At 39.0% G+C, this 1,153,433-nt stretch overlaps 6 protein-coding genes, 7 long non-coding RNA genes and 4 pseudogenes across 39 annotated transcripts; 9 read left to right on the forward strand and 8 right to left on the reverse strand.

The window, feature by feature from the left end:
* Positions 1-2,509: 2,509 nt before the first annotated feature.
* Positions 2,510-57,181, reverse strand: TBX4 (T-box transcription factor 4). 7 transcript variants are annotated; one of them, XM_072646914.1, is made up of 9 exons: positions 56,535-57,181; positions 48,952-49,110; positions 46,524-46,618; positions 34,494-34,613; positions 31,665-31,812; positions 12,200-12,352; positions 9,086-9,174; positions 8,523-8,758; positions 2,510-4,517 (listed from the first exon to the last, which is right to left on the reverse strand). In XM_072646914.1, exons 1-9 carry the CDS (start codon positions 56,643-56,645, stop codon positions 3,901-3,903), a joined length of 1,728 nt encoding a protein of 575 aa, XP_072503015.1. In that variant the 5' UTR covers positions 56,646-57,181; the 3' UTR covers positions 2,510-3,900. The 7 variants fall into 7 exon arrangements, with proteins under 7 accessions (XP_072503015.1, XP_072503016.1, XP_072503018.1 ...); XM_072646915.1 differs by lacking the exon at positions 56,535-57,181 and adding an exon at positions 53,841-54,087; XM_072646917.1 differs by lacking the exon at positions 56,535-57,181 and adding an exon at positions 51,568-53,827.
* LOC140528772 (uncharacterized) lies at positions 55,058-80,034 on the forward strand. Of its 2 annotated transcripts, none has more exons than XR_011975292.1 (3): positions 55,058-56,614; positions 60,868-61,088; positions 78,974-80,034. It is a non-coding gene; the product is annotated as an uncharacterized lncRNA (long non-coding RNA). The 2 variants fall into 2 exon arrangements; XR_011975293.1 differs by lacking the exon at positions 78,974-80,034 and adding an exon at positions 69,398-71,620.
* A 26,244-nt stretch (positions 80,035-106,278) lies between these two features.
* On the reverse strand, positions 106,279-119,924 carry TBX2 (T-box transcription factor 2). Its single transcript, XM_072637742.1, has 7 exons — positions 118,962-119,924; positions 116,995-117,262; positions 114,631-114,777; positions 113,453-113,529; positions 113,013-113,176; positions 111,923-112,569; positions 106,279-107,948 (listed from the first exon to the last, which is right to left on the reverse strand). The coding sequence occupies exons 1-7, from the start codon at positions 119,354-119,356 to the stop codon at positions 107,499-107,501; spliced, it is 2,148 nt and encodes a 715-aa protein (XP_072493843.1). The 5' UTR covers positions 119,357-119,924; the 3' UTR covers positions 106,279-107,498.
* Positions 119,925-140,261: 20,337 nt separating this feature from the next.
* BCAS3 (BCAS3 microtubule associated cell migration factor) lies at positions 140,262-944,189 on the reverse strand. 15 transcript variants are annotated; one of them, XM_072637729.1, is made up of 27 exons: positions 944,078-944,189; positions 940,777-940,864; positions 935,777-935,831; positions 921,679-921,754; positions 915,213-915,319; positions 874,107-874,188; positions 848,121-848,193; positions 774,146-774,253; positions 769,562-769,638; positions 752,884-752,960; positions 749,031-749,114; positions 737,955-738,125; positions 712,165-712,258; positions 675,542-675,675; positions 637,770-638,034; positions 600,534-600,684; positions 575,597-575,721; positions 565,215-565,380; positions 563,952-564,052; positions 506,412-506,512; positions 503,468-503,664; positions 486,638-486,735; positions 231,475-231,540; positions 165,766-165,933; positions 156,893-156,958; positions 144,349-144,442; positions 140,262-141,143 (listed from the first exon to the last, which is right to left on the reverse strand). In XM_072637729.1, the coding sequence occupies exons 2-27, from the start codon at positions 940,845-940,847 to the stop codon at positions 141,119-141,121; spliced, it is 2,832 nt and encodes a 943-aa protein (XP_072493830.1). In that variant the 5' UTR covers positions 940,848-940,864; positions 944,078-944,189; the 3' UTR covers positions 140,262-141,118. The 15 variants fall into 15 exon arrangements, with proteins under 15 accessions (XP_072493830.1, XP_072493829.1, XP_072493833.1 ...); XM_072637728.1 differs by lacking the exon at positions 144,349-144,442 and having other exon boundaries at positions 575,615-575,721; XM_072637732.1 differs by lacking the exon at positions 156,893-156,958.
* LOC140522380 (WW domain-binding protein 11 pseudogene) lies at positions 184,055-186,857 on the forward strand (annotated as a pseudogene).
* On the forward strand, positions 211,703-213,309 carry LOC140522387 (uncharacterized). The gene is made up of 2 exons (XR_011973323.1): positions 211,703-212,145; positions 213,186-213,309. It is a non-coding gene; the product is annotated as an uncharacterized lncRNA (long non-coding RNA).
* Positions 214,046-231,467, reverse strand: LOC140522383 (glutathione S-transferase P pseudogene; annotated as a pseudogene).
* LOC140522384 (ganglioside GM2 activator pseudogene) lies at positions 283,165-293,749 on the reverse strand (annotated as a pseudogene).
* Positions 347,019-348,566, forward strand: LOC140522386 (uncharacterized). The gene is made up of 4 exons (XR_011973322.1): positions 347,019-347,033; positions 347,266-347,633; positions 348,254-348,342; positions 348,456-348,566. It is a non-coding gene; the product is annotated as an uncharacterized lncRNA (long non-coding RNA).
* Positions 551,688-563,945, reverse strand: LOC140522382 (large ribosomal subunit protein uL6-like; annotated as a pseudogene).
* Positions 629,720-633,754, forward strand: LOC140522390 (uncharacterized). The gene is made up of 2 exons (XR_011973326.1): positions 629,720-629,928; positions 633,325-633,754. It is a non-coding gene; the product is annotated as an uncharacterized lncRNA (long non-coding RNA).
* LOC140522388 (uncharacterized) lies at positions 658,981-668,347 on the forward strand. The gene is made up of 3 exons (XR_011973324.1): positions 658,981-659,163; positions 663,206-663,333; positions 664,498-668,347. It is a non-coding gene; the product is annotated as an uncharacterized lncRNA (long non-coding RNA).
* Positions 944,190-944,258: 69 nt separating the features above from the next.
* On the forward strand, positions 944,259-945,725 carry LOC140522389 (uncharacterized). The gene is made up of 2 exons (XR_011973325.1): positions 944,259-944,425; positions 945,536-945,725. It is a non-coding gene; the product is annotated as an uncharacterized lncRNA (long non-coding RNA).
* Positions 945,726-956,660: 10,935 nt separating this feature from the next.
* PPM1D (protein phosphatase, Mg2+/Mn2+ dependent 1D) lies at positions 956,661-1,001,367 on the reverse strand. 2 transcript variants are annotated; one of them, XM_072637749.1, is made up of 6 exons: positions 1,000,635-1,001,367; positions 995,461-995,686; positions 984,788-984,912; positions 969,963-970,153; positions 964,381-964,620; positions 956,661-958,077 (listed from the first exon to the last, which is right to left on the reverse strand). In XM_072637749.1, exons 1-6 carry the CDS (start codon positions 1,001,092-1,001,094, stop codon positions 957,514-957,516), a joined length of 1,806 nt encoding a protein of 601 aa, XP_072493850.1. In that variant the 5' UTR covers positions 1,001,095-1,001,367; the 3' UTR covers positions 956,661-957,513. The 2 variants fall into 2 exon arrangements, with proteins under 2 accessions (XP_072493850.1, XP_072493848.1); XM_072637747.1 differs by having other exon boundaries at positions 995,461-995,689; positions 1,000,635-1,001,365.
* Positions 1,001,368-1,001,602: 235 nt separating this feature from the next.
* Positions 1,001,603-1,096,786, forward strand: APPBP2 (amyloid beta precursor protein binding protein 2). 4 transcript variants are annotated; one of them, XM_072637745.1, is made up of 15 exons: positions 1,001,603-1,001,708; positions 1,011,288-1,011,373; positions 1,028,241-1,028,291; positions 1,066,629-1,066,717; positions 1,067,513-1,067,664; positions 1,069,318-1,069,441; positions 1,076,147-1,076,315; positions 1,080,621-1,080,710; positions 1,086,640-1,086,707; positions 1,086,851-1,086,956; positions 1,087,646-1,087,770; positions 1,088,884-1,088,969; positions 1,089,933-1,090,123; positions 1,090,563-1,090,728; positions 1,092,062-1,096,786. In XM_072637745.1, exons 3-15 carry the CDS (start codon positions 1,028,241-1,028,243, stop codon positions 1,092,313-1,092,315), a joined length of 1,671 nt encoding a protein of 556 aa, XP_072493846.1. In that variant the 5' UTR covers positions 1,001,603-1,001,708; positions 1,011,288-1,011,373; the 3' UTR covers positions 1,092,316-1,096,786. The 4 variants fall into 4 exon arrangements, with proteins under 4 accessions (XP_072493846.1, XP_072493847.1, XP_072493845.1 ...); XM_072637746.1 differs by lacking the exon at positions 1,028,241-1,028,291; XM_072637743.1 differs by lacking the exons at positions 1,001,603-1,001,708; positions 1,011,288-1,011,373; positions 1,028,241-1,028,291 and adding an exon at positions 1,037,434-1,038,065.
* A 5,448-nt stretch (positions 1,096,787-1,102,234) lies between these two features.
* On the reverse strand, positions 1,102,235-1,122,785 carry CHCT1 (CHD1 helical C-terminal domain containing 1). Of its 2 annotated transcripts, none has more exons than XM_072637750.1 (6): positions 1,122,664-1,122,785; positions 1,116,100-1,116,201; positions 1,115,563-1,115,738; positions 1,114,491-1,114,590; positions 1,113,635-1,113,833; positions 1,102,235-1,102,563 (listed from the first exon to the last, which is right to left on the reverse strand). In XM_072637750.1, exons 1-6 carry the CDS (start codon positions 1,122,712-1,122,714, stop codon positions 1,102,478-1,102,480), a joined length of 714 nt encoding a protein of 237 aa, XP_072493851.1. In that variant the 5' UTR covers positions 1,122,715-1,122,785; the 3' UTR covers positions 1,102,235-1,102,477. The 2 variants fall into 2 exon arrangements, with proteins under 2 accessions (XP_072493851.1, XP_072493852.1); XM_072637751.1 differs by having other exon boundaries at positions 1,102,470-1,102,563; positions 1,115,558-1,115,738; positions 1,122,664-1,122,770.
* A 46-nt stretch (positions 1,122,786-1,122,831) lies between these two features.
* Positions 1,122,832-1,143,045, forward strand: LOC140524051 (uncharacterized). Its single transcript, XR_011973550.1, has 5 exons — positions 1,122,832-1,122,955; positions 1,136,451-1,136,527; positions 1,138,606-1,138,733; positions 1,140,690-1,140,826; positions 1,142,944-1,143,045. It is a non-coding gene; the product is annotated as an uncharacterized lncRNA (long non-coding RNA).
* Positions 1,143,046-1,153,433: the final 10,388 nt, after the last annotated feature.

The raw sequence follows: 1,153,433 nt of genomic DNA on the forward strand, positions 1-1,153,433 counted from the left end.
ACCTGTGGGTTTAGATTTTAATCTGGGTTCCTTTCCTCCCTAACCCTCTTCTAACTGGGCACATAAGAAACAGACAGTTGCATGTGGCAGGTTTCAGGCCCAGTGATGGATGGGCTTATTTGGTGCTTTGAATAGTGCCCTTTGTTCCAGGATTCCCCATGAGCCTCTTTTTTTATTGAAACTTTGGCATCAGAGGAGAGGGAAACTTGGTAAATCCTCCTGGAGAACTATGCAGCTCTCTGGGAAATGTAATCATGTGAGAAACCAGGAACCTGGACTAGGCTGGGCTAACTTGCCCTAAGATAAGACCCCAGGACCTCAGGGAAACCATTGATTTGCTCTCAGATAGGTCCAGTGAGCTTCCTTTGCTGGTCTACTGAGAATTTCTAAGCTTCCCATTTCATCTGAAAATGCTGGGAACAGTTCAAAATAAAACCTACCTCCCATCCCTCCCTATTCCCCACATCTCAAAGCAGAGATGCAGAGCTGGAAGGGACCTCCAAGATCATCAAGGTCAACTCCTCATTTTACAACAGAGGAAACTGAGGCAGAGGAAAATGGTTGTGATTTGCCTCTCAAATTACAGATGTATAAGTTGACTTAGTCTTGATTTGAATGGGGTCCTTCTCACTCCAGGTTCAGAGGCTTTTTTCCTCCCTGTCATTCTGCCTCTACAACCATCCAGAGAGAAAATAGGTGCTCTCTTCTCCCACAGGGTTGTCCTGGGTTATAGGAGTCTTTCCCCCATTTCTGCCACGCTCCCTTGGATTTCTGTGTAATCCTGAGCATCCTCACAAGGGAGAGGTCATGGCCTGCTTAAGTAGATAAGCGGAGGGGAGTTGGTGCGTAGATTCTATTTTTTCACACCAAAAATTGAGCCAAAGGATCTGACAAAGTTTCACTAAACTTCATTTGCTTTTCTTGAGATCAGAACTCTCCCCCAAATTTGATGGTCACCAAAGTTATGGGGGAAGATGGGTGGAAGACGGAATGCTTGCCTTCTGCCCAGATCTAGATGCCTATTTTAGTCAAGTTGCTGGGCTCCTGGGAGAAGGAACTTGCCCTTGACGCCTTGCAGAGTGAATACGTTGACGAATGGCCCCATTGTGAAGAGGAAAAGCAATGAGATAAAGACAGCAAAAAATGTCCCTTTCCCATCCTGGGGCCACTCCCCTCATCACTGGGCAGTGCTCAGAATGGTTGGAGCCTGAGGCCCAGACTCTGAGTTCCTGGTCTCCCTTTTCCTCTCTTCACTGTGGATCCTATCTCCGGGGATCTGGCAGGGGTTAGCGACAAGTGGGCAGAGCCTTTGCCAGGCTACGACTTATTCTCTTTAGAGTGAGATCACACATCTCTCGGCTTAAAGCAGCAGTAGGGACCTTCCCCAAACCCTCCCTCCTATGCTGTCTGTCCATCAAGCAGCTGTACTAACTTCACCAAGACTTCCCAGAGGACACCAGACCCATTCCCTGTTCCCCTGCAGGCTGCCAGGCTGCCAATTGCCTGCTGAAGGATGGCCAGTCAGGTCTGGTCACATCCTATTCTCTCCTTGGGAATGTCAGTGGGCAGGGTCTGGGAGTCAGCCCCGCAGCCTGAGGGAAGCCTGCTGAATAAATGAATGAATGAAAATATAAATTAAGCCCCTATTACTTCCCAAGGCTATGCTAAGCACAGGGGATTCCAGTAGCAAAAGTAGAATTCAGTTGCAGGATGGAGAGAAAGATACCTAAGGGGTCAGCTCTAAGGCTAATGGCAAGGCTTGGTACTCCTTAGGACTCATTGGGATGTCTGGCCCACAGAAGTCCATAACTATTGGGAAGGGGGTACAGATCTCAGCGTCAGAGTAGAAAGGGAATTATGAGTTCCTTCTTATTGGCTCAGAATCTCTTCCTTTCTTCCTAATCCCTTGTTCTGACCCCAGAGGCTTCCTGGTATAAATGCCAGATCCTGTTTAGTCCAATAGCTTCTTACAGAAGAAGGAACTTTAAAATAATGGCTGAAAAGGTCATGGCCACTACTCCTATCCCCTTCCTCTTCACCCTCATTTGTCACAGTCCTCCAGGTCTCCTGGTGTTAACTTGGGTCGCCCTGACATATTAAAGCCAGTCCCTCAAGGACCAATGTGCCCCATAAGATACTCTCCTGTTTTACTAGCCAGGCCCCTCCCCCTCCCACCCTTCTGCTTAGACTCTGTGAAAACAGAGGGGAGAAGCCCCTGCCAGGAGCCTGACTTCTGTCCCATCTGAAGGCCCTGGCGGGTTTCAGCACCAAGTCCATCAATGAACTCCCCATCTGGAGCCCAACAGGATGGATCTCAGGGTGAGTTTTTGTTTGCTTGAAAATGACATTTGATGTATCACTGGAGGTGTCGACAGGCTGGGTAAATAGACAGAAGTTCAAGTGTGCTTCTGAGCAAACGTAGCATGGGAAAGGGGGTGGGGTCAAAGGGCAGCAGAAACCATATGTGAGTCAAGAGAGGGAAAGTCATTATTGAAATGCACCCAGACAGTTTATAGTTGAAAAAAATGGCTTTATGTTCTGATATGTAAAATAAAACGTCCATGCTATGTAATAAAACACTTAACGTTCCCACCACCTGTATCTAACGTGGCTTCTAATAAAGATTTATCTGTAGTATATATAGGTTTTATCTAACCAGTTCTTAGTTTTTACATCAAAATGTGTAATTAAAAAATCTTAAATAGATGTCTTTCCAAAAATCCTCGCAACATTCATTTTTTTAATTATTTTGATTGTAAAAGCAAAGCTGCAATGGACATGTGGCCTGCCTTTGGTGATATATATTTACGTAATATATAAATAGCTATTCAGCATGCAAAGAGTGTAGTGATTTCTCAAACTGGTTTACAGAGTTCCCACCAGCCACACATATAGTCTGGTGATATCCAATACTGGTGAATTGGTTGAAAACATCCATGTCACTGGCCTGGGCTTGGCCTGGTTCAAGAATCCTTCTCATGACTCTGGCTGAGCTCATGGGTTGGACTCTCTGGAGGAAGTGAATGTTTTCTCAACTCCCATTTTTATTTCTGTTGGGCTTCTTCCCTCCAAGACGGGAATTCTCCAGGAGACAGAACTCTCCAGGCCATGCCTCACTTTGGCTCCACAACAGCCGCCTGCTGGCACATCCAGGTGAAGTTTATATTTCTTGAGTGCTAATTCTGGGGTGAAGATGGATGGAGTCTAGAGAGATGAAGTTCTCCCACGTGCATGCGGGGCGAGGGCTGGGGATGCAATACCAAAAACTGAACAGTGATAGGAGATGCACATTTTGATCACATTTTCCCTACTGGCTTATCTCTAAATTGAAAAAACTAGAAAAAATTATGTTAAGATACTTGTCTTCTCCCTGACCCTGTTTGACTCCCCTGTGGGTTTTCCTTTCCTGGATCTACAAGGGGTTCATAAGAAGCCAAAAACCAAAATTGTGGATGGCTTTTCCCCAAACTAGATTGGATTCAGATTCCAGACTGTGCCTACAATCTCCCTAAACCATGGTGATCCACCCCTGAAATGTCGTGCACCTTTCCCTCGGGATGAGGCCTCACTACTCAGCCCCACGATCATGCTGTAAAAACCTCCCAAAGACACCCTAGCCCGACCAACCCTCCCACCCTAGTTCCCACCCTTTGGGCACCACCAGAGGTCTGCCAGATCTAGATAAGACTAAAGGTACTTTTGGGTCATTGTTCTTTCTTCATGACATGGCATTAGTAGTAGGTCAGAAAGTAGGTGTTCTCTAAATGCACCCTTCCCCCCCTTTGGAAATACACGACTGTGTAGGTTTCTCTATAGTGCAGGCTACTCCCCCGGGATTAACACTGGATTAACATGGTCCTGGATCAGTAACACTGTCTGTCTTGCAATGAGACCTCAGAGTCATCCGTCAGTCCAGTTCTCCACAGTCCCCATTCCTGAATGATACTGTAAGGAAGACTCCCGGGACAACGAGAAGCTTTGGGAGTAGAGGAATTCGTTGGCAGCGTTCAGGTGTGGGGATGGGGGTTTCCTCTCACACACTGGGGGCAGCCCACGTTCTCTTGGAAATGAGGCGGACGGCCCTCGCTCTCGGGCCTGAGCCTGCGAGAGCTGGTTATAGATGCTGAAGTGGGTGTTCCCTGGAGGCTGGGAGCTCTGCGTGGACACGGAGGGGAGCCGGGGCATCATAGTGGTGGCGGTAAAATGAGTAGGGAAGGGCTGGTAGGGTACAGTCTCCATTGTCTGAACACTGTAGCCGGTGTACGGCGCCACCGATGTCCACATGTTACAGCTCAGCGGGGGTGGGGGCAGGTCATCCACCGCTGACACTCCGGCGATCTCAGCCCCAGAACTCGAGTACATGCAGGCTTCCCGAGGAGTCACCTCACTGCAATAGGAGGGACTCAGCATCTGCTGGTCGTAAGGGGGTGGGGAGCGGAAATAGTGATCTTCTCCCACAGAGGATGAGGCTTCCAGGTAAGAGCGTTTGCAGGGTAGGTCCAGGTGTCTGGTGCTGTCTGCAGGAAGACAAACATACATTTAGGCAAGAACCATCCACCCTCAGACCAGCTGTGGTCCCCTGGGGCCCCCATGTCCAAGATGCTAGAACCACACCTGCATTTGTCATTTTGTACGTCCTTTTAGCTGTTGTTTCTGCCGCTCTGGTAGGAAGCAGAGCGGGCAATCAGAGGAACAATTTGTGCTCACATTTCATAGATGGCTAGATCTGGGCAGTGGGGGGAGTCGAGAAAGAAAAGGGTGGTACTTAATGATCATCTAACTGAGGGCTAGTAAGCTTATGACTTATCCAAGGTCACACAGAACTATCAGGTGGTGAAACTAGTACTCCAGCCCAGATCTCCTAACTCCAAATACAATCCTCTTCCAACTGTGCTGTACTTTCAGGATGGATCCAACTCTAATTTGGGGGAGGATATTGAAAAATAACTCATGTTCATATAGCAATTATATACAACCCTGGGAAGGAGAGAGCACCTGTATGGTTTCACCCCTTCTCCTCCATTTTCGGAGTGATAATCACTCAGCTGGGAGATGACTGAAGGGGGACTCAAACTCAAGGCTTCTGATGCCATGTCCATTGTGGTCATGAGGACTTGTGGATAGGATGATTAAAAACCAGGCTGACCCTGCCCCAGGAGCTGGGTTGTGAGTGAACAACTTGGCTCTATTTATGCTACATTAGGATGATAAACAGTCCATGTTGGATTCACTGGGTCCTCCCTCAAGCATATGGGTTCACACTTCCTGATCCAAACTGATCACTGTATTCCTATAACCCCAAATAGGACTTTTCCTCCTTCCATATAGCCTGGGTCAGGGTGCTTTGTAATGGTCCCTCTGGACAAATTCAAGAATCACTTTTCAGATAGTTTATTATGCCTTCTTCCCATCCCTGTTAACAGATCTCTCTGTCTCTGTCTCTGTCTCTCTGTCTCTCTGTCTCTGTCTCTCTCTCTGTCTCTCTCTCTGTCTCTCTCTTTCTCTGTCTCTCTCTCAACCAGAGTGTCTTGTTGAAGGCTACAGATGTACTTCAGGATAAGGTATCAGGTCCCAGAGCCTTCCAGAAATGGAAGGAGGAGGAGGGAAAAACTACTTGAAAATGCCCTTGCTTTCCCTGCTACCAACCTAGCATGATAATCAGAAATCTAGAGTTGGAAGGGACCTCAGAAATCATGTGGTCATGGGTTGATAGATTTAACTGGAAGGAAACCATAGACGTCATCTAGTCCAACCCCTTCATTTTATACAAGTCTCACAGAGGTTAAGACATGCTCAGGGTGGGATAGATAGGGCACTGACTGGCCCTGGAGTCAGGAGAATCTTCGTTCAAATCTGGCCTCAGATACATACTACTGTGTGACCTTGGGCAAGTCACTTAACCCTGATTGCCTCAAAAAAAAAATGACTTGCTCAGGGTTATTTAATAAGTACCCATGACAGGATTTGAACTCAGATCCACCTGATTCTGTGTCCAGCATTCCATCTCCTACACTGTTATAGCTGCTCATTTTGTAGTCCAACCCCCTCATTTGACAGATGAAGAAACTGAAGCCCAGTTCACACAGACAGGGATAGCCGGAGATGGCATCATGGGATTCAACCTGTATCCTCTGTCTCCCAAGTATACCATACTCTTACATCTACAATTCTCAACCTTAACTAGCAGTGCTCTGTGGTTATTTTCCAGGTGTTTCTTATCTGTATCTCTCACTCCTTTCTCCTTGGTCTCCTCAGATTTACTATCCAACACACACACACACACACACACACACACACACACACACACACACACACACACCATTACAGAAAGCAGTTTGGCTCCCCATGTGATGATTGGCAGGTGAGCAATGATGAAGGCTCATGGGAAGGGTCCTCAAAGGCACCCCTCCCTATTCTAGCCTGAGAGTTCTGCCATGAGAGAACAGTCTAGACGTCTGTCCTGCTTTTCCCTTGAGACACTGTAGCACTTTCACAGAGAGTGCCTCATTGGTCTTGTGAGATTATTAGGGAGAGCCAATACCACCATCCCCATTCTATAGACAGAAGAATTGAGGTGGAGAAAGGATTAAGGATATGCCCTGAGGCTGTAACTGAATCATAGAGTATATAATCATCAATCTCAAATTGGAAAGACCTCAAGAGACCCTCTCTGACCCTTTTATTTTTACACGGGACTTGCCAAAGATCACACAGGCATCCCCAGCACCAAATACTGTGCCTAGGACATAATAAATGTTTGCTGATTGACTGATTAAGTAGCAGAGCAGGAATTTAATCCAAGTCCGAATTCTTTGTACCACACGACCATTGCCTTGAGGACCGCAGAAAAAAGATCTCTTTCATGTAAGTGGAAGGTTCAGAAGTTATAAAAGAGCTTCAAGAACAAGGACTTTTGTCACTTCCATTCCCAGCTACCCACCCTGGGTCCTTCTAAAAACTGCGACATCCCTCATTCAAGAGCAAATTGACTAAAGGGTCCAAATTTGGATGATCATCTGCAATAATGGGGGTAAGATCATCACTGGAAGCATGGGATCATGGATCTCAGGCAGGAAGGGACTTCCCAGGCCAATCAGTCTCATCCCCTTACTTTTCAGATAAACAAACTGAGGCCCAGGGAGGGACTGGTGCAAGGTCACAAAGCTAGTAAGTGTCAGAGTCAGAATTTGCATCCAGGTCCTCTCACACAAGAGCTGGTGCTCTTTTTTTGTACCATGCAGGGACATGGTAAATAGATCATTGGGCCAGGAGTTGGAAAGATTTGAGTTCAAATCCAACCTTAAACACTTAGTAGCTGTGTGACCTCATACAAGTGGCTTAATTTCTCTCAGGTTTAATGGGGATAATAATAGAACCCATTTCACAAAGCTATAAAATAAGAATCAAATGAGATCACAGATGTAAAGTGCTTTGCAAACCTTAAAGTGCTCTACTTTGTTGTTCAGTAATGTCTTACTCTTGATGACCCATTTGGAGTTTTCTTGGCAAAGATGCTGGAGTGGTTTGCATTTCCTTCTCCAGCTACTGAGGCAAACAGGGTTAGGTGGCTTGCCCACCTCTATCAATATTAGCGACTATGATCATTATTATTCAGCCTCTGGCTGAGATTTTTCTAAGGACTTCATTCTGATCAAATGGTCTGCTCCCACATCAAACCTTTACCAAAATCCTCCAATACAGGGCAAAATTGACATGTCCCAAAGACAGGCATCGAGAGCAACCAAGGAGGCAGAGGCATGTGGTGAGGTTCGAGAGGTAAAATGGAAAAGAGATAAACAACAGTTGAGAATAAGGAGACCCAGCTGGGCCAGGGGTCCCTTCAGGTAGGTCCCTCTCTCTACCCCCTTCCCACTCCATTCTCAAGGGATGAAGAGTTAGTACTGGAATAGACCTATGTAGAGAAAGCTCTAGCTAATACAAGCTTTCTTAACTTGGGGTCTGTAAACTTGTTTGTTTAAAAACATACTTTGATATCTTTTGATAATGTTATTTCAGTGTAATTGGTTTCCCTTGTAATTTTTCTTTTATGCATTTAAAAACGTGATTCTGAGGAGGGACCCATAGGCTTCAACAGCTGGACAGAGAGGGCCACGACACAAAAAAAATTCAAAACCCCTGGTCTAATCAATCAGTCGATAAACGTATATTAAGCACCTACTATATGCCAGCCACTGGGGATATAGAATAAAGATATAAAGGATATGCCAGTCACTGAGGATAGAGATAAAGAATGAAATAATTGCTACCCACAAGGAGCTTGCATCCTCTATCCATAGGCTCTTTTCTCCTTCCTCCTTCCTTCCTTCCTTCCTTCCTTCCTTCCTTCCTTCCTTCCTTCCTTCCTTCCTTCCTCCCTCCTTCCCTTTCTTTCTTTCTTCCTTCCTCTCTTTCTCGTTCTCCTTCCTTTCTCCATCTCTTCCTTCCTTTCTCCTTCCCTTCCTCCCTCCCTTCCTTCCCTCCAACCCTCCTGGGATTTTCAGTTCTGAGAGGTGGTCACCTACCTCGTCTCTTCAGGCAGTGATAGAACAAGCCAGAGTCTCTCTGCCCCGGGAAGGTGTTCAGGGGTAGGTCTTGCCCTTCAGCAGCAGCAAATTGCATATGTGCCCCATTCTCATACTGATAGTGCTGGAGTGCCTGATGGGCGCCATGCAGGGGGCTTACGTCGGGCTTAGCAGAAAGCTGAGTGGAGACAAGTCTCTGCCTCATGATGCTTTTGGAAATCACTGGATATTCTTTGCTAGGGAGGGAAGGGAGAAGGGAGAAAAAGATACATAAAAACTCACTCCCACTTGTAGAGGGTGTCCTTGTTCCCAAAGCATGTTCATATTGTCTCATTTCATCTACACAACTCTGAGATGGGGCAGGTATTTTATAGTCAAGGAAATTGAGTCTCATTGCGGTTAAAGTAAGTACCCTGAACTCGTAAGTGGTGAAGCTGAGACTCTGGACTCCTGGATCCTTCCCTGAAAAATTATCCTCTACCCCAATCCCCCATGAGGGACATGTAGAAGCTTGAGTGTTCCCGCTATGGACCACTGAGAATGGGACCTGCTTCCTCTCATACCTCTGTAAGCGAGCCACACGCAGGTCACTGTCATCACTGCCCCGGAATCCTTTGGCAAATGGGTTATTCTCGATTTTCAGTTGAGTGATCTGTCCAAGAAGGAAACAGAAGAGTCACTGACATAGTTCCTGCCTAGAATATGTCCTTAGGGTCAGAGTCCGGCCTCCTGTCCTTTTTAAAAATATATCTCTTATCTGAACTTTTATACCTGAAACTGTAGTCTCTTACAAAGTTTACTTTTCTTGTTAAATGCTTAGTAACTCGAATCTGTTACTTTTTTCTCACTAAATTTTCTTATTTTGGAAAATATAGTTATTTTCACTTTATGTTCTGTTAACTTTAACAAGCTTATTATCAACATTTTAAATGAATTAATATTTTAAAACTATCAGTGTTAATTTCTAATAAATATAAATATATCTAATCCAGAAAACCAAAAGCTCTGTTCAATCCTTAATCATTTTAAAGGATGTGATGGGGGTCTTGAGACAAAAAAGCTTGAGAATCACTGCTCTATTATATCTGTATTAAGAATTTGTGGAAGGTTATAGAAAAAAATGATGCAGGATGAGAAATCTTAACCAGGTTCAACTATCAGTAAAGTCATACATTATTCCATCGAAGTATTATTTTTCCTTCTGAAGTAGTTCAAATCCTTTTGATGAGTCTCTCAAATCTACTATTCTCTAACTCTGACTCAAAATGTTGAGAGAGAGAGAGAGAGAGAGAGAGAGAGAGAGAGAGAGAGAGAGAGAGAGAGAGAGAGAGAACTGATGTCAAGGAATTTGTATGATTTTATCCACTTCTCTATACAAATCGTTGTCTCTGTGGTTAACCTTGTATCTTTAAACAAGACGACTTTTTATTCCTTTTGTCCAAAGGGATGAATGCTGGAGTGATACACCCTGCCCAGTCAACCTGTAACTTTCAAAGCTATCCTGCTTACCAGTGCTTCTCTCTGAACTATTCTTTTCTTTGTCTCATCTCATAGTCATCTCATCATGTGCCCTGTATTTGAATGAATATAGATTCTAGGGCAGGAGTTGAGTAGGAGACCATCCCTTTTTTGCCCCATCCTTGAGAGGCTCTTGCTAACTTTCCCTGATCTCAGTGTTCCCTAACTCTGTCTTTCTCCATTTCATCTCCTTTTGTGTGTGCACGTGTGTGTGCGGGGTTACTCAGGAAATACTCAGCAATGGCCTGACTTGTCCATATGCTGCTATTTCCAGTGCCAATTTAGCACCCTCTCTCCCACAAATAACCTTGCCCTACATTACCATTTTGATGAAGGAATGGGGCACAACTCTGGAAAAGAGCTAAGGACTTCCTAATGGAGTGCTTGAATGAAAGTAGAAATTCATCCTACCTGTCCTTATAAAGAAGTAATAGCAGCCATGATGCAAACAAGAGAACCCAAAGGTAACAGGAAAAAGATGGAGAGAGAAAACAAGCAAAGATTCTCCTCTGGACAAGATCAGTGCACCATTTTTTATAACATCATGGGGAGAGAGGATGCTAGAACAGTTTTTGTTCAGTCATTTTTCAGTCATGTCCAACTCTTGGTGACCCCATTTGGGGTTTTCTTGGCAAATATACCGGCATAGTTGGCCGTTTCCTTCTCCAGCTCATTTTGTAGATGAAGAAACTGAGGCAAACAGGGTTAAGTGACTTGCCCAGGGTCACACAGCCAGTAAGTGTCTAAGGTCTTTGAACTCAGGTTGAACTTTGAAGAACTTTGAACTCAGGTCTTCCTGACTCCAGGCCTGGTCCTCTATCCACTACCAAACCTAGTTGCCCTCATTAGATCAAAGTGTTCCACTCCAATCAGCAAATCCAACACTCCAGGAGGTCTGGGATGGAGAAGACCTCTCTGGTCCCAAAGGAGAGTCCCAAATGAGCAAGTCTCAAGGGTTTCAATCTAGCAAGATTGCTCAAGGATCAGCCATTTCAAAATAACCAGAGAGAAGTGATGCCATCCCCCTTTCTCTTTGCCACAACCCAATTACAGCTTCTCCCAAATCCCTAAATTGTCCAAGCCCCTCTTTTATGGAGTATTCTTCCACCCCAAGCCTATCTGCCCCCAACTCCACTGTCACAGGGAAGCTATCCCAAGCTACATGATTCAAACCAAAAGGAACTAGTTTAGCTCTACAGCCCTATCAAGGGAACCCAGGGGGCCAGGACACCAAAGCTGGCATCTAGCCACAGCCACGTGGCATCTAGAATAAGAACAGGAGATATGGGGAAGGTGGCAAAAATTATAAGAGGGATGGGCATGAAGTAAGCTCATTTTGCCCATTCTGACTAACTGGAAGGGGTAGAGCTGCCAGCCCCTGGGAACAATATTCCCTCTCCAATCATCTTTCAAGAAGGCAGATGCCCTGGTTCTTGGGCATCTTTTTCCCTCAGTCCACCTCCTCCCCAGTGAACTGGAGCCAGAGCTAGACCAGAATCACTTCACTCAAGGTGAAATGGACAAAATCAGGAAAACAATTTATGGGATTACCAGTCATACTCCAAGAAAAGAGAGAAGGTAAAGGAAAAATTGAAGTCTCCCACCCCTAATTTATTTCCCGATGTTTATCAGCATGTCTCTCATCTCTCTCGTTAAGTGCCTATACAGCAGTCATGTTTTGTGTCAGATTTCTGACTCTCTTTTCCAGGTCATCATTAGCTTTGCTTACTGTTCCGAGTGACATCTCAGGATTTATGAGTCCCATGGCTGTAGGTCCCTGCTTAGGCAGCTCTTCCTATCAGGCATGGGAGTCTTATGCAATATAGACTTGGGGTGGATGGGACCATAGGGCTGATCTAGAGTGGGGGAAGTGAAAGCCAGAGAAGGGAAGAAACTTGTCCAAGTTCACGTAGTGAGCCAGCAACAGAGCCAGGTACCCCTAAGGGGCTTCAAAGAGAACTCAGTGTCCTCTGCTATGCTTTCTGCCTGTTTTGGGCTGTGTCGTGCCAAGCTCTTCCATTCCATGCCAATGGCATCGCTCAGCCTGTTCTCTATTAACAGGATGGGTGATGTGTTTGGTCTTGTGGCCTCCTCCCAGGTCGGGGGCAGGCAGGATGAGGGGTGGTAATCAAAGCAAGCAGGGAGAACATTCACTATACCTTGTGGTTCTGGTAGGAAGTCACTGAAATGAAGGAGGTCTCTGGGAACACATGCGTGCAGAAAGCCGTGTTCTTGGAGCCAAAGGCATTGTTCTCATCAGCCTTCACAATGTGCAGCCGAGGCTGGTACTTGTGCATGGAGTTGAGAATGATCTGAGAAAGAAGAAAGATGTCATGAGAATTTTATAGCTGAGGATCTGCTTTCACAGGCCACTTCTGATCTCTCTGAGGGGGCTGCCCTTCTAAACCTGATGCAATTCAACTCAATTCAGTAGTGCTGGAGACATGAAAACAACCAACTGATGCAGAATGAGGTAAGCAGGACCACAACAATTTATACAATAATTATGATATTATAAAATCAAATAACTTTGAAGGACTAAAGAACTCTCATCAATTCAATGACCAACCACAATTCCAGAGGACTGATGGTGAAGCAGGTGATATACTCAAGATGCAGATTGAAAGACATTTTGGACATGGCCAATGCGAAATTTGTTTCATTTGACAATGAACATCTACTATAATGATTTTCTTTTTCTTTTTCCAATGTGGGGTGGGGAAGGTAGATAGAGAAGAAATAAATGCTTGTTTTATTAAAGAAAAGACCAACAGAACAGCCCTTATTGTTGAGGAACTTATTTTCTCTAGGAAGAATACAGCATGTACACTGATAAATATAAGTCATGGTGGTTATGATGGAAACAAAGGAGTCAGATCAGACTAAGGGATCTAGATATTTAAAGAGGAAAGAAAGCAATAACTGAGGAAAATTAAGAAAGGATACAGTGGTACTGAAGAGAAAATGAAAACATGCTCTAAATCACTAATAATCAAGAAATGCACATCACAACAGGTCTGAGGTTCCACCTTCCTCCTATCAGGTTGGCAAAGATGAAAATGACAATTGTTGAAGGAGTTTTGGAAGGCAGACACACTAATACATTGTTGGTGTAACTGCAAATTGGTTCAACCATCATGGGAAACAATCAGGAATTGTACCTTAAAAAGTCACCCATTTGAGTACACCTTTTGATCCAGTACATTTTTTTTAGTCATTTATCCTAAAGAGGTCAAAGACAGAGAAAGGTAATAAATATACCAAAAAAAAATTTTTTTATTCTATCTGTTGTGGAGAAAAACTGGAAAAAGTAGGAAAAAGGTCCAATCTTTGGGAAGTGACTGAGAAAAAGTCTTATATGTAAACATAATGGAATATTATTATGCTAGAAGATAATTATGAATATGGATTTAGTGTCTCAGTTTTCTCACCTGTAAATTGATCGTAAGGCTTTACATATGAGGTGGTGCCTGAGTTGAGCCTTGGAGAAAGATAAGTGAAGATGAGGGGAGAGAGTACATGAGAGATAACCTGGACAAGGACACTAAGGTGGGAGATGCACTGCTGAGTCCAGAGTCCTGTTTAGCTGGAACTTATGATTATGAACAGGGAAGTAATGGAGAATGAGACTGGAGAGGTAGGGGGGAGATATTATAGAGAACTTATTTTGCTTTGCAGCCAGTCAGGCAACAAACACTCACCAATCACTTAGTAGGAGTAAAGTACTATGTTAAGAGCTCCTCAACAGAGTTTAAAATGTACCAGTGCTAGTGCTAGGTTCCCTAGTGGGTTAGCCCACACTGGCTGCTCTCTCTCCCTGAGGGGACCCAGATGGGCTGGGTGGTCAGAGTTCGCTTCTTCTAGGAGATGCCACACCTTAGCTTCTGCTCTTAGTGTCCTGCCTTGGGTAGAGGGGATGAAATACTCAGTCCAAAGCTGAGCCTTAGACCTCCACCTTTCTCTCCTCTCTCAGTCTTTCCCCACTACCTGATCTGTTCCATAGAATCTGGCAGTAAAACTATTCCTCTTCCTTCCCTTTAGTCCTGTTCTCCCTTCCTGACTTTTCTACTTCTCTATCTTGTTTTCTTCTCTTTTTTCTTCTTTTCTCATTCCCAGGATCAGTTTTTTTAATCTGTAAAATTAGAGGGTTGTGTTAGACGGCCTCTAACATTTCTCCCAGCTCTGAGCCATGCTCCAATGAACCTACTGGCTTCAGTTTCCTCATCTATAAAATGAGGACCACTGCAGAGTGACTCAACCACCATGGAAAACAACCTAAAAACAACCCAAAAGAGTCACCAATCCAAGTATATCCTTTGATCCAGTACATTTTTTTAGTCATTTATTCCAAAGAGGTCAAAGATCAGAGAAAGGTAATAAATGTACCAAAAAAAAATTTATTCATTACTTTTTGTTGTAGAAAAAACTGGAAAAAAGTGGGAAAACTCCCAATCTTTGGGAAAAAAAGTGTTATAAGTAAACAAAATGGAATATTATTATGCTAGAAAATAAAATGAGGGGATTGGACCTTTAGGGTCCCTTTCAGCTCCAAAACTGTGTTCCTATGAATCTCTCTGGGCCTCAGTTTCTTCATCTGTAGAGTGAAAGGGTTGGATTCAAAGGTAGGGAACCTGTGGCCTCAAGGTCACATGTGGTCCTCTAGGCTCTCAAGTGCAGCCCTGAGGACCTAGAGGGTTGCATGTGGCCTTGAGGCCAAAGGTTCCCCACCCCTGGTGGTGATCCCTAAAGTCCCTTCCACTTCTAAATCTACAACCCTAAGTGCCACTCACTCTTTCTGGAAAGGAAAGAGAACTTTCTAAGACAAAAAGTCTTGGTCCTTCCATACCCTCAGGGTTTTCTTGAAGATAACTCCATCCCCAAGAAGTAACAGCTGCCAGTTCAGGGCATAGGGCAGAATTAACTCAGCTTAAGGTAGAAGGAAACGGATGAGCCAGACTCTAGGGTCAATTACTGACCCTGTCACATCAGTTGCTTCTTCATTGTCTCAACTCAGTGGAACAAGAAAGATGTCCCAGGCCCTGCCTCTCATTCCCAGCTCCCCTGGGACTTGGGGGAGGAAGGAATTGAGTCCTTTCATTCCCAGCTCAGCAAGGCTCCAAGTGGAGAGTGCCCAAGCCCCCAGGAGTGTCCTTCAGTAGTTACCACCCCTAAAACCTGCTTCATCTGGCCTCACCGGGCCCTCCCTACGGTAGCGGCTGCATTATGTGCCATTAAAATGCATTTTTTATTGTTGACATTTGCCAGACACCCTCCGCACCGGAGGCTAGACCAGGAATTTGGGGCATTTTATCAGCACGTCTGTAACCATTTAGCTGCTGGTCATGGCTGAGGTAGGCTGCGCTAGGCCAGCCAGAATCCCTTCCCTTTTTAAGTTCCTTTTCCTTTAACTGGGTACCCTTTTCTAGATCTTTTTTCTCCGACTCCTGACCCCTTCCAGATGGGAGGACAAGTCCATGGAGGACACAGGCTGAATGCTGACGCCTCTTGAAGAGTTTAACCCCTGAGAACCTGGCTGGCAGCAAGGGAAAAAGAAGCACTCCCCACTCAGGACTAGCCATAGCAAGAGACAAGAAACTTTCCTGGGAAACCTGAGTCAAAGTGTTGGAAGAGATGTCTTGACAAAGAGGGATCAAACTTGACCTACTGGTCCCTGGAGGGCAGAACCAGCAGCAGTGGCTGTATGCCAGGGAAGCAGATTTAGCCCTGAGGATGAGGAAAACATCAAGAAAAGAGCTACTTCAAGGATAGATAGGTTGCCTTAGGAGGTAGTGAGTATTGCTCATTAAAGGTCTTCCAACAAAGTCTAGAGGACCCATATTGTCAATTATTTTGTCAAAGGACTCCTCCTCAGCTACACGTGGGAGGAGATGGTGGCCTAAGTCCATTCTGACTCTGACCTTCTCTCCAACACCATGAGACATCAGAGGAGGACTTTAACACAGAAACAGGGGATGAGGGTGGGGTAAAAGAAAGGAGACAGGCAGCATAGCAGAGTGGACAGAGAACCAGCCCTCCCAAGTGAAGAAAAATTCCAGGTTCAAGTCTCTCTCACCTCTGATACAGACTGTGTGACCCTGGATGAGTCATTTAACCTCTCAATGCTCTAAGCACTCTTTAAGACTACAGAACAGTTGCTGGTTTGCATTGATTGAGATGTTTCCTCACTGGGAGTTCCCAGCACCTGTACTGTCTCAGGTCTGGACAAAAACAAGGAAAAAGCAGACTAACAATGAGGAGCACAGTCCAGGTGGGAAGAGATAGCAGGAATAGTTTGACCATGCAGAGAGTAAACCCAGGGGAGGGGACAGTCTAATCTTTGTCCTTGTTGGAGGCTAGAGAGGAGGACAACCCCTTGAAAAGCATGCCCAGGTGACCAAAACTTGTTGTGGAGAGAGGCCGCTTAGGGGCAGTAGTTCAGCAGCGTGTCAAGGAAAGGCCAGGGTTGGTAGCTGCCATGGGGACAGCATTTCCAGAGTGAACATAGGGACACACTCTGGAGCTGATTGGCCAGCTAGCCTCTGCCTCAAGGTTCCCTTCCCCTGGAATGTTTTCTTGAATATCTCTTGCTCTCAACCTCCAGCTAGACTGGGTCTCTTCAGTGTACTTAAGTAATGACTCTATTTAGCCATTTTCACTGATTCCAGACTCCCTCTTTTGCTTCCATATGGATAATCTTTATTGTTTCCCAGGGGTCTAATGCTTAGCATTGCAACCTGCATATACTCTTGCACTCCCTGCTTAACTAGCTGTCTGTCCTAATGCAAGCTATCATTATACAATAACGAATATTCATAATGTTGATTCTGAATATAGGATGGCTGTCTATCCTAATGAAGGAGGCAGAACCCTGAATGCTTGGGGGAAAGGACCAGGCTAGACCTAGACGATTGTGAAGTAGAAATTTTCAACAAAGAATTTTAAACTAGAATCCATTTTCTAAATAAGGAATTGAGGAGGGGGCAGCCTAGGTCTGGAGGAAAGTCAATCACATTAAATAGTGAAAGAACAAACCTTAGATTCACAGGGGCAATGGCACTAAAGTTCTGAAAGACAGGCATAGACACAGAGAAAGATAGAAACACAGAGACAGTCAATAAACGTTGAGTACCTACTAGAAGGATTTAAGAAATTCAAAAGAGGACAAAAGGGAAAAGAAAAGGAAGAGAGACAGAAAGGGACAAAGAAAAAAGGAGAGAAGTTAGCCTAAGGACAGGAACATTTTGTCATAGAAGCCTATTCTGGGAAATAGGTTGGGAGGCAGGTGAAAGGAGAAGTACGATCAGTCTTTAGAATGTTGGAAGATTTCCCAGCCAGCATCGCAGGCTAGCCCAGGAATCACCCAAATGTCTAAGTATCAAAGTAATGATGATCTGGAATCCTAAAGCAGGGTCAAAGTTTATATTCTTCTGAACAAACTTACTCTAATTGAAACAACAGGAAAGAAGTCATCTACTTTAGAAAGAATTCCATCCAACAGTATTAAATTTTTAAGGTTCTTATACTTGGTATCAGTTTTTTTTGATATTTCATTTGAATTATTTATTAATGCATTTAAATGCAAAGCATTGTGGAAGAAATAATTTTAAAATGGGCCATGATCACTGTCTCATTGGAGTTATAATGCCAAAGAGGAGTTATAGCAACACATACATGTGAAATACTATACAGTAACCATCCAGTGATTATTGTGAAGAATTAGAACTATAATAGAATAGTGTAGTGTTTTACAGAGTCCATATTTGTGGTGTTCATCCTCCGTTGCTGAAGGAGACCGTGCCATCAGAGAAATGACTTGCACCTGACTTTGTTTGGAGTGAGGGAGGGCTGTCCTGGTTACCAGCCTCACTTTCTCCTCCTGAGCCATCTGGATCCAGTGACCAGATATTCATCAGGATGCCTGGAGATGGTCCAGGATGCAACGAGAGACGCTGGCCTTTTTAGGCTAAGGCCTTTTCAGGTACTCACTTAGAGGGAGGTAATGCCCATTCAGGGAATAGGCCTCTTTAAGAAATAGCCTTTAGACCTATATGACCTGATGCTGAGTGAAAGGAGCAGAACCAGGAGAACTTTATGCACAGCAACAACCACAGTGTGTGAGAGTTTTTTCTGGTAGACTTAGATTTTTGTAATAACACAAGAACTTCTTACCAAAAAAAAAATCCTAGTGGAGGATCTCAAGGCAAAATGCCTGCCACACTCAGAGAGAGAAATATGGAAGTCACTCACATATTGTAGCAGATCATGTTTGTGTATGTGTATGTGTTTGTGTATCATGTTCTGATTTGTTATACGATTTCTTTCATTTATCTTAGTCTGACTACATAGCATGACTATAGTGAAAATATACTCAATAGGAAAGTATATGTAGAATCTATACAGAATTGTATGCAGTTGTGGGGAGGGAGGGGGGTAGGGGGGGGTAGGTGCGGGGGATAAAATCACAACTGTATGTCAGTGATTGTTAAACATTACAAAATAAAATAAAAAAAAAAGAAATAGCCTTTAATGAACAAAAGGAAAAAAATAACTAAATAAGTTTGAAGGAAAAGAGAAACAGTTACTCTTGATAATCACTCTAAGTCAGGAGGGTCCAGAGAATAGCTATGTTTAAAATAAAGCAGAATATAGAAGTCTCTAGCTGGTACAATAGATAGCGTACTGAGCCTGGAGTTAGGAAGATCTATTTTTCTGAGTTCAAATCTGGCCTCAGATACTTACTAGCTATGTGACCCTCGGCAAGTCACTTAACCCTGTTTGCCTCAGTTTCCTCATCTTTAAAGTGCACTGGAGAAGGAAATGGCAAATTGCTTCAGTATCTTTGCCAAGAAAACTATAAATGGGATCACAAAGAGTTGCACACAACTAAAGTGACTGAACAACAATAAAGAATGGCCTTGAAACAAAAGTTTTCATTGAAGAGGTGAGTGTGGAATTTTACATATGCTGTCAGAAGTTATTTTCTTTATTACCAGGGAAGGATCCCTATAGGGAGGGTAATATCTGGAAATAACTGTGATGTAACAAGTAAAGGCTTCAATAAATCTTTTTTTCTTTTAAAAAGAGAGGTACAAAGCACTTGCTATGTGAGTCTGGAGAAAAGAAAGATCATTTCCACCTGGGAGGATCACTGCTAATACCAGGTAAATGAAAAACCCTGAAAAAGCTGATGGGGGCTGAGAATTTGTTCCATACTTGGTCAGGACTGAATGAACCGTTCCCTTTTGGTTTAGGATAAGGACACTAACTTTTCCCATCATAAGAATCACCGTTTCTCTCTCACAGCTGCCACAAAGAAAATACTCTACAGAGACTGTATTGAAAGTGAAAAGAAACAGAAGCCTGGAGAAGAACAGTGATTTTTCCCAGAGTCTCAAGCCACAGCCTAGAAAGGTTTTCCACATAAAGTCTCCTTTTCTTCCTAGTGACTACAGTTTCCTTATCTGTAAAATGGGTATGATGATACTTATATAAAAAAACTTCACAGGATTACCGTAAGGAAAATGCTCAATAAATGATGAAGCGAGATAGAGAATGTAGGTTATTTATTTTGTGATATTACATGTATTACTGTAAAGGCTTAAAGCCTCAACATCTCATGAAGGGGAAAACAAATTCTTTTTTCTTTTTATTTATTTTTAATATTCTCTTTTAATGGCATAATAAATTCTGAAAAACCCAGTACACACAATAATCATTTAATTGAAAAACCAGTGCTGAAAAATTGCAATGGCCAAGAGCTGAGTAAACATACTCCACCCTTTCAGTAGAGAGTTGGAGGTGGGGATGATCACGGGTGCAGAATGCTGCATACATCACCAAAGGTAGTCGCCGTATTAGATAGTATTTCTTAACTGGTTTTCTTTGTATTGTATTCCTTGAGTGAGAACCTGAGCCTATTTAGAAATGATTGATATAAAAACACAAGGCATCAATAAAGCCCATCCACCTATTTTTGAGAAGTAAAAAACCAGACCAGTTCCTTAAGAGTGAATTACAGAATGATCTTTCAGGCCAAGCCTGGACTTCATTTAGCTTGGAATCAGTCATACAGCAGTCCAGGATATAGGCAGCTGAAGTACCTAAACCTTCAGAGCAACCTCTGACGTGAAGAACAGAGGAAACTGTAGATGAGTCACCCCAAACAGCAGTCATATGACCTCTCTCACCCAATTAAGAAGAAGATTCTTCCACAAGAAGTTTGCCCACAGACCAATCAGCCCAACATACAAAGACAAGAGCTAGGCCCACCCAGGATACTAAGCAACCTCTGCTTCGGGGGATCAAAGATACAAATTGGAAAAAAGAAAAACAATTCCCATCCCAAGGCAATCTAATTAAGGAAGACAATACACAATAAAAAGCTGAAAAGGTTGTGGAGGAGGGGAAAGTACCAAATCCCTAATAATAAAGTAAATTCAAATGAAACAATTGAAGTTCCAACTCACATGCATCAGATTAGCAAAATTGGGGGGACAAAAGTCAAATATTGGAGAGGCTATAGATGGACAAGCAAACGCTGGAGGAAACCTACCAGACTAACCAAGCCAGAAGAGCTCCAGAAAAGAGACAGGGGGTGAGTCCCAGTCTCAGGAGAGAGCCCCTCTCCACCTCCCCAGTCCTCTCATCAGAGGCAGGATAAAGGACCTCCCAACAAAATGACAATGTCAATTACATAGTGGAAACATTTTTCCACAAACAAAACCAATGTAGTGAGAATTAGAAAGGAAAGAGTTAATTGGGAAAACTCTTTGCAGCAAATTTCCCTAAGGTATTTCCAAGGTATATAGGAAATTGATACAAATATATGACAAGAGCATTCCCCAATAGATAAATGTCAAAGGATATAAGCAGGCAGTTCTTAAAGAAGAAATGCAACTATGAAATTAATCATATGAAAAAGTGCTCCAAATAGTCAGTCATAGTCAAGAAACTTACTAAGTGGCTACTATGTGCTGGGCATTATGCTAAGCCTGGGGATACAAAAAGGGGGAAAAAAGGAAAGCAGTCCTTGCCCCCAAGAAGCTTATAATCTCTTCAGGGAAGACAATGTACAAAAGAAAGCTGAAAGGGATATGTGTGTGTGTGTACAAAATAACTAATAATAAAATAAACTGAAATGAAAACAACTGAGGTTCTACCTCACAGGCATCAGGTTAGCAAAGACAGCCAAAAAAAAGGAAAATGACAACTACTGGAGTGATTATGGGAGGAGAGACACACTAATGTACTAATGTACTGTAGGTAGAACTGTGATGTTCCAGCCATCCTGGAAAGCAATTTCTCTTAAACTGTACCTCCAAAATTATTAAACTGTGCATGCCCTTAACCCAGTGATGTAACTACTAAGCATGTATTTGAAAGAGTTCAAAGAAAGAAGGAAAGGAGCTATATGTACAAAAATATTCATAATAGCCTTTTTTGTTGTAGCAAAGAAATGAAAACTAAGGCAGTTCTCATCAATTTGAGGAGTAGCTGAACAATTATGGTATATGAATGTTAGGGAATGTTATTTTGCCTTAAGAAATGGTGGAAGGAATAGATTCAGAGAAACCTGGGAAGAATTACACAAAGGGAAATTAGCAGAACCAGGAAGACAATTTATGCAATGACTGCAATATTTTAAAGTAAAACAACTTTGAAAGATTAAAGAATTTTGATCAATGCAGTGACCCATTCTAACTCCACAGAGATGGTGCAGAAGGAAGCATACCTGTTTATGTATGTCAACTAAGTGGCAAAGTTGATAGAATGCTAGATTTGGAGTCTAGAAGATTTGAATTCAAATCCTACCTCAGGCATTTGCTTTGTGACCCTAGGTAAGTCATTTAACCTTTCTTAGCCTCTCTTTCCACATCCACAAAATAGGGATAATACCTCCTACTTCCCAGGGTTGTTGTAAGGAATCAAATGAGATAATGTGTACATAAGCACTTTGCAAACCTTAAAGCTCTACATAAATATTAGTTGTTTTTATTATGTTCAGACTCAACCAACGTGTGAATTTGTTTTTCTTGACTATAACTTTTTGTTACAAGAGACTGCATTTTTACAGTGGAAAGTGGATAGTTAGTGGGGGAAATGAGTGATAGAAAAAGAAAGGAAAGAGTGTCAAAAGTTTCAATTATACATAGAAAAGAGCAGAAGGAAGTTAAGAAGGGGACATTAATAAGCAAGGCAGTGTTGAGACAAGTACATAAAAATTCATATATACTTTTTTAAAAAGCTGTATTTAAGAGGCTCAGTTTCATATTTTTAAAAATTACTTTCTAAGCCTTTATTACCTGCTTCCACAATCTATCCTCAACATCCTTCCTAGGTAGCCCTGGAAGAGACCATAGTCTCCATTTTTAAATGAGAGAGGAAATGTGAAATAAATAGACCAAGATCACACACCAAGTTGTTGGTAAGGTTCAAAAAAGAAGTGAGTCAAACAACTTATTTTTGTTATTTTTATAGGTTCCCAAAGTGGTTGATACAGCCCCCCTGGATGGTGCTGGAATGATAGGAGGGTGGTAGTAGGCTGGGGCACAATTGGGAGGGGGCATTGAATAAAAACAAGGGGGTTGTGGAAGCATAAGAAAGATAAGACAATTTTGAAAAACCGTTCGTACATGTTTCATCTGTTGTGTAATACAGTTAAAGTTTTAGTGATTACATTATTTTCCAAATAAACACACAAAATGCAAGTTATAACTCATCAGTGGTCAAGTCAGCTGACAGGTCTTAACAAGCAAGTGTTGGCAGGTGAATGTGTCATGCATTGTTGGAAAGTTCAGCAATGTACTGGTAGGAATATATACATGTAATGATTTGTTTACAATATACTATACAGTTACATGACAATATTGCATCATTAAAATTTCAGTGCAGGAAAAAACCCACAAATTTACAATAAATTATTAAATTTTATATAATTTTGAAATGATGCAAATTTTTGAAAAACCATTAAAGGCTTAGAAAGTAGATTTCGGGGGAGCCACTAAGTAATTGTTTTTTGGAAAAGGAGGTGGTAGACCAAATAAGTTTGGGAACCTCTGTGTTAGAGGATCTCTGGCTTGCTGGATTCCACTGCCCAACTCTTTCTATACTGTTCTAGAATTAAGGAAATGCTCAGTAAAAAGTGAAAAGGTTGGGCTAGAATTCTGTGGGGACCCTTCATAGACAGATCCTGGACCCTTATACCCAGAAGGTACTCAATGGACATCTGCTGAATGAATTAATAGGGAGACAGCTCTAGGTTTTATCTCTCAGGTTCCTGTTCCTTTCTATCCCATTAATAGAAAAGGTTTCGAGGTAAAGATGTTGAGACCCAGGATCAGGGACATTTAAATTTCAAAACCAAGCATGGGTTCTTATTATGGCTTCCCTGAGCAGACAAGATTCAATTCAGGCTTCCTGGGCTGGTTTTGACCACCCCACCCTCCCATCAAAGAGCTAATGTCTTTTCTCCATCATGAAAAACTGACCTCCTCACCATCATCTCTCTCTAGGTCCCTTGTCCCATTTGTGGGCTAATTCACCCCCATTGTCCCAGGTTCTAGCTAATAGTCCTGTCCTCTTATGACCTAAGGACACTTTAGCCCTACTTCTCTTTCTCTGCTACAGAGAGCAATTGCTTATACATTTCTAGGGCCACCTGTACAAACACACCAGACTCACACAAATAGTATATCCATTCAGACATTGCCCACCTAAGTTTCCCTAGCATGCAAACAGTTTTGAAATTCCATATGTGTTACTTTCCACTGGGGGAAAATGTCCCTCCTACCCAAAATACAGCCACCAGAGTAGGACTATGTGATAGGCTAGGGGATGAGCCAATGTGATATAGTGGAGAGGGCACTGAATTTGGAGTCAAGAAGACCTGGATTCAAGTCTTGACACTGCCACTTACTTGACACTGTCACGTGTTCAACTCTTTGTGACCCCATCTGGGGTTAAAGACTCTGGAGTGGTTTGCCATTTCCTTCTCCAACTCATTTTACAGATGAGGAAACTGAGACAAACAGGATTAAGTGAATCGTCCAGCGTCACACAACTAGTAAGAGTCTGAGGCTGAGGCTTTGCACTCTGAAAAGATGAGACTTCCTGACTCCAGGTCCAGTGCTCTGTGCACTATAGTGCCACCTAGCTGCCCTTGGCTGCATGGCCATGGGCAAATTGCCTTGAGTCTCATTTTTCTTCTATAAAATGTAAGGAGTTGGATGAAGTAACCCCAGAGATTTTTTCCAATTCTAAAACATGGAGACAGTTCAAAGAGCACTGACGCTGGAGTCCGATGATTTGGGCTCAAATTCTGCCTCTGATGTTTACTACTCAGGGGATCTTAGGCCTTAGTTTCTTCATCTTGAAAATGGAGTCAGACCAGACACCCTCTAATATCACTTCCATCTCTAGATTCGTTAGGTTAACTTCTTTTCCTAGCACTTTCCAGACATGTCAGCTTGGTCTGGGGAGGTGGGGAGAGATGGAGCTGCTCATTGCTTGGGGACATCTGGAGATCCATTACTGGATAGTGATGCTCCAGAATGCTGTTTCACTTAGTGGAGAAGGCACCCTTGCTCTACTTACCTCATGAGGCTGTGAGAAAAGCTCTTTACAAGTCCTAAAGCATCTAGGAATATGTGTTATTATTATCGAGTTTTAGAGTGAAACTAAATAACAGAACTGACTGTGAAGTCAGTTAAACTTTCCAATGTACCACGAGGAGAAGATATCTGGTAGGTCCCAATGGTATTGCAAATTCTGTCACCAAAGAGATGCCAGACCCATGGAGGAAGCCATAGCCTAAAGTCGTTATATCTGATGAGAACCCTCTCCCTAAGGACTTAGTAGTGCCCCCTTTGGGTCTATCTGTCCTTCTGTCCCAGGCAGTATGTATCTAGTTAATCAGACTGTTGTTTGGCCTTTATTTTCGAAGACCAGTGACATCATAGATCATGTCCTGACAGGCATAAATGGGGTTTAAGGGAGGCAGAGTTGCACAAAGTTGTCAGCCTCTCACTCTCTCCCAATTGTCCTTTAGATTGTAAATTCCTTCAGGACTGGGATTGTCTTTTCCCTCTTTTTTTTTTAATCGTCATTGATTAGCCCAGTACCCGCACATAGTGAGTGCTTTATAAATGTTTACTGAATGAATGAATGTAGTATTTTTTACTTCTGTCCTTGTATCCTCCAGGTCAAGCATTGTACCTGACACGCCGCAGGAACTTGCTAAATGCTTGCTTAATGAATGGCTTGAACTGCCGGCCGCAGCTAGCAGGTATAATGGATGGAGTGCCGGGACTTGGAGCTTTGGAGTTAGACTGAAGAGCTGCATGTGAATCTGGCCTCAGACACTGGCTGTGGAACCCACCTCAAGTTAGCAGTTCCCTTCACGGATGAAATGGGGGTGATCATAGCACCTGCCTCACAAGGTTCTGTGAGCATCAAAGAAGAAAACGTAAAATGCTCCGCAAACCTTGAACTGCTATATAAATGCTAGCTGTTATTACTGCTATTATTATGAATGACGTTCCCACGGGATGGCCCAGAGAACTTCCTGATGGGGCCCCAAGTAAGTGGTTATTTGCAAAAACTAGCATAAAAATGTCCATGAGGAGAGACTGGGGGCCGAAAGGTCCAACACGCAGGAAGGCGGGGACGGGACGATGTAAAACCTGTATTTCTGGAGGGAAGACCAACCTCCCTCCCCCCATCAGAAGGGTTATCTTCGACCCACCGAAATTCCCAGCCCCTTCCCAGAGTCCAAATGCCCCCACTTGGACTGTTCCATTACTCCTTATTCCATGGGGGGGTGGGATGTGAGGAGTGGGGGTGGTAGAAAAGGTGAAGAAGTTCCCCCCACCTCCCTCCCTGCAAAAAAAGAAAAGAAAAAGAAAAAATAGAAAAAAGAAAAAAAGTTCCAGCCGAGTTGACGGTTTTACTGGGAAACATGATTAAAAGCTGCTGCAGACAAATCCCTCTCTGGAGCCTCCAGGTCCATTTTTAAACCTTATTAGAGTTTTGCTCCCTTCTCAGTTTTGGCAGGATCAGACTCCTCCCATCCTGCCTTTTCAGCTCTTACCCAAATGGTACCCTCCCCTCTGGGGGTTTGTGGATTACTGAGGCGCCTGTGTGTGTGTATATGAATGTGAGAGACAGACCCCAAGAGAGAAGCACCCAGAGTAGACATCGGATGGCGAGACCGACTGGTTCAGCTCTTTCCTTTTACGGATGAGGAAATGAGACCAAAGAAAGGTTAATTGAGTGGCCTGAGGTCACACATGTGGCATATGGCAGGGACAGTATTTGAACCCAGGCCCTTGGAATCCACATTCTTCTCTCAGAATCACAGAATTTAAGAGTTGGAAGGGATTTCAATAGCGATCTAGTCCAACTCATACATGAAAGGAATCATGATATCATAACATACTTAAAAACTTAGTGTCTGCTTACAGATTTCCAGTGAGGGGAAATCCAGCAGGTCTCAAGAGGCATAGGATTCCACATTAGGATATCTCTAAAGGTTAGGAATTTTTTCTTAACATTGTGCCTAAATCTCTCTCTCTCTGCAACTTTTACTTAGTGCTTCTTCCTGGTTCTGCCCACTGGGGCCAAACCCAATTCATATAATCCTTCCACCCTTTTCCGCTAAACAGCCTTGAAGTGGCATTGGTTCATAAGCACAGCCTTTTGTAGTTGTTCAGGCTAGGACACAAGAAACTGGAGGGAAGAAGGCTCGGGGAGAAGGAATAAAAGAAGTGATGGCTTCCAACTAGGTCAATTCTTTCAAACATCAGAAGCCCCAGTCTCTTTGGGTTAAAAAAGTAAAAGCCATGGAACCAAAAGTCAACAGGATTTGACTGAAAGTCCAAGTGGGATGAGATTAAGGATTCTTAACCTGGGGTTTATAGACTCTCCCTCACAAGGGGTCCATGGAAAGATTTCACCTTGGGAGAAAACTTACATCTTTATTTTCACTGAAATTTAGTATTAACTGAAATTTAATTAACTGAAATTTAGCATTTCCTCTGATTATTTAAAAACATTATTCTCAGGAGGGGTCCATACATTGGTCCAGTTTGCCAAAGGGGTCCATGACTCACACAAAAATTACAAATTCCTGAATAAGAACTTCTAATGAGGGAAGTCTTCAGGTAAATCAACAGCTTATGCCCACTGTGACTCTTACACCCACTAATGATTAAATTCATAGTCAAAGAGCATTTATTAATGTGGTCTATTCTGTAGAATGAAAAATGATCCAACCTCCTACCTTCAAGGAGCTCACATTCCACTAAGAGTAATATAATTTAAAAATAAAACAAAAGAAAGCAGAAGGGGATAAGGGTAAAACAAACACAATGTGCTAGGAGGTCAAAATACATGCAGAAAAAAGAAATGGATCATATTTGGGTTTTCATGGAGGATCATAAGCCTTTGAGCTGCAAAGAACTTTACAGAGTACCTCATCTTCCTCCTTCAATTGACAGAGGAGGCTCGTAGAAAAGAGAACTGCAAGGAGGAAAATGTTCCAGACTTGGGGAATGGCCTGCTCCTATGTCATGAAACCATCAAAGAAGGAAGGATGAGATGGGGAATACTGCTAGGAAGTCAGTTTGACTCAAATTTAAACTAAATAAAGCAATGGTGTGAACTAATGTTGTTAAGGTAGGTTGGAACCAGACTAGATGGTCTTAAATGCCAGGCTAAGGGTCATACATTTTATCCTATAGACAACAGGAGGCCACTGAAGGGTTTTTGAACAGAGGAGTGATATGGTCACATCTATGCTTTAGGAAGACTATTTGGGAAGCTGTGTGAAGGAGTACAGATACCAGTTGCAGAGAAGATGTCACCTTGCATTGGTAGAGGAAGTTTTCAATACCTTCTCTATCCCACTGAAATCACAGGTCTGGCCCCTATCCACATCTTATATGAAGGGTGTATTGGAAAGAAGAAATACTGGAGGCCAAGAATGTAGAGAAGGTTATAACAAGAGTCTTAGCCAGTAGTCTAGGTCCTAGGGTGGTAGCAGTGGGAGTAGAGAGAGGTATGATCTAAGAAAATCAAGAAGATTCAGTACAACTTGCCACAATAATTTTGGGAGAGTAGGGAGAAGGGAAGAGTCAGAGAGGATTCAGAGATTTTCAACTGGATAACTGAAAGAATGCCGGTACTATCGATAGAAAAGAGGAAGTTGTTAAAAGGAGAAGAGGATGAATTCATTCTGGAATGTGTTTTGCTTACAATGATGAGACATCCAAGTGGAGATATTTGGTAAGTAGACATACCAGTCAAAATTCAAGAAGAAAGATTGGGCTTGGAGACATGGTCATCCAGAGGTATGAAGGTTTGAGAGTATACCAAGTCTCCAATGGAGAGTTAGTGTGGAGAGAGAACAAAAGATAGCCAAGGACAGAACCTATGGGGAGACCCCACTTCAGGGGCAAGAGGAAGGAGATGAACCATTGGAGGAGAATGAGAGAAAGCTGTCATTTAAACCTAGGAACCAAGATCATGGAAGCAAAGGGAAAAGATGGCATCAAGGTATGATTAAGCTTATAAATTTGAGTAGACTTAGAACATAATTTTCTGTCTTTCCACTTGACTCTAAATCAAGAAACATTTTTTAAAGCATCTATGCCAGACACTGTATCCTAGATTCTAAGGATACAAAGACCCTGTCCTCAAGAAGCTTACATTAGATAAGCAAGTTCATATATAAATATATACAAAACAAATGGGCTAAGCATGACCCTTTAATTTGGTTGGCACAGGAAACTCAAGATGAGGAAACTGTACCGGTGTACATTTGCACCTTCTGGTCTTAGAGATTTGTCTGAGATACTACAAGGTTCAATGACCTTCCCTGGGGTCACATAGCCAGTATGTGACAAGAGACAGCATTTGAACTCAGGACTTCCTGACTCCTGATGTCCAGCTCTCTAGTCATGATGCCTTGCTATTTCTCATATAAAACAGATACAACATAAAATAGTGGTTAGAGAAATGATGTGGTCTTAGAGCTGGAAAAACTTGGGTTCATGTGCCACCTCTGGCTGTGAGCTTAACCTCTCAGACCTCTAAGCACCACCCAAAGAGTACACATTTCAGAGAAGGTAGATTGAGTTCCTTGCTGCCAGTTCCTACACCAATGAAATCACAGGGATAGTCTCTATCCTTCATTAGGAAGCACCACCCTCATGAAGAACAAGGACTCTCTCTCTCCCTCTCCCTCTCCCTCTCTGTCACTCTCTCGCTCTCTCGCTCTCAATCTCTCTTATGCACACACATGCGCACATGAACATACACCGTGGTTTCCAGTAGAGGCTAGATAAATGTCTGTAAGATCGAGTTGGATCTATTTGTCAGACATGCCCTTGTAAGTATGGGGCCCCAGTCTAGCAAAGCCCAAGAGATAAATTCACAAAAAATGGCTTCATACAGGATTTGATTATTCCACTGCAGAAGGATCTCTTCTATTCCTTTAAATCCCAGTTCCTCAAGTCCTGCTGGATGTTTACAGAATATTACCTCCCCAGGGAGGGCATGCCGGCAGCCCACACAGAGAAACGCAATACTTGGAAAAGTCAGTCAACTGAAGATTCATTCGAAATTAAGATAAAACCTCTCCAATGTCTCTTGTGGGGAAATCTGAGATATATAACAATTTGGCTTATACACAATGTTCCAGGAACACATCTGTTGCGTAAAGCGAGGTACACCTGCACTGCCTCCTCCTTTTCTCTCTTTCTCTGTCTCTCTGTCTCTGTCTCTGTTACACACACACACACACACACACACACACACACACACACACACACACACACACACCAACAGTAGCAGCACCACTACCACACTAGGTTCATTTCTGTCTGCATAGTGTGTGCACAGCAGATACAATTAGACCTTCTATCCTCAACATCCACAAAACTGCCAGGACAGACCAGGGGCCCTCCGTGCCATGGCAGATAACTGAGTACTCCCCAGGCCTACATCTGCAATACACATGAATTAAGATTTTCCAAATAAAATGCTTCTTTTTTTAATGGGCCTGCCAAAGCCAGATTGGAAAATAATGAGCTTATGCAACCTGTGAGGGGCGGGTCCCTGGATTGAAGGGGGCCCAGAGGCAGCATCTCTGGGGCCAAAGAGCTCCACCCCACAGAACCCAGGGCCCTGGAAATACCAGGCACTCAACTAGAGGCATGAGATCCCCTCCCCTCCCCTCCTCCAATGTCCCATCATCCATTTCCAGACTACAGTCTATGTGTGATTATGGATCAGAAAGATAGGAGTGCAGTAGTGCAGAAAATCCCAAATGGTGGATAATCCAAAAATCACTCCCCCTGGCTTGGGCACCTATTAGCTGATTTTTCCCACTAATAATACAGAATGACTTGCCCAGTTATATTTGGCAATGTCTAATTGACTTAGCTAGTCTGAATTCCCTGGCTGGAGGGGTGGGGGGGAAAGAAAGCACAAGAACTGCTTTCATGATGAAATCTGTCTCAAAAAATCCATATGAAGCATAAGCCATGTATACTCTAAAAGGAAGCAAAGACAGAAAATTCTTATTTATGCCAAAATACTCATAGTGACACTTTTTGTGCTAGAAGTAAAGCAAATGCTCATTTACTGGGAAATGGCGAAAGGAACTACGGCACCTGAATGTGATGGAACATCCCTGTACCATAAAAAATGATGACTACCCAGAATACAGAGATGCATAGGAAGACTTCTATGAACTGAAACAAAGTGAAGTAACCATAATGTAGAAAACAATAGATATAATGATTACAACTACATAAAAAGGAAAAAAACCAGTAAGACAAAACTATAATTGTAGTGACTAAACTCTCCTAAGAAAGAATTGAGAAAATGCATCTCCCTCCCTTCTTTGCAGAATATGGGAGGGGTGGGGTGGAGGGGCTGTGGATGTGGAATATTGCACATACTATAATGCATCGTTTGGTTTTGCTAAACCGCATTCCCCCTTTCTGATCTTTATTATAAAGAGTGACTTACTAGATAGGACCGGTGGAGAGGGATGTCAATAGAAAAACAAAAGAGATCGGTTCATATAAAATTAACAAAAAAAGGTTATACATCAGGACAATTAAACATTGCATTTGAACAATGCTTCCTTGCTTTCTGAAATCCTAAGAAATGGAGAAAGCCAATAGTCTCCCCCATTTTGCAAATGGAGAAACTGAAGCACTGAAGGGTTCAATTATTTCTGGGGATCTCACAACAAAGTTAACTTTAAAAAGGCATCTAGTGGACTCTCTCTCTCTCTCTCTCTCTCTCTCTCTCTCTCTCTCTCTCTCTCTCTCTCTCTCTCTCTCTTCTCAAAATGTCATTTTAGTTCCCTGGCAAACCCTGGATGGTACTCCATCAAATCCTCAAGCTTGTTTGTTGGGTGGATATATTGCCTATCAAGAAAACAAATGCAAAAAAAAAAACAAAACAGGTACCATCTTACTCAATAATGAAAATTCAAGAATAAAAGTCTAGAGAATGTCATGCCAATGTCCAGCCCAGTAAACTCCCACCTCTACCTCCCAGTGCCCAGAGAGTTAGCTTGACATCAGTCAGGGGAGAGACCCTGTCTCTTACATGCCCAAAAGGGTCCAGGTGGTTGTTGGTCAGTTTCAGCTTCTGGAAGGAGACCAGCTGCCGCATCCAGTGTGCCCCCGTAGCTGGAGAGTCTGGATGTACGTACAGTCTTCCTGGCATCGCAGGCTCTGCCTTTCCTGCCACCATCCTGCCAACACAGCAGTCCCCACATTAGGGATCCCCTGTCCCGAGTTAATTATTGGGTGCCAGGGAACCCCATGGGGGACCCTGCTCCTAACCCACTTTGAACAAAACCAGTCAGTCGGTAAGTGTTCATTAAGCACTCACTATATGCTGGGGATACAAAGAAAGGCAAACAAAATTCTCTTCCCTCAAAGACCTCACAGTCTAACGAATCAGGTTCATGAACTAATTCTCAGAAGCTTGCCATATCAGAGGAGGTGATGTTCAGAGGTTTTGCCCTTCTATTACCTTACTACATGTTTTTCTCCCAAGTAGGGGAGAAGAGGAGACCTATGGGATTGGTTTCCTACACTGACACATGATTCTTACTGATGCCCAAAGCTAGTGATGATTCAGATTACATGCTTGCAGGAGAGCCCAAGAAGTTTCCAGAGACTTGTCCTCCAAGCTGGTTAGTGCTTGGCACTTGAATGTATGTCCAACTCCAAGAACTAACTCAGAATCAGCTGGTTATAAGATGACAGTATTGGAAGAGGATTTAGAAATCAGCTCATTCAATTCTATTCTGTTACAGCAGGGGAAACTGATGTGCAGAGAGGTGAAGTAATTTTCCCAAGGTTATTTAGGGGAAAAATGGTAGATGATATCCCAGATCTTTTTTCTCTAGGTCAAGTGCTTTCTCCACTATGTCATGTGCTTATTGAGAACAGAAAGACAAATACCCCCCCTGCCTCCACCACTACCAATCCTATCTTCTCCCACTACAGAGTCTTCCGCTTTCTCTCACCCACCCACCTGTTCTTATACACATACACAAGCACTCATACATGCATGTTTATACATAGCTGTTTGCAGGTTGGGTCCCCCATTAGACAGTGAGTTTCTTGAGGACAGGGACCATGTTTTTTGCCTCTCTTTGCATCCCCAGAACTTAGCATGGTACCCAGCACATAGTAGGTACTTAATAAATGCTCACTGACTTGACTTGTTGATTCAACTTGACATGCATGTATGCACAGAGAGGTATATTCAGGCGCACACACACTTCAAAAATTCAATTTACTTGTTTGGCAAACCTTACCAGGAATTCCCTCAGACTCAGGCTGTAGAGCTAGATGAAAACAACATTTGCTATGGGACCAGTCAAGAAAATGAATGGAACAAATGAGGTATGACCTGGAGAAAAGAGGCTGCTAACCTTGCCCTGAGGGATGTAGGAAGTGTTCAATCATACATCCTGATGAGAAACCACTACAGATTCAGCCCTCCTTCCCAACAAGCTCTACCTAAGAGTCTTAGTAGTAAAGTCAAAATTCTTTGCTACCCACTTGGCCAGAAACCCTCATTCACCCTGGTTGAGTGGGCTGGTGGCAATTTAAAACTATTCCACAATTGGCCTCAGTTTTCTCCATCTGTAAAATGGAGTTGTTCAATCATTTCAGAAATTTCATGACCTCATTTAGGGTTTTCTTGAAAAAGATACTAGAGTGGTTTGCCACTTCCTTCTCCAATTCACCTTATAGATGAGAAAACTAAGGCAAACAGGGTTAAGTGACTTGTCCAGAGTCACACAAACTAGTGTCAGAGGCCAGATTTGAACTCATGAGGATGAGTCATCCCGACTCCAGGCTCAGCACTCTGTGCGCCACCTTGCTGCCCTGTAAAATGGAGAAGTAGGACTAAATAGCCTCTGATGTCACTTCCAGGTCTTAGCTATTAGGACTGAAGTTGGAGGACCTGGGTTCACTTCAGCTGTAACTCTGACTTTTGACAAGGCCCTGCCTCTCTGAAAGTGTTGAATGAAGGTGAAAAAGGAGGTGTTGCAAAGAGCATTGAATTTGGAGAACTGGAATCCAGACTCCAGACTTACAATTTACTATTTATCAGACCTTGGAAAAGCCACAACCTCTCTGGTCCCCAATTTCTTCAGTTTTAAAATGCAGAGTTTGACTAGATCACCTCTGGCCTCTGATTCCGACTCTGACAGCTCTAGATTTATAATCCTCTTTGAAAGTCCTTTCCAGCTCAAAATCTATCACTATAAACTGTGTCCCTAGACTTTTAGGTGGGAAAACTGAGTCAGAGCAAAGGAACAGGTCTAAAAGTAGGGCTCCTTCCCACCCAACTGGATTTTGCTTTGTTTTGGGAAATTAAAAGGGACACAAAGAAGTAAAGATTGAGTGGACAAAAACCTATATGTGTCAGTTGTAAATGATGAGATTTCCCAATGAAAACCATTTCCATCCTTCTCTACAGTCTTAGGTAACTGATGTAAGCATCTCCTGTCTCATCCCTAACTTTCCTTTCCCTCCCAAGCCTCTACCATCCTCCCACCACTCTACCACTCACCTTCACTTAGCCCTGGATCATATATGATTGTGGGACTTGAAACCTACTCCTAGTCCAAATATCATCCCCACCCCTAATCTGACCCTACAGCTTTTCTCAGAGTAGGCAAAAGGGTAGAGTTGAACTTAATCTACTCTCCCTCCCTATATTTGGTGGACAGGGGCAGACTACAAGTAAGGAGACCAAGAGTCAGGCAAAGGGAAGAAGGAGTAAAGGACTCTGAATAATTCAGACAGACTAGTCAGGAAGCTCACTATAGTCCCTATCAGTTAGGGGAGAAGATAACACAAATTGGGTTAGGATTGGGTAATACAGACAGGGTCCCGGGCCTCTTACCATTTGTTATCACAGAATTTATATCGGTGGTCATCTGCTGGGACGATGTCAATCAGCAAAATGTACTTTGTCTTGGGGTTCATGCCTGTGACCTTCACCTTGTAGCTGGGGAACATTCTCCTAGGAGAAAGCCAAAGGGACACATGTGAGGAGGCAGACAGAGAGTAGGAAATAGAGGAAGATGAGGATGAATGCGAATGAGAATTAGGAAGAATGAAACAGGAAGTGGGGAAAAGGATTGGGAGGTCTTTGAGAAAGGCATGCCTACATGATTCCCCAAGATCACTTGCATGCCCTCCCAGAGATAGCTTCCAATGGCTGGGAACAGCCAAATGAAACACAGAGTTGGGGCTAAGAGGGAAGGAATGTCAGATGCCAAGTTTATGGGTCTCAGGCTTATCTGAATTCAGGAGGGATAGAGTAGGGCAGATGACCTTGAAGTCCTCTGCCACTCCCAGGGAAAGGTTTAGGGTCGTCTTTGCTCTCAGGGTCACTGTGAAAACTCTTAGATCATGCTAATCTTTGTGTGTACAGACAACTCTCAATTATCTACACAAATATAAGAAACAGCAACTAACTAGCTATGTGACCTCCTGGGGAAATCAGTTAACCCTGACTGCCTCGAAAAAAACTAGAAACAGCAGCTAAGTTAACACAACAGTAGGTAATCGTTTTAAAATTTCTATTTAATTCCATAATATATGAAACACACATGGGGATCTGAGCCCATGTCAGCTCCCTCCAAACATTCAAATCAGTGATTGAGTTACAAGTTGCAGTCTTAGAGTTGTCAGAGACAAGAAGAGGTTCTGTGACTTACTTGTGGTATGTGTCAGAGGCAGGATTCAAATTCAGGTCTTCTAGATTTTAGGTCTAGCCCTCTATCCACTTCACTACCTAGTTGCGTTTTGGTCCCTTATGCCATGCTGCTTCTTATGAAGTTACACACAAACACATGGAAGGATCAAGATTGGATCTGTGATTTTGTGGGTTAGGGAGTTCCTGGGTGAGGAAACTCCCTCCATCAATGCAAGTCAGGATGTCTTCAACAACTTATAGTCTTAAGGAGTTACCCAAGCATGGAGAGGCTGACTGATTTGTCCTGGGTCACATAGGCGGTATGTGATGAGGTTGGTCTTCTGGACTCTGAGACCAGCTCCCTAACCACTAGTCAGGCTGTCATAGATATCTAGATAGATAGATAGATAGATAGATAGATAGATAGATAGATAGATAGATAGATAGATAGATAGGCAGACAGACAGATGGAAGGATAGATGATAGATAATAGATGAACAATGGATGATAGATGTTTATATATGTATATTGTAGATTTAGAGTAGATTACAATTCCCACATATTTTGTTCAGACCAAAATGAAAATAGTCATATCTTCCCTTAGCATGGATATATGGAAAGACAAGGAGAGATGCCTTACTGACCAGTTTGAAGGCAGGAATCACAGATCTGCCCAAGACTTTAAACTTGCCACAAATAATATACAAAACATCATCAGTGGGCTGGATTGAATGGTTCTGGCCACCTCTTCCCCACTCCTCCATCTCTACTCCAAGCTCCCTAGAGTGAATGGGGAACTGGAATCATGCCTGGATGCTAATGTAGACAGAAGCTATGTGGATCTAGGGGATCAGGACTTTTGTTATCCGGCAGCTGACACCCTGAGCAGTTATCTGAGTCCTAGAGGACCATGTCCTTCCTTGACTCATTAAGGACATCTTTTCTTTCACTTTGTCTGCTGATTCACATCTTTGATGTCCCACCCAGGGTCAGGGACAGCCAAGGCCCAGTTGTACAGACAAGAGAAACTCACCTCTCTTACCCTCACTCACCCCTCTCCCCATGCACACTGTGCTATCAATGGATAAAAACAACCACCTGTTTCCTGGAGTAACCAAAAGTGTTGAGTTTGATATGTCCAGCTACCTGGACTTCCAAAACCAGATCAGGAAGGCTGAGCAGGCTGCTTGGTGTGGATGGAAAGCAAGGATAGACCAAACAATGGGGGAGTGCTGGATCTGCTGCCAGGGTCTTTGGGGAGACTGCATGGAAGAGCTAGAGGGAAAACTGGATAGGGAAGAAATAATCATCCTGGACTTATAACCAGCATTGTTGTCAGTGTAGACAGAGTAAATAAGCTTTGATGGATGTGGAGAGAGAATTAAGACAGAAGAAGTTCTGATTGCAAGCCTAGAAACTTTGGCATCTAAGAATTTGTCTCAGATGTCAATCAAAAGCATTTTAACATGTATAGACTCTGAGCCACCCTCATTCCCATGTCCAGAGGGAGAAGTGTGTGGGACATCCCTAATATCTACTCGTGCTTCAAGTTCAGACACACCCCTGCCCTGGGGTATCCTCAGATGCACATCTGGGAACCTGGAGTTGTTTCTGCTCTGAACTCCTACTTTGGTGGTCTAGGAAAAAGGCCTGGGGGTATATGAAGCTGAGTGGGGAATGGAGAGGACAAGTAGCTGAATGGAGAGGGACAACTGCACCCATTCTCTGAAGGGAAAAAAAAGGGATCTTGCCACCTTTTGGGCCACCATTTTGTATTCACTTGGAAAGTGATACACAAAATGGGGTCAGATCCAGCTGCGCTCAGGCCTCAGTCCCTTTCGCCAATGCCCTGCATACATTCCAGATGTTTCCCAAGTAATTAGTCTGGGCAGCAGCAGAGGTGGGGAGGGGGGATTACGCTGAGCCGCTGTGCATTCAGTCCCTGAGTTAGATTGGGGGAGGGAAGTCACTCCTTCCCTCTTTAGTTTTCCAGTTCCCCAATAGGCACCTGTAAAAACATGGGACCCTCCTCAGTCAACCCAGGACCTGTTCTGCTTCTGGGACAGAGAGGGGAGAAAAGAGAAGTGGGGGGAAAATGGCAAGGTTTCCTGCATTCTTTAGCATCCTTTGCTAAGGGGGCCTTTGGAATGACCTGGAAAGATTCGCTGTAAGGAGGCCTGTGGAATGGGTTTGTTGAATTAGGAAGAAGGAAATGAACCAATCCAAAGGTACTCTCTGGAAAAGGCCTGCAGCAGCATCTGTCTAAGATCCCTCCCTCCCTCTGTTCTTGCTACACCTCATCTCAGCTGTTAAAGCATCCAGGCTGACTTCACTAAGTGCTTTTTAAAAGGCATTTAAAGAGCTGGGGCTCCAGCCTGGCCAGTGTACCAGGGCTGGATGTGTCTGCCTTCAGAGTGTCCTGTGACTAGGGCCCCTTCAATAAATACATGGAGCCACAGGATGATAACATATACACATGAAATTCTTGACTGATAACAGCCCCTGAGAGGTGTTGCTGGACTCCGGGGCTCCAGGAATGAAGGCGTTCCCTGGACTCTCCCTGTCTACCCCAATTCTCCTCTTCCTGCACCAGCACTGTCCAGGGCTTAATGGGGGAGACTTGTGGGTGTCCCTTTCTGGAACATCCAGGAGGATTAAGGGAGGCTGATGAGGCCATATTCATGGAGTGTGGGGGTAAGAAGGGGTGGATCTAGATAGCACCCTATGCTTCCACAGTAGAAACAGATTTCTTATTCTCTTTGTAAAATCCAATCATGGGAACAACTCTATATCCCATCCCACATCTATGTGGTAGGGAGGAAAAGGAAGAATGGGAAGGCAGAAAGAAGGGAGAAAATGTCCTTTCCAGATCACAATCAGGGTCATGATCCTTCCCTCCATCCTCTGCCAGTTTTTTTTTTTCTGGTTGGGGAATGAATGTGACCCCTAATGAACAGATAGATGCCAGTGATGGAGTCTCTTTGGGGAGGAACTGCTTTGGATATGTACATACACTGCATTAATCTGTGTTTAATAGCTAAGTCAGACAAACCTTCTCCTGGATACCCTCCTATTCTTGCTTTGACTGAGATGAGGAAATTGTGCTGTTGAAAAGAGTATAATTCCTGTGCCTGCCTGCTTCTAAGTCTGCTGGCATCAGCTTTTATTTTGGATAGGGATTGTAGTCAGAGGAAGCTTCCTAGACATGAAAACTTTAGGATACCTGATTCACCCTCAAATGCAAGAAAAATGGTTATTAAGGTTACTTGAACTTGGGATTATGAGACCTCAGGAATCCCAACTCTTACCTGATCTTGGACAAATCACTTCACTATAGAAGGAATATGTAGGTTTCACCAGACTTGCAAAGGGGTCCCTAATATAAAAAGGTTAGGAACCTTAGTCTTAGATAATTTCTTTTCTTTTTTCTTCCTTCTTTCTCACTAGTTTTTCCTTCCTTCTTTCTTTTTCCTTCCTTTCTTCTTTCCTTCCTTCTTCTCCATCTCTGTCCCTCTCTTTCTCCTTTTGTATCTCTCAGTCTTTCTCTCTCCAAGTAGTAGTTGTACTGGATGATCTGCCAACTCTAACTTGATCTTGGACAAATCATTTCTTATTTTTCATGAACCTCAGTTTCCACATCTATAAAATTAAGAGTGTAGGCTAGATAATCTCCATCGCCTCTTTCAGTTTTAAAATTCCATAATCTAGAATTATCCACGAGCCTCCTTCCAATGAGGAAGTACAAAAACCTTATTTCCATTTAATCCCCATACCTTGGCTTTGGATTCCCATCTATTTCTCCTCATTCCCTGTTTCAGTAGCTGATTAAACTAACCTCTTTTTCCTACAAGCTACAAGTGCCTCCTTGATGGAGCATGATTCAGAATAGGCCTTGGAAAAGGGAAAGGATGCCTTAATTGGAACCAAAAGGCAAGAAAAGTAAGATTCAGACCATTCCAGAGACTTCCCAGTTCCCCAAAGTTAAAGCCATGAATTTTGGGGAAGCTACCTTGTTTGCCTCAGTTTCCGTATCTGTAAAATGAGTTGGAGAAGGAAATAGCAAACCACTCCAGTATCTTTGCCAAGAAAACCCCCAAAAGGGGGTCCTGAAGAGTTGGGCACAACTGAAAAAATGACTAAACAACAACTAGGAGCTAGAGTCTGCAATTGCTTTCTGGCCTTTAAGTCAGAGAGAGCTAATCACTGACTGGCATATTTTCTGAGCAGTGTGACTACACTGAGGAAGGTATTTTAAAATGGTAGAAAGAACTGGGAATGAGAAGGCCTGGGTTCTTCTCTATTCTCCCATGAGTCTCAGTTTTCTAAACTGTCAGATGGAGATAATAATATCCTTGCTACCTGTTTCACAGGCTACCATGAGACCAAAGATCATGTGTGAAGGTCCTTCCCCAAAAGGGCTACTATTACTTATATCTTATGAGATGCACCCAAATTCCCCAGCCCAAGAGGGAATGAACAGGAAGCTCACTGTCTCAGGATGAGGAAAAGGAAGAAGGAGGTTAAATCATTTAGCAGATGTTCTAACAGGAAGAAAATTGGTGGGATTTTCTCTCCAATGGACCCAGTCTCAGGAAAAAGCTCCTCCTCTCTCCCAGGCCCTCTTCCATCTGGGCAGATGGAGTGCTTCCCTCTGCACCGTCACTGAAACTGCCCAGTCAGGAGCATAAACAAGCGAACCCAGGCCCAGAGAGGAGATGAAAGCTAGGCTCTCCCCTCTGATCACCAAACAGACACTAAGATGAGTGAGCAGTGCTGACGAGCACAGGGGCCTTTATCTATTTCATGTTCACAAATCATTACAGAATGACCTGCTAAAACAAGCTTCCTTCAGGCTTCCATGGCAGGGGCTGAGAGAGAGAAGAGGGCCTGTGGGCATTTGGGCAATACATTTCACAGCTGCAAATAGAAAAGGCCACTTTGTATTCTGAGGCTGTCAGAGGACAAGACGGGTAGGATTCTCTTGGTACCCCTTAGGCTGGAGTTGGAGACAATGATGACAACATGGGCATCCCAGAGGATTTAGAAAAGCATAGAACCCGAGAGTGGTAAGGAATTTCAGAGATCATCTGATATAATTCCTACCTGGAGAGGGAAATATTGAGAGAGACAGAGAAAGAGACAGAGACAGACAAAGAAGAAGAAAGAAAGGAAGGAAGGAAGGAAGGAAGGAAGGAAGGAAGGAAGGAAGGAAGGAAGGAAGGAAGGAAGGAAGGAAGGACGGAAGGAAGGAAAAGTCAGAGAAAAAAAGAGAAAAGAAATTATCTAAGACAAGGATTCTTAACCTTTTTATGCTAGGACTTCCTTTGGAAGTCTGGCGAAGTCTATGGATCTTTTATCAGAATAATTTTTTTAAAACTCAAAACTGAAGGAAATGTGAAATTTCAAGATATAATAAAGGTATAATCCCCCCCCCAAAAAATCTATGAGGTCCATGGATAAAAATCCCTGCTCGAAGACACTTTTCATTGACCTTGCATAAAAGACTATTATTGACAAATCCATTTTCCTTCATACTCAGCTCCTAGAATCAGAATCATCTCCCAGAACCTCCTAGATTCTCCTTTCTCCTCATCCTACCAACTAATATCCCCATGGAAGTGCCCAGGGAGACCCCAGTAACCACCAAAATTTCATTTTAAACCTTTTCTTTCAGAAATAACTCAGCTGTGAAAACAACTACTGGCCAGGGTGCCAGAACCTGACAGAAACCACACTGGTTGGGGTTTGGAGTAGGTGAGCTTATGTATAGGTGAAATTACATTTATATAGCATTTTAAAGTTTTCGAAGCATTTTACACACATGATCTCATTTCAGTCTCAAAACACTATGAGGTAACCACTACAGTTATTGTCACTCTCATTTTACAGATTAGGAAACTGAGGCAATAAAAGGTGAAGCGACTTGGCCAAGGTTGTACAGCTAGTAAGTGATTTGAATTCATAGGAACAAAGCTGGGGTCCAAAACAAAATTGTGCTTTTCCTTTCCCCGTTGGTCTTCATAGGAATCTGTTTCCCAAGGTACTTCTTCTGACGCGCCGACTTTGTGAGGTGAGCTTCGAAGGGCTAGGGATGGCAGGGGTGAAGATGGCAGGGGTAAGGATAGTGGAAAGAACTGCAACAACTACAGTAGAACAGAACTATTGTGTCGAAGAACAACTGCAGAGATCATTTGATTCAGGTCCATGTATTTTCCCCGAGAAAAATGCTCCCTGATTCCTTGAAATAATTCTAAGGCACTCTGTCCCCTTACCCATGCTCGTTGGCGAGGCGAGAGAAAGGGAGTGTGGAATAGATGCTGTGGGGCGGGGGTGGGGGGATGCAGGGAGAGTCAGCTGGTTCTCTTAGCTCCCCCACCTTTGAGTTGTAATGGTATTTCCTTCAGATAGACTAGGGCTTTCAGAAAATACTTTAGCGGAGATCAAAGCGCTGTCTCTCCGGGTCCCACTTTCTCAGTTTGTCCAAGCCCTGATTTCTCTTATCACCCACGCCACTGGGCTCTGACGCTGTGTATACAGAGAAAGGGCAGGAAGCTTTGAAGTGGGGGATTAGTCTGAGCCAGAGCCAGGCCTCGGAATAACAAACAATGCAGGTTCAACGCGAGTTCTCATCGGTAGTTCATTTTTCAGCCACAAATTCACTGTCACTAACGCAAGCAACATTGAACTCAGGCTATGGGGATGGGAGAACGAAGATTTATCTGGTGGCAGAGCCAGGACCCCAGGACAGGGAGGTCAGGCAGTTAGGAAATTTTCATTTGGGGACGTTTATATTTAAATTTTTGTGAAGCTCACTTTTATCTGAGTTTGGGAGAAAACGCTGTTTCTCACACACACAGTTTCTCTGGAGGAGGTGAGGGAGGAAAAGGGGAGGGGGATAGAAAGAGGAGGGAGAAGGATACGAGAAGGCACGGCGAAGAGACTGGGTAGAAAAACAGGCCAGTATCAGGGAGAAAGAGGGGGACCGTGCAGAAATCAGATCAGACTCATCTGCTTCTCCCAAGAGCAGGTGAGGAGGTAGAGGGTCTGGCTGGCCTTTGTTTTGTCTTCCTGAGATTATTTGTTTATCCCTTCTACACCTGCCTGGGGTGGTTGCTTCCCGCTTTCAGACCGGCCCCTGGACCTCTCATGCTGTGATAGCAGCTTTTTATCAGTGAGATTGTTGTCAAAACAGCCACAGTGAGAAAAACAGACTCACAAAACCTTCAAATGAATGAAATAGGAAAGGGCCTTCCCTACTCTCCCTCCACAAGGAGCAGGAAACAGGGACTAAAAAGGATTCAGGCTAGGAAGAAGATATTCAAGCTCACCTTGTCCGCACATCTGTCTCCACTGCAACCTTTTCCTCCTTCAAGGAAGACAGAAACTTCTTTCATTCTCCCCCTTCTAGAGAAGAGATTGTTAGGAGAACTAGACTTGAGCCACAGCCCTCTTTCCTAGCTATGTGACCAAGAGAAGGTCATTTCACCCCCACTGCACCTCCACTTATTCATCCATGAAATGGAAAAGAATAAGACTTGCATGGCCCATTTCTAATGAATGTTATAAGGCAATTACTTTGTCAACTCTAAGACCCTAGAACAGAGGTTCTTAATCTTTGGAAGTGAGGTTATGGACCCTTTTGGCTGTCTGGTGAAGCCTATGAATTTTTGAGAATCATGTTTTTAAATGCATAAAAGAAAATACATAAGATTAAGAAAGAAACCAATTATGTTGAAAGCTATCAACATATTAAAACAAAAAACAAATCCAGAGATCACAGGTTAAAAACTCCTGCCTCAGAAAAATAGGAGCTATTATAATTATGACCTTTATTTCAAAATACTTCAGTGCCATGTACCTCTGTCTGCATAGGCAAAGAAGGGGATGTCTACTGCCCAATCTACTGAACTGTACCAGCACCCTCAAATCATCCGGGCCAAAAAAAATATCCCTTTTTTAAAAAGTCATACCTCTTTAAAAATCCTTTAAAATGTATTTATGTCAATTATCCTACTCTGCTTTTGTTATAGACAGGGACCATTACTTATCTTGCCTCAGTGATTATCCCAGATAGGCAAGGATGGTGCAAAAAGATTTTGCAAATATCAGATTTGGGAACTCTTGATATTTCTTTCTGGAAAACAGGAAAGATTTGTCATTAAAAGGTTATGGTTTTGATAAGTTTCTTTTGGTAAGGGTTTGCAAAGATTTAAAATGCACCCTCAATAATAAAACAAAAACAAAACCAGAAACAAAATAGGCACCTAGTAGTTGAGGAATGGCTGAACAAATTATTCAATATGAATGTAATGGAATATTACTGCACTGGCAAGAAACACAAATATGAAGAATTCAAAGAAACATGAGAAGACTTGATTGAACTGATGCGGAGTGAAAACAGCAGAACCAAGAGAATGATATATATGCAATGACTACAGTAATGTAACCACTAGCAACCATAAAAAGCTGTCTAAGTGATGAATTGTAATGAGCAACCTAGGCCCTGGATAATCAACAAGGAACCTCATTTACCTCTCAGGAGAGGGGTGGGGACTAAAGATATGGAGTTTGGTGTAAGGCCTCAGAGTAGGTTGCTGTGTCGGCCTTTCTTAAATGTTTTTCCTTTGTTAGGAGAAAATGTTGGGGGGGGGGGGTGAGACTTAAGAGAAAATGATTGGTGTATAAAAAAGGCAAGAATAAAACTTTTTTAAAAATCTCATTCAGAGAGCATTTGCAAAGCTCTATATAAATGTGTGAGTTACTACCTTGAGAGGACTGCAGGTGGGGGCATGAGAAGAGGGAGTAAGTAAGGAGGAGCTAGGAGGAGGGAGGTGAGCGTCTACTCTGGGAAACAGGAGCTAACAGGGAGCATAATGAAGAGGAAGTGAGGCCAGTTAAATGACTTTTTTTTAATGAGAAGATTTACAGCATAGATAACTTTTTCTGTTGGAAAAGGAAGGGATTCTCCCCCACCCCCCACCCCTTCTCTGAGCCATCAGCAAGAAGGAAAATTTTTTATCATCACAACCACTATTTACTATTGTCATTATTCTCAGCTGCTCATCCCTGAACTTCTGCCAAGCTCACTCACCAACATCTGCCTAAAGCTGGAAGGTCTCCCCTCTCTGAGCCCTGGGGCTACTGGTAGACAGAGCAAACACCTGTGAGGGCCACAAGGATCTTTCTTCCTTGAAGTTAAGGTGTCTGAAGCTTTAACTGTCACCCAGAGGTGCAGGCATGCAGAGAATGTTCCATCATTCAAGCAATCCCAAGCAATCTTCCCATGAAAATGTCATCTATGGCTACTCCCCCCAAAATGGACAATTCTGGACTTGGATCTCTTGCCCTTTTCTCCATTCACTATCCCTAAAACCCTATTCCTGAAATGGAATGAATGGAAACATGGAGAGAAGCTCTGCAAAACCATGGCACAATGATAAAAACTCCTTTTTCCCCACCCCAGAAAGGTAACCAGTTGTGTTTCTGCAGAGTCCTTTTATTACTGAGACACCAGATTTCCCCAGATTATGCATATGAGAAGAGTTGCCTCAATGTGGAAAGAGTGTGTATTGGGGGTTAGGAAGAGGGGAGTCAGAAGAGAACAGCCACTTCTGCCTATTATTATTTTCCGGCTAAAATAAAGAGGAAAATTGAGGTTCATAATAAGGAGATGGGTTAGGAGCAAGTAATTGACTTCCCTTGAAGGCAACACACTCACCTCAGCACTAAATTATTATTAATAATAAAGGATGATGATGATTGTAACTCCTATTGATAAAGTACACTTACAAAGTGATTTACACATACATAATATCATTTAAGATGTGAAGATTTGGAATTATTATCCTGAATTATTTCTGAAATTTAGTTGCACAGCTAGGGGAAACATTTATACAAAAGGGAAAAAAGGCGTTAGGTTTTGCTATAGTAACGGAGGTTACTTGTTGGTATTACTACTACTCATGCCTCCATTTAAAGTGGGGGAGTTGGAATCACCAGGCAAAGAGATAGTTTCCAACAAACCCTGCTATTGGGAAGGGGGAAATATGGGAGGTCTGAAGCAGTGTTTCCAGACTGACTGCGCACACAAATCTAATTCATCGGATCTATTGCTCCCCTCACCCTTTCATTTTGGTCCCGCACACGCAGTCTGAATGTCTCTCCCCCTATCTCCCCGGCTGTCTCAACCTCCATCTCTCTCCCCTCAACCCTGTTCTCTCCCACAGACACCATCGCATTTTAAAGATGTTTCCACTTTATAAATCACCCTTCTGGCAGCCACCCCGAGAGCTGCTTGGCCCCGACCCCCTATCCCCTACCACACACCCACACCCCATCGGCGCCTTTGCCCCAAGGGGGAGAGGAATGAGAGGAACACCCTAGGGCAGCCCCCAAGCTTCCCATAAGTAGTTGGGGGGTGTCCTTCACTGAGACAAGGATGGCGCTCTTGCTTAACCTGCCCGCTGAGTTGACTGTCGGTCCCCCTTCCCCAGCACCTGCCTACCGGACAAAAACCTTACAAATCAGAGCGGAGAAAAATCCCGAAATCTCTCCCCTCCTGCCCGGTTTACACTGGACCAACTCAGGTGTATCCCAGATTCCCTTCCTTCTGCCTGGAAGCATCTCATTTAAATCCATACAACTTGGAGCTTCTAGGCTACTCCCTGAGGAGAGCTGGGATGAGGGGGTTGGGTGGGTAGAGGAAAATCAAAGTCCCCTTCTCTTCCGCCCCATGCTGAGTCTGCGGCAGCTGGAGGGAGATCTCGAGGTTGCCAGGTACCCCCTCTCCAGAGACTAAAGAACTCCAGAACCGGAGGTCCAAGAGTACTGGGTGATATTTGCCTGCTGTTTGCATAGTTCTGTATGTCTCCGACCATGCCTCCGGACTTGAAATTCGCAGGAAGGCACAAAGTGTTTCTAGAAGGTCTGGGGTTGAGGCCTGGATCTAGACGGTTGGCGTCTATAGGGTCCTGAGCTGCTACAGCTTAATCCCTGGCGGGCGTCGGGGGGGTAGGAGGTGGGGGTGGGAATGCGGGACGGGAGGTTGAGGGATAGGGTGGCTAAGATTTGAGCATACAGTTCCAGTTTGGGCTCTCAGCCCAGGGTCAAACTAGCCGAGGGCTCAGGGGATGAAGGAACATCGGTCTCACAGACCTGACCCCTCCCTACGTAAGATTAACTCTCCCAACCTCACCCTCAAGATCTCCAAAGAATACTCCCACAAAAACTGACCTGCCGGCTTTGGTAATAATCATCTCGGTTCCCGCTTCGTGAAATTTCTTCCAGAGTTCCTTCTCGTGCAGAGTCACCTTGATATTCTCGATTGTCTGAGAGAAGCGGGGAGAGGACAAGCAATCACGCCGGGCCCCTGCTCTGGGCTCCCTCCCCTAGGAAAGCCGTTGATTCCGGAGGGGAGAGGGGGCCTCCACTTTTCTGAGCTAATCAAAATTCCTATTTTCGGTCTGGCCTCCTGGATAAGAAATGGGGGTCTGAGAGGCTTAAAGGCAGGAGGCACCCTACACCCAGCTGGAAGGGGGATTGAAACTCAAGAATCCGACAAAGGTAGATGGGGGTGGGGGGTGGGGCAAGACCGAGGTCACCAAAGTAGTGTTTAGGGAGAGTGGGAGGAACGGATGGTGGTGACTCGTCCCTTTTTTCTTGGCGTGGGGACACACACCACTCTCCCCCAGAAAATTGGGACTAGGAAAGAGGAGGTTACCCCTGACTCATCCTGGGGGCTTCTTGTCCCACTCTATGAGACTCCCAATGATTTTTGTCGCCCCTCTCAAAGCACAACTCTGCTCACGGAAGACTGTTACGTCTGGCTCCAAACCAACGACGACTCGGAACTGGGACTAAGCCGATTGCATACTACAAAATTTCGGAGCAGGTAACCTGGTCCTCAGGAATCGATTTCTCTAATTCATTCCCCCGCTTTCAGATTAAAAAATACTAAATGGACGAGTCACTTTAGAAAATTAATATTTCTCCCTCTTCATAATATGTATGTATATGCACAAAATAAACACATCTAAAACCATTTTTGAACCCCACGAGAGAGTCTGAGACCCATGAAGGATGGAAACAAAAGAGAGAAGCGGTCCGGACCCTCGCCTTATTCGAACGCGTGGGACAGGTGACTCCGGCCCTTGGGAAAGGAAAAGCCAGAGTCCGAGGTTTCCTCCGAGCTTCGGACCTTTTAACGCGGCAATTGGAAGTATTTCGCACTCTGGCGAAATTAAATCGTTAAATTTATCTGCCCTAAAAATCTGTTTTTTTTTTCCTCCTCATCTACCAACGCGTCGGGTAACCCAGAAAATTAGAAGAGTGGGAAACGGAATACAAAATAAATGCGCGTGGGGTTGTTGCGCTCCTTTGGCCCTGAACCTCCCACCAAGATTGTACAGCGTTCGACCGAAATTCGACACAACTGGAAATTCGAAATTCGAATGTCTGGAGGATCCGAAATTCGAGTGTCTGCCAGATTTGAAATTCGACTATCTACGAGATTCGAAATTAGAATATCTGTGGGAATCGAAATTCAGGCCAAGGGTGATTCCTCTAACAGGCTAGTCAGGTTGAAAGTCGGGAACACTTTGCTTTTCTCCAGTTCCCTTCTCTTCCTCTCTTCCCCAAGAGGCTTGCATTTTCCTCTCCTCCAAGCTTTCTCTCCTCCAGAGAGCCTCAACCTGCGGCTGGTGTTCCTCGCTGAGAAGCCGCTTCCTCGACCCGGGGTCCTCACCCCATTTTGCCAGCTAGTTGGCGTTGAAACCCAAGTAGGCAGTGGCGGGGATGAGAAAAATGGAGGGGGTGGAAAACCAAAAGAGCACAGACTTCCGCCCCATCCCTGGTCTCTAACCTCTAGGCCTGGATACCCAAGAAGTCTAAAAAGTCCCGAAGATCTAGGAATCTCGGTCAATATGGCAGGACCCTATCTGACACAATTTGGCCAGAAGTTAAAGGTTTTTTTCTTGCTGAATTATCCAGGCACCTAAATCATTGTGCCTAAGCACAGATCCCGTTGGAGGGAACGAATTATATACCCACCAAAAAGAGAAAGGGAGTGGGCACTACTAACGACCACTCCCCCACCCCACCAAAGCCCCGGGGGGAAGAATTGCAAACAGCCCCCGGGCCTGGGCTGCCCATAAAAACAAGTTACAAAGCAAACCAGACCCAGCCGATAGAGCTAGTGCCCCGCCAGGCAAGGGGCCCAGGGACACTTTGGGAGTGGGGGGAAGAAACATTTAAAAGCCCGGCCATCTGGGTCTGGGACAGTAAATTCTTCACTTTTATGGGCATCTCGGGAGAGAAGGGCCCTGCTCTGTTTGGAGCCCAGATCTGGGGGGAGACGGGGCACCCAACTCAGATCAGCCCTGAGTGTGTGTGTGTGTGTGTGTGTGTGTGTGTGTGTGTGTGTGTGTGTGCGCGCGTGTGTGTGCACGCGCACGCGTCTGTAAGGGCATGATTGTCCTCTGACCGATATAGAGTGATGAAAAGGTCCTATCTACAAAGAGACAAACACCAGGGTCTCCCTGTCCCAGGCACTCTCCCAGAAAGACACAGAGAAGCCTCCGGACAGACACTCTGGTGGACTCCGGCCCCATTTCCATCCCATCAATCCCCAGCAGTCCATCCCAATTAAGCCCTCAGTTCCTACCTGCTCAGCATCTTGGCCCTGGGGGCTGCTGAGGGGAGTACCAGTAAGGCCCTGTCCACCCAAAGCTGGCTCTGGAGCTGAGGCCTGCTCGCCATGTGCAGGGGCTGGGGCTCGGAAGCCCTCTTCACTCTCAGAAAGGCCCTTGTCCTGAAGCATCTCCTGTGGGACATATACAGACACACAGAGCAAAATGTGACTTTAGAGTCACAGCAGGGGTCCTGTGACAGAACCTGATGGCCTGGCACTGGTAGTATAGGAGCCTTGTAACACCTGCAGGGAGCTGCCCTCTAGCTCATGTGGCAATACTATATCTAGAGCCCCTCCTCTCCTGTACCACCTCACCCTGGATATGTGTGCATGCGCTCTGTTCAGCATCTGGATGTCTACATCCCCAGCTCTGTCCCTAGCTTTAACTTTAGTCAGCTCTTAGCTCCCCACGTGCCTTTATCTTTCTCACTGTTTCTGTGTCCAGCTCCAGCCCTAGTCCCATCTCTGGTACCCAGCTCCATCCTTTTCTATCACTTGTCAGTTGTGATTGTGCCCCAGGCTGAGGCACTACCAGAAGCCCTGATTCTCTGACTCCAAATCCTGAGTGTACTGTGTGGCCTGCACTGAGAGGGAGTGTGGCGCAGGCAAGCAACTCCAGTCAGAGACAGATCCTCAAGGTTGGAGAGAGATGACTTCAGAAACTGAAGGGTTCACTTTGCAAACAGACAGACATGGGAAACCTATAGTCCATTTTCCACTAAAATACCACAACCAACCACTGACAGACAGCATTTGCAGACAAGACTAAACTGGACCTCCACAACTCAGGCCAAGATAAAAGCATTTCATATCCTTGGGCCCAACTAAACTGTACCCAGTGATTTGGCCTGAATGACCTAGTTAAAAGCCTGTCCTGCCTTTTGCTTGGACTGTGGATTCTGAATGTTTAGACACAGAAGACTGGCTCAAATTAAGCTAAAATTAAAATACACAATTTTGAATTAAGTGGAGGCAGCATGGAAGGAGGTATCTCTAAAATATCAGATTCTTCTCAGGTGACCTCAGTGTAATAACTAGGGACTGGAAATATCTGGGAAGAGGGGACTCAGGATCATAGGTCTCAGAAATCTACTTTTCTGCTCTTAAAGCACCATCGCTCCTGCCATCCTGACATTCATGGGTCCATCCCAACCTCCCCACCTGTGAGTATCCCTGCCAAATCACCAACCTTCACCCCTCCAATAACTACTGCCTGAAGAAACCTAGAAATCTCTCCATCATTCCTGGACTACTCTCTATTTTCTCCCTATTTGTTTTCTTTTTCCATTCTTGGTTTAGCTCTTTCCTTTTTTTCTCCTGTTCTCTAATCTTCTGCCCCTCTGTTTCATTTCTGTTGTCCTCTGTTTCTCCCCTCCATCCTCATCTTTTGCTTTCTTCCCTGCCTTCCCCCCTCGCCTGGGCTCTTCTACAGTTTTCTCTGCCTGGAGTGGCTCCCTCCTCCCCCCTCCCAAGCCCGCACCCCCTAGGCCTTCTGAGTATAAACAAGCCAAGTGCAACCAAAGAGATAAAAGCCAGCAGAGGCCAGGGACTGGGAAAAGCCCATAAAGATAAGCGCTGACAGACAGACAGACCCACAGACAGACACTCAGACGCAGGCCACAGAGAAATGATGATGGAGATGCGCGAACACACAGAGGAGTGTCCTAGACTTTCGGAGGTCTCCAAGACACCTCTGCCCCTTGGTTTTCTTGATCTTAAAATTAAAAATAACAATTATATTTTGAAAAATGTAAAAGCGAATCATTTCCCTTCTCCATCCGGTTAACCTGGACTGGCCAGAGCCTTTCTATTCTGCTGCTCTGCCCTCTCTCTAGCAGGCCCTGCTTGCTATAGGGCCAAGCCAGAGACAGAGGCCCTGGTACCCTTACCCAGCAGCTTCGCCTCTCAGTGCCTCGGAGTCCTGCGGCTGGCAGAAATCAGAGAGGGAGATCCCAGAGCCCCCGTGGGTCCTGCTAAGCCTAGCCCTACCTCTAGGCAGCGGAGAGGGATCGGGCAGACCTCAGCCGGGGCACTGAAAGGGAACTCCAGGAAAGGGCCAAAGACTGCGCTCAGCAGAGGCTGGATCGTAGAATCACCGGTCCCAGCCTGTTACATTTTCCCTAGCAATATGCAGGGATGAAAATCCAAACACCCCCTCCTCCAAAACACAACACCAGCCAGCCCCAGACACCCACAGAGATGTACAAAGTCAGGCTGCCCCCTGACTCCCGAGAAACCCCACCAGGCCCGCTCCCGCTCGAGCTGTGCAGAGTGCAGTCCTCCCCCATTCAGAGCCCAGGGCGCTGGCCAGGCTCAGGCCTTCCCCTGGATCTTTAGGCACCAACCGCCGGGACTGGGTCCTGCGCCCCTAGGGGCAGCCCCTTCTCGCCTTTCTCTCCATGTCCCCCAGATAAGCAGCAGCCTCGGCCTTCAGCGCTGTCTTGCCCGCTCCAGAAGCCCGCCTAGAAACCAAGTAGCCCAGGGCAGCTCAGAGCTCTGGGCTCATCCCAGAGAGGCCTGACTTTCAAGTCTATGGCAAGAAGACTTGAAGGTGAGGGGTGGGGAAAGCAGGTAGTGGGTCCATTTCACCTGGGAAGCGGCCCCTGTCTGAGAGTTAGTGTGGCTGCTAGGTTTCACCAGATATTCTGGCTGATGGGGACCGCGGAGCCTTCCAATCTTCACTGTCCTGGGCGTTGAGGGGGTGGGAAATGGGAGTGCGGATTTCCGAGGACCACGGCTAGAAGAGCCTCCTGTAGCCCGTGGTTAGCGATCCTAGCTGTCCTTTAGTTAATATCGCTGTCTCAGGCTTGATGTGACCCCAAGTCACAGCAACTCCATCCTAGCCGGCCCTTGATGCCGTTACTGAGCTCCCAGTGGCCACTGGCGAACTTTGAATTACTGAGGTCCGCGAGCGTCTCCCGGCTCCTTGAAGGCTAGGATTCCCTTCTTCCTGGTTTGTGTTCAGCTTCTCCCGGCTTTAAGGCAGTTCTCCTTTTCTGGTCTTGCTGTCAAAACTGCGGCTCTTCCAGCACACTCGCAGATGACCCTCCCTCCGCAGCATCCCAACCTCCATTTCCGTTAGCTCTCTCACCTTTGCTATGCGGTAACTTAGACGAAAATCTCCCAGTCCCCGGCAAGCTTGCAGCAGCCATCCAGCTGCTAGTGCGCTGGTTTAGTGTGGGCAAATCCGAAATAATTCCTTCAATTTCTGCGGTTTTAAATATATTCCCGTAATCTGGTCCCGGGTTCTCTCTTTGAACTCCCTTATTTCTCTTTTCCTTCTCTCTGTTCCTTCTCTTTCTTTCCTTTTCTTTCCCCTCTCTTCCCTTTCCTGTTTTCTTTTTTCTTTTTCCTTCTTTTAAAAAAAAATCTGCATTTGTGGTATCATAACCATTGCAACTGTTCTTTCATTTGTTTAAGACATTTGCTTTTCTTCCTAATATGTTGAATTATAATTCCCCCTAACCCGCACTTTCCTTAAGAATACTTTTAATACAGTTATTGTCATTTTGGGGTCATGGACTATATTATAAAAAGATCTTCACTGCCATTTAGAAGACTTATACCTGTTTGGGTTACTGCAATTAGCAAATTTCTCTCGTTGCTCTGATTACTGCAGTTCACACCATCCCAGATCTATAGCACTAGTCACCTTTTTTTCCTACCCGTTAGTTCTACAACTATCTCTCCCGATTTCAGTCAGTGGATTCACTGAACATTTTACTGTTTCCCTTAAAAAAAAAAAAACAAAACCTTAGATGCTATTTGTCTCTTGGGTTTAATCCTTTTCAATTGAGTACCGTTATTCGGAATAGTTTTGTTTGTTTGTTTGTTCTCTTTTTGTTTTTTGTTTTTGTTTTTTTTTTTATGCTTTGCTTGTCATGACTAGGGCTATGGTACTTTGGTTATCTCAGGCAATTTGATATCTAAAACATACTTCTCGGATTCTTAATGTGTCTTTCTCCTCTCATCATCATTATTATAGAACTAGGTGGATAATTTCTGGTACTTTACCATTTTCAATTCTGTAGCTACTGCTTCGCTGGTCTTTGTCAATGTCTCCACAATTCACGTTCTAGTTATTTCTTCAGTCATGAATAATGTAACTGTTGCTCTTAGTACCTGGGCTGCTATCAGTCATGTTGCCTCGATAGTTCTAGTCACTTTAGGATAATTTATAATGTTATTAAAGTAGTTATAAAGAGCAGTCGGGGAGCGACTTGGCTTATTTAGCCTACTGTCGCCTTGTCAGTTGCAGATTTCCAATCACTTTCAAAACTGTACCAATGTTTAGAACCTCACGGGTTCTCGGAGCTGCGGACAGTCTGCGAACCCAGGTGAGGGTGAAAAGTTCCTGGGTCGAGGAGTCCCGTTTAAATAGCCATCATGGCTTGGACAATAGTGGCTAATTCTGCTCCTACCGTCTTGTCTTTTTAACTGTTTTGATTCTTGTTGGTCCTATGTTATGGAATTCGTTCCCCCTTTCTATTTGGAGGAGAATTAACATTGTTACTTTGGCTCACTATTTGAATGCTGGTCTTTTCGTTACTGTTATCTCGAAACCTTAGGGGCATGTTTCATATCCGTTATTCTACCTCCCTGGACTGTGGTTCTGCCCTAACTCTTTTCCTAAGCTGTTCCGTTATTCGCTTTTTTTTTTTCGGTATGCCTTTCTCCCATCCTGCTACTGTCATAGACCCGGATTTCTATTCCCATTTCCCTGATTTAATTCCACTCTCGGTCTGCGTTTCCTTCCCCATCACGCATGGCACTGATTCGGAGGAGCCGGGACCTTTTCCTCTATGGTCCCCAGTGATCAGCTCCTCCAAGTGCTCCCCATCCCTAGAACCGCAGACACTTACCCTGGCTGGGCTCAGGCTAGCCCGGCTGCCGCATCCGGAGGCTCCTGTGGCCCGGGGGGACCTAGGGGTCCGGAGTCCGGGAAGGAGAAGACTCACGGGTTCTGGGGATGGAGGCTACAGAGGTTGGGGGCTCAGAGTCGATTGGGTCAGTGTCCAGCCACCCGCCTCACCCTCAGGGCCCGACACATCCCAGTTCTGGAGCCCGGCCCTTGATCTCCTTTGCAAGCTGAGGTTTGGGGCTGGGCCTCCCCTCCCTCTCTCCCTCCCTCCTTCCTTCACTCCCTCCCTCCCTCCCTCCTTCACTCCCTCCCACCCCCGGCCAGGCGGAGGCCCGGCCTGGCCCCCCCTCAGGCGCTGACGTTGCTACTGTCAATCAGGACTGCTCCCGCCATCCCGCTGGGGTGGGGGTGGGGGGCAAGCTTCCCCTGCACCCCACTCCAATCTACTGTCCCGACACCCCAATACCCTAAGCTGAATGAGGCCAGCAGCCTTCTGCTCTAACATTTGGGGCTGGGCCCCTCTGGACTAGGAAGGGACTGAGGAATCCGCATGGTTTAGATTAGGAAGGCGGGAAGGGAGAAGCCGGCCAGGACACACTGACTGTCAGACAGAAAGACTCACGAGAACCGTGTAGGGGCTTAGCCAAGCCTGAACTTGGGCAGCCACAAAGCAGAGAGGCCTTCTTGCCTCCTCAAACCCACAGACATCTAAACACAGAGATACTCACCTACAGAAGCCAAGGAACTGGCATGGAGACATACTCACAGATACACATATTTGCTAAAGAACACAACACAAACCACACCCACACCCCAATAACCACACATATTTATACTCACACTCATTGACATACATAACCTTATACACATATTTAAAGCCATACCTGTTTATTTACTCCTTGGTTCACACATGTACTTATACTGACCCTGGGGGGGGGGGGAGAGATTCTCTCTCTCTGTCTCTCTCTGTCACACACATCTATCCTGGGTACATAGCCACAAACAGCATCACCAGAAAGGGTAGCCCAGCTTAGGATTCCTACGTAAATTTTGGCCAAGGTCCCTGAATCCATAAAGCTTCTGAGGCTCTGCAATCCCTAAATAAAAGGTAGTCTGACTCCATCCTTTCCCATGGGCCCATTCTGGCAGAGTAATCATTTGAACCCTTTAAATAAGACTGAAGACCAAGCTATGCTTGGCACCTCAGGGATTCCCCCTTGAGGGCCCAGACTTCTGTCTAAGGGAGTCATTTCTGCCTACAAAGCCTTAATTCTGACTCCATTGTGCCAAGAATTCTATTCACTTAATAATGTGTATTTCTATGGGGTTCTTCATGGTCACACCACATCTGGCAGGGGGACCAGCATTGGAGTAACTGAAGGCAGGAAGAGAAGGTGCTAAGGACAAGGGCTTCCTGATTCTCTGAAATGGTTGGAGACAAGAGAGGAGGCAGCTTCCCTCTCCTCTCTTCTTCTAATAAGCCCCTGTCTGAGAAAGACTCAGAAGTCAGGTTGCTCTTTATTTGAGGCACCACCCTCAGACCTGTGTCTCCTTTCTACCTGAGTTTTGAAGAGGATTATGTCAGTTTCCGATTTCAGTTCAGATTCAAGGACTTCTCCTTTCTATCCAGTTATTTTGGAGTTGTGTAGATAGACTAAATTGCCTCTGAATTAAATGTTTTGTTGGATTTCCAAAAAAGGACAGAGAAAAGAGAAAGAAAGCTAGAAGGGCAGGGGGAAAAAAAGAAGAAAAATAGAACCATAAGAGAAAAAGGAATTAGAGAAAGAGAAAAGAGAGGAGGAAAAAAGGAAGGAAGGAAGAGGAAGGAAGGGAAAAGGAAGAAAGAAAGGAAAAAAGGAAGGAAGAAATAAGGAAGGAAAGAAAGGAAGAGAGAAAGAGAGAAAGAAAGAAAAAGAAGGAAAGAAAGAAAGAAAGAAAGAAAGAAAGAAAGAAAGAAAGAAAGAAAGAAAGAAAGAAAGAAAGAAAGAAAGAAAGAAAGAAAGAAAGGAAGGAAGGAAGGAAGGAAGGAAGAAAGAAACATCAGGTAGCACTCCCAGCTTGCCAGATGCATCTATAGGGCTCTTGGAACTGTTCATACTTGATCAGGATCTGCATGAGGTGAAGGCTCTCGGCAGGAGAGCTGACAACAATTGGAAGGCCTGAATGAAGACCGTGAAGAGACGGGCTGGGGAAGCTGAGGAAAGAGTCTGGGTACTGGGAGAGGAGGGTGGACCGAAGGCTAGGTGGGAAGAAGCTGAGCTAAGAGGCAACTAATGAGAAAACTGAGAGAACCAGACTGAGAGAGAAGGGCCTATATCCCATCCCTTTAGTGTCTCCTAGAGCCAGGCTGGATCTTCAAGCCATGTGAGGGGGTTGCTTCTCCGCCTTGGGCCACGGTGAGAATGATTGGGATAGTTGGCCTTCTAGGAGTTAGGGGCTCCAGGTTCGGGGTCACCGCCAGGAGCTTACTCCGCCCTCTCTGAGCCCCTCTCCTTTTCCCGCCTACCCCAGCCCACCTCCACCCCTACACCTCCGCCTCCGGTCCACCCCACTGGGTCTCGATCAGGCCCAGCAGAAGAGCGCACATCAAGTCTCCTCTTCCTTCCACCGGAACTCCGCTTGTCCAGGCAGTGGCTGGGTGGGCAGGAAGGAGGAGAGAAGGCCTCCGAGACCAGCTCCAGGACCCGAAGCTCACCTCCTCCTGTCCTGGCCAACACACCGACCAACCGACGGCCAGAAGAACAGAATGAGAAGGCCAAGTGGCTCTTGTCTCAGGTTTGCTTTGGGGCCCTGATAGAATCTTCATAGGAGAACAGTCAGTCTGGAGGCAGAAAAGAGGCCGAGGGTCTGTCTGAGGTCAGGATCGGCCCCGATTCCCAAAGCCGAGCAGGGAGACTTCCGCAGCCTCTGGAGAGCGGGGAATGAGGTTAGGCGCAGCCAGGACTGGGGTAGGGCAGCCTCAAGGCTGGAGGGGCCGCCCGGGATACTCCGAAGCCTCCAGTGCCTCCGCTTCTGCCGCGATTGTGGCCATCGGGACCTTCTCGCCCACCCACCAGGATTGGGGAGCCTCCTCAAGACTGGCCCCGCTAATGCCAAGGTTTTCCGAGGTCCACATTCCCACGCGGACAGGTCTATACAGTTTGTCACCAGAACACTCCTTCTTTCCCCGCTTCTCGGGGCTGTGTTCCACTCCCCATAAATTAGCCACAGACGGCTCAAACTCCCTTCATTGTTCTACATCTATTTTTTCTCCCCCAAACTGTCAATATCTCAATTTCCTTATTTTTTTCTCTCTACATCTATTTTCTTTCCTCCTAGCTCCTTCTCTTTCTTCCTCCATGTTCTCTCCCTCCTTTCCTTTCCTCCCTCCCTAGTATTTGGTTTTCTTCCTCTCTCTCTCTCTCTCTCTCTCTCTCTCTCTCTCTCTCTCTGTCTCTTTCTCTTTCTCTCTCCCTCTCCACCTCTCTCCCTCTCCCTTTCTTCCTGTTAGCCTAAGTCTTTAGAATACTGCCAGAAAGTTGGATTTCTCAAGTCAGTTGCTGTTTGGTGACAATTCTCTTTTCAGTTTTCTTCTCTGGAACTCCTCTCTCTAGACAGCTGGATCCCGCTTGGCCTGAAAGAAACTGAGCCCTAAGTGAAGTAGGCTTGTGTGGATCCTCCTGGGTGGGGGACCTCATTGTTTCCAGCTCTTGGAAGAGACATTCTGGAAGCCCTGCTTGCTGCTGCCCTGCTGTGGGACTCTCTGAGGCTCCCTCCTCCTCCCCACCAAAGCCAGATTACATTGCCCCTATCCCTATCCCAGCTAACACAGATCCAGTTTGGTATATCAGCACGATTGCTGGGGGCCTGGAAAGAGGTTTCTACCTGTCTCTTCCAAGACAAACTCAGGAATCACTTTAGGAAAGAGGGACCTCTCAGTAACCAAACTGATGAAATCTGGAATTCTAGGCTTCAAGGCTCAGAATACCCCAGCTAGAGTCAGAGTTCCTGGACTGAGGGACCAAGAATTCGAATTCTGCTCCCCAGCAATTATCTCTCTGGGCTACAGATTTCCTATATATAAAATGGAGCAAGGAGCACTCAGAAAAGAGAGGAGAATAAACAGAAACCAGACATTGGATTATCCAGGCCACCCGCCACCTTCCCACCCCAACTCTTCCCCTGCCCCCCCACATCTGGATTGTTGCTGCAAAAACTTGATTTAATATTTAGTGCAGAATTACCCAGAACTTTCTGGGCCTCTTTAAGTGAAATCCTGCTTCTCTTTCTCCACTTTCCAGAACGAACAATTATCAACAATTATCCATTGACAAGCTATTTCGGGGGCAAAGCATGAGTGAGAAGGGGGAGAAGCATTTGTCAAGGGGACACTGACCAAGAGGCCTACAATTTCCACCTTTTATATGGGAGTGGTGTTGTATCTTCTAGGGAAATTCTTTCTGCTCTTCCCTCCCTGATCTCTCTCCAAACCTTTCTCTGGTCACTAAGGCATAAGTGGTTTTTTGGACTTTTTTTAACTTCTACATTTTGTCTCTGACACTAAGTAGCTATGAAACCCTAGACAAGTCGTTAAATTGTTCTGAACTACAGTTTCCTCATCTGTAAAATTGGGGTTAAAACGACAGCATCTACCTTAGGGATTTGTTATGACTCTCCAATGAGATGGCAATTAGAAAGTATCTTTTAAGTCTTGATGCTTTCTAGAAATGTCAGGCATTATTATTAGCCTTCATTTTCACATGAGCCTTTAACTCTGCTGGAGTTTGAACAAATTTGGGTCTGCTGACCCTTTTTGCTATGTTTAAAATCATCTCCAACTCCCCATCGCCACCACCAACCCACGTGATTCAATTGTTCTTTCGTTATCCTTAAACTCCAGCCATGGATCATGCTCAGGGAAGGTCTGTAAGGGTATCTCTGCTAGCTTGGGTCTTTCTCTTTCTGGGTGCTGACTGAGGTTGTAGCTTTTTCACTCCCTCACTAATCTTCCCTTGGAAAGGGGGCCAGAGCACCACATCATAGCAGAATCCGCTTCCTGCCTGTAACGAGGCTAAGGAACTAGCTAAGAGATGAGCCAGCAGTACACAACTCTCCTCACCTCCCTGAACAGACCCGGTGTCCCATTCCTGTCTTCATTCCTGAGAAGCTCAGGGATGCTAGTGGAGATAAGTGAGAAGCAGTATCTTTCCCCTCATTGTCGAGGAGAGAGCGAACAATCATTTTAGAGGCCCCGAAATCTGGCAGAGAATAATCCCATATGCCTTAGAGCTACTATGCTCGGTTCAAGATGGGAAGATAGTTATGTCCCCTTGGTGACACTCACTGGGGTGCTGCATATCCAGGCCTCAGCTTTTCCAGTTCTGTCTGTCTGTGTATGTGTATCTGTCTGTCTGTTTCTCTGTTTCTGTCTGTCTCTCTCTGATTATGTGTGTGTGTGTGTGTGTGTGTGTGTGTGTGTGTTTCTCTCTTTCATCATTCAGAGAAAGAATCCTATGATGGTGTGTCATGGGTGAAGGAGAGTGGTCATTCCTCCATTCCACAAATTATGAGACAAGTGATGCCTCTTTGGTATGACAGGATGACAGATTTAGGCCAGACCCTAGGAAGAGCTGCCTAGAAGTTATGAAAGGGGTGATTGATCTTCCTGAGAGTATAGGGTTGTGGCTTTCTCTCCACCACCCCCTCCCCGCTTTTCCTGGAGGCTAGAGGTTTTCCACTCTGGTATTGGGGGAAACTGGTTTGGAAAAGAGGACATCAGGATATGATGAAAGCTTTTATTTTTACTGTAGAAAGGAAATGGAATTTGCATTCCAAGAGGGGCAGTGATGTGCAACATTGCACAGCAAGTTGGTGGCAGCCAAGAATTCTGACTACAGAGCAGTGTCATATTAACTTCACCACACTGTTACTTTAGAGAAAGGGGAAAGACACAGCTGGCATTATTTTCTTCTTAAGTGTTAGTTAGGGTAGTGGTGTGTGAGAGGTGTGAAGGAGAAGGGGAGAAGTAACCCTTGTCCCACGCTATGGCATGAAGCCTAGAATGCCCAAAAGATACTCAACCAACCAATCAGCTGCCCTCAAATACCAGTCAGGGCTTCTGCTAACTAAGCCACTTACTAGTTAATTATTTTACCATTAATCAACCAATTAACCAGTCAACTAGATAAACCTACAGCCCCAAACAACCCCAAAGGAGATAGGGACTATAATATAAAAAATGAATGGGAATTGTGGGAAGAGAGATAATAGAGCTGGGAGAAGAATGAGGTTCAGATTCATGAAGCCGAGAGGTACAGAAAACCATGAAACATACACCTATTCCAAGCATACCTCCATCCTCATCTTCTGCTTTCTTCCCTTCCTGAGAGAGGGAGAAAGAGACATGAGAGACATGAGACTGATGAGAGAGAGACCCTGAAAGAGTAGAAAGAGGAAGGGAGGGAGGGGGAGAGAGAGAGAGACATAGAGAGAAACAGAGAGACAGAGAGAGACAGAGAGAGACAGAGAAACAGAGAGACAGAGACAGACACAAAGACAGACAGTCAGAGACAGAGACAGAGAGAACAAGATCTAATGTGCAAGAATGAACATACTCTGAAATTCTGAAACCAGAATTCCTAATTGCCTGACCGATCTTGAAAGTAGTACATATGTGATCTGATCTAAGCTTTGAAATTTACCATAAGTCCCCATGGCAGGGGGTAGTGAGGGCAAGAAACTTACCACCTCCCACTGGGGCTCATGATTACCCAGCTGCCCCCAATCTGCTCCAGACTCCCTAACTTCTGTCCTGCTGGGTTCACCTGGAGGAGGGGTGGGGCAATGAGAACAAGGGGAGGCTGGCATGGTGGAGGAGGAGACCTTGTTTAGAAGGACTGTTGATTTTTCCATTCTTGGAAAGCTAATGTAGGATTTTTGGAAGGAAGGGCATCCTGTAGGTGCTTTCCCTTCCCCTTTGCCTCTCAGCACCTGTTCTCTCACTTCTGACTCCCCAAACTCCTAACTTGTCTTCTTGCTTTTCCCTTCAGGTACCTGGGACTTGAGGAACGAAATACGTGAAGGCCTGGAGATGCAGTGGTTGATGGTCTCACCAGCTTTCCCAGAACTGAGCCAGGGCATTGAATTTATCTGAGGCACTCAAGACCTAGCATTCAAGAAGGCTGGGCACTTAGGAGTCTTGTATATCAGAAAGACCACCATATGAATGGTGGACTGGGGGAATGGCTTTCAAGTCTCATTTACATGACAGGTGAGTTTAGGCAAGGGATTTTGCTTTGCTCATCTAATAGTTTCCTCATCTGCAAAATAGAGGTCAATATGAAATGACTTTCATTTACCTTGCATAAGCTTGCTTGTAAACCTAGGGATCAGCCACAGTTAGTTAGCTATCTTCACTAATAGTCCACTTTGTGGATGATCTGCAGCAGCTTGGAATTCATCTCCTTGCCTCTAGTCTCTCTCCCATCAAGTCCACCCTCCACACAGCTGCCCAAGTGATATTCCTTAAGAAAATATCTGTCCATGTCCCTCCCCTGATCAAGAAACTTCAGTGGCTCCCTATCTTCTCTCAGATAACAGCACAAACTCTTGTCTTTGACGTTTAAATCCGTACACACAACCCAGCTCCAGCATCCTTCCACTCTATTCATATTACTACCCCACATACTCTCTACACTCCAGTCAAACTGGACCACTCTCTGTGTATACAGACAATATTCCCATCTCTGGGCTATATGCCTCTTTGTTCTCCATGTCTAGAAAGCTTTCATAAAATCATAGATGTTAGGATTACAGATTTAGAGCTGGAAAGTGCTGAAGAAGTCATGTGGTCCAACATCCGCATCATCTGGGAAAACAGATGAGGAGACTAGGGTTTAGCAGGGTTAATATTTGCTGGAGATCACACATGTAGGTAGTAAAGGAATGAACCAGAGTTGAATCCAGGTAGTTGGTCTCTCTCTACTATACTGTACTGCTCTTCCCACCTCATTTCTGCCAATGGAAACCTCTGCCTCACTTAAAGGCCAAGCTCAGGTGTCCCTTCCTTCCCAAGATCATATAGGATCACAGATTTAGATCTGAAAGAGAACTTTAAGGCCATCTAGTTAAACCTCCTTATTTTACAGAGAAGGAAACTGAGGCCCAGAGCAGCTCAGAACTTTGTCCAAGATCACCTAGGTACTGAGTGACAGAGCTGCTATTGAAACCCAAGTCCTTTTTTTTCTCTGTTTCTTCCAAAACATGTTTACTGTCTCCTACAGGTTGTGATCTTCTCAAAAGACTTAACACTTGCCATTATTTAGTTTTCTGTGATTGGTGCTAGAACCCTCCTCATAGAATATTAGTCCCTTGCCATTTTATATTTGTATCTTAGGTGTTTATCATAGTGCCTAGCATTTAATAGGCACTTAGTGAATGTTTGCTGGTTAATTAATTAAGGGAGTACTGAATTGGAAATCTAGATATCTGGGTTCTAATCTCAACTCTGTTAGCATGCTGTGGAATCTTGGGTAAGGGACATCTTCCTCACTAGCCCTCAGTTTCCTCATATCTCAAATATAGACATTGATTGGACTAGATCAGGAGTTCCCAACATTTTTTGGTCCCTTGGCTTTCAGTAAACCTTCCCTTACTCCCTGTTAAATAAAAAAGGAAGAAATTCTAGAATTTAACATGAAAATGCACATAAGAAACACAATAAAGATTAAAGTATAAGTAGAATTCATGTGTTTGCAAGCATGTTTAGTAAGAATGGGATAATGCTCCTCCAAAGGTACATCAAAAGTAACTTTACTGATTATAGATAACTTTTAAAAAATAAAAACATTCCCTGTATCCTCCTCCCCACCCCCACAAACTCCTTGTAGTCCATGGGGGTATGTATATACTAGATTGGGACCATTAGAACAGATTATCTTTTCAGATCTGATAATCTGATAATTTGTAATTCCATCATTCAAAATTGACAACTCATTGAAACACTATTTATTCTCTCCAACTAAGATTAGAAGGATGGTCAGAGGAAGGAATGGGAGAGGAGAGAGGGAGGGAGGGAAAAAAGGGACAGAAGAGAAAGTGCAGAGAGAGGAAGGGAAAAGAAGAAAGGGGGATGGAAGAAAAGGAGGGAGGAAGGGAAAGGAAGTGAAGGAGGGAGGAAAGAAGGGAGGGAAGAAATGAAGGATGGCATTTTTCCTAGCACCTTACCTTTCTGATGGCTACAGACTATCCCAGCTGACTCCTACAACTGTTAGAAGCTTTGTGTTATATGCCTAAGGAATTTTCATCAGTACTTCCCATTACAACATTGTTTGCACAATAATAGAGTGACTAGTCAGGCAACTAGATGGCTCAGGGGATAGAGTTAGGAAGACCTGAGTTTAAATTTGCCCTCCAAGACTTACTAGCTGTATGACCCTAGGCAAGTCACTTAACCTATGTTTGCCTTAATCCACTGGAGAAGAAAATGGGCATACCACTCCAGTATCTTTGCCAAGAAAATCCCATTCATCCATTCTAGTCTACTAATCCATACTAGTGGAATGGGCACTGTAAAGAACCCAAGGCAAAGACATGTATAGGCTGGTTTTAGTTGATGCAGGAATTAAGGAAGATCTATGATTTCGTCAATTAATCAATCTATAAGCATTTAGTATGCACCTAGTATGTGCTAGACCCTGGGAATTGAAATACAAAAATGAAGTAATTCCTACCCTCAAGAAGCTTACTTTAAGGGGAGGGAGCACATATATATACATATATACATTTATAGAATATAGACAAAACAGTGACAAGGTAGGTAGAGAGAGGGAAGCCAATAGTCAGGAAAGAGGGTTAAGAAAGTCTTCATGCAAAAGGAGGCACTTGAGCACAGTCTTGAAGGATGTAGGGCATTCATGGAAGTGGAGGTGAGGCTGGAATGTATTCCGGACCCAGAAGATGGAGCACCATATGTGAGGAAGTCTACAGAAAGTCCCAGACAGCCTGGGTCTGATACTTCTCTATATAAATTGCCTTCTGATCTCATTATTCAACCAAAACTCTTCTCTCCAAAGGTACCAGCACTCTCTTAATTACCAATGTAATGGTCTTTTCTCAAACCTCATCCTTCTTGACCTCTCTGCAGCCTCAGACACTGCTGATCACCTTGATATTCTCTTTTCTCTATGTTTTTGGAACACCTGGAACACTCTCCTGGTTCTCCTCCCACCTGACTGTTGGTTCTCAGTCTCCTTTTGCTGAATCACTTTCCAGGTCATGTCCACTAACCATGAGTGTCCCACAGGGCTCCTTGGGTTCTCTTTTCTTCTCCATCTATACTATTTCACTTTGGGATCTCATCAGCTCCAGTGGATTCAATGATCATCTTTATACTGATGATTCTCAGCTATACTTAACCTCATTGCTGATCTTTGGTCTCAGATGGATGTTCCACAGACATTTTTTTTGAGGCAACTGGGGTTAAGTGACTTGCCCAGGGTCATGCAGATAGTAAGTGTCTGAGATCAGATTTGAACTCAGGAAGATTCCATAACATTTTAATTCTAAAACTAAACTCATTATTCTTCACCCCTTCTCCAAAGCCTCTCAGAGGCAAAAGTGATTCTACCCAAGATTCTACCTGATGAAGGAACAGACAGAAGTGGACTTCCCAGGTTTTGAGATAAAGAGATGGTGGTGGGAAATTGGGAAAATTAGGATTTGAATTAGCCTTTTGGGGGGGGCGGTGGGGAAAGCTTATTGTTTTTTACTTGGTGAATTATTTTCATGCTGCAGATAGGGGCAAGGGAAATGAAACCTTTTAGATTACAACTAAGGAAATGAAGAAAAAATTGAAATATGATAATTAGAGAAAATGAGAGAAAATGAAACATTATGACTGACATGTATATTGTACTTTAAGGCTTGAAAAAATTTTTAAAACTTATCTTTAATATATATATATGTATGAGTGTATGTATATATGTATCCCCAGAGCTTAGCACATAGTAGGTACTTAATACATTTATTGACTATTGACATTTCATATGCATTATCTCATTTGATCATTAAAACAACCCTGTAAAGTAAGTGCTTTAGGTGTTATTATCCCCATCTTGCAGATGACAAAACTGAGGATGAGAGAATTGAGGTGACATTTTCCCAAGAAGAGACAGCTATAGTCTGACATGGGATTCCAACCCAGGTCTTATTGAGATTCTAAATCTTGTGCTCTTGTCCGTTATCCCACTTCACCACTTTGATGCCTTGAGAAGTCACCTAATCTACTCCTTGCCTCCAGTCAGTTGGCTGTTTTAAGTTTCTTATAATTCTTTAGAGGAAATATTGCTACTGAGGGTCCTTAACCACCAGTTCCAGAACAGAGATATCACTAGTGGGAGGTAGCTAGCCTTTTGTTCTGGAGTGTCAATATCCCAAGGGGTCCTGCTTCTTCTCTAGGCCAGTATGTCAATCAATCAATTAATCCACAAGCATTTATTAAAAGCCTACTCTTGATAGATTGTCCATCTCTTGGTTGCAAACTTTGAAGTATCCAAGGGAATACTGGTCTACTGCTGGTCTACTGAGGACAGCTTCAACTTACCCCCCCCCCCCACCTCCATTCACCTGCCACCTTCTGCTTCAGCCGCTAATGGGGTGTAGGAATCTGTAGATTACGCCGCAGGAGTACAGCCATGACTGCACAGGGAACAGGTCACTCCTCTCCAAGTATCTCTACACATCTAGAGTTCTCTGTCCTCAGTGCCATCCCTCTTTCCACACAGGCAACTGAATTTGCCCCAGTAGCAATAATTCCTAGCTATGGCTCTGCTTCAGAGCTCCACTTGAGTAGTGCCACCTATTATCTAGCCTCAATCCCTTCAGTTTGGGAGCCAACTGGCCCTCTCATCCCATCATCAGTAGAAGCAGAGACAAACTGGAATTCAGCAGGAAGGTACACAGCCATCCAGAATCAGAGATCACTCTTCACCTTGGTTCTCTCCATTTCCTGGTCCAAACAAGATTCCCTCGGAAGTTTTGTCTGGACAAAGAATGGGAGACCCACTGAGCATTTGAGCCTCAAAGCCAGAAGCAGGACAGGGCCTGGGGCCATAAGCGCAAAGATAAATGACTCTAGAAGGAGAATTCCCCGCCCCCTACACAAAGGAGAGGGAGAAGGCAGCCCCCAGGATCCAGGGCAGAGACTTGGAGGTTGGCCCCTGCTTGCCCCGCCCCTCCTTCCATCCTTGTACATTCTGCATTTTCTCCTTTGAATGCTCCCTTTTATTTATTGGGTTTCATTTAACCTTGGCCATGTCCTCCTGAGATCATTTATTTGGTAACTGTCACTCGGGGCTGCTCTGGTATTAACCTTATAATCCTATTGATTTCCTCCTGGTTGTTTTCTCCCCTTCTTCCCCAGGCGTGTGGGATTTATTCCCAGCTCCATTCATTATTGAGGAGCCATTGCCCCAGGAAGCCAGAGCCTGGTTAGAGGTCTGGCACATCAGCCCAGACTGCTGGATTACTTCCTGGTTCTGCCAACACCGGCATTCTCAGGCACTTGAGTCTAGGGCTTGGCAGGAGCTCTCTGCCAGCCTAAAGTTCTGATGGCAGCATAATCTGCCCATTAGCAGTGGAATAAACCGACTTGGTGGTGCCATACCAGACTGGTCCTTTGAGTGGCTTATGTGGCTGCCTATCAGCTTGGAGGGCATGGTATTGCACCAATCGGCAGCTCCTATTGTTCTCCAAACCCGCCTCTGGCTGCCATCTTGAATTCAACTTGGACAAGGAGGGGGAGGAATATTGTTGTGATTTTGAAAAAGAGATTCCCTCAGGGCATTTGGAGGAGGAGAGAAGGGAACAGGAAAGGGAAAGAGGGAGGGAGCAGAGAGAAGGGCCACATGGCCACCTCAGGCCCTGCTTCTGCCTCCCTCCAACACCTGTAGGAAGGGCAGCTTTGACTTCTGGTAAACTGCAGCTGCAGCTACCAGACAAAACCCCAGCCAATCTCCAGGGGATTAATATCAGTCTATCAGCTGGGACCCTCTTGGTCAGAATGCAGAAAGATAAGACTTTCCCCCTTCATTCATCTATACCAAAACTACACCATCTCCTTCTCCCCCCACCCTCCCAAAGGCATCAGGTTCTTAGGGTCTTGCCATTTCTGGGTTAGGTAGGAATCAATTCCCAGGGGTGGGAGTGGGGGTGGGGCAGAATTCTGTTTTGCCCAGGTTCTGAAGCTCAAGGGTCTGAGCCATATGTCACTGGGAAGTTCATTTCCCCTCAGTTTGCAGGAATGGCTCAGGGATTGACCTGGGGAGTGACCCCTGGTGTCAGGAGGCATTAATGATCTCCATACGGTCAATAAACAGGGAAACAGGCTATTTCTCCATGGGGAGGTGGCATGGGATGAGGGAAGCTCATTAGTCTTATATTCATTCATAAGCATGGGCTCAGTTATTTAGTGCTAGTTTCCTTCCAACACCCTTCTCCCTGTGCTTACTGGAACAATTGGCACCTGTGATTGTCCTCTGCTCTCTGTGAATCCTTTATAGGATTCTTCATGGCTGTTCTTATCCATTCCCTGTCTCTCAACAGGATTTCTCCTCATCTAGTTCAGGTCAAGAGGAGAGTTCCTGAAAGATAGAGAATCTCCAAGCTCCCTCCCTCAGTAATGTCCCCTTTGTTGCCAAAACATAAACATCTTTACAAAACCAGCATCTTAAAGCTATAGTTTGAGCCTATTGTCTATTGCTTTCTCCAAAGAAGAGAGAGAAAATAACTGGTTGTCATTTTCTTTAGGAAAAGTCCCCAGTAAGTAGAAGTTGATCAGTCAATCAAGTCCAGCATCATTGAGAGCAGTGTTCTCCTCCTGGTAGCCTGTGGATATTTCTAGGGAGGAGAGAACTCATCTAGTGGAGTACTGTCATTTTATAGAGGAGGAAACTGAGGTCAAAGGAAGTTGGGTGACTTTCCCATGACTATACATGCTATAACCATCAAAGGCAGGATTTGAATCCAGGTGCTTTGACTGCAACATGAGTACTCTTCTCATTGCACCATGCTGTCAAAACCCATCCAGCAAATCAGTGCCACAACGAGGGGTGGGATGATAAGTTTACCTCAGTTGCCTTTTCCCATGATCATCCATCAGCTATCATTTATTCATTGCATATTATGTGTCAAGCACTGTACTAAGCTCTGGATATACACATACAAGTAGAAAGACAGTTCTTGCCCTCAGGGAGTTTATAATCTAATGAAGAAAGACAATACATTAAAAAGGAAGCTGAAGATGGACAGAGGGGAGACAATGGTACTGGGTGAAAGGTAGAATACAATGTGCAGCCTAGAGAGGAATGAGACTTGGTTGACCTGGGCACTCTCCTTGAGTGGAAGTTCTGGAAGGAAACACCCATCCCATCAGAGGGAGAGGCTGAAAGGGGAGAGGGTACTTCCAGTGGGTGAATTCCATGCTGCACTGAGGCATTAGGTTGAAAAGCCAGGACTTAGAGGAAGTTCAGTGTGCAGCCTGGATGGGAATGAAAGTATTGCAATACCTTTCTAACTGATTTCTTTGCCTCCATCCTCTTCTCTTCCCCTCTCCAATCAGTTAGTCCATTCCACTCATGAATATCACCAGATCAAACTTCTTTAAACATTGGTAGCTCCCTTATCACTGCCAGCCTCTCCCTAACCATGCCACAAGCAATAATAGGGGCTGGTACCAACAGAAAGGATGGAGAGATGGAACTACAGAATGAGGGAACCACCATTAAGATCAGAAAGGGAAGGAATGACAAGATTAACAATGATGGTATTCCTCCTTATCGGAGCTGGCTGCTTACCCTCCTCATCCCATGCCAGATGGACTATTTGAAGCTAGATGCAGTCAGAGGTTCTTAAACAGATGAGAATGGGAGAAGCATCAGTTTGTACAAGTCTTCCCAGGTTTCTCAAAACTGTCCCCTTTATTATTTCTCATAGCACAAATATTGCATTATATTCACATATCTTCATTCATCTATTCCTCAAACAATTGGGAAACTAAAACCCCTTAGTTTCCAGGTCTTGACTTTATCAAAAAGACCTCCTGTAAATATTTTTGCACATATGGGTCCTTTCCCTCTTTTTTTGATCTTTTTGATGTCTAGGAAGGTTGGTAGTATAGTTGGGTCAACAGCTATGCACAGCTTAGTGATTTTTTTTGTACATAGTGACAAATTGCTTTCCAGAATGGCTGGATCAATTTACACCTCCACCAACACTGCATTAGTGTGTCTATTTTCCTGTAGCTTTTCTAGTATTTGTCGTTGCCCTTTTTTTATTATCTTTGCCAATCTGATGAGTGTGAGATGGAACCTCAGAATTTCTTTAATGTATATTTATCTGATTATTAGTGATTTGGAAATCTTTCTATATGGCTATTGATAACTTGGATGTCTTATTTGAAAACTTTCTGTTCATATCCTCTGACAAGCTACATATGAGTAGTGCTGGAGAAATTAAGATGCCAAAAAGTCCAAAATGTGTTCAGTCCAATAGAAGTGTTGTTTATCCTTTGTTCTTGAATAGAACCAGTGACATCAGGAGGATGACGCAAGTGAATTGGATTTAAGTGAGGCAGGAGGAGGTCTCAAAGAGACCTGTCCTGTCTCCACTCCTTAAATGAAGACTGAGCAGTTCATGGCTCCATCCTTCATTGAGAGGGGAAGGAGTATGATGGTATGAGTGTCAAGACTAATTGGATTCTTTTGGTTTTTATTTTTTATTCATTTTCAACTTAGATACAAAAAGGGGAGGAAAAGCATCTCCATGTACATAGCACAATACAGAGAAGATTCAATATGAAACCATGAATCTCCATTTCATACAGTTTACTTTTTGAAAACCTATGTAACAGATACTACAGGTCATTTTCAGAACTACCCTGCTTTTCTTGCTTCCTTTTGAGTTTTGTTCTCTGCTGTGCACTTTTATTTTTTCTCCTTCTTGCCCACCCCACTAAAGAAGACCACCATTAGTCCTAGGTGTATGTGTGTGTGTGTGTGTGTGTGTGTGTGTGTGTGTGTGTGTGTGTAAATTCATACTATACATACTTCTATTTATCAGTTCTTTCTCTGGAGGTGTGTAGCATCTTCCTTCATAGGTCCTTTGTGGTCAGTTTGAGTATTTATAATACTCAAAGTAACATAGGCATTCATAGTTGTTCTTTGAACAATATTGCTGTTACTATGTAAAACATTCTCTTGGTTCTACCCATTTCACTCTTCATTTTTTCATGCAAATCTTTACCATTTTTTTCTAAAAACAACCAGTTCATTATTTTTTATAGCATAATAGTATTACATCATAATCATATATCACAACTTGTTTAGTCATTCTCCTATTGATGGGTATCCCCTTAATTTCCAGTTCTTTGCCACCACAAAGAGCTGCTATGAATATTTTATAACATATAAATTCTTTTCCTTTTTCCCTGATTACCTTGGGAAACACAACTAATAGTGGCATTGCTGGGTTAAAGGATATACACAGTTTTATAATTCTTTGGGCATAATTCTAGATTGCTCTATGAAATGGATAGATCAGTACACAGTTCCATCACTAGGGTGTTGGGTCCCAATTTTTCATGATCCCTTCCAACATTTATCATTTTCCCTTTCTATCACTTTAGGCAATCAGATAGGCATAAGATGATATCTCAAAATTGTTTTAATTTTTATTTCTCTAATCAGTAATGATTTATAGTTTTTCATATGATTATATATAGTTTTGATTTCTTCATCAAAAAACTGCTTGTTCATATCTTTTGACCATTTATCAATTGGGGAATGACTCATACTCGTATAAATTTGACAAAGTTCTCTACATATTTGAGACATGAGATCTTTATCTAAAAATGTCCATAAATTTCCCCCAAAATTTTCTGCTTTCCATCTAATCTTGGATATGTTACTTTTATTTGTACAAAACCTTTTTAATTTAATGTAATCAAAATTATCTATTTTGTACCTCACAATGCTCTCTATCTCTTATTTATTCATAAATTCTTCTCCTATGTGTAAGTCTGATAGGTAATATGTTGTATGTTCTCCTAAGTTTCTTATGGTATTTCCCTCTATATCTAGGTCATATATCCATTTTGACCTTATCTTGGTCAATTGGTCTATGTACAATTTCTGTCAGACTATTTTCTAGGTTTCCCAAAAATTTTTTTTTACCAAATAATGAATTCTTATCCCCAAAGCTTAAATCTTTACATCTGTCAAATATGAGGTTGCTACAATAATTTGCTACTGTGTATTGTATGTCTACTCTGTTCCACTGATCTACCTTTCTGTTTCCTAGCCAGTACCAGATAGTTTGACTGCCTTCTAATATAGTTTGAGATCTAGTATGCTAAACCTCCTTCCTTTACATTTTTAAAATTAATTCATTTGATATTCTTGACCTTTTGCCCTTCCAAATAAATTTTGCTATCATTTTTTTCTAGCTCAATAAAATAAATTTTTTGGTAATTGAATTGGGATTGCACTGAATAGGTAGATTAGGTAAAATTATCATTTTTATTATATTGTCTCTGCTAAAGCATGAACAATATTTCTCCAATTATTTAAATCTGACTTTATAGAAAAAATGTTCTATAATTATGTTCATATAGTTCCCAATTTTGTCTTTAAAATACTCTCCGGTATTTTATACTGTCTATTGTTATTTTAAATGAGATATCACTTACTATCTCTTCTTGCATGGTTTTGTTGGTGATTTATAGAAATGTTGATTATTTATGTTGGTTTATTTTATATACTGCTGTTTTGCTAAAATTATTGTTTCAATTAGCCTATGCTTATTTCTTCAATTTTTTCTTCTCTTGTTACTATTACTAGCATTTCTTTTTTAAAATTTAATTAATTTATTTGTTTTCAATTTTCAACAATCACTTCCATAAGTCTTAAATTTTCTCCTAGATGCTCCTTTTTGAGTGTTGTATTTTGTCAAAAGTTTTTCTGCATCTACAGATATAATCATATGATTTTTATTATTTTTGTTATTGATATAATGTATAATTAATGTACATTAAATGTTTTGCTTATATTAAACCATCCCTGTATTCCTGTCATAAATCCAATTTATTCACAATATATAACCTTTGTCATATATTGTAGTTGAGATTCAATTAGTATTTTATTTAAGATTTTTGTACCCATATTCATTAATAAAATTGGTCTAAAATTTTCTTTCTCTGTTTTTGCTCTTCCTGGTTTACGTAGCAGCACCATGTTTGTTTCATAAAAGAAGTTTGGTACAGCTCCTTTGCCTATTATTCAATATAATTTATTTAATGTTGGAATTAGTTGCATTATGATCTGAAAAGAATGTATGTAATGTTTTTGCTTTTCTGCATTTAAGTTTTTTGCCCTAATATATGGTCAGTTTTTGTAAAGGTATTATATATCCCTAAGGAAAAGGTATATTACTTTCTATTACCATTCAATTCTATCTAGATATAAACTGCCCAAATTAACAGAAGAGGACATAAGTAATCCAATCTTATAAAAAGAAATTAAACATTCCATCAAAGAACTCATTAAGAAAAAGTCTTCAGGACCAGATGGATTCATGAGAGAATTATATCCAACATTTAAAGAACAGTTATATATAAACTATTTGAAAAAATAGGCAAAGAAGGAGTCCTACCAAATTCTTTTTATGATACAAATATGATTTTGATACCTAAATTAAGAAGAGAAAAAACAGATAAGAAAACTATATCCAATTTCCCTGATTTTTTTCTTTGATGAAAAATGTTATCCATCTCCAGTGAACGAACTCATGGAGTCTGAATGCAGATTGAAGCATTTTTTAAAGCTTTCGTTATTTTATTATTATTGGGGTTCTGTTTTCCGGGGGGGGGGGTGGATCTATGTTTTCTTTTGCAATATGGCCAATATGAAAATGTTTTGCATGATTACACATATATAATCTATATCAAATTGCTTGTCTTCTCAAGGAGGAGGGAAAGGAAGAAAGGAGGGAGAGGAGAAAAGGAGGAAGACAATTTGGAAGTCAAAAATTTTTTTGAAATTAATGTTAAATTTTTTTGAGAACTAGAAAAATGTAAGCTGCATGTAAAAATAAAGGTACTGTACAAGATTTAAGATATAATGGATGGAATCATTGTGCCAATTTTCCAGAAAGAAAATATGACTACCCTTTTAAGTTTAATCTGAATTAGTAACATTTTCTCCTTCACTTTATTATGTCCAGACAATGAACAAAGCAGTACATCAAGACCTGGTTTTAAAACTTTTTAAAATTTTAATTTTCAAGGTATAAATGCTCCATGAAAATTCAGCAGTCTTCTTAGCTTATTTGAGCTACTTCTAGCACAGCCCTGGATGGAATTCACTATGTGTAAGATTCTCCTCAGAAATAACCTATCCTTCATTGCAACTTAGAGATTGATCGTCCATAGGTTACACAATTAAGCACTTACTCTTTGCCAGGCACTGTTGTAAGTACTAGGGATACAAAGAAAGGCAAAAACAACTTCCTTGCCTTTAGGGGGCTCCCATTCTAATGGGGGAGACTATCTATAAATAACTATGGTCATACTAAGTATACATAGTACAACTGGATGATAAATTCAGAAGGAAGGTACTGGCAGAGAAGGAGACTAGGAAAGACCTCTTGCAGAAGAAGGGATTTGAGTGGAGTCTTCAAGGAGGCTAGGGAGACTAGGAGGAAGAGGTAAGGAAGAAGAGTGTTCCAGGCTTGGGGGACAGCCAGTGAAAAGACTCAGTCAGGAGACAGTGTCATAGTTTAGAAACAGCCAGGAGACTAGTGTCTCTAGATTGTAAAGGTGGGGATAAAGTGTAAGAAAACTTGAAAGGGAGATGGGTCAGATTGTAAAAGGCTTTAAAAATCAGAGTATTTTATACTTGATCCAAGGGAATCATGGGAGTTTGTTGAGTGAGGAGGTGAGGGTGGTGGTGACCTGGCCAGGCCTATGTTTTAGGAAGATCATTTCTGCAGTTGAGTGAAGGATGGACTGGAGTAGGGAGAGACTTGAAGCAGAGAGAATAAACCAGGAAGCTGTTGCCATGATCCAGATGAATACCATGATAAGAGCCTGCTCTATTTTGAGAAGGTAGAAACAGTAAAACTTGGCAACAAATTGGATAGGTGATGGAAGTGTGAGTGGGAAGTCAAGAATGATATCTAAATTACCAAGTATGGTGGTGCTCTCAGCAGAAATAGGAAAGTTTGGAAGAGAAGAAGTTTGAATTTAGAGGGAAAGATAATGAGTTTTGTTTTGGAAATGTTGAGTTTATGACTATGGGACATAAAATTCAAGAGGCAGTTGAATGGAGGTCAAGAGAGAGGTTTGGATTGGCTAGATCCATCTCAGAATCATATGCATGGTAATGATCACTGAAACCATGGGAGCTGATAAGATCACCAAATGAGGTAAAAGTGAAGAGGGTCCAGGACAGAGGCTTAAGGGTTAGAACAAGTCCATTCTATCTATTACATTACTCCATGCTGCAATAGCCTGTATGGGAGTTAAGGAGGACTTGGACTCGTTAGTATTCATGAGTTGTGGCAAAGGGAATTGATGGGTGATGTATAGTATAGAGATGTTATTGGCAGATCCTGTTTCTGAAATGTCTGGGGCAAAGAAAAACAACAGTTATTAACTTGAGAGACTGGCTAAAGGCAGACCAGATTTAGGGGGAAAGATGAGCTCAGTTTGGGTACATAGAGTTGAGAGGCAGCGTGATACAATGGACCAGTCATTCTGGATTCAAATTCTGTTTCTGCTGCTCCATACCTGTGTGAAGCTGTGTGTTTCCTCATCTATAAAAGGAGAGGTTGAACTGAATGACCTTTGAGATCTATTCCAGCTCCAGGTCTGTGATCCTTGTGAGACATTTAGGTGAAGCCATCATGGAAATTTGGGTCTAGGATTCAGGAAAGAAGTTGAGGTTAGAACTAAAAATAGACATAAAAGCTATGCGGAGATGGTAGGTGAGGCCATAAGCAAGCTTGTCAAGGAAGAGAGTTTAGAGGGAAAAGGAGAAAAAAGTTGAAGACAAATCTTTGGAGAGTCTCCCCTCTCCACTCACACCTACTTGAATACATACCTGGGCAGAGGAAGGGAAGCTCCAAATTCCAGAATAATCATTATAAGTTTTGATTTCCCTCCCCGCTACCATCCCCACACAGGTAAACAAAGTTTTTAGGAACTTGTGAATTGTTTCTTCTTTTTTCAAAATTAATTTATTTTTAGTTTTTAATATTCACTTCCGCAAAATTTTGAATTTCAAATTTTCTCCTCATCTCCCCTTCCCCCACCCCAGGAGAGTGTGTATTTTGAATGCCTTTTCCTCCAATCTGCCTTCCCTTCTATCACTGCCCAGGGCAGCTAGATGGTGCAGCAGATAGAGTGCAGGAGTCAGGAGGACCTGATTTCAAACCTCACCTCAGACACTTGACACTCACAGCTGTGTGACCCTGGGCAAGTCACTTAATCCCAATTGCCTCATCCTGGGTCATCTCCAGTCATCCTGATGAATATCTGGTCACTGGATTCAGATGATTCTGGAGGAGAAGTAAGGCTGGTGACCTGCATAGCCCTCCCTCACTCAAAACAAAGTCAAGTGCAAGTCATGTCATTATTCTCTGATGGCATGGTCTTCTTCATCGATGAAGGACAAACACACGCAAAAAAATCATCCCCCACCCCCTTATCCCCTTCTCTTCTGTTTTCCTGTAGGGCAAGATAGATTTCTATACCCCATTGCCTACATATCTTATTTCCTAGTAGCAATGTAAAAACAATTTTTAACATTCATTTTTAAAGCTTAGAGTCCCACATTCTCTCACTTTCCCCTTCCCATCCACCCTCATCGAGAAGGCAAGCAATTCGATATAGGTTTATACATGTGTAGTCATGCAAAACACTTCCATAATGGTTATGTTGTGAATTATATTTCCCTCTAACCTGTCCCACTTTCCATTTATTCTATTATCTCCTTTGATCTGTCCCTCTACCAAAGTGTTTGCTTCTGATTACCCCTTCCCCCAATCTTCTGTCCCTTCTATTATCCCCCCTCTCTTATCCCATTCCCCTCTGCTTTCCTGTAGGGTAAGATAAACTTCCATTTCCAATTGAGTGTGTATGTTATTCCCTCCTGAAGACAAATCCAATGAAAGTAAGGCTCACTTATTCCATCTCATCTTCCCCTTCTTATCCTCTGTTGTAAAAGCTCTTTCTTGCCTCTTTTTTGTGAGATTTGCTACATTCTACCTCTCCCTTTCTCTTTCTCCTAGTATTATTCCTCTCAACACTTAATTTCTTTTTTTTAGATACCATCCCTTCATATTCAGCTCATCCTGTGAATTGTTTCTTTTTGATGGTGAGATGAGATAAATTTGAGACAAACTGTTGTTATTTGGGTTCCTCTTGGGTGTAGTCCCAGGCTCTATTTCTGTTTTTCAGAAGGAACTCAGAAAGGTTAAATCACTGATCCAAGATCACACAGCAAAGTTCAAGCCAATGTTTAGGGCCCTAGAGGCAACTCCCTCTCCCTGATTCCATGGTGTTGTTTAAAAGGATCTTACCAGTGTTTATTAAAAATGTTGAAGAAAAGGTGTAGAATATGATTTTCATAGTCACCTCCGAAGACAGACTGGCAGCATCCCAGAGCAGTCAGGACAGACTGGGGAGCTGTGTAGACTATACTTACTGCCTAGGTGTTTCATCCTAACTCTTGGCATGGGCTGTAACTAGCCCTACACATGACTGACAGATTCCATTGGTGTTTCTCCCTCCTCACCCCCAGAGATCTAGATTGGTTGTTTTTTTTTTTTTTTTAACAAGGAAGCCCCAACCCAATCTGGTTATTGCTAGAATCTCTTATGAAAAAATTTTAGTGTCAATGACCCAGAAATCATAACAGCAAATTGGAAATAGATTGAAAGCATAAAGCATCTCTCCTTCCTCCTACCCCAACCCCTTGACTGAGTAGCCCATGTGAATAAATACTTGGGACTATTCAAGAGCAGTCCAGAGGCAAGGGGGCTGAAGCCAGGGTTTAGCTTTGACTCCTGTCCCTTCCCTCTCCCTTGACCCTGATCCCACCCCCATAATTGGGGAGGAGCAGCCCTTGGCTCAAAGAGCCTCAGCCACATCCCAAGTAGCCAGAAGGTCTTCAAAGTATAACTCAGGGGCCACCTCCTCCATGTGGTCTTTCCTGATCTCTCCATTTATCAGCATTCTCTCTCCTTGAAGTTTCTGTATGATTCTGAATAGACTTTTCATTTACTTGTGTATCTATCCTATTGCCCCTCCCCACAATGAGCTTACCCAGGATCACACTGTTTTCACTTTTGTCTTTATATCTCCATTGTGTAGCAAAGTGCCTTGAATTTACTAAATGTTTGTTAATTTTCACGGAATTATTTACCAACTCTCCAAGTCAGTGACCATAGTTATTCCCCATCTCCTCCCTTCCTATTTCCATCTGGTTAACTAGGATTCTCAAAGGGGAAAGAAAGTAGGGGAGCCTGACTGTAGCATCTCATTCCTTTCTTGCCCTGCTTCAACAAGACTTCAAGTCAGTCTCTCCTTCCTTCCTCCCTTCCTTCCTTCTTCCCTCCCTCTTCTTCCTTCTTTCTTCCCTCCCTCCTTCTCTTCCTGCTTTTCTTCCTACCATTCTCCCTCAAACACTTGTCAGGACTTCAGGGTTTCACAGTATGTCCTTTCAAAATAAAGTCTTCTTGTCCTATGACCAACACTTGTCTCCCTGTCCTGTACTCTGATCTTCAGCCCTGTGCATCTTCACTTGCATAGGACATAAGAATAACACCAACTCACATTCCTGTTAATACTTTAGAGACTGAACCTGGGTCTGTGATTTCAGATCCAGGTGAGGAAATTCCCTCTACCAATGCAGGTTAGCATCTTCTCTGCAATTTGTTGTCTTAAAGAGTTGCCTAGAGCAGCACTTTTTAAACTAGGGGTCATATAACTGAGCGTGGAGGTTGCAAAAATTTGGCAACAGTAAAAGGTTTCTGAACACGCAACAATCAAAAATTAATTCAAAATCAAACGCATAATGAATCCGAGGTGTTTCTGGCAGCACTTGCCTGTTTGCGTCTTGCAACTCCCCTGCAGCCTTGGTTCTGAACACACAACACGCATACTTTGCACTGTGCACACCATCATGACATGCAATGCCAAGGAATGCTGCAAGAAACACCTGGCTCAGATTTGAGACTTTTGTATGTTGTGAGTTTCAGTGTTTTTGCCATACATACAAAATCATTAAATGAATTTTGGCTTGGGATTAGGACAGAATTTCCAACAATTTTTTAAATGGCCCTAAACATACCTCTGCCATTTTGTAATACATATTTATGTGAAACAGCATTCTCAACATTGACAGTTATACATCAAAATATCAATCAACTATAAAAAATATTGAAGATGCTCTATGTCCTATAGTATTAAATATTCCGCCAAGATTTAATTGTTTATATAAAAAAATAAGCACACCCATCTCATTAGTATGTAAATTTGCCCTCATCTTTAATAAATGATAAAATTATTTGTATACCAAAGAATTATTTTAAAATAAATTTATTTATGATTTATTATCATTAAATGTTTGATTTGTATACCTATTTTATACAACTTTATAACCGGAGTTGCACAAAATTTCTTGGGTGAAGAGGGATTATGAGTGGAAAATCTTTAAGAAGCCCTGACCTAGATCACTGAGAGGTTAAGTGACTTGCCCTGGGCCATACAGCCAGAATGTACTAGAGGTTCGATTTAACATTATTATTTTATTTGACAGAAGAGGAAATGAGGCCCAGGAAGTTAGGGGCTAGTTGAAGGTAAGGGATGGAATTCAGAATTCAAATCCGAAGCTTCTGACTATTAGCCTCACAGTGGATAGAAACTGCCCCTGTTACATTCCTTGGGTCTGGTATAAAGCAAATTTATTAAGTTTGTGAGGACTTCTCAAATCATACCAGTAACTGATCATCTATTCTGATGACATGTATGTGAATCTTCAGGCACCATCCATCAGCCCTGAACAGTAAGTGATAATTTTTTTCTCTCCCATTTGACAGATGGAAAATCCAAATCCAAGACACTGAGGTCTATAATCACCAGAAAAAAAATGACAGAGCCAGAAGTGTAGAAGATGAAACATCTAAAGGTTTTAATTAGATTTTCCTACCCACAGGTGACTTCAAAGATGGCCTGTTCAAGAAATGACTCTTATTCTATAGAATTTGGTGAGGAACTCCATGTATTTATTAAATTCACATTGGACTCCATATCATCTTCATTAATGGCTCCTTCCCAGAACACCAAGAAGCAGCATTCTGGAAGGACAGGTAGCCGCCCTCTTGTTTCCATTGAGGAAGAATGGACTTTTACAGTGCCTTGCACACGATGAAATGTTTGTGGTATTCAGGCACTACATCCTCTGCAAGGCCTTTCCCAATCACCCCCATTGCTAAAATGGGTATAAAAATATTTGCAGAGGTACTGAGGTTGAACAAGTCACTTGGTGTCTCAGTGCCCCAGATACCTCTGAAAGACAGTGGTTCTGAATTTTTTTGGTTTAAGGACCCCTTTATCCCCTTAAAAATTATTGATGATCACCCCAGAGAGCTTTAGTGTAAATGAATTACATGAATCTGTTGATATTTACCATATTAGAAATTAAAATTTAGTGTTATATTTAGAATATAAACTCCTGATATATTTCTATTTCAATCCCAATGCTTGGAACATAGAATGTGTTTTAAAAATCCTTTACCTCTCTCTCCATCTCTCTGTCTCTTTCTTTGTGTCTCTGTCTCTCTTTCTGGGGGGGTGGGGACCAAGGCCCAACTAAGCAGTAGCTTGACTCAATGAGCTGAGGTTGGGCCTAGGTATTAAAAGCCTGACAAAGAGCCAGAATTTGGGTGGGACCAACTCAGGGTAGAGGGTACCAGGAATGATACTCTACCTTCTCACTGGAGTTAGAGAGAAGGAAGATGTTACCTGTGAATCTCGGTGACCATTGGTGTTACTACATATTCTGAGAAACTGATTAAGCCTGGAGTGTGGAAGGGATCAGTAAGGGAGAAGGTAATATTTTTGTATTATAGTATATATACTATAGTATTGTATGCAGCACATATTACTATATATTTTAGCTAATTATAGTATTACATGTAGTATATGTACTACATATTATATGTTTTAGTATGTATTTTACAGAGTATAGTGAATTTTGCTGTTGTTGAGTCTTTTTCAGTTTTATCTGACTCTTTGTGATTCCTTTTTAGCATGGTTGGCCATTTCCTTCTCCAGCTCATTTCACAGATGAGGAAACTGAGGCAAACAGGGTTAAGTGACTCACCCAGGGTCACACAGCTAGTGTCTGAAGCCAAATTTGAATTCACAAAGATGAGTCTTTCAGACTATAAGCCTTGCACCACTGTGCCACTTAGCTGCCCCATACACATAGTGAATTTTAAAGTTGTTCAAATTATTCCTTCCTAGTTTGGGTTCCTGGTAATCCTAACTTCGATACAGACACAAGGATGGATTATTGTCTGAGGACCAATCTAGCTGAGATCAGAAAGTTTCAACAGGTTAGCTGGAGGATGACAAATGTTTCCCTTCTCCTCAGGAAGACATGGGTTTGAGCCCTGCATCTAAAACATAGAGGCTGTGTGACCTTAGGTAAGTCACTTAACTTCTTAGTGCTGTAAGCAATTCTTTAAGACCATAAGTTGTGGAAGAGGTGCCACCCTATAATGGTAGAAGAAGTTTCTTCTCCAGGGAGTTCCCTATACCAATGAAATTACAGGTCTAGTCCCTATCTCTATCCTGATTATGTATCAGACATTGACATTGTATTGCGTAAACGATAACAAGAATGACCCAGCTCTTGAGTAGCACACCCAGTACTGTCCAGTGTTTTTTCCATGATGTCACACTGCCTCTCAAAGACTGGTGGGAGGATTTACTGACTGATTTGTATAAATACAGCATATGCCATTTTCATTATTACTATTTCTGAATTTTCTCTTTTATGTTGACAATATAACCCTGAAAAATTGTGTTGAGCGACTCAAGAATGTGTTGGCAGAGAGAGAAGGGAAAGGGAGTATGGTGGAGGCTGGAGCCAGGGCATCCAGAAGTCGTGCCAATCTTTTTGGAAAGCAAGACGGAATTTTACCATAAGAGCTACAGAACTGTTCATGCCCTTTGACCCAGTGACTTCACTATTGCATGATAGATATCCTAAGGAATTCATTGATGGGAGAAAAAAAACAATGTATGCAAAACTATTCCTAGCAATCTTGTTCCAAATGGCAAAATGATGAAAACAGTTCATGTATCCAGCTACTAGGGAATGACTGGGCAGATGGGTATATGAATGAAACACACAGTATTATGCTGTAAGAAATATTGAGCAACTTTGGAGGACTCAACAACTCTGATTGATGCAACCACCAAAGGACTGATGGTGAAACCTGCTACCCATCTCCTCACAGGGAGGTCAATGGACTCAAAATAAAGAAAGAAAATTACATTTTTGAACATGAGAAAAGTGGGAATTTGTTTTGTTTGACTGCACATTTGTTACGTGGGCTTTTTTTTTGCTTCCCCATTCCACCCCCACGAAGGAAGTGAAAGGGAGAAATCCTTGTTAATTTTAAAAATAAAATAATTTTTAAAAAATACAAAATACGGTACAATCGAGAGCTAGCCTCATAGGCAGAAAGATCTGGGTCCAATCCTACTTCTGACATATAATGGCTATAACCCTGTTTAAGTTACTTAGCCTCTCAGTGTCCCAGACAGCTCATTCTCTATGAATTTCTTCTCTGGAAGTTTCCTATACCAGTGAAATCATGGATGTAGGAAAGAAAGAAAGAAAGAAAGAAAGAAAGAAAGAAAGAAAGAAAGAAAGAAAGAAAGAAAGAAAGAAAGAAAGAAAGAAAGAGAAGGAAGGAAGGAAGGAAGGAAGGAAGGAAGGAAGGAAGGAAGGAAGGAAGGAAGGAAGGAAGGAAGGAAGGAAGAAAGAAAGAAAGAAAGAAAGAAAGAAAGAAAGAAAGAAAGAAAGAAAGAAAGAGAATTACCCCAAAAGCCAAGGCGCCATAGGTCATCTGGTGCAGGACCTAGCATCAGGAAGACCTCAATTTGAAGTCTGCCTTTCATTCTGACCCTAAGGAAATCACTGATATTTTCCAAGTCCCTGGCAGTTCTTGAAGATACCCACTAAGGTAACTACTTTATTGTAGAGAATTTATTTACAAACCATGGAAATCCTAAGAGAAATCCTTGACAATATGATAAGTACAGAGAAATATGGGAAGATTTGTATGAAGGGATTCAGATTGAAGAAGGTCAAAATTAAGAACATATTACATACAATGACCACTCCTGGAAGGCAGTGTTTTGTTGTATATAGAGCACTGATTCAGCTGGGAGTCAGGAAGAAATTGATGCAAATCTAGCCTCAGACACTTATTAGATTTATGACCCTGGGTATTTCACTTGACCTCTCTAATTCGATTTTCTCATCTTTAAAATAGAAATAGTAATAGAAATGACCTCAAAGGGTTGTTGAGAGGGACAAATGAAATAATACATGCAAATGCTTTGCAAGCCTGCAAAATGCTATATAAATGTTAGTTATTCTTATTGGTAGCTATAAAATAACAGCAATGAAATCTGTAAAAAGATACAGATGAAGGGAATCTAAAAGTGATAGTAAAAACAAATAAGATGACTTGGGTACCATTTTGTTAAAAATTAATATATATTTTAAAAACTAAATAGTAAATAACATTTATGGTTTCATATGCAATCTTTCTGTTCTTTTCTGTGCATTTAAAAATGTGTGTTTACTGATGGTTGTTTAAACATATATGTGACATATATAATGTTATATGTATATGAAATATACATACTATGTATGTAAAATGTAAATATAAAGTTATATGTATTTAACTTATAAATATATAAAACCTCATATAAACTTATAAAATTTAAATTAAAAGACAGGCACTCATATTTTGGGACTTCAGGGAAGAGAACTGTAGATGTAGATTTGAGTGAATGATTAAGAGTAAAGAGAATAGACCCAGGACAAGATTTCCTCTTTGGGATGGACTCAAACTTAATGATTCCTTAGAATGTCATATGGTACTAAAAGAGGGGGGTTCAGGAGAAGGGCTTTTCTCTCAGGAAGATGTTAAGGATAATAGTTGATGGGGGGAAATTCTGAAAATAGAAACACTATAGAAATTCCTGATATAGTTTTATTAGAGATAGCCATGCATTGTGGAAAGAGTTCATTGCAGATTCATTGCAATAGCTCCTCTTATTCTCACAGTACACAAGATAAAACACCCTAACCCTTTCTCTGCAAAGATCTGGGGAACTACAGAGTGTTTCCTGCATTGTCCTGTGAAGCTGATTTGTCTGTTGGTTTTGTTTAATGGTTTTTCTTTGTTACAGGAGAAAGTTCAGTTAGGAAGACAAATCGGGAAATCACTGACATATGAAAGGCATTAGTAAAACATTGGAAGAAAAAGGAAGAAAGGCAGGAATGAAAAAAGTGCAGAAAGGAATGAAGGCAGTAAGTAAGTGGGACTTAGAGCCAAGAGACCTGGTTTCAAAACCAATTCAACCAAAATTAGAAAGAAAACAGAATAATAGGAAACAATTTTTATAGCAGGCATCTCTGACGAAGGCCTCATTTCTCAAAAATATGGAGAACTGATTAAAATCTGCAAGAATACAAGTTACTCCTCAATTGATAAATGGCCAGAGGATATGAACAGGCAGTTTTCAGATAAAGAATTCAAAGTTATCTATAGTCATATGAAAAAATGCTCAATTACTATTGATTAGAGAAATGCAAATTAAAACAACTCTGAGGTAACACCTCACAACTATCAGGTTAGCAAAATTACAAATGTTGGAGGGGATGTGGAAAAATAGGGACACTAATATGTTGTTTGTGGAGTTGTGAACTGATCCAACTATTCTTGAGAGCAATTTGAAACAATGCCCCAAATAACTGTACCCTTTGAAAAAATTGTGTTGAGTGACTCAAGAATGTGTTGGCAGAGAGAGAAGGGAAAGAGAGTAGGGTGGAGTCTGAACCCAGGGCATCCAGAAGCTGTGCCAATCTTTTTGGGAAGCAAGACTGAATTTTACCAAAGTTACAGAACTGTTCATGCCCTTTGACCTAGTAACTTTGAGCCAGCACTTCCATTACTAGATCTGTATACCAAAGAGATTTTTTTTTTAAAGAGAAGGGGAAAGAACTATTTGTACAAAAAATACTTACAGCAGCTCTTTTTGTGGTAGTAAAGAAATTGGAAATTGAGGGGCAGCCCATCAATTGGAGAATGGCTGTACAAGCTGTGGTATATGATTGTGATGGAATAGTTTTGTGCTGTAAGAAATGATTGAGCTCAATGATTTCAAAAAAGCCTGGAAAGACTTACATGAGCTGACATTGAGTAAGTAGACAGAACCAAGAGACTATTGTGCACAGTAAGAACAACATTGTGCACTGATCAAATTTGGTAGACTTGGTTTTCTCAACCAATGATACAATGATCTAAGACAATCCCAAAAGAATCGTGATGGAAAATACTATCCATATCCAGAGAAAAAACTGTGACATCTGAATGCAGATTGAAGCAGACTATTTTCACTTCTTGTTTTTTTTTCTCTTGGTTTTTCCCTTTTGTTCTGATTCTTCTTTCACAGCATGACTAATGTGGAAGTATGTTTAATATGATTGTATATCCTATATCAGATTGCTTGCCCTCTTGGGGAGGAGGGAAGGAAGGGAAGAGAGGGAGAAAAAAGTTTCGAACTCAAAATCTAATAAAAGTGAATGTTGAAAACTTTTCCTACATGTAATTGAAAAAATAAAATACTATTTAAAAAATATATTTTTTAAAGAAATGATGAGCAAGATGCTTTCAGAAAAACCTGGAAAGACTGACATGAACTGATACAGAGTGAAGTAAGCAGAGCCAGGAGAACTTTGGACATAGTAACAGCAATTTGTACAATGAACAACAGTGGATGACTTAGCTATTCTCAGCAATATCCAATATCCAAGACAATCCCGAAGGACATGATGAAAAAATCCACCTCCAGAGAAAGAACTGATGGTATCTTATTAGTCTGAAGCATACTGCTTGTCTCTTCCTTCACTTCCCTCAAAGGACTGATAGCCTCCCATGGAAGAGAAGACGTGTACAAGCGTAATGATGATACCAGAAAGAAGGCGCTGTCAGAGGAAGGTGAAGTACCCTTGGGGTTCAGAGGAATCAAGGAGCTGGAAGCAAACCCCAAACTCCCCTGATTTTAAGGATGAGATGACTGAGGCAAAAAAAGGTCAAGTGGCTCATTCAAAGTCACAAGCCAATTTGTGAAGTAGTGGCTTAGCCCAGGTGAGCTGACTTCCAATTCTGGGGACTTTCCACTACACCCAGAAGAATAAAAGAAAGCTTTCAGAGCAGGGCCATAAAGACAAGTCGTTTGGGGATGACTGAGAAAAGGAAAAGGTCATTTCAGGGAGGATAAAGAATGTGCCCAAAGGAAGATGACAAAAAACAGAATATGGGTTGGCTGCACTCTTCTAGCAAGGACTGAAGGAAGCCTATCACCTCCAGGCATGTGGGAGAGATCTAGCCTCTTTTGTTGAACAATTCTTCCTGGTGAGGGCCTCTGTATTTACTTACAGTGATCAGCCAGTTACACTTCCTAGACTCCTGTTGGGGTCTTATCTAAGCAGTCGGATGCGATTGTATGGAGGAGGGCTTCTCTGACCTGTTGCAAGTTCATTGTCTTTGCTGTCCTTTCTAAGGTGTGTACAGGCTGTCCCTACTCTTGAAATGTTTTTCTTCTTCATCTGTTCCTGTAGCTGTCTTCAAGTTAGGTAAGTGACTCAATGGATAGAGCACTAGGCCTGGAGTCAGGAGGACCTGAGTTCAAATCTGGCCTCAGACATTTATTAGCTGTGTGACTTTAGGCAAGTCACTTAACCCTGTGTGCCTCAGTTTCCTCATCTATAAAATGAGCTGGAGAAGGAAATGACAAACGGCTCCATTATCTCTGTTAGGAAAAACCCAAATGGGATCACAAAGAGTTGGACATAACTAAAACAACTAACAACAGCAACAGTAAAAATATGGGGGGTTAAAGAACGACTGGCACTTTTGGTGTGAGAACTGTCCAAGTCCTTTTCAGGGCTGCTTATCCACCTTTGTGTCCACCTAGCACTCAGCTCTCATCTGTGGCTCTAAGAAACTATTGCACGTGCAGCCACCACCGCCCCTCCCGTAACATTGTCTCAGTAGACAAACCAAACCAAGTTGAGGGTAACTGACAGACCTCAAATCTGTCAATGAATTAGGGGATATCTGCCCCAAGCATGTGAAGACTTTCCCAGCAGAATGGGCGGATGAGAATAATTTGTTCCAATGACCATGAAGGTGGCTGAAGTCGGTGCTGTGGAATGCTTAGAACTTGGTCAGGCCTCAAAGACACCAAGGTCACGTTGCATCCCGGGCATCTTGACTTATGTTTTTCCTTTGAACTTTGATGACTCTGGAAGAGTGAGAATGAGACCTGGGCCTCTAAATACTCTGCCACCCTGAAAGGATTTACCTTTACCACTCCCAGTCCCTCTGGAAAGAAGTCTTAAGCCTGTCCCATCCGTCCTCCTAGCTTCCCAAACATAAACATTGCCCACATCCACCCTGCCCTGCCATTGCTCTGTAGGAAAATCTATATCTGCTCACCAGTCTTCTCTATTCCATCCTCTACACCTCTACCCTCAAGTGCAGCAGCTTTGGAGGGGGGTGGAATCAGTGAAGGGGACATGTGCCTTTGAGACTTCTCCCATCACTCCTGTCTTTATGGGCTGTTTGTCTCTATCAACATCTGTTTACAGATGGGCTGAGGCAAGGGATGATCAAAGTAAAGGCACTCCCTCACTGGGGGCCATTCAAAATCACAACCAGCCTTTGGTTTCCCCACCCCACCCCAGCATGCTCATGACTGAGGGCAGGAGCTGGCAAGAGACCAGCTTCCTCATCCTCACTGAGATGCAGACACTGAAAGATGAGGTGGCCCAGGCTGCGCCCTGAAGAGTCATTCCTTCTCTTGTTTCAAAGTCAGATTTCATATAGCTTCATTCTAGGTATGAACAGATCGTGGGCCAAGTGGACAGGTATATCCCAGAGGAGTGTTACCAGGGGCACCTCCCCCTTCCTTCCTGTCTCTGGACATCATTCCATGGGGGAGGGGGAGAAGAGGAAGGGAGCACCTACCTAGGTCAGAATCTTCATATTTGAGATCTTTGTTTGGGCACTCTAGACCTCAGAGTAGGCATCAATCATCTGTATCATTATAACAAGGAAAGAGTCCTCTGTGGTGATTTCTACTGCCCTCAGCAGATTGAAGGAAGGAGGGAAAGGAAGCAAGCATTTATTAAACACCTACTGTGTGCCAGACACTGTAAGCACTTAACACATATTATCTCATTTGTTCTTCACGGCAACCCTGGGAGGTGGGTGCTATTATTTTACAGATGAGAAAACTGAGGCACACAGAAGCATCACACAGCTAATAAAAATCTGAAGTCATATTTAAATTCAGGTCTTCCTGACTCCAGGTGCAGTGTTCTATCCACTGTGCCACCTAACTGGACCTAGGGCCCAGGGAAAGACTTAAAAGTAGACTTCAATAGGTGTACTGAAAAGTCTAGTGAACTTGGAACAAGTGGACTTGAGTTCTAATTCTACCTCTCTGGGCCTTGGTTTTCCCACGGCCAAATGAGAGGTTTGGCTTCTGAGATTCCCTTAGTTCTAAATCTACATTCCATGATGCTGTGATCCCTCCAAACTCCCTTTCTGTGTCTCTCTTGGCACCCCTGATCCCTGCCCTTTCAGGGTCCTGGTGCTATCATGCTGGTTGAAGCTCCCTTTTTCAAGACCCTAAGAAGCTTATCCTTCTTTAATGTGCCACCCGACTCCAAAATTGCTTTATTTCATCCACAGAATTTAGATCTGAGAGGCACTTTCAAAATAATGTAATCCAAATATCTCATTTGGCAGATGTGGAAACTGAGACCAGGAGAGGGCCTTTTTTTTTTCTGCATGATAAAGTCAGAATTTAATTAAAATGTCATTACTTGTGCATTTTATTTTTTATATTCTTTCCACATTTCTATGAGTTCTTCATTATCATTCAGTTTTTAATAAAGACAAGAGAGGAAGAGGAGAAAGGAGCATATTTTAGGGGATAGGGGGCATTTTCAAACATCTGAATCAGTTTTCCATTTCAATGAATCTGAAAGTTACTGTAGTTAGAAGGAACATCTGGTCCCTTAAGGCTGCCTGGGTTGATGCCTCCTACTGATGAGAAATGAGGGCTCACAGCCTCAGGAGTTTAAACAGATATGGTGACTTTAAGGGTACTGCTCTAATGTGAAACCCTCACGTACAGGTCATTAACTTGAGAGGGCAAAACGATATAATTTTATTCATAATAATTATTTATGCTGTATAAAAATGTCACAGAGATCTTTTCCTTAGATTACAAGCAATTACCAGACACAGATGCCCAATATAAACATATTTTTTAAAAAAGTAACAAAGATTCATATTGTCCAGATTCAAACACCAGAACTAGGATTCACACCTAGGTATGTGTGACAAATCTAGTACCTTTCTTGTCACACACATACGTACACACACACATACAAACACATAGCCTCAGAATGGGAGCTGGATTACTCTGCCCAGCTCTACCTCACTTAAATCCAATTCATGAGCAAGTCAAGACACCCGCCTCTTGAGGTCATTGGTCCTCTTTGAGAACGAAGGATGAAAAACAGCATTAGAAACTTCGTGGAATAGTGGGTAGAGTGGGCAGCTAGATGGTATACTGGGTCTGGAGTCAGAAAGACCAGAGTTCAAATCTGACCTCAGACACTTACTAGCTGTGTGACCTTGGGCAAGTCACTTAACCCCTGCCAGCATAAAACTGGTGAAGGAAATGGCAAATCACTAATATCTTTACCAAGAAAACCCCATGGGCAGTTGGTCCATTGAACACGAAGAGTCAGACACGACTGAACAACAACAGTAGATAGAGCATTGAGTTGGATTCGTGAAGTCCTGGGTTCAAATCCCAAGCCTCCCCAATTGTCAGTTTCCTTCTCTGGATGAGATGTTCTCTTCTGTCCCTCCCAGCTTTAAATCTATGGTCCTAGATCTAATCTAATTCCTAATGGGGCAGAACCAGAACCAGCTGTAACTGACGAGTTACAGTTCAGTTTCCTACAAAAGACACTGCAAACCAGAGCTTGCTATCATGCCTACCTGGGTATGTGGGTCCTTTGAGGAACAGACCCACGGGGTTGGCACTCTTCCCCAGGGCAAAAAGCTCCCTGTTCTCCTCTCATTAACTATAGGCTTTTAGCCTATAAATTCTTTCGAGAGAATGGTGACCTGGACCAATGCTGTGAAACGCACAGCCCAGGCTGCATGTGACCAGCAACACTCTCTAGTGTAGCCCAACCAGATTAAAAAGTAATTGAAAAATATTTAACAAAATGAACAAAATGCAATAGAACGTAGATAATATTACATTTTAAAACTAAGTCAACATGTGGGGATTCTTATGCATGTAGGTGCATAAGTATAGTGGCCCCCACTTGAGGGGACAGTCCTACAGATAACTGTACATACAAAAAAGGAACAGCCTCACCCCCAGGGAGTTTAGGGGGAAAGATCAGCCCTAGAGAAAGAGTTATGACCCTGTTGGAGGGGAAGGTGGCCTGTTGGCAGTTTGTATCTTCTCCTCAGGTTCCTCTAGAGGATCCATCTGAGACTGGTTGTCCTGGACCTCCACCTAGATCAGTGCCCCGGGGAAAAACCCCATTAACTCTGGGCTAATCACAACTCTGTAACAGGATGAGCTCCAAGCCCCTGAGGGAGCATTGAGTCAAGTTGTGGGGAAGGAGAGAGAAGTCTGACTTATTTGTTTGTTTTTCCAAAGGACAAGATCAGCAGGGGCCATCTACATGCTGCTCCTGTGCCCTGGTTTCCTAGGGCTGAATTCTTAGGAGGTTCACCCAGACTGGGCATCTTGATGTTAGGTTGGGTGTCTGGGGCTTCAGAGGAGGCTGCTGTGGAAGGGTAAGGCTGGCTGTAGTCTCTTTTCTCAGACCTCCCTCTACTGGCCCCTTTATATTGATACAGGCTCTGGCCCCTCTCAGCTGACCCCTCCTAGGATGGAAGACTGTAAAGCTAAAAACCTATAGTTAATGAGAGGAAAACAGGGAGCTTTTTGCCCTGGGGAAGAGTGCCAACCCCGTAGGCCTGTTCCTCAAAGGACCCACATGCCCAGGTAGGCATGATAGCAAGCACCGGTTTGCAGTGTCTTTTGTAGGAAACTGAACAGGGAAGGGATCCACTTATAGGAATGCTGGACATGTGATCATAGCAGCTAGATAGAGTACTGTGCCCAGAGTTAGGAAGACTCATCTTCCTGAGTTCAAATCTGGCCTCAGAAACTTACTAGCTGTGTGACCCTAGGCAAGTCACTTAACCCTGTTTGCCTCAATTTCTTCATCTGTAAAATGAGCTGGAGAAGGAAATGGAGATACTCCAGTATCTCTGCCAAGAAACCCCAAAAAGGGATCATGAAGAATCAGACATGACTGAAAAGTGACTAAACAAACAGAAAAAAAGGACACAGCCAGAGGAAGGGGATTCAGGTTGGCATTTGACAAGGAGATATTTACAAAAATCAATTTTTATTGACACCTTTTGTTTTTACATTGCCTAGATTTCCCCCTGTATTTCTCTCCCCTCCTCCCTCCCAGAAGGTCATCCTTAGAACAAACTTTTTTTAAAGAAAAAAAGGAAGGAATAAAAAAAATCAGTAAAACCAATCAATAATTTAAAAAAACCTGGTGTTATTTAATGTTGCACACGTATGGCCCCTCCCACCTTTGCAAAGTCTCTGGGAGGAAAGTTTCTTTAAAATTTCACAAGATTCAATTGGGTTTGTTTTGTGGTTGTTCTTTTGAATTATATTGTTGAGGTCATTGTTTATATTGTTTTCCTGGTTCTGCTTACTTTGTTTTGCATCAGGTCGAATAAGTCTTTCCATGCTTCTCTGTATTCTTTGTAAGGGTCATTTCTTACAGAACGATAAAGTTTCATCACATTCATGTACCATCATTGTTTAACCATTTTGTCCCAACTTGTTTAATTATTTCCCAATTGATGGGTATCTACCCAATTTCCAGTTCTTTAGTGGGGAGTGAATAAAAGTGATGGCCTTAACTAGACTCTGCCTCCACTCATGCTTCATCCTTCCAAGCTGTTTGATGCTCTTGTGGTCACAGATATAGAGGGTAGGTATGACAGAGGAGAGAAGCTCCAAACTGTGAAATTGGTGACATTTTTTGTTGGTGATAGGATTTGAGAAAGGGAAGTACTTTTTACAAATATTATTCATTTGGTCATCATAACAATCCTTCAAGGTAAGTGCTACTATCCAAATTTTACAATTGAGGAAACTGAAGTAAGCAGAGTGACTTGGCCAAAGTTACCCAGCTAAGTGTCTCAGGCTGGATCTGAACTCAGATCTTCCTGTCTATAATTCCAGCGCTACAACCTGCCTCTGAGCTAGATTTGGAGCTGGAAGGAAAATTTGAAATCATCTGGGTAGATGGAGCCAAGATGGTGGAGTAGAAAGATGCATATACTCTAGCGCTTCCCCCACAGCCCACAAAATACCTGTAAAAAAATGACTCTCAACAAATTCTAGAGCAGTAGAAGCCACAGAACAACAGAGTGAAGAGGCTTCTAACCAAAGGTAATCTGGAAGGTTGATAGGAAAGGTTTATCTCACAGGATGCTGAGTAGAGTGGAGCCCAGCCCTGGCCATGTGGCACTGGGAGGAACAGGACCTGAACAGACCTCTGGGGCAGAATTCCCAATAGGGAGGGTCCCAGATTCCTCAACCCACAAGTGACAAAGAAAGCTCCAAAGGTCAGTGTGGGAGGGCTTTCCTAGCTGGGCAAGAGGACAATGGGGTCCTCCCAGCACTGGCCCCAGGTGGTGGCAGAGGCGGAGGCAGCAGCAGTGGGCAACAGGTGCTATGGTGGTCATGGAAGTAGCCTGAGTCCATTGTCCCAGCAGCTCATCTTAAAGTCCCTGGGGGAATTGAACAGCTGATCTGAATCTCAACCTTGAGCACGGTGCTAAGGGGAGGAGGAGCACTAGGACTCTCCTCTTGACAAAGGATTCAGAAGTCAAGTAATTGGCTAGGAAAATGCCCCCAAAAGGGGAAAAAAATAAGACCATAAAAGGTTACTTTCTTGGTAAACAGGTGTTCCTTCCATCCTTTCAGATGAGGAAGAACAAGGCATACTGTCAGAGAAAGTCAAGGCTTCCACCTCCAGTACCTCCAAAATGAATATGAAATGGGCCCAGGCCACAGAAGAGCTTGAAAAGCAAGTCAGTAGCTTGCTAAAAGAGAACCAAAAAAATGCTGAGGAAAATAACACTTTAAAAATAGGCTAACTCAATTGGAAAAAGAAGTCCAAAAAGCCAATGAGGAAAAGGAGGCTTTAAAAAGCAGAATTAGCCAAATGGAAAAGAATGTTCAAGAGCTCACTAAACAAAACAATTCTTCAAAAGAGAGAGTGGAGTTCAGGGAAGCTAATGAGACAAGCCAATGATAAGCTATGAGATAAACCAAGAAGTCAGAAAACAAAACCAAAAGATTGAAAAAATAGAAGATACTGTGAAACATCTCACTGGATAAAACAACTGACCTGGAAAATAGATCCAGGAGAGACAATTTAAAAATTATAGGACTACCTGAAAGCCATGATCAAAAAAAGAGCCTAGATATTATCTTTCATGAAATTATCAAGGAACACTGAATCATCTTGCCCCACCTTTTCATTTTATGGGTGCAGAAACCATGGCTTGTTTGATGTCATACATCAAGGGGCAGCTAGGTGTCAAAGGGGATAATGTGCCAGCCTTGGAGTTAAGAAGGCTCATCTTACTGATAGCCTCAAATATGGCCTCACACACTTATTAGTTCTGTGACTCTAGGAGAGTCACTTAACCCTGTTGGCCTCAGTTTTCTCATCTGTAAAATGAGCTGGAGAAGAAAATGACAGGTCTTTTTTTTAGCCAAGAAAACCCCAAATAGAGTCTGTAATCTAACCTGCCCCATTTTCCAGAGCAAAAAGGAACAGAAGAGTCAGGCTTGGACCCTCTGCCCAGTACTAACAGCATCCTCCTTTACTGGACTTCTCAATCCAGGGTCAAAAGTTAGAGGTGGGTAGAAATTATGGATTCTTTAGTCCAATATGCTCATTTGATAAGTGAGAATACAGACTCAGAGGAGGAGCTTGGGGGTGAATAAACTACCCACATGTATTTAGCAGAGCTGGGATTAGACCCAGGTCTCCTGATTTCCAGTCCTAGGCTCTTTTCACTAAACATGAAGCCACTACAAAGCCTTGAGCAAGACTTTGTGTTAGCACCCTGAGATGTGGGAGTACCTCTCCTCTGATTGTCTTATATTGCTACCCTCTTACCTCTCTGTCCTAAATGGATAGATTGTTCCTATGCTTGGAATCAAAGCTCCTGGAGCTCTTTAGCTCCCAATTGTGCAGCCAATCCCCACCCCAGACCCCAACTCCGGAAATGCAGCTGGCTCTGGAGTGGAGAACAGTGGCTATAAGGAGCCATGCTCAGTACAGAGGAGGAAGAGGCAGCTGGGACCGGCTGTTTTCCTAAGGGTATTTCAGGACTTGGAATGTGATTTCCCAATTGAGATTTCTATCAGGATCATAACCTCAAGCCCCAAACCCAATGATAATAATAAATAGCTAAAAAGGTCCAGGTCCTGGGACTGGCAGTCAGGACCTGCCCCTCCCTTACATTCCTCCTGGCTATAATGCAGACTCATTGAATGATCCTGAGAATAGCTGTAGGGGTAGGGAAACTGCAGCTTTGAGGTCACATGTAGCCCTCTAGGTCCTCAAATGTGGCTGCACATGTGGCCTCAAGGCTGCAGGTGATTGGGTTTGAAGTGAGTTTTATATATATATACATATATGAACTCACCTAGACAAGGACATTTGCCAAGGCAGACTGGTCAATTTCTGTAAGCAGATCATCTTCTGTATCATATTTAGGACAATGTGTTTGGGAGAATGTTACTACTGAGTTAGTCTCTCTTAAACTTTTTTCATTTTTATTTTGAACCTAGCAATCACTAGTACAATGGATAGAGTCAAAAAGACTGGAGTCAAAAAGACCTGAGTTCAGATATGATGTCAGATACTAGCTGTGTGACCCTGGGCAAGTCATTTAACCTTGCTTGATTTCACTTTCTTCATATTTAGAATGAGTTGAAGAACCACATCAGTATTTTTGCCAAAAAATCCCCCAAAAAACAACCCAAATGGAGTCACAAAGAATCGGACCCAACTGAAATGAATAAACAGTAACAAAGCAATCACCAACCAACATGAATGTTCCAATATTAAAAAAAGATAGCATATGAAACCATGAACTTCTCTTACTACAGTTTTTTTTTAAAGTGTGTGTTAAATCTGTCATTGGAGAGATAGTGTGGTATGGTGAGTAGAGAGCTGGCCCAGACATCAGGGAGGCGGAGCTATAAAAGTCCCACCTATGACACATACTGGCGGTGTCACCCCAAACAAGTTACTTAATCCTAAAGTACCCTAGGCAACTCTGATAAAGCTATATGTAGCAGGGGATTTGCAGGCTTATAGCGGAAGTTTATATATATACACATGCATATATACATACATACATATATGTGTGTATGTGTGTATTCCAACTACATGCAAAAACAACCCTCAACATTCATGTTTTTTTAATTTTGAGTTTCAAATTCTCTCTCCCTCCTTTCCACCTCTCCCTGCTCCCTGAGATGGCAAACAATTTGATAGAGGTTATATATGTGCAGTCAGACAAAACATATCTCCATATTAGTCATGTTATGAAAGAAAACATAGGACCCCCCCAAAAAAAACCCGTGAAAAATAATGTAAAAAATAGTATACTTTGATCTAAATTCAGTTCTTATCAGTTCTTTCTCTAGAGCCGGACAAGTCCTTTGGAACTGTCTTAGATCTTTGTATTGCTGAGAATAGCTATGGCCTTCACAGCTGACCATCTTGCAACATTTCTGTTACTGTGTACAATGTTTTTCTGGTTCTGCTCACCCCACCCCAAATCAGTTCATGCAAATCTTTCCAGTTCCCTCTGAAAGCATCCTGTTTATCACCTCCCACAGCACAATAGTGCTCCATCACAACCACACACCACAACTCACTCAACTACTCCCCAACTGATGAACTTCTCCCCAACCTCCAACTCCCCACCACCATAAAAAGAGCTGCCACAAATATCTTTGTAGACATAAGTCCTTTTCCATTAAAAAAAAAAAAATTTCCTTGGTATACAGACCCAGCAGTGCAACTGATGAGTCATGGGGTATGCACGGTTCTACAGTCTCTTGGGTATAGTTCCAAATTGCCCTCCAGAAAAGCTGTGCCAGTTCACAGCTCCACCAACAGTGCACCAGTATCCCAGTTTTCCCACATCCCCTCCACCATTTGCCATCCTCTCCCTCTGTCACATTAGCCAATCTGATAGGTGAGATGATACCGAGAGCTGTTTCAATTTTCATCTCTCCAATCAATAGTAATCCAGAGTATTTTTTCCACATGACCACCAATTTCCTCATGAAAACTGCCTATTAATATCCTTCGATAATTTATCATTTGGGGAATGACTCGGCTCTCTATACAGTCTAGAAATGAGACCTTCATCAGAGAAATGCACCATAGAAATCTCTTCCCAGCTTCCTGTTTTCCCTCCAATCCTGGCCTTGTTGGTTAGACCTGCTCCCCAAACCTCCCAATCCGATGTTATTAAAATGAGGAACTTTATATGGGAGTTACCTATACAAAAAAAAAAAATTTCTTTATATGGGAGTTCTTCATATGGGAATATACATTCTTGATCCAGGGTAAAGAATTAGAGGAAGGTGGGATCTCCTGGGTCATTTAGTCTAACATTCTCATTTGATAAAAGAGAAAATTGAGATTCATAGGATAAGTCAAAGGAGGAGGAAGTAGCTCGTTCAAGGTCACACAATGTATTGGGCAGAACTGGGATTAGACCCTGGGAGTTCCATATACGCAGTTTCAGCCCTGTCCATATATCAGATTTAATACAGAAGTGATAAAATATTTGTGCTCCTTTCTGAACTTCTTTTCCCATAGATTCATTATTCCCAGTCCTAGAGAGACCCAAGCTTTCATCAGTTCAGTCTAGTAAGCAAATTTTATTGTGCTTATTAATTGTGTAAGGCCTTAGGGACTTTTTTTTTTTTTATTGAATCTGCAATTTCAGTGGCTTAGGGAACTCCCAGATAATTTTAGACAGTTGTCTTGGGACACTGAGAAGTTAAATGACTTACCCAGGATCACACGGAGAGATAAGGCAGAAGTGGATTTGTACCTGGGTCTTTTTGACCCCAAGGTCTTCCTCTCTCAATCTACTGTGCTGCATCTCTCAGAATACACTGGGTATTGAACATATAAAATCAAAACCAAAAATAAATACCTGTCCTCAAGGAACTTACATTCTGCTAGGGTAGGATACATCATATGTGGAAGGTGAGAACGTTAACTAAGAAAAAGTGTGTGAGTAGTTCTTTCATCCCAAGATTATAGCTCCCCTCCCCCCTCACTGTTTATGAGTGATGAAGGCCCTAAAAATTCATCATTGGTAGCCAGCCTACTGATTGGATAGGTTAGTTCTGAGGGGGGTGGTGTTGATTTTGGGGGAAAGAGATTGAAAGAAAGGGAGGAGAGGAAAGAAAGAGAAAGGAAGAAAAGGATGAAAGAAAGGAGGGAGAAAAGAAGAAAGGCAGAAAGAAAATGAAAAGAGAGTAGAAAGACAGAGAAAGGAAGGGAGAGAACAAAAAGAAGGAAAGGAAGAGGAAGGGAGGGAGGAAAAGAGGGAGGGAGAAAGGAAGAAAAGAAGGAAGGAAGGTAGAAATAAAAAGGAAGGAAGGAAAGATGGAAGGATGAAAGGAAGAAAAAGAGAAATGAAATAGCCAACATTTCTATCATGTTTTAAAATTTACAAAGTGCTTTACAAATAACATATAATTTTATCTTCACAACAACCCTGGAAAGTGCTTTATTACCTCCATTTTGCAGATGAGGAAACTAAGGCAAAAAGAAATGATGTGATTTGCCCAGGGTAACAAGACAGATTTGAACAGAGGTGTTCCTGATTATTGCATCAATGAGCTGACTCTAAAAAGAAAGAGATATAATGATATTTAAGTATGTGTGTGTATATATATATATATAATGTATATTTATATAGATTGACATTGATAGATGATGCAGTATACTATGTGCTTTCTCTGTCCCAGGCACAGTGCTAAATCTTCAGAATATATATAAAAGCAAAGCAGTACTGTCCTCAAGGAACTAACATTTTAATTTGGGAAGACTACGTGTAAAAACGACCTGGAATGGCAGGGGGAGGGCTTCAGGGAGGTATGGGTGGATATATTTGCAAAGTGCGTGTGGAGGCCTGGATTTGAGTAAAATAAGGCCAAAACTGGTCTGTCAAAGCCCAGGAATGGTTCCATTCTCAGGCTTACCCTCACTGTCTCTCTAGCTTGTTAGGAATTAGATGGAGATTGTTCTCCACTGGTTTAGGCTTAGAGCCCAGACTTAGCTCCATGCCATGCTGGGGCACCAGAATGGGATTTTTTTGTGGCTGTTCAGTTGTGTCTGACCCCATTTGGGGTTTTCTTGGCAAAGATACCAGAGTGGTTTGCCATTTCTTTCTCCAGTGTACTGAGGCAAACAGAAGTTAAGTGACTTGTCCAGGGTCACACAGTTAGTGAGTATCTGAGGCCACATTTGACCTCAGGTCTTCTCAACTCTGGGCTCAGTGCACTATCCACTGAGTCACCTACATGACTAGGACTTAAATGAATTGCTCAGCATTTCCAAAATCTTCCCCTCTCCCTTTAATGAACCAGTCTTCCTTCTCTACTCCCCTTTCAACCAGTTCTTTCAGGTTGTGTCTAGGCAGAACACAGAATCCCCTACTGTCCTCACCACAGGACTTGACATGAGCCCTGAGCTCACACCCTGTCAGTCTGCTTGAACGTGTGACCAGTTCTAAACTCAAACCCATTTGAATCTCTTCTCACTCTAGTACCTACATCTTTACCTCAAAGACATCCAATAGTCATAGGAAAGTTCAGAACATACATAAAAACAAAGTACAAGAACTATTGGTGCATTTTATGGAAAGTATCATGGATTTGGAATCAGAGGACCTGTGTTCAAATCCAGGCTTGGCTACTTAGTAGCTATGTGACCTTGGGTAAGTCATTTAACCTCTTTGGGTCTCTGGGCCTTGGCTTCATCACCTATAAAATGATATCCTTATATTACATAAACTTTAAAGTTCTTAAAGTTAATCTTTAATCTCTTAATCTTACTTCCTATACAAGTTGAACAGGTCACAAGGGATAAGGAAGAAAATATAAGTGATTTAAAAAGAAAATAAAAATTTTAAATGTATATTTTTTAAAACTCAGGCAGAGGAAGGAAGGAAGGAAGGAAGGAAGGAAGAAAGGGAGGGAGGATGAAAGGAAGGAAAAGAGGGAGAAAAGGAGGAAGGAAAAGAGGGAGGGAGGGAGAGAGGAAGGAAATAATCATTTAAGTGCTTATTATGTGCCAAGTACACACCACATCATCCCTAATGGAGGATACTGAGGCTGGTGGATTGCTTGAGTTTGGGAGTTCTGAGTTACAGTAGAACCGAAGCTCATCAGGTGTCTGCACTAAATCCAGTATCAATATAGTGAGCCTCTGGCATAGGGCATTAGAGACTAGACTACCTAAAGAGAGAGAAACTAGTCCAGATCAGAAAAATGTAGCAGATTAAACATTCTGTGCCCCTCAATATTGGCAGTATTGCAGAGTGAATGCTGTACTTCCAGCCTGGTGAGAGAGACTCTGTCTCGACAGCAAAAAAATGCAATCCACAAATATTTATTGTGTCTATTATATGGAAGACGCTGTATTAGGTGCTGGGGAATAACAAGGCAAGACCCAGATAGTCCCCGTCCTAAAGTACATTGTTCAGAATTACATTGGGTGCTAATGAAGCAGATCCCAAGGTTTTGTTCCTTAGCTCACCTCTTCTGTCTCATTTCAGTGATTTAATCTGGATCTCTCCTCTCCCCCTCCCCCCAAAAAGCCACCACTTCACTGTCACTCTCTCCCCCTGGGCCCCAGCCTCTATCCATGCCATTTTTGCAAGGACATTTCTTCCTGGCTCCATCCACCTTTGAGGAGAACTTTCCTCAATCTTGGGCAGTGAAATTTATCTTCTAGACTGTCCTCCCACTCCACTAGCTAGACTACACCTATACTTGCAGGAGAGGGCACTCTGCCCAACTTCCCCTCTAGAATTAACAAATGTACTACACGGCTAAATAGAGCAGGGAGGGGCACATAGCTGACAGATAAGAAAGGTGTTGCTCTAAGGCTTTCACCTTTTACTTTCTCTGTATCTTTCTTGGTGTACTTGGCGCAGTCCCCTACACGCAAGAGGTGTCTGCTGAATTAAATGAAAACAGTTTTGAGCTTTTTTCTTATAGGTCATCTCAGTTATGTCCAACTCTTTTTGTGACCCCACTTGGGGTTTTCTTGGCAAGAATACTGGAGTGGTTTGATGTTTCCCTCTCCAGCTCATTTTATGTATGAGGAAACTGAGACTAACAAGGTTAAGTGACTTTGTCAGGGTCACACAGCTATTAAGAGTCTGTGTGGATTTGAACTGGATTTGAACTAAAGAAGAGTCTAGAAAAGGCCCATTGAAGTAAAGATATTTCAGGACATCTTCAGATGTAGTTTCCCAGACTATCAGGGTTTAGACTTAATATGTCAGAGAAAAAGGCTCCCTTTTCCATCCCCCATCACCATTCTGATAGTCACCTTACCCCAAAGCATGATGTTCACTGAAAAAGGAAGCCAGAGGGCTATTTTAACTTTAAATTTTAACTTTAAAAGGTTTGAGGAAGAAGGCAGAAGTTCTTTGCTCTCAGACAAAGTTCTGAGACAAACTTCTTGCAAAGTTGTTTCATAGAATTTAGAAGGTGAAGGGACCTCAGAGGCTAGGGGACCTCTAAGGTCAGGGGACTTCATTTTACAGATGAGGAAAGTGAGGAAGGCTAAATGAGTTTTCAAGGGTTAGGAAGAGTGTCTGGAGGTGGGATTTGAGCCCAGGTCTTCCAGATTGCGAGCCAGTGTCCTATTCACTAAAATACAATGACTCTGACTGCGTGAGAAGCCTTCAAGGTCATCTTTATCCCTGGAAGAGGCCAATGACCATAATTCTGAGTTGCCCTATTTCTGTTCCTAGATATGGACACTCATGTTTTATAGATAAGGAAGGTGAGGGCCAGAAGTTCAGTGACTGACTCAGGGTTTGCCCCAAAATTGAAAATCCCGATCTGGTGGAAACATAAATTGAGAACCATTAGGGTTATCTACTCTAACCCCCTCCTGTTAACGGAGTTTGACATTAAGGCCCAAGAAGGTTAAATAACCCATATTCTTGGTCATGTAGGTAGCAGGCAATGGGATTTCATCCAGTGATTTTTCCACTACACCGAGTTTGATAATTTGAAGTCAGCGAGTTCAAGGCTTTAGACAAGCTGGGGGTGGGTGTTTCTTAACTGAAGTCCATCCCCACCCCTCCCTCTGGCTGAATTTCCCCACTGTAGGGGCGGGGAAGATCAGCACCCTGGTGCCTAGGAGCCTGTGGGCCCCAGACACAGAAAGGGCAGCAAGGCTACTCAAGATCACCCTGGTGGGCTGGGAGCCGGGCTCAGCTCCGGGATCTGGGCTCCGCCAGCCCCATCTAGCGATGGGATTTTTCAAGCTCATTCCAGATGAGCCGGAGCTTGACTGTCCCAGTCCTCCTTTGCCGGGAGACCCTGAGTTCTCCAGCCAGGGACTCCGCCAGGTTCCAGGAGCTGGAGCAGCCCCAGGCTCGAGGAGGAAGGCCAAGGTCACGGGTGGAGTCTTCCTGAGATCCACGCAAGACTCAGCGGGGTTTCAGACCTTTCCAGATTCTCTCTCCGGCCTCTTCACTGAGCCTCCAGACGTTTACGTCTCCTTGCCTTTGTGTGCTGCTTGTCTGTCCTGGTGTTCGTTCCCTCGGGGCTCGGGAGTCCTAAGTCCGCTGGCTTGTCCCCGCGTGGCGGACACAGCCCAGAGCAGGTGCGCGCTCCAGCCTTAGGCGCATTGGACGGTCAGCGGCTCCGGCCTCTGCCCTGGAGCACCATCTAGTGGCCAAATGCAAGATTGTCCCAGGCCGCCAGGGTTGCGTCCCACTTTCGGAGCCCTGCGTGTTGTCTGGGCCAAAGCGGCACAATCCCTAAGGAAGGGTGGCCCCGGGAGAAGACGAGGACCAGTGAGCTACAGGGGCGGGGGCTTCAGTCACAGGACTGGGAGAAGAGTGGGACACCCTTCGGTCTGGGAGGGTGCGCACGGGTGTCTCGAGTTCTATGTGCCACAGTGGGAGGCGGCGGGAGGCAGGGGGTGGGGGAAGGGGGAGGGAGGGAAGATTTAGCGCAAACCCGAAAGGGGCTGGAAGTAAGGTTCTAAAGAAAGAATATTCCTCTAGGCAAACACCCTTTGATGGGGTGGGCGTGTCACCTCTCCTTACCCAACGCCCTTCCCGCGCACACATACGCATGCACACTCAGGAGTCGTCCCCCCCCCCAGTTCAGTACAGGTGCCCAGTTCGGAGTTTCGTTCCCTCTGTCTTTCTTAAAAAGCCACACTCCGGTCTAAAGAGCGGCTGTTCCGGGGTGGGGGTGGGGTCAGAAGGAGGGGGATAGTACATTCCATTGAGACTGAGGCCTTTCCGACATCCCACCACCCCTTCTCCTTTGACCTAAGGGAATCTTCAGACTTCAAAGGCCCTACCCTCCGCAAATATCCCCTGGCATTCTGGGCGGTGCCCAAGTCACATTTGTTCCCCCAAACATCTGTGCCCAGTTTTGTTTGGGAGCAGGACTTTGCGTTTAATGCCTTCAGATGTCTTAAAGCACGAAAGGACGTGGACCTGGGGACTGGGGTGGAGGACCAAAGCTCTAGTCCCCGAACTTCCCGCCTCCTCTCCTTCTTCTCAGATAGTAAAAACTGTGTAAGCAAAGTGTTATGTGCACAAAAGATTGGGAGGTTGTGTGTATATGTACATAGTGCGGAAGCAAGCCATTGGCAAAAGCTTGCCGATTGATTTGATAGATGTGTGCATGGGCACCCCTGCGAGCTCTCCAATGCAGCCTTTTAGGGCAGTGGATGCATGCTTCTTCATTCTCACCCTTACTCTGAGTCGGAACATTCCGTCTCCCCCTCGCCCCGATGTGCAGTCTGGCCTCCTTTCATGGCAAGCTCTATACCTATGTCAGTTGCCTTCTGGGCTCAGTTCAAGTATGCCACCTTCTTTCGGACCTCTTCTCATTCCCCAGTTGTTACCATTGCTGTTTATTTATTGTCTGTTCATCCTGCATTTACTTATCTGCGTGACAGTTTGTAGGGCGAAAGTTCTTTGTGGCAAGCGCTGTCTTACTTTTGTCTATAATAAATGCTTGCTGGTTGATTGGTTTGATAGGAGCCACTTGTCCCTTCCGGGTGGAGTTTTCCCTTCCAACTGGAGTTCGGGAAAGAGGAAGACCGGCTAAGGTAAGGAGGTGAGGTATAAGTAGGGGGAGACTCAGAAAAATCTCTTCACTTACCCATCGCAAAGGGAGAAATGGAGACCTACCAATGCCAACGCCCTGGCCTTTCTCAAGCACAAGAGCTCTGTGCATTGGATCAAAGCTGTCTTAAAGAGTTCCATTCTCACTGACGCCATTTTAGCCTCTCTCACACACACTCAACTGGGTCTCTTACTGACATTCACAATCACATACAGTCCTAAAGCAAAGCAAAGATCAGCACATGCCATGTCACAGGCACATCTGTGTGACTGTCTCTGTCTCACCCCATTCCTATCCCTAACCCAACCACCATTTCCCTACTTTCAGGGCATGAAGTGCCCAGAGAGTAAATGATTATGAAGGACCTTGGGAAGAGGTGTATTATGAAAGGGAATGCATTTCCTCCTTTAAAATGAGGGGATTGGACCAGCTCTGAGGTCCTTCCAGAGCTGTAGTTCTGTAGCTCCAAGATTCTTTGCAGTGCTTCAATTTATATTGCTAAAGGAGCCTGACTAATTGGCAGAAGAGCAGGACAATGGGGGCAGAGGGGCAGGAAGGCAGGAGAGCAAGGGGCAGAGCTCTGGTGGGGGGTGGTCTAATTGGACACTGAGGGAAGTGCTCATTGCCCTTTGTCTGGGGGGGGAAAGAGGCGTCAGTATGTCTGCTTAGCCCCTTCCCAGACAGCTTTAACTTCTGCAGCCATGCCAGGGCTGAGTGCCAACCCAACAGCTCCTGGAAAAGGGGAGGGGGCGAGACAATTAGGTTTGGGAGGGGGGAGAGTTCAGGTCTCAGTTTTGGTGACCTTCAGCCCAGGAGCAGCCCTCCCAGGATACACATGACCTTGGACCTTCCCATCTTTACCCAGAGGCCCCCTCTGGTGGTGTTGGGGGGGGGGACCATTTTTTTGATCTAAGCCAGTGTTTCTCTAAACTTTTGCACAGTGTTAGAACCCTTCAGTTTAAACAAAACTTTGTTAACCCTATAGTGTAATCCTCTAAATTATTACTTTAACGTCTATTAACAAACTACTGTCCATTAACAACAATTCTGGGATGTTTCAAAGTCCCATGTGGCACAGTTTGGAAAAGAATGTTTTAAGCTAAAGTAACCTCCTACTAGTGCCCCAAACCTGCAGGTGCCACAGTGAAGGTGGTGGGTAGATTGCAGGGCAGTCAATATTTGTCTTTGGTAGCCTCCCACTTTCCCTGCCCTCACCTGCTTTCTGAATTCTCTTTCCTCTAAGCTCTTGTCTTCTGTTCACATGGTCTTTTGCCTATCCAAAATTGTTCCAAGCCAAACCCTACCTAGAAGTCCAGCTTTCTCATTAGGGTTTAATGTTTTAAAATCACACTCAGATCTTCACCACCTCCTGCTCCATTTATACTAAGCTATGAATGATGCCTAACTCCTCCTCACCCCTACTGGTAGACATTTGACCCAGAAAAAGAATGGATGTTGGAGGTAGAAAGAGGTATAGGGGATAGGTCCCTTTGCAAAAGAACACTCACTTTGGGACCTGAGGACTAGAGTTCAAATCCTGACACAGTCCCTGTGTAACCTGGAGGAAGTTGTTCACCTTCTCTGAACCTTGGTTTTCAGATCTGTAAAATGGGGATAGGGGAAGCAATAGAAGATGTCTAAGGGACTTCCAGATCAAAATCTATGAGCTTATGGATAAGTTTTCTAGGAACTGTAGAACTTGAATTCTTGAGAAAGCCACCATTAGTCAAACCAGATATTTCGTGAGATGACACCTCAAAATATGTCTGGACTTCTAGAAGCTGGAGTTCCATGCAATGGGGGAAGCCTGGAGGCAGGAGCTGAACACTGATCGCTCTAATTCCACCCTCTCTGCTTCCTAGGGCACTCGCTGCCTGAGTGGTTTTCCCCTATTCTCCCATCCTCCAAACGTCGTGGATACTATTGATAGACAAGGTATAGACAGAGGAGAGTGAGGAGGAAGGGGGAAAGGAAAAGGAGGAATAGAAGTAAAGTGGAGGAAGGAAAATGAGAAAAAAGAAAGATAAGGGGGGTGGGGTGGAGTGAGGATGCTATTACCAATGTTTCCAAGTGTCATAGGTTTGACTCAGTCCTAAAATAACCAGAGTTCCATCTATCTCCTATTTTCTAAATCATATTAGGATGAGAGGAGCAGGACACATTTGGATTTGGGGATTTAAAGACGAAGGCAGGAGGAGATTATTTGCACATAAACTGTAGTGGTGTGTGTGTGTGTGTGTGTGTGTGTGTGTGTGTGTGTATGGGGGGATGCAACCGATGAGAGAGAAATAGCCATGAGCTGCTTAATTTGAAATATCGATAAACACAAAGAAGAACTTCCTGGATGAGACCCCTGGAAATGTATTTTCCAGGCATATCTTTCTTCGAGGCTTCGAGTCCTCTTCAAGGCTATCTCCTCTTCGAGATTTTTAAGAATGGGGGAAACAAGAATCTTTCCTTGCCCTCGAGACACAGAAATAAATGGGGTTCTTTCTAGAAGTCCCTTCCTTCTGAGTAATTCTAGTAGGTCTTCAAATAAATTCCACTCCCTCCTCCGTCTCCTTTCACCTACTTCTGCTTTTCTACTCCCTCTTGACCTGTCCCCTTCCCCCGCCCGAGTCTAGCGGTGGAGAAAGGATAGAAGTGAAGGGACTAGGGCAGAGACCGTGCTCCTATAAACAGGCGAGCAGGGTCCAGGGACCACCCTTCACCCTACTCTCCCCAGCCAAAAAAAGAAAAAAGTCCCTCAGGGTTGGATCTTTCTTTGAAACTTTTGGCTGAACCCCAAAGACCTGGCTTTGAAGGGAAAAGGTGTGGGAGCGTGGAGGGGCCGGCTGAACCTTTGGCCACAACCCCTGCACAGCTGGCTGGGCTCACTCTGGACTCCATCCAGCTGTGCTGCATAACTTCGCTCGGGGGCGTTCCAGCCCTGGCAACCTGAGAAAGTCCTGGAGTGGGCATCGGCTCATGCTGACCGGCAGAGGGAGCCCCGGACCCAACCTGGACGGATGGACTCGGAGTAGGGAAGAAAGGCTGGGGGAGGGATGGCTGCTTTCCCCAGCTCCAGTGGGCTGGGCTGGGGGTGGGGTGAGGCTCCGGCACTCAGTCCCCAGACCGCGGGCTGAGCCGGAGCCGGCGCCGCCTGAGGAGGGACCCGGCGGGGGAGGGAGGGCGACGTCTCCAGGGTCCCGTTCCCTCATTATCCCTCTAACGAGCCCGCCTGACCCCCTCCCCCAAACCCTGGCTAATTGGCGACATGATAAATGGAAAGCGGCCCAGGGAACAGCTGCCGGGGACGAGGGAGGCCCTAGTGCCGGCCGGGCACCCCCCGCCCCCACCCGACTCCCCAGAGGCCCTCCATCCCACTCCGGCCCAAACTGGAGAATTTGGTCCCCTGCCTCTCCCCAGTCTGCTAACTCCACGCGGTCAGGTCCCGTTCGGTCCCCCTCCCTTCACCCCGGCCCACAGAGCGCACTGGCCGGGCTCAGAGCTCACTTCATTTCTTTATTTATTATTATTAATAATAATCTTTTCTTTCCTTTTCAGTTTGTTTCGTTCTCGTTTCGGAGTGAAAAAAAAAAAAACCTGAGGTGGCCCCCGGCCCAGGAGGGGGCGGGGCCAGGGCTGCGCTCGGGTGGGGGGCCCCTTGGCCAGCCGCAAGGGGTGGGGGCGGCTCCAACGGGCGCTTCCCTCCCGGAGCTCGAATCCCCGGCAGCCACAAAGCGCTAAATAGCTTTCCCTTCCCCCACCATTTACAATATAGATATGCTCGTGTAAAAGGGGGGGAAACCCGGAAAACAAAACAAACAAAAAACCAACGAAATTAAATGCCACTAGTTAAACTCTAAATATTATGTACACGGTAATGTACACCTTTGAATAAATTAATACCAATTTGCATATTCTGGGAACCTTAAAGCTTATTTACACAAATTATCATTTATTTCATAAATATCTTCTCTCCCCAACCCAGGAGGGAGTTAGGGGTGGAAGTGGTACCTTCCTCCCCTGACTCCCAAGGGTGGGGTGCCCCGCCCTTTGCTGGGAGTAGGTTGGTGGGAGGAGACTGGGGCAGCTATGTCCCCAACTCGGCTCCATCCTCCTTCCTTTCCGGAAGTCTCTGCCTTCACCCTCCATCCCCAGTTCCATCCCATATCATCCTATCCTCCGTATTCTCTTACTCCTCCCGGACCTGGGACTTTGGATGTTGATGACCCTACCGTGAACCCCTTTAGCCTTCCGGGAGCCCAGGGACATAGGATCTTCCTTCCTCCCCCCCCCTTCCCAACACGCCCCTAGAAGGGGCACTCCCTATTATTCAATCCCGAACCAGCACCCAAAGGCTGATGTGAGAAGGATGAGACCCCACATACACTCTGGATTGACTCCATATTGACTCAGGAGCACTACTAGATTGAATCCAGACAAGCTCCAAGTCTACTCCATCCATGTTCGCTGCAGGTTGGGGATTGAGCTGAAATGCCCCAACTCGTCTCTCTAGTACCCATGGCCCAGACTGGACTGGCTGGTTTTTCCATCTCCGGCTGGTGCTGCCCCATCGCTCCTTTATTTAAATAAATACCCATACCGTGCTGTACAAAATCTTGGAGCCACAGGGGTCAGTGGGGGCAGGGGTGGGAGTGGGACCTGGGAGGCAGACTGGGGTGGGGTAGGTAGGGGGCTGGCCTAGCCCACACCGATCCTTCACTTCGGCGACTCCCGTCCCGGGGACAGGTCCCTCTGGCTCTCCAACCCGCTCACCAGTCTTTGGATATTCTGTAGTTCGCTGGCGGCCTCTTTGGCTGCGCCTTTGGGGGACAGGGTTCCCCGATGTGAGCCTCCCACCTTAGGTAACGCCAGCTCCGGCAGGGGACTAGGCTCTCGGCTGCTGCCAGTCGCCTTGGAGCCATCCGGAGCCAGACTCGTGGTGAGGAGGTTGGTGCTGGGAGGGATGGTCACAGGGATCTGGTAAGGGCTGAAACGAAGGCGAGGCCGGGCACTGCCCAGGAAAGGGCTCCGGGACAGGGAACCGGCAGCGGCGGCAGCAGCGGCGGCAGCACTGGTGGCTGGCAAGGCTGAGGCTGCGGCTGCGGCAGCTGCCATGTAAGTGTAGGGATACGGAAAGAGCCCACCAAATGTGGGCATCGGGATCCCCTGAAATCAACAAATAAATAGGTCACTCATTCATTCAACAGCAATTCATTTAACCAACATGAAATCATCATACTATGTGCAAGGTGACATATGGAACTCAAGAAGGGAAAGAGGCGGTGACTTTCGGGAATTTTCAGTCTCGATGAGTAGAAGCCACATGTACAAGGTAGCATTTGGTGTGTGCCACGTGAGTCTATGTGACTGGGAGACCAATAGGATTTCAGAAGGAGGGAGGAAACCACTTCTAGCTGGGGTGATTAAGTAAATCTTCCAGGATGGAATTTAATCGGCGCCTGGAAAGATGGGTAGACTTTTGATAGGTCAAGATGGGAGGGGGAGAAAGGAATTCCAGGTGAGACATGCAGCGTGAGAGAAGGCTAGAACAGTAGGATATTAGAGCTGTAAGAGATCTTAGACATTATCCAGTCCAACTTGGATGGGGAAAAAAATAAATCCTTGTTTTCACGAACCCCTAGCGGAAATTAAGCATTTCTTTCAACTCTGAATGTGGGAAACAAACCATAATAGTATTAACAACACCTGTGTAATTGTCCCCGCTATAAATCACGGATAGTTTCATATCACATTACAATTGTTGCACCTATCTCAAAATATCATTTATATTCATCACTACTTCGAAATTCCTGGATCTCACATGATCAGTCTGCCTGCTTACTCCCTATTTCAATATAATTAGTTCGTTTTCCTGTGAATTTGATTTGATGCATTAAAAAAAAATATATGATTCTGAGAAGGGACCCAAAGGCTTCTCCAGATTGCCAAAGGGATCTCTCTCTCTCTCTCTCTCTCTCTCTCTCTCTCTCTCTCTCTCTCTCTCTCTCTCTCTCACACACACACACACACACACACACACACACACGAGACAGAGACAGACAGACAAACACAGAAACAGAGATAAAGACACAGAGAGACAGAGTTAGTGACAGAGAGACAGAAACTGAGAAAGACAGAGAGACAGAGAAAGACAGAGAGATTAAAGAATTTCTGATCTAATCCAATTACTCCTTTTACAGAGAAGGAGACTGAGGCCCAGAGAGATTAAAGTACTTGCCCAAGGTCACAGAGATAGTAAGTTAGATAGTAAGTAAGGACCCAGCTCCTCTGACTCTAAATTCTGGGCTCTTCCTATTGGACCAAGCTGTATATTCAGCCATTTTTGCCAGATACATGCATATTTTCCTCTTACTCCCTTTCATACTTTCATTCTCTCCACACACACACACACACACACACACACACACACACACACAAATCCCAGAAGAGGAGAAAGAACTTGTGCATTCAGAAGAGTGGAAGTGGGGGGGGGGGGGAGTTATATCTAATAATCACTTGTCCGTTTGCCTAAGCTTTATGAAAATTCATACCAGGTGAATGATGTAGAAGGTAAGTGGAATACCAATTAGCTCTCGATTATCTGACAGTTAATTTAGTTAATTCCCACTTCCTATTTAGTGTGAAGGGCTTTTTAGTTTCAACAGTTGCGAGGACAAAGTCTTATATGACACTGCTTTATATTCTCAATCCAAGTAGCTAGAACTTTCAAATTATCTTTCCCTCCCTTTCATAGGCGGGTGGACAGCCTGGAGGGGGCGGGGGAGAGAAGGGGTTGGCAAGGGGAGAGAGCCTTGAAAGGGAAAATCAAAATTTCTTGTGTTTTTGTTTTGTTTTGTTTTGCAAAGCTGGTAATCAAGGGACAAAAAAGAGAAGCAGAGAGAAACCAGCGGATTCCTCAAGGGTATGCACATTTGCTTATTCCTCTAGGTTAGGGCTAAGAATTGGAATGAAAGTGATGATTCAAGATCACAAAACAAAACAAAAAAGCAGGGATTTATTGAGAACCTAATTTGCCTTGAAGCAAGACTCTCACCTGCCCTTTACCTCAGTTCTAGAGACCAATTCTCCTCACTGCCCCTCTCCCACCTGGTGTCTACAAAACTAAGGCAAGTTATTCTTAGTCAGTATCCTGAAATCATCACCAACCATGCTGCTTGGTTGAGGGCTTGGGGGTTATAACATCAAGGAGAGAACTGACTTGGAGTGAAAAGACCTGGATTTAAATCTGACTAAGACATTCATCAACTGTATGACTGGGGAAATCTCTGAGCCTTTGTTTCCTCATCTGTAAAATGAGAATAATAAATCTCCCTCTACAAATATCACAATTTTGCGTTTCCCAAACACTTTGTTAAAGCATTATAAATTCCTTTTTTTTAAATTGAGCCTATGCTTTCATTGGCATAGGGAACTAACTCTCCATGAGGAAATTCTCTGTACCAATGCTAGTGGACACCTCTTCAGCTATTTAAAAGTCTTAATGAGTTTCCTGGGGACACAGAGAAATTAAATTGCCCAGAGTCACAGTCTGCCTGTATCAGAGAGCAGGACTTGAACGTAGACCTTCATAATGCCAACTCTCTATCCACTAAGGCATTTTGTCTGTCAAAGTACATATTAACAAAAATTATAAAGTCCAAGACCTGTCGCAAACTCTTGAAAAAAGGATCTCTCACTCCACCCTAATGCCCCTGAAATACTCTTCTAGATTTTCTGAGGATTTCTCCCCTCACAGATCTTTAAGCACTAAGCTGGACATAACCCCACTAAGATACAAAGCTTTATTTCTTGGCCTCTTGTTTTGTTTTGTTTTATTTTTTTAACTTGTTTCAGAATTGCAGGTGAGTGCTTTCCTTAGTGGAGATCTGAACTCATCAAAGGGTGGAAAAGGGGGACAGATAAAATATTGGGCCAAATCTGCCCCAGTCTCTGCTGGTCCAGAAGGTGGCAGTAATGAATGAAGGAGATTTGGAAATGCTTCCAAACTGGCTTAACCCCACCTGACCAGAGATGAGTACTGCACCCCTCCCCCCTTTAGATCTGTTCTTAACTTTTCATTAATATGAGGCAAAAGTGGGGAAGACTTTCAGAAATTTTAGCTTGAGGAGACCAAAATTTAAATTCAAAATATTAACAGGACAGCACAACATAATAGACAGAGAGCTAATCTCAAAGCCAGGATTCCTGGGTTTAATTCTTGCCTCTGACAGGTACTAGACGTTAGACACTGGCCAAGTCTTTTAACCTCTCAGTGGCCCAGTCTAAGACTATAAATTGCAAAGAAGTTGCTGATCTGTAATACTTGTGGAAGCCCTCACTGAGAGCTTCAAATGAAATCCCAGATACTGTAATACAAAAATTTACACAAACCCAAAAGGAAACTCTGTTGGCTGCCCTTGTCTTAACCCTAAGGGGGTGGGGGGTGGGGGGTGGGGAGAGTCAGATTGAAGAAAAGAAATTTCCCTTTCTCCCTTTTCTTTCTATACTGAGACTGGAGGGGCAGACCAGAACACAGCAGCTGATAAAATAAGCAGCTGGGATGGGGGCGAGACTGGGCATGGAGAAGGAACATCTTTTGGTGTCTATTCTGAAAGGAAATACGCAACTAACTTCTCCGCTTTTCCTACTGTAGAATAGAAACCTGGTCTATTCTCCCACTCTGTGGGAGCAGGGTGGCCTGCCTCTACCCTGAGGCAAACAGCTAAGTGTTAATCCCAGGCACTCTGGAGCCAATTGCAGCACAGACACATACTCCTCTGTTTGGTTTTAGGTAATGTTCCTAGCGTCCCTCCGGTTCACCGTGGCGAACTAGTCTTAACTAGACAGGTCACCCGATCTAGGGACTGGGAAGAGAGTTAATGGGCCAGGGCAGACAGGCCCGTTTGCACTCGAGGCTGAAGAAGCTCTGGTCTCTGCCCCTAGAATACCCTCTACGTTGTCTGCCGCAAGTCCTTGAAGTTCTAGCCTCCCACAAGGCAAGGCGGTTGGCTGGCTGACCCTTACCGCTCTTTGTAAGGGCCAAGGTTCACTGCTTGTTCTCTGCATCTCAGCCCCCGCTCCCCGCCTCCCACTGTCTCCATTCCCGCCCAGCTCTGGCCCCAGGCTGGCCTCTAGCTTACCTGAGATGCCAGCATGTGCTGCGAGAGGTGGAAAGGAAAGGGGGCCGCAGCTCCCGCCGCTCCAGCCGCCGATCCCAGACCAGCTCCGCCGTCCAACCCTGCTGTGGCCGCCCCGGCCCCGCCGCCGCCGCCGCTGCCTCCACCAGTCACCGAGGCCAGCAGGTGGCCCATGCCCATGGCCGAGAAGGCCCCGGGGCCCATAGCGAACTGTCCTGGGTGCAGAAAGAGCGGCTGCCCGGCACCCAGGGGCCCGAAGAATTGCTGACCATGCAGGTGGCCCGACAGCGCCAGGCCCTGCAGGTGGCCTGCGCTGAGAGGCGAGGCGCTGTCCGTTTGTACCACGAGGGGCGCCAACCCTGCCTCCTTGACCTCGCCGCCCTCCTTCCGGGCTTCGTCCTTCCTCCTGCCCTCCGCCTTGTCCTTCTCCAAGCCCCTCAGGCTGAAGGGACCGTCTAGGCAACCGCCGCCTTCTCCTGGCTCCTTGCCCCGGTCTGGGCTGCGTCTTTCCCTAACGCGTTCGGACTCGACCAGGCGTGGGGGACTGGCCGGCTCCAAACCTGGGCTGCGCCCTATTGTGCCCCCAGGCCGCTCATCTCCTAGTCTCTCCAGCTCCGGGTCGCTGTCCGCAGCGCACAGCTTCTCGTCGACTGCAGAGAGAAAGCGAGGACGGGAAAGGGAAGGGAATTGAGGGTCAATAAAGCTCAAAGCATAGATGTGGGGAAAGCGTCCCCTTTTGGAATTTCTGGGACTGAGTGGGGTGTGCCCGTGATTGGGAAGGGAAACCAGGTGTGTGTGTGAGGGTTGTCTTTTCCAGGTCTCAGGGCACCTTAGTTCTTCAAACACCGAACAACTCACAAACAAATAAAAGTGACCCTCCCTCTTCTCTGCAAGTCTTTCCCATATCCGACGCCACTCGCACAAGTACTTTTATTTACGTTGGAAAAGTTTTGTGATCAAGAGCAACACAATGCTAGCATGATAATCATATTTCTACTCCTTTCGCCCATCTCGGGTCTTCTCTTTGGTTCCCCCTTTTCATCCCTCTGTTCCTCCCTCTCCTCATTTAGACCTGCCCATTCTTGTTCTTCACCTCGAGTGCGATGCAGACGCAGGGGGCTGGGGTCTGTGCCTGGGGAGGAAGGCGGCTCTCGGGCTGGAGGTGGGTCGCAGGAGGAGGCATCTGACTCGGCTCCGTCCCTTTCGGGCTTACATTGCTCTTCGTACATCCGAAGGGACGGGAGGGTCAATTGCTTCCTGGGAAGAAGGGGGCGAGTAGGGGGCGTTAGGGATGGAAGCTGGAGGGGAAGGATAAGAGAACCCTCTCTTGGGCTCCTGACAACAATGCTTGCCCTGACTCCATGAACAGGGCCCTAAAATGCAAAGCACTAGCCCCTGAGAAGTTTCCACACTCCTAAGACAGGGTTCGGGAACAGGTGAAGGACCTGGGAGGTGCCCTTTGAAGCAGTCTCCCAGCCAAAAATATTGTAGTGATTCCCAAAATTATTTCACTCCCTCTCCCCATTTTCTCACCTTTTCTCGCGTCGGCCATTTCCTGTATCTCGGAAACCTTTTGCAAAAGGATTGTTGTCTATTTTCAGCTGCGTGATCTAGCGTGGGGAGAAGAGTGATCACGGTGGGTTGGGGACACAGAAGAGTTACTATCCTGCCCCTCCGTATGCAACTGTAGCCTCCTTAGCTTTCCCCTACCTTACCCCTGACCTTGCTCATTTTAGGGACTAAACTTGGAGTAGTGACCCTTCTCGCTCCCCCAAAGTTCTTGTCCCCCAAAGTCTGATCTTCTTGGTTCCTCCTACTGCGGACTTTGAATACAGATCAAGGGGAAACAGCTGCCTAATTTTGGGGCCCTAAGGATGGGAGAAGGATAGGACCTGAGGTTTATACCTTCCAGGCCAAGACCCCACCTCACAGTTGGGTGATAGTGGGGGTGGTGAAAGAGGACAATAGAAAAGTCTTCCAGAGCCCCCCAGAAGGGTGGACTGAGGAGAATTATGGAATCCTGACGAAGAAGTCCAGACTTGCGGTGAGAGTGGGAGGTACTGGGCCTCCCTTAATAACTTAACTCCACTATACCATAAACTTTGTTCTGGAAGCAAATCCTCTCCACCAAACACACACACCCTTGTACTCTCGCTTTCAGCAGGCAGCTGCCTCTCCCCACTTTTATTGGGGTGAAGGGGCGTCCCACAGAAAACCGCTTAATAGAAAGAAGGTTCTTTAAAAAACCTAATAAAAGCAGTCTGAATCTCCTAATTCTATTGCTTTACCTAGACCGCAGGCTTCAGATATCCTAACACACCCTCTGCCCAGTGAAAAATTGCTTTTATCCACTTACATCACCTGCCACCTCCAAAACATCAAGGGTTCCCCGAAATTTTAATGGGCTTAGGAACAGGGAATCAGAAAGCCTCCTGGCAGCTTTTCCAGGGGCCCCCACCCTCACCTGTTCCTAACAGGTAAGTTTAAACTCAGCCCTAGAGCAAAAATAGGTGGGGGAGATGTCAAAAAGATCCCTAAATCCTTTGTTAATAACTAGGCAAACAGCTCCACCTGGGAGGGCCCAACTGTTTCTCCCTGCTCTCCATTGAGGAAGACCGGGATGGGGGTGGAGGGAGCCAGTAAGGGTGTTGGGAAGGCAAAGGCAATGAGAGTGCAGCCCTCCGGGCCTCCTGTTCTCCTGAAGGTCCCACCTTGTCGTTCTGGTAGGCGGTGACTGCGATGAAATCTGTCTCCGGGAACACGTAAGTTCGAAAGGTACTGTAGGGCAGCTTCAGAATGTCGTTGGCTCTCACTATGTGGAAGCGGGGTTGATACTTGTGCATGGAGTTCAGGATGGTCTGTGGATGTAGAGGTGCAGAGAAAGGCAGGTTAGGAGTGAGCCCCTGACCTATCTATCTACTCAACTAGGCAGGCTTCCCGCCAAGCACACAATATCTCCAGTATCCAGTCGATCCTTCTTCCTTTTCCCACCCAACTCTACAGTTAATTTGATATTTCTTCACTGTAATCGCCTTTGAGCTGGGGGCTCCATTCTCAGCTTATTCCTATTATTAACTATTATTATTAGCCAGTCACTAAATGAGCATTTATTAGGTGCCTACTATATGCCAGGCACTTACTAAGCACTGGGGATACAAAGAAAGATAAAAAGTAGTCCTTGTTCCCAAGAAGCTGTCACAACTAATGGGGGAAACAACAGGTAACAACTGTGTAGAAACATATATAGAGAATAAATAGGGAGTAAGTTCAGTGGGAAGTCCCTAAGATTAAGGGAATTTGGGAAAGGCTTCTTGTAAAATGTAGGAATTTGGCTTGGAGATGAAGAAAGCCAGAGAAGCCAGGGGGCAGAGAAGCGGAGGGAGAGTACGGTTGTTGTTGTTGTTGTTAGCCATTTAGAAAGGACAGAAAAATGAAGAACATAGCCACCAGACAAGCTCAGGTTCTGTAAGATCATCTCCAACAGCATACCCAGAAACCCTTCTCTGCTCCGACTCTCTTATAAACAAATTACCCCAATGATCAGATCCCCCTTCTGCCCTGCAGGACGGGACAGAATGGATGGCCACTCTTTTGTAGTCATCTCTTCAGGTGTGAGTGAATTTCCCTTCTTTTCGGAAGATGTGGGACATCTGATTTGTATTTAGATGGGGGAGAGGGGAAGGAGTACTTAAAGAAAGCTCCCCATGGAACAAAACCCTTTCCTCCCTCCTTTTTCTTTGGTAGTCTGGGGTGTACCTAGAGATATAGGACTCAATTTAGAGCAAAACTCCAAATGAGGGAGGAAGCTCATAGGCTTTCTCTAGAGTCACCCAGGGGAAGGTAAACCAGGTATCTGGTTTAGCCAGTGAATCCCTACGGAAAGTGGCCTTCTCAAGAGAGATTGGGAGTTGTGGGGATATGATACAGGGGTCAGAGTTAGGGAAGACTGGTCTGAGAGAGCAAAAGATAAACTCCTAGGGCCAAGAAGTTGGGATGTACCGGTACAACACCCCAAAGAGCTGCTTTTGTTTCTTCCTAAACAGGTTTATAGAACTGAAGGAGTTTGGGCACGCAAATTTATTGGAGAATGGGGAGGGGAGACATTAAAGCCCCCAGTCTCAGACTTCCTCTCCAGTTACTACCCCTTCTTGAAACTGATTCCCAGTCCTGGATATTGGATTGGATGCAAGGGGGTGGGGGAGCAAGAAGGTAGAGAAACAGGGAAAAACTCTCAACAGAATACATTGGTCCCATGTTTTGCCTGATCCTGGCCTTGACATCTCCAACTTGGGCACACAAGAGGCAAGGGCCCAATCCTTCCTTATCACCACTGGAGCCACTAGCCTGGGGACCCCTGAGAGAACACAGTGGGAAGTTTGAGGCTGTGGAAAGGATCATCCTTCTCTTAGTCAGAAGGGGAAGGAGCTACCAGGTTAGGGCATCACAGCTGAGTCCTCCATTTCCATCCTCTTCTACTCTCTAGCCCTTCTGCTCCACTTCTGACCCACCCTCTTAGAAATCCCAGTGACCAGAGCTAAGACCTCAAGACCTCGAGATCACTGCCTTAAACCCCAGCCCCTCCTCAGGGCTCTGAAAAAATCTCCAGTTTGGAGAGCTAATAGACCACACAGTCTCCAGGTCCCCTCAAGCATAGCCTGCCCCCTCCATCAATGAATCTTGGGGAAACCAAGGCCATAATGTAGACCAAGAGAGCCTGGAGTGGTGGGGCTGCTTGGGGCCCTGTCAGGACTCAGCCCAATCTGGATTTCTTGCCAGGAAAAAGACATCTCCAGGCAAAACACAGGCCTCAGATGGAAAGAAGGGGATCTCTTTGCAACTGGTGGTGGCCAACATGCTCTCCTAAGCGGGATCCACTAGATATCCCTCCTCGGTAAAGTTGTAAAGTCCCAAATTCTTGATCACAAAATTGGACTGGTCTAGTTTGGACTTGGGAGGGGGACGGGACCCTGGAGCCTGTGCCCTGGCTCTTAGTTGCTCACCTCATTGTCTCCTTGCCTCCCCACCCCGCAATACACACGTAGTCCCGAGCAGACAGTCCAGAAGAGGGTACTCACGAAGCCGTGCTTGTCCGAGATGTTGTTGGTAAGCTTGAGTTTATGGAAGGCCACTGGCTTGGCCATCCACTGCTCCCCAGTGGCTGGGCTATCCGGATGGATGTACATGCGTTTGGGCATCTCCGGATCAGCCTTGCCTGCCACCATCCAGCGTGAATTGTGGAACTTGTAGCGACAGTCGTCCGCGGCCACGATGTCCATGAGTAGAATGTACTTGGCCTTCTTGTCCAGCCCGCTGACCCGCACCTTGAACGGGGGAAACATCCGCCTGGGAGGGGGAGGGGAGACACTAGGACTGGGACTTCAGCTTGGTCCCCTTGGGCCAGGTCCCAGGATCCCCCACCGAGCCTGCCCCCATTTCTGCGCCAGCCCCCCAGCATAGAAGAACCCTTCCTCTCCTCTTCACAGGCCCGGAAAACGATCAAGGCCAAACCCGTTCTCATACTAGGTCTATGAAGCTTCCAGGAAAGTAGCGATTAATCCACCCTTTTAAAACATACCAGCTTCTCCCCCAATTATCCAGGCAATTAGTTCCAGGACAATACCCGCTTTGGCCCAAATTGTCCAGATAAGATCTAGAAGAGTCCCGTTTGGAGAGTTTACATTGGCAAAAGAAAGAAACGATGACCTGAACAATTGGGGAGGGAGCGGGTAAGTTTGGAACCTGAAGTAATTCCCTTTTTACTCCCAGTAGAAACCTGGTTTGGGAATTTTCTTTTTAGGTATGAACTCGCTGGACAGTTGTAGGAATTCAAGATTCCTAGTGCCTGGGAAGAACTGTCTGGGTCTGCCTTAAGTCCTGAGGTGCGAGTCACAGAAAAGTTGGGGGAGCCCAGGGGCGATGGCTGCCGGACCCGGAGAGGGAACTGGGAAGGGAAGAGGAAGGCTCCAGCCTGAGGAGCTGATTGGAGGTGGCCAGAAGGCTCTGATAAGGAGTTCAGAGGGCTCTCTCCTGGCCGGCCAGGCTCCAGAGGTGCCTTTGCTCAGCGAGGCTTTGGCCGGAGTACTCCTCCTCTCAACCCCAGGATCTTAGGGTGGAGGACTAGGCCGTGGCCTCTCACTCTCACTCCCAAGCCTGTGAGGATTACCCGCCCAGGGACCCCCATCCACTTGGAGCAAGTGGAAGAAGTAAGTTCAGAGAAGTGCCCAGATCTCCCGGGAACAGCGAATAGCCGTGGAGTTCTGGGAGACAGCGAAAAAAGAAGGGGCCGAGTAGGACCAGAAGGAAGAAACCAAAGGCAACGAGCTCCGACTCCCGGGGCGCACCCCAGCCCTTCTGTTGGAAGGATGGATTCTAGGTTCTCTCAGAGTGCCGGGGAAAGGGGAACTCATTTGGAAGTGGCCTCCGGGCGTGTTGGGACTGGAGGGGGAGAGTGTTTGGTGGTTTTTGTTACGGTCCTTGTTTCCTTCCTTGTTTGGGCGGTTATTTTCTTTTTATTTTATTCGTTTGGGTTTTTTTCCGATTAAGAAAAAAAAAATCCCTTTTTTGCTAAAAGAAGTGAGGGAAAACCCCACCAAAACCCCAGCGCTTTGTTTCCTTCTTATTGCTAGTGGACAAAGTGTCAACCCGTCATCGGAGCAAAAGAGTAAAATGCCCAAACGGTCCCGAAGGACAGTCGGAGGAGGCCAGGGGCCGGAGAGGGACAGGCAGAGGCCATCTGGGCTAAAGGGCCGGGAGGACCGGAGCGGGAGCCCAAGGGAGTCGGGGCTCGACTCGGCTCGCACCCGGACCAGTCCCGGGGTGGGAACTCTGAGGAGGCAGCAAGAGACTGCCGGAGCAGCTCGGCTTCTCTGTCCTCACAGCATCCTCGGCTCTGCCCCGGGAGTAGGGGACGAGAGGCTGGTGAGGCGTGGGGAGAGCCCGCGGAGGAGGGAAGGGAGGCAAGTGGGGGCTGACCCAGGTGCCCCGGGCCGTGCCCGGCCGCGGCCCGCTGAGAGCCCCCTCCCGCCCGGGGCCCGGCCCCTACCTCCCGGACTTGGTAATGACCATCTCGGTGCCCAGTTTGTGGAACTGGTCCCACAACTCTTTGGCCTCCAGCGTCACCTTGGGGTCGTCCTCCACCTCGTCCTCCGGCTCCAGGCTCTTAAGAGAGCGAAGATGGGCCGCCTGGGGGTGGTGGCCCAGCGCCGAGACGTGCAGCCCCGCCTCGGCCGCGGCTGCGGCAGCCGCTGCTGCCGCCGCCGCTCCGGCCAGGCCCGGGTCCGGCAGGGGCTTGGCGAGCGCCGCGGGCGGCAGCGCCAGCGCTGGGAAGAAGGAGGGCTGAGCTGCGGCCAAGAAGGCGGACATGGGGAAGTCAGCGGGGCGCGGAGCGTGGAAGGGGTGGTATGCCATGACGGTCCCCGCAAACGCCGTATCTCTCATCGGTGCATCCGAAAGGGGTTAGGGGGTGTCGGGGGAGGGGAGGGGGCGCGACCCCGGTAGCTCAACGAGGAGACAGGGGTGGGGACGGCGGTCAGTCCTTTGTGCCCGGGACCCCCGGATAGCGCCGGGACGGGCGGAGCCGAGGAGCCGGGGGCTTCCCGCTGCGCTGTGCTACGCTGCGCCCTCCTCCTCTTCTTCCTCCTCCTCCTCCGGCTGCCGGCTTCTCTCCGGACTCAGGCCCACCCTCCCGCCGCTGCTCCTCCCTGTTCCCGCGGTCGGGGCCCGGCTCGGGGCTGGGGGGGTGGGGGGAGTGGGGAGCCTAACTGGGGGCTCCGGGCTCCGGGCTGGGGCTGGCCGGCTCCGGCGCGGCGCCGGGGACCACGCGCGAGTGGTTAGATCTTGTCGTGATCTCTGGAAAACTGTGACTATCTCACATGTCCTTCCCTTCTCTGATCCCCCTTCGCTAACGAGCCAGGCCCCCCTTGATTGCTGATTTTACGCTTTTTGGACCAATTGTGGGTCTCCGGGGGCGGGGTTTTGACAGCTCTGGCCAAGCTCTGGCCGGGAAAGGGGGGGCAGGGGAGAAGGTGTCGGAAGCCTCGGCAGTAAGAAAACATGTCAACAGAATAAAATGTTAACCAATGACGGGCCGACGGGGCCCTGAGACCCCACCCCCTGCCCTGGCCCCCACCCCCGGCTCCTCTCTGCACAGCCGCCTTGGCAGGGCAGCGCAGCGCAGCCCAGCCCGGCTCCCGGAGCTGGAGCCCAAGGAGAGGGAGGGACTGAGGGGGTGGGGTGGGGGGAGTCGAGGGCCGAGGGGTAGGGGACAGGGGACACGGGTTGCCAGGGCCCCGGGGCCTTTCGAAATGGAAACCTTTCCTCTCCAGGATCAAGTTCAAAGCATTCACACAGGCCAGGGAGAACTTGGGGTCCTGGAGAGGAAAGGGGTGTCCCTCCTCTCTGCGCCCTAGCTGGGTGTGGGTGAACTGTCATCCCATTCAAAGTCTGTCCCCTTCACCTTTTCTCTTACTTTTTTTGTGTTGCGGGGGGGGTAAAGGAGTATCACCAATGTCCTCGGGAAGAGGTCTGTCCCCTCGTTTTCTACTTGGGTTCCCGAGGACGTGGGAAGCTGGGCACTGGCTTAGGGACAGTTCAGAAACAGACGAGTACAGCGGAGATCGATGGACTGACCCGAGCGACTTCACTGTCCGAGATCCGCCCGTACTTCCCCAAGCCTGGGACTCAGGAGGGCCGGAGCATCAGCAAACTCGTCTCCAAGGCCGAGAGCGTTGGGCGCTGAAGGGCTGCAGGCACCACAGGACCGAGGTCCTCGAGCAGAGCTGAGTCAACGAGACCCCATCCAAACCAGGTGAGTGGTGTCAGGGTGCGAGCCAAGCTAAGCCCAGCCGGGGAGCCCAGCCCCTAGTAATTTCTCCGGGCTAGAGCAGGAGGTTGGGTGGGAGAAAGTACTGTGGTCCTTGGGGGAAAAGTGAGGGGTGCCCAGCTTCAGATCCGGAAAAAGAGAGGATGTTCTTGGGGGTGACGGCGGCGGCACAGGTGGTACAGCAGACCTCTATTCTTCCTATTCCCTTAATATCTCAACCTGAGACGGAAATTTTCCAGGAAATCTTGGGGGCTTCCCAGAACCTCTCAGCTCTCTGGATAGAGCCAAGAACCCGACTCTACTCTGGCCATGCAGTCTCCTCCGGCAGGCTGTGGCTGAAGGCAGTAGCCACACATTGTGATAGGTTTTAGTTTGTTATGTTAGTGTACCTTCTAAACCCGGGGCAAGATCTCTTCGCCGCATCCGGTGCGCCGCCTAAACATGGGCACCGTGGTGGTGTTGGTGGTGGGAGGACTTTCCGTGCAGTGTTTGTCTATCTTTTGTAGTGTTTGGATTTGACCTGGGCCAAAAGGATAGTAAGATGTATGTAGGTGTGTGTGTATATTTGTGCTTTGCTTATAGCCCGGGTAGCCGCAGGTAGGTCTGTGTTAAAGACAGACCAGAGTGTGCGTACATTTGTACGCTGATGTCTTCATGTCGTTGTCTGCAGGTCATGGGCAATAGGTTGTGCCTACCCATAACTATCCATAGTTATCCTCCATTTGTTGGGCACCTGGTTACAGACACAAAGGTGCAGTAGAGGATGAATACCCTGGTACAATGAAGTTCCCATTCTTTGTAGGGTGTATTCACACCTTGGGGGATAGAATTTGGAAGACAGCATTGTGTCCATTTGAAAAAAAATTCCATACTGTTTATTGCCCCACAGACATATACTAACACAAAATACACAGTATTAACACAGATAAAAATATTTCAAAATTCTAAGGTCTTATCTAGTATCAAAGTACCTAGTAATAACCTGTCAGGTAGATGATTTTGGCTTTTCCGAGTCCACCAGTCTCTTCGAAGGGATGATTAAAAAAAAACCCAAACAACCCTGTTCACTACATATGTACGTTGTATATATTCAGGCTCAGGCCAAGTATATATACAGCTGCACATATATAGGTCTGGTAAGATGCCCCAGGATTGTTGCACAAACTCTCCTGGGTAGACTAAGATTGAGCATTATACTCCCTCACACGCACCCCTCACTGTCAGTCCTGGGAGCCTTCCAGCCTTCGGGATTACAGGCACCCTTTCAATAGTTGCACTGACCTACGGCCTGAAGCCGTAGGGGCTGGATTCGACCCTAGGCCAGACTCTTTGACTTCCCGTTCTGCCTTCGGTTCTGCCTTTGTTATCTCCCCGGTGGGCCCTCCTGCCCTCCCAGCAGGCATCCAGTGTAATAATCGCCTGTGCCAGATTCCGTAAAGCTCTGTGTACACCGTGTGCCACCTTTATCTTTGACCCTCCGTGAAAGACGAAGGAAGCTAGGGACTGGGCAGGCACAACTGCCTGCGGCCTGGGCAGGATGTGATCTCTCCTTCAGGGATCTTTTAGAACACCAGGATTAGTGGCTTCCGCCTAAATGCCTGCATCCTCTGTAGGCCAGCTCTTGGACCCCAAATTCTGTGTGTGTACACTTGGGACCTTCTTTTAAACACATGTGTTTTACGTTTTGTGTTTCTTCTCGCGTCACTATCTCTGTCCAGTGGTTGTGTCAGCTTCCTCATCCCCTGCACCCCGTCCTCAGATTCATTCCCAGCTCTTCTTCGAATTATTTTGCTCCCCCAAATCTGCACGCCCGCCCCCTGCCCAACACAACCCCTGTGCTTCTCTCCTTTCCCAGTGGCTGTCAACCTCCCACCTCAAAGATCTGCTTGCATCTCTCAGTGCACTTTCTAGAACACATTTGATCCAGCCAGTATTCTGAGAGAACGCTCTATAGGGAGATCCGACGGGGCATCGGAAACAAGCCCTGGAGAACCACGCGAAGCAGCAGGCAGCCCTGGCCAGCCTCGGGCTCCTCGCATCTCTTTCTCCACCTCTGGTTTCCCTGGAGCCCGAGCACTCTTTCTGCCCGAGTGCAATGAGGGCTGAGAGCTGGGAGTGAAGAGACGCGGGGAGGAGGGAAAGAACTGCAGACCCGGGTGGGTCCCGGGGGGCAGCGAGTGCATGTCCCTTTAAGAGGCCGGGGCGGGGGGGTGTGGGGGGTGGTGTGCAGCTCTTCCTGCATGGGGTTGGGGGGCCTAAAGGGGGGTAGGGGCGGGGGTGGCTGGCGCCAGGCGGCTGCTACTCCACAACAAAGCTCCGGCCCCTGTCACTTCGCATTTGGCCTGCACCCGCAGAAGGGCGGGGGGGACGCGCGCCGAGCCCGCCCCGACTGTAGGGACCCCTCCCTTCGCCCCCCTCCTAGGGACTCACACACCAACTCAGGCGCCAAGCCTAGGTGGGATTGGGAGGCGGAGGTGGGGGGAGTCAGAGCTCCCTCCATAAATGAATTACCTCTGCCATCCCTCCCCCCGGGACACCACCCGACAGGTCATTGGGTCCCTTCCCGCCTCTCCTGGTTCTAAGCCCCCTTGCCAGAGAGCTGGAGGCTAAAGATTGATCTAGACACCCAAGTTTCTCGACCATCAGCTTCCAGGGAGGAAGGGAGGGAGGCCACCGAGAAAAGGGTTCTGGTCGCCTGGGAGCGGGTAGAGAAGACGAGGGGGCGAAAGAGCCGAGTTCTTGTACCTTTCCTTTAGTGGAGAGAGACTGGTCCTGCAAGAGGTCGAGTTACAGCCTGAAGCTAGATTCTCCTGTAAGGAGAGGGAATACGTTTGTCCCTCTTCCCTTTTGCAACATCTCACCCCCCTACTCCGACTTGCTTTTCTTATTCTTCGACTTCTTAGGGCCCGTCTTGCCGGTGGGTCAGAACTCTTCCTTCCCATCCCCGGCTCCAAATCGTGAGAGAACTCCCGCTTTGCGGATAATCCGCTCTGTTGGTCTTTCTGGTTTGGTGGGGATTTTCCCCCCACCAAAACAACGAAATTCGGCGGAGGGCTGGGAAGTTCTATTGCTGAGCCTTTCTTTCCTCTACCCAGAACCCAGCGCGGCATCTATCTACCCCTCGAGGGACTGGAGGAGTGTACGCGGTTAGGGACCTCAGGACAAATGTGTACCCCAGGGCCTCCGAGGTCTGCCGGGTTGAATCCCTCAGTGTGATCCCAGGTATTTGCTCCTGGATTACCGCCGCAGTTCCTGTGTTGCGCTCCCCCGTTTCAACCCCACCCCAGTTATCCGACTTTCCAGCTATCTATCTCTCCTAGACCCTCTGCGTTCCCCATGCTATTTTTAGCCACAAGCCAAGCTGCCCGCGGCGCCAGCCTCAGGCAGACAGAGCCCAGGACCCAGCGCTATGGGTGTCTGTCTCTTTCTCTGTCTCTCCTGCTGTCTCTGTGTCTCTGTCCCCGGCAGGGGGAAAGAGGGACACTCGGTGACCCTGGGCACTACAGCTGCTGGGGCCTGTCCCTACTACTTAGGCAAACAGTCCGTGAAGGCTTTAAAAGTCCCACTCTCAGAATGGAGCTGCCGGGCCCCTCCTTATCACCCCCAGTACATTAATTACCTCCGTGAGAAACGGGGAGTGACAGTGGATCCCCAATGTACAGCTCTGAGGGATCCCAGGAAGTCTTCTGCTCGTTACCTGTGGGACCTTTGAGAAGACACTTAATCTCTCTAGACGCAGCCTTTGCAAAATAAGGGGGTTGCACTAGAGGGCTTCTGAGGTGCCTCCCAGTTCTAGACCTATGATCCTGAGGCAGAAATGAGGACGGAGACAGGGTCAAAGACAGAAATCGACCTCGTCCGTCACCAGTCCCATCACCACCATCACTGCCCTTTCTACGGTGGTGGTGTTCTGTTTTGTTTCGTTTTAAATCGATTTTTTGCTTCTGACTTTTACAATGAAGTTGGTTTCTTTTCCAGAGCTAGTATCTCACTGCCTTCTCCAGGAAGTCCTCCAGAATTACGCGGGTCTTGCCTTTCTTCAACTTTCTGGGGCAAATTTTCTCCTGTGGCTCTTTCCAGAGTCCCCGCATATTGAGTGCAGGCACGGTGTAGTGTGGCGTGGTGGAATGCGTGCTTGAACGTCAGTCAGTCAACAAGCATTTATTTGGCGCCTACTAAGTGCGGGGTACTGTGTTAAGCGCTGGGGATAAAAACAACAAAACACACCAGCCCGGCTCTTAAGGAGCTTACAATCTAATAGGGGAGATGATATGCAAACAAACTGTGTACAAGTAAGCCACAATGCAGGATAAGGTGGAGATAATCACCTGAGGCAACGCACTAGAATTTTGTGTGTGTGTGTGTGTGTGTGTGTGTGTGTGTGTGTGCGCGCGTGTGTGTATGTGTAGTGGAGACCTGAGAGTAACAGAAAGCTTCCTTCTCTCTCCTTCCTCGTCTTACCGTTCTTGTCTCCACCACTAATGTCAATGGGTCTGTGAAGACTGAGGATCTCAGCTGCCTCCTGCTCTGTCTCTGTCCCAGCCCCGAGCCTCCAGCTCAGATCCAAGTCTTCACTGCCCATAGCGAAGCGGAGGCTTGCATTCGCGGAAATCCAGGTCATCCACGACTCTGATCGCCAGTTCTTTTTTCCATTTTGTAGGATTCTCTCACACTTTCCTATCCGGAGAATTCTCCCATGAACCTTTCCTCTCCTCCCTCCCCACCCCAGGTGCAGCTTTGAATTATTTTTTAAGTTTCATTGAAATCTTTTGTTTTTACATCGCCTTTATTTCCCATTACATTCCTTTCCCTCCTCTGCAAACAGAGCCATCGCTTATAATAAAGAATTAAGGGAGGAGGGGAGAGGCAGGAAGCAGTGCAATAAAATTGACACATCAACCAAGTACGATTTTATGCGCAAATCTACCTCCTTAGCCCCCTACCTCTGCAAAGATGGAAGGGAGGGTTTTTTTCATCCTTTCTTTGGGTTTGAAGAGCTTTTCGTTCTCAATGTGGAAAAGTTCATTTCATTGGAGTACCCAAGGTACAGCGGTTCCCACCCCACCTTCTTGGGCCGGAGGCTGAGTCTATGATCCCAGAGTATTCAGAAAAAGAACAAGAAAACGGCTTTGTGGGAAGTCCTCCCGGAGTTGTATCCTCCCGGGTAGTTCAGAGCTTTACTCTATCCTTAGCCCTTGGGGACACAGCTTGAATGTGTGCACCTGGGTACTCTGAGTCCCGCTTTTCACAGGCTGCCGCCCCCAGGATCAGGATCGTGTTCCTCAGTTTCACCCTCCATGCCCCGTCTTCATCTGTCTCCTTCCGCCTTCCACATTCACCTGATATTCGTTGGAGGGTCACTCCTTCGGGTTATTTGACCCAAGGACCAAAGGCAGGCTCACAGTCACAGCTCTCTCCTGCAGCAGGTGTGTGGGCATATGGTCTTTTGTGCCCCGAGTACGGTCCAGGGCCCCTGAGTTACCAAGAGGTCGTCTGGGACAGGGCTGGGAGAAGAACCCAAAAGTTATTGAAAAAAGGTGAAGGAAGCCTGAGAGATGAAGGAGAAGTCAGAGGAAGAAACAAAAATAAGAGAGAGGGAGAAAAAGACAAAGAGGCGGACAGAACCGTTTCTTCTATCGGAGCCCCCAATGCTGAGGTGCCATTTCTTCAAGCAAGGTCAATGAAATATTCTTTCCCGAAAAGCGGCTCCAGGAGCTTGCCTGTGTTTGTGTGTAATTTTGGGGTCCCGGGTCCGGGGTGGTGGACGCGGGGCAGTCGCAGTTTCTTCTTGCCACCTGTAGGCTTTCCTTCCCCATACCTGTGGGAAGCTGACCAAACCAGGAGACTTAGAGAAGTTAGACAGGAAAGGGGGAGGAGAGAAGGAAAAGGAGGAGGAGAGGAGTGAAGGGCGACAGAAAGAGAGGTAGACAGAGACAGGAATGTGGGCAGAGATTGGGAGATAAAGCTGGAGATCCAGACACCGAAAGGGAGAACGAGAAGAATGAAAGACAGTAGGGGAGAAACGCCGGAATGAAAATGGGGGAGAGAAAATAAGAATCCCAAAGACTTTAGGGAAGGATAGATATGGTGCATGAGGAAGGAGCGCTTTCTTTGGAATCCAAGAACCCAGGTTCAAATTCAGCTCTTCCACTAACTACCTATGTGACCTTGGGCAAGATATAATAATAAGCCTCTCCAGGACTTGATGTTCTCCAAAGTCTTGAACAAGATGACTTTTGAGTTCCCATTCATCTCCAAAACTCTGATCCTACTACCAGGGAGGGGGTTGGGGATTAGGGAGACACCTGAGAAGAAAGAGGCAGAGACAAATAAGAGACGAAAATCCAAGGAGAGGAGAATAAGATGCAGAGCGTAGGGAGAGATGGAGAATAAGATAACGACGATAACAAGAGAACCGGGGAGCAGAGAAGGTTGAGATGAGAGACAGGGGCCTCGTAAAAGAGACCAGAGAAGGATCCCCAGGAACCATCAGGGGAAGGGTAGAAAAGCTGATCTCTCTACCCGCATCCCAAATTCTCTCATCAGAATATTGACTTCGTTTCAGAAAACCTTTTGAAAATGGGAGGTAATTGTTTTCTTGCCCCACTTCGTTCTCCCTTTACCCCTCGAGATACTTTCGGCCGTTTCCATTAGCATTCGGGTTCTTCTCCCAGTTTTCTGGTCCTTCTCCCAGTTTTCTGGTCCCTTGGTGGCTGGGGGCGGGGGAGGAGCAGTCTGAGCTCTGGAGGCCCTGCGCCCACACACCTGCTGCAGGCAGGGGCTAAGCTCCTGCCTTTCCTCCCCATGCCAAGTTACCCGAAGGGGCGAAATTTCAACGAAAATCTGGTGAAAGGAGGCGGAAAGTGGAGGAGAACACCCCGGACGCGACCAGCAAAAAAATGGGGAGTCCAAAAAAATAGACAAACAACCTCTTTCTCTCTTTGTCCAGCAAGATTCCCTCCACCCCACCCCACCCCGGCCAGGAGAGACATCTCGAAGCCATGGGACCTGAGGAAAGGGAAGCCCTGTGTGGGTCTGAAGGAAGGGGAGTGCAAAGCAGGCAAGCTGGTGGAGGTGTCCCGGCTTAGCAAATTCAGCGAGTTCCTGCTGAGGCCCCGGGGACCCGATATTCTACTCTTTAGCAGTAATCTGTTTTCACGTAAAGGTCCAAAAAAAAAAAAAATCAATTCCCCTACACACACACACACACACACACACACACACACACACACACACACACACACGGATTTGTAGGGAGGGGTCTCTCTAGGTGTCCTCCCCACGGTCGATTTCACTTTTAAGGAGAGTGACTTTTGAGTCAGTCACTGACCCTGGGTAGAGCGGGATAGAGGCACCTGGAGCTAGCTGAACCTAACGGAACTGTTTCCAGGTGGACTACATCACTCACGGCATCCTGCCTTAGAAAGTCCTTTCTCATCCTTCAATTCATTCGATCCCGACATCGGCCCTTTGACGGAGGTAGTGAAAGTATTATAGCTCCTATCTTATAGCTGAGGAAACTGAGGCTCAGAGAGGCTGGATGGGAAGGAGGCTGGCACATGGGATTTTAGAACGAAAGCTAGAAGGGACTTCAGAGGTTATTTTAGTCCAACTCCTTTCTTTTTTAGCTGAGCAATGCAGGGAGGCTAAGTGACCTGTCCTACACCACACAGGTGTATCAGAGATGAAATCTGAGCCCAGATTTCCTTTCCTAGTGGAGGGATGGAGAGGAGGAGAGCAAAGCATTAGGTACCCATTCTTTAAAAATCTTTGATAGGGAATATTTTTTTGGGGGGGGGGAATTCCACTAAAATCCTCCTTCATCCTTGGGATGATATGAAAGTGAATCTCTGACTGCCAAGCTCTGAAAAGTCCTACCAAAGTGGAAAGACTGATCATTCTGGTACTGGAAGGGGAAGGTGTATTGAATTTAGGGTCAGAAAAGCTTGGGTTTGAAAGCTATCTCTACTCCCTCTCTCTCTCTGTCTCTCTGTCTCTCTGTCTCTCTTTGTCTCTCTCTGTCTCTCTCTCAGTAGAGAAAGATATTAAAGAGAAGAGAGAAAAGAGGAAACGAGACAAAGAGAGATGGGAGACAAGAAAGGTAGGAAGACACAGACGAGGGAGACAAAGGGAGGGAGGGAGGGAAGGAGAGAGAGAAAGAGAGAGAGAGAGAGAGAGAGAGAGATGAAGGCTAGACTGAGACCTCTCCCTGGGCCTTAGTTTTCTCATTAAGAAAATGAGAAGGTTGGACATCAATTTCGCCTAAATTTGCTTCCATTTCTAAATCCATGTCTGATCTTTAGCTGAGCTCAGAGGCCATCACCACTTTGGATGCTGGGTAATGTATTGTTGCTGTCGTTGTTGTTTTTTCCTCAGTAACTCATGAACACTGTCAAATAATAATGGATAATGATTGACCATATGATTTCATTGGCAGGAAGAAACTCCCAAATGAAGAAACTCCTTCCTTGAGGGAAGATAGGCTCTTTCACTGTAATTTAAAATCTTAAGACTTGCCTGGAGCATAGAAAGGTTAAAGGTCACATAGCCTATTCGTTCAGAGATGAGGTGGACTTGGACCTGAGTTTTCCTGGGTTCAGGGCCAACTCTCTATCCACTACACAACACCGACATTTTTATGACCATTGAAATTCTGCAAGGCACATTACATACCTTACATCCTTTGAACCTCACAATAGCCCTGCAGGGACAGGTAATAGAGGTATTTTTTGTGATTTCATTGGTACAGAGAATTCCTTCTACCAACAAGGCTGTTTAGCAATTCTGCAAATCCAGGGAAGGGACCTCCAAGTCCATTTAGTGTAACCCCCTCATTTTATAGTTCAAGAAACTGAGGCTCCAGGAATGTTAGGTAACTTGCCCAAAGTACACAAATAATGAGTATCAGAGGCAGGATTTTAATCCAGGTCCAGCAGGCACGATGCTTGATGCTTGCTCTCCTTCCAGTGAAAGAGTTGGCTGGGTGCACTGAGAGTTTAAGAGATTTGTCTGTCACGCAGTCAGTCTGTGTAGGACAGATTTCAACCTAGGTTTTGCTGATCTCAATCTATTACTACTCCCATGCTGCTTCTTGTACTTGTTATTTTACTGAGGAGGAAATGGAACCTCAGAGAGATAAAAAGACTTGCCCATAATCCCACAGCTAAGAAGTGTCAGAGATGGGAACCTTCAGTCCAGATTCAGCAAGCTTCCTCCCACACCACAAAGGTAGAGATGAGCTAGAAGCCTCTGTTAGCGGATTGAGCTGACACTCTACTGACATTAAGACTTTTTCACGTCTATAAATAAAGGTCTGACATTAAAGGAAGGTGATAAAGTATGTGCAGCAGATTTCTGCTCATTTTCCCTTTTGATTTGTACACAGTTGGGTAATAATGCCCTGAAGAAGCTCCTAAGAAAACTATGGTCTTCCCGTCTTCATCCTATCCTCATAGACTGAAAGGAAGAGAGAAGGATTGACTTCTTTATCTTGTTAGCGGGAGTGGAAATAGCTGGGACTTTTGGTCCCAATACGGCACACAGAGAGAACCCTTGGCAGGGGGTGGATCTCAGGTTTAACATGGTCCCTGGTTGTTATTGTGCATGCAGGTGTATGGTACAAAGGTATATATTTGCATCTCTTACCCTTGCCATGCTCCATTTCCAGACTTCTTAGTTTTGCAGCAGAGATGGAGCCTTTCCTCAGACCCCCAAGGACAGATCACCAACTGTCCATTTTTAAGTGGTCAGGGAGTTCCTGCTTCCTTACCTGTTGCATTTTGGGGAAGTCTCTTCCCTAAGCTCTGCTGAGATCTGGTTTATGTAGGTGTTCCTCATGAATGGAAGTGGGCATTCTCTCCCTTTCCTCAACCAACCACACACACACTAGGAACCCAGAGGAATAACTAAAACATAGAACAGACATTTATTAAGCACATACTGTGTACAGGTGCTTGGGGAGATGTAAAGTTTAAGTGAGACTTACAGACTAGTTGGGAGACAGACACCCCAGGACAGATATCTTTTATATCTGGGAGCACCAGGAAGCCTTGGGAGTGTTGCAGGGATGAGAGTATAAGATGGGGAGTCAAACAAAGGTTTGAGGGGTGCAGGCTTCTGGATCCTTGGGGCTAACATTTAGGAATGTGATCATTGGTGTGTGTGGGGAGTATTTATTTTAAAATGTTTATGTTTTATTATATTTATAATGTTTATGTCATATTATTTATATATTTTTCTTTTCAGATAATTCAGAAATTCCCTCCCTTCATCCCTTCCTCCACCACAGGGGAGTATTTAGAGAGAAAAGCAGTCCAGAGTCACTTTCCGTAGCAGCAAGTCTAGTTTCTAGTCCATTCTCAGAACCTTTATCATGGTCCCGCTGAGAAGTGCCATTTCTGAATCTGCTTGTTTTCTCCCTAGTTTGGTTCTTCCATGAATTCAAGTGCCCTCTGATCAAAGAGCCATGGGTCAGAGGAGGACAATGTCACCATGCTAAGGAGAGTAAGGCATACATCTTTGCTGTACTGATTTGGGGCTTATCTGAAAATCACACCCTTGAGTGATCATTGGTCATCTTGGGGGCTTGACCTCAGCTGGATGTGGGTTCTGGGAATCTGGATATGTTTCTGTTTGGCTTCCTCTCAGAAAAAGGTCTTGGAGGATTAGTCCCATTAAGATTCCCTCCCATCATCTGTGTCTAATGCCTCTCCCTAGGATTTAGCACATACACGGATCAATCTCCCATCCCATTCTGATTCTGTCTCCCACTTGGAGCACCAGGAAATAAGCAGTAATCTTCTCTTTTGGCAGGCAGTGATATGGAGGCCCAAAGAAGTTAGATGATTTTCCTAAGATCACAGAACACAACCATAAGCATGTCTCTTTTGTCCCAACGACCAGGCTACACTGCCATAGATTGCCCTAGATTCACAGAACATGTTCTATAGAGGGCTGGTTGGTGGCTGTTGTCCATCATGCTCAAAGAAGACCAAAATGACCTCACTATAATAGGGTCAAGGTACAGTGTATTCAACTGTGGCTGATCAGAGCAATATGAGCTCAGAAGACTCTACCACAGATCAGGCACAAGTAGTCCATGGGAACATTTGGAGTGGAGATGTCTCTAAATTTGCACATTTTACCTTTCTTTTGAGCTACTGCAATTCTGCTTTGCTGATAGAACAGAACCCTCTTTGATGGGGGTATGCCATGCTGGGTGTCTTGTGCCAGGGTCTCCTATGTCTCATGATTGATTCCAAAGTTTTTCACAGAGGCACTGAGAGTATGAAGGGCACTACCCTAAAGCTAAGGGTGTACTGTCAGTCCCCGCACTGCTTAGCTGTTACCTTCTGATGATTATAAGCTGGGGAATGGCAACTTATATTTCCCTAGAGTAGCCACAATCTAGGGCTGGAGACGTCTCTCTGACAACTCCAGTTGTTATAATGGCAGCAGCATAGGACCAGCTTATCACTGGTGGGCAGAGTCCCTATAAATATCCTTCCCTCTGCGCTGACTGAAGGCCATTGGACAGGAATAATGAGGTTGTCCCCATTTTCTCCCAGTCCTGCAGGTCTGGCCCCTGACTCAGGCTTTTCTGCAACTAGAGGAAGTCCAAGCTGTCCTGGCTCTGAGAGAAAATGACTGTCAGGCCTGGGGGCATCAGGTCTATGCACTGGAGACTCTCTACCTGAATGCTGGAGGGAGAACTGACAGTGCTGAATCTGTATAGCGTGCCCATTCTGCACTCAGGAAGGAACCAGGGAGGGTAAGTTTCTGTGGGAGGCCAGGTTTGAAGGAAGAGGAGCCATCCACCCCACGCTGGTAGCATGTAGACCCAGGAGGTTATGTTGTATGTATTAGACTATAAACTCCATGAGGTTTGGGACTTTGTATGCCTGTGCACACGGGTGGCACTGTATACACACACACACATATGTACATATATGTGTGTGTATGAGTGTTAAGACAGATTGCATTAAAGAGGTAATCTGGTACAGTCTGGTACTGACATTGCAGTAAAGAAAACTGGGTTCAACTCTTACCACCTATGTAGTCCCAAGCAAGTCACCTAACTTTGCTGTGGCCTCAGTTTTTTTAATTTGTAAAATGAGGGGAGTTCCTACCAGGTCTAGATCTATGATCTTTTTTTTTTTTTGGAGGGGGAAGGTGAGGAAATCGGGGTTAAGGGACTTTCCCAAGGTCACATAGCTAGTAAATGTCAAATGTCTGAGCCTGGATTTGAACTCAGGCTCTCCTGACTCCCTGGCCCATGCTCTATTCACTGTGCCACCTCGATGCCACCAGATCTATGATTTTATCAATAAGCATGTACTGAGTGCTGGGGATATGAGATAAAAATTAAACAGTCTCTGCCTCTAAAGAAGGTATGTTCTACCCTATGACCAAGAATGAATCCTGGCTTTGCTACTTATAAACCATGTGACTATAATTATGAGTAAATCATTGATCTCTTGAGGTTCTATTTCCTTGCTATAAAGTGGGGATTATAATACTGGGGCTAATGAACCACTTCCCAGGATTTTCCAGAAATAGGAACCTCATTGGAGGTACAATGGAAATTGTGCTGAACTTGGAACCATGGGAAATGAGTTTGAATCTCAACTCTACCTGTTGCTACCCATGTGACCATGGACAAATCCCTAAACATTCCTGAACCTCTGTTTCCTTATCTATAAAATGAAGGGTGTGGACTAGATGACCTCTGGTGTCCCTTCAAGCCCTGGATCCACAATTTGGTGCTAAATCATTTATGCCAAGTGCCATATGTATGTAAGCTAATAATAATGCTGATGTATTAGGATATACAAGGATGATGGATGATATCAGGCCAATGGCCTGAGCTCCCAACTTGTCCTCACTACCTCCCCGAGGGCAGGGATAGGGATGGAGCCTATGACTTCATTAATCCAGGGAATTCCCAGATCAGGAGACTCCCTTTGCCAATGCAGGTGGGCAACTTCTAGGCTTAGAGAGGTTAAGGTTAAATTAAGAGGTTAAGTAACTTGCTCAGGATCACACAGTGTGTATGTATCAGAGGTGAGGAATTGAACCCAGCCCTTCCCAGATCCAAACACAGCTAGTTATCTCCTATACCATGAGTCTATACTATATTATATCTACCTCTTCCATGAAAAGGGCCCATCATGTATTGCAGAGTCCAGTTCTTAGACCACTTAAGTTGTATAGGGCTAGGAGTAACTCCTTGTGGAAAAATTAGGCTACAATGTTTTCTAGCTATTTCTCCTTCCTGCAGATGAACTACCTTCTTGGGTCACATGGACTGTCCACAGGCCTTCAGAGATCAAGAAGGAGAGACTAGAACCTTGAGAAGGCCTGGGTCCAAGACTCCTCCGTCAAATGCAGGAAGGGAGGGGAGCAGCAATGATCACTTCCATGCAGATGCCGCTCAAACCTATGCTTAGCCCTGACCTCTTCTCTGAGCTGCCGCTGACTATTTGGTCTGGCTTATTGCCTGCTTGAACTCCACAAATCTCACACTAAACTTGGCATCTTCTCTCCCTTTCACTCCCTCCAAGCTACTCCTCTTTCTGTGTTATCAATTTTACCCCCACCTCCACTCCAGTCTCTGTGTTTGAAAATGGCATTATCTTAAATTTTCCCATTTTTGCTCTCCTGGAGTTACTTGGTGCAATGTCTTGAGTGCTGAACTTGGAGCTCGGAAGACCTGGGTCCAAATCCCAGCTCTGCCACTTATGGATAACACTTATCTATATGATTTCTGGTAAGTCACTTAACCTCTCTTAGTTTCCTTTTCTGTATAATCAGGGATTGGAAGGGATTGGAAGACAGCTCTGGCTCTGAGATATTAGGTAAAACTTCTTTCTGGTATGGAGGTGAAGGGGACAGAGGCATTTGGTTGTTGCCCACTCCCTTCTTAGTACTCATTTCTCTCCAGTTCTAGGATGGTATTGTTTCCTTTCTAACCATTCCTTCTCTGTCCAATTCAGTGGTTGCCCCCCCTTACAATAAGCAGAGTGAGCATTCAAGAACTTTCGTAGGTGGGTACCAATCTACTTTTCTTAAAAAAAAAAGTTTCACCGATGTAAAAAAAAATTCAGTTCCCAATGTGACTCTCTCCCCAGAAGAACTCTCTCTGGTAACAAAGACAAAGCTAAGCAAATTAAATCAACATTCACCATGTCTAACAGCATTTGTGGCATCTTTATACCTTTAGTCTACCAGCTCTAGAACAAGAAAAGGGAGGTCTGTTTCATCATAAGCCATCCGGAATTGAGACTAGTCATTAAATTAATCTTGATTCTTACATCTCTTATCATTTCCTGGTATTGTCTTACATTACTCCCTTTCACAATTAGACTGGATATACCTGCTGGTGTTTCATATTTAAATATTTCCCTTGGTTTCAGTTTTTTATCTCTTCTTGCCCTATTCTATCTCCATGCATTTGGATATGTCATCCTCCCACCCAGCCCAGGTCCTACCTTAGTCCACCTCATGCTTGGTGACTAAAAGTTTTAGGTTTTTAGACAGAGTTGGAAATAACTTCAGCCTCTCCACCTGGTGAAATTATGTCTTGGCTGAGGTGTTAACAAATAGAGGAAATCTTCCTTGAATGCCCCTCTTTCTAGTAAAAGTGATTCTATCATCCTAAAATCCCTCATCCTTTGTTTTGACTTCTGTGCATTTATTTATTTGGAAGGGGGAGGGAGGCAATTGGGGTTAAGTGACTTGCTCAGGGTCACACAGTTAGTAAGTGTCTGAGGTCATATTTGAGCTCAGGTCCTCCTGACTTCAGGGCCAGTGCTCTGTCCACTGTACTGACTAACTGCCTCATTGCCTTCTGTACACTTATAACACATTCTTTTTCCAAAGAGATTATTTTTTAAGTTATTATTTATTTAAAAGCTTTATTTAAGGCCTTTTGTTGTTTTCTTACGTCACATTAATTTCCCAAACTCCATGCTCAATAAAATACTCTCTTGTAACAAAGAAAAACAGACATGACCAGCAAACACAATAATAGTTGAGATATGTGACATCATATATATGCACACACACACATATGCATATATGTATGTACACACACACACACACACACACGGAGACCATTTCTACTGAGGAGGGAACACATCTCCATCTCCAGATATATAATCCTTGAATTACAGTTATAATATACATCTTACCCTCTTAACTAGAAAGTAAGCTCCTTGAGGTCAGGCACAATTTCAGCTGGCCCTTCCCTGTTTGATAGTTTTTCCACTCTTCAACTCCCTTATCTCAGTCCCCTGCATAGCTGGTTTTCTCTCTTCAAGGCCTCCAAATACATCCTCATTCCTGACCCTTAACAGATGATCAGATGATATGAACTTTCAATTGCCCTCCATCCTTCAAAAAGGTTTGGTATAAGCATCCACTCTGTCTTCCTTGTATCTGATCACAGAAGAGGAATCCCTACTCCTTACTATGGCAGATGTCTACCTGAACCTTTGACCTTTTTTCTTCTTTAGGATCCTGCTATAGCAGTTGGCCTCCCCTTCATTTGCCCTTTCTCATCCCGTGACCCTTCTGCTGAATCCTAATACCATCCCATTTCTCTTCTTCCATTTCACTGTCAAAATTCTTGAAAAAGCTGTCTATGACCAATGCCTCCACTTCCACATCATCCAATAGGCTGCGGCTATTATTTCTCCTTTTGTAGCATCTCTTATACATGACTTCTCTCCTCTGCTATTGTCACCACTCTGGTTTGGGCCCCTCTCATCTCACATCAGTCCTCCCTCTTCTTAGTGTCTTCCTTCATTTTACCCTGTATATATTGTTTGTCCATAGTTTACATCCTGACTCCCCCATTAGACTGGAGCTCCTTGAGAACAGGGACCGTTTCTTTTTACTCCTAGAGCTTAGCAAGTGACTGGCACATAGTAGAGGCTTAATAAATGCTAGTTGACTGTCCCTCCAACTCTGCTGAAATTGTTCTCTCCACCAATAACCTTTGAATCCCCAAATCCAATGGCATTTTTATTCAGTCATCAACCTTTCCCTATTTGCAGTTTTTGAAGTTGCTAAAACTGTTCCAATGAATATTCTCTTTCCTTGACTTGAGGCACCACTCTTTCCTGATTCTCCTCTCTCAGTCTCAGTTTCCTCATCTGAAAAATGAGGGGTTTTGACTAGATCTGTCTCTAAGATCCCTTCTAGCTTTATGTCTCTAGTCTTATTATTAATAACTTACATTATTTAGCATGCTAAGTTTTGCAAAGCACTTCCTGCACAACACTTTGAGCCACTAAGTGTATTATTTCCATTTTACAAGTAAGGAAATTGAGGTACAACATGGTTAAGTGACTTAACACAGAGCTGGTGAGGGTCAGAAGGATTTGAACCCAGGTATCCTGGACTCCAGATTTCACAAGCTCTGCCCTCCACCAGGTGTCTGGGTCAGGAGTCAAATGCAGATTTCTTAATTTCATCCCCCATCGCTCCCCTATTCTTTCCATTATACACCAACCTGCTTTGCCTTTAAGCAATCCTTCATCCTCTCTGCTTTGCCCTGTAAGTTGCCCTTTGTTTACTCTCTTCACTACGACTACCAAGTCTATGCAGACTACTTCCAAACCTGCCTGATCTTTCTTCTCTCTAGACCCACTGGATTTGAAGTCCAAGTGCTGATAGAACACAGGCTCCTCAAGGGTAGGGACTAGTTCATTTTGTCTTTGTATCTCCAGGGCCTAGTATGACGCTGGGCATACGGTAGGTACTTAATAAATGCTCGATTTAAATCCCTACCCTGACAACATCTAGCTGCATGACCTTGGACAAGTTACTTAACTTTTGTGAGCCTCATTTTCCTCCTTTGTAAAATTGAAAGGGTGATTGATCAAAATTTGGCCCTACAGCTCACTGCTAGCACCATCTTGGATCACCTGCCTTGCCCAGGTGGGCCTCCCTAATACATCAATTTCAAGAGTGATGTTATATTTGGAATCAGAGGACCTAGACTGAAATCTTGGTTCACAGAGGCAACTTATTACCTGTGTGACCTTGGGCAAGTCATTTAACTTGTCTGGGTCTCAGGTTTCTCAACTGTAAAATGGGGAAGGGGTGGACTAGATGATCTACAAGGTGCTTTCCATCTCTGATCTACAAATAAGCATTTATTAGGCACCTTTTGTATATAGGGCACTGTGCTAGGTACTAGGAGAGAAATAAAGTGTAGCTATGTCCTAGTCTCTACTTTCAAGAACCCTATACTTAATAAGGGTAGAAGACAGAGGCAGTAAAGTGACATTGTGGAAAGAACATTGAATTTGGGATCATGAAATACATAGGTTCAAATCCTACCCCTAAACTTTACTAGCAGTGGGAGTAAGGGCAAAGGGTTGAAACTTACTTATCTATAATTTTGACATATGTAAAGTAGGCATCATAGGACCTCAGGTACCTACCTCACAGGATCATTGTGAAGAGCCCATAAAATCATGCATGCCAAGGCTTTTGTGGCCTTTAAAGTGCTATATAAATGACAGATATTTCTGCCAGGCACCTAGTACATAGTAGGAATTTAATAAATATGGACTTAAAAAAACGTCATTGGACTAGATGACCTGTATGGTCTCTTGTAGCACAAAATCTATGATCATACAGTTGCTTATATTCCCAGTTCTACTTGGCCATCTTGCTATTTCCTCCAATTCTGAATTTGAAATTTGACTTTAGAAATTAATTCATCATCCTTCTTTTTCTCCTTCTGCCATCATTCTTTCTCTCTGAAGCACCATTTTTCACTCTCCCATGTCAGAAACATAATGGTATTTTTGACTCTTCCTTTCCTTGGGTAAGCTAATTTCCCTCTCTGGGTAGGTCTCAGTTTCCTCAACTGTAAAAGGAGGTCCATTTTAGCTCTAGATCTAGGAGCCTATGACCTCTTTTCATAACATCTCTCATACACTACCTCTTATCTCTACTTATATTACTTTAGTGCTGGACCAGTCCTCCCCATTCCCATTACTGATTACTGCAAAAGTCTTCTTACTTATTTCCCCATGTTCACTCTCTCCTACCCAGCCCCCTTTCAACTGATTCTCTGAACTTCAGACTAGTCTTTTCCATGGATCTATGGATCCAGATGTTACCTCTCTGCTTAAAATACCAAGTGGTTCCCTATTGCCTACCGAGGACAGTTCAAACTCCACTTACCTGGCAGAATCACAGAGTGACCCCTTCAAAGTCTTTCACAATCTGCCATCATCCTCCTGCATTTCCAGCTTTATCTTCAATCACTTATCATGGAGTATGCCATATTTCAGCTGAACTAGACTGCTCTGATCTCTGCCTTCCCACTGCCACATTATTTCTTTCTTTTATATTGTTCCCTATGGTGGCGTTGCCTTGCCATCTATTAGATTTCTACCCTTATTCCCAGATGATAAGCTCCAGGAGGAGCAAGGATTGTATTTTATTTAAACTATGTATCTCCTCTAGTCCCAAGCATGGTGCTCTGCACACAGTAGGTGCTTTCTAAGTTTGTTGAATAAAGGAATGGGCCCTCACTAGTTTGGATTGGACTTTATATACATTGTATGTAAGGGTTCTTTATGTACTTTATTATTTCATCCCATTAAAACTTTATATGAAATCACTTACTCTTCCTTGGGTTTGATTCAAATATCCAAAGCTGATTGGAGTGTGTGTGTGTGTGTGTGTGTGTGTGTGTGTCTGTGTGTGTGTGTGTTATTTTCCTTTCCTTTGGGGGACAGGGCCTTCCAGGTTGGTCAAGTTTGATTTTCTACCTTTCTTCTCAAGCCTGTTAGAAACAGGGATCCCTTTTCCCAGGCTCTATGGTTCTAAGATAACCTGTTATAATCTGGAGAATCACCAGGTTCAGAATGCAAGGAGAGAGAGAGAGAGAGAGAGAGAGAGAGAGAGAGAGAGAGAGAGAGAGAGAGAGAGAGAGATGTGTGTGTGTGTGTGTGTGTGTGTGTGTGTGTGTGTGTGTGTGTGTATGTGTGTGTATTCCTTAAAGTGCCTCCTTGGATTATCAGAGACCAAGAACTATTCCTTCCCCAGTTGTACTCTCTCTCTCCTTGGGATCCATTATCTTGAGAATTAACCAGCCCTTCTCCCTCTCCCCCCAAAAGTCTAACCCCAATCACATAGATAAGCATTAGGCCCTGACCTGCTTTCTCTCACTAGCTTGACTCAGCATGTCAAAGTCTGCCTTAATGAGAGGTAAGGAGTCCAAAGCTTATGTAGGCCTCATTCTCCTCTGAGAAGAGAAGACAAAGGAGGTGGAGAGTGCTCAAAGAAAGACAAGAACCCATATGCCAGAGTCAAAAGGCAATCTTTCTTCCCACCTCCTATTCCTACCTCCCTCCTCCCCTCGTGTTTCCGGAGAACCAAGGCTGGCCACAGGGATATGTGTGATGGGGACAGCTGGGTCTGTGCCCCAAGGCTCTCAGTTCAGCCCCTGGGGAGGAGCCCCTTTGCCCCCTTCACTAGCTCAGGGACACAAAATCTGATTTCAGCTTGATTTATTGGACAAGACGTGCACTTCTTTACAGAGTTTCAATAACCATGGCTTCCTTCACCAAACAGAGGAATTGAATACAGGATTAGGATAAAACAGGGAACTGTAAGAAATACCAACTCTTCCCATGAGCCAAAGGGGCAGTAAGGTTGGAAAAGAGAGACAACTTTCTCCTTCCACTTTCCATAATACTCCTGGCCTCAGTTCATGCGGCAACGGGAGAGAAATGGGTGAAGAGAAACGGCGAAGCAATGCTTTGTCACATCAGAGGGAAGAGGGATGGTGGTAGCCCAGGTTGGAGGAGCCAGATTCTAGGCCCAGCTCAGTCCATCTTCTCTCCACCCCCAGCCTCTGGAACTCTGGGCTCTACTGCTGGCCCATGAATGAGCTGTCCTCTTCGCTGGTTAGAAAATATAAAACCAGATCCAGTGTGTAAGAACAGGTACAGTGCTGAGGGAGGAACTGAGCTTCTGAAGAGAGTCTCCACTTGGCCACAATGAGGAGAGAGGGAGAGAAGCCGCAGAGCCGTTAAGTACTTTTACTCGAAGTTTCCTCTTGTCACAGCAGATGGACGGGGTAACAGGCCGGGTTCTTCATCAGTATGCTTGGGTAGGGTGGTCAGTGGAAGGAGAACAGATGGAGGTCCTTCCCTCCCTGGGGGTAAGAGGCTTCCTCAGAGGGCAGGTTGGCTGGAAATAGGGTTGCTACTGTCGGAGGAGGCTAAGGAAAGCCGGAAGGGAAGAGACTGAGGGGCTGGCTTTCATTAGTAGGGAGAGGAGATCGGTAGCCATCAAAGTTGCGGGGAATGCTGCCACTCGTGGAGCCTGAGCTGTTACTCAGAGTCTCAATGCTTCCCTCTCGCTGGAGCTCTGCAAATGAAAGAAAAGACAGCCCAGGTCAAGAGTACAGCCTGAGGGGTGGGACTGAGAGGTGCTCCCTGAAGGGCAGGGATCTGCTGGGATTGCTTAGCCATCTGTGCTGACACCCAAGGGATCTTCCAGGCATCTCACTGTTGTCTCTTCAGCTGGTTGACCACCCCTATGCCTTTGGATAGGACCAAAAGCTGATCTGGAGCTTAGGGTCCCACAAAGAGGTCTGACTTCACTATGGGGCACCAACATTAGGCCAAATGTGTTCTTAACCCTGCCAGTGTACACCATGGTTAGATCCATGCATGTGCATCTATGGATACATCCATGCAGCCTGCAGACATATGGAGGAATGCATGAACGGTCTCTCCAGCAGAGAGCAAGGGCCCTGGTTATCAGCTCAGCTTGCATTCTGTGTGTAGTAATGGGGTCACAGTGTTTGAAGGAGGGAGGAATCAACCATGGCTCCCTCCTTCCTTTCCCACCCTCCCAACACACATATGTCCACTTTTAGTACAAGGTTCAAAGTCCATAGGTTCATTGCCATGCCAACCCCAGTCTGTGGCACTTTGTCTTTTGGGCCTTGCTAGACCGAGAAAGCACCCAAGTGAGGGTGACCCTCACACACACACACACACACACACACACACACACACACACACACACACTCCACCTCCTGTCAACCATTTGCCAAATTCATCTTTGGAACCTCCTGGAAAACCTCTTGTTACCACTGTAGGCAGAACAGGGTTAGGTAGTAGGGAGATGGGGGGAAGTTACATATAGGTGAAGAGATAACTACAGAGCTGCTAAGGTTCCTCCATTCTCCTCTCTGGGCTGCTTAGAGGTTCCAGAGTATAAAGGCTGACAGAATACAGAGGCCAAGACGTAGGGCATTCCCAGTAGAACATGGAGGTTCCCTCTCAGATTCTGATCCCCTTCCCTGGGCTCTTTAACAAGGTTCTTTTCCCACTGAGCTGTGGCTACCCACTGTGTGCCATCATGCCAGCCTGGAGTAGGAGCACACTGTCAAGAAGGTGACCCATAGCATACCCTGTCAACAAGCAACCTCACTGCAAGGCGGCCTCCTTTCCTCCCTGGTGCCATGAGCTCAGGAAGTCAAGGCAGTAATTTCAATCAGCTAGGAGTGGCTGAGCCCACGCTGACGCTGTACTTATCCTGTCTGGTCTGGGGCCTTTGGTTAGGGGCCCTGACTCCCTGGCTGGACACCACTGGTAAAACCAAGCCTGCACAGGCACCAAGCCAGGCAGCAGTGGGGCCACAACCCCAGAGAAGCACTGCAGGCCAGTGCTGTCTGAAACCAGCATCCAAAGAGTCAAGAGGTCTACCTTTCCTTCTCTGGGATGAGTAGTTCTCAAACTTTTTGATCTTAGGACCACTTTTTATTCTTTAAATTATTGAGGATCTCCTAAAGAACCTTTCATGTTATGATGAAAAGTTTTGACTTTGCGGATCCCCTGAAAGTGTCTCAGGGACCCCCAAGAATCCCTGTATCACTGTTTGGGAAACTGCCTGGAATTGAGGAGTCTGCAAGGATCCAAGGATAGGACTGGCATGGCTCCAGGACTAGTTATATAGTGTTTAGGGCATAGGGGCAGTATAAAGAGATGGATAAAAAGAGGAGCTAATTGTTAGATGGATGCTAGGATGGAAAAGCCTCAGTGACTTTTGTAGTAGAATGAAAACAGTTAAGTGAGTGGGGATGGTTGTGGAAGGCAGTAAGTCTATGGCTGGCTCTGGTGGTTTCAGGTCCCAGGGATGAAAGCTGAATCCACATCCACTTTGGATGGCAGTGCCCAGCTTAGTCTTCCAAGGAGAGAGGCAGGGAGAGGGCAGAGAACAAGGCAATCAGTTGGTTTAAGCCCCTACTTCCCCCTGGCTATCCATCTCCCCCGTCCCCCCACACTGCCACTCAACCCTATCCCAACCAATAAGGCACAGGCTGTGGGCAGCAGAGAGAACAGAAGGAAATTCAGATGCAAACCTGGAAAGGCAAACAGCCAAAAGCTTCACGGAAATATGAGCAGGGGGAGAAGGGCACGCACCCTCTACATGCTACCCCCTCCCCAGCACTCTGAAACATCTCCAGGTCTTTTCTCTTTCTTTACATCAAGACGGCGGGTTGGGGGTGGAGGAGGAAGATTGGCTGGCAAAGCAAGGAGATGAGCTGAAGAGCTCACAGCAGGAAAGGTAGGGAGGATGCTGAAAGATTCTCACCTTCCTTCCCTCCTCCTATCTCCCCACCCCCATGCTTCCTAGGGTCAGTACCCAGGAGAAGAAGGACCTTTATCATCCCCCAAATATCAGCAAGAGGTAGGGTAGAGGAAGGTTTAGGGTGATAAAAGAATGCCAGCATGCCCAGGACAAGGAGCTTCAGAAACAGACAACCAGAGAGCCCAGGCCTAGACAGCACATCTCCCCCTTCCCTCTGCTCCCCACCCCCACCTCAGTGTTGGCTCTACAAGCAGATGGGCAGGGCTGGGTCTCTGACAACCACTCTCTGGACAGCTGCTATCCCCATGCTTGGTGAACAAGCACTGGTGGTACTGGTATGTCTCAGGTCACCTTTCCTGCCCCTGCCACATGGCCAGTGACTCCAGCCTGGGGGAATTTTACAGGACAAATGTGCTGTCCCCTGGATGCTCGGTCATCCACTATGGACTGGATCTCTTAGCCATTCTAGTTGACAAACTACAAAGAAGAAGGCGGAGGGAAGCAGGATTCATTCAGGCAGCTCAAAGACTTGGAGTTTTGTCCCCTTGGCAGATGACTGGCCAACTTCATCCCACGGCGCCAACCAGAGAACACTATACACAAGGCCATGAGCCTATTCCAAACCACTCAGGGGAGGAGGGGTTGGGGAAAGGAAGGGAGAAGAGGGCCCCTAGAATGCTGCCAACATCAGCAGGATGTCCAGCCCAGCAGCCCTGAAAGAGTAGAGATGATAGGGGTGAATTTGTGGCATGGGCTTCCATTCCCCTCACTAGGCCAATCAAGGGGGATCCAGGGAACTAGCTACTCTCTGGTCAAACTCCTGGGAATTCTCCCAGAAGGCCCTGGGGAGACAGAGGAGTATATGTCTGAGGGAAGCCAGCTTTATGGTGTATGGTCCTTGGCTTCTCTCTATCCCCTGCCCCACCCAGCCCTGATTAAGTAAGCTAGAAAAGGAAAAATGTTGCCTTACCTTCCTCCATCACGAACGCACAATGCTTTGTTATTGTAGGGTTGTTCACGAACGCTGGGCTGATGAGATTGTTTTTTTTTTCCTTTTTTTTTTCCTTTTAAAAAGAAAAGTATTGAGGCATCTATTTTGAAGAGATATGGGTATAACTAAAGAGGCATACAGGTTTAGAGTGTCACTTTTTATTTTTGGTTTTGGTTTTGTTTTGCAAGCAGGTTTTAGAGGGTATCAGGAGAAGGAAGTCAAACTTGGAAGTTCTCCATTTTTGTGGAGAATTTCCATCCATAAGGACATCACCATGCATGTAGGGATCTGTGAGGAGCTTCTGAGAGGGGAGTAGTGGGGATGACCAACTGGGAAGGCTTTCAAGATGGAAGCAGTATGAGGAAGGAGATGGGGGAGGGGGCTGGGAGCCACACATTCAGCAGGTGCAAAGTTGGGGAAAGGGAGTGGGGTGTTACAGCTTACTCCCAAACACATGCAGTGCTTAATCTCGGGTGAAAGTAGGTAAGGTAGGATCAGTCTATTTTCTTGGGAAATTTTAGGTGTGTGTGATGAGGGACATAGCACAGGCTGGGCTTCCTTTTCCCTCCTTCTTTCTCCCTCTCAAGACTATGAGGGTCTCATCTTGTAACGCATAGCACACTGAACACTAAATTTCTCACCCTGCCTGTCTCCAGAGATCTACATGAGGTCCTTCAGAAATAGAATAATGTAATTCCATCCACTGGGGCTACTGGACATCAGCTTTCTTTGACATCCCACCCATTAATGCCCCACCAAGTGATTGGAAGTAATAACCACTCCAAGGTAACCTGGGCTCAGAAACAAGGTAATCCTGTTCCAAGGTTCCAGACACATTTTGTGCCCATGGAGTTTGGGGGGACAGGACATGCCATTCTCCACATCTGCAAAATGGGAGGGATAAAGAGGTGATGTCACGAGTTCAGGGTCCTGTAACCAGTCTCACGCAAGATTTAGCAATGGACCAAGAGGTCTTGACTCCCTATAGAGTCAGTCCTAGATTGGCATGTACAGGACCAAAGTGCAGGCAGGAAAGATAGCTGTCCCTGGGAGCCAGGTGTAGTTCAGAGGACGGAGAAGAGAAGTGTTGAAAGATACTGGGCAATTGTGGGGAAAACATTATATTGACCCCTGCTTAGCCCACCACTTATAGGAGCGAATATGTCCCTTCTAGTGTTTGAGGTCTGGCTCTCTCAAAGATTTTTGGCAGAAAATAAGACTTACATCCTTAGTCTCTGGCTGTCCCTAGGTGCCCCAAGCCCCCAGCACTGAGGAATGTTGGGATGTAGAATAATGAGGCAAAGGTACCCAAGAGAGACAGTCAAGGATAAGAAAAAGACCACTTCTCAGGGTCTGGGGGAATAGAGAACAGGTCTGGAAGTTAGAGTTCCTGGGGAGGAGGAACTGGGAAGAATTCAGAAACAGGCCAAGTTTTACTCAGACTTACAGGAGGAGAGGAAGAGAGAGCGCCTAGGAGAAGGAATGTAAGTCTTCAAGGAAGTAGGAGCCTTCTGTAAGTGTTACACATGATCTCTTCCAGAGGTAGCAGACTACAGCTGCCTTGGGAGACCTGAACTGTTGTTTCCGCTGGGTGCCTAGGCTCAGGTATGGGGGGCATCAGGGCAGTCTCCAGCCCTTTTCCATGTCCCGGTCTCTCAATGGCATCCTCCCTTTACACCTATCTGAGTAGGAAGCCAAAGCCCTTCTGGAAGCGGTATGTGGAGTGAGGACTGGCCTGTGAGGACGACAAACTCGGGGAAATGTCTGCCTACAGACAGGAGGGCTCTGTCTGGCATGGGCAGGTGCTTGGGGAGAAGGGTGGCAAGGATGGAAAAGGAGTACATGAAGAAGGGCTCTCATTCAGGGTCAAGTTTCTTCTCTCCTCTTTTTCTAGGACCAAAAATGCATGTCTGAAAAATGCCTGCAAGGAAGGGAAGGGACATTCCATCTTAAAAGATCCAGCCTCAGGTGTGAACATTTCTCTAGGGGCACGTCCACTCAGTATCCAGGGAAAACATAGTAGGGCTCTACTGCCCAGGACCCACAACATGATGTGTCTGAGCTTTCCCCATCCCATGTCCTCTCTCCTGACACCCAATGTCCAGCTCCCATCCCCTGCCCCTGTGGTTGCTTCTCTCCTTCCAGATTCACCTGCTCACAAAGTCTGGGCCACACAGAGTTGTCTGTCCCTCCCTTCCAGTTGGGCATTGTCTGGGTACATGACACTAGGTCCTTGAGCTGGCCAGAGCAGTGAACCATTCAGAAGGCTAATGTGCTGACACAAAGAACTTACATATGCCTTTTTTCACAAGTTGTCAGTGACTCCACACAGCCCAGAATCTTAGGGGGTCTGAATGTATGGAAGTTATGGTATTAGAACCACACAGTCTACCAGGGTCAGGCTGAGAGTATGTCCATGGGGGCATGGGAGGGGGGCAGGTAGGACTAGCCCAGAGACCCAGAACTTTGAAGAGGCAGGCCAAGATCTTCAGCCTTCTACTGCTCAGGTGGAAGCACATTTAAAGCACCCTTAGCATTGGATTAGAAAGTCATACCTAGATTCAGTCAGAAACCCCTGGGCCTCTCTGTGGGTGGATGATAAGTATAGGTCTGGCCAGCCTGGGGCCTCAGGTCAGGGAAGGGGGTGAGGCCTGGCTATCTCTCACATCCTTCCTTCAGTCTCAATCTGAACCTCCAGAGCCATGAGTGTCATTTGGTGGAAGGCACAGAGGAATGGGAAGGAGCTGCCTGCAAGTGGGGGCTTCTCGCCCCCAAGACTGTAGAGGCTCAGGCTGGCCTAGTGATGGGGGAAGGGAGAGGGCACAGGCAGGAGCAGCAGCTGCAGGGCTCATGGCCTCCTGTCCTTCATTGCTGCTGAGGCTCCAGTCAGGTTGCTTGATATCCTCCAAAGCGCTGCCCATTAAAAGGATTAGGAGAGTGTTTGGTTTGTATTGCCGGGGCTGGGACCACCCCTACCACCAACTCCCTGGGAAGCGAACTGAGAATCTACCCGTTCTAACATGTGTTAAGGATGGAGCAGAAAGGGGGTAGGAAAGAGACATGCCACAGACTAGGGGCCTTATTTTACCCCATATCTCAGGTTCACCCTGAGATCCACAGTAGATTCCTATCCTTTCCTGTCTCTTGGGATCTGCTTGGGTCCCAGAAAGGCAGCAGTGGGAGCCAGGTAAGAGGGGTGGGGACGAGGTTGGGGGGGGAGGGAAGAAAACACCTCATTGGGCTTTTCTCTCTACATTTGCCCTCACCAGCAGGTGTCCCCGTAGCCTAGGGCCCATGCCAGGTTGGCCTTGCCAGGTCCTAAGTGTCCCAGGTGTCTTATGGTTTTTCTCATTTTAATCAAGAAATGGCCTAGGGAATGAGGGTGGCAGGTATTTGTTTATAGCTTTTAATTTTCTTCTATTTCTTCTTGCAAATGCCCTCCTAGAAGCTGTAATATAAATTTCTCACCCTGTCCTGAATCATTGATTGCTGGCCTCAGCACCCTGCTGCCCCCACTCCCTAGCCCCCACCATTCCAGGCTCGGTGCTAGTGGCTCCTGACTAAGCCGAGGGGCTGGGGGTGGAACAAAGGGCCAGGAAAGCTTAAGAGTTTCAGTTTCAATTGACCCTACTCTGGTGGCAGTAACGATCTTTGGGACTTGGGGGGTGTTTCATACCTGAAGAGCTATATGGGGAAAGCTGTTCCCATCTGAGGACCTCGAAACTACACTGCATGGTATCTTGGACCTGTGACTCCTTTGCATATGAGGTCAATCTCTTAGAGGGTGAGCAGAGAAAGGGGCTCATTTATGAAGGGCTTGCTCCTTGTTTGCATTAGAGTCCATTCCTTAAATGAACTCCAGGAACGTCTTCAGTGCCCTGGCAAATGATTTGATTCCAAGGCTAATATTATCAGAGTGGAGCAGGGGTAGGGAGCTGTGTGGGAGTGGGAGAGGAGTTTCTCAGGGAGACAGGGTAGTTATAAGTTCTGAATCTGAGTGGAAGACACAATGGGGGCTTGGCCAGGGCCAAGGAGGAAGCCAAAACCCCGCAATTTCTTGTGAAGGTTTAGCTCGGTGAAAGAGACATTTGCTCCATTTTCTCTCAGAAATTCCAAGCCAGTCTCAACCCTTTGTGTACTTTTCAGGAGGTTAAAAGGACAGATAGCTAAAGGAGAGGGCCAGGGTTCTTCTCTGCATGCAGGCAGGAAGACCAGCCCTCAGGAGGGGTCCCTTCTCTCCACACTACCCTATTGTGAGCCCAGCCTCTGGAGCCCTGGGCAGCTCTGCAGTGGTGGTCTCCAAAGGGCTCTCTCTGTGTGTCCCTCTACCTCTCTGTCTCTCTCATTGGCCCTCTGTCACCTTTTCTGGGCTGAGAGCCCACAGAAATCCACCACATCCGCCAAATAACCCTAAATAGTGGCTAGCCTAGAGCTCGACATAGCGATAGCTCCTAGGGCATCCACCAGACCCAATCTCAGGCCCATCCCTAAGGAAAGTCTGGAAGCTGCTCTCTTCACTTTGTCATTAGCTCCTCCTACCCCCCTGGCCAGATAGTGCCTGTCCCCAATCTGTGACTCTACTGAGATCCTGGCCAAAGAGAAAAGCTCTAGGGACAGAGATGGGGAACTTGTGGCCTTGAGGTCACATATGGTCCTATAGGTTCTCAAGGTCCTCAACCCCACTTTAGATTCAGTCAAAGGGTCCAGCTTGAGCACCTACAGGGCCATATGTGCCCTCGAGGCCACAGGTTCCCCACCCCTGCCTGGGTCTGGGATGAACTTTTCTCCTGTGGAGGGTTTTTTCATTCACACAGACAGCATTCTTAGGACTTCAGTTGGTAAAACAACTACCAGAGGAGGCTTCGTGAATTTGAAGTGGGGGCCTGGGGGTGGGGGAATAAAGCACCTATCACCATGCGCTGATAACAGCTGGTTCCCAGAAGCAGACAAGGAAGAAAGAACAGGCATTTTGGCCTAGTTATCTCTACAGTTTAGCACCTGAGGCTGAGCACCTGGAAAACACCAGGAAAATGGTCAGATAGCAGCAACAACAGATTTACATTGCTGGACGGTGACCTCAGCCATAACTACTCCCTTCTCCCGGGAAAGGCGGCAGCCCATCCTCAGCCCCTCTACTTGGAATCAACATTTGCTCTCTGGGCTGGAGTCAGTCTTTTGGGGATTCTGAAGTACCTAAGGTGTGCCTGAAAAACGCAGTCCCTGACCCCAACCTGGTTTCCCTCATTCACACCTCAGGCCTTAGGCCTGGCCTCCAGTTTCAAACACAGGGGAACCAAGAGCCATAATGAATCAGGCCCAGGGCCAAGAACACAAAGGAATACAAACTCTTCGTTTTTCAGCTGTCTCCCGGGTGACTAAAAGCTCTGATGAGCCGGGAAGTCATCCCACCAAACTCAGGTTAGTCATATGGCAGTGTCTGCCATACCGTGGCTGGAGATGTTACACTGAAACATGGTGGTTACAGGAGGGTAGAAGAGCCCTGGACTTCTTTCTGACTTGTCTGAGGCTCTTCTGAGCTTTCACAGCTCTTCTTGACAACGGAAAAAGACAGGCAGACTTGCCTTCTAAAGACACAGTGGAGAGGTAGCTACAGAAGCTCTCTGTAAGGCATCTAACTTCAACCTGTAGAACCTCAGCTCTGCCTAGACAATGGGGGAGGAACAGGTATCCTAAACTGCGTGTGTGTGTGTGTGTGTGTGTGTGTGTGCGAGAGAGAGAGAGAGAGAGAGAGAGAGAGAGAGAGAGAGAGAGAGAGAGCAAGAGAGAAGAGAAAGAAAAAGAGAGAGAGAGAGAGATATGAGAACACACTCAGAACTCAAAAGGAGAAAAGAATTTGGAAACCTCTTCAAGAACAGCTAGACCAGCTCTGTCCCAGCTCCTTTTCTGTCTTTTCCCCATGCCTGGTGATCTTGTTCATTCCCACATCTCTGCCTATCTCTAAACAGATGAACTCCAGGTCTATACATCTAGGCCCAGTCTGTCTCCTGAGCTCAAGTCTCACCGCCTACTGGACATTTTGGACTGGAAGTCCTATTAACAGCTTGGATTCATTATGCCCAGAACAAAACTCATTTTTCCCTGCCCCGGCCCCCCCACCCCATTTCTGAACTTTTTCTCCACCGTCTTCCTGGTCACCTAGGTTTATGGTCACCATCCTGGTACATCATCCTCTCATCTCTTTCCATTCTAATCTGTCCTTCACATAAGAGGCTAAAATAATTTTCCTCAAACACATATCTGCATGTGTCATTTTCCTCCTCAATAAACTCCAGTGGCTCCCTAGTACCTTTAGACTCAAATATAAACACATCTATCTATTTAGCATTTAAAGTTCTTCACAACCAGGCTCATTCTTAGCTTTCCAGTCTTCTTACACATTAATGCCTGCTCTGACTCCCCACTTGCTCTTCCTCACACACAGCACTTTATCTTTCATCTCTGGACCTTTGCACTGGCTGTACCCTTGCTTGGAATGCTTTTTCTACTTCCCCTTATCTCTTAGAATCCTTTCCTCTAAGACTTAGCTCAAATACATTCTGCAGGAGGCCCTTTCCAATCTCTCTCCCTGGTCGTGCCTTCCCCTGCCTGCAAGACTACCTTCTGCCTGCTCTATCTTACATTTGTACATGTCTGTTTATGATCATGTTGTCTCCCCCACTTGAAAGTAAGCTTCTTGAGGACAAGGCTGTTGCTGCTTTTTCTTAGCACAGTGTCTGGAATAATTTATGATTATTAATAAACTATTAACATTATTAATAAATTCTTGTTGATTGGTGATTGGAGGTGGCTTTATAAGCACCAAAGAAACAAATATTTCTGTATCTGGGCCTTATATTCTTCATCTGCAAAGTGAATGGGTCCATGGATAAAGACCCTTCCAACTCTACATTCACAATCTAATCAACCCTGCATCAACCCTCTTGATGTGAGAGGAGGGAGTATCCTGTAAGATGACAGGGCTGGGGTGGGCGAGTGGAGAGAGGGCAAGGTAAGGGGTGTGATGGCAGGGATTGGAGGAAAGAGGGAGGGAAGAGAGAAGTGGGAGGAGGGATAGAGGAGGTCTCCAACAGGAGAAAGGATACTGGGGTAAGGAGAGGCCGAGAAGAGCAGCAGAGGGAAAAGGTTGGATAATAGTTGGAGATATGTAAGATTGATCTGCTCAGACTCCTTCCAGGATTATATTTAGAGATAGTGAAGTTGCTTCCCTCCACTAAGATCCTTCTCTGAGGCATGGAAGTGCCTCTGGTTGATGAAGGCCATACCAGCAGGGCAGCCATGGTGGAACCCACTGACCTAGGAAGTCTGGAGCTGGCTATTGCTTTTTTGTCTCTTACTAGGAAAGTGGAGAAAATAAATCCAAAAGGACTTTTCACTGGGAGGAGGGAGGGGTCCTAAAGCAATGAAGGGCACTACATACAGCCTGCCTTGGTGGAGGGAGCCTTCACTCCCCATACTGGTGAAATCCCAGAATTCTGATGGGCATCTGATTGAACTACTGGCCCTGGTTAACACCTCAGTTGACCCATCTTTTAATATATATCTTACAAAGAAAAGGTCAGTCCAGTCCAGGTAGGACCGGAGCTGTGCTGTTGAGTTTCTGTGGTCTTTCCTGGATTGGGCTAAAGTCATGTTTACTGATCAGGTTCAGGAGAAGTTCTAAGCTAGGCTCTATAGGTGTCAGAGATGGAGATCAGCAGACTGGCTGGGAATCAAGAGACTTGGCCTGGAGTCTTAGCTTTGCTGATGTTCTAGGTGACCTGGGGCAAATCACCTCACTTGTCTCTGACTCAGTTCCTTTATCTGTCAGCTAAGGATAATACTTGCCTTGTCCTCACGGGGTTGTGGTGAAGACAGAATACTACACTTGAGGTTAGGAAACTAGAATTCAAATCTTGTCACAGACCCTTGTGGCCCTGAACAAATCACTTAACATATCTTTGCCTCCATTTCCCCATTTGTAAAATGAAGATAATAGCACCTACCTGCAAGGGCTGTTTTGAGATAAAATCAGAAAGCATTTTAAGGCTTGAAAGTGCTATATCAATGTTAATTATTATTAATGGGGAAAGCATGTTGGAGGACTTGACATACTATGTAAATAAATGCAAAATCTTTTTATTACTATTGTGATTTTATGGTCGAAAAATAAACTTTGTTACTCCTGGTCTTCCCTTGCTCAGCCCCACTAGTCATACAGTGTCCCTGAGGTACTGAGGCTTCCCACACCCTCCCAAGAGGCCTGGGTCTGACAGTATATTTCTAGATAGCTGAAATACACCTTCTACCTTTCTGCCTCCTCTCCTGCAGCTCATTTGCACAAAAGCAGAGCCAGAGACTGGGGGAAATTCTCTTTTTGGGAGACCCAAGGTCCTAGCAACATAGCAGGCATACCTTGTGGAGAAAGAATGTCTAGCTGGGAGGAAGGCTACACAATAATTTCTGCACATCTGCCGAGATGCCAAGTGTGCAGGCTTAGTAGGGTGGGGGTGGGGTGGTGAGAGAGAAAAAGCCGGGAACAAGGTGTTCGTCCTGGGAAGATATGGAGAGTCCAGTGGAAGGGAGCAGCTGAAGTGAGAGGAGGGGGCTTGGGACCCTCTCTTTAGACCAGATATTTGGCCACCATGCCTGAATCTCTCTCTTCCTGTAGCCCCAGTGACCAGATTTAGGAGGGACCATTTTGGTTCATTTGAGCCACACCACAGCCTCGATGGGGCATGAGGTGGGGGGCACTGGGCCCTTGGATCTTAAGAAAGACGCCGCACGTCTTGAACACTTGCCTGGCCTGCCTGAACCTCATCTGGTTCTCATTCAAATGCCCCAACATAATTAAATTCTCAATAACGCAGGCCAAGAATTCAGTAAGATGTGGCTTTTTCCTTTTTTTTCCCCTTTCCATTAAGGCTAAGGAATTAAAATGTACCACTGGATAGACAGGCCAGCTTCCTTCCCCACCCTCACATGCCTTCTCTGTTCTGCCCTACTGCCACAGAGGTGATGGTCTAGTGGTCCCGAGTCATAGATCAGTCCTTGGATCCTCAGACTTACCTGAGGACACTGACACGTTATGGCAGAACAACAATCTTAGCTAGTTGTGAAACTTATGCCGTCTGGGGATACAGGGGTGGGGGTCCTTCCTTCCCTACCATGTTTTTGTGTGGCTCCCAAGTAATGGTGCCAAAGCAGAAGAGATCTACAGTGCCCTGGTCACCTATGGGTGGAGCTTGCTTCCTGGCATATCCCATATATGAATCTGTTGTGGCTCTTCAGGACTAAATAATATAACTTCCCTGATTGCTGTGTGTGTGTGTGTGTGTGTGTGTGTGTGTCCTTGTGTCCTTCTCCAGGGCTACTTTGGCTCATTCTGGTTTCATGATCACTCAACAATTCCCTGAAATTGTGTGTGTATGTTGTGGGGAGGGATTGAGGGCTAGAAAGAACTTTATAGGTCATCTAGTTCAGGACATCTCATTTTACAGTTGAAAGAATGGAGACTTAGGGAGGTTCACTGACTTACTAAATGTGACATGGCTTGTAATTGTGGTAGAGATGGGGAGGGTGTTGGGTGGGGTAGGAGGGTGTGTGATTTTTGTGTGGTAGAAGATTGAATTTTCAGATTCAGGTCAACTGACTCCTAACTGAACGCTCAGGAGATGTTACCTCTCCTAGAAGCAAAGCCAGAGAAGGTCAACCAATCTTGGCCCAGTTTTTTTGGGAAATCACAAGGAAGAGCAATGGAGAAATATGAGGAACACAGGGAAATGTGGCTAATCACCTCTGAGTCTTTGACATTCTTCCCATTACCTCTAAGAATCTCTTATCTCTTCTGAATCCCCATGGCTTGCCTTGGAGACAAGACCCCATTTCTGGGCCTCCTCACTCCTGCCTGAGAATGAACACGAAACTCAGCAAAGCATTCTGCTTTCAGGAAGCTCTAGGACACGCTTCTCTCAAATGGGGAGGGTAAACTGTCCAAAACCCAGGGCCCTTGTAGCCCTGGGTGAGTTTGAATGGTTGTATTCCTCTTACTTTCTGTTGATTTAGAAGAAGACCATGTTCCTAATCTCTCCTTTCCCTCCATCCCTTCCTCCCTCCCAGAATCTACCCTGATCATGGATGCTTATCCAACCCAGTGTCTTCTGCTTACAGTTCTATTACTTAGCGATTTATGGCTTGAATGTAATAAGTTCCATTCAACTTCCTCACTGTCTACTTGTCTATTTCTCCTAATGAATGTAGTGCAGGCTTTATGAGGGTTTCTCAATAACTTGGGGTATTTTTCCTTTTGACATAAACAGCCCTTCAGGCTAATGACTTGGAGCTGGTGTGGCTGTTCCTCAGACAGAAAGGGAATGGGTGTAGTGGTGGGTGGCTGTGTGATTTTGCAAAAGGAAACAGAGTTAACTTGCAGTCCCTTAAAAGAGGAGGCCCCTTTTCAACCCTGCCCTCTTTCTCTAACATATGTACAGCTCAGAGCTGCAGCCAAAGGCACCTGTTTGAGGTCTGCAGGCTGTCTGCCAGATCATGTCATTCTGTGTGCTGAACCCATAGGTTCCGTATGCTGACATCATCATTGTCATCATCATCATCATCATCAACATTTATGTAGCACCTTGAAGTTTATAGAGTACTTTATATACATTATCTCATCATAACAGCCTTTCTAGACAGGTAGAGATTTGCCAGTATGGAGGATGTTCCAGGTAAGGAAACTCCCTCCACCACTGCAGGTCTGTCCCTTCTCTGCAACTTAGAATTTCAGGGAGTCACCTGAAGCATTAAGAGTCTGAATGACTTGTCCAGGTTCACATCACCAATCTTTGACAGAAACTGAACTCGAATCTGGGTCTTCATGGTTTTGAGGCCACTTTTCTACCCACTATTCCACTCTGTCTTTCTAGGCAGGTGCCAGAGCTATTCTATTCAATTCACAGATGAGGAAACTGAAGTTCAGAGAGGTAAAAGCGATTTGGCTCAGGGTCACACAGCTAGTAAGTGTCAGAGATGGGATCTAAACTCACTTCTTCCTGACTTCAGGGCCAACAATTTTTTTACTAGGCCACTTGCCTTTAAATAGACACTGTTCATTCAGAAAGACATAGGGATTTGAGTGACCAAATCTTGAACAGTAATGATTCTTGGTTATCCTTTAAAGGGAAATTTTATGAACAGGTTCATAAAGTTTTGGCCCTTGGATTCAATTTAATATCCTCATGGAGACCTATGTGTCTTGGAGGTAAAAGGGGTGGGGGTACATTGTTAATGAACCTAACGAATAAATAATACAGTAAACAAACTTTCAAGACTTCACTGGGTTTGGACAGGGTCTTGGTAAAAACTAATAAGGGCAACCCTTTCCATGGACTTGCCCTTAAAGGGCACTTCCAAGCAGAGGAAATAGTGGCTGTGAGACACCACCCCCACAGCTTAGAGGTCATTTCAGGGGCCCCAGTATGACTTAGAGAGACAGCAAGAGGCTTCCCTGGGCCTGTGCAGAGCAACGTAAAGGGAGCCTGGAGAGGGAGACCTTAGAGGGAGCCCAGCCTACTATTCCTGGCCATTAGGATGTTAGTCCAAGACTGTAAACCCACAGAAAAGGGTGGAGGAGGAAATGACAAGCCCCTCCGACTTCCAGGGGTGCCCCTGGGACAGCTGATGCTATGCTGGCATCTCTGCTCGGGCCCCAGACGTGCCGCTGGTGCCGGGGCCCCATTCATTATTCAATCCCGCCGGGTGCAGACCAGCCTTTCCATTTGCTCCTCCAGGAGGAATAACAAATCTAGAAATGCAATTCCACTTTGGTGTATTAAGATATTGATTTGCCTGCTGAGTGGAAGTGCATTTGTCCTCCTGCTCTGTCCCACGGGCAGGAAGGGGTTAACCAAATGTTTATCACAAGGCTAGCTTCAGAGTTGAAAGTAATGTGATCAGTAATGAATTTTGTGTTACATTAGGTTGTATAAATGGACAGACAAGCGCAGACAACAAGTGGCCAGGAGTCGGGGCTAATCTAATGATGTAAAAATAGAGACAGCACCAATTATGCTGGGGGCCAGCTCAGAGCTCCTGCAGGGACTGCAAATGAATAGGTACAAATCCAATTACTCACTAATAGACGCACTACAAGAGGGGCAGTCAATGGTAAGTGCATTAGAGCCTAGTGACCTCCCTGCTCTGCACAACAGAATCCTAAATTTGACTTCCATCTTAAAAGGGGGGGTGGTTCTCAAAGAAACTCTTCTCTCCCCCAGTTCCTCCACCAATTTATCTCCAGCTCCTCAATGCGACATCATGCCCATGTGGACGATGAGAAAGGAATGTGTGCCAGCTGCCTGCCCTTCACCCTCCTCCCTCTTCCACCCCAGCTCCAGTCCCCTCCCCCTTGGCTCCTGAAGCACAAGCAGCCAGGGGGCCAACCCGACCATGGGGTGGACCCTTGATACCAACGAGAGCCTTTGATTTTGTGCATCTGTCAGACCTGGGTTGAAGGCAGGCAGTTACATACCAAAACATTTCACAGCCATGTTTCTCTCGGGGGTGATGTTTTTTACCGCTACGTCAAGGGCTGTGTCTGTATTAAAAATAAAATATTTCTTTAAAGAAAAATGAAAAAAAAAAGATCTTCGAGACAGTAAAACAATGTGGGACCAAAACAACACCTTTTCAAACAATTTATCTGCTTTGGTTGAGCTGCTGGGGACTCCAAGTGGCTCAAGGGGCAGGCAGGGACATGGCACTCAAGTCTTCATGTTTTTGGATTCCATTATACCTTTCCCCTAAGACATGAGAAGAACCCAGACTCCAACTCACCCTTAGGTTTTATACCCATTTTTCCATCCTTTCCACTCAAACTGTCCCTATCCATCCTGGATAGGACAGGAGGAAGGGGAGCTGGCAACTGCTCCACCTTGGCCCAATTCTGTACCTAGTTTTTGGTGTCTGGCAGCAGGAAGACAAATACCTCATTTGGCAGTGTGTGGTCAGGGCAGGCCAATGGCCAAGATTCCCAGGAAATAAGTCATGGAGTTAAAACCCGCCTGGTAGCACCCCGACAGTATGGCTGGTTGGCTTGCCTGGGAAACTGGGCTGGGGAATGCCAGTTGAGACTTGCTATGATGCATTAAATGTATCTTCATTTGGCTCTCAATGACTTGGAGATAAATAAAATATGAAGCCAAAGAGGCTCCAAACCTTTCAAGGGGTCCCTGTCCATTCTCTAAAGGCGGCCGGCCTAGGTCAAGTATGTTGTCATGCGCATTCGAGGACGTACACCACAGAGTCTGCCTAGAACTACTCCGCACAAATCAGGGAGGAGACAGCATGTGTTGAGGCTGACTGGAGATGATGGGAGTACTACAGGAGGATGAGCTCATGGGGCACAGAGTAGAAAAAGGCATCCTGAACAAATGGAACAAATAGATGGGTATTCTCCCCAAATTCAATTAAGCATGGAGGGGTGGAATTTGAAAGCTATCAAGCTACGCTAAATAAAATACATGTGGGGAAAAGTTTGAGGGAGGTTGGTGAGAGCCCAGCAAGACACGCGAGGCCTAGAAGAGCTGGTGGGAGGTAAGCAGTATTTTTCCACTAGCAAAACCTCAAAATGTCCCCATGGTTGGGGCCCCAGCAGGCCCTGGTGGTGAGGGGGCAGGGAAGGAGGTGAGAGTGGGGAAAAAAATCTAAAACCTAACCATGGGCTTCGGGATATCCCTGGGTATGGGTGCCCAGAAAGGCCCACAAAATATTACATTAACGACATCAAGATTTTGCTTTCTTTCAGCCATTTTAGGGATACCGATCTACTTTAGTTTAGCAATATGGGCACTGAGAGCACGGAAGTTCATAAAATTAAAAAAGAAAACATTCTGCTTAGCGTGTGTGTAGAAATCTTTCTCTATGACTCCAGAGAGAGAGAGAGGTCTGTTTGCCTCAAAATTTTGCTCAGAGGATTCTAGAATGTAAAAACCGAGATTTAAGAAAAAGACAGTAAATTTTAACTAGCTGTGATCTTAGGTTAATGGAATCTTAAGCTCAGAGACTTAGACTTGAAAAGGATCCCAGATGCAATCTAGTCCAAGCCCTCCCTTTTACATGTGAAGAAACTGAGGTCCAGGAAAATCAAATGACTTGTCCAAGGTGAGCCAGGTAGAAAGTGGCACAAATGGGATTCGAACTCAGGTTCTCTGACTATAGATCTAGTGTTCTTTTCACCACCCTCAGTTCTAGAAACACTAAGACTAGTAGATAGTTGCAAATGGCAAACCTTTGAAGAAAGAAGGAAAAGAAAGAAGAGACTTCCCTTTGGTAGCCAATTATTTTTCTAAAAATTTCTATTAAAAATTAATTAATTAAAATAAAAAACCCCAAAATTTCTAGGGCTGGACAAAATCACTAGCAATTCAGCATTTGCCCACCTTCCACCCACATTCTTGTGGCCTCCTCCCACCCCCTTGCCTTGGGTTGGAAAGTCCCTTAAGAATTCATCTTTTCATGCTGGGAACATCTCTAAGGAGTCTAGCTCATCATTAACTGGAACACTGTTTCATCATGAGAGCACCATGACATGTAAGACTCTTCTCTATATAGCTGAGTCACTTAGTATACATTGTCCTTATTCAGCTGGTCCCCAGTTAGCAATGAGGGACCCACCAAAGCATCTGAAAACTTTACCACCCTAATCCCAAATCCAAAGATTTATCTAAGGTTTGAAAAGTTGTTCTATCCAGCTTGGGTTTTCCCAGGGGGAAAAATAAAAACATTTAGGAATAGTGAAGAATTTGGACCATTGATCTGTAAGTTTGCTCTTTAAGGTCAACAATAATCTTTTCTGTGATATTTCATTTCCTTGCTCCTTTTACCTTCTCTGTACTATTTGGTGGTCTTGATTTCATCATTCATTCATTCATTCACTCCCAAACATGTACTGATCACCAATCTAAACTGCTAAATGCTATACGCAGGATTTGGGGGATAAATGATATATGATCCTGCTGGGAAAAGAATCAGAAAGTCACAGATTAGGAGGTAAGGGAATATAGAAACCATCCAATCCAACTTCCTCATTTTACAGATGAAGAAACTGTTACATAGAGATTAAATGACGATCAGAGTCACACATTTTTCTTTGTTTCTGGAAGACTTACAAATTCCTTCAAAGGCAAGGAACACATTTATTCTTCCCAAAGACTATGGGCAGCATGTAGGGAAGTAAAAGCCCTTCCAAAATGGTTGCACCTTATCAGAGGAAAGCAGACAAGAACCAGCAGGCTGGCCCTCAATGTAGGAACACCACCAGTTGGTCCCTCATGGCTCACTCTGAGGGATGCCATCTTGGAGCCCTTAGCCCATACTGAATGGGCTCTGGGAAAAAGAGGCAAGTAGATCCTGAGGCCAGGGTCTCATAAAACAGTGGTAACTTTAGCCCCACAGATTCAGAGATGTCCCAAGTGGCAGCAGCTGCAGAAGAAGAGTTCTGGTGGTTAATGGGCTTCCTGACTAAGGCTAGTTTGTGATTATATGTAATAGTTAAGTACACATCTTGGGTGTTGCCATATGGGAAAATCAAACAAACAAACACCACCTAGGACTCAGGATAGGCCCATCAACAGCAAAGCTGGAAAGAGGTCAGGAGCTCGGCCAACCTGCTGTCACCAGCTCAAAACTGATAGTGTTTGCCAGGAGGTCTGAGGGCCTCAGGAAAGAAGGTATTCTAGGAGGATCACAAATCAGGGAACATAGCTGAAGAAGCATCAGTTTTTACAAAGAGACCTGTAAGAGCAGGCATCTCTGTCCTGGAGAAAAGTCTGAATTATAGTCAGTTTCAATTGGAATACAGTTTTATCTCTTTCAAGGTTACTCTAACTAGCTGCTAACAAAGTATGGCCAAGTAGAGGCCCTTTCTGGATCTGCTTAATGAATGGATGAAAATAGTCTGTGATGACTACCTACACTGATTGCTTTACATGCAAATGACTGGTCCTAATGTACTTGAAAACAGCTCAGAGTTTAAATAAACCACCTGGAATCCTGGCTCAACTATTTTTTTAATAAGAAAACCCTTCCTTCCTAGAAATTTAACTTCAGCCCATCCTAGATCAGACTATCTTGGATTTCGAACAGGGGAGGTGGGTCCCAATTAATAATATTTTGTTATTCAGAATTTAAACTATGATGGAGCAGATAATATTTTCAGGTTCTCTGAAAGAAAAGCTAGGATAGATCCTTTTTGTGGGGAATTTCACCTATGGTATTTATTTCCTCAGATTTTTGGTTTTTGTTTTAAGCTTAAAGCTAAGGCTTGTGTGAAGAAACAGCATCTAGCTGAGTGCCTTGCATTTTGGGGGCATTTAATAAGTGCTAATTGACTGAGACTACTGTGTGTCTATACACAAAGACTAATTAAACCACTCATAAGAAATAAAGACAGAACCTTTTCAAGAAATGAAAACAAGTTTGTAAAACTGGCATAGACAGCTTGCAAAATATACAACGTAGGTTAGAGCATCCTTATTACCATTCTGTGCAAAGGAGTGATACACACAAAAAGGAAGCTCCAAAGGAGGGAGCCCTGTAGGCTTGCAAAAATGATAGTGGGGAAATGGAGACTTCCTCCTCACTCCTAATGCTTTTAATGTAAAAGAAAAAGCCACCAGAAGAATCAAAACCCTGTGTAATAGAGTTCCCTCAACTTCAGAAAGACTAGTTACTAATTACTAATAAGAATTGAATACCTACTAGCAGTCAGGTGAGGAAGCTAGCAGGATCAGAGTAAAGAATTTGGCTTTTTGATATTATACATGAGAATAAAAAAAGAAAACAAGTTTTATAAAAAAGAAGTTGTTAGAAGTTAGTTAAGCAGTTAAACAAAAGAGCTGAAGTCTAGATAGAGAGAGAAGATACTTAATGTGTGCCTAGGAATTTGTGTTTCTTTAAGTCTAATTCCATAATAAAATTCTTTCTTAAAATCTAACTATGAGAGTGAGCTAGAACTAATTTATTGTTATTTTTATAAATAGTTCTATTTTTAACAGGAAAAAAAGCAACGTTGAATGTAAAGTAAGCTAAATTCTCCAAGACCCAACTAGACAGATTTGGAGGAAACCAGTTCTGCCACACTGCCAGGCCAGTATTCAGAAGGAATAAACCAGCATCTGCATATAAAAATCATCCTATGATATGATGACTAACTAGTATAACATTATATTAGTAGAGCCACCAACACTGTGGAAAGCTATGCTTCAAAGTACAAAGAAGCACTATCATTCATTCATTTTCCATCAAATATTTATTATTATGCACCTAAAAGACTCTTTGCTAGTCAATGAAAGGCTATATGACTGGTGGATAAGATTAACACACACCTTATGGACTATCCATTCCTGAATGCAGATCTTACTAGATGGGCTATAGAAAAGTCAGCTGTATAGGAATCCGTGTAACAATGAGCAACATTGTAATGGGGATATCTGTAGATTAAGGGCTACAAGGACAAAATGGAGTTTAGGGTAGTGACTACATCCTTCATTGATACCATTATAAATAGTGTATCAATCCTGATTACTATACAAATTTCCGTGCCAATGATGTCCTAACTGGTAAGGCATTAAAGGAATCTATTTATCTCTGGCCATTAAGTGCATGTCAGAGCCAATCAACCACTTGAGAATGCTGCCTTGTCCATTTGTCCTTCAGGCCATCTCAAGAGGTTGTCCTGAGCTTGGGGGGGTAGGGAAGTGGCTGCTCTCAGAGGCAAAAAAAATCTTGCTCCGTTTGCCAAGATTTTTCTTTATTTGCCTAAATGGTCCTGGCTTCAGCATGTGAGGGTATAAAATGGGGCATTTCCTTAGAAAGGCACTGCACCCGGTGAGGGGTAGCACTGGGCTGCTGAACTAATAATCAGTCTGGAGTCTGTGGAAATGCAGAGACTGTTAACGATTGTTAACGGTCAGGAAGAAAACAGATTGATGTTATAGCACTCTACCTAACTTACCATCCTGTATACCTTGGGTCACTTTATTTTTCTTTTAAAAAGACAGATAGCAGATATAGTCAATGCTCTCCAAACTGAGTTATAATGAGAGGAAGATGGAGGGAGAGAAACTGTCATTTTGCTCTCCTATAAACCAAAGGGTGGTCTTATCTCTTTGATCAGAGGGACAGCAGAATCTTGATTTATTCCCCCCCCTTTTTTTTTCTATTTTGTGGATCATGTTAAGGCTGTGATGATTTGAGACTGTACCTCATAACTGCCAGGCAGATGGAACACTGCCAGCCTCCCTCCAAAACCTCACCGTTACTCACTGGTGCTCACCAATCCCTCCACCACACACAAATGAATCTACTGGCATCAGGGTAAGGTGCTCTGAGAGGCTGCTGGGAGGAAGAGCAGAAGAGCAGACCTCACAGAGGATTACGCCAGTGGCTGTTCCAGCCCAGGACTTCTCAACCCAAGGTCCAGGAACTTGCTTTACAAAATATTTTGATGACTGTGTTTCAATGTGATTCTGTTGTTCTTGTTGTTTTGGTCATTCTTGTGATCTTATGCATTTTATTTTATGCATTTAAAAACGTTATTCTGAGAAAAGATCCATAGGTTTCACCAGATTGCCAAAGGGGTCCATGACACAAAAACATTAAGACTCTCTCCTCAATTCCTTTTGGACTTGGGAGGGCAGGGAAAGAATCTTGTGGAATGAAGTCACTATGCTCAAGTGATGCCTTCAACACAGAATCTTTCTGGATCTTCCCTTCCCCTCCCTCTCCCCAAATGACCTTCTTCATTTTGTCTATATATTGTAGAAATACATTCAGTATATATCTTGTAGGTATTCACTGGAAGGCAGTATAGCATAGTGGAAAGAAAGCTGGCCTTGAAGCTGGGAAGACCTGGGTTCAAGTTCCAACACATACTGGCTGTGTGACCCTGGGCACAAGTCATTTAACCTCTCAATGTTCTAGGTTACTTTCTAAGACTATCTGAAAGTGATACTTGCCTTGGTAGAGGGAGTTTTCTTACCTGGCAGTTCCCTCTACCAATAACACCCCAGATCTCGTACCTATCCTTATCTTGCCATATGTACATGTTATCTCTACTACAGATTATAAATCCCTTAAGGGCAGGATTTATTTTTGTCTTTGTATCCTCAGTTCCTAGTATAGTACCTGGCACATAAAACGCAGGAGCGCACGCGCACACACACACACAAACCATAAACTTTTTGAACTGAATGACTGATTGCAAGGGGCCAAGACCAGTCTTCAGTCTATGCAAATGGCCCATAGAAACTGGGTGAAACATTCTAGTTTCTGGAAAGGTTACAAGGTATGGGAAGGAAGATAGTCTTCATTAGCCAAGATTGTAAAAACTAATAGAATCAAGTCCAAGGAAAAATTGTTCTTCCAGAAGTCCTGGGAAGACCTGGGGAAGAAAGTTGGGGGAGGAGGCAGGAGGATGGAAGGAGAGGTGGGGTCACATATTATTCATGAGCCAGTGGAAAGCATGGAATGGTGGAAAGAGTAGTGGATTTGAATTTGTTGTGTTAGTCCTTCATTGCCAAAGAAGACCATGCCATCAGAGAAAAGATGACATGACTTGCACTTGACTTTGTTTTGAGTGAGAGAGTGCTGTGTAGGTCACTAGCTTCACTTCTCCTCCAGAGCCATCTGAATCCAGTGAGCAGATATTCATCAGGATGACTGGAGATGACCTAGGATGCACTGGGAGACCTTGGACCAAGGGCTTTGCAGGTCCTCACTTAGGGTGAAGGAACACCCATTCTTTGAATAGGCCTGTTTAAGAAGTAGGCAGGGCATGGTCCCTTTAATGAGGTTGAGAAAAAGAAAGACAGAGAGACTGGGAGGGAAACAGGCTGGGATTTGAATTTAAAGGACTCAGGTAACTGTGTGATTCTCTGAACCTCAGTTTTCTCACTTGTTAAAGGGAAATAAAAGCCACCTCTGAGGGCTGCTGCATACTCAAGAAGTCTTATAAGTTTTGAAGGTTCTTATAAGGATCTTATATATACGGAAAGCATTAATGACAGGAGGTTTCACAGATAAACCCCAAAACTTGAACAACCTGGTTGCCTCCACAAAGGGAGAAGTGACAAGCTTTCCCAGTACCTTCCAAAAATGTTCCCAATGTCTTTTGATTCTTCTCATTCTGAATTCTACCCTTCTTCCTTCCCCAAAGTTTGAAACTGCTTCTCTGCCAGGCAAACCTTCCATGCAATTTCCAGGACAAAGTGGCCAGTATCAAGGCATGCTGACAGTCATCATGTTGGGCTTTTAGCCAGAGCACAACCCTCCTGACATCACCTAGGAAAACCAAGAGGGACCTTGCTACTGTGCTACTGGTCTACCCCCATGAAGCAGAGTTCCTTCAAAAGTACATGGTGAGGCCTGCAAAACCACCCATCGGATGGGCAGCTAGGAACATTGAAGGAATGTACAGAGTAAGTAGTAACCTATGGTTACTTTATGGAAATAGTTACATCATCCACTCCTCTAAGTGTGCATGGGAGCGTGTGTGTGTGTGTCTGTGAGAGAGAGAGAGAGAGAGAGAGAGAGAGAGAGAGAGAGAGAGAGAGAGAGAGAGAGTGTGTGTGTGTGTGTGTGTGTGTGTGTATTATTAGAGGATTATCACAGAATGTTAGAGTTGGAAGGGACCTTAAAGGTCACCTAGACCAATGCCCTCATTTTACTGGGGAAGAAGCAGAGAAAACTGAGGCCCAAAGATGTTAAATGACTTGCCCAGGGTAACATAGGGAGAAAGCAGCCAAGTCAGGATTTGAACCCATCCATTCCTTGGCTAGTATTAGTTTTTTTAGCATCAGCAGAGCTTAGGTCACAGTGGTCATCAATCCTAGGAACTTTTATGGAGGCAAGAAAATAAAGAGAAGTCGCACTCTCAAGCAGAGACTCCAGAGGGGTCTTAATCCCCTCCCTTGCTATCCTGCCTAGCCCTGTGATCACCAGGGATCCAGCTGAGCTATGGCTCATGAAGCATGGCCTAGGTCTCAGGTCCCTACTCAGCCTACTCTTGCAGTCAGAGCCTTGGGAGATACTGGAGAAATCTGGATTCCCAAGGCCTTCACCTTGGCTCAGGGATGCCATCCCTCTTTGAAGGTACCAATGCAACCACCTTTCTGACTGTATTTTTATTCCAGTTGTTCCAGGTGGGAAGGGCAGCTCCCGAGGAGCAGCCCCATCTTGGAGGGTTCTGTGTTCATGGCTTCCAAAAAGAATAGGGCAGCAAGCAGCATTTTAACCAGGGGTTGGGGGTTGGGGTGGGAGGTGGGGAGGAATCTGAAAAACCACAAGCAGATCAGGTGTGCATCAGTGCCAAAAGCAGACCCTCCAGTAGCCTTCAGTTTATACCTGTTCCTGATCCCACGACATCCCGGCTAGGAGATTCAGCCATGGCATCAGCCAGTCGTTCCCGGAGGCCCTCTTCTGTGTGCTCCATAGAGGACATGTGACGGAGGCCGAAGCCTTCGGGCCAACTTCCACATACTTCCAGTAGGGTCACACTCCGATCAAAAGTACCTGCAGCACAGAAAGGGAAATCTGGCACTGAATACAGGCACACACAGGAGACACCCCTTCTCTACCTTCCTTCCAAGCCCTCTACTCGCAGGCCTCTGGCTCTATCAGCAGCAATTACAATATGAAAATTAATGAAAAAAGAATTAGAACACATCAATGTGGCACTTCCCTCCACAACAGCCTGGGAGGTAGGTGCCATTATTATCCCCATTTTACAGATGAGGAAACCAAGGTTGAGACAAATGAAGTGACTTGCTTAAGGTAACATAATTATCATGTGCCAGATATAGGTCTTAAACTTGGGTTTTCCTTATGTCAAGACTGGTCATCCATTATATTATGTGTTAGCCATCACAAGATGGTGGTCACAGATCCAGAGAGCAGTAGAGATGGAAAGGGCCTTTGGCATCATCTAATCCTACTTTTTCATTTAGCAAACAGGAAAACTGAGGCCCAAAGTGGGGGCTATAACTTGCCCAGTGTCACAAAGGGAGTTAGTAGAAGAGCTGGGAGTAGCACCCAGGCCAAAGTGCTTGCCCTATCTCCTGACTGCCTCCAACCTTCTCAGGACTATGTGGTCAGGAGGCATGCTTCTGGCAGCGCCATACACCTAGGCATACAATTGCTGACACTCCTCCAGAGACACCAGAGATGGAGATGGGTGATAGCATCTTTGGCCAGACCCCTTACCATCACTGCTTAATGTGAAGTCGTTCCCCTGTTCCAGAGAGTACATGGTGTTCTGCTGAATGCAAAGATTAGAGTTTTGCATCCAAGAACACTTCAAAGTACAAATTAAAATTATTTCGACTTTATTATACAGCAAGTCTTCTGTGAGGGCTTATTTCAAACCATTCCCCCTTGGAATGAGATTATGGTCATGCTCTGTTGCTTTAAGCACATACCATGTCCCCAGCCATTAGGTAACCAAATCCATTGCATTGACTGGGCCTGGTTCCTGCCAGCCCAAGGAAGGTTAAAAAAAAAAAAAGCAGCAAATGCCAATGTTTCCCAAAGTTAAAAGTACACGAGACACGTCCTCTGTATCAGCTCCTCGCTTCTCCCCTTTGATCAGCCTTCAGAAACTATCTTCCCTCAGCATAGGGGGCTGTGCAGCTTCAATACACACCCTCTGCCAATGACAGGTGGTAATAGAGAGGGTGCGAGCCAGAGCCCCCGGCAGGCGGCCCTGCCTCTGATAACGGCCAAAGTACTGAGGTGATAACCGTTAGTAAACACTCTGGGCAGCCAGCGGCTCCATACATCAGCAAAGAGGGCCAGATAATCCTGAACTTTGGTGGCTGGGACAAAGGCCCCTGGCTACTCAGCCTGCCAGGATTTATACCAGCAGCAAGGGTCACTGTGAGCTCCTGAATTTCATCAGCAAAGGCAGCCCTTTGATTTATCTCTAGTCTAACATTGGGGCAGATTCCTGGCACTGAAGGGACAGGCAGAAACTGTAAATGGAGCATATGAGGGGAGGCCCCTCTGAGACGAACACCCAAGACCTTTCCTCGAAGCAAGAGTTTGAGAATCAGCCTCTCTCGCTAGTGGCTGGGGTATGGAAGGATACGAAGGGGCTCCCCTCCCTTCCATCTCCCTTCTTGTCCAAAGGGACCAGTACACTTGAGTAGCAACTGCATATTGGGTGTTCTTTCTTTAGGCAAAATTGTGCATTCCTCTGATGACATGAGCCATGCTACCTCAGCATGCCATTGGTTGCCCCTTGTGGATGTGCTGTAGGACAGACAGAAAACACAGGGCAGACACGTAAGTACCTTCCCTGGAGTCCAATTCCAAGGCTGCAAAGGTTCAAGGATATAGGTTCAATTCTTGGTCTTGACATTTACTTGTGTAACTTTAAATGAGTAACTTCATCTTTCTCTTCCTCTGTTTGTGAAAGGGGATAAAACAGTCCCATTTCTCTATACCTCCTAAGAATACGTGGTAAATGGGGGAAGAGAAGGGATATGTATGTTAAATGTAGTTCCTTTTGGGAGGTTCTTTCCTTCTAGACAGTGTGATAAAGTACAAAAAACACTGATGAGAGGCCAGAAGGGCTTGGATCAGAAGGCCTTGCCCCATCATTTGTAAATTCTGTGGCTCTGAGTTTCCTCATTTGTAAAATGAGGATAATAATGCTGGTCTCACTCATTTCATGGGGCTGTCATAAGAATGCCCTAAATTAATCTTATGTGGACATACTTTGAGAATGAGAAAATAAGAATTCTGTCCAGCAGAAATTAGATTGAGACTAACACCTCATACCATATACCACAATAAGTTTCAAACGATATAGGACCGAAATATAAACAGTCATATCACAAACAAATTAGGGGAGAAGGAGATACTTTTCAATAACTACATATAGGTGAAGAGTTCTTGATCAAAAAAGGAATAGAGATTAACATAAAAGATAAGGTATAATATATAACAGAAATCATCTACAGTGGATAACTTCTTTAAAAGTGAGATGTAGTTAAATTCGAAGAGAAACAGTTAACTGTGGGAAAAAAAATCCCTGGAGGAAATTTCTCTGATAAAGATCTTATATCAAAGATACATGAGAAATTTAAACAAATATATTAAAATATAGTATGAATACATAAACCAGAAATGTTTGTTGATTGACTACAGCAATTCCTCAATAGCTAAATAGTCAAAGTATATGAAAAGACAATTCTCAAAGAAATTTAAGCTATTAACCCTATAAAAATGCTCCAAATAAATAAATAAAAACTAAAATACATCCAAGTTTCTACCTCATATCTGAAAAATCAGCAAAGATGACAAAGAAAAAAATGGTAATTGTTGGAGTATTTGTGGGAGGACAGGCACACCAAGGCCCTGTTGATGGAGCTGTCAACTGGTCTAACCATTCTGGAAAGTAATTTGGGACTATACTCCCAAAGTCCCTAAACAGTACATTTCCTTTGATCTAGTGATAACAGTACTAACTACATACACCCACAGAGGTCAAAGACAAGGGGAAAGGACCCATATGTACAAAAATGTTTATAGAAGCTCTTTTTGTCATGGCAAAGAGTTGGAACAAAGTGGATACCCATTAATTGGGGAGTGGTCAAATTATGGGAAAAAAGTGCAATATAATATGATTACATCCTAAGAAGGGAGAGAGACGGAAACCTGGGAGGACTTGTGTGTACAGATGCAGAGTAAAATAGGCAGAGACAGGAAAACAATTTATACAATGAGCCAATAATGTAAAGAAAAAACAACTTTAAATAAACTTGATCAGTGTAATGACTAGTCATGATGTTGGAAGGATGAAACTTCCCACCTCTCAGCAAGAGGTGATTGTTTTAGAGGTACAGAATGAGACATATATTGTCAAATAGTTGACTTATTTTGCTTGACTGTACTTATATGTTACAAGAAAGGATTCAGTAGGAGGAGAGAGGGGAGTCATTGGGTAGTGATACGGATGCAAAGAAGAAAAAAAGAGAGAGGCAATGAAACATTTAAAAATGCACCAAAGAGAAAAACTCAGAAGGGGATACAGTGGGGACAGTTCGGTTACTGCTATGCTAAATTTAATAGAGATTTTTTAAAAAACAAACTTCCTAATAAGTTCACAGTTTCAGATATAATCCTCCTTTTCTTTGCATGTAGAAGTACTCATGTTTGCATGTTTAAGTTAATAATAATAACAAACCAATAAGACTCATATATAGGGAAGGAGTAGAGGGCAGGGATTGGTTAATGCCTTTCCAGAGTATCACTTCAGATTCAGAAAGGCCATTAGCAGTTGCTTTGTCTCTTTGGCCTGAAAATTCTCCCTATGACACCCATGCATTTTTGTTTTCAAGGGAGAGAAGCAATCCTAATAGAAAACAGGAAGCCCCCCTTCCCCATGTACTTCTCTGAGGATGAGTTTGTGGTGGCCAAGGAGCCACACAGTCAGCTCACTCCAGGCAATGATCAGTTTGTTTTAAACAGGCAAAAGGCTGAGGAGTGTCTGCATGACAGCTAGAGCACATGGCAGCTCCTATGTGTAGGATTCCCTACCAAAAGATGACAGAGCATGATGGCCAGAGACCTCACTGCACATTCAGGGCCCCCAACGAATACAAATAATCACTGCTACTTGTATATTTATAAAGTATAGCATTTTCAAGTTTGGAAAGCATTTTATAGACAAGATCTCATTTGAGTTTCACAGTAAGACCTGTGAGCTAGATAGGGGGACAAGGAAGGGAATAAGCATTTATATAGTGCCAAGCACTTTACAAATATCATCTCCATTTGATCCTCACAACAACCCTCTGAAATATGTTCCATTATTACCTCTATTTTTATAGATGAGGAAACTGAGGCAAGCAAAGGTTAAGTGATTTGTCCAAGGTCCCACCATTGATAAGTATCTGAGGCTGATTTTGAACTTAGGTCCTCCTGACTCCAGGCCCAGTGCATATTATTTTTATTATTTTATGGATAAGGGAGGTTCACAAGATCATGGGATCATAGATTTAGGTCTTGAAGGGAACTTGGAGTTCCTCATGTTCAACCCCCTCCTTTAACAAAAGGGAAACTGAGGCCCAGAGAGGTTGAGTGACTTGCCCAAAGTCATACAAGACAGTAAGTGGCAGAGGTGGCATTTGAATCTAGGTTTTCCTGATATCAAGTCCAGTGCTCTTGCCATTATACCACAAATTAGTATACTTTGTACTAATTTCATAAAGACCCTTGTTAACTATAAAACCAACTAATATCTGGGCTCCCTGTAAATCAGACATAATCATGACTCCCCTTTATATGATTCTTAAAGGTTTACAAAAATGCTTTCTTTAAACTAGCTTACAAAGCAGGTAGTACAAGTATTATTCCCTTTTCACAGATGTGGAAACTGAGGCTCAGAGGTAATATACCTTGCCCATCACCATAAAACCAGTACTTTACATTAGGGAAAAGAGTAAAAGAAGGCAGTTGGAAGACAGTCAGCAGCTAGAAGTCATTGCTGATGATAAGGAGCCAAGACCAAGAGAGTTGGGAGTAGGCTGAGGCAAAGGAACATCTGCGTCCATTAGGGTCAGATGCCAAAGTAGGACCAGAAGGCTGGGTAGATAGACAAAGAATGGGCTTGGGATGAATACCAGGAGTCTGGTGGCTCCAGGAGTCTTTAGTAGGGCAGGAAAACAGCTGGGCAGATACAATGTCTTATGCGTAGTAGGTCATCAGTGAACGCCTGTAAATGATCGAGCAGGTAGGGGATCAGCATGGTCAGTACAGCACAAGAAAGGGAGTCTTGCAGAGAGTTGGGAAAGCCAGGAGGTGAGATGGAGTCTAGAGTCCAGAGTCCAAGGTAGGTGTTTAAGACTAGAGGACTGTTGGTATTAAAGGGGCAAGAACACAAGGAAGAAGGCATGAACTTGGTACAATTGACCTGCTCTCAATTGCAAGCCTTAAAGCACAATGGGGCCTATGTTTTGAATCCTAGCTCTGACATTAATAGTTGTGTGACTCTTCTGAACTTCAGTTTCCTCATCTACAAAATGGGATAATAATACTTGCATTATCTACCTCATATACCTTATTGTGAGGAAATGTGCCTTGAGAGCCTTTTAGCAGTATAGAAATAAAAGTAAATACAGAAATAATAAGTAGCTGAACCTTCAAGTATTTTGATATCTGGTCCCATGATCTTTCCACTCTCATGATGGGCAAGATGCTTCCTTCTCTGAAGGTGCTGGATTAGATGCTCACCCCTGCACTTCTAACATTCCAGACAACAGATATTTCCTACAAATTTAGTTGAAGTGGATATGGTTTCTAGAATTTTGGAAGTGTGTCTGAGTAAATGCCTGAAGATACAGAGGTCCCGAGCAGGTAGGAGGCCATAGAGTCCCTGCACTGTGGTTTCTATATTGGTTCTCAAATGGGCTGCCTGGCCACTGAAAACAACAGGGACGCTGCCGCTGACAATGATAACAAGAGAAGCAAACATTCACGTAGTGCTTTAAGGTTTGCACTTTACATATTATCTCCTTTGAGCTTCCCAACAACTCAGTGAAGCATGCGCTATTATCCCTTATAGACAAGAAAGGTGAAGTAGTTAAGGGATTTGCCTAGGATCACACAGCTAGTAAATATCTGAGGATGGATTGCAACTCAGTTCTTCCTTACTCGGGGTCCAGTTGGTTTATCCATTTTGCCACCTAGGATACAAATAACAATCATGGCTTAGATTCTTTTCTCATATTAAAAAAAGTGAGGGGAAAGGACCTATTTGTACAAAAATATGTATAGCAACTCTTCTTGTGGGGGCAAAGAATTGGAAATTGAGGGGCTGCCCATCAATTGGGGAATGGCTATACAATCTGTGGTATGTGATTGTGATGGCAGACTATTGTGCTATAAGAAATGATAAGCAGGATGATTTCAGAAAAACCTGGAAAGACTTACATGAACTGATGCAAAGTGAAGTGAGCAGAACCAGGAGGACATTGTGCACAGTAATAGCAACATTGTATGATGAAGAATTATGAATGATTTAGCTCTTCTCAGCAATACGACAGACCTATAACCCGAATCCCAAGGGACCCATAATGAAAAACGCTATCCACCTCCAGGAAAAGAACTGATGGAGTCTGAATGCAGATTGAAGCAGACTATTTTTTGCTTTCTTTATTTTTTTCTTTTGGTCTGTGTCTTCTTCCACAACATGATTAATGTGTAAATATGTTTGGCATGACTGCACATGTATAATTTATATCAAATTGCTTACCACCTCATGGAAGGGGGGAGGTGAGGGAAGGAAGGAGAAAATTTAGAATTCAAAATTTTTAAAAATGAATGTTAAAAGTTGTCTTTACATGTAGTTGGGAAAAATAATAAAATATTCTTTTAAAAAGGATTCCTTCCTCAGAAGAAACTGCATACAATACTCTGGATATGATCAGGGCAGAACACAAAAGACCTATAGTCTCTCTTGTTCTATGTATTAATTATGTCCTTTTTAAATAAATTCTAAAACTGCATGACCTCCTCTGGTTGTCACATTATAACCCTGATTCATATTATGATCATGGTTCATCAACCCTTACCACTCTTACCCCCAGATCCTTTTCACATGCACAGGTTTCTATCTACATTTCCTCCATTTTGAATGTGTGAGATGGATTGTTTTGTACCCAAGAAAAGCGTTTGACTATGTTCATCTCTATTTAGTTTACTTTTAGGAGATGCCACCCACCATTCTAGCCTGAGTGAGGAAGCTGGGATACAATCTTGCATTCTTTTCATTATGCCATAATGACTCTTTTAGGAATGGCTTTGTGAAGCCACCTGTAAATTGGGATAACATTCATTAGACTCTACCATTTGGAAAAGTCATGTCTGTCTTCTCCAGCCAATTTCCAGAAGATTTGTCACTTTTATCTCTTCTCTAGTCCCCAGAAAACTGAGTCCAACAGTTTAGGAAGAATAAGTGCTGGACCTGGAGTTAGGAAGACTCATCTTCCTGATTTCAAATCTGGCCTCACTTACTAGCTTTGCGATTCTGAGCAAGTCATTTAACCCTGTTTACCTCAGTTTCTTTATCTGTCAAATGAGTTGGAGAAGGAAATGGCAAACCACTTCAGCATCTTTGCCAAGGAAACCTCAAATGCGGTCACAGAGAGTCAGATACAACTTAAAAAATGACTAAACAATAACCTGGAATGTGGGGGGACAAGAGAAAGAACGAATGAGGCAGCATGGGTAGGGGGTTATAGTGCTGGATATGGAGTCGGAAGGACTTGAGTTAAAACCCTGCCTTAGTCACTTACTAGTCATGTGATCCTGGGCAAATCACTTAACCACTCTGTGCCTCATTTTTCTCAACTGCAAAAGTGGGACTGTTGGACTTAATGGCCTTTGAGGTCCTTTCTAACTGCAAATCTATGATCTTATCTATGATCTCTTCTGGGGTGGTAGGGAATGAGAAGAGAATATCTGACTAACTTGGCTCTTAAGAGAAATCACAGAAATGAGAATAAAGTCAGCATTTTTCAATATCCTGCTGAAGGTTGCCTGCCTATATATTCTGGCAATGGTGAGGATATAGTCAGTTCTGCACATGCCAATACCAGCACCCACAGGGAGAGAGCCATCCAACAAAGGAACAGTCTCAGGACTTTAGAGCTGATAAATGTGGCATCAAGGTGAGCAGAGCAATATAAGGTTGGCAATGAAAATGAGGCAGATTTGAATCCAGAAAAGCCTGGGATGGGAGTGAGGCTAAAGCAAACTTCAGGTCCTTGGAAAGGCAGCTTTGACATAGTAGAAACTGGTAATTTTGGAGTCAGGAGACCCAGCTCCTATTTCTCATTGTGATGCTAAATATAAATGGTCCATTGGACAAGCTGCTTTCTCTGAGACCAGGCTTCCACGTCTGTAAAATGGGAGTAATATACATAATTACCTACTTCACAGGGCTGTGATGGGGAAAATATCTAGCGAAACTTAGCTCTAGAAAAGTATTTATTGGAAAGTTGTAACGCATTCATATCAAGCCTTCCCTTTCCCTTCTGTACTCAGTCACACACTTCCATGGTAACACATTTCCTGCAGTGACAGCTACTGTTTGACCAGGACAGAAAAACTCCATCATGATCTCTACCCCTTGAGTGCTTCTAAGCGAGAAGGGGTAGGTTTGGGGAAGACATTTCCCTCTTGTAGATAGGACTGTCTAAAACATAACTACTTGGAAACCCTCTTCCTCCTCCTTGCTTTGCTTTACCTCGCTGTCTATCCCAGCTTCTACCTCATCTCCAAAATCCAGGTCGAATCCTACTTCTTCCATGAAGATTTTTTAACCCCTTGAGATTACGGGGAACATTAACTCCACTTATTTCCTATAGCACTTCTACAGAATGGATCTGACACAACATATATAGATGCGTAGTGTTAGTTATGTTTTGATGTCTATGTCTTATTTCCTAATCTTGGTGAGGGCAATACTGTATCACACTTGTATTTGTGCCTAGTACAGTGCTTTGCATGTACATGCTCAGCGTATTAAGAAATACGCCAGTGTAGCTGACCCAGAAGGCTAAGCTTAATTTTTTAAGAGAATACCTTCTTCATGAAGACCAGAGATAGGTATGTGAGGCCAGAGACACCAGATAGGGAGTGTTGTCTAAATGAGGAGAGACAAGTGGATGTGAAGTCAGAAGGGGCAGAAAGTCAGTGTCACCCTGGGAACTGGGGATGATCAAATTATCTGCCTATGGCTACATAGGGAATCTGAAGGGAAGCCAGGACATGCCTCCAAATCTTCAAGATGGGCCATTGCTCAACATTTTGAGTTGGGCTTTCTGGGTCCCCCGGGGAGGAATAGGCCAGGTTATTAAGTTTCATCTTTGCACTACAACTATGACATCTGGTGAACTGGTCACCATGCTGGGGAAGGATTCTCTGTCTTCTGTATGCTATTATCAGTAGGGACAAGGAAGTGTGTGTGTGTGTGTGTGTGTGTGTGTGTGTGTGTGTGTGTGTGTGTGTGTGTGTGTGTGTATGACAGAGAGAGAGAGAGAGAGAGAGAGAGAGAGAGAGAGAGAGAGAGAGAGAATGAGAGAGGTTCTTTAGTCTGACAGCTACCTCTCTTCCTTTCTCAGGCTTTGAGAAAGGATTTGGGCTCAGGTCTTATCTCTCACAGGTAAGGAGGCCAGGGCCCAAGGGCAGTATCTGATATGAAAGCATCTTCTTTTCAAGGTCAAGGAATATCCCTGGAGCTAAAGCCTATAACAAAGCTGTTTAGGCCAATACTGATTATTCTGGCCCTTGCAGAGAGTTCTGCATTCAAATCAGAACCTTTGCATACAAAAAAACCTCCCATCCAAACTGGACTTCCTCAAACCTTAAAGTTCACTTTTTGGACCATAGAGACACACCAGTGCAAGGGTTTGGTTGGGGAAGAGGGGGTAACTGATTTACTCTGGTCATAGGAAAAGTGCTGTTAGCCAGTTGTATGTCAGGATATGAACACACAAATGGACACTAATTTCTGGGTTTCCCACTAAATAGAAACTAGTTAGCTGTGGGAGGATAGGGTTGGCAATAAGGCTTGCCCCACTTCTTTCCCAATCTCTTCAAGCAGTGCTTAGGAAGTAACTCTCTCAGTCATACCCTGGGTATTTGCCAGCCTTGTGTTGGCACATTTGTCCTATTTGCCCTTGTATTCATCCCACCAATTGTTGGAGCTGAAGCTGGGTCCTGGGGGTGGCCAGACAAATGGGGTCTGATAGAGTTAGTGCCTGAACTGCTATGGGCTGAGGGTGGGGAAATGCAGCATTAGCAGTGGAGCAGGAAGCACCAATGGGCCAGCATAGGTCTTTGATGGAATGGATACATGTGGTGAACATGTTGGACAATCCCAAGCCAAGGAATGCAGCCCAGTGAGAGTTCAGCCAGTGAGGATTCATGGTGGCTTCAAAGCAGTCTTTATGGCTTTAACGTGATGCATTCAGATTATAGTGTTTATGGGCTGAAACAGTGGATTGCAAAACAGATGACCTGGGTTCTAACTTCATTTCTACTCTTGACTTTGCTTTGGGACCTAAGGGGCAGGTCATGGAATTACTCTGGATCTCAGTTTACTTGTATGCAACATTAGGAACAATGAATAATTCATTTGGAGTTTCCTAACTGGCACAGAAGACTCCCATGTAATTGACAATAATACTAATGGATATTAAGAGTTCTTTGAAGAGCCAAGGGATCACCCTGTATGCCACATGGGCTCCAAATAGTACTTCCTGAAAAACTCTAACATTCCAGTAGTAAGCCCCCATCAGTTAAGGCATCAGAAAGGGAGTTGGATGAGAGAAAAGTAGGATTGTATTTTTCTCCTGAATTAAAGACAGAGGGTCATACCAGGGTTATCCATCATTCCTCTAGAGTAGTGAGTCCTAACAGTGAAGAAAGCACCTGAGAAACCCTCAGTCAGAAGACATGGTTCCTAAGTCTGAGTAAGAGGGATATCCCAAAAGGTACTGTATGGTGGGGTTCAGGTTTCCCAATCAAGCTATTTGGTGTTTATTTCAGAATTTCGATAGCCAAGCTTTTCTGGGGCTGATTCTAGGGGCCTCCCTACTCCCTTTTCCTTGAGGAGGCTGACAGGAAGCCTGGGAGGCCCAGTGGGAATAAGCCCTGGAGAAGGTTCATCCTGTACCCTCCCTTTCCCTGACCCTCAAGTCTGGGGGAGGGAATCACAGCTGCCATAGGGGGTGGGGGCCTTAGGAAGTCTTTTGAATCTTCTGAATTTTTCTAGCAACTCCCCTTGGTGACCCAGAGGATTTTCTTCCCCAGCACGTTTCAGGAATTGGTTTTGATTCAGTCAAGGGGTGGACAGAGCCTCCTGCTACCTGACCTAGGCTTGACTTTTCCCCTCATGGCCACACTTGGCTGCACGCGATGTTGATTCTCCCCTGTGTACATATGACATATTTCTTCTTAATTCATATCTGGAATGTGCGCTGACTTGTGCATGAAAAACAGCACCAGAAGTTCCACCTCTATACAGATTTCATAAATCGGCAGGGAGGCACACGGAGAGATTTCACAAAGCACGCACCTTGGAAAGCAGTTTCCCAGACCGTCAATTTCTTTTCTTCCCCCAATCATCTTGGCTAACTGGGGTGAGGATCCCTAGGGGCCCATCCTGAGATAGTGGATGGTATCAGTTCTTGTCAATACATCATCATGACATCATCAAGCTATCATTCTGTCTGTGAATTCAAGGACTGGACGTGGCAGGTCTCAGTATAGAGACTTCAAAGGGACCTTACCTCTGGCCAGATGCTGAGGTGCTTCCATGAACAAGTCTGTCCAAATTGGTCTGACGCTGGAATTTCCAACACTAAAGGCCTAGAGACCCTTTTTCCTCTATTGGTAAGCCTGGTGTAGATGTGATTTTGGCTTTTTCTACATACTAAAGGAGGACTAGAAGCATCACTTCCCAGACACTAGGCAATGAAAACAATCCCTTCTGAGTGCTTTGATATCTTTCCCTCTGATGATAGGAAAAGAATAGCCAACTTAAGTATGGTAGAAAAGCCCAGTATACCATGATGGCAACTGAAACTCAACTACTAGAAATGAGGAAAGCCATCGGGATGATAATAAGACAAATACTAACAATGACAATAAAGTGAGAATAAGAATTCTTAATATATTTGATGGAAAGAAAGAGACCAAACATTTTCACCTTGAGTCTAGAGATAACATTGAGCCAAAGAAAGAAGGAGATGCCTAAAAATACATCAGTCTCTTCCAGATAAGACACCCTGAACATAAAGATATAAAGAAGCTTTTGGCTGAATATGCTAAGAAACTTATTTGGCACTATGAAATCCAAGCTGAGTTGTAAGAATACATTTAAAGCAATTAGTATCTATGCAACATCAGTCTTAAGGTATACTTTTAGAATTGCAAGATGAACTGTAAAAGACCTTAACAAAACCCCATACAATATTAACAAAATATAAGGTCCATCACTCTAATACAAATATAGAAAAATGAACAGCTTCATGACAAAAAATGGGAAAGGGGATTGACAGTCTTAAAGAAGATGACAGACATATCAATAACTTACTGAAATATTTTTGAAATAATCATTAATCACTTCACTGAGGAACAGAAAAGACTGATAATAGGTTCATGGTCACGTATTTGCCAACTGTAACTGAAAGTGGTTTACTTCCAGATAGAGTTTATGAAACAACTAAGATGCGAGAATGGAATCAAAAGGCCCCCCAGACCATCCATGGGCAACCTCCACATGAACTCTGCCAACAACATAGCAACAAAGGAATGCTGAACGAATGGCTCAGTCATAAAAATCTGTTTATGGGAAAGAAGGGGTTTATGATGACATTTTAGGACTAGGTCATTGCTACCAGAAACTACAAGTGGGTTATCTTTAAGGAGCCTGGACTTAGGGATCAATGTAGATTATGCAAAGAAATGGAGATGGCAACACATTACTTCAGGCTATAAAAATTTAGCCCCTAACAGATCTAGCAAAACATAGTGGCTAGAATTATAAATCAGGAGGCCACCATCTTCTACACTGACAAGCAATCCCCATAATTTAAGTTGTCCAGTTGTTTCAGTCATATCCAACTTTTCATGACTCCATTTGGGGTTTTCTTGTCTTTTCCTTCTTTAGCTTATTTTACAGATGAAGAAACTGAGTCAAACAGGGTTAAATGACTTGTCCAGGGTTTGAATTCAGGAGTTCCTGACTCCAAGCCCAGAGCTCTGTACACTATGAAGCCACATAACTGCCCACATTTGATGTCCTGGTCTCAAATTATTTCAAGTAAAGACTTCAAAATATCCTGGAGATATTGTTCAAACAATTAACTGTACTGGATCTGAACCATTATAACAGAACAAACTGGTGCCCACAATCACCGGGACATAACATGAATGTCTACAAATATTTTAAATATATGTCTCCATCCCAATACTTATAATCACCAAGTTGCATGGGATAAAAATCTTTCAAAGTATAGAAACCTGAAAGCGTATGGGAATAGGTTGAGGTGCATATCATCCCTGTTAGCCCGGTCTGCTAAAGGAGCTGTATGGGATGTGCAGGAGAATGCTTTTAGTGAGTCAACAAAAGAGAAGTTTATATTCTGATACTTTCATTCAACTACAAAAAGTGGACATTTTATCTGTTTGCACAAAAGTACATAGAATATGGAATCTAAAGAAATAATAACGGGAGAGCTACTAGTCCTTGGGCCATTTGCAACTAAACCTCATCAAAAACGATGCTGAGGAGATAACAACAAAAATAGATGGTTATGTAGCACTTTAAAATCTTCAAGAAAACAGCAACAAAAGAATGCATTCTCTCCTCATCTCCACATCTATGGCTTTCTTCATCCCCTCCTACCCATGGCCCTTCTTGATCCTCTCCAAATGCTGATGTCCTGATCTCAAATTACTCTGTATTTGGTTTGTATCTATTTCATATTTATTTGTGTGTATGTTGTCCTCTGCCCACCACCAGCCCCCCAAAATGTAAGCTTTTTGCTTTGCTGTTATATTTGAACCCTTAGAGCCTAGCACAGTACCTGACAAAGAGCAGGTATTTAATAATATTTGCTAAATGAATAAATGAAAGCATTTTATGCTGACTATCTCATTTAAGCCTCACTAGTACCCATTAAGGCAGGTACTGTATATATTATTGTCCCCATTTTACAGATAAGGAAACTGAAGCTTCAGAGAGATTAAATGACTTGCCCATGATCATATACTTGATGTTTGAAGCAGGCTTTGAACATGTCTTCCCTGCCTCCCATATCAACACTTTGTCCATCCTGCTAGGGTGCCTAAAAGGTATCAATTCATTTGGCTAATACCTGGTGTTATAGAGGGATGTTCCAGTATTTTTGGGGAAAAAACAAAACAACCCTATATCCTGATTTAAAAATAGATGTCAAATAAATAAAACCTAAGGTTCTCAAGTCAAAACTAATTCTGATGTCTGAAACCTGGGCCTAGGAGAACTCTATTTTCATTAATCAGAGGAGATGTACCTAAAGCCATCAGATTTATCACGGCTGAATTTCAGACGTGAAACCCAACATACCATATATGCAAACATCCAGTGCTTTTGGATTACTTTTAGCCTTTTGCTCTCCTTCTTGTGACATTTCTAGCTCCTTAGCAAGAGGGGTTTCTATTTTCCCTCTGGTCTGATCCAAAGGAGCTCTAACCTGGCCAGCTCTGGATGCCACAGCCTGACACTGGGCCTTAGGTGGGGACTTCAAGGGCCTTTGGACAAGAGAGGCTTGTGGTCAGACTGGTTTGGCTGCTGCATGGGGCTTGCCAACCAGGACTTCACCTTCACTCCACCCTTAGCAGCTGGGGGAAGGATCCATGCCACACTGAGAAATTGGAGACAGCTGCCTATCTTACCGCTGAGGGCCATGGGCCAGCTCCCATCAGGTCCTGAGTTAACAGGGCTGGATTCTCATTTTGTTTCCTTATCCTGCCTCCCTGAAAGTTGGAAATCTAATAGCAGCTTTGGATGCTGAATCCAGGAAACTGGACTGCTTTCCAACGGAGGAGGTACAGGAGAATAGTTACAAACTACAAATGAAGACTACAAAGCCATCCTACAGAACTGTAAACCACACTATGATAGGGAGAATGGTGTTGGATAGATCCAGATTAGAACAGGGGCTCTTCCCAGCCTGCGGCTCTCCCACATAACAATCAATCCCACAATCATTTATTAAGCACAAACTACATGCTAGATGCTGAGAATGCAATCATTAAAACTGAGCATGCCATTGAGGAGCTTATGTTCTACTGGAAGAGGGTGGGAAACAACACATGCACAGAAAAACAAACATAAAATATGGATGAGGTAAATAAAAAGAACCATTGGAAAGGGATAACGGTAGCACTAACAAATGGGGAGAGGGAGGAAGGCTTTATGTGGGAGGTGGCCCTGGAGCTAAGTCTTGATGAGTATTATCAGGGCAAAAGGAGTCAGGAGTTCCAAGAGGAAGAGGTAAGAAAGGACAGTGTTCAAGATATAGGAGAAGGTTTGTACAAAGGTGAGGAGGCAGGAATTGGGATATCAGACTCAGGGAACAGCAAGTAGGTTAGATGGATTGCAAAGATGGATACATGATGAGAAGTCATGTGAAATATATCTGGAAAGATAGGTTGGAGCCAGACTGTGAAGGGTTTTAAATGTCAATGGGAGAAGCTTGCATTTTGTCTTTGGGACAACAGTCACTGAAGCTAAGAAGGTGAGTGTTGAATTCAGACCTAAGCTTCTCTGCTTCTTTGGACTCAGATACCAGCTATTGTTCCAGGGAACTAGCTCACTTGTGGTCAAATTGTCCACACATTCTGCATGAATCCATATCACACTGTTATCATGGAGGATGAGGAGGATCAATGTTCCCCCTGTCCTTCTTTCTTTCCATAGGGGGTCGAGGCTCCCAAATCCTAAGGTCAAGTTTGGACATAGGGAGCTTATGGTGTCTGAGCTGCAGCCTTGTTCAGAGGATGAGGAAATGGGGAGTCCTCATCTCACCTCTGCTCCTAATTCAGAGGTTCCTAAAGTGGAACAATCCAGTGGGGCAATAGTAGACTCAGGTGCAACTGAGAGGCATTGAATCAAAATATGGGGATTGTGGAAGCATAAGGAAAGAAGATAAGAAAATTTGAAAATCCATTCATACATATTTCATCTATTGTGTAATGAAGTTAAAGTTGTAGTAATTACATTATTTTCCAAATAAACACAAAAAAGTAGGTTATAATCAATCAGTGGTCAAATCCTCCAACAGGTTTTAACAAGCAAGTGTTGGCGGGTAAGTGTGTGGGGCATGCCACACAATGGAAGATGAGTGTAATGACTTGTTTACAATACTATAGAGTTACATGATGCAATATTGTATCATCAAAATTTCAATGCAAGAAAAAACCCTCAAAAATTTACAGTAAATTATTACGTTTAAGATGCCTCATTTAAAATATAGTTTATATATTTTTGAAATGACACAAATTTTTTAAAAAAAGATTCGTTAAAAAAGTAGATTTCCAGAGGGGTGCTGAGTAATTTTCTTTTTGAAAAGAGGGTAGTAGGCTAAATGAGTTTGAGAACTTCTGCCCTAATTCATGGCAGAAACTTTTCTTACTCTCTGCCTCAGTCAATGTTGAGATTATGATCTATATGCTTATCTAGAATATACTAACTTTCCTCACTGGGCTTAGAGATCTCTTCTCCATATAGATGACACTAAAATTCTTCCAGAAAAAGAAGAGGTTAAAAAGTAGCCCAAGGAAAGTCCTAATAGTAGCTTACAAAAGTCAGAAAAAACTCAGGGTTCTCTCCTACTCTTTTTTATTTTGGAGGGGAGAGGTGAGGCAATCAGGGTTAAGTGACTTGCCCAAGGTCACACAGCTAGCATCAAGTGTCTGAGACTGGATTTGAACTCAGGTTCTCCTGACTTCAGAGCTGGTGCTCTAATTCACTGATTTCCCTCCTATTCTTGAAGGGCTTGCTCTCAAGATCACAGCCTTTTAGAGAAGTTCTGATAATTGAGGATTTAACTAAGTGGCTGGATATTGTAGTGGACAAAATACTTTGGCCAGAAAGACCTGGGTTCAAATTCTACCTCAGACACCTAACTAGCTATGTGACCCTGGACAAGTCATTTAACCCCATTGTGCTTCAGTTTTCTCATCTGTGAAAGGAGAGGTTTGGATTCCATGTTCTCTAAAGTTCCTTTCAGCTCTAGAGCTGTGATCCTATGATCTGTGTTCAGGTTCCTCATTGTTCATGGCCCTTGTTGACTTTCCAGATGGTTGTCCTGTGATAGTGACTCAGTGTATCACTCCAATTTATCATCCATAGTGGAGCACAGAGTTGACTTCAAACTCAAGCCAAACAGTCTGCCAGCCTTCTACATCTAAATAATCCAAAAATAATCACTCAACTGATCAATGGTTCAGGCCTAGGCATGAAAGGAAGTCATGGATCATTGGATCACAGCTAGAAAGAACATCAGAGGTCATCTGGGCCAATCACCTCATCTGAGGCCCAGAGATATTAAGTAATTTGTCCTACTTCACTTGAACAAAGTAAGTAGTCAAGATGGGGTTCAAATCCTGACTCTGGGGAAAAGTGGACAAGAGCACCTATGCTCCAGGAATCCATTTAGTGTTAGTTAACCCGATTTCATTAAACTGATATTTAACTGGAGTGTGCGTCTGTTGCCTTTTGATTTTTATCCTCTCTCCCCGCTCTCTGCCCCCCCCCCCCATTTTTAATGAGTCCAAACCTCAAACAGCCCCCAGCTGTCAACCCTCCACCTCTCTGTAGAGTTCAGGGGCTCTGTATTAAGTGTTAACAGTTCCGGGGCTGAAGTTAACACTCCATTAAAACAAATAAGAGAAGTTCACACCTTCTGCTCCTAGACTCCACCCAGTGACTCCAAGCAAGAGCCCAGCTTGGCAGTGCTCTACACAGGCTGATGGAGCAGGGGCTGCAGCAGAAGAGGTGGGAGCACTTTCCTTCAAAATAAAAACTTCCAGGACTAATTCCAGAGGTTGCCATGGTAATAAAGAACCCAGGGGTTTGTTTTTGGCTCTGCTTTTTGCCCCAGCCCTTGGCTCCCAAGACTCTCTCAGTAAGAACTGTATGGATGAGAAAACAGCAGTGACAGAAGGAAGGAGAGGCAGTGCTAGGCTTCAAAAAGCCAGTGGCTTAGGTCCCACTCCAGGAGAAGGTGAAGGCCTCCCTGCCCCCCATCTCGATGAAGGTGCAAGCAGTCTTGGCTGGTGGCACATGCACAGCTCTGTGGCCCTGGCTGGCTCCCTTGAGCAGCTGAAAGGTGGGTGTTACAGTCTGATGAAAAAGTCTTGAGAATCACCTAGACTTCTGTTGATAACAGTTTGGATGTACTGCTTTGAGTGAAAAAGTTCTCTCCCCTCCCCCAACTGACTTAACCATAGAACCTGTGAAAATGGGGTGGAAATCTACATCATCCACCAAAAGTGAGAAGTTCATGAACCCCACCTACCAGGCTCAAAAAGAAGCCTGGAAGAGGGAAGTCAAACAGAAAAACAATGAAGGATGGTCCAAGCTGCAGTAACAAAGATGAAGGATCCCAAACAGATTAGCCAGGACATGGAGAAATTGGATGAGGTGAAGTCCAATTCAGTACAGCAGCCACAGCTAAATGAAAAGTGCTAAAAGATAAGGGGAAAGAACTTTGTGAAATCTTTGAGCGCATTCGCCGACTCTACAAAAAGGAAAACCCAGATATCTATGAAGAACTTCAAAAGTTAGAGGAAGAATATGAGCAGAAGAGGGCCCAGCTCAGCCAATACTTTGATGCTATAAAGAATGCTCAGCATGTTGAAGGGGAAAGCCAGATTGCCAGATATGCCTCATGCTCCTTCTAACATCTTGATCCAAGACATCCCATTGCCTGGTGCACTCTCTACTCTCAAACAAACAAATAAACAAAAAACCACTCTGCCTATGGACCTCCCACCAGGGCAATTTCTGTACTTCCTCTTCTTGGACTTGGAGCTCCTCTTTTGCCTCCTGGCAGAAAGCCTTCTAGCCCACCCCCGGGGGTCACCTCCTCCCCAAGTTCTGTGGGCACTTGCCCCTTGCCCTTGAGAGGAGGATATTTTACATAGTCCAGAACTTGCTCATGGAGGCCATGATGATGATGCTCCCAGCGCCAGCAAAGATGAAGGTTATCCTGAAGACATGGATCTAGGTAGGCATGATGACAGCAGTGATGACAGTGAAGGAAAGGAGTGCATTGTGATGATGAAGAGAGAGAGAACAAGGAGGGAGGACAAAAAGTCAGGTGTTCCTGAAAAATCATGAAAGAAAAACATGAAGGAATTAACACCTCTTCAAGCTATGATGCTTAGAATAGCAGGTCAGGAAATTTCTGAAGAGGGGCAAGAAGTGGAGGAATTTTCAGAGGATGAGGAAGAGGAGAATTCTGATGATTCGGAGTCAGAGGATACAGCAACAGCACAAAGAAGAATCTCTTCCTGATGGTGCATCATCATCTCCTGCTTCCCAACAACAGCAATCACCTCCATAGTCTTCCTCCTGCTCAAATATAGGTGCCTCCCATGCCAGAACCACGCCCTCTTGGACCACCACCTGCTCCACCTAGGACACCCACTGGCCCTCCTCCTGGGCCACCTCCAGGAGTTCCTCCATTCTTAAGACCACCTGGAATGCCAGGACTTTGAGGGCCTTTACCCTAGCTTTTACCTCCTGATCCTCCACCAGGCAGGCCTCTTGGTTTTCCTCCTGGTCCTCCTTCACAAGGACCACCACTGAGGCTACCTCCCCCAGCACCTCCAGGCATCCCTCCACCTCATCCTGGTATGGTGTGCCCACCTTTGGGCCCTCCACTTAGATCTGCTCCACCTGGGCTTTTCCCACCTTGCTGAATCCAGGGGTTTTAAGTGCCCCACCCAGTTTGATCCAGACACCCAAAGTAGATGATACCAGTGCAGCCACTATCGAGAAGAAAGCCACAGCAACCACGAGTAACCAAATCACAAATCACCAATCCCAAGGCAGAAATGACCAGATTTGTGCCCACTACGCTAAGGGTTTGATGAGAAAACAAGTTCCCCAAAGAAAGTTAGAAGGATAGACTTGCCTACTATACCCCTTGCCAAAGCAATCCCTAAATCCAGCCTCTCTGCTCCTGTTTCAGCATAAACCAAAGATGATGCGTACGAAGCCTTCATGAAAAAGATGGAGGGACTACTGTGACAGCCTATGATGCCAGGGGAGGTTTAAATCCCACAAATTCATATTAGAAAATATAGCTCATAGAGGAAGGAGTTCTTATGTATTGGACCTGAGTGCAGAGGAGTTAACTTTTACCCTGTTAGAGCATTTCCCAACTTCAATGCAAGGACTGTCTTAACGTTGTTTAGCTTTGGTCAGGATTCACTGCACAGAAGAAAAAGATGTTTCATTCAGAATAGACTGATAAGCTTCTATAGCAGTGTCCTGTTGCATCTCTACTATACCCACCACCACCATTTCCTTTTTTCTTTAGAGGAATGCGACAGATAGGATTTTGTGTCTGTACTTTTATTTTTTAAATTCGTTTTTCTTAAGTGGATTGGGTAAGCCACTGGAGTAGATATTTGTCAGAAACCAATGCATTTCATCCAGTGTTTCTTGTTTTTACTTCAGATTTTAGTGGGCTTTTTTTAACCTTTCTTGTAAATATTTTGTAACATTTTACTTGTAGTAAAATGGATCACAGTTTCATTTCCTCTGCAGGAGGAAACTATACCCTGTGTATTAAGGGAGATGACTTCCCAGTGACAAAAAAAAAAATTGAATGTCTCTCATGAAAGAAATAAATGTTCTACAAAAAAAAAAAAAAAAAACAACAGACTCTGTGGATGAATGAATTTGGGCTTCCCCGTGGAGAGGACAAGGTTTGTGAGTTATAAAAGACTCTGTATGAGATTCATTAGCAAGTGTGAAAAATGCCCGAATCATAGCATCAATCTGGTTACAATTTCACCCAAACTCAGCTGGTCTCATTTTACGCTGTGCTGAGATTTTCTGTTAAGACTCTGTCTGGGCCATGATCAGAATGTGGGGTGGAGTCCTGTGTCAGGACACAACCTCCACCCTCAGTTTTGCTATGTACCATGGTGGCCAGGATGGCAACCAGGATGTCAATGTTTCCCTAGCTGATAAGTTCAGAGAGCCCAATTCAGCCAACTCCCTTCACTTCCCAGTATAAAAAAAAATCCTAAGGAATATAATCTATTTCTGTTTAACTTAGAGGAAGAACAGGTTTGGGGGATGGAGAGGAAAGAAAGAGGAATGCATGTGCAGAACTGTTCCTTTGGACATTACACTCTTCATACCCTTTGACCTAGAAATCTCACTCCTGGGGCTATATCCCAAAGAGATTACTGCCAAGAAGAAAAGACCTATATGTACAAAAACGCTCATAGGAACATTATTTGTGATGACAAAGAGGTGGAAACAAAATACAGAGCAAATGACTGGGACATTGTTGAACAGCTTGGTCACATAATATCACTGTGCCATAAAGATGAAGAATTCCGAGACAAAGGAGAAGACTTGCATAAAGGCTGACATCTCTGGGTCTCAGTTTATTATCAGTAGAACGACGATCTAGGATTAAATGACCTCGAGGGATATTTCTAGTTCTAGATTTATGTAGAGTGACAAAACAGAGGCAAAAATAATAACATTAACACTGACTATAGGAATCTTCATGAAGTCAAGAGGAAGATGCAATGAAACTCTGACCAACCACAAGTCAATGTTAGCACAGGCTAACCTTGCAGATATTGCTGGTTCAGTTCCAGGCCACTGCATTTGTTTTCTAGTGCATATTAAAGTTATGTTTGCACTATACTATATTAAGTGTTATGTATTATTGTTAGTATTATGTCTAAAAATGTACATACCTTAATTAAAAATACTATATTGCTAAAAATGTTAACCATCATCTGAGCCTTCAGTCAGTTGTAATCTTTTTGCTGGTAGAGGGTCTTGCTTCAGTGTTGATGGTGGCTGCTGACCGGTTGCTAAATGTTGGGGTAGCTGTGGCAATTTCTTAAAATAAGACAACAATAAAGTTTGCCCCACTGAGTGACTCTTCCTTTCACTTGAATATTAGAGGTCCTTGTAGGGTTATTAGCAGACCTAATTATAATATTGTTGTATCTCAGGGAACAGGGAGGATCAAGGAAGGGGAGAGAGATGAGGGAACAGCCAGTCAGTGGAGCAGTCAGAACACACACATTTATTAAGTTCACCATCTTAGATGGGTGCAGTTCATGACACTACCAAACAATGACAACTGTAATCAGAGATCACCGATCATTGATCACAATAACGGATAGAATAATGATAATGAAAAAGTTTGAAATATTGCGAGAAATGCCAAAATGGGACACAGAGACATGATGTGAGCATGTGCTGTTGGAAAAATGGTTCCAATAGACTTGATCAACACAGGGCAGCCAAAAATCTTTAATATGTAAAAAAAAAAAACCCAAAACAACAAGTCCTGCAATATCTGTGACTCACAATAAAGCAAAGTCAATAAAAGGACGCACGCATGTATCATCTTGCCACAATTAAAGAACATACAAGCCCCATTTTTGGTTAGTAATTAATGACTAGCATTCTTGGAAATACACTTTGTAAAGGGGTCTGTTTGGGTATTCCTTGGGAGGCATCTGTTATGGCAAAAGGAAATGTATTTATAAAGAGAATTATACTAAAAAACATCCATCTGTTCACAGGAGCACAATTTAGAGCTGGAGGGACCTTCGCACTTACCTAATCCACTGTCCCTCTTGGCAGTTATGGGAGAGATAGTCAATGACAGAGCTGGGATGGGTAGGTGTAAGGTACATAACAGATTACAGGGAGAACAGAGATTTACCCTAAGGAAACAGAAATCTGACAGCCACGAAGTCTAGGCAGAGAGAGTCCCTGGGCACTCTTATTATTTTGACAGCAAAGTGGATTTATCATGTAACTTGTGAGTTAGGGGTGGTAGGCCCAGCTAAGGAATTCAGTTCTGATGGTGCCTCATTGGATTTTTCCAAATTGCCTTAGTGTTGAAAAATTACTGGAGTACTTTATTACCCAAACTATAAATAAAGGACATTTAGGTTGGCCAGATATAAAGATATCTACCTTAATGAGTTTACAAATTCACTGAAAAACTAATGAGTTGTGTGATCATGGGCAAGTCCCTTGACCTCTGAGCTTCAACTTCCTTACGTGTATCATGATGAGACTGGATAAGATGCTCTCTAAAGTTCCTTCCACGTCTAACATCTGATGGTTCTGTGACTTGAGAGGAGGGAGTCCCTTTACCTGTCTAATTTAGTACTTTAAGCCCTCCCTTAAACATCAGCAAGAGATAACATCACCATCAACAGCAAACACCACCACTACCTCCAGACCATTATAAAGTGATTTTAAGGTTTGCAGCGCACTTTAGAGATTAGCTGATTATTCCTTTCATTTCCCTGATGGTGAGAGAAGAAAGAGATGGTCATGGTTAGACTCTCCCACTTCCTGCTCACCAGTCATTTCTGGGACTTTCAAGTCTCCTAAGAATCCTTCATGTCCATATGAAGCTTTCTACTTTTCAAAGTCTTTTCACCTGCATGAGATTTCTTTTGATCATCCTTCGAGGGAGACAGTTTATTATCCTCATTTTACAAACTAAGGCAAGCTTGTGGTGGTGCAGGAAGGACTGGTGCCCAGGAGGCCTACCATTACATCACTCTGTCACATACAGTGAGATATGGGGGTCCATAATACTTGAGCAGGACCTAAAATGAGACGCCTATAGGATGAGAGAAGAGTCTCACAACTCTTCTCTAAGGTGAGAACCAGAGCCAACTAAAAGTGTTCCCTATGCTGCTTCATCTCCCAGTCCTTGCCCTCCAGGGACTGTCATAATATTATCATCATATAGCTCACTTTAGAAGTAACTTTCTTCACAATAGCCCTGTGAGGAGGGTAATACAGGTAGTATCACCATTTTAAAGAAGAGGAAACTGAGGTTCCAAGAGGTGAAAATGGCTTGCATTGTCGCAGATCACATGGTTAAGGCTGAGAGCTGGAATAACTCAAGCATCCTAACTCCATGTTTTTCCACATAATACCACACTGACTCTCATAATACTACCCCTTGTTATACCAAATACTTTGATTGACTATATATCAAAAAAAGTTAGACCCTATACATAAGAGCTGGAGAAATGTTTGTGCCATGAATGAATGAGCAATGAAATTTCAATGGTCCACTTTAACTTGACTATTCTAGAGCAGAGGTGTCAAACCTAGGTGGTCTGGGGCACTCCTGCTGCATCCAGAGCCAGATCAAAATATAGTTGAGAAATACTGAACAAAATAAACCACAGATAATGTTAATATGTAGTTTTTTAAGTCAGTATGCGGAACCAGTGATCCTCCCATTTCTATTTGAGTTTGAAACCACTGTTGTAGAAAATGGTCAACTTGGTTTGTAGCATCTCTGGCATTTCAATTTAGAGTTGTTCAATTCAGAAGGAACCTTGGACATCAATGATCCATTGGGAGAGGGGTGAGGAGAATGGAAGGAAGACTAGTGATATGAAGTGTTTGTGATCACACAGCAAATAAGCAGAAGAGCAAGATTTGAACCAGGTCTTCTAGTCAAGTGTTTTTTCCATTGTACCATACTTCCTCATCCATATAATTAAAATCCAGGAAGGGAAGAATCTCTGAGGGTCATCTGGTCCATTCAGCTGCCAGGAGACCACACCTATCATATTTTGTAAGGTCTTTAAAAAAGCAAAATCCCTTGCTTTCAATGGGAAAAGGGAGTCTTCCTCAGATAGGCTTTGTATCTTGTGATCTAATTATATAAAAACCAAAGACCAACAATATTTCTGTTTACCTTATGGTATTTCCTAAATTGAACTGTTTAAGTAAAACCTTGACAACATAAATGAAAGTGTTTGGATCATCGTGATTGTGTTTTAATTTCACAAATCCTGTACTTCCCAAAAGAAAACTTATGCTCTTAACACCTCCAATTCAGTCCAATCACTTCAAAAACTTCTCACGCTTAACACTTCCAATGAGGGCAGAAAGCCTTGTTTAAGGTGATCTATTTTCTGCTTGGTGATCTGTTCCTGCATTTCTGCATTGTAACATCATAAAGCCTCATTTAAATAATTATCTGAGGAATTATTTGAGTGTAAACAAAAGCACAATTCATGAAATCACCAGCTCTTATTCCCAGCCACGGACCTTGGCCAGTCCTAAACATATAAAGAATCCATTACAAGATCCCTCTGAGGCAACAAATCAGGAATGTCTGCTTTGTCTAAATATGGTGCCTCTTCTATAATCCTTTAATATTCAGTCTTAATAAGTTGCCTTCTTTAGATGAGATGACCTCTCAAGGTCCCTTCCAGTTCTATGAGCCCATGAAATGGATCAGCCAATTAGACTGTGTCCCTAGAAGGGCAGGCAGTGAGGGTTGGAAGTCTTGAGGCTCTGCAGAGAAAGAAGCTGGCTGGCCCAAGCGTCTACCTAAACCCCAGACGGCTGTCTCAAGTATCTATTTCAGCTCAGTACTGCTGTTGAGAATTCTGGGTGCTGGGGAAAGCTGTCTCTGAGGCAAACACTCAAGTTCTTATGATACTCTTGTCACATCAGAGAGAGAAGGGGACATACTGATTCCTCTCCCCAATCTGTAAAAGGGTCTTCAGAACCCCACCACATTTGACAGATGAGGAGACTGAGGTACAGACAAGGTTTGCCTGAGACCACCCAGCTAGTTAATGGCAGGGCTGGGCCTAGAGCCCAGTTCCTTGATTCCCCACATAGCACTCAGAGGTTTAAAAAAAACTTTCCTCTTTGCTTTTCACTCACACTATGGGGATCCAACAGCTAAAGACAAGCATATTTTTCCTCCACCAGAGAAATAAAAATGTTCTTGGTGAATTACCTCACCTCCTCCAGATGAAACATCCCACCAACCAGAAGAGAGACCTGGCCTCAAAACAGGGGCCAATGCTTTTTTTTTTCTTTCCTAAGGTGGAACATGAATTCCAGTCACTGTCTGAAACCCAGTATTTATTTGGTCTTCCCCAACTCTGAGATCATTTATATACTCAGGTCCAAGCTACTGTCTAATAAGCACTGAGCCTAGGATAAGGACATCTAATTGGCAAGTGAGATCAGTCTGAGGTTGCTGTAGAGATGTCGCAGTTGGGTTGTCTCTCCCTTGGCCCTAAAATGGAAAAACTTGCAAGGGGTCAGGGAGGTTATGGGGGTACCAGGCTTAATGCACATCAAATTTCTGTAGGTTCATCACTGTCATGGCAAAAGACAGCATTGTTTCTTCCCAGCAGAATATAATAAGCTCCTTAAGAGCAAACAGGGGTTGCTTCATTTTTGTCTATCTTTAGCACTTAGTGAGCAGTGTTTGGCACCTGGGTGGTGTTGAATTCTACTCCCTGGCACAGGTGTTGCAGAGTCCAGGCCTGCTTGCATGTCACACTGAGGCATCAAAGTACATGTGCAGCCCTGGTACCTAGGCCTACATGCAGAGGAAGGCCTCTGGCATGCTGGGGTAGATCAACTATGGAGGATTTATGAAAGGACTCAAATGGACCTATGATCTCATCGGTTCTGATGTTCCCTCCAACAGTGCAGATGGAAGTCCATCCATGCCTGCCTGTCAATGCTTGTCTATGTCCTCCCATTAGCACATAACAGGGAAGTCTTGGCTAAAGAGGGCAAGACATAGGAAAGGCCAGGAGGCTTTAGAGGCCTGTAAGCCCTACAGGAGTCTACAGTGTGACCATTTAGCAGCCCCCAGAACTAATGAGATGAGAGTGTATTAACAGAAATAGTCCCCAGAGCCAGGTTCATCGCTTACTAGGCAAACAGCTTAATCTCCCTGTGCCTGAGGTTCATCACTTGTAAACTGAGGGAGTCAGACTGAATATTTTCTAAGATTCCTTACAACTCCAAATCGATGATTAAATCGACATCTTTTTGAGACATAGTCTTCTCATCTATAAAATGGAGATAACAGTCCTTCCTCTCCCTATCAAGAGGCAGTCTGTTATAGTAGAAAAGCAAAGGAGAGAATCTTTCAAATCCCAGCTTGGAAGTACACCAGCTGTGTGCCCTTCAGCTTGTCTGGGCCCCAATTTCCTCATCTATAAAAGGGAGAATGAGAATACCTGGGCTGCTTGCTCCCAGGGTCATGATGAGTGTGAATTATTATCATCTTACCTCACTGGGACTATTTCAAGGAAAGTGTTTTGAGAACCATAAAGGGCTATATGAGACATCAGCTGCTGGTGTTATTATAAATTATAACAATAACAGAAATTCTCAAGTAGGCACAGAGAAGAGTTAAGGGGGAAACTGGGACCATCCATCTTTTCTAGCTTTACTGGGCTCCTAGTCTTGGACCAGGTCTCTATGGAAGAACTGTGGGCACTGTCAGGAAAGAAGTAGCCCTAATTTCCTTACATTTCTAGTGGTCCACCTTTACATTGTGTCTGTATGTTAAACCTAATAGCTTGTGGATTGAGGGGCTTTTGGATTTGATTAATTAAAATTTTTTTAAAGGTTTAAAAGCCCATCTTGTAAATGATCACCAGACATATACTCTACGAAGTCATGGACCAAGCCAGGAACAGCTGAGCCCTGTGTGATATATGGTGTGGGGGGATGGGGGTGGGGAGACACCCAACTGAGTCAAAGGCAGGAAGGAAAAAAAGCCACTCCTGTCTGTCTCCCCCCCACTCACCCAATAGATTCTGAAGGCTTTGGACTTGTCACTCTTAGTCTTCATCAGACAGCTGGTGGCTGTGTAAGGCAGAGCAGCATCCCAAGGTGAGATGATTGAGAGGAAGGGTGATTGTGGCCAGCACAGCACAGCCTCAGGCAGGCAGCATTTAACTCAGCTCATCCTCTGCCTCTCCAAATCCTGGGACACCTCCTCCTGCAGGGCTTGGGTCTGTATCTGGCACACCATTCTCTCTTATGGGATCAGAGCAAGTGACCCCTTCACTTCCTCAAGGGTGAAAGAAGGTATTGTAGGGAATTCCAGTGGAATTCAGCATGGCTTTTCTTGACAGTCCTGGAGACTTCTGGGTACCATGGGTGGAAGGAGAGGAGAAGGGAAAAGGACAGTCTCTTTTCACATAGCACAGTGCCTGGCATATAGTAGGTACTTAGTAAAAGCTTGCTGACTGACTAGATGTGAGGTGGAATTGTTCTGAGTATCTGGAAGAAGCCTGACACAGATTTGTGCCTCCTCTTCTCAGGCATGATTCCCAGCTGGCATTGGTTTTGGAAGGAAATTAAGCTGCTTTTGACTTACAACACTGAGGATAATCACAAGTTCCTGGAGAATTAACTTGAAAAGGAAATCTATTGGGAAGTGCAAGGGAATCAAATTCAGGTAAAGAGGAAGAATGATGGACTCAGAACTGAAACTAGGATCTAGGTACCTACAAGACAATATATGCCCTTCTCCTATCACAATGAGAATCATTTTTAAAATCTCACCATATTAATCTGCATATTGGCTGTATTTACCCATCTCTCAAATCTGGCTTGGATAAAACCTGAGTGTTACCTATTAATTAGCATTATTTTTCAATGTATATGTAAATGTTTTGCCCTTCAAGATGCCTAACCTGTATCAGTAACAATATGGTACTTGTTATGCAGTTACATATTTTACATGGGAGAAAGCCCTAATCTTTGGGGTACAAAGATCTCCAGGTAAGGGATAGCTTCAGCAACAACTGGACTGCTGGTCAATTCCCACAAAAATATTGTCCCAGTGTATAAGATGTAGGCCATGTAGATCAATGAAGAGTGGGGTGCGCATGCCTAGCATGACACCTGGCATTGGAGAGGGCATTACAAGAAATGTTCGGATCAAAATGGACTGTCTGTTTTACAGACTGTACTCCCTAGTCTTGGTTCCCTTCTGCCTTCCCTGCTGCTGAGGCAGCTGTGGCAAAGGTGATAGGAAAAGAACCTGGATTCAAATCTGAGCTCACCTTCTCTGTGCCTCAGTGTTCTCTGATAGAAAATGATGGAGATGGACCAGATGATCCACTAAAATCCCCTCCTGGCTAGCTCTAAACCCTAGAGTTTTCTCATCTGGTTTTCCTTATCTTCCTTATGACCTGCTGCTTTGAACTTGAACCACACTGGCCCACAGCTCTGTCCCTCTGATGGCTGGATTACAGTCTGTTTTTCAGATCACCCAGTTGCTCTGGATATAACCATTGACTATGTGGCCATTAAGACAAGAAGAGTTACACTTCCATTACTATTAGGTCTGCAGTGATGTTTCTGTCTGAATCATCATGATCTTAGGCAGTACTTCTTTTTCTCAAATGAAATAAATTGTTCTTTCAGAGATAAAAATTTCTATTATCATGATGATGATCTGTGCTACTCCTCCCTTCATTAACATGGTTAATCACTATTCCATTGGGTGAGCCACTTCCCTCCTCAGTCCTCAATCCTCCCTCCATCCCTTGACCACAGAATCACAGGCTCTCAGAGTTAGGAGAGAATTTAATGACTATATAGTCCAACGAGGAGAAGAATCTCTTCTTTATCACACCTAACAAGGAAATTGTTTTGAAGCTTTTGCTTGAAGACTTCTAGAGAGACTCAATGCATCCCAAAGCAGAGTATTCCTTATTTGCATAGCTTTTATCGGTAAGGAATTTTCCTTCTTTTGCTTTTTGGAGTCAGAACAAGCTGGGTCTCTCTTCTATATGGCAAGCTTTTATGTACTATTGTTCTTTAATTATAAATTTTAGGTGACCTCATTCATAGTCATGACTATGGAAAGAAAGAGAAAGGTACAAGGAGTTCTATGAAGAAGATGAAACATAACCAGTTTCGCAGAAGTTCACCCAAAATCAAACTGCCCAAGATATGAAGATGCAACAGGCAATCAAATGTTGTTGCACCCCGTCCCCCTCCACCAGTGTGGTGTATTGGTGTATTCTTGCACTGGGCCATGAAGTCTCTGCAGACTTCCCAACAGAGACAAGGAAATCTTTGATGTCCCCAAAGTCTTATCAGCCCAAAGTGGATAAGAATCTCACTATTCCTTGCTGAGAGTGAATGGAAGCCGAGAGACTGAGGTTAGTTCTAAGGAAGAAATGCCTGATAACCTGGGTTACAAAACTCCAGAATAGAGAGGAAAGTCCAATTTCCTTTCCTGATGATCTTCTGTACTGGATTACTTCAGGTGGAGGCAGAATTGAATTGGATGATCTCCTAACTAGGCCCTCCCAAGTTCCCTGGTCTGATAGTGGATCTAAATGTCTTATACACTGGGCATGAATATAGCTGGTGCGCTCAATAAATATTATTGGTTAACTAAAATGCAAAGGCAATAAAATAATAATACTAATAGCAATTGATACTTATGGAATGTGTAATAATGATGGTTCACTTTTATATGACGGTTTACAATTTACAACTTGGTTTATCCCATCAACCTTGAGGCTGAGAGGGTAAAAAATTCACTCAGGTTACATGGCAAGTAAGCAACAAGGCTAGGACTTAAGCCTAAGTCTGCCAACACCAAGTTCAGCTCTCTTTCCACTACGACATCCTATAGATCTTAAGGCATAAGGACAATTGGTCACTCAGTTGTGTTTCCAAGAGTTCATCAGCACAAGCAGAAATGTTTGGTCCGTACACAGCCCCAGGCCCAAGATCCACCCAAGATGTTAATGAGGCCAATTCCAATATTTGTCCCCTTCTCTCCTAGCTTCTTTCCACCTCCACAGCTATGAACTCAATCCCGGCTCTCATCAACTCTTGCCTGGATTATTGAAATAGTCTCCAATTGATTACCCTGACACCAATATTTATCGTCTCTAATTCATCCTCCCTACAGTTGTCAAAATAATTTTCCTAAAGCACAGATTTCCCTTCACATCATATCATTTCCCTATTCAAGAATCTGGCCTCAAAAGATGTTCAGAATCTGGCTCCAGTCTACTTCTCTGGGCTTATTGGACATTACTCTACTTTGATCCCTGTAATTATTAATCCTCTCTCCCTCCCTAAATTATGTCATACTTACTTCACTTATTCACACCTATATCTTGTAGTATCAGTTCTATATCTTATCACACTCCAAGGTGGGAATTATATAATTTGTTGATAGTATCTCATTTAGCCCTTTGCCACCTTGTTATCTCTTGTCTCTGTCTCTTACCCACAGGCTATCTTTTCCCCCTGCTTTGGGATCTTTTGTTCACAGAGAGGTTGGCTAACTGCCTACAACTTAATGTGCTCCTTTTTTTTTTTTTGAGGGAGTCTTACATTTTAAGAGGGATCAAAGCCTTTGACTAAAGGAAAGAAACCCTGAAGGTTGAAGGTTAGTATCAGTCTTCATTGATGCCCCTTATTGCTTTTCTGGGTCCAAAATGTACTTGTACTATGGTAGCCCCAGGCTGGGGCTCTCCAAATACACATTTATTGGTGCCCCTCCCTCTTCTCAGGGGCCCTGATTCCAGGCATTATGGGCCTTTAATGAACCTAGAGGGAGGGGCATTTCTGTTCCTGTCAAAAAAGGCACCCATTTAGCAGCCCTGGTTATTGACAACGGACCCTTGTGGTTACTGTCTACAGGCTTAATCTCTTGCTCCTACTATCCCCATCTCATTGTGTTGACCTGTCTGTCACTCCTCCACCTCCATTCTGGATCAAATGAACACTTCTAGTTTCTTGCTCCCCATACATGGTATCCACACTGTGGGAGCAGACTAGAATTGGAAAGAATGCTGAACTTGGAGCCAGAGGCCCTGTATTTGGGGTCTGCCTCTGCCATTCACTACCCGTGTTATGAGCATTAGATCAGGTTTTGAGCCAGAAGAAACCCTAGGGGTCACCTAGTCCAATCCTCTCATTGTAGAAACTGAGACCTGGAGGGTTAAGAGACTCACTAGAGGCCACACTGGTAGTAAGTGTTAGAACTGGAATTGAAAAGAAATCTTTTGACTCTAAATTCAGTATCTGTGACCTAGGACAAGTCATCTCACCTATGTGGGACCCAACATAGAAGTCCTTTCTTTTTCCATTCCAGTTCTAGATCAGTGATAAAGGAGATGACTCATAGTTATGGACACCATCTATGGTGCAAGCAATCAGGAGGTCAAGTGCCTGCAGCTGCCCTCTGCTGGTCCCAGTAAAACCTTCTAATAAGAGGTTACCAACACCCTTTCCTGCTTATCATCTACTTGGACCCTACCTGTAGGCAACTGCTGCTTACTTTACCTCCATGTAAGGATAGACTAGATGCTCGCTGAAGATGGTAGGGTAGGGAATCGCTGTGGCTGGCAAATTCTTAGTCCCCCCTCTTTTTTTTTAAACCAGGCTATGCTGTAAATTCACTTTTCTTTTTAAACAAAAAAGTTTTTATTCTTATTTTAAATGCAAAAAAGAGAAAATTCGCATACATATGTTATAGAACAAAAAAAGAAGACTCTATGTATGATATTGTGAATCTTCATACTGTTTGCCCTTTTTTTAAAAAAGTTCATCAATTGGGGAATGACTGGGCAAATTTTGGTATTTGATTGTAATGGAATTCTATTGTGCTATAAGAAATGATGAGCAAGACGATTTCAGAAAAACCTGGACTTACATGAACGGATGCAAAATGAAGTGAACAGAAGCAGAACAGAAACAGTGTACCATTATACACGGTAACGGCAATACTGTACAATGAACAACTATGAATGACTTAGCTCTTCTCAGCAATCCAAGACAATTCCAAAGGACTCAGAATGAAAAATGCTCTCTGCCTCCAGAGAAAGAACTGATGGAGTCTGAATGCACACCAAAGCAGACTATTTTCTACTTCCTTTCTTCCTTTTTTTAAGTTTGAGTTTTCTTCCATGACATGACTAATATGGAAATATGTTTTGTATGACTGCACATGTATAACTTATATCAGATTGCTTACTGTCTCAGCGAGGGAAGGGAGAAAAGATGAGCATTTGGAATTAAACATTTTTTTAAATGTTAAAAATTGTTTTTACATGCAATTGGGAAAAAATAAAATATGATTTTTAAAAAGTGCACAAATTTTACGTTACTTTCAAAACTGTCCTGCTTGTTTGGGCTTCCTTCTCTTCCTCTCTATACATTTAAAAAAATGTTATGATGGCTCAATTTCTTTTGATGATGATTGCTATTGCTGACCTCCTTCTTCCCATAAACCCCTTCCCCAATTAAAAACTGAAAGAAAAAAAGCCCTTATAACAAATATACATGATCAAGGAAAATGAATCAATCCACACAGTGGTCATATTCAAAAATGTATGTTTCTTTCTGCACTTCATGTCAATACCTTTCTATCAGGAGGTGACATTGGAGGTCCTTTGGAGACATGGGTGGTCATTGTCGAACCCTACCCTGCTCCAAACACTTGAAAAGCAGATTTGCCACACAACTTGACTTTTAGTTGGAATACTATCCAAAACCTAAGGCTCTCATCATGACAAATGACTCCTTGTTGCCCATTCGTATTTTTTACACCATGGTGCCGTCAGTTCCTGGTGGTGTGCTATGGCCCAGCTACATACCCAGATATTTAAATTCCTCGATGAAAACAAAAGAGAATACCCAACCCAAATAACTTTCAGACATCACACTGGGCTGCTCAATCTTGGGTTAGATCCAAACAATGCTGAAACCATTTTCATCCCATTCAAGTCTTGTTATCCATAAAACATCCCTGAACACAAACACTTCTGTGTCCCATTATAGGCTCCTAACTTAAACGTTTTGTATATCTCAGGGAAGGGCAATTAACCTCTTGGTGGCTCAATGTAAGCTCTGACTAGGCCAGATGATATCCACTTCTAAAGACCTGATTTTGGAAACTAGGTCCCATCAGGAGGCAGGGAGATGACCACTGTGGCAACCTTGACTGGGATGGAGATGGGGATGGGGGAAATGGAGGTTCTGGCTAATTGTAGTTGGCTTCCTGGTACTGGGTTTGGATGAATAGATTTCTCTTTTTGATCCAGTTCCTGCTAGGCCATTTCATGAAGGGCATGAAGTAGGGCAATGTGCCTTGGAAGATTGCACTCAGAATGAGTTTAAGTCCCAGCTTTGCTATTTACAACCTGTATTACCTTGGGAAAGTCTTTTAACTTCTTTGGACCTCAGCTTCTTAGACTAGATAACCTATGAGATCCTTGCAGGGAGGCAGTGTGGAAAGAGTGTTGAACTTTCTGGCTGATCTTGGGAATAATGAAACCTGAATTCAAACAACATATCTGCTACTTAATACCTATGTGACCTGAGGCAAATCTCTTAACTGATTTAGGCTTCAGTTTCCTCACCTGTAAAATGAAGGATGATCTCTAAGAGATCCCTTGCAGTTCTAGACCTATGATGCTAGCATCCTTCTAACTCTAAATCAAACATCCTCTGAGAAACATAAAGAATTTTGACAAGTACAGTGTCAGGGGAAGAGTGTTAGATTTGGAGTCAGAGGGTTTGGGTTCAAATTCTGTCTCTGCTACTTATGAGGTGTGTGACCTTGGCTAAGTAAACCCCCTCTCTTTAGTAGAATGAGGGCATTTGACTAGATAAACTCAAAGCTCCCTTTCAGTTCTAAATATATGATCCTATGAAGACACCTGCATTAGTTGTGAGAATCACAGGAATTCTTCTGAATGAGGCAAATTCAGTTGGAGAGCAGTAGAAGGGTTTAGAAAACACATAGAAGCCAAGTCTACTGTTCAGCAGTGTTACAATATGAATCCAACTAGCACTCTAATTCCCTAATCAAACATGGACAAAGGTCTAATGGAGTTCAAATGAAACTATATATAAAATCTCCCATTAATAGAAAGCCTATGCACCAGAATCTCAAAAAGATATTTACTTGTGTATGTGGGCATGTGTTCATCCTTTGTTGCCGAAGAAGACCACGCCATCAGAGAAATAATGACATGACTTGCACTTGACTTTGTTTTGAATGAGGGAGGGCTGTGCAGGTCACCAGCCTCACTTCTCCTCCAGAGCCATCTGAATCCAATGACCAGATATTCATCAGGATGACTGGAGATGGACCAGGATGAGGCAATTGGGGTTAAGTGACTTGCCCAAGGTCACATAGCTAGTGAGTGTTAAGTGTTTAAGGTGAGATTTGAACTCAGGTCCTCCTGACTCCTGCACTGGTGGTCTATCCATTGCACCACCTAGCTGCCCTAAGATATTTACTTATCTTACCAGGGAATGCCCCACTCTGCTCTAATGAATTTCCCATAAGGCACAAGAATGGGTATATCACAGTGGGGGAAGGGGGAAGAGAATTAATGCCTACTATGTGCCAGGCACTGTGCTAAATCATTTACAAATATTATTCTCATTTAATATTCACAACAACCCTTGGAGGTAGGTGGTATTATTATCCTCATTTTACAATTGAGGAAACTGAGGCAAACAGAAGTTAAGTAACTTGCCCAGAGGCACACAGCTAATAAGTGTCTGAGGTCGGATTTAAATTCAGGTCTTCCTGACTCCAGCTCTCTATTTATTGTACCAGTTGGCTGCCCCTAGGAGGTAGATCCTGGGAGAGGGAAGTTACGGAGATGAGACCCTATGGTTGGAAGCCTGGGGCTGAGTTAAGGTACAAGAAGTTGTTAGTTGTACCACACAGCACAGGTGTTGTAGGATTATTGTAAGGGTGTTCTAGACTACAACAAAGCCCTAGATGCTGAACCCCAGGAATGGCTATGTCAACTATGTATTTAGCTTTCCCAACCTTCCCTTTTAGGATTCTTAATGAACACTGGTCCATCTCAATGTGGATAGGAGAGTTAAAAAAGTCGGCGTTAATGCAATGCCGTCTCAGGAGCTAAACAATTAAAGCCTTGTACCAAAACAGAATATAGCCACTCTAACCATTGAACAGATACTTTATACATCTCTTTGTTAACCAATCTTTCACTGAGGATAAGTTCTAGGGCAAGCTTCTCTAACTAAAAACAAGGTTTTATGGACTTTTCATAACAGAAGTGCTTAAACAACTCTAGACTTAGGTCATTCACTGTCAACAAAATCATCGATTTAAAGTTGAAAAGAATTTAGCTTAGAGATCATTAAGTCCAACCCCTTTGTTTTACATATGAGGAACTGAGAGTTCCAAGGTCACACCCCCACACATGCTTTCTCATCATCTGTACATATATACATGCATGTGTGTGTATATTGTACATATGTGCATGTATATATATTGTATGTGTATATATATTTATGCATACATACACACATGTATGTGTATGTCTATATATGCAAATTGTGTAGTCAGAACTACAACTCAGGTGCTCTGCCTTCTAGCCCAGTTTCTTTGCATAATATCACACCTGTCAAAGTGCATACCTATGTTTGTTATATGAGCAGAGCCATAACTACCTTGGGCCAATTGAGCTTGGTTTCAGCATGCCAACAAGGGAGATGTGCTTTCTCCATACCTTCGCTTCTACTCTTCCAAACAACACTCCCCAGCTACCACCTCTAGGGTCCCACCTTCATGGTGTCACTTTCCCAGGGCCTGCCTTTCCTCTTGATGAGGGACATACTCTTTGAGGGATGGACTGCCCTGTTCCAATGAGTCTGCACCCCCAGACTGACCTCTGTGTTGCCTGTCTGTCCCCCCATCACATTTGACCCATATATACACATATATGTATATATGCACATACATACATACGTGTGTATATATATTACATATATATATTTCTATAAGTAGGAATAAGCCTTATCTTTATTTCATGGGGTCTGGGAGGGTAGACAGAGAGGTTAACTAATTTACTCAAGTTCATATATCAAAGCAGCTGAGACTAGAATCTGTGAGCTCTAGTTTTCAACCGGACACTTTTCACTAGGCCTTACTCTGCCCTTAAAAGCACTGAGATAAGACTTTTTGTTCTGTGAGCCTAATTTAAGTTGTTGCTATGTGGTTCTCATTCACTGAGTCTAAAACTCTCATACACAATGGTTTTTCAGAATTAACAAGCTTTGGATATGACGATGGGGATAGAGTGGGGGGAGGGGGGAGGGAAGGAGTAGGAGAGGTGGAATTGAGAGTGGGAGGTGAGGTTGATAAGGCTAGCTCACAGCTGATGGCCATTTCCAGCCAAATAAGTGTGTGTTTGGGTCAGGAGCTTTGGGGCCATCTCGACAATTGCTAGCCCCCGCAGGACAAACAGTCCTCAGAAGATCACACGCTGCCTCCTGAACAGTCTGATTGAGTAATCGAGTCCGAAAGAACACAGGGAAATGGAAGAATCAGAGGGGTTTTTGCAACACTTTTTTTTTTAAACCCAGGGAATCAGATGTTGACTTAGGCTTACTGAAAAATGGGGTGTGGAGAGGATGAGACGGCTGTGAAGGAGAGAGAAATGAGGGTCTAGTTTTGTTTTTTTTTAAGGCTCAGGACAGCCTTCCCATAGAAGGATGTCTAAGGATTTTCCATGGGACACTGAAAAAATCATTTGCTCATTGTCTCCAGGGAAAACATCTTCTGTCTTAGAAATGGAAAAGGCATTAACCAACTTGGGGGAGGAATGAAGCAGTGGATCATACAAAATCCATGTTTGCTGCCATATACGCTGGTGACTGGCTGGCTGGTACACTTGGGATTGGCCTTTCTCTTTCCAGGCCGGTTCTGGTCTGACTCACAGCTCCATAAGCCCTTACAACTGCAGACTTCCACTTCCAACCAAAACCAGAGCCACATCTGCAAATCGGATTGAAACTCTCCCACCCCACCACCACCCCAGCCTTTCCACTCCCCCCAAAGAAATGATTAAAAAGTTAAAGAAACACTTCCATATGGAAGAATCCAAGCCCAACAGGTCACCACAAAGATACTTCAAACACAATAAAACAGGAAGAGCTAAAAAAAGCAGAGAAACTCACAGAACCCACACAACCTTTTACACAGAAAAAAATGTCACCCTGGGTAGTTGTGCACAGTTCAGAAAGCTGTTTGGCAGCAGAATATGTCCTTAATCTGCTCAATTTGCTTATTATAGTAAAGGGTTAGAAGAATTTGAGGACCAGGGCCAAAAATACTGCAGTAATCTTTTCTCTTCCAAAAGTAAACTCACTTAAAGTGAATTAACTTCTTTGACTCAAATATTTCAAAGTCAAAAGTGCCCCCCACGCAAAGCCCTGAGAGCAGCTACAAGAAAAGAGTCTGCTTCCAAAGTTGGGGCCTCTCTGTAAAGAGAAAGGTTCATCCAGTCATTCAACAAGCACACATTTTATTGAACACCAGTAAGGCCTAGTGCCACGAATGAGAGGTATAACTAGGTGTTCTGAACCCAGGACAACTGGCACAAAAGGTGCTTTTGTGAGTGAGGCATGATAGAGCCCTGGGGACCAGGATGAGGCCTCAAGATGGGTGAAGCAGAATGGGGTAAGGGAGGAGCTTTCTTCTCACTAACTAGGGGTTATGCTCTGTAGTTGGACTGCAAATGCTAGCTATGCCCTCTGACTTTGGTGTCCTGGGCCCAGTTGTCCCAACCTAGTTCTAGCTTGGTTAAGAGGTGGGGGAGGGAGGAAGGTAGCGAAAGCAAAGGTACAAGTACATAGTTTAGTACAGATACTTCAGTTTCACATGTGAAAACATTTCATCATATCTGAGTATGCAGAAGGAATATTCAGCCAGGCATGTTTATGCTATCTCTAACTGGAAGCACTATGATACATTTAAAGGCATTTGTAAGGAAGACTACAGTTTCCTCTGACCATTTCTAATCCAAGGGAGATAAGTCTAAGTTGCCAAGCAGAGGCGGGAGAGAGTCCAAGATGACCCTTGAAGGGATACATCTCTGCAAATCTCTGCCAGTCAGCATAGGCATGCTGGAAACAGTCTCCCATCTTTAGAAGGTAATATACAACACAGGCTCCTCTCTTAATCCCACTTCACACGGAGTCTGGCAAATCAAAGGGCCGCAGGGAAGGCATGTCAGGATGTTGGCAGAAGGATGACTGTACACACTTTGATGCTCCAAGGGGCAGACCCAGGGCCAGGGGCACATGGCACAGCTCAGCCTCAGGTCCTGGAAACTGTACTGCTTTTTGTGGCTGCCTCACGTGGGACCCCTACTAATGGTTTGTTTACTGCAGGAAGACCTTGCAATTACCTTGGAAAGCTGAGTGTGGCACACCCTTGACAGCTCATCCAGCCAAACATGGAATGCTCTCTCCAGCAATGAGTCCCAAAAGAAATAGGAAATAGCAACTGCCTTCACTTAGTGATGCTACCAGAGCTCTACTATATTCTGTTCTCTCGAGATATGAACTAGGTAGTAGCAAATCAGCCTTGGAGTCACAAGGCTTGGCACTGTTGTCGCTGCTTTGGAAGTGATGTTAGCCAAATCCCTCAGCCTCTCTGTGCCTCAGTGATACTATGGGCAAAATGGAGCAAAGACTCCCTGCCTCAATCTACTTACCTTACCAAAGGGGAACTGGTGGCAATTTCTTCAAAAAGACAGAAAATGAGAGAAAGAAAAAGGAAAATCCTTCTAGGTTGAAGGAAAAGAAATGATAGCTCTGAAAGTCCGTGAGTCATTTTACATAAGGGCTCAATAACCCTTTCACTAGTCTATCCCAGCTTTGCCATTAATTTGTAGAGCAGCTCTGAGACAGTTACTATAACGCTCTGGGCTCCTCTTTCGTCTTCTGTACAATGGAGTGGGAACTAGAAGAGACGGTCTCTAAGATTCCTTCCGACTCCAAACATCTGGGATTGCTCCAGGCTCTAAGTCCAAAGCCTAATCATGAGGTTACCATAATGGAAAGTCAATCCAGGCCCATACCAGGTTTGAAGGTGGGTTTCTGGAGAGCACAGAATCCAACTGTTGTGGGGAAGCCAGGGGCTCTCTGCTGGCTGCCTCCCTTGCCTTGGAGGGAGATGCTGATAGAGGCTGACAAAGATAATAAGAGGGAAACATGGGGGAAATCAGGCCTGTCTGCTTATTGATATTCAATATCTAAAAGCTGAAGGCCAGGCCGAGGTGCAAAAAGCTTAATAGTATTTGTAGCTGGAATTAAAACTCTCAAAGCCAAGGTTGTAGGCAGGGGTAACATATGCAATGGCATCTGGGGCTGCAATCAGCAAAGGCTTTCAAGCCTTGCCAAAGCAAACAGGCAAATAACGAATCCACTTTACAGATCATCAATCTGGCCCCCAACTTGCCAAGGTAAATAGTACAAGGCTGCCGTTTGCTTTGCAAACTAGGGAGCTGGGAGTTCAGTGAGGTCCATATCCAGGGCAGAAGGCTGGGCAAGGCCTCTGGAACGTTTAACCCAGGGCAAGTCCAATAGCAGAAAGTCTGAGCTAGAATGTTCAAGACCAAAAAAAGAAAAAAAAAAGGCCTGGAAGCTCAAAGAACTCCTCTAGGGAGGCCTGGAGGACAAACAGAAGACATTTGATGGGGTGGGCCACTAAAGCAGCCCAGGGAGAGGAGCTCCAAAGTCAGAATGGGACACAGAATTTAAGGGATGGGCAAAAATGACACTCTCCTCCAGACTGTCCAGTTTACCACTGACTCCAGCAGGGGCCAACCAAGGTTTCATTTTAGAGTTTGATACGATCTGGCTCTGGTCCAGGTTGAGTTTATGGTTTGTTTGTTTGTTTGTTTGTTTGTTTGAAAAGAGAAAGTGGAAACATCAAATACCTCCCCACCCTTCTCTTTTGTTCTCAATGTTTCAAGTCATGGCCTTATCCTGCTCTCGGCCAATTCCTCCAGAGGCCTAGGGAGTGCGGTGCAGTGGTGAATGTGCTGGACTTGGAAGCAGAGAACCTGGGGAAACGTCACCTACTCTCTGGGCCTCAGCTTCCTCCGCTCCAGAAGAATACCCATTAGGAATAACATAGCTGGAAGGGTATATGGAAGTGGTCACCACTGAGGACAATGACCAACTGGCTAAAGAGCCCTAAGGAACAAAGGAGATCTTCAACTGGTTTATTCCCTCCCCCTATTAATTCAGATTAGCCACTGCTCTATAGTTATGGTCTTAAAGAGTTGCCTGGGGTGCTGAGACTAACAGCCAAAATGTGTCCGAGGCAGAGCTTGAACCCAAATGCTTTCTTCCTGTCGCATCGTTCCTTCTAAATATTCTTGCTTTAGTCTGTCTCCCAAGTTCTAGTTATTAGATACTTCACAGAATCATAGAATTTCAGAATTGGAAGGGACTTCACTGGTCAACTAGCCCACATATTTCTCCATTATAATAACTGACAAGAGATCATTCAGTAAATCTTATTTAATTATAAGTTCTGTAAGGTCAGAGACTATACCTTACTTATCTTGATGTTCTTTCCATACCAGCAACCAACACAGTGCCTTGCACATGACTGACGCTTAATGTTTGCTGACTGAATAATGGATTGATTGAATGAAAGTTGAGACAGCCTAAGGGATAAACACCTGCAATCTTTGAATGGCACTAGACACAGTTTCCTCACTCCCTACTGTGGTGCACACACACTGGTCAACTTGAAAGGGTCAACTCTCTCAATGCCTACTGGTAGATCTTCCTGTTTTCAATGTAGGTGGTACTCACAGCTGTATGGTACGGAACTTCAAATGGATGCAAGCTGTGGCCCAAACAAGGTTCACTAGGAGGAGCTGTAAATAAATCAGCTTAGTGGAAAAAACCAAACATGCTGAAAATGGTGCAGTACTAATGGAATGGGGTGGGGGTGGGGAGAAGGATGGCAGGCAAAAATACATTTTTGGTCTTTTTTGAAGTTGCTCTGAGCCATCTGGGCAGATAAAGAATCCCAGTTATGAGATTTGTTCAACATGGATGAGAAATGTGAGCCAGGCCTACAGATCCTGATCCCCACATCCTGAAAACTAGTTCAGTCTCCCTTCCACACAGGATTCAACTCCCCTGAGAACTATAAAGCATGTGTCAAAAGAATAGGCAATCTGCTTTGATGGTTTTTCTTCTGAAAAGAGAGGAAGCTGTGGTGGCCTGAACCCCTGGACACTGTTCTGGGATCTAGGAATGAGGCCTGTTTCGTGAGGAATATCTCATCTTGCTCTTATCTCTGGTGACAAAGAGGGCAGGGGGAATCTGAGGCCAGTGTGGGGAAGACACTGGAGTCCATGATGATTCTGGTAAGGAGAGAGAGAATTTAGCTTCATCTTGGTTCTAGAGGAAGAAACTTGTCCCAGAGGTCAGTTCAGACATCAGGTCTGGTTTTGACAAAAATTCTGAAGTCAGTCTTTGGTATTCTTTCACTTCCCCATAGGGATTCATATCTGTCTTCCAGAGTCCCCGGGTCATGCCCATAATGAAATGAAGTGCACCCCCACAATACACGATTCTCTAAGGGATAGCTCAAGAGGAAATCCTATGTATTTTCTTGTTCTCCATGGTTTTCAACCACTTCCTACTAATTCTCCAGAGAATTAAGGTGCCAGATGATAAAGAAGCTGATGGTGATTCTTCCAAGAATATGTCAGTCTTAAAGAAGACTCCAGAAGAGAGAGGGAGAAGTCTCGAGGGACCAAAGAAATAAAGATCTAGAATGGTGGAATGACACAGTGGGACTGATGTTTGGGGTTGGGTTCTCTGCTTAGTCTCAGATCATACATGTAAGCAATTATTCTACCTCCTTGTAAGCCCAGCTGTAATCGAGATGGACTGGATCCATTCAGGGATTCCAGAGATGGCAAAGTAATGGATTCCCCTTGGCCTAAAAAAGGCCATCCTTCCAAAGTGAGCCAATGCCTCTCCCTGCCGAATTCTGTTTGCAAGGGACTGTTACTCTTGAAGGCTGAGGAATGAAATAGGAATGCTTCATGGGATTAACCTCAAAGGCTCAGGACTTCTACTTGAGTCAGAAGATCACTTGCTCCATCTTCCAAAACCAGGGAAATAAGGCCCAGTGAGGCTAAGCGATTTGATTGAAGCCACACCACACACAGAGTCAGTAGGCGGGAATGGCGCTGAAAAGGCAGGACTCTAACCACTGCAAAGAATGAATGTGGGAGCTTGAGCTTGTGGAGAAAAAAGTCAGAGGTGTGGCAGTTGGGGCTGTGCTCAGTGGGGCAGAGAGACCGAGGGGTGGAGATTTGTGGAGAAGGTAGAAGACAGTGCAGAACAGGAGGAGGGTGGCTGCTGCTGCTGCTGCTGGTGATGTGGCAGAAATTGCCCTCTTTGGTGCCCCTGACTTGTCTCTGGCCCAGTTCAAGGCCACAGAGTGGAGTGGCTATTACATCGTGTAGGCTGGGACCCTTGGAAGATTATAGCTGAGGCCTGGGTACAAGTAGTGGGGGACTAAAAGCCTTCTGGCCTTTTCCAAGGCCAACAACCACAGGCAGCCTTAGCTGGCGCAGTCCATCAAGCCAGCCTGGATCTCAGCCTGCTGTTCTCTGCCCAGTAACCACACTTGTTCCTCACACAGGGATTTCATTTCCTTTGCTTTTGGGCTCCCTGTCTGAACAGGCTACCAACCAAGATCTGATGTGGTATAGAGACAAGCTAGAAGCTGCTTCCGGGGGTAGTGAGGAATATGCCAACTTAATGAGAAGCCCAAGAAGAGACCTGGGAGAACAGAAAGAGTCAGGAGAAAAGGGTGATGAGAGGAGAGGACATCAGCTTCAGAACCCGTATGGAACCCTGAGGGCCTCGGCAGCCTGGATATGCCCCTTAATCATTTCCTACCTTTCAGTCGGTAACTATAAACTTTGTAATGAGTGTGGCAAGAAAGAGCCCCATCCTGCCAAGTGAGGAAGCTGCTCCCAGCTGGAGGAGCAGCTGAGGCAGGGACTTTGAGCTTAGTGTGCCCCTCATTGGGAAAGCCCCAACTAGCCTCTCCATCGATGCAACCATCAGTCAACCAGTGGAGCAGGGTTCTTTAGTTAAAATAGGCATTTGCTAATAGGCTCCTTTTGGAAAGGAGGATGGAAGGACAAATCTCAATGTGCGATGGGGACATCCCTCTGCACCCTGGGCATCGCCACATCATGCTTATTGGAATTATTTTACTCACATGATTCTTCTCTCCAAAGTCCTACAATGTTATAATGACAGCTTCTGGACCTGAAAGACCAAGCTGCCCAGCTGCCCCTCCCACCACTCTGGCTCATTCTCAGAGAACGGCCCACATACAAAGCTCCTAAGGCCTGGGCCTGAAATTCTGAGGGCTGGGCTACAACTGCCTGCACCCTTAGACTGTGGCTATCCCACCCTTCTCACTGGAGGTCGGGACCCACACACCACACCAAAGTGACATATGGGGCAGATTAGCCTCAAATGAGGAGGAATGGACTTGCCAGATCAAATGGCCAAAACACACTATGACATATGGAGAAGGCTGGTTTGATTATAAACAAAAACAAAAACAAAAAAAGGAGGCTGGAGTGGAGACAAGCAAACAACAACAACCAAAACCTAAAATTCAAGCACTCAATTAAATAATCAATAAGGTAGTTCTTCTTCCCTTGTAGCTCCTCATGTGGTCCACCAGCCCTCCCATGTGTTTCTTTTGTCAGTTGGGGATCCAGATGTATGGTACAATAAAGTCAATCAGTACTTACTGAAGACTCACTACACACTTCATGCCATGCTGGTCCACACCAGGAGAAAACTGGATCTCTCCCCACTGATTCCTTTAACCAGACTGTAAGCTGAAGGGTAAGGATGGTCTCCAGCAATTTATAAGATCATGGACTTAGGGCTAAGGAGGAAGTTCAGAGCTCATTTAATCCAATCTCCTCATTTTACAGATGAAGAAACCAGAGAGACTTGCTCAGGGTCACATGCTTGGTAAGTAGCAGAACTAAGTTCCAAACCCAGGCACTCTGACTCCAAATCCAGTTCCCTTCCCAACCTCCCTCTTTCTGTTATTTTTCCTCATTCATTTCAACTCAACATTTATCCAGTTTCTACTACATGTCAGGCTCTGTGCTAGATGTTGGGGTGAGAAAGACAAAATAAGACACACTCCCTGTCTTCAAAGAGAAAATCTAGTAATGCAATGATGATGCAAACAAATAGCTACAGCACAAAGCAGCCAAGAAGTCCAGAGAAGAGGGCCAAATCAAGTTAGGAGAAATTGGAAGAGGGTGAGATTGCTACAAGATGAAGGTTGCATGGAGAAGGTGATTCCTGAGCTGGGTCTGGGTATGGCAGGCAGAGTTGGGAGCAAATTAATGAAGGATGGTGAAGGGCAACAGCATGAAGATGGGGGGGAGGAGATGGGGATTCTACAAGGAGAAGGGGAGGGAAAAATGCCCATTATTATTTGCAACATCATACAGTGGGAAGAATGTGGGTATGTGTTCTGAGGCCTTGGGTTCAAATTGTAGCTCTCCCACTTACTATCCGTGTGATCTCTATGTGCCTGTTTTTTCCTCTATAAAATGAGGAGGTTGGGCTAGATAATCTTTAGGGTTCCTTTGAGCATTACATCCTATAATCCAGAGAGGGGAGGTCAAAAGAATGTTGCCTCTGATGTTAAGAGTTGAAATCCCAGTCCTGTTGTTTCTTGGGGACATTACCTCTCACCCCTCAGCTTCCTCATCTATAAAATGAGGGGACTGGATGAGATGGCTTTTCACAGAGCACATAAGAAATCTAGTACTTCTCACCCAGTAAGAAGTCGGGATATTCTTTGAAGGCTCTGGTCTCTCAGAAGAGATGAAAAGGTTAAAATGGCTTCCACCCTCACAGGGGAAAATTCATCTTTTACAAGTAGAGGCCTCGCTCCACCACTTCATTTTCCAGTGTAGATATATCATCCCAAATTGCCTCTCCCCTAATTCCAAAGGTTGTGTCAGTATAGCTCTGAGGGCCAGTCAGTCCAGGGAGGACAAAGGTGCTGGCAACACAGGCAAACAGCACTGGTACTTTCTGTGATACCTCTGTTCCCACATGAACTCACTCAGCAAGATTTATACCCCTGCTGGGAGAACTGGCATGCATTTCTTACCAAAACTAAGTTCCTTCTGGAGGCAACTGAGGAGATGATACTATGGACTTGATCATCAGCAGAGCCTGACCTTGAATCTCCTCACCCCCAACTGGTAAGGAGAAGGTCGTACTGGGCAAGCCATGGTCTCTCACCTAGCTCATTTCTATTCAATAGTTAGTAAGTGCCAGGCACCATACTAGGCCCTGGCGATACAAGGACTAAAAAGAAACAGTTCTTGCCATTGAGGAGCTTATAGTCATTGTGGGTAGGGGTGGTGTGAGGGGAGAGAATATGTGCAGAGATAAGTATATCCAGGATAATTTTAGGAGAGAAACATAATCAACAGCTGAAGGAACCCTGAGGATCTGAGGAGGATGTGATGGCTGAGCTAAGCCTTGAAGCAAGCTAAGGATTCTAGGAGGTGGGTATTGTAGGCATGAGGGATGGCCTGGATGAAGGTTCCCTCTCTTGTCAAGGCTAGTCAGAGATGGGGCCAGAGATGTGGCTATGAAGGTAAGGGAAGCTAATGGCCACAGTGGGGTTGAACCTGCGACCTTGGCCTCACCTGCACTTAGCTAACAGGCAACCAGACAAACAAAGCCAACTTCCCAGAGACTCAGACCCCAAAATTCCCAGTAAGGAGATGACAGTTTCTTTTGTGTTAAGGAAGGTGTGTGGGAAGCACCTAGTCCTCCTAGTTCCTCAAAGGGTAAGAGATTGAATGTGTTGGATTTGGGAGCCTGCTCTGAGTATACACTACATCCTGACCTCTGGCTCTGGGCCACTCAAGCTCATTGGAAATGAATCAGCCTACTGGACCTGGAGTCAGGAAGTCCTGGGTTCAAATTTTGACTCTGGCACTTATAAGTTGTGTAACCACGGGCGTCATTTCACCCCCTCTGAGTCTCAGTTTCCTTTTCTGTAAAATGGGGGAACAATAGTGCTGAATCTCACAGGATTCTTAGGAAGTTCTAGTGAGCTCCTGCTTGAAGAATGCAACTTGGAAATTTTAAGTCACCAGATAATTGTAGCATGCCGCAGCAGACAAAGGGCTAGACTTAAGAGTCAGGAAGAGCTGGCTTCCAGTACTGCCTCTAGACATCTTGACTATATGACCATGAATGTCACTTAACTTCTCTATTGGTTTCACAGAACCCTCTAAGACTACCAAATTACAGATGAGTGCCACTCTGCTTCAGCAGGAGCTTCTACACCAGGACTTCCCTATACTGATGAAATACTCCCCCATATCCCCCAAATAAAGAATAAACAAATATTGCTACTGTTGATATAATTCAGCTATGGCAGGGCTAATTATCACAGTGCCAAGAAATATTTGACCCAAGTTCCTTAAAGAGACAGCCTATCACCTTTCTGTGCCAGTCACCCCACCACTCAAGGGATAGGGCACAATGGAGAGGCAGCCAACCATGGTTCTTACCATGCTGCTACCATGAGTGTGGAACCTTATGCTAGCCAGCACGGTACCTCCATTTCTCCATCAATAAAACAAATCATTCTCTGTTCCTCACGGGCTCTCAGGGAGCTTTCATGGATATGTGGGTATGATGAGTATCCCTTGTGATCCAGAGGGCTATGGGGCTGTTAATAGGAGTGAAGCGCTGGGGAATATAGAGTATGTAGCAAAGACAATGTCTTAAATAACTTGATCTTGGTTTGGTTATATGGTTATATGGTTCCTGTTTTTCCCCTCTTTCCTCTCACGTCTCCTCCTACTCTGCCCTGACAAACCTAGCCATATTGTGAAATGGTCCATCACCTCCCAAAGATGTCCTTTTGTCCCAGATGCCTTCTTTTCTAAATAAAAGGGGGAAAGACTGCTTGGCCAATGGAGGGACTCTCTGAGGGCCCAGACCTCCTCTCTGTGCTGGGCAGCAGCCAATAACTGGAATAAGGAGTGACCTAATGGCCCCATGGGGGGCTCTGTACTCCAAGCAGCTACTTCTGGATATCACTCTTTGCTTCTCCCCTCTTCCTGGCCCCCAACTCACCAAACAGCCATCCCTAGTCTGCTCTTCTGTTTTCCTAAATTCTTTCCTCTTTTGGCTTCTACTCCTTTCACACCAGTCACTGGAGGCTCTTAACAATGCTCTGCAGCCCCTGCGTTCATCCTGGCACTGAGGTACTGCTTGGATCACAGTTTTTGTAAATGAAAAACAAATACTAGATTAATACCAAACAGATCCCAAGCTCAGAATTGAGCTCTCCTCCCACTTCCTTGGCATCCAGAAAGGCTTGGTGTTCCCTCCACAGAGGCTTCTACTACCTACTGTGTGAGGAACTCAGCCTGAGGAGAGGTGCCAGCCTCTGGGCATTCAACCATACACTTCTGTTTTCTGGAAGCTTTTATTAGTACTGAGTAAGCCTATAGTCTTATCCTGCTACAGAAGGAAAAGTCCTAGGAACTTCCATGATCTTAGACCCCTCTGTATTCTGTCCTTTCAAAATTGGGCTCTCACCCAAGGGAAGGAAAAACCTTGGGGGGCAAACCTCTCATAGGAAAGGGGAGGACGAAAGCAACAGATGGCCATAAGCCCTGAAAAGTAGGTCCTCTTCAGGAGAAACATTATCTCTGGAAAATCTCATCTGCCAGTGTTATTCACTTCCCTAACTATTCTGAGGAACCAGTTCAAGAGACACAGCATGATCCACTAAATGGAACCTAGAGTCCTGGACTTACAGTCAGGAAGACCTGAGTTCAAATCTGCTCCAGATACTAGCTGCGAAAGTTATTTAACTTAACTTCCCTCTGAGCCTCAGTGTCCTCATCTGTAAAATAATGGAGAGTTGAACTTATTGCTCTGTAAAGTTCCACCCAGCTCTAAATGTATGACCTGTAGTCCCTACCATATAAGTTTATTCATATGTTCCTACTGTAGTAGGAACCAAGCAGTACCTCAGTGCCAGGATGAACTTAGAAGCTGGACATGATCACATAGATGATATAATATATATAAAACTAGATCATTAATCAATCAAAGAATTGGAAGTTGAGGGGAATGCTTGTCAATTGGGGAGTGGCTGGGAATAGCTAAGTCATTCACAGCTGATCATCATACAATACTGTTGTTATTGTACACAATTATAACATTGTGTATTATATTCTCCTGGTTCTGCTCATTTCACTTTGCATCAGTTCATGGAATTCTTTCCAGGTTTTTCTGAGAGCATCCTGCTTGTCATTTCTTATACTACAACAGTAATCCATAATAATCATATGCTACCACTTGTTCAACCATTCCTCAACTGATGGTCATCCCTTTCATTTCTGATTCTTTGCCACCACAAAAAAAGTAGCTATAAATATTTTTGTACATATAGGTCCAACTCCTCATTGTTTACCATTACCATCGACAGGGAGATCAGTGTGTGGGGGTGAGGCCAGGAAGGCCTGGAGCTTAGGCAAGAAAGAAAGTGGAGCCACATGGGCTGATCATAAGAGGAAGGTGTCCAGGCAACTAAAGACTAGTGTCTGGTGAATCAACAGTAGGTCCAGCAGGTTGTAATCCACAAAAGAGGTCTAGTCCCCTGTGATAAAGGCCTTGCCTCCTTGGTTCTGGGTCAGGAGCATCTTGAAAGGCTTCAGCTGGCTGGGGAGGTCTTTTACACACTGCTCTTTACCCTCCTTAGAGTTCAACTAGATGAAGTAAAGGTATGTGATCCAAAGGTCCTCCACCCCATCATTCACCACATCTGAGAGAGCAGCTTCTTGAAGGTCCTTCCCATACAACCCATGCCCTCTTCCAGGTATCTCAGGATGGTATTGCTCTGGTCTAAGGTGAAGTCTCTACTTGTGAACTTGGGGAGCAGCCCATAGAGACATCTGGCCTTGAGGTTCCCCCTGCATCCATATATCCAGGGTCACTACATCCTTCTTCGAGGTCTGGTCCTGGTCATTCAGGAGCATTCAGATAGATCCACATTTCCTTTGAACAGGGAAGTAGATGATGGTGTAGGGATGCATCTTGGGTGGATAATGATCTGGGGGCAGGATCAGGAGTGGGAAGGCCCATTTTTGTTGTTAAAGAGTCTACGATTCCAGGAATAAACTCTTACATGCCAACTGAGGCCCAGATGGGCAGCAGTAGATGGGCTGAATTACAGGATCACTTATAGCTGGAAAGGACTTCAGACGTCCAACCTCTTCATCATTTTCCAGATAAGGAAACTGAGGCTGAGGAACAGAGGGGAAGTGACTTCCCCAAGGTCACACAGGTGATAAGCAGAAGAGTCAGGCTAGGACCCCAGGCCCTCTGTTTTCCAAATAAGTATGCTGTTCACTCTCACAGCCTCTGCCTCTACATATCAAACATCTACCTTGTAGGTTGTGGCTACAAAGCTAACAAGCTCTCTGAGGGCAGAAAATGCCACTTTTTATGTTTGTATTCCTAGCCCTTGACACAGTAACCTGCACATAGTGAATGCTTAATACATTTTTTTTTTTTACTGAATTAATGACCCTTGACTTTTATCATCAAAGGACATCTCATAGACACTAAATCCAGCGCATCCTAAAAGCTACAAAGCCCCAGGCCATGTTTTCAAGGGATAGCCTCATTTAACAGAGCTAGTAGAACTGGTGCAGCACACATGAATGGAAAGCATGTGTATCACTGTTCTACAGTGCTGAAAACTGAGACCAACACATTAGACTTCATGTTTTGGTGGGATACAGGACCACTCCTAGGAAGCAACTGAGGGAAGCAACTAGGGGACAGAGAAAACCTAAAGCTCATAGACAGGTATAATCAGTCCAAATGCCCTGTTACCACTGCCCCATGGTCAACTCACATCTTGCCAGCTTCCCTTTTATGACTTAATCACAGTCTGCTCCTGATGGGTCTTATACCACGGTCCTGAACTGTTATTTAAATCTCATTAGTATGAAGTATTTGTGATTTCCCTGGGGGGAATTCCCAATGTGGGAATTCCCTCCAGGAAGCCAATCAAACTCCAAGTGCTAAGGAGTTGCTTAAGGTACAGAAAATTTAAAGCTGAGTACATAAGCTTTGACTCTAGCCCTGCCACAACTTATGTGATCTGAAGTGAATCACTTCAGCTTTCTGGGCCACAGCTTCAGCATGAGAATGTCTCCCTGGCATTCTAGCCACATGGTGGTGTGACCTCTCTCATGATCATTTATTGCTAAATCTTACTGGTGACCATGGGCCAGGTAGCGAAAGGTCAATTCCTATCATGTTCAAATGAACAGACACAGATTTTTCCTCCCATCTCCCCAACTTATTTGGGAAACAGCACCTGGCCAGGGCCTACAGAGGTAGATAGTTGCAGGTTAGAAGTAGAAGAATTCAAACAGAATTCAATGACCATTTATGAAGGGTCAGCCATGTAAGCCTAGGCAAGCTGCAGTGCTGGTCAGGGACCACTCACGTATCTGCTCCCCAAAGGGCAGCCTGGGCAGGTGCAGAAAAGCTTGTCAGAGGGTTAGTAGCCAGTAAATGAATTTCTTTCTGGCCATTGTAACTCATAAATTTTTTTACCAAAGCATGTAAATCTATAGGAGTCAAAGGAGAGTCTCTTCCTCCCCCTATCCCCCACCCCATGGATGAAACCATAGATCTTTGAAGAAATATTGTCACTGGACATTTCCCCACATGCATGTCTCATGGACACAATTAGACTACATGCTTCACAATGACAGAAACCCCCCCTTGGGATTTTTGGTTGCCCCTAAGGAGCTTGGCACAGAGCTATGTACATGGCAAGCATTTAATGAATCTTTATGGATTCTATTTTTTACTTCTTTTCCCTCCAAAATAAGCATCGTATGATGCTTATTTTAACCTAATTTCACCTCGATAAAAAATTTGGGGGTGGATGGGGAAGTGTGGGGGGCAGGGATGTTGACCACACCCCAGGCTGATTTTCCCTGTTCTCTCCCAAAGCTGATTCTGAACATTGCTAGGTATGTGCCCTAGCACTTCTAACAGGCAGAGGAAAAGGGCCCCTGTGTGCCTGAAAATGCCCATTGTTTTAATGGAGCCAGTCCTTTGCTGGTCACTTCAGCAGCTTTGTGAAGTCAGCCTTCCCTTTGAAAAGGATGCCTTGTCTCTCCAGCCCTTTGCCTGGGCCATATATCAATGCCCTGCGGAGTAGTCTCTTAGCTGCCTGCTGTTCAAATTTGTCCAATTTGACACGGTCCCTATGGGGTGGGATTCTGTGTGAGACTGTCTGCCTTTGATGGGGAATTAGCAGGGGTGGCTGGACAGCTGCTATTTAAAGAACCACCAGTGACAGGTCAAGACAAGCCCCTTTCCATGATAAGCAACAGGCCCCTGGGGAAAACAGTCCCCTTCTCCTTTGCCTTTCCCAACACTTCAGGGATCGCCCTCTCCCTGGGATAAGGCTGAGCTCAGGGACTACCCTTTGCATTTAGCTAAAGCTGGGACACCTTTCATCCTGACCTCAAGGGCAAGGTCATTCCTAGGTAGGGGATGGAATGAGTTGCCAGGGAATTTTAGATGTAGCTCCTGTCTATGTAGTGCCAAATTGAAAAGGAAGGAAGAGGGCTTCAGTAGCCAGTTGGAGGCTGGGGTGCTCAGAGGAAAACCAAGGCAGATGAAAAGAAATGAAGAGACAAAAATTTTTACCCCCATCTCTCCCAACTTGTTTGCAAAACAGCATCTGGTCAGGATCTTCAAAAGTAGATATCCACAGGTTGTGAAGAATTCAACAGAATTTGATGAACATTTATGAAGGACCAATTATGTGAGCGTGGGCAAGTCACTTAATCTCTTGGTTGTCTTGTGTAGACAACTGTCTAAGTCTATAAGTTGCAAAGAAGATACCAAACTGCATTGGCAGAGAGAATAGTGTACAGCAATGAAATCAGAGTCCTTATCCTATCACACTATATGCAAAGAAACTCTGTTAGGTGATGGGATTTCAAAGATCAAAAAGTTAAACAGTCTAGGCCTTCAAGGAGCCTACGTTCTGGGAGATACAACATGTACACAGACAAGATAGAAGTGACAAGGTGGTGCAGTGGTAGTGCTGGGTCTGGAGCCATTAAGACCTGACTTCAAATGTGGCCTTAGATACTTAGTAGCTATATGACCCTCAGCAAGTTACTTAAGCTGTCCACCTCAGTTTCCTGAACAGCAAAATGGGGCCAATAATAGTACCTATCTCCCAGGGCTGTTGTGAGGATCAAATCAGATATTATTTGTAAAGAGCTTAGCACAGTACCTGGCACACAGCAAGCATTTAATGACATGATCATTTTCTTTCTTCCTATGTACAAAATAACTTCTAGAAGAAGAGCAGACTAACAATTTGTCAGGAGAAACAAGGGGGTGGAGGGAGGAGAGATGGTACTTGGACTTCATTTGAAAAGAAACTAGTGATTCTACAGGGTGGAGGTGAAGAAGAAATGACCTGGCATGGTAGGGGCTAGGATGGTGTGAATCCTAGCTAGCAGGACAATTTGACTGGAATGAACAGTGTATAAAGAATAGAAAGGAAAGTGAGAGCCACATTGTGGAGGGCTTTAGATGCCAGGGTAAAGATTTCATATTTTATACTACAGACAACCTCTGAATATTTTTGAGAAAATCAATGGCATAGTCAGATCCACGTCTCAAGGAGATAAGTTTACTGGCTATATTTGACATCTAAAGGAATGATTTCCCGCACCTTGGGCAAAGGGGCTGGTAACAAGGGAGAAGCCAACTCCATTGACTGGCTTGGGCTTCCCTGTGGGTTTTTTTTTTTTTTAATAGTTTTATTTATTTATTTTTAGATTTTGACATTCATTTCCACAAAATTTTGAGTTCCAATTTTTCTCCCCATCTCTCCCCTCCCCCCACTCCATAACACCTTGCATTCTGATTATCCCTTCCCTCAATGTGCCCTCCCTTCTATTACACCCCACCCTTCCCTTATCCCCATCTTCTCTCTTCTCTTGAAGGGCAAGATAGATTTCTATACCCCAATACCTGTATTTCTTATTTCCCAGTTATATGCAAAAACAATTCTCAACATTCATTTCTAATACTTTGAATTTCAACTTCTCTCCCTCTCTCCCTCCCCATCCATCCCCATTGAGAAGGCAAGGAATTCAATACAGGCTATATATGTGTCATTTTGCAAAAGACTTCCACAATAATCATGTTGTATAAGACTAACTACATTGCCCTTCATCCTACCCTGTCCCCCCTTTTTTTTCTATTCTCTCATTTGACCTTGTCCCTTCCTAAAAGTGTTTACTTCTAGTTACTCCCTTCTCCCATTTGCTCTCCCTTCTATCATCCCTCTCACCCCACTTGTCCCCTTCTCCCCTACTTTCCTGTAGTGTAAGATAGATTTTCTTACCAAATTTAGTGAGCATGTTATTCCCTCCTTCAGCCATATGTGAAGAGAGTAAGCTTCACTTTTCCCCCTCACATCCTCCCTTTTCTCCTCCATTGAACAAGATTTTTCTTATCTTTTTTATTTTCCATTCCATTTCTCCTCCCAATATTTTCCTCTCTCACCCCTTAATTTTATTTTTTTATGGATATCATCTCTTCTGACTCAACTCAACCTGTACTCTCTGTCTATATGTGTGTGTGTGTGTGTGTGTGTGTGTGTGTGTGTGTGTGTGTGTATAATCCCTCCACCTACCCAAATACTGAGAAAAGTCTCAAGAGTTACAAATATAATCTTCCATGTAGGAATGTAAACAGTTCAGGTTTAGAAAGTCCTTTACGATTTCTCTTTCCTGTTTACCTTTTCATGCTTCTCTTGATTCTTGTGTTTTAAAGTCAAATTTTCTATCCAGTTCTGGTCTTTTCATCATGAATGCTTGAAAGTCCTCTCTATCATTGAATGATCATTTTTTCCCTTTAAGTATTACCTGTGTTTTTTTAAAGGCTTACTTTTCAATTGGTTTTTGCCACATATTCCCCTTGAAAAATAACTTTTCAATGTGTTCTCTCAACTCACTGCATTTCTTAAGTAACTCAAACTTCACTGCAAAGCTTGCCGAGTTTAGAGATCATCAGAGTCTTACAGCTGACCTCAGAGATCATCTAAGGATGTAGCATGGTACAGGGGAAGCAAAGGACCTAGAGTCAGGTGACCTGGTCCCAGTCCTGGCTATGACCCTATTCATTACGTGACTTTGGACAATCTCCAGGCCCAGGTTTCCAAAGGTGTAAAATGATGTGGTTAGACCAGAGTATTTCTAAGTCCTCCTCAGTTCTAAAGTTCCATCACTCTGATCTGGCTCTTGATGGCACAAATGAGAAAGGAGGGCTCCTGGTCCAAGAACTCTCTCCCCTACACTTTGGTTTCTCTCTTTTGGAGGTTTGGCAACAACAGATTAGTTGACGTACCTCAGCACCTACCATAGCACAGAACAGTAGAATAATGAGAGGTATGCAAACTAACAACAATCATTTCTTAAGTATTTATGCTACATGCCACACACTGTGCCAAGCACTGGGGATTCCAAAGAAAAAGCAAAAAATGTTCCTTGCTCTCAAGAAACTTATATTCTAATGGGAGAGGCACAGGATAGGCTCTGAGGGACATACACTGTAGGTGGGATAGAAATGAAATTGTAGAGGACTTTGAAGAAATAAAAATTGGAACAGGACTAAGAGACAGGGAAGGACTGTTATCCCCACTTTACAGATGAAGAAACTAAGTCTCAAAGAGGTGAAACGCTTTTCCTAAGATCACAGAGCTTGTAAACATCTGAGGCAGAAACTGAACACAGGACTCCAAGTCCAGTGCTCACTCTGTCTACATCATGGTCCTTCCCAGTAGTAGTGAGACATGCCTTCTGCTTTCAGCTTGGCCAATAATTGGCTGCGAGTTCATGGGCAAGTCAGTTCATTGCTTTGGTCTTCAGTTTCCCCATCTATCAAATGAAGGAGTTGGACCAGGTACTCACTGAGGTCCTTTATAGTTATGAGATGCAATGATCCCTGGGTCTAGCTGAAGCCCAGGGTGAACATAGACAGATGTGAGCCAGACACCTGGTTTGAGTCAATTAATTTCAAACTTTTCTCCCACCCTTGACCAGAATGAACTGCTAACAAGAAGGGAAACTGGCCAGTCTCTTTAAGGTTTGCTTCCTCCTGCTCATCCTCTGGGAGGAATGTGCTAATGAGTCCGGAAATAGCTTCCTGAGGGGGAGAGACAAAGAAAGGGCCTGGATAACCCACCCATGAGATAACCAGTCCCTGGATAATTGAGAACTGATTTCCATGGAAAATTTCCCAAGCCCTAGAGTATGACAGAATGATGGGCTGTTTCCCTGGGCCACAGTATAGGCAGACATTGATGAATAAGGTCCCATAGGTCTGGAATTAAGGGGGTGGGACCTAATGGGAAACTGAGACACACCCCTTGATGGATTTGCCATATGGAAGAGGGAAGCCCACAAGCTCATATACTAATTTCCTTCCCTAAGTGTTCAGCATGTCTCTCCTGCTCAAGTTTGTTATAATCTTCTTCTAACCCTAAATCTAGGATTCTTATGACTGAATTTTTTTATCTTACTTTCTAAAGTGTTTTGGCATCTATGATTTCATTTTATTCTGAGAGGAGGAGGCATCGCTGTCATCACCATCATCGTTGTTTTCACTTTGCAAATACGGAGAATAAATCCCAGACAAGTAAAGCAACTTCTCCTGGGTCAAGCTAGGAGCAGAGCTGTAGGGGAATCTCAGTCTTCTGGATTCCCCAGTCAGTGTTTTATCCATTGGCTCATCCTCCCCAACTGAGCACTCCAATGTGTTCTTTTGATCAATATGATGTTCCATATAAAATAATCTGGATGAGCAATAAATAGGTTCTTCCTTCCCTAAATAGAAGTTTCTGGCTATGCAAAAAGCATCTCCATGGCTTCCTAATGCTCTCCTCTGTGCAGGACAGTTGGGCCTCAAATGCCTCACAGGCTGCTTTGGGAGAATAAGTTTCCTCATGTGATGTTCAGCTGCATGACTTTTATTTTTTTGGACAAATTACTTAATGACTCAATCAATTTTTTTTCTGGCATTCTCAGAGGGTATCAAAATAGCCATGGTCCTCCCTGCAAAGTAGCAAGGCTCTTTGCTCTCAGAAAAGATGTTAATTCCTTACCCTAGGCTAAACCAGTGGCAATCTGTCTATTCATTCCATTACAAACCCTCTTTTTCTCCTGAGTCTTTCTCCTGCTTGCTCTCTTTTTTAATAGCTTTCAAATCTGGACAGACATAAAAATATCCACACTAATGAGACCATACCATAAGCTTCTTCCCTGCCAAATTTTATTTTCAGCTTCAAGTCATTGGGCGTTCAGTGTGTCAAGGACAAAAATGAAGGGAGCTGGAAAAACTTAATTAAAAAAAACAACACAACTCACTTGTTTAAAATTGCGGGTGGGTGGGAAAGGAGTGGGAGAGAGAGCAAGTCAAAAAAGGGAGAGAGAGGGAAAAGGGAGAGGCAAAAAGCAGGAGATCTGGGCTGAGACCCAGATACCAAATCTCAATGCAGAGAAGATCATCAGAATTGAGTTGCAATCTCTTCCACATGCAGACTTGGGTGTCTGATGGAAGGCTTGAGGGACTGGCTTGTTGGAAGTATGAAGCCATAGCCTAACCTGGTTTCTAAATCAAAATAGAGCAGGAAGGGAAGAGTCTTCACTAGAACTTTAGCTAGGAATATTTTCACCTAGGAATGAACAGTTGGTGGGGAAAGAGTGGAGAGTTGAAAAAAGAGGGTGTGCCTAAGGTCAAACAGCTAGTAAGTGGAAGGAAAAGTTGAGATTTGAACTCTGACTTTCAATTATTTCACGTTGCCTTATTTATAGATGCAGAAAATGAGGTTTAGAGAGAATAAGGGGACTATATCATATAGCTAGTGGGAATATGGGTGGGATGGCTATCTTTAAGCCCTTGAAGGGCTGGCTATGAAAAGAAAAAAACAGATTTGTTTTCCATGGCCCCAGAAGGCAGAACCAGGAGTAATGGAAACATGTTGCAGAAACGGAAATTGAGGCAGCTAGATGAAGCAGTGGATGGCGTTGGACTGGGGTCAGGAAGATCAGAGTTTGACTTCTGCCTTAGAACAGTAGCTGTATGATCCACAGTAGCTGTATGATCCTGGGTAGGTCTCTTGACCTCTCGGCCTTAGTTTCCTCCTATGTAAAATGGGACTTACCTCACAACATTGTTGTGAAGATGAAATGAGTTGATGACTTTGCTAGCTACCACTATTATTATTCAAGGATTTAAAAATACTTTTTAGGAGACTCAGGGCGAGATGAAGGATGGGAAAATTGTCCAACAGGCCAAATATGGCACTTGGAGACTATTGGTCAAGGCCCCAAGATATTCTTTTCTTACAGACTTTTTGCCATGTCTGCAGTATATTAACTTTTTCACTGTAGCATTAACCTAGAAGAGTAGCATTCTGGGATAGAGACAGAAGACTGGAGACTGGAGACCTGTCCTGCTTCTGACACATACTAGGTGTAGGACCTGGGTAAGTGACAATCTCTCATTGCCCGACTCCACACCAACCTACCTCCCACCAAGCAACTCTCTAAGAGTACAATTAAGCAACCACTAAGCATTAATAAAGCACCCAAGATATTCAAGGCTGTTGTGCTAGGTATTCAGAATACAAAGACAAAAACCAGGCAGTTACAGAAGTGTTGCTGCATCAGTTGGGGATGCAATGTGTTCCATACCAGGAGTTCAGACAAATAAGCAATCTAACCTTGGTCAATTATATGGCACTACCCTCACAAGGTTGTTGTAAGGATCATTTGAGATAACATCTGTAAAACACTGTGCAAATCTTAAAATGCTACATAAATATTAGCTACTATTATGATTTAAGTGGAGGAAAAACTAGAGTTATGCCAGGTAGAATGAATTCTATATTCTACATAAACATCATGGTCCCTTGTAGGATATGTTGTAGAGGAGAATTATTTTTTTAATAATATTTTATTTTATTTTTGTCAAATTACATTTAAAAACAATTTTTGACATTTTAAAAAAAAGTTTTGAGTTTCAAATTCTATTTTCCCTTGTTTAAACTCCCTCCTCCCTGAGATGGAAAGCAATCTGATAAAAGTTATACATGTGCGATCATGTAAAATATATTTCCATATTAGTCATTTTGTGGAAGAAAATTCGAATCAAAAAAAAATAAGAAGAAAATGCAAAATAGTATGCTTTGGTCTGTATTCAAATTCCATCAGTTCCTTCTCTGGATGTGGATAGCATTTTTTATCATGAGTCCTCTGGAACTGTCTGGGATCACTGTATTGATGAGAATACCTAAGTCATTCACAATTGATCATCGTGTAATATTGCTGTTACTGTATATTTGTTTTCCTGGTTCTGCTCCCTTCACTTTGCATCAGTTTGTGTAAGTCTTTCCAGTTTTGTACAGGCAGAGGTTGGACTACACCCCTCTGAGGTCCCTTCCAACTCTAAGATTCTGTGGTTGCCTCCACATCAAGATGAGGTATTAGAAGGGAACTTTAAAGGAGATATGGAGACTTTTAAGGAGGATAAGAGAAACAGGCCTAAGAAATTCAGGCTGGGGGGGTGGCAGTGGGAGTAAGGGGACAAGGTAGCAGGGACATTCAGTCTGGAAGAATAGTTGGTTCAATCTTTACTCCAGTAAGGGTTAAGGGAGGAAGTTGCCCTACAATGATATATTACAATGGGGTGAATGTAGCAGCCAGAGGGGTGGCCAAGGACAGTCGAACAAAGTCCCAAAATAAGCTGTGAAGAGAGTGGTTGGCAAGATTCTTCCAGAGGAGAAAGTGTCTCTCCTCACCTCCCTCATCCCCACACACCCCAAAGCCCAAATGTCAGTGGTCTGGGACAAAGTTCTCCTAGCCAAATGTTAGAGCTTTGTTCTCTCTGACATCTTTGTGCTGTTTTAAAATATCAGTCCCTTAAGCTGTAGGTAGGAAGGAAGCTATCTATAAAAAGGCATTTAGAGGCCAGCAAAATTCTCTCCACACAGCTGATAGGAACTTCAATTCAGTTAGCCAGAGGGCATAGTTTACCTTCTATGGCAGTCAGTTTTCATTTGTCATAAGATCTAAAATAGGAGTATGCTGGGTACAGTTGGTGTCATATAATTAACCTAAATTTTAATCAATTTAATTCTGAAAGCCATTAGAGATTGTTTCTATCATACTGACTGGCCCAGTTACTGAAACTTGAAAGTGCCCAGGGACTCCTGATTTTTTTTTAGTCTCATCAATTTGAAAACACACTCTGGATTTCTCCTCCAGAAATAAAAAGAATTCAGTTTCTAGAGAAAAAATGAACAAGTTTCCTATCATTAAGTCAGTCACACACAGCTAGCTGGGAATTGTTTGTGATGTGAGCATGTGTCCCAAATATGCAGGTGTGCTGCGTTTCCATCTCAGATAAGTTAGTTCTTCCTATATTGTGTTGTTCATTCCTTGTTCTCCTTTCCTTTCCTCTACTAGCATCCCACTCCACACAACTATGGGGTCACAGAAAGGACCCTGGACTTAAGAATCAAAGACCAGGGTTCACACCTGGCTCTGCCAAGTTATTTAAGACAAGGTATTCAGTGCTGCCATTTCCTCATTTGAAGAACAGGGATAATACCTATACCACCTATCTATAACATACAGAAAAGCAAGCAACTAAGGGCCCAAGCAAAGGAAGCTTCGCCCTCAGGCAAAGAAGTCTAGAGCAAATAGACAATACTTAGACTTCTTCAAAAGCCTTGAAAAGAATGAATATACAGCACATAATTAGCAAGAATAGGTATTTAAAATGGGAAGTTAGAGGTACTAGTAGATGTGAACTTCCACAACCCTAGGTTAAGGCTAGCAACCTCCATAAGTAACAGAGTCTTTATCCACAGGCGCTAGTGTTCTGAGTTTTCGTCCCCCCATCTTCCAGTTCCCAGTGAATACGTTTTAAAAAGTTTGAGGGCATTTTTGACACTATTTGACCTGATGGTAATTTGTGAAGTTTGTCCCAGGCACCAAAAAATGCTTTCTGTGACTGATAAAAGCAAGTACTTTGTAAATTGTTATGTGGATAAATGTCAACTATTCTTATGGAGATGACTAGGCCAGCTCCGAGTCATTGCTTTTTCACCCCTCAGTCTTTAAACCACACCAGGACCCCTGCCCAGGAAGCCCTCTCCCCTCCTCTGTGCTAGTCCAAATCTTGCTTGGTCTTTAAGAACCAGTTCGGATCTCACCCTTTCTTAAACGACAACAGCAACACCCAAGCCAACTAAAACAATTATTCATGCTCTGGGAGGTCCTCCCAAGGCAGAAAGTATTTGAACGTAGCCTGTGTCTGGGCATGGTAGGAAGGCTTAATACCAGGATGGCTGTGGGCAGATGAATTTTTTTGGCTGCACCAATTCTGAAGACCATGTACTAAATTACAAGGGTTACAAATTTGTATTGGTAGAGGTAGTGCCCACACTGACAATGTCACAGCTGCTTGAGGTATTGAGAAAATGCTATTTTTGGGGGTAACTTCACAATAATCTCTTCAAAACCAAAGAAAAACATACAGAATAATACCAAATGTCAGTTTTTCTTGAAGCTGTTCAGTCCCTGGCTGAGAGCAATCTCCTTCTTCTAGTTCTCCTATATCCCTTTTAGTCAGTCCATACTACTTATACTGCCTAGCTCTGTGAATTATCTCCCCAATTACAGGCCAGGTCCCATAGCCAGCCAGTCTTTCTCCCTCCCTCCTTCCCTCTCTTCCTCTCCTTCCTCTCCTTCTTTCTTCTTTCCTTTCTTTTTCTTTCTTTTTTCTTCCTTCCTTCCTTCCTTGTTTATGCAACTTCACTGAAGAAAAACAAATCAGTCACCAGAAGAGCTATTGGTTGATCACTCATCCATTGACAACTTGCATCCTTTATTTAGTATTAGTGCTATATTAAATAGTGTATTGGAAGATAGATTTACTAATTAGCTTATATTTCTTGATATTCTTCACAATGTTTCATACACAGTACTTGCAGATGCTTAATAAAAGTGCACTGTTGATTTGAGAACTAAAGGCTAGGATTATTTTAAAGATGTGCCTTTCACTTGGGAAAATTTCTCAAAATAAAAATATTAAAAAACCAGACTATTTCAGGCCTGAAAGTTAGAAGGAACTTGTGGGGGGAAAGGAAGTCAAGATAAACCACCAAATAAATAAATATACAGACACACACATATATTCTTGTGCACTCTAATGGAATTAGGGATGTCTATTCTGATTGAGATGCAATAGTGCAGTAGAAGAGGAAAAAAGAAATGACTTTACTCAATGTCAAAATGACAAGTCATCAAAAATTTGTGGTTTATTAGGAAAAAAAGATCTTTTAAACAAACCTGAATGGCCTGGCAAACTTTGGGTTTTAATCTTGTGATATGCTCTAACAACAAAAGGCCTATATGGCACATTGAGCAAATTTATAAGCCTGTGATCAATATATTTGACATATTATTTAATTATGATCCTTAGTGACAGAGACAATATGAAAACCTAGTGTCAACATTCTGACAGTGGAATAAATAAAAAGATATAATTATTCCTCATACTAATCCCAGCTGAATTGTAAAGTATCAGGCCAGACTCCAGACCCACGTTCTAAGGTTTCCTTAATATGATAGAGTTTGATGTAGGAGGTGTCACATAACCAATATTTTGCCATTTTATTAGAATAAAAAGCTCTCCTAGGAGTTCAAGTTCAAACGGTCAGCGTGCCCCTCCTGTTCTCCTTATATGACTCAGAACATGGTGAACTAGCAGAATGCATGTACAGAAAAATACTACTAGTAAGGGGTGGGGGCCAGGACTCTAGGGGAAAAGCAGAAGGTAGAAGTAATTCTGCATCTTCCTAGAAACATAGAATGTTCCAATTGGAAGGGATTTTATAGATCATTTAGTACACCACCCCCTTCCTTTTCCAGAAGAAGAAACTGATACCCAGAGAGAGAGAAAAGCTTTCCCAAAGTCACAAAATAGGGTAGAGCAGGGACCAGAACCCAAGGCTTCTTGACTTTCAGTCCAGTGCCCTATGTAGCAAAAATGTTAGTGTATCAAGTCATTTGGGAACTTGTGATGAACCCTCCTTTTTTCAGCTAATCTAAGACAAAAGACAGGAAGAAGTTAAACAAAGTACAGTGGATAGTGTCAGACTCGGTTCAATCAAATCTGGTCTCTGACCCTTGCTGTCTGTGTGACCTGGGGCAGGTCACCTGGGCTTTTTATGCATCTAGTTCCTTATTTACAAAATGAGGGATTGAATGAGATGGCATTTAAGGTCTGATCCCTACCACTCATGCACTCTACATTGTAGCCCAACACGCTGATTTGCTGTTCTTCATATATAACTTGCCACCTTCTACCTCTCTTACCTTTGCCTGGAAAGATCTTTCTCCTCAAAGACTCCCTTGCTTCTGTCAAAGAATGTTCTGGGCGCCATCTCCTAAGGAGTACCTTTCTTGATTCTCCCCTCCCCCATTTGTTAGTGATATAGACATCCGGTACATATCTGTATATAGTACATATATATCTGGTATGCGTGTGCATCTGGTATATCTATATCTAAATATATCCATACATTTTTATCTGTGTATAGTCTGTGTCTCCCCAGTAGAAGGTGAACTCCTTGAGGGAAGGGACTATTTTGTTTTCTCTCTGTATTGTCAGAGTAGCACACAGTAGGTGCTCAGTAAACATTTGTGCAATTAGACTGAATTTGAATTTCCACTGCATCACAAGACAGAACACAGTGCTGAGTGGGTAGCTAATACAACTGACTATTATTATACCAACAGGAAAAAATGCACTGTCTGGCTTGGGCCAAGAAAAATTACAGTTAACATTTAACATTATGGGACTAACTTCAAAGGCACGCCAGCTGGACTCCAATAATGGGAGATGAAACTGCTAACACCAGCAGAAAGATGCAGGTGTCTGTCTTTGGCTAGGAAAAAAATCACATCCTTAGAGCAGGACGCCTCCCTCCCCAGCAACCCCAGACACCCTTGTGGCCGTACTGCGGGCTAAGACATTGAGTAAGTAACTGTAAGTGTTAGCGGCACAATATAACAGTCACTTGCCAATGAGCCCCTCAATCTTTTTCATGTGTGCCATAGCACACATGTAGCTATCTGAATGATCCATGGTATAGTCAGTGGGGAGATGAGCTATGTCTGCTGTTAAAAAGTAACCTAAGACATAGATAGGGTTGCCCTTAGAAAAAGTTGGTTTTTTACTACAATAATGGGAAGGAAAAAATGAAAGTGAGAGAGGGGAATGAGAAGGGGAAAAGAAGAAAGGTAGGAAAAGAAGAGAAAGAGAAAGGAGATAGAGAGAAGGGAAAGGGAAAAGGAAAGGGAGGGGAGGGAGAGAGAGGGTGGGAGGAGAGATAGCTGTTCAATTGCTACCCAGGAGTTCACATTAGATAATGCAGCATATCATTAGCACCCAAGACAGTTCCAATTTGGGAACATGATGTAACTTCACTATTTCTGTCACTACCTTAATCAGGACTGGATTCCACTGCAGCACCTGACCTTCTTCTGGCTATATTCAACACTTGTGGGCCCAGGGCCTCCTATACCCAATAGGAAGTAGGGAAGAACCTCTGCCCTAGGATTAGAACTCATGGCAGTTTTGTCTGTTCACTAAGCACTATTATCTCTAACGTCCTGGATTCTGGACCCTGCCTGCTTGCATCTATGGTGTCTGCTTAATCCTTCCTGCCTAGGCTGATTTCCTGGGAGCTGATCAGACTTTTGTTATTTATCTGATCTTTCTAGGTTTGTTTATATCTCTGGAGATCAGCCTCTGGCTCACTGGCATTAAGGTATCTGTAAAACGTTTTCTTATCTAATGAAATTCTGGTCATAGACTTTCTTGGTGGAGGAGAGGGGCCCACTTCACTTTGATATATTAATAGGGTCTGCAGAATAAACTGCTCAAACACAGTGACTGGAGTACTAGTAGAAGACATCAGCCCAACAGGATCAGAAATGGAAAGGGACTGAACTCAGCTAAGAACCAGACTTAGACTGAAGCTTAAGCTTTGTCTCACTGGATCCTAGGCTTTCATCAGTGACCAAATGTTGCTTGAGCACAGCGTTGAATGAAGTGTTGGAGAAGACACTAGAAAAATGTAAGATGTAGGTCTTGACTTTAAAGAGCTTTGTAATCCAGTTGGGGAGATAAGACACGTACACATGAAAGAGTTGGAATAAAAATTCAAGAAATGACTGTGTTAAGAAGACAAGCACTGGAGAAATGCAGACATGGGATGATCACAGAGGTTAATGTCATTTGGAATGGGCTCATGGAGGAGACAGGATGTAAGCGAGGACTAGAAGGACAGCTACGGAGAGGGAGAGAAAAGGTGGAAGGGCATTTCAGGCTGGGGGAGCAGAATGATCTCTTACCTAGAGATGGGTGTGGGATCTCACCTAGGATGGTGGCCACTTCTCCTAGCCTCTGTTTTCCCAGCTCTAAAATGGAAACAATAAACTTATCTATTTCTCCAACAAGAAGGATGAATAAACCGCATTTCTTGAAGGCATGTATGCACAAAGCCAATAAGTTGATTTATGGTGAAAGGACTCAGTTGATAAACAGATAAGTACAGCAAGCGGTTGAGAAGAACCTAGACAGGGAAATCTGCCTCTTGGGACTTCTTATCCTATTTGGCAACAGATTTAGAGACATAGACAGAGGGGTACCCAACCTAAACAGTATGCTGTATAATTTCAACTGGATCATTTATCTCAAGACCTTTCTAATGAAACCAACAGCAACAAAGAAGCATAACCTCAGGACCATGAAGGTGGCTTTCACAGATACAGGATACAGCTCCCCTACCTATGCGGGGGTCCTCTCAACCTCTGTGAACATTATGAGAGAGAGTTAGGAAAATAATGGTGAGCTTGGGAGATACCTTGATCAGATACACCAAATAGAAGTTATTTTTTTAAAAGGTTGGAAGGTTTTAAAAGGTTTCCCCATCTTGCATTCCAACTAGATGTAAACAATCCTGTAGACTAAAATTTTAGGTGAACTTGATACTGACTCACAGATCTGGAAAAGCCTTCAGGATCTAACCTGTAACTCTCCTAACAACTCTATGTCCAACTTGCCTCCTGCTGACCACTTCCCCTCACCTCACCCTGACTGGCCATGACTTCCATCCCTCCTCTCTTTTCATATATTTATTTAAATTTCTATTCTGTTTGTCAATATACCCTTCCTCTTTAGCCTCTGTCAGTGAAGTCTGCCTTAGATTGTAAGCACTTAGAGGGCAGGAAGGAACCCCAATATAATAAATGTGATAATACCACTACAGTTAATTTATACAAATTACAGGTGCTATATGCCCAACTATCAAAGTGATACTTTACAGAGTTAAACAGAATAATAACCAAATTAATTTGGAGGAACAAAATGTCTAGAACATTAAGGGAAATCATGAAAAACAAAAGTAGGAATGGAAGTTAGCACCTGTAGGCCTCCCACTGTATTATAAATGCTAGCTATAAGGCAGTAATCATCAAAACTATTTGGTACTAGTAAAAGTAGGTTCTGGTACTGGTAAAAATAGGTTCTGGTACTAGTAAAAGTAGGTTCTAGGACTGGTAAAGAAGGGAAAAGTAGATCAAAGGAACAGTTTAGATAAGGAAAAGTTAGAAACAACAGAACTCAATAATTACATGTTAAATAAACATGATAAATATGATTACCAAAGAAAAATTATATATTGGACAAGAATTGTTGGGAAAACTGGAGATCAGTCTGGCAGAAATTAGGTACAGACCAATACCTTACACCATATTCCACAACAAATTCAAAATAGCAAGAAGAGGTACAAAGAGAAGCAGAGCAGGTGACTTTTATGGTTATGGCTATGGACTGATTTCTTAATCAAACAAGAGCTGGAAGCAATTACAAAAGATAAAATAGATAATTTTGATTACAGGAACCTGAAATGCTTTTGCAGGAACAAAATTTGAGAAATTAGGATTAGAAGAGATCAAAAAGACTTTCCATCAAGTATCTCTGATGAGGGCCTCCCAATGCCTGACTGTAAATATGAAAGGAAGATAAAATTTTGCAATGAGGTATATGAGTTTAAACATATAAATGCCTTTTCCTTCCTCAAGGAAAATGTCAGGAGGGTCTAAGGACTACTTAAAGGTCCAATAACTAAATGCATAGATCGATCAAATACATAAATATCCATGAAATATATAAATATTTCATAAACTTATGAAAAACATGAAGAAAGGCAAAATATAGTGCAAGTTTAATTTAGCAACTGAATAAATCTCCTGCATAGCAGGAATACACTACTCCACTCACAGTGTTTAATGCACGGTACAGGGCATCTCAATAAAACCATTTGTAGCCACACAACATTAAGAGAATGAGAATAAGGCCCCTAGCACATTGAATATGCCTCCTGTTTTTACTGGAGGATATGGAGAGAAGTTAACACAAGATGAGTAGACATGGGTGACATGTGATCAATATCCTCATTGATAAGACACAGTGACAGTGGAGAGATGTGCATAGGCCTGAGCACTTGAAATTATATTTTTATATTATATCTTTTATATCTTTATATTATATCTTTTCCATGAAGTCTTCCTTGTTGCCACAATAAGGGCAATCTTTTCCCTTGAACCCTTGAATGTATTTTATTTTTGTACTTTTCTAATACATTTATCATGTACCAATGTATATGATAGTTATCTATTCTGAAATGACTCCTACATTAGCAACAATAATATTATAGCTATCACTTCTGCAAAGCATCTTACATGTTATCTTATATGATCCTTATAACAACCCTATAAGGTAAATGCTATTATCACCCCTATTTTATAGATTAGGAACCTGGCAGAAAGAGGTTGAATTATTTTCTGAAGTGTCTGAAGCAAGATTAGAATTAGGTTTTCTTGATTCTAGTTCACTGTTCTGTCCACTTTGCCACAAAGTACCCTTTGTACTAGGTAGGGAAGTGTCAATGACACTTAAGGAGATTAAGTTGGGAAAACCAAATATATACAAATAAAAAAATTCATGCTAATGGTGATATAACTTAAAATCCTTTGGGGATCAATTTTCAAGATGTTCTAATAAGGGAGAAGATTCCCAAAGAATGGCAAAACCTTTAAATAGTATTTTTCCAAAAAAGAAAAAGGTTATCTAGAAGGCATTTTAAACTATTGCTCATAATGCCTACTTTTTCTTCTCTGTGAGAATGATCTCTGTATAAATTGAGGGTACTGTTGATGAATATATGAGAAAGGAACAAACAGGCTATTGTGAATATCTTTCTACAGCAGACCACATTTTCACAGTTGCATAACTGGCTGAGAGGTGTAGAGAAGATAAAATTCCATTATGATTATAGTTGGTGATTTCAAAAGGTGGAAAAAAATCTGACTCAGTAGAATAAAATGTGGCTTTTAAAGGCTCTCCTGAAATAACGTGCTTCCCACATCTATGTTAAAATCATAAAAAAAATTCTATGACATATGTGAGATCACATAGATAACTTTTTCAATGATATACTGAATATTAATTAATTAAATTGAGTAATAAAACAAGGAGAAATATGGTCACCCATAGAGCCTGTCCGTGCTACTAAGGTAACTTATATAGAGCCCAAATATGAGATGGATTTCCCACTATTGGGAAATCATCAAATTCCCACCAAATTCTTCTATTCATAGATGATACTGTGCTGAACTTCAGGGCCTCCTCAATACAATCCAGTTATTCAATAGAAATTTCTTTAAGCCCCCTGCTCTGAAAAACAAAGTGGATGAAAAATGTGTGTTGCCCATTTTATGGCATGAAGTTGGACATCCACTGAGTTATTCCGTTAGTACCGTTATGCACTATGGACAGGCACTCCAGATAGACAATGAGCTGGGCCCACATCTGAATAGAAGGATATCAAGCTGGAGTGTAGTTGAGAGACTGCATAACACTTTCAATGATGCCAAGTTGATTCACAGCTGCAGAAGTCAGTCTTTTTAAGAACAATATCCTTCTGGATATGAATCATTGAACACCTTAATCTCAGAAGACTCGAACTTTCAGGTGACTAAACTGGCAATGGAAAGGCACATGTTGGGTCTAAACAGGAAGCAGAATTATAATGATGTGTAAAAACGAACAAAAAGAAGATGGAACAACCAGGTAACAAGAGTAAGGGAAGTGGAGTGGACAGACCAAAGGATGGATTAGTAACCATGCACTCTGAAAAGAACTTTCTGGTAGGCTTCTAGCATGGTGAAAGGATAATCTACATAGGACTTACAAAAAGATGGATGAAAACATAGAACAGTTGTAATCTGCATCAGAGAAGGGAATGTGGTGGGGATACAAAGAAAGGCAAAAAAAAGGCAAAAGATAGTCCTTGCTTCCTTATTCCCTATAAAATATAAGCTGCATGAGGGCAGGTACTTCATTTCTTATCATTTGTACTTTCCCCAGCACCGAGCACAGAGCTCCACACACACAAAAGATGTTTAATAAATACCTATTGAATATCTCTGAATAGATGAAATCTGGGCACAGCTGAGATTTATAGTCCAGACTGTATCATGGTTCCTTGTTGGCTGTGCTGGAGAGGTTTCAAAATTGCAAGTTTATACTGGGTTGTCCATTAGATCAGTGGAGTGTTGGAAGAGAGATTAAAAGGTGTTTCTAAGCAAGATGTTTCTCCTCGAATGGGGAAGAGTTCTAAATTCAGACATATGCTACATCACTAATATATTGGCATTCAAATCCTGAATTCTGCCTGGGGATTGGAATCAAAATTTCTTATGAGGAAAGCTTGGACAATTACGATATTCAAAGAAAGTCAACCATTCCTCATATGCATATTGTTGGCCTAACTTCTCAGGAAAGTAAACTGAAATCATTAAATACCAGGACAGCTGTTTTTAGGTAATTATGCAATATTTTTCACTTGAAAGACCACACAACAGAAATGGGAAGGGGAGAGATAAGACTTGTTTTGGTTACCAATTCCCTGCTGCAGATAAAGCCCAGATTTTTTTAATCATTCAGGCAATGACTCTCTACAGATGACAGAGCTCACATTTGAGAGTCACTCTTGGACTTGACTTGGCAAGACCCAAGTCACTGCAGTACTGAAGTTGTCCTAGGGAGTGGTAAGTGGCAGGCAGAAGGCAGGAATTGTACATGCACCCATTAGGATAGCTGTTGCAGGCTCTGTGCCTGGAAGATGCCACAACCCAGGCCTCCCACATATTCTTAGAGAGGGAATGTGGTCAGATGGTGAGGGCACAGGACTGTTAGTCAGAATTCTGTGGTCCTGTTCCTGGCATCTGTACTCATTTACTCTGTGTGGATAATTTAACTTCTCTCTGCCTTGGTTCCTTCTACTTTGAAAGCAGATGGGGTGATCAGACATTTGGGGAAAGTAATGACCATCAAGGCACAAAGTGAGCCAACCTCAGCACTGCGTGGGCAAGACGGGTAAGGGAGGAAGGTTTCTTTAGTAGGCAAGGATAGGGAAATAGATCTGGGGAAGCCATTTAAAAGTTCATTCAATTCCAAATGTAATCAATCATGATCATTAGACTCTCCTGAAGGTACAAGAAACATGGTTCTCCACTGCGGTGTCTTCTACCACCTTCTTGTTTGTTATATTGTTTGTGGAGGACACCAAGATGTGTAACATACTTTGATTTACAAGTGAGTCAGAGAATTCTTTAGCTAGAGTGCACCATAGAGGTTATTTGGTCTAAGAGCCTCATTTAATAGACAAAATAGCTAAGGTCCTGAGAGGTGAAATGATCTGAAATTTCATCAACCCAAGATTACATGGTTAGTTGCAGGGCAGAACCAGGGACCAGGACCCAGGACTCCTGACTACTGATCCACTGGTTCTTTCATTTTTAAACAAGATAGAACACTAGGGTAAAGACAACCAGGTTTTGCTCTGAAAGGAAAAAAGAGACTCTTTATGCTGTCAGCTGTCTTCCCTCCACAAACTCCCAGAATCAATCCAAAATCCCCATTATAGAAAGCACGGCTGCCTGATGAGAGAGTGAGCCCTGCGTGTGGTCACTGACTATGTGGTATTGTAACATCTTTTGCTGGGGCTCTTCCATTTAATTGGTAGCTTTTCTTTCCTGTTGTGTATTTTTATCCTGAGCTTTGGAACCCAAACCATAAGGACTACAGCCAAAGACTGCTTCTTGGTTAATTGTTAACTGCCTATCGCAGTGGGTCTCTGCAGCCCTGGTGAAAGGCTCCAAAGGGAATGGGGGTCTCTTCAGCAAGTTCTCCCTTAGGGAGAAGGCTGGCCTCTTTGACCTGAACTGGAAGTTCTGCCTCCCAGGCTTGGAAATAAATCCCCCAAACTGTCTGGCCCACACAAGGCCTTAGCCATCCAGGCCTCCCCTCTAAGGTTACACTGGTAGTAAAATGCCTGATGTCAGCAAATCTTTTCTTCTCTTAGCCACTCTGGGCAAAGAGGCGACGGGGATATTCCCCAGGCTCCAACTACCGTGACTGAATGTGGTTGAAAACTAATGTTCCAGATGTTTCCTCCAATGCCCAGTGGAACTGTAGGTTAAGGATCATTTTCTTCTTCTCCTTCACTGATCTAGAGTACTTGGGAGCTTCAACTCTGCTTCTACTAAAGGTTATTCGAAGGGATGGAGGGGAAAAAAAAAACAACCCCCAGGCAATGAAGAAGAAATCTCTTGGGAAAAGGAAATGGAGCACTGGAAAGCCCATTTCCCATAGTGTGATTTCCAACACAGCTAACACATCCCTCTAGTATCAGTGCCAACATTCACTTTCCAGCAATGGCGTCAAAGAAAAACCAAAATTTCCAAGGCAAACATAAAGTCATTGATGAGGAAGTCACTCAATAATATCCATTGCTTCCCAGCCTGAGGGTCTTCAAAGGAGTTTCACAAAATAAAGCAGGAACCTAGAAACAAGAACTTTGAGGGTCATGCGTACACTAGACTATTGTTTGGGTACAGAGGCAACTCAGACCAAAATGGTGAGTGGGATTTTCCTTCCATTGGCTACAATACTTATGTTTGTTCAAGAAAAAAATAGTTGGAGCAAGAAGACACGCACGTCTGATGCTGAAGAAAAGCCTGTTTGTGCCTGCTGGCCACAGTGAAGAGATTGTTCAAGAAGAATTCATCCTGAAATACAGATGACCCCAGAGATGTTGCCAAGGTCAGTGTCTGCTTGAGTTGTGCCAACAACCCCAGGCACAGCCGCCCAGGGTAGCATTCAAGTCAAGCTTCTGACCTTTGGGTGAAATGGCATTATCTATTTTTCATCTGGGTCACTTGGTACCACCTTTCTTCTCCCTGATTTATGGTGGGCCATTAGGCATCACCATCATCAGGAAATAGTATTTACAGGGTGCTGAACCCTGTATCTGATACTATAAGAACTTCCACAGGAAGGAGAAGACTTACCCCTTGACTTCCAGAAGCTAATGAGTATTTCCATGGATAAGTTCTCTCAGAGTTATAGTATAGGTGGAATAGGCTATTTTGGAAGACCTGTACCTAGTAGGTTAGTGGCTTATTAACAACTGATACCTTTTAGTGGTTTCAACATGGGAGGTGGGAGAAGAGAATGACTAATCAGCCTCCTCTAACAGCTGGCTCCAGCTATTATAGGAATGGTCCCCAGTAGGACAGATTGAGGGAATGACTTTCTATTATGAGAAGGTTCCTTGACTCAAAACTGTGGTTGCCAATGAGTCATGTGAATCAGATTCAGGAGACAGCTTTCTGTCCATTAATGTGGCAGGATACCCTTGATTTACAATTGGATCTACCCTTAGAAAAGACTTTCAGAATTGGTAGAGCCCAGAGTGGAGAAGTTAAGAAATAGTCTTCCACACTTAGAGGAGAAGCTGAGAAGCAGCCTGGTATCTATCAGGGACATAAATAGGAGCAGGTGCCCCAACTGGACTGACAACACAAGTGAGTCTTCAAAACAGGTTTTCCAAGGTGTATTGACCTTATTCTCCTCCCTTCTCTTCAACCAGAAAAGCAGCAGTCTTTTGGTTTTGCTCCAAACTTCCTCTCTTTTCCTTCCAAATAAACAGTGGAATAAAGGCTTGCTTCCATTCTCAGACAGGCTTTCCTTTCTTTTTGTTCTTGAACAGGGGATCATAATATATTCATTCATTCAATCTCTACCTATCTATCCATCTATCCATCCATCCTTCTATCATCTATCTCTCTATATCTCTTTCTTCCCTAGCCCAAGAGTTAGGAAGTCCTCAAGGCCTTGTATCAAGGAAGACCCCACTGAGACTTGGATAGACATCAATTGTTACTCCATTGCCATCCTTTTTAAAGGAATAACTACACAAGAGTGTGCTGGAACCAGCTAATACTCACTGGGAGAGCTGATGGATACATTTTCAGAGTAAGCATTTACACCTCTGTAAGCGCAAATGCTATAAATCAGAGTTTGATTTACTGTTTTCTTGATTATCTACACTTAAGATGGAAAAAATGTTAACAATGCAGATTAAACTTAAAAGTGTGTCATATACAATTTTCCCCACTGAAAGCTGGTTGTTAAACATTTATCAGCATACTCTTGACTATATGTCTTAAGGGTTTAAAATCCACTTTTCATAGATTTGCATGTTTATGCTGAGCTAGGAATTTCTTCCATGTGTTTGTAAAGTCTCAATTTATGCTGGACTTGAATGTTCATGATTGAATTAAGAATTTCTCCTATAGTATATATATTTCACAGTGCCCACTAAGTATCTATTTCTCTCAAGCAAAATTAGACACTCTCACATCCAGTGCCTAAAATATCCTGAGCACTGGCTCTCCTTAACAGATGTACACAGAGCAAGCAAGCTGGATTATATTGGGTCTGGGCAGCAGCAGTGAGGGAAAAGGGTGGGAACATCCTCCTTAGAGGAGGTTCTCTACAGATGCCTATACCCTCTCCTTAGTCCCCACCAGCATCATCATACTCTGCACCTACCAGTGCTGAATTCTTCAGACCCAAAGACCAGAGTTAATCCTTTCAGTTCTGGAACTCCCATTCAGACCTATGTTGCACTGACTGTTGAGGGCTTCTCACAGCCTCCTGTATCTAGGCTGGTATGACTCACACTGCAATCTATACTCGAGTCATCTTTTCCACATCTACTCTGCCCCTTCCCCTTTTCGGTTCTGGAATCAAAATCAAATCAATACTGCCATTACTAATGGAAAGAATGCGTCAATCTACTTCCTCGGTTCCACTCACCATACCTGTGATTTTCATACTAAAATACCAACTGTTCCTTATAGATGTTATGCTCTCCCTATTGGAATGTGAGCTCCTTGGGGGTAGGTGGGGGGGGGGGGTAGGACCATTTAATTTTTGTATTTGATCTTCCAGTACTTAGCATAACAAATAAGTTAATAAATGTTTTCCATTCATTCATTAATCAAAATAGATCCCAATTGTCCCTCCTCACTTAGACATACTTCTTTTCTGATTTTTCTGTTCTGTTACAAAGCTACCCCGTATATACACTTTAGACAGATTTAACATGTATACAACTGAGGTGGAAGGAAGTAGAGGGAAGGGAGAAACATAATGAGAATTGCCCTGCACTGGCATTCTTCAGGTATCATTACTATGACTATGGGTCCCCTATCAAAGGAGTTCTAGATTGAGATCCTAGAAAACATTGAAGTATAATTCCTGAGGAGCTTAAGACCTTTAGCTTAAAAAAAAAAGACCTGAAACTTTCTGCTCATCCTTCATTTGGCTCTAAAATATACTTCTTTAAGGGGATACTTCTCTCCCAGAGTCCCATTAGGCCTTATGCATAATGGGTCTTAAAGAGAAGCAAGTCCCTCTACAAGTCCCTTTTTCAGAGAAAGCCTGGAGGTCTATAGTAGCTTTTCCCAAATAGCAAGTATACTTATACTTTGATGGCTGCATGCAAGATTTTATCAATGTAGACAAACTCTCTACTTATGTAGATACTTCAGGTACTCATTTTTAAAATGGAGAAACTGAAGCTCAGAGAGTTTGATTTGCCAGTGGTTACACAGCTCAAAGTGTCAGGGGCGGGATCTGATCCTAGGCTTTCCCGACTCCAAGACTAGCACTTCATCAACTGTACTCTGCCCCTACAGAAACTTCGGGGGAAGGAAGAGGTCAAGGTCCACAGCAGATCCTGCCCTTTTCCTGCCCTCTGGTCCAATTTCTACCTTCTTTTCCAGCCCCCAGGGGCATGATGTGCTCCTTCATTAAGGTATGGAAAATCCCCTGGAAGCTAAAAGAAGACTGGAGTTTTTCAAATTCTAAGAAACTAAGAGAAAACAAAACCCCCCAAATCCCCATAAAAGCACAGAAACTTAGAAATTTACAGAGTGCAAGTTTTCTGATCCAAATTCAACTAAAGTCTAGCCACAGGGTTGGACTGTCAGGCATTGTTTATAGGGAAGCCAGTTCTCAGCTCAATTCCCTTGCCTTAATCCCGTCTGCCTCTGATCATCAACCACCACAACCAACAGCAATCTTTCTCTCTTCCTGTTCTAAAGCTCTCTACCCACTACTAATGCCTAAAGCTCTCAGTTCATTTGTAGATCAAGGATGACTGCCATATCATCAGACCAGTGGAATGAGACTCACATAATCAATCCCACCCACTCCCCTCAGTTCTCCTTAATGATTCAGCACTCAGGTATTCCTGAAGGAGCAAAACATCTCAAAGTCCTTTGTTTACATTCCAACAGTACATTATATTTTAATCATATATTCCTATACTATTGCCCAAGTTGTAAGGCTCTTCTCTCTCACAACTACTACCACTATGTACATATATATACACACACATACATACATATACACACACACACATATATATATACACACACACATACAAACACACACGTAGATAAAATTTACTTATCTGGGTACATGTTGTTTGTCCCTAGTAGAATTTAAGCTCCTTGGGGGCAGGAAATGTATTTGTTATTGTTCTTATAGCCCCATCACCGAACACTGGCTGGCTTATAGTAAGCACTTAACAAATGCTTATGGAATGAATGAATGAATGAATCCATATATAATTTCCACCAAGAACAAGGAGTATTCCCCTCACAAGTTTATATGACAATGAACTGTGAATGCCATAACACCTAAGGGAGCCCATGGTTCAAGGGGTTTGTTGGAGACAATAGCAAATGGTAGAGGATGGCTTTGCAGCTAAAAGATCCTTAATAACTTAAGTTATTACAAAGCTTCCCACTTAAAGTCACTTCAGCTGTTTAACCTTTAGTTGCAGGAAGAGAACCTGAAGAACAGATATAGAAAAGAAAAAGCCAAAAATATGTGGACAAGGTGAAAATCATTCTAGGGAACTGGGAGACCATACCATGAGAAAGGGATCAGACATGAAGTCAACCCTGAGTTCTAGGAGGGAAATCCAAAGCAACAGGTTAGCTGAAAGCAAGGGTATGCTGGAAGGAGGGGTCAAAATATATAACCTTCAGGAGCAAAAGACATTAACTGAATCACTGCCAGCTACTCTGAGGGCCTTGAAGCTGCTTCTATAGCCCTATCCTTTGGATCTTTAAAGATTCCAAGCTCTGACAGTAACATACCATGACTTGGAGGTGTTTTCTGAGAGTTAGGTTTAAATTATTTTGAATAATAAAAATTAATGCCTCTAGCAAGGCATGGAAGTTTCGACTAATGGATAATCTCCAAACACTTGTTTGCTCTGGAAAGTAGTAGACTGATGCAAGTCATATGTGCATGTACATAGTCATCTACCCACAGGCACCTTGCTACATACATAGAAACACTTGGGTAGCTTCCAGGCCTAGCTAAACCCTGTCACCAATCCTGCTTTGTAGTTGGTCAATGAAGAGGGGAGACAGGAATGAGCTACAAAGAGGATAAACTTCTCAAGAAAATTAAAGTTTGCATTTCTCAACCTTAAGTTGTTTTACAAGTTTTAATTATGTGAATTTTCCCAACAGAAAGGGGGGAGGGAGAGGAGGAGAGGGAGACAGAAAGGCAGAGAGAGAGAGATCATCCCCATTTTTTCCAAGGGGGGAGAAACACTACAGTGTCATAATTTAGCTAAATTTGAAGAGCAAGTCCTTGTTAGAGAAGAATTTTAACCACCAATGTATCCAAATACTAACATCAGGTTTAGTTACTGCACCGACACTCAAAACCACAGGTGCTCTGTGCTCTGCTCAGGAAAGATAGAAAACAAACCAGCTATCAATGAGGTTCAAGCAAACTTAGGGACTATTTGGATGTTACTGTTCAATATATACCTTCTGTTTTGCCTTGAGCTGCTTCAGTTCTATAGGTCTTTAACTTTTGCTTGATCTTGTGACTCAAGTTTTAAAAAAAGTAAGATTTAGATCTAAAAGGGGACATAGCACAGAGCTGAAACTAGGGATGGGTAACTAGGACTTTGCTCTAGGACACTGAATTTAGAAAGCACCTGACTGGCTGTGTAGAACAATGGAGCTTAGTACCTTGGTACTTAATCTGTGGAAAATTTTTTTTGCCCTCCCTTTTACCAGAAAAGTATGATTTTTTTTCTTTTTCTTTTATGGGGTGTTTATAGTACCTTATTGTAAAATTTGGGTTAAGTATTTTTCTGTGTCATCTACCGGCCTTTGAGTATCATCTGTGGCTTCTGTAAAACTCTTCCAAAATTCCCATTTAATTTCTTGTGCTGACCCACAATATATCGAAACTGCGATGTGGAAGGGATAAATACAGCTAAAACTGGAAGCTGCCTGATGATCTTCTTCTTCTCCTTTGTGGTCACCCCCAAGTGAACTCTACCTCTGACCCTCAAGTCTATGGTTTGGTATTTTGACTTACAAAGTTCCTATGGTTTGTCCTGAAAACAGTTTATGCTGCTCCAGGTGCACCAATACTGAGTTATGGCTCTGAGGTACAAATTAATGATATCCGTTCCATGATTTGGTTTATAACGTAGTTTGATTCCGTATAAAAAAACCCAGAATACTAGAGTTGAAAGGACCATGGAGGTGAATGAGGCCAGCCCACTTCTCATAGAGTAAAGAAAGTGAAGTAGCCAGGACATGAAATAAGTTACCCACTTAGCTCACAGAGGCAAAATGAGGCCTAACCTAGCTCTGAGACTAACAGAATAGGAAATACTGATTTTGGGGAAATGTGTTCTTTTCCTCAATACAGTAGGGACACACAGGATCAGAGAGAGGAAATGGAATTTAATTGACTACTTTCCTTCTAGATAATTTACATGACAACATCACAGCTAAGGTGGGAGGCTCTTGCACCCTGAAGATGGTGCCTGTGTGTTCAGGGCATGCAAGGGAGGAAGGGCTACTCTGTATATGCATGCATAGAAGGGAGGAAAGTGGTCTCCTTTGAAGTGAGGAAAGCATATTCATTCACTGGGCAAGCCATGGTGGACCCAGCTGGCAATTAGAAACCAGAACTCCCAATTCAGCCATTCATGCAAAATTTCATAAAACCCTCCATGCTCATATTTATCATAATTAATAATATGGTAGACGACTAATCCCTGCCACATGGCCCGGACGTGGCTTCAGAAATCCTTATTAAGGAAACATGTGCATAAGGGTGTAGCCCAAACGCTATAGTTTTTATAAGGAAAAAAAGGTTTTAAGAAAAAAAAATTCCTTTAATTTTATGCATCCTTCAACAACTAACTCCTCATTCCCTGCATTCATAGCTTCCTCTTACAAATTACCATTTATGGTTATTTATCAATGGAGGCCTCATGGGTCTATTGCTCACAGGAGTTGCGAGACCCCATTCTTCTCTCTGCTCCTTTACCCTAAATGGTTGCTTCTGGATACAAATCACTTTGGGGGGGCGGGGTACCTCGATTGGCACAGTATCATAGATTGAGACCTGCCTCATTTCATAGATCATGAAACTGAGGCCAAGAAAGGTTAAGTGATTTGTCCATAGTCAAATGGGGAGCAAGTGACCCAAGTGGGCTTTGCTCAGTGACGTCACGATGAGGAGGCAGTGACGTATCTACGTCCTGTGACAGGTGCAGAGAAAGAGAATTCTCTTTAGCCGGTGCCTGTCCAATCTGCAATAGTGGAGAATTGGCAGCTGGTCAAAGTAGGATTCAGGGTAAGTAAAATAGGGGCGAGCCAGTCACACCTTGACCACTCTGAATAACTATAGTCACTTCATGCTCTTGGTTGTCATCTTTCCCTTATTTCATTTCCAAACTCCATTCTGTCCTACAAAAAGATAACTCGAGAGGCGGCATTGCAGAATTTTAAACCTATGTCACTACAAACTTCCCAGTCTGGCTTCCCTGTAAAATCCACACCATGGCTTCCATAATTCAGCAGCTCCTTCCAATGGAATGAGAACAGGAAGGAAATCAATTCTCGAGGGCATCTTTTGGGTCTGGGGAACCCTAAGAAGATGTTTACATATCTTTAAGGATCACATATAGTTTCCCCCAGGGCCAAGTTTATTTAAAAAGACTGAATGCAAGATTTATATCACTCCCAGATCCAGGGCTGAAAAAAATATCTCTTCAACAACAACAACAACAAACAACAACAAAACCCACCTCTCATTTGGGTCAAGAACTATGAAATCTAAAAGAGACCCCAAGCTGGGCAGAAAGGCTGCTAGGTCGAAAACATCTCAGGATGAGGAAGATTCTTCCCCTGCTAGGGGGAAGGGATCCCAGCTGGTGAAATAGATAGAAAGAAGAGCAAATTTTTTTTTTAATCCCCCAAACGACTTATACTTTGGTACATAAACTGTATAAGTATAATGTTGGCAGATTCCAGTGCATAAGAAGGTAGCTGAAAAAAAAAGCATGAACCATAAATAATGCCAAGTAATAAAGGAGGTGAATGTTTCTGTTATTAGATTCTTTCATTGTATAAATCTGTTTAATAAGAGGGCTAGGAACCACTGATAGAAAACAGACCGTGTACGGTGTTGCAGACCAACCTGTTCTAAAGGCCCAGGGTGGAAATTCGTGCCAAGTCATTTTTTTTTGTTCTCAACCAATGCAACTTAAAACGTAATTGTTGTTTCCTTATTTTAAAATGGGAATCATCTCACAAGGCCAGCTGCCTCTGGAGACAGTGGGAGGTGTACTCAGTGGCACGATGAACTCATTATTTACTGCTCCCCCAACATTTTTAAGGTGCTTCACTGTGTTAGTGGAATGCATATCTTTTACCTCATTTCTACCTTAAAAGAGATCAGGAAATGTATACAGATCTACAAATCATATTTTTTTAACATACACACACATGTACCCAGAAATCTACCCATATATCTTTCTTCTGACCCAAATATCCATTTCATATAAAGAGACTCAACCAAACTCTTTAATGGACAGGTAATTTTCATCTTTCTGCCCTGAAGTTTCTTATAATTGGGGGGTGTAGGTGTGCATGTATGTGTGTATATTACATAAGTATGTACATACATATAACCACATATACATAAATACACACACATACATATATTTTGTCATAGGAGGAGGTGGTGTTGGTTACTGCCAAATATGACCGCAATAAGCAATGCTGGGCAGTTGAACTGTGGGGAAGGGAAGGCAGTAGCTCTTGCCAGCTGCCCTAAGGCAAGAACTAGATTCTCTCCCACGTGGGGCTGCCTATAGTTAGCACATAAAAGCTAGAAATGGGACTTCTTTGCTGGTGTTTATAGGCTGGCCCATTACGCTGCTGTTGCTGGGCTGGTGTGTTCCTAAAGGAGGGTGTGACTGAGAGGTTGCAGGACCCTGACACTACAGTGATGGGCTGTAAAATGAAATCATACAAAGTCACTGAAGGCTTGAGTAGGACTATTTACCAAACAGCAATAAATAATCTAACAAGCTGTCTCAAAGCACTTCATACTTATAGCATTCTGTCAATTACCTCCAAGTATTTGCCACTTAGAGAAGGTAGCACACAAGCTGTTTTCCTCAGTTACTGTTTTCTGATATATTTTGGTACATAAGACCTTTGTATTCTTTGATTACAGGCCTTAGCAGTCTCCATCAGCCCTATGTAACTCCTCTAATCAGGGTTCTCCCTGGTTCCTAGCCTCAGTCATTGTCTCTCTCTCATGTAAATAAAATTAAATTCAGTTTTACATGTGTAGTTACTGTATAACCTTATTTAATTCAATTACATACAGTTTTGAAAGCTTTATACTGTAGAGTACACAGGTGTGTAATGTTTAAGTTAATTAGTGTAAATGTGGTGCTTGTGATAATTTCTACAAAACGTTGGGTATCGGACATTAGAAATGGAGCCTCCATTATTTTTGAGTGAAAAATCTAATTCATCCTATGTCATTTCAATTTATAGCACCTTTGCAGGCAAAGAAAAACCAGCTATAAATTAATTCAAGGACTATGTTTGCAATAGCTTAACTTTATTTGTAGAGTGTTTTTCTTTCTCTGAGCTGATGGATACTAACTCATTTATCTCAGCAGATGCTAGATGAAGCAAGTAGGTACGTCTTATTTCGATTTTACACAGAGAAGAACCAAGACTAGACAGGTTACATGATTTGCACCCAAGGTCCCTAAGTGCTAAGTTTTGTTTACAGTCACATCAATATATTTAATATATTAAAAAGAACTTGCTGTATATTATTAGGTTCTCCAGAAATATATATAATAGTTAAATAATGAGTCCCAGGTCTTTGGGGAATAGATCCCAAAGGACTGTTCTCTTTCTTTGGAGAAAGAGCTAGACACAGGTCTTCCTGATGGAGTTTAAAGAGTTTTCAGGATATGTCAGCTAGTTACGCATGTGAGGAAATACTTCTTGGTGCCACCACCCCAGTGCTACTGAGGTCCGTGAGAATGAGGCAGGCTCCCACGCTCAGCCTCCCTTGGGCCAGGACACTTTACACAGTGCACATAAGAGAGGGCCAAAGACCTGTAAGTTGCCAACCCCAAGCTCTGCCTTACAGACCATATTAGCCAGTTGGTCTAGGCCCTATCTGTCATAACAGAAAAGAGCACAGGCTCCTGACCTTTTTGACTGGCACATACAAGCAGGATTATTCTCCATTTCTGTGCTCTCTATTTTCACAGCAGGGGAAATCACTTTGACTTTCTGTTTAGTGACCCTGCTGCTTTGGGTTGAAATGTTGTTTTAAAATGATTTATTCTTAAAAAGGCTATTAGCCCTTTGAGATCTGATCTTGTATGTTCTGGTTGGTAAGATAAGTAGCAAGCCATGCTAAATGAGGTTTGTGATCAACTTGAACCTGGGTATCTCAGACACTGAGAGTTGAGTAATTGGTCTAAGCGCAAGGTATCTTCTAGACTTCCTAGTATCTTCCTAACTTCCTGACCTCTTGGTATGAGGCTATTGGGCAATACACATTATGAGTTCAGATTGGCCTGAAGGACTAGAATTTTTTTATTATTTGTTATAACAAAAATTATTTGTTACTCCAGAAACCTAAACAGAACTCCTGCCCACATCTGTCAGATGGTTACAACTGTGGTACCCTTGAATATGGAATAACCACTGATGAGAGCCAATGCAACTACCCTTGATCTGATGCTGCTTTGCCATCCCAGGATCCAGAAAAGTAGCAGTCCTAATCAGTCATTCCTTGAATAGGAATTTATCAAGTGCCTACTACATGCCAGGCGCATAAGTACTATAGATACAAAAAAAGGCAAAAGCCAGTATCTGTTTTCAAGGACCTCATGTGGAAAACAACACAAAACAATTATGTACAAACTAGCTATGTACAGGATAAATTAGAGAAAATCAACAAAGGGAAGCTACAATGGCAGACAAACTCTCAGTGCCTGCTCTCATTTAGTTACTAGCTGCCAAAACAAAAATTCCTCCCTCCTGCTACCTCTCCTTACAGTCCATAGCCCACATCATCCTCTGTCCTCCCATTTCTTTCCTTCCTTTTCTCCCTCCCTCCCTCCCTCCCTCTTTCCTTCCCTCTTTTTCTTTTCTACTTCTGCTCACAGGGCTACTTCCCCAGCTGATGTTGCAACAGCCTACAAAGTGATCTCCCTGATTCAAATCATTCTTTTCTTTGGTCTACGTTCTACAGAGTTGACAAATTAAAATTCCTTAGAGACAAGTCTGATTATATAGCAGGTCTGACTATACTTCTTGTTCAAAAATTTTCAGTGTTTCCTTATTGCTTCTAGGATAAAATACAAATTCCTCAACTTGGTATTTAAAGTTCTCTTTTAGAAAATGACCCCCATTTATTTTTCCAGACATTCCATGTTGCTCCCTTTATGTACTCTATGTGCCAGACAAACTGAACTTCCCCTAAGACTTGATGCTCCATTTCCTGCTTTATGCCTATGTACAGGTTGTTTCCCATGCCTAGAATGTACTTCGTCTTAACCTCTGCCTTTTAGAATCTCAGAATAGCTTCTTTCAAAGGTTCATCTCAACAACTACTCTCAAAGAAAAACCTGTTAGTTGCTTTTTCCTTCCTTAAATGATTTTATATTGACTTGTCAATTTAGAACTGAATTCTAGAAGTCACTAAGCTTAACTTTCTTATTTGGCAGATGAGGGAACAGGCCCAGAGGGCTGAAATAACTTGCCCATAGGCCCACAGGGAGCAAGTAATAGAACTGGGATTTTGAACCTAAGCCCTTTGATGAGCAAATCTAACACTTTCTATGTAAAATGACACTCCCCTTACCTATTCCGTCATACATCTCCCAGTAGAATTTACATTCCTTGAGAGCTGAGACTTTTATTTTTGTCTTTGTACTTAGTCCCATATAATGGGCAACTAGGTGGCACACACACATATACATATACACATATATGAAATGCGCATTTAGATGGCACAGTGGATAGAACACCAGGCATGGAACAAGAGAGACTCATTTTCATGAGTTCAAATCCAGTCTCAGACCTTAATTACTAACTGGGTGACCCCAGGCAAGTCACTTAACCCTGTTTGCCTCAGTTCCTCATCTGTGAAATGACCTGGAAAAGGAAACAGCAAATCACTCCAGTACCTTTGGCAAGAAAACTCCCAAATGGAATCACAGAGTGCTGGATGTGACTGAAAAATGACTTAACAACAAATATATAATAACTTATAACTGTTCACTGAACTGGATTAGTAAGGTGACCGTTGCAAAGAAATTTCAATTCATATAAAAATAAAGGAAGCAGAAATGTGAAAGGTGGTAAGATTTTAATCCTTCCCCCCTTCCTCCCCTAACCTCTCTCCCACCCCTAAGGTAAAGTGGAAACAGATAAGGAAAATCTCACTGGGGAAACACTTGTCATGGAGTGTGTGGGCTGTTTCATGCTGCTTCTGCAGACACACTATGTGATCACAGTCCCTCTGTCAGCTTCGAAAGCTTGCAGAAGCAGAGAGTGGAGAAACAAAAAAGTTAAATTAGCCTTTACAACCACCCAGACAGACCTCTGGTGACTGTGATAGAAGATATCTACATATGGGTAGTTTGCTCCCTCCCTCTGGCTGGAGCAGCTGGGGCAATTGGCCTTGATGCTTTTAATGAAATATTGGCCTGAATTCCTAGATCCATTCTGAGAGGAGTCTGATACCAAGATAAGGATTAAGAATGAGTCAGAGACTTCTCTATTCTACCAGAACTTGGGGACAAAAATCAGGATTAGAATAAGTAATGATTTATAACAATTATTAGTAGGTGAGGAATCCAATTATTACCTATTTTCCTTTTTTTATGCTTGCAGTATAGATATCCACTTAAAATCATGTTTATTACTGGTGTTTATACAGAACACTGAGAGGCATTGTGGTGCAATGAATAGAGAGCTGGCCTCAAAGGCCGGAAGGCCTGGGTTCAAGTCTCACCTCTGATACGAAATGGCTCTATGACCTTGAGCCAGTCACAAACTCAGTTCCTCTGGCAACATTTTTTTAAGATTAGAAGTTGCAGATCAGGTGATCTTCATTGCTAAGAAAAGTTCCCTATACTAATAAAACACAGATTTGGCCCCCCAAAATTACCATGTTTAGCTTTTGCTTTAAAATTAAAAAAAAAAAAAAGAGGAAAACTGATCCTTTCCTCAGGAAACCAGATCTTTGGTGAAAAGTGGGATGTTTTCATCATGTGGCTATGACCAAAGGCCCACTGTTCACTTAGTGGTGGCGTACCCTAATTGCAGGCAAAATGCTAGGAGTAAATAAATAGCCTCTTAAGTGCTGAGCCTGCAAGTTTCACAACGTAAAGTGATGACAGAAATATCGCAATGGTAAAAATAATAATCGCATCACATTTGGGCAGTATTGTGGCATATCCCCGGTCTTCCTGCCTGTGGGGCCAACTTTATTCATTGTACCACAATGCCTCACCGTGTTAGTAATAATCATTCAACAATAATAAATATTATTTCAGGATCTCTCTCTCTCTCTCTGCATATATGTCTTCACAGTATCTCTCAAAATAAATAGGGCAGATATTTCATTTTACAGATGAGGAAACTGAGCTCTAGATGTGTGAAGTGATTTGGCTAAGGCCATATAACTAGTAACTGGAAAAGCAGAGCTTGGGTCTTTCCACTCCCAGTCTGCAGCTCTTTCTCCTCTGCCAGGTTCTCTTTGTACACAGGGTTTGGGTCTCTACTGTATTTTAAGTAAATATGTTTGGGAAATGGAAATACACTCGATGTCTTGGACCAAATGGGCTGACAGATCTTTGTGCTAGGACCTGCTACCGCTCCATATTATTCATGGGAAAATACAATAAAGAAGGGAAATTTGTTGGAAAAAGGAAACTATGCCCAGCTATGTATTTCAAAACCAACCAGAGATGCCTTTTGTGGATCTTCACTACAGCTCCCCACTGCAAATGCTTAATTAAGAATGGACTGTATCTCCAAGCCTCCAATCAGGGACATAGACCCTGGGTCTGACTGGACCTCAAATAATTGACTGGGGGAGTGAATCAGAGAAGGGGCAGCATGATGCAATGGAGTGAGCACTGGATTTTGAGTCAGAGAACCTCAACTCTTCCTTATACCCTCTGTGTGACCCTGGCCATAATAACTAGCCTCTCTGGGCCTCAGTTTCCTCCTGTGTGAAGTGAGCAGGTTGGTCTAGATGACTTCTGAGGTCTTTTCCAGCTATGGGAGGCACCACTGACTCAGGTACTGCTGTTTGCTCCATGGCTGCTATATCCTCTCCTGTAGAACAGGGTACTTCCCTTCTGGGTAGGGTAATTGTCCTGAGGCCAACTTCTAGTGCTAATAGTAATTCAGATTTATATGGTGTTTGGAGGCTTCCATAGCACTTTCCTTATAACAATTAACTTTTGGGTTATTCTCTGCATTTCACAGATAAGGAGGCAGAGGTAGGTAAAGATAGGTAAAGTGCCTGGCCTTCGTTCATATAGCTATTAAGTGTTGGAGTTAGGATTTGAGTTCAGGTCTTCTGACTCCAAAATTCAGTGCCCATCCCATCACAGCATGATGCCTGCCAGCTGTGGTTGTGTCCCCTAGTTTTAGGGTAGTTTCCCCCCACCCCCGCCCTCTGTGCTTACTGACACTCTTGATAGCTCTGTCCCAAATAGAATCCATTCACTTACTCAGTCATTCATTCAATCATTCAATCAACAGAGCCCGATGCCTACTTGCTCCTAGTATTGTACTAGGTACTATGGGGGAACACTGTTCACAGGAAAGTGAAGAGAGGACCAGTCAAGTGTTGATGGGAACTAATTCCCTACCCCCCAAGATGAGATGGTATAGACGGCTGTAATGAGAAATGACGGCAGGAGGAGAAAGCACCACAGTCCAATTAACAACAGGTGGCGAGGCTGTCAGTCCAAATCATCATCCTGAAAGGGGAGCAAAGATCCAGCTGAACCTAGATTAGGACTCAAACTCCATAAACCCAAAGCACTAATTGCTCAGGGTAACCCATATGTTTCTTTTCACTAAGGGGTTGGGTCCCCAAACATGGTCGCTTGTTTACCATATTTTTCCCCAGTTTGTGAAAAGGGTTTTTTTCTTTTTTGGAAAAATGAAGTTTCTGAGATGTCAGCTCTGAAAATGCCTATCAGCCAGGCTTCCTGCTCCAGTGAGTCTGGGGAGTTTTGGTTTCCCAAAGGCCTTTCATAGGGCTTCACAAATAAATTCAAATCATCCTTGAAAAAATAATAAAATCTTTGTCTTTGTAGAGCCAGAATAACTATTCCTCACAGGTGGTAATGCCTGGCACTCTCTAATCACCCTGGAAAGAGCAAGCACCATATGAGGTTAACGGAAAGGAGCTGTCAGCCAGGGAGGGCGCTCCCTTCATCATAGCCATCTTCCATGTATTTCTTAACATAATAACAACTAACATTTACATAGCACTTGAAGGTTTGCAAAGTATTTTACATCTATTATCATATTTGATTCGATTTGATCTTCAAAGGATCTAGAGAGATAAAGAGTTATCTAGCTCAAGTCTCTCATTCTCTGGATAAGGGACCTGAATGCCCAGGGAGGGGAAACAGAACTTATCCTAAGACATACGAGAAATAGGCATAAAGTTGGGATCAAAACTCTTACCCTCGGTCTCAAGCTTAGTGCTCTGCTCGCTACCTTCCACAACATGGCCTCTCAAGCATGACTTATAGCACTATGTCATGAGGTTGGCCCTTGTAGAAACTATTCTTAGAGGTCTTTACAAAACCTGAAGGACCTTCAAGCCCACTCCTTCATTTTCCTGGGAGGGAAAAGCAAAGCCCAGAGAAGGGAGGTGAGTTGCTCATGGTCACAGAGGCAGCAGAGATGCACTTTGAATCTAGGTCTCCTGTCACAGTCCAGTGCTCTGTTAGCCACATGGGCTGCAAGAGGACCAGTGACACACTCAGAGAGAGAAATATGGAAGTCACTCACATATTGTAGCAGATCATGTTTGTGTATGTGTATGTGTTTGTGTATCATGTTCTGATTTGTTATACGATTTCTTTCATTTATCTTAGTCTGACTACATAGCATGACTATAGTGAAAATATACTCAATAGGAAAGTATATGTAGAATCTATACAGAATTGTATGCAGTCGTGGGGAGCGAGGGGGGTAGTGGGGAGTAGGTGGGGAGGGATAAAATCGCAATTGTATGGCAGTGATTGTTAAACATTACAAAAAAAAAAAAAAAAGAGGACCAGTGACATCATGGAGTAATGTCTTGACTCATGTATGAATTGGATTTAAGTGAGGCAGAGTTGCACCAAGTCATCAGTATAAATTTCTCTTCCAGAGTCATCAAAGTCCATTGGATAAGACAAAAGTCAAGATAACTAGTGATGGCATGGGATGCAGTGGATGACCTTGGCATCTTCGATGTCTGACCAAACTCTAAGCACTCCACAGCACCTGCTTCAGCCTCCTTCATGGTCACTGGAACAAATTGTTGCCATCCACCCATTCCATGGGGGTGGGAGGGAGTCTTCACATGCTTAGAGTAGATATCACCCTAACTCATCAATGGGTTTGAGGCCTGTCATTCCACTGAGCATGCCTTCATGGCTGCCAAGGCAAGTGTTCCTGATTCTCAACTCAATCTCAGAGTGCTAAGTGGAACCCTCAGGGAGTAGAGTAAAATTTACCTCTAGTCACTTACAGTTCTGTGATTAGTATGTCGAAGGGTCTATATCCAAGAAGTGGTGCTAAATTGCAAATTGGACACTATCAGGTGTCCAATGAATCATTCCCAAGTCTCTTTAAATGTTCTGAGAATGAGACTTCACAGACACCAAAGAGGCAATCAGTTGTGACAGCCTATCACAACATGACAATTAAAAACCAAGAAGGGTAATAGCAATAATAATATAAATAATAAGAAAGGTAGTATAGTATAATGACCCAAGTGCTGGACCTGGAGTCTCAAAGACTTGAATTCAAATCCTGCACTTGATACCTCCTAGCTGTGTGACCCCAAATAAATCACTAAACCTTTCTGAGCTTCATCTGTACAACAGGGAGGAGGGAGTGGGAACAATACCTGTCATAGTTACTCCACAGAAATGCTGAGAGTGGCAAATGAAATAATGGATATACAGAACTTTTCAAACTATAAAATACTGTAGAAATGCCAATTACTGATGGATATTCATCAGTGGGGGAATGGCTGAACAAGTTATGGTATATGATTGTAATGGAATATAATTATGCTATAAGAAATGATGGGAGGGATAACTTCAGAAAAACCTGGAAAGACTTACATGAACTGATGCAGAGTGAAATGAACTGAACCAGGAGAATACTATACATAACAACAATATTACATGACAAACAACTGTGAATGATTCAGCTAGTCCCAGAAATACAATGATCCAAGAAAATCCCAAAAGACTCATGATGAAAAAATGTTATCTGCTTCCAAAGAAAAAACTGATGGTATCTGAATACAGATCAAAGCATACTATTTTTCACTTCTTTCTTCCTTTCATTTTTTATTTGAATTTTTATCTGCAAAATGACTAATATAGAAATAACTTTTACATGATTACATATGTATTACCTATATCAGATTGCCTGCTACCTTAGGGAGGGAGTGAGGAGTCCAGGATGACATGTAGCTCTGGGAAGATGATGGTACCTTTAACAGTAATGGGGAGGTTAGAAAGATGGGGAGAAGATGAGTTCAATTTTGGACATGTTGAGTTTAAGTAGTCTTTGGCACATCCAGTTTGAAATGTCTAATAGGCAAATGAAGATTTGAGACTGGAAGTTTCTGGTTTACAGAGTGCTTATTTCCCAGCAATCTGTGAGACTGCAGTTTATTGGCCCATTTTACAGATGAGGAAACAGACAAAGAAATTAAATGACTTGGCTCAAATCACATAGAAAGTATTGGAGCCTGGTCTCAAATGTCACATGATTTCAAACCAGTCTGCTCAAGGAACAGACCTGCCTTTTTAATAATATCACATGTTGGATTGTTCTCCACTGGGCTCTGGAGAACTGAGATCTATGCAACAGAGGGCACTAATGAACTCTTTAGACTTTCTGGGAGAAGCCTGGGTGCCATTATTTCAAAGGGTAAATGTACACACATAGAATAACAGATCAACCACTCCAACCCCCTCATTTTATAGGAAGAAACTGGAAGTTTCTTCCAGGTGTCACAGAGCTAGTCCCAAATCAATTCCCTTCTTCACTGCCAGAGTTAGAAAAAACACAGCCTCATTCACTTCCCTGTTGGTTTTGTGGATGCCATTCCATATGGGGCTCCAGCTTGGCTTCTTCTATCTACTCCACAGTGCTGGATAGTCCCTCCTAAGGCAAAAACAGGCCGATAGTATGCTGTGACAGCCTGGAAATGAGAGGACTTAAGGAAGCAAAAGAACAGGCCCAAATGTCAAGTTAGGTGAGGGTAAGAGAGCCAAAAGCAGGGTATAACCTTTGTAGAACCATAAGCCTCAGGGGATGGCATTTACTCTAGCAAAACTATAGCTCTGAGACTAAAAAGGTGTTCCTACAAGATGTAAGTTGGGTTTATTGTAGGTAAGTAATGAACAGGTACTTTATAAGACCTTCCTCTGTCTCTAAGAAAATCACTTATGGAAGGAGGGTGCAGGTAACAAAATGAAGAAGCTATCTCCTATTTCTACTCTCACTTCCTTAAGGAAAGCTTTAGAATCCCACTGAGGTGGCTGGCAGGGCCCAAGGTGAGGGCTCCATTTCAGCTTCTCATACCTCTGATGTGGTACAGATGGTAACCCTGTGTAATTCTTGTTCATGTCTTTCCATAAATTCTTGACAGAGTAATACAAAATTCTAGCTGTCTAATGGTTCTCCACCCTGGTCACGTGATCAGGTCACGTGATCAGGTCAATGCTGCTGTTTTTTAAAATTCAAATATGTCTGATTATACATGAAAACTTTCAGATAAAATAAGGGGGATTGGGGGAAGTAATTCCTAGGATTCTCTGCTTCCCCAAAGGGTTCCTGTAAATACCAACCCCCTTGGTGGATTTAAACGTTCCTTTACAGATCACTGGCCAGGCAACAGAGAAGCAGGCTGGAAGAGGGATGGGAGGGGAACTTATAAAGTTCTGCCTAATAGAAACTGATCAGAAATGAAAGTTCTTTGAAACTCTAAGGTAAGTTCATCCAAAAAAGTATAAGATTTGCCAAAATGAGACTTTACATACAACCTTACAGGGCTATGTCTGTTGCATAAAGATGCACTTGTGATTTGTGCATGTCCCCTCCATAGGACAATGATCAGGGCAAAGGGTCACTTCCCAACTTGCCAAGAGACTCAAGAATCACCCTGCCCTGCCTTCTCATCACCATCTCTTATATTTCTCCCTGTCAAAGTTTTGTTTTTTTTTTTTAATAATTAAATTTATTTATTTAACTTTTAACATTCATTTTCACAAAATTTTGGGTTACAAATTTTCTCCCCTTTTATCCCCTCCCCCCCCAAACACCAAGCATTCTAATTGCCCCTATGACCAATCTGCTCTCTCTTCTATCATCCCTCTCTGCCCTTGTCTCCGTCTTCTCTTTTGTCCTGTAGGGCCAGATAGCTTTCTATACCCCTTTACCTGTATTTCTTATTTCCTAGTGGTAAGAACATTACTCGACAGTTGATCCTAACACTTTGAGTTCCAACTTCTTTACCTCCCTCCCTCTCCACCCCTTCCCTTTGGAAGGCAAGCAATTCAATATAGGCCAAATCTGTGTAGTTTTGCAAATGACTTCCATAATAGTTGTGTTGTATAGGACTAACTATATTTCCCTCCATCCTATCCTGTCCCCCATTACTTCTATTCTCTTTTGATCCTATCCCTCCCCATGAGTGTCGACCTCAAATTGCACTCTCCTCCCCATGCCCTCCCTTCTATCATCCCCCCCACCCTGCTTGTCCCCTTATCCCCCACTTTCCTGTATTGCGAGATAGGTTTTCCTACCAAAATGAGTGTGCATTTTATTCTTTCCTTTAGTGGAAGGTGATGAGAGTAGACTTCATGTTTTTCTCTCACCTCCCCTCTTTATCCCTCCACTAATGAGTCTTTTGCTTGCCTCTTTTATGAGAGATAATTTGCCCCATTCAATTTCTCCCTTTCTCTTCCCACTATCTTTCTCTCTCACTGCTTGATTTCATTTTTTTTTTAAGATATGATCCCATCCTCTTCAATTCACTCTGTGCACTCTGTCTCTATGTATGTGTGCGTGTGTGTGTGTGTACTCCCACCCAGTACCCAGATACTGAAATGTTTCAAGAGTTACAAATATTGTCTTTCCATGTAGGAATATAAACAGTTCAACTTTAGTAAGTCCCTTATGACTTCTCTTTGCTGTTCACCTTTTCATGGTTCTCTTCATTCTTGTGTTTGAAAGTCAAATTTTCTTTTCAGCTCTGGTCTTTTCATCAAGAATGCTTGAAAATCCTCTATTTCATTGAAAGACCAATTTTTCCCCTGAAGTATTATACTCAGTTTTGCTGGGTTGGTGATTCTTAGTTTTAGTCCTAGTTGCTTTGACTTCTGGAATATCCTATTCCATGCCCTTCGATCCCTTAATGTAGAGGCTGCTAGATCTTGTGTTATCCTGATTGTATTTCCACAATACTTGAATTGTTTCTTTCTAGCTGCTTGCAATATTTTCTCCTTGACCTGGGAACTCTGGAATTTGGCCACAATGTTCCTAGGAGTTTCTCTTTTTGGATCTCTTTCAGGCGGTGATCTGTGGATTCCTTGAATATTTATTTTGCCCTCTGGTTCTAGAATCTCAGGGCAGTTTTCCTTGATAATTTCATGAAAGATGATGTCTAGGCTCTTCTTTTGATCATGGCTTTCGGGTAGTCCCATAATTTTTAAATTGTCTCTCCTGGATCTATTTTCCAGGTCAGTTGTTTTTCCAGTGAGATATTTCACATTATCTTCCATTTTTCCATTCTTCTCACTTTGTTCTGTGATTTCTTGCTTTCTCATAAAGTCCTTAGCCTCCATCTGTGCCATTCTAATTTTGAAAGAACTATTTTCTTCAGTGAGCTTTTGAATCTCCTTTTCCATCTGGCTAATTCTGCTTTTGAAAGCATTCTTCTCCTCATTGGCTTTTTGAACCTCTTTTGCCAATTGAGTTAGGCTAGTTTTCAAGGTGTTATTTTCTTCAACATTTTTTTGGGTCTCCTTTAGCAGGGAGCTGATCTGCTGTTCATGCTTTGACTTCATGTCTCTCATTTCTCTTCCCAGCTTTTCCTCCACCTCTCTAACTTGATTTTCAAAATTCTTTTTGAGCTCTTCCATGGCCTGAGCCCATTGGGTGGGCTGGGACACAGAAGCCTTGATTTCTGTGTCTTTGCCTGATGGTAAGCATTGTTCTTCCTCATCAGAAAGGAAGGGAGGAAATGCCTGTTCACCAAGAAAGTAACCTTCTATAGTCTTATTTCTTTTCCCTTTTCTGGGCATTTTCCCAGTCAGTGACTTGACCTCTGAACATTCTCCTCACACCCACCTCACCTCCTGATCCTCCCAGCCAGTGTTTGGGGTCTGAGATTCAAATGCTGCTTCCAGCCTTAGGGCTTTTGGCGGGGGCAGGGCTGCTATTCAGTGTGAGATTAAGTTCAGGTGGTCAGGTTGGGGCAGGGCCGCCTCTCAGGCTCAGTTCCCTCAGGGGGTTTATGCACAGACCTTCCACAATGGATTCAGGCTCCCGCCCACTTGGGGAGCCCTGGTCTGCAGCCGCCTCTCAGCTTCTACCTCCCGGGGGGGCCTGAGTTATGGGGGCACCCCACTCCCCTCTCGACCCACCAAAGAGACTCTCTCACTGACCCCCGTCACCTGTGGGTGGAGGGACTTGTGCGGCTGCTGGAGATCCCGTCCCTGAAGCCTGCTCGGATCTGTTTCTCTCAGTGGCGCAGCCGCAGCCGCGGCAGGTCTGGGCTGGGCTCCACGTCTGCAGCGCGATGGACCTTTTGCGAGAGGTTTGCAGGTCCCTCTGTGGGTGGAGGGACCCGCATGGCCGCTGGAGATCCCGTCCCTGAAGCCTGCTCCGATCTTTTCCTCTCGGTGCCGCGGCCACGGCAGGGCTGCACTCAGCTCCCAGTCCTGGTGCCCAGTCCGCAGCGCGAAGGACCCCCCGCGAGAGGTTTGCAGGTCTCTCCGGAACAGAAATCTCCCTCGCTCCAATGTTCCGTGGCCTCTGGGTGCAGAATTCGCCATGAGTTACTTCCCTGTTGCCGTTCTATGGGTTGTGGGTTCGGAGCTATGTGTATGTGCATCTTTCTACTCCGCCATCTTGGCTCCGCCCCCTCAAAGTTTTACTAAAAAGAGTGAGTTTACTAGAAGTGATACTAAAGCAAATGGGACTTAAACACCTCAAGTTAATATCTGCCTTGCTAATGGTTTTTTACCCTTTTGTAATAACTGGGAACTAGGTGGCACAGTGGATAAGGTGCCAGACCTGAAGTCAGGAAAACCTGAGTTCAAATCTGGCCTTAGACACTAGCTGTGTGACCCTGGGCAAGTCATTTAACCCTGTTTATCTCAATTTCCTCATCTGTAAAAAATGAGTTGGAGAAGGAAATGGCAAACCAAGTACTTCAGTATCTTTGCCAAGAAAATCTCAAACAAGGTCATGAAGAGTAAGATACAACTGAACAACAACTGCCAGGGTACATATCAGTCATCTGCATGCTTGGAGGATCATTCTCTTCCCTAGACGTCTTCCACTGTGTACAGAGTTAAGTAAAGGGAGCATGGCCCAAAGATAAAGGAGAAAAGGGGTCTAGTCCTGACTTTGCCACTAACTTGATGTCCCTTCCCTTTTATGAAGTAGGGTTTGTTCATCTGTAACATGGCTAAAGTGGCTATCTCTAAAGTACTTGCCAGTGCTAGAATGTTATGTGTCCACTGTTATGATGTGACTTTCAGTGAATTGCTATATCCCTTCTATCACCTCCTCCCTGTAAAGGGAATTGTACTTCCACCCGAGTCGGTACTCCTCCCTGCTAATCCCACCCAGTGGGAACAGACTCTGGTAGCCCTGAAGTTGAATGCTTGACCTGAGTACTTGGACCTTTTTCTGTGCCTGATCAAGGTAAAAATTCTATTAAAATACCCTAAGGGTCTCAGTGAGGAAAACCAATTGGGAATACATGTGCCTTTGTGGCTTTGCTTTCTCGCAGAAGTCCAGCTGTTCTGTCCCCAAAGAATAGGCCATATTTACCTCTAATAATGAAATGGCTAAATAGAATGTAAGAAGAAAAACTCTTTGGCTCAGTCCACTACTAAACAGCTCTGGGTTACATTTACAATTTTAATAAACTGATTTGTCAAAACTGTCAGAATCAAGAGAGATCATCTGGATACCAGATGAACCAAAAATATCTGTAATTATAAGTTGTCTACTTTTTCTCTTTCATCTTCTATATATGTATCTGTGAGCAACTACATATATTTTCTTACACATATACACACATAAATTTTAAATCATAAAACACACCTGAACACAACAGACAAATGGACAGGCTGGAGCTTGAGAAAGCAGGGAATTCCATGAAGTACAGTTCTCCTAAGATAGGAAAGATAGGGAGAGGGGAAGGGGCAGCATGGAGAGGAGAAGGGTTTAAAGGCTAGGGCAAACCCACAACCTCACCTTAACATTTTTTGTTTATTTATTCAATATACATTTATTAAGTACCTACTAGGTCCAAAACACTCTGTATTATAGGGCAATCCCACAGGAATTTATCATGCCTGAGGCAAACAGAATCAAGTATATCCTCAGCTGAGGGTTGAAGAGGCCTACACTGAGAGACTGTCATAATGCAGCTCTGGGAGGCCACTGTATAGGTATGGGAAGGAGAAGGGGCGTGGGGGAGGGTGCCCAGAGCACACCCCAGGCTGCTATCACATAGCTTCCCATTTCAACTAATGATTCCTGCTAACTAGGTGCTAAGCTCCAGTGATTCTATACTACTAAAAGAGGCAAGTAATGTCAGCACCCTTTACATCTGGCATACATGGACAAAGCCCTGATTGCCCTGCCCTAGTTATGACTCCTGCTTTGCTGGGGACAAAATGAAATAGCTCCTGACCTTAAGGAGCCTATATTCTGCTCTCACTGGTACACAGATGGATAAATAAATACAAAGTATAGACAAAGAAGGCAGAATAATTCAAGAGACATAAAATAACACTCATATCAGTGAGTATATCAGTAAATATACCCATTTGGGGATAGAGTCTTTTGGGGGAGAAATTGAAAGGTTTTGAAACCTGACTTGGTCATTGACTTTCTGCGTTTCCTTCTCTGCGACCTTTCCTTCAGCAGGACACTGGCTATCTCTCCCACAGGGACTGGTGGAAGTATTAATAATGAGATCATTTATAGAGAGGGGGTACTGTGGAAAAGTGCTGTGTAAATACTGGGTGTCATCATTATTTGATCTCATAGCTGTCTCCAAGTTCAGGCAGAATCTCAGTCATAACTACATGTGTTTTTAATTAAGATCCGTGACCACTTTCAGCTCAAAGGTAGCCCACATTAGAGAGCCCTGAAATTTCTGTTCAGCTGGGAGGGATATTTCTGACTAGTCTCGATAGGCGTTGGACACAAAGAGGTGGCTAGACAAGTAAGGGCGAGAGAGAAATAAAGACAGAGATGAAAGGGAGTGTCACCTCACAGGCTCTCAAAGCCACCCACTGACTGGGTCTGGATATCTGCTCCTTTTTGTGAGAGTCAGAGAAAAAGGGGCAGGAGAGATGAAGGATGGCCCCATCTACTGTCAGTTTCCTTTTTTATACCCTAAAGTCAAGTTAACACTTTTATTTTTTAGATGTGGTATGGTATAGTGATAGGGTACAAAGCTTGAAGTCAGGAAGATAGAACTCTGATAGGAAAAGCATCCCTCTGATTGGAGCAGTGTGATGCAGGCAAGTCACACCATCACCATTATCATCATTATAATGATAACAATAAAACCTAGCAGCACTTGACATACGTTATCTCATTTGAGTCTCACAACAATCCTAGGAGGTAAGGGCTATCATTATTCCCATTTTGCAGAAGAGGAAACTGAGGCTGACAGTGATAGTTAAATGACTTGCCCAGGGTCCCATAGCTAGTAAGCATCTGAGGCAGATTCAAACTCAGGTCTTCTTGAATGTAAGGGCAGTACTACAGGTACTATGCCACCTACCAGTCATCTAATACATTACCTTAGTAGTTCATTGTACCACAGCTGGAACAGCTGGGAAGTCCCCAGCTGAGGAAATCAAATATTTTTACATATTTGGGGTAATTGTGTTCTAGCCCAGGGATTTACCAGCCTGAAGAATCAGAGGGGCTGTGTGTTGTAAGAGGAAGAACACAAAGTGAGGACTCAGGAAGTCTGGGTTCAGAGTAAGGTTTTGCTCACCTTACTTATTCACTATGTGGCCTTGGGCAAACCACTCTATTACCCTGAGTCTGACCTTACCATCCATCTATCAAATCAGGGAGTTGGACGAGTGGGCATTTAAAGCCTTTCATAATCTGGCTCCCAACTTTTCTTTCCAATTTGATTTCATATCACTTGACATTCTAGAGAATCTGGCCTATGTGCAATTTCCTGTAAATAATATTCCACCTCTCATCTCTGTGCCTGTGTCCAGGAATCCAATAGATACTCCCTGTCCTCACTTCTGCTTCTGGGTATTCCCAGCTTCCTTCAAGACTCAACAAAAATGCCATTTACTACATAAAGCCTTTCCCAAATAATCTACCCCTAAGTATATTTGTATGTAATTTATATTCCTCCCACACCTCTGAAGGATATAAGTTTCTTGAGGGCTGAAATGATTTTTTTTGTCTGTATATGCTCAGCACAAAATTCCACTGTCTAGTACATAATAGGTATTTATATAACTGAATCCTTGTAAGGACAACCTAATACAACAGAATGGACTGAGCACTTATCACATGGGTAGTTACCTTTGTAGTAGAAAGACCACTGGATTTCAATCAGAGGGTCTGAGTTTGGATCCAGGTGTTGCTCCTAACTAACCACCTTGCGTGACCTTAGAAACAAGTCCCATTACCTCTCTGGGTCTTGATTTTCTCACCTATAAAATTTGAGGGGGTTTGATTCTTACCTCAAGATCCTATGACATATTACATGAAAAGTCAGATGACATTTTTATTTTTACCTTTTATTTGAGGTCAAGAAGGAAGAGATATTTATATCATTAATGAAGATCTTGGATGAAGGTGACTTGGGGACATGGCCTAGGACTGAGATGAGAGGCTAAGTTGTAACTCATCAGTCCTGTTGACTTGACTTAGTGTGCTGGGAAGGTTTATTCACAAAAACCCTTCCTGGATCTTGTAGGGCTGTTCATTAGTGGAGGGGACAGGACTGCTGCCCTTCTAAAAACCAAACCAAAAGTCACTGACATAACACAGAGAATGCTGGTCCTGAAAGAGACTTAGGAGGTAATGTAGCTCAACCTCATCACTTTATAAATGGGGAAACAGGTCCAGAGAAGTGAAGAGACTTGCCCAAGATCATACAGGGAGATACTGAAAAACACAGAAAATCCTGACTCCCAGTACTTTTCATGACATCAGACCGATGTCTCCATGGTTTTTTCATTAAAATGGTTCTCTGAGGGAAAATGAAATCCCTTTATTAAAAAAAATAAAATCGTATGCAACCATAGAGAAAAGCTGGGCCATCTTGACATTAAATTGGTAGGATGCTGTAGGGAAACCAGAGATTATATGGATGTTCTCCTGGTCAGAATGAAATCCACATTCTTTCTGCCCTAAGGCTTGGCTAAGCAGTTCCCCATTTTATCAAACAATGTTTTCCCATCAATCCCAGGCCCCCACGTTGCAATGAACTTCTTTCTAGCCAAGACAGCTGGGCCCAGCTTACTCTGCAGTCTTGCTGCTTCTGTCCAGAGGGGTCCTGGTCCCTGCCGGCTGTGGCTTTAATCATTTGTTAATTTGCTTAAACATCTGGTCAAATCTTGGAAGTAATCTGAGCAGGGTTTATGCTAACTTCTCTTGAATGCTGAGAGTTTCCACATGTACTGTGCACATACATATACACACTTGGACACACATATGTGTTGCATGTCCCACCAAGGACTGGGAGGTAGATTAATAATCTACCAAGCTGGAAATTCCATCCCACCATGTGTGCTCTGTCCCTGTCTACAGACTTTTAACAACAACAACAACAACAATCCTACAATACTCATACTCCAATTCTCCCTAAACCATTGTTGTGAGTTTTGAGGTTGTTGGCTCCCCCTGCAAGTTTTGTTTATACTTTCCAATGAGTGGAATGAATCCTAAGGGAAGATCCCTCTGAGATAACCCTGAGCATCTGGAACAATTCCATATGGGACTACCTCAGAACTAATGTTAAACCTCACAAGGTGGAACATATTATATAGAGTCAAAGACAGTATGATGGGGGCCATCCCATCACCTTTACCCATGGAGTCTAATCAGATGTGGATTTCCCCTGAACATAGCCCATCAGATCTATCAAATCATCAACTTTGACTCTTTCAAGAACACCATCCTGAGGTCATGAATCCTTCATCTATCTCTGCCCAGATACACATTATCAATCCTTTGTGCCTTTTCATCTTGGGCAATTCATGGCCATGTTCTCACACCAAACTCTTCAAATAAGTCACTTGGGAATATCACTTTCTCAGGGTAGAGGGCTTTAAATGATACTGTTCAATCTGGTACTAACCAGCTTGGGAAGGTGCCTTATTTCTGGACCTTTATTTCCATATTCGTGAAGTAAAAAGAAAGGACTTCATTTTAGGCAAGAAATTCTAAAAGTCATGGTCTACTTGAGGATAATGATGTCCAGGAGGATTCTAATACCTAATGACAGATACAATGTAACACAAAGGGATATTTTTGCTCATGTGATCATATGAAAAGTAACTATGGTATAGTGAACAAAGTAATGGATTATGAATCAGGAGCCCAGGAGAGAAGTGTTAGTTATGTTGTTTCTTAATCATATGCCTACAGATAAATCACTTACCCACAGTAAGCCTTGGTTTCCTTATCTGTAAAAGAGGGATAGCATTTCTAAGCTAACTGAACCACTGTGAAGATCAAATAAGACAGAGTAGTATATTTAGCAAGTGTTTCTTAGATAGTAAAGTACCGCATTAGTGTCAGTGATTATTGATGATGAGGATGATGCTTGCTTTTTTCACTTTGGAAGGTCTACCTGCCTTCAAGGATCTGCTCAGGTTCCACCTTCCTAGAGGAGGACTTTCTTGATGCCCATAGCTGTTAGTGCTCCCTTTCCACTTGAATCACATGGCACTTACTTTGGATTTATTTTGTATTCATGTGTTAATAAGCAAGTTGTTTCCTAGCCTTGAGAGTTGAGACTGTTTTATTTCTGCATTTGAGAAAGTATGATGTTTAAGAAAGGTAGTGCACTTTTTATCCACATTTTACGATTAGTAAATTAAGTCCCAGAAAGACAGTAAGTGGCAGAGATAGACTTGAACCAAGGCCTTTTGATTCCAAGTCCAGGGCTTTCTCCACCCTACCATACCACTACTCCTGATCCAGGTGGTATTAACCTAAGTTTTGCATAGTAGCAATCAGCAAGAAGGAAAGCTGCATTTGTAGCAGAATTACATCTAACAATCCTAAACAGTACACCATATGACCTCTCTTTTCAAACTTCTCAGACTTCAGTGCTTCCTCTATATTTTTTGACTCAGGAAAACCAGTGGGATAGTCAGCAAGGCTCTGAGATCCTTCATTTGAGAGGTCAGGTTCTTAGGGGAGCCCCTCCTGGAAGGGCTCATGACAATTCAAACTATTTGGGAGGGCCAGAAGCTTAGTTTAGATCACATATCTCCCCTGACAAAGGCCAGGCTGACCGTTGGTGGGAATCCCAGTCATAAACACCTTTTCTCCTCCTTCTGGTTCCCTTGTAAGAATTGGAAGGGACCATAGAGATCAGATCATCTAATTCAACGTTTTCAATTTAAAGAGAAGTAAACTGAGGCTCTGAAAGTGGAGATGACTTTTCCAACACTGACTCCCAGACTAATACTCTTGCCATTTTACCACAATGTTTCATTTCACAAAACAACTGAGTTGATGGCTAGATACATGGAAGGAAGGGAAGGAATGAATTGTAAATTCATTGTAGCAGGCTAGTAATCCAGCAAGATCATTGCAGATGTTGTGACCCACTTAAAATGAGTTTATGGTTCAGATCTTCACCAGTTTATATGGGTATGGGGAGGAGAATGTATTGTTCTTTTAAGGTTCATGGATAAATGAGTGGAGAAGGGGAACAAGCTTATTCCCTAATCAATTTGTCTTTCAACAGTAGCTGGTGGGCATGTGGGATTTTCATCTTGCTTTCTTGTTACAGTGACACAATATTCCTTTTGGCTACAGCAATGTCATAAAATACTTTGGGCAGGTCAATGAGTACAGCATTTCTTACTTGAATTGCTGTGGTGGGCAGATGCTTGCCTAGCCTGCTATCCTGAATGTGTCAGGAGGGGGGGACCATATTTTCACTGTAACCTTCACACAAGTGAGGACCATACGTGAAGCATGAACTAGACTCTCTGAGGATGGTGGGAAGAATCCAGTTCTAGTCCAGAGATGTAGAGGGTAGGGTAACCAGGGCTCTACACTAGGGTACCAAAATTTAGAATATGCTTACAGCCCTTGTACCTTTAGCATGCAGAAACAACTCAATTTAGAACCTAAATAGGAGGAATAACATTTGGAAATCAGAATCTGCTACGTGGTGTAACATTTCAGGAAAGCTTCTCCATCCCTAGTTGTGGCAATGAGAGAACTGTTCTTAGGGTTTTTTCATCTTTGGGGCATTATGTCTCCAAGTTTGAGCTCCCTCCATGAGGTTTTTCTCCCCCCTCAACTGAATGAAAAAGCTCTTACTTGATCAAATCATCACTGATAGCTGTTGTCCTATACTTCTGCTTCCTTTGGCGTTTAAGCTCCTCAAGAAAACTGGATGGTGCTTCTACTTCATCTCCTTTCACTGACTTCTAAACTTTGTGCAGTGTGGCTTCTGACCTCCCATTCCTCTGAAACTGCTCTCTTCAAAGTGACTAGTGATCTCTCTTAATTGCCCTAAATCCCCAGTCCTCATCCTTCTCAACTTCTCAGCAGCCTCTGACACTGTCACTTCTGTGCTCACAGTATCTGTCCCACATATCTCATTCTCTTTACTCACAAAACCACCAACCTAATGTAGGCTGAACTACCCCAGGACTTCTAACTGGTCTCCCAAACTCATCTCTATACCCATTCAAACCAATTCTCCATTCAGCTGTCAAAATGATCTCCCTGAATGCAAGTCTGACTGTGATTATGTCACTGCTCCATTCAATAAACTCCAATGACTCCCTATTCCTTCCAGTATCAATTACAAAATCCTCTCTTTGGCTTTTAAAGCCCCACACAATTTGACCCTTTCTATCTTTCCAATCTTTTACTGCCTTCCATGTAATCTCTGATCCAGTGACACTGGCCTTCTTTGCCATCCATCTTTCCACTTTGTGCCTTTTCACTCATTATTCCTCATGCCCTCCCCTCCTCACCTTTCTTCCTGGTTTCCTTCTCAGCTCAAATTCTGCCTTCTTTTACCTTTCCTGCTCATCCTTGTCTGTCTTCCAAATGCTTATGCCTTCTTTCTGATACTACCTCTTACACCTATCTATATTGTATGTACAAGGTTAACATGTTGTACACATGTTACATGGTATATACATATATATCTTGTGTACGTACATGGTTGTTAATATATTGTCTCCTCCATTAGAATGTGAATTCTTTGAGGGAAGGGACAGTGTTTTTGCCTTTCTTTATATCTCTCGCATTATCACAGAGTTTAGAATACAATAAGTATAAGTGCTTATAGATGGTGATGATGATAAAAAATTGTTTTGAAGGGACTTGCTCTAGGGTCTATTTGGTGATGCTTGTCCCAATTTCTGGAATTACCAGTTACAGTTCTGAGTCTGATTCCAGTAACCCCCATCCTGGAACAGCAATGCAAAGGACAATGTGGGCTCACCCTCGGGATTCAGGAAGATTCTGGGAGAATCTGACAGGAAGGAGTGTGATTGCTTGTTGTGTTCTAGCCACTCAGCTGCCCTGAAAAAAACTGACGAACTGGAGGGACAGGAGAAATGGAGCGGAAGAATGTTTAACGGGAGCAGCCATCTCTCCTGATCAGGCACTAGCCTGGGATACAGCAACATTAACTCACAAGGTCTTTCAAAGCTGATTTGCCAGCAACACTTGAGGTGATGCACAGAAATCCTAACAGACAGGAGTTCTTTACTGCTTACCTCGGCTTTGAGTTCCTGCACTCAATGCTACCCTGGTGGAATTTTTTAATAATAAAAGGAATTCCAAGCACCCACACTGCAACTATCAAGACTCTACTCCTCCTCTGGAAAAATCAAGACACGGAAGACACTTGGTGCTGGTGATTTCTGCTGTACTGTCAACCTCAAGCCCCAAATCCCTCAGCTTGAGAAGCTCTGTGCCAGTCCTGTAAACATGGAAGCATGGCAGCCCAATTTCTATTGCCTACAGGAATATGAACCATGAGATGATGTATTTCAGATTCCTTTTCAGCAAACTTAATAACTCTGTTATGGTTACTGATTATGGTGGTTGGAATTCTTTCTGCACATTTTTTTTCTTTAATAACAACCCATTTTGGTGGCTGGCAAGAGCATGGATTAAACTTTGTAGTCTGTGACTCAATTACTTTGGGCAGAGACATGACAGCCTATTCACCCTGAGACTGATTTGTCACTCTGAGAAGATCTCAAATATCCTGACCACAAGAGGGCCTAGCTCATGCCCCTGGCTCAAAGATCCTATCTTTAGAGCTAAAAGGACTTAAAGGTCATTTAATATAATCTCTTTATTTTACAGATGAGGAAACCCAGGCTCAGAGAGTTGAAGTGGTAAGGTCCCATGGTAGCAGAGATATGAACCCAGGACCTCTGATTCCTAATCCATTTTGTTCTTTCTGTCACCAGCAATATGGTGTAGTTTGTTGGGTCCTCATGAAGTAAAGGCAGTATAAGTGTGGTGGAAGTAACACTGGACTGGAAATTAGAAGGCATGGGGACAAGTCTTGACTCACTAGCCATTTGGCTATAGGCTACTCCCTCAACCTTGCCAGGCCTCAGTTTTCTCACTTGTAAAATGGAGTACTATATAAATATGAGCTATTGTTATTGCCCAGCAGTCTGCTTTTATGATCACTAAACATGCTCATAGTATGTATAGTTAATGCCAATGTGGCAGTTGACAAGATTAGTTTTAGAGCCAGGAGGGTTCTTTGTGATTATGTGTTTGAAACTGAGGTCCAGAGAATCCATGTGATTTGTCCATGATCACACAAGACCTTAGAAGCAGGTTCTCCGATTGCAAGGTCAGCAGTCTAAAGCAAGCTTGTTGTTCAGTTGTTTCAGTTGTGTCCGACTCTTCATGAACCTATTTGAGATTTTCTTGGCAAAGACACCAGAGTGGTTTGCCATTTCCTTCTCCAGCTCCTTTCACAGATGAGGAACTGAGGCAAACAGAATGAAGTGACTTGCCCAGGGTCACACAGCTAGGAAGTATCTGAGGCTAGATCTGAACTCTGCAAGTTCCGTCTTCCTGATCCCAGGCCTGGCACTATACCCACTGTGTTACCTAGCTGCCCCTAAAGCAAGTTGGCTCCTAGTTTTCTAAAAGTAGCAAAGAGCTTAAGGGAAAGGTCTTTAATAGATCCTCTACTAACTTCTTCATTTTAAAGATAAAGAAAATGAAACTCATAGAGCTGAAGCATCTACCTAAGGTAACACATCTGGCATAATGGCTGCACAGGTGAAATCTGAATCCAGATCTTCTTGCTTCAAATCTAGTGTCCATTATCCTGAAGTATATCTCATCCAGTGGCTTCTGTCTATCCTAGGGACACCAGGGAAGTCGCTATGAAAGTTCAGGTATGCACACTAAACACGCAGCAAATATTACTCATAGAAGTGACTCCTGGTTTCACATAGTAAGCCCTCAGCAAATATTTGTTGAATTGAGTTATGTGATGTTTGGCCTTTTCCTTGCAAAAACCTTATAAAGTTTGAGGTTTATGCATTCTCTCCATATTATAGATGAGAAAGCTCCAGATCATTTAACTACGGTTGAATGATTTGTTCATTATCACATGACTAGTTAAGTGTCTGAACTGGCATTCAGAACTCTAGACTAGCAGGAAAACTGTAACCCAGTTGAGGATATTGAAGGACTTTATCCTAGGGTAGAATATTTAGGGAGCAGGGACAGCATTATTCTGGGATGGTTTCTTCCTTTACCAACCTGTCCTCAGACATCATATTGTCATTTCTGGGGAAATTTCTTTCCCTGTCTGGCACCACGCTGCAGTGGTATCTCATTTCAGAGCATTTTTCCTCACTTGATGGCCACAATCCAAGTGAGTCTACTTCCCTCCTACCTTTTACTCTCCCTTACAACCCCTTGTGTAAAAACTGTTATAGTTCTATCTAGCAGTTGGTGGGATATTTTCAAACTTTGGGTTTTCAACTCTGATTGTATAACCTGATAAAAAACAAGAGTAGGTCTGTCATTAAAATGAAATCAATATTCTTTATCATCTACTCAACCGCATGGTACACTGAAAAAGGAGCTGGATTTGAACCAGGATTCAAATACTAGGTCTGTTACTTCGGTCAAATGTTTCATCTCTCTGGGCCTCAGTTTCCTCATTGGCAAAAGGGGGAGGGGTTGGACTAGATAACCTCTAAGGGCCTTCCAGCTCTAACTTTATGGTTCTACATCTAACACCAATCTCCTTTGCCATTAGTTATGTGGCTGTTTGCAAGACTACAGGAGAAATTCTGACAAATGCAATGAGCTACTGGGAGTGAGGTGTCATTTATGTCCTTTCAGCATAAAGGCAGTGCATTTGGTAGAGGAATGGACCTGAATCCAGGAAGACCTGAGTTCAAATCTGGCCTCTGACCCTTACTAGCTAAGCAACCTTGGGCAAGTCGCTTAATATGTGTTTGCTTCAGTTTCCTCAACTGTAAAATGGATGGAACAATAGCACCTACCTCCCAGATTGGTCATGAGGATCAAATGAGATAATATTTGTAGAACCCTTAGCACAGTGCCTGGCACACCAGGTGCTATATAAAATGCTAGCTATTTTTATTATTGCTATTTCCTTTTCTAAGAACCAAGGACTCTGATCACTTTCATTCCCAACTCAAAAGTGTTTTTGGAAGGTTCACTTGTAGTGGAGGGAGGGGAAGGGAACCTCACCCAAAGAAAATGGGGGGGACCCCAGAATTCCATTCTGTGAGGGAGATGCCAGGTTCAGCTTTTCCTCAAACGATCCCACCAGCTGCAGCACATTAAATGTGGCAACTCTTTTCGGACTGGAAAGCGATTTCAAAGCCATTGCTGGCAGCTGCCTCCTGTCGCCCCACTCTATTATGATTGAATCTCTTGTTCCTTTTATAGAGTTGTTCTCTCCTAATAAAACACACAATGCTGTTCTGAGTGACTGCTTCAGGACCACTAGCTATGATCTTACAGCAATACTCCCTCTCCCCTCCTCTCCCCACACCTCCCTTCCCCTGCCCTCTTCTCCTCTTCCTTCTCCTCCTCTCATGATGGCTTTTATTTTCTGCCTGCAACAGGACCCCTGTATGAACTGCTCTATCTCTGAATCTCCTTTCTGGGCTGTGTGCGCATGTGCTCGCACACGATATCAATCCCATTTCAACCCAACTCAAACTCCACATCTATTTCCAGCTATTTTAAGCACTGCTTCTCTGAAACTGGGCAAGCGTCCTAAACACATGAAAGAGCATCCCTGAGCACACACGGCCATAAATGAATAGCCGCAATTCATCGTGTCAGGAGCCTGCAAAGGTGATACCTTCAAGCTGTTTGTCAGAGAAAAAACAAAGAGCCAAAAAAGCTGTGACTTGTCAACTTTTGGATGAGATGCTCTACAAAACAATAGTCATTTTTCCTGGCAAATATAAACCACATTTTAAAGGTGTGAACTCCTTCCAAACTTTAAAGCAGCAGATGGAAAACGTACCATGCTGCAGAGCAAGGAATATGCTCCGGGAAGGCACCTGGCCCATCCAAATGAACCTCCACCAAAACCTATTCCTATGCACAATCAACCAGTTCCATTTAAATATCTATCTCTCCCTTCCAGGGAAAGGCTCAAAATTAATCTGATAACTTGATCGCTATTCGCTTTCATTAACCTTCTGCTCACTTTGTATTTGACAGGAGAAAACAAAATGTGTGCTCCACATTCCTTGGGTTCCCCAGTGCCCAGCTTGAAGGGAGGTCTTGGTGAAAAGCTCTCTTGACCATGTTTCTTCTCTAGGATTTCAAGGATTTTCATGGGGACTGTTTATGAGGTAATCCTACCTCCTTGAAATTATTTCTGTGGTAGTCAAGGCCACTTGATTATTAAGAAAAGTAATACGGAGTAAATGACTTAGAGGTTCCAGAACCCTCTGTGAGAACACACACACACACACACACACACACACACACACACCGATTAGATTATTTGTGGGGGGAGTTCTCACTCATTCCATTCTTCAATCCATTTCCATTCCATTCAACAAGCACATGAATAATTAATACAATAACAACAACACTGTAAAATAAAACAACTGATAAGCACAATGACCAACCAAGACTCCAGAGGACCAAGGGTGGAAGAATCCCTTTCTGACAATGAGGGAACGGACTAAATATGCAGAATGAGGCAAATATTTGGACAGGGCCAAAGTGGGGATCGGTTTGGCTTGTCTGTGTATCTTTATTCGAAGGTTTTGCTTTCGTTTGTTTTTTCTTCCTCCAGTGGAGGACAAAGTGAAAGGGAGAGAAAATAAATGATTAACTGTAAAAAACTGTAAATTTAAAAAAAGCACTAAACTGGGCACTGGGGGTACAAAGACACAAACAAACCCGTGCTGCTCACAGGGAGTTTACATTCTACATTCCATCAGGTTGAGGATCCCACTTCTATTGAAATTAATAGTATCATTAGTTGATTGAGAGTTCAGCTATAAAATCAAGTTTTTAAATGTTTTTAATTTTTGCAGCCTTCAGGCCTCTTCCTCATTTGTTTCCCTGAAGGGTTGCTAATGATTAGAGCTGCATTTCAACATTAGGTACTTGATTAGGAGAAGCTGCGTACTCCTCAGAGAAGCTCTGAGTCATGAAAGACATTGGCTATAGGTGAAAAAGCTGACAGTGTCTTCATCATCGTCAGAAGGAGCATAGTCAGAGCTCCCCAGTTTGGTTTTAAAGTCTAAAAGCAGATTCTTACTCTCTCCTGCCACCCTTCCCCCTTCTCCCCTTTCCCCCCTCCAATAGAATAGCCAGCCCCCTTTCTGAGAATCTGCTTGAGGAGGCTTTTGGTTACTCTCTGCTTCTTCCCCCAAGGCTCCATTCCTACCCCTTTGGGGGATCTAACGGCAAGGCCAGGGGCAAAAGAGTCAACAGTCCAACAAATCGATTTCAAAGAACCGACCTTTATACATCTATTCATTTTACAGCCTGAGATGGTGCAAAAAATGTTACCTACTCCCTGAATGGTGATTAGTCTCGGTAATGTAACATAACAGATACTTTCTAAATCCTTTTAGGCCTTCTCCCCCTTACTGGAAAGATCATCATTTTTTTTATTTCAAAGTGGATTTAATAAAGAAAAGGAGCGCTGTTAAAGTAATACGTGCGGCTTTGACATTGAGCAGCGCAGCCCTGCCGAGTCGGCAAGAACAGGGTCTCTAATCTCCAGTGATTTATAGAGGCTCTTCCTTCATCTCTGCACTTGGGGAGGGCCAAAAAGTTTGGAGACAGCCTGGCGTCCCTCTTACTCCATACCACCAACTCCTGCTGGCCAGTCCGCCTGCTAAAACTTTTAACCCCTTCATTCCCTGGCTGAGCACCCATTAAAGCCAGCATATTTTATCTGCCAACTGAGAATACAGTATTCTTAGGTTGTAATCATGCTCATAATGGGAAATTATAAGCACAGAAGAGAGAAGGAGCTAAGAGGCTGTGAGCAAGGGCCTAAGCGGGTTCCCCTGGAGATGTCTATTTCAAAACGTAATGGGAAAAGAACTCAATGGGTCAGCCTCACATGGTTGGGGTGACTCACCAGGGCCAAAATTCCCCCAGTACAAAACAACTAGTATCTGAAAAGGTAATCTAGATTCCTGGGCAAAGTTGTAAAATAGGACTAGTGAGATCAAGCAATGCTCAGGGTTTGACCAAAGGTGTTCCTGGTACAGGCCATGAGGAAGGGCAAGAAGTGACCACGGTTTGGGATTTGGGATGAGGCTTGTCCCCCTTCCTAACTTGGCAAGCACTGATGAGGTGATATCAGGACTCCAACATCCATGATAGCAAACCCATTTCCTTGGTACATATTTTGAACTCATCATTCTCAGCTCTTCAAGCTGAATCCCTCCCCTCAATGCTTATAGAGCAGACTAGAAGCTAAGAGCTTCCAGGATAATACTAGGCACAGCCCAGGGACAGCTAGTCTTTGGGGCTCATATGAACACAGCACTTTAGCACTTTCCCTTAAGGCACAGTACAGCTTGATAGGTATGGGGTGAGGGGATAGAAAGTGGTCTGATTTCATTCTGAGCCTTTCTGCATTTCTAATCTGATATAGTTAATGCTGAAAGAGACCTTGGGTCTCTTGGTAAAATTTCCTGATGCTCCTATGGATCACTTCTTGTGAGTGCCTTAGATCCATGTTTTCCAATCTATCTAGGCAGACAAAGAGAAGTAAAGTAGCTCATTTAGCAATCCTGTGAGAGAGATTTCTCTACTGTTCACAGGATTATAGAACTGGAAAAGGAAGAGTAATTAGAAGTTATTTAATCCAATCTCCTCATTTTACAGATGAAGGAACTGAGGTCCAGAGAGGGTGAAGTGAGAACAGAGATCTCCTGACTATGGAACCAATCCAATGCTCTTTCCACCGTTCCATGCTGTGTTCTTCCTACTCATCTCTACTCAACTTTTACTGGAATACTTTGGGTGATTCTCTTAGCCTAATGATGACAGCTAACATTTATATAGTGTTTTAAGGTTTGCAAAGCACTTTATAAATATTATATAATTTTATCTGAAAACAAATCTTGGAGGAAGGTGCTATTATTACCCCCATTTTATTTATTTATTAAATATTATATTATTTATTACTCCCATGAGGAAACTGAGGCAGACAGATTTGCCCAGAGTCACAGAGCCAACAAGTACCTGAGGCTGAATATAAATTCAGATCTTCCTGATTCCAGGTCCAGTACCCTATGCATGGGGCCATGTTTTAAGCTGCCTCTATAACATGGAACATATTTATTTGTTTACTTCATTCCCACATTAAATAAAGCTCCTTGAGGACTATACTCTCAGCCCTAGCTGAGTATATTCTCTCACATACAAGTAGATGGATGTTCATTAAATGTTACATGCTCTTTAAATCAAATTATTTATGCAAGACTGAGAGCTAAATTCTATCTTCTGAAGGAACACTGCAGAACTGACCAATATATATTTTTGCCTGGGAGTCTGAACCTCCACAGAGGTTTAATCCTCTAAGCCAGGACAATATGTACAGCAGAGATGTGGCTGGGAGAGAGCTGTGCCCCTAGGCCAGATAACCCTGGGGTCTGCTGCTGCCTAGACCAGCAGCACGTGGCTCATCCTCAAGAGGCATCACAGGAAGGAGGGCACAGGTCAACAAGTGCCACTGACAGAGATCAATAGGGGCCCTTCAGCCCCAACAGCCACTTCAGAGCAGGGAAAGCAGTGAGTCAGGGCCCAACAGTCACCACTGATAACCAGGGGACCACCCTGCCCCTTCCCAACTTAGAATTCTAGTACTGGAAGGGAGTTTAGGAGTCATCTAGAAAACAGGTTCAGTGAGGCAAAGTAGAATTGAAGAACCCATCTAACTCACTAGACCTGAGTTTAATTCTGATTCTGCCCAAGTAACTTTGTTCAAGTCACTTTAATTTTCTGGCTCTCAGATCCTTCAACTGTAAAATAAGGGAGTAGGACCAGATAACATCTAAATTCCTTTCGAACCCCAGCCGGGGGTCCTGTGATGTTCTTTGAACTGTGAGAGGCAGGTACTAGAACCCTATCTTCTGACTCTTAGGCTCTTGTGCTTGGGTCCTGGTAAAAGGCAGGATCACAGGGAGCATCTTAGGGCAACATCTGGCTCTCGATGTCTGAGTGGAACAAGACTGCTTTGTATCCATGTAGCGAGACAGACGGCTTTCCCCTAAGAACTCACTGGCATATATATGTTGCTTTGGGGCCCACCATCCTTTCCCTGTCTAAGCTTTTTGCAGTGTAACTTGCCTCAATACGCCATCTTATCACACTGGGTGAGGATTTGGGGGGATAGGGGAGAGATTCAATTTAGAGGTCATGTTTATCTACAGCCCACTCCCTGTGTGAAGGGGACAGGCAGATGGAGTCCCTTTGCTGCAATAGAAGACATCCTTCACAAGGGTGTGAAATGAATATTAACCATCCTAGCAGCCTCCCTAAAGGCTATGGCAGGTCTTTAGCTCTCTGAGAAGTGTGAAAATCCCTCCATAGCCCTGTCTTCTTCCCATCTAGCTCTCTGCACTGAGGGCAGCACAGTGGGAATAACAGTTAATGTGGGAAAACTTGGAGAGCACTCCCTAGCCCTTTCAGGTCAAAGAGATAATGCTTCCTTCCACCTGTTCTGCCCTATATCCCCTCCCCCACCTCCACTTACCCAGAGCTTGAAAACAACCCTCTGGTGTTACGTTAAGCCCCCTGCCTGGGATAGTGGAAAGAGGGCTGGAGCCAAGGTCAGTGAGCCTAGGTTCAAATGCTGGTTTTGTCATTTAGGACCTGTCAGATAAAGGGAAGATTATTTTCCCTCTTCAGGCCTCAGTTTCTTCATCTATAAAATGAGTGCATTGAACTAGACAGTCTCTGAGATCCCTTTTACCTTTAAATCTATGACGCTCCAGAAAAACATTTCCTCCCTGAGAACAGCCCCTTTCACAAAGCCCCAAATAATCTGCCTTGTGACACTCTTCCTCCCCCTACCAATCATACACTCTGGGAATGCTCAGCATAGGAAGCTAAAGCCGGCACTAACAACATGTTCCAAATACCTCTGCCTCATACCATCAAGATGGGACACTTAGTGTGTCCCACGCCCCCTTCCATCTTAGTCCAGGGAGGGTCAGTATTTGAGTCCAACCATTTGTATATTTCAGAGTTGTAAAGCAATCCCAAAGGAAGACATGTGTGTGGAACTGAAGCTAGTTGGGAGCATGTCTGTTGATTCCCCACCCTCCCACACACTGGGAACCCGTTAGAGAAAGCTTCCCACCAGTCATTTCCTTTCTGAAATGTTTCTTGGTCAATGAGTATACAGAGGTGTCATGATACTCTTCAGGAACCAAGGATGGTGGTTAAGCCTGAGGTTCCATCAACCCAAATCCACTGCTTACTTTAGGTAGAGGCAGAGAGGTTAGGGAGGAAGAGAAACCACAGGATTGTAGCTTTAGAGCAGGAAAGGTCCTTAAAGATTATTGAGTCTGAACCTCTCATTTTAGAGATGAGGAAGCTGAGGTCCAGTGAATTAAGTGATTTTCCCAGGGTCACACAGATATTCAGTTCAGTCATTTTTCAGTTGTGTTTGACTCTCCATGACCCCATTTGGGGTTTTCTGGGCAAAGATACTGAAGTGGTTTGCCATTTCCTTCTCCAGCTAATTTTACAGATGAGGAAACTGAGGCAAAAAGGGTTAAGTGAATTGCCCAAGGTCATACAGCTAATAAGTGTCTGATGCTGGATTTGAACTCAGGAGGATGAGTCTTCCTGACTGCAGAGCCAGTGCTCTATCCATTTTACCACCTAACTGCCCTAATTAGCGAGTCAGTCTTTTTAAAACTCCTGTATTCTTTGATGCCAGAAACTACAAGCATTCTTTCCACACTACCATGCAACTACCCAATCCATGAAAGCTAGGATTTGGGGAACTGACAGTCAACACCCTCAAAGTCTTGACTAGAAATGGGAAGAGGGATATTAGAACCTGGGGTGACAAGTAAGGAAGATTTAGTTTTAAAAAAATGCTGATGCTGTCCAGACCTCTAGCTCTTACATCTGACTATCCTAGGTAAACAAGCCTTATCAGCCACCCCCACCCTGCAACTGAAACCCCTCCTTTCCCCTCCCCATTTTGCCCAGACAAGGCTCTGGAATGTAAATCACACCCCCTATGCGTGTGATCCTAATTTGCACTTAATCAAAGTCAATTAGAGCTACATTATTTACACAAAGCCCATGCATCTCAATTATACCACCTAGTCTAGGAACTGTTTAGAACTCAGGTCTTAATTCTGCTTAACTAGATAAGTAAACATTTGCACTGAGCCAATTTTTTTTTTTTTTTTGGTAACCCTAACCAAACAGCCAAACATTCAGCTTAAGAGCCAAGAAAATTATACCTGACACCTGTTGGAATTAGTAGTAAAGAAAAATGGCACTGTAGGAGAAGGCTGTTTCAATTTAACTCCTAAAAGGACCCTTTTAAGATGGAGGAGACAGTTCAGGTCTACCAAGTCTGCCCAGACTGGGAAGCCCTTTGGCATAGAGAAGGTCCATTTTTTTCTCTCCTATTAGGTATTAAGGTGGTCTGTGTTGGTTAAAAGAGCTACACTCTTAGGTTGAACGTGTGTGTGTGTGTGTGTGTGTGTGTGTGTGTGTGTGTGTGTGTGTACACCATATAAACAACCTGGGATTTCAGAGACTGACATCATGCTGGATGTTCTGCTACTGTTGGGGCAGAGTCCTGGCCCCAGAAGCACAAACAATTCACTTGAGGGCTGGAAGTGTCAAAGAGGCTAACAGAAATGACCACTACCTCAGGGGAAATAGAACAACAAGTTATTCCTTGTACTAAAGAATGGTGCCCAGTGGTGGAAAAAGCTCTGGGTTTTTAGTCACATAAGACCTGGGTGAGACTGTCAGCTTTACTACTTACTCCTAACCTATGTATTCTAGGCAAGGACATTTTACCTCTTTGGGCCTCCGTTACCTCATCAATAAAATGCTTGACCTAGATGATCTCTGAGGTGCCTTCCAGTTCTGACTTTCTATAATTAAATAAGTCTCATTTCATATTGTGAAGCTAATCAGTATTAAGGTTTGCACAGAATCTCTTGAAAAGAAACTAAGTTGAATAAGAAAAAAATTAAATGGTTAAGTTGTGCCCATGTAGAGCTATTTACAAGCAAGTCCAGCTACTCTCGTATTTCTCGAGCCCAGCGAGCAGGCTAAAGATAATAGTGAGGACTCATAATTGCATACAAAGGTCCTTTTAGGACTGCTAGGTCAGTTAATTCACTTTCCAGTCATTGGTAAACAAGTTTACTTTCTGTAGCTCCAGTCCCCTTGGTATAAATCTTTCCAGTGCCACTTGATTGGGCCCCTCTTTCCTTTATCTCTTCTGGGTGGTGGTTCTCCAGTTGGAATTCAGAGATGACGGAGAATACAAACACAATCTAAAAATGACTAAACAAAGAATGCAGCAACTGAGAAAAAAAAAAAACCATATCCACCAGTTCTTTCCCAGCTTGATCATGGGACTTATACTGTCACTTACATGTTAAAAATAAAATAATAAGACAATGGGATCAATGCAATGACCAACCACAATTCTAGCAGACCAATAATACTAAAGCATGCTGCCCACCTCCTGAGAAGGAAATGATGAACTCAGACTACAGATTGAGACATATATTTAAACATACACTTTTTTGGACACGGCCAATTCAGGAATTTCTTTTGGCCATGTATGTTTGGTATAGGACTTCTCTCCCCCCCTTCCCCACCACCTCTCTCTCTCTCTCTCTCTCAATTTGTGGGGAGAGGAAGATAAAATAGATTTCTGCTAACTGAAAAAGATATAAAAATAAGTTCTGAAAAAGATAATGGAATAGACCCTCAATGGTACATAGGGGATAATCTGGAAAATCCTGTCAATGCCAAGTTCCTCAAGCACTGAAAAGATGTTAAATGAAAGAGAGATTCGATTTATTCTACTTGATCCTGGAGTAGAGAATAGGAGAAAGGGGTGGAAGTAGTTCAGAGGGAAATTTAGGTTAGATATCAGGAAACCTCTTAATTAGAGCTATGTGGAATTGGAATAGGCTGCACCAGGGTGGGGTGGCTTCCCCCTCACTAAAGGTCTTTCAAGCAAAGGTTGAATGACCATCTGTTGGGTATGTCAGAGAGGGTATATTTTTAGGCAGGGATTAGACTATATGTCTACTGAGGTCCCATCTAACTCTTGAGATTCTGCCATTATTTTGATTCTGTGCAATTAGAAATGACATCAAAAAGGGAAGCATATTGATTGATGAGTCCAGTGGCCAAGATGTGCTCTCATGAATGAGCTCACTATTACTTTGCCACATCCAAGTAGTATGTAAGATCCCTGGGCATTTGCTGTTACCTTTAGAGAGCAGGAAAAACTAAAGCAAAAGAGCTATGATGATTTGAGCTTCACATCAGACTCAGGAAGATGAAAACCCAGCTGTATTCAGATCTTCCTGAGTGGAGCTGTGTGAACTTCTGGTTGGAGCTGGCTGGCACCTTGTTTTACAGTTTGAGGAAGGCTGAATCTACATGTTCTTGCTTTGTTAACACTTATCAATCCTGTGGATCATTTTCCAAAATAAGACAGTGTGGGAGAGCCAGGAGAGTACTCAGATTTTCTAGGCTTATCATAAAATCATAGATCAAGAGTTGGAAGGGACCTTCACAGGCTATCTAGTCCAACCCTCATCTGATGCTACAGATGAGTACAATGAGGCATCAAGAGTATAAATGACTTCCCAATGTCACATACAAAGTAGGTCTCAGAGGTGAGATTTGAACCAAGGTCTTTCAAATCCAATGTTAGTGTCATTTTTTCTGTCACTTACAACCTGTGAGAGAGTGGCATTTAACTTCTTTTGATCTAACTTTCCTTGTCCATAAAGTAAGGAGCAGGGAGGTGGAGTAGATAACCTTGGAGATTTCTTATAGATCTAAATCTATTCTCCTGATCTTAGACATTCAAAAAGACCTAGAGCCTTCAAGGACAGCAAGGTAGTACAGTGGATAAAGTATCAGATTAGGAGTTAAGAACTGGGTTAAAATCCAGCCTAAGATCCTTATTAGCTGTGTGACCCTGGCCAAGTCAATTAACCCTGTTTGCCCTGGTTTCCTCAAATGTAAAATCAACTATAGAAGAACAAACCACTCCAGTATCTTTGCCAAGAAAACCCTAAATGGGGTCATGAGGAGTCAGACATAACTGAGAAACAAATGAACAACAGAAGCCTTCAAGGTGGAGAATTCTCCCCCTCAGGAATAGGAAATCACATCTGTCTAGGAATAAACCAACTACCCCAAAGATTTGTCCTTTGAACAGTTTTGGTGCAACAAAAAAAAAAATTGTTGGAGAATCAGTTTCCTCGTTGTAAAATGGGAAGATTGGAGTAGAGGATCTCTTAAGATCTCTTCCAACTCTAAATCTATTACTTGGGTTCATATCCTACCTCTGTAAGCTTGAACAGATCAGTCTTTCAAACTCCAATTTCTTTCTCAGTATAATGAAGGAGTTGGCCTAGATTGCTTCTCAAATCCTTTCCAGCGTTAGACACGGGATCCTCTGAACTATCGCCTCAAGCTAGTCCAAGATGAACCACCTACCAATCTAATTTCTCAAAAGTTATTAGACTGACAACATGGGGAGGAGAAACCCCACCAATCCAACTCAACAAACTTGTGTGCAAGCCCAGGGCTACATAAAAAAAAGTCCTTGCCCTGAAAGAACTTATAGTCTGTGGTGGGGGAAGGTGAGAAGGGCTTGTGATGGATGCACCGTGTATATAAATGAGTGAATAGAAAGTATACACAAAGTAATTTCAAGAGAGAAAATGCAAATTTTCACCTTGCTTTTGATTTTCATTGATGGAAGATTTTTTTTTTAATGGCCACAAATTACCTCAGGCAAAGATACAAGGTCATAAAGCACAAAAAGAGGAAAGAGAGACATAGGCAAGGCCTCAGAGACAGAGGGGAGAAGCTCACCTGAGTTGGGGATAGGAGTGGAGGGAGAACAAAGAGGAAAGGAACATCTGGTAACTACACTTCAACTAATTATTCTTGTTAACTAAGAGATAAACTTGGTTGTCTCTCCTTGCTGAAGGGGTATTCTTAAGTTCTGGGGCACTGGGTCAAAGCTTCCTTCCTCTTACCCTAGTTCAGCAAGTTGCTGAATCTTTTTTTTGCATCCCCCCAAACACAGTAAAGAAACAGTAACATTTAAAGAGTGTTTTTTTTTTCTAGGGATGTATTTTATTTTAAATCTGAGACCAATTAGGAAGGGGAAAAAAAAAGGTAGGAGAATGATTGTAAATGCACTCATTGGGATCCTTTCAAAACCTTCTCCAATCAGCAGAAATGTATCTGTCAGAGTAAACTAGGAGAAAAGACAGTTGCCCTTTGGTGGTTTCCCTTCTTAAGAGAGTAATATCAATGAAAATGCATGAGAATAAGGATTGTGCCAGGTGCCCTCTAACCTATGAAATGCAACTACAACCCATTCCAGCAGCAATCCCAACTGTGAGCAATAGGCTTTAAGTGGAAAAAGCAATCAGCTGGTAAACAATGTTTTTTAAGCAGAGAAAAGTAATAAAGGAAAAGAAGAAAAGAAGTTCCTTCGGTTGTTAATAGTATCCAGAAAACCCAACTGAACTATTCCAAGTTTTTTTTTTTTAATTTTTAAATTTTGTTCCAAAGTAAACCTGGGTTGGGGAAAGCGAGAAGGAACAAGTTAAGTCAACCAACCATCCCACTTAGAGATAAGTTAAGAGAAGGATGTAGGATAAGGAATCAATGAGTTGATGGGAAGAGTAGATGAGCTCCAGAGAAAGGAAAAATCATGAAATCATTGCTCAGAAGCTGAGAGAGTAGAAATCTGAAGGTTCATCTAGTCCAGTGCTCTCATCTTACAGATGAGGAGACTAAGGTCCGGAGAAATCACATTATATTTCCAGGAACACAGATGCAAGTAGAAGAACCCAGATTCAAATACCTGAATCTAGATCCAATGTTCCTATCATTCTGCTCCCCACTCCCACCCTGCCACCTTTGTTTAAATTTCAACCACAGGATTACAGAATCACAGATTTAAAGCTCAAAAAGACCTTCCCATAAACCCCACATATAGGAACTACCTACCTTTGCCCTTCATGTCAAAAAATAAGTAAAACTTTGAAGAAGGGCAGGCAATGTGTCTCAATCAAGTGACTTTCCCCTCCTAGTAGCTTTCACTCTCAATCAGCGAGTATATGCATTGGGAATATCACACAATTCCTTGTCAGTAAATATGGCTACTGAAATGAATGGATTTCAGTTGGAAGGTGCCATGTCACATTAGGCATGTCATTACCAAAGAAAATTTAGGAATCACTGTTTCCAAAGACATGTGCAGACCACTCACTCCCCCTCCCAAGGCAGTCCATGTTACCAGAAAACATATGACCAGAAAAAAGAGAGATGAACTAGTCACATAGAGAGGATGAAGGACAATCAATAGATAGCCTGTGCACTCCATTACTATCCACACAATGCCAACAAGGGACCACTCCAACATTGGGTGGATTTTTTGTGTCAGATTTATGGAAGAACATGTCTGAAATCTACACAAGACAGGCAAGAATGGATGAGTATGAAAAGGGATGAAGTGGGGCTAGCTAGAATCAACTCAGGGAAGCCAAGAGCTAAATTTTTACTGTGAAATTGGAAATTGGCAAATACTACAAATCAGGGATTTTATTGATTACCAAGACTTTAAAAAGTGATGAATAAAATGGTAATAATGCTAATTAGAGCCAGTTGTTAAACATTCACCAGCACAGGTTAGAATCTTCATCACTGGAAAAGCCACAGTGATGAAATTACAGATCTACTGGAGTACTAAAGAATTAGAAAGCATTTCCATGGGCTCACTAGTGCCTGTCATGTCACTGGGATGGAGAGACCCATATCTGCAATGGAAGGGGAAGAGTCCATCTCCCTTACCTTATGACAGACCTCATTCATCCCCTTATTTAGATCCATCACATGTTCCACTGCAAGTTCCAGAAGCAAGTCCAGAAATTCACCACAAGAACAGCTACTTGGGTTCCACTGTGGATGAGTGGAGACAGGGCTATCACAGCTCAGAAGATGAATGTTTAGCTGAGGAAAAGTCATAGTGCCAATAGCAACTCGAGTCAAAGGATAGAGAGAGAAATGGAAAGGATAAGGGAGAGGGAGAAAGAGAAAAAGGAAATGCAAAGCCGGCACCATTGCGAACAACCAGACTGCCAAGAGCAAACCAAATCCCTGGCTTGTGGTTACCTGCTCTACTCTTTGTTAGACAACCAAAGCTTCCAGGGCCTCCTCGCCGTGGAGGCCCCGTGGGTTACCCATTGATTCCAAACATGTTCTGTAGCCCACACAAAGCTGGACTGGACAACCAACACTACACTTTATGAGGGCCATGCCAGAACATAAACACATTGCCTTCCAAAATGTCATTAATGTGGACAAGTGGATAGATTCTTGACCACACCATGACTTGTCACAGAGCTTCTTCCAAAATAGCTTCTGCTAGGGCCTCTGGAAGCATTTTCTGAAACACAAATAGCCTCTCACGTCTCTACCCTTTGCCACATTCTATTGAAAAGAAGCCACTTTCTCTAAAGCTTCTATGCAAAGTCATGCCACTGCTCTTTCTCCACTTTCTGTCTGTCCCTCTCCTGGAACATTGCTAGACTTGGGGCAGCAGAGGGAGTTATCAAAAAGACTAGATTTTTCAGAAAGTTTTAGAGCTAGAACCTCCCAGTGTATGACCTTGAGAAAAACAATTAGCATCTAATCATGAAATTATCCATTTTGTGGTGTATGAATGAAACAGGAAATGGTGGATTGCCAGTATGATCCCCACTTACAAGAAGGGTAGTTAAGTGGTGCAGGATAGAATGTTGGGCCTCAGGTCAGGAAGACCTAAATTCAAATGTGGTCTGAGGCACATATCAGCTGTAACTTGGATATGTCACTTTACCTCTCTTTGCCTCAATTTCTTCATCTGTAAAATGAGGATAATAATATCTTCTACCTTGCAAGGTTGCTGTAAGCATCAAATGAGATAAAATTTGTAAAGGGCTGACCATAATAAGTTCTATATAAATGTTATTATTATTTTTCAAAAGGAACCATGGTCCTAGAGACCAGAATTCTTCATTTGTCTACCTAGAAAGACAGTAGAATCTATAATAAAAGATAAGCTCAATGAACACAAGAGAAAATGGTCTAGGGAAAGAAATATAAAGGTTTCTGCAAGGGGAAACTGCTTGAATTCTCTTTTGGAGTTTTTGAGAGGTTGTATGTCAATGTGGACCAAAGGAAAGCAGTGTACATAATAGATTTATTTGGATTTTATAAAAGTTTATCATGTTCCACATTGAATGGTTATTTAAAAAACAGATTCACCACAGGACCTAGGGGAGGACATTCCAAAAATCACAGAATATTAACATGAGAAAGGACCATACAGATCACTGAGTCTAGAATTTTTTTTATTTGTTCTAGGTCACCTGAATGCCAAGTAGAAGAATAAGAATGCTATCCCAGGTCTTCTAACTTTTTTTCAGAGGATGACTGATTCAGAGCTGGAAGGGAAATTTATCTCCTCTTCATTTTACATCGAGGAAACTGAGGTTTAGAGAAGTTAGGCGACTTACTGAAAGCCACTAAGTTGCAGAGGATTTGATAGTATTGGAATCCAGATGCCCCCGCTCCAAATCCAGGTCTTTTTTTCACTATCCCACAGTTTTATCAATGGTAAAGAAATGACTTAAGTATCTCCCCATTTCAATTCAGCCTAGAACTCTAGAATTCAAAACATCCTGCCAAGTGATGGAACATCAATTATCAGCTAAGATTCCTCAAAGGGAGTGGAAATCAGAGGTGGGAAGGCCTCTTCCCCTCAAATTTGGCATTAAGGAAGTGGACTTACTTAACAAAAGAGCAAAGATTCCTTTTTCTGCCTGGAACAAAACTGAGATGCATAAGCACCCAGACTACTTCCTATATAGTTCATATGGGTCACTACATCCCAAGGAAGAGAGGAACTGAAGAAAGACCAGAAAAAAGCAGATAAATGAATTATGGAGGCTTGGAATGCAGGATTAGGGCTGCCCAAACAAACTAAAGCACTTTCAAACTCTTCTCTCTGGGAAGATGAAGGTGGAAGGAGATGAGAGGAAGAGGAAATATGGTTAAACATGACAAAATCACATATGATGTGGTGAGTCTGGTGAATAGAAATTTCCTCCTAACCTTAGGACTCTAGAACAAGGTGGGAGTGGGAGAATACCCCTTGAAGTAATCCAGTTTGGTTGGGGCATAAAATTTGAGGAAAGGATCAGTATGACATAATTCAGGGAAGGTATAGTGGCAAGAAATTGTAGAGACCAGGCTTGACTGAACTTGACCTAAAAGATTATAGGGAGCCACCAAAATGGAATGACACAATCAGACAGATTTATTCATAAAGAAGATCTAACAACAGAATGAAAGATGGGGAGGGTGGGGTGCAAGTAAGGAGTGGAAACAAGAAGATGTGTTGAAAGAGACTAGTGGTAATGAGAGCCTGAATTACAGTGGTGGTAGTGAAACAATTTTCTTTCCCCACAGATACCTCAATCCATCTCTCAGAGATGGAATTGCAAGTAGGGCAATTTTTACATTCTCATGCAAAATAAGTCTAATCTTGCAAATGTGTTCAAGCTTTCATAGACTAAGAGGATATGCATTCAAGGATAGCCCAGAAGGATTGTAGTATCATAGTATTTAGAGATGGAAGAGAGGTCAGAGATCTTCTAGTCTAATCTCTTTATCTCAGCAAAAGGGTTCCTCTAATACCTGACTCCTTAGAAATGTTGCATTTCCTGCTGGATTCAGGATTTCAAGGTACTAGCTGGGACTGGAACCCAACTGGCGAATCTTAGTGTAGAACCAAAATATCTGGAAAGGGAAGTGATTGTTGCAACATCAAGTAGCAATCATAAGTGACTTTCCCATGGCCATTCAGTTGTCCAAGGGAGACCCTGGCTTAGATACTCCTTTCTGTCCTATTTAGACAACATATGACATTCACTATCTGCAACTTACACCCCAATCTGGCTTGGCTCCAAATATAGTATTCACTGGGCATGATTTACTACTGTCTCTTTTTTCCTTTTCCTTTTCCTTTTCCTATGGGCTTTCATTAAATGTTCCCTCAGCTCATAATGTGGAAAGAACTTTGTTATTGCCCCCATTCTCAAACTAACTGGAAATCAATCTAGTGGGACTTGCATAGTTGCCACAAAGGCCAGTAGCCCTCAGAGCTGGCTGATGGCTGTTCACCCAGGACATCCTTGGTGCCTTGCCAAAAAATCCCAGAAATATTCCATTTCAAAAACAACCCAATGGGCCACTTGAAGAGACGCCTGGACAGATTCAGTTTACCATAATTTGGACAAAACAAACCATAAGTAGCCAGCTGGTCATAGTAGACACTTAAAAAAAAAAAGTTTGCTGACTGAGTGACTGAACTGGCTGATGTTCCTTTGGCCCTAAGAAACAGTGATAGGAAATGCTGCCTATGGCCACTCAGTGCTTAATTTTCCCAGATCTAATGTTCGGTAACAGGGGTAGGTCAAGGGTAAACCACCTAGAATGCAATAAGCAGGGAAGTTTGGCTGTAATGAAGTAATAAAAAATTCATATTGATTTTTTATAGAAATATACATGTATTCAGCGACAGAAAATTATTGCCACAGATGTATATATGTGTATATATTCTTTTTGTTCGTATTTTGTCTTTATATTACACTCATTTCTGGGAAGGAGTTCTCTCTTCCCTACCTCTACCCCCAGACTGAACCGTCCCCTTGTGGTAAAGAAAAACAATTAAGCAAAAACATGTGATACAGTGACCCCATCTGAAAACATTATGCAACGTTCTATCCTGGTAGTTCCTGGTCTTTCTGCTGGGGGGAATAAGATTTCCTTTTCCATTCTCTAGGAACTTCACTGGCTTTTCAATTATTCCAAACACAAATTTCTCTTAGTGATTTTTTACCCTCCTTTATGATGTTACAGTTACTGGAGAGTGGGCTTTTTTTTTTTTTGGTTCTGTTTATTTCACTTTGCATCAGATCATACAGATCTCATGTTTCTCTAAATTCCTAGTATTCATAATTTCTTAGAACATAAAACTATTCTTATATATTCACATAGCTTTTTTAGTCATTCCCCAGTTGATAGGTACCCACTTAGAGGTATTTAGTTGATCAGTCAAGCCATAGACGTCACAGTGAAAGCCCAAGACAGTTAAATGGCCCAGGGAATAGGTATAGGGCTTCAAGTCAGGAAGACAAATTCAAATCTAACACCTGACATGTAACAGCTGTGTGACCCTGGGCAAGTAACTTAACCTCAGTTTGTCTCAGTTTCTCCATCTGTAAAATGGGGATAATATCAGCTTTACAGGGTTGTTGTGAGGATCAATGAGATAATATTTGTAACATTCTTAGAACAGTGCCTAAGCACTTATATAAATGTTTGTTCCCTTTCCCTCCTCCATCTAGTAAACTAACACAAAAAAGAGTACAATTCTTAAACATTGCCTGAGGTGCTCAAATACCATGGCCTAACTTCTCTAAAGAAGAAAGTTTTCATCATTCCACCGAAGAAGTAAGTGAATATGAAAAAGCACATTCATCTAGAAAAGTTAGGGAGAAGCTATGAGGATACTCTATGCTATAAAGGCTAGAGAGGCCGGATGCATAGTGGTTGTGAGGAGAAAAGGGGTTCAGGGCCAAGATGGAAAGTGGAGTATTAGGATAGAAAACTAGATTTAGACACAGGAAGACCTGGGTTTATATTCTGCCTCAGACGCTTAGTAACTACGTGACTCAAGTAAGTCACATAACCTCTCTGAGTCTCATTCCTCATTGGTAAAATGGGGATGATAATCTACTTCTCAGAGTTGTGGTGGGAATCAAATAAGATAATGCGTGTAAAGCACTTTACAAACCTAAAAGTGCTACATAAATGTGAATGATTATTGTTACTATCAATATCATGGAGGGAATGGGTTGTATGGGTTTGTCTGGGGGACTGAGAAGACAACATAGACATGTGGAATGTGTATGGGAATGTGTATTTCCCAGCTTTGCCATCTTAGGCTCTCTCTTGGCTTCAGCATGACCAACTCTAAGATACAGGAGTTGATCTAGATGACCAATGAGATCCCTTTGAGTTCTAACATTTTATAGATACATTTTAAAGTTCAAACTGTTTCTCTTTTATTTTATTAAGGGCCAGGAAAATATTATACAGACTGGGACTTAATAAAGGAAAACATATTCAAATAATGTCTTATCATTAGCATATCCAGTTAAATATGTATAATCAAGTATCATTGCCAATAAATTCTAAGGAAGACCATCCACAGGAACTTATGCTTTGTCCAGGTCCAATTCCTCTGGAGTATGGATTCCCAATTCATCTAAAGTTGGTCTAAGTTCCTGGATAACATATGAGTAGATTTATTTATGTGCTCCTGCTTTGTCTTTTACAGCCTTTAGTATTTGAACTGCACTAACAAAATCATCTAATTGTCTGCATGCCCTCAAAACAGCACGGATGATTTTGGTTTCTTGGAAGGAGGTCACAGCCAAATAGTGTATTCATTCCTTTTCATAATTCCTAGGCATCAAGATCTGGCTTGCTAAAGTATGTCACCCAATGAGTATTGAATTCTTCATCATGCGACTCATAGAAATAAAGCAAACTGATTAGATATCTGTAGTGAGGTAGGGTGAAGAAGGAAGAGGGGGAGGGGAATCAGAAAGAGGGAAAATAGGAAGAGGAAGCTATCTAGGTTTGAGTCCTGCTGCAATGAAGGCAGAACAGCAGTGGAGAGTGGTGGTCAGTACAGTTATGATGGAGAGAGGCTGACCGGCAGACAGACAGATAAAACAACTGACCAGTCAAGACAAAGGTTGAGGAGAGGGAGCATATGTATTATGACTATTTATGACTAAGGATGAGAGATCATTCCAACAGAAAACTCACAAACTGGTACTACTCCTAATATTATTAGTGATTCGAAATCCTTACAGAGTTGAATTCTTAGGACAATGTTTCTATGGTCTGAGACACTGGTAGGTAGTATGTCCATAATATGAAATGTCTTTTAAGGTTCCAAATGTGCTTTGAGCATGCCTACATAAACTTATGGGGCTTGGTTGCTGAGCATATTGGAAAGTAAGGTAAAGAGGGGCTTATTTCCTTGGAGAACACACTTTAGTGAGAAGGAGGAAGAAGAGAAGCCAGAAAAGGAGCTGGAGGAGTGGTCAGAGAGGTACGAGTAGAACCATGTAGTGATAAATCATGGGAACCAATAAAAAACTTCCTTGATTCTCCTAATTAGTAATGACCTATTTCAGATCTCATTGTCAATCAGTCAAAAAGCATTTATTAAATGCTTTTTCTGTACCAGGCACTATAGAACTGTGCTTTGTACCTCTCTAATGCAGGTGAGGAATACTAACCTTCAAGAGCTGCAAAGACACTAGTAAGACAGATTAAGGAGAGGACAGGGAGATATGAGGAGAAAACAGAAGAGTATAGAAGCAGTTGACAGTGTCCAAAAGGAACGGGTGAACAACTGTATACAATGCTGCAGATAACTTTGGTAGTACTGAGGAGAATAGAGATTGGATGATAGCTTGAAGTAGTAAGCTCAAGGGAACTTTTTTATAAGGTCTTGTAGGTTTAAAATTAGGATCCAGGAGAAGGAGAAATCAAAGATGAATGAAAAAGTAAATGATTGATGAAACAAAGTCATAGGGGAGATGGGAAGATCAAGACCACATTTGAAGGGTTAATCTTAGAAAGGAGAACTTCGTTTTTCTTTTTTCTTTTTTTTTTTATAGAAGAGTAAATACAGATTTATTTTTAGTCCAGTTTTAGCTTCCTGTGAACCGCTTGGGGTCACCCACTGGCCTTTCTGTACCCTACGTAGAAGTGGGCTAGGACTGATCCATCCACCTCAGGTTCCAGCTACCCAGCTGGGGGACTTAGCTGAGGAGCTTTGGCAAATGTAGAAGACTGACATACACCTCAGGGCAACCTGGGCTATGATAGGGTTTGGTCCATGCAGAAAACCTAGAGCCTGACACTCAAGCCACTGACTCCATGGTTAGAAAAAGTAGACAGTCACTGCTACCAGGACCTCCTGGCTGGATTACCAGCTCTACTACTTTGAAAATGAGCTAGGGTTGCTATCCATGAAAACTGGGGCCCTGGGGATCACCCTCCAAAAGGGGTCTGAAGGTCAATCCATTTTGTGTACTGACTGTTAGCTGCTTTTCCAGAAAGCATAGGAATAGATCCATTCACTTAGTCTCCCCCTCCCCAAAGAGGTTGGCACTGGGGGCAGGGGAAATCGGGAGAAGTTTGAGTGTGAAGATCATTAAAATGAGAAAATATATATAAAAGTCTTCACAAACTATGTAAACGTTAGCTATAATTATTTTAAAACATTACTTTACTACTTTAAAAGACCCTATACTAAACTGAGAAATAAATATTACCAAGAAGGTGCTTGCTCTCAACACTAAAAAAGTAGGCCAATCCTTTGAATGGGTTTTCCCTTGGGAGAAGAGGCCTGGGAACTGCTCTTGCTTAGCTGTTCATAGACCCTAGGCCTGGACTGTGTGGGAAGACAAAAGAACAGAGAGGTAGCTGTCTTGGGAGGGCCCAATCCAAGTGACTAGAGCTGGGCTCTCTATTCTAAGCAGAGGTCCACAGCGCTCTATCCAGGCATGGGTCATGGTCTCTCATTCCTCTGTGAGAGAGACCTTGGTGTTGAAACAGCTCAGACGTGGTTGTTATTGCTTAAAATGATCTGGGCACGGTAGTTGCCGCTGCTGAGGGAATGTGGCAGCTTCAGAGGAGGTATCTGGAAGTTCATCTTGGGCAGAGAGTAGGTACCCTTCTTAAAAGGGCAGTGACAGGGCAGGCCATAGGTATGGAGAGGCTCAGGGCAGGGCTGTCCAGGTGGAATGAAGGTGTCAATTGTCTCACATATATCTTTATAGGTGCAGCTTCCGATCATATTTTTAATACAGGGGATTAGCAACCAGAACCCAGGAGTCACTTCTTTCTCCAAAGTTACCACTGTCTTCACAGGAGAAGTGAGGGGTACATGCATCTTGGTCTCCATGCTAACGGTTATTCTTCCGGGGATTCTGATAGGAACTGGTTTGACCTGCATGCTGGTGATCACTACTGGGTCTTGTCCACCATCACAGTTTTCCCATGAAAAATCACTGACCTTGCCCAGGTGCAACGAAGCCTTATGGGCGGGCGCAGGCCATGGCAGAGACACGACTAAAAGCACTCCTAGAGCAAGGGACTTCATCGTGTCTGACCTTCATTCTTCCATAATACTGGAGAGGAGAAGGGAATTAGTGACAAGAAAATGGTTTTGAGGAGGGGAACTGAAGGAAGCTCAGATTGGATGGTCTCAATTGTTCTCTGTGAAATAGTAGATGAAGTTCAGGAGCAGCAAGATGGCAAAGTGGTAGACTTGGATTCTGGAAGACCTGAGTTCAAATCCTGCCTCAGCCATTTACTAGTTGTGTGGCCTGGGCCAAGTAAGTTAACTGCTCAGACTCACATTTCCTCACTTATAAAATGGGAATAATAGCAACAATTACATCACAGGGCAACGACCAACAATGATTTCAGAGGACTTATGATGAAACATATACTATCTGCTTCCTGACGGAGAAGTGATGGACTCATAATGTAGATTGAGACATATAGATTATGAGGATTAAACAAGATAATATTTATAAAATGTCTGTAAACCTTAAAGTGGTATATAAATATAAGTTTTTCAAAATTTTTGCTGAAAGTGAAGAGGAAGAAATACAGCTGAGAAATTGAAGAAAGTTTGGAAGAATTATTGTAGGGAATATGATAGTTAATAAATAAATAAATGATGAAAGGATTATTGTATAACATTGAGGGTCCAGTTGAAAAGAGTTACCAGGCATTTTTAGTAGATCCAGCCATTTTTAGTAGATTCATGACTTACCTTTTAGGGTTCATCTGTTCAGGGAAAAGGGTGAAGATGGTAGATGGAGAAAGTTAGGCAGAACTGTAGGTGAGCTGGGCAGAAAACAAATGAAGATCAAGGGAACAAGAGATTTAAGGGTGGAAGAGAGAGGGCACTGTCAATATGGCCTACAATGGGTGAAGACTATTTAGAGATGGAAGTGAGGACCAGTGCACTCAGGGATTGGGGGGGAGGGGGTGTTGGTAAAGAGTAATTAGGAGACCATTGGTCAAGATGAGGGTAGAAGAATAAATTTAGTAGGAGTAAAGGATTGGAAGAGGTGCAAAGGCAGGACACCAAAATTTGGAAGTTGAAGATTTTGAAGATTAAAAACAGTTTTTAGTAATGGTGAAATTTAAGGTGTGAACACCCCAGTGAGAAGGTGATAAGAACTGAGACAATCAAGCAAATGTGAGGACAATTTGTTAATGGATACTGTAATTTTCATGATAATGGAACACATGAATAGGAAGACTGTCAGCCAGGGATCAAAGTCATTGATATGTCCTAGAGGTCAACAGACAACAATGGCGAGGCTCAGGAGAGGATGGCATAGTTAGATGGCACACATTTCAAAGAAGGATAGGCTGTTGAGTGATGGTGGCAAAGCACAGGTCTAGAAATGGCAAGAGCAAGCAAGGAGTATTCTAAGTACCTAATACACAGCCATGGTTTCTTTCCCTGGCTTCACTCAAGAGGTGGAGCTAGAGAAGAGCCAGTGAGGAGAACTCTTCATGACACGGGCCTCCATGATACCAGCTGGCTGGCCTGTTTAGTTTGCTGTGGTAATATCTCATTTAGTAAGGGGCCAGAAACAAAAGGGAGGCCCTTAAAGGCACCAGGGTCTATTTTCAAAGCAGCAACTAAGAGGTGATCAATAAACAAAGACCAAGGCTTAAGATAAAAACATGCAAAATTATTCATAACAGTTCTTTCTTGGGTTACAAAGAATTAGAAACTGAGGGAGTACTCATCAATTGGGAAATGCATATGGTATATGAATTACTAGAATACTATTCTGGTATAAGAAATGATAAAGGGGATAGTTTTAGAGAAACCTGGGAAGACTTATATGAACTGATGCAGAATGAAGTAAATGAGACCAGGAAAACACTTAATATAATCACAACAATATTGTAAAGACAAACACCTTTGAAAAACTCAAGAACTCTGGTCAACACAATGACCAGAAGGCTCACAAATAACATACTACCTAACTCCTGACAAAGAGGCAATAGACTCATACTGCAGACTGAGACATATTTTATTTGGACATGGCTAATGTGTGAATTTGTTTTACTTGAACATACATGTTTGATACAAGAGTTTTGTTGTGGTTTTTTTTTTTAACTTTCTCGGTGGTGGTGGTGGTGGCAGAAAGGGGGAGAGGTAAGAGGGAGAGAAAGAAGATTTTCACTGATTGAAAGGAATAAAATTAAATTTTAAAATAAGGTAAAGTACAGATCACTATTGAGAGAGCAGCAGGAAACATGGTCTAAGATTAAGTGAGAGTTTAAGCAACTTGACATCTAAAAAAGTTTACTCATACAGGCAAATAAGTTTACAATTTGACTTGCTCCACTGGGTCACTATACCAGTGTCCATTTGGGGTTAACCCAATACCCCAGTTTTTCTTCTGAATTGGTTTCAGCTGTGGACAGCTCCCTCTCCTACGCTTTCTGGCATGGGAAACAGCTATGTTTGTACAACAATGGAGGCACTAAGCCCTGTGAGATAAGGGGAGAAAAAAGGGGCAGTCAGTCAGGAGAGGATGTCCAAGGGTATAGAGTTCACAAAGGAAAGCCAGGTTTTAGTTAATTAAATAAAGTAAATGGAGTCTAAAAGAAAGAGATATAGTCCTCAAGACAACCTAACTGTCAAGGTCTGAGAGTCCCCATGATGCATCATCATTTATTAATAGGGATACTGTCTAGGCAACATGGTAGCACCCAGTAGGAGTCCTGAGTATCTCTGACATGTCAATCAACTCTTCTACTGAATGTACTACTATAATGAGTCTTGGATGTCCCAGTTATGTATTGTACGTTATTAATCACAGATGCTTCTTTTACCCCCATTTCCTGATGCAATGGGACTCTGAAGCATTGCCATTGGAACCCTGGGTCTATCTGCTGGAATAAGCAAAATGTCATGGGAGGTTCCTTTCATATTTGTCTCCAGGCTTTCCTTGGTTGATTTCTGACTACAGAGGACTGTGTGCGTGAGGACACTGTTTATTAAAGCCTTTGTGCAATTTACAAATTGAAACAAATAATGGTGGAGACATTTGCAACTATGGAAAAAGCATGTTTACAAAGTGGAAGAAAACAGACTAAATAGGCTTAGATTACAGCAAATTTCTAACACGGCATGAAATGAACTCCACACAAGAACAGAAGGAGCAAATGGGTTGTTGAGTCATATTTGTTGCAGCAATTAGATCTTTTATACGGATCACCCACTCGGTGTGCCAGACTTGGAAAATTGTATCTGCATGCAAGGCCTTCCTGGACACTCCTGAGAATCCTAGACAGGGAAAAACTTTTCCTAGGCTTCTGGTTTCACCTCTGAGGCCCACAGATAGCTTCTCCAGGGTCCCATCATCTTAGTTCAGTGTTAAATCATTCAAACCCCAGGTGCTTCCCACACTTTCCTTTGGAAACTGTTCCCTGTCTCAAACCTTTTACCATGAGGATATAGGCAGCTTGAGTTACCCTGAAAGGAGGCCACAAGAAACTCCAGCGTCTTATTAAAAGTTCTGTATCCAGAAACAGAAGAACAATATACACAATGACTAAAACAATAAAAGCGAAAAGAACACTAGAAAGGAGCCAAATTCTGAGTAATTGAAAAACCAATAATGGTCTTGGAGAAGGGATAATGAAATATACCTTCCTGAAGCAGAGAGGTGGGTGACTCCGCGGGCAGGGTTTTCATACATTGTCAGACCCAGTCCCTGTATTTATTGGTTGTTTTCAGATGAGTTGTTTTCCTTTGTTACATGTTTCTCTATTTCTATTCCAGGGTCGTGTGTGTGTCACGCATGCATGCACCTATGCATGAGTGTGTAAGGGTGTGTGTTTGGTGATACCTAGAAATAACTGTGATATAACAATAAAAAGCTTCAACACAACTTATTCAGGGAAACAAATAAAAAATAAAAGCCCTGTGTCAACTTTCAAATCTTCCACAAATAAGGGTAGGATGACTCTCAATGTTGGAAGCTGAGTTTGCCTGATGTAGCTGAGCTTACTTTTAAATCTGGGGTTCAGGGGAGGGGGAGAATGTATTTTAGCCATTCATATTTCCTCACTGTTGATTCCCATTACTAGCACTAAAATTGTAGCAAACTATCTTAATGCCTGAGACAACAATGAATCTACAATCCACACCAAAATTCACTGTTGCTAACAAAAGGTTACTTGTCTGTCCCCTCCCCTGTGCTCTCTCTTCCTCAACAAACACAGGACTTAAATATCTACACATGCCTTGCATTTACTTATCTATGTTTTGTGTTTGTCCAATAGAAGGTAAGCTCCTTTAAGTCTGGATTTTATATTCCCAGCACCTAGCACAGTGCTTTGCCCATAGCAGTCATTTAATAAATCGTTGTAAGGACTTTCTCTTTAAACAACAACACCATTATCCTGTTAGTGAATAGGAGATCTGGCCTAGAACAGACACAGTCTTAGTGAATACCACGCACCCTTTGTTTCTATAGTTCCAACTGGCTTTTATACAAGAGCAATGCTTGGATGGACATATGATCTCATTCACATGGACAGTCCCTCCATCAGGATACATCATAACCCCACCATGCTTTCTAATCCTATGCAATTCCTGCACGTCTTCCCATAAGTTCTCCACAGAGCATCTACCCAGTGCTCATGAGGACCTCCTAGTCTTTTTTTTAAACAGGTCATAGAAACCAGTGCTACCAATTAGCCATGAATTTTTCCTTCACTCTTGCTACCTGACCAATTTACCTCCTTTTCTGGTCTATGTTCTCAAAGGTCTTTTATGGTACTTATTAAACACAAGTCAATAACCAATGGAAAAACATATCAGACGGTGACTCCTATGAGAGATAAATACTGATAATAATATCATAAGTAACATCTTAAAGAGGTTTTTTTTTTTTGTTAATTAAATTCAGTTTCATTCAACAAGGGTTTATTAAGCACCAACTATGTGCTAGGTACTATATGCTGTTGATAATAGACAAATGAAAAGGTCCCTGTCTTCAAAGATCTTATATTCTATTGAGGGCTCACAATACATAAATAGACAAGTAAATACAAAGTAATTTCAGAGAGGAGAGAAGCACTGACAATTGATGGCAAAGTTAAGTTTTACCTGGATCAGTTATGGAAGCATATCTTATCATCACAGTAGAAGAGGCTAGGTTTTATTTTAAAAAATAAATTGCTAAAAAAATAAAAATAAATTTTTTTGTTTTCTATTTTTTCTACATCAATACATTTCCTAGTTTATCCCTCTCTCCCAATGAGAGAACTGTCACTTACATCAAAGAATAGGAGAGAAAAAAAGCTCAGCAAAACCAACCAACTCATGAAAATGTCTGACATAATCTACAGTGTTCCACATTCATAGCCCTGACCTCTGCAAAGAAAAGGAGGGAACATATTTTTGTATCTCTTTTTTGGGGCCAAGTTTGGTCCTTAAAAAGACCTGTAATAAGTCTACAAGAACAGGAGAGTCACAAATGTATGGGATGTCATCTTAAGTCATATACATAATAACCTCCAATATACCCAGCACAGCATCAAATACACTTGGCAGTTTTTACTTGATGGAAGGAAATCTTGATGAATTTCTACGGCAGGAGTTTGAAGTTTATTCCTATATTAAATGAGCTTGTTTTCACTAACCACAAAGTTTGGGCATGAATTGGCAATCCTTACTTAAAGTCAACATAAATTGTGGCCAAGGAGGCACAGTAGAAACCAGGCCTGCAGAAGCAGGATTTTGGTCTCAAATATCGTCCAAGGAAAATTATCTTCATCTTTTTTTTCTCTCATAAGAATACTGATCCTCAAAGGAAGAAAAAAAAAATCACCAAATCACAGGACTAAAACCTCTATGGGGCAAAAATTAATTTCCCTGCCTCAGGAAGGCCACACATAAACAATCTAATTTGACAATTGTTTAGTGTATTCCAAGAGAAAAAGGGGAAAGAAGCTTTACAATGGCTCCTGGTAAGATGCAAGCGTGTAGTGGAACAAGGAATGTTCTTGAAGTCAGAAGACCTGGATGCAAGCGCTAGATGTACCACTTCTAAGCCACATGACCTTGGGTAAGTCACTTAATTACTGTTTCCTCAATTGTAAAATGGAGAAGGCCATACCTACTTGCACAACCTCCCTCCCGGAGTCAGTGGAAGGGATGAATTTTGCAAACTGTAAAGCAATATATGACTGCGAGTTACTACTCCAGGCTCATTGCTCCCAGAGTCAGGGAGCTCCTGCTGTGGCAATTTAAGTGCATTAGCTCTTTTTGTAGAAGGACAACTGCTTCTAACATGAAAGCTAGTATATTGGAAGCCTGATCTTAAACATTCTTTCAGCTTTCTCTTTGCCAGCATAAATAACCTCAATTCCTTAAGCTATTCCTCCTGGATTTTATTTGCCAAGCCTTTAAAAAACAACAACAACAACAAAACTAGTGCCACTCACAATTTACATGATTTGAAAGCCGCATTTGCAATCAACATTAACCAAAAGAACCACGTGACGATAGCATGCTCTATATAACAACCACCAACCTTTATATTCTGCCAGAAGGTTTACAGAGTACTTTGTATGTATGGTCTCACTTGAGCCTCACCATTCACCCGGTGAGTTAGGTGCTGCTAGGCTCATTTTACGGACGAAGAAATTGAATATCAGAGGTGTTAAGTTACTTGTCCAGGGTCTTACAGTTATTACTTCACAGGCAGGATTTGAATTCAGGTCTCTTTCAACTCCAGGTCCAGAACCCTATCCACTATTCCATACTGTCTTTCTGCAAAGAGAGTCTAGTATGAGGTAATAATGTAACACCAAAATGAGAGATGCTGAAAAGCCACAGACTGCCCATGACAAAGTGAAATGTGGTCTGAGAGTCTCAGTTTGAGCATCACTACTCTGAGTAAGGAGCTGTGAGCATAATGAAATCCCTCCACTAGGAAGAGAGCCACTTCCCTGTTTCAGAGTAAAATCACTTGATTTAGTAGAAGATTTTGAGACCTTAAAAGAGAAAACAAAAACCTTTGCAGAACAGAAATAAACAACTCTCTTTCCTTAAAAAAAAAAAAACCCGAATGTAATAACAGAAGAGTAATGAGGTTGGAAAACAGATGTGGACAAAAGAAAAGCTAAAGCTTCAGTGTGGCCCACACAATCTGGGAAGGAATGATAAAAAACTTTACAAGCTGTTTTGAGTCTTGAATAAAAAGAGTAATCAAGCAAGGCTGACTTATAAAGGGTCAAGGCACAGCATCCTGAAGCAGAGACTAAGCAGAACCCAATCTCCATAACTGTACCCTGGGATTCAAGGCTATTGGTGGTGGTTGGGGGGCAGGGGAGGGATTTTCCTGGATAACAGTTCCTCCCAGTTCATTCTTGATTCAACCTTCAATAATCCCCATTGTCCCCCACCCCCGCTGGCCATTCACTAATGGGTTGGCCTCCCTTAGTCTGGTTTCAGTCCCTGGCCCTTTTTATTCTCTGACTGAAGCATTTCAGTCTCTTTCTGGGACTCAGAGGCAACACGTGTCAAATTGGATAAATGTGTTCAGTTCTGGTTTAGGAGAGTTGTCAGCCCCCAAATGATTCCTCCCTGCCCCCTTTCCACCTTTTTTTTCCTCCTGTGGACAACTGGAATCCATGTCGGAAAAGGAGTGCTAAGTAGGGTCTTTAATCCTTCCAAATAGAGCTTATTTGGCTTAAAACTGTCACAAAGCAGTCACACAAATCCAAGAGGAGAAATATTCAGAAATATGAACAGGGCCCATCCCCACAAAGATGATTTTTCTGCGTCCCTGTGGGCATTCTTTATGTTGATGATTTATGACACTTGTGTCAGGCACCCATCAGTTTACCATACCAAGCTACTCTATACAAAGTAGATCCCAAAGTGGGCCTGTGAGAAAGCAGTTTGCTGTAGTTGTTTGACTTAGCTTCTGAAAGCTTTCAAAAACTCCACCACTGAAGTGGGGCCAGCAGCTAATTTTATCCGTGAGTTCCAGGAGAGAGTAAAGCTGGTGGGAAGATTACAGAGTTCCTTGAAGCTCTGACAACAGGAAGAGAGTTGTCAGCCTTCTTGTCTCTCGCCCTAAATCCCAAGGGAAACAACAGTGGCAGGGCGTTTTATAACACATTCCCACTGTAAAAATTTCAGAAAACATGAGGCCAGCTCACTCGTTTTCCATAGACTTCTGTGTCAGTGAAAACAGATGACCTTAAATTTATATTTTTAGCTAGACCTTACAATTCCAGTTTCCTATAGCCTAGGAGTCTCCCAGGCTTTTTCTTGAAAACCGTAGAGAGACTTCTAATATTCAAAAAGACAAGGCTCTGCTATATGTTCTAGCGTGTTCTGTGAATTACTTGGAGGGGGAATCCCACACTGATTCCAAAGGCCCTTGCTAGCAAGGAGATTTCTATAAGTAGGAGACCAGTCCAAAGTTGCACAAAAAACTACAGTAACATCTGGTCCCTGATATTTACCTCAGTGTCCCTAATAAACTCATACAACCTAAAGGAGACAGCCCTAGAAGCCCTGAGAGCACAAAAGATTAGCCAAAGAGAGAGAAAATACATGGGATTCATGGAGAATTCAATCCAATTGAACAAGTATTTAACTAAGTACATGTGTCAGGTATTGGGGGCACAAAAAAAAAAATGGAATAGATCCTGCCCTCTGGTAGCTTGTGTTTACAACCCGTAAACAAATAAACATATACATGCCAATTTAGAGAGGAGGAAAGAGAGAATACTAACAGCTAAGAGGATCCAGTGTGTCCAGGTCAGCAAATGGACAGCTGCCAAGTCTAAGGATGGTGCCTGAGAAGAGAATCCAAGTCTCTTCCTGTGAGGGGACTATAAAAGATGGGAGGAAAAAGGGAGATTGCTTCCACGGCTGGAGAACTAAAATGGTTTACTTAACATTCTTTTGCTGATGGACTTGCTTTCTTGAGAGGCCAGTTCCTACGGTAGCCAGTCAGTAACTTCAGAAAAGCCTATGATTGAATTAGAGAACCTCAGTTTCTCCAGTATTTAAAAAGATCCCCCAAACTTCTCAATTCCTAGGGACAGGAGCTGGCAGCCAAAGTGCTATTAAAGTCAGAGTTGGAGTCTAAGAAGAGAGAACAAAGTACAAAACATACGGGAACACTGACCATAACTCTGGGTCATTAAGCTGGCTGAATTTCAGGGCTCTCAGATATCGTCAGTGCTTTCAAGAGGAAGACAATACTGTGGGTTGGATCTGTAGGAATCTGTCCATTCTTTTGTTCATACAATTGCTTAAGATGGCGAACTTAAATTACTGAAGTGTTCATTAGATTCTTTACTGGTGGAAATTCTTATTTACAATCCTCAAAGATTTATTTAGATTTTGGTGAACAACTATTCTACATTTTTACATTGTCATGTCTTGTTTTATCTGTGAACCCCCAGAGCTGAGCATGGTACCTTATATATAGTAATACATTTTATCAACACTTTGTTGAAGTTAATTACAATAAGTGAAGTTTTATGGTCTGCTTTAAAACAACTACCACCACCACCACCACCACTCAGAGTTACTTCAATTCAATTAAAAAAGCATTGATTAAATATCTCCTATATGTTTCAGGTACTGATAGGGACATAAAGACAAAAATGGAAGCCTCTGACTTCAAGGAGTTTATATTCTACTGGTCAGATACAATACATGTGCTGATAATTAAATACAAAATATTCGTAAAGTAATACAAGGCAGTGTCAAGAGGGAGAGAGCATAAATCATACCATTATGTATTATTTCTTAAAAATTTTACTGTCAATATACAAAGTCCACATGCTTTACTTTTTTTAAGGGCATATTTCCCATAGTTTGTCCGTTGTAGTGAGACATTTGTCCCCCAGTCTCTTTTGAAATATGAAATGGGTGCAAGAAGTTGGGATGGATTTTAGGCCTTTGAGGCTCCTTTCCAGAAGCTACAGAAATCCTACAGAACACTGGCATTAAAGCAAATAGTTTAGGAAGCGATGGCTGTGGTTATACAGTTCCTTTGGGTTTAAGAAAAAAAACTCATCCTTTAATCAGAAACCAAATGAGAATCCCCAGAAGCTCAAGGCATCTTGAGCTCAGCATCTGTCGGTCTAGAACAGCTTAGTAAATTAAAATGGAGAGGTATGGAATAGCCCCATTTTAGGGCATTATACCTACAAAACTACATGTTGAGGTCATGCTAAACATACAAGTATCTATTTAGAGATGGATGGAGTGGTTTTTCCATATAAAAACATTAGGACTTACACTCAGCTTCCCAAATTTCAGAACTAGTGGCAGTACAATTCACATTTTTCTTCATACTCCTAAGTCTGACATTCTATCAGATGATCCCAAGGCAATTACAATGATTTTTTTCATTTAAGGAATCATTGCCTGCAAGTGAAGTATCACCTGGGCTTTAGGTTCCTTCTTCATCCATCCACCATCCCATTCATTCAACAAAGATTTATTGAGAAACTGTTAGATATTAGGAATCATATCAGGCATTGCAATGGATGCATAAATGTGTAAAGACATACTCCCTTCATTCCAGGGGTTTTGAATTTAATAGGTAGGTAGGTAATAGGTAGTAGTCAACAAAACAACATGGTATAGGCTATATGTCATATGAATAGTACTGTTTATAAATTCCCCAAGTGGGGGAAATCAGAAAAAAAGAATCATATACAAGATACTCAATCCATGTGAAGTCATTCAGCTTCTCCGTTTCCTCATCTGTAAGATAAGGATAACAGTATTTCCACTGCCTACTTCACAGATCCTGGAAAAGACCTTGGATGCTATCTATTCCAACCCCTTCATTTTACAGATAAGGAAACTGAGGCTGAGAGAGGTTAAATGACTTGTCACTGCCATAACACAAAGACAAAAAGTTGTGGCCATTAGTCTTGAACAAAATGTCCAGACTACTGTCAAAGATGGCAAAATAACCTATTTTTGGACTTGGGTATATATCATGAGAAAAGCACTTAATGTGTTACATTATAATAATAATAAATAACATCTCATGTTTGTAGAGAGTTTTACAGTTTGCAAAAAAGATTATTCTTGCAGCCTCATGATGTCACCAGTACCTATCTCCATTTTTCAGAGAGGGGGGAAACCAATTTCAAAGTGCCAGAGCCAGAATTTGAACCCAGATCATTGGATTCTGGATTTAGAATTAGAAAGGACTTGAGAGATTTAGTCTAGCTGTAGTGTAAGAGAGGTTAACTGACTTGTTCAAATTCACACAGGTAGTAAAGAGCAGAGCTGGTCTTCAGTCCTGTGGTTGAGGCATCAGTTCCTTAACTTTAAGTGAGAGGACTGGATTAGATAGTCTCCAAGGTCCCCCAAGCTCTTGTTCCATGACTCTGAGTTGTACACCTTTATAGATAAACTTGGTACCTCACTGGAAAGAAGGAAGCTAAGCTAAAGGACATCAGCCTGCTCCCCCCAGGGTAAGTGGAACTGCAAGTGGAATACACTCACCAACGGAGAATGGTATGAAACAGGACATATGGCATCAATGAGAAACCATTAAAATATAAGCTCCTTAAAAGCAGAGATTATCCTTTTTTCCACCGTGTATTTGTGTATACCCAGCACTTAGTAAAAGTGCCTGGCACATAGTAGGTGCTTAATATATGTTTTGATTGATTGATAAACCAGTGCCAGTACATTGTAACCGAGTTTGTGAACAAGGAAGGCCTCAGGCAGCCAGATCCTGCTCTGGAAGAGAGGGTCAAAGTGGGTCATTTCTCATCACCCAAATGAAGAACCAAATCAATATCAAAAGGCTTGGCAGGAAGACAAAACCAGGACTCCAACTTGGTTATTATCATGGCACAGCCTCCCCATTTGTATGTTTATAAGGTGCTGGTCATTGAATGTTTGCAAGGTAAGCTCCTGCTCTGAATGGCCCAGAGAAAGGCCACAAAAAGACCTTTCCCATTAGCAGCTACCTCAGTGATTCCACATTCCCAAGTCCTGCACACAGTGTACTTATCAGTACCTTCAAGTGAAAGAGTGCATGGGAGAACGGGGAGTTCTCTGGTGAATACTGTCTCACTCCAACCAGCTACAGCATTTGGGCCAAGCATATTAGAGGGACATAGAATCCAGCTCCTCTCAGATTACAGCACTCACATCCACAGTGTGAGGGCCAGGATGTGTCTACCATGGTGACAGGGAAGGACAGCGAGACTCATGGATTCTGGGAATATTCCACAAGCCTCTGAGCACCAACTTTTTGACAAAGGTTCACCTGATGTTTTCCAAGCTCAGCGTGCCCATGAAAAATGAAGCAGAGAGGGTTTAAACTACAGGAGCCCCAAACTTTGGTGGCCAAAGATGAATTCAGAAACTAAAGAAGGTGGGGTCTAGAGGTCTCCCTGAAGGTTAGGAGAAACTCTAGTACATTGATGCAGGTTCTGCTTTTGATTTGCTAGGGGACCTGCTGGCAAGCCTTGACTATTCAGCTTCAGTTCTGCTGTCTGTCCAATTAAGATTAGATTTCTTATGGTAAAGAGTATCAATGAAGCAAAAAAATCAGATCCTTTTATAAGACATAGAGATAGAAATAGGAATATGTGTCCCAACCATTCTTAGCTCTAGGCTTTAAATATTTGTTTGGAAATTTGTGATGTTGCCTTTATAACTTATTAGATGACCAAAACCAGAGTGACCCCAACAAAACAGAAAGGTACTAGAAAAAAAGGAAGCAGAATGTTGGGACTCGAGTGACTGCTGTTGGTTTTAAAGGAACCAGAACATATCAAAGTTCATAATTTTAAAATGAAAGAAATAAAAAATGCTTTCAAAAACCTATTCTGGCTTGGGATAAATATAGATTTGATTTCTACTTGTAAAGAATGGATTAAAAAAAATAACCCAATGGACTTCTCCAGCAACCAGACACTGGACTTACCTGCTAGTTAAAGCAGTATAGTAAAAAAAAAAAAATCCTAATCTTAGAGATTACTTGATCAAACATGTCAGAAAGACAAGAAAATGGTTTTGCCACAGGGGAAAGGGAGATAAAGACCTCAAAGAAGAGAGAAATGGAGACACTGGCTAAGAAAAAGCTTTCCTAAACTAACATTGATTTATATTAAACAGTGATACATGCTAGTCACGTGACCTCAAGTAACTTGAAATGCCATAAAAAAAAGTTAAGTTGTTCTGGTACAGAGTGGAAGTACTGTGGGAGGCTTCAAAGGGCACTGTTTTGGGTTATGGGGCAGCAACACGATAGGGTTAAATCTCTCCAGTTTCCCTCCGCAGACGGTCTTTAAGTAAAAACACTAAATTTTTATGGGGTAAGTACTCTCCAATACCTAAGAGAGGGGAGATTGGCTCTCTTGAGATTTTTCTCCAGGGTTGTTGGTATGCTGGCTGGGGATGTTCAGGCCCCCCAACTGGGGTTTTAAAGAATGCCATGCCAAGTTTGCTACACAAGAAAAGTCCAAAGTTCTGGACTTTGCATATGTCATTTAAAGATTTTCCTCCTTTTCCCTACCTACTTCTGAATGATCAAATCACATACACAAGAAGGTTATCTTCTCTGAAGAAGTCTGATGGTGGGGTTCTATGGCCGTACTGGCTAAAGGTTCGGGTGACTCATCCCATCCATTTTTCCAATCTTTCTTCAATGCTAGGTCTGACCAGTCAGTCTCACCAGACTAATCTTATCATTTTCTCTTTTACAACAGACTCCAGAGAGACTCCAATGTAGCAAAGAAATCTAAATTGTTCTAGAATCAGCAAGTTCAGGGACTTCATTTCTATCTGCTTTCCACATTGCAGGGCATGTCCCCCAATAAAGGCCACATTAGGGTTGCCTGAGAGGGGGAAGGCAAGTGCTCATGGAAAAAGAGAAAGAATATTAGATGGGGATGGAAAAGAATCAAGTTCTAATCTCAGCTCCATCCCTAATTCTCCCTATGACTTTAAACAATCTTCTTTGGGTCTCATCTTCCTCCTCTCTACAACAAGGGGGTTCACAGGATAATAGATTTAGATTTAGAAGGAATCTTTAGAAGTTACCCAATCCCCTCATTATACCCATGAGGCCCCAGGGTGGGGAGGGAGGAGAGGGAGAGGAAAGTTACACAGCAAGCATCTGAGGTGGGATTTGACCTCAGGTCTTCTAGACCTCTATCCACTATACTAAACTAGTGGGACTGTATGTTTTTTGTCTCTTTTGGCTCTTATTTTCTAAAGTTCTACCAAGGCAAATGGACTCCACAAATGTTCGATTCCCAGGCTTTTTATTTTTTTTTTTAGTTCTTCATTTCTATTTTAAAAAATTCGCATGTTCCCGTGGCCCCAGAATGCCTGCCTCCAGCCCTCTGGAGCCCTGGGTTATGTGAAAACGGCTGTGCCAAGCTGGCTGGTGGGCGGGGCTCCAGCCTTCAGGCTGACTTGTGACATGTTCCTGACGTACTGTGTGGTCAAGGAGCGGGGACTGGGGGGGCTGAACTCGGGCCAAGCCTTGCACTTCAGTTTCCTGACCTGGCAGCCATTCAGAGAGACCCTGCTAAGTGCTATTTCCTAAATACACTCGCTTTTCATAACAATCTTACCACATTGCTTTCCTTTACAAGCGCTCTTAAAAAGGGAACTGGCCTCCTTCTGGTTAATCTACCCAGACTGCATTTGGAAGCCATCAGAAACTGAACTCTAAACAAAACGTTAATAATGTGTTGTAATCTGCCCTCGACGTTGCAGATGAAAAGAAAATGTTTTATAGTTTTGGAGCATACGTTTTAATTGCCTTTTAAGACTGCGTATACTTTTAAGACTTGCTGTTATAAACCTGCAGTATCTGTTTCGTGATAACTGTTGAGTGATCTCAGCTATTTTTATTAGTTTCTTCTCCCCCTCTTATTCTTCTCTCCTTTCTCTTAAAATGCCACCCTTATAAGGCTCCTTCAGATCATGCCTGATATAAGGCTCCCAGGCCCAGGGTCTTCAATATAAACAGTTTCTTTACAACCTTCACCTCACTATAAAACACTTGTTTCTGAAAATGAGTTCTATAAACAAAGATGGAGTGGGCGGCTTTGTCTGACAACCCAATGGGACTGAGAACTTGGCAGTAAAGCTTTTTTTTTTTCCAAAGTAAGGCTGGATGACCTCAGGAAACCTGAGGTTCTTGCTACTTTTCTCAACTGTAGATATATTAGCCATCATTCCAAAGGTCCCAGAGAGACGAGTCTTAGATACACTAGGATTCAGGTCCTGTTTAGCAAAACCATCAGCACTGGGCCTTGTGCTAGCAGTGGGGTTGACTATCTCAACCAACAGATTGAACCAGTCCCTGCAATGCCAAGTCAGTCAGCATAGCAACTATGGACTGAGGAACTACTCTTATTTCTGCCTTTTACCTCTCCAAATGGGACATAATACTGATTTTCCTTGACCTGCACCAGTGACATTGTAACCTCATGGATAAAATTTATTTGAGAATATACTCTTAGTATTTTTTTTTTATTTATAAATCACATAGCATGTGACTCTGGGCAAATCACTTAGCTTCTCGGTGCTTTAGGCATCTCTCTAAGACTTTGAGTTTCTGGGAAGATGCCAGCCTATGTATGCATTAGTAGGAGAAATTTCCTCACCCAGGGAGTTTTCTGTATCAACAAAATTACAGGTTCAGCTTCTATGTACATTATAAAACAGAAAAAATATAAGGTAAAGATGAAATAATATTTGAGAATATTTTATTTATTAAAGGTAGAGAGAACCTATTTACTATTATTAATGCTACTTTTAGTGACATTAAAACTATTGAATATGTTTCATGAATTTTGATGATCTCAGTTTAACACTGTGATACAGGTCCAGGTCTAAGCTCATTACTTGGTTGGAAAGGTCATCTTGATAAAAGACCTCCCAAACAAAGGTCTAACAAATGGAAGAAGTACATCACTGGCTATGCTTACTAAATCATGATAATAATTTTTTTCAATCCCATCCAGAAATTATAAAATTACTGTTGCAATTCAGCTAATAAATTTCTATCTTTCTTGATGTCAATCAATTCTTCTTGCAAAACGGGAAAGTGCCGAATTTTTGCATTTATAACAAGTTAAGTCCAAAGTCCACTGGCTCTCTTCATTTGAAAGATTTTTAAAGAGGTTAGCTAGCAATTTACGTTTTCAAGTTTCTAAAGTGCAGATAAGAGAGTTTTTGTAGGCAACACATTTACTTGGTTTTTAGCAACTCAGAGAAAGGAAAGTAAGTGTCAGAAAAAGAAGTAGTGAACAGTGTTAAATGCAATAGAGGTCAACATAGATGAGGATTGAGAAATGTCCATCAGATGAGGCAATTAAGAGCTCATTGATAACTGTGCAGGGCAGCCATAGGGATTAAAGAAGTAGATCTCAAACCAGGAAACCTGGGTTCAAGTCCTCTTTCTGACACATACTGGCTGTGTGATCCTGGATAACTCACTTAATCTTTTCAGTGCTCTAGGAAACACTGACTCCTAGTTGTAAAAAAGTCCATAACCTACGGTAATAAAGGGAGTTCCCTGGTCTAGAAGTTCTCTATTCTCTGTCTATGTCTTAGTGGCTTCAAAGAGAATCATTTCAGTTGAGTGATGAGTAAAAGATAACAGAGGCTAGGACTTTGGGAGGTTTGGAAGGATGGTGGCTTACTAAATAGTAACAGTTAAGTTCAGAAGAAGGGTACGTTTTGATGCACATCACACCTCATCCCTGTCTGCTCATTCTGTGCTTCTCATTCATTAGCACTGAGCCCTGGAGAAGAGAGCCTGTCCACTGGCTGGAGGCAGCCAATGGGTGACCTGAGAGACAAAGGGAGGAGGCTGGGGAGTTTGCCTTCACAGTTGCTGTGAGTGGGTGGGTTTCATGGAATAGTGAGGCAGAGCAGAGGTAGAATGGATGAAGGGAGAAGTAAGTCTATGTTGGAAACAAGTCCATAATCTCTGCCCATCTTCCCACTCTCCAATTGTCTAATGACATATTTCCTGAGACTGGGCTTTGGTCTCCACTTTGGAGACTAGTGTTATGGGTAGTCAAGTTCAATTCATCCACCAAGCTCCCACTATATGCTAGGCATTGTGCCAGGGCATACAAAGACCAAAAAAAAAAAATAGTTCTCTCTTTTAAAAAGCTTACATTCAACTGGGGAGATACAATACAGAATCATATAGCCAGAAGGGACCAGAGGTTAACATCTTCATTTTACAGATGATGAAAATGAGGCCAGTCTAAGTTAGGTGGCCTGTACAAGATCACAGAGGTGGTAAATGTCAGAGGTAGGATTTTCATCCAGGTTCTCTGACACTAGAATCAATGCTTCTTCCATGGTACCCTATTCACTCAAAAGAAAGGCCTCATAATAATGATAGCTAACATATAGCACTTACTATCTACGAGGCACTGTACTAAGCCCTTTACAAATATCTCATTTGATTCTCACGACAACTCTGGGAGGTAGGTGATATTATTACCCCCATTTTACAGTTGAGGAAACTGGGGCAGTCAGAGGTTAAGTGACTTGTCCAGGGTCGTACAGCTAGTAAGCATCTACAGTTAGATTTGAACTCCTGACTCCAGTCCTGATCTATCTACTGTTCCACCTAGCTTACCTAACTCTTCTAGGAGGTGGCACTTGAACTGTATCTTATAAAATGCTTTTCACTGTTATAGAAACGTAGTGCTGGGGGAGGTGGTATTAATATAGATTTGTAAATAGTAAGAAAACCTTAGAGCCCATGTGGCAATTTACTGGGTCACAAGGTGATCCACTGATTTTACTTGTTTATTGTTCCCACTGGCATCTAGCATCCCAAAGGACCAGACAAAGAAGTAGCTCCCTATTACAGGAAAACTTCTATTTAGCCAAAGAATGTCTTCCATATTCATTTCTATAGCAATGTCAGGGAAACACTGGTGGTGTATCATTGGGAAAAGAAAAAGATAGGCATACTCCACACGTGTTATCACAACTAATGTCATTTTGCAATAGTGTCTTTAATATGTTGTAATTCATCCCCTCCACCCTCATCCCTACATCCTAATAGAATTTACTATGACACAAGTCCTATGTGAGACTGGCCCCCTGATATGAAAACGCCTTGTACCCTCATTGGTGGGGAATGGACTTAGAATCCCTTAATTCTCAGGACAATCAGTATAGGGTGGGGAATATAGTTTACATTTTAAAAACTTTATGGTTTACAAAGCATCACACAACTCTGTGAGATAGGTAGTAAAAGTATTACATTTTAGTGCTTTTTACAAATGAGGAAACTGAGGTTCATAAAGGTGAAGGGTTTTGTGCAGGCTAATTTCAACAGTCTTGAACCTAAGTCATTCAATTCTGAATGGTTCTCCTCTATACCACACTGTTAATGACAGGGCAGTGCCTGCTTAATGCTTTTTACCATTCTCCCTTTCCTCCTGCTTTGCACAGGCTCTTTCAGGTTCAATTTTGGTGCGAAGAGAACTTAAGGAAGTAGATATCTTTCCCTTTCAGGGGAAAAGAACAAAGTTGTGAGGGTATGAAAAGTCTGCAAGTGGATCCGGCAGAGTCCTACCTAATACCTCCAGTAGAGGAAACTGAGGCAGCATACATGGGATATATACATGCCTTTGTCCCATAGTACAGGTGAGAAACTGCTTATTATGGAAAGGGTCAGGGGAAGAGAGGGTTGGTAGAATCACTGGAGCTAGAGTTAAAAGGGACCTTGGGCCATCTAGTTGAGTCTCCTCATTTTATAGATGAGGAAAGTGCCCTAGAATCACAAAGAGAGCAAACAACAGAGTGAGGATTTGGACCCAGATCTACTGACTCCAATTCGAGTGCTGTTTTCAGAACACTGTGTTGCTTCCCTATCGCCCTTATAAAGATTTTATAACCTCCAGTCTTTGGAATAATCTATTTTAGGTTTTATTATTAGTTCGAATTTTGACCACCCAGAAACATAGCTTCTTACAATAGAACGAGGAGCCCCTTGTATTGCTGTTTCACCTCATGTGTATCACATGGAGCTAATTCATGATGTTTGGCAAGATATCCTTATACTCTTCAATCTTACAAACTGGGAGGCACTGTTCTTTGAATTTCGGCTTCTTCTTAGAGATAATTATTTTTCTTACCCCAGCCATTAATTAAACTGTTTCCTGTGATGTCTCTGGCACCTCCCTAATACTTTCATGTCTTGCTGGACATTACAGCTTGATACAGTGCAGAACTGTCTTCAGTTAAAACTAGAGTTTTTGATGGAATTTTTCATGAAGAGTAGACACTTCAATTCTACCCCCATTATGCATTTAGAAAATGTCCCACAGCAAGTTTCTTATGGGGTATCAGAATTCATATAAAGTAAGGGAGCTGTTACATATGCATCCTTTTTGTCTTCAGAATAATCAGGGCTTGTACTTTAAAACAAGATTTCTCTCTCAGCTATGTATTCCCAACTTTACCCACTAATCTCGTAGCTTAATAGGTTTTCACACTATACATGTGATAGGAAAGATAAATGAACTGGAAAAACCGAGCTCATACATTATTTGAATTTAGTAAGATAACCAGGAAGCAAAAACTTTCCATCAATTCAAGGGTGCAGACTTCACTCAAGGAAAATACTCATATCCTGGGATTTTCTAATGCAAACCTAAGTAGTGGTTTTATAAGTTTTCTTTGAGTCCCACACCTGTGACTGTCATTTGCCTTGTTCACATCTGGGATAGAATGCAGCAACTTGGCATCTTTGGGTTGGTGGACAGATCGCCATGTTTTCCACATGAAATCTATTTTTTAAAAGCCTTTATTTCATCTTCACACTACCACATTCTATGATAGGATCCAAAAGACACAGGCACTCTGGTTCTGGGCAAAATAAAGATTTTGGGGGGGGGGGATGACTGCCCTAAAAATGTCATGCATTAAACATATTTACTCCCTGGGGACCACAGGCAGGTTAGTGACATACAAATGGCAGTAGAAACTCCAAGGTTTTGCAACCACTTCTTTAAAATAACTTTTTATGGGGTACATTTAGAGAACTCTGAAATAAAGACAATATTCTTTAAATAACTAGGCAAAACTTCCCATCCAGGTGTTCTTAAACTGTTCACAAAATTGTATCTTTGGAAGATGGCCCTACATGGGACTCATGGTATGACTTTTTGCTACTGAAATTTTCCCCTTTAAAATTTTAGTGACATGTATTTATTGGGTGTATTTCCTGACCTTTTGTACTAGTGACTGAGTCTGTAGGGGATTGAGGCTAATTTTTTCTCATCCTAATTTATGGAGGATTCAATTCTGGGGCACTGACATGTGGAGTCCTAAACTAAAAGCATGGCTTAGGTCAAATTAACTTTAAGAAAAAGATATTCTGTGTAGATATCTCTTTAGTGGTCTCATTTTAGTGTCTTCTGTTGAGAAAGGTAATCCAGATAATAACAAAATGGACTATCACTGATAAGCCATGTATTCTTCTAAGATAACTGTTTAAAAATGGGTTGTACAGACCATTACGAACCATGAGATGATTCAATGAGTTTGGAGTCTCCATAGATGAAGCAATCAAGGTCTATCACATAGAAAGCTGGATAAATCTGGATAAATATCTGTGATGTCATTGTCCAGTAGAAAGAGTGTTCAGGTACTTAAGCCACTGACCAGTCATTAGGTTTCCATATCAAATCTATTGTAGAAAGGCCACTGGTTAGGAGTCAGACCTGTTTGCTATGTAGTACTGGGTGACTCTGGGAAAGTTTCTGAGCTTTTCTAAGTCTCAGTTTCTTCATCTGCAAAAATGAAGGTGTTATATTAGGTCATAGCTAAGGTCTTTCTCAGACCTAAATCCTATAATTCACCACTCTCTTTATAAAACCTGTTACCTTGATAGGCCTTCCCTTCTCTAGAGGAGTCTGAACCTGTAGATGTCTATTTAAAAAGAGGAACACCACCAACAACCTGGTCCTCTAGATGAATTGGGAAGCAGAAACAAAGGGAAAATGATTGTAATCTAGCTGAAGGAAGCAGACATAATGATAATAATAACTACAGTAGGGACAGCTGAGGGGAGAAGTTCTCTGAACTTCATATCCTTTGATTCGTGGGTCCAGAGACCTCATTCAGAGGAATTCATAGACTTTCAATTCCCATCAGACTCTAGCAGCAGGGTGATTGTGTTCTTAGGCATGGACTCTCAATGAGACAAGAGTCTGAGAACCAGAGGATTTAGAAAACAGAAAGAACAGAACAAGGGTGTGTCAGCATAAGAGGAAGTAATGAGCTAGGGGCTGCAGCTGGCACGAGTGAGTGAGAGAGAGGACAAAAGAGACTGCTATGGTGACTCTAAACCCCAGCAAAATCCCAGCAAATGTCTACAGTGCCGGCTTCTGCAAACTCTCATACCAACTGACAGGAGTAGAAAAAGATATGGAGAAATGATACCAAGACAAGAAGTTTTCTACTTGCTACACAAGCCAGATGCCACTGGTCTAAACTCTTTCCCACCAGTGTATGAATCTATGGGTGACTGCAGTCATTTGTAATGGGTGACAGAAAGATTTCCAGTCCTTGGCTTTTCCCTTTTACTCACTTTGCAAATTTGTCTCAATGAAATACTTTGCTACATGATTTATGGTTTCTGTCTGGTCTGTAAGTGGAGCAGTCACTGGATAGCTAGACCTGAGATTCCATAGAGGTGTCTATGCTGTTCTGTGATGGGGGCTAGATCCATATTGGGATAATTAAGATTAACCCAAATATGCTATATAGAACCCAAGTAATGTGTGATTACAGAGTTGAGTAGAATATAATACAGCACCATCACCACCACCATCATCATTATCATTATCACAGCTGAATTTATGACACTAATGTTTGTGAAGTGCTTTACATAACACTATCTCATTGAAGTCTCACAACAACTCTATTTGGTATGTATTACAGGTATATCATTACTATTTTACAAGTGAGGAGATGAAGACTTGTAGAGATTAAATGCCTATGGTTCCACAGCTCACAAATATGGGAAGCAGGAGTTAAAGCCTGGCTTTCCTAACACCAAGTTCACAATGTTCTTTTTACCATACTATGCTGCCTCTCAATCATCTTCAAATTTAATATATTTTTGGTTAAGCACAAGATTATGGGATTGGGAGAAAGACCTCTGGTAGCCTTTCTTGGGGAGAGTTTTCAACTTATACTCAGAAGACAAACCCATCTTAACATTTCTGGACCAAAGAGGGCCAGAAAAATCCAATATCCTAACTAAACTTTGGAAGGGTTAGCAGTTTTTCCCCTTGCTAACTTGGTAGGAAAAGAAGCATTACAAAGTGACATTCTTTTCTATTCTGAAATATGTGAATAGTATATTGCAAATAGGCACAAAGTATAGTTAATCTTCCAATGCCATTTTCCTTGGGAAAATCAAATGGGTGAATTATGAACTCAGATTAAAGTGTACTTCTGTTTCCAGATGCTGAAGTCTGAAACATGAAATCTACAGGATGCAAAGAAGATACCTCATGGTGGAGACTATGAGAAAAATGGCCTTATTGTTCAACATATCGAAGATAATGCACTACTCCTCAGGTAAAGAACCTGGAGTTCTTGAGGTTGAACTGCTCAATAAAGTTTTACTGGTTAGGCCCCAAAGGAGAAACATCTGCTCTAGTCAAGAACAGCTATAGTCATGCAACAAAGCAACTGGCACATGGTTAGCTTTGCATTCATTGGTAGGTAGTATTGTGGTCACCAGTAATTACCCAGGAGAATTTCATGGGAGTCAAGGATAATAGACAGAACAAAGAACGTTCTATTTCATGGCCAATTCTTTATCTCATAAGAGTAAATCATAACATGTTAAGCAAAACTCAGAAGTCCAACACCATCCTTTTTACTCATGGCTGATATTTCTGACTTAAAGACAAGTATTTCAAATAATATCTGCCTGAAAAGAGATTTCTCCACTTATTAATTGCGATTGAACAGTTCCTGGAGGTTTCATTAGTTTTTAAGTGTTGCCTACAGCAAGACGGAAAGATTACAGAGCAGTGCGGAAGAGAAAATCTGAAAATTATGTTTAGCAAATCAATGAATGGCAGAAGGTAAACTACTATCCAGGGATATGCTGCAGTCAGCTTGAACTAGCTTGGTAGAGCCAACTGTTGAATTTTCTGTGTGAATATTTGTGGTTGTTGTTTGTCATTTCAGTTGTGTCTGACTCTCCATGACCCCATTTGGGGTTTTCTTGGCAAAGACACTGGAGAGTGGCTTTCTATTTCCTTCTCTGACTCATTTTACAAGTAAGGAAACTGAGGCAAACAGGATTAAGTGACTTTCCCAAGGTTATACAGTAAGTGTCTGAGGCCGGATTTGAACTCAGGAAGATGAGTCTTCCTCACTCCAGGCCCAGAACTCTACCCACTGTGCTACCTAGTGGCCTAAGTGTGAGCATTTACACTTCAGAAATAGCAAATGCAACAAATCAGAGCTGGATTTATTGTTTTGTTGATTGTCTAACTTGAGAAAGTGATGGAGGAAATATTAGTAATTAAAATTAAACCGAAAAATGTGTCATTTTTTTTCCTAAGAAAGCTGACTGTTAAAACATTTACCAGTACACCACTGGTTACAAACCTCATCTGTATCAAATTTGCATATTATTTTAGAAGCTAACTAATGCTGCAATGACTGGAGACTGGAGCACAAAGACAAACCAGTTCCACATATTCAGCTATGCTCACTTTTCATGGAATGATGAATGTCAGAAAGTAGCAGTTAAATTAAAATATACTGTACTTAAAAAATTAAACACTTGGGAAATAACCTCTTGAGCCACTGGAAAATGACAAAGTCTAAGGCATTTCAATCAAGTTAATTTCAGTACCAAAGCAATGCATTTTTTTTCCCACCAGAAACCATATGAGAAAACAAATTAAACAAAATGGGCCATGGAATGAATGGGCACAAATCGAGCTTTCTGATTACCTGTCAATTAGGTCAGTCTACAAAACAAAGTCTAAGACAGGTTCATTTTAAAATAAGAGTCCATGGTGGAATGGTTGATATTTATATTGAAGTGAAAGCACAATCTAGATTGCAAACAAATAAGTAACTTCTTCCTCATACGAATCAAAAGACTGAAGATGGCAGGGTGTGGTAAAAGGAGTACTGAATTTGGAATCAGGAAACCTGGATTCTAATCTCAACTCTGCCACTAAAGAGATATGTGGTGTTTGCTACTCTCTCTTTCAGGACCTGTATAAAAGGAATCATTTCTGTCTGTAATAATCTATGATTTCATAAAGGCTAGGGCTTTGAACTCTACAGAGATATCCCTACAGCCTGATGGCATCTGTACCAGGCAGCAGAAAGTGCCTAATTTATACTTTTCATTTGGTGAGAACAATGAAAAAGAAGCACCAGAAGTTATACCAACAAAGCTGGGAACTTCCTTTCCTCTCAAGGCAGTGGCTTAGAATACATCACCCAAAGATTGTGAATGTCATGAGACCTTCAGTGACCCAGATTTTGGGATACACAATGTGAAACCAAAAATCAAATTCAATTGATGCCAGATTGTTTGAAGTGATTTTTATGTACTCCAAATAAGCAGTTTTATAGTGATAAAATATCCACTAAAAATCAAACAAAATTAAACACAGCCAAAAATCTCTGTTTATTACATGGCATCTGGAAGTATTAACATTGAGACCTGAAACTATTAATGCAGGATCCGTACATTGTTCTCTTAAAATACCCCAAACTATCTTTAAACAGTATGGGTCAAATGAGGCTGGTGGTGAACATGGGCATTGTGGGTAGCATAAGTTTTAAAAATAAAAATAAAAACTTTCCTAATTTTATCTAAATTGCTCTTGCATGATGATATTTCTGTACTTTGTTATGGCTGTTAATAATACTGAAATATAATTTTTTCATATTGACATCAACATTTTTATCCTACAAGCATATGTTAGCAACTTAAAATTCATATAGCATTTTGATTTAAACACAATTTATCACCAACCCACCCCAACCCCACCGCCCCAAGTCTCTAGCAGTCTTCTCTCAAATAGGCTTATTTCTAGCTGGGGGGGGTGGGTTGGTGAAAAACTTATATACATGAAAATAAAAAGGTCAAGGTGTGTCAGTTTACAAAAGAGGAAATGAAGACTCAAAGAGATTTACTTTGGGGAGGGATAACATCTTTAGGCTGTTTTCAACTACCACTTTAATGATGATTAATAGATAGCAAATTTCACTTACTCCTTAGAAAGTATAATAGTGAGATAGATTATTGCTTTATATCTTAAGTATTTGTTAGGGGATTCTTGTTTGGTTTTGTTTTAAGGCCCTGGGTAAGTGAAATGAAAGAAGCATGACTGAAAGAAGTAGGAAAGCATCGTAAGACAGCCCACTCCACAATTTTGTCCAGGGACGGCAATGACTTAATGGAGTTTCCCTATTCTGCAAAGGGAAATCTTGGTGATATATTTTAGGGGACTCTAGAGACTAACAGGCTGATTATGGTGAACGGAAAAATGCAAACAGTTCTTGTCCTTGCAGAACAGAATGGAATTGTTCCTTTTAAAGTCAAGCAAACATCTACTACTCACTGATCTTTCTGATTGAATTGCCCATTCCATCCAGCCATCTACCCTGGCCATCTTGCTCTGCTTTTCTCAACTTGGAACAGCACCTTCTGGATGAAACTTTCAGAAATCATGTCCTAGACATATTAATCTATTCAGCTTTAGAACTCCTGCCCTTGGAGTTTAGCTATTTTGATGGGTAAATGCAACCTCACCTAGGCTACTGTATCTATCCAGCTCTCCTCATTCCATTCAGTCTTCCACCCTAGCCATCTTGCCATTAGAATTGCCTGATTCCTCCTCTCACATCTTGCTTGGTGCACAGTAATCAAATCAATAATATCATTGCTCCTGGCAATGGCATATCAACCATCAAGTTATCATTTCTGTAACTCCCCTGACCAAAGCTCCTTTCCTGGCTACCACTCCCCATATGTCTTGCTTCTATCAAATGGAGTGTAAACCGCTGGAGGACAGGAACTATCTCACTTCTGTGTTTTTATCCCTAGGGTTAAGAGCAGTTCCTGGCACAAAGTAACCACTGAATAAATGCATTTTCATGCATTCATTCACATTGTTATGAGACAAATCTTCACCTGTGGCCGAAGAGGAAACAAATATAAAAATTTCAAGTCAATGGTTTGGTGAGTGTCGTCTTATGTGATTTAATCAGATCTAGAATTTACGTCTGGGTCTAGAATCTGGGTCTAGTTTTAGTCCTCAAAACTTAATGGCCCTTGGCAGGAGGGTGCTTTCTTTCATATCCAGCGGCATTAGAAAGACATTCGGTACCATCCTACAACATTCAATCTGGAATGGGAAAAAATAATATTGGGATGTCATAAACTTTACAGTGAAATGTTGGATTAATGGCTATAACCTATAGGTAGGACAAAGACTCTTCCTTTGTGGAAGAGGTCCGAGAGAGCATCATTATTGGAGTGATCACTGGTGAGTATGGCAGTGCAGATACTTGTATCACTCATCAACTATCTGGAGGTATGGGGGTGTAGTGAGAGATAGAACCCCACTAATGAATTAGGTGAGTAAAAACTGGAAGAAGAATAGGGCCAATGGTTCATTTGGGAGCCTTCTGGGAGGAAGTGACTCTGGGTTTGGGAGACTCTTTTCCTTTACAGCGACATAGGATTAAAAGATGGAATAGATCTTAGAGATCTAGTTCAACCAATCCCCCTTCCCTACCTACTGTATAGATAAGAAAACTGAAGTCCAGAAGTTGCTAAATGACTTGTGCAAATTCACACAGGGAGTAAAAGTAGCGGAACTAGGCTTTGGATCTTCTGACTACAAATCCAGTAGTCCTTCCATTGCTCCATACTCAATGAATATGGTTTGCTGGGCTACTGAATTCATCATGGTGGATAAGCTTCAACTACAATCCCCAAGTATATTTAGGAGAAAATGAGTTTGCATTAGCAGGTCTAACAGTGGCCAATTCTATGGGTGAAATAATTTATGAGTATTTTGAAATTTTGTGTGCCTTACTGTAAATGGTATAAACTTTAACTTTTCTTTTGTAAATAAAATCACTAGCTAAATTCAGTTGTGGCTTAAGGGTTAAAAAGAGAAAGAGGGGTGGGTGTCCACAGATTTAGGTATTTAGGATAACAGTGAAAATCTTTCACGGGAAAATATGTTAATATATATCCACATTTCAAGCTCTAGAACTAATCACATTAACAGAACAAAAGAAAAAAGGAATGTAATATGTCAGCTTATCAGGCACTTGTAGAAGTTCTCCCCAGAGCAGATGTCAGTCCTTGTCACAGATCAATCGCTCATCTATTAAATGCTTACTGTATGTTAGATATTATGCTAGATGTTGAAGATACAAAGGCAAAAGTGAAAGTTTCTGTCCTCACAAAGCTTATTTTTCTAAATAATTTTTTATTGATTTTGCTCATATATCACCTAAATTTCTCCTTGTATTCTTCCTACTCACCCACTAGATGGTCCATATAACAAAACTTTTTTTTGAAAGAACAAAAGGAAGAGAGAAAAACTGATCAACACTCTAAAATGCAATGTCTGAGCTTACATTATAATGGAGGAAGCGATACACAAGAATACATGTGATATGTACAAAATATAGCCAAGGAAGTTTGAGGTAGAGGGAAGGAGGGGTGAGGAAAGATTCTGAGTAAAAGGTAGTAATCTAGCTGAGCCTTAAAGAAAACTAGGGATTCTACTGGAAGTGAGAAGAGAGGCATGGAGGATTGCCAGTGAAAAGGTAGGGAGAACATTACGTGTACTAAATATCAAGTTGCCAAGTATGACTAGATTGAAGTAGGAATGGGTCAGGTGGTAAATGGCTTTAAATGACAAATGGAGGTGTTTGTATTTGATCCTAGAGGTACTAGGGAGCCACTCGAGTCCACTGAGTAGGGAAGTGACATGGTCACACCTGTGATTTAGGAAAATAAATTGTATTAAGGTTGTATTGGAATAGAGAGAATCTTGAGGTAGGGATATAAAAAAGAAAGCAATAATTTAGGTGAAAGATCAGAAGGGCCTGAATGGGGGTGATGACTGAGTGGTGAGGAAGGCACGCATGCAAGAGATATGGAGATTTAAACAGCAAGATTTGGCATATGACTTGATATGTTGGGTGACAGTGAGGAATCGAGGATGAGACTGAGGTGGCAAAACAGGGTGATTCATACTTCTCCAGGGAGTCTGTACTCTGGGAGGATAACTGAAGAGAGCTTCATAGCTAATGACAGAGAAGCCTACTTCTCCTTTCACTGGCCAGATTCATGGCCCAGGGCCAGGTGGTTTCTGGAGTTGGACCCATGACATTCTCCTAAGGAAAAAAACTGTTCCAGAATACAAAGATTTAGTGTGACTGGAAAACAAATGTAAAATTGAACAGATTTTGAATTTTTAAAAAACTGTTCTGAATGTTTTTCTATTGCATGAAAAGGTCTCTTAAAAAAATTGGTCCTCTGGCTTTATTCTTTTTTTTAAAATAGATTTTTTTGTTGATATTTTTTGTTTTAACATCAACCAAATTCCCCCCTATATCCTTTTCCCTCCCTTAAAACGGGTATTTCTAAGAAGGCAGTACATTTACATGTAAATGTATGTCTAATGCTTTCCATTTTGGTTCTCATTCAGAGGCATTTTAGGAGTTGTTACAGTTATTTTTTTTTTTAACAATGTGTCTCATTTTTTTCCATGCTTTCATGAAAATGCAAATCTGTATTATCAATGCCCCCCTTAAAAAAGTTATGTTGTTGCGTTGTTTTCCTATCACAATCACGTCCAAATATGCAATCACTCTTGAACATTTCACTCTTCCTTGTGTCAAAGAAAAACAGTTAAACAAAACAAAACACAGTGACCACACCAGTGTATACAATATTCCACATCCAGAGATCCTACCTCACTACAGAGGAGGACATTTCATCATCTGTGCTTGGATACCAAGGTCGGTCACTACAATTACACAGAGCTCTGCTTCCTCTTGGTGTTCTTTTCAGTTGCTATCCTATAATTATCATGTCTATAGTTCCCTTTATTCTCCCTGCTTCATTCTGCACCATCTCATACAGAGTTGCTCTAAATTCCACATATTCACTGTCTCTTACAGTGCAACAGCTGATTCCATTATATTCGTGGGATACCATTTCCTGGTCACTCTTTCAATTTCTTAGTCATAACAACCCCTTTTTTAGGGGTGAGTGGAATGGGGAGTGAGGGTCATATGCATGGAGGTCCAAAATTAAGATGTCAGTCCATTAACTAGCTAGTAAAATATTTCAGTTGTTCTGTCATTTTTCAGTCATATCCAACTCTTTGTGACCCCTTTTTGGGGGTTTTCTTGGTAAACATACTGCAGTGGTTTTCACCAGCTCATTTTATAGATAAGGAAGCTAAGATGGGCTTGATTTGCCCAGTGTCAGATAACTAGTAAGTGTTTGAGGCCACATTTGAACTCAGGTCTTCCTGACTTGAGGTCTGGCACTCAATTCACTGTTCCACCTAGCTGCCCATAGTGTTGCCTTAATTCTCTATTTCTGGCAGCATAATACAGAGGCACAGAGCCTGACCTCAGAGCCAAGAAGCCCTTTTTTCAAGTCCTGTCTCATACTGGCTCTGTGACCCTGGGCAAGTCACTTAACCTCTAAATGCTCCAGGCAAGTCCCTAAGAAGGTATCAACTTGCATGTGTAGAGTTTCCTCATCTTGGAGATCCTTGTATCAATGGAATCACAAGTGTACTTCCTATTTCTTTCCCTCTGTCTTTACTGGGATAACAGGGGAGCTGTTAATAACAGGAAACTGGAGCTCAGCAGTGCCTTTTGGCTTGATTCTCACCCACCTATATTTTTCAAATGAAAGATTTTTAGTACTGAATTGATACAAGATGCTATTATCTTTCCCTCAAAACTGATGCTATCTCATCACCACCCCCAAATATCTGATCAGCAGAAGAATGAAACTGTCCTGAGTTTGCTGCTGAAAATCTCCATCAGAACATTTCCTTTGCTGATAGAATATTCAAGATCCCAATAAAAGACTCCTAAGGTCCTAATCTTTCACCAAGAAATAATTCTGGTCCCACATACCTTAGTGCTCTTTTTAAAAAAATATTCACATCCAAAAGGTCAAGTTGTAAAGTGATTTGATTAAAATAGTACTAAAAAAGTAAACATTAACTCACAATTTTTCCTTAGGACTTTCTTTGTCCAAGTGGGGATCATTTTGCTTTCGAAATAAGTTGCACCTTAAGAAGTTGCAAGATTATCTTGATTAAAAATCTTTAACTTCTTAATTTTAAATAGGAAAAAAGCCATAATTTCCTTCCAATTAAAAAAACCAATTTTAATACTTTTAGTATTATCTTGAATTTAACATCTACATGTTATCCCGAGTTACTCTAGAAGCATTAACACATTTAAATGAGATCACCTGTCAGACTAAATGAAATTTTTTTCAGCTCATACTCATCACAGAAACACTACTTAAATGCAGCCGATTAATTCAATACAATTTAACAAACTTTTATTAGGAATCAGATATTTGTAGGTGGGATATGAAGTTTAAAAATGAAATATCCCACTGCCCTCAAAAAGTTTATATTCCACTATGGGGTATTAATAGAGAGAAGGGAGAATTGCTAAGCACTTAGTGCTTAACTACTAATTGCAAAGCATTCTCTTTAACTTGTACTGATCATAGATAATACAAATGGAAAGAGCCTTAGAGGTCATCTAGTCCAACCCCTTTGTTTTACAGAAAAGGCAACTGAGGCTCTGGAGTGGCAAGTGACTTTCCAAGATCACACCTCCAGAACAGAGCTGGAATCTGAACCCAGATCTTTTGATACCCAATTCCAGATGCTTCCCTCTGCTCCACACTGCCATCTAGGATGAGGGGTGAGACAACAGCTATTTATCTGAATAATGGTGTTTGTTGCATGCCAGAGACTTGGAAGGAACTAAGGATTGTGTCCTCTTTTCTAGGGAACTGAAGTAATACAGGATCCTCCAAAGATCACGCTATTTTTCCATTTCAGTACCTGACCACTCTGGATATGTTTTCTCCTTTTCCCACCAGGGCCTACTCTCCGATCCCTCCTTTCCTAGCTTGGCAAGAAAATGCAAAAACCTTCTGACTACAACTCAGCTCCCACCACACATAATAACTCATGCTTGTATAGTGTTTAAGGTTTACAAAAATAGTTTCTTTACCATATACTATGAGACAGATGTTAGCATCATGTTGATACTTTCTAGCTTGGTTTGAGCTTCCAAAAATTGATCCTCTCATTGAAGTGCTTACCAGCACTCCTAACTGAACATAGAGAAAATCAGCTGAGGAATTAAAATTGAAAATCCCTCCTTTGGATAGAAATGTTAGCTAATAATGAAAACAAGTCTGGCAGGTACCCAGATATCAAGACATCTTATTTGTTAGGCTGGACTCTTTGTCAGACTCTTTTCAGCTTTTTTCTACCTTTAGCTATGGAGCAACAGTCGAAGCTGACTTGAAAGTTGAGAGAGGAAGCAAGTCTCCAACCTAATCTCCACCCTCTACCTCTGGAAGATGCATTTGAGAGCTTAATGTCTGACTGACCCTGCCAATCACCCCTCCCAGTAGCCACAAACCTGGATTGCAATAACAGAGCATATCAAGAGGGAGGACAGGAAGGAAAACAAACCATTGGCAGGCCCAGCACCGGGTAAGGATAGAGTGAAGATGACCTGTGGAAAATGAGAGATGGAGGGAGATAGGCCAATCGTATTTAATGAGTTTCTTGAAAGAGGCAATATCATCCACAAGTGACCTTATCAACTATAACCCTATAAAATTCACTATCAAAGGACAGGAGCTTACTTCAGGCCATAAGTCTGTATGCCAGAAACTCGGGAAATAGTCTCACTTACAGAGTCTTTGTGAATCCTACATTTGGGGTTGAGCTCAGAGATTAAACAGTGATCACAGAAAGCTAATGAACCTGAGCCTACAATGTGTTTATTTCAGTGCCAAGGTCATCTGAATGAAGCAACTCATCAGTTATCCATATTGTCATCACCGTTCAAGCATCATTTTCAGCATTCATTTAATTCTTGGTCTGAAATGGTCCTCCAGAATTCAACAAGTCCATCACCAGATGACTCCTAACCCAGTAACAAAGAAGGCAATTTTATAAGAAGAAAAAGTGACAGTGCTTTTTTTCCTTTGCTAAAAAATTTAAACATCAATAAATTTTTAAAAATGGAAAAAGTATCCTTATTAGAAATTTAAAAATCTAGGGAAGTAGGACCATGTTCCAGCAGCCACAGAGACCCTTTGGTGTCAAAAGTGAGGGTATTTATGGAAAACAACTATCATAGGCTAGAGAATCTTACTCATAGAACCTGTCTAGGAGAATGAATTTTCTTTCTCCATTGAACAGGATTTTAGACGCAGAGAGGAAGCAGGAGGATGTGAACATCTTCCATTTTGGTTCAGGGACAACACCCAAAAAAAGAACTCAGTGTCTGGTTCAGAACATTGGTCACCCACCCCAAGTAAGTGAAAGCCAGGGATCACGGATCAAGCCTATCTCTACCCACTTCCCTCAAAGGTGCTTCATAAAATCAACGGAGGAAACTCAGCTGTAGCAGGCTCTAGCAAGGTAGAGGCTTCTCTGAGTCACTGCTGTGAGATTTGGCAGGTTTATCTTTGCATCCAAGGAGTTAAGCTGGGGGGGGGGGGGGGGGGGGGAGAGATAAAAATCTCTGGTTTTCTTGTTTAGTGAGGCTGCCTGACAAATGAGGATCCAGCTGTAATTGTAACATTCCAGGCTCATAAGGCGCCAAGTTTTACTAACTATAATTTAACTGGTCCGGTTGCAGCAGTTCCAATTCTTGTTTGGATAATCAGCCTTTGTTTAAATATGTACCAAAAAAGCCCAGGCCAGCATTAGCCTCTGGGTCTGTCATGTGAGCTTATTACCCTCTAGCTTGCAGTAGCAGAAACCCATACACAAGAGGGGGATTATCTTCCTAGTATTACTGTGACGGTAACATATAATCAGTCCTTTTCCCCCCAGCCTCCACATCTCCTCCCCACACACCCCATACCACCCCCCTTTTCCAATTCACAAGTCTTCTTTCCAAGTTCAAACAAAGTTTAAAGGTGAAAGGGTCATGAAAGTTTCATGGCTGCGGCTGTTGGGAAAGGGGGTAGGAATAACTGGGGTCTCCAGCTCGGCATCTCCTAAAGACTCAAGAATCTCATATTTCACTGCACTTATGCAGAGTGGTGCCTCTTTGACACAAGATGTTTGGAATGAAATTAAACCCTTGTTAATAATATTTAATGTAATATAATAATTGTAGCACCACACGTCAAAACAGTCTTGTGCGCTACGTAAGTGAACCAAGTGGTTTGCTGGTCTGCTGAAGCCCTGAGTTCTCAATCTTCTCCTTCCTTTTAATTGGGGGACCATGGTTTAAGAACAACCCAGCTTGTCTGCCTGCAGTGATTCACCAATTAGAGCCTTGGCTGGGCTGGCTTGGAGAGCCCTTCTTGGAGGGAATCCTGACCAGAAGAAGCCTGCAGCTCTCACAGTTAGTAGGTAAAGATCTGGGTGTGCAAAGGGAGGCAACAGAGACCTTTGGAAGGCCAAATGCGGCTCCCACCAGCATAGGCAGAAGTTGCTGGATGCTGGGAGACGGAGCAGAGAAGTGGAACCACAGGTACACGTGGTACCTGCCTGGGGTGGGAGGTAGGAGTTCAGCAAAGCGAAAGGAAACTCTTTTCCTCCAAGATGGCTCTTTGTTTTACAGTTAACAGCAGGGAAGGTGAGGCACTTTTCTAGACATTTTTCTTTGCTTGAGGGCTGAGGATACAGTCCAATACAAATGCTTGGAATTGAATCCACAAGGAAATATGGCAATCAGACAACTCTAGACTCAGGCCTTGTCAGAAGGGGAACACAGAGATCTAGAAAATCACACAGAAAGTGACAAAGGAGCAGCTGCCTTTATGCCCAAACCCCAAACACCTGAACTGTATAAGGAACCTAGGATCTAGGAGAGAAGATAAAGTGGGAGAAAGAGAAATATGAGGAAAATACATGAGGAACTTCATATTAAAGCCCAAAGGGAAATGTCAAAGAAAGTGAGGTGTACACAATGAAAAGAGTAGCAACTCTAAAGTCAGTGGACCTGAGTTCAAATTCAATCTCAAAAGAATGCTTCCTGTGTGACCACAGACAGGTCACTTAGCCACCCTAGGCCTAATTCTTATTTGGAAAATGAGGAGGCCAGACCAGCCTATGGGGTTCCTTTCAGCTCAAGATGTATGATTCTATGATTATTCATCTTTTAAATGTGGCCTACAGCTATATGGCCCAGGGGAAATGGAATGAATAATGGAGGTTTTCTCCTGGGCACCAATGACGAGGACAGTGAAAAGTAACATCTGAGAACTGGGGACAGGCTTCACGATGCACTCTTCTATTTGGCATTTAAAAGACCTTCGAGACAGATTTCCAGAATACCTCTTCAAGCTTGTTGCCCACTACTCCTCCCCTTCCTCCATTCTACACTCTGGCCAAACTGGCCACCTTGCTGCTCCTTACATATAACATTCCATCTCCAGCCTCTGTGCTTCTGTACAAGCCCCGTGGAAGCCCCAGCTTCCTCCAAAGATCAGCTCACATACCACCTCCTACACGAGGTCTTTCCTGACTGCTCTCCACCCCCAACTTCAGGTGTTATTGCCTTCTCCTTCCATTACATCGGATTTACTCTGTGTATGTTTTGCACATGCTCATACATGCATATGCTGTCTCCCCAGACAGATGATAAGCTCTCTGAGAAAAAGGGGTTTTCATTTTTGTTTTTCTATCTCTGGTGCCTAGCACAAAGAAGGGGCTTCACTTATGTTTGCTGGTTGATTTTGATTTTACTGGAGATGAAACTAAGACATAAAAATAGAGTAAGGCTCAGAGAAGGCTGGACTATTTGCCCAAGTCCACCTAGTGAATTAGTGCCAGGGCCAGGACTAGCATCCAGGTCTCCTGATTTCCAAGTCAGGGTCCTTTCCACACAACAAACTGCTCTCCCTGTTTCCAGCCAGAAGAACACTGCAATGCCAAAGAGAGGGTTCTAAAAATACTTAACTAGCTCAATGAGCAAAGTTAAATGGAAGCTCTTCGAAGGCAGGTGCCATTTCAATTTTGTTTTCATCCTCCTGGCACAGAGCACAGACAAACAAATAGCAGAAGCTTATAAAGGTTTATTGAATTGAAAAGAATGGATGTTCATATTCATCTGGCGGTGGGGACAGAGCTGAATGCTGAAATAAGAATATTGCTGAGGGCCACTTACAATAGGAAAATCACTTCTGCAAAACGCATTAGTTACAAAATGTCCAAAACTTCTCCGTTTTTACAGTGAAACCTGTAAAAGTTCAGGGTCAGAGCCTTGACTCCTCCTCCCCTACCCCTGGGGATAAGGAGATGCCAAAGGCTGAGAAACTGAACCAATACATCTGAACTTTCAGACCCATTCACAAAGAATGTCCTCACCCTCTTCCCTTTAACAGCCTTTCCAGATAATACCAAAATATGGAAACAGGAACCCTCTTGCTAAGTGGGCTACTAAGTTGACTACACTGTCACCTAAATCAGTCTCTGCTCATTCTGCAAGGAAGAAGATGGCCCGGATGCAGATCAGAGGAGAAGAATTACTTTTTAGGGTGTCAAGGGTAAAAAACAAATCCTCAGGGAGCACAGCCAGCCCTGGGAAGGCAAGCACATAGATCCATCTGGAAAGACTGTCAAATGAGAACAAATTCCATGAAATTCCCCACTGATAGAGGAAACATCATTTTGTATCCTGCAGTATGCTGCACTACTAGATTAGACTGGCTACAATGGTCACTGAAGAGACTTCCAGTGAAATAAAAACCAAAGGAAAACAAAAAGCCCCAACAACATTTATATTACTCTGACATCACAAAGACAAAGAGTGCCAAGTAAGCAGCATAGGAAGAGGAGGAAGATTAAGACTAAAATGGGATTTATCCAGAATTTCCCACCCTTTTGATTTCTTCCCCTCAAGAAAAAGAACATTCATCCTAAACTTTCAGGATGAAATCTAATGGGAAAAGAAACAAAATAATTTTAGCACAGCATCTGGCATTTAGCTAGATCAGTAACTAAAAAATATTTCATTTAAGGTGGAAATAGAGGTGTGAAGGGGAAGCCCAGTGGAAAAATGTTAAGTGTCAACACCCTTCCTTGCCCTTCCCAAACCAGGTCCATTCTACCTCAAGAAAGAAATCGTCTCTAGATATCAGAACCTTGGGACAAAGCCTACTGGCACCATCCTAGTTATAACTCTGTTCTGTCCATGGACTGACTATGTGGTATAGTCAAGGAGAACTGAGTTTGAATTCTGTCTCAATTATTTACTAGCTGTGCCACCAGGGCAAATCATTTAACCATTCTCAGTCTCAGTTTTCTTCTCTGTAAAAGGGGAATAATGACAGTAACTACATCATGGAATTGTTTGAAGGATTAGCACAGGCAAAAAGGTTGGACTATGACCTCTAAGACCTCTTCCAGATTTGTCATTCTATGTCCCTATGAAGATATTGTTAGGGAGAATAATAATGACACAGGAAAACATCTCACAAGATAAGAGATAAAACTAAAATAGCATTTCCAACCTTTATATTAATAGATGAAGCATCTCCTGAACACAGAAAAGCAAAGATAGAGTTCCCTGATTTAGACTAGGTCTGACCAGCAGAGAGATTATAGGATTACAGGATTTGGAGCTGAAAGAGCCCTTAGAAATCATCTAAAACCTTCACTGTGCAGATGAGGAAACCAAGGACCAGAGAGGTGCCAAGACCACAAAGGTGGCAAATGGCAAGCCAGGATTTTAACTTAAATTTTCTGACTCCAACCACCGAGTTCTCTCTCTCCTCTATCACGCTGCCTCCAGATGGAGAAAACTAGACTATAACTTAAAGGCTGTAGCGGACTTTCATTCCTTTTTATAGTATTCAATGATGTGAGAAGATACTGTGCCCATTGGACACATTACTTTATTTCTTCCAAATCTCTTTAAAATATACTTTAAATCATGGTTTCCTGTTCAAACAACTGCTTTTGTTAAAGATAACAAAGTATCTACTTAAGAGTTTCCTTGGTAATTTCTCAAGAAGATTAAGTCATAGAGGAATTTCACACAGCAAAACAACTAGGGATGCTCCTGATCTCTAGTTTTGGGATGGGGAAGAAGTAGGTACAATTAACGGGCCAGGTGAGTAGTTACATGCTAGGGTGCAGCCCCAAAGATAGGTATTACATCCACACTCCATATCTAGGAGAGGTCTGAACACTGGCCTTGGCCACATGTCCCAAGATCTCAATATATTAATAATCTAATAGGATTGCTGATCTTACATTTAGCTTCCTCTGTGTATTTGCCATATTTTAATATGTTACCTGTGAGAAGCAGCAGCCTGTAGTAGATGAAGGTCTGGTCTGGGACTCAGGAAGATCTGGGTTCAATTTATCCTTCTGACTAGCTGTGTGTATTATCTTTTCAATGCCCCAAGCAATTCTCTAAGATAATTACATTCCATTTATAAATGTCATTAATTGATATGCATCATTCCATAGCAATAATCTGGACATGAAACCAGAGGCAAGACATAGGTAGAGAATACCATTATCTCAAAGGGTCAAGTTCTATTGCAATCCATGGAATAAGGCTGGTGATAGATTGGGAATTCAGTGGAATTTTGCTATCCAAGGTCCTAGGAGTGACTCTTACCTAAGATAAGCAGGATTCTTTCTTCTGGACTCCTTGTCTCCAGTGCATTCCTACTCCATTCCATTCCCCCCAATGCTGCCAAAATGAATTTCCTTAAGTGGAGATCTGATCATGTCACCCCTCTCACTCAATCAACTTTAGTGACTCTCAATTTCCTTTTGGATATAAACATAAACTCCTCACTTTAGCCTTAAAAGCTTGGTTCCAACCTATCTTTGCATCCTCACAGGATAATATTCCTCCTCCCACAACCTGGGATCTAACCAAATTAGCCTTCTCTCTGTTTCTTACAGATTCCATCTCTCAACTTTGTGTCTTTGCTTTAGCTACCTCGTGTGTCTGAAATACATTACCTCCTCCCCTTTGCCAAATCTAATCCTTATTTTTCTTCAAGGTGCAGCTTAAGCAGCATCGTTTACCTTAAGATATTCTCTCCCAACTGCTAGGAACCTCCCTGCTAGAAAACTAGCTTATACTTATGTATTTATTCTCATTATGTTTATTCCATTTGCATTGAATATGTATTTATCTCTCCTATTAAATTATAAGAAGGAGGGTTTGTTTCATTCTTTAGTGTCTACAAGAGTGTCTGGCGCATAGTAGGCACTCAAAAAATGCTTGTTGATTGATGCTGTCTTTTAGAGTAATGAAATCATGGATTTTTTAGAGCTGAAAAGAGACATTAGAGATGATTGTTCTATTTGGCCTCCACATTCTAGAGATAAAGAAACTGAAGCCCAGAGTAGTTTTGTGCTTTTTTGAAAGTCATAAAATTCACTAGTAAGGGATGACACTAGATTAAGGCAGCAATAAATCCCATGCACATCCATCAAATCAGGACACCCCCCCACTGTCTTGTCCAGTGATGTCCACTATGAGTCTAGACTCATGATACTTACAGTCAAGGTTTGGGTAAGTCTCACAGTTAATACCACAGAAGTCCAGTCCTCGCACTGGAATTAAGTCTCAAGTGCTCATGATGAATCCCTCACATAACTAGTACAATTCATTAAAGCAATTGGCCCCTGCTTCAGCACTATCTCTGGAGGGACCCCCATCAGTTAAGGTAAGAAAGACTTGAAAAGATCCATCTTAAGAGGCTTGACTAATATGCAAAACTGGTCCCTTGCCCTAGATACCATCTAATTCCACCAACAACTGCTTTTTTATATGCCAAAGATATAGTAAAGCCTTTTTGATGTTATTCAGTCAGGTCCAACTCTTCGTCACCCTGTGGATCATAGCACACCAATGTTGTCCATAGTTTTCCTTGGCAAAAATACCAGAGAGGTTTGCCATTTCCTTCTCCAAGTAAAGCCTTTGTTTCATTTCAAAAGGTTACATGGTGAACAGGATAGAAAGCTAGATTTGCAGTAGAAAAGAGCATTCAAATGCCATCTTAGACATTCACAATTCAGCTGTATGGGCAAGTCATTTAACCTCTCAAAACTAGTTTCTCCACGTATAAAAGGGGGATAATAACACCTGCACTACTGATAGGTGTATGCAAAGGTTTAGTGTGAGGAAAACACTTTTCTGGCCTTAAAATGCTATATAAATTTGAGCTATTATTAATTAAGGTATAGCTCCCAATTCCTTCAAGAGAATCACTGCATGGAATTCCCAGGCCAGCTCACTGCTCATGATATCCAAGTATGATACATGCTCTATAATGGTAATCCTCTACATATAAAGATGATGCTCTTAAATCTAACACAAAGAAGATAATAATTTCTCAATTCACTAAATACTATGAATTTTTTCCTAGTAGCAAGAACGTATATTTCCTAAGCCATCTGAGTTCTATATGTAATGCATTTTAAGATAGTGAGTAGGAATAAAATCTTAAAACACAGAATAGTGGAAAATTAACTGGTTCACTTGACTACAACTAGAAGGAATACTGGAGGCCATTGAGTTTACCACCATTCCCGTTTTGAAGATGAGGAAACTGAAGGACAAATAATTAAGTGAATTAGGATCAAAAAACCCAGTAAGTTTCTGAGGTGAGATTTGAATTTGCTATCTGCTAAGCCACATTCTAACCAACAAAACTATCCAGTCCCAGGCAGGCTTTAAAAAAAGCACTAGTGTCTCATATATGTGATAATCTCAACTATCTAGAACCCTGCCAAGAACCAGAGAATAAACATAAATGTTCTCTCAACAACCACATTCTTCTCATGGAGAAGTTCCTTAGGCTGCAAATGTTCAGAAGCATTTACTCTTAGTCTACATACCATCCTAACTTATTTTGTATAGAAGCACAGGATGTGCATGAAAGATGGCAAGCAGGTCATTGTGGCCGACATACAGGGCATAAAGAGAGCAGAAAAGTATGAAATCAAGCTGTAAAGGGATGGAGATAATAGTAGGTTGTGGAGAGGCTGGGATGCCAGGCTAAGGAGTGTGGATTGGATCTTTTAGGCAACTGGGAGCTATTGGAAGGTTCTGAGCAGATGAGGAAAATGATCAGATCTGTGCATAAGAAGCTTAATCTGATCGTGGTGGTAAGAAGCTCAGAGGCACGTGGAATTTAGAGCTGCAAGGGATCTTAGGAATCATGTAGTTTAACCCCCTCCTCTTTTTCACATGAAGAAACTGAGGTCTAGAGAAGTCAATTTCACAGCTGTATGAAGGCTGGATTTAAGGGGTGGTGGTGGCAGCAAGGAGACAATTTAAGGAGAGCTAGCACTAGACTGGTGGCGGTGTTAAGAAAATTATATTTCAGAACAGAAGGAAAGTGTAATCTGCTTTAGAAGGACTGTCAACTAGAACAATTAAAATTTTTAAAGAAAGTTTTGGTGCCTACCCAAGGTAAGCTTCAGGTACCTAGAAAATGGAATTAGATCTAATAGCTCCTTCTGGATGGCTCTAGATAAATGAGATGCCTCTGTACTGCATTATATCCATTTAAAAAATAGAAGAAATTATTCATGGTAAAATTTACTTAGATTAAAAACATTCCAGACCATATTAGAGATAGTACCCCAGAGAAGGTTCCGTCCATCCTAACCTTCACACATAGTGGTCCAGCCAAATACCACCCTCTATCATAAGCCTCTGTGAGCTCTGTGATGTTTACAAACATTAGGAAACTTTTTAGGCTGACTTTGTTGTTGTTGGGTAGTTTCAGTCATTTCCAATTCTTTGTTACCTTGTTTGGGGTTTTCCTGGCAAAGCTACTGGGAGTGGCTTGCCACTTCTTTCTCCAGCTCATTTTACAGATGAGGAAACTGAGGCAAATGAAGTTAAGTGACTTGTCCAGGGTCACCCAGCTAGTAAGTGTCTGAGGTCAAATTTGAACTCAGGTCTTCCTGACTCCAGGTCTGCTGTTCTACTGCGCCACCTACCTGACAGGCTCTGTGCTAGGTACGAAGGAACACTATCACAGCATCTGCATTTTCTGAATTCTCTCCAAGTTCTGTAAATGCTCCCCAAAAGGTGAAACATTTGATCTTAGGTGACACACATCTTGGGTCACTCAGCGCTTTCTGGAAAGCACTGTGCTTGCTGAGCTTGCTCTTTAGCTGCACACACCCCTCCCTTCAGTTCAAGGAACAGAAAAACCATGGAGCCTGACCCAAAGAGAAGGAGACTTGGATTTCCAGAAAGTTCAATCATTCTCTGCAGCTGAAAAACAGCCACATTTTCCACACAAAAATGAGATGCAATGATAATAGATCCTTTTAACATTCACTAATAATTAACTTTTCCCCTTTCATTTGGTCGTACTAGTTTAGAGACCCAAGAACAGGAATAAACATCCCCGTCGCTGGTATATTAGATCACACACCAAGAGACTGAAGGTTTCAGATGAAGAAAGAAGCTGAAAGTAAACTGATTGCACATGCATCAAGTAGAGCAGACACTAAGCATTTCTGGATTGCCAGGGATAAGATACTCCCTGTGCTTATTACTGCTTCTTGATCCAAAGAGATTTAAGCAACTGGTTTCAATTAGATGTTTTAAGCTAGTAAAACTACATGCATAAAGACATATTTATAGAACAACTTAAAACTGGAAAAATTAAGATGATGACGAAACTGATGAATTCCATTCATTTCCCTCCCTACCCCTAAATCATTTGCTGACCATTTGCAAGGGGGGGCGGCGTAGGGGTGGGAAGAAAAACCTTGTGATTGCATGAATTAACCAATAGCAACAGAGTTAATAAAATACATTGGTGGAATCCTTACAAACTGAGAATTCATGCCATCTGTCTTTGTAGGAACTTGGGGGATTTGTGGGGACAAATTCATGATGTCTGGGCAAATGGATAAACTGTTGATACCAACAAGTACATAAAGAGTAGTGGACACATTCCAAAAAGAATCTATTTCTATGCTAAGATAGTAGATGGATGGGTACTAAGTGCAGCAGGGCAAATGCTTCATATAATATATCACCAAACCTTACACCTCGAGACAATGATGGGCAGTGATCAAAACACATGGAAAGTTTCCAACCCCCAGAAGAATCATTTCCTGCCCTCTGTATTGGCTGACAAATCTCTGGTGGCCAAGTAAACCTCAGCTCTGGTTTAGATGGGTTTCTCCAGAGGTAGTTCATGAGATGCTTTCTAAAATCTGCAGCATTTGATGACTATGGACATCAGCCCTACTGCTTTCTTTAGTTCATGATTAACAAATGCTTTAATTTTAACCTTCATGAAGGGCCCAAAATTTCTGCTTGTATCCATGCAAACAGAGGCAGATGAAGGCTGGGTTCAAGATGCCCAAGAAGTTCATTATTTCATGTCTGTTGAAGATAGAAAATATCCACCTATGTGGATTTGGAGCTGAAAAAGGTAGGGGGTGGTGCATACTGTGGAATAGAAAAAAGAAATTACTCCTAGCTTTCATTATTCATTTGTTCAACAAGCATCTACCATGTATAAAGCATTTTACTAGGGACTGGGAATGCAAGGACAAAATGAAAAAGGGTCCCTTACCCAGGGAGCATATATTCTCCTGGAGCAGTGGTCAATTTAACATCAAAATGGGTAACAAATATAATCCCATCAGTTCTGCTATAATGTTTGTTTTGAAAACACTAATTTATTCCAATCTGATTAACACATTAGAGGATAATTTGGGCATAATATGAATTTTGTATTTGCTTATGTGTGACTTCATTCATAAGAAACAATAAGAACACAGAAAACTGCACTCAACTGAACAAAGTACGCATGTACATACACTGAGAACATCTACCAGCTACCTCAATTCACCACGTGTTATTCTACAAGGTTGTGTTTTGCTATCTCACATTTGTGAACTTTTCTATATTAAATAAACAACCAACAAAAAAACTTAGTCAACATCACAAGTTGAATGAGTCCCAGAGTTGCAGTCCACCACAGAAACTGCCCTCTTTGCCAACTTTGCCAATCAGGGCACAAGCCAAGCAGAAGCACAAAGTAGCAAATTCTACAACTATTCATTGTAACATTTATATATTTTTAAAAACCATTTTAATATATGTACAATCGTGGTATGGTTTTTGTTAGGTCCTGATCTTTTCTTATATGTCACTGATGAAGCTTTTTGAGAATTTTGCCCCAACCCCCTCCCCCCTCAATAGGTCCTGTGGTCTTTGTTATGAGATTGTGTATAATGTGGTGATTTTTAGGAACATATGTGTCCCATTATAGCAGAACTGACTATATAATTTTAGTGGAGAGAGGGAGAGAACACTTAAAACTAAGGTAAGTAAAGACTTCCTGAAGGAGGACATAGCATCTGCATCATAAATAATAACAAAAATAATTCATATTTCTATAGCTTGTTATGGTTTAAAAAGCACTTTCTTCACAAAAATTCTGGGAGGTAGGTAATATAAAGTAGTATTATTTTCACTTTGCAGATAAGGGTCATTGAATTCGCTGAAAACAAAAACTTGGGTTTAGAAAATAAAGTTTAGATACAGTATCTTTCCTCAAGGTAGGAACTTGGTCCTTTTCTGGAAAGTACTCCCTTTCCAACTCTTCTCAGGACCTTGTCTTCCTCTAAGGCTCAGGTCAGGTGTGACCTCCTCCTTGAAGATTTTTCTGATCTCCCAGTTAGTGCTTTCTCTGCTTCCTTAAATCCCTTGATGTTATGCCTATCTGTGTACATACAGTGTCTTGCAGGAGAATATAAGCTCCTAGAGTCTGTTTTTATTTTTCTTTTTGTATTTGTATTCAGAGTGTCTTATCAATTTGAGGGGGAAAAGGAAAAAAGGATCAGGTTTCAATCTGCAATTTTATTGGTGTGAGAAAACTCCCACTACTAATGCAGATGGGCACCTTTTCTGAAATATATGAATCTTAAAAGAGTTGCCAGGGGCCACTGAAAGGTTAAATCACGTGTACAGTATCACACCACTAGGATGTGTCAGAAGCAAAATTTAGATCTTACTGAATTAAAAATCAACTCTCAGTCAATTAATGCAACACTTTCTGTCTCCTTGTACACAATAGGCTAAATAAATTTTTACTGAATTGAAGCTTACAATAAAATACAGGAAGTCAAACTACTGACAGTCATACACAGATAACACAGGAACAGTCTGTGTACAGACCGTGTATTATTCACCTCAATAATGGAAGAAGAGAATTCTGAAAGGCTTGCTGTGTCTCAAGAATGACAGATAGCCTCTCTCCCCTTCACCTGCCTCTTTCAATCCTGCCCAAAGCTCATTAGATGCTTAACGTATTCTTCAGATATTAGCCCTTATCTGGGATGAAGTTCTCAGTGTCAAGCCTCCGCAAATGAAGAGGTTCAATTCGAGATCATTTTGTTGATTTCCAAATAAAGCTAGTCATTCTTTTTCTCTCATACATTCTAAATGTCAGTTGTGGGGGTGGGAGGGGATAGAAAGATTTAGATCTTTCCTTAAGTCTAATGTCTTGTTAAAGAGGAGAGGAGATACATTATTGTTTAACAGTAATTTTAACCTTTATATTGAAAGAATTTCCATCTATTTAAATTCCACATATTTAAGAAATCCTCTGGTTCTCTCTTTTTAAAGTGTTGCAGATAGCATGTAAAACACTGCAAGTAAAAATAATAATAGCTGCAATAATCCATTAGAGCTCTAAAGTTTACAAAAGTGCCCTATATATATTACCTACTGGATCCTCCAAACAATTCTGGGAGGAAGGTACTATTGATGTTAAAGAAGGGGAAACTGAGACTCAGAGCAATTAAATGCTACATTTCTTTTATGAGGCTACATGGTAGACTGGAAAGAGTGATGAATGTGGATTCAGAAGACCTTGGATTGAATCCTAGCAATGACATTTAACTTGCATGGCTGTGGATGAGTCATTTAGTGCCTCTGAATTAAAGTTTTCTCATCAATAAGTATCTTAGGTAAATAAGTTATTATTACCGTATTTTAAAAATATTCAATTATGAACTGTGGTGAAAAAGTGAAACTAATTCTTAACTGAAGTCCATATCACAATGATCAGTTAAAATGAGTGGCAAATGAGGACAGGAGAAGTTTTGCAAAGGCAACCTCTGATGATTTAGAAATCTGGGGGAAATGTTAAATTGCTAGAAGTAGCGGTATCCAACTCTGGATCTGGGAAGCTGCCAGTGGAGAAATATTGCTCAGAAGGAAGGCAGCCTTTGGTCTACTACAAAAATGAAAGGCTCAGGTCTAGAGAATGGGGCTGACATGAAAGAAGAGGAAATCACAAAAATAATGGAGCAGCAAATCACTCTGCCCAAGGCAATTGCCCAAGCAGACCAGGACTTCAAAGCAAAAGGCAAAGGTAACCACCACCATGCATAAGAATCAGTCTGGTGCAATCAGGTCCTTCTAGACCAGTTCCAATGGTCAACGACCAAAGATCAAAGCCATTGTAAATCACCAATGATTAGGTGAGTGAATCTCAAGATCGAGATGTAGATCACCAATCAGCAGTGAAATAGGAAGTACCAATCATGGAACCTTACCAGAATAGGTATGGGTCGGACCGGAGCCAGTGAATAGATAGGGTTCCTAGGGAGCCACAAAGAATACTTTTAATGACCTGCAGTTCATATAGTAGTTCATATGTAGAACTACAGAATGTAACAGGGAGGGAAGGGAGCTTGCTCATCCAATGTCTTCATTTTACAGAGGGAGAAAGGGAGACCTAGAGAGGAAAACTAACTTCCTGACAGGGAGGCATCTAAAGAGTGGCAAAGAGGCCAAGACAGGACTCGAACCAAGACTCTCACTGTTTCCTTTTTAGTTATACTCGCCTGCCCTACAACACAGCCTTTTGATAAGAGTACAGGTTGTTTTTTGCTCTTGGCCCTTTCAGTTAGATCTTTGCCAGAACAGTGTCAGCCACATAGTTTCCTAGAGATCACTGCATCCAAACGTGGGCTTCATCTTTCTTTTCCTCAATGCCCTAATTTGTAAAGAAGAGAGGGCAGGTAGAGGGAACAGATCCATTTCATGTCTGGAATATGACCACATGGATTCAGGTAAAATGGATGACTTCAGGTTCCAAAGGTTCTTAATTAGCCCCTTCATCCCTAATTCCCAAAGGAAAACAAAACAATCCTCATTTTGTCTGGGCATTTGTGAGCACAAGAAAACAGAATCATTTTTTACCAGCCCTGCCCCAGAACAAGGGACAACTTCACTTCTCTCTGACTGGACTAAACCTTGAATTACTACAGTGATTTTCCACTAAATTCCATCTTACTGGTGCCTTCAATCTTGTCCCACAGGTCTAACAAGTAATCAACCTACATGAGATGGGCATACACCCACTGTCCATTTATGATTTAGCTCAATGTTTTATTGGCAAACAGCTAATATATGCCCAGCACAATGTGGACCCATGGTCTGTACAGCTCCCATTATAATTATTTGTCTGCCTTTGACTGTAAGCTCCTAGAAAGTAGATGCCAAATCTATAGTTTGTGTGTGTGTGTGTGTGTGTGTGTGTTTTCAATCAATGCCTATCTAAGGGCCACAAATATCAAAGTTTATCCAGGAAAAAGTTTTCTGGATAATAATGGCAAAGGGAAAGGGACTCAAAACTTAAGGAAGCAAAGAGGATCCAACTTAGAAAGTTAAGAATTCCCAAAGGTAAACTGGCTCTTCTCCCAACCCTATCAGCTTTATCCTTTAATGGCTAAAGTCATGCTTCCGTTGGTGACAAGAAGTTAAGGATCTGAAATCTCAGAAGGGCAGATAATAACGCAGCACGGTCGATTGGGTTGGCGAACAGAAAGTTGTGAAATGACTTTAAGTGTCTCATAGGAGATTTTTCTGAGGCAACCAGAGCTATGAGGAGAAAGCTGTGAAGCTTGATAGAGATGTAGGCAGATTCCAAGAAGGTAGAGTTGTGAAAAGAATGTCTGTTTTCTCAAATTGGAAGGACTCTTCAGTGTTCTTTCAGAAATCTACGGAAGAGGACATAACATTGAATTTTTGTATCTAGGCATCTCCATCTTTCTTAGTGCCATAACTGATCTTCTTTTCCTTCCACTACTAGTTACCCCCAGGGTTTGGATATCAATGAAATCAACAAGAGACTCACTCCTTCCTCCAAGAACCATCTTTTTTTTTTAAAGAGAGTATTCCAGGAAAGATTCCTTCCTCCAGCCTTCATTTTAGGGATTTGGGCTTTTGAACAGCTGGCTGGGAATTAATAAAAACACCACCGAAGCCAGTGGCTTCACTGCATTTGAAATAGAAATCATCGGACCAAAGCAGATGGAGATGCCCTAATTCACTGGTGTTTTGACTTTCTCAAGAAATTGGATGTGAGCAGAAAAAAAATCTCAGAATATGGAGATACAGTCAAGTATTAAACAGATATATAGGCTGACTTTTCCTTTCTACCTTTTACTCAATTCTCATTTCACTGCTAGAAAAGGTAGACAAGTCATAGTCTTATGAGTATGAAACCATTTGTGTCAGATTACTTCTCTGACCCCTGGTTTCAGAGACCACCAACAGACTATCTAACTTCCCAGACTCTATTTTTTCTAATGGAAGCACAAAGCCCAGTGACATGCCATTTCTGGATAAAAAGAAATGGGAATGGTAACATCCTACTCCCAGTTGTCTCCCTCCCCGTCAAGCTCCAAGAAATAAGGCATGTTTTTGCCTATGTTAGGGTTAGGGAACCTGAAGCTTCCAGGCCATATGTGTCCCTCTAAGTATCCAAGTGTGCCCCTTTGATGGAATCCAAACTTCATAGAACAAATCCCCTTTATTCTGTAAAACTTGAACTCAATCAAAAGACTGTACACAAGGACCTAGAAGACCACATGTGGCCTTGAGGCCACAGGTACCCTACCTCTGGACAAGCTTATCTCTGAATTTCATGTCCAGCACTGCCTAGGCCAAAGATGAAGTAATGGTCACCTGTAAGGAGGCCATCTTGCCCAGGAGTGTCTGGATGAAGAAAAGGAGGGCATGTCAGATCAGAACAGCAAGAGAGGGGTTCTCACGGTAGCTCTTTGCAACCCTCCAAGGAGCTACAGAGTCTGCCCATTAAAACCCTGTTAAAACACTTCTGATGTTGTCAGCAGTGGAGAGCTGAGAGAGCAGAGTGATCACTGAGATGCTATCTGCCTCCAGCAGTTCCGTGGTACTGTCAATACTATGAGCAAGAAGGTACAAGATAAGTAACAATCTAATTTCTACATCAAAATTTCATAAACTCCCTGAGCTTACAGCACTGCTAATGTGGGCACAAGGAGACCAAGCCAACAGGCCATCCAGAGGACAAAAAGACGTCTGGGGTGGGGTCTGTTCCAGGACTCTTGAACAGCCTTCATGCTGTGGCTTTGGATGGTCAAACTTCTGTAGGAAATATGCCCAAGGAGGACTTAGAGGAGAGTTTCTCTCTGGGGGGGCCTCTCTGGGCACCCTCCAAGGCTCAGGATTTCTGGGTAAAGTTCTCTCAGATGTCATATATTTAATCATAATAATAGTTAACATTTATATAACACTATGTGTCAGGTACTATGTGAAATGCTTCACAAACATCTCATTTGATCCTCACAACAACCCTGCAATGTAGGTGTTATTACTCTCTCCATTTGCTGATGGAGAAATTGAGGCAAACAGAGGCAAAGTGACTTTTCCAGGGCCACACAGCCAGTAAGTGTCCGAGGCTGGATTTGAACCCCATTTTTCTTAACTCTGGACCTGGTGCTCTACCCGCTGCACCATCTGGTTGCCCCTTAAAACATTTTGCTGCAGGATCTTCCCCTCTTCCAACAGGGAAGCTTTATTTTAATTCAAATTAACAACAGACAAGTCAACGAGCATTTATTAAGTATTTACTATATATAAAACACTTTGCTAAGTGCTAAGGATGCAAAGATGAAAATGATGCTGTCCCTGACTTCAAGGAGCTTACGTTCCAAAGAGGGAGACAATATGTATACATACAAATACAGGTCTAAGACAGACACAAAATGAATACAAGGTGGTTATGGGAAGGAGGGTACTAATGGCTTGGAGAGAGCAAGAAGGGCTTCACATCCAAAGTAGTACTTGAGCTCTGTCCTAAAGAAAATGAGGGATTCCAAGAGGCTGAGACATAGACGGAGAGCATTCCTTCCAGCTATGGGGGACTGCAAATGTAAAGGCACGGGGATGAGTGGTTTGGGGGCAGAAAAGCAAGTAGCACAGTATGACCAGACCACTGAGTGTGTGAACATAAGCAGCAGGGAAGAAGACTGGATATATAGAAAAGGTCCAGGTTGGGAAGAGCTTTAAATGCCAAACAGAGGAGTGGCTACAGGAAGCCACTGAGTATGGAGTACGGGAATGAAAGGAAGGAGGCTGTAACACAATCAGACCTGTCTTTTAGCAGCTGTGTGCTGAACGGAATGGAGTGGGGAGAGGCTTGAGGTACGGAGAACAGATGGGAGGCTACTGCAAATAGACACAGGGTGAGATGATGAGTGCCCAAATTAGCATGGGAGTTATGTGAGTAGAAAGGAGGGTATACATGTGACACATGTTATGGAGAGAGCAGTGATGAAATTTGGTAATGGAGTGACTATGTGAGATGAGTGAGAAGCTGAGGATGACATCAAGATTTCAAGTGCAGTTGACAGGAAAGAAAGGAGTACCTATAATAGTAAGAGGGAGGTTTGGAAAAAGGTAGATTTGGGAGAAGAGATGGGTTCTGCTTTGGACAAGCTGAACTTGAGATGCTTTGGGGAGATCCAGTTTGAATGTCCAACAGGCAGTTGGCAATGCAGGATTGGTGCTCAGGAGAAATGTCTGGGCTGGACAGACAGACTTGGGTGTCATCTTCAGAGAGATAGTCATTGAATCTAAAAGAGCTAACTGATGAGATCACCATGTGAGAGTGTAGAGTAGGAGTTCCCAATCTGAGATCCCTGAACTTGAACTGTTTCAATTTTCTCTGTAACCCTCTGTATTTTATTTTTTGCTTTTAAAAACCTAATTCTGAGAAGGTACATATGCTTCCCCAGACTGTCAAAGAGGTCTACAACATAAATAAGGATTAAGAACCCCTGGTGTAGAAACAATACAGAAGAAGGCCCAGGACAGTGTCATGCGGCCCAGAGTGACATGAATGAGGAATCAGCAAAAGAAAAGAGGCAACAGGTACTGTAGGATGAGAAGGACCAGGGGAAAACAATCCCAAGAAAAGCCACAGAGGAGGAAGTAAGTAAGTATCCAAGAGGAGAACTGAACTCAAGAAGAAAACTTGGTCAATGACATCAAAAACGGCAGAGTGGGCAAGGCCACGATAAAGTAAGAGGTCCTGAGATCTGGAAATCAAGAGATTTGCTGGTGACTCTGGAAAGAGCAGCCTCAGTTGGGGGGTAGGGTCATCACCCAGATTAGAAGATTGTGAGGAAAAGAAGAGAAGGCACCAAGGAGAGAAAGCTTTTTCTTTTTCTAAAGAGTTGGGTTGACAAAAACTCGAAATCAAGGGGATGCCCATCAGTTGTGGTATGTGAATGTGATGGAATACTACTGTGCTCTAAGAAATGATCAACAGGAAGACTTCAGAGAGGCCTGGAAGGACTTGTATGAACTGATGATGAGCAAAAGGAGCAGAACCAGGAGAACTTTACACAGCAACAACCACAGTGTGTGAGGTATTTTTCTGGTAGACGTAGAACTTCATTGCAATGCAAGGACTTAAAAAATTCCCAGTGGTCTCTTAAGGCAAAATACCTTCCACATCCAGAGAAAGAACTATGGAATTCAATCACAGAATGAAGCAGAGTATTTTCTATTGTATTATGTTTTGTTTTATGATTTCTCCCATTCATTTTAATTCTTCTATGCAACATGACTAAGGTGAAAATGTGTTTAACAGGAATGTATGTGTAGAACCTATATAAAATTGTATGCTGTCTCAGGGAGGGAGTAGGGAGGTGGGGGGAAGGAGGGGGAGGAAAAGGAAAAAAAAACTAAGATATATGGAAGTGATTGTAGAACACTGAAAGCAAATAAAATTTAAAAAAACTTTTTTTAAAAACTTTTTAAAAAAAAAACTGTTTCAGAATTTGGCTGAAAACAAGAGGAGAGTGTCTGCTATATATGCAAGGCATAGTGCTAGAAATCAGGGCTACAAAAACAAAAAGAATGAAAACAGTTCATGCCTTCAAAGAGTTAACACTCTACTGGGAAGATACATGTGCAGAGATGAGCAAATACATGGCAATTTCAGCAGGCAGAGAGGACTGCCAACTGGGGAGGGGGAAGGAGGAATTATGAAAGAGAAAGGTGGCCTCCAAGCTGGGCATGGAAGGAAGCTAAAGATTCTAAGAGGTGGCTGTGCTAAGGGAGTGCAAATTCAGGTATGGGGACCAATCTGTTAAAAAAAACAAAAACCATGGAGACTGGAGAGGGAAGGTCTGGTCTGTGAAATAGCCAGTAGGCCAATGTGGCAAGGCACTTAAGAGTCTCTAGCTCTCAATTTCCTCAGCAGTAAAAGAAGGGAGGTTGAATCAGATAGCCTCTGAGATCCCTTCTACCTCTAGAATGAAGATCCTATAATTAATCAACAAATATTTATGAAGCACCTACTATGTGCAAAGTACAGTGCTACAAAGACAAAACCAAAATAATCTCTGCCTCCATACAGTCTACATTTGGGGGGGGGGGGGGAATACAACACATACACAGGTAAGTACAAAGTGATAAAAACTTATTTTAGGAGGAAGAAAACAGTGGCGGGTAGGAAGAAGGGGCCAAAGGCCCCATGCTGAGGTACTACCTAACTTGTGCTCTGAAGGAAGTTAGGGTTTTGTAAAGCAGAGATGAGAAAATAACATATTCTAAACGTGGGGAACACCTGTGCAAAGGCACGGAGGGAGTGAGAGACATGATTCCAGAATGGGAATAACTAATATTCCAGGAGGACTAGAACAGAGATCACATGTAGGGGAGAATTCTGAGAAGTCTCCTTTTGTTATGAGAGAGAAGAGAAAAACTCAATATATTAAATGTAAGATGTGGGAGACACCTCAGAGACTTAGGCAGTCCAGCTTCCCTGGGCCCCCTCCTTTTTTTTTTTTTTAAACAGATGAGCAAACTGAGGCCCAGAGAGGTAAGGAAACCTACCTAACGTTGCTTAGCAATTCAGCTAATTAGTGTGTGGTGAGGAGAGGGGCGAGGATGACAAAAAGCCAAGAACAGAGATTCCCAGACAGGACAAATGCTATACCAACCCTGCAGATGATGTGAGAGAGTCCTCTGGCCCAAGTGATACTGTTAGTGTTGGAAACATGCCAAATAAGTTGGCCCAAATGGGTTACTTTGAAGCTTTTCATAAACTTTGCCATCGGTAACATGCAGTGTACATCGTTTAATAGCTCCTTCTTCCAAATATCCTGTGACCCACATGGGATGATAAATCCTAGTTCTTCCCATAGTAAACTAAGACCTAGAGAACTTATGTAGCAATGAATCAGTAGTGGCTGCTACTCCATAATGTGAAGTCTCAGGATAAAATGGAAAAATTCGATCCATCATCTGGATGTGTGGTCTACAGGAGAGCAAACATTAGGGCATAGAAACCACTGACTAACGTTTTCAGTTTTCTTCTGGGAAGTATAGACAAACCTATCTCTGATTCCCAGAGCGTCTGCCTTTTTGGCTTTCCTTAGCTCAGATGGGCAGTCTTCTGGCAGCAGAAGAGAAAAGACAGAGGGTGAAAGGAGTGGACATAATCCCACCTGCCTATTAGTTTCTTTATTTGGGGGCCTTGGCAACAGACATGTAGGCCAACTAGCATAATGTTTCCAAAGGAATTTAACTCAAACCAAAAGAACACACTGGGCTCAGGGTCTCCCTGTGACTCAAATAGGCAGTCAGTCTGGGGCAGTGGTTATTTTCCATTTTGACAGGCAAGGAGAAATCAAAAGTTCAGACAGACACCTGTGAGGAGGGTTCCGCCTTTGGTCACTCAGCTAAGGTAAGAAGCATTTTCTTTCTTATTTTTACAGTTCCTGATCACCTGGGAGTAGGAGCTCATAATGGCAGGGAGAGGGCTTGAAGCAGAGAGGAGGGAAGAGAAGCTAAAGGAAAGGAGAAAACAAGTTCTGTGTAAGCTAAGCCAATCGGGAGAGGGGGCACTATTTCCTCCTCCCCAGGGCCCATATATTACATTCTTTCCCTTATCCATCTTGGCTCTCCCTGCTGTCCAGGATCAAGATTGTGACACTACCTAATGAGACTGAGAGCAGTGAGATCAGGACATTTTAAAAGGAGAGAGACTTCTCCAGGATCAGATAACCCCAGCAATCCAGACAGTAATGAGCCTGTCCAAATTACCAGTGGCAAATAATAGAAGTGCTAATTCGAAAGCACGCATGCCTCTCTGGAAAGGGGGAAGCCTGGCTGCCAGCCTACTGCTCTAGAAGACTTGGACGCTGCTTTGATATGGACAACGTATACGCTTCCAGAAGGCGAAGAGGGAGATTTTGGAGGCTGGGGCAGGAATGTGACACAGCATCACTATGAAAAATAACTCAGAAGCAAATCACCAAGTAGGAAATCTCCATCCTGCTATCAGGTCTGTAAAATATAACATTGGGCCAAAAATGCCAAATGCCAAAATGGGGTATGGGTCCTGGGAATCTGCCCTCTATCTGTCTACCCATGTCTTCAGTGGCTTCAAATATCCACCACAAGGGAAAAGGAAATTTCTTCTCCTGGAGGTTTTTTTATTTATTTGTTTCTTTATTATAAAGGAGCTGCCTAGTCATCCACAACACTGGGGCATGCCAACAACGATGAATTCTGGGCCACACGTGCAGTTACAAACTCTCAGTGCTTTGAAAATTCTTTCTAAAAAGGAAGGTGTAGGTGGATATACTAGTAGGGAAAGCCTGCTATTTTTGAAAAAAGGCTGAGGCATTTGTGGGCCTAGAGAATCCAGTGTCTGATGGACAAGACTTAATAGCACCAGCATATTGTTTTTGGTGAAGCACTTCGTCCTTGTAAAACAAAGGTTACTCCTGCTCTATCTTAATTGAATCTCAACAAACAAAACAAAAACAAAAAAACCTAGATGATATGTTAGGTCACGTATTGTCCCCATTTTACATAGGGGAAGACTAAGGTTCAGATACTCTTTTTGGGGTAACAGGGCCTTAATCCAAGATCAATGCTCTTTCTATTCTACCTGACCAGTTTTAAACTATGGCCTTACCTGGAAGCAGGCAAATGGAGAGTGTAATTCTGCAAGGACAGAGGTGTAGAACTAAAGATTACAATGCCAGGTAAGTAGAAAAAAGTTAATTAGTAATTCAAGATCCTAAGCAATTAGTTCAGTGGTCTACCTCCTTAACCATGAAAATGACTAGTCATATAATGTAAGTTTCTTCTTTCCTAGGAATTCCTGGATCACAGGATTATAAATGGGAAGATACTACCTCAAGGTTCAACCTTCTCATTTTGCAAAGTAATTGAGGCCCAAAGAAAATAAATAACTTGTTTAATGTCACATAGCTAATTGTCTGTCCTAAGTTTTGTCTCCTTTAAAAGAATAGCTGTAAATACTTGAAGAGAAAATGACAGGAAATAAGCTGTGAACATGTACTGTGATACAGAATTAATTCAGAATAAAATTATTTTTTATCAATGGAAAATTCGAAATCAGCATTCAAAAAATAAATGTATATCCCTAGGTCATACTCTATACCACAATGAACTCCAAAAGAATCAATGTTTTAAATATTTTTTAAAATTATAAATAATGGAAGAAACAAAAAAAAATTTCCTTGATTACAGAGAAAATATATTTTAAACATAAAATGGAAGAAATTATTTGTGATAAAATTTATAGAACAAAAAGCACTATATTCAAAAGCAAAATAAAAAGATTAAAAATGTGTGTACTACATATATTTGACATAAAGTTGACATTAAAAATATATGTGACTGATACAATATTAGAAGAGAAATGAAAAAGGTCAAAGGCCAATTTTAAATGAAAGAAACACAAACCTTTGAAAAGCAATTGAAAAATTGTTCGAATGTGCTAATAATAAGGGCAAACAAATTAAAATAACTTTAAGTGGCCACATCACACCAAAGATTGGCAAAAAAACCCCAAAAACCTCAACATGACAAAGTTCTATGGTGATAGGAATATGGGAAAATACGCACTGTATTATATTGTTGATGAGGCCATAAATTAGTGCCAGCTTCCTAGAGAACAACCTGGCAATAGGGACTCAGTTACAAAATTCATCATATCCTTTAACCTGAAAACACTTCTGAGACTCTAACCTAAGAACACTAGTAAGAAAAAAAGAAAACTATTCTTAGCTGCCTTATTTGTAATAGTGAAAAACTGAAAACAGAATACTGTCTAGTGACTGGGGAATGAATGAATAAATTATGACATATCAATGTAATGTGATATTGTGTGATAAAAATAACAAATATGAAGAACAGACTCTAATAGGAAAAGACAAGATGCGATGCAAAGTGAGGACAAAAAAATTAGGACAATCTACACGCTATGACAATATAAAAATAAAAGCAACCAAAATTTAAAAGTGACTGGAAGAGGACAATCATTGCCAGAAAGCAATCTGGAATTATATACCATCAGAGGTACAAAACTGATACCCTTTGACCCAACAATCCCACAGCTGAGATTATAACTTGAGGAAGTTATTAAAAGGAAAAAAGGGGCTATTGTAAAAAAAAAAAAAAAGAATTATTACTCTGATAAAGTTGGTCTCCTGTTACAACTTTTTCACCTTCATCAAAATGAAGATAGTTCAGATTTTATTTAAGTTTAGGATGAATTCCATATTCTAGTTACATTTTGAGAGAATGCCATAAATTACATAATTGATTTTTAAAGAAACATTTCCTGTCTTTTTTTCCCCACACATTTACATGGAAATCCTAGTGCTTATTTTCACCCAAGAAAATATATTTTGAGAAGTGCAAGTATTGCAACTTTTGTCCTTCCAAATAAGGTTATGCCTTGTGATACTGCCTCTGTAAAACCAGATCTATCTTGAAAATGATGGGAAAGTACGAGGGACGTAGGCACATTACCCTGGAAGCAAAGTCAGCAAAGGTTCAAGACAAAATAAAATGCTTCATAACCAACAGACAAAAAACCCCAAAAAACAAAAACATTTTTAGAAAAGGAAGTATTCATGTGATTCTAAAAAACTTACAGTGAATGCAAAACTCTTTTTCATTTATGTTTTTCAAGAAAGGAATAGCAAGAACTTGAAAGATGAATGAAAGAAAAATATATAAGAAGTTGCCCCATGTTCCCTGTTGGCAAAATAAGTAATTGAATTTATCAGCCTTCAGTGCATGGTACTTTCAAGGATCAGCCTTCAAGATGATCCTTTAAAATAAGGATCAGCCAGCAGAAACTGAATCCCTACTGTGCGCAGGGCACTGCCATTAGCTGATTGGTTTAGAGGGTTAGTTTCATTAAAAGCTCTTCTTGAATTGTTATTTTTGGGCTCCAAACATTTCACCTGGAAGGTAAGTTTTACCCCTGATTTCTGATACCTCTGTGTTTATCAAAATTTGGCCCAACAGTGCTGTCAATACTAAAGTGAAAGATTTTTTTGCTGCAGTTAAACACTTGATAATGCTACCTTAAATACACTTGAATTCATCTCGCTCCCTGCTCACATCCTGGACTTCCCCATGATGCACTGGGGCAGAATGTCTGCCTGCTGGGATAGAGTTTGTTCATAGGAAATATGAAGGGAAAATTCACGCTTGGCTGTCTAATCCAAACTGATGTTGCTTCTCTAGAGAGAGGAGAACTTGGTATGTCAGGGAAGTTAGTATAAGGTATGCAGATGGTTAATAAAATATTTAACAATGTGCTTTAGTATCACAGATCTAATATTGGGGCAAATAACCCTATGTATACATGCGTATGTATATACCCACACCCATATATATACATATATATATATATACGCATATTAAATATAAAAGGCCAAATTAACCTACTGAACTCCAAAAGCAAGATTGATTCATTATTTGAAGAGAATCACATTTTAAAAAGTATCACACGTCAAAAAGTCACATCTAGATAACAGAGCTTAATTTTGAAAGTCAGTGTTGTTAAACAGACTGGATTTAGGATTAGGAAGACCTGGGTTCAAATTCTGCTTCTAACATTTACTAGCTACGTGACCCTGGGCAAATCACTTCACCTCAGCATGTCTTAATCCACTGGTGAAGGAAATGGCAAAGCGCCAGAGGATTGAGGCCAAGAAGACCCCATGGACCACAGCGTCCATGTGGTTATGAAGAGTCCGACATGAACAAACACCTGCACCACAACACACCTTTGGGAGCTTATTTAACCCTGCTCAGCCTCGGTTTCATCATCTGTAGAATGAAGTTACCAATACTTGTACTCAGAGCCTAACTCAGGGAAAATGACACTTTGTCAAAAGGCACAGTCATCTTGGGGGAAGGAATTGGCTTACCTTTGCAAACACCCCGAGGCTACCCCTCTCCTGGTGAAATGACAATCACCTCTTCTGGTTGGACTATCTTCTGTATGACTAGAACCACCTCCCTGGACTTGTCTTCGGCATTGCTATCCAGCCCCTCACCCCTAACCTACCATCTGTCTAACTTTGTCCCAGGTGAAGAAATTTCTTGCTGCATTGAGCTTTCCCCTAAGCCAAACTATTTTATGCCTAATGTGCGCTCTCAGGTTTCAGAACTCAAAGTCTGTGTGCCAAGCCATTTTCTCACATTTCCCAAGTTTCCTTTGCCATCATGATGGTACCAGTGGCTGCCCAAACATTTTACCCACCATGGGCTTCAGAAAAGGTTGATGGGGTTAAACACACACACAAACACACACACACACACACACACACGTCCTTCCATGCTCTTCAGGGAAACTAGCTCTTTGCAGTTGAAATAAAGGGAAAATTAAATCAGGTCTCGGAATAGATTAGGGAGAACCAAGGCAGGAGACATACAAAGTGAATCCTGGTTAGTTATGGCTCCTGCTTATCTCCTCAAACAAGCAGAAGAGATTCTGATGAGTTATTTAGATTTTATTGATGTAAGCCGGTGCTGCTGAAATGCTGCTGGCTCTCTCTCATTTTGTGTCTATTAGTATAAAAGCACATAGAGCACATTTTCAGAAGAAAACAACTTGAAATTGTTTACACATACACACATGCACGCATGCACATACACACACATACACTCCATCATCTTGTTCTGTGCAGTGGCTGGTTTCCAGTCTTCACCAACTTTTTTCTAGGAAGGCTATTGGCTTGTTTTCTTGATTAACTCAGGATTATAGACTCAGAGGAAGAAGAAACTTCTGAAACCATCTATTCCAATGCCTTCATTTCATAGCGAAAGAAACAAAGGCCTAGAGAGGAAAAGTTAGTTCCCCAACATCACACAGATAATATGCGGCAGAACCGGTATTCAAACACAAGTCCTCTGACTTCCCCTCTCCCTCTAAATCTACCACTCAGATTCATTATTCCACCAAAATATCCCTTAAGATATCAGCATGATTAGGCTCTGAAAAGGGCAGTTCAAGGGGTCTTATGGGACCAGGCTGGGTTCTTTAACCCTCTCTGCTAAGGCATGAAACCACCTGCAGACACTGTCTCTTCTTATCTACTAGAAGAGAGATGGTGAAACTGCAGCTCACAATTCCTCCTTTACTTTTATACTTGTGGAAGCATACTTGCATTGTGCCTCTCCACCTTGCCCCCCCCACCCCTGGCCTTGCTTTTCCCATCACTCTTGTCCACACTGCTGACTGTAGCTCCTCCATCATCACCGCTTTAGATAGCTGGACACTGACACTGTCCAAGTAGAAGGCCCAGTGTCTTGTCATAATTCTCCTTCCCTGCCTCAATCTAACACAGAAATTCATAGTGAAGTTAAACCATATGGTGAAGAATCATGGATCCCACAAGGCATTACCTTCCCACCAAACCTCAGTTTCCTCCTTTGGGAAATGGGGATGACTAGAAAGAGTGTGCTGAGAGTCTATCTACCCCTCACATTCAACCAATTACTATGCTTTTTTGGATCTTTCCTCATGTAGCCATAGCACTCACTAAGTCAGATCTTTATCACTTTTGGCCTGGACCACTACTTTTGCTGTTGAGTTGTTTTTCAGTCCCATCCAAGTCTTTGTGACCCCATTTGACTTTTCGTGGCAAAGACACTGAAGTAGTTTGTCATTTCCTTCTCCAGCTCATTTTACAAATGAGGAAACAGAGGCAAACAGAGTTAAGTGACTTCTCCAGGGTCACCCAGCTAGTAAGTGTCTGATGCTGGATTTAAACTCAGATCCTCCAGACTCCAGTCTGGGCACTTTATCCATTTAACTATCTTGTTGCTCTAAATGATACATATTCCTAAATCACAGGTCTGATTATGCTATTCTCTTGCTCAGGGAACACCTTATGGTCTTTCAGAGAAAATAAAAGGTTTTCCTAGGCTTCACAATCTGACTCCAGACTACCTTTTTAGAATATAGTCTTCTCCATGTACTCACCACTGCAATCACATTGACTAGGCTGCTTGCATCCTAATTCTCAACTCTAAGACTTTACAGAGGCTATCTGTTATCTGTGACTGGAAAACTCTTTCTCCTTTTCTCCATCTTATTATAGATGCCTTTTCTTCCTTAAGAGTGCCACCTCCTATGAAAGCCTCTTGTGATCTCCCCTCTCTCTCCCTACTGTTCACCTTAAAATTTGTGTGTATACATACACACATACATAGACATATATACACACACACAGAGAATCTGAATTGTTATATACGTGTTCTCTCCAACAGAATGTGAGCTCTTTAAGGGTTGAAAACTGTTTCATTTTTGTCATATCATTAGAAATAAGTGCAATGCCTGGCACATAACAGGTGCTTAATAAATGCTTATTAAATGAATATGGAAATTAATGAAATGCACACTTCCTCAATACTCCCTGGCCCTTGGGGTCTTCCATCCCCTGCTTGGAGAGGTATCAGAGAGCTCCTCCCAGATCTTTTGCTTAAGGAGGGGGCATAGGGCAGCAACCTCATTGTTTCCTACCTGGCTACTCACCTAGACTTGATCACTGGCTCTAGAAACTCATCTTTCTGCAAAACCACATGAACTCTGATACTCACACCTCAGTACTCTCTGCACCTTGCGCCAGAGGGTAAGAGGGTAGATAGCAGAGAGCTTCTCCCAGATCTCATACTTAAAGAGTGGCCCCAAGGCAGCCACCTCATCATTTCTCACCTAGATGAAGGACTTCATCATCTTTCCCACCCTATGGAAGGATCCTCCTTCCCATCTCCCTCTCCAGTTTTTCAGTTTCTTCTCCTTTTAGCCAGTAAGCTCCTTCAGGGCAGGGATTATCTTCTACTTTTCCTGGTATCCCCAGAGCTTAGCAGAGTACTCAGCACATAGTAGGTCCTTAATAAATGTTTACTGATTGGCTAACAGATATGAGTGTTATAGAAAAGTTATTGAATAGGAGTTTCAGATTCCTAGATTTAAGTCTTGGTTCTTTCACTATACCAGGGCTATTTAAACTTTTTCCACTCTGGACCCTTTCTGATTTTCTGCAGTGGTTGCATGGCCTTAAGGCATACATAGTGCAAAGTGAACATGCTTTGTGTTCAGAACCAAGGCTACAGTGAAGATTCCCGATGCAACATTCCATATGAGGTTGCAAGCCACAGTTTAAGAACCTGTGTGACCTTGGAAGAGTCAGTTAAGAGCTTCAGTTTGGGATCTAGGCAACTGCAAACAGGTCCTGGCTCAGCTATTTGCCTCCTTGTCTTTTCTCTTGGTCTAATTACTTAGCTTTTATGGGCCAATGTCTACCTTTTCTTCATAGCAAACTGAGAGGAGTAGACATAGTGAGTGGTAAGGTCTTTTTTAGCTCTAAATCTATGAGCCCGTAATCCCTTCTGCGAAACTATCTGGATCTCAGTTTTTTCATTTGAAAAATGATTAGAATAAGCTAAATGTGCTTGGCACATAGAATTCACTTAAAAATGCTAGATGAAAAAAGAAAGAGACTTTTAAGGCCCTTTCCAAGTCTAAAGTTCCCATGTCCACAAGCAAAAGAAAAGGGTCCTTGCCTTTGAGGAAGAAACTAACATATTAGTTGGTGAGAAAGAACTAACATATTAAACAACTGTCCGAGGAGACAAGACATTAAGTGCTAAATTACATAGCACACACGATTAAATGCAATTGAATTCAGAGAAGTGGGAGACAGAAAATGACTGAAAGAATCAGGAGAAAAGATTCAAAGATGTGGTGAGAGGTGAGCCAGGTCTTGATTGACACATGGAGCCTATGTGAATTTGATCAGGAGAACCTATGGGAAAAACTGGAACAGACTGCTCTTGTCTATATCGTGTGTATGTGTGTGAGTGTGAGTGTGTATGTGTGTGTATAAGGAAGCATCTGTTAACCAACCACAAGAAGTCTACATCGATTGTCACATTATTTCCAAAGGGGATTCGAGAAGAGGCTGTAAAATGGGGACAAGAAGTTAGTGCCTCCAACAATGGGAATAATAATTGCAAAGCAAGTTGTTGCTTCTATGGAAAATCTCTTTCTTTTGCTAATGTTTTTCACTTTTCAGTGAGAAACTGAGGCACAGAGTTTAGGTTTCCAGATGTTTTGTTCAATCCTAATCTAGATCTGGGTTTTGGGAAGACCCATTCCTTTCACAAGTATTAATCCTTTTCTACAGGTGACAGGATTTTGTTCATGAGGGAACAGAAGATGAGGATATGAATCTGTCAAGTTTGGAATATTTCTCTAGGGTTCTACAAGTGACAGGAAACAATGGCAAGCCAGTCTCTTCTGAGAATAGTCCCTTTGTTCCTCATCACAGTCTTACAGAAAAGATTATTTGCAATTCTTCACAGCCTTACAAAATATTCAGATTTTTCAATGAAAAGAGTTTTCCCACATTGTGGATACACCCACACAGCAAGTTTCAGAAGTGAATGAAAATGGCTACAGATCTAAAGATGTTGACGATGTCTCCATCTTCCCAAGCCATAGCTCTGGTGAACAACTTTCCTTCAAAGTCCCTGCCCTGAAGAACCTGCCCAGCCTTGACAGTATCACTCAGTGGCCCTACAGCTAAGCTAGAGAGCAGACACATGGGTCACACAGTCCCATGTCCTCGAGTGGACTGGCAGAGGCACAGTAATGATTCCCTGGTCGAGATGCTAATGGAGTTTTCACATGGAGAAGCTGCTTGGGTGAAGGAAAAAGGTCCTGACTTTAATGTTGTTGATTTTCTACTTAGACAGATGCACATCTGCAAGATCAAGCCCAGGGGGATCCTGCCTCTTTCTGCAGTCACCTCGGCTGCTCAGGATGGAGTTCTGTTCAGCCAATACCTTTCACAAGTAGCAACACTCATTTTAAATTAGTCTTGGAACAGCTGCTTACCCAAGGAGAAATCCAATTCAAAAGATCTCCCATTGGGTAGAGCAACAAACTGTAGCAAGACAGATAGAGGAAGATGGCGGCACAAGGACCCAAGAGATATTAGACAACTTCCTCTAGCTTTTTAGGCTCCTGTTTCAAGCCCCACTGAGATATATGAGCAGGGAAAGCTGACAAGTCCAAATCCTCCTCCAATCCATTTTTCAACCATAAAAGATGAGAAGAAAGGAAACTGGAAAATATGGTTTTGGTCTGTTTTGTGAACTTATGAAGGGAACATAGTCACTAACTTGTGTTACCAAGTATATCGACAAGTCAAGTGCAGGGAGAGAGGGAGAATGGCATTCCAGCACTTTTTCAGAGGGCTTTAATTTCTTTCCATTTCTCTTGAATGAGTGAAAAAATGCTTCAGAACACCCCCCCCCCCCACCTCACCCCCACAAGCTCTTCCTGCTTGGCCTCCCACAGTGTCTCCTCTTCTCTCCCTCTGTCCTGGGGTGGGAGGCTAGTTCAGGGAAGGCAGTGGGCAGCTAGTGCTCTGGCTCAGCTCCCTCACCTCTGGGGGTGGGGGGTCAGGCTGAGTCTGAGAGACGTTGGAGGGAGGGAATAATCTCAGTTTCTTTGTTCTCTTCCAGGGGAAAAAAATATGCCCTGACCAGAGTTCGAGTGTGAATAAGGCTCACATTTCTCTTTGCTCAGATAACCTTCATCTACCTACAAAGTTGGAAATGTCTGGGAAAAATGGGTTAGTCACATCATCCTCCGCACTCCCAGCCAGGAGATGGAACAAAGGGTGCACCAGGAAGCTAGGAGCACTGGTTTTTCTGTCCATTTATTTATATGGCATTTTGGTTTTTACAAAGCAATTCATGAACATGTTTACCAGCTGGTCCTAAAAGTAAGTTCACTATAACTCTCTTTAAGTACATACATACACACATACATACTTGTACACACACGTAGTAGTACTTGGTACTAGGTCATGTAATACACTAATACACCAAAGACCAAGAGAAGGGATCAGCTCTACTGAGGTGATCCTGCTGTTAGCTCAGGGCAACTGTCCATGCTTGAAGGCTCCTGAATTCCCATCTTGGTGCTGGACCTGCATCTCCTTTAGGCTCCCTGGGCATAATTCAGTGAATTGTAAAAGCTCACTTTTTTAATGGTGTCTGAAACAAGCCCAAAGAGTTAGAACATCTCTGTAATGGGAATCACTGATTTCCTTCTTATTCAGTGGTAGCTAATTGTGTTACTTCCCTTTACTGGACCTTAGCCTACTGCTCTGTTCAATGGGAATGATGTTCCTCCTTGCCTTAAAAACTGAATCTCTCTTATATTATTAATATTATATCTCTATTATATTATATGAGTCAGTAGGAGTCAGTAAGCCTGACAAGGTGTGAAATCTCAGACAAGGAAATCAGTTTTCTCTCTCCTACCACTTTGTACTTCTGTGAAACCTCATTCTATCCTCCCACAACTGATAGAACCCCAATTCTAAAGTGGCAACTTTCATGTCTAATGAATACAATCTCCAGGCCTTGGCTGTCTGGGCTGCAGACTGGACCTTAGTCTGCCATGTCCCCATTTCTGCTCAGCCTGTTTAAGAGGTGGTGGTGCTCCCACAAAGCCATCTGGGGAAGCTGCCTGGAAGGGCGGGTGATCTTCATAAATGGACAGGAAATAGAAAAGACGAATGTTGGGCGGATGACAGATCCCTGAATTCAGTTAACGGGGGCCTTCAAGATACGAGCTGTTCTATTAAACATAGGCCCATTATGCTGGCCATCCACTTTAAACCCCAGAGTGATTAAAATGCTGGCAGGAAATGAAAGCTCCCTATTGAAGGGCCTTCCCCGAGGTCCTCATTTCAAACCAAATTTTACAGCACCGCACAGGAACAAAGGAGCCCCAGTCCTCCAAGTCTTCTTTTTGTCACTTTGGACAAAGAAACCCCCTCAAACGCCCTCCCAGAACAATGGCCTCTGTGGAGCCAGAGCCCCGCCAAGAATGGGCACAAACCATACAGAAACACATTTTAAAAATACATTTTACACTGCCCTTGACATTTCAGATAAATAGAGGGCAATGCACTGAAATTCCAAATATTTCATCCTGCCCCCCCCTTTCCCCATCACAATGAGAATTTTCTTACGTCCCCCAATCTACTTGATCTTTGACATTTTGGCCTCTGCAAAAGGAGGACATAGTAGAGTAGTCAAAGAAATTAATTATGCAGATAATTGCATTTGATTAAAATGATGACTGTAACTGAGAGTGTAATAAGCAAAAGCTTGTAGTAGTCTTACCCAGAAAAGACACCAAGGAAATATCTGCAATTCCTTTTTTATTATTTTGTTTTTAAAAATTTAAATTTATATAATCTTTTCTTAATATCAGTATCATTCCTGAATATAATTCTACTCATTTGCCCCTCAACAAACCATCCCTTGTAAAGAAAAATAAAGAAGGGGGCAGGGAGAGAAACAGTTTGGCAAAACTAACCAACCCATCAACTGAATCTGACTTGATAAATATCTGGGGTAGAATTTGAACCCATGTCTTCCAGATTTCTAGTCTACCATGCTGTAGAGCCTCTCTTGCTTTATCAAAATGAGATTTTTGAAAATTTGTTGTTTTTTTTTCTTTTTAAGGTGGAGTAATAATAGCTAATATTAATATATTTATTGCATTTATAATATTTATATGGTGCTTTAAGGTTTGCAAAATGTATTATAAATATGATCTCATTTTATCCTCACAACAATGCTATGAGGTACTGTTATCCCCATTTTACAGATGGGAAAAATGGGGCAGAGAGGTTAAGTGACTTGTTCAGGGTCACACAGATGTGTATAGGGTAAGATTTGAATTTAGGTCTTACTGATTCCAAGTCCAGTGCTCTATTCACTGGGTCACCTCATTACCTCCCCACCTCCTATCTCCAACCCTGAGCCTTCATAGGAAAGGGTGACATAGTTTTTACTGAATCACTCAAGCTTTACTCTTCCCTACTGTGGATGTTTACCTGGATTTGGCAGGCTGGTAACAGCCAGTTGTTTCTTAGTGAATGGAACATGAGACCATATGTTGCAATGTTTAAGCAATTTTGAACCAGAGGTGTAATTCTGAGTGTCCTTTGCAGAAATTGTACATTAAATACCCAAAGGATCTGAGCTGTACAAGACATGCAGCCTTTTTTTAGCACTTTTTCCCCTTAGCAACAAAACCACTCGACAGCACTTCTATCCTATACTTCCACAACAAGTTTACTGAGTGTGCTGGGGAGATGATGATGGCTTCTGTTTTTAGGAGAGGCTATGTTCTAAACAGGAAAGGATGGTTCCTAGGGGATGAGGGAGGCACAGAAAGAAGGGCTGGGAAATACCAGTACCCCTCCTAAACTGGCATTCTGATGTGTTTGTTACTGTTCAGTCATGTCCGACTTTCCATGATCCCTAATTGAGGCTTTCTTGGCAAAGATACTGGAGGGTATTTGCCATTTCCTTCTCCAGCTCATTTTACAAATGAGGAAACTGAGGCAGAGTTAAATGACTTGCCCAGGGTCACTCAGTTAGTACATGTCTGAGGCTGGATTTGAACTTGGGAATACGAATCTTCCTGATTCCAAATCAGGCGCTTTATCCACTGTACCACCTAACTGCCCCTTTCTGGCATGGGCTACATGGATATATAAGACAACCTGGGTCTTCACAATTCCGTGTCCTTTCAGCAGGCCTCCAAGACAAGTTTGCTCAATGATATGTAAGTTGAGCTGAGGGTGTGGAATGAAATGAGCAAAGAAAATCATGACAGATGTTCAGATCATTTAGAAATATTTTTAAAAGTTTCTATGGGTTTCACAGTATGACAAGTCAAGATATTTCACTCTAGGCCTCAATTTTCTCATTGGTAAAATTAAGATCATATATAGCCCAGTACCTACCTCATACAGAATTTTTGTCAGAAACGAATGAGAGAATCTCTGAAAAGTACTTTGAAAACCTTAAAGTACCACATGAATGCCAGCTATGATCTGTTTCCCTCCTTATTCTCCTCATGTATTTGTTAATAACGCTAAAACTGAACTGCAGATTTAAATAAGGCAAAAACCCAGTGTCACAGGCTTCCCCTCTCCCTTCCCCCTACTTGCCCCCAGCCCCAGACCTCAGTTTAATGTGAGTCATAGGCTGATGTGACAGACCTACTTTCTCTCTGCCAGAGCCTTGTACAATCTTTTCAATTTCTTGGGAGAACAGTTTAGGGTCCATCTTTAAATAAAGGGGAAAAAACACCTCAGCATAATTCCAAATTGATTCTCAACTTGGTTTTACCCTGGGGTGGGCTGGTAAATGTTTAACAGCCAGCTCTCTGGAAAAAAAAATGTACACAAGACACACTTCTAGGTTTCATCTGCATCATTAACATTTTCTCCATTACTTTCTCAAGGCTAGCCAATCAACAAAACAATAAATCAAGCCCTGATTTGTAGTGTTTGCTGATTTCTGAGGTGGAAATGCTCACGCTGAAAATTTAACAGTTGGCTCTGGGGAACTGGTAGGGGTAGGCTCCTGGATACCACGGATACTATCCTTGACTCTAATGACAATGTACGTATGAAGGAGTTATCTTGATTTGTATTTCTTGTTTTCTTAGTGATGTGCAACAAATTTGCGTATAATTAATAGTTTGTGCTTTTTTTAATAATTGCTTCTTTGCATTCTTTGACTACTTATCTACTGGTAAATGACTTTCATTTACACACACACACACACACACACACACACACACATATTGGATTTCAGATCCTATTAGAGAGACCTCATACAAAGTTCCACTCCCCAATCTTTTTCCCGTTCATTTACTAGTTGTTTTGATTTACAAAGCATTTCAATTTCACATAAATTCTCTATTTTGTCTTTTGTGATTGCGAGAGTTTGGTTGCCAACTCTCCCTCAAGCCAAACCTGTGATAGGTATATGATCTGGTACCTGTCTATGTTTTTGTGGCAAGAATGTTAATATATTCAGGTTGTGTGTCCATCCCCGATGAACTTAGAGATCCAAATACTTGGCATGTATCCCAAAGAGATCAAAGATAGAAAGGCCTCAAATATACACCAACACTTATAGCATCACTTTTTGTAATAAAGAATTGGAATCAAAGTAGATGCGCATGGGTTGGGAAGTAGCCACAGAAGTTTTAGGACATGAATATAATTGAACATTATTATGCTTTAGCAAATAATGGATGTGAAGAATACAGAGAAGCATGGGAAAATATATATGATGTTAAGTGAAAGCAGGAGAACCAAGAAAACCACATATACAGTAACTGTGAATGGAAAGAATAAAATTGCAATAAAACCGAGCCTCATACAACAGGGCTGACGAAGTTTCAACCTGAAGAAGAGATGAGGAAAGGTGCCTTCTTCCTTTCCTTGCAGAGGCTGGGGACTACGGGTATGGAACACTTCATATATTGTCAGGATTCTTTGATATGGAGGTTGGTTTTGGTAAACTGTTTTGCTTTTTTCTCTCTTTTTATGAATTGTAATAGAGGATACTTTTTTGGGTGTGAGGAGACCAATATATTTGGAAATGAAGGTGATATGAAAACAAAATGAATGAAGAGCATTCCTTTTTAAAAGACAATGTGTGAAGAAAAACTGAATTACTGAAGCAGTGATCAAACATTTTCTGCAGAAAAACACTCACAATTTATGTGAAATTTTTCATGGTAAAGGCACACTATTGTCATTTTGTTCTAAGTTATTCTCAACAATCATCAGTTCTTTTTCAGAAATTTTTCTGAAATATGAAATGATACAAACATATCAAGTCTGGAAGAGGCAAGAGGGCCCCACTACCGCCCACCCTACCGTACGTGTGGCATTTCTACCTGGGATGCACACACACACACACTTTCTGGCTACTCGGCTAGTCTCAGCAAGTTAAACCCTAAAACTCTCTCTGAGTTCTGAAGTGTCACTACCTCATTAATATGAGGACCTTAAGGTTGCCTTCATAGTCTGGTTTCCATTTCTGAAGAGAATTTGATAAGCTCTTTTAACAGTTCCTACCCTAATCTGGACTATCCCTAATATCCTTCCATCTTCTCCTTCTACCTACGCTCCAGCAGAACCTCTGCTGCTGATAATAATACCTATCCCCATTTGAGCACAACAAATCTCTGGAAGAGTTTGGGTTAGAATGAACACCATCAGGATAAACATCACATTTTACACAGCATCCTTTTTCATTCATGCTAATAAAAATGAAAAATCTCAGAAAAAAACAACAATAAAAGTTCGCTCTTATTTGTTATTCTTTTTCTTCCTTTGTCCCTCTCCCACATCTTTTCCTTATTTTAGTATAAGTTTAAATTCCAGGCCTACAAGGCAAAATCTACACTGGATCTTCTGCATCATTGTCCTTTAAAACACCCTGAGGGGTCCCCCCAATTTGTGGGTCTCTAACCACTTCAGGGGAGGACAGAGTGTACAGGGGGACACTGCTATATCTGTTTCAGAAGATGGGTTAAATTCATTTCCAAACCACATGGATATCAGAAAACACTGAGACTATTGAAGAGAACTTCAAATTCCTAATTTCATAAGAAAAAAAAAGTTTGTGCCTAGAATTTTAAAAGAAAAACTATTTCTATGAACATGAGTTTTGGTATAAACTTTGTTAAAGAACCCTAAACCTAAATACCAGCACTCTACATTCCTGCAATTTCCTCTGAGTGCTGAAGGAGGTCACTGGTTTAATTACTTAATGGTGAATTTTGTATTTACATTTCAGGCAGGCAGAAGATATAAATTCAAGGAGTATTCTTGCTATCACAGGCACACTGGGAACGTTTATGTGCTACAAAGCTACAAAAGATGCAATGAGTGGGTCTTTCCCAGCTATCTCCATTAGAAGAAGTGGCTAGTTTTTTTTCTTAGTAGACAGAGTTCAAATCTAGCCTCAGACACTTACTGTGTAACCCTGGGCAAGTCACTTAACTTTCCTCATCTGTAAAATGAGCAGGAGAAGGAAATGACAAAACACTCCCATATTTCTGCCAAGAAAATCCCAAATGGAGGCAGGAAGAGTCAGACTCAACAACAAAAAAGCTAAGTCCCAAGCAGGTTATATAATTTGCTCCAGGTCACATACAGGTGAGAAGTAGCAAAGATACACTTGGAATAAAGGTATTGCCTCTGAATCCAGGGTTCTATCCATTAGAACCACTTTGCCTCCACTCTATAACATGATCTCAGGTGCCACAGGCAAATCTTGGAGACTTTAGAGATTTCTAGGTTTACATCTGTGGAGGAAGTTTCCACACAAAGAGGATTAAAAAAAAATCTCGTTTTAAAGCCTTGATATAATCCAAGTCAAACCTGTTTATTTACAGGAAAAGTCAGTCTTATGGAGTAGTAAACAACACTTTGTTTCTTTGCCATTCATTACGCTATTTACCCTCCTAGAGGTAGTCCCCAACTACCAGTGCCATCACCACCACCACCACAGTTTTCTTAATTCCAATTAACCTACACCCTTTGAGTTCAGAACAGTAAGGACCACTACTACCAATGAAATCCAGTGCTCCTAAGAGACCTCTAGCAGATTTTTCAATATTTTCTTCTTGGACTCTGGTCTATCTGTGGTTTGTTGGATGTGTTAAGCTGTGCACTGCTGTCAAAGAGATGTATAATAACTCTTAGCTAAAAGAAGTGAATTAGGTAAATTCATAATAAATGGGGGTTCTATTGACAAGGTTAATCATTTGCATGTTTGAAATCGAACTTCAAAAGAGAATAAGGCTCACCTTCTCTGCCATCAGAGAAAAGGATGCGTGAATTTCTTAAGTAATTTTAAATTTTCCACATTTTTAGCATTTCACAGAAGAGACTTAAGAACGAATTATCAAGTTCTGACATCCGTAAATCAAGGCAGAAGTTCTTTACGAATGATTAACTTGTACGATAGAAGCGAAAACAGAACCATAATTCATGAATTTGCTAATTGCTCTTCCCTGCTATGACACTGGCCTGTTGAGCTTTGGCTAGTACCATATACAAATCATTGTCCTTCAGTTAACAGATGAGATGTTACCAAGGGTTGATGACTAACTCTGTGTGTGGCTCAAGAGAAGAAAGGCAATAAACAGGGTCTTCTAAATGGAATGGCCAGAAAGGCTATCCTGGGGGTCATGACTGCCCACGAAACTCGTTATGCTCTGGCTCACAGCCTCACACAAAGCGAGCTCAACATATGACAGCATGGAAGAACCAGGCCTTTTCTTTCTCCTTTAAAGCCCAGGACACCTCAGGCTGAGGTAATAGCCTACTCTGGACTAAAGATTAGAGTAAGAGAAGGTGTGCTGGGGAAGGGTCTTGAGAACAAACATAAAAGCAGCTTATTCTCTTATGAGCAGCCTTTGTGTCCCCTTTAGTCTAGACCAGTGCTGGGGTTAGAAGGCACTACCAGCATGTGGTAGTAATCACAAAGACCAATTTGTTCTGAGCATGTCAAGGTCAATGACATTATGGTGAAGGAGAATATCTTGAGCCCTAGGAGTCTGCAGTGGTTCCTGAATGTCATGTGGGATCACTGTGCTCCCCTATGTCTCTAACCCCCTCCTCCTTTTCCTTGTTCCCCTCCCCCACTAGTCTGCCACATCCCTTCCAGCATCTTGTTGGATCAGTTCTCTTTCTGGCAGAAGGAAATGTCTGTAGAAATGGAAACAACCTCATTCTGGTGGCCTTCTGTTGGTCAACAAGTAAACATTAAGGATGCTGACAATGTGGGAGGCCCAAGAGGAAGTCCAGCTGGATTCATTGAAATGAAATAACCTTTCTATCCCAAAACACAACATTTTTTGTCAGGAAATTGGTATCTGGCTACATCCAGTTTGTGAGGGATTCTGTCTGTTCTTACTCCAAAAGGCAGGAAAAATTGGAACTCCAGCTTTTCACTCTGAGAAAACCTTCCTTTGGCAGGTGGAAAAAAGATAGGATGATTTTCCTGGATAGACTTTCATTCCTTTTTCCCTGAGAGATTTGTTTCAAGGTAAAAGCCATCATTGGTCAAGAAACTCTGTCTCTACAAGAGGGCAGAAAGTGGAGTGAAGAGGAGGGAAGAAAAGGGGAAAAAATGGTTAAGGAACACTGGGGGGTGGGTAATCAATTAACCCATCAATCAGTAAGAATATGTAAGTGTCTTCTCTGTGCTTTACACCTTGTCAGTGTGAATCTGCATTTAGCTTTTGATTTCTGGTTGGGGCTAGACTTTATTACTTCATCTAGTGACACTTTCACTTTGGTTCCAATTATTTCAGAAGTTTACTAACACTCCTTTGCTTTTGTTTATCTTTGGTCAACGTGATGGCAAAACAAATGAAGTAATCATCAGATCCAAAGAAATCGAAAAGGGTACCATGCTGTCTCATAGGTATTCTTTGGCTGAAAATATTCAGTGTTGGAACTCTCAGCTGCAGCTCAGAGTTCCTTATTTTGAGGGAGATTTCAAAGATAGGCAACAAGAGATTCTGTTATTTTTAACATGAGTATTTTTGTTTTTAAAAGATTCCACTTGATGTTTCAGCTTTTCACATAAGGCTTGGTCACAAATATGGATGTGGGAAAAGCCTTTCAGACAAATTTGAACATGGAATATTATGGAAAAAAAGGGAACTGTATGTAAAGGTCTAATAAAACTTGGTATCTTTAGCTTTCTCTCCACTAGTTCACATGACCTTGGACCTATTTTTAGAAATGCAACAATTCCCATTTGGATATAGAGTGATACCTTGTACAAGAATCTGGTTGAGCACAAATAAACTTGAGGGAAGTATTGACTTAAAAATAAAACACTGGAAGGGGGAGAAAGATATTCCCCCATTCCCCAAACCCTCTGTGAAAATTTCCGGAAAAACTGTAAACAAAGGCAGGTTTGACTCAGAAGCTGAGTGACTCTGGTAAACTGTGGAGGTTGGGGGAATATATCAAACCTCACAGAGTGAGGAAATGTTTGTAAAACAGTTAGTAAATCACAGGCAGCCAGGCTCAGCCCCGAAGAACAGCCTGAGTGACATGCTGCCAAAATCACAGCTGGGAGACAGAGGGCCAAGCACCCATTCTGCTTTATACCCCTCTTTGGATGATCCCTGCAGTCCATTCTTTCTATCTCCTCTTTCTACAGAACTTGGATGAAGTTGATGTTAATTAGTTCTGTGCCAATGGCAGAACTGGCTGCCACCCATCTAGTGCCAAGGCATGTAAGGATCAGTTTGGTTATACAAAACACAGGATATGAGGCCTCTAAAAGACTTCTCTGCAGAATGATACTGACTGACCCTTTGGTCCTGGTGACAAAGCTTAAAATTCCAGCTGGGAATTCAAAATCACACTTAGCCTGGAAAAAAAAAATTTTCCAGAGATGAAACCCTGGCATGCACAGATGGGGCAAAATATGCAACTGGAAGCTTCAAATGGATTTGCTAAATGCTTTTCGATCATTATCCTTCCCAACAACTCAACAACACATCTGTATGGTTATCATGCTCATGATTTTACACGGCAGGAAATGGTGAAACTCCTTTGAACCTTTCAGCTAAAAGCTTCCTTTTGGTTCAGAACTTTTTCCAGAAGACAGAAAAAATAAAAAAAGGAAATTTTCTGAGTATAATGGTGGGGAGCTGTATAATACAGGATTTAAGGAAACATTCCTGATCATTAGAATCAAAAACTCTCTCCTACTATTGGGATCTACCTTCTTCCCCTCTAATGTTTTCTTAGGGTATGTCTTCTTGTCTTTCATAAGAATAACAAAAACAAAAGCTGGTGTTTTCCATACAACACTTTAAGGTTTGCAAAGTGGTTCACATGAATCAGTTCATTTGACCCATACAACAATTCTGTGAGGTAGGTGTCATTGTTGGTCCCATTTTACAGATGAGGAAACTGAGGCTAAGAAAGAAAGACCAAGTGACTTGCACAGAGTCATGCAGCTAATAAAGTATGATTTGAACAGAGGTCTTTCTTACTTCTGGTCCAGGACTGCAAGTACGTACACGCACACACACACACACACACACTCACACACGTACATGATTGCCCTCTCCTATATAAGTTTAAATATAAATTTGCAGAGAATGGTCACTTTGTACTTAATCTAGGGATGCTAGAACCTAAAACCAGAGAGTAACTGTTTTTGAAAATCTTTTTTAAACTCAGGAAAAACAATTCTATCCTTTTGAATTGAGTAACTGTAAACACCAATGGCTGACTATTCCTGTAGGCTCCTTGTGGGTAGAGATTATTAGTTCTTGTCTTTGTCCCTGGCACAAGGCCTGGCACAGAATAGAAGGTTAATATATAGTTGGTAAATTTAAATGAATTGAATTCTAGTTACACCTTGACTCTGAAGCAGCTTGACATTCACTGTGTTAAGAGAGAAGTCTACCCTGTCTACATTCTCCACCAAGGAAGGACTAAGCTGGATCATGACCAGCAGGACCCTTATGAGCACCAGTAAAAGGCCTTCTCCAGAGTCATGATGCCTTCAAACTACTTGGAATGCTCTTTGGTCTCTTTTCATGCTCTTTGGGTAGCCATTACTCAGCAGCAACCAGGGCTGGTACCCCTGGGCTCTCCGAAGTCTCCTAAAGCAACATCTTCATTAAACAAGGTATGTGGACTTGGAATCAGACCGATTAATAAGAACATTTTCACAATGGTAGAAATCAGAGGCTTGGGACCATGACTCAGTGATATTTTTTATTGACCCTTAATTCCCATGGAGAAGAGCTGAAGGACTAAAGTGTCACTGGGAAGTTACTGAGGGTGTGGGAGGAGGAAAGATTATACCACTGCAGCCATTGAAGTCTAACTTATCAAGAAGGTTGTGCTTCCAATACTGCTCTTCAGCCGTGAGTGCTCTCTGCTTTGGCTGGATACCAGTGTTCACCGTACCCAGTCACTGACGCATCAGGCTTTACTAGGATGTTATTTGTCTTCAAGAATATAACACCAAACTTCATTTTTTCCTCCTCCCATCTACCCTTTATCTTCTTTCCTTTTTTTCCTGAAATTTTAGCTTTCAGTTGAATTATGTTAATGTACTTATTCTAGCAGCTTTTAGTTGAGTTATGTTAATGTACTTACTCTAGCAGAATGTAAGTCTCTAAAAACTTGTACAGGGTTATATCATTTTTGTCCTTGGGATCCTCAGTGCCTTACACATAATAAGTACTTAATAAATACTTACTGAATTCATTATTTAAGTGAAAAAACAACTCAATTCACTTGGTCCTAACTAGCCCAAAGCAAATTTAACTCTGCTACTAGGCGTTCTGGGCATTTAAGGTTGGTATTTCTTTAGCAGTGGGTAGAAATAAGAGTCTGGATGAAGAGATGTGTGAAACTGATTCCCTGGGAGACCTTTAAGAATGAGTTGCATGCCTCAATTCCTGTAGGTAGTGGAGAGGGAGGGAGAAGAAACTGATGAGAGACTTTTTATCTGAAGGTAAAGAACATTTTCCCTCCCTTTCAATACTACCTACTCCTAAGAAAGCTCTTCAGTTAAATTGCTTGAGCATTAAAGGTGACAGACAGATTCTTGAACCGGCAAACACTTTGGGCAGAAGATCCGTGACTCGATTCCAGATTTAAGATGAGTCCTGGCACAGGACAAGATGATTTGTTTCCATAAAATAAATTCTGAAAAGCATAGGCAAAGGAGACCATTCTTTATCAGCCAAATAGGAATGAAATGAAAATGCACTTGGGGACCGCCTGCTATTCCACGAAGACCATTTTAAAAAATTGTCTGAATCAGCTTGCAAAACTATGGACCAGCCTGTATACTGACTGGCCCCATTAAGATGCTGTGGAAAAAAACAATATTCATCTAATTTCCATGGGAGGGATGGTTTTACTACGTGAAATCACCATCTCCCAATCTGTAAGGGCTTTGTAAAATAATTCACTTTAGCCTACTTTTATTTCACATGTCCTCTTTAAAATGAGATTTCTGTAACATGATCCCCTAGAATTAGCTCTAGACAATAACTGGCACACCAGTCTCATATTTGGGGGACTGAAATATAGCCTTTTATTTTCCCAGTCTACCTAACAGTGTCAATGAAGTGAGATTTTTTAAAAAGTGATGATATTTTTCTCATGCTCTGTAGTCATTTTGACATATTTTGAGGGATGTTCTCTCTGGGTATTACTTAACTAAAATAACATACATATTCTCCTCTTCCCTTCTCCCCAAAAAACATAACTGATATTTTTATGAATGGTACATAGCATGTACATTTCTTAAGTACTTTGGGTTATTTAAACAATTATTTTTGTTTGATCAAATGATTTTGTCTTTGGTTATTACAAGTTATAAAATTGCAAAAAGGAAATGACAGTTTTTACAATCCAATTTAGTGTCATCCTTCTGGCTCATGATCTCATCAGAGAGCTGTTAAAAGTATGTTGTTTGGTGATTTACTCACAGTGCTGGCTATCAGTATATCAACTCTAATATTTTGTGCTTGTGTATAGACTTTTTGAAGTGCTGAGTTTTGAGAGAATGCAATAATTATTTTAGCTCAGGCTCATCTGAGGAGGTCAAGTATTGCCTAATTAGGACTCAATTAGAGACAGACATTGGTGCCTCAATACTGATTCCTTTTAGAAGTGAGATGTGCATTACACTTCCAGCGCTGCTTCCACAGCAAACTCCAGGGCTTAAGTTAAAAGATGCTTGAGCCAAGTATACATTCCCGTTGCCTTGCAATAGTGAGACCACAGACCTGAGAGTGACAGAAGATTAGGTAGCACTGGCTAGAATATTTAATTCTCATGAATGCAATTAGAAAATTGAATAAAAATAAAACATATAGCTAACTCTAAACTATCCAGGGACTATTTATTTTGCTTGTGGATTGTTCAGGACCCCTGCTTCCCTCAGCCTAACACATATTGATCTTTCAGTCTTTATTCTAGTACTCATTAGCATTTCTACCAAATGGCTGCCCTTTGACTACAGAAATATCCACTGTAAATAAAACAAGTACTTTGAGTCCTTTTCCTAGGAATGTGAATGCACGATCATTCAGCCATCTACACATTCACTAAGGCCCTCAGGCCAAAGTGGGACATGCAAACTTTGGCCATGGGCCAATAATGCTTTTTTCTGTGTGAAGATATCTGGTCTACAGGCAGAGGCAGTTCAAAAAGACCCATTAGTGTACTGGACAGAATGATGGGCTCAGAGGTAGCAAGGTGTGAATTCAAATCTCACCCCTTATCCTTACTAGCTTATATAAACCTAAGCCAGACTTTTCTGAGTCTCAAACAAACTGCTAGGTTTTATCTGTTAAGTCAAAGGTGGATTGTGATATGTTTAGTGAAAAGAATTTCCACTCTGGGAATTCCTCATCCTGAAATCACAGAAGAGACAGTTCAAGACTATTATTAAGATGCTATCCCAGAGCAGCATGTAATGAAGAGTCATAAAAGAAGCGTTTGAGGGATATGGGTGGAATTAAACAAGGACCCAGTGAGATTGTTGGTGATATGTATACAAGCTTTGGGTCTTCAGTAGTGACCCAATGGTTTCTACCTTTTTTAGCTAACTGGAGTTAGGTAGTGGAAGAAGTTCCCCATACTAATGAAGTCATCTTAGATCAAATCTAAGACTTTGGTCTCACTGATAACAGAGCTAACTAATTTAGGTTCACTCTATTACAGCCTGACAGAAAGAAGGAAAGATAAAGTTCTGGTCATCATTAATGGACCACAGAATCACTGGATCATTGATTTAGAGTTGGAAAGGATGTTGTTTCAGTCATGCCTGACTCTTTTTGACCCCATTTGAGACTTCCCTGGCAAAGATACTGAAGTGGTTTGCCATTTCCTTCTCTAGTTCATTTTGCAGATGAGGAAACTGAGGCAAATAGGGTTAAGCGACTTGCCCAGGGTCACACAGCGAGTAAGTGTTTGAGACCAGATTTGAGCTCAGGAAGAGTTTTTCTAAATCCAGGATGGGCACTCTATGCACGTCACCACCTCGCTGCTCCCGGAAGGGATGTTAGAGGCCAGTTAATCCAATCTCCTCATTTTGTTGTTTTTCTTTGTCCTTCATTCTCATGTCTATTCATTTAAAGAGGACCATGACATCAGGAAAGAGATGTCATGATTTGCAACAGGAATTACTCTGTATTTATTTTGAATAAATTGGTATTCACTGATCTGTGTATTCATATTTCCCACTCTGGTAGATAAGTTCCCTTATGGCAGGGACTGGATTTCTGTATCCCCAGTGCCTAGAGAATTCCTGGCATATGATAGGTGCTCAATAAATGCTTTGTAGAATAACTGAATGGTTTTATTTTGGACCCCTGCACAAGGAAGGGGCAGAAAAGTCTTTCTTATAAGATCATGGCTATTTTAGAAAAAAAAAAAACATGGAAGATCCCAGATTCGAGAAAGTGACATGCCTTCCTCACTCACCACCAACCACACAGCTCCCTTGGCTACAACTTGGACTAATGCGCCCATGTTCCAAGTCTCTCACCTTCTCCAGCACCACATTTGTTATGGTCCAAGTCAAAACTATTCCCTATCCCCTCTGTAAAGGAGACAGTGTGCCCTGGAAAATAAATATATTGGAATCTAACTGTGGATTTTAAGTTATTCAAACATCTCTCTCACAGCTCATGTTCCCAGCTCAAAGCCATGCTTGCTGGCTGTTTTCTATGGTGGCAGTGGATAGCTTTCACATTGTCTCCACTGTCCCTCTTGTTCAACTGGCAAACCCAAGAAACCCAAAGGAGTTTAGAATACACAGACACAGACACAGACACAGACACACACACACACACACACACACATACACACTTTCAACACCCTTGTAAGTCTGACATATGACTGAAATGTATGAGTTGAAAGGATAGATTTTTGTTCCTTGGCTTCCTTTCTATCTTTGGTTCTAGTGAATACTAGAGAATGTCAAGTTCTCAGATTCTGGGACAAAATATGGTGGCTTTTGACTGATTACATATTTGGGTTAAACATATTACTGATATATGGTTTTTAAAAGCAGCACCTCTAGTTTCTGATGAGACAAAAGCAATTGGAAAATGTCTTGTACTATTTGTTCTTTCTTGCTGCCTAGTAGATGTGAGAAACGTTCCTCTGTAAAGGAAGGGAATCAAACAGCCATCTTGTCAGGAAAGGGTCCCTTGGTTCTCTAAACTTGATTTTGAAATTTTTCATGCTCCCTTTGTGTCCTTTCTGCAGTGGGGAGTACTGGATTTCTGGGGACAAGGCCCAGTGAGGAGAGGAAGTGTTTCATATCAAACATACATTTTGGAGGAACAATCAAGGACTTTTAGGTGGATAGAATGCCAGGAACACTTGAGTTCAAATCTGGCTGAAGACACTTAATAGCTGTGTGACCCTGGTTAAGTAACTTATCTCCAGTTTGCCCTGCTTCCTAATCTGTAAAATGGGAATAATATATTCCTCCCAAGGTTGTTGTGAGGATCAAATGAAATAATACTCATAAAGGACTTCGCATGGTGCCTTACCACATATATAGGCTCTACATAATGATGATGATGATGATGATGATGATGGTCACTAACCTCTGGAAAATTTCTCCACGGAGAGATCTGCAAAGGCATGCTAATCCTTTCTAGGCCTTGGGGTAGGTAATGGAGAGACAAAATGGAGATATTAGCAGACGTACAAAATGTTCAGCATCAGCCCATGGGAAGAGAAACCTCAGGAGAGGAGTCTAGTACTATGTTGTTTAGTATCAACTGAATTGGGAGGTGAGAATCGCTTTGCTACCTACAAGATGACAGTCCTAGCCCTAGCCATCAATAATCAGCATTTATTAAAATAAATAAATGGCACCGTGTTTGGCATGGTGATTGCTGTTGTTCAGTTGTTTCTGACTCATGACCCCATTTGGGGTTTTCTTGGCAGAGATACTGGAGTGGTTTGCCACTTCCTTCTCCAGCTCATTTTACAGATGAGGAAACTGGGCCTGACAGTGTTAAGTGACTTGCCCAGAGTCATACAGCTAGTTAGTATCTGAGGCCAGAGTTGATGAGTCTTCAGAAAGATGGGTCTTCCTGATCCAGACTCACTGCTCTATCCACCTCATCACCTACCTTGGCATGGTGATACAAAGCCAAAAACAGAAACAGTCCCTTCCTTAACAAACTTATGTTCTATCAGGCGAGCTAATGCATGCAATTATACAAAATGTCACAAAAGTTTTAGTGTTGAAAGACTTTTGGGACAGACTGTATTTAAAAAATGTGACGCATATATGAAATAGATACTAAGTAATTTAGAGACAGATGGGGCCCCAGATTTGAGGATCTTCCAGAAAGAACATTTCACAGTGTGGGAAAGTTCCTTGACAAGGGCAGTAGCAGAACTGGGTGACCAAGAGAAACAGGTGATTTTATGAATCAATTTCCTATTAGCTCCAACCATCCTGCATCCCTTTATTTGCTTTCTGAAGCAATCTGCCTCAAAGTTTAAAGGTGGCCATTACATTTGCAGATCGACACCAAACAATGAGTTCTTTTACCTGTAGTTGTTTTTTTAAAAAAAAGCTGAGAAATGAAGCCATTTTCTGGCAGGAGAATGAAATGGCTGTGGGCACCTACCCAGACACAAACCATTCCCCTTAGGGGCTATCATAACCCAAGCAAAATGCTCTAGCCTTGTTCTATGTCTCCTAAGCATGTTTCCATTTTAAAAGCACCTTGGAATTAGGGTTTCATTATTTTAAAATACATGCTAAAGCTTATCTCACCAAAAACTTGCTGCCTTCAGTCAGACCTGTTGATGTTTCCAATTTCCTTATATAACAAGACTCTAATGTTGTAGAGGAAGTGGGCAGATACTGAGGAATCAGGAGAGATCAAAAAGCATCAGACCTCTTAACCTCTAAGGTCAAGAGGTCATGATCCTAGAGCCTTGCAGTGAGGTGGAAGTCAAGAAAGATGTTTTCAGGTAGTTTTAAATGACCTCACCCTACTGGCCTTTTCCAAGGGGAAGGAAGATAGGATCTAACACGGGAAGACCAATGCTGCCGACATGAATAAGGTTACACAGATCACAGGGTCCCTACTAAAATTAAGCTGTCACTTCTGCCTCAAAAGGCAATTGAACAATTGGTCATCAGTTGCACTGAAGACTTATGGCCCCAAATTAATATCTGTCTGTGTGTAATTTTTTTTCCTCTGCCTTCTTTCCCAGCATACCTGTTATCACGGTCCAAACACTTCTGGTAAGGCACACTGGGAAGCATGTTCATTAGATGGAAAAAGAAACCAGACTAGATGACCCCAGTGGAGCAAGAATGGAGTTAACCCTGTGTTGTGACTGGTTCTTTTTTTTTTTTTTTTAATTATCTTCTTTTATTCTGAAGCTGACAACGTGTTGAGTTTTGATGGGTGCTGACAATGGGGTAAAGGGAGGGGAGTTTGGTTATTAGGTGTTCTGGTCTAAAGTAAGCACTGGTCATATGGAACAAGGTGCTGTTTCCCAACCAGTTTTTTGGGGCCCTCTGGTTTACTGCAAAAATAACACTGGCATATTATCATAGACTGGGTTCCTCAGACATTCCCCACCCAAGCCTTAGCTAATTGCTGACAGTCGGTCACCATTTTTTAAGCATTTACTATGTTCCAGGCACTGTGCTAAATGCAAGGAGTTACAAAGAAAGCCAAAAGATAGTCCTTATTCTCAAGTAGCTTACAGTATAATGGGGAAGAGAACACACAAAATAACTATGTTACAAACAAGAAATGTACAGCACAAATTAGAGATAATCAATAGTGAAGGCACTAATATTAAGGGGGATTGAGAAATGCTTGGTAAATGGTGAAGGCAAGACTTGAGAGTCAATGGGTGGTTTTTCACCTTCCCCACCCTATATGATATGGTTAGAAGGGGGTGAATGGACAGTTAGTTGAAATGTGAAATGACTGGCAAAGAAATGCAAAAAAAGGACCAAGTTATATCATCTCTTAATGGGTCTTGGCAAATTTGCAGATGTGTAGCCATCAGAAAAAGGTTAGGAAACACTGAACGTAAGGGAAAAGAGTCCATCCTCTTTAGCTTCTGTGAACATAGGAAGGGTATAATACATCTGGACATTTCATGACCAAGAAAGAATCCCATAGTAGCAAAACCATTCATTTTAGTTCCAATCTATGAAATACTGAGGGTATTATAAAATATGCTAGAAATCTCTAGGGCTCACAGAGGATGGATTAAAGGGGTAGGCTTTAGAAACATTTCCCTTCCCTCTCCTACTCTCCCCTCTCTCTCTTCCCCTCCTTTCCTTTCTTCCTGCCTTCCTTCTTTCCTTCAAAATCTCCCTCTCTCCCTTCCTTCCCTCTCTTTTTTCACCTTTCTTCCTTTGTTCCTTCCCTCCCTCCTTTTCTCTTTTTTGAGACTGTTCTCCACGTCTTGTCCATGTTGGAAGGGCAGCGGCAGCCACTCCTTCGCCCAATCCCACTACTGAACTGGCACGGAAGCTCTGATTTGCTTTGTTTTTAACTCGGATTTCTGTAGACAACATGGTAGTGCAGCGGCTGATCAGCGAGGATGCCTGACTGGCTTAGCCCACTGCAAATTAGAGCTCTCGAGTTCAAGACATACTGTAATTCCATCATCCATGGCAGGAGGGATTATATGAGTATACCATCCTCTCTGGCTGATACATGGCACGTTTCAAATTCAAACAGGTCATCAACCTAAAGTTAAAGCAGGGGGTGCTTTCTGATTCCAAAGATCAAAAACTTGATGCACAACTCACAACCTGATTTTTTCTTTATCTGATGCTTTTGTATAAATGCCAAGGAATGTATTTGGGTATGATTAACATGCTTCAAACATGCTCCATGGGGTTTTTCAGAAGTCATCAAATTTTCTGTTGAAGTCTTCATATCTGAACACCAATCCATACACTATAAATTCAGGTTTATATGGAACAAAAAGAAATGGGGAGTTAATTAGTGGTTTTCTAGTAAATCTGGGTGTCTACTATGGATGTGTCCCAAGGGTTTCTCTTAGGCATTCTTCTCTCTATATACATTTTCCCTTGGTGATATTATATATTTCCACAATTTCAATGACACTGAGGACTGGATTAGGGGCGTAGGAAGATCTGGGTTTAGATCCTGCCTCAGTCATTCAATAGCTGTGTAACCCTGCATAAGTCACTTAAGTTCTTTGAATCCCATTTTTAAAATCTGTGAAATGGGGCTCATAATATCATTTATCTCATAGGACTATCAAGAGTTATCAAATGAGATGATGGATATAGAACATACTGCAAACCATAAAGCACTAGGCAGGTATCTACCATTACTGGTAGTAGAATTAGTATATTTGTGACTCCTGAATCTCTGTCTTCAGCCCCAACCATTCCCCTAAGTTCATTTCACATTTCCAGTGTCACGCTGTACATCACTGTTGAATGTCCTACTGGAACTTCAAACTCACCATATCCAAACAAGAATTCAATTACTCCCCTAAACCTACTTTCCTAATTTCTCTATTTCTTCTGATAATACTATTCAATTATCTGGATTCAAAATCTTCAAGTTTTCTTTGACCCTTCTTTTTTCATTTTCTATATAAAGTCTGAAAATGGCAATGTGGTACAGTGGAAAGGGCAACAGATTCAGAGTTGGCAATCATGGGTTCAAATCCCGACTCTATTAACTACTTGTGTGACTTCTCACCCATTACTGGACAACTTGGAGCCTCAGTTTCTTTATCTGTAAAAAGATCTGGCCTAGATTGTTTTAGAGGTCCCTCAAAGTTCTAAATGTATGATACTTCTATGGTTCACTGCCAACTCTCGTACATTCTGCCTCTGCAACAGCTCTTAAATCTGCCCCCTCTTTTTTACTTGTACTGCCCAAACTCTAGTTCAAGCCATAATTATTTCTTGCTTAGATGACTTTAATAGCTTTCTAACTGATCTTCCTTACTCTGGGCTCTCTCCTTTCCAATCCACCCTTCACAATGATGCCAAAGTAATCTTCTTTAATGCATAGGTCCAGTCATATCTTTCCTCTGCTCAGGACTCTCAGTAGCTCCCTATTGTAGGATAAAATACCCAAGCCTAGCATTTAAAGCCTCCTACAATCTGAATCCTACCTATATTTATGGAATTATTTCACAGTGTTCCACTTCATCAATTTTACATTCCCAACAAACTGGACCACCAGCTAACCCATGATCTCATCTTGCCCCTTTCTGCCTCTGTGGATTTTACAAATACAATCCCTTCCATATCTGAAACAGCCTTTTCCACATCTTGGATGTTGAAACCTTTTCCTCCCTTCTCAGATCACATGCCATCCATCTCCTCCCTGAAGCTCTTCTCTGATTCTCTACTTCTCCCAACTCCTGCCTTAGAAGTAATCTCTCCCTCCTCAAATCTTTGAGCCACTACGTTTGACCTCTCCTTTTAGAGTGGATTGGTCTACCTAGAGATTGAACCCACAATCATGATCTCTTTAGCACAGTGTAAACCAACTGAGCTAAAGAGAGCACAGTACCAGTCTACTTGGTCAAACCCTTGCAAGGTTTGTTGAGGAGAAGTAATAAAGAACATTACTTAAATTGCTCAGCTGTCCTCTGGGTAGCTGGCCATGGGATTCAGGGAGGGTAAGAGGAGGGTAGGTTAGTAATAATTTGTGATCTGGCAAATTTTTTATGCTTTCTCTGCAAAATGTCCCTAATATAATGAGTAAAGCTGATGTGCTTGCTTCTAGTAGCGCATTAGGTAAATGCCCACATTTACAAGAGGGAGGTGGGGAGGAGTGATTTAACCTCTGTGTCAGACTGCAGCAATCTGTAGGAAAGTGGCTACGCTTTGACAAAACCCTCATTTCCCCTCCTCTACTGATTATTCTATCATGAGCTCATTCTTCCCACTAAAAGGTGTATTCATTTTTGGAGTTTCTCCTCTGTGAATAATAACCTACTTGAGGAAGAGGGGAGAGGGGGAGTGTGGAGAAGTGATGGTTGTCATTCCATTTGGCTTTTGCAAATTTGTCCATTAAGCCAAAGATGCTGTCTACGTTCATATAATGGAGAATAAATTTTCCACCATCAAGGGTGGTGTCTTTCATTTCACCATTAGACCTAAAATATGTCACTCTGGAAGACTTTGAAGGACAGCTACACTCCCACCTTTGGCTCATAAAGCATTGAGGTTATAAAAACAAGACTTTTCCCAGTGGTATGCAACCTTAAAGTGAACCTAGGAAAATGGTACTCTTGATTCCATTGCATATATTAGATGTGCAATAACTACATATTATACAGGTAAATCAAATTACAAAAAATGAACCTTATCCTTTGGATAAAATTCTGGGACCAAGCCAACATCATAATTATTCTCTTCTCTTGCACTGACTGTCCTACATAAGTGTTTGGAAGATGTAAACAGGACATAAATCTGAGATTGGTTCTTCAATCTGTCTACAAATAGCCATGACATTACACATAAACTCTTACTTTGCAGCAGATAGGCTTCCCATTTAAGTGGTTAAGGACTGTATCAGACACCATGATAAACAGAAAAAACCAAGCGTGAATACCAATAAATGCAAGCCTTCCGTCTCGGAAACTCTTCTCTTATTTGATTAAGTTAGGTGAAAAACAGAGCAGTCATGCTTGTAGCTTGTCTTCCTTTTCCCTTTCCTCCCCTCTTTTCATTTCTAATGCGAATCGGAAGTCTATGTGGAGCAGTCTGGCTAGCCCCAGTCTAACCTTCCCATCTGGAAGGGGACTAACCAGCCTTGGGGCTACTTCCAACCCTTCCCAGCTGTTGGGTTGGGGTTTTTTGTTTTTGCGGGCTTGAGAAAGCATATTTATATAAATGATTGCCATATCCTTTGCCAGCTGGTGACCCTGCTCTTGTCCCGGTTGGAGCATGGTTTTCATTTTTAGCGGCCACAGACTGGAACTGACCCTGATAGAGTTAGCACGCTATGCAAACAGCTTTACGCACTAGGGCTGTGACAGTTCAGACAATGGATGCACAGTGTAATCCCAAGGACCGGTGTTTCCCTTTGGGCGAATGTCACAGAATCCAGGGCTGGAAATATCAGTTGAAAAAATAAATTTGGAGATTCACAGGACTGGGGAGCATTTTCCTCTTCAATCACAGAGACTGCCATGATTTCAACTGGGGTCAACTCGGAAAGAATTGAGCAACAATAACTACAAAGGAATAACGCTTTCTTTCTGACATTCCATATACTCAAAAGCTTTCTCTTCATTCCTTTCAAAAAGATCCAAGGATGGTAACTTTACTGCTTCCTACTTCGGAGTTATTTGGTGGAGCGTTATGTCTCTTAAGGAAACACATTTCCAGCTTACATATATGCACATATGTATACATGACTACATGTATACACACACATGTTTCTGGGTTAAATGTATATACACGCACAGTAATAACAACTAACATTTATTTAGTGTTCTAATGTTTGCAGAATGCTTTATTGACATATGAGTCTCACAACAACCTTGTGAAATAATTGTTACAGATATTATTATCCTTTGTCAGGGAAGTAAGGCTCAAGGAGATTAATTTTCCCCCCATAAATTCTTCATTTTATTTCCACGTATCTTTTCTTTTTCAGAAAGCTAGTACTAGAGGTGGGCTGTGCACCCAGGGCTTCCTGATTCTAGTTCAGCATTTTGTCTGCTATGCTATGACACCTCAAATACATTCTCTAAATCTGTCTTCTAGAAGCAATTAGCTCCAAATGAAAATCTTTAGATCTTGAACTGTTCACAGAAGAAAAAATAACAAACATTGAGTATGGACCTAGTCTAACAAAGTATTAACAAAAGCACTCAATCTTAGAAATCCATTCATTAGGTTACATCCATGTTTCTTTCCTAGATACCTCTAGCCACAGTGAAGCAAGAAAGTTTAGAAATAGGCTCAAAGAGGGGGGTCTTTGAGTAGGAGTAGGGTATATCTTGGGAGAGTGAGGGAAAAAGAGAGAGCTAATGTAAAGAATTCCTCAAAGACACTGTCCCCTAAACAACTCTTGTTCCACCTGTAATGGAATGAAAGTGTGAGGGTAAACGGTAAATCTCCCCAATGCTCAGACTCATTTTATGGATCAACTCCAGTTCTAAGTACAGATGGCGTCGGTATTCTGCTTGGTATACTGAAGAGCCTTATTTTATTTAAATGCGGAAATTTAATTAAAGATAAATTTACCATCAATCCTAAAGTGATGCCCGTGATACCCAAACAGAAGGTTTTCAGATATGTAATCATTTATAAAGGGATCATATGGCAACTGCAACTGATTATAATTTAGGTGGTCTGTTTGCAGAGGTGAAAGGAGCACAGAGGCTTGCCAAAAAAGTCCCTTCTCCCTCTACTCCCTGTCTCCCTACCCCGAAGGCAGTCTGTCTATGGTGGCCTTAGACTACCACACACAACTGTAATTACAACACATACCAGTCCTGGAGGCGAGAACCAGAGCCGTTGACAAATGAGTGAACAGGGAGGTTGAAAGTGAAAAAAAAATTTTTTTCCCCCTGACACAGGCATTCTCATTCTTTGAGAGTCAACACATACGGAGATTTAGCCATTGTGTTTAAGCAGCACATATTTAGTATGTCTTTTAAAAACCCACATATGCTTCTGATGTCTGGGATCACTTTAAAGGCAACTCAGATTTTCAACCCACTTCATAATAACGTGCCAGGAATTTCCGTAAGTGCTGAGTGAATTAACTGATGGACTCTTTGAAGTCTCTGTAACTCTGATTAATTAATGAAAAACCTGTGAATTCACAATGTAATCTTTTTTTCCCCTCTTATAAGATATGTTTGTCATGCTGGAGGTGACAAGACCAAGCCATCCACTGCTTATATAGGATCTGGATGAAAAGGAATTCCCTCATAATTGTTAGGAGATCATAGCACACTCCCCAGATGTATTTTTGATGAATGTAATCTCTTCTCACGCCTTGCCTATTAGAATCCTTAGCTCCTATCTCAACTTCACTCTCCTAACCAGCAACCTTGTCACCCTGAGAAAGCTACACAAAGAGACCCCCTCTCTTGACTGGTGACTGGACAACCTTTTCAGTAGGGTCCCTAACTGTCCTCGTTTTACTCCTGCTTTAATTTATTCAATGGACTTCACCTCCTTACCAGTTACCTTGCCCTTATGTCAGGGTTTTCCTCCCCCTATTCCCTACTTTCTAGCTCCCCTTTATAAGTTGTTTTCTCCCATTAGAATGTAAATTCCTTGAAAGTAAAGAGTGTCGTGTTTGCTTAAATCTGAATCCTTAGCACTTGGGAAATTGTCTGGCATGTAGCAGGCACTTAATGTTCTATCTATCCATCCTTTAAAGGACAGTTCAAGTGCCACCTCCTACACAAAGCCTTTTCTTAGACCCCCACCCCCCACCTTGTTACTGCATTTGTCTTCCCAAAATTATTTTGCATAACTTTATCTGTGTATATGCTGTATTTTCCCCACTCCCTTCTCCTAGCAGAAAATAAATTCCTTGAGTTTAGGGATTATTTTCTTATTGTCTTTGTACTCCCCAGGGCCTTATATACAGTAGGTGTTTAGTAAATATTTGTTAAATTGAACCAAATACATCGTGCTTGTCTAAGTTACTAAACATCAGTGAGTGCACACATAGTACAAAGAATAAAACCTTTATTCAAATACACTAACTTAAAGAGCTGAACAAAGTACGGGTTTGGCAATGGTACCGTTTCTGCCTTCCATTCACTCACTACCACCAAGTCCTGCTATTTTCAGTAATAAATAACCATTCCTACACTCTACCCCTTATCAGCTGCTTCACAGACACTTGTATCCAAGCCGTTCTGAAAACCCAATGGGTTGTTATACAACCCTTTCTACACTCGAATTGGCCTTAAGTGGAAAGAAAAAATCTCAGTTAAACTACAAAAGCAGGTTTCCTTATTTGCCACAGAAAGGAAAAAAAGGGCTATCATGAGCTAAGAGTATGGATGTGCCCTGGAGAAGAAGCCTCCTGGGTAAACAAGAGAACACTACACTTTTCTACAATTACATGCTTGAGGGCCGGGCAGCGTGGGACCTCTGTATACTCTAAGATTAGTCAAAAGGGTAAGAAAAATCGGGAAGTCCAATGGGCTTTATTTGGGGTTTTAGAATGCACTACAGCCCTACTTCCTTGGGTAGAAAGTATACAGGAAAATAAGACCCAAACAATCATTTTATCAACCAGAACTTCAGGAAGAGTAAATCTGCAACAAGTGGGAATTTCTAGGGCTGTTACTAATATGCAAAAATGCTCCCTCTATAATATTCTCCTGAATCATCTTTAGCTAAAAGAGTAATTGCCTTGTTAGGTTACCAGGAGAGAAGAGATATGTAATATTGTTTTCTAAAACAAACAAACAACCAACCCCTTCCCCAAAACATTTGAGAAATGTGAGATTCAACTTTAGGGTGAAGTGAAAGAAAACTATTTTTAGAATTTCAGACAACCACGGAACTTGGTTTTGGTGAGAGGCTGATTCTTTTTCTCTGAAGAATTCTGTTTGTTTTTCTAGCCAAAATTATTAAAAAAAAAAAAAAAACAAACTTCCAAGATTGTTCTTCAAAAGTACTGATTCTATTAACATATAATTCATCAAGGTGGTTTGGTAACAAGGACCACATCATTCAGCATTTACTATTTGCTTCTTGCTTTACTGCTTGCGAATGTACTGACCTATTTAAGTTGACCTTATCAAATATAGGCTCCTTTTAAATTATGTCATGGGTGTTGTCAGAGTCCTGGATAGATATGAAACCTTCTTATATCTTTCTTTCCTCTCTTCTTCATTTACTGGACTTTCACTAAAAGCATCTGTAATTTACCACCTATGAGTGGCTTTAGGTAAGTCACTTCCTTCAGGCCTTGGAAAATCAATGAGATCTGTTTCTGGACTCTAAATCCCTAAGATAGTGTCACCTCCAATGTCTGTGCTAAGAACCAAGTGTTCTCCCTCTGTGCCCAGGAAACTTCAGTTCTTCTCTATTTACACACTGGCAACTCTTGTTGCAAATTAGGGTTGTTACTGTTGTAGAAGTAAAATTGACAATGAAGAAGGAGACAAATTAAATCTTTTCCCAGGAAATAAATGAGGCAAAAGAATAGAAATAGACCTAAGTCCCAGATATATCTAAGCAACTGAATTCCTAAAACTACCCTCTCTCCTTTGCCTTCCACACTTGATGAAGAACACATATTGAGAACTGGCCATGCATCTCATGGGGAAACTCTCCCCAAAAGAGCACTAATTGGAAGCAGTCCCCCTGCATCCTGATAGCTTTGGGGATGCATTTAAAAGATGGCTGATGAAACCACAGTATAGCAAGTAATGACTTTATTTGAGGGTGGAATGGAGAGTGTGATATAAGTTTTAAAACAAAAAAGGTTGCAGAAACCAGGACACTAAAATAATAAGTACTTTAAAAAAAACAATAACACAAAAAATATAGTTCTGGGTTAGGAATGGCTTGTGTATAATTCATCCCACAGAATGGAAAGGAGAAAGATTTTCTTTGGATTAAAACTGATATGCATCCATGGGGTTACAGTACATCGGTGTTTGAGAACTAGGACAAAGAGAAGATTAAATCGTAAATATACAAGATTGAGTAACAGCACAAAGGTATAGAAATCAGGTATGTCTGTGTGTGTGTGTGTGTGTGTGCATGTGTGTGTATGCATGCATACACTAGAGGAAGAGAAGCCAGAAATGAGGGCTTTGAATTGAAAAAAAAAAAAGATTAAAAAAATAGTTCTGAAGATGTCTTCCTAGAAAATCCCAAATTTCTGGAGGGAAAACTTTCCTTTTTTTTTTCCAGATACCTTTTATATTTTTCAGTCTACAGTGAAAAGCCAAAGATTGAGGAAAAACTTAGTACATAGGAGAGTTTAAAATAATTTTCAATATACAAAATATATATATCCTTTAAAAAAATCTAGGAAGATTAATTTGGCATGTCATACTCAGAGGAAGAAAAAAAGTCTTTTAAAAACTTAGCTGCTAATCTTAGGTTAATAGCAGATGACCCCATCCACTCTTAACCCCCAATAGTGACCTCCTGACCCACAAGCAGTGGCTGTGTGCAGAAGCACGTTGCCACCGGAGTAAATAAAAAGGGAACACTTCGTGCTGAAATTGTTACTGCTAATGACAACTGACACACACTTTACACTGCCAGTGGGCAAAGCCATCAATAAATAACTCTAAACCTGTTGGCCAATGGTCTCCAAACTTATTTCCCCTTTTGTACTTAATTTCTTTTTTCCTTCTTTCTCCTTCCTTCTCCTTATTCTTTTCTTTCCCTTCTTTCCTCTGTTTGTGTCAGGAAGTATATAAAGACTTTTTTGAGGATAGGGAGAGATTGAGTTTTGTTTTGTTTTCAGGGCATATGTTTGAGAACAACTGAAAACAACAGCATGCTGGCTAGCCTATAAAGTGAAGGGGGCCTTGGCTTCTAACTTAATCACATTACATTAATTTGGTGTCCTCATTTCTGAAGACTCTTATTTCTGTCTCTCAAGAAGAGGTAGATGTTGTGATGTAAATGAAAACAACATTACAATTAACTTCAATCAATCTGGGTCTCACGAGAAAAGAGGAGAAAATCTGCTATGTTTTTCCTCTTCCTGTTTAGAGAGGTGGGCAAACTAGGGTTGTGGGATGCTATGTTACACTGTCAGGTACGGTTATTTCATCAGTTGGATTATCAAATTTTTCTTTGTTACAAGGGACTCAGGGTGAGAGTAGGGGAAGAGAGTATATTGGGAAATGATTTTGAGGTTAAAAAAAATAGGCATAAATAAGGGGCAAACTATATGGGTAGATGAGTCAAGAATGAAAGAGCATGACGCAATAATTCATCCCCTTTTTCATTGGCCTTGACCTTTGGCTCAAGGTAAACTGTCGAAAATAGCTTCATGGACACGCCTCATCTTCCAGGAATTTTAGACTGCAACACATGCCAGAAACATAAAGTTAAATGGAAATGGGAAACTTCAAAATCTGCTAATCCATTTTCCTGGAGAACTATTTATGATCTCGTAGAAAGCCCTTGGTCCTGGTGTTCTTGATCCATTTAAACCTTGCAATAGGGTCTGCTTTAATGGGTTGTATCTACAAAAATCAATTTACAGTTTTTGATGCAGTTTTACACTTTGAACCCAACAAAACAAGAAATGTCACAGAAGGCGCTTTTCAAGAATCAAGGCCTTCAAGGGATCATATGGATGGTCATTTTCTTTAAAATTTCAGTTTCTAAATATTTTTCCCCTACAAATTAAAGGAGGCTTACATACAAATGCAAGGAGTAAAGCAAGAAAAAATGCCTAAAATCAGACTGAAATTTAAGTGTGAGAAGTCCTATAATTCAAAGAAATAACTTGAGTTAAATATACATTTTTAAAAAAAAGAATTATGGGTCATTTGCATCTACATACTAGCATAAACATGTGTAAGTGTATGTATGGGAAAAGAAAGAATCTTGGCAAAGTAAACTTGGGTGAAACATTTTGAAAATCATCCTTTATAAAATGAATTTGTACACTAGAAATTTGATATGATTTGGCTCTCTACTATCCTTCATCTCCGCCTCCTCCCAAATACACAAAGAGAATTTTATTGCCTGGAATACTAGATAGAAGGAGAGAAAGGAAGTTGTCAGAATTTTAGAAGTATGACTTTGTTGTCATCAGTGGAAAAAATATACATGACATCTCCAAGACAATACCTTTGTGCTGTAATCCACTAAGTAAATTAAGTGAGTCACACCAGAAGTAACGCTGGGGAGCAGCAAATTGTTAACATTCATCCCAATGCTAGTAAAATGGGATATAACTAAATTGCTTAAAGCAACACCAAAGTTATAAAAATGATGACAATAAAAATGACAAAAGTTTTTTTAAGGCTTTCAAAGGGGGAGGCAAGATTATGTGTAATTGCAACATTTTCTTTCTCAATTTCTAATTAAAATCTCCCGTTTTATAAAATGCTTTCTGCTTCAGCGTTGTACATGTGTAAAAGATGCTTTGACATGCCTTAAATTGATTCGTCTTACACTCGGAGGGAGGATAACAGTGATTTGTGAAAGAATTTTTTTTCTGTCCTGCACACATCTCTCATTTGTCCATCTTAATTCAATTAAAGGAAATAAGGACAGTTTGACCGATGAATGAACCATATTTTAACTGAGGACATTTCTATTTAAACTGGAATATATCAACCACTATAATTGTCAGCCAGTTACTTCCGATCTCTAACTTTTGTTTTGAGAGGTCATAGCATGGTCATAGAGGAGAACATATTAGAATATGGGTAACTCTTTCAAACAACAGCCAAACGAAGAAAAGAAAGATTATGCTCATCCCTGTGTTATACAAAGGTTTCTCTACATGTACCATAACCTTTTACTTCAATCCCAATAAAAACCTTAACTTTTACCAGGGGTGTTTTCATAATCATCCAGTAGATTACAGCTCACTCCTTCAAATTCCCAACAAGGAATACCAGTCTCCAACCAATATCATAGATAAAAATTCAACCAACTGGTCTCAGTGGGCACTTTTATATGCATCATAAAATGTTGTACTGGCTGGAGTGCTATATAAATCCAAAGATATACTAACATCTAAACTTCCTTTGTACGCACTTAGTTTGACATGCTGATTGGTACAAGCATGACTGTTTTTTCTTTACTCTTACCACTGGAAAGAAATACACTATACTTGGCATGGCTAAAGTCTAATTTAAAGAATGGCTCTGGGCTCCAGCTTTAGTGTAATATAAAGGAAGAATGAATAATTTTCGGAGTTTTCCTAGTTCTGTTTCTTAGATAGGAAGGATATGATAAAACATGTGGTAGCAAAGTAGAGGACATGAGCCCTTCTAATAGGAGAGGATAATGTTGTAAATACCACTGGATTTGATGTCAAAGTACCCAGGTTCTATTGATTTATCTATTTATTCCTTACTATCTATGTGTCATACAATAGCAAGTCATATTGCTCTTTTGAACTTCAGTTTCTTCATGTGTAAAACAACGGGCTTGGATTAGATGATCTTTCTTCCATTTCCAAATCCTCTGAATCTGAGAGCACAATTGACTCTACCTATAAATTAATGTGAATTTTCTTTGACAAATTACTGTGGTATTATAAACTTTATAGGGGAAAAGGGGGGAAGTAAATCTTCAAAGATATTTACGGAACAGGGCATATTTTTCTAATGCTCAGCTCAGGATGAGGCATATCACGGGAAAGGCCCCATCATATTGATCAACTAATATGAAACTGAACACACACAGACCTTATCAACACCAGGATGACAAGACTCCACAGGGCCTGGGGGTCCCTCTATAAAACTTAAGAGGAAATGGAATTTCTGGTCTCATGTATAAGACAAACACACAGCCTTTCTGTTTGGTGGTTAAATGAATTATTAGATGAATAAGATGATCCAAGCTTCTGTTGATATCTAATTTGCTTTAGGATAGTCTGATTATTCTCCACTTATAGGAAACACCTAGAAAAAAAAAGTCTAAATGCTCATTGCCAAAAACTAGTCAGAATAACAACAAAAACAACAATAGTTGTAACATTAACAATAGTCGATATTTATAGAGAGCTTCAGGGTCTACAAAGCATTTGATGTATATTATATAAAAAAGGCTTAAATAAGATGAACATTGTGCTTTCTTCCAGCTACCTAGGCTGCGCAGAGCGTGGGACCTCAAGTTAGCAAGATCTGAATTCAAATCCATCCTCAGACACTTACTCGTTGTGTGATCCTGGGCAGGTTGTTTACCCTCGAGCTGCCTCCGTTTCCTCATCGGTAAAATAAAACACTATCTCCCAGGGGGACGGTGAGGATCAAATGAGATAATAACTGCCGAGCACTTAGCACAGTACCTGGCACACAGTGATGTTCTGTTGCCATTTTTTATTACTATTACATGCTAGCTGGCACCTATTTGTTCTCAAGGATGGAACTCCTTACAATGTGGGACATGGTTTGCCTCCCAAGGGGTCATTAAGTGGGGGAGATTTAAATGTCTTTCTCAAGTTGGCCAGATGGGGTCAGCACTGGTGTGCACAAGAGAAAATAAGACATTTTTGATCTGGCAGCATGGGATAGGAGAGTGGTGGACTTGGGAGTTAAGAGGACCTGGATTCAAATCTTAGCTTAAGTGATTTTGGGCAACTCACTTTTCTGTGCTTCAGTTTCTCATCTATAACTGAGGGGGCTGGACTCAAGGGTTCTAAGGTCCCTTCTAGCTCTTCAATCTATGATCCTATGCTCCTACAATCTGAGCTCCTGAAAAACAATGGCAGAAGTACTAAGAAGTGCTTGGCATTTGGGGAAATAATTGGGGAATTAGTTCCAGAATCAAAGGTGCTCAGTGTAAGTGGCACAAATGATGGAGTGCTTGGGTCAAGGTCACTCACATGCTCTGTGTCCATTCCCCTTCAGACTCACTAAAGAAAACTATGAGAAGGCAACCAGGTAAACCAGTCCCCTCATGCCCAACTGCTTCATGTTTTCTATTTCTCCTTCTTTCCTTTCCTCTATCTTCTGAATTTCCCTCTCAACCTCTGAAAATTCTCTTTTCTTCACAGATGGAGGATGTTTCCCTTCAAAGGTCCATGGCAACAATGGATTTTCCATTACTGCCTAGTGAATGCACAGAGGTAACTCAGCACCTGTTGTTTCTGTTTACCCAACAATGATAGTCTTCACTGGAGAACTCCAAAAAGCACCTGTCTGACTGCCCTATTGTACTCTGGGGATGCTGAAACAAAGACCAAATCCAGGAGCTGCAGCTCTTGGAATGTTAATATCATTTCTTCACCTGTTACTATAGAGATGATTAGGAATATACTTGCAAAGAAAAGGACATTTCTTCATTTATTAGGGGTCGAAATAACCAACTATACAGAGGTTCACAGAAAATATCACTTAAATCCCACAAGCTTTTCTTTCTTTCTTCTGGATATCAGAGAAGATCTTATCATAGCTTCCCACTACTGCTTATTTTATTTTTTGCTGAGAGCCTCCCTTCTGACCATCCCACACTGTACCTGAGGTATGGCAAATATCTGGAATTGTCAGAAAAGCCTTGAGCTGGATCTAGTTCTCAAGCCCTTCCTTATCTATGTCAGCAGTAGAGGTGTTGTGCATGGTCTTCCAAGGGCACCTCATCTCATCTCTTCAGGAGAGAATAAACCTTCTATCCTCCCCACATCATAAGGCCTTGCCACTCTCTCTGAGGCCTACCCTGCTGGACACATACGTACACAGACACATAAGCATATACAATACAAGACCATGCACAATGGTAGCACATTTTTTTCTTGCAAGGTGATATACTCCCTTAGGAAGGGCCTCAACTTATTTGCTCTGCAAGCCCTCTTCACTGTGTCCATCCACTGGTGTCTGCCTGCATTCCAAGTGACCTTACATCAGAGGAGGAAGGAAACAGCTCACTGCACCTCTCAGCTGTATCTTCTTTAACATTTTCTCTCAAAATTAGGGCAAAATTCAGCTTGAAAACACTTCTACCCTGTGATTCCTAGTTCTTTACCTATGGCAACCTAGGCAGAAACTTCAATTTCCTATATACAGATGCAATCTTTTTTTTGTAAGTAAGGGGAATTCATTTTACAGGATATTTTGAGAGGGGCTGCAATTTCATTTCTTGTGTTTCATTAAGGTAAAGAAAAATAAGAATATTGAAAATCTCCTGAGATTAAAAGGAAAATGCAAAAGCATTCTACTGAGCATTTAACCAGCGCTTTACAACTGAATCTAACCTAAATAACCATTTATTAAGGTGCCTATGGTACTAGATGTCAGGAACCAAGGCTACCAGAAGAGTCCCTGCCCTCAAGGAGCTTACATTTTACCAACCTGAGACTATACTAACCACTTAATGAATATTTGGTATGACAAAATTAACATCCAATGGGACCTCAGAATTCTAGGAACATCCCCACTAGAGATTTCCTTCACAGCACACAGAGCTGCAAAGCAGTTGCCTCCTCTCTGCCTGTGAGAAAAAACCAACATTCCATAAATCCACAGCTTGCAGATATATTTATACTGAGCATGCCAGGGAATACAAGGGGAATCTTCCTGTCATTAAAAAAAAAAAAAAAGGATTCTGTGCTGATGGAGGGACCTGTCAGCCATTTCAGATGCTTCTACCCGAGCATGGCCCGAATGGACCACTTGAAAAGCACAGTGGAATCTAACCTGCAATTTCACAGAGGGCTCACCCACCTCTGCTCCCCCTTTGGGGCTTGGGGCTTGTTCTCCTGTGTTAATGACCTCACAGCAGTAGATAGATTCCATCCTTCTGCTTTTCTTTCTTACTGAATGATTTCCCTAAAGCCAAAGCTGGGCAAAATGCCACTAATGCTGCTGTAAAGCCCTGCTGCTCCAGGAGGGAGGGAAGGAGGCAGGCGACTGAGGGTTAGGAGGTAATCAAGCTTACAGATTAAGGCTCACTAAAGCTACAAGATCAGCACAGCTCATGGTGTTTATTAACTCTTCCAGTGCTGAAGCTTCCCCTTCCCCTACCCTCTAAGCTAGGCACCCAGACACAGAGGCTGTCTTTCATCATTGGACCCGAAAAGTTGACCTGCTTTGGAGGTCAGCTCTTCAGCTCACCGAGGGGTCTGTTCCCTAATGTGGCTTCCTGAGCGGCCCCCCAAGTCGTCAAAGTGCTCCTGCTATTCACAGTTCAGTGCGACTGCTTTTTAGTCTTTCACTGAGCCAAGAGAAACTGTCATTCCAGAAGACAATATAATTTTCTGTCCATCACAACAGCTCTATCTGCTCTCTGCTCACTGAGTTTTTGGTGTCAAATGAGTGCAGCAGGGGTTAACTTCTGATTAGAAAAGAAGCTGGGCCAGCCATGTGTTGATCTGTTTAGAGACAAAGAAAACTACAATTCAGACAAACACTTGATTACAATTCAACAGCTGTTTATGGAAGTCAGAATTTTTTGAGGGGCTGCGGTCCTCCTTTGAATCAAGAGCACCAAAAAGCCTCTCCCCTTGCCCCACTGACTCTGTTTACTTGGTGACACATTTTAGTGATATGACATATCCAAACAGCATTTTGCAATTACTCTTCTATCCTCACCTCCACCTGCCACCCATCACACCTCTCCAGTTTACTTTTCTGCCCAGGAACCAAAGAAGTGATCCATTTTGAGTGACCCAGAAGGTCTGCCTAAGGGAGCTCTGCGATAGCATCCTTTTATGAACTCTGGATTTGTCAAGTTGGCCACATGACCTACACTCTGGGTTTTTGATAGCCTTCAGTTCCAAAATGGAGATAGTTCACTTGCAGGTGTTGGTACCAGGGCTGCATATGAGCTGCTGACCCAGGTCAGTCCGGCTCCTCTGCCTAAAAACTCACCACTTGGGTTATTTTTAATTCCCCCCACTTGGTTGTTTTGGTCCTTTATATTCCATTTTCTTGACAATAATTAACAAATACAAAGAGGGGGAGTTATATAAAAAAAAAAAAGTCACAATGATGACATTGTTAGGTGGACTAGACAACGACTTCATTTCCTCTATCCTAGTTTGAGACAGATGAACTTGGACTTTATTGATGTCAGCAGCAGTAAGCCCCTAATCACAAAACACCAGCTCAGTAGGGTAATGACCCATCTATACATTCAAAACAAGGGTCTCATTCATCATAATTCACATTAAAAACAAAACAACCTCTAGCCAAACTAATGGAGGGAATGTGTGAAAAGTGATTGGATGGGTAAAAACTCTGTATGCAGCTGGAAGGACCTAATTGATTATACTCTGCTTCAGCAAAGCCTCCTGCCCAGTACATCAGATCTTTATCTAACTGCATTTCAATTGATTTTCACTGATAGGCTGCTTTCTTATGTCTGAGGCTTAAGTACTAAACTAATAAAAGGATAAAAGACTTTGTAATACAGATTTTTTAAAAATATCACCCATCCAGATTTCCATGAAATAAGATAGAGTCTTGGGAAGATGGATCTTACCAAACCCCAAAGAATTGAGAAGCAGTAGACTATGGAATCCCAAATTGAGAGTTGGAAAGGAACAGGCAGCCAAGAACAAATAAATAAATAAATAAATGTCATATGTTAGCCTCTTTGAAAAGCCTAAAGTGAGAAACTAACACTGATAGTCAAAGATAGGACACATTTCAATCAATACCTTGTGAAGTAAAGGCTTCAATCTGATGGAAGATTGAAACCTTTGATCAATAAATGGATGTGTTTGTGCCTACAGAGAGATGGTTCAAATGCAGGAAATCAAGCTAGAAAAAAAAGTAAAATGGCTAATCTTTTATATTTATAAAATGAAGGGTGTACAACAGATACACAATTTCCTTGTGAAGCAAAATCAAAAGCAGTGAGGGATCCTTCCTATAACTGCTACTTTAAATGTTCTCAACTGGCATATCCTTACTAGTATTTTGGTTCAGGACCAGAAAACCCTGCTGATTTGATTTTTGCATTAAGTGGTAATGAGGGCAAAAACTAGAAGTATGTTGCCACATATTATATATATATGGTATCCTGAAGAACTACCAGCTAAGAGACATACCCAGGGAGGTGAGTATAACCTCACTAGAAAACTACAGATTCATGCAGAAGATTTTAGAATTAGGCTAGTTCATTTTTTTGCTCTATCCATTGGGGATTAATTAGTTTCAAAACAACCTCATTATAAGGTGGTTTTGCCAATAAAATGGTATCCCAGCATGGACCAAAAGGACAGAATTGTAATGATATTTAGGTATACACACATATGTTGAGCAACCAGTTCAGTGCTATTCATGCCCATAGTGCAGTAGATAATAACAGTGCTGGGTCTGGAGTCAGGAAGACTCCTCTTCCTGAGTTCAAATATGGCCTCAGATACTTACTAGCTGTGTGACCCTAGGCAAGTCACTGAACCTGGTTTGCCTCACTTTTCTCATCTGTAAAAGAAGCTGAAGAGGAAAATGGCAAACCTCTCCATCATCTTTTCCAAGAAAATCCCAAATGGGGATACAAAGAGTGAGACACAACTGAAAGACTAAACAACAGTTACTTTATTAATTAAACAATGTTGATTCTTTAAGCTTTAGGATAACTGGGCTAATTCAGAGAAATTGAAAATGGCAAAATTTGTTTTAACTGACCTAAGTGAAAATGACCCAATCAGAATAGATTTACTTTGAAAAGGAATCTCTGACTAATTATTCCTATCACCAGTTCTACTATCTCCTAGTCAGACGGGTTATAACATCTGTATAACAAATGAAAAAAGCATATTGGCTACTATGGCTTTATATTCCTTTACGAAGTTGGTGTTGATAATCTCCAAAGCACACCCATGATTCTTTAAATGAAACATAAGAATGCTGTCTCACAGTACAGTTAGGTTATCCATGTGCAAAAGCCCAAGCCAAGTAATTACACATCCGCTCAAAGGATTAGACACATAAGATTTCTTTAAATATTTAATAAAACTACACAGCTGTTTGGGGAAGACGACAGCCTTTTGTTCTAGATTTTTTTATAACTGCTATGCTCAAAGTGATTTACTATTTTGCTTTAGGTAAAAATAATTTTAGGACAATTTATGCAAAGTATTTTTAAAGACAAGCTTAGTATCAATGTAGGCTCTTGGTGAGAGATCTGGCCTAGAAATCCAAATGAAATAAGTGGGTGCTGAAATTGTTGAGAAAACATCTGTCTTAGTAGAATCTGCGGGGGTAGGGGTTGGGGAGTGAGGGAAACCCACCGTAAAGACTATGTAAAATATATCCAAGATTTTGTTTGCTGATTGACTGGAATTACCCAAATATCTGCTCTTTCCAACTCTCACCTTCAAGCTATCCGTCCACAGACCCTCGGAACAGAAAGCAGTTTTTGAACAATCAGTGGGCGCTTAAGCAGAACCAACCTGATCTTTCTGTAGGTGGAAGGATATTCGTTCAATGCTCCCACTCTGAGACAGTGGAGTCCAGGGAGCCTGAAATGAGCTTCGTAACTCATTCCTACCCCAGTTACATACACTTACTAATCTCTAAACCATTAAAGCAAAGGTTCTGACATGGGCTCTTTTTCTTATTCAAAGAATTCAAATGATCTTACAGATTTCAGTTTCTAGCACCTCCACCTGGATTACTCCAGTGCACTGCTGAAACAAACACCAGTCACCCCAGGATACCACCATGTTGTAATTACAATATGAGCTATGAGCAACTCTCTTTATAATGAACATGAGCCCTCGGGAGAAGTTAATGAACTGAAAATGACCTTGATCAGTGACTCAGATCCTACAGCACAGGGCAGCCCCTACCCTCTGTGTTCCCACATTTACTAACCTTTACTATATCAGTTATCAATTGACTTTCTTGATCTTTCAAGCAGATCACACATTTTCTGATCAATCATTGGACTCTAAACTCATGAACTAATTAAATTACTGAAGGAAGACACTGTGGAATGCTTCATAGCTAGGGGAAGTAACAGACAGCTTTGGGACAAGGCAAGAAAATTATGCCTGGTTCTGCTTGTTAATGAATCTGAGTCACTATTTGAAATAGTACAATCTTTATTTGATATTACATTTTTTCCCCACACAAACTGAGGTCAAAACACTTTACAGGTTGTTAATGAAATGCCAAATAACAGCAGTAGGAGAAGGGAGAAACAAAGAGGCCCAGGGAAAAAAGACGGCTCCAGATGGCAGTTGTAAATAGGTGCAGAAGTGATGGCAGGAGAGATACCAAGAGGTTCTTCCAGGTAGCAGGAGCTACGGAGGAGAAACTGTGGAGGGATGGAGAAGAGCCCAAAGTTAGAGAAATGGAGGACAGACAGACAGTCAGAGACAGACAGAAGAGGGGAAAGGGTGTGTAAGGCAGGCCTATGAGAGCAACTAAAGCTTGCCTGTGCCTAACATTTACAAAGTGAAAAAGAATGTCTCCTAATCTGAGAGAGAAGACAATCTACAAATCTAAATGATGTGATCCTAGTTTATTTTTATGTCAGGGGAGGCAGAGGTAGCCATGATACAAAAATTAATATCTCAACAGACATCTGAGAAATGTAAGTTCCAGTCCTCAAAGAGCTTACAGTTCAAAAAGAGAAGGAAGTGGCAGGACATGTACACAAATAAACACAATACAAATTGGGTGGGAAAAGGGAACTGGACTTGTTATTTCATTAGTATAGGGATCTTCCAAGCATGGAGATGTAGATCAGCACCTTCCACGAAAGATATAGTAATTTGCTCAAGGTCACAGCATCATTATGGATCAGAGGAGGACTTGAACCCAGGTCTTTCAGAATTGGAGGGCCATCCCTCTATCCACTACACCATGCTACCTCTTATAACACAAGTTATATTAAAGGAGAGTCAAAGGAGATAGCCACAAAACTTACTCCAGGAAAACATGGGCCTAAGACACCAAAATGAAGGCAGTCAGAGCAGAAGGCAATGGAAGCAGATTTCAGCAGCTAAGGCAGAATCTCCTGTCCCAAGTGAGAATGTCAAAAGTTGTGAGGGACAGAGAAGGGCATAGAGGGCAGAGACTTACATCTACGAAGAGAAAACACTAAGACTTCATGAAAGGGCATGCTGAAAAGGACAAGGGGACATAAGATTGTTTAGGAATGATGTCGAAAAAAATATGGGTGTAGTTCCCTTAAAACTTACTCTATGAACATTCAAAGACAATGTATTGCTTAGCCTGGTCTTTAGGGTGGAGGGAATAGGTTGGTGTGATAGACAGTACTGGACAAGGAGTCAGGAGGCCTACATTCTGCTAACCTTATGGGTTGCTTCATTCAATGTATTTGTATCCCTAGCATCTAGCCTGACAGAGAGTAGGTACTTGGTAAATACTTGTTGATTGATTAATTATCAGACTATGCAACCCTGGACAAGTCACTTCATCTTGCTGGAACTAATTCTCATAATTAATGAGAAGAGGTTGCATAAGGCTTTTCAACTCTAAAATTTTATGATTATGATTGAATACAATGATTTTCCCCTCCCCTAAACTCATAAAACTTAGTATCTTTACCTCTCATTGGGCAAAATTAAGCATGCAGTGCCATGTACTTTTTTTTTAAACTTTTCATGTATTTACATTTCATCTCCCCTATTAAATAACAAACTCCTAGAGGTCTGGGAAGGTAGGTTCTGTCCTCAGTTGCAGAAACACAAATGGCTTATCATGGCAAGACCATCCATGAAGCCATTTTAAATCTGATCTGGATCAGTTACTTTTGGGGATTATTTTATATTCTTCCCAAAGAATTCTTGAAGGAGTAAAGTACAGGTGCCAGGGAATAGCGACAGAAAAGGGAGGAGGGCACCTGACCAGGCAGTGACAGCTAGAAGGGATCATTAGAACATCTGGTGCAATTCTCATGCTTTAGAAAGAGATGAAATGACTTGCCTATGGTCAAACAGATAGAACCTGGATTTGAACCCAGGTGTCCTGATTTAAAAAGTCAATGAGTTTTCTGCAGTACTAACTCAAACTTACCTTGAAAAGTGGTTTCCTCTGCCCCAGGAGAGGCTACAAGCTAGTTTGACCAACATCACCACCACCACCACCACCACCACCACCACCACCGCCGCCATCATCATCATCATCATCAAGAATCGGTTACAGACAATGCTGTGTTGGTTAACAATCAGCTCTCTGCCTCCCTCCTTCCCCAATGCACACAGAACACACTCTTTTAAGTTTAATTTGTGTTAAAATTTTTCTCCATCACTTTCTTAAGTCTAAACAATCCACAAAACAATAAATCAAGCCCTGATTTGTAGTGAGGTGTAAATGCTCATACTAAAAATTCAACAGTCAGTTCATCTGAGCTGGTTTGAGATGGCTCTAGCCACCCCCACCTCCACCCCCCTATAAAGCACCTCCGTGTAAAACCTTATTGGGGGCAACAGAATACTAAGAATTAGTATTTTAGTGTGGACTTACGTGTGGCCGAGCTAACTTTTGGGGGTCCCAAAGGTAGTGGGCACAAGTAATTCTCAAGAGAGGGTTCAACAGTACTAGTGATTTTGTTCCCAGGGCTTGGTTGGAGGAATTTCCTAATTAAAATATCTTGGCCCTAGCAAGATTTCCTTCAAAATATATTGGTAACTGAGCAGAATATGGGACAGGATAGGAAGATAGAGACTGGGGCCCTGGGGAATGCGGAGTGCCAATACACGGACCTGCCAGGCTCTGTCTGGCCTACTCAGCATTGCTGCTTCTTTTCAAAGTCCAATTTGCCTTTGGCAACAATATTCATTCTTTTTTTTCCTAGCCATTGAACTTGATCGAAAGCACAGCTTTCTTCCAACTGTGGTGCTTTTAGTAGGTTTCATTTAACTCCCCATAACTGTATCTGAACCAAGAAAGCACTAGAATGACCAGGAGATAATATGTTCTCATGATGCTAATTCAATGATTAACTGAGAATTACCAGGTAGTGAGAGGCCCTTAGTCAGCAAGTCAGGAGCCCTGAGTTCTAGTCCTGGTCATGTTTTGCTTAATCTTTCTAGGCCTCTGTCTTCTCCTCTGTTAAATGAAGGGTTTGACAAGATGATCTCTGAGATCCTTTCTGTCTCTCACATTCTACGATTTAATTCTGTATTTGGATTACAAATCTTAAAAGAATTATAACAAAACAAAATGCCCCTAACACAACATAACAATACTGGACAAAGCAATCTTTGATGCATAACATGCAGACTATCCTCTGGTTATTTGAATTTTATGTTTTTGTGGATTCTTAATAAATGAGAGCTCACTAGCTTGGATTATCTCCAGTTTCTTCTGCATATAGCTTGTGTGTACAAAGATGTTTGCATGACACTGCTTTTCTTTGTAGCCCCAAGCACTTAGCATAGTTCCTGGTATATAGTAGGTCCTTACTGAATATTTACTGATGGATTGCCTATTTACATTCCAGGGAGTGCCCTTAAGTGAAAAGGAATGTTACCCACCCGAGATTCATCTTGAAACCTAGAATATTTGACACGTTATTTTGTGTTTAATAGAATAAAACCAACCCATATTTTCATATGTGAGAAGCTAAGCCCCAAAGTTCAGAGTACAAAAAAAAGTCTTTAAATTAATGTATTGTAAAAATTTTTGTGGGTGAATTTTCCTATTTGAAGAGGATAGTAACAAAATGTCACAGGATCCCAGATTTAGAGCTGGAAGGGACCTTTGAGGTCATTTAGTCAAATACTCTCATTTACAGTTAAGGAAACTAAAACCTAGAGGTTACCTGATTTGTCCAATGTCATGTAAGTCGTAAGGAGCAGGGAGGATTTGAACCCAGATTCTTTGACTTCACTACATCACACAGAGGTCCTTGCATTATTTCAAATCTATTTTGCAAAATCTGGTTTTACATCTGTAGACTAAGCATACTTAATATTTGTTAAATATCGTTCCAAAAAATCAGTAATAGTAAATAAACTTAGAGGATTAACTGAAAAATCTGAACTAGACACACAAGTATTTTTTAAAATATCATTTACAGTACTGAAAGGTGACCAGAAGAATTGAAGTTATAATAGGCATATCAAAGAACAATTCTAATTTTACGGTAATGCTCTGAATCCCCCAAGTCAATGAAATATGGTGGATAATGTCAAAAGAGCAAATAATGCTAGCTTCTTCTCAGATTCCACCAGGTGTGGCTCATCTGGTCCCAGGCATGGCTGAAGATGTAACACCTCCCTGAGGAGTCCACACTAACATGGAAAGCATCTCAAAATGAGGAAAAGGCTGGTTTCCTGACTGAAATTTTTTTCTTTTTTAAACAATAGAACTTAGAAAACTGCAAAATGTTAGAAGAAATGCTAGGTACAATAAATGCTGAGTCCAAAAACTGGTCAGTCCGCCACAGCAACTGAGTTTCTAACTATGATCATATAGTCTCACTTATTAGCATATGATACACTTCAGCCTAGAAAAATGCTCATGAGAAGGATCATCCCCAAATAAAATAGTACTTCTATTTCTGAATCCTCCCTATCTGTACTACATGAGAAAACCTTTTCTTGGGGGTCGGGGGAGAGGTCTATATGGGACATCTACTTGCTAATAATAAAAAGAAATCCAGCTAGAACATGCATGGCTGCTATTCCCTCCACTTACCTTCTATTCCCACAGAAAATCAGCCCTCAGATGACCCGATTCTCTCTTGTCTGTGAGCAACATATACCCTTTGCTGAAATGGCAGATGAAAGCCCACTTTGCTTATAACCTGTCTGTTCATCAGGACCTTTCTTCCAAAACCATGTATCCTATTTTTTTTTTTTATAAGAGAAATATGTTTACGTGCACAAGATTTATGAACCAGGTAAAATTCCTGATTTCCTTGTCATTGTTGACACAGAAACAATTCTCCCCAGACCATTTACATACAAACCAATCCAGGCTCTATTTTTTTCATCTATTGACACCCCCACCCCCCTGCAGAAGTAAATCAACTCTATATTTATTTATCTGGCTGTTAAATGTAATATCAAGATTTCTTAGTGGAAAGAATCTGATTTAGCCAGGGCCTAAAACACATCCCCCTCTTGTCCTGGAGCAATATAATCAGATTCTGCTCATCCTGGCAAACCAGGACCACTCATCTCTGCTCGCCAACTTTATTTGCAAAGATCAGAGAGCATGGCACTGTCACTTTACCAGAATAAGCTACTGGTTAAATAACAGAGTCCAGCTAAGGGAACTGTGTGGCATTCAGCCACTTGGACAATGATTCAGCACCATGACTCTGGAATAAAAACAGCAAAATAACACACACACACACCACACACACACACACACACACACACACACACACACACACACACACACACACACACACACACACACACACACCCCAGCCGCCACCACCAGCCTCATGCCCTCAGCTGACATCACCTTTCCAGATGGCTCGCTTAGCCATTATGTGATTGTTTTAAATAAAGACATCATCTGTCATTCCTGCCCAGAGATGTGCACAGTCAGGTGCAAAATGAGGGAAAGAACAGTCACTGATATGATCATCTGATCAATCAAATACTGTTTTAACCTGCAGGCAAATTTCATGCCACTATTCCCCTTGAAAAAACAAATTGAAAAACGCTATGCTCTTGTGATAATGAAATAAGGACTTCTCTAAGACTTCAAACAAACTGTGATTTCACTGGTATGGCTCTTCCTCTGCCAGGGTTGACTGCAATCCCTCTGTGTTTCACAGATGGCCTTGGGATTTTTGGTGGCCAACAAGGTCCATCCCCTGGTGGCCAACCCCACTGATAATGTACAATTCACAGCCAGGCAGGATGACAGGGCCCCTCCCTCCCTGTTCAAAGCTCTGGCCATTTGATAGAGGATGCTACAAGCTGTACTGCAGTTACTTTAAATTCAAGTAAACACATAGACTTTACAAAATATGTCTAACATATTTGTATATTGGGACCAAAAACCCTTCTCTGACTTTTATCCCCATGAATTTTTCAAATTGCAAATGGAATTTCTCGAGCTGATGATAAGTAAGAAATGTTTCATGCTTTTCATATATTTTTTCTAGTCGTACATTAGTGACACAATCTGGATTTGCTTGGCAGCCCAACCAGAACACACCTTGATATATACTATATAATACACAGAGTATACCGAAGATGAAATTGCTGCTATAAGCTTCCTGCTAGGCTATGATCTAATCGTAACTTTTAATGTTAGCTTTTTAATGATACACTATTCTCTATCATCTGTAAAGCAGGTTAACTAGAGCTCTCCTACAATTATTACCAAAGTCATCAGAGAGAGGAGGGGTGAAGGTGGGGAAAGGGGCCACTTTATCAAAGTCAATGGAAAATGAAGGTATTAATTATATTAAATGAAGAAATATAGGCATTTGGTTACTTTTGTGGGTTAGAAATATTTTAATCTTTCAGCTGCCAGCCCACTGCTTCTTTCTGCATCAGGATGAGCGGCAGGGACACATCAGCGCTTTAGTAAGTGAGGAAGGCAGTTACTAACCTCAGAGGCAACAGAACTACCCCCCTTCCCCATTACCAGGGTCACAGATTTGATTCAAACTGCTACAGTGCTATCCGCTTTCATCAGTGATAAGGACAGGACCCCACTTGGTTTTTTCCCCTTATATTTGAAGCAGAAATGTCCCACAATGAAAAGCTCACATATGCCAACATAACAAGATGATCACAGCGCTTTTTTCTTCAATAGAAAATGAAACTTTTGTGATATGGCTACTTCATTTATCTTTGTTAAGCGAGTTTGCTTTGTTAACTCTGCCAAGAGCACTGTGGAACACAGCTAAAGGAAGGGAAAATACAGATGCCCTCCTACCACATCCAGAGAAGTAATCCTGGAAAGGGCTTAGGCAGTAAGTCAATAAGGCCAGCAACAAACTTTCCAGCACATCTGAAGAATGTGGTGAGAACCGGGATATAGAGATACATATTCAGTTACCAAAAAAAAGACTCTTTCTATTTATTTATTCTGCCTCTTTCACTGAGTAATCAAATAATATGTTAAAATGTGAGATCATCTCAACTTTCTTTTTCCTTCCTTGAAACTATAAGATATCCACTTCTCTATACCACTCTAATTCCTTCCTTGTGCCTAATTTAAATCTGAGTCAAGGGATGTATCATAGGAAACTGCAATTGTAGCTAATTCGTCTTGCAATTCTAATTGTTTTGTTTTTAAACCAAGGAAGGAGGAAAGTATTTCAGAAATGTTTTCTCTGGATCAAAAGTAGAAAATCCTCAAAATGTATCCATTTAACTTGGCCATGGAAAGATGCAGGTACTAACTAAAAAGAAATCCATTTGTTGTAAATAATCTCCAGCCAGTTGGAACTGAGATCTCTGAATTTAGATCTGGCATTTGAGAATGCTGGTCAGTGGTGTTTTGCTTTGGTTTCCCTCAGGTGAGAAGGTCTCCATCATGCCTCATCAGAGTAAAAAAAAAATTAATTTAATTTTAAGAATGAAGTGCCAGACAATAAGATTTATCCTGGACAAATATATATTACAGGTAGTGAGGGACTACATTTAAAGAGCAGGGTTTAAGGTGGGGGAAAGGGCTGAAGGCCTACGGCAGACTCCAGCACAGTTCAGACCCTCCTTCTGTATGCCTGGCGTTTGTTCGGAGGGCCAGAGTGAAGCCAAGAGCTGCTGAACTACTGTAAGGCATTCTAAGCTCCAGCGCAGAGGATCAAGCTTTACTACTGTTTTCCCCTGAGGGGGTTGAAAATGCAAAATAGCTCGGCACAAAGATATGCATTACATAGCTGCCCACAATTTTGTAATCTTAACTGTTCGAGGTTCAACAAGAACCTCAACTTAAGGGCATCAGGCACATGGATTGATTTTTTTTCAAGTCCTTGGAATAAAATGACTTAGAAACATGTTTTTTGAAATTCACCTGCAAATTAAATCACACTCTTCCCTCCAGCTCCCATACATGGTTTCTTGGATTAAAATATTAGTCCAGCCAAACTGCACTTCTGAATTGGGAGCAAAAGCTCAAGGAAGAATTCAAAACTAATCTAAATGAACCTTGTCTCTGGGTAATTCCTGGAGTGTCTTCACCAACACCCAGCTACCTTAAAATTATTTTATCTTGAAAATGAAAGTTAAAATATTGATTTTGTGTTTCTTTCCATGTAATTCCTTTTGGGTAATCAAAAGCTAGAATCCATTCCTTTCTATGGCAGTGCAGAATATCATTCTCTAAAGATATTCCTGAAAGAAGAAGATTGAAGCCATATATGTTGATACATTGATGCGATGCTGGAGACAGAAAACAGAAAATGTGTTCAGAATTTCCCCTTATATTTACAAGCAGAAGAAATAACTTAGATAATAAGAGGTGTGAACTTTAGATTAAAATTTCCTGGGTAGGGGGATGTTGTTGTTTTGTGTTCCCGAGTTTCTGCTGGGGTTTTGGGGAAGGTTTAAAAAGCCCTTATTTTAAACCAATGTAGGCGGTCTGGCCGGACTTTTCCACAGAAGTCTAAACAGAACTCTTTCAACTAGAGTTTGGTTACTGTTTCACGCAGCATAACTCTACTCTCTAAATGCTATTTGAATAGCCAACCTGCATGATATTCCTGCTTGATATTTGGGCTTTACAGCTAAAACCTTAGTGATGAACACTGGGGTGTTTTTTTTAAAGGCACGAATACACAAAGGCTGACCTTTGATGTGATGCTGCTATGCTCAGTTAGAGCTTTGCTTTAAGAATTTCCAGTGAATTCTAATCATGGCATAAATGCAGTAAGTAAAAACAATATGGAGCAGATCCAGAGACCTAACGGCATGCTGCAGAGGCCCTCCAGATTCCACAGCATTGTATTCAAGTGGTTGGGGCTGTATTGAAGCAAAACAACAACAAAAACCCTCCCTAAAAGTACACAAAAGGAAAGGAAGAGAAAGCCGACATGTAACTACAAGTAATCATTTTACAAGAGATTTGATATGGCAGTTAAGTAATAAGGAAGCATCTTCTCCAAAGGGAAGGAAGAAAAAATATTTTTCATTAATGCAAGAGAAATGGATAAATAGAAACAAAACCTGGATGATTAAATAAAACTTTGGATGATTGAAACTGACCAGCATTTTACAATATTAATGCTAATGGCTCATCATACTCTTGCTTGGCATGTTTAACTTAGGTTCCCATAAAAATACTCATGCAGGACATTTAGGCATAGAGAAAGGGATAGCAAGCTTAACATAGCCCAACACTGAGAAGGAGCAGGGAGATGGAAGAAATACCCAATCAGCCCCATTCATGCAATAATCAGTTTCCAGTGTTGGATCAGGAAATAAGGTAGTTAGAGAAAAGATGCCGTCTAAAGAGAAAACACTTTTAGGAAACAGCAAAATTAAAACAGAAGTAGATATGTAAAATAGATGAATGAAGACAAGGTCTTCCTGCACCAAGGGAGTTGTTTAGGAGAAACAGTGTCCGTTTGTGGCCAGCGATAATACTTTCCATTCAATAGAGTTTGCAGCTTGCTGATTCATATGATTGCAGGCTGGCGCCCTGCTGGCGAGCCTCTCCACTGAAATTAAATCCACTCTCTTCAGTTATAAATTATAATGCTCTATAAACAACACTCCCACTGGGAACAGGGAGAGAGAGGGAGAGAGGAAGAGGGAGAGAGAAGGAGAGGAAAAGAGGGAGGGAGCATGGAGGGGAGGGAAAGCGAGAAGAGGAAGAGAGGAGTGAGCTCGGGTCTGTCTGCACAGTCCGCTCACTGTCTAATGCTCTACTCTTCTCTAACAAACAAGAGGAGTGAGTCGGCCACAGACAGCACTCCCTCCTGTTCTAATTGATATACTGTTTCATGTTTAGAACAGAGAAAGGAAAGTGGGATCGTAATGTGAGTCAAAGAGGAAAAGCTTGGAAGTGAATGAGTGAGTGTGCAAGAAGAAGAAAAGGCAGAATCCATTTTAGATGTAGGTTTTATAGATCTATCATTGGACACATCTTTGGGGCCCTAGGAGAGAAGCAAAATCAAATAAAAATCTGGAATAATATTTAAGACAAATGGGAGCTGCATACGTTACACTTCGGGATGCCTAGTTTGTTCAGAAATCTTTTCCCCAAGAGAAAGCTAAAAAAGGCTGGATTCACAATAGAGTTTAAAATGATCATCTTAAACTGGCCACAAAAAAGAAGTCCAGAGCTGAGGATTCATTCAGCTAAGCTGCTAGCAGAACTCGTGCTGAATCTCCCTCATTAAAAAAAAAATACTACCATATTTTCTACAGAAGGGTAAGCACAAAGACAACATAATTTCAGACTTAATGTTAAATTCACAGGAATTTGGAAGATGCAATGCTGAATGCTGAGTTTTGTAAGCATTAACATACATTATTTTTCAAAAAGGGAAGAGTTCCCTGGAAATAGTTTCTTATAGTATTAATTACTTCACCCCTATTGATTATTAATTTGTGAAAAAGCCCATCACTTGTCAGAATAAACTGTAATGGCTCCTATGCAGTTGTTTCAAAGCAGTAACTTAAATCTAATTCCACATTCTTTAACCCCATTAGCTGTTACTCTGCTAAGGAGAAATTCCTGCCCCATGCCAAGGTAGGATGAATTACTGTTACATATGTCAATCAGTATTTTAAGACTTCAATCAATAGGTTATTTATCAACCCCAAAGGGCCATGGTCCATATGATAAAAAAAACTCCTTTGAAATTTCCCTGCAAAAGGTGTACCAGGACATATACTCACAAAACAGAGCCTGAGAGCCCAGGACACCAATCCAGTTTTGAATGAATACCAAGGTACAACAGTATCAGAAAAAACCAGAGTTACATTTCAGGTATAGACACACTTATAAAAACAAAGAGCTCTCCAAAAACCACCAGCTTCTTTTTTTCCCTTCTCATTTTGGCAAACTGAATAGTTTTACATTCTTTTTTTTTTTTTAAGAACAAAATAAAAAGAAAAATCCCAGCTTTCTGCTGAAGTACAGGGAGGGGGTCAGGGGAAGCAAAAGGTGCCTGAGATATACTTTGCTGGAGTCTGAATTTCAAACACCATAAACAGAGCTTTATGATGGAAACTCAGACACATCTCTGAATTGTAGAAGTGCCAAAGAGCCTGGGAAGAATACACATCTCTCTCTCCTGCTCTCTTTCTCAGATTCTGGTTGTGTGCTCACAAAGCATATTATCTGCTGACAGGTTAATCTCTGTCACTGCTTTTCATTCTTGAAGGCCCAGCAAACTTGTTCAAAAAATCCACCTCAAATATAGTCACTTAAAACAGTCCCATGGAAAGAAAAACTCAATTCAGAAATAGAGTATAACTTAGAGCTTAAAAATAAATTAAATAAAGGAAACATTAAAAGATAAATGGAGCAGGATGCTCGATGGCTGAGGTAATCTGAGTGGAAAGGGAAGGAGGAGGGTTACATTAATAAATGATTAAAAGGCCTTAACAAGGGCCTATCAGGTTGACCAGTAAAGCATTCTTCTTCTCCTTCAGACCATCTTTTTTACATTTGTTCTCAATGCTGATCAATATGGTTTTCATTTACTGATTTCCATAATGCCATATGTGATCTGCTAGCTTGACATAATGAAGGCAGAAAGAGCTGAAGTCATTCGAACATTCTCGCTTGCATGCCTGTCGCCAGTTCGCCAAATGCCTGTTATCTGAAAGCCAATATTTTCCTCTTGCCTATTGACAAACATTGGAGGGTTTACGCTTAGACAGATGTCAAAATGTAGCCTTGGGTGGCAAATCTAAATGAAGACTGTCGTGAAATGTGTATTACTCCTGGCAGCAACTTTTGCCAAAGCTCACTGTCATAGCTAACCACAATAGCAACAAATTTGAAAATGATAAAATACAAGAAAAACCAGGTATGAAGGTGAATGACCAGGCTCAAAGCAGAGAGTGCTCCATTCTGTTGATTCAGTAATGAATCAAGAGTATAAAGCATTAATGCACTATGATGTCACCAAGGCCTCAAGACAGATTTATTGCCCCAAACCAAATCTTCCTACAAATATATCATCTTAGGCAGTTGACTACTATGGGTCTGTGATAACTTTAAGCAAAATTCTTATCAAATTCAGTATTTATTATTTTCTTTCTCTCTGCCAAATTTTCCTAAATCCCAAGTTGTAAATGCTCTGGCACGGAGAAACATTTGTATCAGATGCAAGCTTCTTACTGTTGTTTTTTCAAAATACTATAAAACTGGTGGTTTGAGTTCATACCATCCCACTCATGAACCAGGAGTCTCTCCTGATGCCTGAATTGTGTCTTGTTAAAAATTCTTTGTAGTGTTTACTAGTTACTAATATTCAAGGAAAACTGTAGAAAGAAAGATTTCCAAAACAGCTTCTTGCCTTTTTTCTGTAAGCCAAAAAAAAAAAAAAGAGAAAGCAGTTGAATCTGATCAAAGGAACACTTCAATAGTAAACATTTTTTTAAACCAAAAGAGATTACATGCCAGGACCGTGGCTTATGATGGACTTTATTCTTTTTTTACATTAAAAACATATTAATAATCATCCTGATAAGTGACTAAAAGTCATGCTTCAGTTCTAAATGAATGTGAAATCTTGTGCTGTTAAAAATCTTTGCACTGGAGATTTTAGAGCCACAGAAATCTGCCAAAATGTCTTGCGAAGTCTGAAAAGGTAAATGGGTCAGTGCTGGGTGGGCCCCTACATTTTCATAAAGAGTTACACCTCCAAATTCTGTATTTGCTTAGCTTCCCAAGGCACCCTCCCATCTCTCCTAGGCAAGTGGGTCTTTTCCACACTGTTATCCTGTAAAGAAAATTCTGGCTCTTGAAAGCAGGAGGAGGCAATGTCTATGAAAGGACATAGGCAAGGGGATGAAAGGTGCCACACCTGAGAGTTATCTGCTGAGCTGTTTCCTAAGAAACAACTAACTCCCTTCCTTTTCTTCTTCCTCTCCTTCCTCCTAATTTTTTTTTTCCAACAGGGAAGAACTGCATCACAGAAATGGAGTCCTGAGACAAATGGTGCTATTTTGGGGGCACATTAATTGCTGACACTACTTTTTTTCTGCCACAGAAAGGAGAATGAATCTTTTCTGAAAAGACACATTCTTTCCCAAATGAATGAACACCCCCACAAAGAGAAAAGTTCTGACATCATGAGGCTGCTAAATGACCTCATTCTAAAAGCTGTTTGGTTCTGACACTCTAGGTTGATAATGAAATGAAAGGAAAAGGTAAAGAGAAGGGGAAAAAAAAATCCAGCTGGTTGACTCACCACTACAAATCGCTCTGTAATATCACACGAGTAGAGGAGTACATTCCAGAGAATGCGTCTCTCTTTGTCGTTGGCTTAGTATTTTTTTATTCCTTTCCCCCCCACTTTTGACATTGTAGGGGCAGGATGGGGGAAATCAGACTGGAGAAGGAAGTAGTGTTCTGTTTAGAAGCACCACCCTGCCTTCTCTTGTCAGCTCCAAACGTATTACGAAGTGGAAGCTGCTACTCTGCAAAGTGGAGGAGGATGGTGTGGAGAGCTTCATACTTGGCACACACATCTTGCACTCAAAGAACAGCAATTCACCCCCTTCATTCCCATTATTCTAAGTAAAAATGAAAAGAGGACCAAAAAAAAAAGATACATAAGAGGAAGAGAGATATAGTTGCCCAGAGTCCAAACAAAGCAGGATAATTAGTGGCAAGTATACTCCACCTGCAGTCAGGAGACCCAAGTTCTTCTCCTGAACCTGCCACAACTCAGGCAAATTTACCATTTAACCATTTTGGGCCTCAATTCCCTTATTTGTAGAATCTGGCATAGAGGATGACCATGAGGAATGGGGTGGAAGGAGCACTGGATTTGGAGAAATAAGGCTTTGTTCACTTATAAGCTGAGTGATCTTGAGGAAATCACTTTATCTCTCAGGTTCTCAGTTTCTTCATCTATAAAATGGAAAGTCCGTCCAGTTTAGACTAGATAAGTTTTAAGATCCTTTCCAATATTTAACATTTTTGTGATTCCATAATCTCAAAGTTTCGTTTCTACTCTAACACTACAAAATATTGGAGAGAAAGCCTCTCAATCTGGCTGAGGTTCACTACTCTGGTCATAATTACCAGAGCTGCAAAATGGGTCAGTTGACTCCTGTCCTAAATCCAACGCCAACTATATAAGTGATTCTAAAACTTTTGCAAAAGTCATCAGGATTCTTAATACTGGTTGGAGAGAAGGAACATCACTGCTTCCTAGCACTGTAAAAGGAGATACCCAGTCCCATTTTGGGGGCCTCCATTGGTCTCCAAGGGAAAAACAGGCAAGCAGATCTGATTCCTAAACCACAAACACAGCTTTTAAAATTAGTAGGCACATATAGGAAAACTTGACATTTTGAAGCTTTGGAAAGATTTGGCAATCAATAGCCCATCTGTGGCATTAGGCAGGAATGCACAGGTTTCTTGCTGTGGACACACTGAAGATTGTGGCACATGGGCCTTGTCACTGGTAGAGATTTACTCACTAGCAACTGGGCTTCTGGGGAGCTCTCTGTTACAAAGAAAGACTTGACCTGGGATGGAAAAGCAGTAAGTAGGGGCTGAGTCTGGGAAAGCCTGTGGTCAAGCTTAGCAACTTGGGAAGGAAATTACTAAGCAGGTACTGTATTAGTAGTACTCAGGTCAGGACAGGTCAAGATGTCATTACACATATGATGAGAGGCATGGTCTGGGCGAATAAAAACCATTCTTATCGAGGTAGAATCAATGACTTACTGTGCCAGGTCAAGTCAACAAGCATTTCTTTGGCACTTATGACAAGCCTGGCACTGTGCTTAGTGTTGGGCACAAACAGTCCCGGGTCTCAGTGTACTGTATTCACAGTCTAACGGAGGAGACAATGCACAAACAATTATGTACAAAGGAGATACGTACAGGATAAATGTGAGTAATTTGTGAAAATGTGCTGGATGAGTACAGAATAAATTGACTAGCAAGTGAAAACTTGGAGATAATCTCAGGGGAAGGACACTAGGACTTAGGTGTGACCCTGGACAGCTCAGGCTCCCAGCATCTTAGTTTTCTTAACTTTAAAGTAGGGATATAATAATGCCAACCTGTTTCTTAGAGTCATCACTGGTAAGAATTAAGCAAGATTATTTTAAGGCAAGTCTCCAGCACAAGAGAGAACTGACGGGAAGTAAAGATCTAAGGACTTCATTGTTTTGCTTGTTTCTTGATCTCCTGCAAACACTGATGCCTGGAAATCTGTTTCTGGAACTAGCAAGGCTTGCCACACAGCCTTATTTGGTTGTTTCCACTTTTCTGTCCATGTGGGTGGTGGCTGTTATTATTTTTAATGTAGTCCTACTTCAGCAAGTCATAAATAAGCTCACTGATTTGGATGACCACAATAAATGATGAGAAAATAGCACAGTGACCCAGGAGCAGTAGAAAACCAGCAGGGATAATGATTAACAACCAGCTCTACAGGAAAAAAAAATGTACCCAGGATACATTGTTTAATCTATATTATTAACATTTTCTCAATCACTTTCATAAGTCTAGATGATCAACAAACAATAAATCTGCAGTGATTGCCCATTATAGGAATGTAAATGCTCATATTGAAAATTTAACAATTGGCTCTCCAGAGCTGGTTCGAGCTGGCTCCAGCACACCCCTTTCAGAAGGCAATACTTGTCACATAACATATTTGACCAGAGGCAGTCTTATTGAGTTTCATAAATCAGAGTGGCAACTGGCCTAAAGAGTAGAAATGAGAACACCAGTAATTGCCGTCTTCTGTCTAGTACCATACTGTAAAAAAAAAAAAAAAAAAAGCAGCAGTAAGCAATCTTCCTGACCAATCAATAGACTCCTATTAACCTCCCAGCCAATTACAGGATGATTGGCTAAGCAAACAAAGAATTATTGGCTGTTTAGCTGGGCTTTAATTCTAACTGTTCTGTACCCTGTTTCTCATTCTGTTCCACCTCCCTGCCCAGTCCTCCCCCCACCCTTCCTGTTAGGCAAAAACATCTGCAAACACCTGATATTCATCTAGGTCTCTGCAGTTGTACAGTCTTGTTAAATTGTTACCACCTTTTCCACAAGCAGTTTTGGCAATTAACCTCGTGGCCAGTGACTTCAAAGAAAACAACCGTTGAGTTTAACCTTTCTGAGCTACCATAGATTCTTTTATGATTTTTCCTGGACCGCTTTCATCCTGCTCCCCCCATAACCCCCCAAATGTAGACTGATAAGATTGTTTATTTTAATATTTGGCTAATTTATTAAGAAGATAAATGCTTTGGACACTGCCCAAAAGTTGGTGCCCCTTTTGACGTTTGCACAAAATGGGGTTTTATTAAAATGTACATTCCCGACACATGTGCATTGCTTTGCTCTTCCAGAAATCCTGTATTTTCTGGAATCCAAAGATTTGATACATTTGACCCTCTCTTGCCCCTAGAAGCAAATCTTTCCTTTGCTTCTTGAGACTGTCTAAAAGTTCAGGATGAAAGATGCATATAAAATTAATGCTAAGAACTAAAGTTGCCATTAAAAATCTATTTTCATTTTAAACTTTTACTGCTACAGATAAACATTTTACATTAAAAGCAAGGCTAATCCTTAACCCTCAGGAGAATGAACTACTAGCAATAAAGATCAAAATATATGACCGAACAAGTAATACAATTCTTCTCAAGTAATCTTGAAGTCTAAGTGTCTGAATGCAATTTATGCTAAACATCCAGGTTTTTACAGCTGTATATGATAATAATAATGGACCTGATCTTGGTGCCAGAGGCAGGTTTATGAAGGTATGTTAACTCCTTCAAGACAGAGATTTCATTGAGGGCCCAGGCAAAGGTGATTAAAATCCTAGAGCCAAGGGAAACCTTGCTGGACTTGAAGTCAGGTGACCTGATACCTTGACATAGCTGACTTTCCACTACTTCCTAGCTGGGTGACCTTGAGAGATTATTCAAACTCTTCTCATCTTCAAAATGGGCATAAGAATACTTGCATCATCTGTCTCATAGAGTGGTTTTGAGGCAAGAGCTTTATAAACTTTTAAGGGTCATCAAAATGAGAGTTATTATCATCAGCAGCTGCATACAGAAATAAGTTTAAATAGTTAAAAGTACACTATGACTATCTAGCAGGATTAGGGCTGGTCACACATTATTGATCTTAAGGTACTCTGGAACTAAATCTTTTGAGATTCTTAACTTTCTTTTTCTGGAGGGATAATGAGGGTCCATCAATACATTATTTTTCTTTTCTTTGCTCTTTATGAAATAGTCCATACCTCAATGCTATGCCAGACTATGTTCAGGACACACAGGAATGTATACATGTTTCTGATTCTCTAGGAAGTTGTATTCTATGATGTGGTACAATGAAACAGAGCAGAATAGCACCAATAACACCAACACAGAGAAAAAAACCAACAGCCACAGCCTTTACCGTAACCTTCAAAGTAAAACTCAACATTTCAGAGCCTGGAGGGCCTCTAAAACACATACTTCAGGAGGGTTTTCTATCAAAATGTTAAGTCCGTCAGCCTTTTGCTAAGTCCTGGGATAGTGGGAGAGCCCGGGACTGGGAGTTAGATAAGTTCAAATCTCAGTACCTCTACTTACTACCCAATGGACTGTTTTGCTCTCAAACTCAGTTTCCAAATTTTTAAAATGAAGAAATTAAAACAGATGATCTCTAAGATCTCCAGATCTTATTGTACTCTAAATGAAAAGATCTCATGTTTTTACAGTTGTTGCTCCAAGACTCCCTGAAACACTTTCCTTCTTCCTTCCTGCCTCTTCTTTAAGGTCCAGATGAAGTCCTACCCTCATTCACCTGCTCCAGTTCATGATGGTCCTTTGAACTGTCCTGCCACTTGACTGGCTCTATTGTATTGCCAAACTTGCTTTATGTGATTTATCCATCCATGCTGCCAATGCAACTACAGTGAACAATCTTTGAGCATGGTGCCTGGGATTATATATCTCTTTTTTATTATCAGAGCCTTGGATGTAGTGGATTCTTCATACATTTTGTTGGTGAAGGTAATAGAGACAAATTGCATAGAAAGTCAGTCTGAATTAATGAAATGGTAATTTTCAATACAGATATGTATTTGAAGATAAATAATTTTGTTAATTTTTAAAAAATGCAGTCAACCAAGTAGGAGTCCTATTAGGCCACCTCTAATATATATAGTCAAAAGAGAGAAAGATTAGATTTGGGGAGGCTTCATTTTAGTCTTAGCTCTGTCACTAAATAGCTATGTGAAAAGCCATTTCCCTCTCTGAGGCTCACTCTTTGTTGTCCAGTTGTTTTAGTCATGTTCAACTCATTATGACCCTTTTAGGGGGTTGCCTTGGCAAAGAAACTGGAATGGTTTACCATTTCCTTCTCCAACTCATTTTACAAATGAGACAAGCAGGGTTAAGTGACTTGTGCAAGGTCACACAGCTAGTAAGTGCCTGAGGCCAGATTTGAACTCATGAAGAAGAGTCTTACAACTCCAGGCCTGGCACTCTACACACTTGCCACGTAGCTGCCCTGATCTCATTTTCTATTATCTATAAATAAGGTTGCTGGACAACATGGTCCTGATGCTACCTGGCACTAAAATTTTAAGATTCCATGAGACAAAAGCCTCATGAACCTAAAATATTATTTGAATGCATATAACTGTTACTTCATATTCAAAAATCCTTGAAATTTTGTTTTATTCAGTAGGAAAAAAATTCCATCTCACTATGAATTTGTTCAATATGCCTGTTTTTTAAGGGTTATGCAAAGGTATTTTTTTAAATCATGAATTGTGAATTAGTGGGATCCAAATTGGTGACTTTTTTTTTTTACCATGTATGAATTATACTCATACATTTTATATGTGATGGCTTAGAAGATTACTTTAGCTCCATTTTACAGAGAGAAGTTGAAGGGAAACTAGATGGTAAATTTACATGTGTGATCTTGGATAATTCATTTGGACTCAATTTCCTCATGTATAAAATGAGGATGATACCTAAGTTCCTTCTGACCCTAAATCTAGGGTCTTATCTAGCACTTGTCAACTGAGTCAGTGGTAGTAGTAAGTCTTGAACTAAGGCCTCCTGACTCCACAAGCTTTGAGTTAGAAAGCTTCCCTAAATAATGGTTCCCTTATGATTAAAATATTCAGTTTTGGTACCAACATTTCAAAGCCAACAAAAGAGCTACAGCAACTGTGAGGAAAACATTCTTACTACTTCCTTTAGTCATACTAAACATTTTGGTGGTAATGGGGGGAAAGAAGAAGAAGGAGGGAATAAGCATTTATGTGCCAGACACTAATGCTTTACATTAAATGTTTGACAAATATTTTCTAATTTGGTCTGCATAGCAATCCTATGAGGAAGGTCTCATTATTATTGTAGTTGAGGAAAGTGGGGTAAACAGAGGTTAAGTGACTTGCCCAGGGTCACACATTTGAATTCAGTTCTTCCTGACTATAGTCCAGTAGCCTATTCACTGAGCCATCCAGCTGCTTTGGCTGATAAAGCCATCTAGGAAGACAGCAGTCTTTAAAATGAGATGTGTTCAGAATTAACTTCTCAAGTGAACAAGAGTAACCTTTTGTTACTGGGCAGCAACCCTGCTAAATAATGAGCCAGGATGGCACAAAGAAGGGCAAAGCAATCGATTTGAAGGCTGAGAGTTGGGGAGAGGGCCTGGGGAGGGAAAGATCTCCTTATCAAAAAATGGCATCAAGAGAAATCTGAAGTTCCAAAAGTATCTTACAACCCAGCCAGGGAAGGTATTTGGCAGTTTCTTCAAGCAAATGGCTGGGGTTGAAATTTGTGAGGGGGAAAAATGAAATGTGTCATGTACATGCAGTTCAAATCCAATATCAAATGTCTTCTGTCCACTCTCATTAGGAGGGGTTTCATGTTAAACAGAACTCTCCAGACAGGCAAGGGACTGGTACTGGCCATTTTGGGAACACTTATATGGGTTTACTTTTTATATTTTTTGCCCATCAAAGTAAAGGGGAGAAGGATGGGAATATATACTCTTGCTGAACACTTTATTTTAAAAAAGAATGATAAAAAATTAACACTAAATGACACAAGGATCTGGTGCTACACTGTACAGTTCAATGAACTCTTACACAGATCAGCAAGATGGTTGGAAATGTCTCTCTCCGTCTGTTTTTCATCTCTAAAGTCTGTGTACTCAGTAGAGTGTGAAGAGAGCCTCTCTCCTCCTCAATACTGTCTCCCAATTGTTCCCCCCACTTCATTCCCTGAAACACCCTCTCTCTCCCCCCACCCTAGCCCCTGCAGCAGAGAACAGGAACTAGAGCAAATGCTTTTGTGAATTAAGAGATCTTGTGAGCGTAAATTTGGTCAGGCTGCTCCTTTCTGCAGGCCAGACCCTGCTGCTGCCCCAGGATGTGAACTGTCAGTTTGCATAGCTGGTGATGAGTTGCAGAACCATCAGTAAAGGTGAAGACGGCAGAAACAAGAAAGATTCAAGACTGGTGGAAATCATTTCACAAGGAAAATTTCAGCCATCAGTGGGAGGAAGCTTTGAAAAATGCTGCCATTTCCGAGTCAGAATGAAGGAAAAATTAAATTACTGCCGGGGAGGCGAGCCAAAGTTGCATCTCCCCCCAGGGAGAGTTTGGATAATGGTAAACATTTGACAGCTGGCCTGAAGTTGTTATCTTGTTCTAGGAGTTGTTACAGTCTAAATGAACCTTTCTGATAAGAAATCACAAAGTAAAAACTGGGACATTCCTATTTTTTACTTTTTGCATTTTTAAGCTTCATAAACCTGTGCCAAACCAATTTAGGAAAACATCCTTTCCGGAGCCCTGCTGAAGTTGCCCTCTTTCATGGGGAACAACTTGCCCAGGATTGGGAGACATGCAAGTTTGAGGATTTCAGTTAATCCTTATGTGTGAAAGTATACCTTTCACACAAATCCACTTACTAAGAAGAAAATACCTTTAACCTTTAGCTTCCTCAGCAACTCTTAAAATAATTTTACTAGTTGACTTGGAGGGGAAATAGGGCTCAAGAATGCAAAGGGTTAATTAAAACAAACAAATTCTAGGCATAGAACACATAGAAAAAATGATTGTTATTAAATTACTAGATTTTAAACTATTGAGGGACAACAATAATGAAATTTCAATCTTTGATAGATTATATTATTTTCTAAAGAATAATGGGTCAAGAGCCCAATAGAGGTAATAAAGACAGTCTGCACCAGCTAACCCTCAAACGTTACACTCATTGGGCCATTGGGAAAAGGTATGTTTGGGGCTACATATCGTAGATTATTTTGGAGGGCAGTGAACTACTGAATGAATACATAGATGAACATTCTCCCTGCATTAGAACAGAAAGCTGGTGACATTATCATATAAAAATGGATCTGCCGTTCACAGCCACTGGTATACCATGTTACCTAGGGCATGGTGTAGCATAGCTTAGATTTGACCCCAGTTAACTTTGTCTCTATTCTGGGATTTCTGGGCGGTTGTTCTAGAGGACATACCAGCTTGTTGAAGCAACTATAACATTTTCAATGTACTTAGAGTCAAAGGACCATAGATTTAGAGACAAGATGAACATTGGTGGTTACCTGTTCTCCCACCCTCATTCATAAAGAACATCTTACCTCTGACCTTCTAATTCCCTGCTTATGTATTTACCAGGGGCATGTGAAGTTGAGAGAGAGAGAAAGAGAGACAGAGTGAGAGAGATTACCAACTACTTCTTCTTTACACAGTAAAGAAAGGGACATGCCCCAAAAGTCCCCAGTGTAAAGCTCCTATGAGCATATTCTTGCCTAGGACTCTAACTGAACAGCAAAAGCACCAGGGAAACGGCATTTTGTACTCAGCAGTGTAACTAATTCATAGGTAATGGGTTTCTTTAGTCTGTGACTACTTACATGATAGCCTGAGCACGTGCAGGCGACATGCCCTGATAGGAAGAAACTTCACCCTCATTCATTTATTAATTTCTTTTCCTGACCGTATCCACAAATGGGTTGGAGGGAAAAATCTACCTTTGTTACTGTATTTGGGTGAAGAAAGTGTTTCATTAAACTATTCTCTTCTCTAGGGACTATGCCTTGTCTTTAATATAAGTGTATGAATTGATATTAAAGTATGGTATTTTGAGAATGTTTCAAAGTAAGGTCAAACTGGTATTAGAAATCCTACTAGTGTAGGCTAAAATAACAGTCTGGCTAGGCAGTCTTCAGTGCAGCTGACTCCAATTACTAACTACATCCCAGCAATGTTTTTGGCTAACGAGAACAATGCAAGCAAGCCTTTGAGTTTGAATATAATGTGAAAGCTAAGTTATTCATAAGAGAAATGAGGTAAATCATACAAATATCATAGTTATATTGGTAGCCTACTGTTAACACCAACATCAGATTAGCTGATCAAATTGTTGATCACCAATCAACTAGAGGGAGAGGTAAGGGAGATTCAAAGAGGGAACATGTATAGAAGAAAAATGGGAGAGAAGTCAACTAAAACAAAAGTAATTTGGAGAGAAAAACACTTACAGAAACTAACCACTGCAAAAGAATGGAAATGTTGCTTTCATTCATGTTTTTCCAAGATGAATCTAGTTAGTACAAGAAATTCATTAGTCATTTGACAGAACTCTGACTTCTTCTTCTACTTCCCACCTATAAAGCTGTGCCAAGCCTCAGGATATCCCATATGACAAAGGATCCTTCTTGTTACAGATGAGGGTCACCATGCTTACTCTAAATAGGTCTTGGTATTTGAGCATCTGAATTCAACAATTCAGATGAATTCAATAAGCACATAAGCATTTACTGAGTGCCTACTAATTTGAGGAGCTGTGATGGGGTTGGAGATTAAAACACAACATAGATTCTACTACACCTTCACCATCTAATGCTAATGTCCAAGACTAAGACTTAAGCATTTACCCTCACAAAGTACTGTGCTGTACAATACACTGATTTTAGTGGAAAGCAATAACCTCAAGGATATAGAGCATGTTTTAAGACAGAGGAGCTCTAAGATTTACAGAGTCCTATAATCTTACACTTCTCTCTCACACAAAGTAAGATTTAAAACAAAACAAAACAAAAACATCCATTACCAGCATCTGTGGCAGTCTTGCTGGCAGATTTCACACATCCACCATTCTTATCAAATCTTTCACTATTATTCTTCACCAAAGTGGACAACACAAAGGGATACCATCAGGGTCAGTTTCAGAGATGAGGGGAATGTGGGACAGGAGGAGGTGGTTTTCCTTTCTTATGAAAATTCTTACCATCATTTTCTTTAATTTATTGGCAGGCTAAGATAAATGAGCACAGTTGCTCAATAGCATCTTGGTGTTATTTTGTAGCACTGAAAAACTCCCAAAACAGAAATTCACTTCATCAATGAAAATCCAAAGTATGTACTCCTAGATAGTGTTCTAATGTAAAAAGAGATTAAGTGACTCACTCAGGGTCATACAGCTAGTAAGTTCTGGAGGCAAGGAAAAAATATTGATGTTCTTTTCTTATTTTTCTTCTAATTACTACTGCCACTTCACAGTGACTTCCTTTTCCAGTCTCTTACCCTGAATCCTTCGTTGTAACAAATAAGTAACATCAAGCAAAACGATTTAATACATTGGCCATAAAGTTCATCTCTTTTCTGCCAAAAGAAGCAGTCCTCATCATCCTTGAATATCTACCACTGTTGACTGCTCTCTTTTTCATATATACTCTTGGTCCTTCTCCTACCTGTGAGATTGTTCCTTAGTGTCGTTGGCTGACTCATCATCCATGTCACACCCACTAACTTCAAGTGTGCCAAGGCACAGTCTCCAGTGCTCTTCATTTTATATTTACACTTAAGAGACCTCTGTTCTCTGAAATAAAAATTGTTTAAGACAATCCATAGACTTTAGATGACTAATTTTCCTTTCCTTATGTTGTGATCATAGTGCAAAGCAGGAACTGTTTTACTTTTCTATTTGTGTTCCCTTGTGCTAGTGCTTTGTACACAGTAAGCACTTAATGCTTTTTAGTCATTCATTTATTCTGTTTACTTTGTACTTCATCAATTCATACAAATATTTCAATGTTTCCATGAATTTGTTATATATCTCATAGTACAATATTAAATTTCATTCATATACCACAATTTCTCTGCCATTTTTCAGCTGATGGGCCCCTACTTTCCTTTGCTATCATAAAAACTACTGCTATAGACATTTTTGTATATGTAGGACATTCTTACAGAGGCAGGAGCTAAATCCACTTTTTCCTGTAAGGTCAGTGTCCTATTTACTGTGTCTCTCTTCAAATTTCATGTTTGTAGCAAATCTGTAATATGCTCTTGAAGTGACTGTTCAGATTAGAAAGCAGGGGCAAAATGCCTTCTGCTCACTCAGCATTCATCAGGACACTTACCAAATTCAACATAATGTATTTTTAAATCATGCCATATCAAAATGCTACATATTACATTTGTATTTATGATAAACACACACTACTATAATGGGTACAATTATATATGGTCATTTCTCAAGGAAAAATACTAGTATAAAACTTTTATGCAGCGACTGTCTGCCTGTTTATTAATTTACAACCATAAATGAGAAGCTCTTCACTGATTGTTTGGAAGACATATGCAGCCTATTTCTGCATTTCAAACTTACACAAAAGCTCATGGAGATGATAGAAGCAATCTTGTTGAATGAGTTACTTCTGAAAAAATAAATCCCCAAACATTAGCAGTCCATGTGGATACAAGTCAGTCTCAGTGCCCATGATTCTCAAGGTATCCTTTGCATCTAACTTTTAGTAAACTGGTTTTGATTCCACCCACACTTTTTCTGAGAAGGAATTTCTTTTTTTTTTTTAATTATTTTTTAATGTTTAACAATCACTGCCATACAATTGAGATTTTTATCCCCCCCACACCTACCTCCCACTACCCCCCTCCCTCCCCACGACTGCATACAGTTCTGTATAGGTTCTACATATACTTTCCTATTGAGTACATTTTCACTATAGTCGTGCTATGTAGTCGGACTAAAATAAATGGAAGAAATCACATAACAAATCAAAACATGACACACAAAAACATACACATACACAAACATGATCTGCTACATTCTGCAAATAACTTCCATATTTCTTTCTCTGAGTGTGGAAGGCATTTTGCCTTAGAGAACCACCATTGGGATTTTATTATTTTTTTTTTTAAGAAGTTCTTGCGTTATTACAAAATTCCAAGTCTACCAGAAAAAACTCTCGCACACTGTGGTCGTTGCTGTGCACAAAGTTCTCCTGGTTCTGCTCCTTTCACTCAGCATCAGGTCATATAAGTCCTTCCAGGCCTCTCTGAAGTCTTCTTGTTCCTCATTTCTTATGGCACAATAGTACTCCATTACATTCATATACCATAATTTATTCAGCCATTCCCCAATTGATGGACATCCCCTTGACTTCCAGTTTTTGGCAACTACATAGAGTGCTGCTATAAATATTTTTGTACATGTGGGACCCTTTCCCATTTTTATGATCTCTTGGGGATACAGTCCTAGTAGCGATATTGCTGGGTCAAAGGGTATGCACATTTTTGTAGCCCTTTGGGCATAGTTCCAAATTGCTCTCCAGAATGGTTGGATGCGCTCGCAGCTCCACCAACAATGAATTAGTGTTCCAACTCTCCCACATCCTCTCCAGCATTTATCATTTTCTTGTTCTGTCATGTTTGCCAATCTTATAGGTGTGATGTGGTACCTCAGAGTTGTTTTGATTTGCATCTCTCTAATCAACAGTGATTTAGAGCATTTTTTCATATGATTATAGATAGGTTTAATTTCTTCCTCTGAAAATTGCCTGTTCATATCCTTTGACCATTTATCAATTGGGGAATGACTTGTATGATTATACATTTGAGTCAGTTCTCTATATATTCTAGAAATGAGGCCTTTATCCCCGAGCTTAGCTGTAAAAATTCTTCCCCAATTTACTACATCCCTCCGGATTTTGGTTGCATTGGGTTTGGTTGTGCAAAAACTTCTCAGTTTAATGTAATCAAAATTATCCATTTTGCATTTCATAATGCTTTCTATCTCTTCTTTAGTAAAAAATTCTTCCCTTGAGAAGGAATTTCTTGAAGAATTCCTTTGCAGGGCATTTTTTAACTGACTCCCCTCACTGGGCATTCTACCTTCTGAAATAGGCTGAAGATTCTCATAGCCTGTTTGATACTAGTGTAAAGACTTTGAGGGGAAGGACCACTTTTCCTAACATTGTGAGGACCAACTTTAGTTGGGAATGCAACAAAAATCACAGTGACCAAAAACTGTTTCTATCTGTTTTTAAATGGGACAGCTATCTTAATAGTATTTGACTAGTGGCAAATCTGGAAATCATTTAAGGTTGCAGAAAGGTGAGAAGCTACATTTACATACATCAGCAAATCTCATTTCAAGCCGCCATCAGTTCTTAGATATAGAAAAGATGTTTGTCAGGCAATCATCTAAACTATTCCCTAAATTATAACAATTTTAATTACTAACTAAGACCTAGGTCACATGGAAATGCAGGGTAGTAATGATTAAATATAATTCTTCAAATGAGCTATTAAAAATAAATAGTTCTAGAAAAGATAAGACTTTCAAGGTCAACTGTTGCAGATACTGCCTGCAACTATCTATTTCAATTTTTTAACACTAGTAATGCATTTCATTAAATAACATTTGGTGGCTTTAGAAATGAAAAAAGCACAAGAAATTTCAAATTTGGCTTGCTTGGCCAAACTCCCTGGAAAAGTCATCTACACTTCATGGCTACACTTCCTTTCCCCTCTCTTTTCAATCCTCTGGATTCTGACTTTCAATTTCATCCTCACTTAGCTGAAACTGTCATCTCCTAATAGCCAAATGTAATGATCACTCTCAGTCCTCATCCTCCTTGAATATCCACCACTGTTGATTGCTCTCTTTTTCATATATACTTTTGGTTCTCCTCCTACCTGTGAGATTGTTCCTTATGTCGTTGGCTGACTCATCATCCATGTCACACCCACTAACTTCAAGTGTGCCAAGGCCCAGTCTCCAGTGCTCTTCATTTTATATTTACACTTAGAGACCTCATCAGCTTTTGTGGTACAGTTTTTAATCTATGAGTAAATGATTCTCAGAGTTAGATATCCAGCCCTAGCTTTCCCCTGGAGTTTTAGGTGAAGCTGTAAAACATACCAGTGACTACCTACTACACATTTTGAACTGCATATCCCACAGAAACCAAACACCACTTGTCTAATCCAAAACACATTATCTTTTTCCTGAAACTCACTTATCTTCTGAACTTTCCTATTATTGCTGGAGACATCATGATCTTTCTAGTCACTCAGGTTCTCAATCTTTGAGTCATCCATCATGCTACATATTCAATCAGTTGCCAAAATTTTGTTTCTATCTCTACAACATCTCTCATCCCTTCTCTTACACAGCTACCACTCTTCTGCTCTCTCCTGGACCATTACAGGAGACCTATTTGGTTGGTCTCAATCATCTCCCCATTCTAATTCATCATCTATGGAGCCACTAAAGAGGTTTTTCTAAAGCATGGGTTCTGTCTATGTCAGCGACCCCAGCCCCCTCAGTAAACTCTTAAGTGGCTCCCTGTTACCTCTGGGAACAGCTACCAAACTGCTCTATTAGGCATTTATGGCTCTTTAAAACTAGGACTTACTCCTTCCTTTCCAGCTTTCTTACACACTACTACTCCTCTCTACAAAACCTATAGTTTGGTCACACTTGCCTTCTTGCTGCTACTCATAAGTGACACTCATTTCTCTGCCCATCCCTAGAATGCACTCCCTCCTTCTCCTCCTCATCTCTTAAAACCTCTCCCTTCCTTCAAAACATAGCTCAAGCCTTTCCTAATCCCTCCAGCTGCCTGTTAATGTCCTCCTCTTCCAGAACTTCCTTTTTATTCCTTCCTTTTGTATATATTTTGTAACAGTTTACATATGTATGTAATGTCACCCCTACTTCAATGTAAGCTCTTTGCGGGCAGCCCAAGTTCACTTTTGTCTTTGCATACCCAATACTCGGCAGCATGCCCTAGTATGTACTCACGTCAACAGAATACAGACCACTCTGGTTCCTGAAGTAGTATTACTTACAACACTTGCATTTGCAAATTTTGATCAATTAAAGAACTTCAAGCAGTAAGTGATCTTACCAGCTATATTTGTCACCATGCCAAAGTCTGGTAGCATGAGGGAAAGATGGAGTTGGTCTTGTTATGAATTTCTTGACTTTCTTGAAGTAAGAATTTTTACATTTCAAAATGGAAAGGTTTTGTTTTTCTTTCTTCCTCCAGTTTCAAAATAGACACAGATTTTTCATCAACTTAAAAAAATAGACATGCCAATAGCTTAGGGTAAGGAAGATGCTAGAACTCTCACCCTGAGGTACTCTACTGAAAGGTAACTCAGGATTATTTGTATTTGGTTTGCATGCAGATTATAATCCTATCTTTCACAAGCAATTCTGCACTTCCCCAAGGCTGTAGCACACAGTTGTCACAGAGAGAAAAATATTTGGGATATATCACCAACTTTGATGTGCCCCAACCAAAGAATGGGCCTGTTTGTTTCAAGAACAATCAAGGACAGCTCCACTCAGTCCAATGCTCTATGCTGGAGATGTTTAATGTTTCTGAAACTGATTAACGTGAATTACTATTCACAGATACATAGTAGCGCCAGTCTATTTTGTGGCATCAGAGGCAACTGTTGAAAAATGAATACGCGAAGACTTAAAATACTTTACTTGCCATAACCACCAATGTGCATTTTAGCTCCAGATCTGTGCTGGTTCAGGAAGTAAAATGACTTCTTTAGCTATTGCCTTTAAAAATACAAATATGTCCCTGCATAAATCAAGTTTGGTAGCTTGTTTGCACACGGTCATAAAGGGATATGCCGATGGTGTTAATTCTGAGGAGAAAGCAGTCTTATTCTAGGCTACTGCAGTGAAGTGACATTTACCTAATGCAGCTATGAATTCCCTGATAATTAGTGGGTATTTGACAGTGATATAATCTGACGTGTAGTAAAAGTCAGCTTTAAACTACCTCTATGGCGCCCACAAATTATGTCCCCAAATTCTGAAGAGCACAAAGGTTGAACACCTAGTAACCTGCTGCTCAGGGATTATTGGCTCCACCTATACCAAGATGGTCCTGATTTAAAATCAAGACATGTCAAGAAACAATTATTAAATGCTAACTATGTGTAAGCATTGTGTTAAGTGCAGGGGCTACAAATAAAATAGTTAACACTTATATAGCATTTTAAAGTTTGCAAAGCACTTTGCACAGCTTTCTCATTTGACTTTCATAACAATCTTGGAAGTTAGCTGTTATTATGATCCCCATTTTATAGATGAGAAAGCTGAGGCAGACACATGTTAAGTGACTTGTCCAAGGTCACACAACCAGTAAATGACTGAGGCCTGATTTTAATTTAAGTCTTCCTGACTTCAGGTTCAGTGCCCCTGCCTTTGAGGAACTCACCATCTAATAGCAGCTTCAGAAGAGAGAAAGGTAAGTACATGAGAAATTCTGTGAAGGTTGAATTGACAAGATTTGGCAACTAAATTTCTGTGGGGATTGAGAGAGAGATAGTAGAGGACAACAGACACTTAGGATGCAAGCCTGAATCGCTAAAAGGATACTGGTGCCCTCAACAAGGAAGTTGCCTCTCCTCAGTCCCTTCAGTGGTGCTCTTGCCCTCCTCTTCTAGTTATTACAAATACACTGAACAGTTTATAGCTATATATTATGCCCCTAGTAGAATGTAAGCTCCTTGAGGTAAGGGATTATTTTTCTCTTTGTACGTGTATTCCCAGAGCCCTGTACATAATAGGTACCTGCTACCTACCAGGGTAAGAGACCCAAAGACCCTCACAAGGCTTATGATTCTCAACAGGGGATAAGATATGCAAATGCACTGATAATACAAGGTATAACTGATATACAGAGCACATGTTAAAAGTTCAAAGGAGAATCATTATTAGGTGAGGGTGGGGCAGTTACAAAAGGCCTCAAGAAGAGACACCCTCTGACCCAGGACTTAAAAACACTGAAAGTTCAAGAAATGCTTTCCCTTTTGTGTTTAAAAACTCACTGGACAAATATTTTGATGGAAAAACAAAGAAGAATTTCAGATTAACCAGCTGGGTTAAACCATGTTGATAAAACCTTTTTGTGGATAGGAATTTTTTAGTCCTTGGTTGTCCAGGGGCTACTTCAGGCAAGTCATTTTCTGATTGCAGAAGAAGGGTCCAACACCTACTGAACTTTTTTGGTACTTAGATCTCTATGCAATTTCACTGGCATACACATCTTTGTTAATGTAGATTGTTACTCTCCTCATCTTTTCAAAGGACATATAAATATACACTCATGTATGAAGAGAAGATGTATATGTACATATACATATGTATGCATATATACATGTACATATATACACACACATACTCTATGTATGCGTGAGCGTGAGCATAAACACACACACCCTGTATGTCTGTCTTGAAATGTGCTTTCTTTAGGCTATACCTCCTAGGCTGCTATAGCCAGTTTGTGAAACATATTTTCCAGTTCAGTTTATAGCATTCACCCTTTTTGCTCCCACTTCCTTTTTCAGCATGCTCATTACTTACTTCCTACCTAACTAGTGCCCTCTAATGCTTCCATCCAGTCCTCTATATTCATGTGATCAAACCATGTGCCAAACATGTCTCTGAGCAGCAATTCATCAGTCTACAAAACAAGAAACAACCACAGTAACAATAAGCAAATTTCACAAGGACTCGAGGTAATTTGGTTGTGTGGGCCAATATACATCACAGAAGGCACAGGTCCACACATTTTCTACAAGAGGTTAAGGAAATAAGTTATTTCCTTTTCCTCTTTTTATCTGGTTTTTCTGATGTGTTCCCAGATCATCAAAGAAGTATCAAGATACCCGTGAAATCTTAATATGCCCATTTTTCGCCAGGAAAAATAGAGTAAGGCGCCAGTATTTGGGACCTGGAACAACTTATCAGCAGCTGAGAGCAGAATTTGGTCAGTGCTTAAAGATTACTAAAAGACAGATTTTTTTTCCTCCTCCACACAACTGAACTGTTAACAGCAAAATCAATCCAAGTGGCTTGACTTTGTATAGAATTCCACTGCCCTGCTGTATACCCCTGAAGTCATCCTCTAAACTCTGGCAATCAGTCTAGCATCCTAAATCCTTCATCTCCTGCCAGAGGAGCTGCAGCAACTTTTGGCCTTTTCTACAGACCTTGTACTTGACACCATTTAATCCAGGCTCAGACTCTGACCTTGCCTTCCCAATAAGGGAAGGGCTTCAACCTTTTCAAGTAGGACTCATCTTCAGCCTAGAGAACTCAAAGTGTTAAATGCTTTATCAAACCTTTGTCTTTATCTGTGCTCCTCAACCTTTAATGTTGATCTTTAACCTTGGATCTTCACCAGAACAGGGTGACTTCAAATACGGTCTCTTGGGAAACATTAAGCGCACAACATTTTTTTCCCCTTGAGGCAGGAGGGGTCAAAGTTCCAGATGAGCCACAAGGACAACTTTTATATGTTCCTCTCACAGGACTGATCCCATCTCTTTTCCTGTTTATCAGCCTTGGTCATCTGAGTAGCCTAGGCTTGAATTCTTCCCTAGCCCTGGGTAGTTTATGAGATCTCTGAATCTAATATAGCTCCCTCAAGTTCCTTTCTCCCCATGAGATGGGAAATTTTCTGATTGGATCAGAAACCCCCACCCACCTCCCAACAATGAATCTTTTTAGCAAAATGTCCTCAATCGGGTCAGAGCAGTATCATTTTCTTAATTCCAACCATCACCAGACTAAACTTGTGAACCTCTTCCATTCCCTTATTCAAACTATTCACTCCAGCCAAGCTAAACTGCTTGCTCATTCTTGCCTTGGGAATGCCACCAGGACTTCCACTTAGAACTCCTTCTTTCTTCTCAGCTAGTCAATGTCTATCTACCACCTCCTTCATCTATCTCAAAACCCACCTCCCTCAAGGAGATCTATTTGATTTAACCTCAGTGATTGTCTCCATAGTACCTGAGCTTTTCCCTTGCACAGTACATACACTTTTTATGATTCGAATCATTTCAGCAAGCATTTACAGTGATATTGCAGGGCTATGAGGCAATATGTGTAATACAGGGGAAAACACAGTAAAGTTGGGAGAGCTAGGTTTAAATCCTGACTTTGTTGCCTTGGGCATTTCCCTTCTTGGGTCTTCTATATCCCATCCCTCTCCCGGAGCAACTAACACAACAATGCCCTACAGAGTGCAAGCACTCAATCAGCATTGGGGCCTCTGGCTAGGCACTCTTCAAAGCTCTCAAGTACTTTTCTCCCTCTCCATGACTAGGAGATGTACTGTGATTTCTCAGGGTGGCTCAGTTTCCCTGTGCAAGCCTGACACAAAAGCTTGATATTTCTTACATTCCCTCAGTAAGGAAATCTCCTGGGAGGAAGTAAGTATAGAAATCAGAGGGGAATTTTAACTCCCCAAAGAACAGAAAAGAAAGAGGCCATAGATGTTGGAAATGATCATTACACAGACCCAAATTAAATAGGAAGTAGGCAGAATATACCACTAATCTTCCAAAATCACTCCATTTGTAGGCACTTTGGAAAGCTGACTGGAGTTAGATGGCCTGATAGTAAATTTGAATTTTCCAATATTAGTTCAGTGCCTGGATGAGATATAGATTTTTTTACATATGTGATTTAGTACAATCTTATAAACTATACAATCTTGTAAACAAACATGAATTTTTCTTTGAATAAATTCTAAGTTGTTTAGGTATGAAATGGGTGATTATAAACCTCAACATTAATTCCAATGTAGATCATTAGAAAAATAGATGCAGGTTTTAACGACTTGATAAATTAGGCAAAACTGTCAAGTCTGAAGAATTTGAAAATGGCTACAGGACAAAGTGTTAAAACTTCCCTGGAACTTCTTTGGGACAAAATGGATATAAGCACAACGTGGTGAGGTATCTGCCAGGGGCTAATTGCAGTCCTGCCTGAAAAGCAGTTAACAAGTGAGAGTTAGAACACCCAAGAGGACAAGAAAAATGTTTCCAGTGCCATGAGAAATAAACAACAAAAGGGGTGGGGGGAGAGAAGGGATATTTCCTTTGGCCACTGTTACCTTCTCTCCAAAAGCTCAACAGAGAGGCAGGGAATGCCAAGGCCTGGTTTGCTCTTTACTCCCTCTGAAACATTTGTCTTCATTACCACTCTTTTTAATCAGGGCTCCTTCATGAGTGTTTCTGCTCAGCCCCTAAGGGGCAACTCTGGGCTGTGATAAATCAGCCTCCACACCGCAAGTCACTAATCAGCAACTCTCAGGGAAAGAAAAACAGCTAGTGCCGACCACTAAAGGCTGAGCAAGACCTGGCTGTGTGGAGACCTTGCTGAAAGGCTTTTATGTAAAGAGAATAAGACAGGGAATCGGCAGAACCTTCCATGACCAACAGGGCTCCCATTCTTAGAAATTCTTTCAAAACCACATGAAAAAAAAAAAACCCCAAACTGCTCACACTTTATGATGGGGGTCTCACATCTCATTCTCTTTTTTAGAAGTAATCAGTATAGATCAATCAGAATTTTGAGGCTGAACCCAGAGCTGTAATTCCCACATTCAGCTTAAGAATCATGCTACCTAACACCAAGCTGTATGACAATCAAGCAGAAGGGAAGAAAGAGGTAATACAAAATGAAACCCTTCAATTCTAAAATCAGGAGCCCCACTTTTCACCTTTGATTTAAGTAATAAGTAAAGCAATAAAACTGACCTTCTGAGATGAAATGCTTCCTCCTGCCATACCTCTAGCTGTTCTTTTGTTTATAAGTAATTACAGTCACAAAATCATTGATTTATAGAATTCTGGGAACTGGAAGAGTTCTAAGAGATCATTTGGAGCTCAGAGACATTAAATTATTTGCCCAAAGTCCCACAGAGAATTAATGGCAAATTTTGGACTAGAACCCAGGTCTCATGACCCCCGACCTATGCTTCGTCTATACTTCCTCTTTAATAAGCTCATAGGTACTATGTTATAGGTCAAATGAGGAAAAGAGCACCATTTTAGAGAGGTATGATGTGGTACAGGAATCCAGAGATACGCAGAGAGGTCCCAGGACCTTGGCCTCAACCTTTTGAGACTGAGGGAGGTCATCCTAATCCAGAGAAGGGGGATAAGAATATTCCTAAGGCTCCATCAAGGTTATGTAAGTGAAAGGAAACTTTGAGAACTTGTAAAGGACTTTAAAAATATTTTAAAATCAGATCACAGATTTAGAGCTGAAGGGACCTTAGAGGTCATGTAATTCAACCAGCTCATTTTACAGATGAGAACACAAAGGCTGAGAGAAGGGAGAAGAACTGCCCAAAGCTGAGCCAGAATCTGAATCCAGATTCTCTGACTCTAAACCAGTTCTTTTTCCAAGGAATCATGATCTTGCAAAATACAGAAAAACTACTCTTCTGAAGAAGACAGGTCCAGCCTATGCAGGTTGCTTCCAAGTCTCCTAGACCCCAGGGCTGAAGTGAGATCACTATAAGCTGCAAAACCAAACCATGACCTGGCTTGGGAGTGAACACGCTAAGCAATCTTGTCCCCATGGTTTTCAAAAGTGAGGCAAACTTTCCCGAAGCCAAATCTAAAACCTTCCCACATCTGTCTGCCCATGACAGCCTGCGCGTGGTACACACTCTAGGAAGAAATGCTAGGTGGCACTCAGCCACAAGCACAGGGCATTATGTTACAGTAACAGCAATTTGCCCCATTTGGGAGCCAAAAGTAGTCTCCTCCTGCTGTTTCATCATGCCAAAAGCATATATTATTTTTCCTTGGAATTAATATTTATCAAAATACAACTTGCTCCTTGATGGAAGAGTTTATATGAAACAATCAGTTTTCTGATTTTTTAACTCTCATTTGGTATGGGAGGGAGGGAACATGAGACTGGGGGGATTTGGAGGGGAAGGGATGGGAGAGACTTGAATCCAGGTCACTGACTACTGGGTTAGCTATTTATAGTCAACTCCACTCGGTTCCTATTCAGATAGCTTGTTTTAAGGTTTATAAAGCACTTTGCTGACTATTAACTCATTTGATCTTTATAGTCACCTGAGGGAGTTAGTATAAGCATTACTGTCCTGAGGAAAAGGAACTCAGGCAATTTAAATGACCTGGTCCAAGGGGACATATTTAGGGACAGTCAAGCCCACTTTCTATTACATCAGTCTGCCCCCCAGGAGCCTAACCAGCTGCAGGACAAAAGCTATACAACCATAAGAGAAAAATGTTCTTAAATAGGTTATCAGTGAATAAGATCAGAATTTCCTTGATTTATCTGCAAAGCTCAGAAGCCCCAAATTCCAAAGCCAGTAAGTAGATGGACTTGGTTTGAGTGGGGAGAGAGGGAGATAATACAGGTAAGTAAAGGCTTGAGCATGGGGGATCATCAGTGACAAGCTAAGGAGCTTGTGCTCTGTCCTAGGGCCCATAAGAAGGCTTTGAGGTTCTTTTTAGCAAAGATAACTGGAGTGGAGAAGGCCAATAAATAAGGGAGGGATGCCATTTAAAAGGTTATTATAGTTGGCCAGGAATAAGATGATAAAGACCTGAACTACTTCTCCACTCAAAATGACTTCTTTCTCAGGGTGGGCTGTTAAAGACTCCTTTATCTCTGTCTCTTATTGTTAGACTGCATAAGGGTACAAAAAGAGTAATTAGATAAAAAGGAAGGAAATCCTGGATAAGCAATCAGTGATAATAATTGAGAAACCTTTAGGATTTTTGAAGTCCAGGGAATAAAATTTAAATTAAAATTGGCTGGAGAATGAATACTACTTGTTTAGTCAATATTAGTTACATTAATACTAACTTGTATCTAAAAGTATATCACGTAGAAAATATGAACACAAAATATGGAATTATTGATAATAGCTATGATGGAGGAAGGAACCTTTGGAGTCTTTCAAACAGATGAGGGTCCAGCAGCTGGACAGGAGCAATAGAAAAAACCTAGTAATGTGCTATACCTTTACTTTGGCCAGGATTATGAGTCACAGAAGCACTCTATCAACAATGCATAAAAATTCATATGAACGAAAATCCCAAGTCAGGAAAAAACAGCATTGTACAGTAGAAAGACCTGCTTTCTGTATCAGATGACCTGGGTTTGAATCCTGGCTTGTGCCATCTACTAAGTGATCTTGGACAAGTCACTTACCTCTGGGACTCAGTTTTATCACCTGTAAAAGGGATTAGACAAGATGATCTCCGAGGTCCCCTTCAACTCTAAATCTGTGATCCTATGATCAGCCACATATCTTTTAAGGATATGCATTGTTTAATCCTTATTTTTTTAAAAAAGGTGGGTAAGTTAAGGCCACAGAAAACTTGGGAAGACAATAGTTTCCCCTTAGTAACCAAATTAAATTTATATTGGTTATTTTTTCCATCATTGCACGTAGCTGAATTGAAGAAATAAATAAAATTGTGGTGCTTAACGAGGCAGCTTAGGAAGAATACACATGGGCCCTGGGACTAGCAAGGGAGCTGTCAAGCTACTTTGAAAAGTGCCCAAATCAGATTTTAAATCTGAGAACTTATACCTCATCTTCTCCAGTGGCTAGCATATTGAAAGTAAGTACTCAAATGTGAGCAGCAGAGCCCCTTGATTCTGCTTCCGCAATGCTAAAAGGTCTAGAACCCTGGCGAATGAAAAACAAATCTGAGACCTCCTTCCAGATACCCTGCCTATCCCTCTCTGACACCCAACCACCCACCACCAGGCCTGGGAGACACATGAAGACCAATGTGTGTTGCCAAAACTTAACATTATAAAATTTCCATCTCAAGCTCTTTTGAGCACTATAAAAAAAAAAAAGGTGGCTGGAAATGATGAATTTAGCTTCAACATTTTATGCTAGCAATCAGGTTTAAAATGTAAGGCTGAGTAATGAGGGTGGAATGTTTTATCAAACAAAAAAATCAGCACATCCCTCTCCTTCAAAGAATGTGATTTGTTTTAGTGTTCTCTTTTGAAAAAAGAAAAAGAAAAAAAGAAACTTGCATTTAAGTTGTCTGGTCCCTCTCCACTTAAATGATCCTTTAATTTCCTTTCTTATTGTAAGCCCTCAGGTGGCTACCTCAGTGCTATCTGGCCTTGGCTACATGTAAAGTTCACAGCTCCTCTCCTGATCTCATGATCCTCTATCAAAACATTGCTTTCAGAAGTGTTTCCTGTCTAGCTCTGCCCTTGCGTGAGTCGCTCCTTGGCTCAATCAGCTGCCAGATTAAATCCCTTTGGTGGAAAGCTGCAGAGAACTCAATGTGGCCCCGTCCCCCTTCCACCTTGGGTCTGACATCCGGAACTGACTTAGGAAGTCCTCTAATGGTTACCAAATTTTTGGGAATGGCTTGAGCTTTTCTGCGCTAAACATGTGTTTAGAAGAGGCAGTATCACCAATCACCACTTGACCTTCTGACAGCATAAGAGTTGCTGATTTTTCTTTTTTCCTGAAAGTAAGAAAACTTCTACCAGCTAACACAATGATGTAAATGCAAAATCATGTTGTGAGACGACTGCAAACATGCTGATTTCCAGATGTTTGATGAGACAGTGCAGAATGAACACAAAGCAGGGTCAACAGTTTCCGTCAAAGATTTCATACAATTTCTTTCTCTCTCTCTCTCTCTCTCTCTCTCTCTCTCTCTCTCTCTCTCTCTCTCTCTCTCTCTCTCTCTCTCTCTTCCTCCTACCTTCTGTTCTACCTCCCTTTCTCCCTCTGCTCTCTCCCAAATACTGCATGGACTGGGGATTCTACACAGCCGTCAAACTATTCAGAACATAAGATAGCTGAAGTTTTGTGTGTCACTTGCCAAATTCTAATCCATCAATTGGCTAAAAGAAAAAGATCTTTGCCTCAACATTCAGAGAACTTCCCAAACCTATTATTATCCCAGTGTTTAGCAAAAGTTACGTATACTTTCTGCCTTTATATGCATTTGCCATTGCTCTATCTTTCCCTTTAAATAAGTCTGTATGCCAATCAAATAAAATATGAACTTGGATTGGAGCTCTGCACACTCAGATATAAATCTTCTCTGCATCAAGGCTGAAGATAAAATCCAATTTCAGTCAAAATGTAACTTTGCTCAGGCTGCCTCCACTCTGCTGCCTCCTTTTTTTACACTCTCATCCTTGACTCAGTAACTGTTGCTGGTGGAAGGCTTCCAAAAGAAAACCAAATTTAGTTGTCAGATTTATAGTAAGAAGAAATCACAAAAATTAATGCGTTCTCTAAAGTAAACTCCAAACTTGCAGTAATTGCATTCAAATTTCCTAATTGTATTTACTGGGCTCCATGGGAGTGAGTCATGGTGTTCCTTTCTTGGACATCTTCTGTATAGTTACAGTAGTTCAGGGTCAATCCCCAACCATCTCTCCAAATAAGTATGTAAAATAAGGGTTGCTTGGGTCATCTGGCAAAAGGACAGCTTCAAATTCATCCTTAAGGAGAGACTTCTGACACTGGTCTGAGGAGTCAGACTTTCAAAGCCACTCAAAAACTTTCAAGTCACTCATTTTTCCAGCAGAGAATTCACAAAAGAGAAATTGGGGCAAAAATGCTAGCCCTTTAAAAGACTCTGTGATTCATAAAAAATGTGAGGAATCTCCTTTTCTTGAGAGAAAAGAACACATCTGATTGATCACAATTAAATGATTCCCCAATACCTGAAACAGACACATAAAAATGTCTGTAAGAGAGGGGGCATACGGGGACAAATTAGGAAGGAATCTATGTCTCTCTAGTATGAGAACACAATGCTTCTGTAGACAAAGCAGCAAAGAACTATTTTATTATTCTTTTTTTTCCTGTGAGGGGAAAAATTCTCTAGTCATGAAGGAGTTAAAAGGAACAAAATTAGACACAGTACGTGTTAAAGGTTAGAAGAATAATCAGTCATTTGAAAAAACACTACATAAACATTTTTCCGGATGCAATTTGCAGTCCAAGGATACATTTCCCAGTAGAAATCAGCAGCTAAAAAGGAAATCATTTCGTCTCCATAAGTGCCAAATTGTATCCTGATTTTTCCTGGTCTGGCTCAACTTTCAAAACTAGTGGTTCAACTTCTGCAATCTTTCACCCAGTGACTATATAAACACATCTTTATAAGACAGACATAATCCTTGGGTGGGCCAATTTATGTTGGATTATGAAAATACTTAAAATACAAAATCGTATAATGACTGTTGTCCTTACAGTTTTCTCTAAATGGAAAGGGGGGGGGGGAAATCCACTGAATACAGGCTGGTAGGACTGCCTTCAAAGACAATATTCCACATCTATGTCATTTTCAGTTTTTCCAACATCTTTGAAAGTCATTAAATATCAGTGAATAGTCTCTCTACTAAAGAAACTCTTTCTATATTTTAGTAAGCCGAAGTGTGTGCCCACTGAGATGATGATATTAAGGATATTCACAATAGCTCTGCCAAAGGGTTAGCATGTCAACGTGATGAGTAACCACCCAACCCACTGGTAAGTTGGGCTGAGTTGGGCAGGGCAAACCAGCATGGTCTGGGTTTTGCAATAGGAAGGAGTTAAGCTACCCAAACTAGCTAGGGAAGCCATCTCACCCTTGGAGAGATTTTGGACCTCTCTGCTTGGTCAGAGGTTATATAAATATTAGTTTTAAGAAGGATAAAATAATCTAAATAAAAACCAAACAAATTCATTCAGAATTTATTACTGTCTCCAATTCATATATATCTCACAATGTTCAAAATCCCCCATCATGCCCCGGAACACTCTCAACCATATAACAAGGAGACATCATAAATTTTACCTCTTCATGGAAAGGTAAACTCTGTTTTTTCACTTCCCCCTTGAAATTCTAGCTTTTACAGGCAACTACAAAAGGCAGCATGCAAAAGCCAACAAAATCCTATCTTTAGCACTTAGCATGTGCTGGGAGTGAGCTTCAACTTTTCCTCCAATGCATAAAGTTATGCAAAAGAAGACATTTTTGGGGTCTTTGGAGAATACAGAATAAATTACGGCGATAAGATCTGGAAAAGTTGGGCTGGAAGTTAAGAGATTTTCACATCTGTGTCTACACATTCATGCCTTGGGAATAATGCATCTCCAGACCATTCACAGAAAAATGTGAGAAAGTGCTCCTTCCTTCATTGCAGTAAAAACATTCCTAGTACTGACATCTAAAGTCTGGTTTAGAGGGGGGACTAAGAGAAATAACTTCAAACAGTTCATTCTCCAATTAATGCTATTCAGAATAAATTTTGCACACTGCTAAAACTAGACTGCCCCCAAATATATGTTTTCTCTCATTAGTAATCAAAGCAATCCCAGAAAGTCCATCTAGGTATCTCTCTCATTCAGGTATATTTTTAAACTCATAATTTAACTTGATAACTCCTCCAATAATTTCTCAAGTAAAATAATGACCAGATGAGTTTCTTATCCTTAATCCTAAGAAAGCAAATAAATGTTTCACTGAGACAGCATGAGTGGAAGATAGACTTTGGGGTGGAGGGAGGGGATAAAGGAATGTAGTCAAATGCACATTTTCTTTTAATCTGCTACAAAGGACAGATGATGCATGATCAACCCACAGCACAGACATTTAAGTTGAGAGTTTATGTGGTTAATTGCTAACTCACAAAATTATTGCTGAGCATAGTGGGAGGGACTCTTGGGGAACATATTTTCTTGTTCAGCTGGCTGGCTCTGCCTATCTAACCCAAACCAAAATAAAATCTTCAGTTAGATCTTGTCATTTAACTCTTTTGAGAAAGAGAAAACATTATGAAAATAAAATGGATAAAGTTAAAGGTGGTTTTTTTTTTGGAAGAGTTATCAAACACATAATTTTCTTCTATCTGAAACGTAAAAGGATGCTCATTTAAAATCCAGATTTGTAGCTGAAATATTTTGGGGTTTTTTTTTTCTGATTTAAGACACTCTTCTATGAAAGCTACCTTTATTTAGAGGTGAAGAAAGAAAAGGGAATTTGTCTTGCTTCTCCCCAGTCCTCACTTTGCTATTGTCACCTGTATCTATTTCCAGGAAGCCAATATTCATTAGGGTTAATCTGCCTACTAAATGAATAAACAAAGGATTTCTCTGTCACTAAGAGCCCAGGTGAGCAGATATCATCTTCTAACACAAAAAATCATCTGTACAAATACAGCTCAGGAAATTACCTGCTGCAATCCCACACCTGGGATCATTTGGCAGGCAGCTCAGAAATGTGGAGTAGTATATGGAAAGTGGACTATAACCAATTTTTCAAAGGACTGCAAATTTCCCATTATTTTTAAACAGAGAGACACTCTTGTGTTACATAAGCCAAGCTTACCAAGTATCCTTTGGCTTTGTTTTTTAAGTCTCTCCTTTAAAAAAATAAGAAAAATAGCAACAATAGCATCACGGATAAACACTTTGTAGCACCCTTCCTCCAAGTAATTTAACGACTCTTAGCAGTTCTGAGGGACAGCTCTGTAACAGATTGTCTCAACTCACCTGGCAAGTAACATATACTTCCTCTTGGAAAGAGAGCCCTCATCTGACACATTTCCATTTCTAGTTGGCTCCACACAAATGAAAAACTATTTGTTGCAATTTATAACCTTGGCTTTTAAAAGATCCTATATGATGGTATATTGAAATCCTTATTTTGTTGTTAGAGAAACTGAGGCACAGATACAGTGTCTATAGTTCCAGGAAATGGACCAAGGACAACTTCCTGTCTTTCAGCCTAAAGCTTTCCATCTCCTAGAGCACACTGCCTCCCCATGTTTCTCAGATGTTGTTACTAAGAAAAAATTCAAGCACAGCTTCATTGTGGATATGTGGATACAATTTCCAAGTTAACCAACCCAGTAGGAAGTAATCAAAGGTAAATAAATAAAATATGGAAATAATGAAGTAAATAGTATTTGGGCAAAAAAAAATTCACATAAGTCTGCAGGTTTTTAATAACATGATCTCATGGAATATATGTTACAGAAGATAAAAGAACCTCAGGAGAGAGTTGATGCTTACTTAGAAAAATCAAAGGTGACTATTGGCAGAATATGGAAATGTGTTAATCTAGGGCCATGACACCCTTGCAGAAGTCCTTCTGTTATGACTACAGGAAATAGTAGATTAAGGGAGATTATACTTTGACTCTACAAAGCAGGGCATAGGTAGCATAGTGCCAGTATTGAGGGCAATATATTGGAGAGAATCAGTCTTTATGCCAGTGAAGACTGATCCATGTGCCCTTCCAGATTACCAATTCATATCCTAACCATAATGAAGATCTAACTAACACATTACACATAGTGAAAGAGGTGGTAAATCAAAAGGCAAGACTATAAATTAAGAAGCATTTGGCAAAGAATATATGGTATAGGTAGTGAAGTATGTGTGAACAATGCCTGGCACACAACAGGGGCTTAATAAATTTTTGTGTATTGATTACAGGTCAAAGAGCGTTAGAGACAATTCAAGTCAACAAATATTTAAGTTCTTGTCTTCTGGCAGCAAACTGTTTAATAGGAGAAACAATATGCAAGTAACTATGTACATACCAAATATGTAAGGATAAACTAGAAGTGATTTTAGCAGGAAGATACAAGAATTGAAGGGGACTGGGAAAGGCTCCTAGCTGAAGGCTCCTAGAGTTAAAGGAACTGAGTCCAAACCCCAGCTCTACTGGGGGCCATTGTTTTTCAGTGAAAAGACTGACACTACTTTCTCTTGGCTCTCCTTCATTCCTCCTCCATCTCCTTTGCTAGCTTATTGTGTTTTAGGCCTTCTGTCCTCTTCTCTTCTCCTTCTATACTCTCTCAGTACCTCATCAGTTTCCATAGCTTAAGTATGATCTCCATCCAGATAACTCACAGAGAAACATGTGCTTTTGTATTCAGTCTCTTTATTTTTCCCAAGTTTCAATACCATATAACCAACTGCCTATTTAATAGCTCAAAATAAATGTGCCAGAGATATCTCAAACTCAACATGTACAAAATGAAGTTGAATCTCCCCTTCCAAAATTCCCTAAGACATCAGCATCTTCTAGAGTTCCACATTCATAACCTGAGCACTATCCTTAACGTCTCACTCTTCCTCACTCCATGTGTCCAATCAGTTGCTAAATCAACAGTTCTACCTTAACATCTCTAACACTTTATCTCTGCTCAGACAGATACCTCCCCAGGTTCATTACTCAGGAGTGTGTAGGAACACATTTAAACTAGATCATGAGAGCTGATTGTTAAATTTTCAGTGTATTTATTTATGCCAGACTAACTGGCAAATGCCAAAAATCAGGGATTGATTTGTTTTGTTGACACTGATGAAAGAAATGTTAACAAAGCAGTAAGTTTAAAGTGTGCATGCACATTTTTCTTGGACAGTCAGTCATTAAATATATACTAGCACACCCCTAATTCTTGCCTAGTTTATTGTAATAGCTTCCTAATTGGTTTGCCTCAAGCCTCTCACCACCAGTCCATCCTACACACTGCTATCAAAGTGATTTACAAATATGACCAAAAGATGCCCCTATTCAATTGAGTGCAATGATTTCCTATTGCCACTAGGTTATAATATAAATTTCTCTGTACAGATTATGAAGCGCTAAACTAAATTTCCAGACTCATTGGATATTATTCCTCCTCTCCCACTATGTGATCCAATTTTTTCCTCCTCATACATGACACTTCATCCTCCAGCCTATTGCTCTGTAAACTCATTCCTGAAATGTATCCTATCTTTACTTCTCTCCCTTAGGAGTCCCTCTTTTCCCTTAAAAGATAACTCAGGTACCTTGGCATTAAACTTTTCTGGATCCCTGCCCTCCTCGCCCCTCAGCAGCCAGTGTCCTCCTTTCCCAAACTATCAAGTATTTAAGAATTTTGTGTGTATACACATATATGCATGTATACATATACACACACATTAATTACTACTGAGCTGGCTTCTTTAGTGCTGGAAGAAGATAGCACAATGGTAGATATGGAAGTATTCTTTCTATGGAGAAGGGAAGAATTTATGACTGACTAAATAAAAGATAGAGAACATTATGAAATGGAAAATGGATTATTTTGATTACATTAAAAAGATTTGGCACAAACAAAACTAATGCAACAAAGATTAGAAGGAAAGCAGAAAGTGGGGAAATAATTTTTACAGCCAGTGTTTCTGATAAAGGCCTCATTTCTTAAATATATAGAGAACTAAGTCAAACTTATAAGAATACAAGTCATTCCCCAACTGATAAATGGTCAAAGGATATGAACAGGCAGTTTTCAGATGAAGAAATTAAAGCTGTCTATAGTCATATAAAAATGCTCTAAATCACTATTGATCAGAAAATTGCAAATTAAAACAATTCTGAGGTACTACCTCATATTGGCTAATGACAGAAAAGGAAAATGATAAATGCTGGAGAAGATGTGGGAAAACTAAGACACTAATACATTGTTGGTGGAGTTGTGAACTGATCCAACCAATCTGGAGAGTAATTTGGAACTGTGCCCAAAAGGCTATAAAATTGTGCATATCCTTTGACCCAGCAATATCACTGCTAGGTCTGTAACACAAAGAGGTCACAAAAAAAGGGAAAAGAACCCACATGTACAAAAATATTTATAGCAGCTTTTTTTGTGGTGGCAAAGAATTAGAAAGGAGGGGATGCCTATCAAATGGAGAATGACTGAACAAGTTGTGGTATATGAAGATAATGGAATACTATTATGCTATAAGAAATAATGAGCAGGCAGATTTCAGAAAAACCTGGAAAGACTTACATGAATTGATGCTGAGTGAAATGAGCAGAACCAGGAGAACATTATACACAGTAATAGCAACATAGTATGATGATCAGTTATGACAGACTTAGCTCTTCTCAGCAGTACAATGATCCAAGACAATTAAAAAAGACTCATGATGGAAAATGCAATCCATATCCAAAGAAAAAACTAATGGGGTCTGAATGTATATCAAAGCATATTATTTTCACTTTTTGTTTCTTTGTTTTTTCTTTCTCATGGTTTTTCCCTTTTGTTCTGATTCTTCTTTCACAATGCGAGTACTGTGGAAATAGGGGTTGCTAGGTGGTGCAGTAGATAGAGCACCAGTGCAGGAGTCAGGAGGACATGAGTTCAAATCTCACCTCAGACACTTGACACCCACTAGCTGTGTGACCTTGGGCAAGTCACTTAACCCCAATTGCCTCATCCTGGTCTATCTCCAGTCATCCTGACGAATATCTGGTCACTGGATTCAGATAGCTCTGGAGGAGAAGTGAGGTTGGTGACCTGCACAGCCCTCCCTCACCCAAAACAAAGTCAAGTGCAAGTCATGTCATTATTTCTCTGATGGCATGGTCATCTTCAGCAATGAAGGATGAACACACATCATGGAAATATGTTTAATATGATTGTACATGTATGACCTTAACCTGTATAAGATTGTTTTCTATCTTGGGGAGGGGGAAGGAAATGAAGAGAGAAAAATTTGGAACTCAAAACTAATATAAATGAATGCTGAAAACTATCTTTAAATATAACTGGGAAAAAATACTATTAAGTGCAAAAAAAAAAAAGAATTCTTTCAGAACCTAGGAGATAATAAACATTTCATGATCTTAAAAAAAGGACAGAAGTGAATACCAGCTCTTAAATATGTTACTTAGCACCACCCCTGTCAAAAAAAAATTAAAAATTATATAAAATCCAGAATAGCAAGAGTCACTTTTGACTTGTATAAGATGAATCCCCAAAACTTCCTTGGATGTGTAAATTGAAAGCTACCAAGTATGAGATATATTCTGTGTCCTGTGACATCAAATGTACAAAAGTCAAGCCTGTCTTGAGGCAGGCTAGTTTTACAGGTGTAAATATTTCTGCATTTGTACAAAGTCTGCAGTGACCATATATCCCACCAGCACGATGTTTTCATTCCCTGGTCTCAAGCTCCCTGAGGGCAGGGGGCTATCTTTTGTATCCCTAGTTCTTGGCAGATAAGAGGCACTGACTAAATACTTCCTGATAGGCTGAACTGTTGAAAGAGGAATGTATTTGTAATCACAGGACCTGCATTTGACTCATATCTAAGTCACTTACTACTCATGTGGCATCATCTATAAAAGAGGAAGTTGGATCAGGTAACTACGAAGATCTGTTTCAGCTCTAACCTGATGATACCAAGGTGATAACCATGACACTTGGTATAAATATGACCTTGGACAAAGTCATTTTAATTCCTATGGATTATTTCCTCATGTTGTGATTCTATGGAAATAATAACTAGGGAAACAGGAGAAAGTGGAATATAGAATGAGAGTAGGGAAACCAGTCAGTCAAATTTCTTGAGTGTCCACTATGTAATGAACCCTTTTGTAGGTATTCTGGGAAGATGCTGAAGGAAAAGACTAAATAAAAAAACAAACAAACAAACAAAAAACAGTTTTTGTCTTTAAGGAGCTTATCAGGTTGTCTGGTATTCACACCCTGCCTCTTGCTGACTGAAGTTACTCTCTTTGAGTTTTGGGAACTGGAGGCAAATTCTTCTTCACCTATAATAAAATATGTTAGAAAGAATCTCATTTAGAGTTGCAATTATTGCTTGCTCCTCACCAGTATACAATGTGTGTGGGGGTTGGGGGGTGAGGGGGATTGGGGTGAGTGGGAGAGGACTATTAGAAATGAAACCATTCATGAACACTTCACCACCATCCCAACAAACTAAAGAAGGAAATCCAGGTAACAAGGCAAGATGTTACCCCACAGAGGATCAAAATCCTTCCAGTTCACCCCACATTCAGCCAGTTCTCACTGGCAGTGGCTCAGCTTCTATTCTCCAGAAATATCTGAACCCAGACTGCCTTCCCTCAGACAACTTGACACATGGGATAAAGACCTGAAACTTCCTGCTTTCTCTACATACCTTCTAAGAACTGCCATAGATTGCTCCCTTTCCCTGAAATCCCTGCAAGAGGAAAAACACGTGAGGTAATCTTTTCATGCAAATGGCAAAATCCAGAGCTTTCTTCAGGACCTCCATTTATATTCTAGTGGGAAAACAGAATGGACACAGATGGCAACAAACCCTGGAGTCAGCAGTTTCCATTTACTTCCTTTTAGAGTGGAACAGAAATCCATGAAAGATCCATCACTCAGATCCTTTTATGCCAGAAAGACTAACTTCTCTTTCCCAACACTGGTTATTCCACATAAAGAGATAAATTCCTTGGATACAGGGACACTAGATCTTTGAGGACTTGTGTCTAACTACTCAGGGAAACAAAATGGCAATGGTCTATTAGCACAGGATTATCCACCTATTTTTAAGCTTTTGATTAGAGGAAAGTATCAGATATATAACTAAAAGTACAGACACAAAAATGGTTCACTTAAAATGAATAGAATATTGAAAGGATTGTGGGAAAACAGGTACATTAATGCACCATGGGCAGAGTTGTGTACTGGTCCAGCCATCCTGGAAAGCAATCTGGAACTATGCCCAAAAAGCTATTAAGTTGTACCTACCTTCTAACCCAGTGATACTGTTACTAGGTCTATACCACAAAGAGATCAAACAAAAGGCAAAGGACTCAACATGTACAAAAATTTTCATAGCAGCTCTTTTCACAGTGACTCCATTTCAATGAAGCTGGAACCTGAAAGGGTTCCCATCAATTGAGGAATGGTTGACCAAGTTATGATATATGAATGGGATGAAATACTGTTGTACTGTGACAAAAGATGAAGAGGATGCTTTTAGAGAAGTCTGGGAAGCCTTATATGAAGAGGGAGGGTGGAGCCAAGATGGTGGAGTAGGACAGACCTGCAGAAGCTCTCCCCCCACAGCCCATACATGGAAAAAATGACTCTAAACAAATTCTAGAACCGCAGAAGTTACAGAGTGAAAGAGATTTCTAGCCCAAGGCAGCCTGAAAGACCAACAGGAAAGGTCTATTGCACTGGGTGAAGCTTGTGGAGCACAGTCCAGCCTTGGCCATGCAGCACAGCAGGGAGAGGACTGGAGCAGGCCTCATGGGGCAGAATACCCGGCAGCAGCTGTGGTTCCCAGATTCCTCAACCCACAAACGCCAAAGATACTTTCAAAGGTCAATGAGAAAACTCTTTCACCTGGGTGAGAAGGGAAGGTGATCTGGCCCCAACCCCAGGCAGTGGCAGCATCCATTTTTGGAGCCCTCAGGCTAAAGACCCTGGGGGAGATTGAACTGCTGATCTGGGTCTCAGTTCTGAATGACGGTCCTGGGGAGAGGAGGAGCACTGGCTGGCATGGTGGAGCTGGTAGAGGTTCTGAAGAGGGAATTCTATTCACAGATCCTGAGCAGAAAAGCTTGTGATTGCTTCCAGACCAGAGCACAGGCCAGGAGAGGAGGAAACTCCTCTCCTTTGATTGTGCCACCTTGGAGGAAGGGAGAACTTACAGGTCCCTAAAGTATACCCTCCACTTGACAAAAGACTCAAAAGTCAAATAACTGGCTGGGAAAATGCCCATAAAAGGGGAAAAAAATAAGACTATAGAAGGTTACTTTCTTGGTGAACAGGTATTTTCTTCCATCTTTTCAGATGAGGAAGAACAATTCCTACCATCAGAGGAAGACATAAAAGTCAAGGCTTCTGTATCCAAAACCTCCAAAATAAATATGCAATGGTTTCAGGCTATGGGAGAGCTCAGAAAGGATTTTGAAAATCAAGTAAAAGAGGTGGAGGAAAAATTGGGAAAAGAAATGAGAGCGATGCAAGAAAATCATGAAAAGTGAGTCAACAGCTTGCTAAAGGAGACCCAAAAAAATGCTGAAGAAAATAACACCTTTAAGAATAGACTAACTCAAATGGCAAAAGAGGTCCAAAAAGCCAGTGAGGAGAAGAATGCTTTAAAAAGCAGAATCAGTCAAATGGAAAAAGAAGTTCAAAAGCTCACTGAAGAAAACAGTTCTTTAAAAATTAGAATGGAGCAGATGGAAGCTAGTAAATTTATGAGAAAGCAAGAAATTACAAAACAAAACCAAAAGAATGAAAAAATAGAAGACAATGGGAAATATCTCACTGGAAAAACAAGTGACCTGGAACATAGATTCAGGAAGGACAGTTTAAAAATTATGGGACTACCTGAAAGTCATGATAAAAAAAAGCCTAGATATCATCTTTCTTGAAATTATCAAGGAAAACTTTCCTGATATTCTAGAACCAGAGGGTAAAATAAATATTGAAAGAATCCACCAATCACCTCCTGAAAGAGATCCAAAAAGAGAAACTCCTAGGAACATTATAACCAATTCCAGAGTTCCCAAGTCAAGGAGAAAATATTGCAAGCAGCCAGAAACAATTCGAGTATTGTGGAAATACAATCAGGGTAATACAAGATCTAGCAGCTTCTACATTAAGGGATCAAAGGGCTTGGAATAGGATATTCCAGAAGTCAAAGAAACTAGGATTAAAACCAAGCATCACCTATCCAGCAAAACTGAGCATAATACTTCAGGGGAAAAAATGGTCATTCAATGCAATAGAGGACTTTCACGTATTCTTGATGAAAAGACCAGATCTGAATAAAAAATCTGACCTTCAAACACAAGAATCAAGAGGAGCATGAAAAGGTAAACAGGAAGAAGAAATCATAAGGGACTTACTAAAGTTGAACTGTTTACATTCCTACATGGAAAGATAATATTTGTAACTCTTGAAACTTTTCTCAGTATTTACACAGTTGGAGGGATATGTGTGTGTGTGTGTGTGTGTGTGTGTGTGTGTGTATAGACAAAGGGCACAGGGTGAGTTGAATAGGAAGGAATGATATCTAAAAAAATAAAATTAAGGAGTGAGAGAGGAATATATTGGGAGGAGAAAGGGAGAAATGGAATGGGGCAAATTATCTCTCATAACACAGACAAGTAAAAGTTTTTTCAATGGAGGGGAAAAGGAGGGAGGTAAGAGAGAAAAAGTGAATCTTACTCTCATCAGATTTGGCTCAAGGAGGGAATAACATGTACACTAAATTTGGTATGAAAATCTATCTTACAATACAGGAAAGTAGGGGAGAAGTGGATAAATGGGGTAGGGGGATGATAGAAGGGAGGGCAAATGGGAGGAGGGAGTAATTAGATGTAAACACTTTAGAGGAGGGACAAGGTCAAAAGAGAGAATAGAATAAATGGGGGCAGGATAGGATAGAGGGAAATATAGTCTTTCACAACATGACTATTATGGAAGTCTTTTGCAAAACTACATGTATATAGTCTATGTTGATTTGTTTGCCTTCTCAGGAGGGATGGGTGGGGAGGGAGGAAGGGAGAGAGGTTGGAACTCAAACTTTTAGGAACGAATGTTGAGAATTGTTTTTGCATGCAACTAGGAAATAAGAAATACAGGTAATAGGGTATAGAAATCTATCTTGCCCTACAAGAAAAGAGAGAAGAGGGGGATAAGTGAAAGGAGGGGTATGATAGAAGAGAGGGCAAATTGGGGGAAGAGGTAATCAGAATGCATGGCAATTTGGGGTGGGGGGAGGGGAGAGATGGAGAGAAAATTTTAAACTCAAAATCTTTTGGAAAAGAATGTTGAAAACTAAAAATAAATAAATTTTTAAAAAAGAAAAGAAATAAAAATAAATAAAATTTTAAAAAAGATATGAATCAATGCAAAGTAAAATGAGAACTAGAACAATTTATACAATAACAAAAATATTATAAAGACAAACAATTCTTAAAGAATTAGGAATTGTTAAAAAAAACACACACACAATTCCAAAGGACAGAATACATATTGAAGCAGTTTTTTTAACATGGCTAATATGGGGGGGGTGGAGCCAAGATGGCGTAGTAGAAAGACGCACATACACATAGCTCCGAACCCACAACCCATAGAACAACTACAAAGAAGTAACTCACGGCGAATTCTGCACCCAGAGGCCACAGAACATTGGAGCGAGGGAGATTTCTGTTCCGGAGAGACCTGCAAACCTCTCGTAAAAGGTCCTTCGTACTGCGGACTGGGCGCCGGGACTGGGAGCTGAGTACAGCCCTGCCGTGGCCGCGGCACAGAGAGGAACAGATCCGAGCGGGCTTCAGGGACGGGATCTCCAGCGGCCGCACAAGTACCTCCACCCACAGGTGACGGGGGTCGGTGAGAGAGTCCCTTTGGCGGGTCGAGGGGGGAGTGGGGTGCCCCCATGGCTCGGGCCCCCTCGGGAGACAGAAGCTAAGGGGCAGCGGCAGACCAGGGCTCCCCAAGCAGGCAGGAGCCTGGATCCATTGTTGAAGGTCTGTGCATAAACTCCCTGAGGGAACTGAGCCTGAGAGGCAGCCCTGCCCTCACCTGAGCATCTGAATTTAATCTCACACTGAATAGCAGCCCTGCCCCCGCCCAAAGCCCTGAGGCTGGAAGCAGCATTTGAATCTCAGACCCCAAACACTGGCTGGGAGGATCAGGAGGTGAGGTGGGTGTGAGGAAAATATTCAGAGGTCAAGTCACTGGCTGGGAAAATGCCCAGAAAAGGGAAAAGAAATAAGACCATAGAAGGTTACTTTCTTGGTGAACAGACATTTCCTCCCTTCCTTTCTGATGAGGAAGAACAATGCTTACCATCAGGCAAAGACACAGAAATCAAGGCTTCTGTGTCTCAGCCCACTCAATGGGCTCAGGCCATGGAAGAGCTCAAAAAGAATTTTGAAAATCAAGTTAGAGAGGTGGAGGAAAAGCTGGGAAGAGAAATGAGAGACATGAAGTCAAAGCATGAACAGCAAATCAGCTCCCTGCTAAAGGAGACCCAAAAAAATGTTGAAGAAAATAACACCTTGAAAACTAGCCTAACTCAATTGGCAAAAGAGGTTCAAAAAGCCAATGAGGAGAAGAATGCTTTCAAAAGCAGAATTAGCCAAATGGAAAAGGAGATTCAAAAGCTCACTGAAGAAAATAGTTCTTTCAAAATTAGAATGGCACAGATGGAGGCTAAGGACTTTATGAGAAAGCAAGAAATCACAGAACAAAGCCAGAGGAATGGAAAAATGGAAGATAATGTGAAATATCTCATTGGAAAAACAACTGACCTTGAAAATAGATCCAGGAGAGACAATTTAAAAATTATGGGACTACCTGAAAGCCATGATCAAAAGAAGAGCCTAGACATCATCTTTCATGAAATTATCAAGGAAAACTGCCCTGAGATTCTAGAACCAGAGGGCAAAATAAATATTCAAGGAATCCACAGAACACCGCATGAAAGAGATCCAAAAAGAGAAACTCCTAGGAACATTGTGGCCAAATTCCAGAACTCCCAGGTGAAAGAGAAAATATTGCAAGCAGCTAGAAAGAAATAATTCAAGTATTGTGGAAATACAATCAGGATAACACAAGATCTAGCAGCTTCTACATTAAGGGATCGAAGGGCATGGAATAGGATATTCCAGAAGTCAAAGGAACTAGGACTAAAACCAAGAATCACCTACCCAGCAAAACTGAGTATAATACTTCAGGGGAAAAATTGGTCTTTCAATGAAATAGAGGATTTTCAAGCATTCTTGATGAAAAGACCAGAGCTGAAAAGAAAATTTGACTTCCAAACACAAGAATGAAGAGAACCATGAAAAGGTGAACAGCAAAGAGAAGTCATAAGGGACTTACTAAAGTTGAACTGTTTACATTCCTACATGGAAAGACAATATTTGTAACTCTTGAAACATTTCAGTATCTGGGTACTGGGTGGGATTACACACACACACATGCACACACACATGCACACACACATAGAGACAGAGTGCACAGAGTGAATTGAAGAGGATGGGATCATATCTTAAAAAAAATGAAATCAAGCAGTGAGAGAGAAAGATATTGGGAGGAGAAAGGGAGAATTGAATGGGGCAAATTATCTCTCATAAAAGAGGCAAGCAAAAGACTCATTAGTGGAGGGATAAAGAGGGGAGGTGAGAGAAAAACATGAAGTCTACTCTCATCACATTCCACTAAAGGAAAGAATAAAATGCCTACTCATTTTGGTATGAAAACCTATCTTACAATACAGGAAAGTGGAGGATAAGGGGATAAGCAGAGTGGGGGGGGATGATAGAAGGGAGGGCATGGGGAGGAGAGTGCAATTTGAGGTCAACACTCATGGGGAGGGATAGGATCAAAAGAGAATAGAAGTAATGGGGGACAGGATAGGATGGAGGGAAATATAGTTAGTCCTATACAACACAACTATTATGGAAGTCATTTGCAAAACTACACGGATCTGGCCTATATTGAATTGCTTGCCTTCCAAAGGGAAGGGGTGGAGAGGGAGGGAGGAAAAGAAGTTGGAACTCAAAGTGTTAGGATCAACTGTAATGTTCTTACCACTAGGAAATAAGAAATACAGGTAAAGGGGTATAGAAAGCTATCTGGCCCTACAGGACAAAAGAGAAGACAGAGACAAGGGCAGAGAGGGATGATAGAAGAGAGAGCAGATTGGTCATAGGGGCAATTAGAATGCTTGGTGTTTGGGGGGGGAGGGGAGAAAAGGGGAGAAAATTTGTAACCCAAAATTTTGTGAAAATGAATGTTAAAAGCTAAATAAAAAAAAAAATGTCAAAAAAAAAAAACATGGCTAATATGGAAATTTGTTTTGCTTAAGATACATATTTATAACAAGTTTGATTTTTCTTGCCTTTTCAATGGGTAGGGCAAAAGGAGATGGGAAAGTGTCTAGAATGGATTTTTTTAATTGAATTTAAAAAATGAATAATTGTGTCAGCCTTTTATAAGGAAGGGTTGGTGCTTCTATATGTTCTATATGGGGAAAGTGTTTCAGGAGTATGAAAGAGCATTGATTCATGGATTACCAAGGTTTTAAAAGCAATTAATTTTAAATTATATACACAAATGTAAGAATGGGATGGCAGAAATATTATGAAATAAATTTTTATTTGACTTAGGAATGCAACATAGAATTGTAACAGAAGCAGCAACAAATTTACTTTCCCAATTATGTTTTGACCAGTGTCATATTCAACTTGGCTGGGACTCTCAGGGCATGTAACATCTGAGGTCACTCAGAAATATTCATTTCTCCAACAAACATTTATTTAATGTTATCTATGTGTAAGATTAGTTTTTTTAAAAAATTAATTTTTAGTTTTCAACATTCACTTTTATAAGATTTTGAGTTCTAAATTTTCCCCCCTTTACTCTCCTCCCCAAGACAGTATCCAATCTGATATAGGCTACACATGTACAATCATATTAAACATATTTCCACATTAGTCATGTTGTAAAGAAGAATCAGAACCAAAGGGGAAAACCTATGTGTAAGATCTTGTGCTATGCACTGGTCCTGGGAAAAAAACAGAGTGGAATGAAAAGTCTGCCACTGATAATAGATAAAATGGATAAGCAAACTTTAAAGAATTAACTGTGAGAAGGAATCAGGGTTTCCCCTTTGGCCAACTAAGAGCACATTCCCCAGATCTTTCTTTCCATGTCAGTCCTAGAACATCATTCATTCAACTTCCAGCCAAGATGATTGCATGAATGGGAAAGAGACCACCGGACTCAAAAGTACCAAGTCAAATAATAAGCAAGAAATACAGTGAGAAAATAAGGTGATTTGTTCCACCTCAGAGTTACCTACATGAGAGTTCAGCCAAAAGTCTGCAGACAACAGGTAAGGGTAGTGCTACTCTCAGCTAAGATAAGAGGCTGTGGAAAAATAAGTATAGCCTGCAAGGGTCTTGTGCAGAGCGAGCAAGTCAAGTAAAATCAAATCAAGAGTTGTATTATGCACTTTGTAAATACAAGGCACTGTGATAAATACTGGGAATGCAAAAAAAAAAAAAAAAAAAAAGGCAACAACAGTTCCAGCTCTCAAGCAGATCACATAATAATGATGGAGATATCATGCAAAAAAATTGTCTGTACAAGGCACATACAGGGTAAGTTAGAGGTAGTCTAAGACGAAAAACAAAAGCATTATGGGAGACTGAGAAAGGCTTCTTGGAGAAGGACGTGTTTTAGTTGAAATGTGAAGAAACCCAGCAGACAGAGATGAGAATGGAGAGAATACCATGCATAGAAGATGGGATAGACAAAAGAAGGGGGGACAGAAGATGCTGAGTCTGGAAAAAGGATGTTTTCTCTAAGGAACAGCAAGAAGGCCAGTGTCCCAGGAACTTGGAGTAAGTAGATAAGAGTGCAGTATAAGAAAACTAGAAAAGTTGGAAGGGGCAAGATTATGAAAGGCTTTAAAAGCCCAAGAGAGGATTTATGTTTGGTCCTGGAGAAAATAGGGAGCCACTGGAACTTAGTGAGTGAGGAGTAAGGGATGACGAAGATAATTCCTGTAGTTTCTCAACCAGAAGACTGGATACAAGAAATGAGAGAGGTAGGATAGTGAGGGATTGAAATGAGGCAAAGAATGTAAGAGTGGAAGACTCTCTTGAGAAAGTCCTAAGAAAGTAGCAACATGCTTGTTGCTTTAATGCTTAGTTTATGACAGCCCAGAATTAGGTCCCTGAAATTCTGTCCTAAGACACCAGCGAGGGTCTGACCTTAGGAGTGGAAGAGTTTTATTCATAGAATAGCAAGGAGGCCAGTGTCACTGGATCTAAGAGTATGTGGCAGGGAATTAGGGTTTAAGAAGGTAGGAAGGGAAGTGGTAGCGTAGATCATGAAGGGCTTTGAATGCCACACAGGAGAACCACTGGAATTTACTAAATATGGGGGCAATTTAGGAAAGTCATTTTGGTGGCTGACTGGAAGATGGATTGGAGTGTGGAGAGACTTGAGGCAGGCCAACCCACCAGCAGGACACAGTCTGGGTATGGGGTGACGAGAATCTGTATCAGAGGGGAGCAGTGTCAGGGGAGAGAAGGGAATGTATTAAAGAGATGTTACAAAGGTCAAACCAACAGGCCTTGGCATCAGCTTGGATATGAGGGGAGGGGGAGATAGTGAGGAATCCAGGATGACTCCTAAGTCAGGGGGTCTAGGGGACAGCAACAGCAACAGGAAGGTGGGAGGGATGATTTAGGGGGCCAGATAATGATTTCAGTTTTGGGGTATATTGAGTTTAATATGTCTACTGGACAGCTATTTTAACATGTCTGAAAGGCAGGTGAAGATATATAAGACTAGAAATCAGCAGAAAGTTGAGGGCTGGATAAATAAATCTGAGAATTATGAGCATAGAAATGTAATTAAATCCATGGGAGCTGATGAGATGATCAAATGAAGTGAAGTGTTGGTTGTTCTGTCTTTTTAGTCCTGTCCAACTCTTCTGGAACCCAGTTGGAATTTTCTTGATAAAGATCCTGGAGTGGTTTGCCATTTCCTCCTCCAGTTCATTTTACAGATAAGAAACTGAGGTAAACTGAACTAAGTGACTTGCTTAGGGTCAAAGCTAGTAAGTGTCTGAGGCTGGATTTGAACTCAGGAAGAGGAGTCTTCCTGACTCCAGGGCCAGTGCTCCATCCACTATATTACTAAGCTAAAGTAACACAGCATATAAATAGATAAATGGTGCAGTGGATAGAGTACAGGCCTGGAATCAGAAAGGCCTGGGTTCAAATCCTGTCTCACACACTTACTAGCCATGTGACCCTGGTAAGTCCAACACTTCAACTCAGTCTCCTTCAGTGTCCTCATCTCTAAAATGGAGATAATAATAGCACCTACCTCTACAGGGCTGTTGTGGGGATCAAATGAGATAAAAACTGTAAAGTGTTCAGCACATAAGAAGTGCTATCTAAATGTTAGATGTTATTATTGTTGTTATTGTACACACACACACGCAGAATACATCAATGAAAGATCTCAGAATATAATATTCCAAAGAGGAAAACATAGGGTTATAATGAAGAATAACTTACCCTGCAAACCTAAAAAAAATGAATCTTTAATGCAAGAAGAATGAACTTTCAGTTGTTTCTGATGAAGAGACTGGAGCTAAGTAGGAAATCTGAAATATAAGCACAAGAGTCCAGAGAAACCTAGACAAGTAAATTAATTTGAAGAATTGGAAGAAGCTATGATAAGCTAGTGCTCACATTCTAATATGGTGAGGAAGAACAAGTGACTGTTCAGAACCTTGTCTTCAAAGGTAACTAAGGGAGTTTAAATTACAAAATCAAAACCCCCAAGCTGTGAGCTACTAGGGGTGTAGAGATTGTCTTCTGAGGGACTGACGAGGGGAAGAAGGGAGAATAAAAGAAATAAACTAATGCAGAAAGAAGGGAAAGGGAGTGGAACTCTCTATTACTCACAATTAAGGCAAATGAGAAGAACATGGCAGAAGGGTGGGGGAGTGGGCATCAGATGCACCCTACTCTTATCTGAAATGTACAAAGTAAGGTTGGACACATATAGAGCTTGGTGTAGAAATCACACCTAACAAGCAAGGGTAGGGTGGGAAGAGTTTAAGGCAGGATAATATAGTGGGGGAAAAAGTTACCAGCAAAGTAACCTTTTTCATTCTGAAAGGAAGGGGAGAGGAGAAAAGAATGTGACTCTAAGGTAGTACTTTAAGTTGCCTCAGGCATTTGGGAATGAATGAAAAACTTATGTTATATAAATGTAACAGAATTTCCATTCTAAGAAATGACAAAATTTCAGAGAATCCTGGGTAGTATGAACTGATACAGTGTGAAGATAGAAAAACCAGAAGGACAGTTCAAACAAGGACAGGAAATATAAAGAAAAGCAGCCTTAAAAAGATTTAAACTCTGATAATATAATGACTAATCCTATGAAACCATGTGAATGAGATTTCCAAAGAAGAGTTTAGGATGAAAAGAGAAGGGGAACAAAGATAGGACTTTAAAGAATCCTTGAAGAACATAAAAGGGTCCAGAAAAATAAGAGAATTCAGTAAAGGACGCTAAGCTAGGTTACCAGGATCCTGGTCCTGCCCTCCAGATAAATCTACAACTGGATATCTCCCACTGCTAAAGGACCTACAATGTCACCCACTTCTTGGCAAAAGAGACATACATTTTTTAACATGGCCACTACTTGGATTTTTACACATTCGGAAAGTGTGTTTCAAGGGAGAAGATGGTTGGCAACAATGATCCCCTCTTCCCAAAAAAGAGGGTTACTAAAACATTTTTTGAAATGCACATAATAAAACAGAAGGAAGTCTGGAAGGAAACAGAAACAAGCAGGATGCTTCTGAAAGTATGTGAAGTGTGTATCAAAAGCAGTATACTTCTGAAAGAATATGTAAGACACAGAGATTGACAGATATGGATATATATATGTATATAGATATAGATATATATGTGTACACCCACACATACACACAAGTAGTTTGAAATGGAGATCCACAGTTTTGTTATAGAATACTTTTTGTGTTCAATACTTATGGAAATGTTCTTTTTTAGAGGTGTTTCACAAAAACAAAAAATAAAATAACACTGATTTTTTAAACAAGTAATAAGGGTACCCAGTTTCCACATTAGGTATGTATTTGTCATGGAATGGTTTTGGGTATGGAAAGTAATGTGGGTGATAGCAGTGGGAGATAGCACTCTTCTCTCCAACTGGATCTCCCACTGACATCTTAAATTCAAAATGTTCAAAGCTGAATTTACTATCTTTCCTCTTTAATCTTCTCCTTGTTTATACTTCATTACATATGTCCTTTTCTATTCACCCATTCTCACATTCAAAATCTTGCTATTATCTCTAACTCATAAACAAACAATATTATCCTCTAGTAACCACCGTAACTTCCACTGCAATACTATGAGGTCTTCATTACTAATGGTGAATGGATGCCCAAACGTCTTTCACTCCACTTAGTTCCTTCCCTCTCACAGCAATTACTATCTTGGTTGACAAACACAGGTTAAAGCAGGGTGCTTCAGAGCTTTAGCATGAGGTAAATTCGTGGCTGTCATTTCCCTTCAATTTTCAACTGCACAGATTTCACCCTGTTATAGAGTCTAGTCAACTTGAACCTACACCAGGTCCCATCCTCATCTGGACCCCTTTATGGGGATGGGAGAAACAGCAAAGTGCTCATTTAATTAACAGTTCTCATTTAAGCCTGAGGTTGACAATCAAAGGGAAAAAAAGCTTCCTTTGGGGACCTTCCTAACTTGGAAAAGATATAAAAAAATTTAAGCATGATGAAGATGTTACCTCCAAAAACTAATTATCAGAGGGACAAACATCAAATTCATAAAACATTTATTATAAGTATGTCCAAAAAGGGAGAGACACTAACAAAGGGGGTGGGATAGAGTGGAAGGCAGTACATGGAAAGTACCTGAAATATTAACTGATTTGAGCTCAGTAGATGATCCTTTTTTGGCAAAAAAAAAAAAAAAGCTATAAAATGGCAAAGCCTGCGAAAAAACTAAGATAAAGGAAGGGGTGTGCTGAAGTCTTGTGGACTCTCACAGTCCCCACCTATCCAGTCACATTTTAATATATGTGAATCTGAAAAAGAAAACTCAAGTTATAGCTACACATCTAGCAACTACCTGCCATTGAAAAAAGCAGCCTATCCTGAATTAAAGTGTCCTGCTGAGAGGGTGTGCATATGTGTGTGTGCGTATATGTATGTGTGCTTGTGGGAGAGACAGAGACAGAGAGACAGAGAGAGAAAGGGAGAGAAATTTCAACATGTTATTTGAAGGAAATGTGCATACTTTCTTTTCAAGATTCTGAAAAAACATATGGGAGCATGATAATATTTGTCCTAACCCGCCAAAATCCAGTAGAGTTCATCCCAAATCCACATCACATTCCTGAGCACTAATGCCTGCCCTGGGCCTTGTGCCTCAGCAGATGTGTGAAAATGCCTGTACCCAGATATCTCCCTTGTGGTACCACATCTGAAGAAGCTTCTCCATCTTCATCAGTTATTCCAGCCAAAGGCGGAAAGAATATTTTTAAGTTAAGTAAGTCTCACCTCTATTTAAAAGCTAGTGTCTGGACAGAAAAATTTAACTCAGGGGCTTGTTGTCTGGCTTTAGAACCACGGGAAGACAAAGTATGAGATGAGGAAGGTTCTTCAGAAGCCTCCCTGGGGTGAAAAAGGCACCAGAGCCTTTGCTCTCGAGTATGGAAGAGTTTCCAGCAAACACATTTTCCCATCTCAAAAACATTATTGGGAATGAATGAGTGTTTTTACCCAGCTAGGCTGGAGTAAATAATAAGCTTTGAAAAAATTAAGGGAATCCAAATGTGACTGCTTTCATTTTTAAAATGTCTTGCATAAAAGGTCTTAAGAAATCCTGGTTATTTAATGCTTCCAATAGGTGTTAAAAAGTTGTTAAAAAGTTCTTTAAAGCTAATGTTATTTATTATGAAATAGGAAAAGGCAAGAGGCCTCCGCTATGAAGGAACAAAGGTGAGATAATGGCTTCCACATCACTAAACTGTCAACCTTGCTTAGCATGAAGTGTTGTATCGGGAGACTCTCAACCAGCCATGCAACCATTGAAAAAACAGAAAGAGTATGTGCTGGGTTAGTGGCAGGCTGAGTATAAACTCCATCTATTTGGAATATAATTTTTAAAAAATTAAAAAATGCAAACATTTTGTAACATTCCTGCAAAACAAGACACACTGAATCCAATGAGAAAAACAAATAATGTACATTCTTAACGGGGGTGCGTGTGTGTGTGCATGTGCGTGTGTGCATGTGCGCACGTGTGTGCATGTGTGTGCACATGGGGGTGTGCGTGTGCGTGTGTGTGTGTGTGTGCGTGTGTGGTGTATGTGTGTGTGTGCATGCGCACGCACGTGCCTGCCAGAGAGGAGTCAGTATATTAAGGAATGTTCCTCTCCTTTAAAGTAGATTCAGTTCTCTCTGGTAGGTGTTATTAGACTTCTTTTCTGCTAAAACTGGTGAAAAGATAAAGATGAGAGAACCTGGGATTCAAGACTGCTCCTACTATAGACTCATCAGTTTTTTCAAGACAGTTTCTCTCTCTTTAAAAACCACATTCTGGCTCTTACTTTCCTCTTCGTATTTGGAGTAGGTGTTATAAAGCATTTTGGAATTTTCCCCCAGAAAAAGGAATATATTAATAAGATTATTTGCCATCACTCTTTAGGGCCTTACAAGCATAACCCTGAATCCCCTGGTAACCTTCCAGGGACACTCAAAGAGACCTGTCTAAAGGTAGAATACTGAACTTTAAAGTTCTCCCCTGGCAGCAACATTCACAATTAATCATCATGACCAAAATAGGAAATACACTTATCAGCAAGATAGGACCGGCCAATACCCTAGGGGTTGGATTCTTAACCTTTTCTTTGAGTTATGAACCCCTTTGGCCTCCTGGTCAAGCCTATGGAACCCTTCTCAGATTGAGGTTTTTAAAGGCATAAAATAAAATATATAGCATTATTAAGGAAACTATATTAAAATATGGTTACTGAAATATTTTTTCATAAAAAAATTCAGACCCCAGGTTGAGAATGATGGTAATGTGCCTCAATGCAATATCCCTGAGTAAAGTGTAGTGCTTTAACTAGGGCACAAAAAATAAACTCCTTTCACAGCCAGAGTATCTAGTCTCCTCTTATTTAATTCCCTGATCAACTGAGTTTGCCTTAATTACTGTTTAAAGAAGAAGTTAGGTGATGCAGTGGATAGAGTCCTAGATCTGGAATCAGGAAGACCTATGAACCTGGACAGGTTCTGCCTCTGTTTCCTCACTGGTAAAATGGGGATAATAATAGCACTTATTCTCCTCTTTCTCTCTCTCTCTCTCTGCAAACCTTAAAGCACCGTATAAATGGTACGCTCATTGTTGTTCTATTATTTTCACACCATGAATTAGACAGCTGCTCTGAGAGTGGATGTGGATACTCAATGTGGGCATGACGGGTGATGCCTACCCTAGGCCCAGTTCTTGATACTTGTCCCAGGCACCAAGATTGTTCAAGTTCTGGTGAATGACTCTCATCACTGGAGAGTTTTTAAAGGAACAACGGGCAAGGCTAGGGAGAAGAGGTAACAATCATCTACAGTCACACTTCTGTTATTGTTATCTTGATTGAACTGGGGTAGTGACAGTGTGAGTGGGCAATGGAGAGAAGAAATGAATGGAAGAGAGGTTATACATGTACGCCCCCTATAGGGAAGGTAAGACACTAACTGATGCAGTGCAGGGCCTAGAGGGAGACATACAAGGTGGCATGGGCCACAAAAGTCAAATTAAATTCACAACTTCAAACTTGGACTTCCTATCACCCCTTGAAGACAGCCCAGTAACTCAAATCCAAATGCTATGGGAATAGCAATGATGCGGAGATCTTTATTCCTGCTTCGAGACCAACTTCCATAGAAGCTAACACCAATCATTTAGGGAATGCAATACCTAAGAAGGAGGTACTACCTGCCTTGCCACCACTATCACAAACTATTGACAAACTACCACTGATGAACAGGAAAGCCCAAAGCTCCAGGGGTAGCAGCACTATCATCCCCTCCTCCCCAAACTCCTGATGCTTTCTCCTGCCCAGGCCCAGCATCCATCAATCCAGGAAGTAACCTGTGTGGAGATGTGGAATGGCAACAGGTGGGTACTGCAATTCCTCTCTCCTCAGGAATCATGGCTATTGAATACCAGGAAAAGAAAATTCACACCATCAAAGTCCTTGACATCAGAAATGATTACAATTACAGAAGGTATACTGCTATCTGAGTTCTCACTGTACCTTGAGGACCCATGGGACTTTTCTATCTGACTTACAGCAGCAACCTTGCATTGATGTTGTCTCTTCCATTGGGATGGGAGCTACCTCAGAACAGGGACTGGCTCCACTTTTCTACTTGCATCTCCAACACATAGCATAAGGCCTTGCACATGGAAAATGCTTAAAGATTTTTTTAATTCATTTTTTGAACTCATTTTCTTTTGCCAGACCCACAGTAAAATACTATCTATGTAGAGATCCTAAGCTAGTCCCTGATAAAAAAACAAACACTAACAGCAATATCAGAAACAAAAACCCATCAACCTTTTTAACAGCAATTTTCTCTAAATAATGCTACGTTATCAAGAATGTATATGACTGGAAGAGGAGATAGGCCAGCTATGTATGAAGAGTGAGGGATAAGGGATGAACAGTTGAATATCACCCAGGTATCCATGAAATATTAACAGAACAAGAGCAAGGCCTCTGTTCTTGGCTAAGCATGACACAGGCCAGTCTCTTGGTAGTTTATACTCAATAAGGGATGAAATGAGGTGCTTATTCTTAAACAAAAACACTGAGCACACTGAGTTAATGTAGCTGAGTAACACTCCCCTGCCTCTTGAGTTTCTCAATGTGGTCTGCCAGCCAGGCTTCCCCCACTTCCCCATGGAAGGACCAAATTCCTGATCTTAACGCTCATATCTATGTGGCAGATAATATCAAATCTTTGCAGTTCCAAATGGGTAGTTCAATGTGACACAGTCACCATGGACAAGAGCAACACCAGCGACACCAAGGCTACCACCATCAGAAAGATCATGACACATCCCTCCTATGAAGTTACCAGTCTTCCTCAGATCAGGGAGAAATGCCCCATAGCAACACCTACTTAGTACTCCCTGGCCATCACACAAAATTCCTCCCTCTTTGAGAGTTCCTTCGGGGGCACAGGAATATCACATCTTTACTTCACTGGAGGCATCAGAGAGAATGTCTCCCTTTTTTTCCTATGGGGGTTGGATAGGCACTTTCATTTCTCTTTTTTGTCAGAAAGCAAGCCAGTCACCTTAAGTAGGTCCTCCAAGCCCTGCCTGGAGAGGAACTTTACGGTGACCATTGGGTGTTAAATGGGTAGCAATGTGGATGGGTCAATCAGTTTTATTTATAGTAAGCAAAGAGCTATAGTGGGTCAGCTTTTGCCACTTCCCATTCTGCTGATGTTGGGGCTATGCTGAGCAGCCAATTGCCCACTCACTAACATTACATCACAATCTTCAACCTGACAAGTAAATCTTCTATGGAAGATTATGGAAGAACAGAAAAGAATCACAAAGGATGAAAAGGAATTGATGAGTTCCATTATCCACTAGTGATGGGTTTGTGTTACTGAGATAACAGATCCATCAAAGTATATTATTGGAGAAGAGCTGGCTATCTGAAATAATTTAATAAACCTTAAAAATTAACACTTGATAGAGACTACAATTCCCTCTCTCATAAGGCTGATTCACTAAGTTTTAGTACAGATGAGACTGACATAGGAACTTTTTATTTTTATTTTTTTATTTTATTTTTTAAATTCTTTTTTTAAATTTTTTTATTTTATTTTATTTTTTTTTTAACTTTTAACATTTATTTTCACAACATTCTGGGTTACAAATTTTCTCCCCTTTTCTCCCCTCCCCCCCCAAACCCAAGCATTCTAATTGCCCCTGTGACCAATCTGCTCTCTCTTCTATCATCCCTCTCTGCCCTTGTCTCCATCTTCTCTTTTGTCCTGTAGGGCCAGATAGCTTTCTTTACCCCTTTACCTGTATTTCTTATTTCCTAGTGGTAAGAACATTACAGTTGATCCTAACACTTTGAGTTCCAACTTCTTTAGCTCCCTCCCTCTCCACCCCTTCCCTTTGGAAAGCAAGCAATTAATATAGGCCAAATCTGTATAGTTTTGCAAATGACTTCCATAATAGTTGTGTTGTATAGGACTAACTATATTTCCCTCCATCCTATCCTGTCCCCCATTACTTCTATTCTCTTATGATCCTTTCCCTCCCCATGAGTGTCGACCTCAAATTGCACTCTCCTCCCCATGCTCTCCCTTCTATCATCCCCCCCACCCTGCTTGTGCCCTTGTCCCCCACTCTCCTGTATTGTGAGATAGGTTTTCCTATGAAAATGAGTGTGCATTTTATTCTTTCCTTTAGTGGAATGTGATGAGAGTAGACCTCATGTTTTTCTCTTGCCTCTCCTCTTTATCCCTCCACTAATGAGTCTTTTGCTTGCCTCTTTTATGAGAGATAATTTGCCCCATTCAATTTCTCCCTTTCTCCTTCCAATATTTCTCTCTCACTGCTTGATTTCATTTTTTTTTTTAAGATATGATCCCATCCTCTTCAATTCACTCTGTGCACTCTGTCTCTATGTATGTGTGCATGTGTGCATGTGTGTGTGTGTACTCCCACCCAGTACCCAGATACTGAAATGTTTCAAGAGTTACAAATATTGTCTTTCCATGTAGGAATGTAAACAGTTCAACTTTAGTAAGTCCCCTATGACTTCTCTTTGCTGTTCACCTTTTCATGGTTCTCTTCATTCTTGTGTTTGAAAGTCAAATTTTCTTTTCAGCTCTGGTCTTTTCATCAAGAAAATTTGAAAATCCTCTATTTCATTGAAAGACCATTTTTTCTCCTGAAGTATTATACTCAGTTTTGCTGGGTAGGTGATTCTTGGTTTTAGTCCTAGTTCCTTTGATTTCTGGAATATCCTATTCCATTCCCTTCGATCCCTTAATGTAGAGGCTGCTAGATCTTGTGTTATCCTGATTGTATTTCCACAATACTTGAATTGTTTCTTTCTAGCTGCTTGCAATATTTTCTCTTTGACCTGGGAATTCTGGAATTTGGCCATAATGTTCCTAGGAGTTTCTCTTTTTGGATCTCTTTCATGCAGTGTTCTGTGGATTCCTTGAATATTTATTTTGCCCTCTGGTTCTAGAATCTCAGGGCAGTTTTCCTTGATAATTTCATGAAAGATGATGTCTAGGCTCTTTTTTTGATCATGGCTTTCAGGTAAGCCCATAACTTTTAAATTGTCTCTCCTGGATCTATTTTCCAGGTCAGTTGTTTTTCCAATGAGATATTTCACATTATCTTCCATTTTTCCAATCTTCTCGCTATGTTCTGTGATATCTGTCTTTCTCACAAAGTCCTTAGCGTCCATCTGTGCCATTCTAGTTTTGAAAGAACTATTTTCTTCAGTGAGCTTTTGAATCTCCTTTTCCATTTGGCTAATTCTGCTTTTGAAAGCATTCTTCTCCTCATTGGCTTTTTGAACCTCTTTTGCCAATTGAGGTAGGCTAGTTTTCAAGGTGTTAATTTCTTCAACATTTTTTTGGTTCTCCTTTAGCAGGGAGCTGATCTGCTTTTCATGCTTTTCTTTCATCCCTCTCATTTCTCTTCCCAGTTTTTCCTCCACCTCTCTAACTTGATTTTCAAAATTCTTTTTGAGCTCTTCCATGGCCTGAGCCCATTGGGTGGGCTGGGACACAGAATCCTTGATTTCTGTGTCTTTGCCTGATGGTAAGCATTGTTCTTTCTCATCAGAAAGGAAGGGAGGAAATGTCTGTTCTCCAAGAAAGTAGCCTTCAATAGTTTTATTTCTTTTCCCTTTTCTGGGCATTCTCCCCAGCCAGTGACTTGACCTCTGAATATTTTCCTCACACCCACCTCGCCTCCTGGTCCTCCCAGCCAGTGTTTGGGGACTGAGATTCAAATGCTGCTTCCCGCCTTAGGGCTTTTGGCGGGGGCAGGGCTGCTACTCAGTGTGAGAATTAAGTTCAGGTGGTCAGGTTGGGGCAGGGCCGCCTCTCAGGCTCAGTTCCCTCAGGGGGTTTATGCACAGACCTTCCACAATGGATCCAGGCTCCCGCCCGCTTGGGGAGCTTGCAGCCGCCTCTCAGCTTCTATCTCCCCGGGGGGCCCGAATCATGGGGGTACCCCACTCCCCTCTCGACCTGCCAAAGAGATTCTCTCACCGACCCCCGTCACCTGTGGGCAGAGGGACTTGTGCGGCCGCTGGAGATCCCGTCCCTGAAGGCAGCTCGGGTCTGTTTCTCTTGGTGCTGTGGCCGCAGCAGGTCTCGGCTGGGCTGGGCTCCGCGTCTGCAGCGCGAAGGAACTTTTGCGAGAGGTTTGCAGGTCCCTCTGTGCGTGGAGGGACCCACGTGGCCGCTGGAGATCCCGTCCCCGAAGTCCGCTCGGATCTTTTCCTCTCGGTGCCGCGGCCGCTGCAGGGCTGCCCTCTGCTCCCAGTCCCGGCGCCCAGTCTGCAGCGCGAAGGACCCCCCATGAGAGGTTTGCAGGTCTCTCCGGAACAGAAATCTCCCTCGCTCCAATATTCCATGGCCTCTGGGTGCAGAATTCACCGTGAGTTGGTCCCCTGTAGCCGTTCTGTGGGTTGTGGGTTCGGAGCTATGTGTATGTGCGTCTTTCTACTCCGCCATCTTGGCTCCGCCCCCCAGGAACTTTTCTATGCAACAGTTAATGTCTACAATTGATAACAAAGACAACCCTAAAAACTAGGTAGGGACATATACTTGTACCCATTCTAGATAAAATATATTTGAAGTTTAAGGGTTCCTATGATGTGACAACTCACATTTGCAGCATAAGAAGTTCCTGTGGTCAACAGTGCTTTCAATGGTTTATCTTTCCTGTTTCTTGTAACCTAAGTCCATTAAGATGGTTAGGTTTGGGGGTGAAACTCATGATCAATGAAAAATTAGTTGTAATGTAGTCTATTGTGCATGAAATTTTAAGCTGTGTTTTCTATTGGTGTTTTCCTGAAATTGGTACCCTCAAATACTGTCTGAAAGTAAAGAGAAAGCATGCAAGAAATATAAAAAATTTAAATATACACACATATTCTATTATAAAATACATAATACATCTGAGATGCTTTTCCTGGGCTGTAGACACAAATCAGAGGGAAGCTGTTCACTTATGTAATGGTGAATCTTTCATAGATTTTTGATGGTAAAAATGCACTTCCGTGTCCAACTTCACAAGAATAATGAATTCTAAAACTAAAGTGAAGTTATTTTTAGGAAATGCAGGAGCTATGTTCAAAGACAGTCCTGGGCTCCAAAGGGGTCTCTCTCATTGACTTTTCAGCAACCATCTGGATAGGGCTGACCCAGGGAGTTGCTAAGCACCTGGCTGGGAGTCAGAAACTTCAGACTTCTAATCCCAGCTCAGCTCCCATTTTGCTTCCTGGCCTTGGGCAAGTCACTTAACTTGTCAGTTTCCTCCCTTTCTGTGGGATATGGGGATAGTTTTGCTTACAAGTCTCACAGGAGTAGACAAGGTTTATAAAGTACTGATGATCAGGCAGGTCTCCCAAGCAGCTATTTGTAGCGTCTCCAATATGCTACATGACTCTGTATTAGAGTCTCAATAGCTGTCGTTTGCTCTTTTTGTCTACCCCTACACACAAGACCAACACAAGTTATTCCTTTATGAGGTCGAACAATTACTCAATAATATTAGTGAAGCATTATGGGGGAGGGAACCTTAAAAACTCCCTTGAAGCATATTCCATGAACGCTGGTGCTTTTTTAAAAAAATATTTTAGAATACTCTTTCACAATGGCAGTATGGGACAACAAAGGGCCTCAGTCCCGTTGGCCTCAGAACCTTGCCCAACGTACCGCCTTCCCAAAATGCACAGCAATGCTGAAGTTTTTCCCATTTAGTCACCCTCTGGTTCTCTGCTCTCTGGGACCAGAAAAGGGTAGAGGGAATGGGGTGGCCTGGAGTGAGCTGTCATCTGCTAGATTTTCCAATCCTGTCAGCATGGCTGTGGCTTTTTCAGATGCAGCTCCTTAGCTCTATTACACTAATAACTTTTACTGAAAACCTTACAAGTGAAATGGGCCTACTCCTATACGTTCTCATTTGATCATTTGGCTAGAAGGAGGTAAAAGTCTGAGGTAGCAAAGGCAGGGGAATGAAAAGCCCAGAGCCAGGGGGAAAACCACCTGGGTTGAAATTGGGGCTGGCACAAGGCAGCCTTCTGAAGTGCTCTGCCTATGGCAGTGCTGTTTTCAATAAACATAAGTGGGGAGTATTTAAATAGCACCCAATTTACTTTTTGTTCTCATAAAAATAAAGGGATGAAAGTGATGGAGGTGCAGATACAGCTCTCTTAAAAGCCACACTAGCCAAGACAAGGGAGGGGGCCCTGGAAGGTTACCTCAAGTATGTATTATGTGGTCTTTTATAATGAAAACTTCACAACTTTCCCTGACTTCTGTCTTCTCCTAGGTTGATGCCAGAGCTTAATTTCGATGGCAAGGCACTGCTCATTCGGCCCCCAAAGAGTTCACATAGTTTTCTGGGGTGGCTGCTTGTGATACACCACTTCCTTCTCGTGTGGTCAGCAATAGCAGACCCATTGGACTTGGCAAGGATACTAAGCCCTTGATACAGAGTGGGGGGGGCTACTAGAGCTGCAGTCCCTAACTTTTCTAAGTTGAAAGATCTATTTTTTATTCCTTGCGTCGTGCTTCCAATAAAAGCATGGCTCTCAACACCCTAGGTTTTCTCCCACAAAGGAGTACTAATACTCAAGAGACTTCTAACTGTCCCTAAAAATGAGACTGCACAGAAAATCAGAGTACCTTCAGCCTCTGTTTGGTTCTCATTGAGTTTAATGCTTTTCTGGGTTTCGTGAAAACAATAAATGGGTATTCTTCCTTAAATGGTTTGCCTCCAGACAGCCTGGAATGATACTCCAAATCTATTGGTGAAATGGGCAATGAATGGGTGAACACCAAGCCCACCCAAGCTCTTGGAATTTTTGCAAAGACCCAACTGCTCAAGTGAAATAAATGAAAATCTTTCTAAAATGAACTGGCTTAAATTTTCAGAATGCTTTTTAATCCCACCTAAAGAATCAGGAAAACAACAACAACAAAAACCAAAAAAAGTCCCCACATTGCACTAATAGGCTATAAAACTTAGGTTGAAAAAGGGTCAACAAGAGCTAAAACCACTAAATGTAGTACTCGGGGAGATGGGGACTGCCTGTAGGGAAGTTCTGGCATTCCTAAGACCTAAGAAATCATCTGACCCAGGCTAAGTCCTTTCTGCCCGATTTCTGAGAAGAACACATCTTTACAGCCAAATTTACCGTCCCCCACCCCCCAGTTAAAAAAGGGGCTATGGTGGAAATGCTGACACATCTATAACTCCCAACAGCACAGGGAAGGCCATTCCTTTACTGTATCCATGCAGGTGTATCAAAACAAGACAACTGGAGAGAATGAAAGAGTCAGAAAGAGCAGAGAGATGGACAGAAAGCAAGTGAAAGCAGCAAGCTTTGAGATGCTCCAATCATCACTGGTGCTATCTGTTTCTTTGGCAAAGAAAATTGCTCCACTCTCCCCTTATAGTCTGAGGAAAATAGTGGTTACAAGAAAATGAAAAACAAATATGGTAGCAGAAAGAGGAAGATCTGCCCTTTTTTTGAAGAATTAAGTAAGCAAAGAGGAAAAAACTAAGCTAAGCATAGGATCGTGACAAAGAAGGCCACTTTTCTCTATCAAAAATGAAGTAAGATTTAGTTGAGGAACATTTCCTTTTCTTAGTCCTCACATTAAAATCCCTTTTAAAAGGATGCTGAGGCCATTCAAGTCACTTTGAAGTACTTTTAAAAGACCACTGAATTAAGAGTAATTTTTATCAGCTATAATGTTCCATACTTTCTCTTATAAGGACAGAGTGGCAAGGTCACCTCCATTTACTATAATTCCACCTTAAAGACACCAAATCCTAGAACCATGGAATCAGAGCCAAAAGTTCCTTTAGAGATCAACTGGTTCAATTTCCTCATTTAACAGAGAGAAGAGGCCACAGGGGAAGGGCTTTGACCATGCACAGTCATTTAAGTAGAAAAGCTAAGACTACAACCAAGATTTCCTGACTTTCAGTCAAGTGCTGTTACCTAAAAACCCAAACCTGTAGTTCTCCATTTCAGGGCTCCCCAAAATGTCTGCATTCTTTTAGGGGTGATATGTACACTGCACTCAGGATTGTGAGTTCCTTACACTTCAAAGGAATTGGAAAAACCATCTATTCTATCAGGAGTTCTTCCATTTTGAACTGAGAATCAAAGTCCTCCTTTCTTAAAATCTCTGGAGAAACAGCTTCAACTGAGAGAACATTCTAGAATCTCATGGCCTGTCATCTGGTAGTTATCAGATGCACTGAAGAGGAAGGCAATCCTTCTTGCCATTCCCATTGCTTTCTTCACTGTTCGGTCAATCAGATCTATGGGGCACCATCCCCAGGCACGTTTCCTCTCCTAAGAAGAGTCTATTATAAAAGTACCACAAAACCCTGAACAAGATAGAGGACACAAGATTCATGGTTCAGTTTCTGTAGTCTTTCTCAAGCTAAACTTCCTCATTGAAAAAAACTATGCCAAAAGTATTAACATTCCCATTTTCCTGGGCAGAAAACTGAGGCATAGATGGGGAATTACTGGCAGGGCTAGATAAAGAAAAAGTTATGTTCTAAATATTGGGGTTCAATTTTCTCATCTATGGTTCTCTAGTTTTAACTACAAAGATACCTGCCTCCATGAAGATTGAAAAACTATGATTTCCTTACACTGTATAATTCTTATTCATGTTTCCCCAAAAATTATCCATAGAGGATCTATACTACATGCTGGGGACAATCCTCTTGTGTTACTTCCCCTGTCCCCACCCCCAATATTTCAATTTGATCTTAATACAATGTTGCCCATTTGTTGTCATATACTTATGCATATACATATACATATATGTACATATACATACACACACATACACAGTGTATTTTGATCACATTTGTCTCTAATAAAGTTTTGGAGTTTTTTTAAGCTAATGATACAGAGGACACCCCTTTAGAACACAGTGAGGTTTTAATGCTAACACAGGCTCCAAAATGGTCCTTTCAGTTGAAGCAAAAGTTCTCTCTGGGTCTCAGTTTCCTCATCTGAAGAGACAGAACGAGATGAACTTTAAGGCCTTTTTCATCTCTAAAGCTATGATTCTATGGTACAATCAAAGAAAAAAATCAATCTGAATTTCCATTTTGCTATTTTAAAAAACATTTAGAGAACACGTTTATTCATGACTTCATAATATCAATGGTAAACCAGAGACACATAATAATGGACTAGTTATTTGTCCAAAAGTATAGTGACACTACTGGACCGTAGAAGAGGAACCATTATTTGAGCCCAGGACTTCCCTTATTCTTCCATTCTAACCATCAGAAATAGCTTCTTTGGGGCCAGAACATTAATTGAAAAAAATCAAATAAATATCATGGAAATAATAACTCTGAAATCTGAAAACTCAACTTCTGAATAATTGTACAAAACAAAGCAGAATTTCCTTAACATGTGAAAACAGAAGTCAAAAGGATGGAATTTGGGAATCTCCTGTAAGTTGCACGGTGGCTGAGAGCTCTTAGATCTTTACAGTAATAAATATTGTATTGTACAAGAGCCCACTGGGAATCCCAACTCATATGCTGCTCCATGATAGAAGATCAAGGTGTCAGGTCCAATTAGAATCAGCATGTTTCCAGCTTAGTTTTAAGCTTTAATTCACGCTTTGAAAAAGCAATTACTAAAATGTCTAAAGGAAATACAATCACTCTGCACACAAATCACAAAAACTCTACTTAAAGTGTGGGTTTCAACCACTGATGTACCAATCTCCTACTGTTTACATTTTTCCCACAAGTAGATGGAAAATATGTGTGACCTTGGGCAATCACCATCCGTTACAGCAAAGCCTTTTTCAGCTGGAGAAACCATTATCTGAATTGATAGTGGCTTTCCCAGCTGAAAATAAATGTGTGATGTTTAAGAGGTAAGGACTTTCAGAGTCTGCAACAGCAGCAGAAGTGCAATGGTGCCCAGGTGAGCTGTGAATCCAACAGCCTTTGACCATAAGTAAGTTTGTCAACGTCCCTTTAAAAGAAGGTCAGGAAACAAGCATTTTCTACCTTTTGTGGTGTTATGTGATAGAGACAGTAAATAATGAGAATGGTTATCAAGTTGAGACAGCTAGACTGTTTCTGATCAACCATGTGAAGGCCATTTAGGGGTCAGCAATTTTAGTTAATAAAAATGGTTAATATGTATGGTGAATGGAAACAGAAAATACCAGGAACTGCGAGTTTAGATGGGGAGAGGCCCGGATAGTTCACTCTTCCAACTAATCAGAGAAAGTTTCTTGAAAAAATTAAAAAAGAGCTGGGCATGGGGGCACACATCTGTAATCCCTGCTACTGTGAAGGCTGAGGTTGATAGATCTTATATGCTTGTAAATTCTAAGTTCTAGTGAACTAAGTTGATCACGTATCAAAGTTATGCATTAATATGGTGAGTCCCTGGAGAGTTGGGGGTGGGGTGGGTGGAGGAAGCATTAGGTTACCGAAGAAAGGCTAAACTAGCCCAGTTTGAAAACAGGGCAAGTCTTTCTCCAAAGTGAATCAGAGTGAGACTGGATTACTGCAGTAGTCTACAGCACTACTCTAGTCTGAGTGAGATAGTATAAACTAGTCTCTAAAAATAACAAATCAAAATGATTATTACATGAAAATTATTATTAAAATAATCAAATTTTGTAAAATAAAATGAGAGGTTGGCCAGCTAAAGTAGGGAGGGCATCCTAGGCACAAGATTCTGCCTGTGTTGAATGAAGGCTAAAAAGCTGAAGTCAGCTAAGGAAAGGAACTATTTATTTACAATAAAAATATCAATATATATTTACAAATAAAAATTATGTTTTTATAGCATTTTTAAGTTTACAAAATGATATTTTCACAACAACCATATGAAGGGGGTATTGTAATATTTATTATGCCCACTTTATATTAAGAGTAAGAAAATGTATTTTAGACCCCTAAATTTAAAAAACAGAGGATTAAAAGGGCACAGATTGTATCCTGAGCAGAAGAGTTCCAAAGCCCCTCTAACATTAGGTTGCATAAACTCCAGACTTTGCAGTTTTCTAACTACTCATCTGGTGGACACAGAGCCAGTCAGGTCTAAATTCTGATGACCTTTCTGTGGCAATTTGTTGCAGTAAAATTCAATTGCCCCTATTTTGACTGGGCTCTAAGTTACTAAAAAGCTAAATTTGGTAGATGCTAATTCGGAATCAGCCCACTTTGAAGATGAAGGTAGGAGGAGATACATTCAGAAGTTTTGCTCCAATGTAGTCAGGAAACAAGCATATCAGTTTTAGATGGTTCAACTCTACTTACTTTTAAGAAAACCCTATCAAATTGGGCCTTATTCTATTTTTCCATTTTGGTCAAGTGACAGAGGAGGCTATATCAAAATGTAAGCAGAAGAAGGGTTTTCTCTCTTGTTCTTTCCTCACACTTCAGACCACCATTAGATCTGATAAGTATACTGTACATACCTTGAGTTCATCTCCATTTCCCATGGGATCCAGTTCAATCAGGCTTGGCTCCTGGAGCCAACCTAATCCAAACGAATGGACCATGGTATATTAAGATTCCCATCTGGTGGACTCCCAATGTAACTGGATCAGCTCCCAAGGAGGAGATCTTACAACTCCATATAAGATCCATAGCAGATTGGGCTTTCCCAGATGGGGCTGCTGGTCACAGCCCAATGTAGCTATCATGTTGGGTTGTTTCTTAGAAAGCTCTGTATTGTTCTTCTTCAACTTATTTCCTGAATTAAAAAGCAAATGTGTACACTGAAAGCACATTAAAAAGTCAATACTGCCTCAAAGTGTGAAAAGGAAATGATCACCTAGAATGGAAACAAACCCTATGTGTTCTCTGATGCTGAACCATGAACAGCCGACAGGACATGGCTCCGGTTTCTCTGGGTACTGGGAGACATATGGTCCATTTCATCTTGACCTAGGATGTTTCCTTCTACTTGTCATGTCGGTCACAGCTGCTGAGACCAGGACAGATGCTCAATCCTGCCTCTTTTTATCTAAGGCTGAAGAGGAGATACCCTTGGGGGAGTTAAGAAATTCAACAAAAGGATCGCTTCATGATATTTGCCTGGTGTGAGTTTCATGGCAGGATAGTGGGCTGTGTTTATTTCAGTCTGTGTTCCCTCAATTCCTCCTTCCCTTGATTCCCCAAGGCTGTGTTCCACATGGCCAGGTGAGGTCACAATTCCTGTAACAGGGGAAAACACTCAACTGGGTCTCCAAAAGAGTCTGTATAAGCCTTTTTCTTACCTCTTTTTACTATTACCTAGACATGCTCCCCTTAGGTTCATACAGTACTTTTTTTGCCCCAAGGTATCAGTCAGCTGCCAAGTTGGGAGAGTAGATTTGACTTTGTTCTTCTGGGGAACATGGCTGTTCAGGGGACTGACAGGAGTCCTTTGGATAGGTCCTTTTAGACTAGGGAGTCTCATTCAGACACAGCATGGTTGTGTGGGAAGGCTTGAAGCCTGTCAGAGGGCTCAATAAGAAAGCGTATTGTCCTCCTTAGCCCAAGGGAACCAGAAGATAAAAGAGGCAGGGCCTTTTCCTTTCCCAACTAGAAAACCATTCTTATTTCAAAACCTTATAATCTAGTCTTGTGAAAAGATTACTAACCAGAGAAGCCCAATTCCAGTCCTAAGTACAGCCCTCAGAATTCTCTACAATTTGAACTCTACAATTTTAACACTGAGCCTTTACAAAATAGCTGTGGTCTTTCTGATTTGCTTAGTCCAGCAAAGGAAAATGTGCTACCTTTAAGGTTTAGCCCGACATACAATACAATAGAAACCAGCCCTACCATGTCCCACAAGGCTACCCAGTGTGTAAGAAAGAGAGGCTGCTAAGCTGGACTGACATTACCAACTTCTTGGCAGTCCTCCAATGAGAATTTCTGGCTTAAAGTAACAAAATTCAGTTCAGTCTCAAACTTATTTCAACAGCTTGGTCTCGTGCAAAAGATAACTACATTATTAAAACAAATAAACAAACAGCCACAACATGTCCCAAGCTGGCACTTTCCTTGGGATCTGATACAATGGGCAAACTACCTAAAAAATGGTAAAAGCCAGAGCAGCCAATCCTTGACAAGGGATCATAGAATATTGGGTTTCTGGGAATCGAAGTGCTATGTTCCTTCTATTTCATAAAATTATTCAATAGGAAACAAGCCATGTCCCAGGCTAGCTCCAGAAAAGCAAAATGGAATTTTGGTTAAAAGCAGCAATCTCTTTATTCATGCTGTCTATTCCACAGATAAAGGAATCACAAGCCACTGAAGATAAGAGCTGTGCTTTAAGGGTCAGGCTACATGGGAAAAAAAGGTACTGGAACCTGGGGGAAGCTAATTTTTCCAAGGTAACAAATATTTAAATTGCTACTGCAGATTAACATTACTACAAACAGAAGCATCACTCACAAGTCAAAAAAGCACCATCTGAAGTTGAGGAAGGATTGTAAGCCATAACCTGGGTTTTTCAGGTTTATTTAAAGACATGGATAGAAAGAGCATGGTCATTTCTGAATACAGGAATCACTTTATAATGCTTCTGGAATCAGACTTTGTTTACTCTATGTGTTACTACTTCAGATATTATTTAGTAAGTTAGTTGTTCACACTCCCTCCTCCTCACACCATTTTGTATTCCTTCATCAAGCAGCTCAGTGGCAACGCCATTACCCACAACAGCACAAAGATTTCCCACTTCCAAGCAATGACAGAGTGGCAGAGGTCCACTGAGAGCATCAGGTCATTTTTGGTTTTCTCAGATTCTAGAGCCAGAAGGTAAGGCACCCTGGACATTACGCCATCAGTGTACCTAAATCACACTGGCACAACTCGTGATTCAGGGCATGCAGTTGTTGTTTAAATAAATATGCAAGAAAACAGAAAATGTCTCCCATTGATTTTTTTTCCCCAGTGGAATGGAAAAGATCTGTTCATCAAATTCCTTTTTCAGTTCATCACACAGTCTCAGGTTCACCATAGGAGAATGGGAAAAAATAAGAGCATCAGCTCCAGGAAAGTCCCAAAGTCAAACATATTAGAGTTTTATAGACTCCCTTCAAGTCCAGGTACTGAGCCCAATAAAAGGAAAAGCCAAACAAATTTTATATGGGGATGAGGTCCTGTTTTGGAATAAAAAAAAATTACTACCATAAACTACAGGGCATAAAAAGTTTCATTTTCAAGCTCAAGTATCATTCTCACCTCACAGTTGAGATTAAAACCCCAGCACCCCAACCTCTAATGACACTTTGTTATAGTTCCATAAGCATTGCCTTTTATGTGACTATTGTGATACTTTCTGGATTACTTTGAAAAATGGATGGAAGACCAAACCCTAGCCACATTCACAGCTTAGCACCAGACATCCTGAAAGTGAGCATTCTCTGTAACCACAAACTACCTTTATAGTGTCCAGGTAATTACAGATAGGTCAAGGGCTCCAGACCATATTGATTACATCTCTGTGCAACAAGGCCCCTGCAGCACTGCCCGGCTCCACTCAAGCAGAGACAGCTTTTAAGTATCTGTGACGCCAGGAGTTCTCGTGTCCTATCAACGCCAGAAACAGGAAACCAATGACCGCTCAGACCTGTCAGTTGTTGCCTACAGCAATAAGGACAGGCTGGGAATTCACCAAGCAGGAGACTTCATATGTCAGCTGCATTCACACATCTTCACTACCTGAATAGCTGATCTATCTCAGCTACTCCCACACAGATCTTTTTAGTAGACAGTTTCAGAATGAATATTTGATCACATGGGGTAGAAAGAGGTTTGGGCTTTCGGAGGTGTCACTATAATAATGCATTTTAAGAAATGAGAAGGGCCAGGAGCCAGGTGTCCCAGTTTTTGCTCTTAGCTGATGTGAACCTGACATTTAACCTTACAGTCCTTTCCCTCTCTAATTCATCCTCCACAAATGCCAAAATAATATGCCTAAAGCACAGATCTGACCATGTCACCTGCTTGCCCAAGAAACCCCAGTGACTCTCTCTCTTGCCTCTAGGCATAAACTCTTCCCCTTGGCATTTAAAGCCCTCTCTTTATAATCTAGCTCCATAGCTTACCTTTCCAGGCTTATTTCTTATGACATTGCCTTATATACTTGTCGCTCAGACCAAACTAACCTGATTACTGTTTACTGAACACAAAATTCCATCTTCAGTGCCTTGCCTTTGCACAAGTAGCTACCTCCTTACTTCAACCTCAGAGAATTCCTTGCTTCCTTCAAAGCTCAGTTCAAGCACCACTTCCTCAGGAAGGCTATCCTGACAACTATCACTGACAGTGTCCTTCCCCAAGAAACTATTCCATATGTATTTTGTACATAATTTCTCGTCTAAGTACATGCTATTTCTCCTCAACAGAACATAAGCTCTGTGAGCTTACTATTTTCCCCCCTTTGATATCTCCAGTCTAACAAATAACCTGATGTATAGAAGGTGTTTACAAATGCTTGTTGAATGACTAAATGAATATTTATTAAGGACATACCATTGTTCAAGGTACTGTGTTTGGCTCTGGGTAATGTTACTTAACCATTTGTGACATAGACATGAAATATGCTTTTTCCATTTGGTGAGGCCCAAAGATTCCCTCTATAGCTTTGAACTACTTGGAAAAGATCTCCTAATATCATGGTAGTCCCCCAAAAGGGGTTCACATCTGCCTGATATATATAGCTTTTATCAGACCCTTTAGATGATAAAAACTTTGACCTACTCCAAATCTGAACATGACAAAATGAAGAAATTTGACTTTAACATTTCAAGCTCTGTGGTTATCTCAGCATGGATACATTGATTCAGATCTGAAACTTTCCATGTGTTAGTAGAGAGCTCTGTGCCTTGATGGCTAGCCTTCTGGCCAGAAATCTTGATGAATTTAACTAGGCTGGTCAACCTAACAACGTAACAACAACAGAATTTTACCTCCTGGGGTAAAATACTGTCTCATTTTTGTCTTTATAACCCAGCATATATAACAAACACAATGCTTTGCACATACTAGGTGCTTTGAAAACATCTGTTGAATGAAGAAATGGTAGAATGACAGATGCTCACATCCTTTCTGGATTGGTAAATCCTGAGAAAATTTGGGTTCTGCCACCTTAGCCTCCAAAAGCCCAGGATCATGCAGGACAGGGCAATACTACAGAGTTCTGCAAAGGCAATGAAAGGGAACATTTAAAGTAAAGACCAAAAGAATCAATCGATGAATCAACAAGTACTTATTAAGTGGCTATTAGGCACTGGACATTGTGGGATGGCAGACTAACCTTCCATTTTACTGATCAGGAGACGGAAGCCTAGAGATGTGAAGGAACTCACTCAGACCACACGGTGAGTTAGTGGCAAAATTGGGATTGGAACCCAAGTCTCGGGGCTACTATACGTGGTACCTGTTCTTCTTACCACATGACCAAGAGAACCAGTTCTGCACTGATTATCTGCTTTGAGTCTGGTCAGAGAGCTCTTAACAACATCCAAGGGAATAACAAAGCTGACTCTCTCCCTGGGTGAAGTAGTGGGGCTCACGGGAAATACACAAAGACTGCACATTCAATGGAGACAAGGTATTTATTTCTCAGCTTACAGATTGCACCTATAGCTACAGGCCACTGGGGCTCTGGGACACAATTTAAAACATTGTGGCACTAACAATTTGACACACAAGTCACTAAGACAAATGGATTTCCCGGCTCAGACTCAAACAGACTCTAATAATTGCCTCCTCTGGTCTCCCCCTGACTCAAGCTATATAAACAGATCTGCCTTGACTGGAGGTCTATAAACTAGAGTCCAGAAAGAGAAAGATGCTAGTCTTAGACTCTCACCTGTCATTGCTGGGTAGCTCTTATGCTCATGAGTGCCATTTGGAGAGCCCTCACTATTTCCCCAGAAATGCTCAGGAAAAGTTGGAAGCAGAAGAGAACACAAAGTGAAAACTTAACTCTTTCAATGGAGAAATCATAGATACACTTTCAGTTGAGACAGGGACCAGAGAAATAATGTGCAGTTAGAACAAAGGTTTCTCAATTGAGAAACATCCTCTGCCTCCACCGCCCCTCTTCCCTCAAAAAAAGTAATGATGATTTTCCCTAGTTACCGTGCTGGGATAAAATCTGGCTTTCTGCTGTCTTGCCTTTGATCTTCTTCCAGCAGTCTGAAAATTAACATCCCTCTGGGAGAAAAAGGAGGTGAGGGGAGAGAAAAAGAGAGGCCCAAGGAAAACAGAGAAAGTTAAGTTTAGTCCAGAGGCAAGCACAGTGTCTTTGAATAGGGTCAAGGAAGTCTGTCAACAGATGCTGTTCAGGTGACAAAGAAGTAATTGCATGTTGCTTACTCCGCATAAATTTCAGGAAACAGTTCATTTTCATTATGGGTAAAAGCATGTCTGTTTCTCATGTTCCTGATCGCTGGAATGACCTCCTCTACCTATTCCACCTCCTACTGTCTCCAAACAATATTTTTTAAAAATTATTTTATTTCATTAAACATTTCTTGATCACATGTAAAAAATGTTAGCAATCACTTTTTAAAATTTTGAGTCCCAAATTTTCACCTTCCCTAAGTAAGCAATTTGATATTGATTATACATATGAAATCATGCAAAAAAAAATTTCCATACTAGTCATGTTGCAAAAGAAAACACAAATAAAATAAAACAATAAAAATACAAATTAAAAAAGTATGCTTTAATGTGCATTCAGATTTCATCAGATGCCTCTCTGGAAATAGGTAGAATTGTTCCTCATGAGTACTTTTGATTGTCCTGGGTCATTGTCTTAATCAGAATAGCTAAGTCTTTCACAGTTGATCATCCTTACAATATTGTGGTGATGGTGGACAACGTTCTGCTCACTTCATTTTGCATCAATTCATATAAGTCTTCCAGATTTTTCTGAAATCATACTGTTTGTTGTATCTTATAGCACAATAGTATTCCATCTCCATCATATACCACAACTTGTTCAACCATCACCCAACTGAGGGGCATCTCCTTGACTTCTGATTCTTTGCCACTACAAAAAGAGCTGCTATAAATATTTTTGTTCAAATAGGTCCTTTTCCCTTTTCTTTGATCTCTTTGGGATATAGACCTAGTAGTAGTATTGCTGGGTCATCAAAAGGTATGCACAATTTTGTAGCCTTTTGGGCTTAATTCCAAATTGTTATCCAGAATGGTTGGACTAGTTCACAACTCCAACAGTGTATTAGTGTCCCAATATTTCCATAACCCCTCCAGCATTAACACTGTCGGCCAATCTGATAGGTGTGTGGTGTTATGTCAAGAGTTTTTTTAATTTGTATTTCTTTAATCAGTAGTGATTTAAAGCATTTTTTTATGTGACTGTTGATAGCTTTGATTTTTTCTTCTGAAACTTCCTGTTCATGTCCATTGACCATTTATTAATGAGGGAATGGCTCATATTTTTTTACAAATTTGGCTCAGTTCTCTGTATACTTGAAAAATGAGGCATTTCTCAAAGAAACTTGCTGTAAAAATTTTTCTCCCAGTCTTCTATTTTTCCTTCTAATTTTGGCTTCATTCGTTTTATTTGTGCAAAAGCTTTTTAATTTCATGTCATTAAAATTATCCATTTTACATTCTGTGATGCTCTTTATCTCTTGTTTGGTCATGAACTCTTCCCTTACCGTTAGATTTCAGAGGTACATTTTCCTATGCTCCCTTAATTTACTCACGACATCATCCTTTACAACTAAATCATTTACCCATTTTGACCTTATCTTAGCATACAGTGTGCGATTTTGATCTATGCCTAGTTTCTTGCCAAACTTCTTTCTAGTTTTCCCAGCAATTTTTATCAGATACTGAGACCCCACCCTCCAACCCCAAAGCTTAGATCTTTGGTTATAAAATACTGGATTACTATGGTAATTTCCTATTGTGTAAGGTATTGTGGAGCTATTCCACTGATTCACCACTATATTTTTTAGCCAGTACTGGACTGTTCTAATGATTACTGCTTTCTAATATGTCTGAAATCTGGAATGGCTAAGCTGCCTTCTTTCACTTTTTTTTTTCCACTGCCTCCCGTGATATTCTTGACCTTTTCTTCTTCCAGATGAATTCTGTAATTGTTTTTTTTTAGGCCTATAAAATAATTCTTTGGCAGTCTGATTGGTATGGCATTGTATAAATTAATTAATTTGGGTAGAATTGTAGTTTTCATTGTATGGACTCAGCCCACCCATGAACAATTAATATTTCTCTAATTGTTTAGATCTGCCTTTATTTCTGTGAAGTGTTTTGTAACTGTGTTCAAATAGTTGTTGGGTTCATCAAGGCAGGTAGACCCCCAAGTATTTTATATTGTCTTTCATTATTATAAGTGGAATTTCACTTTCTATCTTTGCTGCTGAACTTTACAGAAATGCTGATGATTTATGTGGAATTAAAACTTGCAACTATGCTGAAGTTGTTTATTGTTTCATTAGATTTTTACTTGATTCTCAAGGGTCCTCTAAGTTAATCATCTGCAAAGAGTGATAATTTTGTTTCCCCAGTGCCTATTTCTATACCTTCAATTGTTTTTTTCTTGTCAGCTATCATTTCTAGTACAATACTGAATAAGAATGGTGATAGTGGACATTTATGCTTCACCCCTGATCTTACTGGAAAGTTTTCAAGTTTCCTTGCGTTTGTCCTTTGTTGCCAAAGAAGACCAAGACCATGGAGATAGATACTACTCATCATTTTAAGAAAGATTCAATTGATTCCAGTGCTTTCTAGTGTTTTTGATAGGAATGAATGTTGAATTTTGTCTAATGGTTTTTTTTGGTATCTACTGATAGACTCATATGGGGTTTTTTGTTTTTGTTATTGATATGGCCAATTATACTGATACATTTTGCTAAAATTGAATCAATTCAGCATTCCTGGTATAAATCCTGCATGATCAGCATCTAAGATCTTTGTGATATATTGCTATAATTTCCTTGCTAGTATTTTAATTAAAATTTTTTCCCCTGATATTAAGGAGATTGGTCTATATTTTTCTTTCCCTGTTTTCATTTATTCTGGCTTAGGTATCAAAACAATATTTGTGTCATAGAAAGAATTTGGCCAGATTTTTTTCCTTACCTATATTTTCAAATAGTTTATATAGCATTGGAATTAATTGTTCCTTAAGTGTTTGGAAGAATTCACTTGTAAATCCATCTGGCCCTGTGGATTTTTTTAGGCAGCTAATTGATGGCTTAATTTCTTTTTCTAAGATAGGATTATTTAAGTATTCTATTTCCTCTCCTATTAATCTGGGAAGTGTGTATTTTTGTAAATATTCATCCATTTCACTTAGATTGTCAGTTTTACTGACATATAACTGAACAAAATAATTCCTAATAATTACTTAAATTTCATCGTCATTGGTGGTGAATTCATCATTTTCTGTCTTCTAGTTCAAGGATATCAGGGCAGTTTTCTTTGACAATTTCTTGAAATATTACATTTTTCTTTGATCGTGACTTTCAAGTAATCCAACACTTCTTAGATTATTTCTCCTCAATCTATTTTTCCAAGCAGGCTGTTTTTCTAAGAAGGTATTTCACATTTTCTTCTATTTTTCACTCATTTAACTTTGTTTTATTGCTTCTTATTGTCTCAAGTCATTAGCTTCTGTTTGCCCAATTATAATTTTTAAAGAATTATTTTTTTCAGTGAGCTTTTATACCTCTTTTTCCATTTGGTCAATTCTACATTTTAAGGAGTTATTTTCATTAGTAAATTTTTATACCTCTTTTTCTATTTTGCCAAATCTGTTTTTAAAGATGTCATTTTCTTCAGTATTTTTTTGCCTCTTTTACCAAGCTGTTAGTTGTCTTTTTATGATTTTCTTCCTTTGCTTTCATTTGTTTACCTACATTTTCTTCTACCATTCTTATTTGATTTTGAAAATCCTTTTTGAGCTCTTCCAGGAAATCTTGTTGAGCTTATGTCCAATTCACATTTTTCTTTAAGGCTTTGCTTAAAGCTATTTTGACTTCATTGTCTTCTAAGTTTGCGTCTTGATCTTCCCTATCACCAGAGCAGCTTTTTATGGTCAGGTTCTTTTTTGTTATTTGCTCATTTTCCCATTCTATTTTTTTATTTGGAAGTTTATGTTAATGTTGGGAACTTTTCCTGGTATGGGGGGCAGGAGGGTTAAGACTCAAATTTCAGGCTTTTTCTGCACTGCTCTTTTCAGAGCTGGTCCTTGGGGCACTAGAAGTTTTTGGTGCTTCAAAGGTAATAGGATGTGGGGAGAAGCATGGTCACTGCTCTCCTGGTCTGCCTGTACTCTTGTCCTTACCCAACAAGGACCCTGATTCCTTGGGACTGAAATTAATATTGCTCCTTAGGGCTCCTATTTCCTTAAGACAGGAAATAATAACTATTCCTCAGGTCCTTGATACCTTAGGAGACAAAGAGATATTGTGCCTCAAGGCTTCAATTTCCTCTTGACCAAAAGTGCACCTTTCTGCCCATATTATGACTCAGAATTGGGTACAGGGTGATGGAATTGCCAGCAGTTGCCCTTCAGGGTTCCCACTTTCTCTTGCTAGACAGCACTCTTCTCTGCTTTGAACTATGATCCAAAAGTGGGTATAAGCAATGGAATTGCCAAACAGCATCTGGTTCTGCATCCAGTACTAACCAGGGTAATTTCTTTCTGACCAGTTGCCAAGTTGTCCTACCACACTTGGCCAGAGAGTTCCTTAAGCAGCTGCTGCTTCTGTCTCTATCACCCAGTGACCACAGTCCCCCTACTAGTGCTTCACTCATGTGGGTCCTGGGTCAGCCTCCTCTTTCTATCACAGATCTCTTTCTGACCTCCTATGTTGTCTTGGGCTGGAAGACTGTCTAACTCTGACATTTTGCTGGCTCTGCCAACTCCAAAATTCAATTTGCGGCACAATTTTAAAGCTATTTGGAGGAGAATATTGGAAAAGCTCAGCTGGGTGCTTTTTCTACTCTGCCATCTACATACTAATAAGAAAACTGGATATGATTTAGACCTGTGGGCACTCTGCCAAAGGAATGTAAATTTTGATCACTGAAACCTAGCAAAAAAATCTTGGGATTTACAGGCTAGATTTTTTTTCCTTAAGGATCATGCCTTAAACCCAGATCACTCTGGCTTTCATTGATTGGCCAACAACAGGTCCCAGGCCAAGCCCCATTTGATCACTGTTTGGGCCCTGATTGGCTCAGAGTGAATGTAAACAGCATTTGTTTCTATTTTGGCCAGAAACCCTGAGGGTCTTCCCCTCCCAGAGTGATTTTATTTTTTGGACTAGGTAAAAGAGACCATTCTCTGCCTTATTTCTTACCTAGCCTTAATCACTGAATGAGGTGTACCCTCAGTCAAACTGAAACCTGTTAAAGAGTCTTAGCTTAAAAATCTCAAGGTCTCCCACTGCATCCTGGGCCATCTCTGGTTGTCCTGATCTATATCTTGCCACAGCACCCAGATGGCTCTGGAGGAGAAAGTGAGGCTGGTGACTTTGTACTGCCCTCCCTTCCTTAAATTCAATTCATTTGCATGTCATGGCATCACCTCCCTGATGTCATGGTCCTCTCTGAGAATGAAGGACAAACAATAACAAGAAAACTATAGCTTAATACTTGAGCTGAAAATCTTAAATCAATCAGACTTGGAGCCTAAGCAATATATTATTGGTGAAGTGTCAACGAGACCCACCAACTATTGTGGAAAGTAATTTGGAACTACATCCATAAAGTCATGTATATCTATCTAATGACACTATAAAGCATGTATATCCAAAGTGAGGAAATATAGAAAAGACAGGCATCATAGGTACAGAAATATTCATATCAGCACTTTGAGAATAGAAAAGGACTAGAAACAAATTAGGTTTCCTTGAATTGTGGAATAGCTGAAGAAATTATGGTATGTGAATGTAATGGAATATTATTTTGCTATAAGGAATAACAAAAGAAATACAGTCTGAGAAAACTGGAAAGAGTTCTATGAACAAACACAATGATTACAATAAGGTAAAGGAAAACAATTTCAAAATAAGGCACATTTTCAGACATTGAAAATGTCTGAATTTAACTTGCTTGACTATACTAATTTGTAACAAAGGTGTGTGTTAGTCCTTTGTGGGATTGTGTGTTTGTCCTTCGTTGCCGAAGAAGACCATGCCATCAGAGAAATGATGACATGACTTACACTTCACTTTGTTTTGAGTGAGGGAGGGCTGTGCAGGTCACCAGCCTCACTTCTCCTCCAGAGCCATCTGAATCCAGTGACCAGATATTCATCAGGATGACTGGAGATGACCCAGGATGAGGCAACTGGGGTTAAGTGACTTGCCCAAGGTCACACAGGTAGTGAGTGTCAAGTGTCTGAGGTGAGATTTGAACTCAGGTCCTCCTGACTCCTGCACTGGTGCTCTATCCACTGCACCACCTAGCTGCCTTATTACAAAGGAGGGCTTTTTTGTAGTGAGGAGAGGGTGAATATTGTGAAAAGGGCAAAAGGATGGGTAGTGTTTATAATACAAAAGAAGAAAGGAAAGAAAACAATATAATTAAAACATAAAAAAATACAGACTTGAGAAAAAAGGAAGTTGGGGTGGAACACAAACAAGCAGGGACAGTATTAGCACCATTATATTCAAATAAACTATATGGAATAAAAATTTGTGATTTCATATATAATTCTTCTTACTTGTATATGAAAACATTCACTTTTGTCAGTTTAAGTCCATAATTTAATAAAAAAGAAAAATTAATTTTTGTTCATTCAGAAATCACTACTTTTCTTTTGGGCCACCTTTAACACATAAAAGAGGTCCCAAAACTTCTCCTTCTAGCAAGTACCAGAAAATCATTTCCATTCCCAAAGTTTGCACTGTAATCATGCCAGAATCTATCTGACAACTAGAGACATATTTTATTTGTCTGACACAGCTGTAGTCACTTCTACTTGCATCTTACACCACCATTAACAGTTTATTTCATCTATAGGATATCTTTCTTTTGGTGGGTATTTTTCCCAAAGACTCAAGAATGTTGCTTTGGTATATCAGTCAGTTATAAAATACCTTGCTATGAGGAAAAAGATTGTAATATCATTTGGAAAGTCTGGAATTGTCCAAGTAAAGGGTGGATGGTCATTTGCTAAGGATGTCAGAGAGGAGATTACTATGTGGGGTAAGAAGTTGTACTAAATGTATTCTAAGGACTCTTCCAACTTTGGGATTTGATGCTCTCCTGGAAGACATCTTGATAGGGAAGGTACAAACTAAGAGAAATGTCCTCAAGTAGATGTCAACTAGATTTTTTTAGACTCATCATTGGTTATACAAAAGCAGGGGCTTCAAGTACCCTAGCAGTGTTGGTCTACCAGCTCTTGGAAGTCAGTAAAGTGGGAAATAGAATCAAAAGAAGCCTCTGACAACTACATTGTCTGTTAACTGCTCAGTGGTCTGCTCTTTAAAAGGAATGCATTTTGAATGGAAGGCTATCAAGTATAAACCACGAAAATAAATTTTCAAGTGGCTTTGCATTCGGGATATACAAAAGAGTCATGGTATTTAGTCAAGGTGGGTGTATAAATTGTTTCTTGTATTAATATTCCCCATGACCAAAGAGAGAATAAATAGTGAGATGTGGGAATATTTACAAATTCTCTCAAGCCCAAACTCTTTTTTGGTAACCTATATCTGGATTAAATGGAATTTTGTGAGATAATAATACTCATAATGACCCTACTTTGGAGTATAGTGAAGATGGAGTTTTACAATTATCAAAAGCCCAAGCTTTTTCAGACAGTAGTTTTCAACTCATTTAGGAAGATCAAATAGCTGCTATAGAATAGTTAGACCTCATTTGGAGCACTGTGTTCATTTCTAAGTACCAGAATTTATGATGGCCATCGTTGTTGTATTTGTCCTTTGTTTTCAAAGAGCACCATGACATCAGTGAAATGGCCATTGACAAAATGGAGCCTATCCAGGAGAGCAACCAGGGAATTAAGGAGATTCAAGAATGTGCCATATAAGGTTCAGTTTCAGAAACTAGAAATCTTTAGCCTAGAGAAGACTTAAGGGGAACCATGATAGTAGTCTTCAAATATCTGGAGCAATTTCAAGTGGAAGAGACATAAGACTTATCTTGCTTGCTCTAGTACTAAAAATTAACACATGGTTCTATTTTTTCAACATTTTTGGCTGGTTCCACCTATAGGAAAGAGAACTAATTGTACCTGTAAAACCCATGGGTTTTAATAGTAGTAGCAGGGAAGCAGAGATAATTTGTATGTAAGGAAAAAATTCCTGTATTCTCCATCACTGGAAATCTTCAAGAGAAGGTCATAAGTCCATTTTATGGGGATGCTATAGAAGAGACTGTTGTTAAAACACAGATTGGTTTTAGTTGACCTATATGGTCCCTTCTAACTCAGGATTCTCTGAATGTAACACAATCTTTAAATTTCAACAGTGATCAAGTATTGCTTTCTTGTAGGGTCTAAATTATATACATCCCACAAAACACAAACAGAGGTGATGATAACCTACAGTGAAGTCTATGACTTTTCTCTTAAGGTACAGAATTTATCCTTTGCCAGGATTACAAGAGTTAATTTTTTTTTAACTTTCCAAAAGAATGTATCTATTAAAGAATGAATCATAACTCAAGAGAGACAGTAAATTGTGAACTTAATTTTCAGGAATTTTTTTAGTGAAAACCACCACACTGTATATCTTTTTTTTCTTTCAGCACCAAGAACATAACATTAGAGTTTTCCTAAATATCTCCAAAACAAAACTCAGGGCTAAGAACTTATTAGTACAAAGACTAAGTAAGAATTATTTCGTGAATTCCTGGAACAAAGACTTTAGAGCTACTTGACACTAGGTTTTAGTCTCTATGACTGAAAAATAATCATATTAAATAGGTTTATACCACTACCAGGTTGGACACACACAGAAAGAGCTGTCACCACAATGGGGAAGAGCTATAAAATGTGCTACAAGAACAATTAAAAAGATGATAAACGTGGTCTCATAAATTGTCTGAAGGTAAGACAAAGTGATATTGCCTGATAAGAGGAGGCGCCACAGCAGCCCAATCTCTAAGCAATCAGCCATCAAACAGTGAGATAAGAATCTTCATAAAGCACAGCAGCCTCCAATGCACACATGGGTCAGACGCAGTGAAGGACTTCCTGGTTCAGGAGCGGTGATAAAAATTTATTGCCTCCTTTTAAAGAAAAAACCTAAAAAGGTATTTTCCAATAAACCTGTTTTCATAAAGAAACTAAACTATCCTATCTTACAAAGATCAGGAGAAAATCAAGGCAGTTGCAGTCATGGTGCTCTCCTTAGGTCAAATAGATGAAGCTTTGCTTGAAAATGTGACAATAAAACACAATCATTCACTTCAAAACCAGGTGTAATGTGATTTGCTCCACAGCCACACAGCATCCTGGAGACCTCCTCTGAGGTGACATAGGGAGTGGCTTTTTGTTCAAAGTCCAGGCCCTCATTTCTGGCTTATTCCTTTCCAAGGTTGCTTGAATACACATGTGTCTTATTGTCTTGAAATAAGTAAATAAGTCAGTTCCACTGCTGTGCCCGTCTGCTTTAATTGAAGGGATTTGGGAAAGGGTAGGAGCACAGCTTCTGAAGTGGTCTTTCCCTAGAAAACATCAGGGCTGGCCCATTCAGGTGGAGGACTAGAGATCTAAAGAAATATTCTAAACATGCCTGTGATCACAATTTTGGGGAAGAGTAGGAAGGAAGAAAGGAAGAAAACATGTTTATTAACCACCTACTATGTGCCAGAGACTGTGTTAAGCTCTTTACAAACATCTCATTTGATCATCACAACAACCGTAGGAGGCAGGAAAAAGTCAATCTAAAACTAAACTTTCTCTTAAAGTTAAGCAAAAGGGTGCTTACAATAGTTCATTACAGTCTTTGAACACTGCCTGCAATTAATTGGTTAGGAGTTTAAACAGAGTTGGTGTTACAATGGTAAATGAGGAAGAAATATCTTCTCAACATATGGCTACCTTCATTATGAACACATATGGTAAATATACCAAGGACATACTCTTGTTCATTCACAATGGCTACTTTCCTCTAAAAATACTAATAACCTGGTTGTTTTAAAATGTATAAAATACCAACAAATTAAACCTGTGGACATGGAACAAAATATTTTAGATTAAAATACCTAATTTCCAAGATGCATAGTAGTAAATGAGAACCTTAAGACTAGCAGAAACCTTCCATTAGTATACTCACACCAAGAAATGACCTGTGGGATTATCTTTAAAAAAAAAATCCTATCATTCCTACTCCACAGTGGAAAGGCAGAGAAAGATGTATATAAATTTTCTTGTTCCCAGGAGGCAGTCCTGGTTGCCAAGTTCAAACTAAGGAGACAAGTTTGAAGCCCTTCAAAATAAAGATTTATAAAGGAAGTGAGGAGAAAGCTCTGGTTATAGCTACTTAAATAAGGCAATTATGAGACCTGACTGCTTAAATAACCTAAACAAACCCAGGAAAACTGGCAGCCTTCAAATTTCAGAAACCTAAGCATAGAAATAGTTTGAAACAGGACCCCAACACCCATCACTCTTTTACAACTGAGCTTCAGAAACCTGGTTCTGTCATCATTTTTGTTTACAGTTTAAGCTTCAATCCAATCAGTAGTTGCTAGGGATTCTAAAATCACTACAGATTAAAACCTCTCTGACTCAACTGTTTGACTAATGCTGTATGTTTAATAATTCTACTTGTGCGAGATTTTATTTGACAAAATCCTGCTGTGGACAATCTTCAGATGATCCACATCTGCATTAGAATACAAAATGTCGAGGTCCTTGTTTTTTATACAAACACTGGGTCTCTCAATTTGGAAAGAGAAGTCTATTACTGAAATCAACATACAATTCTATTTTTTTCAGCAGCCATGCCTGAAAAGTTTCACCTAAAAGAAAGATGACTAATGTCACCTACAAAAGCCTAAAGCCTTGCTCCCAGGCACTAATGATGTATATTGCAGAAGTTAATAACTCTGATAGAGAGAATATAATTAAGGTAATGAATTTCTAAACTTTATGCTTTCAATAATAAAGGCATTTAAGCTAGAGCATTTGGGCTCTCTCTGGTTCCATAGATCAGACACTTTGATACTCAACAGGTTGAGTAAATTGAACCTATATATCGTATTTATGTTATATGTCAAGCCTGCTGATCCTCATTCAAGTGATCAAAGGCAAAATAAGTCATCAACATTATAGCCTTCAATATTGTGTTCATTATATTTAATCAAGTGCCAACTCCACCGTACCACTCACCAACTTTAAGAATGTTTAAATGTACGGCACTATCTAGCAACACAAGAAAGATGGAGCATAGTTTAAAAATACAAAAAAGGGAAAAGAAAACATTATCACCCCATGCCAGAAAAGAACTGAAACTGAACAGAACCAGCAAGGCATCAGCTCAAACACAGGGCATGGTTTTCTACCTGAGGCAGCGTCGATCACTGTAGAAACTCCCCTTCGATCAGAGACTGGACGAGACGGCCCTGGCATGCTGACTGGGTCAGAGCGGACTGGCTGGATCCTGCAATGCAATTCAATTTAATTTACTTCCCATATGTTACTGGTGTCAGAACTGCCGCTTACTGCAACAGATCCTAAATCAAGAATGCTAGGGCAGTCCAATCCATTAAAGAACTATTTATTCTGAAATCAGCCAAGCAAGGGAGCAGCATTCTTCCTGATTTTTATACACAGCTGAAGCGCGGCATGCATCTCTCTTTTGCTTGTCTTCCTATGTGTCAACAGATTTTTTTTTTAAGCTATAGGCTTGGTAGGGTGGAATATATGAGAGAATTTACAGGAAATGGAGAAACAAAATAATACAATTTCCTATTATATTAAAAAAAATTTATGACAAAATTCCCTATATAAACAAAATGTATCACTAAACAGGCCACTTGAAGCAAAAGCTGACGTAAAATTCCAACTCTCTCATGCAGTAAATATTTTTTATGTACTTATTATGCACCCTCACTAAGTAAGGCACTGTGTAGAAAAAGTAAAAGCTAGTTCTTCCCCTCTAGGAGCTTATAGTCAAATTGGGATGACAAGATCTATACAGGCACAGGAAAGTATCAACATAAACAATTATAGGTGCCAAAACATATAATATTTAGATAATATAAACAAGTTAAGTGCCAAAGTAAGAGGATATTAAGGCTAAAGATCCATGATTTCATTGATGGGGGTACAGCTTTCACTAATAAGGGATCATAAATCCTTCATGCCTTACTATGGAGTTTTCAAAGTCATAGTAACCTAGTCCCCTTTCCCCCCCAAATCATCTTATAGAGACCAACCTTCTTTTATTATTTAAAATGCCTTTTTCAATAAGCAAAAACATGCCTTCTCTCCTCACATCCCACAACTGAAAATGAAAGAAAAATAAAATCCGAATTTATTCCTTTTCCTTTCTATTCTTCTTTTAAAATCACCAAGATATAACAAGCACACACAGGCATTCTGTCTAATTAAACTCTATGACACCTAAAGATGGCAAGGTTCAGAGGGGACACTTAGTATCTCCCCATATAAGCATGTAAGTGGTTAATCCTTGTTTGTTACTCTTTGCCTTCTGTCTGACCTCCTGATGATGACAGGCTTCAGAAGGAACACATGTATCACTTCCTCATATTTGAATACAAGTAGCTTATTTTTCGTTAGTCCCTTATTTTGTCAATTTTTTTTTACTTTGTTTCTTTTAACTCTTGTATTTGAACTTCAAATTTCTACTCAGCTCTTGCCTTTTCATCAGGAATGTTTGAAATTCCTTTGTTGTATTAAAGATTAATTTTGCCCCCTATAATAATTTACTCAGTTTTGCTGGCAAGTTATTCTTGTTTGTAAGCCTATATTTTCCTTCTTGCATTCTTCCAAGTTCTTTGTTTTTTTCTAGCAGTGGGTGTTAAATTGTGTATGAACCTGACTACAGATCCTTAGTAACTAAACTCTTTCTGGATGTATGCGATATTTTTTCTTTGACCTGGAAACCTTGATTTTGGCTTTAACGTTCCTAGGAGTTTTTATTTTTGTGTTTCTTTCAGAAGGTGGTTATTCTCTGGAGCAGTTTTTCTTTAAGATTTCTTGAAATATAATGTCCAGGCTTTTTTTGGTCATGGAGTTCAGGTAGTCTGATGATTCTTAATTTTGTTTTCCTTGATCTGTTTTCTAGATATGTCTTTTTAAATTTCTCATCATAATTTATAAATTTTTAACATTTTTACTCAAATACTAAAACTTTACACAATAAGAAAAGAAAAAGAAGCATGTTATAAAGTTAGATACTAAAATTGAAATACAAAATAAGAAAAGAAAAAAACATGTCATATGCACAGCAGAACATAAGAGAGGATTCAAAATGTATAGCAATAAATTTCCATTTCAAGAAAGTCTATGTAATAAATACTACACGTTGTGTTGAGAACTGTGGGCATCTTTGCCTCCTTGTAAGCTTCCTTTTGTTCTTTGCTGTGCACTTTTTACTTTGTTCTTTTTCCCCCATCTCCCCCCAAAAAAGGCTACAATTGAGTGCAGATATATTTATATATAGATGTAGATATACACATACACATATACATATATACACATACATAAACATATACTTTCCCTAACAAACTCTACTCCTGCTCTGTTTTTATGTTTGTGTGTATCTCTCATTTTCTATCCCTCCTGACTCCTTTACTTTACTTCTACCCACTATCTAGCCCTCCTATTATTTAACCTACCCCCTTACCCCACCCACCTACCCCACCCCACCCCCACCACAGGATCCCTCCCTTATCCTCCCATTCCCATAAACCTAAACACCCTTCTATCCCCTCCTTTGACCTATTCCCTCTCCCTCCCCTTTAAAGATACCTCCCTTATCCTCTCCCCCCTCCCTATCCCCTTAGGATTTTATTTCTTTCTGAATTTGGAAGACTTTTATACTCTTCTAGATATATATGTATTGTTCTCTCTTGAACCCATTCCCAATGAAAGTAGGTTTCCAGAACTAACAACCCTCATTTGTATAAAATAATTACTCTTTTTAACTGTTCCTAAATGGTTTTACTTTTTAAAGTTATATCATACTCAGGTCTACCCCAATCTTTCTTATGAACTATCCAATTATTAATGAAAATTTTAGATGTACATTTTACATATATAAAAAGTAAACAGTCTTGAGTCCCTTGTAATTAGTTTTTGGTATGTATACCTTATATTTCTCTTGCCTCTTGTATGTCAAATCTTCTATTAAGTTCAGGTTTTTATTTTAAAATAAAGTCCTGAAAGTCTAACAATTCATTAAATGTCCAATTTTTTTTTCATTCAATATTATGATTAGCTTTGCTGGATGTGATATTTTTGGCCAGAACCCCAGTTCTTTTGCCCTTAGATATATAGTGTTCTAAGACCTGCAGTCTTTTAGTGTCACTACTACTAGGTCTTGTGTGATTCTAATTGTGGCACTGCCATATTCGACTTTTTTGTTGTTGTTGTTGCTTATAATATTTTATCCTGGAGCTCAGAGTTTTGCAATTTGACTATAATATTCCTGTGGGTTTTCCTAATGGGATCTCTTTCAGGTGGTGATCAGTGGATTTTTTCTATTTCTACTCTCCCCTCTTGTACTAATACCTCAGGACAATCTTCTTTATTTATTTCTTGTATCATTGTATCAAGATTCTTTTTTTCATCATACCTTTCAGGTAACCTGATTGTTCTTATTTTTTCTCTTCTTGATCTATTCTGCAGATCAGTTGTTTTTCTTATGAGAGGTTTCACACGTTTTCTTCTATTTTTTCATTCTTTATATTTTACTATTTCTTGATGTCTTATAACTGCTGGCTTCCCCTTACCCAATTCTGATTTTCAAGGAGTCATTTTCTTTCTTAAGATTCTGAGTCTCTTTTTCTAATTGGTTGACTTTCTTTTCATAATCTTCTTGTTTTTCTTGGATTGTTGTTTTTTTTAAAAAGTTTTTAAAGTCTTTTTAAAGTTCTTCTACGAATTCTTTTTGGGCAGGTGACCATTTGACATTATTCTTTGGGGGTACAAGAGGGTTTCTTTACTTCAGTATCCTCCTCTGAAGATGAACCGCAGGATTCTCTATTCCCATAGTAACTTTCTAGGGTAGAATTATTTCTTCTTTAACTGTACATTTAAAATAAAATTTGTAGTAGCTCAGCTTTTCTAAACATCTCTAGCCCTGGAGTATGGGGGATGGTGGCTCTGGTCTAAGATCCTCCTTCAGTTCTCCCCTCTGGCTTGGAACAGAAACCAAGACCTCCAGCCTCCTCTAAGTGCCCACAGCCAGCAGTGTCTCTGCCCTATTGCTTCTGTACTCAACAGCTGTGTGCTGGTTCCTTTTTGTCCCAGTGGCATTTCCACAGCATAGCTGGGTCTGGTGTTCTTTGTCAGCAGAGGTTCCCTCAATCTTCCTGACTCAGATGCCCAACTCCCCTCACTGTTCGGGAGGTAGGGTGGAGGCAGCCTCCCAAACCAGCTAACCTCAAAGTTTTCCACTTGTTGTATAAGCTTAATCTAACCTGGAGGTGTTTATTCTTCATAGGGACCAAATCTCCTTCTGGGATTTTCCTTCAGATCATCTTTAATTGTCTTAGAAGGATCCCTGTTCTGTTCCTACTCTTATTACTACTTTATATTTGCCCTGAAGCACTATTTTATCTCTTTTGCAGGGAAAATCTTGAGAACTTGGAGTTTTCTGACCTCCTTCACCATCTTCCCAGAATCCTCTAGATCATGGTGTCTTTGCTATGAGACACCTTTTACTTTCATCTATTTTATTAGAGCTTGTTTTAATATTTCTTGTTTCATAGAGTTGTGGACTTCTCTTTGGTACATTCTAATTTTCAGGGAGTTTTCTGCTTGGGCAAGATTTTGTACTTTTTGTGCTAAGCTGTTAAGTCTCCTTTCAGCTCTTTCTTCCAAAGCTCTCATTTCTTGTTTTATTTTCTCTTCTAGTGCTCTCATTTATTATATATATGTATATATATATATACACACATATATATGTACACACACACACACACACACACACACACATATACATAAAACTTTCTTTTAAATTCTTGCTTCATCTCTTCCAGGAATTCTAGCTGAATTTACATCCAAGCTATGTTTTTCTTTTAGGCTTTCCTTGTAGATGCATTAAGAGTCATTCTTTTCTTCTGCGTGTGTCCTGAGTTTCCCTGTTGCCATAATAATCTGTTATAGTGGGATTCTTTCTTTGACTGTTCATTTTTCCAACCCACTTTCTGACTTTGATTTGATGTTAGGACCAGATCTATGCACATTTCTAGAGAAAAGGTTGGTGGCAGTCTTCTTTCAGTTTTCTTGGAGTATTATATGATCCAGGGTAAGTCTGATCCCTGCATCTCTGGTCTAAACTCTGCAAGCTTGTGACCTGGGATACCAGATTCAGCTCCTATCAGCTAGCTGGAAAGCTCTGCTGTTTCAAAGTAACAGAAATGCAAGCTTCCCTTTGTTCTGGAATTTTTGCTTATTTCTTTAGTTTATTACTCTAGAATAGAATTTGGAGCTGAGTTTCTTCTCTGTATATGTGGTATCTGAGCTGCCCTGCTACTGCTGCATGCTTCTGAAGCAGCTCCATTTGCAGTATAGAACCCATGGCTCACTCCTATCTTTCACCCCACATAGACACCTCTAGGCACAGGTCTCTTCATCTGCCTTGGATCTGTGACATGAGATAGGATAGTGAGTATGCTATGAGCTATGAGCTAGTAAAGCTATGAGCTGGTATCCATTCCTGTACCTAACCTGAGGTCCCAGTACCAGCTATTATTCTTTAAAACAAAAATGCTACCATATCTATTCCCCAAAGGAAAGGCAGACACAGGACTTTGTCTTGCTGTACAGCCTTTCTATGAACCGGGATGCTTCGTGTGGTGTGCTCTTGACTACAGTAACTACCTAGAGTCCACATATACTTCTGTTTTCCTGTGCCAGTGTGGGTTGGAAAAGTATCACTTCTTAGATTTCCCCATCAGGATTCAGTCTGGTGCTTTTTCTAGATCTGTTTGAAGGAGTTTTGGTGTGGAGTTCACTTTATTTCTTCCTGCTACTATGCCATCTAAGCCAAGCTTTTAATTATGTTTCTTCAAGTCATAAGATTAGATAAGCTGATACAAGGACAACAGCTAGACAGTTTATCATCATGCCTGTACTTTGCAGTTTGGTAGGAAAGTGCCAAAGCTTGAGTTCCACAAACACAATCTTCAAGAAACCATGGTCACTTACATTGAAGCATTAGATAATAACTTCAGTGATAAAGAAATTCAGAGATGTAAGAGATCAAAGTGATCTGGGGCAGTGAGGGATGGATTCATGGAAAATGTAATACTAGAGCTTGACTGTGAAGATCAAGTAAGTTTTGTATAGGAGGTGAAGGGAAGAGAGCACAGGAGAGAGAAGGATAGTATGGGCAAAGAGTAACAGTGGGGTATAGTGAAAGCCTTGAACGTTGTTAAGGTGTCTGAATTATAGGGAATGGTGAACTATTTTATATTGTTTCATAGGGAGATGATATAAAGAAACTAGTGTTTCTGGACTTTAAAGCAATGGATGTTGAAAGATAGAATATTCGACTACTACTGTATCAGGAACTATCCATGACAAATTAAGTTTCCACACATTTAGCCTACTGTTAGCTTAGAAGTTTCTCCATCTGCTCAATTGTCTCTCTTCTCCAGGTGTTAGCCAGTTATACATTTATTTCCCAGCTGTCCTGCCATCAGTTCAATAATCCTGAATCCACTATGGATCACTGCTCAGTTAGGGTCCTGGTCTTTACCCATTTCAGCAAAGATTCTAGCAGTCAGAGTACCAGAATATGAGCAGTCAGTGAGTACCTATATGAAACACAGCTTTATACTAGAGACTGAGACCAGTGATTAGAAGAAAAACCACAGGTATAGCTGTTCTGTAGTAGCTCACAATTCACAGGAAAAAAGGAGGGTAGTGATTCAAATAGATGGGAAATCAAAGGTCATGCCACATTGAGGTTTATAAAATGCAAATCCCAATAGACTGTAAGCTCCTCAGAGGGCAGGGATTATTGGTTGGTTTTGTGTTTGTATCCCCAGGGTCTAATACACAGCATTGAACACAGCAGGCACTTAAATGTGTGTTAAATAGAACTGAATTAATGCAGTCTCCAAAGGTGAGGTAATATTGTCCAACCACAGTCAAATAAAATTAGGGCAAAAGGAAGAGGCTTGATCCTATTAAATATTCAGCACTGTGTCAGAGAGGAGGGACAACTAACATCCAAATAGTCTTTTATTTTTTTTTTTATTTAATTTTTAACATTCATTTTCACAAAATTTTGGGTTACAAATTTTCTCCCCTTTTATCCCCTCCCCCCCCAAACACCAAGCATTCTAATTGCCCCTATGACCAATCTGCTCTCTCTTCTATCATCCCTCTCTGCCCTTGTCTCCATCTTCTCTTTTGTCCTGTAGGGCCAGATAGCTTTCTATACCCCTTTATCTGTATTTCTTATTTCCTAGTGGCAAGAATATTACTCGACAGTTGATCCTAACACTTTGAGTTCCAACTTCTTTACCTCCCTCCCTCTCCACCCCTTCCCTTTGGAAGGCAAGCAATTCAATATAGGCCAAATCTGTGTAGTTTTGCAAATGACTTCCACAATAGTTGTGTTGTATAGGACTAACTATATTTCCCTCCATCCTATCCTGTCCCCCATTACTTCTATTCTCTTTTGATCCTATCCCTCCCCATGAGTGTTGACCTCAAATTGCACTCTCCTCCCCATGCCCTCCCTTCTATCATCCCCCCCACCCTGCTTATCCCCTTATCCCCCACTTTCCTGTATTGTAAGATAGGTTTTCATACCAAAATGAGTGTGCATTTTATTCTTTCCTTTAGTGGAATGTGATGAGAGTAGACTTCATGTTTTTCTCTCACCTCCCCTCTTTATCCCTCCACTAATGAGTCTTTTGCTTGCCTCTTTTATGAGAGATAATTTACCCCATTCAATTTCTCCCTTTCTCCTCCCACTATCTTTCTCTCTCACTGCTTGATTTCATTTTTTTTTTAAGATATGATCCCATCCTCTTCAATTCACTCTGTGCACTCTGTCTCTATGTATGTGTGCATGTGTGCATGTGTGTGTGTGTAATCTCACCCACTACCCAGATACTGAAATGTTTCAAGAGTTACAAATATTGTCTTTCTATGTAGGAATGTAAACAGTTCAACTTTAGTAAGTCCCTTATGACTTCTCCTTGTTGTTCACCTTTTCATGGTTCTCTTCATTCTTGTGTTTGAAAGTCAAATTTTCTTTTCAGCTCTGGTCTTTTCATCAAGAATGCTTGAAAATCCTCTATTTCATTGAAAGACCAATTTTTCCCCTGAAGTATTATACTCAGTTTTGCTGGGTAGGTGATTCTTGGTTTTAGTCCTAGTTCCTTTGATTTCTGGAATATCCTATTCCATGCCCTTCGATCCCTTAATGTAGAAGCTGCTAGATCTTGTGTTATCCTGATTGTATTTCCACAATACTTGAATTGTTTCTTTCTAGCTGCTTGCAATATTTTCTCCTTGATCTGGGAACTCTGGAATTTGGCCACAATGTTCCTAGGAGTTTCTCTTTTTGGATCTCTTTCATGCGGTGTTCTGTGGATTCCTTGAATATTTATTTTGCCCTCTGGTTCTAGAATCTCAGGGCAGTTTTCCTTGATAATTTCATGAAAGATGATGTCTAGGCTCTTCTTTTGATCATGGCTTTCAGGTAGTCCCATAATTTTTAAACTGTCTCTCCTGGATCTATTTTCCAGGTCAGTTGTTTTTCCAATGAGATATTTCACATTATCTTCCATTTTTCCATTCTTCTCACTTTGTTCTGTGATTTCTTGCTTTCTCATAAAGTCCTTAGCCTCCATCTGTGCCATTCTAATTTTGAAAGAACTATTTTCTTCAGTGAGCTTTTGAATCTCCTTTTCCATTTGGCTAATTCTGCTTTTGAAAGCATTCTTCTCCTCATTGGCTTTTTGAACCTCTTTTGCCAATTGAGTTAGGCTAGTTTTCAAGGTGTTATTTTCTTCAACATTTTTTTGGGTCTCCTTTAGCAGGGAGCTGATCTGCTGTTCATGCTTTGACTTCATGTCTCTCATTTCTCTTCCCAGCTTTTCCTCCACCTCTCTAACTTGATTTTCAAAATTCTTTTTGAGCTCTTCCATGGCCTGAGCCCATTGGGTGGGCTGGGACACAGAAGCCTTGATTTCTGTGTCTTTGCCTGATGGTAAGCATTGTTCTTCCTCATCAGAAAGGAAGGGAGGAAATGTCTGTTCACCACGAAAGTAACCTTCTATAGTCTTATTTCTTTTCCCTTTTCTGGGCATTTTCCCAGCCAGTGACTTGACCTCTGAATATTTTCCTCACACCCACCTCACCTCCTGATCCTCCCAGCCAGCGTTTGGGGTCTGAGATTCAAATGCTGCTTCCAGCCTCAGGGCTTTTGGCGGGGGCAGGGCTGCTATTCAGTGTGAGATTAAGTTCAGCTGCCCAGGTGGGGGCAGGGCCGCCTCTCAGGCTCAGTTCCCTCAGGGAGTTTATGCACAGACCTTCAACAATGCATCCAGGCTCCTGCTTGCTTGGGGAGCCCCGGTCTGCCGCCGCCCCTCAGCTTCTGTCTCCTGAGGGGGCCCGAGCCATGGGGGCACCCCACTCCCCCCTCGACCCACCAAAGAGACTCTCTCACCGACCCCCGTCACCTGTGGGTGGAGGGACTTGTGCGGCTGCTGGAGATCCCGTCCCTGAAGCCCGCTTGGATCTGTTCCTCTTGGTGCTGCAGCCGCGGCAGGGCTGTACTCAGCTCCCGGTCCCGGCGCCCAGTCCGCAGCTCGAAGGACCTTTTGTGAGAGGTTTGCAGGTCTCTCTGGAACAGAAATCTCCCTCGCTCCAATGTTCTGTGGCCTCTGGGTGCAGAATTCGCCATGAGTTACTTCTTTGTAGTTGTTCTATGGGTTGTGGGTTCGGAGCTATGTGTATGTGCGTCTTTCTACTCAGCCATCTTGGCTCCGCCCCCCAAAAAGTCTTTTAGATAATTTTTTTCTAACTGACTACGGGTTATATTCCCAGAAAAGAAGATGCAAGCTAAAAGCAAATGAGCTTTCCATAATGTACCAACGCTCAGAGTCAAAAGTCTAATTCGGAAAGCATGGCCTCATCTCTGACAAATTTCCTGTATGTACTGCATTTTTTCCTTATTCAGAACAATAATTTTATTTATATAGGAAACCCCTTGTGTGGAAACTTTTTCTAATATAAATCAGTAATTGTAACGCAACTTTTATGTGTCAGAGGTGGGACTTGAACCCATGTCATTTTGATGGGTCCAGCTCTTTACCCACTATACCTCTGATCTATTGGATACAGAAATACACAAACTAGACTCCTGTTTCATGAAAATGACCATGCTTTTCTGCATTTTGTTGATATGCATCTTTCTATAAGGAATGCCATATATATATACATATATATATATCTTCATTCATTCCTTCAACATACATTACATGGCTATTATGTGTAAAGTACTCTGCTAGTCAAAAGGGAAGATCAAATATGTTGCTCCACCATGCCCTGACTTTATTCATTCAACAAAAATTTAAGTGCCTCCTAAGGACTAGATAAAAAGAAGAACAAAATAATTCCTACCTTCAAGGAGCTTACATTCTACTGGGGGTGAGGGCATGGGGGAAAACACCATGGAATATAATCTAGTAATGGGAATAAGACACAAACACATAGATCTATGATACAATAATACATATATGTGGGGACATCAAATGTGACCTGGGCATACTGATAAGCCAGATCAATATTCTATGCATACCTAAGTCTAAATGATAAATGCATTAGAGAAGTCCAAATCAAGGAGCTTCATGAGGGCCAAGGGACAACTTCATTAATGACAAAGGTAATCAATATACAAAGGCAACAAGTGGCTGTAAGATATTAAATTAGATATGAGTTGATGATCTTGATCAGTGGGGTGTTCCTTATCATGATGAAAGCACATGTCCACACAAAAAGAAAAATTATTTTTGTGTTTGATTTAGTCCACTTTTCTTTATGAGATGATGTAGTAACTTAAGGGGACAGGGGAAGGCTACATTTAAATTGTATTGCAGCACTTGGTGCCTTGCCCATAACTGATGCTTAATAAATTTTCAAAGAATTGACTGAAATTTGTTTTGTAATGTTTCATGGGAAGGAACTATATAAGTGTGAGGGTGGAAGAAGGGGGAAGGGTTGTTTTTCATAAGTGATAGATACACAATTTTCTTTTTCTAAGAAATGAACAAAAATACCATAATCAAGTATAACTGCTATATTTGAAGAATGTATAGTATAAAGTTTCCCAAAGTGTATATAGATCAATTAAACATGGCTTTACAGTAACCAACCACATACCATTTTATTTTATTTTATTTATTTAAGAGATGCTGTGAAAGGCTAGAGAGAATTTCTAAAGCCTGGAGCTAGAGATCTGACCCAACCCACAGAATGATTGAGATTTGCAATGTGCTTGAATAAATGCTAGATGGAGTAACATGGGTAGAAGTGGAATATTGCTGGAAAGATCAAGGACTAAAAGAAGTGGGCTTCCCCTACTTGGGTGGAAAGGGCTCAGTTACCTCACCACAAGCAAATTTTACAGTATTCCAAACCACTAAAAACTGTTGATACTAATTCTCTTCTGGAATTGTTGGCTTGCTTGTATCCTACAAAGGAAAGAAAGAAAGGAGAGCCATTCTTATACTTCAAGATGGCAGCATGAAAAACAAAGACCAAACATAGGGCAAGAAGAAACAAAACTTGCAGCAGATGTTTGTTTTGTTTTTTTAAGGCAGGGAAATGATACAGGACACATGCTCCTCTATGTAGCAATGAGTCACTGTTCCAGAAGTAACAGACTGTCTAACCAGCTTTACTGATAACTTTGCTTTGTTCTAAAGAGAGATTATTGCTGATGGCAAAGTGGCAGGTAAAAACATATTTCCATCATATGATGGATTATTGGCCAGAAGGAATACAAGGGGAAAGGTTAATTGAAGCCATGTCTTAGTTTCAAATCAAGGTAAGAATTTCCTAGTATTTTCATTGGTAAAGAAATAGTCATAAAAAGGGGCAGTCAGGAATTTTGTTTAGCACTAGAATAATGTTTTAGTTTACTGGTCAGAAGAGACTACTGTACTAAGCTGTGGGACAGCAAGTTAATTTGCTAAGGAACACTAAGAACATAAAAATTGAGGATGCACCCAACTTCACAAAAAGATGATGGGGAAAACTAATAAATATGTAGGGATTGCATATATATTGAAAATCCTTACAGCAAGCAGGTTAGAAAATCCACTGGAAAAAAAGACAGACAAAATTTAATTGGGAGTTTCTCCTTTCCTTTTTCTTCCAAAATATTTTATCTATAATGTATCATTTCAATGACTTGAAAGAATAAACAATATTCAGATAGAAATTTCAGATGATATTTAATTGGAGGGTGATGTCAACACCAAAAAGGTCAGATAATGGGATACAATCGGACTTCAAGCAATTAGAAATCCAAGAAGGATATCATAAAACAAAATAGTTTTAGAAACGATCTTACAATCTACATTTACAGAAATAAGATCAGAAACACAAATATTCACTGGGAGCAAGAGAGATCCCAAGGGATGATAGGGGAATCATGAATTGCAATAAAAATAAACCTAAAATAGGGTACTACAGCAATTAAACATGAATTAAATTTAAAAAAAAAAAAACCACTGGCTAAAAGAGCCTATACTGCTCCATGTCAAGACACAGAGAGAGAGAGAGAGAGTACAAAGGAGCACAACATTTTGAGGTCCTGCAATTTTAAGGATCTGGAAATAATTGAATAATCAAGGCCTGAAAGAGATTGCTAATAGAATGAAAGTTTCAGAATACAAAAGACAGATAGATGCCTGAATACTTATTCAACAATGCTTAGTATAGCGTCCCTAAGGTAAGGGAACTTTAAAAAGTGACCAGGGGAAGAGAGCAAAGAGAAAGGAAAAAGACTCACACGTACAAAAATATTTAGAATAACTCCTTTAGTGCTGGCAAAAAATTGGAAACTATGGAAATGTCCATCAATTGGGGAATGACTAAATAAATTATGGTATATGAATATGATGGAATACTATTGTGCTATAAAAAAAACAATGAAGAGGATTATTTCTAAAAAACATGGAAAGAGTTATATAAACTGATGCAAAGTCAAAAGAATAGAACCAGAAGGACAATTCCACAGTAACAACATTGTAAAGATAATCAACCGTGAAATATTTTGATCAGTTCAATGACCCACTATAATTCCAAAGGACTCAAGATGAAAAATGTGGTCCACTCTAAATAGAGAACTGATAGCTTCAGAGTACAGATTGAAGCACTATTGTTTTATTTTCCTTTCTTTCTCTTTTTTTCAGAACATGGCTAATGCAGAAATGTGGGGTAAGGCAGGATAAAACTGAACCAAATTTATAAAAATAAGAGCAATTCCTCAACTCATAAATGGTCAAAGGATATGAACAGGAATTAAAGCTACTAATCAAGTCACTATTGATTAGAGAAATGCAAATGAAAACAACTCTGAGGCATCTCCTCACATCTATCAGATTGGCTAACATGACAGAAAAAGAGAAGGACAAACATTGGAGGAGACATGGAAAAATTGGGACACTAATACACAGCTGGTAGAGTTGTGAACTGGTCCAACCATTCTTGAGAATAATCTGGAACTATGCCCAAAGAGCTTTAAAACTGTGCATAATCTTTGATTCAGCAATACCACTACCTGATCTCAAGAGATCAAAGAAAAAGATATAGATAAATATGTACGTATACGTATGTGTGTATACACTTATACATACATGACTACACATACATATATGCTTGTAGCAGCTTTCTTTGTGGTGGAAAAGAATTGGAAATTGAGGGGATGCCCATCAACTAGGTAACTGCTGAAAAAGTTGTGGCATATGATTGTGACAGAGTACTATTATATAAGAATATAACAAGTAGGGGGGTGGTTTCAGAAAAATCTGGAAAGACCAAATGAACTGATGCAGAGTGAAGTGAACAGAGCCAGGAGATTATTGTACACAATAACAGAAAGACTGAAATGATGACCAATTGTAAAAGGCTTAACTACACTAATCAATAGAATGATTCAAGATAATTCTAAAGGGATTATCAGACAGTACTGATGAATCCCAAGTATGAATTAAAGTACAATTTTCTTTTTTGGTAATATTGCTAATATGATATCACCCTTTATATCTAAATCATGTACCCATTTTGACCTTATCTTGGTAAATGGTTGAGAAATACTGTCTATGCCTAGTTTCTACCAAACAACTTTTCCAGTTTTTGTCAAAAATTGAGTTGTTTTCCCCAAAGCTTGGGTCTTTGGGCTTATTAAAAAAGATTAGATTGTTCACTTCCTACTGTGTATTACATACCTAATCTATTCCACTGATCAACCATTGTATTTCATAGTGAGTACTGTATTGTTGTGATGATTATCACTTTGTAACATAGTTTGAAATCTGGAACTGCTAGTCTGCCTTCACAAATTTTTCATTGATTTCCTTGATATTCTTGATCTTTTTTCTTCCAGATGAATTTTGCTATTATTTTTTTTCTACCTGTATAAAATAATTCTTTGGTAGTCTGATTGGTATAGCACTGAGTAAGAGAATTAATTTATGTATAATTCTCATTTTTATTACACTGGCCTGGCCTAGCGATGAGGAATTAATATTTCTCCAGTAGTTTAGATTTGTCTTTACTTGTGTGAGAAGTATTTTGAAGTTGTGTTCATATGCAGTGCATTAGTGTCCCAATTTTTCCACATCCCCTCCAATATGTGTCCTTTTCTTTTTCTGTCATGTTAGCTAATCTGATAGGTGTTAGGTGGTAAAGGCAAGCAGACTTCGAAGTATTTTATATTGTCTGCAGTTAATTCAAACAGAATTTTTCTTACCATCTCTTCCTGCAGGGTTTTGCTGGCAATATTATATACTGATTTTATGTGGGTTTATTTTATATCCTGTAACTTTGCTAAAGTTGTTAATTGTAACAACTTTTTTTTGGTGAATTCTCTAGGGTTTTCTAAGTACACTATCATATTGTCTGCAAAAAGTGTTTCCTCTTTGCCTCTTCTAATTCCTTCAATTACTTTTTCTTGTCTTATTACTATAGCTGGCATTTCTAATACAATATGTTAATAATAGTGGTGATGATGGACATTCTCGTTTCACCTTGATCTCACTGAGAAGGTTTCTAGTTTATGCCCATTACAGTAAATGCCTGCTTTTGGCTTTAGAGAGATACTACTTATTATTTAAAGAAAAGCTTGATTCCTATTCTTTCTAGAGTTTTTAATAGGCATGGAAGTTGTATTTTGTCAAAAGCTTTTTAGCCATCTACTGAGATAATCAATTTTTTTGTTCTTGTTATTGATATGATCAATTACACTTATAGTTTTCCTAACATTGAACCACCTTTGCAGTCCTAGTATAAATCCTATCTAGTCACAGTATATGAACTTTGTAATATTCTTCTGTGATCTACTTGCTAGTATTATATTTAAGAATTTTGATTAAATATTCATTAGGGAAATTGGTCAATAATTTTTGTTCTCTGTTTTTGCTCTTCCTGGTATAGGTATCAAAACCATATTTGTGTCATAGAAGGAATTTGGTAGGATTCCTTTACTTAGTTTTTTGAATAATTTATATACTATTGGAATTAACTACTCTTTAAATGTTAGATAGAATTCACTTGTAAATACAACTGGTCCTGGGAATTTTTTCTTAGGGAGCTCATTTGTGACTCATTCAATTTCTTTTACTAAAATAGAGTTATTTAAGTATTCCGTTTCCTCTTCTCTTAATCTGGGCAATTTATATTTTTGTAAGTATTCATCTACTTCACTTAGATTGTCAGTTTTATTGGCATATAACTACGCAAAAATAACTCTTAATGATTGTTTTAATTTCATCTTCTTTGGTGAAACATTTACCCTTTTCATTTTTGAGATTGGTAATTTGGTTTTCTTGTACCAAATTAAACCAATAGTTTATCTATTTTATTGGTTTATCAAACCAGCTCCCAGTTTTATTACTTCAGTGTTTTGGGGGGGTTTTAAACTTTGAATTTTATTGATCTTTCCTTTAATTTCTATTTCGGTTTTTAACAAGGGATTCTTAATTTGTTTGCTTTCAAGTTTTTTAAGCTGCATGCCCATTTCATTAATCTCTTTATTTTTCATATTGATTTAAGTGTTTAGAGATATAAATTTTCCCTTAAGTATAGCTTTGGCTGTATCTCACAAATTTTAGTATGTTGTTTCTGGGGGTAGGAAGATTAAGAAAAACCAGGAGTGATTGAGAAGCAACAGTTGAAGAGGTGGAAGGAAAACCAAGAGAGTTATGTCACAGAGGTCAAAGGAAGAGAAAGAAGAAAAGACTCTCAATAGTGTCAAAAGTTGCAGAAAGGTAAAGTAGAATGAAAACTAAGGACAGGCCACTCACTACATTTGGTAATGAGGAGGTGAGGAGATTATGGCTCAGAGAGAATAGTTTTAATGGTAAGATGAATATCAGTGAAGAAGCAATTATGGTTTTAATAATAAGGCTGGCTCGATTCAGAAATGATGTGGAAAAGACAGATTTGGTCTTTTAGTACAGTAGTGTTTACATGAAAAGAATACTAACAGGTGACATGTATAGTAAAGTCCTTTATTGCTACCCAACATGTTATGAATGTAACACACAGACAGAGGCGATAGGGAGATAGTGCTGAATTTGGAATCAGAGAACCTCATTTCAAATCCCAACTCTATTTCTTACTAAACTCTATTACTTACTACCTGGGGAGCCTTGGACAAAGATGTTCTTCTCAAGCTTCAGGTTCCTCTTCTATAAAATGAGAGGGTTGGGTCAAATGATCTTGTTAAAAATCTCATAGGTCATTGTGGAAGAGCTAGTATTTGAACCAAGGTCTTTTGACTCCAAATTCAGTGTTCCTTCCATGAAACCATACAATGATGTAAAAAATTTAGTAAGCCAAAATAACTTTTAGATTCTTATTTCAAAGAAAATACGAATATGTTTAGGAACTGAGTCCACAACATTTACCTTGATCTTCATGATACTCCCCTAAGCTCTTCTTACCTGAGGCTATTCAGATCCAGGTCATCAGTATCAAAATCCAAAAGGGGCTGGGGAGTGTCACTTGGGCCATGAGACTGTAGCACGGAGGAACTTGATGATATAACTGTGGTTTGGCCAGATGGGTGAATGGTTTTGAACTGGAACTGGGGACCCATCCACAGACGTCGATGGGGTCCAGTGTGGGTCACGATTTCAACCTGGAACAGAACAGGCCTAGCATGATTAAAATATATCCACGCACGTGCCTTTGTTTGCCATTCATTAAACCACTTCCCACCATTTACTCCAAGCTTATTTCCTCCAGGAAGCCCATCTTAGTCAAATGGGAGCGCAAGAAGGCACCTGCTATGGAATGGTGACCTTGATTACAGTTTGGAGAGGCAGCCTTCCACAACCCTCCTTTGGCTTTCACACAAATAAACAGACATACATATAACACCCTCCCCCCAATAAGTGACATCAAAAAGGAGGAGCTGCAGCCTACCTAAGAGCTCTAGCTTTCCCACATTCCACACAATACTCACCACTGTGCAGGCATGCAATGAATCCTACACCTATCAATCCACAGATTAAAAGTAACTCCTTCCCTGAGGACCAAGCTCATGACAAACTTGAAGCTGCTCTTGAACTATCCGAGGAAAAGAAAAGGTCTGAAATAATTCTTAACACCTGAAACCAGTATCTTCCCATCAACAAATGTTACGAGGCTTATTCTACTATTATGCCCTGCCCCCCCACCTCCAAGAACTACTTTTCAAATGAGAAGAGTTAGCTGTTTTTATGACAAATTGGATTTTTCTTTCTTTTAAATAGCCCAAAGTTTCTGAAACAAAGTGATAAAATAAAAGGGCTTCCTCCATAACATGTATCTTTGCCTGTCATTATTCTTACTAAAGAGATAGGAAATGACAATGTGTTTCATGAATCATATACTTAAAATGAAGAAAGAAAAATACACTCTCAACAATGGTTGAGAGAAAGCAAGGTAGAATGGAGAGACAGCCTTGGAATCTGCTCCTGCTGCTGCCAAATACTAGCTGTTTGACCTCGGACAGGTCACTTAATCACTTGGTATATCCAATTCTCAAAGACTGAGTTGCAAAAGAGTTGCTGATCTGCATCAGTAGAATGAGTTTACACACAAATAATTTAATATGAAACTGAAATTGGAGCACCAGAACGGTCTCCCTTCCCAGCATTGCAAAATCAAAATACTTGTTACTGTATTGAGTGCTTTAAGAAGAATTCAAAGCATAAGAAAAATTGAACATTATTTTTAAAGGACAAAATCAGAAAATAGACATATGGTATTCTAGAATTTCACAAACAGGGTGCCTAGACCCCAAGTGAACTATATGGAAACCAGAGACGAAGAGGCAATATTTCTTAATGTCCTGTAAGTGCTAAATTCACCTCTGAACACATCAAATGTGACTTTTACTTTCTGCATTTGATGATAAAAATAGATGTGCCATACTTTTGCCTTTAGTTCCTTTACTGAGATCATATTTCTGTGCTTAAAGTGATTCAATTTTGGCAAAAAGAAATTGCAAAGAAGAGGGCAACTCTAGGATTGTGAGCCCTCAAGAGAAAAAAGTGTGTGAGGAGGCTATCTTGGAACATCTATATGCCTACTGATCTTAAGGTAAAACTCAGGCTGGCTACGGACATTTCAGATTCTAGCTGCTTACAGACAATGAGGTAAATTAGGGCACAGATACAGCATTCTGTGCATCTGAAGCTGGAAACCGTCAGTGTCACAGAGCCAAGAGGTAAACAGATGCCTGTGCAATTTCACAGAGGCAATGGCCAGATGTTCCTATTCATTCTCCTGTTGTGTGCAGGACAAACATATTGTACAGACTTCACACTGACAGCACACATTACCCCCTGTTCTAATTGAAAAGTTAAAGTGAAGGACAGCATTTTTTCACAGCATTCTGTAAGTGGGGATAAGATTTTTGATTTAAAAGCCACCCAGACATTGTGGCCTTAACCGAAGGTGGTGCTGGGTGAAAGTGGAACTACCACTAGATTTCAGAGGATAAACCCCTTAGCATAGCCTTTAATCCCTGGGGCACAGGCATGTTATCACCTAGGCAACTCTTCATAATTCCCCCCTTCCCAAGTATCCCACCTTCTCCAGGCCATGCTCCCTGATACATCATTGAGTTTTCTCACTCTGCCTCACCACTGTGCATGGAGAGTGGGGGGTGGAAGCTGGAAAGAAGGGTGCACCTGCCCCATGAGAAGTCTGCTGGATTGGTAATCTGAGCTCAACTACTAATCTCCCCGATGATGTCAGATCCCAGGCAGACAAAACAATGACATTTGTTATATAGTCATTTGTAATCACATCGCTTTGAAAACCCACCCAAGATCATTTGACTTCAAAGCTTGAAGCAATGAAGACAACTTCACCTGGCACGAAAAGAGGAGTCAAATGAGGTGATAGATGAGGTTCATTGGCCACTGGAAACTGCCTTAATATGAGCATGGGAAAGGCAAGGGAGCTTTGCAAGACTAAGTATTTTGAAGAAAAGGACGTTGCCCTCACATAATGAAAATACAGTCCAATCTGTAGGAAAACTAGTCTAACAGAATAAATCCCAAAGACACTGAATAATAGCTTTACTGTTTTCTTTTAAGGTCAACTCTTTCTCATTTCTTTTAATCCTGATGAAAGGGCATTTTAAAGAGTCCATCTGAAATCCAAGGTTAGGGGGTATAAATGCTGGATTGTTTAGAAGATATGCATATTTTAGCCTCCACTATGTGAAAACTAATGCAAGCTTTAATTTGAGAGACATTTTGTTAATATATGAAAATTTTAAATAGATTTAATGGTTCCTCCTGCCCTTGATTTACCTTGAATCCTATAATGGATTTCCATCTTCCCTTCCATTAACTCCCCAACGCTTTACCTCATTCCCTGGGTTCCCACCTGGGAAAGCCATTCTTCATCCTCCTGTCCGCTGTGGTCTGAAGCTAAACTGTCATAGGATTCATGGCGTGTAATGGGTCCAGGACTTCCAGGAGGAACTACTGCGTAAGAGAAAAAGCACAAGTCATTTAGACTAAAAGTGGGGAAATTGGGTTTGGGTCACCAGAGTCCCAACTAAAATGAAGTTCTTTAAGGGAAAAGATGTAAAAGTATAAGGTCCCAAGACCAACAAGCCTTGAAACTACAGTAGAACTTGTATAAATTCATCACAATTATTCAGATTTTCATGCTACTTCTAGCTTGAAACACGTATTTGTACATGAACTGGGAAATGACTAAATAAATCATGGTATACTAATGTGATAGAATTACTAGACTACAAAAAAATCAAAATAAAGTATTTACAGTGAAGCCTGAGAAGACAAATATGAACAGAATATGACGCAAAATGGAGTAAGCAGAACCAGGAAAGTAATGTATACAATGCCTACAACAGAAAGTAAATGAAAAGAGCAACAAAATAAAAAAAAACACTAAATAATTAATACAACATAGTTTGGCTGAAAAAAAAAGATGGTAATATACATTTCTCCCTTCTTCGCAGAGTCTTAACACTACGGATGTGGAATATTACATAAAATACGATACTCAGAGTGCTGGTTAGTTTTACTTAATTGCATTTTCCCCTCTTCATTATTCTTTGCTATGTTAAAATATGATTCTTGGCAGAGAATGTGAATAAGTAAATTGGGAAATTAAGATGATATAAAAACAGATATAAGTACATTTCCTTCATTTTTATACATGTTTTTAGAGATGATATATATTTATATATTATATATATAAAAATATATATAATTTCCCCTCTTTCCACAATTTGTTTCCTAAGACCAATTTATCACTAAAATTACTCAGTGTCTGAGTTCCTTTCAAGGGTTCTTTTTATTTCCATTGTTTTATCTATTGACAATTCTCCTGGTTCTGCTCACTTTTTTTTTTAAATTTATTTAACTTTTAACATTCAGTTTCACAAAATTTTGGGTTCCACATTTTCTCCCCTTTTGTCCCCTCCCCCCACCCTAAAACACCCAGCGTTCTAATTGCCCCTGTCTGCCAATCTGTCCTCCCTCCCTCCCCACCCCTTTCCTTTGGAAGGCAAGCAATTCAATATAGGCCAGATCTGTGTAGTTTTGCAAATGACTTCCATAATAGTAGTGTTGTGTAAGAACTAATTATATTTCCCTCCATCCTATCCTGTCCCCCATTACTTCTGTTCTCTCTTTTGATCCTGACCCCCCCCCATGATTGTTGACCTCAAATTGCTCCCTCCTCCCCATGCCCTCCCTTCCATCATCCCCCCCACCCTGCTTTTCCCCTTATCCCCCAATTTCCTGTATTGTAAGATAGGTTTTCATACCAAAATGAGTGTGCATTTTATTCCTTCCTTTAGTGGAATGTGATGGGAGTAAACTTCATGTTTTTCTCTCACCTCCCCTCTTTTTCCCTTCACTAAAAAGTCTTTTGCTTGCCTCTTTTATGAGACATAATTTGCCCCATTCCATTTCTCCCTTTCTCCTCCCAATATATTTCTCTCTCACTATTTGATTTCATTTTTTTTTTAAAGATATGATCCCCTCCTCTTCAGTTCACTCTGTGCACTCTGTCTCTATGTGTGTGTGCGTGTGCGTGTGCGTGTGCATGTGTGTGTGTGTTATCCCACCCTGTACCCAGATGCTGAATAGTTTCAAGAGTTACAAATATTGTCTTTCCATGTAGGAATGTAAACAGTTCAACTTTTGTAAAGTCCCTTATGACTTCTCTTTGCTATTTACTTTTTCATGCTTCTCTTCATTCTTGTGTTTGAAAGTCAAATTTTCTTTTCAGCTCTGGTCTTTTCATCAAGAATGCTTCAAAGTCCTCTATTTCACTGAAAGACCAATTTTTCCCCTGAAGTATTATATTCAGTTTTGCTGGGTAGGTGATTCTTGGTTTTAGTCCTAGTTCCTTTGATTTCTGGAATATCCTATTCCATGCCCTTCGATCTCTTAATGTAGAAGCTGCTAGATCTTGTGTTATCCTGATTGTATTTCCACAGTACTTGAATTATTTCTTTCTAGCTGCTTGCAATATTTTCTCCTTGATCTGGGAACTCTGGAATTTGGCCACAATGTTCCTAGGAGTTTCTCTTTTTGGATCTCTTTCAGGCAGTGATCTGTGGATTCCTTGAATACTTATTTTGCCCTCTGGTTCTAGAATCTCAGGGCAGTTTTCCTTGATAATTTCATGAAAGATGATGTCTAGGCTCTTTTTTGGATCCTGGCTTTCAGGTAGGCCCATAATTTTTAAATTGTCTCTCCTGGATCTATTTTCCAGGTCAGTTGTTTTTCCAATGAGATATTTCACATTATCTTCCATTTTTTCATTCTTTTGGTTTTGTTTTGTGATTTCTTGGTTTCTCATAAAGTCATTAGCCTCCATCTGTTCCATTCTAATTTTGAAAGAATTATTTTCTTCAGTGAGCTTTTGAATCTCCTTTTCCATCTGGCTAATTCTGCTTTTGAAAGCATTCTTCTCCTCATTGGCTTCTTGAACCTCTTTTGCTAATTGAGTTAGCCTATTTTTCAAGGTGTTATTTTCTTCAGCATTTTTTTGGGTCTCCTTTAGCAGGGAGCTGATCTGCTGTTCATGCTTTGACTGCATGTCTCTCATTTCTCTTCCCACCTTTTCTTCCACCTCTCTAACTTGATTTTCTATGAGCCCTTCTATGGCCTGAGCCCATTGAGTGGGCTGGGATATAGAGGCCTTGACTTCTGTGTCTTTGCCTGATGGTAAGCATTGTTCTTCCTCATCAGAAAGGAAGGGAGGAAATGCCTGTTCACCACGAAAGTAACCTTCTATAGTCTTATTTCTTTTCCCTTTTCTGGACATTTTCCCAGCCAGTGATTTGACTTCTGAATATTCTCTTCACACCCACTTCACCTCCAGATCCTCCCAGCCAGTGCTTGGGGTTTGAGATTCAAATGCTGCTTGCCAGCCTCAGGGCTTTTGGCGGGGGTAGGGCTGCTATTCAGTGTGTGATTAAGTTCAGGTGCTCAGGTGGGGGCAGGGCCGCCTCTCAGGCTCAGTTCCCTCAGGGGGTTTATGCAGAGACCTTCAACAATGGATCCAGGCTCCTGCCTACTTGGGGAGCCCCGGTCTGCTCCTGTCTCCGCTGTTGCCTCCCGAGGGGGCCTGAGTTATGGGGGCACCCCACTCCCCTCTCAACCCGCCAAAGAGACCTTCTCACTGACCCCTGTCACCCGTGGGTGGAGGGACCTGCGTGGCCGCTGGAGATCCCGTCCCTGAAGCCAGCTCGGATCTGTTCCTCTCGGTGCCACAGCCGCGGCAGGGCTGTACTCAGCTCCCAGTCCCGGCGCCCAGTCCGCAGTGCGAAGGACCTTTTGCGAGAGGTTTGCAGGTCTCTCTGGAACAGAAATCTCCCTCGCTCCAATGTTCTGTGGCCTCTGGGTGCAGAATTCGCCGTGAGTTACTTTTTTGTAGATGTTCTATGGGTTGTGGGTTCGGAGCTATGTGTATGTGCGTCTTTCTCCTCCGCCATCTTGGCTCCGCCCCCTCTGCTCACTTTTCTTTAACTTTGGTTCATACAAATTTTCTTGTGCTTCTCTGAATTTTTCAAATCAGTCATTTCTTCAATGATATTCCATTATATTCTTATACCACAATTTTCTCCGAATAATAGAGCCCTACTTTCTAGGTGACAGATTTTGGAGTTGTTAGGGAAGGAAGTACAGAAAAAAATGTCATAATATCTATATGGATACACACTGAGCCCAGCCTGAAGCTTTGAAATGAATAAAAGACACATTTAAAAAAGCAAGATGACACTCTTTTCCTTATATCTCTAGAGATCAATCATAGACAATGCCACTATCACTAAGCGGACTTTTGAACACCTTGCTCAAGATCTTTGGCACACCCTATTCAACAGAAGAGCTCCAGGACTGATCAATTACAAAACCGATCCCTGGATAAGTACAGAACAGAAGCCTCAGAGGGACGCTCTTCCCAGGTTTCCAAAGAAGAGTGGTCCCAGCCACCTCTACTTACCAAGAGCCCAGCTAATACGACACTGGTCTGCTCATTTAGGTGGGCTTTTGAAATCAATGCCAGATGTGGAGAAGCTAGAAATCAACCTCCTCAATCATTCTGTAGATAGAACAAATGGAGTGCAAAACTGGATTTGGGGACTAATTACTTCCTGCCTTTCTGGAGAGGTATGCTCATTTTATTTTGTCTTCATCCAGTGCTCTTCAGGGACACCCAATCTGCAGAGTCCCCTTTCCCTGTCAGGTAGGAATCTACTTGTGTCAATAACAGATAGGTCACATAACAAACATTCAGTGTTTGCTCTGTCAGAAGAAAGGGGAAAGTGGGAAAAAGGGATATAGGATAGAAGCAGTAATGAAAGATATTAAATTCATCTGCAGTGGGAAGAATTAGAGCACAGTGAAGTGGGAAAAAAACCCCTCATATAACCCAGCCCCACAAAATTGTCACAAAATAATTCTTCTAAAGCACAAGTATCAAACATGCCTTTGACAATACACCTGAATCAGATTAAAATATAATTGGAAAATGTTGAACAAAATAAATAAAAATACAACAGAACAAAGATAATGCTGACCTGTGGTTTTCTAAGCCAAAATGCAGTCCACAGGGATCCTTATGTATGGTTTCCTGGTCCTCTGAAAAAATATTTATCCTGATTTTTTAAGAAAAATGAACCTGGACTTCTAGCCAAGATAGAATGGAGGTAGAGTATCCAGATCCAATGTACCTACTTCAGCAAAATCCTGAAATTCAGACCATTTCAAATAATGATCAAGAAATTCAATTAGAAACCATAGCAAGTTACTTCATCTACCCCAAGACTGAACAAAAAGTCAAGCCTATGGAAAGGAGCCTAATAGCAAAGCCTGCAAAAGAGAAGGCAAAAAACCAAAAAACAAAAAATCAGCTTCCCAGTGAAACCAGCAATGGGTCACAAAGACTTTGTGTCCAGAGACATCAAAGTCACAAGGCCTCTGAGAAAGCTCAAGGCAGGTCCCAAGGTTCTCACGTTGGAAGTCCCAGGGATCCAGGTGGCATGGAAATACTTATACAGGGACAGGTTTCCAGGGTCTCTGAGGTACCTAATACTTGTACAAGATGCAGGAGAAGGCCCTGAAAATCTAGCATGCTGACCTTCAAAGATCTCTTGGTAGAGGCCACAACAGGACAAAACAAAGCAGTGTTAAACATTCCCCCTAAAAGCACAGCAGGAGACAAAACCTGGAACAAGCATAAAGCCACAATTCAAGAAGTAAAGCTGGAAAGAAGAGCAAACCAAAGAAAACAACAATCAGTATTTTCAAAAATCGTTATAGAGAGAGCTAGACGTTCTCCTGAAGAAGAAATTAACTCACAAAATTATAAGCCATGACTCAAAATAAAAATATGGCTTTTCTACAGGTACTACTATGTGTCTGACATGCACAAGGCATTTCATAAATATAAATGTTACCTACTGTTAACTGACTAATAATAAAGCAAGATTATTAAAAAAAAAAGAGATGGAAGCTCTGGAGAAAAAAATGGAATAGCTTAGAAGACAAAGTAGCAAACTTTAAACAGTAAAATAGACTTCATGAAAACTAGAATATACAAAATAGAAATCAAGGGTTCTATGAGAGAGTAGGAAAAACATTTTAAAGTTGAAAAAAGGGAAAAAATGAAAGCTATCTGATATCAAAAACAACTGACCTGAAAAATAGGTCAAGGAGAGATAATGTATTATCACTGGACTTCCTGAAAACTGCTTTCTTTCTTAAAAGACCATTTTCTTATCCAAACTCTCATTCTTTTTCATTTTATTGAATTATGCACTATTCTGTTGGGATTGGAAGCTCAATTCCGTGTGGACGATCTCGGGCGGGTAAAAGTGGGACTTCTAAATCTTAGAGTCTTACGAGGCCCTCCATGAACAGTGGGGGTTCGAGAAGGTCAGACTGAGCTAGCTCGGCTAGCTCGGGTATTTCCGCCTCTCCCCCGGAGATACCTGATGGGTGGAGTCTCCCTGCCCTCGAGGTCGTCCCGGATTGGAGCACACCTAGTTACCTAACAGCATGGTATTGAGATGCAAACTGTGTGGCTGAAGATTAAGTAGGATTGAGGAAGCCAGAAAGCTCTCTCTTAGCACGTGTGGAGCCAAGAGGACAGTAGGCTCCGCTCCTCTTCTTTCCTCTCTCCCCTCCCCCTCTCTCTCCGCTTGTACTTCTACTTCCAATCCCTTAAGCTTAGCCTCCTTAGGAAATCTCCCCCTCTTCCTCCTAAGGAAGACCTCCCTGCACTTGTAACCGAAACCCTGTAATAAAGCTCAACCCCTGTTCGACTCTGGAACGTCCTTTCTCTCATACGTTTATCCGGTTTGGCCAACCGAAGACCTGGGACAGGTAAGAAAGACTCGGGTAGCCCAATACAGGCCTCTAGGCTTGGCACTATTCACATTTAAAGAGAGGAGAGGTAAGTTTATATTTTCCTCCATTTTTCTCTAATATTGTTTTTTCCCCAAATTGATATTTCTCACCTCATCCTCCTCAGTAAACACAGTACTCTGTCTCTTCAATTATTTTACCTTAACATAGCCTAAGACAATTCCTATTCCCACCTATTTTCTTTCCCATTCCTCTCAAGCAACATCTCTATTCCCATAAATTCTGTTAAGCCTTTCCCTAGTTTTGGAGCTTTGATTACTAGTACCTTACACTACAAATCTGCATCTATAACTCTGCAAGGTAGGTGCTATTTTAAAACATTTATAATGAAAGAAACTGAGGCAGAGGTTACGTGACTTGTCCAAGGTTACATTGCTATTACGTGTGAGGTTGGATCTGAACTCATGTCTTCCTCACTCCAAGTCTAGAACTCTACCCAATGTGCCACCTTGCTATTAACTATAAGGCTTGGACAAGGAAACTAATCCAGCAAGGTTAAATACTCATTTCAAATTACTTGGCTTGTAAATGTTACAGCTGGATTAGAACATAGGTCTTTTAATTATTAATCCCATGTACCTTCTGCTGAAGAAATATCTCCTTTTCTTTATTAAAAACCCTGACCACTGAAACAATTCTACCCTCTTGTCCCTCCTCTTTTTTAATGTCTCTTTTAATCCTTCCTCACACATATTCTCCTGTAGGTTCACTTCTTCATGAAGGAGGAGCTATTTTCCTTTCATTGTGAGCCTTTCACATGATTAGAGTACAGTATATTGTTTCCCTTTATCATATTCCTGTACTGATTAATTTCTTCCTCTTCTTTTTCTTTTTGCCTTTAAAAAAGCCTATTTGTTAAATGGGATAACTCTCTGATAGTTAGAGAGAAAGAACACATAGGGGAAAACTACAATGACTTAAAAAAACTCAAAAAGCATTAATAAAATTTTTTTTTTGTCTGGATGATATATTTAAGATATCATTACTAAAAATTTTCCATATCTATGAAAACAAGAGAGCAAACAAAGAGGGGAAAAAACTGATCTACTCCTAAAAGAATATCACAAAGAAAAAGTCATAGAATGCCATGGTAAAACCTAGAGCTGCCATATTAACTATTTAGAAAGAAGCAGTTCAAGTACCAAGGAACCAAAGAATCATAAGACCTATCAACTTTTCCTATAAATGTAAAGATATCTGAGAATACAGTGTTCAAAAAGATAAAAGATATAGGCTTAAAACTATGAATAATTTACTCCAAATATGTTAGAATAATCCTATAGGGGGAAAAAGTGGGCTTTTAATAGAAGAGAAACTTGTTAAGCATTACTGATGAAAGGATAAGTAGGAACCTTGAAATACAAACACAAAAGTCCAGAGAAATTTAGAAGGGTAAATTTATTTGAACAATTGGAAGAAGTCATATACTGATGTAGAACTAACTTTCTAATGGGGGAAAGAAACCAGTATCCCATCAGATTTTAATGTCCTCAAAGAGTGAAAAGAGAATTAAATTAAAAAACAAAAAACATGGATGCCATGGGGCTGGACTAAGTCTGTTCTTAGAATTTTAAGAGAGAAGAGAGATGAAAGGGCAAAAGGAGGAATACAGTGATATAGAAAGGAGGAAGAAAGGGGTGGGATTTACTATTTTTCATAATTAGGGCATGTGAAGAGTATACAAACTTGGAGAAAAGCGTATGGGTCGGGAATAAGAAAAACCTCACTCTTATCTGAAGTGAAGGATGAGTAAGCATACACATACATTTTGGTGAAGAAATATATTAGACGAAATAGAAAAACATGCAGGTGGGGGAAGGAGATATTAAGAAGGATAATACAGGGAGGGAATACTTGCAAGTCAAAAAAAACTTCCTGATTCTGAAGAGAAAATTGAAAGGAAAAAAGAAAAAACAAATAAACAAAGAACTAGAATCTAAGGGAGTTACCACCAATTAAAGAACATCTGTAAAAACTATAATATATGACTATAATGCATTATTATCTCAATAAGAAACAAGACAATTTCAGAGAATCGTGGGTAGTATGAACTTCTTCAAGGGCAACAGCATTGTAAAGAAAAACAACTTAAAAGACTTAAAAACTATAGTCAATATATTGGTCAACCATATCTTCAGAGTACCTAGGAGGGAATATATTAGTCACTTCCTGACAGAGAGGTAAAAAAAATACAGGACACATACATTTTTTGACATGGACCCTTTGTAAATTCAATTTGTTTCACTATGCTTGTTTGTTACAAAGGATTTTCCTCCTCTTGTTTTTCACTAGTGAGGGAAATTTGAGGAGAGGAAGAATTAAAAAAAAAAGGGGGGGAACCATTGAAATATTTTTTTCAATAAATAGAAGAGAATGGAAGTTCAGCAGGACAGTTTTAAAAATAACATATGGGATTTATTATATACATTTTTCTTATTTTATTTCATAACTTTATTCAACAATAAACACTGTTCTATGAAACTTGTTTCACCCTTGGTTTCCCTCTTTGCTAAGGTGTAGTATGGGTTATGGCGCACTACATGTGGTTTTGAGCAACCTGATTTCATTCTAGGGCTAGGATATTTCTACTGCTATTACAAAGTAGGTATCTAAGTTTTATTATCTTTAGGTCAGTAGAAATTTTGAGTTCCTGCATCTGTTGCCATGACAGAGCTCTGAAAAGATCAACAGTATTTTTAACTCTTAGGTGTAGTGAATGGCAGGCAAGGGCTGAAGTAGTCTCTGGAGGATCAGCCTTCAGTAAGTGACCAAGGTAATGTTGTTTTAGTCCCTTTATCAACAATGTAGTTCATTAATTTTGGTTTCAAAGAACGCATTAACTTACTTCTCTTCCTGTGTTTAATTCTTCTACAGATAATTATGAGTGATAGGATTATTCTAATAAATGTTTAACAACTGGTTCTCTTTCCTGCATGCTGGTAAGATGCTTCCTAGCTCCTAGATCAATTCTGAGGCAGTTTTCAAGTTGTTTGAAAGGGAATTTGGGAGAGCTTTAAAGAGTTCCTTCCTCACTCCACCATCTTGGCCTTATCATATACTTTTAAAAAAATACATTATGAAAGAGATTCAAGATTTCACATACCATACTGCACATATGGAAATGCTTTTTTTTTTTTTTTGTATTAAGGCTAAGAATAATGTTTTTTCTGGAAAAAAATTAACCTCTAAGCAATTCAGCCTACCCAATACTGAGGAAACTAATTAGTAAAGTAAATTTAAGTAATAAAGACAATCCTAGAGTCAATCCTTAGACAGTGAAGTCTCATTCAAAATAAATGTAAAATATATAAAATATCTGGAAGTTCATCTATGAATGTTCACTTTATACTTGTGTAGAAATAATTATACAATTCTTTTAAAAGAGATTTTAAAAAACCAAATAATTGGAAGCACATTCTACACTCCCGGCTGAGATATGCTGATATAATAAAAATGACAATGTTATTGAAGTTAACATACAGATTTGTGCTATACCAATCAAACTACCAAAGGGATAATTTACAGAACTATACAAAATAATATTAAGTTCATCTGGTGGAACAAATGATCTAGCAAACAAAAGACTTAACTTATCAAAGGAAATAATAAAAAGGTTGAAATAAAGAGGGAATATCACTAAAAGCTACAAGCTATATTATAAAGCAGTAATCTTCAAAACAATTTGATAATCGTTAAAAAAAGAGGAAAGAAGTTCAACTGAATGCCATAAACAAAGAAAGATTCAAAATGAGCTCAAGAATCCAGTGTTCAATAAATCTAAAACATAAATTACCCAGGAAAATATGACAAAAACCAATATTTACATGGTGCACCCTATTATCTGATTTGATCCTCACAACAACCTTGTGAGGGAAGAATGGCGTATTTGACAAGAATTGTAGAATAATTGGAAAGCAATCTGCTGGACAACATTTTATACCACTTTTCATTGAGAATTCAAAAAGAATATGTGACCTAAATATTATGGAACATACTATTTAAAAAAACAGAAGAGGAACAGGTACAAGGATAGAAGATGAATTCTTAATTAATCAAGGGACAGAGACATTTACAAGAGATGAAATATATAGTTTTAACTACTTAAGATTAAATAGCTTTTCTATGGACAAAACTAATGCACATAGGCTAATGGGTAGCAGTAGACTGGAAAAATACCTTTAAATAAGACCAAAAGTCCTTCCCAATTAGATAAGTAAGGGGTCAGGAACCTGTGGCCCTCTAGGTCCTCAAGTGGCCCTTTGATTCAATCCAAACTTCACAAATCCCCTTAATAAAACAATTTATTCTGTAAAACTAGGACTCAGTCAAAAAGCTGCACCCAAAGACCTTTAGAAGGCCACATGTGGCCTTGAGGGCTACCGGCTCCCCACCCCTGAGATAAGTAATCAAAGAAAATGAACAAATAGTACTCCAAAGAAGTCAGCAAATCAATAAGCACTTAAGTGCCCACTTCTCAAAGAATACTAGAAAAGTGAATTAAAATAACCCTGAAATTTTATTTTACACCCAGCAAATTGGTAAAGATGACAAAACAGTCAATGTTGGAGGGGTTATGGAAAGATAATGAATTGCTGGCTGATCTCTGAACTGAGTAAAGAAAATTAAGAAAATGTCCATATTTCAAAGTCATGTAACAGAATCATAGAATTTGGGAATTAGAGGGGGACCTCAGACACCATGTGTTCCAATCAGTCTATAAAAGCTATCCCCAATATAACATACTCATCTAACATTCATGGTCTGAGACCTCTAAGAGGGAGGAAATCAGTGCCTCAAAGCAGGCCACTCCAATTTTGGTCAATTCTAACTGTTAATGAAATTGTTCCTGATATCAAGCCTAAATTTGCTTCTTTGCAACTTCTACCCAATGCTCCTGGTTTGACCCTCTGGGACCAAATAGATGTCCATTGATTGATAAATGCTAAACAATTGTGGTATAGGAATATAATGGAGTATTACTATGCTATAAGAAATGATAAATATGAATAATAATTAGAATTTGTATAATGCTTTAACGTTTACAATGCACTTTCACATGTATTATATCCAATTTGATCCCTAGAATAATGCCAATGTAGCGACAGGGTACAGACTTTGGAAATCCCCTTGAATTCTCCTTGAATTTCCCCACCAGAACTGGGGTTAGTCAGAGGTGATAATCCTCTCAAGAAGTCTTTCACTATCATAATAACCAATTCAGGTTACCCTTAACCTAGCCCAGGTACCTCAGGATTCCCTCTGGCTACTTCCCACCCTTGACCCTATCTAAACCCCATTCTCTAAATCCAGGAATTAGAAAGCTAGTGTCTTCAGCCTACTGACCACTCCCATCAAGATCCTCCCTAGACACCTCCTCCAGTCAACCTGAACTACTTGGCCACTCCTAAATCCCTCCCACAGTCTTTCTGTACGTAAGAGCCATCCTGTTTTCATGGAAGTGCTCAGATTCTATGTAGCTTGCTTGCATTAGCAGTAAAATGCTCAGATTCCTTAAGAGTCTAGCCAATGCTTAGATTTCTGAAGAGTTTGGCCAATATGGAAGATTTTTAGAATCATGCCCACTTTGGACAGTTCTCCCTCCCCCCCAAATCTGTTAATTTATTTGTTTTCAGTTTTCAACAATCACTTCCATTAATTCCAAATTTTCTTTCCTTCCCTCCCTACTCCGTTCGCAAGAAGACATGCAATCTTATGTAGGTTCTACACATACATTCCTATTAAACACATTTTCACATTAGTCGTGTTGCATAGAAGAATTAAAACAAATGGGAGAAACCATGAGAAAAACAAAACATAATAAAGGAGAAAATAGTCTCTTCATTCTGCATTCTGATTCCATAGTTCTTTCTCTGGAGATGGATGGCATTTTGCATCACGAGTCCTTTGGAAATATTTTAGGTCCTTACATTGCTATGAAGGGCTAAGTCTATCAAAAACAGGCTTTGCACACTGTGGTTGTTACTGTGTATAATGTTTTCCTGCTTCTGCTCACTTCATTCAGCATCAGTTCACATAAGTCTTTCCAGGTTTTTCTGAAATCCGCCTGTTTGTCATCTCTTATAGCACAATACTATTCCATTACATATACCATTTGTTCAGCCATTCCCCAAATGATGGGCATCCCCTCAGTTTCCAGTTCTTGGCCAACACAAAAAGAGCTGCTATAAATATTTTTGTGCATGTGGGTCCTTTTTCCATTTTTATGATCTCTTTGGGATAAAGACAAAGAAGTGGTATTGCTGGGTCAAAGGATATGCACATTTTTGTAGCCCTTTGGGCATAGGTCCAAATTGCTCTCCAGAATGGTTGGATCAGTTCACAGTTCCAACAATAATGAATTAGTGTTCCAACTCTCCTACATGTTCTCCAACATTTTTCATTTTCCTGTTTTGTCACTGTCATGTTAGCCAATCTGATAGGTGTGATGTGGTACCTCAGAGTTGTTTTGATTTGCATCTCTCTAACCAACAGTGATTTAGAGCATTATTTCATATGACTATAGATGGCTTTAATTTCTTCCCCTGAAAACTGTTTGTTCATATCCTTGGACCATTTATCAATTGATGAATGACTTGTATGCTTATAATTTTGACTCACATGTATTTTAGAAATGAGGCCTTTGTCACAGACAACAGTTGTAAAAATTATTTCCCAGTTTTCTGCTTCCCTCCTAATTCTGGTTGCATTCGCTTTGTTGATGCAAAAACTTTATAATTTAATGTAATCAAAGTTTTCCATTTTGCATTCCATAATGTTCTCTCTTTTTTGTTTGGTCATAAATTCCTCTATTCTCTATAAATCTGACAAATAAACGATCCCTTGCTCCCCTAGTTTGTTCACAGTATCAGCCTTTATACCTAGCTCGTGTACCCATTTGGACTTTATTCTGGTATACAATGTCAGGCATTGCTCTATGACCAGTTTCTGCCACACTATTATCCAGTTTTCCCAGCAGTTTTTATTAAATAGTGAGTTCTTATCCCAGAAGCTTAGGTCCCTGGGTTTATCAAACAGTAGATTGCTATATTTATTGCCTACTGTGTCCTGAGTACCTAACCTATTCCACTGGTCTATCCCTCTATTTCTTAGCCATTACATAGTGGTTTTGATGATTGCTGCTTTATAATACAATTTGAGATGTGGTATGGCCAAACTACCATATTCCCTAGCATTTGTTTCATTAATTCCCTTGATATTCCAGAACTTTTGTTCTTCCAGATGAATTCTGATATTATTTTTTCTACCTCTATAAAATAATTTTTGGTAGTTTGATTGGTATGGCACTAAATAAGTCAATTAATTTAGGTAGAATTGTCATTTTTATTATATTAGCTCAGCCTACCCAATGGGCAACTGATGTTTTTCCAATTTTTAAAATCTGACTTTGTGCGAAAAGTGTTTTGTTTGGATGATGTTTTTTATTTATTTATTATTTGACTTTTAACATTCATTTTCACAACATTTTAGGTTCCAAATTTTCTCCCCTTTTGTCCCCTCCCCGCACCCCAAAACACCGAGCATTCTAACTGCCCCTATCACCAATCTGCCCTCTTTTCAATCATCCCTCTCTGCCCTTGTCTCCATCTTCTCTTTTGTCCTGTAGGGCCAAATAACTTTCCATACCCCTTTACCTGTATTTCTTGTTTCCTAGTAGCAAGAACAGTACTCAACAGTTGGTCCTAAAACTTTGAGTTCCAACTTCTCTTCCTCCCTCCCTCCCCACCCCTTCCTTTTGGAAGGCAAACAATTCAATATAAGCCATATCTCTGCAGTTTTGCAAATGACTTCCATAATAGTAGTGTTGTCTAAGACTAACTATATTTCCCTCCATCCTATCCTGTCCCCCATTATTTCTATTCTCTCTTTTGGTCTTGTCCCTCCCCATGAGTGTTGACCTCAAATTGCTCCCTCCTCCCCATGCCCTCCCTTCCATCATCCTCCCTACACTGCTTATCCCCTTATCCCCCACTTTCCTGTATTGTAAGATAGGTTTTCATACCAAAATGAGTGTGCATTTTATTCCTTCCTTTAGTGGAATGTGATGAGAGTAAACTTCATGTTTTTCTCTCACCTCCCCTCTTTTTCCCTCCACTAAAAAGTCTTTTGCTTGCCTCTTTTATGAGACATAATTTGCCCCATTCCATTTCTCCCATTCTCTTCCCAATATATTTCTCTCATTGCTTGATTTCATTTTTTTTAAGATATGATCCCATCCTCTTCAATTCACTCTGTGCACTCTGTCTCTATGTGTGTGTGCGTGTGTGTGTGCATGTGTGTGTGTGTAATCCCACCCAGTACCCAGATACTGAAAAGTTTCAAGAGTTACAAATATTGTCTTTCCATGTAGGAATGTAAACAGTTCAACTTTAGTAAGTCCCTTATGACTTCTCTTTGCTGTTTACCTTTCCATGCTTCTCTTCATTCTTGTGTTTGAAAGTCAAATTTTCTTTTCAGCTCTGGTCTTTTCATCAAGAATGCTTCAAAGTCCTCTATTTCATTGAAAGACCAATTTTTCCCCTGAAGTATTATATTCAGTTTTGCTGGGTAGGTGATTCTTGGTTTTAGTCCTAGTTCCTTTGATTTCTGGAATATCCTATTCCATGCCCTTCGATCCCTTAATGTAGAAGCTGCTAGATCTTGTGTTATCCTGATTGTATTTCCACAGTACTTGAATTGTTTCTTTCTAGCTGCTTGCAATATTTTCTCCTTGATCTGGGAACTCTGGAATTTGGCCACAATGTTCCTAGGAGTTTCTCTTTTGGCAGTGATCTGTGGATTCCTTGAATACTTATTTTGCCCTCTGGTTCTAGAATCTCAGGGCAGTTTTCCTTGATAATTTCATGAAAGATGATGTCTAGGCTCTTTTTTTGATCATGGCTTTCAGGTAAGCCCATAACTTTTAAATTGTCTCTCCTGGATCTATTTTCCAGGTCAGTTGTTTTTCCAATGACATATTTCACATTATCTTCCATTTTTTCATTCTTTTGGTTTTGCTTGGTGATTTCTTGGTTTCTCATAAAGTCATTAGCCTCCATCTGTTCCATTCTAATTTTGAAAGAACTATTTTCTTCAGTGAGCTTTTGAACCTCCTTTTCCATTTGGCTAATTTTGCTTTTTAAAGCATTCTTCTCCTCATTGGCTTTTTGAACCTCTTTTGCCAATTGAGTTAGCCTATTTTTCAAGGTGTTATTTTCTTCAGCATTTTTTTGGGTCTCCTTTAGCAGGGTGCTGACCTGCTGTCCATGCTTTACTGGCATCTCTCTCATTTCTCTTCCCAGTTTTTCCTCCACCTCTCTAACTTGATTTTCAAAATCCTTTTTGAGCTCTTCCATGGCCTGAGCCCATTGGGTGGGCTGGGATACAGAAGCCTTGACTTCTGTGTCTTTCCCTGATGGTAAGCATTGTTCTTCCTCATCAGAAAGGAAGGGAGGAAATACCTGTTCCCCAAGAAAGTAACCTTCTATAGTCTTATTTTTTTTCCCTTTTCTGGGCATTTTCCTAGCCAGTGACTTGACTTCTGAGTATTCTCTTCACACCCACTTTGCCTCCAGATCCTCCCAGCCAGGGCTTGGGGTCTGAGATTCAAATGCTGCTTCCCAGCCTCAGGGTTTTGGGTGGGGGCGGGGCTGCTATTCAGTGTGAGATTAAGTTCAGCTGGTCAGGTGGGGGGCAGGGCCGCCTCATAGGGCTCAGTTCCTTCAGGGGGTTTATGCAGAGACCTTCAACAATGGATCCAGGCTCCTGCCTGCTTGGGGAGCTCCTGCCTGCTTGGGGAGCCCTGGTCTGCTCCTGCCTCTCCTGCTGCCTCCCAAGGGGGCCTGAGTTATGGGGGCACCCCACTCCCCTCTCGGCGAGCCGAGAAGACCCTCTCACCAACCTTTGGGGCCCATGGGTGGAGGGACCTGCGCGGCCGCTGGAGATTCTGTCCCTGGAGCCTGCTCAGATCTGCTCCTCTTGGTGCCACGGGGCCAAGGCAGGGCTGGGCTCAGCTCCAGGTCTGCAGCACAACGGACCTTTGGTGTCTGTTTTCAGGGCTCTCTGGAACAGAAATCTCCTCTGCTCTGTTGTTCTGTGGCTTCTGCTGCTCCAGAATTTTTTGGGAGTTCTTTTTTACAGATATTTTATGGGCTGTGGGTTTGGAGCTAGCGTATGTGTGTCCTTCTACTCTGCCATCTTGGCTCCGCCCCTGGATGATGTTTTAATAAACCTTTTTTTCTTTGACTGAAAGGCTTAGAGAAAATAAAAGAAGGTGTGGGTTGAATTCATTCGGGCAGTCCCCATATGTTGCTATTTTGGGGGTCCCAGCACCTCTAAATCTCAACAATAGGGGTTATTATTATCCTCATAACCTCCTACATAAGAAAAAACTGAAGCTTTCCCAGACTCAAAGAGCCAAACAATTAGTGTCTAAGACAGGATTTGAACTTAGATCTTTTTGAGTTCAAGTACAGCATTCTTTACACAGAACCTCTTGGCATATATGGGAAGGGAAGAGGCAAGAAGAGAGGGAAGGAAATAAAAAAGTAGGAACTTAATAATAGCTTATCTATTTATTCAGTGCTAAGCACTTTTTTACAAATATTTTCTTATTTTATCCTCAACAATCCCCCCTGGGGGATATTATTACATGCATTTTATAGCTGAAGAAACTGAGGTAGAGATTAAGTGACTTGGCTAGGGTCACACAGTTAGTGTTTGACACCAGATTAAACTCACATCTTCTTGACCAGTGCTCTAGCTACTGTGCCACCTAATTATTCCTATATTTTCTATACAGAGAGGCACAGAAAGACTTTATAATGACTACCTGGTTGGCCCCAAAGAAGGATTAGAGAAGACACCTTTCACCATTTCTTTGCATAGGTATGTGACCATAGGTGTAGATAACTGTTTATAACAACAGTTTCTTTCATTGAGTTGGCTTCATTTTGCTGAACTTTTTTTTCTTTCTCCTTTATTTTTTCTTATAAGGGATGGCTCTCTGTGATGGGATATTAGAGGATATAGTAGAAAATGTAGGTTATGTAAAAATCAAAAATTTATTTTTTAAAAGTTGATTGTTCTTCATCTTCGAAGAGGACCAAAATGACATCACCATTTTAAATTGAAGTTTCAGTGTGTCTGACTGTGGCTGATCAGAGCAATACAAACTCAGAATGCTCTACCACAAGTTGGGCACAGATAGTCCATGTGACTATTTGGGGTGGATATCCCAAATTTGCACATCCTGCATTAACTTTGTGCTGTCTCAATTCTGCTTTGCTCAAAGAGCACAGAACCTTTTCTTATGTGGGCACACCATGCTGAGCAGTCCTGTGCCAGTGTCTCCCACGTTGCACAGTCAAATCCAAAGTTCTTGAGAGAGACCATGAGAGTGTTCTTGTATCGTTTCTTCTGTCCACCATGTGATCGCCTGCCCCATGCAAGTTCTCCATAAAATAGTCTTTTTGTCAAGCATACATTTTGTATTCGAACAACATGGCCAGCCCATTGGAGTTGTGCTCTCTGAAGCATAGTTTGAATACTCGGCAGTTCAGCTCAGGCAAGGAATTCAGTGTCTGATACCTTATCATACCAGGTGATCCTCAGAATCTTCCTAAGACAGTTCAAATGGAAGCGATTCACTTTCCTGGTATGGCGCTAGTAGACTGTCCATGTTTCACAAGCATATAATAATGAGGTCAGCACAATGGCTCTGTAGACCTTCAGTTTGTTAGTCAGTCTAATAACTATTCTCTCCCAAACTTTTCTTTAGAGCCTCCCAAATACTGAACTAGCTGTGCCAATGCGTGTATCAACCTCACTATCAATGTGTACCTCCCTGGAAAGTACACTACCAATGTAAGTGAACTTATCCACAGCACTCAGAACTTCTCCATTTGTTGTAACTAATGGTTCCACATATGGATGGCATGGTGGTGGCTGCTGGAGCACCTATTTTTTTTGGTGTTAATTATTAGGCCAAAATTAGCACAGGCAGAAGAGAACTGATCCATACTTTATTGCATCTCAGCTTCAGAGGCTACATTGAGTGCACAATCATCTGCAAACAGAAAATCAAGCACCAACACTCCCTCCACTTTGGTCTTGACTTGTAGCTTTTTCAAACTGAAGAACTTACCATCAGTATAGTAGTTGACTTTGATGCTGTGTTCATCCTCATTGAAAGCATTTGTCAACATGGCTGAAAACACCATGCTAAAAAGCATGGGAGCAAGCACACAGCCCTGTTTCACTCCACTGGTGACTGGGAAGGCACAAGAGCATTGTCCATCACCCAGAACCCAGGCAAACGTGCCATCATGATGCATAATATTGATAAACTTCTCCAGGCAACCAAATTTTGACATAATTTTTCATAAGCCCTCATGACTAACATAGTCAAAGTCCTTGGTCAGCTCTACAAATGTTGTGTACAGACCTCTGTTCTGCTCCTGGCATTTCTCCTGGAGTTGTCAGGCAGCAAACACCATATTGACTGTTCCTCAGCCCTTTCTGAAGCCATACTAGCTCTCAGGTACATGCCTATCTTCCAGGTGAAGGATCAGCCTATTAAGGAGGACTCTAGCAAGAACTCTGCCAGCAGTGACTAAGAGAGAGATCCTCCTGTAATTGTCATAGGACAATCTATTCTCTTTACCTTTATAGAGATGGACAGTGGAGGCATCCTTGAATTCCTGGGGGATAACCTCCTCTTGCCATATAACCTGGAATATTTCAGTCAGCTTTTGTATGAGCAATGGTCCCCCTACCTTGTACATCTCAGCTGGAATAGAATCAGCACCAGGTGCTTTACCACAGAAAAGGAGCCTAATGGCCCTCAAAACCTATTCTTCAGATGGAAGTTCAGCTAAGGAGGGATTGACTTCAACCTGAGGTCAATGGCCTCAGCACTGATTGATGAGGATCTGCTGAGAACATTATGGAAGTGTTCAGCCCATCTCTCTAGGATCATGTCCTTATCATTAATCAATGTGGCTCCATTAGCACTTAGTATAAGGTGTACAGAGGGTAAGATGTTGACTAACATGGCAATCACCATGCTCAAAAGTTAAATTGCCAGGACTACAAGGACCTCCAAAAGTCACAACTTTCAACAATATGTGAATTCAAACCTAGAGACACTCCAAGTTCTCAGACTTGCTAGGTAGTTTTGTTTTGAGAGACAGCATACTATAACAAATAGGGTATCAGATACAAAGTCATGAAGACTTGGATTCAAATTCTGCCTCCAACACATATTACCTGTGTGATTCTGTGCATATCACCAATATCTCTCAGCCTTAGTTTCCTTATCTATATGGGGAGAGAGCTGGACTTGAAGGCCTGTGACATCCTTTCAAGTGATCCTAACCTTTTCAATGTGATGGAGCAGGGAATCCAGGCCTAGGTACAACAGAGCTACCAAGTATGTCAAGGTCTGATTCTCTAGACATGACTCACACTCGTCAGGAAAAGCATGCTTTCACCTGGGAAGGAGTCAAAATACCATCATCATTTTTCCTGAGGGTAATTTGATCCTTAACTCATACTGATACAGCGTTAAGGGCAGAGACCTGAAAGAAGCACCACTTTCTGAGTGCCTTGGTGTCCATCGCTAAACTGGTATCACTTTCTACTGTGAAGGATAACTAATTTAGGAACATGCAAATGGACAAGGAAAAAGAGCACAGATCCCTTGTAAGGGAACCAGCTATAGAATTATTTCTGATATACTGAAATAGGCTTGCTCTCTATGCCTTATTTTCATCAGCCTTCAAATGCTAGTCATTGCAATGAAAAGCAGGGAATAGTCGTTTTGCTTCCATGCATACCAAAAATAATACAAAAACAATGCCACAACATTAAATCCTGGGCCTCCAATCAAAAGTAAGGCCATTCTTTACCTTTTCTTTTCAATGAAAAGTAAACAGAGTAAAGCATCAAGGAGCAAGTGTCTAGTGAATATGTCCATACAATGAAGGGGACACTTTGGCTATATTTACACAGGGGTATAGAAGTGCTTTGATGGTATCAGATAAAGGTACGTTAAATACAATTTTCTGTGACTGGTATTTTTGTTTTCAATGAAGTTGGAAAAATGGTCACATTTCTACTTCTTATATAATAAGAATAGCAGAATTAGAAGCAGAATAAGTAATCTGGGTATAGAAAGAAGTCCAAGGATTCTCAGACAATAAGCCCTGATATGTGCTCACACTATTCTAGGAAATCCAATGATTTGTAAACATTCCTTTCTCACCTAACCAAAAAACATATGCTACTACTCTAATTCAGAGGCCATGAGCTTCAGAAGTGCTGTTCCAACACACAGGCATTGGATAAGTATAGAACAATGAAAAAAGTCAGGGTGGGCAGTTCATTATAGAGCAATCTGGAGCCAATCTCAGCATTCTCGTGGAAACAGAGTATGCTTATAGCAAGCAAGAGCTAAAAATGACCAAGTGACCACTGTGTTTTTTGTTGTTGTTTTTTTCAACATTGGAAATAAAACAATAAATGAACTTCAGGCTCACCTCTGCATGTTAGTAACTTATTACAGCCTTTGACTCCAAATCATTTCTGCCCTACATTAGAACAATGGAGGTTTGACTCCAATCAGATTGGCACTTAGATAATACCAACCCAGGATTTACCTGGATCCAATATAAATGAATTTCTAATACTTTGTAACAAAGTCAACTCCCTATGTGAATTGATAAAATTATAGGTAAAACTGCCCATTATGCTTTCTACTGGATTTTGTATTTTTAAAATCCTTCTACATGTTGCCCATCAATCACTGAGTAAAGATTTTTTTAATGGCAAGCAAGACTATAGAGTGTTGCATTTCAGACTAAGGAAGACCTAACTATATAACTTCAAGTGCTGGTGGAAGTGGTAACGCAGTGTTAACAACCTGCTAATTTGGCAAATTATTTCATGAATAACCATAAGGCACCTCTGGACTATTCATCTCCTTTAACACAATAGAGAATATATAGATTAACGCTGAGATGTCTGGACATATGGATTTGCATCCTGGCTCTACTGATTTACTACCAAACATGGGGAAATTTAAATTTCTCAGTGTCACAGATTTTTTTTCTCCTGAAGGAATGATAGCATGGCGTCACATCTCAGAAATTAACTACAAAGGTGTTATTCCTTCTAGGACTCTTTTAAAAGAAACAGTACTAGAACATGTATTGAAGAGGAAGCCCAATATTCTATAAAATGGTGGTATTGGATGCTTTGACTGGGACATACTCATTGACCAAAATGTGTGAGAGTAGCTGCTGATCTTGGCCAAGTTCTCTTAATCTCCCTGGGCCTCAGGTATGAAAGGATCTGACTTGATGAGCTCCAAAGTCCCTTCCAGCTCTAAGTTAATGATCCTTAATCTATGATTCCATGACCTCTATTTCTATAGATGACCATATCATTTACTTGGTATTTGGAAATTTCATTCCGGACTAGGAGGTGTTCTTAGATGCTCAGAATCAATTAAATTCCCTACCAATCAGGGTTGCAACATCCTTACTACACAAGATATAAGTTTTGCTCTAAAAATAAGTGCCTACTATGTGCTGGTGAAGAAATGACGAAGGCTATTGTAACTCACTTCCAGATAAACCAGTTTTTTAAACAAAATGAAGAGTTGATAGGACGTACAAATGAAAATAAAAGCTAAGAGGCCAGCAACATATATAGGCTTGATACATACCTCTTACACAAAAGAATCCAGTGCTTGCTAACCCGCATCTAGAAATGCTTCTTTATTCTGAAAACTGCAGTTGGGAAAAATCTCTTTGGATATGGTTTGCTGTTGCCTTTTCCTTCCCTATGTCTCTTGAACTCTCTGTCATAAATTCTGTTGCCTCCAACAGTGGACACCATTGAGGGCACAACTGATGGACTGCAGACTCCCCTGACATTTGAACTCTGTTAACTCACTGCTTGACTACGGCAGATGTTCAGGGGGTATCCTGAACCTCATCCCAATCTAGTCCCTGCTATTCTCCCATGAATACATAAAAAAGCACATCCCAACCTAGTCACTGCTGCTGTCCCAGAAAAAAAAAATTTAAAAGCCAACAATAGCAAAGTAATTTGCTTCTAAAAAAAAATAAAGGGCAACAAGGTTGACATGAGCTATAGAAGATGAGGCTGTCAAACAAACTAATACCTACTTACAAAAAACTCAAATGTTTTCCATTTTTGGAATAGAACAGGATTTACAGGTCATTTTTGTAGTTGGCAACAAATAGGGATTTTTGAATGGCCTATGATATGGGGAGAGGGGATAATCTTCACTACAAAAGGGGCTTTTCTTAATTACAGGAATACAGTAAAAGTTGTGTGGGATAAGGGCACAGCAGAGATCCCTCTAGTAAGAGCTAAAGTTCTTAGAGGAACGTCTGAAACAAACAATGCTAGTGCAGCATTACTCAGTGCTCTAGGTTATTTAGGGGAACAACATTCCTTTTTCCAGCAAAAGAGAAATTTGTGAGCTGGATGACATCATGCTGCCTTGAATGAAACAGCTTGGGCTCAAAGTTCACCCAAAGGCCAACAGTGATAAACCCTCAGTTGAGGCCAAACTTCAATATATTTTTGGTATTTATTAAAAACAGAATTTATACACCAGCCATATAAGAAAGGGATCTAACCAAACTCTGTTTCTGATCAGAATGCACTTTGAATCTGAGTAAAAAATCCTACTTTGGAATTTAGTTTTTCACTAGAGAAGGTAAGCAGAAGCTTACCTTTAAAAGAGAAAGGGGAGGAGGGGAAAGATTAATAATAAAAAAAATATGCTTTACAATTTGAGCAAGTTTGGAGAGTTCCTTTATATTAAAAAAAAATAACCTAACACTGCATATTAGGTGAATGGGAGTTACACTTTCCTACTGAAGTCTGGATATAATTTGTCATTTATAAATGTCTGAAAAGTTCTGCTCAATGGAACATATACCTGAGTTTCAGAAATAGTGAAATTCCACAGTTGTTACCTTACTAACACAGCTAGGTGAGTCTGTGGATCCCTGCCTATCACTGCCCAATAATATTTAGGGTGTTAGTGAATAGAAAGGGGGAGCAACCTGCCTATAGTTCTATATTTGGCTGATCAATGGTCTTCCTTGCACTCTGACCCTGGGGTACAATAGATGGTCTCTAATTAATTATTAAAGTTTTCTAATAGTCAGTCATTGCACATATCTGGTTTCACTTTGCTCTTATTCCTCATTCCCAGCAGAACAGGCACAGACAACATATAATTAGAAAAAGGACGTCTCCTCGTTGCCTGCAAGATAATAGCCTTCAGTTAGTGACTGACAAGTCTGGTGCATCTCCAACCTCCTCCCCTAATCCAACCTCCAACTACTGGAAGATGTCTACAGTATTCCCATGGCAAATACAATGAATCCCAGGTACAATCATCTGTAGGTTACACAATTGCCCTCTAAGGAGAGTGGTGGCATTTAGCTTTTGGAGAAACTAAGAGCATTGAGATTGGATATAGCTCTCAAGGTGACCTGAAGTCACCTGTGACTCATAAAATGGGGAGAACAAACCTTGTTGGCTTTATGCATGCAGTCAGCCAGATCATATTGGGTAAAGAAGTTTCTTCCCTTTAAAACATCAAGCATATATTGTGCTGAAGTCATTTTAGTCAATAATGGCCTGATACAGAAAATTACTGATCCAGTACATTAACTAGGATTTATGTGGGTTGTGAGAGACCTCTCCAAAATGCATTTACAATTTCTACTAGGTGAAATTTATTTATGTGTAAGGAGCTAATATAATACCTGTGGAGGACTTATGCCTCTGAAGGTAAAACTATGAGCTGGGACAAATTTATTGTATTACATATCTAAAGCAAGTTATTATAACAACCTATCATAATGATTATAATAATTTCAGATTTTTTAATATAGTGCTGGTTCTGACATCAGAGGACTTAGGTATGGACCATGGGTCAGTCCCTTACTACCTGTGGCTTAGTTGTTTATACAATGAAGGAGTTGGGTCAGGTTCCTTTCAGCTCTAGATCAATGATCCTCCCCTACAGTCTTCCTATCAAGATATAGAGGTACTCTAGGTTCTCATAATCAATATCAGTAGAGTATAAACTCTGCTAAGTTCTATACATCTGTAAAGGTCTAGTGATAGACTGAATATCTGTAGTCCAAGGACCAACATGGCTAAGTCTATAGAAGTTAATACCCCCAGATGACTGCAAGATGATGAATATTTTGAACATAGCAACTCTCAAAGACAATTTACTAAGTAAAGAGGAGTTGGGATGAATCAATCAACAAGCACTTATTAAGTGTTCAGCACACTGTCCAGCACAAGTACAAAAAAAACTCTCTCTATTCAAAATGAGTTCATGTTCTAATTGGGGAGACAGTAAATATACACACAGCATAAATATAAAGTAAAAACAAATATATACAAAGTAGTTACATTTTAGTTGGGGAAGTGGGGGCGCTAACAGATGAGGGGAGGAGCAGAGGAAGAGTTTTCATACAGAAAATTCTACTTTCCTTAAATGAAGACAGGGTTCTAAGAGGCAGAAGGAAGGAGGGAGTGCATTCCAGAATGAAGGATGACTGGTGCAAAGGAATGGAGATGGAAGATGATATGTCTTGTATAAAAAACAGAGAGGAGGCCAATTGGTCTGGATCACAAAGTGCGAGAGGAGGAATGAGACTGGAAAGATAGGTTGCGGTGAAGTTGTTTGATGCTTTAAAAGTTAAAGAGAGGAGCTTATGTTTTAGCACAGTGGCAATCTGAATTAGTGGAAGAGAAACTCACACTGATGAAATTATAACTACCTTAAATACAATTATAATAATACACATTATATAGTGTCTTAATGGTTTATAAAGCATTTTCATTGCAGTAATTCTTGATTATTGAAGAATGGTTCTTGGTCTTAAATGTTTATGTTAATTCAATATATATGCATATATATGTATGTATCTTAGATATATAACTTCTATAAAAGATATATGATGCAACAATTTTTTTCCTTAGTTGACAGTTTTTCTTCTTACAACAATCCTGTAAGTTAGTACATTTGTTTGTCCCATTTTACAGACACTGAGACTGACAGTCAGTGACATTAAGTATTAGAAAATGCTGATTTTTCTTTCATTATAGTATCAGGAGATTTCCAAAATGGATCAGAAATAGAGAGGTGAAACAAAGAGACATCTGACACATGGACAGAGTTTTACAGAAATATTGCAATTCACAAGCAGTCAAATCAGGAATCAGGGTAGGTCTTTTGTTCAGAGAACCTCCCATCTGCTAGAAGCCAAGTACTGACACTAACCTTCAATTTTATGAAGTATTGGAATTTGTGATCCTCCAACTACAGTAACTGTTGGGGCCTAAAGAAATACTTGGGCTGCTAAAATACTAAATGAATTTCTTTTATGTATTTATTCAAAATAATTAGAAGAACTGATATGGAAATATCACTTTAACAGTTACAAAGCATCTTAAATGTATTATAATAACCCTTTAAAAGGCAAGAATTACAGGTATTGTTATGCCTGGTTTACAGATGACTCAATTGAGGCTTAAAAGAGGTCAAGAAGATGTATTTTACAAGGTTTTATTTTTATCTTTTATTTTTATATCAGCTCTCCCTTCCAGAACCACCTCTTACTTTTTACCTTCCTTTGCCCCTCATCTAATTTCACTGCTCATAGATCCTTAAGTGTGTATATTCTCCCCTCCCTGTCCATTATTTATAAAGGATAAAAAAATAAGGGGGATGACATCAGTAAAGCTAATATATTTTTTCAATATACTGAAAAAAGTCTGAGGTTATTTGCAATATTCCACATTCTTAGTCTCCTACCTCTGCAAATAAAATTAATTTACTTGAACAGAAAGGGGGATTAAGTGAAAGGTAAGATACATGGAAATAACAGCTATTATATTAGGACCTCTGAATGTGAATTCATTCACTGAAGAAATTTGAAAGGCTTTCTTTTAGGTCATGGAAAGACCAATTAAAGCCATGGATGGGGTAGATTAAGACATACCTGAAAACTCCAGGCGTTAAGACCTTGGTGACTCCTGACATTACCTTCCGCTCCTACTACCACTGAACAAGCAAGATGACCAAGGAATCTTCTTGTTTTCTAGAAAAAGGTGATGTATGGGGAACAAGGAAATGGAGTATTCCTAGCCTCACTTCCCCAGTATTTTTCTCCTAGCCCTGGCTATTGTCAACGTTTAGGAAGGTCTGTATTTCCCCCAACTCTGATCCGTAGGTTCTTAGTGGATTGTCTTTATTCTTCCAGTGAGGGGGTACAACAGCATTGTCATGATGGTTCTTAGACTTTGACTTTAGAGAATGGGGAAACACATAGAATTCTGATAAACCCTGGGATCCTGTGGACCCTGAAGGGCTCGGAGTAGCCAGCTTAAACTACTGGATAAAACAGTAATGCTGAAAGCAACTGTTTACTTGAGAATTGGTTTTAAAGAGGTTCATGCCAAACTTTCTCTTACAGAAATCTATTCTAGCCCCTATTAGAGTCCTGTTGGTACATCTCTTAGACAAAAGACAACCTAATACATGAAATAGTGGACAAAAACTCTTGAGTAAACAATAATGTGTTCACTTGTCAGATTTGTTAGAGTAGACAGCCTGGCTTAGAAGATTTAAAAATTATGTCAAGAATTCAGGCTATAAATAAAATTAAAGTTATGTTTCATCATGAAGAAAGGTGATGGCCATCAGTAAAGAAAGGGAAAGTAATAAGCATCTATTAAGTGCCTACTGTGTACCAGGCACTGTACTAAGTGCTTTTATAAATATTGCCTCACTTGATCCTCATAATAACCCTGGAAAGTATGTGCTATATTTATTCTTATTTTAGAGTTGAAGATATTGAGATAAAGGTTAAGTAACTTACCCAGGGTCACAGAGCTACTACATGTTTGAATTCAGATTTGAACTCAGATTTTCTTGAACAGGCCCAGTGTTCTATTCATTGTACTACCTGGTTCTCTAGCAGTATGAAGGAATGAGCCTCTGGGAACTAGGAAATTTATAGTCCAGCCAAAGCAGTGACAGAAAACCTTTATTTATCTCTTAGTAAACGGATTCAGTAAATTTACAGGTGACAGACCCTCCCTTCTTTATTCTTCAATCTCCTTTGCCCCTTCAATTAATTATAACACACAAAGATCTCAAAGACCTGGGAACAGAAAGAAAAGATAATTTCTTGCCTCCCCACCAATCACCAGACTAGCAGTGCTGGTAGTAAAGACTAATATCCACCTGGGTCAGGATCTTTCCTTCATGAAAAAGAAAGGCTATGAAACTATCTTGTTTTCTGGCCCCCCTCAAGCTGACCTAACACCAAAGGCAGCACATCATCAGATAGTGGAGTTTCAATTCAAGAATGCAAGCCCCCTAACTCGTAGCATCTTCTGTCTGCCAAGGGCTCAGTAAGCTGTAAATAGTATTCAGTGAAAGTTCATATGGATACTAAAGTTTTGTTATGTAGGTACTCTTTTCTATCCTACTGCGTAAAATGACTGATGACCAAAAAACACTCATTTAGATAGGCATTTATTCCTCATTGGTAGGGAAATACGAAGAGAAAGGATTCTCTCCTGTTCTTTAAAATTAAAACCTAGGAGCCTAAAATGACCCTCATTTATCTGCTAGCTTCTGGATAATGTCATCTATGATGCCCTCCAGTGAATCTCAATGATCATTCTTGGTTCTGCTTTCTCCATCATTGATGGTCCACAGTTTTTCACACTTTGGTCCTTTGACAATGGTATGGTTTGGAAGTATGGTATTTTTAAGCCCTTAGCTACAGGCTTGGCAATCAAAAAAAAAAAAAAAAGAAGAAGAAGAGAGGTGGCCCTCCATATATGAAATGGTACCTTAAAGTCTGGAAAAAATTAATTCAACTGTCTCTGTACTTAATTTATTCCCAGTAAAGTTGTCACAGATCAGAGACAATTATCTGTAAACTTTCACTCATCCTCATAGAAAGCAGGGTCTTCATGGTAGAGAACAGGAATTTATTTAGAGAATTAGAAACATAATTATACATCTCATGTTAAAAGCACAGAAGTCTAGGAGAAAAGAAAAAAGGAGCAGAAGCTAAAGGAACTGCAAAGGGCAGAGAAGTGAGGAATAACATGTTGGAGAAGTGAAGAAGGAAAAAGAGAGAGAGTCAAGGTGAGGATGGTGCAAAACACGATTCCGTAATCACTTGAGGGCTCCAATAAACACCAGGAGCTCTGACATCTCTCCTGCCTACAGAGAAGGAGCAGGGCAGTAGAGTTCGATGGATGGTCTACAGCTAGGGAGGAGACTTTTCTGAGCTCATTTAGACTCCAGGAAGTAGAATTTGGTCTCATGAAGAAAGGAGACATTTGCAAAATTATATAACATAATTTTTAATTCATTATAGTCATCTAGATGCCAAATAAGGCAGTGATGCAATTTGGTTTTAATGACTCAATGTTACTATGAAGAAAACTTCCACGACAACATAGACAATTAACTGTTTTGGGGCTATTTAGCCTGACAATGAGAGCAAAGTATGGTTCCCCTAATTTGTGCCCAAATCAGGCACCATCCCATTTTATTACTGGAAAAACTTGGATTTAAAAAGAGATTCATGGAAGGACTGAGAAAATGTCACTGCAGGAATACAATACTATGTCATCACACTTTTTTGGATGGTGAATTACTGTGTTCACACTGGTTACAATATTCACAATCAATCAACAAGAATTTATTAAGTCCCTGCACTGTGCTGGGGACTATGTTAGGTTCTGGGGATACAAAACCAAATATGAGCTACTGCCCTCAACTCACATTTTAAAGGGGCATACAACATGTATATAAGTGTACACAAAATACATACAAAAATACACAAGGAAATTTTGTATGGGAGTGCTAGCTTCTAGGGGGCCAGTGTGGATGAGAAAAAGCATCATGTAGAAAATGGTGCTTAAGCAGAATTTTAACAGAAAGCAGCAGTGAGGAGGAAGTGTATTCTAGTAATGGAGGAAAGCCACTGCAAAGGCACAAAGATAGGGAAAGTGTCACATGTGAGGAAAACTAAGAAGGACAGATTACCTGGATCATAGAGTAGCGGAGCAGAAGCAATGTCTAACAAGGCTGGAAAGGTAGGGGGATGGGGCCTTTAATAGCCAAAAAGGAGATTAATTATATTTGATTCTAGAAGCAATAGGGAGCCATTAGAGTTTATTGGATATGAGTGACATGGTTAGAAATGCACTTTAGGAAATCACTTTAGCAACTGCATGGAAGAAGGATTGGAGTGGGAAGAGACTTAAGGAGAAGAAGGAGAACAATTAAGAGGTAATGAGGCTCTGATGTAGGATGGCAGCCACAGAGTGGAGAGCAGGTGATGGACTGGAGGAAGAAGTGATAAGATTTGTCAACTAACTGAACATAGGCAGTGAGGCAGAGGGGGAAATGCAGAATAATGGTGAAATTGGGAGCCCAGGGGATGAGGAAGAGCCCTCAACAAAAATAGGGAAGCTCAGATAAATAATAGGGGTAGAGGGAAAAGAATGTGTTCTGGACGAGATGGATACCCAGCCGTGAAAGTATAAAAGGCATTTGGAAATGTGTAACTAGAAGTCAGGAGAGAGACTTTGTCTGGACATATGTAGATCTGGATATCTGCAGTGAGAAAGAGAGAGTGACTGGGATTAACAAGGTCAGGTCACTTAGACTTTGAACCTCAGGTTGCTTATTGGAGAGATTGGCCTAAATCAGAGATTCTTAACCTGGGGGTCACTGAATAGATTTTATGGGATTTCTGAAGTGGGAAAAAATTTATATTTTTATTTTCACTGACCTCTAACTGAAATATTATTTTAAGAAAGGGTATCCAGGATGCCCTAGACTACCTCATTAGCATTCTGTACCCCTGGGGTAACTCTCTCCGTTTGACTGGAAAGGGTGGAGGGTCTGGAGTAGAGAACTCTTTCCATACCCTCCTCTGAAGGAGGCTGCCTAGGTGAGCAATCGCTTCCATTTCTCACCCTGCTGTATTCCTCTGGAATTCATCATGCCTCCATACCTTACATCACTTTTCAGATTCTTTTTATGTGTTGTCCATCAGATTTGTGAGCTCCTTGAGGGCCAGGGCTGCCTTTTACTTTTTTTTAAAATATATATTCCCAGTATTTAGGACATAGTAGGTTGCTAATAAGTGGTCCATGATTTACAAAAGTTTAAGGATCCCTAGTCTAAATGATCCCTAAGTTCCCTTGTGGTTCTAACTTTTATGACCCTATGAAGGTCACAGAGGTTCAATCACTTGCCAAAGGTCACACAGCTCATAGCTGAGAGAGCTTAATGAAGCTTGGTTCCAGGTTTTCTAACTTAAGTACAGCACTCTTTATAACACTACATGATGGCCATGTCATCAAAGATATTGCTACAAGAACTTTAATCAATATGCCCTCTACATAAATTTTTCTCTCCAGATCAAAGTAAAGCTATTTCTTCACACTCACTGAAGGAAGGGCAGGTGCTAATGCAAAGAACTGTCAATTAGGCACTCCCGCTTTTTCCCTGTGTCATTTCATATTGAATACAATGTTAAATTGCTATTATAAAGATTCCAGAAAATCCATGGAAGTCAGGGAGCCATTGTATATACAAACCATGGAGTCTGTCTACATTCCTTTGGGGAAGATTGGCCCCAGCTGATCCATGGTATCTCCAGTAGTAAACAATAAACATGATGTAAGCCCCTTCCTCCTCTTCCTCCTCGAGGAAGACTCTTTTTCTCCAGAGTCCATTTATCAAAAGCAAAAAAGGGTTTGTGGACATGAAAATGCATTTCCACAGTGAGCTGATGTAGAGTGTATATGGGAAGTGGCAATGGGGACTGCAGTGTTCACAAGGAGGATGCTAATGGAGAACAAAAGACTTAGAAATTCTGAAAGTGACATATTAATCTGTGTGACTTCCATTAATATCACAAGTAATCACAGAGGCACAATTTGAAAGTTTAGTTTTAAAAGCTGACATATTTGTACGGCTGTTGAGATATGTACTTAAGCTGAGGATATGTATTTCAGCCTCAATCTTTACTCATCACCATTATCTGTGTATCACAAAGTATCTATAGCTCTGTCAGTAGGCATAACCACAGTCATGAAGGATCTCAGATGAGGATGAAAAAAAGAAACACCAAAGGGGAGAAATTCTAGCATCATCACTTACCTGTTCCAGAAGTAGGGTTTTTCAAATTACATTTTCCATTTAGAATATGTTTCTCAACAGTTCATCCCCAAATTACTCTATCAGTGTTGATAACAGATAAACATATTACCAATTCTGTCCATTTAGAGGCTCCATTGGCCTTTGTATACTGTCATTCTGAATTAATATAATCTATTTCTACTTAGCCCATATATGGTGTAAACACCTGTATCTTCATCATAGACACAAAGTAAAAAAGAGACTGAAAAAAAAATCAGGTCCATATTGTAAATGCTTTAAAAAGATGTATCACCTGACCAAAAGTTTGAATTGCTTTATCTGTTATTAACTGTGTTAAAAATAAATTTAAAAAAATCAGACTGAAAATAAGGGAGAAAAATGTCACACTGGAATCCTTTCTCACTACCAAAAGGAAATTACAAACCAGAAGTTTTAACATGTGGAAACAGACAGGACAAACAAACAATACATGTGTAAAGTCATTTGATCTCTAACTTTAGATTCAACTAATATTAAAGGAATATGTAATATAATCCAATTAAACAACTATGGTGGAGAAAGCATAAATTATAAACCCTGAATTCAAAGAGCCTACATTCTACTAGGAAAGGTTACATTCTACATATATAAGCATTATATTATAATTAGTTTATGGTTACTTTTAAAAGGTGAGCATAACATACACATTTATGAAATCTAAGAATCTGGAACAAAAAAAAAAGCATAACAAAACACCTAAAAACAGAAAACCAATTCCCTGAATAAAAGAAACCCTTAGCATGACTTCAGACACCTTAATGCTTATAAGGCATTCAAACTAGGCTTCAAGATTCCTAACAATGATTTTAACTTGTCTATAAAACACATTAGACAGTAAGGGGAAAACTTTTAGAAGGAAAAAGTAACTTATGGTATAAAACTAGAAAAAAGGGCCAATAGAAGGAATTCCATTTCTTTCTATTCTAACAGACTCCCTTCCACATGGGAATCTAATCATAATTCCAAAAGCAACATGCCATTTGACAGAAAGATAGTTTTGCAAGACACAGAGAAACAGACAGTGGCACTCATCTTCCTTATATACGTGGACTGAGTGAGAGTAAGGAGTCCAAGACAACACTGAGATTGCGGGCTTCAGTGAATGAGACAATGATTGTGCCCTTGACGATAAAAGGGATGTCTGGAAGAGGGAACAATTTGGGAGGAAAGATGAATCCATCCATGACACACACACACAAAGGGTCTGTCCTGGGATCTCTTCTTTTCTCCCTCAATGCTATTTTGATTGATGATCTCATCAGCTTCCATGGGTTCAGTTTTCATTTCTAAGCACATAACTTCTTGATCCAGCCCTAGTCTTTCTCCAAAATAACCTTGCAATTCCAACTGCCTTTTGGACATATCCAACTGGATGTCTCATAGACAGCTCAGATTTGATGTATCCAAAACAGAACTTACTTTAGAGGTAAGGGAAGATGTTGGTAATTACTAGCTGTGTGACTCTGGAGAAGTCACTTAACCCTGTTTGACTCAGTTTCCTCATCTGTAAAACAAGCTAGACGAAAATGGCAAACCACTGCAGTATCTATGCCAAGAAAGCCCACACGGGGCCACACAGATTGGGACACTAGTTGACAAAATGAACAACAACAATAACAAAACAAGATGTTGAGTATGACTCTGAGATTGCACAGCTGGGTTCCAGAAGATTGGCGCTAGCCTTGGTAAGGAAGTTCAGGAAAAATATGAGTCAAAGGGCAAGATAATGAGTTCTGTTTGGATATGTTGAGTCTGAGATGCCTATGGAAAATCAAAGTCTAGAGTAAACTAAAAAATTGAAAGAATTAAAAACTTTGGCAAAGTTGCAACAAATAATATAAAATAAAGCATGAAAAGAGAAACTCAAATAACTATGACTCACAATTTTTAAGAAATTAATGTTAAATTATTTTTACATGTAATTGGAAAACAAATGGGAAAATAAATAAAACAAAACAACAAAACTAAAAAATGGATAGTACAAAATAGTTGGAAGACTACCTGCTAAAACATACACAGGAACTATATGAACACAATTGGAAACGCTACATAAATAAAGGTAGATCTAAATAACTGGGGAAACATTAATTGCTCATAGCTAAATCAAGCCATATAATAAAAATGACAATACTACCTAAATTAATTTGCTTATTCAGTGCTATACCAATCAAACTAGCAAAAAATTACTTTATAGAACTAGAAAAATAATTTAAGAATTCATTTGAAGGAGAAAAAAGAGGTAAGAGAATCAAGAATTATTTTTTTAATGTGGGAAGGAAAGGGGCATATAAGTGCCACATATCAAACAATATTACAAAGTCACAGACAGCAAAACAATTTGGTACTGGGAAGGAAATAGAAGATTGGCTCAGTGCAATGCATAAGGTCCACAATAAACAGAAACAAATGAGCACACTAACCTAGTGTTTGATAAACTCAACTGTCCTAGCTATCAGGGAAAAACCTACCATAACAAAAACTGCTGGGAAAACACAAACTAGGTATAGATGAACATCTCAAACTAAATAGCAAGACAAGCTGAAAATGGATACATGATTTAAACGTAAGGACAATATTATAAACAAATTAAGGGAGCATGAAAAAAATACCTATCAGATCTGTGGATGGGGGAAGAAAGAAAGGGGTTCACAGGAAGCAAAATGGCCAATTTTTATTACAGAAGGTTAAAAAAGTCTGTATACAAGCAAAACTAAGTTAAAAATCATTTTAACATACATAATACACACACATACACACACATGTAACAGATCCAATTTTATAAGAATAAGATCTATTCTCCAATTGATAGTCAAAGAATATGAATAAGTAGTCTTCAGAGGAAGAAATTCCAGCTATCAACAATCACATGAAAAAATGCCTGAAATCACTAACTAGAGAAATGCAAATTAAAATAACTTAGAGATAGCATTTCATACCCATCAGATTGGTGAAGCTGACAAAAAAAGGAAAATATTGAAGGGGCTGTGAGAAAATAGGTACATTAATGTACTGTTGGTGGACTTGAATTGGTTCAATTTATTCTGGAAAACAATTTGGCACCATGCCCAAAAAGCTATTAAACTGCATACCACTTGACCAAGAAATACTGCTATTGGTTCTATACTCCAAAGAAATCAAAGAAAGAGGGAAAAGACATAGGTATTCATAATACCTATAGTTCTTTTTGTGGTGGCAAACCACTGGAAACTGGGGAGGTGCCATCAGTTGAAGAATGGTTGAGCAAATTAAGATATATGAATATAAATGAATACTACTGTGCTATAACAAAGGATGATGAGGGAAGACTTTTAGGAAGTGATGCAAAATGAGAAGAACCAGGAGAATAATTTATATGATAACAATATGGTAAGGACTAACAACTTTTAAAAACTTAGAAATATGAATCAAGATAATGAAGAAATCACAATTATAGAAGATTCAAGTTGAAACATGCTACTCACTTCCAAAAACAAAGGTGATACACAGTGCAAACTGAAACATTTTTTTAAATACATGGCAAATGCAGGAATTTGTTTTGCCTTACCATACAAGTTTATAACAGGTTTTGTTTTCCATGCTATCTCAATGGAGGAATAGGGAAAAGGAGAATGTGGAAGGGAAAGAATGTAAATCCCAAAATAAATAAAATTGAATTAAAAAAAAAGAAAGGCTTTGGGAATCAGGTACTCCAATCCACTCATTCAAGGGATAAGGAAAGTGAGAACCAGGCAAGTTAAATAACTTGTTCACATTAGCACTGTTAATAAGTAGAAGGGCAAATGCTAGAATTCCCATATTCACACCCAGATTTTGTGTTTCAACTAAGGTTCTGTTATCCAGCCTTCCTCTACGATATCCCTGATAGCTTTGGGGAAGATCAGGGGTATTCATGCATCAAGGAGGAATGAACAAGAGTTGAGCAGAAGAGCCAAATCTAAGGGCTGTCCTGAAGTTTTTTGTTCACTTGTTGTTTTTAATCTTTTCAAACACTGTTTGTTTGTTCTAAATAAAATATCACCCTGTCCAGGAAAACTAGAACAGTCTGTTAACACAACCAAAACGTTCAGATTCTTAGAGGATACTGGCTTATAAGCAACCTCCAAAGCTTGCCTATTAAAAGCTTAATGGTAAAGAGGTGTGTGTACACTTACCAGCAACACTACAATAAAGTAGGGATTTTTGTTTTAACAAAATCCATATTTATATGATTACATTTCCTATGGTTGAGGGCAGCTATAATTAATGGATTTCCCTCCTTCCCCTAATGCAGTCATTTGTCAATTCAAATACTGAATGTCCAATCAATTTTGATGTATTTAGTAAGCAATTTGTCAAACAGTGCCATATTCCAGTTAATACCTTAATTCTTGTCACAGAGTGACTTCTGACAACAGCAAAGCTTTCCCTAACTGGTCAAGAAAAGGAAAAATATGAGCTGGGATTCGGTAGTGCCTCTTGTGGAAACAGGAACTATATTACAATATAACCCCAGCCAGTAGCATCATGTAACTAGAGGACAGCTTAGCTAGAGTTGAGAATCCCTGAAATCTGATGAAAGCTCAGTGCCTTAATTCTCTACACCTTTATTTCCCCATCTCTGCAGTGGGAATACCAACATGACAATCCTTCACAAATTCACATAGATCCAGTAATGATAGATGTGATACCAAATGTAAAAGACCTAGAGTTCAGGAAGGAAGAGGAATCTGTCCACGCAAGCTTTTCCCTCTCTCCCACTTACTTTCAAAATGCTCACAAAGAGTTTAAGTCATAGAACCACAGACTTTAAAAATTGGAAGAGACTGAAGAGATCATCTACAGTAAAGATAGCAAGAACGTGGCCCAGGCTACATATGGATGCTCCCAAGGGCTGCTTGAACCAGATTAAAATGTAATTGGGAAATATATCATAAAATAAATAAAAATACAATACAACATATATGATGTTAACATGTGGTTTTTTAAGTTAGTATGAGGCACCAAGGGATCTTTACAAATGGTTTAGTGACTCATTTCCACTTAGGTTTAACACCCCTGAGCCAAGTCCTATAGACCAGCTGAATCACCTCAACAGCATCATGAACAAGGGGTCATCTAGCCTCCTACTTGAAGCCCTCCAGTAACAAGGAACTCACTACTTACTGTTTATTCTACTTTGTGAAAGCTCTCATTGTTAGGAAATTTTGGGGGTTAAAATCTACCTCCTCATTGAAAAACTTCCAAGCCATGTCCACATGTCTTATTCCTCCAAAGAAGTTATAGGCAAAACAAATCTAGTCTCTTTCCTCCAGAAAACTCTACAAATGCCTGAAGACAGCTATCATTGTGCCTCTCTCTCCCAAGGTACCGACCTGACTAAAGTCACATATGTTGGCAGCATTAGTTTGAGATCCCATAGGAAATGTTCCTCAAAGTGATACACTTAAAGATGACAAAATTTATTTACCATTAACGAGCACACTGGCCTCGTCCTCTTTTCTGTCATCTCATCCTCCTTTCTACTGTCACATTTCTCCTCAGCTTCTAGAAGCCAAGGGAAAATCATCAGGTTTACTGAGTTTCGTGTGTGTGTGTGTGTGTGTGTGTGTGTGTGTGTGATAAAAGAACCTTGGACTTGAGAGAGGAAAATGCCCAGAACCACTGCTTCCCTTAAGAATCTTACTGTTAGGTTTGTGGGGTCATGATTTCCAGAGAACCTCATACACAAACCTGCTTTGTACATTTGAGACAGCAACCTAGAAATCTGTTTGGAGAATATTTCCTCAGACAAAGTCTCTCTCCTTCCATTTTCTTTGACCCCCAAAACTTTCTCTTAACATTTATTGCTTAACCAGGAAAACAGCCAAAGAAATTAGAGAATAAGTCATTATTAAACAAGATCCAAAGGCGCAAATGAAAAAATAATGGTGAAACGGCAAACATTTCCCATTAGATAAGTTCTTTTGGGTTCAGCCAGCACAGAGCAAAGAATAAAAATTACAGCAAGGATCTGGCACAGAGCTGTGTATTTATGAAAAACCTGCAAAGTATACCATTCCCCCAGACTACCAGACATTCCATTGTTTCATCAGTCTGCTGAGAGAGGTGCCCTGTGTGTCAGAAAAGCACACTGAGTATTTTTCAATGACCTGGGGGGCAAAGGTCACTTATTATAAATGGATAATGAGACCTAATGCAGTGTTCTGAGTGTGGACAAAGAAAGGGTCTCTCCTTAGCCCCTAGTGGCTGGGTCATTCAGGCTTTTATTTCCCCTGCACACTTAATGGAGCCAAACAATTGACAGAAATGCTATACAGAAGACTGAAACAGAGAGAAGCGGCTGTATTCTAACTCTGATAGACAGATACAAATAGTGACCCTGAAATGGCGCCAGAATTCCTCTTACCACAAACATGGCAGACAGCTGCAGCATTCACCCTAAACTCCCATCTAACCATTTGCTGGCAATTAACCTTACTGACGGAAGTGATAGCACATTGAACCACAAGCCACTGCTATTGTCAACCCATTACATTACTGCAGGTAAGTAAGCAGAGCCAGATCATTCCATTTCAGCCCCTATTTCCTAGGGAAAAATGCAAACAGGTGTCCTCATCTCCTACCTTCTCCCCTCTCTTATTACCCCTTTCTATCTCTGCAAATGTCCACTGTTCCCTGGAAGGTAATATGTTCCCTCTGGGACATCATGATTTTTACATAAATATTAAACTTAATTAGGAAGGGGGAAAGTGTAAACAGAATAAGCAGGGAAAGTCAGAGCAAGTGCTCTTTTGGGGGAGAGATGGGGATAAGAAGGAGAAGGGTTATAAAGTACTCAGTCATGCACATGTACCTTAATTCTATTTTCAAAAATCTAGAGGGCCTTCAAGGATCCTTCCAGTTCTATATCTTATGATGATTAAATATTAATTGGGAGGGACTTTGGAGACGATTTAGTCAACTCTCCCCACCTCATCTTAGAAGGGAGAGCCTGGAGCACCAGGAGGTTGGATGGCTTGTGTAAGTCTAAGGAAGCAAATAATTTTGTTTAGGATGTTTGAATACTTTGATCTAACAGCAATTAAAGAAAATAGTGGTTAAATAATAAATTGTAAATCTGAGAAACGTTAATGAAGGAATAATCTGCAAACTGAAGCAGTCTTATCTTTTCAAACACGTATGTGGTAAGCACTCTACCTATAAGACATTGTGCCAGATGCTGGAAACACAGAGACAAAATTTTTTAAAAAAATCTACCTATTACATGAGAGAGAACGACAATGATCAATTTGCTTATATCTATAAAGACCATGAATCACATGGCAGTCTTTTCACTCATACAAAGATTTGGCTATTATGTACAAAGACATACTTTTGGGCTAAAAATGAAATTTCAGTCAAAACAATAAGAGGCAGTACAATATAATGGATAAAGAGCTGGACTTGGAACCAGGAAGATCTGGGTTCCAGTCTCATGTCTGACATATACTGACTACATGATCCAGGGCAAGTAATCATCTCTCAGTGCCCCACAGAACTTTCTAAAATTGAATTGCAGACTAGATGCCAATCTATATTGATAAAGTTCCCTCAAAAGAAGTTCCTTAAAACAACTAAAAATTATGGCAGAGAGAATGACAATGAAGAGACAACATATTAAAATATTTGTGACTCTGTTTACCAAATTCTTGGCAGAGAAATACATGCAAGCATGACAAGAAGAAAAGAAATGGATTGGGGAAAAAAATCTTTGCATCAAAAAGCTCCAATTTGGATATTGATATCTAAGACACAAAGAGAACTAATACAAATACATAAGACCAAATGCCAAGCAAATGAGTAAGCCATGAAAAAAAAAGATCTCTCAGAAGAATTGCAAACTATTAATTTTATTTATATATATATATATATTATATGAAAAACTGTTCCAATTAATATAAGGATGTAATTCACTCTCTTTCTTACAGAGATGGTAGACCATAGGTGTGGAATACTCCATATGATGGGGGACTTCATGATGTGTTGATTAGTATTATTGAACTGTTTTTTTTTCTATTTGGTTCTTTGTTATATGGAATAACTCTCAAGGGAGAGGAATATACTGAGAAATGTAGTTGATATAAAAACAAAAAATGTCAATAAAAATCAGGAAAAAATTTACAAGTACTTCCACACTCCTGAACACCCCTCCCCCCAAAAAAGAAAAATCTAAATCAGAATCAGTATCCTCCAGTCTGCTATCATCTTGACAAGCTCATACTGCTAATAAAAATGAGAAAGAATGACTTCTCTCCATTTGACTAAAAGTTTATAGACAAAAGAAATGACATTGTAAAAAACTGATAAGAATCACAGGATACTAGTATCCCTAAAGTAGGAACACAATGGAAAAGTGACAGAATCAACACATTGTGCTCTCTTTAATTTGTGTTCTCCCCTTGCGAATGCAGTACAAGAAGGTAGTTTGACACACATGGTTATTTTAGACTACTATTAAATGCCAAAAGGAAACATCAAAAAACACAATGAAGAGCACGGAATGAAAAGTTTAAAGCAGTTTTTTACCACCTAAGGCTAAGTACCTTGCTCTGCACAGAAAGTATTTCATGAAGACTCTCAACCATTTTAAGAGTAAAATGAGATGATTTTTCAGGTATCAGATCTTTAGTTCGGAGCAGAAAGGGATAGTAAAGGTATTTTGGTCCAACATGCTTGTTTCAAATAGGAGAAAACCAAGGCCCAGGGAAATTAATAAACTTGCTCTGAGTCACACAGGTGGCGACAGGGCAGAAATGAGAACAAAGGTCTCTGGCTCCAGTTTAGAGGATCATCTCTCAGAACCTAGAGGTTCCCAAGTTTAAGATTCTATGATCATCCTATTTATCCTACACTACGTTAATAAGCTCCATAGGGAGAATCCAGAGAAGGAAAAAGCATAATCTTTGTTCATAACTACATTACAGTAATGAAGGTATAGTTTTAAAATCAGAAAACCTGGGTTCTCATCCCAGCTTTTCATATGGGTCTATTTCCTCATCTGTAAAACAAATGAACTGGGCTGGAGGATCTGGCAGAGCCCTTCTAGCTCTAATTTTGTATGAATTGGGTGTGAGAATAGTTTGCAAGGTAAGGCATACTCATAAAAATAACTGGGGCTATGTGAAAAAGAGATTGCCAGGCTACTTTCAAAGTTTCTAAATTGTAGAGCATTTGTACTTGGGGCTTCCGCGTTGGAAGTTCCCTATAACAATGAAATCAAACATTGAACTAATTAACTAACTAAATGAATAAATATGAGCGTGTGTGTGTGTGTGTGTGTGTGTGTGTGTGTAACAGAAATTGATGTGGGTTTTGAAGGATACAAAAGACCTCAATGCAGAGAAAAGAATAAATAAATTTAAATTCAAAAAGTGTTTAAAGAATACCTAAATTAAAAGGCCATGGAAAGAGAAACCAAAAATCAATTGGAAACTAAATAATCTAATTCTAAAGAAGGGTTGGGTTAAAGAAGAAATCATAGAAACAATCAACAATTTCATTCAAGAGAATGACAATAGTGAGACAACATACCAAAACTTATGGGATACTGCAAAAGCAGTTATTAGGGGAAGTTTTATACCTTTGAATGCTTACTTAAATAAAATAGAGAAAGAGGAGATCAATGACTTGGGCTTGCAGTTGAAAAAGCTAGAAAAAGAACAAATTGAAAATCCCCAAGTAAATACCAAATTAGAAATAATGAAAACCAAAGGAGAGATTAATAAAATTGAAATTAAGAAAACTATTGAATTAATAAATAAAACCAATAGTTGGTTTTATGAAAAAACTAATAAAATTGATAAACCTTTGGTCAATCTGATTAAAAAAAAGAAAGAAGAAAACCAAATTACTAATATTAAAAATGAAAGGGGTGAACTCACCTCCAATGAGGAGAAATTAAAACAATAATTAGAAACTACTTTGCCCAACTTTATGCCCACAAATTCAATAATCTAAATGAGATGGATGAATTTTTTAAAAAATACAAATTGCCCAGATTAACAGAAGAGGAAGTTGAATACTTAAACAACCCCATCTCAGAAAAAGAAATTGAACAAGCCATCAATGAACTCCCTAGGAAAAAATCTCCAGGGCCAGATGGATTCACAAGTGAATTCTATCAAACATTTAAAGAACAGTTAATTGCAATACTACATACACTATTTTTGAAAATCGGGGAAGAAGAAGTACTCCCAAATTCTTTCTATGATACAAATATGGTTTTGATACCCAAACCAGGAAGAGACAAAACAGAGAAAGAAAATTATAGACCAATTTCCCTAATGAATATAGATGCAAAAATTTTAAATAAGATTTTAGCAAAACGAATACAGTAGCTTATCACGAGATTAATACATTATGATCAGGTAGGATTCATACCAGGACTACAGGGCTGGTTCAATATTAGGAAAACTATTAGCATTATCGATCACATCAACAACAAAGCTAACAAAAACCACATGATTATCTCAATAGATGCAGAAAAAGCTTTTGACAAAATACAACATCCATTCCTACTAAAAACATTGAAGAACGTAGGAATAAAGGGAACTTTCCATAAAATAATAAGCAGTATCTATCTAAAACCTTCAGCAAGCATTATATGCAATGGGGATAAGCTAGATGCATTCCCAATAAGATCAGGGGTGAAACAAGGTTGTCCATTATCACCACTATTATTCAATATGGTACTAGAAATGTTAGCTGTAGCAATTAGACAAGATAAAGATATTCAAGGAATAAGAATAGCCAAAGAAGAAACTAAGTTATCACTCTTTGCAGACGATATGATGATTTACCTAGAGAATCCCAGAGATTCAAGTAAAAAATTACTTGAATTAATAAACAACTTTGGCAAAGTTGAAGGTTACAAAATAAACCCACACAAATCTTCTGCATTGCTATATATTAGCAACAAAGTCCAACAGCAAGAGATAGAAAGAGAAATCCCATTTAAAGCTAGGGTAGACAATATAAAATACTTAGGAGTCTACCTGCCAAAACAAACCCAGGGATTATATGAACACAATTACAAGACACTTTTTGCACAAATAAAGTCAGATTTAAGTAAGTGGAAAAACATTAGTTGCTCATGGATAGGCCATGCTAATATAATAAAAATGACAACTCTACCCAAATTAATATACTTATTTAGTGCCATACCAATTAAACTATCAGACAATTACTTTCTAGAGCTGGATAAAATAATATCAAAATTCATTTGGAAAAACAAAAGGTCCAGAATATCAAAGGGACTAATGAAAAGAAATGCTTGGGAAGGTGGCCTAGCGCTACCAGACCTCAAACTCTACTATAAAGCAGCAATTCTCAAAACCACTTGGTATTGGCTAAGAAACAGAGAGGTAGACAAGTGGAATAGATTTGGCACTCAAGATGCAGTAGGCAAGCAATATAGCAACCTTCTGTTTGATAAACCCAAGGACCCCAGCTTCTGGGATAAGAACTCACTGTTTGACAAAAATTGCTGGGAAAACTGGCTAACAGTGTGGCGGAAATTAGGCATAGACCCATACCTGACACCGTACACAAGAATAAAGTCCAAATGGGTACATGATTTAGGTATATGCCAGGCCTAGAGGCCTGTGTGGGCTACCCGAGTCTTCTTACCTCACCTCCGAGGTCTTCAGTTGGCCAAAACCGGATGCTCATATGAGAGAAAGGACGTTCCAGAGTCGAACAAGGGTTGAGCTTTATTTCAGGGTCTCGGTTACAAGTGCAGGGAGGTCTTCCTTAGGAGGAAGAGGGGGAGATTTCCTAAGGAGGCTAAGATCTTAAGGGATTGGAAGTAGAAGTACAAGCGGGGAGAGAGGGGGAGGGGAGAGAGGAAAGAAGAAAAGCGGAGCCTACTGTCCTCTTGGCTCCTCACGTGCTAAGAGAGCTTTCAGGCTTCCTCAATCCTACTTAACCTTCAGCCGCATAGTTTGCATCTGAATACCGTGCTGTTAGGTAACTAGGTGTGCCCAGATCCGGGACAATCTCGAGGGCGGGGAGATCTCTCTCCCATCACGTTTCTCACGGGAAGAGGCGGAATTACTCGAGATAGCTCGGTTCACCTCGATCCCCTGCCGTTTCCTGGGGGGGTCTCGTGAGAGCTCTAAGATTTAGAAGCTCCCACCTTTACCCGCCCGAATTTACCCACACGGAATTGAGCTTCCAATCCCAACAGGTATAAAGATTGATACCATGAATAAACTGGAGAAGCAAGGAATAGTGTATTTATCAGATCTATGGAGAAGGGAAGAATTCTTTACTAAAGGAGAGATAGAAAGCATTATGAAATGCAAAATGGATAACTTTGATTACATTAAACTGAGAAGTTTTTGCACAACCAAACCCAATGCAACCAAAATCCGGAGGGATGTAGTAAATTAGGAAAGAATTTTTACAGCTAAGCTCGGGGATAAAGGCCTCATTTCTAGAATTTATAGAGAACTGACCCAAATGTATAATCATACAAGTCATTCCCCAATTGATAAATGGTCAAAGGATATGAACAGGCAATTTTCAGAAGAAGAAATTAAAGCTATCTATAATCATATGAAAAAATGCTCTAAATCACTATTGGTTAGAGAGATGCAAATCAAAACAACTCTGAGGTACCACATCACACCTATAAGATTGGCAAACATGACAGAACAAGAAAATGATAAATGCTGGAGAGGATGTGGGAGAGTTGGAACACTAATTCATTGTTGGTGGAGCTGCGAGCGCATCCAACCATTCTGGAGAGCAATTTGGAACTATGCCCAAAGGGCTACAAAAATGTGCATACCCTTTGACCCAGCAATATCGCTACTAGGACTATATCCCCAAGAGATCATAAAAATGGGAAAGGGTCCCACATGTACAAAAATATTTATAGCAGCACTCTATGTAGTTGCCAAAAACTGGAAGTCAAGGGGATGTCCATCAATTGGGGAATGGCTGAATAAATTATGGTATATGAATGTAATGGAGTACTATTGTGCCATAAGAAATGATGAACAAGAAGACTTCAGAGAGGCCTGGAAGGACTTATATGACCTGATGCTGAGTGAAAGGAGCAGAACCAGGAGAACTTTATGCACAGCAATGACCACAGTGTGTGAGAGTTTTTTCTGGTAGACTTAGATTTTTGTAATAACACAAGAACTTCTTACAAAAAAAAAAAAATCCCAATGGTGGTTCTCAAGGCAAAATGCCTTCCACACTCAGAGAGAGAAATATGGAAGTCACTCACATAATGTAACAGATCATGTTTGTGTATGTGTATGTGTTTGTGTATCATGTTCTGATTTGTTAAACGGTTTCTTTCATTTATCTTAGTCTGACTACATAGCATGACTATAGTGAAAATATACTCAATAGGAAAGTATATGTAGAATCTATACAGAATGTATGCAGTCATGGGGAGGGAGGGGGGGAGTGGGGGGTAGGTGGGGGGGATAAAATCACAATTGTATGGCAGTGATTGTTAAACATTAAAAAATAAAAAAATTAAAAAAAAATAAAAAAAGAATACCTAAATTGTGCCAATTATACTTTTGTTCGTTTTGCGTAGGTGAAATAATCTTGAGTATTCTACCTAAATGGCTGTCTCGATTCACAGGGGACTATGATCCACTGTTCTATTTATAAATAATATAAGGTACCGTGCCTATACCATGGATTCAGTGGCCCTGTGGACCAAATAAACAATCACTAATTGTGTGACATTTTCTGGGCCACAAATTTTGTTTTATTTTGTTTTTTATCTGTACAGTGAGGGCACTGAACTTGATTATTTCTTGAAGCTAGAGCCAAGTATAAATTCCGTTGATTTTATGGCATCTCATGCCTAGGTGGTATGCTGGGCCTAGAGTTAAGAAGACCTGAGTGAAAAACCAGTTACTTAACTACTGTCTGCCTCTGTTTCCTCAGCTGTAAAATGAGGATCATAACAGCACCCACTGTCCTCAGGGGTGAGGATCAAATGAGACAATATTTGTACAGGGTTTAGCACAGCACCTAGCATGCAGTAGATACTTAATAAATGCTTATCTCCATCATTCCTTCCATTCATCATATGTCCTTTTTATTGTAAAAATAAACCCTATAATGTAGATGTCACCCCTTATCCTTATAATGAAGTTAGGCCGTGTCTTCTTGTCCACAGCAATCCCTTTGATATCATGTTTGTCCACACAGGATGAAGAATTATGGACACAGTCCAAAATTATTTCCTCCCCAGATAGCTCTTACAGTCTGTTTTCTAATAAAAAATAGAGTTACTAAATTGATCTCTAGTGCTGTGTTCATGATGTCACATATGAAAGGCAGATGAAAGTATGGCAGGCTTATCAAATTAGTGAGTAACACAAAGTAGAGGAGAAACAGTTGTTATTTTGAATGACAGATGTAGGCTATAAAGTGATCATGGTAGACAAGGCCAAATACACTAATATAACTTCAATAGAGAGTACATGTAAAAGTTCACACTTGTCTAGTAGATTTTTGAATCTAAGTATAGGACAGGAGAGACATGCTGAGAAAGTGGTTTTTATGTAAAAGACTTCAGGGGACTGAAAGAGTCAACAGTATGATATGGCAGCTGCCAAAAGCTTTACTGTAGTCTAAAATAACAGAATTACAGTGTTCAGAATTTAGAAAGTCTGCTTTTCTCATGTTCAAACCATATCTGGAAGATTATGTTCAGGTTTAGAAGCAATATTTTATGAAGGGCATTGAAAAACTGAAATTTAGTCCAGAGGAGGGTAGGCAACCAGGATGCTGAAGAGATTCAAGACTGCTACATGAAGCTTAATTAAAGGAGAACCTGAGATGATTAGCTTAGAGAGGAGAAAACAAAGAGAACATAATCTTTGGAGTTTTTGTCTTCAAAGATTTGAAGGGTTGGAATGTACAAGGGAGATTAGACTTGAATAACTGTCCCTACAGGGTAGATCTAGGATCAAAGGATGGAAGAGATAAAAAGATGAATTTCAGTTCAACATAATCTCACAATCTGAACTGTCCAGCAATATAATGGGCTACCTCAGTATGTAGTGAATTCTCAGTTACTAGAAGTCTTCAAGTTGTGCAATTTCAACTTATGGGTGACAAAGGATTCCTACTTATGGTTGGAATATATTTCCTCTTCAGTTCCTTCTAATACTAAATGCCAAGATTCCTTGAGTCTCAGTTACCTCCCCTGGAAAGAGGCATTGACTACAATTACAATATTTAACTCACAAAGCTCATGTAAGGATCAAATGAGATAATGATATTCAAGTACTACATCTCAAAACAACAGAAATTGAGAGTTGGAAGATACCTCACTGGTCATCTGCAGTCTAGATTGAGTGTGGCCTTTTCACTGAATCTAAGTTTTACAGAACAAATCATTTTATTAAAGGGATTTATTCTGTGAAGTTTGGATTTAGTCAAAGGGTAGCACTTGAGGACCTAGAGGGCCACATGTGGCCTCAAGGTCTCAGGTTCCCAATCCCTGATCTAGACAAACCCATATCTGAAGGATATATACTATATAACAAACAAGTGTTCATACAACATTTAACTGAATACCTATGGGGATGATTAACCTCATTGGCTCTAAAAACAGACCACAAATTAAATGGAAAAGGACAGAAAAGCTTAAGTTCTACTATGCTTATTGTTTGTAGGCTATATTTTTCAAAAGCATTTGGTCTGGTACTGGTCCTCCAAAAACTGTTAAGATTCCTTGGAAAATAAAACAAGAGATAATTTTGTTCAAGAATCCACTAGCTATTAAGGCCTACCAAAAACATTTCCCCTTGCCATTGGGGACAATGGTGTTACCCATGGAAAAAGCAAATTAATTTATCTCTATTAAAATACAATATCTCTGTATAACATTTCTCTATATTTTATTGTATTAAAAAAGTTGCTCATGATTAAGGAGTATAGAACATAACACAACAGGGCTTAAAGCAGGAACCAGGGGGAGTTCTAAATATGGAGGCTCCTGCTGCTGCTACTATTCCTCAAAATACTTTCTAAGGCCATAGGAACCATTAAATTAGCAAAAAAAAAAGCTAATGATGAGAAAGACTCAATAAGGTAATCAAGATCACACAAAAAAACCTATGGAAGAGAAAGAAGCAAAAGATCAAGCTCTCTAATTTCTTGATGAAGGACTGCATCCACAAATTCCAAATTCCCCCAAGAAATCCACAATAGAATTTGACAAGTCAAAATTATTAAAATCTTCAATAAAACTCAAATGTACAAGCTGAAGTAGTTACTGGAAATTAACACAAACCCAGATGTCAAAGCAGTGTAGCACAATCTATGGCCAAAAACAAACTATAAATACTCTTCAAACAAACTACATGCCAAGCTTCCTCCATAAGAGATCCATATCTCCTTCCTCTCCACCCTACTCACTCCTGGACAAATATTTACTGGTGACAATGTAGGGAAATATTGATGAGTTCCTCTGTCATACTTGGTATATGCTATAACAGTGATGCAATCCAGGATGTTAGGTTAAATTGATGGTAACGCTGAAAGTAGACAATCTTCTTCCTAAATCTAGAAATGACTGAAAAATGTGGTCAGTCCCACAGTCCTTCTCTAAATGCATTTGCTCCTCCAGGACACAATCACTGACCTCGGAGATGAAGATCAAATTTATCTTTTCTCCAAGAGTGCATATGCACTAGCTCTAGTAGGAAACTCAGTATATAGAGCAAGATCTACAAATCCAAACCTACAATAGGAGGACCAATTGTCAAATAATCAATAATAGCCATGTTGTGGCTATTCTAGGCAAAGAGGATGATGCAGATCCTTTTCCCTCTACGATCGAAATTTTTTATCAGATATACCCAGAAGCACTACTAGCTAGTGTCCATAGTCGGAAGTCAGAATTCTTAGGTTCTCATTCTAGTTCTTCCAGTGACTTGTAAGACTTGACCAGCTATTTTGCTTCTGGGGTTCCATCATTCTATTCACAACTATGTGGCAAAGGAATTCTAAACTCTGAAATGAATGTGTTCTTGAAATCCAAAGTATTTTTATTATTAGTTTTACAATTTGAATGATTTTTTTTTTTATGGATCTGTTCTAGTAGCACAATCCAACTAACCAATTAAAATGTTAACAACAAACTATATAATGACACATCAAAAGAATCAAATGTAAATGTAACCAAATTATAAAGATCAAGTAGGACTCGATTGAACAGATATGAGAAAACACCCCTAACCTATCCTTTTGTGGAGGTGACAGATCCACAAGTGTCATACATGTTTTTGGACTCTCTCAATGTGCTGATCAGTTTTGCTGAATTTTTGTTTCCTCCCCCCAAAATTCAAATAAAAACACTTTGTGTTTTTATGGGACAGCTTTTGAGATTGGGGAAAGGAGAAGGATACATATGACACTATGATGACATAAGAAACAGAAAACATCAATAAAAATTATTTTAAAAAATTAACTACAGTGGAGATAGAAATCTGTTGACATGACAACTGATTTGTACCTTGTATCCATGATCATCTAACTGAAAGAAGGCATTTAAATATCTTTTTTTTTTTTTAACAAAAAGTATTTTTATTTTGACATCTGAATAAGTGTTGACTCCTCAGGTCACAGCCTTTGGCATCTTTTTCAACTTATTCATCAGCTTGTTGCACTGTGCCTTTCTCAGAAACACAGGTGCCATCCAAAAATTTTCTGATATCCTTGTTTTTGACTGTGGTGGCCTGTTGGATCAGGGTAGCTAAGTTTGAAACAAGTTCAATATCATTTCCTTCAAGAATTAACTCATCTTTTTGGGCTTGAGAAACAGCACAAGCAACACCTGGTCTCATGTACACTCTTCAGATATATTTTTCACCCAAGAAATTTCTGATTTCAACAAGTGAGCCATTCTCTTGAATAACAACATTGATGAGGAAGTGAGTTTACACAAACCTCATCTTGTAACGAAAATCCAAGGTAATGCCTTTGATCATGTTTTATATGTGACTACAGATTGTGTGCATGGTTGCAAGTTCTTTTTGATTTCCTCACCACTTGTCCACCCAGAGCATTTTTTCTTCTTTCCAAAGAGACTAAGCTCAACATTAATATGGTTGAAATCCTTATGGAGGATTCCTCTAGGCCCCTACACAATAACTGTCTGACCCTTAAGAGAGATGTCAGCATTTTCTGGGATGTTGATGGTCTGGTTGCTGAAAATGGTTTCCATTCTGATGCTGGATAGGCCAAAGAGCAGCATTTAAATTTCTGTCCCTCAGTTTTCTCATTTACAAAATGGGGAAAGTAATACCTGTTCTATGTTTTTCACAGTGCTGTTGTGAGGATAAAATGAAAATATTTCAAAAAGATATACGTTCTATAAAATTGAGGTAAAATTTGAAGTATTTTTATTATTAAACCCCAATTAATGCTCAGTTCTAACTAGCATACTTGAAATCAGTCTAATTACCAAAATGACTTTCTTTGGTTTCCTGGGCAACATCTACTTGATTACCTACAACCTTCTTTACAGATCAGCAAGGAGGAAGAGAATATCTCAGAGCCAGTCACTGGTATATGTATCAAATAATCAGCATTAAAAATGATAGTGTTCGTTCATTTCATCAAAAACACCTGAAGCTATGTTACTCAAATTTAGTAATATATGGTTAGCCAAGTCCTAGCTAGATGCAAGTCTGTGGAATTTGGAAATAACTCTTTCTCAATAATATGCACTGAAAGTACTAAGTACTTCTGAAGGTTTCTGGTACTGAAAGAAGAAGACAAGAACATTTTTTTTTTTCAAAAATAGTATCTAGATCCCCATGAATATGTTTCACTAATGTTCATTTAAGAGGTGAGTTCAAGCTATGCACCAAAAGGGTATCAAGACTTCCTAGCATTAATTTCTTCTTTCTGGTAAATTGTATTTGCAGAACTATCCCAAGGTTGAGAAAGGAAAAGTTGGTTCCCCCTCCCCTCTATCTTTTTAGGACTTCCCTGCAAAAGAGATAACTCAAGACAGATTACTGAAAGAGTTCATGAAAAACAGCCCTACCCTCTTATCTGCAAATGTACAGTGACTATCTTCAGATAGCAGAAATAAAGCCCTATTGGCTTTTTGTTTGTTCATTTCTTTCTTTGAAAGCAGAGATGGGGAACTATGGACATGGAATACTTCATAAAATATTAGATTTTTTTTTTATGAATTAGTTCATTTTCCTGATCTGTTTTTCTTTTCCTCTTTTCATTTCCTTTATAAGGCTCCATGGATGGGAGAGAGGGAGGGATAAATATATAAATTTCATTTTAAAATTTCAATTAAAAATAGGTACCACCCATTTGTTTCTTCATTTAATTATTCAATATCTACTTAACATTTACTACACTATTTTGAGACAGCTATGACACAGAAGATAAAAAGCTAGTGTCAAAGATCGGAAGATAGAGTTTCAAGGTGCACCTCTGATACACACTCATTTGTGACCACTGGAAAATCACCCAGCTGCTAAATGCTCTGGGTAACTCTCTAAGACTCTAAGTACCAACCTGCATTGGTAGAGCAAGTTTCCTCTTTAGAAGTTCTCAAGACCAGTAACGTTACACATTTACAAGCTCAACCCAAAAAGCAAATATTATTAGAGTTGTGCTAGATGCTGAGAGATCAATACAATGGGTCATAAGGTGACTTGTTTTGAGGATACTTACAATTTACATTAGAACTATAATAAATAAAATAATAAATAAATAACAAAACAAACTATAATACAAGATCAATACAAATACAAAAAACACATCAAATAACAGAATTGTAAAATGGTAGAGGTGGAAGAAATCAATCAAAAATCATTAAAGTATCTACTATGTATCAAACATTTTGTGAAGTGTTGGAGATATAATGAAAACAAAGGAAAAAGGGAACTTAAGGATCATTTGTTTAACTCACTGTCTAGTCTGAGTACTGTGGAACAGAGACATGAAGTGATTTGCCCAAGGTCACACATGTTTAGCAGAAGTAGAAAAAGTCATAATAATTCACATGTCTAAGGGTGATTTCAGATTTACAAAGCGTCCTCCCGACATTCACCCTTTGAAGTAGATGGTGTTGTCATTCTTATTCCCATTTTACAAGCTGGGTTCAAAGAGGTTACACTGTCACACAACTTGTAGGGGTCAGAAGCAATACTGAAACCCTGATTTCTTCTAACTCCAAGTTCAGGCCTTACCCTCTCCCTCACCCCCTCCCCATGCACCATGTTGCCTTTTCCACAAAATCATATGACTTGTTGGAAGAGAAAGACCATTCACAGCTAAGGAGAAACAGGGAAGGCTTCAGCAAAGAGCTGGTATTTGAACTGGGCAGAAGTGAAGTAGATGGAAATAGGAGGAGTAGGGGAGGTAGCATTTCAGGATAAAGGAATAAAAAGTTGTGGCACAGAGGCTGGAATTTGTGGGACACATTCATAGAACAGTAAAGTAGATGCTTTGTCCGTAACATAGAATATTCAGAAAATGGGCATTTTTTTCTTTCCAAGGTAGACTCATAAATTAAGGGAATGCTATGGATATTGTATATTTAGATTGTAACAAAGCTTTTAAGAAAATCTCTCATGCTATATCACTTTCAAATTGTTTGAAAGACCAATCATAAATAATAATATTAATTGAACTGTAATATTAATGTGGAAGTAGGCATCTAGTGGAGCACCCAAGAGTCTCTCTGTGAACTTGAACTAATCAACACTTATATTAGTAACCTGGATAAAGACATATGAGGCATGCTTGCCAATCTGGCAGATGACACAAAAACAGAAGGGACAGTTAACTGATTGGATAATTTTAACAGTCTACAATAATGGGTACAAAATGAATAAGAGGAAACTTAAATGGAATAAATAAAAATTTCTATACTTGGGTTCCAAACAAACATCTTCAACAGTGCAGGGGAGAAATGGATTTGACTACATAACAGTTCCTGCGCTCTTAGAACGAATGTGAATAAATGTGTGAAAAAGATTTCTCATCTTAATGAATAGTCAGTATAAATGGTGGTCAATTTACTATTCTAAACTGCAATGCACATCCAGATAAAGGGAGTCCCACAATTTTCTGCCCAAATCATACCACATCTGGAGTGTATGGTGGAGGGGGTGATCAGGATGGTGAAAGGAATGGAGAACAAGACATACTAAGATTATTTGGAATAGGTAGGGCTATTTAGCCTGGAGAAATGAATGTTTAGGGTGGGATGGGGGTGTTGTATTAGAGCTATTTTCAAGTATCTTAAGAGTAATCATATAAAGAGAAATCAGCTTTGTCTTCCTACTTGGTCCAAATCTGTTGAAGTAGAAATAACAGGTGGGAGTTGTGGAGAGGAAGATTTAGACTTGCCATAAGGAAAAACTTCCAAGAATTAACTGACAGTAGAATGTACTACCTTCAAGTTTTCTTGGGTTTACTCTTTCTGGAAGTGCTCAAGCAAAGTCTATATGATCATGTTTGGAGACACTGCAGGAAAAAAAAATCCTCATTATTAAATATGGATTGTATTAGAGAGCTTTGGAAGTCCCTTACATTCTTTTAGATTTTGTGATTCTATGAGCTGGGAATTTCTTCAGTAGGTGGAAGGAAACTGCGAAGGAATTGACTGATGTGATTAAGGAGAATTAATTGATAGCAGTGTAAAGAATGTATTGGAGGAAAGAGGGAGGGAGACAAAAAGACCATCAGGGAACTGCTGCAATAGTTCAGTAAAAAAGTCACAATGTCTTGGAGTTGTGTGGTGGCAGTGGTTATAGAAAGGAAGAAACTGATAACATAAACTGAATCCACGAAACACAGGACATTAATTCTCATTAAACACACACACAAACACCTATAAAACAAGACACAGTTCTCACTTTATAAGCTGAAGACACTCATAACCAGAAGCTGAATGACTACTGAAATCTGACTTATTGTTTTGTTGAAAAAGGAAGGAATTTACGGAAAGTCCAATGCTTTATTTCCCTCATTTTGCCCTCTAACTACTCTTTCACTGTTTTAAATGTCTCCTACAGACATCAGGGCTTCTGGGTAGTGTATGAACATTTGTCTGTTCTTCCTTCCCTTGCTGATAGAAAGGACTTGGACATCATTAGTAATGGATCTAAATACACTGCAAAAAAAATTTCCTGGCAAATTTTTGCCTGGAAACATGAAGTAGATAACCTGTTTGTGAACCCTTCAGTGAAGCAAGATAATATTTACACCAAGAAATCTGTTCTTTTACATTGAAAAAAACAAATTTTCTATAATAGTCTATAGTCATTTCTATAATGACTTGGTCATTTTTCAGAAAGTAATAATTTGGGTAACAAGTTTTGAACAATAATTTCCAAAGATGCATGTATGTGAAATGCTGATTCCTCTAGTAATAAGGAGATTCAACAGAGAATAGCATTTTAAAATGACATTTTGTTCATTCATCCTTCTTTCTGTGAAAATGCAGAAAAAAAAACTGTCTTCAAATTTAAGGAGATAAATTTATCTGTTTGGTCAATAAACATGAACAATGAAGGAGAGGAATACCCTCAGGAGAAAGGGTAAAACCTTCATATAGTTGATTCTGCTAATTTTTCTAGTGTTTGTTCTCTGTAAATCCCAGAGTCACTTGACTTCCTGACCCCTAAGACCATGCCAAGGCCATACTCCCTGGTATACTCTGTGGCATGAAGAATACCACTCTTAGTCCACAGATCCTACAAAGACTAGAAACTTAGAGTTCTGCTGAGCACCCTTTGTCACAGTTTTATATCACAGTAACCTCTACTCTATACTAATATAAAATTTTTCACTAAGAATTGCCAGAGATGGGACTCAAAGTCTCTACATATTCCCAAAACTCTCTACACTGGTACAGTGACCTTTGTGCAAGTGATATTCTTAGCAGATTTTCAATGTAGGTCATTTAATTAGATTATAATTGCTAAGAATAAAGACAATGGTTAAAAATTAGTGAAACTTGGAAGCTTCAGTTATTGGCAGTGTTATAGGAGGCAGTATCTGGTAACAGAGAACAAGGCTTGGAGCCCAGGAGACTTGGGGTTAAGTCTTGCATTTTTTTTCTTGTTCAGGTTTGGTTTGTTTATTTTTTCAGCCATATATCCCAAATTCTCTCTATCAGCCAATATAATATTACGATGGCCAGATCATGGCATACCTAGATGTAAATCTCATTTTCCTATTCCATCCTTGCAACTTCTATTTATTTTTCCATTTCCTTCCTTTTTATTTTCCTGCCATAATTATCATCTCTGAAATCTGTATACTATCTACTTTATTTGAGTCGCAGATCTAAGTAAAACCAAAAGAAGATTCTAAATAGTATTTGCTATTAAATATCTAAAACTAAGAATTTTTGAAGATGTCTTTGGAACTACTAGAAGAAAAATAACAATGAAAAACCTCAAGAGGGAGAATGCTGTGGTAAAGCACAAGTGAAAAGTTTCCAAGAGCCAGGAACAAGAGGACATTTGTGCTTTAATAAGAACTCAGTATAGTCTCTGGAAGGGAATTTGATAGTAAGATATACTGACCCATGACCTCTTAAACACTGAGTTTCAGAGAGGGTATACCAGATGGACAGGTAAAGGCTCTTCCCTGATACCTGGACTACCTTTGGAATTATATGTCAGGCTTTTTATTGCTCTGACATCTGACCATATTATGCATATTTATTTCCTTAGTTATATAGATATATATGTGTGTGTGTATATATATATATGTATATATATATATAAGCATTTTCAGCGCTGTCAATCAAATACATTGCTTTCCCCTAAGTTTTATCTTTGCATATGTCGATGATTTTTTTTTTAAATTGGAAACAATTATGTTTTACAGCCATAGAGGCTTTATGCAAGTGCCGTTAATGAGTCTTTCAAAATTATTCTGAATTTAAATCACAGTTTTGCCATGGATTATTAAGATAATCTTATAGGAGAAATTTATTTCCTTTCACCTTAATCACTCCACCTGTAAATTTGTGAAAGTAACATGAACTTCAAAAGAATCAGAAGAGGTTTATTAAACTCCAGTTTGTCCCTTTAAATGTCCAGATATAATTCTTGAAAAAAGTGTCAAACTGAGCACAAACAATATATTTAGTGTCTACCTACCCTAATAAACCAAGCTTAATTAAAGATACATAATAAATGCTGAATGAATGGTACAATTGGAATGATGAGGAAAAAACATGATTATGGTTTTATCATTTTTCTTGAGGTTTTCTTATTTTAAGGACCAACATTTCTGAGACATGAAGCTATAGAACTAACAAAACAAGTACTGATCTCTATGCAATTAAAAAAATAATCATGTGAACCTCATTTTCCAAAAAGCAGCATTTCAGGAAAATCAGAAGAAACTTAAATATCCATGGGTCTAGCCATAAGAAGTAGTCAAAAAAATGAGGTCAGCAAATGGACTTTAGTCTGACATAGCAGACTCTTATAACTGAATGTAGCTAATTTGAATGGGGAACTTGATTGGACCAAATCAGAATAGACAGTCATGGATGAGTTGCATCTGCATATCTGGAGAAAATAACTACTTGGACTGCGTCACGAATCAGCATGAGCATCTGTGTACTTAATGTTGTGGTGGGTTCTGTAATCGACTTGTTAGGCTACTGGCTGATCAGCACAGTGCAAAATTTCTTGACATGACTTCAAAAACTGCAAATTATTTGTAGTTCCCAATATGCTCTTGCTATTTAACACATACCACATTTTAACCCTAAAATAGATTGGTTATGGAAACATTTTAAATCATGGTTTACATTACAGGCAAGCAGGATAAAGGGCCAAATACAGTGAAACCTCACCAAAAGAATGCCAACATTAATTTCAAGATATTTCCTAAAAATATGCAGTGTGTCAAGCTATCTAGTGAAATTAGGGGTCTAGTCCATTTATAATATTGAATTGAATTATAAGATTTTAAAAATTCTATGACCACAAACTAAATTTTAAAATATTATCTTCTCATGCCTCCTGTGAAAAACGACTACTTAATAGTCTCAACAAAAATTTCTACCTTTTTTTTTTTAAACTACAGCTCAGTTTGCTATGAATTTTAGTACCCCAAAAGAGTTATTCTGGCTAAAATGTCTAATAGGAGAGGGAGCTAAGGTTTCTTTCATAGTTTTAACTATATTAGTAACTATATTGCAGTACCTACCATGCAGTACCTATTTAACTACGTTACAGTACCTAGCAAAAGCTTTCAGAATCAACAAATGTGACATTTAGACATGGATTAGGCCACTAACTTTTGGTAAATTCTATCACCCTTTACTCTTCAAGCCCTATGGGTTAATGCTGTGCGGAAAAAAATGCCTAAATTCTTCAAAGGTGTCCAGGCAGACAATTTTTTCCCCATTTTCCCACAGAATTTTAATTAAACCCCATAGTACATTCCCCAGCCTTGCCTTGCACACTTACCAGCAAGATAGCAGTGTTGCCTCCCAAGTGCATTGGGTTGCAGATTATATTTTTATACAATATCTAGCTTGCCAGTACCTGTGCTCCTCTAAGGTCTGGGCCTGTGGGTCAATGCTACTAGGCATACCTTCTTTAAAGAGCTAGCATTCTAACATTTGATTTGAAAATAATAAAAAGAGTGCAAACCACTCAAGCTACTTACAACCAGCAAGCAGGAACTGAGAGTGTTGCACGGCATCTGCAGCAAGGAGTAGAGGGTGGTTGGCATTAAAGGGTGGCTGCAGTTCATTCCACTGAGGGGTTCTAGGGGAATAATATGAGAATATTTATTTTTGAGTTTAACAAGGGTGATGTAAATCACAGCAGTTTTCATTGAGTACAAAAGGCAGTGGAAGTTCACAAAATGTCTAGAATCAAGAAGTAGAATTTCTTCAGTGTGCTGAAATAGACAGCTCTAGGTCTAAAAAAGAACAAAAAGGAGAGAACAAAAACTCACACACACACACGCACACACACACAAATTGCATCAAGCCACCATCAGCTTAACGTCAGAAGAAACTAGAAGAAGAGGACCATGGGATTTAAAGAATGGGGGTAGCTATACAATGGAGGAAGCCATTTCTACAACATCTGATTTCATTCTATTCCAGTACAGAGTTGGCACTTGTCCTCTGGCATGTGAGAACAGGCATTCAGGAGTATGTTTTTTGTTTGAGGAAACTTCTTTTTAAACTTTAACACCCAAGTTGGTAACTTGTTAGGAATTCTTTACATTTAAAAAAGAAAATCAACTCAATGAAAAATAAAAAACCATGGTGAGAAACAGTTACGTAAATTTGTGACTCGTTTCTCATTTCATTTAGCACGTGAAGTTTCAAAATGATACAATCATTTTGGGGATGGTGGAATAATCTTAATTGGAACTGACCCCTCCTAAATAGCTTGAAAAATCCAGTATTGATCAGTCCAATCCAGAAATGAGTAGCAATAAAGAACGTCTGAGCCTACCAAGAACAACAGAATCATATTTTAAAACGTCAAAAGCTTAGGCACAGTTTTTATACCCAATTTTGTTTCCTTCCCTCTATGCAATTTCCCTGTCTCTCTTAGACAAAGCTCAGCTCTGAGTCATTTCTAAGATATTTTCCCTCTTTCCTTATGGGAAGCTATCCTGATCCCCACTGGGACACACTTTAGAATGGGACACTGATTCTTTACCAAATAGTACTACAATGGCTAAGACTGTTCCTAATTCACATTCTTTGGGAATCCCTTTAAAGGATACCTTCCAGTCCTCTTCTATTGGTTTGCAGCTCACTCAAAGGCTGGCTCTGTGCCACTATATACTTTTAGTGAATATGAGACCGGAGAAAAGGGCAGCAATAAGCTTTTACACATGGAAGGGAACAAAAACTCCAGGAAAAAGGAATGTTAAGGTGCTATGGAAAAAGGCAGGAGGTACTACCTCACAAGAGTCCAGCTGGCCCGGGGAGATGTCACCATTTCCAGGGGAGTGTCATCACTGATCTTGGGGGCAGTGCTGAGTGGCCGAGGTTCCATCACATGCTCCACCAGAGTCCCATAACAGCTGATGATATACAACGACTCAACCACAAATTGTTTGGACTGATCTGTACAGAGAGAGAAGTATCATCTGGATTAAGGACAAGAGCACAAAAAGGGACAGGACAAATCCACTGTGCCAAGGTATATGACAGTCATTTCCTTAAGTGTTCTACCTGTTCAGCATGTTCAAGGGTACTCCAGGTCACTCCTGAATAGTCAAGGCAAAGAAAGCTATCACTTGACCTACTCCTACAACCTTTTCCATTTAAGTTAAATACCCAGTAAAAAAGGAAAATTATAATAAACTTCTCCACCCATTGAAATCAACATTTCAAAAGTCCAGCTAACTGCCCATTTATTTCCAAGCAACATGTAATACACTCAAATTCTGATACAACAAAATAATGCACAGTTCCTCAGAATTTGTTGTAATGAAATTCTGATTGCATTATAAAAATTAAACACTGTCAGAAAGGATTAAACATGAATTAGAACTGGAGTAAATTAAGTTTTCATGGAACAAGTTTTTCAGACTGAAGTATGCAGAATTTGTGCTCACCTATACCTAGCCTACGAATATTCTTCACCCACACTAAAAAAAAAAAAATTTAAGTCCCTAAAAATGAAGAAACTACACATCATCCCCCGCTAATCCCTCAAACTTCACTACCTGTAATGACATCATTTGCCCCAACCTTAAAAGTAGGTCAGCCAAACTCAGGGAGATCAACAGCTAAATATGTTGCTAAACAAATGGCTTTCAGGTGAGTACACATGTCCCCACTACCACAACAGGTCCAGTCCTGCATCTCAGGTTTTACAGTAAACCTAGCAGCAAATGTAAAATCTCCTATGAATGCTGGGAGGGTCACCCTATCTCTAAACCAGACGAATCAATTACAGTGCCAATTTAGAGAAAATGGCTGATAACTAGTCAGTAGGATATAAAGGAAATACAAGTTAAAAGGGTAATTAGAACAGCCGGGAGAAACACTGAAAAATGAGCTTCACAGAATGTTTTAACTTGTAACAAAAGGTCCCTCAGATACCATCACTGAAGCTAAGGAGGGAACAAAAATTAAAGATGGGATAAGGAAATGGAAGGCTTGCCGACTTGACTGTATTCTCTTCCATTTGTTCAGGGAACCTGCTGTGCTCAAGATCATGTTTCCCAAGAAAGGGTCAGTGAACAGAGATAACAAGAGAAAGGGTGGAGGTCTGATGGCCAGTTTTAAGCTTAGGGGGAACAAAGAGATATGCCAAGTATAAGCCTGACCAGGGAGGTGTTTCATAACAAACCTGTTTGTGGCCTACTTTAGTAATAATGAAACAGACAAGAGGGAAAAAAGGAAAGTAAAACAATTTGTGTCTACAAATAAGATTGTTTTACGGAAACTGGTTGAATAAAATTGAACAAGTACTTATGAAGTATCTACTCCAAGTGAGGTACTATGTGGAAGACAGGATAAAAAGATGAAAAAACAGGCTTACAATTTAATAGAGAGAATATGACTTGCACTAAAATAAATAGGAAATCAGCTTGAAAATAACTCAGCCAAAAGATATATCCAGATAAACTCTCCTAAAACGGAGGCTGTTAGGCTGAGAGGCTGGAGAAACCTCAAAACAATGTATGGAGAAGGCATCACTTGAGCTGGACCTTGAAAGAAGACAAAGCTCTTTAAAATACAGAGGGCACTTCAAGAGCAGGAGGAAAGAGTGGAAGAACCAAGATGGCAGAAAAAAGGCAGTGACTTGATTGAGCTCTCCCAAATTCCTCTCCAAACAACTTTAAATAATGCCTTGAAATCAATTCTAGAGCAAGAGAACACACAAAAGGAGGAAGTGAAGTAATTTTCCAACTTAAAAACTTAAAGGCTGGGCAAGAAATAATCAGAGATAGATAGATAGATAGATAGATAGATAGATAGATAGATAGATCGATCGATCAGCAGGAAAGGTCTGTCACACTGGGGTGAGAGCTGAGTGCAGTTCAGCAAAGACAATGCCCTGGAAAACCAGTAGAAGACCTTGAGGACCAAGGAATTGACATCTTCTGGAGCTCTCATCCCACTGATGTGGGGGGAGGGATCAGACAACTGGTTAAAAGGAGATTACAGGAGTCTCTTTGCTGGCACTGGGGGAAGAACTCTGCTACATGACCCATACATGGATCTGAGTCAAAGTCCCAGGGTGAGGAGGAGCACTAGTACTCCAGAGCTTGTGACAACAAGAAAGCAGAGAGCATGGTCATAGTTCTGGTGAAGAAAAGAGTACTTGTAGTCACTCACAGACCAAAGCACATGCCAAGATAACAGTAAATATACCTCTCCTTAGATCATACCTCCTTGGAAGAATTGAAAATTTACAGACCTCTCTCTCCCCGCCCCCAAACTAGCTCTGAAAACAGCGACACAAAAAAACCTGAAGCTCGGGACAGTGCCCACTACACCCCAAAAACATAGCCCAACTTTAACATAACGTTAAAATTCAAGAAATAGGCTTGAAAATGAGCAACAAAAAAAAATTAAGGGAAGATCATAACACAAACTCAGAAGAAGAAACAAAGTCAAAACTGCTACATCCAAGGCCTCAAAGAAAAATATAAATTGGTCTCGGACCCTAAAAAAAAAATTTCTTAGAAGAATTCAAAAAGGATATTATTGCATTGCTGGTGGAGTTATAAACGGATTCAACCATTCTACGGAGCAACTTGGAACTATGGTCACAGGACTATAAAATCAAGCATACCCTTTGATTTAGCAATATCACTACTAGTTTTGTATCCGAATGGAGATTTTAAAAAAAGGAATACACACAAAAATATTTATAGCAGCTCATTTCTGGGAGCAAAGAATTAGAAATTGAGGGGATGCCCATCAACTGAGGAATGGTTGAACAAGTTATGGTATGTGATTATGATGGAATACTATTGTACTACTAAAAAATGATGAGAAGAATGCTCTCAGAAAAATCTGGAAAGATCTGCATGAGCTGATGCAAAGTGAAATGTACTGTGTACAAAGTAACAGTATTACTATAAGATGATCAGGTGTAAATGATTTAGCTATTCTCCACAATACAACAATCCAAGGCAGCTCTGAAGGACTTATGATGAAAAATGCTATCCATTCCCAGAGAAAGAACTAATGGAGCTTGAATATAGACTGAAGCATATTTTTTAACTTTATTTTTCTTGAGGTGTTTTTTTGTCTGTGTTTTCTTTCACAGCATAACTATCATGGAAATGTTTTACACAACTACATATGTATAACTTATATCAAACTGCTTGAATTCCCAATGCGGGGAGTGGGAGAGAGGAAAGGAGAGAATTTGGAACCCAAAGTTTTAAAAATGAATGTTAATACTGTTTTTACATGTAACTAGGCAAATTTTTTAAAAATAAATACATAAATATTAAAAGAAAAAGAAAAGGAAAAGGAAGGAAAAGAAATGACGAGGAGGTTGCTTTCAGAAAAAGCTGGGAAGATGTATATGAACTGATGCAAAAAGAAGTGAGTAGAACCAGGAGAACATTGTACATAGTAACAGTAATTTTGTATGATGAAATGACTTAGCTATTCTCAGTAAGAGCATGATTCAAGACAATTCCAAAGGACTTGTGATAAAAAAAAAATGATACCCATCTTCAGAAAAAGAACTGATGGAGCCTTAAATGCAGATTTAAGCATACTTTTTTTAACTTTCTTTTTTTTGTCTGTGTTTTCTTTCACAATATGACTATTATGAAAATGTGTTTTGGATGACTCCCTGTATATAACCTATATTGAATTGCTTTCCTTCTTAATAAGGGGGTAGTGGAAGGAGGAAGAGAATTTGGAACTCAAATTTTTTTAAGTGAATATTAAAAATTGTTTTTACATGTAATTGGGAAAGAATAAAATATTAAATAAAGAAATAAAAAGAACAGGGGGAAGCATATATAAATGCAAAGACAAGAAAGTGCAGAAAGACTATGCAGAATAGTCTAATATGTGTCATTTCAAGTCTTATTATTCTACCAAAACTGCTCTCTCCAAAGTTACTAATGATCTCTTAGCTGCCAAATCCAATGGCCTTTCCCAGGGGCGGGGAACCTGTGGTCTTGAGGCTATATGTGCAATCTTCAATCAACAGGCTGCACTTGAGGACCTAGAGGGCCACATATGACCTTGAAGTCAAAGGTTCCCCACCCCTGGTTTTTTTCTAACCTTATTCTCGTTGACCTCTATGTACCCTTTGACATTGCTGACCACTCTCCCCTCCTCAATAGTCTCTTCTACTGAGGTTTTTGGGACAATATTCTATCCTGGTTCTCTCCCTACCTATCTGATCACCCGTTTTCTGTCTCTTTTGCTGAATCCTCTTTCAGACCATGTCCACTAATCATAGATGTCCCTCAGGATTCTGTCCTGGGCCCTCTTCTCTTCTCCCTCTAGACTTTTTCACTTAGTGATCTCATCACTTCCTATGGATTTAATGACCATCTCTATGCTGATGATTCTCAAATCTACCTATCCTTCTCTAAACCCTCTGACAACCTCCAGTCCTACCATTCCAAATGCCTTTCAGATGTCTCAAACTGGATGTTCAGTAGATACCTTAAACTAAACATGTCCAAAACAGAATTCATTATGTCTCATGACCCTCTTCCCCCTGTGCCTCCCCCCACCTCCTTCCCTATTACTATTGAGGGCAACATTATCCTCCCAGTCCCTAAGACTCACAAACTAGTGTTGTCTCAACTCCTCACTATCTCTCACCCCTCCATAGTCAATTAGTTGGCAATTTTATCTTTGCAACATTTCTAGAATATATCCCTTTTTCTCCTCTGACACTGTCACCACACTAGTGTAGGGCCTCATCACTTCATTCCTGGCTTACTGCAATAGCCTGTTGGTGGTGAGTCTACTTGCCTCATGTCTCTCTCCACTCTAATCCATCTTCTTTCAGCCATTAAAGTAATTTTTCCTAAAGTACAGGTCCAACAGGCTCCATATTATCTCCAGGATCAAATACAAAATGCTGTGTGCTATTCAAAGTCTTTCATAACCTAGCCAACCCTTCTGAATTCTAGTAGCCTTCTTTCTATTATTTCCTATTTATCCTGTATACAGCTGCTTTTGTACATAACCGTTGCAATGTTATTTTCCCCATGTTGTCTTGAGGGCAAGAGCTGTCTTTTGCCTCTTTTTGTATCCATAGTGCCATAGTATCTGGCATATAAAAGACACTTAACAAATGTTTCCTGATTGATTGATTGGAGAGCATGAACATGGTAAGGTAAAATATGGGTGGAAATGCAGGTTGGAACCAAAGTGTGGAAAGTCACACACTTAAGTGCCACACTAAGAAGTTCATATTTTACTATAGAAATAAAATAGAGGTTCCATATGCAATATAGAGGGAGATCCTGAATATTGTTTCAATTGCTTTAGCAACTTTGTGCCAGAATTGGAGGCAGATTCACAGCATCCCTGGCCATACACTTTGTCCTACTTCAATATCACAGAGGCCATAGAGAGAATAGATTCGGAATACTTTTTGCTCCTCACTCCAAACGCTCCTTTTGCCATCATTCAGCAGCCTCTACTCCTCTGACATATATTCTGTCAAAATTTGTTATCCCATACAGATCATGGTGGCTGTTACCTACCAATAAAAGAAATTCTCCCACACGTCTCTGAGAGTTCAGTACCTGGTAAACTGTCTTCTACTTCTCCTCAAAATCTGTCCTTACATTAGAAATTTCAACACATATGTTACGTGATTTCAAAAATATTCTAACATCTCATTTTTTTCCCCAGTTTCCTCAGATCTCATGAGTTCTTGCTCCATCATACCTCAAGCTCAAATAGAGATTGTCATCTCAAAGGTCTCACCAACATCCACAGCTGCTTTGCTTCCACAATCAAAAAATCTGACATTATCTCATCTGATCAAAATCTCCTAGCATTCCAAACTCTTCCTATCACTTATCTCTCTTAAATTTGTCTTTCTTGGCATGACTTCCAATCCCTCTACCCACCAATTCTTGATCTAACCATCATCCCTAATCTGAATTTACTTTCCTCCCTTCCAAATCTTCATTTTATAGTTTATTAGTTCAATTCCATACTGCCATCTATTCTCAGATCTCTTGTCTCCTTATCCAATTGCCATTAATGCAAACTCTTCGAACTCAGATGTCAGACTACTTCCACCATTCTGACTCCTCCATTCCTATTTACTTGCTCTGAACAGGGCTAGAAGAAGTCATGCCACAGAGTTGACTGAATGAGCCTCAACTAGGTTCTCAGCACAACAATGCAAAGTTGATACTTCCCCCTTATTGAGTCTAGTACTACCCCAGTCTCCTCAAAGATGTTTCAAAACTTCTCTGCTCAAACTTCTCACTTCAGCTTTCCCATCCCACCCTCTTGTTGAATACCTTACTTTACTGAGGCCACTTACTTTACTGAGAAATGGAGGTCATTCACCAGGAGCTACCTCTTTTTTGCTTCCCTTCATGTCAACTGCTTTTTATCATTCCCTAGACCCACCTCCTTGCTCTTAGTCTCTGACAATAAAATAGATCTTAACCTTGAAAAGGCCAATCCTTCTGCTTGTACCCCTGCTCTACATTCTGGGATCCACTGACACTGGCCTCTTTGCTTCATCAGATCTCTTACATTCCTATTCTTCTCATTCTCATATTCTTCACATGTGCACCACTCTATTTTAGGCCCTCAGGACATCTCACTTGGACTATTTATTCTTTTATGGGCTTTTCCTGGCTGAAGTCTCTGATCAACCCAATCCATAATCTATACAGTTGTCAAAGTGATTTTCCTAATATATAGAGCTAACATGTAGATCTGAACAGGCACTCACCTAACTTCCCCTCCCCTGGTTACCTAGTTCAATAAACCCCAGTAGCTTCCTATTACCTCCAGGATCAAATATAAAATTCTTTGCTAGCATTTAAAGTCCTTCACAATCTGGCCCCAATGTACCTGTCCAACCTCAGTATACATGACCTTTCAATAATCAAGGTAATAAGGCCAGTTTTCTCTTCCTCACACACTGCACTCCATTTCCTACTGCTTCAGTGCTTTTCACTGGTTGTCCCCTTTACTGGAATGTCCTTGCTCTTCACCCTTGGCTTGGAGAATCCCATACTTCCTTCTACCACCGCAAGTGTCTATGTGAAACTTTTTTTGGTCCTTCCAACTGTTAGTATCCTCCCTCTTCTTTGCATATTATATGTGTAAATGTCTCCCTCAACAGAATACTTCATTTTTGTTTTTTTTAACCATATCACTTAGCAAAAAATAATTAATAACTTTTTAGAATGAATTATGGATTGGAATGAGGATAAATGAAAGCAGCAAGACCAGTTCATATTCAATCATAGTCTAGGTCAAAGGTCCTGAAGTGAGGCAATGTGAATGGAGAAGGAATGTGTTTGAGAAGTATCAATAAGACATGGTGACTCACTGAATGTAAAGACAATACAAAGTCTCAAAACTACATTGCTGGGAGATGGTGATAATATTAAAAGAAGTACAGAAGCTGGAAGAAAGTCAAGCATAAGAGGAAGACAGTGGGCTCTGTTTTGGATATATATATTTGAGTTGGTAGCAGACACCCGGGTGGGAATATATAGCAGGAAAGTGAAAGTTGGACTGAAGTTCAGGGAAGAGGATTGACTTTTGCACAGAAGAGATCCATGGATCATTCTTCTCAAGGTCTAAATTTTTTCTGGTCCCCTTCATAGCTAGGACCTTTCCCCCAAAATAGCTTTCCACTTCTACTGTAGATATCTTGAATGTTTAATTTCTTATAAGTTGTTTCACCCACACCTGTACTAATGCAAAAGCCCTCCGATTGTTTATTTATTCTGCATAAATTAAGTGTCTCTCTCTACACCAGGCCATCTTCCACTCAAATTGTTCTTCCTAAAGCATACATCACATCCCTATTTTAAAAAAATCCAGTGACTCCTTACTGTCTCCAGGATCAAATGTTAAATCATCTCTTTATCATTCTAACCCCTGTCCCCATCCCACCTTTCCAGTCATTTTACATCTTTCTCTCTGAGATCCATTGACGGTGGCCTCATTGATGTTTTCCCCAAAATAACGACTCTCCTGACTCTAGTCATTTTCATTGGCAATTTCCCACACTGGAAATTCTCTCCCTCCTCATTTCCATCTCTTGGCTTCCCTGGTTTAAGTCACAGCTGAAATCCTACTTTCTACAAAAATCCTTTTTTAGATTGCCCTGAATGCTTGACATTTCCTCTGCTATGATCACCAATTTATCTTCTATAAATCTTGTCTGTATAGAGTTGTTTGCATGTGACTGCTTGCTCCTTCCTTCCTTCCTTCTTTTCTTTGTATCCTTGGCATTTAGCACATTGCCTGGTACATAGTAGGTGCTTGATAAATATTGATTTGCTATCTAATATCAGGAGAAACTTGCCAGTGAGAGTTGATGAGTGAGAGAGGAGTAATGCACAGGGCTAGAGTAGGGATGTTTAGTTTCCCTCTGTGGCAGATCTTCTAGTCAATGCTGAATGATCGTATCATAGGAATATTGTAGATATGGGGATTCAGGTACAGTTTGGTCCTCTATGGTCCTTTCCAGGTGAGGGGTCATTTTGCTGTCATAGAGAGATCATGGACAATGCCTCAACAACGAGTACTTTCAGGGCTTCAGGTTGTGTTCTGTGTTTCTATCCTCAGTACTTAGCATAATGCCTGGCATATAGTAGGTGCTTAATAAATGCTTGTTGTCTGACTAAAAAAGAATGTTAGCTCCCTAAAGGCTGGAATGATGTTTTTGCCTTTTTATGTACTTAGCACAGCAATGTACACATAGCAAACAGGTTGACTAATACATTTTTTAAAAAACATATAGAAGAAAAGGAAGTCAAATTTGAGACAAATTCAATATACGTTAAAAAAAATCTAATTTTATAGTTTCATGTGATATCATCTTTTGTGTTCTTTATATATTGAAACATGTCATTTTAAAAAATGAAAATTAAAACAACTGAAAGCATGATTCAATGAATTCACCAAGGAAGTGTAACATATGAGGGAAAAGGACAAAGGATTAAAGAACATCAAAGAAAAAATGAATGAAAGAGACAAATATACAGCAGTAGTGTGGTGCAAAGAGCACTGGCACAGAAGCCAGGGGAATTGGGTTTAAATCCTACCTATGGCACTATTTATGTGCTCTTTTGCAAGCAGGGGATTAACCTCTGTAGGCCTCAGTTTTATCACTTATAAAATGAGGGGCCTGAATTCAATGGTCAGCCAAGGTCCCTTTTGCCTCTATATGATCCTATGAGACTATGACAGGAAGGAGGAGAAAATGTGGAATTTCAAGAGAGTGAAAGAAGGAAAGAATATATAGTTAACAGAAAATGTTGGAGAAATATCAAGGAAGATAAGAACTGATAAAAGGACACTGGGCTAGGGAATTGAGAGATTGATGGTCAAGTCAGAGAAATACAATAGTGAAGTTTGAAGGCAGAGAGCAAGGCAGTGAGCCCTGAGTGATAAGGAAGATGTCAAGTCAGTAGTTATGGTCTAATCTTTCTAGAAATTTAGTCATATAGAGGAAACACAAAGATAGCATGGGGATACTATCCTCGCCAAGTTTAAGAATAAAAGAATATAAGCTCCTAGAGAGTAGGGATTGATTCATTCTTTGTCTTTCTGACCCTAGCGTCTAGCACAGAGTCAGGCATATAATAGGTGCCTAATAAAAACTTTTTGACCAATTGATTATGTTTCTAAATGGTGAAAAAGAAGCCAGAAGTGTGGGAGAAAAGTGCCTCACGTGCACATGGCTTCGAAGTCATATGAAGGCTTATTCTTAAAAAGTCCTGCTATTTCTGGATCAATTTCTAAGTTGCAAATTTTTGGATATGCATGCGTAGGGAGGGGGGGAATCTGCATGTGATCTAGATCCCTACTGAGTAATCATCTTATTTGTTACAGTATAGATAAAAACTATCACTGGGACCCCTACCAATACTTTTCTCATCTGCACAGCTCTCAGAAATGCCAATTTGGAAAAAAGGCCCTGTGGGCCCTTAATTTGTATATACAGAGAGACATCATCCTTTCCTTCTTAATTCTATAAAAACTGAGCAGAAAGAATTGAGGTGATACACGCCAATTAAGAGGGTATTCAAAATTTGCTGAAATAACTAAAAGATAATTTAGCAAAAGAAAAAATTCTTAAAAGGGAAAAATATGTGATTTCAATAAAGATACAAACCTTTTTCTCGTTTTATACCTGGATTATTAGCAAACCAGGATCTGGACATTCCAAAGATGGCAGCCACACAGAATTCTCCTCCCATTGATTTGCTGGGTGAAATCTGGGGGGGCGGTTTAACTTTGCTTTAAAAAAAAACACAAGAAAACAACAAAAAATGAATATGGTGAAATAAGACCCCAGTTAAAAAAGATTAGAAGTCTTTTCTGATTTTACCCCCTTACAAGTCAACTACTTCCCCTGCCTATGGACATGCACTCACCATAAGGGGTTCTATCTGTTGGTGGGAAAACTGTATTCAATATACACTAAGGCAGAAATTATTTTAAAGCTCCAATAAGTTATCAAGTTAACTTCAAAAGTAAAAGAAAACTGACTTAGTGATATATGCTGGGAGAAATCCAAGTTGGTCCTTTTCAGTTCAATGCCACCTTCCCTGCGGATTTTAAGATGGAAAAGTGGAGCCAGCACAAACCTCTCACAATAACAACAAAATCATTCATCATTCAAGTTCAGTTTTCAAGTTGGAAATACAGGATGTGGGGTTGGCAATATGTGGGAGATAGAAGAGAATGAAGACAACACATACACCCATAATACTGAGTACCAAAATAACCAGACTGCACAGAATGAAACCCCAAAAATGCTCTCATTCAAAATGCCACAGACAATGTGCATGTAGCAGATCTAATGATATGCAATTACATTTGCTGGTCTTCCTATTTGGTATTTATTTTTCCCTCCTTGTTCCTTGAAAATGATGTGTCTGTTGCTGGTCAGAGAACAGAGTGGTTAAAGACTGAAGTACAAGCTGAAGGCCTCTGGCTGACTAAGGCACCCAAACAGAATCTCTGCTTCCTATATGATTTATGGATAAATACAAAATAATGCTATGCCCAAGAAAGTATATCGTTCCATTCTCCATTATCCAAAGTTTCCCAAAATAAAGGTTCACCTTTTTACCTGGCTAGCTGTCCTAGCAGCAGATTCTTTTCTACTTCCTAAAACTCTTAGACATCTTTTAAATTCTTTAGCACTGATTCTGATTATATTCATCTATGGCTTCACCCCTTGGATTAATAATCTTATCTGGAGGTTAGTGGTATAGATGATAAAGTGCTAGACTCTGGATCAGGAAGACCTCATTGAAAATCCTGCCACAGATAGGATTTGTGTAGAACCTTGATCAAGTCACTTAACCTCTTTCAACCTCAGTTTCCTTATCTGTAAAACAGAAAGAATTTATCTTTTGTTCCTCTCTCTCTCTCTCTCTCTCTCTCTCTCTCTCTCTCTCTCTCTCTCTCTCTCTCTCTGTCTCAGACACACACACACACACACACTTCTCCTTTTCTCCTCATTTCTTTTCTTTTTGTCTAGCTTATGGTATTTGATCTATTTCCTATGAATCAGACTATCTTTGAAGTAATTCTAACTTCTCAGGCCTCCACTGTACCTGAAATGTTCTAAGGCTCATAGATTAAGCATTACAAAGTATCTGAGCTGGGTGAACCCTCAGATATCATTTAATCCAACACTCTCCTTTTATAAATAAGGAAACAGACATCAGACAGATAAAGAGGTTTTTGCCCAAGTATTCTCAGGTGATAAATTACCAGAGGTAAAATCGGAATACAGGTCTCAAGTCCACTTACACTATGGTGACAGGTTTCTTTTGCTACCATATTCTCTGTTTAGATAAATTAAATGCTTCTGTTATCCCACCCCTGTTTCCAACTCACTTCTACCCCGAGAAATACTAAAAGATTTTTTAAAGTCTTGTTCTGAGTACTAGGACAATCTTGTAAAGATAAAATGGGAGAAAACATTTGGATGCTGAGCACAAGGCTAGCTTTCACACCCTGCTGGACACTTCCCTTTTTGAACCAGAACCTGTCTGAGGAATATGTTCTTGAGTGTTCACTGAGCTCCATCAGGGAGAAACAACTCTTTCCATTTCCAGCTGTCTCAAATTGGCTCAGGCTATCCCTAAAACGAAAACTAATTCCAGGCTTAGAAAGCCAGTTCTAGTCTCAGATACATGTAAGCTAAGATAGACATGTTACCAGTAAGAGAATATGTGGTGGGACTAGAAAGAAATGGGACATAGATTAAAAGCTAAAAGAGAGCTTGGAGGCCACATTCACTAAAATTCTTGTTTTGCAGACAATGAAAGTGATCCTGAGAGATCTGAGCAAAACGATAATGTAGTAGGTAAGACTGAGGTCAGAACCCACAACCTGTGACTCTCTATCTAGTACAATTTCTACCACAGCGCGCTAGGTAACAGTGAAGACTCTGGACCTCACTGGCAACATTCTTACATACGGAAAGGGGTAATTTTATCAGGGAGGGAGTATCTAGTGGGATTAGCATGGAGTTCCAATTTACAGAATTATTTATTTAGCAATTTAGGCACTCTCATCTTCTCAACTGGAAGACAGGCACAATCATATTGTACAATATCCCTCTCGAGGATAATAGGAAAAGAGGGCTTTCTAAACTTTCTAAACTTTAAAGCGACATCTCAAGTTGAGTCATTTTTAATATCAGTGAGTACATCATTGCAGGTTTTCCCATGGATTGGAGGATTACTTATTAGGAATGCTATCAAGGAGATTCATGATGCTAGAAAGGGCTAGCACGTAGGTACTCTGCGTTCTCACTCTGGAGTTCTGTGATTCTATATGACAAAGGAGAGTAACAGGAAATTCTTCATTTAATTCAAATCAAACAAATTAAATCACACACACACACACACACACACACACACACACACACACTGCAAAGTGGGATAGGGGAGTGGGGAAGAGGTACAGAGAATGAAATAAATCTATTAAGGATTTCATGTTCTATTATATGAAGGATTTGCCATTAAGGATTTCACATTCAATTGTGGGGGGACATATCAGCTACTTTGGAACCTACACGGAACTTCCATGGATGTGTAAAGGAGAATGCAAATGAGGGGGAACTCTTCACTTAAGCTTTCCTCCCTACAGGAAAGGCACAAACATTCTTTAGAAATGTGTCAGTCACTTGAGTAAGGATCTCTACCACATTTTTGCTCAAATTCTTTACATTTCAGCTACCATCTTAAATTTTCTAAATTCTACATTGTATCTTCTGAGAGTCCTGTTCCAAAGCTTCACTGCAGTGGGCAGTGTCAGCAGCAGCAGCAAACCACATATTCCAGAGAGGAAGAGCTTTGGTACCAGCCCCATACACTAACTTGACTAGTGCTGACTATCTGTTCCACTAGTTTTGGCCATCAGTTTTCACTCTAAGCATCTGTGATTTCTCTTAGCTTCCATTTTGCTATCTATAAACATAGATAATAACAATATCTCTTATCATTTCATAGGGCAGCTACATGGCACAGTGGACAGAGTACCAGGCCTAGAGCCAAAAAGATCTGAGTTCAATCCAGCCTCAAGCACTAGCTGTGTGACCCTGGGCAAGTCACTTAAGCCCGTCTGCCTGTTTCCTTATCTGTAAAATCAGCTAAAGAAGGAAATGGCAAACCACCACAGTAATCTTTGCCCCAAAAACCCTAAACGGGGTCACAAAAGTCAGACACAACTGAAACCACTACATAAAATAACTATTAAACAAGGTAGCTGTACTTAGGGAGCTTTAGAGTATTATAGAAATGTGAGTTATTGTTACTATTATTAATGCGGAATGATAAAATAAGGCTGTTAAACTGATGTCTGCAACAATAGCCCTTAAATTTCCATTTTGTTTTGTGAAGTGGGGAAAGAAGCCTAAATATTATTTATCATTAGGGGAGAAAAGATAGTGACAACTCAGTCATTTTCAGCTAAGTATTTGCAAATCCATATTTCTTCGGGGTGCATCTGGAGGGCAGCTCCTTGTATTGGCAACACCTCAGTCTCTGGAGAACAATCGAACTGAACTGCTGCACACAGAAAGGGGCTCAAAGGATCACAGGGGGGTGGAGTTGAGACAGGATGGTTTAAGCATCATGTGGAGGCTAGCTGACAATTTAACTATACATTTTCTCACCATGGTTGCAGGTCACATGCCAAGTAGCTAAAACAGCACAGAGAAACAAGAAAGAACACACTTGCTTCCTCAGAAAAACATGGCTTATCAAAAATCTGTGTAATAAGTTGACAGAGAACCATTTAATTAAGAGCAGAAATGGGATGGAGGGGTGGTATTAAAAGAGCATCAATCTACTTCCAGGATGTGAAAAAAAAAAAAAGAAATACATTCTGTGAATTTACCAGAGTGTCTTGCAACTTAATCAAATGATGCCAAGAACTGAACTCTTCAGTGTTTCCAAAGTCTTACACTTTACTAGCTCTTTCACATCCAACAATTTCTTCTCTCCCCCCCAACACCCATCAATACAATTATCACTTACAGATGCTCACTGGCTCCTGCAGAGATTAAAGGGGAAATTTAAAGGTACATCAATAGCTCTTAGTATTTATTTCAGTATTTCTTTATATTGACAGATTCCACAATCAGTGTTCAATAGATGATCAAAAGTGTTGGCTTCCCTGAAAATTGCTTGCTGCCTGCCCCATGACACAGCTGGGGAATGGGTGTGTGGAATACTTGTAGAAAGGGTTGATTTAATTAAGCTCTTCCCATCATCATGACTACATGGGGAATTCACTTCAACAAAGCAGGATCGTCCCAGAAATATCCCAGGAAAGTGGGAGCCAGAAAAAGAGCCACAGTGTGTAAAGGAGAGATTTCTTTTATTATTGTCAAAATCTTTCCTAAACCACAACATCCAAAAGAAGGAAACAGAAAGGTTGACATAATTCCTCTCTTTCTGAGTCAGCTCAAAAGCAGTCTGGAAATGACAAAGTCCAGAAAATTCTCAAGTTGAAGCTGCGTAGTTCAGGAGGCCAAAGGATTTTTAAACCAACATCTGACAAGGGCATTAGCATGGGCAAGTGTTTGTTTCCACAGTGCCAAATGTTTCTATTTTAAAATAATCTTTCATACACAGAAAGATGAAACTCTGTAAAACAATGACCAGCAGTTAAACCATTTAGCGAGGCTTATTTCAGAGAATTCTAGAGTCATTTCAGTCACTCCTTCAGAAAACTATTTTAATTCTAAAATTTTCTTAATTTTTATGTCTCATTCTTCCTGTAGGAAGAATCTGACAAATTCCAATAAAAAAAAAAAACTTTCCTTTAGAAAATAATTTCTAAACTAGAGGTATATGGATCTGGAGGCTTTATTTCTTCTGCAAATCTCCCACCCCCCCTGCTCTGTTAAAATAACAGATAAATTAAACATGAGGAAAATATCATTTGTGTCTGAATAGGATTTGGGGGGAGATTTTTAGAAACTAATTCTACTGATTACTGGATATATCCCACCTTTTTCTGAATTTATAAATGAGCTCAAAACATCATGATGAACATAGGTGGTGACGGACTTGTTTTTACTATAAACTACTGCTCTTTGCTGCCCCTTAACCTGTCAGTACCTCATAAATTATCCCACTTGCAAAAATTAAAAGGCAGGTTTAGCTTAATTTTTGAGCCAAACCCAAAGCAGCATGTGCAACAAAACAATTTTTACCACTTCAAGCAAAGTCACAAATCTAAATCACCAAATTTACCATATCAATGGTGGCAGCACACTATTCTCAAGGAAGAAAAGAGGGAAACCTGTCTTAAAGTAAAAGACTTTGGATTTTTCTGAATATCAATCTGACCACAAAGCTCTGAGAACTATTTGTATTGAGAAAAGGAGTTGTAGAGATATTAGCATCATGGGGTGGGTCATTTAGAGAAATTACTGAAGCCCTGGTTGTTGTTTTTTTCCATATTGGTTCATACTGTTTGAAGATGATCAGGCAAACTCAAATGCTAAGCTTCTCCTGCAGTTTTTTTTTCTCTCTTTCCACCCTCAACTGCAAATATTTGGAGGAAATTTTCAAGTCTGTAACAAGAACAACTTTAATATTATAGAAAAAATATTTCCTCTTCTCTGGATGAATTTACTGTGTGCCATTGGATGAAATGTACCCAGTAAGTGCATGCATGACACAAGAAGCAAATGGGAGTCCCTGTGCCCTGCTGAGATGAACACAAACATGGACAGAGCCAAGAGAGAAGATGGGGACACTGTTTCTACCCCTTTCTAAAACACCAAAAGAAATGAGTAAATATATTTAACATCTCTTTTGTAAAACCAAGGAAAAATACTAGTTAAAATGCTCCCAGTGGTATGGATATCTCCTAGTTAAATACCTAAGCCTATTTTCCTTCCATTTTTCCTCATCTAAAAGCTTTTAACATTAATTTGTGGGTCCTCTTACTGTTCTGTTCCCTTCTACCTGGCTTTACTGATTATAACCTAAGTAGGAAAACTGAAAATATTTGTTAATAAAAAAAATAGGATAATAATAGTGTAATTCCTCCAACCAAACAGAGATTATTCTTGAAGACTATTTTCTTGAAGAAATTTTATCTGATGAGTATAACTAAAATAAAAACCATATACTCCAATTAGGTTCAATAATTCTACTATCCAAGAAGAGAAATGTTTCTCTCTCCCAAAAAGAGGGCTTAAGATGTCCCACAGAAGCATTGTTTTTACTTGAAAATTTTTGTTAACAGTCACCAACAAAACACATAAAATAAGGAAGCAAATATTAAAAAAAAAATCATACTATTTAACAAAATAGAACTAAACCAATCAAGAGACACAAAACTAAAATAAAATGTTTATTCTCCCTGGTACTTTTACATTTTGCAAAAATGTTATTAATATAAGAAATACTATTTCAAAGTTGGTTTAAAAGAAATTGGCTATAATTTCTTATGTGCTGCTAAATAGTATATTTAACATCTATAAAGATATTGTTTAAGTATATATCATGCCTTTCAAATAAGCTGAATTTAACAGTTATTTTGTTTCAAGTGTCTGATCAAATGGGTATCTGCATATGTATAGGAGTGAACATATGAATACAAAAACATTTTCATAAATTTTATATATTTCTTAGAGCTTTAAAAATTAACTCAGAATAATAATTTAAATAGCACTGCTCTCACTGTAAGCACTCTTTAAATAACATATTTTAAGCAATCATTAAAAATAATCAGTCATTTAAAAAAAATCTATGTTTTAATAAAACAATGATTTTTCCCTATTTACCTTTTTACTCTTCTATGTATGGTCACATTAAGCTCATGGTCAGCTAAGTTAATTTAAAGATACTCTCTTCTGAAACCAACACTGATGAATCAAAAAGGACTTACTTAATAGTGTTCTAACCAGAAAACAGTTTTTTCCCTCTGTATCTACCATTAGGAAAAGGAACTATGCTAAAACTGGCTCACTTGAATAAAGTGCCAGAGAGAAGGACACAAAAAGTGTAATTTACCAAAAGCCAAAACTTCCTTAGACAACTTCATCCATGTTCTCTGCTCTATAATTCCTTAGAAAGTAGCATATGTGATTTACATTTTGGTTTGTGAGAATCTCAAAAACCTGCCCTTCAGTCATATTACACAAAATATTTTTCTCATATAAGTACCTTGCATTTATTTATTTAGCATAATTTTTGCTTCAGATTAGTAAATAAAAACATATTATCCAAGACGAGTGATCGATAATATAGAGAAAAGTAGCAAAAAAAAAAAGAAAAGAAAACTATTAAAACAAAGAAACTCTTATAAACAGCATGTAAGAAGCTGTCAAATCTATATTCATTTGGCTGCCATAATTTGAGGTTTCATTAAAAGCTTAATGGAAAAAACATGCACGGCAAGGCAAAGAAACTTTTAAAAGGGCTTTTTTTGTTCTCTCCAAGTCTGCATAAGTGAGTAAAAACGAGTTTCTCGTGTGCTAACGATGGCATCAAACAAACCACAAGGCAGTCTTCTGAAAGACAGGCAATGATTTAAAAGACTCCTATATTTCATATATCCCTTTCTTTAATCTGGCTCTTTTAATCTTGTTTCAGCCCAAAATCATTTCTGGTTGACAAGTGCCTTTGTTTAAGAAGAAGAGCCCACAAGTTTTGGGTCGAATGGTTCTTTCTTATTTCACACAACATTTGCTTCTCCATCTACATTACTATGTTGACTTTTTTTTTTCCCTTTGTACTTAGCAGAAGATATTCATTCTAAGATGAATTTAAATTCCAAGTTCATTTCCAAAAACTAGTGAGGAAGTTCGTTGCTGTGTAGATTGGGGGGTATTTTTTGTTTGATTTGGTTCAGTTTGGTTTTTTATGGCCAGTCTCGTTACGAGTTGCACTGGGCAGGCATATATTTAATATATTCTAGAGAAACTGGATGATGCCAGTTAAGAATATTAATATAACAATTTAAATGATTCAAGGGATTTTATTCCACTCATACCATTATTGTTATCCTTAATCCATCTCAGCCCAAGAGCTGTGACTTCACAAGTATCCCTATGCCTTGCAAAGTGATCAAAACTGCTTTTGCTTAACATCCTACTTATAACTACTTAGTTGAGAAGGAAAATTCTATTTTCATTCCTATATATTCCAAGCCTACTTTGACATTGATTCAAATATCTGCAACATCTAACCTCTTAAGCGCGTTCTTATTCAATTACAAGTTACCTTAGAAAAACACTTCAACTATTCTTTTCCTAGGGAGACACTTTCAGGAGTAAATCCTAGCTGGTCCCATAGTAACAGAGTGATGGGGAAATTCTTATTAGCAGTTAAGCAAACTATACATGTAAATCTTTCCCATACATCTGGAATAGAAAATGACTAAATATTTTTTACTACTGCTATCCTAGAGTCCACTTCATTAGTGCATGGCTCTTCCACATGACTCCAGTTCTTTAAAAAAATAATGCAATGAAAAATTATACAAACTTTTCAAAATGACTTCATTTTTCCTTATGCAATAATAGCACCCATAAATTCTCCTAATTTTTCAGATCTTCATACAAAAGCATGATTTGTACGTTGTTTAAAGTATTATGAACATGTATTATTTTTAATTTTTCAACATTTTCTTTGCTGTTTTCCTCTTGGAGCCTTACTTTTAATTTCCTTTTACTTATACTTAAAATACATCAAAATAAAAATAGTTTTCTGGATTGAACTAAGGAAAATTCAGTAAAATCTCTCTGTTACTTTGCATCATACCACACATTTAGTTACACAAAAAAATACAGCATCTCTTCTCTGCATCCATTATAATGTACAAGACAACTTCTACCATAGTAATGAAAGTTTCACCCTTATTATTCCTCAGAATAATAAGGGGATTCTACTATAATTTTTTTCTTTTTAAGAGTATAAAGTTTTTATTTTTTCCACAACATAATTAGGACCCAGAAAAGTTGCTTTTCAAAAGTTTGAATGTCAACAGTCATCTCCCGACCTAAAAACTATAAAGTTTGCAGTGCTTCCAGCTGTGAATCAGCCCATGCAGTTGAAAACAAAACTACAAAACAGGGTTACTTTCTGTGAGTACAGCAAATGAATTAGGCATGCGGGGATTGAACTGGGACTCACCATGGAGCTTTTATGGAAAAACACCCCGCTCCAAACAGATAAGGCCTTCATGTAAAAGGGGGGAAAAATGCACAAAAAATTAGATGAGAACTCATTAACATTAACAAGTACAGTGTACATCATGCTGTTAAGAATTAAGCATAAAAATATCCAAATAAGTTAATTGTTTGCAAAGCCCCTGCCAATATTCCAACAATATCCATGGGTTTCATGCAGTCAAGAAGTCTAAGAATTTTCTATTTTTCCCCATTTTCTTTAGCACCCATGTAGGATTCCCGAGATAAAGTCAAGTAAAATTCATAGCTAAGGGCCCTTCAAACAATATTCAAGTCAAATACAATAATCAGATGGAGAAAACAGTAGCAGTGTCAATAGCAGCAGATGTGTGGATATGCGTCATGAAATGTTTAAAACTGACTAAAGATCTCTGAATATCAAATTTGCCAGTGAATGACCTCTATCTTGTTATTTCCTAGTGGCAATCTTAGGTTGCCTGGAAATCACAAAACTTTCCATAAAATGCTTCATGTTGATAACAAATAGAAGAGTACATTGCTGGGCAGAAGGGACAAATATAAGGTACAGTAACAAGCTTTTAGTATGATTTTCTGTCCCTGTTTTTTTGATTGCATTCCAGGAAATTAGCATGCAGCTTAATAGTGTTGCAAGAAATTCACTTCCTACCACTAATCCTCTATGGACTAACTTGAAAAGCAGCAAAATAAAACCACAGTCAATTGTTTTAAATACAACTTAGGATGCAAAATCAAATGCCAGCATTAAATCTAACTTGTATTTCTATTATAGAATATCCTATTCACAGCAAAAAAAACTATGCAGTTTTTGCACATAAAAGTAAGAATTTCAATTATATCAAAACTCCAAAGATCAATGTTATATAACCTTGCTGGCATTTTTAAAAAGTATGAGAGGTGGTGGCAAATATAAAACATAGATGACAAGTCTCACTAAACTTCTACCTAATTTATTTTTTTAATATTTCTGTTAGTTACTAATGGTCTCTTAGTGGTTTGTGAAAAAACAGAAAGTAAAATACAGTTAAATACTGCCACAACATGGAGTAACAATCCTGGTGGCAAAAAGATCAGATTTTGGTACAGAGAACACCAAGAAAAGGGCAGAAATAATAAAGCATAAAAAAGCAAATTAGATTCTAAGGGGGAAAAAAGTAGCTATAAGCAATTAAAAACAGAAAATCCAGAGATCTTCTTAATACAAATATATAGCAGTTAACATTTAGATAATCAGAAGACAATTCCAAATGAAAGAAGTTATTTCATAATACATTAGTGCAGTCATTCAGTAAGAATGCCTTGTGAACTGTTTTAACTATTGTGTAAACAATAAAAAAACCAAAGGTGAGTTAAGATCACAGGATCCCTGGTCTAAAGGAGCCCACAGACTGATAAATGAGACATATATAATAGCCTTAATGCAAAAGAAGGTGTGAATGGAAGTAAAACAGGAAATAATTACCTAAATACCTGTCCTGAACTAAATGGTTGAAGCGTACAGCAAGCAAAGCTATCCTGAAAACCAATGGCTAAAGCCATTTCTCCCTGGTCCCACCACTAATAATAAAACAAAGTCCTAATTTCTGACTCTCCTGGCTTGTCTTGCTTACTTACTGCACTGCTTCATAATCACTAACGTGGTCATCTCTTATTGGGCTCACTGATTCAAGCAATGCAAATGTGTCAGCTTTTGAAATTCAGGACCCTCTCTGGCTTGAGTTGCCTAGGCTGACAAAGACCATTTTTGGTCATCATATCCATCTCACTACCCTATCCCCAATTCAAACACCTCAGACTAATACCAAATTAAAGCTCATTTACAACGAGGTGAAGACAGCTGGATCTTTGACTTATCCTTTGTAACTTCAGAGTTTTGATCTTTTGGTACCAATCAAAGAAGATGAAGCCAACATATTTTAAAAGAACAAGTGACAATTATACATAAAGTTAGTCAGAATTCCTTAAACTCCAATGAGTCTATTTTCTAGGGAAAATATGTAGGCAGTACACTCACAAAATAAATACCTGAATTATATATACATGTGTAGGCACACATGTACACACACACACACACACACACACACGGTTTCTTGTTAGGCAGCAATGTGCTATCAATGTTGCAACTCCTCTGTCTACTCTCTTTCCTATAATAGTCCAAATACATAATGTCGATATTCCTATATAGTAGTGCACAATAAACTGGGATGAGCAGAGGACTGATACAGTACCAGGAATCTACCTTTCCTTATCATGGCTATGTTTATATAAAATGTAGGAAATGAAACTCACAGAGGCCTAGAGCTCTTCATCTCTTTAATATCAGCCCAGTGTGATAAAGGATCTACAAGTTCACATGGCCCTAAAAAGGGGAAGACTTAGAGGGCACATGTTCATTGAGCATGGTATATGGTATGTCTTCCCTTTTCCTCCCTCCCCAGTAATCTGGACCACTGCCATATGCATGTAAAAGGAGACCTATTGAACTCTAAAGGGCTGTGGTAACTAACTTATTTACCGACTTTTTGTAGGGAGTGTCAGCTGTTCTTTTGAAATGTGGCTACTTCATCTTCTTTCATCAGGGGCAAAAGAATGAAAATCTAAAGTCACAAAGGACAAGCCCAAGATCCAGCTGTCTTCTTTAGTTTTTCTAATAGCAAACCAGCTGCATTTTAGATTTAGGGTAGGTTAAATGGATATAATACAGACAACTCTATATAACCCCAGGCAAATCAAACCAAAGTATTCCTGGCTCTTGAGGACTAGCATATCAACATTAAACAGGAATTTGTTCTTAAATGGTCAGGGGTTTAGAAGTCCTACCCAATAAGGATTAACCACTTTGTGCACAGAAAAGTACATGTCTGAATCTAACTGGATTCTAAGATTAGGAGGAGAAGGGCACACTGTGCAGAACAAGATCAAGAAATCTAAAACTTGACTTAGCCCCTTGTTTTAGAACCATTTACAGGACATGGAAAAATGGCTTGAAGACTGATTTGCAAACCTTTTAGCTATCCTGGCTGGCTAATAGGAAGAAACAGCCTTCTGCACCAAATCCTGATGCCTTTTAAGTACTGCCTGCATTTATGAATATGCATACTGGAATGGTCATAGCACCACGTGGGCCACACTCTGAAGGAATAAGACAAATACTATAGGCAAAAAAATGCCAAACATTAGAAAAGAGATCAGTTCTCTATGACATCATGTCTATTGCCAAATGATCATAAGAACAGTAACAGTAATCTGTGCTGAAAGAAAAATTTCTACTGTGTAGGCTAAGACTCAAATTTTGGTGAGAAATACAGAATATTTAAAATATTGCCATCATTAATCCAGTTGATAATGTTGTCTTAGAAATCAGATCTTGCCACTTGATAGAATAGCAAATGATCATGTGTAAACATTACGGGGAGTTGAGTCTCTAGAGGAAAGCTCTAGGCTATTTTGTTCAAAATAATAAAGAACTGAAGTTGCTCATGTTTCTTTACAGATGAATTCCAGAACCATAATGCCTATGATGGATTCTGCGTGCCAATCTTTGATGAATAGCAACTGAAACAGACTCATTTTCCACACATATACAAGCAAATGATTCTTCATGTCTTTCCCAAGCTTTAATTCTGATTTACTGCTAATTTGATTTTGTTGTCCCCTGGTTAAGAGGCTTGTGGCATTGTCAGCGCTCACTCTCTTGGACTGTAGGACAAATGGTGGTTAGAAGAGACTAATAAGTTTTCTGATCTCAGAATACATTCAACATGTGGAAGATTTTCTTTAGAACCAAAGTCCATAAGATGGAAAAATTTAAATGTCAAACTCTAGGCATAAATCACTACCACAGATTTTGATCTACATTCCTTTCACTTTATGAAAGAAAGAAAGAGAAGGAAGGAACCAAAGAAAGAAGGAAGGAGAGAGAAAGGGAGGAAAAAGAAAAAAGAAAAAAAAAGGGAGAAAGCAGACATGGACCGAATTTCAAACAAGAAAATGTCTCACTTGGAAACTTTTCAGGAGAGAAAGGTAGATTTGTTCTATTTCCACTAAAAACTGCAGTAAGCAAGAGACCACTGAAACCAGTGATGATGATGAGGAGCCCAAGAAGTAGCTTTATGGGGGTGGTATTGACAAACGTAAAGGCTCACTGATAAAATTAAGGAAAAAATGCTGCTTGTAAAGAAGAAAACATTTACCTTCAATCTCCTTTCCTATGATTGCTTTGTCAGTGACTTTCTCCCAACTAATTTAAAGGCAATACGGTATCTAAAATTTCCTGATAATATATGAAGGCAGACAAGTTATAAAGTCCTAACTCTTTCCATGACTATTTCAAAAGTCTTTCCACTCATCCTTAGTTTACATATTTTTCCTTCCACCCAGGTAACATAAACCTTTGCCCATAAACCCCCCCTAAGGAATCAGAGGTACTAGAAACTCCTTCAAAAACACTTGCTGATTTGAAACTACATCCAAAAGACCATAAAATTGTGCATACCCTTTGATGCAGCAATATCACTACTAGGTCTATATCCCAAAAAGATCATAAAAAAGGGAAAAGGACCCACATGTACAAAAATATTTTAGCAACTCTTTTTGTGGTGTCAAGAATTGGAAGTTGAGGGGGTGTCCATCAATTGGGGAATGGTTGAAAAAGTTGTGATATATAAATGTAATGGAATGCTATTTTTCAATAAGAAATGATGAGCAGGCTGATTTCAGAAAAGCTTGGAAAGGCTTACGTGAACTGATGCTGAGGGAAGTAAGCGGAACCAGGAGAACATTGTACACAATAATAGCAACATTGTGTGATAACCAACTTTGACAGACTTAGCTCTTCTTAGCAATGCAACGATCTAAGACAATTCTAATGGACTCATGGTGGAAAATGCCATCCACATCCAGAGAAATAACTATGGGAGTCTGAAGGCAGATCAAAGTATACTATTTTCTCTTTTTCTTTCTCATGGTTTTCCCCTTTTGCTCTGATTCTTCTTTCACAACATGACTAATGTGGAAATATATTTAATATGATGGTACAGGTATAGCCTTTATCAAACTGCATGCCATCTTGGGGAGGGGACAGGGGAGCGAGAAAAAAATTTTGGAACTCAAAATCTTGTAAAAGTGAATGTTGAAAACTATCTTTGCATGTAAGTGGAAAAAATAAAATTCTATTAAGCATAGGGAAAAAATAAAATACAAACCAATTTTTTAAAAATACAAAAAATAGCACTTGCTGGTATTAAAAAGAGGGCTAATAAGATAAAATGCCTTATACAGAGCAAAAAACAAGCAAGCCCTGCAGGCTTTATGAGGGATTAAGATTGGGCTAAAACTAAATTTCACTGACTCCTAGTATAAGAACCCAGCATTCTCTAGACGAAGGCCACTAACTGAAGAATATCACTGCATGTTTCAAATCTAGACAGGGAACAAAAACACAGGCACTTCTGGCAGCAGCCAGAACAGTACTAGAAGTTTTAAAATCTCATACAATACTGTGTTATAATTGATTTTGAGTAATATACCAGAGATTCACCTAAAGCTGACTAGCATAGCATAAAAAGACTATACCTAACTTCCATAATAGAAAGTTATGCCTACTGACATGTAGTACAGTATATAGTGGACTTCATCCAAGAAAGTTCCAAAGATGGCAGCAGGATGCAATATATTATGATGAGGCTTAATGTACTTTACATTAGTTTAGTGAAAAGAAGTTGGAAAGTCAAACCCTAGTGCATTGCTATATATTCAAGCATGCTAATATGCAGACATTCAAATAAAATGAATATATTTGCTATGATTTGACATGTTGACTCAAAAAATTCAGAATTCAGCTATTAAAACCTGTAAGACTTTCTTGGGCTGGTGGCGAGGGGATGGGGAAATGGGAGAGAAGATGCAATTTTCTTCTACTATTATGCAAAACAGATCATGTCAGAAATCTAACCACTAAACTAGCATTACACTGATTCCAAGAGTTTGGCCTCAGCCTAAGAGAAAACTTCCAGGTAAGCGAAGGTAGATCTGTTGGCCTGGAATTGTTATTGTTTTTTCTACAAAGGTCTGAGCCCCACATCCAAATGACATCAGTTATCCTTATTTTTTTAGAATAGGAAATCTTTCTAAGCATTTGTCTAGATGTCATTATTTCCATCATCTTCAGCAGGACTGACAGATAAGTGAGAAGTGTGACTCAAATAGCCCAATAATGTAGCAAAGAGAAATGGAATTCAAGATCTGTGGAGAGGTGAAAGGGAAAAGACTAGGGTTCTCAGTGGGCTCCCCTCTTACATCCTCCAGGCCAACACTGAGACTTCACTTTCTCTGTGAAGCAAATAAAGTAATATTTGTTGTATTCATGTGAAACACAATTCATGAATGAAGAAAAAAGAAAAACCTTTCATGTTTGCTTCTAATGATGCAAAACCAGTAAGGAAAGTGACAGGAATAAGGTCTTGACCTGTAGTTGCACAGAGACAGTGAAGTCCCAGATAAAGGAACTCCTTCTATAAATGCAATTTCTGCAACAGAGCATTTTAGAACTGCCTAGAATATCTGGAGGCAAAATTATCCAGGGTCCACAGCCAGTAAGAGGCAGTGGTAGGACTCAAACTCAGGTCTTTCTGACTGAGGTCAGCTCTCTATCTACTAAAATACACTATGTGCAGAGTTACAGAAATGTCTCCTAACTCCCAATTTTTGTGTATTTTGCATCTCAGTGGAGGTAATATAAATATTATATCTTTATGAAGGAAATAAAAAATTCTCCCAATTTTTCCATATTTCAATTCCTGTGAGACTGTTAATGATCATCTTCTAAAGCCTAGAGCTCTCTGATTATTGGGGAGAGGAGTAAGATTCCAGGGTATTTAGATTCTCTGAGATAAAACTAGGGATCCTGATGAAGGCAATATCATAAAAATTCTCTTTCTTCTAAAAAACTAACCAAAATAATTAATCCACTGCTTCCTTATCAGTTGTTTTATACACATATTTAAGGGAAGCATCTGTGAATTTCTACTTAACAATTCTCAAATGCAGATTTATTTCACAGGAAAATTAAAAAATATATATTAAAATGGAGATAAGGTACTTCTTAATCCTATTCTTACCATTCATAGGTCAGGGGAATCATCCACATTAGTGACTCACACAAGAGCAGATATAGGTCTCCAAAAGGCCAATCCCAGAGAAAGCATAATCAATAAGGAGGTCAGCACACAGTGGCTATTAGAGCCAGGTGATATTGAACACCTCCTTCTGCCTTCACTGTGTACAGTCTTGGTGCAGCTGCTACCAAAGCCAGCCTGTTTCCTTAGAGCACTGCTTGGAGGTACTTACCATGAAGGTGTAAATACATCTGTCTTTTGACATTTGTAGAACTACTAGCCTCCCGTACGATTTAGAGTGAGACAGATGGTCCTTGTCCCATCTAAACGTTACACTGCAACTCCTTTTAGGGATATGCATTTCCAGAAATGAGAGGGCAGATGTTAAATACGTTAAGCACATGCTTTGCCCCTTGGAGGTTTATGTTAAGGCTTTTGTCTCAATTTAGATGTGCCCAGCTTCTTGGATTCCAGGCAATTCTTAGAAATCACAGCTTTGTTAATATAGCTCTTCACATAAACTAAGTCTGTCATGAGTTCAACGGTCTTGAATTTCCCCGGGGGATTTGTCAGCTGACCAGAAGCCCTATTGATGTATTTCATAAGTCTACAGGTGAGTTATCTGTGGATTCTCTTGCTAGAAGTGTTGGGTTAAGTACTTTGTACATAATATACAAGAATCAACTACAAAGGGAACTTGCATGGAAGCACACTTAAATCCAGCAAGTGAGAATTCACAGACAAAAGAATAACAGTGGAGAAAGTCTTCTATATTCATTCACAGTATTGAAAACAGACTCCTAGAAAACAATTTGAGCCTATCATCCAGCTACATCATCAAATGACTTTAATATGTACATCACATTTCATAATAAATAAGTCGCTAAGTGAAACTTATAAAAACAAATTAACCACTGTTAATTGTTAATTGTCAGGCCTTGTAGACCTAACCATGATGGAAATTTTAAAAGTAAAATAGATAAAAGTTTTAGAAATCAAGATGTTAGAAAAGAGTAAGCAAAATAAGATGGTAATCTGAAACTTCGATTAGTTCTTCAATTTTTAAAAATATACTTGATATATACCTACTTTGCCAATGAAAATTAATACATACATCATTTTGACCCTGAAGTCACTTTTCTTTATAATACTTAATAGCAATCAACATGAAAAGATCTAACCATGAGGTAGAAAGGGCAGAATCAAATGTTCCTGCTTCACATCACAAAACAGTGGTTTGAACATAGGCAATTTGTCTTCAATATCTAGAATAATCAGTTTGAGGCTTTCAAGACCATAATGCCATTAAAAAAAAACTTTGACACTTAAGTTTACTGTGGATTTGGTTCAAATCTATACATTATACTGGAATAAAAAAGAAAAAACTGAGAGACACAGAGCTCATCTTCTGTAAAAAGGGAGTTCAGGGGGAATATGAGAAACCAATTATTGCCAAGACCCCAGAGCATGAAATGGGGCCTATTATATTGTACAAGAAGTTCTCCAAAAATAAAAAGAATCTTGAAAATACAAAACATTCTCTCTGGTGCTAAATGGTTACATAGAATTCTACAAACTGCATACAGAAAACTTCAGAAAACTGCTTCAGTAAAATGACAATAAAAGAAGTGATGACAACTATTTATAACCAACTAGGTCCTCTCTAGTTCCAAAACACTATAACTTTGTTTCTAATGAACAATGCTGATAGTACCATAAGTTTGACAGTACTAGAATGGGCACCAAGGTATTATCATCATCAAAGAGTTCTTGTACTGAAATGGTATCTGTGTGTGGGAGATGAAGGGGGAGGGACAGAGAAAGAAGAGAAAAGAGGTAAGGTGGAAAGAGGGAGGGAGGGACAAATAATAGAAGGCACAGTAATCCACAGTCCACAGTGCTCTAATACTTAGCTTAATGTTACTAAGGACATGTATTATTAGAAAAAGAGATGGGTCCATTCCCTAGCAATTCAATCCAGTACAATTCAATTTACATCTATGCACTGCTTGCTATGGACAAGATCAAACAGCTGAAGTGGCACACTCGTAACCAAGAAGGAAAGGTCTCCAGTACCTGGCAAAGAGTTTCTTTCCTTTTTTTTTTATTTTTTTATTTGTTTTTTTTTTTAAGTTAATTTATTTATTTTTAGTTTGCAACATTAGCTTCCACAAGTTTTTAAGTTTCTCCCCCTTCCTTCCCTCCCCAAGATGGCACACAATCTGATATTGGCTCTACATATACATTCCTATTAAACATATTTTCACATTAGTCATGTTGTATAGAAGAAATAGAATGAATGGAAAAAACCATGAGAAAGAAAATAAAGCAAAACAAACAAAAAAAAGAAAATAGTCTGCTTTGCTCTGCATTCAGACTCTATAGTTCTTTCTCTGGATGTGGATGGCATTTTCCATCATGAGTCCTTTGGAAGTGTTTTAGGACCTCGCATTGCTGAGAAGGGCTAAGTCTATCAAAGTCAATTATCACACACTGTGGCTGTTACTGTGTGCAGTGTTCTCCTGGTTCTGCTCCTTTCACTCAGCATCAATTCATATAGCTCCTTCCAGGCCTCTCTGAAGTCCTCCTGTTCATCATTTCTTACAGCACAATAGTATTCCATTACATTCATATACCAACTTGTTCAGCCATTCCTCAATTGATGGGCATCCCCTCAATTTCTAGTTCTTGGCCACCACAAAGAGAGCTGCTATAAATATTTTTGTACATGTGGGTCCTTTCCCCATTTTTATGATCTCTTTGGGACACAGCCCTAGAAGTGGTATTGCTGGGTCAAAGGCTATGTACATTTTTGTAGCCCTTTGGGCATAGCTCCAAATTGTTCTCCAGAATGGTTGGAGCAGCTCACAGCTTCACCACCAATGAATTAGTGTTCCAACTTTCCCACATCTTTCTCCAACATTTATCATTTTCCTGTTTTGTCATGTTAGCCAATCTGATAGGTGTGATGTGGTACCTCAGAGTTGTTTTGATTTGCATCTCTCTGATCAATAGTAATTTAGAGCATTTTTTCTGGTAAAGAGTTTCTAAGGAAGATTAATAGAAAACCTACCAGGAAACTAAAATATGGAGGAATGAATTGACTTGCCCAGGGTCACACAAATGGCAGACACATGATGGGACTGTCTGACTCCCAAGAACACCATTCTGTCCTGCAAACAGGAAGGAGGGTCCAGCTGAATTAAAAAGCATGAATTTATAGTAGACTGGATGAGCATGAGAAAGGCAAGAGAAAAGGCAGGTGGTAAAAGGGAACTTGGGCTGAGGCTGAGAAGTAAGGGAGTCTAAGGTGCCATCTTTTAGCAAAAGGGCAGTGGAAAGAAGAATGGCTTTGGCATCAGTCTCTTAGTTTTTATTTAATATAAGCTCTGCCACCAACTAAAGATGTGACTTTGAGCAAATATTCCTGGAAGTCTTTCAGATCTCTTAGAAAAAGTGAGCATCTCTAAGTCTCAATTCACTCATTCGTAAATTGAAAGAGTTAGACTAGAAGCTCTCTGATATTCCTTTTCTAGCTAATTATATGAACCTATACATGGAGAGAGAGTGTGTTGGCATTGCAACCTGGTGCAAGGGATACATTTTTGTGTTGCTTGATCACTAAAAATGTAAAGGTATTTGTGACTTTTTGTTTGTTATTAAAATTTTGGATTCTGCTCCATTTTTCTCCTTCAGATCTGTAATCTAGGGATTGAATGTCTTATAGGGAATGACCACCCAACTCTCCTACAAGTAGAGTTTAGATAAAATATTTCTCTTACAAATTCTAAAGGTATGAGGGAACTATTCTTATTATAAATGAGAAAGAAACAGAGGAAGGGTTTAAGTGGCTATTCACACTGAAAACTGTATTTCTCCTGTCTACAAAATCACAAATGTAAAATGAATTAAGAAATATGAAGTCTAAATGATTTGTTGATAATACATCTCACTGATGTTATCTGCTGGCTAGATTTTTCTCTGAAACATGACAAATTTAATTTTATTTCTACTTATGATTGTTACATAGCTTTGAGGATGGCAGATCAACTACCTCTTGTACTCAGACTCTACTTGATCCAGGAGAAGTGGGCTAAGTTGAAATTTCTGTCCTTCTCTCACTGAGATATGGAGCTTAAAGTAGAGCCAGAAACTACCAGAATCTGCGCTTCAGAGTACAGGAGAGCTAAGTGAAACACGCTACCATCTAGTCATAAAACTATTAAGACATACTGACTAAAAGACTGGTTAATATGCATCTTTCCTTCCTGGCTAGCACAAAAGCAACTGGAGATGGAACATGAAGAAAGTGTTTTTTCCACCCTTACTCAAGTCAGACTCTTGGCAAATCAACTTCCTTCTAATACCTTCTGTTTCTTTTCCTCTGAAATGTGGATAATTCTAATTCCCATTTATACAGTGTTTTGCTCACAACAACCACTATGAAACAGGGAGCATACAGTTTAGAAATGGGAAAGCTATCTGATGTAGTGTATAGCTAATGAGTATCTGAAGTAGGATTTGAAACCAGGTCTTGTGACCCCACGTCCAACACTCTCTCCACTATACCATGTTCATTGTTAACAGCACTTTATACTTTCTACATGAGCCCTGTCAGATAGTGCAAGAACTACTGTTCAAATTATATAAAGCAAGAACCTAAAAATCAAAATTCATTACCATGACATGGATAATAAGTGCAGTGATAGTAAGTAAACTCAAACCTTTTAACTCTTGAGTTTAAAACTCTTTCTTCTATACCATGACATATTCTGACAACATTTGATAATGCCTATATTTCCAGGCTCACAGGAGCACTATGAGAATAAGTGAGACAATCTATATAAAATAGCATACAAAATGTAGCCTTAGTTTACCACTCTTCATACACTAAAAAAAAAAGGAGAAATAGTTATTTCCTGAAACTCAACATTCCATCTCCTGCTACCCTGCCTTTACCAAGCCATTCCATGCCAGGAATATGTCATCTCTCTTTGTCTCTTTCTCTACAAATCAGTCACAAAACAATACTTGTCTTCTATCAAGTCTCAGTTCATATGGAGCTCTCTCTATGAAATCAACCTTGTATATACCTTTTCTATATAAATGTTTTAATCTTGTCAGACATGTAAGCTTCTTGAAGACAGGAAAAGTTTTGTCTTTGTATACTCAGTGTCTTGCATATATCAGCGGCTTAATGCTGAATTGTTGAGTCATGTGAAAAACATACTGTAAATTATGAAGCTCCAGAATCTTTTCTAGATCATATTTATGACTTCATTGACAAATCCTAGCCAAAATCATGCAATGCCACCTGTTCTCCAGTTTCTAACTTGATCTGAAACCAAAGGAATGCTCCTACATCCCTGATATTTCATTATGAAGGACTTCAACATCTCTTTCCCATTTCTCAGGAGTAACTTAAAGAAGCCTATTCATTGAATGGGTGTACCTCACTCAAAGTAAGATTGTAATAAGACCAAAGCCTGAAAGGGCTAGGGTCTCACATTGCCTCCTGGGCCATTTCCAGTCCTCCTGATGAATGTCATTCCACTGGACCCAGAAGGCTCAGGAGAAGAAGTTGGTGACATTGCACAGTCCTCCCTCACTCAAATCAAAGGCAACTGCAAGTCATGTCATCATCTTGATGTCATGGTCCTCTTTGAGAATGAAGGACAAACACAACAATAATAACCCATTTCTCAGGCCCAATACAACATTTCCTAGTGAACTCTGTGCCATACTTCATGCCCCATTTTCAACCTCTAAGTCTGAGAAAAATAGCCAAATCTAACACACTCTTCTTGATAAGGGTATCTTAATCGATCTCCTTATTACTCTATTTACTCCATTCAGCACTCTCACTTCTTTCTCCTAAACACTCTTTCTTTAACTACATTCCCATACATATGTATATATTACCCTATTAGAATACAAGGCACATTGGTACATTGTAAGTTGAGCTGTAAATTGGTACAAGCACTTTGGAAAGCAAATTGAAATTATGCCAAAAAATTACTAAAATGTCCATATCCTTTGACCCATAGATTCCATTACTGGGTTTATACCCCAAGGGAACCACTGATAAGAAAGTCTCCATATATACCTATACACATGTACATACATTTTAAATACTTACATATATACATATATATGTGTATATATATATATATATATACACATATATATATATATATATGAATCAGTGCTTCTCATAATAGCTAAGAACTGAAAACAAAGCAGATACCCATCGATTTGGGAATGGCTAAATAAAGTGCAGTACAAGAATGCAAAGGGATGTTACTGTGCTATAAGAAATGATGAACGTAATGAACACAGAGAACCATGGAAAGATCTACGTGAACTGATGCAGAGTGTAGTAAGTGCAGTCAGGAAAACAATATAAGCAATAACTACAACAATGCGAATGTAAAGAACAAACACACACACAATCAAAGTAGATGTTACAAAATTATGAAGAAGAAGCATGACTTGAAAGAAGAGATATGAGAGGATGCTCCGAATCCATTACATTGCAGATGTGGGAGCTCTTTATAAATACTGTATATTGCACATGTTTTTGGTCTTTTAAATGTATAACTCCCTTGTACTGATTTTTATCTCTTCTTTGTATTTTTTGTCTTTAATAAAATTCTGTTACATGAGATGACATTATAGAAGGACAGGAGGATAAATACTGAGGAAAATTATCATACTGTAAAAAACAAAAGACAAGAATTAAAATTTACTTAAAAAGATAATTTTGAAGACAGAGACTTTTTTAATAGTATTTGTATTGCTAGGGCTAAGTACCATGCCTGGTACATAACAAGTGCTTAATAAATACTGACTCATAAACAATGAGGAAATTATTTTTGTCCAGGCAGGTCTTAGAGACTGCAGTCTGCTGTCTCTGAAGGGTTAAGTGGCTTGTCTTCATTCAGTTAAGTGGGGCCCAATAAGTGCCAGAGGCAAGACTGGAATTCATGTCTTCCTGCCTCTGAAACCAGCTCTCTAGCCCTTATACCACACTGCTTCCCAGAGAAAGCTACGTGGCTCTATAAATATAAATCATAAAATATCTGCATCAGAAGGGAGACTAGATTGCTTAGCCCTCTCATTTTATAGATAAAGAAACCAAAGGCTAGAGGTATTGTGATGTTATATGACTAATAATGTATGGACAATTGGTGACAAAGCAGGATTAAGATAACTGAAGTTCCTAGTCCTCTACTAGGAGGACTTTCTCTACTCTGTTATACAGTGGTGCTTCTGCACCAAAATGAGAGCAAAGAAAATTCAAATAAATTAGCCAAAGGAACTTGGCAGGTCATGGCTAAACTTGAGTAGAACCTATTTACTAGGACATAAAGATTTACAGAAAATTAGAGCTAGAAGAGACCTTAGAGATCTTCTGTGTCAGGGATGATTAACCTTTTTCATGTCCTGAACCTCTCTGTTAGTTTGGGGAAACCTAAACACCCCTTCCCAGAATAATATCCTTAAATATATAAAATAAAATGACATAATTATAAAGAAAATCAATTATATTTAAATAAAAATATAATTAAATGTAATACATATTTATATATAAATAATATAAATACAATTAAATGCAATATATATTTATATTATTTATATAATAAAAATATTTTTATTTCATTAATATAATTTTATTAATTCCTAGGATTATAAAGGAAGATAAATTATAAAGAAATAGAGTTATCAACATATTTAACAAGGAAGTTCACAGACCCAGCATTAGGAACACTTGAGTAAGGCCACAAAGACTGTATTTTACAGAGAAGCAAACTCTGGAGCTGTATGTCTATTTTGCCTACGATATCACACTGCCTCAGTCAAGAGCATTAAAGGCAGTGCTTACACAAAGACTTCTCTCTCTAATACTGTTATTGGTCAAAATTGGATAAAGAACACATGTGGAGAATGCTCTACTGTGATGGCAAGAATATGCAAATTGAGGCAAAGACAAAAACACTAAGTCTAAGCTAACAGATCTGGTTTTATTAGCCAAAGTGAATTTTCATTGTTGTTTTTGTAAGGAGGTGAGGGGGAACGATAGGGAAGGAAGTTTGAAAGGAAGGAAGAGAAAGAAACTGTGTTTTAAAATTTGTACCTAATCAGTTGCTATTAAGTTTTATGCTGCTAGAAAAAAGAAATCAAAGCCACATTAACGAAAAGCATGTCTTGTTCTTATACTCTAGCTACTAAAAAACAGCATGATAAAGAGTATCAAGTGAGAGTGGTTTGCTTACCCTGTGCGTTTGGTGATGGTCCCCAGTGTCATTGGCTGTTTGATTTGTGCAAGAGGTCCCACTACCATCAAACTCGGGAGTGGGGAAAGCCTAGGGTTGCCAGGGTTGTTGTTGGTGAAATTGTTGTAGGAGTCTTGACTGTTTAGTTTTCCTGCAATAAGACAAAGAAATGACAGCATTAGCAAAGGATGTTCTCCCACCTCTGAAGATACGACTTTAAGTCTGCTGATCAGAAGCAAAAAGTGTTTTAGTTCAAATTTGAGTCCCAAATAATCTGCTAGACTCAAAGAATAAGATCTATTCTAATCCTGTTATTATAGAAGTGGAAAGATAAGATCTAGAGAAATAAAGTGACTTCTTTAAAGTTACACTGCTACTAATTAACAGATCCAGGACTGGTAGATTATAAGATCTTCTGCTTCCTGTTGCAGTGTTATTTCCAGCTCCAAGGAATAATTGGATCATTATCACTTTGGATAATTTGGATGCTAAACCCTCTGAGGTAACTAATGCATTTTCAGGATATGAGTAGAGATATAAAATGTCCAGAAATTCTGAAGCCAAGAATATTTTTTGGAAGACAAAACCAAAACATTAATTCAGACACCAGAAAGCCAAATCCATCACAGTAACAAAAATCTATGCACAATAACAATGCAAAGAACAACACCATCCCCAAGCCTTCCCCCTGCTAGGCTTCCCACAAACCAGCTCCATTAAACAAATAACAAGCAGGTCCTCTTAAATAAAATCACAAACAAGTTCTTTCACTCAATTTAGCCAGCAGCCTGCATCCTTCCTAGCTCTTACTCTCAAGACTAACTTCCTCTTAGCTCTGCTCTAGCTCTAACTCTTCCTTTAAAAAAAAAAAAAAAATTATTTATTTTTAATTTTCAACATTCATTTCCACAAGATTTTGAGTTCCAAATTTTCTCCCCATCTCTTCCCTCTCCCCACCCCAAAACACCATGCATTCTGATTATCCCTTCCTCCAATCTGCCCTCTCTTCTATCACACCCCTCCCTTCCCTTGTCCCCATCTTCTCTCTTTTTCTTGTAGGGCAAGATAGATTTCTATACCCATTACCTGTATTTCTTATTTCCCAGTTGCATGCAAAAACAGTTCTCAACATTCGTTCCTAAAACTTTGAGTTCCAATTTCTCTCTCTTCTCCCTCTCCACGCATCCCCACTGTGAAGGCAAGCAATTTAATACAGACTATACATGTGCAAAAGACTTCCATAATAGTCATGTTGTGAAAGACTAACTATATTTCTCTCCATCCTATCCTGTCCCTATCCTGTCCCCCATTTATTCTGTTCTCTTTTGTCCTTGTCCCTCCCCAAAAATGTTTACTTCTAATTACTCCCTCCTCCCATTTGCCCTCCCTTCTATCATCCCTCTCACAGCCCATTTATCCCCTTCTCCCCTACTTTCTTGTAGTGTATGATAGATTTTCATACCAAATTGAGTGTGCATGTTATTCCCTCCTTAAGCCACATATGATGAGAGTAAACTTCACTTTTTCCCTCTCACCTTCCCCCTTTTTCCCTCTGTTGAAAAAGCTTTTTTGCCTCTTTTATGAGAGATAATTTGCCTCATTCCATTTCTCCCTTTCTCCCAATATATTCCTCTCTCATCCCTTAATTTTATTTTTTTAGATATCATCCCTTCCTAAAGAAAGCATTTTTTTAAAATTGATATGTGACTGAAATTCAGGCAATTATTTTCTGAAATGACCCTACAAACTCTCATAACTTTAAATATGGATATATTAAACACACTAAATTTTTAAAAAATGACATAATACACAATAAAAACCCCATAATCTGTTGCTTATAAGATATATAAGAAGCAAAGAGGCACATAGAATAAAAAAGAGAGGCTCAAACATTTACTATGCACATAAGTTCCAAAAAGAGCAAGTTGGATTTATGCTAGCAGACAAATCAAACATAAAAATTCATACATTATACCAAGAGAAACAAGGAAATTACATTATGCTAAAAGGAACCATAAACAAGAAACTAATATTGATATTAAATCGACATATTCCAAATGCCATAGCATCTAAATTCATAACGAAAAAGCTGACTGAATTGCTAAAGGATATAAAGAGCAACACAACGATAACAGGAGACTTCAATGTTTCTGTCTCAAAGGTGGACAAATCTAACACAAAGATGAATTCAAGGAATTTAGAGTTAAAGACTTATGGTGACTTCTAAATGAAGCCACTAAAGAATATAGAATTTCTTATCGCTAGTTTTTTTTCTCTGCACTTTTTAAATGGGCCATGTTAGGATACAAAGAAATTTCAAATAAATGTAAAATGCCCAAAATACTCAGCATATTCTTTATAGATCATAATAAAATAAAAATAATCAATTCAGGGAGCACAAACAAAAAACATATACCTAATTGGAGACTACTTAAGGACTCCTAAATAGCAAGCAGACCAAAGAATAAATGATACTATTGGCAATTATGTGAAAGAGATAATAAAGAGACAAAACATCAAAATTTATCAGATAGAGCTAATGAAGAACACAAAGGAAAAATCATTTTCCTAAAAACACAGATTAACTAAATGATTATAGAGCTGCAGTGCAGTACAGTAAAAAGAAAAAAGGATTTAAATTACAGATCTGGCATTTAATAATTTGGTGACCATGTGATGTGACCGACCATGTGAGTCACTTAATAGGCAAATCACTTAACTCCTCTGGGTTTCAGTTTCCTCATCTGTAACTAAAGATTACATAAGAAAATATATGTAAAGTACTTTGTAAATCTTAAAGTGTGACATATGTCAGTTTTAAAGATTTAAAATCATTGTATTAGCTAAAGAATATAATTGTATTATGTATAACCACATTTGTTCATAAAATTATGTTTCATTTACTGGCAGATGTGAAGACAGGGCAGGGGAGACACTAAACTTGAAATGTCTGGAGTTATAGCAGGAGAGGGACTAAAGAAAATCTTTTTTATTAAGGGAATTTGTTGAGTAAAGTTTGGATTCAAAGGGTTGCACTTGAGGACCTCAAGAGCCAACGTGACCTTCAGGCCATATGTTCTGTACGCCTGGTCTAGAGTGCCAGTCCAATTGCCATAAGGTTCCAAATGAAATTGTGATACTGGCTTATTAAGGCTGGAAGCCAAGTTTACCCACTCTTAAAGAATAATTAAATTACAAGATGGATACCAAAGGGAAATAGCTACAAGTTTTATAATATTCATGGGAGTAAGCTCCCGTTTAACCGTATTCTCAGTTTTGTCTGCTTTCTCTATCACACTCTAGCTAGCACCTTTCAGCCTTCAACCACAAAAGCAATGGGCTACAAATTACTCAGACAAGAGTTAAAGAAATGTAAAGAAAGCAGAGAAAGAAAGAAAGGAAACAATGCAGGAGCCAGCCAGCTTATAATAGAATCAAGGGGCTTTAAAGAGACAAGCCATGGTGAATTAGAAGGTTTAGATCATTAACTTGTTTTTCTGTTTCCATAATGCTGTGAAATGTCGGCTTTGTCCCCAGTCAAAGGGAGGCCATATTGGGAATTAGGTTACTAAATAACTGGGGCATTCTAAATAGAATTACACAAACCCCAGGTCAAATCCATACAGGCTGAACTGAAGAGGGTGCTTTAGATTTCAAACCCACTACACCCCCAGTGCAACCACCTTTTCCAAGGAAGAATAACAGTATAGAAAGAGTTTCCCTCACAGGAAGCAGACTGAAAAGCCATAATGACACTTTAAATGGATTGAAGATAGAAGGAAAAAAAAAGTTTAATGAATTTCTCATCTTTCTAAAGACACTCAATGCATTCTTTGCCCTCTCCTCAGGGTCATTTAATTCAACATAACTGGTACCTTACTGGCTTCTCTCCCCCTCCCTTTCCATTTTTTTTTTTACCCCTGGACATGACATTATATTTCAGGAAAATTAATTGCCCCCCCTCCAAAATCTCAAGATTGCAAGAATCAGTTTGGAAATTTGGCTTTTGTTTACCATTGGCCTTATACAAGACAAACCCAAATGGTAACAAAATATCATCTACTATCACAACTGATCCATGTGACTTCTAAGAATTTTACATAAAAAGTTAATGATGAAGAGAATAGGAAAAACAAAACAAAATGAAAAACATAAAGGCAGAGAAGGTTCCCATTTGTTTTTAAAAAATTTTCCTTTCAAGATTCATGTTAGGAAAGCTAACAAGAGCTAACTTGGTCATATTTTGGATTAGGTCTCAATATTTTTTTTAAATATGATATTGCTATAGCCACACAGAACTCACTCACCTGAATGAAGTTAGGGCTTAGATGCAGCCAGCCAACCTCCAGCCAAAATTGTTCAATGACTATTCTTTCCCTGTGTAAGGAGTTTTGGAAATCTTATCTGGCAAATTCATTTACTGTGTGAAAATGAAACTTATTTTACCTTCGTCTGACAGATTAAGGAACAACCAGAAGTGGCTTCAGGTTAAAAATTGAGCTCCCTAGAGTTGAAGCTTTCAGATATTTGTCATCAACATTCTACTCTTCAGTAAAGGAGCAACATAGTATAACTGGATTTAATTAACTCAAGGAATTCATGCTACCATTAAAGATGACAACTAAAGAATGTCCCATGTTCCAAATTACTAAGCCATAGACAGATTGATGCATAATCACAACTTGTATTACCCTGTAATTCTTGTATCATATAAAGAAACATAATGCAAACTCTAGTTTTAATTATTTCAAATCGTGACTTTCTGACTTCTAACAAAAAATCATGTTTAAAATCCTTTTGCTAGCTGCGAATCAGTAAGATGCAAGGTGAGAGGGACAGAATAGAAGTACAAAGGAAGGTTCTTAAACAACATCTTATTTCCACAAAACACAGAGATATATCTCGCCACAGTCGGGGCAGTACCAGCATTTATCTTAAAGAACGACTCAGGCAATAAGTACATATAAAGTTAGCTACAGAAGTGTCAGAAATGTAAAGGGACAATGTTCTTTATGCCATCAAAATGTGAAGGTAGCCTCTAGAATTGAGGTAATGGTTTAACCAATGCTCCACATCCCCAGGACAGCAAATGGATGTTTTTACAATACCCATTGGAGATTGTAACTGAAACATCAATAAATGCCACCTTAGCAAAACAAGGAGAGCAAGAATCTCAGGCACAGAAAATGAAGGTTGATTTCCCCCTCATTTCTCTTTCAGAATTCCTATTAAAGTTAATGGAAGTTGTCCACACATGTCAAGGGGATAATTAAGGGCAGCATTCACAATGTATAAAGGACACGGAGGGTAGTTAAAAAAATGATAATACTAAATACACAAACTGGAAAAGGGGGTTGGGGTGGGGCAGCTAGATGGTATAGGGGACAGAGCAGCGGCCCTGGAGTCAGGAGGACCTGGGTTCAAATCTTAACTCAGACACTTGACACGTACTAACTGTGTAACCCTGGGCAAATCACTTAACCCTGACTGACTCACAAATAAATGAATGAATACAGACCAGGCAGAGCACCTAGGTGATGCAATAAATAGAATGCCAGGGCTGGAGACAGAAAGACATGATGTCAAATGTGAGCTCAAATACTTACTACACTTATAGTCATATAAGGGCAAGTCATGTAACCCTCTTTGTCTCAGTTTCAACATCCATAAAATGATCTGGAGCAGGAAATGGCAAACTACTCCAGTGTCTATGCTAAGAAAACCCTCAAACAGTGCCACAAACAGTGGGACACAACCGAAGTGACTAAACAACCACAAAAACACACAAACCATGAAGGAAGTCTAATAGAAGGGCCAGAAGAGAAGAAGAGTAACAAGGATAATTTTATTATATGGAGATATTTAAAAGTCATTTAATATCATGGTGGGCAAGGAGATATAAATGCCACTATTACAGATTTGCCACAATTAACTGTTGTTATCTATTTGGTTCTATGGCTGGACTGTAGCATTGGGTATGTGAGTAATTCAGAAAACCAGCTATATCCTAGTCATTTCCTAATGAGTCAACAAATATTTACTGAATATCTAATGTATACCAAGAAATGTAAGAACCACTCTAAAGTAAGAACAATAGGGCTTGAGGACAAACTGACTACAGAGTAAGAGCTTTGTAGAGCAGAAAACTGGAAGAATAGCGTTTACATCACCAACCAAAAAAAAATGTTAGTGATGCTTATGAATGACATATTTTAAACATATTAATTACTAATTATTGAATTACAATATCTTATAGCCAGTTAGATAATCCAACACTGCCACTTAGGTTAGCAGTTCAGGCCCAGAAATATAGAATTGAGAGTCATAAGTAAAGGGATCACTGTTGAAACTAGAGTATATAAATTTGCTAAGTGAACATAGAGAAAGAAAAGCTCAGAGTTGAGACAAGGCCTTGGAAAAAGACAATTAAGGGGTAGGAAGAGGAACCAGCAACAGGAGGCAAAAGAGCAGTCAATGAAGTAGTTGGTTGTTGTCCATCTTCAAAGAGGACAAAATGGCATCACTATGATAAAGTGAAATTTCAGTGTGTCCGACTGCGCCTGATCAGACCAATACAAGCTCAGAATGCTCTACTACAGGTTGGGCACAGATAGTCCATATGAATATTTGAGGTGGATACCCCAAATTTGTGTATCCTGTGTTTACTTTGTGCTATTTCAATTCTGCTTTGCTCAAAGAGTACAGCACCCTTTCTGATGTGGGCACACCATGCTGAGCAGTCCTGTGCCAGTGTCTCCCATGTTGCACAGTCAAATCCAAAGTTCTTGAGAGAGACCTTGAAAGTGTCCTTGTATCATTTCTTCTGTCCACCATGTGATCGCCTGCCCCATGCAAGTTCTCCATAAAATAGTCTTTTTGTCAAGCATACATTTTGTATTCGAACAACGTGGTCAGCCCATTGGAGTTGTGCTCTCTGAAGCATAGTTTGAATACTTGGCAGTTCAGCTCAAGCAAGTGTCTGATACCTTATCCTGCCAGGTCATCCCCAGAATTTTTCTAAGACAGTTCAAATGGAAGTGATTCAGTTTCCTGCCATGGCTGGTAGACTGTCCATGTTTCACAAGTATATAACAATGAGGTCAGCACAATGGCTCTGTAGACCTTCAGTCTGGTAGTCAGTCTAATAACTCTTTTCTTCCAAATTTTTCTTTGGAGCCTCCCAAACACTAAGCTATCTTTGGCAATGTGTGCATCAACTTCATTGTCAATGTGTACATCCCTGGAAAGTACACTACTAAGGTAAGTGAATTTACCCACAGCATTCAAAACTTCTCCATTTGTTGTAACCAATGTTTCTACATATGGATGGTGTGATGGTACCTAATGGAGCACCTGTGTTTTCTTGGTGTTAATTATTACACCAAAATTAACACAGGAAGGAGAGAATTGATTCAAACTTTGTTGCATCTCAACTTCAGAGGCTGGATTAAGGGCTTAATGATCTGCAAACAGAAAATCAAGCACCAACACTCCCTCCACTTTGGTCTTGGCATGTAGCCTTTTCAAATTGAAGAACTTACCATCAGTATGGTAGCTGACCTTGATGCTGTGTTCATCCTCATTGAAAGCATTTGTCAACATGCCTGAAAACATCATGATAAAAAACATGGGAGCAAGCACACAGCCTTGTTTCACTCCACTGGTGACTAAGAAGGTACAAGAGCATTGTCCATCATCCAGAACCCAGGTAAACATGCCATCATGATGTATAATATTGATGAACTTCTCCAGGCAACCAAATTTTGACATAATTTTCCATAAGCCCTCATGACTAATAGTGTCAAAGGCCTTTTCAGATCCACAAACATTGTATACAGACCTCTGTTCTGCTCCTGGCATTTCTTCTGGAATTGTCAGGCAGCAAACATCAATATTGACTGTTCCTCGGCCCTTTCTGAAGCCACACTAACTCTCAGGTATATGTTCATCTTCCAGGTGAAGGATCAGCCTATTAAGGAGGACTCTAGCAAGAACTTTGCCAGCAGTGACTAAGAGAGAGATCCCCCTGTGATTGTCACAGGACTATCTATTCCATTTATTCCTGCAGAGATGGACAATGGAGGCATCCTTGAACTCCTGGGGGATAACCTCCTCTTGCCATATAACTTGGAAAATTTCAGTCAGCTTTTGTATGAGCAATGGTCCCCTACCTTGTAAATCTCAGCTGGAATAGAATCAGCACCAAGTGCTTTACCACAGGAAAGGAGCCTAATGGCCCTCAAAACCTCTTCTTCAGTTGGAAGTTCAGCTAAGGAGGGATTGACTTCAACCTGAGGTAAACAGTCAGTGGCCTCAGCATTGATTGATGATGGTCTGTTGAGAACACCATAGAAGTATTCAGCCCATCTCTCTAGGATCATGTCCTTATCACTAATCAATGTGGCTCCATCTTCACTGAGTAGTTGTGATGGACCATAAGTTTTTGGTCCATAAATAGCTTTCAAGAAATCACAAGTACTATTGTGCCATAAGAAATGATGAACAAGAAGACTTCAGAGAGGCCTGGAAGGACTTATATGACCTGATGCTGAGTGAAAGGAGCAGAACCAGGAGAACTTTATGCACAGCAACAACCACAGTGTGTGAGAGTTTTTTCTGGTAGACTTAGATTTGTGTAATAACACAAGAACTTCTGAAAAAAAAAAAAAAAAATCCCAATGGTGGACCTCAAGGCAAAAAGCCTTCCACACTCAGAGAGAGAAATATGGAAGTCACTCACATAATGTAGCAGATCATGTTTGTGTATGTGTATCTGTTTGTGTATCATGTTCTGATTTGTTATACGGATTCTTTCATTTATCTTAGTCTGACTACATAGCATGACGATAGTGAAAATATACTCAATAGGAAAGTATATGTAGAATCTATACAGAATTGTATGCAGTCGTGGGGAGGGAGGGAGGTAGTGGGGGGTGGGTGGGGAGGGATAAAATCGCAATTGTATGGCAGTGATTGTTAAACATAAAAGAAAAAAAAAAAAAAAAAAAAAAAAAAAAAAAAAAAAAAAAAAAAAAAGAAATCACAAAAGCACTTTGAATTGTTACTATCAGCATAAAACTGAATTTCATCTGCCTTCTTACTAAGCCAGGAATCTTGCATCTCTATAAGCTTTGCTCATACTTTGCTTTTGATAGAATTAAATGCTGCCTTCTTAGAAGTGGATGAACTATCCTGCTGGTAAATCCTGTGGAGTTTTTGCTTTTCATTTAGCTGCTTCTGAATTTCCCCATCATTTTCATCAAACCAGTCTTGGCGTTTGTGAGTGTTTTGACCCAGATGAGCAAATGCAGTGCTGTACATCAAATCTCTGAAAGCTGCCCACTCCTTTTCTGCTCCACTGTTGCCAACTATGTGATGGCTCAACTTTACCTCCAAGTTAGCAACAAACTGTTCGCACTCAAAGAAGAGCTCTAATTTGTTGCCATTAATTCTTCTGGTAGTCATTTTGCCTTGGGGGAAGCGCTTTTGATGAATGTGAATATTTAGCTTGGAAAGGATAAGTCTATGATCACTCCAGCACTCTGCATCACACATTGCCTTTGTCATTCTCACATCTTGTCTGTCTCTTCCCCTTACAATCACATAGTCTATTAGATGCCAATGTTTGCTGCGAGGGTATATCCATAGAGTTTTATTGAGTTTAGGTAAATAAAAGACAGTGTTGGTGATGAGAAGGTCATGTGATGCACAAGTCTTCAGCAATAAATGACCACTGCTGTTGCTGTTTCTAACTCCATTCCTCTCTAGGACTCACTGCCAAGTCTTGCAGTCTGAGCCTACTCTAGCATTAAAGTTGCCCATTATTATAAGCTTGTCCTCTTTTGGCACATTGATGATAAGTCGGTAGGTCTTCATAAAATTTTTCTTGGACTTCATCAGAGTTTCTTATGGTGGGGGCACAGGCACTGATGATGGTGGCATGGTGTTTTTCTGTGAGTGGCAATTGCATTGCCATGAGCCTGTCATTCACTCCTTTTGGAAGGCATACCAGCTTGATGATTAGATTAGTTTTGATTGCAAAACCCACACCAGCTTCACGGCACTCTCCATCACTGCACCCACTCCAGAAAAAGGTGTATCCCACTCCAACTTCAGTAAGCTGGCCTTCATTTGCCAACCTTGTTTCACTCAGAGCTGCTATTTGAATGCAATACCTGCAGAGTTGTCTTGCAACAAGAACAGTTCCTCTTGTGTTGTCCATTAGTGTGCGCACATTCCTTGTGCTGATGGTGAGTACAATCATCTTTGAAGATGTTTTTGTACATTTTGTACATTTTTTTTTGCGTTTCAACCACATAGTGGGATCCCTTGCCTACTGTGGTGATCAGGCCAGGATTGGGTAAGCAGACAATGTTTAGGGCACCTTTTCTAGCCCCCTTTCTCACACCAGGAGGCAAGCAGTGCAATCCTTCAAAGGCTGCTCAGACACTCAGGGGGCTGCCAAGTCCCACTGCTGCTTCTAGTGACAAACAACCCTATGGCCTGGGCCACCTGTGTGCAGGGTTGTGACTACAGCTTCTAGTGTATCCGCATCTGCTGCTTCATCACTTGCCTATTACCACAGGACTTTGAGACAGAATAGTGAAATGGTATGGGTGACATCTTTTGATTTGCGTGCAAATTGGATTTAAGTGAGGCAGGGTTGCACGAAGTCATCAGCCGTACTCTGTCCTCCAGAGTCATCATAGTCCAGTGGCAGGACAGACTCAGATGGCTGACTCAGAATGCAGTGGATGACCTTGGCATCTTCAGTGTCTAACCAAGCTCTAAGCACTCCACATCGCCAGCTTCATCTGCCTTCGTTGCCAAATTGTTGGAACAAATTGTTCTCATCTGCCCACTCCACCAGAGGAAGTTTTCACATGCTTGGGGTAGACACCCCCCTAACTCACCAATTGGTATGAGAACCCTTGGTTACCCTCAACCTAGTTTGGCCCATCTGCCAAAACAGTTTATCAGGGTGTGGCCGCTGAACATGTTGCAGCTTCTTGGAGCCACAGGTGAGAGTTAGGTGGAACAGGTGAACACCAAAGGTGGAAAGAGCTCCAAAAAGGGCTCGGCAGCCATCACACCAAAGGTACTGGTCCTCCCTCAACATATAATACACCCCCAATGAAGTAGTAAGAGGATCAAGAAAGTATAATGTCACATAAAGAAAAGGAAAAGTTTCAAAAAGAAGGATATGAAGACAACCTACTGTGCTTCAATCCTGTCTCCAATATTTGGTAGCTGTGTTACCATGCGTAATTAATTTAACCCCAAAGAGTCAATATTTCCCTATCTGTAAAATGTGGATAAGCCCTGAAATACCATATTTTGCACACCAAATACCATATGACATAGGTCAAATTAGTTATGTTAAATGCTTTATGAAACATAGCAGCACCATATATACAATCAGCTTTCATTATTATCATTAGTCTTTATTATAGATGAGTTTCCTTGACAAAAGACTAAAAGCAAAGTCACTGAGCTTAGCCAGGACATTATAAGTAATTATAAAAAACTCACATTCATATAGTCTGTTAAGGTTTACAAAGCACTTTCTTCACTATTCCATACTGGTAACTCTCGAGTGAATAGTCTCAGAAAAGTGACAGAGGAAAAAAACAGATTTCACTATCAAGGATGTGAAGAGAACAGGAGATAAAAAAGAAAGGTAGCAAAACAAACATTCAAAGACTTTAGCAAGACTTGAGCATGCGTTAAAGCAGAAATAGAAGGAACCTATGGATAGAAAGAAAACTGAAGATGGTATAGAAGGAAGAGAAAATTGTGGAATAGAGGAAGTGGAGGAGAAAGAAGTGATGGGGACCGGAGTATGGATGGTGAATCTAGTCAGATATAGGGACAGCACTATGCAGAGATAAAGTTTAGAGATACAAATGGAAGCTAATGTTCAATGGCTTCTGACTTCCCTGTAAAGTAGGAGCAAAATTGAGTTAAACAAAACCACTTGGTATTGGCTAAGAAACAGAAGGGTAGACAAGTGCAACATGCTAGGTGCGCAAGACACAGTAGGCAATGAATATAGCATTCTATAGTTTGATAAACCCAAGGACCCCAACTTCTGGGATAAGAACTCACTGTTTGACAAAAACTGCTGGGAAAATTGGATAAAAGTGTGGTGGAAAGTAGGCACAGACCAATGCCTGACACCATACACAAGAATAAAGTTCCAATGGGTACATGATCTAGGTATAAAGAATGATACTATAAACAAATTAGTGGAGCAAGGAATAATGTATTTATCAGACTGATGGAGAAGGGAAGAATTTTTGACTAAAGAAGGGATAGAAAGCATTATGAAGTGCAAAATGGATAATTTTGATTACATTAAATTGAAAAGTTTTTGCACAACCAAATCCAATGCAGCCAACATTAGGAGAGAAGCAAAAAACTGGGAAAGAATTTTTGTAAGTAGTGTCTGTGATAAAGGTCTCATTTCTAAAATATATAGAGAACTGAGTCAAATGTACAAGAATACAAGTCATTCACCAATTGATAAATGGTCAAAGGATACGAACAGGCAGTTTTCAGAGGAAGAAATTAAAGATATGTATACTCACATGGAAAAATACTCTGAATCACTATTAATTAGAGAGATGCAAATCAAAACAACTCTAAGACACATCACAACTATCAGATTGGCTAACATGACAAAACAGGAAGATGATAAATGTTGGAGAAGATGTGGGGGAGTAGGAACATTACTTCATTGTTGGTGAAGCTGTGAGCTGATCCAATCATTCTGGAGAGCAATTTGAAACTATGCCCGAAGGGCTACAAAAATGTGCATACCCTTTGACCCAGCAATACTACTTCTAGGACTGTATCCCCAAGAGATCAAAATAATGGGAAAGGGTTCCACATGTACAAAAATATTTATAGCAGCACTCTTTGTGGTGGCCAAAAACTGGAAATCAAGGGGATGCCCTTCAATTGGGGAATGGTTGAACAAGTTGTGGTATATGAATGTAATGGAATACTATCGTGCTATAAGAAATGATGAACAGGAAGACTTCAGAGAGGCCTGGAAAGCCTTATATGATCTGATGCTGAGTGAAAGGAGCAGAACCAGAAAAACTTTGTACACAGCAACAACCACAGTGTGTAAGGACTTTTTCTGGTAGATTTAGAACTTCACTGCAATGCAAGGACTTAAAAAATTCCCAGTGGTCTTTTAAGGCAAAATACCTTCCACATCTCAAGAAAGAACTATGGAATTCAATCGCAGATTGTAGCAGATAATTTTCTTTTGTATTATGTTTTGGTTTGTTATATGATTTCTCCCATTCATTTTAATTCTTCTACACAACATGACTATGGTGAAAATGTATTTAACAGGAATGTATGTGTAGAACCTATATAAAATTGTATGCTCTCTCGGGGAGGGAGGGGAGAGGTGGTGGAGGGGAAGAAGGAGGGAGGGAAAGAAAAAATCTAGGTTGTATGGTAGTGATTATGGAACACTGAAAATAAATTTTAAGAAATGATTTAAACAATCATCCCATCTTGGATCCCAGGTAAAAATATGGTACCAAAAGTTGAAATGCACATATTCAAAAAGTCAAAACTAAAAGCTATAAAGTTATAATGACCAAGCTTAAAGTCAAAGAAGAGATGAGAGGGTATCTCATTCCCTTCTTTGCAGAAATGAGGGTGGGAGAGATTATAGAAATGAAGGACTGTATACACTGTTACAATTGGCTGATATAGTGGTTAGCTTTACTAAACTGCTTTTCTCTGCTCTTTTTTTTTATTCTTTGTTATGAAAAGTAGCATGGAAGTAGTTTCAATCCTGTCTCCAATACTTGGTAGCTGTGAGATCATGGGTAATTAATTTAACCCCAAAGAGTCAATTATTTCCCTATCTGTAAAATGGGAATAAGACCTGAAATATTATATCACAAGGTCAAATTAGATATTCTAAGTGCTTCATAAAACATAGCAGCACCATATATAAATATCAGCTTTCATTATTATTCTGTCTTCAGAGCTAGGAAGACCTGAATTCGATTCCTAATACTTAGGCATATTGGTTGAACAACTGAGGATGTCACAACCTCTCAGTGTACTAGGAAGCTAAGACAGTGGCAGGGAAAATGTCAATATTCATTGATAGAGGACTTTTCTTACAGGGGAGTTCCCTTCAAGGAAATCAATGATCTAGTCTATTCTTTTTGACGAGGCACGGCTTTCTGGGAGGGGGTGAGGGGGGGGCTATTTTGTCAAATTCAGGTGAAGTAAAAACAAAAGATATCAATAAAGATATATTTAAAATAAGAGATATTTTTAAAAAGAAAAAATGTAAATTTCTATATTATTCAAAGAAAAAAATCTTTAAAATTATTTTTCAGGGCAGAGCCAAGATGGCGAAGTAGAAAGACGCACATACACATAGCTCCGAACCCACAAACCACAGAACGGCAGAGGAGACTAACCCAGGGCGAATTCTGCACCCAGAGACCACGGAATATTGGAGCGAGGGAGATTTCTGTTCCGGAGAGACCTGCAAACCTCTCGCGGGGGGACCTTCGCGCCGGGGACTGGGCGCCGGGGCGGGAAGAGGAGAGCAGCCCTGCCGCGGCACTGACACCGTGGGAAAGAGATCCGAGAGGGCTGCAGAACGGAGTCTCTAGCGGCCACGCGGGTCCCCACACCCACAGAGGGACCTGCAAACCTCTCGCAAAAGGCGGCCGCGGCTCCGAGAGACAAAGTTCTGAGAGGGATCCGGAGGCGGGATCTTCAGCAGCTGCATGGGCCCCCCACCAACAGGTGACTGACGGGGGTAGGTGAGAGAGTCTCTTTGGCGGGTTGAGAGGGGAGTGAGGTGCCCCCATAGCTCGGCCCCCCCCAGGAGGTGGGGGCTGAGAGACGGCTGCGGACGGGGGCTCCCCAAACGGACGGGAGCCTGGATCCATTGTGGAAGGTCTGTGCATAAACCTCCTGAGGGAATTGAGCCAGAGAGGCGGCCCTGCCCCTGACCTCAGCACCTGAACTTAATTCTCACACTGAATAGCAGCCCTGCCCCTGCCAAAAATCCTAAGGCTGGAAGCAGCATTTGAATCTCAGTCCCCAAACACTGGCTGGGAGGACCAGGAGGCGAGGTGAGTGTGAGGAGAACATTCAGAGGTCAGGCCACTAGGTGGAGACAATGCCAAGAAAAGGGAAAAGAAATAAAACTATTGAAGGGTACTTTATCGGAGAAAAAAAACTTCCTCCCTTCCTTTCTGATGCGGAGGAACAATGCTTGCCATCAGGCAAAGACACAGAAATCGAGGATCCTGTGTCCCAGCCCACCCAATGGGCTCGGGCCATGGAAGAGCTCAAGAGGAATTTTGAAAATCAAGTTAGAGAGATGGAGGAAAGACTGGGAAGGGAAATGAGAGGGATAAGGGAGAAGCATGAAAAACAGATCAGCTCCCTGCTAAAGGAGAACCAAAAAAATCTTGAAGAAATTGGCACCTTGAGAACTAGCCTAACTCAGCTGGCAAGGGAGGTGCAAGGGGCCAATGAGGAGAAGAATGCTTTCAAAAGCAGAATTAACCAAATGGAAAAGGAGATTCAAAAGCTTACTGAAGAAAATAGATCTCTCAAATCTGGAATGGTACAGATGGAAGCTTTGGACTTTTCGAGAAAGACATATCTCAGAACATACCGCGCAGATTTGAAAAATGGAAGATAACGTGAAATATCTTACTGGAAAAACAACTGACCTGGAAAATAGAATCAGGAGAGACAATGTAAAAATTCTGGGACTACCTGAAAACCATGATCAAAAGAAGAGCCTAGACATCATCCTCCACGAAATTATCAAGGAAAATTGCCCTGAGATTCTAGAACCAGAAAGCAAAATAAATATTCAAGGAATCCACAGAACACCGCATGAAAGAGATCCAAAAAGAGAAACTCCTAGGAGCATTGTGGCCAAATTCCAGAATTCCCAGGTGAAGGAGAAAATATTGCAAGCAGCTAGAAAGAAACAATTCAAGTATTGTGGAAATACAATCAGGATAGTACAAGATCTGGCACCTTCTACATTGAGGGATAGAAGGGAATGGAATAGGATATTCCAGAAGTCAAAGGAACTAGGACTGAAGCCAAGAATCACCTATCCAGCAAAACTGAATATAATACTTCAGGAGAAAAAATGGTCTTTCAATGAAATAGAAGACTTTCAAATTTTCCTGATGAAAAGACCAGAGCTGGAAAGAAAATTTGACTTTCTAACACAAGAATGAAGAGAACCATAAAAAGGCGAACAGCAAAGAGAAATCATAAGGGACTTACTAACGTTGAACTGTTTACATTCCTACATGGAAAGACAACATTTATAACTCTTGAAACATTTCAGTATCTGAGCACTGGGTGGGAGTACACACACACACACATGCACACACGCACACATACATAGAGACAGAGTGCACAGAGTGAATTGAAGAGGATGGGATCATATACTAAAAAAAAAAAAATGAAATCAAGCAGTGAGAGAGAAATATTGGGAGGAGAAAGGGAGAAGTTATATGGGGCAAATTATCTCTCATAAAAGAGGCAAGCAAAAGACTTATTAGTGGTGGGATAAAGAGGGGAGGCAAGAGAAAAACATGAGATCTACTCTCATCACATTCCACTAAAGGAAAGAATATAATGCACACTCATTCTGATAGGAAAACCTATCTCATAACACAGGAGAGTGGGGGACAGGGGCACAAGCAGGAAGCGGGGGAGGATAGAGGGGAGGGCATGGGGAGGAGAATGCAATACGAGGTCGACACTCATGGGGAGGGAAAGGACCATAAGAAAATAGAAGTAATGGGGGACAGGACAGGATGGAGGGAAATATAGTTAGTCTTATACAACACAACTAGTATGGAAATCATTTGCAAAACTAAACAGATATGGCCTATATTGAACTGCCTGTCTTCCAAGGGGAAGGGGTAGAGAGGGAGGGTGCTAAAGAAGTTGGAACTCAAAGTGTTAGGACCAAATGTAATGTTCTTACCACTGGGTAACAAGAAACACAGGTTAAGGGGTCAAGAAAGCTATCCGGCCCTACAGGACAAAAGAGAAGACGGAGACAAGGGCAGAGAGGGAGGATAGAGGAGAGAGCAGATAGGTCACAGGGGCAATTAGAAAACTTGGGTCTGGGGGGGGGAGGGGGAAAAAAGGGGAGAAAATTTGTAACCCAAAATTGTGTGAAAATAAATGTTAAAAGTTTAATAAAAAAAAAAATTATTTTTCGGGGGTTGGGGAAGAGAAAGAAATTCAAATTCAGGCTGCAAATCAAACACATAAGAATAAAAGGATGATGCTTTTTTTCTTGGTTCTCACTCCCACAGATCCTTGGACCTAATTTTCACTGATGGCTCTTCTGAACAAAGTTGTAGATGTATTTGCTCTTGTACACAGGAGCTAGGGACCATGCAAAAGACTGCCTTTTATAATCATCAAAATTTGTGCTGTAGAGATGACAGGTCACCAGGCCTCCTCTAGCACTAGGTGGCTAAAGGGAATGTTTCTCATTCCACTGCATTTCTTTCTGGCACCCAGAACAGCTGTGCCAACAAAATCATAGTCAACAGAATCCTCTTTTCATTGGACCCTGTAAGGATAGTCCTGTGGTTACTTTTATCAATGCCCAAGTCTTAGCTCTTTTTAGTAAGCAATATTGGAAGGCTCTTCTTGAAGAGGTAGTAGCATTCAGTGATCAAAAAGGCCAACCAGTATACACAGACTGAATGCTTTGACCCTGATCAAGTTTCTTTGCATTTCTGACATTAAAGGAACAAAATATCCTTTCTTGTTCTACATGCCTGCAATAGTAATTAAAATGGAAAGATCCTTCCCATTCATTAACAGAACCATGTAACCTGCTTAAATCACATGGAAGCCTAAGTCACATGTGGTGGGAAGAGCTTGCTGAATGGGTGGAATAGGAAGGGGTGGAGCAGGAAGGGTGGAACAGTAAGAAGAGGAGCTGGAGCAGAGCTGAGAGGAAGTTGATCAGACTAGTCAGAGCTGGGAAGGACAGAGAAAGCAGAGAACGGGAGCCTGTTTGAGATTTGTTTAAGGGAGCTGGCTTGTGGGAAGTCTAACAGAGGGAAGGCGTAGGGATGGCAGTGCCCCTTGCATTGTTATTGCGTATAGATTTCTTTGTTGCTATGATGGATTTGGTTTTTTGGTGTTGGGATTCAGCTTTCTGGTGTCTGAATGTTTTTCTTTTGCCTTTTATATGGAGAGTCTGGTATACTATATGATTCAGAACTACACTGGAAATTCATAGTTGTCATTGGTGCTGTGAATACTGCCTTGGAGATACATTTGGCATCGTGAACAGGATCATAGGGTATAAAATCTCTATTTGGAGGCAGAAAGGGTGTCTAGGAAGAAGCAGATATCCCAAGATGGGAGGATTTACCTTATTTCTTCCTAGCAAGAGAATGGGGTTACAACACTGGACCTTGTAAAAACTGGGAACTGAGGTTACAATATTGCCTTGGAGAAACAATGCCTATTATAAACAAGATTAATAATATCATGAGAAACTTTCTGAGAAGCTTGAAGAAAATCACTGTGCAAAACTATGGCATCACCTGCATTAACCCTTCCTATTCACCTTACTTCTTGCTGCTTTTTAACTTCAGAAGAGCAAAGAGTAAGATGCCAATATTTTAATTACAGCTAAATAAAATGAAAATGAATATTCTGAACATGGACATCTCAAAACATCAGAATGAATGTAAATTTCCAATGCCTCTGCACTTTCAAGATTCAGCTGGGACAAGACCTATCAGTGACAAAATGTCACAAGAAAGGCTGTTCCCATAGTATTTCTGGCACAATGAGACACAGGAAGTACCAAATATTTCCTGAGAAAGTTAGTTATTTCAAGACTCCTAGTCCTATTTTTTAGGCTCAAGTCTATACAGATAAACTATCTAAGCTTATAGGCTTTCAAGTCCTCATATAAATCTGCTGTACTTCTGAACTTTTAGTGGTTCACCAGTTCACCACCTAAAATGAGCAAGCATAAAATAAAGAAATAAATAATAATTAAAAACTGCCTCCTACCAGTAATACTGTTGAAGAGGTGAAAGACAGAATTTCCTCTGGAGAAAGAAGGAGGGAAAAGAAGAGGATAAGCGTTTATGTATTTCCTACTATATGCCAGGCATTGTACTAAATGGTACACTAATATTATATCATGTGATCTTCAAAACAAACCTGAGAGGTAGGTTCTATTATTATGTGTATTTAACAGCTGAGGAAATAGAGATGGAGACTGAGATAGTATGGGAAGGAAAAGGAGGGAAGGATCCCAGAATCAGGAATAAAATATATATTTCTCATGGTTAAAAAAAATAGTTCAGTAATAATGATCTTTCAGGTTGTTAAAAGGGAACATCAATATATGAATGACTTTTTCAATAAATAGCAATAAACCAGGAAGAGAACCAGAGGTCACTGTTTGTCATTGACTTGCTATGTAACTCTGGGTGCTCAATGCCAATGGGTCTCAATATTTCCGTATGAAAACAGAAATAATAATAAGTGACACTTAGATTTTATTCACAGTAACCCTGTGGCATATAGAAAGCAGCCTAAGTATCAATAACCTCAAAAGAAGAATAAAGTAAGACTCAAATTCGTAAAATCTGATCATTGAATTTAGAGATTGAGGCCTTACAGAAGAAGGAAATGAGTCACAATAAGATGCTATTTGACATGCCAGCGGTGAGATAGCTAGTTAAATATTAGACAATGAAAAAATATAGCATGGTACAGTGGTGAGAGTGATAAGATTCCTAGCGGTGACACAGGTTGTGTGTCCAGGGGCAAATTATTTAACCTGTTTTTACAGCAGTCTCATCTGTAAAGGAGGAGTAATGAGATTTCACTACCTACTTCACAGGGCTGTTAGGAGGAAAGCTCTTTTTTAGTGTGGGCAATTATTTTTAATCCTTTCTCTTTTAGAGCAGTTAGCACAAAGAGGACAGTGTCTGCAGGGCATCTTGGAATTCTGGGAAAGGACAGGAATGCCAGTTTCATTTGGGATGGTTGTTCTCTTCCTGATTCTCGCTCCTCCAGGCCTCTTGTTCTGATTTTCCCTAACTGCCTTCTCACAGAAGTGACCTGGAAAATGGTAAAGCTGTGGATTGCATCTGCTCCTCCATATAGGGGTTAGTGAGTAGGCAAAGGCCTGCCTTCTGGGATCTGGAAGAGCGGCCCGGATAAAAGGAATTCAGAGAACCCATGGCTAGGTCACTCATTCCTTCTCTTGAACACGAGCTGACCAGAGCTAAAATATGCTATTTGGGATTGCCACCATATCGTGTAGGCATTATTCCAAGCTATGATTTTCCAGACATTCTATACCACAAATACACAGAGGAAAAATGGATTAAGTTGAGGATAAATGTGAAGAGAGAAAATAACAATGGGCTTTGTTGCTGCACTCAGGGAACAGCTTGTCATGTCAGTTTTGCAGAGGTATATTCCCAAACTGGCCATCATTAACAGACTCACTTGTACAGAAGGAAAAAAAAAAAGGAGGCTGAAAACTCCGGACAAAAGAAATCCCTGCAGACAAAGTAAAAACAAATTAAAGGCCCCATTATAAAACACAGATGCTACAAGGAAAATAAACTTCCCAAGATTTACTGGGCTTTGACAAAGCTGGACATTTGTGGAAAAAACATCAGCATCAACTCCCAGGTAACGCCGCTGCAAAGCTAACCTCCGTTCTGTTTTATCTTTACCCTTTTTGCAGAAGCTTGGTGGGTATTCTTAGCTTCTGAATGCAACGATCCGAGAACATGTGAACATGGCCTGCTGCCAGATGCTTCTAAAGCTAGGTCCTGGGACTTGTTCACCATTCCAGACCAAGTTTAACTTACAAAGTCTCTTTCTTTCTATTTTTTTTTTTTTTACTCCAAACCAAATAAAGAAAAAAAATTATAAAAATTTAAGACACAGGAAATTTTATTGCCCAGGCTTTTAAATAAAAATCAACTTTTTTTTTATACATACTTAAAGCAATGAGGCTAAAATGATATTGTTAATAAACAACACTTCCTGTAGTGATTTATCATTTTAAAAATCATTTCCTGATGAAAAACATACAAGATAAAATACTGAAGGCATCATTAAAAAGATTTTACAGAAAAAGAAACAAAGGCTTGGAGACAGTAAGTAACTTCCACAGATTCCCAAGTCTAGTAGAGCAGTATAAAGACCTGAACCTGGTAATATTGACTTGAAGCTGAAGGTTCTTTCTAGTAAATCACTTTCTTCTCAAATTGATTAATACCAAAATACAGAAAAAGATCCATAGTTTTGTCATGCGTGGGCACAGAGTTTTCCAAATATAGTATTCCATCAAGTAGGATTGATAATCAAGAAGAATTAAAGAAAACAAACCACTACACCATTTAAGTAATGGTTTTTAAAATCCATTTTAAAATCTTCACTTTCCATCATTGGTTTCAAAAGTTGTGAGCTGTTACAACTGATTTTTAATGGTACAAATGGACCAGATTTGTCCCTATTTTGGGGTTCCATGTAACTAGAGAAATACTTTATCAAATGGAGTCTAAGAACTTCATGATAGATAGGTATGTATGTGTGTAGATGCATGTTTAAGGATATTCCTTGGAGGCAGAAGAGACTAGTTGATCAAGTATAGAGGAAACTGAAATGAAAGAGATCGTACGACTGAAAAAGAGATATGAGAAAGCACTACCCTTCATTTTTTACAGAGGGTAGGTGCTATGGATATGGAACGCTGTAGACTTGACTGATGGGTTGATTAATTTTGTTGAACCATTTTTTTCCTCTTTTTTTATTCTTTGTTATAAGAGATGGCTCTTGGGTAAAGGAGGAAAATGATACATTAAGAAATAAAGATGATATAAAAACAAGATAAGTAAAAATTATTTTTTTAACAAATAAGGCATAGTGAGTTTAATGAAGGAGAAGGCAATTATTTGGTAGGAAGAACAAAAAAAATGGGAATATTAAAGGCACGTGATGATTTAAAAAATAGAAAACATTGGCTGTTGCAGTGAAAAGAATAAAAAGGGAGAAAATTCATTTAAAAGAAAATAGAAGTACAAGAGAAGTCTGGGTTTTTTTTATAACAACTATCCTACAGAAGGCATTTTGATGTTGGAACTTGTGGTACCATCTAATTTTTAAAATCTATAAATTTTAATTTTAATATCTATAAATAAATATCAAGGAGGTTGAGAATCTATGCCATGGAGGGGCATATAAAATTCAATGTCTTTTATGGTGATATGACATAAGCTTATTCTCCTCCATCTCTACACGTGCTTATACCACAGGACAATCCTCATTTTTCACTTGGGGCCTAGGCCTCCCCATTTCACCACATTCTTAGTTTAACATTTTGACTTCTTCAAAACACCTGCAGTACCATTTTGTTCTATGCCACTGAGAATGATTGCATTTTCCAAACGCCACCATGAACAGAAGTTCTATCTCTAAATAATATATTTATCTATTATATTAGCAGATTTATATACCTCTGTTGTGCTGTATATGTCTAACAACAAAATTTTATTAATATGTGTATGTTTGTGCACTCTCTTCCCGCAAAGGCCAAAGCAGTCAGCCTGCTTCTAATATCCTGCCATAGAGCTAACAGAGCTAGAAATTCTATATGAACCAAATATTTTAACTGAGTTAACTCTGTGGTAGAAAAGTCCCAGGTTTCTTGACTCACAAGCACAATGGTAACTTGTTTTGAGACAATCACAGGCAATCCAGGCTCAGGGAAGTTAAAGTCTGCTTAGCTATGGCTTGCTGTCCAATTTCACATTAAAGCTTTTTCAACCAAACACTAGATAATCATTTAATGAAAGCCAAATAAAATCTCTTCAAAATACACAATAAAGGATAATAGGCAAATGTGAATTGCTTGCATGTGGGTTATTGTTAGTTAATGTTTTTTGGGGTGTGTTTTTCTTTTTCCATTTGATTTTTTTTAAGTTCACTAGATGAGAATGAAAAGCTTCCCAGCTGCAGATCCAGGACTTTCACCCTCCTTTTTGACCTTTTCTCAGACATGCTCCAGTATAATCTGTAATCTACTTGAGTCGGAAGAGGAAACAGCAGCGCCCTAGTGAGAAACAGTGCCTTCTGACCCACATACTGAACTGAACTGGGCGGAAGCAAGACTGGCTCACAGAAGTAGTCTGAGAGAGTGGAAGAGACAATTCAATAAAAATCATGAAAACACCAAAAACACAGAACACAACTTGCTCCCTGCTGCCAAGCAGAATGTTTAAAGGGGGGGATTAAAGATACAGGAAGTTTAGTCCCATTCCTAATTGCTATCATCGACTTTATTTTTCAATATTTGAGAAGTTGGAAGGACTGGGGGCAGCAGCTACAGGTTGAAGTGCGCAATATTTCAACAGAAAAACTTCACTTTGTATTGTTTTAAAGTACTTTATCCAAATAAACAACAGGTATCACCTGGCATGAAGATGTTTCCAGGAAAGTTAAGCTGTTATATTACAGAGGATAGGGGAAGGACAGGAAGATCATTTATGAGAGACACTTAGACATTTATGAGAGACTCAAATCCACAATTGACCCTAAAATGAAGCTTAATGTTCTTAAGGTTTTGCAAGCATCTGTAAGTACCTTCTTATACACACACACACACACACACACACACACACACACAGAGGCTGTCAGAAATTTCACAAACCCTATTATTTAAAAATTCTGATCGCTATAACAAAGGCATTTACTGTCTGTTGCACATAAGGACAGAGTGGGATGTAATTCATACAGCTCCACAACTGTAGGAGATAGATTGACTGAGGCCAGGCTGAGGAACTCAAGATATAGGAAGTACTGACAACCAGCAAAGAGGTGAAAAGGACCGGTTGGCAAAGTTTCCAAAGTAAAGGAAAACAGACAAGGGAAAATAAAAGGAAAAATTGAGAATCCCGAAAGTGACCATGAGGAACCTTAATGAAATAAGACAGATTTAAATGAAGGATTTCAGGATGGAATATGTGTGAGGACAGGCACTGAAATCTATTGGCTAAAAGAGAAGGCTTTGAGTTACATTTCCTCTCTAGTACTCACATAGTCTGTTACTGAATAGGATGTTTAATCTCACCATATTTAGTTCTCCCATCTCTAAATTGGGTTAACACTCTGCCCTATAGAGGGGAGTTTCAAGTCTAGTTAATTATTTTTATAGTATTCAAGGATTCTGGGATGAAAAGACAGTGCATCTGTGTGCTATATATGTATGTGTGGATTTGTGTGTGTTTAACAGTTTGTTATTCATTTAAAAGATGTAAATTTGTTTTTCAAATGCAAATTTTTGAAAGATTAGCATTAACAGAAAAAGGAGAAAAAAAAAACCCGAGTTGGTTAGTTGAAAACTGCAGGAACAGAAAGGCACTATGACCAAGGATTCTTAGTCTAAGGTCCATAGCCCCCAAGGTGTCCACTGAAAGATCTCAGAGGATACGTAAACTTGAATGGGAAAAATATTAATCTTACTTCAATATAACTGGTTTCCTTTGAAATCCTACATATTTTATTTTATTCATTTAAAAACATTACTCTGGGAAAGGAATACTAGGAATTACCAGAACGCTGCTAAAGACAGACACACAAAAAGACAAAGAAGCACTGGCCTGATTCTTTCTACCACTGTATCCACAAGCACCCACAAAATTTTTAATTTCTCTAAATAAAGTACAAATACAACATCCAGAAAGAGAAGAACCATAGGTTTTCAAACCATACTTTAAAAGTTCCCCAAATCCAAACGCTTTATCTAGAATCAAAAAAAGGGAAACTCTCCACCCACACTATAAATGACTGCTCTTCACTGATCTCTGTCCTTGAATCCCCCACTTCACTGCTGACAAAAACAAAAAAGTACCAGGTACAATGAAGTTAATAACAAAGAAAAGTAGCTAATACTTCACTAATGCAAAGAAAAATCAAAAGAAGAAAAGTGAGTTTAATTCAATCAAGTGAGTTAAGGAGGAACCCTTGGTTACATCAGTTTTGATTACCTAAGTGCATAGCAATATAAAGCAATATGTAAATGCCCCAAATAGCATGGAAATCATACAACTGTTTTACTCCAACGGAGGACACTCAAAGTGCATTTCCAAAGACTTGGAAAGGTCGGAATGTTCCCAGTTTACCAATTTCATATTTTTACAACTTTTTAAAAACTGCATGCCCCCAAAAATGATGACACAAAAAGCAAGGGATAAATCTCAAAACAAAAATATTATTTTCGAAGTGACTTATACCTCAAACCTATAACTATAAACTGAAATGGCAAAGTATTATTTCTTCCCACCCCCAGAAGTCCTGCATCTACCCAGAACTGTTAAGAATATTTTCTGGCTCTGTGTCAGCACCATGACTCAGGTCATGAGAAGTGTCAAAGATGCATTTCCTTCAGATGGGAAAGAGCCACTGATTTTAACAGCCCCACAAAATGCCGGGGGGGAAAAGCGGGGGTAGGGGTGAGAGGAGACAGTAAAAACAAGCATTTTGCAGAACAAGCAAGATAAAAATTTTTTGTTTCCCTTTTTTTATTTCCAGGTTAACATTTCAGTATCTATGTTCAAAATATTCTTGCATTTTTTTCACCCTTGGAAAAATAACCCCACAGGAAATATACTCAATTTCAGTGGAGTCTTCTAATATTAGAAACAAGAAAGCAAAAGATCACCAGTTCATTATAGAATCAATCATAGAAAATCAACATATAGTGAGAATGAATAGTCAAGAAACAGCACTCAGATGAACAAGTTATTCTCATAAAAACAGAAAGCTGCCTGCTCCTATTATGGCAATACATTCATAAGTGCTGGAAATGGGTGAGCTAAAGAATGCCCAAAGGAAGAATACTAAGACACTTAAATAAGTAGCTCCTGGACAATCTAAACCCAAGAAAAACTACTCTGCTCCTCTGCTTCTCCTTCTGCTCCTATATAACACTCTTTATCAACTCTGTCACACTCAGAAGTCAAAGCTCCCTCATCAGGATCAAATGCACACCTACACTCACTCACCCACTCCAAAATTACAGCTGTCACATTATATTACTGTGCCCTCATTAAGGAAGCAATCGCATTTTTAAGACACAGACCCTATTCCTGAAAGGCTGTCGCCCAGTCATTAACAATGCACTCTTCTGATTCTATCATCTTTTTTAAAGGCTACTGGGCATTACTCTCACCTCATCATCCAGTGTTAACACTGCAATGAACCTTAAATCTCTCTCCTCTTCTCATCTCTACTCCAGTTCAATGTGCCATTTCCCCATCACACCAAATACTTCCTCCTACTATTGCAATTTTAAAATTCAATTCAATAAACATTAAGCACCTACTATGTGCAAGGCACTGCACAAGGGAATAGAGATATATGAAAAAGATAAAAAATTATATATTCTTGGCCCATAAGGAGCTCACAATTTAGTAAGGAGATAAGACATTCAACAATAAAAATAAGTGATGTTTACATAGAGCATTTGAAGTTTTAGAATAAAAATGATGAAATGCATAGAAGAGGTCAAAGACATAATTTGAGTTTCAATATTTGTTCATCTGAAGGAAAGAGGATTTTTTCTAGTGCATTATTGAACATTTACCCGTATCTCAGCTTCTCTGGTAAGCTCTAAAAATGCTTTGGTCAATGTAGTCCCATTTAGACCCCTGAAGCCTCAGCCTGTCTGAGGCTAATGGTCTTGGTAATACTTGTTCATTCCATAGCTCCAAACTCATTTTGTGTAGCCATTCCTTCATCATTGTATCATATAATTCCATTCACCTTGCTGAGCCAGGTCTTCTGTTGAGCATCACTAAAACCCACATGGCTTTGTCCTGATTTGCCCCCCAGCAGCTCAAACACTTCATTCGCATGTCACTTCCAGTTTCTCTTCAGCTCTGGTCTCTGGGATTAGCTTCCCTCTACAATATGCTTTCATCTTTGGCACAATATGTTGGAGGGGGCACCCTTTACCCACAGACTTAAAAATTCTAACTTCACTCTTTTAAGATCTGTTAGCAAATTTACTTAAATTAGGTCAGTCAGTTGATAAACATTTATTAAGTGCCTGTTATGTGTCCAATACTGTGCTACATGAAGGAGATTTTAAAAAGAGGCAAAATAAAGTTCCTGACTTCAAGAAGTTCTAAATCTAACAGATGCAACAATAAGCAAACAAATCTGTCCAAAAAAAATAAACTACATATAAGTTATATATGTCTGGCAGACAGTCAAACTTTTGGCTAAAAGGAATTTTTCTACATTGGGGCTCTGAACTATTTTATTATACCACTAATTTTTCATCCGATATAAATTCCATAAAAATTCAGAGAAAACCAAACCATATTGAGGACCATTTTCCTAAGGCTAAAAATGAGCTACCTTTTGTAACAGGGTAGTGAGCTCAATCTCCGAAAGAAAGTGGATAAAGAAGCAGGTAGCAATCACACATCCTAAACTGTGCCCCCAGCGAAGAAAAACAGAATAGATCTGGAAAGGATCCAGGGAAGCTGGATACAGCAAGCACAAAGGAAGGGAAAGGATAAATCGTTACCTGTGTTGCACATACATTAAACACTGAAACAAGGTTCATGAAACTCACCCATTTACTATTTAGGCATTTAGAGTCTCCTCAGAATCTTATATGGACTTTTCTATTTGGAAATCCGGCCTCCAAAAATCCAAAATTGCCATCTCACTGCAATGTCTTCACTATACTCCTTTGATTGATTTTTCTGTTCCACATGAGACTGTCATTCCTATTTGTAGCTGATAAGTAGGAGCTATATGAAGAGCCTTCTTAAAGCCAAATAGCAATTTAAATCCATTAAGTCCAACAGTTTTACCAACTATATCATGTCACCCTAGTATTCACTCTGACACCAGATCAAACAAACACAAACATAAGAGAAACAAGAAAACAGAGAGTTTAACAAACTCCAATGAAAATCTAACAAACACTAATAAAAAAAAGCCAGAAAGAGATGACTAAATATTATTCCAACTGATTTCCTTTAGGCCTAGACTTATTTCTACTGGATAAGTAATTATATTACCACGTTGGAAACACCTTCCCTGATTCTAACCTCTTCAGTCAGTGACAAGTTTTCAACCTTTTCACCTTAAATACAACTCTTAATACACTTACTACGCATTGTTGTATATGACAGTTACATGTGTATGTATCATATCATCCAATCAAACCACAAGCTTCAAAAGCAAAGGGTCCAAGTCTCACCCAAACTTTCTAGCTCCCCAAGCAGTACATAGTTCAGTGCTTTCATGCTGTAATTGCCTAATCAGTACCAGCTGAACTGAATTAATTGAATTAAAATACTAATTTGTAAAGTTTATGAAGCTATGGCTACATGCATATAGCAATAGAAAACCTTAAAGTCCTGTATAAATGGTTAGTAGTTATTGTTAATATTCCCAGGGCCTAACAGTACACCCAGTGCATGGAAGGAACTTAATCAATGTTGATTACACACACACACACACACACACACACACACACACACACACGTATGTATAAACCAACAAGCTAAAAAGCCTTTCAGAAAATAACGACATCACTTGGTGTTCAAGTGATTGACCAGAACGTTGTCTGTAACTGAATCATTTAGCACAATCTTAACTGCGTTCAATTGAAGAATCCAGATGAGGAGACTCATGATGAGGTGGTTTTTTTCTACGATGAGTTTTAAGGGTACAGCTCTCTAACTTGAGAACTAGGGATTTCAAGAAATAAATTTCAGGTGCAAAAACGCAAATCCAAAAGCTCTTTTCACACAACTTCCCAGCGAAGGGCTCAGACATTCAAAGGCTGCATTCTAAAATGCTCCTACAATGTAATTTACTCCTGCAAAATGAACAAAATATTCCTTAGTAATGCCTCTTTCACACACAAAATTCCCTATCTCAAGGTTAATTGCATTAAAGTGTTGGGTGTGTCTTTTTCTCCAAAATATAAATCTGTTCAGTGACATAACAGAACACAGGTCAAGAAATCTTGACTGAAGGGAACCTGAAATGCTACATGATCTGAGTGTGCCCTCAGAATCAGTCACTGCCACTCTGAGGGCAAGAAGAGTCTAGATGCAAGAAAGCTGAGAAAATACCGCCCTCTAGAGGAGGCTCACATTAATATTAAAATACAAACAAGGAAAAAAGAAGAAAAAGCTTTAAGAGCTGGATAAGAAAGCATTTTGGATGCTGAAATCTCAGAGGATGTAAAGACATAAAAGAAGAGGGAAATATCTGATGGGCACTTAAAAGCCATAACCAAGAGCAGCTGCAGGTCAGTGTTAATTGATAACTACATCCTCTAGAATTAAAAACAAGTATCGGTGAACATGCAAAAAATAATTCTGCCGCATGCCCCCTGAACAACACTAAAATGAAGAAAAAGCCCAAATATTCTGTTTCTGATTCATTTTTATAGTCTGTATTTTGTAGTAAACAGTAGAAAAGAATTTTTCTGTTGCTCTTAAAGATCTCCTACATCTAATTTTCTTTAAAACTATTTTTGTTCCTATTTCTCTAAATGGGTGGTTTCATAAGTAAGTGTTACTTAAAGGAAACCCATCTGTTATTCAGAAAGATGTGATGATGTCACTCCTTTCAACCTTACTTTCCCATAAGAACTCATCTGGAAAAGAGGAGTGAAGCACTGGGAAACTGGAAAGTGACGTGAAAATATGTAAAGCTTACTTGATCTGAGTGATTTTTAGTAAACTTGGGACTGTCATAATCTTATAAGAACATAGGAAAGAAAAACTATGTGCATAAAGATAAAACCACTACAAAAACAGGAAAAGTCTTTCAAAAGAAAAAATAAAAGGGGGTATATGTGTATGACTGAAATATATCTAAAACTTTAGATTCATCTTCCAACTACTAAAACCCAGGAACTAAGAAAGTCTGAAAGAACAGAATTTTCTCAATTTTAAATTTATGTTATATGTCATCTGAAGTAAAAAAAAAAATTAAAGCAGAGCTAACTCAGAATATGATTATTTGGCTTTAAAAAAAAGGAAACTTCAATCCATAATTAAAAATTATGTGGAAAGAAGAGTTTGAGAAGTAGCAGATTAATACTAACTGTTCTAAGTAGACTTTAGCAGGTTGAAGTGTGTGATTGCTTTTTATTTATATATGTTATATGTTCTGTCTCATAAAAATGGAATAACAGTATCTGCGACCATGCAATGCAACATATAGGCTAAACACTGAGGTCCTGAGGGATGAAAGTAACCCAACACCTATACTAGAAGGAAAAATGATGTTTCAAATATGGAGGGCTCAAAAGTCCAAAGTACTTTTGTAACAAATGAGCCAATTTCTGCAAAACCTTGGTCTCAGAATCTTAGGGTCTCGTTGCTATATTGAGACATAAAATATTAAATATCTTCAGTGAGATTCTGAAGCATGGTTCCTCCTGAAGGTCAATAACATTGTTCCCTAGATAAGACAAGAAATATAATGCTTCTCTCACAGTAAATTCCCTCTCCCTCCCCACAAACTTGATGAGATTGGGACTGGTTGGAGAAGAAAGGAAGAAAAGAGAGACAGGGGCTTCAGGATGAATTTTTGTTAAACCTAGAACAGAAACCAATCTCATCCAATACAATCTAACAAGCATTTATTAAATACTATGTGTAACACATTGTATTAGGCACTGTGTATACAAAACCCCAAATGGAAAGAGTTTCTGCATTTATGGACTCATATTCTACTGTGGGGAAATAGAGAGAGAGAGAGAGAAGGGAGATGGCACTAAATACTAGGGGGATCCAGAACCTAACTTGGAAAAGAAATAGGACAGCTAAAAGAAAAGCTCTAATGCAGGGTAAGGTTGAACCAATTTAATAACTAAAATTGTTTTTGAATAAATAGAAAAGGATGAAATATAAAATAGATAAATGTAACCTTCATTTTATTATGGTGGGTATTAACACATTTATAAGAAATACACTATTTCCAAGTAAACTAAATTTTTCAAGTTAATTCTGGAGGGAAAAAATAAAGAATATTAAATTTTATTATTTCACCAAAAAGATACCTGGGCAGTCCTAAATCACCATGAAGATATTCACAGAGAAAATAATCAGAATTCAATCTGTACTGGCTTTGGAGGGTGTAAAGGATAACGATTTCCTTTACCTCACTTCGCTAAAAGGAGCACAGACAAACAACAGTGAGGCCAAAGAGTGATTCATTTTCAAAATGAATCCCACCCTGATCAAAGGTTTACATTGTGTGAGTAAACAAGATGATGCCAGGCAAGTATCAACTGTAAATACACTGTTTCTGGAATGAACTTACAGGCACGCCAATTTTGTTTTGACATGACACTAAAGAAAAATGACCAGCACTGTAATGTTTGTGCCTTAAAAAAGAACAGAAAGGAAGAAACACAAGGGGTAACAGCGTTGACTTTTGAAGTAATGAAGTAGTTTGAGCAAATGTGAACAGACAAAAGCTTCCCTGGACTCTTTTTAGTTTAAAAAAGGGCTCTTTCCCAAATTACAGTGTTTGGACTGCTATGCTGGAACATGGCAATATTGCATGCCTTCTTCATAGAGTGAAATGAAAAGGCACCCCCCAAAACAGTATTTCTGAATGTCGGAATCTTATACAGAAATCCCTTCAGTTGTTTTTCCCTCTTCCTACCTACCTACTGACCTTTCTATTTATGCTAGCTGGGATCCCTTTAGAGGGTGAATAAAAGATTGACATCCCAGTTGTACCAGATACCTGTTGGCTACAGAATTCAGAAACTCAATGATTTAGGCTTTGAGAGCTGAAACAGAAAAAAAGGGAGGCAGGAGAGGCACAAAACTAGGAAGGATAAGGGCTAGGATTCAAATCTTGACTAATCTCCATTGGTCAACTATGTTGGCAAAGTAATCCCAAGCCCCGCTTTCTGGGCAAGGCTTCCACTTACAGAAAACAAATCGGAACAGGAATGAGAAAGAAAATCTCCCTATGTATTAGTATAGACCAAAGGGGCTGCTGTGGCCTTCTACAGAAATCCTTCACAAGCATATAAGAAGCCAATCCTTCTCAGGGCTATAACTTTTGTGGTTTTCCCTGTTGATCTAACTACCTCACATGTATAAATCTCTGATTAAAAGTCCTAGTAAAATTTTGGCTGAACAAAATTATTCTACACTTAAAAAGAAAATAAAATTGCAGCAAGAGTCCTCCAGCATCACAGTAAACACCACAAAGCCATCTGAAAAAATATTTTAAACTGGTATTTCAAAAATAAAATCATTTGCAAGCATAAGGAAAATACAAATGGATCACCCAAAACCCTATGGCTCCTCTAATTCCTGTCAGGTTTTGTTCAAAGATAAACTTTTAAAAAGTTGTTTAACAGTTCAGGATCTGTAGCTCTGATCCAGAGCCCACATATTCCCAAAATTTCATAAAGAAGGAAAGAAAGGAAATAAGTATTTATTAAGCACCTATTCTGTGCCAGGGCATGCAAAACACACCTTCCTCTAATCCCAAACTTCCCACCCATTTTCTACTGAATATCCCCTGAGGGAAAGCTGCTAGAGGGCAGAGGAGCAATTCCAATCATCATCAGTCAAGGCAACTTATACCTCCTGGACCAGCCTATGTGGAGAAACTCCAGAACAAATAGGAATAGCTTTCCTGTTGACCTCAGGCCTTTTTTCTCTAGGTGTTCCTGTTTCTTGAGGGAAGAGGAATTTATGGTTTGTCCTTCATTCTCCAAGAGACTGATGACATCAGGAAGATGATGCCATGACTTGCAAGTGAATTGGATTTAAGTGACTAAAGGAAGGCTGTGCAAAGTCACCAATCTCACCTTCTCCTCCCAAGCCATCTGGGGCCAGTAGCCTGATACAGATCAGGATAACTGGAGATGACCTAGGTGGAAAGGACTTCCATCACCATCTGCTGTGCTCTCTTGAATTTAATATCCAGCCTTTGGAAAGGAAGAGGATCAGTGAAATGGGGCCTCCCATCTGACCATATGACCATGTACCTTCCATTTCATGTTGTACGTATTTCCAGTCCAAACTCCAGCTATCTCCAGCAAAAGGAGTGGAGTCCTCTACTCAATAATAAATCTCCACACTTGGTCATACCCTACAGGTCTCAGTGGCACTGCACTCCTGTAGATCATCAAATTAACTCCATTCCCTATCACCCAGCACCCAATTCTTTATTTCCATCTCTCTCAAAACTCCAAGCCCAAAGTTACAACTAAATGCTACTAGCCTCATCCACTATGTCCTCTTACCTGTTTGACAGGTAACGAACTTCCCTTTGCCCTAAATCTTTTCAGTTCCCACCACTTCCAGCTCTCATTCAAACCTAGTTCCATGCTGATGATACAGCCTCACTAGCCACTTTTTCCTGGACTAGCTATAACTTCACTGATTCTCAGCTCATTTACTGGTCAAGGCAGGGGAATTGGAATGCTCCTTGTTCCCCATTGCCACTTCTATTGCCTACCTCTATTACTCAGTAACCTCTTCTCTGAAGTTCATGTTTTCTTTTTTCTCTACTGCCCAATCAAAATCCTTACACCTGTTGTCTTCAGGACCTCAGATCATTCCTCTTCCTTCCTTAATGAGTTTGACTGGTGGCTTATAATTTTTCTCTCCTTCCCAATTCCTGTTCTCATGCTAAAGGACTTCAACATACATCCTGACTCTCCTTCAAGTACCCTAACCACTGGCTTTTTCAACCTACTCATTTCCCATGAGCTCCTCCTTCATTCTACCTCAAAGGCACATAAAGATGTGTCACGCCCTTGATCTTGCCATCACTGACAAATTACCATCTCCAAGTTCAAGAATTCTGAAATCTCTTTATCTGACCATAATCTATTGGTTTTCCACCTCTCTCTCTGACTTCCCTTATCAAATCCTGTTCTTCATCCAAGCAATGACTTTCAATGCCTCAAACCCCTCAGGTGTCTTCCAGCTATCACCACCAATGAACTAGTCACTCTTTCCTCTTTCCTAAACTTGACCCTTTGGTGAACCAGTTCAACGCTACACTGACCTCATTTCTACTGAACTTTAATCTTGTATTTCCATCTATCCTTTGGACATCTCAAACTAGATTTCAGCAGACAGCTTAAATTCAACACATCCATATCAGAACTCATTCTCTTTCCCCAAAATCCTCCTCTTCTTCTAATTTCCCTATTACTTTCAAGGTCAACCTAATTCTCCCAGTCCACCAGGCTCAAAATGTATGTGTCATCCTCAACTCTTCATTCTCTCTCACTCTCCGTATCCAATCTGTTGCCAAAGCCTATTAATTTCACCTTAGTAACATATCTCAAATACATTCCCTTCTCTTCTCTGACACTGCCAATACTGTAGCCCAGGCTCTCATCACTTCACTCCTGGATGATTGTAATAACCTGCTGGTAGGTCTGCCTGCCTCAAATCTCTCCCCACTGCAATCCGCCCTCCATTCAGCCAGTAAAGTGATTTTCCTAAAACACAGGTCAAATCATGTCACTCATACACAGACACACACACACAATCTCCTATTGCCTCTAGGAGCAAATACAAAATGCTCTGTTTGGCATTCAAAGCCTTTCATAACCTAACCACCTCCTACCTTTCCAGTCTTCTTACACCTCCTCATTTCCATCATCTAATTCACATACATGAGCATGTGAATGATTCTTTTGGCTCAGAGCAAAAGCTTCATTTGTTCTCCCATAGTGGGAGAACCTCCCTATTGACTCTTGGTGTGTACCAAGTGTTTCCATGGCAGTACACATGACTTCTAGGCAGAGGGTCAAGAAGCAACAATGAAGAATTTCAAATATGATCTTTAGAGGTATTCCCCATTTTTTCAAGCCTGAACTAGACAGTGGAAAGATGACTCTATATTGCTCCTAGTTAAATCATCATCCAATGTCCATAAGTTCACAAGTTTGAAGTACTTACTATTTGTATTTTCCAAAACCACCACACAAAATAAAATAAAATCTGCATGGGGAAATACCTGACTCTGATAGGTTAATGTTATATTTTTAAAGCAGTATCGTACTGTAAAAAGAGCTCAGGATTTGCATTTAAAGGACTTGTCATTGACTCCCTGAGTAATCTTGGACAAGTCATCTAACTTTTCTAGGTCTCAGTTTCTTCATCTGTAAAATAAAGCAGCTGAACAAGAACATTTATAAAGTACTTTTATGTTATAAATATTTGGTCCCATTGTGTCTATTTGGTTTTAGTTCATTTAGTTTAGTTCAGAAGGGTGAAAACCAATATAATTACCTTTAAACAGAAAAGAATTTGAATATGTATTAAAGTTTATGGTGAAAATTCTTAAATCTCTTTCATTCCTTATTAGGTGTCTAATGAGTATATCTTATTATGAACTCTGACATTTCAGAAATACCACCATGCCATGAGTTTCTGCTTTTCTTCTTTAATTGAGCATATGCAAATAGAACGTCCTAACTCTTAATATTACATGCTAAATTTATTTAAAACTTCAATTACATCCGAGAACTTGGTAGAGAGGAAAAATGACAATTTAGAGGAAAATTTGCATATTCCTGCACAGAACTTTTAAAAAATCATTTTTTAGTTAAGTTTTCTAATAAATTTGTCAGATTGCTATAAAATAGAAAACTGAATTCTACTCTTGGAAGGTGCTGCTTTCTGCAAGAAGTAGTCTATTTCAATAATATATTGGTAAGTGATTTCCCTAGATTCAACATAAGGCAATCTACAGGTGCATACAAAGCAAAGATTGGACTTAGAATGTTTTCAGTAACTTAGAGGTTAAAGAGCATGTTCATGATGACCTATACATAAAAATCAAGACATATATCATGTATATTATATGTATACACACACATATATACACATACCCATATACATGTATACCAAGTACTACCATGTCAAGTGTTTCCATGGCAGTACATCTGATCTTGAGATAGATGGTCAAGAAGCAATAAATAAGAATTTTGTTTATGCAAATATGACCTCTAGAATTATTCCTCATTTTTCAATGCCTAAACTGGCCAGTGAAAAGGTGACTCTAAGTCATCATCCAATGTCCATAAATCTTAAATGACTTGTCCAAGATTACTCAGGGAGTCAATGGTGAGTCCTTTAAATGCAAATCCTGAGCTCTTTCTACTGTACAATACTGCTTTAAAATGATATACATCAAAACTGCTCTTTTCCAACATAAATTTATATGGTCTAAGAAGAGCTCAAACAGAAGCTATAAAAGTGGATTAGCAAGTATTTACTAAACATGTACTTGGTGCAGAGCTCAATACTATTGTGGAAATGAAGAAAAAGTGAGAAAAATAAGTTACCAAAAAACAAGAAATCCCAAGGAGCTCTCAAACTCCCACCCCCACCCATTAGCATGTTGCTACCAGTCTCCTCATATTCTAACTCCTATAAAATACAACAAGCCTACATAAAAGCATTCTAGAAAAAAATTTCTCTTATTTTACACCAATCCTTAAGCAAGACTCAAAGTCTCTTTCCCACCTGTAATACTATATGTCAAAATACATATAGGTCACTAAAATTGCTTTTGTCATAATATATTTTTTGAAAAGAATGCTTTTGGCTTAATAGAAGACTAAATAAAACACTCTAGTTTTACAGTGTACTACACAGTAGTCTCTACATATTTTTAAAGAGTGATAATGCTATTCAAGTGACATCTACCTCACATGTGATAAATATCTCCTCCTCACCAACAATGGATATTTGTAGACCAGATGTGCTACCCCAGCATTGGTCCTTAACAAAGAGCAACAAGACTAGGAGATGGCAAAAACTGCGGGGAAATGCAGTTACAATCTCTGAAGCTATGAGACTCAATTTTAAATTTCTTAAAATCTTTTAATCTAAAATGATGACTCCTAAAATTTTCCTGTTTTAAGAATATATTTAAAAGCTAAAAATGTGTAGCAGATCAATAATTTGTTACTTAAATGCTAACTGATTAAAAGGTTAAATTAAATTTTTGCTTAATCTCACAAATGCACAGTATTTGAATTTCAAACAGAGAAGAATTAGCTTGGTTTTTTACAATGGTAAGGTCAGAATTGGGGGCAGGAAGAGGGAACATAAGGATAAGAGGAAATATGTTTACCATGAAGAGGAGAGCCGGAGGGGCTGCTTGACAGGCCTGGAACAGGGCTACAGCGGCCTCCTTGCTTAGATGTGAGCTCCTGCTCAATCTCTTCTAGGCCAGCGCTCTTCTGGAAGCGGCTCATGCGGTTCACAACCCGGGGTGACATGTGTGTACGGACACAGGGCTGGCCACCATAAGGGTTGATGGGAAAAACATGTGAGGTCCCACGAAGTGTGCTGACGACAACCCAGCGACAGTCATGGCTGAAACAGATGTCCTGCACCTAGAAAAAGACAAGAGAAGAGGAAGAAGCTGATAATATCACAGCATAGGTTGACCCAGATGAAACACAAATCTCTTAGAGAAAAAAAGTCAGTTCAGTGACAAAATTTCATGTAGCCAGTATAATGAATTTGAAATTAACTATGCAAAAGATCATCACAGGCATGATGACCAAGGATCTAACAGTACCACTTTCTACGTTTGCTACTTCCATATAATGATATAATAATTATAATAATATATTAATATATAATAATATATATGTGTATAATAATATAATAAAATAATCTCAAAGGATATCCTCTGCTATAGAAAGCTTAAATTCATAAAAGAAGTCCTAACTAGATTCCCCTTACTAGATAATAAATCCAGTTGTAAGTTCCAGGTATATTTTCATTAGTAGAATTTGTCTTTTATAAGCAAAAATTACCCAAAAATCAAAGGGTACTTTATTTAGCATAAGAAAAGGCAACTTCATTACTTCTAGTTTTCATTACTATGAAATATAAACAAGTAAAGAAGGTGAAAGGTTAAAAAGCTTGGTTCAATATTTTAAAAATTATGACAGATCTGAAGGTTTTTTTCCAGAGAAAATTATTTGTTATTTTTTGTGACCTAAATATGGGAAATAATTTAATCAAATTAAGTGAGTGCTTAATATGATCTTCCAATTATTTAAGGCATTTCAGTTGAAGGTTCTCAGAGAAGGGAAACTGAACAGCTGGGCAGAGAAAGCTGGCCAAAACTTCAATAGCAACTACCTGGGAGCCTTGAATTTAAATGGGAGTTGTAGAGTTAATAATTAGAGAAGAAATATTAGTAAGTACTTTCTGCTTTTGTTTTCATAACAGCCTAAAGTTGACAGCTGAACAATATTACCTCCATTTAAAAATCAAGCTATTTTTTGTCATAAATCTCAAAACCAGAAATAGTGTTTTAAAAAGAGTGTCTGAATTTTTCCTGCATACCTACATAACACCTTGATGGAAAATAAGATCTGGGGTCTTAAGGAACATTTTCTAAAAAGAATATACTTTGAAATTATAATGTCAGACAGAATAAAAGGAAACAAGATTAAGTAAAGATGATAGCTTCTGGGAAAAATATACTAAAACTGTACCAATGGGGAAAAAAACAAAACAAAACAAAACCTCTTTAAGAGATAAAAGCAGAATTAAAGATGCATGTCTATGAATGGGCTCTAACACTGCATGCAAATATATAGGAGGATTAGGATTTATTATGACATTAAACAACATAAGTTAAATAAAACTACTAAAGCTTTCAAAGAACTCCAAGTTACAATACACCAGATCCACAAAGAGGTCTAAGCACTGATGGAAATCTTGACAAATATTCCAGAAATGCACTATCAACAAAAGCAGCTAGCAGTCATCAAAGTAGGAGTTTCCCATAGTGCTGGAAGCCTAGGAGATAAAAAAGGATTTAAGTCTTGTGACTTGTGACAAGATACTTCCCTCTCAGACAGTCTCTAGACAAATGCCTCATCACTGGTACGTGGATAAACTCCCAAACCCAATGACACACCTGCCCCTTTTCAATTATGGTGACATATCAAAATGACTTGCTAACAATATAGTTAAATGATCTCCTCAAAGCTGACAGGTTTAGCACTTTCAGAATAGCTGGTATTACTGATAAAAAGTCATTCTCCAAGCACTTAAACCCTCCAGTTTGGCTACAAAGAGTTGCTTCTTTACAGGCTTCTCAGAATGAATTAGAGAGCCTCACTACAAAGAAATCCTGAGAGGGGCAGGTTAGGAGGAGAATGAGCAGGGTGGAGAGGATTGGAGGTTGAGGGGCCGAGGAGGGGGAGGAGGGAGTCTGGAAAGCAGAAATAAGAGAGGAAGATAACATTTCACACCATACAACCAGATGCATTTTCCACATGTCAGAATTAAATTGAAAGGAGGACTTCTCAATGACAAAAGCAGTCAGTGCCATTAAAAGTAATTTAGGCTCTAGCCATACTACAAACAGATCCATGCTACCTATACAACCATTTTTCTAGAACAGTTACAGTAAAACAGAATTTCAGAGCCTCTGATGACAAAGAGTTTCTTTTTTTTGGTTTTGAGAATCTTGCTGTTGAAACAGAAAGCCTGAGGCAGGCTCTTTGCTAGTCTGTAGCAGGGCATCTAGAAACATGGTGTTAACATAATTAGTATCCGGCAGACCCCCATCTCACTCTGTTTACGCAGAAAACTGCCAACAGACAGGATTCTGTTCCAACACCTCAAAAGCCCATCAGTACTAATAAATGAGCAGACAGTTTGCTGCCAACAAATGAGACTAGCTGTCAAGAAAGAATACAGAGAACTTATCATGGGGGCCAAGTAGAATAGAATAGGATGAAAAGTAGTCTTACAAATCAGGATAAAGAGGAGAAAGAAATGGATGATAATAATGAAGTAGCTAGTAGTTACTTCTCTTTTGAGATCACGACACATCAAAAGTGGAAAGAAAGCAGGAAAAAAATTGAAATAAAAGTTACAAATACAAGCAGCATTACACTTTTCAAAGTATTCTAATTATAAAAAAAAATTTTCTGGCTTATTAAAAAAAACATATTTACTGGCCTACTACAATTCCTACTACAGTTTCTAGATGCTTCAACATTCCTCCCAATGATAACGATGACTGAAAATAATGAGACCACCATCAGTATACCCTTTCCCCTTGCCCCACTTCCAAGAGAAAGGGATGGAATAGGGCATTTCCCTTTCTGATTAGATCCAAATACCAAATTTTCATTAGAATTAATTTTGAGAGCTAGAAGGCATCTTAGGAGAAGGTATCTTGTCAACTTCACTAATTTGCAGATGAAACAACTGGAGGTCAAACAAGTTGTGACTGACATTTGTTTACATCTGTAACTGTTTAAATTGTTCTTTTTCAAGATACACTCTGGTCTCTCCAGGTCAACTCTAAAATTTGGTTCCATCAAACTGAATATGACTCTTGTGTTGTGGTCTGACCTGTGAAGATTTGTTACAATGAGATTAGTACTTCCTGTGATTTAGAACTAATGACTTGCCATGGCATTTAAACTCAGGCATTCCAGCTAAATAAACCCTTTCCACTCTGCTTCCCATCTCAGAAAGAATGAAACTCGTCCTAATTGTGAAAAAACTACAAAGTACAGGGAGGAATCTTTTTAAAAATATCATAAACCATATGTACCTTAAATTAAAAGCAACCATCACATATTATAGGCAAATATTCAAAATTTTTCCAATAAATTCAGGAGTAAAACAAGGATGTCCATCCTTCCTATGATTATTTTATACAGTTCAAGAAATGCTAGCAATAGCAGCAAAACAAGGTGTAATTATGAAAGTTAAAGATCTTTCCCACCCATTAATGGCCCTACCCATTAAGGAAAGTTTGATTAGGGGAGATTTGTTTTGTAGGAAGGTCCACACCTTTTGTTTATTTCTATTAAGATACTGGGTCAGAGGGTCATGCCCTCCAGCTTGGAAAAGTGTATATGTACTCTGAGGTGAGATTTTACTTTGGGGCTTATTAACTGGAAATATTTGTTTGACCAGATGAGACTCTGGGAGCCCTCAGGCTTTGAAAACCCAGATGTTGGTGCTTCTCTCTCTGGTAACTATGGATGTATGGTCAGACAGATCTGTCTGTTGATCTGTGATGTATGTATTGCCTGTTGGTTTTTATTTCTGTAAATTTCAGGGTGCTGACTTTTCTCCCTGAACTATGTGAATGATACATGTGCTTCAATAAAATAGATTGTTGATCCCTCAAAAGTTGATTTCCTTTTAGAAAAGCAGATTCAAGAACCTGTACAGCAGGCCCTCCTGTGTGTGTCAGGGTTCTTGCTGTTACATCAGGGAAAGAAATTAAAGACAGGCAAAGAGATGGCAAAACTATACTTATTTTTTGATAACATGATAAGTTACTTAGAAAATCCCAGATAATCTCAAATAAAAAACTAATTGAGAAAATTAATAGCTTCAGCAACCTTGTGGGCTATAAAATAAATCAACAAAAACTGTACCGTTTCAAAATATTAACAAATCTAAGAGACGATAGAAAAAATCCCATTCAAAATAACCATAAAGTATTTGGTAGTCAATTTGTAAAGCTCCTTAAAGAAATAAAGAACTTGAATAGCTATAGGCATATGCAAGGCACATGCCTATATAATAAAAATAACAAAATTAATTTATAGTTTAAATGTTATATACCAATTAAACTACCAGAAGGTTATTTTAGAAAACATTATAACATAATAACAAAATTCATTTGAAAGAACAAAAGGTCTAAAACATGAAAGGAAATATTTTTAAAGGTAGGACTTCAGGAGGAATAACACTTCCAGACTTCGGACAATATTACAAAGCTTCGATTATCAAAAACATTTGGTATTAGTGAAAAACTGAAAAATCTAGACAAGAAAGTATCAGAAGTAATGGAACTCTAAAACCAAATGTTCTATAAGCGCACACACACACACACACACACACACACACACACACACACAGAGAAAATATAAGTTATTTAAGAAAGAATTTCCTGGTAGGATAACCAGAAAGCAGTGTATCAAAAATTAAACATACACCAATGTCTTACAGCATAATAAATTCAAAGTTGATGCACAACTTCAATATAAAAGAGCAAACAATTTTTAAAAAGTTAGACAAGAAGTAAGATCCTATGCCACTCACAGCTTTAGGTAGAAGACACATTCTTTCCCAAGGGTTAGAGGTAACTACATAAAATCAAATAGATAATTATGATTACATGGAACATGAAAAATATACAATTAATGCCTCAATGATGAGAGGAAAAGAAGCACTGAACATGAGAAAAAAAAATTGCATCAAATTTCTCAGATAAGCCTTTCCCAGCATATAAGTGACCAAAGGAACAGAAAAAACAGTTCTCCAAAGCAGAGTTCTTAAACTATGTGAAAAACTACACTAAATCAGTAACAATTAGAGAAATGAAAATCAAAACAACCCTAAGATTTCACCTCATAACCAGCAAAATAGTAAAGGTGAAATACAGAAACACTGAGTATTTGGCAAAGATGTAAAAAGACAAGCACACTAAGGCATTGGTGCAGGTGTGAGTTAATACAACCTTTCTGGAAAGTAATTTATAATTATGCAAATCAAGTGACTAAAAATTGGTACCAAAAATTTCCATAGATGCCCCAAAAAATGTACCTTAAGGAATTCACAGATAAAAGGAAGATTCTAAATATTCCAAAGTTTTAAAAACAGCACTTTTCCTGGTAGCAAAAAATTATAAATAATGCAGATGTACAGTGATAAGAGAATGGCTAACCAAATTGTGATAAATGAATGCAATGGAATACTATTATGCTATAAGAAAAGATGTATATGATAAATACAAAGAAATATGGTTAGACTTACATGAACCAATGCAAACTTAAGTGGAGTCAAATAAAAAATAGACACAATGATCAAAACTATATAAATGGAAAGTACCTTACCATCTCTCTGTAGGGTAGTTCAATAATAAATCATCCTACTATGCCCAAAGGGCTACATAACTGTGCATACCCTTTGATCCAGCAATACCACTATTAGGTCTATATCCCAAAGAGATCATAACAAAGGGAAAAGGCCCCACATATACAAAAATATTTCTAGCAGATCTTTTTGTGGTGGCAAAGAATTGGAAATTGAGGGGATGTCCATCAATTGAGTAATGGCCGAAGAAGTTGTGGTATATGAATGTAATCGAATATCATTGTGCTCTAAGAAATGAGAAGGCAGATTTCAGAAAAACCTGGAGAGTCTTCCATGAGTGAAGTGAGAAGAACTAAGAGAATACTGTACGCAGCAACAGCAACACTGTACAATGATTAATTATAATAGAGCTAACTCTTCTCAGTAATATAATGATCCAAGACAATTCCAAAAGATTCGTGATAGAAAAGACTAGCCACATCCAGAAAAAGAACTATGGAATCTGAATGCAGATTGAAACACACTATTTTCACTTTTTTTTTGTTTTTTTGCTTTTCCTTTCCTTTTTGTTTATGTAGGTTAAATCTATCAATATTTACTATACTAAGAAATTAAAAGGAATTGTGAAAATGGTTTTGACCTCGCAGAACCACTGAAAGAACCTTTGAATCCCCAGGTGTCCCAACCCCATGCTTTGAGAACTGCTACTCTATGCCAAGGCAGTAAAGTGATATGGTGAATACAGCACAGACTTGGAGTCAGGAAGACCTGAGTTCAAATCTGACCTTAAACGCTTACTAGTTGTGTGACTCTGGGCAAGTCACTTAACCCTCTGTCCCAGCTTCCTCATCTGTAAAACAGGTTGGAGATGAAAATGGCAAACTACTTTACTTCTTTTTCAAGAAAACCTCAAATAATAGTCAAACATAATTGAAAATTACTAAATAGCAATGTACTACTGGTGGAGAGGAACTGGTCCAAACATTCTGGAAACAATTTGGAATTATGTACAAAGGGCTATAAAATTACATAACCTCTGACCCAGCAATATCCCTACTAGGTCTGTCTCCCAAAGAGATCAGAGAAAAAGGAAAAGGACCTAGATGTATAAAAATATTTGTAGTAGCACTTTTTGTGATGGCATGTAATTAGAAATTGAGGGGATGCTCATCAACTGGGGAAAGTCTGAAAAAGCTGTGGTATAAGACAGTGAATAGAAGACTATTGTGCTAATAAGAAATGATGAGGGAGATGATTTCAGAAAAACCTGGGAAGACCTATATGAACTGATGCAGAATGAAGTGAGCAGAACCAGGAGATCACTGTACACAGCAATACAGTAATGGTGATCAACTGTGAAAGATTTAGCTACTCTGATCAAAATAATAATCCAAGACGTTCCCAAAGGACTCATGATGAAAATACCATCCACTTTCAGAGAGAGAATTGATGAATTGAGTGAAAATTAAAGTATAACTTTTTCATTTTCTTTATTTTTCTTTCTTAGACAGGGTTAATATGGAAATATGCTTTGCATGATTTCACTTGTATAACTGATATCATATTACTTGCCTTCTAAATGTGTGGGGGAACACTGAAGGGAGAAAATTTGGCACTCAAAAATTTTTTTTAAAAAGAATGTTAAAAATAACGAAAAGAGGAGAAAAGAAGTTAATAGGCTAAATAAAGATCACAGAGATATTCATTTTCTGAAGAATATCTTCCTTAGGATCTAAAAGATGAAACATATCTAGTTTTTACAGTAATATCTGGATATACAGAAAAAAAAAAACCTACAATCAAATTCCGTAAATCTCCAGTCCAGCATTCAGACAAAAATATCAAAGTGCTTTACTAAGATTAACTCCTAAGTGGTAAGAGTATATACCTTAAATTTGCTTCATATATTACTTAACACATCATCATTTTAACAAGAATGTTTAATAAATTATACTTGACAATAAAAGAAAAGTCAAAGCTAAAATTACTTGGAGCATATTACTTCTTCAATATAAGAGGGTAAAGGAATTGAGGATCAGAGGGAGTGGAACAAGAAACTAGAACAGAATACCAACTATATGCACTGTGGGAGGCAGGTAGGGAGAAGAGAAGAAATATTACCATTAGTCACTAAGGCTGAGAAAAAGAGCACAGCATTGGGACAATTTCTGACCACCCAAAGTTCACTTGGGGGAGAGACCTAGGCTGATAAACCATGAACTTCCCAGAGTGGGAGGAAGTTGAGACTCTTTGAGATTTAGCTCCCACTATCAGAGGGAACAGAGTCAGAAAGTGAACAATAAGGGAAAATTGAGGAAAGAGAAGGGACTAAAAACTACCAAAGGTCTCAGGAAGAAAAAAACTCAAAGACCTTAAACATAAGAAGCTAAATTTACAGGGAAAATACAACAATAAAAAGAAGTACAACCTCTAGATCTAATAAATAAGTTTAGCCAGGGGTAGGAAACCTCCAACCTTAGGGCTACATGTGGCCTTAAAGCTGTTGGTTCTCCATCCCTGGTTTAGGCATCTAGATAATACTGGAAAACAAAACACTTGATGAGACAGAGAACCCTGTACAAAGTGAGAAAAACATGAAATGACAACATGCAGTTCATGAGTGGTTCAAAAGACAAATGATAATCATGAGAGCAGACTTTATGGCCTGCACAGCAAAAATAATGGCCAGAATAACTAAACTGGTATCTGGGATGGCAAGTCTCATCAAAGAAACAAAATACAGAACAATAAATTGGTAATGCAAATATAAAGAAGTGAAGGACAATCCAGAAGAAAAGGGAAAAAAGCAATAATATTAAAAGAAAATACAATCACTGCACAAGCAAATCATATTGATCTTGAAGATAAATAAAAGGTCATAGGTGTAACAAAGAACACGAAAGGACAAAAAACTTTAACTCTATAATAAAATAATAGCAGAGAAGTGCTAGAACGTCTGAACACAGAAAATGACATGCCAAGTGAAGGACATAGATCACCTTGAGAAAAAAATACCAAAGTTGTAATACAAACTCCAGATCAGATGGTGATTAAATTTAAAAATTCAAATTAGAAACAAGGTCTAAAAGAGATAAGGAGGAAAACTGAAAAAAAAGGAAATTAAAATACCATGAAACTATTCTGTACCCACCAGAAAATACAGAAAGAAATGGAATAATGTGTTCTAAAGAGCAATGGAGCTTAGAACACAGTCCAGGGGCTGCAGTACCAGAGTTAGCGCTCTTAGTGGCAAAAAGAATCTTAGGATATTTTGAGCCAGAAGAAAAAAGGTAAGGTGAGGTTATATGATCAGGAAGGAACCCTTCCATAGAGCAGTATTGTCTCTATCATCTACAATAATTAGCATTGCTCTGAGAGGGAGGCACAGTAGAAAAGGGGAATCCACGGGGCAAGCTCTACAAGACAGAGACAGAAACTGCCTAGAGAGACTCAAATGGATACCTTGGAATTTTGGGCTTCATAAGGAATAGAGAGAGACCAGATAATTGTAAATCAGAGAATGAGGATCCAGAGTAGAGAGAAAGAAAAGACATAACAAAGATAGTCAGAAAAATCATTTTTGGAAAAGGACACAAAAATTGAAATTAAAAAAAAAAAACTAGTTAACAAATCTAGTTGTAGGGTAAGAGGGGAAAGGGAAATCTACTTGTATGTGTGTTTATCCTTCATTGCTGATTCTACTTAACTGAGAGGGAAAAGGTATGTGTAGGGAGGGGAGTTATACAACCAAATAAAAGCAGGACAGAAAAAGGTACTAAAAAGTAAAATTCCAAATGGAATGGGGTAACAAATGAGAGAAGAGGATCTAGAATGAGGGAAAGAGAGTCAGTAGGAATAGGGTCACCTCAAAAAAAAACATTAAACAAAATAAGTGAAAGAACACAGTACTGTTTAAACAGAAATGGGGAGAGAATCATACTTGAAACCAGAGTTGCAATCATCTGAATCTGAAAAAGCAAAAACAAAATTCAAAAAATAAAAGTAATAAACAAGACAACTCCATTATGCTGGAAGGAATCATAGACCACAAACTATTATCAGTTTAGCCTTAGCATACAAATTCATAAAGGAAACATCTGAGGTATAAAAAGACATAGACAGTAACACAATAATAACAGGATAGTTCAGTATCTCCTAAGTTTTAGGTAAGTCTACCAGAAAGATAAACAAAAGGAAAAATATGGAACTGAACAATTTGCTGAAGAAACTAATTAAAAGGCTTATTGTGCCTTCTAAATGGAACTGCAAAAATACGCACATGTGTGTGTGTGAGTGTGTGTTTCTGTGTTTGTGTCTCAGAACTAAAAAGAACCTTTATAAAAACTGGCAACGTATCAGGCCACAAATTCACTGGAAATAAAAGTTTTAAAAAAAGTAGAAATATTGAAATACATTCTTAACAGGTCATAACATAATAACAATAATCATTGGTTAAGGGACCACCAAGGAAAGATACATACACAAATGTAAAAAATAATGAAATTCTAATCATTAAGTCAAGAAAGAAATCATAGAAAATATTAACTCTGTAAAAGAAATGGTGTGATGAAAGAATATGCCAAAATTTCTGAGATACAGCTAAGTAGTCCTCAGGGGAAAAAAATTACATCCTTACAAACACACATTAGCAAAAATTTTAAAAAGAAAATTAAGGAACTAAATATGCATTTTAAAAATTAGAAAACAAATAAAGTAAGCACTAAGGAAGAGAGAGTAAAACTAGAATAGAAATAAAAAGGAAACGAGAAAAAGCAAAGGCCTGATTCATAAAACTAAAACGTGATTTGTTGAAAAGAATAACAAAATTAGTTTTCAAAAATAATACCAATAAGATCATGGGTGAGTCAAGGATGCCCCATATCACCACTATTACTTAATATTGTACTAGAAATGTCGGTTGTAGCAATAAGAGAAGAAAAAGAAATCGAAGGAATTAGAATATGCAGTGAAAAACAAACCTATTACTCTTGACAGAAAATATGATAATATACTTGAAGAATCCCAGATAATCAACTCAAAAGCTAGTTGCAATAATTAACAACTTTAGCAAATTCTCAGGATATAAAATAAACACACCTAAATCATCAGCATTTCTATATATTACCAACAAAGTCCAGAAGCATATAGAGAAATTCCATTTAAAGTAACCGTAGAAAATATAAGACGCTTGGGGGACCACCTGACAAACCCAGGAACTATATGAACACAGTTACAAAACAACCTTCACACACATAAAATCAGATCCAAAGAATTGAAGAAAATATCAATTGCTCATGGGTAGGCTGAGCCAACTCTGCATCAGTTCATACAAGTCTTCCCAAATTTCTCTGAACCCAAACCTTTAACGATTTCTTAGAGCAAAATGGTATTCAATTACATTGTTAACAAGTCATCAACAAATAGGGGAATAAGAAAGCTTGGAAAGACTGATACAAAGGGAAATAAATTATAACCAAAAAAACAATAAATGTGACAGCAACAACAAAAAGAATCTAAATGGTTTAAAATTATACTAACCAAGTCTGGTCTTAAAGGAGAGAAGAGAATATATATCTCCTTCCCTTCTTTACAAAGGAACAGAAGTATAGATGTACATTACAGATACTATAAGATTCATTTGACATTTTAGCTATTTTTTGTCACATCTTTCTTTAGCTATTTTTTTGTTACATTTTTGAGTCTTTGATACAAGGAACAATTCTCTAGGATCAGAAGGTAAAGAGGATATATTTGGAAATAAAGGCAAAAATATTAACAATAATGTATTGCAGGTTTGGGAAATAAATATGTGTGTATTGAAGACTGAAAAGTAACAAATTACTGGAAATAGTCATGGATTGCATGTAAAAAAAATGGCAAATAAAATGACACAAGACAACTAATGACCAAAATGTCCATTTTTTATCTTTATAAGAGAGGAAGTTGATGTATGCCTGATGAAAAAAGAAGATGTAAACTGGAAGGTTTTCACAGATAATCTTCTATAGCAGAACACATCTTCATGGTTATACAATACATGGAGAATAAAAGATACTATTGTGCCTACAGTAGTGCTTCTAAAAGGTAATTATTTCAGTGATCAGGAACAAGTCAATTTGACATTGTTTAAAAGGGAATGAACAAGGAACACGGCGATTCACATTTGACTGATATGAATGCTACTCTATAGAAAGTACAAATGCTTCAGTAGACTCTACACCACAACTTAGAGGAAATATTTTTTAAGATCATACAGGTCCTTCAGGTGCACCTCCAAATTCACCAAGTAAGATTCTGATAACTAATTTGATTTCTCAGGTACAAAGAAAAAAAGAACCTTACATAGTGGATATAAATACTATCATTGTGAATTGTTACGTTAGCTTTATAGTAGCAATCAGTCTCAAATGAGTTTACATAGTGTGAACTAATAATTCCCTCAGATCCTGAATATTCTAGGATAAATTGAATATTAAAGTTTCAATCTTATAGGGCAGAGAGAAAACTGTGCTTCTATCAAGATAGTGTTCAAAGCCTTAAAAAGTTAGTTGATGCAGTCTTCTTTCACATTATTTTTATTTTCCTTTTAATTATTTTTTAAAAAAATATTTGTAAGATCAGGTATTGGTTTACAATGCATTTCTATGTGTTGTTTCAACGTGTACTATATACACAATATATGTGTCAGTGTGCCTTAGAATACAAGTCCCTAAAGAATAGGAACCATATGGTAGGTACAGATGCGTGGTGAAATTCTAGAAAAATTCAAAGCAAAAGCTTTAAGAAAGTATCCACAACAAAATCAAATGTTGAAGCATGAAGGGATAAAGACTTAGGCTTTGTATACTGACATTAAAATTAATGCAAAAGAAGGGACAGATGTAAGAGGAATTGTGAAGTAAGACTTCAAAGGAATTGTTGATGGCCTAGATTTATGCAGATGACCACTGCCACTACCAGCAACATAGCCTTATGTGACTTATAGCAGTGGGTCAGCAGTAAACCTCTTGATAATTACTTCTTTGCCTATGAAAGTAAAAATAATAGTGTCCAGATTGTTTGCTGGAATTGTATGTTTTTAGGTCCATTTTGGAATCACTTCCACTATTTCAAAACAACAGCCCCTTCGTTCATATTGTGTTTTACGGAGCCCTCTCCTGGACTTTGCAAAAGAGAAAATTTCAGTAATTTTGTAAAAGGAAAAAGCAACAGCTCACACAACCTGAAGGAACATTCTATCATTGGGTGTTTCAGATGAGCAATTTGAAGGCAATATGGGTACAAGATCAAAAGTTCATTTTAAATTCTTCTCTAGCCTTCTTCAAAGAAGTGAAAAAAGGAATGGTGAGAAGGATATGAGGACAAAATGAAACGTCAACAAAATCCTCATCCCAAATCAGTCACTGTTACCCATTAAGATAGTGTTATTCTATGTGAACCTGCTGTTAGGAGGTTATGACACTTAGAAGATATGATGCTCCATTAATTGTTATACTTGCTAAACGCTGACACTGACTGCTGTTCTTTAGGTGGGGGGAGGGAGTTGCAGAGGAGAGAAGAGAAGTGGGCATTATCCCTCTTGACAAGGACCTTGGAGACAGGCATATCATAAACACATGGAAATACTGAAATATGGAAGAACAATTCAAACAAAATGTTTGGGGGGAAAAAAATCAACCAGCAAGTATTTATTAAGTTATCTACTATGTACCAGGACCTGGGGGAAAAAAATATAAAGAAGAAAATAATCCCTATTCACAAAGAGTATGCATTCTAATGAGACAGACAACAAGTACCTATGTGAACATGTATAGAACCTAAATAAAATATGAATACAGTAGAAATATAAACAAGGTAGAAAAAACAAGGGCACTTTGGAAAGGAAGAGGCTAGTAGCTGGGCAGATCAGGGCAGGACTCACACAGAAAAAGGTGTCTGAAGAGGATTATAAAGGAAGACAAAGATTCTATCAGGTAGAGTTAAGCAGAGAGGACATTTCAGACATGTGGCATGGTTGGTGCAAAGGCAGAAATACAGGAAATGAAGTGCTGTGTGAGGGCAGACAAAAGGCCAGCTGTGCTAGCCAAGTATGGGAAAGGGAGTCATGCCCAGTGAGGCTAGAAATACACTTTGGGACAAAAGTTGGGTACAGCTTTAAAAACTAAACAGAGGAGGTTGCATTTTATCCTGGTGGCAATCTGCATTAGGGGAAGAAGTATCCACAATGATGAAGCCCTTACCGTTGCCCATTAGCTGAATTCTCTCTTGCTCAAATCCATCCTCCACACTGCTGCTGAAGTGATATTCCTGAAGCCCATGTTTGAATATGTCATCTGCCTACTCACAAAAACCAAAATCTAATGGCTTCCTATTACATCCAGGATCAAACAGAAACTCCTCTGTTTGACTTTTAAAGTCCTTTATACCTTGCTTCCAACTTACCTTCCCAGCCTTAAATTCTTCTCCACTTCATACAATCTTCTGTCTACCTAAACTGGCTTTTGTGCTACGCTTCACAGAAGACATCACTCCATGGATAACCTGTACTTCACGTCAGCAATGGACTCACTTCTCACTGTCACCTCTGATAGTATTTACATCCTTCAAAGCTCAGCTCAAAGGCCACCTCCTACATGTCAACTTTTTGACATTCACTCCAAGTTTTAGTGTTTCCCCCCCAAAATTACATTGAATTAGCTTATTATTCATTTCTTTGGATACATATTTTCTCCACCTATGAAGATAAATTTCTTTATGGCATTTTTGTCTTTGTATCTGTTGCAATTAAGCTGTGCTTAATAAATGTTGATTGAATGACCAACTGATCCAGTGGTTAATAACATGCCTTATATCTTATAACATATATAACATACTATTTCCAAGAGAATAAATTTTTCCCTTTCTTCTTTGATAAATGAAAATTGAAGACCCTCAAGTTGCCTGCCACATTATTCTTCCCCTCTGAAGGGAGGCTTGCAGTGGCATGGGATAATAATTGGAGAAACAGAAGGGACCTTAAAAGTTACCTAGTTCAATCCTTTAAGTTTACATGATAAGTTACATGACTTGCTCACAAGATTGCCTACCTAGTAAGAAACGAAGCTGGGATTCAAAATGAAAAGATCAGCAGATCATAATACCTAGTTCATGCATTTAATATTTCACTGCTTTTGCAGGGCCATAGCATACATGTCTGGCCAACTATGTGCTTTTTTTTTCAATATGCCTGAAAAACAAAACTCTGATGAATTCATCAAATTCATCAAAGATTTCTGTCCTACTTTACAAGGAAAGAAAGCCAAACTTCAATAAATGATTAACTATAATAGCAATTAAATACAGTGAAATAAATATGAATAAAAATCAAGCATAATTAAATAACTGATTGTGATTGCATGCAGAAGAAAATTTAAAGACCTTCATGAGTTAACTGATAAGTTTCACAAAGTTCATTTTGAATTCTTATCCAAATAGTTCATCTTGCCAAAAGGTTTTCCTGTTCCCCTTCCCAAACTTTCCTACTTAGCTTGCTGTCCCTTTTCTTCTTATCTCCTTTGTTGTTCCTCCTATGACAACATTTCGAAAAGAGATTTAGACTACTTGAAGGCTCAAGAGCTGCTTCAGGACAATCCTTTTCTACAATAAGAACATCAGCTGAGTAGCATGAAATTGACAAAGTCAGAAATTTTATCACATTATCCAATTTTTTCCAGTAGTCATGAAAAACTCCGCTCATTTTTTGTACATAGAAAAGAATCAGAGGGTAAAGTTTCATGGACATGATCCCTGAAAATCTAAGAGGAATGCCTGGAATTCATTGCCCTAATGTCACATCCCTCCCATCTACTTTGACTCTAATAATGAACAAGATGGTACTATAATCACCTTAATGCTTTTCCATGCTGTTTCTGAAATACAAATGGTGTCTCAGTTGGTCTGAGCGCACAAAACCCAGGGCTTATCCCACGAAATTCATCATTTTACTCATATACTCCAAATGTGTCTTAGTATATTGTGCTTGATCCATTTGGTACACTTTATTACGTAAGTGTTTATGGAGAGAGTGATCGTGTTTTCTTTGGCAACTAGAAATAACTGAATACTCCAATCTTCTCTCATTTACCTCTTCTGTTGTTGAAAGTTAATATTCTACTAAGTACTTTACAGCTCCAGTAGTCTTCCACATAAGAGCCCAATGTTCAACAGGTAACCAAAAATGTATACACTTCCAAATCCAATACCTGGAATTCCATACCATTCAAATTCTACTTCACAATAATAGCAAATAAACAATCCAAGTTATATGCTTTTTCAACAGTAAAAAAAATTACAATTGGTACTACTTCGATTTGAATTATGAAATATCACCATCTCTAAAAAACTATAAACTTTCATTTTAATAAATGGTGCCTTTCACTAAAGATAATGTTTATGCATAAAGAGATATACAAGGCATTACAATGACTTGGGAAAGGAGGTAAACTGGTCACAGAACAAAAGCATAGGATAAGAGATGGGTAACGAGGGTTGTGCATACATACACAAGCACACACATGTGCATGTGCATATATGTATAGAGAGATAGACAGATAGATGGATAATATATTGAAAGACTTAAAGGAAAATACATTCCCCTAAAGGAAGGCATCTAGTCCCTTGGATTGATGTAAAAAATGCTCTAAGAATACAGCATGAAATAAAATGATAAATTATGCTAATTTCACTGAATGTTAATTTTCTATTATTATTTTTAAAGTAAGTCTTTATTGATATTTTCTTATATCACCATAGCTAATCACAGAGAATAGCTCCCTTTCCCTCTTCCCCTCTCATAGAGCCATCCCAAATGATAAATAGTATTTTTTAGAGAATAAAAAGAAATCTGCACAACTGACTGCTACAATGAATAAGAACATATGCAATATGTAACACCTGTGGAGCTTTCATTTTTGTGAAAGGATAGGGTATGTATGCAAGGTGGGAGGGGGGCATCTTTTCATATCTCTTCATTCAAGAACTACTTGATCTTCATAATTTTTTTGGCATGTAGTTGATTTTTTCCCATTTATACTGTTGTAGTTACTAGAGATACCGTTTCTTGGCTCTGCTTACTTTTACGTATTTTTATTTCTTGTGTTCAGTCCATTCACCACTTGTTTTCCTTTAATCCATAAACTGAGTAAGTCTACAAAGTCTTAATTTTTTCCTTCCCAGGTACCAATAAACAGAGAAATAAGAAAAAAATGGGCAGGAAAAGGAAACAAGAGGCAGATTAGGGTAGGGGAATAGTAAGAAACTTCCAACTTGGAGAAATTTCCCCTGGAAAAGCAAGGTAGACACACTTCAGCTTGGTTGAGACTAACTTGGAAACCTTACTGTATATTCAATAAGAACTGAAAAGATTTTAAGCCTCTGTTTATGGAATGCTCTAAACTGAGAGAAGCTAATGAACAAGGAATGCAAGGGAATGTTGGCTAAGGAAAGGGTACTTAATAAATATTATGTGATGATGTTTCTAAAAAGCTAAGCACACTTCCTACTGTGGTGACTAATTCAGGAAACAGTCTGTAGAAATTAATACTGAACTTTATTATTCGTAGCACTTATAAAACAATGCTTATCTGAGAAATCTCAAAGAATTTAAAACATCCCTTACAGATGATCTAAACCAACATTTCCTGCCATGTTCATCTGTTTTCTAAGATTAAAAACAGAGATGTAAAGCCATCGTTCTTCCCTCATGAGTAAGATTTGAGGCAATGATGCTAAAATGTATCAGATAAATTACTACATGAAAACATGATATAAATCATTAATAGTTGAAGTAAGGAAAATTTAAAAGAAATTGGAGGTTTCATCTCATACCCTGAAATTTGGCAAAGACAACAAAAAAGGAGAGCAGTTAATGGAGAAGAGGCTATGAGAAGATATTCTTGTTTCAGTCATGTCCAACTCTTTGTGATCCTATTTGGGATATTCTTGGCAAAGATACTGGAATGATTTGCCATTTCTTTCTCCAGCTCATTTTACAGATGAGGAAACTGAGGTAAACAGGGTTAAGTAACTTGCTTAGGGTCATACAGCTAGAAAATGTCTGAGGCTGGATTTGAGCTCAGGAAAATGAGTCTTCTTGACTCCAGGCCTGGCACTCTATCCATTCTGCCACTTAGCTGCCCATGAGAAGATAGACATACTAGTTAACTCTTGGTAATTCAACCATTCTGTATAACAACTTGGCATGATGCAAGAAAAGTGATTTAAAATGTTTCATACCCTCTGACCCATGGTATAGTATAAAGAATAATGGATTTGGAGACAGAAGACCTCAGTTCAAATTTCTACATATTGCTCAATACCCTCCCCTAACTACCCAGGTGACCCTTAGAAAGTCACTTAATATAGGCCTCCATTTCCTCTTTGGTAAAAAGATGAACTGGGTCAAAAAACTTAAAAGGTTCACATGGATTCTGAAGTGAAGATCCTATGACCCAAAAATCATGCCACAACATACGTAATACTCAAGGAGATCAAAAACAGAAACAAAGATCCCATATTTACTGAAATATTCTAAGAAGAACTTTTTGTGGTAGTAAATATCAGTAATAAAAATAAGTGAACATCAGTTAGAGAACTGTTCAAAGGTAGACACATCTGATGCAATACTATTGTGAAGCAGGAAATAAGAAATGTGATGAATTCAGAGAACAATGAGAGGATTTCTATAAACGGATGAAAGGGGAAATAAGCAGAAATAACAGAACAATGATTACAATCATGCACAAAAGGAAGCCAAATTCTTTAGTTGCTTGAAGCAAGTGAAAAAATATTAATGATGCAGAGATAATTAAGAAAAACTTCAGTCTCACAATAGAGAAACAATTGGAATGAAATATATGTATATATATATTTTTTCAGATGGAGTCCTTGTTTAAGAGATTTTTACTTACATGTTTTTCATTGGTAAAAGTTAAGATGAAATATGGGAGATGTGTAACATAGTAGGTGCTTAACAAATGTGATCTAAGTTGATTTTTTACATTTTGGGGTGGGAGAACATAGAATCATAAATTTAGAGCTGAACAAATCCTTAGAGGTTATCTGGTTCAATCTCCTCATTTTACAAAGGAAGAAGTGAATGTATGATATGACACATGACACATGACCAAGGCCATACCTGGAAGAGGAGGCAGGATTTTACCCTAAGTCCTCTGATTACAAATCCAGGACTTTTTTTACTGTACCCCCATGTGAAGGCAAAGGTTTTTAGGAGCCAAAGGTCTATTTATTTAACCTATTTCAGAAGGTCTGCACAATTCCATCCACCTCTAGTGTAAACTTGGGCACTGGATGCTTCTCCAGTGATTGATTAACCAGCCAAAATCAAAGTAGCTCATGATTGAAGATCACGGATGAAATTAGCTGACAGATCTATGGACAGGAGAAGAGTTTATGATCAAACAAGAGACAGTGAGGTTCACAGGAGGTAAAATGGGCAATTTTTATCACATGAAATTAAAAAGGTTTTGTGCAAATAAAATCAATGCACCTCAAATCAGATAGACTCAGGAAATTGGGGGGGAAAGTCTCTTCCACAAGTTTCTACAATAAAGGTCTCATTTCTAAAATAAGTAGGGAATTGAGTCGCATTTATAAGACTGTGAGTCATTCCTCAAGTGATAAATGGTAGAAGGATAGCAAAAGGCAATTTTCAGAGGATAAAAATCAATAAAATCAAGACTAGCAATAGTCTTAAGAAAAAATGTTTGAAATCACCTATAATTAAAGAAATGTCGATTAAAACACTTGTATTAATGCACTGTTGGTAGAAATGTGAACTGGTTAAGGCTTTCTAGATGGGAATCTGGAATAATGCCTCAAAAGCTAAAGAGGTACTATGTATATATGCCCTTTGATTCAGTTATGTTTACTAGGTCTATACCTCCCAAGAAAATCAAGGAAAGAGAAAAAGTATTCATATGTACAAAAATATTTATAGCATATCTTATTAAGGTAAGAAAGAATTGGAAACTCAGGGCATGTCCATCAGTTGGGGAATGTCTGAACAACTTACAGTATATGAATATTGTGGAATATTACTGTGCTGTAAAGAAATGATATAAAGAGGATAGTTTAAGAGAAACATGGGAATGCTTATATGAAGTGATAGAAGGGGTAGTGAGAAGAACCAGGAGAACAATTTATACAATAACAAAAATATTGTGAAGACAAAACTTTATGACCACTGACAATTCCAGAATACTCATGGAGAAACATGCTATCTACCTCCAGATACAGAGTGATAGACTTAGAACTCAGATGAGGAATTTTTTGCTTAGACATGATGAATGAAGGAACTTGTTTTGCTTCGCTATACATATTTATAGTGATTTTGTTTTTCTTGCTTTCTCAACTGGGGAGTAAAGAGAGGTGAGAGGAACAGAAATTCAAAACTGAAAATAAAATGAAGTAGAATTTTTAAAAAAAATATATATGTACCTGATTGCAGAACACACTGGCATGGGGCTGGGGATAGGCTTTTGATTCCAGGACTAACAGAAAGATTGCTAGTACTGTTTGAGTTCAGGAAGTGGACATTTTTATGTTGATAGATAATTATATGTTTATGAGAAAAACTCCAGTTTTACACATCTGAGAGTTAACAGGACAGAAAGTTACATCTTTTGCAAAAGCACAGATCTCTTCCTGGCTTCTATTTTTCGTTATATTTAATAATTTGAAGTAAGGTCAATTGTAACAAAATTTTATTAGTAAGGACAAGTAAAATTCTGGCAGCTTAAAAGATAAAGCCAGTACTGGCCATCAGTCCACCTGTGTTATCATCAAGCTTATTTGTTTTACACTGAGATAATACTGTTTTCAGGCCTTTTCCCCCTCCTCTGTGTTTATATTTGGAGATCAAAGAGAAAATATAAGCAAGCAACAGCTTAACTTTCATCATGGAGCAAACAGAAATGTTGGTCTTGGAACATCCTGTAGCTTGTCTGAACTCTAAAGTTGACTGGACCAAAAACCATTTTAAATAAACCAATATTCTGTTTGAAGGTCAGCTTTGATGCTCTCTAGAGCTCCCTCCAAATCTTGAGGCTTCTGAGAGTCAGAAAAAACCCAGAAGTTTCCCTCTATTCTTGCTCTTCCCAGAAAAGCCCTCTACCTTTGTTGTCAGTCAACTTTCTTGTAGTGTGATAGAAGGAGAAGAAACCATTAGTACACTCAACCTGTCATTTAATTACAAATAACCAAGTTGGAGGGAAAAAACAAATTGAAAAGAACAGAACAGGAGAAAATGAATACATTTCCAAAGAGGTTACTGAATCTATTATATTCATCAAAATTTGGCAGGCAAGAGAAGTAAGACTGAGGTAATAGTTCAGTTATAATTTGATCTTAATCAATTCATTATTCCTCAGTGTCCAAGGAAAAATTCTCAATTTAATCTTCAATACTTACAGCCTGGTTATCAAACAAAAGGTAAATCATTAATCATATCTATGAATATAATACAAGAACATATGACACTGCCCTTGCCAAATTTACTGAACTAGGCAATTAAAAGGGCCATCTTTGGTGCTATGAAAGCTTACTCTTTACTAAGCCACCCTGAACTCTTCTGCTACCCCTAGAAGGTAATTATCTTCACACCCTTTTCACACAATGATGCTAGTATATGAACTGCCTCTGGGATATGGTTAGCTTCCTAAAGGGCATTGGACTAACTATTACCAAACACTAAGGTAAATAATTTAGGACCTCTTTATCATTAATTTCTTAGATATCCTATTTCTTTTGTAGTATACATTTGGTATTTTATTAGTATATCACTATATTTGTAAATTAAGTTCAGTAGTATCATAATTCTTTATGGGTCTGCAATGAATTCAAATTCTTCTCTGAGAATGAGACACAGCAGTGCTGACTTTGTTGTCTTCTGAGTTTGTGTCTTTATTTTCCCTGACATCATAGTAACTTTCTATTGTCAGATTCTTTTGTTGTTGTTGTTGTTTGCTCATTTTCCAGTCTATTTCTTGACTTTCAATTTTATTTTAAAGGTGGGCGCTGCTCCTGGGGTAGAGGGGGCACTGTTCCAAGCTGCAAGCTTTTTGTGCTACTATTTTGAGAGCTAGTTCTGGGGATCTGTTAAGTTTTCATTTTTTCAAAGTTGATGCTATATAAAGAGAAGTATGCTACTCTCCTGACCTGTGCTCTGTTCTGTAAGCAAGCACAAGCACTCTTCTCCACCCTGGAACTGTGAGCAGGGCCCCTGTATGCCTGATACTGGATGCCCTAGTGTGGTAGTCCTTCTCCTCCTCTTCATCCTGAGTCTGTGACTGGAAACACGTATGGACAAAGCAACAGAGTCTTGCATCCAGTGCCAGCAAAGGGTTCCTTATAATCTCCTTCTGTTTGATCTCCTTACCATATATAGGCTGAGAGCTCCAGAAGCTGCCACTACTGTCAATTCAGTCACCCCCAAGGCCTGCTGCTGGCTTGATGGGATGTGACCTGTGCTGGATTGCACTCCATTCTCACTTCAGTGAGACAGACCTTTCCTAACAACTTCTAAGTTGTCTTGGGCCAGAAAATTATTTCACCCTGTTCTTATGTTAGTTTTGCCATTCCATAATTCGCTTTGAACAATTATTTTAAATTTGTTTAGAGTAGAATTTAGGAAGAGAAATTTAGGCAGGCAAGCCCCTGACTTTACCAATATGGTGATATTGGCTCTGCCCCTCTATTCTTTTTTATTCATTCATTCATTTATTCCAGGAGCTTTTTGTAATGCTATCTATACAAATACTGAATGTTCTTGGTAGTATGACTCCCAAATACTTTATGTATTTTAAAGGTATTTTGCATGGGACTTTCCTTTCATTTTCTCCCTGTGCCTCAATTTTGTTGTAGCTATGTAAAAATATTATAGACTTGGTGGACTGTTCTATTTTTAACCAGAAATTTTAATGTAAGAAAGCTTATTCGGAAGAACAAAAGATCAAGCACACCAAGAGAAATAATCTTTTTAAACTACATTATAAAATTGCAAAAATCAAAAGTATTTGGTATGGTTGAAAAATTGACAAACAAACAAACAGAACAGACAAAAGAAGAAGGAATCAGAAATAACTGAATTCAAAGATCCAGTGTTCAAAAAACTAAAAAAAAAAAAAAAATTACCTGCGAAAGAACACCCTATTTGCCAAGAATCCTTAGGAAAATTGAAATCAACCTGGCAGAATTTAGCTTTAGACCAACATTACACAACTCAAAATGGATACATTACCAAACAGTAAAGATCATAGCATAAAACAACAAGAAAAGAACAGTTAATGTAGCTTTCACAACTATGGGGTTATAAGACAAATTCTTAAGTAAATAAAAATAGGCAATTATAAAAAATTGATCATTTTGATTCTATGAAATCAAAAAAAGTTTTTGCATTTGTGATGTATAAAAAGGTTGTGAGATACAATTTCGGGGTAATCATTTTATTAATCATGGTAGCAATAATTAATAAAAAAAAGTTCAGTGGAACTCTTGAATACAAAAAACCCCTCTTGGAATTTACTCAACACATATATCCTTGGGAGGGTGGGTGTTCTTGAGTGTAGCAATCAATATTGATTGATTAATAATTTGGTTGATTGATTGTTGTCCTTCGTCTTCAAAGAGGTCCAAAATGACATCACCAAGAAATTTCAGTGTGTCTGACTGTGGCTGATCAAACCAATATGAGCTCAGAATGCTCTACCTACAGGTTGGGCACAGATAGTCCATATGAATATTTGGGGTGGATACTACAAATTTGCACATCTTGTGTTTACTTTGTGCTGTCTCAATTCTGCTTTGCTCAAAGAGCACAGCACCTTTTCTTATGTGGGCATGCCATGCTGACTGGTCCTGTGTCAGTGTCTCCCATGTTACATAGTCAAATCCAAAGTTCTTGAGAGAGACTTTAAGAGTGTCCTTGTATCATTGCTTCTGGCCACCATGTGATCGCCTTGCCCCATGCAAGTTCTCCATAAAATAGTCTTTTTGTCACGCATACATTTTGCATTTGAACAACATGGCCAGTCCACTGGAATTGCACTCTCTGAAGCATAGTTTGAATACTTTGCTGTTCAGCTCGGGCAAGGACTTCAATGTCTGGTACCTTATCCTGCCAGGTGATCCTCAGAATCTTCCTAAGACAGTTCAAGTGGAAGTGATTCAGTTTCCTGGCATGGACTTGGTAGACTGTCCATGTTTCACAACCATATAACAATGGGGTCAGCACAACAGCTCTGTAGACCTTCAGTTTGGTAGTCAGTCTAATACTTCTTCTCTCTCAAACTTTTCTTTGGAGCCTCCAAACACTGAGCTAGCTGTGGCAATGTGCCATCAACCTCATTGTCAATGTGTACGTCCCTGGAAAGTACACTACCAATGTAAGTGAACTTATCCACAGCATTCAGAACTTCTCCATTTGTTGTAACCAATGGTTCCACATATGGACGGAGTGGTGGTAGCTGCTGGAGCACCTGTGTTTCTTTGGTGTTAATTATTACACCATAATTAGCACAGGCAGCAGAGAATTGATCCATACTTTGTTGCATCTCAGCTTCAGAGGCTGCACTGAGTGCACAATCATCTGCAAACAGAAAATCATGCACTCATACTCCCTCCACTTTGGGCTTGGCTTGTAACCTTTTCAATTGAAGAATTTACCATCGGTACAGTAGTTGACCTTGATGCTATGTTCATTCTCATTGAAAGCATTAGAACTCTTCTCTTCTCTGAGCGTGAACAGTTTGCTGCTGACTTGCAAGGGAAGTTGAGCCAACATACAGTTGGCAACAGTGGAGCAGAAAAGGAGTGGGCAGCTTGCAGAGGTTTGGTGTACAACACTTCATTTGTTCATCTGGGTCAGAACACTCACAAACACTAAGACTGGTTTGATGAAAATGATGGGGAAATTCAGAAGCAGCTAAATGAAAAACGTAAACTCCACAGGATTAATCAGCAGGATAGTTCATCCATCTCTAAGAAGGCAGCATTTAATTCCATCAAAAGCAAAGTACAAGCAAAGCTTAAAGAGATGCAGGATTCCTGGCTCAGTAAGAAGGCACATGAAATTCAGTTTTATGCTGATAGTAACAATCCAGAGCGCTTTTATGATTCCCTAAAAGTTATTTATGGACCAAAAACTTATGGTGCATCACAACTACTCAGAGCTGATGGAGTCACATTGATTAGTGATAAGGACATGATCCTAGAGAGATGGGCTGAACACTTCCATAGTGTTCTCAACAGACCATCATCAATCAATGCTGAGGCCACTGACTGTTTACCTCAGGTTGAAGTCAATCCCTCCTTAGCTGAACTTCCAACTGAAGAAGAGGTTTTGAGGGCCATTAGGCTCCTTTCATGTGGCAAAGCAGCTGGTGCTGATTCTATTCCAGCTGAGACTTACAAGGTAGGGGGACCATTGCTTATACAAAAGTTGACGGAAATTTCCCAGGTTTTATATATATATATATATATATATATATTAGTTATTCCCCAGGAGTTCAGGGATGCCTCCATTGTCCATCTCTATAAGGGTAAAGGGAATAGATTGTCCTGCGACAATCAGAGAGGGGTCTCTTTCTTAGTCATTGCTGGCAAAATTCTTGCTAGAGTTCTCCTTAATAGGCTGATCCTTCACCTGGAAGATGGCCATATACCTGAGAGCCAGTGTCGCTTCAGAAAGGCCCGAGGAACAGTCAATATGGTGTTTGCTGCGTGACAACTCCAGGAGAAATGCCAGGAGCAGAACAGAGGTCTGTACACAACATTTGTAGATCTGACCAAGGCTTTTGACACTGTTAGTCATGAGGGCTTATGGAAAATTATGTCAAAATTTGGTTGCCTGGAGAAGTTCATCAATATTGTACATCAATTTCACGATGGCATGTTTGCTGGGTTTCTGGATAATGGACAAAGCTCTCGTGTCTTCCCAGTCACCAATGGAGTGAAACAGGGCTCTGTGCTTGCTCCTATGCTTTTTAGCATGATGTTTTCAGACATATTGACAAATGATTAAAAAGTAATGAGAGAAAGAATATCATAATGAGAGATACGATTATTCTAAAGAGGGTCTAGGGTGTGTCTGTGATCATTCATTATTGGCCAAAGAGACTTAACTATACTCTCATCACTCCATCTAGAATAACATAGACAAAAGGAGAATCTACTTTTTTCCAGATCTGTCTGAGTAAAACACAATGATCCAGAATCCTTCACTTAAACTAAAATTTTTTTACCTTTTGAACAGATCTGAGTTTTCTCTCACATTATTAATCCTGCACTTGAAAGACTGCCTGAATAACCTACAGGGGCTGATTTCTGAATGATGAAGTAGAAAAGGGGAAAAACCTTGGTCCTTATTCAATAATTTGTTATTATATAAGAGAGGAATAATCATTTCTGTCAATTAACAAAATTAATGCAGCTAGGATAGGGAAGAAACTATTTCAAAAGGAAAAATATGCACATCAAATATCTCTGACAGGAGTATATCTAAAAGATGTAGACCACTAACAGAAATCTGTATGAATACAAAGACATTTTTCAGTAGATAAAAGTTTATCAGAAGAAGAATTGCAAGCCACTGACAACCATGAAAGGATACCACAAATCACTAACAATAAGAGAAATGCCAATCAAAGCAATTTGACATTTCATCTCTCAGAAAATTTGGAAAAGATGTCAAAAGATGGAAATAACAAATGTTGGAGGATGTGCAAGAAAGCAGGTCCATGAATTGACTATTAGTGGAACTGTAAATTGGTTGAACCATTCTGGAAATAATTTGGAATTATATGAAGCAAGTTACTAAGGTATCTAAACTACTGACTCAAGAGATTGCACTGCTACACAGGTCAGTGGAAAAAAAATTATATACATATATAATAAAATATTTACAGTAGTTCTTTTTTTGGCAGCGAAATATAGAACTATCAGTTGGAGAATGCCTTAACAGAATGTGGTACCTGAATGCTACAGACCATTACTGTGCATGAATGAATATGATGGATATGGTGAAGGAAGAGAAGATTTATATTGATTAATGCAAAGTGAAGTAAGCAAAACCAGGAAACAAAGAACACTATGACTACAATAATGTAAATGGAAAGAATGCCACCCAAACAAATAAAACTAAAATTATAATGACCAAGCTTGGACCCCCAAAAAGAGAGAAAAGGAGGACTCTCTCTCCCCTTCCCCTTTTTAAAAAAAGGTGGGAAAATATGTATGGAAACTTTTTTATATCAAAATTTTTGGATATGTTGGTTTCTGATTTGATTATTTTTCCTCTTTTTCACAATAGATAGCTCTCTAGGAGGGGAAAAAGGCAGGGATACATTAGAAAATGTAGTTAATGTAAAAACAAAATATATCAATAACTATCAGTTTGTTGCTTCTCAGTAATGTCTGACTCTGCATGACCCCATTTGAGGTTTTCTTAGCAAAGATACTGAAGTACTTTCTCAAGCTCATTTTACAGATGAGGAACTGAGGCAAATAGGGTTAAGTGACTTGCCCAAGGTCACAGAGCTACTAAGTATCTGAGTCCAGATTTGAACTCAGGAAGATCAGTCTTCTTGACTCTAATCTGGCAATCTATCTACTGGGCTACCTTGCTGCCTCAAGTACAAATTACTGTTAATTATACAAATATGTAATTATACAAATGAGAGGAGAAGCAGAAAATTTTGAAACTAAAGGAAAACTTGGAGATCATCTTCTCATTTTACAGATGAGGAAACTGAGACCCAAGGAGAAGAAGTATCTTGTACATGGTTACCAAGTAAATCAGTGGCAGGAGCAAGCCTGGCACCCAAGTCTTTGATTCCTAGTTCAAGTGGTCATTCTATTATAACTAATCAGCCTGGAAGCATATCTCAGCATATCAAAGGCATAAGTAGCCTCACCTTAGTAAGCTTCAACCTATAATTCACAAGTCCAACAGCACATACCACATTCTGTACATCACCCTGAAACCAAATGAATCACAAGTTGTACAAAAATCTGTTTCCCCAGTGTCTAGTAAAACATTTATGTTACACTAATTGTTTGAAGATGTTAAACCTACTGTTTGGGAGAAAAGGGAGCTGAACTACTTTTTGCCTGCCATACTATCCTACATAAAATTATTTTAAAAGGAAATAAAAATAAAAATTCCTTAGAATATTGTAAAATAAATATATATATAAGTAAAGTAAATATCCATGCCATATGAGAAACCCAAACCGATTACCATACATAAACATTACCCAGAGTACAGCAGAAACGCCAAACAATGGGCAGGCTACTGAGGCCTGGAAATGCAAAAAAATTCTGGGAGAGGCAAGATTCTTGAAATCACAGGCTATTTTGTTGGGTTGTTTTTGTCTCCTCAATGCTCAGCATAATGTCTGGCAAATTATAATAAATGCTAGTTTACTAAGGGATACATAGACTAGGGGAAAATTTGAAGCATGAGAGTGGATAACACAACACCTATAATGAATATCACTGATAAGCATTTGTGAAAACAGGTCTTTCATTTTGTTCAGCATTTGACAACTGGAGTAGTCTGATGTGGAGCCAAGATGGTAGAGTGAATCAAGCATTTCTGTTTAGCTTTCCCAACCCAAACCTCTAAACAACTTTTTAAAAATGCTTCCAATAAAATTTGAAGGAGGATAACCAGAAAAAGTCACAGTGATTCATTTTTCTGCCCCAGGAAAACTCAGGAGAAAATTGTGGCCCATGTGGCAGAAGTGGCACCAGCTATGGGGCCTGGAGGGGCAGCAGCAACAGCTGCAGCAATATCTAGGAACACCTGGTGCCTAAGTAAAGTAGGGGGACTAAACACTTGGTAAGAGAGATGCTACGTGGGACCCTGGTGTCAGCACTAGAAACAGGGTGAGACTCTATTTGGAAGTTCTTTTACCCATCACCCAGTTCCAGGTAGTAGGGAAGTATTATGTATAGTCTGTGGTGGCAAAGGAAGAGAAGCCCTATCTGAATAAGGAGTAGAGAGAGCAGGAGGATAATGAGCGGAACTCTAACCAGATTACACCATGCTGGAAACACAGAAAACATACTAGTCCCCAGATCCTGCCACAGGAACACAGGCTAGCCACCACCCCCCAGTTTCAGAGGTGAGCATCCTCTAACTCAGACACAAAGAACAACTTTAAGTAATAGGCTAGGGAAATGAGCAAATTTTAAAAAATGAAAAAGAACAACTTGACCATGAAAAGCTACCACGTAAGCTCAAGACACAAACTCAGAGAAGACAAATATATGCAAATATCTCTAAACAAAGCCTCAAAGGAAAAAAAATGCAGATTGGACACAAGTACAACAAGAATTCCTAGAAAAGCTGAAGAAAGAAATTTTTTAAAAAGAGGAAATCATCATTTTTAAAAAGCAAATAATAGTTGGAGAGAATAAATTGGGAAAAGAAATTAGAGTAATACAAGAAAATTATAAGAAGAGAATTAACAGCTTGGTAAAAGAGGCACAAAATCTCAAAAAAGAAAATAACTCCTAAAAAGTTACAATTTGTCAAGTAAAAGTTAATGATTCCATGAGACAACAAGAAACAATAAAACAAAGTCAAAAGACTGAAAACAATGAAGAAAATGTGGAATATTTTACCAGAAAAACAACTGACATGGAAAACAGACTGAAGAGAGATAATTTAAGATTACCTGGATCACCTGAAAGTCATGATCAAAAAAGAGTCAAGGAGAAGGAAGGAGCAGTGAGAGAAGGAAGAAGCAGAGATACTTGGGAAATAAGCTTCGTGACATTTATTACATATCTTAAATATTAAGAATAAGGCTAAGTATACACCAGCACCTCATACAGTATACCAAGATATGGCCAAAATGGGTAAAAGATTTATGTATAAAATGTGATACCACAAGCAAATTAACCAAGCATGAAAAAATGAACCTATCAGATATATCGATGAGGAAGGAGGTTATGGACAAACAAGAGATAGAAAGAATCATGAGAAGTATAATTGATAATTTTGATTACATAAAATTAAAAAAGTTTTGTACAAAAAAACCAATGTAACCAAAATTAGAAAGAAAATGGAAAATTGGCAGGAAAATTTACGGCAAGTAAATTTTCTCAAGTATAAAGGGAACTGAGGCAAATTTATAAAAATATGAATCATTCCTCAATTGATAAAATGCTCAAAGCATATGATCAAGTAGTTTCAGAAGAACCCTTTAAGGACACCTACACAAAAAACAAACAAACAAAAATTCTTCTCGAATTCTTTCAGGGACAAAGAGCGCACTTCCTATCTCCAGGTTGTGTTTCCATGAAGTACAACTGACCAGTAAGGTTGAACTGTTTCTCATCACCTACATCTACCCAGATCTGAATCTCTATATTATGAACACCAAGAATCTATGGCCTCCAGTTCTTGGAGAAGTTAATCCACTAATCTTTGGAATTTTCACCCTAAGTACCCAGCCTTATTGATTTATGACTGAGTGAATACAAACCAGTGCACTTAATTGTAGGGTTCAGACCATGTTTCAACTTCTCATCTCATCTAGTCACAGGCCCTTATATCATTAGTCTCTCCCACCTTTCCATCTCTTGTTCCTGGAACAATAATCAAACCAATACTGTTAATGTTTCTAGAAAGTGGTGCCAATTGAATATCCTATATATCAATTCACCAAATCCATTACTCCCCTATCAGTGTTGTCTTCCCCCATTAAAATATAATTCATGTGCATACATATATATATGTATACACATATATATATATATACATATATATACGTGTGTGTGAGAGAGACTATGTGATATGTGTGTATGTGCATGTATATAATTATAAAATATATTTTATTATATATGATATATAATGATAAAATATATTGAAACATAAGCTCCCCATGTCTAGAATGCACTTCCTCCATACCTCTACATCACAGAATTCTCAGCTTCATTCAAAGCAAAGCTCAGGTACTATCTCGTACAATAAGCCTTTCCTGAGTTCACTGGTTATCAACCACCTTTTCTCCTCTAGAAATTATACTGTTTAGCCTATGATCTTATGAATTTATGTTGAAGTTCTATTCCCCCCAGTCCTTTAAACTACTTAAGATTCAGAACTGTTTCTTTATTGTCTTTGTACGCTAGGGTCAAGCAGAGTGGCTCAGCATACAATAAATAATAAGTGTTTGCTGGTTGGAATTTGTTGAAAATCTCCCATGTTTTTGTTAGGATATGCTTCTACTAAGAAATGTTTTTTTATTTTATTTTTTTCCAATAATTTTTTTTTTGTTCTTTTTTTTAAATTGAATTATTTTATTTGTTTTCAGTGTTTGACAATCACTTCCACATATCTTAAGATTTCTTTCCACTTCCTCCCTCTATTCTCCTCTCCCTCCCCAAGACAGTGTACAATCTTACATAGGTCCTACATGTACATTCCTATTAAATTCATGTTTTTTAAAACAACAATAAATAGTTAATTGAAGGCTCCAGTTGGCTGCAAAAGTTAATAGAAATTGTATTATGTTAAACCCACATAAATCACTGGCATTTCTATATATAACTAACAAAGCCCAACAGCAAGACATAGAGAAATTCCATTTAAAATTACTGTAGATATTATAAAATATTTGGGAATCTACCTGCCAAAACACACCCAGAAACTATATGAACACAATTACAAAACACTTTTCACACAAAGTCAGATCTAAATAACTGGAAAAATATCAGTTGCTCATGGGTAGGCTGAGTTAAAATAATAAAAAATGATAATTCTACCTAAATTAATTTACTTACTCAGTGCCATATCAAACTACCAAAAATTATTTTAAAGAGCTAGAAAAAACAATAACAATTTGTATTATGTTATCTAAATTTCAAAAATATTGGGAAATAGAAAATATGCCCTCTCACTTGAAATACTACATAAAAGAAATGCACAATATGTTTCATGCCACTTAGTAAACTGACTTCTTAAAAAAATGCATGTTGGGTCTTTTCCTTATATATTTTTCCCTGATGATTTATGACTATTATTTGTTACCACATTTAAAATATCAGATATGCCAGTTCAGAAAATAATGATATTCAACAAAAGTTCACTAAATATATTTAGGTTTTTTATACATAGCACAATTTAGATATGCTCTTTAATGCAGATCTCCAGATCTGGAGTGGTATAAAGATAAAGGTAAGGGAACATTTTTAGCGTGTGGGCCACCTCTGGCAAGTTCACCTGGTTGGTCAATAATTAATAGAAACCATCAGCAATGACTAATTTATAGAAATAAGGAAGCTGAAGAAAAAGTTAAGAAAATTGTATTTATGGTTAAAAATTCAAGCCAGCATTGTCAATGAATCAACAAGTGGAATTCTCTCAGTATTTCTAACTCTATCTCTCAATCTCTTTGTCCCTGCCTGTTTTTTTCTTCCCTCCACTTCCCTCATATTCCTTTGCCTCCTCTTTTCTCTCCCTTTCCTCTCATCTCTCACTCTCTCTGTGTGCATACACACACACACACACACACACACACACACACACACACACGTTTATATTCTTTTAGTTTATAAAGCAAAACAATCCATGTATGAAATGTAATCATATTCTTAGCTTTTAGAAATGTGAATTCTACAGTTCTTGAGTGAATTTTGACCTATGAGTTAAGCCAACTTACACAGGGCATCTCAAAAGTCTTAATGCAGATTCAAGCTTTAATAGTTTAAATCTATATTAAGACTTTGGCACACTCCATGTATACACATATATCATAAATATCAGGGTTTTTCATAGGTTTGTTGTTTTTTAAAAGAGTATTTTAGGAAAATATATAGCTGGAGAGGATCTCAAGACATTATTATATACTGCCCCCCATTTATATATGAGGCTAAAAGCCTAGAAAAATTCAGCATTTTTACCAGGTCACACAGACAGTAGGTGGAAGAGGAGATCTAAACTCAGGTTGCATGATGTCAAGATTAATACTCTGTCCATGGTGCCTAAACCCTAAACTCATATATAAAGGTGAACTGTCACTGAGCTACTGGAGCATATATCAAACTGAAGGTGTGGCATATGAAATTAGGTATCCAAGAACAAAAATAAAAACTCCACCATTGACTTTGTTATGTGTATTGTCCCTGTATGTATTATATGTATGTATGAGTTATATATATCAAAAGAGAGAAAGAAGGTAAGAGAAAGATATGATTCTAACAATGGAAATGACACTGAAAAAGGTATTGAGAATTGTTTTACTGTTATGGGACTTCCTTCTAACTTGCAGCTGAAACCTTCCATGTTTTATCTTCTCCAAGAGTAAAATGTATTATTTTTCTCTTTGCATCCCTATCCCTTAGCACAGTACTTTGTACATAATAAGGGCTGTAAATGCTTTATTCATTCATTGATTCGATATCTAGAGAGATCTAGCAGTAAATCTTTTCATTAAAGATAACCAACCCCTAACATATTGTGGAAGGTCACATTTTAGAATTCCGTTTAAAGACTAACTGCTGCTCAAGGTAAGGAAGGAGAGAAATCAGCCTTTATTAAAGGCTTACTATGTACCAGGCATCATTCTACACACTTTACAAATATTTAACGTGATCCTCCAAACTACATTGGGAGACAGGTGCTATTATTATCCTCATTTACAAACTGAGCAACTGAGGCAAACAGAGGTTGGGTGTCTGAGGCCAGATTTGAACTCATATTTTCCTAACTTCAGCCCCAGCACTCTATTCACTATGCCACTTAGCTACCTCTAGCTGGTGCTAGTGGTGCCTCTTATAGTTTGCTGCTCCATTTCTAAAGATTCCCATACACAATGACATTTCTCTTATACTGAACCCCATTACTGATCCTGATCCTTCAAATAAATGCATCCTGTGCTAAGAACTCTATTTTCTTGTTGGATCGATGTCCTGTGCTAGAGACTATGCAAAGATGAAAGATAACATATTCCCTACCTTCAGAATATACATATTTTTTTCTCTCTCTCCTTCCCTCCATTAGCGACTCTAGTATCCTAAGGTCATTCGTTCTTCTCACATCACCAATCTAGCAAAGTGGCCTCGATTGAATTCAGTTTCCATAACTCAAGAGTGAAATGAAAGAGAGACTTGGAAACATGCTTTTTAAAATATGTGTGTATGGTTCTCACCACAAAGCTGTGAACATACTACAGGACACTCCCTTAAAGCTGAAGGAAATCATGTGACTATCAAATGGTTTTAATTTAGTAAACCTACTAACCAGCAGGATTTCTTTCATTTCTCTTTTGGCAATTAAAGGTACTAATTGTGTTTCATTTGGCTGGACTGTTTCAATACTTTCAGAGAAATATTGTTCAATTGTGAGACATTGATCTGATTTATATCTCTTTCAGGAATACTTCTGCTGTCCATCTTATGTTCACAGAGAATCTTGCTTTCAGGGAGACACTTTATTGAAGCTGAATAGTACTACAACAATGTTAAGAGCACCCAGAAGGTTTCTACCACATATGACTTCACTGCTGAAAACAAGGAATATTTTTCTAACTACATATGTGCTTTATAAGGGAAATTGTTGTCAGATGCAGATGATATCCCAAGTCACATACCACAAAACAACTTAATTCAACATAATTAGATCCACATACTTGATTTTTTGCAGCCTGATTAAAGCACCCTCAAAAGTTTCAGCTAAATCTAGAACAACCTGATTGTAAAGAAATAAAAAAGCAAGTAGATCACGTGCTGCAAGTATTTCTAAATACATGACACATACAATTTATTAATTTCCTATCTGAGTCTAAAAGGATTTTCAGGAGGAAAGTTGTAAAAAAATAATTTTCATGAAGGCCAAGTCAGGGTGCTTGCATTTTGAGGTTTTGTGGTGAGAAGACTGTGACAAAGTCTTAACTCAGTGGCCAAATTATATATCTGCTCAAACCCTTGGCTTTTTGAGCTGTAAAATGGGAACATAGTTGGTATCCCCATTTTACATTCACTCATACACCAAGGACATGCAAAGCATAGGAACAGGGGATCTAAACTGCTAGCCAGGATTCAAAAGCATCACAAACAAGTTAAAGAGACAGGGGATGCACATACAGAAAGACAAATAGCAGTGTAAAAGGATGTGTAATTGCAGTGTTCAGAAGGACTGGTGTGAGGGCTTGCTGAGCCCTTTTCAGGGCTATTCATCCACCTGACTGATCCAACTCTTATCTATGGGTCCAAGAAGCTTTAGCATGTGCAGTGGCCACAGTCTGGCAAACCATCCCAGCAGATGAGCTAACCCAGGTTGAGGGAAAGTAAAAGGACTCAAACTTGTCAGTGAGTTAGGTGCTGTATGTGAATTTTTCTCCCGGAAGAATGGGCAGAAGAGGAAAATTTGGTCTAAAGATCATGAAGATGGCTGAAGCAGATGCTATGGAGCACTCAGAACTTGGTAACACATTGAAGACGCCATGGTCATCCACTGCATCCTGGGCCATTGCCAGTCATTTTCACTTTAGTCCTGCTATTGGATTTCAGATTACTCAGGAAAAGTAAGGTTGATGACTCTGAGCAACTCTGCCTCGCTTAAATCTAATTCATCCACCAGTCAAGACACCACCTGTAATATCATTGGTTCTCTTTGAACAAGAAGGACAAATAAGCTAGAGGAATTCAGAAAAAAGGAGAGTTCATCAAAGACTACTAAATTATCTTAGGATTTACTCATTATTTTAAGTTTTGTAAATAAGTCAAATTCTAAAATGTGAGAAGTATCTTGCATTTAATTTAATTATTCCTTTCATTCCATTCCAAAATATTGGAATATTTTCTAAAGTGTAACTTTTTCTGCCTATCTAGGGAGGCACTGATGGCATTGACATCACTGCAGAGCCAGAAAGGTCCTGTTTCAAGCCCTGCCTCTGACATAGGATGGTCTGTGATTCAAAGGAAGTCACCTAAGCTCTCAGTGCTTTGGGTAATGTACTAAAGCTCGCAGGTAGAAAGATGGTGCTAGCTAGAATTGTCCATATCAAAAAAATCACAGCTCTAGTTCTTATCATTTCAAACTTAAGTTAAAACATATTCCTTATTACAAAAGAATTGTCTCTTAGTAACAAAGTACCCATTCAACCACTTGGAAAATTAATATAAATATGTAAGTATAAACATATATAATATAATTTCTATCCCCTCAATGTCCATAAAAAAACAACAAGAAGTCATTAGGAAATATTTCACTGATGCCTAGCAGACTGTCAGATATAGAAAGAAGGGCAGTGACCACTGAAGACAACTGATGACAGCAAGCATCCTCCTGATCACGTCCAGCCTTTGCTTGAAGACCTCCATGGAGAGGTGAACAGCTCTTTCCAAGGCAGCCCAACATACTTGTCAACAGTTCTAACTAATAAGATTTTCCTGAAATCAAGCCTAAATTTGCCTCCTTGAAACTCTGACCAGTATTCTTGGTTCTGCCCTAAGAAGCCAAGAAGGGTAAGTTTAGGTTCATCATTCTCATCCTCCTGTAAAGCTGTCATATTTGCCAAGATTCCTCTCATCTACAGACTAAAAATCCCCAAGAACTTCAACTGACACTCATTTGAAATGGACTCAAAGGCCTTTATGATTCTGTCACCCTTCTCTGGACATATTGGAGCAAAGCAATGTCCTCTATAAAAATTATAAAAACTAAGAGTTATGAATTCCTCTGCAATTAGAGAGGGTAATCTTAATAATATTATATGTTTTGGCTATACCTAATATAAGTGAAAAAATAGTAGCAATCACTGTCCAACTGATGTATGTATAACTTGAGTTTAAAACAGAAGGCAGGGAAACAGTACTGCAACTTGATTTTTGAACAGCTACAATACTCATACTATGAGAGGATACAAGTGCAAAAGAAATATAGGATATGATCTCTGCACTTATAAGTTTTAATGACATGTTTTGATACAACTACTATTTATCTATTCCTACCTTAGAGGAAAAAAGTTGAGCTGGTGAGACAAAGGAAAAGCCATGTACATGAGCTCATGAATATTTACTGAGCTTAATTCTACTGCATATCAATTGTGAAGATAGTTATTAATTCACCTGATAGAGCATTAGGAGAAATTAAATAAAAGTTATGTTTGTAGTGGTTGGAATTCCACTCTCCAGTTTCTCACTCTCCCCAAGACAGCTGGTTTGGATAAAATGCTCAATGGTGATAGTTTGGGAAACATATTGAATGCCAAAAGTTGAGATTTCTCAATTCATATGACAGAATCAAAAAAGTTAACTGAGGGAAAACCTCCAAGTCACACTACACATCTGTAGCTATTGTATCAATAGATCTTTCTGAACTGACAGGAGGAAAGGAAAAGAAGGGAAGAAAATATGAGGAGAGTTCCATAAAGATTCCTATTTAACATACTTTCTCTGAAATTCAGAAACTTTGAGTTAGGATTCACTATAATGTTGAGATCAGAGAGTCTTACTTAGTGGAGGGCAAGACTTCTAACTTCACTACTAATAGTAAAAAGACAATCTTTCTTTATGGTAATTCTAAATGTCTTTAATAATTTCACATATGTTATAGTTCTCTTTTACATTTGAGAATGTTCTCCAGAAGTGGGTGATGTATTCTCAGGTATAGTTTTTCCTTTTTTTTTCTTAGACACATTCTGCCTTAGATACTATTATGAAACAAAAATAACTGGGTTTTGGATAAGGCTTGGACATTCTTTTAAAAGGGAAGAAACTCGAAGGAAAAAGGTTTAGTAAAACCATAGCTTTGGAGGCTTCCAGTAGGAATGTAATGGATGAACACAGATTGTACCTCACTGTGATTGTGCAAAACTTTTCTCCAAAAAACATTTTACAGCTCATCACAAAAGACAGTATTTCCTCGCTGAAATCCACATTTAACTCCACTATGATATGAATGACAGCATGGAGGCAAACCAGGAAGGCTACATTAAGAACAAAGACATGACTTACTTTGGCTTCAGTCTCTCCCCTGTGAAGGGTGTATAAATGATGGACGGCACTCTGTGACGAGGACCATGGATGAGTCAGGATTTGGAAGACATGAAAATCATGACCAAGTGTGTCTGTTGTGACAAGAAGCATACCTGGAAGACAAAATTCAAGGGGGAAAATATAAAGGTCTTGTTCATAGAGATGTTTCCTTTTTTAACAAATAACCCTCCTTTATGAAGAATTTACTCTTGTCAGGGTTAGAAACTTTCCAGGACATATAATGAAAACTATATGACACTCCTTATGGGAGCACAAAGTCTATGTGCTACATCCATCAATAATAACTGGCAGAAATTATGGCAAATACTTAACAAGGATCATCAATACAACCTTGTGGAGAAGAAATACCCTCACTAGAGGGATATGAACCTTAAAACGTTTGAGGAAAAGTATCTGTTCTGAGGTGATGGGAGAGGAACATGAAAATAGTAGTAATGAATAAAGATAAAAAGAACTGGAAGGAAATCAAAAGGATGAAAATGAATTGATAAAAGGGTTATTATATTTATTTCAAGTGGCAAAAGAATTTTAGGGGCAGCAAAATGATGTGGGCAGAAACCCTAAGAGCTTAGACCAGCTCTGGAAAAGGTGTTATTTTGCTCTCTGAAATATCATCTTAAACTCAATTTCAACTCCATAGTGATGTAGTCAGATCCCATGAATGCACAGTACAGAAAGTGTTTACGGCTGGATGATGGAACTAAGACAATCCAAAGTCATCTTCTCAATAGCATCTTCTTCCTGAAGCTCAGAAGGCCTGCTTTTCATGAAGGCAAAACCTGCTACCATAAATCATGTGTAACCCCAGGGATTAGCCAATTCAGGGTATGAAGTAAAAAGAAGATAGCTTAAAGTGTATGAAGTTAAAATGGGACATAGAGCTGAAAAATATGTAGAACCGCTAGAAAAATTTTTTACTTCTCTCCCTATCCCTCCCCTTTTCTACATCAATCTATAATTGGGTTTCAGGACATTTATGAGAAGGTCTCATTAGGTCAGCTCTCCAACTGTTTATACAAGAATGGAGCACTTTGCTTCTATAAAGACTGCCTTTATGGCTGAACTTGAGAAAATTGTAGAAAATACAGTCATTCTTGATTTGACAGTCATTCTCATTTACAGCAAATCAATATTACCTTACTTATCAAAGTAATGTCATAAATTACCTCACTTCCAGCATACTAGGATTTTTAAATAAGCTTGAAGGGAAAACCAGGTTATTTGAGAAGTTGTTAAAAGGTCCATTAGAAGGCATGGACATTGCTGCAGTTTTCGATGTCAGAACTCTTTTAAATGACTTAAGAACTTCAGTTAGATGGGGGTGGGAAGTAGGGAGGAGGGAACTGAAAAGTGCACTGAATCATGGAATCTCAGAACAGAAGACTTTGACAGCCACTTAAACCAAATCATTCGAATCAGAGACACAACTGACCTTTTAAAAAAGAAAGTAAAGAAAACCAAAGCATAAAAACCTCTCCAATCTCCCTAACAAGGGTCAAGACACTTTACTTGAAGAACCCTAGTGAGCAGCAATCCACTAGGGTTTGAAGCACCCCATTTTGCTTTTTGATAACAGTACTGATACCAAGTCAATAATCATATCTGCTTTGGGGTGAGGTTTCTCTATGCCTAATGACTTGAACCCACTGAGGGCAGTGAGGTACCATACAACTGCTTGGTAACCAATTCTGTTTATAAAATATATAAAAAGTACAAGTTTTCAGTCAACTTCTTAGAAGTGGGAGACTACCAAATTTACCTACTAAAAAGCCTTTCTAGTCCTACCAAACTCCTTTTATGACACAGATATGGTACTGATACCTAAACCAGGAAGAGAGCTAAAAGAGAGAAAAAAAAATTATAGACTTATTTTCCTAATGAATGCCAATGCAAAAGTTCTGAACAAAATACTAGCAAGATGATTACAGCAGTATATCACAAGAATTACACACTATGACCACTATATACGTTATACCACGAATGCAGATTGGTTCAATATTAGGAAAACTATCAATATAATGGACCATATCAATAACAAAACCAATAGAAATCTTATGATTGGGGGGACGGAGCCAAGAAGGAGGAGTAGAAAGACACACATACCCTAGCTCTGAACCCACAGCCCATAAAATATCTGTAAAGAAGAACTCCCAACAAATTCTGGAGCAGCAGAAGCCACAGAACAAAGGAGCAGACGAGATTTCTGTTCCAGAGAGCCCTGAAAACTAGGAGCAGATGAGATTTCTGTTCCAGAGAGCCCTGAAAACTTCTCACAAAAGGTCCGTCGCGCCCTGGACCCAGAGCAGAGCCCAGTCCTGCCTTGGCCACGCAGCACTGAGAGGAGCGGATCAGAGCAGGCTTCAGGGACAGAATCTCCAGCAGCCACGCAGGTACCTCCACCCACGGGCCCCAAAGGTTGGTGACAGGGTCTTCTCACCTTGCCAAGAGGGGAGTGGGGTGCCCCCATAACTCAGGCCCCCTCGGGAGGCAGCAGCAGAGGCGGGAGCAGACCAGGGCTCCCCAAGCAGGCAGGAACTTGGATCCATTGTTGAAGGTCTCTGAATAAACCCCCTGAGGGAACTGAGCCTGTGAGGTGGCCCTGCCCCCACCTGAGCACCTGAACTTAATCTCACACTGACTAGCAGCCCTGCCCCTGCCCAAAGCCCTGAGGCTGAGAAGCAGCATTTGAATCTCAGACCCCAAGCTCTGGCTGGGAGGATCTGGAGGCAAAGTGGGTGTGAAGAGAATATTCAGAAGTCAAGTCACTGGCTGGGAAAATGCCCAGAAAAGGGAAAAAAAATAAGACTATAGAAGGTTACTTTCTTGGTGAACAGGTATTTCCTCCCTTCCTTTCTGATGAGGAAGAACAATGCTTACCATCAGGGAAAGACACAGAAGTCAAGGCTTCTGTATCCCAGCCTACCCAATGGGCTCAGGCCATGGAAGAGCTCAAAAAGGATTTTGAAAATCAAGTTAGAGAGGTGGAGGAAAAACTGGGAAGAGAAATGAGAGAGATGAAAGAAAAGCATGAAAAACAAGTGAACACCCTGCTAAAGGAGACCCCAAAAAATGCTGAAGAAAATAACACCTTGAAAAATAGGCTAACTCAATTGGCAAAAGAGGTTCAAAAAGCCAATGAGGAGAAGAATGCTTTCAAAAGCAGAATTAGCCAAATGGAAAAGGAGGTTCAAAAGCTCACTGAAGAAAATAGTTCTTTCAAAATTAGAATGGAACAGATGGAGGCTAATGACTTTATGAGAAACCAAGAAATCACAAAACAAAACCAAAAGGATGAAAAAATGGAAGATAATGTGAAATATCTCACTGGAAAAACAACTGACCTGGAAAATAGATCCAGGAGAGACAATTTAAAAATTATGGGACTACCTGAAAGCCATGATCAAAAAAAGAGCCTAGACATCATCTTCCATGAAATTATCAAGGAAAACTGCCCTGAGATTCTAGAACCAGAGGGCAAAATAAGTATTCAAGGAATCCACAGATCCCCTCCTGAAAGAGATCCAAAAAGAGAAACTCCTAGGAACATTGTGGCCAAATTTCAGAGTTCCCAGGTCAAGGAGAAAATATTGCAAGCAGCTAGAAAGAAACAATTCGAGTATTGCATAAGTACAATCAGGATAACACAAGATCTAGCAGCTTCTACATTAAGGGATTGAAGGGCATGGAATAGGATATTCCAGAAGTCAAAGGAACTAGGACTAAAACCAAGAATCACCTACCCAGCAAAACAGAGTATAATACTTCAGGGGAAAAATTGGTCTTTCAATGAAATAGAGGACTTTGAAGCATTCTTGATGAAAAGACCAGAGCTGAAAAGAAAATTTGACTTTCAAACACAAGAATGAAGAGGAACATGAAAAGGTAAACAGCAAAGAGAAGTCATAAGGGACTTAATAAAGTTGAACTGTTTACCTTCCTACATGGAAAGACAATATTTGTAACTCTTGAAACTATTCAGTATCTGGGTACTGGTGGGATTACACACACACACATGCACACACACACGCACACGCACACACACATAGAGACAGAGTGCACAGAGTGAATTGAAGAGGATGGGATCATATCTTAAAAAAATGAAATCAAGCAGTGAGAGTGAAATATATTGGGAGGAGAAAGGGAGAAATGGAATGGGGCAAATTATCTCTCATAAAAGAGGCAAGCAAAAGACTTTTTAGTGGAGGGAAAAAGAGGGGAGGTGAGAGAAAAACATGAAGTTTACTCTCATCACATTCCACTAAAGGAAGGAATAAAATGCACACTCATTTTGGTATGAAAACCTATCTTACAATACAGGAAAGTGGGGGATAAGGGGATAAGCAGGGTGGGGGGGATGATGGAAGGGAGGGCATGGGGAGGAGGGAGTAATTTGAGGTCGACACTCATGGGGAGGGACAGGATCAAAAGACAGAATAGAAGTAATGGGGGACAGGATAGGATGGAGGGAAATATAGTTAGTCTTAGACAACACGACTATTATGGAAGTCATTTGCAAAACTACACAAATATGGCCCATATTGAATTGCTTGCCTTCCAAAGGGAGGGGGTGCGGAGGGAGGGAGGAAAAGAAGTTGGAACTCAAAGTTTTAGGAACAACTGTTGAGTACTGTTCTTGCTACTAGGAAACAAGAAATACAGGTAAAGGGGTATAGAAAGTTATTTGGCCCTACAGGACAAAAGAGAAGATGGAGACAAGGGCAGAGAGGGATGATAGAAGAGAGGGAAGATTGGTGATAGGGGCAATTAGAATGCTGGGTGTTTTGGGGTGGGGGGAGGGGACAAAAGGGGAGAAAATTTGGAACCCAAAATTTTGTGAAAATGAATGTTAAAAGTTAAATAAATAAAAAAAATAAAAATAAAATAAAATACTTTTAAAAAAAATCATATGATTGTCTCAATAGATGCTGCAGAAGCTCCTGACAAAATAGAGCACCCATTCCAATTAAAAACACTGGAATACACAGGAATAAAGGGAGCATTCCTTAAAATGAGAAGCAGTAATTATCTAAAACCATCAGCAAGCATTATCTGTAATGGGGAAGAGCTAGAAGCCTTCCCACTAACATCAGGGGTGACGCAAGGATCTCCATTATTACCACTATTATTCAATATGGAAATGTTAGCTACAGCAATAAAAGAAGTAAAGGAAATTGTAGGAATTAGAACAGGCAATGAGGTAATAAAACTATCACTCTTACAGATGGTATGATGGTATGCTTAGAGAACCCTAGAGCAACAACCAAAAAATTACCTAAAATAACAACTTCAGCAAAATCGCAGGATACAAAATAAACCCATAAAAATCACCAGCATTTCCTTAGATGACCAATAATTAGCAGCAAGAGATAGAAAGAGAAATTCCATTTAAAATAAGTGCAAACTATATATGATGCCTGACAAAACAAACCCAGGAACTATATGAACACAATTACAAAATACTTTTCAGACAAATAAAGGCAGATGTAGACAACTGGAAAAATATCAGCTGCTTACTGCTAAGTCAAGCAAATAAAATAAAAAATAACAATTCTGCCTAAACTAATTTACCTATTCAGTGCCTTACAAACTACCAAAAATTATTTTATAGAGCAAGAAAAAACAATAACAAAATTCATCCAGAAGAGAAAAAAGTCAAGAATATCAAGGGAATTAAAGGGGGAAAAACATAAAGGAAGATGGCTTAGCAATACCAGATCTCAAACTATATTATAAAGCAGTAATCACTGAAATTATCTGGTACTGGGTAAGAAATAGAGTGGTGGATCAGTGGAACAGATTAGGCACATGAGACACAGTAATCAATGACCATAGTAGCCTAGTGTTTGATAAACCCCCAAACCCCAGTTTTTAGGATAATCACTAGTTGATAAAAACTCTAGGGAAAATTGGAAAACAACAGGACACAAACTAGGTATAGATCAACATCTCACACCGTATTTCAAGATAAAGTCAAAATGGGTGCATGATTGAGACATAAAGGGTGATACCATAAGCAAATTAGAAGAACAAGGAATAGTCTACTGGTCAGATCCATGGGGAGGGGAAGAATTCATGACCAAACAAGAGATAAAGAACATTACAAAATGTAAAATAGATAATCTGGATTACATTAAAGAGTTTTGTGCAAACAAAACCAATATAACCAAGATTAGAAGGGAAGCAGCAAGATGGGCAACAATCTTTACAGCAAACGTCTCTGACAGAGGTCTAGTTTTTCAAATACATAGAGAACTGAGTCAAAGTTATAGGAATACAAATCATTCCCTGATTGGTAAATTGTCAAAGGATATGAACAGGCAGTTTTCAGATGAACAAATCAAAGCTATCTATAAGCATATGAAGAAGAGTTCTTAATCACTTTTGATTAGAGAAATGCATATTAAAAGAACTCTGAGATACCACCTCACATCTATCAGATTAGCTAATATGACAGAAAAGGAAAATGATAAATGTTAGCAAGGATGTGGGAAAATTGGGACACTGATGCATTGTTGGTGGAGTTGTGAACTGAGCCAACCATTCCAAATAATATTTTGGAATTGTCCCTACCCTTTGATACAGTAATGTTTGACAAAGCAATACCACTACTGTATGCCAACAAGATCATAAAAAAGGAAAAAGGATTTACATGTGCAAAAATGTTCATAGCAGTCCTTTCCATGGTGGCAAAATATTGGAAACTAAGGGAATGCCCATCATCTGGGCAATAGCTGAACAAGCTGTGGTATATGAATGCAATGGAAAACTATTGTGCAATAAGAAATGATAAATTTCCTGGATTTCAGGAAATCCAGGAAAGACTTGTACTGACCAATGCAAAGTAAAATGAGTAAAACCAGGAAAACATTGCACAGAGTATCAGCAACATTGTGCTACTATCAGCTATGAATGACGGAGCTGTTCTTAGCATCACAATGATCCAAGATAAGTACAAAGGACTCAAAGGAAAATGTTATCCATACCCATATAAAGAAGTGACAGATTCTGAATGCAGATTGAAGCATATTTTTTTCACTTTATTCTTTCTCATGGTTTTTAAAATCTGTTTCTTCTTTCCCAACTGTGACTAATAGGGAAATATTTCTTACATAATAGCACATGTATAAACTGTATCAAACTGCCTACTATTTTCAGAAGATGGGAGAGAAGAAAGGGAGGGAGAACAACTTGGAATTCAAAATCTTGTAAAAATGTATGCTAAAAATTTTATTGACATGTAACTGGAAAAAACATAAAATACTATTAAAACAACAAAAAAGCCATTACCCTGGGAGGTTGCTCCTTGGTGCTCTGTGTAATTTTTGGGCAGAAAGAAGAGTGGGGAAACCCAACCACACAATAAACTATTAATCTGATTTTAAAGATTTAGGAAAGTCAAATTATTCATATAAATGAATCTTCTTTAGTTGATTCATGTATTTTATATTTTCATAGTATTCATTCATTTCTTTGTGTTAACAGTTTGGCTAGAATTAAATAGGGCAAAATAGCTTTTGGTGATTTATTTCATTTCCTGTGTTCAGTTGTAAATTTTCCTTTCCCTTCTTAACAGATCTATATTACTCTTTAAAGTCACACTAAGGATTATAGGATTTAAAGCTGGAAGGGAATTCAACCTAGTACTTCAATTAGCTAAACCCACTTACTTTACATATGAGGAAACTGAGACCCAGAGAGGTTTAGTGACTTATATACAGTCGCACAGGTAATAAGGATTAGGGCCAGGATACAAGTGACTTCTAAACCATTCCAGTTCTAAATCTACAGTAGCATCATCTAAACTGAAATCTTCAGACTCCCAATCCACCCCTCATTCTACTACAAAAGGCAAACTATTCTTTGCCTTGTCTTAGTTGGTCAACAAATAACAAATCAATGATAATAAAGTTAACAGCATTAGCTGCCCTTAGTGGGGTGTCAATTCTAGCAACATGAAAGTTAAAGGCAGCTTTCACTGTATAATAAATGGAGTTAGGTGTAAAACCTTGACAGTTGGTTAAAAAGATAGAAAAGAGATCCTGAAAAGGACATACTGGAGAGTGGGTGACAGTATAAGCAAAGTCAAAGAAAATGAGATTTACAGAGTTCGTTCTTGAAGGTGAATGCTCAAAGTTTCAAGACTCCAGTGGGAATACAGCAAAGCCCAGGTACTTCTGTACTGTCTAAAACCTTAGACTCAACCACATAGCATCACATGGAAATATGGTTTAAAGGCATCTCCACTGTACAGTTATCAAACCATAATAGTTGTTTGGATTTGAAAACCTGCAAGCCAGAACTCTAAATTAACCATTTAAAAACATCATGACTCTGAGGTGTGCCGTTATTAGGTCAGATGTATACAGTATCTGCCTTGTTAAAATATGCATTGATATGTGCCCACATATCTGGGACTTTAATCTGATCCACATGCTTTTCTGTTCCACATTGATCATGTTTTCCTCCTTTGCTCACCCTTTAATTTTTAAAATAACTTCCTTGTTGAAAAAGAAAAGGGGTGAAAGATTATATAGCATTTGCGGGAAGACAGGAGTTGGCATTAAAATAGAAAGATGAGCTCTATCTGATCTGGCTGTTCGCATGGCTAATCCAAGATCCTGCTTTGTGTCACTGTTCTGAAGCCAAGGCATCTCATTAGATGAATTCTATCACTCCAGTGTTGGTCTAGGAGATTGTATTTTAGGGAAAGAAAACTTTCCCTGCACGTCTCTCTTCTCATTTTTTTTATCTAAAAGTCCATGCTTATCTAAGTACTCCCAAAGTGCTGCCTCCTCAGCTATCCTCCAATAGAATTTCATGCTAAAAAACACCCTTCCCCTGTCTTTACTGTCATTGATGTGTGAGAAGTTTGCTATTATCAATCTCTTCCCTTTTTGAAAGCAGTGCTTCAGCTTCCTCTTCTCCTTTCAGCTGAGTAACTAGTTTTAATGGTTACCACTCAACTACTAAGTTTCTCATTGTCTCTCCACAAAAGTATTTTCTGTAGTTTTAAGAGACTACAATGCAAATATAACAGCAACAAGAGAATCAACTGAATGTGAATCATTTCTGTGTTTTCCTTTGCAAAAATTCATCAGCACAGATGTCCCTGACTTGGACTCTTTTCAAGCTGTATCAATCTCCCGCACTCAACTGAGAGGAAGATTCACATTAGTCCCTTATCAAGACTAAAATAATATTCTCTTGTATGTTTTACATATGTAAAATCACAGATGAAAAAGGAACAACTTCAGGTTTCTCCTGCTTGTTTTTCAATCTGGCATTAATAAACCAATTCAAATTCTTACAAATGCATAGTCCAGCAAGAACTTGTGGGATAACATAGCTATTATCTTCCATGAATCTGATTTCAAGTTTTGATTTGCTTTTCCATTAAATGAAAGATATATCAAGGCTTAATTATGGATAGTGCTTATCCACAGAGGTTTGTTAAACCTTTCCCTGAATAGTTCCAAAAAGAAATGGCTTAAGCTTCATGTAGGCCCAAGAATACATATGCTTTCTTTTAATTTATAACTTCCTCTTTTTCATGCACTCTGCTGGAGGAAACAATAAGCTTCTTTTAGGAAAAGGACTTAAAAAATACACAGAACATATACATAAAAGGAAAAAGTAGTACGGATGTAAACTGTGGCTTGAGAGCTATTTCTGCAGTATCAGAAGACTAAACCAGACTCTGGCCTGGCCATAAACTAAACCCACGCCCCAAATGAGGTGCCAAGCCACAAAAAGCATTTGCGTCAACTGGGAATACAAGGAAAAGAAGGACTTCTAATTATAGGGCCTGGAAGCGGAAACCTTGAGTGATTAGGAGTTTAGGCGCTGCTGTATGTTTATCTAGGAGCTTCCTCCCTCCCTCCCTCTCTCTCTCTGTCTCTCTGTCTCTGTCTCTCTCTGTCTCAGTTTGATAGATTAGAATAGGACAAAAGGGTGGGATTGAAATTTCTCATGGTTACATGGTGTTCTCCATAATACAAGGGAGGTAGAGATGAAATACTAAGTATTTTTCAACCTCGTAGGAACATAAGTCTTTATAATCAGGCGTCAGCTGGTTAGCCCCAAAGTCAAAATTAAAGAGTAGCAAATCTCTGCTGGGCATTTGCTATAAAATTTAGGGAACTTGAGCAGGTTAAGCCATTCTACCACATCCTATTTATAACACCTACCTAATTGTACATTTGTTCATTACACACACAGAAGTGAGATGCAAGTCATGTAATCTCTGGTTTAAGGTGGCAACAGAAAATTTCCTTTCAAAAAGAAGATTCTGAATCTAACATAAATCCGTTCTCCTACCACACTGCCTCCAAAGTGACTCAGATAAAGAAATGTATGTGTGTATACATATATACACACAGTTATAAAAATACATAGTCTAGCCAAATGTTTCCAACAATATAATTATATGAGGAATAATTTTTAAATGATCTATTAAAAGGTTGCCTTTTTTTTGTTACACACAAATCACAGAAATGAAATTCTAGGACTTTGAGAAAAAACTTAAATCCCTGAGACTATAAGTCATAACAGAGTGCTGTGACAAAAAGTCTGATTAATATAGCTGTCAAATCAAATTTGAATATTTAAAAACAGACATAAGACAAAGAACTACCATAAGTCAATATCATCACTTGGGCTGCATGCAGCAAAGCATCATTGAATATTTTGACAATTCCCTAATGGACAGGGGCCATTTAATCTTAATCAAGATCAAACCCTGACAAACATGTATGCTATGGTGGGGAAAAAACAATAGATTTGGAATCAGAGGACCCAAGTTTAAATAACACAGCTATCTGCATGACTTGGAACCTCCTTGGGCCTTATTTTCCTCATTTGTTAAATAAAAGGTTTGGCCTAGAGAGCACCTGTGGGTCTTTCTAGCTCTAAATCAATAATCCTGTGAGCAGAGAAAAAAATTGGAAAGCAGTGAAACTATAAGATGGAGGAATTTCATAATCAACCAACTACAGGTCCATATATTAAAAGCTAGAAGAAATCTAACATCTCATTAGTTAAAAGGAATCCTTTCATATCAGTTTAGGCAAGAGAGATTAAATGACACACAAGATCACACAACAGCCCTTCTAGCGTATTCTTTTACTATCAACAAAAATTCATTGAGTGTCTACTTTGTACAAGACATGGTCTCTGTTTTCAAGGAGCTTATAACATCACTGAGACTGACTATAAAGTGCAGAGACACAAAAAGGTAACGTAGGAGGATCAAACTAGAATCCAGGTAATAATATTAATGATAAAGATTTGGCCTAGAGTCTTGCCAGTGACTACTGCAAATGAATGGTTAGATGTAAAATTGTTATAAAAGAGGGCGTAGTGATTTAGTGACTGATTAGATGAGATAGATTAAAACATCAAAACCTTCTACAAGCATGTATTAAATATGTGTTATATGTAAAGCACATTTTTATATACTGCATGTGCAAGGCATAACATGCAAAATTTAAATCATATCTCAGGAGAGAACTGGATGAAGTTTAGAAAGAATGTAATCTAAACCTCTCTTTTTACCCATGAGAGAGCTGAGGATAAGAGAGGGTGAGTAAATTGCCAAAACTGTGAGAGGCAGTCTGACTTCAAATTCAGTGCTCTTGTCCCATATCATGACTGTCCAAAAAACATCTGCCAAGTATTGTGAATAGTTTTCAATGTACTAGAATAAAAATGTGGTGATTTTTGAAAATAATTTTAAAATAACTTCCTGTTAGTTATTCTTCATGAATGCATCTGAGAAATAGGTAGATTTTTTAAGTATAACTTTTGATAAACTGGATATATGTTAACATTGGGAATTAGCCAATATCTGAGAATAATGAACAAATTACAAGGTTGTGTTTTTCTTGACACTACTATCTCAAAAGGATGGTGGTTTTGTATCATATCAAAAGGATGCATCCATTCCCAAACCCCTAAAACAACAAAAAAGTCTTAGCAAGGAAAAAGCAAATGGGAATAATTTATCACTTGTCACCAGCTGGACAATCTTAATATTACCATGATTTACAGAAGTGACATTCACATAAAGGCTGGATGACCATTACTCACTTTTTTTTCAACTTTTGCTTGAATTAAATGTACTTTGAGGTTCCTTCTACTTTAAAAAAATGGAAATTGTATAAACATTTTGTTAAAATGATATTCAGTCAAAAGGGCAAATAACAATTGCTCTTCTCCTGTATTTTTGTTCTTTTTATTATGTCTTTTGAAACCAATATGCACTATTCCATTTATTTGTAAAACTATTATTGTAGAAATCTAAACACACAAGAATTATAAAGTTTCACTTGGAAGGGATGTATATTTACCAATTAAATAAAAAGTTAGCTATATTATTGGCTTTTATGAACACTTAAAAGCTTCTGGACTTCTGCAGGTATCTCATAATATAATCTAAATTTACAGCTAATGAGGAAATTCTACTTATAAAAATCTAATTAAAAAAATCTATTAACTAATCAAGGAGACAAATCTCCATAGAAAAAGGCATTTATTTCTTCTTTTTTTTTCTGCCCAATCTCCAATATATCTGTCTGCCAAATGGCAAAGACAGAACCAAGTAAATGGACAGTCTTGTTACAACAAAGATAGTCACTATATTCATCATTCAATAATTCAGAGATGAATCATTCCATAATATGACTCTTTATCTTGCCAACACTTGTAGTCATGGGTGCTAAATGCACCAGCTCCTTTAAAGAATCAGAATGAAAGGTTTTGAGTCCTAAATTCACTTCTAGAAGATTTTGAGTTCTAAATGCTGAAAACGTAAAATAAATAAATAAAAAATTAGGGGGGGGGGGAATGACAAACAAAAATAAACCGAACAGGCTAAAAAAAAAGAATCAGAACGAAAACTTTAAAAAAGAAACAAAACACAAGCATACACCATTAAAAAAACAAACAAACAAAAAACTCCACAGCCACACCTGCACTTCATTTCAAAGGTAATCTAATCACCACATCTAATTGCCTTTGCTCCATCCTCTCCTCCAGCACTGACAATAAATAACCCTTTATTGCTAGGTACTCTCTTCTTTCTAGGTTTTTGTGACTGTTCTCCTAGTTCTCCTCCTAACTATCACTGTTGGATCTTCGGCCAGGTCACACCCACAAATTTTGCAAGTCCCCCAAGGTTCTATCCTAGGCCTAGAGAAAATACGGTTATATCAGTTCCTTAAGGCACTCAGTGACTGATCAACTGCCATGAAGGCAATTCATACTTCCTTCACTCAGCTCATTTCCCAGTCCTTTCCAATCTGGCTTCTGATTTCATCACATTACTGAAACTGCTTACTTCATCTTACCAATGATCTCTTAGTTGTCAAATCTAATGACATTTTCACAATCTCTATGCTCTGACTCCACTGAAGTATTTGCTGTTTAGTGCCTCTGTCTCCTGTATATTCATTCATTCTCTCTCTCTCTCTCTCTCTCTCTCTCTCTCTCTCTCTCTCTCTCTCTCTCTCTCTCTCTCTCTCTCTCTCTCTCTCCTCCTCTTTCCCCCCCTCCCTCCCACACACACAGACACACACATAAGAAAAACATATAGATAGACTATTCTGTTCTCTATCTTGATTAACATCTTAATTCCCTTACCACACTTCACTCCCCATTTCATACACGATTATTGACTGCCTGATTTACTCAGTATAATAGGGAATAGGGAAATTAGGAAGAGGGCAAGATTTGGAGGTGGGGAAAATATTAGGGGACAAGATTTAGGTGATAAACTAGGAAGGGAGAGTGAGGCACAGTCAGGGAGTCAGGAGGATAAACAAGCTAGAGAACAAAGAATGGCCCCCAAGGACATCAGAATCTAAAGGGAGAAAACAAACAAAAAAACAAATACACCCAAACAAGCTATATGTAAGATAAATGAGGGTGGGGAGAGAAATTGAGGGAAGGCACTGGAATTTAAGAAGGGTTGGAAAAGGCTTGCAGTAAAAGGTAGGATTTCAGTACCACCATCCTCCCTGGCACCCAGGCTCAAAATTAATGTTATCCACAATTTCTCAATTTCTCTTATGCCCCTACTTAATCTGTTATCAAGTCCTGCCAGTTTTACTTTCCTGCCTTGTGCCTCACCCTTTTTAACTCCACATCCAATAGATTCCCAAGTCCGGTCAGTTTTAAAGAGGTCTATAAGCTGGTCCCTTCCTACCTCTTCAGTCTTCTTCCAACTTAATCCTCAGTGTACTCTGCAATCTCGTGACACTGGCTTCCTGTATGTTCCTCTCACACAACACTCCATCTCCAGACTCTGTTTCATTTAACTGCCTGTCTCCCATGCCTGGAATTCTCTCCCTCTTCAACCCTCTCTGAACTTCCCTAACTAAAATTCCACAATCTAAATGAACCCTTCCCCATCTCCCGCTAATGCCAGTCACTCCCTCTGTTGACTATTTCTGATGTATCACATGTATATCTTGTATGTACCTTGTTGTCTGCATGTTGTCTCCCCTATTAGACTGTAAGTTCCCTGAGAGCAGGGACTAGATTTTGCCTTTCTTTTTATTCCCATAGCTTAGCATTGTGCCAGTCACATGGTAGGCACTTAATAGATGTTTGCTGACTTGACTTGAAAAAAGCCAATCACATATGTCAACTTGATGGTAAAATTTTGGGGAATTTTATTTCCAGTTCTTGGACTCAGGCATGGAAATTAATTAAGCAAGACCCTGGCATAACCTTGAATCTGAAAATACACTCCATATCATCATGTTAACATTAATTTTAATAGGTGCTCCTTGAAAGACAAAGTCAAAGTATAACAAGAGGGGGAGACTGAACAACAGAGAATTAAAACTCCAGGGAGTAATCCATTTAATATGCCAAGAGTTAAAAGAGCCACTTTACAAGATTGTGGAATAAACTAGAGCAAAACTGCAATAAAACCACCCCCAACTTAAAAAACAAAAACACCTGGTAGCCAATCCTTGAGACTACAGTACCAACACAGACCCTGCATGTATGTGCCTGGCAATGACAATTCAGAGGTTCACAAAGACAAGAAAAAGTCCAGGTTCATCTGTGAAGCATTATAGACACTTCGAACATCTAACAATCAAGACTCAGTACTATTCTGCCAACTTGCTGTGATCAAGGGGAAAAATTTCTGTGCAAAAATTCCAATTTAAACTTCTTTAACTATTAACTCAAGACCACCATCACATTTCAATATACAGTATTTAAGTAACCAGAGGAATTTCAGCTCTGTTAAAGATGCAGTCAAGCATCCAAAGGGGTACACAGTTTAATCTGTTTTACTGCAGGCCTAACATTCATTTTCCTGTTATTAATGGATGGAAAAGCTGTTTCCATGCCAAGAAGGGGTAATTATTTAAAATGTAGATGTGTTGCACTTCACAGCTCTCAGTTGCTCAGGTGGCAGAAGTAACGCCTCTGGAAAGCAGATCAATTATTTACCAAATTAAAATTAGAAAACATTTTTTCAGAAACATCAGCCTGTTTCATCAAGCTGAAAGTTTTCAATTTCTGTTTTCCATTTCCTGACTGATAAAAACCAACACTCATCTTCTTTAATGTCAAAGGCTGTATAATTAATAATATGCCCAACTTTCTCTCTCAGTTACACATACAAAGTGTGCCTTTACTTCAAGAAACTTCCAGTACTTTTGATTCAATGGTAGAAGTCCACCTCCTATTTCTGAGGGTAACTAGGTTTGATTCCCCCACAACCACATTACTATACTCACATTAATGTCACAGTCAAATTAAATCTATTATACTCAACACCCTTCAACATCTCTATGATTTGGATGCATTAAACATAATCAGAGAGATAGTGGTTAATAGCCACAATATAGAAAAGGGGTGTTTGCTCATACTAACCACAAATCACCTGAGATTCAGTTCTGCTCCCCCAATGACTAATTTGCCATATGGCTACCAGGGAATAAATGACTTCAATCCTCCTCTTATAACAATTTTAACTTGTGCAAAATGCAGATAGCAATATATAATTCTTCATCAACAAAGCTACTAGATCAAAATACACTGAAATCTCAAAATGTAAGTAAAAAAGCAAAGCATAATAATTACATCTTTAAAAGTCAACCAGAATAGACCTATAATTGAGGGCAAGTGTAAAGAAAAATATACCCCCCAAAATTAAGTACCTGATAATGATCTATATCAATGTTAATTATGAACCCAGGCTACGACTTCTGTACAGCTAAGGATTTTTATTTGAGTAATAGCATGTCCTGCCCCTGGTCCATTAAAGAATTTTAAACAAGTTGGAAGATCCTTAGATCTTCAGAAGTTAGAAGAACAGACATTTATAGCCATCTCACCTCATAGGACACACTCATCAAGCAAAGTCCTGATTTGGGAGCTCCCTCTGTTCCTAGTCTGATAAATTCCTTCAGTGCAACGAGAGCTGTGAAATACTGTGTAAACCAAAATCAGTAACAATAATACCCCTGTTAAATCTTTGTTAAGTTCCCAAAATGCATTCTAGAACCATTCAGAACAAATAAATTCATCCACTTTCACACTGCAAAATAAGAAAAGAAGTCCTGGTCCCAAAGCATCACCCAAAGTTGACAAATCACCTTCTAAATCCTCTATCTTTACCATTTCTTTAGCAGACGAACTAATGGATCCTCATTCATTTGTAACATTTCTGTTTCACAGTCCTTATATTCTTTTCTATTCCTATCATAAAAATATGGTTATATCTGATTGACATGAAGTAATATATAATTTAAGCATCATTTGTACAGAGATAGCCACCACTGTCCTTACTCCTTTCCTTACTGGTGGTTGTTGACCACCAAAAGACATGCATATGATAAATCATCATCAGCTATCACAGCAGACTTTGTACAAGGAACACTGAACTTCTATGAATTAACGGAAGAGCAGAATTCAAAGAGACTTCAATGGTCTCTAAACCTAAATCATCAGTCCCTTAAAAACACTCTGGATAAATGGTTACACAGCCTCTGCCTGAAAACAAGCCTTAAAATGCATCCTCTTTCGGGCCTACTGAGAAAATACTGAAACACAATTGTTAAGCACATGATCTCAAAGACATATTTACAAAATCAGGGGTAACATACTCAGAAAACTCCAACAGGCCTAATTCTGCCAAAGAATTCTCAGTCTTCCAGATGGGATAGCCTATGTAGCATTTAGATGTAACTAAAACCACAGTGTTTCTCCTAAGCATCTAGTGCAGCTTAGAATTTGCATAACTGTTTCTGGCTAAGGAATAAGTCAACTCCATAAAAACAATATGCTCTCGTCAGTTATCTTTATTGCTTCACACATAGTCCATGTAACAGGAGTTTTACTAAAATAAGAGATATGGTACTGTATTTCAAATCACAAGGGTAACTAATGTAAGTTATTATAGGTAAAGGATCACCTAAAACGGAAGCAAAAAGAAACTCATTTTACCTGCCTGTGCCCTCCTTGTGACATGTTTTATAGTTTAACCTGGCCTGTCCTCAGACCGAAATAGAATCAGCTGCAAATCTTCTTTGACAGACTGATTCTTTATACCCTGTGACCACTTATCTAGCGAGGAATGGCTTTAGGTTACACACACACAACATATTGTGTGTGTGTGTGTAAGTACATGTATATGTGTGTAGAATTACACATATACATTACATATAGGTATAAGCATTGTTTCTATATCTTAAATAGCAAACTTTTATAACAGAAATTTCTTACGAAGACTTTTTGCCACTTAACATTTTTCCTTCTCATCCTAGGTACATTAATTTTGTCTATGCCAAAACTTTTCAGTTTCTTGTAATCAAAGCTATATATTTTATCTTTTGTAATTGCTTCTAACCCTTATTTAGTTAAGAATCTATTTCTTTACCTATACCTGTGAGAGGTATATGTATGCACTTTAATATTAAGATCAGGTATCCATTTAGAATCTGGTAATCAATGCCATCTACATTATCTTTTTATAATTGCTATCATTCCTTATTTGATGAAAAATGCATCTCCAATTTATATGATCTCCATTGCTTCTAATTTTTTTTAATTTATTTTTTATTTAACTTTTAACATTCATTTTCACAAAATTTTGGGTTCCAAATTTTCTCCCCTTTTGTCCCCTCCCCCCACCCCAAAACACCCAGCATTCTAATTGCCCCTATCACCAATCTTCCCTCTCTTCTATCATCCCTCTCTGCCCTTGTCTCCATCTTCTCTTTTGTCCTGTAGGGCCAAATAACTTTCTATACCCCTTTACCTGTATTTCTTGTTTCCTAGTAGCAAGAACAGTACTCAACAGTTGTTCCTAAAACTTTGAGTTCCAACTTCTTTTCCTCCCTCCCTCCGCACCCCCTCCCTTTGGAAGGCAAGCAATTCAATATGGGCCATATTTGTGTAGTTTTGCAAATGACTTCCATAATAGTCGTGTTGTCTAAGACTAACTATATTTCCCTCCATCCTATCCTGTCCCCCATTACTTCTATTCTGTCTTTTGATCCTGTCCCTCCCCATGAGTGTCGACCTCAAATTACTCCCTCCTCCCCATGCCCTCCCTTCCATCATCCCCCCCACCCTGCTTATCCCCTTATCCCCCACTTTCCTGTATTGTAAGATAGGTTTTCATACCAAAATGAGTGTGCATTTTATTCCTTCCTTTAGTGGAATGTGATGAGAGTAAACTTCATGTTTTTCTCTCACCTCCCCTCTTTTTCCCTCCACTAAAAAGTCTTTTGCTTGCCTCTTTTATGAGAGATAATTTGCCCCATTCCATTTCTCCCTTTCTCCTCCCAATATATTTCACTCTCACTGCTTGATTTCATTTTTTTAAGATATGATCCCATCCTCTTCAATTCACTCTGTGCACTCTGTCTCTATGTGTGTGTGCGTGTGCGTGTGTGTGTGCATGTGTGTGTGTGTAATCCCACCAGTACCCAGATACTGAATAGTTTCAAGAGTTACAAATATTGTCTTTCCATGTAGGAAGGTAAACAGTTCAACTTTATTAAGTCCCTTATGACTTCTCTTTGCTGTTTACCTTTTCATGTTCCTCTTCATTCTTGTGTTTGAAAGTCAAATTTTCTTTTCAGCTCTGGTCTTTTCATCAAGAATGCTTCAAAGTCCTCTATTTCATTGAAAGACCAATTTTTCCCCTGAAGTATTATACTCTGTTTTGCTGGGTAGGTGATTCTTGGTTTTAGTCCTAGTTCCTTTGACTTCTGGAATATCCTATTCCATGCCCTTCAATCCCTTAATGTAGAAGCTGCTAGATCTTGTGTTATCCTGATTGTACTTATGCAATACTCGAATTGTTTCTTTCTAGCTGCTTGCAATATTTTCTCCTTGACCTGGGAACTCTGAAATTTGGCCACAATGTTCCTAGGAGTTTCTCTTTTTGGATCTCTTTCAGGAGGGGATCTGTGGATTCCTTGAATACTTATTTTGCCCTCTGGTTCTAGAATCTCAGGGCAGTTTTCCTTGATAATTTCATGGAAGATGATGTCTAGGCTCTTTTTTTGATCATGGCTTTCAGGTAGTCCCATAATTTTTAAATTGTCTCTCCTGGATCTATTTTCCAGGTCAGTTGTTTTTCCAGTGAGATATTTCACATTATCTTCCATTTTTTCATCCTTTTGGTTTTGTTTTGTGATTTCTTGGTTTCTCATAAAGTCATTAGCCTCCATCTGTTCCATTCTAATTTTGAAAGAACTATTTTCTTCAGTGAGCTTTTGAACCTCCTTTTCCATTTGGCTAATTCTGCTTTTGAAAGCATTCTTCTCCTCATTGGCTTTTTGAACCTCTTTTGCCAATTGAGTTAGCCTATTTTTCAAGGTGTTATTTTCTTCAGCATTTTTTGGGGTCTCCTTTAGCAGGGTGTTCACTTGTTTTTCATGCTTTTCTTTCATCTCTCTCATTTCTCTTCCCAGTTTTTCCTCCACCTCTCTAACTTGATTTTCAAAATCCTTTTTGAGCTCTTCCATGGCCTGAGCCCATTGGGTAGGCTGGGATACAGAAGCCTTGACTTCTGTGTCTTTCCCTGATGGTAAGCATTGTTCTTCCTCATCAGAAAGGAAGGGAGGAAATACCTGTTCACCAAGAAAGTAACCTTCTATAGTCTTATTTTTTTTCCCCTTTTCTGGGCATTTTCCCAGCCAGTGTCTTGACTTCTGATTATTCACTTCACACCCACTTGGCCTCCAGATCCTCCCAGCCAGGGCTTGGGGTCTGAGATTCAAATGCTGCTTCTCAGCCTCAGGGCTTTGGGCAGGGGCAGGGCTGCTAGTCAGTGTGAGATTAAGTTCAGGTGCTCAGGTGGGGGCAGGGCCACCTCACAGGCTCAGTTCCCTCAGGGGGTTTATTCAGAGACCTTCAACAATGGATCCAGGCTCCTGCCTGCGTGGGGAGCCCCTGTCTGCTCCTGCCTCTGCTGCTGCCTCCCGAGGGGGCCTGAGTTATGGGGGCACCCCACTCCCCTCTCGGCAAGCCGAGAAGACCCTGTCACCAACCTTTGGGGCCCGTGGGTGGAGGTACCTGCGTGGCTGCTGGAGATTCTGTCCCTGAAGCCTGCTCGGATCCGCTCCTCTCGGTGCCGCGTGGCCAAGGCAGGGCTGGGCTTGGTTCAGGGTCCAGGGCGTGAAGGACCTTTTGCAAGAGGTCCCTCAGGTCCCTCTGGAACAGAAATCTCATCTGCTCCGTTGTTCTTTGGCTTCTGCTGCTCCAGAATTTGTTGTGAGTTCTTTACAGATATTTTATGGGCTGTGGGTTCCGAGCTAGCGCATGTGTGTCTTTCTACTCCGCCATCTTGGCTCCACCTCCCCTAATTTTTTATAATATTAATTTTTAATATTAAGGTCATGTATCAAAGGAGAATGCATTGTTGAATGTGTTATAAGACGCCGGTCTAAATACATTTTCTGCCAGATTTCTTTCCAGTTTTCCCAGATATTTTAATCAAATGGTGAATGTTTTCCAAAATAATTTGTTTTCCAATAGGATTATTGAGTGCTATTGTTTTTGATTCTCCCTTGTCTGGTCCATTCCACTGATCTTTCTCCATTATTTATTAAACAATACAAGATGGTTTTGATATTTCATGCTTTTTATAGTTTGAGGTCAGGAACTGTTATTACCTGTTCATCTGTACCTCTTTTCATAATTTTTCTCTTTATATTCTACGATCTTTTACTTTTCCAGATTAATTTTATCGTCTTACCAAATTCCATAAAGAATTCCTTTGATATAGCAAAAATATATAAAATGAAATATCATTATCATTTTTATTACACTGACATGGCCAAGAGCACTGAAAAAATCTCCAGATATTTAAACTGTTGCTTATTTCTTTAAGGAGTACTTTGCAATTGAATCTATACAAGTGTTTCATATACTTTGGCAGATTTATCCCCAGATACTTGATGCATTTCACAACTGTTTAGAATGATATGTTTCTGTTATTGTACTTGTATTATTATTATTATGTAGAAATGGAGTAGATTTTTGAGAGTTTAATTTGAAGCCCGCAACTTTGCAGAAGTTATTGGTCTCAATTATTGTTTCTGCTGATTCCTTACATTTTTCCATTATAGATTATGTCATCAATAAATAGGAAAACCTTTAACTCCTATTTAACTATTTTATGCCTTTTATTTCTTTTTCATTTTATTGCTATTGCCAGCATTTCCACAAGTATATGAAATAATAATGAGAATTCTTGTTTTACTCCTGTACTTGCTCAAAAAGCTTCATGTGTCCTCTTGGAATATGATACTTGCTTTTGGTTTTAGATAGATACTTTTAATGATATAAAAAGATCCCTGTATGCTGATACTTTGTTGTTGTTGTTGTTGTTGTTTTAGCATAAATGGGTGTTATAACTGTCAGTGGTCTTTTTCCATATCTGTTGAAATAATGTGGTTCAGAATATTTTTTTAAATATGATAAATTATGTTGATTGCTTTCTTAACATTTAACCACATTTGCAGCCTTAGTACAAATTCAACTTTGTCATACTGAATGACTGCTTGGATAAACAGATAACTATAGACTGTTTGTAACATTACATTTACCACCTCAATCTCATCTCCATGTCTGAAATGAACTTGGCAGTAAACTGATGAGTAGAAAAAGCACTGGGCTTGGAACTAGTGAGGGCAGAGTTCAAATCTAGCCTCAGACATTTGATAGTTGCGTGACCTTAGGCAAATGACATCTCCCCCCTTTTCTTCAACTCTTCAACATGGATGATAACAGCACCAACCTTGCAGGGCTGTTGGCTGTTGTGAGGATCAAAAGAGATATATTTGTAAAGCACTTAGCACAGTGCCTGGCACATAAAAGGTGCTTAATAAATTTTTTCTTCCTTTATTATTTCCTTCTGTATTTCCATGTCTCTGAATTCATTTCTTAATTCAAGACCTAACTCAGAAGATACCTTTATAAAACCTTTCCATTTCCCCTACAGCAGAAAAATATTTCTTCCCCCTCTAGATTTTCTAGCTAAAAACTTCAGGTACAGTTCACTTGTTAATGTAGCAGGAAACTGGGTGCTATCTTGGAATAATAGGTTTGCTATGATTTTGAACTTTGCCTACTGCAAAGGTTGTGTTCTACCACCATGTGCATGTAATGTAGTTATACAGATCAAATACTAAAGATGAAAAGGTATTTTCACTTTGTTATCAGAACTTACCCCCCAAATACTGACTTGTTTAAGTTTAAAATACATACCAAAGAAGAATGTTCCCATTATAGACTAATCAACAAAAATTCTTCTACATTTTGCTCATATTACCAGAAAAGGCCCACTTTATACAACTTATCAGCTACGTGGCTTACAGGCATTATTTTTCTGAAAAGGCTGATCTACCAAGACTACGGAGTATAATGAGACTACCTAGCACCACCCATATCATCCTGCCCAGATCTGAGCCCTGACCCCCTCCTCCTTCTTGCCAAAATCATAAATGCTGCCATTAAAATATTTATTTTAATTCTGAAGGCAAAATCACAGCTAATAAACAAGAAAGGGAATGAGAAATTGAAAAACAAACTAAATACAGCTGTTGGAGTAGATGTTTCACAACTCCGTTTAACAGTGTCCTTTAATTTCTCCTCTATGAATAGAGCCCATACACCACAGAATGCATGCCAGCCAGTCCACCAACCAGCATTTCGTTTTCAACTCATTTTGTGCCATTATTCCGTCACGTAAATTTTACAGTATTATTTAACACTACCCAGGAGATTGCTCTGGTCTGCAGTTCACAGTTAAAAGGTATGCTGCTTTGTGCTCCTCAGAACTTCTATCATACAGCTAATGACATTTTTGGAACATAATTATCTCATCCAAAATTACTCTCAAAAAATAAAGAATTTCTGAGTAAGTAGCAGTGCAAAAATGATATACAAAAACCAACCTGAGTCACTACTATTTGACACAGATGGGATTTTTAAAAATCACACAGTAGAATTAAGTTAAAACCTAGTAAAGTGGCCACTGAGCTTTTTATGAACTTCCCAAAACTTGTTAAAAGTATTGTAATGGGTATTATTGTTGTTAGTGGCCCCACTATATAACCTATGAAAATACCTTGACCAAACATACAGAATAACTAGGGAGCTAAATGAGTTAGACCATTAGGAGTCCAAATAATCTTGAAGAAAGCAATTTCAAAGTACTACACAAGGAAAAGTTGGAAGAAGAAGATGGTTAACCCAGAGCTCATATTTTTAAATTAATCAGTATCAAAGAGAAAAAAAAAATGTGAATGTTATCTTCACAATTCTTTGCTAGGTTAACACAACTTCACCCCCAAAAAAATTATGAAAAATTTAGTCTATTTTAATAAAGTAAACCAATTATTTCATTTCTACCACATGCATATTAAGGAATTTTTTTTTGATAAATTTGTGTTTTAGGAAGAGAAGAAATGGCATGGGGTAAAAATAAGAATAAAGAATGCACAGAAGAAAGATGGTTCAGTGTAGAGTCAGTCAATAAACATTTACATAGCACCTACTATGTGCATGGCATCATGCTAAGAGCTGGGAAAAGAAATGCAAAAGACAATCTCTGACCTTAAGAAACTCACATTCTAAAGGAGAGACAATATGCAAATGTGTATCAAATATATATGGGAGAAGTGGGAGATAATCAAAATATGGAAGATCCTAGCATTAAGGAGGACCAAGAAATGCTTTTTGTAGAAAATGGGAATTTAGAAAAGACTTGAAGGAAGCCGGGGAATACAGTAGGCAAAGATGATGAGACAGCCAATGAAAATGACAAATATTGAGACATGGAATGTCTTTTGCAAGGAATAAGAAACAGGCCAGTGTCACTGAATCACAGACTACATAGAGCAAAGAACACTGGAAAAGTAGGGAGATGGCAGTTTTATAAAGGGCAATGCATATACAGGTGGGCAGGGGCGTGCAGTGAGAGTATTAGGAGTTGAGCATGACACTTAAGTTGAGAGCCCGGGGGATAGTAGAGTTTTCAACAATAATTGGGAAATTAGGAGGAGGGGAAGGTTTAGAGGGAAAGATAATGAGTTCAACTTCAGACATACTTACTTTGAGATGTCTAAAAGACAGCCAATTTGAGATATCCAACAGGCAGTTTAAGATGCATGTCTGGAGGTCAGGAGACAGGTTTTGGCAGGGTATTTTATCTTCAGTTAAGACTTCCTCTACCAACACAAAGTGACAACTACTTATCAGCTTGGAAAGTTGTCTGTGTTACTGAAAAGTAAATAATTTTTCCAGGGACCTTACAATCCTAAATCATAGGTAGGACTCATTTCTTCCTAATTCTGAGGTGAAGTCTCAACTGCACTATGCTCCCAATCTCAGTACATTAAATGTGGTAAAGGTAATTCAATGTGGGAAACAGTAATTTTCTGGAGCTCAGCCTGGATGTCTTGACTTTCTACCTGAACTTAGAATCTTATATTCAGCAGCTCTTTTTGTGGCAGCAAAGAATTGGAAATTGAGGGGATGCCCATCAACTGGGGAATGGCTGAATAAGTTGGCATATATGATTGTGATGGAATACTATTGTGTTCTAAGAAATGACAAGCAGGATACTTTCATAAAAACCTGGGGATATATATAAACTGATGTAAAGTTAAGCAAGCAGAATCAGGAGAACATTGTACGCAGTAACAGCAGTATTGTATGATGACCAACTATGAATGAACTGTCCTCAGCAATACAATATATCCAAGAAAATCCTGAATTACGTGCAACAAAAAATACTATCCATTTCCAGAGAAAGAACTGATACAATCTGAATACAGACTGAAACATACTTTTTTACTTTACTTTTCATGAAATTTTTTTAGGGTGCCTCTGTTTGGTTTTGCAACATGACTAACACAGAAATAAGTTTTGTATGACTATACAGGTATAATCTACATTAAATTGCTTTGCCTTCCTATTGAGAGGGGTAAAGGAGGGAGAGAGGGAAGGAACACATTTTAAACTCAACATTTTAAAAAATGAATGCTAAAAAAGAGACAAATGCAAACCCCAAAAAAACTAGGCACATTCTTTCTTTTATTTCTTGGTGGTGTATACCTCTATGTATCAATGCAAAAACAAGCACATTTATTTTACTGATCTTTTCACTATAACTGCATGTTACTTTTCATCATCAGATTAATTCTGTTTTGGACTACTTCACAGAACTTCCAACAATGCCCTAGTATGCCTGTCCTCCCACGACTCCTCTAACAATTATCCTGTTCTTTTTTTCATCACTGTTACCAATCTAACAATTGTGAAAATTAAGACTTTCCCAGAAGCAAAGTGACTTGAATAGTTCCCTGTATATTCTTGATGGTTGTATACTCTTGACGGTAAGAGGCAGATGGAATTTATAATATAAAAAGTGTGGAATTCATAATGCTCTATGTCATATCCATCATTTGGTGAATGTCTAAAGAGAAATTCTCACCACTTATACCAGATTTGTACTGGGATGTTTCATCACAAGTTAACCTAACCCTTAGGGGTAAGGAAGTCAGATAACTATTGATAGAAGTTAATGTGTCATTTTAAGTGAATAAGTCTTTCAAAAAAAACATATAACCAGTACCCCTAACTATAATCAATATCTTTATCCAAAGCATGTAGAAATTGGATTGTAATTTCTTAATCATTTTTCTGTAGAAGGCAAGAAAAGATACCTTTAAAAAAAATTTAATAATCTTTCTACTCCTAATAACAGCAGTACAGTGTTATTATTTTGATTCGTGAACAAAAAGGATATTTGTGTGTCTCCTGTTGCCTCCAGCATAGACATATTCTGGAGAATTCTGAAGCTATTCATTCTTCTTGAAGTTGAATTGAGCTATTTTTTTCCATTCCAGCTCTTTTTAAGCCTTATACACATAATTCTGGGCAGTGTACCATAAGCACAAAGGTCTTACAGGCATTTCATAAACATCCTCAATTAAATGACACTTCTCTAGATCTTAACGTGTACTTTCTGTATGCAACCTCCCCAAGTTTCTTAGTCAAGGTGACTCTGGACACAGTTTACATACTGAACCCATGCCAATTTACATTACATAGCGGTCACGTTTTTCCCACTCACTGTCATTACTGCAGCTTTTTGTAAACTGTATCTATCTGTTTAAATGCTTTAAAAAATATTTAACCATGGCTCACATAATAAAATTGCACAACATCAATAAAGACTACTACAGGGATAAATTTTCATGGAAATACTTCCTTTCCTCTTACAGTTTCATTATCTCCTAATCAGAATTTAATGATAAGACTTAAAACACTGTATTTTACTATTTGATTAATGGAAAACACATTATATATTTTAAAATATTTGGTTCTTAGTCATTTCACTTTAGACTTTAGATTTGGAAGAAACCTGAAAACTGATTGTAGAGGTCTTGATTTTTCAGAAGAAAGTTTTGATCAGTAACTGGCAATGAAGCCATCTTCTAGAAGAGTATAAGACAATTCTATGACAGAATTAGCAGAATACCCTAGATGATGTCCTCTTTTATTAGCAGCTCTGTATTTATTTTGCTACCCTAGTCTTTGGTTCACTTTTAAATGTTTAATTCCAACATACTGGCAAAACAGTGTGGAGAAGTGGGCTACAGGGACTACCTACATCACAGCATCCCTGGTCACCTTTTCCAGCACAGAACTTCACAGAATAAATCCCTTACTGGGACTCAGGCAAAAGACTGCACCCAAGGACCTGGAAAGTCACATGTCACCTAGAGGCTGCAGGTTCTCCACCTGTGCTCTAGTTGTTCATCCTGCCTTTCTGAAGAGGCCAAGGACATCACAGCTGATACAGAGTTACACAAAGTCTCACTGGCTGAGTCATCCAAAGTCAAGTAGCAGAACAAAAGTCAAGACAATCGGCAGTGGCTGAGGACACAGTGGATGACACTGGCATCTTGGATGCCTGACTAAACTCTAGTTACTCCATGGTGCCTGTTTCAGTTGCCTTCATGGCCATTGGAATAAATTGTCCTCATCTATCCATGATGCTGGGGAGTCTTCACATGCTTGGGGTAGACACCCCACTAATTCCACAACAAGTATGTGACCTGTCAGTTCCCCTCAACCTGGTTTAGCATGACTGTCAAGGCAGTCTACTAGGGTGTGGCTGTGTGCATGCTACAGCTTCTTGGAAATAAAGGTGAGAACTGAAGATTCCTACAAGGATTTCAGTATATCAGTGTATCATTATTATCACCATCACTACTTCTGAGCTCACCCTCTACAACCATCAGCAAGTAACTTATGAAACATACATTCAATCCATATCTACCACCCAATCAAAATTCTGTTAGCTTTTGTCTACTAACCTCCAGAACAATTCCCTTCTTTTCTCAGTGAGTCTAATACCTGGCTCACATTTTTTTCTCTCCTCCTCAACTTGCCCCTCAGCCTAGGGGAGCTCAACATACCTGCTGAAACTCCCTCAAACATCCTTACTTCACAGTTCCTCAACTTTCTCATTTTGAATGATCAACACCTCCAAGGCAACTCAACCACAGAAATGGTCATAACCTTTATCTTGCAATCACTCACAAATGCACCACTTTAATGTTTATGAACTCTGATATTTTTCTTTATTTGGTCACTATTTCATCCCACCTCTTCCTCTGCCTTGCAACTCCAAACCCTATTCTTTATCTTCACTGTGCCCTCCAAGTCCACAATACCTTAATTCTTTCTCAGGCTATCATCTCTGACCTAGCTACAATCCTTCCCTATTCTCCTTGGTGGAGTATTTCAACTTTACATTATCCTTTTCTCTTAAATCTTTTATCCTATCAACCATTTTAGCCTGGCAAGCCTTGGTCCTTGATTACTCATCATCCATAGGCTTCCCTCCTACACAGATGCTGCTGATCAAAGTAGCAGAAAGCCATGAAACCATTTTAATTGGATCTACTACAAATTTATGTGACTATCTAAACTGGGTCTGCACTAACACAAGGTAATGCTTTTGACATAACCCACTTTTGACAGTAGCTTTACCAAACCTTTTTATCCTTCCTTAGCCTTCCTAGTCCCTCCACCCTCTCAACAGAGAATCTTGACTCATATTTTACTAAAAACTGGAGACCATTCACTGGGAGCTTTCTCTTCTTCCTTCCTCATTACGCATCTCCAAGATGCCTTCTGCAACTATCATTGCCTTTATCTCACATGAAGGGGTAGGCCATCTCTTTACCAAAGCAAATTCCTCTACCTTCACATATTCTCCAATAGATTGCATTATCATCCCCTCTCTCACTTATCAGCAATCTACTGTTGTCTACTGGCTGGTTGTCTAGTGCCTACAAAGATGCCCACATCTCCCCCCATTCTCAGAAAACTATCACTTCATCACTATCATCCCAAAAGTTAGCCTTTTGTAAATTCCTTGAGATGCCAATCTGTAATCATTATGTCTCACTTCCTTTCTTTTTTTTCCAGTTTTTATTATTTTATTTGTTTTCAGTGTTTTACAATCACTTCCATATAAGTTGGATTTTTTCCCCTCCCTCTTCCTCCTTCCCCACTCCATCCCTGAGATGGCATACCATTTTATATAGGTTCTACAAATACACTCCTACTAAATACATTTTCACCTTAGTCATGTTGCATAGAAGAATTAAAATGAATGGGAGAAATCATAAAACAAACCAAAATGTAATACAAAAGAAAATGATCTGCTACATTCTGCATTCTCCAGGGCCAGATGAATTCACTTCCTTTTTTTTTCACTCTCTTTTTAACTCTAGAACTCTAGATCATTATCTAACCAAAACTCTTCTCTCTAAAGTTACCAATCATCTCTTCAGTGTCAAATATAATGGTCTTTTTTCAATCTTTATCCTTCTTTGATCTCACTGAAGCCTCTGATTTCACCAATTACTCCATTCTCTTCTAGTGCTCCTCAAATCTGATTGCTCTTTCTCAATCTCCTTTGCAAGACCTTCATTCAAGTCACAGCTGCTAATGGTGAAAGTTTCCCCAAGGGCTCTGTCCTGGGTCACCTTCTTTACTATTTTGCTTGGTGATCTCAGTAGCAACCATGATTTCAATTATCACCTCTTGACTGATGATTCTCAAATTTACTTATCCAGCTCTAACATCTCTGACCTACCTCCAATCTTAACTCTCCAACTTCCTATAAGATATCTCAGATTAGATGTCCCATAGACATTTAATGATCAAAATGTTCAAAATTAAACATTATCTTTCCACCCCAAAGCTTCCTTTCTTCCTAACTTAACTATTATTCCTCTTGATCTAGCCTCCTATGCACTCAGGCTCACAACCTAGATGCCATCCTCTGTTCCTTGTTCTCTACACATACACTTCCTCTACAATACACAAATATAAGCTGCTATGATAGCCTATAACTTTTATCTTCATAAAATCTGTCTCATTATGCCCCCCCCTTCTAACTTCTGATACTGCTACTAACTTTGTATATGTCCTTATCACCACACACCAGGACTACTGAAGAGCCTGCTAGTTGATCTACCTGTCATAAACCTCTCCTAACTCTCAGTCCATTCTCTTCCCAACTGATAAAGTTATCTTCTTAAAATACAGGTCAAACCATGTCAATCCACCTGACTCTATAAACCCAGTGGCTCCTTATCATCTAGCTAGGTGGCATAATGGATAGAGTGCCTGGTCTTAAGTCATGAAGACCTGAGTTCAAATGCAGTCTCAGAGACTGACTAGTTATGTTTATCACAGCATTCAGGACATAGAAAGTGCTATATTAGTTAGCTATTATTATAGCTATTATTATTATTATTATCTCCATGATCAAATATAAAAATCCTGTTTGGCACTGAAAACCTTTCACATAGCTTCCTGCCCTCTACCTTTTCAGTCTTCTTACATCTTGTACCACCTCACATACTCCGTAACAATGGCCTCCTTACTGCTCCTCAAACAAAATACTCCATCAGGCAGGGTCTGCCTGCCTCAAGGCTCTCCCCACTCCAAAACACCTTCCATTCATAAAGTAAAGTGATTTTCCCAAACTGCAGACCCAATCATGTCACACATACAAACACCCCAACTCACTCAATAAAGATCAGGAGCTCACTACTGCCTCCAGGGCAAATAGAAAATGCTATTTTGGCACTCAAAGACCCCTCCTACCTTTCCAGTTTTCTGACACTTAATTCCCCAATCTTTCTTTGATCAAGAAAAACTGATCTCCTGACTAGTCTGACTAAAAGATGGCATCCATCAGCTCTGGAAATTTTCTCTGCCTCTTCTCTATGCCTGGTACACCCTCCTTCCTCAGCACTACCTACTGAAATCCCAAGCTTCCTTTAAGTTCAAACTAAGATCCTATCTTTTATTGGAAGGCTTTTATAACCCCCTTTAATTCTAATGTTTCCCTATGTTAATCATTTCCTATTTATCCTGTATATAGCTTGTTTTGTATATATTTTTTTCATGTTGTCTCCTCAATCAGATTGTAAGTTCCTTGACTGTCTTTGGCTTCCCAGTACAATGCCTGTACTTAATAAATGCTCACTGATTTTATCTACATACTTGTGCATTTTTACTGTCTTTTCTCCATGCTTAAATTGCTTCCCATGCTCTTCTCCATCTCCTACCTTCCCTAACTTCCTTCAAGTCCCAGCTAAAATCCTACATTCTTCATGAAGCCTTTCCTGAACACAGGTAATCATCCTGTTGATTACTTCCAGTTTGTCCTGTCTATAGCTTTGCAAAACAAATATATTTTGTTTCCCCTCAATACACTGTGACATCCCTGAGAGAAGGGACACACTTTAGCCTTTCCTTGTATTCTTAGAGATTAGCTCAATGTCAGACACATAGTAAATGCTTAATAAATGCTTTCTGATGGACTGAAACCACAATACAATGAATCATATGGCTCGAACACATACATTGATCAACAGGGATGGATCTATATAATAAAAATGACTGAAAAATTCATATACATTGTGTGTAAATGTAGTTTCCTACAACTAATTCTAATTCTGGGGGGAAAAAAGAAAGAAAAAGTCATCAGTGCTAGAAAGCCTCACTCCAAAGAATAGACAACTCAAAAAAAGGGTAAAATTGATTTTAGTATGTCATATACCAGACAAATAATAGTCGCTGTCTATTAGTATCCTCTATCAAAAGCTAGAAACATGATGCCCATACAGTGATCTACTTGCAGTAGGCAGTGACAAAGAGAGCAACAGAGTATTCTGACAAGGAAATGAAGGTTTAGGGAAAAAGAGGATACAGTCAAGTGCCAGATTCAAGTGTTATTTATTCTAAGTTTCAGTCAAAAGTGTAAATAACAGATGGTTGACAGGGACAAGATTGAAGGAGGAAATTATGATTTTAAAATTTTTTTCTGACAGAAAACAAATTGTACAAATTGCTTGGAAGGGATAGTAACATTACTTCCAAATTGTAGAGTACATTCTCATTGTAATGCTTAGTCTTAAACACAACTTTGAATATCAGAAATATTCAGTAATTCTGGCTATTACAAACTTTCAAATTTCAAAGAGCCTCATTGGTCACTATCAAAGCTGTGACATAAGTTCCATTTAACTCCTTTGAAATGTAATTTCTTTCCCAGAATCAAATTTCAATTCATGTATAATATCATTAATTGAGTGAAACGTGTTCTACTCACTCATCGGTCATTCTGGTAACCATCAGTTAGTCCAAAATATTTCTCTCTAAAAATCACTAACAAAGATGCTACTGTTGAACAGACTCTATTAATCAAGTAGTATGAAGCTCTGCTACCATTCCTCAACTAGAAAGATGGGGAGATAAAAGATGGATTTTATTTTTTATCAGTTTTAAAGATCTGATCACAACTGAAGATTCAAGTAGTGAATGTATGGAAAATGTCAAGTTCCTTCAATACATAAATGAAATGGGTAACATGAAATAATTTAAGTCTCATATTGAAGAAAATATTTTATTTACTTAAGAATAAACTTATTTACTTAAGAACAACCTGGATATTGAATGGATAAGTGATGGATACATGGATATTTAGACAAAGGATATATGACCTTAATATCAAACATTATACTATTTTTAAAAATTAGAAGAAAAATTGATATACCTCTCATTGGTAGGAGAAAGAAATATATTATTAACCAAACAAGAGACAGAGGAAATTCCTAAAGATAAAACAGATAAATTTGATTCCTTGAAAGTGAAAAGATTCTAAACAAACAATATCAATGCACCTAGAATAAGAAGGGAAGTGGTCAAATGGGGAAAAAATCTTGTATCCAATTTCTCTGATAAGGGTTTGGTATCCAAAATACATAAACAATTAAAAATATATATAAGTAATAGCCATTTCCCAATATATAAATGGTCAAAGTATATGAACAAATACTTCTCAAAAGAACTGCAAAGTATTCACAACCACATGAAAAAGTGCTCAAATCACTGATAAGCAAAACACAAATCAAAACAACCCTGAGGTTTTACCTCACACATTGCAAATCAGCAAAAGTGACAAAAAAAAATGATGACACGCAATATTGTGGGATTGTGGAAAGATAGGTAAACTCATGCATTGTTGGTGGAAGCTGAGAAAAGGTACAATCATTATTTTATCTTCCCTCTTATATTGCTTTCCCCTGTGCCTTCCTGCAGGGTAAAATACATTTCCATATCCAATTGAGTGTGTGTTATTCCCTCCTTAAGCCAAATCCCACAAGAGTAAGGCTGAATTATTTCCTTTCATCTCCTCCCTCTTCCCCTCCATTATAAAAGCTCTTTCTTCCCTCTTTTATGTGAGATGACTTGCTGCATTCTACATCTCCCTTTCTCTTACTCCATGTACATTCCATTCCACAGTAAATTTTATTTTTTTAGGTATTCTCTCTTCATATTCAGCTCACTCTGTGTCCTCTTTCTATGTATACACACACACACACACACACACACACACATAAATATATATATAGGTGTATATGTGTGTATGTATGTGTATATATTCCCTCTAACTACCTTAAAAGTCTCATGAAAAAAGTCTCATGAGTTACAAATAACATCTTTCCATGGAGGAATGTAAACAGTTTGACTTTAATGAGTTCCTTAAGGCTTCTCTTTCTTGTTTACCTTTTCATGTTTCTCTTGATTCCTGTATTTGAAAGTCAAATTTTCTATTCAGCTCTGGTCTTTTCAACAGGAATGCTTGGAAGTCCTCTATTTCAATAAAATTCCATTTTTTTTACCCTGAAGTATTATACCTAGTATTTCTGGGTAGGTGATTCTTGGTTTTAATCCTATCTCCTTTGACATTTGGAATATCATATTCTAAGCCCTTTAATCCGTTAGTGAGGAAGTTGCTAAATCCTGTGTTATCCTGACTGTATTTCCACAATATTTGAATTGCTTCTTTATGGATCTTGTAATATTTTCTCCTTGACCTGGGAACTCTGGAATTTGGCTACAATATTCCACGGAGTTTTTCTTTTTGGATCTCTTTCAGAAGGTGATCAGAAGATTCTTTCAATATTTATTTTACCCTCTGGTTCTAGAATATCAGGGCAGTTTTCCTTGAAAATTTCATGAAAGATGATGTCTAAGCTCTTCTTTTTTTGATCATGGCTTTCAGGCAGTCCCATAATTTTAAAATTGACTCTCCTGAAACTATTTTCCAGGTCAGTTCTTCCAGTGAGATATTTCACAATGGCTTTTTTTTCCCATTCTCAAAAATACTATTCGTCATAAGGTCTTGGAGGGGGATATATACATGTGATACTATGATGGTATAAGAAACAAAATATCAATAAAAACTGATTTTGAAAAATAAAAATATTTTCCTATTATATCTTATTGCAGAACAGTTCACAAATACCTGCATAAATACACAATATTATTGATATTCATGAAATAAAGATTAAAAGATTTAAAAACTTACTTATCCCTCTCAAATATTCTCAGAAGAATTATATATTTTAATTTGCTCCTCTAGATGCTGTACTGTCCAGTTCTTAAATGTAAGAGGACAGAAAAAGGCAGTTCTCAAGGAAAGAAATCCAATGTCTCTAAAGTCATATTTTTTTTAAATGCTCCAAATCACTAGTAATTAGAGAAATGAAAATGAAGCATTTCTGAAGTTCCTCCATATTCCCATAAGATTGGCATAAGATTTTTTTTTTAGCAATCAATCAATCAATAAAGTGATGACAAATGATGGATGGGCTAAAGGAAAACAGGCACATTAATGCACTGTTAGTGGCACTGTGAATAAGTACAACAATAAGGAGAAAAAAATGTAAAAGTATTCTCAAGAAGCTACTAAATGCCACATAACTTTTGACACTACTAGATTGTTGCTTTCTTCCTTCGTTTTTGAAGACCATGAAATCAGAGAAATGATGACATGACTTGCACTTGACTTTGTTTTGAGTGAGGTAGGGCTGTGCAAGGTCACCAGCCTCACTTTCTCCTCTGAGCCATCTGGATCTAGTGACCAGATATTCATCAGGATGACAGGAGAAGGCCCAGGATGCAATGAGAGATGCTGGCCTTTTTAGGCTAGACTTTTTACATACTGATATAGGGGGAGGTAATGCCCATTGAGTGAATAAGTCTCTTTAAGAAGTGGTCAGGGAATGGTCATTTTAATGAGCAAAAGAAAAATACCTAAAAAAACTGGGAGAGAAACAGAAACTGTTAGTATCGACAATCAGTCTAAGCCAAGTGGAGCTTGGGCAGGGCCCTACTGTTGTGAAACCTAAGTGCTTCAGAGTGCACTGGGTGTCAGCTTTTGGGGGGAAGGAAGGAAGGAAGGAAGGAAGGAAGGAAGGAAGGAAGGAAGGAAGGAAGGAAGGAAGGAAGGAAGGAAGGAAGGAAGGAAGGAAGGAAGGGAGGGAGGGAGGGAGGGAGGGAGGGAGGGAGGGAGGAAGGAAGGAAGGAAGGAAGGAAGGAAGGAAGGAAGGAAGGAAGGAAGGAAGGAAGGAAGGAAGGAAGGGAGGGAGGGAGGGAGGGAGGGAGGAAGGGAGAGAGGAAGGAATCTGGCCCGTAAGCCCCAAGTTAACTGGGCATTAAGGACAGGACAGACATCTAGCCAGTAAACCCCAAAGGGAGACAGAAGGGAGAGGATGAGCTGAGTTACCCAGCTAGCTGGGTCCTCACTCATGCAGCTCAGGTCAGATCTGGGGTGATGGGGAGGTAATGGGCCCAGGCTTAGCAGACACAATGAAGCAGTGCTGATGTGTGGCAGCCTGTCCACAGAACTTAAATGCAATAGCTGATCTAATTGCTACTCTCAGGTGAACTACTATACCTATTCCCCAAAGAGAGAAGGCCAATACAAACAAAAATGTTTACAGCCTCCTTTTCTGTGATGGCAAAGAACTAAAGGGGTAACTTTCAATGGAGGAATGGATGAACAAACTATGGACTATACATGGAAGGAATAGTAATGTACTGTAAGAAAAGATGAAGGGCATGGTTTCAGAGAAAGCTGGATAGACAAGCATGAATTAATGTGAAGTAAAAACAGAGCTAGAACAATTTACACTAAAGTAAAAACATTGTAAAAATAGACAGCTTTGGAAGACTGAAGAATGTTGACTGATGAAATGTCCAACCATTCCTCCAGAGAACTGTGAATTAAAAAATGCTACCTTCTTCTAACAGAGATATGCAGAATGAGAAAAACATTTCTAGGTATGGTTTTGTTGATCACTACATAAGTGTTATATTGATGTATATTTCTTACAAGGATCTTGCGTTGCTTTGCTTCATCCCACCTCTTGATGGAGAAGAGGAGTACAGAAGATGGAGAAAATAAATGTTTGCTAATTAGAAAAAAATTAATATAGTAATGATAATGAATTAATGGTTTAATTTAGTGATGCATAACAATATGTAAAAATATTGGCAGGAAAATTTGGATTGGATGATAACAGTTTACTGACTTGGTCTAAATCAGAATTCTGAAATAAAGCAGGATTCCATTAAAGACAGAGAACATTTGCTCTCACTAATCCAACTTCTGAAACTAACAAAGCAATACTAGAAAAACTACTCACCACTTGTGTTAAAAGCCATACAGCAAACAGGCTTTTCATGGGCAGGGAAATGGGCCACAATGCCATTGCCATCAGAGTCTTCACTTACAAGCACCTACACAGAAGCATAGAAGACAAGTGAAATACTCTCGGATATAAGATAGGGGAAAGAATTATTTCATTCTGTAGAGGGCCCTATCCTAGCACATAACCAAAACTTACAGACTCTGCTGACATCTTATTACTTTTGGAATGGGGAAATGGAAAAACATCATCACACATAGTACAGCTCAATCTGATTACTATAGGAAAAGGGTAGAGTTTTCAGTCTTTGAGTCATAAGAGAAAAAAAAACAGTTTTGTTTACCTAAATGGAGCATATAATTGTGTTCTTTTTGCTTTCTTTCCTCTTGGATTTATAACTTGAGTGATTCTTTAAAGTTTTTAGCAAAATACCACCACTTGCAAAATACCTGAATTGTCCATGCTTACAAGCTTAGACCAGAATCTAGGATCAGGAAACCACTACTTTGTTGTCTGAAAGACCCAAATCAGGGTTTTAAGTAGTGATCTTATGACTCTTGACCTCACAGATAGAAGAAATTAAGCAAATTACATTAACAACGTAAATGGCTTCCAAGAAAAGAAACTAATGTTGGCACTATAATGATATTGTCATTAACCATAAAATGGATAAGGTGTAAGTCAAGAAAGGAATGTGCCCAAAATAATGAACAAAAACTAAAAGGAAGAACTCTTTAATTTGAGAAAAGATATGTCAGCAGTTCTTTTATCCTTCAAATGACTAAGTCATAAAATAAGCACGAATCACAAGCAATGTATTTTGTTTTAATTTAAAAAATACATCTGAAAGAATTACTTGATTTGGGAGAATGGAGCTAAGATGGCAGAGTTAAGGCCGGGATTCACCTGATCTCTCCCCCTAAACTCCTCCAAATACCTTGAAAAAATGACTCTCAACAAATTACAGAGCAGTATAATCCACAAAAAGGCAGAGTGAAACAAATTTTCAGCTCAAGACAACCTGGAAGGTCAACAGGAAAGGTCTGTTGCCCCAGACTGAGAAAGGAGCACAGTTCTTGCCTCAGCAACCCAGAGCAGGCCTCGGGACTGAATTATTAGCAGCTGTGGTAGTTTTCAGGCTTCTCAGCATACAGACTCCATAGAAAACTTAAAAGAAAACTGTCTTCTGAAGGTTGGGGCAGTTTGCCCTCCACACTGGAAGCAGAGCCCTACCTTAACAAAGAGTTAAAAATCAAGTAACAGACCAGGAAAATGAGCAAACAATGTAAAAAAAAAAAAAAACTGAAACTACAGATATTTAGTTTGGTGACAAGGAAGATCAAAACACACACTCAGAAGACAATAAAACCAAATCTCCTACATTCAAAGCCTCCAAGAAAACTATGAACTGATCTCAGGCCATGGAAGAGCTCAAAAAGGATTTTGAGGTGAGGCAGAGCCAAGATGGTTGAGTAAAAGCAGGGACTTGCTTGAGCTCTCCCCCAAAATCCCTCAAAATACCTGTAAAAAATGACTCTAAACAAATTCTAGAGCAGCAGAAGCAACAAAATGACAAAAACTAAAATAAATTTCCAGCCCCATACAACCTGGAAGGTCAACAGGAAAAGTGTATTGCACCAGTCTGAGAGAGGAGTGCAATGCAACATGAGCCATGATGGCATAGACCATGCTGGCCTCAAGGGACTGAATCACTAACAGCTGTGATGATTTTCAGAATTCTCAACCCAAAAATGCCAAAGACAACTTAAAAGGTCAGTAGGAAAGTCATAGGGGGGGCGGGGCGGAGCCAAGATGGCAGAGTAGAAAGACGCACATGCTCTAGCTCTTCCCCCACAGCCCATAAAATACCTGTAAAGAATGACTCAACAAATTCTACAGCAGCAGAAGCCATAGAACGATGGAGTGGAGAAGGCTTCCAACCCAGGGAGACCAGGAAGGCTGACGGGAAAGGTCTGTCACACTGAACGTGGAGTGGGGTGCAGCCCAGTCTTAACTGCAAGGTGCAGGGAGGAGGACCAGAGTAGGCCTCGGGGGTGGACTCTCCAGTAGCAGCAACAGTGGTTCGAAGATCTCTCAACCCACAGGCACCAAAGGTCAGGCTTTTTCAGCTGACTGAGAAGGGAGCAGGGTCCCCCCATATCTCCAGCCCCAGGCATCAGTGGCAGAGACCTCAGTGGTGGTGGAGGCTCCCATGGCAGGCAGTAGCCTACATCCATTGTTGAAGGCCTCATTGTAAAGCCTCTGGTGGAATTGAGCAGCTGATCTAAACCACAGCCCTGATTGCTGGCATGGCAGAACTGGAGGGCAGGTGGTTGTGGAGAGGAAATTCTACTACTCGTAGACTCTAGGCACAAAAGTTTTCTGGTTGCTCCCAGACCAGTGTGCAGGCTTGATTGTGCCACCTTGGAGGAACTGAGATCTTACAGAGTATACCCTCACCTTGACAAAGAACCCGAAAGTCAAGAAACTGGTTGGGAAAATACCCAAAAATGGGAAAAAAAATAAGACTATAGAAAGTTACTTTCTGGGTGAACAGGTATTTTCTCCCATCCTTTTGGATAGGGAAGAACAATGCTTACCACCAGGGAAAGACATAAAAGTCAAGGCTTCTATATCCCAAACATCCAAAACAAATATTCAATGGTCTCAGGCCATGGAAGAGTTCAAAAAGGATTTTGAAAATCAAGTAAGAGAGATGAAGGAAAAATTGGGAAGAAAAATGAGAGAGATGCAAAAAAATCATGAAAAGCAAGTCAATAGCTTGCTCCAGAAGAACCAAAAAGATGCTGAAGAAAACAACACCTTTAAAAATAGGCTAACTCAATTGGCAAAAGAGGTTCAAAAAGTCAATGAGGAGAAGAATGCTTTAAAAAGCAGAATTAGCCAAATGGAAAAGGAGGTTCAAAAGCTCACTGAAGAAAATAGTTCTTTAAAAACTAGAATGGAACAGATGGAAGCTAATGGCTTTATGAGAAACCAAGAAATCACAAAACAAAACCAAAAGAATGGAAAAATGGAAAATAATGTGAAATACTTCATTGGAAAAACAACTGACCTGGAAAATAGATCCAGAAGAGACAATTTAAAGATTATGGGACTACCTGAAAGCCATGATCAAAAAAAGAAGAGCCTAGACATCATCTTTCACAAAATTATCAAGGAAAACTGCCCTGATATTCTAGAATGAGAGTGTAAAATAAATATTGAAAGAATCCACCAATCACCTCCTGAAAGAGATCCAAAAAGAGAAACTCCTAGGAACATTATAGCCAAATTTCAGAGTTATCAGGTCAAGGAGAAAATATTGCAAGCAGCTAGAAAGAAACAATTCAAGTATTGTGGAAATACAATCAGGATAACACAAGATCTAGCAGCTTCTACATTAAGGGATTGAAGGGCATGGAATAGGATATTCCACAAGTCAAAGGAACTAGGACTAAAACCAAGAATCACCCACCCAGCAAAACTGAGTATAATACTTAAGAGGAAAAATGGTTTTTCAATGAAATAGAGGACTTTCAAGCATTCTTGATGAAAAGACCAGAACTGAAAAGAAAATCTGACTTTCAAATACAAGAATCAAGAGAAGCATGAAAAGGTAAACAGGAAAGAGAAATCATAAGGGACTTACTACAGTTGAACTGTTTACATTCTTCATAGAAAGATAATATTTGTAACTCTTGAATCTCTTCTCAGTATCTGGGTAGTTGGTTGAATTACACAGAGAGAGAGAGAGAGAGAGAGAGCGAGAGAGAGAGCACAGGGTGAGTTGAATAGGAAGGGATCATATCTAAAAAAATAAAATTAAGGGGTGAGAGAGGAAGATATTGAGAGGAGAAAGGGAGAAATGGAAGGGGGTAAATTATCTTTCATAAAAGAGGCAAGAAAAAGCCTTTCGAATGGAGGGAAAAAGGGGGGAGGTGAAAGGGAAAAAGTGAAACTTACCCTCATCACATTTGGCTCAAGGAAGGAATAACATGCACATCAATTTGGTATGAAAACCTATCCTACAATACAGGAAAGTAGGGGAGAAGGGGGATAAGCAGGATGGGGGGGGATGATGGAAGGGAGGCTAAATGGGAGGAGGGACCAATTAGAAATGAACACTCTTGGCAAAGGACACAGTCAAAAGAGAGAATAGAAGAAATGGGGGGCAGGACGGGAAGGGATGGATGGAAATATAATTAGTCTTAAACAACATGACCATTATGGAAGTCATTTGCAAAACTATGTCTATATAGCCTATATTGAATTGCTTGCCTTCTCAGTGGGAATAGGTGGGGAAGGAGAAAGTAAGAGAAGCTGGAACTCAGAGTTTTAGGAACAAATGTTGAGTATTGTTCCTGCATACAACTGAGAAATAAGAAATGCAGGTAATGGGGTATAGAAATTTATCTTGCCCTACAGGACAAAAGAGAAGATGGGGATAAGGGAAGGGAGGATGTTAGAAGGGAGGGCAGATTGGTGGAAGGGGTAATCAGAATGCTTGGTGTTTTGGGGTGGAGGGAGGAGAGAGATGGGAGAAAATTTAGAACTCAAAATTTTGTGGAAATGAATGATGAAAATAAAATAAATAAATAAAATAATTATTTTTAAAAAATAAAAATTTAAAAATTTAAAAAATTAAAAAAAAAAAAAAGTCAGTAGGGACTTGAGTGAGAAAAGAGCTTGGTCCAGGCCTACCCCCAGCCCCAGCATGGCAGCAACCACAGTAGCACTAATGGCAGTGGTGCCTGCTTCCAGGAGCTCTCTGTCTACAGACAGTGGGAGAATCATGCAGCTGATGACAGAGGGATTGCTGGGATCTCCTTGGTGACCTTGTGACAGGATTCTCTTGCTTTGTCCGGCTTGGATCTGGGTCAAAGTCCTGCGTGGTGGTCCTGGGATGAGGAGGAGCACTAACATGGTAGAGTTTGTGGCAGCAGTGAAGAGGGGAGTAATTTTACAGAAAAGAATAATTTGTAGAAAAGAGTAATTTGTGGTTGCTCACAGACCAGAGCACAGGTGAGGGGAGAAGTAAACACCTGTCCTTTGATCATAGTACCTTGGAACAACTGAAAATTTACAGATCTGATCCCTAGAAATATCTCTGAAAACATCTGCACAAAACCCCAGAAACTTGGGACACCACACCTTCCACTTAACAAAGAGCTCAAAAGTCAAGTAACTGGCTGGGAAAATGAGCAAAAATTGAAATACAATCAGACTATAGAATCTTACTTTGGTAACAAGGAAGAACAAAACATACAACCAGAAGAAGACAACAAAGTCAAAGCTCTACATCCCAAGCCTCCAAGAAAAATATGAATTGGGTCTCCAACCAAGGATTTTGAAAATCAAGTAAGAGAAGTAGAGGAAAAATTGAGAATTTTTGAGAAATTTGAGAAAAATTGAGATTGATGCAAGAAAATCATGAAAAACGAGTCAACTACTTGCTAAAGGAAACCCCAAAAATGCTGAAAAAATAACACCTTAAAGAATAGACTAACCCAAATGGCAAAAGAGATCCAAAAAGCAAATGAGGAGAAGAATGCCTTAAAAAGCATAATTGGTCAAATGGAAAAGGAGGTCCAAAAGCTCACTGAAGGAAATAATTCCTTCAAAATTAGGATGGAGCAAATGGAAGTTAATAACTTAATGAGAAATCAACACATTATAAAACAAAACCAAAAGAATGAAAAAATAGAAGACAATGTAAAATAACCCACTGGAAAAACAACTGACCTGAAAAATAGATCAAGGAGAGATAATTTTAAAATGATTGGACTACCTGAAAGCCATGATCAAAAAAGAGCCTGAACATCATCTTTCAAGAAATTATCAAGGAAAACTGTCCATATGTTCTAGAACTAGAAGGTAAAATTAAAATGAAAAGAATGTGCTGATCACCTCCTAAAACAGATCCCAAAATGAAAACTCCCAAGAATATTACAGCCAAATTCTGGAGTTTCCAGGTCAAAGAGAAAATATTGCAAGCAACTAGAAAGAAACAATTTGAGTATTGTGGAAACACAATCAGGATAACACAAGATCTAGTGGCTTCTACTTTAAGGGATCAGAGGGCATAGAAAATGATATTCCAGAAGTCAAAAGAGCTAGAATTAAAACAAAAGAATCACCTAGTCAGCAAAACTCAGTATAATACTTCAGGGGAAAAAATAGAATTTTAATGAAATAGAGGACTTCCAAGCATTCTTGTTGAAAAGACCAGAGATGAATAGAAAATTAGACTTTCAAATACAAGAATCAAGAGAAGTATAGAAAGGTAAACAAGAAAGGGAAATCATAAGGGACTTAATAAAGTTAAACTGTTCACATTCCTATATGGGAAGATGATACTTGTAATTCATAAGACCTTTTTCATTAGTAGGATAGATAGAAGGAATATATATATATATATATATATAGATATAGATATAGATATAGATATAGATATAGATATATATATATAGAGACAGACAGAGGGCACAGGGGTAAGTTGAATATGAAAGTATGATATTAAAAAACAAAATTAAAGGGTGAAAATGGAATGTAGTGGGAGAAAGAGAGAGGTAAAATGGGGTAAATTATCTCACATAAAAGAAGCAAGAAAAAGCTTTAACAATGGAGGAGAAGAGGGGGGAGGTGAGAGTGAGTGTACCTTACTCTCATCAGAATTGGCTCAAAGAGGGAATAACATATACAATCAATTGAGTATAGAAATCTATCCTACCCTATAGCAAAGTAGGGGGAAGGGCATAAGAGAAGGGAGGGGTGATAAAAAGGAGAGCTGAGTTAGGGAGGGGGTAGTCAGAAGCAAAACACTTTTGAGGAGGGATAGAGTGAAAAGATAAAGAGAATAGAATAAATGAAGGACAGATAGGATAGAGCGAAATATAGTCTCACAATATGACTGTCATGGAAGCGTTTTGCATGACTATAGATGTATAACCTGTATGAAATTGCTTGCCTTCTCATTGCAGGGGGGTGGGAAGGGAGGAAGGAGGAGAATTTGGAACTCAAAGTTTTAAAAATGAATGTTACAATTGCTTTTACATGTAACTGGGGAAAAATAAAATACTAAGTAAAATTTTAAAAAAATAATTACTTGAATTGATACCTAGACCCAGTACAAAAAAAAAAAAAAAAAAGTATACAATCATTATTTTCGGATTTTCAAAAAAATATTTTCCTATTATTATTGACTAGCTGTGTGTAAATTTAGTATTCATATCTGAAATATGTCCATATCTCCTCCCTCCCAATCCAGAAACAAAACCAAAACCTCTCACAATAAGTATGCATAGCCCAGCAAAACAAATTCCCATACTAAACATCTAAAAATGTTTGTTTCTCTGTAATTTAAGTTAATCACCACTGGCAGAGGAAGAGTGGCATATTTCATCTTTAGTCCTATAGACTTGTGATATATCATTGCATTGACTAGAATTCTGATGTCTTTCAAAGAATGTTGATGTCATAATTGTTCACCTACTTCTGCTCATTTAGCACTGTACCTGAAACACAGTAAAAGCTAAGTTAATGTTTATTGACTGATGGATTGACTACACACTTTGCTCTCCTCCAGTTCATAGAGATCTTTCCAGTTTTCCCTAAAAAATGACAATTTTATCATTTCTTAGGACATAATAATGTTTCATAACATATTTATATAATAATTTGTTTAACCATGCCACAATAGAAGGATAATTCATTAGTAGCTAATATGGGGGGAACACAAAAAGAACTGCTATCAATATTTCTATACGAAGAAGTCCTTTTCCTTATTCTTTGATTCCTGGGACTTATGAAAAAAATGCTATCCACCTCCACAGAAAGAACTCATGAAGTCTGAATGCAGAGCAAAGCACACTTTTTTTTTAACTTTCTTTTATTTTTCCTGGGTTGTTGTTTTTGTTTTTTGGTCTGCGTTCTCTTTTACAATATAACAAATATGGAAATATATTTTACATGGCTGCACATGTAGAAGCTATATCAAAATGACTGCCTTCTCAATGCACGGAAAGGGGAGGGAGATGGAGAGACTTTGCAACTCAAAATTTTAAGAAATAAATGTCAAAAGTTGTTTCTAAGTGTAATTGAAAAAAATATTTTAAAAGAGAGTTCTCATGTTCTCCTAAATTCTCCAATTCTCCTAAATGCTCCCCCAAAAAGTCTTCCTTCGTAACAAAGATAGCAAAAAAAAAATCCACATTTTGGCCATGTCTAAAAATATATATCTCATTCTCCACCATTAGTCCATAAATGCTCAGAAAATAATCAGTATTCTTTAATATTTGGAATACACAGACATTTAAATTTGGGGGCAATATCATACCATATGTTGATATAATTTCTGACAGCCTGTATAACAGTTTTCTTAGAATTTCTTATCAAATAGGAAGTTCTTACCTGAATGATTCATGCTTAAAAAAAAACTGGATTATTAAGTTTCATTATTTCAGATTCTTTCTTGAGGAAACTGTTGATTGATCTAACTTTCTGGGGGAAGGGAGAGGGTTAACCCATCCCAAATATTTTTAATGACTACTAATTTATAATATGTTTTGAGGTCTCAAAGTATTATTCCCCATTCATTTCTAATATTTTCCATTATTTCCCTTGATAATTCAGGTTTCTTGTACCTCCAAATGATTTGTTATTACTTTACTGAGTCCTGTAACGTATCTGATTGGTACCTGGTTTATTCTTACGTTAAATCTGTGAATTAGCTTAGATAGTACAGTGATAGTTATTATATTGAAATAGCCCAGCCAAGTGTACTAAATATTGAATCTATATAAATATCAAGTGTGCTTTGGTAAAAGGACTCCCAAATATTTTATGCATACTCTATTTTGAATGAGATATTGCTTTGTATTATTGACTCTTGGATTTGTTATTACTGTTCATTGTTGTTGCTTGTCATTTGTTCTCAAAGAGGACCATGACATCAGGAATGTGATGTCACCACTTCTAAGTGATTTGGACTTAAGTGGGACAGGGACGTGCAAAGTCACCTCCTCTGATGCCATCTGAGTTTTGTGGCAAGATATAGATTGGGATGACTAGATTTGTTATTATATACATATGCTGTTGTGGTGGTGGTGATTGTTTTCTGTAGATTTATTTTGTAGGTCACAATTCTGTTGGAGTTCTTATCTCAACATTTTTTTGATGTTGAATTCCTAGCATTCTTTTAAAGTAGACCATCCTGTCATTAGCAAACCGGAATAGCTTTATCTCCTCTTTGACTATCTTTGTATCTTTAATTTCATCTCTATGTTTCATGCTTTGCTAGCAATTTTTTTTTTTTTTTTTGGTGAGGCAACCAGGGTTAAGTGACTTGCCCAGGGTCAAGGAGCTAGTAAATGTCAAGTGTCTGAGGTTGGATTTGAACTCAGGGCCCCCTGTCTCCTAAATTCTGATAGCTGGCATTCTATCCACTGTGCCCAGCATTTCTAAAACTATGACAAATAATAGTGAGAAGGGGCATTCTTGTTTTTGTCTTGTACTTACAAGGAAAGTATCTATTGTATTGCCATCGTATAGGATGCCAGCTTTTGACTTTAGATATATTTTTATGTTGTTAGGAAGAAAAAAACCTTATCTTCCTCTGTGACATTCATTTCAGCTCTAAATCTATAATATTAATAAAGATGATGATAATGATGATAATTCCATTTACATAGTGCTTTAAGGTTCACAAAGCATTTTATACACATTATTCCCTAACAGTCCTATGAAATAGTTGTTGCTATTATCATCATTGTAAAAGTTGAGCAAACTAAAGGTCAGAGTATCTTGATCTATGTTGTTCTGCCTTGCTCAGAGGAAAGGCAGCAAGGAATGATAAGAAGCACACCAACTTTAGAGTCAAAAAACTGGGTACAAATCTCAGTTTTATTATTTACTTTCTATGTGACCTAAAGCTAGTCATTTAAGCTCTCAGGACCTCAACTGTAAAATGCTGTGGCTGAAGTCTCTGTAGCAGTATGATCCTGACCACCATTTATCCACCACTTATTGAAATTTCTCTCTCAAATGTTACTAACGATGTCCTCTGTGGTAGAAACATTGGTGTTTTTTTAATCCAAATCATCTACTTCTCAGTAGCATTTGACACTTGAAAACACCTCCTCCTTTGGTTTGTGTACCAAAGAATTTTGGAGGATTTACATCCATTTCTTAATGGTGAATATCCTTCTACAGCCTGCCCTTAGAAAGCCCTCTATGTCCTTTATAATTCCTCAGTGAACTCTCATGGTGACAATCATCAACTATTCCCCATATCCATATCTCTCCCTGTCATCAGTGGAAAAGAAATGTCACTTTGGCCAAGTCACGTTCCTTCTATTAGCTGCATTTTCCATAAATGGGGCTGTCTGCATTCCTATATATTAGCAACAAAGTCCAACAGCAAGAGATAGAAAGAGAAATCCGATTTAAAGCTAGGATAGACACTATAAAATACTTGGGAGTTTACCTGCCAAAACAAACCCAGGGACCATATGAACACAATTACAAGACACTTTTTGCACAAATAAAGTCAGATTTAAGTAAGTGGAAAAACATCAGTTGCTCATGGGTAGGCCGAGGTAATATAATAAAAATGACAATTCTACCTAAATTAATTTACTTATTTAGTGCCATACCAATTAAACTATCAGACAATTATTTTCTAGAGCTGGATAAAATAATATCAAAATTCATCTGAAAGAACAAAAGGTCCAGAATATCAAAGGGACTAATGAAAAGAAATGCTAGGGAAGGTGGCCTAGCGCTACCAGATCTGAAATTGTACTATAAAGCAGCAATTATCAAAACCACTTGGTACTGGCAAAGAAACAGAAGGGTAGACAAGTGGAATAGACTTGGCACTCAAGACATAGTAGGCAAGGAATATAGCAACCTCCTGTTTGATAAACCCAAGGACGCCAGCTTCTGGGATAAGAACTCACTATTCGACAAAAATTGCTGGGAAAACTGGATAACAGTGTGGTGGAAACTAGGCATAGACCCATGCCTGTCACGGTACACAAGAATAAAGTCCAAATGGGTACACGATCTAGGTATAAAGATTGATACCATGGACAAACTGGAGGAGCAAGGAATAGTTTATTTATCAGATTTATGGAGAAGGGAAGAATTTTTTTACTAAAGAAGAGATAGAAAGCATTATGAAATGAAAGACGAATAACTTTGACTACATTAAACTGAAAAGTTTTTGCATAACCAAACCCAATGCAACCAAAATTCAGAGGGATATAATAAATTGGGAAAGAATTTTTACAGCTAATCTCGGGAATAAAGGCCTCATTTCTGGAATATATAGAGAACTCAGTCAAATGTACAACAATACAAGTCATTCCCCAATTGATAAATGGTCAAAGGATATGAATTGGCAATTTTCAGAGGAAGAAATTAAAGATGTCTATAATCATATCAAAAAATTCTCTAAATCACTTTTGATTAGAGAGATGCAAATCAAAACAACTCTGAGATACCACATCACACCTATAAGATTGGCAAACATGACAGAACAGGAAAATGATAAATGTTGGAGAGGATGTAGGAGAGTTGGAACACTAATTCATTGTTGGAGCTCATCCAACCATTCTGGAGAGCAATTTGGAACTATGCCCAAAGGGCTACAAAAATGTGCATACTCTTTGACCCAGCAATATCGCTACTAGGACTGTATCCCCAAGAGATCATAAAAATGGGAAAGGGTCGCACGTGTACAAAAATATTTATAGCAGCTGTCTTTGTGGTAGCCAAAAACTGGAAATCAAGGGGATGCCCATCAATTGGGGAATGGCTGAATAAGTTGTGGTATATGAATGTAATGGAATACTACTGCGCCATAAGAAATGATGAACAAGAAGACTTCAGAGAGGCCTGGAAGGACTTATATGATCTGATGCTGAGTGAAAGGAGCAGAACCAGGAGAACTTTGTGCACAGCAACGACCACAGTGTGCGAGAGTTTTTTCTGGTAGATTTGGAACTTCGTAATAATGCAAGAACTTAAAAAAATAATAATTCTCAATGGTTTTCTAAGGCAAAATGCCTTCCACACTCAGAGAAAGAACTATGGAATTCATTTGCAGAATGTAGCAGATCATGTTTGTTTATGTGTGTGTGTATTATGTTTTGATCTGTTATATGATTTCTTCCATTTATTTTAGTTTGTCTACACAGCATGACTATAGTGAAAACGTATTCAATAGGAAAGTATATGTATAGAATTGTATGGCATCTAGGGGAGGGAGGGGGGTGATGGGGGGCAGGTGGGAGGTAAAAATCTAAGTTTTTTGGTAGCGATTGTAGAACATCAATAAACAAATAAACAAATAAATAAATGAAAATGGGGCTAGACTACAACGACCATATCAATGAGCCTTTTAAAAGCACATCAAGCCAGTTAATCCTTCATATAGAAGATGATGATTCAACTAAGTCATAAAAGAAACCAGAGATTCTAAGAAGCAAAAGGAAAAACTTTCTAGGTACCAGTGAAAAGGCACAGAGTAGGGAGGCAACGTATCATATAAAAGAACAGCGAGAAGGCAGCTAGTTACATATAGGAAAACTGGAAATGCATGGAAGGGCCTGATTACACGTGGTTTTAAATGCTATGCATAAAATTATATAATTGATCCTAGAGGTAACATAGAACAACTGGAGATTACTGGGTAGGGGGAAAGATGACTTGATCAAATCTGTGTTTTAGAAAAATCATTTCAGCAGTTGAATGGAGAAAAAAATGGAGTAGAAAGAGCCTTGAGACCAATGAGAAGACTACTGCAGTAGTCTTAGGTATGAGGTCTTGAGGGCCTGCATTAGTGTGACAGCTATGTGATTCAAAAGGAGACATACAATGAAAATATTGTGAAGACAAAAACAAGAAGACTTGGCAACAAATTACATGTGTGGGGTAAGTGTGAGAGAGGAGTTGAGGAGTCTGGTTGACTGGGAGGATTATAGTGCTCCACAACAGTAAGATGGGAGGATTTTGGGGAAAATGTAATGAATTCTATTTTGGTCATATTTAGGGTAGATAAACAATTTGCAGACAGACATGGATAGACAGAGGCAGTTGTTCAAATCCAGGAGTAGCTTTCTTGTATTCCTTTTTTTTTTCCACTACTAAAATATTAACCACCATAAGAAATGAATCAACTGGTAAAACATTATCTGAACCCATAGAGAATGGGTTCAAATCTCCTTCAATCCTTCAAACTTCCAAGCATCGTAGATGGGCACAGTCATGCTGCAGCTCACAGAACAAATAATGGAAGTCCTGTTTCTTGCAGTCATTCCTGACATGCCCTGAAGTTCCTGAAATGTTAAAAGTTCTTACCTCAGTTCTGTCGTCATCACCAATGAAAAAGCAGTATGGTACGGTTCAGAATATTGATTTCTGCTATATAGAATAGTCTTCCTTCTCTTTCTGCACTAACCATAGTCCTGCCACTTGACACTTCTGTTCACTTTGGACACTTTCCACCTACCTCTTACCAAACTGTTTTTTAAACATCCAGCTTTGTAGATCTTCCTCACTACTCAGGACTCAAGAGTACTCAATGCCACTACTTTATGGTTACATGCACAACCCTCTAGTTCTATGGCAGACTCTTAAACTCACTGCTCTAATGGTTAACACTATTTTGAGAAATTAAGTCCAGTGAGAGTTATCCGTTTCAAATGAAATTACCTATAATTGATTCAGAAGAACTGAAGGTATTCCATGACATTTTTTCTTTTTCATCCCTACTGACTACTTTAGGAAGCCATAAATCTATTTTCCTATGATTCCATGAACTTATAATCCATAACTATCCTTTATGTACAAAGAATCCTTATTTGTACAGAATGAGCATGTTAAAGAGTGATTCATCTCTTTACAAAAGCCAGGAGTCAGGTATTGCAAATTTCCTGCCCATAGTAGTGAAGAGATCTCCTGAATTAAGCTTATGATCTGACCATTGGATATACTTTCAAGAATTAGTTTTTATCCTCTGAAGTTCTCTAAACAATGACTATCACATTCACCTTAGCTCTCCAAGGGATGCATATAATACACTTTGTTTTGGTACAAACATGATATAAGAGCATTCCTTAGGTTCTATTAAAATTAAACAGCAAGAAAGAGTCTAATAGCACTCACTGGCAGGTTGCTTAAATTAATATCTCCTTTATGTTTCCAGGGAGAATATGATAGAAAATGAAGACCTAACATTATTTCAACTAATTGAGAAGCAAAAATGAAAACTAATTCCAAGATGAAACTTCACTGTCATTGTATAAAGGTCTTCCTTCAAGTGAAACTGCTACACTGCTTCTTGATGTCTCTGAGAGTACTGAATGATCCTCAATATTGCAAGTCAATTGCTAGCCACTTGTGTTCAGTAAATGTAAATTTATTTTTAATTGCATCTTTAGAAATAACAGATATCATCATGCTTTCTTAAAATTCCACTTTCTGAAACCCAGAATATCAATGCTAATTCTTCTTTCTTAGACTCTTTTGCTGCACATGTGGCATTATAGAAAACATATCTATAATCATTTGGGCATAGCAAACAACTTCACAAAAGATATGTAAGTGTCCTCAACTCACTCCATATATGTGAATGTAGGAGAAATAGGAAAAGTAGCAGAAGAGACACCAGCAGAAGATATATGTGTTTTGTGAATATATTTATATAATTCTTTTTTGTCTCTGCTTAGGTGTAATCCCTAATATTTTACACACTCAGTAAAATTTTTAAATATTTTTTCTTTCTATCTTTTCCTGCTGGGTTTCACTGATGATATTCAAAAAGTCTCTGGGTTTCTTTTTTATCCTGCAACTTTGATAAAGTTAGTAATTGTTTCAATTAAATTCTAAATTGAATCTGAAGATCCTCTAAAACATGCCTGCACGCCAAAGGATTTCTGGCAGCCAGTGGAAAAATGTAGAGGAAAACATCCTTTGGATGTAGAGGAAAGCATTTGGCGTACTGCAAGAGGCCCATAACCTGTAAGTGGCCCAAGTAAACCAACATATCTGGAAAAGGGGATTTTTTTTTTTTCCTCTCTGCCTATGCTTATTCTCTTTCTATAGCATATTTTCTTTACCTAGAAGCTTTGCATTTTTACTATGACATTCCTGAGAATTTTCCATTTGAGTTTATTTGGGGGAGGCAATCAGTGGGTTTTTCTTTGCACTTTGCCCTCTGCTTCTAATAGATCTAAATAGTTTTCAAATGGTGCTATATTTCTTTTGCAATACCTCAAAGCAAATAGTTCTATTGCTTTTCACAAAATAAGGACTTGATAAATGTCAACAAACTTATACAATGTTTTTAAAAAAAAATGTGGACAAACAAAATAATTGAAAAGTTCATCCAATATCTGTTTTCTGCCAATTCAGATACACACTTACGAAAGCTAATTATTAACTGTTAGTTATTAATTATAACTCTTTGACCAATGACTCACAAAATTTACATTATGAATTAAAGAATAAGGCAGTTTTAGTTAATTCCTTTTAAGCACAAAGAAGTCATCCTTATAGCATAATACTAATTCGTATTTTGTGTTCAAACCTGCACCAACATTGTCAACTACCTTTGTTTCGATGAAAAATTTCAAGAACATGTACCATTTTGTGTGGATGCTACCAGTCAAGAGTAGTTACCGTTATATATCTGTGTATGAAGAACTGTTTCAATTTTATCTTTATATACATAGAGAATACAAACATGGAGTAAGTGGTTAATAAATGCTTACTGACTAAATGATTGGCATATGTAAAGCACTCTACTATGTGCTCTAATTATGGGAAAAAATTCCTTTTCATCAAGAAAGTTATACTCAAGATGGGGAGGTAAGTCACATAACTATCAAAAAAGACATAATTTTCACCCAAGTATACAATCAGTGTGTTTGCTCACACAGACATATGAGGGGAGCAAAGGAGTTTGCTTCATGTAAGAGGTCATACTGAAATATACCCTATTAAAAAAACTAACCAAATAAAAATTTAATTAGTTTCTTTAAAGATGCTGAAGGTGTCCAGAAATTTTATGCAGTGGAGGAACTAAGGTTTAAATCTATTTTTACCAATTAGAAAAACAATGCCGTAAGGGAGTCTGCTCCACTTTAGGCATAAATTTCTATTCGCTGAGAGAAATATAGACAGCCTGGTACTTCAACCATAAACTTCAAATGAATAGCATATTCTGGATTGACTGAAAATATTACCAACATCTGAGTATACCCTGAAAAGACAAAAGCTTTCTGCAACTTTGAAAATAGTAATAATGATACCACCTGGCCTTAATATTCACAGCAAACCCTTCGTTCCATAAGAAGCCAAGTGCTACTCTATCTTTTTAGATTAATGCAAAAATCATCACTATAGAATATAATCCATTGAAAATTGGTAGGGAGGAAGAAGACAATAGACAAAAAGGAAAAGCTCTCATATTAAGAATGCCTCTGCATTAGTCACTTCCTCATTCTATATAATGGTTCCATTAGGAATTTGCTACTGATTTTTGTAGATGGTTACAAAAACATTTGGATCTACACAAATTTGCCTATCTTAAGACTCATTAAGCAAATGTGAAACTGTTTAATTTCAACTTCAAAAAAAAAACCCAGAAATCTTTAAGTGCTTAAATAAGTCACACACATGATCAGGTGAAGGCTATGGGCCTCACTGATGCTAAATAATCAGATTACAAGCACAATTGTATCAGGATGATAATTACTTTTCTTTCTGTTGTCTGCATTATATACTGATCCAAAACCTCTCACCAAATGTCTGAAGATGCTCTTAAGTACATTTCAAAGAAAATGCATTCTCACACCTCAATCAGAAAAAGTTTAATCAAGAACTACAAAACAAGTTTTTTTCCAATCTTCTACTTTTGACCTGACCCCAGGCTCCTTAAAGATTTGTGTCCTAACATCATAAGTTGGATTGAAGATGGAGGTAGAACAAGACAGGTTAAAGGAAGAACTTACTTTATTTTATGTTAAAATGTACTGATGAGCTATGCTAATTTTCCCTTTTCCTGTTTTTTTTTATAAATAGTATTTGTTATATGGAATTTCTGGGAAGGGAGAGGTATATTCTGGGAAGGGAGTGATATATTAAAAATATATCACTAAAACATTTTTAAATGAAAAAACCAATATTTTCTGATAAGAATCTACACAATTTATTATTACAAACATGGAGAAACAGAAAATAAACTGAATGTCTATAAAAATGAGTTAGACAGTTCTCAGAAATGGAGCCAAGGGAAGAGAACTGACTGCTTGACTCTTATGAAGGCAAGTGAAAATTGCTAATATCTACCTATCCTTGGCATGTGAGAAAACATCCATAACAAACTCAACCATTACCTGTTTAAAATTCCATTTGTGCACCTCCAAAGGACAAAGAATAGACAACTGGGTTATGAACCAGTAATTCAAGAAAATTTAAGTCTTTTAAAATTCAAAGTAGGGACCACGAAGGCATCCTCCTTTAATGGAGTTACTAAGTCTAAAACTGAAAATAAGCTTCTTCTTTCACCTTAGATTTGCTTGAAATATATTTATTCTCTAGTGATTTTCAGAGAAACTTTCATTGAAACCCAACTTCTGCAACAATGAAAAAATAGCTCTGTACTCTGAAAATAGAAGAGCTGAGGAAGGGAACTAAACTAATCATTAGTATATAGTGTTGTGGTAGACAGAGAACTGGACTTGGATTCTGCAAGTTGCAAAATTTCTATATGCATGAGGCAATTAACTGCCTACAATTTCTATACTAAGCTACAGACCAGCTGAAATAACAGATCCTACACGTGTTTGATTTTACTTACTACCACCCAGTTAAGAAGTACATTTTTTTCATTACATTGACTATGGGTGGAGAAGACTAAATCAGACTCAGTTGATGTGTGAGTCAGTTTTACTGAACAGCTATTATTATTATTATCATTATTATTAAAGGGCAGGGTTTTCTAGGAAAAGGAAGTTGTAAAGACATATTTAGAAATGAATGTGATGTCACTATATAAACATATATGCATGCACGTACGTATGTGTGTATGTGTGTGTGCATGTATAAAATTTTAAGAAATAAGAAGTGTATGAATCATTCTTCACAAACATAAGTGGAAAGGCAGGCATGCCTTTCATGTTGAAGTAGAAAGAGCCTGGCAGCCAGAAAACTTGGGTCCTAGTCCCAGCTACCTTACTAAACAGATGTATTACCTTGGAAAAGCCATTTACTTTTGTAAAAAATTTTTCATTTTCCTCATCTACAAAATGTAGGAAGACAATCATACCTTAAAAGTCAGTGTAGCTCTAACATGCTGTGATTTTATGACAAAAAATTATGTGCAGCTAAGTTTAATCTAATGGGCAGCTAGAAGGCATAGTACATAGAGTGACAAGCCTAGAGTCAGGAGGACCCGAATTCAAATCTGGTCTCAGATACTTGTATGACCCTGTGTGACCCTGAGCAAGTCACTTTGCCCTCTTTGCCTCAGTCTCCTCATCTGTAAAATAAGCTGGAGAAGGAAATGGCAAACCACTCCAACATGCTTGATTTCAACATTGACTCTCCTGTCCCATTCACTCAACTCTTTTCTTGAACTCATTCCTCATAATCAATCTAGTACCAAGTCGTATCATTTCACACCATTTCTCATATATCTTTCTTCTTTTTTTGGTTATTATTTTAAGTTCTGAATTTTATCATTCTTTCTCCCTTGTTCCCTACTCCTACCCAATAATAAAGAAAAAAAATTCATTACAAATGTTATGATCATGCAAAGCAAATTTTCATATCAAGAAAAAGAAAAAAGGAAGGAAGGAAGGAGAAAAGAAAGGAAAGAAGAAAGGAGGAAAGAAAGGAAAGGAAGGGAGGGAGGAAGGAAGAAAGAAAAAGAGAAACAAAGAAACAAAAGAAAAGAAGGGAAGGAAAGATAAAAAGAATGGAGGAAGGGAAGAAAAAAATGGAAGAAGGAAAGAAAGAAAAGAAAAGAAAGGGAAGGAAGGAAGATTCTTCAATTTATTCTTTGAATACATCAGTTTTCTATCTCAAATTAGACAGCATGTTTCATCATGAGTCCTCTAGAGCTATGGTAGATTACTCACTTGATCAGAGTTGCTAAGTTTTTCATATCTTTACAATATTGTTGTTATTGTATAAATGGCTTAGTTCTGCTCCCTTCACTCTGCATCAGTTCATTTAAGTTTTCCCAAGTCTTTCGAAACCATCTCCTATAGCATTTTTTTGTATCACAACATTATTTCATCACCTTCACATTCCATAACTTGTTTAGCCATTCTCCAATGGGAGGCCACTCTCTCACTTTCCAATTTGTTGCCCCCAGAAAAAGAGGTACTATGTATTTTTGTACATATCAGTAAGTCAAAAAACATTTATTAAGTGCCTAACATACAGGTGCTAAATAAGTCTTTTTCTTCTTTTTTTTGTTCTCTTTTGGACATGGACCAAGTAGCAATATCACTGGGTCAAAGGGTATACAAAGTTTAATAGCTTTTGAGGCATAGTTCAACTTGTTTTCTAGACCAGGCCACTGTTCCACCAACAATGCAATAAAGTACTTCTTTTCCCACAACCTCTTCTTCATTTGTCATTTTCCATGTTTGTCAATTTAACAAATCTGATAGGTGTGAGGTGGTATCTCAAAATTGTTTTAATTTGCATTTCTCTAATTATTAGTGATTTAAAACATTCTTCTATAACCATTGAAAGCTTGGATTTCTTCCTCTGAGCACTGTACATTCATATCTTTTGACTATTTCTCCATTAGGGAATGGCTCTTAGGTCCCCTTCTTTCTACTCGCCTCCTCTGATATAGGCCCACCTCACACCTACATCACACCCACCTCACACAGTTGTATCACTGTCATCCTAGTCTCCTTTCACTTCAGTTAACACCCCAATCTGCTGCCAGAGTAGAGGTCAGGTCATATCTCCCCTACTAAAGAAACTCAAGTTGCTCCAGGATCCAATATAAAATGCTCTATTTGGCATTTAAAGCACTCAACAACTGTGTTTCTTCTTAAACTCTAAATCCCTCAACATCCTTGGCAATCCAGTAACCCTTGTCCTCTTGCTATTGCTGTCACAAGACTCTCCATCTCCTGAATCTCTGCCTTTTCACCTGCTGCCTGCTGTGCCTAGAATGTTTTCTTCCTTCACCTCTGCCTATGAGCTTCTCTGATGTACTTCAAGAAGCAGCTCAAACGCCATCTTTGTCAAGACATCGATCTCAATATCTTTCTATACGTTGCTTTTAGGCCCTATCACTGTGCTAGTGCCTTCCTTCTGAGACTATTTTCCTTCTCTTTTATATATATCTGCACATACATCCTCCATCTCCCCATCAGAATAGGAGCTCCTTGAGGCAGGCATCACATTTTTGGCTTTCTTCTATCTTCTATCATCTCTCTATTCTTCTATTCTATTGTGCTTTGCACAATGCCTGACATATAAAGTAAGTGTGCTTAACAAAATACTTGTTGATTGACAATATCATAGGAATTAGGTTTAAAGAGCATTGCAGTTCTTGGAGGTTAATTATAAAAGACTCAAGTTATAGGAAAGTGGAACCAAAGTTCTACTCTCCTACACAATAAAACTTTACCCTTAGTGTCAAGACTCTGGGCAGATGCTGGGCAACAGTACACAAAATAAAAGGACTTCTAGCTTTGATCTGGTCATATCTACTGTTCAGATTAAGATACCATGATACTATAGTGGCAGAGGTCAGTGGAAGAAAGTAAGGTATTACCAGAAAATTATGAAAATGACGCCTTTTCTTAATTTTGGGAACAACGCAAAGTTCAGTGCGTGGTGAGGAATAAGTCATGCAACTGTCCTCAAATGGCCTATTTTTAAAAATTTAAACAAAATTATAAAGGAAGACCTAACTGACAAGAATTAAGGCCATAAGAATGCCACTATTACTACTCCCAGCTAGTTTTATTCAGGAATTAACCACAGTCATGTTGACATACCTAAGTTGATTCTTTCTTCTCTTCTTTAACCCTTCTCCCTTCTCTCTCTGTGGTAGTATTCAGTGTTTACTGAAGCATTTTTGATTATATGTGTCTAGCCTTATCAGACCTCATAATCAAACATCGTTTTCCCTCTTGTTTTTTACATTTTCTTTCTATACCTCCCACGGAGAGGTGTGTTTTTCAAAATTTTTGGAGAAGTGAGCTCTAAATAAAATTGCTCTCTGGACACAGCCTACCCTTCAGCACAGCTGTGCCATAACAATGTTATGCTGCTGTGGCAATAGATTGAGATGGTTAGCCTCTTCTTACTGATTGCCTCAGAAATGAGGCACAATGAAAGAAGAAGGCTTGCCCCAAATCACAAACAAGTGAGGTAGAAGTCACATAAGAATTTAGGGACCCACTTTCCTATTAGGCCTCCCAAATTCCAATGCTGGCCCAATGCAGAGAAAAAAATGTTACATCTGCCAGAGTTGGTCAAGTATGCAGTACTGTTCATTTCCCTTATGTTACTGAGCAAACTGCTATAGACATACAGAAAGCTGGTGAACTGGTAGCCCTTGCACTGGACCTTTATTTTCTTCTCTTTCTAACACAGTAATCTTGATGCTATATTTCATGTCAGTATGAATAAGAACCATGAAACCAGATGGTGAAAATACAGATGAGCTTGGGTTTCCTGCAGGCCACTGTGTCGTCACACAGAAAGAAGATGCTTTTTCACTATCTTTGCAATAGGCTTCACAACCACTAAAAGAGAGGTAATTTCATATAGCAACAACAAGCTCTGGTGGGGAGGATCCATAGAATCACTTCTCATCCTGTCTGAACTGCCAGGACGTCAGCACCACCAGACAGCAAAATATAATTTTCCAAAAGACCAGTCTCTACTCACCACTTAACGGAGCACACTGAGCCAATGAGCAAGCATTATCAACCTGACTGTATTAAAGTTCAACAGAACACCATAATTGATACAAGATGGATAAGCCAGTCTTTGTCATCTGAATAGAGAGACTGACAAAACACCTAGGGGATCACTAAACTTGTTATCAAAACCAGCATTTATTTTCTGGTTAAGGGGTAGCTTACATTTTTCATCCTCCCAAAATATATTTTTCTTCATTTTGAGAGAGATCAAGACTGTTGACCAGTAGTCAAAAGCAATTATGAGAGCAATTATAATAACCCTTAATGGCAAATTACACCACTTAACTTATCCAGGTCCAGAAATGGTTTCATATAAAACATAAAAGTAACATGAATAAAAATGTGTATAAATTCAATCAAATTGTTTTTGTCCTTAATGCATTTACTAAAGAAGGATCACGTCATCACAAAAATCAAACAAATCAGATTAGCATCAGAAAGATGACGAATCAGATTTTATACCTCTCTACTGTAAACATGAAAATATCTTTATTAAGGGCTTGATGGATTTAAACAGCAAAAACCAATGCATTGTCAGCTTCAGTTCCCAAGATGTATGAGGAAGAAAAAAAACATTATAGCTAAGGTCAAACATCAGTGGAAAGGGGCTAAAAGTGATAAATCTACAACATTAACTACTGCACTCCTTTTAATAGAATCCAGCATAAACTCAAAACAGCCTTGTGCTCAGACTGAACTATTTATCTGAGACAAAAATGTCTTCTTGACAAAAAACAGATTCCCTTCAATAAAAGAAAGGCAGACAAAATTATGCTCTGAGGGAATCCTGGTGCTTTTTTTTTTTTTAAACAAAGAATTATTCTGTAATACATGTAGATAGAAACCTAATTTTACCCAGATACCTTAAAAATATATGGCAATAGAATAAAAATAACACAATATTTTAGAACATAAATCATTAACCATGGATGAAAAGGTACTACCTTTTTCTAAATGAGAATTACACATGGGACAATTTGTGGGTGTTGAACATCATTCAGCTTTTGGCATTTGAAGGGCTAACATTGCTATGATTCCTACTTCTAGATAAGCATCTTTATTCGGTTCAATTGCTATCAATTCCTGACTAAATGGAAACGAACCTTTGAAATGGCAGAGGTCTACAGTTCTTCCTTCCCTCCTTTCCCCTCCCAAAACTCAGTCTCCTCTACCAAATCCCAGAGAATTCCTTTTTAATGTAATAAAAAGTTAATAAGGAACAGGGAAAAATCCAATCACATCTGAAAATGCAAAAAGGCCAAAATGCTATGCTTTGACACAGTAACTCTTTTTCCATTTTCTCCCTATATTTTTCTACACTTCGGATAATATATGAGAGCACTTAATTAATATGCCATTTTTCACCTTTCAATTTCATCAAAAACATTAAAGATCAAATTTTCTACTTTTAAATGACCACCTATCTCTCTGTCAACAAATGTTAGATGTTTAACAGACTTTATTTGTAGTCACAAAACTGCTTAGTGTTGAGGGGTCATTACTAGAAACTAAATGTGGGTGGCCTAGTGATGAATTAATTAAGAATCAAGAATCAAAGGTCAAAAGCAAATATTTTTTCTTTAAAACTCACAAACCACTTAAAGTTTATGTATTTAATTCCAATTTTTAAAAGGGGAACATCTGTATAGGTTTATTTCTATCCATTTCAGCTAATTAACAGGTCTAAATAAATAGCCATTAAGGCCAACTGAAAAGTTTGCTAACACTTCATTAAAAGGAAGTTTAAACAAGCGCATGAGCCTTGTTAACATATTTTGGTTTACCACAAAGTTACTTGGGGTTCGGGAAAATTATTTTTATTCTGCTTTAAAATAAAATATGACAGCCAGATCCACTGGCTCAGAATTCTGAAGCCTTTCTCTTTTCACTACACAGTACAGTTCAAATTTTTTCAAAGTGCCACTGTTTGTTAATACAGGATCTCACTCCTAAGCAGCTGCCATATGCCATATTTCACCAAGATGTCTACCACAATATACTAAAAGCATATTTTCCCAAGGAACATTCGATATTTTGGGCTAATACTTTAAAGCCCCCAATACTTTCTAAATGGTATTTTCTGAAGAAGGAAGTGAACATGTGTATGGCATAAAGCTAAAACAATTTTAATTCCACCAATATTGAGCTCTTTTCTCATACAATGAGTTAATTTTACATTATATTTTAATGGAAACATTCACAAACTGATGGGAGGGGAAAAAAATGATTTTTTTTCTTTCCTTGCAGAATTATTTCAGAAACATTCTATTAAAATTATTGATATATAAAAATTATTCGTTATACTGAAAAATCCCATTTATTATGTTCATATTTATTTAGTCTCTTACTTGCAAAATGAAGAATGAAATCAGATCAGACTTAAGCCTTGAAGATTTTCAACTGCCATGACCTTAGAAAGTAGACTGCAAATTGAGGTCACAAAAATTATACCCATATATTTACTTCTGAGGCAATATTATTTTTAAATAATGACTATCTTGGATCCCAGTGTTTAGCCTAAGATATTTTGAGAATTGAAGGGAAATAAACATTTTAACTTTCTAACAATGGCTGGGATTATTCATCATATGGACATATCACATAGGCAAAGCCAATGTTATTCTCTAATAGAACAAAAAAAAAAATCCCATATTAAGGTCTGTTTGCTGCTGGTGATTTGTGCTTTAAAAAAAAATCTGTTATAGAAATGAAATTATTTATCTGTTTCAAATTTCTAGTTAAATATTACAAAAGACAAATATAAAGAAGGCTTCATGAAATCCTAGGAAAGTAATAATTTTTCATTTTGCTTTAAGTAAAAAAATAAAACGTTCTCATAATATGTGGAAGGGAAGAAAATACCTGAGGTCCCTAAACTCATCTAATTTGACACTAGTGCAGTTTGAAAAAAATGGATTTATACTGCTACCATTTCTAAACCTAAAGTCATGCCACTGATTCTGAAATTCTAAACTCTTTTCTTGCTCCTATACTTGTATTATATTCAAATAAGGAAACTCAGCTTCCAGCACTTTTTTGCATTAGTTTGCAATCCAATTTTTTAAATAAGCAAACAGCAAACAATAGAAAATATTTGTAAAATAATGCTAAGCAAACAAAGAAAGGACCAATTCCAAGGCCAAAAAGTTAGTTATAATATTTGAATCACTCGATCTTTTTACTCATCTTTCTTACAGAGAATTCTAAATGTGAAGTTGATAGAAGGTTTCTAAATTCATTTAGAATTTCCTTTTTTTCCTTCCTAAAGCAAATGGATTACCAGAAATAGGATTTATCGCTGTTTTCCACATGCCAAGCACCACCCTTGTCCACTCAAATTTATTTCACAAATATTCCAGCTCATTCAAGTTACAATGGACTCCTAATTACTCCTTCACCACACCATATCAAACAGTTCACCAAGATTCTAAATCCCAGTCAGAGTTTGTTGCTACATTCTGCATTCATTAATAACTGTAATCAGAGCAACACCACCACTGGTCAGCATAAATCAGTGTCAATGCTGAGCAAGTGTGAGGAAAGCACAACTGACAGTTCACACTCGATATTGTCAAAATGTCATGTAAATGAGCATTAAGGGCTGTATACATGTTGGCTCAGCTGGATCCTCAATGACGCTTCACCACGCAGGCAGCAGAGCCAACATACAGATGCTGCTGACCTGGCAGACACAAAGACACTCCCCATTGCAATGAAGCAAGATAAAAGCAAGGCAATCTCTGCAAGAAGTAGAAATCCAGAAAAAAAAATTAATCTCTGCTTGCCACATGCACCAGAGCCTCTTCTTACCTGCCCTTCTCCAACCGTCTCTGTGTCAATAACTGTGATAATTCCTGGGACCAGAGGACTTCGCCGAGTATTGCTGTGAACGGCAACATCCTCCTCAGTTACACCCGAAGGCAGTGTACCAGTCAGCTGGGTAACCACTTTCCCAACCATTGTCAGTCCAGTTTTCAGGGTCTATAGCAATGAAAAGTAAAAAGGATGACACTTGTATTTCCCATGCAAATGGCCACTACATTCCCATCCTACACCATTTCTTCTCACGGATTTGAAGTAGCCTCTAAAAACCCACAAGCTACATTTTTCATGACTTTAATAAAATAGAAATCTCATTAAGGCTGATCCAGTACCTTTTAACATGATTTTCAGATTTAGTAAATTGGAGGAGTATGAAAGCAAAGGTTGGTAAATGTTCTCTCAGCTGATATGGGGGGTGGGGGGTGCTGAGAAGAAATTTAAAAAATAAGGAAATAATTTTTCTTCTCTTGAGAGTATGTCTCTCTCTCTCTCTCACACACACACACACATACACACACACACACACACACACACACACACACACACACACACAAAAGATTTAGAATTGGAAAGGCACCTTAAAGATCTCTTAGTTTAATGTCCTAATTTTACAAACCAAGGTCCAGGGAGAATTGATATTAGTGGTAAAAGACAGATCCAGGGTCTACAAATCTAGCACTTTTTCAGCTATGTCATAACATCACACTGCCTTCCACTACACAATGTTATCTGAGTATGAATGTGAAATATTCTAAATATATTAGTATAAGTTTGTGTACACACACATACACACACACACAGATACACACATAATTCTTTTCTCCTTCCTTGAAATGCATACTTTAAAATATCCTAATTAAAAAAACATGAACAGCATGATATGCCACTCTCTTGTTGAAATATTCTACTCCTAATTCTGTCCTTTAGTTAAATCAGGTCAAATTACATTGGTAATTCTGCCAAGCCGTTGGGACTGCTCTTTTCAACATAGCTAAAATTTACTATTTTGTAATACTGTATCTTAACCACTAAGATATGGTGTGATGAACATACCATCTCCCACTAAAATACTAATAACTGATAAATGGAGTATTACAAAAAATTAGCCTTGAAGCTCCTACCCTACATGGCAGCAGAAAACACTTCAATTTGTTTCAAAAATACTATTATGGTTAGATAGCATGGAATATTTTCAAAGATTATGAAATGGTCCCTTTCTACTTAAAGCAGACATATAAACAACTAAAGCCTGATGTTTGCAATATCGGACATTAAATAAGAATCCTTTCTATTCATATGGAATACTCATTAGAGGGACGGAGAATGCTTTATAAACAAGCTACAATATATAGAAGGGTAAGTAACTTATAAAAGATTAAGAAGAGCCTTAGAAGTGTTTAAGAACTGGAATACAAACTAGAACTCATCTCTGTCACCAACTCAGCAAAACAAGTTTCTTTTATAAGGGCACACCATTTTTATTATCACTTGTGATTCACATTTGGTTGAATATGTAAACAGGCCACTTGTCCTAGGATGGATCCAGTATCAGTCATACCTTACAAGAACTTGATAGGAAGCTACAGAGTCACTCCTCAACTGTCTTTTAGATTTATGGAAGGGGGGAAGGGGACAACTAAAGAACCATAATACTGAGTCCTAATAAATACTTAACTAAAATGACCAGCAAAGCTGTCTGCTGAATTCAAACACAAAGGCAGAGTTTGCTGCAGACTGAAACCCAGGAAAAGCCACAAATCAATTGTAACTGTTTTGTTTAGTGCTAAAAACTCAAACTGCAGTGATTAGAAAACACATTAGTGTTCATCAATTAGCAGCCAAACGTTTGTTTCAATAATTCATAAGAAATGACTTACACAGAGTCTGTTAGTGTGCTGTCAGGAAAGCCTCTGAAGGAGCAACAGAATTAGGCGCCACACAGTATTGACGGCAAAGGCCAGCCAGGAAGCATGATTAACCTCTGAGATGCCTTGGCTGATGTACTTACTCCATTAATGCTAATGGAGGTGCTCCCACTTACATGGAGGAGCCATTCCTTTATCAAAGGAATGTCTGTTGGTTTTAAAGTCTTTAGTTGTATAACCTCCCCATTTGCCCCTGAGCTTCTTGTTTCATGCTCTCGTGCCAATGAATGGGAATATAATTAAACAAGTGAAGCACACAAGCAAAGTCATGCACCAATGCAAAGCGCCAGATGCTAAGAGAGGTTAATACACATGACAGACAGGCCTCCTTTGGAAGGGAAACAGGGCTGAGTGGGGCATCTCACAAGCCCACGATTTGTACTACTTAAGGGCTATTTGTAGTTTCAAAGAAAAGAAACACCATAGTTGATTCAAAGTATTGCTCCATCAATAAGTGGTCAAAAGTCTTTTCACAGGCTGTTGTCATTAAAAAGTTATGAGGTCACAAGGAACCAGTCCCTTGTCCTCAGTTCACCATCAGTGAATCGTCTCCAAGAATCCACCAGGCAGAACAAGAAGCCTGATACACTCCTCCTTAACTCATCAACTTAAAGAGGACAACATAAAAACATTACTTGGGGAAGTGTGGAATAGAGAAAGAGTAGTAGCTATGAGAGAAACTCATTTGTCTTTAGTCAATAGCATTTGGACCTGGAAGAAACCTTTAAGATTATCTAGTCCAAACTCCTTTTCTTATGAAGACAAAAACTGAGGTCGAGAAATGGGAAGTGACTTGCCTAAGGGTAGCCATGTAATGAATTTACCACTCCAGGAACCAAAGCTGGTTCCTCAAATGCCAGGGATAGGGCTCTTCCCTCTATACCAGACTAGCTCTCCTATTTCAAGCTGCCTTCTTCCATAAGGAATCTTCTTGCTTACTTTTATAGAAAGTTAGTAGTGGCTGTGTTTTAGAATCAAGCAAAATATATTTCCAATATTGTGTGGATATTCAGAGACCTTTGGGCACTACTTTTAAGAAATACACAATCTAAAAATATTTAACAGTTTACATATATTATGCTGGGAAGTCTTAGTCCCCCAGATAGCAAACTTTTGACATTTACTTCTCCTTGGCTTGTAAAGCTTGATGAGGGGTGCATTTTCAAAGCAGAATGGAAAACATGGGAAGGCCTAACAGTCAGAAAAAGACCCTCTTTCCCAAGTCTGTACAAGAGATGACAAAAAGAAAAACAGGGTAAGCTAGTTTTCACAGACATTTACAGAAAAAAAAACTAGTTTACATCATGATAAATTAAACTGAGGTCAGCTCACAAACCGAGGAATTTAAATAGAAATATTAGAGACACTTCTCCAACATCTGTCTTTAACAAGACTGTGAAAGCCCAGAACAAACTGTGAGAAAGAAGGATAATAAGAAAGCCAAAGAAGGCACTTCAATCCCTTATGACAATAGTGAAACACTCTCAAAGTCCTTAAGCCCTCCTGTCACAGGCACACTTACCAAAACCTTCCTGGTCATCTTTAACCTTTCCCATGCTCTATCAGTTATCCTTCTATCCATTAGTGTTAATAGCCTTCATCTCACATAAGCTGTTAGTTGTCATTAAGAAGTTATCAGATAACAAGAAAAAGCAGATGCATTTTTGCCAAATCAATTTACCACCTTGGGGTTAAAGACATTAAACGAAGAATCAACTATGACAGTTATAAAGTGAGCAGAAAACCTAGATCAAAGTTTTATGGGAAAGACTACCCAAGTCAAAGAAAAAACAAAAATATCTTTTATTTGCAGTAGGGAAACTATGAGGCCAAATTTTGTTGTTCCTTCTAATATAAGTCAACTAATAACAAAAATTGAAGAAATGATCTGAAAAATATGAAGGAAAGTAATTATATATACTATTTAGAAAATAAATGGAGAAAAAACCTACCTCCTAAACTGACAACCTCCCAAATCAGTGTATACTTCTTAAGCAGGAACGTTTTCCCAAAGAGCTCCAAATATATTTCCATATATTCATTTCCCACCCCACGCTGGCCCCAAATTCTCACTTCTTCCAAAATTTCTCTATTTCTGGCAAAAGCATTAATATCCTTTCAGTCTCTCAGGTTCATCACTGCACATATATAATTGGTAACCAAATCTTGTCATTTCTTACTTGTATATCTCTTACATCCCACCTCTTTTCTCTACTGATAGTTTTAGTACAAGACCCCTCCCTTCCCCTAACTGATCTCCTTCAAACTCTCCCCTCCCAAGTTCATCCTTAATGTAACTCTCCTTAGGCACAGAATGGATTTTGTTATTGCTCTATTCAAGTTAACTCCAGTGACTCGCTACTGACTCTGTTTAGCTTCTAACGCTTTTCACATGTGGCCCCATTTCCAATTTCATTGTACATTACTTGCCTTCCTAATAGTCTACACACAAACCAAACAGCAGGCACCCAAGCCTGGTTTGGGTTTCAGCAACACTAATGCACCTTTCCACATGCAAACAGTTGTTCCCCACACTGATGTGGGTCTCATTAACATGAGTGCATCTTCCAATACACAATGAGTTGCCAAGGTTGTAATTTGTACCTCTGCACTCTCACATGTGGTATCACTTCTTAAATCCCAGTGCAAGTATCTTAATTCAGATGTTCATCACCTCTGGCCTTCACTATTATATTAGCCTCTTAACTGGTCTTCAGGACCTGTCTCTCTCTACTCAGTTCATCCTATAAACCACTGACCAAATCATCGTAAAGCACCACCATTACTACTCTACTCAAAATATTTTAGGGATTTCCCCACTGACTTCAAGATAAAATATAAACCCCTGACACTGACATTCAAGACCCTCTAATTTAACTATCCAATCTTATTTCATAATAATATAGTTCATATATATTATATCTGAGCCAAAATGAAATATTTTCATCCCCTTCCCCATTCTCAACCTGCTATTGCCTATACTCATGTATTTATTCAATGCATTCTCCAAAACTAGAATGAAGCCCTATTTCCATCTGGTAAAGTCCTTCTTTCATTTAAGACTCAAATGAAAAAGACCTTTCTTCATGAAGCTCCAAATCCCTCAAATGAAAGTGAGCTTTCACTCATCACCATTCCCTGTTCTGCCATCATCATTCTCATCCTTACTTAAAAGTAATATCTGTATCACAGTTATCTTTGAAACCCCAATGTCTTATGTGATATAGTGCAAATGAGAAGTCCCAACTGGAAGTATGTGGAATTGAATTTTTCAGTAGGTACTTCAAAGGAAAGGCAGGAAAGAAAGAATCCATTTACAATCTTGGAAACAAGAAAAAATGAAAATATGAAAAAGAGGAACAAAACCTATGCAAATAAATCACAATTAATTTCTTATTGCTGAAATAGGAAGGGAAAACACAATCAAGTTAAATAAACTCCCATCTATGTTCTCCCCTTTAATATTTTCAGCCCTATTAGGTATGAGCTTTATTCTTAAAAAGATAAAAAACAAAATTATTTTTGTATAGTTTTGATTTATTTCTGATGCATATACAAATTTAGAACAAGAAGCAGCAAAGCTTATAATTTTTTAAATCCCCATAAAGATAAAAAGAAGAGGTTTCTGTTCATGATGGCTAGTGAACTGAAATAAGTGGTCCAATTTCAACACCAAACTGCCAGCAAAAACCTAAAGATTACAGCAGATCTTATAAGGATTGAGAAATCCAGTGAGCAACTATGCTAACTTCTTCCATTCTAGAAATAAACAAACAAACAAACAAAAATAAGCAAGAAACCGAAAGGTGATGGGAATGGGCTGCCAGCAAAACCATACCTGAGCTCAGGAAAACAAGTCAATATCTTTGCAGAGCACCACAGCCTTTAATGGTTTGAAAGTAAAAGGAGAAAGAACAGAGAGTTCCCTTATGAAAATTCCAGGTAGGTCAGAAATGCACAGCAGAGACCAGGAATGGGGAACCTGCAGCCTCAAGGCCACATGTTCTTCTAGGCCACAGGTTCCCCACCCCTGGCATAGACCATAAATGTAATGAGCAGCAATGACCATTACAGAATGCCTGTATTCACAGCAGAGATCAAATTAGGACATCTCAGATCTAGGAGTTCTAAAGCTGCCTAGCATGCTGCCCTGAGATTCCAGAGAGGGCTGTCAAGATCCTTACAACTTCAAAGATTAGAGAGCAGAAGGGAGGAAGGAAAAATCTAACCCCAAGGGGAATAGAAAAAGGCTTCCTTTTGAAGGCTTCCTGTTGAAGATGGGGTTATAGCTAGGACCTGAAGAAAACAAGGAAAGCCAGGAGGATGGAATTGAGGGGTAAGGGCAAGCCAAACATGGGAACAGACAGTGAAAATATCTAGAGTCAAGAAATGGAGTGTCTTATCCAAAGAACAACAAGGAGGTTTATGTCACTGAATCACAAAGTCTGGTGTAAGGGTGGGGAGATTTAATATATAAGAACATTACAAAGGTGAATGGCAGAGGCAAGGTTATGAAGGGCTTTAAAAGCCAGAGGATTTTATAATTGATTTTGGAAGGGATAAAAAGCTACTGAAATTTACTAAATGGGAGAATGAGGTAGGAGAGAAGGAGACCGACATGATCAGATCTGCACCTTAGGAAGATCATTTTGATAGCTGAGTGGAAGACAGAGACTTGAGGCAGGGAGAAAAATCAGTAGATACTTGCATTAGTCCAGGTGTGACATGATGATAGTATTATGTGTGGCATGTAATAGGAAAGAGAGGACAAATGACAGAGCTATACAAAGATAAAACTGAAAGGCCTTGAAAATATACTGAAAATGAGACATAGGAGAGAGTGAAGAGTTGAGGAAGATGTCAAGGTTATGAGCCTGTAGCCTGTAGGAATAGTAGGATGTTAACATTCTCAATAGCAATAGGGAATTAAAGAGAGGAGAAGGTTTTTGGGGGAAAGCTATTGATGTTGATTGAAAGATAATATCAGTTTTCAATATGTTGAGTTTAAGATGTCTGCAGGACATTCAGTTTGAGATGTTCAAAAGTGGAAATATGAGACTGGAGGTCAGAACAATGAGTAGAGCTAGATAAGGAAATTTGAAAATCATCAGCACAGGGATGGTAACTAAATCCATGGGAGGCAACGAGATTGAAGTAGTTTAGAGGGAGAAGAAATACATCCCCAGACAGAGTTCTGTTTGATATCAAGGGTTAGCAGATGTGATCAGGATGAAGATCCAGCAAAAGAAACTGAAAAGGAGCAGTAAGATAGGTAGAAAGAGATCCAGTAGAGAATAGTGTCATGAAAACCAAGAGGGAAGTGACTTGGCATTTAAGAGAAAAGTTTGAAGGATGAGTTCAGAAGCCAGACTGTAAAGAGTTAGAAAGAGAGAAGAAAGGAAGTGGGAAGCACCTACTGTAGATAGCCTTCTCAACAAAAATGGAGGAGAAATACTAAAGTAAAATCAATAGGATTTGCCAAATGATTTAATGGGGAAAAGGTTCAAGAGGAAAGAAGGAAGAAAATGAAGAACCAATGTTTCCTGACCCCATGTTCAGTCCTTTTCCCATTATTCCACACTTCTCATATGGTTTCAAAATGAAGAAAGGCCTGATAAAGGGTAGTGGCAAAGAGACTGAAAATGAAGTAGTCTTTAGAAACATTTGAAAGAAAGAATTAATGAGACTAGGTGAACAATCCCACGTGTAAGATAAAGGTTTAAAAAAAGAATCAAAGATAATTCTGAGTTTTTGAACTTGGATTACTAGGAGGGTTTGTAATGACTTTAGCCGAAAGAGTTACCACCTGTTTTCTACTTAAGAGCAACACACAATGTATTATATAAGATGACATTTCTCTGGTGCAGAAAGATTAATAAAGATCCAAGTTTCACCTTGAACTCCTATAAAATCAAGAATTAACCCACTGGAACATGGAACTAAGCATTTTCTAATGTACCTATGCTTTCATATATAGCATTATACATTTAATAGACGGAGTGCAGACCATGCCAAGAAAAAAATATCAGGGATAATAATGAATACTAAAGATTTTAAAGAGTCTACTTTGATAATTTAAAAAATAAATTTGCCCTTAATAGACAGCCTCTACACTCTACTGGCTATAATAGCTAAGGCACCATTAGATTTTGTATAAAAGAAATTCCATCAAATCAAACCTACTTGGAACCAAGTGAAAAGAGCTATGAAAGAATACCTATGCTTCTGATGATACAGTAGAGAGGTCTGCACTGTCTTTTAACTAGAAAACATAACCAGGATGCAAAATGAAAGCATAACTAACATAGCACTTGACCTCCTACATCTGATGAAAAGACAGGAACTAGAAAGAGATCTACTTCTGAAAGGGAAAATAAAAATAAATATTGATCAATAGAGTACAGAATTTTTTTAAAAAGCATATATAAGGATATTTTATACCTCAAATGATCAAAGAGGATGAATCTCAAATTACTTCATTCTGGTAAGACTTTTTGTTGTTGTTATTGTTTTCTTTCCTTAAAAGGGGACATCCCTTGAGTAACTACTTAAAGAGACCTATTCATTGAATGGGTGTATCTCACTCAAAGTGAGAATGTGATACGACCTTAGAGCCTGAAAGGGCCAGGGTCTCTCACTGCATCCTGGGCCATCTCCAGTCCTGATGAATATCAGGCCACTGGACCCAGATGGCTCAGGAGAAGAAAGTGAGGCTGGTGACCCTGCACAGCCCTCCCTCACTCAGATCAAAGTCAACTGCAGGTCATGTCATCATCTTGATGGCATGGTCCTCTTCGAGAACAAAGGACAAACGCAACAACCAACAACAACTAAAGCATAGATCTCTGAAAGTTTATTTAAGTATGGAGCAATATATATTATTCATAATGAAGGTCAGAAAACACATGAAATGTGTATCCCCTAATGAGAAGTTATTTTGCCTTGGTGCCACCCAGTAACAAGGTATTTGTACCTTGTACTGTCTTACAAAGCCAATAAAATTAAAATGTAATCTCTTGGAACTGAACTGTACTTCAGATATCTAACACACCTCAAAAGAAAGCTTTCAATAAGCTACCACAGATCAGAGATCTAAGGGAAAGCATACATTTAAGAGAATCACATCACTTCAACTTTCTAATATTGCCTGTATAAGCTTGATAGCTGTCTATCCAAGTCACAGTCACTGTAATATAAGGGAAAGAAGCTTTATTACTAAAGAGCAAGTTTTATGTCCCCAAATCTAGAGACAGTGCTGACATATCAATAGCATAAGGGCAAATTAATCTTAGGGAAGCAACTGGGTAGGTCCACTTAGTTAAAATGAAATTATTTTCTCTTATACAGGATTTTCTAAGGAGTTCATCCCTGGATTGGATAATGAGTCAAGAAAGAACTCCACAGGTTTGAGCAGCAACTAGCCAAACAAACACAAGAGACCTTTAAAGTTATTGAAAAGGTAAGAGCTAAGGTTATGTTGCTCCCAGCCTCCCCCACACTAGCGCTACTGTAAAGAGACCAACTAGGTCAGGGCAGGGAGGTTAATTGTGATCCAGCTGCTGGAGAGCCTGGTGTAAGGCTATCCAAAGTGGGTCTGAAATGTTAGTGAGTGACCCTGAGTTAGGTCTCAGGTCCTGCACAAAGCGCACACACATGCACACACATACACACATGCACACGCATGCACACGCACACACACAGCGTGCTCTTTTCAAAAACATATTGCATCTGTCTTTACTCAAGCATGTCCGCAGGAAACAGATTTACAGGAGCTGGTCAACTATTCAATCCCACTTTCCGCTTGCAAAAAAAAATTAAATATTTCTGTCAAGAATGAGAGAAACAACTATCCTCCATGCTGCAGGTGGCAGCATCCAGACTAACACCATAAAGGGCATTCCTGAAAAATGTATTCAAGGAAAAAGACAGAAGCCTAATGCTTGTGATGGAGATGCTACAGCATAACGGGCACAGGTCTGGAGTCATCTTGTGAACTACACAGACTTACTGAGGCCAGTTTCCTGGCTGTAAAATTGGAAAGGCAGGTGGAGGTAACTAGATAATCTCTAAGTTTCCTTCTAAGTCTGTGACCCTGTGAGTGTGATGTATCATCAGAACCTGCAAGTGAATCTCTTACCTATTTGATCAGTAACAATAGGTGGCCTTATTTTCACATGGGAGCCAGGGGAGGACTGAGACACAGGAGGATTGGAAGAATTTATCTTGAAAAAAGGCTTGAAAGCCTTGATTGTAGAGTGCTAAGAATGAACTTCAGTGACTTAAAAAACTCAAAAATGCCTCAGGTAAGTATTTCTGATTAGTCTTAAAACCATTTTCATTTCAAGTTGGAATTTGCTTTATGTGACACTACGTGACTTTTGATTTCTTTTCTGTGGGCTGTTTTAAATTGCTGTTTTCTTATGTATAGTTGTGCTTTCTATTACATGCTGTCATGCAGATTCACATTTTAGTCCCTATTATTAGAAGGATCTGATTGTATACTTCACAAATCAAAAAGATGGCAGTTATAAGAAAAGAATGAAATGAGCATGAATTGACCAGCTAATATAAAAATTCATTTTCTTTCTCCTTCCTTTGCTTTTTTCCCCCCAGTAGAAAGAACTCATTTGGTAAATGAGGGTGAAAAGGTTATTTGATATAAAAGAAACTTTGGTTACTCTAGGGCTTGGATACAGTTTTCCCAAAGGATGTTCTTTATTTCACATCAAGAAAACCCAGAAATTTTCAAAGATATGAAGGGATGTTGTCATGTAGCTAGGAGACAATGGACAAAAGAAATGAAAATGCATCACTGCTTTAGAAATATAAGGCTTCCTTCAAAAGCTGTATCAATTGAAATAAACAGAGGACCTTGGAAAAAACTATAAAATAAGAGAATAAACATAAATAACGCAATTGGTACTGGAGAAAATGAAGTACACTTGAAAACATAGAGGGATCAAATACCACATCATTTAATCAGCAGTTCTTATGAGGGGCCAAACAATTCTGTCTGACTTCTTCAGTTCTTTCATTTGAGAAACAGAAAAAAAAAGGGCAGCCTCAACAGAGTCCAGCAGAGAAATCTGAGCATCTCTCCAACATGATCACCTCTCCCAGGGGCAGTAGAGATACTCACTTTGGCAGCACTAATGACTGTGGCAGTGTAAGACTGAATGTTGTCTCCACAGGCTCCACCACGGGACTGATGGCACCGGATCAGCTAGAAGAACACAGTCAGCAAGTTACCACCATTAAAATCTACAACTCCATATCCTATTGACATGGGGCCTACTTATCATACATATGTGTCAGTATGTGTGCAGGTGTGGATGACATTTTTTCAGACAAAAATCAGTCCCACTGAAACACTTCAGCTTTTTTTTAAATCATCTCCTGGGTGCCACCCAGGCAGCTGCATTCTCAACTCTGGTTTTCAATTACAAGACGAGTACTCCCTAAGAATTCATAAACTTTGAAATGGTAGGATTTGGGGTCTGGCAGCTTCACCACAAATAAATTTAAATAAATATAATCAAAGGCTTTAGCCATGTTTCTGTAACATTAAATATTTGACATTCTAGGAATTTGGATAAAGCTTTCTTTTCCTTTTAACTGCCCCAAGTTAGTTTTTTTTAAAAATGGCAAAGAATTTGCCATATGCCCATTTCCAACTGTGCTTTGGTGCTGAATGAGAACAGGAAAGTGACAGAGGTAAAGATAGATACCTGTAACATGTTCTACTCTGCTTATTCATACCCTATATATACAACTCTCTTAACGATTTTTTAAGTCAGTACAAAGTATTTCTTGCTCTAAATATGAGGAGATAATTAAAAATATCGAAGCGGTCTCTTGACGCAAATAATTCAAATTGCTGTCAACTCCTGAAGTTAAATCACAGATTTCATTCACAAAAAACTGTCATGAAAAGTTTAAAAAAAAAGTCACAGTTTCATTCGATTCTTCCTAGTTTTACAGAGAGGAAGAAGAAGCAAACAAAAACAAACCAACTCCCTGACGGGGGTAAAAAATGAACAAAAAACAAAAACAAAAAACCACCTCTTCGATAATCTATTTAACATATGAAAATGGCCATTGTCCAAAATCACATCATAAGGACTAAGCTTCTTATTGCATGAACTTGATTATTTTATGAATCCTTCATGATTTTGTTCTGAAAACAGAATTTATCCAAGAGACACAATGGAAAGACTGGAGGACTTCAAATCCGAGGACGTGGGTTTTCATCCTGGGTAGACCTGAAGCCTTGCATGCCCTCTGGCAAGCTGCTAGCCTTCTCAGTTTCTTGTTCTGTAAATGATGGGGGCGGATGACAGGAGCTCCTGAGAGCCAATAAAAACATTAAATAACAGTGAACCTATAGCGCAAGTGTCAGTCCTGATCACAGACACCAAGCAAAAAACATGGTCTACCATGTGACAATTACTATGGACAGGATTTTTTTTTAAATGTCAATTTTGAATAAAATACAGAATTTGGCATAAACATCCTTTTTGATTGAAGAGAATTTAACATGTTACACCAATCTGTAACAAAGGGCCTATTTTGAAGTTTTCCAATAGAAACAGCTGCTTACTAGAACCAGAGAGTGATTGGTAAGAAATTACCACACAGAAGGCTAACCTGAAAGTTTAGTTTTATTACATAGACCAGAGAGCCAGAAGTCGAAATCACTGGGTTTGCAGGGTGAGAAATATGAGAGCAACTGTATCTCTTTGCTGCCTCCCACTGGCTAACCAGGGAGAAACATGGTTTTGGAAATGTTTCCTCCCAGCAGGAACTTAGAACACAAAAATAAAAAAATAACATGCTTGGGGTAAAAAAAAAAAAAAAAAGGACAAAGTTCCTTTTCTCTCAAGCTAACCAAAGTTGAAATTTCCTACCATGATTTCATAAAAAGCACATCTATGGTGGCATGGCAGGCCATCAAACTAAAGCAACCTAATCTCTGTATTATTCAGAAAGTCAACCAAAATCAAGGAGTTGCTTTAGAAATTGCTGAAATTCTCAGATTACCTTCACCAGCATTAGTTTAAAGATAACGACCATTACAGAAAGGAAATACAACACTGGTAGGTTGCACAGATTTTCAGCCTTTTTAATGTTTGTATCAGTGTGGCTGATTTTTTTTTTTTCAATTTCAATTCTCCTTCTTGTCTCTAAAAATATTATTTGATATATGGGAAGGTTCCCTGGGAGGCATAGTGGGGGGAAATTTTGGCGATTTAAAAAACATATCAACAAAAGTTTATTTGAAAATGTAAAATCAAATAAAGATAATAACACCAGCACAGAACACAGGAGCTGACCTACAGCAACTGCTTAATAATTTCTCACTGACTAATTGACTGGCAATTTGGTTCAATCTGGAAACCCACAGTCAAAATGGCATTCAAAAGTAACTGCTCAGAAACAACTATAAGAAACAATTGCATTGGCTATTGTGGGTCTATGGAATTTCAGGGCCATCTATCTCAGCAGAAAGAAAACAGCTTCTTCTTGGAAGCAGAACCAGTATCAAAGTAGAAACTTCTTTCTTAGTTGATCACGTTGCAATGTCAGCAGTGGACATAAATTCAGGGTCTGTGGTTGGCCCCAGCATGAGCTCTCACAAAAGAACCCAAGATATACAAGTGAGGAATGATCGCATCTACAACGGAGGATCCACATTTTCACTACGTGTCCACAAGCCACATACACAGAATTTAATTATTTGCACAATACCTCAAAATGTAAGCTCAAAATTTGGCACATATAAGGATCCATTTATAATTGCCAAAAGACAATGTATAGCCTTCTATTTATATATCTCTAGCTCTCAACAGAAATGTGTTACAGATGTGAACATCAGAAGATATTATGTCACAATATAGTATTGCAAATCATTTGTTAACAAAGTCAGAAAAGAATAATTCAGAAAGGACTATCTTCAAGCAAACTAAACTGGAAAATGGCCAAGAACAGCCTAACCAGGTCACTGGGTCAAACACCAAAAGCCCACGTGTCATAAATGAAAATTTGGATATACCATTGAACATATCAAGAAAATACTCACATAGTAATGGGCTTTTTTAAAAACGATGCATTTTCAGAGGTTGAGGATTTACTAGCTTTGTGGGTTCACCAAATAATTATTTTCCTTACCACATCCTTATTTTGTCAAAAGCTCTTTACTTCTGCTTGTGCCTAACTTGTAGTAACCATTCAATTTAGCAAAAATGAAATTGGATTGCTAGTCATCTTTGAGATATGAAACAATTGGCTGTAAGCTAAATTTATTAGTATTCAAGTTCCTATATGCTGTGGAAAATGATAATTTTTTCAGAGAAAAATGTTCTTTTACTATTTATGGAAAGATGCCAAGCAGAGAAGAATAACAACAAACATACAGTTTCTGTAAGAAAGAAACTTTTTCCAGCAGCCAAACTCCTCGGCAGGGAAACAAGAGATGGGAGACCCAGTCCCAGAAACAGCAACCCAAGAACAGCCAGAACCCTAGGTAGTTTAGTTGAAGTACTGTGACTTTTGTTATCTAAATAATTAAGACCTGACTCTCTGTTTGAATATGCTTTTGACAAGAGATTAAAGTATTGACTTTGGAGAAAGATTCAAGTCCTGACTGAAACAACTGCCTCAGTTTCCCCAATTTACTAATAGAGACAATAGGGGTGAACTGCCACCCTCAAATCTTATAAATGTAATTAATGCTAAAAGTGTATTTAAATGTTGATATGTTTGTTGTGCTTTTGAGTGACTGGGAGAAGAGCACTCTAGATGGCCTTTAGCATCCCATCCCCTAATTCCAATTCCAATTCAATTTTTTGTTAAGATATATAAAATTAAAATTCTTATCTAATTCTTATCTATAAGATTGCAAGCAGTCACAGTTGTGTACTGCTTTGAATGGTATGGAAAATGTCACCTGGCTCTTGCAGGAAAGATAACTGTCAAAGCATATACTGTCTTACCTTATTTTCTGCATATGCAAGCCAGCGGCTTCCAAGAGCAACAGGATTCATGTTTGGCCCTGGACAAGGATAGCAGCCTGAAAAATTTCAAATGGCAACGTTAAGAAATCTCTTAATGGCTTTTTAGTAGGAATTTTATGTATTAGTGCCAGGAAAAGAGACCCCAAAAAATCTAAACAAAAAAAAATTTTTAATGACAAACAATCAACAAATGCTTACATTTTTAAGTGGAAGATAAAATTCCACTGACACAAGTCATCATTTTAAGAGTTAAGTGAGTGTGAATGTTCATTTTTCCTTCTGCTGGACTTTTCTTCCTGATTCTGACTTTGCATTTTGAGAAGAAAATTCTGCAGCTTTTTTGCATTATCACATAAGATGTAGGTGGAAGTGTAAATTACTTTTTAGCAGAAACTGGGTAACCTATATATCTTCTTGCCCATGCCTTCCATAGTGAGATACAACAGCTCCTGGAAAATACTGGGAAGTATATGGATCTTCAGGCCCAAAATATGCAGAATAGGAAGAGAATCAGGAAAAAACAAGGACAGAATGAAATCAGGAATGTTAGTGGAAAGAAGATCATGCAATACTAATTTTATAATCCATAAGTTTCTCATTTCTCTTATAGCAGAAGTTATTCTGTAGGGGAAAAGAAGAAAAAAAGAAGAGGGTGCTGAAACTACTATAGAATGACTGTGGGACAGATGTAAAGAGGAAACTGAGGCAGAAACACAGAAGGAACATTCACAAAGTAGTCCTTGGTGGAGGGATGGTGGAAAATCATTCGTCTAAGCCTGTGTATTTACACTTAGCAGTCAATGTCATGTCTTGTGTTACCTATCCTGACTATTAATAGAACATTAAGTCTAGGTCTTTTTTGTTTGTTTCCCTGCAAAGAGCAAGAATTAATTTAATAATCTTGGCAGCATACAATTAAGAGACCAGGAAAAACCTACATACTCTTCCCCAGTTCCACCAACAATGGAATAACATTAGATCAGTCAACAACTGAGCAAGGGTCTACAATCAGACAGAAAACTCCCACCTTTACCACTAACTTCCTTGCGGGTCTAGACAGTGCTCTTCTTTCTCTGTGCCTTGAAGGGTGGCACATCTATAAAGTGACTGAAGCAGTAAGGAGAAGTACATAAGACAAAGTAAAGTATTCACAAAAAATAAAAACAAACAGTCCCTGTAAATGCTGACTTACTGATTGACATTTCTCATGAGCACAGTCTAGTCTCTTAAACAACTGTCTCCAATGTGCACAAGGGAGAATAAGGCTGATTATTTGTGCTTTAGTTTAGAGATTGAATTTCTTTACTGTTATGGCTTTTTTTCATACCACTACACAATCAAGAGAAACTAATTATTGATAAGGACTCACTTTTTAAATGGCAACTGAAAGCAAAGATACATAAAAGAAGGAAAAAGGAAAGAGAGGGAAGGAATGAGACAAAAACAAAAAAGAAAGCAAACCAAGGAAGAGCATGGAAATACTGTAATAGGCATTACAGACAATATATATTTCACAGGACACTACTGAGCAGAATTTTCCAATCTCTTATTGATCCTGAGGGGAAGTGCCTAATCAATGTCTATCTGCCTTACCAGTTGACTACAGAGCAAATAAGTCAATCATTAAGCAAACTTTCAACCCATCATTAGTAGAAGACTAGCCAAGAGGGATTCTCTAAGAGGTCATAGCAATGGGTTACCATTTTTTTTTCCTCCAAAGAAGAAAGTATCTTTATCATTGGTAACAAAAACTGGAGTTGTGATTCAAAGGAATAAAACGGTGGTATTGACAATTCTGAGTAAAAGACATTAAGTAAGGAGATACTGATGTTCAAGAAACACTGGAATTTGGGAATAAAAATCTAAAGGGTCTAGAGAATACAGTCTGAAGTTCTGATTATGAAAGGTACAGGAAACCTAAATCTGCCACAAGATAACAGAAATGTGAAGCTGGAAGGGCAGAAATCAGCTTTAAAGGTTTTATGTTCTATCATAAGTTTAAGAGTCTTTGCACAAGCAAACCCTGAATATATATGCCACTCATTTACTTTTTAATCAAGTATGGTCTTTCATGAAATGAAAATACTTTTGTAACAGTAAATACAACTACTCGTTATAAAACAAAGGGGAATATACCAATATCCAAACTACACGTTTCAGTTTTCCATTGTAACAAAACCACAGCTATTGGAAGGAATAAATGTTTGTGGGAGAAGCGTAGGGACATCAAATTCAGTCCAAAATTAAGAGAGATGTTAAAAATACTGTTACCTTCCTGAGCTTTGCATAGTATAAGGGGAGCAAGAGGCTATTAAGAAGCAGAAACATACAGTACTCTTTTAGTTTGTAAATATAAACAGGTTCTTCTATTGCAAAGTCTCTTGGCTATGAGTTAAACTATCTTCCTCTCCCAAGAAATCTGAATCAGTTTAACTTTATTAGGTGATGTTATTTGGGGATTTTTTTTTTTTTACCTCGCTAATGAATAACTGACTTTAGCCATTTACAAAGCAGAGCTAAAGAAATATCTGCAGGGGTCCAGAAGCGAATTATTCATCTGAAACACACCACACTCACCTCCCATCAGCCTACCAGATTATAACTCTATTAGTAAACCAGTGGAAGTTCCTCTTCCCATAGGCTTAAAGAAAAATAAGAAAACCATTCAGATGAAGTACTTTAACTTCCTCAGTTGTACAACAGAGATGAGAGGTAGTGGGGCAGAGTGAATAGAGGACTGGCCTAGGAATCAGGAAAACCTAGATTCAAACCCTACATGTGACATACTAGTAAGAAAGTCTTGCCAGATTTCAGCAACTCAGGCAACGCTCTAAAACAAGTTACAGATGAAACGCTGAACTCCACTGGTGGGAGCCATTTCCACAGGGAGAGATCCCCTGCAGCTAGCTAATCCTCACCTTCTCTTTCTTCTTTAAGTTGTCTACTTATATCTCCCCCTTCCATCTCTTTCTCAAGTGAAGATATTGGCTCTTAATTAAATGAGAAAATTGAGGTCATTCAACATGAATTCTTTCTTTCCCCTTTCTCTTTCTAAAAATATCCACTAACATCATCCCTCATTCTGTTCTCATTTCCCATAGTCTGTGACACTGAAACAGTCTTTCTCCTTGTAAAGGCCAACCCCTATAAATGTACACTTGAAACTACTGCCTCCTATCTTCTCCAGCAAATTAAACTGCATCCTCAATAGTTTTCTCTCATCCTCTCCCTCTCTAATTTTCAGTCTTCAAACATGCCCAAATTTCCTTCAACCTTCAAAAACCTTTACAACAAGTCTACATTCCCCAAAAGCTATAGTGTTATATCTTTTCTCCCTTTCTCAGGCAAAGTCTATGAAAAAGCTGTCTACACTTACTACCTAAAAATTCATTTCCTCTCAATCACCCCAAGACTCTTTGCTATCTGGCAACTGTCCTCACCCAATTCAAACTGCTCTCTCCAGAGTCACCAATTATCTCATAACTACCATATGTGAGGGTAACATAAAGTATGAAGAGACTTATGTGACATGATGAAAAGGGAAGTAAACAGAGCCAAGAAAACAAAGTTCACAATGAATGAAACACTGGAAATGGAAAGATCACCACAAAATTTAGATATTTGTTGAAAATTACAAAGAACAAGTTTGGTCCCAAAGAAGAGATATGAGAAGACACCTCTGGGCAGTTGATTCTAGAGGTAGGGGGTCTACATGGAGGAAAACTGCATGTGTTAGCATAGATTTTTCCCTCACAAATTCATTTTGATGGTTTTTCTCTTCTCCCTCTTTTTCTTTAAAAAAACTATTTGTTATGTAAAATTGTTCCTGGAGGAGATATAAAGAGGAAATTGAAACAATGCAAAAAAAATTTTTAAATAAAAATAATCAATCTTCATAAAATTTTCTTTCATACTTTCCTAACCCTAATTAAACCTTTCTAAGTTGACTCCAGTTATCAGATTACAGATGCTAAATAACTGTACAGCACTGTAACCAAATGCCAGTTGCAGAGACTACTGAGATGCAGAGGGTTATTTATTCTAGAAGAATCAGAGAATGCTAGGATCTTAATAATTCTGTGTTTTATAATTTTAATTTTCCTTCAATGAGTAGTTTCCTATAGAATGGCCTTAGAGACCCTCTAACTCAGGGGTGGGGAACCTGTGGCTTTGAGGCCACATGTGGCCCTCTAGGTCCTCAGTTCAGCCTTTCAACTGAGTCCCAAGTTTTACAGAACAAATCCTTTTATTAAGATTATTTGTTCTATGAAGTTTAGATTCAGTCAAAAAGCCACACTTGAGGACCTAGAGGACTACAGGTTGCCTACCCCTGCTCTAACCCAATACCCTAACTACAGAAATGGGGAAACTGAGAACTATAGAGGTCATATGATTTGACCAAGGTCAAACAGTGAGTAAGTGGCAGAGATAGGATTAAAACCCAAATTCTTTGATTGAAAAGTCAATATATTCTCCAATGTACCACGCTAAATTTCTAGTCACCTGCTATTCTTATAGTAATGGACCTAACAATAGCTCTATAATCCTCCTATCAAGTTTAAGCTTTGTGATAGCACAATTTTCCTCACTGAATCTTCTTCACTCACTTCAAAGTTTGAGCACGTGTTACAGATCACTAAGGCTGCCAGATAGACTTCTAGATAAAATGAGCATTCATGTTTATACTAATAGACGTGGTACTCATCTAAAAACAAACATAAAGTATCTAACTTGGGATAATTAAAGTCTTTTACTATATGCTATACTTACTATAGATAAACTATACTTTAATTTTTAATTAGTAGTGAAGTAATTTAAATTACTTATAAATGCACACAATACATTTTGTATGCCTTACTCAAAGCAAGCAACAAACATTTTCTTACTTGAATGTGTGAACACCTCTTCTCTTTGCTCAAGCCTCCCACACCATTCCTTCCCCAAAACTTCTTGGCTGAGCATAAGCAGTCCAGCAGGAAATTGTATTTGATGCCAATTAGAAGCTGGTGGAATTTATTAGTTAGGGAAGTGACATGGTCAGCTCTGCAGCTTAGGAAAAGGAAACTAAACTCATACTTTATGAAAACATAAAAGAGATTATTGGAAACCAAATTTCTCTTCTCCCTATCTCAACACCTAAAAATCCTTTGATACTATCTCCTCAGTCCTTTCTTCATTGGTGAAGTCTCCAATGAAGTTACAAACTTTCTACTTGCCACACCCCTCTACATGCAACTTTAATTCTAGTCCCAAGGAAGAAGGAGAGAAGAGGAAAGAATGGAGGAAAAAGAGAATGATTAAAGAATTAAAGAAAAAAGGAAGGAAAGGAAAAAAAGAGAAGGGAAGAAAAAAAGAAAGGGAGGGAGAATGAAAAAAGTGTTGGAGAGAGGGAAGGAAAGGAAAGAGAGAATTTTGGGGACAATCTACCAGAAGAAACAATAGGGGATGGATCATGTGTAGAGGCAGAGGAACTGGACTTTAAGAAAAGATAAAAGGGATCTAATTTAATCCAACAATCTCATTTCAAAAATGAGGAAACTGAAGACTAGACAAGTAAAACTCAGAGATCCAATTAGTAGCTCAGTCAGGGCAAAAATTCCAGTCTCTTGACAGCTAAGAACCCAGTATTCTTTTGATATACAAAATTCTTTCATCAATAATTTTTTGGGTTAGAAAAATTAGGGTTGATGTAAATATGTGTCTGTTTTTTAAAAAAAACTATTTCAAGTATGAAAAATGTAAGAAGCAACATGACAACATAAAGAGAGTTTGCCTCAAAGTTAGGAAAACCTGGGTTCAAGTTCCACCTCAGATATAAACAGGCGGTGTAACCCTGGGCAAGTCATTTAACATCTCAATTCTCTGGGCAAAAAAAGTGCTAATCTACATTGGTAGAAGGTGCTTCCTCATTCTAGGGTTTACTTAACCAGTGAAATCATATGATCAATCCCTGTCCCATTCTATTCTAAAACAAAATAATAGTACTTTCTAATGGTCAGGATGAGCTTTATACATAATTTATGAGGAGATGTCATTTATCATAAACAATATTTTCAGGAGACTGTATCATTACGTTAGAAGAAACCACCCATATTTAAGCAGTTAATATATCTCTTACTTTCAGTATAGTCTGATAATGACTTTAACTTTCTTAAAAGTCAAAAAATGTTTAATAAATTCTGTTCTTTTACTGCAAAAAATCACTGAAAATCCAAGTGCAATTTACCATTTTCCATTTCCACTTTTGGGGTTGCTTAACTGGATACACAGTGCACCTCAGGGCTGTACAGTGTTGGAATGAAAAGCAAATTGTTTTCCTGCTCTCCAAAAAACCCCACTTAGCACTGGAGTCAGCAGAACAGCAGCCACTCAGCGAAAGAAAAGGCTGACAATGTGACCTGTGCTCACTTCATTATCCAATCCTTACACGCGTGACCCCGCAAAAGATTAACTTTTACCTCTCCTAAACTTTGAAAACAACTGAAGAAAAAACAGACCTTATGAAGTCTTGGGCATAATTCTAACGTGTTTACAAAGAACACCAGCAGAGTGAGAAGGCCGGGCTAGCTGTTTGAAGGACCAAAGTTTCCAAGTTTAAATGGAGCTATAGAGAGGTCATCCAAGAGGAGCACTAAGTGCAAGTCCTTCCAAAAGCATAGGCAATCATGCAAGTGCTTAACAAGCCACTAGAACACATTCCAATTTCAGATGGAGTCCTTTTGGAAAGTTGGCCCTTATCAAGGGGTGAAATATAGAACACAAGCACCCCTGACAAAAACTCATTTCAATGCCTCTTGCTAGCACTTGGTCTTACTATTTCCTCTAGGAATACTCACTGGCAGTCTACTCAAATGGGCCAGATCACTTTTTAAAAAGGGGATGCCAGCAAGAATTTGTATTTCATATCCACAGTAAATGGTGAACATGGAACATTTAATTATTTACAGAGGCAGGTGTTTGATAAGCATGCTCTATAAACAATGGATCATGGAAGAATAGTTAGAAATCAAAAAAGGACCTCAAAAGCTAAAGTAGAATATCTTCATTTTACATTTGTGGAAACTGAAGCCAAGGAAAATCAAATGACTTGCCCGAGGTAATTCTGATAATAAAAACCAGAGTCAGGATTTGAATTCAAGTTGTGTGTTTTCCCCCTACACAATATATCCCAAGTAGGCTCCTGCAAGAATATTTCAAAAGGAATATCCCACTAAACCAAATTACCCCATTTGTGTCATACAAAGAAAACCATATATAAAAGTTTATTTAAGGGTAAATTTTCCTCCTGATTAGGCTGTGCTTACTCTGTGTGTCTCATAGAACAGAGTCTATTCTTGTAGTATGACAGAAAAAGCTAGCCAAAACTTATTACCCTGAATAGTACATTATATAAAATATATCTATTATATTGTCATTATTTTAGACATTGTAGCCTGGTGTGCCTTGGTTGGCTCCCCTGAAATTCTTGGAAGTAACAGCAAAGCAAAATTCTTGTCACTACAGAGTTAACTACAGATTAAACTAAAATAGTCAATAATGAGCAAAATCCTAACATCAAATTTTAACAGTCTTTGGTATTGTTGATGACAAAGTGATGCTTTCTTGGCTTAGGAAAATGTGCATATATTCCAGAGGGCTCTCACTCCATTTTCAGCTGTTCTTGGTCCACTTTGATTATAATCTTTGACTAAGCATGGTGCCTTTCACATAGCAGGCACTTATTAAATGTCTACTGACTTAGACTAAATCTAAAGAGAACTGATAAATTGACTTACATGCCTAAAAGCTGCCGTGTTCCTGTACATGGGTATAGGAATCTCAATAAGATAACCTGGATGTACTTCTGACAGTGAATAGATCAAAATCTTCTCATTAAGGCTGCAAAATTCTTCTACCTGTACTCAAAAAGCAAAAGGGATCCTTTCTTACCTTGGAAATGGAAAAACAAAACCTTCAATTATCCAGACTGAACCTTACAAGTAAGATTTCCTTCTGATTTAGCATAAGATAGGAACAAAACTACCAACAATAAGAGGAAATAGCTGAAATTTTTGGGACCTATAACTTAAAGGTAATTAATAATGTGAAATGATTATTTACAGCGTGAGTATATACATATGTCTATGTACCAATCAGCATACACAAGTATGTGTGTTCCTATACATATATCTTCTGAGTATAAATCAAATGGAAAAATGGATCCTATATTCATTGATGAATAATTTAAATCTAAGTTCTATTTAATGGTTTCTTTTTAGTGTGCATCAAAATCAGAGTTTTAAAAAGGAAATGCCATAAGAAACATACATTTCTTCAAGGTAAGCACATAGGCTAACCCAGAGGCTCCACAACTGTGCATATGCTCATCTGGGGCTACATATCTCTATCAAGAGGCTCTGAAAATTCAAGCTAATGACATCTATCAGCCTTTGCCTTTTGTTTTCATCATCTTGCTTGGGTTTTCAGTTCCCAGTAAAACAGCCTCAGTAAGCTGCTCCTGTCCACCTTTTCTATGTCATCACTGACAAAAGTGTCTCCTTTCAGATCATATTGTCTGCCTTTCTTTCCCAAGTCCCTATCAGATCTCTCTACTTTTTCCCTCCCCTACCTGGCACAAAATGCCAAGATAGCTACACCGATGAGCACAACTGTCCCTACTTCTCTTACAGTTCAAGCATTGTATTCACATACACACACACCTCATGAGTTTAGAACTTGTTGAACAGCAGCTTTTCAAACTATTTTGTACAGTCTGATGATCTAATGATTTCCATTAAGCTATACAATTAGGCTGTTTATTGTCACTCTATAAGGGCTCCTCAAAGAAGGCTGGGTCTTGTCACAATCTCACTGACAGACCACCAATACCTGCTTGTAGAAGTATGAAATACATGGCAAGATTCCTCTTTTGGTTATACAATCAACATGCCAATGTCCTACACAATACTAGGGTCAATTATCTGTCTTTGTCACCAGTGCTATTATGATATATATGACCATGGGCAATGTGCAACTTGCACCTGGGTAAGAATGCTTGGAAAAAATGGTTTTTAACCTGGGATTTTGGCCAAATATTGGGTTAAGCATGAACATCTCCCTCCCCCTGCCAAGAGCAGAGGTTGAGGGTGAGGATTGGGGAAGAGAAGAGAAACACAATGCATTTTCCAAATTAAATAGGATCAGCATTATTCTGAGCCTAAGAATGAAACCACAACAGAATTCAGAGCAGTCAATGAATCTCTTTATAAAGGTTGTTGAGAATCATGAATGGCACCAACATAATATCACATAAGCAGGCCTGCTTTTTGAACAAATGAGATAAAATCTAAGAAGGTTCATGTTTGATGCCATGAAAAGGGGCAAGACTGGGGCACTACAAATGAGATTCATCACCACTAAAAAGCCAAGGGAAAATAGCTCCCTCTTCCCATCCCTGAAATGAAGTTACAACCCAAGATTCCATTCTTATCTGTCTCCTCTCTCCCCAGAGATCCTCTCTACTCCTATAGCTAGTGCTACACCACTAGAAAGTAAGGTACTTTTCAAAGGATGGAGCTCCCCTCTCAAAAGGCACTTATTAAATTTGTACCTTTATTTGAACCATCAAAGCACAAATTCATCACAGGCATCACACTAAATACTCATGAGAAACATTTAGGACAGCAAATCCCTCCTGGAATAGATGCTTTGTCAGCAGGACATATGGGCAATCACAGAAGAGGAAACACTGAGCTACACAAAGTACTACAGTTAGGTAACCTTACCTGTAATCCTACCTAACGCATCCATTGCTTTGTGTACCTGATCACTGTACCTGCAATATTAACAAAATGAGTTTCAAACACATCAGTCCTCACTGCATCACTTCTCACTAGCTAAATCAACTGGTTGCTCAAAGCCCCCGGCATGAATGGGCATACTCATGCATGGTCACTTCCCATTGCTGCTCTCCCTGCTAGACTTCCATTATAACCTCTACATAGCTGACTCCAAAATCTACATTTCGAGTCTTAATCTCATTCATAAAGCCTAGCATTTCCAAATACCTACTAAGACATCTACTCCTGTACAACCCACCAGTCCATCAAACTCACTAGAATCAAAATAAAACTCGCCAAATTTCTCCCAAAGTTGGTTCTTTTAGATTTCCTTATCTCTACTGATGACAACTATTCTTCACATTACTCCATCACAAAATCTTGTAATAATCTTGACTCTCCAATCTCCCTCCTAGTAAACTGAAGGCTATCCTATCAATTCCACTTCAAAAATTCAGAATGGAACTTTTGGGACAAGAAAAGAACTTAGAGATACTTCTGGTTTGCATTTCCTCCTTATCTTCCCACTAATCTGATTAAACCTTTTTTGGCTCCTCTCTTGTAGTCTCTCTTGCCTCCAATCCAACCTCTAACCTGTCACTGGATTAATGTTCCTAAATAATTCTGACCACATCACTCCCTCCTCCAAATCATCCTCTGTGCTCCCATTCATTATCTTTATGTCTCACATATCATCTCTATGCTCTCCCAGCGCTTTCTGCCTATTGGAAAAAGGCTTTGCTACTGACCTCAGCCAAAAGTGAACTCTTTCTCCTGTTGGGATGTGGCATTTCCCTTACAGTACTGGTTCTGTTTTACCTGTCACTGTGACTATTTTTGCTGTGTCTTCTCTGTAAATCCACAGAGGGTAAGGGCTCTGTCTTGTCCATCATTATCCAAGAGTACCTGGGAAGATGACATATACAAAGGACCCTAGGACCATTGATTCAGAGTGAGACAGAAGCAGAGGTTTCATTTGAAAGATGAGGAAACTGAGTTCTAGGAAGAAGCTGCCCAAGATCCCACAGGCAGGAAGTGTCTGAGATGACTCTTGAGCCAGGGCTCTTTTTATCATACCATGCTGTTTCCAATTTTAGGCATAACGAAATCCATTAAATCAATGACTGAAAAAGGAGTTCCTCAAAATCATTGACAGAACATGATTATAAAGGGGAAAAATACCATTAATAATGTTCTGATGGTGTTTTTGAACTCTGATTTTAAATAGATGATTTATTTCTGCTCTGCAAATATTTTAAGAAATTAGTAGTACCAGAGTACTACTTAAATTTGTGAACTTACTATTCAGCATTAAAAATTCATAAACACAAATTTTACTGTATTCCCAGTCCTGAAACATTTTTCTTATTTCTTCTTCTCTTGACTCGTAAAAAAAAAGTACTGTCGGTAGCTCTCGGGAAGGAAAAGGGGGAGGGATAATGGGGCAAATTTTGGTGATATAAAAAATAAAAGACATCTAAAATATTTGATTTTGAAACAAAAGGATCTATATTCTCTATTCAACCAGTTCCTTGAGAATCTAGAAGAACTTTAACTCTATCTGACCAAACAAAAGCTGCTAGAAAAACCCTATTCTAAAGGTATAAGTGATAATCCTAAGAGGGCAAGGATTACACAAAAGTCCCGACATTAGGCTTCAAGCCACTTGGTCCAAACTCATTTTTTTATAAGCTGCTTGCCACTTATAAAGTCCCTTACTTCATTCCTAGAGGAACTGTTGATTCTCCAAATTTCTCCTTCCTACCATGAACCCCTAACAGAATACAGCAGAGGCTAATACCCAAACAATACTTGCCTCAACTATTCAAGAAGAACATTGTTTAAAAAAAAAAAAAAACTCAGCAAGACAAGCAAAGGAAAGCTAGACAGGGAAACATTTAAGGATGCATAGGAGGGGGGTTGTAAGGGGACTAAAAAGTGGGATGGAGGGCATTCCAGAAGACTGCCAACAAATCGACCCCATGTTTTATTTTCACAAACTTTGTGGTTTCTGATTTCTCAGGAAATAGAAGGCCCTATGTCGAAAAGTACTAGTTTGAAAAAAGAGACCTGACTAGGGAAGTTTTTATCAGACAACCAGAGAACCCAAGAGAGATTTGCTAACCAAACTGGCACACACAAACTGCCTATTTTAAAACAATTGGATGCCCTTGAGTCACTCTAAAGTGACTTTTAAAAGAAATCATCTTCCTCCTCATCTTAATGAGAGTCTATTTGGGGCCAGATGGATAATATTTCTGCCAGTGGTTACTATATAAAGCTTCCTATGAAAGTGCACTATTGTTCTCGCTGCTGTTTTGATGTTTTGGTTGTTGTCCTTGTCATAAATGTTTTCTTCCTCCTTGGACAGAATATCCACCACTGCCAGAAGGTTGCAGCAGATGTGTTCATCTCTGAAAGACATCAGCTTCAGGCTAGACAGCCCAAAAGAAGCAGCCAGCACAGAACTGATGTTGCTACCAGACTTCCTAGAAAGGTGCTCAGCCCCTCCATGATTGTCTTTGTCCTACAGCCATTTGGGGAATGATTTTCACCAGGAATATATCTCTTTCGAGAGAAAGGGGTCAAAAACACACTGGTTCTAACTTGCTGCCACAAAAACACATTTGTTACTGTATGGAAGAAAGCACACTTCTTTACAACTGGGAGCCTTAATTCCCTTAAGTATTTTGGGGAAGTATCCAGTGCTTTTAAATTTGAAGAAAAAATTGTTATGCCACTTAAGTCTAAGGAAAGAATGAACTAAGCACACTGAACTCCTTCAGGACATGAACTTTCCTCAGGCTAAAGAAGCTGAGGACCAATCAAGTCACTACCTTACCTAATTAATTGGAAGTGAAGGCCACCAAAGTAAATCTGAAAGGTAGTAAGGTCCATGTGTAAAGATTCACCTTCCCACGCAGACCTACTGCTTACAATGAAGACCTGTTTTTAATATGAATTCAAGGAGTTCTGGAAAGGCAGGCTTTTAGAGAAAATTGTTCCAAACAGCCAAGTCTCAGCCATTTTTGGACCAGCTCTCCTCTTCTTCCATGACGCAAGCTTTTCCTTGGTTATAGTAAGTAAGCTGTTAGAAAGGAGAACATTGGAATGGTAGTGGAAACAGACAGTTGCGAACCCTATACAATCTGATAGTCTGTCTTGGCTCAGCTGACAGGTGTTGAAGAAAAATCGCTGTCCATTTGAACTGATGGATTAAAAATAAAGAACAACAGAAAAGGTTTTATCTTCACATTCAGACTACTTAATTGTCTACATTAATTCTATATGACTTACCAAATGACACTGCTGTGCTAAACAAAAAAATAAATAACCTGCACTTGTGCTGTAAAAACACTATTACACCTTTATCAGATAAACAAAGGCTCATCTAAATAAAAAATATTTGCAGTTAACCACTTTGAGAAGAAAAAAAAAGCAAGAGAAAATACTACAATGAAAGGGCCATTTAAAAACACAAACAGCCACTTCATAACTTAAAGCTAAAAGGCTTTCATGCTGATCCTCAGCACAACAAGTATTTAAAGTTAACAAATATGAGAAATGAGTTGGAATCCTTGCACAGTGTAAATGATTTATCATTATTTTCTTTCAGAGGCAAGCAATTTGCTCTGTGCTTAACTCTATGAAATTTTTTCAAATACATCCTGTCTTTTACCTTTTCTTCTTGGAGTTTGGAAGATGAAGACAATTAAAGTTCTGGTGATATTACAAACTGTTTCTACTGCTCCTCAGATCTCAGACTTTCCCCAGGATGGGAACAAAACTGCATTTCATGGAGAAGAGGAAAAGAAAAATCGAACTACAAAAAAAAAAGGAAACTTCCTAATAGCTTATAAAAAATCCAGAATCAATAACCTGGTTATCTTATTATACTGACAACTTTTTAAAAGTTGTCCCCTAAGGTTTTTTTTTTAAGTTTTATGGGAAAGCAAAATATATAATTGTGTTAAATATATCAACTATAGCCCTCTAAAAGTGCATATGGACAAAAGATATAAAAAGACCCCCAACTTTATGCTCATAATGTTCTTAGATTCTCCAAAATTTTGGGTTTTTTATTTTTACCAAAAAAGGGTAACGTGATAATTTCATTCTTATTCAAAACTTTTAATATAAGTTAGACCTTGCTACACATTTCCACAGCCTTTCTTTCAAATTAGATCCAAATCTATTTCACTTTAGACTATACACCTTATACACCTTAATTACAAGTTTATTCTGTTTTAATCTGGTCCTATTACTGATGACTGTGAAATAGCCCTAAAAAAGCCTAACAGTAAATTAAGTAATAAATATAATTCTAAAACAAATTCCTTCCATTAAGTGTATACTCCACTGTCTCCTCTGTCTCGTGAATGTTCCTGTGGAATATTCCTAACAAAGGGAGAAACTGACACCTATTGGTAACTTTAATATTACCTCCCCAGAGCTCCTCTTGACCAGATTTCTATGGTTTCTAAAACCTGGATATTTTCTGGATGTTATCTTCCACACCTTCCCTTACCCATCTATCCTGCCCCCCCACCAAATCCAAAACCATAGCTATACACATTAGAAACTGAATGGTGGTAACGTGGGAATTTTCAATTTTGCTCTCAAAGTCTATACCATAAAAGCTTTCAAAAGAAGCAGCTCCACACTTGTTTGGTTTTAGACGGGGTCAGAAAAACAACTAGGAAGCGTGGGATATAAATATAAATTTATAGTGGGGACATAGCAGGAATTAGGCAACCTGTCTCTTTCTCAGAAGTCAAGAGACACATATTTCATTTCCTAAGCTATGGAGAACTGAGTGCTATTGACAGGGTCTCTGAGTGAAAGTACAGAAAACCCTAGCAGCTGGATCTCCCTGTTTTTTGAGCTACTAGCCTTCACCCTGCAGCACAGTAGGAAGGAAAACTAGGGAAATAGGGGCAAGTAGAACAATTCTCACACTGCCCTGATATGTTCCTCTGCCATAATGTAGGTGATAAAATAAGGAATAAAGAAAAAACCTTTCAATTTCCAGAAAAATTAATACATGGTCATATAAACATGAAAGTAATATATTAATGTATTAACAGTTGCAATAAAATACAATCAATTAGGTCATTGACGCAAGGAACTGTGATACTGAGGAAGACAGAAATTTTATCAAGTGATAAACCATATAAAGCTATTCATGGAATACGTTGGTCCTTGTACAGAGATGGTGCTAGCAAAAAGTATAGGAACTCAACAACATTATACAATCCTGGATGAAAGAGATTCTCTGCTGTATTTCTAGATAAAGTTCACAATACCTTGTCCCCAGTGAATACCTGATCAACATTTCTTGAATTGATTCAACTCTCTTTTAACCCATCAAGTATGCCTCACAAACTTGAGCTGCTTTTCATAAAGTAGTAAAAGGAGGCACCTAAACTGTATGTGCTGTTAATATCTGACCTCCCTAATGACACCACTGCTATTGATCCACCTAGTACTGGCTGGTCAACTCTGGTGAAAAAAAAAAATTGTGAGGGGACAAAAAAACAATAAATGCTGATACTGAAATTGTGCTTCAAAGACTGCAACAAGATTTATTTAAATTTTTTTCCTTAGAGTCTCACAAAAGATGAGAAAACCCCTGGTGGGAAAGGTTAATATAATAGCCATTGGTCATATATCTAGAAAGAGTCAGCAGGATCTGAACTCACTTCTTCTTGACTCTAAATTCATCACTCTATTGAGTACTCTATATTACAACAGGTTAAAGGCCCCAATTTTCTTGGGATTCCTTACAGCATCCACTCTCCCAAATTCTACAGGAAGTCACACTAAACAAACAAACAAACAAAAAAAGACATGCATACAAAAATTTGAATTACATTTCAGTCCTTCTGCTTCTGTTAGTGACACGATGGGCCAAGGAATAGAATGACAGGTTCAAGATTAAATTCATTCTCATTTTCACTCTACCAGAGCATGTAAGCACTTACGGGAAAACCTACTCTGGCATTACACCAGAAAGAATTACAAATAATGCACAAGTGTGTCTATTACAAAGGCATCCATGTACAGGTACGTACATCAGAAAAAGGCCCCAAAACTCCACTTAGTCTAGCTATGACCCATTTGATATTCACTGAAACAGAAGCAGTGAGAGAGCCTGTAAGACTTTAATATAAGAAGAAAAAATGAGTAAACCAGAAGTGGGACAGGGCTGGGAAATTCTTTTTTTTTTAATTTATGTAATCTGTTATAAAGAACAAACTCCATTTTCAGACTGCATTTTCTACCACAAAGTATGTGAGCTCATGAGCGGCACCCTCAGAGGAAGTGAGTGGCAGCTCCTTAAGCATGAATCATGACCCTGCCCAACCTCCATCAGTCACCTCATGCAAAGGGCTTCATGTATATATGACTCTACTCTCTTGCTTCTGAATTGTATAATTAGATGATTCCTTTTTAAGAATGCCATATTAACTGAGTATGTGCTAACTAACTGGAAATGCTTTAAGAAAAAGAAGCATCATGAAGCCAAAATAACAAATAACTAGGTACTTTTGTTTCCATTTTACACACAAGGAAATTACAGCAAGAAAATAGGAAACTTGCCCAATAGAACATATAGTGTACAGCTACATATTTGTCTCCTTGGTTTCTGTATTAAAACTAAGGACTTCTAAGGGTATTCATAGGAGAATGAGAGCAGAGACCTATCAAACACGATTAACAAGACATACAAAAGGTTAGGTAACTGGATGTCAACTATTATTTTGACCATAGCAGGTGTGCAGCATAAATGCAAATAAATATTATTTGCAAGTAAATTAAAACAGATATGTACATACTTGTGACAAAGAACTTTTTTGTGAAAGTGCAGCTATCAAAGGCGGCAATTTTCTCTTGCAAGACAACGACGAGGATTCTAAAATAGGAAAAGAAAACCAGAGTGAAAAAACCAAGAGTGAATAATCACTATAAACAGTGCAATTCTACAAATTAATTTCAGTTATATCATGCATGCTAAAAAAAATTCTCAAGAAATCAATAGTCACCAATCCAGCTGTTGATGACATTGTAATTAAAAAGAATGCTGATCTGGAGCTACAGTTCCTTTCATAGTAAAAAAAAAAACCCATTGAAGGGAAGATGAAAAAATATATAACAAAGCATCTTAGATCATAAGGGGAAAAGAGGATTGGGTTAACAGGGAAAAAATGTAACAGAAGAAAAATTACAGCAACTGTTAACAGAAATGTATTTTGCCCTCCCCTCAATTCTATTTACCCAAATGGAATTTCCAGCGATTATAATTCTGTGAAATCCAGCTTCATTACAAATGGCTAAGTTTAACAATCAAATGTTCATCATTTTCTAAAAGTGTTTTTCCTGTGACAGCTCAGAGTCAGGGAATTAAAGATCAAATGGATTTATGAAAACTGTCATTAAAACAATTGGTGGATTTCAAGAGCAAGGACAATAGAAAAAACAAAACAAAATGAGAGGGCAGTGGCTAAGCAGCACAAATGAATCAATTCTTTACATCAAATAGATGAGAATTCAATCAAGATGGAGTAATAGATATATTTATCTCAATATTATCTTATAAAATTCATTCAATATTTCAGGTAATTTAGAGCAACTTTTCCCTCCAGGACTACATATCTAAAAACAGCTGGGCATTTTGTTCAGCCACGTAATTCAGATACTCACAAAGAAGCTCAAAAGTGACAGACTATTTATTCACCATGATTTGTATGATTCATAGAACAATATCAAGGAAAATAAAGTAATGACAACAAGGAAGTCGCCCCGTACCTCAACTTGACTGAACTCTTGGGTGGTTTGACAAAAGTCTATCCAGTCAAATATAATATGCTACAGGAAGACAATTTTAGAAATGTTTGCTTTTCATTCAGGAATATTAGGGCTCAAGTCCTTACTACAAGAAAAAATCCTCACAACTTTAGTTATGAAATGTGTAAATGGTCTATTCATACTGTGGAAATCAGCAGGCACAGATGGAGCTTAGGTTTGATTCAGTGTAAACATGTTAAAATGACAGATCTGTCTTTCAATGACACTAAACATTGAGCTCAATAAATACAAGGACTCAAGTCTTTGAGAGGATAAGGTAAAACTAAAAAGAATAATAGTGAAAAGTCAAAACTGAGATATATTCAGAGGTCAAAAAAGATTAAAAGTCATAATCATTTCCGAAATAATTATTTTTAAGGTGAGATTAGTTTGATAAGGTATGTTAAGATCCAAAAGGAGTGCAACTTCTGCTTTGTTCTTCACTTGGAAAGGACAATGCAAACATGGACGAGGGAGATAAAAAACTGACACTATACCTGCAAGTTAGATTCTACTCACACAAAACACCATCATGTCTTTGCCAACCTTTAGTTTTTGAGAACTGATTCAAGTAGCAGAGTGACTAAAATCTAATAGAGGTTTGGTTTTGTTATTTTTAACTTTTTGTGTAATATGAAATGACAAGTGTGGCATCAACAAAATATTCAAAGGTCTGGCTACAAATATATAATTTATTTTTCTTTTTTGCTGATGACCTTTCATAACTCACTCATAGCTCTGCCTCCACCTGCCACTTACGAGTTATATGATCATTAATAATTTGTGGAAATAAATAAGGTGAATACAATCAGCATAATGCATATCCTTTCACAAAATATTCTGGGTTTGTTTTTACTCCATAATCTATATCTTTTAAAAACATCTGATGATGACTAATGTTCCCATTTCCTAAAGCAGAAATATACCAAACTTATCTTTAAATGAAGATCTGAGACTATATTTTTAATTTTCAAATGAATCATCAACAAAGGAAAAGATTTGGGACAAACAGAAAGTAAGGGAAAAGCTTTTAATTTGACCTTACCATCTTAGTATTTATTATATATATTTTATTCTTTCAAAATAGTTTACATTAATCATGCACATAGAAATGCTTAAAATTTTAACAAACTGTACTGTGCTGGTGAGAGAAAAATGTCTCATAGTTTAAAAAGGGCAGAAGATACAAAACTCAAAGAAAGCATTTCAATTATGGTAATTTTAATTGCATCAATCAATAAAAATTAATATGCATCCATTATGTGTTAGGTACTATGCAAACAATGGAGATATATAGGAAAAAGTTAAGCAACCAAAAATCCAGATATTATATTTGTGATTTCATTTTTTTCTAGTATATTTAAATTATATTAAGTGTATAAGGTATATGCATGTAATTAATGGAAAGTGTGTTGAGCCTTTGCCTCAATGGAAAATCAATGGTAATAAAGGGCAGTAAATCAGTATGTAACTTAACCAGAAAGTTAAACAGAAAGAGAAGATACCTGAGTGTTAAGGCAGTCCAAAAGGTGAACTAGGGCATTATTTTCCATCACTGGTAAACAGTTCCATAAGTGAATAAAGTCTTCCACTTGAAAAGCTTACTTTTTCCAACTTAAAGTCTAACTAAAAGTATACAAAATTTGGCATCAAAACGGTTTGAAAGCAGGCAGGGTGTAATTAGTTTGTAGAAGGAAACAAATTATTGATACTAAACAAAAGGCCAAGGCCAATATTGACTCATTTACCATGGAAGGAGGCAGAGAACATTTTCTACTATAGAATTTGAGACTATTTTCAATCTGAGGGAAATAACGAAAGGTACGCAGGAAATCTTATGAACAATGTAACTGACTGTTCATATTTAATACAAAGATATTCACTTTGAAAATTTAACTTTCTTTAGCTAATATCAGAATGTGAAGCAATCTAGGGGAAAGAAAACCATAACTAGAGACTTCCACAAGGTGGCTATTTCTTTTTCAACAATTAGTAAGGGGTATTATTAGTACTAGAAGAAAGTGATATGCTCCTTTAAAACAGTTTTCTACTCCAGAAACAGAATTTAATTTTATGAAATTTTATTTAACATTTTTTGGGGGGTAGAGGTGGGAATAGTATTAGGAAGTATGAGTTCATTCATGCAGACTAACAATTCCTCCCCAACAGAAGAATTACCTAGGGCACTGAGAAATTTTTGGCTATGTCTGATTATTGGCTTGAACCCAATTTCTATTTGAAGGCTATTCTCTAGAATTTGTCTAATTACCTCTCATAATTTAAACTTTTCAAATGGAAAACATTGTTTCTCTTTCTTTTTCTTTCTTAAAGGGGAATAACTGATGCTTTCCTTGGTTAAAATGGGTAAATGGATAAAATCTATACTGGTAAAAATTTTTAAAGGAGATATTAAGCTCTGATAAATAAAATACTATGATCAATGGAATACTTGTAATGTCTAGTGTACTGGGTTATGGATATCACACTCTATGTTATTAATAATCCTTCTGAGTATAAAAATGTATGCTAATATGTAAGTTTAAGTTTTTTTCTTCATTATTTGGAAAGAAGAAAAACCATATTATTATTCACTATCCTGGAAGGAACACTGGTTAAATATAAAAAATAAAATAAAACAGCATCAGGATATGCCCACTGGGCCCATCAACCTAAGTGAAGGATGGACATTTGCACAAAGGGAAATTGAACTCTGGTAGCTAAGTACTGGTCCCTGAAAAGTGAGAGGAAGAAAGGAAGAAATGAAGGGAAGAAGTAATCAAGGGAGGGAGGGAAGGAGGGAATATTTGTTAAGTGCTTACTATGGGCTGTGTTAATTCCTATTAAAAATATTATCTCATTTGATCCTCACAACAATGGGATGTAAGTGCTATTATTATTCCTATATTATGATTTAGGAAGCTGGGATAGGACTTGCCCAGGGTCAAAGAGTAAATAATTAGCAGAGGGCAAATTTGAACTCGGGTCTTCCTAAGTCCAGGCTCAGCATTTAACGACTATGCCACCGAGCTGCCAAAGGACTTATTTCCATTTTCAGAATAGTTACTACTCTCATATGACTGTATCATGAAAGACAGAAGATCTTAAGCTACATGTGACTGGGGCTGGTTCTTCATCAAGTGGTAGAGTATAAAACACTACGGTTGAGAGAAGGAGGTTACTGAAAAAAAAGAGGAGATTAATTTGGTGCTACCTCTACCCCTGTAAAAATAATGAGGTCAAAATTATCAATGATTAAATTTAAATATTGTCATGGAGAGGTATCTTTTTTGTTGTTTTTAAGGGGAGAAAATCTGTTTGGTTCCTATTCTTCCTTGGATGTGAAGAATGAAAGGATATTTTTAGCCAAACTTAGACCATTTCTAACAATTTGGAAAAATATGAGTTATGCATCTGGCAGAATTCAGAAAGTACGTGCCTTAATTAATTAATTTTTTGTGGGCCTGACTCACAATGAAACTGGCATATGCTATATAACCTTTAAAGATATTACTAGATTTATCTATGCCCCAGAAGATATGTTAAGTTATGCTGGAAACAGCTGGACAAATACTTACTGTTTGTTGCAGTGGAGATCATAAATAGGAGTCTTGAACTGAATGGACTTCACCATCTCCCCAGTACGAAGGGAATGTAAATCCACACAACAATATGGAGGACTTGTGCTAAAAGGAAGCAAAATTCATTACTGTAAAATGAAGACAGAAAGTTGGAGGAAGGAAGCATACACCGGAAACATTGGAGCTTTTACCATGTCCACAATTAAGCCATTAAAAAAAAATCCTAAACCATAAACATTCTCCAACCTAAATTGCATTAATTTTGGGGAAAAAACTTGGAAGGATAGGCAGGCAGAGAATGAAGTTTATTCCTGATGCTAGGACTTACAGAAGAATTTGTTTTACATTAAGAATAAATATTCCTAGTTGAAAATTGAATTTATTTCTGGTTACAATCTAGTCAAGAAGCTGCCTCATACTGTCCACCTACACATGTTCCATATAGTTTATAGAATTGGGGTCCCACAGTTAAATTTCAAATAGATTTCTGAAATGACACTGCAGACCTTCCCTCATTAAATCTACTAGTGACAGTATCATAAAAAGTATCAATATTAACTGCTATTGGAAATACTGGCAGCGGAACCAGGTGTTTTTCATCATATACCAGCAATTCCCAACTGACAAACACTCAAATCCTCAATGAACTGCAAGCACACATGATGGACAGGCATCAGTCAAGGGTGTTTAAATCCAGATCCCCTACAACTCTTTGTTTCTCATTTCAAAACACTTGAGGAGTCAAAAGAGGCATAAAAAAAAGATTTGGAAGATGGAGCCAAGATGGCAGATTAAAAGTAGGGACTCTCCTGAGCTCTCCCCCAAAACCTATAAATACCTTGAAATAAAGACTCTAAACCAATTCTAGAGCAGCAGAACCCACAAAAAGACACAGTGAAACAAATTTCCAGTCCAAAACAAACTGGAAAGTTGAAAGGTCTATTGACCAGGGTAAGAGACCATAATAAGAGTAATAGCTACATAAATGACAAAAGAACTCTGGTAGCCTTATCTACTGCTAGTGACAAGACACACTCATCTCATCAGTCAAGCACAGCAAGACACAGGCCCAGACCAACCCCCAGGAATTGTAGTACTCAAGCCCAAGCAATTTGTATCCAAGCAACCCACATCTGTGGGCACACATAGAAGAAGCAAGGGCCAGGGCAGACCTGGAAATCAAAGTACCTATTTTTGATGTGTGAAAAAGACCTGCTGGGACTCACCTGAGCTCTCCCCCAAACTCCTTCCAATAATCTTAAAAAAATGACTCTAAACAAATTACAGAGCAGCAGAACCCACAAAAAGACAGAGTAAAACAAATTTCCCACCCAAAGCAACCTGTAAGGTCAACAGGAAAGGTCTGTTACACCACAGTGAGAGAGGAGTGTAGTCCAGCACAGGCCACACCACAGCAGACCACACCCCAGCACCCAATACACCCGGAGCAGACCTTGGGAGGATTGAATCACTGGCAGCAGTAGAAGTTTCTAGACTTCTCAGTCCACAGACTGAGAAGGTCAGCAGGAAAGGCCTGTCAGACTTGGGTGAGAGAGGAGCTCAGTACAGCACAAGCCATGCCAACACAACCCCAGCCCCATCAAACCAGGAGCAGGACTTGGGAGTGACTGAATTGGCAGTGGCTGCTTCTAGAACTCTCATTGCACAAATGGAAAGGGGACTGAACAACTCATCAGAAGGAGATTACAGAGGTCTCTTTGCTAGCACTGAGGCAGTACTCTGTTACTTTGCCCACACTTAGACTTGGATTGTAGTTCTGGGTGGCAGTCCCAGGGCAAGGAGGAAAAAATAGCATAGCAGAGCTTGCAACAGCACTGGAAAGAGGATCCTCCTCAGAGTGGGCAAAAAGAGTGCTTGTGGTTGCTCAAAGACCAGAGCACAGGCTATGAGAGAAGTAAACACTGCTCCTTAGATCATACTATCTTGGAAGAAATGAAAACTTAGAGGTCCATAGAAATATCTCTGAAAACAGCTGCATAAAACCTCTGCAGCTTGGGACACTTTGCCAGCCACACTGGAATCAGAGCTCTACCTTAACAAAAAGCTAACAAAAAGTTAAGTAATGAGCTGGGAGAATGAGCAAACAACAGGGAAAAAAACAAAACCTCTGACTATAGAAACTTATTTTGGTAACAAGGAAGATCAAAACACACACTCAGAAGAAGACAACAAAGGCAAAGTTCCTACATCCAATGCCTCCAAGAAAAATACGAATTGGGTCTCAATCGGTGGAAGAGCTCAAGAAGGATTCTGAAAATCAAGGAAGAGAAGTAGAGGAAAAACTGAGAAGAGAAATGAGAGTAATGCAAGAAAATAATGAAAAATGAGTCAACAAACAAACAGATCAGGCCAAATGGTGAAAGTGGTCCAATAAGTCAAAGAGGAGAAGAATGCTTTAAAAAGCAGAATTGGTCAAATGGAAAAGAAGGACCAAAAGTTCACTGAAGAAAATAATTCCTTCAAAATTAGAATGGAGCAAATGGAAGTTAATGATTTTATGAAAGATCAAGAAATCATAAAACAAAACTAAAAGAATGAAAAAATCAAAGACAATATAAAATATCTCATTGGAAAAACAGCTGACCTGGAAAACAGATCCAGGAGAGATAATTAAAAATTAATGGACTACCTGAAAGCCATGATAAAAAAAAAAAAGTGCCTAAACATTATCTTTCAAGAAATTATCAAAGAAAATTGCCCTGATATTCTAGAACCAGAGAGTAAACTAGAAATGTAAAGAATCTACTGATCACCTCCTAAAAGAGATCCCAAAATGAAAACTCCCAGGAATATTGTAGCCAAATTCCAGAATTCTCAGGTCAAGGAGAAAATATTGCAAGCAGCCTGAAAGAAACAATTCAAATATCATGAAGTCACAATCAGAATAACACAAGATTTAGCGGCTTCCACATTAAAAAATTGCAGGGCTTAGACTATGATATTCCAGAGGGCAAAGGAACTGAGATTACAACCAATTATTACCTGCCCTGCAAAAGTGAGTACAAATCCTCAGAGGGAAAATCAACATTCAATGAGATAGAGGTCTTTCAAGTATTCTTAATAAAAAGACCAGAGCTGAATAGAAAATTTGACTTTCAGATACAAGAATCAAGACAAGCATAAAAAGGTAAACAAGAAAGGGGAGTCATTAAAGACTTAACAAGGTTAAACTGTTCACATTCTTAAGTGGGAAGATGATACTTATAACTCATAAGACCTTTCATTATTAGGATAGTTAGAAGGAGTATATATAGAGAGAAGACACAAGGGCAAGCTGAATATGAAAGAATATCAAAAATTAAAATTAAAATTGGAATGTACTGGGAGAAAGGGAAAGGTAAAATGGAGTAAATTATCTTACATAAAAGAGGAAAGGAAAAGTTTTTACAATAGAAGAGAAGAGGGGGAGGGAAGAAGAAGTGAGTGAACCTTGTTCTCATCAGAATTGGCTCAAAGAGGGAATAACACACATACTTAATTGGGTATAGAAATCTATCTTACCCTATAGAAAAGTAGGAGGGGAAGGGGATAAAAGAACAGGGGGATAGGGGTGGGGTGGTAATAGAAAGGGAAGACAGATTAGGGGAGTCAGAAGCAAAACGCTTTCAAGGAGGGTAAGGGTGAAAAGAGAAAGAATAGAATAAATGAGGGGGAAATACAGTTAGCAATAGTGACTTAAAAAAATTGAAGCAAGTTTCTCTGACAAAGGCCTAATTTCTCAAACACATAGAGAACTGAGTGAAATTTATAAAAAAACATAAGATCCATTCCTCAATTGATAAATGGTCAAAGGATCAAATATGGCCATATGAGAGAATACTCTCACTATTAATTGAAGAAATGCAAATTAAAACAATTAAAATTATAATAATTATATCTATTAAATCAGCTAATAGGATAGAAAAAGTAAATGACAAGTATTGGAGGGATGTGGGAAAGATGAGACATTAATGCACTGTTAGTGCAGTTGTAAACTAAATTAAACCATTCTGTAAAGCAATTTCGAACTATGCTCAAAGGGCTATAAAATCATGCATTCCCTTTGACCTAGAAATACCACTACTAGGTGTGTATCCCAAAAGAGATTTAAAAAAAGGAAAAGGACTTATGCGTACAAAAATATTTATAGCATATGTTTTCTGGGGGCAAAGAATTAGAATTTGACGGAATGTTCATCAGTTGGAGAACAGCTGAACAAGTTCTCATATGTGGTTATGACGGAATACTCTTGTGCTATAAGAAATAAGGAGGAGGATGCTCTCAGAAAAACCTGGAAAGCCTGGCATGGGCTCACACAAAGTGAAATGTACAATGTAGAAAGTAACACCAGTATTGTAAGATGATCAATTGTAAATGATTTAGCTATTCTCAGAAATACAATGATCCAAGATGACTCTGAAGGACTTGTGAGGAAAAATGTCATCCATATCCAGAGAAAGAATTAGTGGTGTCTGAATACAGATTGGGTCATACTTTTATTTTATTTTTCTTGAGTTTTTTTGTCTCTATTTTCTTTTGCAACATGACTATTATGGAAATGTTTTGCATGACTACACATGTATAACCTATATCTAATTGTTTACCTTCTTAATGGGGGTGGGGAGGAAGGGAGAGAATTTAAAACTCAAAGTTGTAAAAACAAATGTTAAAAATTGTCTTTACATATGACTGAGGGAAAACAGAATACAAAATTTTTTTTAAAAGAGAGAGAGGTTTAAAAATTTAACAAATTCCTTGTGCCCAAGTAACTACCCTGCCCAGTTACAAATCATTCCCCAAGGCACTTTAGGGAAAGCCACAGAATGGAAGATGTGCTTAGCAACCAGGTTTTTCTGAAACCACCCTGCTTGTCATTTCTTACAGCATAACAGTATTCCATCATAATCATATATCACAACTTGTTCAGCCATCCCTCAGTTGACAGTCATCCCCTTAATTTCCAATTCTTTGCCACCACATATCTGCTATAAATAATTTTGTACAAATAGCTCTTCTTTCCTTTTCTTTGATTTTTTTGGGAAACAGACCTACTAGTAATATTGCTGGGTCTAAGGATATGCAAAGTTTTATAGTCCCTCAGCATATTCTAGTTTACAACTCTACCAAAAGTGCATTAGTGTCCCAATATTTCCACATCCCTGACAACATTTCTCTCTTCTGTCATATTAGCCATTCTGATAGTTGTGAGGTGGCATCTCAGAGTTGTTTTAACATGCATTTCTCTAATCAGTGATTCAGTGTATTTGTTAGGATATTAGTGTATATAATGGGTTTTTTTTTTAGCATATTAGTGTATTTAGTGATCTAGAGTATTTTTTATGTGACTACAGATAGTTTTGATATCTTTTGCAAACTGTCTGTTCATATCCTTAATCATTTATCAACTGGGGAATGGCTCTTATTTTTATAAATTTGGCTCAGTTTCTTATACACACATACACATACATGAAATAAAGCTGAAGAAAAAAAGTAAAGAAAAAAGAAGTCAGAACTCCACTATATGTCTATTTTATAACATTTATGGGTGAGGAGAAATCCCTAAAAATAGGCATGTTACAAACAGCTGTGATATAGACTATGAAAAAAGGTCTAGAGCCTACCAATTCTAAACTGGCACATCAACATACCTTTCTCTCAGGTATGTGCCTATAACTGCCATCTTCTTGTGCCTCTCTCTGTCCCCACTACCAGAAACAGAACACACGACTCAAGCTCTTATTTCATGGAGAAGCTCCCTCCAAATGGTCCAGTACGCCGCTAGAAATCATCCACTGTGTTGTAATGGTTGGTACTAAAACAAAGATTGTCGTGCAGTCTTCCAGGAGCAGAACTAACACTTGGGTTTTTCGATGAACTTGCAAGAACACTTCCAAGGCAGCATCCCAAGGGTAATGTGCCCCCTTCCTAAGTCTACTGATGGATCATGCTGCACACATTCCTCAATAAATGACAGAATCTCAAATCCAAATTCAACCTACAAAATGACTGCAAGACTAAAATGGTCCCTTGGCGATACCTCAAGCTCCCCTGCTGAGAAGAAACAAGTTAACTGTTCAAGGGAAGGCTAACATTTTATGAAGCCAGTGGGGTGGGAAACAGACTGTCACCTTCAATTAGAAGCTCATCACACCACATACTGGAAACTAAAACTCTGATCATTCTGTTGGCAACCATACAGTGTCACAACTGAGATTCTCCCCTCCCAAAAGGCATTTGGTAAAAGCAGACAAAACAACTGCTGGGAGGGTGCAGTTTAGAGGCTAACAAAAAACGCTTGGCAGAACCAAAAACTATTTTTATGTATGGAAAGTTTTCTCATTTGCTGGCCTAATAAGGAAAGATAATCTTTTGAAATAAGAGACTTCACAAAGTCACACATTCAGAGTGGGGGCAATATACTCCCTGCCAGAGCACAGTTGCATGCAAGCCTGAGATTGGACCTTTGTTCTCAGTTCCTCTCTGATTTTGGATGCCTTATCCCACTCCCTAGGCTTGAACAAGACAATGCTAATTTCTTTCCAAGGAGGCCAGTGGGAAAACTTTGAGTAATGTTCCTTTAATTGAAAGGCTGCCAACCCAGAAAGGCCTACCATAGATGCATTGCAAAATCTGCAGAACCTTTGGGTTTTTTTTACCCTCTTCCATCACACAGAGTATTCATGATATAGAAGATACTACCACAAGTTGCCCCTTGTACCCCTTGTACTGACCAAAAGTCAGTGAAAAAGTATACACTTTAATACAATGAAATCTAAATCTACTTTCCAGAGAGTAACTTAGACTAAATGGGTTAACATTTCAAAAGGTTTGGGTTTGACATTTACACATAAACTTATCAATTCACATTAAAACCAAGTCAGATAATTTCTTTTTAAATGAAAACCAGGGACACTCCCCCCACCCCACCCCGCCCCTTAACATTAGAACATTAGAATAGATCTAAACCTACTGTCAAGTCATGACAGGGATTAGGTGGAGCAAAGGTCTTTTTACTAGGGAAAAGCTGTTTGGGGATGTATAATTTGTGGACAAGATTTATTAATTAAAAATAATTACAGGAATTTGCCAATATATGAATACTAACAAACAAGGCAAGGTTATCTATAAGCTCACTGATGATGTAGATTTCCTTTTTTTCACATTTATTTATTTTATTTTTATTTTATGGAATAAAACAAACATTTCCATAACATTTCTTATACTAAGAAAAACATTATTGCATATAGAACAGAAAAGCTCTTATGTACAATTTGCTATTCCTTTAAATATATAATAAAGTTATCCTTCTGCCCTCTCCCTGCCCTAGAGATGGCTACCATTAAACACAAATAGGAGTATGTATGTATGTATGTATGTATGTATGTATGTATGTATGTATATGTGTGTGTGTATGTATATTCTATTTGTGAGTTCTTTCTCTGGATACAGACACCATCTTTCTTCATATGTCCTTCATAAGTAATTTGGATATTTATAATAGTCAAAATGACTTTCTCATTCAGTATCATTCTTAAACATTCAGTATCATTCTTAAAACAATATTTCTGTTACAGTATGCAATGTTCTCTTGGTTTTGCTCATTTTGTTCTTCATTATTTTCTTCAAGACTACCTATGTTTTTCTAAGATCACCAAGATCGTCATTTCTTATTGTATAATAGTATTCCATCACTATCATATTCCACAACTCGTTCAGTCCTTCCCCAGTTGATGGGGATATTTGTGACTCATGAGAACTTTCTCAGTATTAGGATAGTTGAAGGGAGAGAGAGAGAGACAGAGACAGAGACAGAAAGATGGCATAGGGTGAGCTGAATATCAAGGGATTATATCTAAAAAAGAACACTAAGGGTTGAGAGGAATGTACTAGGAGAAAGAGAAAGGGAGAGGTAGAATGTAGTAAATCATCTCACATAAAAGAGGCAAGAAAAAGCTTTTACAATGGAGGGGAAGAAGGGGAAGGTGAGAGGGAATAAGTGAACCTTCCTTTCATCAGATTTGGTTTCAGGAGGGAATAAAATACACATTCAACTGAGTATGGAAGTTTATCTTACCCTACAGGAAAGCAGTAAGAAAGCGGATAAGAGAGGGGGGATAATAGAAGGGACAGCAGATTGGGAGAAGGGGTAATCAGAAGCAAACACTTTGGCAGAGAGACAGTTCAAAGGGGAGAACTGAATAAATGGAGAGTGGGACAGGACAGACGGAAATATAGTTAGTCTTTCACAACATCACTGTTATAGAAGTGTTTTGCATGACCACACACATATAACCTTTATTGAATTGCTTGCCTTCTCAATGAGGGCAAGTGGGGAGGGGAGAAGGGAGAGAATGTGGAACTCAAAAGTTTTAAAAATGTTAGAGGTTATTTTTACGTTCAATTAGAAAATACGACATATAAGCAATGGGATATAGAAATTTCTCTTACCCCACAGGAAAATAGAAAGGAAAGGGATGGGATGGATAGGGCGGTGTTATAAGGGACAGCAGACTGAAGGAAAGAGCAAAAGGGTAATCAGAATACATGCTATGTAGGGGTGAGGGTAGGGGGGAGATGAGAAGAAAATTTGAAATTCAAAATTTTGTGGAAGTCACTGTTGAAAATTGAAAATAAATTTAAATGGAAAAAAATTAAAAATACCATACATAAGTAATAAAGCATTATATATAAAATTTTATACATAAATAACATAAAATATAAATGTCATATATTATATACAAATAGTCTATAGTATGTAAACATACCATATAAATGATAAAGTATTATTATTCCCATTAAAAAAACAATCTCTGTTATAAGGAATGGTTGGGTGACAAAGGAGAAGGAAATTCACATAATGAAAAACAGGATAATTACGAAAATGTATTTTAAAACATAGTTCTCTTCCTCTCCCCACAAAAAAGGTTAAGGATAAAGTTTGGACTTTTGATTTAATCAGTACAGAGAATTCTCGGGTAAGGAAATTCTCTCTATCAATGAAAACCCACCTCTTCTCCATGAATTAAGAAAGAGGTATCAAACAGAGGTGCTCAACACACCAGACTGCAGCAGGAACAACATTAAAATTAAACTGGGAAATATTTAACATATAAATGAAAAAATAATAGAACATAAATAATATTAATATGCAGTTTTTAAGTCAATATGTGGAGTAAAGGGACCTTTATGTATAGTTTAGGGACAATTTAGTGGCCCCTTTTTTATTTGAGTTTGATACTTGCCTAGAACACTGAAAGTGGACTTACCCAGAAAGTACGTATCTTCCTGCTTGTGAGACCATATCTCTATTATTTCATGCTGCTGTTCATTATAAAGATGCTAGTATAAATATAATGTCATTTAGGGAGAAAGAACACTAGAGAAGCTTCAAGTAGAAAATCATGCTTGAGGTACATCTTGAAGGAAGAAAGGAATTGTACATTGGAGAAATGAAAGAAAAATATTTCAGGGTTGGCAGATAGCCAATGCAAAGGCACAAAGAGAAAAGACTATGCACAAAACTCCAGTGGAGCTCTAGGAATCACTAGTAAAAGAAATTAAAGATAAGGAAAATAGGGAGATAAATTCAAAAGTATCAGAAATTTCTAATTCAAAGTTGTAACTATTTCCAACTCTTATCCCTGTTCACTTATTCATGGCTAGCATTAGATTCATTTCTGGACAGATCAATCATGTTAACATCTTTGTCCAGGGTCTAGATTCCTCTGAATTATACATCCAGATACCATTTATTGCTTAGGGCAATCCCCTCATTTTGACATCCAATGGCAAACACATTTATAGTCTTAGAAAATGAGTTATATGGGACCTATTTAGTCCAAGTCTTTGTCTAGTAGAGTAACATCTTCTCTAACAAGCCATCATCAAATATCTGCATGGAAAATAAAGTGGTCATCAAATATCTGCATGAAAACCTCCAATTATAGGAAACATCCATTTCCTAAAGCAGTCCAATTCATTTCCAAACAGTCATAACAATTACGAATTTATTTCTTATAATGAGGCAAAACTGTCTTCCTATAGGGAACTTCCACCCACTAGCCCTACAGATCTTTCTTCTGAAATCAGAAGCAGATCCTCTTCATGACACAACCAGAAGAGACAGACAGAGAAAAATAAAAGAGTGCTGCATTTGGTAGACAAAAGATCTACTTACATTCCAGGTTCTTCCCTCAGAGAGGGATATTAGGCAAGTCACATCAACTCTCTCTGGGCCATGATTCCCACAGATCTCTTCATTTCCCACCGGACTGCACTTGGCACTTCATCACGTCCCCTCCACCACTTTTCAGCTTTCTTTTATGTGATATCTTGTGCTATTAGATTATAAGCTCCTTAAGGAGAAGAAACTGTCTTTTTGGAAATTTGGAACAAAGGAGATGCCCATCAATTGGGGAATGCCTAAACAAATTGTGATGCATAAATGTAATGGAATACTACTGTACTGTAAGAAATTATTTATATGATGCATAAAGAGAAGAAAGGAAAGACATACATGAACTTATAATGAGTGAAACAAAGAAAAAAATATACACAGTAACTACAACAGTGTAAATGGAAAGACACACACACAATTAAAAGTGAATACAACAAAATTATTCCAGCCGACACCTCTGTAGAGGCAGGCAGTCCACATTTGTTGTACACTGAACATATTTTTGGACTTTTTCAATACACTGTGGCATTTCCCTTTTTTGTCTGAAAAATACTATTTGTTACATAGGAAGGATCTCTGGGAGGAGGACAAAAACTGGGAAACACTATGATGATACAAAAGAATATAAAACATCCTGACTGTAATTGCAAACAGCACATGATCTGCTTCTCCTCTAACTGTTTTAAAGAAGATCTTCAATATTATGGTCAAATATCCATTAAAGTATTCAGAAATATGGTATAAGGTATTGCTCTAAGACTAATTTCTGCCAGACTACTTTGTAGTTTTCCCAGAAATTTTGATCAATTAGGGAGCCCTTTCCTAAGTTACTTACATTGTCTACTTTATCAAACACCGGGTTTCTGAATTCCTTTGTGAATAAAGCACTGGATTTGAAGTAACGATGATCTCACTTCAAATCTGACCTCAGACACTCATGAGCTAGGAGACTCTTGGATAATTCATTTAACCTCTGTTTGCCTCAGTTTCCTCAAATGTAAAATGGGGATAATAATAGCACCTACCTCTCAGGGACACTGTAAAGACAAAATGGAAAAGCACATAGCCTCCTGTCTGGCATATAGTACATACTATATAAATACATATAAATAAGTTTATTGTTGTTGTTGTTACTGCATTAACCTACCTTTTCTTTTATGTTAACTAAGACCAAATATCATTGATGACTACTACTTTAAAATACAGTTTGAGGTCTAGAACTGTTATTTTCCCATCTTTCTTATTATTTTCATTATTTCCCCTGATATTCTGGATCTTTTGTTTTTCCAACTGAATTCTGGTGTTATTCTACTCAGTTTTGTAAAATAGTTCTTTTGTTATAACTTTAGTAGTGTCATTTTTATTATATGAGCATAGCCCAACCATGAATACTGATTATGTCTTCACTGCTTTGTAACTAAATCTACAAGTATTTTGTATTAGGTTCCCAAGTATTTTATGCATTTTGTATTTAAATGATATTTTTCTTTTTATTATTGCCCCTTAAAATTACATGTTTTATGGAACATGGAAATGCTACTGGCTTCCTAATTTTATTCTTGAATGTACAACATTGCTGAAGCTATCAATTGTGTCAATTACAATCTTTTCTGATTCTCTCAGATGTACTAAATTAATCATCAAGTCATCAGCAAACAGGAATACTTTTTGTCTGCTTCTTTACCTATACTTTACATTTAAGTTCTTTCTCTTATTTAGATATTACAGTCAACATTTGTAAAAGTACATCAAATAACATTAGGGAGAGCGAATATCCTTGCTTTACCCTGTATTTATTGGAAAAGTTTCAAGGGTATTTTCATTGCACATGATGCTTCTTTATAATTTTAGGTAGATGCTTTTTATATTACATAAAAGTTCCTCATGGTCATCATATTATTGTGTGCTAATAAACAACAAATATGAGGATAACACAGAAGAATGGAAAGCTCTAGAGTGAAATAAGTTGAGCCAGGAAAATAAGAGAAAATTGATTACAATAAGATAAAGGGAAAGAATCACAGAACAATTTTTTTAAAAAATGATTGGAGCATAGCTTCAAAGAAGACATATGAGAAGATACCCTCACTTCAATTCCTTGGCAGAGACATAAGGTCCCCAGGGATGTTACATTACACATATTTTCAGATTTTTAAAAATATATTGATCAGTTTTTTCTGATCTTGCCTTTTTTTCTTTAAAAAATATTATTTGTTATACGAGATAACTCTCTGGGAGGGAGACAATGGAATAAATTTTTATCATATTAAAAAATCAATAAGAATGTATTTTTTTAAAAAACTTAAGCATAAAATTTTATATTTACCACCTATTAAATATCATTACAAGGTGCAATGGATAGAGCGCCAAGCCTGGAATCAGGAAGATTAACTTTCCTGAGTTCAAATCAGGTCTCAGACACTTCCTAGCTATGAGTCCCTGGGCAATTCCCTTAACTTAATTTTCCTCAATTTCTCATCTGTAAAATGAGCTGGAGAAGGAAATGGCAAACTACTCTAATATCTTTGGCAAAACAAACAAACAAATAGGGTCATGAAGCGTCAGACATGACTGAACAAACAACATTAAATATCATCCTGTTGGACTGGTTCTATTGTTCAACCTTAGTCATGATCTGTTGAGATCTCAATTCAATTATTAGTTAGTAGTGATCTCTTCCATCTTCATGTCATCTACAAATTAGAAAAGCTTGCCATTAGTGTCACTGATAAAAATGTTGAAAAGGAAGCAACCCAATACAGGTTTCTGCCAATATAATTATCTGATGTATAATAGTATATATAATATATATGATAGTATAATAATATATATAATATATATATAATATATATAAGGATATATAGCTATTTTCCCAACACACAATGTAATTCCTAGTACAAGGCACTCTGCTGCTACCATTCTATCAGATGCTGAAGACATAAGCTTTCTTTAGTCCAAAGAATTTCTATTAAGTGAAGCTACCAAAAAAAACAAGGTCCTTATATAGACCCAAATACTAGTATCATACTGGACAAAATGAATACAAAGACCCTCACAGACAGTATTTATTTTTACATCCAGGCTGCAAATGTATTTGGAGAAAAACATTATTACTCAGTATTTAATCAGAGGGACTTGGTGACAAGATGTAATGTAACTCAAGTGGATACTATAGAGAAGAAAGAAGTTATAAGTATAGCAAGCCTCAGAATTTCAGGATATAATAACAAACTTAAGAAAATATAACAGAAAGAGTGAACATTTTCTCTTCACAATAAACTTTACTGCTTTGTGCTGCAAAGAAACAAGCAATTTGGCACATGGGTACTCCAGGACCAGAACAGACTAAAGAAAGTTCAGTAGTCAGGATTGTTTAAGACATATCAACTGGGATATGAAGGAATAATCATAAAGAAACTGACTTTTATGACCTGAAGAATTTGTTCAAAATTTAATAACAGATTATTCAGATGATACAACTTAGTAGGAAATTATTAAGTGATTTAACTATAGTCTTTTATTAATTACACATTTCTAAACATTATTAATACTCAGTACCTGTGAAATATCATCCTCATACATTACTGACTATGAGTTCACACATTACATGTGTAATGGCAACAAAGTATACCAGACCAGCCTTGACTTAAGACAATGCAGGTTCAAGTCCTAACCCTGACATATACCAGCTGTAATCATGGCCAAGACACTTGAGGTCTCAGCGTTCCCAGGCAATTCTCTAAGGCAATGAATTACAAAGTAGATATTCACATCTGTATTCAAGAAAGGAACTACTACACTGGGAGTGCCGTACAAGAATGAAATCAGAAGAAAAGAGAGAAAAATGTTTCTCCATCATGCACTAAAACTAGGACCATCTGAAAGCTCACTACTCAAGTATTCAAGATTAAGGCAGTATCATAACATATATTTATATGCCTATATTTAAATAAAGATATGCTGCTTTCTAAGCTTGTTACTAAAAAGTCTTATCAGAAATGGAAGAGCATACATTAAAAAATCTGGAAATTATTATTAGCATTTGGCAGCTGTGAATATTTTGTTATAATAACGATTTTTTAAAAATTCTTCCTATTATTGTATCCCCGAGAGATCATAAAAATGGGAAAGAGTCTCACATGAACAAAAATATTTACAATAGCGCTCTTTGTGGTGGCCAAAAACTGGAAATCAAGGGGATGCCCATCAGTTGGGGAATGGCTGAATAAATTATGGTATATGAATGTAATGGAATACTATTGTGCTATAAGAAATGATGAACAGGAAGACTTCAGAGAGGCCTGGAAAGACTTATATGATTTGATGCTAAGTGAAAGGAGCAGAACCAGGAGAACTTTGTACACAGCAACAACCACAGTGTGCGAGGATTTTTTCTGGTAGACTTAAAACTTCATTGCAATGCAAGGACTTTAAAAATTCCCAAAAGTCTTTTAAGGCAAAATGCCTTCCATACCCAGAGAAGGAACTATGGAATTCAAACGCAGATTGTAGCAGATCATTTTCTTTTGTGTTATGTTTTGGTTTGTTATATGATTTCTCCCATTCATTTTAATTATTCTATACAACATGACTATGGTAGAAATGTATTTAATAGGAATGTATGTGTAGAACCTATATAAAATTGCAGGCCATCTTGGGGAAGGAGGGGAATGATGAGGGGAGGAAGGGAAAGAAAAAATCTAGGTTGTGTGGTAGTAATTGTATAATACTGAAAATAAATAAATAATGATTTAAAGAATTTTAAAAAATTAAAAAATTCTTCCTATTGAACTGCTCCAAAATTATATCAGATTGCCCTATATAATTATAAAATTTTGATGTGCAAGTCAATTTTCTACAGCACAATCTCAATTTCTTGAAAAGATTCTATTTGAATTCAACTGATCAGCAAGTCATCCAGTTCTTTTACAATAGGTTGATGTCTCTGGCATTCTATATCCCCAATTTTGGATATTGTTGACATAACCAAAAACTGAGAACTTAAAATTCACATGGAATTGGGCAACTTAATAGGTAGATGTGTGTTCTAGAATTTCTTCAACATTCTTTTTTCGTGCTCTTCAAAATCAAAAGTAATAGAGCACATTTTTCACAAGATGAGAGTTGAGTTACAGAGAGTTGGGGACATTTCTTCAATTGCATATTAGCTGGCAGAATGAGGACCAGAAATCACTGCTCACCTGGCTATTCAAATCACCAAATGTGGAAATGATGTGTTACCCAATGAACTCTTATTGTATACTACATGTACCATTCTTGTATATATATGTGTGTGTGTGTGTGTGTGTGTGTGTGTGTGTGTGTGTGTGTGTGTGTGTGTGTGTGTGTGTGTATATATATATATATATATATATATATATATATATATATATATATATATATACTCTATCCTCTATTCTGTGGGTAGTGAGGTGGCACAGAGATAGAACACTAGGTTTGGAATCAGAAAAGACTCATCTTCAAGAGTTCAAATCTGGCCTCAGACACTTACTAGCTGTGTGACCCTGGCCAAGTCACTCAACTCTGTTGGCCTCAGTTCCTTATCAGCAAAATGAGCTGGAGAAGAAAATGGCAAACCACTCCAGTATCTTTGCCAATAAAACCCCAAATGGAGTCACAAGGAGTTATTCAAAATGAAACAATCCAACAACATTTACTTTTTTGATCTGTCTTATGCATGGCACAGTGGAAACATCTTTAGACATGGAGTCAGAAGACAGAGATTCAACTCAGAGCTCTGCAAGAGCTGGTTACTTAACCTCATTGTACAGGATTGAACTAAATGGCCCCTGATGTATTTTCCAGTTCTCAATCTCTGATCCAATGATTCAAGTTCAGCTGTAGGTGTGACATGAAATAAGCAAAAGGAAATGACACAAGATGTTCAGCTAATTCAGAAAAACTACCTTCTAGCTCAAAATCTCTGATTCCAAAATCCTCTCTGCTAATCTGTAAATTTCCTGAAAGGAAGAGCTATGTTTTAGTCTATTTTTCTTTTTTTTTAATTTTATTTATTTTCAGTGTTCCACAATCACTACCATACAACCTTGATTTTTTTTCTTTCCCTCCCTCCTCCTCCCTCCCCTCTCCCTCCCTGACACAGCATACAATTTTATATAGTTTCTACACATACATTCCTATTAAATACCTTTTCACCATAGTCATGCTGTATAGAAGAATTAAAATGAGTAGGAGAAATCATATAACAGACCAAAACGTAATACAAAAGAAAATGATCTGCTACATTATGCAACTGAATTTATTTTAGTTTATTTTTCAAGGCCCACAACTGTACTCCACAAATAGTTGACATTCAGTTAGGGTTCCTGGGCCTGGAGTCAGGAGGAATAGCGTTCAAATCAAGCCTCAGACACTTATTACTTGTGTGACCGAGCAGAAGTCACTTAACCACAGTCTGTCTCAATTTTCCCAATTCTAAAACAAAGATACTAGAGCCTACATCAGAAAGTTGTTGTGAGGATCAAATGAGATAACATGTTTAAAGTGTTTAGCACAATACCTAGGACATAGTAGAAGCTTAATAAATGTTTCCTGCCTTCTTACCTATCAGAAAGGTTTAAAAGTTTTAAATCAAAAGAAGGAAAGAGGCAAAAAAAAAAAAAAATTCAATGAGAACAAGCAACAACAGTCTTGCTAATAAGAATTCATGATTCAATAAATACAGAGCAAAAAGCAAAAATCTGAATAGATCAAAGGGCAGGAATAAAATAAAGGGTGAACATATAATCCATCAATGAAACTGGTATCTGTCAAAATCTGAAGGTGTCTACCCAGAATATCCCATGAGCAACTGGGCGGATCAATGGATTAGATAAGGGGTGGGGAACCTGTGGCCTTGAGGACCACAAGTGGCTTCTAGGTTCCTTTGAATCCAAACTTCACAGAACCCTTAATAAAAGGATATACAGGTACCAGGTATACATGATGCAATGTTGCACCATCAAAATTTCAATGCAGAAAAAATCCACAAATTTACAATAAACTACTAAATTTAAGATGTCATTTTTTTTAAAAATATTTTTTATTTTTTTAAATGACGCAAATTTTTTAAAAAGAAATGTTAAAGGGTTAAAGAAAGTAGATTTCCAGAGGAGTGCTGAGTCATTTTTTTTAAAGGGACAAAATAAGTCCTTTAATTTAGGTCAAATTAGTTTGAGAACCTCTGATCTACAAGAACATAGATGCTGACCAATGATCACAGGATCTAGAACAACACTACAACAAAAAAACTCTGCAAAAAGAAATGAACTTTGTGAATACACAATAATCTCATATCTTTTTTTATTTTGAATGATTGATTGGAAACAGGACACAAATTAAACGAACTCTGAAAAACAAATCTGAATCCAACTTGTGTCAATTTCAACACAACTAAAAATAAAAGGCTCTCAAGGTCTACTTACAATTTTTCATAATAATCTTAGTTCTTGTATATCCATATATAGGTTCTTAATTAAAATCATCCTATAACATAATCAGAGAAGTGTTTCCATAAGTTTTTTGGAAATGTAGTATAGCACATATCACCTTAAAGCAATGTAAAATATGTTTTTTATGACTTTGAGTTCCTAAACACAATGCCATTTTTCTTTACACATAATTTTATTATTTTCATTCATGATATTTAACAGATTCAACCAAAATTAGGAAAAGCGGAACAAAGTATTTGAGAAAGTGACATTTTCCAAAAATGTGCACGTATAAGTGAAACACAAAACAGCAAAGACATTTTCAATCTACCACAAATTGCAAGAAGCATGGAAACATTTATTTTTAAATAGGAAAAAGCTGTACCCAACTTAGACATGTGTTACTAAATCTAATCCTTTAAATATAAGAGGAAAACTTTTGATATAGTGCTATATTATTTCTATTTGTATTCAGCTCCAGGAGAACAAAAGCCTGTTGACTTCATTCTTTATAATGTAATTAAAAGTAAACTTCAGAGAAAAATGGAAACTTACATATTAAGAGCTAAGCTTGTGATTATCCTTATTAATATTAACATACAACATTTTTTTTCCTTCAAAGCCTTGACCAAACACTAGTTAATTAAAACTCACACTACTTGAGTCAGTGTTATTAAGCATGTTCCCTTACACATGGGGAAATGAAGAACAGGAACCCAAGCAAATTGTTCATGGAAAAAAGAAGGTGGCAATGTCAGAACCCAGATGTTCTAAGTGCTCACTTTGCTGAGCATGTGTCAAGCAAAGGTTCATACCCTAATTCAAGAAACAGTCAAGATACATTCTGTCATTAACTTGGACTTAAATACTTTTTCACTTCACTCCACAAAAACCTCATGGTACAAAATTAATGTAAATAATAATAATAGTAATAGCAACAATTCAATTTTTATGGTTCTTTATGATTTATAAAGCACTTGTTCCACATCTTGATTTATAAAGGACTTGCTCTACTGTTTCATTGACAGTGAAAGTTTTATCTCTGTTTCACAAACAAATAAACTGAGCCTGAAGGAGACTAAATGAATTGACCACTGTCACCTAAGCTTGGTTGTTGTCCTTCGGCTTCAAAGAGGACCAAAATGAAATCAACATGATAAAGTGAAATTTCAGAGTGTCTGTCTGTGGCTGATCAGACCAATAAGAGCTTGGAATGCTCTACCACAGGTTGGGTACGAACCATGAATCCATGTGAATATTTGAGGTGGATATCCCAAATTTGTGTATTCTGCTTTTACTTTGTGCTGTCTCAATTCTGCTTTGCTCAAAGAGCACCCTTTCTGATGTGGGCATACCTTGCTGAATAGTTCTGTGCCATTGTCTCCCATGTTGTACAGTAAAATCCAAAGTTCTTGAGAGACACTTTGAGAGTGTCCTTTTATTGTTTCTTCTGGCCACCATATGATCACCTGCCCCATGCGAGTTATCCATAAAATAGTCTTTTTGTCAAGCATACATTTTGCATTCAAACAACGTGGCCAGTCCATCAGAGTGGCGCTATTTGAAGCACAGTTTAAATACTTGGCAGTTCAGCTCAGGCAAGGAATTCAGTGTCTGGAACCTTATCCTGCCAGGTGATCCTCAGAAACTTCCTAAGACAGTTCAAATGGAAGTGATTCAGTTTCCTGGCATGGCGCTGGTAGACTGTCCATGTTTCACAACCATATAACAATGAGGTCAGCACAATGGCTCTGTAGACCTTCAGTTTGGTAGTCAGTCTAAATGCCTCTTCTCTCCCAAACTTTTCTTTGGAGCCTCCCAAACACTGAGCTAGCTGTGGCAATGTGTGCACCCACCTCATTGTCAATGTGTACATCCCTGGAAAGTGTACTACCAAAGGTAAGTGAACTTATCCACAGCATTCAAAACTTCTCCATTTGTTGTAACCGATGGTTCCATGTATGGATGGTGTGGTGGTAGCTGATGGAGCACCTGTGTTTTCTTGGTGTTAATTATTACGCCAAAATTAGCACAGGCAGCAGAAAATTGATCCATACTTTGTTACATCTCAGCTTCAGAGGCTGCACTGAATGCACAATCATCTGCAAATAGAAAATCAGGCACCAATACTCCCTCTACTTTGGTCTTGGCTTGTAGCCTTTTCAAAGTCTCTAAGAAGGCAGCATTTAATTCCATCTAAAGCAAAGTACGAGCAATGCTTACAGAGATGCAGGATTCCTGGCTCAGTAAGAAGGCACATGAAATTCAGTTTTATGCTGATAATAACAATCCAAAGTGCTTTTATGATTTCCTGAAAGCTCTTTATGAATCAAAAGCCTATGGTGCATCATAACTATTCAGTGCTGATGGAGTCACATTGATTAGTGATAAGGACATGATCCTAGAAAAATGGGCTGAACACTTTCACAGTGTTCCCAACAGACCATCATCAATCAATGCTGAGGCCATTAACTGACTGTTTACTTCAGGTTGAAGTCAATCCCTCCTTAGCTGAACTTCCAATTGAAGAAGAGGTTTTGAGGTCCATTAGGCTCCTTTCATGCGGCAAAGGACCTGGTGCTGATTCTATTCCAGTTGAGATTTACAAGGTAGGGGGACCATTGCTCATACAAAAGCTGACAAGTTATATGGCAAGAGGAGGTTATCCCTCAGGAGTTCAAGGATGCCTCCATTGTCCATCTCCATAAAGCTAAAGGGAATAGATTGTCCTGTGACAATCACGGGGGGTGGGTCTCTCTCTTAGTCATTGCTCACAAAATTCTTGTCTAGAGTCCTCCTTAATAGGTTGATCCTTCACCTGAAAGATGGTCATATACTTGAGAGTCAGTGTGACTTCAGAAAGGGCCAATGAACAGTTTATATGGTATTTGCTGCCTGACAACTCCAGGAGAAATGCTGGGAGCAGAACAGAGGTCTGTACACAAGGCCTTTGACAATGTTAGTCTTGAGGGCTTATGCGAAATTATGCTAAAATTTGGTTGCCCAGAGAAGTTCATCAAAGTTCGTAAATCTCATGATGGCATGTTTGCCTGGATTCTGGATAATGAATAATGCTCTCGTGCCTTCCCAGTCACCAATGGAGTGCGCTTGCTCCCATGCTTTTAAGTATGATGTTTTCAGCCATGCTGACAAATGCTTTCAATGAGGATGAACACAGGCATCAAGGTCAACAACTACCCTACTGATGGCAAGTTCTTCAATTTGAAAAGGCTACACCTAATCTAGTGGAATTTCAAATAGTCTTCCATCTCCAAACCCAGCACTGTTTCTGTATGCACTGCCCACATAATATAATACTGATTTGTATAAGCTTTAAGGATTTAATCACAAACAGTTTTCACAATAGCTGATAAAATAAATAATCTAGTAAAGACCATTGTGGGATAGGAAAAGACAGCTATGGTATCATAATTTCAATTTTATGGATGGGAAAACTAAGGCACAGAAAAAAAAAACATGATGCCCTCAAGTCAAATAAAAGATCAATGGCACAGCTGGAACCATAACCTACATATCTGACCCCTAATCCATAGATTTTTTTTCACATTGGCAACCATATATCTAATTAACTACAAATCACATGAATCTGGCAGTTCACAGGCACTGACTAATTAACTCCTAGCTTAAGAAATAACTACAAAGACCTAAATAATTATTTGTTTCTTTGAAAGACAATAGAAGCTGGAATAAGTGAATACATGGTGGAGATAGCAGAACCAATAGAATCAAAGGCCCTGGATTCAAATCCTGCCTCTGTGTGCATTACTACCTGCATGACGTTAGAGAAGTCACTTACCTCCCTAGGACCTCAATTTAACTCATTTATAAAATGAGAAGATTCAACTATATGGCCTCTGGGATCCTTTCTAGTTCTAGAGCTATGGTCTTATGATACTGTAAATCCAAAATTTCCCAAAAACCAAAAGTCAATTAATGGAACTTCTTACACAAAGATTTAATAAATGATTTATTGACTCCTATACACATTTTGGAAGTATATGCAGACACATGAAAAAATTCTGGTTTTTTTCACAGTATTCTCTTATACAATCTGATGAGTATGAAGAGTTGTTTTAATTTAAATTTCTCTAATTAGTGATTTAGTGCACTCTTTCACTTGGCTATTGATAGCTTGAATTTATTCCACTGAAAAGTGTTTATCCATATCCTCTGACCATTTATTAATTGAGGAATGACTCTTTTCTCTTGTAAATTTGACTAGGGATTCTTTGTATATCTTAAAATTAGATCTTTATCAGAGAAATTTGCTGCAAAGATATTTTTCTAAGTTTCTTTTCTTCTAATTCTAGCTACATTTGTTTTGTTTGTGCAAAAACACTGATTTTGTGTAATCAAAAAATCCATATTATATCATATAAACCTCTCTGTCTTTTGCTTGGTCACATACTATTGATAGGTAATGACAGGTAATTTCTTCCATTTTTCCACTAGTTTCTTGCTCTTGTTCCTTGTATAAAGTACTTGCTCAAGGATGTCCTGGGATCTCTTTTGGTGCCCTGTCTCAGCTGTTTCTCAGTTCCAGGATACTGGATTGACTACTCCCCACCACAGCCCCAGAATGCTCCTTCCAATCCCAAGATCCTCAGCACTCACAGACCTCTCTATCTCCCTAAGGTACCATGGGCTGAAGAAAAAAAAAAAAACTCACTGTGAGTTCCTGGTTCTCCAGGTCTTTGTGGAGGAGTTATGAGAAGTTTCTCTACTCTATCATCTCCTGGCACTCAATCCCAAATAAAGGTCTTAACTCTAACAAATTTCAGAAAAAGAAACAGAAATAGCCATAAAGGAACAATCAAAGAAAAACTATGGGTCTATGTGTAAGTATAGGAGAGTTCTATCAAATGTGTAAAAGAGAATTAATAAAAACAAAATGGATATTTTTCTCAAAAATTAAGAAAGACAGCACTCTTTTATTATAGTCCTACTACCAAAATAGACCAATAACATCAATGAATATACATTCAAAAATTTTAAATTATATACTTTCAAATAGACAAGAGCAATTCATCCAAGGAATCATACATTATAATGTATATGGATATATGACAGGGATGTGAGGATCATTTACCATTAAGAAATATCAACATAATTAATCCTGCTAAAATAGTTCTAAACCACATAATTATCTCAATAAAAGTTTAACAAAGTACAACACTGGTTTACACTAAAAATCCCTACCAAGTATAACCATAGAGTATTTTTTTTTTAAGATTAAAAAGTATTCATCTAAATCAGTGTTTACGATGGGCTAACAACAAAATAAACACAACAATCTGGAAAGGCTTGATTCAGCTCATCCCTTATATAGTGCATAAAGATGGTTTCTCTTGCTATTATCTTTTTTTACACTGTTAAAGGAGACTTTCTGAGATTTCACCTACCCTCTCACAGTTTCCTCTCAATCTAGTAACTATCAGATCCTACATATAAGAAGGCAAGTATGGAAAGCAAGTATGATGGGTGCCAGTAGCACCAACATAAATCAGCTGCCATGTGACTACTTAAAATGGTAAATTTTTATTTTTAGGTCATACATGTACAATCATGTTAAACATATTTCCACATTAGTTATGTTGTGAAAGAAGAATGGAAACAAAATGAAAAAGCACAAAAAAAGAAAAAACAAGTGAAAATAGTACACTTCACTCTGCATTTAGACTCCATAGTTCTTTCTCTAGATGTGGTTAGCATTTTCCATCATAAGTCTTTTGGAATTGTCTTGGATCATCATATTGCTGTGAAGAGCTAAGTCTATCATAGCTGATCATCACATAATGTTGTTGTTACTGTGTACAGTGTTCTCCTGGTTCGTCTCACTTCACTCAGCATCAATTTGCTTAAGTCTTTCCAGGTTTGGTAATTTTAATACTCTCTTCACAAAGGATGAAATCTGTCCATTTTGGGAAGAAGAAAAAAGTCTGTAGAATATTTAGTAGCCATCACTGGAAAAAAGCAGGGCAAATCAAGAATATTTTTCTTTTTTCTTCCTTAAAGTGTCATTGCTACACAAGAATGTAAAGGATGAAATGGCACAAATTACCTTAAGGAAGAATAGAACTGCTAACAGCCAAAGGCAGGTTTTAATCCAAATTCCCACATCCCAGTCCCCACCTAAAAAGAATTTGATGAATTTGCAAAGCATGCTCCATACTGCAAAAATGATTCTGGATTAGTCCAGCTTTTTTGCTGCTACTGGCCAATGAATATCCCATAGGCTTTCTCCTTCTTCCCAAAATGGATAAATTTGATCCCTTGTGAAGAGGAAAACAGTGATAGGACAGGTGAAATCCCAGATCACTGACACCTTCATACATAGCACCTGGTACAGAACTTGCATATACTAACCACTCCTTAATTCCACCTATATCACCTAATTAGTTTACTTAATATTCCTTAATATTCCTGGCCCACCTCAGACTACTTACCACTCCCTAATCCCACCCACATCCTTTTTACTGTCATATTCATATAAAAGCATCAGCCTTATCTTCATTAGTTTGTAGGTTCCCTAAGAACCTTGCTGCCTTTATTGGAGTTACAATCAACTTTGCCATTTAACTGGAAGACAGTTTGAGTGCATAAATTCATTCCAGGTAGATGTTGCCCTGCATTCTGATATTTCAGGGTTCCTAGCAAACCTCAACCACTTCAGCTCCTTTTCTACTCTGTATATCCATGTGTTTATGTGTGGGGAGATCTATGTTTATCTATAAATACATATAAATATATAAATTTCTATAGACCTACATCTATAAACTAACGAAGACTATATTAAGGAGTAAAACAGCATATTAAATGACCACAACAATGTAAAGGGAAATAATAACCAAACAAAGCTGAATACTGAATAACTGTAAACACCAGGCTGGACCCAGAAGTTGGATGAAAAAACCTAACTCCCTTACTCCTACGTTCAGGGAGAGCCCAGAAGATAAGATGAGGAAATGTAGCTCCCTTACTCCTATGCACAGGCAGGGGACTTTCTGTTTAGAACATTTTATACACTCCTGATGGTTTGGTTAACTTTACCAAAAATTTTTTTTATTCTTTGTTATAGGAGACGAGTTTTTAAGTACGGACAAGGAAAGGCTATATTGAAAAAAGGTGGTGGGAAAAAATAATCATATAAATATAAATTTTAAGAAAAAATACTTCAGTTCCAAAATCCCACCGAGATTTTCTAAAAATATATATCTGCTAACCTACCCAGCTGGAAGTAGTTCAGCTTTTTAAAAATGCCTCCTGAGCAAGAACAGCGAGGCGTCCACGTGGAAGAAGGAAAACAGGGTCAAAGTGCAATCACTTGACAACACATTAAAATCAGTCAGTACTCCAGGGAATTACCAGGTCTTGTAGTTACTGAAAAGAGCAAACATTTCTAATAATTTCATCTTACCATTTCCCCAAAAAAATAAAAATAAGAATACACATTAAAAAAATCTGCTAATATCAAAAGAAATTAGCTCTAAAATAAACACAAGTTCATTTACAAATCCTGCCTGCTTTTAACTCAGACAATCAGGTGCATACAGAAAGCATTCTCAATGGTTCCATTTCTACAGAGCTTGATCTAATATGATCAATGTGCTGTGCTTCGTTATAATTAAAATATTAACTTATGCTATTATCAGCTCAGTCTCTGTAAGAAATTTGTTGGAACGAAGAAAGATAAAATTACTCTTATGGTAAAAATATATGAGAAAGAGGAAAGTTTATCTTAAGAAGGAAAGGCTTTTAACCCCTGAGCAAACTGAATCCAATCTACTTAGCAACAAAATCCAAGAGTAGGCAGGATAACATTGCTTTTTAGCAAACATAAGCAGAGAGCACATTCAATACTTTTTATTTGCATTCTCAAAGCTATTATAAAGGCAGCTATAAATGAAATGATTTGTTTTTAATACTTAAAATAAGGAGAGATAGAGAATGGAAAGAAAACTATACACCAGTGTCTCTAAAGAATTGATGCAAAAATATGAATTAAATATTAACCAAAAAAAACTATAGCAACATATTCACAAAGGAAGGAACAAACATGTGTATAAGCACGATTCTAGGCACTTTATAAATATTAATTAATTTAATGCTCACAAGAACCCTGCAAGATGGGTGCTGTCAGAATATGGAATAGTATTAAGGAAAAATGAAACTGTAATGAATCAAGTTGTAATGAGGACCTGAGGCAAACACAGCTTAGGTGACTTGTTCAGGGTTCACACAGCTGGTAAGTATCTGAGGTGAGATTTGAACTCAAGTCTTCTAGATTTAGCTCTCTATCCACTGAGCCACATGGCTATCTAAAATCTGTAAAAATCTAAAAAAAGTCAGGTGGGATTTATGCTAGGAATTCAGTATAATTTAAATATTAGAAAACCTGTAAATACAAAAGGCCATATTAATACTAAAAACAATAAAAATCATAAGATTATATCAAGAGATACAGAAAATCCTTACAAAATACAATACTCTTTCTGGTTAGAATGCAAAGGAACAGAGGGAACTATACTTACTATGCTAAACAGCATTTATCCAAAGACAAGTGCTAGTATTACTGGTAACAGGAAAATGCTAGAGGTCTCTCTGATAAGATCAGGGGTAAAACAAAGATGACCATAACCATCACAACTATTTGATATAGTTTAGAAATACTAGCCATACAAAGAATTGGAAATTGAAGGGATGCCTATTAATTGGAAATGGTTAAACAAGTTGGGGTATATAATTGTGATGGAATACTACTTGCACTAAAAGAAATGACAGAAGAGATAGTTTCAGAAAAACGTGGGAAGACCTATAAGAACTGATGCAGAATGAAGTGACCAGAAATAAGAGATCATTGTACAAAGTAACAGCAATACTATAAGCCATGATCAAATGTGAAAGACTTAGTTACTTTGATCAATACAATGACCCAAAATAATTCTGAAAGAGTAATGATAAAAAATTCTATCACTACTAGAAAGAGAACAGATGGACTGAGTATCAGTTAAAATATAATTTTTTCACTTTATTTTTCTTGCTTTTTTTTGCAATAAGGCTAATAAGGAAATATGTTTTGCATGTATAAATGATACACTGACTGCCTGCTCAATGGGTAGGGAAAGGGTTCAAGGAAAGAAGAGAATGTGGAACTCAAAAAAAATTTTTTCAAAGAATGCTAAAAGCAAATAATAAAAAAATAGTTTTGTTCATTTCTATTCTGGTATGTTCACAATATTCAAGTCAATGCTTCTGGCAGTGAAAGAGATAGGAAAAAAAATCTCAGAATAGTGAAGTAAATTTTTACTAACAATTATTGTTGGTAGAGTTATGCTTTGTTCTATAAAATATGAGGGAAATTATTAAGTTATGCAATAATTTGTTAGATTAAAATTAAGATACTTAATGTCATTTTACAAATTTATGATCTAGCAGCTTCTATATTAAGGGATCAGAGGGCTTGGAATATGATATTATATGGGTCAGAGGAGCTAGGATTAAAACTAAGAATTACCTACCTAGCAAAACTGAGTATAATACTTCAGGGGAAAAAAATGGATATTCAATGAAATAGAGAACTTTCAAGCATTCTTGATGAAAAGACCAGAGCTGAATACAAAAATCTAACTTTCAAATACAAGAATCAAGAGAAGCATGAAAAGGTAAACAGAAAAGAGAAATCATAAAAGACTTATTAAAGTTGAACTGTTTACATTCCTACATGGAAAGATTATATTTATAACTCATGAGACCTTTCTCAGTATTAAGGTAGTTGGAGGAGATAGATAGATAGATAGATAGGTAGATAGATAGATAGATAGATAGATACATACATACATACATACATACATACATGATAGACAGATGGGACAGGGTGACTTGAATATCAAGGAATGATATCTAAAAAATGAAATTAAGGAGCAAGGAACATATTGGAAGAAGGAGAAAGGAAGAGATAGAATGGGTTAAATTATCTCACATAAAAGAGGCAAGAAAAAGATTTCACAACGGAGGGGAAGAAAGGGGAGTTGAGAAGAAATCAATGAACTTTAATCTCATTGGATTTGGCTTAAGGAAAGAATAACATACTCATTTAATTGGGTATCTTACCCCATAGGAAAGTGGGGGAAGGGGTGTATCAATAAGTACTCCCACATACACAGTAGGGCCTGCTATCACAAGTTCTTTGATCTGCTTTTCTAAAAGGAAAGGCAACTTTTCTTTTGTTTTTTTTTTTTATTTAACTTTTAACATTTATTTTCACAAAGTTTTGGGTTACAAATATTCTCCCCTTTTATCCCCTCCCCCCCCCAAACCCAAGCATTCTAATTGCCCCTATGACCAACCTGCTCTCTCTTCTATCCTCCCTCTCTGCCCTTGTCTCCATCTTCTCTTCTGTCCTGTAGGGCCAGATAGCTTTCTTGACCCCTTAACCTGTATTTCTTATTTCCTAGTGGTAAGAACATTACAGTTGATCCTAACACTTTGAGTTCCAACTTCTTTAGCTCCCTCCCTCTCCACCCCTTCCCTTTGGAAGACAAGCAATTCAATATAGGCCAAATCTGTGTAGTTTTGCAAATGATTTCCATACTACTTGTGTTATAAAGGACTAACTATATTTCCCTCCATCCTATCCTGTCCCCCATTACTTCTATTCTCTTATGATCCTTTCCCTCCCCATGAGTGTCAACCTCGGATTGCATTCTCCTCCCCATGCCCTCCCCTCTATCCTCCCCCCCACCCTGCTTGTGCCCTTGTCCCCCACTCTCCTGTATTGTGAGATAGGTTTTCCTATCAAAATGAGTGTGCATTTTATTCTTTCCTTTAGTGGAATGTGATGAGAGTAGACCTCATGTTTTTCTCTCGCCTCCCCTCTTTATCCCTCCACTAATAAGTCTTTTGCCTGCCTCTTTTATGAGAGATAATTTGCCCCATTCAATTTCTCCCTTTCTCCTCCCAATATTTCTCTCTCACTGCTTGATTTCATTTTTTTTTTTAAGATATGATCCCATCCTCTTCAATTCACTCTGTGCACTCTGTCTCTATGTATGTGTGCGTGTGTGCATGTGTGTGTGTGTAATCCCACCCAGTACCCAGATACTGAGATGTTTCAAGAGTTACAAATATTGTCTTTCCATGTAGGAATGTAAACAATTCAACTTTAGTAAGTCCCTTATGACTTCTCTTTGCTGTTCACCTTTTCATGGTTCTCTTCATTCTTGTGTTTGAAAGTCAAATTTTCTTTTCAGCTCTGGTCTTTTCATCAAGAATGCTTGAAAGTCCTCTATTTCATTGAAAGACCATTTTTTTCCCCTGAAGTATTATACTCAGTTTTGCTGGGTAGGTGATTCTTGGTTTTAGTCCTAGTTCCTTTGACTTCTGGAATATCCTATTCCATTCCCTTCGATCCCTTAATGTAGAGGGTGCAAGATCTTGTGTTATCCTGATTGTATTTCCACAATACTTGAATTGTTTCTTTCTAGCTGCTTGCAATATTTTCTCTTTCACCTGGGAATTCTGGAATTTGGCCACAATGTTCCTAGGAGTTTCTCTTTTTGGATCTCTTTCAGGCGGTGTTCTGTGGATTCCTTGAATATTTATTTTGCCCTCTGGTTCCAGAATCTCAGGGCAGTTTTCCTTGATAATTTCATGGAAGATGATGTCTAGGCTCTTCTTTTGATCATGGTTTTCAGGTAGTCCCAGAATTTTTACATTGTCTCTCCTGAATCTATTTTCCAGGTCAGTTGTTTTTCCAATAAGGTATTTCATATTATCTTCCATTTTTCCAATCTTCTCGCTATGTTCTGTGATATCTGTCTTTCTCACAAAGTCCTTAGCGTCCATCTGTGCCATTCTAGTTTTGAAAGAACTATTTTCTTCAGTGAGCTTTTGAATCTCCTTTTCCATTTGGCTAATTCTGCTTTTGAAAGCATTCTTCTCCTCATTGGCTTTTTGAACCTCTTTTGCCAATTGAGGTAGGCTAGTTTTCAAGGTGTTAATTTCTTCAACATTTTTTTGGTTCTCCTTTAGCAGGGAGCTGATCTGCTTTTCATGCTTCTCTTTCATCCCTCTCATTTCTCTTCCCAGTTTTTCCTCCACCTCTCTAACTTGATTTTCAAAATTCTTTTTGAGCTCTTCCATGGCCTGAGCCCATTGGGTGGGCTGGGACACAGAAGCCTTGATTTCTGTGTCTTTGCCTGATGGTAAGCATTGTTCTTCCTCATCAGAAAGGAAGGGAGGAAATGTCTGTTCTCCAAGAAAGTAGCCTTCAATAGTTTTATTTCTTTTCCCTTTTCTGGGCATTCTCCCCAGCCAGTGGCTTGACCTCTGAATATTCTCCTCACACCCACCTCGCCTCCTGGTCCTCCCAGCCAGCTTTTGGGGACTGAGATTCAAATGCTGATTCCAGCCTTAGGGCTTTTGGTGGGGGCAGGGCTGCTATTCAGTGTGAGATTAAGTTCAGCTGCTCAGGTGGGGGCAGGGCCGCCTCTCAGGCTCAGTTCCCTCAGGGGGTTTATGCACAGACCTTCCACAGTGGATCCAGGCTCCCGCCTGCTTGGGGAGCCCCTGTCTGCCGCCGCCTCTCAGCTTCTATCTCCCGGGGGGGCCAGAGCCATGAGGGCACCCCGCTCCCCTCTCGACCCGCCAAAGAGACTCTTTCACCGACCCCCGTCACCTGTGGGTGGAGGGGCTTGTGCCGCCGCTGGAGATCCCGTCCCTGAAGCCTGCTCGGATCTGTACCTCTCGGAGCCGCGGCCGCCGCAGGTCTGGGCTGGGCTCCGCGTCTGCAGCGCGACGGACCTTTTGCGAGAGGTTTGCAGGTCCCTCTGTGGGTGGAGGGACCCTCGTGGCCGCTGGAGATCCCGTCCCCGTAGCCCGCTCGGATCTCTTCCTCATGGTGTCACCGCCGCTGCAGGGCTGCCCTCTGCTCCCAGTCCCGGCACCCAGTCTACAGCGCGAAGGACCCCCCGCGAGAGGTTTGCAGGTCTCTCCGGAACAGAAATCTCCCTCGCTCCAATATTCCGTGGCCTCTGGGTGCAGAATTCACCGTGAGTTGGTCCCCTCTAGCCGTTCTGTGGGTTGTGGGTTTGGAGCTATGTGTATGTGCGTCTTTCTACTCCGCCATCTTGGCTCCGCCCCCCAGGAAAGGCAACTTTTGAGGGTCAACAATCTCCTTTAATCAAGCACATATATCATTCACTTAGTTCAGGAAATCAACAGACACAGCTTCCATACTGACATAAGCAATACATATATCACAAATCAACAGATAGGTCCAACTGTCTGACCATAGCTGCCAGAGCAGAAAGCACCACCATATGAGTTTTCAAAGCCTGAGGGCTCCTTAGCAGCTTCCCAGAGACTTGACTAGCACACAAAGCTTCTTCCAAAAACTAAGCCCCAAAGTAAAACCTCACCCTCAGAGTATTTATACCTTTTTTAGAGTCAGAGGGCATCCCAACCATTAAGAACCAGTGCCTCATTAACAAAAGGTGTGGGTCTTCCTACAAATCTTCCCTAATCAAACTCTCCTTAATGGGCAGACCCATTAATGGGTGGGGAAAAATCTTTAATCACATTAACAATAAAAAAATACATGTTTCTAGTTAAAGAAACTCTTGTTTCTGTACTTTACTCCTAGTAAAGACTCTTGGTTGATGAAGATAAGATTCAGTCAGAGGCATTTGATTGTCCAAAACAAAAACAACAAAAGATCCTACTTGGCTTCTCATTACAAGAGGATGGGGGTGGGGGTGGGGATGGGGAGGAGAGCTGATAAAAGGGAGGGCAAATTGGAGGAAGGGTGTAGTCAAAAGCAAACATTTTAGAAAAGGGACAGGGTCAAAGAACAAAATAGAATAATTGGGAGGCAGGACAGGATGGAGGAAAATATAGTTAGTCTTTCACAACATGATTATTATGGAAGTGTTTTTCATAACTACACATGTATAACCTAGGTTGAATTCTTGCCTGTCTCAATGAAGTTGGGTGGGGAGGGAAAAAGGGAAAGAATTTGGAACTCAAAGTTTTAAAAACGATTTTTTAACATTAACATTTTTAACACTGTTAATATTTAACACAGACATTCACATTTTTAACATTAACAATTTTATGTGCAACTGGGAAATGAGATATACAAACAATGGGGTATAGAAATCTATCTTGACAACACCCATTCCTACTAAAAACACTGGAGAACATAGGAATAAAGGGAACTTTCCATAAAATAATAAGCAGTATCTATCTAAAACCTTCAGCAAGCATTATATGCAATGGGGATAAGCTAGATGCATTCCCAATAAGATCAGGGGTGAAACAAGGATGTCCATTATCACCACTATTATTCAATATGGTACTAGAAATGTTAGCTGTAGCAATTAGACAAGATAAAGATATTGAAGGAATAAGAATAGCCAAAGAAGAAACTAAGTTATCACTCTTTGCAGATGATATGATGATCTACTTAGAGAATCCCAGAGATTCAAGTAAAAAATTACCTGAAATAATAAACAACTTTGGCAAAGTTGCAGGTTACAAAATAAACCCACACGAATCTTCTGCATTCCTATATATTAGCAACAAAGTCCAACAGCAAGAGATAGAAAGAGAAATCCCATTTAAAGCTAGGGTAGACACTATAAAATACTTAGGAGTCTACCTGCCAAAACAAACCCAGGGATTATATGAACACAATTACAAGACACTTTTTGCACAAATAAAGTCAGATTTAAGTAAGTGGAAAAACATTAGTTGCTCATGGGTAGGCCGTGCTAATATAATAAAAATGACAATTATACCTAAATTAATTTACTTATTTAGTGCCATACCAATTAAACTATCAGACAATTATTTTCTAGAGCTGGATAAAATAATATCAAAATTCATTTGGAAAAACAAAAGGTCCAGAATATCAAAGGGACTAATGAAAAGAAATGCTTGGAAAGGTGGCCTAGCGCTACCAGACCTCAAACTGTACTATAAAGCAGCAATTATCAAAACCACTTGGTATTGGCTAAGAAACAGAGAGGTAGACAAGTGGAATAGACTTGGCACTCAAGACGCAGTAGGCAAGGAATATAGCAACTTTCTGTTTGATAAACCCAAGGACCCCAGCTTCTGGGATAAGAACTCACTGTTTGACAAAAATTGCTGGGAAAACTGGATAACAGTGTGGTGGAAACTAGGCATAGACCCATACCTGACACCGTACACAAGAATAAAGTCCAAATGGGTACATGATTTAGGTATAAAGATTGATACCATGAATAAACTGGAGAAGCAAGGAATAGTGTATTTATCAGATTTATGGAGAAGGGAAGAATTTTTTACTAAAGAAGAGATAGAAAGCATTATGAAATGCAAAATGGATAACTTTGATTACATTAAACTGAGAAGTTTTTGCATAACCAAACCCAATGCAACCAAAATCCGGAGGGATGTAGTAAATTGGGAAAGAATTTTTACAGCTAAGCTCAGGGATAAAGGCCTCATTTCTAGAAGATATAGAGAACTGACTCAAATGTATAATCATACAAGTCATTCCCCAATTGATAAATGGTCAAAGGATATGAACAGGCAATTTTCAGAGGAAGAAATTAAAGATATCTATAATCATATGAAAAAATGCTCTAAATCACTGTTGATTAGAGAGATGCAAATCAAAACAACTCTGAGGTACCACATCACACCTATAAGATTGGCAAACATGACAGAACAAGAAAATGATAAATGCTGGAGAGGATGTGGGAGAGTTGGAACACTAATTCATTGTTGGTGGAGCTGCGAGCGCATCCAACCATTCTGGAGAGCAATTTGGAACTATGCCCAAAGGGCTACAAAAATGTGCATACCCTTTGACCCAGCAATATCGCTACTAGGACTGTATCCCCAAGAGATCATAAAAATGGGAAAGGGTCCCACATGTACAAAAATATTTATAGCAGCACTCTTGGTAGTTGCCAAAAACTGGAAGTCAAGGGGATGTCCATCAATTGGGGAATGGCTGAATAAATTATGGTATATGAATGTAATGGAGTACTATTGTGCCATAAGAAATGAGGAACAAGAAGACTTCAGAGAGGCCTGGAAGGACTTATATGACCTGATGCTGAGTGAAAGGAGCAGAACCAGGAGAACTTTGTGCACAGCAACAACCACAGTGTGAAAGAGTTTTTTCTGGTAGACTTGGAATTTCGTAATAACGCAAGAACTTCTTAAAAAAAAAAAAATCCCAATGGTGGTTCTCAAGGCAAAATGCCTTCCACACTCAGAGAAAGAAATATGGAAGTCATTCGCAAAATGTAGCAGATCATGTTTGTGTATGTGTATGTTTTTGTGTATCATGTTTTGATTTGTTATATGATTTCTTTCATTTATTTTAGTCTGACTACATAGCATGACTATAGTGAAAATATACTCAGTAGGAAAGTATATGTAGAACCCATACAGAACTGTATGCAGTCGTGGGGAGGGAGGGGGGTAGTGGGGGGTAGGTGTGGGGGGGATAAAATCTCAATTGTATGGCAGTGATTGTTAAACATTAAAAAATAAAAAAATAAAAGAAATCTATCTTGCCCTTTAAGAAAGAAAAGAGGAAGGGGATGGGGGGGATGATAAAAGGGAGGGCAGACTGGGGCAAGGGGTAATCAAAATGTATACCATCTAGGGGGATGGGGAGAGATGGGGAGAAAAAATTGGAACTCAAAATCTTGTGTGAATATTGAAAACTAAAAATAAATAATAAAAAAAAAAAGAACTAGGGAACTCTGATCATTGTAATTATCATTCATGATTCCAGTGTACTAGTGATGAAACGCTATTCACCTTCAGATAAAGATGCAAAGGATTCAGAGTACAGAATGAGACATAAATTTTTTGAACATGTTTTTAACATGACTTTTGACTTTCATTCATTCTCAATTTAGGGCAGGCAGAAGGTAGAAAGTTAAGATGATATTTTTGCTGATTTTTAAAATGATTTTTTTAAAATTCAGTTTAGTGTGCAGCATGTATAATTGGCTTCTCTCACCAAAGTGCCATTTTGAAATGTTAAAACAATAGTTTTAACTATTTACCTTGGTTTATTATTAAGAAACTTTCATTTCCATTCCAAATGAAACTATCTGCTGCTGATCTTTAATAAACCCGGCATTGTTTGTGCTAGTTTTCATTGACTTAAGAGAACCATGAAAAAAAAAGAAACAGAGTAAGTCATGGTTATTACAGTTATTTTCTAGGTTGTCCACAGTGCTGAGCAGATGAAGGAAACACTTGGAGAAAGGCAGCAGAGAGAATGAAAGGAAAGTCAACGAGAACAATTGTCTCTCCATGGAATCCTATCTAATCTAGATTCACTTTCTGAACCTTCACTCTCCAAAATTTTGGCTTCTCATGATTGATGTCATCATTAATACCTGAATCTGAAAGTCTGCTGAGATTGAATTAAACTTCAGTCATCTTTGAGCAAGGAAACTCATCTGCCAATTTGTTTTCAATAATGCCAAAGGAGACGACTTTCTTTCACATCCTAAAAAAAAAGAGATTTGAAGCAGAAAAGAAACAATAAGAGGAATCATAGATCACAAGACTGCTGGAGCTGGGAAGGATCCTTAGAAACGGATCCCTTTACTTTACGAAGTTTGTAGATGTATGTGTGCATGCATGCACATGTGCGTATTATGTATGTATGCATATACACATGTCCTATACATATATGTATACACACACACACTGTTTATTGGTATGGCACAATGTTTCAATGGACACATACCTGGCAGAATTCCAGATAGTGCAAGAAAAAAATACTTAAGTCAACCCATATTTCTATAGCACACAGTGACTAGTAAATGCATTTTGTTCAGAACAACATAATTTTTAGAAGTCTAGATGGTCTTTAAGAACAAGATGATCTCTCATTCTTACCTTCTAATTCTAAATCTTGAGAATCTATGAATCCTCTAGTGTAATTACCATTATTTCCATTTTTTCAGATGAGGAAACTGAGATTGAAAGAAAATAAGTGATCTAGCCAAGGTCACACAACTAGAGAATATGAGAGATGCTTCTTCTATTCCTGTCTCTTGTAAATTTGGAATTGGATTTCTAGCACCAATTCTTATACAGATGCTCCTTGATTTGTAAGCACATCAAATGGAGAAGCAGATCATCATTACATATTTCTAACCTTTAAATCTTGGCTGCTAAGAGTTGAGCAGTAGTAGATGCTAGCCAACAAACAAATGTTTCCTGTTTTTAAATATTTAATATAGTCTCATATTTTAATTTTCTTCTGTATTTTTAACCACAAATATAGGTGAATGCTGAAAAAAAATAATTAATTTTATCTAAGTCATCTGGTAAGGAATACCTGGTGAAAGGATATTATTTGATTTAGATCAAGGTAAAGTAAAAATATTTTTATGACACAAAATAATTTTTAGAAATCATTTCAGGGGAGTAAAGGCCAGGGATCTGTGCAATAGCATTCTATCTTCAAAATTTTATTTATCATTATTCTGAATTTAAATTGATTAACAAGTAAATCACTAATTGGTGTGGGCAATATTTTTGCCCCGATATTGGCTGGATAGACAGTTTGTGGATTTTTAAAGGAATGAAATCAAGTTTTTGTTGACTGAATGAAACCTTCAAACCTTTTTCATTATAGTCATTAGCATTACACTTTACTGAACTGAAAATACAAAGGTCTCAGTGACTGTCTTATAACACAGAGTACCTATGCTATTTAATTTATGCAGTACTGTAGATACCACAAAGATCTGGAAGTGGCCTTAGAGATCACCTACTCCACCACCCTCATTTAATAGATGAGGGAGTCAAGTTCCAGAAAATGTCTTGAAGGAGAAAACCTAAAGAAGCTGAGTAGAAGAACTGAGGCGTAAAGCCATTAGATGGTAAACTACTCCACTAGATTATAATTTCCTCCACTATACTGTAAACTCCTTGAGAGCAGGAGCTGTCTTTCTTTTTCTTATTTGTATCACCAGCATTAAAGTGCCTGGCCCACAGTAGCACTTAGCAAATGTTTACTTGAATCAAATTTTATTAAACTGAACTCACATCTTTTGACTCCAGATCCCACACCATGTGTTTTAAGGATGGTAAAAATAATTCTATTTCAGGGTACCTCATATCACCCTCTTCTTACCTAGTCCTCAATTCCTCAAATCATCAAAATAGCAATTTGGTTTTCCTTTTTTCATTACTGGGAAGATACATCTCCAAAATACCCAATCTATCTCATTAGCTCCAATACAAAAAAGGGGAAGGCAATCGTGAGAGTAGAAGTGAAATTTTGCAAAGCCAGAGAAGTCTGCCAATGATTCACTGTAATTCTACAAGAAAGATCAATCAAGTGAACTATTTGCAAACTAAAGAATCACCTAAAGTAGGATACCCAAATCCTCTAATTCTCAGACATTATACTTCTGGTCCCTGAATTAAATTATTAAAAGAGGAAGGAAAACAATGGTTTCATTTACCATTTAGTAAGTGGAAGATTTCTCATTATAATAAAGATCCAAAGTTTAAAGTTATCATGAGTTTAAACATATAAATTTTGAATAATGAAGTTATAAAAGCAATACTGTCAAGTAGCAGAGATTAAATATTAAAGATAATGTTTGGGCTGTTTGAAGGAGAGGCAGTGCAAAATATATGCAAAAATACCCCTTTACCCCTTCTCATCAAAATAAAATGATATGTAGAAAGCTTTCAAACATTGGTTATGGCAAACTATAAACAAAAGACTAACATTCTGCATATCAACAGACAACCACATGCCACAATTTGATACAAAAATATGCCATCTCTTGATATGACCAAAAGCAATGAAGTCTAGCTCAACACAGTTGAAACGACAAACATTGAAAGATCTCAATGCCTGCAAGCAATTTTATAAGGAAAGTTGTAGTGGTTAAACTCCACGTTGTATGGAGTGACTTAAGTCTTTAATGGCAACAGCTGGTCTCACTACTTTATAATCTGTCAATGTACATTAAAACTTTGCACACAGATATGAAATCAATGCAAATATTATTATTAAACATCCTTAAAGAAGTAAACCATCAATCACACCATGTGCACTGTGCATTGGAAAGAGAGAGAATACTACAATAAAACAGCTCTGAGAATTAATTATATTCACCTCCTAAATATGCCAGAAAAACCAGTCAGTAACCTTCTGAAATTATTACTAAGAAAGATCATTTGACATTTTGCAAATAATAATGGTTATCATCTATCAAATTTTAAAGTAATAAAAGGACAAGGATAGCGCCTGGACGTATGATTTCACTGGTTTGGCAATGCCCAAGTGAAAAGACTCCCTCTACCAATTCAGGTTGACATCTTTTCTCCAGATTATTAGAGCACTGCATAGAGCTTTTTATAATGGAATTCTTTTTTCTTTACTCATTCTTCTAGTTCATCCAACAGAACAATACACTAGGAAAAATCTGAAAATATGTGTAATTTCTAACACCTACAACTCTTCCTTCTCCATGAAAGAGTGGATTGGGTTTGTCCTCTCATTTCTTCATTATAGTCATATTTAATTACTATAATTTTGTTACATTCACTTTAGATTTTTGCGTGTGCAGTCATTCCTTTTACTGTTGAAGTCACTGCATATATTGCATAGTTATCCCTTCCACATTGGGGTTAGGGATGCAGCACCACTGTGATCTAGAAAATCCATGTAAAATTTTTAACTCTCCCCTCATACCAGAGAATAAGTCTGAATTTTTTTTATTTTTCTTTTATGTTTACAGTACTTTATTGTAAAAAAAAAATTGGGGTAAGTATTTGGTCATAGGCTCTATGTCATCTTCTGGCCTTTGTGTGTCATCTGTGGCTTCTGCAAAACTCTCAAAAACTTCCCACTTAATTTCTTGTGCTGACCCACAATATATCAAAGCTGTGACAGGGAATGTCATGAAGTGGAAGGGATAACTATATTGTTTTCTTGGCTCTGCTTACTTTAATGTAGCATGTACAGCAGCAACACCTCAGTAAAACCACCTCAGCAGATCAGGTTGAGGATAACTGACAGGCCTCAAATCTGTCATTGAGTTAGGAAGGTGCGAAAATTTGTGAAGTATGTGAAGATTTCCCCTGGCAGAATGGGCAGATGAAAACTATTTGTCCCACTGGAGAAAAAGGCAGCTGAAGCAGGCACCGTGGCGCACTTAGAGCTTGGTCAGACATCAAAGACACCAAGGTCATCCGCTCCATCCTGCATCATTGCCACGTGTCTTGACTTTTGTCTTGCCACTGAACTTCAATGACTCAGGAAGAGAAAATGAGACTGACGACTTTGTACAACTACCTCACTTGAATCTAATTCATGGGTAAGTCAAGACATGAGCAGGAGATATCATTGGTCTGGGATTCCTACCCTGATTATATTCCACCTGCAGGCTTCAGTCAACTGGAGGGTGGAACTGGAACCCCAGTTCACCCCTGGAGTCAGAGCTAACCAACTGCTGCTTGCTTCTGCACTTGCTCCCTATTACTCACACAGTCTCAACCATTCTTCCCCTTAGAATGTCAACCCTAGTCACAAGGTGTATTCCTCAGTCTACTCTGGATCAGTGAATGACATGAGACTGAGCAGCAGCAACAAAGCTACCAGTTGGTACTTGTCACTGCTCTATGCCACATCTGGGCCCTCTATTTGCCCAGGTATATAGCTTCTCTCTGCATAGAGAGGTCTAGGTCAGACTCCATTCTTAAGAGTACCTAGAATAAACAGTTATCCCATGAAAACTTGGGGTAAAAAAAAAAAAAAGACATGATTTTTTAAAAAATTTCTCAATCAACATTTGGTTGATTTCTCAATAAATTTAATTTTTTAATTTCTCAATCAACATTTTGTCTTACATTTTCTAGATACATTTGGTAGAATTTGAAGGCTGCTACTTCACTATCTTGGCTCTCCCTGATGGCTCTATAATAGATTCTTATTGAATTGAAATTAATTATAATTTGCACATTACATAATTACTGCCTTACATTATTAAAGTCTAAGGCACCTTTATTATCCAAAAGTCTGTCAGGAGATTTAAACTCATTTTGGTCCAAGACTGATCACATTATTTTATCTGTGATAAACATTTAGAGGAGTGCAGCCAAGATGGTGGAGTAACAGCGCATACTTTCTAGAGCTCTGTCCCCAAGCCAACCTAATACCTGTAAAAAAAATGGCTCTAAACAAATTCTGGAGCTGCAGAACCCACAGAATGATGGAGTGAAGCAAATCTCCAGCCCAAGAGAGCCTGGAAGTTCGTCAGGAAGTGTCATCATGCCACGGTGGGGGCAGGGTACAGTCCAGTATGGGCTACATAGGCACAGAGGAGACCTTAGTAGGCCTCAGGGGGACTGAATCTTTCACACCTGCTTACAGACTTCAGGACTCTAAAATGCTGAGGACAAATTGGAAGGTCAGTGGAAAAAGTCTGTGGGACCAGTGTGGGAGAGTAGAGTGGTCTGGGCCCAGCCCCAGGGCAGCAGAGGGGGAAGGCTGCCCTGCAGCCACAGCAGCAGCAGGGGCAATGGCAGCCACTGTTTCTGGAGCTCTAAGCCCACAGACTGTGGGGGGAATCGAGGGGCTGACAGGACACCCCTTCACCCCCACTGGAAGCAGAGATCTACCTTGACAAAGAGCTCAAAAGTCAAGTAAATGCCTAGGGAAACGAGAAAAAACCAAAAACAGAATCAGACTATAGAATCTTACATTGGTGACAAGGAAGACCAAAATATGCAAACAGAAGACAACAAAGTCAAAGCTCCTCCATCCAAAGTCTCCAAGAAAAATATGAATCAGTCTCAGGCCATGGAAGAGTTCAAAAAGAATTTTGAAAATCAAGTAAGAGAAGTAGAGCAAAAATTGGGAAGACAAATGAGAGTGATGCAAGAAAATCATGAAAAACAAGTCAACTGCTTGCTAAAGGAAACCCAAAAAAATGCTGAACAAAATAACACTGTAAAAAATAGACTAATCCAAATGAAAAAAAGAGATCCAAAAAGCCAACGAAGAGAAGAATGTCCTAAAAAGCAAAACTGTCCAGATGGAAAAGGAGATCCAAAAGCTCATTGAAGAAAGCAATTCCTTAAAGATTAGAATGGAGCAAATGGAAGCTAATGACTTTATGAAAAATCAAGAAATGATAAAAAAAAAAAAAACAAAGGAATGAAAACTAGCAGATAATGTGAAAAATCTCATTGGAAAAACAACTGACCTGGAAAATAGATCCAGAAGAGACAATTTAAAAAAATTATTGGACTACCTGAAAACCATGACCAAAAAAGAGCCTAGACATCATCTTTTATGAAATTATCAAGGAAAACTGCCCTGATATTCTAGAACCAGAGGGTAAATAAATATTGAAAAAATACACCAATGGCCTGCTGAAAGAGATTCCAAAAGGAAAATTCCTAGGCATGTTGTAGTCAAATTCCAGAGCTTCCGGGTCAAGGAAAAAACATTGCAAGAAGCCAGAAAGAAACAGTTGAAGTACTGTGGAAATACAATCAAGATAACACAAGATCTAGTAGTTTCTACATTAAAAGATTGCAGAGCTTGGAATATAATATTCCAGAAGTCAAAGGAACTAGGATTAAAACCAAGAATCAGCAAAACTGACTATAATACTTAAGGGGAAAAATGGTCATTCAATGAAATAGAGGACTTTTAAAGCATTCTTGATGAAAAGACCAGAGCTAAATAGAAAATGTGATTTTCAAACACAAGAATCAAGAGAAGCATGAAAAGGTAAACAGGAAAGAGAAATCATAAGGGGCTTACTAAAGTTGAACTGTTTACATTCCTACATGGAAAGATAATATTTGTAACTCTTGAAACTTTTATCAGTATTTGAGTAATTGGAGGGATTACACACACACACACACACACACACACACACGGCACAGAGTGAATTGAATAGGAAGGGATGATATCTAAAAAAAATAAAATTAAAGGTGAGAGGAATATATTGAGAGGAAAAAGGGAAAAAATAGAATGGGGCAAATTATCTCATAAAAGAGGCAAGAAAAATTTTTTTCAACGGAGGGGTAGGAGGAGAAGGTAAGAGGGAAAAAGTGAAGCTTACTCTCATCACATTTGATTTATGGAAGGAATAACATGTACCCTCAATTTGGTATGAAAATCTATCTTACACTGCAGGAAAGTAGGGGAGAAGGGGACAAGTGGGGTGGGAAGGATGATAGAAGGGAGGGCAAATGGGAGGAGGGGGTAATTAGAAGTAAATACTTTTGAGGAAGGACAAGGTCAAAAGAGAGAATAGAATAATTGGGGGGCAGGATAGGATGGAGGGAAATGTAAGTATAATATGATATAATATAATAAATATAAATATAAGACTAAGTGGTCTTCCACAATATGACTTCTATGGAAGTCTTTTGTATAACTAAACATGTATAATATATATCAAATTGCTTGCATTCTCAGTGGAGATGGTTGCGGAGGGAAGAAGGGAGAAAAGCTGGAACTCAATGTTTTAAAAACGAATGTTAAAAATTGTTTTTACATGCAACTGGGAAATAAGATATACAGGCAATGGGGTATAGAAATCGATCTTGTCCTCCAAGAAAATAGAGGGGATAGGGATAAGAGAAGGGAGGGGTGTGACAGAAGGGAGGGCAGATTGGGGGAAGGGGTAATCAGAATGCACGGTGCCTTCAGGTGAGGGAGGGAAGAGATGGGGAGAAAATTTGGAACTCAAAATCTTGTGGAAATGAATGTTGAAAACTAAAAATAAATGAATAAGTTTTGTGGAGTTTTTTAGGCAAACGCACATTTAAATGTATCAGAATCTGAGCTATCTTAAATATTGATGGGATCATTTGATGAAAAATAAGATCATAGTGAATTATATTTGAAATTGCAAACACCGAGCAATAAGATTCTACATTTAAAGCCAAATCATTTTCCTTTCTTTCTCATTTGGATTTCTGGCTTTATTTAGTTTTGCTTTGTTTTGTTTTACAACTGAAAGCCTTAAAATTAATTTCAATATATTGCTGAAACTTCGCTTTAAGGACTAACGGTTTTTCTTTTCTTATGTAAATATCTGACAACTTCATTTTATCAAAAAATCTTTTCTACTGAAATCAATCCATAAAACCAAAATGAACAGATAAGAATAGAGGTAAAGATTTTGCCACCTTGACTGGTAGATAAAATGGGTGTGATTTCACTTACACTGCAGTAAGAAATGATAACAAAGGATGTCCAGAGAAGCATCCAGGGAAAATACCAAGATTAAATGTTTGAATGACATGAAAGTCTAGCAAGGAATTGGAAAATTGAGAGCAGAGTAGTTAATTATAATTTTGAAACAAGCCACCAAAACTGAAACTGACCTATTGCTTCAACAAATAGAAGGAAAAAAAGTATATTCAAACGGATTTCTGCAGAACATTACAAAAATAACCTTTCTGCAAAAACAATTTTGAAAACCATCAGCAGGCAGAATTAACTCTTGTTCACACTTAAGGATCAGATTTTTTTTTTAAAGTGTCTGCTAACTTTTGAAAGATACAAATTATTAGTGTATAGCATACACTATATGCATTACTAGGGCAAAAACTCACAATTCGTAACCAAAGCTTGAACACAGTGATGTCAGAAAAACTCTATTTTCCAATAAATTTTTGTTTTAAAACTCTTCCACATTACCCCTGCAACCCAATCTCCTATAGAGGAACCTTAGGGCATTCACTACACAGCAGTAAACCTACTCCCATAAGACAATAACAATATCTGATTAAAGAAGTCAAATTCCTTCTACAAAACTGAAGCTATGACTTTCTTTCACAAAGATACAAGTAAAAACAAAGAAATAAATAAATGAAACTGGAGATTGAAACGGTTTTTATCCCTAGAGGAAAATACTAACTTAGAAGGAAAAGCTGTTCTATACCTATTAAACAACTAATTCCAAAGAAAGGATTGGGTAGAAGCGAGAGACTCAGTAATGAAAAGGTTCCACTTTAGGAAAAAATGCACCAGAAGAGAAGAATGGCCAGGACTAAGGGGGTGGAGTCATTCTTAGTTTCATGACTTAAAAATAAAAAAATAAAAATTTCTTGGTTTTAAAATGCATGTACAAGCAGCCCAAGATTATGACACTTAACAAATGGGAGGAAATTAAATCCCAGGATTCTGAGAAGAGTTTTGCCTTTTAGCCTGAGTTGGTCAGCTAGGAATGGGACTTGGAATTTCCCATTCCTAATTCTAAGCTTAAGCAATTTTACAGCTGAAAAGCAAACAAGTTTACATCCCCCTATTTTGTGAAAGGCATAGTTTAACATCTAATTCTCTTAAAAAGAAAAAAGAATGCTTCTTTAAGAAATAATGAAAAAAATAATTCCCTTATCATACTTTATCATACCTAAAATACAAAACAGGAGAGCAGTGGGGAGGAGGGGTGGGGATTCTACTAGCAGGCTCACTGGATCTATGTCACATTGATTTATAACAGCTATTTCTAAGGAAGACAAAAAAAAAAACACACAGATGCAAACAATTACTCTATTTTTGTAGGCAACAAGTGAGGTGGGTGGTAACTGAAAAATTCTGAAAAATCCTGTCACAATATTCTGCTTTTTCTTAAGTAACCCTCATCACACAACAAACGCTTGCCACATCAGAGAATTTCCAGGGCCTGAAGCGCCACTTTGATTCCAGACCGCTGCGGGCATTAGCGGGGACGTAATTAGGGTAAAAAGTTCAGCCACAGTTCCATGTCTAGAGTGCTGCCAGAAATAAATTTCCTCTCCCATTCACTGGTTTCTACTGTACCCTCCCTGAAAACCATATTGAAAACACATTTATCTTTGTAGAGTTTGTTCCTCTTCTAATTAACTTTATGGCGTTTACAGTATTTAATAATTTAAAACGGCTCCAATGGCAGCAGTTTTGCCTGTAACAGTTGAGCGGCATCCCCATTTGTCCTGTGCTGCCACTGCATTTGACAAGTCACTCAAGGAAGGTATGCACCACAGCTGTTTTCACCTAGATCTCCAGTCAACATAAACTTGGGCTTTATTTCTTTCTCTCTGAAAGTATGGATGAAATTGGCAAACAGGCTGATTTGTTCAAAAACTGAAAAGTTTCTAGGCAAAGCAAAAGAGAAATTAGCAAGTGACTAACTGAAAGTAATATAAAATTATACAACTTTTTAATAGAAAGTCCATTTATGACTTTTACTTTAGCCCTAAAACATATTCTTGTCTCTCTACAGTTTTACCAGCATCATGTGGTCTCTTGTGGACTAACAAAGTCAGATGAGACTTTGGGTAATTTTCTCACAAAATCTTGAAGCCCTAATTAGATATGGCACTTCTTTGAGAAAAAAATTACTCTACCCTCATATATACACCCACGCCTATCAAAACATTAAAAATGCCATATACAAGCAATTATATTAAAATGAAAATAAATAAATCCTTACCACGATTATTATTTTTCTCAACTACGAAATTAGAGTATTACATTTAAAATATTTAGCAAAGTAGCTTCAAAACACTTAGAAACTTAAGAAAAATTGGTTCAAAAAGTAGCAATGACATACTTAAACAATAGCTTGTCAAATTAATTGTAACTGCTGTCCTTATAGAACCAGAAAGACCATTTTGCCTTTCTCAGCCTTCTTCTATAAACAAGGATACGTGAAAGTTCTTATATGCTTAAACTATGAAAGACCTAAAAGCTAGACCATCAAATAACATTCTTTACGGTATGGTATTTTCTCTGGTTTCTTTACAAACTACGAAAACAAAGAGATCTTATCAAGTTCTTTTTAAAAGCTACTCTGTATACTAAAAAATGGTTAATAATTGGATGCATGGGAAGGTCCTTGCAATATACCCTGTAACAATCTCTTTTGGGAGGTACAACACAGTAGGTGAAAAAAAGGGGTTTTGCTCACATTCATCTATGCATTCAAATAATCACCCATTTCTAGAATGGATTCTTTTCATAAACAGACTACTAAATTCTTTCTCTTGCTTCCAGGTGCAGTATCCTCCATGATCCCTTCCCTAATCTTGTCAGGTAGACATGTTCCCATCCTCCTACCATATCTCATGGCACTCTGACTTCTCTGCACTTCCTGCTATTCTAACTTGAAGTAGAGATGTGTATTTATACTCTTCCACACGAACTAGAACATAAGTTCCTTAAGGGTAAAGACTGTGTGTGTCATTTTTGCATCCCGAGCAATTAGAACAGTGATCTATACATAGAAGTTTCTTTATGTATGTTTGTTAAACTGAATTTCTTTTTGTGGAAATCAGTCTTCCACTCTAGGATCACAATAGCAAAGAACACTACTATTACTAATATGTAATCCCCAACAGCAATTGGGAAACATCACTGGGTTTCAAGGCCAGTTGACATTTGAACATATGGAAAGATATTTAAATATGCTCAATAATTTGAATAACAGACCTAACTGCAGAATTCACAATAAATCAGAACCATCCACATTCCCAAAAGAAAAGGGTCAAAAGGGAACAAAAAGGAAGTAAGATTATAAGGATTGTGTGGCTTTTCTACTAGAAATTCAGTCTTTATCCATTTATAATACTAAGATAGATATGCCAGTGCTTCATGTATAGGCACAGTCATCAGAAGAAGAAACCATTACAAAGAAGTAAAAACAAATATAATATTACACATCTTACTTTCCAGGTCACAATATAAAACCAAAACCTTGCAAAAAACCACTTGTCCATTGTTACAATTGAGGTCAGATAACTAAAAAATAATACCCATTGTTGCTGCTGTTTCAGTACTTGCTCAAACCTGAGTTCATGAGGAGATTCTACTTGAATTCCAACAAAAGAAGTATTAAAAATATGTAACATGATAAAAAGTGTGGAAGCCTGTTTATATAAATATTATCATTGCTTAAAGTTGCAATAGTATAGTGTAATCTGTAAGTCTTGCTTTAACGCAGTTGTACCTGGAATTCGTAACAGAGGTAACTCAATCAATAAAAAAATTTAAACATGACTTACTATACCAATATCATTGTATTCTTCAGAGTATATCAACTAAGTACCATCAAATATGTAACTCTTATATCATGCGAAAGAATAGGCTAGAAAAAAAATTACAGATTGGTAAGAATTCTGGTTTGTCTTTTTAACGGTTAAATGAATTTTTAAAAAAATATTCATTTTCTTGCACATGAGAATGACTCACACCATCAATAAAAAATGGAGTGTCTCATTTCAAGCAAATTAAATATAGAGAAAAGGATACAAGCTCTAGAGTCAGAGGACCTGGGTTCAAATTTCACTCAGACAATTCTTGGTTAACCATGAGAAATTTAATTTACTTTACTATACCTCAGTTTCCACCTCTAAAATTAGAAGGTTCAATTAAATGAACTGAGGTCCCTTATGGCTCTAAATCTGTAATACTGTATGTAATCCCTATGAAAATCTAAATTTATAAAAAAGGAATTTAAATGAATTACTGAGTGATTATTCACTTAAGGTGGCACAGTAAGAGATAACATTGAACCTAGAGACAGGAAGACCTGAATTTAAATACAGCCTCAGATACTTGCTAGCTATGGGCACTTTTTGCTTCAGTTTCCTCAATTGTGAAATGGTTATAATAAAAGAATCCACCTTCCAGGGGTGCTTTGAGGAGATAATTGTAAAGTGTTTAATATAGTGCTGGCACATAGTAGGTACTTAATGAATATTTGTTTCTTTCCTTAACAAAAGAGTTATTTTATAAAAAAATCTTAAAATCCTTTAAATATCAAGTTTTCTTCAGGATGTTACATTGATAGCTCTTTCTATAGCTTCTTTTGTAACCTCTTCTGCTTAGTTTGTTACCTTCAGCATTTATTTCACTTAACCTCTCTAGGACTCAGTGTTTATTTCTGTGAAATGAAGGGATAAAGACTAGATGATCTGTAAAATACCTACCAACTTTACAACAATATGTTTTCATCTATTTTCCAAAATTCCACTGAAAATAATTTTCATGGAGACATGTTCTTCATAAAAGCAATAATAATCTGTAGCTGCCTGGGAGTTTAATTTCAATTATGATAACAACAATCTCGCTCCAGGGATCTGCTGACTCCAGTGCTTTCAAGGGACTTGGATCATGGTCACTACAGTCCGCAAGTAAAGACTTCACTAAGTAATGATTACGTGCAGAGAATGAGCAGATCTAGAAAGTCAAGTGACAGTGCTGGTTCTCTGATATAATCCACAGTATAATTATTTATGAGAATTACACCAAGCTTCTCACAAAGATTCATTTGTAATCAACAGTATTTCTTTTCCTACAAATAATGTGTTAAGTAATATCTTTTAAAAAATTGAGTCTCAGTATTACATAGTGAAAAGAACAGAGGAATTGGAGTAAGAAGACCTGGATCAAATCCCAATTCTATTTGCCACCTGTATAATTTAAAACAAGTAACTGAATTTTACTGGACCTATTTGCTCCTTGGTAATAATCTCCAAATTTGTAAAATACAAATTACTAAAGTTTTCTTGCTTACCAATAATAGACAGAAAGAGTAACTGAACTGATCACAGACCTGGAAAAATGTCACAATTACTGCTAAGTCTCTTTAAAGCCCAATGCAAGAAAACTTTCTTAATCAAATTAAAATCAAGCAATTCAACACCAAACAACCTGTGAGCAAAGCAGTTCCTAACTAAATAGAAGAGTAGCTTAATGATCCTTTGAACACATCAGTCAAGGTCGCAAGGAAGGCTTCTAGGATCCACGTCACGTAGAGTCATATATCTTTTGACAAAATAGATATCAGCCTGAGTACAAGCCAATCCATACACCCCCACCCTTTACCCCCTTTGGCCAAATAAACTGTAAGGTTACATAATTAACAAGATTTAGCAAGGCTTTATATTGGCTAAGTAACACAGAGAGCCATATAATCAATAAAGCTTTCTCTAAAGAATTGCTGGCCGGGGAAAAAAAAACACTGGAAACCTACATGGGGTTTCTGTAATAGATTTCTAAATTCACCCTTTCAACACTTAATCTGTCTTTTAAGATGCTCACGAAATCAACATTGCCACTCTTTATGGTCAAATGTAGTTCCCCACACCCTCTCCTATCAGAAGCAGAAAAAGCGTGTCTTAGTGGAATTCCACAAACACAGAATTCATGCAGATGTTCTTCCCTTTTGGGTTTTCCTTTAATTTGCAAATCTTGTAATCTAAGCCTGAAGTTGACTGAACCGACATCGAAACCAGCAAAGCGGCAGCAGCCAAGAAACGCAATCTGTTTTCCATTTATGTGTCAAGACTGCATCCTTTTTGGTGGTTGAAAAAAACTGTTATTTTGAAATGATTATGTAGAAAAACCATGCAAGCCTTTTTAGTTGTTTTATGAACTTGGTTCTAGATGGAAAACTTGACTTTATAAGGGGGAAAAAAGCATCTTTAGTTTGAGTAAATGGTTTGAAACCTAAATTGTAGTGTAGAAGGCAGAATGCTTAACAACCTGAAAACTTACTATGTCTCCAGTTTCATCAAACTATAGTTAGAGTTTTCTGCAGGGGTCAGTAAAGCTAGACTTTGTACAATTGATGTCACCTTAAACTATAGCTCTGGCAAAAGTATTTGAAGAGAAACGAAACTATCTTCCAATGCAGTACATTAGGAGGAAAGCTATCAGTTCAGTTCAAAGGGGAACATTATCCAAAGATGTATTTATTCGATTGGGTATTTGCCACCATTTTTCTTAATCATTCTTATTCCTCTGCCCAGTGTAACATGAGCTGCCTTGGGGGTTAGAAACAAATTACCACTTTCTTATGAAAGCAGAGTTTCCTATTCATCTGCAATGATCTGGCATGGTGAGAAGCCAAGAGTCTTGGTGGGCACAGAAACTCAGGAGGGTCACAAACAGATTTTTCATGTAGCAGGAAAAAATGTCCAACAGAAGCCCCATCAACAGAAGTAAAAAGCCTTCTACATGTCACTCCTTCACAACAGGATCAACGAATACTTATTGAGTAACTTCAGTGGGTAAAGGACTAAAATGAATGCATAAGAGACACAATCACAAACTAATTTATAAAACCTACATCATGCTGCAAAGTGGAGTGTCAGGTTCAAGCCATAGCAGTGGTTGACTATCATCCAATACAGGAAAATGCCAAGATTTTTTACAAATTTTTTTCAAAAACACAATATCTCATTCCTCTAATTAATAGAGTGATTCTGTCAAATTTCAATATAAATTATCTAAAGCTTTCTCAGTCTGAGCAGCTTATCACAGACACTCAGAGCTACTGGTTTGTATTTGTATATCAAGTGATAGCAAAAAGCTTCTCCATTCTCCTAATGATATGATATGCCCTAAATAGCAAGAGGAGGTAGCCCCAAAGGCAAGCCTGTAAGCAAAGCCTCTATACTGAAACTCAGAAGATCACTATAAACTGTGTCTGGGAGCAAATGCAGTATGTCCAGCCAGTTTACTCTGATAATTATTTAGGAATATTCCTCAGATACAAAGTGAATAGCTGTCAAAATTATTAGAAGGAGGGAAAGTCCCAGCAAGAAAACAGATGGTAAGTATTCCAACAGTCTCTTGATTTCCTTTTACTGAAGAGTTTTCAATACCTAAACTTAAGGGTGAGCATTCAAAAACTGGGGAAACTTTTCCCCCCACATGACTTATATTAAAGTCAGACAGGATCACGTGGTCAAAAAGACATGCAGCTTTTGAAACAACTCACCCCTACAGAGTTTCTGCATGAAATATACAACCTATCAATTAAGAAAATAGCTGCAGAGTTCCTACCATTTTAATAAACTTGTGGACAAAATTTTCATATTGGTGTCAAGCTGGGGATAAGACATTTCAGTACTAAACCTTGCACACACAGGCCCAACCCTTTTGCACCTTAGCACACATTACAAAAATTACCAAACTGAACATGATCAGTTGAAAACTCTCAATGCAAAAGAAATATTTAAAACTATATTTCAGAAGAAAGTTGTTGTCACTTATAAATAGATATGTAAAAGAAAAAATCTGCCCTTTTATAGTACATCTAATTTAATGTTCAAAAACATCAAATGAAAATGGGAAATCAGAGCACTGGAGAGAACTAAGAAACAATCTAAGGCAATAGGAGAACAATTCATATTTCATATAATACACATAAAATTGGCAGAGGAGACAAAACAAATGATGGAAAATATTAGATGGGTTGGTTAGGAAAATTAAATTACTGCTAGTAAAACTGAAAACTGGTTTAAAAATTGTGAGGAAAAGTGGGAATGATATGGGAAATGTTACTAAGTCATAACTACCCCTTTACTGAAACTATTAAGTATACAATGAAGCTAAAGCCAATAAGAAAGTCAACATATATGAAAATGTTTATAGCAACATTTTTTGAAACAGCAAAAAATGGGAAGGATAGTGTCCACTGATTGGGAAGTGGTGGAATAATGTGATAATATTATTTAACCATACAAAACAAAGCATATGAATTCAGAAAATAAAGGAAGATTTATATGAATTGATATAAAGCAAAGTAAACAGAGCCAACAAGAGTTTACATGCTGTTTATAATAGCTTAAAGGGAAAAAACAATGAAAGAATACTGAACTCAGAGTAATGCAATGACCAATCATGGTTTCTGGACTCAGCAGAAAGGTGGCAGATTACAGACACAGAATGAATCATATGTTGCCAGATGTCAATATGTTGGTTTGTTTTGATGAACAGTGTATGTAGGTTATGAGGGATAGTTCTAGGAGGATGAGAATGGAAGGAGTTGAATCATTTGAAAGTGACAGTGATATTTTTAAAAGTATCAAACTCATCACACAAAAAGGACAAAAAAAATCTAGTCAAAAATTTTCTTACAAAAAACACAGCCTATTTCAAACACTAAACAACATTAAATGCAATGAGTTTTTATTGAATACCTATAATCCACCAAGCACTGTGCAAGATAGTGGAGATACAGAAATGAAAGTCACTGAACTCAAAGAGCTTATATTCTCTACTCGGGAAACGCATGTAATTCAGTGAAAATGCAAATTTTGTACTAAAGATTTTCATCTTAAAGATGTAATATTATTGGGCTTCAGGTGAATGTTTTGTAGTATCAAAAATGAGAGCAGAATATGAAGAAAAAATAACTTTTGCTACTTTAATTAATAGAACTATCACCAAAACAAAATCAAAGTAATGTTGGAACAAAAAGAACAAAAGAAATGGGCACCGCGTCTGTGTGATTTCAACTAGAAAGAATTGTTCTACTAGAATTGACATTGTCTTCTTAGACAAAACAACACAAAACCAAGTAGTAAAACGGAATGGAGTAGAGTGGTTTAAACTCTCCAACAATCAATAAGCAAGCATTTATTAACCACAAGACCTGGTTCAAAGTCTACCCCCATTCCATAGTTCTTTCTCTGGGTGTGGATGGTATTTTGCCTCAAGAATCCTTTAGGAATGTTTTAGGTAATTGCATTGCTGTGACAACTTGCATTGTGTCCTCGCACACTGTGACTGTTACTGTGTATAATGTTCTTCTGGTTCTGCTCATTTCACTCAGCATCAGCTCATATAAGTCTTTCCAGGTCTCTTTGAAGTCTTCCTGTTCATCATTTCTTATAGCACAATAGTATTCCATTGCATTCATATACCACAACTTGTTCAGTCATTCCTCAATTGATGGACATTCCCTCGATTTCCAGTTCTTGGCCAATTTTGTGGCCTTTAACCTTAACTTAGTTTCTTTTTATTCTCTACAGTCTTTATGGTTTATACCTCAAGGAGAACATTGGTAAGAAGTCTCTATTTACATCAGCACCTTTTGGGATAGCAAAGAATTATAAACAAAGGATGTGAACTGAGAAAAGGCTATTAGATTTGGTGATTAAAAGATCATACGAACAAAGCAGATGTCCAGAAATTGGGAAATGGCCAAACAATGTGCTTTAAGAAGTGATGAATGTGATGAACATAAAGAAGTGTAGAAAGATCTACATGAACTGAGGCAGAGTGAATTACAATCAAGAATACACCATATACATATGGTTATACCAGTATAAACAGAAAGAACAATCTCACATAAACAAAAAAATCAAAAGTTCACATCTGTGAGAGTCAAATGATCTGTAGTATTTCTAACTTTTTATAATATGATCATTCATGTTAAGTCAAGTATCCATGGAGAATGTATTGTACAATGTAGTATATGATATTGGTCTAAACTTATTCTTTAACAGACTGCTTTCCAATTTTCCCAGAAACTGTAATCAAATAGAGAGTTCTTTCCTACATAATTTATGTTTTCCAGTTTATCAAATGCTGGGTTTATCTAGTCTATTCCATTAATATCTCTATTTTTTAATCAGTACCAAATGGTTTTGATGATTGTTGCTTTATAATATAATGAGGTATGCAAGTGCTATTCCCCCATCTCTACTTCTTTTAACCATTTCTCTTGATCTGTCATTTTTCCAAATGAATTGTTATTATTTTACAAAAGATTGCAAAGTATGCTTTTGATAATTTGATTAGCAAAGCATGCAAAGTATAAATTAACTTTGGTAATCTAGTCATTTTTAACACAGTGGCAAAGCCCAGGCATTAGCACTGAGTAGTTCTTCAGTTATTTAAATTGCTATTTATTTTTTGAAGGAGTAATTTGTAATTGATTGTATACAAATCTTTTGCGAGCTTTGGTAGACTGCTCCCCAGATACTGATACATTTTGTAAACACATGGAATGGGTCATCCTTTTCTATTATTTCCTCTCAGATTTTGTTATTATTTAGAAATGCAACTGATTTGTATGAGTTTAATATGTAGACTAGAACTTTGCTGAAATTACTGCATTAATCTGGGATTTTCCAAATTATCATATTATTAGTAAACATAGTTTTAACTCCTTTCTACCTATCTTTAAGACTTTGATTTCTTTCTGGTGCTAGCAATTCCAGAACTACATCAAATAATACAGGGAACAGTGCACATCCTTGTTTATTCTGATATTAATTGAAAAAGATTCTAGTTTATCGATATTGCATATAAAGATTGCTTTTGGTTTTGGATAAATGTTTTTTTGCAACATTAAAAAGGTCCCTCTATTTCTACATTTTGTGGGGGGGCTGGTTAGGGGGCCTTTGGTGATTTTTTTTTTTTGTATTTAGCATAAATGACTGTTGTACATGTTCAAAGGCTTCTCCTCATCTTCTGAGATAAAAATGTGGTTTGGGGTGTTTTTGTTTCCCTAATGGTAAACCATTGTTGCACACCTGGTATAAATCCAACGTGGTCATAATGAATGATTTCTTGAATAAGTCACTATGCAGTCTGTTCAACAGGGTTTTGCTCAAAAAAAAATTATTGGATATTCATTAATGACATTAATGACAGTTTTCCTTCTATGTTTTATTCTTCTCTGGTTTAAGTATTAGCACTATAGTTGTCTCATAAAAGGGTTTTCATAGGATAGTTTCTCCATTTATTTTATTTTATTTTTCATTTTTAACATGGTTTGTAACAGATAGAACAATTCAAACTTTTGGTCAGGTGATACTTCTTTTTAAAGCATTTACAATATGGACTACAAAAGAATTTTTTTAAAACATTAACCAACTGAGACACAAATAATATTTATGTTGCTAACTTCACAAGCTCTTGACCTAATTGTCTTCACAGTATTACTAAGAATTAAAGGACCCTAACTTATTGTTGTTGGTCTGAAGTCCTATACCTAATAGCTTAATTTTAGACTTAACCTTGGATGTTCCCCTACCAATAATCTATAATTTAATAGATCTAGTATTAAGCTTACAAACCTTTTGACTATAGGAAATTGCCACCAAGACTAGGGACATTGCAGGGATACAATATCTCCCCAACTTCATGTCAATTCCAGGCATGATTAGATTGTCCACTTGCATTCAGTCAGGCTCAAAGTCTGCCAGGTGTCAGTGAGGAAATTGAGTCAGGAGAATCCTACCTCAGCCCAGGGTGAGCAGCCACTCTCCCACCCTTCCCATGAGATCACCTTTTGTTCATACCAGCATCTCACAGTTTTACTGGCATCATGGATTGGAGGCTCAGACCGCCTTTCTTGCTATCCATACCTGGAGTTAGACTCAGAAGAACAGTTACTTAACCTAAAAATGGCAAGTTCCAATAACCAAGTTTCAAATATGATTATAATTTCATTTTGGATAAGGAACATCTTTTGAGGCAAGTCTTAAGTGGTTTACATGCCTTTCTATACATGTTCTAGTTCCTGATTAAATAGCAATCATAAAATTAAATTTATCATTAAAACCTTAACTTTTCCATCAATGCAAAATTTTACCTGAGGTTACCTTCCTCTAGAAAATTTAGACTAAAATTCTTTCCCCCAAACTAAAGATGTCATTGATTTATTCTCAGTAATTAATTCAATTGTTTTAATACTAATTGCTTTTACCTCACTTTGTAACATGTCCAATTTTTCTCCCCATCACTCCCCTCCCCCTGCTTCCTAATACCTTGCATTCTGATTACTCCTTCCCTCAATGTACCCTCCCTTCTATCACACCCCCTCTTCCCTTATCCCCATCTTCTCTCTTTTCTTGTAGGGCAAGATAAATTTCTATACTCCATTCCCTGTATTTCTTATTTCCCGATTATATGCAATAAAAATTCTCAACATTCATCGCTAATACTTTGAATTCCAACTTTTCTCCCTCCCCACTCCCTCCCCAACCCCACTGAGAAGGCAAGCAATTCAATACAGATTAAATATGTGTTGTTTTGCAAAAGACTTCCATAATAATCATGTTGTGTAATACTAATTATATTGCCCTCTGTCCTTATTTTTCCCCCACAATTGACTTTGTCCCTTCTCAAAAGTATTTATTTCTAGTGACTCCCTTATCCCATTTGCCCCCCCTTCTAACATTCCCCTCACCCCACTTGTCATCTCCTCTCCTACTTTCCTGTGGTGTGATATAAATTTTCATGTCAAATTTAGTGAGCATGTTATTCCCTCCTTCAGCCACATGTGGAGAGCGTAGTTTCATTTTTCCCCTCTCCTCTTCTCCCTTTTCTCCTCCATTGAACAAGATTTTTCTTATCTCTTTTATGAGTTATAGCCTGCCCTGTTCCATTTCTCCCTTTCTCTTCCCAATATTTTCCTCCCTCACCCCTTAATTATTATTTTATTTTATTTTTTGTGTGTGTGGACATCATCTCTTCTGATTCAACACACCCTGTACTCTCTATCTATATATGTGTATGAGTGTGTGTGTGTGTGTGTGTGTGTGTACAATCTCTCCATCTACCCAAATACTGAGAAAAGATTCAAGAGTTATAAATATTTTCTTCCCATGTAGTAATGTAATCAGTTCAGCTTTAGAGAGTCTTTTATGATTTTTCTTTCCTGTTTAATTTTCCATGCTTCTCTTGATTCTTGTCTTGAGAAGTCAAATTTTCTATATAGATCTGATTTTTTCTTCAATATGAATGATTGAAAGTCCTCTATATCATTGAACAACCATTTATTCCCTTGAAGTATTATACGCCAATTTGCTGGGTAGGTGATTCTTGGTTTCAATCCCAGTTCCTTTGACCTTTGAATGGAAATATCCTATTCTAAGCCCTTTGATCCCTTAATGTTGAAGCTGCCAGATCCTGTGTTATCCTGATTGTATTTCCACAATACTCAAATTGTTTCTTTCTAGCTGCTTGCAGTATTTCCTCCTTGATCTGGGAACTCTGAAATTTGGCCACAATATTCCTAGGAGTTTCTCTGTTCGGATCTCTTTCAGGAGGTGATCTCTGGATTCGTTCAATATTTATTTTGCCCTCTGGTTCTAGAACATCAGGGCAGTTTTCCTTGATAATTTCATGGAAGATAATGTCTAGGCTCTCTTTTGATCATGGCTTTCACATAGCCCCATAATTTTTAAATTGCTTCTCCTGGATCTATTTTCTAGGTCAGTTGTTTTTCCAATGAGATGTTTCACCTTATCTTCTATTTTTTCAAATTTTTGGTTTTGTTTACTAATTGTTTGGTTTATCTCATGGTCACTCAATTCTCTCTTTCAATGAATTATTTTGTTCAGCGAGTTTTTGGACCTTCTCCTTCATTTGGCTAATTCTGCTTTTTAAAACCTCCTTCCCCTCATTGGCTTTTTGGACCTTTTTTTCCAATTGAGTTAGCCTCTTTTTAAAGCTGTTATTTTCCTCAGCATTTTTTTGGTTCTCCTTTAGTAAGCTGCTAACTTGTTTTTTAAAGTCTTCTATTGTCTGAGCCCAGTTTAAGTTCCCTTTGGAGGCCCTGGAGGCAGAGGCACTGACTTCTTCTGATAGTATGTCTTGTTCTTCCTCATCCAAAAGGATGGGGGAGACACCTGTTCCCCAAGAAAGTAACCTTCCATGGTCTTATTTTTTTTCCCCTTTTTTGGGCATTTTCCCAGCCAGTTTCTTGACTTCTGAGTTTCTTCTCCACAACCACCTCACCTCCAGTTCTGCCAAGCCAGTACTGGGGGCTGAGATTGAGATGAGCTGCTCCAACCCCTCAGGGGCTTTAGGCAGGGGCAGGGCTGCTATTCAGTGTGAGATTAAGATCAGCTGCTCAGGTGGAGGCAGGGCCACCACATAGGGCTCAGTTCCCTCCAGAAGTTTGCAATGAGACCTTCAACAATGGATGCGGGCTACTGCCTACTTTGGGAGCCCCTGTCCACTGCTGCCTCTGCTGCTGCCTCCTGAGGGGGCCTGAGTTATGGGGACACCCTGCTCCCTTCTCGGCCAGCCGAAAAGACCCTCTCTCTGACCTTTGGCACCTGTGGGTTGAGGGATCTGCGCTGCCGCTGGAGATTCTGTCCCTGAAGCCTGCTCAGATCTGCTCCTTTTGGTGCCATGTGGCCGAGGCAGGGCTGGGCTCTGTTCCACGTCCAGTGCTTGACAGACCTTTCCCATCGGTCTTTCAGGTCCCTCCAGGATAGAAATCTCCTCCACTCCATTGTTCTGTGGCTTCTGCTCCTCTAGAATTTGTTGAGAGTTCTTCTTTACAGGTATTTTATGGGCTGCAGAGTAAGAGCTAGTATATGTTCGTCTTCCTACTCTGCCATCTTGGCTCCAGCCCCAGTTTCTCCGTTTTTTGAGAATAAATGGATTAGTTTGGATACAACCTGTTCTTTAAAAGTTTGAAAGAATTCTCCTGTGAATCCATCAAAACCAAGAGTTTTTCTCCCTTTGGAGAGTACTTTTACAGCTAGTTCTCTAATTAAGGTCTCTTCTTTTGTGCTTATTTTAGGTTTGCTTATTTGATAAGCTTTCTAATTTTGAAAATGTATAATAATAATTATACATTATGAATTCTCTTTAAATTTTCTTTTTTTTTTAAACTTGACCTTGGTGGGGATTTTTAAATTCCATATGTCACTGTGAATCTAATATAATTCAATTTATTGTGACAGTTATTCCTGTGCTCAATACCTTAGCAGCCAGCATGTTTCAGGGGGAAATTTAATTATCCCTGTACAAAATGACACATCAAGGGTAGTCCCTGAGAGACAAGTCTATCCTGAGCATTTCATATTTGTGTCCAATCAGAATCCCCGAGAAAAGTTATCCCCAGGAAGTCCTCAACTATAAGACTGAAAAGATAGCTTAACTGTCCTTCTTAAATCTGCCATTGATGTATAGCAACCAATCCACAATCAGGCCCAAAGTAGTCACATGGCACCAATAGCACCCCATGTGCCTGCTGTGGGAAGGCAGTATATCACCAACTCCTTGAAGTGCAGCCCCAGGAACTTGTTCAGCATTGTCACCCTACTACGCTCAGCCCACTTGTTAGCCTATTAATAGGTCCACCTCAGGGTCTCCTGGTCCTCGGTGACCTTAAATTTTCTTAACATATGTTTTCAGGAATGATTTTACCTGAACTGCTTTAATTACATCCCAGAAACTGTTATTTGTGTTATCATTAGCATTTTTTCAATTAATCACTAATTGTATCTCTGATTTAGTTTTTGACTCATTCATTATTTAGGTTTCAGTCTTAAGTTTCCATTTGGGTCTGTATCTTTTCTTTGGAGTCCCGGCACTGAAAATTGTTTTTATTATATTATAGTCTATAAAGGATATACATACTATTTTTGCCTTTTTATATGTTTGCAATATCTTGGCACTTTAATATGTGGTCAATTTTGTAAAAGTTCCATGTGGTACCGAGAAATACAAATATTCTTTAACAATACCATTTAGAAGATGCCTTAAGTCTTTGAGCTCTAGTTTCTCAACAACTTGATCAGTTCTATGTTTTTTCTTTGTTTATCTCTGTGTTAAACTTATCCAAAACCATTCTGAATGTTAGTTTTTGCTTCTAATATTAGGGTATTTTATATCCATATTAGGATATTTTCCCCTCTTCTTCTATAAAATAGTGTTATATCTCTTGGGATATTTTAGCTTAATTTATTTTAAAGCAATCCTATTCCTACTATTTCTTTTCCCCTCACCCTCAATTCCATCCTCAATTCCATTAACCTTTTCCCTAGTTTTGGAGCTTTGTTTATGAGTTCCTTTGTCTTTATGGCTTTTAGTGGTCATTTAATTCTCCCTCTTTTTCTTCCTCTCAGTTCAGTAGTCAAGGATAGTTCCCCTTCTCTTCCCTTCTCCACTTTTGCTCCTTAACTTCATTACATTTTTGGCACCTAAGAAAGACTTCTTTCCCTCATTCTCTTCATTATTTGTTATCCCTTTCTGTCTACTCCACACTTTTATTCTTTGACTGATGGCCCTTATATTTAGTCCTTCTTTATTCTCTGTATCCCTCATCCTTAAAACTTTGGGGTTAGAAAACCCAATTTAAGTATTCCCTCCAAAGAGTTTCAGTATTGCCTTGCAGATATCAATCCCTGCTGCCTTTGTTGCCTCACAACAGAATATCACCTCCTGCATGGGACAGGGGTTACTGCCCTATGACAGGAGTCTTCTTATGTAACTGATTGTACTGTTCATTAATGACCTTTGCCCTCCTTTTAGTCATTTTTGTCCCATTTCCCCTTGAAATCTCTTCCTTGGATCCATGATCTTCCATTCTTCTATCAATGGCCCCAGCAGCTGATTCCCATTCTCCTAAGCCAAATCACAACAAATCACAACTACTGTAAGGTCCTCATTCCCCTTGAAAAAATAACTTTCTTTTCCTATAGGAGGATTTATCAGTGACACCCACTTCTGCCACCAAAACAAACATCCCCCTTTCACCCATTTTCAGTCCTTCACCCTTTGCCTTCTTGCCCATTTTCCTACAGGCTCTTCTTCTTGAGAGACTACAGGAGTTATTTTCCCTTCATTTTTAGCCTTTGACTTGTTTGGGGTACAGCACGTATTTGCCTCAGTCTCCTTTTTTTCCTCCCTTCTTTTATGTGCCATATCATTCTTTAAGGCTATCCAACCAAAAACACAAAACAAAAGAATGGTGATTTACTCATGGGTGAGATATTGTTAGGTTTAGACAAGGAAACAGTAACTCAGCAAGGTTAAGAGACTTGGTTCTGAATCATAAGGCTTATAAATAGTAGTGCTAGGATTAGAATTTAGGTAGTTCAATCCCTAATCTCATGCTCCTTCTGTCAAAGAATATCTCCTTTTCTCAATAACATGCTCTTCTAAAAAGAAAGATCAAGTCTGAACTTGCTCCTTGCTCACACACCTTGTCAGTCAGATCTCATCAAAGGCTAATTCCTGCTGTGATCTGAAAAGAATAGGTCATGTACATGTTTCCTCCCATGGACAAGAGGGGATAAATGAGTTGCTCAGCACTGTATGCAATAAATACTTTACCTCAATGATGTGTTTTACACTTATTTTGACTTCTCTAAAACTAATAAGATTGACTGGTCTCAGGTCACCACTGTCAAGAGAAATTCTGACACTGTCTCACATGGCCTTGCTTTCAATTGCTGACACTGGAACAGGACTGCAAAAAAAAGCAAGTCCAAGCAGCTGAATGAGCTGTTATTCTCTACATGTGTCACTATAAATACAAGGATGCCACTTGTGTGTTGTAGGGGATCTGTACCTTGTATACAAATATAGCCCAGCTTCTTCCTTCACCTAAGAGTACCTACCTAAACAATAATTGTTTCTCTTTTACTCAGGAAACCTGAGGATCTTCCACTCCCAGTTTGATTTTTTTTTTTTGATTAAAGGGTAACTTAAAGTAACTAAAAAGCCTATTCATTGAATAAGTATATCTCACTCAAAGTGAGAATGTGATAAGACCTCAGCCTGAAAGGGCTACATTGCATCCTGGGCCATCTCCAGTTGTCCTGGTGAATATCAGGCCACTGGTCCCAGATGGCTCAGGAGAAGAAAGTGAGGTTGGTGACCCTGCACAGCCCTCCATCACTCAGCCATGTCCATGGACCATCCTGATGTTATAGTCCTCTTTGAGAACAAAACAAACACAACGACAACAATAAGTACCTCCTGCTGTGGAGATGAAGCCCAGGTACTATAGCCCTGTAAAAATGATTTTTTCCCTAAAGTTATGAATCTTTGCTTATTTCTTTAGGGCCAAACCAGTGATTTTATCAATACAGAGAACTCCCAGTAGTTGATTCATTCAATAAGTATATATATTTTACCTCATACTATAGGCTCAGAAGGACATTAGGTAAGGAGGATACAAAGACACAGTATAAAGTGGTTATTATCATACTGCTGATGTTAATCTGAATCTTGTAATGAGAGTTTTTGTTACCTAAGGCACTAAAATGCTAAGTGATTTGCCAATGGTCACATGTGAGTGCACAGACTTGGTCCCTAGCCTTCCCAAATCCTAATAAATTCTTTCCACTTCACTATGCTGCAGCTCTGAAAAGATAGCTCATATATAACCATTTTATTGGCCGTTGGAAATATGAAGCTCTGGAATCACAGGGAAACTAGAACATTGTTTGTAAATAAGGTCTCACACACCACTCAGGAATTCATTTGGGGGGTAGGGAGGAAGCAGACTTGCATGGCCATGGTTACCATTTTTCACAATAGTATGTGTGTTGGTTTACATAACCCACTCCCCCTTAGTCCTCAATCTCAAACTTCAGTACATAAGTAACATACTGAAGTGCTGTATGTATGTGCATATTTTTTAAACTGAGTCAAGTGTAAAATGTGCTGGCTTCATGCCTTACACCCACACAAAAAAAGTTAAAAACTGGGTTGAAGCTAATAAGTAAAAATGGAATCAAACTGAATATTGCATAATTAAAATTCACATGACAGATCCTTGTGACTAGAGGCCTAGCACATCTTAAGAAGGAAAAGTGGTCTAGGTCAGAAAGCCTGGATTAGAGCATTAAACTGCCAAATATGGGTTAACTGAAAAAGAATTCCTCCATAATACGTCATCTCATTTCCTTAAACTGTGACTACATCCACAAGGAGATAAACAGGGATGATATTCAACACAATCCAAGAAACTGGTGGCTCTAAGACAAAGTCAACCTACAGAGGATCCAACCTGATATGATGCTCTCTAGAATTTGGCTCCTTTCTCACATAAATGCTTATGCCAGAAAAGCAACTCCCCAGCTGCAGGAACCAATGGCACCATCCTCATTACTAAAGACAGCACAATAGATGCCAAGCCCCTTTTCTAAGAAACTTGAAGAGCCAAAGGGTTGTGGTAGAGAGCCAGGATAGAAGCCAGAACACCCACAAAAGGCCTAGGGAGAACCAGAAAGATTGGCAGGAGAGCTACTCAGTGCCTGAAGGAGGGCCAGGCAACAGCTGTTAAAGGCCAGGACTTTGATCAGAGGAGTCTGGAAGAATGGCATAAATCTATTCCAGTGCCTGAAGCAATAATACCAGTTGAGATCATGATTCTATCAGACCTCACAAGATCAGCAGGATGAAGCCCAGTCAGAATTGGACATGCTTGGTATCAGAAAAAAAGCCTCAGGGACAGTTCACTGCAGAAAGTGATGTTGGTAACTGGTTTCCACATGAAGCAGCTCTACTTGAGACAGCATTAAGCTGATCCTTTGGTAAACCTTGTGAAAACAAAGGTGTGATTTTCTGGAATAAAAAGAAAGCCAAGGATCTGTGATTCTGAATTATTCTTGATCTCATGTTGGTTGACAATGTGAGGTCAAAAGTAATCCAGAATCACAAAAATCTGAAAATTAGAAGGAAACTCAGCAGCCATCTAGTTCAACCCATACACAAAGAAAATCAGTCCTTCTGACTACTAGCCAATAATGTCGTGACAAACCTATGCCCCAGACATACGCACTCACTGTAAGACCAAGGCAAGTCACTAAACTTACAAACCTCAGTTTCTTCCTCTGTAAGATGGAGGTCTTTACCACATGATTCCTAAGGTCCCTTCCAATTCTACCATTCTACCATCTTTGTATACAAGTACTGATGACTGTATTCTGCGCTTTTACTAGAAACTAATCTTGTAATTTCTTTTTAAATAAATAAATCTTTTTGAGATTTTTTGGTTTTAAATCTTCTCATTTCCCCTGAATCATCATGTGAATCATCTCCATTCTACTCCACTCCCCAACAATCCTATATAATAAGGAATTTTTTAAGAAAAGAAAAAAGGATTTAAAAAATCAATAAAACCAATCAATAAGTAAAAAAAAAAAATCTGTTAATATATGTAATATTCCACATTCCCACATACCCTCACCCCATGGACAGCAGCTCGCTCCTCTTGGAAATGAGCTTATTTTTTATAACTTGGCAACATTTACGTTGTTTGCAAGCAGCTATGTAGTTGTTCTTTCCCCTTACTACTCACTGTGTGTATCCTCATTTCAACTGAAGTAACATTCTTTTCAAGTAGTCTAAGGAACTACTAAGGAATGCTGTTCGGTTACTAGGTCAATAGTCTCAAAGATCCAACCTGAAAACATCTGTTTGGGAAGAGAGTAGCTGACTTGGAATATAGCTAACAGGTACTACAGATTGCAAGAAGGTGATCCTATACACTGATTTAGTATCTCATTCTCTCCACTCTCCCCACCAAATGGAACATCAGTTCCTTGAGGATAACTAGGACAATTTTGTTTTTGTCTTTGAATTCCCAACAACTAACACAGTGCCTGGCACACATGAGATACCTGATAAACTCAATCAACAGATAGAAGTCAAAAGCCTGCTACATGGCATGAAGGCCAGTAACATACACTAAGGTAAGCTATGAGGAGTATGGTTTGGAGAGAAAATAGAACTAATGAAACCAACTAAGAGACTATAGCAATAGTGAAGACAAGATGTTAATGGGATAAATATAAGAAGAAAGAGGAAAAGTGACAAATTTAAGAAATGTTAGGGAAGAAGAGTCAGCAAGACTTAGCAACTGATCAGGAAGGGGAAGGGAGATTGACAAAAAGCAAAAAAAATTTAATGTATTTAAATGAGATTTACATTTTTATCTGTAATTTGCTTTTTCAGGTTTTTAAAAGCAACAGAAATCTGCAAGAGTAGATTGGATGTACAATGGATTTATCTAATCCCTGGATTGCTAGCACAATAAACAGTAACAGTTTTCCAAGACTTTAGCAGCTTTTTTGGAACCATTACTATGGTCTATTCTCTCAATGAGAACTTCCAGGAATCCTTAATTCATGATATTTCTTCTGGAGACAATTTTTTAACGTAAGAATATTTTTTGTTTATGTATGTCTTTTGAAAGGAGTGACTGAGACTTTGGAGACTGGAAAGACTGGATTTAGGGAAGATGACATGACTCCATTTTGATATGATACTAAAAATGAAAACTAACAAAGTTACCAAAAAATAAAAATAAAAACAAGGGGAAAAAAATCTTTTCTTGGACATTGCCTAAAAGCAGTTTGTTGGGGGCTACTTGTAGCCTGTGAATAGGCTTCTACAAGAATCCAGCTCTACTAGAAGGCATTCAAGCATTCCTTTAGGTATATGTGGAGTAATCTGCACTGTGTAAATCTTTCTAAGGATGGGGAATTATATAGCATTACGCACAACCCAGTTAATCTAGTGGAAAGTGCATGAAGCCCTCAACACAAGAATGACAGGGTACTTTTACAGATTGAAACATAGCCATTTCACTTCTTAGTTAAAGGAAGACATACTATTCTAAGGGAGAAAAAAAAATGAGAGCATACATTATGCCAATGTAGAATCTCAACGTCAAAAGTAAAAAACATTGTTCAAAATGAGTAAAAACATATTTACTGAAGACCTAATATTTGAAATATCTTGTACAGTGAAATGCATACTGAGTAGCAGGGAGAAAAAGATTAAGCACTTGTGAAGAATCTATTATGTGCCAGGAACCATGTGGAAATACAACTGGCAAATGTATTCAATGTGACTTTCTATGCCCTTTAATGTTGTTTTCATTTACAATAACATAGTCATTGTGGATGTTCTGATTCTTCTTTCTTTACTCAGCAATGGTTCATATTAGTTTTTTTCCTAAGAATTCTTCATATTCATCATTTTATGTGGCAAAATAATAACAAATTACAGTAATGTATTCAATTATTCCCCAGTGCGAAGCACTTCACCAACATTGTCCCACTTGATCCGCAATCTTCGGAGGTAGATGCTATTATTATCTCCTCATTACAGTTGAGGAAACTGAGGCAGACAGAGGTTAAAGGGCTTGCCAAGGTATCTGACACTTGATTTGACCAGGACCAAGACCAAGTCTTCCTGGTCCAAGGCCCTCTTTATGGTGTCATCTACCTGCCTCCAATGCAAAAAACACATGCACAGTCTGCAAGAAGCATAAATCGCTAGGCTAATTCTCTAAGTAATTGCTATTCCCAGAAAAGAGATTAGGGTAGAGGGACCTGGTTGTCTCCATTCCCCATAATCTTTCTACTAACCCTAACCTCTCTAGCTACTACTATATCCATAGCTCCTCATCTTGACTAGCACTTTCTTTATTCTTCATAAATTTGAATCCTTTCATCTCATCACATTTTTAACTGCATGTTTACCTCTTCAAATGCCTCTCAGTATACATCAATAGGAGAAGACATCTTTTTCTCTTCTTTGGATGTGGAACAATTAATATAATACTAGACTTCTTCAATATGCTTGCTACTTTTACTCAATTATTATATTCTCTTTTTTCTTTGTTATAAAGGAAGCAACCCTGGGAAAGAAAGCAATCTACTGTGAAATGAAGATAACAGAAAAACAAAACAGAACTCTGAGGTACCACATCACATCTGTCAGATTGGCCAATATGACAAAACAGGAAGATGATATATGTTGGAGAAGATGTGAGTTGGAACACTAATTCATTGTTTGTGGAGCTGTGAGCTGACCCAACCATTTTGGAGAGCAATTTGGAACTATGCTCAAAGGGCTACAAAAATGTGCATACCCTTTTATCCAGCAATACTGCTTCTAGGGCTGTATCCCAAAGAGATCAATAAAAATGGGAAAAGGTTCCACATGTACAAAAATATTTATAGCAGCACTCTTTGTGGTGGCCAAGAACTGGAAATCAAGGGAATGCCCATCAATCTGGGAATAGCTGAACAAGTTGTGGTATATGCATGTAATGGAATACTATTGTGCTATAAGAAATGATGAACAGTTGAACTTCAGAAAAACCTTGAAAGACTTATATGAACTGATGCTGAGTGAAATGAGCAGAACCAGGAGAACATTATATACAGTAACAGTCACAGTGTGCAAGGACTGTTTCTGATAGACTTAGCCCTTCACAGCAATGCAAGGACTTAAAACATCCCCAAAGGACTCTTGAGGCAAAAAGTCATCCACATCCAGAGAAAGGACTATGGAATCAGAACACAGAATGAAGCAGCCTCTTTTTTCTTGTGTTATGTTTTGTTTGGTTTGTTTCCTATGATTTCTCCCATTCATCTTATTTCTTCTATTCAACATGACTAATGTGAAAAATGTGTTTAATAAGAATGTATGTGTAGAGCCCATATACGATTGCATGCTGTCTCATGGAGGGAGGGGAGAGGGAGAGAAAATTTAAGATTTATGGAAGTGATTGTTAAAAACTGAAAACAAATAAATTAATTAAATTTTTTTAAAAGATAAGAAAAATTATTTTCAAAAACAAATGATTGGGAGGAGGAAGGTCCTTTTCCTTCTCTTGCAATTACTTAGCTTTGGCATAGAGGGATGGAGGCCTAACTCTCTTTCCTCATAATCTTCCTATCCAGCTTTCCTCTCCATCCCTTTCTACTTCTCCCAACCTCTCTGAGTGCTTTGTTCATACTGACATGTTCAATGTCAGTCGCATTATAGAAGGTATCCCAAGAGCGTTATGGCAATTTTAAGCAGCTTTAAACTACCCTAAAACTTTTGGGACACTATGGATATGTTTCATGAAATAATAATTCCAAAATTAGCAGTTCCTATTTTTTCATATCCCTATCCATTGTATATTACTGCTATCTTATAAAGGAAATGCCCTTGGATTTCCTAGACACAATATTCAAACAAAGAAATAACTCATCAGCGAGGTGCTCTCCACCCTGACAAAATTCTAAATAAATTAAGAGGTTTTATTGGCAAGATCACAACAAAACTATTTTCAGCATTTATAAGAGGCAAAAAAAGCAGCGTAGTAAAGTAGAAATAGAAGTCAATTTTGGAATAAGAGGTCCTGGGTTCAAATCTTTATTTTGCTACTTAGTACCTCTGTGATCTTGAGTAAATCATTTAATCTAATCTGGCCTTAGTTTCTCTACCATGAGTTAGTTGGCTTCTAAATAATAAGGGTTAGTTGGCTTCTAAAGCTCTTCCAACTTTAAATCTACGATCCTATGAACTTCCATAAAAATTCTCTCAATAAATCTCTACTTAAAAAGTTATGTTGTTGATATCAGATTTTTTTAGATAATTATTTGTCACTTCCTATCAAAAATTCCTGCTTAATAACTTTTGGTTCTTTATACCCACCCCCTTAAAAAAATTTAAAGAGAGTTTAACCATCTCATACAAGAAATACATTTGGTTCCTAGTTTTCAATAATGATAACATTAGGATTCACAGATTTCTAATCAATAGAATGTTCTTCCACCTTATAAGATTTGTGTGTGTGAATAAATATTATATTTAAAAATTGGTTCTCCTCTATACTAAGTTCCTTCATTGGGGAACTGTATATAATCATGAAATCACATATCGTAATGTGAGATATATGTGTACAAATATATATATATATATGTCACAAAATATCAGCTATAATGGATCTAATAAATGGTATATAGTAAGAAGAACATCTGATTTGGAGTCAAGTGATTTTGGTTAGGTATTGTGTAGTTAAATGTACTGGATATAGCCCAGGACTTGGAATCAAGAAGACCAAGGCTCAAATCCTATCTCACACTTGCCGTGTGAACCTGAACAACACACTTAAATTCTATCAATCTCAGTTTACCAATCTATAAAATGATAGCATCTATACTTTGGGAAAATCACTTTAGTTGCTGAATGGAGGATGGATTGAAGTGGGGAAAGATTGAATGTAGGCAGACTCACTAGCAAGGTACTGCAAACGTCAAGGCAGGAGGTGATGAGGGCCTTTACCACAAGGGGTGCAGTGTCAGAGCAGAAAAGGAATGATATTCAAGAGATGTTGGAAAGCTGAAAAAAACAACCCCCTCCCACCCATATCCAATCCGGCAACAGACTGAATATGAAGGGTGAGAGACAGTGTGGAATCCAAGATGACACCTAGGTCATTATCAAGGAAGTGTCTGATCTGGACTAGTATATTGGTACTCCTGACATATTAAAGGAGCAAGAGGAAATCTATCACTATATTGTTTATTAATGGGAAAATTTGGACAAACACACAGGAAGAGTAGGTATAAAAGAGTTGTTACCTGCCTTAATAGAAGGATTACCAAAACAAGTAATTTTCACAGGTCTTTGAAAGTACCTATGTAAACCACATCAAAACAACACAGCATAAACCATATAATTTTCTACGTATTATCACAAATTCAGTTTTTTACATTAAAATTTAAACTTTAAAATATAAACACTAAAGTACTACAAAGCAGCAACATAATTACTGTTATTGTGAACAACTTTCTTTAGCAATAAATACTTGAGAATTAATTTTGTTCTTTTTTTTAAAAAAATGTTAAATGATACATTTTAACCATATAATCACTTTCCAATATGTCCTATTTCACATAAAGCCCTCTTATTAAAAAATGAAAACAAGGAGCAAACCAACCAACAAAGCAACTACATCTGACAGGCTATGCAGCATTCTATAGTCAGGGTTATACACCTTTCTACTATACATCTTTTGGAAATACAACTGGCAAATGCATTCAATGTGACTTTATATGCCCTTTAATGTTGTTTTCATTTACAATAACATAGTCATTGTGGATGTTCTGATTCTTCTTTCTTTACTCAGCAATGGTTCATATAAATTTTTTTCTAAGAATTCTTCACATTCATCATTTTATATGGCAAAATAATAACAAATTACAGTAATGTATTCAGTTATTCCCCAGTTTATGAGCACTCACTTGTTTCCAGTTTTTTGCTGCCACAAAAAAGTACTGCTATTATTTTTCTATCTATGAGACCTTCCTTTCTGTAATTCGCTGCCTTTGAAATGCAATACAAATTCTTGCAACAAAATCTTAAAAAAGCTTTCTACTGGAATCAACTGCTAGGATTGTAGAACTACACCAGTTAACCAAGAACTGTAATGCAACAATTGCAACAAACAGAACACATAGTCCTATCTCAAAATGTTCATGAGATTATAAACACTCTAACAAACACATCACACACTATAAACAGTTTAGAAAATTATAAACAGATAGCACAGCAAGAAGTCAAAATAAATATACTTACTTCTGGTCAGCCATGACTACCTTTTTATGAAAGGTAAGAAAAGAAAATAGCATGACATTAAAGTAAGGATATACACTGAACAATGACTTGGAGATAGAGGTGAAGGTTTAATTTTTACCTTTACTAAAGGGAAAAATAATTAAATATTTAAATTGAGGGAAGGAAAAAAACCCAACTCTGAGTATCACAATAAGAATATAGAAATTCACCTGTTGGAATTAAGGATTAAGTTTGCAGAATTAAGTATTTTCTATGAAGTACAGGAAGGTAACAACAATAATAAGTAAATATGGTTGTATCTCACTTAACTGCACCTTCTGTGTTTAGGGTAAACATGATAAAGGCAAAAAGCAGCAAAAGAGAAGAGAAAGGAGAGACTGTTAGAAATTCCCAGAAAACATGGGCCCCAATCCCTAGAATAAAGCAGAAATAAATGTTGTGGAAGAAATACGAGGGGAGGTGACTAGATGGAATAAGAGAGTATGAGTATAAAGAGTGAACTGGGAATGCTGAGGTCATCCTTGAGGACCGTTGCCACAGGTTCAGCAATCAGTCAGAAAAGGGTTGGAGTGAAAACCACTTTCTATGGCCATTTCCTTCCTTCTTGGTCCCCCAGTGCAATATATCCAGGTTGGGAGGAAGGATACTCTATGGCAACTGCTTCCCATTTTCCCTGCTGTGTCAGCATCTACCAGATGTTCTGACTCAAAATCCTTTTCCTTTCAACATTGTTCAGGGATCTTCCTATACATTTAAAAAGTCTTTGCCTGAATCATACTATTAGGACTCATGAGAAATTATTTACTTCTCTCTAGTAATAATAACTAATTATTACATGAGGAACAAGATTTTTCCCCTTTTCTACTTTTTCATCCAGAAATCAATTAGTGTGGGAAATCTTTCTAAAAGACATACCGAGCTAGGGTGGCTGAGATCTAATCAAAGACAGTAAAAGAGATTCTTAAGTTTAAGCTAATTCTTGCTCATTGTGTTCACTCAGACAGGTCTGGGAAAATGTGGATCCTCCCTTTTATCTGACAGATGATATTGAAATTGATAAGGCTCTTCTATCAAAACATGGGTGATTCAAGTCATGCATTCCAAAGACCCTCAATTAAATAGAATCCACCTCCCATTATAATATTCATTCTCTTTTATTACTTATTGACCAGAGTTGCACCCCTTTTTCAAACGACTTGATTAATATCAAAGGTTCAACAAGTGTGTTCTCTTTGGCTACTAAGGGAAGGGAACAATGAGCCTGTTTCTGTTGATCACTTTCTAGATGTAGTCAATAAAAGTGATTTTAATTTACCCAGAAACTTGATCTCTCAGAACTTTTTTAAAGTGTCACAGATTATGGCACAAAATATGCCATGAAAAGGAAAAGGATGCATCTATTCAAAAATATTCAAAGCTATTTCATTTGAAATGGCAAAAAAAAAAAAAAGACCTACCAACATATACAACAATTAGGAAATGGCTGAATAAATTTTGCTAAATTAACGAAATGAGAGAATACTCTACAATAAAAAAGAAAAAAGAAAAATGTGAATTCAAAGAAATATGTAAAGGCTCTAAAAAGAACTTCATAAATGAAAACATGAGAAGTCATGGAGACACAGCATTTATGGGCATTTTCGATAATTCCAAGTTCAACAGGAATCAACATTGTAATCCATGAGAGTGTTAGAGCAATTACAGGATGCATTAATGAAAGGGGAAGTCATAATTTCTCCATACTGTGCCCTGGTCATAACATATTTTGCATACTATTTTCAGTCTGGTTGCCAAAATGGAAGAAACAAATGACAAACTGGAGAGTGTCTATAGGAGGAGGCCAAGATGTCACCAGAAGGGGTATATGGTCGTGCTGCATGATGATTAAATGAAGGAACTGGGGGAGTGTGGTGTGATGAAAAGAAGACTTACAAAGGACATGACAGTGGTCATCAAGTATCTGAAGGACCATCATAAGGAAGAAAAATTAGACATGTACTTCTTGGTCTTATAGAGCAAATTGGAAAAAATGGGCAGGAGGATACAAAGAGGCAAACAATTTAGATAAAAGCAAATAATTCAAATTATTAAAGCTATCCAAAAGTTAAATGGCCTTTCTCAGGAAAGAGTGGAATAACACTTGAAATCCTTAAGGAAAGACTGGATGACTACTTGTCATGGATGATGCCATTATCCTGTTCAGATAAAAGTTGGCTTGGATGACTTCTAAGGTTGCTTGCTACTCTGACATTCTGGAAATTTATAATTTGTACAACAGAATTCAAAGTAAGAAAAGTGGAATAAGAAGAACAATATGCATATTGATGAAGAAAGACTATCAAAAATTGTTAAAGGAGGCAAAAGAGAGACCTAAAAGAGAACAAAAAAGGTCACTGTTAAAATGTAAAGCTTTTTTAGAAGGTCTATTTGCATTTTTGTTCCTTAGCTGTTAAATTAATTGGTAATATTGGCTGAAAAATATTATGTTCATAATAAATAAACAAATGAAGCAGTTTTCAAAAAGAAGCATAAATTATTAACAACCTCAATAATAAGAGAAATTTGCACATCAAAATAACCCTGAGGTTTCACCCTCTACCAAGAAAATGGGCAAAGATCATAAAAAGATGCGAATAGTCAATGGTTGGAGGGGTTGTAAAAAAAAAAAAAACAAGCAAACTAATCCATTGTTGATGGAGCCGTGAATTAGTACTTCAAAAAAGAGCAATTTGGAATTATGTACATAAAGTACCTAAAATGCCATAGCCTTTGATCCAGAGGTTCCACTACTAGGCAAATACCCAGGACCCTCAGGTTACTGACAAAGAGAAAGGTTCTACACAATAAAACATTTATAACAATGTTTTGGAGTGGAAATGAACTGGAAACAAAGTAGATACGTATAAATTTGTGAATGCATAAACAAACTGTGGCACAAGAACATAAGGACATATTACTGCATTGTAAGAAATAATGTGATTAATGTAAAAAAGCATAAAAAGATTTACATGAAAAGATACAATCAATTAATGAGAGCTAAGAAAACAATATAGACCATGACTACAACAACATAAATAGAAAGAAAAGTTACCAGAATACACCTGCAAAGGAATGCTTTAAAATTACAAGGAACAAGTTTGATCCTAAAGAAGAGATATGAAAAGACACCTCTGCCCAAACTTTTGGTGAGGTGGGAGGCTGAAAACTGTAGTGGAACATTGCATATACTGTCATATTTTGTCAATTTGTTGGTTTTGTTGTTTTTTTCCCCTCTTCTTCCTCTTTATCATTTTTCCTTTTTTAAAAAAAAATTCTTTGTTATAAGGAGTGGTCCTTGAAAAAATAGAGACACAGAGGAAATTTAGACATGTAAAAACAAGAGACAGAAATAAATATTTACTTTTTAAAATCTTAGCCGTAGTACCAAGCACACACAGCAAATACTTACTGACAACTACACACTAATTCTGGATACTTTAAGACAATAGTCTGGTGGCCTAGAAAATCATTATGGCCTAGTAAGCCCCTTAAAATAAGAAGCAACGGCAAATATTTTTTGGAAGAAGTACAATGGCTAGGCTAATATGTTACACCACTGGTCCATCCATTCTCTATACTTCTCCCTCCCCTTCCAAGCCCCAAATGATTTTATATATAATGTCACCAATTTCAATAAATTTTCTTCCCATTTTAAAGAAATATGACAGGGAAGAAATGAAAATAGCTGGGAATTTTTTGTTTTAAGTGTTATACAATGTTAGGAATCACAGTTAGCCTGTAAGGAGAGTCAATATTACCATTCCTATTCTACAAAGATATGACTTAATTAGCACTGCTGCAGTCAATACAATACAAAAATCCAGAACCATAAAACCACTGCACTTGCTCAGTAAAATGAGGGGGAAAGCCTCATTTACTTTAAATTACAGAAGATTCTGTGGTGGCAAAAAATTAGAAATAAGTAGGTGCCATTGGTCAGGGGGAACAAAGAGTTGAACAGGAAGAAATATGAAAAAACACTTCGCCCCAACTCATCAGAAGAAGTAGGGAATCCATGGGTATGGGACCTTGCATGCAATGCCAGAAGTTTTTATATATTTACTGATTTTTATGGAATTTTTTTCTTCTTTTTTTTAAAGTATTTGTTCTAAGGGATATCTCTTGAGGAGGGGCCAGAAGTACCAACAGTGGTGGAAAATAAAGTGATGTACAAACAAGATATTGCATTAAAAATGCATTTGTTTTATGCTTCCATGAATGAAAAATTCAATAGGTATGTCACAAAATAATTTTATGGTTTCAAAAAGAAGAGTTTATGAAATCAATGTTTAGCTGGAGTTTTAGTAATGAGTGACTGAAAAAACATTTTTTAAAAAGATCTTTCCTTACCCAGAAGATCCGATACTCTTACAAACACCAAGCAGAGGCCTCTTCTCAGCAAAGTTGTCACACTTCTGTGAATCTGTTACAAAGCATAAAAAAGGCTAAAGTTAGAAGTACTTTTGTATGTTTTCTCTTTTTAAAAAAAAATCATCTCTAAAGGTTTCCAGTTGCATACGATAGTAAGACACATTAATCATGAATTTATGCTTTTTGGAGTGAAATCTAGAAAGACCAAATTTTTTCCAAAGAAAATAAATGGCACCTCCTCATCTGGCCTTCCCAGTTCAGTAGCTATTCACTAGCTAGCTATCTTTATATGATCTAATGAACAACAAAAATTTTTTAAGAGAGCAAAATATGAGCTGTTCCAATAGGTGATTAGACAGAAAATTCAAATATTTGCACAATATACTACACATTGTACTCTTCATCAGGATTTTATTTCTCACCAAAAAAGAAAGGACCTTAAATGAAGGAGGCTCTGAAACATTCTTTTTCATGAAAAGAACATGATACTTGCCTTTGTCATCATCATAAACATCATAATTACTATAAAAATAATTGTTGCTCTCTCATCCATCAAACAATCAGTCAATGAACCAATCTATATTTATTAAGCAAACATTATGTCCCAGGCATTGTGCTAAGTACCGAGGATACAAAGAAAGGAAAAAGGCAGTCCCTTTTATGAAGGAACTCAAACTCTAATAGGAGTGACAAACAACTTGTAAAAACAAGCTATGTACTGAATAACTTGTAAATAATCAACAAAGAGAAGATATAATTTTTATGTAAAGTGTGCTTTGTATATCTATTAGCGGAAATAATTCTTCTTAGAAATTAATCCTTCCTGTAATATCAAAAGGTATCAAATCAAATACAAATATCAGATGAGCTATGGAGGCCCTGTCCCTTTCTATAAAATATGTGGCCTTCATCCACATCAGGAAGGCTGATGAAGGCATGAACAAGTGGAGAATAGTGCCTAGGTATACCAGCACCAAAGCAGGAAGAATGAACAGAGTCTGGCATCACTTGAGTCAGAAGGGGGCTTCTCATAGGATCACTAACCTTTTTGGTCTACTTGCTAAAATCTGAAGATCAGCTGACCCAAGGTCCAGACATCTTTCATCTGACTGAGTCATATATGTATGAACCTTATCTCCTCCTGGGATTTGGTTGGATGCTTATCTTTCTAGTGATTATGATCCATATGTTTCCCAGCTCCTTCTTCTCTCCTTGTTTCCCCAGATGTCTTAAGTTAACTCTCATCCCTTCCTTTGTGTGAGTTAAAATATGCCAAATAAAGGCTAAATAAAGGTAATATTTGGAATCACTTCCTCTTCTGGGGAATCCCACAAAAAGCAGCTGAAATGGACTAGGACATGTTATCTTCTCACTCTAAAATAAAATCCCTGTGCCCCTAGTAGAACAGATGATTTCCCCCATTTAATAAATCAGAGAACAGGATAAACAACATGCCAAAAGTTGTGGGGAGGTATAGAAAGAGCTGTGACTATTACCTAGGGCATCTTGAGTTCTAATCCAAGGTTCTTTTTAATTAACTACACAGTGAAATGACTCACTTGCACTGTTAGGCCCTAAGCTTTTTAAAAAGAGAAGGGAGAAAAGGTTAAAAAAAAATGATAACAGAACAGCTATCTGGTTTTAAAAGATCCCGAGCCACATGGTCAATTCTATTGAATGTAATCAAATACAAGAAAGTTCTTCTCCAGCACCATCCTCAGGGTGAGGACAAAGATTTTGTCTGGAAAACCTATTGAGAGTCTGACACTCAGGTTGTAATGCTATATTTGACAAAATCAAACTATCACAGAATTAGAGCTAGATGGTTATCTATTCCAGAATGATTTGAAATCAGGTCCTCTGACTCTGAGACCCAGGGCTCTTTCTCCTATGCCATGCTGTCTCCTTATGATGTAACACAGCTTTCAACTTCCAAAAGAAGAGACAGTAACAAAGCTGGGAATTAAGGAAGAAAAATTTTGCATCCAATGAGCACCACTCTGTATACCTTATTAGATTATATCATATGATGAAGGATAATCTTTCAAAATGAGTGGAGCCACTGTATCTTCTTACATGAAGGGTTCTGTTGTTGACAAAAATCATTAAATTAATACTTCCTGCTGCAGCAATGTAACTGAAAAAAATTCACACAAAAAATGAAAACTGAATACTGCAAAATTACAAAGAAAAACATGATTAAAAAGAAGAGATATGGAAAGACATCCCTCCAATCTATTTCTCTGCAGAGGTAACAATAAGTAATAGTGTGGTACTATATATACATATATTCATGCTTTTTTGATGTAATGATCGCTGTTGCTGACTTTTTCCTCTTTCTCTTTTTCAATTTTTGTATTTAAAAATATTATATGTTATATAAGATGGATCACTGTGAGGATGAGACTGGGGGAAATTATGCAAAATGTAAGAATGCATAAATAAAAATTTAATTGTTAAAAATATTTTTAAAGTTGTTTGAACTAGTGTATAGATTCAGAAACACTGAGTCTACTTTATAAACCAATGCTATTTTTACCTACGAAAGCATCTGAAATATATTTGTTCAAAACTTAATTTACAATGGATCGTAGGCAGGAACCCTTTACAAATTTATCAGATCCTATAATTAACAATATCAGTTTTAACCCAACTATTAATAATTAACAGATCTAGTACATACACAGTATTTAAGTTACATATTAATTGTAACTAAACTTTATCCATACAAGTCTAACTTCACTCCTCTATATTTGGGTAACTGTAATATTAAAATGGTTCACATCAATAACTTTACATTCAACAAGAAGTTTATGTATAACTTGAAAGGAGTAAGTGCATTTTCCTTGTCTCTCTTTTCCTAGGTTTTACCAGATCTCTATGGTTTCCACCTATACTATACATACTGATCTGAAATTTTGATAAATGAAACATCTGTGGTCTGTAAAAGTAATAATTGCTAAATTAGGGTTTAGATTTTTAAAATATGAACCTCATTCATTAAGGTATAATGATTGAGTAAACTTTTTTTGTTTTTAGGAAAACCACATTCACATTAGTGAACAAATATATACTAACGGCATATCAGTCCACAGATCAACGTAGTTAAAAGTTTTACATTTTTCAAAACAAAGGCAAATAAATTTAAAAACCCATAAAAGCAGGAAAGTTAATGAGCAGGGACATGATATAGATAAATGTGAATAATAAAACCTTTCTAAAATACAGACTACCCATATATGATATGTTTTAAGAAAAATATATTCAGGGCACGCTTCATACTATTTTATGATTAACTCAGAAATTGGAAGACAATGCATGAAAAATCTTGATCTGCATGAAATAAGTTAATTTTCTGACAACTTGAATATTAATACATTAGAAAATCATTACTATAGGGACTTTGAAATCTCAGGAACATGGTAGCTATTAACCTGATTTTTCATGCAGTACAAACAGCAACATGTGCTCTCCACAATGCTTAATGGAGTCACTACCCTATGTGTAATTCCGGGGAAAATGTAATCCTCCAAGTTGTGGAGATTAATTTTTTTATATATAAATGGTGTGTTTATTCACATATGGGATAGAATGACGTTACACACACCTGCTCTACATTGTTTAACTGAATGAAGTATGATGATGAAAATGAAAAAACTGCTAGCTAAATCCACTAAATGTAAAAAGTACAGCAATCCTGTCACAGTCCTTTTCTTAAACTCCTTTTATTCTAAATCCTTTTAATTCTGTCCTATAACACTATAACATTTATAAAAAGCTGAAAATCCTGATAAATCACACAATTAAAGTAATGAAAATGGACCTGCCTACCAATAAGATGCCACCTCCTAGCATTTCACTTAGCTAAATGGTTTTTTTTTAAATTCAAAACCATGTGTAGAGGAGAAAATGTTAAATACCACCCCTGCCCCACCAACTTGCACTTGCTTAAATGAACTTTCATATTGTCCTGAAACAAATGGAATCTGCCTCAGAAATCAGCTTTACCCATTCATATAGCTCTAACCACTTGTTAAACCTTGAGAAAGATTTAACAGCACTGTCATTTGCACATAATGATTAATAAATATCTGTGCAATCAAGACAATTGAGGAAATAAAAGACTCTTCAGAAAAGAAACAAAAAATAGAATCCGCTATCTTACAGCTTCTAAATTTGGCCACCAAAAATACTGTCATTGGTCTCAAATAAACAATCTTTTCTTATAATTCTAATTCTTGAAATCCTGTTTAAGGGAGAGGCACTCTAAATTTTAAACATGTTCTCTTGCCCCAGGTGCTATATGTAACTATGCAATGTAACTAATTCAGACAGTGTGTGATTCCCTTCTAGTAGATGCATGTATGCACACACACAGTGAATGTGATGTCTCATCAGAGTTTCTATTTCTCCTCTTCGGAAATCATAAGATAACTGTTTGGAATCTCTTCCTCCCAAATAGTTTATTATTTGCAAGAGCAATTATCCATATTCTAGAAATGAGACTTGAGATAGAAAGATCAAGTAATATGGCTGTCACTCATGACAAAGCCAAATTGGGAAGCAGTTTGTCGGTAGCAACAGAGTTTACTCTGTCTCTGGCATCTCCATTTTCACATAGTGTAATTTACATGATTTCTGTCCTCACTTAGACCCCTTTCTTTCTCCTTTGGTACATATGCTCATGTTCTACCTATCCTCCCTCCATTACAAAACCCACTCTAAGAAAAAGATCTTATAAAATCATACACATGGAGGAATAAATGACTAAGAGGGCTGAAGATATGACTCCACAAGGGCATTTGCATTTTGACAGGAACAAAATTTAAGTCAAAGAAATGGCTCGCAACCATTCGAGAATTTCAGAAATCAACAAACTAGAATTTGGGTAGAATCTTCACAAATATCCTATAATAATACCAACATAATGCCATTTACTCTAACTCATTATAAAACCAGCCCTGGTTTGGTCAGCATGGGTATCACATGAAAATTGCCAATGAGAGGGGCGGAGCCAAGATGGCAGAGTAGAAAGACACACATACACATACCTCCGAACCCACAACCCATAGAACGGCTACAGGGAAGTAACTCACGGCAAATTCTGCACCCAGAGGCCACGGAACATTGGAGCGAGGGAGATTTCTGTTCCGGAGAGACCTGCAAACCTCTCGCGGGGGGTCCTTCGCACTGTGGACTGGGCGCCAGGACTGGGAGCTGAGTGCAGCCCTGCCGCGGTCGCGGCACCGAGAGGAAAAGATCCGAGCGGGCTTCAGGGATAGGATCTCCAGCGGCCACGCGGGTCCCTCCACCCACAGGTGACAGGGGTCAGTGAGAGAGTCTCTTTGGCGGGTCGAAAGGGGAGTGGGGTGCCCCCATAACTCAGGCCCCCCGGGGAGGTAGAAGCTGAGAGGCAGCTGCAGACCGGGGCTCCCCAAGGGGGCAGGAGCCTGGATCCATTGTGGAAGGTCTGTGCATAAACTCCCTGAGGGAACTGAGCCTGAGAGGCGGCCCTGCCCCCACCTGAGCAGCTGAACTTAATCTCACACTGAATGGCAGCCCTGCCCCCACCAAAAGCCCTAAGGCTGGAAGAAGCATTTGAATCTCAGTCCCCAAACGCTGGCTGGGAGGATCAGGAGGCGAGGTGGGTGTGAGGAGAATATTCAGAGGTCAAGTCACTGGCTGGGAAAATGCCCAGAAAAGGGAAAAGAAATAAGACTATAGAAGGTTACTGTCTTGGTGAACAGGCATTTCCTCCCTTCCTTTCTGATGAGGAAGAACAATACTTACCATCAGGCAAAGACACAGAAATCAAGGATTCTGTGTCCCAGCCCACCCAATGGGCTCAGGCCATGGAAGAGCTCAAAAAGAATTTTGAAAATCAAGTTAGAGAGGTAGAGGAAAAGCTGGGAAGAGAAATGAGAGACATGAAGTCAAAGCATGAACAGCAGATCAGCTCCCTGCTAAAGGAGACCCAAAAAAATGTTGAAGAAATTAACACCTTGAAAACTAGCCTAACTCAATTGGCAAAAGAGGTTCAAAAAGCCAATGAGGAGAAGAATGCTTTCAAAAGCAGAATTAGCCAAATGGAAAAGGAGATTCAAAAGCTCACTGAAGAAAATAGTTCTTTCAAAACTAGAATGGCACAGATGGACGCTAAGGACTTTGTGAGAAAGACAGATATCACAGAACATAGCGAGAAGATTGGAAAAATGGAAGATAATATGAAATACCTTATTGGAAAAACAACTGACCTGGAAAATAGATTCAGGAGAGACAATGTAAAAATTCTGGGACTACCTGAAAACCATGATCAAAAGAAGAGCCTAGACATCATCTTCCATGAAATTATCAAGGAAAACTGCCCTGAGATTCTAGAACCAGAGGGCAAAATAAATATTCAAGGAATCCACAGAACACCACCTGAAAGAGATCCAAAAAGAGAAACTCCTAGGAACATTGTGGCCAAATTCCAGAATTCCCAGGTGAAAGAGAAAATATTGCAAGCAGCTAGAAAGAAACAATTCAAGTATTGTGGAAATACAATCAGGATAACACAAGATCTTGCACCCTCTACATTAAGGGATCGAAGGGAATGGAATAGGATATTCCAGAAGTCAAAGGAACTAGGACTAAAACCAAGAATCACCTACCCAGCAAAACTGAGTATAATACTTCAGGGGAAAAAAATGGTCTTTCAATGAAATAGAGGACTTTCAAGCATTCTTGATGAAAAGACCAGAGCTGAAAAGAAAATTTGACTTTCAAACACAAGAATGAAGAGAACCATGAAAAGGTGAACAGCAAAGAGAAGTCATAAGGGACTTACTAAAGTTGAATTGTTTACATTCCTACATGGAAAGACAATATTTGTAACTCTTGAAACATTTCAGTATCTGGGTACTGGGTGGGACTACACACACACACATGCACACACGCACACATACATAGAGACAGAGTGCACAGAGTGAATTGAAGAGGATGAGATCATATCTTAAAAAAAAAAATGAAATCAAGCAGTGAGAGAGAAATATTGGGAGGAGAAAGGGAGAAATTGAATGGGGCAAATTATCTCTCATAAAAGAGGCAAGCAAAAGACTTATTAGTGGAGGGATAAAGAGGGGAGGTGAGAGAAAAACATGAGGTCTACTCTCATCACATTCCACTAAAGGAAAGAATAAAATGCACACTCATTTTCATAGGAAAACCTATCTCACAATACAGGAGAGTGGGGGACAAGGGCACAAGCAGGGTGGGGGGAAGGATAGAGGGGAGGGCATGGGGAGGAGAATGCAATCCGAGGTCGACACTCATGGGGAGGGATAGGATTAAAAGAGAATAGAAGTAATGGAGGACAGGATAGGATGGAGGGAAATATAGTTAGTCCTATACAACACAACTATTATGGAAGTCATTTGCAAAACTACACAGATTTGGCCTATATTGAATTGCTTGCCTTCCAAAGGGAAGGGGTGGAGAGGGAGGGATATAAAGAAGTTGGAACTCAAAGTGTTAGGATCAACTGTCGAGTAATGTTCTTGCCACTAGGAAATAAGAAATACAGGTAAAGGGGTATAGAAAGCTATCTGGCCCTACAGGACAAAAGAGAAGATGGAGACAAGGGCAGAGAGGGATGATAGAAGAGAGAGCAGATTGGTCATAGGGGCAATTAGAATGCTTGGTGTTTGGGCGGGGGAGGGGATAAAAGGGGAGAAAATTTGTAACCCAAAATTTTGTGAAAATGAATGTTAAAAGTTAAATAAATAAATTTAATTAAAAAAAAAAGAAAGAAAATTGCCAATGAAAATGAAGCACATCGGAATGTCCGTTTTGAAAAATCAAAGAACTAGCACTTATTTAAAGTCTTCTCCTGAAACTTAGCTGCTTCACTGGGTGTTAGACATTTGAAGCATAATCACCTAGATGAACTAGTAGGTTTCCTCTCCAATGCACTCTTGAAATGGCTTGCTTGACCTATGAGGAGAGGTTAAAAAACAATTTCCTAGAGCAATTCAGATGGAGCTCCCTGTCCAGCTACAGTAAACACAATTCTGAGGTACAAGTTATGTTAGTTTGAAATACTAACCAAAGGTTATTTTGTACCTTATTCCAGAATCTAATTACACAGGAACAGAACCAGGACATATGGCAAAAATTTTCAGAGCATTTTTTGCAGTTTGGAAATTCCTTTATGAAGTATGGCATATTTTGCAAGTAAAACAAAGACATGGGGATGACCCAAAACTTTGAGTTCACAAAATCCATTATTTTTCCTAAAATATATTTAATAATAAATACTTTTTTGAGGTCACCTTATAAATCTTGTTTCCTAAAAAAAAAAAAAAAAAAATCACAGTTCGTTTTTCTCTTTGGCCATGAGAATTCATGTTTATTCAACTGAAACAATTCAATACTCAGTAGTTGTTTCCACTGAAAGCATACAGGAATGTAAGGTTTGAAAAAACATCAAAGAGCCAGCATATATTTAGGCTTGTCCTGAAACTTAGCACCTAACTCTCAAGGAATAAAATGAGATAATATTTGTAGAATTCTTTACAAACCTTAAAGATATTATATAAATGCTAGAGAGCTATCATGATTCTATTCTTTTTATTTTAGCATTATTACATTATATACTATATTACTTTATTACATATAATTATAATATAATGTTAATTAATAATAAATATAATATTAAATAAGAGTATAATTATAATAAAATATTATTATAATAAAATAATGTAATAATAATATTAATATAATGTTATAGTATATTATAATTATAATATATTATAATAATATTATATTAATATAATAATATACTACATTTTTAGGGGCCTCTTAATTCTGATGCATGGAATTCTAAACCTTTTAACTTCGAAATTTCCCAGTATAAAGAGAAAATTACGAAAGAATGACAAATATAATAGAAAAGAGCACTAGATTTGGAAGGGAAAAAAATTTGTGTTGATATACTAGCTCTACTACTTACTGCCTGTGTAAATGGTCAGCAATTCATTTAACTTCCTGGGCCTCAGTCTCCTCATCTGTAAAGTGGGAGAAAAGGGTAGACCAGCCAACCAACAAGTTCCCTTCCAGCCATACATCTGTGATACCATGTTACTTTTCTGTTCTTAAGATTTAACCTAATACAGCCTGAATAAGCTTTATCAGAAATGACATTATAAATTATGAAATATCCAAAATATTACCTATAACCTCAAATGATATACATAAAGAAAAAGCATTCAAAAGAAGAGATCTATGTGGGCTGAAATAGCCGGAATTGTACCTGAGCTTTGAAGACTGGGTAGATTTTGAAATTAGGAAGCCGTAAGACCATTTCTAAGTAAAGAAAATAGTATGAATAAGGGTATGGAGGAAGAAAAAACACATTAATATCCACAGGATGATAAAGAGTTGAGCCAGAATGAAGTAAAGGATTTATATTAAAGAGTAGAGAGAAGTAAAACTCAGGAGGACGGGTGAAGACAGATTACATAGGACCCTAAAAACTAACCAGGAAAGCAATATAAAATAAAAGATGATAATGGAGCTTAAGAAGAAGAGTCAAAATGGAAAGCAATGCTTATGAAATATTAGTCTGGTAGCAATATATAAGATGAACCACTTTCCATCAGCATATCTGTTTGATGTCAACTCCAGGGAACTTCATGGCTTCTCCAAAAGAAGCCCATCATTTACAATCTTATCACTCAGTTTTGGAACCTCAAAACCTTCTCCGCTCCTTCAGTTGCTTCTCCCCTGTGTCCTGGAGGGCAGGAAGGGAGAGCAATAAACTCCTCCCTATGCCTTCTTTTATAAACTTTACAGATTAACTTCATTGTCCATTAGCTTCCATAATTTTCCATCAACTTCATTCGCTCTACTTAGTTCTAACTCCATGAAACATCATGCCCTTGTGCCAGATACCTCATAAATTGCCTCTCCATGCTTTTCAGTTTCTTTCTGTATATTGCCTTCTCCCCATTATACTGAAAGCTCCTTAAGAACAGGGACTTTATTTTTCTTATTTGTATATCCAGCACTTAATACAGTACCTGGCACAAAATAAGCACTTAATATTTACTGAATTGAATTGAATTGAAACCAAAGGAAAAAATGCAAAGAGGTAAACAGAGCAGCCAATACAGGCATGAAATGATAAGGACCTGCATGAATTAGTACAGTGGCACTGGCACCGGAATTCAGGAAAGGAGTTGAATCCAAGATGTATTTTGAAGAAACAACTAGACTCGGGAATGACCAGTGTTGGAGGAGCTATGGAAATACAGGCACAGTTATCTATTGCTGGTGGAGTTGTACATAACCATAGAAGAAAGCAATTTGGAATTATGCAAATAAAAGTGGCTAAAATGCCAATACACTTTGACCTAGAGAGTTTACTACTAGATATATACCCCTGGGAGACCAAAAAAAAAAAAAAAGGAAAGGCTCCACACACACCAAAATATTTATAGTAGGCCTTTTTTTTTTTTTTATGGTAGCAATGAACTGGAAACAAAGTAGATATCCATCTACTGGGAAATGCCTAAACACATTATTGTAAATAAATGTAATGGAATAGTATATATTATAGGCAGAAAGAAAAAACAAATATGATGAATACAGAGAGGCATGGAAATACTTAAACATATTGATACAAAGTGCAGTAAACCAGGAAAACAATATACACAATGATACAACAATCTAAATGAAATAACCACCAAAATAATTGAAAATGAATGTTGGAAAATTACATAGAAAAAAACTTGATCTCAAAGAAGAAATATATAAGAAACCTCCACAGACTCTGGAAAAGTAGGAGTAGCATTGGGTGGAAAACATAGCATATGATGACCAAGATTTTAATTTTAATTTTAATTTTAAATGTGTTTACCTAGTTTCGCTAAGTTTTTCTCTTTCTTTTTGTTTTTTTGAGAAATTAATTGTAATTTTAAAAGCTCTTTCAGCGAAGGGAGAGAGATTCAGGAGGAATTTAGGTTATGTTAAAAACAAAAGATATTGATAAAAATTTATTTTAAAAAGAAAACAATGGGTTTTCAGTCCTCTCAATGACCACAGAATTGATGAGTTCTTAAAAGTTTTCAGTATTATTTGTTTTCATAATGTTATTAATATGTAAATTGTTCTGGTTCTGCTCACTTCATGCTACAACAATTCCTATACAGTTTCTCAGATTTTCTCTGAAACCATCACATGTTCATCACGTAAGGAACAATAATATTCCACTTCCTTTACATATAATTTGTTCAGTCATTCTCCAACTGATGATTAGCCCCTTAGTTTCTAGTTCTTTGCCTCTAGAAAAAAATAACCATAAATATTTTTGTATATATGGATCTTTTTGTTAGTTCTTTGATCTCTTTGTGGTATGGGTCTAGTAGTGGTATTATTACTGGATCAAAAGGTTTGCTCAGTTTAGTAACCTTTGAGTCCTATTTCCAAACTGCTTTGCAAAATAACTTGAATAATACACTGTTCCATCAAAAACACATTAATATACCTATCTTCCTGGAACCCCTCCAACACTGAGGTGGGAGGTGACATAGAAATTTAAAGTTACTTAAATCTGCATTACGTAATTATTAGGATTTGGAGCATTTTTTAAATAATAACCATTGATGGCTTAGATTTCTTTTCTGCCTCTGAAAAATTTCTCTTCCTAAGCTTTGACCATTTGTCACTTCAGGAATGACTCTAATACTTGTAACTTTGAAATAATACCCTACACATTTTAGAAATGGGAACTTTACCTGCTCCTCTTCTAATTCTTGCTGCATTTGATTTCTATGTGAAAAAAACATTTAAAATTTAACATTTTAAAACTGAAACTTCTGGGTCACATGACCAACAAGGTGGTTACTAGCATTTTCTGCATTCCTCACAACATCTCAAACCTCTCCAAAAAAGGAATTATGCACCAAATATAAAACAATCCATGCTGTCTCCATAGTCTTAGGACACCAAGAACCCAAACAAGGAAAAAAAATTGAAACCATCATCAGAGAAGACTAATCCCTTACTTTCAAACGGCTTACTCTTGGTTAAAAAAACAGAGAGATAGATCAACAGAACAGATGAGACAAGGGAGAATCAGAAACAATGAAACTTAATAATCTCATTTAATTAGAAAACATAAATGACTTAGAAAATAACTTTCTATTTGATAAAAAAAATTCTGGGAAAACTGCAAAGCAATGTGGCAGAAATTAGGCTTAGATGAACATCATACACCATATTTCACAATACATTCTAAGGGAATATGTGATCTAAATATTAAAGTTCATAAAAATGAAAAGAGAATCAGATCATAAAACTCTTATAGATATGGGAAGGAGATTATTCTAAACCAAACAAGGGATACAGGTAATCATAAAAGATAAAATACAAAGACAGTAATCTACCTAGGATAAGAGGGAAAGGAACTGTACAGGGGAAAATTTGTATCAAAATTTTGCTAATAAGAATTTGGCATCCAAGATATATAAACAATTAAGGCAGATATGTGATACAAAAATTATTCTCCAATAGAGGAGTGACTAAGTGGTATGAACAAATGGTGCTCATAAAAATACAAATTACTAACAAACACATGAAAGAATGTTCCAAATCACCAAGAATAAGAAGTGTAATCTAAACAATGTTGGGTTTCCTCTCACAAAAGATGAGAATAGTCAGTGTTGGAAGGTTGTGGGAAGGTAGGCACACTAGTACATTGTTAGTGGAGTGGTGAATCAGTACAACCATTTTGGAAAATAACTTGGAATTATGTAAATAAAGTGACTAAAATATCCCTACCCTTAGACCAAAATATTCCATTACAGGGCTTTTACCCCAAGAACACCATTAACGGTTTTAATGTGTGATGGCACACATCAGAAAGTTTGTGGTATTCATTTTAGAGACAGCAAAGAATTGGAAAAAGCAGATACCTATCAAATGGGAAATGGTTAAGGGTGTCCTGGAGTCAATTGGTAAATTTTCAGTGTGTGGGGTTTACACTTAGGAAATCATCAGACACTATTAAGTCAGAGAATGATTATCATTTTGTAGATTACCTAGACTTAAAAACTATGATGGAAAAATTTTAGTAGTCCAGATAACACTTTAATATGTGTTGGGTACACATTTTTTCCCAAAGAATCAGATGTAAAAACACTTAACAGCACACAACTTGGAATGGCAAGACAAATTGTGGTACATAAATGTAAAGGAATATTGCTATGCTGTTAAGAAATGATGACTGTGCTAAATACAGAGAAGCACAGAGAAATCTACATGAACTGATGCTGAGTGAAGCAGAGTCATGAAAACAATATATATGAGTACAGCAACGTAAACAAAAAAAACAAAAGTGAATTTAAAAACTAAGCATGTATTAAAAGAAGAGTTAATAGAAGATACTCTCACTCCAGCATTTTGCAGAGGAGGAAGATCCACCTCTGAAATGAGCAGAACCAGGAGAACATTGTACACAGTAATAGATTGTGTAATGACTGACTTTGGTAGACTTAGCTCTTCTCAGCAACGCGAAGATCTTAGACAACTCCAAAAGACTCAAGATTGACAATGTTCGAGAGAAAGAATTTTGGAGTCTGAATGCAGATGAAAGCATACTATTTGGTCTCTTCTTTTGTTGTTCTGTTTTGTTTCTTCTTTCTAGTAGTTCTGCCCATTAATTCTAACTCTTCTTTAAATCATGATTTATGTGAAATACATTTAATATGAACGCATAAGTAGAGCCTATATAAGACTGCATGCTATCCTGAGGCAAGGAGAGAAAAGTAAAGGAGAGAAAATTTAAAACTCAAAACCTTATGGAAGTGAATGTTGAAAACTAAAAATAAATTACATAAAAAAAATAAAAGAGGTAAGAGAAGATACTCTCATTCTACCTTCTTGCAGAGATGGAAGACTCACAAGTGTTATACTTTGTACATCTTTTCAGACTTTCCCAATGTATTTATGAGTAATACTGATCTTTTCCTCTTTTTTTTAACAACCAAAATAAAAATCTATAAAGCACTAAACAGTGACTGGTATATACAGGGTACTTAATGTTTATTCCCTTTCCCCTTCTGCTTATACTAGATGGCTTTCTGGGAGGGGACAGAAGAGAGATACTAGAGAAAACTATCACAATCTCTTTTTTAAAAAAAAAAATCAATAAAACTTTCTAAAAAGAATATTTCACAATATTTTGAAAATGGAAAAACATTTTATATAATCAAAATTGTCCATTTTATCTTCTATGATTCTCTGTACCTCTTGTTTGGTCATGAACTCTTACCTTCTCTACAGATCTAAAAGTAATTTCTACCTTGCTTCTCTAATTTATTCATGATGTCACAGTTTATAGCCATCTAGAGCCTATCTTGGTATACCATGTGAGATATTGGTCTTTTGGGGAGGAGGGGGAGGAGAGAGGTCAACTTTGACAATCTGATGGCTATGATATGAAATCTCTAATTTAAATTCTTCTAATGATTAGTGATTTGGAACATTTTTTCATATGGCTATCGATAGCTTGGATTTCTTCCCTTAACTACTACTACCTGTTCATATACTTTAACCATTTACCAACTAAGGACTGGTTCTTATAAATTCAGATGAGCTCACTAGAAATGTGATCCATACCAGGAAAATTTGTTGCAAAGTTATTTTTTTCCAAATTATATACTTTCCTTCTAAATTTAACTGCCAGTTTATGTCATCAAAATTCTTGATTTTTTCTTCTGTGATCCTCTCTAACTTGTTTCTTCAGGAGCTGTTACCTTATCCATAGATCTGAAAGGCAATTTCTTTCTTTCTCTTCTAATTTTTTTCTGATGACATCCTTTATAACCAAGCCAGATATCCACTTGACAACTATGCTGTGTGAGATATTGGTCTATAGAAAGGGTAAAGTTGTAAGGAAAATAAAAAGTCACTTCATGCAGGAAGAAATCTTGTCTCTACTTGAAGAAGGAAAGAGAAACCGTTTGCATAAAAGTCAAAAGAGGTGACACAAACAACTGAAGGGGTTTTTTGTTTGTTTGTTTGTTTTTGCTGAATAGACCTATGAATGTTTATTTATAGAAAAAAAAAAACCAGGAGAAAAAGAGATACTAAATAAAGTGCAAATATAAATATCCCATTCTACAAATATGGAAACTGATTCTCAGGAAGTTTAAAAATCTAACTTGCAAAGTCACAGACCCAAGAATTCCAACGCAGGTTTCCTGATCCCTGGTTCAGTGTTCTTTTTACTAAACCATGCTGTTTTTTCTAGCAAGAGAATGTGTTAATAAGTTTATAACAGAAGAGAAAAAAACTCTTCCCCTTAAGCTAGAGGAAAGGCTGGGGAAAGGAAAAGGGAATAAGCATTTATATAGTACCTAGTACATACCAGGCTTTACAAATGTACTCTTTTGAACCTCACAAAAATCATGCAAGGTAGGTGCTGTTATTATCCCCATTTTACAGTTGAGGAAACTGAGTCAAAGAAAGGTTAGTGGTTTCTCTGGAGTCACAAGGTTGATAAGTATCTATGGTTGAATTTGAACTCAAGTCTTCCTGACTCCAGACCCAGTGTTCTCTATACAATGTGACATGTACTGCCTTAAGTATTAAAGGACTGCTTAAGGAATATATAGTGATAGTGGCAAAATTGCCCAAAATGCAACATTATACAGATTCCCTACATTACAAAATACACAATAAAGTTCATCAGATAGCATATCATCTTATCAAGTAGCTCATAAAGGTACAATGGTTGAAAAAGAAGTAGCTTTGAAATTTTAATACCTAGACTCAGGTCGACTCTGCTATTTGCCTTAAGCAAATCACTTCATCTTTCTGGTTGAGTTTCCTCATCTGTAAATGATGGGGGTTAATTTCTACAATTTCCTTCAGTCCTATATCAATGATCATATTATTTGAGTTAGAGAAAATGATAGAAACATCTAGTACGTAAGTAGGAATATCACAGTCTATTGATTGCAAATTAATAGTTGGTTTATATCAAGTTCCCACTCTCACTATAGAGATTATCCTTTGATTCTCCCATAAACAAAAAAAAATGAATCTACGAAGCAGTGAGTGAAAATAGAAATTTTCTGAATGAGCCCAAAATGTCCTTCCTGTCATGAATAGTGGAGATCATGCCAGTTTGTTTAATATATCTCCACATAAAAACTCCTCTGGCTGCTCATATCTCAACAACAGGAAATCTCATCTTAGAAAATTCATTTAAAATATTTAAAAAGTATATATATCATTTACTATGCAATCTGTCTACTGTGTAAGAGTACAACTCCAGAGTTCATTTTTAGGAGGGATGATATTAAACAACCACAAGGAAACCTTGAATTTTGCCCTTTAAAAGGTCAAATTTGGCTGAAATTAGAATCATATCATCCCTCTGTAGTCAGTATTTTAGATAAATTGGCATAAAGTGGTCATGTGATGTGGTCAAGACCAAAGCTGCATCTGACCAATTTAGAACACTAATACTACAATTAACAAAATAGCTGTAATCCAAAAAAGATCACTCAAATGTTTTTTTTCAATATCAGCTAAAAATCTACATATGACATGGAAATTATAGAACAAAAATCTGTTAATGCATATATGCCACAGCCTTTATCTTCCCACACAACCAGATGCTCCTTATAGCATATACTCAAGATACCTGCACAAAGCACTAAACTCCTGTGAAAATCTATCTATGACAGTTACTGTATCAGGTCAAATCCTAGTGTGAGTTTTCATATATACTAGAGAATAACTTCCACATAAAGAGACTTGAAATCACTTAATGCCACCAAGGTGGTTGGCTATGTATACTAAGCTTTGTAAACTCATAAAATGCAAACTAAAAGTTTGACAAAATTTAAGTTGTTTTGTGTTAAAAAATAAATAAATAAATCTTGCTTAAACAGCCATACAAATATATAGATAGAAAATACATGTATGTGTGTAGAGAGATATGTGTATATACATATATCTGTAACTATATATCTATGTATATACATAGATATATAAGATATGCAGATATAAATTCCTCATCCCTCATCACTCAATTCCTCATTGCCATCCCCCTTAACCATCCCACCTCAAGGTTTCAAAGAAATACTACCCAGCCTTTCCACTGTGCCCTGTGGAATGCCTGGCCCATAGGCAACAAATTTCCCTTCATCTTAAATCTATTCCTCTCCCACTCCTTCCACCCACTAGCTTTTACTGAAACCCATGAACTTCCCAGGCCATCCTTTCCTGAACTGGCTCTACCCTCATTCATTCCCCTTTACTTACTGTTGGGGCAAAGGGGAGTTGGAATATCCCACTGTTACTTTGAGGATTTCTCCCTTATTCTTTCATTCAGCAACTTATCTTTATTTGAGATTTGTATTATTCATACCTACTACCTAATCAAAATCCTGATAGCTGTTGTCTACAAACCCCCAAGTCATTCCTCTTCCTTAATAAATGAGTTCGATATCTGCTCACAACTTTTCTCTCCACCTCAACTTTTTCCATATACATACCAACACTCCTTTAAACATCCTACCATGCAATTTCTCAATCTATTCATCTCCCATGAACTACTTCTAAGAAGGTCATGTTTTTGATCTTTCTGTCACCCATAAATGTACACCTCCATGTTTAAGAATTCTGAAACCCTATCTGACCATAGCCTATTGTCTTTTCACCTTTCCTCCTGTATTCCCTTACAAAATCCTACTCTCTTCTACTCCAGAACCTCTCAATTCTTTCCCAGGCTATCTCCCCTGCAATAATAACTCTTACTTCTTTTCCCCATATGGACTCCTTGGAGAACCAGTTCAATCCTACACTTTCCTCCTCTCTTGAATCTCTAGCCCCCTTATATTATCAACTATACTCAGCCAAGACTCAGACTTCAGTGAATTACTTCCACCACTACCTCATTTGCTCCTATAATTGCTCCTACAGTGCCACTGAATAAAAAAGGAGAAAACCACACAACCATTCTGACTGGGCCCTCACAACTGTTAGGCAATCCTATTACACCTCCCTTATCAACTCACTATTCCATTCTACCACACCTTTTCATACCTCCTCAAAGCCTCCTATGGCTCCCCTTCCCACCAGTCTCTCAACTGATAATCTTTCCTCATATTTTATAGGAAAAAATTGAGGCCATTTATTTTGTACTGCCTCTTATCACTCATATGCCTTCTGCCATTATCTCCTCTTGCACCCCTGTGTCACTCACTCCTCACTAAGGCTAACCCCTCCACTTGTTCAAGCAATCCCATTCCATTCTGTCTCCTCCAAGATTGCCCCCTGTCATCCACACACTTATTTTAAATCTCATCTTGTCAAATGATTTATTCCCTTCTGCCTACAAATATGCCCAAGTCTACCCCATTCTAAAAAAAAAAAAACCTTACTTGATTCTTTCATAGTCACTATTGGCCTGTATCTTTCTTGCTCTTTGTAGCTATACTCCTCAAAAAGGTCATCTACAACAGCTGTCTTCACTTTCTCCCCTCTTAACTTTTTTGAATCCAGCTTCCAACCTTATCATTCCATGGAAACTGCTCCTCCAAGGTTACTAATGATCTCTTAGTTGCTAAATCCAAGGCTCTTTTCTCCGTCCTCATTATCCTTGACCTCTCTGCAGTCTTTGACAGTGTTCATCACTCTCTCCTCCTTGATATTCTCCTCGATCTAGATTTTAGGGACACCACTTTCACCCGGTTCTCCTCCTACCTACGTGACTGCTCCTTTTCTCTTTCCTTTTCTGGAATCTCTTCCAGATCATGCCTTCTAACTGTAAATGTCCCTCAGAATTCTGTCTTGGGCCCTCCTCTCTTCTCTTCTACTTCACTCTCATCAATTCCCATCATTTAATTGTCAGCTCAATGCTACTGATTCTCAAATCTACCTAGCCTGTCCCAGTCTCTCTGTTGATCTCCAGTTTTACTTCTCTAATTGCCTTTCAGACACCTCTAACCAGATATCCAGTTGACATCTTAAACTCAATATGTGCAAAAGAAAATTCATTATTTCTTCCCCAAACACATCCCCTGCCTCCTAACTTTCCTATTACTATTGAGGACAACATCATCCTCCCAGTTCCTCAGGCTCCCAACCTAGAAATCATCCTGGACTCCTAATTATCCTTCACCTCTTGCCCCATATCCAATCTGCTGTCAAAGCCTGTCAATTTCACTTTCGTATCATCTCTTGAATATACCCCCTTCTCTCTATTGACACTGCCAGCCCACATGCCCATAACAGCCTACTGGTGGATCAGCCTGACTCTTCTCACTCAAAACTATCCTCCAATCAAACATTAAAATCATTTTCCTAAAGTGTAGGTCCCTACTCAGTAAACTCCATTACCTCCCTATTGTCTCCAGGATGAAATATAAAATATTCTATTTGGCATTCAAAGCCCTTCATAACTTAGTCTCACTCTGCCCTTCCATCTTCTTACACCTTGTCTTCCAACATGTATTCTTCCACCCAATGACACTAGCCTCCTGTCCATCCCACAAACAACATACTCCATCTCTCTGCTCTTAGAATATTCTCTGGCTGTTACCCAGGCCTAGAATGCTCTCCCTCCTCTACTCCAGCTATTGACCTCCCTAACTTCTCCATTGCAAAATGGAAAATCAAACAGAAAATTTTTTAAATAGTAGTGATGCCATTAATTAATGAGTAGGTACAAATTTGCTAACTCTAGAAATTATTCAGTCAAGTGATCCAACATGTATAAAGAGAACATGGAGGGAGTAGATCACACCACTAGGCTTATACAGTCTCCTACCCTCAAGAAGACCAAAGATATTAAGGTCCCAAACACACCAAAAATATTCACAGCAATATTATTTGTGGTAACAAACACATAAAGACAAAGCAAATATCCTTCTGTTATACAAACATGGATATAATAAAATAACCATATGAATGACAAATATGAAGAATTCCAAGAAGCACTGAAAGAATCATATGAACCAATAAAGAATGAGGTAAGTAGAAGTGGGAAAACAATGTACATACGCAATGACTACAACAATCCTAAAGGAAAGAATAAAACAAAACTAGAAACCCTGTGATTATCATGATGAACCTAGGCACCAAAGACCAGGAAAGATAGAAACTGAACCTCCCTACTTTCATAGCAGAGGTGGGGAACTATGGATGGGAAGAGTATGTATACTATCATGTCAGACATGATCAGTGAGTCACTTGATTTTGCTGAACTGCTGTGTGTGTGTATGTGTGTTTAATCCTTATTACAAGTAGTAGTTTACTGAGTGAGAGATATATGTGTAAATGAATGTGTTTTAAAAAACAGAAGAAATAAAAAAATAAAAATGTTTTAATTCACTGGGTATATGAAAATCCTCTCAATAATGCTATGACATACAATGTCACCAATAGTGAAAGGCAAATATGTTATCTTACCATATTTAGAGACAAAGTTACCAAATTTCTAATTTTCAAACTTGGAAAGCATTTCTTTGTGAAATCTGCACTTTCCTTTCACATCTGCATCACAGGTGAGCATCTATTTCTAGAATTATGCCAAGTCCAACCAAGCAAAACTCCCACATGCAAAAATCTCCTCTTCAGAGAATTTTACAGTTAAGACGGTGTTTGAACCACGCTGATGGCAATCAGCATCTCCATTACAAGTCCTTTTATTTGGTGCTGAACCATGAGAACTCACGTGCTAGTTACTCTCTGCATATTACAACATTGCTTTTATCTGATTCCTGATACTGATGAGTAATGCTTTTTATGTACTTTTAATCAAAGATTTAATTAACACTACCTCATGCAAGAAACACAAACATGTTTTTAAGACTTAATTTTAAATGTCTTTAGTTTTTTTTAACAAGTGTGTGACATAGTAACTATTTTTTTTGAAATGGCTAAATCAAGCACCTTAGAGAAAATACATGCAACTGAGACAGCCAGCTGACCAACCCACCCAAAGCAAAAATCTTTTCTGCCTGGGAGTCCTTACGTTGTTTACGTTCATCTTCAATGCTCATCAATTTATGTGTTCTCACATTACTATTTCTTAAAAAAAGACTATTGACTCTATTAAAATCACTAATCAATTGATTAGTGAAGATCATTGAATCAATCAAAAAGTATGTGGTGAAAACACTAAAACTAAAATACCAGAACAATTTATGACAAACTGTGAAAAATCCAGAGGGATATAGCATATTGAATTGTTAGATAAATTACTAGTGTATTGCCTGATTGGTCGAAAGGAAAGAACTGAGAATCTAGGCTCCTGGGTCTCGGTGATAGCGACGTCAACACCTCATTCAGTGTTACCGGGTAAATCATTTAGTCGGAGAATTCAAGGCACAGTCTAATTTCCTCCTTCAAAACAAGGCTCTTTCCTGACCCACTTTTCCAATTGTCTGAGCTCCACCTCCAACAGAGAGAAATTTTTTTTGATTATGTTTTTATGTGTACATGTGTGTGTGTGTGTGTGTGTGTGTGTGTGTGCATATTGCTGTTCTACTCCCATAATAAGCTTCTTGAGAGCACAGGCTGTTTTTATTTTTGTCTCTTCATCTCCCTTTTGGTCTCTCCATCCTTAGCATGAACATTAGGTACTTTAAAATGTTTGGAATTGAACTGAATTATATTTTTCTCTCAATAAAAAAAGGCAGCACCTTCATACAAGGTAACAGTAATATGTTGGAGCCAGGGAGATTCCCTTCAGATAAATTTCTCACACTGGGCACTGTGACTTTACCCATGACAACTTAATGCAACACTGAAAAGATTACCAGCCACCTCTAAAATGGAATGATGCAGCCATACTTCCCCAGTAGCAATCCCAGTCAAAAACTTCACAGCAACTAAAGTAAAAGGTAAGTAAAAAACATATTCCCAAAAAGCAATCTGTATAAATCATACAGAACAAAACACAAGACCTTGATCCTAGAAATAGGGTATAATGGAATAAATAGCTTAGCATCCCCAAAAGTAATTAAAATTGACAGAGGGAGAAAAGAAGAGCAAGTGCTATAGCCAAGTCCTAACACCCTTCAATCGGCAAGACAAAATGGCAAGGACCATTTTTTTTTTTTGCTTCTAGAAATAGAAGAGCCCCATTTTCAAATGTACTAGAGATAACTGTAAGCAAATCTAAATTGGTGTTCTTTTAGGGGATTGCTTGTGTTTGGTTTGAGCAGTGTTGGTTTTTTAAAGGATCCACTTGTTTATACATAGTTGCTTAAATTTTACAGAAAACCCTTCTGGGGGGTTACTCAGAATTTCTAAAACAATATAGTTGAGTAAAGCAGACAGCTGTTTTCAGAACTTGATAAAACCACATTTAAGTCATCTGCAAAGGAGGAGCGGGCTATTTGTACATTATGAAAAATGCTGAAAACCCAACAACTGGAAAGGTCACTTTGTTTAAAAAGTTACCAAAAAATAAGCAAAAGGGGAAAAAGTTTAACATTGACTAACAACTTTAAAGTTGTTCTACTTGTGCTTATTTCTGGGAAAACAAATGTCAGGCTTTTATATAAGAAAAAGCAGCAACAATTGATATTTGTGAGTTGGTTCATGGGTGGTCTGTTTACAATATTAAAAGCCTCAGAAAATACTTGACATTTTTCTCCCCCAAAAAAGTAAGCTTTTAAGGTTCTCACAAATCTTGATCATTTTTAGAAGTAATGGTGTGAATGTCCTGCTTGGATGGAACCTAAAGTAAATTTAAATTTGTTGCAAGGAATAATATCTTAACATGACAGAAGGATGAGCCAAGTTTGCTGTTGCCCAAGGTTTTCAGCTGGATGCCAGAAATCTGGCACAAGGAGTCTTTAACAGACCACATCCATCTGAAAACTGCCCCTCCGCCCAGAACAAAAAAGACCTTGGATTTGTAAGACTCATCCGAAAGAGTGCATCTGAGTCACAAGGATTAAAAAAAATGAGATTGTAACTGCAATTCCAAGAAACCTGCACATTTCAAGCCAGAGGCGAAAATTCTGGTCTTTTTCCATCCCTCCCCAATAACAAAGTTCCAGTGACTCCAAATGGAATTCTCAGTTTTCAAAGCTTAGAAAAGTTTAAGTTGGTTACTGATGTTTTTAGACCATCAGTCCTTCAAACATACCACCTCAACCTGACTTTATGCACAAGTTAACAATAAGAGTAAGAAATTTAATTATATAAAACCTCAAGTTTTTATTTCTTTACTATGAAACAACTGGACAATGTATGCAAAATAAAGTTTAAGTCTTCAAGAAGGGAAGCATTATGGACTCTAAGTTAAATGTAGAAGTAAATATTTTAATGAATTTTGGAAACACAAGGAGTAACTAAGAAAAAAAGATGCTGAATGAAGAAATGAAAATAGTGTCGAGGGTACAAGTTTCAAATTATGTTAGTGTACCTGTATCAAGGTCAGGAAAAGACTAAGCATGCCTCTGGGTGGCATGAGGGGCATTAGCATTCTGTGGAATACAGAACAGTCATTCCAATGAAGGCCTTAGCTACAAAATAGCCTACAGAAAAAGGGCAGAATGTCCAGAGAAGAAAAACAACACAATACCCACATTTGGGGAGGCAGCTTGCCTCTTACTTAGTTTGCAAATTTAGAATAAAATCAAACAGCTCAATGAGGTACAGAATCAACTTCTCCAGTCAACCTATAGGAATTGCTATGCAAAGGTATCAAAGAGTAATCAGGGTAAAATAACTCATTAATATACAGAAACATATTGCCTCTCATCCCCTATAATTGCATTTTCAAACAATGGAATCATAAAAGATTTTAAATAGGACTTAAAATTTTCAACTGTCCAAAATACTTGCCTCCAAGTAAACAAAAATTATCATTTATATTCTTCTTCTAAAAGATTCCCAGGATAGGGAGATCCACAATTGCTACTATATATATTTAATCACTATTATATGAGGAAGTGTTTCATAACAATCACTTAAATCTCAACACAATGTTATTATTCTATCCTCCAAAGTTTTGGACTGTGCAAGTTTAAACTCAGGCTAGCGACAAGTAGTATAATAAAATCATTGAGGTGGGATCAACAACAATACCCTTGAGCAACACTCAGACTTTCTTGTGAAGTTATACCTGGACAATTCTTTTCTATTTCCTGATTTCACACAGGACTCAACACATTTCAAATCAGACTACACTTACATCAAGGAAAAAGGTCCAATGTTCCCAAAAGACACAAGGTATACACTAATACCCTGTGAATACAATTTACTCTAAGTCAAACACTTAATTGTCAGTAATCCTCTCATTTTGCTTTGATTTTCTCCAAAGAAAAGTTAGTTTGCATGTGCAAAATATAAGCCAAACAAAATAAAGAGCACTAAACTTGAGTTAATTAAAAACAATCTTTGCAGAGCTCCACTCTAAATTTCATACCAATTTTCAGAATATGCCTGAGGGACAAGTCTGCCTGTCTGAATCCTACACCAGAGATTCCAAGACTCCAAGAGCAACCCTGGAGAATTCATGAAGGCCCTCTTCCTGGTTTTAAGATGAAGTATTTAAACCATTCTAAAGAAAAATATGGCTATACCATGCCTCAAACACTGCAGAGAAAAATGTTCTAGAATCTAATTTGTAAACATATTCTACAAAAACCCCACACTTATAGTCACAGGCTCTCCAAAAAGTAAATGTTCGGTAGCAAAGAAAAATCATAACAAACTTCTAGAATAATTTTCATGGGTGGCCTTTCTCTTCATGTTTCATTAAAAACAGATTTAATCTGTAACCTAAAATCCCTTAAATTTAAAACTTATTAACTAACAAAACACAGATACATGTTAGTAGCTTTGAATAGTGTCATACTTAAAATTTAAGAGAAGAATTAAGGTCTGAAAGGAACACTATTAGAATCCATTAAACATATTTACCAAATATGAAGACATAGAAGGGGAAAAAATGTGTAAGATTTCCCAGTAAAATATTGCAAACCATCCAATTCAGATTAATAGGACTATTTTCTATATCATCAGAGAATATTTTAAAAATACTCGAAAATATATTGAAAACCTAATGAGAAAAACGGTAATCACAATTTATCTTAAACATTATAGGAATATAAATTCTATAGGTTTATAAATGCAAACAATAGATTAAAGTAACTAAATCTAGATTTAATCTTCAAAAAATCAATCTAAATCTAACTAGACTGATACAGTTGTAAATCTTTTAAAATACACACATTTTAGATCAGAGCAGAGAAAAGAGATTACAAGTCCTGAATTCCATTCCTAACACAACTAACATAAGATAAGCCTCATTTTCCTATAATTAAGACCTTAAGAGAAGGAACTCAGCTTATATGCAAACTGAAAGGTGTCTAAGATGTAAAATGAACTAATCAACAAGAGTACCTATTCAATAGTTATTATATTCAGTACCACACAGGATGTAACAAAAACAAAAACAATTATAAAAATCTCCTTGCCCTCAAAGAGTTTATATCTAGCTGTAAGGGGAAAAAAAACCAGATAAACATGAAATAATTAAGAGCTAAACTATCAGAAAGAAATTGCAAAACTAACAGTCATTCTGAGAATGACAAAATCAGACTAGGCTAGAACAGATGGGAAAGGTTTGATGGAGAATGTGTGACATGAACAAGGTGTTAAAGGATAAGCAGGAATTTGACAAGCAGAAAAAGGAAGTAAGTACACTCTGAGCTGTCAAAATTGTATAAGTATAGGAGGAAATACACAAAGTAGAAGCTGTGGGATACTGTGAGGAAGTGGAGGCTGTTGGAGTACACTATACAATAATAAAACCAAGGCCAGTTAAAGGGAGACCAACGACCACGAAGCTGAAGAATCTGGCTATGATTTAGTCATAAGGCAAAAGGCAAAAACAAGAAGAAGCACTTCTAGATTATCTAGTCCCTAACGATGAGTACTCACCAAACTGTGGGGCTGGCAAGATCCGAGCAGCTCGAACTGGGCCCTGTCGGACAGAGAAGAGTTCCTGGGCTTCCCCACTGATCTATACAATAGAGAACAAAAAGCAAAACTACATCAATCATTTCATAGATCAGAACTTCTTCCACATCATGACACACCAAAGCATTTTCTGTGTAATGTACATTATAGTAACTGCACACTTAATAATGGATATAAAAATAACTTGAATTAAATGTTCTAAGGATTACAACGTTCTTTGCTCATAACAAACCTATGAAAGACGTGGTATAAGTGTCATCTTGCCTACTATGTAGATGGGAAAGCTGAGGCTCAGGAAGATGAAGGATTTTCCCAAGGTCACATAACTTTGAAAGTATAGGAACCATACATATATGCCCACAACTCAAGTTACCCTAAGTATTTTTGAAAACTAGAAAGGGTATAATCTTCAAAAAGGCACTCACTGTCCATAAACAGGAAAACAAATAGAGAGCTCACAAACCCGATGTAAACAAAAGAGTTGGGATAGTCTGGCCAGTTTCTCTATGATCAACTTACTCTATTTTTTAAAATTTTTTTTGTGACAAACTGTTTTCTGAACTGTTTTCCTTCTTCCCTCTCTACCTCACACTAGAGAAAGCCATCTTTTAAAGCAGATTTATAAATATATGTAAAACTATATTATGCATAAACTATCAGTTTTTCCTCTGGAAGTAGATAGCATCTTACTTTATAGCTCCTCTGTAGTTGATATGAATATTTTTAGTACTCAATTACTTGGTTATTCATTAATTATTCTTTGAACACTACTGCTGTTACTATATACAATTTCTACTTTTCTTTTAAGCGTTCCTTTTTCCTTTTATCTTCCTTTAAAAATCGTCAAACCAGTTTATGTCACCCACCCCAAGGACTACAAGGATTATGTTTATTTTCAAGTCTTCTTCCAACTAAGAATAACTATCATTAAAGAAAATGTTCAATCTCAGAAAAGAGGTACTGATAGTTTCAAACTTTAAGAAGAATTTCACTCTTTAAAATATATCATCCCCATATGTACAAAAATATAGAAGCTTTTCTTGTGGTGGCAAACAATTGGGAATGGCTGAAACAGTTATGATATATGAATGTGATGGAATGATCTCATGCTGTAAGAAATGATAAAGGGAGCAAATTCTGCCTGGTAGGACATGTATGAACTGATGCATAGTGAAATGAATAGAACACGGAAAACAATTTCTGCAATAACAACATCATAAACCATAAAGACCAATTACTTTGAAAGACACAAGAATTCTGATTAATAAAATTTCCAATCATGATTCTGTTAAGACTGGTGAAGAAGGATTCCAGCCACATCCTGATAAGGAGGTGATAGCCTCAAGGTCTAGAACAAGATATGTGTATGTATGTACGTATGTATTTTAGACTTGCCCAATGAAAGAATTTGTTTTAATTGACTGTATATTTGTTACAAGAGTTTTGTTTTCTTTTTTCAATGGTAAGTAGGGGGAGGTGAGAGGAAAATAAAACTTATATTTGCTGATTGAAAAAATATATTTAATTTTTAAATGGTCTGAGTTGGCTCCAAAGAAGTGAGAAAATGCATCCCCAACCCTTCTTTGCTGAAGTGGGGGCCGATGGGTGTGGAACATCAAATATACTTTCAGAATTAACCAATACATTGTTTAGTTTAGCCTAACTGCTTTGTTCTCTCATTCCTTTTTATTCTTTGTTACAAGAAATAGGTTCTCTAGATAGCACAAGAGGGAAGAATATAACTAAAAATGAAAGTAACAAAAACAAAAGATATCTTTTTAAAAATTTAAATTAAAAAAATTAAAATAAATGAATATATGGTTGTACAGTAAAATTTTATTCTGATACCTCACTGTGGCAAAAAAGTGATCATGAATTTTTGAAAATTATGCAAGAAGAACAGAAGCTCTGGTAGTTCAGGAGTAAGAATCAGGAAGACCTAGTTTCCAATCCTGCCTCATACTTACCAGCAATATGTCCCTGGGCAAATCACTTAACTTTTCATCTACAATATAAAGATGATAAGAGTACCTTTCTCACCAGACTGTTGTAAAATTACATATGTAAAGTGGCTGTCACACATTAACAACCTATGTAAATATGAGTCAGCAGAGTAAGTACTACTAACATAGTTTGGGACAAGGAACTTTGTTTCTGTCAGCAAAGGGCAAACCTCACTATATACAAAAAAAAAAAGGCCTATCAATGGAAGGTTAGGTAATCAACAATTAAAATGTGGAGAGGTTGCAAGCTGCAAAGTATCCATACTGATGAAAGCACAGTGGTTTTTTGAGTTTTTTTAGAGAAGAAATAGTATATGACTCTAGTTTTAGAAATAAAAGACATCCTGGTATGGTGAAAAACACACTGTGTGCTAGAAACAAGGTAGGGCTATATTCTAGTACTGATGATGCCAATGCCTGCCTTTTCAACCTGGGGCAGATCACTTTAGTTACTAAGCCTCGGTATCCTCATCTGTGAAATGTGGAGTTGGGACTAGATGATCTTGAAGATCTCTCTAAAGGAATTATGCCGATATATCAAGTATGAAAACAACTGCCTTTCACACATCAAGTCAATGGCCAGCTTGCAAGTGATGGAAGCCTTGAGCAAATTAAATTGGAATTAGCTAAGAAATTCTTTCCAGACCTACTATAAATGGTACTGTGACTCTCAATACATATTCTTAATTGCCTGGTGTTAGATGAGTTACATAATGTCAAGCTAGAAAAAATGGCAAGCATTACAGAACTGCTTTCAAATAACCAAGAACTTAAAACAGATGTAATGAGGCTAAAAATTCAACAAGCAAGACATTGGTATTCTATCTTTTGAAACAGTCTGCCAAACTAGCAGTTTATAATATCAGAAATGCATAATTTAGAAATGAAAACCTTATAAATCTATGAATATTAAACCATAAATCTGAACTGCCTTGTAGACTACGTGTTTTCAGTTCTTCAATCTCTCTTTCTGCAATATAAAAAGGAATTCGAAATCTTCATTATCTTTGACTCTCATAAGGTTAGAACATAAGCAGTGCCTGGTGAACTATCAAAATCATGTAGTTTACTAAAAAGATTCAATTCACAATCTACTGACTTCTGGTTAAGATAGCTACATGAGAAGACCTAGAGGAGCCAGCTCTCCCACAAATGCTACAATAAAGTACCAAAAATACACCAGAAGGAACAGTTATTTTTTTAAAAACCAAAATTGAATGCCTAGGCATTTCTCCGTAGGATACAGTCCTATACAAAGATATTCTGAAGTCTATAGACCCTCTGACAAGAGATAAGCAAAGGAGACACACTCAGGAGCCCCAGCAGGAGTCAATGCCAATGGAGCAGCCAGGCAGCAGGAGACAAGGGCTATGTATGCACCTGAGCAATAAAATGAAAGGGGTCAGTATAGTCAGTGAGATTAATCTGGGCACCTGTCAGGGTCAAAGCAAGGACCCACGTCAAGTCCCAGCTGGCAACTGTACAGAGTAAAAAGGAAGCAGAGAAAGTTCTGAGGCCAAAACACAACCAAAGCTACTAAAAAAGTGGCTTAGAATACAGCCATATGAAGAGGGCAAGGCCAACTAAGAAAGCACCAGGGAGGGCCATGATAACCCAGGCTTGAGGACTCAGAGACCCCCAGCAGTCTATACTGAGCTGTCACAGAAAGGTATGAAAATTCAATGCTCTGAAGCTCAAAGATCCAGAAGGGGCCACCTATTCCCAGGCGAAGGTCAACACAGGACCCTGGGAGAACGACAGTGGCCCAAAGGGGTCAGCCACCCGATCCAAAAGTGTAGCAAGGGGCAGAGACTGACCTTGGGGAAAAAAAAAAAACCATTTGGGAGCTATAGCTGGAGAAATGAGAAAAGAAAGATGAAAAACCAAAGAAAACACCAAACAGTATCAAAAGTAACTGAAAATCTAGAGATCTCCAAAAAGGGAAAAGAAACATTATAACTTCAAGCACTTCTCACCATCTGACAAAAAAATGATGAACTTAAAATGTAGAGACACATATACTCTAGGCCATGAACAATGCAAGAATTTTATTGCTGGACATGACTAAGGTGTAAATGGGTTTAATAAGAATGTATGTGTATAACCATATAAGATTGCATGCCATCTTGGGGGGAAGGGGGGGAGGGAAGGGAAGAAAATATAAAACATATGAAGTGATAGTTGAAAACTGAAATCAAATTAATTAAAGCAAAAATAAATAAATAAATTTTTGAAAAGGAATTTTGTTGTTGAACTGTGTAGATATATCAATTATTAAGGAATTTTGAGAGGTGTTTTTGTTTTCTTCATTGTGGATAGGGCGAGTTATTGGGGAGGGTGGATTAATTTTAAAAACACTGCTACTTGAAAAATAAAAATTAAAGAGATAAGCAGTAAAATTATAAAGCTAGATCCCAATTAGTGTGAATAATAAGTAACCTGAAGTGGTCTCTTTATTCAAATTCACACTACATATTTCCATTACGCTGGAACCAATTATCTTATTTCACATAATTATAACTTTGAATAGTCCAAACTTAAACATATTAGGATACCATAGGTAGCACAGGTATCAAACAGCATAAGAAAGTTCAGAAATAGACACAGACAAGAAGGGCAGCGTTGGTACTAACATGCTAAATTTGATGAATAATTTACAGCATACCTTCCCCTATAACACTGAATGGTGACAATGAAGAGTAGTATTACTATTCAAAAACAGAATCATTTATAACCCAGTAGATGTACTAAATATGAGAAATATATATGTGATTTCACAGGTTTTTATGGAAATTTCCTCTATCAATGAAGACTGGCAACTCCTCTGGAATATAAAAGCTAAAGCAGAGAGATCAAGTAACTTATCCTTGTACACAAGGCAGGACAAGAATTAGGTTTTCCAAAAAAATTAAAATTAAAATATTAAAATTTATACAATTTTATAAAAATTTATAAAAAATTAAAATCTAAAAAAATTTAAAATTTTTTTATTTCAGACTCCTTTATAAACCTGAAATCACATTCAGATAAAATAATGTCTATAATAGAGAATCTTCTTAACCTATTATCTTATATCAAAATAAAAAATATTTTTTGAACCCTAACAGAAGTAGCTTAAGGGTTATCTAATCCAAGTTGACAGAGTTCAGGAATAATAGATGTTCCTCAAAAAGTGAATTGCATTAGCCCTTTGATTTTAAATATATATTCTGTAAAAGTTACAATATTAATTCATTTACTACTTTCTCTGCCAAACAGAATTGTGTAATTTTAATAAGTGCTCACTGGATAAAAAGATAGAAGATCATTTGATTTTTAAAAAGAAATTATTTGTTATGCCAAGGCAGAGAACATCCTTCCCCTAAAGAATATGTTTCCACTAAAAAAGAAATGAAAGATAAACTGTAAAATAATATTTTGCAATATTTACTGAAACCATAAGGAGCTATGAGATACAAGCTCTGCCACTGGCTGGTTGTGTGATGCTGTTAGTCATTTCCCTCATGTGGGCCTCAGTTTCCTCATTTGTAAAATGAGAGAGTTAAATAAAACAATGACAAAATTCATTTGGACAAACAGAAGATCTAGAATATCCAGGGAAGTAAGCTTTTTAAAAAGTAGGAATGAAAGCAGAATAGCACTTTCACACATCAAGCTGTATTATAATGCAAACAATCAACAAAAGCATTTGGTATTGGTTAAAAAAATTTAAAAAAGTACATAAATGGAAGAGGTTTGCAAAGGAAAATCAGAAATAATGGAATTTAATAATCCAAATAAACCACTCAGGAAAAAAACTCCCTATTAGATAAGAATTGCTACAAAAATGAATACGGTGCTGGACTCAAGTCAGGAAGACCTTGGCTCTAATTTTCTTTCAGGAATTTACTGTCTGTGTGGCACTGGAAAAATCACTTAACCTCTCAGTCTTAGTTTCTTTACATGTAAAATGGAGACAATAATAGCGTTGTTAAGAAAATTAAAATAGATTATTTATGTATACATATACTGTTTTTAAACTGGAAAATAGCTTGGCAGAAATCAGGCTTTTAGTGACATTTTATACTATATTCCACAATAAATTAAAAATGGATACACAACCTGCATATTAAAAATCCTGACATAAAATTCTGATTTATGCAAATGAAGTTATTAAAATGCCCATATACTCTGACTTAGAGATTCTAATGGTAGGCATGGGCAGTGCCCCAAGGAGGTAATTAACAAAACCAAAACATTAATAGTGTAATTTTTGTGATTCAAAAGAATTAGAAACTGTAGAAATTCTTTGACTGAGGAATGTCTAAACATGAATGTAATGGAATATTACTGTGTACAGGAAGGAGGTGCACAGATTTGGAAGCCTGCATATGTTATCAGATTTTTTTTCAATGTAATAATAGGTTTTGATTTGTCTTCTTTCTTTTTTTTCTTTAAAAAAATATTTTTTGTTGTATAGGATGACTCTCTGGAAGTAAAAGCGGAATGGATAAAGGAAGAAGTTTAGGCAATGTAAAATAAAAAAATATCAAAGAAATGTTTTTTAAAAAAAAGAAAAAAAGATAAAGAATGTTGCAATACTACAAGGCTAAAGTTTAGCTTATCCCTAAAGTAGAACTATAAGGAGAAACCTCTCCCTATTGTTTTACACAGGTGGGAGGAAGGGAGAGCCAAGGGAGTGGAAGCTTTCATAAGAATGTCAGATTTTTTTAAAAATTTGTCAGTTTTCGGCATTTTTTTCTTCCACTTTTTCTTTTTCGCATTAAAAAAACACTTTCTTAAAAAGGATGGCTCTCTAGGAGGGAGAGGGACATGGAAATATTTAGGAGACATGAATTTTAGCAATAAAAATATATTTTAAAGACTTTTAAAAACAAGGTCAGAGTGGGACACAGAGAAATGTTACTGCCTCATTAAATTTAAAATAAACTTTTAAAAATCAAATTGTATGCAGCAGAAGTCTGCAGCCTTCTTTTTTATCTTCTTCATATATCAAAATGTGTATTCTTATGATTGTTAAAGTTCATAATTTTAAAAAATTTCAAGTTACTGGATTGGAATATGAAGTGTTGTCCAAATGTAAAGTACATTCTGAGTACATCTATGAACTTGTAGTAGTTAAAGCTGCTTTTCAACTGCAGAACTGTCTTTCACCTGAGTGAATAGCCACTTAACATTTTAATTGAGGAGAAATAGGAAAGCTAAAAGAAAGAGCAAAAGGTATAATTCATACAATATTTTAATATTTCACAAATTCATCACACTTCAAGCATGACAGAGGTTGAGCTTCAACTTCAAAGGAAATAAGGCCCTAACACTAAGAATACCATCGAAAAGGGGCCAAAACTTTTTTTAACTCAGCTGCTGCTCTCAATTATACTGAATAGACAAAAGCACAAATTTGTCTTGGCATGCCCATGAAATGATAAAGGTTTATGTTCATTGTATCTAATACATACAAGAACTTTCTTTGATGCAGAAAAAACATTTTGAAATCTGAATATAGCATCTTTTCAGTGTAACAGCTATCAAACAAATCTGCCATGCCATGTAGTTCCTTTTCTTGGCCTCTCCACACTTAGAACAAGAAATGAGGAAAAAAAACTAGAAAGATCATAAAATACTCTCTCCTACCTTCATGAACACCTTTAGCTAAACTTTTGGATTTTTTTTCCTATTCAGTCTATAGTTTGTCTGTCTATCAGTTTTTCTATTACTTAAGAAGGATAAATGAACCCACCATAAATTTATGGCTGTTACAGGATATGAACCTAAAGATTCTCAACCTACCAAAATTAGAAACAGAATTCTGAGACATCCTAGGTGAGTTCCAAACTCTCAACTCCTGTCTTACTTTTCAGGAGAGGAGATTATGCAGGTGGCTTAAAAAGAATAAAGTATAACAGAAAAAGTATGGAGTTTGGACACACCATACATCCATTCGAAGCCTATCTTTTTCATAAGACGAGCTGAAATTGGGCAAATCACTTGTCCTCCCAGAGGTTCTTTCCCTTATGGGAAGACTTGGACTAGATCTTGCTCTAAAAGAGAGCATCCCTCTACGTGCATATTAACATTTTGCATTAGAAAGACATCTTAAAACAAAAGCCATGCTTAGCCTGATCAGCTACAGGAGAGCTAGAATAAAAGCTGCAAACACTGAATGTCTAGGAGGATTCTATTGTTGTCACCATTTTTTATAGGATCCAATCAAGAAATGGGTCCTTTCTGATCACTGGCAAATTTCAGAAATGTCCCTCTCAAGTCTAAAAACCAATTGGAAAACTAGCCATATGCAAAGACTTTCAAGATTAAAAGTAAACTTTTAAGCACTTCATAATCACTTTTTCAAAAAACAGAAAATATAAGCTATTAGGATTTCATGAGTTATATACAAAGCCCCACCAAGAGCTTGAAGATCACTCCTAACCAACAGCACCAGTGTAACATCGTGAGGAACAAATATCCTAAGTCACATTCCAAGTTCCCTGCTGGAGCCTCAATACACTTGAAAGGGAGCAAAGGGAAGGAAACCTCTCTAAGAGCCCCACATGATTCTCTGCCTTTGTTCATACTGTTGTTTTAATTTCTGTTGACAGACTTTTGTTGTTTGGAGCATAAACCGGATGTACCAGTTTGAAGGCACAATAAGAAGAACAAAGAATGATTTGTTCACACTGTAGGAAAAAAGTCTTTCTGAACCATAGAAAATGGTTTTCGCATGGTGGAAATATGCAAATTACATACCAAAACAAGAAAAAAGGGGGGAAAAGGAGGTTATATAAATTCACATCTCAAGCTTCAGCAGAAAGTTATTATAATATCACAGTGTGCAAAATATTAAGGAGATCAAGGTTTAAAGAAGTAAAAGGACTTTTTTGGAAAAGGGAAAAGGGAATAAAAGTCACACAATGGCTCTCCTAAGCAACTTTGCTCTTTAAATCCTATATTGTCTCTGTCAGTCTTTTTTTTTCCAAATAGAATCTTATGATAACAAAAGAACTTTTTTTAAAAGTTCCATTTTAATGTTTTTGATTAGTGCTCACAGGTTAATGTACCAATGACAAATTAAAATTACATACCACCAGGCAGCAGAGTTAACCCAAGAAAATCTCCACACCCTTCCTATTAGTACTGACGCTGACCAAAGGAGGGCTGTGGTCTGCAATAGATTTCCAAGAGCTTGGTATGGGGGTGTTTAAATCTACTATACAGATTGAATGAAAGGCATAAATCACAGCCACCTCAGGGAAAGCAATGCTGACTCAAACTAAATATATAACCACTTTCAACATCCTTTATTAGTGGCAGGTGATGTCAGCCACTCTGTCTAAAGAGCAGCAGATGTGCTTCATAAATAGGACTGAAAAGCCCAGTTCAGGAGCTATGCAACACCAAGGACAAAAGGAAGTAGTGTGATTCTTTGTCCTTCACTAGAATTACACCTGAAATCCTCACACAGCAATAAGGATACCTAAGTCATTTCTGCCTCATCAACAAATGTGGATAAAATAAAGTGGGCTTAACTTTACCAGGCTTTTATTCTGGGATGGAGACAGAGATAGAAAAAATTATCTCATGCAAAGACATGTGGAACCACCCTAGAATCAGGAGGATCAGAGGTTAAATCCAGCCTCAGCTGTGTGAACCTGGACAAGTCACTTAAACCCAAATCAATCAAAAAAAAAAAAAAAGACAGGCATTTCCATATACGGAAAATAAGAGATGCAGAACCAAAAGACAGTAATAAATCCTTTTAAAAAAGATAATCAAGCAGCTAAGAGATAATCAAATAGCTCTTTAATTACTAAGAGAAGAAACACACGTACGTGTACTTGCTCACACATTGCATATTATCAAATTCTACTGTGACATTTCCCTCTTCCCATCCCTAGTTAATTCACTCAATTTGTAAACTCCTAGGAGTTTCACAGAACAGAATCAGAGTACATTTTTACCTCAGATCTCTATACCTACCTGACCCTAGAGTCTAGACCATGCTTTATCCCTTCCAGAGCTCACCCAGTACAAGAAACTTTCCTTCTGCCCTGGTGCCAGCTATTCATTTCCCTGTTCACATTTATGTTTTCCACTTTTTATTTAGGGAAAAATAATCAAATCAATGGTATCATTAATACTGGAAAGAGTATGCTAATCTACTGTCACATGGTTCTAATCATAATCCCTGTGACTACTTTTATAATACTGATATTATTTTTTAAAAAAATTTCTTCAGGTTCTGCTCAGTTCACTCTGCATCAGTCCATACAAATCTTTCTGTATTTCTTTGAAATCATCTATTTCAACTTTTCTTAGAGCATAATAGTATTCCATCACTTTCACATACCACAATTTGTTCTACCATTCCTCAACTGATGGGCAGGTATCCCTTTAATTTCCAGTTTTTGCCACCACAGAAAGAGATGCTATAAATATTTTTGTACATATAGGAAATTTTCCTATTTCTTTGATCCTTCTTGGGTATAAGCATAGAAGTGATATTAAGTAGAACAAAGCACACACACTATTTTGAAGACTTTAATAAGAATAAAATAAACAAAACCAGGAGAGTAATTTATTCATTAACAACACTCTAAAGACAAACAATACTGAAAACTGAGAACAATCAATCAATGAAACAAGCATCCATGATTCCAGAGGACTAACATGCTGTCCACTTGCTGATAGGTGACAGATTTAGACTACAGAATTAGACCTTTTTAAACAGCCAATATGGAAATCTGATTTACTTAACTATACATATTTGAGGAATGTTTTTCTTTACTTTTTTTTTAGTATTACAGGATGAAAAGGAAAATATGTAACTTAAAAAAATATAGAGGTTGGAGGGGGCTATATATATGTGTGAAATATTACATGCATTTTCAGATGAAGTCATTGTATTTTTAGTTTTGCTTCCTTATAAGAAAGCTCTCACAGGGCAGAAGTAATCTGGAAGTATTTGCTAAATTAAAATATAATATAGCAAAAAGACTTTTTTAAAAATCCCTGTGACAACCTAAATGAAGGCTTGGACTCTAATTCCTCACAGGGGCTGTATCCCCCCTAGAAGAATATAAACTCCTTGAGTTTTGCATCAGTTCATACAAATCTTCTCAAGTATTTCATAGCATTCACATGCTATAACTTGTTCAATCATCCCTTAACTGATGGGCATCCCTTCAGTTTCCTATTCTTTGCCACCACAAAAAAGAGGTGCTATAAATATTTTTGTATATATGAGTTCTTTTCCTCTGCAAAAGTGATGCACTTTTCTATTTATGCCTCTGGCAGGTACCTCTGTACCTGGCATATAGTAGGCACTTTATATATGCTTGCTAAATGATGAAATGTACAAGACAAAATGTTATGCACACTTATATGCCCCCCACTCCAGTGAAAGGGACCTACTGGTAGAAAACTGTAGATCAATTTCCCTAATGGGTACTGATGCAAACATTTTTTTAAAAATACTAGAAAGATTACAGCTATAAATCAAAAATATCATACACTCTGACCAGGCTGGAATTATACTAGGAATACAAAGTTGGTTCAATATTAGGAAAACTATAAACATGATTGTCCATATTAATTAATAAAAAAATTAAATTATTTCAATAAATGTAGAAAAAGCTCTTAAAATAGCACATCCAGTTTAAAAAAAAAACTTGAAAGCACAAGAATAAACACTGACTTCCTTAAAATGATAAATTACACCTATCTGATGGTACCTCAAAACTAGGAAAAAATCTTTACAGCAAATTTCAATGATATAGGTCTCATTTCTAAAATATATAGGGAACTGAATAAAACTTAGAAGAACAAAAGCTATTCCCCAATTAATATATAGTTAAAGGATAGGAATAGGGGTTTTCAAAGGAAGAAATCTAATCAGTGCTTCTTAAAACTGGATCTTTTTAAAGGCATCTTGATCCACAGTATAAGAAGCACCAAAGAGGTAGTGAGTGGAAAAAGTTTAAGATCTGATCTAAGTTATCAATAGCCATAGAAAAAAATGCTCTAAATCACTAATAATTAAATATGAGGTACCATCAAACTGGCTAAGATGACAAGAAAAGGAAAATGCCAAATGCTGGGGAAATATGGGAAAAATAACTATACAAATGCATTACTGGTGGAGTTATGAACTAGTCCAACCTTTCTGGAAAGCAATTTGGAACTCTACACAAAATGCTACTGAACTGTGCATACCCAGCAATACCACTACTTGGACTACACCCTAAAGACATCAAAGAAAGAGGAAAAGGACTCATGTATACGAAAATATTTATAGCACCTCTTTTTTGTAGTGACAAAGAATTGGAAACTGAAGGGATGCCCATCAGTTAAGGGATGACTGAACAAGTTATAGCATGTGAATGCTATGGAATACTTGAGAAGATTTGTATGAACTGATGCAAAGTGAAGTGAGCAGAATCAAAAGAACATATTCAGTAATAACAATGTTGTAATCAGCTTTCAAAGACACTTAGTAACTATGATCAACACAATGACCCATCATAATTCCAAAAGACTCCATTTCCCAACAAAAAACTGATGGAATCAAAATGCAGACTGAAGCATATTTTTTTTCTCTTTCTTTTCTTTTTTTGGTTGGGGGGAGGTTGGGTGGGGAGGAATGAAGAAACATGACTAACATGGAAATTTGTTTTACATGTCCATACATATTCGTAATGTGTTTTTAATATTCATTTTGTGCTTTGTTTTTCTTTCCTTGTTGATGGGTCAAAGAGAAGGAGACAGGGAGAAAATGTGGAGGGAAAATAAAATAAAATAAAATTGAATTAAAAAAAGAGAGATGGCTAACCTGGGTACCCTTCTTAAATGGAGATTTGGAGAGGAGCTCTTCACTTCACCTTGGGACAGAGTGTACTGATAAGGTATGAGTACCAAGGTTGAGGTTCTCTTACAGGATGAGGTACCACAGGTGGAAAATGAAGTCTTAATTTACAATTAATTTAACATTGTAGGGTCTTGCCATGGTCTTCATACAATTTCTTTTCCTCTTGATCTTCTGCAATATATTTTGGTATATAAGCTATAATTACACTATTTTCAAAGTGCTCTTTTTGCAACTATTTATCAAGAATGCTGAAATATAAAATGACCAAAGGCTCATGAAATGATGTTTCTTATCGCCTAGAGTCATGCTGTAAAGCCAGCTCCATCTCTATCAATCCCTTTATTTGTCTCTTCAAGGAAAAGCTGTTGAGATTGTATACATCCTCAAAAAGTATGGAAAGACACTGAAGATGTACAATAAGCTGAACACACAACTGAGGAGGGAAAAAAACTGCATGGTATCTTCGATAATAATAATAGTTCACATCTACATAGTATTTTTAAGATTTTACAAAGACATTGACTTGCCATTGTAAAATCTCATTTGTTTAAAATCAATACTCTCCCAGTGATACTGCATGCCTACACAGGATGAAACATCACATATTTGGAAAACTCAGGATTACAAATTAATTACAGTGCTTCAAAATTCTGTTCCTCCACTTTTATTTCTCCTATTTTTAAAAATTTTGCCTACATCTTTAACTCCTCGTGTGCTTTTTTAAAATCTCCAAATGAGTCATCTTTGTTTTACTTGTTCTGTAGGTAAGTCAAAGGATATGAACAAACAATTCTCAAAAGAAATGTATTTATTAACCATATAGAGGAATGCTCTTAATCACTAATAATAAATGCAATACAAATCAAAATAACTTTGAGGTTTCATCTTATACTAAGTCTATATACACCAATACATATATAGAAGTGCTTTTTGTGATCAAGAGGTTTCTGGCCAAGGTGGCTGCCTGAATGGGAGGTAGACCACCCAGCTCCACATACCTACACTCCAGCAAAACTCTGGAGTCATAGGCAAAATCCAGAGCCCCTACATCAAAGAAAAAAAATACTGCAAGCATTAAGAAAGAAGCAGTTTGAGTACCAAGAAACTACAATCAGAATCCCAACAGATCTAGGAGTTTCTATAAGAAATATGGAAATTCAATATTCCAAAAGGAAATTAGTTTACAACCAAAAATAATTTACCCTAAAGAATTTCTGATGAAAAGACCTATTGAGGTAAGTAGTAATTCTGAATGCAAGAATAATAGTCTAAAGAATCCAAGAAAGGTAAATTGATTTTAACAATGAGAAGGGGCTGAAGGATGATATAGTGCTAACATTCTAAGAGTGGGTGAAGAAACAAGTAACTCTTCAGAACTTTAATGTCATCAAAGGTCATTGAGGGAGTAAAATTTTAAAAAAAAACAAAACATAAAGAAACAGGGGCCCTAAGGTCAAAATGGTTCTATTCGAAGGATTTTTAGTAAACTTTGAGGGACTAAAAAGAAGGGAGAGCTTTAATTTCTTATTTCTCATAATCAGGGAGATGAGAAGAAAACACAAACATGGAATAAAGTAGCGAGGGGAACAGAAACTTCTTATGAACCTCACTCTTGTCTGAAATGGACAAAGGAAAACTGAACACAGCTACATTAGTATAGAACTAAATCAAACTCAATTGGGAAACAGAGATAGAGAGGGATTAAGAATTAAGATAATCATGGGGAGGGAACATCTACAGGCAAAACAAATTTGCTAATTCTTAAGGGAAGACTAAAGGCATAGTGAGGAGTGGGGAAAGAAAGGAGAAAACTAGAATCTAACAGCAACACCTTAAACAACAAGGAAACAGCTGAACAAAATGTGGCATATGGATGTAATGGAACACTATTACACTATAAGAAATTAAAATCCTGGAATGAAGTAAGCAGAACCAGAACAATTTACACAAGGACAAAAATAATTTAAAACTACTTGGAAAGACTTAAGAACATGTCAAACATGTTTCCAGAGGACAAACGATGAAACATGAAGCATTACCCACCTACTGACAAGAGAAAGACACGAGGTATAGAGATACGCATTTATATTTTTGGATGTGACCACCATGTGGATTTGTACTGCTTGATTTAGTATGACAGTTTTGGCACAACAGTGTTTTTTTCCTTATCTCACAGAAGGGGGCTTAACAACAGAGATAACCCCAAATGGAGAGCCATTTTAACATTTTTTTTTAAATACATGGAATACAAGTCAATGAAGTTAAGAAGGACGCACAATCAGGAAAGTGTAGAAAGTAAGCATTAGAATTGTGTGTGTGTGTGTGTGTGTGTGTGTGCGTGCATGTGTGCATTTAAAGGAAATAAAGATTCTTGATTTCTTATGCAATCTTTTATGTTCTCTAGGAACTGAAATTCTATTTTTTCATGTTTTAGTTTAGAATAAAAAATTTTTTTCAATTATTTGGCATTGATTAAAAATTAAAAAATAACAATGGAATAGATTAGGTACTCAAGAAACAGAATCAATCACATATGGTAGTAGGGAAGAGGAAGAAATTAAGCACTTATATATCACTTACTATGTGCCAGGCACTGTGTTATGCACTTTACAAATATTATCTCATTTGATGCTCACAACAACCCTACAAAGCAGCTGCTGTTATTATCTCTATTTTATAGATGAAGAAACCGTGACAGAGGTTAAGTGACTTGCCCAGGGTCACACATTTAGTAAGTGTCTGAGGCCATGTGTGAACTAGGTCTTCCTAACTAACTTCCTAACCCTAGGTCCAGAATTCTATCCACTGTACCACCTAGCTGCCTCTATGTAAAGAATATATTAATATTCAATACAGCCCAAGACTCAAACTACTAGGACTTACTATATGATGATGTAGTACTAACAGGATAATTAATAGGTGAAACAAAGATTTTTTTTAATAAGGGAATAAACATTTTGATAATTGATAGGGGAAAGAAAAAATGTTCCTTCAGAAGTTTAATGTCTTCAAAGGACATTGGGGGAGTTAAATAATAAAAACAGAGATCATCGGAATGGATTGTTTCCATTCTGAGGGCTTTAAACAGGGGGAAACGAGGGAGGCAAAGTAATTTGCTAATGTTGAAAGGAAGAAAAAGGGAATGGTACTTGAGATTTCCCATAAGTAGAGTGTAGTACACAAACATGGAAGAAGTGGGAGGAGTGGGCATTAGAAAATACACTTGGTTTCAAAAGGCAAGATATACCATGTCATATTCTCTTTTTGTGTTCTGCTATATTTATGGAAATGTAATTTGGTGTTTAAGTTCAGAAAAAAATGTTAACAGGAAATGAGATAACCATTCACAACTATACACACACACACACGCATATGCAAAGGATAGAACAGATTAGGAGATAAAATAAATTTTGATTACATATACAATCAAAATCAATGTACTTAGAATTAGAAAGCAGACAAATCTTTACACAGTTCTACTATCCAGGATACATAAGGAATTGACCTAAATATAAGCCATTTCTCAAAAGAAAACGTCAAAGAATATGAACAGGAAGCTATCAAAAGAAGGGCAAAGTATCAATAACCATATGAAAAATCACCAATAATAAAAGAAATACAACTTAAAATAACTCTGAGGTTCCAAGTCACATCAATTCAGATTGGCAAATATTTCAATTATTGATGGGGCAATAGGAAGTCAGACACACTAGAGGGTCTGTAACTTGATCTAACCATTCTGAGTAAGCAATTTGGAACAATGTCTGAAAAAAATCACTAAAACTGTTCATCCCCTTTGACCTATAGATACGCCCAAGGATCCATATATACAGAAATATTTATGGCAGCATTTTGCTTTTGCAAACAGGAAAGAACTGCAAATGAAAGGAAAGTACCCTCTTCAATTGGGGAATGCTTAAACAAAACATGATATATTAATGTAATGGAACATCATTATCCCGTAGAAATTATACATTGATGCAAAGTGAAAAGAATAATTTATAACACTTCAAAAATTGTGAAAGACATAAGAACTATTATTAGTGTAAGGGTCAATTACAACTCTAAATGATTGAATATGAATCCTACTTTCCTATGTGATAAACTAGAGGTGTAGAATGCAACATATATTTATAGACATAGCCATTGTGTGGATGTGTCTCCCTCAACTATGCATAATTATGACAAGGGAGGGTTTTTTTTAAATTTCTTACTTTTGGTGGGGAGTGTCTTTTTGGAATAAAAAGTGGGGAGCGTAGTAACATTGCTACAAATAAAAGACAATGTCAGTGACACACAAAAAGCACACAAAGAAGGAATTGAAGGGAGTTCAGAAGGGGACAAAGTTAAACAAAGAAGTGCTGAAACCACTATATTAAATTTAATATACACTTTAAAAAAAAAAATCCATTCACAAGAATACCATCCTAATTCAAGCCCTCATCTCCTTCCACTATTGTCAGTCTCCCTGTCTCTTTTTTTCCCTACTTTAACACTCTACAAATGATGTCCAAAGAGATTTTCTTTAAGCATAGATCTGATCATATCCCTACTCAATAACCTCCAGAGGCTTCCTATTGATTCTAGGGTAAATTATCATTTCGCCTTTATCTCCACCCTTTGTAATTTCCATTTTTGTATATATTTTATAGAGTATGTGATTGCTAAAGCAGTATATGCATATAAGGCACACATTTTAGAGTGAGTGCTCACAAATCTTGTATCAAATACCTCCGAAAAAAGTTCTGACATCCAAGATACAGGAAATGAACACAAATGTACTTCTCAAAAACTGAAGAGAGCTGAACTATACAATAATGTCTAAATATATTCTCCTAAATCTTTGCTTTATAACTGCTCTGTCCTTCAGCCTAGCATACATTCTCCCTACCATCTCAGCCTATCAAAAACCTATCCAATTTTTGAGGGCCCAATCAAACATCACTTCCTTCATGAAGCCCTCCAGGATTTCCCCAAATTGATGTAATATCTCCATTGATACTCCCATAGCACTTTCTTTATGTAGGATCATAAGATTTGAAGCTAGAGATCATCTTAGAACACAACTTCTTCCTTTCAAAAAACAAAACAAAACTGAGGTCCAGAGAAAGTGGTTTGCCCAAAGTGAGAAATCTGTCATTCATCTTTGTATTCACCATCATGCTTAGTACAGACTAGATGCCCAATAAATATTTTCTGGATGAATGAATTAGTGAATAGGGACCTTTTAGACGATGTAATTTCAAAATTAAAATGAGAGTAATGGGAGGGGGGGCGGAATATATCCACAAGGGACAAGAATTTTTTTTTCCTATTCCACATAGAAATTACTCCTTTAGCATCAATATTTCTCCAGGCTATCCCATGTGCCAGGCAAGGGGAAAAAAATCAAGCCCACAAAAACCACCTAAAATGCATTTTTAAAAAGACTAACAACTTATAGAATAGATCCTTGTTAACCACATAAAGGAGATACCAAGCCAGATTATTCTTTTGTCTTGACACTAAACAAAAACATGCAAGACTTGAGGCAAAGGGGAAGTGAGTTTCAAGAACAATATGAAAACCACAGAACACAATTACTGAATGGAACTTGTAATCATATTTTCATACTTCCAGATTTCTGCCCACTTACAGAGGAGTATTTTAAGGCTACTTTAACCTTTCCCCTTCTCCCTGATTTTCAGGAGGAAGATCAAAGAAAAGCAGTTAGAAATGACACGTTCCTTTTGTTATGCAACACAGATTTAGACATTACACTTCAAAACCCCAGTCCTGACTTCAGCCCCCACCGGAGCAAACAGCATTCCAGTCCTTTGAAGCCAATCTAATGGTATCTTCCATTTACAAGTAACACATCTGTAGTCCAAGATCTGACTTGGAGGAGACGTTAATGTAAAACCACTCAGACTACAGAGACACACACTCCTAGAGGCAGACTGGAAAGGTGTTTAGAAGTCAATGTAACGCCATTATGGAGAGTGTTGGCTTAGCAGCTGTCATAAACACTTCATAATCACTCAGACACAAAAACTGGACTGCCTTTAGCTCATTATTTTATGAAGTGCTGAATAGGTGTCCATCTGAATAGAGAGAAAGCACCATAGCACAGATAAACCAGCTTTGACTGGTCGTGCTTGTTCCCCTTTAAAGTATGGTTTATAATTTTATTTTCATCATAGTCCTATGAGGTTTTAATCCTCCAGGAGTCTCTGAGGCTCAGTCTTGTCACAGATATTTCACCAGAGTGAGACTGAGGAGTGACTTGTGCATCAGTACTTAGTTCTCTGTTACTTTTCTGCTTTCTTTAAATGGGTTTTATTTATGCTTCTTGTTTTTCCATCATGGTCATTCTATGCCCAACACACACACACACACACACACACACACACACACACACACACACACACACACACACACACACACACACAACTTGCTCTCCCTTATAACAAAGAAAAACAAAGTAATAACAAAAAAAACCAAAGTAATAAAGTGTAATACTGTATAGTAAAAAGAGCACCAGGACTGGAGTCAGAGGACCTACCTTCAAATCCCATCTCTGATGCTTACGACCAATGTGACCTTAGGCAAATCACCCAGTTTTAGTTTCTTCATCTCTAAAATAAAGGGACTCATCTAGATGATTTTTGAAATCCCTTCTAGCTCTAGTTCTAGGATCTTCTCCAATCTGGTCTTCTCCAAAAATGAAGGACGAACACAATAACAATAAGTTTTATGCTCCTATAACCTACATCCAAATCCTACCTTTACTCTTCTTTGTTTATAGAAGGATCATAAGATTTAGAACTAGGAAGCACCTTAAAGCACAACTTCTTCCTTTAAAAATAAAAACAAAAAAATGAGGTCTAGACAGAGCGATAGCTGGAATGAACTTGGCCTGCATCACAACTTAACTGGGCCTCAGTTTTCCTCATCTATAAAATAAGGAGTTTGAACTAGACAGTATCTAAACACCTTTCTAGGCCTAAAATTCTCTCTCCCCCCCTCCTTCCTCTGTCCTAAGACACTTCAATTGCTTTCGGAAAAGAAAAAGGTGTGTATCCTCATCTCTTCTTCCTAACCAAGACCAATCAAAAAGCTTTTGTCTCCTTTTTTGCATACTGTACTCTTCTCTGGTACTTCTTAATTCAATCTGCATTTTTCTTCCCCATGTTTCTCTGCCTATCTTGTATTTATTTCTTGCAGGACAATAATTTGTTAGTTCAGCCATTGCCCAACTGATGGGCACTAGTTACATTTCCAGGTTTTTGCTACCATCAAAATTGCTGCTCTTAATATTTTGGTGCATATATTGGACCTTTTGTTTCTAGCTTGACCTCACTGCAGTACATCTCTTCTCATAGTCAAAGGGAACAAAGTTTGTGGACTTTGTTCAAATAACTCTAAATTTGGTAGAGTAATTCACAGTCCCAGCAATAGCTATATTTTCTTGTCTTCCTAAAACCCCTCCAATAAGTCAATTTTTTGAGTATGAACTAAAACCTCAGTTATTATGACTGGCATTTATTGTTTTATTAATGATTTAGTGCAATCTTTATAATTTTTCTTTGGAAAACTAATGTTTTCCTATCTTTTGACTACATATATTAGGAAAGGCTCATGGTCTTATGCTTTATTAATTCTTGATCTCAGATATCATCATTTTTTCAGAGGTATTTGATACAAATAGCTTTCCCAAATGACTTTCGTATACTAGTTGAATTTTGTTTGTGCAAAAGCTTTTTAATTTAACAGTCAAAACTGTCTATTTTTCTCTCTTATGATCGTCTCTATCCTTTACTAGGCTAAGAATGCTCCTTCTAACCGCAGTTTTTATGGCACCTCCTTCCATTCAGCCCTGTGGAATTCAAAAGACATAATCTCCTTCCTGATGAATTGTTTTGTGCCAAGGGTATGAAAAAAAGAAATGAAAGGCTCATCAAAACATTTTGGACTTTGACAATTCATAATAAAATCCTCCTTTCCCAAAATTTATTTAATTTAAATTTTTTTTTAGTGGTTAAATAAGTTACTATAGAAATGTCAAAAAAAAGAGGTGATATACCAAAAATAAACTTTCCAAATAAGTCAAAGCTTTTTTTTCAAATTACAACTATTTCCTATAGACACATTTCTAAAACAAAGCACTTGTTTCCCTGGCACATTAGAAACAGTATACAAAATACACTAATCCTTTATTGATTACTCAGGATCATAATGAAGAACATCCATTAATTTACTACACTACAATACAGTGATGCTCTCAGAGGCTACTCAAGTGTGTAGAGCAAAGTGTAAAGCAAATTGGCATTTATTTTATTATTAGTGATTTACTGCAATCTTTCATATGGTTGTTGATATTATACAATTTTTCATTTGAAAACCACTGTTTTCTTATCTTTTGATCACATGTATTCAGAATGGCTAATGGTCTTTGTTAATCTCAGATAGCAGCGTCAGTCCGGTTTACAGAGCTTTAAGTTCCTTTCCATGCCTTTTGTAGTAAGAGAAAAGATCACTGAATTTAAGAGTCAGATGACATACGTTTGAATCCCAGCTTTACCAGAGAGACCACTAGGTAGAGCAGCAAATACAGCACTAAGCCTGAAATCTGGAAGACTTGAGTACAAATTCAGTCAGACACTCACTTTGGTCAAGTGACCTTGGAAAAGTCACTTAACCTCTGTCTCATTTTCTCAACTGTAAAATGGGGCTAAACTGTAAAACGGGGAGGTACCTACCTCCCAAGATTGTTGGATCAAATGAAATAAAACATTTAGAATAGTGCTAAGGCACATAGTAGTTACTACATAAATGATAATATTGTTATTACTCTCTAGCTGTGTGACTTTAGCCAAGTCATTTAATTTCTCAGGTCCTCAGTCTCCTCATCTATAAATGGAGGAAGTTAGACTAGGTGACTTCTAAAGAGTCTTGTAACTGTGTCTATGATACTAGGATTCTATAAGCTCTTATCTCTTGGTTCAACAGTACCTCCCTTTCTAATCTGCTATATTCACTGGAATGGAATGGTGAGGTATTTAACTAAGCAGCTGCTATTTGGCAAGTACTGTGCTAAGCATGCAGAATACAAACAGAAAAGTGAGACAGTTCCTTCACTCAAAGTGCTCATGTTCTAAATGGGAAAGGGAATACAATACATCCAGACAAGCCCTGGTGGTGCTTGCAGTGAAGACAGAGGCAAGGCTGATGATAATCCAGGGGGTCTTCAGATTGCACTGCTGAGAAGGGGAAATCTTGGTGTATAGTCTGAGCACATGGCCACTCTCACTCAAATTGTGACTCACTACTACTTCCAGGATCAAAGAAAAACTCCTCTTGGATATTTAAAGCCCTCAATAATCTGGCCCTCTTTTTAATTTCTAGACTTCTGGAGTCCTCTCCATGTACTCTATGACAAAGTGACACTTGCCTCCCTGGTTGGTCTCCATGCATTTTGCACTGTCTAAAATGCCTGAAATATTCTGCTTCCTCACCTACCCCTCTTAGTTCCCCTGGCTGCCTTCAAGATTTGGCTCAAAACCTGCTTTCTAACAGAGACCTTTCCTAGTTGACTCCCCAGCTATAAGTGCCCTCCTCTCCCATATTACCTTCCATCTACTCTGTCTCGTGTGTGTGTGTGTGTGTGTGTGTGTGTGTGTGTGTGTACACAGATGGACAGACAGACATAGATATTTGCGTATCTAAAAGACAGGGATTGTTTTTACTCTTCTTTGTATTCCTCAGAGCTCACCATAGGGACTCAAATATAGTAAGCAATTAATAAATGCTTGTTGAGGGAGTGCTTGGGTGGACAGGTAGGATCATCAGAGAAAAAGTCCTGCCTGGTTCCAGTATCAGAACTCTGGACTAGGACACCAAATAACCAAGCTTATAAAATAAGTCTAAAATAAGAGTGAACAAGGCCTGAGGGGCTGAACGATGAGTCAAGGAAATGACTTTTAGTATATCAACAATTATGGCTCCTCAGAAGCCTTTTTTTCCTTCTGATTCTTCTTTTAGACAGGTAACGTTGCAAGAGAAGTGACATCCATATCACCTTATCCACACAGAAACTTCAGTGTCAGCCTGGTAGGGCATCCATCAAGTCTTGAGCTGTCCTCACATCACCAGCTCAAAGTGGCTTGGCTTCTTTCTCCCCATTAAATTTGGAATCAAAGTTTATTTGGTTTTCCCCAAAACCCTATGTCCACTCTTTCATTTTGATTAATTTATTGAAACAGTCACAATATAAGTTATTTTCCCAAATTATTAAAAATATTAAATGGTTAAAAAATATACTGGCAGGAAGAAAGGAAAGAAGGGTATAAGGGCAGAAAAGATGGGAAGATGTTTGGACATCAGTAGAACAAATGCACTTTGCAAGAGTTTTAGGGTTTCTGAGGGGAGGAAGCTGAGTGTGTCTGTGGATTAGGTATAAAATCAGCATGTTCTCTACTAATAAACATTTTTGAACAATCATATTTAGGGATGGCAGCTAGGTGCCACAGTGGATAGACTGCCAGGCCTGGAGTTGGGAATTCTCCTCTTCCTCAGTTCAAATCTGATCTCAGATACTTACTCTTTGTGACCCTGGACAAATTACTTAACCCTGTTTGCCTCAATTTCCTCATCTGTCAAATGAGCTGGAGAAGGAAACAGCAAACCACTCCAATATTATTTGTCAACATAATCCCAAAAGGAGTCATGAAGAATGGGATGCAACTGAATAATGACTAAGCAACAAAAATTTAGGGATAAGTAGCTACTAAAGGTTCTATTTAGAAATGTTTGTGTAAAATTTCCACATTGAAAGATGTCAAAGGAGGAGGCAGCTGCCTCCTGTATTTGTACTTCATCTTTATGACTGTGCTAATCTATGACTTTGGGGGTGATATAGCAAGCAGATTTAAAATGACTGCAACTTTTAAAAAAAAGAAAATTGATCAGAATTCATTAAAGAGCCAGGTCAGATTAAGATTCAAATAATAAAAACAGATACAAAAGATAGTACAAAAAGTCCTTAGATCAAAGAGTATATAACTCTTCTCCCATTGAGAAAGTCAGTCAATAAACATTGATGAACCACCTACTAAGTGCCTGTGCACTATGCTAAGTGCTGCGGATACAAAGAAAGGTAAAAGACAGTCCCCCTGTCAAGGAGTTCACAGTCTAATGCGATGAACAGTAAGAATGGTCCTAATGGTACTCAAAGCAACCTGGACTAACTGAACTTGACTGACAAGGAACTCAATTCAGTTATTGAAGGGTTGCCAGAATGCACAGGCATCATCTTTTTATCAAAAGTGAAATATACTGTCTCTAGAATGTAAATATAGAAATATAGGCTGTTTACCTTTACTATGAGGAAACCCTCAGGAAAACAGTGGGGAAATAATACTGTAATTAGAAGTAAGGTTAGGAAAAGTCAAGAAAATCAGAAATTCTTTAAAATGTCTCCTTCCTTTCTATGTGCAAAATTAATTTTGAGAGTCTTAAAATAAAATAAGCATAATTTAGGAGGAAGGAACACCTGAGTTTTAGCTTTCTTCTACGGCTGAAGAAACCCATAAATCTCATAGACTTAATCTGCTGGATTTAGACCTGGAGGGCACCTCAAGGCATCAACTAATCCAATGCCTTCAATTTACACATAAGGAAATCAAGGCTTAGATTGTTTTGGAGACTTCCCTAAGAAGTCAAAGATATTAAGTGGCAGGACCCAGGCTTGAACCCAGGTCCTCTGTTTACAAACCCAGAGCTCTTTTCCAGTATATCATGTTTACAGTATATATTACTACCTTATGAATCATAAGAGATATTGAAACAATCAGTGAATTTCCATTTGGCTATCACCAGAGAATATTAATTAAGATATCCTGTGTTTACATAACACTTTAGAATTTACCAAGCACTTTTCTAATAGTAAATAATAATTATATAATATAACATTGATATAATTTTATATCTATATATAGTTACATAATAGTTTAAGGTTTACAGAGTGCTTTACACATAATAACCTTGTGAAGTAGGTAGTATAACTACCCTCACTTGACAGATGAAGAAACTCAACAAAGTTAAGGGATTTGCCTAGTCACACAGGGAGCTAGTAAGTAAAATAGCCAGAATGGAAACTCAATCCCAAATCTTCATAGTCTATACCCCATGATCTATACCCCTCTTGCTTTATCTGTCATCTAGTATTAACTGTTACATTCAAAAAACTTCAAAATTTTTATTTTATTAACAAAGTCAGTGGTAGAGTAACTTCAGACAAATGTGGAATGGAAACAAAATATTTTCTCTGCTTCTTTTGATTCACTTACTTTTACTTTGATAAGTACTTTTTTTTGGCTAAGATTTACCTCATTCTATGCATTCATTTGGAGGTTTTATTGAGTTATTAAGCTTATATAAAAAAAACTTAAAAGTAGTATTAATGTTTTTCTTCTAAAAATGAAGATTAGATGCAAACCTACATACAACATTATTATTAACCACAGACTCCACGGTTTTCAGTCTACTACCTATAGCTAACCTCACTTGCTCGATGCAATATCTACATCACTGGTCTAGATTCTCTTGTTTCACACACATACTAAACACTAAGTTCTCATAATAATGTGAAGATGATTTTTAGCTCTCTACTATTCCAGCAAAGGATATGATGTGAAAGGTCCTAGGCAGAAACAGACTATATACAAATCTATTGTCCAAGGACTGACCGGGCTAGATTTGGAAAGACTCGTCGTTCGAATGGCCACAGGGTGATGACCATCAGGCATGAAACTATAACGACCTGAACCAGGCTGGTGGCAGTGTCAGAGGAAAGAAGAAGACATATACAAGAGGTATTAAAAAGATAAAATCAACAGGCCTTGACCACAAATTGGAAATGGAGGAATGAAGAGAGAGTAAGGAATGGAGTATGAATCCAACCTTGCCCATGTAGTCCATGTCCGTCCTGTACCTTATCTGATTAAAGAGGTAGCAGTTTCAAGCCATTTGTAAGTTCAAATATTTTTACTGACTCTCTCAATGTTGTGGTTTCTTTTTCACTGTTCTTCACCTATGTACTTTCATGGACCCTGAACCTCAAAACCAAAAATGTCCTAAATAGGGAACAAAAGGAAAAAAGACATGTTAAAGGTAAGGTTAGGAAGATGTGGGTGAGCAAAAATCTTTAGTATGGGCTCCAGATCACAATTCTGACAGCAATAATTTAAATAATGAATAACACTGAAATTCAACTTCAACATTTGGTCCTTGTACACAGTGGCAAACCTGACTTGGAGTAGGAGGTAGATCACTTGTCTCACAGAAAATTCTCCCCTTCCCCCCCTCCCCAATTTGCATTACACAAATACAAAACTAAGGCTTTAAAACTCTCTCTCATTATCTTGCATGTCATCTTGTATCTAGAATATTTTCTCAATTTTAAAACAGTAAAAACTGATCTAAGTGGAAAAAAATTTCAAACAAGATTTGGGGAGGCAGAATAGTACAACTGAATGCATGGTAAATTTGAAATTGGAAGACATAGGTTTGAAAACTGGCAATCCCACTTATTTTTTCAAATGACTATGGAAAAATTCCTTCCTTTCTCTGTATCTGAGTTTCCTCATTTCTAAAATGAGGGGGTTGGACTAAAAGATCTCTAAGGATACTTTCAGCTGCAAACCTAAGATCATCAGACCCCATTTCCCAAAATATAACAACATTCTTAACTAGGCAGGATGAAAAGTGACCTAATTACTAGGGATCTACACAAGGCAAATCGATGAGGCTCTTTTCAGATAGAAAAACCAACAGACTGACAGATAGATATTCAAAGATATAATGCCAAAGAACACCCCAGGGACATATTGCACTGGGGACAAGAATGCACTTTCCATTTGCTTTATTATTTTTGCTTTTTTTGTGTTCTTCCTGACACCAAAAGTCCCAATGCAAAATTGCTCCTGTATACAGATTTAACAATACATTGATACTCTTTATAATAGGAGATGCTACACGCAAAATAAGGTACTATATCCCAGCTTCCTCTAGTTCCTAAAGAGGAAACTTACCCAGAAATCTTTGTACCAGGTTTTCCTGGATATTAATCCAATCAAATGACATACTTCTCCTGATTCTTAAGCAGATTGCTAGAAAAATCTATTGGTTAAGGTAATACATATACTACAAAAACTAGTTCAAAACAAAAACTAATTCAATGTAGAATATTTAGAAAATACCTTATATAGAACATTTTTCAATTACAGAAAAATTAATATTTCCCCTAAATATACCCTTGTCTTATAAAACAAACTCAAAAAACTTTTTGTTTATATTTCTAGTCAAAAGGCTCTGTCCAATTGTTTAACTCAATGAGCTAGTGACACCTAGTGTCAATTCTCCAAACCGCATTCAACAAAGAATCAAGACAATAATTTCACATATTGATCTTTAAATTGAGAAAGCAAATGATATTTTAATCAACATTAAATATAGATATAATAAAATCTGTGATTACAATAATAATTTTATTTAAATTCCCAGAATTAAATTCCTTTCTCTTGAGCCCCTTAAATCTTAAGGAACAGCTTTAAAAATGTGAAACTTCTCTATCATACAAATAAATAACTATCAAATACTCAGGCATCAAATATTTTACTTAATTTCTACATATTGTGACTTTTGAATGTCACAACAATGACAAAAACTCCATTGAGTTTAATCCTTAAATACTTGTGGAAAGCACACAGAACCTTTCCATTAGTTCATATGCCTTGGATGGGCAATAAAGATGCACAATAAACAAAAGAACAAGCAGGACGTATTTGGGAATCTGTAAAACGCTTTTAATGACCCCAAACTTTGCCCTGAAATAAAAACTTGACTTCCTTAACATCAGCATTTCTCCAATGTGTCTAACCAAGTAAAGTCTCTGAAAGATTACAACACTAGGTCACCCATCTGGTAATGGTAATTTAAGCTGCCCCTTAAAATAAACAGGGTTAAACACAAACTTTCCTTCCCAACAGTACTGATTACTCAGTACTGAATAATGAATTCAACACCCTCAGGAATTAAGGCTTGAAAAAGTGCAACAAATTTTTTTAAAATCAATCCTCTCTTTCCATACATCTAATTAGCCGCCAAAGCTCCTTGATTCTTCCAATTTGACATCTCATTTGTCACTTTCCTCCTTTCTAAAGTACCTACATACTTTATTCAACTCATAACTCAACTTAACAAATATTTACAAAGTTTCTACTAGGTATGAGAGAGACATTCTACTAGATGCTAGGAATAGAGGCAAAAATTAAACAGCCCTAGCCCTCAAAGAGTTTACATTCTTGTAAGGAAGATACAGCATTTACACATGTAAGTACACACAAGTTAATGTAAGAAGAGAGAGAACACTAACAATTGGATGACTGGGAAAAGGTCCACAGAGAAGATAGGTCATAAGATTAGCCTTAAGGGAAAAATACAAGAATTCTAAGAAGCAAAGATAAATAAAAAGAGCATTCTCAATAGAGAACAGCCTGTGAGAGAGCCCAGAGATGAAAGATGGAATGCTGAGATTAGAAAACAGCTAACAGATCAATTTGGCTAGAAAACTGAGTGTGAAAAGGAGAAAATATAAAAAAAATTTTAAAAGTCTATAGTAGACTTAAAAAATGGATTTATAGTCCTAACGCTATTTCGTAATATCATTTTATATTGTAAATACCATTTGATAATGTAGATTATCAAAAGGGATATTTAATATAACTTTATAAAATAATAATCTCATTCATTTGTGTGTATATGAATATGCACACGAATGTGATTATTATTTTATAATATATATTACATATATATGAAGAGAGAGAGAGAATATCAAGGAAAATAATGAAAAGAGCAAAGAGATCGGGGTGATGGTGGAAATAACACTTATAGATCTCAAACTATATCATAGAGCAGCAGTTATTAAATCTTATTACTGGTTAAAAAATAAAGAGATAGAGAGGCAAATCAATACAACATACTGGACAAGAGAATCAATTAATCGACTACAGTATCTCAGTGTGTGAGAAACCAAAAAATATAAATGACTTAGGAAAGTGCTATCTAATAAAAAAAAAATTGTTAAGAAAACTGAACCATAAGGAGCAGAAGAGTACTGCAGCTCTACAATCCAGCTTCTGCTGCTGCCTCTGCTGGAATTCTCAGGATGCAGGGCTTCATATGGATCATTGCTATGACTTGTACAATTCATTCAGAGCGACTTCATTCTATGCTTGACCAGAAAAACAACTTTACAACCCAGAATTTTATAGGTGCCAAGATCACACCAGAGCTATATGATCTTGTGAACAGATACAACAATTGATTTGGAATGACAGAGGTGGAAAGCATCAGACACTTATTGGAACTCCATTGAGTTCCTAGAATGAATGTGCAATGACAGATCATTGGTTAATAATTGGTGGGGCAAGAACTGCTCTTGTCTCCACGGGGACTACTTTAAATGTCATGACAGGGGAGGACATTTCAGGGACCTTGCAAGATCACAAGTGGAAAATGTGCCACCTCTGATAAAGTTTCCTGGAAATATTAGTGAGATGTGGACATAGGTAATGAAGAGGCCTCAAAGGGTCACAGCATCTACTGCCCCATATCCTTATTTCCTAAATTTTTTTTTCTGGAGTTACACAGATAAAGGGACTAAAATGTCCACAACCTTTGGCCCAGGGATTCTATTACCTGGCTTATATCTCAAAGAGACAATGAGAAGAAGAAAGCCCACAGAAACAAAAATATTTATTGCATTACTTTTTGTAATACCAAAGAACTGGAAACAAAATAAATAGCCATCAACTAGGAAATGACTAAAAATTGTGGTATTTAAAAATGTTACTTGTTATATGGGATGGCTCTCTGAGTCAGAGAGCAGTAGGGATCCTGGGGCGAAAAAGAAACACAAAATTTTATTTATTTATTTATTTTAAGTTTTCAACATTCATTTCCACAAAATTTTGAGTTCTAAATTTTCTCCCCACCTATCCTCTTCCCCCACCCCAAAACGCTGAGTATTTTGGTTACCTCTTCCACCAATCTGCCCTCCCTTTTAATATCCCTCCCTTCTCTTGTCCCAATATTCTCTTTTGTCTTGTAGGGCAAGATACATTTCTATACCCTATTACCTGCATTTCTTATTTCTCAGTTGTATGCAGGAACAATACTCAACATTTGTTCCTAAAACTTTGAGTTCCAACTTCTCTTCCTTCCTCCCTCCTCATCCATCCCCACTGAGAAGGCAAGCAATTCAATATAGGCTGTATATGTGTAGTTTTGCAAATGACTTCCATAATAGTCATATTGTGTTAAGACTAACTATATTTCCCTCCATCTTATCCTGCCCCCCATTTATTCTATTCTCTCTTTTGACCATGACCCTCCCCAAGAGTGTTCACTTCTAATTGCTCCCTCCTCCCCCTTTGCCCTCCCTTCCATCATCCCCCCACCCTGCTTATCCCTTTCTCCCCTACTGTGTGTGCATTGTTGAGTGTGCATGTTATTCCTTCCTTGAGCCAAATGTGATGAGTTAGCTTTACTTTTTCCCTCTCCCCTCCCCACTTTTTCTCTCCATTGAAAAGGCTTTTTCTTGCCTCTTTTATGACAGATAATTTGCCCCATTCCATTTCTCCCTTTCTCCTCCCAATATATTCCTCTCTCACCCCTTCATTTTATTTTTTTAGATATCCCTTCCTATTCAACTCACTCTGTGCTGTCTCTCTCTATGTATGTGTGTGTGTGTGTGTGTGTGTGTGTGTGTGTGTGTGTATGTGTATAATCCTACCAACTACCCAGATTCTGAGAAAAGTTTCAAGAGTTAAAACTACTATCTTTCCATGTAGGAATGTAAACAGTTCAACTTTAGTAAGTCTCTTATGATTTCTCTTTCCTGTTCTTTGAAAGTCAAATTTTCTTTTCAGCTCTGGTCTTTTCATCAAGACTGCTTGAAAGTCCTCTATTTCACTGAAAGACCATTTTTTTCTCTGAAGCATTATACTCAGTTTTGCTGGGTGATTCTTGGTTTTAATCTTAGTTCCTTTGACTTGTGCAATATCATATTCTTCACCCTTTGATCCCTTAATGTAGAAGCTGCTAGATCTTATGTTATCCTGACTGTACTTCTACAATACTCGAATTGTTTCTTTCTAGCTGCTTGCAATATTTTCTCCTTGACCTGGGAACTCTGGAATTTGGCTACAATGTTCCTGAGAGTTTCTCTTTTTGGATCTCTTTCAGGAGGTGATTGGTAGATTCTTGAATATTTATTTTGCCTTGTGGCTGTAGAATATCAGGGCAGTTTTCCTTGATAATTTCATGAAAGATGATGTCTAGGCTCTTTTTCTGATCATGGCTTTCAGGTAGTCCCATAATTTTTAAATTATTTCTCCTGGATCTATTTTACACATAAAAATTTTTTAAAAAGAAATTTGAAAAAAAAAAAGCCAAGAATAGAAATTTCAATAAGTTTGGACAACTTGAAAAAGTTACATGATGATCAATCAATGTAACCAGGGTCAGTAACATTTCTCTGAGCCTCAGGCAACATTTTAGATACAAAGTGATCTGAGTTGGTGGAAGAAGTTCACAATACCTCTAAAAGCATAGGTCCTCTACGAATGTAAGGATAAGGAGACCCATAAATGACTGCTTCTAGCAGGGCTAGAAAAATCTATATAATAATAATGTATGTACTTACATATGTAAATGCTATACCTTCCCCACAGGAACATAAATTTTTTGAGGGCTAAGTCTGTTTAATTTTTGTCTCTATCCTCAGAAAATAGCAGATTATTATATATTCCTGCCTCAGGTCCCTCAAAACTAAATCTAGGGCTAGCCCTGTTACATATATATGTATAACATGTGTGTATGTATGTGCATATTATGTATATGTATGTGTATGTACATATACATACACATATATTCATAAATGTCTGTGTGTATATATATTGTGTGTATGTACATATAATATATATTTTATATATATATATGTATATATATATATATATATCATAATCAGTCCTGAAAAGCAAGCTAATAAAACTGTAAACCAAGCAAAAAATGACAACACTTGAAGGAAAAGTAATAGTAAGTAGTAAAGATTAAAAATAGCACACAAGGACTGATGAAAAGCAAAATCTTAAATCTCATTTTAATCAAGAACTTTAACCTCCTCCTAAATATGCCTAATCTCAGGCTGCTTCCAAAGACAGGACTTTTGTATTTCATCTTTTTTCACCTGTAGATACAGGTGCTAATGAAAAGTATATATGGCCACACAAAGAAATCAACCATTAAAAAAATGTAGTAAAAGGCCTGAACAATCTTGAAACTAGGTAATTAACTCTGAAACTATCCTCGAATCTAAGTTAGAAGGAGCCTCAGACATCACTGATTCATGAATTATGGATTATGGTTCAGCCCAAACCATACTTAGTCAGGAATCCTTTGCAACACTGGGAAAAGGTCATTTCCCTTATTAGCAGGGTGACTTGAAACAAGTGATTTAATGTCATGGTCCCTCAGTTTCCTCCCTGTAAAACGGGGATAAGAATAGCCACATATAAACTTCCTCAAGGATCTGAGAATGTTAACTGAGATGTACTTTGTAAATATGAAGATCATTATAGTATCCCTAACATAAAAGTCATCTATCCTCTACATGGGACAATTTTATTTTTATCTTTTTGTCCCCACTACCAGCACAGTGACTGGTCCATAGTAAGCATTTAACAAATGCTTGTTGGTTAATTGGTGGTCCAATGATAGGGAATTCACTACCTCCCCAAGAAGCTCACTTTTGGACAGTTTTAGTTTTTAAGACACTTTTCCTCAAAATGAGCCAAAATCTGCATTTGTATAATTTTAACTCATGGTTCCTAATTCTGCCTCCAGACCCAAAAGAATAAGTTCACTGCAAGAAAGAGAAAATTAACCACAAAAACCACAAGAAACATACAATCTTCCTCTAAGAAGATTCCATTTATACAGATTTCCCAAATTAAGTCTTCCCTGGATACTCCTATTGTACATTCAGAAAAGCTCTCAAATGCTATCAATATCTAGGCCTCCTTTGGAAAAGTGAATACAATCACAAGCAAAATATATAAAGAAATGAATTTTTTTTTTTTTTGCAAACTGATCTCCAAATTCAAGAGGTGATATCAGGATCTTATTGTTACCTGGATATATGTATAAGGAATTTTTAAATAAAACCTCCAGAAAGGGAGATCCCAAATAACTTGTCAAGCAGAAAAAATTGCTATTAGAATACAGAAAAACCTAGAAGGATCAGGCATGTCCTAAATTTAAAATGCCAATATCATAATAATTTATAACAATCACATCTCATGCTACACATCAAAAGAACAGCCTATGAAGAGAATTTCAGTATGGCTGATATCTTACTTTCCTTACAGTCACTACATCTGTTTCTGCCATGCAGAACAAAAAGTAAAAAGCCACAGAATAGATCTGCTTCTGTTTTCATCCTACACAGTTCTTAGATTTCCTTTCTAAAACCCCCAGTACCTACTAGACTTACCTAGTTCAGAGTTTACAAAGTACTAAGCAAGCAAAAACATTCACATGCATATATCTATATAGATATTATATGTAATGTATCTTTTTCAACCTGTAGAAAATTCATGTTGAAAGCAGATTCAAGAAGGGTTCTAGATAAATTCAGGAATAATAGAACCATAACTGAGAAATTAAGAAATATTGGGAGGGTGGGAGAGGAGAGGATATCACAATTTTAAGTATGACAGTAAATCACGTTCTTCCTCACTGAAACATTCCTTAATCAGGGATATAACATGCTGGACAGACTCTGCATTTAACCAAGTAGTCCCCGTTCCTCTCCCCTCCCCCCCACTCCCTCCCCCCGCCCCCCGTAAGTCTTATTTAGTCTTATTAAGATTCATTTCCCATACATTTCCTTTTTAAAGTAACACTTATAATTTCCTTAGCATGGGAAGCTCCTGTTGAAGAACTGTATTCTTCCAAAGCAGATGTATACCTTTTCTGCAATTTCTAGTTTTTGAAAGTCTCCTGTGGCACTGAGAACTTAAGTACCTTGCTCAGGGTCCCACAACCAGGATGTGTCACACGGTTTTAATAAAGAAGCCCAGGTATTCCTTTGTATCCCTAGCATTTGGCACAGTATCTGACACAAAACAAATACTTATTAAATACTTGTTTACTTCCTATATGCAAAGTGACCTTTTTATGTACTATATGGCAGTATTTCTCACTTGTAGACTACCTCATTAAATCTCACGACTTTAATATCAATAACATAAGGCTGCAACAGAAATTAAAAGTAAAGAAAATTCATTTAAAAGTTCCTGCCTCAGGTTCCTCAAAACAAAATCTGGGAAGGCAGAAAAAGATATATCCCTAAAGATAATTAGGGTGTACCCAAAATAAATTTTAATGAATTACGAACAACTATAATTACAACCAGAAACAAGAAGGCAGCCAAGACAAGCTGAGGACAGGTGGAATTCGTTCAATCCAGCCAACACCCCAATCAAATAAGTCACATGGCCTCTAAGAAAACAAAAGCTCCCAGCTGGCCTTTGAGACCCAAACCCACAAAGTACAAGAGTAGTGTGTGTACTGAGAAAAACAACAAAAAGATCCAGCGTTGAAGAAACCTGTAACTAGGTCTGATCAGAACCACAATCCGCTGCATCACAGTAGAAGAGTCTACTTTTCTTATTTCTGTCAATTTACACAACTTCATCAAGTAATGACCAATAATGAGGATTTCACCATGGATTTATAGAGTTATGTACACTTTTTCAAAGTCATCACCAGTATCATAGGATCAACAAACCCTTCTAGGAAGTAAAACAGCTAAGGTAGGCTTTATCCTCATTTTACACAGGAGGAAACTGAATCATAAAGATTAGATCATTACAATCAAGCATGCAAATAAATGTCAGGGTCAAGACAAGAACCTAGGTCTCCTACCCTCCCAGTCTTCTTTCCATTGTGTGCCCTGAACACCACCTAAAGCAGGGGTGGGGAACCTGCGACCTCGAGGCCACAAGTGGCCCTCTAGGTCCTCACATGCAGCTCTTACCAAGAGCCTCAAGGTCACAGATTCTCCATCCCTGAGTTCACTAAAGCATGAATCTTGGGCTATAATGAATATGTTTTTGCCTTTCTTTGTACCCCATAACCTTTGCCACAGTACCTGGCATATAATAAACACTTGTTTGTTGACTGACCCACGAAACTGCAACAACATGACAGGAAAGGTACATGCAAAAATATAGAAAATGTCTGTCAGTAATACAAAAATCAAGGTCCTTTCATCTATATAAAATGAGACCATTTTGAAAATCTAAAGAAACTCCAGCCTCACCCACACCAATTGTCTAGAATGTGTCCATTTGAAATGAAAACAAGAGTTAATCATAGGTTATTTGTCACATTTATTTATCTTCTCCTCATACCTAACAGGGCTAAGACCCTGAGCCCCAAGAGTCAACCACATCACCAGCCTTACACAGCCATCTCTGAGGGAAGCAGTCCTTGTGAACAAAGGGTCCACCATCCTTACCACCAGTGATATCAACTAATTAACACTGATAGCCTGTGAGCCCTAGAACAACAGCACTCCTCAGATCACCAGTCCTGCTGCCATCTCAGTCTTTCTGCAGCTGCCATCCAGGAAAGCAACACTTATGGAGAAGTGCCATGGTAACTACTTCTGTAGGTGCTAACCTTCCTCCTCCTCAGGAACCACAGCTACTGAAGACCTAGAAAAGAAAGCTCTGACCACCAAAGTTCTTACTACTGACAAACGGTTCAATATCAGAAAAGATATAATTTTGTCAGTGAAAACAACATTAAAGAAAATGTATTTCCATTTGCTTGGTCCCAGCATCCTAAGGGTTGTGGGTCCTTTCCATCTAACATATAGCTTATATAAACTTCTTATATGCTTTCCCCCATTAAAATGTGAGTTCACTGAAAAGTGACTATCATTGGTTTTCTATTTGTATCTACTCCTTAGCATAATGCTTTACACAGAGTAAAGCATTAAAAAATGCTTTAATCCATAAATTCAAGTTAAATTAAAACTCTGAATAAAAAGTTTTTTTAAAGCATAAAGGAAAATCTAGTCTGCTCATGAGCCAGTTCTACCCTCTGAAACGAAAATTACAGAACGAAAACAGAAGGAAATCAAATCAATATGCAATATGTTCTTGAGGTCAAATTCTGTGCTCAAGAATTTCTTAATTAACTTGTATCAGATTCTAGGGTAAAAAAGTATAAAATTCTCAAAAGATCTACCAAAGTCCTACCCTAAAATAAAATAAATGGCAATTATATCTACATTATATTACCCACATACACACACACACATATATTACCCACATAGAGCTTGTTACCCACATAGACTTCATGGATGTATCCTTGCAGCAAACACTGGCATCTAAAAGACTGTGATGGTAAGGAGAAGAGACAGACAAGATGTGAGAGAGACAAAAGCAATGTGTGGTACAGAATGCTGGACTGATCACAGACTTATCCTTTCCAAGCTAAATATTCACATTCATCAAAAGTGCCACCCACAAGACAAAATGACTACCAAAAGAATTAATGTCAACAAATTAGAGCTCTTTTCTGAACGTGAACAGTTTGTTGCTAACTTGGAGGGAAAGTTGAGCCAACACATAATTGGCAATAGTGGAGCAGAAAAGGAGTGGGCAGTTTTCAGAGATTTGGTGTACAGCACTGCATTTGCTCATCTGGGTCAGAACACTCACAAACACCAAGACTGGTTTGATGAAAATGGTGTGGAAATTTTGCAAAACAAAAAATGAGAACTCCACAGGATATACCAGCAGGATAGCTTATCCACCTCTAAAAAGGTAGCATTTAATTCCCTCAAAAGCAAAGTACAAACAAAGCTTATAGAGATGTAGAACTCCTGGCTTAGTAAGAAGGCAGTTGAAATTCGCAGTTTTATGCTGATGGTAACAATCCAAAGCACTTTTATGATTCCCTGAAAGCTATTTATGAACCAAAAACTTATGATGCATCACAACTACACAGCGCTGATGGAGCCACATTAATTAGAGATAAGGACATGATCCTACAAAGATGGACTGGACACTTTCATAGTATTCTCAACAGACCATCATCAATCAATGCTGCAGCCAATGATCGTTTACCTCAGGTTGAAGTCAATCCCTCCTTAGCTGAACTTTCAACTGAAAAGAGGTTTTAGGCTCCTTTCATGTGGCAAAGCACCTGGTGCTGATTCTATTCCAGCTGAGATTTACAAGGTAGGGGGACCATTGCTCATACAAAAAAGCTGATTGAAATTTTCCAGGTTATATGGCAAGAGGAAGTTATCCCCCCAGGAGTTCAAGGATGCCTCCACTGTCCATCTCTATAAAGGTAAGGGGAATAGACTGACCTGCGACAATCACAGGAGGGTCTCTCTTTTAGATATTGCTGGCAAAATTCCTGCTAGAGTCCTTCTTAATAGGCTGATCCTTCACCTGGAAGATGGGCATATACCTGAGAGCCAGTGTGGCTTCAGAAAGAGCTGAGGAACAGTCAATATGGTGTTTGCTGCCTGACAACTCCAAGAGAAATGCCAGGAGCAGAACAGAGGTCTGTATACAACATTTGTAGATCTGACCAAGGCCTTTGACACTGTTCATGAAGGCTTATGGAAAACTATGTCAAAATTTGGTTGCCCAGAGAAGTTCATCAGTATTGTCCATCAATTTCATGTGGTATGTTTGCACGGGCTCTGGATAGTGGACAGTGCTCTTGTGCCTTCCCAGTCACCAGTGGAGTGAAACAGGGCTGTGTGTTTGCTCCCATGCTTTTTAGCATGATGTTTTCAGCCATATTGTCAAATGCTTTCAATGAGGATGAACACAGCATCAAGGTCAACTGTCATACTGATGGCAACTTCTTCAATTTGAAAAGGCTACAAGCCAAGACCAAAGTGGAGGGAGTATTGGTGCCTGATTTTCTGTTTGCTGATGACTGTGCCCTCAAAGCAGCCTCTGAAGCTGAGATGCAACAAAGTATGAATCAATTCTCTGCTGCCTGTGCTAATTTTGGCCTAATAATTAGCAGCAAGAAAACATGGTTGCTCCATCAACCACCACCACACCATTCACACATGGAACCATTGGTTACAACAAATGGAGAAGTTTTGAATGCTGTGGATAAGTTCACTTACCTTGGTGGTGTACTTTCCAGGGATGTACACATTGACAATGTGGTTGATGCACACATTACCATAGTTAGCTCAGTGTTTGGGAGGCTCCAAAGAAAAGTTTGGGAGAGAAGAGGTATTAGACTGACTACCAAACTGAAGGTCTACAGAGCCGTTGTGCTGACCTCATGGTTGTATGCCTGTGAAACATGGACAGTCTACCAGTCCATACCAGGAAACTTAATTGCTTCGATTTGAACTGTCTTAGGAAGATTCTGAGGATCACCTGGCAGGATAAGGCACCAGACACTGAAGTCCTTGCTTGAGTTGAACTGTCAAGCATTCAAACTGCTTCAGACAGTGCAACTCTGATGGGCTGGCCATGTTGTTCAAAGGCAAAATGTACACTTGCCAAAAAGACTATTTTAATGGAGAACTGACATGGGGCAGGTAATCACATGATGGTCAGAAGAAGCAATACAAGGACACTCTCAAGGTCTCAAGAATTTTGAATTTGGCTGTGCAACATGGGAGACACTGAAAGGGAACTATGCTCTATGAACAAAGAAGAATTGAGACAGCAGAAAGTAAAAGTAGGATGCTCAAATTTGGAGCATCCACCCCAAATATTCACATGGACTATCTGTGCCCAACCTGTGGTAAAGCATTCCGAGCTCATATTGGTCTAATCAGCCACAGTCGGACACACCGAAACTTCACTTTATCATGGTAATGTAATTTTGGTCGTCTTCAAAGACTAAGGACAACAACCAAAACAGACCTTGACTTACAAAGAGCATTTAAAACAGTGACAGTTTCTCTCTCCTTTATAACAATTTGGCAATTAATAAAAAGTCTAGGTGCTCTTTATGAAATTTTGGCTTAGGGAGCCAGAATTTAAATTTACACTGTTCTAAGCACTAGAATGAATCTACAATGAGATCAGTTCTTGCCATGTCTCCTGTCTTCACTGACAGAACAGAAGTACCCTTTCCCTCAATTTATTTCCTGCCCACACAGTAAATTTTTATGCTATCCAGGGGGTGGGGAACCTGTGGCCTTGAGGCCACATGTGGCCCTCTAGGTTCTCAAGTGCAGCCCTTTGACTAAATCCAAAGTTCACAGAAATAAAAGGATTTGTTCTGTGAAGTTTGAATTTAGTCAAAGGGTTATACTTGAGGACCTAGAGGCCACAGGTTCCCCACCCCCATCAGCTATACCCATAAACCTTACCTAAAGCTCATTGAGGCTCAGTTAATAAAAAAAAAGAAGTGCCAAAAAGGCAGTACAACCCAATGCAACCAAAATCCGGAGGGATGTAGTAAATTGGGAAAGAATTTTTACAGCTAAGCTCGGGGATAAAGGCCTCATTTCTAGAATATATAGAGAACTGACCCAAATGTATAATCATACAAGTCATTCCCCAATTGATAAATGGTCAAAGGATATGAACAGGCAATTTTCAGAGGAAGAAATTAAAGCTATCTATAATCATATGAAAAAATGCTCTAAATCACTATTGGTTAGAGAGATGCAAATCAAAACAAATCTGAGGTACCACATCACACCTATAAGATTGGCAAACATGACAGAACAAGAAAATGATAAATGCTGGAGAGGATGTGGGAGAGTTGGAACACTAATTCATTGTTGGTGGAGCTGCGAGCGCATCCAACCATTCTGGAGAGCAATTTGGAACTATGCCCAAAGGGCTACAAAAATGTGCATACCCTTTGACCCAGCAATATCGCTACTAGGACTATATCCCCAAGAGATCATAAAAGTGGGAAAGGGTCCCACATGTACAAAAATATTTATAGCAGCACTCTATGTAGTTGCCAAAAACTGGAAGTCAAGGGGATGTCCATCAATTGGGGAATGGCTGAATAAATTATGGTATATGAATGTAATGGAGTACTATTGTGCCATAAGAAATGATGAACAAGAAGACTTCAGAGAGGCCTGGAAGGACTTATATGACCTGATGCTGAGTGAAAGGAGCAGAACCAGGAGAACTTTATGCACAGCAACGACCACAGTGTGTGAGAGTTTTTTCTGGTAGACTTAGATTTTTGTAATAACACAAGAACTTCTTACAAAAAAAAAAAAAATCCCAATGGTGGATCTCAAGGCAAAATGCCTTCCACACTCAGAGAGAGAAATATGGAAGTCACTCACATAATGTAACAGATCATGTTTGTGTATGTGTATGTGTTTGTGTATCATGTTCTGATTTGTTATACGATTTCTTTCATTTATCTTAGTCTGACTACATAGCATGACTATAGTGAAAATATACTCAATAGGAAAGTATATGTAGAATCTATACAGAATTGTATGCAGTCGTGGGGAGGGAGGGGGGTAGTGGGGGGTAGGTGGGGGGATAAAATCGCAATTGTATGGCAGTGATTGTTAAACATTAAAAAATGAAAATAAAAAAAAGGAGAAAAAGAAGAAAAAAAATAAAATTAAAAAAAAAGATTAAAAAAAAAAAAGGCAGTACATAAAATATCCTGCCAATATTAAAGTCCTACTTTTCAGCATAAATCATATCATGGATGCTCATCAGCTATGAAATAATAAAGCTGACAGAGGTTACCTCAAAATAGAGATTTTCAAACTAGATGAAGCAACTATATTGTCTTCATTAACATATATATGTACGTATACACATAAGACAAAAAAAATCATGTCACATAACCCTGATAATACTTATCTTAAACAAATCTTGATGGTAGAATATTAACATGAAATCTTTATTATAAGTTCTAAATTAAACAAACTCTACCAGCTTCCTTTATATCCAACCCAATCAGTGGAGCTAGGACACCAACATGCACACTCCAAACAGGATGAATCTTCAAAACAGCATGAACAGGTTTGGATATGCTACAGAAATTAACTTCCTGGAAAGTTTTAAGATGAAACAAATTTCATATACTCACAGGTATGCTCCAGATCTGCATTCCATCACTGTACCCAATCATTACAAGCAAAGGTGGTTCATTTCCAGTGCCATGTATTTCATGAAATTCCATATTCCTTGTTGTATCTATATTAGAATTAAAAAATTAAGAAGGAAAATTAAAGGAAAGAAAATTCAATTAAGAATATAACTGGAAGATAAAAATTCTGAAAACAAACAGTACTAGGAAACTAAAATTTTAAATATGATTATCTTCTAAAGCAGAGATAGTATAATAAGAAATATAAAATTTTCATATATTGATAGCTGTCAATTTAAATGAGACCTGAAAAAACGAACAGAGCACAAAAACAAGAAGCAAAACCAAGTGCAGGTAACAGTAACCAAAAAATGAAAATTCCTCTGATCAAAACAAATGTTTTTTAACGTTAGATTTTTATCTAATAAAAATGTCAAAATTTTTTCAGTTTATAATTTCCACAATCTGTGGGTTTCATGGAATTTTTTTTTAGCAAATACTGGCAATAAAAGGAGTTAAAATATGTGTATACAAAAATCAGTGTATGTATATGAATCTTGGTTTCCTCCTGGAAAACGGGACATATAGTCTACAAGGAGAGTACATGAGCTTATAGGAATCAACGTTTTTGCATCACCTACTAGACAAAATACCCAGTAAATAATACCAGAGGGAGGTAACATGCTCCCTGTCTAAAAGGAGTGATATCAATCTAGCTGGGAAGATAAAGCATGTATATTTCATTCAAGATTCCTTCCCTGAAAGGTACCTGTCCTTCCTCCAAAATTTGATAGCACTTCTGCACCTTCCTTATTGCACTTATCACATTTTACATTGCATTACTCTCATTAAGTAAATGACTTATATCCCCTATTAGAACATAAGTTCTTTGAGAGCAAAAACCATATCTCATTCATCCTCCCATAGCAGTATCTATCACATAGTAAGAACAGGATAAACATTTGTTAAATGCTAAGTGAAACAAAAAAATAATAACATAAGATTAAATAAATGCCAAAAAACCACATGCTACTAGATTTTAAAAGTTTAGAGAAAGATCATTGTGGGATGTGGTGGTCATGAAAGAGTTGGGATTGGAATTGAGCCTGAAAGAATGAGTAGGATTTTTTGATAATCAGAGATAAACATTGAAATTGCTGGGGGAATGGATAACAGCTCCAAGGGAGCATAGACTAGGAAGCAAAAGACAAGGAGAATGAGAACTATTATCCTCTAAACTTCCAAGGAATAGCTGAAAGAAATATTAAGAATAATTCCCGCCTGCTTCACAATCATCATAAAAAAAGTACCACACTAAGGTGACTAGTACAAATCTTCAAACTAGAATGAGCAGAATTTTTTCATGTAATTGTTTAAGGATGGTCTCATTATACCATGCTCTTGTCATGTCAAATCTGGAGCACTGCATTCAGCTCTGGAAACTGTGTTTTAGGAAGCGTGTTACTAAAGAGAAGAGCACTCAAAGAAAGGCTACCAGGAGAGTGAGGCACCACAAGATCATACCCCACAAGGATCAACTGAAGATCAGCTTTAACTGGTAGAGATTGTTTAATTTAGACCTTACAATAACTGGAGAAGACAAAACTTAGTGAGGAAATGATAGTTGTCTTTAAGTACTTGATAGGCTGTGCTAGGGGAGAGATAATAGATTTATTCTGCTTGGCTCAATGCAGAAGATTTAAGGTTGGTATGAGGAGAAAATTCCTAATAATTGGTGCTTTTCTAACGTGGAATGGGCTGCCTTGAATAGTTAGTGTCCCAACCCTCTGTCCCTTCTCCCCAACCCTAATAAGAGATCTTCAAGCAAAAGGGACTGCTTGTCAGTTGTTTTGCAAGCAGGATTCTTGTTCAAGCAGAGTTTGAATTAAATAGGCTCTGGGAGATTCTGAGATACTGAGATTTTGTGACCAAAGGAGTCTAGCATCAGTCAACCTTCAAAAACTAATGAAATATAGTCAAAGGAATAATTTTGATACCAATAAAATTCAATACATCAGTTTACTGACTTATAACAATACTATTGATGTAGTACCACAATGAACATCCTTATGCCAAATGAACATGAGCACCAAAGTTAATGAGAGACAAAGGAACTCTCCAACTTAGAACTCACAATTTTTTCAGGCCTATTCCTGTCTAGCAAAATTGCATAAAAAGTAATCATGAAGGCTGAAATATAACCAAATGTACAAATCAAGAGCTTCCTTTTCCATTTAAAAACATGAGTTTTCTTAGTCATTGCAATTTTTTATATAATTTAAACACAATTCTATAATAGTCTTTCAATTCACAAACCTTTTCCATAAAGAGGTTTTGTAGACCATATTTCTGCCAGGGGAACTAGAGAGGGGATGACAGGGATAAGACTCCAAAAACCCTGAAAATCTTCCGTCATGCCAGGTACAGAGGCACATGCTTATAATCCCTGCTCCTGGGAAGGTTGAGTCTCAAGGATCACTTGAATCTGGGAATTCTGAGCAGTAATCAGGCTAAATTCAATCAAGTAAACTCATAAGGATTATCAGGGTTATAGATGAACTACTATCCCAAGTCATAAACAGAAGAAGAAAGGAAGGATGTTTTGTCATCACTACATTTTTCAAAATATTAATTTTGACACTTTTATAATATTATTTCCAACTGAAAAATTAGAAAATTAAAACCCATATTGTTAAAACAAACACGTGTGGCATACTGCAGTGAAAATATGTTTCAGTATGATCCTTTGATGCTCCTTAAACGAAGTCATTTTCTAACGTTTCTTTTAAATATTTTCTCATTATTTGGACCTAACGTAACTTTGGCTTATGATACAATTTTAATTTTCTGTGGATATTTACTAACTGCCTTACTAAAAAAACCCCATGCCTTGGCCTCCCCTGACAGTGTACTCCAATATGCTACCATTCCAGGCATAAAGCCAGCACTGCCAAGGTGGCAAGGAAGCCAGGACGCTGGGTGGATCTTCAGCACCCTGCATCTGGAGATAAAGACTAGAGTGGCTCAGATATTCAGGGGGAAACACCCCATCATCACCTCAAGGTCAAGGACAAAGGCATCCCTCCTTGCTTGGAGGTGAGAAGGAATTCCCCACTCTCATCCAAAAGGTCAAAAGGAGGAACACCCCCAAAAACCCTGTGTGAATCACACTGAAAACTTCAGGAAGCAGACCAATCCCTAACAGTCATTGCACTGCTTAATTGTGTCTCACTCAGCTGAGGCCCAGAGATCTCCCTTACTCTCCCTCAAAAATAACTTAAACCCCAAATAGAACTCCTTGGGGCTCTGCCCTTTTTCCTCTCCTATATCTCCGATTAGGTTTCACTGTTGCCGCTCTGACTGCCTCTGGAAACACTGCTGTCTATCCACCAACTGCCAGTGCCAGTGAGTATCAATGGACCACTCCTGCAGTGACTCATGGAGTCACCCCTTCATATGTGAATCCAAACACACTGCTCATCTGAGCAACAGGTCAAGCAGGTACCATTGAAACCTTTCTTTAGTCCATGAGCCACTGACCACATAAGCACTATGACTAACTGCTGTGACAACTGCATCTCCACAGTCAGAGATGGACAGGCATCTTTACTGCTACCTCCTATCCAGCCTGGAGTGGGCAAGAGTCAAGCCACTGAATCATAGGCTCTAGAGGTAGGGAACCCTATTCCCCCTAACCTTGGCTCATGAACCACTGTTCCAAATAGGGATCAGTCAGCCAGGGAACTGCATCAATATCCTAATAAGCATGGTGCGATGATTCAGGACTTGAAAGCAAGGGCTTTGGTTAAGAAACTAGACATTCATCCCACTATATCCATAAATTGTTGACCAAGGATGGGATTAAGACACTTGCAGTCACACCTATACCCTGATGAACATAGAGCTGTGATTCAGAATTTAAAAGCAAGGACTAGAGGTCTCAACCTCATGGTTCAGCAATAGTGAACTCATTTTCCCCTTTGACCTATGAGCATAGACCAAGACTATGACAAAGGGCTCCAGGTGTTCTATCAGAGTCAGGATCTGAACCACGTGATTCAACAAAAGAGAATCCCTCTCTCCTGTGGTCAAAGTGAGGCCTGTGCCTCCCAAGCAGCGTAAGTGACTACATCATTAGTATTGCCACTACAAAAATCTGTACTTATAAAATAAACTCAGCTTGTAGCTTAACCCAGAAGACCTTCAAAGTCTACCCATAATTCTCATTCCAATCTTAGAAAACTAAAGTCCTACGGAACCAGGATTGTATTTGAACAAGGAATCTATATAAACTATGATAAAATTCATTGTGGGCAGTGGACAAATAGGAACTCTAAATCAATGTCACTGAGGTTGTAGATTGGTGAAAAAAGTTAGAAAAATATGTAATAAGAGAAATCAATCACATCTTTTTCACTTCAAATGTTCAGATATCATTTGAAAAATATCACAAAAAGGAGAAGAGACCTATCTGTACTGAAATATTAACAATTGCTCTACATGTGGCAGCAAATATCTGACAAAACCCTACTGCAACAACTGGAAAAGAGATGAATAAATGAGGGCATACTAATGAAAAGGAATATTACAGTGCCACAAATATGAATACAGAAAGACCTAAATGAAATGATACAAAACAAAATCAACAGAAGCAGAAGTACATATAATCTGACTAACAAATGGACTGAAAAGAAAGGCGCAGGCAACAAAACTTGAGACAAATTTGGAAGGGGACACAAGATAAAAGTCTTTTTTCTTTTTTTTACTTTTTATTCATTTGATTTGACCTTCCGAACTACTAAGGGCTTTACATAAGAACTTATTCCTTGTTTTGCATGTTTATTTGATTACCTGCTTTTATCGATGGTTGTTATAATAGTTTATAGTGGTTTATTATAATAAAACTTAAAGGAATCTTGGGGGAAAAAACTACAACCTAGCTAATACAGTAGAAGTTTGGCAGAAAAAGTCAGAGAATCTTAAAAACCCACTGTACAAAAGGTTTTCCTGCCTCATATTTCAGTCACTTACACTGGAATCCGTAAAATCAAAAAATAATCAAAAGTAGAGAGGGATAAAAGACCATAATCAAGAAGATAAATGAAGAAGAGCAAAGTATGGGGGAAAATCTAGAAGGGAAGAGATGAACTTATTAACAATCATTAAGAAGGTAAAGATATTGGCAATGGAACATAATGGAAAAAATGCAGCATTAATCTAACGTGCACATAATACTTTAAGGTTTAAAAAGTACCATCAACACAACCGTGAGGAACTGAGGGCAGGTACTATCACCCACACTTTAAGAAGCAGAAATTGCAGTTCAGACACCTCATGTGTTCTGCCTAAAACAAAACAAATATTATCAGAGCTAGGATTCAAATCCAAGTCTCTTGAAGTCCAGTCCTTTATTTTAATTTTGCCAGCCTGCCCTCCTATTAATTATAGAAGGAAAATTGGACAGAAAAAACTCAGAAGATAGAAGATATGTACTATCCAAGGATCTTACCTACTTCAGATCATAGAATCTTTATTCTACTCAAAGATAGAGGAAATATTTCCTATATTTACCTAACATGAGGCTAAGGAACACAATGATTATGGGCTACAGGGCCATCAGGCTATGATAAAACCCTGGAATGAGACTCACATCTGGGCTTAAACCTCAGTTCTACCTCTAATCAGCTACTTTGATAGCCACCCATGGGGTTGTTTTAAGGGTGCCTCTGTTTATCAAATGGTAAAAAAAAGTAACTAAATAAGAGCTACTATCATTAAGACAATCAACTACAGCTGTCAGTAACTCAATTGAAGCAAGTACTCAACTACAATCACAAGCATAGAACATATTGATATCAAACTTTTATATTTATACTTAAATCAAAGTGTTTTACTGTTTTATTGTTTCGTCTAATCCTCAGAAGAGCCCTGAGGGTATTACTATTCCCATTTCACAGATGAGGATGCTGAGGCTCAGAAATATTAATTTGACCTAGGGTCAAATAACTAGAGTCTGAGGCAAAATCCAAAGAAGTAAGGTAGGTCTATATTGAGTCCAAACCCAATATTCATTCCACTGCCCTATGCAGCCTTCATAGGCAATGAATGCTGCCAATCCTCACATGAAGAGCTTCATGTAGAATATAGGTCCTCAACTTTTATGTATTTGGAAGAGACTTAAAACTTTTTGTTGTTGTTTCAGTATATCAAATTTTTAAAACCTAAGGAAAAAAGATCAAATTTTCATCATTTTCATTCATTATTTTGGAATTATAAATCCTTCCCCAAAATATGACTCCAAACATATAAAAGAATATTTATTTATTGGAACTCTGTAAGTAATCTGTGGTCTAAGATTTCACATCATGGTTGAAAACTAATCAGCTTAAAAAGTTAATGCAAGAGATCTCACAGAATCAGTTCAACCTTAAACAAATATTTCAATAGAATGCTTATAAAATCATACCATTTAAATCTGCATTTTCAAATCTGACCCATACTATTTTCTCCTTTTCTTCTGTGAGAGGTGTACCACTGTAAGCCTAGATGAGAAATAAAAATATTTATATTAAAATCACATTCTACAACTTTTAATAACCAAAAGTCCCAAAAAGAAATTTTTAAATTAATAGTACATTCCTTGCAACAGTCTTCTTACATTCAAACTCCAGTGAGCTTCCTGTGTAGCAAGCAGTAAAATAAAACTAGCTGTTTCCCTCTCCAACTTCATCACCCCTGAATTTAAGTAGCTAGTCTTATAAAAGTAGCTATTTGAAAAAACAATACAGGAATTTGGAGCAATTTTCTCTCTACAGGAAATTATCTAGAGGTCTGATCTAATTTTGGGTGGCCCTGATCAAAAAAAGTTTTTGTACTACATAAAATAAATTTCCATTATCTAGGAACAACGGGTAAAAATCACCACAGAAATTTAATATGCACATAATGTAATTTTTTGAATTACATAACTTTTTAATCAGCAAAAATCTTTTTCACTCTCCCATCCCAATCATCCCCAGCTGCAAACGAAAGAAAAACAAAATCTGTCATGAATGTGTATAGCAAACAAATTTCCACATTGGTGTGTAGGGGGAAAAATGTCTCATTCTGCACACTTGAGTCCTTCACCTCTCTATTAGGAGGTGGTTAGCATTACTTTATCATTAGTCCTCCTAAACTGTGGTTGGTTATTGCACTAAGTGTTCCTAACAATTTCAAAGTTGTCTTTATCATATTTGTCGTCTTTGTATAAATTGTTCTAGTTCTGTGGACTCTGCCTCAGTTCATAAAAGTCTTCTCAGGTTTCTCTGAAATCATCTCCATCCTTTCTTATAACAATAATATTATACTGTCCTTATATACCATAACTTCTTCAACCATTCCCCAACTTATGGGCAACTCTTTCTGATTCACATTCTTTGTCACATTAAAAAGAGCTATAAATATTTTTGGACACCCTTAGATTGTTTTACTTAAGATTAATCCCTCCTTTAACCTACCTTCTATCTAAGTCCCCATCACATCTTTTTCCCTCTTTCCCTTCTATTTCTTTACTGAGTAAAATATATTTCTGTACCCAGCTCTGTTTTTATGTGTGTATGTTCATATATACAGTTTTCTCTCCTTTGACCAATTCAGATAAGAATGAGGCTGAAGTGTCAGCTATTCTTTCCTCCCTCTCCTCATTAATATAGATATCCACTTGCAAACTCTGATAATGTAAGATGATTTTCCCTTACTCTCCTTTCTCTTCTCCTCCTTCTTCCCTCGTGTAGTCCTCTTCTCTTTACATATCACTCAAGCCTTGTCTCCTTAAGTCCCTCTATGTACTCTGAGGATGACAAGATTTAGAGGGAACACATGTATCATCTCCCTACATTTGAAAGTAAGCATTTTGTCCTTCAATGTTTTATTCATTCATTCATTTTTACCTTTTTATGTTTCTCTTAATTCCTTTGTTTGAACTTCCAAGTTTCTGCACACTTATGGTCTTTTTATCAGAAAGCTAACATCTCTAGTACAATATTGAATGACAGTGGTAACAATGGACATCTGTATATGTGTATATGTATGTTTGTGTGTATACATATATACATATACACACATATATACACTTAATTGTAGCCTTCTTGGGAGACGAAGGGAAAAAAGGAACAAAGTAAAAAGTAGACAGCAAAATCCTTTATTTCATTAATGATCTATTTTTTTCCCTGTAGCATTATACTCACTTATGCTGGAGAAGTTACTCTTGGTTATAAGCCAAGAACACCATGTCGAAGCTTTCTGCTTCTTGATAGTGGTGGCTGCTAAATCATGTGTGATCATGACAGGAGGGCCTGGGTACTTAAGTTCTTTCTTTGTGGTTACTTGCACTATCTTTTCATTTGACCTGGAAGCTCTGTCTTTTTTTTTCTTGCTATGATGTTTGACTCATATGTTATAAATATAACATATATATATGTTATATATATAAAATGAAAAGTTTTCATTTTAGGGTTTCTTTCAAGAGGTACCCAATGAATTCTTTTTCTACTTTGCCTTAAGGTTCCAAGAGATCTGGGGAGTGTTCTAAAATTTCTTGATATGATATCTAGACTTGTTTTGGGTCATCTAAAAGGCTACCATCATACCTTTAAGGTAGTCCAAAGACTCTTAAACTTCTTCTCTTTATTCTATTTTCCAGGTTAATAGAGTTTTGGCTTTGGTTTTTTGCTAGGACATGGCTTACGGTTTTTCTTAGAACTTTGATTTTAATATTTCTTGGTGTCTCTTCTGTTTGGTCTATTCTAATATTCTGGGAGTTTGTTGCTTGGGCAAGGTTTTGTACCTCTGTTGTTTAAAAAAGGATATTAATTCCCTCTCTGATTCTTCCTTCCATGGCTCTCGATTCTTTTCCAAATTTTTCCTCAAATCATCTCATTTTGTTTATAATTTTTTGAAACTTTTTAAAAACTCATTTCATCTCTTCAAGGAATGGCTGAGTTTGTGCTCTAGTTGTGTTTGTCTAAGACTTTGTGGATATTTTGGAGTCATTTTCTTCTATATTTGTGTCTTGAACTTCTCTGACACCATAATAGTTCTTCATGTGACTATAGATAGCTTTAATTTCTTCATCTGAAAACTGCCTGTTCATATTCTTTGACCATTTATCAATTGTGGAATGACTTACATTCTTATAAATTCGATTCAGCTATCTGTATATTTTAGAAATGATCCCTTTATTGGAGACAATGGCTGTAAAAATTGTTTCCCAGGTTTCTGCTTCCCCTCTAATCTTGGTTGCATTGGCTTTGTTTGTGCAAAATCTTTTCAATTTGATATAATCAAAATCATCCATTTTGCATTTTATAATGTTCTCTATGTCTTGTTTGGTCATAAATTCTTCCCTTCTCCATAGATCTGACAGGTAAACTATTCCTTGCTCTCCTATATTGCTAATAGTATCAGCCTTTATGTCTAAATCTTGTATCCATTTTGACTTCATCTTGGTATAAGGTGTAAGATATTGGTTTATGTCTAGTTTCTTACAACTAGGCCACTTATCCTTGCATTTCTTTTCATTAATTCCCTTAAGGTTCTGTACCTTTTGTTCTTCCACATGAATTTTGTTATTATTTTTTCTAGCTCTACAAAATAATTTTTCATAGTTTGATTGGCACGGCAATAAATAAGTAATTTAATTCAGGTAGAATTGTCATTTTTATTATATTAGCTCAGCCTACACATGAACAACTGATATTTTTCCAATTATTTAGATCTGACTTCATTTGTGTGAAAAATTTTTGTAACTGTGTTCATATAGTTCCTGGGTTTGTCTTGGCAGGTAGACTCCCAAATATTTTATAATGTCTAAAGTAACTTCAAAATGAATTTTTCTATACCTTGCTGTTGAGCTTTGTTAGTAATATATGGAAATGCCAATGATTTATGTGGGTTTATTTTATATCCTGCAACTTTGCCAAAGTTATTTATTATTTGAAGTAGTTTTTTACTTGATTCTCTAGAATTCTCTAAGTATACCATCATATCATCTGCAAAGAGTGATACCTTTGTTTCTTCTTTGCCTATTCTAACTCCTTCAATTTCTTTTTCTTCTTTTATTGTTAAAGCTAACACTTCTAGTACAATATTTAATGACAGTGGTAACAATGGACATCTGTGTATGTGTATATGTACGTTTGTGTATGTATGCATATATACACATACACACACATATACACTTAACTGTAGCATTCTTAGGGGGAGAAGAAAGGGAAAAAAACAACAAAGTAAAAAGTGAACAGCAAAGAACAAAAGAAAACTCACAAGAAAGCAAAGAAAAATTGGATAGCTCTGAATAAAATGTGTAGTTATTATATAGGCTTTTTTGAAATGCTTTTTTTCTTTTCTTATTTTCTACTTTAAGTTTAAGTTCTACTTAAGTTTTCTACTTAAGTTTCTACTTTAAGTTTTCTACTTAAGTTTCTTATTTTCTACTTTAAGTTTGGACTACCTTACCTGGGAAACAATTTTTACAGCCATTGTCTCCAATAAAGGGATCATTTCTAAAATATACAGATAGCTGAATCGAATTTATAAGAATGTAAGTCATTCCACAATTGATAAATGGTCAAAGAATATGAACAGGCAGTTTTCAGATGAAGAAATTAAAGCTATCTATAGTCACATGAAGAACTATTATGGTGTCAGAGAAGTTCAAGACACAAATATAGAAGAAAATGACTCCAAAATATCCACAAAGTCTTAGACAACTTTAAGTTTTTTAAGTTTATTTTCTACTTAAGTGTAAAATAAATTAATTTTAGAAAAGAAAAAATAGCTCTTCGTGATGGGAATCTTTTTTTTGCTAGCTCATTCTTTCAGCCTACTTCTTTAATTCAACTGTGATATTAGGGCTGGGCTTTGTTCCACTTCTGGAAGGAAGGTCTGAGCTAGTTCTGCTTTCTTGGAGAATTGTTTTGTGTTATTTCATTCTTTTGGGGACCTAAAAACTTTTAGTGCTCCTAAAGTGCCCTGATCCAAAGCAAAGTTACATTGCTGCCCCACTGGTCTGAACTCTACAAGTTCCTAACCTAAGTTTAGGACTGAACAACAATAGAATGCTAATGGGCACTGCTCCTATTAGTCAGCTAGAAAGCTCAAACTGGTTGAACTCTATGGAATAATATTATTACTGAATAATAATTGAACTCTATTGGTTCAGGGCCATAAAATTATAGGCTCCCCTTTGGACTAGGATTCCTACTCTGGTTAGTGCTCTACAGGCTGGGCTAAAAACTGGACCTGAGACCCAACTATCCTCCTACTGTATAAACTTCACCACTAATGCTTGCTTCTCAACTTCCTCTTTTCTTGGTATATCACCCAAGAGTGTGGGTCCTCTTTCCCATATGTCTTGGATCTGTGATTCAGAACTGGACAATAAGTGTCAAAGCTTCCAAGTAGCACTTTTGTGTTGCATTCTTAAGAGTCTAAAAGTGCCCCAATATAATCTGAGACCTTTTCATGTCCTATTTCACAGCCTCTCCATGGGCAATGGAGTGCTTCATGAGCAATGTGCTCCTGACCTGACCCTCATCCCCAATGGCCTTTCCATCTGACTCCCTATTACAACCTGGTCTAGATAAATGACTATGACTTTTCTGAATTTCTTCATCAGAATTAGCTCTAGTACATTTTATAGATCTGTTTGAAAGAGTTGTTTTGTTTTGTTTTGTTTTAGGGAGAGGGGACTCTGGAATAAAGTCTACCTGTAGTGAATTGTGACAGGTCATGGGAGTACATCTGTTCACACCAAAATCTATCTCTTTATCCTTAGAGTTTATCAAAGTAAAGACCTAGGAATCAAATTTCTTGTAGAATTGTAGGATCTATAAATCTTATACTTCAAAGAGCACAAAAGCTGAAAGATAAGGACTAGCACAAATATCAGCAATTCCAAATGAATGATTGCACAGTACTGTTCAGGATTATGGATTAAATATTTTCTTCCAATTCCAATGATGAATTTTTTTTTAAAAATCACTCTCACTGTTGTTTTACAAAGCATACTTCCACAACCTAAATTTTTATCTCCTGAACACTGGAGATTCTAAAACTTTTCTCACTTCCTAGGTACTGCTTTATGTTCTTTAACTATAGGCATACTCCAAGAAAGAGCTTATAACTCCCAAAATTATTCCCTCAGGAACCCATTCACTTTCATGGTTTCAATAGAGGTTTTAGGGGGGTCACTCCCAAATCTTCAGCTCTAGGTTTGACCTCTTGCACTCCCTATAGCTGACAAGCATTAATGGAAATATGTCACCAACACTGATGAAGCTTGACAGAGAAGAGATGGACTCAAGACACAAAATAAGGCATACATGACTAGACATACAAGACATGGCTAATCTGGGAATCTGTTTTGCTTTCCTATGCACATTTGTTACAATAACTTTGTTTTTCTTTATTTTTATTTCCAGTGAGGAGAGAGGTAAGGGTATAGGGTAGGGAAAAAGAAAAGAAAAGACAGTCATTGAGGTACTTTGTTTATAAGTGGAGAAAGAGGGCGGAGCCAAGATAGCGGACTAGAAAGACACTTACTCAGGGTCCTCCCCACAGACCATAAAATACCTGTAGAGAGGGAGTCTCAACAAATTTTGGAGCAGCAGAAGTGGAGAACAACAGAGTGGAGGAGATTTGCAGCCCACGGTGACCTGAAAGGCCCACAGAAACACTGGTTGTGCAGGACATAGAGCTGAGCACAGAGCCCAGCCCAGCCTTGTGAGACTCTGGGAGGGGGACACCTCAGGGGCGGAATCTCCAGTCACAGTAGCGGGTCCTCAGATCCCTCGGCCCACAGGCACCAAAGGTCAGTGACAGGGTTTAATCAGCTGGCCAGAAAGGGAAAAGGGCCTTCCCATAGCTCTGGCATTAAGCAACGGCCACAGAGCCTGCACAGCAGCCCATATGGAAGCTCCATAGTTGGAGCGTAAAAACCCCTGGGGGCATTGAAGAGCTGAGTCTCACTTCAGCCCTGGGTGGAGGCCCTGGGAGAGCTGGTCTTTGTCTCACACTGAATGCCGGCCCTGCCCATCCAGCTTATCTGAAAATCAGCCCCCAGTGCTGACTTGGGAACTGGAGGCCAGGTGGCTATGGAGAGGTAACTGCTAAAATTCTGGGCATAAAAATCCTTCTCTGAGTCCAGACCAGTACACACTTGATTGTGCCACCTTGGAGGAACTGAGATCTCACAGATTCCCAGAGTATACCCTACTCTTGACAAAGGACCCAAAAGTCAAGTAACTGGTTGGGAAAATGCCCAAAAAAGGTAAAAAAAAAAAAAAAAGACCATAGAAGGTTACTTTCTTGGTGAACAGATATCTCCTCTCATCCTTTTGGATGAGGAAGAACGATGCTTACCATCAGCAAAAGACACAGAAGTCAAGGCTTCTGTATCCCAAACATCCAAAATAAATATTCAATAGGCTCAGGTCATGGAAGACCTCAAAAAGGATTTAGAGAGGTGGAGGAAAAACTGGGAAGAGAAATGAGAGAGATGCAAGAAAAGCATGAAAAGCAGGTCAACACACCTTGCTAAAGGAAACCCAAAAAAATACTGAATAACAGCTTGAAAAATAGGCTAACTCAATTGGCAAATGAGGTTCAAAAAGCCAATGAAGAGAAGAATGCTTTAAAAAGCAGAATTAGCCAAATGGAAAAGGAGATTCAAAAGCTCACTGAAGAAAATAGTTCTTTCAAAATTAGAATGGAACAGATGGAGGCTAATGACTTTATGAGAAACCAAGAAGTCACAAAACAAAACCAAAAGAATGAAAAAATGGAAGATAATGTGAAATATCTCATTGGAAAAACAACTGACCTGGAAAATAGATCCAGGAGAGACAATTTAAAAATTATGGGACTACCTGAAAGCCATGATCAGAAAAAGAGCCTAGACATCATCTTTCATGAAAATTATCAAGGAAAACTGCCCTGATATTCTACAGCCACAAGGCAAAATAAATATTGAAGGAATCCACCAATTACCTCCTGAAAGAGATCCAAAAAAAGAAACTCCTAGGAACACTGTGGCCAAATTCCAGAGTTCCCTAGTCAAGGAGAAAATATTGCAAGCAGCTAGAAAGAAACAATTCAAGTATTGTGGAAATACAATCAGGATAACACAAGATCTAGCAGCTTCTACATTAAGGGATCGAAGGGCGTGGAATAGGATATTCCAGAAGTCAAAGGAACTAGGACTAAAACCAAGAGTCACCTACCCAGCAAAACTGAGTATAATACTGCAGGGGGAAAAATGGTCTTTCAATGATACAGAGGACTTTCAAGCATTCTTGATGAAAAGACCAGAGCTGAAAAGAAAATTTGACCTTCAAACACAAGAATGAAGAGAAGCATGAAAAGATAAACAGCAAAGAGAAGTCATAAGGGACTTACTAAAGTTGAACTGTTTACATTCCTACATGGAAAGACAATATTTGTAACTCTTGAAACTTTTCAATATCTGGGTAGTTGGTGGGATTACACACACACACACACACACAGAGCACAGAGTGAATTTAATAGGATGGGATCATATCTTAAAAAAATGAAATTAAGGGGTGAGAAAGAAATATATTGGGAGGAGAAAGGGAGAAATGGAATGGGGCAAATTATCTCTCATAAAAGAAGCAAGCAAAAGACCTTTCAGTGGAGGGAAAAAGAGGGGAGGTGAGAGAAAAACATGAAGCTTATTCTCATAATATTTGACTAAAGGAAGGAATAAAATGCACACTCATTTTGGTATGAAAACCTATCTCACAATACAGGAAAGTGGGAGAGAAGGGAATAAGCAAGGTATGGGGGATGATGGAAGGGAGGGCAGTGAGAGGAGGGAGCAATTTGAAGTCAACATTCTTGGGGAGGGACAGGATCCAAAGAGAGAACAGAAGCAATAGGGGGCAGGATAGGATGGAGGGAAATACAGTTAGTCTTACACAACACGACTATTATGGAAGTCATTTGCAAAACTACACAGATATGGCCTATACTGAATTGCTTGCCTTCCCAAAGGGAATGGGTGGGGAGGGAGGGATGAAGAGAAGTTGGAAGTCAAAGTTTTAGGAACAATTGTCAAGTATTCTTCTTGCTACTAGGAAATAAGAAATACAGGTAATGGAGTATAGAAAGTTATCTGGCCCTACAGGACAAAAGAGAAGATGGGGACAAGGGAAGGGAGGGATGTTAGAAGAGAGGGCAGATCAGTGATAGGGGTAATTAGAATGTTTGACGTTTTGGGGTGGGGGGAGGGGAGAAATGGGGAGAAAATTTGGAACCCAAAATTTTGTGAAAACGAATGTTAAAACTTAAATAAATAAATTTTAAAAAAAATAAGTGGAGAAAGAAAAGAACAGAAGGCCAAAAAGGACAGATAAGAAGGACAATTTGAAAGCTATAGGTTAGTCTTATTATATATTCTTTAAAACAAAACCAAACTACGCTTAAGACACCTGAAGTTTCCTGTACAAACTTTTTGTGCTCTACTATTGTGCATAAGCAAATACCCATTTTATTTGGTGATTAAGAATAAAAATGAAAAAAAATAATAAAAATAACATGGCCCAACTCTTGAAATTTAAGATGCCAAAAATGAATTCAACAGCTACTGCCAGATTAAGACTCCTCTCCATCTCAGAGTCCTTAAATCACTTGAACTAGTTGCTTGAATTTGCTAACTTGAAATCATTTCTCCCTGTTAATTCTATATGTACTGAATCTGTGCTTTCATTTCTACTTCTATATCACCACCCCAACAGAATCCTAGCTTACATGTATATGTGGAGCCTGTATCGGATTGTCCACAGTCTTGGGAAGGGGGAAGGGAGGCAGGGAGAGAAAATTTAAAACTGAGGGAAATGAATGTTGAAAACTCAAAATAAATAAATTTATTTTTAAAAATCCTAGCTTATCTCCATAATCCTCCATTCCTATTCAAATACATTTACATACAGAAGTTATAATATCATATTACTACTTTCACCAATGGCTCTCTATAGCTTAGCATACTTTTAATGATCAATAATCTTTGTGGAATGCAACTCATCTGTGTCTTTACGTTCCAAGCAACTCTTTTTCCATGTCCATCCATAAATGTTCTTTATAAAATCTACCAAATGTGCTATGTGGCTTTCTCCAGTTCTTTCAGATTTTATGAATACCAGGGTAACACTCAGGCTACTCATATATTATTCCTCATTGTAACTATAGCTGGCTTCCCTCCTTTTCTTGTCAGACATGTCCTAACTGCCTCATTCATTCTACATTCCAAACACACCAGTCTACATGCTGTTTGAATCTCTTATATAACGTCATCTATTTCCTCTGTGCTTAAAATGAGATCCATAAAGGTCAAAGGATAGAAATAGGCAGTTTTCAGAAGAGAGAAAAGTTATCTATACTCATATTAAAAAACACTCTAACTATTGATTAGAGAAATGCAAGTTAAAACAACTTTGAGATATCATCTCACACCTGTCAGAGTGGCTAACATATGGAAAAGAAAAATGATAAATGCTGGGGAGAATGTGGAAAACCAGAATACTGTAAATGCACTGCTGGTGGAGTGGAAAATTGATCTAACCATCCTGGAAAGCAATCTGGAATACTGCCCAAAGTGTTCTAAAACTGTGCATACCCTTTGACCCAGCAGTACCACTACTAGGTCTGCATCCCAGAGATCAAAGGAAAAGTAAAAGGACTTATATATACAAAAATATTTGTAATAGCTCTTTCTATGGTGGCAAAAATCTGGAAACTCAGAGGATGCCTATCAACTGGGAACGGCTGAAAAAGCTGCATTATATGATTGTGATGGAATGCTATTATATTGTAAGAAACAATGAGCAGAAAAAACTGGGAAACTTGAACTGCCTGATGCGAGGTGAAGTGAGCAGAAGCATCATAACACTGTGCACAGTCACGCAACATTCTAAGGACGATCAACTGTGAAAGATTCAGCTACTCTGAGCGAGACCAGGACTCAAGGCAATTCCAAAGGACTCATGATGAAAAATGCTGTCCACCCTCCAGAAAGAAAATTGATTGAATGAATTACTGAGTGTAAATTACTGAGTGTAAAATTATTGAGTCTAAATGCAAGTATAATTTTTTCACTTTATTTTTCTTGCCCTTTTTCTCTTTTTTTTTGGTAACATGGCTAATGTGGAAATATATTTTGCATGATTTCATATGTATAATTAGTATGATATCACCTGCCTTCTCAATGAGTAGGGGAGGAAGGGAGGGAGAGGATATAGAATTCAAATTTTAAAAAAAAGAATATTAAAAACAAATTTTTGAAAATGCTCTTAAAAAGTAATAAAATTCTATATGACACAATACTTCCTTTCTTCTGCTTCTAGGAATACATAGTTACCTTAAAATCTCAGCTCATCAGTTCAAACGCTACCTCCTCTCTGAAACAGTTTTTAATGTCCCCAGTTGTTAGTGTTCTCTACCTGAAACTCCAAGAAATTATTTTGCATTCACTCTGTATAAATTGTGTCTACTTATCTGTGTCCTTGTGGTTTTCTCCCAATAGAACATATGCTCTCTGAGGGCAGAAACTGTTTCTTTCTTTTTACTTTGTAGCCACAGCACAATAACTAGCACATAGTAGGAACTTAATGTTTATTGAACTGAAATGAATTTAGTCTTTTATTTTTACATTTCCAAGTCAAGTAACAGTACATCATATGTTACAACCTAATTACATTTCCATTGCCATTTGGATTACCTCAAATTCTGATTCTTCTCAGATCATGCTAGTTCATGATTTGTAGCCACATTTACAAGACCTTGAGAAGCTTTGTATTTAAAAGATAGGCTTTCTTTGTGGGAAAGAACAGACAGAAATAACAAAAGCACTGCACAATTTCCCAAATTCCCCAAAAATACAATCCAGTGCCCCTCTCTCCTATTTTACATCTACCTCCAGGGTCTATGCAAGATATATGAATTGACAGCATAACATTGAATGAGCTGTCCATCAAACCACATACCAAAATACATATATATGTGTATGTATGTGTGTATGTGTATATGTATGTATATGTATGTATACACACACACATACATACATACATACATACATATTCATCTACTGCTTTTCCAGACATTGCAAAGCCTATCACTTTTGACTTTCAAGATTCTTGTTGAGGACACCTATGGGCACATCAACTCTAAATTCTACCACCTAATTCTAGTTTCTCTAGAAATTGTTTGTCCTCCTTTCTACCGCCCTTATGAGTTTGATTACTCACGTAATTCCTCTGCTCTAACCAAATGAATCTTATTGTTACCCCAAATACACAATTTGGTAATTTCTGTTTCTAATGTCAAACTAATTTTCCCTTTTATATACCTTTGTCCCAATTTGTTTCCCATTTCTCCTTCAAAAATCACTTATCTTTCCACCAGAATCTACCTGTCCTCTCTCAGCATCTCCTTTTCTGTTATTGTCACCATCACTCAGTCTCAAAAACTTTTAGTCAACTTTATCTCTTCTGTCTCCCTCACCTCCCAGTATGAACAATAAATTTCCAATGATTCTACCTCTACATTCACTTTCCTATCCTGTGACTCCCACTTTCCACTCCTACTATAAACACCATAGTTCAAACCTAGATTACATCTTGTCTAGGTTATTTTCATAACTTCCTAATACTATTCCCTATCTCCTGTCTCTTTCACTTCCTGCCCTCAACTTACATAGAATCTAATAAGGGAGAGGAGGCAGGCAATAAGACAAAATAAAGAATAACTTTTATCCTCCTTGTCATTTCGTCACTGAAGAGAAATTTCCTCTGATACTGTTTTAACAACCAATAATTATATGGCACTTACTGGAGCTTGATCAAGGCATTATGTAACTATATACTATTTTTTTTTTGTATACACCATGAATTTATCAGTATGAGGCCTTCTCATTTTAGAAATTCCATCTACTAATTCAAATCAACAATTCATATATGTAACTTGTCTTGGAGGGAGATTAAGTGACTTAACCTTAGTCACACAGCTAGTATGCAATTTATTCTATGACATTTTGCAATTATTCACTTAGAGCTTGCTAATTTTCTTCAGTTATTTTATGTACTTAGTCTCCTCAACTAGACTGTTAGCTTTTGTTGTTGTAATATAGAACTACTTTTCACAGTGTCTATTACCTATAAGTAGCATATACTTAATTAAGGTTACTAACAATGAAAAAGGAATGAGGTACATTTCCTGACATATAAGTGCTGTTTCCACTTCATTCTTACTCTTCTTTATTATCTTCCACTGGTACTTTCCTTTGTATGATGACTGTGGTTTATTCAAAGCAATCATAAACTATGTTTTAGGACTGTTTAAAAGTCCCTCAAAGTTGGTGTGGCACCAATGGTCTTTTTCAACAACAGGGTTCATGATAGCAAAGGCACAGGAGAAAAAAAGTCACTGTCATGAAGCCTCCGTAAATTCAGTAGTTCTACTACAGAGATAATCCTAGTATATATTCTAGATCATTCTAGGGTCAAGTGGCATAGTGAACAGAGAGCCATGCCTGGAGTTCAAATCTGTTCTCAGACATGCACTAGTTATGTGACCCTGGGAAAGTCCCTTAATCAGCATTTGCCTCAGTTTTCCCATTTGTAAAACTGGGCTTAATAATAACACCTATCTCTCATGGTTACGGTGAGGATCAAATAAGATAATAATCATAAAGTGCTCAGCATAATGCCTGGTACATAGTAAGCACCATATAGATGTTAGCTAGCAGCATGGCACTTTTATTCTTTCCTCTGCATAAGAAGGACAAATCCCAAGAGTACTAGCTCTCCAGGGGACTGTCAGGTAGAAATGATAACAGGAAGTGTAACAACAAAGTGGAAACAGAACTTAAATATCCAGGAAATCCTAACCATTTTACTACTGATGAGACCTCATATTTTGCAAAGAATATTCTAAAAGCATTCCAACCTCTATTACTTCTACTGGAAAAAAACAAGTCGTATATAAAAGCCTACCTAGCAAGAAGAGGAAAAAAAACAATTGCGGTAATTAGGCTTTCATATGTATAGCTTTAAAACACTATTCAACAAGAAAATAGCTGCAGTTTTGTGTTTAAGTCTGATTTCCAGTTCACCAAATTCCCAACAAATTACCCATCAGATTCTACAAACACAGAACATAGAGGTAGGGAAAGAAAAAACTATGGGAGTGGAAATGGGAAATAAGATCCAATGCCAGAACTCTCATTTTCCCAGCCCAACTAACCCCTAAATCAGAGTCGTTCCAGGAGTCAGCAAGCCCTTAAATCACTCCACTGGGCTCTTCCATACCAACAAAAGCCAAAGAACAAAACCCTCCTCTCAAGACAGGGCAAGCTCTGCACAGTCACAACTAGATTCTTTCAAATGAAACTCTGGAAGGGAAAAGAACAAAAGCCTATTGGAACATGGGCTAAGGTAATTGAAGCAAAATGTTTCCCATCTATGTGAGGCAAAATCAAAATATTTCCAGAGTCACACAGAGTCACTTACCTGTGGCACAACATCCTGAAGGAAAGTTACAACGCTCTCCATATAAGACTGCTCCCTGTGGGAGAAAAAGAATAAAATGGAGAAAAAAATCACCATGGAAGTTTAAGATAATAAAGAACAGTATAAATAATGGGAAAAGATCAGTTTACAAGTTCTGAGTGAGCCTTCTTTCTGAATGAACAGAGGAAGAGTCAAACTTTCAACACACAGTTTTCTTCAATTATCCAGTTGGGGCAGTCTCATTTTTCTAGTATCATAAGCCTCTCTGATAACCTAAAATGCTTGAATGCAACTGAGTCTGGAACTTTAAAAAATGTTTTTATTAGAAAATAAAATTTAACAACAAAGAAAAAAACCAATATGAACATATATTTAGAATTGTTTCCTGGCATATTTATGGCCTCCTCTTGATAAAAGTCATTTTTCTCATACCTGCAGATCCTGTTTAAAAGGATGACTGATGGAAGAGGAACTCAGTATTGATGAAAGCTCTAATGATTTACTTAAGTAATGAGTTTACCTCTGAGTCAGGATAAGACAATGCCCCAGTTAAGCCTAAAACAAATGATGCTGATAACTACCTACTAAGTGTTCTGCCCTCCAAATTTGAAACAGTATTTTGTTGCAGGTGCAGTGTCAAGATGTAAAACTACAGTCATTAAGGCCCATGGCTCTGTGGTAAAGTTAAAAGGTTAGAAAGCTTTGTCTAAACAGAGATACAAAGTAACACATGTAACTTGCCAATGACACTTAAAATGGAAAGGATATGGATTATCAGTAGTCAGAGAAAGCAGGCAATACAAATTTTTTATTAAAAGATAAGTAATCCTAAATATTAAAAATCATTCAAAGACCTAAAAGTGCTGGCTATAGGCAGAAATAATCAAAGAAAATGACCAAAGTTGTTATTAATTGTACATAAAACAGTTATATTTCTTTCCAGAATTATGATACCCATCAACTGATTTCCTTAATTTGCTTCTCTTTGTACAATAATAAAAAAAATTACAAGAACTAAAATTATCCAACTAATTTACCAACATTAAGGAGCAAAAGAGTATTTCATTAATATCTATCACAAGCATGAAGGAAGGAAGTATGCATAAACGGGAAAGCATAGACTGAAATAGTAAGAATGGAAAGACTCAGCTACAGTAAAAATCAACAAAGAGGTTAACATTTTCTTGAGTAAGAATAAAAGGGGACTTTGTGTTTTCTAAATAAAACAATGTTTTTATTTTCACTTTGGGTAAGTTTATAAGAGTACTGATTTTAGAACTGGAAGAGATTGTACACATCTAGTCCAACTTCCATTCTTTTACAGAGGAAAAAACTGAGGTCTAGAAAGGGGAACTTGCCCAAAGTCACACTAAGTAGTAGAATCTAATGAGGTAATGGACGGAATAAAAGTTACCCATGTTTTAAAGCAGTATCAGCTGTCAGTTCTTTCCACAAGTATTTATTAAATGTTCATTGTGTGCCAAGCATAGTATGGAGCATTAGGGAAAAAAATAGTCCTGCCCTCAAGTCTACATTTATTTGGGGTAAAATAGCATGAATGCAGACAAGTAAACACAAATATATACAATATAAATATGAAGTAATTTTTGGGGAGAGGGAGGGAGAGAGGAAAAAGAAGAATCAGGATAGAAGATGGTACTTTACGGGTTAAGCCTTGAAAGAAGCAAGAGAAAGTGCACATCAGTTTATTAAAAGGAAAAGAGACAAGAAACAAAATGTCACATCTGAGAAGAGCAAATAGGAGAATGTGATTGGGCTGTAGCCTAAGGAAGGGTAATAAGCCAGGAAAAGTAGGTTAGAGCTAGATTATAAAGGCTGTAAATAACAAAATGGGGAGATGGTATTTTTTCTAGAAGCAAATGGGAGTCATCAAAGTTTCTTGAGCAAAGGAGTGATATAGTTAGACCTATAATAAAAGTTATAAGAATACCGATTTGGCAGCTATTTGGAAGATAGATTAGATGGGAGAAACTGGAGGGACAGAGACCAGTTAGGATAGAGCTGCAACAATCTGGAGAAGAGTTAAGGAAGATCTAAACTAAAGTAATGGCTGTGTGAGTGGACAGAAGGGTATAGACATATTGTAAGAGTGACATATATTATAGAGGTAGAATCAAAAAGATTTGACAACTATATGGGTAGTGGGAGAGAGGCAAGAGTCAAGGAGAAGACCCAGGTTGTGAAAGATAATATGTAGCTTCCTTAACAGAGACAGGGAACACAAAAAGAAGGGAGGATATAAGGGAGATGGAGGGAAGTAATAAGATCTGTTTTAGCCATGAGATAACAATGCCCACAGGCCATTCAACTGGAAATGTCTAGTGGCCAGTTGGTCATGAAAAACTGGGCCTTTGGAGAAAGGCTAAGGCTGAATATACAGAACAGTCAATGGCATAGATAATATTTGATCCCTTTGGGAAGCATGATGAGATCTTCAAGAAAGAGAATAGAGAGAGAAAAAATCCAAGAACAGTAATACTGGACTACACCTAAACATGATTAAGAATTGGCAAGGCAATAGTGATAGGACAGGGGGATTCAGGGGTATAGGACAGCATATATAGTTCAACTGGTAAGTTAAACAGAGTTAAGACTGGGAAGAGAAAAAAGTGAAGTCTGAGCCAATGTAACAAACAATCTGGAAAAACACTGGAGTATGATGGATTTCAAGGTAGCCTTGAGAACAAAGAAGAGATTTGGGAAGAATGAAGTACAGGAAGTTCATGGTTAGAGGATATTCAGATATCTAGATCTTTGCCCCAAGATGGCTTTTCTCAAGGAGTTAGGAGACTATGAGCGAGAAATAGCAAGTAGGCAAGTATAGCAGAGTCATAGAGAGTATGGAGGGAAGTAATGTATAGGATGCCTGAAAAGTAGAAAGGGCCCAGGATATGAAGTTTTCAAATGCTACACAAAGGATCTTATATTGGATCACTAAGATGATTGGCAACCTTTTATTGAGTAGGAAATTGATGTGGTCAGAGCCACAGTTTAGAAAATTCACTTTGCGGTTGTGTGGAAGACGGATTGGAATGAGAAGAGCCTTACAGCAGAAAGACCAATAAAAAAGCTATTGCAACAATCCAGGTAAGAGGGGATGAGGGTCTGTACTAGGATGGCATTTGTTTGAGTGGAAAGAAGGGGATATATTCAACAAATATTTCAAAGCAATGACAAGATCTAGCAAATGTCTAGATGTGTAGGATAAGAAAGAGTGAGGAGTGAAAGACGACATCAAGGTTTCGAGCCTGGGAAACTTGAAAGGATGGTGTTGCTCTTAAAAGTAATAGGAAAGTGGTACATGATCATAATCATGATGGAATCCTGTTATGATATAAGAAATGATGAGCAGGACAATTTCAGAAAAATCTGGGAAGACTTATATGAACTGATGCAAAGTGAAATGAGCAGAACCAGGAGAATACTTTACACAGTAATAGTAACATTATAAAGATGATCAACTGTGAAAGACTTGGCTACTCTAATCAATACAATGATCCAAGACAATTCTGAAGGACTTATGATGAAAAATGCTATCCACCTCCAGAAAAAGAACTGATGGAGTCTGAGTGCACAATGAAGCATTTTTTTCACTTTTCTTATTTTTCCCTATTTTTTTGTGACATGGCTAGTATAGAAATATGTTTTACATGATTTCACATGTATAATTGATATCACATTTCTTGCTTTCTTGATGGGTGAGGGAGAATTTCAAATTCAATTGATTTTAAATGAATGTTCAAAATTAATAATAAATTTGTTATACAGAATATAGAAAGGTTGAAATGAGGAAAAGTTTTGGGAGAAAGATAAAGATTTTCTTTCAGAAATGTTGAGTTTGAGATGCCTATAGGATACCTAGTTCAAAATGTCCAAAACTACCAGAGCTTAGAAAAGTGTAGGGATGGATATGTAAATCTAGGAATCATTTGCCAAAAGATGATAATTAAACCCATGTGAGATCAAGAGATCACCAGGTATTGAGGAAAAAAGAAAACAGGAACCCTGGACAGAGACTTGGAGAAAGTGGTAGTTCCTGGACATAATAGAGGTAAAGATCCAGCAAAAGAAAATGAGAGAAACCCAAAAGAAAGAGAAACAAAAGAGAACAGTATCATGAGAAAATATTCAAGAGGAGAAGGTAGTCAAGAATGTCAAATGCTGCAAAGAGATCAAGATGAATGAAGACTTAAAAAAAAAGCCATTAAATTTGGCAAATAAGAGATCACTGGTAACTTTGAAGAGAGCAGTTTCACTTAAATGATTAGGTTGGAAAGTAGACTACATAATGCTTATAAGTTAATGAGAGGAAAGGAAAGGCACCTAATAAAGATGGCTTCCTCAAAGAGCTTGAGGAAGAAGGGGTAAAGAAATATAGGATGATATGTAGCCAGCAAGCAAAATAAGAGAAAGTTAGGGTTCTTAAAGACAGGGGAGACATAGATATATTAATAGACAGTAGGGAAGAAGTCAAAAGACAATGAGATATTGATGATTAGAAAAAGTGTAGATTATAGTGACTTCAAGGATATAACTCCATTAGAGCCTTGAAGGAATATATATCAGGGATACAGACAAGAAGGTAAAGAGGAACTCTCGGTAAATGGCCTCAGTTTTCTCAGTAAAATATGAGGTGCTGGGAAAGGGAGTGTTAGAAAGGCTTAAAGAAGAGAAAGTTCCAAGTGGGATAAAGAATTGGTTAGAGAAAAATAAAAAGACTGCCTTATTGAAGTGCTTCAGATGAGAGAAGAGAACAGAAATTTGTAGTGGACCTAATCTATGGCTGAGATAGAATAAATGGTCCTCCATAACTCTTTTTCAAGTGATCTATTTATCAGATAAGGCCAAAATAAAAAGGACCTTCCAAAACTAAGCACTGCCTCTGAAAATGAGAAATCACTTTCATACTGGTCATGGCTAGAGATATAAATGAGTATAAATTTTCTTTAGCCTATCAGTTTATTCTGAAATTTTCTTACGTTACAGCCTGAGGACGAACCACAACTCCCCCAGTACATCGGCTGGGCCTTCGTGGAGATTCTGTCGCCATAACTGCTTTCACAATACCTATTTCCAAAATAGAGGAAAAAAAACAGAATCACTATTTGAAAAAATTTATGCTTATTCACTCAATTCTTGGTACTTTTCAGAACTGCCTGCCTATTTGTGATATTTCTTTAGTGATTACTGTCCAGAGGGAGACTAGGGGAAAAAGTATCTAAATTTTTATTTCATTACAATTAAAACAGCTCATATTTAGATTGAGATTTGGAGTTTATAAAGTGCTTTCCTTTAAAAAAAAACTTGTAAAAACCTTATGTGGCCGAATATTAATATCACCAATTTACATATGAATAAAATGAGGAAAAGAAAAATTTAATGACTTGTCAAGGCTCACTTAGCCAGTGCCAACAGTGAGAATCAAATCCAAGTCTGCTAAGTCATTCAGCACTCTTTTCACTATCCAACACTCCCTTTCTTGTGTTTCATGTAAGCCTTCATTTCAAAAACAATAAACCAACTTCAAATTTTCATAGATTTATTCATTCCTAGGAAGAAAGGGGAAAAAAATGAAATGTAGAGAGGTTTATAGTGAATGCATGAATGTATCCAAATCATCTCTATGAACCAGAGTTCAAAAATTTTCCACACTATTTTCAAAAAAGGAACTTATTAGCAACTCTATGAAACGTATCCTAAGCGGTTTGCTTTGTTTTTCATATAAGAGGCCGGTAGTATAAATTGGACTTGATTTTGTTTTTGTCCATAACAAGTGAACTAAGAACAATCTTCCCACAGGTTAAATCATTTAGTACATATTGCACTGCCAAGGAATGGCAACTGTTACTTCCTAACAGTCACACTGTTAATCTACATGAAAAGGGCTGGTCTGGATCAATTTTATGAAACTAAAGCAGATAAATTAATCTAGGGTCCTAGAACTAGTTCATGTTACCTGTGTGACCCTGGGCAAATCACCTCAGTTCCTTCATCTGTAAAATGGGAATAACAGCACCTTCCAACAACCAGGGTTGCTATGAGGATCAAATACATACAGCACTTTATAGACATTAAAATGCTTACAAATGTTAGATACCATTATTGATGATAGTTTAAAAACTGTATTTCAATGTAACTGGTTTCCTCTATAATTCTAAGCATTTTATTTTATGTATTTAAAAACATTATTTTGAGAAAGGGTTCATAAGCTTCAAAAAAATGACAAAGGGGTCTATCACACACAAAAAAGTTAAGAATTCCTGTATTAAAGAGTATCTGGGCAGGTAGGCAGTGCCACGAATAGAACTCTGGCCCTAGAGTCAGAAGGACCTAGAGTCAAATCTGAATTCAGACATTTATTTAGCTGTGTGACTCTGGACACATCACTTAACCCCCACTGCCTCCCCCCAAAAAAAGGAATGTTGAGTGCCTATTTAGGACTTTGTCATCCTGTGGAGAACATGGACATACTCAGAAGTGGGGGTGGGGGTGGGGGGGTGGGCATACAAGTAGAGAATACTCTCAGTTATCCAGTAAGGCATACTCAGCTATTGGAGATGATGCGGTTGGTGCTATTTTGGAACTGAGCCACCCTCTGTGCTAAGCCTGTGTTGTAACCATCACACATACTTTGTGACGACCTCCCATCAAAATTCTTAGACATTAAGAGTTTCTGGCCTCACTCATATAGTAACTTTAGAGCCTTAAGCTCAAGCCTTAGAGAAAGGAACCAAGTGAATAGTGCAAGGTTAGGGAACCTGGGGCCTCAGGGCCATATGTGGCCTTCTGAGTTCTGAGTTCAGCCCTTTGATTAAATCCAGACTTCACAGAACAAATCCACTTAACAAAGGGACTCAGTCAAAAGGCCATTCCCAAGGGCCTAGGAGGCCACATGTGGCCTCAGGCAGCAGATTCCCCACCCTGGGACCAGAGGGTACAAGTCCCTGAACCCTACAATTCTGGTGGAGTGGGAAAAATTTCTAGGACTAGGATCTATCACATGGCCTTGGGCCTATAGAAACAGCAAGAGACAGGCATGACATGGCAGAAGGGGAAAGAAACCTCAACCTTGCCCTCCACTGATAAAATGAGTTATTGAGATGGTAGAGGTTCATGGAAATGAGGACTGCTTCTATAACAAAACCAAGTTCAATCCCTTTGGAGGGGAATCCAAGCTTTGAAAGTAAAATCATAAGGCTGGAGGCCTGATAAGAAGGGAAGGAGTAAGTTCTCTTGCAAACTCAAATTATTTTCCCTTCAGAAGTACAAACATTCACAATAATACTATCAATCTGGAGCCTATCAATGGGTTTCTTCTTCAAAGGAAGATACAGATTCAAATAAAGGCTTGTCTCCACTAAGTTAATCAGGGAACTCCTCTGATCAGCCCCTCACAAAGGAAAGAAGACAAGACTTGTTTTAAGACAAGTAAATACAACTTCATTCAAGCAAACTTTTCTCCCAGTGGTCCCATCTGCGACAGGCAGAAAGGCTGGAAGAAGAACCTCTCTCCCCAAGCTTCCAGGTGACAACTCTAACCTCTGAGCCCTCCAGGCCACTTCTTAACTTCGGAACCAAATGGGAACTTGGGAATGCCTCAAATGAATCAGGAGAGCATGAACCTGATTGAGGGGGGGAATGGAGGAAGTAGGGGGGAGGGGCAGGGCCAAAGGTAAAGAAAGCTGCCCACTGGGAGAACAGCACAACACCAAGCAGGAGGTCTCTTTACAAGGACCCTAAATCTGGAACTGAAAGAGGGAGCCCCCAAGATCGTGCATTCGGAGCAATGGGGGAGGGAATCTGTCAGCTGAGCCTGGAGAGAACAATAAAGTGGGGTCATTCGCGGCCGGGGGGAAGCACCCCTTCCTCCTGCAACAAAAGCGACCCCCTCCTCAAGTAACCCCACTCCACCCCTGTCAGAGATTACAAGCGGGAGAGAGGGGGCCTCCGCTTTCCTAGGAGAAGGGCTGTGGTCCTCTCGGGCTCCGGGGTCCTCCCTCCCGGGCCCCAGCCCGGGGGTACCCCAATGCTACCTAGGGGTGGGGCAGGTCCTCGGCCTCCGACTCGCTAGTTCCGGGGGCCCTTTCCCAGCCTAGACCATAGTGTCTGCGGCCACGGCTACCCCTCCCTACCGCCGGGCATAACCTCCCACCACTAACCTGACACCCACAGCCCAGCGCGCGCCCGGCCCCCCTCCGCGCTCCGCGGCCCGCCCCGGAAGCCCTCCCGCCCCCCAGCCCTTCAGTCTCCGCAGCCCTTCATCTCCCGCTGCCCCCTCACCGGCTGTCCCGCCGGTTACCGGGCTCTCCAGCAGCCTTGCTCACTGTTTAGAGTCCCCCTTCGATGAGTGACAGTCTGTGCCTCCTACCTACGCCACGGCGGAACTCGCCGACTGGCCAATCCCAGGGGCGTTTCAGCCACAAGCGGGCACCGCCCCCGGGAGCCGGCGGAGCCAATCGACAATGAGCAAAGTCTTAGCCAATCGGAAGCGGCTGGGAGGAAAACACCACAGGGGGTAAGTTCGACTCAGATTCGGTGGTGAAAACCACCAGGACCAGGACAACGGTGAATAAGCTCGTTTTACCAGAAGGCTCTGACTCTGTGGCCTTGGAAAGAAATCCACCTGCGGTAAGGTCCCTTTGACGTCCCTTCTCCCTACCTGAATCTGTGAGAATGGATGTGTGTGTGCGCGCGCGCGTGTCTGTGTGTGCGCGCGCGTGTGTCGTGTGTGTGTGTGTGTGTGTGTGTGTGTGTGTGTGTGTGTGTGTGTGTGTGTGTTTACATCGAATTATGGCGACAGCTGATTCGAAACTCAGAGCACGTGGACATGGCATCTGCCAGTCATGGATATTGGCCATTCATCAGCGCCAAACCCGCCCTTATGCCCCGCCTCCTTTTGCCGTGTTTACCTTCCGGCTGCGGCGTGCCTGTCTCTGCCAGGGGAGGTTACTGAGGTGCTGGCGGGAACGAGCCTTTCTCCACGCGCGCTGAGGACCTCCTGGGGAGGAGCGGAGACTGCGGAGCTGGGAGCGGGACCAGGATGTGAGCTACATTGCGGAGCAGGTTCCACCACCCCCATTTGGGGTGGGAGGGGAGTCCACCTCCACTCCCACTGCACCCCCTTCTTTAACAATGAGGCCTTTTCTGGTTCTTTTGCAAGTGCTGCTACAAAGTAACTCTTGTGCAGCCTGAGGCAGTTACTGAAACACCTGAGAAGCAGCAGAACTTGACATTCGTTCATTCAATAAGCGTTTATTAAACACCTGTTATTAAGTAGCATTTATATAGCACTTTAAGGTTTGCAAAATGTTTTAGAAACATTATCCCATTTTATTCTTACCTGGGAGTTAGGTTCTATTATTAACCCTATTTTACAGTTAAGGAAACTGAAACTGTTCGAAGTCCCATGACTTGCCCAGGGTTGCCCAGTTAATAAGTGTCTGAGTTTGGATTTGAACTCAGGGCTTCCTGACTCCAGACCGTGCATCTATGTTCCAGGCTTTGTGTTAGACTGTGGGGTGGTACAAAACCAAAACTGGACTGGCCCCTTGCCTTTATAGAGCTCATATTCTTCTGTTGGAGCACTGGGAGGAATCTCATTAAATAGAGATAAAGTTACTGGTCCTTCATTTTTGGAAGAGGATCAGTTATATTACAGAGTGATGTCTTGACTTTTGGGTGAATTAGATTTAATGAGGCAGAGTTGCACAAAGTTGTCAGCCTCATTCTCTCTTCTAGAGCCATTGAAGTCCAGTGGCAAGACAGAAGTCTAGATGACTAGTGATGGCCCGGGATGCAGTTGATGACCTTGAAGTCTTTGATGTCTGACTAAGCTCTAAGCACTCCACTGCACCTTCTTCAGCTGCCTTCATTGCCACTGGAATAAATTGTTCTCATCCACCCATTTCCAGTGGGTGAAGTCTTCACATACTTGGGGTATTCCTAAGTCACCGATGGGTTTGAAGCCTGTCAGTTATCCTAAGGTGGTTTAGTCCCTCTGCCAGATGGTTTTAACAGAATGTGGCAGATGTTCAAGTTATAGTTTCTTAGAGCCACAGAGACAAAGTAAATATTAGGCAATTGGTGGAAAGGGTCCTAGCCTCCAAGACTTGATGTGGAAGATAGAGTTTGAGGGGAGGAAACCTTGAGTATATAGAATCTAAGAGAAGAAGGTAAGGAGGGCTGCATTCCAGATGTGAGATAAAACCTGTACAAAGGCACTGAAACCAAGATGCAGACTATCAGATACAGAGACAATAATTGCATTGTAGATGTGGATCAATCAATGAAAGTTGTGACTATTAGGAGTTGCCCTGGGTCTTAAAATGTCTTATATCTAGTTTTGCACTTCAAAAACCAGATGAAAACTTAGCTTCCTCAGTGAACCTTACCTAATTCATCATATAATACAGATGGAAAGGCACTTTAGAGATCATGTGTTCCTGACTCTCCCCTTCCATTTTATAGGGAAAGGGGCAGCTCAAAAGCGGGCATCAACTTGTTTGGTATCACACAGGTCTTAAGTTGCACCCAGAATTCAGACAATCCTCCAACTCCAACGTTCAGCTCCCTACATTGCCTCCTGTCCAGGAGACATTCTCACCAATCAGTCATTTAATCAACATTGTTAAATACCTGCTGTGTTCCAAGTACTGTGCTAAGCTTAATTCTAGTGCCTTCTCTTTATTGATTGTTTCCAGTTTATTCTTTCTGTATCTTGTTTGTACATAGCTGTTTTCATATTGCTCCCACCATTAGATTGAGCTTGAAAGCAGGAACTGTTCTGCTTTTCTTTGTATCCTCAGTACTTAGCACAGTGCCTGATATGTAATAGGTACTTAATAAATGATTGACGGGCTGATTGTGGCCCTCTGAGGTTACTAAGACAAAAATGAGACAGTCCCTACTCTAAAATAGCTTCCATTCTAATGGGAGAAAACAGTATACATATGTACAAGTGAATATTAAATAAATACAAGGGGTTGAGGGAAAGTTTTCACTAGAAATGAGGACAAACTTTGTAGAAGAAAATGTTTGATCAAACTGAGTCTTGAAGAAAGTTAAAAAAAAAACAACTACCTACCTGGGTAGAAGTGTGATATGAATGACTGTAATCCATATAGAACAAAATTGGAGAGGTGGTTGTTGTTTGTCCTTCAGTTTTGAAGAGCACCATGATATCAGGGAGGTGATGCCATGATATGCAAGAAGGGGTACTGTGCAAAGTAGCTAGCCTCACTTTCTCCTCTGGAGCCATCTGGGTCCAGTGACAAGATATAGATCTGGAGATAGAGATAGATTTCCCTGCTGGCATCATGGAGCATTAGCTAGATAGCATTCCTGTATGATCATACCTGGAGTCAGACTCAGAATAATACCAGTTAACAGTCCCATAAGGTCTTAAATAGCAAGTTCCAACAATTAGAGCTTCAGGTAGGTTCCACTCTCAAGGATCACATATCCTGGAAAATAAGTATTGATTATAATTTCACATTGACGACAGTAAAATTCATCACAGAAAAACCACAACTTTATATAATTCATGTTAAGTAGATGTGAAGTGTTGATGTGAAGTAGGTTTTTTTTCATTCCTAAGTTCAACATTATACAATTGATTTTGCTTTACAGTGCTTAATAACAACAAAAGACTTGGGATGTGTAAATATAATAATCCCAAATTGTATACAGAGAACACATTTTATTAAATATTGTCTGTAGTAAAGCTGGTTCAGTTATTAAGGATGTTCAAATAGACATAAACAGACTACAGCTTTCAGAATCCCTTTAAACAATGGAAATGTCTTTAAGGTAACTCATAAGTAGTTTGCATGCACTTCTATCCATGTTCTAATCCTAAATCCTAAAATAAGTCCTTACAAAAATAAGTAAAATCATATTTCCTATTAAGGTAACATAAGATAGCTCATAAGTTTCTACTCATTAACATAACTGCCTATACTGAAATCTGTTCCTTAAAACAAAAACAAAAGAGATTCCTGACTTTAACCTCACAACTTAATAGATTTACATCTGTGTTTCACAAACTTGTTTACCTTTGTCTAATAACCAGAAAGTTAGTTTGAATGAACCATAGAATAAGGAAAGAGTAGTAGCATATGAGGCTAAAAATGTAGGCAAGAAGGGTTTTAAAAGCCAAACAGATTATAGTTTTTTGTCATAAAAATAGAAGGCTACTGCAGTATAAGAAGAGAAGTGGCAGGGAAGACCTGTACATAAAAAATCGCTTTAGCAGCATTGAATATGGATTAAAAAAGAGAGATTAGTAGAGGTTGAGTGCCTAAACTAAGCTGAATGAGTAATGAGCGTTCATATGTGAGGGATATAATAGGGACAGAAATGACAAGATTTGGAAACTGATTGGATTTGTGAGTTTAGGGAGAGTTAAGGAGTAGAACTTAACTAACCTTTCTGACTGAAAAGGATGATGATGCCTAGATAGAAAAAGGGTGTTTAAAAAATGAGTAAGGTTTTAGGAGGGAAATAATTAGTTCTATTTTGAACATGTTGATTTTGAAATGTCTAAGGGACATCTAGTGTGAAATGATAGGCAGTTAGTGATGGAGGACTGCAGCTGTAGAAAGAATGAATATACAGGGTATTCCAAGAGTCCTAGTGAAGCTAAACTATCAAAGTTCAAGTTGTTTAGCTTTACTAGCCTACCACTGCACTAAGACTTTTTGGACACTATAAATCTGAGAGTCATCTGCACAGAGATGGAAATTGATGAAGTCAACAATGAAAGGATGTAAAGAAAGGGGAGGGCTCAGGCCAGACTTTTGGGGTGAAAGGGCATGATACAGATAATTTTTGTAATTAGAGGGCCTGATATGATGATTTACAAATTGAGAAGAACTTAGGAGGAACCCAAAGAGGGAAGGGATTGCAAATAGTCAAATGTTTAAAATAGATCTAGAAGGATAAAGACTGAACAAAGTAATTAAATTTGGCAATTAAGAGGTCATTCAAAATCACACAGTTACAGTTGAAAGATGAAGTCTGAAGCCAGGTTGCCATGGGTTGAAACATGATCCAGAGGAATAAGTTTAGACAGATTTTTTTGAGAGAGAGAGAAAGGGAAAGACAGCTTGAGGATTCATTAGGGTCTAAGGAAGATTCTTTTTAAACATAAGGAAGACTTGGGCATACTTGAATACATTGTTGAATCAAGTCAACAAGCATTTAATAAGCACTTACTCTGTGCCAGTGTGTTCTGAGGGGGAAAGAGGGAGGAGGGGTACCAAGCCAAAGACGGGCCAGTGCCTTGCCTCACATTCTGTTTGGGCGGAGGGAGAGACAGCAAGTACTCAGATGAGTCATTACTTGTTGTTGTTGTTCAATCATGTCCCCATTTGGGGTTTTGTTGGCAAAGATACTGGAGTGGTTTGCCATTTCCTTCTCCAGCTTCAAGGCAGGTAGGTGATACAGTGAAGTCAAGAAGACTTATCTTCCTAAGTTCAAATCTGGCCTCAGACAGTTCCTAGCTATGTGACCCTCAGCAAGTCACTTAACCCTATTTGCCTCAGTTTCCCTATCTGTAAAATGAACGAGAGAAAGAAATGGCAAAGCACGCCAGTATCTTTGCTAGCAAAACCCCAAATGGGGTATTGTGGGGTCAGACACGACTGGCTAACAAGATGATTTCAGGTGGGTCACTCTATCCACTTCAATACCAATGTGGCCCATAAAGTCAAAGTAAATATAAGATAATTGGTGGGGAGGGTACTAACCATTCAAGCTATAGAAGATAGGGTTTTAGGACCTTCAAGAAAAATAGGGAGTCTAAAGAGAGAAGATAAGGAGGGCCTGCATTCCAGGCATAGAGTACAGTTGATGGGGTGAAATTTAAGTTTTGAGAGAGAGACTGAAATATTCTAAGGTGTCAGTTGCCTGAAAAAAATAGAAGGAAATGAGATGAAGGGATGTTGGTGTGGAGAAGGACCTCATCAGATATCGAGATAAAAGAGGGGCCATTTGGGGGAAGATGACTAGGAGTTTTCAGATGAAGAAGACTTCAGTTTCCTTTATAACACTGGTGTGGCAAATTTGAGTGGAAAGAAGAGGAGGTCTAGAATTGCCTCTAAGAGGAGAGAGATGAGGTCCCACTGGTGATTAATTGTGATCCTATTAACTAACACTTGAAATTGTAGATTAGCTGTTTAAGAGGTAAGGTATAGTAAACTCCCCCCACAGATAAAGAGATCTTGTTATCTCACCCTGCCCCCCCCTCCACCTCATCCACCTAGTATTAACCCCTTTCAAGCACTCTTTATGTTCTAGGAGTTTATGGAAAATTATGTCAAATTTTGGTTGCCTGGAGAAGTTCATCAATATTATACATCAGTTTCATGATGGCATGTTTTCCCGGGTTCTGGATAATGGACAAAGCTTTTGTGCCTTCCTAGTCACCAATGGAACGAAACAGGGCTGTGTGCTTGCTTCCATACTTTTTAAGCACGATGTTTTCAGTCATGTTGACAAATGCTTTCAGTGAGAATGAATACGGCATCAAGGTCAACTCTACCATACTGGTGGTAAGTTCTTCAATTTGAAAAGGTTACAAGCCAAGACCAAAGTGGAGGGAGTGTTGGTGTATGATTTTCTGTTTGGAGATGATTGTGCACTCAGTGCAGCCTCTGAAGCTGAGATGCAACAAAGTATGGATCAATTCTCTGCTGCCTGTGCTAATTTTGGTGTAATAATTAACACCAAGAGAACACAGGTGCTCCATCAGCCACCACCACACCATCCATACATGGAACCATCAGTTACAACAAATGGAGAAGTTTTGAATGCTGTGGATAAGTTCACTTACCTTGGTAGTGTACTTTCCAGGGATGTACATGGTGACAATGAGGTTGATGCACACATTGCTAGAGCTAGCTCAGTGTTTGGAAGGCTCTGAGGAAAGGTTTGAGAGAGAAGAGGTATTAAGACTGACTACCAAGCTGAAGGTCTACAGAACTGTTGTGCTGACTTCATTATTATATGCTTGTGAAACATGGACAGTCTACCAGCACCATGCCAGTAAACTGAATTGCTTACACTTGAACTGTCTTAGGAAGATTCTGAGGATCACCTGGCAGCATAAGGTACCAGACACTGAAGTCCTTGCTCGAGCTGAACTGCCAAGTATTCAAACTATGCTTCAGAGAGCACAACTCCATTGGGCTGGCCACGTTGTTCGAATGCAGAATGTATGCTTGACAAAAAGACTATTTTATGGAGAACTTGCATGGGGCAGGTGATCACATGGTGGCCAGAAGAAACAATACAAGGACACTCTCAAGGTCTCTCTCAAGAACTTTGGGTTTGGCTGTGCAACATGGAAGACACTGGCACAGGATGGCTAAGCATGATGTGCCCACATAAGAAAAGGTGCTGTGCTCTTTGAGCAAAGCAGAATTGAGGATGTGCAAATTTGGGATATCCACCCCAAATATTCAAATGGACTATCTGTGCCCAACCTGTGGTAGAGCATTCCGAGCATGTATTGGTTAGCCACAGTTGGACACAGAAATTTCACTTTACAATGGTGATGTCATTTTGGTCCTCTCTGAAGACGAAGGACAACAACCAACCAACCATGTTCTAGGGTGTGGGAAAGATGTAGATTGGAGTAGATAGTCAGTGTTCGTAACAGCTAGAAGTTCTGAAATATCTTTTTTTCCTGCTGCTTCACAAAGCCTGAAATTAAAAGGAACCAACCCTCCCAAAATCCTGGAAGCCCATAAAAGAAAAATTGTTTTACCATGGGAACTACCCATGGGACATGTTTTCTGTGCTCTTCTAAGACCCTGGATGCTCAGTAAATATCATCAGCTTAAAAGTCTTTGCAGCGTCACAATCCAGTTTTGAGATGCTGGTTCAAAAAAGGAATTAATTCTAGCATATGAGCTCTTCCAGCTGGGAAATCCATTTTCAGTGGAACATGTGATTTCATGGCCCTAGCTCTTTGTTCTTCCAGTTACCCCCACACCCCATTATTATATTTAATAGTGACTCGCATTGCTTTTCCTGTGGAACACAAAGCTAGAAAAGTACCAGACAGAAATTCCTTTGGTATTTCTTGAAAATACATTCAGGGAATTCTTTATATGTCCTATAAATTTTGAGGCCAGTCAGTTCTTGGCTGTATGTTTTTGAGTGAGTCTGGACTGGCTATTTCATTACTTACCCCTGACTCTGAAAGAAAGTACTAGACAGTCACTACATCAGGTGATTGCAGCTCTTGTGAAATACCATAGTGTCATCACAGAAAAAAACTGCTGTTCCTGTTCTACAACATGGCAGGAGGGTGGATATGGGGTAAGGGGTGAGGACAAGATCAAGGATTCTTGACCTTTTTTGTGTCATGATTGCTTTGGCAGTCTGGTGAAGACTTTGGACCCTGAGTCAGAATGTTTTTAAAAGCAGAAAAATATACTATGTAGAATTGCAAAGGAAACCAATTATATTAAAATAGTCATCAAATTTTGTTTTAAAACAAGTTAACAGATTCTACTTTAAACCTTCCTGGACTGGAGTCTGAAAAGTCCCTCTAGCTCTAGACTTCTGCTCCATGAGCTCTCAAAGATATAAGCATATGTAGCAAAAGGCTATTGCAATACTCCAGACTAAGGTAATGAGGGCCTACACCAGGGTAGTAGCAGCATCCAGCGGTCAAGGGTCCTGATGTCTCACCCCATATAACTAGAGAGTCCTAGCTGAAGGGAAAGGAGCCTCTTCCCTACGCATTCATTCTGCATAATCATCACTAGATGAATCTTTCTACAAGATCATTTGCATCCTATTAATGAACATCTCGTTATTCACAGGATCATGATATCAGACTGGAAGAAAACTTAGAAATCATGTAGTCCAGCTGCCTTATTTCTAAGGAAATTAAGACCTAGAGTAGTCATTCAATAAACATTAAGCACCTAGTATATACCAGACGCCATGTTGAGGCAAAAGAAGTGACTTGCCTAGAGTAATGTGGGTAGTAAATAGTACAGCCAGGATTTGAACCCAGATCCTCTCACTCCAGCTTCAACAACCTTTTTCATTATACCATTCTACCTATTCACAAGGTCTCTAGGCTTTTAATAGTTTGTCCAACACCCTTATCTTTTATAATGTCAGTCTCCTAAACTAACCAACTCCATGTTTCTATTGTTTCCCTGCTTTTCTTCTTCACTCCAAATGCTACCTAATCCAGAGGGCTAATACCTGTCCATGAAGCCTTACCTAATAACAAAGTAATCATTTCCTTTCCCTCATTCAGCACTGGTGAATTTTTAGGCTGTACAGAAATTATTTTTCAGTTCATACTTTTAGAACTGAACACAATATTGGAGGTCAAATCCAACCCATTCATGTCATATGAAAATAAAAGGAGGTCAGGAGAAGTTAAGTAACTGCCCAACGTCCCACACAATGCTAAGTGCTAGACATACAAAGAAAGGCAAAACACAGATCATTTCTGAAAGTAATTCATAGAATAGAGGAGACAACATGCAAATCATTATGTATCAACAAGATATAAATATGACAAGTTGGAGATAGCCAAAAGAGTGGATCAGAAAAGGCTTTTTGCAGACGGTGGAACTTCAGTTGATACTTGAAGGAACCTAGGAAAACTTGTGTGTGTTGTGTTAGTCCTTCATTGCTGCAGAAGACCATGCCACCAGAGAAATGATGACATGACTTGTACTTGACTTTGTTTTGAGTGAGGGAGGGCTGTGCAGGTCACCAAAGTAGGAGTCAAGAGGGAAGAGTTTTGTTAAATGTTGCAACCTACCCGCTCATCCCACCATTTGTCTTTCCATTACTCATATAGGGATACTTAGTTGTAATTCTTTGGAAGAAGCAGTAGATTAAAATGTCAGGGAAACTAACAAGAATCAGTCACCCTTGCAGTAGTCTAGACCTGAGCAAATAAAAGGTCTGCACCTGGGTGGTGGTAGTGCCAGAGGAGAGGAGGGAATATATTCCAGAGATGTTAAAAAAGGTAGAAAGGCCAGGATTCAAGGAAGGAGTTGAAAATAATACCTAGGTTTGCAGCCTGAGTGGCTGGGAGGATAGCAGTGCCTTCAACAGCTAGGGGAGTAGAAGGGTTCTTTGGTGGGAAAGATGATTCAGTTTGTGACCTGTTGTTTTGGTTTAAGATGCGAGATCAAATGCTGCAGATGAGTTGTCTCCTCTTTCATAACTTTTAAAAAGACTACCCACTTAGCCACAGATATCCTTGAACTTTTTTTCTTAACATTTTAGTAATTTATTTCGTTATAATTGGTTTCCTTTGTAACTGTATTTCATTTTATACATTTAAATATGTTCTTTACTAGATTGTCAAAGGGGTCCATGACACACACACAAAAAGGCTATGGAACCATATTTATGCTCTAAAATTGAATGTGGAACCATCCACAGATAAACATTTAACTCATCTAAAATGTATATTCCAATAGAATGTGAACTCCCAGAGAGTAAGAACTGGTCCTTCACCTTTATATCCACAGCTTCCAGTACAATGCCTAATATATTTAAGAACAATTGTTAGGTATAATCAAATTCTACTCACGATAATACATAGAATCCGAAGGGGGGAAAAATAACTTTGAATTTTTTTTCTAACGTACTTCTTTCCACCAGGATTATTCATAAGAATTTTGGAAGTTCCAGCTATAAACCAATATATTGTGTCCTTACAACATACAATGATCCACTTTCCAGTTAGAAAAACACCTCCTCCCCTCCCTCACCCCTAACAGATTTAGCAGTCCCAAAATAAAATTAAGCATAACTTAATACACAGTGCCTGGCACACATAGTAGGTAGGTGATTGATAAATGTTGATAGACTTATTGGTGGCAATGTTTCCTGCTTAGAAAATCATTCTGTCTGGACCCAAATGGTGTAGTGTAACTAGCACTAGACTTGAGAAGACTTGGGTTCAAGTTTTGGCTCTTCTGGTACCTATGTTATCTTTTCCTTGTTCAAGATTCCCTTATATATTACCTGAAATCATCTTGGGGCTAGTTAAGACAATTCTTTGCAAGAAATAGCTTGCACTTAAATAAATTAAACAGTTTCTGGCAGATTGGTGCCTAAACATAGAGTACAGTATTGGTGTCAATATTTTTTTTTCTTTTGACACTTGTAAAAACAAGTTATTCTGAGAAACTGGTTTGTTGTTGGTTCAGTAGTTTCAGTCGTGTCCAACTCTTCATGACCCCTTTTGGGGATTTTCTTGGCAAAGATATTGAAGTACTTTGCCGTTTTCTTCTCCAGCTCATTGTACAGATGTGGAAACTGAGGCAAACAGGGTTCAGTGACTTGCCCAGGGTTACACAGGTACTAAATGTCTGGGGCCAGATTTGAACTCAAGAAGAGGAGTCTTCCTGACACCAGGCCTTGAATTCTATCTATTGTGCCACCTGGTGAAACTGAAGGTATAAATTTATATACTCCCACTTCCCTCCCTCTCCAAAAAAAGTAGGACGAGGTTGATCATTATTCAAGTTAATGATGGTACATTTTTCAATAGTGCTATTATTGGTCTGGTTCAATAGTTTTGCTGTCTCCAAAAGATATAAGATAGTAGAAACTGAATGCCAAACTAAAGCACATGAACAAGTTAATTTTATAAAGGATCTTGATACTCGATACTGAGATTCTAAGAAGGAGCTGAACAATTCTCAGAGGCTCCAAACTATTAGCTTTGATTAGTTGAGATCATCTAATGGGAAAAAAATGATCACTATGGGTAGTGCATCTTCGTAAGACAATAAAAATGATACAAGCTAACACCTTAATTCTTTTTTGTTACCATAAGTCTTAAATGGCAATAACACATAAATAATACATTCTGTATTCTGCAAGACATACTAATTGCCTTAGTTATCTTTCAGAGGAAGAATTGGCTGCTATTGCGTAAATCCTCCCTTAAGAGGCTGGGTGTGACTGTAGCCATGGTAACACATAGCAAGATCTAATTTTAGCACTTTATTGTTCTTTGAAAAAGTAGCTCCAAAAATAAGATGGCTCTGATTCAAATTATATGAAATTGCATCCAGCTACCTCTTAAAGCAATAGATCATAGTTAAACACTACTAAAGCTTCTTGAGAAAGGGATGTTTATTATTCCCACCTCTCAAAGCCTATTTCCTTACACCTACAAATGAGAAAGTCAGGCTCAACTTCTAGGTCCCTCTTCCAGTTTTGTGAACCTGAGAATAAATATGATTCTACTAAAACAGATTTGGTATTAAAAGATTTACTATATTAAAAGGGGCAGCTAAGAACTCTTCGAATCCAGCCTCAGACTCTTAATAGCTGTATGACCCACAGCAAGTCACTTAACCTTATTTGCCTCATTTTCTCATCTATAAAAACCATTTCAGTATATTTGCCAGTCAAACCTCAAATGAGATCACAAAGTGTAGGACACAACTAAAATTCAACAACTGTATCAAAATCCATTCCCTGTAGAGAAATATAGGTACGAAAGATGGACAGATGGAAGATCTTCTAACGTTGCACTTAGGGATGGTAATCCTCATTTTTCTCCCTGCAATGAAAAGATGTCCTACCAAGCCTACAAGTGGAAAATAGTCCCTAAGTAACAAATGCTACTTCAGAAATAAATTAATGAAGCAATTAAAAAATTAATCAAAGAGAAGATATATCTTATGTAACTTTTTTGGAATTAAGGAATATTAAAAACTCAAATTATCTTTATTAGTATTTTGGAGACAAGATGGATTTAAGATATGTGCATTTGGAATTAGTATCCCAAACTATAATCAGGTGTACAAAAATAATATATTCTTGTTAAAAGAAAATAAGCAAGAGCACCAAAAACAGTACACTGGTTTATTAGATGAACATAGAGTGTCCATATAGCCAATGAGTATGTTGAAAGTTAGCAGCATCATCAGTTATTTGGAAAAAGACTTTAAAATGTCATATCCTTTTTTAAGGTATAATGAAAAAAGACTAACTACTTAAAACCTGATAGTCATGGCATTGAAAATTTGGGGTAATGGGGAAGTTGATTTCACCCCCACACATACACACACACAAACAGACCTTTTGATGATTTGATGACTCATGTATCAGAAAAATTAAACAATGGAAGAGATACTGCATAGTGTTTTAATTAGGATGAACAACCTAACATCAAGCTATTATATGGCTCACCTGCTTCCACTAAGTTTCAGTTTTCATTTATGAAATCTAAAATCAAAAAATAAATTTTAAAGAGGAATTCTCTAAGAGATTGTTTGAGTGGAGTCACTATGAAAATACATCACTTTTCCAGTCTGTTGAATAATTTAGTTAAAAAGTCGTGAAACTCTTAAGTAATTTATACAAATTCAGTTCATTAATAAGCTTTCTTAAAAGATTAAACAGATTTCTAAAATCTAATTATTTTTATTTTCATTTTTTAAAGACATTTAGCCCTGTCGTCACGATTACTTTATTCAAGGACTAAGTTTGTATGAAGGATACAAATTTACACACATTTTACAGCAACTTATACCCTAACATCTACAAAATTCACAATTATAATACAAGTGAGTACAAGGCTGAGATAAAAAGCTGTTTGAATAAGGAAAAAAAGGCTTTCTACTTTCTTTTTTAAATGTTTGACTTCTGTACCAATGTAAAAAAAAAATCTTTCTCTGATTTTAAGATGGGCACCATACCCTTCAACAAACACAAACAGTTTTCCGGTGCTGGTGTAACAAAGGATTTCCAAGTTTCTTCTGGCCCCTAAGACTACGGCGCATAGCAAGCTTCACTGAGTTTTTACGTTGAGGGGTTGAGGAAAGACCCTCTGATGAAGAACCACTGTTTCGGTTTAGGCCACTTCGTCTGGGCTTCTTCATAGCCGGTCCAGAGTTGGATTCTTCTAGTGTCCTTTTAAAGTTAGCTGGAGGGGTCCTCTCAACTTCTTGGGCTTTCAGTTGTCCAGGAGTTGATTTCTTTAAGTTTTTTTGGTCCACAGTAGGGTTTGCTGAGTTAGAAGAGGAAAGGCCAACTGTGAGGCTATTGCTGTTACTCAAAGAGTCATGTATCCTCAAAGTCAGGCCTTTTGAGTAGTTTTCCTCTACTGCCTCTGGGTCCTTTGAAGATACTGCTACAGACTGGACACTACCCCGAGCTCTCTCAGTTGGTAACTCTAAATATTTCTCTGAGAAGGCATTACTTCGAACGAGGGCAGGAATATGGTCCTTAGGGCTCAGTCGTGGCCATGCATCCTCTTCCAAAAACTGAAAAAGAAGGAGAACCATATCAGAAATTATTTATATTGTAGTTAAATGAATTCCTGAAAGTAAAGTCCTGTAGCTATTACAATAAGGAAAATTAAGATACATAAAACTAAAACACTTTCACAACAAACCAAGTTTAACTTGTCAAACAGATGCTATGGCTGATGATTAAGTCCTCCTAGACTCTCTTTGGAGATCTTGAATGTACACATCTCTTTAGACAAGTTGAAAATAGTCTTACTGTGGTATAGTTGTCCTCCAAGTCTGGGAGTATATACGGTTTCACTGATGAAGACAGTCAAATAATGTTTCATGGAAGGGAAAGCACAATTAACAATCTACCTAAAGCACATCAGATGGTCACATGTCAGCTATTTTGTGTTATACTATAGTAAACAAAAGAAAGACTATTTTGAAGAACAAGGCTTCAAATAGACTGAACAAAAATCCTATATGCAAGCAAACTATTCTGTTAGCCTGAGTCTCAGTCACTATTTCTGAAAAATCAAGAAAATAAAGAGCATTAAATTTCTTAATTTAAGCTTCCACAGTGAATCAGTTCTAATTTTAAAATCTCCTCAAGGGCTATGGAACAATATGCGCACACACACATTGTTGGTGAAGCAGTGAAATGGTACAACCACATTGGAAATCAGTTTGGAATTATGTAAATAAAGTGACTAAAATGTCCATATCCTTTTGAATCAGAGACTCCATTACTGGGCTTATAGCCCAACGAAATCATCAATAAGAATATCCCCATATACACCAAAAAACTTATAGCAGCACTTTTTGTGATAGCAAAAAATTGGAAGCAAAGTTAAATGTTTGTCAGTTGGGAAATGGCTAAACAAATTATGGCACATGAATGTAATGGAATACTACACTACTGTGTGGTAAGAAATTATGTGTGTAATGAATATAGAAATGATCTTTATGAAATGATGCAGAGTGAAGTAAGCAAAGCCAAGAAAAACTACCATGCACAAAATAACCACAACAAGGCAAATGGAAAGAACCACACGCCAAAAAATCCAAAGTAAATGTAATAGAATTATAAAGAGATAAAATGAGAAAACATTCACAACCCAGATCCCTCCCCATGGAGGTGGAAGCTACACAGGCATTATACATTGTACATTTCTGGACTTTTTCAATGTAGCAATCAGCTATGCTGATTTTTTTTCCTCTCTAAAAATTAGTATTTCTCATATGGGCTGACTCTCTGGGAGAGGAAAGAGAAGGGATACTTGGGGTAACTATGATGATGTGAGAAACAAAAACAGCAATGAAAACCTATTTTTTTAAGTCTCTTCAAAAGATCCTTACTACAGATCATGAAAAAGCTTAGGGGGAGGTTAAAGTCAACAATTGAATAATCTTCTGATAGGCAAAATAGATTTACTTGCCAATATTATAGGTACCAAATTCTGTTACAGTAAAAGATTAGAGTTCAAGAAGGTTGGCCGTTCTAAGCTGCTACTTATAAGAAGAGTAGGAAGATTTTAGAATTGAAAAAGAACTTTAAAAATCACATAGTAAGGCCATCTTTGAGGAAAAAAAATTATGGTTAAGTGATTTGAGGGGGATTTTTTGTTCTTGTTTTTTGCCTCAAATATTTAGTGAACTTTAAGCAACTGAAGTTCACTAAAAAAGTTCCAGTAACTATCTACCTTTTACCCTCTAAGTTATATAAAGTAGATATAGAAATGATGGGGTATCAGAGAGTTACACTGTGGGCATATATCAGAAAACTTAGATTAACTCAAATTTCCGCAAACTTAGCAGGAAGGAAAATAGTCAAGTCTCTTATAGTTAACCAAATGTGTCATGAGGAATATCCAAAAAAAAAGCAAGTTAAACACCTCTGAAAGTGAAAGGTAGATTTAAGAGTCAGTTCTACCCATGATCATTTCTAATCTGAAGGACCTATGTGGTACAGGTCTACAGCAGAGTGGACTCAACAGAGCCTAACTTAGAAATAACCTATACTCCCTCTCTCCTAGACTAAATCAGAGCAATCTCCTAACCTCCAGAGATACTAAAATGGCATTTACCCTGTCAAATCAATGAAGAACAAAGTCATCAAAAGATCTCATAAAATATATGTACAAGTACAAAAACATGAATGTAAATATGTAAAGTATTATTTCATAAGTTAGTTCCTTGGCAGCTTTCTCAGGGACAGAATCCAGTGGAGGATGGGGCTTTGTGTGGAGAACTGTTCTGTATACTAGAGGTATCAAATGCAAGTAGCCTACAGAATCCCTGTGAGGCCAGAACTAGATTAAAATAAAATTGGGAAATGTTTAACAAAATAAATAAAAATACAACACAGCACAGATGTGAATTTGTGGCTTCTAATAAGTCAAATATGTGGCCTACAGGGATCTGTTTTTATTTGAGTCTGACAGTACTGCTATTCACCCATAGCCTTGTTTTAAATTTTAACAAGGATTTACTTATTCTTCAAGTCCAGGTTAGACACTTTCTGGAGCTCCATAATCAAATAGGCTAATTTACTACCTGTTCTATGATAATCATTACTTACACTGATATCAATTATTCTAAATGTGATCATATCTTGTCTTTTTAACAACATGCCCAAGAGATTCATGAAAATCATGACTTCAGAGGGCAATGATCTCTACTTGAAATGCTGTCAGCTCTAGTCACAAATAAATATTAATTCCCGATGCAAAACTGGACATAGTTGGAACCACATTCTGATAGTACTATATCTAAGACTATACTTTTATCTCTAAAACTTAATTTAAGAACCTTACCCTAGTGAAAAGGCTAGAAAACTTAATAGCAGAGAGTTTTGTTTCTAAAATAAATTAAGTTTCATATTATAAACATCAAAGTGCTTTAGGAAATAACACCATTAGCTCAGGATCCTATGCATTCACATAAAGGGACTCAGTACAAAAGTACACAGTCCTGTCTTGGTGTTCTATCCAGAAAATACAGTTAAAACACAATAACTTCTCTCTCTGGGTCATTGGTTCACTTATTTTATACCTGTATGCCTCACTTCAAAAGCATGATGATCTTCAATTTGCTTGTGATAATGAGCAGATGTTTATGAATACTTCTCAAACCTCAAGGTAGCTATGTTTTGGATAATGATGACAGGGCAATGAAGACCTGCTTTCCTTTACAATAAAAGGAGCTATATATGGAGTATGTTCTTTTTCCTGTACTGAATCAGGTACCCTCAGTTCATTTTTACCCTGTAAAAGTAAATTCTAACTGGGATAGCTCAGGTAAAAATCTGCCCAATTTTTAATGGATTTAGCAGAGAAACAAAAAAAAAAAGAAAAGATTTTGTGGCAATAAATAGTGAGAATGACATCTGCTGCAACAAAATAACTAGTTAAATAGATTCTAGACAGCAGCTAGACATACTACTTGTGGCTACCCATGATGAAATCCAAAAGAGACAGTAAGTCTCAAAGGAACAATACTAGACTAGTATGGATTAAAAATTGATGGGAATCCTTTACAAAAGAGACAGACAATGGGACAAGTTCAGAGTTAACACAATTTATTATAATTTCTGTTGTGCCATTTCTTTTTAAATTCACAGACTATTATTCTGATACTACGGGTGCGAAGGCTTCTCTTTCCCCATTTCCTCCTTGCATTTTTCCTTTTCCTTTTCTTTTTATTGGCGTTCTGTGGGAATACATTGCAACTGTTAGCACAGTCAAAGTTTTTTATAGATCCACCCCACATTATGTTATTTGAATTACCTACCCCCTTTTTCTAGATTCATAAAGCACATAAGAAATAAGGTGCATAAATTGCACATTTTTCAACTAGAAAAATATGTTTAAATAACATCCTATCAACAGAACAACTATTTCATAATTTGAATGTGAAGTGAATACTCTATAAATTATTTAGGCTAAAACAGACCTTCATCAAAAAGTCATGCTTCAATGACTAAGCTCTGTCCCAGAGGAGAAATAACGAATCACTTTTCCCTACACTAGGCAGTGTTTGGGAACAATGGGTACAGAATGTTGTATATGCTGTCAAATGAGGTTGCCAAGTCAAGTAGCTTTTGCTCAGCTGTTTTCCTTTGTTACAAAGAAAGATTAAGCAGTCTTCCTTCATTACGAGAGGTTTAACTTTCATTTTTGCTAAAGAGGAGGGTTCTATGGTAGCAATATATCAATTTCAAAAATTCCTCAATATTGCAGGAATCAAGACATATCTTTTTTGTCCCTACCCTGCCTCCGTAAACCATAGCACACAAGAAATCTTTATTCCTAAATCATAAATACTAAATTTTTTCTTGAATAAAAGGAACCAACTTAGACTGAAGGGGGAAAGTGGGAAGGGGAAGTTCCCCAACTTCATAACAACTTACATTTATATAACACTTTAGCATCACAAAGTAGACTTTACTGACATCCCATATTTCTATTTATTTAGCTGTAATACACACAAGGCTTAGATTAGAATGGTTGTACTCTGATGAGATATTGTCAGTAAAGGCTGCTTTGTGATGTTAAAGTGTTATATGATTCTTTATGGTCACATGTCAACCATGTCCAAATATTTTAAAAGTCTTAAGAATTAATTATTCAAAATAAACTGAAATATCACCACACTTTTAATGGGGGCTGTTAGCCAAACAAATGAAAAATTATTGGAGCTTGTCAGAAACACAAAACAACAGAATCTACAAGAAGCATTTCTGAGAGTAAGACTTTGAAGACTTGACTTCAAGTTTCATAGACAAGAAAAAAAGGAAAACAAATTTTCACAGGAACAAAACTTTGTCCTTTATAAAGCTTATCAGAAATTAATCAATGACTGCATTGTTCTGATTACTTCTTTCTAATTTAGTAAGGCCAACTGATCTTTTTGCATCCCTGTATGTGGGTTGTGACATTGATAAACCAGGGATCAAAAACTATCAAAAAGCCTTCTTGCATCTCAAATTAACTTTTAGGGAAAATACTTTCAGATATACTATTTTATCTTCTACTGCATTACAACACAGACAATGAGACATATATGCTATCTATATTAAGATTAAATATTCTTGTCACAACAGTTTTCCTACTATACCTCCTGAATTCACTTTGTGTTAAAACAAATTAGGTAGCAAAGCACTAGATATATCCAAATAACTGCCCCTCCCCAAATAGAAACTACTGAAAACAATCATATGTTTATAACTAGATTAAGATAAAGTGCCCTCAAAAAGGGTTTGATAGGCAAAATTTCAGAAAACTTTGACAACAAAGGCCCTTAAAAATGTGAACAGAGATTAGCAGCTTACCAATTTATATCTGAAAATAAAAAAAAATACGTCCTAAGGAAGATGAAATTACTGAGAGTGTAAAGGAGCAGGGAACAGCAGTACTAATTAAGTCCTAATAATTGTCCACAATTTGACAGTCAAACACTGATATATACTGAACCTCCCATACCTATATTAAATATCATTATAGTTTTCTAAGTCACATCTTAGCACCTTAGATGGTGGTTGTTTTAAAACCTACATGAAGAAAAGCTATTCAATTGCTTTAATTACTTTGGCAAGGTATACAGTTGGGAAAGAACGATCCTATAACATCTTTTACTGAAGGGAGCAATCATTTAATAACTTCTAAGAGGGAACTCACAAGATTATAAAGCTAAACTTGGTGCAGACTATAGCCAGTAAATCTGAAATGCCCAGTAACCACAAGGAAACTCAAATACTTAAAGGTAGTGAATTAAACTTAACAAGAGGTTGATAAAACATCAAAGAGATAGACATAAAGACTGGACTTATAATAATGTCAGTGGTTAAAGGGAACTCTCAGGTGTGCAAACTTTATCTCTCAATACAGGTCAGCACCTTCTCTGCAAATAACAGTCTTAGAGATCTGTCTAGAGCAGTGTTAAATTCAAATAGAACCCAATCCCTGCCCTGCAGACCATGTACTGATTTGGAAAACCACAGATTAACATAATCTAGCTTGTATATAGCATTTTTATTTATTTTACTAGATATTTCTTGATTACATATTAATCTAGATCAGCAGAAGGCTCCTGTTTGACACTTCTGACCTTAAGAACTGAGATATTAAGTGACTTGCCCAGGGTCAGAGTCAATATATGTAAAAGAGGTGGAATTTAAATCTAGGTCTTCCAACAACCACCAAAATCTTTAATTTCCTAAAACTAAAAACAATGGAAAAAATGCCAAGTGGCAGAAATTCTGTAGAAATTAGAACTTAAACATAATATAATGTTGAGTTATAATAATAAAAACAGAAAATAGGAAAATTTTACCTTGACCGGTGGAGTGGAACAGGTAGAAGGAGACATCGTAGTTTCCTGACTATTGTATGAGGGACTGTCCGCCAGATTTAGATAAAGCTCATCTTCACGTGTGAAGCTGCCTTGATTGTCCACTCCAGGTGAGATGCAAATGACTATGGCACTAGTGTTATCTGCACGGAGCATGCGCTGTCGCCAGCGACCTAGTGCTCTATTAACAAGCATTTTGGCACAAGATTGCCCATGTTCCCCCTGTATTTAAAAAAAAAAAATCAATGTTAAAAGTCAAGATTTTTGCTTTATTTTTTGGGGGGAGGGAGGGCAGTTAAGTGACTTGCCTAGGGTCACAAAGTTAGTTAAGTATCTGAGGCTACATTTGAACTCAGGTCCTCTTGACTTCAGGGCCAATGCTCCACTCTGCCACCTACCTGCCCCCAAGATTTGCTTCTGAGAGGAATTTAGCATAAAAAATTGAGTCCTTACAATAAGCAAGTTTCTGTGTTATAAATTACAACATAACAGTTTCAAAAAGCATCACAGAAGATAAATCCTATAAAGTGCAATAAACATGTTCCTAAAAGAAATATAAACTGTACTTTTAAAAAATCACTCTCTAAATGCACAGCAGGAGCATGCAAACATACTTCAAATAATCTTTTAGGAAATTTTTACAAATTATCTGCTTTGTAAATCTCAATGATCACATTTGCAAGGAAAAGCAAGAAAATACTTCGCCTAATATGATCCTTTTTTTAAAAAGTTTAGATTTATTCACTATTTTACCTGTTTAGAACTTAGAATTCAGTATTCATCATGCCAGAAATAAAAATTACCCATATACACCAAAGTTTTTTAAAATGTTTTAGATTACTTTTTTATTTTTTAGAAAACAAGTTCACAACATAATTATTTTTCATCTATTTTTATCTATTTGGTTTGCAAGAAATTTTACCTCTACTTTACCATTTTAATTAGGGAGGGTCAAATTAAAAATTAAGAAAAACACATTCTAAAAGGAGCAGGTTTGGAGAATTAGATTTTGTAGTACGAATGAACATTATGCATAAGTGAAATCCAGATTTTTTTTTTTAGTTCTCAGATTACCTCAAATGATGAGGACCTATTTTTAAGGAGGTTTTCATAATATGATGAACTTCAAAAGTGGCTGGCAAGGTATTATACAAGTACATTTCATTAGCATTCAAACATAAAAAGCTCCATGGAAGCAATTCAAAATATTGTATCTTAATAGTACATTCACTAATGGTTCCTCTGGGAATTGGGAAATTCTGTGTCAATGATTCACAAAACAGTCCTCTTCATGGAAGACATTTTTCAATACAGGAGTACAAGGACTGGAGACTAAATAAATTTATAATAATATAAAGATATAACATTAATTTTCAGATCTCAACTATCCTTTAATTAAGTATCTTCCTTTTCTTCCTTCATGAAAAAGATTCAATTCAAATTACTAATTACAGATTGGGACCATATTAATTCAGAATTATCTTCCAACTCTTGAGATTTTATGCTTTTGTGTGCTATACAAATAAATCTTTATTAACCATGACCACTTAATTACCTAGAATTTTCTTACTGTGATTAGAACATATATAGCAGTCAAATGAGAAGAAAATAAATTTGAACTGAGTACACTGCTCATTCCAAATCAATCCCTTGTAATATGACTATATTGATTCAAACATACAGCATGATCCAAATGACAAGAAAACAACCATGAACTGAGCAAATATTCATCTCAATTAATCCTTAAATTTTAATCATCTCAAATTCAAGTACAGTCCCCATTTCTCACCATAATACATGCCTGCAAAAGTACACTAATAAGCCTGTATTGTTCTATAAGAGTGATGTAACCTGGAAAGAGGAGTTTCTTTGTTCTCTAACAAGAATACAAAATCAAAATCAGTTCTAAGTCATGATCAACTATTATAAAAGTAAATCTATAGATTATTTTTAAAAAAGTAAAGTTATTCTCCAAGTCATAAAAATAATACATAATGCATGCTACACAATGATTTTTCTGAGGAAGAACAACGTACCATGCATGATGTGGGCATACAATACAGAAGGACTTTATGCTAAGTTTAACCAAAAGCTAATTTGCTATACCAAAGACTTAATTATATTACCTCCTTAGAACATGGTACAGCCCTTTTTAGTGGCTTTTTTTTTTTAAGAAACTTACTAATAAGTCTTACAGTAAAAAGCTGTTGACAGCCTTTACTGACCAGCCTACAGTATGTCTCAGAATAAGTCTAAAAAGCAAATTTCGAATCTATTTCTTCTCATTCACATTCACTTTTGTCAAAAAATTCAGTTCACAAGAAGAAAATCCCAGGCAACTGAAGACGAGATTCTCAGTGATCCAAGTTTTGTTCTATATACTACTGTTTTCAAGATCCTATTCTCAATATCCTATAACAATTCCTATTGTTATTAGAAACACAGAATAGTGAGCTGCCTTTATTTTTCTCCCAGTTACCCTATGACAAAAGCATTCACCATTCCATTACTATAATGGGTGCACAATATGCTAAAATGATGAATATTACTTCCATAAAAATATTTGTCTAAATTAAAAGGATTGGCCCAATACTGTTCACTTTCACCTAGTTACTTCTGTTGCTTCAACTTATTTGAAGTTCCTTAGTATCAGACCAAATAAAAGCCACCTCAAGACTAACTGGCAATTACTTCTACTTGATACTTCTAACATTGAAAGTAGAAAAGCACTGAAACAACCACCAAACTCATTAGTATCAACAAATTTCACAGAATTCTAAGACAACAATAATACATTCTGATTGCTTCACATATGTTTATGCTTTCAGATAAACATCTGAATGAACAGGGAGAAAGTAAAATCAGTAGTATTAGTGTTAGGTAGACAATGTAAAATAAGTAGACTACTGATACTGGAAACAAAAAAAGGGGATATCACAGTTTATGTTCTAAATATTTACCAAGACATGAAAAAGAGTTTTAAGAATATTTTTTAAGTTTTTTAATTCTAGTTATCCAAACAATTAAAATTACTCAGAATATCTCACTTACCCAGAATTCCAATTAATTAAATCATTAAAAAAAAAATACATCAAAACAGTTAACAGGAATTTATATAGAGCTTTACAAGTTTGCAAAGCACTTTACATAAACTACCTCACATTTGAATTTCCCAAGACTTGGGGTATTATTACCCCCATTTTAAAGATGAGAGAACTGAGATCCAGAAAGATTGAGTAATTTGACAATCTTTTATTTTTTTAAAGAGATTTTTACTGAGAATGCTCTGAGTCATAAAACTATGAAGCTCCCCTTCTAAAAAACATACAATTCCTACCCCTAAGAGCCTGTAAAGTTAACATAAGGTTAATGGGGGAGGGGGAGGTTTTAAGAGTTAAAGGTTTTCCCCACCCATTAATAAGCCTCCATAACTTTTGTTAATTTCTATTGAGGCACTGGGTCAGATGCTCAGAGCCCTCCAGCTCTTAAAAGTGTATAAATACTCTGAGGTGAGGTTTTACTTTGGGGCTTATTCATTGGAAGCATTTGTTTGGCCAGATGAGACTCTGGGCAGCCTCTAAGGAGCCCCTCGGCTTTGAAAACCCAGATGTTGGTGCTTCTCTCTCTGGTAACTCTGTATGTATGCAATGGTTAGACAACTGGAAGCCTTATCTGGTGCTCTTTATTTCTGTTTGTATTTTCCCCGAAGTTCAGTGTGCTGATTTTTTTCCCCTGAACTAAGTGAATGATATATGTGCTTGATTAAAGTTGATTGCTGACCCCTCAAAAGTTGCTTTCCTTTTAGAAAAACAGATCTAGAGAAATAAAGAGCAACAGACAATGCTTCCAATTGTTTGTCCGTAAGCAATACAAACATTACCCATAAACAGACAGATCTAATTGTCTGACCATTACATATATACAGAGTTATTAGAGACAGAAACAACATCATCTGGGTTTTCAAAGCAGGGAGGCCTCCTTAGCAGCTACCCAGAGTCATCACTTTCAATGATTAAGCCCCAAAGTAAAACCAGAAATTAACAAAAGGTATGGAGGCCCATGAAGATCTTTAGTTCTTCCCCCTACCCACCATTAACATTACAGAGCCCTGGGACTTTGGTTTTTAAGTTACCTCCAAAAACTGTAGTGGCTCTTAAAATGCAATCACCTCCTTCCAGAGTTTCCTTGCTTCTATTCCCTTCCTGTCTTCAATTTGCCCTTCACATAATTTCAGAGGCACACGTCTCATTTCTATCCCCATGCTCAACAGCTTTCAATGGTTTGGGGAAACATGCAAATTCTTCAGTATGGTATTTAAAGCACTCCAATTTCTGGCACTAATCTATCCCTCAAGTCTTATCTCATTACTATTCCTCTTCTGACTCAGTGTTCCAGCCAATCTGAAATACCAGCTAGTCTCATAATCAGTATTTCACACAGGCCAATCCCCCTTACAAATCAACCAATAAACACCTATTAAGCACCTGCTATGTGCCAGGCACTATGCCAAATGGGGAGGATACAAACACAAAGAATAAAACAACCTCTGCTCTCAAAGAAGATACATGTTAATAAGGGAAACATGCTGCTAACATAGTTTGGAGAGCACCAGCAATTGTGGGGATCAAAAAAAGCTTCATATAGAAAGCAGTACTTAAGCTTCTTGAAAGAGCAGAGGGTCTCCATAAGGCACAGGGGAGGAGGGAGAACATTTCAGCTAAGAGGAATGGCCAATAAAAAGACACACAAATGAGAGGAGTGATGTGTGTAAAGAACAGAGAGAAAGCTACTTTTGCTGGATCACAAAGTGTGAGAGGTGTGAAGGAGAGGGAAAAACCATGTCTTAAGTGTCTACTATCCAGTCACTGTGCTAAACAAGAAGGGATTGTATAATACCTAATGTTGGAAAAATAGTTTGGGGATGGGCTGTGAATGGCTTTAAAAAAGATAAAGTAGTTTTTGTTTTGTTTCATCCCTAAAAATGTAATCAGGAACTACTGGAGTTGATTAAGTACAGAAGTGACATGGTCAGATCTGCACTTAAAAAAAGTCACTTCTTATGGAGGATAGACTAGATAGGGGAGAGACTTGGGACAGGAAGAGCAATTAGTAAGCTACTTGAAAAAAATCTAAGAGATAGGTAAGTGATAAGTCCTTGAAGTCAGGCAGAGGCTGAATGAATAAAGAAAGAGAGTAAGACATGAGATTCTTTGAAGGTTAAAAAAAAAATGGCAAGATCTGGCCACTGAAGAGTAGGATGAGGGGGAAATAGGAAATGAGGATAATGCTAAAGTTACAAACCTGGGAGAAAGAAAAAGGGAAGTGTGGAAGAGGGATGAGTTTGGGAGGGAATAAAATGGCTTCTCCTTTCTATATCTTTCTATATAATGGGTTCTGTCAAAGGACATTTTAAAGACAATAAATGTGGGAGCTCTCTGTATAGGTTGCTATTGCACAATCTAAATTAAAAGGAATAGTTAATTTCTATTCAAGGCCTCTGACAATAGTACTTAAAGACCAAAATTAGGACAGCAACATCAAATTATCAAAATCTCTCTTCTCACCATCAAGTACTTTTTCTCCTCCTGGTCCTGGCACATCGCAATGGCATCCTGAGGAGGAATCATGTTCCATAGTCCATCACTGCCCAAGATTATATACTTGTGTTTCCGAGGATCAAGAGTATGTACACTTGTGTCTGGTTCTGGGGACACCACAAATTCTCCAGTGTAAAAATCATAACTCCACAAGTCACCTGATTGGGAGGAAAGCCAGAAGTATTGTTACATAAGTTGGCCACTTTCATTAGTAACTTCTTATACTAAAGCAATTAATAATTCTCAATTGCAAGCAAAGTAGTACATCAGAAACAAAATCTTATCAAGATAACACGGTACAAAGAACTAAGCAAAATTACCTTTAACTTTTCAATACAAGGTAAGAATATGCTTTTGTTGGTATCACTGAGAATTGGTGAGAATAAAACTAATTACTAGAATATTGTAATAAAAGGATCTCTTATTCAAAGAAAGCTAAGAGAAATGGAGAGGGAAATGGTTATTTATCTCTATAAAAATCTACAGATCTAAGTACAGAAGGGTGCTTCACATAAGTGAAAAGAAAAACAAAATTAATGAATGTGGAAGAGCAAAGTGTGGAAGGAAAACATTGTTAATAGCCTCCCTAACACAGACCACAAACTAGCAAAGAAACAAAATATAATAGTGACGGGGAAGGGGGACTGGAGTGAATAGGGGGCAGAGATTGCAATTATTTGGATATATGCATCAGATTCATTCCACTTTTTTTTAAAGCAAATCTATTTAAAATTCTCATCCTGCCTGACAATTTTGTTTCATATATCAAAAGGAAGCAATATAAGGTAACTGCTACTCTAGACATTTGAGCAACAGTGAAGAATGGTCAGTGATATGAAAGTGACAAAAAGAAAAAGTGATATCTGAGAGTCTAGAATAGCAAAGGAAGAGAACACTGGACATGCATGTGCCATGAATTTTAGGAAAGTAGATATCCAAAAGTTAAGAGGAAAAAAATAATTTTGCATCCCAAAGGCTTTAAGGGGAAATGTAGCTCTAGAGGCATGAGAGACCCTAAAGACTTCATATACTGGCTATACAATACATCTCTCTATACAAGATACAAATAATCCTATTTCAGAAGAAAGGAGGAAATATCTAAATCAGTGCGATAAAACTAAGAGTTTAATGCTGAAATCACACTTCAAAAAAGAAGCACACAACAAAAAGAGGGAGGAACATAAAATCAGGAAACAGCAGCATGATTTTTTAAGTCTAAACCTAAGAATAAGTTGAAGTTTATGAAAATTACCAAAGCCAACAAAAGGGCCTTGCTTTACTAGGTACTTGGAGGAAGATGGTGTAATGTTAACAGCCTCCAAAAAAATGAAAGCCAAACCAATCCCTATTTGTTTCCAATGTAAAAGCAAATCTACCGTAAGAATTGATATCCAAAGCAAGTGAGGAAACCACCTACCCACTTAAAATGAGTTTAAGTCTCAAGATCTAAACAAATTTTATTTTTCTGGGTAACAAAAGAATTTAGAATCATTTCTTTGATGATACCTCCATACAAAGTGTCCCAAAAGTCTTAATATAGTTTAAAAATTTTTTTAAACACTAAGACTTTGAGATCCCTTGTACTTTAAGAATTCATGATTCTTCAGTATATATACTCTTTTCATCAAGTCTGATCAGTCAGGAATAAAATGGCCTTTCTTAGTTGCCTCACCCCTAAAATTCTGCACAAGGCAATTAACCTACTGACTGATCTCTCCAAATTTTGCAACGTTTATTCTAGCAAAGCATTCATTTATTGGAATTAACACAGTCTTCAGGAACCCAGGGACACCACACCACCAGGATTAGGTGTCAGAATAGGTATGGAGTAAGTAAGTAATCAGATGCCTGACAAATCAAGTACAAAATTTTAAAAGATACCCAAAATACTCTAATTTTCAAACAGGGGAAGGAGTAGTTTCTGAAAACTAAACAGATATCCTTGATGTGAACTTAAAATTCCAGACTATCTCATTAAACAAATGACTATAGAGCACACAAAGAATTATTTTCACCCATCAGAAACCTAGGCTTTGGCAAACATGAATAGTTTCACTCTTTTACTAAGCCAAAAGGGAAGAAAGAGTTGTGGAAATGTTCTTGGATAAGCTTCTTTTTTTGGTTAAACCCATTAAAAAAAAATCAAAGCAGGCAGTTTCACCTTTTAGATGTTTTACTTGCATTTGAAGGGGTTTTTAAACACTTTTAATTTCAGTTAATTTAAATTCGGTTTTAATTTCAGTTCTATCTCAATTGAGAGACATCAAGTTTAGAATCTTAGAATGATGTAGGAGTCAACTCCCCACCCCCACTAGTTGTATGACCATCATAATTTCTCTGAGCTTCAGTTCCACAACAGTGACATTAAGTAACCTTATTTCATAGGGTTACTGATTGTCAAATTAGAAAATGTTTATTAAGCACTTCATAAAATCTTAAAACATTATATGTCAGCTATTATCATTATTAAGTTTGAAAATTACAGTGATGAGGAAAACAAGAATCACTATGCTATTGTCTAAAGTATATGATCAAGTATTATAAATTACAAATACTCTTTTTAGCCCAAAGAAAGAAAAACAAAGTTAAGACATTAATTTCTCTTTCTTTTGTTCTGAAATCCTTTGGGAATCAAAAGTCCTAAATGAATTTTAAAATGAATGGTTTCTAGACATGAGGTTTCAATAAGTATCAGTAGCTTTTTCTTTCAATAGTTCTGGCCTTTTGCTAAATAATAAAAACTCCTTTGTCTCTTCCCCTTCCTGAGTTTTAATTTCTCCATTAATTCCCATAAATGATACTGACCAATTAAAATGTGCTTAGAGCTCAAGGAATACTTCAAATAAATTACCCTCCTGCCTTGTAGTAAAAACCCTCTGCTGAGCCAGCCTCATTAGCCACGGAGTCAATTCACCTTCCCAGCAGAAAAGAACACAAGCTGCTGCTAAATGGTAATTATAACCCAAGTTTGCTTACATAGTTGCATTCCTCCTCTCTCTTTATACCAGCTCAACAAAGATCACAGCTGATATCAAGATCAAATGAGCATAGAAGGTAGTTAAGATAAATGTTAAGACAGCAATTACAGACTATATAATTGATGCTAAAAAACCTTCAAAAACCATATTTTGACTATTAATTGGATTCAACATTGCCATGCCCAGAAAGAATATAATTTATGGAAGAATTTCGACCCACAAGTCTAAACTCAAGCTCTAAGGAAACAATTTCTAGCCACATTTAGGTTCAGACTCACTATACATCCTAGAATAAAGAACAGTATTTTTCACCTTTAATAAAAGAATTAGGAACTTAATACTGCACAACTTATATTCCATATGAATTTTAAGCTACTGCTCCTGCTCACTTCAAACACTGGCTAATCACCTGTATACATTAGACCAGGGGTGAGGAACCTGCAATCTTGAGGCCACATCAAGGGCTGCACTTGAGGACCTTGCTAGGTTCTATGTTAAAAAACAAAAACAGACTGAAGACATGATTTTAAGGGAATATGACCCAGGAGAGAGAAAGGAGAGGGGAGACAGAGAGACAAAGACAAAAGGGAAGAGAGAGAGACACTTAAAAGCTGACATGACACTGACATGACCAGATCTGGAGAACTCAGAGTTAAAAGAAGGCTGGTTTTAAAGGAATAGAAATCTAGAAAAACTTGTCAGGAGACTTCTATGGACAGTATAGTCAGATGGTAGAGAGATCCTGTATTAGGCGGAGAGAGCCAGAACAGAGGAGGGAATATTCTTCCTCTATAGTATCTCACATAACTTTGTTATAATGAAATATAAGAGGTAGGGGAGAGAGCAGACTAAAAGATACATACTTATCTTTTGAACTTGATAAATAATATTGCTAATAAGAACATGAAGGAGCAGGTTTTCAAGGAAATTAATAAACTGAGTTTTGATTATGTTAAGTTTCAATGTTTTAAAATATTAATCAATCATGGATGTACATTCAAAATTTGTTTTCCTTCTGTTATCTTGCATAACTTGGCTAATGAAAGGCAATTCTCTGAATTTCTTGCCTAAAAGAAAATATGAAAACACTTAAAATATAAGGAAACTATGAAACACTTAAAAATCAATTATGAATTTTTTGCTTCTTCATTTTCTAATTAACTTTCCACTTAGATCTCTAATCCTTTCCTCTTTGGGTTAATAGAATACCTCCATGTCTTTGCCTACCTTTACTTATTAGTTCCTTCCCCCCAACCTTTGTTTAGGGTTCAATATGATTCCCTTAAAGGAGGCAACAGAAAGTCTTCTGCACTAAAGGACAGCAATGCCTATGCTTAAAATTTTACAGAGCCAGTGCTGTTCTCTGCAAACAAACTAAAAACCAAACCAAAAAGCTAACAAACTTTTAAAGTCTAAAGTCCCTGATAACATTCTACCTCAAATTCAAACTGGTTCCAGAAGGACTTGTCTCCTGTATCTCATGTCCATTTTTCTATATTCCCTGACAAACTGTGAGCAAGTGATCAATATCTGATCCTGTTTAAGTATTGTACTATCCACTTTCATCCCTCTGTCAATCATCCCTATATCAAATGAAATAATATTTGTAAAATGCTTAGAACATGCCTAGCACTGTTCCCTTTCCCCTCTTCTCCAAGGTCAGTCCTTCAAGCCAAATTCAAACCCTAATTTAATTTCTAACCCTTTTCTCATTCTTCAGCAACCTCTCAAACTGCTGACACTGCTAACTAACCACAACCCCTTTTCCTTAGTTACTCTGTCTTCCTATCCTTCTGATGACTCTTCTGGCTACCTGTGTTCTTTTAAACCTCTTTGGAAAAGCCCCCAAAGTTCTAATTCTTGGTTTTTCTTCCCTTTCCCTCTCTTCCAACTTTTCTTGCACTCCCTTCCTCTATCACAACAGAGAAATTATCTATGACTTCCATCATAACCTCATTATTGCCAATTCTCTCAGCGACATCTCTAGTTCCAACACTCCATATTCAAGTTCCAATCCTTCATTTCCAACAGTCCAAAAGCCAATTTTACTTACTTCCTTCCCCTCATTGACTCAAACTAAAAATGTCCAAGACCGAAATCTACCTCCTTCTTCCATTCTAAACTCCCCTAAATGTCTAACTCATTTATGATACAAAAGTCTTTTTTGTATCTTTGATGCCTCCTCTTCTTTCATCAACTACATAAACATTTCATCAAAGTCCCACAAATTCTTTCTTTAAAATGTTCTGTCAGTTTGTATTATTTATATTTCTGAAGTTATCAAAACTGAAAGCAGCAACAAGACTTTTCGTACACCCAATATGTATATATCATTAGATTCAAATGACTACAAACATCATAACAAAGTTAAGAATATTTTATTATAATAATTCAAAGCAAAGTGTTGCCAAATGCCACTGAGCTCTAATGAAGACTCCTTTGGGAGATTTTAAGAGCAGCCAAAGTCATGAGTAGTAAATATTCAAAGAACTAATCACCATAATAACACATACAAAAGATGCCTTTAATATTGGTACAGGAAGTTCAGATGGGGATTCTCCAAATAGGTCTGCCAATCAAACATAATTCCACATATATCCATATACAAAATACTATGATTTTGATAAATTTAGCTTTCCATAAACAAATGATAACATGCTATAGAAATTTTTAACATGCTGAACAGGTTAATTTGCTTAAAAGTTGGCACAATTCTTTCTGTCTTCTAATTTTTACCATTAAGAGAGCACTATCAACAAATTATCAGGTAGTAGTTTATTTCAGGATTGTTAGGAAGAAATACACTAATTCCTGGAATTCATGGTAAGGCCAAAATCATTTAAGCAAAGTAAGAAGCAAGACAATTTAAAGCCATCTTGCTATCCCAACTAACACAGATCAACGTTGAAAGAAAAAGAGTTTCTCATTAAATAGAATAGCTCACAATCTGATGATTTGATGTAAAGAACATCAAGGACTAAGAAAAAGTGAGAAAACTTAGAATTTGCAACAGAGCTTATTGTGAGGTTTCAAGGTGATTTTGCTGATTAAAATTTTTGCTATGCTATGTTGCTTTTGGGCAATCTACTTACCTTCTCAGTACACCTCAGTGTCCTCATCTACAAAATAGGGTTAATATCTATCTCAGTGTCACTCTGAAGATTTAGAAATATGAAGTTTTGTTTATACTTACTTATACTCTGAAAAGATTTTTAACAAGGATTTCCCCTATTATGTGACAGCTTTTAAGCTCTTGCTATTCATTTTTCAAAAATATTTTATTTTCCCAATTATTTGTAAAGATAAGTTGTAACATTTTTTTTAAAACTTTCAGTTCCAAATTTTCTCCCTCATCTCCTCTTTCCCTGAAAGAGTAAGTAAGTATATAGGTTATACATATGAAATCATTCATGCTATTCATTTTAACTCAAATGTTTGTTTTAAACACCCATTACTGAGTCTATAGTCCACTAAAACCCCAAAATCTTTTTTCAGAAAAAAGCTGCTAACCATGCCTCCTTCCACTTTGTACTTGGGAAACTGATTTCTTCTAACCCAAAATAGTTATCTACCCGTATAAACTTCAACTTCTTGTTAATTCTGGCCCGATATTCTGTGGTTTCCAATTCTACCATTTACTGAGTTTCTTTGAGACATATGCAAATTCTGTAAGCATTACATCCATGCCTTTATCCAATAATGTTAAACAGAACCAGGGCTAAGAACAGAGCTTTGATTTACTGGCAGCTACTGACCTAAGTCACACACTGTTCTTTGAATCCAAGAGTTCAACCATTTCAGAGTTCAAACTATCTAAAATGTTATCCAGCCCTTAGTTTCCCATCTAATCCACAAAGATATCATGAGAAATACCTTGCTCAAATACAAGTCTAAGCCTAAAACACTTCCATCATCTACCAGGTCAGTAACCCTATCAAAAGAGAATATGAAATTGAAACCTATGGCCTAAGGGGCCCTAACCAATACTGGCCCAGGAGGAGGGAAGATGAAGGTGGGGATGGGAACAGACATACAAACAGGATATAACCACCAGATGAGGTGGGGCATGACTGACATTTACTTAAGGTCTCACAAATCATGCCTCTAATAACACATTCTAGAAAGTTTCCAGAAATTAAAAACCAAACTCATTGGTTTTGAATTTGAAAATGCTTGCTTCTTCTCAAGTAAAATACTCAGAACATTTTCCTTTCTCCGGACATAATTGGCCCCCAGTAAATCAATCATGCTCACTGTACTCAATATGTGACCCTTGACAGCAAATCATATATCATCTTTAGCTTGAATGATCTCATCAGTAAAATAATGGATTTAAACAAGATGATCCTTGGGTCTCTTCCATTTCTAAGATTCTGTGATTCTATGAAGGGAGCAGTGTGGTCAAGTACAAAGATCACTGGCCTTGGAGTGAGGACCTACATTCAATCTAGCCTCAATCACACTTATTTATTGGGGTGATCTTGGGCAAATCACTTAACCACTCTGGGATTTAATTTCCTCGCTTGTAAAACAAGGGAGCTTGATCAATAAGATTCCAGGTGCTACCAACTGCTGATAAGAGGTGATAAACTCAAGGTGCAGAATAAGACAAATTTCTGAATAGAGTCAATGTGTGAATTTGTTTTGCTCAACTCTGTATACTTGCTGAAGTATTTTTTCTTTCTTTTTGTTTTCAATGGGGGGAAGGAATATAAGGCAGGAAAGAAAGAAGGAAGAAGGGCTAAGGATATAATAGATTCTTTCCCCCATCACCATCACACACAAAAAAGGAAGAGCACCGAGGCATTTTTTAATACAAAGAAAGAAATAGAAGGAAAGTCAGAAAGAATCAGACAAAAACAATTTAGAAAATTACATGCTGAATTTATCATTTAAAAAAAAGCAAACTGTACATAAGAGATGTGTATAAAAAATCATGTATCACAGAGGAAACTGCAAAAATAAAACAAAATTAAGAGGTTGAATTAAGACTCTGAGATTCCTTCCAGCTATAAATCTTTGACTCTATGACCCAAAAACATATTGAAAATCTAACTGAACTTTCATTTGTAAACCACAAGAGGGCAGCTCTGCTATAATTTTAGCAGTCAAAATTGATGCTAGTATTATTGATCTATTCCTACAAAATTATGATCTATTAAATTCCCTCAAAGTAAACAAGATGTAAAAAAAAAAAATACAATAAAGATAACAGTAAAAAATAGCTAACAAGCATAAACTTGGCAATGGACATCTGATATTAATCAAGAGCCAAAAAAAATAATAATAATAACATGCTACATTAGATGATATGTGCTCAAAACTAAAAATAAGTGTCAAACTTTTTTTTTAAAGCAGGGAACTAAAAGTGACAGTAAATAAATATGATTATCTCTTTCTTGATCAATATATTAGTATAACACCCAAGAGGACAGTGGAGAGACAAATGGTGGGTGGGGAGCAAAAATGGGTTAAACAACAAATAAGTAACGAACTTCAAAGAACTGGAATAAAAGATGTCAATAAGGTATGAGTGAAAATTGGGATAACATGTGGACAAGTGCTCCACTGACACCTTTTCCGTGTCAGGAGAAATTGAGGAAGAGATCTTCATATAAAATGAAACAATACGTTACCTTGAGAGTCAATTACAATTAAAAGCTATTGTATACTAATGCTGCCTCTCCTGAACTAAGTCTAAAAACAAGAGAAGAGGTACAAAAAAAATTTTAAGTAGAATTCATGTTACTAGGTTACCCAGTAATTTGGATTTGATTCTCAAGAGAACTGAAATTCTGACTGCTTAAGAACTACACAAAATAGGTTACTAAACATTTAGTTAACAAATATTTATTGTATACTTGCTGATTTTTCTGTACCCATAAGGGATTTTGCTTATTGTTATGGAGGACAAATAAAAAACCTAGCTGTTTCCTGCCCCTTAAAGGCTTAGTAATCCATGAGGGAGGAAAGACACAAACTAGGCAACATGTGATTAAGTTTTATAAAGTCTAGTAGGTATGCAGAAGAAAAGATAATTTCTAACTGTTAAGCTTTGACATTTGGCTGGGTTGCAGGAAGACCTGGGAGACCAGGACAAGAAAAGGCACTAGCAGGAAAAGGAAAGTGGTTGTTGCTGCTGTTTTTGTCCTTTGTTCTGGAAGAGGACAATGACATCAGGAAAATGATGACATGACTTGCAGTTGACTTGGATTTGAGTGAGGGAGGGCTGTGCAGGTCACCAGCTTTTCTCCTCCAGAGCCATATCAGTCCAATGGTCAAAGATTCATCACGACTAATGGCGATGGCCCAGGATGCACTGGGAGACACTGGCCCTTTTAGGCTAAGGTTTTTTCAGATTCTTACCAGGATAAGGAAAGGCATACAAGTAAGAAAAGGAAAAATTTGTTTAGAGAACAGCAAATAATTCCATTTGGCTGCAGAAAGTACACAGAGAGAAGAAGGTGAGACCCTTAGGGCCTGATTTTTTCAATTGTACTTATCTGGCAACAAATGTACCCAAGTATTATACACTGCTCTCCTAAAGTAATCAAATGTTTGAATATCTTCATGTCTTATACCTGTACCACTATACATGCATGAAAAATGAGGTAGAAAATTGATGGTACTTTTTATAGCCAATAAGCTTCTTGAGAACAAAGACTTCACCTCTGCATCCTCCTCCATAGCATACAGAAGACTACCCTGACCTTGTATTCAGTAGTCATCTAAATAATGAGTTGACTAAAGTAATGATTTGTATTAAAATGTTCTACTAGAGAGCCACAAGTCTTTGGTCCTAGCTAAGATTTTTGTCAATGATAAGGACAAGGATAAGGACATAGAAAGCATTCCTTTTTTGGGGGATGGGAGGAAGGGAAGGCAGTTGGGGTTAAGTAACACACCCCTAGTGTTAAGTGTCTGAGGTCACATTTGAACTTGGGTCCTCCTGACTCCAGGTCTGGTGCTCTACCCACTGCATCACCTAGTTGTCCCTTAGAAGGTAGTCTTAACAAATGTGCATAAGACACAAAGGTAAATGGATTAGTACAGATAACAGACTCAAGATTTAAAATTATCTTGAAAGCAGTCACCTAGTATTTGGACGGTATTAAGCCAGTCCAACTACATGGCATTATAGCAAAATATGTTGTACAGTATAAACAGTGCTGGGCTTGAAGTCAGAAGATCCAACTCCAAATCCAGTTTTGTCACTGACTACATGTGTCTTTGGTAAAGTCACAGTAACTCTGTCTGGTTCAGTTTCCCTATTTGTAAAGTGTAATAAAAATACTTGTAAACTATATCTTCATAAAATTGTTGCAATAATCAAATGAAATAAAGGATGTAAAAAGCACTGTCATCACCCTAAAGCACAACAGGAATTTGAGCTATTGCAGGATTTCATCTTTGTTTCAGATAATAAATGTAAAGCCCTGAATTTTAAGTTCACACACACACACACACACACACACACACACACACACACACACACACAGAATATAAGCTAGGAAAGACTAGTTTTTACAGCACTTCATGTGAAACAGATTTAGTGGTACTAGTAGATCTAAGATTAATGTATTATGCAGATCCCCCAAAATCCTAACACAGTATTAGGCAGCATTAACGGAAATAGACTTCAGACATCATTTCATTAGTTAAATTATATTAGCAATATTAAGCTTCATTCTGCAAACCATACTTTTAAGAAGGATGCTAACAAACTTGAGTATTATTCAGGAGGAGACAATAAATTAAGTGAGGAGTCTAGAAATTATCTCGAGAAAATGATGAAGGAACTGGACATGTGTAACCTAAAGAGAGAGAAAGACATAGTACATTAACTTAAAATATTTAAAAGCTTGACAGATGAAAGGATTAGACAGGTTCTGTGCTACTACAGAGTACATAGTCAAGAATAGAGTATTATCAGGAAGTTAGGAAAGTATACTAGTCTTCAAATCACACTCCTTTCACCAGGCCTATACTCAACGAGGGGCAAGAACTCTGTAACAAAAGATCTCCAGTAATGAATTTTAAGAAATGGCTTATGAAGTGGTCTGGTCACTATCCCCAAGAGGTATTTAAGTAGAAGCAGATCCTAAAGAGACTAGGAAGTCTGACTAAAGCATCTCTAAAGACCCTTTGAAATTTAAGATTTAATGAGATAAAATAGAATTTTCAAAACATAAGATTTAGTGGTTCTTAGGGTGAATTGAGCACTAGAAGTTTCAAATAAAATAATGAGAATACAGTAATGGCAAAGAAAACAAAGAAACTTTAGCAAACTTGATTCCCAATCTAATACCTGAAAGAGACTTGACTGGATTTCATCCCTCTGTGAACTTCTTCCACTGACAGACTCCATCATGCTTCTTAAGCAATCCCTCCTCTCTCTACTGTCCACTTCTTTTAAAAGCTTCTTTTTATGTGATGTCTTCCTTCAACAGAATGTGAATGTACGTCCTTTGAGGGGAGGTACTGTTTTTCTTTTTGCTTCTATTTGTATTCCTAATATGTAAGACAGTACCTGGCATACATATTATAGTATACTGGGCTTAATAAAATCCATGTTGATCTGACAGATTACAATGCCCACTATTGGTCTTCAAAATTGTAGGAGAGTGAGGGGAAAAAACACCTAAAAGTGGCAAAATTCCTGGAAATACACCTCATTCTTAACTAATCTAGCCCTCAGATCATACTCCTTTCACCAGGCCTCTATTTAACTCCCTTCCCATCTGGACCTACCAGATGTAGGGGTAAGTAATGCTCTAGTAAGAGTAGAAAATCTAAGTAAACTAAACATCCCTTCTCCTGGTCAAAGAATAATGAATTGCTCTTACCCTCTAGAATACAGAATTCCAGAACAATCCATTCCCCGCTCTAACATGCTTCAAAAATAAAGCAGTCATTTTGCATACTGCATTATATATAATCTATATCAAACTGCTTGCCTTCCCAAGAAGAGAGGAGGAAAGGGAGAGAATTTGGAACTCAAATTAAAATGAATGCTAAAAATTATTTTTACGTGTAATTGGGAAAAAATATAGAAATAAAAAATAAGGCAGTAAGCATTTATGAAAATTCTATAGATTTATTGACTAGTTCAAAAAGACAAATATTTTATGCAATAGAATGATCTAGAATTCACTCTCTTTCTACACATACACACACACACACACACACACACACACACACACACACACACACACACACACATTTATATCTGACAATGAAACAGGCCTCCCTGGACTTATTTCTCATCTGCAAAATGTAAGTGAGGAGAGCAGCCTTTTATATCTTTGAGCACAGAATGGAAGAGTTCCTCCTTTAAACCTTCCCACTCCACCTTCACACAACATCTGTAAAACCAGCTCAACAACTCTGTTCAGTTAGCATATGGACAACAGTATATCTTCATATCCCTAACTAGTCACACCCGAGTCATTTATTTCCACAAGTAATTGCTCTAACAATCTTTATTCTATAAGCAAGCATGCCAAAACTGACATTGTATAACTAGTGCCAGAGAAAATTATATAGGTTTGGTCTCAAACATAAAAATAGAAAACAGTCCATTCAGTCATATTGTAAAGTCTATTACTCAAAAAAGTTCTCCATAAATGAATGAATGAAAAAGTATTTTTTATGAATTTATAATGTGCTAAGCACTAGGGATACAAAGAGAAAAGACAGTTTTTTCTCTCTCCTTCACCTGTATTTGCACGGAGCAGGGCTTTGGTTAGCCCAGAAATATAAAGTAAAATTCAGTCTCCACAAAAGAAAGAAGTATATCCTTTGGATCTTGGCTAAAAAGGATTTCCAAGTACAAAGTCCCTGCAAAAACCATTTTCCATCAGTCTCACACAAGTTTAACTGTTAGAGGTCATTTAAAGAAAAAGGTATTATGAATTCAAGATCTTAAATTTGCTAACAGTGGAACTAGCGAAGAACACTGGTACTGTAAGGTAACTGGTATTTTCATTTTCTCCTTCCTGCACTTAGCAGGCCTTAGAAATAATCTTCATACAAGAAGGAGCTATCTGGGTCATCCCTTTCTGTATACAGGCAGCAGGCAAAAACTTTCATTAGCTTAGTGAGAGAAATTGGGCTAAAATTTAATTGGGCTTTTAAACATTTTTTAAACCCAAGAGACACAAAGAGAAGTTTAAAAAGTATGAAAATCCACCAAATGTAAAGATCTTTATCCATGCACAGCACTGAGAAACAAAAATAATTCACAGAGAAGAGCAGAAGAAAAAACTATTTATTGGACACTGGGCCTTATCCTCACTTAGGTCATTGATTCGCTGTATTGAAGCATTTTAAGTTTACTACAGCTTCAATTTACCAATCTTTAAAACAGGGCTACTGATAATTAATCCCTTGCAAAGCATTTAAGATCTCTGGGAAAAAACTGTGTGTACACACACACACACACACACACACACACACACACACACACACTTCAAATGTATTTAAGAAAGCATGAAAGAGACTAGTTTTGTTTTAGTTACCATTCTGTGATGCAGTACAGTAAATGTTGGGGGGGTTTGCTAGAACCATGGATAAAGAACTACATGCTAAGATGCTAAGGAGAGGTCTTTCTCCAGAAGTTGTTACTCTGCCAGGAAACAGAAATCATTTACATGTATATGTCTCATAACAGAAACAAAATAGCACCTCATGGCATGAGAAACAAACAGCTCTAGTCCACAGATCTCATCCTCCCTCAAATGGACACTGCCCTAAGATAAAACCAGAAGAACATACCAATCTGTACTTCTACTTCTACTCTGAAAAAAATTGTAACCTCCTCAGAAAGCAGATTTTCTTTTAACAAATAACCTTCCTATATAAAAGTCTAGATATTATATTCTAAAAGTCATGGACAGGATGAATAATAATCAGGATCTCAAAAGGTTTTGCCAAAAATGACCAAAACTGGCAAGTTTCAAGAAGTAACTTATATTTAAGTATTTCCAAAGAGAAAATGTATATAAAGAATAAACTGTTGATTCATACCACTCCTCCCCAACACACACAACTATCCCCCATGGCAGAGCCATGGGGAATACTACCAGGGCAGAATTATGTATATGTTGTCAGATGCTTTAATCAGCTTTCACTTAATTGTTTTTTGTCAAAAAGAAAAAAAATAGGATTTAATCTGGAAGAGGGGAGGTGGAAAACATGACTCATAAAGAAAAAAGTCAGGGGTAAGACCTAAAAAAAAGTATTTTCTTTAAAAAAAGGAAGAAAATATATTTAGCTGAGCTACACCACCCCTCTCCTTAACCAGTCAAGTATTAGGCATGCCTCTTTACTACGAACACAGAAACAAATTTGCATTCATTAAGATGGTTAGAAAATTGCCTCTTTCCTCTATTTAAGGCAATTCATCTCTAGCTGAAGACAAAAAGACCTTTGTAGGAAGGAAACTATCAGAGGAAATCTCTTAATTAACTGAGAGGATAAAATAGGGAAGGCATTCCTAAGTAGCTTTAAAGGCTATATGAGGTCCAGATACCTGCTAATGAGATAGTGTCTACTAAAATACATCAACAATTTTATGATTTAAAAGACTGCGATGGCAAAGTTTTCAGAGATAATAACAACTTTGATGAGATTATATACAGTACCAGGTTAACACAGTGGTCTTCCTCTTCACTTAACAATGCACTTTTAATAAGGAGTTCAAAATGCTAAGTTATTCTTTCCAAAACATGCCAGTTAAAAATACCCCTCCTTCAGTCTGCTAACTGGTAGTGAAGCTTATAAGATCCTACTCAACTTGTAAGACCTGCTTACCAAGTGCTCTTGCAACTGCTAAGAAGGGGATCTGGTCAATAACTGTGCTTCTTCGAACAGGACCATTATGAGTAAGTCGAGGTCGTTTCCAAACAACACGGTTAACCCCAGATTTGTTGATCACACTAAAAAAAGAAAAAAGTAAAACAAAGGTGACTAAAGTAACATAAATAGACTAGTTTAACTTTTTTTCCTCTTTCACTATGTTTTACTAGGGCAGTTAATACAAACTTAAGACTGAAAATAGCTTCACTGAAATAAATATTTGAGTACTCATTCCAAATTAAAATCTAGACATCATAGGGGATAGAAAAAGGATCTAATCCATGTTCTCAAGAGAAATATTGGGCTACAAGAAAAATTAAACAATGTAAAAATTAAGCATTAGTAGGGCAAGCTTAAGACACTTAGACACCATTATGCATGCAGCTAGCAGGTACTGATCAACTCCATGCAAACGTGACAGTAATACGATCAGACAATTATTTTAAGATTAACGTGGTGGTGATGTATGAATGAATTAAAGGAGCATAAAAGGCTGAATCCAGGAAGCTATATAAGTAGTCCAAGAATAGGATGAAAAAAACCTGAATGAAGACTACTGACAACAGGAAAAAAGGAAGGGATATAACGAGATAGTGTCAGGAATACATATGAGGAATGGATGTGACAGGTCAAAGTTTATGACAACTCCAACATTTTGATCTTATGTGATAAGATGATGGATGGTTCCATTAGCAGAAAAAGTTATTTCTAGGGTACAGGGATTTCTGTTTTAATTATACTGAGTTTGAAGTGATAATGGGACATTTTTTCACTTGGATGTCCAACAGGCAATCAGAAATGCAAAACTGTACTCTCTTCGTGAACAAATCAGCACTGAAAATACGTGTGTGTGTGTGCACGCACATATATGGGGGATGTATACATATACATATATATATATGTATATGTATATGTGTGTATACACATACACACACACACACACTGTATCCTGGAGGTGACAGACATAGAGGTGTTAGATGAAGCCAAGAGACTGAGTGAATATGAGCTCTGCATGAGAATCCAGTGACCAAAGACTGTACTTAACCAATGTCCACATTTAGAAAGGAAAGGAATAAAAATCTAAGAAAGAGAGGCATAATCAAGTGAATATAGTATCATGAAAACCAAATAAACAGTATTTCAAAAAGAAAGGAGTAGCACATTATCAAAAATGCAGAAGTTCAAAGAGATTAAGGACTAAAAAGGCAACTAAATGTGACAATTATAAGGCACTTTCAAGAGTTTAGTTCTACAACTGCAGTACAAAGTTAAAGGTAGAATCCAGGTTTCAATGAGTTCCTGGGAGAGAGGAGAAGTAAAGAATGCACAGATAGATGTAGACAATTCATTCTAAAAAAATGGAAGAAGAGACATAGGACAATAAGAGAACAACACAGAAAGAATTTTTCCAATATGGAAAATACATATTTTTAATTTTATTCTGAACTTAGAAAAGGAGATTTGTCTACAGGAAACTGCAAATCTATTACATACAGCTTGCTTTTGTTAAGTATAGAATAATTTCAGGGTAGAGCCAAGATGGTAGAGAAACAGCACAGACTTTCTAGAGCGTTCCCGCTAAACCCAGCCAAATATCTGTAAAAACTGACTCTAAACAAATGCTGGAGATGCAGAACCCACAGAATGATAGAGTGAAGCAAATCTCCAGCCCAAGACAGCCTGGAAGATCATCAGGAAGAGTCTATTGAGCCACGCTGGGAGCAGAGTTCAGAGAGCAGACTGAATCTCTCACACCTGTGGTGGTTTCCACACTTGATGACCCCAAAACGCTGAGGATAAATTGGAAGATCAGTGGAAAAAGCCTGTGGGACCAGTGCAGGAGATGTGAGTGGTCTGGGACTAGCCCCAGAATGGCAGAGGGGGGAGGGGATGGAGAAACCCACCTTGCAGCCACAGCAGCAGCAAGGGCAGCTACAGCCACTATTTTTGGAGCTCTAAGCCCACAGATTGTGGGGGGATTGAGCAGCTGATAGTATACCTCCACCCCCACTGGAAGCAGAGAACTACCTTGACAAAGAGCTCAAAAGTCAAGTAAATGCCTGGGGAAACGAGGAAAAACCAAAAAAAAAGAATCAGACTATAGAATACTACTTTGGTGACAAGGAAGACCAAAGCATGCAAACGGAAGAAAACAAAGTCAAAGTTCCACCATCCAAAACCTCCAAGAAAAATATGAATTGATCTCAGGCCATGGAAGAGCTCAAAAAGAATTTTCAAAATCAAGTAAGAGAAGTAGAGCAAAAATTGGGAAGAGAAATGAGAGTGATGCAAGAAAATCATGAAAAACAAGTCATCTGCTTGCTAAAGGAGACCCTAGAAAATGATGAAGAAAATAACACTTTAAAAAATAGACTAACCCAAATGGCAAAAGAGATCCAAAATGCCAACAAGGAGAAGAATGCCCTAAAAAACAGAATTAGCCACATGGAAAAGGAGGTCCAAAAAGCTCACTGAAGAAAATAATTCCTTCAAGATTAGAATGGAGCAGAAGAAAGCTAATGACTTTATGAAAAATCAAGAAATTATAAAACAAATCCAAAGGAATGAAAAAATGGAAGACAATGGGAAATATCTCATTGGAAACACAACTGATCTGGAAAATAGATCCAGGAGAGACAATTTAAAAATTATGGGACTACCTGAAAGCCATGATCAAATAAAGAACCTAGACATCATCTTTCATGAAATTATCAAAGAAAACTGCCCTGATATTCTAGAACCAGAGGGTAAAATAAATATTGAAAGAATCCACTGATCACCTCCTGAAAGAGATCCCAAAAGAAAAACTCCTAGGAATATTGTAGCCAAATTTCAGAGCTCCCAGGTCAAGGAGAAAATACTGCAAGCAGCCAGAAATAAACAATTTGAGTATTGTGGAAATACAATCAGGATAACGCAAGATCTAGCAGCTTCTACATTAAAGGATCAAAGGACTTGGAATATGATATTCCAGAAGTCAAAGGAACTAGGATTAAAACCAAGAATTGCCTACCCAGCAAAATTGAGTATAATACTTCAGGGGAAAAAATGGTCCAGACCAGAGCTGAAGAGAAAATCTAACTTTCAAACACAAGAATCAAAAGAAGCAAGAAAAGGTAAACAGGAAGAAGAAATCATAAGGGACTTACTAAAGTTGAACTGTTTACATTCCTACATGGAAAGATAATATTTGTAACTCTTGAAACTTTTCTCAGTATTTGGGTAGTTGGAGGGATTGTATGCATATAGACAGAGGGCACAGGGTGAGTTGAATAGGAAGGGATGATACTAAAAAAGTAAAATTAAGGGGTGAGAGAGGAATATATTGGGAGGAGAAAGGGAGAAATGGAATGGGGCAAATTATCTCTCATAAAAGAGGCAAGAAAAGGCTTTTTCAAAGGAGGGGAAAAAGGGAGGAGGTGAGAGGGGAAAAGTCAAGCTTACTCTCATCACATTTGGCTTAAGGAGGAAATAACATGCACACTCAATTTGGTATGAAAATCCATCTTACATTACAGGAAAGTAGGGGAAAAGGATGTAAGGGGTGTGGAGGGGGCATGATAGAAGGGAGAGCCAATAGGAGGAGGGAGTAATTAGAAGTAAACACTTTTGGGGAGTGACAAGATCAAAAGAGAGAATGAGGGGCAGGATAGGATGGAGAAAAATATAGTTAGTCTTTCACAGTATGACTTTTATGGAAATCTTTTGCATAACTACACATGAATTGCTTGCCTTCTCAGTGGGGATGGGTGGGGAGGAAGGAAGAGAAATTGGAACTCAAAGTTTTAAAAACGAAGGTTAAATTGTTTTTACATGCAACTGGGAAATAAGAAATACAGATAATGGGTATAGATCTATCTTGTCTTGTAAGAAAATAGAAGAGATGGGGATAAGGGGGTGTGATAGAAGGGAGGGCAGATTGGGGGAATGGGGTAATCCGAATGCACAGTGTCTTGGAGTAGGGAGAGAGGAGAAATGGGGAGAAAATTTGTAACTCAAAATCTTGTGGAAATGAATGTTGAAAACTACAAATAAATAAATAAAAATTTTTTTGAAGTATAGAATAATTTCAACATGTAATCTTCAAGGTTGTCCTGGCTATTTCTTTCTGGCCAGCCTTCTGTTCTCTTCTATTCATTTTTTTAAGTGTCAATGATTGTCTTTTCTTTCCTTTTATGGGAAGGGAACCCCAACACTACACACTCCTCCCTTGCTTCCCTTAATCCAAGGGGGTGGAGGAGAAAGATTTTGTAGCAAATATGGGTAGCCAAGCAAAAAAAAAAAAAAAAAATCCCGCATTGGTTATGTCCACAAATGTAAAATTCATTCAGTATCTTGAATCCATTAACCCTCTTCTAGGAAACAGGCAGCATGTTTTATCTTTGTTCCTCTCTATTTGGAGTTTATCTTGATATACAGTGTGAGATATTGGTATTTGCCTGATTTCTGCCAGACTGCTTTCCAGTTTTCCCAACAGTTTTTGTTAAACAGTAAATCCTTACCAACCACAGTAATTGGGGTATCTTTAGATTTATCAAAAAATATAGTACAGCATCTCCTTTGGTATGCTGTGTACCTAACCTATTCCAATGATCAACCTATTTTTTAACAAGCATCAAACAGTTTAATGATTACTGTGAATTTTTTGAAGACAAAGAACATGGAGACAGGCAATGTATCAAGGACCCACAAAAGTTAGATAGTAAAGTATGGGTTAGAGAGTTAATCCTGACAAGAAAAATGTCTTTTGAAGCAGGAGGAAATACAATGGTTTAGTTTAAGAACAGTATTAAAAAAAACATATTGCCTGTATGTCCTTGTTACTTCATTTCTTTGGGGCTCAATTTTTCTCATGTTTAAAATGAGAGTGGGACTAAATGATCGCTAAAAAGTCTATTCTAGGTCTAAATCTATAAGTAGTCCAATTATATGATTCTGTGGAAGGAAAATGGGATGACTAAAATAAGAATAAAGATGTCATGCTGAATGGCTTCAACTAATCTATAAAGGTGGTCTGCTATAAAATTAGGACCATGGAGTTTATGGATTTTCTGAAATTTGGAAGGTTTTCCAAGCATTCTTATAGAATAGAAATATAAAATTGAGATTTCCTATAAGTATTGCTTTAACTTGTCCTACACTCAATTTTAACAAATGACTCTGCTTATGGGGTTGGAACACAGAATGCTTTAAAGATGTCATGATCTCAAAAGTAGTCATTTCTCTGCCACTGTTACTTCCACGTCAGTTTCATTATCAGCAAAGTAGACTTTGGATCTACCAGTAATTTGATTAAATATTGTAAATATCTGAGTTAATGTGCCAGGCATTGGGGAAACAAAAATACATCTGAGTTTTAGTACTTAGGAAGCTTACATTCTGCAGGGAAGGAAGGATAAGACAAAACACACAATGAATTACACAAGGCATACAATTATGGGGCCAAAGGAAAACTTTCAGGCAAAGTGCTCTAGAACAATTTGACAAGGAAGAGATCACTTTCAGATTGGTGGAGCAGGAGATCAAAAAAAGCTGTAAGAAAGAAAAGGCACCAGAGTTGTCTTGAAGAAAAAAAAAGGATTCTGAAAGGCAGAGAAGAAAAGGAAGTATATTTTAGGTATGGAGGAAGGTCTGAGGGATTATAGAAAATAGATGCAATATACATTGTAGTGGTAGAGACAACACTGTACAAAAAGGCCTTTTTATACATACTTGAGTTTTGTGCATATAACTCTCCAAAACAAGTTAGCTATACTCCAAAGATAAAGATAGTAAAGTAATCCACCACTCCCACATTAGCTCAAATCAGCAGCCACTCTTGGTTCTAAATAGGCCGAAACAATTGTTGCTAGAATATTATCTCCCTCCTAGAATCCAAAAAACATTTGGGTCTCTTGGCTTGGAAATAGCCACTGAAATGTTTATTAAGTATGTGAGCCAAGCAATCAGAAAGTACATTCCTAACCAAAAAGAAAAAAACAAACTGATGTTTTTGCACCTAGCTTCCCTACTGCTATTATACCTGAGGTTTTCTTAAAACCAAAATGCCAAAGTAAGACTGTAAATATTACGCAAGGGACCAATCAAGGAAAAGCAGGAGACTAAAATAAACAAAACTTGGGCCAGTTCATTCCTCTAGTTAAATTAACTGCTGAGGATTGTCAGTTTCACCACACTAGTACTTTTCATCTGTTCTCCATACTCCTACTGTAATCACCCAAGCCCTCATTACCACTTAATGAACAACTGTAACTATCTCCCTAATAGATCTTACCTACACTCCATCAGAGGAGTTAGGTAGAGGGAAAGGAAATAAGCATTAAGTGCCTACTATGTGCCAAGTGCTTAATAAACATTATCTCTGATCCTCACAGACATCCTGGGAAGTAGATATTATTTTCCCCTTTTTACAGTTGAGGAAACTAAGGCAGACAGAGTTTAATTGAATTGCCCTAGGTCATAAAGCCAGTAAGTATCTAAAGTCAAATTTGAGTTCTGGTCTTCTAGACTCCAGGCCTAGCATTCTATCTACTGAGCTAGAGCCTGGATCTATGATTTCAATGGTATAAGAAACTCCTAGATAAGGAAACTTCCTCCACCAGTGAAGGTCAGGAATTCTGGAGTTCATACTTAGAGCACAGCCTACAATACTGAGAGGTTAAGTGACTTACCCAAGGTCACACAGTCATTACATTAGAGGAAGCCAGGTCTTCAGGGCTTCCAGGTCAGCTCTCTATCCACTATAACACACTGCCTCTACCCCTCATACTACTGACAAAATATCAGATTTGGTCAGGTTGTACCTCTGATGAAAAATCTTTAATATCACCTGAGTGTCCAAATAAAATCCTTCCGCCTGGCATTCAAGGCTCTTTATAAAATGGTGGCACTCGATCATTCTAGCTTTACGTTATTATTTCTTGCAGTGAGTCTGACCCTCCAGGTAAACTGCACCTGCTCTGTGTTGTCTGAATATACATTATCCTATCAGTGCCTCCATGCCTTTGCTCATACCTGAAATATTTTCCATTTCCTTCCATTGTTGAAGTCAGAGCCATCCTTTAAAACTAACTCAAATGCCAAATAAAAAGCATTCCTTGATTCTGTTGTTTATAATAACATGTTCCCTCAGATGTCACGAGGCATTTTATAGCTTCCTAATGCATTCATCTTACAATAGCTTATTAAATCTGTGTGTCCTATCCCCTACTACACCATAAAGCTGCTATGGGACAAACCTGGGTTGAAACCCCACCTTGAAGAAGCAGAATACCTTTGAAAATTAACATGATCTTTATTATGCTTAAAAAAATAAGCAAGTAGTGCATCACAGAGACCTGTGTTACTTACTATCTTCTTCTATTCCACTAAATATATGCAAATGCCCATTTTATTTGCTTTTTGTTAATTCAGAATAAAAAAATATGATTTTTTTTAAAAATCCCATCTAAAATATTTACCAATTATATGATTATGGGCAAGTCATTTAACGTCTCAAAGTTACAGATGTTTTAATTACAGTGCCATTTACTTCAATTTGGAAGGCTATGACCAAAAGTTTGTTTATGTCTCCAAAACGGACTAAAACGAAATGTCACCTTTTAAGTGACAGAAGAAAAATTTTTGGTTTAAAAGGCACTTCAAAAATACAACAAATGGAGCATTTAATCCAATGAAATCTTCCTTGCTAGAAAATGACTATCTAGGATATGAGATTCTATTAGAAAGTTCTTTCAAAAACTTTCTCTTCTACCATTATACACACAAATAGCTGAACACGACTAGATGATAATTCTTAGACTATCATCAGGAACTTTATCCATCCAAACTCAAAATGAAAGGGGTAAAAGGGGTAAAGAAAAAGGTATCCATCAAGAAAGTATAAAATTCAAGTAACCCACTAATATATTTAATTGCATCAAAAACTTGGATCATTTGGGCTGCAAAAAAGACTACACTAAGGAGACACAAGAGAATACCAACATGAGATCCTCACAAGGAATACAAATAACTATAAGGCTTTATAGCATTATTTTTTAAAATTTCATAAATTTTTTAAGCAAAGCTTTAAAACAATCTCAATGAAATATATTTAAATATATTCACATGTTATTACTATACTCCCTGCTTCTGGCTGATCTTACATTTCAGTTTGGAAAACTGGGCTCCGTATACTTTTTTTAATATATTGATATCAATACAGTATCAATATATATGATGATATATAACTGGTTTCCTTTGTAATCCTTTATGCATTTTAAAACAATATTATTTTGAAGTATCCTTAGGCTTTATCAAAATACCAAAGGAATCTGTGACACAGAAAAGTTCAACACCCTTAAACTATGAAAATACCATAATAAAATTAAGTTTTGAGTCTCAAAAATACCTACTTTTAAACATGTAGTTGGTAGGGACAGAAGAAAGGAAAGTAATAACAGTAGAATCTGGTTTCAGCAGGCAAGAGAAAAAAATATCTAAAGTCTGGTTTTGGTTCAGCCTTCCCTCCAACCTCAAACTGCCTCATTCTGGAACCTCAATCACTAAGACTAAAATGCAGCCTTTAACAATGACTTGAGGGAGTAGGAGTAACAATTTTTAAATGAAAGTTTGTTATTACTAGCTAGTTTACTACAATGCTAATGGCAGAAAGGAAAAGAGATATTCCATTATTAGGGCAAATGAAAAAGGAAAATGGACAAATATATGCATTATAATCTTAAATCAGAGACAAGTGAAGAAAGTAAAAATCTGACAAGATATTAATATGGAAAGTCATCCAAAGGGCATTTAAGGTTAAAAATGAAAAGAAGACAACAAAAGAAAAAATGAAAAAAATGTGCAAAAATAGTGGAACCACCATACTTGGACTCTTAACATCACAGAAGAAATGACACTTAAAAGAAAACACAGATGGAAAAATAAGCTGGGTCAGACTCAGTGTATATACAGAAAAAAATCCATGACAGAGGCAAAACAATCATGAAACCACTGAGGAACAAATACACAAGATCTCCAAAGGAAAAGAAGGCAACAAAAGTTTAAAAAAATTCTTGGACCTTATTAACAACAACAATGACAACAACAACAAAAAAAGACCAAGTGAACATCAAAAACTACAAACTTATCTAGCTACTATTCCAACTATATAAAACCTTTAACAGACTGATCCATTTATACGCAAATCAAGGGCAAACTCAACAAGGCTATTAGTAAGGAACAAGGCAAGCTTTCCATTCAACAGGGGATCAAATTTTCCCATTTTGCAATTGATTGAAAGGTGTTAAGGACATAAGATACCACTAAACATATATTTTTGTTAGTTTTATACACAACATATGTATGTATATATGTCTAGATGTGTGTATATATTAGAATAAAATGCCACCTTATGTTTTTTTTTAACAAAATGTTTCCCTTCATGAATCAATATCATTTGGAATTCCTTAGAAAATGGAACAGAAATAACAACATTCAGTGATATTCTGATAATAAACATCAAGTAAAAGACATAAAACAGGGAGCTGTTATTCTCTCGCTAAAGGTTATGTGCCACTGTGATGGAAGAGAAACAGCACAGAGTCCAATTTGAAGAGAGCTTCCCTGTGGATGGTTGAGTTCTTCCAGATGCTGCTGTCTGTAGATAACACTGTGCTGATTTTATCTCACAAGACATTTTAAAGTGTTCCGAAACAGAGCTTCATAATCACTCAAAGGAGTTTGGTCTGTCCATCTATACAGGCCAGGTTAAGTGAATGAAAAAAGTCAAAAGCCCAGATTTCATTATGCACTTGGATGGACACCCTAAAGAGCTTATCCAGTAGTATATCTAGTGCAGGAAATAAAGGTAGCCAACAAACTAGACTAAAAGTTGAAAAGGACAGCACTGGATTGCTTTCAGGAGATTTGAGAGCCTAAACTTCCCATGAATGTAAAAGCCCATTTTTTTCAATACCCCCATTTTGCAAGTGGCAGCAAGATGCAGAACACCATGGCCTCTGAAAAACTAAATATGAGTACTACACAGAGGGCAATGGAGAGGCACATGCTAAGTGTGACTAGGATGCAATATGTAAGTAGGAACTGCAAAGAACAGGAATAAATCTCAAGGGATTATATGACAGGAAAAGATGGACTGGTCACGTGGCAAGACAGAATCACAGACAACCAGAGAATTCCTCTGATATAATAATAATAATAATACAAACATTATTATTACAGTTAACATTTATACAGAATTTACTCTGTGCCCAAAACTGTGCTACATGTTTACAATTATGTCATTTCATCCTCACAACTACCCTGAGAGGTTTCCTCATTTTATAGATAAGGAAACTGAAGTAAAAAAAGGTTAAGTGATTAAATGCCCAGGGTCACTCAGCTAGTGTGTCTGAAACCAGATTTGAATGTAGGTCTTCCCGACTCCAGGCCTGGCACTATTTCCACTGCACCACAATGTGGGGAAGAAAGTGAGGAATGCCTCTAACTTTAGTAAAAGAAAAATGTGCTAAGGATTTTGATATACACACACACATCCTGAATAGACTTAATATCTAAGGCAATAGAAATTGTTTCCTTACTATAAAGCGAGTAAGATAGAAAAAGAAAAAAAATTAACAATACACTACCTCCCACCAAGTCCTTCAATCCTTTCTCTTTCTTTGGGAAGTTCAGGTTTGTGGTCCTGTGTCACTTCCACAGCTCTGACAAAATCATCCTTTGGGTCATCCTGAACTCCGAGGACCACTCCTGAGTCTCCCACATGAGCTACGTACATCTTTGTGCCTCGGATGATAACTACGCTTGCAGTTGTGCCCGATGTGCTGGGGAGACCGGTCATGGTCTTAGGCCATTCTGCTGTAATGAGAAATGAAATATAGGTTTTATTCTTGTTTTTTTCAACACAAACTTAACAAAAAATATCAGCAGATATGGTAGTACCATCATGTTAAAATTTAATCACAATAGATATAACTTCCACAAACCAAAGAAATTTAAGAAAATGTCAAATGTATTCAAATGACATGTTAATACTGATCATATTCGTTAAATATTTATCAAAAATGTTCATCTAGTTCAATCTTCCAATGTTCTTACCTCAAAATAAAACTACCCAATTTTATTTCTATTACTTCTGCATAATTCTTTTGGCTTTAGATTATATTTTTATATTTAGGGGCTAGTATATGTTAAACTACTTACTTCTGATAGCTGAACAGATCATTTACTGTTTCCTATTCAATGTTAATTTTACGGAAATGATTTATTAAACACCAGCAACACATAAGAGGAGCCAGAAACTTAAAAACAAAGGAAAATCACAGAAGTGAAGAAATGATGGCATAGGATACCATAGTACAATACCAAATACAAAGACTTAATTATTTTAAAATCCCCCAGAGAATTAAAGGAACCTAAATGTTAACAATGTTTTGATTGGATAAAATTAACCTCATTAATAATGTAAGTAAAAAAAAATTTCAACCAACAGCTTTGATGGAGTTTATTAGGTGATTAGAGAATATGTAGGAGACTATGTAGAAAGGAAAAAAATGACATTTGTCTTTAAAAATTATATTCATACAAACATCCTAAAAAAAAGACACAAGATACCTAAGAAAGTTCCCTAGAACATTAAATCTAACAAGTTAATAAAAAAACCTGAGAAATACTAATAAACCTTACATTTATATATATATATATATATATATATATATATATATATATATATATATCTACACACACACACAGCCCAATAGAGACAAGTCTACCTTTCATATTTGTCTTTCCATTTTCCTGCCCAGAATTTATTTATCTAATCACTGGGAGCTATAGAGTTCAACTAAATTACACCAGACATTTATAAAACAAATAAAGTTAAGGATTCTAAAATGCTTTTGCCTTTTACAAAAAGACATGAGAAGTAGCTTCTTCACTAGATCCAACTTATTTATAATTTTAAAAATATAATCATATAAAATTAATGTATAGATGCATTGTCACAAACTTAAAACATCATCAAAGGAGAGTATAACTCAAGGGAAAAATTATAGGTTAGGCAGCAGATAAATGAACCATACCACTGTTTACCAACTTCTCTTTCACACTAAAAGCCTATTAAACCTTAACAGTATATAATTTGTTAATTTGAGTACCTGCTCTGTCACTAACTAGCTTTATGTAACTAGCTTTGTGACCTTCAACAAATCATTTTAACTTCTCTAAGTCTCAGTTTCCTCCACTATAAAATGAAATGAAGGGAAGGAGAAGGACTGAATTAAAGTAAGTCTAAGGGTCCCTCCAGCTCTGAGTCTAAGGTCAAAAATGAGATTTCCTCTCTTATCACTCTTATTATGCTCCTAAATTAGACCTACCAATAGATACTACAGTATTAATTATTAATAAAACTTCCCTAAACTAAATAATACAATATTTGTTTTCCTCTAAAGCTTTATCATGATAGAGTTATATGAACACAATGCCTGTTTGAAATAAAAATCATATAGATTACAAAAGCTGGGTATTGTTCTCCTAGATTCCCCACCCCATCTTCTTTGAAAGTAGACTGGACAAAGGGAAAAAAAGCACTGAATCTTTCTTTCTTGGGGTGGTGCAGGGTGCAAGGGGAGGCAGTTGGGGTTAAGGCATTTGCCTATGGTCACAGAGCTGCTGTCTAAGACCCCATTTGAACTCAGGTCCTCCAGAATTCAGGGCTGGTGCTCTATTCACTGCATGACCTAGCTGTCCTTGGATCTCTGAAAGATGATATCAATTTCAAATAAAACATGTTTCCCAAGAAAGCAGAGAATTATGAAATATTGTTCACATAAGAGGAGTCTCAAATTAATTGCTAAATAACAGATTTCTAACATGGGCAAGAAGGGGAGGTGGGATTAAAATGAAAAGGCTTATTAATAAGCAATAGAAAAAGATATATTGGCATTTAGTCATAATACATCCCAATATAAATCCCATAATATCCCATTCCCTCAACCTAAAAATAAAGTCATTTTCCCTTTCTTTTGGATAAACTAATTTCTTCTTTCATACACAGGAGGAATAATACCTAGGGGAACCTGGGAGAAAAATTTTGCCATTAGTCACACTAAACCATGAAGTTCCCAGAAGTAAAACTAGACAAATCTCTTAAGGAATACGGGGTACACTAAAAAGTCTGTACAATCAAGAAAGCTATTGATAAAATTTATCTATAACAACACTATTTGGGAATTTTAAAAATGGGATCAAAGCGTATGCCCAGTGGCTAAACAAATCGTAAAATATAAATATAACAGGAGTATCAATGGACCTTGTAGAGCAAAAGGAAATCCAAGGACATAGTGCTATAGTATGAAAGATCAAAGCAGAAGCAAAAAATTAATAATACTACATTTATGTAAATGACAAATTTAAATGACAATAAAACTCTAGCCAAAAACACTAGGCAACACTGATACTAAATCAGAAAAGACAGACCAGTGCTCTCCTCAAACAAAAAGAAACATAATAAAGAATAAGATTGCATGTACCATCCGACCAAATCACACATGCTATTTTACTTAACTATTCTCAAAACCTTATGCTGTGAAGGATTCCACTGTACCCTGGAATTTGTATGATAGCCGGAAACCATTTTATTTATTAAATGTTCTCTCTTAAAAAACTAACTAGGAGGATTCTTCTAGTATTATTTGTTAATTAGCCCTCTTTTAGTGTCAAGTCTTTGATACTTTGTGTACTTTGCTCCAAAAGAAATTTAAAGAACACAACCATTGAGGTGAATAAGGGCTTACTTTATCCACAGTTGGGGATAGATAGAAGCCTGCAGTTTGTAGTATAAAACATACTTTGCCTTATTTGTCCCAAAAGAGCCTAGAAGCATTTATAAATAACTCTACACCATAACAAAGAAAATCTCTCTTCTAGAATCAAATTTGTAAACAGTCTTACTCCATGATTTATAAAAACAACAGCAATAGCGTTTCCAAACAAATTCGTTGAGTCAGTAACTAGAAGGTTGCTAGGAGTGGTATGTTTTTATTTAAATACTAAATTTACCATAACTCCACTTACAACCAAGTGCTTTAATTGAATACAGTAATACTAAATAATGCCTTATATCTCAGCTCCCCTGCACTTTGTTACAAGTGTGTACAAAAAACAGAACTCTGTGTTATACTTCTAGAATCTACCGTACTGCTTTCAACTCCTTTCTTCATACTCAAAAACAAACCACATGTATAATAGAGCCCTCTGGGATTGGTGGGGAAATAGCTCTCAACATCTGACTGGCTGGTCCATATCTCAATCAAAGAACTCTGGGCAGAAAGCCAAGCAGATAGCAGACTGACTTTGGGAGGAGTCTCGTTCACAGCCACAACTGCAAAACCAGCGCTTTTAAAAATATCTCATATTTGGCTAATTAAGTATGCTACTCGAGAAACACTGAAAAGTTCTGAAAAGGACAAACATAACACGGGTTTGGTTTTTTTTAATCTTACACCGATTTAAGAAACATGCGCAGAAATTAGCAGTTAAATTCCCCGGACCTTACATTTTCAGTTTGTTTTGCAGAAGCTTTCCACTATGCGGAAACTCCCTCCCTCCTCTCCACCCCCATCCTGATTCGTAGCCTATTAGAGAGATGCCAAAGGTTCATTGGGTAAGTCTATTGTCTTACAGCTGGTCTCAAGAGGCAGGACTTGAACGTAGGTCTGCCAAACCAAGTTCTGATTTCTGTTCTTGCATTACGGAACCGACTCTAATAATTGCTCAACAAAGTAACCTCAACTATATGTTCTGCCTATACCTTATGCCTGCGGCTGTCGCTTATACTCCAAAACCAAAATTTTTGCAAGCATTTTCTTTAAAAGACCTAATCAGATCTATTTCAGTTATACTGTTATTACTCAATTTATCTGGATAGTAATTCTTAAAACTAAGAATTCCTAAAGGAATGCGAGGTAGCAATTAATAATGATATTCAAAACATTCGGTAGTCCTTTATCACAGAAGTTCCTCACATTCTCTTAGTTCTTTAAGAATTAGGAATGTTTAACCTGGACGAGGATTAGAGAGTGTTATAACAGCTGCCTTCCAAAGGGCTGAAGGAATGTCAAATCAAAGGAGTCAGACCTGTTTTGTCTCGGTCCCAAGGGGCAGAACTAGGAGTTAAATAAAACCAATCTAAGCTGCAAAGAGGCCAATTTAGATTCCAGGAACGGAAAACTTCCTAACACTTGGAGGAATCCCTCGAAAGGTCTTCGAGAAAAGCCCTGCTGGGCCGCTTGTCCGGCGAGCTGCGGGGAGAATTCTTTTTCGGATACGAATTGGGTCTGGACGGCCCGAGGTTCCAACACCCCATTCTACAATTCTGAATCCTACTCTGCACATCCACCCCCACTCCCGAATGTCAAGAGCTCAGCTTTACAGAACACACACCGAGTGCTGGACAAGGGGCGGAAGACGGCGGCGCGCCCAGTCCTCCGGGGAGCAGCAAGCCGAGGCAAGGATGGGGACACATTCAACCGAAACATGTCCCCATCAGGGGCTCAGGGAGGCGAGAAGAGAAGGCGGGATGATTCGGTCGTTTCATCTTTCGACCAAACTTGGCGCCCGGTTTTAAATGGTCTATTGGCGCTGGGGGAAGCGGGGGATGGTTGGGGGGTGGGGAAGGACCCTCTGAGAACGGGTGGGGGGTGCAAGCAGAGAGGAATCAGGCTGCAGCGGGGAAGGCGGGAAGGCAGCCCGCGCGGGACGGGGAGGAGAGGTGGCAGCCGCGGTCACGGTCACGGTCACTCACCCAATTTCTTCCACATGGCCAGGTGACAGGCAAGGAAGCCCTTACGGATGGCGGTGCACACTTCGGCCGGCTCTGCCGAGCCGAATCCCTTCTGCTTCTTAATGAAGCCCCACAGGTGCTCCCGGGCGAACTGGGCCGCTTCTCGCCCGCCGTGACCATCGCACACGGCGAAGAAAGCCACTGAGGAGCGGCGGCGGCGCCGCGGATAGCCGCGGCCCGCGGCTGGCGACGAGGCCCCGGCGCCGCCCGCCGACTCGCGAGGTCCTTCTCGGGCCGCCGCCGAGGGGCCCTCGCCCCCAGGGCCCGTCTCATCCCCGGGAAGCAGAGGCGACGACCCCAGCAAGAGCTCGTCATCCGCCGGCGGCTCCGGCTCCACCACGATCTGGGTCACGTCCTCCATGTACTTCCTCCCTCCTTGGTCGGAGAAGACGCTCACCCCTAGCGAGTAGAGTCCCGCCATGGCAGGATCGCCGGGACCCTCCCAGCCCCACACTGCCCGCCCGCCGAGCCCGGCCGCGCGAGGTCCAGGCAGCGCGCTCGCCGGCCGCCAACTATTGTTTATCTTCGACGACGGCGGGCGGGGGGAGGGGAAAGTGCGGAGAGGAGGAGGCGGGGGAGGGGGCGGGCCCCGAGCAGGGCTGGGGAGGAAGGGGGGGAGTGGGGCGCCCGGGGTCGGGACTTGTCCGCGAGAGCTGAACGTTGAGCTGAGGTAACAACGCTCCCCTGCCGCGGCTCCGGGTTCGCGCCTGCGCAACGCCCCTCTGGTCACCTCGCCCCGCCCTCCCCACCCTACTTACTCACATCCGTCATTCCCCTCTGCTGTCGTCACTCTCCTCTCTGGGTCTCTTCCTAGACTTCGGACCAATCCCAAACCAAGGCAAGGCCACTCATCCACCCTCCCCCCCCAGTCTGCCCTCACTTTCGTTCCACTTCTCCCCCTCTACTTGCTTCTTCCTGTGGGCTAGAGGAGATCTCGCGAGATCGTCCGCTTGTCCTTCCCCCGCCGTGCGGCTCTTCCCTCGGTTATACCTCGGGCTCGGAGCTCTGAGGCGATACTAATTCTTCTACTTTTCGGTACTACAGGGAAAGCATGGGCGGGGGAGGCACGGCCGATAATGGGAGGAAGAGAGCTTAAGAGAGAGAAGGCAAGAAATCTCCGTCCGGTGTGAGGGAAAGTTGTGGGGAGTCGCCTCCTCCGTGGCCCCGCGGGCGGACTCCCACCTCGTTAGGCTCTGGGCCCCAGCCCCGGCCTGGCCCGGGGGCTGTTTCCCTCTTCCTTCCCTGCTCCTCAGTTTTCTCTCATTAATCTCTTGGAGGGGTTCCTGCCTTTAGAATCCCAAATCCATCCTGTGGTTTTTAAACTACCGATGTCCTTAACGGAAAAGGTCGCACAATTTGGCCAAATTGAATCTCGTTCTTTGGGTTTTCCCTCTTCGGTGCCACAGTGCCCTTTTCGTTTAAAACGAGAGCGTGTCTGCGAACCCACACGAAGCGACGGGAACTTCCTAAAAGCTAGTCCGGCGACCTTTAGAACTGACGCGGTGTGGAAGACTGGGGGCTGGCTGTTTGGTTTCTTGGGGGTAGGGCCTTGAAAAAATGCTCCTCCCCCAAATTTAAAAGAAAGGCCATGAAAATACGATGGGTTTGGCTCGAGAGGTTTTAGCTTTTGTTATTGATCAGTGATGTCTAACACTTTAGGACCCCGTTTGGCTTTTGGTTTTTTGGGGAAGGATACTGGAGTGCTTTGCCATTCCATTTTATTGAGGCGAGGCATACGGGCCTAAGTGACTTGCCCAAGGTTATACAGCTGGTAATTATCTAAGGTTCTATTTGAACTCTCCAGGCTAGCACTCTATCCACTTCGACACCTAGGCTTATCATGAATCAACTAAACACTTGAAAGGAGGCTATCTCCAGTCCCCTTGATGTGTATCTGGTCACTGGACCCAGATGGCTCTGAAGGAGAAAGTGAGGCTGGTGACTTTTCACAGCCCTCCCATATTTAAATCCAATTTACTTGCTGGTCCTGGCCTCACCTCCAGGACAACAAAGGACATACAGCCACAAATACTTGCAAGCACCAGAAATCTTTGTCAAGCCTACCAATTATTTTCAAGAATTGAAAGTGGGATTGGGGGTGGGATAAAAGGAAATGCAAATGTTTATTAGAAAATTCTGCAGCTAATCTTTCTCTTCGTCATGAGAGCTCAGTCTTCTTTGATCCTATCTAAAACCTGGTCTTTTTATTTTAAAACTAAATGAAGGAAAAAAAGTAAAGATATCACAAATACTCTCCTTAATTGAATGAATGAAGTACTTCATTACTTACTTTCTGTTAAGCAGTGGAATCTAAAAGAAATGTAAGACTGTTCCTGTTCTCAAGGAACTTACATTCTAATGAGGGGGTCAACACATATGAAAGGTTTCAGCTGGAAGTCAATGGAAAAGTTTCCTGGTGCATCAGCAAAACAGGTTAATATCTCTTCTTTAAGACATTTCCACTGGAAAAAAATATCAGTATCTAATGTTAAACCATTTGAGAGTGCGAAGGACTTTGGTGGCAATAACTTTGTTTTTTGGTCTTCAGTAGCTGTGGCTGACGCACGTTCAAGAACACTTGTCCAGTTACATCTGCACAAGTGTTGCTGCCCAGGATTATGGCAGAGGGTAATGGGCTCTTGGAAACATTGCTATTCCCAAGGCTCTTGGGTTCAGATCCAGGGCTACCCACTATGAGAATACTTGGATTTCATAGAATGAAGTGTAGCCTGCCTCCTTACCAAAGTTAATCTCTCCTTCTAATCGCTTTAGTTAATTGGTCCCAGCCTTTTCCCTCCTCTATTCCTTGCAAAGATCATCCCCTCATATATTTTCAGTTTTTTCCTGCATATTATTTCATCTGTGTAACCAAAATATTCTCAAGAATGTCTTGTCCTTTAAAAAAAAAAAAAACTCTTCCATGGACCTTGCTATACCACTTCAGGTAACATTGTACTGTTGAGATTCAAGATGTATTGCAGGGTTGTCTTGAAAGAATTCACAGGTTGAGACCATTTCCAACCCAAGCAAAGGCATTTATGGAGGATTATACAATTATGTCATTACAGAATATATGAATATTAAAATATAGGAGGGGTTTATTGATATGGGGAGAGTTCTAGACTTGGTGAAACTGTGCATGTTCCTGCTGTTCCAGTGAGGCAATGAGGAATATGATGAAGCGGGTATATTGAGTCTGGGGGCAGTGGCTAGACTCCATCATTCCCCCCTCAAAGAGCTGGGACACAGATTCATTTGGGAGAAGGACAGAGGTCTCAGCTTCTGTAACTTCTTCAGACTGACAGGGGGCTTAGAATTGGCTCTGCCTCAGTGAGTCCCAGAGGGGAGGTTTACCAGAACTGAGCACAGCCCACATCCAGAGGATGATGGGTATGATGGGTGGGTACCCCATGATATTCTTCCTTTGGACTGATGAAAACCACATACTTTCTAAAAGTAATATAAAAGTTTACCAGTTTGAAACAATATTATATATTTGAAACTTGAAACAAACCCATTACCAATTCAGTGACTTCAGTCCTGTTGAATGCATTTCCAAATTACACAGAAAATTGGGCATCTCATCACCCTTGGCATTGTAAACTGGTCACATCTAATTGAGGAACTAATAATAATAGTTAACATTTTACAGTATCTGCCCTGTACCAGGCATGCATTTTACCTACTTATTTATATGCACTTTATACTCACTGAGGCAATTGCTTAAGGTCACCCAGTTAACAAATTTTAGATCTATGCATTTTCCCAATTTATCTTAGTGCCAAATAGTATAATACATTCTGCCTTATCTTAAACATCAAATTAGGAGTGATAATATTTCACTTAAAATGTGACCAGAATTAATTCACTTATCTGGATCTATGTTCCAAAGGGTATTACACAGAATCTGAGGTTATGATTTTAATGCTGACTGTAATATTTTATACAAATGCTACTTATTCCAAACATTTCATATTATAGGGTCTTATATTTCCATCCAATCCACTGCCAAAGTTTGTCAAAGAGGCAATCTAATATTACAGTTATCACACTTAAGAGCATGTTTTAATTAGTTCAAATCTGCGTTCCACAATTTTGGAAGGAACACATAGCTTATCAATTTACTTGCACCTCTCTGTGATTTCTTAAAATGAATAGGAGTCTCATATGATTTAGTCAAACTTCCAGTTTTAACACACATACTGATTTTAAAAGTTATTTTAAAATTAACTAGTACTTTACTTTGTAAGATTCCCTAAATTCTAGTTAGATATTCCAGTCAAATTCAATTTAATTTTGATTGTGTCCTGATTCACACCAACCTTTTCTTTTTTTGTGACCCAGGAAAGGGTTAAGTAACCCATTCTGTTCCAAAGTACAGCCTTGAAACTTGCATAGCCCCCAAACTTGCCTTTCTTTGATGAGTGAAATTGTTTCAGTTTCATGGTGTGTTGTGGTGGCACCATCTCAAAGAATTGAGAGGTAAACCATCTCTAATCCAAGTATAAGCATTTATTAGGAATGATCCCTTCCTTAGGCTGAGTTCCAAGAAGAAACAACAACTTAGTAAGATAAGACAAGCAATTTTATAGTGTAATAATACTGATTACACAATAGAAATTATGAATATTAAAAAAAAGGAGGAGTTTGTCAATAGATTAGGTAATCAGGATTGTCCCAGAATTGGTAGAACTGCGCATGCAATTACCCACAATGCATACAGAAAAGTCCATTGGGGGGGGCATTAATATATGATAATAATATTATAATGAGCTTCTCTATATCATGTTTACTCTAGGTCAGTTCTTTACTATTACTGTGCAAGCCCTTAGGGGACACCTTTTCTGTGGTTCAGTGGTCAAACATCCTGGTTTGCATCCTGGTGGTGCTGCTTTTTAATTGGCTAGCTATTGTAGTCCTGTCTGGTCAAGACAGATATTTAGGTATTGTGGTTCTGTCTTGGGCTAAATGGATGATGTGATTATGGTTGAGAACAGGACACACCTGTTCAGTTGGATCTGAGGGTAGTGGCTATATTGAGTCTGGGGGCCTCTGATGTGGTTAAAGCCAAATTGTGTGGTTAAATGTGGACATGCCTGCTGTTCAGTCAGGCCCATTAGGAAGTTAGAATGGTGGGGCTAGGGACCTCTTTATTATAACAGCCTATCAAATTGACACTACAAACTCAAATTTAGTTTGTCCAAAATGGAATTCATCTATCATCTAATCAAAACCAACCTGACCTCCAAACTTCAATTTTTCTATTGATTTCTCAGTCACCTAGGCACAGAACTTTGTAGTCGTTCGTTCTGAGCACTTTCTTCCTTTACCACACATGTCCAATCAGTTTCCAAGTCTTACAGAATCTGTCTCCCAAGATATGTCTCCCAATCTAACCACCTTTCTTTTATTCTCATTAATTCAGACACTCATTACTTCTTGCTTGGATATTAAATTAGTTTGAAGAATTTTAACAGGAATATCATAAGAGAAAAATTCCATCTAATAACATACAAGAGCCTTAAAGTAAGAGGGTATCTAATCATGCATTTATATGTGTAGGAATTATGAGCAAATAGTATTAATCTTCTCACATTCATAAAGGAACCATGGAGCACTTGCATTTACAAAAATCATAAACTTCATTTACATTGTTGAAGTCACTGAGTATATTGTGTTCCTAGCTTTGCTTCCTTTTGCATCACTTCACAATAAATATTTGCATGTTTCTCTGTATTACACATTTCTCAAAGCACTACAAAACAAAATTGAATGTTGCAAAAGCAAAAAAAGGTTTGGACTTAAGAAGATATAGAAGACACCTCTCCCAACTCCTTTATAGAGATGGAGTTGGTAGAAATCCACAGGTGTAGAAGATTGCAGAATATCAGATCTTTTTATATGTTGATCATTCTTGCAAAAAATTATTTTAGGGGGGTTGGAGCCAAGATGGCGGAGTAGAAAGACACACAAATGCAGAATCTCCCCACATAGCCCATAAAGTACCTGTAGAGAGGGACTCTCAACAAATTTTGAAGCAGCAGAAGTGGAGAACAACAGAATGGAGGAGATTTCCAGCCCAAGTGGACCTGAAAGACCCATGGGAAACGTCGGTTGCACCAGACGCGGGGCAGAGCCCAGGCCAGCCTTGGCTGCTCCACGCTGCACAACAAGGCTCTGGGAGGAGGACACCTCGGGGGCGGAATCTCCAGTCGCAGCAGCGGGTTCTCAGATCCCTCAACCCACAGGCGCCAAAGGTCAGTGATGGGGTTTTTTCAGCTGGCCAGGAAGGGAGAAGGGCCTTCTCATAGCTCTGGCCTCAGGCAGCAGCCAGTAGAGGCCACTTTGGGCAGGACGCAGGAGTTCTAATCAGCCTGCGTACATTGTTGGATCGTAAAAACCTGGGGGCACTGAGGAGCTGAGTCTTGCCTTGGCCCTGTGTGGAGGCCCTGTGGGAGATGGTCTTTGTCTCACACTGAATGGTGGCCCTGCCCATCCAGCTTATCTGAAAATCAGCCCCCAGTGCTGACTTGGTGGAACTAGGGGCCAGGTGGCTGTGGAGAGGTAATTGCTAAGATTCTGGACACAAAAGTCTCTCCCTGCTTCCAGATCAGTGTACACGCTGGATTGTGCCACCTTAGAGGAACTGAGATCTTACAGATTCCCAGACAAAGGACCCAAAAGTCAAGTAACTGGTTGGGAAAATGCCCAGAAAAGGGGAAAAAAAATAAGACTATAGAAGGTTACTTTCTCGGTGAACAGATATCTTCTCCCATCCTTTCCAGTGAGGAAGAACAATGTTTACCATCTGGGAAAGACATAAAAGTCAAGGCTTCTGTATCCCAAATATCCAAAATAAATATTCATTGGTCTCAGGCCATTGAAGAGCTCAAAAAGGATTTTGAAAATCAAGTAAGAGAGGTGGAGGAAAAACTAGGAAGAGAAATGAGAGAGATTCAAGAAAAGCATGAAAAGCAGGTCAACACCTTGCTAAAGGAGACCCAAAAAAATGCTAAAGAAAATAACACCTTTAAAAATAGGCTAACTCAATTGGCAAAGGAGGTTCAAAAAGCCAATGTGGGGAAGAATGCTTTAAAAAGCAGAATTAGCCAAATGGAAAAGGAGATTCAAAAGCTCACTGAAGAAAATAGTTCTTTAAAAATTAGAATGGAACAGATGGAGGCTAATGACTTTATGAGGAACCAAGAAATCACAAAACACAACCGAAAAAATGGAAGATAATGTGAAATATCTCATTGGAAAAACAACTGACCTGGAAAGTAGATCCAGGAGAGACAATTTAAAAATTATGGGACTACCTGAAAGCCATGATCAAAAAAAAAAAGCCTAGACATCATCTTTCATGAAATTATCAAGGAAAACTGCCCTGATATTCTAGAACCAGGGGGCAAAATAAATATTGAAAGAATCCACTGATCACCTCCTGAAAGAGATCCAAAAAGAGAAACTCCTAGGAACATTGTGGCCTAATTGCCGTGGGCTACCCAAGTTGTCTTACCTTAGTCCAGGTCTTCGGTGGTCAGCCGGATAAACGTATTGAGAGAAGAGACTTTGCAGAGTCAAACAAGGGTTAGGCTTTATTCAGTCTTGGTTACATGTCCATATGCAAGCAAGTTCTTCCCCAGGAAAAAGGGACCCTCCTCCTCCCAAGGAGCAAGGATCATACAGCAAGAAGATGGACGTGAAAGAGGGGAGGGACCCCCAGAGGGGACCCCCCTCAGGCTTTCCTGCCCCTACTTAAGCTCTCCCAGCTGCATAGTTTGCACGTGAATACCGTGCATGCTCTCAGCCCCTAGTTAATTAACAACAGGTGTGCTCAGACCACAGACCAATCTCAAGGGTGGGATGCTCTCCCCAGGAAGTTTCCACTGAGAAGAGGTGGAAAAACAAGATAGCTCGTGTTTCACTCCTCAATTCCCAGCTATTCCCTGGGGGGCCTCGTGAGAGATCTGAGGTTTAGAAGCCCTCATTTTTACCTGCCCGAAACCATTCACGTGAGAACTGAGCTTACACCTCAGCACCACAGTTCCCTGGTCAAGGAGAAAATATTGCAAGCAGCTAGAAAGAAACAATTCAAGTATTGTGGAAATACAATCAGGATAACACAAGATCTAGCAGCTTCTACATTAAGGGATCGAAGGGCATGGAATAGGATATTCCAGAAGTCAAAGGAACTAGGACTAAAACCAAGAATCACCTACCCAGCAAAACTGAGTATAATACTGCAGGGGAAAAAAATGGTCTTTCAATGAAATAGAGGACTTTCAAGCATTCTTGATGAAAAGACCAGAGCTGAAAATAAAATTTTACTTTCAAACACAAGAATCAAGAGAAGCATAAAAAGGTAAACAGCGAAGAGAAATCATAAGGGACTTACTAAAGTTGAACTATTTACATTCCTACATGGAAAGACAATATTTGCAACTCTTGAAAACTTTTTTCAGTAACTGGGTAGTTGGTGGGATTACACACACACACACACACACACACACACACACACAGTCACACACATACACATAGAGAGAGAGAGACAGAGAGCACAGGGTGAATAGAATAGGATGGGATCATATCTTTAAAAAAATGAAATTAAGGGGTGAGAGAGAAATATATTGGGAGGAGAAAGGGAGAAATGGAATGGGGCAAATTATCTCTCATTAAAGAGGCAAGTAAATGACTTTTCAGAGGAGGGACAAAGTAGGGAGGTGAGAGAAAAAACATGAAGCTTACTCTCATAACATTCAACTAAAGGAAGGAATAAAATGTACACTCATTTTGGTGTGAAAACCTATCTTAACAATACAGGAAAGTGGGGGAGAAGGGGATAAGCAGGGTGGGGGGGATGATGGAAGGGAGGGCAATGGGAGGAGGGAGCAATTAGAAGTCAACACTTGGGGAGAGATAGGATCAAAAGAGAGAATAGAGTAAATGGGGGGCAGGACAGGATGGAGGGAAATATAGTTAGTCTTACACAACACGACTATTATGGAAGTCATTTGCAAAACTACACAGATATGGCCTATATTGAAGTGCTTGCTTTCCCAAAGGGAATGGGTGGGGAGGGAGGGATGAAGAGAAGCTGGAACTCCAAGTTTTAGGAACAACTGTCGAGTATTGATCTTGCAACTAGGAAATAAGAAATACAGGTAATGGAGTATAGAAAGCTATCTGGCCCTACAGGACAAAAGAGAAGATGGGGATAAAGGAAGGGAGGGATGTTAGAAGGGAGGACAGATTGGTGATAGGGGTAATTAGAATGCTCGGCATTTTGGGGTGGGGGAGGGGGGAGAAATGGGGAGAAAATTTGGAACCCAAAAATTTTTTGGAAATGGATGTTGAAAACTTAAATTTAAAAAGAAAAAGAAATTATTTTAAGAAATTTGCATAAAAGCTGACTCTTTGGGAAAGGAGAAGAGAGAAACTGGGAAAATCTAGATGTTATAATAAGAAAAGATCAATAAAAATTTATTTTAAAAAAAGATGCCTTATATATACATTATTGGTTGGGTTAGAGCAGCAACAAACCAAACATTGTGGGATGAATTGCCAAAATATTTTCCTGATACATTGTAATAATGTCTTAAGTAATCACCACACTGCCTTCAGTCTCTCCTATTTTCATAAAGTTGCTCACATAACCTTCCTAATACATTAATCTGTTTGTATTACTCCATGCTTTGAAATGCTTCAAGAATAATTTGGAAGTATACTCAAAGAGCTGTAAAACTGTACATACTCTTTGACCCAGCAAAACCAATATTAAAAACTACCCAAACAGATCAAAGAAAAGGGGGAAAGGACTTATATGTACAAAAATATTTATAGCAGCTCTTTTTTGTGGTGGCAAAGATTTGGAAGCTGCAGGGATACCCATCATTTGGGGAACGACTGAACAAGCTTTGGCATTGATTGTTGTTCTTCATTCTCAAAGAGGACCAAAGTGATATCACTATGTTAGACTCAAACTACATTGTGTTCAACTGTGTATGATCAGATCAATATGAGCTCAAAATGCTCTACCACAGGTCAGGCACAAATAGTCCATGTGAACATTTGGGTGGATTCTCTAAATTTTCTTTTAAGCTACTTCAATTCTACTTTGTTTATAGAGCACAGCACCTTCTCTTATGAGGGCATACCTGCTGGGTGATCCTGTGCCAGTGTCTCCCACATCACACAATCAGTTCGAAAGTTCTTAAGAGAGACCTTGAGAGTGTCTTTGTAGACCTTTTTCTGGCCACCATGTGAGTGCTTGCCCTGTGTGAGTTCTCCATAAAATAGGTTTTTTAGGAAGTGTACATTTTACATTCGAACAACATCGCCAGCCCATCAGAGTTATGTTCTCTGCAGTAGAGTTTGAATGTTTGGCAGTTTAGTTTGAGGAAGTACTTCAGTATCTGGTATCTTATCCTGCTGGGTGATTTTCAGAATCTTCCTAAGACAATTCAAATGGAAGCAATTTAATTTCCTGGTATGGTGCTGGTATACTGTCCAGGTTTCACAGGCATACAACAATGAGGTCAGCACATGGGCTCTGTAGACCTTCAGTTTGGTAGTCAATCTAATACCTTTTCTTTCCCACACTTTTCTTTTCAGACCCTCCCAAACACTGAGCTAGCTCTGGCAATGCATGTGTCAACCTCATTATCAGTGTGTACATTCCTGGAAAGTATACTGCCAAGGTAAATGAACTTATCCACAGCATTCAAAACTTCCTTTGTTGTAACTGATGGTTCTGCATTTGGATAGTGTGGTGGTAGCTAATGGAGCATCTGTGTTTCTGGTGTTAATTGTTAGCCAAAATTAGTACAAACAGCAAAGAATCGATCTATACTTGGTTGCATCTAGCTTCACAGGCTGCACTGAGTACACAATCATCTGCAAACAAAAAATCATGCACCAGTACCCCCTCCACTTTGGATTGTAACCTTTTCAAGTTGAAGAATGTATCATCAGTGTGGTAGCTGATCTTGATGCTGTGTTCATCCTTATTGAAGGCATTTGACAACATGACTGAAAACATCATACTAAACATGGGAGCAAGCACATAGCCTTATTTCACTCCATTGGTGATTGGGAAAATGTGCTTCTGTGGCATATGATTGCATATGATTGTGATGGAATATTATAGTGCTATAAAAAATAATGAAAAGGATGCTTTCAGAAAATATCTGGGAAAACTAATATGAAGTGATACATGTCCTTACCTTCCCTCTTCCCTCTCCAAGATGACATGCAATCTGATATAACCTATAGAGGTACAAATCACACTGGCTGTCAGGTAGATGACCATCTCCCAGGTGAAGGATCAGCCTATTAAGGAAGACTCTGGCAGATTCATCATCTCACAGTTGGACTGTTGCAATAGCTTGTTCCTGCCACAAGTCACTCCCTGCTATTATAATTCATCCTTCACTCAGCTGTCAAATGGATCTTCCTAAAGTACAGGTCTAACCATGTCACCCTACCTTCAAAGACTCCCTGTTATCTACAGGATCAAATATAAAGTTCTTTGTTTGTTGTTCAAAGCCCTTTTCAACCTGCCCTTACACACGCAATTTTCTAGACTTCTTACCTCTTACACCACCCTCAAATGTTCTTTGATCCCATGACACTGGCCTTCTGTGGTATACCTTGAACAAAAAAACACTCCATTTCCTAAGTCCTAGCATTTTTACTGGCTGTCCCCCCCTTCTGGAATGTTCTCTTTCCCTGTCTCCATCTCCTAGTTTCCTGATTTCCAAGTCCCAGGTAAAATCCTAACTTCTACAGGAAGCCTTTCTCCATACCCTTTAATTCTAGCACCTCCCCTCTGTTGATTATTTCCAATTTATCTTGTTTGTACATAGTTGTTTTCATGTTGTCTCCCCTAATACACTGGGAACTCCTAGAAAACAGGGATTTGACCAGGGATGGGGAACTTGCTGCCTCAGGGTCACATGTGACCCTCTAGGTCCTCAAGTGAAGCCCTTTGAGTGAATCCAAACTTCACAGATCAAATCCCCTTAATAAAAGGATTAGTTCTGTAAAACTTGGACTCAGTCAAAAGGCTACTCCCAGTAACCTAGAAGGCCACATGTGGCTTTGAGGCTACAGGTTCCCCACCCCTGGAATTGATTTTCTTTGTATTCCCAGCACTTAACACAGTATCTAGTACATAGTACCTACTTAGTAAATGTTTATTGAGTGACAGAATGGCTAGACCATTTCACAGCTCCACCAACAGTACAATAATGTTCTTTTTTTCCTTCAGACTCTCCAAATTTGTCACTTTCCTTTCTTGTCATCTTTGCTAATCTGAAAAACGTAAAGTGGAGCCTGAGTTGCTTTTATTTTTATTTATCTAATTATTTAGGTGTAGGAACATATTTTTCACATGAGTATTGATAACTTGTTGACCAATGTTGATAGACTTAGCTTTTCTCAACAATGTAATGATCTAAGAAAATTTCATAAGATTCATGATGGAAAATGCTGTCCACATCCAGAGAAAAAACTATGGAGTCTGAATCCAGATGGAATCATACTTCTCTTTATTTTTCTCTCTTGGCTTTTCCCTTTTGTTCCGAATCTTTTTTCACAACATGACTAATGTGGAAATATATGTAATATAATTGTACATGTACAGCCTATGTCAAATTGCAAGCCATCTTGGGGCAGAGGGAGGAAGGAGGAAAATTTAGAACTCAAAATCTTATAAAAGTGAATGTTGAAAACTAAAAATAAATTAATTTTAAAAATAAAGTCAATCTCAGTCTAAAAATTAAAAAAAGAAAGAAATGATGTGCAGGATGCTTTCAGAAAAATCTGAAAAGATTTAAGTGAACTGATGCAGAGTGAAGTGAATGGAATCAGGACAATGTTGTACATGGTAAAAGCAATATATTGTATGATGAAGAATTGTGAGTGACTTAACTATTTTCAGTAATATAATGATCCAAGACAATCCCAAAGGATTCCTGATGAAAAATGGTATCTACTTCCAGAAAAGAAACTGATACTGTCTGAATACAGACTGAAGCATACTACTTTTCTCATTTTTCTTTCTTTTTCTTTGTTTTTTTTCCTTTCTTTCATTTGTCTTCTTTTTCAAAATGACTAATATGGAAGTGTTTTAAATGACTGCACATATATAACATATCAGATTGCTTACTGTCTTAGGAAGGTAAAGGGAGAGAAGGCATGATAGAATTTGGGTCTCAAAACTTAAAAAAAGTTAAAAACTTTTAATATGCAATTGGGGAAAAAGGAAGTATTATTTTTTAAAATTGTTTGTTCATCTCCTAATCATTTATTGTAGGGAAAATGCCTTCTCCCTTCCATTCTCCCCTTCCCTTTTAAGATCCTTTTTATGTGTTGTCTTCCTCCATTAACATAAGCTACTTGAGGACAGTGACTGTCTTTCTTTTGGCTTGTATTTTATTTCTGGCATAGTGCTTGGCACACAAGTGCTTAAATAAATGCTTATTGATTGATTTTCTTCAGAGGACCCAAGTGATGAAGTATACTACCCACTTCCTGACAGAAAGATGATAGATCCAGAGTGAGGTTTGAGATATATTTTTTTTACATGGCCAACGTGAGAAATGTGGGTATGTTTGTTTTGCTTGGTCCTGGATGCAGTGATTAAGGCCTGGTCATGCCTTCTACAGAATTACTATGTTTTGACTCATTCTCCTGGTAGTTAGTTACTAGGGAGATTCTGGTATATGTTTAACAACTGGCTGTCCAAAAATAAAAAATGATAATATACACATAATATACTTTTAAGTTTAATCTGTAATGTTAACATTTTCTCCATCACTTTCTTATGTTTATAATCAACAAAACCTTGATTTGTAGCTTTGCCAATTTCTGGGATGTAAATGCTCACACTAAAAATTTAAGAGTTGGTTCTCTTAGAGGGAATTTGAGCTGGCTCCAGTACATGCCTGGTTCTTACCCAGCTATTGCTAACAGTACTGGTAGCAGGCCCTCTAGAAAATCCTACATGCCTTTTTTTCCCAAGCACTGCCCTGCCCCTTCCCACTACTGTTGTCATTCAGACATCAGCTGCCCTAGAACTTAGCCACCTGGACGTTGAATTACTGAGGTTCTCTGGGTGCTGGACTGTTCATATATCTTTCTGGATCTCGTATGTGGCTGCCCAGTGATGGAGCTGCAGTCCATGAGCTGCAGTCCATGTGCTGACTAGACACTACCATTCTGGCTCCATCTCCTATACCTCCTTTGGCACCAATGGGCACTGAGTTTCCCTGAGCCTAGATCTGATCTTGTCTCCTGCTGTGCCTTCCTTTGAGGTACCCTGACAGCTAGGTGCTGAGATGCTGGTCTGGCCCTTTCTCTTAGTGTTACTCAAGTGGGGTTGCCTGGGCACTGATGGCTCTATCACAGGTCTGGGTCCATGCTTTGATTTTTCTTTCTCTTGCCTTGTCTCTGTTGAAGCTTCCCCAGGATTTTGATAGTCTTCTTGTCCAGGCCTGGACTGAATGGAGGAGGACTTTAACATTTTTCTTGTGGCTTTCTCTAATTCCCTCAACTGCTAATACTTTTCTTCTAAAGTTACTTTTATCTTGTATATATTTGGGCCCAGTTGACTCGCTCAGTAAAATGTAAGCTCCTTAAGGGTAGGGATTTTTACTTTTGTCTTTGTATCCCACCAGCTAGCACAGTAATAGTAGCATCATAAATGCTGGTGATAGAATGGTTGATTAATCTCTAAAACTATGATCCTAAAAGTAGGAAAAAGAATACTTATTTTATTTTAAAGGAAACTTGCAGAATCTCAGATATAGAAGGGACCTCAGATGTTATCTAGTCCCCTCTACAACATACTGGAAGTAGGAGGAATATGCTCAGTGGCAAGGCATTGTGAACCAGGCTCCTGTTCACAGCAAAAACAGTTTAACAGACAGTGCAGTGGAAAAAGCCTTGGAGGGTTTATCAGGTTTATCTACCTCAGGTTAACTTAGCTGCCACATCCAAGATCTTAGGCTAATTCACTATACCTCTCTAAGCTTCAGTTTCCTCAGCTTTAAAACCAGAACAATAATAACAATACTTGTACTGTTTCTTACCTACTTCAAAGGGTTATGAGGAAGGTACTTTGTAGTCCTTAACATTCGTTGTAAAGACAAGATGGTGTTGAAGGTGCCACTTAACATCTGTCTTCCCAGTTTCCTTATCTATAAAATGGGATTGTTATTTATACTATGTGCCTCATAGCATTGTTGTGACAATTAAATGATATAGTATACATATTTAGATACCAGATGAATTATTAGAAAAGTGGCAATTACTCTGATTGATAAATATAAATTATCAGTAATTAAACATATCTAGACTTGAACTCAGAGATCCTTGATTCAAATCCTAGCTTTGCCACTTACTACCAATGTGATCTTGGAGAAGTCAATTAGCCTTCCTAGGCCTCCATTTCCTTATCTATAAGAGAAGGAGATTGGATTAGAAGATGTTTAAAGTATCTTCCCATTCTAAATCTGTGATTCTGTGACCTGTATATAATTTTGTTATAAAGGATGACCTTTGTTTAGCTTAAATAAAACCCTATGCTTTGATCAAAAACAGAAGTGCATACTTCTTCTGAGATTGCACAACAAAGAACACAATCTACATGAAATTTATCAATCAGTAAACATTTATTACATCATTACCATATGCCAGTCACCATGCTAGTCTTTGGGGACATCCTGGAAATCCAAACTAGACAATGCCATGTAATGACTGGCAATAATAACTTTAATAGAGTCAGAAGAGATTAGTTCAAGTAAAATAGAACCCTGCTTAAACATTTTTCTTGATTGTCATGTATCACCAACATCTATTAAGTACAGTTCTCTTTAATTATAGCTCCAGAATATGAGCTGTAGAACATGAGGTAACAATCCTAGCAGGCATAGCCAATGTTAATTTACATGCTCCTGTTATTACTATAACCATTTTGTTTTTACAGTCCAAGGATTTAACAAAATAGTAATTGTCTAATCTGGCTAGTCACTGTACATTTGTTGTCAATAAGTATAAATCACCGAAATGGCAGGCTAAGAAACACATGTACCACAGACCCCAAGGTATCAAACCAATATTGGTTGCTAGATCCTGTTTTCTTTAGAATGCTTAATTGGTCATGAAAACCCAATGTGTCATATTTTCTTCAAAGAAATGGCTTCAGTGCCATAATTCAGACAGAGCTATCAGCTTTTCTCTTTAATTATTTTTTCTTAAACACTTTATTCAGAATTTTCGTTTCTAAAGAGGAGCATTCCTCTTACTTGAACTCTTATTCTCCTTGAATTAAGGCCCCAAATCCATTTTGGTAGGTGAACAATTATGTAATCCTTTGAAGGAGACAATTTTAAGATTTACCAGCATACTTCTGAAATTAGGCAAACCATTGTTTCTTAAAATCATTCACATTTTTTGCTTATCTTATTCATCGGTGCAACATTTTTTTAAAAGTTTACTTAGAGAATTGTGATTTTCTCTGATCAAAATAACAATATCTTCAATCTGTTTTTTATTTAAACATCTGGAATTGTAATTTCATTGATTAAAAAGAGAATACCCACAGTGGAAACTCCCTTTATTAATGCGAATCAGCAATTGTTGTACAATTTCCAGTTTTAAGAGAGTTGCAGTGAGAGGCTAAGTGACTTAGGGATCACAGAGCCAGTATGTGTCAGAGATCTTCCTGCCCTCCTCTCTATCCACTACTCCATGATACCTCTCACTCTGTTTTCTTAAAACAATCCTCTAGACCTCATAGAGTACAACATACTATTTAAAGAAGGCTTCGGTTTGAAGAAATGCCTCACACTTGATGCTGAGAACCCTGGGAAATTAGGCAGGAGTTGGTTTCTACTGGCCCCCAAGGAAGAACTAAGGAAACTAGAAGGGTTTATGTCTCTTTACTACATCAGCCAGGCCTCCATGAAGCATGCTAAAGGGCCTACAAAGGAGAAAAGAGAAGGAAACCAAGCAAGTAGGCTCCTTAAAAACAGAGTGTCTGACAGAACAGTCTCTTCCCAAGGCCCCTTTTCTTTAGCAAGGTCCATGTTGTTGCTCTCTGTGAAGCTGGAATCCCCTTATGTCATCTAAGTAGACTAGTAAATACCAGGATGCCTACCAACCTCATATTTGTCCCAAGGGGAAAGGGATTCAACCTGCCCTTGAGCTACACCAATAGATATTTGTTTCTTTTCAATAGATATATATTCTGTTCAACATATTAAGCAACTTATTTGTAGAAGGTCCTTAGCTAGTTACTGATAATACAAAAACAAAATAAAAGAGCCCCAGTCAGATTCATGAAATTGGTTCTTTAGCTGCCCACAATGGTAATCACTAGGAAACCTTGATTCTAAACCTAACCAGTCCTCCTTTTTTCCCAATAGTACTTAGAGTCCAGTGTCAAGCACCACATAATTTGCACAGATTGACATATAGATCAAAGTCCCTTTAATTACCAGTACAACATACCAAATTGCCAGACCACTAGCCAAAAAAACATAAATCATTTGCAACAACTAGAAGGTGGAGGCAATCTGGAGTTGCCCTTCCAAACTTATGACTTTACTGATGTGTCCAGTACCAGGGAAGTCAAAGTGTTGACCCCACATCATGGCTTGGTTTGAGTATGACTCACACCATGACTACTACCATGGGGCATGTATATTTTGTGACCTGACTCAAGAACTATGTCATTGAGGAGTTCCTTGAAGTCAACATTCAGTAGTAGTTTTCCTGACCACTCACTTCCCCAAAGTCCTAGAAGAAAAAAGGAAAGAAAAATGGGAAACTAAAACTATGCCATAATTACTAGACTTTGAATGTAATCAAGGCCTGGGACCAATACCCATCTTCTCCTGATCTCTGACCTCTTAGATGAGTTAGGGGAGCCTTAGAACTTCACAAAACTAGACCTAATTAAAAGTATATTCTTGTTTACAAGGGCAAATGAACTGAAGACTACATTTTAGACCCAGTAGCGGCAGTGTTTGTATTGTTAATACTATCTGATCTTTGTAATACATTGACTATATCCCAGGTTTTCATAAATATAATCTAATACTCAACCAAGGGTTATACATGGAAAATGTCTCAGTTTGCTTTGTTGATTTTGTACAGTAGGATAAGCACAATTACACAAAGCCAAATTTTATGCTAAGCTGGAGAAGTGTTAGATCAGTTGTGATAAACTAGCATTTTTAGCAAGGGTTCAAAATGAAGTAACCTAATATAATGCACTTCCATTGTTTTAACATGGTTGCCAGATGGTAGTACTGATTCATCAGCAAATCAGTGAGTCAACAAGCTTTTATTAAATGCTTCCTGTGTGCCAGACACACGGTACTAAGGATACAAAGAAAAGTAAAAACAGACCCTGTCTTTAAGAAACACACATTCTAAGGGAGCGACACTGCACAAACTATATACATTTAGGATACACACATACATACACACATGGTAAATTGGAAGTAATCTGAGAGGTAACATACTAACTCATACTATCATTAAGGGGGATTAAAAAAAGATGAAATTTTAGCTGAGACTAAAGGAAAACCAGGAGAAGACAACCAAGAGGGAGAACATTCCAGGCAGCCAGTGAAAATGTATGGATTTTGGAGATGGAGTGTTCAAAGGAACAGCAAGAAGGCAGGTATTGCTGGATCATGAAGTACAAGTTTAAGAAGACTGTAAAGACAGGAAAGTTATTAAGGACCACCAGAAAGGAGATTTCATATTTGATCTCAGAGGTAATAGGGAGCCACTGGAATTTATTGAGTAGGAAGGGCAGATGACATGATCAGAAGTATATTCTAGAAAAATCCTCTTGCTAGCTCTGAGTGAAGACTGAATTGTAGTGAGTTATCACTGGGTTATCTTCCCTAATAGCCCCCCTTACAAATCTGCCTTTGAAAAGGCTTCAGTGATTCACAGCTACAAAGGAGGCATTCCAGGAACTTGAGACAGTTCATTATCATGCCTACTCTAACCCACATCCTGGTGAAACTAGACACCTCCAAGTACAATTATTAAGGCCATATCTGGGATCAATCCACACACCACCTGTTTCTCCCTGCACATTCTTTTCAGATATGCTTTCTATATCCAACAACTACATAGCTTAGGAAAAGGAACCATTTATGATGCATAACCACTTCAATACCTGGCATTACACTTTAGAAGGATCCCAGTACCCCCTTTATGGTATCGTCAGACTATCAGACTCTACAACCCTTCCAGTAAACCTAGAACTTGAAGCAATAGCAGATCAGTTTTGCCTTTTTTTATCAGCTACTTTGAGTTCAAGATACATGATATCTCCAGGTGAAAAACTACAGGCAAATACTATCACAGAAATTTGAGTGCAGGAGTTCTGAAGTCATTTGCCTCCCCACCTCCCACATCCATTCCTACCCTGTTAACAATCTCATAGTTAAAGAATTTTATGGCAACTCAGACATATTGAGAAGAGGCTGAGCAAATTCAATCAGTAAGCATTTATTACTACTTATGCTGCTGTAAGGGTGAGGTGACTAATTTCCACAACCCCATCCAAAATAAAGTAACTGATAATACATCCAATCACCCACGTTCAATTATAAGCCTTTGATTAAGTGTAAAAAGTTCTTAAAAATGGAATGAAATTGCAGAAGAATCTTAAGACAGTCCTAACTTGACCATGCCTCTGGGGTGACTGATAAATTATCAAGCAAGTTAAGAAGAGATACCTAGAGATATGCCCAAATCACCTGAAGGTAGCCAGAGACCTTGGGAAGCAAAGATGGGAGCTTCTTAAACATCCCACCAATGGGGGAGTGGAAAGGTCGGGGGGAGGGAGAAAGCCTTCTGGCCACTGGGAAGCTATGAGTTACCCCTTTGCCAGATGTAGCAAAGAGTTGGAACCTACTTTCCCCTGGATGCTTCAGAAACTTGTGGAAGAACGTGTTACATGTTTGATACAAGCTTTTCTCAATGTACCATCTTATTCAGTCAAACTTTCTAAAAGCTGCTGAAAGCTATTTTGAATAAATTGAGTCACAACTGGGAATATTAATAATATTTGCTCTAAAGGGTCCCTCTCTATCCCTGAGCCTCAGTTTCATTTTTGGTAAAATGAAGAATGACCTCCACTAAAGCTCAAGACATGTACTTGGCTTGGAACACATGATTTCATCTCTGAATGAATGCCTCAAGGACACAATTCCATTTCTGAGGCTACATCCTCTAATGATACAGCTCCTAGGCCTTGAGGTATAGCTCAAAGAGCATCTGTGGGAACAAAATTCATCCTGGTGCAGACCAAGCTTCTATGCATGAGTTTCTCTCACCTTGGCTGGGCTAGTCTTCCAGAGCAGTCTCTGTCACTGGACCCCTGTTTGAAACCTCTCTAGCTCTGTAGAACCTGAAAACACTTGCCTTCCCCTGGAATAGTCTTTGATGACTCCGGGTCACCTCCCTGCTATGATCCAGTATTACAGAAAGACTTCTGGAAAGAATCTCTGAGTGGAGTGCCTTTGAATCTCTTTGTTATAATAAACAAATGATCACCAAGAAAAATCAGTAGAAATAAGGGAAAATGTATAAAGATAATTTTTCAAGAGCTAGAAACAAACCCAGATATGTGGTTCATGGTAGCACCACAATTTGTTCAGTCATTCTGGATTGATGTACCCGTCATTGGTTTACAGTTCTGTGCTACTACAAAGAAAGCCTGCTATAAATATTTTTGTATTTGTGGTCCTTTTGTTCTTTGATCTCTTTAGGGTATAGGTCTAGTGTAATTTGTTGGGTAAAAGAATATGTATGATTTAGAGGCATTTTAGACACAGTTCCAAATTGCCTTCCAGAGTGGCTGGACCAGTTCACAGATCTACCAACAGTGTATTAACACATTTGTTTTCCAGAAATCCCTCCAATATTTGCTATTTTTCTGTTTTGTCAGCTTTACCAATCTGATGTGTAGGAGATGAAAGCTCAGAGTTGCTTTATTTTAAATTTCACTTATTAGGGAGATTTGAAGCATTTTTATATGGCTTAGACAGCTTGGGTTTCCTCCTCTGACAACTGCCTGTTCATGCATTTTGACCATTAGATTATCTTGGTATGTGGTGTTAGCACTATATCAAGTAGTAGAAGGGACAATGGACATCCTTGGATCTCATTGGAAAGATCACTATTTTATTCTCTGCTGGTTCTTGGTTTGTCTATACACTACTGCTACTGCATATATACTACTTGCTATGTTAAAGAAAGGCTCATTTATTCCTGTTTTCTGGTAGGGTTTTTTTTCAATAGAAATGGGTGTTACATTTTGTCAAAAGATTTTTCTCCATCATATGATTTTTGTTACTTGAGCTGTCTTTTTTCCTTTTCTTTATTTATTTTTAGTTTTCAACATCCACTTTTATAAGATTTTGAGTTCCAAATTTTCCCCCGCCCCCACCCTGCCCCACCAAGATGGCTTGCAATCTGATATCAGCTATACATGTACAATCATATTAAACACATTTCCACATTATGTTGTAAAAGAAGAATCAGATGAAAAGGGAAAAAAAAAACAAGAGAGATTGAAAGAGAGAAAATAGTATGCTTTTATCTGCATTCAGACTCCATAGTTCTTTCTCTGGATTCAGATAGCATTTTTTATCATGAGTCTTTTGGAATTGTCTTAGATCATTTTATTGCTGAGTAGAGCTAAGTCTCTCAAAGCTGGTCACTGCACAGTGTTGCTGTTACTATGTACAATGTTCTCCTGGTTCTGCTCACTTCAGTCATCATCAGTTCATGTAAAGTCTTTCTAGGTTTTGTTTTTTAAATCCACCTGCTCATCATTTCTTATGGAACAAAAGTATTCCATGACATTCATATACCATAACTTGTTCAGCCATTCCCCAATTGATGGGCATTCCCTCAATTTCCAATTCCTTGCCACCAGAAAAAGAGCTGCAATAAATATTTTTGTATATGTGGGGCCTTTTCCCTTTTTGATGATGTCTTTGGGATACAGACCCTAATATTGGTGTTGCTGGATCAAAGGGTATGCCCAGTTTTATAACCTTGTGAGTATAGTTCTAAATTGCTCTCCAGCATGGTTGGATCAGTTCACAACTCTATCAACAGTGTACTTGAGCTAAGTCTTAAAGAAAATTAGAGATTCTCAGAAACAGTGGTGAGAAGGGAATACATTCTAGGCATATGGACAGATGATGGAATATCATGCATGAGAACCAAAAGAAAGTTAGTTTGGTTAGAGTGTGCATGATAATATATAATAAGGAAAGAAAAGTTGGTTGAGACCAGATTTTGGAGGGCTTTAAATACCAAATAGAGAAATTTCTATTTGATCTTAGAGGCAATAGAAAGCCACAGAAGTTTGAAGAGTAGGGTAGTAACAGAGTTATATTTGTGCTTTAGGAAAAACGTTTTAGTAGCTGAATGGAGAATAGACTGGAGACATGAGAGATTTAAATCAAGGATACTAATTAGGAGACTTTTGCAATAATGCAATTAAAAGATAGTGATGACTTCAATTAGGATGACATATTGAGAGATATGATTGGGGGAAAAATAGATTAGATTTATTAGCTGACTGGATATGTGGGGTGAGGGCAAATAATCATAAGAACACAGATTTAGAATTGGAAGAGGCATTAAGAGACCATTAGAGCTTAAGTGACTTGCCCAACATCAAAAGGTAGAGAATAGTAGAGCCAAGATTTGAACCCAGGTCCTCTGATTCCAAATCCAGCGTTCCTTCCGTTGTACTAGACTGCCTCCCATTCATAGAAGATGACTTCACAGTTGCAAGCTTGGATGACTAGAAGGATGGTGCCCTGGAAAGAAACAGGAAAAGGAAAATTCTGTTTTGCACTTATGAGTTTGAGATGCCTCCAGTTCACCCACTTTGAAATGTCCAATAGACAGTTGATGATGGGAGATTAGGTCTCAAAAGAGATAATAGGGCTAGATATATAGATCTAGGAGTCATCTGGATAGAGATAATAATTAAACCCATCAAAGCTGATGAGGTCACCAGATAAGAGATTATGGAGAAAAAAGGGAAGGGGACTCAAGATAGAGCCATGGGGGATCCTCACAGTTAGGGGAAATGGTGAAGATCAGTATGAGGTGAGGTCCTTAGCTAAGAGAACTAGGGGTGAGGTGGTATGGAAGCTTGAAGAGAGAAGAGAAGATTTGGGAAAGCTCCTGTGAGAATAAGGAAGGAAATCAATGAAGGGAGAAAAAAGGATTGTCTAATGCTATGAGGAACCAGTTGAAATTCAATAACATAAATCTATAGTGGACCCAGTCAGCATATCTATCTAATATGTTTATCTAATTCCACATAGCTTCTTTCCAAGAGCATGGCACTGTTCCCCCCCCCCCAGAGGGGAAGTTATAGCCAACAATCTTCTATACCCGTCACTCTGGATTTTATATACCATGGGGTAAGGCTAAATAAAAATACTAAAGTTTTGCCATGGCAGTCAGCTAGAGACCTTTGGGAAATATGAAAAATCCTCTATCTAAATAATCTGGGACTTTTGGTAGCTCCAAATCACTTGTGATTTGAACCAGTATCTCTGCATTTGGAAATTCTTTGTCTAGGTCAATAACTTCATTAGGACTTTGTTTTGAGTGAGTGAGGGGCTGTGCAAGGTCACAAGCTGACAAAGGCTTCTTTGGAGCATCGTGTTAATGCACAAGATAGAATTCAGTGAAAGAGACCCCAGAAGCTCTTAGTCAGTGGTGTTGGTGCTAGAGGAAGAGCTGTTTTATGCGCAAGATCAGCAAAGGTGTCAATTAAAAATGGCATATGAGGGAGAGAGGGGTATATATGGAAATGACTGGGATAGAGCAGGCAGCAGGGATAGTGAAATGGAAAGAGCCATGTTTTCCTTCTTTTTTCACTGCTTTCCCTCTGCTTATTAGAGGAGCCAAAGCCTTGGACTCATTCACTCTGAAGCTCATGGACTGAACAGGGAAGGGTCCCTGCCCAACCTCCACTCAGTGGCTGGTTCTGGACCCTCCTGGCTTAGAGTGAATGTCAATAATAACAGTTTCTCTTGGAAACAACAACTCTGAGTCTTCTGCCCCTCCCAGAGTGATTTATCTATTTGTTTTTCTTTTCCATTAAAGGGGCCATCCCCCTGACTACCTTTTAAAGAGGCCTATTCACTGAATGGGTATTACCTCACTTTAACTGAGTACCTGAAAAGGCCTTAGGCTAAAAGGCCAAGGTCTCCCATTGCATCCTGGGCCATCTCCAGTCATCCTGATGAATAATATCTGGTCACTGGATCCAGATGGCTCAGGAGGAAAAAGTGAAGCTGTTGGTGACCTTAGCCCTCCCTCACTGAAAACAAAGTCAAGTGTGAGTCATGTCATCATTTCTCTGATGTCACAGTCTTCTTTGAAAATAAAGGATGAACACAACCTCATTAGGAAACATCCATGGTTTTTTCTTGCGCTCTTTATGCCAACAGCCATCACAGCTTAAAGTTACTATGTTTCTGGATTTTATTGTTGACCTAATCCTATCCTAAGGCCAAGAATTTACTGTATTAGATAAGGGCTACCTGTGGCTGCAAAAAGCATTTCCAGACTGGCTTCCTGGCCCAGAGACCACTCTGATTCTTTCTTTTTTTTCTTTTTTTTTTTTCTATGCAGTGTCATCTATCTTTATACTTAGATCAATTCATAGCTCCATCAACAACATGTTAGTAAGTTTGTTTTCCAGCACCTCTAAGGTTTGTAAGTTTTTTCTTTCACCTTTGCCAAATTGATGAGTATAAGGAGCTAGATTTCATTCACTCATTCATTCATTTAATAAACATATACTGTGTGGAGAACACTGTTCAAGGTTCTAGAAGCAACACAGAATTGAAACAAGCCATTCCTTACCCCCATAGCACTTACAGTCAAATAGAAGATAAGCCACAAACACAGATGTGTGCAAGTATAAGTACATAAGACAGAGACAAAACAAAGTGTGGATATGAGAAGTTAAAAAAAGATAGTCATCATCAAAGTGGGGGCTGTCAAGGGTCTCCCATTGCATCCAGGGCCATCTCCAGTCATCCTGATCTATATATCTTGCCACTGGACCCCAACAGCTTCAGAGGAGAAAGTCAGGTTGGTGACTTTGCAAAGGCTTCCCTCACTTAAAGCCAATTCGCTTTCTTGTCATGACATCATCTCCCTAATGGCATGGTCCTATTTGAGAATAAAGGACAAACAACAACCTCTGGGAGTGGAGGAGCTGTTCCACTGGGGACCCAAGTGGAACTGACCAGTTGGGCAACACAGGTCCATTCTTCTCCTTCCTCTTTCTCTCCCTCCCTCCCTCTTTCTCTCTCTCTCTTTCTTTCTCTCTCCCTCTCTCCCTTCCCTCTATCCACACAGGGTATCAAACCCTTACCTGTGGATACTCTGCCCAAAGTAATGTAAATTTTGATCACTGAAACCTCACAAGTTATTTTGAGGTTTACAGGCTAGATTTCTTTCTTAAGGACCATACCTTAAATCCAAGACACTTTGACTCTCATTGATTGACCTCTTGGTCAATAGGTCCCAGGTCAAGTCCTGCTTGGTCATCGTTTGGGCCCTGATTGGCTCAGAGTGAACATAAATAATAATTGTTTCTATTCTGGCCAAAACCCCCTCCCCACATTGTTTGTTTTTTGACTACATCAAAGAGGGTATTCTCTGCTTTATTTCTTACCTAGTCTTAATCACTGAATGAGCACTGCCCCAGTCAAACTGAGACCTGATAAAGACCTTAGCTTAAAAGGGCCAAGGTGTCCCACTACATCCATGGCCATCTCCAGTTGTCCTGATCTATATCGTGCCACTAGACCCAAATGACTCCAGAAAAAAAAAGTGAGTTTGGTGACTTTACACAGCCCTCCCTCACTTAAATCCAATTCAATTTCATGTCTGATGGCATGGTCCTCTTTGAGAATGAAGGACAAATACCTACATCAGTGGCTGTCAAAGAAGGCTCACTAAAGAGAGTTACATTTGACTTGGGCTTTAAATTATAGTGAAGAAATTGATTAGCAAAGAGGTAAAAGGAGGATAATTTAACCAAATAAAACATTTTAGGTAAATGATGGATGTAGGAAAGGGGAAAATACGTTCTAAGGACAGAGATATATCCAGTGTAGCTGCAGCATAAAGTATACAAAGTGAAGTATTAGAAGAAAAAACTATACATAATGCAAGGGTATGTTGTGAAGGGCTCTGAATGACAGAAAAAGGAGCTTGAACTTGGTTCTGCAATTTATGGACTCGACAGAGATTTTTGAGCAGAACTATAACATGTTTAGATCTGTGGATAGAGATTATTCCAGCAGCAGTATGAAGAATAGTGTCTAGAATTTCTGTTAACCTGGAGTCTTGTTGGAATCAAGAGAACAATGAACTTATTAGTATGTATCTATGAAGCAGAGAGAAAGAGAGAGAGAGAGAGAGAGAGAGAGAGAGAGAGAGAGAGAGAGAGAGAGAGAGAGAGAGAGATTTCTAGGGAAAGAATGGAGGTAGGAAGACCCAACCTACTTTTGTATAGTTCTTATTACCTTTATGGTCTTGGGTAAGTCACTTTCTTTTTTTAGGTGGGAATTTCTCATCTATAAAATGAATATTAAATAATTTCTAAAGGTCCTTTAAATGTTATTTAAATCCTGTTATGATTGTCAAATAGCAGAAAGGCCCCACCAATCAATCTTCAAAAAGCATTTATTAAGTGCTTATTATATGCCAGACACTATGCTAAATACTAAGGATACAAAAAAATCAATAATAGCTCTGCCCCAAGGAGCCCTCTAAGGGGGAGTTCACATTCTAAAGGAGTTGAAGTTAGGCATCATGAATCTATGCTGAATAAAATCAGCCTAATTTAATACCTAATGCAAGGCCATGCACCCTAGTAACTGGAGTGAGGAGCTCAGATGGTGGGGGTTGGCCACTGCTCAGAAATGAGGAATCTCATGATATAAGGAATAGGGCATGAATTATAGGGAAGTTGCCAGTGAAACATTAAAATGGAACTTGGTAGGATTTTGAAGAATTTGTAGAATTTGAGGAAAAGGAGAGGGGAGAACTAAGTGAAAAGAGAGAATTCTTGGAAAGTGTAATGATACGCATAGAGTAAATACGAAGAGATGCAAAATATTTTCAAGGGACTGTGATTAAACCAGAACGAAAGGTTTATTTAGCAGGCTAGGGGGAGATCAGATGGAAGTTAGTTGAGGATAGGTTGAATACCAGAGGTTTTCCCTTCATTCTGCAGGCAATGGGGAACTATTGAAGGTTTTTGAGAGTAAGCACATCAAAATGATACTTCAAAAAGATTAATTTAATATTAATTTTCAGGACAAAATCAAAATGGGGAAAGACTATAAAGGAAAGTTAATTACATGTCTATTGTAATATTGTAGAGGTGAAATTGTGGATTTAATAGATTTAGAGCTGAAGGAAACTTGAAAGTTACAGACATATTTCAACCCCCTCATTTTATAGATGAAGAACCTGAGATACAGAGAAGACACTTGCCCATGGTCACACAAGACAGTAAGTGATAATGCTAAGATTTGAACCAGGGTCACTGACTTTCAATTATGCCATAATACCTCTTCAAGACAAGGGCCTGTATTTGTATGGTAACAGCAGGAGTGGACAGAAAGGAATAAATGGATGTCCGAGATTTCTATAGACTAAGTAACAAGATCTAGCGCATGCATGGATGGGAGGAAAAGATTATAGGCAATAAAAGTTTTTAAATGACACTGAGGTTTTAAGATTGGCAGACTGAGAAAACAATGGTATAAGTAATAAAAAATACTAAAACCAGGATGAAGAAACTGTTTTAGGGGAAAACAAGATTTTCTGTTTTAAACATGTTGAATTTGAAGTGATTCTACTGATTCTCATTCCCTCTTTTTTCTTTTAGGAACTTGCTCCATTAATCATTTCCTCTTTTCATGCATCTTCATTCTCTTTTTACTGACTTGTTGCCCTTAGTCTTCAAAAATGCTCAGTTCTCCCCTATCCTTAAAAAAAAAGCCATACAGCATTTTTCTTTACTGTCCTCTCAAAGTTTTCTCTATCCTCTTTACCCTCAGACTTCTAGGAAAAGTTCACTACCTCTCATTTCCTCCCCACCACCGGACTGACATTGCTTGCTCTTAAGTGTCCTAGAAAGCTTATCACTATATCAAATGGCTTTATGTAGTCCTTGACATTTCCACAACATTTAACTATGTTGACCATTCCCCCACATTTTTTATATTTTTTCTTCCCTTCTTGTTTATGTGACATTACCCAATCATGGTGTTCTTATTATATAATGATAAGCTAATTTCTTCTTGTACCAAGACTACTAACTCATAAATCAGGGAAATGTCAGAAATAAAGTATACCTAGACTTCAGCAAGGTATTTGACTAAATCGCTCATGTTAGCCTTGTGGATAAGGGAGATATATATGGGCTTAATGTTAGTAAGGTTAGGTAGATTCATATCTAGTTGTTTGACTGGACCCAGAGAATAAAGGATTGAGGTCAATCTAGGAGAAAGTTTGTAATTAGTGCCACATGACTCTATCCTTGGACTTGTTCTAACACTCTTGTAGTGACTTAAATAAAGACATGCTTTAGAAGTTTTCAAATAACACAAAGCTAGTAGGGATAATTGATATGTTAGATAGCAGAATCAAGATCCAGAAGTATTTCAAGAAACTAACAGGCCTGACTTAATTAGATGAAACCTAATGGGATTAAATGTAAAGTCCTGCATTTGGATAAAAAGTATCAGCTGCACAAGTATAATGACTAGGAATACAGATGCTAAGAAGCAGAGTTTGTTTGAGGGTATTAGGACCAGATATGTTTAGGTAACAATTCATATGAAAAAGACCTCTAGGTTTTAGATCAGCTACATTCCAGCAGATAAAAACACTAATGTATTCTTAGGAAGTATTAAGAGAAACAGTATCCAGAAAAAGTCTTCCTATACACTAAATACATTGAGCTTGCCTCAACTTCTCAACCCTTTGCAATCTAGTAAACTTAAACTGTTCCCTTTAAGGTTACTAATGATATCTTACTTGTTAAATCCACAGTCTTTTTTTCTGTTGTCTCCTTTTTTTTTTTTTTGCTTAATGGTATTCCCCTCCCCCCCAATTACATATAGTTTTCAAAATTCATTTTTGTAGGATTTTGAGTTCCAATTTTTTCTCCCTCCCTCTCTTCCCTCCCCCCTCCCCAAGACAGCAAGCAATCTGATATAGGTTATACATGTACATTCATGTTAAACATATTTCCAAATTAGTCATGCTGTGAAAGAAGAATAAGAAAAGGGAAAAAAAACCTAGAACAAAAGGGAAAAGCCTTCTGTCCTCTTTTTAAAATATTTTTAAATTCATTTTGAACTTAAATATATAAAGGCAAAAAAGGACAACATTTCCATGTACATAGCACAATATAAAAAGAGCATTCAATATAAAACCATGAATTTCCATTTCATACTGTTTACTTTACAAAAAAAAAAATATGTAATAAGTACTATACATCATTTTGAAAGCTTTTCTGTACTTCCTTCTAAGTTTTCTTTTGTTCTCTGTTGTGCACTTTTTATTTTTTTTCTCCCTTCCTCTCCACTCCACTCTCGACCTACCATTAGACACAAATATGTGTGTACATGTAGAACCATACTATATGTATTTCTATTTATCAGTTCTTTCTCTGGAGGTGTATCTTCCCTCATAGATCCTTTATAGTTGATTTCAGTATTTGTAATACTCAAAATGACTTAATTTGTTCAAAATTGTTGTTAGAACAATATTGCTGTTACTGTGTACAATGTTCTCTTGGTTCTGCTCATTTCATTCTTCATTATTCTATGCAAGTCTTTCCATGTTTTTCTAATATCAACCAGCTCATCATTTCTTATAGCACAGTAGTATTCCATCACAATCACGTATTATAACCTGTTTAGCCATTCCCCAATTGATGGCATTCCCTTAATTTCAGTTCTTTAGCACCACAAAGATAGTGGTTATAAATGTTTTAGAACATGTATTTTTTTTCCTTTTTCCCTAATCATCTTGGGAAACAGATCCAATAGTATTGCTGGGTCAAAGGGTATATAATTCCAAATTGCTCTCCAAAATAGTTGGATCAGTTTCACCAACAGTGAATTAGTGTCTTGATTTTCCAACATCCCCTCCAACATTTGTCACTTTCCCCTTCCATCATTTTAGCTAACCTGATAGGTGTAAAATGACATCTCAAAGTTGTTTTTATTTGCATTTCTCTAATAAATAATGATTTAGAGCATTTTTTCATATAACTATATAAGTTTGATTTTTTCATCAAAAAACTGCCTGTTCCTTTCCTTTAACCATTTATCAGTTGGAGAATTATTTTCCTACTTCTTGATCTTTTTGTTATATCCAAACCTTCACATTGTTTCCTCCCAGGGCTTTTGTGACACTTGGCTATCATACTGACTCCAGTGAAGACATCTTGCTGCACCATAAAGTTCTATCTACCCCTGAAGGGTATAATAATATTTCCCTATAGGCAGCTCAGTCCTGGGTCAGGAGAAAAAGAAGGTATAGTAAGCAATAAAGAAAGTAGGAAAAGGACCAAAATAGTGAGGTCCCAGAGCCCAGGGGAAGATAGAATTTCAAAAAGGAAAACAGGGTCAAGAGTGAAAAATGCTGCAGAGTAGATAAGAATGATTGAAAAAGTCACGGATTCGGTAATTAGGTGACTGGTTACCTTCAAAAATAATCCCTGAAAGAATATTATTTTTTAAAAGTTTTTCTTGATACCTTCTGGAGTTTTTTATGTCACCATAATTTCCTCCAGTATTCCTTCCCCTCTCCCTTCCCAAGAGTCACCATATATGGCAGATAGTATTTTTCAAAAACAAAAGTAAATGATAAATATGAGGGGAAAAAATCAGCATATTTGATCAATAGATTGAAAAAATCAAGTCAGTCAACTAGTATTTATTAAGCAATTAGGTGCCAGGCACTGTGCTAAATGTTGAGGATACAAAGAACAGCAAAAACCAGGATTTTTCTTAAGGAATTTTAACTAATAGGTGAAACAATGTACAAACTACATACAAATAAGATATGTACATTCTGAAAATATGTGCAATGTACATTTGTGGATTTCTCACCTCTGTAAAGGGTATACAATTGGGGGCATTTTCTAGTCTTTACTTTTGAATCATGCTTGTCCTTTATAATTTTGCAACCTTCACTTTTGATCTCTTTGTGTTTATTTTTTCCACTTACACTGTTGTAGTCTTTATGTGTATTGGTTTCTTGGCTACACTTACTTCATTCAGCATCAATTCATGTAGACTTTTCCATGCTTCTCTGTAGCATCCCTTACAGAGTGGTAATAATAAATTATGTTGCATTCATGTACCATAATTGTTTAGCCATTCCTCAGTCAGTGGCCATCTACTTTGTTTCCAAGTCTTTGAAATCACAAAAGAGATTGCTATGAATATTTTGGTGTATGTTTGGTGGACTTTTTTCTTATCAGTGACCTCCTAGGGTTATAAGACTAGAAGATGGATCTCTGGGTCAAAGAAAATTGACATTTTATTTTATTTGCATAATTCCAAACTGATTTCCAAAATTACTATACTGATTCATATACTAACTCCACTAACAATTCACTAGTGTGCATATCTCAACACAATCCCTCCAACACTGATTAAAACCATCTTCTGTCATCTTTGTTAATTTGCAGAGTGTGAGGTGAAAACTCAGGTTGTTTTCATTTGCATTTCTATTAATATTACTGATTTGGTACATTCTTTCATATGATTGTTAATAGTTGGCAATTCTTCTTTTGAGGACTGTTTTAACTCCTTATTTACTGTTGACTAAACTTAGACTCAAATTGGTTAGCAGCACCACCCTCCCCCCCACCCTCCACTTAAGGTCTAAGGTCACATGGCTGGAATATAGTTTCAATAGACTCAAAATGATTAATAGAAAAATAAATCAAGCCAAAAAAGACAGAGGTCAAATTTTAGTTATTTTTCTGCAATTTAAACAAGTATAACACTTCCCTTGAGATATTTCTCCTTTGTTGTTGTTTAGTCATGTTTGACTCTTCATGGCTTTGTGGACTATACTGTCCATGGGATTTTCCTGGCAAAGATACTGTAGTGGTTTGCTATATTTCTAGTGGATTAAGGCAAACAGGTTAAGTGACTTGCTCAAGGTCACACAGCTAGCAAGTGGATGAGGTCAGATTTGAACACAGGTCTTCCTGCTTCCAGGCCCTGTGCTCTATCCACTGAGCTACCTAGTTTTCCCATATTTCTCCTATGCCACCTTTAAGGTTTGTTCAAAACTTGTTTACATTTGTAACTGACTGAATAGAAGAGTCTAGTTCTCACCTGCTTTACAAATTTTGATTGAATGATTCAATAGAGATGTCTAGAACTTTTGCAATTACATTAACTGAAGGTTGGGATATAAAATCCAACACTTAAACAAGGAAGTTTTCCTAAGCAAACATGACAGAAAGAGAGTGCAAAGGTAGCTTAGAGGAAAGAGCAAAAAATCTAGAATCAGATCTTAGTTTGAATCCTGGCTCAGACCTGAAATGAAACAAGATATAGGTCAAGAACAGATGGATAGAGAGGCCCTTGCCCTCTACCCTTCTATGCTCTCTCATTTTGAAAATAAATTTTTAAAAAAATAAATGAAAATCTGCACTCTCTCTCTCCTGCCTCTCCCTATCCCCACTAAGAAAGAAAGAAACACAAAACCTTTGTTATAAATACGTATACTCAAACAAAACAAATTCTAACATTGGTTGTGTCCTGCCCCATCACCTATCAGGAGGTAGGTAATATGTTTCATCATGAGTCCTCTGGAATCCTGGTTGGTCATTGCATTTTCCCTAAGTTTTTTTTTTAAACTTTTTCTTTATTATTAATTTATTTGTTTTCAGTTTTCTACAATCACTTCCATAAGTCTTAAATCTTCTTCCCCTTCCTCCTTCCTCCCTCTCTGAGATGGGGAGCAATCTTATATAGGTTCTACACATATATTCTTATTAAACACATTTTCACATTGGTCATGTTGCATAGAAGAATTAAAATGAATGGAAGAAACCATGAGAAAAAACAGACAAAAGAAAAACATAATACAAGAGAAAATAGTCTGTTTCATTCTGCAATCCAATTCCATAGTTCTTTCTCTGGATGTGGAAGGCATTTTGCCTCAAGAGTCCACTGGGAAATGTTTTAGGTCCTTGCATTGCTGTGAAGGGCTAAGTCTACCAGAAAAATTCCTCACACACTGTGGTTGTTACTGTGTACAGTGTTCTCCTGGTTCTGCTGCTTTCATTCAGCATCAGTTCATATAAGTCCTTCCAGGCGTCTCTGAAGTCTTCCTGTTCATCATTTCTTACATCGCAATAGTATTCCATTACATTCATATACCATAATTTATTCAGCCATTCCCCAATTGATGGGCATCCTCTTGATTTCTAGTTTTTGGCCACCATAATGAGAGTTGCTATAAATATTTTTGTACATGTGGGACCCTTTCCGATTTCTATGATCTCTTTGGGATACAGTTCTAGAAGTGATATTGCTGGGTCAAAGGGACATTTTTGTAGCCCTTTGCGCATAGTTCCAAATTGCTCTTCAGAATGGTTGGATCAGCTCACAGCTCCACCAACAATGAATTAGTGTTCCACATCTTTTCCAACATTTGTCATCTTCCTGTTTTGTCATGTTAGCCAATCTGGTAGGTGTGATGTAGTACCTCAGAATTGTTTTGATTTGCATCTCTCTAATCAATAGTGACTCAGAGCATTTTTTCATATGACTATAGATAATTTTAATTTCTTCCTCTGAAAACACACTGTTCATATCTTTTGACCATTTATCAATTGGGGAATGACTTGTACTCTTGTAAATTTGATTCAGTTCTATATATATTTTAGAAATGAGGCCTTATCATAGCATTATCCCTAAGTTTTTCAAAGTTGTTTGCCTTTACAATACTGTTGCAAGATACATTGTTTTTCTGGTTCTGATCATTTCACTCTGCATTAGTTCACACAACCTTCCCAGGTTTCTTGGAAACTATTCTCTTTCATCATTTCTTATAGGACAATAATATTCCATCAATTTATATACCATAACTTATTCAGCCATTCTTCAATTGATGGTCACCTCCATTTCCAATTCCTTGCTGTTGCAAAAAGAACTACTGTATTTTTGCATATATTTTTCTTTGATTCCTTTGGAGTATAAACAAAGTAGTGGTATCACTGTGTTAAGGGGTATATACAGTTTAATAATTTGAGAGGCATAGTTAGCTGGCCCAACTCACAGTTTCACCAACAGTGCATTAATATACCTGTTTCTCCACAGCCTGTCTGGAATTTGCTATTCTCCTCTTTTGTCAACTTTGTCAGTCATACTGATTTGAGGAGAAACCTGAAAATGGTTTTAGTTTTCATTTCTCTAATTAAGTTTCAGAATATTTTTTTCAGATGCATATTGATAACTTGGAACAAACTCTGGAACAAAGCCTGTTTATATCCTTTGCCTGTTTATGAATGGGGTCTTATTCTTATAAATATAAATCATTTCTCTATATATTTTAGAGAGAAGACCTTTATGAGAGAAACTTGCTACAAAGATTTTTTTCCATTTACCTGATCCTTCTCATTTTTGCTACACTGGCTTTGTTTGTGCAAAATCTTTTATAATTTTCTGTAATCAAATTGTTCACTTTACCTTCTGTGATTCTCCTCACTTCTTAGTTATAAATTCTTTCCCTATCTATAGATTGGACTAGTAGTTTATTTCTTGTTTCTCTAATTTGTTTATGATGTTATCCTTCATGTCTAAGGTATGTATCCAGTTGGAGCGGTATGAATGATACCTAGTTTCTACCAAACTACTCAACAGTTTTTGTCACATAGTAAGTTCTTATCCCAACACCTGGGATCTTTGGTGTTATTAAACACTAGGCTACTATGCTAATTTGCTTCTTGTTACAATGATTAACCTTTCTGTTTCTTAAATAGTATCAAATTATTTTGATGATGACTGCTTTGTAGTATGTTTTGAAATCTGGTATTGTTAGGCAACCCTTTTGCATGTTTTCACTTTTTTCATTATTTCCATGGAGATTGTTGACCAAAAGCTCCTTTGGATAAGTTGTGTTATTAATTTTTCTAATAGTGTTATCAGCGTTATTAATTTTCTAATTTGTTATAGCTATATAAAGTAGTGGTAGTTTGATTGGTATGGACTGAATAAGTAAATTAATTTAGTTAGTATTATCATTTTTATTATGTTGGCTCAGCCTACCCATGAACAATTAATATTTCTCCAGTTATTTAGATCTGTCTTTATTTGTGTAAGGAATGTTTTGTAAATTTTATTAATAGTTCTTTTGTGTGTCTTGGTAAGTAGACTCACAGATATTTTATACTTTCTGTCTAATGTTCTCCATTCTTAAAATAGCCCAACTGTGTTTACTTCAGGGGCAAATAGCAATGTTCTTTTCCTATGCTCTTGGGATAAATAAAAAAATTGGTTTTCTGAAAGATTTTAGTATTACAATTTCCTCAAATAATAAACTGCTCAGCAAAGTTCATCCTCCAAGAAAGAGAAGTTAGGTCCCAATTTCTCTGGCTCTTTAAATGTTAGACATCATTTCCTAGCCTTATCTTCACTTGCATATCATCTCCTTTTTGTAAACTGTTTTTTATTATTTATATCAAAAACTATTTTGAGATAAATATCACATTCTCAATAAGACTTACAGAGAAGGATTTCCTCAATAGTACTTACAGACAAGGATTTACATTAAAATTCCTAGAAGAGATGCTGCATGAAGGTCTTGAAATACCAAATTGGAAATTATATTGTCAGATATTCTAGAGATAGGCAGGCACTCCCCAAAATATGTGCTACGTGTAGTTTAATAGCATGATTATATCCCAGGGAAAGAACTTAAGAATTTCAATTTATTTGTCTCACAATTCTCCCCCATCGTATTTTCACACCTCTTTCATTTCTTTCGAATTAATCAATCAATATTTATTAATCTCCTGCTATATTCCAAGCATTGTACTAAGCATTAGAGGCTGTGCAAAGCTCAATTATCCTAACCACTAACCCAATCATGCTCATCTCCTACTTCTCCTTTCTCCCTCAACATACTCCGGATCTCTCATTTTTACTTTGCTTTTTGGAGCACTTCTGTTCATCTTTCTTACAAATATATTTCTTTTTTTTCTCTCTCTCTCTCGTCTACATGTATTCCTCCCTGAACCTTAAATCTGCACATCAGACCTCGCCCTAATTCCTCTGATTTCCTCTCTTCACCGGTCAATTCCCGCTTCTCCAAAATTTGGGGAAGTGAAGTTAGTAACTCCTGGAGGTCCTACAAAAGACCTTCCCCTTCCCACCTCACAAACTTTCTTACCTTCTGTCCCACCTGCCAACCTGTCATATCTTAATTAGCAGTAAGCAGGAGCTTTTTTTTTTTAACGAGATCTCCTCCATCCCTCAGTCCTGTGCCTACATTACTTTCAGTCAGCTCCACTGCCTTTCGCTCCAGCAGTTCCAGTTCCCATCCGTCCACACCTTCGACCCGCTCCTACCCCTACTCCACCTTCGTCAGCGCGTGGTGACGCCATCGCGCCGTTCACGCAGCCCCACCCCCTGCAGAGCCCCGGACTCGCTCAGGATCGGCCGGTTTCCCTCCAACCCGGAATGTGAGGCCCTCCGCCCCGGGGCCGTCCCTCTCCCTTCCCCTTCCCTCCCCCTCACCCGCGCCCGGCCCCGGCCGCCCGCCCCTCCCCGAATCGCTCCTCCGTCCCCCGGGGCCGCCCTTGCCCTCCCGCTGTGGGCCGAGTCCTCCCGCGTGACTGCCGCCGCCCAGCCGAGTCCTCCGGGGCCAGGGGAGGAGCTCGGCACGGAGGGAGGCGGGGGCCGGCGGCGGCGGCGGCGGCGGCGGAGGAGGAGGCGGCGGCAGAGGCTGAGGCAGAGGCAGCCCCTGGAGGAGCCGGAGCGGCGGCCGCAGGAGCAGCCCCGACAGCCCCGGCCGGAGCAGCAGCGGCAGCCACAGCGGCGGCGGCGGCAGCGGCAGCAGCTGGGGGAGGAGGAAGAGAGGGAGGAGGAGGGAAGGAAGATGGCGGCGGTGGAGCTGGAGTGGATCCCGGAGACGCTCTACAACACCGCCATCTCTGCCGTGGTGGACAACTACAGCCGTTCCCGCCGCGACATCCGCTCCCTGCCCGAGAACATCCAATTCGATGTTTACTACAAGGTCAGTGTCAGCGGGCCCCGGGCCGCACCGCCCCCCCTCCCTTCGTGCTGTCCCCCGCCGCTCCTCAGCGCCCCCCCGTGCTGCAGTCCTGCCCCTTGTTGCTCACCCCCCTACCCCTTCCCACTCACCCCTGGCTACTCCAGCCCCCCTCTCTTCATCCCCCCGACGCTGCCCCGCCGCCCCTCCTGTACATTTCTCTTGCTACACCGCACGGCTCCTGCTTACCCCCTCCTCCCTGCTCACTCTCCCCCCACTCCGGTGCTACCCCAGCCCCTTCCTCTCCTTCACGTGCTACCCCTCCTTGCTGCACCCCTGCTCCTCTTCCTCACCCTCTTGTTCCGCGCCGATCCTTCCCCTCCCGGTTCTGGCCACCGCTCTGTGCCGACCCTCTCCCTTCAGTCTGCACCCCTCCCCCAACTTCCGTCTCCTGCTGCACCCCCAGACCCGGCTGTGTAGTTCCTTTCTCACTACTCGACCCTTTGCCACCCCGGTCTCCCGGGCCGCCTCCTGGGCCATAGCCCCGTTGTTTAGTCCTTCTTGGCTCGCTTTTGGGGCTTCTCCTCCTGCTCCAGGGCTCCCTGGTTTTCCTTGGGGACTCCCTTGCATATTCCCCGTTCGCCTCGTTCCGTGTCCCCCGTGACATTTACGGGACCCCCACGCCCACCTTCATCCTTGTCTTTCCTTATCTCCAGCTGGACTTTACCGCTCCTTTTCCCTTCGGCATCCACCTCTGTCTGGGGTTCCCTCCCTTTCCTCTATGTGGGACTAGGGGCAAGAAAGGGGGGCGGGGTAGGGAAAAGACGAATGAAAGAGGGTCTGCACATCTTGTTCGAAAGTAATTTTCAGGTTTGATTTGCACCACTTGGTCTATGTTGAATATTCTTACCCTTTGGTAAGGGGCATAGATTAGGAGGGGGATCAACTGGTGGAGAGGGGAGAGGGCTGAAAGAAACAGGCCTAAACTGCACTGCCTTAGAACAGTTTAGACGATGCTGGTGTAGTTTGCTGTGTCCTTCAGAGAATGGGAGTGGGACGGTGTTTTTCGCCTTTTTCGATAATTTTGTGCTTTAATAAATGCTTATTGATTGATTGTTCTTAAGTCTCTTCTCACCTTCCCCCCCACCCCGCCAATTTTTGCTTCTTGTGTTTAAGGGTAAGTGCCCTAAGGCAAGGACACTTTTGCCCTGTGTTGTGGAAAGACTGCAGAATCTCAGTCAATGTCCTTTTGCTTTTCCTCCCAAATTTAAATGTGACCACTTGATTTATTCATAGAGCCTTCTCTCTTACTGGGATAATTTAAAATCTTTATTACTTTATAGTGTGGGTAAATAAATGTGTTTTCCATCCATCCATTGACTTTTTTCTCTCCTGTGATATTTAACCATACTTAAGGAAAATGTTGCTTTATATCCTAAGTTTTTAACTCCTATAATCTTAATTTCTCAGTTTTCTAAATCAACCTAACCCATACTGATTAGTGCTTAATCGATAAAAAGTGCGGATTGTGGTTTGTTTAGGTTTTTTTTTGTCTGTAGTCTTGGTAGGTACTCTAGTTTTCTCCACCTCCTTAATGTTTACATTAATTAGCAGCTCGCTTGCAACGTTCTGCTAAATTCAGTTGCTTTCTGCCAGAATTAGAGATGAGTTTTTCTAAATATTTGAGTTTCATTTTGATTCTTCATAGTAGCATTTTTTTCATGCAATATGTGCTCTTATTCATCCTTTAACATAGTTTGTTTCTGTATAGCTAAAGAAGTTTGGGATAGTTAACTGTATCCTAATGCTGTCTAATCCTAATCTGTATCTGGATCTTTAGCTCAGTATTTCTCCCTTGGTTATTTTATTGATCTCTTGTCACTATTTTAAAATAATTTTTTGAATTATCCATCTTTGCCCACCAAAGAGGTGTGTAGATGTGTGGGTGTGACCAATTGGAAGTCTCTAAAAATATTTGCATGTATACTGCCAGCCTTCACTTATAGTTAAATCTTTGTTGGTGAGAAAATGCTGTGTTCATGCATGTAGTTTACAACTCAGCTCTTGTGCATAAGTATTAAATTTCAAGTCAGTATTCTGAGATAGTAAATTACCTTAAGAGGAGTAACACCAACTTTTGGTCAGATCTTAGCTTCCTCTCCAGTTTTCATTGCATTTGGTATCCCTGTGAATTGAAGAGATCTGAGACCTTCTATCTATACTACAGCCTTTGAGACTAGCATAGCAATAGAGAAGACCAGACCTATGATTTCATTGGTGGAGGGCCTTCCAATGAATTAGAAGCCACTTTAATTGCCTAGAGTACGCTAGACACCAGAGGTGTTTTTTCCTGTTTTAGTTCTCTACCTACTTTTGCCCTTTAACTTTTAAAACATTTTTAAAGAACTTGAGAATTGTAACCAGTTTGGTTTCAAACTCAGTCCTGTTTTCATTAGTTTCTACTATATTTGGCCATTTTCTGGTAGCTTGTTCAGATAGTATTTTTAGAATCAATAATTTAGTAATCTTTCTAGAGGTACAATTTAATGTGACTGTCTATTTCTATTTATGAGTTTACATTTGTTTACTTTCTTGATATAGCCTACTTCTGTAATTATTGATGACCTCTTAGGAACAGGGTTTAAACAAGGTAAGATCTGCAGATTGGTTATAAAAATAATACTGTGCAAAAGTTTTAAATATGAGTGTCCATCCTGAGTTTTAATAAACATCACTTATTAAAAATGCCATGTCACCTTAAATGAAGTATAGTTCTGTTTTGGAATATAGTTTGAGTGCTCTGTACCTGACAAATGCATCTCTTGTGAAATTAATGTGTTGAAAATTTCCTTATTAGAAGATTGAATTAAAGAAGGAAAAAAAGTAATGAACTTTATATAGTAACCTTAGCTATCTGGAACCTCACAATATCAATAATATGTAATCATATTGTCTGTGTATGTTTTTATGCATATACGTGTGTGTGTGGAGTGTTTGGCCCTTACAACTACAAAACTTAATTTTTAAGTTAAAAAAATAACATTCTTTTATGCTTTAGTAATTTCTGAAAGCCTCCTCCATTGTAGAAACCATCCTTATAACAAAGTTAAGCAGCATTACATACCTATACTCCCCTTCTTAGCTCTTCATTGAGAAACGGAATGTTTCAACTATTCTCTCAATACTAAGATTGGACATTACTTTGTCTTTTGTAGTTGCATATACTCTTCTTTTGGTTCTACTTACTTCACATGTCATCATGACTTTGGTTCCCTATGAGACTCTTCTTTGTTTCTGACTTCCTTGGTCAGTACCTTTGAATAGTTCTGTGACTTTTTCAATTAATTATAAAATTTACAAAACTACAACTTGTTGATGGCAGTCACTTAAAAGTATGTAAGAGGGGTGACTAGGAACAGGAAGATATTTCTATGTATATAGTGTGACTATCTCTTTGACGTACCATATATATTTAGGGGTGTAGATTTAGAGATGGAGAGGACCTTACGTGTTATATAGTCCAACTTCCCAGTTGTTTTATAGATAAATTAGCAAGAGGTCTAGGTAGGGGAAGTGACTTCCTTAAGGTAATACAGGTAGTACAAACCCAGTTTCTCTGATTCCCAAACCACTACTTTTTACTGTACAAGTCTGTTGATATAATTACATTTAAGATGATTGAATCTTGATATTTGGGGGACAGTTGATTGAATGATGACTGGATCTGAGCCTTGGAGTAGTGTGATGATGGGAACTAAAAGTAGACCAGATCTGAGAATAAGAATGAAAGAGGGAGCCTATGGCCTGCTTTTCTTGGTAGACTTCTCCAGGAAACCCTTTTGCCACAGACATGACAGCTGTGGAGAGAAAGTGGCAAAATACCCAAGTAATTTTTGGAGGATGAATTGAAGGAGATCTTGGAATATGCCTTCTGGAAGTAAAAATAGTATTGACACTGGAGTTCTTACATATATATCAAACCTTTTGGAGAAGTCTCTATGGAGAAGCTATACGAACAATAAAGGTCAAAAATACAATAAAAGGAAAGGATGTTTTAGAGGAGCAAACCTAGATCTTGCCAACCACAACTATTATGAGACACTCAGAAACATATATATATATATGGATAAAACAAGTATTAGGCATTTATACTAGGCATTGTAAAGACAATACAGAAGGGAGCAGCTGAAAAACTTAGGGAAGGGCAGGAAGGTATAAAAGTGAACCATATTAGAACTATGATGGATTATGTAAGCCTGTTAGGAAGCGGGATAGGGTGATAGTATAAAATCTCTTCATTTCTTATTGAGATTTCCATGTTTCTTCATGTGCTTCACATTTATCATTTTATAGCACAGCAGTTACATGAACAGAGCACATGTTAACTGTTAAAATAATGTATTCGTCATCTTTTTTCTATAGATAGGTCCTCTTTTCCTTTTATCATGCCAGGATGTACTAGAAGCTTTTTATTAATTCCGCAGGGTCATAATTAGAAGCATAATACAGTGAGTTTCTTTGGGCTGTTTAATTTTATAAGGTTGCTTGCCCTTTCACTGAATGCCCCCATTGTTCTATGATGTTTTTGTCAGCTATTACCTCTTCTCCCTTCTTTCTCTATTTCCCTTCTGATTTGCTTTAGGTGTATTAGTAAGCTTGATAATACTAGACTTGTTAGAATTGGGTATAAAATAAAACTGGATTTTGAGTTAAGATTCATTGAGTTTTGCCTAAACTTTAAGACACAAACTTTGTGATTTGTATTAGTTTCTCAGGGTACTCTACTGCATACTTGTTTGATATCACTGCCATTTTTCAATTACTCCCTGCCCCACAGCTCCCCTTAAAAGCTTCCTTATAACAAATCAGTACAGTCAAGCAAAACAGATGAATAAGCTGGCCACTGGTCTGAAAATGCGCATACCTCATTGTGTACCTGTCCTGCCCCTCCTCTCTGCTAAGAGACGAAAGGCTTACTTCACTGTCATTTGTTTAATACAATTGGACTTTGTTTTAATCAGCAAAACATTTTGTTGTGCAGAAATTGTATTGTTGTTTAAGAAATTATTACCAAAAAAAAAAGATGTGCTCTTTAACTCAGTACATACAAACTATATACCTATAGGTATATACCTCAAAGAAAGAATAAATGAACCTATATGTGCAAAAATATTTATGGTAGCTCTTTTTGTGGTAGAAAAATAATTGGAAATTGAGGGAATGTCCATCAGCTAGAAAATGGCTGAACAAGTTATGGCATATGAATATTGAAATGCTATTGTGCTGTTAAAAAATGATGGATTTAGAGAAATCTGGGAAGACTTGTATACATGAGGAGAATCAAGAGAAAAATATATGCCATAACAATATCGTAAAGATAATCAACTCTAAAAGACTTAGGAACTTAAGTCAACACAATGACCAACCACAATTCCAAAGGATTCTTGATAAAACGTTCTATGTATCTCCACATGGAGAAGTAATGGACTCAGAGTGCAGATTAAAGCATCTTTTTTTCTTCTTTTTTTCTTTTCCCTTTCTCTTTTTTCTTTTCTTAACATGATTAATGTGGTGAATTTGTATTGCATGACTCTACATGTCTGCAATGGGTTTTATTTTTCATGCCTTCTCAATGGATAGGGAAGGAGAAGAAAGAGATTTGGAACTGAAAATAAAATTGAATTTTAAAAAATCATGATTAAATAGCCCACAAAAGCCCATTTATTTTAGCAGTGTTATTGATGATACTAATTTTCCCAAGGAAATACTGACAATTGGAATCATAACCCCTGAAGGAATGTCCAATATCTGTTGTTTAAGAATTTAGGTAACTGTTAAAAGTGGTAAAGAGATGGGGTGTAGTGACTTTTTTGCCAAATAGGAAAAGTAGCTTTTCCTTGGGTGTTTTATTCTTGTTACTATTTACTATCCATATGATCTTTTCTTTAAAGGACAATTCAAATGCTACCTTCCCAGACATTCCTTTTCCCAAATTGGCAATCACTTTCCTTTAGACTTTATGTTGCACTTTGTTTTACAGATCCCTAACATTTTATTATATTATTTTTATAAATTATACTCATAATTTATATTTGTATGTAATAATAAATTATATTTTGTTATAAATAAAAATTTATTTTGCATATCGTTATTATCTATGTTTGAATCTTTACAATTTTTAAGTCATTTTTATTGTAAAAACAATAGATACTCCTTAAAAGAGAAAATTTTAATCACTTCATTTCCATTTTCCTCCCACTCCCCTTCCCAGTGTAATAAAGGTTAAAAAAAGAAAAAAAAAGTTTAGCATAACCAACCAAACCATCTACCTCTAAGTCAGTTCTTTGCTACTGAAAAAAGTAACTATGAGTATTTTTGTATGTATGAGACCTTTCCCTCTGTCTTAGGTGTTAGGATGTATGTCACGTAGTGGTATCATTGAGTCAAAGAGTATGTATAACTTAATTGATTTTTAAAGTATGGATCTGCACTGTTTTCTAAAACACTAGAACCAATTCACAACTTCATCAAACAGTGTACCCTTTCCATCTTTGCTAGTCAGATAGGAATGAGGTAAATCTGCACAAAATCTTCTTCTCCCGCTCTCCCATTATAATGTAAGTTCTCTAAGGGCCAGGAACTTGTCTTCTCAAAAACACTAGCTAGCATGATAACACAGTATTTGTTTATTCTTAAATGAATACATGGATGAAGTATGTACTGCATCACATTGGTTCCAAATGAGATCTCTTGGTTAAAAAAAAAAAAAAAGTTTACATAGGTAGATATCAAAAAATAGTCACTCACAATTATCATATAAATTTTATAATATAAATTATCATGGCACAATACTAATTAAGCACTAGGAATATGAAGATGATCAATGACATTATAATTGGAGTTGGTGATTCCAACTCCTTAAAATCACAATAGTATTGGGCAAATGAGAGAGCCAGAGTACTCTGGGAATATTTAGGAAGAGAGACATTTTATTCTAAAGAATTTACAAATTATTGTATATCAAGATTATATATAGAATGCAAAATAAAGGCCACGGAGCATAGTGAATAGAAGATGTAGGTTGTTTACGTTTCTGTTAGATACTGGCTCTGGGACCAGGTGCAAATTATTTAAACCTCATGCACCAAACAACTGATAAGTGTGATATACGTTAGTGGAGGGAGTTTCCATACCAATGGTTCCTATCATTGATTAAATCACAGATCTGAATTTTAATTTAAAAAAAAAAGAAGAGCACAGACCAGAAGGTCTCCAGCTTTTCAATCAACAGTCATTTATTGAATATCACCATATGTGCCCTTACTCTGGGGCAAGTCCCTTCAAATCAGCTTTTTAATCATCACTGACAAGCAATTATATAAAGGCAAAACCAAACCATCACTCTGCCCTCAAGGAGTTCACATTCTGATGGGGAAGACAACATGCAAACTATCAAACTATATGTATGTACAAGATATGTACAGAGCAGAGAGAAGGAAATTATCAGCAATATAGGGAACCTGGAAAGCTAGGAGGCAGATAATGAGGAGAGGAGATTAGTCCTGGCATGGGGAGACAGCCAGTGAGAAGGCAGAGAGTCTAGAGATGAAATATGTGATGTATATAGCAAGAAGACAGGTGTTGTTGAATTATCTGTGGAGTATAATAAAGTAATAATAATAATGAAGTAAATATAAATAAAATAAAATAATAAAGTAAAATATACTAAGACTGGAAAGAAAAGAACAGATTTGTGAAGGAGTCCTAAATACTAAGATAAGCATTTTATATTTGATCCGGGAGATAATAGAAAGCCGTTAGTTTGTGGGGCGAGCAGGGATGCAATGCTGTACTTCAGGAAAAGTCACTTTAGTCACTGTGTGGAAAATGGGTTTAGAGTGGGCAAAGATTTGAGGAAGGGCAACCAACCCGAAGGCCGAAACCTGAAACCTGAAGGTCTGAACTAAGGTGGTGGGTGTGAAGAGAGATACTTTGTAGATAAAAAATAGCAAGATTTAGTAACAGATTGGATAGGTGGGGTAAGTGACAGTTTGGAGTTGAGGGTAACACTAAGGTTGCAAGCCTGGCTGACTGGGAAGATTATGGTGCTCTCAATGGGTGATAGGGAAGTTGGCAAGAAAGAAGGGTTTAGGGAGGGAAATAGTTGTTCAGTAGTTTTAATCACATCCAACTCCTCATGACCCAATTTGGGATTTTCTTGGCAAAGATACTGGAGTAGTTTGCCTTTTTCATTCTCTAGCTCATTTTACAGAGGAGGAAACTGAAGCAGACAGGGTAAAGTGACTAGTCCAGGGTCACACAGCAATAAGCGCCTGAGGTCAGATTGGAATTTAGGTCTTCCTAACTCTAGGCCTGGTGCTCTATCCACTGTCTCACCTGTCTGCCTTGTGGAAAGATTTTTAAAAATTTTTAAAGAGTAATAACATGGAATGATGAAAGCCTATATCATCCAGATCTTAGTGAAAATCCAGCTTTCTATAAGACACCTTTCCTGATGCCATTAATGCTAGTCTTGCCCTTTGATATTATCTCTACTCTATCCTAGACATATCTTGTTTGACCATAATTTTTTGCATATTGTCCTCCCCCATGTGAGCTCCTTGAAAATTGGAGTTCTTTGTATCTCCAGCACAGTGCCTGCCAATATTAGGAGCTTATTTTTTCTGACTTTTCTATACCAAGGTGGTATCAGTGAATGGAAAAAAGGAGTGTATACATTATCTGTTTTAGGTGGTGCATTGGATAGAATGCTGGACTTGAGTTCAAATCCTGCCTCAGACTGGCGAATCAGTTAACCTCTCTAAGCCTCAGTTTCCTCATTGGTAAAATGAGGTTAAATAAAGCACCTGGGCAGCTTAGGTGGCACAGAGGATAGAGTACTAGGTCTGGAGTCATTGAGATTCATCTTGTTTTCACATCTGATCTCAGATGCTTAATAGCTCTGTGACCCTGGGCAAGTCACTTCACCTTGTTTGCCTCAGTTTCCTCCTCTGTAAAATGAGCTGAAGAAGGAAATGGCAAATCACTTCAGTATCTCTGTCAAGAAAATCCCAAGTGGGGTCATGACATCAGGTTGGACACCACTGAAAGATGACTGAATAACAACAAAATAGCACCTACCTTACCAGGTTGGAGGATCAAATGAATTAACATATAAAGTGCTTTACAAACCTTAAAGCACTATGTAAATGCTAGTTATCATCATCATCTTATGACGACACATGATAACAGAGTGTATGTTTAGAGTAAGTGTAAGAATGGGGTCATCAAGGCCAGTCATTAGAACAGTGTCTCCTCAGCATTAATAGGAAAATTGGGAAGAGTGAGGGAAAAGATAAAGAATTTTGTTTTGGACCAGTTGTACTTAAGATACTTATGGAACATCCGCTTCAAAATGTTCACTGGACAATTGTGGTGGAAGACTGGAGTTTAGCAAAGAGGTTAGGAATGGATATGTTCCATATCTAAAAGATGTGGAATCAGCTGCAGAGATGAGATTACCAAGTAAGACAGTGGAAGGAACTGGTCCCAGGACAGCCTTGGGGGATACCCAGGGTTAATATCTTGACCTGGATGAAGGATACTGGGGAAGGGTCATTAGGTAGGAGGAGAATTAAGAGAGAGCAATGTCAGGAAAACTCAGAAAGGAGAGAGTTTCCAGGAGAAGAAAATGATTTACAGTGTCAGAGGGTGAAGAGAGGTTAAGAAAGATAAGAACTGAGAAAAAGCCATTAGATTTTTGCAATTAAGAGACAACTAGTGACTTTAGAAAGATCAGTTTCTTCCCCAATTGATAAATGGTCAAAAGATATGAACAGGCAGTTTTCAGAGGAAGAAATTAAAGATATCTATAGTCATATGAAAAAATGCTCTAAATCACTATTGATTAGAGAGATGCAAATCAAAACCACTCTGAGGTACCACATCACACCTATCAGATTGGCAAACATGACAGAACAGGAAGATGATAAATGTTGGAGAGAATGTGGGAGAGTTGGAACACTAATACACTATTGGTGGAGCTGTGAGCTGATTCAACCATTCTGGAGAGCAATTTGGAACTATGCCCAAAGGTGCCACAAAAATATGCATGCCCTTTGACCCAGCAATATCGCTTCTAGGACTGTATCCCCAAGAGATCATTAAAATGGGAAAGGGTTCCACACGTACAAAAATATTTATAGCAGCTGTCTTTGTGGTAGCCAGAAACTGGAAATCAAGGGGATGCCCTTCAATTGGGGAATTGTTGAACAAGTTGTGGTATATGAATGTAATGGAATACTATTGTGCTATAAGAAATGATGAACAGGAAGACTTCATAGAGGCCTGGAAAGACTTATATGAACTGATGCTGAATGAAAGGAGCAGAACCAGGAGAACCTTGTGCACAGCAGTGACCACAGTGTGTGAGTTTTTTCTGGTAGACTTGGAACTTCATTGCAATGCAAGGACTTAAAAAAATTCCCAATGGTTTTTTTTTTTTCCAATCATCTTTTAAGGCAAAATGCCTTTCACATCGAGAGAAAGAACTATGGATTTGAATTGTAGAATGTAGCACATCATTTCCTTTTGTATTACATTTTGGTTTGTTATATGATTTCTCCCATTCATTTTAATTCCTCTACACAGCACGACTGTAGTGAAAATGTATTTAATAAGAATGTATGTGTAGAACCTATATAAAATTGTGTCTTGTCTTGGGGAGGGAGGGGGAAAAAATCTAAGTTATATGGTAGTGATTGTAGAACACTGAGAATAAATAAAAAGAAAAAGAAAGATCAGTTTCAGTTGAATGATGAAGTTGGAAGCCAGATTGCAGAGGGCTTATAAGAGAGTAAGAGGATAGGAGGTGAAAGCTAAAGTGGGATTTAGGCCAGAAGGGGAGAAGAAATAAAATACAAAAGGTAACAGGGATGGTGGAATCAGGTAAGGGTTTTTAAGGATGAGAGAGAGATGGGCAGGCACGTTTGTAGGGGTTGGGAAGGAGCCAGGAAGTAGGAAGACATTAAGGACTAGTTAGAGAATGGGGATGAAATCACTTGTGGACAGAGGAGTTTGCCTTGGCAAAGAGGGCCCCCTCTTCATGAGATACAGCCTTAAAGGAAGCGATAGTACAGGAAGACAAATGAGTGATTTGAGATGAGGAAGGAAGAAGAGGAAGCTTTTATTGAATGACTTCTGGTCTTTACTGTGAAGAATGAAAAGATGAGAGGCCAGGAGGAAGGAATAGTGGGATATTTGATGGGTTTAGAACAGCTTTTGTAGTGAGAGGGAAAGCAAGTATTGATTAGGGAAGTATAAAACGGTTGCCTTGCTAAGAGGGATCAATTAAAATTATATAACATAAATGTTTATGGGACCCAGTTAGCACAGTTTCATGATATTTTTTAGCTCTATTCAACAATAGTAGTGTGAAGGTGGCAAGTGATGGAAGTAATCTAAAGTTGAGGTATGGCAGGGTGTGATTAATGATAAGACAAGGGAGTAGGGATTAGAATGTTAGGAATAGTATACATTGAACCAGTTGCTCTTAGAACTGAGATAGGGAAAGTTGAGGTTTGAGTTAGTGCACAGGTGATGGCCTGGGAAAGAATTGAGGTGGAAGGATTGAACACTGGTAAGGAATAGGCACTACCTCCCTACCCAACTCCCCAGTGTTTTAAGGGGGAAGAAGGTATATTAACAAGATTTAAGGCCACACTGGCCTTCCTGGGTCTGGGGATACTGGAGTATCCCCAATACTTCAATTACTATATCAGATTAACTTTAATGGGTAATGTTCTTCCTGCTCATTTTCATGCTGTTCATGGCCACATACCTTTAACTCCAGTGAGCTGATTTTGGAATTCATACTGATGGCCTACAGTAGGGACAGAGCAAGAATGTTGGTAGTTCATCAGAATGAATAAATCATGGCTGGAGGGAGAAGAACTCAGTATTTCTTCTGTGGATAGTGACCCAGTAGCATCATTTTCATGTATAAAGGACAACTTTAGATTTTAGTCTTACCATCATATTTGGTTAAACTGTATTGAAGATACAGTTTTCTCTGATGGTACAGGTTGCACCTGTAGTTCATCTGTCTGAAAAGGAGCATTTTACTCTGCAGAGACAGATAGACAATAGACACGTGCTCTCTTGTCTTAAGCTAGAGTTGAATAAAGCTAGAGCATACCTCCCTTGGAGCTATGGGGTGGAACAAGACCTTTGCTTTTGGGGATTAGAATGAAGCAGCAGACTTTTTTTTTTTTTTAGTACAACTCTGCTTAAATATATTCAGCATCATTTTTTTTTAACTAAAGTTTTTACATTTTGTTTTTATACCACTTTCATGTTACCCTCGTCATCCATCCCTTTAAACAATGAAAAAAGAAAAAAACAAGCAATTTAGAAAAGCTAAGCAACATAGCCACAAAGTCTGATGACTTATGCAATGTACCACACCACTAGTTTCCCCAGACCTACAAAGATGGCAGCAAGGTGCATTTTCCTTTTTGACCGTAGCAGTTCAGTTTCATCATTTTTGTAGTCATATGTTTGCCTGATTCTACTTACTTTACTCTATATGAATATTCTGTATTCATTTAAGTCTTTTTTTATAATCTTATTATTGCTTATGGCATAGTAATATTATATTAATGTACCATTAGTCCCTCTCCAGCAATCTACTTCGTACTACCCTCTTACCATAAAAAATGCTCTGTGAATATTTTGATATATAATGGAACCTTTCTTTTACCTTTTTGGAGTATATACCTAACTGTGGTATCTCAATACCAAAAACCACAAACATTTTGTCACCTCTCTCATATAACTGCTTTCCATCAACAATACATCCACTTTTACAAATGAAAACAAAAGTTTAACTCATAGTCAACAAAAGCAAGTAATACTTGGAATGTTTTCCAACTGGAAAATGGCAGATGGCAGAAGGGGAGTGTGTGCCATCCCTGGGCAGTGGTCCAAGGAAGACCTGCTGTCATCAGAGGCCCCAGCAGTAAGGGGAAAGGACTGGCATCCTCTGCTAGAGGGAAGGGAGTAAGACTCATTGGAGTACACACCAATGAATGAATAAATGAAAAGGCATTTATTAAGTGCTTACTGTATGCTTTGAAGATACAAAGAGAAAAACAAGACAACCTCTCTTCTCAAGATGTTCACATTCTAATCAGGGAGACAACATATTTAGGAAATTTTAGCCGTGAGTCAGATGGAAAGGCCTTATAATCCTTAAGGTGCAGCAGCAAAGCTGATGGTAATGCAGCTTTTTAGAAATGTCATTTCCACTGGTAAAACCAGGTCCATTTTTGTTATTGCAATGTCATGGACTTTGTTTTTGAGAATGCTGAACATATGTCTCACCAGCCCCATGCTCTATTGGGTGGGGCCAGAGCCTGTGTTACTCTTATATCTACCCTGCCTCTCCTTTCTTTCCCCCCCATACGTGTGTGGAGTGTCTTGAATCTGATCTAGTATCTACCCATTCTCACCCTTTCGTCCAATGAATGAGATTCCTAGGCAAAGTTACCATAAGGACACTTGTGGGGAATGTGACAATTTTTTTTTTTTGTAAAAGAGATGGTCCATGAAGTTTGAGAATCACTGCCTTAATCATAAAGAATACTAACAATTGAATAATTGGGCTAATATAGATAGAAATGATAGGAATAAAGAAAGGTTTGAACAAGTAAGAAATTAAAATATCAACAGCTGGGAAGGAATGGCGATGCTAAATCATCTTCAGTAAAAATTGTGTCTTATATACATCGTGCGAAGTACTGTACAAAGGGAATACAGATCTTTATCTAGTCTAAAAAGACAACAGCCATGGATATAAACCTGCAGAGGATATTACAGATGGGAAATAATAAGCAGTACAAAGTTCAATGTAATGTATGTGCACTTTATACACATCTGTGATAATTTTCAGTGTGAGGTACAAGAATAAATACATAATTGGGCAATTCCCAGCTTATTAAAGACTTAAACGGAAAAAAAATCAAAGCATAGCAAAGTATTTTACTTTTGTTTTCCTAATGAAGAAAATCTATAAAAGTTTGTGTAAGACCTTGAATTGTGTGTGTGTGTGTGTGTGTGTGTGTGTGTGTGTGTATTTCCTTGGATATGAATGAAAGAAAGAATAGAGATATGTTCAGAAAGCTAGTGGAATTAAGTAAGCTACCAACTAGTACTAAAATGTCAATTAAACAATTTGCTAATATTTGTTGACTCTTGGCATGTGACAGTATGCTGATATTTACTATAGCTTTGTATCCCCACTGTGATTAAAGATGGCAAAGAATATTTTTTCTTTTTATATTTAATGATTCATTCATGAATTCCAGGTTTATTAAGACAAATTATTTAAGAAAAAAGTTCCATTTTGTTAACAGAAGGCAAATATCTCATCTCTTCCCCTTTTCTCAAATACTGTTTTTTATTTGCTAATACATTTGTTGAATTTTGGACCACTGAAATATTTAAACTATAGTTTGTCTCTTTAGATTACTGTTTTCCCCCAAGTCTTTATCTAGTGAACAAATATCCACATTTAATAAAGTTCTGTATGTACTGCGTTTTTACTATCCAAGCTCGGTACACCATTTGCAACAAGTCTGCTCTCCAAATTGTGATCCAGCAAATACTTCATATGGCACTAACCATTCTATTTCATACTCCTTTCTTTTGGCCTGCCCTCTGCTGATGACACTGGATATAGTAGGTTATGGTCAATAAAGTGGGTAAGTGATAAGGAAAAGAAAAAACTATTCAAGGGTAGAAATAATAAAATTTATTTATAATATATGGTTTATTAGGTAGTTCTGAATTACATGTAAAATTTCATTTGTTCATTTTTTTATGGACAATTTTTTGCACATTTTGCACAGCATTTCTTTAGCAAAAGAAATACTGTGCCTGCTTAAATCAGTTGGGCATTCGGCCCATAATTTAGACATGTTAAGTGATTTATTGATATGATAGCACCATGGGTTGTTTTGTAAGACAGCAATTTATGATTTGTAATTTAGGAGTAGAACTGGGAAACAGTTTAACCTTTAACCTTTGAGTAGTCATGAAAAGAGCATATTTGAAGATCCCCAAACTGATGTTGCAATTTAATCCACAGTTTTGGTCAGTCATTTCATGAGGAAGGTCTTATTCCACAGTGAGTTAACCAAGTTAGATTTTCTCCTGGTTACCCAAAGGGTTGAAAAATGTTAATGTCCTGGTCAAGAAATTTAGAGTTGAATAGATTTTGAGTCAGAACTAATTCAGTCACAGAATATTAGAAGAAGAGAAGACCTTTCTGTGAAGTAATTTGTCCAAGGTAATAAAGGGCAATCCAGCAGGGACTTCACAACTCAAATCTTTATCCAAGTTTAGTAGTCTTACTATTTGGCTCTGACTCTTTTTTTCCTCTCTCTCTTTTTCCATTTATGGATTTCCATTTTTTAATTGTCTTAATTTAAGTGAAGTTTTTACTTGTTGTCCTGGATTTAGGGCTCTAAAAAGTATCCTTTAACTTTGTACACATTGATTCATCTGATTTTAGTTTTTGAAATTTTCTTTGAAATGTCATAAATGAAAATTCATCCATATTTCTTAAAGAGCAGTTTGTAATAGTAAACTTGACTTGTTCTAGAGTCCTAGTTTGTAGGAGGAATGAAAATGAACATGCAGGTTATCATCACATTTGAAATTAAGAATAGATCCTGAGACTGTACAGAGAACAGATGGCAAGGCATGTAGTAGGAAACAAATTTGATATATAGATAGTTATCTGAAATATTTTTACCTTTGATGTTTTGAGAATCATTAAAAAATTATTTCCAGCAAACCTGGTTGTTGTTTTTTTAAGGTTGGACATATTAAGAAACGTTGGCTATGAACGTAGGAAAATAGCAATTTTGGTCCAGGAGAATTTTAATAGCTAGTATTTGGAATCTGTTCTTGATTTTCCTGTTTTGTCATTAAGATAACTGAGGTGCGGGAATGCATATTCTTTGTGTTCTTGGCTCATTAATTTTGCACTCAGATTGCTACTTATCAGTCATAAACAGCATTCTTGAGCACTTAGTGTTTTTATCTCGCTGTACTTGGCATTTTGGGAGGTAGAAGTGAAAAACTGTGAGGAAGAAGACCTTTCCCTACCTTTATTTCTCACTATTTAAGAAGAGAACAAATATATATAGACTTTCCCCAAACCTGTTAAGTAAAACATTGAGTATGAAAGGTTGAAGCGTTTAAAGGAATAATAATAAAGGAATAATTTTGTCTTAAATTCCAGTTTCCCAATTTAGTCTCCAAACTGTGGACTTAATATCTAGATTTATTTAAAATCTTCCTGATAGAGCAGTCTGAACAGGATAGATTGTTTTTATATCACTACCAACACATCACCCAACTCTTGACAGGGCTATTTTCCATACCCATAGTTCCTCATTTCTGCAATATGATAGGGGAGAGGTACATTAGGAAACGTACTGGAGGCACCTTGAGTAAGAAGGCTTTTTCAAGGAGTAAGCTAGTGAGACATGTCAGTCTCATTGTGGTAAAGGAACCAGTAGATAGGTATGGATAGTGATGGGGACAACCTTCTGGAGAAGAGAGAGAATGAGATCAAAGGTACATGGATTGACCTTGGTAAGCAGGAAGGGCCACTTTATCAGAGGTCACCTCATTATCAGACATTGGAGCTGAGAAGGAAATAGTCTGGGATAATGTCTGAGTGATATTAAATGAGTAAGGGAGAGGAGGGAACTTGCTGAGAATAGGCTTAATTTTTTTTTTGTTAAAGTATGAATTAAGGACCTCAGCTGAGATGGGAGGGGGGAGGAGTTACTTTGAGAGGATTGATGATTGAAAAAGCCTATGGTGATTTGAAAAGGGAATCAGTTAGGATCAATTACCTTACTACTTTGAGGGCCTAGTTGATATTAGCTACCGTGTGTGTGTGTGTGTGTGTGTGTGTGTGTGTGTGTGTGTGTGTGTGTGTGTGGTGAACTCAGTCCATTCTGCAGCAAATTGAAGAAGAAAGGGAGAGGGATTATGGGAGTAGTCCAGAGTTGTGCAGAATAGGCCAAGGGAACAAAGGAGCCTAGAAGATATAGTTGAACTGGTTCACCACGTTGTATTACACATTTGCTATTTGTTTAATGAGAAGTGGCAAAAAGCAAGAAAACAACCATCTCTTGTCTCTACTACCTCTCTCTACCATCTTATTTCTTTACTTTCTTTTCATATCATATTTCTCAGATTAATGGTCTGCACCTATTATGCACCTCCTGTTCTCAAAAGTCAGCAGTGATTTTCTTAATCTTTCTTTTCCCTTGGCTTCTGTGACACTGTTAATGTGATTCTCTTGTCTCAGTAGTTTCTTCATCATCTGCTATGCTAACTCTTCTTGCTCCTTAACTGAGGGTGTTTTTAGGCTCAGATCTAGGCTCTTGTCCTCTCCATGTGCTTTCTTTACTGCTGACTCTCAAATCTTTTTAAATTGAAGTTAAAATATCTAAACAAACTTCTCAGTCTTTCCCTTTCTTCACCTCCCCTCATCTCTTAAGGCTCTCTTTCCTAATTCCCTTGTCTTTTTGACAGTAATGCTACTATTCTCCCTGACCCCCAGCTTAAAAGTTGACCCCTATCTTTTGACTCAGACATCCTTTATGTTCAGTGAGGAAATTCTCTCCATTCGTATTTTGAGTCTTAATTCCTTCCCACTGGTTCATGCCTGCATTACTTTAGTCTTCACTCTGGTTGCTGCCCTCCCTTCTGTTTCTACAAGCAAAGCCGTATCTCCCTAAAAGATTGCTTTTTTCTGTATCATTTCTGCTCAAGAACCCTCAGCAATGTTTTAACTACACAACAAAATCAAGTCTATACCATTCTTGTACTATTCATTCACAGTCTGACTCCATATCATTTTTCCAGTTTTATCAGAACCTTCTGTTGCACTCTGGCCAAATGCTTTACTTCCAAAATATTGCTCAAAGTTATTTTCTTCTACAGACAATGCAGGGTTTTAGCTTTTTCCTTTTATCCCACCACTCCCAAGTTTCTCCTACTTTTCCTTAGGCCCAGATCTTTTAGCACACTCATAGTTTTAAACTTGAAGATTACTATTATAATCCCTTTATTTTACAAGTAAGGTAATTTAGTCAAAAAGAGATTTGCTCTAGGAAAATCTAGCACTTTCTCCTTCTTTGCTTAATATTAAACCAACCCTCATTTTCTCCTCAAATCCTTTAGCACAGAGGTATCAAACACATGGCTCACAACACTCCAAAGTATAGCCCAAACTAGATTAAAATGTAATTGAGAAATATTTAACAAGTTAAGTACAAATGCAATAAAACATAAGTAATACTACATTTTAAAACTGTCATTATTGCAGCCTACCCCAGGGCTCCCTCTGTACAGTTTAGTGGCCTTATTTATATTTTAGTTTTACACCACTGCTATGGCACATTTAATATGTACCACCACAAAATTTAGCATTTCATTTATGTTCTATTTATTCCCAAGCTACTTCATGTGATAAAATCTTGTTCCCCCTACCCAAAAGATAATAAATTTTTTAAGTGTAGAGATGATATTTCATACTTCTATACTTTATACTTCTGATAAAAGTTATGTACTTGTTGATATCAAGAATGTATGCCAGAGTGTCATTGGACTGAGTCATTTGGTAGTCTTTCACACCTTAAATATTTACAATATTATGTTCTGATAATTGATATTTATGATGATGACCCTGAGGTCAAAATCCTAAAATACTTTCTGAATCTTCAAAGAAAAATTAAATGTCAGCTTAATTTGTGCTTTTTTGTTGTTGTAATTTTATTCTTTATAAATGAGCCTTGTGGTGATTCTTGAGTATATTATTAAAATAATATAATATTAATATAATAATAGCTACCCTATTTCCTAGACATTCTGAATTAACAGAAATTTTTACAAATATATTTTTTGTTATCTCTAGTTGCTATTTGTTTTTTTAGGTTAATTAACCTGACCTGAATTGTAGTCCAGTGTAAAGCAAGGTTACTGCAATCAACTTCGTAGAACACCACTGCCCAGGTGGATTGATAGATATTATTTTAAAATAATTTGGTTGGGGTAAGAACTTAAATTAGAATTCATGCCTAAATTGTTTGTGTTTCAGGTTGATAATTAGAATGGATTTTTTTTTAAAGAAAGAACATATTTTCATGGTGTAAATTTAAATCCCACTTTTTAAACAGTCTTGCTGTTTCTTTACTTAACCATCCCCTCAATAGAGTTAATCAGTGTCAAAGAATTTTTAGAGTTGGAAGGGGCCTCAGAGTTCTCTCTAATCTAAATTAAATGCTACCAAAATACTGAATCTTATGTAAAACAAGCTGGACAAAAATGGCCATTCAGCCTTCAGTTAAACACCTCCAGATAACAGTGTACTCATTGGCCCTCTACTCTTTGGGCAGTCTGATCCATTTGGGCACATCTTTCATTGTTAAGAAGTTTTTCCTTATGTGAAACTGAAATTTTCCTATCTTGCATTGTCCATTTTTTTAGTCTTAGTTGTGTGCCTTGTGCAAATCTTTTCTCCATAGTGACTGAATATTTGAAGGCTGTCGTCCTTTAGAATCTAAGCAATTCTATTTAATTCATTGTTTTCTCATCACATTGTCATAGTTGTCATCCTTCAGATACACTTTAGCTTGTCTATATTCCTTCTAAAATGTAGCCCCAAAATTGTTCCGTGTCACATATGGTCTGACCATAACAGTACAGTGGAACATCTTCCTTATTTTCTACATCATACTTCTGTTAATAGAGCCTCAAGTAATGGTAGTCCTCATGTATTGTATTGTACATTATTTGTAAAGAGAGGATTGGATCAGATTGCCTCTGAGAGGTAATCTTAATTCCTAGAGATCTATAAGTTTTTAATTCCTCAAGTCTTAGTTAGCATGAACCAACCAACAAGCATTTATTAAAACTCCTTCAGTGTAACACTTGGACTCTCACACTTTGCAGAGTTGTTGTGTCTGAAAAATTTATTACCCTGTGGCTTACCTGGTAATAAGCCTCTCTAAACTTAATTTGGAGGCTTTGAGAAACCATGGGCATGTTTGTGCCTTGGTGAGGCATTGAACCAGGACTACAGTAAAAGTTCTTTTGGTGTCTTGGTGAAATTTAGCTTGCTTAGAAACCAAATGAGCATGTCATGCTTTTTGGTATTTCTGGCTGTCCTTCCTAGTTTTTGAAAGGTTCTAGTATTTAAAATGGATGAGTAGATAACAAATGTTATTTTCAGAGAAAATTTTATAGTGACTTATTTATACCTGAGTAGTTCATCATGCATGTGCTTGATGTTCTCATGAAATTGCAGTTTAAAAACAAACTATTCCAGACAATAGAGTATCTACATTTAGGCCAAGCTGACAACTAATGACAGTCCACTGTAGCCAGTAGGCCAGTTTTGAAAGGGAACCATGGAATAAGATTTTAAAAATATAACCATTATCATGATGAGACTAGTAAGAACTTTATAGCTTTTGTCTTAAACTGATAACCAAATTCTTATTTTTTAAATTTTAATTATTTTATTTGTTTTCAGTGTTTTACAGTCACTTCCATTTATCTTAGATTTTTTTCTCCTCCTTCCCCATCCTTTCCCCCTCCCTCCCCACTCCCTCCCTGAAATAGTGTACAGTCTTATATAGGTTCTACATATACATTCCTATTAAATACATTTTCACCTTAGTCATGTTGCATAGAAGAATTAAAAAGAATGGGAGAGACCATAAAACAAAACAAAACATAATACAAAAGAAAATGGTCTGCTTCATTCTGTGATCAAATTCCATAGTTCTTTCTCTGGATGTGGAAGGAGTTTTGCCTCAAGAGTCCATTGGGAATTTTTTAAGTCCGTGCTTTACAATGAAGTACTAAGTCTACCAGAAAAATTCCTCACACACTGTGGTTGTTGCTGTATATAAAGTTGTTCTGGTTCTGCTCCTTTCACTCAACATCAGTTCATATAAATCTTTCCAGGCCTTTCTGAAGTCTTCCTGTTCATCATTTCTTATAGCATAATAGTACTCCATTACATTTCATATACCACAACTTCTTCAGCCATTCCCCAATTGATGGGCATCCCCTTAATTTCCAGTTTTTGGCCACCACAAAGAGAGCTGCTATAAATATTTTTGTACATGAGGGACCCTTTCCCATTTCTATGATCTCTTTGGGGTAGAGTCCCAGAAACAATATTGCTGGGTCAAAAGGTATGCACATTTTTGTAGCACTTTGGGCATAGTTCCAAATTGCTCTCCAGAATGGTTGAATCAGCTCACAGCTCCACCAGCGTTGAACTAGTATTCCAGCCCTCCCACATCTTCTCCAACATTTATCATCTTCCTGCTTTGTTATGTTAGCCAATCTGATAGGTGTGATGTGGTACCTCAAAGTTATTTTTATTTCTATCTCTCTAATCAATAGTGACTTAGAGCATTTTTTCATGTGACTGTAGATGTGTTTAATTTCTTCCTCTGAAAATTCCCTCTTCATATCCTTAGACCGTTTGATAACTAAATTCCTAAGAGTAGGCATTTAGAATAAAGAACAACTTGATAGGAATATGAAAGGAATGTCTCAAGTCTGCATGGTAATTAAAATCAGCCTATTTTGCTCTCTGATAGAACATCAGAGGCTAATGCCAGTATCTTTACAGAATTATCCAAATAAGAACATTTAAAGACTTAGGCCTTAATTTATGTACTGCTTATCAGGTTGATTACTGATTAAAACATTTTGCTTGAAAAATGCTCAACTTTTAAGCATGTCTGCAAGGTACCATCCCAGAGCAATCTTTGCACTGAATTCCTGTAACATCTAAAAATCTGTAATTTTCAGCATAGAAATGATTAAATATTATCTTTTGTTATTCTTTAGTTGTTTTAGATGTCTGTTTTATCTGTCCATCCTGATCAGGGATTCTCCATCTTTTTTGTGCACAGATCCCTCCAGCAGTCTTTTGAAACGTAGTGGCTCCTTAGGATAATATTTTAAATTAATGAAATAAAATATTTTAAGTGGTTATGCACATATGTTTAAAAACAAGTTCATAGACTCCAAATTAAAAACCATTGTACTAAACTGATGTGGGAATTTGGGGCAAGCTATGATAAAGCAAACCTTCCTGTTAAGCCAAGCTTTCAGCCACAGCTTGTCCAAAATGGTGTGATCTTTCTTCTTTCACTTATCCCCATGTCAAGCTTCACCTCAGAAAAGCAAACTTATGTCAGTAAAATTTAAACTTACTGAAAGACAGCAGGAGCTACTTGTGGTATTCCTTTATGTCCTTAGTACATGTCACATAGTAGGTATTTTTACTCGATACTTACTTTATTTAGTAAAATTTTTACCTCCACTCACCTGGAACTGTTATTTTTGGAGTCTTAAATGTGGCAGCTGTATTGTTCTTTATGGTGAAAAAATTTGTTGGCATTTTTTGACATCCTGATCATTTTTAGTAGAATTGTTTGTATTTTATAAGTAGGAGAAACTATGAAAGCTTATAAAAATTTTGGTAGATATATTCCATTTTTCAAAATGTTCAATTTTTCAAAATACGTTGTAAATATTATCCCTGGAGGACATAGGTTTGTGTCTTATTTTAGCACTTTCCATGAACCCTTTGCAATATTATTGTTATAAAGAATCTTATTTTTAAAATCTGAATCATTAGAGTAACAGATCTTTTTTCATAGCAATGTTAGAGTATATGTATAAAGGAATTATGTTTATTTTCACAATTTAAAAATTAATTTTTTAAAAAAAGTTAAGCTGGTGACTAGAATAACTAAAGTAATAGGATTTGAGTATTTTAATTAATGTGAAAACTTTTTTGGAAATATATGTCTTTTGACTGAAGTGGAAACTTTTCCCAACTTTTCTTATTAAAGGTGGAAAGCTTAATTTTAAAAGCGTTATTTTGGTTGTGAATGCCTAAAAGTGAGTAAAGACAAAGTGCACTTACACAGTATATCTTCATAACTATAATCCCAAATAAATTCTGAACTCAGATTATACTGATAAGAAGCTAGGATTTTTGTCTATTACACCCTTCTTTTGAATAGCTGTTTTGAGTCTGCTGTCCTTAATCAGAAACATTTGATACACAGTAGAAAATAGGTTAAGTGTATGGCAGCCTTGGTCTTGGCATCCTGACCTTTTGTAGTTGAATTATTTATTTTTATTTGGTAAATAGTTGAGAAGTGAGTGTGACTTGGGATAGGTCTGTCAGTGTCAGTACATTAAAAACATTTATCTCTGGAAGTAAGATTTTTAGATTTATAATAATGCTGGCCCTTTAAGATGTTTACATACATGTGTTTTAAGTTATTGATTCTAGTAATGCTGATGAAGGAATATAAACAGCAGATTTAGAAACCAGTTGGATGTATGGGATAAGGAAGAATGAGAAATCAAGGTTAACTCTGAGATTACAAACCTGCGAGGCTGGGTGAATTTTGAAGAGGGATGAGTTTGGGAATAAAGATAATGAGTTCTCTTTTGGATTTGTTGAATTTGTGATATTTCCAGAACATCTGGTTGGAAATTTCCAACAGGTGGTTTGAAGCTTGAGAGATTTATGAATCATCTGCATAGAGATGATAATTGAAACTATGAAAGCAGGTGAAGCCTTTGAGAATATAGAGAGAAAAGAGATGAAGCTCCAAGATGTGGAATTCTCACAATTAGAGTTTGTGATAGGGATAACAAAAGGAAACTGAACTTAAAACAGGTAGATAAGAAGGAGGAAAGCCAAAACAGACGTGTTACCAAAAACTCGCAGAGAAGGGTACCTAGGTGAAGAAGAGGGTGATCAACAATGCTGCTGAGAGGTCAAGAAGGATGACTACTAAGGAGTGATCATTAGATTTGGCAAGGAAATATTCATTGGTAACTCTGTGGAAATAAGTTTCAGTTGAGTTAGAAGCCAAGACCACTGACGCATGGAGGTTTGTAAACCTACAACTCTTTGTCCCATTTCAAAAGTAATATGTAGACACATCTTTGAATTACAGCACATTTATTAGGGACTTGACGGGCTCACGGTAAAAGTATTTCTGTCTGGATGGGGCTATAGGAGAACAAGTATTCTACTTCTGTGGAAGATATTATTATAACATAGTAAGGTGGGTGTTCTCATGTACTGACATGCAGGTCTTTCTCATATTAGCCTTATCTATAAATTTCCTTTTAGATTACTTTCCATTTATACTGTATGTATATTTTACATGTGCAGTTTTTTTTGCATGTTGTCTCTTTTTCAACTACAAGCATCTTAAGGGCGGGGACCATGTTTTTGCACTTCTTAGTATCCCTGGCACTTAGCACAGTACCTGGTACATAGTAAACACTGAATAAAGGCTTATGTAATAACTGAATTTCCACCTGTCTTAGACTCCAGCTCCCCTGTGTTTGGAGATACAGACAACTTCTAATCCATCAGGTTTCAAGACTAGACACCTTTTTTTTTATAAAAAATTATTTAATTTGTTTTCAGTTTTTTACAATCACTTCCATATATCTTACATTTTTTTCACTCCCTCTGCCTCCCTCCCTGAGATGACGTACAATCTTATATAGGTTCTACATGTACATTCCTATTAAATGCATGTTGCATAGAATTAAAATGAATGGGAGAAACCATAAAACAAAACATAATACAAGAGAAAATATTCGCTTCATTCTATGATTCCATAGTTCTTTCTCTGGATGTGGAAGGAATTTTGCCTTGAGTCCACTGGAAAATGTTTTAGGTCCTTGAATTGCTGTGAAGGGCTAAGTCTACCAGAAAAATTCCTCACACACTGTGGTTGTTACTGTGTACAAAGTTCTCCTGGTTCTGCTCCTTTCACTCAGCATCAGTCCATCTTTCCAGGCTTCTCTGAAGTCTTCCTGTTCATCATTTCTTATAACACAATAGTATTCCATTACATTCATATATCACAACTTGTTCAACCATTCCCCAATTGAAGGGCACCCCCTTGATTTCCAGTTTTTGGCCACCACAAAGAGAGCTGTTATAAATATTTTTGTACATGTGGGACCCTTTCCCATTTCTATGATCTCTTTGGGGTAGAGTCCCAGAAGTGATATTGCTGGGTCAAAAGGTATGCACATTTTTGTAGCCCTTTGGACATAGTTCCAAATTGTTCTCCAGAATAGTTGAATCAGCTCACAGCTCCACCAATAATGAATTAGTGTTCCAACTCTCCCACATCTTCCTGTTTTGTCATGTTAGCCAATCTGATAGGTGTGATATGGTACCTCAGAGTTGTTTTAATTTGCATCTCTCTAATAATCAATAGTGATTTAGAGCATTTTTTCATATGATTATAGGTAACTTTCATTTCTTCCTCTGCAAATTCCCTCTTCATATCCTTTAACCATTTATCAATTGAGGCATGACTTGTATTCTTACACATTTGACTCAGTTCTCTATGTATTTTAGAAATGAGGCCTTTATCGCAGATACTGGTTGCAAAAATTCTTTCCCAGTTTTCTTCTTCCCTCCTGATCTTGGTTGCATTGGGTTTGTTTGTGCAAAAACTTTTCAATTTAATGTAATCAAAAGTATCCATTTTGCACTTCATAATGTTCTCTATCTCTTGTTGGGTCATAAATTTCTCCATTCTCCATAGATCTGATAAATATACTATTCCTTACTCCCCTAGTTTTTTTATAGTATCACTCTTTATACCCAGATCATGTATCCATTTGGACTTTATTCTTGTGTACTCTGTCAGGCATTGGTCTGTGCCCAATTTCTGCCACACTGTTATCCAGTTTTCCCAGCAGTTTTTGTCAGACAGTGAGTTCTTATTCCAGAAGCTGGGGTCCTTGGGTTTATCAAACAGTAGATTGCTATATTCATTAACTACTGTGTCTTGAGTACCTAACTATTCCATTGGTCTACCCCTCTATTTCTTAGCCAGTACCAAGTGGTTTTGATGATTGCTGCTTTGTAATACAATTTGAGATCTTCTAGGGCTAGGCCACCTTCCCTAGCATTTCTTTTAATTTGTTCCCTTGATGTTCTGGATCTTTTGTTCTTCCAGATGAATTTTGATATTTTTTGTAGCTCTAGAAAATAATTATCTGGTAATTTGGTTGGTATGGCACTGAAAAAGTAAATTAATTTAGGTAGAATTATCATTTTTATTATATTGACTCGGCCTACCCACAAGCAACTGATATTTTTCCACTTACTTAGATCAGACTTTATTTGTGCCAGAAGTGTTTTGTAGTTGTGTTCATATAGTCCCTGGGTTTGTTTTGGCAGGTGAACTCCCAGATATTTTATAGTGTCTACCATAGCTTTAAATGGGATTTCTTTTTTAATCTCGCGCTGTTGAGCTTTGTTAGTAAAATATAGAAATGCAGATAATTTATGTGGGTTTATTTTGTAACCTGCAACTTTGCCAAAGTTGTTTATTATTTCAGGTAGTTTTTTACTTGATTCTCTGGAATTGTCTTAGTATATCTACATATCTGCAAAGAGTGATAACTTAGCTTCGTCTTTGCCTATTCTAATTCCTTTAATTTCTTCTTCTCACTGCTACAGCTAGCATTTCTGATACTATATTGAATAACAGTGGTGAAAATGGATATCCTTGTTTCACCCCTGATCTTATTGGAAATGCATCTAGCTTGTCCCCATTGTATATAATGCTTGTTGATGGTTTTTGGTAGATACTGCTTATTATTCTATGGAAAGTTCCATTTATTCCTATGCTTTCCAGTGTTTTCAATAGGGATGGGTGTTGTATTTTGTCAAAAGCTTTTTCTACATCTATTGAGATAATCATGTGGTTTCTATTAGTTTTGTTGTTGATATGATCAATAATGTTAATAATATTTCTAATATTGAACCAGCCCTGCATTCCTGGTATAAATCCTACCTGATCATAATATATTATTCTCATGATAAGTTGCTGTATTCTTTTTGCTAATATCTTATTTAAAATTTTTGCATCTATTTTCATTAGAGAAATTGGTCTATAATTTTCTTTCTCTGTTTTGGCTTTTCCTGGTTTAAGTATCAGAACCATATTTGTATCATGAAAAGAATTTGGTAGGACTCTTTCTTCGGCAATTTTCCCAAATAGGCTATTCGACAATCTAAATGAGATGGATGATTATTTTAAAAAATATAAATTACTCAGATTAACAGAAGAGGAAGTTGAGTACTTAAATAACCCCATTTCAGAAAAGGAAATTGAACAACAGTTAATTGCAATACTATATAGACTATTAAGGCTAGGCATCTTCATCATCATATGTGACAGCTGACTGTTTTCCTGGAAGTTGTAGCAGTAACCAAATGTTTATTTTAAATATTACTCTTTTTTTTTTACCCATTCGTTCTCATAGAGCAGCTTGGCAGTCATCTGACTCAATTTCTGGTTTCAGACCCTGACCAATCAATTTGTGGACATGGGGCATTTACAGATGCCTAGGCAGATTTCCCCAGTTGGCTGGATTAATAATTGAAAGTTAAAATTACTTCAGCCTTGTTGTGTGTGCGGCTGCATGTTATGATTCAGCCAAATTGTCTTTCTCTCTTTTTAACATGGCACTCCATTTTTTTTTCTAAGCTCCATGCCTTTGGACCAGACATACATCCTTCATGCATTGAATGCTCTCCTTCCTTGACTCTACCTCAGTTCCTCACTTCCTTCAAGCATCACTACAGAAAATCTTTCCTGATTCTTGTGTTTATAGGTCTTTTTTCCCTAATTACGTGTTACTTAACTGTCTTTAAAAAAGCTTTTATTGTATGTATATATGTATGTATGTATGTACATGTTTCCCAAGGTAGAATATAAGCATCTGGAGAGCAGGGATTATTTCATTAGGTGCATAATATATGCTTATGAATGATTTGATATATGTTGAGTGAATCCAATTTAGTACTTATCTAATGAAGATTATAGTTTTTTTAAGTATTGGATGAATGTTTGGTTATGTGGTTTCTTTCCATTAAATAATATATTAGAATGAAAGTGAACGTTGGAATGAGGTTTTCAGTGATCATAGATTAGGAATTTTCATTATTATGGTATATTATTCAAAAGACATTTGCCAGTAAAATACTACTTAATGGGAATGGCCCTGATTATTTGATAGGTAGAATATAATTCCAATTGGAATTAATAACCTCCCCAGTTGTAAGAAGTTTGTTGATATCTGCATTGAATCAGGATACTTTTGTACTTAAACATTTGTATTCATTACTTTGAATTGCACCTACTTTGATCCTTTTTGTATTCTATATCCTAGAAAGAGATGTGGAAATACAGAAATAAGTATGTTAGGTAAGACAGAAATAAGTAATGGAAGGAGGAGTTAGAGAGGAGCTGGGCTGCTCTTCGTTTCATGAAGAAAGTACTTTGCAAAAAACTAGTGATAGCACTTTTCTGTGAGGTAACTATAATTTTACTATATAACCAATACAGACTTTTAGTAATGAAAGTAGAAAAATACATTTTATTTTATTTATTTCAGCTTTACCAACAAGGCCGTTTATGTCAACTGGGTAGCGAATTTTGTGAATTAGAAGTTTTTGCTAAAGTGTTAAGAGCTTTAGACAAAAGGTGAGTATATTAAATATTTCCTAAATGGCGTTATTTGCTTGTATCAAACATTAAGCATGAATTATATATTTTTTAAATTAACTCAAAACATAATAAATTAGAGAAAAATGTTCTTTTTTAAATGCAGGTGCTTAAGCATTATATATTTACATGATATGTTTTAGTGCGAAGTTGTTTGAGGATAGTTTTTTCATGTGAACCCTTTCCAAATTACAAATTACTTAATAGTTATCATAAATTATTTTTGGAATCAGTTAACTTGATCACTTCTTCGGAAAATACATGTCAATTTAAGTATCCAGAATGCTCAATAAATGCTACTATGTGAAATCATTCCTCCTGCTGTTGAAAGCAGGACTCTTATCTGTGGATCTGTGAAATAACATTGAATGAGAAGCACTAAATAAACTTGATACTTTTCCCTTTGTTTTTTTGTTACAAGTATTTTAATTGTATAATTTCAGATATTTCCTTTAATACTATTATTATTTCTATATGATCTCTGCTGACTTAAAAGTACTAAATTATGAGTAGAATTCCTAGTTCACTTAATTCATAAGACATATATATTCAGAACCAAGTTGTTGTTTTTAACTGATAGTTAGCAAATTATCTTTTTAATGTTACTTACTGTATTCTGCTTGCAGCTCTATGAGTGGTATAATGAATTTATACTTTTCAAAAGTAGTAACTTTTTTTTGCTCAGAACTTGTAAAAAGGAAAAAACAAACCAGTATTTTTCAAATGAATTAAGACATGATATTTTAATTGAATACCTTTTCCCCCCCGTTTTAGACATTTGCTTCATCACTGTTTCCAGGCTTTGATGGATCATGGTGTGAAAGTTGCTTCAGTCTTGGCCTATTCATTCAGTAGACGGTGCTCTTATATAGCAGAATCAGATGCTACAGTCAAAGAAAAAGCAATCCAGATTGGCTTTGTTTTAGGTAAATAATGGGAAAAATAGAATAACATGTATTATATAATGCGATTGTAAATCAAAATCAGGCAACTCTAGCAACTTTCCAGAGTCTTCCCAACTTACTGTATTCCACTATGTTACAAAAAGTGCTACGTAGATACTTTGTAGCACTTTGTAATTGTACTTGGCACTTTGCAGTCACAAAGCATCATGCGTACTTGGTTAGCAGCTACGTGGAACAGTGGATAGAACAATGGAACTGGATTCAGACCTAAGTTCAATCGCAGCCTCAGACATTCACTAGCTGTGTGACCCTAGACAAGTCACTTAACCTCTTATACCTCAATTTCCTCATCTGTAAAATGAAGATAATAATATCATATACTTCCCAGAAGCACTATATAAATTCTACTTATTATTGTGAAGGCCCTGATTAGGGTGATAGCCTTAAGTTATTAGTCCCACTTTGTAGGTAGCGAGTAGCAGAGCTAGGATGTAAACCTCATGTCTGTTGACTCCCATATTCAGTGTTTTTTTCCCATTCTACCTTGTCATTTACATAACATTTTCAGATGACTTGAATAAATCAACAGACAGTATTATATTGTGGACAGTTTTCTAGCTTAATATTCTAACACTGCTACTTATCATTCCTTGATATTTTTCTTTCCCAGTCATCTTTTATCTGAAATTTTTTATCAAAAACATAAGGCACAGATGCTAGGGAAAGTGTAAGGGGTGGGGGAGAGAATTTTTCAGCTTCAGTCTACTGGGGAAGAGAGTCTTTGGAAAACTTTCATCCTATGAGTTAGTAATATTATAAAACAGGCTATCATAGCTGCTATAGTTTCTAAAGTTCAGCTTTTAATATTTGGCAAAAACAGCAGTCTAAACGTTGAAAGTCTCAGAAATTTAATACAAAGACTTTGTTGTAAAAACTTGTTTAAGATTTATAAAATAAAGCATGTTCATATAATAGTGCTATTATTTTGCCGGTTCTTAAGGCAGTGCTATTTATTTAACCCACTGTATGTTTAAGATGATGTTGAAATTGAGGGTTGTAATTCTTGAGGACACTATAACCAAATTCTAATAGCATTGTAGAACAGTGGAAAAAGTCAAGGTTTGGAATCAGAAGGCCAGGGCTTGGATCCTAAGCCTCCTGCTTACTGTTACCTCTATGACCTTGAACAAATCACTTGACCTCTATGCCTAAATTTCCTCATCAGCTAAAATTAGAGGATTAAACCACATGGCTTCTGAAATACCTTTCAGGTCTAAATCCATTGAACTAGAGATAAAAAGCAGCAAGCGCTGTTGAGTAGCAAGTTTACTTCCATGTAAATGATGTAGCTCACAATTGCCTTTTCCTTCTCAGCCTTTACCTTGCTGTATTTGTGGGACTCTTTCCCTCAAGAGAGGCCTCAAGAGTTGGCAGGATGAACATGTTGCCTGATTACTTAGTAGTGATACATAATCATCCAGGAAAATGTAGATTTAATATAGCATAATCAGTATCCTTGATTGCTTAAATTATAAAATTATTTCCTAATTCCAGATTATTTCAGAATTAATGCAAAATATCTTATTTTCCATGCCATTAATTTGTTTCATAGAATGCAAAAATATGTATTTGTAGAATTATGTGAAAACAATTTGGTTTTCTTATTTTTTTTAGGTGGCTTTCTCTCAGATGCAGGTTGGTACAGTGATGCAGAGAAAGTTTTCTTGTCCTGCCTTCAGTTGTGTACTTTACATGATGAGATGCTTCATTGGTTTCGGGCGGTAGAATGTTGTGTGAGGTAGGTTTGACTGCCTTCCAATAAGCTGTATTGATGTTGAAGTATACAGTGTGGTTTAAATACATCTATGTCCTTGTTGCCAATCAAATATAATATTGTGGAGACATTTATATATCTTTGCTGCTCTTGCCTCCACATGCATTGAATTTCCAACAAAGATTTCAGAGTGTGTTTATAGTATATTTGGAATGTTCTTTTAATTTGAGATAGATACGATTCACTTGGAAGTTGAGAAATTTAACTACATCCTTTCTTTGGTGATAGGGGAGATAATATTTTCTTAAGTCTTCATATACCACTCTCTGCTTTCTTTTACCACAATTTAGCTATTTGTGGGTCCATAGAGATAATAAATCTAAGCAAATTCAGGAATCATAGACTGCCAATTATGTGCCAGGCACAGGGAATAATAGAAAAAGTCATAACAAATAAAGCACAGTTCCTGCACAATTCACTCACAATATAGTAGGAAGAAAACACACAAAAGAAAAACTGAAAAGTGAGGTTAGGGGACTGTGGAGGGGAAGGTAGTCAATATGATGGGAGAAATTCAAAAGTAGTACAGTCTTTCAGGAAATAAGGAGATGCCTGATTCTGGTCCCCCTCCCTAAATGGAGGGTTTGAGAGTATATGTCTCTGCTCTTCCATCATAGGGACAGAAGGGTAGAGATGAGACATGAGTAGCAAGTCTGATTTGATTTTGTAAAGATGATGAGATTTCTCAGTGATATCCTCTGGAGAATTTTTTCTTTTAGCTGTATTCTATTCTTTTAATATGCCTATTCCCTGTTTTTTTTTCTCATCTATAAAAAGATGATTCTGGATGGTCTGACGTCTATTCCAGCTGTGAATCCCATAATACTCTTTGGTTAAATTTTTTTCCCTATTTTTTTCTTGCTTCTGCTTGATCTTGAGGTTCTGCTCAAATTTGTCTTAATTATTTTACTTTTTGGTGAATTTTCATTTTCTTAGAATTTTTAGCAACTTTATTTTTGGTGGAAATTTACATTTCTTTTGGGGGGAATTATTAAGAGCCAGCATCTGTTGTGTTCTCTCAGTCCACTTTCTTTTGGAAAATTATCAAAGTTATACAGGTTTTCTAAGCCATTCAAAACATCTATTGATCTTTTCACTTACTGAAGACTTTCAAGGATAAAGATAGCACTATCTTTCTTAATGATATATTCCATTATTTTTCACCCACCTAATGTTGTATATGAAGAACCCAAATGGAATCTGAAGTTACTCTTTAGCTGCCCATAAAGCCCTATCACTACTAACATTTCCTTATACCTTTAGTAACTTTGCGTATTGTTCAGAGACTATGATAAATAACTTAGACATATTTTAAAAGTATAGTGACCCAAATTGGACATACTTTTAAAATAAAGGCCTAATTAAAGAAAGTTATAGTAGGAAGGTAGCTTTCTAATCTCATCATACTAATTTTTTTTCCTCTTTAATTTTATATTTTCTGTGGCTTGGTATAATCATTAGTCATTAGATAGTCACTGAAAGGCATATCAGAGCTAAGCCTTTTCCTTAATATACTTGCCACTGTGTTAAGGCATTATCATTACAAAAGTGAGGACAAAGTACATCTCTCCCCTTCATGTATATAGATTCTCACTCTGTTTTGGAATGATTTTTTTTTTCTCTTAAGTCTCTCCCTGCTTCTCAGTTTTCATTATACTTTTTTTTACGGGACGTTAGTGTAGCACAACTTGTTTAACCATTCCTCAGCTGATGGGCATCTATTTTCTTTCCAGTTCTTTGGTCCTACAGAAAGTGCTGCTATAAATATTTTGGTGTGTATGGAGTCTTTCTTCTTGTCAGAGAACTCAAGAGCCACAGTATATGCCTCACAGTGGAATCTTAGGATCAGAGGGTATTGGGCATTTTAGCCACTCTGTTTGCATAATTCCAAATTGCTTTCCTGAATGGTTGTACTAATTAGTTAACGGCTCCAGCAGCAATTTTGTTGGTATCCCTTTTTTTCTACAACTCCTCCAGAATTGACTTCCTGTCTTTTTATCTTCTGTCAAAATCACTGTGAAGTAAAACCTCAGGGTTGTTGATTTTTGCCTTTTCTGAAACCGTATGATTTGCTGTGTAATATTTCTGTGATAGCATGTGACTTATTTATCTCTTAGTTTATTCCAGCACAGTACAGCATAAAGAGTATAGGATTTGGAGGACTTAGATAATTCAAAATTGACTCTTCCCTTCCTGTTTTGTGACCTTGGGCAAGTCATATCATCCCTTCATTTCTTCATAAATAAAATAGTGGAATTCTATTAGATAATCCCCAAGGGTTTCGTCTAGCTTTAAATGTATGAAGTGTTATTTTTTTTTCCCCTTAACTATACAGGATAGGACATTTGTTTCTTAAAAGTTTTGTTTTCTGTAATTTACCACAAATTTTTCATTTGTTTCTGGTGGTATCTCCCAATTTCTTAAATACTCCAAGGCATCACTTCTCAACAGTTTCACCCTACAACTACAACAGAAAAGGGAAAATAAAGTTTTTAAGGGAACACAAAATAAGGGAGTGAGTTATTTTGACCCTGGGGATCAAGATTTATAGTTTTGTAATCTAAGTCCACTTTGAGAAATTATATTCCTATGTCTTACTATTGAAAAACGGGCATCATGATGAGAAGGATTAGGTGCAAAGAATTCATTGACTGTATTAATGAAGGAAGAAAGAAGAGATTCCATATATTGAGAACTTAGCACAAATATGATTAGATCACTGGGATTGTTGGGAGTGGAGGGGGATCCTCTAAAACATCCTGAGTGAGGAGACCTAAAATTGAGCTTGAATATAAACATAGAAAGTAAGGAATCCGGGATCTCTCCAAAAACCTGACAGTAGGCTAGCAGTGTTCTGTCACACAATTTTGTCAGAAAAATTGACTTCCTCTCCTTCCTTCCCCCAACCCCCTCTCCAGCCCCATTCAACAGTGGGCTAAAGTCTGAAGATTCAACTTGAGCCACGCCCCAGAGGTAGTATATATCATGAGCTAAGCCCCACTGGTTGTGGCATGCAAAATTCAAATCTGGAAGAGTTTCAAATGTTAATATATTGGTGACAGTTTCATTCTTAAACTGCCATGAAAAGTGGTTGGGATTCAAATATTGAATCAGGACATTTTTTACTTTAAATAAAAATCCCTTCCTTGATCTGAATCTAGTGATATAAAGTCAGAATTCACCATGGGCATTACATAGTTGAAGGCAAAGTGAAGGTAACCTAGGCCAGGGAAGCTACAGCAGGAGATAAAAGGGAGGACAAATAATTCAATATTAACTCATTAATATAAGACTTTAATGTTTACTAAATAATTTCCTCATCAAAACCATTTAGGATAAACTGGTGTAATATTAGGAAGGGCAGGATAGTGTAGGGAAGGGAGTGTAGTAACTCACAGTATTAATGAATTAACATTGGAACTCTTCTGGATCTTTAGTCTCATTAATGTTCCTCTAGTGATGAGGATCTTAGCCCAATTATGTCTACTCATTCTATTCTTTTCATGTTGCAAAGATACTAGTGAAGAAAGTAAGCCATTGTCTCTTGCTATATACACTAGCTTGTAATTTATTACATTAAAACGTTTCTGCTTTTCCTGTGTAATTCCTCATTTATAGTGCATTTCAAGTTGTACTCAACTTATTTTCTCAACAAATTGTGTTACATGAATGTGATAGAATCTTACTGTGCCATGTAACAATGTATATGATACACAGAGGATCATCGAGAGACCTGTACTAACATAAGTACAGTAGTAAATACAGAAGTAAGAAATGAGAGAATGAACACAATGACTTCAACAATGAAAATGGAAATAGGGAAAAAAATAGGACAACCAAAACTGAATCCTACGTGGTTATAACATTCAAGCATGGCCCCAAATAGGAGATGTGAGAAGGTTCCCTCTTGCTTCTTTGCAGACAGAGGTGGAGTCTTGCTTGTGGAAACTCCATGTAGTGTCAAATGTTTTCAATGTTTTGGTTTCGCTGAGCTATATTTTCTTTCCTTTTTAAAAAAAAGATATTCCTTCATTTGAAGGAAATTTTGAGTAAGATTCTCCAAATATTTTTAAATCTTTTCTTAGAAATCAACTTTGTACTGACTCAGTCATACATGATGTACTTTTTATAGTGCCTCAGTGCTAAGTTCTCTGGTCCTTCTCTGCACTTCTCAATATAACTAATAACCAGGTTGTTATATATATTCTAAGTGTACTAAATGTTTCAAGTAGTTCCCTGTATTCATGTTATGATACATTGATATATGATATATAAAATATGATATGATATATTTGTGATATATATATCACATCTTATATGTCATATGATATATAAAATACATACATTTTTATGTATTTTATCTCATAACATGAACTTTTTGAATTGAAGTACAATTTGAAATGACATCTTTGAAAATATTATCAATTTTTTCACTACTGTCTCCTAATGGAATATCTGTTTACTATTAAGTATTCTAATTATTTTATAGCATTTTACTATATCATACATAAATATATTTTAGTGTTCATTATAATTATTTTATAGTATTTTATATTTGCTTGGAATTTTTCCTAAATGTGAATCTTATCATTGATTACTGTTGCTAGAATGCACACTATTTATCTAGAATAGTATGTCTACTGCTACTTTTTTGAATAGTCATAGTATTGTCCCTGATTAGTAGAAAGTACTGAGAGAAATTTTAGAACCTCAGATGAATATAGTTGGCCGTATACTAGTTACAAGTATTTGTCCGTTTATTAAAAACTTCAGTGGAAATAATTGTATGTCTTTTGTTGCTTGTTTTCTATTCATTTGTTATTTCTGGATGTTTCATATATGCTGTAATTAGATGTCCAGAAAAATTTTGAGTACAGATCATTACAGTATTGTCGTAGGAGTAAGAAGAACTTGGTTTGAGTCTTAGCAAATAACTTAAGTACTTGAATCCTTAATTTCCTCATATGTACTAAGGAAAATAATGTTTACACTACCTAACTCACTGTGTTGTTATGGGGTTCATATAGTTAATAGGTCTAGAAGAAGGGACCTTTAGAGACCATCAGATGAGATAATAGATGGAAAATACAGTATCCAGTGTATATAAAAAATAGGTGTTAAACATGTGGCCCACAAAATTTCCTGTCTCAACTAGGACCAGAATAAAATATAATTGGGAAATGTTTAACAAAGTAAATAAAAATACAATACACTATAGATAATACTAATTTGTATTATTGTTTTCTAAGTCAAATATGCTGCTTCAGGATCTCTCTGTTTCTGTTTGAATTTGATCCCACTACTTTCTGTAATATAGTTTATTATTTCCTAGAAAAGCTTACATGGCTAAGCCTATTATAGTTTTGTATATTATATTTTAATATTTAACTATTATATTTTATCTGTAGTTTATTGGCTAGAGCCAAATGGAACCTGGTCTCAACCTCCTAGAAATTAGTTTTATGTATTTTTTCTTAGGGTTTGGATTTAATATAATTTTTTTTATGGTGTTTTTAAAGAAATGAATTATAACCTGCCTAAAATCTTTTGCTTTAATTTGCTTTTACATGTTCATATAGTGAAAAATTACCAACCCATCCATGCATTGCTATTTGAAGCTAGAGAATACCTTTAAATGGTATTGTACTTTAGTTCCCTCCATGGTAACTGTGAATTTCTCACATAAATAGACACTGCCTTCAAAATTATGGACATTATGTTCTATGCTGCATTAAGATAGGTACGTAGATCTCTGTCATTGTCACAGTCCACTCCGACTATTTAAAAGGTCATTATGAAACATCTAGCATGACTTGTTTAGTTTGGTCATTCAGTCACATTGTTGATCTCCTAGTCACTCTCCTGGCATCATGTCAGTACGCAGCAGAGAGAGGAACAAAAGAAATTGAACTTGGATGGAAATAAACATGTCCATGAAAACAGTTAATAGTATTCTCTAGTAACATTTAAACTGGTATAGGTTTTAACTGTTGAAAATGAGATACAGACAGTAATTCTCTTAGATACAATTGGGGGGTATTAAAAATTGGGTATAATTTGTCAGAGTTTTTCAAATAAAAACTAGAGCTCTTCCAAATGTTCTAAAATTAAAGAATATTATCCAGAATTGGATAATACTTTTGCTACTACACAGTCATTTGACTTTCCAACTTAACCTTTTTACTAGTAAAATTTTTTAAGTCATTTTTCTTGTTTATGTTTTATTACTATATTTTTAAATGATATTTCATCATTCAACATGATAAATTCCTTAACTAAATGCTGTTTGGGACAGGCTGTATTTTCGGGAAGATTTTGCGTTTATAATAAACATTTATTATAAATGCAATTTGGGTAGATTTTTATTGTAACTTATAATGAGAAAACTGAATTATGACCAGACTCTCATGACTTAAGTTCTTTTCTCCTTCCTGCCTTATAAGAAAAACACTTATGTTTCTCTTGGTTAACTGCATCTATTGCTATTATTCTGAAGGAAACCTATTGTCCTCATATTTTGTTTGTTGTCCATAGCATTGACTTGTCAATAAATCAGACAACAGAATTCTTTTCCACATTTGTATAATCATAGTGATTGGAAAGAACAAAACAGGAATAAATACAAATCATTTTCTAAAAAAAAAATATTGAAACTCTTTTTCTAAATAGGCTGTTACATGTTCGAAATGGAAACTGTAAATATCATTTGGGTGAAGAAACTTTCAAGTTAGCTCAATCTTACATGGACAAGCTTGCAAAACATGGCCAGCAGGCAAACAAAGCTGCTCTCTATGGAGAATTATGTGCTTTACTCTTTGCAAAAAGTCATTATGATGAGGTGAGTATTCTTGGGGTAGTGGTGGGTGGGGTTTTAGATATGTACGTCCTCACTTGTTGCAGAGTAAACAAAACCATCTTTTTATTGAAGAAAATATAACTTTAGTCTTTTTTCAGCAGCTATGCATTATAGATGTGTTCCTGAAAAATTTTAATGCAAATAAACATTTTTCAATTAATTTATTAATTTATTTTCAGTTTTCAACATTTCATTTCTACAGAATTTTGAATTTCAAATTTTCTCCCCATCTCCCTCCAACCCCCACCCCAGGATAGTGTGTATTCTGCTTATCCTTTCCTCCAATCTGCCCTCTCTTCAATCACCTCCCCTCTTCTTAACCCCTTCCCTTCTATTTTCCTGTAGGGCAAAATGAATTTCTATATCCCATTGTCTGTATATCTTATTTCCTAGCTGCATTTAAAAGCATTTTTTAACATTCATTTTTAAATTCCACATTCTCTCCCTTCCCCTCTCCCTATCCACCCTCATTGAGAAGGCAAGCAATTCCATATAGGTTATGCATATGTAATCATTCAAACGCTTCCATAACAGTCATGTTGTGAAAAACTAACTATATTTCCTTCTATCCTTTCCCTCTCTCCATGTATTCTGTTCTCTCCTTTGACCTGTCCCTCTACCAAAGTGTTTGTTTCCGATTGCCCCTTCCCCCAATCTGTCATCCCTTCTTTTATTCTCCCCCTCTCTTATCCCCTCCCCCCCACCACACTTTCCTATAGAGTAAGATAAACTTCCATACTCATTTGAGTGTGTATCAGGAGGTTCCCTCCTGAAGCCAAATCTTATGAAAGTAAGGCTCACTTATTCCCTCTCTTCTTCCCCTTCTTCCCCTCCATTGTAAAAGCTTTTTCTTGTCTCTTTTATGTGAGATGATTTACTGCATTCTGCCTTTCCCTTTCTCCCATTACATTCCTTTCAACACCTGATTTTATTTTTTAGATATCATCCCTTCATATTCAGCTCACCTTGTGCCCTCTGTCTGTCTCTCTCCATATACATACATGCATGCATACATATATATGCATGTACATATACATATGTACGTACATATATATACATTTCCTCCTTCTATCCTAATACTGAGAAAGGTCTCATGAGTTACAAACATCATCTTTCCATGTAGAAATGTAAATAGTTCAACTTTAATAAGTCCCTTAAGGCTTTTCTTTCGTCTTTATCTTTTCATGTTTCTCTTCATTCTTGTATTTGAAAGTCAAATTTTCTATTCAGCTCTGGTCTTTTCAACAAGAATGCTTGGAAGTCCTCTATTTCATTGAAATTCCATTTTTTTTCCTCTGAAGTATTATACTCAGTTTTGCTGAGTAGATGATTCTTGGTTTTAATCCTACCTTCTTTGACCTCTGGAATATCATATTCCAAGCCCCTTATCCTGTAGTATAGAAGCTGCTTTACTATCTTATACTGATTGTGTTTACAGTACTTGAATTGTTTCTTTCTGGATGCTTGTAATATTTTCTCCTTGACCTGGAGAACTTTGGAATTTGACTACAATATTCCTAGGAGTTTTCCTTTGGGGATCTCTTTCAGGAGGTGATTGGTGGGTTCTTTCAATTTCTATTTTACCCTCTGGGTCTAGAATATCAGGGCAGTTTTCCATGATAATTTCGTGAAAGATGATATCTAGGCTCTTTTTTTGTTCATGACCTTCAGGTAGTCCAATAATTTTTAAATTATCTCTCCTTGATCTGTTTTCCAGGTCAGTTGCTTTTCCAGTGAGATACTTCACATTGTCCTCTATTTTTTCATTATTTTGGTTTTGTTTTCTACTTTCTTGATTTCTCATAAAGTCATTAGCTTCCATTTGCTCCATTCTAATTTTGAAGGAATTGCTTTTTTCAGTGAGCTTTTGGACCTCTTTCCATTTGGCTCATTCTGCTTTGCATTCTTCTCCTTTTTGGCTTTTTGGACCTCTTTTGACATTTGGGTTAAGTCTGTTTTTTAAAGTGTTATTTTCTGCAGCATTTTTTTGAGTTTCCTTTGGCAAACTTTTGACTTGTTTTGCATGATTTTCTTGTATGACTCTCATTACTTTTCCCAATTTTTCCTTTACTTCTCCTAATTGATTTTCAAAGTCATTTTTGAGCTCTTCTATGGCCTGAGACCAATTAATATTTTTCTTGGAGGCTTTGCATGGAGGAGCTTTGATTTTGTTGTCTTCTGGTTATATGTTTTGATGTTTCTCAGCATCTATGACAAAAAAATACCTCTCCCCTGACAAAGTAAGAATCTATAGTTTGTTTCTTTTTTTCCCATTTCCTCATTTTCCCAGTCATTTACTTGACTTTTGAGCTCTTTGTTAAGTGTAGGGCTCCAGAAGTAACCTCTGCTTCAGCAGTGACTGCTTCTGTGCTGGGGCTGGGACCAGACCACACTTGCCTCTCAGCCAGGTGAGAGACCCTTCCAACTGGCCTATGAAGCTGTCTTTGTTGTTTGGGAATTGAGAAGTCTGGAAACTGCAGCAGCTGCCAGCTATTCAGTCCCCTAAGGCCTGCTCTAGTTCTGCCAACGTGGCCCATGCTGCCAAACTGCCCTCTGCTCCCAGCCTGGTGCAATAAACCCTTACTGTCAATCTTCCACATTGTCTTGGGCTGGAAATTTGTTTCAGTCTGTCATTTTGGGGCTTCTGCTGCTCTAGAATTTGTTTAGAGTCGGTTTTTTTACATATTTTTTGAGGGATTTGGAGGGAGAGCTCTTACAGAGCTGCTTCTGCTTTGCCATCTTGGCTCCAACCCCTGCAAATAAACATTTTATAAATAAAATTAACACCTTGCATTCTTAAGAACTTGTTTTTAAAGTCTTATAAAGCAAATAACTGTCTCTTTTCTTATTTGTCTTATAAATCCAGATTTTTCATGTATTAAGTTTGCTTAAGACACAGCTGACATATTGAAAGTTATGGAATATGTTGGAAATAGCACTGGTTTTGGAGTCATGAGATGTTAGTTCAATTCATGGCTATTATACTTAATGACAGTGTAACCATTAGGCAAGGACCGAAGGTGGGGCATCTGCAGCCTCATGGCCACATGTGGCTTTCTAGGTCCTTGGGTCTGCCCTTTAATAAAAGGATTTGTTCCGTGAAGTTTGGATTCAGCCAAAGGGCTTCACTTGAGGACCTAGAGGGCCACAGGTTCTCCTCCCCTGGCAGGATTGTTAACCTCTCTCAAGCCTCAGTTTCTTCACAGGTAAAATTGGGGTGATAGCCTTCTTTGCAGAATTTTTGTAAGGAAAATTGTTTGTAGGTAGTTTTTTATTTATTGCTGTATTTTTAAATTAACATTTCAACATGATAGATACCTAACTAACTGCTATTTTGGGGCAGGCTGTATTTTTGGAAGAATTTGCAAACATTATAATAGTTATATTTATTGTAGATGCAATTTGGGTGGACTTTTATTATAAGTTTTAATGTGAAAACTGAATCATGACTAGGCTTGCATGCTTTGTTAAAATCCTATTCTTGTCTTGTGAGGAAAAACAATTGTGTTTTTCTTGGTCAACTGCTATTACTGCTTATAGTTCTAGTCAAAGTTTTGATAAAACTATCTCTAAGGGAATTTGTTTTGCTTAACAGATTTTGTTTTGTTTCTTGATCTGGGGAGGGCAAAAGGATGGATTTTTCTTTGATTGAAAGAATATTTAGTTAAAATGGAAAAAATGTTAAGTAAATTTTAAATAATTTAAGCTACTTCTAATGGTCATGGTTGTTTTGGGAGGTGGCCCTTGGTACCACACTTTACTGGTCATAAGCCAACACAAAGTTTTTATGTAGTTTTCAAAATTTCGGATGGTCATTTACTTCTAGGAATTAAATATGAATATATATTTAGTGTAGTAAATATACAGATTCTTGGAAGGGAAGTTAAAATCAGGATAATAAAATGGTAATAAAGAATAGTCTTGTTTTTGACTATTCTATTTATTTTTCAGCTAGTTACCTCATCTCTGTTCTTGTAGTCATACTGTGTTGGCATCTTACTATTAGGAATAATCCTATGTGTATCCCTTGATTCAGTTGTTTTGCCTATAACATTGTTACTTTTCAACAAGAGCAATTCTTTCAGATTAAGAGTAGTATGTTCAAAACTGAGAAAAAAATGGATGTTACTTGGAGCAATTGTTTTTATCGTAGAATTATTTGAGTTGTATTTTGTTTTCATTTTTCCTCTTGCCACTCTTTTGTATCATATTGTCTCATTCACCTAAATTCATTTTCATTAAATGCTTTCTGTTTGTGCTGCTTATGTAAGTATTTGTCTTGTGTAGGCTTACAAATGGTGCATAGAAGCTATGAAGGAAATCACAGTTGGATTGCCAGTCAAAGTAGTCGTGGATGTTTTACGACAAGCTTCAAAGGTGAATTTAAAGTTCATTTGTTAGTTCACTTAAAAGTATTTTCAAACTTTAAAAAAACACTGTTAATTTTTAACTTTATATTATATATTTGGTTTTGTAACATGATATCTTCCTGGTAAACTGTGGCAGAGTAGTTATTTGTCTACTTAAAATCTTCCACTGTAGAATTGACCATATATCTTATGCACAAAAAATGAATTAGAATTTTTACCATAGTTTATGCACAACATGTGAGATGATCCACCCTAATAGTAATGTTAAATCATTGAATCTGAAATAAAAATGTTTTTCTACCTCTACTAGACTGAGATTTTAAATAATTCTTTTCATATTGTGGTTGATTGATTGCTTTTTTCTGCCAAGGTAATCGGTTGGTGTGTTTGCACCTTCCTTCTTTTTGAAGGAACAGCATTGTTCTGAAGTTTTTGATATGAATGGAATTGTTCTGATTAGTTTTGTGTACTTGGCCAGTAACCTTTGTCTTATTTGCTCTTGTGCCATCTTACTCAGCTAGATCTTGCCAATGAGCAGATTTTCCCAGGGAAGGAGAGATACTTAGAGAAATGTATTGATCTTTTAAGGATAAGGATGGTTTAGTCGACTATGGCTTAAGAAGTAAATGCATCTCATCAGATGATCACTTTTATTTATTCAATAAGCCTTTATTAAGTGCCTACTGTGTTATGTAATTTAGAAAATAAATTCAAAAGGAATACTGTGACTGCCCTCTAGGAGCCTACCTCACATTGGAGGAAAATAACATGAACTTGGAAAAAAAAATTAGAATTAATTGTTTTTCAGTTCTATCCATCTCCCCATTGGAAAAAAGAAAACAAGAAAGAAGAAAAAGTTCTTGTAAAAAGAATATTCCTAACTGAGCAAAACAGATTCCTTCCTTGGCCATATCCAAAAAGATATTTTCATTTTACTCCTTAAATCCATCACCTTTCATTATGAGTCCTTTGGAATGGTGACTACTTATTGTGTTAATCAGAGTTCTTAAGTCTTTCAGAGTTGTTTGTCTTTAAATTGTTATTATAATTCTGATTTTATTCCCTTCACTCTGCATTATTAGCTCATAGAAATCTTTCTCTCATTTCTTATGGCACAATACTATTTTATTACCTTCATTTATGCAATTAATGGTCAACACCTTTAGTTTCTACTTGTTTTCCGTGACCAAAAGACTACTATATATCTATATCTATATCATCTATATCTATATCTATCTATCTACATATATATATATAGAACATTATTGAACATTAGGGTTGCTTTTCCTTCTTCTTAGATCTCTCTGGGTACTATCACTGTGTCGAAAGATAACACCTACTAACATTTTTGGCATAGTTCCAAATTTTCCATAATGGCTAGACTAATTCATATCTCTTTCAACAGTACATTCGTGTACCTATTTCCCCATAGTCTTTCCAACAATTGTGATTTTGCATTTTTGTCATCTTTTGCTTTGGTCATTGGAAATTGGAGGTTGACAAAGTGTCAAGACTTTCTGAGACTCAGAATGTAATTTTTAGAAGACCCTAAGTGTGAGGATTGGGAAATAGAGCTAAATATTGAACTCCTTGAGAAAGGAGTGAGAATGACATGGTGGTTGGTAGATAATAGCTGCTAGGAAGTAGGAAGATTTAGAGATTAGACAGGACCAAGTAGGGACAATATGTCTAAATAAAATGCATTCCAAAGGAGAAAAGGTTGTCAAGTGACAGAGAATCTGCAAGTAGTAGTGAGGAGACAGAAGCATGTTTATTTCTAAAAGGCCCAGAGTATGAGTAAAAGTGCTGGAGAAAGGAGGGTCAAGGTTAGAGTGTATATATGATGCAGGGGCTCAAGTAATTGCAAGGAAGTGGAAAGGCAGTTTGTTACCAGTGAAACAGTTTTAGTGGACACAATAAAAGGGAAGAGAATGAGATAGGAACATTGAGGGAAATGAAATTAGCATGGCTGCAGGTAAGCAAGGAAGAGAGATTCTGCTTTGGTAGCCTGTGAGTTTTAATCATAGGGATTTTCAATATAATTAAAAGACAGAAATATCACTAAGTCTTTGCTCAGAAAACAAGATGGGGAAGAAAGTGGCAGAACCAAGATGGTAAAGTCAAATACTTGCCTGAGTTTTCCCAAATTCCTCTTCACATAACATTAGTATAACTCCTCAAAACAAATTCTAAAGTCACAGAATCAGCAAATGGATAGGGTGAAAGTTTTTCAGCACAATTTAGATGGTTGTTAGGAAAGGTCTGTTTCACTGGGCTGATAGTGTAGCACAGTGCGGCTCAGGCTGTGTCCTAGGAAGCTAGCACTACATCAGGTGCAGCAGCTTCCAGAGCTCTCAGTCTATAGATGCTAAGGGAAGGTCAGACAGTTGGTCAGAAGGAGATTATATGAGACCCTTTGCTGGCACTAGGGGCAAGACTCAGTTGTATTGTTCATTTCTGATTCTGGGCTATAGACCCAGGGAAAGGAAGAAAACTAGCAAGAGTCACAGTTGCAGGGCAGAAAAGAGTACTTGTGGTCACTCAGAGGCCAGGAGAACAGTGACCACGCCTCTCCTTAGATCATACTTACTACCTTGAAGGACCTGAAAATTTAAACACCACCACCTTAACCCCTCTGAACTAGCACTGAAAACAGCAGCACAGAAAAACCTGAAGCAGAGCTAAACTTTAACATAACATAAAAGTCAAGAAATAGGCTAGAAAAATGAGCAAACAACAAAAGAACCCAACCATAGAAAATTAGTGTGGTGACAGGGAACATTATTAAAATACAAACTCAGAAGACAGTAATGTCAAAATGTCTTTATGCAAAGCCTGAAAAAAAAATGTGAATTAATCTCAAAGGTTTTAGAGGAAAAATAGCACCCTAAAAAACAATGCACCAAATGGTAAAAGAGGCACAAAAATCCACTGAAGAAAACACCTTAAAAAGCAGAATTGTCCAAATAAAAAAAGATGTACAGAAACTCATTAAAGAAAAGGACTCCTTAAAAAGCAAAATTGGGCAAATGAAAAAGGAGATACAAAAACTCACTGAAGAAAATAATTTCTTAAAAATTAGAATTGGGCAAATGGAAGCTGATGAGATGTCAAGAAGTAATAAAAATCAGAAGAATGGAAAAGAAAAAGATAGAGAAATAGGGGAATTAAGTAGGATGGAGGGAAATCCTCAGTAATTATAACTTTGAATGTGAATGGGATAAACTCCCCCATAAAATGAAAGCAGATGGCAGAGTGGATTCAAAACCAGAATCCTATATGTTGTTTACAAGAAACACACTTAAAGCAAAGAGACACTCCTACAATAAAGGTACAAGGGACTGAAGCAGAATCTCTGTGCTTCCCATGAAGTAAAAAAGACAGCAGTGATAGTAATCATGATCTCAGACTAAAAGAAAAAGCAAAAAAATCTAATAAAAAGAGTTAAGCAGGGAAACTCCATTTTGCTACTGTAGACAGTGAAGTAATATCAACACTAAATATAAACATATGTGCAGCAAATAACATGGCATCCAAATTACATTAAATTAAAAGGGGGTTGCACAAACAAAATCAATGCAGCCAAGTTTAGAAGGAAAGCAGAAAACTGGGATTAAGGAGAGAACTTTACAGCAAGTTTCTCCAGTAAAGGCATCATTTCTCAAACATATAGAGAACTGAGTTAAGTTTATAAGAAAATGCAATTCATTCCCCAACTGATTAATGGTCAAAGGATATGAACATGTACTTTTCAGAAGAATTCAAAACTATAGTCATATGAAAAAATGTTATACAGCTATTTTTGTGGTGGCAAAGAATTGCAAATTAATGGGATTCCAATCAGTTGGGGAATGGCTGAACAAGTTGTGGTATGTGAATGTAATGGAATACTATTGTGCTATAAGAAATGATGAGCAGGCAGACTTCACAAAAACCTGGAAAGACTTGAGTGAACTGATACTGAGTGAAATGAGCAGAAGCAAGAGAATATTGTACACAGTAATAGACACAATGTGAGATAAAGCACTTTAATAGACTTCTCTCTTCTTAGCAATGCAAGGATCTAAGACAACTCCAAAGGTCTCATGATGGAAAATAAGTCAGAAAAAGAACTATGGAATCTGAGTTGATTGATGCATATTACTTGCGCTCTCTTTTTTTCCTTTTTTTGTTTCTTCTTTCTCATGGTTTCTCTCACTGATTCTAATTCTTCTTTACAACATGACTAGTATGAATATAGATTCAATATGAATGTATATTTAGAGCCTATATCATATTACATGCCATCTGGGATGGGGGAGGGGAGAGATGGAGAGAAAATATGGAACTCAAAATCTTATGAAAGTGAATCTTAAAAACTAAAAATAAATAAATTTTTTAAAAGAATACTCTAAAAATGCTACAAATCACTATTGATTAGAGAAATACAAATCAAAACAATGCAGATTGGCTAATATATCAGGAAAGGAAAAGGACCTATGTGTACAAAAATATTTATAGCAGCTCTTTTTGTAGTGGCTAAGAATTTGAAATTGAGTGGTTGCCTATCAATTCAGAAATGACTGAACTAGCTGTGGTATGTGGTTATAACGAAATACTATTGTGCTATAGGAAATGACAAAGCTGAATGCTATCAGAAAAACCTGGAAAGACTTAAGATGAGAACTAGGAGAACGTTGTACATAGTAACCGCAGTATTATACAATGATCAACTGTGAATGACTTAGTTTTGTTTTGTTTTTTAGCAAGATAATTCCAAAGGACTTATGATGAAAAATGATATCCCCCTCCAGAGAAAAAGCCGTTGGAATGTGAATCTGAAAAAAAGAACTTTTTTCCCCTTTATTTTTTTGGGGGGGGATGAGGCATCCTATTTTCTTTCACAACATGACTAATATAGAAATGTGTTTTGCATGACTGTACATGTATATTTGATAGCAAGTTGCTTACCATCTCGTGGAAGGGAGGGGGGAGAGAATTTGGAACCTCAAATTTTAAATACAAAAAGAACAAGTTCTTTTTACATGTAATTGCATATATACATATGTGTGTGTGTGTATGTGTGCATATATATATGTATGGATATATATTTGGCTAGTATACATACGAATATATTTAATATATAATATATAAATATAATTGGATATATAATTTAAAAAACAAAAAGACAAAATTCTTTCAGAAATACAATTTATTCAAACAGTTACATTTTGGATTGAATAGCTGTGTCTATGTTTGTAATTTCTTCAAACCATAAAAGGGGATTTTTCAAAAAAATCCCATTATTAAGGCCTAATTACTTCTTAATCCACATAAATGACATAAATGCTAATATTATAAAATGTAAACATGTGTTTGATCCAGATAAATGGTATATATTAATGAATTTAAAAAATGCCAAAGATAATAGGAAATAGATTCATAAGAAACTACTACTTTCACAGTTCAAAACACAAATGATAAAACAATAGGAAAAACTTTAGGAGCTGACCAAAGGTTAATACAACAAATCTTAGATCAGAATGAAAAGAATGTGAACATCAGTACAATACCAAAGTAGATAATAGAATTTAGACTAAAGTGAAGGGGGAAAAAGATCAATATATGAAGTACTCTATAGCTGTAAAAGTCTGTATAGCACCTACTACATTGAACTTTTTGCAGATGCCCTTGCAGAATGGGACCAACAGCTTCATAATGGACATTATTTAGAATGGCCTTTTATTAGTAATTGAACTAGCTTGCCTTCCTGTCCTTACTCTGTCAGCTGTGTTCTTACAGATAGTTTGCTTTTATAAACAGCAGAAGTGTATAAATCATATTCTTTGTGAAATATAGTTTATATTTTACCAAAAAGAAATTTTTTGTTTTTAATGTCAATTAGTTTAGCCATTTATGTTGAAAATATTTAATGGTTTTTCTCCCTCAATCTTTAGGCTTGTGTAGTAAAACGTGAATTTAAGAAGGCAGAACAGTTAATAAAACATGCAGTGTACTTAGCACGGTAAGTCATCATTATTAAAAGCATATTACCCTGTAATAAATCCAGAGTTTAGTGGAAATTTTTTTTTAAGTATTAAGAGGGGAAAATAGTTTTAAAAATACATCTCTTGAGCCCCTAGATTCTAATTTTGCGTATTTTTACAGGGAACATTTTGGAGCCAAGCACCCAAAATACTCAGATACACTGCTAGATTATGGATTTTACTTACTCAATGTAGATAATATCTGCCAGTCTGTTGCAATTTATCAGGTACGTTAAAAATTCACAATTCTTGGATTCCCCAAGTGTAATCTACCATGTAGTTTGCAAATGATGGGCCTGGTCCACTGGTAAGTAATCACTTTCAATGAATAACTATTTTTTAATTCCCTTGAATAATTATTTTAAAGATGAGCAGCTTATTTCATTAGAATAGTTTTTGTTTTTAGATGAAAGCGAAGTATTATAATTAATACTGATTTGAATATCTAGAGATATTTTCCTTTCATTTGTTATGATGGTATTGTTACCTATTAAATATCACTCTAGAGTTATGGAATCAGTATTGTTATGATTACCTTAATTGCTGCAAGGAAAACATAGCTATTATTAAGTAGTCAAAGTATACAAGTTACCTTCCCTAAGAAATAGAAAAAAGTTAGATTGATAAAGAAGTTCCTACATGAACCATTTTTGTAAGTTCATTCTTTATCCTTTAAGTCAAAATGTCTTTAAAAATTAAACATATGCATGTCTGTTTTCATTTGTATTTTTAAAAAACAGTACATGTATAGTTTTAAAATGTAAGGAGCTGTACTGTAGATATTATATGACTCATAAAACATGAATAGCAATATATAATTTCCTGTAACCATATATACATGTTATGGTTAGTTAAATTCTATAGTGATTTGTAAGTATTCTTGATTAAGTAGGATTTCTTTTAACAAATATTTCAGACAGCCCTTGATATTCGACAGTCAGTATTTGGAGGAAAAAATATCCATGTAGCCACTGCACATGAAGACTTGGCTTATTCATCTTATGTTCACCAATATAGTTCTGGAAAATTTGACAATGCACTGTAAGTACTTAAATTCCTCTCCAGCAAAGGAAAAAGTCCTGGAAGCCCTCTGGGGCAGTAGTTTCATCTAGTGTTTTTGGAAGAAATTCACTTTACAAAATAAATTTGTATCCCATACTCCCCCAACTTGAAGAGAAACTGCATAGAATAATTGAATAGACCCCCCACTGGATTTGAAATTGAAGAACCTGGTTTCACATTCCAACTCTGCTACTGAGAGGACCTGTGTGACCTTGAGAGCAAGTATCACATCTCTAGTACTGAGGTTCTCAACAATTTTTGTGTCTTGTACACCTTTGGGAGTCTTAGTGAATCTTATATAAGTCCTTTCTCATAATAATGTTTTTAAATACATAAAATAAATATGAATTACAAAGGAAACCAATTATTTTTATATTGAAATAGTTATCAAAATATTTTAAAAACAAAACATGGGCACCTTCATTCTCAGATTAACAACCCCTGGACTAGACATTACATCATAATGGTCTAAGAAACTCAAAATTCTCTTACACAGTTGGAAGAAGGCTTGAAATATATTTCTAATCATTTAATATCATCATAGTTTGTTTAGTTTCTAGGATCATAGATTTAGAGCTGGAAGGGATTTTAGAAACTACATAGGCCAACCTCTTCTTTTTTACAGATGAGAATCTGAGGCCCAGAAAGGTTGTAATTTTCATAGGATCATAGATCAAATTCTTCATTTAGATTTTGTATTTTAATACTAATATGAGATATTCATATCCACTTTTGTCAGAAGACACTGGGCACATGTACAGTGAAAATAATACCAAGTTTTGCTGTAACAAAAGGTATGAGGTACATCTCTCTTGGACCCTGTCCAAAAAGTTTAATTTTTACTCTGATGAAAGAGCCCATTAATAAAGTTATTTCTTATGTTAATGATTTGGTTGCTTCTCTCGTGAAGATCCCAAGGACAGTGTTATAAATTTGTTGCTAAATAGTTAAATAAAATTCAACAGATTGTGTGCCATCACTCTCCTTTTAAATGCCCAATAGATTTTTTCACCATCATAGTATTACAGATAGAGGATTTTGTTTTAAAAGCTGCAGACTAATTGAACATAAAATGATATAACTTTGTTACAGATTCCATGCAGAACGAGCCATTGGAATCATCAATCATATCCTTCCAGAAGACCATCTTCTGTTGGCTTCCTCAAAGAGAGTGAAAGGTACCTTTTCTAATTTGATTTGTTAATAGTTTAAAATGAAGGATTTATGGCATTTAAGATTGGAATAATTTCTTTTGGTCTGGTTAGACAGGCTGCTGTGTATCTACTTTTTGTTTATAATATGCTAGGCAATATAAAATACTCTTTTTAAATGATTGACTAAAAGTCTAATAAAGGACTTCTAATGGTTAATAACAAAGTTGTTGGAGGAGCATTATAGATTAATTATATTTTAAAATTTTGTAGGGGAAGTTATTTGTACTAATTGCTTGAGATGATAGAGATAGTGATTGTTTTCTTGTCAGAATTTCTTAAATGCCAGATACTGGAAATATTTTATATTAATTTTAATGTTGGTTCTTCCCAACCCTATTGCAAACATATGGTCAAATTTGTCTTTGTGCCTCAGTTTTTGAGCTTTTGTTGTAGCTCCAGGGAGTTGACTTCTTTAGTTAACTTAGAACCCAACCGTATGTATGTTTAGGAGTTCATTTCATTTCATTGACATATGGTTAGAGATTGGATGTTACAATATGTGATTTCACAGGTTTTACTAGAGCTTTGCCAGTCTCTCCTTTAATACACATTTAGAATTTTTATTTGGTTTATCTTTTCTGTTTAAAATAATCACATTGATAAATTTGCACTCAAGCAAAATTCACCAGGATGGTGTGAACTACCTGTACAGTAGCTGCCTTAATTTTGACCTCTGAAAGACTAAGAGCCTAACATAAGACAAGAACAAATTTGTCATTGTTTCCAATGCTGTGTGTGAAATGGAGATTAAATGGTGACAGATATTAAGCAAATCTTTCAAAATATATTTACTGTTGGATAACTCTAAATCATTTTGGCCCATTCTTCTAAAAAAAGAAAAAGTGTAAGTGATTTGATAGATAGTGTGAATTTCTGAATGCTGTGTTTGATTTTTAGCCATGAAATATAATAATTTTGTTTTTTCAGCACTTATTTTGGAGGAGATTGCAATCGACTGTCATAATAAGGAAACTGAGCAGAGGCTGCTTCAAGAAGCTCACGATTTGCATCTGTCTTCACTCCAACTGGCTAAAAAAGCTTTTGGGGAGTTTAATGTTCAGACTGCAAAACACTATGGCAACCTTGGAAGACTTTATCAGTCTATGAGAAAATTTAAGGTAGTGGTATCTTTAGCTAAAAATTTATCTCCCCTTTTGTACCTGGAACAGTGATTTTTGTGTAAGAGTATAATGCATTTTGTTTCCCTGGTACTTTTAAACCACTCCACAGAAATTAATGCATTTGAAATAGTCCATATACACTGTGGCAGCACAAAAACTTCAGAATGAATGTGTTTTATGAACTTAATGGTTCCCCTTGAGGGGAAACTTCTTTATTGGGAATAAGCTGCTAAACTGGAGAGCAACTATAACTTAGTTCTTTATGCCTGGAAATTTTCATTTAAAAACTGGATGGCAGTTTGCCTGATTTTATAGAGGGAATGACTGCTTCAGGTAGCAGTTGAATTAAACCTCTGAGGCCCTTTCCACTCCTTAAAATTCCAGAAATGCCTTGTGGTTCTGTATTTTGATGGATCTTGGCTTAATTATATTTCAGGAAGCAGAAGAAATGCACATCAAAGCAATTCAGATTAAAGAACAACTTCTTGGTCAAGAAGATTATGAAGTAGCCCTTTCAGTGGGACATCTGGCTTCTTTGTATAACTATGACATGAATCAATATGAAAACGCAGAGAAACTTTACTTGAGATCAATAGCAATTGGTACGTCATTTAACTTTTTTCCAGTCATTGATTAAATTGAGCAACATTGCATACAATATTTTTGATAGGAAGAATTACATTGCAAAAGTTTTAATCATCTTAGAACTGCTACAGATAGAAACTACTACAGGAGCATGCAAGAGTCATACAGTTTACATAAATTGGACTCCTGTGCTTTACTTTTGGACTCAATTTCTTTTTACCATAGAATGTTCTAGATTAGTACAGGATATTTAAAATACTAGTTTAAAATAATCATGTGAGTATGCTTTTAGATAATGCTCAAATAAAAAAAGTAACATATTGCTTTAAAATCTTTGCACATTCAGTAGTGTTTTATGAGATTAAATAACTTGATATTTAATAATTTGTCACTATTTTCTTGTTCTCTACTGCCAGTATTAAACTTCACGTGGGGAAATATGTACTTAGAAATGGGAGGTGATTGGCTGCCTCTTTTTATTTGCTTGTCTATGAAGATATCTTTTTCTCATTGTCACTTAAAAATCTGACACATCATTCATATTTTAGCTATGTTGAATCAATAATTGTTTATATAATTCATATAATAATAATAAATAATTATGGTGATATGTTTGATGATATCCTTTAAACCCAGGAAAGCTAAATTGGAGAATCTTTTTTCTATCAGTGGCAGCATAAGTAAGTAATTTAGCCTTTTACCCATTGATTCCTCTGTTAGGAATATTTCTTGACAGTGTTATAAAAAAAAATTAGCTGGGTTTTCATCTTAAAAAAAATAGAAAATTCTATTCATCTTTTTAAATTGGTAAGTAACAGCGCTATTTCATACATGCAACAAATATAATATACGTATACACACATATAATATATATTCACACGTGTATACACACACACACACACACACACACATACACACATGCTGTCTTAGGCCTTCATGCAGGATCCATTTTATATTCTCTCAAGATGGTTTTGTTAAAGACAAATGACTTACTTGCATTTTTGTAATTATAGATATAAGTAGGACTCTTCCATCTTGTTGTTTACTTTAAGGGCTGAATGAAGTGAAGCCCAGGGCCAAAGCTATCTTATGGACTAATCATTCCTTATTACCATTAAATGGTTTGTTTCTGCTTTCTCAGAAAAATTTTCCTCTTGTGAGCTAACCACTTAAAGTACTAGGAGTCAAAGAAAGCACAGATATAACTAGAGCCATAAATAATGTCTAGGTATTTGAACTTTCAAAAGAATAAAATGAAGCCACCTAATATTAAAGACTGATTTGTTCTCATTAAATGCATGATTATAGTTTTGCCAGTTTCTAATTTTACTTTTTTTTCTTTTTTTTTAGGGAAGAAACTTTTTGGTGAAGGCTACAGTGGACTAGAGTATGATTATCGAGGTCTCATTAAACTTTATAATTCAATTGGCAATTATGAGAAAGTGTTTGAATACCACAATATTCTTGCCAATTGGAACCGCTTGCGGGATCGTCAGTTTTCAGTGACAGATGCTCTGGAAGATGTAAACACCAGCCCGCAATCCACTGAAGAAGTGGTTCAGTCTTTCCTGATGTCTCAGAATATTGAAGGACAGAGCTGCTGAGGGTGAACCTCAATTAACCAATTTACCTTTTCCCAGATTCCAGGGGAATTCATACTGTGAAATCAAAACCATGTAGTTTTCTGGGGCTGGAATTTGCGTTGAAACACTGGTCCAGTCCATTGAAGACCCTGTTTGGGTAACCCCTGTCTCACAGAGTGCCCGTAGGAATAAGCGCGTATTCAATTTCTTATCAGCATGTACAGCATGTGTAGTAGTCTGGCTCACATTTTCAACCTAGTAGAACAAACATCAGAAGATCCTATTTTTTTCTTTTTCAAAGGAAGTCATTTTGCAGAGAGCCTGCAAGAAAAACCCTAAATAAAACTATTTAAGAGTTTAAAAGAGTTGCATTCTTATTATGAAAGGATGATTTTAACAACTGTTTTTAACAAATAATTCTTCCATGTGGAGGTATTCAATACTGTATTGTAAAAAGATTTTATGGAAAACAGTCTTTATATGCAATATAGAAAAGTTAACCACAAGTACTAATGAAAGAGGGATGTCCCAACTTAGGTTTGGCTGCCTTACCAAGGAAAATATAGAAGAACCATTCCAGAAATGTGTTACGAATCACACTATGTTGCAAGGGAAGGACTGTTAAGTCATCTGAACTGGACCAGTGTTGAGCTGTAAGTAATAGAAGATCTGGTAGACCAGCAGTCACAGGTTTTTGAGGTGTTTTTTGGGGAGGGGAGTATTTTTTGGTTTTTTTTTTTCCTTTGGTACAGCAAAAGCAAGAAACTTTAATATTATTTCATGACAGGACCAGGAGGATCTAAAGAGGACCAGTCTTTATAGCCTGAGGTTATTTGGACCAGTGGCTTTAATTTAATATTTCTGCCCCTGCATATACATTTTACCAGTAGGATGATTTTATTTAGATGTATGATGATCAATGATATGCAAAATTATATTCATGTAATAGTTTTTTTAAAAAAATACTAGGAATGAAGTTGGCAGTGGTATGTCTTTAGTAAAGGTACACAAATGTTGATTCCATAAGCGATCCTAGAGATGCTTAAATATCTACTGCAGCCACCACCCCTCCCATCACTACTCACGTTAAATAAACTTACTAGTAACTGAGGCAGTAATATGTATGCTGGCAAATAGTTTTGTGGACAAATCCAGATCTGCGTATGGGGACTTCATATCACTGTACATTTTTGTAGCAGAAGGGGTGAGGAGAGGGAAGAATAGAGAAGGAATGCCCCCGCAGCACAGTAGGCCTTTGAAGTGATGCGTCACTTCTGGAGTGAATGAATGATCATATCACCAGACACATTGTTGCTAGGACAGCACCAGTTAGTTATAAAGCTCCCCTAACACTATATGCCTGTTTCACTAGCTTGTCTTAATTTTTGTTTGTTAGGTTTTAAGGTGATTTTTTTTTTAATTAAACCAGTCAGGTTATTTAATATTGAGGTAATATACAAATTTGAGAATGTTCACGTCATGTAGCAATTTAGAAACAAAAAGTTCTTCTGCTATTACCTCAATTCTTATTATAGTGGCACAAATTGTGTTTCTATAGTTAAGGGTCTGAGTTTTCCCCCCTATTTTCAGGGGTTTTCATGATTTGGCTGTTGAGATTTTACTCCTAGCTGAAGCTTGGAGTGATACTTGTATGAGTGGTTGTGTTTTTGTTTTAGCATTAGGGATGGGGTGGAAATCTATGTAAGAATCTCCCAAGTTAAGCGCCAAAAAAAAAAAAAAAAAAAAAATCAATGATTTTAGACACTTTAAATTACTCAGCAAAGTTTTGTTTTACGTTACTATTATTCAGTCTTAATAGTTTTGCGAGAGACTGGGGGCAGGGAAAGATTCCTAATAAGAATGATATTAATGTTTAATATAGAAATTTTGTGTCTTAATTATTTTTAATTATGAATTGATTGCATTGGCATGTCAGCAAAACAATGTGGAACTGGTTCTAGTCATGCAATCTGATGTCAAAAGCTAGCTTTTTATAAAACCTACTAGTTGTCTGGGTTTCCCAAGGGCTGTAGTCCATTCAAGCTGTTCAGCTCTATCCAAATGAGTAATAATAGTTACTTAAATTTCCCCAAAGATAACTTACAGGATAGACTAATACTTGTTTTAGTCTGTAGAGTCATTTGTTGTATTTGCAACATAGGAATGACTAATGTAAATTGTTTTTCAACACAATATTCCCATGCTTCAATATGAAGTTTTAAAATTGACCAGTTTTTCTGGGGATGGGGGGTGGTTAGAGGGAGAGTTACATACACAGAACCTCCAATAATTTAATCAAGCAAAAGGCAGTTTCCCCAAAATTCATTGTCAGTTCCTGAATTTAACTTATTCTGTGATAAAATGCTGACCTATCCAAAGTCTTAGCTCGAGGGTAACATTTCAGGTGATAGCACCCAAATGCCATTTCCATTCAAAACAGTGTCAGTATTTCCTGGGATTTTTGCCTTTGTCCTCAAAGGATATAAAACTGAGCCCTTAATATCACTTTGATCTAGGTTTACATGAATTCATTAACCTTGATCATTTAATACAAATGTTCCCATTTTCAGAGAAAGAGAAAAGGTAAAAAGAGAGGGACTTGTCAGTTTATTTTAGTAATTTCTGATGTTAATGAGGAACAGTTCCCTGATAAGTGTAAGGTTTCTCCTTTTATAGGGGAGCATTGTATGATTGAAAGAGATGAATGTGATCGTAAAAAAGAGTAAAGGCCTCAATGAAATAAAACTGTTGTGCTTACTCAGTGCTTGAAAAACATTTCACTTTTGTGAATTCTCTAATGTTTTGTTGTGTTCAAAAGCTTTAGGGTTTAGGAGGACATTCCTGTTCATGAGTGGACCTGGTTCTTCTTACCCTTCCCCTAATTTTATTCCTTCTCTTCCTCAGTCATCCATTTGAGATTTAGCACTGCTGAAGTTGAGTGTGTTGATAAGCACTCATTTAACACTAGCCCACCCCATACAGCCCTGCATTAAGATTAAGGGTTAGTATGTTTTCTTAGGCTGTGGGCTGTTATGGTTCCCCCAAGCTGGCTCTGCTTAAGAGCAATTTTTTACCACCTATTACCAACAAATCTCTGCCGCTGCTTTGTAGAAGGACACTCACTACTGTTTGTTATCTAGATACCTATTGTTTAAACTTAATGCACACAAGGTGGATTTTTATTTGTGAGGATAGAGGGGAAAGATTTACAAAGTTTTTGTTGGGCCTAACTTTTTAGGAAAAGTGGGTCATGGCTTACATCCTAAAAATGATTCCCCCACATGCTGAATTCCACTTCTTCTATACTGCAGGATAATGCATATTCTACTTCCTGTTATCCCATGTGCTGGCAAAGTACTGAGCAGAAAACACAGGCCTAGGACACGCAAGCTACTAGCATAAACTTTATTTGAAACAAGGATTCAGTGAGTAGAACAGTGAGCAGTGAGAGCTGCTCCTTGGATTGTAAATTCCTGTATTTTGTTGCCTGTGCTGCCTACAAAACTTTTTGCCAGAAAAAAATGCTAACTTGTAAATCCAGATTTCCTTTTGGGGTTTCATTTCATGTCACATAAGTGAATGCACGTTTAAACTTTTGGCTCTGGAGAAACTCAATTCTTGCCAACATAAAAAAAAAAAGTTTGATAAAACCCTGAAATCTAGATTAATCAACACATTGAAGAGCACTGGATATGCTTTTGTCCCCAAATCTCAGGAAAGTTTTAGGCATTGAAACCAGTTTTTCCCTATTGGTGATTTTGAAGGAGTGTGCGTTATGATTTTGCTTTTAACAATACTATACTTTAATTGCAATCTTAGGTATCTATAGCATGAGTGGCCTTAGTGAGTTTGTTGAAGTGCACATTTTTTTCAAAGGTAAATTTTAAGATGAAAAAAAATATATATATATATATATACTATATATATAGATATCTAGAAAACTTGGTTTGTGGTGCACAAGTTAAGTGTTGGATCACTAAATAACTGTTGCAGGTACCATTTGTGTAACATTTTTCATTTATGTACATTCCTCTTATGGGAAGCTATGTTGCCATGGTAACTAAAACTTTACAGTTTAGTTCTACTCTTATGGTGTGAATGAATGCTACATTTATTAAATATTACCAGGTTCAGTACTATTTTTATACTTTATTGCTACAGGGGATTTTAATTTAATGGGATTCTTTTTAAAAAATTAAAGTAGTTGCTTGACTATTAAAAGCAGCTTACTAAAAATACCTTATGTGAGAATCCCCACTAATAGTGCCACAGTAATTTATATAGACATACCTAGGTCATTACTAGATTTTGGAGACAATTTTTTGTTGTGTCAAGAATAACCTTTCGTATCATACTTCGCACAGACTTGTAGTGCCCAACATTATTTGTAACCATCAAACCATATTGAGTATGTTTGTAACCAGCATTGTGATATTCTGTAATTGTATTGCTAAAAATGAATTATTGACCTAATAAATAGAGTGTTCCTGCATTTATAGTATCTGTTTCCAATTTAGTTGTGATTGTCTGGTTTGGGTTGGGGGCCCTCTTTTATTTTTAATTGTTCAAAGGCAATGTGGTATAGTGGAGAGAGATCTGGCCTGTTTCTTTTGATCTCAGAGAACCTTAGAAGACTATTACCATGGTGAGCAAAAAGTTGGCCTGGGAGTCGGGGTCCAAGTCCTGCCTTGGACATATACAGACTGTGTGAACTTGGCCAAGTCAATTAACTTCTCAGTTGCCTAGTCAATCGTTTAAAGGCTATAGGATGCGAAGGTAGTTTCTTCATCTGGGAGTTCCTATAGGTTGCAGGCCCATCTTTTCCTACTGTTCATATCATAATTACTTCAACCTTGAAACTATCTTTGATTTGAGAGCAGAGGGTGAAGACTGCTTGTCAGGGAGGGAAAGGAAAGGAAGAGAATAAGCATTTGTATAGCCCCTACTATTTGTCAGGCAATATGCTAAGTGTTTCATAAGTATCATCTCATTTGATCCTCTCAAACCTTTAAGGTAGGTACTGTTATCCTTCTTTTAAGTTGGGGAAACTGCAACAGAAGTTAAGTGACTTGTCCAGGATCACACAGCTAGTAAGTGTTTGAGGCCGGATTTGAACTCCTGTCTTCCTGACTCAAGGCCCAGTGCTCTATCCACTGAGCCACTTAGCTCCCTAGCAGAAAAAAGGTTTCACTGTAATACAATGAAGATGTTTGTTGGGTTGAAGGCATATGGCAGCATCATAAGATGAGCTGTAAAAGGGCAGCTAGGTGGCACAGTGGAGTCGAGTCAGGAGGGCCTCAGATGCTGTATGATCTTGAACACAACCACAATTGCCTCAAAATAAAAAAAAGATGATGGAATGTATACATCTACACAATCGGATTAAGAATGGGAAAGCAGAAAAAGCACAGGTTTAGAGTTCCCTTGGGTTGAGTAAATGGAATACCATTTCAAAAACACAGGTTAGTCATACATTGTAAAGTAGCTTCTGATTTTGCAGGAGCTAGGCCTACTTGATTTTAATCGTATTTGACATACAGTTTCTGTATTTTCTTTCCTCCCTTATATGACTGTATGCCATCTCTTTGCCTCCCCACTTCTGTTTGTAGGGGAAAGGAGGACACCGACGGGAAATTTACAATGCCGTAGTAGTCATAGTGAACGCTTGTTCAACAACAGCAAGCATTGACATTGATACTTCTCTGACCTAGAGTTTTACCAGTAAGCAAGGAAGAAGCTTTAAAGATGGTAGTTGCTGCTGTACAAGTAGTGATCAGTTACATAGAACTTCCCAGGTGAATGGATGAGACTTTAGTCTGATCTCTGGCTTTGTATGAATCGGACTCACAGGTCTGTTAGCAGGGAAGGGGCGGGTAGGGTGGATTGTCCTTTTGAAAGTCAGTTCTAATTATACAGAAACAGCTTCAAGTGATTTGCTTTTTTAAATGATTTTGCTGTGGAAATATGAAAATCACAAGACAGGAAAGAAGAGACTCCAAGGTTCCTTTACAAAGAAGGACAAATTCCCTTTTCCTGTTAATGGAGCCTCCAGACCTGTGCTGCAGAGATTTACGAACTCAAGCACTCCTGCACTCCTGTAAGGAGACTATGAACTAAATGAAAAGGTGTTAACTCAGTTTGTTCTTTCATCAAAAATAAGTTATTCTTCTTCGATCTCATTTGTGTAGATACCCAGGTCTTGGGATCCCAAGTTTCTCTTCTGTGCTGTCAAACTTTAAAGGGCTGCAGGGTTTGCCTAGCAGATATATAATTAGTTGGGGACATGAGGTCCTTAGTAGTATACAATATGGGACAACAAGAGCAAGAGTGGTATGTGAAAAAGGTCGTCACAGAATTTCTCCCTACCAGTTACAGATTAGGCACCTTACATCCCCTCTATGTACCATGGGCTCTCAGAGTGAAGTGAAGCTGACCTCCTTAGAAAATGACTTTATTGAAACTTCTAGGCAAGTGGGTGACAGGGTGGAGAGAGCACTCGATTTGGAGTTAGAAAAATCTAAATTCAATTCCTGCTTTAGACACGCAAGCTGGGTAACTCAGGGCAAGTCACTCAATCTCATCTGTAAAATTAAGAGGTTAGCACTTACCTCACAAGCTTGTGAGGATTTAAGAAGCCTTTAAGTGCTACGTAAATGTTTGCTATTATTATTTTCAAAGTTTGCTGGCTCATTACCAAAATTGCATACCAAAGTGCATACCAAAATTCTGTATCTTTGGAACTCTTTAGGTTTTCTTATTTTCTCTTTAGAGACATGAAATCTGTGAGCAAAAATAACAAATCAATAAAGGGTATTAGTGCCTGTGAAAGTCTGTTCCTCAGCTTGAGACTCCACAGAGGTATTTTTCCCTGTCCCCCAATTCCTTCAGAAGTCTCCCTGCACAAGTTTTACATTCCATTTTCATTCTTAAACCTGTTGCATGACCCTGTTACATGTCATAAAACTTTTTAAGGCAGTATTTCCCAACTATGGACAATCCTGATGTCTTCTAAATTCTCAGCCTTCTGAGACTGGACAATGATTCATAGAGAAGCAGCTCATCTTTTCTGCGTTGCCTCTCTTTCCCTAAAACAAGTGGGTCCCAACTTTCAATGTTCTAAATGATGTCTCATAAAATCTCAAGAAAAAAGGAATTTTCTTAGAACTCTGTGACCTCTCCACCAGCCTCCTCAATAAATTGGAGAAACCCAAAACAAGATATGCTGCACTCTTACACAAGAAGTTTTATTTCTACCCAGAATTGGTTGACAGAAAGTTGGACAAGGATTGACAAATTCTCAAATAGAATCTCAAGTCCTATACCATTCCTGTGATCCTTAACATATTCTTGATTGTTTAGAGGCCCAGGCCAAAAAGCCTAATACTCTACCTACTGGATGTGTTAGTATTTGTAACACATCCAGTGTCTGTAATAGATTCATTTTTCCTTGAGGGAAACTTTTTCCCCCCTCTTTGGCTTGCAAGTCTGCTCTGATAGTAAAGTCAAGGTTAGTTAACCAGAGCAGAGCACATGAAAATCACTTAAACAAAAATGTGAATTTGAGACAGAAGTCTACAGGTTACTTTGATTGAAGAGAAACATGAGGAAAGTATCTACATTAGTAGCAAATTGTGCACCAAAGAAAGTAACCCTTTTCCCTTTTACTGTTGCCAAAAAGGGAAGTCTGGATAAGTAGTCTGGACTTTTGCAAAGGAGAGTCTTCATAGAATATAAATGGAATGGAGTATGGTGACATATTCTGTGTATGGGGGTAGGTAGGAGGCAACAGTATTTTGTTATAAAATTAAGATAAAGGGGCGCCTTTGTCAATTCATTGTTGAGTACTGTGCCTTAGACGTAGTAAGTGATTAGTAAATGTTTCTGAAATTAAGCTAGCATTCATATCCTTTGAAGCAGAGAATCCATTACTGGGCTTATATCCCCAAGGAAGCTATCAGCAAGAAAAAAATCTCCATACAATTTCAAAATACTTTTTTGTGATAGCTAAGAATTGGAAACAATGTAGATGCCCATTAATTGGGAAATGGCTAACCAAGTTGTACTTGAAGGTAAAGGATTATAACTGTGCAGTAAGAAATGTGTGTGATAAATACAGAGAAGCCTGGGAAGATCTCCATGAACTGATGCAGAGTGAAGAAAGCAGAGTCAAGAAAATACTACACACAGTAACTACAACATTGTAAATGGAAAAGGCAATGACACATCAAAACATCAAAAGTAAATGTAACAAAATTACTAATATCAAGTGGGACTCAAATGAAGAGGTATGAGAAGACATCTCCAACCTACCCCTTCATGGAGGTGAGAGGTCTTCAGGTATTACACGTTGCATGTGGTTTTGGACTTTTTCAGTATATTGATCAGTTGTGTTCACTCTTTCTCCAAAAAAACCCTTTTTTATGGGATGTCTTTCTGGGAAGTGGAACAGGAGAGATACATGGGATACTATGGTGATATAAGAAACAAAATATCAATAAAAATTTATTTTTAAAAAACCAGATGAGGAGAGTACTCATCCTCCTACAGTGGTCAGACCTGGAAATTATTGGGTGTTTATGCCTATAGTCAGCATAGGCATGATTTGATGGGGTCTCAGAAGACCCATCAGTAGAAGGTAACCTCTTTGAGGGCATGGACATTTTGTTGTTTTATCTATCCTGGGTATCCAGCACAGTGCTTAGTAAATAATTGCTGAATTTAATTGAAGACTCCTGGCCTTACAACTCTTTTTGCCACACCATCCTTTCCTCTTCTAAATTTTAAATATTCTTTTGTGTCACATTGTTTCTTGTAAGAAATAAGATATGCATTATTAATCATTTTCACTTTTAATGTAACTGAGCTTATCAAATGCTTTCTAAGTCAGATCAGGTAAAATATGAGAACACATAGTATAAGCGAGGGAGAACTGATGCTGAATAAAGTGGAAGCACAAGGCCGTAGGTATCCATACTACCTCTGGGTGGTGCCATTATATTGCATGAAGGGCTCTCTCCCGCATCATTCCATTATGAAAAAGGGCCTGAGCTTGCTTGACCATATCATCCCTCTAAACCTTCTTAGGGAGGTTCTTTTCTCTTCCTTCCTTCCTTCCTTCCTTCCTTCCTTCCTTCCTTCCTTCCTTCCTTCCTTCCCTCTTTCCTTCCTTCCTTCCTTCCATCCTTCCTTCCTTCCTACCATCCTTTTTTTCCCTTTCTTTGTTATTTCTTTTTTCTTCTCTCTCTCCCTCCTCTCTCTCTCTCTCTTCCCCTCCCGCCTTCTCCAGTCATCCTTATGATTATCAGGCCAATGGATCCAGACGGCTCTGGAGGAGAAAGTGAGGCTGGTGACCTTGCACAGCCCTCTCTCACTCAGATCAAGGTCAGCTGCAAGTCATGTCATCATTTCCCTGATGTCATTGTCCTCTTCGAGAACGAAGAACAAACACAACAACTTAGGAAAGCTAACTCCAGGGGGTGGGGGCGAACTGTCTCTCTTCAATTATGAATATCAGCTGCACTGACAGCCTTTTGTCTTCATTTGTCAGTACCCCACAATCACCATCAGCACTTCAGGAAATTGAAAACCATCTTAATAATCCTGCATCAGCGCCATCTGAACCAAACTAGTGCATAGTGACTTAGGAGGTGGCAAGAGAAGAGGGACAGAGGACACGGAACAGGTACTCAAAAGACCTGAAACTTAAGCACTAGTAGACTGGGAAGAGTACTGAAGGACCTTTCTACATTCAACACTTGCATAACTTCTTTTCCCTTTCTAAGCTAAATTTATTTTCTTTTAATTTCATTTGATGTAGATGAGAACATTAGGGTGTGGTTTTCCTTGTTGAGAAATGCTACTTTCCCCTCCTCTGTCCCTAACCAACTCATTTCTTTTCTTCCCAGTCTCCTGTGGCTAAACAGATTGGTCAAACTAAAGATGAATTTTAGTATGTTTATTTCCCTCCCTATCTACTAATTGCCACCCCCAATGATCTTTAAATAAAGATAATTTTGTTTTCTCTCCCTCCCCCATATCTCTCCCTATACCCTCTTCTCCCCAAAATCAAAAGCCTTGATATAGAGAGGAAGATTCTGGGCTAGAAGGGGTTGTAGGTGTTGAAGTAAGCAGAGTGATTTCAGGACAATGGGGAAGCTGGGTTTACTGTCCTGGGTGGGTCCTCCTATGGGTGGCTCTCAGGGGTTCTGAGGGCTTCCTTCATTCTCTTTCTCTTCAGTTTTGGTTTGTGGGGAGGTTTCTTTACAGAGTCTGAAAAAAAAGGAATGAAGATCTTGTGAGCATAGAATCCCATCTCATGGAGCAAGGGGTGTGAGGAATAAAGAAATTGTTGATTATTATAACTTGCTTTTCCCAAAATGATTTACATTTGTTTCTGAGATTTAATTTTTTAAATGAACAAAGATCTATTTATTTTCCCACCCCCTATCAAAGAATAAAAACAAAACAAAACCCTTGTAACAAATATGTGTAGTCAAGCAAAACACAATCCTGCAATGGTCTTGTTCAAAAAATGCATATCAGTCCATTACGTCTTGTCCATTATTGGTTCTCTGAAATCATGATTGGTCACTTTGTTGATCAGACATTAAATCCAAGTGCCTTTCCCTTCTCCTTCAAAGCAACTCTATTTTATAGATGAGGAAACAAGTCAGAAAACTTGAGTGATTAGCTAAGGTCACACATGTAGTTAATGACATAATAAGGACCAGAACTCCAGCCCCCAGACTCCAGATCAGTGCAGTTCCCACCATGTCTCCTAGCAGGTCAACCAATCCCCACATGATCGGCCTGTTTTCTTCATTCTAAGTCACAACTTTGAGAATAACTTTTTCCCCATTTAATACTATTTTATTTTTTCCAATTACATGCAAAGATAATTTTCCACATTCACTTTTACGAGATTTTGAGTTCCAAATTTTTTTCTCCCTCATTCCTCTCCCTAATATGACATGCAATCTGATATAGGTTATGCATGTACAATCATATTAAACATGAAAATAACTTTCAAACCCCATCTTCATGATTTCAATAATAAGAAAATACTGCTACCAAATGGCTATTTCAACCAAATTTAAAGCAGTATGAAGAAATGGAAAGAGCATAAGAAGTTTTATTATGCAGACAGAAACTAAGTGATGAAGGCTATCTTCTCCTGAGTCCTGGTTCTGCTGCTTACTACCTGTTCATGTTCCTTCTACTCCATTTTAACATTTGTATGATGAAAAGACTGGGAAGAACAGACAAAATGGTCAACCTTTCCCCCACAACTACTCCGAAAATATCTTGAAAGCACACTAGAAGAAGTTCTGATTGGGAAATCCAAGAAAAGAAATCACTGGGTCATATTTCCAGCTCGTTAGAATAGAAAGACAAATTTATGGATACTAAGGACTGGGTCTAGCCAGGGATGAAAACATTGAACATTCCAGCACAATGATTGAACAGGGGCCTGACTTCAAGGAAAAAGAACAGGTGTCAACTGATAGTTCTATTGCACACTAACCAGTGCTGGGTCACAGATCCAGTGAGGATGGAGAAGAGTATAACAAATAAGGCTGGTGATCTGGGGCAGGAAGCAGTTGTGAATTAAGTTATGTATGCTGAGTGAGCAACAAGTATAGAAACAAACAATATCTCTGTAATTCTGACCCTGATTGTGCCCTGAAGTAATGCTGGAAGAACTAGCAAACTATGGTAATAAAATCTTACCATAAAAAGTTATAACGGGGGTAGGGGAGCAGAGGCAAGATGGTAGAGTAGAAGCAGGGACCTACCTGAGCACTTCCCCAAACCCCTCAAAATGCCTGTAAAAAATGACAAATTCTAGAGCAACAGAAGCCACAAAATGACAGTGTGAAACATTTCCAGCCCAAGAAAATCTGAAAGGCCAAGAGGAAGGGTCTATTGCAGTAACTCAGAGTGGAGTGCAGCCAAGCGTGGACCACACCAGCACAGATGGGACTGGAGCAGGCCTCAGGGTGTTGATTCACTAGCAGCTGTAGCAGTTTCCAGACTTTTCCACCAATAAATGCCAAAGGCAGCTTCAAAGGTCAGTGGGAAAGTTCTCTCACCTGGGTGAGGGAGGAACATGGTCCAGCTCCAACCCCAATCTGCTGCAGCGGTGGCTACTTATGGAGCTCTTAAACTACAGATGGTGGGGGAATCATGTGTATGATTTGGGTCACAGTCCTGGGGAGCAGTCATGGGGTGAGGAGGAATACTGGCATGGCAGAGCTGGTGGTGACTGTGGAGAGGGAATCCTACTTCCAGCTCCAGGGCAGAAAAGAGTGCTTATGTTTGCTCACAGACCAGAGTGCAGGCCAGGAGAGGAGGAAACACCTCTTCTTTGATCATACCACATTGGAGGAACTGAGAATTTACAGGTGCCTAGAGACATCTCTGAAAACAGCTGCACAAAACCCCTGAAACTTGGGGCAGTACATACTCCACTTGTGTGTTCATCCTTCATTGCCAAAGAAGACCATACCATCAGAGAAATAATGACATGACTTGCATTTGACTTTCTTTAGAGTGGGGGAGGGCTGTGCAGGTCACCAGCCTCACTTCTCCTCCAGAGCCATCTGAATCCAGTGACCAGATATTCATCAGGATGACTGGAGATGACCCAGGATGAGGCAATTGGGGTTAAGTTATTTGTCCAAGATCACACAGCTAGTGAGTGTCAAGTATCTGAGGTGAGATATGAACTCAGGTCCTCCTGACTCCTGCACTGGTGCTCTATCCATTGCACCACCAAATGCCCCTACCACTCCACTTAAAAAAGAGCTCAAAAGCCAAGTAATTGGCTGGGAAAATGCCCCAAAAGGGAGAAAAAATAAGACTTTAGAAGGTTCCTTTCTTAGTGACAAGATATCTTCTTCCATCCTTTCAGATGAGGAAGAACAAAGCATACCATCAGAGGAAGACATCAAAATCAAGGGTTCTACATCCAAAATCTCCAAAAAATATATGAAATGGTCTCAGGCCATGGAAGAGCTCAAAAAAGATTTTGAAAATCAAGTAAGAGAAGAAGAGGAAAAATTGGGAAGAGAAATGAGAATGATGCAAGAAAATCATGAAAACCAAGTCAACAGCTTGCTAAAGGGGATCAAAAAAAAAATGCTGAAGAAAATAACACTTGTAAAAATAGACTAAACTCAAATGGTAAAAGAAGTCGAAAAAACCAATGAGGAGAAGAATGCCTTAAAAAGCAGACTGAGTCAAATGGAAAAGGAGGTCCAAAAACTCACTGAAGAAAATAATTCCTTCACAATTAGAATGGAGTAAATGGAAGCTAATAACTTTATGGGAAATCAAGAAAGTGGAAAACAAATGAAAAGAATGAAAAAAAATTGAAGACAATGTGAAATATCTCATTGGAAAAATAAGTGACTTGTAAAATAGATCAAGGAGAGATAATTTTAAAATTATTGGTCTACCTGAAAACCATGATCAAAAAAAGAGCCTGGATATCAACTTTCAAAAAAATTATCAAGTAAAACTGTCCTGATATTCTAGACCAAGAAGGTAAAAGAAATATTAAAAGAACCCACCAATCACCTCCTGAAAGAGATCCCAAAGGGAAAATTCCTAGGAATATTGTAGCCAAATTCCAGAGTTTCCAGGTCAAGGAGAAAATATTACAATCAGCCAGAAAGAAACAATTCAAGTATTGTGGAAATACAATCAGGATAACATAAGATTTAGCAGCTTCTACACTAAGGGATCAGAGGGCTTGGAATATGATATTCCAGAGGTCAAAGGAGCTAGGATTAAAACCAAGAATCACCTACCCAGAAACCCCCCCCCCCAAAAAAAGGAGAAAAAATGGAATTTCAATGAAATAGAGGACTTCCAAATATTCTTGTTGAAAAGACCAGAGCTGAGTAGAAAATTTGACTCTCAAATACAAGAATCAAGAGAAATATGAAAAGGTAAACAGGAAAGAGAACTGTTTGCATTCCTACTTGGAAAGATGATATTTATAACTTATGAGCTTTTCTCAGTATTAGCATAGTTAGAGGGAATATATATATGTATGTTATATGTATATGTATATATATGCACATGTATGTTTATGTTACATTTGTGTAAGTATATGTATGTGTAATATATGCACATATGTAATATGTATGTATACATAGAGGGCAAAAGATGAGCTGAATATGAAGGAAGGATGCCTAAAAAATAAAATCAATGTTGAAAGGAAAGTAATAGGAGAAAGAGAAAGGAAGAGGTAGAATGTAGTAAATCATCTCATATAAAAGAGGCAAAAAGAGTTTTTACAATGGAGGGGAAGAGGGTGAAGGTGAGAGGGAATAAGTGAACTTTAGTCCCATCATATTTGACTTAAGGAGGAAATAGCCCACATTCAATTGTGTATGGAAATCTATCTCACCCTGTAGGAAGACAGTGGGGAAGAGAGTAAGAGAGGGAGGATAATAGAAGGGAGGGCAGATTGGGGAAAGGAGTGATTGGGGTCCACACTGTCCTGGGGTAGGGGGAGGGGAGAGATGGAGAGAAAATTTGGAATTCAAAATCTTGTGGAAGTGAATGTTGAAAACTGAAAATAAATAATACTAAGACTTTTTAAAAATTATAATGATAATAGGGATGCTCAAGACAGAAACCTAAAAAATAGAATGGATTCAAAACATACAAGCAAAGCCTTAAAAAAAAAGCACAGTCTGAGGGGGGCGGAGCCAAGATGGCAGACTAGAAAGACACATTTACGCAGGGTTTCCCCACACAGCCCACAAAATACTTGTAGAGAGGGACTCTCAACAAATTCTGGAGCAGCAGAAGTGGAGAACAATAGAGTGGAGGAGATTTCCAGCCCAAGGTGACCTGAAAGGCCCATGGAAATGCTGGTTGCGCTGGACGCAGAGCAGAGCCCAGCCCAGCCCTGGCCATGCAGTGCCTTGGTGCAATGAGACTCTGGGAGGGGGACACCTTGGGGGCGAAATCTCTAGTCGCAGCAGTGGGTCCTCAGATCCTTCAACTCACAGGTGCCAAAGGTCAGTAATGGGGGTTCTATCAGCTGGCCAGGAAGGGAGAAGGGCCTTCCTATAGCTCTGGCAGCAGGCAGCAGCCACAGAGCCTGAACAGCAGCCCTCACAGAAGCTCCACTGTTGGAGCTTAAAACCCCTGGGGGCACTGAAGAACTGAATCTTACCTCAGCCCTGGGTGGAGGCTCTGTCTGAGCTGGTCTTTGTCTTACACTGAATGGTGGCCCTGCCCATCCAGCTTATCTGAAAATCAGCCCCCAGTGCTGACTTGGGAACTGGAGGCCAGGTGGCTGTGGAGAGGTACTGCTAGGATTCTGGACATAAAAATCCCTCTCTGAGTCCAGACAAATACACACTTGATTGTGCCACTTGGAGGAACTGAGATCTCACAGATTCCCAGAGTATACCCTACTCTTGACAAAGGACCCAAAAGACAAGTAACTGGTTGGGAAAATACCCAAACAAGGGAAAAAAAATAAAACCATAGAAGGTTACTTTCTTGGTGAACAGATATCTCCTCCCATCCTCTCTGATGAGGAAGAACAATGCTTACCATCAGGGAAAGACATAGAAGTCAAAGCTTCCATATCCCAAACATCCAAAATAAATATTCAATGGGCTCAGGCCATGGAAGAGCTCAAAAAGGATTTTGAAAATCAAGTTAGAGAGGTGGAGGAAAAACTGGGAAGGGAAATGAAAGAGATGCAAGAAAAGTATGAAAAGCAGGTCAACACCTTGCTAAAGGAGACCCAAAAAAATGCTGAAGAAAATAACACCTTTAAAAATAGGCTAACTCAATTGGCAAAAGAGGTTCAAAAAGCCAATGAGAAGAAGAATGCTTTCAAAAGCAGAATTAGCCAAATGGAAAAGGAGGTTCAAAAGCTCACTGAAGAAAATAGTTCTTTCAAAATTAGAATGGAACAGATGGAGGCTAATGACTTTATGAGGAACCAAGAAATCACAAAATACAACCAAAAGAATGAAAAAATGGAAGATAATGTGAAACATCTCAATGGAAAAACAACTGACCTGGAAAATAGATCCAGGAGAGACAATTTAAAAATTATGGGACTACCTGAAAGCCATGATCAAAAAAAGAGCCTAGACATCATCTTTCATGAAAATTATCAAGGAAAACTGCCCTGATATCCTAGAACCAGAGGGCAAAATCAATATTGAAAGAATCCACTGATCACCACCTGAAAAAGATCCAAAAAGAGAAACTCTTAGGAACATTGTGGACAAATTCCAGAGTTCCCTGGTCAAGGAGAAAATATTGCAAGCAGCTAGAAAGAAACAATTCAAATATTGTGGAAATACAATCAGGATAACACAAGATCTAGCAGCTTCTACATTAAGGGATCAAAGGGCGTGGAATATGATATTCAAAGGAACTAGGACTAAAACCAAGAATCACCTACCCAGCAAAACTGAGTATAATACTTCAGGGGAAAAAATGATCTTTCAATGAAATAGAGGATTTTCAAGCATTCTTGATGAAAGGACCAGAGTTGAAAAGAAAATGTGACTTTCAAACACAAGAATGAAGAGAAGCATGAAAAGGTAAACAGCAGAGAAGTCATAAGGGACTTACTAAAGTTGAACTGTTTACATTCCTACATGGAAAGACAATATTTGTAACTCTTGAAACTTTTCAGTATTTGGGTAGTTGGTAAGATTACACACACACACACACACACACACACAGCACAGAGTGAATTGAATAGGATAGGATCATATCTTAAAAAAATGAAATTAAGGGGTGAGAAAGAAATATATTGGGAGGAGAAAGGGAGAAATGGAATGGGACAAATTATCTCTCATAAAAGAGACAAGCAAAAGACTTTTCAGTGGAGGGAAAAAGAGGGGAGGTGAGAGAAAAACATGAAGCTTACTCTCATAACATTCGACTAAAGGAAGGAATAAAATGCACACTCATTTTGGTTTGAAAACCTATCTTACAATACAGGAAAGTGGGGGATAAGGGGACAAGCAGGGTGGGGGGGATGATGGAAGGGAAGGCAGTGGGAAGAGGGAGCAATTTGAAGTCAACACCCTGGGGAGGGACAGCATCAAAAGAGAGAATAGAAGCAATGGGGGGCAGGATAGGATGGAGGGAAATATAGCTAGTCTTACACAACACGACTACTATGGAAGTCATTTACAAAACTACACAGATATGGCTTATATTGAATTGCTTGCCTTCCCAAAGGGAATGGGTGGGGAGGGAGGCATGAAGAAAAGTTGGAAGTCAAAGTTTTAGGAACAACTGTCAAGTATTGTTCTTGCTACTAGGAAATAAGAAATACAAGTAATGGGGTATAGAAAGTTATCTGGCTCTACAGGACAAAAGAGAAGATGGGGACAAGGGAAGGGAGGGATGTTAGAAGGGAGGGCAGATTGGTGATAGGGGCAATTAGAATGCTTGGCATTTTGGGGTGAGGGGAGGGGAGAAATGGGGAGAAAATTTGGAACCCAAAATTTTGTGAAAATGTATGTAAAAAGTTAAATAAATAACAAAAGATAAGAAAAGAAAAGCACAGTTTGAGCACAAGTTCAACTAGGAGTCTGAGAAGAGGTAAAGAGTTGGATTTTTTTAGGCCAAAAATGATTTCATAAATGAAAAAGTCCCATATGTACAAAAATATAACAGCTCTTTTTGTGGTGGCAAAGAATTGGACACTGACTGGGATGCCCATGAATTGAGGAATTACTGAACAATTTATGGTATATAAATATGATATACCATTTTGCAATAAGAAATTATGAAGAATATGGTTTCAGAAAAACCTGGGAAGACTTATGTGACTGATACAAATTGAAGTGAGCAGAACCAGGAATACAGTCTATATAGTAACAGCAATATTGTAAGGAAAAACAGCTGTGAAAGAGTAACTCTGATGAATACAATGATCCACCACCACACTCATAATATAAAAGGACACATAATATAAAATGCTAATGGACTCAGTGCAGATTGAAGCATATTTTTTCCTTTATTTTTCTTCCTATTTTCATTTTGGAACATGGCTAATGCAGAAATATGTTCTGCATGACTATATGTATAATAATAATATCTTTGATTTTCTCTCAAAAAGTGCAGAAGGGGACCAAAAAAGGTAGACAATATGAAACTGAAAATAAATTAAAATTTAAAAAATAGCCGACCTGGTAAACAGATCAAGAAGAGGTCATTCAACACTATTGGAAAGCCATGGCCAAAAAATTGCTTAGACATCATATTTTAAGAAATTGTTAAAAGAAAACTACCTAGATGTCTTAGAAGGCAGAATAACAGAGGGCAGAATAACAATTTAAAACTCCCTTGAATATTATAGCCAAAATTCAGACCTTCTAGGTCAAAGAAAAATCACTGCAAACCGTGAGAAAAAGATTTAATGCGCCAAGGAACTGCAATTAGGATCGCATAAGATTTAGCAATCACCACTATAAAGAAGTGGAGATCTTGGAATACAATGTTTCAGAAGACCAAAGAGTTAGGCTTACAAACAAATGTAACTTTCTCAGCAAAACTGAGTATAATCCTAAAGGGGGAAAATGAACCTTTAAGGAAATAGAGTACTTTCAAGCCTTCCTGATGAAAAGATCACAGTTGCATAGGAACTCTAAAATACAAACAGAAGAATCAAGGGATACATACAAAGGCAAATATGAGTGAATAATCAATCACAAGTAAGTAAACATGGATGACTTTATATTCTAATATAGGCCATGATAGATGTTGCCCCCTACAGCTCTTATTGTTGTCAGGCACTGTAGAGCGAGTCTAAGGAGACAGAGGGCCTAGAGGGTGTTTTGTTTTTTTTTTAATGTCTTAATGTTCTTGGAAGAAAGGAAAGGGAGGGAGGAAAGAAATATGTTATAGGGCAAGAGAGAAAAGATGGGGGAAATTCTCACATAATTTATATGGACAAGTTGAAAACTACAAACAAGGAGGAAGGGGTTGGGAAAGAGCATTGACATTTGTGCCTCACTTTAATCTAAACTAGTCAAAGAAGGGAATACATAAATAGGTGAGTGCAGAAATATATTTTGCTCAACAGGGAAAGAGAAGTGAAAGGGAAAAAAGGAAAGTAAAAATTTAACTTTGGAGGGTAGATCACAAAGAGGAATTAGAAAGACTAAGAACCTGTAATTGGGCTTGGACGTGAGAGAAGAGAGGCAGAGGAGCAAAGACAGATTACGTCAAACCTGGAGCCCTCTTGGTGAAAACATTCTTCTCTTTCCACCCTCTTCTTTACAAAGAGAGAACAGGAAACTGATCAACACAATGACTGACCATAATTTCAGAGGACTCATGACGAAATCTATTGCACATCTCCTGATAGAGAAGTAAAGGGCTCAGTATGCAGAGTGAGACAAAAAAACGCTTTTTGGACATGGCCAATGCAGTGATGAATCAGGAAGACTTGAGTTCAAATGTGACCTCCTACCCTAACTGTGTGACTTTGGGCAAACCACTGAACTTCTGTCTGTCTTGGTTTCCTCATTTGTAAAATAGGAATAATAGTAGCACCTTTTTCTGAGAGTTTTTGTGAAGATAAAAATGAAAGAATATTTGTTAAGCACACAAACCTTAAAGTGATATATAAATGCTCGTTACTATTATTACTAATCATATTTGTTAAAAAGTTTTGTTTTTCTTTCTTTTTCCATGTGGGAGGGACACTAGAGTGAGAAAAGGTTAATTTTTATCAATTAAAAATGAAATAATTTTTTAACTGGGGGTGAATGTGGGGGAATCTTTGAAGCATTTCTCTGATATAGGTCTTATTTCCAAAATACACACAAAAAAATGATTTGGATATATAAAAATAAGAACCATTTTCCAGTTGACAAATGGTCAAAGAATATAAATTGTGTTCAAAGGAAAAAACTAAGCTATCAATAGCCATATGAAAAAGATTGCTCCAAATCACTAATAATTAAAGAAATGAAAATTAAAGCAACTCTGAGCTGCTCAGATTGGCAAAGCTGACCAAGAAAAAGTGACAAATATTAAGGTAACCTGCAGGAAAACAGGCACAATAACTCATTCTGGAAGAGCTGTGAAATGATTCAGCAATTCTGGAATGCAACTTGGGTCTATGCTTCCCAAATTACTAAATTATACGTACCCTTTAATACAGTGATACCACTTCTGATACTATACTCCTGAACAATCGAAGAAAGAGGGAAGTACCTATATTGACAGTGATTCATGTTAACCTGGGTCAAATTATTTCATTTCTCAGGATGTGAGACTCTGTAAAATAGGGGATTGGGCTAGCTCTCTAAGAGCTCCTCTCCCTACTTAAATATCCATAATACTTTATCTTTCTCTCTTTTATTTTTTTAGCACCCAGGATGGTGGTCTGCACACAGTAGATGTTCAATATGTTCATATTGCTCTGATTCCTGTTCTCTCTTCAACCCCTACATTCCTGTTTGGCTCAAATTTGTGCTCACAGCAGTGCCACCCTGTGGGCTGAGACCAAGTGTGGGAGTGGAAAAGGCTCATGTCAGCAGATCCAGTGGAATTTGGGATGAAAAAGGTTTTTCTTGAGGCCCTGAGTTGTAAGCTCTTCAGAACAATGTGCTCTTTCTCAAGTTCCCTAGGTATTCCCTAGCCCTTATCAACTCTTGTGAGAAAAGAAGATAAAGTTTTAAATTTATATCGGGACAACCTGGGTCTGAGTCTTGACTTCAACACTTCTGTGACCCTGGGGCAAGTCACTTAATCTCCTTGAGCCTCAGTTTCCTCATCTGCAAAATAGGGATAATAGAGTGCCAACCTCCAAGAACTCTTATCAGTATCAAAGGAAACAATATACGTAAAGCTCCTAACAAACGTTAAAATGCTATAAAATGTCAGTTACTGTCATTATTATCACAATGTTAGGGCCTCACACAGTCCTAGGCAGAGCAGAAGGGTTGGTATTTTGCCCCTCACTTCCACCTCTTAGGACTGGTCCCTTTATTAGAGTAATCCTAATTTTTTAATCCTACAGCTTCATTATTCCCCTTTGGAAGGGATCTTGGCAGTCATTTAGGGCAACCTCCCACCCTTTTCAGGAGTCTTCTCTACAACATCCAGAGTTCATTTGAACACCCAGGGAGCCTGAACTCTTGACCATCATTGGTTTTGCACTGCAGCTAAACCCTCATTTCTTGCTTCTTTTTTGCCTCTGGGGGAGAAACATGTTTGATATTGCTCTCCAGCTACCTGGATATACTGCCCTGATCTTGAGTAGCTAGTACTGGGGTCAATTCTCCCAGGGATTTCCCTCCTGGAACCATATTGGCATTACCTCTCTTGACCTGGCCCCCATGTTTCTGCTCCCCAGAAAGGGAGGCTTCTGGGGCATAGCCCTGCATCCTGTGGAGCTTTTCTTTTGTACAGCTGGAGTCCCGGTGGAGGCCCCAGGCATTATAGAGCTTGGGCAGGCTGTTACTTTGCTCAGTAGGGGAGGTGACTCTCTCTGTGGTATCCAAGGGCCGGAATGCCACCTGTAAGCATACAGGTATAAACATGAGCCAGGGAGCTCATGCATCAGGGAAGGGAAAAGGGAACACCAAATTCTTAGTCTCTCTCACTCCACCCTCCAAACATAGACAAAGTTGGGGAAAGTGACCTGCAGCTGGCATTAGAATCCTTGGGTCAGAAACTGCTGCCTTCCTCTCTGAAAAACAAAACTAGGACTCCAGTTCTCAACATGCCTTCAAGCGGAATCCTCTCTCCCCACTTTACTCTTGGCCTCTCAAAAAATCTGGCTGAAGGCAATAAAATAAAATAAAGGTGAATAACTTAGTGAACTCTGGACTCTAGACTGAGTCCTTTCCACCTTTGGTTTCTACCTCACTGCTTTGTTTGGGGAGCTGGAGATGGGAAGCAGCTGGCTTTCCCAGCCAGTCCTGTGACTGGTACTCATTTGGACAGGGAAAGTCCCATTACTCAGCCCACAGTGACCTTGTTCCCTATTCCCTGGATGTTCCAAGGGAGAAGAAACAAAACAAGGTGTCCTGAACATCTCTCACACTCCTGCCAGGGATCTCTAGTTTCTTCTATGATCCAAGTTAAATCAATGAGAACACTACCCATGTCTCCCAGAGGAACCTGTGGGATGAAGGAAGCAGGATGGGGGATGGGAAGGAGACCTTCTTTACCAGGAATTTGGCATTCTGGTCACTCTTGCTGTACTTATACAGTCGGCGCAATAGTTTGGCATCCAGCTCTGAGAAGAGGGAGATGAAACGCCACAGCATCCTGGGGAGAAGAGACAGGAAGACACCTGAGCATTGATAAAAGCTGGGCCAAAGGGGAAGCTATCTCCCTCAATGGGGAGTCAAAATGCCCTGGCTTTGATTGCCTTATCCCAGATCACACAAATAAGGCTGAATTATTTGGGAGGTGTTGGAAAATGGGTAGAAAGTGGGGGAAGTGTCAATTTAAGGATACCTTAGTTTGCTGAGCAAGTCAAGAGCTTCCCCCTTCTTTCTTTGAATAACTTAATAAGATGTTACCCTTTAAGGTGCTAGATTTTAAATTCCTTGAAGGAAGAGTCTGTCTTTTTATATGAATTATATCTTCAATGCTTAGCACATTGCATGGCATGTAACAGACACAATGTTTATTGACTGGTGTCATCTTTGTACAATGGAGTTCTGAGTTCAGGAGAACATGTAGCCCTCTTGGTGCTCAAGAGATGTTAAGATACCAGGCATGATCATGTTGGGAGCAGTGCTGCCTTAAATACATACCTCTCACATTCCTCTTACCATTTCCCCCAGTCCTTGACATCCTCAAGGCTCCCCATTGACCCCATTTCTCCCAAAGAGTAAAGGTTATTGAACATTTTTTTCACTTCAACCCCCACTCATGGGTCCCTCCTACCTGAAGCTCTTTGGACTTCCTCAACTGCTAGTGCCTTTTCTCCCCAAAATACCTTAGATTCATTAGTACATATATATTTATTTATATATGTATATGTTGTCACCCTATTAGAAGGTATGCTCCTTGAGATCTGGGACTGTTGTACTTTTGTACTTAACAGAGTTCCTGGCACAGCTTGTTGGCTGATTGGTTGATTGATTAAATGGGGTAGGGGTGGCCCAGAGACCTACTTGACAAAAATAGTGTCTCAATCTTTCTTTTCCTCTCTCCCTCCTTTCAGTCTCACAATGATCCTATGACGGAGGGAACTCAGTAGTGGGACGTTTGGGGAGGGACGTGCCATACTTCCTCCAATGCTTGATTTCCCAAGCTCGGCAATAATGCTGCAGGAAGGTATTGATGTGGTCTCCTAGAACCATCAGGCTCCTCTTCATGTACTTAAGTTTCTTCTTTTGGGGTAGGTCCCGGGGCAAGTGCAACTTTCGAAGAAACTTCTTTAGAGGTCTCAAGTATTCTTTACACTAAAAGGAGACAACAGACACGGTTAGAAAAAGTCAGGGGCTTATTTTCACTCTGGTCATGGGGCAGCCAGAACAAAGCAGAAGATTCCATACAATTAAAGGGAATCTATTGCTTAGTCCAGGGGCCAGTCTTCTCCCTGCTCCTTCCCTCCCCCAGTTCCCAGCTCTCTATCTAAGAGATAAAATGGATCTTTGACCCCAGTGCCTGAAGGCAGGGGAAATGATGACTGATGTCTGACTGTCTACCCTCACATCTCCAAGGGTCTTTGGCTTGGTGGAAGTACCCTGTAGATATGAGATCTACCCACACTTTCAAAAGGGTCAAAGAAATGAGACAAAACTAGACAAATTCCTCACTCACAATTTTGAAGGTGTCCTGTCCCAGACCCTCTGCATGGCGGATGAGTGAGTCTCCAGCTGGGATGGTGCTGGAGTTTCTCTCTAGACAGGGTGCCTCTGTCACCTGTAAGACACAGGCCAGGCCTGGGGTGGAGGGACTAGTCTCTGTTTCTATCTAGAGGGGTGGGGTGGATCAGGGTTTCAGCTGAAGCCAACCTGGCCGTCTGGACTGGGCCACTATGTCCCAAAGCTCCAACATGACACTTTCATTTCCTCCCCAACTCTTTCAAACCAATATTAACAGAGAGTAAACCATATTAAATGCCCTCCTGACTCCAATCCCAAACAATGAACCAACTTTAAAAATAGGGACACTAGGACATGGGCATCCAATAAGCAATTGATTCAGGCAAATGTATCCTGCCCAACTCCAGCTGAAGCCTGCTTAAGATTTTTCAGCAAAAACATTTAACTTATTAGCTAGCATACATGAGTTATCAAGGCTAGTAGGACCCCAGCAGTTGTTTACAAGGGCTGCTGGGGAACTGAATGCAAACAAATATAATAGTAGCTGGATTTGTAATTTTACCTGAAGCCAAGTGTAAATAATTAAATCCATGTGGCATTGAAAGTCAGTCACCAAGCATTTATTAAACACCTACTATATGCCAGACATTGTGCTAAGCACTGGGGATGTTGAGGTTTGGGATGCTGGGGACCCCAAAATACTGACACGCTGGGTCCTGCTGAATGAATTTGATTCAAGCCTTCTTTCAGCCAAAGTAAAACAAAGTTTATTGAAGATTTGCCATATTGGGTTGACTCTTAAGGAGCCTAAGCACGTGCGATGTTTGTATTAACAAGTGGGCCAGATACAATCTGAGCTAGATGGAGTCTGAGCTAGATTGAAACTGAGCAACTTCATGGAGGCAAGGGATCTGGGGGTGGTCTAGTAGTCTGAGGGTTTCAGGGATGGTCTTAATGGGAGTGGTCAGTAGCCTGGGGTGTCTACAGGACTTGATGGGAATGACCAGTACCCTGGGGTGAATAAAGATCAAATCTAGGGAGAATCTTGATGGAACCAGCCAGTAGCTTGGAGAATGGGATTTTGATAGGATCAAGGGTGGGAAGTATAACAGAGATTTGGGCATAGTGATAGTGAAAAGCTTATGGGCCTCAAGACACTGCCAGATCAAGTGGGAAGATTTAAGGAGAGTTCAAAGAGGTTCCCAGAGTCTGTATCCCATCAAGGATACAAAGAAAAGCAGCAGCACCTGCTATCAGTACCTGCTCACTTTCTAAAAGGCAAGACAACATAAAGCAACTATGTCAAACAAGATATATACAGGATAAATTAGAAATAAACCCAAAGAGAAGGCACTAACATTAAGGGAGAAAGGTTTCTTTAAGGTAAGATTTTAGCTGAAACTTGAAGGGAACCAGGGAAGCCAGAAGATGGTAGACCAAAAGGGAAATGATTACAGGCATGGGGGACAGCTAGTGAAAATGCCTAGAGTTGGAAAGGGTGTCTTGTGCAAGAGACAGCAAGGAAGTCAGTGTCACTGCATCACAGAGTACATGAAGAAGAGCAAGATGTAATAAGATTGGTAAAGATTGGAAAGGGGCAGGATATGAAAGACTTTAAAAGTCAGACAGAGGATTTTATATTTGATCTGAGAAATAATAGTCACTGGAGTTTATTGAGCAGGAAGGTGATGGTCAGCCATGTATTTTAGGAAAATCCATTTGATCCAGCTGAGTAGAGGATGGACTGGAGAGCACAGGGAAACTAACCAGAAAACTATTGAAAGTCCAGGTATAAAGTGATGAGAGCCTGCATCACAACAGTGGCAGAGAAGAGGGCATATACCACAAAGGTAGAATTGACAAGATGACAATGACAAGGAAAGACTTGGATATGAAGGGAGAGTGACAGCAAGGAGTAGAGGATGACACCTCAGTTGCTTAAGCCAAGGTGACTGGGAGAATAGTAGTGCCCTCTGCAGTAAAAGGGAAATTCAGAGGAGGGAAAGGTTCTTTGGGGGGAGGAAAATAATAAGTTCAGTTTTTGATGTGTTGAATTTAAGATATTTATTAAGATGTTTATGAATTTAAGATATCCCACCTATTGGGGCATTTGACAAAAACTGTTGGGAAAACAAGTTTCACAGAAACAAGGAATAGGACATCTCATACCATATACTAAAGCAAACTCCAAATGGGTAAGTGATTTAGATGTAAAGGGTAACATCATAAACAAATCAGAAGAATGTGGAAAAAAAATTATTAAATTTATGTATATGGGAAAATTTAATGACAAAATAAAATATTATTATTATTATTATCTGCTCACAGAAGGTAAAGTGGGCAATTTCTGATTACACAAAACCTAAAAATTCTTTCACAAACTAAACCAATGTAGGCAAAATTAAAAGAGAAGCAGGAAATTATGAAAAAAATTCTGTAGCATTTTTTAAAATGCAAGTTTCATTTTGAAAACATATAGGGAACTGATTCAAATTGTTAAGAATAAGAACTGTTCCCCAATTGACAAATGATCAAAGGATATGAATAGTAATTTTCCAAAGAAGAAATCTAAACTATCAATAACCATGTAAAAAATGTTCTAAATCACTAATAATTAGAAGAGTCCAAATTAAAACAATTCTGAAGTACCATTTCATACTTATCACATTGACAAAGCTGAAAAAAAGGAAAATGTTAAATGCTAGAGGGACTGTGGTAAAATAGACCCATTAATACATTGTTAGTGGAGCTCTGATCTGTTTCAGCCATTCTGGAAATCAATTGGGAAGTATACCCAAAAAACTATTAAGTTGTGCATACCCTTTGATCCAGCAATACCACTACTAAGTTTATTCACAAAACTCCCCCCAAGAGATCATAGGAAAAGGACTTGTATATGCACAAATATTTATAGAAATTCTTTTCATGGTGGCCAAGAAGGCCATCATGGGCAGAAGGGATGCCCAGGAATTGTAGAATGGCTCAACAAGTTATGGTATATGAATATGATAAAACACTATTGTATTATAAGAAATTATGAAGGGGATCATTTCAGAGAAACCCAGGAAGACTCATATGAATTGATGCAAAATGAAGTGAGCAGCAACAGAAAAGTTCATGTAATAACAATATTGCAAAGATAAGCAACTTTAAAAGACTTAGGAACTCCAGCAATTCCAGAGGACTCATGATGAGACATGGTACTTATCACAGAGGTGCTGGACTCAGAATGCAGATTGAAACATATTTTTTTGGATATGCCTAATGGTAAAATTTGTTTTGTTTAACTACATATTTTTTAACAGGTTTTGTTTTTCATACTTTCTCAACAAGTGAGTGAGGGGGAGATGGAAGGGAGAGAATTCATAACTGAAAGTAAAATTTAATTTGAAAAAAGATATCTATGAGATATCCTGTTCAAAATGTCCCATAGACAATTGGAGATTCAAATCTGGAGGCTGGGGAAAGGTTAGGGCTAGGTGTTAAGTAAATCTGAGAATCATCTGCATAGAGATGATAAAACTGGAACTGATGGAACTGGTGGAAAAAAAGGAACTGATGAAACCACTAAGTGGAAGCATATAGAAGAAGAAAAGGTCTAAAACTAGAGCCCTAGAGGACACTCTAGGTATGATCTGGACAAAGATCTATCAAAAGAGACTTGAGGAGCAGTTAAAATGGTGGGAGGAGAAAACTCAGGACAGAGCAGTGTCATGAAAATCTAGTGAGAACAGAGTATCAAGGAGAAGAGGGTGATGGACAGTATCAAAGACTGCAGAGAGCTTAAGGAGGATGAGGACTGAGAAAAGGCTGTTAGATATAGCAATTAAGAGATTATTTGGAGAGAGAAGTTCCAGTTGAATGACGAGGTTGAAAAAGAAGTGATAAGAGAATGAGAGGAAAGAAAGTGGAGGCAGGTTTATTAGATGGCCTTCTCAAAGAATTTAGCTACAAAAGGGTGAAGAGATAGAGGACAATAACTAATGTGGATGAACAGTGGATCAAGTGAGTTTTGAGGTTTTCTAAGGTTGGAGGAGACACAGGCACATTTGTAGGGAAATAGCCAGTAGACAGAAAAAAATATTGAAGTAGAAAGTGGGGATTATAAAGGGGGAAATCTATAGAAGATAGGGGGGACAGGATCCTGTGTATGTAAAAGAGTTTGCCTCGGCAAAGAGAATGCCCACGTCTTCGTGTGACATTGAGGTGAAGCAGAAGAAGGCATTCAGGTGATGTAAGATGAGAAAGAAGGGAAAAAAGGGAGCTCTCAGGAAATGACCTCAGTTTTTTCAATGAAATATGAGACAAGGTTCTCAGCTGAGAGTACAGAGGAAAGGGGAGCAATGGGAAGTTTGAGAAAGGATGAAGAGGTTTGGAAAAGCCTCTGTGGTGAGAGGGATAATGAGTCCATTAGGGAGGTGTAAAAGAATCTCTTTGCCACAGTGGGGCCCCAGTTGAGATAATGTAACAAAATCGAGTTAGATAGCTTCATTCAATAGCACATGAGTAGCAACAGAGGCTGTGCATAGTGGGAATGGTCCTGGGACTGGAAAGAAGAGGACAGTGTAGAAACTGAACTGGTTCACCCATAGGTGAAGATAAAGAAGGGAAGAGAAGGTAGTCAACGCAGGGTTGACAGCTAGGAAAGAACTCAATAGATGAGGGATTTGGGGTTGCAAAGCAGAGGGATAGTTGGAATGACAACAGATTGTGATCAGATAAGGGAATTTCAGAATTCATCAACCTGGAAGTGACAGGTTTTGAAGTTTTCCTTAGTGGAATACTAATAGTGTTTCCCCTCTATCCATTGCTCACAAAGTTTTTTGGTCTGAAATACCTTCTCTCCACTGTTCAAGGCCCAGTGAAAGTTCTGCTTCCCCCAAGTCTTCTGCAACAGCCCCACAGTCCACAAGGAGCTCTCCTTCTTCTGTAGTCATATTCCTCCCCTGAATGCTCAACATTTAATCAGCCATGGTTTAGACTTGGAGCCAGGAAGACCCAGGCTCAGATCTTCCCCTTGGTCAGATTACTAGCTATGTAACCAAGGGTAAGTGCTCCAAAAGTGGCAGTTATTATTCAATTCAACAAATGCTTCTTGAATGCCTACTGCATGCAAGGTACTATGGCATTAAAGAATCTGTGCTGCTATCTTGCCTTCCTACATATCTGGTCTCCCTCTCTAGACTACAGTCTAGATTATGACTCTGAGAACAGGGATTCTGTCTCATACCTCTTCATCTCTCTAGCCTCTAGACTAATGCCTTGGGACAGCTAGGTGGTGCCATGGATAGAGCACCAGTGCAGGAGTAAGGAGGATCTGAGTTCAAATCTCACCTCAGACATTTGACATTCACTAGCTGTGTGACCTTGGGCAAGTCACTTAACCCCAATTGCCTCATCCTGGGTCATCTCTAATCATCCTGACGAATATCTGGTCACTGGATTCAGAGAAGTGAGGCTGGTGACCTGCCCAGCCCTCCCTCACTCAAAACAAAATCAAGTACAAGTCATGTCATTACTTCTCTGATGGCATAGTCGTCTTTGGCAACGAAGGACGAACACACACACAGCCTAATGCCTTGCATATTTTTAAAACCAGACTTCTGACTTAATTGACTTAGGAAAGTCCCTCTATTAAAGCTGTCCAGAGCCCTGAGACATTAAGCGACCTGCCCAGGATCACACAGTTAGCATAAATCAGAGGCTAGTCCAGAACCCAGGTCTTCTTGCCTCCCAGTCTGGTTCTCTCTCCTCTACTCTTATGCTGTGCCTCACCCTGCCTTGCCTCTAGGCAAGGCAAAATAAAGTAGAAGGTACTACTGAATGACAGAAATATTGGATAATGAATGTATCAACAAATGAATTAAAAGCTATACATTAAGTGTCTTTCCCAGTAGATCCATTCAGCTTTCAGAGAAAAGGACTCCTGAAAATCAAGGGGCAAGAGGCTGTTTTAGGGACACTTAATTGAGGGATACATTAATTGATTCATTTATACAAATTCGAGTTAGGTATAAACAGCTTTTCAGGATAATACATGAAGATAACAACAACAACTTACAGTTACATAGATCTTTAAGCAAAATATTTTGTACATATTATCTCATTTGATTGTCACAACAATCCCAAGAGGTAGGTGCTATAATTATCCTCATTTTACTGATGAGGACTCTGAGTCTGGAAGAGTCTGAAGGGGGATTTAAACCCAGAGCTTCCTGATTCTAGGTCCAGTAATCCATTAAACCACACTGCTTCACAAAGATGATGTAAATGCCCTTATAAATAAGCTAATGAACTTTTGGATCATCTATTCCCTCCAACAGCATCTACTCCAGACACCAGGAAGCAAAAGACACCCTGGCTAACTGTCAAATCAAACAGCAAGGTGGAACCTCTAATCCAAAGCAAGGTTATCATTTTCTAGGTCTCTAATCACTTCCTTTCCCTTCCTATCTTTTTCCTTGAATCTTCTGTTAGCTCCTTGCTTTTTTTTTTCAATGTTCCCTCCCTCACTATCTTCTCCTTTATTGTCATTTGTCACCCAAATTCCCCGCTTCACCTTCTCTTGCGCCTTGTCCCCTTCTCCCCCTAGCCCGTCCGAGGCCTCCATCTTAGCAGCTCGGCTGGTGGGCTCCTGAAAGGAGACACACACCTCCACCCCACCCCCGACTTCCAATCCTCCTCTATGACCTGAGCCCCTCCTGGAGTGTGGAGGTTGACTCCAGAACTCACAGCAGAACCATGGCAACTGCCAAAACAGTACCCTCTCTATAGCCCCTAAGGATGCTTGGCCAGATCTTAATGTCATCTGTAAGGGCTGTGTAAGACCCAGGGAGAAGAGCAGTACATATGTACGTACATAGTCTCATTAAGGATCCCAGACCTTTCTAGGGGGGCAAGCTAGCTCAAGAGGAGGCAGATTCCCACATACGTACATACAGATAGATACTTAGAAACTGATGAGAACTTGATTTTAGGCATAATCATAGCTATGTACAACAAATACAAAAAAGCATTTATTAATAACTGTGTGCAGAGCATTCTCATGTTGTTGTTCAGTCACATTTGACTCTTTGTGACCCTATTTGGGGTTTCCTTAGCAAAGTTACTGGCATAGTTTGACATTTCCTTCTCTAGCTCATTTTATAGATGAGGAAATTGAGGCAAATAGGGTTAAGATATTTGCTCAGAGTCACACAGCTAGTAAATATCTGAAGTCACATTTGAACTCAGGTCTTCCTGACTTGAAGCCTGATGCTCTATCCACTGTGCCACCTAGCACTGTCATAGGCACTGAGAGAAATACAAAATTTAAATAAGTCATGGTCCCTATCCTCAAAGAACTTATAGTCTATTAAGAGGATAAGATACCAATATGGAACAGAAATACCTGGAATTTGAACTTTACTCAGTAGGTAATAGGGAATCACTGAAGTGTGACATGACCAGATCATTGTTTAATAAAGGTAGGTAACCTGAAAGAAGGATGGAGAGAACAGAGGCAGGACATTCTGATAAAAGACTATTGTATATTCAGAGCTGAAGGCAAGGCCCACCAGTTGTGTTTAACACTAGATTATCATTTCAGTCTTGGTTAGATCTGAAGCATATGGTTTGAATAATTGTTTCAATATCATGTCTGCTCACTCATTTGTTTTAATGTGTGTCAATCAATCTGCCCTCTAAATCTTTACAATTTTGCAAATTAATGACTCTTGTAATAGTGCAAGTGGATGATAAAAGGGTATTTATCAGTGTGATGGTCCTGTAAGCAGGGAAGAAGGGATAAAAAAAAATGTTGCGTAGGTAGAATGGACTGAGGTGAGGGAGAAGGAGAAATCAGAGACAACTTCAAAGAGACTGAGAAAATAGTGATGTCATAGACTGAAATAGTGAAGTCTGGGGAAAAGATATGCTCGATTTTAACCAATGCTGAGTTTGAGGAGGTGAAAAAACAATTATTCAAAGATAAATGTGTCCTATCCTTAGCTGGAGTAGCTTGCCTGGAGCTCAAAAATGAAGACACAGATTAGGAGAGCCACTTGCCAAAAGTCAGTAGTTGAAAATGAGTTGTGAACTGGACCCAGAAGTGGGTCCATGACAGAGCCTTGCAGAACATAAAAATTAAGAGGGCGTAAAGAAGTTGGAACTGTTGAATGCCCAGTTTTGTACAGCAGCACATAAATAGGAGCAAACTCGGCAGCAGATGTTGAGAGTGATGTAGGGTGAAAGCTTGGATGGGTAAGGTAGATGATGAGGGGCAAACCAAAAGCCTAGGGTAACTGGGAATTTCTAGTCAAATGAGATTGCTGATATAGTCAAAGATGAAGTGGGGTCAAGTGGGATAATTTTTTTAAAAGGTCACTGGATTTAGTAATTAAGAAATCATGAACAGTTTTGGAAAGAAAAATTTCAGGTTAATGGTGGAAGTGAAAGCCAGATTGCAAAGGACTGAGAAGAGAGAGTTAGTAATGAAGTTGTAGTACCAGATGGAGGTAATCTTTTCAGGTTTAATGGTGAAAAGAAAGAGAGATAGTGGTAGATAGGTGAGTTAGAAAAGGTCAAGAAAAGTGTTTTAGGACTAGGGAGATTCAAGTTTATTTGTGTGCAAAAGGGAAAATTCAAGAGTCTAGGGCAAGACTGAAGATGAATAGGAGAGGAGATATCGGCTGGAACAAAGTCCTAGAGGAGTCAGAAAGGAGCAGGAGCAGGTAGGGGTACAGGATACAGATAGGGAGTGACTTGTTGGTACCAGAAAGAAGAGAGTATGTGATGTTGCTGAGAAGCTATGAGGAACGGACAGAAAGCTCAAGTCAAATGGTCTCAAGGCTTCTAAGTGAAGTTGTTAGGTTTGGAAAAGTCCCTTGAGGGAATTAGGTAGGAAACTAATAAGGGTGGATACTGGAGAGATTGTTAAACAACAGCATAGACCCTTTGGAGGTGATGTGCTATTAATCTGTAGGTGAAATGGATTTGTGTTTAAGGACTTTCTGCAGTCATAGAGAAGAGAGAAAGAAATGTAGGAGTTACTAAAGAGTAAACAAAGGAAGGAAGATTCAAAGGTAGAGAATAAGAAAAAGTTAAGGGAAGCAAGAGATTCTGGGACAGCAGCTAGTGAAATATTAAAGTAGCAGAAAATGAGAGTTAAGGCTGGTTATGTAGGGAAGTAAAAACTAGAGTGAGGGACATGGACTAGGAGGATAGGAAGGAGGACAAAGGTTAGCTGTAGTGTGAGTGACAGAGTGGAAGACATAGAAGATAGGAGGCTGGAGTCAAAGAGGGAATTTAATTACATTATAGATCTTGGAGAGGGAGCACAATGAGATGGTAAGGTCTAACCTCCCCAAGTCTGTAGAAAGTACTACCTTCTAGTCATCATGGTCCCCAGTCTGAGAGTCACCCTCTACTCTTCCTTATCTCTCACCCCACATATATCCGATCAATTTATGTCTTGATTCTGCCTTCACTGCTCTCACATTCATCCCCTTCACTCAACTCAAATGGCCACCATTATCATCTCATCATCTCTCTTCTGGGCTTTTGCAAGAGCCTCCTAATTGGTTTTCCTGCCTCAAATCCCTCCCTTCTCCAATCTAACCTCCACATTGTTTCCAAAGTGACATTCATAAAACACAAGTATGACCATGTCATTTGCCCTCTCAGTAAGCACTAAAAGTTTCCTATTGCATCTAGGATCAAATGCAGATTCTTCTGTTTAGTGTTGAAAACTCTTCACAGCTTGGTTCCAATCAATCTCTTTTTTTTATAAATTAATTAATTTATTTGTTTTCAGTTTTCTGCAATCACTTCCATTTTTCTTAGATTTTCCCCTCTCTCCTCTCCACCTTCCCCCCTCCCTCCCCAGGATGGCATGCAATCTTATATAGGTTCTAAACATATATTCCTATTAAATACATTTTCATCTTAGTCATGTTGCATGGAAGAATTAAAATGAATGGGAGAAACCACGAAAACTAACCAAAACAAAACATAACACAAGAGAAAATGGTCTGCTTCATTCTTCAATCCAATTCCACAGTTCTTTCTCTGGATGTGGAAGGCATTTTGCCTCAAGAGTCCACTGGAAATGTTTTAAGTCCAGATATTTCAATGAAGTACTAAGTCTACCAGAAAAATTTCTCACACATTGTGGTTGTTGTTGTTTACAAAGTTCTCCTGATTCTGCTCCTTTCACTCAGCATCAGTTCATATAGGTGCTTCCAGTCCTCTCTAAAGTCTTCCTGTTCATCATTTCTTTTAGCACAATTGTATTCCATTACATTCATATACCACAACTTGTTCAGCCATTCCTCAATTGATGGACATCCCCTTGATTTCCAGTTTTTGGCCACCACAAAGAGAACTGCTATAAATATTTTTGTATATGTGGGACTCTTTCCCATTTCTATGATCTCTTTGGGATAGAGTACTAGAAGCGATATTGCTGGGTCAAAGGGTATGCACATTTTTGTAGCCATTTGGGCATAGTTCCAAATTGTTCTCCAGAATGGTTGGATCAGCTCACAGCTCCACCAACAATGAATTTGTGTTCCAACTCTCCCACATCTTCTCCAACATTTATCATCTTCCTGTTTTGTCATGTTAGCCAATCTGATAGGTGTGATGTGGTACCTCAGAGTCGTTTTGATTTGCTTCTCTCTAATCAATAGTGATTTAGAGCATTTTTTCATATGACTATAGATAGGTTTAATTTCTTCCTCTGAAGGAATGTCCTCTGTTCATATCCTTTGACCATTTGTCAACTGGGGAATGACTTATATTCTTGTAAATTTAACTCATTTCTCTATATATTTTAGAAATGAGGTCTTTATCACAGACACTAGTTGAAAAATTCTTTCCCAGTTCTCCGCTTCCCACCTACTCTTGGCTGTATCCAATCAATCTTATTACACATTGTTCCTCTTAGTTTCCTCCAAAGTTCATTTCAAGTACCACCTCCCATGTAAGGCCTTTTCTGATCCCCAAGCTGTTAGTGTTATCTCCAAAAGATAACTCAGGGGAATGATGTGGTCAGTTGGATTAGAGCAGGGTCAACGATAGAAATGTACTAGTATCAGCACAAAAAGCTCTGGGGTATACAAAAAGGTAAAGCACCTGGGACCCCACTTGAACATGTTCTTTTCCTCAAATACCTGATGTATATAAGGGGCAGACTTCTAGCTGGAATCCTGATCCTGTATTTCAGATGGGCAAGTAGTAGGGACATAAACCTAGAGGTAGTAGTATAGGATTATATTGTCCTGAGCCTTTAGTGGCAGGTTAAGGAGTTGGTACTTTACTCTGTAGCCAGTGAGGAACCATTGAAGAATGTTGGCAGCAAAGATCAGAGACCACCCGCTCCCACTGGTACCCCTCTCTTTCTTCCTTCCTTCCCATTCTCTTTAAGAGTAGCAGGGCACAAGGTGAGAGGAACAGATATGATTTTATGTAAATAGATACGTCTATCTTCTGCCTGTTGTTGTGAAGGGAGGACAACACCTGGCCTTCTTCCAATTCATGCCCTTGACCTTCTCATGGCCAATTTGTTATGTATACCAATATGTAACTAAGTACATCTATACATATACACGCACTCATATATATGTGTATGTGCATATACACACATACATGCATACATATATATGTAAGTAATATTATTGCTAGTTTTCTTTTTTTTACATCAGTCATCATTTCCCTTTACCCTGAATCCCATTGAATTCTTCCTTGTAACAAAAGAAAGTATTTGAGCAAAACCAATCACCACAACTACCCTATGTAAGCACATTTTCCGAATTCCCCTCCATAATCCCCAGCTCTATCAGAGAAGGGAGTAAAGATGTTTCTGTAGGGCCCAGGGTCCAGGCTGTTCATTAGAATTCAAATTCATCAGCACTTGTTTTTCAACGGTATCCTTTTTTATTAGAAATGAAAGAATCCGTTAACAAGCTTTTATTTTGCACCTCCTATGTCCTATGGACTGTGGTAGGCTGCGGGGATATGAAGACAAAAATGAAAGTCCTTGCTCTCAAGGGATTTACATCCCATGTGGGAGCAGGGGAACAACATTCACATATACAAGTAGATGCAAAATAAATGATAGTGGCAGCTAGTATTTATATAATGCTTTAAGGTTTGCAAAGCACTTTAGAAAAATGATCTCATTTTATCCTCACAACAACCTTGGGACTAAGGCGCACAACACCTTCAGACTAGGTGAAACTGAATCAGGCAGCAGTTAAGTGACTTTGCCCCAGGTCACACAGCTAATGGTGTCTGAGAATTTGAACTCACAACCTTCCATACTCTGCCTCAAGGTAATTTTGATTGTGAGACACTAGCACCTGGAGGATGAGGAAAGGTCTCCTATGGGAAATGCTACTTGAGTTAAACTTTTATGGAAGATGAAAAGTCTAAGAGGCAGTGGTGAAGAGGAAAGACATGCCCAGCATGGGAGGCAGCCTATGCAAAGGCATGGAGACTGCAGATAGATTACGGGTGAGACCAATTTGACTACAGAATGTATAAAGGAAAGTAACGTGGAATAAACCTGGGAAGATAAATTTGAGCCAGAATGTGAAAGGCTAATGGCAAACAGACTAATTTACATTTCATCTTAGAGGTAACAAAGGCAACCAGGTTGCACAGTGGATAGAAGACCAGGCCTGGAGTCTAGAGGACTTGAATTCAACTCTGGCCACTGACACTTAACTAGCTGTGTGACCCTGGGCAAGTCACCTAATCCTGTTTGTCTCACTACCTCATCTGTAAAATGAGCTGGAGAAAGAAATGGCAAACTATTCCAGTATCTTTGCCAAGAAAACCTCAAATGATGTCATGAAGAGTTGGAGATGACTGAAACAGCTGGACAACAATACTTAACAAATTTAACTTTCATTTATATCTTTTTTATCACATTCATTTCCAAATATCTTTCACTCCCACCTCAAAAGGAAGCATCCTTTATAACAAAGAGTAAAAAAAGAGAGTCAAAAAGAGCAGTTCAGCAAAACTAACATATATCAAGCAAGTCCAAAGGAATAAGAACTGTTCTACACCCATAATCTTTCCCCCATAGGAGGGGAGGAACAACATTCTCCTATTGCTTCTTTTAATTTAAAAAAAAATTATTAACAAGTGTTTATTTTATTTCTTCTTCCCAACTCTCTCCCCCTTCATTTAAAAGAAAAAATAAAACCCTTATAACAAGTATACATAATCAAGAAAAACAAATTTCTCCAGTGGTCATGTCCAAAGTGGTATGTCTTATTGTGTGTCCGTTAATTCTGTGACAGAGAGTGGGTAGCATGCATCATCCTCTGGAACCCTCTAGAGTTCTCTGGATTCGTGGTTGGTCATTGTATCGATCAGGGTTCTTACATCTTTCAAAGCTGTTTTTCTTTACAAGGTTGTTATTGTATACATTGTTCTCCTGATTCTGCTTCAGTCTTCTCTCTTTCAGAGCCAGATTTGGTCATTATAATTGCCCTGTTGCCCTTTCCATTTATATTGTTTTAATCATTCTGTATATATTCCTGGCTCTATTTACTTTACTCTGTGTCATTAACTAAATATTTTAAAAAGGACACTTCTGCTTCTGTTAACAGTTAAACATGACATTCAGTAAAACACCCTGCCCTATCTCCTGCTGCAGCTTTTCTTGGTTGTACCTTGCTTGGTTATCATTTACTCTCTAAAAGCCTTCTCTGGCAGGTTTCTTTTTTGTTTTTTTTTCTCCCTTATCTCCAGCAGCCACACTCCACTCCTTTTAACTAGCTCTTTGGTCAACAGGGAGGAGTGGCCATATCATATGCACGTTGGGCCACTAGGAGGCAATAGAGCCTGCATCATCTTTCCATGCCTCCTTGTTGCTATCTGGAGAAGCTGTCTTCTACACATCAACACATTTGCTTTGAGACCAAAGGGAGTGAGGAGACTGTTTTTCAGAATCACACAATCTCTGTGTCAGGAAACTCCAAAGATCATCTAGTATAGTACACCCTGTGCTTGACAAGGAGTCTCTCTGTATCACAGTTGAAAATCCTTTGCCTGAAGACTTCCAATGACAGAGTTCTTATTTCTACCCCCAGAGCCAAGTGAAATAAATTTAATTTCTCTTCTATGAGACAATTCATCAAATACTTCCAAATCTCCTAAACACTTGCTATTCCTTCTTGACTAAACAATCCCTGTTCCTTCAACCAATCCTATGCATCTGGCATGACCTCAAGGCACTTCACCAATGTGATTGCCTTCCTCTGGACACTTCAGCTTGTAATTGTGCACCCTAGAATGTAGTACCTTGAGTAGAAACCAATAATCCAGGTGTAGTCTGCCCAGGGCAGAGTACAGTATGACTATAAACTCCCTAATCCCTGTAATCTAAGGTCACATTAACCATTTTGAAAATGATATCATCCTGTTGACTCACATAAAACTTGTGGGCCACTTTTTTTTAGAAAAAAAAAAGCTCTTTTTCAGACTAATCAGTGGATTATAGGCCCATTAAACTACAATAGCCATGATTTCATTTAATAGTGGCTGGTTTGGGCTTGCTATGACATTTCTTATTTCCCTCACTCAAAACAAAGTCAAGTGTAAGTGCTGTCATCATTTCTCTGATGGCATGGTCTTCTTCAGCAACAAAGGACGAACACAACAATGAAGAATTTTATATATAAGGAAGAATATGTTTGATTCTTAGAATTTTCTAACTTCATGTGCCATTTTCTGGGGAATGCAAAGGAACTAGTATTTCTTGCTAACGAATACGTAGATACATACTCTCATTTTTACATAGCTGTAATAATTGAGATCTTTCCCCTGTGTTTGTATCTTTGTGTATTGGGAATTCATCTCTGCCTACCTCCCAGTATAATCTGGGTTAGTAGTCATGCTAATATCTCAAGGGGAAAAAAAAAACCTATAAGCATCTCCATCAGAGGTTTTTGATCCTCCCTTAAAAAAAAAACAACCTAATTTCACCTTCCTGGCAGTGACCTGACAATTTAGAGGTAGAACTGCTTGAGGAGGACTCCTGCCCTTTAATTGGCTCCTATCCCCCTCAAATTATCTTTTTTAAAAATGTATTTAAAATTAGACTTTATTATGATCTTTTTCAAAAAAAAAAAGGAATGTGAATGACAGTATAGCAAGGGCTGTCACTCACATGTAGTGAAAGTGCCCCCATTTGTAGCTTGCATGTGTCATTGTATGACTCAAAAAAAAAGTAGAATAGCATCTTTAGGCTGTTTTCCCCCAACCTTTCTTCAAGGGATTATATCTATCTGCTCCCTTAAACACTGTTAATCTAGGGCAGGGGTTGGGAACCTGCAACCTTGAGGTCACATGTGGTCTTCTAGGTCCTCAAGTTCTGCCTTTTGACTGAGTCCAAGTTTTACAGAACAAATCCTTTTATTAAGGGGATTTATTCTGTGAAGTTTGGATTCAGTCAGGGGGCTGCATGTGAGGACCTAGAGGGCCACACGTGACCTTGAGGCCACAGATTCCCCACCCCTGGCTGGGAGTGTATGGTTTTCAAGTTCATGCTAAACTTCTGATCACTATTCATTAATGAGGAAAAAATTTAAATCCAAAGTTTGATCCTTTTCCCACCAAATACTATTTCTACAGTGAACACACTCATCACATAGCAACTACCAAAGAAACCCATTTATCAAGTTGATAGCAAGACAGAAATCATAGAAAATATACACAGAACAGAGAATCAAGTGAAAAATTACTTGAAATTATAAACAACTTTGGCAAAGTTTCAGGTTACAAAATAAACCCACATAAATCATCTATCTGCATTTCTATATATTACTAACAAAGCCCAACAGCAAGAGATAGGAAGAAAAATCTCATTTAAAGTTATGGTAGACACTATGAAATATCTGAGAGTCTACCTGCCAAAACAAACCCAGGGACTATATGAACACAATTAGAAAACACTTTTTGCACAAATAAAGTCAGATCTAAGTAAGTGGAAAAACATCAGTTGCTTGTGGGTAGGCTGAGCCAATATAATAAAAATGACAATTCTACCTAAATTAATTTGCTTATTTAGTGCCATACCAATCAAACTACCAGATAATTATTTTCTAGAGCTAGAAAAAAAATGTCAAAATTCATCTGTAATAACAAAAGGTCCAGAATATCAAGGGAACAAATGAAAAGAAATGCTAGGGAAGGTGGCCTAGCGCTACAAGATCTCAAATTGTATTATAAAGCAGCAATCATCAAAATTACTTGGTACTGGCTAAGAAACAGAGGGGTAGACCAGTGGAATAGGTTAGGTACTCAAGACACAGTAATTAAAGAATATAGCAGTCTACTGTTTGATAAACCCAAGAACCCCAACTTCTGGGATAAGAACTCACTGTTTAACAAAAATTGCTGGGAAAACTGGATAACAGTGTGGCAGAAACTAGGCACAGACCAATACCTGACAGTGTACACAAGAATAAAGTCCAAATGGATACATGATCTATGTATAGAGATTGATACTATAAAAAATTAGGGAAGCAAGGAATAGTGTATTTGTCAGATTTATGGAGAATGGAGGAATTTATGACACAACAAGAGAGCGAACATTATGAAGTACAAAATGGATAATTATGATTACATTAAATTGAAAAGTTTTTGCACATACAATCCCAATGCAATCAAGATTAGGAGGGAAGCAGAAAACTGGGAAAGAATTTTTGCAACTAATATCTGTGATAAAGGCCTCATTTCTAAAAATACATAGAGAACTGAGTCAAATGTACAAGAATACAAATCATTCCCCAGCTGATAAATGGTCAAAGAATATGAACAGGGAATTTTCAGAGGAAGAAATTAAACCTATCTATAGTCATATGAAAAAATGCTCTAAATCACTATTGATTAGAGAGAAGCAAATCAAAACGACTCTGAGGTACCACATCACACCTATCAGATTGGCTAACATCACAAAACAGGAAGATGATAAATGTTGGAGAAGATGTGGGAGAGTTGGAACACGAATTCATTGTTGGTGGAGCTGTGAGCTGATCCAACCATTCTGGAGAGCAATTTGGAACTATGCCCAAAGGGCTACAAAAATGTGCATACCCTTTGACCCAGCAATATCGCTTCTAGTACTCTATCCCAAAGAGATCATAGAAATGGGAAAGAGTCCCACATATACAAAAATATTTATAGCAGTTCTCTTTGTGGTGGCCAAAAACTGGAAATCAAGGGGATGTCCATCAATTGAAGAATGGCTGAACAAGTTGTGGTATATGAATGTAATAGAATACTATTGTGCTATAAGAAATGATGAACAGGAGGACTTCAGAGAAGCCTGGAAAGATTTATATGAACTGATACTGAGTGAAAGGAGCAGAACCAGGAGAATTTTGTACACAGCCACAGTGTGTGAGGAATTTTTCTGGTAAACTTAGTACTTCATTGAAATACATAGACTTAAAAATTTTCCAATGGACTCTTTAGGCAAAATGCCATCCAGAGAAAGAAGTATGGAATTGAATCGCAGATAGAAACACACCATTTTCTTTTGTATTATATTCTGTTTTGTTTTATGGTTTCTCCCATTTATTTTAATTCTTCTATGCAACATGTACTTAATAGGAATGTACATGTAGTACCTACATAAGGTTGTACACCATCTCAGGGAGGTAGTGGGGAGGGAGGAGGGAAAGATGGGGTGGGAGTGGAAAAAAATCTAAGATATATGGAAGTGATTGTTGAACACTGAAAACAAAATAATTCAATTTAAACAAAAGAAAATATACACAGAAGAATATATACCAGATAATGCAGAGAGAAGTAACTCTCCTATTGGAATGAGGTAACAGATAAACCAAGAGAGAGTTCTAGATCTCATTCAAAGGGAAAATCTCTGAAGTTTCTGGTGCATCAAGCTATGGATAGGGACATGAAAGCTCCTTTCATGTTGGCTTCTTCCTAGAGTCTCATTCCCCCTTCAGCAATCTGAAGTGGCATTAGCATCATCCATCTTCTTTCTCAAAGTGGGAGCCAGAAGCACTCAAAGCAACTGCAGAGCTGAAGAAACCGAAATTCTCCGTTTCTGCTCTCCCCCAACCTTACTGTCCCCCTCCCCACATACAGTCAATGAAGAGAGAGTCCCATACCAATGTCTTTGGGATTAAGGTTATAACAGTAGCGACATACACCACGGAATATTTTGATGGAATAGTAGCAATCTAATGTTTTAAACTTGAAGGATGTAATTGTAGTCCAAAATATGAATTATATGCATTTTAAAAGTGCTGCATTCACTCCAAAGCTCATTCATCATTGTCATCATATCAAAGATTATATGTGTTCCACTCAGTTACATAATATAATGGCAACTTGACTGACCTCCATGGATTCCTTTCAATCCCAACTAAAATCCTACCACCTACAAGAAGCCTTCTGGAACACCTCTTAATGCCAGTGCCTTCCTTCTGTTAATTGTCTCCTGTTAATCTTGTATATAGCTTGCTTTGTGTATATATCTTTGATCGCATGTTATCTTCCCTGTTGTATTGTAAGCTCCTTGAGGACAGGGACTGTCTTTTGCCCTTTTTTGTATCCCTAGCACTTAGTAAAGTGTCTTAATAAATGTTTAGTGATTGATTGGGAAATATGCTGCATCAATGACATCACATTTGTCTGTAAAACTAATCCTCTCACATGGACTCTAGCTTCATTGACTAACATGTCATTTTCATCAGGGGGACACACAGTTATTGGAGAAATCAGTATGATATGCGTATACTGTGCTTCTCATGTTGGGTCCATGACAGGCTCTGGAGGTAAAAGAGCGGGCAAGGCAACAAACTCCAAATTGGAATCTCCATTAAGGTTTCTAACAAGTCAAGGGAACTTGTTAGTAACTTCTCAAAGTTACTACTGACTGAATTGTAATGGAAATTCTATTACCAGAAATTCTCCTTCTTATAGAATACAATGAATTCCTTCTTGATTTATCTGTTGTTAAGATCTACTTTGTCTCCACAGAAGGTTACAGGAATGTTTTTACTTGGAGATTGTGAACCTCAGTGACTAGGAAGATGGTGGGGCCCTCTGCAAAAATAAGACAATGAGGAAAAGGGGAAAGTTTAGGGGGAAACAGAATGACTTCAATTTTGAACATGTTGCATCAAGTCCCCTGAGCAAGATGACATCTTCCCCTCAGGAGTCTAGAGATACTCCTGAGGGTCTGGAGGTATCATTTTTTGATATTGTCAACTCAATCCCCCATTCTGATGGGGCATCAACCAGCAGAATATATACCAGACAAAGGGATGTTTATTACAAAGGGACATGGAGAAGACAGAGCAAGGACAAATGTTACAAAGCATTTTCCTCCATTTCAAACTGAAGGAAGCCTTTCTCCCATATTTCCTAGAGAGTATGGATTCAAACTTAAAACAATTTCTGCATAGAATTCACCTCAGTAACTTCACTTCCTATGAGTGAGTCATTAAAGCTCTGACTTGGCTGCCTTCCATCTCCTTCAAGCAGGCCACTGGGGACTTCACTTCTCACCAGGCCTGGCTACCTGCCATGCACCCTAGCTCCTAGACCACAGACAGTTCCCAACCAGAGGCCTACATCATGATTTCCCTTGATTGAAGCAAGGGAAGAAAGTGGAAATATTTTGGCTTCTTAGTGACTTTTGTACACACACCCAATTCTGGCTCAGTAGCAAATTGAAAGTTAGTTTCTTCACTATGAGATAAGCAGACTGGAAAAGTCACAGCTTTATGTGCTCCTAGGTCCAGGAAGAGGGTTGCAACAACTGAATCAATTTTCATTATTCACACTCATAAGGGGTAGGCTTGGCCATTTCTCTACTATATATATATTTCTCTGCTACTTTCTCTCTCTCCCTCACCCCCACAATTACCTTGTATTTATTTTGCTTACATTTGGCATAAGCCTATGTGTATCCATATTGTCTCTCCCTATAGATTTTAAGTTTCTTAATTGCAGGAATTCCCAGGGCCTGGCACAAAGTATCATTTAATAAATGCTTATTGATTGATGGATTGATTAGAAAGTCAAAGGGTGGTCCAAACAGTGGAAAGATAAAGTGCCTTGTGCACTCATGATACCCATACTCATACCACCCAGGTGGTGCTATAAGTGTCCACAATTTCCACCATATGTATCCAGATTCCAAATAAACGAGGCTTGATCAGCTCTTCAAGCACTTAATAAAAGGATCTCATTGTCTTTTGCATTTCTAAAAACCTTTTTTCAAAAGCAAAGTCATGAACTAGACTGGGCAACCTGAACGGCCAGGGTTCCAAAATTTAGAGGGTGGTAACAGTATTTTTCTTCTTTTAGCAGGAACAAATAATTGAACTGAGCAGTTGATTGTCTTAGAATAATTAGTTGAAATCAGGAGCCTTTTTCTTACTCAGGTGAGTTTATCTCCAGCTTGGGTCCACCTGTTTTCTCTCTGACATTGGCAGTTACCTCTCAACTGTGTGCTAGAATTTGTAGTTAGAGCTCTGTCGTCTTAGGAAGTGGTTGTTCAACTTCCTGGGCACTGGATGAAAGGAACCCTTCATCTCTTCAACTATTTAAAATTTTCCCTGATTGAGAAGCATTTTTTTTTTTATAACAACAAAAACCTCCAGGTCTTATCCAAAAATATTTACCTCCATATACAGTTTTATGGAGCTTTAGTTTAATATTTCTGGCTTTTTTTAGCCCTCTTATTATCATTGCATATTCATGTGTTCCCAAAATAACCTGACATATCAAATTAAAGCTTCAGAATAATTTTTATTGCATATTTCTAATCCTTTCTTAATATGTTGCAGTGCTTGTGTGTGTGTATGTGTGTTTGCATATGGGAGAAAATATGTCATGACTAACATTTTAGCTCACTTCTTTCAAGAAGTTTATCTTCTCTGAAATGGAGTTCATATAGAAGTACACAATCAGAATCATAAATAGGAATTATTTCATCTGAGACAAAAACCATGTGTATTTATTTGGGTTCATTTGTAGTGGTGGGAGGGAGAAAAGAGACTAGTCCATAGGGAAAGAACTGTCTGATTACTAGTGAAGTCATGCTGGGGGTAGGAGTGGCCCTTTTCCAGACCAGGGGTGGAGACCCTGCAGCCTCAACGCCATGTGTGACCTTGAAATCCTTTTATTAAGGGGATTTGTTCTGTGAAGTTTGAATTCAGTCAAAGGGCAGCACTTGAGAAACTAGAGGGCCACATGTAACCTTGAGGCTGCAGATCTAAGACCCCTGTCTTAGACAGCGTTGGCCTCCGTGGGAGTTTGGGGGTGGGGAAGAGAAAGTGTGCCCTGGAAGAAGGGTGTGACAGTGAAAGGACTTCTGGGAGTGGCAGACAGCCTGGGAGCAATTGCTTCAGTGGTTTAGAGAATAATAGAGGGGTGAAGTACAGGGGATGGCAGTCACTGTGGCAAAGAAGTATTCATTCTTGGAAAGGAATACCAAATCTATTAATTAATAGATTAATATGAAAACATCTCATCACTATAAAAGGATGCAAGAGTGAAAGATCTTACTATGGTTAATCTGTTTTTGTGATCAACTCTATAAATCATGTAATTAGGTAAATGAGTTCTTAGGTTTGCCAACCCCTTGCTAAAAGTTGTATTTTCATATGTAAGATTAGATCCTTAAAGTACCTTGTTACTTCAAGATGACAGGAGGAGATTGAGCTATCAATCAATCTATCTATCTATATCTGTATGTGTAATGTGTGTGTGTGTATGTTCGTCCTCCATTATCGAAAGAAGACCATGCCATCAGAGAAGTAATGACATGACTTGCACTTGACTTTGTTTTGAGTGAGGGAGGGCTGTGCAGGTCACCAGCCTCACTTCTCCTCCAGAGCCATCTGAATCCAGCGACCAGATATTCATCAGGATGACTGAAAATGACCCAGGATGAGGCAATTGGGGTTAAGTGACTTGCCCAAGGTCACATAGCTAGTGAGTGTCAAGTCTCTGAGGTGAGACTTGAACTCAGGTCCTCCTGACTCCTGCACTGGGGCTGTATCCACTGCACCACCTAGCTGCCCATGTAATATGTGTATACACACACATACACACACACACGCACACATATATGCATGTATCCTTGAAAAGGGAGATAAGAATGTAAAAGGTTCTGAATTTAATGGAGTAGTAAACTTTTGTGAAAGCAATAAGGTTAGACTGTTTTCTCTAAGAACTAAGATGTATATATATATATATATATATATACATATATATTATGTACATGTATATATATATGTGTATATGTATTTGTGTATGTGTGTGTGTGTGTGTGTGTGTGTGTGTGTATCCATCCATACACACACATACATATTCAATTGGCTTCCAAAAGTAGATGAGACATTCAGGTCTTGAGTATGTTTTGGCAATATGTTATTAAAATTTGGTTATGGTTCTTACATGTAAAATTGCATTAATAATTATAAAGAATTTTAAATCTTTTTGTCTTTCTCTTTAGAAGTATCAGTATGACAATATTAAGGGATGGGAGAACTCCTTTTCCAAGACAAACCTTCTTCCTTCAGCCTGTGGATGACATTGTCTATATCAGGTGCAGAGCTTGGATGTATATAGAAAGAACAAGTGGTATGTAAAGAACTGAAATTCTCTTAAGTTCAGGTGAATTATGAGTTACTAATTTGTTGTTCTTATAGCTCTTTTGTCAATAGGGTTAGATCCATACGGTTTGAATTCATTCCTGCCATATGAACTAATTACTGGAAAGCCAATCTGATTAGATTTTTGTCAAGGTTTATTAAATTATGCAAAGTCTTATTGGTAAAAGGACTTAGAAGCATTATCTAGAGAATCTCTGCAACTAACCTGGAACCCCGAAATGGTCAAGGAAATGCTTCCACAAACCTACCCTGATTCATACGCAACTGTTTGAGAAACGTGCAGGAATTGCTTACCAGCCCCCTGAGGATGAAGAATGCTACAGAAGGACTTGACACCCCTAAAGCTATTACTATATTTTTTTATTCACTTATTATAACTTTGCTTGATATATTAGTTGCGTGCGTGTTATGGATCTGTTATCTATTCTGGAATCTGCATATCCTTTCTGCTTGTACTGATGCCATTGTAGGAATAAAGGCCTTTGTACTGCACCTTTGCATTTGCCAGTCATGGTTTGCCCATGGTGGTGGTTATGCGGAGGCCCCTTTGTGCAGTATCTAAGTGCATTTCTTGTCAACAGTCTAACTCCTTCTGAAAAGAAGCTGTGGTACAAGGAGGGTCAAAGTGAGCACCTTACACCCACGGAATGACTACATTGGACTGCCAAAGTATACGAGCTATTGATATGTGTTGGGGTACAGAACTTTTATTGGCTAAAAATATTTATTTGTGGGTTTTCTTTTGTGTCCTCATGGAGATTATGTGCTGTTTATGTTTGCAGTGCCTTCTTTGGTGCAAAGAACAATCCCCCCATGTCAAAACCCACATTTATAGGCAACAGAGACTAGGATATTTAGTTGAGGATAGAGGACCTGAAATAGCCCTAACTGTGCTGCTGCACCATGTATCTGGCTAGCACCACAGGCAGGAATTACTGAAATTTATACAGATGCTGTGACATGCAGCACTCACTGTTTCCAGTCTTCTGTGTAGTGGGACTCACTCTATTGTGTGTGTGTGTGTGTGTGTGTGTGTGTGTGTGTGTGTGTGTGTGGCATCAGCTAATCTTCAGCATGTTCTTTTGATGTCCCTCTCCTGATATTTAGCACTCAGTCACATAACCTTTCATCCCATTCCCCCTTATCTCCAATCTCATTTCCTTATGATGTGATAATGGGTGAGGAGCTGGAGCACAAGGGTCCATGCTCTTTTGGTCATACACACCTCTCCGGATTGGCTTGCCCTTGGAAAGCCGTCAATAAAAGCATCCTCCATTTTGAATCCCAAGTTTACTTTCAGTGATCAGTCCATTTATATGATTCTGCCTTGATGTTTTTAATAAACTCTTTTTAATTATCTTTTCCTAAATTTTTCTGGTTAATCACAACAAAAGGTTCCAATATAGAATTTCCTTTTAACAGTAAGATTTAATAAAAAGTTCATCAACTGAAATTGTTGCAACTACTTTCTCCCAGCTTTCCAGGACTTCCTTCCCCCTCTAGCTCTGACTTGAAAGGAGTTAACAGTAGAGGAGAAACATATGCACAAATATCTAAATATATGGCTCTTTGCTTGATTTCCTATAGCTTTGTGAACTATCTTGCTTTGTCTACTGTTCCCACAGTCTAGAAAGTCATTTCTCCCATGGTCATTTGCTCCAGATTTTCCATTTAGAGTAGAGTCCTCAAAGCTGTGACTATAGCAGTTGAAGAATTGTACTTTGAAAATCTCAAAAAGCCATGATTTCATTGATTTGGGTACTTCCTGAAAAGCAGTGTCTTCATTATATAATGTAACTGGGGCACAGGCACTATGAAATAAACTGGGTGGGGGGAAGGTTTTCCCCTTCTTCCTTTTAGGCCTAGTGACCCTGAGAATCAGGATTGGTGTTTGGTCTGTTTTATTTGTCTTTTTTACTTCTAGGTGCAATTGGTGGAGTCCCTGGACTTCAGATCTCAAGTCATGATGACCTTGGAGACAAGTTTCCAGAATGGACATAGCTATCAGCCCAGCAACAAAGCTCTAAAGATGCCAGGGTATTAGAACACAGGGGCAGTTAGGTGAGGCAGTGGATAGAGCACTGGACCTGGAGTCAGAAAGACCAGAGTTCAAATCTAACCTCAGACATTTCTAGCTATGTGACCCTGGACAAATCAATTAACCCCTGCTTGCATAAAATTGGAGAAGGAAATGGCAAACCATTCCAGTATCTTTGCCAAGAAAATCCCATGGACAGTTGGTCTGGGGTCATGAAAAGTTAGAGAGAACTGAACAACAACAAAAATTAGTACGTAAGCCCAAGGAGGCTTTGACTTGGAATTTGGTGGGACTGAGCTTTGTAGGAACTGGGTTAAACTGTGAATCTAATCCTTCCCCATTCTCCAGAGACTCTGGCAGTCAGGAGGATTATACGCAGGAGTTGAGGGGGGTGGTGGTAGAGAATATTTGCATATTTATTTTTGCTGTATCTTTGAAGTAAATATTCCTTTACAAAAAATAGCCTGATTAAATGATTAATGAAACTGAATTCAAGGGAGTCTTAAAACTGAGAGAATACAATTAGTCAGAGGTTGACCCAATGGCAAAGAAACTAGACACCTAAGCCCCCTTTAAGAGTAAGGGAGAACTCTAGGGGAAGGGTAAAATATAGCATACCTGGCTATAAGGCAGTGGGTGCAAGGGTAGGCATAGTTACAATCATTTGGTGGATGATTTTGGGGTTGAATTCTGCCTCAGACACTTCTAGACAGTTAAATGACCAAGGGCGAGTCCCTTAATCCTTCTGAGGCTGTTTCCTCATCTACTGTAAGCACTGTCTGCCTCACAGATTATGATTATTATTTTATGGAGATATCTAAGGAGTCATTGATAGGTACTCCTGCTAATCATACTTCTCAACACATAGTGACATTTTAAAACCAAGTTTTATTGTATGCTTAGAGCAGATACTCAGAGTTCTAAATGGCCACTGAGTAATAGACAAAGTTTCCAGTTACATGAGGAAAAAAAGAAGATACAGTGAGGATTTACATTTCAAAGATAGGACTGCAAATTTTGTAGCAGGCAAATGGGGAAGAAGGAGGTGTACATATCAAAGATATAAGAAGGGGAAAAATTACATCTGGTAAATTGATACAGGAGTTCACCTAGCAAGTAGTTGTCTTAAAACAGAGCCAGAGTTCTTTTACTCCTGACCAATTAATCATCTTGAATTAATTATTGGAAGTCTTAGCTAATTTCATAGCCTCAGCTGGCTATGTGATTTTCCTTACAAATAAAATGCCTGTGATGGTGCCAAATAGAAAGGGAATTTTTAGAAAAATCATATGACAATTATATGTGCCATTTCATGAATTGCCGTGGTTCTCTCTACCCCCCCAATTTGTCACCTAGTGGTCAGCCTTCTGATAAGAAAGCTCTCCAAACTTAGCTAAGTTAGTATTTGACAATAGTTCAACAACGTATTCATTTCCAATTTTTTGGCCACCACAAAAATTGAGCAATGGCTGAATGAGTTGGGCTATATGAATAAGATAGAGTGCTATTGTGTTGTAAGAAATAAGGATAGAAGATTTCCAAGAGACCCATGGAAAGACTTGTATGAACTGATAAAGTGAATAGAAACAGAACAATTTACACAATAATATCAATATTACAAAAACTAACAACTGTGAACTTTTACTTTTGAAAAATGAAGAATGAAATGAACAGAACCGAGAAAACAATTTACACGATAACAGCATTGTAAAAACAAATTTTGAAAGATGTAAGAACTGTGATCAACACAATGGTCACTCATGATTCCAAAGAACCGATGATGAGCAAGTTTGTGAAGTGTCTATCTATCATCTCTCTGTATACATATGCATATATATGTATATGTGACTGTGTGTGTGTGTGTGTGTGTGTGTGTCTTATCCTTACTACCTGTGTGACACTGAGCAAGTCATTTAACCTCATCCATAAAATGGGGATAATAATAGCACCAATCTCGCAGGGTTGGGATGAGAACCAATTGAGATAACTTGCAAAGTGCTTAGCACAGTGCCTGGGATATAGTAGGTGCTATGTAAATGTTAGTTATTATTATCATGTATATTATATATACATATGTACTTATAGTATACTTATAATATACGTGTAGGATTTTGCTAGCACTTGTGTTCTGTTCATATAGCATTGAGAATCTACATCATCTCCAGGGCAAGAAGAGGAACGGAACTTTCCTCCGAGGAGGCGGACTGTAAATAATATTCAAAATCTTGTGGAAATGCATGGTGAAAACCAAAAATAAATAAATAAATAAAATTAAAAGAAAATAATAGTCATCTAGTCAAATATTTCAAGTAGTTAAATAACTAAACTAGTGGTAATGCGAAAAAATATCCTATTGTTCACAACAGGGTATGAGAGCTCTAGATAAGCAGTCAATTCAAAACCTACAGATTCTATCCAGCTATCTTTGCCTGTTTTAATACCTAATTGCAAAGAGAGGTCCTGTTCATTAAGAACCAAAAACTCTTTCATTCTCTTTTCCTCTTATCCTCACTCACTTGATATCTTCATTTCCCCTTCTTCCTTAGTTGGCCATAATATGGAATTTAATACACACATATATATTATTACTTGTGAAATTTTAATACCTCCAGTATCTGCAAATTTGTCATCATGAGTACTACTTCCATCAGTGAAAATTGTACCCTCCTCTATCAATTGGTTTTCTAGGGTTGCTCTTTGTAATCATTCATCTAGACTGCTACATTAGGCCCTTCTTAATCTCCCCAGTTAATAGTGCCTTTTCAATCCATCATCATTAATCAATCTCTCAAATTATTTTATGTTTACTATTATTATTTTAAAAAACTGGAATCACTGCCTTGAAGGCACTGGAATTTTGATTTCATCAGCTTCATTTCCCACGTGAGTTGCATAGCCCTACCTTAGGCAACCTGGCATACTTTCCCAACTTTCCATGGGCTCAACCTATTAATGCTAAGTTTAATGAAGATACCCAATAGACTGAGCTTATTGCAACTCAGAACTCTGATGCTTCAGAGGTCTGCCAACCTCGGCTTCCCTGGTAGCTGGGATAGCAGTTATATGTTATGCCAACACTCCTGGCTTGTATTTACTTTGCATGTATTTTATATTTATCTATGTACTTGTTTTCTCTTAATAAGAGATGAGGAAATATACTTCTTTCCTTCCAACGGAGAAGGTGCAGGCAGCTCCATGTGCTATGACATGACATGTAGTAGCTGTTTTGGTTCATTTTATTTAACTATTTTTCTTTGTTATAAGGGAAGATGTACTGGGTGGGGGGGAGAAGGGGTCATCATTTAGAAATGGTTGTGAGGTAAAAAAGTAAAATGAATCAATAGAACATTAATTTTTTTTTAAAGAGTTGTATTGGCTGAAAAATTTCATTATCCTTGGTCCAACGACAGAGCCTTGCACAAATGACATACAGTTCTTTCCTAGGCCTATGGTTGTACTTAATGAAATTAAGCTGCTCAGGAAGTCAGGTACACTAATAAATTGTTGGAGGAATTGTAAATGGATCCAATTATTCAAGTCACTTTGGAAAGCAAGCTTGAATGTGTGTTTAAGAAAATGATAAAAATGTCTATACTCTTTAACCCAGAAATGCTAAGGATAGACATCAAAAGCAAAAAAGTTCCATATACAGCAAAATATTCATAGCAGCCACTTACACCTAAAAATAAAGCAGCTTGAGGAATGTGTAAACAAATTGTGTTATATGAATACAAATTAGTATTACTGCCCTGTAAAAGCTGGCAAATATGAAGAATGTAGAGAAACATGAGCTTTATAGGAGCCCACAGGCAGAACAATACACAAAATGATTCCAACAACGTAAACAGAAACTACTGCAGATAGAAATGACTGTTGTGTAAATATAATGACCAAGCCCCGGCCCAAAGAGTTGAGAAAATGCATCTCCCTTTCTTTGTTATAGAGGTGGGGCACTATAGGTGTGAAAAATTGCTTATATAATCAGATATGGTTGTGTTTGTTAGGCTGAATTTTTTTTTTTGTTCTACTTATATAAGAAGGCCCTTTCTTATAAGGGAAAGCTCCTGTATAAGGGTCAGGGAGTAACACCCTGTATTTAGGAATGAATGTCATATAAAGAACAATAGATATCCATAAAAAATAATTTTTAGAAAAGGAAAGTTATAAAAAAGAGTTTCTGCATGTGGCACTCATGTGAGTCTTTGACCTTTGATAGGAAAAGAGGCTCTCCAGCCTGGTGTTAAACAGCCAGCATAGATGCCCTAACTCTACATTTAACCCTGGAGACCCTGTCCCAGGTCCTCTCAGAAGAAGTGAAACTGGACTCTTATTTTTCCTTTTTCTTCACAATGATCTTATGGAATTATAATGTGGGAACTGCCTAAAGAGGACCAGATCCTAAACAGTACATGCAGACATTTTTTTGCCAGTTTCCAAACCAACCAAAGGGCCACTGCTCAATCTCTTCTTTGACCACTTCCCTCAAAGACTAAAAAGAATTCATTCTTGAGATCAATATCTTATTCCTTAAAAGGAACAGATATTACTGTCTAGGGTAGGTCTGGATTTCAGGGCTAGGGAGAAATATGATCCTATCTAGATAAGAATTAAGTTTCGCTTCCCTGCCTTGATCTTCTTTTTTTGTTGAGACTTTAGCCTTTGTTCTTTGCCTTTTATATATTTTCAAACCAGAGAAAAATCTAGAGAGGGTTTTTAGATCGTAGCAATAATATTTCTTAATATTTTCAGCTGGATTAAAAAGGAGGTTTATTATGCTTCCACAATACAAATCTATCTATCTCTTTTCATTGGTGGCTTCAAGTAAAAAGCACTGCTTTGAGTTGTCAGATAGTGGAGGGACTGCTAGCCACATACTCCCACCAAGCTGTCATTGAGTTTAAGACCCCTCTGTTTGTTTTATATTTATTCTTTCTTAATCTCAGGTAAATGAGTATTTCTGGAGGGGAGTGTTAGGTGACCTTGTGAGTTCTGGAGACCTAGAGGTTCCACTGGTGATCAGAGTCTGTTTTGGAGACCACCTACAGAGGTTGCCATCTAACAACAGATGAGGCACTTGGAAATAGATAGAGTGACCCCAAGATGATGAAAGCTTCAGGGAGTGTGACCTTTGTTCGTTTTTTTTGGGGGGGGGAAAGGGATATTTTGTAGCAACTGTTTTTGTTATGCCTTTTCAATAAAACCCTTTTCTAAAAGGTAATGGAGTCCAACTGTTTGATTGATAATGAGAGTACACATGTGGGAACTCAATTTCTACTGTTAGAAGCCACAACCCCTCAGGGTTATCCCTAGAATCCTAAGAATAGTGATCAAATGACTTGTAGAGATTCCACCCTGTGAGTGTAAGTATAGGTTAGAGCAGCTAAGCCCAGAATAGGTGCTACAGAATGTAAGTTCTTATTCATTTTAATAATAATAATAACCAGCATTTATATAGAACATTAAGGTTTGCTATATATGTTATTTGATACTCAAAAATAAGATTGTGAATCAGGTGCTGTTATAATTCCCATTTTACAGATTGTTAAATCACTTCTCCAAGTACATACAGCTAGTAAGTATCTGAGGCAGTATTAGAACTCGTCTTCCTGAGTGCAAGTCCAGAAGTCTATCCACTTTGCTACCTACACAGGAACCACTGTAAGGGACTTTAATGGTGGTTTAATCCAATCTTCTCATTTTAAAGGAGAAGAAACAGAGGCCCAGAAGAAGTTAAATGACTTTCCCAGTGTTGTAAAGCTAATTAGTGACAGGGCTGGGATTAGAGCACAGGTCACCTGATTCCCATTCAGTGCTCTTGGTAAGTATTCAATGCAGCCTCTTTTTGCACAATTTTGGAACTAAAAAGGAAGATAATAATAACAGAAACTCAAGAGCAATGATACTAAGGTTGTACCATAGTGCCCCCTATCATTCTACATTAAAAGAGAAAGAAATTTAACTGCATCTTCCTGGAGAAATCACTACATCTTTATAACTAAATTAAATGTCAACTCCAATTGACTTGCTAGGCTCTAAAGAGAAGTAGGAATTTGACTTGTTCCTTTTTGAAGTTTTACATAACCAGACTTCTAATGTAAAGGAAAGTTTTGATCTCAAAGATAAAAAAGAACTGAAGATGGCTCAATAAGTATGGAGCATTTATATTGAGCGTGTAAAATGCCAACTAGTCTCCTCAGCTGGGAAGACCAACAAATTCATAACTTGTATTTTGGCATATACTTCTATGCCCAAATCTAGTTTTTTAAGTAACTGGATTTTTACTTTGATTTTAGGTCCTTGATAAATGAAAGGTCATTTGTATTTCACCAGTTTGAATTTCATACCAGGAAACCAGGCATAGGCATGTGTATCAGGAAGACCAGTTGTTCTGTGTGCTATGCCAAGCAAGTCACATATTATTGACATGTGTAATACCTCTAGTCAAGACTCCTCTGCAGCAATTGTGTACAAAAAGATTATAGATTTAGAAAGGGAATGAATTTTTAAGTTCATCTAGTTCATTTTACAAATGAGGGAAGATTGTCTAAAGTGGTTAAATAACTTGTCCTAGGTAGAAAATAAGTGGTTGAGCTAAGATTTAAACCTAGATCCTTTGACTTCAAATCTAGCACGTTTTCCATTTTGTACATAAAAATATAAATAATTGAGAGAACAGAAGAATGGGAGGAAATCCTGAGACCCTGGCTTCTTCCAAATAGAATAATTTTTCCAAATTTCTAAATTTTAAATACGGTTTAGGTAGAAGGTTTTAAAAACCTGATAATTCCCCTTGAGATAGAAGTATATATGTATCTTTAATAAATTTTCTATAGGTCTCTTTCTCCCGTCAATAATTGACTTTCTCTAGTCAATAATTCATCAAGTACAAAATCTATATGGCTGTTCTGACCAAGATAAGACTCTTGCTTGGGATCACCATGTCATCCACGTGGGTGAGGCTGCAGCTCAAAAGATCTGACATGTGTCCAAGTGCCCTTTATAAAATAAAACTATGGGAAGACTATCCTATGTTGTAGCTGTAGCTCCCTTTGCAGAGCCTGTAAATGGCCCAACCCTGTCCCTTAATTAATTCGAAGACATCTATTACTGTTGTTAGGAAAACTTCTCTTTCACCAAAGGCTCTTGATGATTAACCTGGGCTTTTGGACCAACTTCAATATATCTTTCCATTCATGATTTCTGTCCCTCCTGGGAGTTTTATAGTTATAATCTAGAAGACTTCTCTCTCTGATCCATGTCCTTAAGGATCTAAAGGTTTATGTTTTTAGACAAAGCTGATACCTTGCTGGGGTTTGTAAAATTACCAAATGTGCCAGAAAGTATAGATGGTGGGTGAACTGAGTTTAAAATGAAAGATAGATGACAGATAGGTGATGGAATCAGAGTTCAGGTGGAGACTTTTTTTAGACATGGCCAATGTGGTAGTTTGTGTTTTGGGTTTTTTTTAATATGTATATCTATTATTAGGATTTTTCTTTTATTTTTTCATTGTAGGAGAAATGGAAGGAAAAAAAGACTTTTGTTAATTGAAAAAAAAATATGGGAGGTGGAATAATGTGAGAGTCTGTTCTTGACAGGATAGATTAAAGTTCCTTCCAGAAATCACAGACCATAAGTCAGGTCAGGATTTCCCCTTCATTCAGAAGAGTTAAGAGAAAGCCCATATATATTGCATATAATGTGGTGCCAAGCCCATTTTGTGTATTCCAAGTAGAGTTAAGACCTGGAAAGTTTTTAGCAGTTTGGGAAGAAAATTAGACCTTACTTGCTCTCCCCTCAACATCTAAGAAAAGTAACCATAAAATGTCTCAGGGTTTCATTTTCACATTTTCAGGAAGTAACTCCTCAGGATGGAACAGAGAAATATGTGGGGGTGGAACTAGTAAATTAAGGCTCTTTAAATGCTTATCCTTTCAGCATCTTGAATTGAATTTCTTCTTTGAAATCATGGTCCCCAAAAGTTTCTGAGATGAATCTAGCACATCTTAGGGAAACTACCTGAGACAGATTTACTGTGACTCCATAGTGTGAAAAAAAATCATTCAATGTATCTTTTTGTTTGCTTATTTGAGCTGTATGCCATTTTTATGTTAGCTGAGCATGGAGAAAGAATTTCAAGTGGACATTGAGAAGCTAGAGAGCATTTAGAGGACAAAACCAAGAAGGTAGTAAAAGGGATTTGATGTTAGTTTATAGGAAGATCAGTTTAGAAAGCTGAGGATGTTTAGCCTGGAGAAGAGGAGACTTGGGAGCAGGAGTAACATGACAATTGTCTTTCAGTATTTGAAGCACCACCCTGTGAAAGACAAATTAGACTGCTTCTAATTGTTCCCAAAGGGCAGAAGTGGGAGCAATCAATGTCTCCAAGTCACAGAAACGGCAGACTTCTAACAGTTAAAGCAATCCAGAATTGTACTTGGCTATCTCAGGTGGTAGTGAGCTCCTCTTCATTAATGTACTTCAAAGAATGGATTGACCACTTATCAGGGATGTTTCAGGGGACTCTTATGCAGGAATGAGTTGGATTCGATTAGATAATCTCTGAGGTGTCTTCCAACTCTAGGATCCTGGGATTCTCAGAAGAAATACTTAGGACTTTTTTTTCCTTTCTTCAGTTCATAAGGAATTTTAGATCCTTTTATTAATGCAAGAAAACCTCCTAAGTCTTTTAGAAAGAGTCCTGAGTATAGGTTAGTAGAAAGAATTTATGGCTGATATCTGTTTAGATTACATATGCTAATCTGAAATTTTTATTTCAGGCAAGGCCTCATAAGAATGTCTGATCTTGGTCCAAGGTCGGGTCCTGAGCTTGGCATGTTCAGGAGCTGAATTCTATCAGGTCACCTAGTAGTTCTCTGGGAAATTACTTCATACTTATCAAACTTACAATGATAAAAAATAATAATAGCTAGCATTTATATTGTACTTTAAAACTTGCAAAACATTTTATATATATTACCTCAGTTGATTCTTACAGCAGTAACCTGTGGGGTAGGTGATATTATTTCCATTTTATAAATATGGAAACTGAGAATCTTGGCTTGCTTAGAATCACACAGCTAGAAAGTGATTGAGGCAGGATTAGAACTCAGGTAAGAGATTAATTTGTAAACCAGAATATCAATTTATTGTCATACTTGGGGACATGGTTTTAGGCCATGAAATTCTCTTGTCCCCTAGTTGGGTCTCCTTTTCCAGGTATATTCATTTCCAGTTTCTGGAAAACTAAATTAGTCATCAAAGGTGGCTAGATTAGTGTGGGGGGAAAAAACAAATAGTATTATGGAATATTTAACCCTTGCTCTGTTAGAGCCTGATGAAAGCTATGTTATACTTTTTTTCCTTTGATTCATAACTTCCCTGGTATTAGCAATTCCCAGTGAAGAAAATCCCTCTGTCAATGCAGATTGGCAACTGCTCTGACCCTTACAGAGTGAGATAGTTGTCTGGCACTTTAAGAGTTTACCTGACTTGTTCAGAATCAAACAATCTGTATGTTTAAAAGGCAAGACTTGAACATGGACTGTCTTGACTCTGAGGCCCACTCACTACAAACTACACTAAGTTTCCTTAGAACTTTGTTTTTCTATACACAAATTAGTTATAATCCAAACTAGAACATGGCATATACACAACAAAATTCTAAGAAAAGAAAAAATTGCTTCTGACTAGAAGAGTCGGGGAAGGACTGCATGGATAAGATAGGCCTTGGAGCTAGGTCATAAAGAAAGCCTAAAAGGTCATGAGGCAAAGATAAGTGTTGGAATTAAGAATGTATTTCTTTTTTCTCTTATTTATTTATTTGTTTAATTATTTAAGTTTTCAACATTCATTTCTACAAAATTTTGAGTTCCAAATTTTCTCCCCATTTCTCCCCTCCCCCAACCCCAAAACACCTTGCATTCTGATTGCCCCTCCCACCAACGTGCCCTCACTAGTATTCCCATCTTATCCCCATCTTCTCTCTTGTCCTGTAGGGCAAGATAAATTTCTATACCCCATTACCTGTATTTCTTATTTCCCAGTTGTACGCAAAAACAAGTCTCAACATTTGTTCCTAAAACTTTGAGTTCCAACTTCTCTCCCTTCCTTCCTTCCCACGCATCCCCACTGAGAAGGCAAGCAATTCAATATAAGCTATATATGTGTAGTTTTGCAAACTATTTACATAATAGTCATGTTGTGAAAGACTAACTATATTTCCCTCCATCCTATCCTGCCCCCCATTTATTCTATTCTCTCTTTTGACCTTGTCTCTCCCCAAGAGTGTTTTCTTCTAATTACTCCCTCCTTCCATTGCCCTCTCTTCCAACATCCCCCCCACCTTGCTTATCCCCTTCTCCCCTACTTTTCTGTAGTGTAAGATAGATTTTCATACCAAATTGAGTGTGCATGTAAGAATGTATTTCCAGAGTAGGAAATGACCTTGAGCAAATAGATGGAGACAGCAAAAATTAAGTAAAATTGGTGCCCAAGCTCCAATGGCACCCCTGTAAAAAATATCACAGCTCTATTATTAGTCTCACTCCTAATGTGATGCTCCTTCAGAAAGGAAACATTAATAAGGACAATAGCAACCCAGGCAGGCTCATTGGAGGAAGGGTTGTTGCCCTAATGAATATTTTCCTATCTCCAGGCAGAAGCTGGAATAGTAGAAGTTGATCTATGACTCCTTAGAAGTCTTGGATTCTTCATAGCTAAGAAACATTTGTTGGCAACTTGGTGGGCCAGCCAGCATCCAACTGAAATAACCCATGTCTGAAGAGGTTTCTTTTCTGCTCAAGAAGCTTCATTGGCTCCTTATTGCCTTTACTAAGAAATTAAATCTAGTTGGCATTAAAGCTCTTCCCATTCTGACTCCACTGTGTCTGGTTTCCAGACTAATTTGACTGATGTTCCATTCATACTCTCTACCTTCCATGCCCATTTGTTCCTCTCTGTACACAGGTTTCCATCTCCCATCCCTGAATCTTTGCATAAATATTTCCCAAGCTGTAAGCATAAGCAAAGTGGTATTTTTGTTGTTTTCTTTTTGGAGTTCAGTTTCCTAGGCTCAGGCTAAAGTGTGAACATCTGAAGGCTCAGTCTCCTTTGAACTCCAGTAGTTCACAGCTATGCTGAGTTACTTGGGTTGTGATGCCTTCTGGCTCTGAGCCTATTAGTTGAAAACTATATATACTGGGAGGTTGGTATTTTGCTTTGGGGGTTTCATTTATGAGAAGAATCTTTTGATTCCCTGGATGGGACTCTAAGTAGCCATATGTTTAGAGTCCCCCACCCCACTCCCCAGTACTCAGATGTTGTTGGTGTTTCGCCTATCTGGTGGTATATGTAGGTAGTTGTATTACATTGTCAGACAGTTGGAACCCTGTCTGTTGATCTTTGTGCTAATTTCTCTGTTTGGACTTTCTCTATTTGTATTTTCTCCATGTTCAAGGTATTAACCTTTCCCCTGAACTAGTGGATAACATATATGTTTGATTAAAGAAGGATTGTTAACCCCTTTGAAGCTATCTTTCCTTTATAAAGCAGATCAAAGAACCTGACTAGCAGACCATCCTGGGTGTGCTAGGGTACTTGCTGTTACATATGCCTGAAATATGATTCCTTCTCACCTTTACTTTTTAGAATCTCTCACTTCCTCTCCACATTTTAGCTCAAGTGCCAACTCCTGAATGAGGCCTTTCTTGATCTCCTCAGTTGTTGGTACTCTCCTCATCCCCAAAATTACTTTTTGTATATATTTTATATCAGTTTCTCTGTTTACATGTTGTTCTCCCTTTACTCCCCACAAAAGAATGTAAGATCTTTAAGATCAGAGATTGTTATGTTTTTGTCTTTGTATTCTGGTGACTTACACGGTGCCTGACACATAGTTAGCACTCAATAAATGGCTTGTTGAATTAAACTCATTTTTTGTGTGTGATAAAATTCAGAAACAAATATACAGTTTATAGCAATTGGGTAAACATACCCCAGAATCACAAGATCTAGTCATTTAGGACTCCATTTCTGAATTGATGTCAATGAATGGCCTAGTACTTGGTATACTTAACACTTCTGAATTGGTAGTTAGTTACAAAAGAGTTTGCTTAGGTTGAGGGAGTTTTCATCTTTTGCCTTGGGATATTTGGGGAGGGATGGGTGGACAATATGTACACTGGTTCATCAGGTATTGGGGGATGTCAGTGTCAGCTAGGTGGCTCACGATGGATAGAGCAGCTAGTCCTGGAGTCAGGAAGACCTGAGTTCAAATCCAGCTTCAGACACTATTTATGGATAAGTCACTTAATCCTGTTTGCCTCAGTTTCTTCATCAAAATGATCTGGAGAAAGAAATGGCAAACTACTCCAGTATCTCTGCTTAGAAAACCCCAGTGGGGTCACAGAGAGTCAGACATGACTGAAATGACTCAATAATAACAACTACAAAATACCAGTTTCACTTATTTTAGCCAGAAATTATACCTTAACTAGCTTTCACCTGGGACAAATTGGGAAAAGAGGGGAAACAGAGACCTAGGACAGGCTTGGGACAGTGCTGATCAGTTATGCAGCCCCATATGTATGATGCCTCACTCAGAGATATCCTTTGTGAGGTTCCTTGGGC

The sequence above is a fragment of the Notamacropus eugenii genome, chromosome 2 (genome assembly GCF_028372415.1).
Source record: "Notamacropus eugenii isolate mMacEug1 chromosome 2, mMacEug1.pri_v2, whole genome shotgun sequence".
Lineage (NCBI taxonomy): Eukaryota > Metazoa > Chordata > Mammalia > Diprotodontia > Macropodidae > Notamacropus > Notamacropus eugenii.

Excerpts from the sequence above, each read along its gene's own strand:
- PPM1D (XM_072637747.1), bottom strand. The coding sequence starts at position 1,001,094 with ATGGCGGGACTCTACTCGCTAGGGGTGAGCGTCTTCTCCGACCAAGGA. Across the intron at positions 970,154-984,787 it reads AGCAGTTGCAAGAGCACTTG|GTGACTTGTGGAGTTATGAT; the intron begins GTAAGCAGGTCT and ends CCTCCCAATCAG. Across the intron at positions 964,621-969,962 it reads AGGAGAAAAAGTACTTGATG|GGGGAACATGGGCAATCTTG; the intron begins GTGAGAAGAGAG and ends TTTTAAATACAG.
- BCAS3 (XM_072637726.1), bottom strand. The coding sequence starts at position 940,847 with ATGGCGACAGAATCTCCACGAAGGCCCAGCCGATGTACTGGGGGAGTT. Across the intron at positions 915,320-921,678 it reads TGAAAATGCAGATTTAAATG|ATACAACAAGGAATATGGAA; the intron begins GTATGATTTTAT and ends ATTCTAATATAG. Across the intron at positions 848,194-874,106 it reads CTTGCCAGCCCCACAGTTTG|ATTCACAGAAGTGTGACAAC; the intron begins GTGAGTACTCAT and ends GCTTTGTAACAG.
- APPBP2 (XM_072637743.1), top strand. The coding sequence starts at position 1,037,928 with ATGGCGGCGGTGGAGCTGGAGTGGATCCCGGAGACGCTCTACAACACC. Across the intron at positions 1,086,708-1,086,850 it reads CATGCAGTGTACTTAGCACG|GGAACATTTTGGAGCCAAGC; the intron begins GTAAGTCATCAT and ends GTATTTTTACAG. Across the intron at positions 1,087,771-1,088,883 it reads GGAAAATTTGACAATGCACT|ATTCCATGCAGAACGAGCCA; the intron begins GTAAGTACTTAA and ends ACTTTGTTACAG.
- TBX4 (XM_072646914.1), bottom strand. The coding sequence starts at position 56,645 with ATGAAGATTCTATCAGGGCCCCAAAGCAAACCTGAGACAAGAGCCACT. Across the intron at positions 49,111-56,534 it reads GTTGGCCAGGACAGGAGGAG|GAGATGCTTCAGGACAAGGG; the intron begins GTGAGCTTCGGG and ends TATGTCCCACAG. Across the intron at positions 12,353-31,664 it reads ACCTGGACCCTTTTGGGCAT|ATCATTCTCAACTCCATGCA; the intron begins GTAAGAGACAGG and ends CTTCTTTCTCAG.
- TBX2 (XM_072637742.1), bottom strand. The coding sequence starts at position 119,356 with ATGAGAGATACGGCGTTTGCGGGGACCGTCATGGCATACCACCCCTTC. Across the intron at positions 113,530-114,630 it reads CCGCCTACCAGAACGACAAG|ATCACGCAGCTGAAAATAGA; the intron begins GTGGGACCTTCA and ends TCCCCACGCTAG. Across the intron at positions 113,177-113,452 it reads AATGGCCGACGCGAGAAAAG|GAAGCAATTGACCCTCCCGT; the intron begins GTGAGAAAATGG and ends CCTTCTTCCCAG.
- CHCT1 (XM_072637750.1), bottom strand. The coding sequence starts at position 1,122,714 with ATGGAGGCCTCGGACGGGCTAGGGGGAGAAGGGGACAAGGCGCAAGAG. Across the intron at positions 1,116,202-1,122,663 it reads GGGACAAGGCGCAAGAGAAG|GTGACAGAGGCACCCTGTCT; the intron begins GTGAAGCGGGGA and ends TGTGTCTTACAG. Across the intron at positions 1,114,591-1,115,562 it reads GAAATCAAGCATTGGAGGAA|GATGCTGTGGCGTTTCATCT; the intron begins GTATGGCACGTC and ends TCTTCTCCCCAG.